Source organism: Mchenga conophoros, linkage group LG14 (genome assembly GCF_057382185.1).
Source record: "Mchenga conophoros isolate Kocher_MC1m ecotype Shallow Benthic linkage group LG14, M_conophoros_male_GT1.1, whole genome shotgun sequence".
Lineage (NCBI taxonomy): Eukaryota > Metazoa > Chordata > Actinopteri > Cichliformes > Cichlidae > Mchenga > Mchenga conophoros.
This window is the reverse complement of record NC_140539.1, coordinates 22,175,005-23,297,294: the sequence shown is the minus strand read 5'-3', so window position 1 is coordinate 23,297,294 and position 1,122,290 is coordinate 22,175,005. Positions and strand designations below refer to the sequence as shown.

General features: G+C 40.1%; 38 protein-coding genes, 6 long non-coding RNA genes and 1 pseudogene across 73 annotated transcripts; 21 read left to right on the top strand and 24 right to left on the bottom strand.

Annotated features, from left to right (window-relative positions):
• The first annotated feature begins 27,777 nt into the window (after positions 1-27,777).
• On the top strand, positions 27,778-34,259 carry slc1a5 (solute carrier family 1 member 5). Its single transcript, XM_085243464.1, has 8 exons — positions 27,778-28,454; positions 31,911-31,953; positions 32,102-32,170; positions 32,301-32,467; positions 32,929-33,162; positions 33,283-33,477; positions 33,661-33,795; positions 33,921-34,259. Exons 1-8 carry the CDS (start codon positions 27,919-27,921, stop codon positions 34,123-34,125), a joined length of 1,584 nt encoding a protein of 527 aa, XP_085099590.1. The 5' UTR covers positions 27,778-27,918; the 3' UTR covers positions 34,126-34,259.
• A 2,083-nt stretch (positions 34,260-36,342) lies between these two features.
• fkrp (fukutin related protein) lies at positions 36,343-40,133 on the bottom strand. Its single transcript, XM_085243463.1, has 2 exons — positions 39,670-40,133; positions 36,343-39,432 (listed from the first exon to the last, which is right to left on the bottom strand). Exon 2 carries the CDS (start codon positions 39,317-39,319, stop codon positions 37,730-37,732), a length of 1,590 nt encoding a protein of 529 aa, XP_085099589.1. The 5' UTR covers positions 39,320-39,432; positions 39,670-40,133; the 3' UTR covers positions 36,343-37,729.
• Positions 40,134-40,866: 733 nt separating this feature from the next.
• Positions 40,867-57,279, top strand: strn4 (striatin, calmodulin binding protein 4). Its single transcript, XM_085243462.1, has 18 exons — positions 40,867-41,389; positions 47,753-47,856; positions 48,030-48,106; positions 48,286-48,364; positions 48,504-48,689; positions 50,125-50,302; positions 50,394-50,550; positions 51,074-51,169; positions 51,504-51,622; positions 51,729-51,904; positions 52,006-52,053; positions 52,247-52,368; positions 52,454-52,621; positions 52,760-52,900; positions 53,033-53,131; positions 53,208-53,294; positions 53,712-53,900; positions 54,167-57,279. The coding sequence occupies exons 1-17, from the start codon at positions 41,075-41,077 to the stop codon at positions 53,879-53,881; spliced, it is 2,322 nt and encodes a 773-aa protein (XP_085099588.1). The 5' UTR covers positions 40,867-41,074; the 3' UTR covers positions 53,882-53,900; positions 54,167-57,279.
• A 2,754-nt stretch (positions 57,280-60,033) lies between these two features.
• On the top strand, positions 60,034-91,467 carry prkd2 (protein kinase D2). Of its 2 annotated transcripts, XM_085243459.1 has the most exons (19): positions 60,035-61,051; positions 80,385-80,523; positions 80,883-81,014; positions 81,144-81,343; positions 82,718-82,901; positions 83,007-83,078; positions 83,265-83,282; positions 83,429-83,588; positions 83,693-83,804; positions 84,484-84,561; positions 84,652-84,970; positions 85,099-85,151; positions 85,242-85,314; positions 85,987-86,093; positions 87,577-87,738; positions 87,983-88,081; positions 88,479-88,746; positions 89,162-89,247; positions 89,888-91,467. In XM_085243459.1, exons 1-19 carry the CDS (start codon positions 60,701-60,703, stop codon positions 90,110-90,112), a joined length of 2,838 nt encoding a protein of 945 aa, XP_085099585.1. In that variant the 5' UTR covers positions 60,035-60,700; the 3' UTR covers positions 90,113-91,467. The 2 variants fall into 2 exon arrangements, with proteins under 2 accessions (XP_085099586.1, XP_085099585.1); XM_085243460.1 differs by lacking the exon at positions 83,265-83,282 and having other exon boundaries at positions 60,034-61,051.
• Positions 91,468-96,555: 5,088 nt separating this feature from the next.
• gpr184 (G protein-coupled receptor 184) lies at positions 96,556-106,689 on the top strand. Its single transcript, XM_085243461.1, has 2 exons — positions 96,556-96,874; positions 105,080-106,689. Exon 2 carries the CDS (start codon positions 105,123-105,125, stop codon positions 106,167-106,169), a length of 1,047 nt encoding a protein of 348 aa, XP_085099587.1. The 5' UTR covers positions 96,556-96,874; positions 105,080-105,122; the 3' UTR covers positions 106,170-106,689.
• A 2,030-nt stretch (positions 106,690-108,719) lies between these two features.
• LOC146559734 (uncharacterized) lies at positions 108,720-159,875 on the top strand. Its single transcript, XR_014888174.1, has 4 exons — positions 108,720-110,738; positions 155,616-156,149; positions 156,244-156,405; positions 158,153-159,875. It is a non-coding gene; the product is annotated as an uncharacterized LOC146559734 (long non-coding RNA).
• On the bottom strand, positions 121,955-131,124 carry LOC146559736 (uncharacterized). 4 transcript variants are annotated; one of them, XM_085243452.1, is made up of 4 exons: positions 124,343-131,124; positions 122,681-122,795; positions 122,461-122,564; positions 121,955-122,356 (listed from the first exon to the last, which is right to left on the bottom strand). In XM_085243452.1, exons 1-2 carry the CDS (start codon positions 130,865-130,867, stop codon positions 122,751-122,753), a joined length of 6,570 nt encoding a protein of 2,189 aa, XP_085099578.1. In that variant the 5' UTR covers positions 130,868-131,124; the 3' UTR covers positions 121,955-122,356; positions 122,461-122,564; positions 122,681-122,750. The 4 variants fall into 4 exon arrangements, with proteins under 4 accessions (XP_085099578.1, XP_085099580.1, XP_085099577.1 ...); XM_085243454.1 differs by having other exon boundaries at positions 122,461-122,797; positions 124,343-131,123; XM_085243451.1 differs by lacking the exons at positions 121,955-122,356; positions 122,461-122,564; positions 122,681-122,795 and adding an exon at positions 123,752-124,150.
• Positions 131,439-133,600, bottom strand: LOC146559735 (uncharacterized). Its single transcript, XR_014888173.1, has 3 exons — positions 133,525-133,600; positions 132,602-132,630; positions 131,439-132,171 (listed from the first exon to the last, which is right to left on the bottom strand). It is a non-coding gene; the product is annotated as an uncharacterized LOC146559735 (long non-coding RNA).
• On the bottom strand, positions 149,461-171,839 carry LOC146559733 (prolactin-releasing peptide receptor). Of its 3 annotated transcripts, none has more exons than XM_085243458.1 (4): positions 171,757-171,839; positions 153,302-153,780; positions 152,625-153,022; positions 149,461-151,804 (listed from the first exon to the last, which is right to left on the bottom strand). In XM_085243458.1, exons 2-4 carry the CDS (start codon positions 153,762-153,764, stop codon positions 151,586-151,588), a joined length of 1,080 nt encoding a protein of 359 aa, XP_085099584.1. In that variant the 5' UTR covers positions 153,765-153,780; positions 171,757-171,839; the 3' UTR covers positions 149,461-151,585. The 3 variants fall into 3 exon arrangements, with proteins under 3 accessions (XP_085099584.1, XP_085099582.1, XP_085099581.1); XM_085243456.1 differs by lacking the exon at positions 171,757-171,839 and adding an exon at positions 164,323-164,730; XM_085243455.1 differs by lacking the exon at positions 171,757-171,839 and adding an exon at positions 162,337-162,569.
• An 8,156-nt stretch (positions 171,840-179,995) lies between these two features.
• On the bottom strand, positions 179,996-189,680 carry gvin1l2 (GTPase, very large interferon inducible 1-like 2). Of its 2 annotated transcripts, XM_085243449.1 has the most exons (4): positions 189,458-189,680; positions 188,289-188,425; positions 181,170-186,072; positions 179,996-181,081 (listed from the first exon to the last, which is right to left on the bottom strand). In XM_085243449.1, exons 2-4 carry the CDS (start codon positions 188,329-188,331, stop codon positions 180,937-180,939), a joined length of 5,091 nt encoding a protein of 1,696 aa, XP_085099575.1. In that variant the 5' UTR covers positions 188,332-188,425; positions 189,458-189,680; the 3' UTR covers positions 179,996-180,936. The 2 variants fall into 2 exon arrangements, with proteins under 2 accessions (XP_085099575.1, XP_085099576.1); XM_085243450.1 differs by lacking the exon at positions 189,458-189,680 and having other exon boundaries at positions 188,289-188,463.
• Positions 189,681-190,835: 1,155 nt separating this feature from the next.
• LOC146559731 (uncharacterized) lies at positions 190,836-193,773 on the top strand. Of its 2 annotated transcripts, none has more exons than XM_085243446.1 (4): positions 190,836-191,060; positions 191,457-191,570; positions 192,752-192,794; positions 192,973-193,773. In XM_085243446.1, the coding sequence occupies exons 1-4, from the start codon at positions 191,007-191,009 to the stop codon at positions 193,170-193,172; spliced, it is 411 nt and encodes a 136-aa protein (XP_085099572.1). In that variant the 5' UTR covers positions 190,836-191,006; the 3' UTR covers positions 193,173-193,773. The 2 variants fall into 2 exon arrangements, with proteins under 2 accessions (XP_085099572.1, XP_085099573.1); XM_085243447.1 differs by having other exon boundaries at positions 190,845-191,060; positions 193,036-193,773.
• A 1,796-nt stretch (positions 193,774-195,569) lies between these two features.
• Positions 195,570-294,434, bottom strand: dscaml1 (Down syndrome cell adhesion molecule like 1). Its single transcript, XM_085243445.1, has 35 exons — positions 293,826-294,434; positions 283,199-283,519; positions 275,094-275,240; positions 234,112-234,258; positions 233,723-234,001; positions 232,425-232,700; positions 230,103-230,402; positions 227,606-227,748; positions 226,845-226,974; positions 224,684-224,962; positions 223,829-223,957; positions 223,480-223,659; positions 221,887-222,092; positions 220,634-220,730; positions 220,335-220,463; positions 219,942-220,109; positions 219,592-219,662; positions 219,169-219,409; positions 215,229-215,375; positions 214,976-215,131; positions 212,699-212,838; positions 208,986-209,139; positions 207,070-207,187; positions 206,228-206,391; positions 205,983-206,081; positions 204,200-204,388; positions 203,268-203,396; positions 202,959-203,117; positions 202,677-202,832; positions 202,505-202,535; positions 202,244-202,362; positions 201,950-202,102; positions 201,515-201,709; positions 201,063-201,371; positions 195,570-200,784 (listed from the first exon to the last, which is right to left on the bottom strand). Exons 1-35 carry the CDS (start codon positions 293,866-293,868, stop codon positions 200,195-200,197), a joined length of 6,294 nt encoding a protein of 2,097 aa, XP_085099571.1. The 5' UTR covers positions 293,869-294,434; the 3' UTR covers positions 195,570-200,194.
• Positions 294,435-308,938: 14,504 nt separating this feature from the next.
• On the bottom strand, positions 308,939-321,272 carry fxyd6 (FXYD domain containing ion transport regulator 6). Of its 2 annotated transcripts, none has more exons than XM_085243444.1 (8): positions 321,038-321,272; positions 313,572-313,625; positions 313,210-313,236; positions 312,131-312,163; positions 311,887-311,961; positions 311,627-311,663; positions 311,459-311,508; positions 308,939-310,226 (listed from the first exon to the last, which is right to left on the bottom strand). In XM_085243444.1, exons 2-8 carry the CDS (start codon positions 313,618-313,620, stop codon positions 310,189-310,191), a joined length of 309 nt encoding a protein of 102 aa, XP_085099570.1. In that variant the 5' UTR covers positions 313,621-313,625; positions 321,038-321,272; the 3' UTR covers positions 308,939-310,188. The 2 variants fall into 2 exon arrangements, with proteins under 2 accessions (XP_085099570.1, XP_085099569.1); XM_085243443.1 differs by having other exon boundaries at positions 313,572-313,628; positions 321,038-321,270.
• Positions 321,273-321,352: 80 nt separating this feature from the next.
• tmprss13a (transmembrane serine protease 13a) lies at positions 321,353-333,966 on the bottom strand. The gene is made up of 13 exons (XM_085243436.1): positions 333,825-333,966; positions 328,970-329,144; positions 328,717-328,824; positions 328,002-328,172; positions 327,531-327,657; positions 326,842-326,937; positions 326,709-326,752; positions 324,945-325,107; positions 324,508-324,683; positions 323,744-323,842; positions 322,349-322,491; positions 322,079-322,231; positions 321,353-321,996 (listed from the first exon to the last, which is right to left on the bottom strand). Exons 1-13 carry the CDS (start codon positions 333,840-333,842, stop codon positions 321,982-321,984), a joined length of 1,488 nt encoding a protein of 495 aa, XP_085099562.1. The 5' UTR covers positions 333,843-333,966; the 3' UTR covers positions 321,353-321,981.
• Positions 333,967-335,001: 1,035 nt separating this feature from the next.
• LOC146559727 (uncharacterized) lies at positions 335,002-335,318 on the top strand. Its single transcript, XR_014888344.1, has 2 exons — positions 335,002-335,063; positions 335,150-335,318. It is a non-coding gene; the product is annotated as an uncharacterized LOC146559727 (long non-coding RNA).
• A 7,132-nt stretch (positions 335,319-342,450) lies between these two features.
• Positions 342,451-348,452, top strand: il10ra (interleukin 10 receptor, alpha). The gene is made up of 7 exons (XM_085243432.1): positions 342,451-342,769; positions 343,275-343,398; positions 343,633-343,802; positions 343,900-344,045; positions 344,201-344,366; positions 344,668-344,786; positions 344,942-348,452. The coding sequence occupies exons 1-7, from the start codon at positions 342,682-342,684 to the stop codon at positions 345,848-345,850; spliced, it is 1,722 nt and encodes a 573-aa protein (XP_085099558.1). The 5' UTR covers positions 342,451-342,681; the 3' UTR covers positions 345,851-348,452.
• A 46-nt stretch (positions 348,453-348,498) lies between these two features.
• Positions 348,499-351,609, bottom strand: LOC146559725 (uncharacterized). Its single transcript, XR_014888172.1, has 4 exons — positions 351,232-351,609; positions 350,397-350,531; positions 349,508-349,535; positions 348,499-349,390 (listed from the first exon to the last, which is right to left on the bottom strand). It is a non-coding gene; the product is annotated as an uncharacterized LOC146559725 (long non-coding RNA).
• Positions 351,610-356,362: 4,753 nt separating this feature from the next.
• Positions 356,363-374,034, top strand: tmprss4a (transmembrane serine protease 4a). 6 transcript variants are annotated; one of them, XM_085243441.1, is made up of 13 exons: positions 356,363-356,478; positions 369,150-369,204; positions 369,500-369,640; positions 369,749-369,901; positions 369,985-370,111; positions 370,219-370,338; positions 370,908-370,951; positions 371,221-371,383; positions 371,521-371,687; positions 371,907-372,002; positions 372,115-372,257; positions 372,367-372,519; positions 372,662-374,034. In XM_085243441.1, the coding sequence occupies exons 3-13, from the start codon at positions 369,529-369,531 to the stop codon at positions 372,671-372,673; spliced, it is 1,290 nt and encodes a 429-aa protein (XP_085099567.1). In that variant the 5' UTR covers positions 356,363-356,478; positions 369,150-369,204; positions 369,500-369,528; the 3' UTR covers positions 372,674-374,034. The 6 variants fall into 6 exon arrangements, with proteins under 6 accessions (XP_085099567.1, XP_085099565.1, XP_085099568.1 ...); XM_085243439.1 differs by lacking the exon at positions 356,363-356,478 and adding an exon at positions 358,787-359,168; XM_085243442.1 differs by lacking the exon at positions 356,363-356,478 and adding an exon at positions 368,482-368,673.
• Positions 373,184-383,691, bottom strand: mre11a (MRE11 homolog A, double strand break repair nuclease). Of its 2 annotated transcripts, none has more exons than XM_085243433.1 (19): positions 383,557-383,691; positions 383,035-383,098; positions 382,811-382,943; positions 382,555-382,715; positions 381,345-381,432; positions 380,746-380,887; positions 380,513-380,627; positions 379,157-379,342; positions 378,813-379,065; positions 378,609-378,735; positions 378,384-378,484; positions 378,123-378,293; positions 377,986-378,045; positions 377,745-377,916; positions 376,481-376,567; positions 376,284-376,345; positions 376,119-376,180; positions 375,927-376,023; positions 373,184-375,724 (listed from the first exon to the last, which is right to left on the bottom strand). In XM_085243433.1, the coding sequence occupies exons 2-19, from the start codon at positions 383,052-383,054 to the stop codon at positions 375,692-375,694; spliced, it is 2,070 nt and encodes a 689-aa protein (XP_085099559.1). In that variant the 5' UTR covers positions 383,055-383,098; positions 383,557-383,691; the 3' UTR covers positions 373,184-375,691. The 2 variants fall into 2 exon arrangements, with proteins under 2 accessions (XP_085099559.1, XP_085099560.1); XM_085243434.1 differs by lacking the exon at positions 383,557-383,691 and adding an exon at positions 383,453-383,472.
• A 130-nt stretch (positions 383,692-383,821) lies between these two features.
• On the top strand, positions 383,822-390,251 carry cep57 (centrosomal protein 57). Its single transcript, XM_085243435.1, has 11 exons — positions 383,822-384,085; positions 384,442-384,631; positions 384,910-385,110; positions 385,255-385,376; positions 387,023-387,151; positions 387,937-388,014; positions 388,095-388,190; positions 388,397-388,474; positions 388,574-388,803; positions 388,909-389,053; positions 389,164-390,251. Exons 1-11 carry the CDS (start codon positions 384,038-384,040, stop codon positions 389,347-389,349), a joined length of 1,503 nt encoding a protein of 500 aa, XP_085099561.1. The 5' UTR covers positions 383,822-384,037; the 3' UTR covers positions 389,350-390,251.
• Positions 389,446-394,947, top strand: LOC146559721 (guanylate cyclase soluble subunit beta-2-like). Its single transcript, XM_085244344.1, has 15 exons — positions 389,446-389,496; positions 390,850-390,923; positions 391,083-391,177; positions 391,270-391,430; positions 391,514-391,613; positions 391,718-391,917; positions 391,996-392,083; positions 392,202-392,305; positions 392,441-392,657; positions 392,728-393,048; positions 393,147-393,295; positions 393,455-393,601; positions 393,833-393,987; positions 394,115-394,296; positions 394,592-394,947. Exons 1-15 carry the CDS (start codon positions 389,446-389,448, stop codon positions 394,945-394,947), a joined length of 2,400 nt encoding a protein of 799 aa, XP_085100470.1.
• Positions 394,948-395,438: 491 nt separating this feature from the next.
• LOC146559720 (coiled-coil domain-containing protein 195-like) lies at positions 395,439-397,664 on the bottom strand. Its single transcript, XM_085244802.1, has 3 exons — positions 396,875-397,664; positions 396,253-396,475; positions 395,439-396,046 (listed from the first exon to the last, which is right to left on the bottom strand). Exons 1-3 carry the CDS (start codon positions 397,203-397,205, stop codon positions 395,917-395,919), a joined length of 684 nt encoding a protein of 227 aa, XP_085100928.1. The 5' UTR covers positions 397,206-397,664; the 3' UTR covers positions 395,439-395,916.
• A 3,616-nt stretch (positions 397,665-401,280) lies between these two features.
• On the bottom strand, positions 401,281-468,395 carry dock10 (dedicator of cytokinesis 10). 6 transcript variants are annotated; one of them, XM_085243426.1, is made up of 56 exons: positions 446,192-446,631; positions 434,469-434,588; positions 430,957-431,046; positions 430,123-430,205; positions 428,579-428,651; positions 428,135-428,278; positions 427,738-427,872; positions 425,683-425,869; positions 424,822-424,907; positions 424,224-424,307; positions 423,944-424,102; positions 423,494-423,742; positions 423,233-423,355; positions 422,603-422,685; positions 422,390-422,512; positions 422,221-422,300; positions 421,946-422,133; positions 421,743-421,808; positions 421,560-421,652; positions 421,294-421,417; positions 421,079-421,200; positions 420,810-420,893; positions 419,862-419,954; positions 419,519-419,637; positions 419,159-419,228; positions 417,405-417,518; positions 417,248-417,319; positions 416,967-417,113; positions 416,548-416,631; positions 416,333-416,429; positions 416,140-416,172; positions 415,733-415,911; positions 414,671-414,787; positions 414,429-414,537; positions 414,211-414,332; positions 413,768-413,882; positions 413,365-413,431; positions 412,931-412,978; positions 410,544-410,654; positions 409,876-409,985; positions 409,687-409,799; positions 408,582-408,719; positions 408,308-408,490; positions 408,102-408,212; positions 407,792-408,007; positions 407,630-407,687; positions 406,892-406,993; positions 406,184-406,290; positions 405,940-406,062; positions 405,725-405,838; positions 404,247-404,393; positions 403,936-404,146; positions 403,620-403,810; positions 403,438-403,538; positions 403,143-403,281; positions 401,281-402,702 (listed from the first exon to the last, which is right to left on the bottom strand). In XM_085243426.1, the coding sequence occupies exons 1-56, from the start codon at positions 446,348-446,350 to the stop codon at positions 402,655-402,657; spliced, it is 6,564 nt and encodes a 2,187-aa protein (XP_085099552.1). In that variant the 5' UTR covers positions 446,351-446,631; the 3' UTR covers positions 401,281-402,654. The 6 variants fall into 6 exon arrangements, with proteins under 6 accessions (XP_085099552.1, XP_085099556.1, XP_085099557.1 ...); XM_085243428.1 differs by lacking the exon at positions 446,192-446,631 and adding an exon at positions 468,069-468,395 and having other exon boundaries at positions 401,282-402,702; XM_085243429.1 differs by lacking the exon at positions 446,192-446,631 and adding an exon at positions 439,571-439,762 and having other exon boundaries at positions 401,282-402,702.
• An 8,238-nt stretch (positions 468,396-476,633) lies between these two features.
• On the bottom strand, positions 476,634-564,859 carry LOC146559718 (protein FAM98A-like). Its single transcript, XM_085244343.1, has 8 exons — positions 564,821-564,859; positions 482,099-482,198; positions 481,338-481,463; positions 480,991-481,247; positions 480,822-480,893; positions 480,619-480,735; positions 477,460-477,606; positions 476,634-477,351 (listed from the first exon to the last, which is right to left on the bottom strand). The coding sequence occupies exons 1-8, from the start codon at positions 564,857-564,859 to the stop codon at positions 477,196-477,198; spliced, it is 1,014 nt and encodes a 337-aa protein (XP_085100469.1). The 3' UTR covers positions 476,634-477,195.
• A 5,321-nt stretch (positions 564,860-570,180) lies between these two features.
• On the bottom strand, positions 570,181-578,259 carry shox2 (shox homeobox 2). Of its 2 annotated transcripts, none has more exons than XM_085243420.1 (5): positions 577,715-578,259; positions 575,840-576,048; positions 573,238-573,295; positions 572,815-572,903; positions 570,181-571,971 (listed from the first exon to the last, which is right to left on the bottom strand). In XM_085243420.1, exons 1-5 carry the CDS (start codon positions 577,968-577,970, stop codon positions 571,678-571,680), a joined length of 906 nt encoding a protein of 301 aa, XP_085099546.1. In that variant the 5' UTR covers positions 577,971-578,259; the 3' UTR covers positions 570,181-571,677. The 2 variants fall into 2 exon arrangements, with proteins under 2 accessions (XP_085099546.1, XP_085099547.1); XM_085243421.1 differs by having other exon boundaries at positions 570,181-571,935.
• Positions 578,260-580,376: 2,117 nt separating this feature from the next.
• On the top strand, positions 580,377-701,574 carry rsrc1 (arginine/serine-rich coiled-coil 1). Of its 2 annotated transcripts, none has more exons than XM_085243418.1 (10): positions 580,377-580,466; positions 580,924-581,118; positions 584,756-584,878; positions 601,340-601,549; positions 622,611-622,647; positions 636,925-636,976; positions 675,753-675,824; positions 695,925-696,031; positions 698,078-698,185; positions 701,257-701,574. In XM_085243418.1, exons 2-10 carry the CDS (start codon positions 580,940-580,942, stop codon positions 701,347-701,349), a joined length of 981 nt encoding a protein of 326 aa, XP_085099544.1. In that variant the 5' UTR covers positions 580,377-580,466; positions 580,924-580,939; the 3' UTR covers positions 701,350-701,574. The 2 variants fall into 2 exon arrangements, with proteins under 2 accessions (XP_085099544.1, XP_085099545.1); XM_085243419.1 differs by lacking the exon at positions 580,377-580,466 and adding an exon at positions 580,584-580,830.
• Positions 701,575-703,059: 1,485 nt separating this feature from the next.
• Positions 703,060-712,637, top strand: mlf1 (myeloid leukemia factor 1). 2 transcript variants are annotated; one of them, XM_085243425.1, is made up of 8 exons: positions 703,060-703,293; positions 704,020-704,230; positions 708,141-708,185; positions 709,353-709,436; positions 709,694-709,816; positions 710,032-710,191; positions 712,277-712,415; positions 712,541-712,637. In XM_085243425.1, exons 2-8 carry the CDS (start codon positions 704,096-704,098, stop codon positions 712,581-712,583), a joined length of 729 nt encoding a protein of 242 aa, XP_085099551.1. In that variant the 5' UTR covers positions 703,060-703,293; positions 704,020-704,095; the 3' UTR covers positions 712,584-712,637. The 2 variants fall into 2 exon arrangements, with proteins under 2 accessions (XP_085099551.1, XP_085099548.1); XM_085243422.1 differs by having other exon boundaries at positions 703,062-703,293; positions 704,068-704,230.
• A 1,730-nt stretch (positions 712,638-714,367) lies between these two features.
• med29 (mediator complex subunit 29) lies at positions 714,368-716,508 on the bottom strand. The gene is made up of 4 exons (XM_085243417.1): positions 716,259-716,508; positions 715,482-715,540; positions 715,292-715,382; positions 714,368-714,890 (listed from the first exon to the last, which is right to left on the bottom strand). The coding sequence occupies exons 1-4, from the start codon at positions 716,481-716,483 to the stop codon at positions 714,663-714,665; spliced, it is 603 nt and encodes a 200-aa protein (XP_085099543.1). The 5' UTR covers positions 716,484-716,508; the 3' UTR covers positions 714,368-714,662.
• An 866-nt stretch (positions 716,509-717,374) lies between these two features.
• ppp2r1bb (protein phosphatase 2, regulatory subunit A, beta b) lies at positions 717,375-731,604 on the top strand. The gene is made up of 15 exons (XM_085243416.1): positions 717,375-717,531; positions 718,136-718,226; positions 718,345-718,445; positions 719,202-719,434; positions 719,576-719,723; positions 719,842-719,997; positions 721,305-721,419; positions 721,519-721,589; positions 723,115-723,249; positions 724,547-724,720; positions 724,895-724,955; positions 728,798-728,952; positions 729,544-729,686; positions 729,814-729,905; positions 730,013-731,604. The coding sequence occupies exons 1-15, from the start codon at positions 717,454-717,456 to the stop codon at positions 730,027-730,029; spliced, it is 1,770 nt and encodes a 589-aa protein (XP_085099542.1). The 5' UTR covers positions 717,375-717,453; the 3' UTR covers positions 730,030-731,604.
• Positions 731,605-738,258: 6,654 nt separating this feature from the next.
• sik2b (salt-inducible kinase 2b) lies at positions 738,259-790,890 on the bottom strand. Of its 2 annotated transcripts, none has more exons than XM_085243415.1 (15): positions 790,259-790,890; positions 786,615-786,731; positions 780,777-780,840; positions 764,070-764,231; positions 758,160-758,284; positions 757,557-757,680; positions 754,812-755,038; positions 752,742-752,894; positions 752,128-752,286; positions 749,788-750,019; positions 749,399-749,692; positions 746,740-746,897; positions 745,704-745,820; positions 745,436-745,524; positions 738,259-743,722 (listed from the first exon to the last, which is right to left on the bottom strand). In XM_085243415.1, exons 1-15 carry the CDS (start codon positions 790,394-790,396, stop codon positions 743,077-743,079), a joined length of 2,805 nt encoding a protein of 934 aa, XP_085099541.1. In that variant the 5' UTR covers positions 790,397-790,890; the 3' UTR covers positions 738,259-743,076. The 2 variants fall into 2 exon arrangements, with proteins under 2 accessions (XP_085099541.1, XP_085099540.1); XM_085243414.1 differs by having other exon boundaries at positions 745,436-745,527; positions 790,259-790,889.
• Positions 790,891-793,179: 2,289 nt separating this feature from the next.
• laynb (layilin b) lies at positions 793,180-799,124 on the bottom strand. Its single transcript, XM_085243413.1, has 7 exons — positions 798,745-799,124; positions 796,170-796,476; positions 795,473-795,624; positions 795,081-795,125; positions 794,066-794,143; positions 793,852-793,969; positions 793,180-793,758 (listed from the first exon to the last, which is right to left on the bottom strand). Exons 1-7 carry the CDS (start codon positions 798,815-798,817, stop codon positions 793,431-793,433), a joined length of 1,101 nt encoding a protein of 366 aa, XP_085099539.1. The 5' UTR covers positions 798,818-799,124; the 3' UTR covers positions 793,180-793,430.
• Positions 799,125-803,042: 3,918 nt separating this feature from the next.
• Positions 803,043-810,282, top strand: LOC146559710 (zona pellucida-like domain-containing protein 1). The gene is made up of 11 exons (XM_085243410.1): positions 803,043-803,159; positions 807,520-807,624; positions 807,878-808,104; positions 808,255-808,445; positions 808,566-808,638; positions 808,725-808,822; positions 808,903-808,986; positions 809,072-809,240; positions 809,524-809,623; positions 809,719-809,739; positions 809,833-810,282. Exons 2-11 carry the CDS (start codon positions 807,531-807,533, stop codon positions 809,925-809,927), a joined length of 1,152 nt encoding a protein of 383 aa, XP_085099536.1. The 5' UTR covers positions 803,043-803,159; positions 807,520-807,530; the 3' UTR covers positions 809,928-810,282.
• Positions 809,645-811,919, bottom strand: LOC146559709 (uncharacterized). Its single transcript, XM_085243412.1, has 3 exons — positions 811,734-811,919; positions 811,549-811,642; positions 809,645-811,410 (listed from the first exon to the last, which is right to left on the bottom strand). The coding sequence occupies exons 1-3, from the start codon at positions 811,786-811,788 to the stop codon at positions 810,564-810,566; spliced, it is 996 nt and encodes a 331-aa protein (XP_085099538.1). The 5' UTR covers positions 811,789-811,919; the 3' UTR covers positions 809,645-810,563.
• A 4,284-nt stretch (positions 811,920-816,203) lies between these two features.
• LOC146559708 (uncharacterized) lies at positions 816,204-848,208 on the top strand. 2 transcript variants are annotated; one of them, XM_085243409.1, is made up of 32 exons: positions 816,204-816,660; positions 817,098-817,277; positions 817,496-817,616; positions 817,745-817,837; positions 817,950-818,139; positions 818,230-818,392; positions 819,670-819,858; positions 819,930-820,104; positions 820,907-821,046; positions 821,781-821,957; positions 822,150-822,280; positions 823,049-823,206; positions 823,625-823,852; positions 824,370-824,708; positions 824,788-824,936; positions 825,102-825,360; positions 832,280-832,450; positions 832,716-832,873; positions 832,959-833,099; positions 833,752-833,893; positions 834,101-834,252; positions 834,466-834,591; positions 834,989-835,178; positions 836,545-836,619; positions 837,683-837,811; positions 837,951-838,010; positions 838,097-838,213; positions 846,234-846,385; positions 847,028-847,114; positions 847,273-847,419; positions 847,629-847,826; positions 847,980-848,208. In XM_085243409.1, exons 1-32 carry the CDS (start codon positions 816,610-816,612, stop codon positions 848,094-848,096), a joined length of 4,905 nt encoding a protein of 1,634 aa, XP_085099535.1. In that variant the 5' UTR covers positions 816,204-816,609; the 3' UTR covers positions 848,097-848,208. The 2 variants fall into 2 exon arrangements, with proteins under 2 accessions (XP_085099535.1, XP_085099534.1); XM_085243408.1 differs by lacking the exons at positions 816,204-816,660; positions 847,028-847,114; positions 847,273-847,419.
• LOC146559707 (uncharacterized) lies at positions 848,004-849,469 on the bottom strand. The gene is made up of 2 exons (XR_014888171.1): positions 849,164-849,469; positions 848,004-848,820 (listed from the first exon to the last, which is right to left on the bottom strand). It is a non-coding gene; the product is annotated as an uncharacterized LOC146559707 (long non-coding RNA).
• Positions 849,470-856,449: 6,980 nt separating this feature from the next.
• LOC146559706 (amyloid protein-binding protein 2-like) lies at positions 856,450-865,054 on the top strand. The gene is made up of 10 exons (XM_085243407.1): positions 856,450-856,793; positions 858,075-858,243; positions 858,333-858,422; positions 858,527-858,594; positions 858,674-858,779; positions 858,865-858,989; positions 859,379-859,464; positions 859,842-860,032; positions 860,797-860,962; positions 861,272-865,054. Exons 1-10 carry the CDS (start codon positions 856,645-856,647, stop codon positions 861,532-861,534), a joined length of 1,413 nt encoding a protein of 470 aa, XP_085099533.1. The 5' UTR covers positions 856,450-856,644; the 3' UTR covers positions 861,535-865,054.
• A 4,108-nt stretch (positions 865,055-869,162) lies between these two features.
• LOC146559705 (uncharacterized) lies at positions 869,163-872,691 on the bottom strand. Of its 2 annotated transcripts, none has more exons than XM_085243405.1 (3): positions 872,618-872,691; positions 870,537-870,692; positions 869,163-870,120 (listed from the first exon to the last, which is right to left on the bottom strand). In XM_085243405.1, the coding sequence occupies exons 2-3, from the start codon at positions 870,660-870,662 to the stop codon at positions 869,887-869,889; spliced, it is 360 nt and encodes a 119-aa protein (XP_085099531.1). In that variant the 5' UTR covers positions 870,663-870,692; positions 872,618-872,691; the 3' UTR covers positions 869,163-869,886. The 2 variants fall into 2 exon arrangements, with proteins under 2 accessions (XP_085099531.1, XP_085099532.1); XM_085243406.1 differs by lacking the exon at positions 872,618-872,691 and adding an exon at positions 871,732-871,798.
• A 6,084-nt stretch (positions 872,692-878,775) lies between these two features.
• On the bottom strand, positions 878,776-882,637 carry LOC146559704 (uncharacterized; annotated as a pseudogene).
• A 29,684-nt stretch (positions 882,638-912,321) lies between these two features.
• Positions 912,322-932,183, top strand: ttc12 (tetratricopeptide repeat domain 12). The gene is made up of 21 exons (XM_085243404.1): positions 912,322-912,481; positions 912,766-912,923; positions 913,176-913,197; positions 914,115-914,192; positions 914,446-914,567; positions 914,802-914,861; positions 915,199-915,270; positions 915,615-915,675; positions 917,188-917,376; positions 920,220-920,289; positions 921,127-921,215; positions 921,586-921,754; positions 922,257-922,352; positions 923,654-923,717; positions 923,802-923,936; positions 924,108-924,200; positions 924,441-924,509; positions 926,108-926,209; positions 926,593-926,692; positions 928,521-928,749; positions 930,811-932,183. The coding sequence occupies exons 1-21, from the start codon at positions 912,430-912,432 to the stop codon at positions 930,878-930,880; spliced, it is 2,100 nt and encodes a 699-aa protein (XP_085099530.1). The 5' UTR covers positions 912,322-912,429; the 3' UTR covers positions 930,881-932,183.
• A 2,563-nt stretch (positions 932,184-934,746) lies between these two features.
• Positions 934,747-943,249, top strand: LOC146559702 (uncharacterized). The gene is made up of 5 exons (XM_085244799.1): positions 934,747-938,932; positions 939,491-939,724; positions 940,826-940,982; positions 942,052-942,181; positions 942,381-943,249. The coding sequence occupies exons 1-5, from the start codon at positions 934,881-934,883 to the stop codon at positions 942,566-942,568; spliced, it is 4,761 nt and encodes a 1,586-aa protein (XP_085100925.1). The 5' UTR covers positions 934,747-934,880; the 3' UTR covers positions 942,569-943,249.
• Positions 943,250-949,321: 6,072 nt separating this feature from the next.
• On the top strand, positions 949,322-959,122 carry ankk1 (ankyrin repeat and kinase domain containing 1). Its single transcript, XM_085244797.1, has 9 exons — positions 949,322-949,506; positions 950,174-950,456; positions 950,612-950,763; positions 951,101-951,150; positions 951,937-952,092; positions 952,755-952,879; positions 953,809-953,842; positions 955,408-955,648; positions 956,394-959,122. Exons 1-9 carry the CDS (start codon positions 949,322-949,324, stop codon positions 957,433-957,435), a joined length of 2,268 nt encoding a protein of 755 aa, XP_085100923.1. The 3' UTR covers positions 957,436-959,122.
• A 10,073-nt stretch (positions 959,123-969,195) lies between these two features.
• LOC146559700 (uncharacterized) lies at positions 969,196-969,782 on the top strand. Its single transcript, XR_014888291.1, has 2 exons — positions 969,196-969,557; positions 969,644-969,782. It is a non-coding gene; the product is annotated as an uncharacterized LOC146559700 (long non-coding RNA).
• Positions 969,783-989,472: 19,690 nt separating this feature from the next.
• On the bottom strand, positions 989,473-1,051,196 carry drd2a (dopamine receptor D2a). Its single transcript, XM_085243402.1, has 8 exons — positions 1,050,721-1,051,196; positions 1,022,189-1,022,499; positions 1,003,962-1,004,071; positions 997,866-998,002; positions 994,685-994,893; positions 993,638-993,724; positions 993,025-993,412; positions 989,473-992,557 (listed from the first exon to the last, which is right to left on the bottom strand). Exons 2-8 carry the CDS (start codon positions 1,022,465-1,022,467, stop codon positions 992,361-992,363), a joined length of 1,407 nt encoding a protein of 468 aa, XP_085099528.1. The 5' UTR covers positions 1,022,468-1,022,499; positions 1,050,721-1,051,196; the 3' UTR covers positions 989,473-992,360.
• A 32,629-nt stretch (positions 1,051,197-1,083,825) lies between these two features.
• On the bottom strand, positions 1,083,826-1,095,370 carry scn3b (sodium channel, voltage-gated, type III, beta). Of its 4 annotated transcripts, XM_085243399.1 has the most exons (7): positions 1,095,177-1,095,369; positions 1,094,591-1,094,819; positions 1,092,386-1,092,561; positions 1,092,055-1,092,283; positions 1,089,390-1,089,528; positions 1,086,694-1,086,777; positions 1,083,826-1,084,848 (listed from the first exon to the last, which is right to left on the bottom strand). In XM_085243399.1, exons 2-6 carry the CDS (start codon positions 1,094,643-1,094,645, stop codon positions 1,086,714-1,086,716), a joined length of 663 nt encoding a protein of 220 aa, XP_085099525.1. In that variant the 5' UTR covers positions 1,094,646-1,094,819; positions 1,095,177-1,095,369; the 3' UTR covers positions 1,083,826-1,084,848; positions 1,086,694-1,086,713. The 4 variants fall into 4 exon arrangements, with proteins under 4 accessions (XP_085099525.1, XP_085099526.1, XP_085099524.1 ...); XM_085243400.1 differs by lacking the exon at positions 1,094,591-1,094,819 and having other exon boundaries at positions 1,095,177-1,095,370; XM_085243398.1 differs by having other exon boundaries at positions 1,094,591-1,095,369.
• A 4,524-nt stretch (positions 1,095,371-1,099,894) lies between these two features.
• Positions 1,099,895-1,111,385, bottom strand: LOC146559697 (uncharacterized). The gene is made up of 18 exons (XM_085243390.1): positions 1,108,887-1,111,385; positions 1,108,596-1,108,727; positions 1,108,365-1,108,491; positions 1,108,055-1,108,266; positions 1,107,803-1,107,965; positions 1,107,613-1,107,701; positions 1,106,687-1,106,847; positions 1,104,824-1,104,938; positions 1,104,263-1,104,459; positions 1,104,135-1,104,183; positions 1,103,148-1,103,294; positions 1,102,710-1,103,045; positions 1,102,437-1,102,534; positions 1,102,245-1,102,351; positions 1,102,061-1,102,140; positions 1,101,249-1,101,277; positions 1,101,050-1,101,181; positions 1,099,895-1,100,630 (listed from the first exon to the last, which is right to left on the bottom strand). Exons 1-18 carry the CDS (start codon positions 1,109,065-1,109,067, stop codon positions 1,100,148-1,100,150), a joined length of 2,838 nt encoding a protein of 945 aa, XP_085099516.1. The 5' UTR covers positions 1,109,068-1,111,385; the 3' UTR covers positions 1,099,895-1,100,147.
• Positions 1,111,386-1,122,290: the final 10,905 nt, after the last annotated feature.

Below are 1,122,290 nucleotides of genomic sequence, written 5' to 3'. Positions count from 1 at the left end.
AATGTTCATAGGCAAGTTGTTAAGGGTACGCCTGATCCAACAAGCGTCTCTAATTAAAGTTTATTATAAAGCGTCTTTTACAAAGTGCCTGACACCAAAAGAACCTTAAATAGAAGAAAAACGGCTAAACGGATGCTTAAATGGTACAAGGCCAGAGATATGATTACCCAAAGTGTCTTTAGCTAGAGTTTTTTTTGTTTGTTTGTTTTTAAAACCTTCTGAAGCAAAATTAGGGGAACAATTAGTGAAAAGGTTTGGGAGCCTCCACCCCAAAACCCCAACCTCCATGTGTTTTAAGTGACTATATGGGACCAGCAGTAGCAAACAAAGGCCTAAGGGACCAGTTGGAAGAGTGGGTCGATAAAAGCTGTGCGATGTACTGGGGTGTGTTACAATTCAAAGCTTTAATAGTTAATATGAAACTGACAGGAAGCCAGTGAATAGATTTTAGAATTTGGGAGATATGAGGCCTTCCCCTTGAATCAGTTAAAAGATGTGCAGCTGCATTTTGGGCAGTTGGCAGTATAAAGATGATTTGTTGAGACGGTTAAATTGAGAGTTTAAATAATTTGAGTAAGAAAAGATAAAAGCATGAACAATTTGATCCAACTCTGCCTTGGAAATAACACACATTAACTTATCAGGGTTCCTTGGATGAAAAAGTGACAGATGAATTATCTTCCTGGCATAACAGTTTGAAGACAGGGAATTGTCCAAGACAACCCCAAAGTTACGTGCAGCACTGTGCGCTCACTTGTTACCTTATTTATAGTTTGGACTTGAGCAATACAGCTCTCCAGTATTTCTGAGGATCTTTCAGGTTTTTTTTCTTCAAACCTAAGGACATGTTTTTCTAAAAGTCTGTCACAAAACATATTTGTTCCCAATTCCTCAGTTGAATCTAATGATAAAACAGTTTAAGTTAACAGAAAAGGAGTAATTCCTTGTGTAATTCCAAACAACTTTTAGCCAAAACCTAGAGATATCTCGGTATGGTGTGCAGTATCTGACACAGGACATAGAGATGCATCTGGCACATCAGGTAATCCTTGTACTGCTCATTGAGGGAATCAGAATAAAAGACCTAAGATCTGCCAAATTACACAGAAAATCAGTGGCAACAGGTCTAATGGAGAGATGAATCCAAATTTGGATTCTGGTTCAAATCCTTGTCAATATATGTATATATATGGAGGAGGTCAGTAGAAAACATGGTGCATTTTTAGCCCATGGTGTTAGGGATCTTATCACAACTGATGACATTGATTGGCATTTTAATGCCAAATACTGTACTGCCAATATAGTGTAAAAACGTACCATGATAGAAAAACACTATCAGCCATGGACTGACCTCCTCAGAGCCTGATCTCATCTTTACTTTTTTTTCAAATCCTTGAAATTTGAGAACAAAGAAGTGTCTCTATGATGTAGTGGCTAAGACATTCACCCCAGTTTAAGGCTGGGAGGAAACAAATTTAACCTCAGGGGGTCACAAGCTAAGGTACTCCTATTTCCAGTCCAAGCCTGGATAAATGGAAGGGTTGGATGAGGAACTGTGCTGTATGAAATGTGTGGATCCATTTGCTGCGGTGAACCCTTTGGGAAATAAGGGAGCAGCGATGAAGTTGGTATCACAATGTTGTTATAAATTAGAACTTTCATGTGCCATAATATGTTCAGACCAGATATCTACCCCACATGGGGATATGACCCATGAAAACTTACCCCATCCACTTTTTAAAGTTTCTCAGAAAACAGATGTAAGAAAATCCAAGCCTCCAGTGCTTGTTTTTGTTACTCGGGATTCAAAGCCGTTAAATTTCTGCGTCGTTTCTAATGAAACTATTGATATTGATGCTCAAAGTTGATTACAGGGGGAAAAAACAATGATACAGCTTTAAATGTTCTTGAGCTATTGTGCATAATAATCTTTACATCTTATACCGACTATCTCTACATTCACACTAGTGAAATTGTGCATTCAGGGTCACAGTCATTTATACATTACGAGATAAATAAGTGGTTTTTTTTACAAGGATTAAGTAAATTTTTGTAAAAGCTTACGTGTAAAAACCAAAGAAGTGACATTTCCTTAAATATTTTGTTAAAAATACTCATATAAACGTTCAAGCTCATCTTGAATCCAATCTGTTTTTTAAATCAGACAGAACCTTTGTCAGCCTGTACTTTCAAGTACAGTGATGACTGATAACTACCTTAACCTTTTTTATTTTCTCATTGTCATGAGATTCATTATCATTGTTCAGTGCAATAGCTTCTGTTAACATCCCGAGTACCCTTCACAGAGCTGGAACACACTGTTGCCGGAACATTAGGGGATGCTAATCCCTTTAGATTTTGATATCCTTTGATGTTTTAGTGAGTTTTCATGTAAAAAGCCCAAACATGTGAGAATATCATTTTGAATTTAATACCCTTAGAATCTAAGCTGTGTCAAACAGACCAAACGACAGCAAGTTGTCAGATTCTGTTGCACGTATTGTGGTGTATGATTAAAAGAGTTGGATTTTATTTGATGACATTTCAGCTCCATTAGCTCATCATAGTCACGTGTAAAACACATGACAGATTTTAGGGCTTCACTATTGACATGATACCTGATAGGATCACGGATAACTCAATTTGTAGAAACACAATGAAGGCAAGGAAACAATAGCAACATTTTACACAGGTCATCTTGATCGTTTCGGTTATCGCCCTCACGACAGTGTAACCACGTGATCTGAATAGACTGCCGGCATAACTACCTCCTGCTGTTGGCAGAGAAACCATCCACGGTGCTTATCAATGTTTTTACATAAAAATATTTTATGAATGTAGTACAATCTCACAATCTCTGCTATTATGATCCTAGTTTCTTCCAAATTATCTTGAACAAATGTCAAAAATGAATAGTAAAATGTAACCAAACACTTGCTCAGACAATGCACTTTTATGGCTCTTGTTTCTGTTTGGAAGCACTGTTACAGTTTCCTCTTTCCTCCTACACAGTCCTGGAGGCTCACCTAAACTATGATTTGTACTTTTGTTGTTTGAAATTTTTAAATTCACTGTTGTACAGTGTCCCTTCTGAATGTGTGTGATACTGGATAAGGAAAGATTTAAACCCTACCCCTAATTTTCTGATTAATTGCAACAAAATGTGCTTTATACTATATAACCACATGTCCGCACTGTCCTTGCCAGCACCTTATTGTTGGATGTAGATGATTGGTTGTTTTTAATATTCTTACTCATTGCGCATATAGAGAGAATATAGGTTTCAGAGAGAGAGAGAGCCATTATGGAGAGCAAGTAATGTAAAGATTTATTGCAGTCCTGAGTCAAAACCTTTCTTGTCGTGTCTAGAATCTCAGGTTACAAAGCATACCGTTGGAAAAATTTCTGAAGTGACTTTGGGAAAACTCTGTTAAAATCTTGCAGCGTATCAAGTCCTGAAGCCAGATAAGCACCTCCTCATGCAGTGATTGAGCTTAGATATCTATGTCATCTATATGCACCCAATTACTTCTGGGAGGGAAGAAAGCAACACCTATGAACTAAGATCTATGAACTAATTGAACTATTTTGCTTGTTCACAGAGTTTTGTATTTTCTGTTGTTTATTTGCTAAATCTTCAAATTAGCACAGATAGCTTTCCTTGCAGCACTGCCACAGTATTTGTATCTGCTGGTGGGGTTGCTCATGGGTTAAAACAAAACCAAAATAAACCAGAGTAACTTTTTAAGCGTATATTTTACAATGTGACAGCATGTGTTTCAACAGCTTTGTGGCAAACACGTTTATTGCTGTCACATTGTGCCACCTTGTGGTTTATTTCCCTTCACAGACGAACCGTCTACTTGGTTGTAATGTAATGTGTAACCACTAGGTGTCAGCACTTACTATTCAAAGTTTTCATGATGCCAACCTCTCCCTGTAAATGGCGCAATGTGGAGTTTGGCCTGATGTAATCTTCTCTCACAATTTCGCCTTTCCTCTGCCACCTTTGTTTGGTGGAGTGTATTGGCTGTGATCAAACACACCCAGATATATGTAGTACTGATTAAAACAAACTTTGGCCTTTGTGATGACACTGTAAAAGTGTGTAAAAGTGGATTTATAGTAACGATCTGTGCCATGGGTGAGGGATAATTCATAGTAGTACCTTGTAACTGATCACTTTATAGTAAAAACATTGCACATGTGCTACATTATTTGACAGTTTTGACAAATTTAAGCGTTTTCTGTCGGGTTTACCAACACTTCACATGTTCAGTCTAGTAACAGATGTACAATCTGCCAGAGGTGGGACCAAGTCATTGTTTTGCAAGTCTCAAGTAAGTCTCAAGTCTTTATCCTCAAGTCTCAAGTCAAGTCTCAAGTAATGTCAGGCAAGTCAGAGTCGAGTCTCAAGTCACTGGTGTAAAAGTCCGAGTCAAGTCACAAGTCTGAAACTTTGAATTTCAAGTCCTTTCGAGTCTTTAAAAAAAAAAAACGAAAAAATAATGTTGCAGTTATGCTAAATGTAAATATTAGACCATGTAATTTTAAAATCTGTGTTTTTCTCAACACATGACAAAATAGTGAACTTAGAAAATATACACAAATTGTGAAATTGCACCTCTTTAAAATGCAGCTCAATTAAACCTAGCTCCAAGAATAATTTTCACCGACAGTTCTGAGATAAGCTGCATGTTATTCTTGGATGCGGTTGTAGGACCGGCTTTAAAATCGCATGACAAAAATATCATACATATTAAAAAAAACTGCATCACCAACGTAGCCTGGAAAACATTTGCTAGTTAGATGAAGTCAGCTATCTCATCTTAGCATATTTATATGCATATTTATAATCATACGGTTCTTGGAGTGAGTGCACACACTCATGAAGTTTAGTAACTTCCGGTCACTGCAACAAGCCCAGGTACAGTTTACCGACGGATGGGTGCAGGACCTTGAAATGCACCGTGTAGAAAGTAAAGACCATCGTACGTATCATAAGTTTACCAGTCTCACAAATCGTCGTCATAAATACACATTCGTTAACCGTTTATTAATAGGACCTTTGAGCTCAACGGTAATTAATTAGTAGTGGAAATAATTTCTGGTAGCATCACAGAAATGTAGCAGTGACAATAATATTGTATGCTGTAATCGTACTGGACAATTAGTGATACAAAAAACTGTTTTATCCTGTGAATAAAAGTATATGTTTTTGTCAATGTACCATAATAACAGAAGCGAAACACAATATTGTGTCAGGACAATTCACTATTTATGCACAATAAATAAAGGAGCATAGCGCGACCATTTCTGTTCAGCGCCAGACTTGCTTGTAACCTATATCACCAATTATGTTATGAAAATGACGTATTAAGTACTAAAAGACACTGACCTTCGTGTAAATGCTTGGAGCAGACTAACCTGTGAGCTGGAGTGTTCTGGGACGTTATATTTGATCTTTGAATGGCTGCAATCCAGACCATCCGTCGCGTCTTTGTTACTTCGGAAACATGGCTCGAACAATTTCTCTTCAACGACGTAATCCGATAACAACCGATCTCTTTACTCGTCGGCTTCCCGTGGCTGTCATGCGACCGGCTATTGCAGTTAATAATACAACAGCTTCTTGACATTTTTGTGTTTCTTTTTATCGCTGTATAACTGATTTCAATTGAAAGCCTGCGTGCGCTAGTACCGCTTGCCACGAGTTCCCAGAATCCTTTGCGGTTCTACCCGTGAATGACGTCACATTTTCAATCTCTATATAATATGCATGTTAAATTTTATATTTGGGGTAAAATATCAAGTCTTTTCAAGTAAACCGGTTCAAGTCCAATTCAAGTCCCAAGTCATTGGTGTAAAAGTCCAAGTCAAGTCACAAGTCTTACAACATTTTTTCAAGTCAAGTCTAAAGTCATAAAATTAATGACTCGAGTCTGACTCGAGTCCAAGTCATGTGACTCGAGTCCACACCTCTGCAATCTGCACAGGCAGGGCAGCATATGGTATTAAATATGCACATTTTTTGGGTTCTTGTACTTTATTTTTGTGCTTTGGTTGATGACGTGATTCTCCCAAGCTATTCGTCCTCAACTTTTTGAAAGTTACTGCTGACTCAAAGTGGTCCCTCTCACTGCTTTTATCAGCTGGGATCTCCAGTGCAGGTTTAAGGTAATGACAGCAGTGTTTTGCACTTTGACCCTTTCAAAAGCACGTGTTTTTCTTTCACTTTTGCAAGCTTCAAAATCACTTCATTTGACCCATTACTGTTGTTGTTGTAATGTGATGTTCCACTACTCTGAGAAACTACTTTCCCTTTAATTGTTTTTCTTTACTTTTGCTGGGTTTCACGGTGTCACATTGCACGTCCATGCAAATGTTTTGTTAGTGTCCAGCTGTGTCTTAGCAACCGTATCCCCATATCTCACAAAAATGACTCTTACTTTGAAGTGAATACAGTTCCTGTCAGATATCGTGTATTTTGTTCTTTATCCTTTGAAATACTATAAGTATCAAGAAAACATGGCACATGATTAGAGATCAGACTTCTTATAGTGAGTACACAGTTAACATTTCTGTAGTCTTATGTTCAGTAAAAGCACATGGCTGTGACAAAGCTGTTGGTGGTATCATAAACAGGAAGGTGGCAATTTCCACACCATGTAAACTGTTCAAATCGTGCTATTTTAAGTGCATGGTGTATTGCCTGCTTTATCTTAATGCTAAGATGTTCCTTTGTCCCTCAGTTTCAAATTAATATATTATAAATATTCCAATCTGATATTTAAAAAGGGGAATTTGCAAGACACAGCAAGAGGGAAATAGGGCGCGACGAAAGCTGGCACTTCACTTGATAAGAAGGACGAGTACCATTTATGGTGATGATTTACAGTGAATCATTTTTTGTGAGAAAGAGAAAGAAGGAAGTTCAATTCTGGAACAGTTTGTGAGCCGGCATGCCAAACATAAAAATACTTTGCTCTAAATAGCTTTTCTCCTGACGTGCTTCTTCTTCTTCTTCTTCTTCTTCTTCTTCTTCTTCTTCTTCTTCTTCTTCTTCTTCTATGTATTTGTGTCTGTGTATGTGTTTGATTTTAAGTGATCGTTGAACACTATTGTCTTTATTGAGGAAGTCAGGACCATGCTGTTATCAAGTATATAACAACATGCTTCCCCCCCCTGCAGTCTCTTTCCCGCCTCTCATTTGACCTTTGAATGTAGGTGCAGGTGGAAAATAATAAATGGAAAATTTTATGGGATATTGCAGAGCGTCCAGTAGATCGAGCCAAGATGGCCTTTCTGTGATAAACAAACAAACAGCAAAGTTTTATCCCATAAGTTGTGTTAAAGAATGAGAAAAGTTGGTAGCCTGATTTTTTTAAAATAACAAATATCAATTCATTAAAATAGAATATAGTTAGTAAAGAGAAGCAAGCTGGTCATGGTGGTCCACTTATGCCTCTTAACTTAATATAGGAGTCCACTGAGATAGTTTTCACTATTAAGACTTGGATCTGACTTTTAAACTTTAGCCTGATTTTTGATTTGTAATGTCACCCAGTGAAACTTTCTTGTACAGTGATTAAAGCTACTTGCAAAATTGCAAACGTGATGAAATTACGTGATTACGCACCAAAAAAAGAAAGCAAAGCTCAGTGGAGATTAAATGTTGGATTATTGCTGGCACATCGGTGTGGCTCAGGGATGGGGAGCACGAGGCCATACTGACAGATAAAATGAGTAAAGAACTGTACTTTGAGCACTAATTTATGATGCACTAGCATTAATTATTCTAAACCACACACAGTTTAGTAATAACGTGTAAGGACAGGGTCAGGTTCTTGTTTCAAAAACTAAGAACTTTATTTGTTACGCTTTTTTTTTTATTATGAATGCAGAAGATGACTGTAAAATCTTTCAAAGTGGATACAAAGTATCAAAATTCATGTGTTTGTCCCTGTGGAGCCTTTGATTTCAACAATCCCATTATAATAATAATAATAATGGATTGGATTTATATAGCGCTTTTCTAGGCACCCAAAGCGCTTTACAATACCACTATTCATTCGCTCTCACATTCATACACTGGTGGAGGCAAGCTACAGTTGTAGCCACAGCTGCCCTGGGGCAGACTGACAGAAGCGAGGCTGCCATATCGCGCCATCGGCCCCTCTGGCCAACACCAGTAGGCAAGTAGGGTAAAGTGTCTTGCCCAAGGACACAACGACCAGGACAGAGAGCCCAGGGATCGAACCGGCAACCTTCCGGTTACAGATGCGATTCCCAACCCCCTGAGCCACGGTAGCCACTTTCCTTTTTAAATTGGTCACCAATTTGACCATTTTGACCAATTCCAGCCACAGGATTGATTTTAGACTTTTTACTCTTGATTTATATTTTTTGAAAATGGGGAAACCAAATTGAAATCTTAAAATTGTTACAATTTGAAACACATAAAAATGTAATTAGAAGAAAACTTTTTTTTACGACAATCTAGGAATACGTATCAAACTTTAAAACTGTTTCCATATTTTATAAATACACAGTTGATAAAAATGTGGTTTATCATGTCATCCTTAGACTATGATGACCTGGATGACTGAGAACCTTCACAGACACATGCTTTATCTGTATTCATTTTGCCATATGCAAAAACAGCACCGGAAACTTGCAATCTGTCAAATTCAGTGAATCATATGTGACTCATATTACAATTATGAGAGAGCAATGAATCAGCATTTCTTAAGGTCTCTTCAACTGAAGTGTGAATTTTTGGTATGATGTTCCCCTTTCACATTTTCCTCTGTTCGAACATCCCCACCCAGTCTTGCAGCTGAACGCATCAACAGTTCATGGCGGTCACAGCATTGAAAAACACTTTCTGAGGAATAATATGTGTTCAGCAAAGCTTCTGTTTCAACATCATTGAAAGTAAATGTTAGTCTGGGCAGCACACAAGTCAACATCAACCAATTTACTGTTAACCATTATCTAGCGGAACATTAGCCATCTGTCATCATTTACGTTAATGTGGGAGATAGGAAGAAAATGTTATCAGTCCTGCCCGTCTCTAACGTTCATAGATGGTGTAAATTTAAAAGGATAAAAAATTTATTTGGTCTAAAAAGTGTTACATTCTTCTGAAAGTCCCAAATTAAAGCTGAGAAAGTGCCAGGAACTACACAGAAACAGTGGCAGCATACCTTATCAACTCAATATGATAGAGGTTGCTACAGTGGATCATATCTCTAGGATCCTTTTCTGACCCACCAATCCTCTGCATGTGCTTCTTCATTTCATCCATGAACCTCCTCTCAGATCTGCCTCCTTTCTCCTGTCTCAAAACACCATCTTTAACATCCTTTGTCCAATATTCACTATCCCTCCTCTGCACATGTCCAAACCATCTCCGTCTTGCCTGCCTAATTTTTTCTCCAAACCATTCAGCCTGAGTTGTCCCTTTGGTGTGCTCATGTCTAATCCAGGCCATCCTGATCTTAACATCATCAACTTTTCACACTGGCTTGTGTTCCCCTGAACCCATAAGAAGAACACAAGTCAGTGTAACGTTGTGCTGGGCAAATAGGAAGGGTTTAATCAGGAAGTGCATCTGGTGTAAAATCTTGGCCAAATCAAACATGAGGATCATAATAATCGAGACCTGTATTGTACTCTTGCCCTAGTTTGTCCCAGGTGTGGCCACTGCTGTGGACAAGCAGCTTTAAAAGCCATAGGCAAGAGTTTATTAAGAATTGGAAACTAGAGCCAGACGTCCCTGCAGTCATTGTGGCTGAAACACAAGCAGCACTGAAATTTCAAATGGCTAATGGGCTTTATCGAAATGATTAGCTGTAAATTAGATTTTACTCCATATTGACAATGACAACATCACACAGATTTGTTGACTGCACAGTGGTAATGCAAATCTTCCATTCTACCACATCCCAAAGTTTCTATTTCAGTAATATCTGTGGACTGTGGAGGCCGTTTTAGTACTGTGAACTCATTTTAATGTTAAGAAACATGTTTGAGCACTAATGACGCATGTCTGCATTTCAATGACAGCAGATGTGAACTACAAGAGGGACCTGTTTGTATCACGATGGAAGAAATGGATGGACTATATTAAAAAACGCAGGCCAGTTTTTGATTTGACGATGTTAACTACTAGAAGACTAGAGGAAATATTACTTATATTAATGGAAACAAAAACACACTCCCTACATGCCTTTTGTATTTTTTTTCTGCTTTGCTTCTTTTTCTATTTTCTTTCTTTCTTTCTTTCTTTCTTTCTTTCTTTCTTTCTTTCTTTCTTTCTTTCTTTCTTTCTTTCTTTCTTTCTTTCTTTCTTTCTTTATTTTCTTTCTTTCTTTTCTTTTCTTGTCTTCTTTCATTCCTTTTGTATGGATATTTTAGTTGTTTAAATACAGAAAAAAGAAAAATACATGTAGTGGCAAATTGTTGGAGTTGATGGTATTGTACAGTGATTCCTAAATGCCAATTAAAAAACAAAAACAAAACAAGTTTAAGGCCCCAAAACGGTGCAACTACTAGCGACTCCACACCTCCTTACCTCAACATGAATCAGGGAAAATAGTTGTTGACAGCTCGTTAAACCCTGAAACACAAGAGTGTTTGGAATGCATTATCTTATTTTAGTCTTATGGCTCTTGGTCAAACCCTAGACACTTTGTGTTATACTGAGTGATGAAGGATGCACACAAACAGACACGCACACATGAAAGCAAGTCCTTGCTCAGGAAATTTGATGTCTGGCTCCTATTTTACTTTGATAATCTTGGTGTATGAGTGCGTGCCATTGCTGAGATCCCCACTCCGTCTGTATCTGTCCGGCCTCACTCACCTCGTCACCATTCTGCTTTGTTTCTTTCAGTCATTTCCTCTTTACCTTTATCATTGTCTGAAGGTTGCACGTTAAGATTTATTAAGTGAGTTTTCACTTATATATTTAATAATTGAAATACATTTTATTTAAAGTAAAAATGGCAAGATAATTTAAGAAAATGAGATTGATTAAATAACCATGAAAAACCACTGCAAGTGTTAAACACTGTCCTCTCTTCTGTATTATAAGATGAATATTATCAAATATTGTAAGGTAAAAATATTGTATGATAAAGACCCTACAATAACACGGGAATGCATTTTCCACACTCACTGAAATGGGTGCTCAGGATACTTTATGGCCTTTTCTGCCTTTATAACTTTTGATTAATCCTTGTTTTTCTTTGCTGAGACTTGGTGAACAAGCCAAAAAGAAACCTCTCCTTTTAACAAAACCTGCTCCTTAAGCTGACTTTTTTCTGATTCACTGCCCCTCATATACATGGCTTTAAACAACCGGTGAGTGGGGCTTCTGTGTTTGTGTAGACTCAAGTTTTAACTCACAGGAATTACTTGCCACTGACCACATAATGTGAATATTTGGTTATGTTTAGTATGAGCAACCACCACTCTTAACAGTGTGTACATACTATCAGATCCTCCCCAACACTGGATACTTTTAAAAGTCGTCTAAAGACCCATTTTTATTCTCTGGCTTTTGATTCATCATGAGTTTGTTACTATAATTCTTTTTAATGATTTTATTCTCTTTTTAATGATTTTATTCCCTTTTTAATGATTTTATTTCCTTTTTTATTTTTTTATTCTCTTCTAAAACACTATTGTGTTTTTTTATGTTTATTTCCTTGTCCATTTTATTGTACAGTACTTTGGTCAACACCTGTTGTTTTAAAAGTGCCATATAAATAAATTTGAACTTGAACTACATACACCAGAAAATGAGGAAAAGCATAGGCTGACTTTAAAATTATGGATTCATTTACTTGTACTTGCAAAGCAAAGACTCCTTCTTAAAATACAAGATATACATCTGTCACAATGTTTCAGTTTCAGTGCGAGGAGCTGCAGGATGTAATGTGGCATGTAAGATAGAGACTCACCATTTTAGTGCACAATTTAAGCATTCAAATCATGCATAGACCATTAATTCCAAGAGTCTTGCAGGGTTAGAGCAGGTGGCATAATGAGCTGCTATTGATGTGACTTTCTTATGTTCGGTTACCTTCTTTCGTAACAATGGCACAAGAATTCCCACAGTTACCAAAGTATTTTTACATAACTGACTGAGTATGTGTTCTCTACTCTGTCTAAAAACAACTTTCTTCCACTCATGGAGGTCATGTTTAATGTAAATTAAATATAAACTATACCATATTAACATATTATAAAGCATACTCTGACCAGTATGGCCAATATAACTCAATTTTGAATCATTAATAAATCATTGATAATTAAGCAAGCAGAACATCTGTCCTGGTCTGTAATTCATTGGTGCACCATTGTTTTGAACCTAGTTCCAAGTTAAACTGCCATTAATCTGATCGGTCTTTGCCTTGTGCCTTGCCTTTATTTTTTTTTCAATGCCACTTTTAGACTGGTTACCCAAGTATTTAGTATTTCCACTCTTCTTCTGTGAAATGTATTGAGTAGTTAGGTTTCATACTGACACACTGTTGACAGTAAATGTGAAGCAGTCGAGGTTCCTTCCTTATATTTGCATGTGACCTAACAGCCTGTCACTTTGTTCTTTAGGAAACAAAAAAGGTAAAGGATCGTTCAAGGTACTTCTTACCAAAAACAATTTGTTTCTAAGGCAGGAACACAGTCACATCTTCTGGTGAAGGACTGTATTAGAATTGGTAGATTAATATAATCCAGCACTAGCATAGTACTGGATTATTATAGCACAGAGTACTATGCATTTCTTTATATCTTGCTTCCAATGAACTAGAAATTTCCTTTTTCATTTTTTATGTGCGCGTGCGTGTGTGCATTTTATCAAAACACTGCACACCTTGGCAAGGTGTAGAGTGTTGCGCAGTGTGGTTTTATTGTTGTTCTTCTTTTTTTAAAAGAGGAAATTGGACAAATGTGAAGTGCAAAAGAAGAAGTGATCATAAAGCAGATGAACAGCATGTGAAATTCATGTCCTTAAGAAATAGTAAGAAATCCAGCAAAGACCTGACACAGGTGCTGAGAGCTGCATTTAGGCTTTTAGTTTACTGAAACCTCATCAGAAATGGTCTCGGTGTAAGGGTGATTGTGCAATAGATACAACAGTGAATGCCTCTGGAGAATGGCTCTCAAGTAGTTTGGGTAAAGACTTCAGACAGTGGTTTTGAGGATCTCATGAAAACTGATGGAACTATAAATACAGAAGCGTATCGTTAAATTTTAATCCATTATCCAATACCATCTGAGTTACCATAGAGAGATATTCACTCTCTATGGCCAATTTTGACTCACTAGTTAACATTGGAGGGAGCAGGCTGGAGTGCCTTGACAGAATCCACAGAGAGAACAGGGGAGAGACTCCGCACAGAAAGGTCCCGGCCAACTTGCACATACCAACCCAGGACCCTGTTTCTGTGAGGCAACAGAGCTAGACAGTGACAGGCAAACAAAACAATGATAAAATGCAATTATTCAGGTCAGTCTGTATGCTGATTTTCTTCTTATTTACTATAACCAACTATTTTCAGCTCTCTATTATGTGCACATTAGAACTTTAATAATAATGTAAGGTCAGAGTAAGTTTCACGATGCTGTGTTGTAAAGAGATCCAGCCCAAACCTTCCTAAGAAAGGAAATAGATGATATCTGTTAGTGGTGTAAACTCAGTGTTTCTAGGTGCAACTGAAGCAAATTCTTTCAAATCATTCCTGCATCAAAGAAATATCTTGTTGGGATCACAATATTTATCACAAAGGAAAACTACAACTACAATCAGCATTCTCTCTTCACTTTCCAAAAATAATGTTGGGTTTTTGTTTTGTTTTTTTGCATTTTGGCTTCATTCTGAGACGTGACAGGTTATTGACAGAAGCTTGTTTTTTTTGTCTTTTGGACTTTTATGCCAAGGGAACACGGTGTCCCTCTGTTCACAGAGCAATAACATATCATTATGGCTTGGAGGAAAACCCATTACTGTGATCTACTGGGACACACAACCAGAGCTGACAAACAATGAAGGTTCAAAAGAAAAGAAAATATCCAGTGCGTGGCAGCAGTTTGCCCATAGAACGAGATAAAAGAAAGGGCCAAAACAGTCAAATAACCTCTTGTTAAAAGTTGATGTTAAAGCTTGAAGCAGATGGGTTACAGCAGTAGAAGAACACCATGACCACAGTGTACCCATGTTCTGATGGCTGCTTCCAGAACGATAACAACAAGCTGAAATCATCTTAAACCAGTTTCTTGGACATTACAATGAGTTCATTGTACTTAAATGGCCTCCACAGAAATGCGATTTTCATTTAATAGAGCACCTTTGGGATGTAGTGAAGCAGGAGATTCACATCGATGTACAACGACTGTGTGGTGTAATCATTTCAACTGGAGCAAAATCTCTGAGGATTCCACATCTTGTTGAATCAACATAAAGATGAAACAAAGAATAACGGCTGTTCTGAAAGCAAAATCAGAACGGTCTGTAGTGTGGCTGTAGCTCAGAAGATATGAAGTGTGTGAATGTCAGATAGAAAGCAGTTACATAGAAAGTAGTTGCCTAAATGGGTGTGAATGAGGCAATTGTATAAAGCCCTTTTTGTGATCAGGTAAACTAGAAAAGCGCTATATAAGAACCAGTCCAATGTGGGATGAAACCCTAGAGTACTAGAAGGGTATCCCTAATAAAGTTCCAGTAGCGATAGATATTACCATCCAAATAAAAATGAATAAGGGATTTCTTGTGGTTGTTAGAATCATTTTCAGGCTGTGTACCAAAAACGTCTTTAAGTTTGAAGGACTTATAATTTTTTTTCTATTTCTTTTCAAAAACTGTTGTTGGTATTAAAGTAAGTTTATAAAACAAAAAGACTGATTGTTCATTGGGCGCAACATTTTCTAATTATGTTTGCACAGCCAAAAACTGCTGTGTTGTTAGATTTGGCTAATTGAGTAACAGTGCATCAGCCATCTTGGTTGTGCCTGTTTTTATCTGACATTTGTCAGCATAATCATGTTCTTTGGAAGAAAGGCTAATCCATACAGGAAATCGACAAAGAAACGCTAAAGATTTCATGCAGTTTGCAACAGTACAAACTGATCTAACATGAATGGAAACACAAGTGGGAGGATTGGTGGACAATTGAGCAAGAGGACAGATGTATCAGAATGTGATTTTAGATGCCTGACAGTTTCCTCATCTCTCAGCTTCAGTATCTGGGATACACAGAAACAACTCTGAACAAGAGTGAAGAGTCAAGTTGTGAATAATGATCCAGTCCAATCCAATTTTATTTATAAAGCACTTTAAAATACCCAGCACAGGAACAAAGTGCTGTACAGAAAGTTAAAACAATAGAATAACAGAAAACAGCAAAAATAAATAAATAAAACACATAATACATAAAATTAAAACAGCCCTATATTAAAACAAAAACAAGATAAAACAGCATCGAATCACCTAAAAACAACTGAAATAAAAACAAAAACCAACATCTCACGTGGTGTCAAAGGCCAGGATAAAGAGGTGGGTTTTCAAGAGTGACTTAAAAACAGATAACGAACTGGCCTGTCTAATCTCTAAAGGAAGCTCGTGCCACAGTTTTGGAGCTGCTACAGCAAAAGCACGATCTCCTCTAAGTTTACGCCCAGTCCTGGGTACATTCAGGAGCAGCTGATCAGCTGACCCCATATGGAAAAGATATATATAAATCTTATAAAGTTTTTATCTGTCTTGTATGAAATTTGTATGAAGAGTGAAAACACATATAAGATCCCTTGAAAAAGTATATAATGAAACTTGTGTGTTTTGTATACTTACTAAAAAAATATATGAAAGTAATGAGAAAGTGGCCACTTTCATGAGTAAATCATATATGTTTTTACTATTTCTTTTCCATATGGGACCTGAGAGAGCGGGTGGGTGTGTCAGGCTGTAGCAGCTCAGAGAGATAAGATGGGGCTAGGCCATGGAGAGCTTTAAAAGCATTTTAAGAAGAAAGAATTTTAAAATGAATCCTAAAAGAAATGGGCAGCCAGTGAAGTGAAGCTAAAACAAGGGAAATGTGCTCAAACTTTCGAGTGCCAGTTAAAAGATGAGCTGCGGCATTTTGCAACCTCTGTAGATGACTAATATATGATGTGCTTACCCCAATTTAGAGTGCATTACAGTAATCCAGCTGAGTGCTAACAAAGGCGTGAATCACAGTCTCAAAGTGCCGTGAAAGAATTGGCTTTATTTTTGCCAGCTGCCTGAGGTGAAAGAAGCTAGATTTTACCACTGCTTGATTATTAAACTTCAGATCACAGTCCACTTTGACCCCCAGATTTGTGACAGTTGGCTTAACATACTGGGCCAGGGAATCTACATACACATTGGGGGTCTCAGTGGGGCTACCAAAAACCATCACTTCTGTCTTTTTATCATTGAATTTTAAAAAGTTAACAGACATCTAAGCCTTAATGTCATCGAGACCCTGAAGTAATGGCTGTGTAAGGTATCTGCCTTTTTTCTTTAGAGGGACATAGATCTGACAGTCATCAGCATAAAAGTGGAAAGCAATGCTGTGCTTTCTCAGTACAGAACCAAGAGGAAGCAGATATAAAGAGAAGAGGAGGGGGGCTAGAACTGAGCCCTGTGGGACACCACACAAAAGGGGAGCGGAGGACGACGCATAGTCACCGAGACTGACACAAAAAGTTCGCCCCGCCAAGTAGGACCTGAACCACTCCAGTGCTGTTCCCCTAATGCCCACCCAGTCCTCCAAACGAGAGAATAAAATGGCACAATCCACAGTATCAAGCACAAGAACAACACAGTCCCCAACATCAGTCGCTAAAAATATGTCATTAAAAACTTTTAAAAGGGCTGATTCAGTGCTATGAAATGGTTTAAAACCAGAATGGAAAACCTCTAACACATTTGTGTTAGATGATCTTCTAACCAGATGAAAGAAAAAGTAAATTAGTCAATGAAACACATGGTTTCTAAGACTTCTCTTTATTCTTGGATCTGTATGATGTCAGAGGGCAGATATCCTTAATTTGGTCATGTTACCTTCTATTCAAACCTACTATTTCTAAAGTGCAGCCAGTCAAAAGAAAGCCAGCTTAAAGGGAAAAATGGATTATGAGGGAGAGAAGCTGAAACAGTGTTTCAGACAGCTTGATAAACTGAGGGGGCTGCACCAAAGCCCAGTATAAGATTAAAAAAAGGGGGGAACAGTGTGTGCATACAAAAATGTATGTCTATAGAACGACAGATATAGTTAAGAATGGTTGGCTGACCAAGGCAATATACTCTGATGTGTTTGCATGTCCCAAGGGATCCATGCCGTGTGATTGTTCACACGGGATGGGGTGTGCCCAAGCACCTATCTCAGGAACATCTCCAACACTGAGGGAGATTTAGCCTGTCTGACCCCTCTGTCTGACCTCTGAATGGTCTTCCACCGGGCCCCACAAACCTCCTGTCTGCTGGCGTCTGGATATAAGCCCCTGAGCAAGATTCTTTCAGGTCTGGTTTATAAAAAAGCCGTGGGAGATAGTTATGTCACATGTACACAAACCTCTGTAAGATTGCAATATTAGCCAAACAATACAGTAAAGCTATCCGAATAGTCCAAGCTAAATCCAAATGGGTGTAGTCTAAGACAGATGTAAAACACGGCTCCGCACGTCATGACCTGTAAGCTCACAATAACTCTGGGCGTGCCACATAACTGATGTTCTACCTATGAAACAAAAAGACAAAATAAACATGGTAAACATGTCCAGCTTAGCATCTGCATGTTAGCACTGTCTACAAGCTAACATTAGCATGTAGCTCAAAGCTTGGTGGTGGATTACTAAAGTCTTGCTATCATGCCTTAGACCTTTTCTTTTTTTTGGACTGCACCCTACTCATTTACCAAATTTTCTTTTTTTTCTCAGGGGGGGCAGCTTTTCAAATCAAGCAAAAATACATTTTGTGAGGCAAGACAAGGAAATCATGTTAGTGGTAGCAGGAGCAGTTTTATTAACCCTCATGGCAGTGATTTTCATCCAGTCTACTACTGCAGCTAATAGCTCAGGCCAAGAGGCATTATCGGCTACAGTAAGGGGATTAGGCCGCCATGTTGGTTCACACACACTGAGGGGGGAGAAGGGGTAAGGAAAAGCACGAAGGGGTGGGTGAATTGCTGGTGGATCTGGAGATTGGGATTGTAGAGATTAAGAGATTTTCTTTTTCATTCATGTTTTTACATTTTACGTGCTCACACCACACAGTGAACTGCCAGCAAAAACAAGCATGGAGTGACCTCCAGCTGTGTTTTAATTTAGAGCACAATCTTTTTAATAGTGCTGACTACTGAATTTATATTAAACTGACTCTACATTTGCCATCACGAATTTACAGCCCCCCCTTTTCAATTTTGTAGGATTAAGATAGCGTTGCTCTTTATGAGAAATGTATCTCTGTGGATATACTGAAGGGTTATGAAAGAAGCAGTCAAGGATACAAAAATATTCAATTTATTAGCGTTCAGGAGGAGAGGAGCTGACGAGCCTCTACCATACCTTACCCATAGACTGTGCATTAAAGACGGCGCTAGCTTCTGGGTCTAAAAAATTATGCCAGTGTTGAAGCCCCTTGAAACTTGGTTTCAAAAAGAGGTCAATTTGTATAGACGTTTTATTAGAACGTTAACATCTTGACCTGTAACCTTAGCCCTTCCCCGATGAAATTATGCCTTAATCATCAGTTTCAGTTGTCAGTGATTAGAACATGATGCTTATTTTGTATATAATGGCCCCCATTAGCGTCAGAAAGAGTAATAAGGCAGGCCCATCCCACAGATAATGACTTGGGATGGGCCTACTTTGTGACTCACCTAATGTGTTAGTCTCAATCCGATTAACCTCTCACTGGTCACATTAGGTTTCAGAACACGAGTTACAATGAGACTTCACTAATCAGTGAGAGATGTCACCATGGCTATGTCCATCTTTTATTGCCTATGTGTTTACCAGATGCAATCCAGTCAAAGAGAACAAAACAGATTTCCAGGCTAATGTAATCAACACACCTAGCAGCCTTAGTCTTTCTGACTGTATTGAACATCTTCCTTGCCACTAGCATTTTCCCATGAGTAGATGGCATCATTATCACTGTGGAAGCACTGCTACTATTGCCCTGGGGTTAGGCAGGTCTCCAAGCAAAGGTCTTCTTTTTACTTTGTTCGTGCATTGCTAATTACATTGATTAAATCTACTGGGCTTGCACTGTCGTCAGTGTTTTTGTCTGCGAAGTATTTGAACAGTCTGTTTTTCAAGGCCGTGTGAAGGACACATACCTAGCCAAACAAGGCAGCAATCCACCCCTTGAGAAGGGAACAATAAACAAGGTGGTCACACCTCCAACTTCCTTTCATATCTAGTGTAAACTTACTTACAGGTCTGAGTGACCTCTGCTCTGGTGCAGAGCAGTTAGAGCCAGCATGTAAACAGGACTATTAATATACACATCTTGCTTACATAATGCACTTATATATAGATAGAGAGCTTTCATACAGCACACATACATACATGTATGTCCAACAGCTGTACATTTTGCATTGTGTTGTCTAGTTTTATGTTCCCATGTTTTCTGAGTAAACTATGTGGCAACAACCTCGACAAAACTGTGATTAGATAATCACTTACTATAATATTGTGCAGAACTATTTTCCTCTGACGCAGTTAACCCTGATCTTCAGATTGATATGTGTGTGTGTGTGTGTGTGTGTGTGTGTGTGTGTGTGTGTGTGTGTGTGTGTGTGTGTGTGTGTGTGTGTATAAGAACTGAATAGCTGAATCCTTTGATTTTGGGACAAGGTTAACAAGTTTTTTAGGCCTGTGTGAGATTTAGTGCCTTTCTATATGCAGTCTATATGCAGACATTTAAAATTAAAGTTCACCAATGATGCTAAATAACAACCCAAATAAATGTGTAGTGGTGAGATTTTCTTCTAGAAGTACAATGCATTTGCCATTCTTTATTCTTATGTGAGATTATAAACATATTTTTACCATTACACTAATATAAAAACACTCCACTTAAAATACTCCACATGGTCAGTGGAGGCGGTCTTGGGTTTCCAGAGTGTATGCTGCACATAGCGAGTGCAGAGAGCAGATATATGTGTAATAATGAAAAGAAGATGGAGAAAGCGGGATTAGAAAACAGATCAGTCACACAGCTGTTTATTCTTTAGGCCCATGTCATTATCTACACAAAAGAGCTAGTGAACAAGCATGGAGTAGGAGGTAGAAAACGAGACACGGAGAGAGGGTGGGCTGGTGAAAGAGAAAATTCTGAACGCTGTGCCATACAGTATCATATGACTTCTAAAGCAAGACTGCGCAAAGGAGCTGGGAAAGGGAGGCGTTACAAGAAGGGAGTGTTGATCTCAGCAAATCAGACCTCTCACTTGTTCAGTCTGGTTTGTACTGCCCAGACCTGGATGTTCCCTGCAACTGTCCTGTGGGAAGATTGGATTCTGCCTATGTTTTTAGTCTACAGGTTGGCTGCCCTTCTAGGACCTCGTATCTCATCCAGCTCTCTAACTTGAACCCCACTGTGACATTCTGACCAATGGTTAGAGAGACTCTGTCCCCTAAATGGAATGCTGCAGAGGAAAATAATCTATTTATACTTGTTCTTTTTAAAAATATAAGACACAACAGACCTATTAAAGCCCTGATTTTTTTAAAATGTACATAAGAAAGAAATTTGCTTATAATGGTTACATTTTAATAAGCTGTACAAGGTCAGAAATATTCTATGACATCAACCTCCAGTCAGGACATTCTAACTGGCTGATCTAAATGACTTTGTATAACCTTATGTGTCTCTAAATGAATTAACTTGACTTATTCATTTACAGACTTAGCCTTGTTTATGTATAAGAAGAATGTTCCCTCAGAGCTTTCCAGCTCATGATGTCCGGCACAGGAAAAATGATACGGGAGCTCGACTTGATCTGCTGTTTTCTGTGCCTTATTCTGATATGTGTGAGGTCTGATCCCTGGGGTTGACCTTCAGTGCTGCCATCTGTAAGGGTAAGCATTGTGTAAATAGTCTTAATGTGTCTTCATTTCTCTTTTTTCCTGTTTGAAAACATCAGAATTGTCTCTAATGAGTTCTCAGAATGATTAAAGAGTGAAAAGACTACAAGCTGTCTTTGTTGCAGTAGAGAGTGGTTCTCAAACTTTTCACAGTGAGTACCACCTCATAAAATATATGGCTCATGAAGTACCACCCTTATGTGGTATAGTAGTATTTCTTATTTGAATGTTATTTATTTTAACTGTCATAAACAGGATGTAACGAGTGATAATAATAACAACTGTACTGGCATCCAGGCGACAGTTCCCGACTCACCGACGGCATCTCCCACACCTCCACCGATTCTCCCGGGGGCCTTCGACTCATCGATGGTGGCTGGGATCAGGGCACGGCAGCACCACGGAAAAGGGCTGTGTTTTTACCATCAGTGTGACAGTGCCGTGCCACCTTTGCAGTTTTAAGGCCCAGGGAAATGAGCCCGCCAGTGCTCTGTAGCGGCGATAAGGAAAGGCTGCTCTTCATAGAGGACTCACGCTCAGGGAGCCGTTTTCTGGTTGACTCCGGTTCCCAGAAGAGCCTCGGGAACTCTCGTGTCATCTTTGCATGCTTCCATGATAGTATATAGTATAGTAGTATATTATTTAATCTTAAAAAAAATTGGAGATTTCCTGCGTACCACCAGAGAGAGCCCAAGTACTACTAGTGGTACGCGTACCACAGTTTGAGAACCACTGCAGTAGAGGAGCACTGCTGCAGTGGCAAAAACAGCTGAACTGTTCTCTGTGCGATATTGATTGATCTCAGCTCAATGTGGGTCATTTATTTAAATACTCATGGTGAAACAAACTTAAATGGGCACATTTAAGTTTGTTTTGTCAGGTGAATAAGGTGTCTTATTCACCTGACAAAAAATTTGTCAGGTGAATACTATGTACGCACATGACCTATGTAGTATAATTTGTTCTTGAACATTGGCTAAAAGGAATGTTTGTGACTGTGGGTGTGAACAAACAGCTGTGACCTTCCTCAGGTAACTCAGTGCACCTAAAGCCAACTGACAGACGCAGGGAGAGAGACAGGGCATGCAGATAGATTAGATTACCAATCTGTGAAGAGAGACAGTGCCAGAAAGCGTGCTACTGTATTCTTATCAGACGATAAAAAAGCACGCAAGTTTGAAGAAGCACAGGTTGTCCAAAGGTATTTATGTAAGCAATGGTTAACAAGAACTTGCACTAGCACAGTGTTGAAATCTCCTTGTTGGCTGCCACAATCTACAGTTTTAAAAATACATCATCAATTAACTCAGCAAAACCTGTCAGACTCAGCTAAAATACCTCACTTGCTAACAGCAATTCAAAGTCTGCTTATTCTTCAAAACAAGTCTTAGTTTATCCTGAGACTAAGGCAGGCAAAAGGGGAAAAGAGCCCAGGGAAGAGGAGTATGTGGTTAAACACTTAAAGCTAAAACACATGGAGTAAGACAACAGCTTTCCAACACATGGTGCATTTAAGTACAGCCCATGTGTGGATGCACACACTGTGTGGGTAATTAACTCAGAATGTAGCTTTATCTTATATAGAGGAACAACAAAATACAAGCACGGCTATGTAATGAAATGCAGATGTGATGAAAGAGCACCTTGGCCATTCAGCTTTGTAAAAAAAGGAAAGGTTAAAGCGAAAATCTGGTGCAGCGTATTTATTTTACAGGTGACAGAAAGTCAGACATAGTTTACTCGCTGAGGACAAACTTGATCTCTGAAACTACTAATGTTAAAAGAAAGTGATTGGACTTCTACTGTTAGAAATATTTGTTGTCCCTTTAACATCAAAGATAAGCAACTTTTCATCAATGCATCTGTGAGGACCAAAGAACTTTTAAATCATAAAAATTCCTCAGAAATTCTCGTTGGTCTGTTCTCACATTCATTTTGCAGCAGCGACAACAAATGTCTGCAGTGACCAGCTGTCCACAGAACCCCGATCACGGTGAAAGTAGAAAAGCAGCAGATTTTAATCAAACACCTTTAAATCAAAAATTCTTTATTGACAAACCAGTTAATGTTAAAATGTTAAATTATTTAACAGCACAATATTTCCAAAATTACATCAAGATAATATTTTTATGAAAGATTATTTTTGTCCCTCAGGAAATGTCATAGACTAACTGTCGGTCTAGAGCGTGACACCACAAAAGGCTAAAAAAGGAAAAAGACGAGTTCTTTATTTGATGTCAAAGAGCTGATGAGCTCTTTGAGTTCTCTTTTCATTCGTAATGACTAATTGGGTCCCTTTGTCTATGTATTGTCCTGCTACCTTTTCTTTTCTTTTTCCTTTCCCCTCACCCCCCTACTGTTCACAGCAGATGGCTGCCCCCCTTGAGCCTGGTTCTGCCGTAGGCTTCTTCCTGTAAAAGCAAGCACTTTCCCACTGTTGCGAAGTGCTTGCTCACAGGGGTCGCTTGATTGCTGAGGTTTTCTCCAAAATATAATATGGTCTTTACCTACAGTATAAAGTCGAGGCACTTTAATGACTGTCATTGTGATTTGGCAATATCGAAATAAATCCTCTCTTATGCTGAATCCATTCAACCATTCATTCATTTTCTTCAACTTATCCAACCATCCAAAGCCGAGAGGTAGGATACACCCTGAACCGTTCACCGATCTACCGCAAGGCTTTTGTCCCGAATGCTTTTCAAGTATATCATTTAGGATTAAATGTTAAGCAGTACACTCTTGTTGAATAATTGAAAGTATTTCACATTCAAATGGAAGTTCATTTGTCATACATGGAGGATGGCTCTAGGCACGGCATGTGAGTCTGACTGCGCAGCGCAAATCTGTAAATAAGTTCGGGAGGCCCCTTCTGATCACAGAAGGCTTTAAGAGATCAGATAGGCTTTAGGGGGCCCTCTCATCACTTGTGGGCTGCAGGGACAGTAGTGACAGCGAATCTACACATGGCACATGCATAAGGAGCTTTTTTGTAATGAAGTTTGCTTTGCAGTACTGTGAGGCTGGGCTTTGTGAAAGCAGTGCTTTGAGCCAAAATCTAATGTAGAACATGCACGCTGTTGAAAGTGTACAATCCTGAGAGTGACGGTCGAGATAATGTTTCACTAAAAACCACAACTTCAGTTTACTTTGACATTTGTGTATAAAATGCACACTTCACTTTTTTTTCTCACATAATACTAAATGTAGAACTGTTCAGGAGTCAGGATCAAAGTGCCATTTCAAGAGTGTTTTGTATCGCTGAGCACACACAGTGTATGATTGAACAGCACACCTCACTTATCACAAAGCAAGAAGCGTAAATGTTTGCTTCATAAACATTATGTTCTAGCAAACAGAGTTCGAGCATAATGGCCTAATGGCATGGCTTCCCCCATCTCACTCTCTTCTTGGTTCCTTTTTTCAAGTTTACCATAGTTTGCATGAGTATTATTCCTCAGCCTCTTTGAATATTCAGTCATGAAATTTCCCCTCAAGGGGTCTTAGTGGGGAAAAAAAGATATTATTTCCAGACTTTTCCTCTGTCCAACATTCCTTCCAGATAAACATCCTGGAATATATTTTCATCATGACTCTGCACCTTATCATAACTCAGTACCGCAGTACAGCACCATGAGTCAGCACTTTGTCGATTATTTAGTTTGTGGACGACTACTCTTAATTTTGTATTTTTTTATTTATCTTGTTTGAAAAACAGCGTGGAATAAGTGGAAGTGTTTTCATACTTCACCCTGATCCTGCGCGATGACCGCAGCAGACCAGGATAAAAGATAGGGCATTGCTGCACTGGCACATTCAGGTGGAGGGGTATCAAGTTTCCTTTCAGCCTTTCTCATTTCTTTTCTCCCAGTCTCTCACTTGCTCTTCTCACGATACTTGAGACAGCAACGTTTTGTTGTTCACGTCCCCATTTCATAGGTCACATGAATTGCCCCTGTTTGTGCGCCGTGTCCTTATTCATGCTTGATTATCAAGCATCAAACTGTAGAAAAAGAGGGAACTAAACCTCCGGCCAGATGCCACGTGATGATAAATGCTAATGTTTACAGCTGAGGTGGTGCTGAATTTGCCATGTTCTCTGCCTTGGTTTAATGTGTCAGTGTTAAAGACATTTAGATTCAGCTGAGGTTTTCTGGACATATCATAACATATTTCTTCCAATTTCTTTTAAAAAATGAATAAAACCTCATCTCCAAATTAAGTCAGTTACAACTACAAAAACATAAGGGCAAAGTAAACACTCTTGGGCTCAGTGAATATAAAAAAAAACCCACTTAGTGCAATTTTAAAATGCCAAAGGAAGCCTTATCCTTATCACAAGGCTGACCGAGATCCATATAAAAACCCTCTCCAACAAATATTTACTAACTTAAGTGCTGCCTAATAAAAGTCTTATATAAGACTTATAACAACAAGCCAAGGACACCGGTGTTATTGAACCTGTTCGAAGAACAGTACAACTTTACTGACACACAGATGTACGACAAAATGCTACATCCACCCACCAAATTTCGGTCTTCTTTGAAGACTTTCTCTACTTTCTTTATGCGGTCAGAGCGTAGTGAGTCAGTTAAAAACTCCAACCTTCACATTTAACTAAAGTTGAACTAATAACTCTCACCCATACATGTGTTATCATAGCATTGCTGTTGTTTTTGCTCTGAAATATGTGCATTTAGAAGTCAGACACTTCAGTTTTAATATATTAAATAACAGCAGAAACTCATCTTCACAGCGTGTGCATTGTGTGTTATTATAGATGGGGCCTTCTCAGCTCTTGTGCGCTAGCTGGCTTAGCCATTGAAGTTGTCCTTTCTCACAGGGTAATGCACTTTTCACAGAATCACGGTGATTCCTTCAATCATTCACACAGTCAGGGCGAACAGGGCCTAAGCTTTAGATAACAAACTTGGCTTGTAGAGCACAGCTTCCTGCCAGTCTGAGATCTGGTCCTGTGGGCATTATTTGGTGTTAAAGGTGTTTTTCCCACAAATTTCAGCCAGTGGGAGTCTTTAAAAAAAAGCACCTGAATTGTAGTTTGACTGTAAGCTATCCTCAGTATGTCCTGAACACTTACACATAAATTATAAACAATCGGACTGTAGGCCTCTGTGGCCCAGACAATGAGTCTGTCTCTTATTACATCTTTGTGCACACCTAGCCAATGATTGGAAGTCAGGATACTAACATTTCATGGATGTTTTAAGCCTTTATTTTCATCTGAAAGTTGCTTTCTTACTCAACGCTGTATTACTCACTTTCATTCTTAACTGCTGTCAACACAAGAAAAACACACGGCCCGTTGCTTCACAGTCATTCACTCATCACTACAACTGGGTGAGAAACAGTTAGCAAAGAACATACTGCTCCTCAGTGGCCATTCTTTGCCATCCAGACACGCCAGATGTCAGATTAATGTTATTACTGCACTTGTCGTTCCACGTGCGTTACCCTTTCATGATCTAAGAGGTTTCTTCTTCGTTGATTTGTGACTTGGGGAGAAAGCAAATAAAGCCGCAGAGGAGGGAGGGCACATCAAAGCCCCAGTGGCTTCCTCCACAGCTGTAGAGACGAACCCTGTACCTCTCCTCCGCTAATGTGCCCTAGTTCAACTGCTGTTCAAATGAAAAGAGGTAATCTGGGAAGGGATTAAAGCTGACAGATATTCCAGTGGATCTGCATCATTTTTAAATGTGCCACACCCTTATTTAAGAGCCCCAATACAAAGTAAATGTAAATAGTTGTATTCACTGAAAGTTGGAGACTTAAAACTGTATCATCACATGTGGTTGCCAATTTCAGCCCTCAATGGAAGTGTTGTGATGTCACTGCATGATGCAATATATGTTGCTTGTTTCAATCTAGTGAACACCACACATCATAAAAGCATCTCATTATATAATATGAAAGTACTGTTAATATCTACAGACTTTCTCTGTGCTGTAACTGATGTTAAATTAACCAACTTTCCCTTTTTTAAAAGGTAAAAGGTCTAAAACGTCTCCTTACAGAAACACTTGTTTTTTTCCCAATCATCCAGCCAGAGGCTCATTCATAAGGCCCTTACCATATTCTTTCTTTCTTTTATTAATGTCATGGAACATGTCCCTGTTAAAACATGCCAAAATCTACGTCAATATAAAAAAGCAAGAACATTTTCTTTGTTGATGTGTGACTTGATGAATGCAGTAGCAGGCTCCACACCCTGTACCTCTCGTCAACTCATGTGATCTAGTTGTTTAACTGATGAAAGGTAGTAATCTAGGAAGAGATTAGAGCTGGCAAATATTCCTGTAGCACTGCATCATTTTGAGTGTACCACACCTTTAATTAAGAAACCCATTATAAAGTTAATTTCGACCTTTTTTTATTTATTTGATAAAAGTTGGACACTTTTCAAAGACTTTTCAACGTCTTTTGCACGTGGTTGTAACTTTCAGTTCAGGTGGTTAGGGGAAATTTTTATGCTGTCTTGCTTTTAACAATGCGTGACGCAACGACATTTTTTTTAATACGTTTCCGTCCAAAAACGCTGTTTTTTTTATAATGAATGTTGCAGCCTTGGTTAGACACGCCCAGATTACTAAGAGGTGGGCGTGGAATGCTTCCCGGTAGATAAGAACCCACGCGGTCCTCAAGCGACATTCACTAATCGCAGGAGGAAATTTGTATGCAGTTGCCTTAATTTTAGAAAGGTCTCCTGCCACGTTGCTGCTAGTTTTCAGACACGTTTTCCTTCGTTAAGTTTTAGGGGAAGTTTAAACGCGCGTCATGGCCTCGACGGTAGACATGATAGAGAGCAGCAAGGAATCCAACGGTGAGGCTCACCTCGACGAGCCCATGCCCAACGGGCTGGACAGCCCCAAGAAGAGCACCCCGGAGACGTTGTCTCAGCGCGTGCTGAGGATCGTCAAGGCCAACCTGCTGGTGATTCTCACCGTGGCCGGGGTTATCGTTGGTGTTTTTATTGGACTTGGTGTGCGTAACGTAACACTAACGAGAACCCAGGTGATTTACATCGGCTTCCCAGGTGAGATTCTCATCCGGTTGCTGAAGATGATCATCATTCCTCTGGTGGTCTGCAGCCTGGTGTCCGGAGCGGCCAGCATCGACCCCAAAGCCCTGGGCAAACTCGGCGGCTTGGCTATGCTCTTTTTCCTGATCACCACCTTGATTGCGTCCTCGATTGGGGTCGTGATGGCTTTCATCATATCGCCGGGGTCTGTGTCCGTCAGCAAGCCGGCCTACTTGGAAGAAGACGTGCCTGCGCATAAAGAAATTATAGACTCCTTCTTAGATTTGATAAGGTAAGCGAAACCTTAACTCTTGCTCACACACAGTCGGTCTACATACTCTCAAAAAAGTCGTTAAACCTTCACATGTAATTAGGCCTGTATGTAATGACGCGTGTAGGACGCTCCAAAGATCTAATAATAGTAGCCAAGTTACACAGAGTAACCTGTTGTACGTGTAGCAGTACTTGTAAGAACCAGATCGGGCACATGTCTTCTTAGTTGTCCACTACAGCCGGACAATGCAGTGCTGTAATGCCAACAAACGGTTGCATCAGCTGTGTCCTCGCTGAGGGTTAACTCCCCGGCACAGTCCTGTTGTCCCTTCTCGGGCGCTTTATAAAAAAATGAAAAGATTTTATTTTGTGTTAGTGTTTTGTTTTTTTCCAGGACCACTAAACCCATACACTGACTTATTTGGTAATATTCCACGTCTTGTCCAGTGTGACGTTTACACGTGGAATCAGAAGACGTGCGTGAAACTTGTCCCTAATCGCAACTGTGGTTCAGACACTTTTCTGTTCGCAACTTTTGTCAAAGTTTACTTTGAAACACATAACACGGAACATGGCGCAATGCCGTTTAAACTTGTTGAACTTGTTAAGTAAAAATGACTTCCGTCTGTAGGTGCCCATGCGCCCCCACCCGCCCGATATTTTTATTTTTTAAATCAATGCGTCATGTTCACAGGGCATTCATGAAGCATGTGTCACCTCTATGGTGTGGGAGAGGGGACACCCGGAAGCATCTATGACCATTGTACACAAACAACTGCGTCAGAAGGAAATGTTCCACGTCATCTAAATAACTATTACATGTTCCTATTGATGTTGGTCCACTGTGCACGCTTCCCCTGTACCTGCTGTGTTTTGGTCTAACACTAATTGGGGGGTGAGGGCTTTTCTTACATGTCAACAGCAATTCAGTGAAGCTTAGTTTTTCTATTTTTTGGAATGGTTTTTTTTTTATTCTAAAGACATAACTACACAGCATGATGCAACAGCATAGTCTGAAATAAAGTACAGTGTCAGTGTTTCCCACCACAGAGGTTAAAAACATGTTTAGAGTGTAAACAAGGTTTACTGTTTGGATCTGTAATCTGAACCACGAATCACGTTAAGCTTATTTGGTTTGCCTCAAGTAGACGAGATGGAACACAGACAGTCTTAAAACACCTGTAAGAGTCTGTTTACATCCAGTCTTAATAATGCTTGCAACTATTGCATCATTATTCCTGGTTAGTTTGACTGGTCTGTTCATGGTTTGCTCAGTCTGGCGCTCGGTGAATCACGGACTTGTGCGCTATGAAAAGCAGAATATTCCACTCGCCACCCACCCCTTGCATCGTGACTTACCCTTGGCAACACATCCATAAAACAGTCCTTGTGCCCTGATGGAGATTAACATTTTTACCTGACGTTAATTGGCACGTTACATAACGTGGGGTGGGAGGCAAAGACAAGAGATGATAAATATGAAACAAGGGTAATGTTTGTCTTGTATTGGACACATGCCACCGTTCCACATGCACGCACATTATCCCAATAGAAGACCCGTGCCTCTCATTAGCGTGAGCCTGGTCAGCCGGTGTCCTGGTTACCTTTGACAACAAAGGCAGCGTGGAACTTACTGGGTGGAACTGACTGAAGAGCTGTTCATTAAAGTGCAATAATGGCCTGGTCATTGTTTGCAGACGCACACTCATACGAAACAGAGCAGGGGAAAAAAAGACAACACACCACCCACACACCACTCCTACACATCCTTGTTGACATATCTTATCAGTTGCATTTTTTTTTTTTTCCCCCTTTTGACCTACAAAACCTGTGGGTGATTCTGCGAAGCTAGAACATGTTTTTGTTTTTTCTTAGTAAACTTAGTTATATGAAGATCTTCTATCTTTGTCATCCTGTCCTTAGCTGTCAGGAGCTCAACAGGCCTTTGAGATGCTGGGATTCATTCCCATTCTTTAGAACCATAATCTATTTTTCAGCTTAAGTGTTTCATCCGTTTGTCCACCTTATTAAGTGCCCGAAGTTTCTGTTGTTGGGTTTGATACTAAACGTGTACCATTTTCCCAAAGCAGCTGAGGGATGGTGTAACAGGATGGTGTCAAGACGTCAGAAGATCTGAGCACAAACAATTGTCCGTTTGACATAGGAGACCCACCCGCCTAATAGGCATGTGATGGCCCATTGTTTTCATACCAACATTCCAGTTAAACAATAAAATCAAGTTTATTTACATTCAAGTCGCAAGTTCACCTCAGAGTGAACAGTTTCGAAGGAGCATGGCATCCACATGTAGACTTGAGTAGGATAAGGCTGAAAAAACGAAACATTGTGTTCTTTTTGTTTTAAATTTAATTAGCGCTGCGGTTTGTACCTGTGCCAAGAATAAGTAACCACAGCGGAGAACAAGGAAGTGGAAGTGTACGAGTGAGCCACGCTTGTACTCGGGATTGCCATCTCTGTGCAAATGTAGTGTACGTGTACCTATAGTCAGGAGTCCTGCCTCCCATTAATACTATACAAGGATGTGATGGCATGTGAATTCTAACAATGCTTGAAGTCTGGATTCTCTTTAGATTCTACACACAGATTATTATGCTGATCACTTTTGTGCTGATGAAACATTAAATACTTAAGCCTCTTTCCTCTCGTCATCTTACTACACTCAGACTATGCCAATCCATTTGAATATCCAAATGGTGTGAAAGCTTAGCAGTCGTTTAGTCCCCTTTCACGGCTGTTTGTGACGCAGCCGGTTTTCTAGTTCTGCCACGTCATGCAGTCACATGATCCTTAAGCTTGAAGCACTGCAGCGCCAATGGAAGGGACTGAATGACCGGAAAGCGGTTGAGGAGTTAATGCCTTATTACTCTAGATCTGTTGCAGACAGCTGAGCACAGGGGTAACGGGTGCACTTTGGGTTTTTCGTGTGTTCTTGGGAAATTTAATACACAGCTGTACCTACTCTGTGGAAGCCAGTGTGTATGCATGCACTCGTTAGCAGGTGACGGATAAGGTCACAGCAACACGGGGGGGAAAAAACCGAGATTAACAGTTAAATTCTCTGAGGTGTTTTTTTACATGGCGAGCCTTGGACTCCTCTCTGTTTGAGCTGTCACTGATCATTTGAAGAGATAGCATTTGTGCTTTCTATGTCACAGGATCAGTAGCAGTATTGCTCTATAGTTAGCTGAAACTCAGTAATGAGTCAAAGCAGGTCAGCCTGTAGTTTTTAAATTAAATTTCCAAGCAGCACATGTGACATTACTCAGTGTTACTATTCTGTGCTTTTTTTTAAAAAAATAAGTAAAATGTATTTTGAGAACAAACCCAAACAACCAAACCTGTTTTCTGCACTTTAGTTCCCAAACCTGTCATTTCTCTGCTCTCTATCACAGCTAGTAATCCACTTCACACTGAGTACAAGGATTTGAATGTGTTGTATTTTTTTTATCCACAGAAACATCTTTCCCTCCAACCTTGTGTCTGCTGCTTTTCAGTCTGTAAGTATTGGATTTGAATTTTTTGGGTTGTTGTGGGTTTTTCTTTTTAACATAGTCATTCCACTGAATTGTGTAACAGAGCTATGACGATAAGCTGATTATGTGCTAATTAGTCTACTAAACTAGCAATTTCTTGCCTCCTGTACAGTATACGACCTCCTATAAGCTGATGAAAAAGAATGGCACAAACGGAATCGCCAATATCACGGTGGAGAATGTGAGCAGAGTGACTGGCTGGAAAATGAACTATAAATACACTCAAACTACCTGACTGTATTCTTAAACTGAGGGCTGAATAAATGTGTTTTCTTACTCAGTGTTTTGTTTTTAACATGTGTGCTTTTCAGGTGCCTTTTGGAACAGACCAGGATGGCATGAATATTCTTGGTCTCGTAGTGTTTGCCATCGTGTTTGGGGTGGCTTTGCGGAAGCTGGGAGAGGAAGGAGAGATCTTGATCAAGTTCTTTAACGCCTTCAACGAGGCCACCATGGTGCTGGTGTCCTGGATCATGTGGTAAGGACACCTGGATGCTTTTTGGGTTGGGGAAGGAATAAAAGAACAGAAAATGTTCACGTGTGAAGAGCAAAATATTCAATTACAGCAAAGTGTTTTTTAAAGAGGACCACGCTGCTGTTTTAAACCTGCTATTTGAATGAATAGAAGCGTCTGCATCCTGCAACTACTGTGCATGTGCAGTTGCATAACATTATGGCTTTATTAAAGGCTTGATTCGCAGTGTCGACAAGATCCCCGTCTCTCCTAACATTAGAGCACTCAACAATATCTTTGCTAGTTATTTTTATGGATGCAGTACACCAAGACAAACTATTTAAAAAGTTTTGCTACATTTCTGGCTGGAGTTGTGTATTTAATGGACAGATACGCGAGGAATATTGTTGTTGTTTTTTTTATCTTTAAGTGTGCTCTGTATCAGAAACTTAAACTACATCACTGTCTCGTCTCTTCCCTTGCAGGTATGCCCCAATCGGTATCATGTTCCTTGTAGCTGGGAAGATTGTGGAAATGGAAGATGTTGCAAGCCTGTTTGCCAGTTTGGGAAAATATATAGCCTGCTGCCTCATTGGACATGCTATCCATGGAGCACTTGTGTTGCCAGGCATCTACTTCATCATTACAAGGAAGAACCCTTACACCTTCCTCTGGGGGATATTCACGGCTCTAGCCACAGCCTTTGGAACAAGCTCCAGGTAATAAACGTGACTCTCAGGTTGTTAAATACTGAATGACTTAGATTTCTGTCTTCTAAAGCAACAGTGTATCTCTACATCCTTTCTGCACGCTCACGGCCATCGTTTCTTGCTTCTTAGCTCTGCCACGCTACCTCTCATGATGAAGTGCGTGGAGGAAAAGAACGGCGTATCCAAGCACATCAGCCGCTTCATCCTGCCCATTGGAGCGACGGTCAACATGGACGGTGCGGCTCTCTTTCAGTGCGTGGCCGCAGTTTTCATTGCACAGCTGAACCACGTTTCCCTTAACTTCATCCAAGTCATTACCATCCTGTAAGTCCCCAAAGCCACCAAAACACACCTTTAGTTAGACAGTGACATGTAATACTAAATCAATTGTACCACTGGCTTACTTATCAAACAGTTGCCTAATAATAGAGGTGATTTCAGTGGCTTTTATAATCATGACAATAGATTTGTGTCTAACTGCTACTGTCCATGCTTTTTGTACTTTAGTGTTACAGCTACAGCATCCAGCGTTGGAGCAGCGGGAATTCCTGCAGGCGGTGTTCTGACTTTAGCTATTATCCTGGAGGCAATAGGACTCCCCACCAGCGACATCTCTCTTATCCTGGCTGTTGACTGGCTTGTGTGAGTATACAAACTTTGGACGATGTTGACCGTGATGCCCTAGATTTACAATAATGTAGGGCACACAGCTGGCTGTAAATACCCTGACATTAAAATGGCGTGCCATCTGTTTTGTCTTCCTTCAGCGATCGTACCTGCACGGTGCTCAATGTGGAGGGTGACGCTTTCGGCGCGGGGATCTTGCAGTTCTTTGTGGACAGAGATGCCAAACGAAACAGAGCAGAGCTGAGCGAGGTCCGGCTGGAGGCCGCCCCCGAGAGCTCGCCGCTCATTAGTAAACGAAGCGATGCTCAGAAATCAGGGTCTGGTGAAAAAGAGTCAAGTATGTAATGTGACTGATGACATTTTCAAGGACTCCTGGCTCAGTTCTGATACTTGTTTGATATTGTGGGGGGAGAAAAAGAAAACTGAGCATCAAGCCCCTCATTTCCGTTGTCTGCTCTGAAGAAAAGAGTATAGAGAGAGACTAGACAATGTCTCTGACTTCAACACTTTTCTGGAGGGGTAGCTGAAAACACACATGGGGCGCATTTAGCGACCTTTTCAAGATTTTTTTTTTTTTAATTTTTCATTGTGGGTGAGATTGTATTGTACACTAGACTGGCTGCTTTAACTCCAGTCTGATGTTGCACTCGATTGGTCCTGTGTGTGTGTGTGTGTGTGTGTGTGTGTGTGTGTTACTAGAGAGTAAAAAATCTGATTGGTGAGTAAGTTTGTCATGTGACCAGTGCATCCACCCACAAAAGCTGGACCAATGAACTTCAACACGTAATAGGCGGAGCTTAAGTTACATGAATGCACTGGTCTGTCACTAACGTTTTGCCCCATTTCATTTGTATTATTGAACCTGCGTCTTAGTAAATTACCGGCAAACACTCCACGGGACAACGGAGAAAGCCTCTGACTTTATAAGTAGAGGACCTCCATACTGTTCACTGCACCCGTGTAATTATTGGAAGTTGTCAACTTTAAACATGTTTTGGCTACTTTCATGCAGAATTCATCCAGTGATGTTTTAAACTGCAAGTACTTCGTATTTGAGTTTAAGTGCATTCTTTATACTCTGCATGGAAGTAGCAGGGTTTTTGTTTTTGGTGGAAGCATCTGTTAGTCTTTTAGTGTGTTTACGGTTATTATGTGAAATGACCTTCTCACAGTGAGGGGATGAAAAGGCAATAAATCTGTCCTAGAGCCTCAGTTCGTCTTCTGAAACACACCAAATGAAAACACGTCCTCAGTAATCACCCAAAGTTGAATGAAGGCCTCTTTGCTCATGGACCTGCAATATGTAATAAAATGGGCGCATGTGGAGAAAAATGCTGCGATCACCAACACATCCTCAGGTTTTGACTTTGGCTACAAGACTTTCCTCTGCGTGCGCCTTAAAATACTCCAGGACCAAAAGTTAAATAGACTCTGCAACAGAATTCTAGTCACACTCTTTGGTCTGCTTTGCTCTTGTGCAGGTACAAGTGGTTTAACACACACTATGCAACAGTGACTGTTTGATGTTATATGTCATATATGAGCAACTAACTTCCTTACACTACAAGGATGTCTCTATTTTATGAGAATGAGAGGTGTACACACCTAAATAACTTTGGTAAAGGGAGAATCTCATAATCTGTCTTGGCTATCATGGGTGTAAATGTGGAGTAATAGCCGGGTGGCCTCCACCCAACCAAGAATTTCTGGTAGGCATTTGTAAATTTATTTCTTTAAGCTCCAAAGACATTTGTAGTATTTAATTTTGTAAATGCTAGTAATTCCAAACTTTATTTTTCCAGATTCAACTTTTGGCAAGTTGTTGGATTTGGATATTTTTATTTATCAGTCTCTTCTATTTGGTGTGAGCTACAGTTTTAAATCTATTTTATGAGATGCTTCTTTAAAAAAAAAGTTTATATCAGTGGGGTAGACTTTAAGGCTCTGGAGAGAAGTTGTTAGATCATCGATACTAAAGAGATACTGTCTGGGGTTGGGGTATGGTGATGTATCCAAGAGAGCAATGCAAGTCCGGCTGGCCGGGAACTGAACCTCTTCCCTAATAAACGCTTGGCTATTGAAGTACCCAGACACTTTTTAAATGGATGAAAGTAATATAGCACAATAGTATATCTTTTGCATCCATATCAATTGTTAATTAACATCTTATATAGACATGAGTTGGGCAAATACTGTTAAATCCAAAACCAGATATTTTTTAAGCCTGCTTTCTTAGCCTTCTCATTACATTAGCTTTACAGAATTTCACATGACAATCATTTAACTGCAACCTTGAGGTCTTAGCATTTCTTATGTCATAAGAAAATTCTTTATTTTTTTTTTCTGTTCCTTTTGTGGTGCAAGATTACTTCCTGAACTCTTCCATTATGTGGCTTGATCATGGTTTTGTTTGTTTAAAGTGGACTATGGTTGTAAAATAACTTATTGTCTGAATGTACTGTCAGCAACCTTTCAGCAATAAATGGTTTTTTTTATACATATAAATAAGAGGATGTGGCTTTTTGTGGACAAACCCTGTTTTTAACTCTTACTGCAGAGACTAATCAGAAGCACACAGTAATACAAATCAGAAAAGACACAAAATACTTTGTCTTTATGTTTAGAGACTGTAAAGCAATGCAGCCTCCCACTGATACATAAGCCTGGGCACATTAACCAGGCCATATATGAATACTAGAAGCAAAAAAACAATATAAACACACCTCTAGGGACACAATATGTAGAGCAACAACATGGGAGAGGCTTGATTGTAATGCTAGTTTGCATGACACGTTGGGTTTGTGATGAACACGTGAGCCGTGTTCCTGTAGAGTTGTATTCCTGCCTACACTCCACCCCTTTGGTCGTCACAACAACAGCACTTGGCGTTAATTAGTTGTGTTGCGCCATCTAGTGGTAACAGCTATTTACAAAATACATGAAACTTCTTTTATTGTAGAAGTACATGAAATCATTTGACACCCTAGTACATTAGATACAGGAAAAACTACAGGAATCATGTGGCAACCAGGGGAACTGAGTAGAATACTGAATTTCCTTTTCATAATATTTATAAATATGTAATTATTTACTTGAATTCTAAGGCATGGTAGAGCAATCGTCCATAACAGCATGAATAACACAGGTGTGCTTCTCATTTCATTAGATGGAAGTCTGCTCAGCTGCAGTTACCAGCTGGCTCTACCACAAACTAACATTCACTCATAAACTGAGACGTGCAAAACAAGGCAACAGAGTTCAAAAATCATAAAATACCTGTTAGGCTAAAGCCACTTATTTAACACACATACGTCTGTATAATACCTTAAATCCTGCTTAAGATAAAATACATTTTAGTTTTTAAAAAATCTTTTTTTTTCAATTATCTACCTTTTTTTTTAATTTTTTTTTATTACAGCAGTAGTAGTTCAATGTTTCTGTACAACACATACACACCACAGCCTTATGTCAGTACACTAGTGTATGGATTTAAACTTTTCAAGTGTGCCTTTCAAACAAAACGCTACCGCTCAGGCAAATAAATAACGTGTGTTCAACATTAGACTTTACATCCGAACCACAGGAAGAACAATCTAAGCATGCAATACACAGTCTTCTGATACACATGTGGTGAAGGTAACAGTAAATGCAGTCGTTTTGGCACCATATTAAATCTTTTTTTCACACATGACCTCCAGAAAATGTTGAGATGATTAGATGTGGATGTCACACAGACAAGAGGTACTCGACCATTTACGGTCAGATAAGAATGTCGGACATTTGTGCTCTCACGTGAATCTCAGTTTGGTAATGTCTCAAAGCATTCAGGGCTGCAGTGCACGTGTGTAAAAGGCTTTACTTTCCATTATCTTTCACAGACAATTATTTGAGGCAAGATTTTCTTTGTATGTATGTAAACCTAAATGGGTCTGTAGCCCTCCGGTATGACTCATAATTTGCTTCTGTCCAGTCTCTTTTTTGCAGGGTTGGGATACTGGGGGTTCTCAATCGCCCCCTCTCCAAATTTAAGTTCCAAAAAGGCTCTGTGGTTGTTAGGGCCATAGGCAGTGATGCCAGCAAAAGGCATGGGTACCAGTGGCTGCAGGAAGTGTTCTGGGAACTCGACATCTTGTTTATGTTCAGTCCACGTATCTTTGGTCATGACGCCATTACGTGGATAGAACGGCCACAGGTCAACGTGCAGGTGGTTAGCCTCACTGTACTGGACCCTGTAAAAGTCTCCTTCCACCGCACGCTCCCACACATAGCCATTAGCATCCACCAGAGAGCCCGAGTCCAGGTTCTTTAAATGATCGCAGTTGGGTACATCCTCCAGATAGATACCAAGGTCTACATCATAGTCCCATGGGATGATATCTTGATGGCGTACGGCGCCCAACAGAGTACCTCCCTCTAGCCAGTAGCGCACACCTGAGCGCTCCAAGATATTGACGACATACTTGGTGGTTTCCCTGAGTGCTCGCAGACAGCAGGGAGGTGTCCAGCGGTCCAGATAAAGATAGTCTGGAGTGTCATCCTGCACAGTGCCAAAGCAGCGTGGTGTCTCTTTGCTGCAGCCGTACCACTGTTCCCTCCCATCAGGCAGCAGAAGACGCTTCAGACCGAAGCTCCTCATTAGCTTCCCCGTGGCCTCCTTTAGTCGAGTGTCAGCCTTCCACTGGTTGTGAGCAGAGCTGAAGAGAGGCCGATGGTTTGCAGAGAAACAGGGGCCTTCCAGGAGTTTGACCTTCCAGCCTCTCAAAGAAGTCTGGATGAAGAGTGAAGAGAAGAGAGGCCGTCCAAGAGGGACAGAGAGGTTAAAAAGATCCTCAGTCCGAATGAGTACGACTGCATCTCCCTGTAAAGCTGTACATACACTCCCACTGCTCCCTGATGCAGCTGTTGAATAGATAGCTGTCCACTCTCTGAGGTTCACCCGCAAGTGGAGACACTGCACAGCAGATCGAGCCAATACGGGTGCAGCTACTAACCTCACAGGCCCTCCACCCTCTCCTTCCAACTCTCTAATTAACCTCTCAATAGCCCTTGGTTGCTCCAGCTCCACTCCATCAGGCACTAGCAGCACAAACTCTGTTTGCACATGAAACTCAGGCCTGTGAGCTTGTGGTGGTTGGTCTGGGCTGGGGGAGAGGATAAGAAGCCGAGCACCCTCCGGAAGCACCAGTGGAGGGTACGGTGATGTGTCAGCTACAGCCAGGAATGGAAGCTCTGGCCTCTGGTGAAGGAAGGAATTAGCCACATCCCCAACATAGTTTTCAAAATGTTCAAATTCCCGAAGTAGAACAGTTACACGTGGGCCTCGACTGTGTCCCTCCACTCCAACCACTCCAGGCTCACCTCCAGCTCCTGCAAGTAACCCTCCGAGACCAGAGGCTGGTAGGGCAGCCCTTCTTGTGCCCCTGCCAAGTTCTTTCCTCTTCTCCATCATTTGCTGCTGGGCTCGGGACACATAATAGAGAATGAGGAGGTTGAGGATGATGGCAATAGTTAACAAGCCCTGACAGAAACTGATCCGCATGGCAACTAATATTTCCTTTGCAGTTTATTTCAGGAGAATAACTTAAGTTTGAATCAAGAAATCCAGTGGCTGGTCTCGGACCCCCATCAGTGTAACAGAGAGTCGCATACAACCTGTAAATGACAGAAAAATGTTGTGCTTTGGTTCCAATACCACAGGCTTACGTATAAGTATAATGTATTGATCTGCATATGAACATCACAATTTGCACACAGGATATTTAATTTAAACAAAGTAGTCAGTGAATGACCCAAGCCATAATCACATTCTTGTGGAACTAGGACATGATTGTTCCATGACAGGTTCTAGTTGCATTAGAAATTAATGAAAATAGGATAGTAGCAACTCACCTTCATCTGAATGTATCGGTTTTATTTCATATAAGACAATCGTTTGTAGGGCCATAATATCATTCAGAAGTTAAAAGAGGCTTTACCAACGTTAAGCCAATTATGCCCGTTATGCTCGCTATATGTGGATTTCATGATGATCTTTTTGAGCTGGTAGCGTAGTAGCTACCGAGGTTGAATCGGCAGCAGCAAACACAGATAATAACTTGAGTTTAGCTCATATTTGTACGGCTGTGGAAGAAATAGTCTCCAATATTTTTTGGAAGAAACTCACACCTAATGATCAAAAGAATATATCAAAAGCGCAAGGCTTAACACAATCCCAAACAAGAAACCCAGCTGCACGACTTTAGCATTAAGCTATCACATTGTTGCCCGCAGCAACAGGACAACTTCCGGTTGAAATCCTTCAGAATAAAGCTATTGTAGGGGGTGTCCAAATCTGGACCAATCTATGAATCTATTTAATGAAAGGCACATATTTTACGCAATAACCGCTTCAGAGTTATCCCAGTTACCTGGCGTCTATACCTAATCTCTTACGTTTTAAAAGAATAGAAAAGCATATTGCTATAATATAAAATATGAGATATAACTGCAAATGTTATTGCAGAGGTTATAAGGATATAAGCAATACAAAAAAATATAAATATAAATATAAAGATGATATGGGGAAAAACTATAATTCACGTTAACATGTTATATATTACAAATGTGTCCCAAAGGCTTTTGTATTGCTGTTCTTGGCTATGGCTGTCTTCGTTTCACAATTTATTTTCCAAAAATCAAAAATCAAAATCAAAGATAAAATCTCGACCGGAAATAGCATTGTTGATCACTGCAGCTAACTTTTTCGTTCCCGAAACCATTCCTGCTCACAAAATGGCAGGAAATTCATTCCCCTAGCGACATGTTTATTGTCTATTATAGAAAACATGGCCCTTTATTTGTCACCCGCACTGGGCATTTCACGAGGAGGAAACTGATCTGGGATCCGGGATATACAAAATAAGAGCAGCAAAAAAAAAAAAAAAAGGTTAACGTTTATTTTCAGGTGCATTACATTTAATAAACGCTGCCTGGTGTTACTTTATTTTGATGTTAGTTTTAAGACTGCACGTAAGCCGTTTTGTGAAAAGGGATTTGTTACGAAATCAATGGGGCCACGATGTTACACTGCGGTTAGATTGTGTTTTGCGCTGAAGGCTTGGAAGCGGAAGTGTATTATTTTACCAACAGAATAGTAATTTTTCTCTGTGCGTGTGAGAAAGGAAGAAAGGAGGGTAGCTTATAGTGAAGTGGAGCTGGGTTTGGAAAAGGGCACGGGGTACTTTTTTTTATATTTATATTCGTCCATTCTGCCCGTTCCCATCTCATTATCCTGGCGAAAGGTTGAACAGTTAAAATGGAGGCGGACAGAACCGGCGGAGGATCTAACCCGAACTCCGGAGGCGGCGACGGCAGCAGTGGAACGGGGCGCAACCCAAACGGGCCTAAAGCAGGACCGGGCCAGGCGACATCAGCTGGTGGGACCGGGGCAATGGCAGCGGCCGCAGCAGCAGCCGCCGGGGCCGTCCCCGGACCGTTGCAGCAGTCACGGGAGCCGCAGGACGGGGAGTCGGGGATGACGCTTCCTGGGATCCTGCACTTCATCCAGTACGAGTGGGGACGCTTCCAGGCCGAGAAATACCGCTGGGAGGCTGAGAGAGACGAACTCAGGGTAAACGTATTCATCACTAACCCCGCGTTTGTGTAGCTGTAACGCCAAGGAAAGGCCTGGAAGGATGTCACCGGAGCTCCTCCGGTGTTGCTTCGCGGATGTACACATGCCCTGCTATCGGTCAGTTAGAGGATGACAAAATGCTAATAGGGCTAGCATTACAGTTGACCAGGATGCGTTATTACTATACAGTAGATGACAATGTGGGAGCTGTTTGACCTCCAGTTGGAAGAAGAAACAGCCACCAGCACTCTTTTAAACATAAAATATTTTTTGTGTCAATAATAATAATAATAATAATAACAATAAAAAAAAAAAAAAAAAAAATATATATATATATATATATATATATATATATATATATATATATATATATGCCTTAGAAGCCTTCTGGGCTTCTAAGTCGATACAGTCAATACAGATACACACCACAAGATTAGATAATAGACTTTTATGTCTGCCCGGAATAGCAAGCAGGCTGTGGTGCAAATAAAGAGGTAGGCAAACAGTTTAGGTGTGGCTACCTTGTCTTTCCATATTATTTCGTGCAGGTACACATGGAACTCACGCTTGGGTCACACGTTATTTTAAGATTTCTGGCATTTTACTAGGATGTGCAAATACACGTTAGTTTGTAAGGAGACACTTATCTGATTCTTTTGTACCCCACACAGACAACTCAAGTGATCTGTGAGTCTGTTGTTGTGGTTAAAAAATGATAACAGTGTTAACCAGCTTTGATTTCCCTTAGCAGTTGCTGCATTCAAAATAATAAATGTGTAAGCATTCCTAAACTGCCCTTACTTAAGACAAGTCTCCCTAAAAACAGTAATTTGATGGCTGTGATATGTATTTATAAAATAATTTGCACAATTGATCAGTTTGACCTTTGAACTTAGGCGCACAACACAGAGATGAAGTTCATGAAGGGATAATGCTTTGTGATCTGTAGTACCAATGCCTCCATACCCATGGCACACACACAAATCAGCATTTTGAGCTAGGACCAGTTACACACACACACACACACACACACAGTCAGTCAGTCAGTTGTGTGGTGTATCTGTGTCTATGTATGGACTAAAGTTGTATTTTCATTAGCAATGATTAATACATGAGTATTGATGAATAACAAGTGTTAGGATGAAAATTTGTAGTAGTCTATCTGCAGCCAAACTTGTGCTTGTACTTGTGTTTGTATATATTATCTTTACTATGAATAGTGTGTGATTAGTGTAGATTGACCTTAAAAACAATGCATCTGCCTATAGGCTAGAGAAGTTGACTTTCATTCTTAAAGGTAAATGGTTTAAAGCTGTAAAATACCCGCCCTCCAAGAAAACGAATGTGAGCTTGTGACTCGGTGCCATAGGAAACCCCATGAGCAATACCTGTCACAGTTATTCAGATGCCAACAGCAAAAGACAGACGTTGTACTATTCACCTCAGCTGTATGCATAAAATTAAAAGGCAGAGAGCATTACTGGACAGATTTTTCCAGGATTAAGAAAGGTTAGGAAAACATACAAACATATTTTACCTCTGCATTTGGACAGTTCATCTTTTGTGGTTATCCCTCAAGTAACTACAGTTCTTTTTTGTAATAAGAATGAACTCTGGAGTTCATGAGTTCGACAGAACCACAGAACCCCCCCCCCCAAAAAAAAAAAACAAACATATCATTTCCCACTCCTCTGTCACTGTGCTTCTCACATTGCCCCTAACTCAAACATACATAGTTATAAATAGTGGCTTGATAAAATATGAATGAACAATAACAAATGGGCAGTGCTTGCTGCTTTTATAAAAACGAGGGAAGAGCAGGGAATAGAAAGCAGAAACAGCCAATTGCTGTGTCCGACATGCCATTAAGTGCTTGTTATGGAACTTTGTATGTGCACATTGGCTGCACATGGTCTGGCTTCACGGGTACAATTAGCACCACGCTTGTGCTGAGAGAAAGAGAAGATAACTGGAGTGCCACGCTGAAAAACTGACCTAGCTTACAGTTTAACACCCACGGGCCAAAGGCCTCTGGCTTTTGTTGCCAACATGCTCTCCTCTCACTGAGCCAGTTAGTGTGCCCCCTGGTCATAACCTGCACAGTTAACATGCTGTAAATGTTTCCATAGTGTAGTTTGCTCACATGTTGTCTGCACATGGTATTTTCCACACTTTAATTTCAAAGGCTTTACTGAGTCACATGCAAAATTAACTCACAATCATTTGAGATCTGTGTGACTTTGTGTGCAACAGAGGAGATCGCTTCATGTGTGTCTTAGCATGTCTCTGCAAGATCACGACACGTGCGCCGCTAATGTGTTGGTGTGTAAAGCCACCTGTGGCGCTGTGTCTTCACTGACAGGTGGCTGTGGCTTTTGCCTGTCTATAATTCAATTACTTAAGAATCTGCTCTGTGAAAACACACACAGTAGCAGTCTTGTTTCTAACTAGGCATTGTTTTTGCATGAGAAGAATCCTAATTAAATCTACAGGGTATTCCTCAGATAGTCATTTATTCTACAGAGAAAAGGGATGACCTCAACCTGTTCCTCTTTAAAGTGTTCTCATTTTCAGCCATTTCATTTTATTAAGGATGTTAGTAGACATGTAGAATAGATTACTGGTGACCCAAATTACATCACGTCCTGTTTGGTGTGAGTCTTGCAGTCCCTGGGTACGTATCTCTAATTAATAGCTCTGTGTACTCAGCCGTGACACACATATGATGTCCATGTGTATTGTGTTGTTTCACAGCACTGCTCTTGCATTTGCAGTCTTCAACATGCAGCGTTCATCCTTTATTTTCCTTATTTAAAAATTTCCATTCCCTTTCTCTTAAAAAAAACAAATTATATACTGTTTGTCAGTCAAGCATGTTGTAACCTTAGTCATAAAATCCCACTAATTGGGATGTCATTATCTATCTATCTAGCTACCACTCTTGGACTGCACACACAGTGTCACTAGCACACTCCAAGCACACTGTCCCAGAAAAGTTTTTTTGCCCTACTTGTTTGCTCATGGATTCTCTCACGGGGTGCGAAGGGATAAAAAGATGGAGAATAGCCAGTGGAGGAGGAAAGCTGCCCTTGACCCTATTCTGCAGCTAGTAGAGAAGGACTGACAGAATAGGCTAAATGTGGATGCGCTCCATGCAACAGCAAACTGTGGAAAGGTCAGCGGCAGCGGGCCTCATGAAGGAAAACCCACCCACAGGAAGGCTAGATCAGATGGCGCGACAGGTTTGCTTGCCCCGTAGGCCGTTTGTACTTTAGCCTTTGTTAGTTTACCAACATATTATGAAGAAAGTAACCACAGTGTCATTGTTAGCTGGGCTATGATAAATGACACCCTAGTGGTTTTATTACTCTTTGACCTGTTTATCAGATGGAAGCAGATAGTTCTTTTGCTTTTGATATTAAAAGCAGTGATAGGTTTCTATCTGCTGCTCCACATCTGTTGTGATTGTCTCAACAGCTTCTGTTCTGACGTTAAGTGACAGTCTTGCAATAAGAGCACCTTGACTAGTGGATGAATGGACGGCCTTGTCTTAAAGCTCCTGGCCTGGATCCCTCACATGAGTGAAAACAAGAATTTGAAGCAGGCAAAGGGCAGAATGACAGAGACAAATGAAAGTGAAAAACAGTGCGGTTATTACATCCCCTTGTGTAATTACACAGTCTGCTGTAGCAGTCCCATGGTACAGCTTTTTTTTTCTTGTTCGTGTAGAAATTTTTAGTTTTAGGACCCTATTTTACTCACAAAGTCAGACATAGAAAGCAGCATTTGTTCTATTTTTAAAGTGAAACCGTAGAAAGGAAGAGCTGTTGGTAAGTCCTGCATAAACACTTCCATATAACAATAAACCCTTTGAACCTGTGTTTTGGTTACCTTTATGTATCAGAGAAAGGTTGCTCTTGCATTGTACTTGGGGTGTGTGTGCACAAATGCAGCCTTGTCTCCAACTTCGCCAACAAGACAGTGTCAAGGCTTTGAGGCATGAACCTGTCCTTCTAGGAGCACAGGGCGAGACTGGTACACAGGGGTGTGATGGTTATCCGTGTCCAAAGGCAAGCTGTAGCTTGTCTGTGTGTGAGTAAGAGTAGAAACGTGTGTCTTTGCCCCACGAGGGTGAAGTAAACACATTGATTTAATGCCTTATTCTTTTACACAACTGATCAAATTTACGCCATTAAAAGAGTTAAGTCATTATTCAAGAAGAGATTTACTGTTACTGTGTCTGTCTACAGGAGGCTGCTGCTGATTTAAGCACTTTTGTTCACTGAAGTACAAGTCTGGCTTATAATTAAGTTCACAAAAAGCACCTTTCTGCATCTGGTGTTATCTACATAACTTTTAGTCACAGTCTTTTAGTAAGCTTTTAAGCAGGACTTGTGTCAAGGCTGTCAGTACACTAAAAAATCTGTCTGAACAACTTGTTTACACACACAAAACCTCCCTGAAAATTCCTCAAATACTGACCTCTACTTAAATCATAGTACACAGAACTGCTGATGTAAAACAATTATAGCATTTAGATTTGAAGTAGGTTTTTTTCCAAGCTCGGACTGCATTCCATCTGTGCTCAGCCATTTATAGTACACAGTATACAGTGTACATGCTGTGCCCACACCATGACATCGCCCAGCTTTGCCTATGTGGTAGTTTAGTAAGTTTATGCACATTCACATCTGATTATGTCGCTCTAAAACAAGTGTTTTTGCTTGCATGTAATGTGCAAAATACATCTTCTGCATCGTCTATTACAGAACCCAACTGCACAATTACTGCATGCATGTGTGGGAATGCAAGCCACAGAAATAGAGCAAATGAGTGAGACTGTGTCTTATGGATGGCTAAGCTAAACTGGTTTTCATTTCATCTCAGTTAATGGCTTAGATGTTATTTCAGTTAATTCATTAGTTATTCTACTTGTGAAAAGACTTTAGATAATGTACATGTACTGACCTGCTCCTCTTAGTTTAGGCCAAGAATAACCCCACAAAATCTCTGTTTTTCATGCCCCTATTAGCCCATGTCTACAGTGTTAATGTACTAGCTTTGAGAGTTCTCTCCAAAACTCTCAGATAAGCATATAAATTCACGTTGCATTAATCAGGATTACTCAGCAGCAGTAGCAGCAGTAGGAAGGTTTGCTTGGCAGATTATCCTGTGTTCCACTAGCCCTCCTAGCTGGTTACATGACTGTGTGTGTATGTGTGTCTGTGTGTGTGTGTGTGTGTGTGTCTGGGTATATATGTGCGCTTTTTCTCAGAGATTGACTACCCTTCCGAGCAGACCAAGTGTCTGCCCCGTGAGACGGCGTTTTTAGATTGTTCTAGTTTTATAGAATTGCGTATGTGTGTGGGAGCAGACTCGTGGACACAGACAGGGGCATGCAGAGGAGAAATGGGCTGTAAAACAAGCTGTATTAATGCTTCAGCACCACTTGGCACAGAGAGAGAAAATGCCTGTTGTGCTTGCAGTCACCATCCTGGGAGTAGAGACAGGGTTAGGGCTTTTTAACCTACTTCTGACAGGGATCACTGTTTAGTTAGTTAGTTTGTTAGTTGTTTGTTTGTATTGTTTCTCCTCACTTGGGCATTTTTTTTCTCCTTCTAAAAGCAGGCAGGATATTTGTTGCCTGATGTTAAATGGGTTTTGCACAAAAGTTGCATACTGTGAGCAGGCACAGCCGGGTTGAAACCTGCATTAGCAATCTTTGTCATTAAGTCTGGCAAATATTTCACATTTTTGTCAATTCTTGCATTATGATGGCTTACTCAAGGGAAACCCTGTCTCGGTGTAGTGCTTGGAAGCCGTGTCATCACTCTGTAGTCTCTTATTACCTTTCTATCTCTCAGAACTCACTGGGGAAAAGTCAGAACAGGCAGAACATTTCTTTCCTCAAGGTAAGAATTTTATCAGCAGTGAGGAAGGAAATGGACAGGAAATGAGAGAGGAAACACAGCAAAGGATGGGTCTTGAAAGAGGGTGTTTGAATTTGGCTGCTCCATGTCTTGTTTTTCCTCCTTTGCAGATGCGCAGTGAGGCCTCGGTTAGGAAAGTTAAAATAAGAGCCCTATTCCACAACCCTCTACTTATTGCTCTTGGCTTTCAGAAGTCTTTTTTTCTTTTCTTTTTTTTGCACAGCTAGTCACATCAAACCTTTTTGTTCAGTCTCTCATTGCGATGTTTTGTTGATGTTGAATGATTTACTTTTCACCCCAAACCGAGACGGTGCATGCATTTTGTAACTAATTCTTTTCCAGGTCCCAATTTATCTTACTTTTGTTTATGCTTATATGGACAGATGTGGTGTGCGCGTTCCTCACCATGCTGTGTATATGTGTGTTTCAGGCTCAGGTTGCGTTTCTTCAGGGTGAGAGGAAAGGGCAGGAGAATATGAAACAGGACCTGGTGAGGCGAATCAAAATGCTGGAGTACGCCCTCAAACAAGAGAGGTAAAACGAATGCCTGGAAAGCCCCCCCTTTCTGTCCTAGTCTCCTTATGTCTGTTACTCTTTCAGTCTGTCCTGGGAGTTTGCATGCTCCAGGCATAATGATTCTTCTAGTGAAAGATGTATTTGTGGAAGCTCAAAACGTTGCCCTCAAGTGTTCCTTTGTTGCATTACAGGGCTAAGCACCAAAAGCTGAAGACAGGAAATGACCAGAGTCCTGGGGACAAGAAACCAGAGACAGAGGCAGATCAACGTATGTTTGACCAAGTCCTTATGTGCTCTGTAACTTGGACCCATTATGTTGTCTGCTTCTGTTACATTTAGATTCCTGTTTAGCGTTGAGCGCAGTTCGAAGTTTCTGCTTCTCTCTTTTTCTTCTTTTCTTCTCATGCCCTGCTGTTGCATCACTATTGAACAATCTATTTTCTGTAGTTCCCAATGGGCCGGCTGAGTCAGATTCAGAGCCAGCCAATCAGATGTCCTGGAAGGAGGGACGTCAGCTACTACGCAAGTAAGGCTTCATCATCATCCGTTCCTTTTTATCTCAGTGCCATATTAATGTGTTCCATCACAACTTCATCGTAGACATTACAATTCTGATCTAGGCTTAAATGATTCATTTATATGACCATGTGTGTATGTGGATGTAGATATCTCGAGGAAGTGGGTTATTCAGACACCATTCTGGACATGCGTTCTAAGCGCGTGCGCTCCCTTCTTGGGCGGAGCAGCCCTGAAGCTAACGGGCCCCCACCCAGTGAAAGCTGTCCTGAGCCTGAGCCACGAGCAGGTGGAGAGTCCTTGTTGGTCAGACAAATAGAGGAACAGATAAAAAGGTGAGACAGTGGAAACACACGCCCCTCTTTGATCTTACACCACAGAAGAGCTCCAATGTGAACATTGATGACAGAGTAAACATTTGTTTTTTGCAGCACAAAAGCCTTTTTCTTTTCTTCTTCTTCTTCTTCTTCTCCTTTTTTTAAATAGATGTACTTGATGTAAAGCTACTCCTTAAAAACTGAACTTTTCACTGCTGCTTGTGAAAGGCTGCAACTTGTAAAAATTTGTCTTTCACAGAAAGCATTTACTTGCAGTCTCGTGCCAAACTTTACAGACAAGTGCGATTTTTACATCACTTCATAATCAAACTAGTTCACTAACATGGCAGACTTGCATATGAAGCCATCCCTTAACCTTCCGACAAACACTTCTTACATTAAGTGTATCTGCATTTGACCTCATATATCAGGATTTGACCTGTCTGACTATTTTCCAGTATGGTAGTAGTTCATGGTATCCTTTTATAAACAGTGGACAATATCCAAATTATAAATCCATTTGTGTCTTAAAAATTAATTAAGCGATGGGTTGTTGTATGAGATAACTGTCACTGTATCATGAGACTGCTTAGTGAACAAGATTCGTGTGGAATCTTTCTGCACAAGCAGAAATGTGAAGACGGTGAAACAAAAGCACAGTTTAAACTCCGAAACTGGCAAAATAACACATGACAGAAGAGGTCTAAAAGTGAGGGGATTCCTCATCATGCAAGTCAGGATTTTTAATGAGCACTGGAGGTAAAATTAAGATAGATGTCACTGAAGTGTGCAGAGAGGCTCAGAAGTAAATTTTATAGCTAAATGTGGCATGTTTCATTTTTAATTCATGATAAATAGGGAGTTAAAAGGTCTGGGGTTGATTCTAAGTATTAAATTTGCATTTGATAGCTATTCATGGGACTCTCAACCTTCACTTTGAGTTAAGGAGGCCACCATTCAGCTGAAAATAAACCATACCAAATAGCAGAGATTTTAGCACTAACCAAATTAACAAACTGGTACATTCTTAAGAAAGAATGCAGCATAAAATAGCCCACTGAAAACAACTAAAGTGGGTGATTGCAGAAATATTTCCAGCCAAGTCTGTGGAGAAGGTAGTTTTCAAATCTAGAAACACCACAAAAGGGTTTACCACAAGATGCAAAGCAGTGGGAACACACAAGCACAAAAGAGCAGGCTTTGAACAGAGAAAACCAACAGAAGGAAACAACAGATCAAACGGTCTTCCGTTGAAATACTCTGATGGTGTTGTCCAGAGGCTACTGTGCTACCCATAATTCACAGGTAGCTCACAGCTGTTACAACTATGGGTTTTGAAATAATTTAAAAACAGTAAAACAATGTAAACAATAAATATATAAATAAGCAGTCCTTCTGTTGATCTTTGAGTGAAACATGCAGTCAAGATACTCAGCTGTGCATCTCTTTGTAGGAATGCGGGCAAAGAAAGCTCTAAGGAACGTGTGGGGGGTTCAGTGCTGGATAAGATCCCCTTCCTTCATGGCTGTGAGGACGATGACGAAGACGACAGTGACGAGGAAGATGAATTCCAAGGCATGGCCACCGATTGCATCGATGGCCCGCGCAAGAACAAAAAGTCTCGCGTGAAGGTACGGCAGGCTAAATAAAGAATGACCAAGAAATGTTTTCACAAAAAAATGAATAAATAAACAACAACCTTGCTTTCTGCTGTGTTCTCAGATGGGTTCGGAACCTATGACCACAGATATGGACCCTGAAGACGAAGAGGACGAGGATGACTCGGAAGACGCCCTCAATGAGTTTGACTTCCTGGGCTCAGGGGAGGATGGGGAGGGGGCGGGAGAGGCCCGGATCTCAGGGGATGGACGGGAGTTAGGTACGCTGTTGCCTTAGCAACATCATGAGCACAAGCACTGCCAGGATCACTGCCATAAATGTATCTGTCTTTATTGCCCCTATCCTTGCTCACCTTTTTTTTCCTTTACTTCTCATTGTGTCTTGACATCTCTTCTTGTCAATAAAACCAACCTCTTTTCCCAACCACCTGTCTCTCTGTCCTGTTTCACAAGCTGTCGGTCTGTGACTCCTCAGAGCTGTGTAGCTGTCATCTTTGTCTCTAGATGTACTTTCTGTGGTCCAGGGCCATTTCAGAGGTTACCACGCATGCTGCCTTTTTTTTTATGTGTTCACATTTCATATTTAGAATCATATTTGCACTGTAGATGTGCTTTTGTAAATAAAATTGTACAAGTTTATGTTGTCATTACACGTAAAGAATGAAGTTTGCCTTTTAGCTTCTTTCTGCCTTTGTCTCTTATCTGTCCAACTGCTGACCTCCCCGGCCTTCCTCGACCTCTCCGCATGACGGTATTGTGTCTCTCTCCTCTTGCTGGGTTCAGAAAACCGCAGGAACAAGTTACAAGGAATGATGTCAGATTTCCCCCCTAAACCTACCCCGCCCCCTTCTGTATCCGGACAGGCTCGCTCCGGGGAAGGTAAGACTTCCCTACAAAATATGCCAATAAAAACATCAATTATTCTCTGCCGAGCATTGCGTTTTTAGTCTTCCCCCGTGCAGTTGTAGCTTAGTTGCTGAATCTCAAATTTAGATGTTTGCGTAGGGGTATGCTTGCAAGGTTTCTCCTGCAACTATAAATATTTCCTGTGGTACACAGTGTGGGAGTAGGGAAGTGGAATAAATGACACTGTTCTACAACTATCTAGGACTTATCACGATATTTCAAAGTGATCTCACCATCCTTTTCTAGATCCCTGACATTTGTCAAGATGAAATCATATCTCTTGTGCTTTTCCATTTACAACCTCCAGGTGGTGCCCTGGGTTTCTCCTCTGATGTCTTCATCATGGATGCTGTTGGCGGAGGTGACATGAACCTGGGAGAGCTGGCTGATCTCACTGTTGCCAATGACAATGATCTTTCCATGGATGTAATTGCATATTTTGTTCTGATCAATACAAACTATGCAATACAAGCTACATACGTACAATGAAAACATTTGAATGTTCCCTCTTTTCAAACATGTGTCCCGTCAGTTGCAGGATAACAGAGAAGAGTTTAAAAAGACATGGAACCCCCGATTCACACTACGCAGCCACTTTGACGCCATCCGCGCTTTGACCTTTCACCCGAGCCAAGCAGTGCTGCTCACAGCCTCTGAGGATGGCACACTAAAACTCTGGAACCTCAACAAGGCAATGCACTCTAAAAAGTAAGAACCCTACTGGTGACGATGTTTTTAAATGAAGACGTGTTATTCTCTGCCACACAAATATAAACTCCAGATCTCATTTTAACGGTGTCTCTCCACAGGAATGCGGCTTTGGACGTTGAACCCATCTATACATTTAGAGCACACAGGTGAGTTCAGCCTGAGAACAATAAAAATGCTGCAATTTTTTTTCTAAAAATGAATGATTAATGCAATCATTTTCAAATTAAATGCTGTGAATACAAAAAAAAAAAGGGATGAACACGAGGTTTTTGTTTTTTGTTTTCTTGGGGGGAAAGGGTGATGTCATTTATACCTGCTTCTCTTTTGGTCTTGCTCTAGTGGAGCTGTTCTTTCACTGACGATGGGTGAAGATGGAGAGTCCTGCTACAGTGGAGGTCTAGATGGATCCATCAGGTGTTGGAAGATGCCGGACCTGAATGTAGATCCCTATGATAACTATGGTGAGTCATTCTTAACTGCTAATTATATAGCAGAATCACAAAGTTTAGTTTTTCTTTTTTTTAAATTATGTGATTCTTTATCCAGATCCTGGTATTGAAAGCAGTGTACTAGCAGGCCACGAGGACAGCGTGTGGGGTCTGACTTACTCTGCAGTTCACCATCGTCTTGCCTCATGTTCAGCAGATGGCACCATTCGTATCTGGGATCCTCAGAACTCATCCCCCTGCATGTCTGTCTTCAATAAGGAGAGAGGTAGACATTTGTCTTGACTTTGTGGGTTTGCTTTGGCGCTTTTTCTATTCAGATCCCACATCCTCATCACGTTCCATTGTTTGTTTGGTTTTTTGTGTGTGTGTGTATTTCATTTATTTATTTATTTATTTTTCCTAGAGCACGGAACACCCACCTCAGTGGCGTTTGTAGCCACTGATCCCAACCAGGTGGTGGTGTCATTTGATGGCGGTGAGACCCTCCTGTATGACCTCAACACAGAGCAGAGTGTCACTATGCTAGATACACAGACCAAAGATGGTATGTTCTGGACACAGTCTCCAACATAATGTGCAACACTTTTTTTTTTTTTTTGTTGTTGCCACAAATAATAATTTGGTGAAAAATCATTAAATTCTTCTATTAGACTGAATGTGATGTCTTCCTTTGCAGGCAGGGAACTGATCAACCGTGTCGTCAGTCACCCTTCTGAGCCCATCTCCATCACTGCACACGAGAACCGCACCATCCGCTTCCTAGACAACAAGACAGGTATGTGCAGGAGGTGTACTGATGATTACTGAAATGTGTTTTCTCACATGCATCTGAATAAAAAATTTTTGTGCAGGTAAAGTTGTCCACTCGATGGTTGCGCACTTGGATGCGGTCACCTGTCTTACTACAGACCCTAAAGGCACTTACCTCATCTCTGGCAGTGAGTACTCGGCTTTACTGTGTGCTTACTTAGCTAAGTATCCTAGGCTTAATTTTTAAAATGCTCCTCTGTACACCGAGAAACATCTGTTTAATATCACCTGCAATCTGTATACAAGTAGCTTTTTAAATCACAAATTAATTGATAGTAATAGCAAATTTTAAACAGGGAAATTAAATGAGTTTTTTGTTTAGTTCTTTTGAAGAAATAGGAGATTATTTATGGCTTATGAGCAAAAAGTACCTTAAGAAATCCTGTAAAATCTGTAGTAACCGCAAAATATAACATATCACACTGTAGAAGAGGCGTGTGTTAAATCTAGGTTGTAAAAGGATTCCTTTACATTGTTCTCCGCAGTCATCCCTGCCCCTCGTAACACTGCTGTCTTTGCTTCCCCCCACTCCTCACCTCTTACAGGCCACGACTGCTCGGTGCGCTTATGGATGCTGGACAACAGGACGTGCGTGCAGGAGATCACTGCCCACAGGAAGAAGCATGATGAGGCCATTCATGACGTGGCCTTCCACTCTTCCCAGCCCTTCATTGCCAGTGCCGGCGCAGATGCACTTGCCAAAATCTTTGTCTGACATCACTGTCGTCGTTCTGGTGAGATGGAGGGTGCCAGGAAAGAAGCAGTATGGGGCGAACAGGGAGCGGGTTTTTTAGGAGTTTTTTTGTGAGGAGCCATAAATAGTGAAAAACAGATGGCAATGTCCTCTTGTTATTTACTAACAAGAAAACATCCCTTTATATATTGTTGGATTTTTAAAATCCCTTTAAATACCAAATTGTGCTTCTGTTGTCCCCTTTTTTTATTGGTGTTTCGAGTAGTTCTGAAAAGCTGCTTTCTTTCCCTCCCTTTCTACTTTTAGAGTCCTACATCAATAACTGGGCCAAAAAAGACTGAAGACTACAGTGGATACATTTCACCTGCTCATACATACACACACACAATTAGTCCTGCACCCCACTGGCTGGGTCATCGCCACAGGACGTCAACCATCAACTTCCTCCCCCTCCGCTCCGAAAACTCCTCACAGTTCTCTAATGCCTCAGTGACTTCTTGTAATACTAATCACATCTTGTAATGCTTTTTTATAACTTTCAAACTCTGGCTGCTCTGTTTTCAAGTAATCATATTTGGAGTAACACTTTTCTACACTACAATATTCTGTTCTTTTTTTCCTTTCCTTTTCACAAAGTACTATGTGTGTACGCTTGTGCGCTTCAAGTGCTTGCACAATGCTTGCATTTCACTGAGAGCCGAGGGGGAAACACTTGATTTTAAATTGTTTTTTTTTTTTTTTAACAGTTGAAACATTGCTTGTGGCTAACACACATACGTAGGCTTGACTTAAAGGAATAACAGTTCTCGGCATTGACGGAAAACACCTGACCTAACCTCTGCATTGGGAATCAATGTGTTGCATTCCAAAGACTCGGTGAGGAGGATGTGTGTGTGGTGTTGGAGGATGTTTGAGTTAGTCGTGTGTGCTGTGAGGAGGCACTAGAAAGCTGAATAGTGTTGATTGAACAACCTAGTTTCATTGTATGTCTGATTGCTATAGCGTCCCCATGATTCTGCCTCTACGTATGTGTGTGTGTGTGTGTGTGCGTGAGATTAGATGTCACTTAGATAACTCTCACAAACTTATTTCTACAGATGTACAGTGCGTATAGAGTCTCTCACACCGCATGAACCAGCTTAGGATGGATATGACTGAGCATAGTTAAAGTCTGTAGACTAGAGAGGTGCGAGGCTGGTCTGGTGCTTTTTACTGTACAGAGGAGTGTATGTGAGTGTGTGTGTATGTTTGTATATGCACTAGTTCAACCACGGTGCTATGAAAGACTTCATCAGTCTTGAGTCAGAATCAGGGACATGTTTTGTGAGTGTTTCTCTCTCACTGGTCCACACGTGTACGTTCAGTAAAATCATCATTCGTGTGACATTTCGCTGTTGGATCATTTCATTAATTGTGGTCAAATTTCAGAATTGGCAGTCCATCCTAGTTATGTTTTTCATTAGAGGGATGTGCATATGGTCGGCTTTGAGTGTCTCCGGCTCGAGCAGTGCATCGAGCTGGTAATTATTTTACAGTGGAGGAGCTCGGATGAAAGATTGTCTCTTTGAAGTCGGTGCCAGTTTTTTTTTGCAGGCTGCTCGCGTCTCGTGATTGTTTTTATTTATTCGGGCTTTCACAAAAGGCTGACATCACCTTTACTCGAGTGATGAGGTGAGGATTTCTTCTTCTTGAATGATGAACACAGGGAGCACATTAGCCGCAGAACTAATCTAGTGAAGCGTGTGTCCTCTTCCTGAAGAGGGATGCTGGACGGGTTTAAAAAAATAAACAAATACTCCATTTTAAATTCAGCCATACAAAAAAAGTGTTGATTTAAGACGTCTGACTCAGTTTAGGAGGTAAACTGTCAACTTTTGGCTCAGCTGGAAGCATCATTATTTTGAGACCCATGTTTGTTGATGTCCTGCATTTGTGCTGTTGACTACAGGACAGTTTGTTTGCTTTAAGTTGCCTCTTCACAGCTGACCTCGTCCCAGATTATTTTTTCATTACCTTTAGAAAACCTCTAAAATCTGCACTCGGTTAGGCGTCAGCTCTTCAAGATTACACACTGTGTGTCACACTGGTGGTCAGATGACAGCTTAACTCTTTACCCCTTGAAAGCCTACTAGAGGTAACCCTTGAAGCGCTTTCCTGACTGAGCGGCCTGCTTATAGAACAAAATGACTGAGTTTGCATCAGAAGTTTATGAGGGTGGTCTCTGCCTATTCAGCTACCCTTGGAAAAACCCAGAACTATTCTAAAGGTCATCAAACCACACCTGCATCCATATGTACTGAGGCGGCAAAGCTTCTTATTAAGAATACAGGGGAGGTCATCAGATGTTGTCTTTATGGGGGAAAGAGTTAAAGTTGGCTGGAGCTAAACACTTTTAATCACTGGTGACACTAGCATTCATAGTTCATTTATATATATATATGTAGTGAGAGATTTTTTTTTCTCTCCAAACAGAGTGGAAGACTGTTGTGTGAAATTAGACAAGATGTCACACTGCTGTTCCTTTGACACAAGTCTGTCAAAGACAACAACACGGGGCAACTACATTATTATACTGCTGCTGGGCATGACGTCCTATTATCACGTATTAACTATTTGACCCCTTGTTGCACTATATCTAAAAGTGAATGCTTTACATTACAAGAGGATAGACAGGGTGCAGAAACGATGTATTCGATCTGAAGCGAATACTACAAACATGGAACTGTTGCCGTTCACGGTTATATGACAGCGGGCGTTACTGACACTTTCTTCTCGCTCTGAGCTACTATGTCCCTTGTCTGAGAATGACGACAAATCAGTGTGACTCATCAATAAGAGGAAAACAAGAGGAACTCGAAGCAGAGGTTGTAAATGATGGTTAGAGTTGCCATTATGTGCTGTAAATGTCCATCATTTCTTTGTTTTCTTTCATTTTTTTCTCTCTCCTTTGGTTATGAATATGATTATTAAGATGTAAGAATACTGTAGTATCATAAGTGAATCATTCTTCCTTGCTAGGCATAGAACTTGCTTGTGATTGATAATGGCAATGTAAAACTTGTAAAAAAGCAAAACGATTAAAAAACACGAAAAACAGACGAAAAGAAGATTAAAAAAAAAACAAAATCTGTTACCAGTCGGAGGCCAAGGTAAAGAACTCTCATTTCTTTGTGTTTTTTATTTTTTTATTAGCAATTTATCACTGTGTGATATTTTGTACATCATATTAAGCTGTATTCAAACAATTTCCTCCAACTACAAGGGATAAGAGACCTGCTTTTTATTAATTTTGTTTTATTATCTATTTTTGAACTGCATTTTAGCTTGTATCAAATGACTTTTCTCTTTTTGTTTACGGGTCCCCTGTTGTATGTCATTAAGGAAGAAAAGACAAAAAAATGAAAATTTTGTACAGTGAATTGAGAGTTGAGTTTTTTCTTGTCTGTCTGTCTTTCTTTCTACTAAAGGATGCCGTACTTGGAAATACATGAAGATACATGAAGGTGTGATCACTTACACTGTAATCCTTACTTATGATGATCCGGTATAGAAGTAGGGTGATGAATTACTAGGAATTTATTTTCCAGCTTTCACACAGTAAAGTTAAAGATTGGTCTGAAGATTTACATCAGAGACTTTCCTGACTTTCAGGCCTTATGTATACAAACTCCACATGTCCTATAACATGGCTTGATGTCGTCTGTCATGGACTCTCTGTGTCTGGTAAATTTCATGACAGTCTTTTGATGTCAAACTCTGCATACATTGTTCATACAGTGTAACCTCATAATGACTTAACTATTCTTGAAACTAGTGTATAAAAGAAGTTAGGTTTTAGTCGTCAAATCTTGCAGTTACAAATGCACTAATTTTCACTGAGTGAGTGTGTTCATTATTACATGTTCAACTGCATAGTAACACAAATAGCTAAGCAGCCAATCACGTGGCAGCAATTTACAGCATTTAGGTATACAAACATGGTGAAGATGGCCTCGTGTCAGCAGAAGGGGGGAATAAAAGGGCTTTAAGTGACTTTGAACATTAAGTATTTCACAGATCACTGATCTGCTGGGACTTTCCAACATAACCACACAACAGGATATACACACTCACCACTTCATTAGATGCACCTCGCTAGCGCTGGGTTGGACCCCAGAACGACCTTAATTCATCATGACACAGATTCAACAAGGTGCTGGAAGTATTCCTCAGATATTTTGGTTCATATTGACATGATAGCAAAACACAGTTGCTGCACATCCATGATGTGGCTAGCAACAATACTCAGCTAGACTGTGGTGTTTAAAAGAATAATCATTTGATACTAAGGGGCCCAAGGTGTGCCAAGAAAATGTCCTCCACACAAGGCAGGATGGACCCAAGCTTTCATATTGTTCTCACTAAATCCTGACCCTACTATTTGAATGTTCTTTTGTCCAGTTTTAGTGAACCCCTGCACGTTGTAGGCTCAGTTGTCAGCTGACAGCAGCGATACCCAGTGTGCTGCTCTGCTGCTGTAGCCCATCTTCTTCAAGTTATGATCGCGTTTAGCATTCAGAGATGCTCTTCTGGTTGTTACAAGTGATTATTTGTGTCACTGCCTTCCTATCAGCTTGAAGCAGCCTGGCCATTGTCCTTTGACCTCTGGCAAAAGCTTTTTAACATAGGGAACTGCCACTCTCTGGATATTTTCTCTTTTTCTCTTTGGACCATTATCTGTAAACCATAGAGATGGTTGTGTGGAAAAATCCCAGCAATGATGCCACTTCAAAGTCACTTAAATCGCTTTTCTTCCCCAATCCGATGCTTAGATTGAACTTGTCTTGATGTTAACCATAACCCTAAGTGTACTGAGTTGTTGTCTTGTGATTTTGCTGGTTATTTGCTTAAAAGTATTTGAGCAGGTGTGTATGTATGTAATGAAGTGGATGGTGTGTATAAAATAAATAGTAAGTCTTTATTGTTTGGCTAACATGCAAACATGCAAACATGCACATATGTATTTAACGCATACTCATTGTGGGCTATAGCATGTTCTGGTACATGGTGGTTTAGTTTCATGCCTTCATTCAGTGGTTCTAAAACTTCTTCTCGCAGTTCACACTTCCTGTCCCATATGTTTAAAATAATCCTTTTAGAAAGTGAAAAAAAAGAGGATTTAAACAACATCACAGTTCCCCCTCATCAGAGAGGAGGTGGCAATTCACTGGGGAGCAATTGCCTTTTAAGGAACATCCTTTAACATCATCAAACACCTGATTATCAATTTCCCCCCATGTCCCCATGTCATTTATAACCTAAGATGTAACCTGCAGCTTAACTAATGCTTGGGAATCAAACATTTTATATCCAAATCACACAGGGTCTGTAAGATCCGATTTTATCCAACACTGCCCCCTTGTGGTGGCAAATCGAATCAATTCAAGCGTTTTGTTTTCTGTCTTGTTTCATTCAAGTCTAACTCGCCTTATTTAATTTGTATGAAATGAACATCGGGAGATGCCTTCACAGATATAAGCGCGACAGTGGCACTGAGATAAACTGCACACACTGTTTTTTTGCTTAACCAATCAGAGCGGTTTATTAGAACTTCAACTAGGAAACCACAAATTTCACAAGCATTCTTACTGTGTTAAATGATTAGATTACCAGTGAGGAGTCACAGTCACGCTGATGACTTCATTAACCAAACGTTTTTTTTCCTTTTAATCTGCTGCATACAGTGTCATTGTCCAAACCCACCCAAGTCACCACTCTCAGTCCATGAAACTTCTCAATTTTCATGAAACCTGGAGCATGGAAAGAACCTTCCATAGGTGCGGTCCTTTTTCTGCAGTTTATGAGAGGCGTGTCTCCCCCCCAAAAACAAAATACAGAGGAAAAATAAGGCAATTTTAGGAAAGACAGAAGGTGGCTTGTGAACTTAAAGGAAGGACGAGGAAGCGGTGGGAGGGGTTTTATGCGTGAAGCAGCGCCCTGGGCCATGTATCTATGCTGTCTCCGGCTACAGGAGGGACCAAACAAGACAAATGTCCCTAAACTAAGGAAGGGAGCCAGAAGAGGAAAGGGAGGAGGGGGAGGTTTGGGAGTCAGGACTTTCTGAATGCCTATTGGCTTCAAGATGTGTCCGTCATTTCACTTCCTCCTTGTTTAGCGTAAGATGCGAAGGCAGGAGGGAGGGTAGAGGGAGGTACCCTCAGACAGCGCTTTTCGCTCTCTTCTTTTTCACAAAAAAGACCGAACAGGGGTTGAAACTGAAACAGGGCAAGGTCTCGTAAAAAGGAGTGCGGTCTCTAGCTCCCCTTCATTCTCACTGTTTCCTGTTTAAAGGAGGCCATTTTGTAAGTGAGCCTGGAGAAGAGCACAACAAAGTTTGGGCATTGTTGTTGTTTTCTTTCTCTCTCTCTCTGCCCGCGGCGGAGAGTTTCACAACCAAGTTTGGACTTTCTCCTCTGCAGAGCAGCGCCTTTTGGATGCGAGAAGTGAAGGAGGGGTGGAGGAGAGAAGGCTGGAGGTGTCGTGTTCTCAGACTCTTTACTTTGTGAGTGTTTCTCTCTCTCACACACACACAGGCACACACCGCTCACGCCTGCCATGCCTGAACAATAAGCGAAGCCTGGAGAAAAGAAGTGCTCCTTCCTGGATAAAGATTTTCTTCCTTGAGCTGCTGGAAGGAAGCGGGTTTGACGCGGGACTCGGAGGAAAGCGGAGCCGTCCACTCAGCGTGCGTGCGTGTGTGTATCCATGTTTCAGCGTGTGTAGCCCTCCGCTTGAATGAGTGTTGCTTTTCCGAAAACTTCAGACTGCACCTGCGTGTTTGTGAGAGCCAGCGGACTCTGAATGGCTAATGCTAGCCCTTGTATGCCCTCGGGGGCGGCGATGGCTCAGGTCTTCTTCCCCCCAGGTGGCACCTTACCATCAAGCTCAGCTTTGATCCAGCAGGGGACCCCCATCGCCATACACTCTTTGCCCACACCGGGTGGCTTTCCTGTGATGGAGCTGACTCCAGGGCATGGTGGTGGTGCTGGGGCTGTGATGCCCGTGATCCCCGTAATGCCCACGATGCCCCAAACTCCAGCAGGGGTGTCCTTCATCATCCAGATTGGTCTGACCAGAGAATCTGTCCTCATGCCCCAGGCTGCTGACCTGGCCTATGTGAAACAAATGGCCTGCTCCATTGTTGACACCAAGGTAAGAAGCGGGTGGGTGTTTGTGTTTTCTCCAGATGGAAACCGTTTTAGGTGCAAGCCCTTCGTGGCATGTGTAGTTTTCATACCTGTCAGGTGAACAGTTTTTGTTACACCTTTCACTTTCAGCCTGTGTGTGTGCTGATCTTGCAACAAACTCTTTGCGCGCACTCCATTGTTATCAAATTGTAATGAAAGTGGCAGAAGTTTCTAGAATAAACAGGTCCGAGGACAGCGATTAGCATTTTTCCCTGTTTCCCTTTCCCTGTTTTCCCTGTTTAGTCTTCCCTTATTCAGCGTGTATGCGAATACAAAGAGGTTGATATTTGTCACTTTTATCAATTAGTTTCTTTCCCATTGCGTAAAAAGGCTGATTTAGTGCAGGTTAGTGGCATCTACATTTATACATATATAATTAGACGAGCTTCGCCCATTTACTGTGACCTAGGGTTGTAATGGTCAACGTTGCTTTCACTTCTCCATGGCGCAGCATCGGAAGTTTTGCATGTCATGGCATACGAACACATTTGGCCAATTTTAGTTCTGTGCCGTACGCTTCAGTGATCTTTTTTATCTTCTGCTGTCAGTGATCATCAACACTTGTTTTTGTCTTACTTTGCACGCACTGTTTTCACCTTAATGACCTTAATGTGTGTTTTTTTTAAAGCACATCTTTTAAAGGACTTGTAGCCTTCTCAGGTTTTACATGTTCAGTAGGAAAATTGTAGATTTCTTGCACAAAACCCCCAAAACACCCTTTTAACTGAAAGAGAAAACCTCAAAAAACACACGTGCAGAGAAATGACTTTTTTTGGGGGGGGGAGGGCAGTGACATCCTCTTTATAACAGGAAGCAACAAGTGTTATGGGAGATATTACATCTTTTTTTAAAAATTGAGAACTGTGCTGAATTGTGCTGATTTATTCAACCGTATAGTGTAGTTCCAGAGAACGGTTTTCATTTTAGTGTGTATCCACACGCATACAGGAAATAACATTATCCATTCACTTAAGGTGGCAATTTGAGCAGTTTATGTGTTTTTTATTTGCCAGCTAGGCTGTTGGGTGATTAGCAGATTTCCACAGCCTGCTCAGAGCCGTTCTGTAAAACTCTCCATTACTGAAAATGTTCCAGGAAGCAGTGGTAACTCTCTCCAGCCAGTTTACCCTCTTTGCTAATCTGTTCCTGTGCACAACAGTCTTTGTTCTCCTTGGTCATATGAGTGGCTCACCGCCATGCTCTTGGTATAATTCGAAGACACAGATAATTCAGCAGTGCATCTGCATCTGATGCTTTATTTGTATCAGACACAGTGTTAGTCCAACTAAAGAGCCATTTGATGGCAAAAGATGTGTTGAGTAATGTAAAGAGAGGCTGTTTCCTTTACTCTGCTATTTGCTGTTTTCACACTCAGTGTAGCCCTCAGGTATTTCTTCTTCTTTGTCCTGCTTTTTCCAATTTCCAAACTGTTTCCAGGTTCCTAATTTTAAAAAACCCCTGCAGCTGTTTCACGGTACATCTTTCCTTGGAGTCATTAACAGTTTTCTGTTGTTAAAACTGTTTAGTTGCTCCTCTAGCTAATTAGTCAGTTGCACAGATTATCTTGGTGTAGGACAGTTAAAATGAGTTCAGAACAGAATGCCAGTAAAAGAACGTACTGCAAGCAAACGATTATTTTGATAGTCGACTAGTCACCGATTATTTTTGCGATTAGTCGACTAATCAGATCATCATCCATTGGACGTACAGCGTACAGCTTATTGCACCAGCAGCATCTGGTCTTATATAACTATCATTAGCTTACAGCTTGAAGTGTTTGTGCTAACTAAAAATAAAGACAAGATGGTAGTTTATTAATTTTTAATGAAATTTGCAGATTGTTTCGGTGAAGTTTAATAAACTCCTTGCTTTCTAAAATATAACAGGACACCGGAGTATATTCTCCAGCGTCTCACACTTCTGATAATCAGCTGTCTGCTTGACAGTTTTAGCTGTGCAAAAACTATAACTTTAATCTCAGCCAAACCGATTTACTCAGGAACAAATAAAATACTAAAGAAAGCCAAACAATAAAATTTTTAAGTTATCTAAGTGACTTATATATATGTTTAACCTGACTAGCGAAAGACGGCGGTGGGTTTGAAAACGATTTGCCGGGAGTCCGGTGTTCTCACGGCTCTAGTTAGCCTTGCCCCCGCCTAGCTAACGAGCTAGTGGGTAACAGACGTCTCCGAAAACGTCGGAGCGCTTTTGAAAATATGTGGTGTCTTGATAAACTGAGCAGATATTTGAGGTTTACACAGCTACATTCTCGCCTGAAAATATGTTAAACGTTTATTTTGTGACCCAGAAAGAATAATAAGAGTAACATTAAAACTAACTAGCTGCCGCCATTGTTGACAGCTGCGCTATGAATTCTGGGACACAGCTACTTCTTCTTCTTCGGGGTTTAACGGCAGCTGGCATCCTTGTACATGCAGTGCTGCCATCTTCTGTTTCAGTCCGTTATTACACTCTTAAATCCTACTAATTCCTGCGTCCTTTGTGATCTTACAAAGCTTCAAACGATGCGTCGACTATTAAATTAGTCGTCGACGATTTTAATAGTCGACATAATCGTGACTAGTCGACTAATCGTGGCAGCCCTACTGCAAGCTGAGAGTTTGTCATTTCAAGCGTGCTTGTAGCAAGGCTGAAACATCATTTATTTTTCTGTGTGAACTAGGTGGCACCTGTGTCCATTTCTATGGGATTCTTCATGCGTGTTTCCCCTTGCATGTACTTTTTCTCTAACTCCACAATGACAAGCTGGGGAAGCAGCCAGATGTGAGACAGGAAGTAGTGAGGTGGGAGTCACGAGCATAATTTGCTTATATGGTATATTTGGTTGATTAAGTTAATTGCCCTTAACTGAGCCTGGTTCTGCTGGAGGTTTCTTCCTGTTAAAAGGGAGCTTTTTCCATCCCACTGTCACCCAGTCCTCGTTCCAAGGGGGTTTGATTGTTGGGCTTTTCTCCGTATTATTGTAGGGCCTTGACCTTACAATATAAAGCGCTTTGAGGTGACTGCTGTTGTGATTTGGTGCTACATAAATAAAATTGAATTACTGAAGAGGCTAGCAAGGCAGAGGAGCTGCAAATGAGGTGTTCTGCAGGGCCTGTGTGAAATAAATAAATTATGAAAATAATTTATCAGAGCTACATTTCCAGAGAGCTTTTCTAATATGGCGACTGGCAACAAGGAATCGTGTCTGCTTTTTCTGACAGAGAGAGGAATGTTGTTTCCACAGTAGAATGATAAATACACATTTTGGGTACCACTTTGTGGTTCTTGCGCCACAGCATAAACTTTAGAAAAAAAAAAAGAAACAGCTTGGCTTTATTTTTTGCTTTGCTTCAGTCTTGTTGTTTTCAACATCTTTGGTCAGGCTGTCTTGGCTGAAAGATGCCAAATGTTGGGAAGATGCATAAGCTTCCAAGCATCCTCCAAATGATTTGGTAAAAAGGTGCAGCCCTAGAAGGTGTTATACTTTAAATATTTTCCCTGCTGTAAATGGGACATATAATTCTTTCAGCAGGGCATTGGTTGATTTCGAGCTTATTACCCAAGCTTGATAAGCATGGTTTGCTTTATTTACATATGGTAGTGATGTGTCATGTCAATTGTAATATAACTGCACCTCTGCTTAGTTTGTCCTGCGTGGGGCTTTCCTGCGTTTCGGCTGGATTGTCCATTTCTTCCTCAGTTTACTCCTTAAAAGATAAAAGGTAATGCATGAGGATGTTCCCGCCTTTCTTTTTGACCAAGGCTCCAACCTCAGCAAGCTGCTCCTTTCTTGTAAAAGTTGTAAAGATGTAGTAGTCGTGAAAGAAACTCTGCTGTTCAAATGTCAGCGTAAGGGACAGCGTGTTGTACAGTAACTGCTGGTGTTTCAGCCTCAAGTTTATATGAAAATCAACACAAATCTCTGATCGAGGGGGATTAGATGGTGTGTGCATTGTAATGTGTTATTTCTCGTCTGTGCGTGATGTTTACTGTTTATTTTTATATAAAAGAGAGGGAAAAATGTGCAAATGTAACCGAAACAAAAGGGTCATGTAGCCTTGTCAGACCTTATTAGTTGAGTCTTTCTCTCTCTTACATGCACACGCACACGCACGCGCATGCGCACACGATTAGAAATCCCTGAAATCCCCTAAGCAAAAAAATTCCTGTCCCGTTTGGAGCTGCAGCTTTAGGTGGGAAAGTTGGACAATGGGTGGTTTGTCTTGGCTTGGCCAACACCACCAGTGCAAGACATGAGGTGGACTGCATGAATGCCTACAGTGGTGTGATTTGGGAGGTAGTGAAGGTAGTTTGGTATCCACACCGCCACCCCCACCTACGGTCATCTCTCCCATCCCAGAAAGGGTGAGTCATAGACTCTGTTTATTCACAGGATCCCTCCTTGTGTTCCATTGACACATTTTTCCATTCACTTCTGACTGGAGAAGCATGCTGCGCTTCCAACACAACACCCCATCTTAATTACAATTCTGTTGCTTTTTCGAGTCTCCAGATCGGAGCATTAACCTCAGCCAGCAACACAATGCTGCCTTTAGTCACAAGCACTATGTTGTTTCTAAACTTTTCCAAACAGTGCTATGAATCTAAGATCCTATGTAGTGCAACCCCTCTACTCCTGATGGAGGACGACCTGATAATGTGGCCTGGAAATCAGAAGTCTGTCTTCATTCAGCCATATGCTGTGGCGGCACTCATGCATTTGGTCTTGTTGGACAGGCCTCAACCACTTTCCTTTCTGATCTTTCATGATTTACTTTCCCTTTTCCGTGCAGGTTTCTGCCATCTTTTTAAAATTATAGACAGAACTCCTTTCCTTTTGTAACAACAGCTGTTTCTGCTAACTGTCTTCAGGGTACCAACCTCCTGGACTTCTTCCCTCTTTGCCTTTTGATCTTGTATTTCCTCTCTTATCCACTCATCTTCACTCCCTGCCTTATCTTCAGCCTCCTCCTTCCCACTGCATCCCATCCACCATTCATTCACTGTAATCTCTTTGGTTCTACCTTCTGCCACTACCTCTACCTGCAGGCTGATCTTTGTATCAGGGTTTTTGTTTTGTCATGTTTTTTTGTTTTGTTTTTATTTGTTTTCTCTGTTGCAGACGAAACATTCTGCTTTGTCTGCAATAAGAGAATAGTGGTTTGAACATTAATACTTTCTAGGAAATAAGTCAAATGTCCTTGTTACCCCCCCCCCATGGCGGCCTCATTCAGCTAGTTTGACAAAAGGCGTGCCGCAGTAGTTAAACGTGTCTTTTCTTCCAACGAAGACAATTTGTTGAATTTCGTCATTAAGTAGATGCAGTACAATCTGGCTTGACGTCACTGGGTGTGTAACAGTGTGTGAGAGTCAGCATGCGAACACAAGCGAGAACCTGTCGAGCCCCGTCAGCGTCAACTGTGTCACATTACCGGATTGTTAAACACGTCTGTGATCTAATCCGCGGTGACACACTTAACACGCACTGAACAATGTGGGATCCAGCAGTGTTTGCAAGGAGTCGCGCTGCTGTGAAATCTTTTAGATTTGTTGGAATTACTGTTAAAGTGCTATATATAAAAGCAGTGCATGAATGTGTTTGAGATTGGTTGAACAAACCTTGTAGTAGAAATGGCTTTGAGTGCTTAAACTGAGTAGAAAACTGCCATTGAAGTACCAGTCCATTCCTTAAAAACAGAAGTATATGGAGCCACACACATGCACGCTTTGTGTGTCACACACAAAAAAATATACACGCATACAGCTGCGACTGAGAGCCCCAGCCCTGGCCATTGTTTCCATCTCCGTTTTGGAAGGGGCTGCTGCTTTATCTCCCTCCCTGGAGAAGAAGTTTGGCCCTGGGAATGGGATCGTACACACCACCTCCTGTTTACCTCACTTACTTATACAAGTATAACACACAGAGACGCACACACCAGTGTAAAGTAACTCAACAGCTGGCCCTGATTTTCCAGATAAAGGCCCAGTGTGACAAACAAGGCCATAATACTCATATGAAATGGCACAGTTCCTTGTTGAGCGTTGTTGAAGGTGAAAGCAGTGGCCACCCTACAGTTACACTTTCATTCACTGTAGTGATCTAATGTTGTGTGGGTTTTAGCTTGCTGCTTAGATTATTAAAAAGCCTCCCGTATGTGTCTGAGCTCCTGGGCAAATACACTCTGCTTATCAGAACAAACCTTTGTTGGTCTGTGAATAAATGCCTGTCAATTAGCAAGACACTGGCAGGTGGACGTGCAGGTGAAAGAACAAACCCTGCCTTACGACATTTAATGATTGAGTGAAAATAATGCAGCAGCTCACCAGTTTAAGCAGCCTTAGCCAAATGCTCTGATCTCACTGTGACCAACGTCAGCTAAACCTTTATTACTATAAAGGAGCTAGTGTTTTCAAAGGGGTTTACCTGCACATACACATGTGTATGTGTGTGTATATGTGTATGTATGTGTATATATATTCACCTTACCTAAACCCATCGCTCTCACCCCCCTTGATTTGCGTAATAGCGGAACAGCTTTGCATGACTGACTGTGCCTGGTGTCTCCTAGCTGTTGCTGGTGTAGGGGAAGCTTAGCCTGCACAGGAGCATTTGATTATTCAAAGCACACGCTTCTGCCTGCAGTGCAGTGAGGAGGATAGTTATCAGAGAGAGAAGATGAGAGGTGGGATGAAAGAAGGAGATTTTTTTTTTTTCTCTTTCGTGTGTTTGAAACCTGATTTGCTGTTGAGATTGTTCACATGAAAGAATAGATAATGGCCAAATCAAATCCCTTGAATCTCTTGGACGGGGGGGAGGGGAAACTATTTCAGATGTGTTGGTGTGATTGTGAGTGCAAATGGTTTTCTGTCTCTCTGTTGTTAGCCCTCGGTCAGATTAGGGACCTGTCCAGGGTGATGGACACCAGCACCCCTACAACCCTCTTAAGAATAAGGGAAACAATTTTCTGATTATTAGGAATATAGTTTCTTTTTGTTCTCAGTAATGAGCCCTGTCTCTAAAAGTAAATAAAATGCATTTGTATAAAAATCACAAAGTGCTTCACAATAAAACATAAGACGATATATAAAAGGTTAACATATCATGTCATTGTAAAGCAATAAAACACAACAAAGTTCTACTGCCAGTGCTGTTTCAAAAGAGAACTTCCTGTCTACTGGAACATGAATTTGTGAAGTTTCACAAACACATGTTCTTCCTTTTCTGTTGTAATTCAATTTCAGGTAATAAATCATATATTAAATGGCCTTCTGGTAACCCTGAAAATGAAAGAGAAGCCTTTAACATGGTTTACTTTATGGAAGAGTCTAATTTAACCCAACCATGATGTTTGGGTTAAGTCCTGCCTCAGTAGGTAAACACATGACATCAGTACTGACGGGAATTTGGGGTTAGTGTCAGTGTAAGAAGCACACAGCTCTCAACATGAGATATATAGAGAATATATACACCAAATGCTTTATCTGTGCCTTGTATAATGATCACACCTCAATCATTAAATGGATATTTTACCGATCGTAGCAAACATTAACGATCAGTTACAGGCCTTTGTCCTTTTCATGCACACACGAGTACTATAGTGGTATAAGAACTGTTTGAAATAATAATAATCAGGATAATCATAGATTTATGAATTTGTGTATCATAGATGTCATTGCAGTCGTGTAGGATGCAGAATAGCTCACTGACCCATTGCACGTGTCATGTGACAAGAGTGTGCATACAGGCATGTGGGCAGAGCAAATAAGGTTTACGGTAGTATGTTTAAGCGGATTCTTGATTTGTTTTATTCATTTTCTATGAAAAACAGGCTTTGTAAGAGCAGAAGCAACACCAACTCATTTCTATAAATGTGTGGCCACACTTTTATCATATGACTGGAGTTCAGTGTTTAGCCTCTGGCTTTTTCTTTCTTCTGCTCTTTCACTTCAGTGCTAAAGCCAGGCAACACATGGGGAGAGGAAAATGGGGAAAAGAAGAGAGGAGAGGGGACAGACAAAAAAAGAGGAGGGGGATGACTCAGAGCGCAGTAATGTGGCCCATTGTGGCCCTCAGCATGCAGCTTTGTGTGTTTGTGTCCCCATGGCACTCTTGGCACATGGGGAATGTACAAACAGTCCTCACACGGGCCATTGCATGTGTGCTTTTTCTCTGGAGAACTTCTTATGGTGTATTCAGAGCAAGTTGAGTAATGATGATTAGGGAAACTGATTGTAAAGAGGAAAGAAAAGGAGAATAGAGAATCGCTGGTGTATCAAGGACAGGCACAAGGTGGTGTTCTGCATCAGTTCTGTGGGTCTCATTCCCGACATAGGGATGGTTGTAAAGGACCCCTAGCATATAGGGTTAGTGATGCAAAGGGGCTGGTTAAACCCAAACCACAATCTTTTTCTTAACCTAACCAAGTAGTTTTTGGTGCTTAAACCTAACGAGAAATGAAAGTAAAAAGGGTGACAGAAAAAAAAAACAAGTCGGTGAGTGTAAAATAAATTAAACACAGGTCCAAGCATTGGTTATGAAACTTATGACTTATTATACCGCTACGGCTCTAATCTCCAAATGCGGACTTTGACCCACATTAAATATGAACTGTTACGTCTCGCTGTCCAGCGCTGCTACAGCCATTGTGACAAAGCAAAAAGCAAAAGAAACCCAACCCACCTTGTGCGTGTCTCAGTGACGGTTCTGTTTGACACACTGGAGGGAGAATGCATCATTTCTGTCAATTATGAGTCGCACGTTTGCTGTTGGTGTCATGTTAGAGTTGGATTTAAAGGAGTTATCTTTTCCAGAACTTTGGGGGATTGTAGCACGCAGCGAGATCCTGGAACGTCACACTGTAATTCAGAAGCAGTCATGCAGAGAAATTCCCAGCTTTCCTCCTATTCCGACATGATCATCACTGTGAATGAGTCATTTCTGTCAGTTATGTGGAGACAATATGTTACTTAAGGTTTATACAAGAGCTAGCTAAGCTAGTTTTTCATGATGCAATCAGAAAGGAATCTTCAGCTCCGTCTACTTTCAGTCCAGTGATCTTCATCAGCATGTAGTTAAAATACAAACAAACATTTGTTTGTATTTTCATTTTTATTTATTTATCTATTTTGAAACATATTTTTTGGGGCTCTTCCTTAATGAGTTACAATTGGCTATTTGAGTCAGATGAAGCCCTGTTCCCCCCCCCCCCGCCGGCTTCTTGTCATGAATCAGTAAGTTGCACGCAGAGTGGATTGGGTCCGGTGTTTCAGTCGGCTTACCTTCCCAGACCTGTGCCAAGGAAAGGGAGAGGAGGAGGAGAAGGGTGGTGGTTGATGCAGACAGGAGCTGCTACCAACAAAAGACTGGTTCAGAAAGAGTAGTGTGCGCCTCCTTTATCCCCAGACCCCTCTCTCATGCCTGGTTACGGCTCTCAAATTACCTCTCCATCCTCCGTGATGCTTGGAACAGAATGAGATGCTTTGTCCCTGCGCTCCTGTACACACACACAGACACACACATTACACATAACCTTTTACCATTTTCGTTTATTTTAGCTTGATCTATGTGCTGCATGCACTTTTAATATCATGCACAAGAGTGCCTAACAACAGTTTTTGTGCGTCATTAGCTTAATGATTTTTTTTTGTGATGATCTTTATGATTAAGTGTTTTCCAACTTTATTGCGTGTATGTTATAATCTATGTGCTTGATGTGTGAATGTGATGATTCGCACTCCCTCCCCTTCCAGTTTCTCTGGTTTACACAGAAATCTGTGGTATTTAGAAACCAGCACGCCGGGAATGTAAACTTGATGGCTTTGCTTTCCAGGACTACATGGGTACACAAGAACACTTTACCAGAAAAGCATGAGTCAGGCAGTACCACCGAAGCTGTACTAATTCAGAGGCTTACATTAAGTTTTTGTTCAAAATCCATGCTGGGAATCAGCATCTAACCAATCACCAGTAATTTTACAATTAATCAGCAGTAAGTCATAGCTGACCAAAAAGACTGCGTGAAGACTACTACTGACTACTGTAGAAATCTCACAGATGACTTAGTTTTCTTAGTTTTTAAAAGTTAATCCAGTAAAAGTAAGAAAAGTATATGGGCATCTGTGCAGAGCATGTTACTTGGAAGAGATTTCCTCAATCATTTGTTTGGCAAATCTCGCCCTACTTGTTTAAGCAGCCACTCAGACTGGCACAGATTCACTGCATTTTGCTTGTCTTCAATGTTCAGGCTCATGCAATAAATAAAGCAACCTTTGTTTGCCAGTAGATGTTTATTCATATTAGGTTACTTGATGCTCAAAATGCTTTCCTAGTATCACGTTTCAAACAGGAAGCTCATCAAATCCAGGAAGAAAGAAGCTTTTGCATCTGACCTTCAGTGTGCCTTTTGCAGAGATCATGATAGTAAAACGATTTTCATTATTTCCACTGATAATCTTGATGCAAAATCTCTTGACTTGCTTTGAATCTTTTACGACATGTGTGTATGCAGTCACATTCACACTTTAACAGTTAAACAGATGAGACTTTCTAGAAGAAGCCGGAAATTTCAGACAATTCCCCACTGTTCACAAGTGATTTACTTGGACGTAATTCTAGTGACAGCATGAGGGCATAGTTTACTTTACTGCGTTATTTACATTTCATTTGTGCTTCTTTTACTCATCCTTGTTTTGCTTTCTTTCTTTATGTCTGCCAAGCCCAGCGGTTAGCTGACGTCATGGGTTTTGCTTAATTCCTTGTAGTCCTGGCACAGAGCTGTCAGTCACTCCTGCAATTTATTATGTGACATTTGTGTTTCAGAGACCACAGCTTTCTTTTCTTTAAATCCAGCATGGTGCACTGTAAAGAGCAGGGATGATTATCATATTTATTTATTTTTTTTGTGGACTCCATCTTTTCACCAGCATGTGACCTCACTGGGGTTAAAAATAGAACCAGCACAGTAACGCGTTTGTTCCATCACGAACGCTGTCAGCACAAAAGGAAAAATTCCTGCGCTACACCAACTTGTTGTTAGGATCTAATGAGGGCAGAAACGTTGACGTCTTTACGTGCCCGTTGCCATGGCAGCCCCTCATTAAACACCTCATCATTTTCAAAAAGATGGGGTCCTTACAGAGTCCCGTGCCTGACATGTTAACAAGGATGGTGGGATTTATGGTGCAGCCTCAGGGGTGTGTCTGACTGAGATAAAAAAGCAGAAAGTGAAGTACAGGTGTACCTCCACCCATTATCACCCTCATTCTCAAGAGTGTGGCGTCCGTGCACACGTGCACTTTTTGGGGGGAGGGTTACACAGCAAGATGTGGATGCTCAAACAATGTGTGTTGTTTGAAGGGATACAACATGTTTCCTGTCTGCTATAAAACGCCTGGATCGGGTTCCTGTTGTGATAGCCAGCTTCTGCTGCAGAAACACATCACTGTGGAGGACCATGTAAGGCTATGGAGGTCACACTGTTTACAGAGCATGCGGTGTACACAGCGACGCTGACGTCCAAGTTCTTGTCACTGGAGATTGGCCCAGCTGATTCTGAAGAGCTGCGGTGTTTTGGGTTTTTTTATGTTTGTGTGTTGCTCTTAATGCTGTTTTGAAAATTATTCAGCCGTGTTGCCAAAAGGTCACAACTGGTGTTCTTTGCATACGCAGCTAGGGAAATTCAGTGGCTTTTGTGAACTGGATGTCTAAACTACATGGTTAGTTTTTTAAATAAAATTGGAAACTTTTTTTTGTCTTTGACTTAACACTAGAGCTGGGCGAAATGAGATTTTTTCATATCACGATATGTTTTTTTCATTTCAGGCGATAACGATATCTATCACGATATAAGCCAAATAACTATATTTGTAAGATTTAAATGTGCCGTTGCTCACAAGTAAAATGTGAAATAATCAGCAGCTTGTTTTTATTTAAATATTTATTTCCCATAATAAGTTCAACAGGGTAGATGTACTTAAGGAACATGAGACTTTTTCAGATAAATAAAGGCAAATATTGCAAACTACACAAAAGGCAGCCGCTAAAGCGTTTAAGTTTCAAAATAGAACAAACGAAACAGACTAAATTGTCAGTTCCACTTAGAAACAAAATATTAATTCTAAAAATAAATCTTAGTTTGTTTTACAGAAGAACAGACAAAACTGACTAACTTGTCAATATCAAATAAACTGAGAACTAAAAGGAAATTCTCAATCTCTCCTTGTTGTATAGCTGAGCTTTTCAAACAGTTTTAACAGTTACTTTAGTCTGACAAAAGCCGAATGACGAATTAGCGCTTCCAGTCAGAGACTGAGGCTACGTCCACACGTACACGGGTATTTTTGAAAACTGAGATTTTCCATTTTCGTTTTAAAAAATAATCCCGTCCACACATAAAGGCAGAAATGAAGGAAAACGCTGCTATGAACATGCCAAAGCAGCAGGTGGCGCTAGATTCCTAACCGTGCCTAAATGTTGGCCAATCAGAAGTCTAGAAGCCTCGGTGGGAAAAAGTAAACAAAGCTGGGGCATAGAAGCAGAACCGAGTCGTAAGTGTGGAGGGACAGTAACTGTGTGTATATGTAAGCATTTAAACACTGCAGAGAGTAGAATTAACAGTAACAGTATTGTAGAAATTCATTTCACCGAAACAATAACGTGGCGCACAGTGTGACGCATGCACCAGTTTATTGTATTTCCAGACTTGCTTTCGGCACAATTTACAGTGCACGCTACTCTATTTTTGTCAGACTTGAAATAGCCGAAATACCTTCACACTACGGAACTTCTATGGCTCTTCCGTTTGACAATCTCTCCGGCATTGGAACCATCATCTGTTTTCTCTTCGGTCACGCTCGGTTGATTTTTCTAGTCGGCACACTCATTTCCTCCATTACCCGCTGGCTGCTTCCCAAACAAACACACGTGCGGCTTGGCACTTGTGCTGTACGTAACAAGTCACGCGACGTGACGCTGCGGCTGTGATTGGTTCGGCTCTGCGCTACTTAATTTGGATTGGCTGACCTTTTTTTTTTTTTTTTTTTCCGAGGACAAGAGCGGCGAGGTCTATCGCGATAGCTTAATTTCTCTATCGAGTAAAAGTTATATCGCGATACATATCGTTAGCGTTCTATCGCCCAGCTCTACTTAACACTTTCATTTGTGTGTGTGTGCATGTGTCTGTGCTTGTGTATTCAGTGACAATTCTAAGTGCCTTATTTGAACATGTCTTACTCTCCTTCCTCAGGCCCATATTTTATGTTTATACATCCTTTACACCTTCAAAAAGCTATAAACCATATGCTCATGCCAAGTTTGCAATTTCCTGTTGTGGCGATAACAACAAATTGAAATAAAAGGATAATATTTCTCTTATTAGTCCTAAAACATGGCCGCCTCTAATTCATTTAATCCACCAAGTTAAGTTGAGTTAATAAAAATCTACAATAGTAATGTAAAATGATTGATGCAGAGCTTCCTGCCGTAAGGTAGTCAGAATAGTTTTTTTTTCTTTGTTTGTTTGTCTGAGGTTTTGCAGTTTCCCTGTATTGTCTGAAACAAAATTAACAATCATCATTTCTCGCTAAGCAGCTGACAGAGTACAAGTTACATCCGAAGCATCATGCACATTCAGTGAATTCACAACATCTAAGCTTTGTCAAATGCAGTAAAAGTGAGGAGGATAAAGATCGAAATTTGCTGTTTGTAAGCTGCATAGCTATGGCTAGCTGGCACCGAAGAAGCGGCTGCATTCATTGTGCATACCCGAGCATACATTCTTGTGTGGCTTGGTGGTCGATGATGGCTGGTGCAGAGCTTCAGGAGGGGAAGTGATGGGGAAGATGAAAAGCAGAAGCAACTAGCGAACTCAGCAGGACATAAAAGTCTCTGTTCTTCACACATGCAGTGCCTTTTATATAAAGAGGGTCTATATTTAGAAGCACTGTTCTGTAGCTGTTTGACATAACCTCAACTTTGAAATGGCGCTGACTGAACTGGACATCAGTGGTAATGCTTTACACGTATGCAGTAATGCTTTGGTTAGATTGTAATGACCTGTAGCCGATGTGCTTACTCAAATAAAACATGAAATAAAATCTACGTGCTGCTGCTCCTGCTGCTGTTTTAGTAGAATAAATTTTGGCTCGTCTTTCATTCATTCCTCAGAACAACTCATCATTAGAGGAGGCGAAAGTAGCCGATGTGTACAAGGGGTATTAAGTTAAGCAAAATAAAGTTTTTCGTCCCTTCTAGAGTTTGAAAAACTTGTAGAATATTTGGAAAAAATGATCTAAACTGCCTGCACTTGTTTGATGTCAGATAAAAATCGCTCTCTTTACCACTGTGCATGTGACCTGCTTTATATGACCCAAACCTGAGGTGATTGACAAGGAAATAAAGTAAGAGAGGAAATGGCAAGCATTGATGTGACCTCAAGTGTGCATGTGTCTGGGTTTTGTTTTTGTTTGTTTCTTTTTTTTCTCTCCAAGCTAAAATTTCCCAAAAGCCAATACTTTGATGGTATCTGTGTGAGGGCACAAACTGAGATGCTTTGTGTATAAAGAGCACATCACTTATTATGTTTGAATCATTTTGTGTGTGAGTCTGTGTTCCTGTGTAATGTGGTTTAAAAATAAATTATATATATATATATATATATATATATATATATATATATATATATATATATATATATATATATATATATATATATATATATATATATATATATATATATATATAATAAAAAAATCATCTCTTGCTCTCATTAAAGTTGAAAGTTGCAACAGCACACAAAGGCCCACATCAACAAAAAAGTTGCTGTGGCATTGTTTAGGGTGACAATGGTCACCTTTGCTTGGGTTATGAATTTAGATACATGGCTGTTCACGATTGCCTTCTGAAACTACTTGAACAGCTTCCTGTCAACCACATCTGTTCATGTAATGCCACCGCTTACATGAGAGCAGCAATTGATCCGTGTGAGGCTGCTTGCTGTGAGTTAGTCTTTGATTGAAAAAATTAAAACAGTTTGTTTCTTAAGACACTATTTGTTATTACAGGTTGTTATAGCAATCTACAGATGTGTATCAGTAGCATGTTTTAGATGTTTTCAGTCAGTGACAGTGTTGGACTGCAAGGCAGCTTAGCACCAGACTTACCACGAAGCCATGTGTTTTTTTTTGTTTTTTTTTTTCCCAAACATGCAGAATATGATTTGGCATTGTCTTGCAGAAAGAAACCGCTGTCGTGACACCGTTTAGTACTCAATAGTCCTTGTTGCTCATTATTAATGGTGCCTCCATAGGGTTGAGATATGATCTAATATGTGATTTTATTAAATTTTTTTGTTGTTTATTTCAGGTTGTTTTTACTAACTTTTAAGACCTGTTAAGGTCCAGATTATTTTTTATTGTGTCCATAAAATCTTAGTATCGAAAATTTATTTATTTTTTTACCGTAACTGTGTGCTATCATATAGCCTGTTATTTAATAATGTCCCGATTAGATCACGAATCAAACCTTCTGAACAAAGTGTGTTAGTCAAGTCAGTGATGAAGTGAGAGATCTATCTTCCAACTTTACCGTGACATCACCTTGAGTGAGAGGGTGTGAACCACACTAAAGAAAATGTCGGCCTTTATTAGTTTACTTTATAAGGCAGTTGCTGTCCTGTTTCTCATCAGTGTGTAGACAGAAAAAAAGGAGGAAGGAAGACTAATCAATAAAAGAGGCCATTAAAGGACAGTTAGTATTGAAGAGGAAATTAAAGGTGACGGGAAAACAAAGGCAGGGGACATAAAGAAATCCTAGTTCATAATTCATTTCACTCATAATGGCTTCATTGACCTGAATAGTAGAGGGAACACTAGGCAACCTGATCCCTGGTACCTCAGAGAAAGCAGCTACAGATCCACTCCTTCTGCAGCCAAACCTCATCACACTATACTACATCTAACTATATACTACAATACCATCAGGTGTTTGTGCACACAAGGTACACAAACAGATATATTCAGACTCCACATCTTGTAAGAATATAGCTTTTAACCTCACAGCAAAATATACAGTGTATGATTGTAAGGCAAATGTTTAAATTTCTCAGCATGCTGACATAGATGAAAATTATTTGTGGTACTTTATTCTTATTCCACCATTACAAAAAAAAGAAAATGAGTTTTTTTTTTCTTTTGAGGTAGCAGTGGTTTTACGGAGCTTGGATTTTGTGCTTTTCAGCCTATCTGTAAAGGCTTGTGGTGTGCAGAGACGTGGCAGCTGCAGTTATGATTATTGCATTGTGTATGTTTTGGACGGTACAATGTGCAGAATAATATGACTAGCTGCCTTGATTTGCCTGCTAAGAGGCGAGCTGTGACATCAACAGCGTGAGGTTAATCGCAGAGAGGCTGGCATCAAATAGCGTCACGGGGCTCATAGAAGACGGCTGTCTGTGGATTTGGAAAGAGCTTGGAGTCTCCTCTGATCTGGGCTCTGTGGGTGTTTTGTAATTACTAATGGCTGCAGTTGGTCTTAGTTGTGGCAATCCCTGGTACCGATGCATGTAGCTATTACATGATTCACTCCCATCAGACATCAATCTGTGTGTGATTGCGGGTTTTTAAGTCTGTACTTAGGGAAAGGTTGGAGCCTCTGCTCATTTGTATCTGCAACGTCGGCTTGACTCAAAGCCAAAAACTGCTGTGCCAGAGTGTTGGGAATAAAGGGTCATTTAAGTCAAATTAGAAAACTGAACAAACAAAAACCGAACCATAAAAACATTAAGAACATTAAGATGGTTTCAATTACAACAATTGCAATTGAATTGCAATTGTTGTAATTGAAACCGTCAAATTGCAACATTTCGTTTGTAATCTGCACGATTAGTAGAAGTGTTTTCACAGCAACTAATATTCAAGACTGCGTCTCCACTGTTTTTCTTTCTCATAGTAACTAAACAGACATGAGATGTAGTAGTGATAATGAGAATGCTATGCCTCACTCTTTTTACTGAACCTCACATAAAGCTATGCAGAAAGCTTCCTGCTTTCACCACTATTGTTGTTCAAATAGGGTCCCACCCTCACGCCAGCATCCACTTGGTTAGTTGACTAAAAAGAAGGACCTTTAATACGGTCCCTGGTAAAGCTACATTTGTGAGTGACGAAGCCGCTTCACTGCCTGTGAAACCCGTCTCCTGGGGTGGACATCTCTCAAAATTCTGGTGTAGGTATTTTTTTATTTTTTTTAATCCACCGTTTCAGTGTATACATCAACACTGAAACTTTAGAAAAGGATGCCCCATAAAAACCAAAACGACAGCCATGTGAATTTTTTATTTTATTTTTCTGCATCCACTCCATTGTTTCAAGCTTTATAATACTTTGGTATCAGAGAAGTTCACGGTCTGCAAGCTGTCCAGATCCTTTGGCTGCAAAACAAGCCAAAATCATCACTCTCCCACCTCCGTGCTCAACAGTTGTTTGTGCGGATATGCCGTGTTTGGTGGCACACGTGCATCACGGCAACACAGCTCCACTTTGGTCTCATCTATCCAGGGGACATTGCTCTGGAAGGTTCAGATGCACCTTTGCAAAGCTAAGCTGTGCTGCCTTGTTCTTAATAGAGAGAAGATGTTTTCTGATTGGTAACCCTTCAAAAAAAGCCATACTTGTTCAGTCTTGTTCTAACTGTACTATCTTGAACTTTATTCTGTATTTAAGGCTTGTGGCTTTTTTGTTTTAGTTCACTCTCACCACTCTTATCACAAACAAAATCTTAAAAGCTCCTTGCCCAACATAAAAAGCCAGACAGAATTACCAACTATGGTTTTTTTTGTTTTTAAATCAAGGGTGTGTGTTCATGTCTAATGTTCAAGCCCTTATACCTGTGACTTTTCTGGTTGCAGTGGATGCTGGAGACCTTTAAGTAAATGCCACTATATGTGCTTTTTGTGACTTTTTGTTGACTGTGTGGTCAGTAGCAGCAGGCCAATGTCGGGGCGTGGTGAACTCACTGTGTAGCTTGGCAGCAGTACAGGCCAGGCCTGGATTTCAGATGTGGTGATGTGGAGTGGCTGTTGGGGAAACAGAGGCAGACTGTCTATGTGCAGAGGAGGGGAAAAAAAGGGAAATGAGGGGGGAGAAGAGAGGGTGTGTCTGGTGGTGGTTGTGTGTGTGTGTCATTGTGTTGTTTCAAGTTGGAGACCTGGGTTCCCTTTTCTGTAAGCGATTAGAACTTAGCCAGAAGCGGCAAAGAGTGTGTCTGTGTGTTTATTTTTTATATATTTGTTTCTCTTCATCTTTCTGGTTTCATTTATGCTTACTTAAAAAAACAAATTATTATAAAAGCACACAAAGGTCCTGCTCCCTCTCTTTCTTTGGTGTCCTGTGTGGCGTGGCCACTGAAGTGAGCCAGACTGCATTAACTATTCAAGAGAGCAGGGTTTCCCTATGACAGTCTCTCTCGCTCTGCTGACTTCTGATTGACACGCTCATCCCTCATATCTCTGAAAGAACTTCATGGAAACACCTATGCGCGCTTGTGTGTGCCATTGTGTGACTGACAGGAAAAGGGGATAAAGTTTCTCCTTTGTCTTGCCTTCCATGTCGACCGACTTGCTTGATTTGTGGAAATCAGCTTGTGTTTCTTGTTTAACAGCAATAGCATCAGCATGTGTTTGCGTGTTGGCAGTTATATATCCCTGCAGCGTTACATAGCAGAGCATGCTAGAATTAGTTGGAGACATACAGTAGAAGTTATGCTTGAGAACATGCATAGACATGTTCACACTTTATAATAGCGGGAGAATCTTATAACAGATCTTGTTACTGTTAATGGCAAATGGAATGAGGTGACTTAAGTTGTAGCTTTAAGTGCATAATGGACTAAATTTGCATTGCTAGCAGAAACTCTAACAGCCAACCCTTAGATACTTTATTTAGTAGCATTAAAAATAGGCTGGTGTGTTGAGTGGTCTGTGTTGGCAACAATGAGGCCTTGCTTGAAATTCAGTCGTCTGTCTTTAAAGGGGATCAAAGTGGACACAATGTTCAAGATTTGTTTTCCTTGAAGGGTCATAAAAATGCTATCCTTGTATATTATATTTAAAATTAAAAAAACAGAATGACTAAATAAAGTTTGTCTTGTCCTACAGCAAATGTCCATTCACCATCTTTCTAGTTTCAGGAGCTGAGTCATTTATTTGTCATTCATTATTTTGAATGAAATATGACTTAATCAGGGTTCTGCCTTGGCTGCAGTTGATTCTCCTAACCTCTGTTTTTGTATTTTCTAGTTCCCAGAGTGCGGCTTTTATGGCATTTATGACAAGATATTGCTGTTCAAGCATGACACATCTACCAACAACATACTACAACTAGTTAAAGCTGCCAGCGAAATCCAGGAGGGAGATCTGGTGGAGGTAGTGCTCTCTGGTAAGCTCTTCTCTTCTCTTCTCTTCTCTTCTCTTCTCTTCTCTTCTCTTCTCTTCTCCTCTCCTCATTCCATAAGATAACCATATCAAAAACAAAATCATCTTTCCATTTGTCTTATCTATCTTTAATTACTTCATTGTTTTCATCCTTATCTGCTTATTTTACTACAGGTCCTACTTTACACTACCCTAATCTGTTCTTTCATTGTTTCAAGCTGTAATTTCCCTCGTGTCCACAGTCAGAAACTTGATCTATTTTTCCATCCCGCTTGTATCTCATTCATCTAATCGTTTTCCATTTTGCTCCCTTACAATACCGTGATTGTATCTTGTCCTAATGTGACGTGTTATCTATTTTAGCGGCAGCTACGTTTGAAGATTTCCAGATTCGGCCCCACGCGCTCAATGTGCACTCGTACCGGGCCCCGGCTTTCTGTGATCACTGTGGAGAAATGCTGTTTGGGCTGGTTAGACAAGGACTGAAATGTGATGGTGAGGGAAATAATGAGAAGAAGTGTGAATAGCACTAGACGCTCATATGGTGAAACAAATTTGAACACTCAGTAAATATGGTCCATCTCTTTGCTCCCCCCGTTCTTGGATGCATGCTGCCCCCTGCAGGTTGCGGGCTAAACTACCACAAACGCTGTGCATTCAGCATCCCGAACAACTGTAGTGGGGCTCGCAAACGGCGTCTGTCCACCACGTCGCTGAGCAGCAGCCAGTCCCTGCGCCTTTCGACCACTGAGTCGGTGTACAGCGTTGGGACAGCCTCCACCTGCGCAGAAGAAGCGAGTCTTATTCGCTCACACACTCAAATGGTACTGCCTCATTTATCCACATAATGCTGAAGTCACTTTTAGAATTCTTTCAAGTGCCACATTTTCTGAAACACTGAGTAGATTCCTCAGACATTCCTAATTCCCAAACACTTTTCATTAAACTTCATTAAGCAATATTTTTTTCCTTCTCTGTGTACGCTTTTGAGATATTCATCTGAAACTCTTCCTGTCTGACTGCATTCCGCTAAAGGGGCATTGCACTGCAATATCAGTGAACTTTAAGTAAATAGATTAGGTCCGTTGAGGCTATAATACTTACTGCTGCTGATTTCCTCTGTTCAGCAACTCTATTTGCAAAGAAGATGTAGAAAAACATTTAATTAGATGGGCAGTAACACTTATTACTGACTGATTTCCCCTGGTTATTGGCTCCCAATTTAAAAAGAAGTAGGAAAGGCGTCTAATTGGAGAGACCACACACGCACATGCTGGCACGGACACGCATATATATGATGTACCAGATAAAATCATAAACGTATGACGAGTTAATTATCACCCAAAACTGCAGCCTCCTGTGTTTTTTAAGCCATTTTCAGCTGGAAATTTAGTTACAATAGGAAGATGTTTTCAGAGAAGGAACTGAAGACAGTGTAAACACTCCGTCCAACAACAAAGAACAGACAGATACACAGCGACTCGACGGTGAACAAAGTTTCGCATTCAACAGCTAAGGAGTCACATATTTCCCTTGGGTGTTGTTTGAAAACAAAAACAGAGCAAAAAGAAACTCATTATAAGGGACTTTTGTGAATAGGGAGATCTCAAAAAACATAACAGTGTGGCTCTGTAATTTCTAGATGTGAGTAGCTGGGTCATTCCATATACACCTGCAGCATCTGCTGATTTATTTTCTTTTTGGGGTTGTTTTTTTTTCTTTTTCATTAAATTAGTGATTACAGGTCCTCAAAGTAATTAGTGGTGGCCTGACATTTGGCACTTGTTAAGTTGCCTCCCCCCCCCCCCCCCCCCCCCCCCCAGCTATCTATATGAAATGACTGAAAGCTCATTGAGGACAAATCCGTTTTACAGCACAGCTTCAAGTGTCCAAATCTAGTAACCCTAACACACATTTTACTTCATGGCCACTTTAATACTGCTTCTACTGTTTACATAAATAATGAGGGCTGTAGGAGGGTAGATGGGAAGCACTTGCTGATGTTCCATAGAGTCACTCAGCTGTTTGCTGACAAATTCACTGATCAAATCAACAGTTATTAAGGTTCGGAGGCTATAAGCAAAAGTGAAGTAATTAATTACTTTGGCTACAGGCTGAATAGCTTCCAAAGGTTTTGATTTAAGCACCTCAACAATTGTGACTGTCGCTAAAAATTTGTTTCCTATTTATTCTGCCAGCCACGGACAGCTAGCGACGCCCGGCGTTTTTACACGGGGCGACCAGTTCATCTCGACAAGATGCTGATGAGCAAGGTAAAGGTGCCCCACACGTTCGCTGTTCACTCATACACTCGACCGACGGTGTGCCAGTACTGCAAGAGGCTTCTTAGAGGACTTTTCCGACAAGGGCTACAGTGCAAAGGTGAGCGCAGCTGAACAGAGTGTCTTCTTTGTATGACCTTCAGTGGGATGCAGAATGCTCACTGGTCTTTCTGGTTTACCTAAACTGTTTCTGCAATCTTCTCAGATTGTAAGTTCAACTGCCACAAACGATGTGCATACAAAGTTCCTAATGACTGCCTTGGCGAGACCATTGGAGGTGAGTAAAGATGAATGTATTAGCTTTTGTGGTGTGTGTGTGTGTGTGTGTGTGTGTGTATTACTCTGTTAACCCTGCATGGATTTGATAGCATGTGTTTCCATTGTCAGAATTAGATTACTTGAGAGTATAACACTTTATCTAACAGCTCTGAAACTCACTATACTAATCTTTTTATCTTCTCAGAAAACAGAAGTAACTCTGGTAAGTATTCTTGGTGTTGGTTTGCAACAAAGTGAACTAGCTTCTGTAGCATTTTAGAATTAGACGAATGGTAATAGCATTTGTTTCATAGTATATTTAAGGCTAAGCTGCACTTAAACCCTTCTCTTGTTTGTTTTTTGGCTCAGACATGTTGAGTCCCACTGCGGACCCCGAGGTTCCAATGGACTTTAGCAGCGAGTATGACGGCTCTGACAAGTCTTCAATAGATGACTCGGACGAGGCCTGCAGCATCCCTGGTTCCTTTTCACCTGACAACAATCAGGACGGAACTAATGGAGATCAAAGGTGTGAGATGTTTTGGATAAGAATATTATAGACAGACTGATAGAAATGTAATTAAACTCATATTTTACCTGCTGACTACCTTAATGCTGTCCTTTTCCTTCTAGTGTTTACATCCCTTTAATGAGGGTGGTACAGTCTGTGAGACAAACAACCCGTCGATCCAGCACAGCTATAAAGGAAGGGTGGATGGTTCACTACAGCAATAAAGACACACTGGTAAAAACACTACCCATGATTCCTGTACTGCCTTCTTTCTAAAAACTATACATGAACCACTCTGAAATTCTGCTAGTAGTGGAACACTTGGAGACTTAAATTAATTTATTGTAGATGCATGAACTCACTTTCTTCACTTTCTCTTCTATGATTTATGGCAGTAAATTCCTTCTAGACATCTATTTTTTCTGTCTACCAGCTTGTTGTGCAGCCATTTCCACCTTGATGAGGTGCCCGCTTTCATGCACTTTATTGCTTTCTTTTCTGTAATATTTCTGTGTATGAGGCTGAAGCACTCAGCAGATATAATAATTTCAACCTAAAATCCATTTCCTGCCTTCTTTCTCTTAAGATCTAAAATCTATATTTGACTTTCTAGGGCAATTTATTTACCTTTTCATTACTTGTTTTTTTTTGTTTTTTCCTTGTTTTTTTTCCCCCTCACTGGCTGAACTAACACTCTTCGTTCACTTTTTCTTTCTCTCGATTCCCACCTGTTCATCTGGTAGCTTAAATTCCTTTTCATCCTTCTTCTCCTTTGGCATTTGGTGACATCCCCTTTCATTCCTGAAATTTACCCCCCCGCTCCATGCCCCATCCTTTATACTCTGTCCTCGCCACACCACGCTCATTTTTGTTGTCCCATCCCAACATCTCACCCTACTCCAACCCCCAACAGAGAAAGAGGCACTACTGGCGTCTGGACTGTAAGTGCATCATCCTTTTCCAGAATAACACCTCCAACAAATACTACAAGGTAACGACAGCTTTTGTCTTAACAAGCTAAGATTCATTTAAAGTCTGCAGCCCTTTTCTTTTGCTAACCCGTTCATTCATCCACCTGCAGGAGATCCCTCTTTCTGAGATCCTGGAGTTGCGTCCTGCTTCTAACTTCAGTCTCGTCTCCCAAGGCACCAATCCCCACTGCTTTGAGCTTATCACAGCCACTATGTGCTACTTTGTAGGGGAGGATCCCAACACCCTCCCCTCTGTGACCCAAAGCCACCCCCAGACTGTCCCACAGACACCTCCCTCCCCAAGCCAGGTGGCGCCCAACAGTGGCATTGGACGTGAGGTGGCAAAAGCATGGGAGAGCGCCATTCGACAGGCCCTTATGCCAGTCATCTTTCAGGACGCACCGCCAGCTGCGGGGAACATGCCTCACAGTAAGTTGAGAAACAGGTTGATGAAATTGTTTTGTGGAAGATTGTATTGCCAAGATGAAAAGACATAATTTAGAACTATTACACTGCATAACCTATGCTTTGTTCCTATCACTGTTTTTCTTTTCCAGGACAAGCTTCTGTCAGCATATCTGTGTCCAACAGTCAAATCCAAGAGAATGTGGTATGACTTGTGGTCTAATTAAGTAACTTCTGTCAATATTGACATCAATTATACATTAAGCATTATGCATGAAATATTGCATCCCTACAGGATATTGGCACAGTGTACCAGATTTTTGCTGATGAAGTGCTTGGATCTGGGCAATTTGGAGTAGTGTATGGAGGTATGGAGACCTACATCCGACAATGGAATTGATCAGTCCATTGATTTGATGGTTAAAGTGCTTTGCTGAAAGCAGTGGTGTCTAAAGTTTGAAGCTAACAAGAAGCAAGATTGTATTTCACAACCTCTGTGTATCATGCACTGTGCTAAAATGTGTTTTTAGAGTTGACCTGATTTGACACATAATAGGCTGTTTACAGGTTTTAAGGAGTGTTTTAGTCAGTTTTCACAAGTGATGTTTCTCATGCCAGCATTAGTCCAGAGTAAGTGTTAGAAAATGGAATAAAAATCTGGGTGTGTAGAGATAGATGTATATGTATCACAAGTTAGCATTTTAATTGTTAAAGTTCATGTCAATATAGTTAGAAAAGACTGAACAAGTATGATGTGCTAGGAAGGGATGCCAGGGTAAAACTGTATAAAAAAAGAACAAAGCACCGCCGCTTAGGTTTGCAAAGTTGCATCTAAGCAAACCACAAGAAATCTGGAACAATGTCCATTAGACGGACAAAGCCAAAGAGAAGATGTTTGGCCATAATACTCAGCACCATGTTTGGCGATAACCAAACACGGCAACAAATTGCCACAATGATGTGCATGGAGTATATATGTATGTATATTCAGTTTACTGTCACAATGTAAACAATCTGTTACTTGCACAAACTCCCTTCAGGAAAGCACAGGAAGACGGGGAGAGACGTGGCCGTCAAAGTCATCGACAAGCTTCGTTTTCCAACCAAGCAAGAGAGCCAACTGAGGAATGAGGTGGCCATCCTGCAGGTAAACGCACGCATTTCACTGGACTTTCTCTCAGAAGAAATTATGTTAATGATTACGTCTAAAAGTGTCTGTGCAGGTTCTTAATCGTTCAGATCATGGTCGTCTAAGAAGCTTGAAAAGAAAGCGACTGCACTTCTCATCCAAGAAGCATTTTGTGCTAAAACCATTATTAATCATGTGAGTCATTAAATGAGCCAAGGTGTGGAAAAAAAGGCAGAGGTCATTGCTAGCAGAGGTTTCGGGTAAACCCACTGTGAGACCTTGCCAAGAGGTCATATGTCCTATTGAGGTCACAGTCAGCCACCTAAAATACAGTCTTGACATTCTTTCCCAAGCACCTCAGCCCGCACTCACAACCTGCGTTAGGTGATCTCAACAGGTCACGTGATACTGTGGTTTTACCTGAAACATCTGGTGGAAATGACCCATGCCTTTTTTACTTTATCTTTTTTTACACCTTGGCTAATGTGATGACTCACACGATTAAAAGTGGGTCAAAGACTCTTAAGAGACGACCCCCACTAGGGTTTAAATACCTGGGACTCTCCACCGTTTGGTTTTAGAACTAAAGAAGCATTTTGGATGAAATGTGACAAGTCTCCACAAAACTTAATCCAAATGCTTTCTTTCCAAGCTCATTATGCCTGAAAGAAAGTAAAAAACCATTTGTAATATTAAAAACTACCATTAAACACAGTGAGACAGTAATAATGTAATAGTAATCTGTGCTTTGTAGTATCACAATAACCAGATTTTAATCTACACTATTAAAAAAGCTCAGTTTTGCTTATTTAAATGATTAATTTCTAATTATTTTACCTCGCAGTCATTGACAGTATTTAAATAAGTAGTACTGTTTCTCCTTTCCTTATGTGATTGCAACTTCTGAAACGAGCAAAAAGGAAAGTTTGCATATAGAATTCAACTAAATGACACGACTGTATAAAACCATTTAACATTTTCATTCATGCCAAATATGTGACAGGGAAAGACTTCACATTAACAACGTCTGTTTAAAATATATATTTTTGAAAAATAACAACGTATGTTTGATTTCACCTTCTTGGGCGGCAGACTTTTTTCCCCAGCAGATGGAGGTAGTGGTGCACTAGTCAGTCTGAACTTCCCCCTGCAGCTCGGCATTTTACACAAATGCAGTTATGCAGTCATTATTATTTATGGAACATATGTCATATGTGTGACTTCTGCGGAATACTTATATTGTTTGCCAAAACAGAGTTTATAAATTTTCTGTTCTCTGCTTCCTTCTCCTGTGGTTTACTGTCTGGTTGTCACGGTCTGGTCCTTTCTGTTTATCCCCTCCTGTGATGTTCTTCCTGTATTGCCCAATTTATATTTGCTTCTTAGATTCACACTCTATCACAGTTTATTTCTGGTATTTCATCTTTTTACACACAACATATTTTTTCTTATCGTCCGCCTTCTCCCCACACTCCCCTCACCCTTCTGTTGTTTCTCTCAGAGTTTACGTCATCTGGGCATTGTAAACCTGGAGTGTATGTTTGAAACCCCAGAGAAAGTGTTTGTGGTCATGGAGAAACTACACGGTGACATGCTGGAGATGATTCTCTCCAGCGAAAAAGGCAGATTGCCTGAGAGGCTCACAAAGTTCCTCATCACGCAGGTGTGTATGCATTTTCAAATAAGTCCCATAGCGGTAGAGAGTGGGTAGTAGAGACCCACAAGACTAAAATGGCATTCTGATGCTGCAGTGTTTCGCTGCATGCTTCCTCTGCTGACATGATGAACATTTACTGAACCTTACATTTCTGCATATTCTAAAACGAAGCTTTGCTGTGTTTGATTTTGTTTCGGATCATCTTGCTCCCGTGGTTTTGGGTATGCACATGACGTCGGTGTGCATGCAGATTCTTGCAGCTCTGAGGCACCTGCACTTTAAGAACATTGTTCACTGTGACCTAAAACCTGAAAATGTGCTACTTGCCTCTGCCGATCCCTCCCCACAGGTAAAAACACACACACACACACACACACACACACACACACACACACACACACACACACACACACACACACACAGATGGATTTCCCAAATCTGAGCTGAGGAAAGTAACAGACGCTTGCTAATGGCGTTTTGGTTACATGAGTCCTGTTTCTGTTTCTTTCTCTTAACATTCTTTCTCATAACCGTTCAGCTATCTTAGTGAGGACCTTCATTGACATAATGGTTTCCCTAGCACAAAGATAGCTAGACAGGAACACGCACACACGCACTTGCCCAACCAGCTCGTTTGCAACACATGTGGTTTCTGCATTTGCTCATATACATTTCCTGCCATTTTGTTATTTTACCAGATGCCTCGCAGTCATGTGTCTCTGTTCTTGACTGTTTTCTTCTCTCAGGTGAAGTTGTGTGATTTTGGCTTTGCCCGTATCATTGGAGAGAAGTCATTCCGCCGTTCAGTGGTTGGCACACCTGCCTATCTGGCTCCAGAAGTTCTGTTAAACCAGGGCTATAACCGCTCACTAGACATGTGGTCAGTCGGCGTCATTATGTACGTCAGCCTCAGCGGGACATTCCCATTCAATGAAGATGAAGATATCAATGACCAGATCCACAACGCAGCCTTTATGTATCCTCCTAATCCCTGGAAGCAGATCTCCAGTGATGGTAATCTCAGAGAGGGAATCAGCTAGAGGAGATTTCTCCTGTTAAACACAACCGTGAGATGGACGTTGATGTACACTTACAATACCTGCAAAAGCTATTGGATTGGTTTTTGTAATCAATATATAAAATTGTTATTTAACATCACCTTTGCCTAGTAGTGGAGAAAAAAAGAAAACGTATGAGTGCATATGAGAAAGGGCAGCAAAGAGTGACTAGTACTGAATGTTGTTTTCAGAATGCAACCAATCTGATCTGTGATAAGTTGTACTTCAGTTTTACCACAAAGTCGGGTTTAGTGTCTAGACAAATAAGGTATGATAAAGAGATGACAACTCTGATGGTTTCTGTGTGCTTGCGTGTGTGTGAGTGAGAGGTGGTTTGATTTTTATTGAAAAACATGTGTTTGTGTTTCCAGCTATTGACCTGATCAACAACCTGCTGCAAGTTAAGATGAGGAAACGCTACAGTGTAGATAAAAGTCTCAGCCACGCATACTTACAGGTACTATATTAATGAACTGCTCACAGGCACACATTAGAATGAATGTTCCACTCTATCGTTCCTACAATTTTTTTTTATCCGTTATTATTTGCTATTAAACATACAAGAAAAAGCCCCCTTTTCTGTGGTAAATGCTAGTAACTGTAGTTTCTGAGCAGCAATTTAAGTCCTTAAAATTGCTTCAATAAAATTTGTTGCTTTTAAAGAAAATTGCAACAATAAAGCCGAGGTCTATGCACACAAATCCGAGCGTTGAAATGTCAGCTCAAGGCCGGAGGTTTTTAACTTTATTGAAAACATAACAGAAAGGGGATTAGTTAAAGAAATTGTGTTTTCTTTGACTGCACAGCTCTTAAATGCCTGCTTCAAAACAAAATGTTTAGCGGTGGAAAAGCAGGCTGCTATTGCTGTTGTTTTTTTTGTTGCCAGAATGTCACCGGATTAATTAATATTCATTGTCACGGTAGCCACGAGTGGGTTGAAGCATAATTGATCATTTCAGTGTCATTCTAGTTCTTATGTACACACATGCACATGTGCCCCCGCAAACAAATGCATTGGCACATGTATCGATCAAATCTTTGCGATTCCCGACACTCAGATTTCATCACAGTGTTTATTCCTGTTTGTCATTTCCCAGGACTATCAGACGTGGCTCGACCTGCGGGAACTGGAGACTAAGCTTGGGGAACGTTACATTACCCACGAGAGCGATGACAGCCGCTGGCAAATGTATGCCCGTGAACACACTCTGCCATACCCTGCTCACTTTGTGCCGCCTCCTCTGGCGCAGGCTTCCGATGACGAGGACGGCGGGGAGGATGCAGATATGCAAGGTCTCACAGAGAGGGTCAGCATACTCTGACCACAGAGAGGTGGAGGACTCACGCTCATTTAGGAAGGATGAAAGAAGCGGGGAGAAGGAGAAGGGGATGGTGGCCTTGTACTCTAAAAAGACACACTTGCAAAGAATCATGTGGTTTTTATAAAATAAAGTGTCTGACTGATTAGAGCTGCGTGAGAGCACTCGGTTTTACAGCTATAAATCCAATTTCTCTCCTCCAGCCCGAAGAAAACCTTTAAAGCATTTACTCTGCTCGTCTTGGTCCTCTTTCATCTTTTGAATTGTTGAATTTCTTTTATGATAAAGACTGCTCAACTCTATTTCACATTCCCTGTTCATCTGTTCAGGGTGCCTTTACAGATAAAAGGTGCGGAGTGAACTGTAAATCCGAATTTGTCAGAGGAATGAAAAACAGCATGTTCTTTCCCCCTGTCAGTGTAGTGTGCATCAGAGCAAACAAGGAAATGGCATTTTACCACAGGTGCAGATAAGAATCAAAGAATCAAACATTTTGCTATACAAACAGTAGTAAAACCCAGCCGAAACGTTACGAAATTAAAAGCAACGCGATGCTTCTTTTTTTTCTTTAATATATTATTTTAATGGGACTGACTGGAATTACAGAAAATTCAGTTCAATCTCTTTTCAGTGATGGAGCTCTTTACAGCAACAAAAGACTTCCTCTGTGCTGGTAATTACTGAAGTGAGTCCACTGAGAGAAGCCATCTATATTCACAAATGCATTCCCATAAATTCGTGTTCTATAGTGAAAACCAAAGGTATCGATCTGGCGACAGCAAATCCTCCAGTAATTACTGCAGGTTTGTGGCCACAATGGCCTTGTAGAAAATTATATGTAATTAAAGATGCCATTATGAGTTTAAATGAACTAGCGTGCGGGCAGTGTAATACTTCCACTCACAGGACAATTTTCAGTCGTGAGATTTCGTATATCGGTGACAGCTCTCTGTAGCTGCTGCTGAAAATTGCTTTTTATTGTGTTATCATTCGTTGTGAGCCATCTGAGGTCAAGCAGGTCACTGAAATGATTTGTACCGTTAATAATGAGCAGATAAATGAACGCATCTTTCAGCAAAAGCAGACATTCCCCTGTGATGTAAGTGTATGGGTGGACAGTGTGGGTCACTAAACTAGTTTGGACAACTTATCTTGTACAAGTATTGACTACCTTTCATGTCGATGTGTTACATGTTTCTGTGAAGTAGCATTATCTAGATTCATCATTGAACATACTGTAGTTACTGTTTTATGAATGTATAACCTGAAGCTTATATAGCTGTCAAATATGTGTAGACTGTGTATAACTTGTTTGAAGGATGATCCTGGCTTTTAGATAATACAAACCTCCTACAGCATTGTATTTGTCTTGGAAGTTTTATTTAACGTGACGTCCGTGCATGCTTAACTGGAACCTGCTCATTTTCACCTGCTTCCTGAGAAATTTCACACAGGCCTGAGCAGATACGGATTTAGTCCTAAAATATTTGTCAGCCATATACAGATTATTTGCTTTTTCCCTATAAATATATTTATAAAACAAGGGCCATTACTGTGCCTTAGATTGTCTATGGAAAAAGACGTGTTTCATTTAAAGCATAACAAAAGAATAAGGACGACTTGTTCTGCACCACTAGTTTTCTACTCACAGGCTGACAGGCTGTTATTTCTTTTACTCTCAAAAGAAGAGGAGATTTTTTCCCCTCCAAATATGCTGCTGGGTACTTTGGTACAGACGTAGGCAACATGGACTAAAGAATTATGATGGAATTGGAACCAGAGACACACAAAAAAGTACTCCCAGCTCTCAAAGCACAGACAGTGGGGTTTTTTTTTTGGGGTTTTTTAACACCCCACAGTCTGAGTGGCACTCAAGAGGACCCTGTGGCCATGGAGGCAAAGACGCTGAATTTTTTCCCATTGTGAAATGAGTACTCTTCACTCAGTTATACTGGTAGAAGTGCACCCTTGTTGCTCCTACCCTACACCCGTCGTCATTCTCAAACAATGCCAGATGATAGACTCTTCCTTTTTCCTCCCCTCCTTTTATTTCTTTCAAGTGTCAGTAACTTTCGTTCTATCTCATCAGCTTCAATCTTCCAGCCCATTGTTTTTGCACTGTCATGTAGAGCCCTCCACTTAGTAAGCAAAAGAGACAGGCCCAAACCTCCAGAGAGACGTACCTGGCACCAGAAATTACATTTCTATTGAGTTTTATCTGCGACAAGCAATATCAGTCTAGTTTGTTAGAGTAGGTGGAAGACAGCTTAAAAATATTTCTGTTTTCACTCAACGTTTCCACTGAAAGCAAAAAAGCAGTCGGGCATCCAGATTAATGACCTTGTGCTTCTTAAATGAAAGTGTTCTTTTCACCTGCAAGCACTAGGTTTAGCAGTCTACACACACACACACACACACACACACACACACACACACACACACACACACACACACAGAGGAATAATTGATTGGCTTATTATTTAACAGAGTTAATAATCAGATGGCAGCAATCCAGTGCATTTTGGCCCATAGGACAACCTGTCAAAAGGAACATAAAAATGGGAAAGAATGTGACATAGTTGCTGGTCTGAAAGCGAGAACATATTCAGTGAGTGTCAGTTCTCTGCGTGAAAATAGCTTGTTGACGTCACAGGAGCATTGTCAATACAGTAACTCATATGACTGCTCGTTGTAGAAAAGGTATGCCGAACAGAATCTGACATGCACCTTAAATGCACCTTATGAAACTTAAAACTTAAAACTTAAACAGAAGACCACACAGAGTACCACTCCTATTAGCTAAGAACAGTAAACTGATGCTACAATTCACACTTCTTACCAAAACTGAATAATATAAGATTGGAAAATGTGCCTGCTTATGAGACTTTCTGCAGCAACATTCAAATGGTAGGGTCAGAATTGGGTATAAATGGCATGAAAGCATGGATCCAGCCCTCCTTTTATAAATTGGTCAGATTGCTGGTGGTGGTGAGGATATTTTCTTTGCTCACTTTAGGTCCCTCAGTACCAAATTCACATTTTTTTTAAACTACCTGAGTGCTATTGTCCACCATGCTTATTCATATATGACCACAGTGTATCATTTAGGAATGTATATTTCCCACCAACTGATGGCTGCCTCCAGCAGGATAACATACTGTCATAAAACTCAAATAATCTCAAACTGGGTTCTCATGATGGGTTCTCTGTACTCAAATGGCCTCTACAATCACCAGATTTGCATCCAGCAGAGCATCTTTGGAATGTGGTGGAACAGGAGATTCACATCATTGTTTGATGCTATCATGTCTGTATGGCTCGGAATTTCGGAGGAAAAATTCTAGCACCGTGTTAAATCTTTTATGGGGGCTTTGAAGGCAAAAGGGAGGCCAGTGCAGTGCTAGAAAATGTACCTAATAAGCTCAATGAGGGTATGTGACTGTTGTAAACAGTACATTCAGGGTTTTTTTTTTCTGCTGTAGATTAATATAACACAAAATTGTCTGTCCATGTTTTGGTTGTGAATTAACGTGTAATCTTATTCTCATTAGTGTGCTCTTTTGTCTTTACCACAGACAGTTTTCTTGAGAATTAGTTTGTGGTGCGATAGAGACGCGGAGGGTCCAGAGAGTGGCATAATAAAGAAGCCATTTTAAATACACACTCATCACACCACAACTCTTCTCTACCCCTGCTTCCCCGTGTTTTTAAACACGGTGGGCGTGATTGCGGATGCCGTGCCGGTGCTTCCGCCTGGCACCGCCGACCACGCCTCACCACATAGTTCTTTTTGATTTTGTTTTTTTTAAACTAAGAAATATATTAACAATAATCGCAACTTGATACTTTATTAACGTACTCAGAAGTGTAATGTGATCTTTGAACTTGTATTATATTAGTGTCGCTTCCATACGGAAAGAGCTACTGATTACTTATTTCCATAGCACGTTTTGTCATCTAAACCTCTGAGACCTCCCAGTGCTCATTTCTTGTCAGCTTTAGTGGAGTCTGTTTTGTTCTGCAGCTCTGCTTGGGGTGTATGCACATGCATGCCAATTGATTTTAGCCAGTGGGTGCAATTCCATTTTCTCTCAGGCTTGTTCAGAAGTTATCTGTATTAATGAAGTCTGTGGGAGAAAGTGCTGTTTTTCCACAAGAGGCAATTGGCTGTGTGCTCAAAAGGTTACCAGGAGTGTTCATAACTCAGAGAGTGTCATCTTATTTGAACTGCAACTACTCCTAGAACAATTGCAATTTGCACTCTCAGTTTATAGCTGCACCTCATCTGGAAAACACATCAGCTTTTCATTAAATACAAAAGAAAGTAGTGCACGCATGCGGAATTTTGAGATAATGCTACCCAATCAAAATAAGAACTGAACTCCAGAGTTTTCAGTCATTTCCACTTTCTTGTTATTTCATGCTTCTCGAGATAACGATCTGTGTAAACACTGAACACAAAGCCCACAAACCATCATTAGCTCTGGAAATGTTTTGTTTGTGATTGTGTAACATGATCACAAATTCTGATTGCACTTTCCTCCACTTGGTATGACTGCACAACCGATGACCTCCAGCTTGGCCATCAAGTACATTAAACGGCTATACCAGCTGCTGAGTTTGCCCCTGCACTTAGGCGTAATGCATTTTGAAAGGCAATAGATCAACTGTGTAGAGCAATTTGCAAAATTACAGAAAATTGCAGCGCATTTCCGGTTGTCATGTAGATGCATGACCAAAAAGGTACTAAATCTCTTTCTATATCACACCACTGTGTGATGCAACAAAAGCTAAACCCTAAGCTTAAAAACCACTGGGAGGTGTGAAATACTTGCAATCCTACCATTATCATAAAATGTCAATATCTGTATTTATATTACATACAAGACTGTTTTTCTAAAATGACATTTCCATAAATAATCTTTTAAATAGTTTTTATGGAAAATTTATGATGGCAAAATTCACTGTATGCCTACTGCTCTGTCTCATTAGTGCCCTCTGACTCTGCTTCATGTGACCGCAAGTTGGATGCTTGTTACCAAAAAACAGGCAGGTAAACCAACAAAATGATTTATTTTAAGGTGATAGAGGTGAAGCACACTATCATGTGAGGAAACAGTTACAAGAAACTGAAATGCACCAAACATATGCCCACTGCCTTGTCTTGTTCTCTTTTGCCAAAATAGCAAAGAATTTTCCATATATCAGTGTCATACTAAGGAATGAAAAAGGGAAGTTGACAAATTTAATATCCACATGCACAACTTTTAAAAAATATTCTCAGCACTTAAACTTTTTGGCATCACATTATTGGCACCTTGAGGTAGTCGTTAAAAAAGTGTAAAAGCCACAGCAGAAGTGACAGATAAACTTGTTCTGTATTTGAGTTTAAGAAAAAATAGGTTAGTAGCATAGGTAGGTAAAATAATACATCACCAACATGGCCTTAAATAGTATTTAGACACAATTAATGTGGTTGCTAAGTGATGTAAGCTCTGTAAGACTACATTACAGACAAAAAGCTGGATCTGTTAGAAATGACAGACAATAAAAGCCTGAATTCAACAGGAAAATGTACACATTCATGTAATGTTATTTAATCATTTGTTTATTAGAGAAGAAAAAAATTAAAAGAAAGAATACCAATAAAAAGAAAATTACTCATTCTTACTCATATTCTGCTGAAATGCAGTGACAAAAAGCTGAACTTATTGAACATGTGTGTGACATCAAAGCATTACAAAGGAAAGAAGAAACAATGCTTCAGGTGGTGGAAAATCAGAGTATCTGGAAATTCCCCTTTTGAGTATTTTATTTCCATACATTTATCGTTTCCGTTTCAATAATCGTCTACTTTCCTTTCCTTTTTCTTAACGTCATGTAAGGAATGTGTTCTTGCCGTCAACATTCACATCTGTACACTGATGGTCACTCAACGCATAACCAGAGCAACCTCAAGGTTTCGTCACAGACTCCATTTATAAACATGTGAATACCCAGTGTTCACATCATCTGAAACAGAGCAACGTTCTTTATCTTCTTCGTGTTTTACAGTGACGTGATTGACACATTTTGGTTTTCTCGTACTGAACCAGACTGAAAGTGATCAGCCAAACTGAAAAAGACATTTAGACCAAAAAAAGGAGTGAATGACCCACTCATTAAGAACTACAACTACAATGATGCTATTTAAACACTCACTGTGATGTAAAAGGGGAAGACAGGAGCTATGCAGCTCCCGACCCATAAGTTACAAATTTCCCTTAAATCGGAGAGGAGGAGGAGGGGACTTTTTTCTGGTCTCATAAGAGCATTAACGCATGATTCATATCTTTTCTATAACCGTTTAATTTTTGCCCAGCCCTGAACACTTCCTGCACGCACGTGTGCAGAAGCAAACCTCCCTCCTCCTACGTGTGTCTTCCCCTTTCTGTACTTCGCCCTTCCACACTTCTTACTGACATTTCAGCTGTGGCTGTCAACGGGAACTAGCAACGAGAGCAAACTACACAGTACAGAGAAAAACAACCTCTTGCATCTGTAGCTATTGAACTGGCTGTTAATGATCTGGTTCATTTGAGATTATGAGGAACTGCAGTGGCTTGGCTGCATGTCAGCAGCTCTGAAAAGTCTCTTCTGAAGCTTTTTTTCTGATCTTCCTGGACTGAACTCTGCTGAACCTGAAGCAGGTCTGGAATGCGTCTAACACTCTTCACCCACTGGACAGCTTTCTACAAGATACAACTTTCTATCAACAAACAACAGGTGAGGTCATTCATTACTGACTGGAGTTCTGGAAACCAGATGAGGGAATTTATGTAAAACTTTTTATAAACTGCCCTAGAAAAGGACAAGTTCAAAGGTAACTTTTATTATGTTTGCCAAGTTCTTAAATGTAGTAATTTATTTTGAAACCGCACTTCATATGCTGGGCTTCTTTTTGTACCCAGTGGACTGTTGTCAAGGGAAAGATGGAATGCTTGAGGTGATGTGAGTAACCACTGCAAAAATAATTAGGTTTGAAATGTTGATTCTCTGGAGGGTTGAATGTTTTCTGTGATTCTCCCAGCGGTGGTCACCACAGCACGCTGGAGAGGGCAACAGAAAACTGCTCTGGAAGAAGAAACTGTGGACTGCTTTACCTTTGAAACACCACTTTGGTATGAGGGAGGCAAGTTAAAACGCATATTTCTTCTTTTTGTTTTAAAAGGAGGGCATCTGGCAATCACCACATCCCCCCTCTTTAGAGATAAGGCTAAAATGCTGCTCTCTTAACAATTCATAATGACAACCAGATTTACTTCAGCACATAATGCTAACAAACACATAGTTGGCTCAGATGGAAAAAACGAGTGAATCAAGCCCTGGCCAGCTGTGCAAAGTAGTCGTTTGTTTGGATTTGAAATGTACTGATAGAGACAGCAAAAGAACAAAAAAGATGTATGCAAGAGGAAAAAAGAAAAAAAATATTGTTTTTAAGAAGGACCTGAACAGGACAAATGAACCATTACAGGCATTAGAGGTAAACTCTATCTTTGTAATAGGGGAATACCTGTTTGTCATTAGTCATAGTATCCTAAGTGGTGACTAACAACTGAAATATTTTAGAAAAGTTTTGATTTATGAGGAAAACTTTCCTATAATGCAGTCATGATAAGTCTCCCATTTTTTTTTTTTTTTAAATTTTATGAATAATCCATTAAATCAAACCCATTTCAAACACACCTGCACACAGGCACGTGCAGACACACATTATCGTTCTCTGAAGACGATCTGTCTCCAAATGGCTTCTCTATTATTGAGTTTTCTGGACGTTAATAGCATTAGATGCTTCCTGAGCCTATAAACACACCAGGGTCAAGCCTGGAAGAGAGAGAGGGAACAAAACAAAGAGAGGAAACAAATATCAGCAAAAGCCACAGAAATAACGAGCAAAGTTTGATCTCCTAATGCTTAAATTTTATACAGCAAATGGAAAGAATAAAATATCTGTACAAAAATATTTTAGTCTTGTGGTCTACATTAAGAAGAGTGTGTTAACCATTGGTTCCCATTACCTGGTAAAATAATTAATGTGGATTTTTTTTCCAGTGGAACACAAACTAAACATTAACCCCTTAATCGTCACAATGAATGGGTGTATAAGATTGTACTGATGGTGTAAATATGAATAAATACTTCGGTTATTAACTGAAACCAGAGGACATTTTCAAAAAATTCTGTTGTGATAAACTAAAATTTTAAAAAATGTTCAAGGCTGATGACACAGTTTCACAGACCAATAGAAAGCCTATAAACAGTCTGAAAGGAAAACCATAACACAACCAGTTGAACTTTGTAACAGTTCCTCTGAAACAACATTCCTAATTATGTAGTATTCATGTGTGAGTTCTTTTGTACAATCAGGTTCTGGCCTTAGTTAGCCTGTCATAGTTTCGTTGAATTATTTTTGAACCAAGCTGAACTCATGCTCGGTCTGCCCAGAAATATCCTTCTCAGTCAGCATCTTAACATGTCTGTTTAACCGCACTGTTAGCATCTGTAGTCAAAACATGGCCATGCTGTAGGAAATCCAAATTTACCCCGAATAAACCACTAAACTGTTTTAACTGTGCAGCATCTTTTGTATTTTTAATGCATTAGTCGTCAATTATGACTATATATTCCAAACCATTTTTAGGTTTCATATTATTTATGAATGTGTCAGAATTTAAAACATTAACAAGAACGCGCGAATAGCCTCCTTCTGTAACAGTTAAGCATGTCACTCTTTAACTTTTACATTAAACAGAGTAGATTAAAACAGGGGGACAAAAAGCCTAAAGCTGTGCATTACTAGAAAACAATTAGGTCTGTTATGTTAAGAGATGGTCATGTCCCATATGAAATGTGTAGGATTTCATTGAAAACAACTGGACTTTAAAAAGTGAAAGTTTAGTGAACTCTATTTATTTGTACTTTGATGAGATGTATAATTGAGTAAAACATATAAAAATATTTATCATTTATACACATTAATGTGTTGCAAGCCCTATGATGTAAGTCATTTTCTGTTAAGCCTGCAACGTGCTGCACAAAATTCATGCGACACGCCTGTAATGTAACTGATCGTTATGCCTGCACGATAATATGTATGGGATATATAAACGTCATAAAGAATTAACTTTATTAAATGTTAATAATAATGTTTTGCTAAGTTATGCACTTTTATGGACACTACCTAATTTTTCAAACAAAGTTGACAACTTCATACATCACATATTGACATGAAGAAAGACAATTAGTGTCATGTGATCATCTACATGTGTGCTCCAAATAAATTTTTTTTTTTTAAATCTAGAAAATCTGTATTTCAAAAAAGTCCTCCTGCCGTTCAAAAGGCATTGTTTGCACCCCTTACTTGTCTTAGTCTGCAAAATAGGTATATTTTGTTATCTTTTCTGGACATAAAAAACTGAAAGAGCAGGAAATGCAAATGTGATCCATCATCATTTCAATTATATTTTCAGTCATAGAGCCTTTTATTTTTTTCCCCCAGGAGGTAGCTTACATGGCCTTCAGTAAGAACTGGAATCTGTTCATGGCCTTTGCATTGAATTATACTTCTTCTCTACCAAGCTAGTTAGTGAGCCAGCATTACCATTATAATAACAACAACAACAACAACAACAACAATACATTTTATTTAGGAAAGTGCCTTTCAAAACACTCAAGGACACTGTACACAGCAGAATAGAGACAAGCAATAACAACAACAAACATAACAACTTACAAATTTATAAGGATAAAACATAAAGCAAATAAATAAAAGAGATTATGTGATAATGCATATTATGGGAAATAAAATGCAGCTCACATGTTCAGAATCAGAATCAGAATCAGAATACTTTATTGATCCCTGGGGGAAATTATTTTTTGTTACAGTGCTCCATTTTAAACCAACATTAAGACAAGACAGACAATACGCTAACTAAGAATAGTACAATATATACATATATATACATACATACATAAGTCACTTATAAATAAATATTTGGAAAAGAAACATGTGTAGTTGTAGCAGCAAACAGTGTGTTAAGTGGATGCGTTGTACAGGGAGATGGCCACAGGCAGGAATGATTTCCTGTGTCGTTCAGTGGTGCTTTTCGGTAATCTCAGTCTCTCACTGAACGAGCTCCTGTGACTGACCAACATGTCATGGAGTGGGTGGGAGGTGTTATCCAACATTGTCTTTATCTTGGACAGCATCCGCCTCTCCGACACCACCTTGAGGGAGTCCAGCTCCATCCCCACAACATTGCTGGCCTTACGGATCAGTTTATTAAGTCTGTTGGCATCTGCGACCCTCAGCCTGCTCCCCCAGCATGCAACAGCATAGAGGATCGCACTGGCCACCACAGACTCATAGAAAATCCTCAGCATTTTCTGGCAGATGTTGAAGGACCTCAGTCGCCTCAAAAAATAGAGACGACTCTGGCCCTTCCTGTAAAGTGCTGTGGTGTTTTTAGCCCAGTCCAGTTTATTGTCAATGTGTACTCCAAGGTATTTATAGTCCTCCACAATGTCAACACTGACCCCCTGGATTGAAACAGGGGTCAAGTGTTTCCTGGTCTTCCTGAAGTCCACGATCAGTTCCTTGGTCTTTGCCACGTTGAGCTGCAGATGATTCTGCTCACACCACGTGACAAAGGAGTCGACCACAGCCCGGTACTCTGTCTCATCATCCCTGCTGATGCATCCAACCACCGCAGAGTCATCAGAAAACTTCTGAAGATGGCAGGTCTCTGTGCAGTGGCTGAAGTCTGTGGTGTAGAGGGTGAAGAGGAAGGGGGAGAGGACAGTCCCCTGTGGTGCCCCTGTGTTGCTAATCACCTTGTCAGACACACACTGTGGGAGACGTACATATTGTGGTCTTCCTGTCAGGTAATCAACAATCCAGGACACCAGAGAAGCATCCACCTGCATCGCTGCTAACTTATCACCCAGGAGGGTCGGCCTGATGGTGTTGAAAGCACTGGAAAAGTCAAAAAACATGACCCTCACAGTGCTCGCCGGCTGGTCCAGATGGGTGTAGACACGATTGAGCAGGTAGATGATGGCGTCCTCTGTTCCGAGACGAGGCTGATAAGCGAACTGAAGGGGATCCAGATGTGGTCTTACTATGGGTCGCAGCTGGTCCAGGATGAGCCTTTCCAGGGTCTTCATGATGTGGGAGGTCAGTGCCACGGGCCTGTAATCCTGGGGGCCACTGGGACGAGGCGTCTTTGGTACAGGGACGAGGCATGATGTCTTCCACATCACCGGGACCCTCTGCAGACTCAGACTCAGCATAAACAGTTTATGAAAGACTCCACACAGCTGGGGGGCACAGGCCTTGAGGACAAGGGGACTCACTCCGTCTGGTCCAGCAGACTTGCCTGAGTGAAGTCTCCTCATTTGCATCTCAACCTGGTATTGAGTGAAGGTGATGGATGGGGGAGGGGTGTCAGGACTCTCACAGGAGGCAACATGTGAAGAGAGAGGCTGGCACAGTGGTGTGGTTCTGGATTCCAGGCTGACTGCAGGTGAGGTTGTGGGGGTGGGAGCAGACACTGTGGTGTCGAATCTATTGAAAAACAGATTCAACTCGTCGGCTCTATTCTCACCTCCCTCAGCTCCCCTGCTGTTGGTTGGCCTGAATCCAGTGATGGTCTTCATGCCCCTCCACACCTCTCTCATGCTGTTCTGCTGGAGTTTCCACTCCAGCTTCCTCCTGTAATTGTCCTTAGCCTCTCTGATCTTGTCCTTTAGTAACACCTGGACCTTCCTCACCTCCTCTTTGTTGCCCCCTCTGAAAGCCCTCTTCTTGTTGTTGAGGAGGGCTTTGATGTCCTTAGTCACCCACGGCTTGTTATTTGGGTAACAATGAACAGTCTGAGCTGGAACAATGGAGTCGGTGCAGAAAGTTATGTAGTCTGTGATACACTCAGTAAGCCCATTGATGTCCTCGGCGTGAGGCTCACAGAGTGTTTCCCAGTCGGTCACCTCGAAACAGCCCTGTAGTTCCGCTATTGCCTCCTCTGACCACCTCCTAACAGTCCTGGTGGTCACAGGTTCCCTCCTCACAATTGGCACATAGCGGGGGGTGAGGTGAATCAGGTTATGATCTGACCTACCAAGTGGGGGGAGGGAGGAGGAGCTGTATGCATCCTTGACGTTAGCATACAGTAAGTCTAAAGTTTTCTCTCCCCTGGTGGGACAGTCCACATATTGTTTGAATGTTGGTAGTGTATTGTCCAGTGATACATGGTTGAAGTCACCCGAGATCACAATAAAGGCACTCGGGTGCTGAGTCTGTAGCCGAGCTATGGCAGAGTGGATAGTGTCACATGCAGCTGTGGGGTTAGCAGAGGGGGGAACATAAACAGCCACCAAGATGACGTGAGAGAATTCCCTGGGTAAATAATACGGCCTGAGTCCAACAGCACACAGTTCAGTGTCCGGGCAACAAATCCTTTCTTTGATTGTTATGTTGGCAGGGTTACACCACCGGTTGTTAACTAAAACAGCAAGCCCACCTCCTTTACGCTTACCACTAGCGATGCTGTCCCTGTCCGCCCGAACAGTGTGGAAGCCTTCCACGGAAGCATTCTCATCGGGAATGACCTGGTGCAGCCATGATTCGGTGAAACACATCAGGCTACACTCTCGGTATTCCCTCTGACTCCGTACCAGTGCTGAGAGCTCGTCGATTTTACTTGCCAACGATCGCACATTTCCCATCACGATAGACGGCAGACACGGTTTAAACCTCCTCCTCGCTTCGAGCCTCCGCTGTCTCACCGTCACCTTTTTTCTTCTCTTCTGTCCTTGACCTCTGCATCCCCGATGTGTTTTCCTCCAAATTTCAGCTGGTACTTCTGCGGGCACTTCTGCGGGCCTGGCCAGCGAGCCGGCCGGCATCAGGGCGATCAGCTGATCTCTGGAGTAAACAGTCCGTGCGTGTAGGAGATGTGCCGCGGTCCCGTTCCATGATAAAAGTAACAGTTCCACGGCCACCAGAAGAACAAAAACTCTCTCAATCCACATGATTGAGTAAGAGATAGAAAACGGAGGAAAATACAAGTCAGAACAAAAAAAGAATACGTAAGAAAAAAGAGCTAAACTAAGAGAAAAGCAGGAGCGACTGTAACAGGCTGCACGCTGGTTGGCGCATGCGCACTATGTTACAAGTCACAGTAAGCTACAACAGATTGTTTGCAGTTATGCTAGCTTGGCCAAAAAACCTCACTCATCAGTGTATTACAAAGAATACCCAACAAAGAGCGCAGAGGTTCTCTCAGATGCCTTGCCCACTGACCTTGTCGTTATACCACAAATCTCTCACCTTTTAACCCTTGTGTGGTGTTCGTATTTTTGTTACTCAGCCAGTGTTCATGGGTCTGGTGGACCCGCTAGAGTTTTGGCTTTCCAAATTAACACTATCAAACAATTTTATGTTAAATTACTCAACAGATGTTTACTTCATCCCAATTACAAGACATATGAACAGCAAACATGGTTAATTTTTTCCCTTTACCTTTGTTAGATCACATTTATGAATTAATGTGCTTCTCGTTTTTCTTTTATATAAAATGTTATAAATAAATCAGTTATAATCAAGTGGAGTGAGTGGAAAGACACAACACATTTACACGTGAAAAAATAATTAATTGTTTAATTTTTCTTTTGAAAAAAACTGAACACGGGTCTCACAGACCCGAACACCATACAAGGGTTAAATGTCCAAGTTCAGTCGAATAGTTTCGTATCCTCTCTGAAACTGCACTGCTAGCTTTACTCTCATGGAAAAGAAGACTTCTTCAAAGAGGAAAAGTTCATGTCAAAATAACAAAATCAGTCTCACAGCAGATTATTTGACCTGCTCTTTGTCTTTTATCTTTTTGAAACAGAAAGTATTACTGGATTATTATTAAATTCATTTTGAAATTCTTGTCTCTGCTGGGTTACGCTAATCTTTAAGATGTATCTGGTGTGAATTACACTCAGAGCTCTGTGATGGACCAGGTGTGATGGTTCAAATCAGGGAGAGAATTAATTGATTCATTTATAGAGTGCATGAGTTTCACATTACTCATTCTTGAAGCTGCAGTAAACAACTACCTTCGTCACATCTGCATCTGTTTGTAACGTCACATTTTCCACGTGTGGGACTAATAAAGGTTATCTTATCTTATCTTTAAATTGGAAATAACTGGTCCAACTCACTATATGACTGCCAACTTTTTTGTCCCCCAGAATGCAATTCTGTGGGAGCCTGCAAGGCTCTTATTGTGCTGAGAAACAAAAAGTAACCTGTAATCTGTGATTACTGTAAAATGCAAATAATCAGTTTGCCTGTACATTCTGTGCGATCCTCGCCTGCAACTTAGACCATGCAGGAGAATAAATGCAGCAATTTATAGATAATTTAATAAAAAGTAGCATTAACAACAAGTAATGTTGATCGAGTGCTCAGGTGATCGAGTGCAGAAGGTTCTACATCAAGTTAATCTAAAAGGTATCAGGTCCTTAATGCTGTCTGTTTCCACAACAACGACAGCTTACCTTATGACATGTGTTCTCCATACAGTGCAGCTGAGGCAGGGACTTTTGGCAATTTCACTTTCTATTAAAACCGTGGGTGCAAACTGTTTTCATCAAGCAGCATGACTAAACCCATACTAGGAAGCGGAGGACTCCCATCGACACTATGCCTGAACACCATATAGTGTGCAGAATCAAACTATCTCACATTGAGAAACATCAGGACAACCAAATTATTTTTTTTATCTCTTGAGCTCAGTCAACCATGAAATAGAATAGGGGATACAAAATATCTAAGCTATATTATATGTTTTTAAAGTATTACGGTGAAGTCGTGTTACCATACAAATTGTTACTGTATTTATTTTAATTTCATGGATTTAATGATGTATTTTTGTCTTGCAGGTGATTTTTTTAACCAGGGGAGTTACAGCTAACTAAAGGAACCATGAACTCCACTTTTAAACCAGAAACAGGCAACAACTCAACATGCGTTAACATTGGAGAGAGTGTTGTCAGTGACTTGCTGATGTCTGTTTACATACTGGCCTTTGTTTTTGGTTTGATCTTCAATGTACTGACCCTGGGCCCCATCATTCAACAAGTGAGGCAAAAAAATGTCCTGGGAATCTTCCTGCTCAACCTGTCTATCTCTGACTTCCTTTTCATCATCACTATGCCCCTTTGGATAAATTATTACCGGTTTAACCACCGCTGGATGCTAGGTTCTGGGTCCTGCAGTGTAGCTGGCTTTGTCTACTACTCTAATATGTATATCAGCATCTACCTGCTTTGCTGTATCTCTGTAGACCGCTGTCTGGTGGTCAGCTACCCACTCCGCTTCAAGACACACCGAACTTCTTGCTACGCCTGGATGCAGTGTATCGTAGTTTATGTGGTAGTGGTGGTGATACACATCATAATGCTGGTCTATGATAATCTCACAGACGCCCATGATGAGAACAACAATAATGACCGTTGTTATGAGACCTACCCCATGGAGAAGCCTATTGCTCTATTCAACTTGCTCAGAGTAGGCTTGGGCTTCCTGCTACCCCTGCTAGTGCTGGCAGTGAGCTACTGGAGGGTGTTAGCCACTGTGGGCCGAAGTCCCGGCCTGAGCGCCCAGGTTAAGAGGAAGGTCCGTCTTCTCTCCTTTGGAGTCATTGGGATCTTCTCAGTTTGCTTTGCTCCATATCATATTCTTTTGCTCATACGCTCACTAGTATTTTATAATAACAATTTTGATAAGAGTCACAATGGGAGTTACTGCAAGTTTGAAGAACAAATGCACTTCTTCTTCTCCTGTACGCTTGCACTGTCCAGTTTGAATGCTGTGGTGGACCCAGTGCTGTATGTGTTGGTGAGTAATGGAGTCTGGGAGCAGATGAAACTAACCTGGAGATGCCGCAGACGGACTGAACAAGAAGACTGTGCACTAACTGCTTACAAAGGAGGAAAAGCTGCCACTACTGCCACTACTAATTTAATATGAATAATAAGCTATATGTGATAGACATGTGTACAATTGTATGTGTGTGAGTGTGTATTGAGATATTATAGGATTTTGCATGGCAGCTTTTTCAAGTAAAGTCTTCCTCTCATGAGTTAAGTAACGGGATTATTTCCATCCCACTTGTGTATGTTATTTTGTGTATGTATAAAAGGCAATCTTTGTTGTTACATTTGTATGTTATATCGAGCACAGTGTAAGGAGGAAGCTGAATAATGTATGCATCTGAGTCCTGGTTAATGTGATATTAGTCTCGGGTTCTGCTCTCCCACGAGTTCTTCAGTGTAAGCCACTTCTGGTTTTGTTGTTAGACACTGTTGCCGCAACTGAAGAGCCATTGTATTTTTTTTTGTCCAATCTATGCAATCATAGCGTGACTGAGCAACCCTGATATATTTAAATATGCATTACCTCCAATGCATGCCATACAAAGCCTTTGTTAGCATAACTTTGTGTGCCCAGTGTCTGACATATTTAACAAGAAATAAATCAGTATTATGTCCAGGTGCTCAGAGTTTTTTTTCACGCAGACAGTATGCAACAATTAACCCATACACCCAGTCTCTTAGTCTTCGCCATTAAACATATAGATAATTATAAATGCAACATAGCTGTGTGCTTCACAAGTGTCAAGTTGAAAAGGAAGGCAATAATGATGGATGTATATAAGTGTGTGTCAGGGGTGTGAGACAGAAATGGAGAAAAAGAATAATAAAGTGAAAGAAAGACAGCAAAAAGACTGAAAGAGGAAGCGTTTGAATCAACATTATGTCTGTTACTTGGTTCATAATTTATACAGCAGCTTCCTCATGCGTCAGCAGAGCTTTTTTTAGTAAACATCATTACAATCTAAGATGAACATTGACTGCATAGTATAAACCCTGAATAAAACCAGTTTTGTTTAATTAAAAGTCTATACTGCTGATTTCCTGAATTGTACAATCATGTATATCCTTCCATAAGAAGCAGTTTTGGAGGTTTGCTACTCTGGAGAATTCTGGTATCTGTTCATATGATGCCATGATCTTCCCATCAAATTCACCCTACCATGGAGCTATGCTCATAGAAACTACAAAAACCCCAAGAGCAACATTTCAGACAGGTCTCAGTTAACCTATGACAAATTGGCCAAAAAGGGGAAGGACACAAGTGTTACAATAGCCCAATGTCCAGACCTCAAGTCAACTGAAATGCTGCGACAGGAACACAAATAGCTGTGCATAAAAGAATGGCCGCAAACCTCAATCAACTTAGTCAATTTTATAGAGAAGAGTTCACCAAAATTATTCCACAATAATGTCAGAGAATAATAAATGAATACAGAATGACTCCTTTAGATATCGCTGCTTTGGGTCTAGCAAAGTGTTTTGTTTTTTTAAAATAAAAGGATAAAGATAAAGCCAGGCTTTTTTCCTCTGAAGTACAGAAATGTTCTGGTTTCTAAACCTTACTTTATTTTTAAACCCTCAGATACATCATGTTTAGATGCTTGAAAAGCTCTGTTGGCAAAAAAAGAAAGCATGTATCTATTTTTGAATGGAAGTCACAACTGGTGATGCTGAAGCTGCCCCATTAACTTCTTTTCAGATGGAAAAGAAAGAAAAACCCATGTTATTTTCACCACAATTTTAAAGCTTGCAGCATTTTGAAGAAGCGTTAGTAAACGAATCAGGTTTAAAGAAATTAATGTTGCAGTCAATCATCTTGTGGCATTAGCTCCAACATCTTAAAGATCCATTTTCTCCAGACTCAGCTTTTAATGAGCTAACTCAGGTTGTAGCCAGACTCATAGGAAAATCAATGCGACTCCATTGATTAGCTGTTATGACTCATAGCATTGTAATGCAGGCTTGGTCTTAATGGACTATACCAACAAGCTATACTTAGATCTTATTTTAAGCATTTGGAGTCTTTGGACATATATAACGGAGCACTCAATAGAATGAAGTTTTTAATTTCCTTTTACCCTAATGAGCTGATTAATAATTAATATTTCTACTGAAACGCAGCAGACGTTCTGCTAATTATGTTTTGTATTTCATAAGAAAGAAGCTCTCATAATGAAACTCTTTTTTTTTTTTTTACAGTGTACTGTCTTTGTGTTTTTGTTTTATTTTTTAAAAACTATTTCTGCTTATTAAAGAGTGGACCTTAAAGAAAAAAGATAATTGAAATATTTTAGAAAAGGAAGACAGCAAAGTTATTAATTGTACAATAAAGAGTTTGCGATTTACTTGTGCTGCATCACATCCACTGAAGCATATTAAATTGAATGACACTTAGGAAGGTTTGTCTCATCAGAGACTTGTTCATGTATATTTGTGTGAAGCCATTGTCCATATCTTAACTGTAACAACAAGGGTACGAAAAATTGAAGCACAGCCAGAGATCATACAGGAAATCAGATAAAAGCCAAGCATCCAAACTTTTACATGCAAGCAAAAACATCTTACATGAGTATTAGTCAGAGGAGCAATTTACACAAGAGAAGAGGCAAAAATGCCCACAAAGGCTAGTTATACACTAGAAAAAATTGCATTTCCTGCGAAAATGCTGTGTGGATGCCTTACGCTGAAGATTTCTGCTGAAAAAAGCAGAAAAAGTTGAAAAAACAAAAAACATTGCCCTGAGCGAGATTCGAACCTGGCCTTTCTGATCTATAGGCGGCGTCTCACCTTACTGGACCAAACTGATTCTTACAAAGAAGAGGTGGAGAGACTGACAATTCTGGTGAAATTAGCAGAAGCTGCTTAGTATTGTGCTAATAAGAGGTGAAAAGGCTAAACATTTAGCAGAAAAGAGGTGAATCAGAAGAAGTTCTGCTGAAAAGAGGTAAAGAAGCAAAAAGATGAGTTGAAAAGAGGTGTAGAAGTGCTTGCTGAAGATGGCTGTATGTGTAATGACACACTGGAGAGTGTCAAGAAAGCAGAGCGCATGCAAGCAGGGAACATGTGTAGCAACTGTCACAGGTAGGATTCGAAACTCTGCCCCCGGGTCTCACGGCAGCTGCCCTACCCTCTGAGCCAAATGAGTTCTGGTCTCAAGCAAATATATGATGAGAGAGAAAATGTGCACTGTGGAGCAGAAGCTCAAATTAGCAGAAAAGAGGTGAAGAGGAAGAACTTTGTTGTGAAATGAGGTAAAGAAACTGAAATTTGTGCTTAAAACAAGTGAAAAAGCTGAACTCTGAAATCCTGCTAAAACAGTAGTAGAGGCTGATATTTTTCAGCTACTCACTGAGCCAAACTGGTTCTCACGTAACTGAAAAAAGGTGGAAAAGCTTAAAATTCTAATGAAAACAGCAGAAGAGGCTAAGTGCACTGTGGAGCAGGAGCTCTAATTAGCAGAAAAGAGGTGAAGAGGAATAATTTCTGCTGAAAAGAGGTAAAGAAGCAAAAAGCCGAGTTGAAAAGAAGTGTAGAAGCAGAAGTGCTTGCTGAAGATGGCTGTATGTGTAATGACACACTGGAGAGTGTCAAGAAAGCAGAGCGCATGCAAGCAGTGAACATGTGTAGCAGCTGTCACAGGTAGGATTCGAACCTCTGCCACCGGGTCTCACGACAGATGCCCTACCCTCTGAGCCAAATGAGTTCTGGTCACAAGCAAAGATATGATGAGAGGGAAAATGTGCACTGTGGAGCAGCAGCTCAAATTAGCAGAAAAGAGGTGAAGAGGAAGAACTTTGTTGTGAAATGAGGTAAAGAAACTGAAATTTGTGCTTAAAACAAGTGAAAAAGCTGAACTCTGAAATCCTGCTAAAACAGCAGAAGAGGCTGATATTTTTCAGCTACTCATTGAGCCAAACTGGTTCTCACGTAACTGAAAAAAGGTGGAAAAGCTTAAAATTCTAATGAAAACAGCAGAAGAGGCTGAGTGCACTGTGGAACAGAAGCTCAAATTAGCAGAAAAGAGGTGAAAACAGCAGAAGAGGGTGAGATTTGTGCTGATAAGAGGTGAAACTGCGGAACCAATCAGAGGTACTGCTTCTGTCTGCTTCATCAGGCTGTGTACTTGTATGTATTTCTGCCATAGACTGTTAACCAGAATCTGAGGTCCATATTAGAAAAGCTGCTAAAATCATTAAACTTTGCAGAATTGTAATAAATTATCAATATGAATTACCGGTCTGTGATAGTGTATAAATTTGTAGTTAAAAAAAAAACATGTGGGCCAAGGTGGAATCGAACCCACGACCTCTGGTCTGAAGAGCGGTGTCATTACCAATCGCGCCACCTCTAAGGGGGCGGGCGCTTTGAAAAAAAGGGTGATGAGGAGTCAGAATTAGATCGCGGTGAGACGCGAAAAACGCCGTTTTTTGGAGTTACAAAACGTCGTGTAACTCAAAAACTAGGTGGGATAGAAGCATAATTCTTGCACTGGGTGAATCAGCGGACTTTGGTGTACTTTGACTGCGATTTACATAGCTCTTTGTATCTCCGTCGCGGAGATATGACGAGAGAAGAAACGGCTTCATTTTCGGAATTTGAAAAATGAGAGGAGGACAGATTTCCACCCCTCAAACAAGTCTAACTCATCTCAGAACGGTAATAGGTGAGAAAATAATTCTTGAATTGTGAGTGTCAGGAGTGTCTGAAGATATACAGGGACAAGCCTCATGTCTTAACTTTGCTTCGTTAAGGAGATATGACGATTTGAAAATGCCTTCAGTTTCAGTATTTCAGCTCTGAGTTTCACAACCTCCCCATAGACTTTGAATAGGGAGTTTTTAGACCATGTGTCACTTCGAGGCAAATTGTGAAAAAAACGTAACTCTCACAATAATTATAGTGACACTGTCTTAAAGCCAGCAAAAATACCTACGTTTTGATGTATAATTTGTGGAAGTTGAGTGGAAATTGAGCGAGTAGCAAGGAGTTGTTCAGACATGAAGAGAAAATTCAGAACGGACGAGTGTGCAGTGGGAGTTAATTGCATAGCAACCATAGCAACACATGTATTTTCTGAAAAATCACAAAGTTGTAACTGAAAACTTAAAGAGTCATTACATGAAAACGGTAACAGATATGAAAAAGCTGAATCACACAGGAATAGCCCAATCATCTGAGAACGTTTTAAAGTTTGAATGGAGTTTCTAGGTGAAAGTATGAGGAAGTAGTTAAGTTTCAAAGACAAGCAAGTTTTAGCAGAATTGTAGAAGTTTCCCATTCATTTCAATGGGACAAATTAAAGGAAAAAAGTGTAATATTTTAAAAAGTATAATAGTAATAAGTACCAAAAGATATAGCAGTCGAAAGCAGAAATAGCAGAACAGTTTAGAGTTTGAATGGTAAAAATCGGCTGAAAACTGAGGGAGTAGTTAAGCGGCAAAGAAACGGAGCAACTAGAATAACTAGAAAGTGCATTTTCTGAAGAAACTGCAGTGTGAATGCTTGAATCTGAATGTATGCACTGAAATGAATTAATTGCTGAATTTTGAGTTAAAAATATTGAATGAGATTAAAAAAAAACAAAAAACCCCCGAATTTAACCTGAAAACAAAGGTGCTGAACTGCTAAAAGCTGAAGGTTACACAGAAGAAGGAGTTGGAAAAAAACTGAAAATGTTTTAAATGTAAATTAGAAAACCCTAAGAAATGAGAAAAGAACATTTAGAGTCAGAAAACATCTGAATGAATATCAAAAGGTCATATTCTTTGAATCACTGAATGACTAAAATGTGATCCCTCCACTTGGACCCACACAGTTTAAAAAGTTTACATCTCTGAGCTTTGAAAGACAAGATGTTGGAAAAAGAACAACGATGGCGACGTTTTGAGGTTAAAATGATGGCTTTAACACTGTGGACACAGCAGCAGTTGAAAGAGAAGTGTTTAAGATGAATCTTGGTACAGTGGCAGGCAGAGCTCGTTAAGCAGGCAGGTGTGAGCCTGGTTGCTATAGTGACTGCACCCAATGGCTCCATACACACGCACACAGACATGCACCTCACTTTTGCTGCTTAAAATGAACAGAAAATTCAGGCCGAAACAAATCGTTCCCAAATGAAAAGTAAAAGTCATATTGACAAAATTCTTTCACTGTGAGCGACAGCAATGTCTAGTCTACCAAATTCTCAGTTTTCATGTCTGTGGAGTTTATTATATGGACGTGGTGACAGTGGAAAGACACCATGCTCTTCTGATTTTCAAACGAACCTTCTGAGCCATTTTAACATTAGAGTCTATGGAAGAGTTGGAGGGAGGAGGCTGTGCATTGGTGACATTTACGAAAGAACCATAACACCTAGGACAATAGTAAACACATTGGATGAAAGAGGACAGCGATGGCTACGTTTTGAGGGTAAAATCATACCTGTAGAGCAAACGCTACGGACACAGCAGCAGTTTTAAAAAAGATTTTAAGATTAATTTTTTTGCTCCTCTCACTCTAGCAGTTGAGCTGTCTCACTCTAGCCCCAACATTCCGTCCCATACACACCCATTATAAACTTTGAAACGGGTGAAAAAACATCATGAAACTTAAACTGGAACTGAAGAAAAAGTATAATAGATATTGAAAAGATAAATACAAGTTGAATAGTTGAATGTCTTGTCTTCGTTTTAAAGTTTGAATGGTGGCTCTATGTCAATGTATGTGGAAGTAGATACAGTTTAAAGAGGAGGAAGTTAAATGAGAATTTGAAGGGTCTCCCCATTGAAATACATTATAAATTTTTGTTGAAAAAAGTTGAATAAAATTAAAAATATAAATGTTAAAAATGAGAAAAATAGAAGCAATGTTGTCCAAAAGAATAGGAATCTAACGGTGTTTGAATGGTTTTTCTAAGTTGAACGGTTTTGAAGGAGTAGGCTTTCAAAAAACGTACGGAAAAATAAAATATAATAATAACTAGAAAGTGCATTTTCTGAAGAAACTGCAGTGTGAATGCTTGAATCTGAATGTATGCACTGAAATGAATTAATTGCTGAATTTTGAGTTAAAAATATTAAATGAAATTTTAAAAAAACAAACAAAAAACCCCCGAATTTAACCTGAAAACAAAGGTGCTGAACTGCTAAAAGCTGAAGGTTACACAGAAGAAGGAGTTGGAAAAAAACTGAAAATGTTTTAAATGTAAATTAGAAAACCCTAAGAAATGAGAAAAGAACATTTAGAGTCAGAAAACATCTGAATGAATATCAAAAGGTCATATTCTTTGAATCACTGAATGACTCAAATGTGATCCCTCCACTTTGATCCACACAGTTTAAAAAGTTTAAATGCCTGAGCTTTGAAAGATACGGTGTTGGAAAGAGAACAATAATGGCGACAATTTGAGGGTAAAATGATGGCTGTAACACTGTGGACACAGCAGCAGTTGAAAGAGAAGTGCTTAAGATGAATCTTGGCACAGTGGCAGGCAGAGCTCGTTAAGCAGGCAGGTGTGAGCCTGGTTGCTATAGTGACCGCACCCAATGGCTCCATACACACGTACACAGACATGCGCCTCACTTTTGCTGCTTAAAATGAACAGAAAAGTCAGGCCCAAACAAATTCTTCCCAAATGAAAAGTACATGTCGTATTGACAAAATTCTTTCACCGTGAGCGACAGCCATGTCTAGTCTACCTAATTCTCAGTTTTCATGCCTGTGGAGTTTATTATATGGACGTGGTGACAGTGTAAAGACACCATGCTCTTCTGATTTTCAAACGAACCTTCTGAGCCATTTTAACATTAGAGTCTATGGAAGAGTTGGAGGGAGGAGGCTGTGCATTGGTGACATTTATGAAAGAACCATAACACCTAGGACAATAGTAAACACATTGGATGAAAGAGGACAGCGATGGCTACGTTTTGAGGGTAAAATCATACCTGTAGAGCAAACGCTGCAGACACAGCAGCAGTTTTAAAAAAGGTTTTAAGATTAATTTTTTTGCTCCTCTCACTCTAGCAGTTGAGCTGCCTCACTCTAGCCCCAACATTCCGTCCCATACACACCCATTATAAACTCTGAAACGGGTGAAAAAACATCATGAAACTTAAACTGGAACTGAAGAAAAAGTATAATAGATATTGAAAAGATAAATACAAGTTGAATAGTTGAATGTCTTGTCTTCGTTTTAAAGTTTGAATGGTGGCTCTATGTCAATGTATGTGGAAGTAGATACAGTTTAAAGAGGAGGAAGTTGAATGAGAATTTGAAGGGTCTCCCCATTGAAATACATTATAAATTTTTGTTGAAAAAAGTTGAATAAAATTAAAAATATAAATGTTAAAAATGAGAAAAATAGAAGCAATGTTGTCCAAAAGAATAGGAATCTAACGGTGTTTGAATGGTTTTTCTAAGTTGAACGGTTTTGAAGGAGTTGGCTTTCAAAAAACGTACGGAATAGATAATAATAATAAAATATAATAATAAAGATTAGAAGAACAATACTGTGAATGCTTTTCAAGCATTCACACTAACTAGAAAGTGCATTTTCTGAAGAAACTGCAGTGTGAATGCTTGAATCTGAATGTATGGACTGAAATGAATTAATTGCTGAATTTTGAGTTAAAAATTTTGAATGAGAAAAAAAAAAAAAAACAACCTGAATTTAACCTGAAAACAAAGGTGCTGAACTGCTAAAAGCTGAAGGTTACACAGAAGAAGGAGTTGGAAAAAAACTGAAAATGTTTTAAATGTAAATTAGAAAACCCTAAGAAATGAGAAAAGAACATTTAGAGTCAGAAAACATCTGAATGAATATTAAAAGGTCATATTCTTTGAATCACTGAATGACTCAAATGTGATCCCTCCACTTTGATCCACACAGTTTAAAAAGTTTAAATGCCTGAGCTTTGAAAGATACGGTGTTGGAAAGAGAACAATAATGGCGACAATTTGAGGGTAAAATGATGGCTGTAACACTGTGGACACAGCAGCAGTTGAAAGAGAAGTGCTTAAGATGAATCTTGGTACAGTGGCAGGCAGAGCTCGTTAAGCAGGCAGGTGTGAGCCTGGTTGCTATAGTGACCGCACCCAATGGCTCCATACACACGTACACAGACATGCGCCTCACTTTTGCTGCTTAAAATGAACAGAAAAGTCAGGCCGAAACAAATCGTTCCCAAATGAAAAGTAAAAGTCGTATTGACAAAATTCTTTCACCGTGAGTGACAGCAATGTCTAGTCTACTGAATTCTCAGTTTTCATGCCTGTGGAGTTTATTATATGGACGTGGTGACAGTGTAAAGACACCATGCTCTTCTGATTTTCAAACGAACCTTCTGAGCCATTTTAACATTAGAGTCTATGGAAGAGTTGGAGGGAGGAGGCTGTGCATTGGTGACATTTACGAAAGAACCATAACACCTAGGACAATAGTAAACACATTGGATGAAAGAGGACAGCGATGGCTACGTTTTGAGGGTAAAATCATACCTGTAGAGCAAACGCTGCGGACACAGCAGCAGTTTTAAAAAAGATTTTAAGATTAATTTTTTTGCTCCTCTCACTCTAGCAGTTGAGCTGTCTCACTCTAGCCCCAACATTCCGTCCCATACACACCCATTATAAACTTTGAAACGGGTGAAAAAACATCATGAAACTTAAACTGGAACTGAAGAAAAAGTATAATAGATATTGAAAAGATAAATACAAGTTGAATAGTTGAATGTCTTGTCTTCGTTTTAAAGTTTGAATGGTGGCTCTATGTCAATGTATGTGGAAGTAGATACAGTTTAAAGAGGAGGAAGTTGAATGAGAATTTGAAGGGTCTCCCCATTGAAATACATTATAAATTTTTGTTGAAAAAAGTTGAATAAAATTAAAAATATAAATGTTAAAAATGAGAAAAATAGAAGCAATGTTGTCCAAAAGAATAGGAATCTAACGGTGTTTGAATGGTTTTTCTAAGTTGAACGGTTTTGAAGGAGATAGATTACAAAAAACGTACGGAATACAGAATAATAATAAAATAGAATAAAGACTAGAAAGTGCATTTTCTGAAGAAACTGCAGTGTGAATGCTTGAATCTGAATGTATGCACTGAAATGAATTAATTGCTGAATTTAAGTTAAAAATCTTGAATGAGATAAAAAAAACAAAAAAAACAACCTGAATTTAACCTGAAAACAACAGTGCTGAACTGCTAAAAGCTGAAGGTTACACAGAAGAAAAAGTTGGAAAAAAGCTGAAAATGTTTTAATTGTAAATTAGAAAAACCTAAGAAATGAGAAAAGAACATTTAGAGTCAGAAAACATCTGAAAGAATATTAAAAGGTCATATTCTTTGAATCACTGAATGACTAAAATGTGATCCCTCCACTTGGACCCACACAGTTTAAAAAGTTTACATCTCTGAGCTTTGAAAGACAAGATGTTGGAAAAAGAACAACGATGGCGACGTTTTGAGGGTAAAATGATGGCTTTAACACTGTGGACACAGCAGCAGTTGAAAGAGAAGTGTTTAAGATGAATCTTGGCAGAGTGAGAGAGAGAGCTCGTTAAGCAGGCAGGTGTGAGCCTGGTTGCTATAGTGACTGCACCCAAGGGCTCCATACACACGTACACAGACATGCACCTCACTTTTGCTGCTTAAAATGAACAGAAAAGTCAGGCCGAAACAAATCGTTCCCAAATGAAAAGTAAAAGTCGTATTGACGAAATTCTTTCACCGTGAGCGACAGCAATGTCTAGTCTACCAAATTCTCAGTTTTCATGTCTGTGGAGTTTATTATATGGACGTGGTGACAGTGGAAAGACACCATGCTCTTCTGATTTTCAAACGAACCTTCTGAGCCATTTTAACATTAGAGTCTATGGAAGAGTTGGAAGGAGGAGGCTGTGCATTGGTGACATTTATGAGAGAACCGTAACACCTAGGACAATAGTAAACACATTGGATGAAAGAGGACAGCCATGGCTACGTTTTGAGGGTAAAATCATACCTGTAGAGCAAACGCTGCGGACACAGCAGCAGTTTTAAAAAAGATTTTAAGATTATTTTTTTTGCTCCTCTCACTCTAGCAGTTGAGCTGCCTCACTCTAGCCCCAACATTCCGTCCCATACACACCCATTATAAATTTTGAAACGGGTGAAAAAACATCATGAAACTTAAACTGGAACTGAAGAAAAAGTATAATAGATATTGAAAAGATAAATACAAGTTGAATAGTTGAATGTCTTGTCTTCGTTTTAAAGTTTGAATGGTGGCTCTATGTCAATGTATGTGGAAGTAGTAAGAGTTTAAAAATGAGTAAATTGAATGAGAATTTGAAGGGTCTCCCCATTGAAATACATGGGAAATTTTTGTTGAATAAAGTTGAATAAAATTAAAAATATAAATGTTAAAAATGAGAAAAATAGAAGCAGTCATGTCCAAAAGAATAGGAATCTAATGGTGTTTGAATGGTTTTTCTAAGTTGAACGGTTTTGAAGGAGTAGGAGTACAAAAAACGTACGGAATAGATAAAATAGAATAATAAAGATTAGAAGAACAATACTGTGAATGCTTTTCAAGCATTCACACTAATTAGAAGAACAATACTGTGAATGCTTTTCAAGCATTCACACTAATAAAGATTAGAATAACAATACTGTGAATGCTTTTCAAGCATTCACACTAACTAGAAAGTGCATTTTCTGAAGAAACTGCAGTGTGAATGCTTGAATCTGAATGTATGCACTGAAATGAATTAATTGCTGAATTTTGAGTTAAAAATATTGAATGAGATAAAAAAACAAAACAAAAAAAAAAACGAATTTAACCTGAAAACAAAGGTGCTGAACTGCTAAAAGCTGAAGGTTACACAGAAGAAGGAGTTGGAAAAAAACTGAAAATGTTTTAAATGTAAATTAGAAAACCCTAAGAAATGAGAAAAGAACATTTAGAGTCAGAAAACATCTGAATGAATATTAAAAGGTCATATTCTTTGAATCACTGAATGACTCAAATGTGATCCCTCCACTTGGACCCACACAGTTTAAAAAGTTTAAATGCCTGAGCTTTGAAAGATACGGTGTTGGAAAGAGAACAATAATGGCGACAATTTGAGGGTAAAATGATGGCTGTAACACTGTGGACACAGCAGCAGTTGAAAGAGAAGTGCTTAAGATGAATCTTGGCACAGTGGCAGGCAGAGCTCGTTAAGCAGGCAGGTGTGAGCCTGGTTGCTATAGTGACCGCACCCAATGGCTCCATACACACGTACACAGACATGCGCCTCACTTTTGCTGCTTAAAATGAACAGAAAAGTCAGGCCGAAACAAATCGTTCCCAAATGAAAAGTAAATGTCGTATTGACAAAATTCTTTCACCGTGAGCGACAGCAATGTCTAGTCTACCTAATTCTCAGTTTTCATGCCTGTGGAGCTTATTATATGGACGTGGTGACAGTGGAAAGACACCATGCTCTTCTGATTTTCAAACGAACCTTCTGAGCCATTTTAACATTAGAGTCTATGGAAGAGTTGGAGGGAGGAGGCTGTGCATTGGTGACATTTATGAAAGAACCATAACACCTAGTACAATAGTAAACACATTGGATGAAAGAGGACAGCCATGGCTACGTTTTGAGGGTAAAATCATACCTGTAGAGCAAACGCTGCGGACACAGCAGCAGTTTTAAAAAAGATTTTAAGATTAATTTTTTTGCTCCTCTCACTCTAGCAGTTGAGCTGCCTCACTCTAGCCCCAACATTCCGTCCCATACACACCCATTATAAACTCTGAAACGGGTGAAAAAACATCATGAAACTTAAACTGGAACTGAAGAAAAAGTATAATAGATATTGAAAAGATAAATACAAGTTGAATAATTGAATGTCTTGTCTTCGTTTTAAAGTTTGAATGGTGGCTCTATGTCAATGTATGTGGAAGTAGTAAGAGTTTAAAAATGAGTAAGTTGAATGAGAATTTGAAGGGTCTCCCCATTGAAATACATTATAAATTTTTGTTGAATAAAGTTGAATAAAATTAAAAATATAAATGTTAAAAATGAGAAAAATAGAAGCAGTCATGTCCAAAAGAATAGGAATCTAACGGTGTTTGAATGGTTTTTCTAAGTTGAACGGTTTTGAAGGAGTTAGATGCCAAAAAACGTACGGAATATATAATAATAACTAGAAAGTGCATTTTCTGAAGAAACTGCAGTGTGAATGCTTGAATCTGAATGTATGCACTGAAATGAATTAATTGCTGAATTTTGAGTTAAAAAATTTGAATGAGATAAAAAAAAAAAAAAAACAACCTGAATTTAACCTGAAAACAAAAGTGCTGAACTGCTAAAAGCTGAAGGTTACACAGAAGAAGAAGTTGGAAAAAAGCTGAAAATGTTTTAATTGTAAATTAGAAAAACCTAAGAAATGAGAAAAGAACATTTAGAGTCAGAAAACATGTGAAAGAATATTAAAAGGTCATATTCTTTGAATCACTGAATGACTAAAATGTGATCCCTCCACTTGGACCCACACAGTTTAAAAAGTTTAAATGTCTGAGCTTTGAAAGACAAGATGTTGGAAAGAGAACAACGATGGCGACATTTTGAGGGTAAAATGATGGCTTTAACACTGTGGACACAGCAGCAGTTGAAAGAGAAGTGTTTAAGATGAATCTTGGCAGAGTGGCAGAGAGAGCTCGTTAAGCAGGCAGGTGTGAGCCTGGTTGCTATAGTGACCGCACCCAATGGCTCCATACACACGCACACAGACATGCACCTCACTTTTGCTGCTTAAAATGAACAGAAAAGTCAGGCCGAAACAAATCGTTCCCAAATGAAAAGTACATGTCGTACTGACAAAATTCTTTCACCGTGAGCGACAGCCATGTCTAGTCTACCTAATTCTCAGTTTTCATGCCTGTGGAGCTTATTATATGGACATGGTGACAGTGTAAAGACACCATGCTCTTCTGATTTTCAAACGAACCTTCTGAGCCATTTTAACATTAGAGTCTATGGAAGAGTTGGAGGGAGGAGGCTGTGCATTGGTGACATTTATGAAAGAACCATAACACCTAGGACAATAGTAAACACATTGGATGAAAGAGGACAGCCATGGTTACGTTTTGAGGGTAAAATCATACCTGTAGAGCAAACGCTGCGGACACAGCAGCAGTTTTAAAAAAGATTTTAAGATTAATTTTTTTGCTCCTCTCACTCTAGCAGTTGAGCTGCCTCACTCTAGCCCCAACATTCCGTCCCATACACACCCATTATAAACTCTGAAACGGGTGAAAAAACATCATGAAACTTAAACTGGAACTGAAGAAAAAGTATAATAGATATTGAAAAGATAAATACAAGTTGAATAGTTGAATGTCTTGTTTTCGTTTTAAAGTTTGAATGGTGGCTCTATGTCAACGTATGTGGAAGTAGTAAGAGTTTAAAAATGAGTAAGTTGAATGAGAATTTGAAGGGTCTCCCCATTGAAATACATGGGAAATTTTTGTTGAATAAAGTTGAATAAAATTAAAAATATAAATGTTAAAAATGAGAAAAATAGAAGCAATGTTGTCCAAAATAATAGGAATCTAACGATGTTTGAATGGTTTTTCTAAGTTGAACGGTTTTGAAGGAGTAGGCTTTCAAAAAACGTACGGAATACAGAATAAAATATAACTAGAAAGTGCATTTTCTGAAGAAACTGCAGTGTGAATGCTTGAATCTGAATGTATGCACTGAAATGAATTAATTGCTGAATGTTAAGTTAAAAATCTGAATGAGCTGGAAAATACAGAATTTTTAACCTGAAAATAAAAGTGCAGAACTTTTGAAAGCTGATGTTCACACAGAAGAAGTTGGAAAAAGCTAAGCATGTTTAAAATGTAAATAATAAAAAGATGAGTAATGACAAAAGAAAATTTAGAGTCAGAAAACCTCTGAATGAATATTAAAAGTTCATATTCTTCTAATTGAAATGAACTTAAAAGATGAACAAACATTCTGCAGAAAATACAAACTTTAATATACAGCATGATGTTTTTCAGACATATACACATGTGTATATCATGTTTAATAGTATTACATACATCAATTTGTTTTGTATGTCATAGAAAATAACATAAAAATCTTAAGTCATATACAGCTTCTTTCTGAAAAGGACTGGTAGAATAAAGAAAAATAACTAAATTAAATAACTAAATAAAAAATAATGAGCAACATATGAAATACATGAAAATTCAACTTTTAAAACCACAATCCTGAACCTTTAAATTGTGTTGGTTTCTTAGAACATGGCTGAACAGCTGTTTCTATCGGTCTACTTAATCTTCTGATCTGTCTACACATCTTTTTATTACTCATTCTTTTTTATGTTTTAATGTAAACAGAGTCCACACAGTGGTAAAAGAGAACTGTATAGAGATTTGTGAGTAAACTCAAATGAAAGCCTAAGGTGGTGACACAGTTTAACACATGCAAATAATCAAATAAACACATTAGTCCTTTTTGTGAACATGGATAAATAAGTATCAATACAGCATTGTTCAGCCATGCCACTAAATGCTTTTTTACACATTGTTTTAACCTGGGCTCAGACACAAAGTCCCAAATTTAGTTAGTCCCTGACTTTGAGTTGTGGTTATGACTAATTATTATACACAAGGCTTTATCTATCTAAACTCTAAGGACACAAATATGAAAAAACCTATACTTACCAGCTGATACCCCACACTACACACTAGGTGTGCCATGTGACCTGAAACTTTGGTACAAAATCATCATAATCATTCTGTTAACACTGTTTTTTAACACTGTTTGTGTTGCTGTTCAGCAGTTTAAAATGTTTTAGATTGGATTACATGGAATGAATTTGAATTTTCTTGGGGGTTTTTGTATGTTTCGTTCTCAGCAGATTTTTTCTTCCATACTGTTGAATTCCAGTTACCACATTTCTGGTCATATGACATCCCAAGTGCCCACTTAAAAAAATCCCCACAGTTAATTCAACATTAAAACAAAATAAAAAAAATGTTAAATAAATAAAGGTTTGCTCTGTGATGAAATATTAAATAAGCATACATTGTACAGAGCACTAACAATGAAAACAATCCTTTAGCCTGTTGATCAGAGAGAGGCCGTCATTGTATCCATTTAAAACCTGTAATCACAGAGCACAATGTTTCTGTGAAACTATGAAGTCCCATATGATCCTCATCACGTCCAGTGACTTCAGAGTGGATCCTCCCTGTCATCCGGCCAGTGTTTGATGTGTGGCAAGCAGCACAGAAGCAGGATAGCTGAGGACTTTAAAAGAAGAGCAGAAAACGGGAACATATGTAGTTGTAAATGTAAATATCAGTGATACTTGTCTTGTCAAAGGGAATAAAATAATGAAAATGTTAACTTACACACTCATTTAGAGAGGATCTTGACACTGCACAGAGGAGGCACAGTCAGTCTGACAATGATGGTGATCTCCAGGGATGTTTTCCTGCAGCAACATTCCTGCCAACTGGCCATATGATCCAGAGTAGTTGGTTTGTAATGAACAGAAAGGTGTATATGTTAGGTAGTGTGCACTCAGAGCTGGTCCTAAGAAACAAACACATCCTGTAATAAACTGAATACCTGTAGTAGTGCTGCTGCAAATATGAAGCCCTTCTATCATGAGTGGTTTCAAAGAAGGTGTTTTGGAGGCTCAGTCACAGAAACTGTGCAGTCTGTTCAGTCCTGAGTGTCTCAGCTCTGATGGGGATGGATCACAGAGGGAAACACCTGAGTACAGACATTACAATACACTCTAACACTCCTAAGGTCAAGTGAAAACACAATTTAAACACTTTACAAAGAATGAATACATGTTTTCATGGAAATTATGTCATTAACCCTTTTTGTTGTGAGTAAATCTCACCGACTGCTTGTGGGACAAGCTAGAAGGAGGACTTATCACAGAATGTCTCCTGTGCTCCAGATGTGAAGTCTCACGCTCTGATCGTACGGCGATGAAGATGGTGATGATGAAGCCTCTCTGATCTGTGGCATTACAGTTTCTAGCTGCTATGTGCTTCACACTGTTGGATCTTACATGTGAAGCTTGGAGAAGACACAGGAGGACTGTGTCTCTCTTAAAAAAGAAAAAGAAAAAAGGAAACCTAACACCCCCCCCCCTCAGCTCCCACCGTAAACCCCCCCCCCCCCCCCACTCAACTCCCCAACCTCACACCATCCAATGTCTATACAAATGTAGGGTATCAGCTGGTAACAGAAAGCAAGTGTTACATATGTACTACTTATGTAACACTGCTGAAACATTTCTGGCCAGAAATGTGCAGTTATCAACCCAGACCCACCCTGATGATTGCACTGGCCGAAACATGATAAAAGCTCATAAAAATGTATGTTTCATCGAAAGATTTGTCCAAAAATATAATCGTATACTTTTGAAAAAGTTTAAAGTTTATAACAAACCAAAATAATAACATTTTTGTAAATAGTATTTCAAAATAGAGGCACACATAAAGTGGCTTAACTGTCATTATTGCTGTAATTAGGTTTGTTTGTTTGTTTGTTTGTTTGTTTGTTTGTTTAAAAAGCAACCTTTAGTCATTATTGTTCTCTCAGAAACAATGAAGAAGCTGTTGAACATTTATGTGTTGTGTAGGCAATCCTCTGGTCCACCCTCCCTCCCTCCCAGCCACAGTGAGACTGGGGCAGCCTGGCAGGATGTTGAAGCCTGGCTGCAGAGAGGATATGCCTACACTATTCATTTTAAACTGCTATATTTGATTTTTCTGACATTTATAGGTTACTGTTAGTGAACTTTAGATTTTCTGTGATAAATAAAATTGTCATCTTTTACTGATATCATTACTTAATTCATGTAATTGTATTTTATGTAAACAATTCAACCATTATACTGCAATGCAGAGCGTCAACTTTTAAATATCGCTCTACTTTCTTAAGTCATTCAAAAATATAGATATTACTTACTGTATTCAAAGATCTAGATCATGAATCATCACAGGACAATACACAGTATACTGGGTCATGGTAACTATGGTAGGTCTTCATGACTCCAGAATGGAGACATCGATCTGACTGAGAAATGAAAATTAGGTCAAGCAGTGTGTTCTTCTCTGTGGTAGGGGCAGTGATGACCTGTGCGTATCCCCTAGACTCAAACAGCTCCAGGATTGGTTTGTTTGCACTGGATAAAACATTCTCATTAAAATCACCACAAACTATGATGGGATGACAGTCCATGATCTCCAATGAGTCTAATAGGCTTACCAGGTTTTTCAGGAATGGCCTCAGAGTGTAGTCTGGAGGTCTGTATACAACTGCAATCAGAGCACTGACTGGTGCTTCAACCTTTAAAGCCAGAAATTCAAGGTCAGTTACATTATGAATGTACTGTTTTTCATGCACTTGAATGTCACTTTTCACATAAACAGCAACTCCACCACCACTTCTGTTTGCCATCTGGGGAAAGTTTGTGTAGGACAGGTGTCTGTTGCGTTTGAACAAATTGTAATTTTCCAAGTGGAGACTCTCTGCGACAAAAGAGCCCCGCAGGTGTGTTTCTGTTAGGCACAAAACATCTGCTAGACACAATTCATGGTGACTTTTGATGTCATTAATGTGAGCTGGCAGTCCCTCTGTATTATGATGAACAATGGTGAAAACCTCTGACCTGCTCAGTGTTTGCCTCACGTGTAGAAGAGGCATCATGTCATCAAGGTTGGCTTGTCTCATGTTCTCAAGCGCTGCAGTGATTTCTGGGTTGGTGAATATTTTTTTCTCCTCCATATCAAGAAGATACAGTCCACTGAGAGACGTCACTCTACTGACAGCTACGTAGGCCATGCCGGGCTCAAAAATGCTCTTAAGAGAGACAACAGCTGATGTAGTTGTCATACCCTGTACCTTATGTATTGTACATGCAAAGGCCAGCTTCACTGGGAACTGTCTTCGTACCACTCCTTTCTGCTTCAGATTCTCCTCTGCTCTCTCAATGTACACCATGTCGTCTGCTGGTGTGCGGTTATTCTTTCCAGATGTCTCATTATCCATTTTAAGTCCAAGCTTGATTATGTGTTGGTCGTTTTCAGAGTGAACTACTCTAAGTAGTATTCCAAAAGCTCCATTAACCAAACCATTTTGTATGTCAATGTTTCTGGTGAGCATGACACGAGCTCCTTCTGCAACTTTCAGTGTGTCTGGTAACTCGTTTTTACCTCCTTTCAATGGTCTGTCTTGAAGTGCCATTCTGCCAGTTCTAGGATCTTTTCTATAATCATCTGCATGGATGTCAATGATATGAGTGTGGAGCAGAGCCAGTGTTGCAGAGTTGTGTGCATCCACTTCTTTATTAGTTGCAAAAATGTGCAACGCATCAGTTGGACAAAGGGCTGGTTCAGTTATGGCCTGTGACAACAAATTTCTATCTGCTTCGCAAAGCTCATCCAACTTTCCTTTCACACGAATTCTGTTCAGCATCTCTGCAAAGACAACATCATCTTTCTGACGCATAATCTCAGTCAGAGTGATCATCTGAAAATGCTCCCGCCACAGGTCGATCTCAGACGGGTCGTGCACACAGAGAGGTTTAGACTGTCGCACTGGGGGTAGCTGATAGAAGTCTCCGACAGCAATGACTGACATGCCTCCAAAGGGTCTCCGAGTCCCTTTGATCTGTTTGAGTCTTGCATCTACATATGCAAACAGATGTCTTGACACCATAGACACTTCGTCAATGACGATTATTTCAGCATTCAAAAGTTCTGATCTGACTTCATCCAGCTGATTGCCAAGTCCCTGAATGGGAGGTTTTAAGCTTCTAGGCAGCTTGAGAAGAGAATGCAGTGTTGTTCCAGAAATGTTAAAAGCTGCAGTCCCAGTGAAAGCAGTTAACAGGACAGTGGGTTTTGATATGTCAACGTCGTCTGCATATCTGGGCACTTTGCTCAGTATCTTAGATGCTTCTGAGTAGATGCATTTGATAAGATGTGATTTTCCTGTTCCAGCACCACCATTAATATAAAAGAAAAACTGCTCTGGATTTAGAGCACAGACTCTTTTAATGCACCAGTCTCTAACTGCATAAAATATGCAGGCTTGCTTCTTGTTCAGATTCTGAAACATCTGACGTAACAATGTGGGATCAATAGCAGGGGGTTCCCTGATGGCTCTGACTTCTGTTGAAGCATCAGCCTGACGGCTGTAGTCGGGCACATCTTCCTGTTCATTTTCATTGTCTCGCTCTCTTTCTTGTTCGACAAGTGGCAACCTTACGAGATCTGATTCAGGTGCCAGATTACACCATTCGTCAGTCACACCTCTGTTCTGCTCATATTCCTCAACAGCGCTCTCGATCTCCTCACTGTTTTTCTCATATTTTTCTCTGTTTCTTTTGACAATGTGTTGCACGTACTCAAGATGGTCAGTACCTGGTAGCTGTACACAGCCAGCACCATAGAAAGCCTGATAGGTTGGCAACGATGGTGTTTTCAGTTCGTGGTCTGAACGATGAGGAAGGTACAGTTTAAGCAGTCTTCCGTAATATTGCTCTGGATGTTTTTCTTGTGAGCAGCGGTGAAATCTGATGATAGCAGGCTTATTGTTTTTGCGCCTTTGCACAAACCCCATCTCATTGAGAAGGGGCAAAACATCTTTACCTTTTTTCTGTTGGCCATAGACAATCCTGCAAGTAGCAGCAAAGTCTGCCATGCACATCTCCTCATACTCTGGTGTTTCAGGTCTGGCTTTGTATTTGTCATTCAAAGATGTCATCCAAACATTGGAAGACTCAGGTGTTGTGTTGTCCAGAACTGACAGGGGACGACTCATTTTCACAGGATTATCATCAGTTGGAATGAATATTACAGCACGTGAGCATTGCTTCATGTGAAGACCACATGCACGAGCAACACACTCCTGTGCACTGATCTCTCGCTTCTTTGAATATGCCTGCATGACGGCTCTCATTTCATCGCACTCATTTACACTGTCCTTATGGGAGTTCTCAATGACAGTTTTCAGGTACTCAGATAGCCCGCCCTCTTTTTTTGATATATATTTCATTAAATAATTTGCAGCACCAAAAGCATCTAAAACAAAGCTTATGTCGATATTACTGTTCCAGGCTTCAAGCAGATGTGGATTATAGCCATTTATCCAAGAGTCTTTTGGATCACGCTTTAGTATGATCGTACTCCTCATGTTCATTTTATTCAGGTATCTCTCATATTCTGCATGTGTCAACTTGCATCTTTCCAAGAGCTGCTCTAAACTCATGGAAGCAGTTTCAGGTTCATTCAGCAGCTGGTTCAGTGGTCTGAGCTTGTTCTTTGCCGTTTCTACTTCCAGTGCATCATCCTCACTGGGTCTTGTGATCATTGTCTCATTGCAGGGTGGTTTGGGAAAACCAAAACGGCACCCGGAGCTTAAACTCCTAAAGCACGTCTTTGTGTGGTTCTTACTGTGTTTTTGCACTTCTGTTACTTTTTTGTACAGTTCAGGTTGTTTATGTGGATCAGGCAGCTGAGCTGTGATGTATTTGTTTATAAAATCAACAACAGTTTGCTCATCATCCTCCTCAAACACAGGAGCACCTTCTACCCACAGGAGGCAGTGTATGTGTGGGCTTCCTCTGTGCTGAAACTCAACTCTGTAAAAGTAGTCAATGACTTTGCCAAGTGGCTCTGCGGGAGATAAGAGTAAATCTCTGAATAATGCTTCAACTCTCTTGTCAAACATGCGCATTGTTGTGACAGGATTGCTTCTCAGGATGTCACACTTTGCTGACCAGTCGAGTCCTTCAAAATTCACTTGTTCACCTTGCTGCCTTGTTATTGCCTCGATCACTTCAGGCCAGCGCATTTCAGCAGCTGAAAATGTGCAAAAGAACGTGGGAGTTCCCAACTGTCTGATCATGGCAAAAAGATCTCTTGTTGTTTTCTCCCAATAGGCTGGGGTTCCTCTCAGAGGCTGCATGAATCTCACTGCATCTTTATTTCGCACCAGTTTCTCCACCTCATGTTTATCTTGTAACATGCCTGAGGTTATTTTTCTACCATCTCTGGTCAGAGGCTTTGCCTTCCTTAACTGTACTGTCATGCTGGATGTAGCCAAGTGTATTTCAGTCACAAACTGTGCAAAGAACAAATAGTTTGTGTCTTTGGCAAAACGATCATCAATGCAGAAAAGTCTTGATTTGAAATACCCACTGGGGGATACTTTGATCAGCCTTCTTTCATCAAGTGTGTTTTGGCCTGTAGGAAACTGCACAGGGAAGGCCATGGCCTCCAGTTTAGGTGTTTTGAAAAAACTTATTGGATTGTTTCTCTCTGCAGGAGCAACAGAGTAGATTCCTTCACTGAAACATAATATCTCCTCAGCCACATCAGGGGGCTGCAAACAGGACTCGAGTGCAAAACCACCATTAGTCAGTCCATCTGCTTGCTCTGAATCATCTCTCATCTGTTCATGCGATTGTTCACCATCACAGGGTAACATGTCAATGTCCTGTTCATTTATATTTTGTGCTTCACTCAGTGCATTTTTCTCACAGCTGTCAATTTCCATTAAATCAGCCTCATCATAATCGTCCTCATTCATGTTTTCATCATCATCATCCTCATCATCTTCATCAGGAAGAGTTGGATCACACAGCTCAGCATCATCTCTGATGCTCACATCCTTATACTGTGGATGAATCTGCTTGAGTTTATGCAGTGCTTGCACAAGTTTAGACCAGCTTACAGTCTGAAACAGCTGATGACCTTTGTAAGACAAGCGTCTCTTCAATTTTACTCTCATGACCTGAGAATTAATTCTCAATCGAGGTAGTGTTTCAACAGTTTCCTGTACCTCTGATGGGACACAGACCACATTTCCTCTAATTGCTCTTTGTCTGCCTTTGGGAAGAGGAATGATCTTGGCAAATGGTATGCACTTGGCTATGAGATGTCTCTCCAGTATGTTGAGATCAGACAGTTCAGGTGGAGTATCAGCAAGATCCAGTTTATTGGCAACAGCAAGCGCTGGCATGGATCCATTTTTAAGATGATTGTGGCAGGTGTGACAAATCCACTCTCTCTTTCTCTCATCGGGAACATTGCACTGCTCATTTCTGCAGTTTTCATCACAAACATGAACAAATCTTCCAGTCAAACATGTTGCAGCCACATGTGGGTTTTTGACATAATTTGACCTTGTGCAGGGTCGTACTTGGTTTGGAAATGAAGCCTTCAAACAGACAGTACATGGGTATGATGGTCCAGCTTTGATTTGTGATTTGAACACAGATATGGCCTCGTTGATCACACTGTTGTCACTCTCTTGGGTTTGTCTGTTCACCCATCTGTATTTCCTTTTTATTTTCATTGCACATCTCATGTTGTGCATAATCCTGAATGCAAGATTACTTTGATACCTGTCTCGCATTAGTTGTTTCATTAGTTGTCTGTGTCTTACTCTGAATGCATTGTCACGTGCATAACGCTGAGTCACTCGAGATCTCTGTCTCTCTCTGAATTCTGGGTTTTCTTGATACCTTTTAGTTATATAGTTTTTTTGTTTTTGTCTAAATTCAGCATTGTCACAGTAGCGTCTTTTAATATATTGTTGTTGTTTCTTTCTAACTGTAGCATTCTCAGAAAAACGTTTTTTAACATATTGTTTTTGTTTCTTTCTGAATTCATCATTTTCACAGTAACGTCTTTTCATATATTTCTGTCTGACTTCAGGATTGTTTTTATATGCCTCGCTTGTGCAAGACCTTTTCTTTTCTTTGTACTCTTTGTTTGAAGCATACTTTTGTCGTTCTTTCCTTTTTTGGTTTTCTTTTCTCTGATTTCTGGGTTTCTCTGATGCCATTAATCTTCTTCTCACTTTTTGCCTTTGTTGTTTATTAACTTTTTTCACTTTTTGTAAAACTATATCAGAAAGGTCACAGGCAGCAACATTTGTTATGGCAGCATTTGATTGACATGAAAAAGCATCACTTGATGGAAGGAAACTTAATTCACTGCATAGTTCTTCAGTTGGTATATTAGGAGGTTCATTCTGATCTTCATATGATGTGAACTGAGTCACGTGGACTTCTTTTTGTTTCACCGGTGGCGTACAAATGGACATTTGACAAAAGATGTTCTCAGTCAGATCAGTCGTTGTGTTTCTCCTTGGAGTAGAGGAGTTTGCTTCATCAACAGTTGTATCAGAGTGAGTAGATGCCACAGCAGTGGCAGCTGTTGGTCTGCAGACTGTGTCTGTGATAGTATCACTCAGGTTGACTGTGCTCATACTGTAGAACTGCACAGGCTTCAGTTCATAGTTACAAGAGGGTGATATCTCCATCATTTCATAAGAATCTTGGATCCTCTTAATCATGTCACTGAGGAGTGTGAATTTCAGCATCACTGCTGTACCACGATTACGTGACTGTAGTAGTAGAGGAAGACCACTGGGTGTTCTGGAGTGTGGATCAAAGAAACCATATTTGCCTGATGTGGATCTGAACACTGCGATACACAATCCACTCATAATCAATAAGGCATACTGCACATCTGACAACAGGCAGCTCAGTCCTGCTTCTAAGCTGAGAAAGGTATCTACTGCTTCCTCTGGAGGTTCTTCAAATGTCCCATACCGGGAAGGCTGTGTCATGTCGACATCATACATAGACCAGCGAGCATCAACTTTGTCTGGCAGCTCATCGGTTGCCAAATGAATATTTTTAGGAAATCTTTTCTTGGCCTCTTTGTACATCACATCACCTTTATCCAAGACCAGATTAAGGTCAGCTGTAGTCATGTTATCATTCTCATGAAGGAAAGCAAGAAATGTGAGTGAGTTACATGTGCACTGCTTGTTTCTGGAGTCTCCATATTTGGGATGAGCCTGGCTGTGAGATGCACAGATATGTGTAACAGAGGGCTGGTTTTCAAAGTTCACTCTTTCTGCATGAGATGGTCCTGCCACATCACTGTGACGGCCTCTTTTTACAATATCAGCATAACCCACCTGTGGGGCACTTGACACCTCAGGTTGGTCTCTATGGTTTACCTGATGATCATTAAATTCATGCTGTAATCCAATCTTTACAGCATCTGCATAGGATACCTGTTGTACATGTGCAGGAACATGTTGACCTGCCTGTTTGACACCATCAGCATTGGTCTTTGCAGACACAAAGTCTTCTGCAGAGCTCTGAGGAAAATCACACTCAGCTTGTTCACATGTTGGTACTTCATGAAACTCATGGAACTTCTTCCAGCGTTGTTTTGCAGCTTGTGACTTTTTCTGCTTCCTTGGCATTTTTACACAAGTGTTTCTCTTAGTCTTTAGAAAATATGTTTATAAAATAAGAGTGGCACAGAGCAGATGTTTTCTTTGTCTTTATATTTCAGTTTTTATTTCTCAGAAACAGATGTCTTTGTTTGTTTGACAGTTTGTCAGTCGAGAGAATAATATGCACTCTCTTTATTGGCTTGGCACAACTTAGCAGCAAGCGCAAAGTGAAAAACAGCTAGAGAGAAAATTTAGAAGAGAGAACAGACAGAGCAGGAGAAACACGGCTGGGAAATCACAATCAAACCGTGAATTAGAGTTTTCTTTATTTGTTCAGTTTGTTCTCAGGTAGAGGCAATATGCACTCTTTATTGCTTTAATGGCTTGGCATTTTTCAGCAGCAAGCCAAGAGTGAAAAACAGGTAGAGAGAAAATTTAGCAGAGAGAACAGACAGAGCAGGAGAGACACGGCTTTAAATCAAACCGCAGAGTTTTCTTTGTTTGTTCAGTTTGTTCTCAGGTTGAGGCAAAATATGCACTCTTTATTGTTTTATTGGCTTGTGCATTTTTCAGCAGCAAGCCAAAGAGTGAAAAACAGGTAGAGAGAAAATTTAGCAGAGAGAACAGACAGAGCAGGAGAGACACGGCTTTAAATCAAACCGCAATAAGATTCTTGGTTTGGCAAAATTTCTCACAAACCACAGGGTGAAATACAGATGGAAAGAAGGCAGAGACAACAGGTGGAGTAGGACAGAAGATAGAGGGGTTGGGGGGTTGGGATGTGAGATAGAAGACTGGAGATCTGGTCCTTGTTCTTCTTCTGCACACTGTGAACAAAAAACAAGAAAAAAAAAATAATTTTAATAAAATTATATCACATGGTAATTGTATGAACTAATTGTGACTACTGAAAAAGGACAAAACAAATATTCAAGCTAAACTGTTGTCGGCTGCCATGTGCAAAAAGTTGCACAATTTGGCACTTTTTAAAAGAATAAATATTTAATTAAATTCAGCAATAATATTTTTAAATACAAATATGATTGAGTGAATTGTTAACTAATCACATGTAATGTGCAAAAATGTACGAAAAAAATATTTTAGCCCAATTGTTAAGCTGAACTTATGTGTATTTATTATAAAAATGTGTTTAAAAGGTCTAGCACAAAGTTTGAACCCATCACTTTAAAGCTTATATTAGTCAGACTCTTTTTTTAAAAATTTGGTGTACTTCTCTAACAGTATGTGCACACCTACCAGGCAAAGCACAGATGTGAGTCAAGTTCCTGAAAGTGTAAGACAAGAAATAACATGTTAGTTGTCTGTACAGTGTTATCAGACTAACAAAAAAACAAAGCCCACACGACATGATACACTGAACTTATAGTCAGCAGGGTAATTATAGAGTAATATAGCACACCAGCTGATACAGCAGCCATTTTATAATTCAAACTAATTAACTGAAGTATTTATTTAAGTACTTATATAAGGCTACTGTTAGACTGTTACTAGCCTTAGCATCGCTGCTAACGCTAGCATTCCTGCTAGCGTTAGCACTTCAGTTAGTGTTAGCACTGCTGGTAGAACTAGCACTCTTACTGTTAAAACTGAGGCACAATGGCAATAATAAAGCTCATTTGTTACTTTTGTCTCACTGACCGCCAATAAATATCACAGGAATATCACAGGAATATTCTTTTTGTCAGTTAAAAACTGCTAAGGCTAGTGTTGGCACTATAGCTAGCGTTAGCATTGATGCTAGCATTAGCATCGAAGCTAGCATTAGCACTGCTACTAACAGCAAAAGTCATAAAGTACTCTTACTGTTAAAACTGAGGCACAATGGCAATAATAAATCTCATTTGTTACTTTTGTCTCACTGACCGCCAATAAATATCACAGGAATATCACAAGAATATTCTTTTTGTCAGTTAACAACTGCTAAGGCTAGTGTTAGCACTATAGCTAGCATTAGCATTGAAGCTAGCGTTAGCACTGCTGCTAACAGCAAAAGTCATAAACCTATATAAATGGTAGCAAAGGTTATTCTTTTTTTGCTTTCTTTATTCTTTGAACTCTGTTGAACTTTAAAAAGACTTGATATGTGAGTTTAAATGTCAAACATGTATTTTTACCATCATAAAATTAAAACCGTGCTGTACTGAGTGTATTGTACTTACCACAGCAGAGAGCAAAGCGGAATGACGGCAGTTGGTGCAGTGATTAGTTAAAGACTGATGAGGCGTTCAGGTGGTGCTTGGAAATTTGAGCATCAGTTTAACATCAATAATGAGCATATATATTTCTCTGTCATAGAGAGACAGAGAAAAAAATACACAAGACTCACCAGCATACAAATTGGTACTTTTTCTCTTTATGTCACTCATTCGCTTATACTCAGGAAAGAGGGCAACTGGCATTAAATTAGCAAATAAAAAGTATGTCATCTTGAACTGTTTTATGGATTTTATTTTAAGACTACTTTGAGCGTATTCGTGGGGAGATAAACTATACAGACTAAAAACAGAGACATTAAATGAGATTCGATTATTTAAAATGTGGGAAAATACACTACAGACAGGTAGATGCTGTGAGCTTTAATTATCCAGTCAGAAAAGATTATTTTAAAGTCATCAACTGACTAAAACTGCCGAGGTATGAAAAACCTGTGTGGAGAAGACAAGTCCACCAATACACAATCAACTTGAATTTAACAGGGCAATAATTCAGGGCTCTATTCAGTTAGCCTATATTAACTACTGACATACTGTTAATCTGTGGCAAAAGCCTGTCAAACCTGTCTTATTGTACCTATTGAAAAAGTTAATCTTACTACAACTGCTTAGATGTAACACACATTTTTGATTTAATCTTGGCAGAGTGAGAGACAGAGCTCGTTAAGCAGGCAGGTGTGAGCCTGGTTGCTATAGTGACTGCACCCAAGGGCTCCATACACACGGACACAGACATGTGGACTGAAATGAATTAATTGCTGAATTTTGAGTTAAAAATTTTGAATGAGATAATAAAACAAAAAAAACAACCTGAATTTAACCTGAAAACAAAGGTGCTGAACTGCTAAAAGCTGAAGGTTACACAGAAGAAGAAGTTGGAAAAAAGCTGAAAATGTTTTAATTGTAAATTAGAAAAACCTAAGAAATGAGAAAAGAACATTTAGAGTCAGAAAACATCTGAAAGAATATTAAAAGGTCATATTCTTTGAATCACTGAATGACTCAAATGTGATCCCTCCACTTGGATCCACACAGTTTAAAAAGTTGACATCTCTGAGCTTTGAAAGACAAGATGTTGGAAAGAGAACAACGATGGCGACGTTTTGAGGGTAAAATGATGGCTTTAACACTGTGGACACAGCAGCAGTTGAAAGAGAAGTGCTTAAGATGAATTTTGGCAGAGTGGCAGAGAGAGCTCGTTAAGCAGGCAGGTGTGAGCCTGGTTGCTATAGTGACTGCACCCAATGGCTCCATACACACGACACAGACATGCACCTCACTTTTGCTGCTTAAAATGAACAGAAAAGTCAGGCCGAAACAAATCGTTCCCAAATGAAAAGTACATGTCGTACTGACAAAATTCTTTCACCGTGAGCGACAGCCATGTCTAGTCTACCAAATTCTCAGTTTTCATGCCTGTGGAGTTTATTATATGGACGTGGTGACAGTGTAAAGACACCATGCTCTTCTGATTTTCAAACGAACCTTCTGAGCCATTTTAACATTAGAGTCTATGGAAGAGTTGGAGGGAGGAGGCTGTGCATTGGTGACATTTATGAAAGAACCATAACACCTAGGACAATAGTAAACACATTGGATGAAAGAGGACAGCCATGGCTACGTTTTGAGGGTAAAATCATACCTGTAGAGCAAACGCTGCGGACACAGCAGCAGTTTTAAAAAAGATTTTAAGATAAATTTTTTTGCTCCTCTCACTCTAGCAGTTGAGCTGTCTCACTCTAGCCCCAACATTCCGTCCCATACACACCCATTATAAATTTTGAAACGGGTGAAAAAACATCATGAAACTTAAACTGGAACTGAAGAAAAAGTATAATAGATATTGAAAAGATAAATACAAGTTGAATAGTTGAATGTCTTGTCTTCGTTTTAAAGTTTGAATGGTGGCTCTATGTGAACGTATGTTGAAGTAGTAAGAGTTTAAAAATGAGTAAGTTGAATGAGAATTTGAAGGGTCTCCCCATTGAAATACATGGGAAATTTTTGTTGAATAAAGTTGAATAAAATTAAAAATATAAATGTTAAAAATGAGAAAAATACAAGCAATGTTGTCCAAAATAATAGGAATCTAACGATGTTTGAATGGTTTTTCTAAGTTGAACGGTTTTGAAGGAGTAGGCTTTCAAAAAACGTACGGAAAAATAAAATATAATAATAAAGATTAGAAGAACAATACTGTGAATGCTTTTCAAGCATTCACACTAACTAGAAAGTGCATTTTCTGAAGAAACTGCAGTGTGAATGCTTGAATCTGAATGTATGCACTGAAATGAATTAGTTACTGAATTTAAGTTAAAAATCTTGAATGAGATAAAAAAAAAAACCCGAATTTAACCTAAAAACAAAAGTGCTGAACTGCTAAAAGCTGAAGGTTACACAGAAGAAGAAGTTGGAAAAAAGCTGAAAATGTTTTAATTGTAAATTAGAAAAACCTAAGAAATGAGAAAAGAACATTTAGAGTCAGAAAACATCTGAAAGAATATTAAAAGGTCATATTCTTTGAATCACTGAATGACTAAAATGTGATCCCTCCACTTGGACCCACACAGTTTAAAAAGTTTACATCTCTGAGCTTTGAAAGACAAGATGTTGGAAAAAGAACAACGATGGCGACAATTTGAGGGTAAAATGATGGCTTTAACACTGTGGACACAGCAGCAGTTGAAAGAGAAGTGCTAAAGATGAATCTTGGTACAGTGGCAGGCAGAGCTCGTTAAGCAGGCAGGTGTGAGCCTGGTTGCTATAGTGACTGCACCCAATGGCTCCATACACACGTACACAGACATGCGCCTCACTTTTGCTGCTTAAAATGAACAGAAAAGTCAGGCCGAAACAAATCGTTCCCAAATGAAAAGTATAGGTCGTATTGACAAAATTCTTTCACCGTGAGTGACAGCAATGTCTAGTCTACTGAATTCTCAGTTTTCATGCCTGTGGAGTTTATTATATGGACGTGGTGACAGTGGAAAGACACCATGCTCTTCTGATTTTCAAACCAACCTTCTGAGCCATTTTAACATTAGAGTCTATGGAAGAGTTGGAGGGAGGAGGCTGTGCATTGGTGACATTTATGAAAGAACCATAACACCTAGGACAATAGTAAACACATTGGATGAAAGAGGACAGCGATGGCTACGTTTTGAGGGTAAAATCATACCTGTAGAGCAAACGCTGCGGACACAGCAGCAGTTTTAAAAAAGATTTTAAGATTAATTTTTTTGCTCCTCTCACTCTAGCAGTTGAGCTCTCTCACTCTAGCCCCAACATTCCGTCCCATACACACCCATTATAAACTCTGAAACGGGTGAAAAAACATCATGAAACTTAAACTGGAACTGAAGAAAAAGTATAATAGATATTGAAAAGATAAATACAAGTTGAATAGTTGAATGTCTTGTCTTCGTTTTAAAGTTTGAATGGTGGCTCTATGTCAATGTATGTGGAAGTAGTAAGAGTTTAAAAATGAGTAAGTTGAATGAGAATTTGAAGGGTCTCCCCATTGAAATACATGGGAAATTTTTGTTGAATAAAGTTGAATAAAATTAAAAATATAAATGTTAAAAATGAGAAAAGTAGAAGCAGTCATGTCCAAAAGAATAGGAATCTAATGGTGTTTGAATGGTTTTTCTAAGTTGAACGGTTTTGAAGGAGTAGGAGTACAAAAAACGTACGGAATAGATAAAATATAATAATAATAATAAAGATTCGAATAACAATACTGTGAATGCTTTTCAAGCATTCACACTAACTAGAAAGTGCATTTTCTGAAGAAACTGCAGTGTGAATGCTTGAATCTGAATGTATGCACTGAAATGAATTAATTACTGAATTTAAGTTAAAAATCTTGAATGAGATAAAAAAAAAAACCCGAATTTAACCTGAAAACAAAAGTGCTGAACTGCTAAAAGCTGAAGGTTACACAGAAGAAGAAGTTGGAAAAAAGCTGAAAATGTTTTAATTGTAAATTAGAAAAACCTAAGAAATGAGAAAAGAACTTTTAGAGTCAGAAAACATATGAAAGACTATTAAAAGGTCATATTCTTTGAATCACTGAATGACTAAAATGTGATCCCTCCACTTGGACCCACACAGTTTAAAAAGTTTACATCTCTGAGCTTTGAAAGACAAGATGTTGGAAAAAGAACAACGATGGCGACGTTTTGAGGGTAAAATGATGGCTTTAACACTGTGGACACAGCAGCAGTTGAAAGAGAAGCGTTTAAGATGAATCTTGGCACAGTGGCAGGCAGAGCTCGTTAAGCAGGCAGGTGTGAGCCTGGTTGCTATAGTGACCGCACCCAATGGCTCCATACACACGTACACAGACATGCGCCTCACTTTTGCTGCTTAAAATGAACAGAAAAGTCAGGCTGAAACAAATCGTTCCCAAATGAAAAGTAAAAGTCGTATTGACAAAATTCTTTCACCGTGAGCGACAGCAGCTTCTAGTCTACCTAATTCTCAGTTTTCATGTCTGTGGAGTTTATTATATGGACGTGGTGACAGTGTAAAAACACCATGCTCTTCGGATTTTCAAACCAACCTTCTGAGCCGTTTTAACATTAGAGTCTATGGAAGAGTTGGAGGGAGGAGGCTGTGCATTGGTGACATTTACGAAAGAACCATAACACCTAGGACAATAGTAAACACATTGGATGAAAGAGGACAGCGATGGCTACGTTTTGAGGGTAAAATCATACCTGTAGAGCAAACGCTGCGGACACAGCAGCAGTTTTAAAAAAGATTTTAAGATTAATTTTTTTGCTCCTCTCACTCTAGCAGTTGAGCTGCCTCACTCTAGCCCCAACATTCCGTCCCATACACACCCATTATAAACTCTGAAACGGGTGAAAAAACATCATGAAACTTAAACTGGAACTGAAGAAAAAGTATAATAGATATTGAAAAGATAAATACAAGTTGAATAGTTGAATGTCTTGTCTTCGTTTTAAAGTTTGAATGGTGGCTCTATGTCAATGTATGTGGAAGTAGTAAGAGTTTAAAAATGAGTAAGTTGAATGAGGATTTGAAGGGTCTCCCCATTGAAATACATTATAAATTTTTGTTGAATAAAGTTGAATAAAATTAAAAATATAAATGTTAAAAATATGAAAAATAGAAGCAGTGTTGTCCAAAAGAATAGGAATCTAACGGTGTTTGAATGGTTTTTCTAAGTTGAACGGTTTTGAAGGAGTAGGATTACAAAAAACGTACGGAATAGATAAAATATAATAACTAGAAAGTGCATTTTCTGAAGAAACTGCAGTGTGAATGCTTGAATCTGAATGTATGCACTGAAATGAATTAATTGCTGAATTTTGAGTTAAAAATATTGAATGAGATTAAAAACAAAACAAAAAAAACCCGAATTTAACCTGAAAACAAAGGTGCTGAACTGCTAAAAGCTGAAGGTTACACAGAAGAAGGAGTTGGAAAAAAACTGAAAATGTTTTAAATGTAAATTAGAAAACCCTAAGAAATGAGAAAAGAACATTTAGAGTCAGAAAACATCTGAATGAATATTAAAAGGTCATATTCTTTGAATCACTGAATGACTCAAATGTGATCCCTCCACTTTGATCCACACAGTTTAAAAAGTTTAAATGCCTGAGCTTTGAAAGATACGGTGTTGGAAAGAGAACAATAATGGCGACAATTTGAGGGTAAAATGATGGCTGTAACACTGTGGACACAGCAGCAGTTGAAAGAGAAGTGCTTAAGATGAATCTTGGTACAGTGGCAGGCAGAGCTCGTTAAGCAGGCAGGTGTGAGCCTGGTTGCTATAGTGACCGCACCCAATGGCTCCATACACACGTACACAGACATGCGCCTCACTTTTGCTGCTTAAAATGAACAGAAAAGTCAGGCCGAAACAAATCGTTCCCAAATGAAAAGTAAAAGTCGTATTGACAAAATTCTTTCACCGTGAGTGACAGCAATGTCTAGTCTACCTAATTCTCAGTTTTCATGCCTGTGGAGCTTATTATATGGACGTGGTGACAGTGGAAAGACACCATGCTCTTCTGATTTTCAAACGAACCTTCTGAGCCATTTTAACATTAGAGTCTATGGAAGAGTTGGAGGGAGGAGGCTGTGCATTGGTGACATTTATGAAAGAACCATAACACCTAGGATAATAGTAAACACATTGGATGAAAGAGGACAGCGATGGCTACGTTTTGAGGGTAAAATCATACCTGTAGAGCAAACGCTGCGGACACAGCAGCAGTTTTAAAAAAGATTTTAAGATTAATTTTTTCGCTCCTCTCACTCTAGCAGTTGAGCTGTCTCACTCTAGCCCCAACATTCCGTCCCATACACACCCATTATAAACTCTGAAACGGCTGAAAAAACATCATGAAACTTAAACTGGAACTGAAGAAAAAGTATAATAGATATTGAAAAGATAAATACAAGTTGAATAGTTGAATGTCTTGTCTTCGTTTTAAAGTTTGAATGGTGGCTCTATGTCAATGTATGTGGAAGTAGTAAGAGTTTAAAAATGAGTAAGTTGAATGAGAATTTGAAGGGTCTCCCCATTGAAATACATGGGAAATTTTTGTTGAATAAAGTTGAATAAAATTAAAAATATAAATGTTAAAAATGAGAAAAGTAGAAGCAGTCATGTCCAAAAGAAGAGGAATCTAATGGTGTTTGAATGGTTTTTCTAAGTTGAACGGTTTTGAAGGAGTAGGAGTACAAAAAACGTACGGAATAGATAAAATAGAATAATAAAGATTAGAAGAACAATACTGTGAATGCTTTTCAAGCATTCACACTAATAACTAGAAAGTGCATTTTCTGAAGAAACTGCAGTGTGAATGCTTGAATCTGAATGTATGCACTGAAATGAATCAATTACTGAATTTAAGTTAAAAATCTTGAATAAGATAAAAAAAAACCCCGAATTTAACCTGAAAACAAAGGTGCTGAACTGCTAAAAGCTGAAGGTTACACAGAAGAAGGAGTTGGAAAAAAACTGAAAATGTTTTAAATGTAAATTAGAAAACCCTAAGAAATGAGAAAAGAACATTTAGAGTCAGAAAACATCTGAAAGAATATTAAAAGGTCATATTCTTTGAATCACTGAATGACTCAAATGTGATCCCTCCACTTTGATCCACACAGTTTAAAAAGTTTAAATGCCTGAGCTTTGAAAGATACGGTGTTGGAAAGAGAACAATAATGGCGACAATTTGAGGGTAAAATGATGGCTGTAACACTGTGGACACAGCAGCAGTTGAAAGAGAAGTGCTTAAGATGAATCTTGGTACAGTGGCAGGCAGAGCTCGTTAAGCAGGCAGGTGTGAGCCTGGTTGCTATAGTGACCGCACCCAATGGCTCCATACACACGTACACAGACATGCGCCTCACTTTTGCTGCTTAAAATGAACAGAAAAGTCAGGCCGAAACAAATCGTTCCCAAATGAAAAGTAAAAGTCGTATTGACGAAATTCTTTCACCGTGAGCGACAGCAATGTCTAGTCTACCTAATTCTCAGTTTTCATGCCTGTGGAGCTTATTATATGGACGTGGTGACAGTGTAAAGACACCATGCTCTTCTGATTTTCAAACGAACCTTCTGAGCAAGTTTAACATTAGAGTCTATGGAAGAGTTGGAGGGAGGAGGCTGTGCATTGGTGACATTTATGAAAGAACCATAACACCTAGGACAATAGTAAACACATTGGATGAAAGAGGACAGCCATGGCTACATTTTGAGGGTAAAATCATACCTGTAGAGCAAACGCTGCGGACACAGCAGCAGTTTTAAAAAAGATTTTAAGATAAATTTTTTTGCTCCTCTCACTCTAGCAGTTGAGCTGTCTCACTCTAGCCCCAACATTCCGTCCCATACACACCCATTATAAACTCTGAAACGGGTGAAAAAACATCATGAAACTTAAACTGGAACTGAAGAAAAAGTATAATAGATATTGAAAAGATAAATACAAGTTGAATAGTTGAATGTCTTGTCTTCGTTTTAAAGTTTGAATGGAGGCTCTATGTGAACGTATGTGGAAGTAGTAAGAGTTTAAAGAGGAGGAAGTTGAATGGGAATTTGAAGGGTCTCTCCATTGAAATACATTATAAATTTTTGTTAAATAAAGTTGAATAAAATTAAAAATATAAATGTTAAAAATGAGAAAAGTAGAAGCATTCATGTCCAAAAGAATAGGAATCTAACGGTGTTTGAATGGTTTTTCTAAGTTGAGCGGTTTTGAAGGAGTGAGATGCCAAAAAACGTACGGAATATATAATAATAATAATAATAATAACTAGAAAGTGCATTTTCTGAAGAAACTGCAGTGTGAATGCTTGAATCTGAATGTATGCACTGAAATGAATTAATTGCTGAATTTTGAGTTAAAAATATTGAATGAGATTAAAAAAAAAAAAAAAAAAAAAAGGAATTTAACCTGAAAACAAAGGTGCTGAACTGCTAAAAGCTGAACGTTACACAGAAGAAGAAGTTGGAAAAAAACTGAAAATGTTTTAAATGTAAATTAGAAAACCCTAAGAAATGAGAAAAGAACATTTAGAGTCAGAAAACATCTGAATGAATATTAAAAGGTCATATTCTTTGAATCACTGAATGACTAAAATCTGATCCCTCTGCTTGGATCCACACAGTTTAAAAAATGTAAAAGTCTGAGCTTTGAAAAACAGTGTTGGAAAGAGAACAACGATGGCTACGTTTTGAGGGTAAAATGATGGCTTTAACACTGTGGACACAGCAGCAGTTGAAAGAGAAGTGTTTAAGATAAATCTTGGCAGAGTGGCAGGCAGAGCTCGTTAAGCAGGCAGGTGTGAGCCTGGTTGCTATAGTGACTGCACCCAATGGCTCCATACACACGTACACAGACATGCGCCTCACTTTTGCTGCTTAAAATGAACAGAAAAGTCAGGCCGAAACAAATCGCTCCCAAATGAAAAGTATAGGTCGTATTGACAAAATTCTTTCACCGTGAGCGACAGCAATGTCTAGTCTACCTAATTCTCAGTTTTCATGCCTGTGGAGTTTAATATATGGACGTGGTGACAGTGTAAAAACACCATGCTCTTCTGATTTTCAAACCAACCTTCTGAGCCATTTTAACATTAGAGTCTATGGAAGAGTTGGAGGGAGGAGGCTGTGCATTGGTGACATTTACGAAAGAACCATAACACCTAGGACAATAGTAAACACATTGGATGAAAGAGGACAGCGATGGCTACGTTTTGAGGGTAAAATCATACCTGTAGAGCAAACGCTGCGGACACAGCAGCAGTTTTAAAAAAGATTTTAAGATTAATTTTTTTGCTCCTCTCACTCTAGCAGTTGAGCTGCCTCACTCTAGCCCCAACATTCCGTCCCATACACACCCATTATAAACTCTGAAACGGGTGAAAAAACATCATGAAACTTAAACTGGAACTGAAGAAAAAGTATAATAGATATTGAAAAGATAAATACAAGTTGAATAGTTGAATGTCTTGTCTTCGTTTTAAAGTTTGAATGGTGGCTCTATGTCAATGTATGTGGAAGTAGTAAGAGTTTAAAAATGAGTAAGTTGAATGAGGATTTGAAGGGTCTCCCCATTGAAATACATTATAAATTTTTGTTGAATAAAGTTGAATAAAATTAAAAATATAAATGTTAAAAATATGAAAAATAGAAGCAGTGTTGTCCAAAAGAATAGGAATCTAACGGTGTTTGAATGGTTTTTCTAAGTTGAACGGTTTTGAAGGAGTAGGCTTTCAAAAAACGTACGGAAAAATAATAAAATATAATAATAATAAAGATTAGAAGAACAATACTGTGAATGCTTTTCAAGCATTCACACTAACTAGAAAGTGCATTTTCTGAAGAAACTGCAGTGTGAATGCTTGAATCTGAATGTATGCACTGAAATGAATTAATTGCTGAATTTTGAGTTAAAAATATTGAATGAGATTAAAAAAAAACAAAAAAAAAAAACGAATTTAACCTGAAAACAAAGGTGCTGAACTGCTAAAAGCTGAACGTTACACAGAAGAAGAAGTTGGAAAAAAACTGAAAATGTTTTAAATGTAAATTAGAAAACCCTAAGAAATGAGAAAAGAACATTTAGAGTCAGAAAACATCTGAATGAATATTAAAAGGTCATATTCTTTGAATCACTGAATGACTAAAATCTGATCCCTCTGCTTGGATCCACACAGTTTAAAAAATGTAAAAGTCTGAGCTTTGAAAAACAGTGTTTGAAAGAGAACAACGATGGCGACGTTTTGAGGGTAAAATGATGGCTTTAACACTGTGGACACAGCAGCAGTTGAAAGAGAAGTGTTTAAGATGAATCTTGGCACAGTGGCAGGCAGAGCTCGTTAAGCAGGCAGGTGTGAGCCTGGTTGCTATAGTGACTGCACCCAATGGCTCCATACACACGTACACAGACATGCGCCTCACTTTTGCTGCTTAAAATGAACAGAAAAGTCAGGCCCAAACAAATCGTTCCCAAGTGAAAAGTATAGGTCGTATTGACGAAATTCTTTCACCGTGAGCGGCAGCAATGTCCAGTCTACTGAATTCTCAGTTTTCATGCCTGTGGAGTTTATTATATGGACGTGGTGACAGTGGAAAGACACCATGCTCTTCTGATTTTCAAACGAACCTTCTGAGCCATTTTAACATTAGAGTCTATGGAAGAGTTGGAGGGAGGAGGCTGTGCATTGGTGACATTTACGAAAGAACCATAACACCTAGGACAATAGTAAACACATTGGATGAAAGAGGACAGCGATGGCTACGTTTTGAGGGTAAAATCATACCTGTAGAGCAAACGCTGCGGACACAGCAGCAGTTTTAAAAAAGATTTTAAGATTAATTTTTTTGCTCCTCTCACTCTAGCAGTTGAGCTGCCTCACTCTAGCCCCAACATTCCGTCCCATACACACCCATTATAAACTCTGAAACGGGTGAAAAAACATCATGAAACTTAAACTGGAACTGAAGAAAAAGTATAATAGATATTGAAAAGATAAATACAAGTTGAATAGTTGAATGTCTTGTCTTCGTTTTAAAGTTTGAATGGTGGCTCTATGTGAACGTATGTTGAAGTAGTAAGAGTTTAAAAATGAGTAAGTTGAATGAGAATTTGAAGGGTCTCCCCATTGAAATACATGGGAAATTTTTGTTGAATAAAGTTGAATAAAATTAAAAATATAAATGTTAAAAATGAGAAAAATACAAGCAATGTTGTCCAAAATAATAGGAATCTAACGATGTTTGAATGGTTTTTCTAAGTTGAACGGTTTTGAAGGAGTAGGCTTTCAAAAAACGTACGGAAAAATAAAATATAATAATAAAGATTAGAAGAACAATACTGTGAATGCTTTTCAAGCATTCACACTAATAAAGATTCGAATAACAATACTGTGAATGCTTTTCAAGCATTCACACTAATAAAGATTCGAATAACAATACTGTGAATGCTTTTCAAGCATTCACACTAATAATAATAATAAAGATTAGAATAACAATACTGTGAATGCTTTTCAAGCATTCACACTAATAATAATAAAGATTAGAATAACAATACTGTGAATGCTTTTCAAGCATTCACACTAATAAAGGATAAAGAATAAAGAGAAACAGGATCTCAATAGTGTGGATGCCTACGGCATCCACCCAATAACAGTGTACAACACCGGCATCATTTTATACACAAGGAACAAGGAAAAGTTTGGAAGTTGAGTGGAAGAATCTGAAAACACAGCCCTGCCAGAAGCTGTCTGGGCATACCACTGAAGATGATCTTTAAGGGCTCATTCGAAGAACTTTTTGGTCACACATTGTATACACAGCAGACTGACACTGGTTAATAAGACACAATTAACAGAACAAAAGCAGTTAAAAGATCCTACATACATATGTTCCCAGTCACACAGGCCTAGAAACGGTGTGTTACCACAGTTGCAATGGAAAAATGTGAATTTCCTGACCTGTTGGCAAATGGTTGCTAATGGTTGTCACTAGATAAAATTAATCGCAAAGAGGTACAGGATACTGCAACAAAAAAGTCCTTGAAATTGTTTGGTTTCTAGTGGGTTGCCATAAAATCCCTGTAATTGCATGGAAGATACGTCAACTTCTCACTGAGCAGTAGTGAAACAATAGCATTTTTCTTTTTTTAAATGTTGAGGCGAGCAACCTCGTTTTACAGTTTAAACCACACGTTTCAGTTTCACTAATGTTCAGAGAGAAGCTGGCAAGAGCTTGCAGATAAGTTGGCCTCTTCCATGCAAACTATGTGCTGCTAACAACAAAAGCAATCACAAGAAGGATTTACTGCACTTCCTTCTTGGCAACCAGTTTAACAAGGTGACCAGCTGGTTGGGGACTACACAGTTAGAATCAGAATTACCCTACAACTTCTCTTTACCCTGTGTGACTGCGGCCTACGGTAAATGATTTACAAAAACAAAACATAACAGATGACTACATAGATGAGGAAGATGAAAGTCGTGCTGCGAAAAGTGAGAGGTGGAAAGAATTCTTCTTTGACACCAGGAGGCAGTTGTAGGGTTAGTCACATGTGAGTGTGCACAAGAGAGTTTCTCTGGCTTAATACAGTCACATAAATAATGTCCACTTGGCTGCCTGGGAGCTGGGTCTCTTGACACAGTAGATATATTCCAGACTCCTCAGACCAAAAAAGGTTGCCTTGCACCCTCCAGTGCTTTCAATCTTCCAAAGCCAGCACGATAGCTAACAGCTTCCATTTCCTAAAGTCACAGTTACTCTCTGTGGGTGCCAGTTTTCTGCAAATAAAGGCTAACAGATTAATCTTGTTGTCAGCATTAAAACACTGGGGTAGCACTACCCCAACCCACACATTCAAGCATCGACCATGTTGCGTAATTGCTTAGGAAGATTTGAGGATGACAGAAGGGCAAAATCCATGTTTAATAATCTTAAACACATGCTCTGTGGCTTTTGTCCAGTCTAAACAGTACAGCAGAGCAACGCAACAGAGCAGCGGTGATGTATAAGTTAACTGTAGCTGTATACTTTAGCAAAGCCCAGTAACGGTTTTTAGTGCACTAACACTATGTGCACTATGTTGTAGCCAATTAGGATGTGCATTGAGCTTAGAATTACCTATGCCTCATGAAACAGAAAGACCGAAAAGAGGAACTGTGAATTATTTAACTACAATTTATCTGTTTGTCTAATCTACTGATTAACTAATGTGACACAGATGTTACGAGACAGTGATGAGAAAAATAGCCCAAATCAGCAAGTCAACAACTGTGGATACATGGCGTAAGAGATGTATAAGTAAAACAGGAAACAACAGCAAAGTCTAAGTGGCAGTGCGGTAATGGAGAAACATTAGAACTCAGTGAAAGTCTCAAATGTCCAATTGTCATTCTGAAGGAAAAGGGACTTTCTCTAAATCACATCATGGCTAGACTGAAAGTTTCCCAAGTGTCACTACACGGCATGCTAAAATGTTTTGCAGAAACTGGATTAATTATGTCCAACCACAGTGACGCACAACAAAAATGACCATACCAACCGAAGATCAATACACAAAGCTTTGTTCACTGAGACACAGAAAAACAACTTGGTCACATACAGAGAACTTACGAAAGAAAACAATACGTGATGTCAATTAGCAAAAGTATTCACAAAAGAACACTCTATTAGCAGTGTCAGTGGATGAAAAGACAAAAAGTAGAAATTTGTGTAAAGGTAGAGTACATGGCAGAGGTCTAGGACTGGTGCCCATGAGCTTGTTGTATGTGTACCTAAGAAAACATCAAGCGTGTACGATCATGTGAAAAAGGGACAGGAAAAAGCACATGCAAATTTAAGAAATTTATTAAACTTCACTTCAAGTTGCTGCAAATGAGGTTCTGCAAGATATTGAATCATGGGATATACTTAGTTTTTCACAGGAGTCTTTTGCAGTAAGTATAAAAATAGTCATACAAAAAATGCAAATTTTTTAATGACTAACTATACTTACTAAAAAATACACACTTTTACCATATTTTCCGCACTGTAAGGCGCTCTTAAAATCCTTTAATTTTCTCAAAAATTTATACTGTGTCTTATAAACTGGAACACCTTATGTATGAATTCTGGTTGTGCTTATTGACCTCGAACCAATTTTATGTGGTACACGGGCTCAAAAATCTGTCAAAAAATGTTTTAGTACAACTTTGGTAAGCTATGAAGCCGCACCGCTTAATGGATTCTTGGAGCATTACAGCTGCAGTAGTCAGGAGCCTCGCGGAGTAATCTGGGTCCAAAACTCCGTCCTTTTCAGGTCCCAAAGTCAAACGAACAGTGCGGCATCACTGAGAGTTACAAACTGTCTAAATTCTTTCATCTTTAATAAAATGATTAGTGTAGCTGCTTTACCAGGTGTAACAATTACGTTTAACATCCAGGCCTTCATGAAAACAGATTTTTTAAAATTTAACGGAGTTAGAAGTTAGCAGGAAGTTAGCTCGCTAGTTTCCACCTAAACATGATATGCCTTGTTCTGACTGAGAGATTTATGAAAAAATTAAAACGTACAGCTCTACTATCACTTCCAACATAAATGAATACAGAAAACTAAACAGCAGTGACTTTTTTAGGGTTACTGAAGTTGGGTTAACTGGTACATAATGATGTGCTACGTGATCAATAGCGACACAGCTATGTTAGCATAACATAAACAGTGAAACTGGAAGATGAACGCTAACTTTTTTCCACTCGATAAAAGTTAACGTGAGGGTTCCCGATGGTTATGGAAAAATGCAATCTCATGGGAGGATGCTGTAATCGGACCAAATTTCAGTCAGGAGAACAACTGAGATAATCCATCCACAATACGAGGTTAGTCATTAATATACTGCAACAACATAGGAATAGAGCAGCTGCGAGAGAATTCAACATTAATGAATTAATGGTACGGAAGTGGAGGAAACAAGAATAAGTTGAGTAAAGTTTGACTTATCTGACTGTTTTGTTTCGCTTAATGCGGCTTATAACTCGGTGCGCCTTAGGGTCTGAAAACTATGGTCAAATGTGTGTGTGTGTGTGTGTGTGTGTGTGTCTTCTTAAACACAAATTAATATTACTGTCAGTTCTAATGTATTGATTCTATGAACAAACAAACATCATCCAATGAGTCTTACCATAGTTCACTTCACCGCATTTCAGGCTGTTATTTTATAATGTACAACATGTTGAAGTACATAGTTGTGAGAAATGGCACAGAAATTGTCATTTTTTAAAAATTCAACAATAGCAAAACACAACAACCAAAACATGGAATTTTTGAAATTGGCTTAAATACATAAGACCTGGTTTTCCACCCATTACTCTGCTTGCACATGCATGGTTGTTCAGTAAATGAAATGAACATATAAAGCCACAGTTCAGTGTCTTTTTTTCTTCATTGACTTAGTCACAGATTAATAAAGTGGAAATGTTAGCAGCTTTTGCACACTCATAGCTTACCAGCATAATTTACAGTTTACAAGAGAATACTTGAAATGACTCATACTATTCACACTTTCACACTGGTACGTCATGAAGGTATCTTTATGGTTGGCAAGGGTATATTTTTTAATATTCTTTTGTTGTGGAACACTCATTAAAATAATAGATTTTTAGTGGGGAAACCCATGTCCACATCTGATGAAGTACTGTCTTATCATCTATATAACCAAAGTTTACATTGACAATGTGAAGGATATAAAAAAAACAACAACAGCAATAGAATAATATTAAACACAAAGTGAACCCGTCTTCCTTCATTAAATAGGTTCTTTTAGATGTTAAGGAGGAATTGACTTAACCAGGCTGGCGGAGAATGAAGACAACCGGACACCTGCTGCAGATGGGGAATCAGTGAACTTTTATTGAGACAGAGACAACCTCTCAACACAGCTCACATCAGGAGATTCCTAATATTTGCTGTGAGGATGGGTATATATTCTCTAAAACTTACAGGAGGGGGTTGTGAGGAAAGTGCTGCATTAGCAGAAAAACAACTCCATAAAAGGAAAGCGGCCTTGGGTGTTCTAGTCTCTTCGCTTGCAGATATCTTTCGCCTGCAGGATGAGGCGATCGCTTCTTATCGCTCTCAAGGCCAAAGTCGTGAGCACATTTTTATTACACAGTTGCACAGTAACTTTAAAGCTGAACAATATTTAAAGCTGAATAATGTTTGATCAGATTATATTTTCTTCAAATGACATAAATACATTCAGGTAAGGAACATTGCTGCCATCAACACACAGAGTTGGGGTGGGATCTGCAAGTGTCTATTATGTGTAGCAATAGGGCATTTGGCGGAAAGAGATGAAATTCAGTTAAAAAAATACAAACAAGCAAACAAACAAACAAAATCACTTTTAACAACAATAACTATTTTAAACCCTTTCAGAAAAAAGCATCAGGACAAAAATCCAATTGAGTAGGGGTGAATGCAGTCTCAAGGTTTACTTAGAGAGAAAAGCCAACCAAGCTGCCAAGCAACAGACAGCAAAGTAATTTGATTGTTAAAAGGTGACAGTTGGCATCAGCGAGCATTAGCTGGGGAGCGGTGGCTCATTAGTTTGCACTAAAGGTTCACTGGATATGTTTGAGCAAATGGTGTTTGCTATTTTTGAATGGGCTGATTAGATTTGTTGATGGACATTTTACCCTGCATTATTGCATTTGATGCACTCTATCTATCTATCTATCTATCTATCTATCTATCTATCTATCTATCTATCTATCTATCTATCTATCTATCTATCTATCTATCTATCTATTCATTTATCTGTCCAAATAGAGAGCTCTAGACAGATCTACATAGACAGAAATTAGCATCAATGAAAATTTTAGCTTTCTAATTAACCGAATGAAAAAAATTAATTCTGCTTGCTTGCAATTTAGAGCACATTAGCATGTCCTCTGGTGAGTCTTCATACCCAGCCTATGAAAGCATTAATCATACTTGATGGCAAGTCAATGAGAACGGCATCAGCAGAGTAATGCTTTACAGTTATTGTTTTTGTCTGTGCTTTAATTATCTAATAATTAATTATTGTGCCAGTCTCTTTTGTCAAGTAGAGCCAGAGCACTTAACATTTAACTATGAGCTCTCACTCAAGTAAATCCTTTATTAATTTGGTATTGATAAGATGTAATTGAAGACGATTTCCAATACTGCTGCAAGGTGTCATATACAGTAAGATGCATTTTTATCATTATTGCATATACTGTGGTTTTGACCTGCAGAAAATGAAGAGACTGCATACAGCATGTATGCAAAAACACAAATATATATTTATTTACACATACAACACACTTAGACTGTACCACCTAATTACGTTTAATAAACCTAAAAATAGCCAGCAATTTGTTATCCAATAATATATGTAAATAATTGAATGACATTCAGTTCTGTGGACAACATAAAACCATCATTAGTATTTTCCTGATCCACGTCTGGTTTGAGGAGTTCACTGTACGGTCAGCTCCCTGAAGTCAAGTGTTTAATGTTTAAGCAAACCGGTCCATGTAACCAGAGTTAACACCCATGATCTCAAGCTCAAGCATAAGTCTGCTACAGCTGAATACTGTTTATACCCCCGCTGGCCTTTTCAAAGCTGCAGCGTCTGCGTAGCCTCTGCAGCACTGCCATCTAAGCACAACACAGGGATCCCAGTGGACTCTTCACTGGTCTTCTTTTTCTTTACCATCATTGGATTTCTTTGTAAGCAGTGTTTTTTTTAGTTGTTTTTTTTTTAGCTACTACCTTTGGAGATGCTACAAGAAAGGACTAAATGCCATGACGTCACAACATGCTGGTAAAGCATGAAGAAAATGGTTTAAATAAATTTTGAACAGCCTCATTGTATTCTCCTGGATGTCTCAGACATTAACGCTCATGCTGGGGTGCAGGTGCTAGCTTGCGGATAAGAATGGGCTCTGCATATCAAGAGCTGCTACAGTCGCATTGTGGGTTCAACTGGATCTCTCCACCATCCTTCTCTGGTGGTTATGGCAAGGACAGAGATAACCTTTGAGGTGCATTCGCACCTTGCTGTGCAGTGAGGCATAAATGAAAGGGTTGTAACATGCAGAACTCATAGCCACTAAGTGGCAACATACTTGTAAGACATTTATGTAGCGCTTGCCCATAATATGGAAGTCCGGGTCCAAGTCCAGCAACAGGTTCAGCACCTACAAAACACAATGGAAAAAGTTGTTATTGCATCGAATCAGCACTGACTTCTTAAACTATTAGGAACATTTTTGAAAAAGTCTGACCAAGCTGCTCCTCTCTTTCTGCCTAGAAAATCACAAATTAGAAGGCAGCTTGAACTGTGGTAATGGATTTCAGAAATGTGAAATTTGCCAGCATAATTAGATTTGGTTGAACGCTAATACTAAATCATTCCACGTCACAAGTTAAGTTTCGGTGTTTAGCAGCAGGATTTGCAACATGCCAACTGCAATTTATAAAACCAGATCATTTCACTTTTGACTCATTTGGACACGTTTCACTAGCCATGACAAATACCCTTCTCCTAAGTCATGAAGGAGCCTTGCAGAAGCCACGAATTTATCAATTTGCATGCAACATTGACTTTAGAAATGCGACTCTACCAACACTTACGATCTGCATTTAAGCAGTGCACGCAAAGTGCTTTTAGTGAAACAAGGCTCTGAGTGTTTGCAGCCATATTGCAGTGTCAACTTTTCCTTCCAGTTCAATAATGTGACAATGAAATCCTAATCTGTTAGCCTTTTACATGGCTCATTGTGGACATAATATTGGCTTTGTGGACACAAATATCTGATGTTGGGTTTCCATAGTTAATGATGCATAAAATTGAATCATCCTAATAGTAGTTAAACCTGCAGTTTTGCATCATTTTGCTGCTATTGAGGTTATGAGTTTCGAACAGATACATATAGAAAAATGTTACTTTCTTTGTCTAATGCCTATAGATAAGGATTAATGGAGTAATGGTTAGAATTCATCAATGTCTTGAATCACCTGGAGAGGCAGCCAACACAGGGCAAAGGCCAGCACTGAGGCCACCAGCAGAGAGAACGTCTTCTTCCTCCTTTGGCTCCAGCGCTGCTGACTGTTTGATGGCTCCCCAGGCACTGAATAGCGCTTCAAACTGATAGTAATGGCACAGTAGGATACGCTAACTGACAGCAGTGGGATCATATACGAGGTTATTAAAATGAAGCAAGAGTAGAGAAGCCGCAGATTGCCACTATTTGGCCAGAATTCTTCACACACTACCAGGTCAATGCCCGTGGGCCGCAGGTCCAGGTAGTCTGTGTAGTACGATGGAGGTGCGGCCAGGGCCAAAGATAAAAGCCAGACACCCAAAGTCACTGCACCGCAACCCCACACAGAAATCCTCCTCCGTACTGGATGAGCTGAGACAAGGAAAAAATACAGATATAGTATATATTAGGTAAAAACAATAAGGATGTTATTTCATACCGAAATTAAAGTGGCCATGTATAGAAGTGTGTAAAAATTAGAGAAGTCTCTAATTATTTTAGCTTGGTCATCTCAGTATCAGGAGACTAAATCTGTGTGTGGTCAATTTGCATTTCGCATTACAGAAAACACATTTTGGAATATAGTAAGGTTAACTTTTGAACGTACAGTAAATTACTGCTAATCAGTAATGGTAATGTCAAGTCCCTTACCTACAACAATATAGCGGTCCACAGCAATAGCAGTAAGTGAAAGCACTGATGCAAAGACTGTGGCACACTGCAGCAAGGGAACCAAATGGCAGAAAGGTCTTCCAAAAGCCCAGCCATGGCTGTCGAAGGCGTAAGACACTGTCAGCGGAACACAAGTCAAACACATCAACAGGTCACCTGCTGCTAAGTTACCGATGAAAAAGTTGGTGGCATTGTGGAGTTTCTTGTCAGCCAGGATGCAAGCCAAAAGGAAGGAGTTTCCAACAACAGCTACTACCACTACAAGGCAGTACAGAGGCAGGAAGAGAGGCTTGTATCGCTGAAGGAGCTCTATGCCTATGAACATGTCCAAGGGGTCGCTGTGGTTGAGTCCTTGGTCTTTGTTTCCTTCTATTCTTGCTCGTGATGTTTCATGACTTGTGTTGCCAGTCATACTGAAATCCTTGTCCATGAAGACATCCATGTCTCTGCACGCCAGCCTTAAAAAAGACACCATCAACAGTTATCCAATAAATACTGCATGGAAAATCAGCCATTGATTTTTGTAGTCTTCAGGGATCCAGTAGACTGACAACATAATAACGCTGAAGTGACAGAATTCAATTATAGTGGGTAAAAATTCATTAACCTAAATAACTTTATGTTTGCAGCAAATTTATAGGAACAATTTCTCCAGTGGTGAAGTATGTGTAATATAAATAGTGTTCATAGAGAGTTTTTTCAATGCAGGTTTTCAAGGTTGCTAGCTGCATATGTAAAATGCAACTTCCCATTCTGATAATGGCACATTAACTCAATTATGTTTGGAAAGTTGACTAAAACCATAACAAACGTTGGTTCCTTTATAACTTTACAGTACAACCACAGCTCTGTTGTATCACTCTCTTCCTTGAAAGTATATTGAGGCTGAAAAAAGGCACCAGGACTCCTTTACATTTGTGAAGATGTTTCACTTCTCATCCAAGAGGTTTGTTCAGTTCTAAAAACAAATCGTGGAGAATCCCACGTAACCCTGAACACAGAATGTAGATATCTGTACTCTGCATGTTAGTAAGCTAGATGACCTTGTTGCATACTGAGTCTTTAATGTGAATGAGCTATGTCTTGTGGCTTTTCAGCTTTCAGTTTCTTTTTGTTCCTTTGATTTTATAAATAAAAACACAGTTTGACATGTGTAAAAGAATATTATTGCACAAACAAGGAGACTGCCAAAGAGCAAATGAACAGTAAATTAAATTTATTTCATGAAGAAACTGGAAAAATCCATCAAAGAATCTAACACAGGACTTGAGACATGCATCTAGCCTTTTAATTGAGCCATCTACTGTTCACCAAAGCCTCATCAGAAATGGTCTCAGAGCACCTGTGGCTTTTAAGAAGCCATTCTTGAAGAAGGGAAACAGGGAGAAAAGGCTGAAGTATACGAAATTTAAAAAGAATTAGAGTGAAAGTCAGTGGTAACAGGTCTTATAGGTTGAATACAAATTTAAAATTATTGGTTCAGATTAATTTCCTCAGTGGCAGAGTGAACTGTCGTGTCTGGACAGGCTTGTATTACAGCATGTCTTATCAGTTACATTACTTTTTCTCTAAAAGACTATCAGGCTACACTGAATGAGACTCAACACTTCCTCCAGAACTTTAACTTTTCACATTTAACTGTCTTGTTTTTGCCATTGGAGTAAGAAGTCAAGTACTGATTTAAATTGATCTGAAAAAACAAAAACAAAACTTTAGGACAGAGACAAAGATGAGTATAGCATGTTTTGTCCTGATTAAACTGGAGCTGTGGAAACCAACATCATATCTAATGTGCTATTTGAATTGGCATTTTCAGTCAGCATCTATAAAGGCTTTGTGTTGGCTGCGTCCTTGGCTATCATGGAAATGTATCCATGCGTTACATATGAGAATTTACAATATAACGCTGACATTTGACTTTAAAGATATTTTCTTGAACTAATCGGTGTTTAAAAATACAAATTATACTTAATCATCAAAGGGATATCAATCAGTCCAGTTAGGAATCTGTATTCATTTCACTTGCTGTGATGAATTAAATGTGAGAATTGGTGCACAGGAGGGTAAGAACAAGAAAATGCCCCAAAGCATACAGATTTTAGCAGGTGGTGGCCACAGATCATTGCTCTCTCTTTATCCATCTCTGGGTCTGTTTTTTTTCTTGTTCGTATGCATTGCAGTAAAGGTAGCATAAGATGGTACTGCAGCCCATTCTGATTGCACATTTTGCCCAGTTGCCCAAGAACGGCACATCCATACATGCTGTAACACAAACATTTTCTTTGTCACCCAGGTCACTCTCAAGCCTGGCAGGAAAAAACTACGAGACAAGGCTTTGCACAAGAAGAGCTGGAAGAGATTGTACATGGGGACTGAGTCAGCAGTGGAATAATAGCTCATCTACATCTAAACCTGGATGCAGGTTGCAGTGTGACCACAGTGCTCTTACAGGTGTCACAGGGGAAGAGGACCTGTGTGACTATGATACCCGATCAGAGGCCTCCTCCTTTATAATAATAGCTCTTTCTTTGTACAGCGAGGAAGAGAGCAAATATTGCCAGAGACCTACAAAATGACCTCCAGTAGGCTGCTCTTGTGGATGCTTCTTACCAAAATTAGACTCCGTTAGGGTGGCATGAAGGCCCATCATCCTTTAGTGTGATAGTCCAGCACCATACAGTCTGAATGGCAGAGCCATTTGCCAGAGAACACCAGAACTGGCACCTCTGATGCCCCACAGATGGGAGCAGGTCCACACTGAACACAGCTATAAAAGAATCTGGAGACACCGTGGTAAACCTTACACCACATGTGTGGCAACTGTAAAGTGTGTTTTCTTTTACGCCCAAATATCTGCCAATGTACTTTTTCGTATAAAGCTTTATTTGTTTATTTATTATTCTGTTTACACATTATTTTAGTTGCCGTGAGGGGCCAAAATAAGCTGTCAACGACACATTACTGCCAATTCTGCAGAAGAAGCGAGTGAAGTAGACAGAGCAAGGTGTGGGAGTTAAAGAGAGTCTGTGCAGCTTTACCGACAGCGCAGATGGCAACAACTGACTAATGTGTGCATGGACCAAGTAAGTAGTGTAACGACTTAGTTCAAAGCCAGGACCTCCACTCCATCACGGCAAGCTTGTCAAATGATGATGTCAGGGCTGAGATGAGGGTGGAGCTGCAGAATGAGAGCAGTAGTGCTGGATTACTGTTGCTTTGTACAATGAAAGTGAGAGGGCTCTAAAGATTAAAGCCACATACAAAGAACTACGTACAGAGCAAGTTTGAAAATATGGCACAGAGTAAAAAGAAAATAATTTTCTAATGAAACCTGTTTAGATAACTAACTAAATAAAACTGGGTATTTACAAAAAAGAGGAAGGTAATATTGCAGTCAGGGAGTTTACAGATCACTGTTGCAAATATCCAGTGTGAGAGAAAATCCAAAGAAAACTAAGGTGCCTTTAAGGAGGTCTGTCAGCAGGAACAAATTGATCATATTTGGTGGTGATGTACACTAGGTAAAAAGGTGCAGAGAAGGATACAGAACCTGCCGGGTAGCTGAAAGACTTTATGAATAAGGGACATGTCATGACCTCAAAAAAAAAAGCAAAAAAGTTCCAAAATGACCCAAAACCAAAGCTTAGCTCCCCCAGCACTCATGTAAGTCCCCACAAAGTGAGAGAAGGAGTATTAAAAAATCCCCAGTCACAAAACAAAGGGAACGACTGTCTAAATCATACAAGCCTTACACGAAACACAAATGGTAGAGCTGAAAATGCCTTGTTTGTAAAGAAGAGTTGCTGGATATGAAAGCTGCCAGTGGGTGAGAAATCCCCTTATCAGTGTGTATCAAGACTAACCTTAAACTTTATGATCCAAAGGCTAAAATAATAGGGCTGATGAGATTCCAGTTCCAGTAATAGTGAGTATGTACATAGTACAAAGACCACTATTAGTGTCTATGAGGAGATATTGAATGAAACAGAAAAATGACTCGTGATTTTGAAGGCTTAGCCAAAGAACTAGTGGACAATGCTACGGCTAATTCTCCCATTTGTAACATTGAATGACCAAAATTTACAAAATCAATTATATTTTTATTCAGTGTGAAAAGAAAAACAGACTAAGACTATGAATTTGGCGGCAGCGCAATTACAGAGGTCAAGAAAGGAGGCTATTTTCCCTTGAACTTGTATAGGACCAGCAGCCTTTTTTCCATTACAGCTATTGCCATCTGGTATTTCTAGCACTCACATGGGCCGTTACAGACAGTTTAGAGGCAGTGATAATAACTCTGTCGCTTATGTGTTGAGCACAGCTAAACTGAAGTCACAGGGCATCACTGGTTGACCGAGCTGTGTGATTTTAACAGAACTCTGACATTCTGTACAGATGCAGACTTCCTGTCCTGTAAATCTGTGAGTATGGGCTGTCCATGTAAAGAACAGTGCTCCCCTGAAGTATTAGGTTCCATACTTAGTGCAGTTTAGACTCAAAAGCACTTGGACTTGATCTCAGCTATTACAGCTATTAGCCTACACATTCAAGAGATAACTGCACAAAGCGAGCCAGATATAAAAATAACACAGACTGAGTTCTTGCAAGTGCAGTTTCAGGACCCTGCCATATCCCATGTCCCCCACCTGAAGATGTCTGGGTGGAAACCATACAAGGATTTATAATTGATATGTTCTCCCTTTTTTCTTTATCCTTTGGCTTTCCTGCTAAAAAAAAGACTAGATGGTGAAGAATTTGAGAACCAGCTATTCGGGCAGGTGCAGAAAGATTAAAGCATTGCAAATTAACAAACAACTTCTTTTCACTCAGAGTGGAACGCAACAGAAAGATTTAATTGGATCTTGCTATCAATGCCCTGGACGAAGGAGATTGTTGTGGACTTCAGGAGAATGCACACCCAACATGCTCCTCTGACCATTGACGGAGCGTCTGTGGAGAGAGTGAGCAGCACCAAGTTCTTGGGTGTGCACATCACAGAGGATCTCTCCTGGACGTACAACACCACAGCACTGGCCAAGAAATCACAGCAGCGTCTCTTCTTTCTCCGCAAACTAAGAAGAGCAGGAGCTCCAGCCCCCATCATGTACACTTTCTACAGAGGCACCATCGAGAGCATCCTGTCGAGCTGCATCACTGTGTGGTTTGGAGCCTGCAATGCGTCCTGCCATAGAACCCTCCAACGCATAGTGAGAGCTGCAGAGAGGATCATTGGTGTCTCTCTCCCCTCCCTCCAGGACATTTACAGCACCCGTCTCACTAAAAAAGCCCTTTGCATAGCGGCTGATCCCACGCACCCAATGCAAAGCTTCTTCAAGCTGCTGCCGTCAGGGAGGAGACTGCGGAGTCTCCAGGCCAGGACCAGCAGACTGAAGGACAGCTTCATCCATCAGGCTGTCAGGAAGCTAAACTCCCTCCCGATTCTGCCCCCCTCTCCCCTCTTCTCCACCACGGTCTCACTGAACTCTGTCACACACACACACACACACTCACTCTCTGACGCACTCACTGGCCTGCTCCAGTCACTTTGTGGAGCATTGGACTGCTTAAGCATTGGACCTCATAAGACTTTGTTGTTACACTATCTCTTACCGTACACTACTAAATCTCCATTTGCACTATTTGCCTATTTTGCACCACTATGCCTTCTTACTTGAATATTGTATATTGTATATTGCATAGCTTTTTTTTTTTGTTATACGTAAAATTGTATTGTATTTATTTAAATTTTTACTTTTTAATTATTTTATTTGCATTTTTCTAATCACTAGGGTTTGAGAGTAACGCAATTTCTATTCTGTGTATGTCCTGCACATGTGGCAGAATTGACAAATAAAGTTGACTTGACTTGACTTGACTTGACTTTATAAGGAAAAAAGGGAAATTGCAGTGGCTATGTAAACAAAGTCGTACACACCCATAACTGCACAACCAGTGAAGCGCCTGAGTACTCTCCCTTTTATTTGCTTTATGATACAAATCACCATCTGCCAGTTGATCTTATTTTTTGCGATTAATGATGCGGAAGAGTGTAACTCTCAACTGCAATATCCTCTAAAGTGGCAACAACAAATGAAAGCAGATTATGACATTGCATCCAAAAATATCCAAAGGTCTACAGCAAGAGTAAAACTTACATACTGTGATCAAAGGAGCTAGAGTACAGTTCTTTCACCTTTTGACATAGTCCTCATGTCAGAGCATTGTGGGTTTGGCAAAAGGCACTTGTACTGGGGAGATCTAATGCATATTGTGATCTTGCGAATGGGAGAAAATGTGCAGTAAAGGCTTAACATAGCAGAGAGAGAATCTGAGGCCTCCATTGCAACATGAGCTTTTGAGGAACAATTACAGAGTACTATGTACTATGTTGATCAAAAGAAAGCACATTATGCCAAATTAAATTAAATACCAGAGGACCCAGCGAGCTCAGATGAAACGAAACATTACTAAGCAGAGGATCAGAGGTTTGGTGTTAGCTTTTTTGGGCTGATTTTGAATCTTGCTCTCAAAAGGTTGATGATTTTGTATTTCCAGTGACATCTTATTGCTCTCAATAAATTACATTGTCTTTTATCAGTAAAGATTTTCAACTTGACTATTTCTTTCTTTAAAATGTGACATATGAGTCAATTGTTCCCTTAAGTTTTTTTTTAAGCAGATCATGACTTGTAATAGACTGGTCTTCATCTACTAACAAAAACAACATGCCCAGTTCCAACTTAATTGTTTGCTGTGGATACTGAGTGCAAAGTGTTCCAGGAGACAATGCACACCAGTCAGGACAGAGCTTTCACAGAGGAACAAAAACAAAGCATCAGCCTCCTTCTGTGTACAGGGAAACACATTACCATTCAGAACACTAACCCAAATATTTATGTGTCATACATTTTATTTGTTTTCCAGGAAGGTGCCTGGATAAACTTAAGGTTTTCCCTGAACAAGACGGAAGTTTAAACATCTGGTAGCTGAATTCTACTCAGTAATCTATGAATAATGCATTTTTCAGTTTTTTATTCTTACTGTAGTCTGCAGCAACTGCATTTAAACAGTATATATGGGGGTAAAACATTTAGCATTTAGCATACTTTTATCTATTGCTCCTTTCCTAACTCTGTGTTCACACATAACGTAATGCAAATTTGTGAGGCATGTTATGGACTTGCACTTAAAGAACACTTAAGACTTGCTGACCACTCACAGCGAGATGAGTGAGTGAGAAAGTGAATGGAGCAATGCAATCAGGAGCAACTTAAAAATAGAATTCACTTCATCCACTGAAAGACATTCATCTCAAGTTCAGTGGCAGCCCATCCAATAGTTTTGGAGAGACTTCCTAAACATGATGGTGACACAAAAGGAAAATTTAAAATTGGAGTACAAAATTCATGGCAATCCAGACTAGTAGCACTGACATCCCCAGAAGCAAACATATCAAATGCTAGTTTTTGCAGTGCAGTTTTTGCAGCTGAATGGGTTGATGCTTTCCAGTCAGTAGGTGTCAGACCAATTCAATATGAGCAGAAGATTATAGGCTGACATGTGTGACCTTTCCAGAGCATGTATTACTTGTACCAGCTTTAAAAAATTTTGCAAAAATTCTTATTTCTGCAGTGCACACACATCAATAAGTAAAAGATTCACCATCACAGCCAAAAGAAATCACAATTTATGAGTCACTTTTTGCCACTGATATTAAATCCTGTCTGACAATTTTTCAAAGGGTCATGATCCCAGTCAGGCTGAAATTAAGCCCATGGCGAAGCTGCTGTAGAATGCTAAGATCCTCAAGATGGAATCTGCCTCTCAGGCTTTTGTATAAAGAATAAAGAACACAATAAAATATCAGTATTTTAATTAAGGCCGAGCTCTGAAAGGTGGGAGCACATCTGAGCTATCTGTCCCTTCGCACAGAGAACAAATGTTTCAGACTGTTGATACAATCGTTAGTAGAAAGATCCACTCTAGTGAATCAGTCAGCTCACTCAGCATGTTTGACAATTTTCCATGTTAAATTCAGAACCTGTTAGTACCATCACTTGCTTAGCAGCATTCGCCACTTTGGAGCTTGCTAGACTCGCTGGCAGACCGCTCTGTGTTACATTTACAAATTTGTTCTGCACGTGCCAATAATCAAGAGCAGGAATATGTTTTCTCATCCCATCTGGCCTCACTCTATCTACCTTATCTGACAGCTTGAAAGAAATCTACCCTTGCCTAGTAACACTGTTGCCATGGCCTTTGTGGAAGCCATCCAGACCCTGCAGCTAATTTGTGAAGCGTGATGGGAATTGAGAACCCTCAAAATGCAAAACAGGAAGAGCAACTCCTTTAGACTCTCTCGCACCCCAATTTGTCTGCTGTCTTGTCCTTATTTTTCTTTACGTTGACCTTTTTGTGGCCTCTCTGACTCTACTGACATTTCCTAACCCAAAACTGATAAAACTCTTGTATTTCTGTCATTCTGAGGCTGCTGAGGCATCCTGAGGGAAAAAGAGGCAGAGGTTGGACAAATATGAGACACAAATGAGGTCAAGGTTCAGTCTATGAAATTCTGATGAGGTAGCTTAATGGTGTCCCTCATTATTTGAATTAAGAATGTAGGCTTGCTCCTGGACGACATTATTGCCTGTTGATGATTCCAGTGCAGACCCCTCAGCGACTGCTGGCCTAACAACTTTGGATGGCATATTTTTGTCTCTACACACAAGACGCTCTGTGTGAACTGGTGCTGTTGCGAAAGTCTAAGCTAGATCCTATCTTAAAACATCCTCAAGACAGTAACAGTGGAATTATAAACAGCAGCATTACTGTCTTTCTTAGTCTGCAGGGCTAATGATTGACTCCTAAATGTTTATGACCTTCTGACCCTTTAATTAAGAGAGGTCAGAGCCTGCCTAATAGTATTGGCTCTGTCTAGGAACAACTTAAGACTTGTCCAGACACACACATATAAACATTCAGTGATTGCAAGGGGCAGAAAAATTTACACTTACCTATGGGTATGATGAATTAAAACTAAAAGACGTAACCATTTCTTTCCAGTTAAGAAGATCTTTTTAGAAGAAAGCATTTAGAGCATGTTATAGCCAACAAAACAGATTCTCCCTATCTGGCTATTCTATTGCCACATCCATGCAAGGACTTTCAGCAGTTTAATTTCCCAATTTTGTGGTCTTGTTTGCGATCACGTAGTAGTGTTCAACTCAGCATTTTTTATTTTTCCAAAATCCACACATTGTGAAATTCTTTATCCAGGCTCATATTGGCTGTTTCCACATTCACGCAAGAAGAATTTTAGTTCCTGATTTTGTGGTCTTGTTTGCGATCGTGTGTGTGCGCACATGCGTGTGTTTTAACCTAAAAATCTAATACTGTTCAGTATTTGGCTAGGTAATTGTGGCAGTGTGCACCAACCACTCTGCATCTCTATTCAATTAGACATGCACAGAGATGCAAAGTGCTGCAGATGCCATGGAGTACCAGATTTTTTTCCCCACAGATTGTGAATTTATGTGCCTACGCTCATGTTTAGAGAACGCCAGTGCTGATGATGGTTTTTTTTTCATCTAATTTTTTATTATTTCATTCGTTTTTTTGTTGCAAAAAATTAATTCCTCTGTTTTGCTCTGGATACATACGAGCATTATGCAAACTTGAATGAATACAAATTCAGTAGTGTGAGCTGGATTCCCAAAACAAGCAACACAAAAATGAAGTCACATCACTGAAAAATTCAGTACAGTACATTTTTTACCTCTTCACCCACGACGATGACACTTGCTGCACAGCAATCAGCATGTATTGGAAGATGTCGATGTTTGGTAAGTGGGTGCATCTCTAATTTAATACCTTCAGTTTTTTACTTTGATTGACCATAAATGACATATCTTGTATTCTATTGTTAAAGATATACACATACCTATTTTTTGTGTGTTTTATCCAGAAAGTTTGTAATTGTATTTCTGCAAGTTATCATCATCGTAAATTTGTCATGCCCAAGAGAAATGAGTTTGATTCCGTAGCAGTTTAAAATTATAGTTGGCTCTAAATCTTTATTGGTGTTTTGCACGAGTACATTCAATATGAGACCCTGGACTGTGTGTTTTTGTGTTATGTGGATAATTTCTATCTTTGTTTTGTAAAAATCCCTTGATGTAAAATCAATAAGTAATAATAACGTCATAAGTAAATTCATAGAAATGTCATCAAAACTCCTGTATTTTATAAAATGGAAACATTTCTAGTTTGCACCTGAACACCCTTAAATGATTACTAAATAGAGCACAGACACGTTGTTCTAACATGTGTATGCAGTCAGAAGTATGAAATACACCAAGTACCCCACAGCCTGCAGAAATAGTGCGCGTGATGAAAAATATACCAGATTATACAATAATGATTCAGATTTGATGGCTGGCTTTCAGGACTAATAAGCACTGATGCGCCTTGTCACAGATGCCTTCCCTCTATGCTTTTTAATTTGCCTCATTCTCCCCTATAAACACTGTTTGCCAGACTTCGTTCAAACCTGACCAATGGTCTTAATTGCCGATCATCCTAAAGGAACCCACTTTAATGACAGCGTTATTAAGTGACTACGTTAGTACAGCATTTGAGCCCCTTTTCACAGAGAGTTCCTATGACTTTGTCCAGTATGTTCCCTCTGTGATGACTGCTTCATGAAGATATTTATAAAATATATATGCTAATAAAATCTAAAAAAAAATTAAATGACAGCAAACAACTATTAGAATTAGAAGTTCTGATTTTTAGCAAATAAGACTAAGACACATTATATTTATACGCACTCCTTAATTAAAAACAATCAAAAATAAATATAATAAAAAATAAACATTTCTATAAACATTAGTAAAAAAAAAAACACTATATGTTTTTGTCCGTTTCTTTACTTGTGTGAATCTGTATTTGTAAATGTCAGTGCATGCAACAAGAGAGAGGATAGAGATAAAACATCTTACCTGTGCAAATTGGAGGCACTTAGAAAATCCCTGTGTGGTATCTCTTCACTTGAGCAAATTAGGTTATTTTCTAGCTATCACCGTTACCCTTTTCCCCCCCCTGCTTCACGCCTTTTCTTTCTTGCCACAGCTCTTAAATCTCTAGTAACAAATGTCGTATTGCAACCTACACAGAAGCCCACAATGGTATGAAGAGTCAGGCAGAGAGATGGTGTTTCTCACTCAGTCTGAGTGAGAGTGACAGAAAGAGGGAGAGAGTAAAAGGGACCTACATAACCTATCTCCCTCAAATCCTTAGAAAAAGAAGTGCCCCCTCCCATGTATTTTCCTTTATTGTGTCTGGCTCCACACTCACTTCGCATGTGCACACTTTGCACGCACAAATGTATCCCTTGCAACATGCTGTGAAGACGTGTGTAGCAAGTTTTTATTTAGCCTCAGGGGTGAGGACAGCCTATTCTTTCTGCTTTATGTGCTCTATAAAAGCCTTGATTGCTGACAGAAACTCCGACACCTAAAAGGGAACAAGAAAGAAAATTAGCACCAGTGGGGGCGCGATATTTACTGTTTGGTCTTCAGGGAAATGAAGAAGACTCGGTGTCCAGCTGCAATTCTATATATTCAGTATAACCAGATAAGCAACTGAGTTTGATGTAAGCTCACATATACTTGCTGCTTCTGCACAGTTTGCCAAACAATCATAAATTCATCCGTCTATTGTTTTTTATGCCAAATTGACCCTAAACAAAATTAAAAGATTAAAAGTATTAATACTTCTAAAGTCATGTGCTGTCACTCAATTACCAATTCATCTTGCTTTTGCTTTTTGTGATGCAATGTCACCTCAGAGAACTACCTGCTGACACATCAACATAAAAAACATCAAGTAATCATTTGCTGCCTTTTCTCTTCCTTCATTTCCTGCTCTCTCTCACTCTTAAACACGCTCACTCTATATTTCTCTTTTAAAAGCAGCTCTTTATCGCTATTGTTGGGTGTGTGATGAGTATCTAACACTTGAGTACTGACCATTTCTCACTACATCAATTGAGGGCATCAATTCAATACCAGATGGGGCACTCAGTAGAACAAACTATTCTGACAAACCTATTGAGAGGTCTCACTATAAAAGATAAAAAAAAAATAGCAGAGTAAAAGGAGACATATAAGGGAAAGCCGTAGATATGGATTGCTATATTTCAGAGGGACTTTATGCAACAGGTCTTTTTGAAGGTGTTGGTAAGAAACAATCCCTGCTTGTTTGGTCTGAGCCACAGCTCTGAAAGCTTGCAAAGAAACAGAAAGGGGAAAAATAAACATAGAGCATCACAAAAAGATAAATGCAAGTTTGGCTGATAAAATGCCAAACATTTAGTTCTTAAAAAGTTTGACAGTTTTGGTTTGCCAGCTCCTAAACGTAACATCTTTCATATGTGGTCATGCATGGCTTTATAATATACTGCTCTGGTTCCTTAGACTAAGTAATTATAGATGCTTCTGTTCTCCACTGATATATGAATAAGCTTTCAGCATTCAGGCTCTGAGGACATAAGCACACATTTATTTAACCTTGTTATCGGTGTGTCCCAGCCGTCTGTGTAATTGAAAGATTGCCTGTGTGTGAAATGACTTTGTTGTAGAGCCATATTGATGTGTCAAGGATTGTATACACATGTAAAATTCATTGTGTGTATACAGTAAACTTTGCTAGCCTATATAACAAGTTTAGCTTTAGGACATGTGGATTTGTCTAATTATAATAATGTTTTCTGCTTCTCAGCTCTGTGAAAAAAGATAGACAATGTTGTTAATTTTAAATGTTGTTAATTGATTTGTTCAAAGTAATTCAGTCACTTTGCCGTAAATGAAGTAGATGGAGATGGTTGAGCACGTGATCCATTGATGACCTGCCTATGGTGTAACCTGCCTATAGTGCAATGTCAGGTGGCTTATGTGCCAGTCTAGTCCAACCTTGTATTGGCTGAGAGGTTAAGAAAATGAATAGATGAATAATATTAATACAACAATTCACGCATCGGTAAAATAAGTGTCATGTATTTGCTCAAGTATGTCCACTGTCTTTATTCCTTTAGCAGAGATTTATTCATTTATTCATCGAGGTTTATTCTCGATGAAGTTGTCCTTGCACTTCCCTACAAAAAGGTCAAGTATGTGACATTGGCGGGCTGATGAATGCATTGACTCAGCATGCTTGCGCAGTGGTCAGGAAGAAAGAAAATGGGAGTGCAATTACAGTAGGAAAGCAATAATCATTATTTTTCTTTTATGGCTCAAAATGGTTTTATTTTGGAAGTTAACTACACAGAAATGGCAAAAGAAAATACTTAAATCACTATCCCAATATGAATGTAGTTGAAGTATCAGTATACTGAACACCAGTTAAGATATTGCTGAATCAATCATATATTAACAAGATTTAACCTTGCAATAGTAAGTAGGGGAAAGTACTCAGATTGCACTGTATAGCCTAGAAAAGTGTAAGTGAGAAAATGTACATCTAAACTTTCTTAAATACAAGCTGTAATATAATCCCAGGATTTGCAATTTGTATAAAATTGAAATGTAGTTATTGCCCTGAACAGTATACTCTTAATATGAATGCATCTGTTAATGTTACATCTGTAGTGACACTGGAACAGATTTGAACTTCTCAAAGTAAAGTCTTCTTTTCAGTAGGAACTGTGGAGGAACTCTGACATTATTTAGGAGAAAGAAAGCACAGAAAACACGACAACAAAACAAAATAGCATTACTTCAGGTAACCTAATGGATAAAAAAAAATACAAAAGTGAAAGCACAACAAGGGCGAAGGGAAAAAAAGACTTAAATGCACTCAAATATAAAACTGAACATTTTTCCTAACATGACGCTGCGCTTTGCAGAAATAAAGAGGACATATTCCTGTGATTGGACGGGCTGATGTCACTTCCCGTTGTTTTCATTTGTGTATCATATAAGCTAATTATGAGAGGATGAAAGAAAAGAATGTGCTAACCATTCTGCCCTATTTTCAACGTAAGACACTAAAAAACTTTCCTTTAGTTTAAGAGGAAGTCAGCCGAGTACTGTGCATATGCGACTGTGGGATTGTGTCATGAGACAGGAAGTGGTCGTTCACCACTGAGAACTTTCCAAAAGTTGTTTTTTTTTGTTGTTATGTTTTGTGTTCTTGTGGTATAACAATTTTTTTTTTTTTTTTGGGGGGGGGGGGGGTATGTTTCTTTGAATTGCTGCTGTGTTTTGTTAAGTACTGTGGTGGTTTTCTTGTAGTTGTTTTGTCTGATGGGTTTATGTTTAGCACTTTGTACTCCCTGTACTTTACTCATGACAAAGTGTGCTACAGGGAGACACTAAATTGACACCAAATTGTCCCCACCAGGAAGTGTGTGTGCCTCGCATGACAACTTGGTTGATAATGGTGTCTGTGTGAAATGTGTGTGTGCTGAAAGAGAAAGACATTGTGAAGCTCTTTGTGGAAGTTTAAAAAGTGCTGTTGAACTGCAGTGTGTTAGATTGGGCTTCACGCAATTATTTAAATAAAGCCACTTGGGAAGATTGATGGTGAAATCACTTTTCAATTAAACTTCCTTCTCAAACATTTGAAATGTGACAGTGGTCCCCGAGTATAAAAGCTGACCATGGTTGAGAATCTCTTTTAATGTGTTGTTTTACATAATTTGTAGGTGTATTTTTAAACTAAATATTAGAGATGGCACGATACCACTTTTTTATGTCCGATACCGATACCGATATCATAAATTTGGATATCTGCCGATACCGATATGAATCCGATATAGTGTTTTTTAATCAACAAAACTGTTTTTTAAATATCTTGCTGCATTTTGTATAAGTTCATACTCAAGTTTAAAACAACAACTACACTAAAGCTATTCTGTTATACCTGTATGCAAAAAAAAAAAAAAATTTCATAGTTCAGCAATACTGATCAATCTAATAAACTTAAACCTACACCATCCTCCCTATTCTGGTATTTTAAAGAGTACTTAGCGTAAATATTAAGCAACCTAACTAATAGGGTTCCAACTCCCAGCAACAACAAAAATAAATAAATAAAAAATAGGGAACCACCCCTCACGCTCCACCTCATGATGCTTAATCGACGTAATCAACCTTAATTTGATGCAGTGTGAAAAAAAATGCACAGAAATCAATTATTTTTCAAGAAATATTAAATAGATTCAACATCTTTCTTCAACAAAATTGCAGACTGCACAGATGGTACCTTCCCAAAGGAAAAAGTACTATAGCTTACTAGGGTATATATATTAGACTTAATAGTCACTATATACAGTAATTGACTTCTATTCATTTTACATCAAATTAAAACTTTGGGTGTCAGATAATTATTTATTAAAAGCTCGACATTTTAAATGAGAATAAGAAAGAAAAGTATGTCTTTGTGCCCCCTTTTCCCAGTTAATGCCCTATCGGCCCCCCTGGCTAAACTTTGCTAGATCCGCCCCTGCACAGTTACCAGCCGTCAGCTACGTAGAAAAAGATCCTGGTGTAGAAAGTAATATTAAATACATTCTAACAACAGCTGATCAAGCTTAAACGTGCTGCTGTTGTTCAGCCGCTGGTTTCCTCTTTCTGGTGCAAAGTGGGCCAAAAGCAAACAAGAGAGACGGACTCGCGACAGAAAAGCCGATCAGCTGATCGTTAAGCAGTTTCATGATTGAAGTAGCAGCCAGAAGAGGCAGTCGCTCCATATATCGTTTGGTAAGCTTAACGCAGGAATGCTTTACAAACATTCAGAGATGGACTTACACACTTGCTTTACTTCTCTCGGGATAACTTTGTCGGAGATGAAATGCCGGGTTGCTAGCGAAGCTCCAAATGCTATCCAGACCACCGACAGGTCCCGCATGCCACAGCCGCTCTATCACGTGATGCATACTGCTCCGACTGCTAACGTTCTGAGGTGAGTTACGGCGTGTTGCAAGTTTTGTGAGGTGCTTTCGTGATATTTAATGGATCGGATTACATTTTTTATTTTTCTCCGATATCCGATCCAGTAATTTAGGTCAGTATCGGACCGATACCGATACGTAATATCGGATCGGTCCATCTCTACTAAATATCATGATTTTGGAAAATTTGTTGAAACGTGGGAAACACATAGGTAAAGCAGCATTTCATAGAAAAATGAGATCCCTGCTCAAGAGATAAATGCTGATTTTCACATTTACAGCTACCTTGCCGCTGAAGTACGATGTTTCGAGGGTGTAGCAGTGAAGCATGTCTGCCTTGCTAAATGTCACGGACAGTCTAATTTCGATTCAGTTCCCCTTGAGGACACGTTTTGTAACAAACAGTCATGGCAGATAAAATTGTCTTTCATGACCTGTCTCGGTTCTGAACTCTGTATGTCTGTATTCACACTCCACTGAAGAAGCACTACAGATATGCATCAGGGAAAGAGATTTTAACACATAACTCTTGTGGTTTGTTAGACTGCACCAAATAGGACTGTTTGCCCATCATTATTATTACTGATAGCCCACTGCCTATAAATTAATGTTGCCTCCTGCTGATTTTGTCTTAAAACAAGTCAATGCTGGAGGCTTGGGGACAGAATGAGCAGTGACCTGCAAGGACAAATGAGAATATCATAGTTGGATTGTGTTTGAGAACTGTTGCTTTTGTTAGCTCAGGCACTATTTGCTGCTGTTTACTCTTATCTGGGATGGCAGTAGCTGGATGGGAGCTCTCATTTACAAGGACACAAAGCTAATGCCTTATCACACTGGCCATTTTTGACTGACGCTGGAACTGCCTTGTAGTGCCTTATTGTTTTGTAAGTGCAACAAGCTGGCCATCATTATTGCATTTAAAATAATGTGAGACTGCAGATATTTTAATTGTGCTTTGACCTTCGTTTGACCTTTAGAACATGCACAAATTTTGGATGCTTCGGAGTATTCAGAGTGTTTGTGTTTTGCTGTCATTTTATATTATTATGGTTTATGTTTTAGTTTCATTAGCAGTCTTTAGGTTAGTCTGTCTTGAGTTTCTCTGTGTGTTCTTGTGTCTTGTTTCCCTTTTCTGTTCCCATGTTCCCTTCCTTGTACCATGTTTATCCATGTTTCCCCAGCCCATCATGTCTGTCATGTGCTCCCTCTCTTGTCTGCCTTTCTTCCACTCCTGTGTCAAGTGCATGTATCAGCTTTGTGTTCCATATTTTTCCTGTTTTATTGTGAAAGTCTTATGTTCCATGTTCAGTGTGTTTAGTTCTACTTCCCCTGTCAAGTCTGTCTAATTTGTCTCAGCTGTGTTGCCTGTGTACTTCCTGTTCCCTCATCATTCCTTGGCTGTATCCCAATTCAGGGTCTGCAGCCTTAAAGTACGCAGCCTCAACGGTCCTCAAGGGCCGCATACTCAAAGACCGCTAAGGCCGGAAGTGTGAGGCTTGTGAAATGGGACGGTCTAGCCTCCGTTGCACTGCCCAGGTTGCCTAGCAACCATGATAGCTGGAAACGTGTGGTTGACAGAAATGAAGGAGAACATGTTTTGTTCATTTGTTTGTTTGTTTCTACACGAGCTTTGTGTGATTTAATAAGTATCTGAGGCTGTGACCACAGGACTGTAAAACATGATTGTTGGGCTTCATATCTGTACTGAACAGTCATTTAAGATTAGCTAGTAAAAAACAAATAGTTAATGTTGTTCATGAGACTAAAGTCAGTGTAAATATGAGATGGCCAATATTATAGTTATTATATTAATCATTATTAGTTATTACCAGAGATGGGCAGTAACGCGTTACTTGTAACGTTCATACTTTTATTCCACAATCAGAGAGAAAGAAACAGAGAGAGAGTGCAGGACAGACAGACAGACAGGTGACAGTCTCAGGTGTATACACTGCTACAAAACAGGAGGATTTAGTGTTTGTGTTATTACGAGTGCTAAACAAGAAGAGTTCCCAGATGGTGCAGTGGACACATGCGTGACTCCTGCGATTAAAGCATCTTTCTTTCAGCTTAACGAGTGAACCATCAGCTCGTTCAAATGCACGTTAAAGTCCGTTTGGCTCGACACCACCGGACAGAGGCAGCAATATAACATAGCTAACATTAACAGTGCAGTGAATCCTGCTTGTGCCGTGATATTCAGGACTACAAACCGAGCAGCATCACTGACTTTCAGCTTGTTGTGTTTGTGGATATATGACTGACTTTAATTATCCACAAAATCATCACATTCGCTGTAAGATTAAGGTCGACTATTGTATTATTATATTTTAAAGGCTTTGAAAGCAAGTAAAAGCTGAACGTACAAACATCGCTAATAGCAAATAAGTTTGCCGACATGTGGCCAACAGTAATGTTTTAATGTTCCTCATTATTAAACATTTGCACATAAATAAGTGACATAATATTTAGTACTTACTTTTCACAGTTTACTCTTCGGCCGCTCCGCTTCTGCCGTCTGCGGCAAAATTATCCACACCGACTGCCGCGCTATGAATTGTGGGATATGTTGGGCCACGAAGTCTACACTGCCACAGCCTTAAAATTCAGGGAAATGAAGGACGCATTTGAGGGCCACATTTCGAGCAGCCTTTGAATTGGGACAGCCTTCGGCGTGCCACTGGGACGTAATCGGCCTTAAAATGCGGCCTTTAAGGCTGTAGACCCTGAATTGGGATACAGCCCTTGTGTATTCAAGGCCTCTGTTTCCCTTTGTCCAGTGTTGTGATCTCCCTCATGGCTGTGTGTTTAGTTTCCTGTAAGTTCCAGTTTAGCTTGTAATTTCTCTGTTCCATCACTAAGGCTGAGTTTGAATTTATTTTTACCAGTGAAACCCTGTTTAGGTCCTATCCTGCTTGCTTTACATGGCTATCCATGACAGAAATACACAGATTCGGCATACTGCTACAATGCTTTGTGTAATGGCGGTGACAATTTTTCAGGCCACATTTGTTTTCATTTATTTTCAGTTTAGTGTAAAAAATCAGCTGGCTGCTACTTTTGTCATTGCTATTCTCAGGTTGGTAGACACTGTTCTGTCATCAGTTAGTCTGTTCACTGTTGACTAAAAAGGTTAAAACCTGTGTGTCACAGGCAGTTTGCAGTCACAGTTGTCAGACAGCTATTTGCAACAAAGTCAAGGGTGAAAATCTGTCAGCCCCATCAACACCATGAGAGGCCTCATATCGATGTCACTTCTTAACCTATTTGAGGTGTCAGTGTGGCAATTGAGATAACTCTAAGTTCCACATCAAAGCTTTTGCAAGTGTTAACAAGAACAACAGTATTGTTAATAAGCCCTAGATTATGCACCTTGCTACTAGCCATTATACTTTAAAAGCATATAACACAAATGACTTAACAGGTAGTTTGTAAGAATTAAGTGAAACAGCATTACACAACCTTATTCCTTTAACACAAATAAATTGCAGATTGGAAAATAAGATGGGTTGCTTTGTAGTCCTTAGTGTATGCTCAGTTTTCACTCCATCATCTCTGGATGTTTGTGTGTACCTCCCTTTTCCTGTTTATGTGTGTATGTGCAAACAGGGATTTAAAATGGCTAAAGCAAGCTTCCACTAAGAATTTTCAGCACTGTTTGGATGATGTAAGATATAAATCTGTAAGCCACAGTGAGGTCTGCTTTCTCTCTCTCTCTTCAAACTCGCCCTCGCTGCAGATCTGTATTGCTGAAATATATATGGAGAAAAAAAAGCTTCACACACAACTCCACCCCCCCCCCCACCAAATTATTTGCAATTCCCTCGGGCTTGTTACCATTTACTATATGTGCCTAATTATTTATGTGTCTGATTTGGATTCTCCTTTATTACCTTTTCTATTATCTCAGCCTCCTCAGATGTTGTCCCTTTATCCATTTGGATCATGCTAGATAAGGCACATCTAGGGGAAATTTTAAATCCTGGTTTTGTTTAGTTCCTTCTGGGTTTGACAAGACACTAAACAGAAGGCTTAATCGATCTGGCAGGTAGAACAGAAAAAAAAAAGTTCTCCTGCTGGTCTACAAATGTGCTGCGTTTGGCATGCAGCTGAGTGTAAAGCTTTGTTTTCTCCATCTGGCTGCAAGGCAGATCAGACCATACTGTGATTATTCATCAAACAGGCACAGCTGGAGGAGGTCATTCACTGGCAAAAATAAACCATGATGGCAGTTGGATGTTTATATGTCTGCTGTAAATAATTTGCATGAAAAGAGAGTTTAGATTATGGTCCCTTGCTAGGTATCTGTGTGTATTATAAATCCACACAGAGTTGGCTTTTTATGAAAATCCATTAATTGATGCCATAACTGAGAATATTGTTCATGCTGTTGCATGTGGGTGTTTGTCATGGTCCTGCGACCATGACTCAGTGACTTTATGTTTATGTACTTATTGTTATTACTTTCATTATTATTCATGGCTGTTTTGGGATGGTTTGTGTTTGGGATTTTAGACACTGGGTTCTGGGTTTGTGCTCCCTCTGTTGGTCCCTGGTGTTAGTGTTCCCCTGTCTCGTCAGGTTAATCAGGTCCAGCTGTTTCCCCCATCTGTGTGTGATTTCCCAGTGTCTCTTTGTGTATTTATAGCGTGTGATTTCCTCTGCTCCTCGTCGCGTCGTCTGTGTTCCTACCTGTGTTCATCCTCTGTGTTACCCTGCGTACTCTGCGTACTCTGCATCTACCCTGTGAAATCCTCTGCGTGCTCTCCCTGCTGTTCTCCCTTCGTGTTCAGGTTTGCCACTCCTTTGTGTAGTTTCACCCAGTTTAGTTCATCCGTAGTTCTGTTTTGCCATCTCCTCTTTATGTTTGTTATTATCAATAAATCACCCTCGCACCTGAATGAGTGCTGCGCTTTGAGTCCTCCTTCCACTCTCCACACGGCCGCTGCCCCGGACCGTGACAGTACGACGCGACCACAACATGGACCCAGCAGCGCTTAATCCATCCAGGGAACTACGGGAAAATCTCATCGATGCCACACAGGAGCTGATCGACCTGTGGCTGGAAAGCCCGGGTGGCACGTCCCAGCGCGCTGTAGAGAGGCGGCTACAGCGTCTGGTGACCGGTCTCCCATGGCTTCTGGGCTCGCTTTGTTCGTGGGAGCGGGAGTTCCTCCTTCTGGACCTCGGTCTTCACCCCCCGTCTGCTTTTACTTCCGAGCAGTCCGAGGCGGTGAGCGAGCGACATGTTCTGGCTTCCCCAGATTCCGAGACTCTGTTTTCTGGGGCTATCCAGAGCGGGATGGGAGACTGTTCGGATCGCTTACCCACCTTCGTGGTAACGGACCCTTCGCAAGTGGGCGTGTACAGACCCTCTGTGAAACCGAGAGACTGTTTCTCTGCCGCTCCTTCTGAGCCAGGACTCTATCACCATTCTCCGGCTCAGTTCTGTGTCCAGCCTCCCTTAAGCCACAATTTTCACACTGTTTTTCCACCGCCGTTTCTGAGCAGGGAGACAAACTGTTACATTACGGACCTGTTCCTCAACAGCTGGCAACATTAGTGACTGTTACTCACTCCGGGGCTTCCCCAGAGGCGGGGTTGCTGCCCTCAGCTTACTCTGGACCCCTGGTGGCCAAGATGCCAGCTGTGAACTGCACCGGGCTGTCACTGCCTGAGCAGGGTCAGTGCTCTGCGCAGCTGCAGCCCTCCGTATGTGTGCCAGAGGCCCACGTGCCTACTGGTTTTGTTTCACATGTGCCAGAGGCCCACGTGCCTACTGGTTTTGTTTCACATGTGCCAGAGGCCCACGTGCCTGCTGGTTTTGTTTCATGTGTGCCAGAGGCCCACGTGCCTGCTGGTTTTGTTTCATGTGTGCCAGAGGCCCACGTGCCTGCTGGTTTTGTTTCATGTGTGCCAGAGGCCCACGTGCCTACTGGCTTTGTTTCATGTGTGCCGGGGGCCCCGGTGCCCACTGGTTCTGTGGCTGTTTTCGCTGGGGGGCCCGAGGAGCCCATCCAGTCTCCCGCTTCGCCTGCTGGGGGGCCCGAGGAGCCCGTCCAGCCTCCCGTTTTGCCTGCTGGGGGGCCCGAGGAGCCCGTCCAGCCTCCTGTTTTGCCTGCTGGGGGGCCCGAGGAGCCCGTCCAGCCTCCTGCTTCGCCTGCTGGGGGGCCCGAGGATCCCGTCCAGCCACCTGTGGCTGCTTCTCCACCTGTGGCTGCTTCTCCACCTGTGGCTGCAGCGCCGCCTCCTGCAGTATCATCACCTGCAGCGCTACCACCTGCTACTGCCACACCTCAGCCTGAAGCTTCAGCCTCGCCTGGTTCTGGTCCAGCTTCATCCTCACCTGGCCCAGCTTCAGCTTCAGCGTCTGCTTCGCCTAGCCCAGCTTCAGCTACAGCTTCATCCACGCCTGGCCCGGTTTCATCTTCGCCTGGCCCGGTTTCATCTTCGCCTGGCCCGGTTTCATCTTCATCTTCGTCTGGTCCGGCTTCATCTTCTTCATCGCCTGGCCCGGTTTCATCTTCGCCTGGCCCGGCTTCATCTTCGCCTGGCCCGGCTTCATCTTCGCCTGGCCCGGCTTCATCTTCGTCTGGCCCGGCTTCATCTTCATCTTCGTCTGGTCCGACTTCATCTTCGTCTGGTCCAGCTTCAGCATCATCAGCATCGTCTGGTCCATCATCAGCATCATCAGCATCGTCTGGTCCAGCCTCCGTGTCTGCACCCTCGCCTGGTCCAGCCTCCGTGTCTGCACCCTCGCCTGGTCCAGCCTTTGTGTCTGCATCATCATCTCCGCCTGCTGCGGTCCCGGCTTCCGTGCCCTCAGCCTCGCCTGGCCCAGCCTCATTTGGGTCTGGAGCTAAACGGCCGTTTTCTGGACCGCTGGCTAGGCTACTGGCCGAGTGCCGTCGCCTGACTGGCCGCCGCTGCCTTCCGCACGGCCGGCCCCCGGACCGCCATCGCCTGTGTGGCCGCCGCTGCCTTCCGCACGGCCGGCCTCCTGAACTCTTTACGCCCCGCCGCTGCCTTCCGCACGGCCGGCCTCCTGAACTCTTTACGCGCCGCCGTTGCCTTCCGCACGGCCGGCCTCCTGAACTCTTTACGCGCCGCCGCTGCCTTCTTCGTGGACGGCCTCCTGAACTGTGCTTTGGACTCTGCTCCCCTGTGGGTTTTGTGTTCATCTTTGTTTTGGGACTCTGGGGCCTCCGTCCGTGGTCGTGGTCCGGTCCCTCCGTCCTGGGCCCCCTGCCGCCCGCCCGGATCTGGTGGTGTGTTTCTGTGGCTGTCGGGGGCCAGCCCTTGAGGGGGGGGTACTGTCATGGTCCTGCGACCATGACTCAGTGACTTTATGTTTATGTACTTATTGTTATTACTTTCATTATTATTCATGGCTGTTTTGGGATGGTTTGTGTTTGGGATTTTAGACACTGGGTTCTGGGTTTGTGCTCCCTCTGTTGGTCCCTGGTGTTAGTGTTCCCCTGTCTCGTCAGGTTAATCAGGTCCAGCTGTTTCCCCCATCTGTGTGTGATTTCCCAGTGTCTCTTTGTGTATTTATAGCGTGTGATTTCCTCTGCTCCTCGTCGCGTCGTCTGTGTTCCTACCTGTGTTCATCCTCTGTGTTACCCTGCGTACTCTGCATCTACCCTGTGAAATCCTCTGCGTGCTCTCCCTGCTGTTCTCCCTTCGTGTTCAGGTTTGCCACTCCTTTGTGTAGTTTCACCCAGTTTAGTTCATCCGTAGTTCTGTTTTGCCATCTCCTCTTTATGTTTGTTATTATCAATAAATCACCCTCGCACCTGAATGAGTGCTGCGCTTTGAGTCCTCCTTCCACTCTCCACACGGCCGCTGCCCCGGACCGTGACAGTGTTATGATATTTGTATATGCTAAGTGTGAGTGAAAAAAATCAGCTGTGTTTTTATTCAAGGATGAAACAATTTTGACATTTAAAGAAGTTGGGGAATAATTAGTGAAATGTGAAAATTACTTCATCTGTGCTACACCTAAATGTATACAGATGTACAGCATATGAAAAAGAAACCTTTCCCTGTATCAGCTAATCTGTTTCTAACAGGGTTCTGATGCGCCCGTCTTTACAGTGTCGTTTCAGAGGTTTGCAGGCAGCACATCACAGGGTTGTGGTCTGCTCTTTGAATGGACCATTGCAACCATTTAATCAACATTATTGTCCCGTGGCTAGACAATGATTGTTGATTAATTTTAACCAAGGTTTAGCTCTCAGACAGATGAGACCATCTGACATCTGCCTAACTCGAGAACACTTTGGTATCTGCAAGGTGTCCTTGAGTCCTGCGGCATTAAAATGGGCCCAAATAATCATCCCTCCACCAACGTGCTTGACAGTTTGGACAGTTTGTGGTTGTGCTGTTATTCTGTGTTTGGTTTTGTCAAACCTGTTTGTTAGAGCCAGACATCTCCACTTTGGTCTCATCTGTCCAAAGGTTCAAGGTTCTTTATTTGTCACATGCAAAGGAGGTCCATTAGATGTTGGATGGCTGGAAACTTTCTTCAACTAAATGAGGAGAAGACTGAAGTTCTTGTTTGTGCTCCTAAAACTTTTGTACCTAGTGTTATGGAAAACTTGGGTCCACTTGCTACATTTGCAAAACCGTCTATCAGGAGCCTTGGTGTTAGTATTGACTCAGCTCTGACTTCGGATGCCCAAGTAAAATCTTTGGTTCGCTCCTGTTTTTATCATTTGAGAAACATTGCTAAGCTGAGTCCCATTGTATCGCGCTCCGAATTAGAAATTGTCATTCATGCATTTGTTTCATCTCGTCTGGGCTACTGTAATTCTTTGTTTACTTGTTTATGTAAAGCCTCTTTGGATCGTCTGCAAGTTGTTCAGAATGCTGCTGCAAAGCTTCTGACCAAGTCCTCCAAGTTTTCCCATGTCACACCCCTGCTGATTCAGCTGCACTGGCTCCCCGTTAAATTCAGGATCCAGTTTAAGGTTTTGACCTTGACTTTCAGGGCCCTGCATGGACAAGCACCAACATATATAAGTGAACTTTTGCATCCATACATTCCCAGCAGGTCCCTGAGGTCATGTGACCAGGGCTTGCTTGCTGTCCAGCACACGAGGCTGAAAACAAAAGGCGACAAAGCTTTTGGAACTGTGGCCCCCAGATTGTGGAACTCTCTCCCTTTGAGCCTGAGATCTGTGGACTCAGTGGTCGCTTTTAAAAAACAGCTAAAAACCCATCTTTTTAAACTTGCTTTTAGTTGATTTTTATTTTTAGGTTTTAGCTTCTGTGAAGCACTTTGTGATTTTTATCTTGAAAGGTGCTATATAAATAATATTTTTACTTGTTCAAGAAATCTTGTGGTTTGTTTAGGTGCAACTTTGCAAACTTAATGAACTTTACATTACAGCCCTCAGTTAGCATGTTTAGAGTCTGAGATGTTGCACTTGGGTGTTTTGCAATTTCTCTGAGCATTGTGTGGTCTCATCTTGGGCTGAATTTGCTGGAATGTTCATTCCTGTGAAGACTGTAGCATTGTGTTAACACACAACTGATTATGCAAACTGCCAAAACCTCTGCTTCTATGGAGGCGGTCCTACTTGATGATCAGCTGATTTGATTAAAGGCACCCGACTGCTACCCAATTAATACCTATGGAAGTAGCAAAGGTGTACTTAGCTTTTTTTTTTCTTTTTCATATGGCTATAGGCACAGTTTAAAGTGGGTGCCAGGTGGGGGAACCCCAAAATCAGGTGAAAAGAATCACTTATAAATAAGTCACACAATAATTTATTTTGTGAGGCTATGATTAGCTAACATGTGCTGCTACTCTGTTATTCACTGGTATTTGTGGGATCAGCCAGAATTCAGCAAGATATAAGCAGATGTTTCATGGGCTGTATAGCTGATTTACAACCCTTAGACACTATGGCGTTAGTATAAAAGCTGTAGGTCCATGAAACTCATCAGCATCATCACCTTAAATATAAATTGGTGTCTGCTACCCTTGATGTAACCTAACACTGACCATAAACATGTCTGCTATGGAGTCCAGTATATAGTGAATCACTGGGAACTTGACTGCAACATTGCAAACTAGCCAGTTAAATTGCACTTTACTGTCCCAAACTGCTTACTATGCCCACAGTACTTTCCTCCTGTTTGATTAACAGAAAAATTGTGTGAAATGATTTAGGACACAATTCCTAAATTTCTAGTTTAGCAAATGTCACTTGCTGAGCAGTCAGTGTTATTAAAAATAATCTCTAATCTCCCGCTACTATCCCAATCTTACACCTTTCTCCATCTCTCAGAGTCCATCTCACTCTCCCTGAGAAATACGGTGCATTTAGCTAACTAGCAGACACTTTTTGTGACAAACTGTGCAGAAAGAATTGTCTGTTTGGTGATATTTGTTGAGCTGCTTGAAAAAAATGAAATTACCTCCCACTCAAAAAAAAAAAGGTGCCCTGTTTATGCTTGCTCATCTTCTGCAGGGCTAGTTACTTGCATTATGTCTGCGCCTTGAATGCATCGCAGGAACGAGGAGAAAAAAAAACATGGCTTGAGGGTGTATATACATTAACAATATCATGCATTAACCTTTCTATCTGATTTAGCTGAAGGTGCAGGAAAGCTGTTACAGACAGCCCACTTCAAATCCCAGACTGTAGTGGTCATCACCACACATTCTTTACAATGTATTGAGGAGAATATGCAGCAGGTATGTAAAATTAAGAATGAAATATGTTGTTGGATTCCCAGGTTTTAAAGTTTGAACCAAAACATTGTGAAAATTGTTTAAATCTCAGATTGGATTCCTCCATCCTATATTGCCCTCTTGTGGATCTCACCATTTCACTTATCTCTCCATACAATTTTCCCCTTGTGATTCATGTTACTGATAAACAGTAGGGTGTGTACTACACGTTTTTTCTTGAATAGCCAAGAAGGAAGTTGCAAACATTAGTGTCATTAGAGCTTCTCCATGTGCTTCCAGACAAAGAGATAGTGTATGCAGCCTTTGAGATATAGTGCTTGTAAACTTTCACCTGCTAACACTTTACCAGGTGACAAAATATTTTAAAATTCAGATGGAGGAATCTACTTATGGGATGCACATGACTAAATTGAGCAAATATCAGCAGGTGCTACCAAAGAGACATTAATTGTTTTTAATTTTTAGTTTAATTTTACATGTCATTTCACAAGTTAGACTTTTGTCAGTTACGCTTCACTGTGGTGTGACATCATAATTGACATATCTGCATATTATTTTTATACTTCAAAATATAGGATAAAAAAAGTAATAATGGAAAATATATTTGATTTATGTTGATGATTTTATATGTTATAAAAGTACATTAATAATGTGCTTCCTTTTCAAAATAATGAAAAAAAAAAATTAAAAAGTGTTTTCCTGTTGTTATAATGTTTATACAGAAATGCTATTTACAATATTATATATATATTTCAAAGTGTATTTTTTTTAAAGTAATATTGAGTTGAACCTGTTAAAAACAATAAATAACATTCAGCACAGAGCAGTCCTTCTTCTGCATCTATTTCAAATCAGGTGGGAAACCTTAAAACCCAGGATCTAAATTCCATGGTTGAATTATGGTTTTTCACATATGAACAAATGTTCTTTCTTAGCTGAACTGAATGCAGTATTTTAAACACTCGTTCTGGTGAGGAACACCTCCTTCAGACTGTTTAAGGCCTGTTCCTGAGTGATTTTCCTCCATTCCTCAGGAATCTTTGTCGGCTCTCGTTTAAACTCCTGTGCAAACCTCTCATTGAACTTCACCAGCACATACCTGTAACAAAGAATTTGTTCATTTAATAAATTAAATTTAATCTAATACTGTCATTTCTACAATAAAGAGTGTTTAAGTCACACAGTACCTCCAGTAATCACTGGCCTTTGAGCTGTTTGTGTTGTCAGGAGAGAAGCTCCAGTCTGGGTAAAGTGAATGGAGAACACTGCTTGTTGTGGATGTATCATGTGTGTCCTTGTCCTCGCTCATGCTTTCAGGGCAACTGATGCAGGATACAGAACTAGAGGCATAAGGCTGCATGCCTTTAGGTCGATGGAGCAAGGCATTGTGACCCTCATGCCCCATATCCTCCTCCTCACACGGGGCTCTGCAGAGAGGACATTGCTTGTCACAGCCTTTCACTTTTTTGAAGAGGTAGTCTTGGGGCTGAACTGGAAGACAGTTAAGAAATTGGGTGGTATCCACATTTTTGGAGAACTCTTGATCAAGGTCCATCTGCATTGCAGCCACTGACTCCAGTAAACATTTAGCAAAACGGTTCCATTCTACAGTGATGCTAAACAGGGGTCCAGTCAGACAGGTCCTGATCACATTAACATCCCCTTTCTCTAAAGTGAGACACACTCTCTCCAGCAGTGGCTTTGTATCATTCAGGACTCCACTGATACCTTCTGTGGATTCGTTCACTGCTTCTTCAATTTTTCCTACAATCTCACAGAGTCTCTGATGCCTCCATTGTCCCAGGTTGGTTGATTCAGTGAGGTGAGCTGTCACTGTTTCCTGGATCTTCCTGAGTCTGAAGTTGTCATAGAAGAGCAGATATTCCAGGAAGACTTCAAATTGATCTTCTTTAATCATCTCTTCCAGCAAGCTTTGGTGGAAGGCCTGTGAGGAGTGATACTGCTGAGCTTTCCTTTGGATCTCCTCTGCAATAGATATCCCCAGGGGTCTGTTGATGTAATCCAAGACTGTGGGCTTGATGACCATGGAGATGAATGCTTGGGCCATCCTTTGACACTGGTCTCTTTTCCTGAAGTCATAGATAAACTCGGCCAAGTCCATACTTTTTCTTTTAGTGATACATGTCAAAAGTTCTGCGTCTTTGGCATAGCGGTTATGCAGGTTTTGAAAGTCTTGGCAAGAAGCATTACAGAGATATACTTTTAGATCCACTTCAAAAGCTGATCTAGTTTCCACAGATTTTTCATTTAAAGATTTTTCAACATTTTGTAACAGCTCTGTAATGTAACCGTCAGAGAAATCTGCTGGTTTGTTACACTTATCTGCTATATACTGTTTGCATTCCTCTATGATATTGTTTGCTACCTGCTGAGCTTCTACCTTGTGTTGTTTGTTGTTGTCTTCAAACATTTGCTTTAATCTGCTGCGGTATCCAAAATGCTCATCGCAAACTTGGAAGTCAGAGTTCTGGTTCTGGCCAATCATTTCAAGCTTTTTCATGTGTTTCTGGAGGCCACGGCTGATTAGATTCTGTCTCAGAATATCTTCTACTCTTGGAGTTATATCTTCTGTTTCTGAAGGCCTGAATTCAAAGTTGGACAATATCTTATCCCACACAGCCTCAAATTCATCCTCTATCTCTGCATCTTGCAGAAGAATTTTTGTTGTCTTGCTTTTTTCTACTAGTGCATCTACCTTGGATTCTTGCTCTTCTCCCAGTAATGCTTTAAATTTTTTAAGCTGTGTGGAAGAGTAATGGCTCTCATAGACTGCCTCCAACCTTTCTGTTATCTCTTCAGTTACTCTGTCCTGTAGGTTGTCAATATTGCTCATTAGGATTGGCATGAATTTGTCAGATCTCATTTTGAGAGTTTCCTCTTTCATCACATATGTCTCTGCTATTGACCTGAGTTTGTTCACCTCTGCTTTGACTTCCTCACTGGCTTCCTTCTTTAACTCACTGAGAAGGTCATTTTGAATAGATGCATCCAAAGCTTCTCCCTTTGTGGTAAAGTTTTTTTTTGTTGCACCCGTTAGCCAACTTTTCATGTTATCCAGTAAATTGTTTTCCCAGTAGAAAAATTCTGTGCACAACAAAGAAAATGCCAAAGCTATATCAGTGTTTTGGAGACCAATGGAGAATGATTCCTCTTTGATCGCATCCCAAACAGAACACAAACGCCTCATATATTCAGGCAAAACTGGGGCTTCTGCCTTAGCGGCACTCCTCTTCAATGCTTCAAAAAGGATTTCTTTAAACTTTAAAACATCCCCACTATAATCTGTATCAACTGGTTCAGAGAGGGACATTTTGTTCCATGGTCCTTTGACAGAGACTGTGCAGCTTGTGGTCTTTCCATCTTTATCAATATTGCTAGTTTGCAAAAGCACCTGAGAAACATACCTTAATTGTGACGCTTGTAATTTGCTATTTACGTTTTCGTTCTGGACAAAGAATTGGCAAAATGGCATGGAGCCATATTCTTTGATTCGCAGGAGAGCATTGACTCTGACACTGAGGTTTGTTTCAAAATCAGAACCAGGGTGTGAAGACATGCTGTGCATTAAAAAGTCACTCAGTCCTGTTGCAAAGGTAGCCATTTCATTGTCATTGCCCAGTATATTTCTTTTGCTGTCCAGTGAGACTGAGCAGAGACCTCTGACCTCAATTAGCAACAAAACATCACACTTCATGTCCTTTCTGAGGTTTTCAGGAAGACACAGGGCAGCCATGTACACCCCTCTTGAAGTTTGTTTCTTCCATTCAGGGAATTTCACTCCAAATAATGCAGAAAGAATCTCTGCATTCCTTGCATTATAGTCGCCAAGATTTGTCAGCACTCTTGTCCTACACTGTTCTTGTGGTAGGCGACGTTTGAGCTCTCCAAAGACACAGCCCAGCCACTGGATGGGAATATTTGAGGCATCTCCATCCATTAGTTCAAGTGGAATCCCATAAAGAAGAAGATCTGTAGCTAAGCTAGGGAGACGTAACACATTTTGGCTTCCGCTGCTGGGGCTGATGTATGCTAGCTCAAAGATTAGCCCTATCTCACGCAGAAAGTGCTCAGGACCTAATGCGCATGTATCAGGTTCATAAGAGGGATCAGCACAATCATCAAGGCTCATTTGTTGCGTGCCAGAAGTTGAATTGTCCGTAGTGAGTGTTAGCTCTGATTCATTTGGTTTTTTCTCTTTGAAGCGCAACGTGCTATTTTCTCCTGACTCTAAAAGACAGCTTTGGTCTTCAGAGGCCGAATTTAATTCATTTTCTTTTTCATTTAAAGTGATGGATATCTCCTGCGCCATGTTTGCGTCATGTTGATGGTCTGTCTGTTGTGACAGTGGTTCTGTGGTCTTTTCTTTGGATTCTGAGACCTTCAGTTGATGGCTTCCTTCAGACTGTTGCTCAGAAAGTTGCAAATTTAGACCTGCAGATTGTATTTCTGTTCCCTCTTGAAATATTGAACCAGTGTCTCCAGGGGTGTCTTTGACTCTTTGTTCAAGCTTATCCAAATCTACCAGCATGCTTTCTTTCTTTACTGTCTGTAGATTTGTGAGCAGATCTTTCGTCTTGTTTTGTTTTGTAGTTTTCTTAAGTCTTAGAGTGAGCCAGCTAAGAAAGTAAGCTCTCTTCACTTTATCTTTGGTAAAGAGAGCATCTGTAAAGATCTTCATAGCTGGGGTCATTTTGTAGCTCCTCAACTCAGCCATAATGTCATTCTTTTCTTTTTGTAGCTGGGGGTCAATTTCTGTTCTTTCTTTTCTCTGCTTACTCTCTGCTTTTTCTAGCTCTGCTAATTTGCTCCACAAAGGCCCCTGCAGAGGAAGCTGTTTACGCCTATATTCATCAGACCCCTCATCTAAACCCTTCAACACTTCCTCCACTGAGGCCATGGCTTTTTGACAAATGGGTCCTTCGTCCACATTTAGGCCTATATCCGCCGCAAATTGTGCTGCTTCCTCAAGCGTAATAAGTTTCAGTCTGTCTGGTAGCAGATGTTTTAGAGTATCACATAGCTTACTAGCCAGTGCATCCTCACTCAGACCTCTGCCCTGAATCACAGATTCTTCGGGAAGCCCCATGTACTTTTCAAGGTTCTCATCAACAAAACCAACAACTCTGCTCCCATTTCTCTCAGTGTCTAAAAGGTCAATGAGTATTAGTTTGCTGTTGGTATCCTTACAGGAAGCAAGAAGTAGTTTTTCCTTCTCCTTAAGATTTCCACAGAAAACAACTATAGCTGAAGATGCCTTGCATAAAAAGGTAAGGCATTTCTCATGCGCACTGGCATCACCCCGCAGGTTGGAGAAGACCAAAGGGACTGGGAAGACATCTTTGGTGCTATCTCCAGTGGGTAGATGCCATCCAATTTCTACCAGGCCACCCGAAAGCCTTTTGGGCAGCTGCCCTCCTTCCATCCCCCTGTGGAGAAATGTCTGACAGGAAGATGTGACTCCACGTAACATATGGTTTAGCACCTGTGACTTGGACACACTGCAACAACCAAGCCTGACAAATGAAACTAATGGCATGCATGTGGTTGCCAAATCCCCCTCTTGGATTCGCCTGTATTTATTTAGGGGGTGAGATCTCCACTGGCCCACAATCCCTCTTAAAGGCCAAAGAAGGAAGCAACTAGGCTCTTCCGGATCTTTGTTTGGAAGGACCAGTGGTATAGAAAATTGGCACTGCATCATCCGTTTGGAGATCTCTTGCTGAAGGAAAGTACTAGCAGACATATAGACAGCTGTGATTAGATCAAGCGGGTTGATGGCACCCTGGCTATCTCCTTTAAAACTACTGAGCACCTTCCCGGTAGAATTGTTGTCATCGTTTGTAACAAGATTATGAAGAGACTCACACCAAGGAGTCCGGGCATCTTTCCTGAGCAGCCAAAGGGACTGGAGGAAAGCTTTTGGTAGATCAGAGGGTTCTAGAGGAGATTGGTTCCCCAGAGTCCAAGTAATAATGTCTAGCATTGATGAGACATCCAGTGGTATAGCCTGGTAGGCCTCCAAGCCGAGCTCATGCAGAACCTCTGCCTGGAGATTATCCTTTGGAGATTCTAGTTTAAAAAAAACAACCCAAAAACACAGCTTTATCCATTTAAGTGTGACACAGACTTTGATAAATAAGTAAGACAGAAAATAGCTACAAAAAACTAGTCCAATTACACAAAAATTTCAAGTACTGTGCAAATGCTCTTCTTTTTTGCTTTTATTTCTATTTAATTTTAAGTTCTTTACATTTATTTTTATTGTTTTCTTTTCTTTTAACAGGAAAAGAACATTATCCTTCAATCTCACTTTTCATTTCATTTGAGCTTGAAAACAGAAAAACAGTGTTATCCGTAAACTTGGCATCCCTTGGTGCAATTAACATCAGAATTTACACTTGCAAACAAAAAGCCAATTATCATTATTAACTAAACATATTGGAAAAAAAAATGCTGTGCTTTTTATAATAGCACATTAACTCCTACCCAGTAAATTTTAGCTCATATTGTTTGCAAAGTCTGAACAATAGGAGCCTTCCTGCAACAGTCAGAACTCACGTTAATGTAAGACAGCTTTTAATCATACCTCTGAAGATAAAACTTGACAGATTCTTTTTCAAATTATTATGTTTGTTATGAGCACCATTTAACTTTGGCAACTGAGAAAAAATGAGGGTTCAATAACAGTTTTTTATTATTATTATTATTATTATTATTATTTTTCGCATTTATATAGCGCTTTTCGAGACCCTCAAAGCGCTTTACAATTCCACTATTCATTCACTCTCACATTCACACACTGGTGGAGGCAGCTACAGTTGTAGCCACAGCTGCCCTGGGGCAGACTGACAGAAGCGAGGCTGCCATATCGCGCCATCGGCCCCTCTGGCCAACACCAGTAGGCGGTAGGTGAAGTGTCTTGCCCAAGGACACAACGACCGAAACTGTCCAAGCTAGGGCTCGAACCAGCAACCTTCCGATTACAGGACGAACTGCCAACTCTTGAGCCATGAGTTTTTTGCAACAGTATCTCCAAAATCATTGTAGCCCCATACTATTTTAGGTCACCAAATGTGGTTACCAAAGGTTATCAGACTGTACTAATACTTTTATGTCTGTTTGTGGGACTCATAATAATTGTAATAAGAGGTATGCATTCTTATTAATTTAAATTTAACTCAAGAGGGCTCTGGTTATTTACATCAAAACACAAGATTATGCACAGTATTGGGCAAAAGTCTTGTGTCATCCTTCGTTTCTTTACATTTTCTTCCAAGAAACCACACTTAAATTTTTTAAGCTGTCTTGAGCAATACTTGTCCAGGCTTTCTGAAGGTACTTCAAGGGTTTTCTTTGGACATTGACTGCTTTTCCACTTATTTTCAGTCCTGTCCTTGTCCTTTACCATTTTCAAAGGAATGATTTGTTTGTGTGTTAGCCACTTAACAATGACCTATGAATCATTCAAGCATAAAAGAGCAACTAATTCAAGTGCTGTTTTATACATAACAGACAACTTAGCAAAGATTCAATTTCATGATATCTTTAGACATTTTGTTACTAGGAGAATGTTTACAAAATGATAATCATCTGTTCCAATATTTTACCTGAAACTAAAATATTGGCAGGCATAAATGTTATTTTTGTACCAACAAGATAATTCCCAACATGCTATAATAACTCAACACTTGTCATATCTCAGCATGATGTACATAAAAGAAAACTGAAGAAACTGGAGGGCAGGAATCCTGGAGATCTATTCCTGATGACTTCTTCCAAAAATTACAAAAACACTTGCCTAAGAGAGTTCAAGCTGTTTTTGAACACTAAAGGCAGTCATTCTGAACATTGACTTTCAAACTAATCAGAAGTGTACAAAGTCTATTTTTACCTTATATGCTGCTTTTCCATGTAAGTGTGCATATTTTTTAATAAATCATTGCACCCGTTTGCCATTTTCCAATCAAAATACAAAGAAACTAGTCCTTTGTTTAACCAGGTAAAAATCTCAATGAGATTTAAATCTAATTTTCAAGGGGGACCTGACATCATGTCAGCGAATGACACGTGACTGAGTTCAGTAGTGTAGTTACAAAAAAAAGTCTTTGTAGAACATAGGCATTTCTTTGGCGATTGTGCTCACTCACTGACTTTCAATATAGCTACACAATACCCACAGCATGTTCAAGTATTGTAAGTATGAAAAACAATGTTCAGAATGAAACGCATGATAATGATGCACAAACCCCAGACAAACAAAACAGAAGAACAAAAAGGAAACATACTTTTCTTCTTGCTGCTCAGTCTTTTATGACGCTTGAGCGACATGATTGAAACTGATGAGGCTGCTCTCTGCTCTCTTTTAAATGAGTTTTTCTTCAATGGTTCACCACATCACCACGTATTGGTATTGGCTGGAACCCTGTGAGCAAAACAAGCAACAAACAATAACAGCAAAAATCATTACTGGTATGTAACCTGCAATGCAACATCTATATGGTCTAATACCGCAAATACCACACGAATAGGCATTGTAAAAAGCTTTGTTGTCCTAGCAACAATACGAGGGAAAATCTCAAAAGATGGATCATTTTGATCAGAATGAATGTGGTTTGTCATGATTTCTATCTCCCTGAAATGCTTCACTGAAGCAAGACTCTCTTCCCTGTTTCATTTTTTCATTTTACTATGATAAAATCTGATCCTTGCCAAATGTGATAAACTGATATAATGGCTTCGCCTCAGACAAATCTGTACAGTGTCAGGAAGATAAAGCATACTGCTCATAGCTCTTCACTGCGAGATTATTGTAAAAAGCTTACAGCATTAAGCTCATAACTCTTTAGATTTCGATCAGTTTAAGTTTGAGCTACCTTGCACATCTGAGAGCTTGAATGGCAGCAGAATAATGGTGATATAAGATTAATAACAAACTAAGGTAATATAGTATAGCCTGCTACATAACATATACCAAGTGACTGCTAAGACTAATAATCGATTACCAAGAACAATTAATAATGAATTATTATATAAGCATGTAATCATCTGTTACTAAGTTTGTGATTTACATATGAGATATATATGTCAGTTACACATGGGTAAGTAAATACAGATTTTTAAAGAGTTGTCACTCGACAGAGCATTTAGCAATATGTTAACTCATCACTGATTTACACATTCATTCTGATTCTTTGAATGCTGAATCAGCTGTAAGCTCTCATCAGAGAAAAAAGTAAGAGAAGAGGAAGATATGAAATACATTTTGGATGTAGTTGCTGCTCTTCAGCTGCACTCTTGCTATTTTCAACAGCCTAGATCCAGTTTTGTAATGCTGCTCTTCTTCCTTTATTGCTCTTCGTGCAGTAAGTATTCTTTTTTAAAATGTAATCCCTCTTAAAGCAGGAAATATAAAGAAGTCTTTTGTTAAAGTTGCGAGAAATCCTAATTTTCTTACCAATTTCTCTTCACACGACTGCCTCTGTCCTGTAGATGTGATGTGTAACCAGTTTGTCAGTGTCAGGAGCGCTCTTATGCCCGTCTGTTCAGTGATAATACACAGTGATAACACATTCCTGCACCTTTATGTAATTCCACTACTACAAAAACTGAATATTCGTTTTCATTCAGGCTCATGCGACACGTCGCCAAGTGTAAACAAAGGGCAGATAGTGATTAGTGATATAAAAATTCTTTACACGACAAGGTTGACACTTGATCTTGATAACAGCAGTGTCCTTCACAGTGCAGGGCCAGGTGAAATGTATTCACAGACACATGCCTAAAGGATTATCACTGGCCTTCAGGGGTTAGAGGCGACACTCCAGACAGTGACGCACACAGACCTTAGTCATGTGTGATCTCACAGATAGGTCTATCTCTTTAAGATAACCGCATAACTGGCATACTGATGCATCCGTTTATTCGTAGAAAACCACAGTTTCTGAATTTTAGTGTCGACGTCCTATCAGAAATCTCTGCCTGATGTACAAACAGTGTAACAATCAGTAGAGGATGGAGGCGATCAGCATTTTGAGTTTAATATTTTTTTTCCCATTTTTAAAAGATTGTTTAGGTTTGTTGTTTTTACAATAAAAGCACAACTGATCAACTTGATCTTGATAGCAAGTAAGTAAAACCAGGCATTTCATATATTTACCGAACTTGTTAGTAACACTGTGCAGGATTCTGGATTAAAGTTGCAGCTGAATGAATGACTTGCAAGTCAATAAAGTAAATCTGCTTGGCATCTTTCTTGGCCTTCAGACAACAATTCTGATGGCTAAAGATCCAAATGGGACAGGCAACAAAAAACAACAACCCAAAAAACAACAATAATAATAATAATAGGTTTTGATTACCAATCTAACTGATTGATTGCTTAATTTTATTATTGCTCTTCGTTCTACAATGTATTAAGCATTCATTAAAAGATTACCTACATAAGAACATTATAATCATGTAAATAGGACAAATACCAGGAAGGGGATTCATCCCAAGAAGGTCAGATATGATCTTTTTATTTTTTTTGTTTAACACAATTTCATAACATTTATTAAAGCAATTTGCTATAAAGTATAAACCTTTCTTTAAAAAATACCTCATTAGGAGGTAACTCTAGTATGTCTCAGTATTAAGTTGTTGTTGTTCGGCTTATTAATAAGATTGCTACACACTTAACTAGAGGCTAAATTAAATTGTATGCATCCTAAATTATCAATAGCCTTTTTCTTTATTGATAAATAAATGCATGTCTGCTACTGGAAAGGTGCAATGCACACCTGAGGGATAAGTGTTGTGCATAGGAAAAGATTACTGCTTCTCTATTTCTGTCCTGCAAAGCTCTTTAGCAGTCTTACCCTTATGTGTCAGAGACTGAGACAGTGAATTGAGTGCGTTTCTTCCTGATTGCTCAGACCTGTGCCTGTGTGGATTTTTATTTTTGTTCAACAGAACTGAAGACAGCAACTGTAAACGAAGAAGGTCCTAAAGGAATAGCGATCAAGATGTTGATAACCATGCTAACAGCTATGTATATGGTGGTCAAAGTGGTAGAAACGGTAAGGTGATTATAATGGTAGCACTCTACTGTACAGATCAGAACAACAAGAATGATGACGTTGATTATTAGCACAAAGTAAGATGCCTTTTTTTTCATTTATGGAGGATATCAGCTATAGTATAGTAAGTGTTTGTAGGTAAATGGCATTGACAATAGCTTTATAAAATAAGAATGTACATGTGGATCGTGCTGCAACAGCTGGTTAGTGTAAACCACATTTATATTTACAGCTTCCAGATGTATTCAGGCAAGTTATGTTAGAGCCAACTGGTAAATGCTGCCCTGTCATTGTTCTCTGTTTTCTCGTTATTCAGTGTTCACATTTAGAGCCGAGCCAGTTGTTGACCTTTGACCCATATTCATATGTCTAAGCAAAACGTCTTTTTATTTACAGATAGGGGCGCGATTTACGCGGGAACAGGATCCTTTGCCTTATGTGGTGTCTCAGCCTTTGCCTTGGCAGGTTCACTCAGTGTCTCTCAGCCGGAGGAGCAGCAAAGCAGATGAGGTTAGTTATAGCAAGATCGATACTGCAGATCATAATTTACATTAAAAACCACATCAGTTCTGTTCATATAGCTTCATTCTCTGTATGAGAAAACTGTTGGGTAAAACTACATCCTCTATTCTTAGTATTTCTAGCCTGTATAAATATCGTCATACGATTATTATGATCTCATGTACATTAATAGTAGTAGTATTTTTTTAATCATCAATACTCATAAATGATCTTTTCTTATTCTTTGGTAATTAGTAGAAAGAAAGTCCAGAAGCACAGGACATAGAAGCAGAGGAATGTGTCTTAAAAAGGCAGAGATGGTTTGCCTCTATACTCAGAAAGTAGCAGCAAAATAATATATTTTTAAAAATAAAGTTGCCTCTACATCTTCACAGTTCACATCTGATGTCTCCTGAAGGTTTCAATATGTATCCCCGAATAAAGGAGCATATTTCAGCCCAAGTTGAAAGTGCGCACATCTTTCGGTAAAAGTGAAATTTTGGTTGACAGGCTTGTATTTTTCTTGTACCTTTTCTAAGGTTACTTCTGTCTAAAACCTCTATACAACTGAAACTTACAAATGTATCGAGGATAAATAGCTGGAGTGCTTAATGTGAGCACAAGTACTTAAATGAAAAGGTGCAACAGTCATACTCAACAAGCAGCTCTATACCCTTATGTGCTTAGACTGGCTACAGTTTAAATTTACCTTAGCTTGTCTGGTGAAAGGAGGGAGCAGACCTCATAGACAGGGTTATAAAGCCAACACATGAGACTGAACATAGGCATGAAACACACAGTCAAATTGGCAGGTAGGCATGATAAGCTGGTCCTCAGACTCTGGATTCCCTGCCGCTGCTCTGTTTGAGCTATAATCCCAATCAAGGGGATTTGTGTTTGAGGTCATTACTGTGACTGTATATAGAAAGAAAGCACAGTCATAGACACACATGTACTTTGGCCATTAGTTCCTTAAGTGTGGAACATACATTGCAGTTTAGTATTTTAGTAGTTTTGCATATGTTTAACTCTGAATGTCAGCCAGAGAAGATGGCACTACTGATTATTCTTACACATAATCTGTATGTGTTACATCTTGTGCACTAAACCAATACTTACTCTCCTTCCTGTGTGTGCCTGCACATCTATTAAGAGTTTTATAACACAAGGCTGTTCTGTTTCATTTACAGTATGATGGCCTCAGGAGAAACAGCATAGGCGTGTATAGAAAGAGTAAGTAACATTTGTAGGTAAATATTTTAAATGCAGGCTATTATTCTGATGAGTGGCCCTGGAAAAGTTGTTCTGAATAACTATGAAATCCAATTTTAAAAGATTTTTTTTCAGAAAAATAGCCTGCTTCAATAAAGGCTAATATATAAAATGTGCTTGAACTCAATCATTGCTACAGAGTTTCTCTACATGGCTATTTCCTCTACTTTCCTGGCTATTCCCTGTGTCCTGTCGTGTTCAGACTCCAATGCCAGTAACGGGACATGCACAGCGCCTGCTGTTCCTCCGCTCAGCCCTGTTGAAGTTGAGAAGGCCGCCTCTACCATCCAGAACCATTTCAGGAAATTCCAGCAGAAGAAACACAAGAACGGCAAGTAGATGGACCAGGAGAGTCTTACTACTCCAGCAAGTCTGAGAGACAATAGCAAGCAAGCTGTGATTTCATGTGATTTCATCAAAGGCTAGATGAATGCTGTGATGTCATGATTAAATTTATATGAACACTTATATTCAAATATACATACATTTAAACTTAGTAGAGGTCCCAAGATTAGTAATCCAGATTAACATACAGCAGCCTACATCTCACACAATGCTTATAAAACCATATTTTAATTTCTATGTGAACAATAAATGTGAATATTCTGTAATTCTGAATGAACAGATTTGCTGTGCTGTGATGATTGATGTGATTTTAAGAGTGCGTGAGTGAGTGTGATTCTCTAATTTATATATGACTGTTGTTTCCTGTATATAAATGTGTGGAAAAACACTGATGTCTCTTAAGAAAAAAAAAAACCCCCAGTCCATTTCAATAAACTCATCATCAGATTATGTTGTTTCACTGCCCTCTAGTGTTTAGAGGAATTTTTGCCTCACAAGTTGTATGAATTTTAAGGTGCTTATTTAATTTGATGTTTTTAAAGGTTTTAAAATATTGTAAAAGTTTGCAAAACACAATTAAAGTTATCAACAGTTATTATATGTAGTAATGTGAAAATGTTTAAATTCATCAAACTGAATGTTCACTTCAGGTCAAAGTGATCTTCAGGCCAGCGATGCTGCCAGTTGGCCAGTCCACTTCTGATTGTGTTGAAGATGTATGATCTGACACAACAATAGAGCCGGAACGTATGTTAATGCAACCAATTTATATCAAAAGATGGTGTGAAGAGTCGATGTGCAGTCAAACCTGAGTCCCACATTAGAAGAAGAGGAAATCCTGATAGAGAAGCAGAGGAATCGCCAATTCTTCTGTGGAAAGACAGGTAGGTTATTCTGGTATTCATCGGTATTGGATAATGGCTAAAGCACCTGGAAACCAAATCCTGTCAACACCACTAACAACTCTCAAAAACAACATAAAACATGTTCACTTTCAATGAGAAACAGGAGCAAAACAGGAGCTTTCTTTTGGTGTAAATAGCACTTGTAGAAAAATGTGCCACAGGCTGTTGCATCCAGCAAAAGGCTAAGTTGTTGTCAAAGAGCTAGTTTAAGTCAATGAAAGCAGACACTAATGTGATGAGCTTCTGTCAGCATGGCTGCCCTGAGGTGAACTTAACCTTAGTGTGATTGCTTTTCTGCTCATGAGATGTGATTGTACGCGGTTTCTGTGTGTCTCCACGAGAAATTTTGGCTTTAAGGCGGAAGTGCATTGCACTGCCCATCTACCCGCAGAGAGAGTCTGTTGTGAGATTGGGGCAATGTCAAAAATATGTGGTTTAGCTCGTCTTTCGACTCTTGCTTGTGCTCTTGTCGGTCCATCAGCAAGCTGCGGAGAGGAGCTGTAAGTTATAACATGCAAAAAGCTGAAGTGAAACCAAGTGTTAAAAACAATGAAAAGTATCTACGGTCTGTGCTTTTCATACTGTATTGTTTATCTTTGTGTTTTTTTTGTTTTGTTTTGTCAATCCCTTCTCTGCTCTGGCCAATCAGCATTCGACCAACATACAGCATCATCGACATTGAGAAATCAAATATCTCCACAAATGTGGAAGTGCAATAACATAAATAAAACATGAAGGAATCAGTGACAATGCTGAATATTAGGCTGGTCAGTTTCCCAGGTATGAAACCTATAGGTCAGTTTTCTACCAGAGAGACAACTCTGAATAAATCCTTCTGGTTGGATGGTGCTTACATTTCTTATTAACATGAAAACACTAAAATGTTTCAAATCTGTCAAAAACTTGTTGAAAAACTTATATAAAAAAATGATATTGTTATTTATTAGGCAAACAAACAGAATTTATGTTTTTATATCCAAATTTGAGCCTGCTCACTTTAGGAGTCAGAAATTAAGCATCTTAATAAAAAAATAATAATGTAATTGACTATATTTTTAATCATATTTTTATTTAAGATTAAATATGACAATTCATAGATAAGAACAAAAATTATATTTCAGTATCAAAAATATCATTTTGATTAAAGAGCATGAGCATACTGGAGGATTAATGATTACATAATTTAAAAGAAAATAATTTTTAATGATCAGATTTTAATTGTGTGGCATAAATCTTACATTGGGTAAGGTATAAGGTATACCTTGTAAATTTTTTAAGCACTACACAAAGTGCAGTACTAGCTGTAAAAGCTAACATGCATGACTCCATATAGTTTAAAGTGGCTGTATGGAGATGCTGACGAAAATAAGCATTTAAGTACACTTAGATATCATGAAAGTAATTACTGGGGAAGTGCAAAATATTCCAAATATTAATAATTACTTGTTCAGAGCAACATAAAAGCCAATCATAGTACCTTGCTGTGTTTATTTTTTTTTTAAATAAAGTTAGCTGAAAAAAGTGAAGCAAGATGATTAAACAATTTGGGCAGTCTTAAAAAAATGTCAAGTTTTATAGGCTATATTTTGTCTATAATAAAAAAAATTTTACTTTTCACCTCATTTTAAACTCCTTGGTTCTCTGGAGAGTTAAAGACAGTTTACAATTTACAGTAAAGTTTCTACTACTAGTTTGAGATGAGGCAAAAGAGCACAGATTTCTCCAGGCTTGGTTCCCATTTGACCTTTTTCACACGTCTTGGGGCTTTGCAAAGGTTAAATTTGGCTTTTAACCTCCTCTATCCACAACACATGTCCCCATGGCTGAAAAATTCACACTTCTTATGATTTTTCATTAAACAGAAGAAAAAGTTAAGATTCAACATTCAACAGCAAGTCGCCAATAAACAATATCATCACAGTTTATAAAAAGATAGCTTTATTGCACAAGGTGTTGAGTACTCTTTTTTTCCCATTTTTGTTTTGTTTTCATAGAAAAGAAAATGTAGAGTTAAACGCAAGCAATTGCAAATTGAAGCAATGTTTCCCCATAAAAGTTTAAGGAACAACCTCTAAATTTTGAAAATGGTTTCAGTAATCCCCTTTTAAATTGGTCAATTCACCATTTTCCTTTTTCTTTTATAACCAGCAAAATTTTCAGTACATGCAATGCTGCTCCCCTCCCCACAAATGTGGATTAATAATTTATTAATGATTTTTAAAAAAGCAAACTCTAAATTTTGTGACAAAGTAAAAACAAACTAAATTACAATAATATTAAAAAATCAACAAAAAAAAAAAAAAAAAAGGAGACAACTCAACCAAATGCCCTGTAAAAGAAGAAAACAATATATTTTTTTAATTATGCATGGTCCACTCTGACACGTTTTAACTGGTCCATAAATCAAGATAAAGCGGTGTCTGTATAATTTTATAGTCTTGCCGTTAAGTCCTCTTCTGTTTCATTACAATAGCTTCAGTTCAAAGTTTACATTGTGCCCTGGTTTCTAGTGAAGATGTCGAAAATAGTACTCATTTATACAAAACACTTTCCTATGTACACAAGTCTTCTATTATGGAGTAAAACATAAGCTGTATAAGTGGACAACGGGGAACGGTGGGGGTGGAGACGGGGTTCTGATTGATTGGCAGATGGGGAAAACGTTGGGGAAGTGGAACGTGTGAAGTTGGCCTTACAAACACAGGCAAAGTCAGTTTGAAAGTATGTTGTTGTATTTTAAGGAAAAATCCACCCCAGATGTTTCGTAAGCTGAAAAGCTGTCCAAATATAATAAGAGAAATAAGAATAAAATATGAGGACCACTTTATCCAGTGGATTGTTTTTTTCCCTTAATAAATGTTAGTGATTTTATCTTTTCTATACTCGCTATTTGGTACATAAACTTCTAAAACTGATGTATTATCATTAATATTAAAATGGAAATTTGAGTATGATTAACATTTTCCTTACTATGTGAGTATGCTTTGTAAAATGCATTGAAAGCAATTCAGTGTTCATATGTTTGGGTGGACAAAAAAATTAAAAAAACCATCTGCTATAAAGTATCAAAATAAGCTAAATGTTAAAACGCATATTATATGTAATGGCAAAATGTTACATGGACATTTATGGCCAACTAGAATTCTGGAAATGTTTGGAGGGTGGAATTTTCTTTAAAGACAGACATTACATTTACTTTAAGCAAACTGACAGAGGATCGGTGTTATACGGTAGAAGCAACTTCACTGAAGAACTGGGGAAAGCAGGTTGGACAGAACTTTATTTCATCATTCCAACCAATATCCATACAACTGGAGTAAGGAAGCCCCTGGTTGTGAAAGCAGGCCTGCCCCATTCCCAAACTCTTGTTTTTCTGAAGACAAGTATTTGCATAACTTGAAATGTAAAAGCTAAAAGAAAAGGCATCGTAACCATTAGCAACAAAAAGCAAAAATACATATCTCTCCCGGCTAGTTTTCAAACGAAAGGGAGCATGGATACATTTAGAAGCAGTTTTTAAACACCACTGTGTGGTATGCTCATTGGACTGCACTCCTGGAGTTTGGGAATGACTTGCTGTGACACAGATAGGAAACAGAAATACTTGTTGGTTGTTTGTTGTCATTAATTATAATTATAGGTAATGGCATTGAGTTTGTGAACACACCTTCAGAAGGTACAATACAACATAATACAAGATTCTCACTGTATAGACTGTCCTCGTTATACTGTTTTCTTTTTCAACACCACACTTTCTGCACTGAGCCATAAACCACAGTTAACCAGCGACACAATCTCACACTATAATTTGACTTTACTGTGCTTGTCCTTTCAGCTGCTACCTGCTGCACAGGCGGTACAGCTTTGAACATTTACAAAATCACAAGGGGTTCAAACCTTAGTTTCACCACTTAATTTTCTTTCACACAACTTCCTTTCGCTCTAAGATCTTCTGCCCATGGTTGTGCTACCCGTTTAAACTTCCCTCTTCTTTTTCCTTCTTCTCTTCTGGCAATTTTTTTCACTCTGAGCGATTGTCTTGTGATCTTTTATATATATTTTCAATTAGAACGGCTTTTATATTTCTCTGCATTTTTTTCAATATTCATATATTTGCTATATATTTGAATAGAAATATATATGTACATACTTTTGAAAACAAACATATATCTTTTTCTTTTTTCTATTGCGAGAGCCCTGATGTTATGTTCGACCACTGAAAAACATGTGGAGCAACTCTTCTTTTTTTTTTGGAACGATCTTTGTTATGGGATTAAGCTTTGGGAGAAGAACTAATAGTAATAATAAAAAAAAGATACAGTACCATGCATAAAGCTAAAAATAATTTCAGCAAGGTGGAGGGACTTGAAAATACTCCTTTTAGTTTCAAAGACCACTTATTTTTGAAGAAAAATCTCTCTGCTACTTCACATTATATTGACGCTCGATCCCTCTGATTATACTCTTAAACATTACTGTCTGTTTATAAATTCAAGATTATGCAAATATGATTTTTCTTCATAAATCTCCATAAATCTGCTGCGACTTGCTTCTCATTCAAGCTGACACTACACATCAAATAGCATTTCTGCCCGTCTGTGCATATTAGACCTCTTCTCTCAGTCAGTCTGTCTCTTTGACCTGCCAGTAAGCTAGCAGTAGATCACAGTGACACTGTATGGATATGATGATGGACCGGGTGGGTAAAGGTGAAAGTGGGAAAGGACAGAAAGGGAGGAAAAGGGCACAGGTAAAATGGCTTAAAACAAAACACATAATGGATATTGTGGCGCCATGATGAATCATATAATGGTCGCTTCCTTCTTGAGGAAGTTTAAGAGAAAAAGAGGGACCTAGTTCTTATAATCTGTAATAGCTCTCTTCTGAACCCACTTCTTTTCCTGTGTTTTTCATTTCCTAAGCCATGTCGTCAATCCAAAACAAAGTTCAAAATGCTGGACCAAATTAGGGTCGTTGCGTTACATCATCAGCATCGACCCATTATCCCCTTTCACAGGTACAAAATGAACATTTGTCAGTTTTGACACAGATGTCTGCCCAAGAGGTCAGCATACAGACTGATTTTAAAAAGGTCCATCGTTGGTGTGCCTGCCACATGCATACATTTATATACACACATATACACCCGCGCAAACACGCTTGCACGCGCGCACACACACACACACACACGCACGCACGCAGGCTGTTGAAGGTTTCTGTTACTTGGATCCATTCTAATTTTCTCTTAGTGCACATGAGATTATATTTCCATCATCTGAAAATAAACAGAAAACTGATTTAAAAGAAAAAGGTTGGATTCATCTTGCACTTTATGATGCTTGAATTTTTTTCCCATCTTCTCTGCTTTGAGTCTGTTTAGAAAAGCATCAATTAAGACCACTATGCTGTATCATCCATTGCATGTATATGAAAATCCCTTTGTCTCAAATCTGATATTGAGACGACGGTCCATCCATTGCCTCTAATGTACGAATCCACGATGGAGTAATCTTTCAGAGCCAGTGTAACACCAAGGTTGGTGGTTAATGCATACAATAAAGCATCCTGCCATGGCACAATGCTGTGATATGAGCTCCTTTCCATCAGAGGCCAAAAAAGCAACATTTTTAAAAACCTAAAAATCTTAATACACATCTCTCTGAAACTCAAGCAACCTGGTTCATTCTACAGCTGTCTTGATCCAGAAAACAAGACAGTGCACGTGGAAAGCATTTTGTGCATAAGTACTGTGTCTTTGCCAGAAAATCAAAATATAGAGTTAACAAATGTGAATAAATCATCTATGTTTTGGCAAAGGTGTTTCCCAGGGTGATGAAGTAAGAGATAAAAATGACACAATAATAACAGAAAGCAATCAGGCAGAAAGAAAGGCAAACCCCTGTGCTGTGGAGACCCAACTCTGACCCCATCATATAATATTGTCAGTGGGAACCCAACCAGCCCCCTGCAGCCTGGCACAGCACAGGCACTGACAGGTAAGCTGTGCATCTGTATGTTTCTCACCCCAATTTTTCATAGAGGCTCTAGGCAAGCGATGGCTTGACCAGCATTCAATGAAGAGTTACAGTGACAGGCCGCAGTGATGACAGGCTACACCAGTGTGTAGGACTTGGAGTAGGCCCCCGCCCCTCCATCCCTTTGCTTCTGTAGTCTGCCTAAGCCCGAGGAGCTGCTCTCCAGGAGAGAGTCTCTGGATCCTCCCATCTTGGAGGAAGATGAAGATGCACCTCCAGGGGTCCCTCCTGTGGCCCCTACTGCCCCACCTCCACCGGAGGATGATGATGCCCCAGAAGCCGCAGCAGAAGCAGCAGCTGCCGCTGCACTCTGGGCTCCTGCAGCAGAGGAGCCAGGCATTGTGAGAGTTCTCTGGGGAAGTGTGGAGCTGCTAGAGCTAGCAGATGCCCCTCCACTCCCACTGCCACAACCACCGCCTCCTGTTGCCCCTCCCGAGGAAGCCCCAGAGGATGTGAGATTGGACAGACCAGAGTGGCCCATGGTTAGGGCCTGCTGTTTTGCAGAGTCCATAGTCACATGACGGCCCTGGGTGTGGTATGCACGTTGGGCCAGGCCACGAATAGAGGCTTCACGTGGTGGGACCACTGGACACGGGTCATGACGCTCTGCCTGCTTTCGAAAAAAGGGGTCTGACTTCATGTAGAGGGGTAGGTTGCAGTAGTCACCTGGAAGGGAAAAGTAAAATTTATCATCACTGCACAAGCTTATAGGATATAATGGATAGTATACTGTGCACCACAATAATTGCTATAAACTCATCTAATAATCAGAATACATGCATACTATCTACAGTTTGTTTGAGTTATTTACAGAAAACATTTACTTACATGAAGTCTGATTTTCACAATACAATTTTAAGCCTTTGGCCATACTTTTTAAATTTGTTTTCATATTAAAAATCCTAACAGACAAAAAAGAATCATGCTTAGAGGTGACAACTCACTCTTGGCGCGATGCGGAATGGGAACAGCTACATTCTTGCCACGGTCATAGTCTTGGGGTTTAGGTGGCGAGGCAGTAAAACGGCAGATGCCGGGCTCTGACGGTGTGCTCATGGACGTCATGCTGTCTGCATTGTCGTTGGTACCTGTAGTCATCTGATCAGATGAGCTGTCAGAAATAAAGCACTCTGTAATCTCAAATTTAGCATGTTGCAGGTGTTCCTCCAGCTTGGCATGCTCATATGCTCTTGCCAGCTCCTCGTAGGTGGAGGAGGCACTCTCTGTTGACACCATGCTGTTGCGCCCTTTATCTGTTCAAAAAAATAAGGAAAGGAAATGAAGGCAAGCCCCTTTCATAGCCTACTGCAAAATCACATTTGCTTCCTGCAGATAAATAGCCTTAATTGTATGTACATGCTAATGGCTGTAAGTGTCATTTCACCCATGTACTTACCTGTGTCCTGCGAGAGGCTGGCACTGTAGCTGTCACTCTCTGTGACAGTGATGCCATGCTGGGAGCCAACTGTGCGCCAGTCTGAGGTGAGAGTACGGGCTGGCGTAGAGGCCTGGCACTTGGTCAGAGTCCACTGACTAGAGTAGCGGTTCCTGATGCTGTGGGCTGACTTAACACTCTTCCTTGACACTGGATCTGATGGTAAATGGATGAAGAAATAAGAAGGGTTGGATGTTCACAGCCGGAATAAATCAACAAGAATTTAAAAATAAGAAAGATTGGTCTTCATATTTTGGTCCAGAGAACATTTGAATCATTCATGAAAAAATAATACTAATAACTCAATTGAACTGAGCAGAAATGTTGCATTTAATGAACATATTCAAGGTTAAACATTTAATGATATAATGGAGAGTGAGGAGTAAAAGCACATACTGGTTCCTGGCCGGATGTCAGACATGTCAATCAAAGGGCCAGTGTTCTGGATGAGGGCAGGATGATGGACTGACACACCAGTGCAAAAGCTCTGAGGGTTCCCAGTTTGGTTAAACTCTGTGTCTGTCACAGGGATAGTGGCCTTGTCCTCACCTATGACAGGCAGAAATATTGTGTGTCAACAAAATAACAATTAGCCTAACACCGCATTTCATGTAACGGTCATCGATTCGGTCCTCGGCATAGTTGTGTGAACATATGCGACAAGTCTCTCTTTCTCTCTCTTCCTCTCACCGATTTGCTTGATGCCTTCTTTGTCCTCAATTAGCAGCTGCACTCTGGGGATGTCGATGTGCAGCCGTGGGCCCTGAGGAGGCCCTTTAACCGGGGTGTCGAAACTGCGGTTGTTTTTACTAATTCATAGATACAAGATGAGCACACACAAACATGCATAGTTTGAAGAAAATGGGAAAGAAAGTTGATTTTTGAGTGGATTTTAGGTTACGCTTAATAATATTTCAAGCTTAATTTGCTGAGAATACATTCCAGTCTTACCTGATCAGCATCTCTGCTAAGCTTTTGGCATCTAACGAGAACAGAGGATATAATTAATTTTTCATTTTTTTTTGACAAACAAGTATTCTTAGAATAAATGCTCTGCAGGCTGAATGTAATATTCTCTCTCATTTTCACCACTTATCTCCTCTCTTCTTATTTCTTCTCTCACCTCTCAGTCTCTTTAGTCTCTTTTCTTTGCGTTTCTTGCGAATGATGAAGAGCAACGCAACACCAAGTGTGACCAAGATCACAGGACAGCCAATAGAAAACAGCTTCTTGACATCGTCGTTCTTCTCCAGAGGGGATTTAATTGGCGGTATTGTGCCTGTAGAGATCAGTTTAATGTGCTTTCATAAGACAATATCATAAGGTACCCATTTTAATGGATTTCTCATTAAAACAATGCCATTTATCCAAAGTAAATGGCAAATGAAGATCATCTTGTACTCACTGCCATCATAGTCTAGAGTGGCAAACTGGGAGCTCTGGTTACCACAGCCAGCACTGTTACAAGCTTTCATCTTTAACTCATACCAGGTGGCCTCACGCAGCTCTGCCAGGAACACATCTGTGGTGGCGTTGGTGCGCACGTTCTGCCATGTCCAAGTGCCTGCACGAGTGCACACGACTCTTAATTACGATCACGTTTTTTCAAGAAAAAATAATATATGTGTCTAAGTTTGGTCACTTTTCCATTGAATTTATATAAGGACATCTCCAATATTACCAAAAACTGAAAAATGAAAAAGGAACCACTCACCTTTCGGTCTAAATTCTAGCGTGACAGCTGTGATCGGACACCCTCCACTGGCCCAGCCTTGCAAGTTGAGGCGAGCATGGCTGGAGTTAATGTGGGTGAAGACAGGCTGGTCTTTGTTGAACTGGGGTTCTGTAAAGGCAGCAACGGTTTGATGCAGAATATGCTCAGAATATTAAAACAATATTTGGAATGGCATTTCACAGGTAATATGGTTAACACAGGTCATCAGCAGCAGACCTGCACACAACATTCAGTTAAATAAACTAAATAATATATTGATGCAGTTACAGCAAAAACTGAAGCAGCAAAGTTTAGTATTGTATGTAATATGTTTGCATAATCTCTGAGAGGTTAAATATGCATTTTGTAATGACTACCAAATTTGAAACTGGACTGCACTATAAGAAGTTTAATGACAGCATAAACATCCCGCTGGTCAGTCATATCACTGTCCATAAAACAAACCTTTCCCACTGCATTTTGAGAGCAGTGTACATTAATTTAAAGCCTTACTAATGACACGTAACCTTGCTTTGGAGCCATTTGTAAATGAAAAAGCATTAAATGTATCAAATGTTTTAATTCTGATATTTAATATTGAAACTAATTTGATATCATTTGAATAGACTGAAGCATAGATGAAAGAAAATAACCCTCCTGTAATAAAACACATGATCTATTCGTATATCATCTATTCATTCACATTTTTCAAAAGTCAATTCAAATTTTGAGATTGCGGAAAAGATACATTTAAAGGTGCATTAAACACTTTCAGTTGACGTTTTTTGTTGACCTCCTCACATGTGACCTGCTGTATTTTCTGAGTGTTATCTAGAACCCCTTTTCAAAAATAATTCCATTGTGTAAAAATATTTTTTTTTTACTTGTCTGCTGTATATATTGTTTAAAGTCCTTTTCTGTCAGCTTCTCACCTCGCCCGTGAGTCTTTGCCTCAATGATCTCACTGATACGTCCAGCACCAACGCTGTTCTTGGCAGCCAGCTTGACTTTGTACCAGGTCCCACAGCGCAGGTTGTCCAATTTGAAAGAGCGCTCGCTAGAACTGATGAAAACATCTTTCCATTCCTCTGTGTTGTCTACAGAGTACTGCAGAACAAAACCTGCATAAGAAATGAGACATGCACAAAATAGTTTTTTCTCAGTTTGATGCAAATCCCTCACTAATATAAAGTCTACTGAACTTTCAGACATTGGTACCACTCCTGGCCACTAGATGGCAATGTATGATTGCACTTCCCTTGTCCAGTTAAGCCTCAATTGGAGGATGGTGTAGCTGCTCTCTGTCTATGCCGCCATTAGTTACCTACAAACCCCAAGACTGGGATGGCGCTGACTGAGCATCTATGCAAATGAGGGCATGCAATATGGTGACTGTTTTTATAATCAGCTGCCTTGAAGAGCCAACTCCCTCCCACTCTGAGACACCTTCCATCTAATCCTCTGTCTTTCCTTCTGCCTGTATATGATTACGCATATATGACTGTCTCACTCTGAGTGTTTCCTTGTACTCTTTGTACCATCTTCATTTCCTTACTCTCTCTCTTTTTCTAACAGATGGTGCGATGGAGTCCAAAACGTTAAAAAGGGTTAACATGCAGATCGAGCAGTGTCTGTAAGTTTTATAGTCACCCTCGGTCTGTCACAGAACAGAAGAGGACACAGCAGAACATAACAGAAGATAGCACAGTGAACAGTACAGAACAGCACAACAACAGGCTGGAAGAACACTATGACTGACTGCTGTTGTACATAATATAAGATTCTCAGTGTATGGGACCAGTCTGCAACATTTGGCGATTTGTCTATTTAGAAATTATTTTATTTTTACACAAACTGGAAAAAAGTCCTCATTACCAGCTGAAAATGGCTTTATTAGTGCACACTAGCATGTTTTTTCTGAAAGGGAATCATATACAGACATCAGGGCAGTGATACTGCAAAACAGGTGCGTGACAAGGAACTATTGCTGACAATGAGCCGGTGGATTTAGCGACGGGACTTCAGGCTATCACACAAGTTCTACAGAAAAGATTTATGGACACATAAGACTAGATGCTGTATGCAAATACTGGCACATCCCTATTTGAATACTAAGCTGCACATCCAGTAGAGGCTGTTTAAGTTTATGCATTATATCCTGTTTCAGTTTTGCATAATGCATGCACGCAAGTCTTTCTTGGGTCATCCTGGCAGCACGGTTTCCAAAAGGAGTATATTCTATTCAGTTTTGGAGGCCTTCATGTGCTGATTGCAAGAAGCTATTACTAAATGTCATCTACTGAAATTTCTCTGGTTTTATTTGTTTGTTTTCATTGTCATTTATTCTGTAATCACATAAGGTAGAATAGCGGCTTTACCAAAACCATATATGGTGCTTGAGTGTGTCATATAGAGCAGTAATAAGTTAAACTGCCACAGCCTGACCAAAGGGAGAGACCCAGTCACGCACACTGTGGCCATCTTCACATACAGCTCATCAATAATCAGCTAATCAAACAGACACACAATTAACAGGGAAACATAAAACCAAGACACCATTCAATAAACTAATAGGTCAATAGAGACACTACCAATAATGCCAGGCAGGAGACAAGCTGAGGCACGACAAACATGTCAGCTATAGACAAGAGGAAAGTAATGTGAGTACACAAGAGGAGAGACAGATATACGGCTTTCCTCCGAAAAATTACGCACCTCTTATAGAGCTGCCGCCATTGTCTCCTGGTATCCAAGCCAGAGTGATGGAGGAGGTGGAGGTGGTAGAGACGGTTAGACGTGGCTGGTCTGGAGGTACTGAGGACGAGGCACAGAATCTTATAATACCATGACTTATATTATCAAAGACATACTTTTGATGAGTTATGTATTCATTTTGGCAAATCTTAATGTTTATTACGTAAAAAAAGTTTGCTAGTGTGTCATTATAGCCATTCGCTTACCTTGCACCAAAAGGTTGACTATAATAGTGTCAAAGCCAAGTGTGTTTGTGGCTGTGCAGGTGTAGTAACCAGAATCCTCAGCTTTGACAGAGCGCAGCACCAGAGTCCCATTAGCCAAAATGAGACGCTGCCCATCTAGAGAAACTGGTATGGCTGTGTCCTCACTATTGAAGAGAAAGAGACACTGATAAGAGGACCTTCAGTCTATTATTAGGGTTAATTAAGTATCAGCAGCCACTTTGAAACACCTATGGTCATAAAAATTATTTAATATAATAAAAGATTAATAAAATTGAATTAATTCTAATCTATTTCTCTGATTAACAATGTTAATGATTTATTAATTTTTGCTATATCGTTATATGTTCTTTTGTCTTAGTTTTACTCATGAGGATGGACTCCAAGGGGATACAAGAGAAACTGGGACTTTTGTAGAAAGCTGCAGCAATAAGACAAACTTAGTTCTGTTCAATATTAACTTTATCTCATTATAACCATACTGGTGGGCCCTCCACAACAGTCCCAGCTTCTCTCGTGGCCCCTGGAGAAAATTAATTGCCCACTCCTGGTTAAGGTGGATCACTTGTGTTAAGATGTAAGTTAGGATCTGACTTGGTGTTTTGCATAGTTTCTAGTCTGAAGGTTTTCATAATAATTTTTAATGGCTCATCCAACCAGGACTGCAATGAAGCTGGAGGCTATCCCAAATGAAATTGGCAAGAAGTGAGGTACACTGTCTGCACATTACCTTAGCATGTGCACTTAATTGTCTGTAATCAATTCTCAGAGGAATTACAGCAGCAAGAACACTCTGCTTCAGTATTTCTAGTGTGGATTCTCACCTGTCTTTGGTCCATTTTATGGTAGGTGTAGGTTCTCCTACTGAGCTACAGGGCAGTCGCACCTCTTTCATCCAGGGAGTGGTCACGGTACCGCCAAATGAGAGGATTTTAGCTGGGGCTGGTGCAGGAGAGGAAAAAAGTGAAAGGTGTATAGAGGCAGAGAAATTTAATAAAAAGACCTTTAGAGCTAATTGCATTAACACTCAAGCAGCCCATAAGACCAGCTGAGCAATAGACTAATTAATATGCACCAATCGGATGATTTGCTGTTGTCAAATAATTTTCAAATCCAATTAACAATCACTTGGTTTTGAACCAATAAATCCCAGTGTTAATGCATGTGCATACATTGATTTATCTTCTTGCTAGAATTCTTTTAATAAGCACAATTAACTGAGAGGAAATGTGTACTCCCTATAATTCACATTAGAATTTGTTACACTGGCTGGAAAAAAATAGAACATTTATATATATATATATATATATATATATATATATATAAAGAATACAAAGAATGAGAAGAGGGGATATGAAAAAAAAAGTCTTTCCATTCAGGCACATAACCCTCTTATTCTCTGTCACTCCCCTACCCTCTCTGTCTCGCTTTCTTTCCCAAGCTTGGCGTCTTAATGCTAGTGCTCTGGTGCACTTATGTTAAGGTTGAATGAAGTATTGAGTGAGCAAGCCTGGAGGACGCTGTCTATTACAGCTGCCGATCAGCAGCACACTCCAATATGAGCACACATTAACAAACCTTTGCATCCAAGTCAAAGGAATGAACAGATAAAGAAAAGGCACTCTATTCATTCTTACGCCTTTATTCAACCTGGCCTTTAATCCAAAGCCTATTGATTTAACTGCCATTTTCATTTTCTTAAACACTTTGCCTCTCTATTGTCTTCTATATTAGTTAGCTCAGCTCTTTTTTCCTCCACCTGCTGCCCACCTCTGTTGCTCCCCTCTTATCATTTCCCTGGATGAGAGCAGTTTATCTGGTGCCCTCTGAACTCTAAAATTAATCGTGCACCTCTGTAACGTCAAAGCGAGCAGTAACACAGAAATAAAGAACGAAAGTAGGGGCTGTGGAGTAGAAAATATAATATTGGGAATAATTACATCACATCTACTATCAAATAAAAACACATGACATGTGCAGCAAGATTACAGTCCTTTATGGCGTAGTGTGTTACCAATGGTATTCTTGGTGACTGCAGTCCCAAAATGCCTTTAGATCACTAACAAGCTTCTGCTGTGTAGTTTTCTCATGATTATTCTCACCCCATGAGGCAAGATCGGGCTCACACAGATTGGCTTGCCAGTCTGTGTGGCTGGGTCTGGGATCAATTACTTATTTATATATATACAAATTTATAGACAAATCAGTGTATAACTTTCATGTAATGTGCATTTGTCCTGGATTTTTTTGTCTCTCTTCATTAAAACAAAACTTGCATAAAAATTAGAGACTGTTCATTTCTTTGTAAGTGAGCAAACTTATAAATTCAGCAGGGGAGCAAATAATTATTTCCTCCATTGTATAGCAAACGTAATGCAGTAAGAAGATGATGGGGCATGTAAAGCAAAACATCCTTTAAAAATGCTTATTTTTAGTTCATGAGTGGTGCAGTGGGGTGAAGAATAGTCGGAGAGAAAACGAGTGGTTTGTAGAGCAGCACCACTCTAACAGCGGATGTATCCTAATAGTTCCTGAGAGAGAGGACAGAAGCAGGGGAAAATAAACAGGAAAAAGAGGGCACTGTTTGTTTCTTCCACCAAACAAAAGTCGGTCAAAAGATTACTTCACAAATTTAGCATTGAACCTCGATAAAATTATCAAACTTAAATTTTGAGGGTCTTTTATCAACAGTGGGCACTTCCACTAATCATGGGTCTCCCTTTCATATCGAGGGACTCACCTTTGGCAGCTGGCTCCACAGTGACCTTTTCGCTGAAGTTACCTCGGCCTGCAGTGGTGACGGCTGCAGCCCAGATCAGGTACTGCTGGCGGTGGTTGAGGTGTGTGATTCGATAAAACAGCAGCTCTGGATTAGCTTCATACTCACTTGGGAGCTAGAGAAAAATGAAATGAGAAGAGACATTGTTGATTTGGAAGAACAAACTTGATAATGTCCGAAAAATCATTTCACTTGATTAAAACTGTTCGACTACCTCTTACTGCAATTATCTAATCAGCCAATGGCACAACTTAATGCATTTAGATATGTAGACATGGTCAAGAAGACCTCCTGAAATTCAAAAGTGAGCATCAGAATGGGGACTCTGAAAGTTATATGGTTGTTGGTGCCAGACAAGCTGGTCTGATGATTTCAGAAACTGCTGATCTACTGGAAAGGCGATGGTGTAATGGTGCGGGCTATTTTCTTTGCACACTTTTTATCCTTTTGTACCAACTGAGTACCGTTTAACAACACAGTCTAGCTGAGTGTTGTGGTTGACCGTGTCCATCCCTTTATGACCATCGTGTACCCATCATCTGATGGCTGCTTCCAGCAGGATAGAGTGCCATGTCACAAAGCTCAGATAATCTCAAACTGGTTTCACTGTACTCGACTGGCCTCCACAGTCACCAGATCTCAATCCAATAGAGCACTTATGGGAAGCGATAGAACAGGAGATTCACATCATAGATGTGCAGCTGACAAATCTGCAGCAACTGTGTGATTATGTCAATACGCACCAAAATCTCTGAGGAATGTTTCCAGCACCTTTTTGACTCTATGAAGAATTAAAGTCGTTTGAAGTCCAAAAAAGTGCACAATGAGACAAAATGGGCAATTACAATAAAAAGAGTCTGGATTGGTTTGGAAACATGTAGCACTTTAACGGTACCTTTTCAAAATTAAAAAGAAAATGTTTTATAGCATTTCTCCGAAAATTTTAAGTATATTCAAGGTAGCATAAGATAAAATTTTGGGGATTCCAAATACAAGATTGTTTGGAGAGGCTGGAGTGATGTGATGAACTGAGTGAACATCATTTTAACGTGAACCAATTATTTTCTTCCTCATTTTGTATCAGTAAAACAGAGACTAAGATGGGCTAAAAGTTAGAGAGGTTCTGAGGCTTATCATAATGTGGTAAGGCAAAACGGTATGAAAGGATGACGCTGGAGGGAGGGAGGGAAGGAAGGCAAGCGATGCTTGAGGAGAGAGAGGCGAGAGGGTTGGATTGGGGGAGTGAATCCCACTCCCTCGCCTTCTCCGTTCTCCTCGGGGAGGGCAAACAGAGATATGAGAGAGGAAGACAATAGGGGACAGACAAATGAGTCAGTCAGAGATATCATGAACAGTCATACACTAATGAGGCCTATCTACTGCAGGCATCAGCAGTGATGGAGAGGAGAGGAGAGGAGAGGAAAGTAACACAAACAGACAGAGGAAGAGGAATGGTTACCCACAAGCAGTATGAATACACACCAATACATATGCATGAATGTACTGAAACACAGGCACACACACACACACACACACATAGAGCCGCATACATGACCTGGAGGTGGATGTGTAATTGCAGTGTGTTTAACCCAGCCATGTGTCTCCTGTCTAGACATATACGCATCACTGTCCCCTTAACACACACACACACACACACACACACACACACACACACACACACACACACACACACACACACACACACACACAGAATCTTTCATTTTCATTCGCTATTCACCTACCCACCAATTATACCTGTATTTCCTCAACTCCTACTCTTCACCTACTCCTCAGGTATCCCAGCAGTCAGCTATATATACACACACCTGCAACTCTGGCTGTTGCTGTGCTGCTGGCCTCAAGTAATAAATAGTATGGAAAAAAAAAAGAAAGAAAGAAACAATCAAAAATCAAAAATTCAACACACACACATACACTGCACTGTAAGGCAGCACCTAACATTCACTCGGCACCCTCTAAATCATATTTTACTACACCCAGGCTTGATACCGTCTTACATTTGTGACTGACAGGCACACATACACGGATGAAATGAAGACTGCGATACAAGTGTCAGATAGCATGAACAGTCAGCGAATGTGCCAGACCAGTAAAACCTGCGAAGACACTGCAGCGTTACTGAGCTCTGTCCTAGCCTGCTGGGTTGTTGTCTGCAGAACGGTTTATTCTGTGCAAACAGATTCCAGTATTCATGTTGTTTTTCACATTTATGAGCAGGTTGCCATGAAGGAATCCACTGAGCTTTTTATTACTTCACTATGTTCCCTGTTCATCATCCATTCCTCTTGCCTGTGACGCTCTCTCTATTTTTCTCTCCGACTATTCTTCACCCCACTGCACCATCCTTCTGTGCACCCCCGATGCCATCACTGTTCTTCATTTCTTTATCTTTACATTTGTCTGTCATCTGTGGGCCCACTCCTTGCTTTTTCCTGCATCTATCCACCAATATACCCCCCCCCCCTCCCTTCTATTTTACATTGTTTTAGCCCCCCGCCCTACTCTCACATACGCATCAATATCTTCTTCTGCACATTTGTCTCTATACTCTCCACTGCAAGCTGAAGCATGGATGGAGAGATGGATAGATAGAGGGTGGGATGGATGTATGGGTGGGTGGGTAGATGCTAGGAGGAAGGGAGGGAGGGAAGAGTGACAGAGTGTGTGTTGCTGTAACGGATATTAAAATATTCCTCCGGCATGGAAATAGCGGTGATCCGGGGAACGATAGAGCGAGATAATGAAAAGAGGAACAAAAGTACTCCCCGCGCGGTGTGTCTGACCCCCCCATCCCTCCTTCCTTCTCTCCAGTCGCACTCATTTACATAGTAATCATGCCGAACTCTGCATGGGGGCTTCAGAAAGAGATAGATAGATAGATAGATAGATAGATAGATAGATAGATAGATAGATAGATAGATAGATAGATAGATAGATAGATAGATAGATAGATAGATAGAGATAACGTGTGAGTGATTTATGAATGAAGGACATTAAGGAAAAGATGTAAATTTCTCAAAGGGAACATTTATATAGTACATGTGTATGCATGCGTGTGTGTGTTCAAGATTGCAAGCAGGTTATATTTCTTGCTTTAAATTCACACTGTTATAGAAACATGAGTTGCATATATGTATGTACCTCTATATCGCTCATGTAATACATTTATGAGTGCGTTTCTGTGTGCGTATGTGTGTGTGTGTGTGTGTGTGTGTGCGTCTAAGCTAGAGTGTGTATTTGCTCTTGGCTTGTTTTCTGCCCTCGTTGATGAACAGATGAGGTTGTCCTGGCAACGTGATGAGACGCAGATATGTAAATGAGGCTGGAGGGTGAGTTTGCACGCACACACACTGCAGAATGAGGAGAGCTCATTTCACACACGTATCTCGCTGAGACTGCAGCACTAGACCACACACAAAAACACACCCCAACACACACACCTACACACACACACACACACACACACACACACACACACACACACACACACACGCAAATGCTGTAATTAAGTCAAATGAGTTTTATCTCAGCAACATATAAAATGTTTAACAGAAGCTATTTTCTGCATAGAAAATAGGGTCTTGTCCCCTTCACTTTTCCACTTTAATTCATTTGTTTATCGTGAAACTCTCTGCGCCCCTCTTGTAACTTACCGGTTGGCCTGACCCGGGGCTGGAGCAGTAAATGGTGTACTTGCGGATGATTCCATTTGGCTTGTGAGGGGGCAACCACGACACTACGACACTGCTGGCAGAGGAGGGCACAGCTTTGATGCCAGCTGGGGGTCCAGGGTCTAAAAAGAAAGAAATGGAGGGCTGAGTAAAATGTGAACCACTTATATTTCAATGTGGTTACAGTAAACGGGAAGTAGTTTTCCCTTTCATCTTTATTATTTGCAGTAAATTGAACATCTTTGGGTTTTAGACTATTAGTTTGACAAAACAAGCAGTCAGAAATTCAATTCAACTTTCTTTTACACATCATAATAACAGCTAACTCGAAGCGCTTGTTAATATTATTAGGTAAAACCCTACAATATTAGAGAGAGAACTCCAGTGATCAATAGCCTGGCTTATGGGAAAATACAAAAGGAATATTTCAGTATTTTCTGCCATTTAATAGAGCACAGATAATGATGTTAAGAACATGACTAGCGGTATACCAGCTGCTCTATATGCATACTGGCCTGCATATAGTAGTGTATTATTATACATTCTAAAAATCTATTGGTTCTTTATTATCATTTATAAAGCCCTAAAAAAGGCCTTATGCTGCATGACTGTAGTCCTCAACCTCTTCCCAAATAAAGATTTCTCCTCATCAGCCCCACTAAGTATGAAACTACTGGTGAATTAATTAATTTAAGACCTCACTTCATTATAAACAACATCTTATGAGAAAGTCTTCATTTGGACACTAGTGACACCTGTAGCTTTACATACATTTAGAACAGACAATATGCCTTAAGTTCCATAAAGAGAAAATGATTATTCTCTCTTTACTATCACCATTTAAGGCTCATACTGAGCAAAAAATTTAAAAATGCATGATCTATAACAACAATGTATGATATGACCAACAACTCCCTTACTCAGTGATGTCCAGAAATTAGGCTGTTTTTGATGGAAATTTGTATTTGGCCGAGCACCAGCAGAATATGACATTAGGATTTATTAATATGAGAGGTATTTGTGCAATACTTAAATATTATTAAGAGATATGAGTTCATTTAGAGTCAAAGGTCAGAAAATCCTGAGAGAACTTGACAACATTGGAATTTATACCAAAATAGTATTTTTAACATAAAACCCACAAATGAAGACATGTAACCACACATTCAAAGAGCCAAATACTGTGGTCCCCTAGATATAAGGCTGAAAAATTAATCCCGGTCTTCAATATTCTTATGCTTGCTGTCTTCTATGTTTATTCATATAAGAGACAGAGGCAGAGAACGACAGACTGAGAACTGGCTGTTTGCACAATTGCACAGCAAACACTTTTCCATGTGCTGCGGCCAGAACCGAGGGCAAAGGGAAAATACAGAAAACGCTGAGCGTTTGTGAAGAGGTTGCCCCTGGACACAGTGTCAACCCGCATCAGGGAAAAAAGACACACTCAGTTTGCCCCAGATAAACACGCACACTCTCACACACGCACACACAAAGACTAACACAATAGACATATTTGAATAGCAATTGCAGTGGGGCCAGCTCATAAAATGGAGATATGGTGGTGAAAAGAGAATAAAGGCCTTTTCTGAAACGACACATCTTAGAATCATTGCTCCCCTCTCTTTCCTGCACTCCCTCTCTCCCTCATTTTCTTCATCTCCAGACGCCTGCCTTCTCCTCTGCCTGGCCCCAGGGAGGTGGAGGAGAGGCGGATACGGATGTAATCCACAGCACCGCCAGTGTAAGCACAAAATTAATTCTCTCTAAGCCACAAAGAATTAATCCCTCTCCTTGTGCTGGGTGCCAGGGTAGACTTGCACACAAACAATAGCGCATGTACACACACATGCACTCGTGCATGCACGCCAACACAAAGCCATATACACCTGCAAACAGACAGACTTAACCCCCAACCCATCTCCACACACACACACCTCCAGATACCCGCATGCACAGACTGACACCCTTAGGGTCCTTAACCACACACACACTTTTTGGCTTCTTAATTCTCATTAGCACTGGTAATGGCACATCAGAGCACAAAGAGGTTTTAATCAGCAACCTCAGCCTTACAAAGACCCCCTCTACCCCCGCTGGCTCTCTGCCTCCCACATTGCTGCCTAAACCAAGAAAAAGAAACAAAAAACCTTAAACCTGCCCCAAAGATGTGAGGAAAGTAAATGACTCCTCCTGACTGGAGGTCAGTTCTTCACTTAGTTTATCTGTTTGGTCAGAGCTAGTAAAATACAGACTCACAGTCCTCACGGGTTTGGATATAAAGGACGTTGCTCCGGACGCCATCCCCAGCCTGGGTGTAGGCCAGCACTTGGATGCTGTAGTTAGTAAACTTTTCAAGGCCTCTCAGCTCCACTTGCTCTTTGGTGGTTGTGATGTTCTGCATTTCACCCCACTCTGTTAGACAATAGGACAGAGAGAAGATTAGAATGCAAACCTGAGACATTTAGTGATCGCAATTTAACCTGGATATAACAAGACAAACTCAACACACCTCCGTCTGGGAAAACAGCCCAAAAAACAACACGATATCCCTTCAATACACCGTGAAGTGTCAGTCTTGGAGGCTCAGCCCATGTGATAACTGCTTCGTCAGATGTTACAGAAATGGCTCGCACATTCTGAGGAGGCTGACTGGGTACTAAAGACAAAGACAGAGGACAAAAGGTCAGATGAGTTATCCAAGCTGTGAATCGTCAGGTATTTAAATATGTAGTGCACCTTTTCAGTAATGAAGGTCTGATCATTGAATGTTGGAAAAACAACTAATTTGATTGATTGCACTACAAAGATAAAATGCGGAAAATCCAGGAATTATTTACTCTTAAATATGTGGTTTATCATTAGAAGATAGATTTCTTTCCATGCTGTGGAACTGGATTACATTAGGGGAGCGGTTCTAAAACTTTTGTTGTCATGTCCCAGTTCAGAAACTGAAAAATAATTCATGTCCTTCACAACACAAATTTCACATTTTATTTTATGGAGTAACCATAAACCAAGTTGAGTTTGACTTAAATAAAGGCCACTGTAACAGCATGAATAAACACTTTTTTCCCTGAAAAAATCATATTGCTTAACTTATTTTCATTCCATGCTTTCTGTCCAAATGCCACAGTGCTCAATGAACTTAAGAAAGCTAATGGAGATGTAGATTTTTGAACTTGTGTGTATATATATATATATATATATATATATACATACATACATACATACATACATACATACATATATATGTTTCATAACAGCAGGGTGCAAGATGCTAGCAGGCAGGGCATACATGGAGCGCCATAACCAAGTGGCCGGCATAGTGTACAGGAACATCTGTGCCAAGTATAACCTGGAAGTCCCGAGGTCAAAATGGGAGATGCCCCCAAGGGTGGTGGAGAATGACCGAGCTAAGATCCTGTGGGACTTCCAGATACAGACGGACAAAATGGTGGTGGCTAACCAACCGGACATAGTGTTGGTAGAGAAACAGAAGAAGACGGCCATAGTAATTGATGTAGCGGTCAAGAATGACAGAAACATCAGAAAGAAGGAACACAAGAAGCTCAAGAAATATCAAGGGCTCAGAGAAGAGCTCGAGAAGTTGTGGAGGCTGAAGGTAACAGTGGTCCCAGTGGTAATCGGAGCACTAGGTGCGGTGACTCCCAAGCTAGGCGAGTGGCTCCAGCAGATCCCAGGAACAACATCGGAGATCTCTGTCCAGAAGAGTGCAGTCCTAGGAACAGCTAAGATACTGCACAGGACCCTCAAGCTCCCAGGCCTCTGGTAGAGGACCCAAGATGAAGGATTGACTGCCCGCAGGGGCGAGCGGGGAATTTTTTTTTATGTTTTGAAAAATATATTTCATATATTTTTCAGTTCAACTATTTTGAAAAACCAGTGTCGCCATTAGATTTCTAAAGTTCATTGAGGTTATATGGATATTGAGTTTTCAGGGGTATCTGCAGCCTGAAGTTAAACATTGTGCAGATTATTTTTAAATAAAGATATGACTTTGGTAGTTAGTTTATTAATAAATCTATTAACAGACCTTCCTGAAACTCTAAAATACATTTCCATATCAAACTTAAAGTGAGTAAACAGGTGATAGATGAAAGGCCATGCCATGTGTCAAGCCTGATGTATAGGACCATTTCTCTTTCTCTGTACAAGCCTCCCTCTGTCTCTGCCAGTCCAGGTGTCCTTTCTATTGGCTACCACTGACCACGAGTCATTCAGGCTTTGAATAAAGACCACTGTTGAAGATGAACAGAAGTCAACTTGTGAGAGAAGGAAGCGCAGGAAGAGAGGAAGAGTGCTGACTGAAAGACAGTGTAATGAAAGAGAAGGATTGGGCCAAGTCCACCAGGGAATTTCTCTGCAGCTGGTGAAGAGAAAGGAGGAGGGAGGAGGATGGAGGACTGGAGGGAAAGGAGAAAGGAGGATCAGAAAACTAAAACATGGTTTTGCATGAATAAAAACTTTAGCTTCCATATCCAAATAATGAGAATGCAACCAAACACAACCCCATTCCCACCTTTACCAGAAGCAAAATAAGACTAAAAATGTGATCAAGAAGGTTAGTGGGTTCAAATGGGTGTCTCTAATAGGGCTTGCTTATACAGATATTTTAAAATGAAAAAAACAAAACAAATGAACAAAATAAACCTTACATAAATGACTGCATTAATTTGGGGAAAATAACAATGATGAACTCGGGCTATAGGGAGGAGGACACGCGGGTGATGGGCAGAGGAAGAAGGGAGGAAGAGAGTTAAAAGCAAGGGGAGCAAGGGAAGGGCAGAAAAAGATGAAAAGAGGGATCAGGGAGACAATGCGCTCAGCTGTGGATAATTACAGCAGGAAGCTAGCACAGGGAAAGAGAGAGAGACAAACAGAGAGACAAGCTAATTATAATTATTTTTAGTATGCTTGTTGTTATCACTATTATCATAATGGCCATCAATATCACTGTCGCCACGGTGACAGCCACAGGAAAGAACTGGAGGGCTCTGTCTCTTCTAGACCAATGAGGCTAAGCCAACTGTTCACTGGAAGGACGAATGTGTATGTGATTGGTGTATGTGTGTTTGTTTGTACGTGGTACAAACATGCAAATGTAGATAAACGGAGATTGAGAGAGATAGTATGTAACAAAGATGGCTGTCTGCATTTAGCATGAAGATGAACTGCCCAATGCTAAAGAAACAAAGAGTGAGAAAAGACAAATGAGAACACAAGAAGTGCGACAGATGCAGCCGCCTAGTCCAAAAACTGGAGGCAATGCATCAACCTTAATTCTTTCGAATGGATAAAAGCGAAAAGAAGTCCGTATAGATGTCTATAAGAAAATTATAATACTTCACCTTGTATGTTGTCAGTAAACACTTTGATCTTAATTGCATATCTTAATTTAATTTGATGTGGTGTTTAACTTTTTTTAATTATGGTCAAAAAGATGATATAGCAGGATATGATTTGCCTACCTAAATAGTGACTGCCATAATGCTAATTATGAGTATAACAACTGTCAACTTGTCGTGACTTTCATTTGTTTTATCAGCAGCCAAAAGTCAATACAGTCGGCATAGAAACCAATGCTTAATATAAAAAAAAAAATTCATAAATAAATGATAAAAGAATTTTTTTAAGAAGGTGTCTGCCCTTGCAATATAAAGTTTAGCCCTTGAATGTCAGGTTGAAAAGCTAAATGGATCAAATTCAATCACAGGACAATAAACAAGGACAAGGATTCATTGCTCTATTGTGATTGCGCCATCAGTTTACTACACCAGCCTCTTCCATCTTTCCCAAACTGCTTTTAAGCTCGTGTTGCACATTTTTGTCTTTTTGTTGGTCAATTTTTGTCATCAGTTGTTTCCCCCCCAAAAGTATCAACAAATCTCTAATGTGTTTGTTTGGTAAACTATGAATCTTGTGCAACACTTTCCAGCCTAAGAAGAGGGTTTTGCTCTCTAAGTGCTTATTGTGTTTTAGTCATTCATCCATTCAGCATTAACTCTTCTACCCAATAATGATCGGGACATATTGCAGTATATACACTCTGTCTACACTCACTTTACATGAATCACAGAGGTTATCTGTGTAGATGGTATTTATAAGGGATTGGAATTTCAACAGCCAATATTCATTCTTGCTGAGGCAACAGAGCGAATGTAGTAATTTGAGGTTATACAGCATGGCATGATTTGAAAGAGACCAGACTGCAAAAGCAAAAAGTACAATGGCATGAGAAATAGTGCAGAGGCTGATATTTCATATGACTGACTTTGTCCTTTTCCACTGCACATTTGCACTTATTTGTTTTATTTGTTCCAATATTGCTACAGGTCATAAAGGTAGCCAACATTTACCTTATTATACAGTCCTACAGACTGTCCTACAATCCCTTTACACGTATGTTGACACAGTTGTGTATTGCTCACCGTCTTCTAGTGTTGTAGCATTGATCTCTGAGCTGGAAGGTCCTGTGCCTGCTCTGTTGAAAGCTTGGACAACCACCCCATACTGGGCAAACTTCTTCAGGTTGTCCAGTGTGTAGACCTCACTGTCTCCAGTGGCCTTCATCTCCACGATGCTGTACTGCCCATTACTACCTGGGCCATTTTCTCTGTAACCGATTTGGTAACCGCGGATGACACCGTTCTGCAGCTCCTTCCTTGGAGCCTAAAGGTTTCCATTTGAAAAAATGTTCTCACATTAGAATCAATATTCATATTGCTAGATTGTGTAATGACATTGACACCTCCACACATACATTAAGATGAAAAATAAGTTAATCTGAAGAAATAATGATAAAATAATATAAGGCAAAGCTGGTCAGGAGACAGATCCTTGAAATGCATTACCTTCCATGTGACCCTGATACTCTGAGATGTCACAGGCTGCAGGATGACATCCATTGGAGGACCATCAGGCTCTATAACAAGAGAGACAATGGGACTGAGTGGAGGCATTGCACTAATGTCAGAAAAACATTATGCAACATTAACATTTCCACGTTTCGTACTTTTTCTTGAATATTTAGATCAAAAGAGGTTTCTTTCAGTTTTATTGAGACTAGCATTCAAAATGATTAGTCAAGGACAGATGTCAGAGTCATAACAGATTCAAACGCTAATTGCTCATACAACAAGCAAAAAATAAAATATTTGCCTACATTCACGCGAGTAGAAAGCAGTGCTGTCAAAAGACTTACGTGCTTCCTCTGTGCTGATAGTGAGTTCCTTACTAGCCTCGCTTTTGCCTATAGCATTGTAGGAGTACATGCGGATACTGTAGACAGATGCAGGATGAAGATCCACTATGTTGGCCTGGTTGTTGGTTGGAGAGATATTTCGGGTGGCATGCTTTAGTTCCCAGGAATCTGACAAAACAGGAGAAAATAACACATTTTACTACTTCAACACTTTGGATGGACATGGGAAGTTGGGAATGCTATTGGCATTCAGTTTAAAATAGCTTCAAATAAAGAGGCTCAAATAAAACAAGCACAAACAACCTAGCAATTTTCAGTGTAGAATATACTGCTACTTTTAGGGTCTTTTGCAATACTTTAATAAAATAAATCACCGACTTGACTTTTACTCACCTGTTTTGTTCTTGTATTCGATATCGTATGATGTAATTACGCTGTTCCCATCAAATCTCTGTGTCCACCTGAGATTCATGCTACGATCTTTCACTTCTCGCACCTCTAGCTCTGGAGGGTCTGGAGGCTCTGAGGTTTAAAATTAGACAAAGTGAACAAAAGGAGGCAAGAAAAAGGAGGGAAAAAAGGACCACATGAAAGACAAGTTCAAAGGTGAAGAAAGAAGAGCGTAGTTTTGTAGCTTTTATGGTATTAAAGTGAGGATGGTACAGTACATGCTTTTGCACATGGACGCTTACCTTGCACAGTGAGCTGGATAAGGCCTCGTCCCTCTCCGTAAGAGTTGATGGCATGACAAGAGAAGAAGACTGAATCCTCACGCTCTGCTGGCTTGAGCTCAAGTGAGAAAGGCACAAAGAAAAAAATGTCAACGAGAGAAACAACTCTATGTCTGCATAGACAAATTGTGCAAAGCTTTGTGATGAAGAAGCGCCTCGGTGAAAGTTTTTGCTTGACCATGTTTTGTTTGGTATTTAGGCGACTCTGTTCACCTCACTGAAAGGTGTAACAGACACCTGTACACTCGGCACCCACTGCAGTTTGAGTGCCAAGAATTAGTTTTTGCCTAAAAAACATTTGGTTGGTGTGTGAGGTACACATACACCGACAAAACATACAAAACACTTGATCATCGCTGAGGTTGTGACACTCTCTGAATTCAGTGAACACAAAGTTGCTCCTCATTTATGCGTCTCCCTCCATTACCTTTTGTTAATATCTGAAAAACATGGCATCAGCAGGCTAAAGAAGCTCCGTGCTTTCATTTGAGCCTGGCCAGTGCAGAATTTCCGTTTTAAATGAATTAGGAGACAACCCGTGGCTGCTATGACTGCCACGGTATGTTAGAGGAAAATTAAGACATAGAGATATTGAGAATTAGAATTTCTGTTTTGAATCTGGGATAATAAAGTATATCTAATCTTGTATTCTGATGAATTAATTTAATAATAAATTAATCTCTCTAACTGTTTGCTAAATTTGTGGCCAGCACAATTTGAATTTCTAACAACCCCAAACACACAAACTGGTTTTGCTATCTTCTTTCTAATCTTAACGCTATGAAGCACAGACAAGGAAGGTACAAAAGTTGACACTGTACCAAATAGTTTGCTTTGCGTGGTGAAAGTTACAGCTGTTTTCACACGTGAACTCTGGAATCTCTGGAAAATCACCGTGTGATTTTCTGTTTTGGACTGTGTCTGAAGTTGCACCTTCTGATCGGTTAACTGCTAATTTTATGGCAGGGAGCTAGGAGGACAAAGACCGTTTAATGTCTAAATGAAGTCTGTCATTAGTGTTCACACGTACAATGCTGTCGGGTAATATGTTGAAAAATTCAGGGTAGTAGTCTGGGTGTGAAAAAGTAAATCAAAAGAAAAGATTTAAAGCTCATGCATCTGTCAACTGAATAAGAGTCGGTGAGACATTAATGTCTCATTTCATCAGAAATGATCTAGATCTTCTACTATATATAAGTCTTTTTTTTTTTTACCTTGAGTGTTGACAGCACCTCATCAGTCTTTTCATTGGGACTGGTGGTAATGGAGTATCGGGGGTTGCGATCGGGGTCGATGACGGTGTCACCCCTTTCCCAGCGGATGATGATGGGCCATTCTCCCCTGGCTGTGCAGTTCAACTCCTTCAAGTGACCCTTCTTAGCCATGGTGGTGTTGGGGTGACTGGTGATCATTGCTGGGACTGGAAGGAGACGGGAAATGGAGTGTGAGATGAAAAGAAGGCAAGAATAAATGGGGTGAAGCAGGCAGAAATGGTAACAGTAAACAGATTGATGAGAGGGATGTCAGATGACAGAAGCAGATAAAAGAGGGGAGAGGGAGGAAGGAAAAGAAAGAGTAAGTGGATAATAAGCAGGGTTTAAGTGGAAAAGCAGAAAGAAGGGAAATAGCAGAGAGGAGAAAGGTGGGATAACTGGCAGTTGAAAAAGGTGGAGTTCAGAGTAGCCAAGTTCCATTGCAGTAAAGTAATGAAGAGCTGTGGTCAATGAGGTAAAGTCAATAAACCTCCTTCCTCATTCCCCAATAGTTAACACTGGGGTCTAGGTGAATGAAGAGGCAAAAACGATACACTCTACCTTTCGTGTACACTCTATACACAAAATCCCTTTACACACTCAATCTTCTCTCCCCAACAGACACACAGGCACACGCACTCATTTACACACACAAAATATCGATCTGAGGAGGCTTCTGCTGTTTTGTTTTCATCACTTATTCATCTCACCCTCCCTCTTTTCCTCTTTTCCTCCCTCTCCGCTGAGTGAAACAGACAGAATTGAGGGAGGCAGAGGAGAGGAACGGTTCAATCAATAACACTAACACCAGAAGGGGAGAGAGAAAGTGAAAGGGAGAGAGAGGGAGAGGGGCAACCCTGTGATAGAAAAACATGATGAAACTAGTAGATAGATTTATGTGCAGCTTGTTATATGTGTCTGCGTGTACAAGTGTCAAAGGGTGCCAGAATATTAAGCCTTGACATCTCTGTCGTGATTACAGATTTTTGGTCAAGGTCAGTGTACTGCATAGTAAAAAATATATTGGCATCATATAACGCTCTACTAGATACTGACAGTCAATGTGTCTGTGTGTGTTTGCATACACATTCTCCATGTGGAGTTTCACATTGCATTACATAGGGTGTTACTGACGTCGAGGGCAGGTTGAAGAGATTGATTGCAGATAATGGTTAAGCTCAAAGTCATTTTGATCGTCTGTAGACAGATCCCGAGAGTCAAAAGATCAATCGCTGAGTTGCTTGCTTTGTCAATGTCTACCGCAGATACACACACACACTTTTTTTTCATTCTATACCTCATGTTTTTTCACTTATGTCCACAGTCACCTTTGCTCTTCGAGTCTACGATGGTGCATGTATGTGCGCGTACGGTTGAGCCCAAAGAGAGAGTGTTGCGAGCTGGCTCATTGGTTTGACACGGTTAGTGAGTGCATGTGGATGAGGACCGATAAAGAGGGAGTGCTGGAGCATCCCAGATGGCCTCACTGCAGTCGTCTGCGTAGCGAAGAAGTCATACCCTGCTACATTAACCAGTGCAAGTTTGTATACTCACTCTTAACTGTGAGGACCATGCTTTTGCTGATGTCTGAGCCCACGCCGTTGGAGGCCTGACAGAGGTAGAAGCCCCGATCCTCTTCCAGGACATGTCTGATAAGTAAAGAGCCATTATTCATGATCTGAATACGGCCCGTCAGAGGCACAGGGTGGTACTGCTGTGGGTTCCCAATACCCGCTGGACAGAGAGAGAGTGAGCAAAGGAACATGAGATTATGATATAGTTAACTGCCGGCATATGCATTTTACTTTGCACAGAATAGATATGACAATGTGCAGAGAACAGCTGACGGAGGCACATCACAGTACATAAATAAAGAATTTAGGATCGTATAAAACTCATGTACCTAATGCACCTTTGGCATGCTTCCACATGACCTTAGGAGGAGGGTATCCATCAACAGAACAGTTCAGGATAGCTGACTTCCCATAGATCCCATCCTGGTTATTGGGCTGCACCACAAACCGAGGAGGCACTGGAGAATATTAAACACGAGATTCATATTTCTGTTATTATTTCAATAACCTCTAATGTTTAGTGAGGAAATGGAGATGAGTATGAATAAAAAAAAACAACATATACTAAGAGTTATCCTCAGTTGAAATTTTGATAGTTGATGATGATGGAGAGCACTGTTTAACAAGTTAATCAACTGAAATGAGACTGCAAAGGCCATGGAATGTAATTCATATACATTTTAAACTCATCAAACTATTCAGTCACCGTTTAAAAGTATCCCTGCATCCTCTCATCGTGCAGGTTACACTTTTTACCTTAATATTTCAAGTTGTTCAAAAAAAGGCTTTGTCTGAGGTGACATAGACTTCGCAAAAAATAACCCTTTCTTCGAGTGTTAATGTGCTGATAATTAAAGAGAGAAAAATCAAATGTTATTTGAGGGATGTGGAGATGTCCTGTAATACTTTAAAAATCTTATCTTTTTTGTGTTGTGTTGTGTTTTGAAAAATTTGGCATTAAACCAAAAAGGTATTGGAATATCAAAATTAGAAGTTAAGGATCCAGTGCAAAATCACTTCTGCTGTTTGATTTTTGACCATTTTTATTTCTATCATCCAGGTCCTCCATCTTTATTCAAGTGGAATACCAAATCTCCAAAGTGCTCCTTTTTCCTCCATTTGTCCTTCATCCCTTTCTAAATATCTCTTTCATATTCTCTCTTTTGTGCTCTTTCTTTTCTTACCTGTAACCGTGAGCTGCCTCTCTGTGCTGACAGTGGCAGCATCATTGCTGGCAATGCAGGTGTAGTTGCCATTGTGCTTGAGCGACACCTTCGATATCTGGAGGGAGCTCATGAACTCCTTCGTGTCAATAGTAATGCCCGAAGAGGGCACGATCTCCTGGCCGTCCTTGCGCCATGTGATGCGTATGGGCATGTCCCCAGACGACACCACGCAGGCAATGTACATCAATTTACCGATGGAAGTCGGAGGAAAGTCAAATGGCTGGATCAGTGGAGGAACTGAGACAGGTAGAAAAGACAGAGAAATTGGATGAAAGAGTCCAAAAAATAACCAAAACCAATAAGAGAAATACAAGGTCCAAGGAATAGTGGGAGGGTGAATAGATATGCAGAGACAAATGGGAGAAATTGTGAAATGAAATAAAAGAAGATAAGTAAAAGAGATAGAACGATTGGATGAAAGAGAGTGGAAAATGGAAAAGGCAAGGGTACATAAAAAGGCAAGGACAGGCAGCGGGGTGAAATAAAGGGTATATAGAGAGAAGTCAGTCTAAGGCAAAGAGAGAATGGAAATAAAGAAAAAAATGAATGAAAACAGTTAGAGGGCTGTTTAAATGAGCAGGGTGAGTAAAAGGTGAAAACAGATTTTAGGCAGATATGAATAAATGAAGTATAGAGAAGAGAGACCGAGTCAGATGTGAAGGCATAGAGAGGATATGGGCAGACAGACAGTTTTGAAGATTCAGGGGCATCTCGAGGACATGGAGTGGGAGAGTGAGTGGTGCAAAGGGAGAAGAGGTGAAATGAGAAAAACAGTGAAGAGATAAAAAAGACTGTGTTAGACTGGGCATGGTTCAGAATCTATCATTTTCAGCTGACAGTCTGATTGGTAAACTAGTGGTCCAACTGACTGTGAGACTGTTGGATCAAAAACATGATTTCTTGAGTCTTTCATCTAAGCCTTCACTCCCAAAAGCTTCTGCAGCCCGGCTTACTAGCCCACTACCCACTCTGCAGCCGCCTGTGCCCCCTACCAACCCCTCCACTCCACCCTACCCTGCCCTGCTAAAACCAGCCCATAATAGCTGCTCTAATTAGAGCCCCATCCACAGGGGGAAGAAGAGTGTTACCATGGATACCGGCAGAGGTGATGGTGGTGGTTTGGAGTGGGGGATGAAGTAGAGGTTGTTGTTGGTGGAGGTGGGGGGGACTACAGCTGAGACATCTGGGGGATTTAATCTGGGCCTCGTTAAAATTCATCTAATTAAATCAAAGACATGACAAGCACACATTCATACAAGCACATACCTAAACCCGGCAAACGTATGCATGCACGCAAATGTGCCTGTATACTCACATGTGCAAGTATGCACAGACCACTGAGCCACACAAATTTCACACATCATGCCAATGTCAAACAGACACACACACACACACACACACACACACACACACACACACACACACACACACACACACACACACACACACACACTGCACGCTTATACTCGACAACATCCTAAAACAAACACATTGTTCTGTTGCAGCTGAGAGCAGAGACAAACATACAGGGTGACATGCAGAATACACACTCATAGTCATCTCTCTCACACACACACAGACACACACACACATATATATATATATATATATATATATATATATATATATATATATATATATATATATATATATATACATGCATGAGTATGATATGCACACACACAAATCGTATATAATAGCTCTCCTGCTCTATGTAATTGCTGAGTGGTTGAGAGCTCACACTAGGCCACTCCGCCCCTTAATCAGGGGTTATTAGAGGCAATGCATACAGCATTGTTCTGTCTTCTCCCTCTGCTTCACTCACACCATCTTGCTCTTAACCAGTTTTGCTCCCCAACATGTCTCTTACAATCACTCTCATTAGCATTCATAATTTCTTTTTTTTTTGACACAGTAAAACAAAGTCAGATTACTATAAATTCTGGTTCTATATAATCTTGCTTGTAGCATATTCATCTCTTTTCCCTTTACAGAATTTACATCACTGAGAGAAGATTATGTGCATTCTCATGTCATAATGCCTCTACTGTATGCAGCTACCCAAAAACAGATACCGACCAGCAGCTACTGTTTCAAAGCTGTGACCTCTGTGACTTACCTTTGACAGTAACATAAACAGTCTGTGTGATAAAGAGCTGCGGTTGGATGAGCACGCTACAGACATAGGCCCCCTCGTCCATCCCTTTCTGAACATCGCTGAGCTTTAGAGTCCCGTTCTCATACACCACCTGGACAGACATCAGCAGTATTGAAGTTAAATAAGAGGATGCTCATACATATGAGACATACTTGCTTTGCAAATTAATTTATTTCCAATTTTTAAGGATTTTCAAGATTCCATACAGGTTTTTTTTTCTGTACACTACTAAATCAAATAGGACCAAAACAGTGTAATGTAACAGGCCTGTATCATACAATAAAAAGTAACAGCGATGCCACTGATCATTAAGTCAGTGTTTCAGACAGCAAAATCCCTTTTTATGGTTAAACACTTGCTTAAGCTTTCATTATAAAATGGATGTATGAAGATCACCTGCTCTATGCAGAGCCACACTGTCTAAAAATAAATTAACAATTTTAATATATATACATATACATTTTTGTAATTTTGTCCAGCTATGTTATTCTAAGTTATGAGATTCATTATGTTTTTTTTTTACAGTAAATATACAATATTTCTAAATAACAGCTGTTAAACGACAAGAACACAAGCCTCTTATGGATAATCTATACACACAGTGAGAAATATGTGTATAGATTAAATGCTTTATAGTGCTGTATGAAAAACCAATACCAAGATATATTTTTATTCATGTTATTCATTTATTTTGGAGCAGAAATGGAGAGCACTAACTCTACCTGGCGATGGTTGTCAGGCAGTAGAAGTCCCTCCTTGTACCAGTTTATTGAGTAATAAGGGTACCCAATCACACGGCAGTTTATGAAAGTGTTTCTTCCTGCTACGGCGGTGATATTCTTCATTGGCCGAATCCTTGGAGGACCTGATGGAGAGAGCAAGCAAATGGGGAGAGAAATGGAAAAACAGAAAGAGAGATGGGTTGATCAAAAAGAAGAGAGGAGGAAAAAAGAAGTGTATTAATTGACGGTGTCAGAAGCAGGTCACGGGAATTTTAGGAATAACGGGGAGGGTGGTAGGGGAAGGCTAGTGGACAGAAGAGGAGAGAAGCTTGCAGAGGAGAGGGAGAAAGAGAGGTTAAAATGGCCTGCCTTAGTGTTAAGTTTCTTTTCTGGTGGAAACAGTTTCTCACCCACCCTCAGATGTTTTCTCTGGAAAATATATTAACCTCATTTCTCACCGATGTGGGATCTTAAGGAATTTTTTTAGGTTTATGGAGATTACATATACTAAGACGTTTACTAAAATAACCTTATAAACATGAACTACATTTTTTTTTCAGGTTTAGGCGGGGCATAAATTGGATAAAAGTGGCTCATGTCTTTCTACTTTTGATAATTTGCACTGTTTCTTTTAGGAGCAAACGGAAACTAGAAGAAGAAAACACCAACGTTCATGTTGTTGTTTACAGGTCAGACTGGGCTAGAGATGATAATTTTATTTAATGCTACTGACATTTAAACACACCGGGATTTAATATAATTGACTGCATGACATCTCTAAAAAGAGAGCGTGAAATACAGAGAAAGGGAAAGTGAGTGGGTGAAACCAATGGAAAAAAACCCCCTGCTAAAATGACACTTGACTTTATTCTGTACTTCATTTTGTGAGAAGATAGCACTTTTACATGCCCAGTAATAACAGAGTTTTCATTCATGCTGACCAACCAATTCTGACGGTTTCAAAGCAAATCTTTGGGTGTAAAAACCCTCCCTTGTTTGTGTCAGTGTCTGAAATGCGCTTTATCTTTTCCACAGTTCTAAATTTTGACAAACTTGTTATTAAAATGTTGTGGTCCAATAGTGACCACAACAAGCAACTAGTAAAAAGCTCAACTACCTCAGTATAAAGTCTTGCCAAGAGGCAGAGAAAGGCTGAGGACAGGTAGACAGGCAGTCAGGCCGACACAAAATGTGTTTCTGTTTAGCATCATTGGAAGACACTGTGAGCTATCACTCAATCATCTGTCACTTCTTTGTTGACCTCCTCGCCACTGTTCGTCTTGTATCTTTGTTTTTGTCTCTCCTTCCCGTCCCCCTACCTCTCACTTCCCTCTGTCTCTCTCCCCTCCCTTTCGCAGTATGTGCCAACCTTTGAAGTCGCAGCTCTGACGAGTCAAAGATGTATTATTCAGCAACACCATCACACACAAACACAGATACCGTGTTTGTGTGACACGCGTGTGCTCAACTATGTCTGTGTGGCTCAGAATGCTTGCTGTGGGTCCCTCGCTGAATGAGATAAGTTGGGCGTATCACATTTGAGTGAGTGGATAAGCATAGCGCTGTGCTGCTGTTTCATTTCTGAATGTCTGTGTCCATGTACGCGTCGTGGCTGTATTTGTGTCAGTTTGTGTTGCATGTGGGCTTGAAACTCTCTGGCAGCGGGGCTCATTCTCACTCCAATGATCGTTCTGGCATGTCTGCTTCGGGCAGACTCACATGTCACAACTACACATCTCACCAATGGACAATGAAAGCAGAGAGAGTGTGTGTGTGTGAGAGAGAGGGAGATGGAGACAGTGATACAGCCCTGTTCAGTGGTGTCACTCCTCATTCTTGTTATCTCAGACGACAGTGACATCACCTGTCCTGTCACCAGAGTTTACCATCACTCCCTCAACATACATTGCCACTCCCCTTCTCTTATTCTTCTCCCATTTCAAGTACTCTGCCTCACCTACATCTCTGTCTTTCTGTGCCTTCTTAGGTTTCTTCGTTCAAGTCTCAGATTACCTTAATGTCACGTCCTCTCCATTAACAACTCACAGTATAAAGCTGGAAAGTTTCCATTTGAATATTCTATCTCCCTGCAAGCATGCATATGTGTGTACATATTGATGTGAATATAATTAGATAAACTTGATGGATGACTTGGTGTATTTGTCTTATCTATGCATGAGTTTACACCAGCACATATGCAGCTGGAGGACCCAAACTGCACAGCAAAGAAGACAGAACGAGACAGAGTATAAGGGCTAGTGAAGAAAAAATACACTCCCTTGTAAGATTAATGTGTAGATAGAAAGATGGACAAACAACCAAAAATAAATAAATTTAAAAAAGGAAAAAAGGAAATTTTGAAAATATACATATATACGAGGAAGCAAAACACATACAGAGAAAGAGGGAGAGATATAGAAGGGTACAGGAGAGGGTGGGGTAGGGGTCAGGCTATGAGAAGCCTCCGTATGACTGATATTGAAAAGTAGACAGGCACCTCTTACGTTTATGCGCGCTTGGTACTCAGCACTACCGGCTGAGTTTCGTGCGGCGCACCGATACACTCCACCATCACGAATCTGTGGGTTGCTGACGTTCACGTGGCTCACGGTGCTGCCGTCAGACAGGGTGTACTGACTGGCTCTGACACGCGACAGATCTCTGGCCACAGGCTCGTCATCCAAGGTCCAAGTGATGGTGGGTGGAGGCGCTCCTTTGGCAGCACACATCAGGGAAAACGGTTCACCCGGGACAACCACCCTCTCACTGAAGGAGGCAACAATACGGGGTGTGCCATCTGGAAACAATCACAAGAGATGTGAAGTGTGAATTTGGAGGAAAAATGTTACTTTTGCTCCTCTCTAAGCTAATTTCCCGAGTTCAATCTTTAAGCCCACTCTCTTCTGATTTGCCCCTAGCAAAGAGAATTTGAACAGCAGGTAGGCGGGGCTTCTGTGTTTGTAGCCAGAGGTGTGTCCCTGAGATGACCCTATTAACAAGTTCCTCTTTCGCTGACAGAGCAACAAAGTCTTTAGAGCAGAATGAAGCCTGTGCTGTTGGCTCACATATACTACTTGTAAAAATATTGTGCCATTATATTTTGCTAGGAAAACGGGAAAGGGGTGGGGGGCAGTGGAAACACAGTGTATACAAGAACAACAGAGTCAACATCTGATATGACCACCTTTACTCCTCAACACAGCATGAACTCTCTTAGGCAAGCCCATTCTGTCACCCATTCTCTGGGTCAGTAATGTTGAGGTCTGAGCTCTGGGGAGGCCAATCCACGACTGAAAGTGTTCCACTCTGTGTTTTTCTATTCAGACATTTTATTGCATTAGCAGCTTGTTTGGGATCAGTGCAGAAAAATCAAGACACCTTCCAGATGATATTGCATGGCGGATCAAATTCTGATGGCACTTTTCTGCATTCATAATTTCATCAATTTGACAAGATGCCCAACACCACTGGCTGAAAATGCAACTCCACACCATAAATCCTCCACCGTGTTTCACAAATGGCTGGTACCTGGTACCTCTTTTCTGATTTCATCAAATAAATTTGGAAAATAACTTTAACAGAAATGTCAAACTTGGATTAATCCCTCCATAAGACCTGTTGCCACTGCTTTTTAGTCCAGTTCTTGTGGAATACCTCAGCCTTTTCTCCCTGTCTCCCTCCCTTAAGAACAGCTTCTTGACAGCCACCTTTCCACTGAGACCATTTCTGATGAGGCTTTGGCAAAAAGTATATGGATCAACTAAAGGGCCAGATGCATCTCTCAGGTCCTATGTCATGTCTTTGCTGGATTTTTTTTTCTTATTTCATAAGAACATGGTTTTCAAGTCTTGTTCATCTGCTGTAAACAGTTTTCCGAGCCTGCCACTTCTTCTTTTATAACCCACTTTCAGTCCAGTTTCACATTGCACACCATACAAAAATATGACACTTTTTCTATGCTGTTATTTTTGAGCCTCTATTCTGAGCGCACATAAAAATTTTTTGCAAGTGCAAATGTTGCATTTTGAGGATACAATTATTTTGAGCAAAGAAACGCTTAATTTGAGCCAACAAAATTCATTGCTTGGGCAAGAAATGTATTTCAGTGTTTGCTATTATCCATATACACACAATAACAGTCCTCTCACTCAGTTGTTGGCGTTGCTCTTGCTCAGATCTCTGCTCTGTGTGCTGACGGACATCTGCAGACCTGCTCAGCGGAAAATGGCTTAACCCAAACATACAAAACACATTCTTCTGAAAATGGCCAGGTACAAGAACTGGTCTGAATATGGATGAAAACGCAGCAAACAAATCTTGAACAACTGTTGCTCAAGACCACTTACAAAAAAATAAAAATTTCAAGTCGGGCTCCTTGTAAGGAAAATATAGGGAAATAAGGAGTAGCTCAGGACTTTGTGCAGTACTCTACGTTGAGATGATTAGCTGGTTACTCCAACATTTATGGAGGAAGGCAAAGTAGACTTGTTTGGGAAAAATATGGATATGTCTTCATGCTTAAGTTGGAATGATTACTTTCTTTGACTTTCTGTAAGAGAGCGATTTGATAAAAACTAAAATGATATATTCCGATTTCCTAGGATTAAGTATGGTTGTGGTTGGGCTGGGATGGTCAACAATGACTGCTTAGACTTCAGAGGGTTAATATGAGTATAGACCACTGTAACAGTATATGCATAATAGTAATCAACAAAAAGCTGTTTGTTGTTTATTATTTTTTCCTTTTCTATATGTGAACAGTTTTGAGTAATAGACATAGACAATTTCTTACAAATATTAGAAGCATAATTTTCCATACCTTCTAGGAGAATGATGGAGAAGTCCTGGGCAGTCTGGCCTTTGCGTGTGGCAAAGCACTGGTAAGCACCCGAGTGTCTTTTTTGTGCAGCAGAAATGAACAGCGTCTCATTGTGAGCACCCTGGATGGAAAAGTGCTGATCAGGCAAAACAGGTTCTGTGTTGCGGTACCAGGACACCATATAGTGAGGAGAACCTTGAACAGCACAGGAGAGGATGACTGTACTGCTGATCCCTGTCTTCAGATTTTTGGGAGACAAGGTAACCCGCAGTGGCTCTAAAGGTGGTAGAAGGAACAGGCAAGACAAAGTAAATTAAAAAATAAAAAGGGATGAAGCGGTAAGCAGCAAGCAAGCACAGAAGCCAGTTGCTACCCAAATATTGAAGGTACAAAAACTGGTGCGTGTCCCTCGGGCACTAAAAAGTGTATTATTTGCATTGTTGCGCAAGAGCAATTTTTATTGAGCTATTCTGTGCTGTTCAACACAAATAACATGTTGGTATAATAAGTCTGTGCTTTCTGTATGTATATCATTTTTTCTGACTTTTTGTGTTTGTGTGTGCGCGCACGCTCTAAGCAGCGAGGAAAACCGAGACAGAAAGACGAAAAGGGGAGAAAATGTCAGTGAGCAATAAAGCAGCTGGTGTTAGGTGCTGGAGGCTGCTGAATGTGTGTGAACATGTGTGTCTCTGTGACAATGAATGTGTAAGACTTTCTTCATGGGCACTGAGTGTATATACTGTATGCTTGTCCAAATTTGTGTGTGTGTGTCCCACCTTGCATGCCCTGTCACTTGAGGTTTGTAGGCTGTGCAATGATGTGCCCTGTGGCCAGTGTACTCAGCGTCCACTAACTCGTCTCAAGCCACCCTCAAATTTCATCTCTTATCTTTACCAACTCCATAACCTCCTCTAAGTGTTCTGTGTCTTCTATGTGTGTCACCTTTTAACATCTCTTATATTAACATTAATGTTATTGTATATATTCCATAACCTTCTCCTCTCTCTCACACACCCATCGGAAAATGGAGCGACAGGCCTGCATGACCACTGTTCTCTGTCACTGTGGAGACGCTTCACTGCGGTTTGAGAACACAGTGGGGGAGCAAGCCATCCTTAAATATCAAGCTCATGCTCGACCTAGACGAGGGTGGCCACGGCAGAACCGACAGAGCTTAAAAAATGTCTCTATTGCGGTTTGTGTCCTGATGTCACATTTACTACTTCTGCCTATTGCACTCAGTTGCTATTTGAGGGGAACACTGGAGGACAGGAGAGGCAAATTAAAAATTTACCCACCTATCACGTTGAGGTGACCCGTCACCTCTTTGGAGCCAAAGCTGTTGGTGACCTCACAGATGTAGTTGCCGCTATCCTCGAGTCTCAAGTCTGAAATGGTGAGACCAGTGATGCGCCGTGTCCAGCGCGAGTCTGCTGGTAATGGTCGACCATCCTTTAGCCAACGGATGGTCGGGTTTGGATATCCAGAGGCGATGCAGGGCAGCTCCACATTATGCCCCACCTGCACCTCACTGGACTGGAAACTGTCCAGCACTGACGGGGTGGACTCCGTAGGGTCTGTAGGTTATAAAGGTCACAAAAAGGTTTTATTGATTTCAAACACCAAAAATCTCAAAAACTAAAACTTAAACACAAGTCTCTTTTTCATAGAGTAAATTGTTGCTTACCCAAAACAGAGAGCCTGGCTCCGTTGCTCTGACGAGTCTCTCCACTGTACTTGTGCTTTGTGATGCAGCGGTAGGTGGAAAGGGCATCTTCCTTCTGCACTTCTGAGATGTACAGCGCGCCAAATGAGGTCAGGAAGAATCGATTGCCTGTAGAGGAGAGCAGAACAGGAGCGGGTCAAAAAAACATACATGCTGTTTATGTATGTCCTGTTTTATCTTTCGTAGGGCTAAATAATAACAGCATGTTTTCCATTTGATCATTTAATTACACATGTATAAGTTCTCAAGATTCACAAAGGTAACCCTATAAGCACTATATGGACAAGTATCGGATCCCAACTCTTAGTCTTTGAAGTCGATGTTTTCAGTCCCATTGCCACTGCACAGCAGTCTATCTTTAAAAACGTTTTTGTGAAGGAACGGGTTGTTCCAAAGAGCTCACTGAATTTGAGTGTGGCACTGTAATAGGATGCCACAGTCCAAACAAGTCGGTTTTCCACCCTAGATTTTCCATGATCAACTGTGAGTGGTATTATTGTAAAGTGGAAGTGTTTAGGAAGCACTTCAAAGTGTCAGGCTGCATTCAATTACAGTGTAGACAAAGTATTTAAAAGTCACCAAATCAATAACTGCAGAGATCCAAACCTGCTCTGGCATTAACATCAGCATTAAAAACTTTGCACTAGCAGCTTCATGCCAAGGGTTTTAATGGCTGAGCAGCTCCTGTAGGTGTTAAGGGTAGGTGGCCCAGAGCTTTTGTTCATATAGCATATGTGCGCTGCTGAAGAGTTGGGGCTACTAGCTTCACCAACACTGAGCATATTTGTAAGGAAAAAAATCACAGTTTTTGGAAGATAAAAAGCACTTCTATAATATACATGTCATCAAAAGACCCGAACACTTGTGAGATGTACACAACGGGAAAAAGACATTTGAGAGGAACAAGAAAGAGAAAAGAGAGTGGGGAGTTATTGTAAGCGTTAATAATTGATGTGTCGGTGCGTGTTATGGTAACAGCAGATTAGCGTCATTTTCATGTCACATCAGTGACTGCTTGGACTGGCTGTGATTTATCTGCATGTCAATAGACAGAGTATCTGCACATGTGTGTATGTGAGAGAGAAGAAAAAGAGAAGGAAGGAAAGGAGATGAGGAGAGTGTATTTCAGTGTTTCATTCTTTCCGCTTCTCTGAGTCTTTTTGTATTCTGTTCCCCCCAAAGGGTTATTTTAGACAGTGTGCACTTCAGAGTTTGTAGTAGATTGCAGATTGTTTGGTTATGTGAATGCTATTACAGTGTGTGTGCGTGCGTTTGTGCAAGTGTCTGTGTGTGTGAGAGTGTATGTGAGTGTAAGAACATGGTGACTGTTGTTTGCCGTACACGATGTTTCAATATCTCTTTGCAGTGTTGACAAGAGAGAGCTTTAGTAAAATGCAGGTGCATTGAATAGTTGAATACTAGAAATATGTGCCAAGCACAAAAAACACTCTTACTCACTCACACACACACACATGCTCCAAGCAATAGGTCAGCGCCTAGTCGTAGCACAGCATTATTATTGTTTTTTAGGGGTTTTTTTTAGAAACTTTTAGGGTGCAAGCAAATCAGTTGGTTTATGGAAAACAGCTAATGTAGTGTTAAAACTTTATTGCTACTGTTTGTTTTTTAAACACTTAAATTGTAAAGTTTTAATCAGGAACATAGCTAATAATCATTTTATTGACAAGATGATTTAAATGATTATTTGTTTACATTTTTATTCCTTTATTGTGGCTGGCAAATGGTGAAAAACTGTGTATAATACGTATATGCATATGTTTACTGTGTATTAAGTATCAATAACCAGCTTTGTATCTGTCTATGTGTGTGTGAGTGTGTGTGTCTCCTACCACAATGTGTGCAACAAAATCAATGCATTTTATGGCTGCACAAGTCCATCCAAAGGAGATTTATAAAACAGAGAAGACTGACCTGGCTTTCTGCCACACACACACTAACAAGACTGAGATATGGCGGAGAGTCGCGGCTGTACTTCTTCACCACAGTCACACCTTGGCATTAATCTTTGGTAATAAATACAGTCCATGGGGCCTGTTTGCAATTGTCCATCAATTCTTTTTTGTTATCTTGATTGTTAACACAGTTTAAAAACATAAGTTAAACACGGCTCACAGACTTGTCAACAAACATTTTGTTAGAGTTGTTGAAGTCTACAAGAAGACTCAGATGACGTTTTAACTTGTTTGGTGTATTTATTCATTATTTGATGAGCTATATTCACCTGGATGAAATCTGATCACAGTACCTTCCATTACAACTCAGAGCACTTTGTGTTTTTTACATAGAACAAATTCCTTTTACAAAGACTTTTTCTTCTTTAGGCCTCAGTCTCACATATCTAGAGACGTGTCAGTGACCCTCTCCAACCTCTGGTCAGTAGGTAAGGTGTATTCCCTGATGCTTACTAGCATATCACTATGGCCGCCCTTAGTTTTCATGCAAGATGCTCCCTTGCCCAAAAACACTCGATCAAAGCAATCTGCTACAATAAAGACTGCTGCAAATGCAAGTAGGTGCACAGCAGCAGTCTTTGCAAACAATTTCACCTAGCAACTGACAGCAACTTCCAGGACTACTTGCCTGTGTGTCTGGGGCCTTATACACTGTCATCCAATTACAGATTGTTTGTCAATACCAGGCATAAATTGAGTGATTTATTTAAGGCAGTTAATTCTAAAACAGGATTTAATGCATTTGAACTAATCGTGAAAGAGGCATTACAAAATCTTTGTGTGTCTGTGACTAAGCTGTCAGAGTTCTGAATATGCATACACACGGCAGTGTCATCTTGTGCATCTGCATGGATATATGAAGTTCACACACGCGTGTTTTCATGTGAGTCAGACTGTTGTGCTGAGTGCTAAGCGACGTAAGCTATAATTTCCAAGCCTGCCCTTTTGTTCCAACCTAGGTATTAAGCCTTACAGGATAATATGCACTTGGTGAGTAGAACCCTGTATAACACACTGCTACACCCTGTCACAACATGCCTGGAGAGAGGAAGACAGACCAGAGGGGGGTGACGGGAGGGAAGAGTGGTGGGTAGAGTAAGAAATGGCTAAGAATGGAGGAAAGGAAAGTGATGCAGGGGACCTTAATGAAAAGGAGCTTGTCACTGCTGACTGTGAAGGAAACTTATGCCAGCCTTCTCACTATTTTTCTATACTCTGTTCTTATCTTGTGTTTTTTTCTCTCTTGTTCAAACTGCATAAGGATCCAAGGAAAAGAATTCATCCTGCGTCATTTTTTTTCTGTGTAACCGATTAATTTATTCTGTAAATTAATAAATATCATTAAATGTTACATTAAAGCTGTGGCTACAACTGTAGCTTGCCTCCACCAGTGTGTGAATGTGAGAGTGAATGAATAGTGGAATTGTAAAGTGCTTTGAGGGTCTCGAAAAGCGCTATATAAATGCAATCCATTATTATTATTATTATTATTATTATTATTATTATTATTATTATTATTATTATTATTATTATTAAACATCAAATTTCACCAAACCAAAATAATAATTAGAAATTAACATAGAAAAAAATCATAAAGTCAGTAAAATGCATATTTTACACTAACTATAGATTGTTTTAGCAGTAATGATGAACAGTATTTTCTATTCTTATTAATATGCAGACATTTTCTATGTTTTAAAAACTATTTAGAAAAACAAAAAAACCTTCAAAACCTGAAGTGACTTTAAACAGAAAAAACCTCAAGGACATATACAGGATGCTAACAGATGGCTTTTTTGAGAAGCCTAATTTACCTTTTAATCCCCTTAGATGTCCAGCTGTAGCATCTTCCATAAGTAGGGCTGCAGTGGTATACCAGATTAAAAGCGGACATGGTATAAAAACTGAAAGTTATCATTCACTATGCATCTTATTATTAATATGCTTTTTCAAGCCAACCTGCATGCACATATCTTCTTTCCTTTTCAACTGCCTTCCAGTCATGGTCATTGTAGCTGGTAGCATTAAAAAAGATTTTTTTTATATACATGGTGATCATGGCTGACATTTGGTCCTTCAATGCTGTGATTTAAATGCGTATCCAGTGTGTAAAATTAAGATAAAAACAGAAAATGTAAAAAAAAACATGCCCTATTTTCCCCTTGACTGCACTGACCAAAGCTTTCTACCACTCTTCCTCTTCTTTCACTACTGATATTTAATTTCTAGCCACTCTCTGCTTCCCTGCTGTCTTTGGAGATGTGACACACCTAAAACAGGCAGCGACGGCGAGAGGCAGTGTAGTAGCGGAAGGGTCTGGACCTACAGGGAGGAAGACGGCAGATGGAGATTGATGGAGGGAGAGATAGGGAGATAAAGAGAAACATGCCGCTGGGAGTGACACAGGAGGGAGTGAGAGTGAGAAGGATGAGGGGCCTACAGGCCTGAGAGCCATACATGGGTAAAAACAATTCTTCTACATCTTTCTCCATCTCCCGTTCTCTCTCTCCCTCCTTGCAAGCCTCTCCTTGTGGGAGAGGAGATCAATTCTCGTCTAGTCTGCCTACGCCTCCAGGAGTTTGTTGATGTTGTTTTTGAGTGTGTGTTTGTATGTGCTTCTGTGTCTGTATTTTATTTATTTATTTTACTGTAGGAAGCTGGATGAGAATTTTGAGGTCTATCCTACACCCAAGGGAGGTGCAAAATCCTCTCACTTCCTCCTTGTTTTCCAACCTTTTCTTCCCTTTTTTTGCTCTTTTTTCCCTTTTTCTGCCTTCTGCATGGCATCTATTCTCCATCCCCAGTCTCTCTTCCACTCATTTCCCCTCTGCCCTCCACCTCTTTCTGTCTCTGCCTTTTTCCCTCTTAGTCTGTGCTCCTCTCTTTCAGGGGGGTCTGTAAGTAATGGAATCAGTTCAGCTGATCAGCCTGAGGCATCAAGTCAAGCCAAGTGCAGAAGCTGCTGCTAGATCTCTGTGTGAGCGTATGCGCACGTATGCCAAAAATTCCACAGGCAGACACATACATGCAAATAACGAGATGCTGAGACAGGGGGGGCAATGAAAAAAGGATTAAGGAGCCCTGGAGCATCACTTGTCTTCCCCAAAGTTCCCCTAGAGAGAGGACACTCCTCTTTTTTTTAAGATATAGTGAAAAGGGGAGAGGAGTTGGAGGCAGAAGATGAAGGGATGTAGGAAAGGTGATGCTAAATATATTCCAGTAGTATATGGCTGCCATTTTCAACAAATTATTGTCAAATAGAGGAGGAAGGAACGGTAGCATAAGAGCTCATAAAAAAGGAAAGCAGTGAAGAAAAAAATGATAATGTTAATGTAGTGATGTTGTAGCCACAGGGGAGGCTCGGAGAAGGAGACGAACAGATCAGATATGAAAAAAAAGATTAAAAAGTACCTAAGAAAAGATATACATATTTTGAGATGTTGACTAGACCAAGGAGATGAGGAAAAGATAGAAACAGATAAAATGGTTCAGGAAAAAGAAAAAAAAAGTGACTCGGAGAGATACAGAGCGAGAGAGGAAATGGCGTAAGTAAAGGGGTTTGTTCTTGGTGCTGCCATGCAAATGAAAGCGGCGCTGCAGCAATGCTAACTAACAGCAATTCACACTGTTGGACTCATCACTTATTAATGCTCCACAGCTCCCCCCTCCCTCTCATCTCTTTCTCTCTCCCTCTCTTTACCCATTCCCCTGTCCCCTGCTCTCGCCAGGATCTCTCTTTTTTGTTCACTCTCTCGCTCGCTGTTGCTAGGGCCCGTGCACTCACGTGATAACAGCTGGGTAGGGGGCGCTGCGGTAGCACACAGCGACGTGCAAGTGTGCGTTTCATGTGAGTTTTGTGTGCACGTGTGTCTATGTGTGTGTCTTTGTGTGTGTGTGTGCGTGCACGGTACCCTTCATTAGAGGTAAAAACGAAATCAGCCATTTAAATGATGGCAAACGAGATCAGAGGAGAGGAAAGGAACTGCTGAATGGATCTGTAATTGATTCACAAGTCTAGGCTATAGGCCACAGAGGAGTTCACCACATTTCTCTGTGCATCCTGTCACTTTATTTTTTAGGCTGCACTAGTTAACAAAAACACTCATAACATCGAGGTTTGCCTTTCAGATTTTGGGCTAAATGGATTGCAGATTTGGTACAATGCAGGCCAGTAGTTGCGCAAATGGACTTCTCACAAATGCATGTGCTCACAGACACACACTAACACACACACACACACAGTGAGAGACACTCACAATCTGTCTAACGAGCTACACTATTCTTACTCCCACTGTCTTACAATCCACATTTGCAAAGTGCACTCAACAAACTGTGAGTGTGTGTTTGTGGTGAGTATCCTCACTACAGCGTGTTGCAGCAATGAACAGACAGTGGAGTACACCTACACATTCCTTATTTATTCACCTCCTCCTGATTTACCTTCTCGTTTCTATCTTCCTTTTCTTTTCCACTCCCTCCATTCAATTCGTCTCCATCTACCCTCCATCATTACAATGCTACTTTTAATGGTCAATCTCTCTTTCAGACACACATAAGCTGTCACATATGCTACAGTGACAATGAAAGATGTCTACTTTGTGTGTATGTGTTGTCACAGCCAGGGATTTAGGCGTGTGCTTTAAAAAATATATTTTTATACAGTCCTCCATTTTCAGAGGCTACAAATTAACTGGACAAACTAGCATAATTTTAAATATAAAGATTGCTTTTAACACTTGCATGAAAATCTTTTGCACTCAATGAACCCATGAGCATCACAAAATTCTGTGTTTCCTCACTTGTGATGCTCTGCTAGGCCTTTGAAGCGACTGCCTCCATTTGCTTTTGAGTCTTTTTCCAGTTTTTTCTATTTAATAACTGAAAAGCATCATCTGTTGGGCTGAGATCAGCTGTCTGACTTGTCCATAGAGGAATATCCTATTTTTTTTACCATGACAAATTCTTTGATTGCTTTTGTCTTATGGTTAGGATGATTATCCATTTTGCGCTGTTGAATCAGTTTTGTAGCATTTGGCTGAATCTGAGCAGAGTATACTGCCTTGTACACTTTAAAAGTCATTCTGCTGCTTCTATCAGCAATCACATGATCAATAAACACTGGTGACCTGGTTCCACAGGCTGCCATAAACGCCATAACATTGCCTCCTCTATATCTGACAGATGATGTGTTGTGGTCGCACAACTTGTACAAGTTAATCTTGTCTTCTTTTCTTTTTTTCAAAACTGTAGAGAGTCCTTTAGATGTTTTCTGGTAAAGTCTAATCACGCCTTCCTGTTGCTGAGTGTAACCAGCGGTTTACACCTTCTTGTAAGTCCTCTGTGTTTGCATTCATAAATGCAGTCGACTTTGACAGTGATATGCCTGCTTCCTTGAGCATGTTCTTGACTTGGTGAGATGATGTGAAGGAGTTTTTCTTGAAATGGAGATAATTCTGCGATCATCCACTTGTTGTTTCTGTGGTTTTCCAGTCTTATTGGTGTTCCAGAGTTGATTAGTGCTAAAATGAATGTATACTGGTTTATTTTGCTTTTGCAGCCTGATGATGGCATCATTCACTTGAACATGATTGGCATATAACTGGCCTACTTTGGGGCCTGGAAATGGGGGACTATAGATAAAAATGGCTCTAGGGTTAATTCAATATGAAGTGTAAAACTCTGCACACAATCATATATTGATTTAAATAATCTTTTTTGAATGCAAACCCCCTATTAGTGTACAGACACAAAAATATATAACCATATTTTAGTCAAAAAAAACTTATGGAGCTATCCAGGTTTGCAGACACATTATTACTGGAGTGAAAAAATTCTTATGTTCCAAAATGTAGATATTACTAAGCCAGTGCAGTGTTGTTACCGTGAATCCATTACCACTATTAAGAGACAGTGTGTTATTTAATTTGGTTTGATGCCCTTTAGTCCCAACTGCTTCACTTGGAGAAGATGTTCTTTATTCATCTAAACAAGCAGAAGTGTAGAAGTAAATATTCTCGAGTATAGTAAAACAGGAGTGCAAAAGCATGCAAAGGCTAAAACTGCACCTGTGTGAAAGGCCTCCTCGGCTTCCCATTAAGCCCATGATTTTATGAGCGCATGTATCTGTTTCTTGCAAACTATGAACTATATATTTGTGTTACGATGGAGTAAAGCCAAAGCACGTCTGTCTAAAATATGTTTAAATGGGTTATGATTAAGGCTAACATAGGGTTTTCTCACATTGTGCACCCTTCAGTGTGTAGAGACTTTTTAACAAGCTAGAAAGCCAATTTATTTATACACAAGTCAGTGCAAATGGTATCTTCAAGAAGAAATATCGAGTCACTATATCAGATCAGAACAATGCATACTTACATTTTGCAATGCTCTCAAATAGTAGCTGAAGTAGCACCATGGACAGCTCTGTTGCTAGAGCCCAAAATTGTCACAATCAAACAGTGTGCTTTCCTTTGATAATCCTACCTATAGTGAATACTGTCTCTGAGCAATAAAATAATAGTGTACAACACTGTCCATTGATATTGCCCAGTTCATCTCCAAACACTCATCTCATGACCACATGATTCTTTAACCACCCATCCACATTAGAAGTACCATTTAAGAATCAACACTTCATCCCTACACATGCGTATTTATTTAAATATTACAAGTTCTAATAGGTTTGTTGAAATGTCAGGTATTTTTAACTCCTAAATAATATGGGTTTGGGGAGAAAAAGGCTGAAAATCAATGGTTTCTTTAACCTGTTATCCTACTGGAGGCGTGCTAATCCTTAATTTATCAATCCATCTCAGCTGATGAACACTATAATAAAGAAAGAAAACATGCCCTAAACTACAATAAAAACCAACGTGTATTTGCATAACAAAAGTATTAAATTACACCAAGATGCCTGTCTGACAAAATTATATAAATTTAGGTAAAGCGTTTTAACAGGCAAAGACAGCTATGAGAATGAAAAAGAATGAAAGGAGTCAGCCCTGATCCCTCCCTCTTCCTCCCCCTTCTCCTCCTGCTCTCCCACTCTTTCCCCTGGCTAATTTATTTGATAATTACCAAGGGCCCATTATGGTTGATTTCAAGGAGGCACTGGGAAGGTCTACTAAAAGCTATTTCATTTGAGCTGCTCATACTGTATCTAAGCTTCTTCCTTGTACACACGTACACACACACACACACACACACACACACACACACACACACACGCAAGCACACATACGCACACACACAGAACCCTTATTGACATGACATATTTTTCCTAGCCCCTTACGCCTAACAATAACCATAACTTAACCCAACCCAATTGAAATTTATACTCTAAAACCAAGAACCCTCAGCCAGCTCTTAGAAGCTGGGTTAGAAAGTAAATCAATCCATTTTCCTCCAGTTATCCAATTCAAAGTCACAGGGGGCCGGAGTCTGTCCTAGCTGTCACAGGGCAAGAGGCGGAGTACATCCTGGACAGGCTGCCAGTCGATCACAGGACAAACACAGAGAGACAGACAAGCACTCAGAATAGGAAACCAGAATACCCAGACAGAACCCATGCAAGCACAGAGATAGCATGCTGAACTCCATACAGAAAAGCTCCAGCTAGCCAGTGGATTTAAACTGTTCCACCGTGCTGCCTGGGTGAAAGTAAAGGCCGCTAAAATTGTCCATATTTTCTACTAATGTCCTCACTCCTGCTACCTAAATCTCAAGTAGAGCTAGACATACAAGAAAGCACAACCATGAACACAAAATAAAGCATTATTTTATCCATTCAGACCCAACATGTAACTACCACCCTGACCCCACTTTCACTCACATTTAAAAGCATTATGTGTCGGCTCCAACAGCCATCCTTCAGTATCAGTATCTTTTTAGATTAGTTAGTTATCTCTCACACAAACATATTTACATAATAACACATAATGGCACATAGTCTTGTTTTAATATTACCTTCATTTAAGAAATTTATGACCGTTGTTTTCCAATATTAGGGCACACATGTAATAAACAGCTCTGGCTTATGTTTTGTGCTAAAAATACTTACTTCTTGTTTTTACACTGAGCTGAGGGCTTTTATACAAGGCAAACATGTTCCCTTTTGTGTCTTGTAGGGAAGTATTTGGGAAGTATTAAAATGTTACTTTTTTCACCCTGACATGTTTGTAGATGCATGTGGTATGTGCACATGTGCATGTATGCAGGATGGTTTTCTGGTGAGCAGAGGGGAAGGATAAAAAAGACTGAATTCTAATAAAATGCTTGCATCCTCCTAAATCCCCTCCTGCCCTCTTCCCCTACCTGCCATATTAACACACCCATTACAAGGGCAGATAAATGAAAATGAACAGCGCTGTGGTGTGATTCCCTTAGTGTCAAATCAATACTGCTCCCCTCCCCTCTGTTCTACTCCCGCCTTCCAACCCGCCCTTTTTCCTTTCATCTTTTTTCTCTGCTGCTATCATTCTCCTATTCTCCTCTCTTCTGTTGGGGCTTAAGAATTGGCATGTGTTTGACAAAGGGAAATCTACACGCACCAACAATAGGCTCTCTCCCTATCTGAGCCCCCCCACCCCTTTCTCCCTTTTGCTCTCTCTAGTATGAAATGAATGATGGTTGCTCCTATTTCCTTTCTATTCACATTCAAAGCAGTCTGTAATAGTTAAGTGCTATGAGAACAAGCCAGACATAGAAAGACCTACAAGGACGACATATTACTGCCACTTTTTTTTTGAGTCAATCATTGACAAAAACTGAAAAAAAAGACTGGGGAGAGGTTGTGTCAAAATAGCAGAAGAAGGTTATTAAAGAAGAATTGTGTGAATTTTTATAGAGTTTGCCTCTTTGACTCTGCATGAGTGTAGGACACACACAGTTACTAGAAGCAGAATAATTGAAGAGGAAGCACAGATACACATTTACTCTATTCTTATCTCTCTACAAGTGTTCTGGTTTTTCAGCCCCAAGCCTTGACCTTCGCATCCTCCTCTCTTCCTTTGTTCAGTCTGTTTTCCAGGTTCAATGTGATGCAGTGATCTGAGGATAGGTATTCAGAGGACTAATGCACTCATTAAAAAAGCATGCTTCACCGTCAAATGCCAGCTGCTGCCCTCCCCAACACCACCACCAAGTCTCCTGTTTTCTTTGTCTTTCCCTCTCACAGTATCTGTTTCCTTGGTTTCTCCATACTTCTCTCTTCCTGCTGCTGTCTCTCTGTTTCACTCTCTTTCTATATTTGTTGTTAGAAGGTGACACCCCATACGCCCACACACCCCTCACCCTCTCTGAACAACTCATGCTTGGGACTAAAGAAATAGAAAAAGAGAAAGGAAGATGGAAAAACAAATAAAGGAAATGAAAATATGCATTCATCCAAACCGAAAGAAACAGAGAAGGAGAATCTGTTTTATCATCAGCCCACCCCCACATCTTTATCTCAGACTACCCTCTGCAATGGTTAAAGGCCTCTAACACAGTTAAGAAACCTTAATTGGAATGGCCATAAATATTCAAGCAGCAAGATGGGAGTAGTTACGTATGTCTGGATGAAGAGAAACAATAAAGGAATGCAATGCAAAAGTCAGACTAAGACAAAACCATCGTCATATTCTCAGATTGTCTTTTCCTCTTAAAATGATGGTTCTGCATGTCAGAGCACACATGCAAACACAGCACACACAACCACAAAAAAGACTTCATCTGCATTTATCTTAGATTAAATTCGGTCACTGACACTCATGCAAACACATACGCTAGACTTGTCAACATGTGGTGCTTTGTGTTGCTTTTGTCTTTAATTATTTAGTCTCATAGATAATAGATTGAGACAAGCTCACCAGTCATGAGAATGATAACAGGGCATATCTAATGCATTATAAACACACATACAGCAGCGCAAAGTAAACTCTACTACAGCGTGACCTTATTTCTGCCGTGGAAAACACAAAAACGACAGTGCATGAAGGGTCTAATTTCACACGCCGGTCGCTTTTGTTTGATTGTCATACATTATGAAAGGGAAGACAAGGCAAACAGGGAAAAGACTGATCATGGATCCTCTGAAAGCACCACTTGGACTTTCTGTTTAGATATTGAACTTGATTCCATTGTGTGCTTGTGTAAATTCAACAACAATGTACTGTATATTCATATGTGTATCCGGACACATACGGTACTGCCTGCAGTGTTCCCTCTGTATACATGAGAAGTGGAGAACAGCGAGTGTGCTGACACACATGTGATAAACTCTCTCACACAAATCAATAAAGCCTTGCCCTTTGTAAAGCCATGTTGTCCTCAGTGGGAGTACTACAGTGCCACAGCGTGTAAGCAAGCGCGCAGTGACACATACTGAATCTCAGGGAGCAGGGGGGTCACCGGGGAGCAAGGCCTGTGTGCGGATGAGTGCACCTTGCATGAGGAACGGGGGAGGGAGGGGAAGGAGGGAAGGAGGCAGGGAGAGAGATGGCCTGCCCTTCTCCTAGGCATGCCTTTCCATGGCCTCCAACCCCCATCGTTTGCCCGTACCACCGTGATGATGCTCCCTCACCACTGTTGCTGGGCATCTTGGTGACAGAGACCCAAAAGAGGATGTGGAGGAGGAGCCAGAGCAGGAGAATGACATAAAGGATGATAGGAGGCAAAAGAGCTGCAGAGACAGATGTTGCAGATTGGAGTGGAGTAGTGGTGACATGCTAAAAGCGGGTCCCCCAGATGTCGCGAGGAGGCCTGAGGGTCCAGGAGTGCCCGAGGTACGTTCTCGGAGGAAGCGGCACTAGGGGAAGGTGTGGGGTGAGGGCACAGCCACAGCAGAGCAGGAGCGGTTCTTCCTGCCTCCCTCCCTTCATGACTGTCTCTCTGTCTCTTCTGCCTCAATGCCCCCCTACACTCTGTCCCACTTAAGCCCAGTGTCACTGTCTCAGCAAGGGGGAGGGGACATGAAGAGAGAGAGAGAAAGAAACAAACAAAAAAGTAAAGACAAACTGGGGAAAAGAGAAGAGAAATAGATGAAAGAAAGATCACATTAAGGATGAAGATGAGGAGGATGCTCAAAGGGAGTATTGAGAGTCCAGTTAAGATTCCATCACTTGCCGCTTTCATGTATGAAGATGTTCTCTTTCCTTCTCTCCCTCCATCTCTTCCTTGGGAATGCTTTTGTCTCTTTGCCACACAAACATTCCTCACTCAGTATATGTAGAGCTACACACGCAAGCAAGTAAAAACATGTATGTGCAGACACACATCTGCACACAGCCTGCACGCACACTGAAGTCAGCTAGCCAGCTGATCCAGCATTTCCTGGTATGATTTTTAGATATGAGCATACTTAATAGGAAAACAGTCCAAAGTCGCTGTGAGAAGATGGTTTCTCTGAGGCTTTGCTATGGTTAAATCACATCTGCAAGTACAGAAAGTGGCAAACAGCTATAGAACGGTCTTTACAGAACAACACAGAGGTAAAATAAAGACAATTAAGGTGTAGGATGGGGAACAAATATGGATCTTATTAAAAGAGGACACCCCAAAAATTATGCTTACACTCCTATAACAGAGTCATGATGATCTATATAAAAAAGCTCCAAATCCAGGTGCCTGTGCAATTTAAGCAGTAGCAGCTTAATTATAGATTCAGTTCAATTCATTTCAATTGATAATATGAAAAAACAATAACAACAGTTATCTTTGGCCACTACAAGATCCAAAATTTATAATTGTATAGACAAAAGCAACTATTTTCCCTCTGTGCACCAGCCGTTTAGAGTGGGAAGGAAATATTTCCTTTGAACAGGAAGAAACCTCTAATCAGAGTTAGGGTTGAGTGTTTTCCTAAGGGATAAACAGAAACCATTTCAGAAACTAGCAATAAATTTAAGGTCTACTTGGTTCACACCCCCAAATTTTCCATATTCAAATTTGTACCCTTCAACACCAACTGACACTGACTCATATGACAGCTCCCTTTAGAGGTACAAGTCTTTGCAAAACACATTTTGATAAATGCAGAAGCTTTCACAAATATCTGTAAACTGACTTTAATGTGCAAAACAAGGGATTAATGTAACAGGTTTCACAGTGGTGCAGTGGTGAGCAGTATTACTGTTCGTCTAACTGATTATTCTAAATTAGCCGTAGCTGTGGATGTGAGCGTGAATGGATTCTGTGTTCCCCCACTAATCAGGGCTCGACAAGCAAATGTGGCCTTTCTAAATCTAAAGCAGGAGAAAGATTAGACAGATAGAGCATATTCGGTCACTCTGAATATGCTCTATTAAGACTCAGAAATCAAATCCACCCTGGAGGCCTCTGCAGTCTCAAACAGAACCTAGAAGTGCTAAGGACTTCGAGTTTGGGGATTATTGAATGTAACAGATTTGGCACAATCAATGTGCTGCTGCTCTCATGTCTACACAAGACCAAGAATGTATCTGCTAACCTTGCCATTTACAAACATTTTCCTTAGCTTCTGATTTGCTCAAATGTCAGGGGGATCAATAGGCTTTCTTTACACTGTGAGGTGTAAACTGGGGTAGTCTATTATAGCACTTTACCCTTAAATTCTATCTTAAAAGAATAAAAAGAATAAAAAGAATGAACAACTCTAAGAACATATTATTGGTCTTGAGCAGCATGTTTATGAAGCCTGATTAGTACTGGATGTTATTCTGAAAAACAAACAGATACTTTAGTTTCAAAGAAAAATCAGGGAAAGGGCAACATTTATCCTGACTCAAATAATGAGATTATGACGAGCTGAAATTACGTGATACTGGAAGATAACTGACTGCTGATTGTTTTAATTGGGAATTTAACTTATTGTTCTTCATGGCAATTAGGTGTTTGCTCCATATTTGGTAAAAAAGAGAAGCACAAGGGACAAAGACCCATCAAACGAATTCTGATTAATTTTTGTATATATGCACAGAATTAAGGAACATGTTTAAATTTGGCATAAACTTCACTGTTCACAAGGCCTGGTTACATTTGATTCTATTATCAAACTGAAAGGTACAGCTTGAGGTGGAGTTTGTATTGCATGACTGAATACTTCAACACAGTGTAGTCACGCAAAAGTCCACATGGCTAAAAGAGGCCGTGATCACGTTTGAACATTTTCAACCAAAGACAAGTTCACACACTGAACACCAAACATTTTAAATATGAATTTAAAAAAATGAAACAACTGTAAACCTGTAACCTGCTACAGTAAAAATCTATTTCTATTTTTATAATTTATTCCTCCATGTTTTAACTTCATATGTTTCTCCACTCTGTCCATTATCTTTCCATCCTCTGTGTCTCAGTCTGGCTGATATAGCCTGTCTTGCAACTCAAACAAATACTGTTAAATCCCATCATCTCTGAAACCAGACCCTCTAATCTCACTTGAGACCAATTTAACAGGTGCTATCACATCATGACATTGTTTTTTTTCCCTCAGTCCAGCTCAGGATACAACAACGCAAACACACTCAAAATATTATGCTGACATGGGTTTAGATTACAGCTGCTTGTGTTTGAAATGGTTGCAGTAATGGTTGGGAAATTCTCCTGTAAATGACGGGCCAAGCACATCAGCAGATGAACTTTGATTAAAAGTACATATTGACCCAGTCTTACAGAGCAGAGCAAGATTGTGAGAAACACCCCAGAAATCTCCAGATCCCTGTCCGTACACCAACATGTGTGTTTTACAACAGAACCCCTCTCTTCCCCTTAGTCCAGCATCCAATCCCCGCGCAGCCATGTAGCACTCCCCCTAAAGAGTGGGAGGCCTCATGAAGGGCTGGCACTGAGATATGGCAGTTTGGCAAGAGGTGGCATTTGCCAAGGTCATTCAGCATGTGTGTGTGTACCACCATCTCTGCTGCACGACCATATTTAAACATATTATACTGGAGTATGAGAACAGCACAGATGGGCAATTTTTGTAGTCGAGCTTATAATGCAGTATGCAGAGCAGAGGCCATCTTATGAGGCTGAGTGCAATATAAGGAAAGGCAAGGCTTGCTGCTGTTGTTTGTTTTTTAATGGGCCAGCAACTGAAGCTGAACCTCAAATCATCATAATGAGAGAGAATGAGGTCCACATATGCAAGGGGGAGGAAAGGAAGGTAGTTAAGGAAATCAAGTCAAAAGAGAGAGAGAGAGAAAGAAGGGAGACCAGAAGAAACACGGAGGGTGGAGAGGAAAGGAGAAATAAGGGGAGAGGAAAGAGGGTGAGAAATGAGAGCGAGAGAGAGATTCCTCTGCATCTCTGATTTGCTTGGGTGATATTCATCAGAGCGACAGAGCATAGGGAGGAATAGATGGGGTGAGGCAGCAACAAGGGTGAAGGGAAAAGAGAGAAAGAACACAGAAGTATTTTTTGTCTCTATAAGCCATTTGTTTTTATTAAGCCTGTCCTTGTAGCTGTTTCATGCACTCTTCACTGGTTTGTATTTGTTTATGTTCAGTTACAGGAGCATGAATATAGTGGTATTACAAGCTTAAGGTAAAGTGTTGCAGTCAAAACGTCTAGATTTTTGTATTTGCTGTGCAAAGTAAAGAAAAGGGAGAGGACAGGATGCTAAAAGAGACCGCAATTGGAATTTAGCCTGCCTAAATACTATTACTTTTAAGATGGATTTTATTGCTCATGGAGGAAGTCACATATTTCTCCACAAAAATGACACATTTCAGTAACGAGGCCTAAAATCTACAGCACATGCCTCCTTGGGCCACTCAGTCACCAAGTATTAAGACATATGATCACATTTTTTTTTCTGCTGGCATTTAGAAAAAGGATAATGCCACAATGTTTAACGTAAAATGTGACTTTTGTTGTTTTAAACAGAACCCTCTCACTGCCGTCGAAACAGACTGGTCATTTGGAATAACAAGAGCTTCTGAGTAATATGCAAGATGAATGCGATCATAATAAATGTTGCCCAAAAAGCTTCACGCTGTGAGAAAAAGCAAGACTGAAGAATATTAAGAGCCTGGGCGCAGCACAGTGAAGAGAGGAGAAGAAGCTGGGAGAGAATGAGAGGGATGCGGGGAGGGAAGGAGGGGGGATGGAGGCAGAAGAGAGGGAATGTGACAGAGTGGTGACAGAGAGAGAGAGTGGAGCGCTGTGTGTGTCAGGACTGTGTGTGTCTCTGTGCTTGTGTCCCTAGGCGCAGGCAAACATTAGCTGCATTAAGTGAGCTGACAGGTCCCTCCCCATTACCACTACTGGTGGCCGAGCGAAGGAGAGAGAGATAGAGCAAGAGAGAGAGAGAGAGAGAAGTGTGTGTGTGTGTGTGTGAGTGTGTGTGGTTGTGTGTGTGGGTGGGTGGGTTGGCTGTGGTTTTTACCAAATGTCTGTACAATTCAAAACACATGATGTGCTTCTCCTTTCTGTGCACATGGACGATATTATCATGACACATCTGCATATAAACGGTGCCTGTACACAACAACTTTCATACGTTTTTGAAAGCACACCACAATTACACAAAAACTACACCCTGACACTCTGATGTGGAAAAAAATCACTTGCAAAATAAACACATTTTACACAAAGTCTTGACCTCTTGGATGTACACCACACACACACACACACATATGTATTCCCTCGCTACATGCAGAAAAGCAAACTCTATATATCATGCACAGTGACATCCATGCCCTGTCTCTCATAAGAAAGTGTCACTGAGTTTACATATAGTGCACGCGGGCCTCTGTGTGTGCATGTGTACAATGCATCGTTTCTTTTCTGCTTAAATATTGATTGTTGTCTTGTCTAGGGTTCAGGGTTAAAGACCATCTGCTGCCTCCACCCTTCAATTATTCAGTCACAGCACCACCAGCCCCCTACTCCAACACGTACACATACACAGACACAAATTAGTCCCTGGGGGCATATTTTCTGTTTCTGTGTGTCATGATAGCCTAATACTGTGTGCTTCTGTGCCCTGAAAAATGGCTGAGTTACCGGTTACTGATATTCGCATTCATTCAGTCTCCTTCATCACATGGCACAACTAGAATAGAACTCACAAAAGCACAAACAAACAGTTAACCCCAGGAAGTCAGCCCCTGCACTTTAAGAAAGCAGTCGTCTGTGGGGGGCTCGGAGTTAACATTACACTGTGGTAAGGCCAATTCCTCTGCCTGAAGAAGAGCACTGAAGACAAATTATAAGATGAAGTAGAAGATTGACTGCAGGATGTACAGAGAACAATGCAAGGATAGTGTGTAAAAGAACAGACGGGAACGATAGAAAAAGTTGTGCAAAGGAGTTAAATAGTCGTAAAGACCAACTGTGAGGGAGAGAAGCAGTGAAAGACAGAGAAGGCAAGAGAGGTTGTTGACCTCTGGCTATGAAGCTTGTCACTATAGTGCAGGCGGGGTGGGTGTGAGAGGTAGAGGGGTGGGGGCTGTTTGTTAGCAAAGATGTTTTTCCTCAAATACAATGTCTCCACGCTGTGGTCTGTGAACATGCACGTAGGTATGCCTGCGTCTGTGTGTAATCTCCCTGGGCAAATCCCTCTTTAGCCAAAGCAGGGAAGAATAGAGAAGAAAAGGAAAAGCCATCTTTATCCAAATCCAATTGCAGCTGGAAGGAGATAGTAGAGTGAGCGAGGTGGAGGAGGAGAAAGGAAGAGGAGGAGAAGACGCTGTAATTTGTCTGAGGGATTACAAGAAGTGCTGGCAGAACATGACTGCTGACTGTGTGTGTGTGTGTGTGTGTGTGTGTGTGTGTGTGTGTGTGTGTGTGTGTGTGTGTGTGTGTGTGTGCTGTGACCTAACCCTATGAATTCAGAGTACAGCCCCATCAGAGACAGTATTTTGTAACAAAAACACATTTTTTTTGTAAGACAAAAACCATGTTCTGCTAACTCAGGTAAGCATCAAACCCTTTGTTGACTTAGAGGGTGACGACTGGCCCTCTGTTAGTTCAAAGTCATTATCATCTATTTTTGCTTCTATAAGAGATCGGGGTTTCCTTGACTTGACCTCTTTCACATACTAGTAAAAAATTAATTAAAAAATTTAAAGTACATAAAAAGCATGTAGTTAAACATGTCCAATATGTGGCTCTGCTCCATTGTGCAATCTATATTGCCAGTTTATATATATTTTATTTTATATTGTTTTTGTTTTTTCATGTGCAGGAGTAAAATTATTTTTGACTAAACAGTCCAATGAGTGCTGGATTCAATACTGAAATCAGATAAGACCAACCACGCCTTAAACCCACCAGGTGACTCATGTCAAAACAAATCAATATAAAATGACCATAAAGCTTTTAAATGTAAGTATTTAGTAAGGTATTTTGATGAAACAGGGATAGGAGAGAAGAAAAAAATGAGGGCAAATATGGTGGGAGAGCCAAAAAATGTTGTGGAGCAGAGGAATGGGCTGTAGGCCAGTGTTTGGGTGCCAAGGTTTGATGTGATATGACTGTACGACACACAAGAACGCAGATATCTGCCTGGAGCAGGGTAAGAGTTAAGGACAGTGGAGTCAAATAAGTGTCAGTGCGAACCAACATCAGTGTCTTTCTCTGTCTCTGTGAGTGACAGCGATACGAGGCAGTCTGCCCCCACACACACACACATGCACACACACAGGTGCCCAACGGCTCTGTGCAAGAACAGCTGTTTTGCTGTGACACACAGCATACACTGCACATCACATCTGATACACAGCAGCTCCTTACCCAGAAACTCATAGGCTACAATGACACACACACACACACACTGCTGCTTGTTTCACCAAATACTGACACACTTTTTTAGGCGTTTTTTTACTGTCAGGTTACATTTACAGGCTACGTCTATGTACAGTATTATCCTGCAGTTTAGATGAAGTAAAATGTATGTATGTATAGTACATATCCAAAGGCATAGTTACAGCAGCTATGGCTGTTGCTAATAAGGCAATGAGTGCCTTGTGCCATGTTATTGTTACGCCCCCCTTAACACTCCCAACGCTCTGAGTGACTTTATGGTGATGAGACATGGGCTTCATTGTCTTAATTGTCTTAAGCAATGAAAGCCTGTTGTAGACACCACTCTCCTGGGGTTTCCTTGCCTTTAAAGCCCATTTTTTGCTTAGGGATATCCTATGGTTTGATTTTTGAAACAACACCCAATAGCAAATGGTCAGTAACTATCAATTTAAGATCAACAAATCTCAATAATTTTATCTCCTTCAGTTTTTTCAACCCTAATCTTATGGAGGTGTTGGTGTTTTAATTGGTTTACTATAACTGGCATAAATTGGGCTCAGTGTAGTAACCTGATACTTACATATCAATAGCAGCTCACTGTACAACCTGATATATATCATGACAAAGCGTGTAACAGACACGCCGATCCACGGTGTCCATTTCACGCTTTGCCTCTCCAAAATGTGAAATGTGCACGCATGCAGAAGTTGCAGTAATCTGCAGTAACAGCAGAGGGAGATTTGTTTTTCAAGACAACATGAAAATATAATCACGATAAAGTGTTTAAACAGAAATTATTAACACATTTACATGTATATCCATATCAGTCCCCTAGCTTAATCGATTCATTTTGGGGAGACAAAGCGTAAAATGCCTACGGTGGATCAGCGTGTCTATTACACGTTTTGCAATGATACCTGGTTGCACTGTAGTTAGTCACCATGACATCTCGATACTCTCCATGCACTAGGAGTATAAGACTTGAAAGCAGCCTAGATTGCAGTGAGCAGTCATAGTCATAGTTGAAATAAGGGAGATTATGCCCTCCCATAAACCAAAAGGTTCTCTATTATTTAATCATATATGGGCTTATGTTTGCACATGGATATAAAGTACACACGTGCATGCAAGTCATATCACGCAGATGTGTCTTTGCAGTGTCAAAGCACTATCTGGTTTTTTAATCAGGTGATGAATTTATGCTGCGAAATCCTTCACTCCTTTCTTTCCTTTTGATTACCTGCCTTCACTCCTATGGACTAATTCTCTTCTTGTATTGGAACTTAATTAAGTGTAGTCTCTCTTTAGACGTGTGCTCTTACACAGCTTAAAACGAGTACAACAATTAGCACAAGCTGCAGTACTGGTTTCAGTATGATAAGAAACAGCTACAAATATCTTCCAATAAAGAAATTCCCTGGAAATATTCGGTCAAATGAAGAGATAAGAAGTTTAATAATAGGATAAATGACAAGGTAACGTGAGGTAGGTCATCAAAAAGGACATCGTTAACATATGATGAGAAGTTGAAGACAGTCGTAGACAGTGTTACTTCAGGCAGGCTGTGAAATCAGCTCGGCCTGGTCCTTGCATAAAGTATAACATTTCTTGTGTCATGAGTCTAGAAAGTACTCTATAATCTATTGCCAGATCTACATGACAGTTAGAGCTGCATCTTTTGAAGATAAGATTTAAAAAAAATCTTATGCCACAGATGATTGTGTTGCTGCTTGAGCCCAGTACATAACACACACACACACACACACACACACACACACACACACACACACACACACACACACACACACACATTACAGAAACCATCTAGCTTAAGCAAAACTCAACCTAAAGAGTTGAGTGTGTTTCTGCAGGACAGCAGATCACTAAATCAGGAGCCCAATAATGTAACTTTTTGGCTTGTAACTTAGGAATATGTTATATCTGTAAAAATCATGTTTTTCTCTGCACACTTCAAAAAAAAGCCTTATATTTTTTGTGTTTGAGTAGAGCTGCTGAGCTGATTCTTTTAGTCAAAACACAGCAGGTTTGAATGAATATTTGCCTTTTCTCCCACTTTTCAATCAATAATAATAATTTTTCATAAATCAAAATCTGTTTTAATCTCCTTTTTTGTGGTTCTCTCCTGTTGCTTTAGTAAACCCATGCTTTTCACTCACAAAGCCACAGGTAGTCCTTGAAAGACCGGAGGAGGTTCTGAGTGCTTTTCGAAGTTTTCCCTCTCTGCCTCTTGTCTTCTATCGGATGGAAGAATGGAGGTGAGGAAAGAAGTGAGGGAGAGGGTAGAACAGAGGAAAAAGACGGAGAATATAAGCCCCCAAAGCAGCACTTAAAGTAAGTCTGCATTATTGATGTGGAGACAAAGCGAAACATTTATTTATCATCAAGGATGTGCAGAAGCTAAGCCGATCCCCGCAGAGCTGGAACAGAGAGAGAAAGAGAGAGTAAGTGAGGGTCAAAAGACAGAAAGAGGCCATGCTGAAAGAAAGATGTCTAAGGAGGCTTCAGTGTGTCTGTGTGAGGATACAGTAGAAGGTCAAGTCTAAGATGTGTCCTGCGCATTTTATCTAGTCTGCTGTGGGATTTCCTCTGGGCTGAAGGATCAAGACCAGGCCAGAGAATTATTTATGAGTCCTAAACATGCTTCCATATCACACTGTTTAACTGCTGCTGTTACCCCCCCCACACACACACACACACACAAAACTTGATGTTGTCGCAAGCCCATTATTTTAACATCTTTGTTATTTTAAGACTACAGCTGTGTATAAGTGTCTTATTTGGGATTTAATTGACTACTTTTTCAATTATTGATTCCTCTATTGTAAAGGATTCGAAGAGAAGTGCCCATAAAATGTGCATTACATGCCCCCATGTTACCAGCACAAGTGCACACATACAGTATTAGAGATGTTGACTTTCTCCAAAAGCAGAAGGGATTGCAGATTTCCTGCACAGTAGGTAAATGAGAAGCAGATGATGAATGAACAAAGCTTGCGTTGTGTGCAGTAGTTAAGACAACTCAAGCATTAACACTAGTTACCATAGTGATTAAGCTTTGTATTAGCAACTCAAATTGTCACCTGTCGCAACAACGGGGAACCCTTCACTGCATGTCAGATTAGCCATAATGTTTGGCTTAAATAATGCACATTGTTCGGCTGTGACTGATGGATTTGCAGGGAACCGACGTGTGAAAGTGGCTGAGCACTGCATGAATAGTGCGATTTCATCGGCATGGCTGTACATTGTGTGCATTTGTGTACGTGTGTTTGCGTGTAGGGGAGGCCGTTAGGGGATAAGCACTCAATAACAGCTGACACTGAGCTGCCCTCTGCTCTCGCTCACACAAAGGACTATGATTATATTACTGTTTGACTGCCTATCCCTCTCTCCCTCCACCCCCCCCCCACCCCCCCATTCAGACCCTATACTGCCAAGCTCTCTGTGCACTCAACGGCTAGGATAATTACCACTATTGTGTCTCTCGCTCTCTCTCTCACACACACACACACACACACTCCCATGCAAAGTGTGCCACGTGCTTGCCAGCTACCCCATCTGTCCTCTACTCTCTCCCCCTTTTTTTCTTTCTGCTCCCTCCCTCACTTTTTATCTGTTTATGTTTCTGCACCCTGAGACATTTGTCGTTCGGCAGAAAAGGGGAAATCCATTATTGGAAAGGAGGGGTTGGAATAAAGACACGTAATTTTTACTACTTACATTTCTCTCAGAACTATACAGTGGACAGCAGGTTCTTTTCGAGTGGCTAAACACCGATTCAGTTGTGTAAAATGTGGAATAAAATAATGCATCATAGCGGGACAGACTTATTACTGAATATCAATATTCTTCCCAATACCTGATCGTCTCCTCTCTTTATCCCTTTCGAATTCTTCAGCCTTCTGATTTAGCAAAGAAAAAGAAAAGTGAACCGCAGAGAGTGAGAGGGTAGCGAGGGAAGAATAGCGTGTGTGACAATACTGTCCCCTTTATTCCTTTCCTTCCTCCTTATTTCCACAACGAGTTAAACTTTAATGTGTTTTCCCGCTTAGGTACTCAGGGAAACTCCTCAGAAATGGCTTTAGTTGCAGAAACACCAGAGTGGTTGTAGTGTGGCTTCTGTGTGTGTGTGGTGGTATTGTGAGAGAAGTAGATTTAAGTGGTAAGTGGCTGTGTATGTATGTGTGTGGCGGTAGATGAGTGGGGTGAGGTCACAATATGATGCTGGAGTCGTGTTTACACGAGCAAGCGAAGCTGCAGACAAATGTAGCCATTAATACCAAAATCATTTTCCACCATTTCTCCATCTGCCTTTTCTTCATCCCTCCATCCAGTCTCCTCTGCCTGCAGGAACAAATGCATACCTAGAAAAATACTTTCTCACCCTCTCTCTCTCTTTGTGTTAAAGGTTGAGGTGACCACCTTGAGAGTGTATAATTGCTTAATAGCCTGAAAGCTCCCATGTCTACTCCAGAGGCCTTTGCTCAGTGAAGATCGATCAAATACTCTGGCTGCCAGTGACAACTTCGAAGATACATGCACACACACACACACACACACACACATGAAGCATAGGGGCTAACAATGAGTGCGGCTCAAGAAATGGACAGAGACAGTTAAAGGAAAAGAGAAACAGAGAGTGAGAGGAAAGAGGAGTACCTCCCTTAGTGGCTGCCATGTGGCTTTAGCCATCTGTTGGCAGAGTCTAAATTAATTAGCTCCACTCATTACTAGTTTGCAAGAGGCCTGCAGTCTAAACCAGACACCAGCTCTCCAACTTCCCTTTTTTCACAGTATCTTCTTCTTCACCCTCTCTTGTGACTAAAAAGCTTCCTAGCATACATTAGACCTTGTGCTGAAATGTTTAACATTATAATGCACATATTAAATTGAACTTGTCATCAACAGACTCACTGTCACTGTTTTATTTTTACCTTAATCACAGGGATTGGCCAGGCTTGTCTATCTTAAAGTGAAATCAGAAAGAAAAACATTCTAGGTTAATGCTGCTGATGGAAGAAACTCTTCATCTCATGAGTTTCACTTTCTGGTTAAATAACGGCAAAACGTTCAAATGTGAGAAACAGTGATATGATATACAAAGTCAAAGGAAAACATTTAGGTGGGTGGGAATTTGATCATATTTCACGGTGAGGCATTATGAGTCTTTTTCACAAATGTGCAGATCAGACGAAATGAAGGTGGAGGATATCAGAGAAGAACTGTAGTTCCTGGTGAGCTGTGAGATCAGTCACAGGCTAAACCAAACACAAAAACACAGCCACAGTTGCACATTCATTGTTGTTGGATTACAGGTAACGTCTGTACAGTTGGAATTCTTCCTATTTGGGTAAATGAACAAAAATCACTGACATACACACTAATATAAATACTATTTTACCCCTAAATTTCATCTCTATTCACTGAAAAATTAACAACTCTTGCCCATCATGTTCCTTGTACCTCCTACACTTCTCTGCATGTTTAGGAGACTCAAAAATGAGAGCTCAACACATTGAAGTTCTCTCTTGAGAGAGAACTGTCTTTGCAAAATATGAACTTTTCTTTAAGCATCAGATTTTTTTGGTCAGGTTTCCTGTAAGTTTTACCTATGAAAAAATCAACTATCCCACTATAACTGCAATAATTATTCTCAAATAAAAGACTGGGTATTCCCCAAATTGGGTAAGTTAAAGAAACAACTGTGTGCTGCATGTGAAAATGAATCCAAAACCCTCAGAAATCTCTTGGACCTGGAATCCAGGTCTGTAGTTGGAGACCATTAAAGCCCACAGTGTAGTGATCAGCTGTGATACTAAATTCAAATGTGTAAAACAAATCTTCTATTCATACTGAAACAAAACCACAACCACAAAATCTCAGCGATGCTCCATCTAGACACACCATCTCTCACCCTTCGCCCTCCCCTCCCTCCTTTTCTCGCCCTGCCCTCTTATCCCACTTTTCCCTCTCATCCTTGGGGAGTGCTCTGTGCCACCGCAGAGACGACAGATGGGGCTCAACATCATCCAGAGAGTGAGAGAGATGGAGGGACAGAACAGGGGAAGGTTGCATTCATTATTTACATCACTTGGTATTGGAATATTAATGCTAAAAGCAATCGGGTAACCCTTCATTAAATTAACTGAAGATGTAGGGAAAGAGAGGAGAGGGTGAGATGGAAGGATGGGGCGTGAGCGAGGCAGAGGCAGTGGGAGAGTAGAAAGAAGCACACTCTGTTAAATGGGCCTTAAAATTAGTGAAGCAAAAACACCTCCATTAAGAAAGCCTGCATCTCTCTTTCCCCTCTCTTCTTCCACTCTAACTCTCCCCTTTTCTGCTCACTCCCTTATTTTAAACACCTCTTTGTCTTTCATAAAAATCACTGCTTTACCCACAAGCGCCTGCTCCGAACCTCTTTGAGAAATATGCATTTCTGTGCTGTCCCTCTTAAGTGCCTGTTCAAAATTTAAACATGCTTATGGTGGCAGAAAGTGTCTTTGGTCCCCATGTGCAGCATATCTCTGGAGAGTACTCCTCTGCCTTTTATTCTCTCTATCAATCTCTCCTTGGCAACTTCTTTTTTTCCCTTTATCCTGCATCTTTCTTTCATCACTTATTCTTAGCTCTCTTCTTCCTATCTCTCAATTTCTCCTTGAGTCTGTATCTCTATTTCATCTTCTTTCTCTCCCCAAAGTCCAAAATTATTGTCCCACATACACTTTGAGTGTGCACACACGGAAGAAAAAGCAGACGAAAGCGTAAGTACACAGATGCACAACCATGCATATTCATACTTAAATGTACAAATTCAAGCCCACAGATAGGACACACACAGCACACAGACACACACACACTCTAAGCGTGGCAGAATGCTTCTGTCCTGCACAGCAACACATTGCGTATATGCAGAGCCACTCTCCCTATTAGTGGAATACTGCTACATGCTGTCGACTTCTGGAGAGGAAAACATACAGTCATATTCAGAGGTTATCAACTGATGTTACAATTACCCACCCACCTCCTACACTGAGCATGTGCAACATGCACGTAATAGGTAGATGGCTTCCATACAGTAGGTCAAACTAAAATAATGGCTAACACTGAAAAATTGGGTCATTTTCTGTTGATGGACAAAGAAATTTTAGATTTTTTTAGATGCAAATGATGCCCAGTTGACATCCAATTTTTTTAATATAAATTAATAATATAACTTTTTTAATTAGTTATAACTACACTAATCTAGCTAATCTAACTATTTTCAGCAGCACAACTGACTATTTCTATTCATCCATATCTTGATCCATTTAAGCATCAATACCCTCTTAATTATGGTTTACATGAAGATGTACTATAAAGTATTTCATTTATTTATGTCCTAAGAAAACAGCAGCAACAGCGGTAATGGGGCAAGGCACTTATTGACTGCAGGACTCAATTAACAACCTTATGTTTAGCAACCTTTTTATCTGGCTTAGGAAAACACAATAAAGATTTTATTTTGCAGATAGGGTGTTATCTCCAACGACACTTCGATAGGAGTCACTTAACCTGATACAAATGCGTATTTTTAACCAACTTTTACATTTTAATTTTATTCATTTGAGAGAAAATGTTTAAACTGTTACTGAAGATTTAATTTTCTTCATTGGTCACTTGAAAAGAAACAGAAGAAAACGCGATGCAGCAATGTACTTCTCTGTATGAAGCAGAATTCTTTCAAATCTTTTGTGGTGGGTAAAATATGCTTGTTCTGGTTCAGTCTGAATTACAGAAAAATTGGGGCTCTGACATTGGTTTTGAACCACTATTAATTAGTTATGTCAGTGTGTCCAGGCTACTCTTCCACAATGCTCTTTCACAGTTTATGCATTGATGTTATTGTGAATTAAATATTATTATAAATAGAGAACTGCTTAATAATATTCCGATATTGTGAACTAAAGATAGGCTTAATTAAATGCCTTTAGATAGCTACAGCTTGAGGTTACATGAAAGTTTATGCCATTTCCATAGCAACAGAAACTAACCTGAATCCAGGATGCCAGGCATCAGAGCAGCAGTTACTTGGCTAATCTACACCTAACTACTTGTGCAAACACACTGTGTATGCACATGGTGGTTTTAAAAATGTGTGTTTTAAAAATAACAGCAATCACATTTTTGCATGTTATACATTATCCTGCACTTAAAAAACTGAACAGAATTTATTGCATGCCCAGTAAAGTGATGTCAAGTTCCACTTATACCCACACCCTCTAGGGTGATACCAAATGAATTGGGGGATCAGTTTATCAGGTCAGTGTATCAGGCGGATAGAACTGAATATACTGTTTTCAACATACATTCCATAGTGCCACATGACTACAGTCTATATAAGCTGCCACAGCATGAAGATACGTTAATGTTAATAACTGTGTAATAAACATGAAACTCTTTTTTTTTTTTTGTTTTCTCATCTGTCCTATAGCTGATTACTCTATCATTCCCACCTATGTTAGTCTAAAATTGCAAAAAAAAAAAAAAAAGATGGGTAATGAGAAAGAATTGTAGGTATAAGGGACCAATAGACATCTTTTTTCCAGTCAACAGAAATAAACAAGGCATTTACTTGTCAGCCTGCAGGAAAAGGGAACACTGTTTATGCAGAGGAAAAGAGACATGCTTACACAGATGCACACACACAAAGCAAATCGGGGGATGCTGGAGATGGATGCCATTGGCGAGTGAGAGTGCTTAAGTCAAAATCTCTCTCTACAGTGTTGACATTGCAAGAACCGCCTGATATGTAGCCTTGGCAGGTTTAAGTCACAACAGTGTCATTAACTTCCTGGTTTTCCAAAATTGCACATATACTCTTAAAAGGCCAAAAAGTTAAGACCACTGCCCAGAAAGACTAAAAAAATCAAACTTCTAAAGTTTTTCACTTGGACACCAAACACAGTTTTAAAGCAGCTGTGTTTTTCTTAGGATACATGTTTTGGAGGAATGTAAACGCAAAAACAAGTTTGTCGCCCACAGGTTGTTTTCCTTCCTTTCTTTCTTTTTACCAGCTTTTACAGTTTTTTACAGCCGCTAGGACACATTTCCCAATACTTAGGTCACTTTTGCAAAACACTTCACACAATCCTCCTAACTGACCGTCAGCTTGGCAAAGCAGTTCATTTCACATTCAAAATGCACTACAACTACCAAAACACTTTATTCAGGTCTCAAATAAACTCATTCTTCCAGAACACTAGCAAAGGTTGACAGCCGACAAACACACTTTGTCACCCACAAAACAACGACCTAAAAAACACTAACAACATGTAGCATTACACAGTGTTTTCTTGTGTAAAACAAGGACACATCTCTGTTTATAATTTCAATATATGTTACTGGAATGAATCGGACATCATGCAGAATTCGTTAATATTTGTTTATGTATTTTTATTTTTTTGCACTAAGTAATCCCAAAATACAAGAATTTGTATACACACCATCCACTGATACACATACAATAGTAATGCTAATCTACTTGGTCTTCTCCATTTGGCCACAGGTTCTCATCCACATCACATCTCATGTCATCTAGGGCAATACACCTAGGAAATAATCTTCTGGCTGCCAGAATTGAAGGAGTTGAAAAATTGAAGGAGTAACACCTGTGTAGATGTTCATCTACAATGAGAATAAGCTGTGGCTGGTTAAACTGCATTTTTAGATTTAAAATATGTTTCACTAAAATATTGCTGTTGCATTTTGCTGTCTTTTTAAGTTTTGCATTGTGTTATTGTTTTGGCCATAAGTTTAACAGTTTTGAAAACAGTATGTAAGCACATGCAAAATGTCCTGTACGTACAAAGATTTTTGGCAGTTGTTGTGTCTAAGTGAGAAAATAATTCATGAAATTTGAGAGATGTAGTCATTGAATGCATTTTGTGCCAAAACAATGATAACTGATCCTCAGTTTAGCCCACATAGACTTCTGTTGTGCTCACTGTGTGAGGAGTTTTGCAAAAGTGACCTAAGTATTGAGAAATGTGTCCTAGCGTCTGTAAAAAACTGTAATGTTGTATTTGTACGCAAGCAATTGTAGCTACAATAGAAAACAATATGTTTTATTTTGTAGAGAGGCTGCATCTGACACATCATTCATTTTCAACTTGGCTGCAGAGATGTAGTCAACAAGGATGAATGAGCTGTAGTGTGAGCACTCAACTGTCAATCTGTGCTCATACACAAGAGCTTTGTCCACAAGTGTGGGTGGGGGAGTGTGTGTGTGTGTGTGTGTGTGTGTGTGTGTGTGTGTGTGTGTGTGTGTGTGTGTGTGTGTGTGTGTGTGTGTGTAAAACTGACTCCAGAGAGAATGTACCAAGGCTAAAATGACTTTCAACTGAAATGTATATGAGATTCAAATTACATTCTCTTTTTCCACTATACTCTCGCTTCCCGCACTCCTCTCACCCTTTCTTTGTCTTCTGGGAGCCTTAGTCAGCTAAGCTTAGATGTAAAAAGATTGCCTTCTTTCTCTTGCTCTCTCACACACCAAAACACACATTCTTTGTCAGAGGGCAGCTGGATATAGGAATAGTATTGAAAGACAAAATATAGTCAGGTTATAAGAAAGCTTCCTTTAAAAAATGGCCTTCACTATGGCAGCGTGTTTCTCCGTGCTGCATTCAGTGACAACTGACAACAATGCTCTTTCTAAGTCCTGATGTTATTCCACATAATGGAATCTTGGACAATAAAAATAAAGTAGAGCTTCTCTACGTATGAGTTCGGCTGAATGATAATTAATTTAGTCCTTTAGCTCACTTGAAACTGTGGCTGTATTGTCATAATTGATGCAAGCTCTCACTACTAGCTTAACATTGTTAACTTTACTTCATGCGCAACAAAGCAAACCTGGAGGCGGCAAGGTTTTTCTTCTGGCTTTGTGCATTGAACACCTGGAGGTTGAAAAGGACACAATTTTGAGTTGTGATTTCCCACCTACAAAATGTGTCACTGCATTGAAAAACAGATGAGAACGTTCTTTTGACTTGGCATAAAGTCTAAGCCAAGTCAAAAGCTGTTTCAGTGACTGCTCAGACAGTCGTTGTCCAAGAGAAAAACATTGCTCACAAAACACCACAAAATTGCAAAATTTGCCAAAAAATAAAACATGAGAAGAGGCTACATTCATTTTGGCACCACAATTGTTGGCTAGATGAAGCATGAAACATGAAATATGATAGTGTCCACAACTTCAGCATAGCGTAGGCTGAAATACAAGGGCATGGTGTCGGCCGTGAGCTGCTAATACACCTGGGCTGCTACTATAGATGGTGCTGCGAATGCAAGTTTGTAAACCAAAGCACTAAAACAGAAACTTAAGGCTTAGCCTAAACTTTGTCTCTGTTCTGTCACTTTAACACAATAAAACTCAGGAGTTTTGTTTGAAAAATCAGATACACCCATTACAGTAAAGACAAATTAAGCAGAATGACTTCTAAGAAACGCATAAACATTTCCAAATATCTGCACAACACTGCAATCGTGTATTCCCATTAACTGGGGGTGAATTCTGGGGAGGACTGGGTTCTGTTTTGGGGACTTAGTAGAAGTTTTAATGACTTTATGTTATGGATAAATCATTATATTTGAATAAGGTGCATTTTTAACTTTTTTAAAAGTGGATTTTTAAAACAAAATGTTTAATTTTGTTTGTTGACCACACCAAAAATTGGATTATTAATAGCAGTATCCTTTATTTAGTTTGGGTGCTTATAAATGAAAAAGCAAAAAGTTGGAGGATTCCTCCAAAGACATTTGAAACTCACATTTCTGTTTTCAAACAATGTCCCCAGTGAGTGAGAGGAACAAAAACCCAGATTGCCCTGGGCATCGTAAAACAATGGCTATGCACATGAACAAAACAGACAAAAAACAAAATGGAAAGAAGAAAAAAAAACAGGCTGCACTTTCAAAATACCAACAGCTAAGGTACAGAAAGTGAGCGCAGAGAAAATAGGTAGGTGAGGGAAGAATAGGAAGAGGGCAGACACACTGAAAACAGCAGAATGTGAAGAAAAATAATGATGCAAAACAAGAGGCGATCAAGTGGGCCTGATAAGCGCTTGAGAGGAATAAATGTCAAGTCAAGCAGTAAGAGAACCCTAGGAGGCAGAGGTAAAACAGAAAGTGAGAAAGAAAGAGTGCATTTATGACACAAACAAACCAGATATGGAAACATGAAGGGCAGATGTGAATCGGTCTATAATGGATCTGAGCTGCTTGCACCACTTTGTTGCTGCAGCTAAATTAAAATACGAACCGAAAACTTGAAAAAAAAAAAGGTATTGACAAAAAAACAACAACAACACCAACTCTAAATGTGTTATACTCCACCGACTTCTATGAGCTATTGATGTGTGTGCGCTGATACGGAGGCATATGTCTTATGGGAGTCCTCAGGCCATCTCATAGATCCCAGAGAGCTCATTGATTAGCTATTAATAAAACACAGAGATGGCACTGCTGACAAGGGAGATCAGTGGGCTCACACACATGCGCTCATGTACTTACACACACACAGGCAGATGCACATCTGAATTTAACAGATATGACAGAGGTTATGTGAGGTTAGAGGGAAAGAGTGGGAAGGGCGGGAAAGTCCAGAAATCCAATAAAAATGGCAAGTGTCAGAAAGGGTAAAATAAAAATTGAGAAGGACTAAAAAAAAAGGAAGTGCAGGTCAAATGTGCAAACCTGTTTCACCTGTCTTCTTATTCTACGGCTATCTCGCTGTCCTTTTACTTTGAAGCACTCTGTCTCTCCCTTACTGCCTCTGCTTGTGTCCACTGTGGGCTGCGTGTCATGGGTCTGTCGGCTGTCGCCATCCTGACTTTGATTAACTGTGATCTTTCAGCCCAAAGAAAAGAAGTGGATCCAGAAAAGTGAGAAGAGTGCCAGAGGCAGACAAAGAGAGGTAAGAGGAGGAGCTCCTCAAGCAGATGGACACGACGCTGGTCAAACCAAGACGTGTTCCAGAGAGAGAAAGAGACTGGAAGGACAAAGAAATAGAGAGCAATGCATCAAGCAGAACACATTTTCATCTCTTTTCTGCTTTATTTGCTTCAATTTTCATCCATTTTGTTCCCGGTCCAACACCCCTCTGCTTTCCTCCTCCTCCTCTTCCTCTTCAGCTACCCTGCCTCCTTGCACCCTCCCTCTCTCTTCTCCTAGCATGTACATCTTCAGGTCATGGGTCATTAAGTCAGCTCCAGCGGGGATGTGTTGGAACAGGATATCTCTCATATTGCCCTGCCCCCAGCGCACTACTAAAAACACAAATACACAGAAACACATGCATGTCTACAACTACAGATGCACATAGGAATGCTCTGTTTTCTTTCTTTTCCTTTGCTTATGTAGCCTTTTCTTTAACACAAATGTAACAACTAGACACATTTTTCGACCTGCCGACACTCAACTTCAGCATTATCTGCTGCGATTACAGTCGTCAAAGTCATCATATTCTTGACTCCGAATGAAACATTTTCAGTGTTTAATGGCAACACTGCACTCTGTACACAGCAGGGCTGAACTGAAAATGATCAATAATGATAAAGCCTCACATTTTATCATTAACCAATTTGTCCACAAATGGCAGAAAATTGTCACAACATCACAACTTCTAAAAGTCGACAATGATGCAAAGAAGAAGCAAATCGTCTTCTATAAAACCTGTTAGGAATTTGTGGTATTTTCATTTTTTCTCAAGAATGACTTAAACCATTAATCAATTAATTCCAAATCTTTTTTTTTCCTTTAGTTTAATCAGCTGGTGGTGTTTATGGAAGCTTATTTCGGCCATTAAAAAAGAAAAACCTGAATTTTCAATTATTATCTCCAAATTTTGACTTACTTGAAATTTCAAGTTATTTTAGTTAGTTGAAATTTTAAGATAATAGCTTGAAATGTTTACTTAAAACATGCTTCTGTATGGTTTCACCAATCATACACTATTTGATTTTTTGAAGAAAACAATAAATATTGGCCCACAGCACAGTTTTTTTTCCTAACTTTAAACAGTTCCAGCTCATGTTTTCTCACCTACTTAAGAGTGCAGTTCAACCATTTGAAGCCAATACATGATGCAGTTCTCTTTTTTCAAATAAAGGTGAAATAAGTAACTCGTGTCAAACACAAACTATGGTGTTTGCCTACTTAAAATGAGCAGCAGACCAACTTAAGCAAAGGTCACACAAAGTGAATTCACCCTACAGCTTAAGCACATGTGACAAACACTGTCACTGCAAATTCCTGGTTGCAGATTCCAACGCACGCACTTACACACACACACACACACACACACCCAGCACACACACACATACACACACAAATGTGCATACAAGTGCAGCTCTTCACCATGGTTTTTGTGCACTGTCAAACAACATTAGATCGCAAGGTGTCAGTGGGATAATTAGAATAACACATCCACTGCATTCTTCATTATGTGTGTCATCTTCACTTACTGGCTCTGCTTCCTCATTGACACCACCCATACTCCCACCCCTGACAAACACACACAATCCTAACCAATCTTACAAGTGACATGCTTTTTTAGGCAAGTTATGCTCCCCATTAGTGATGATCTGAGGTAAAAATCTAATTGTCTGAACCTCTATCATGTATTTTTTCCCCTAATTAGCTTCTTGGGATGGAAGAGGAGGAGAAAGGCAGCAGCGATATAAAATTTAAAGCTCCGGCGTCACTACTTGAGGAAGAAGTTGTTGGCGAGATCACGGTGGGTGATGAGTAATGCTCTGACGTTGGCTCTGCAATTGGCACAATATCTGACAGCAATTCTGTCTGCTGGCATGTACCTAGTCAGTATTGTAAGGATATACGTGGAAAGATCCAGGGCACGTATCCAGTCAGTCATAAATATGCAAACCTCATGGGAGGTAGATCTGCAACAAAGCCTATATAACAAGAAACATACAGTGTAACATGAAAGGCACACCGGTCAACAGGTCACAAAAACACACACACACACACACACACGGATGCATGAGAAATTCGCGTGAATGTGCTTCTGAACACCTTGTGCTTAATGAATAACTAACTAGCTGAGAGAAAAAGGGAGCCATCTTCTCTGAGTAACGCCAAATGAATTCGCCGAAGCGCTATGCAAATGTTCCCTGGGCTAACGAGACTGCCTGCATGATTGGAGTGCCATTGAAATTCTCCTCGTGCACAACCCTCTCTCACTTCCTACCTCCCTCTCTCCCTCCTTCAACCTCCCTCCATCTCTCCCGCCATTTCAATCTCTATGCAGAACATCCATGTTCCTGAGCATGTACTTTCTATCTATCTATCTATCTATCTATCTATCTATCTATCTATCTATCTATCTATCTATCTATCTATCTATCTATCTATCTATCTATCTATCTATCTATCTATCTATCTATCTATCTGAAATCTACAAAATAGAATTTCTTTTCAATATTCAAATCATGTTATCCACAAAGACAAACACAGCGGCCCTATCAGTGCCTGGACAGCAGTGAATGCCCCTGTGTCTGACTCTCTTTCTGTCTGTCTCACTGACACAGCTAGCACACACACGCACGCACACACACATGCGCACACAAAGTCCGCTCAAACAGAGCAAGCTCAGAGTCACTCTGCACCTGTTCTCTCTGTAAAACATCCAAACACGAGTGCTGAATAAATAACCCAACCTAACATGCATCACTGCCAGAATCGGACACACACACACACACACACACACACACACACACACACACACACACACACACACACACACACAGCCCATAAATACACATCAATAAGTAAACAGCACCCATTTCCCCTCCACAGTTACCCCCCTGCCTGCCCTCTTCCCCCACCTTTACCCTAGGTATGAATGGTAACCATTCTAAAGACAAACACACATAGATGTGCACCATGTGTGTAATGGTTAATGGTTAGATACTAACAGGAACAAGTAAAGAAAGTCTAAAGAAAAATGAGAAATGGAGGGGAGAGGGGAGGTAGGGGAGCATTAAGTACTTGTCAGATGCATCTTTAATGGTAGGCCCCACTGGCTTTAAAGCCTCTGGCCTTCTCTCCCTCCCTGGGGTGCTGGGGACAGCAGGAAATCTCAGCGCACACACCTCTTTCTTTGTCCATCTGTCCAACCCCTTATATGTCCTCATACACCTACCCACCTCATTCCATCATCCCTGCATCCTATGCCCACTTTCCCATCTGCATAATTTAACATGTCATGCTTTTGTGCCACTTTGTCTCTCTCTTTTTCTGCCTATTCTGCCATTTTTCAGCCTATCTGTTGTTCACTTTCAGGCCTGATGGAGTGGAAGAAAAAAAGACGATGCTTTGTCACTTCACTATTTCCTAATAAGTGCCTCTAGAAAAGAAGGGCGGGAGAGGGATAAAGTTAAAAGTGGAAAGACAGAGGGGTGGGAAGAGTACAGGTCCTCTGCGGAGTGGCTACAAAATGGAGACTGGGACAGAAGCTACTGCAGCTGTGGTGACGCTACACTTCACAGAGAGAGAGGCAGTGTGTGTGAAAGAGAAGGGGGATTAAACAGCCTCAATCAATGCAAAAAAAACACAGACGTCACACTTTTCCACACCCTCTTCACCCTCGATGTTTACGCTTTCTGTTGTTATCTCCCGCGATATCAACTAATCAATCACTTAGTATTGTTCTGTGACTCTATTTGCTTGTTCAATCTATTACAATTTTCAAAAATATTGTAACATTGCAAGTGTCTTCTTTCTCATACGAATAAAGATTGTTCTTTAAGAAGCCATACATTGTTTAAGATAAACGAAAACAACTTAATTGTGTGTGTTAATCTCTTTATCCCTTACCCTGGTTTAATGCTGTAATATGACTCACAATGTTCTCATTAACATTTAATGAAGCATGCTACTCAGATGCCACCTGAATAGTTCATTCAACCACAGTATGTAAATGTGTAATTCAAATAAGCTGTAGTTTCTTTGGCTCTAATGAAGCAAGCACATTATATCTAAGTGTGTACAGTTTGCAGAACTGACTCAGCTGCCTCACAAAAGAAAGGAACATTAAAAAGACTACACTGACTTCATGTGTAGCTATTACATAAAATAAAGACCATTCCTGTAAATGTCTTTTGGCAAACTTTGATATTTCTATTTTAACTTTTAGTAAAGGAAGAGGGCAGACACACTGAAAACAGCAGAATGTGAAGAAAAATAATGATGCAAAACAAGAGGCGATCAAGTGGGCCTGATAAGCACTTGAGAGGAATAAATGTCAAGTCAAGCAGTAAGAGAACCCTAGGAGGCAGAGGTAAAACAGAAAGTGAGAAAGAGAAAAAGCAGGTCTATAAGAAACATAAAATCCTGAAGTTTGGGGTTATGTCTACATCATGGTCCAATCACAGATGCTGATGATATTGTTGAATGTGTTGCTTACTTTTGGACATTTCCTTTCCCACAAATACAATTAAACCCATGGCAATCATTTATTAAAATTAAGATTAAAATTAACATCCAAGTCTGCACATTGCATTTTTGTTTCCTTGGCCCTTTCGAGTGCTGCAACAAGTGTTATGCCCCTGACACAAGCCTGATGTAGAAATCAGGGACACATTCTGGGATTATAGGAAAACATGCACAAGTGAGAAAATACATATAGTTACAGGATGGCAGGAGAAAAACTGATCATCTTTCAAAGGAAAAGTATGATCACACCATATAAAACCCAAGCTTTTACAGTGCAAACGTGTAAAACTTTGGCATGCATTTCCAAAATACTTAAAGTAAACTGACATATGCTTGACAATTCTGCTGTACGGTTTTAGGTCAGTTATTAGCTATTCTCGATAACAATACATGCATAATATGTATCCAAGGTGTGTTTGCAACTGAACCTCTAACGACCAATCATCTTTAAGCGGGGTTTGATTGCATGCAGGTAGAGAGCAAAATTTACACAGCTTTGTTAATGTACCTGCATTCATAAACTCTGCTGGACGGATTAGGAAGTGTTGGCTCAAATATCTGCCTTCTACACTGGAAGCTCCTAGATATTGGCTGTTGTCCCTGTTAACAGAGTGGCCAACAGGTTTATTATAATAATATATATATCACACAGGCACATAGTGTCACCGACAAGTCACACACAGTGCTTCATCATCCTAATCCAGACCATGGATGATGGACTATACAGTTTGCAATGCAGGAAATAAAGAGAGAAAGATGCTACATATGCTGATATGTCCTCTGTATGTGTGTGCGTGCGTGCACATGTGTGAGTATGGTGGAGATGAACCGTGGTGATGCACTTATAAAAATCAGGCAGCGATGCATCCTCACACCTTCCTCATTCCGCCCGCCGGATCGCACCCGTTACCATGGCGACCAGATAAAACTCACAATGTTTTAAGCTCCAACTGGAGGAGGAGAGCGATACTAACAAAGTGACACGCAAACACTCACACATACACACGGATGAAGTTCCTTCGTACACATCGCTGTCAGAGCATACTCTTTCAGTTCCCTAACTGACAAGCAAACAAATGTTAATTTTCTAACCGACAGCAACACCAGCAAACCATCAATTAAAGGGAGAGGCATGGCTAGATAGAGAAGTAGCACGAGAAGGGGAGGAATATGACAAGGGAGTAAAATCCACGATAGCCAGTCAACACGCAAAGCTTCGCACTGTTTGACTGTCTGCCTGTCTATCTATCTGTCTACTCCCCCACAAATCGCTCCACGAACAGGCCTCAACGCAAACAGATTTGGCTGTCAAATAGTGACATGACACCCAGGCAGGGTCGTCTCACAGTGAGGCCAGCTGTCAGCAAACACCCTCCTGCCTCTTCATCAAAGCCCATTCAAACTTAGCTTTATTGACCAACACAGCCGTCTGTTTGACATGTATCATCCTGTCAAGCCAATACCTTGGCATACAGTGTCCCTAATAAATGGCAAACCACTAGAGCATCTCGAGCGCTATCGAAAGACTGAAAGCTGTACATGCTACCAGGAGCTGATAGATGAAGTGGATGGATAGATGGATGAGGTGTATGGTGGAGTGCAAGTGGGGTAGGTGGGGCCCGCACATGGATCCTCTGTGTCTCTGTTTGTGTGTGTGTGTGTGTGTGTGTGTGTGTGTGTGTGTGTGTGTGTGGTTATGATGCTGACACGGGCCACCAGTCTGTACCAGGGTTGAGGAGGGGGCATCAAGCCAAAGATGGACAGAAAGAAGAAGAGATGCACTGTGTCACCAATAAAACGTATTCATCAGGACTGAGAGGAGAAGAAGTAGAGAAGAGAAGGAAGCGAAGGAAAAAGGGAAAACAAATACTCTCAAGTATTTTGAAATGCCAGCTCAGATATTTCGGGATTATATTACTTAGTAAACAATTGGAAAATCAATTAACCATTTTGTTTAAAGATGCCTTATTAGACATCTTCATATGTGCGGAAATGTAAAAGTGACCATTTATAATCATCTAAAAGAATAAGAACAAGAAAAATCCAAGAAGAACAAATATGTGATTGAAAGTTATGATGGTGATCATTGAAATAGTGACAACTGATAACCTGACTGATCATTTCACCTTAAAAATTGTGTTTCAGTTATTGAAAATGAAACAGATTATTGTAGTTCGTGCAGTGATAATTCATTCAAATGGAATCAATGGAATGTATAGTTTGTTTCTTAAAGATTATGGATAACATGAACTGGTCACAGCTGAAAGCTCAAAGAGCTGCTCATTCAAATGTGTGTGTGTGTGTGTGTGTGTGTGTGTGTGTGTGTGTGTGTGTGTGTGTGTGTGTGTGTGTGTGTGTGTGTGCATACTTTTGCTTGTCTATATGTGCATGCTTTACCAAAGGCGTCCATCACGCGATCAATAACATACTCCCACTGAGCTCTTGCACACAGCCATGATACAGTGGCTTTAGCAAATACACATACACACACACACACGCACACAAACACACCCACAGAGCTATGAGTCAAACAGACTGGCCCGGTCTCACCACTCTCACACTGAGGGATCCGTGACAAGAGAGAGGGGAATCCACCAGCAAGCTTTATCGATCCAGACTGGAAACCCCCCTCAGGCCACACACACACACACTTACTATAGTTGTGCTGGATCAATGAGTGCTCCTGTGTGAAGGACAGAGCAATATAGAGAGGCACACAAATACACAGACACCTTTATAGACACACTCACACACAGTGTTGAGAGATGAAACAGGCAGTCTGTATCAGAGAGCAAGATAAGGGGCAGAGAACAATGCGTATCATCTGACCTAAACAGTCTCATCTGACACCCTGCAATTTGCCATTGCTCCATGGAGCAAATGTTAACACTGCAACACAAGCCTGAACACATACTGTAGATACACACGAGTGCCAATGCACAAGCGTAGCAGCACGCAGGAGGCCCATACTGATATTTTCACTCTTCAGTTAGACAGTGAATGATTTGTTTAGAGGATCAGATGAAACAGAGTGAACAACACCAGACATAAGAGAGCCCTAGAGGTGTTGCTGCTCTCTTTTAGGTGACTGTGATAACATCAAATTAGACACACACACACACCCCAGTCCACACACACCCCTCGGTCCTCCTCTTTCTCTCTCTCTCTCTCTCTCTTGCTTTCTCACTTTCTCTCTCTCACACAAACACAAATAGCACATGTCTGCTAATGTCTGATTTATCCACAGAACACAGCTCTGAACCACAGCAGTGACAGTGACTGAGCAGCCAGGAATGTGTCAGGCAAAGGCCATTTCATCAGCCTTATTTTTGAATGAATGAGGCATTCTGTCATCTTCTCTCACTGGGACCAGTACCAGCAACACAAATAAACACAAATAGATTGATTATTATTGATAAAGAGAAATCAACAATCACAAGAAAGTCCATTACGTTCTGAAAGCAAACCACATTTAAAAAAACAAACAAACAAACAAACAAAAAAACATCCCTGGATTTAAAGCTTGGACTTCATTTGCAATAACAAAGAAAATTCTTATTTCTCCACCTGCAAATATTCCATTTATGTAGTGGAATGAGATTAGATCATTTGCTTTCCATTATTAACCACAGACACAAACAGAGTGAGCATGAACTTGGAAAATGAACCTGAAGCTTTTGTCTGCAGTCTTAGTTTGGGCTTTTTGATGAATCATTGATTATGAGTGGCTGAATCTCCTACCAGGGACAATGGCGACGGTGTCTTTCTCCCAGGAAACAACGCTGACATACTCCTGGACAGCTGAGGGGATGAGGCACTTGAACACGGCAACATTACCCCGCATGGAGCGCTGGTCGGCCACACGGACTGTGTAGGGCTCCCTGAACACTGGTATGTGAAGAAAAGAGTTGATATTAGTCACTAGATGTACACTGGGTGAGAGTGACAGTGGACACTTCAGTTTAATAAACCTCAATCTGATATTAATACTGATATTTAAAAATGACAGATGAATGCTGATATCATAAATTGGGAGTCTGCACAAACTGTGATATGAGAGGTATAGTTTACTTTTATGCTTTAATTTAATCAAATCTACATCTCTCAAATAGCTTTTTATATACAATTTAGTCCACAAAGGCTGTCAACAGCCCACAAAAGTCTTTATAATGTTTAGTCAAGCAAAGTACCACAGGAGGGCTACCATACAGCCAAATCATAAAAAGATTGGGATACTCTATAATAGAGTTCAGACACGTAAAGGCAATATGTAATTACAATGTAAGAACACAAGGTAAAGATAATCTGATAATAATCTGTTACATTTTCATTGAAAACATTTATTCTTCCTTTTAAATTAAGGAACTAAATTCATAAAATTAAATCTATTTGTAATATCATTTGTTGTGTTTCTCTTTACTGTCTACCGTACATACTGGTATTTAGTGTAACATGTTACACAGTAACGTGCTACTGTAATCACATTACACTTTTCAATAACATGTTACTGTATTGCATTAAATTCAGTAATTACATTACATTTGCAATTATGTTGTTATAAAGGTTCTTTCAGTTCTCTACAGGATGCATCAACAGAAACAATAAAAACACCAAACAGGACTTTTTCTTCCTGCACTTGTACTGAAATCCAGAGTAACCATAGTTGTTGTTTTTTTAATTTCCTAATTAGTTTTTTATTTTTATTTTCATTTTTATTTTCATTTTTAATTCCATTTAATTTCATTCAAAGTAATTTTTTAAAATATGTTTAGCCCTATGACAGCTGGGATAGGCTCCGGCAGCCCCCGCGACCCTGAAAAGGATAAGTGGAAGCAAATGGATGGATGGATGTTTAGTTTAATTTAGTTTAGTCTCTTTAATTATTATCTTATAAAGGGCTTATGTCAGAGGTAAGATTTAGGAAAATAAGTATCAATATTAAAATAAAAACACTTAAGTTTTTGAAAGCATTACCTCGTAATCTTGTAAACATCCAGAGTTTCAATAAACACATCCATCAATGTCTCATTGGGAATGTTGTAATAATATTTTTTTTAGCAGACTAACAGATACTAAAACTCACTTCTATTTTGGTTTTCCAAATTCACAATATCATTTCAGTTCATTTGCATTTGTCTTCAAAAGTCTAGTTTTTACTTTTATTTTAGTTAACTGCAATGTTTCTCACATCTAATTGGAGTATCGGAATTTCAGGAGTGGGACCTCTAAACACGCTCCTTCCGGTTGTCATCTAGGTTCCCCCAGTTCTACAAGCTGTTTATTCTCGTTTACGTGCCCCACCCTCCCTCTTTGTTTTCAATTCTTTAACTTCTTCACTTCTATTTAGTGCACGGGGATCTGCCAGGCCCGGGAGCCATCGCCAGTCAAGGCCTTCCCCAAACCGCAGCTCAATTCATGTCCAAGCATTCACCTTTACCTACTAAAACGCTGTCAAACCTAAAATGAGGACGTTGGCCCAGCTGGTGAATTTTAGTTTTTAGGAAAAGGGTGGCAAAGTCTACATCTTTAGAAGTAGAGATTCAGGCATTGCGTTGGTTTTTATTGCCCAAAAAATAAGAATGTAGTAGTAAAAGTACAAACTACATCCAGGAGTCTGTATTTTTACCTGTTCATGTTCCTGCAGGAGAATTGCTGTGATGAACATGGGGACGTCGCTTTCAGATGGTTTTCAACTTTGAATGTAAACACTAAAAGTAAGATTGTATGATTGTCCTTACTAGGATATTGTTTTGCCTCAGTTTATAGAACTGTAGGTAATTATGCGCGACAAATAATATAACAAATTACTTATTTTGGAGATTAATTAAGGTAATGAATACATTTTAAGAAAAGTAACAAGGAATGTGGAACACTGAGCTAACAATGCTGGTGGTGAATACTTTTAGGTATTGGAAATTACAACCTAAAATATATCTTAAATGTGTGGAAATTCTTTATTATAATATTCTTTATTCTCTATTATTCTTTATAGTTGCTCTCTATAGAATCAGAATTCATTAACTGAACTTAAAGGATCATTTTTTTAGTCATTATTATCAAGAATTGGCATTCGGATATAGTGATAGTCCTGATTTTAAGCAGTGGTATAAAAAATAGTAATACATCTAAAACAAACAACAACGAAAAAACACAAATATTTTTTTCAAATACTTTTTTCACATGTTGACAATTCACAGCTGACATCTGTCCTGTTCGACAAATACTTAAAGCAGGGTGAGTAAATAACCTTGTCTGGTGCTCTGTTCAGCCACATTAAGCATGTTTTTCACTGTTCAGCCACAGCTTTAAAAATCACGGGGCAATTGTAAGGAGGACCGACTCGGAGCTGTGTTGAAGGGGATACGTAGCGAGTTGCTGCTGGCCTTTTAAAGAACAACGCCACAGATGCTATGAGACGGCAAAGAGTGGAGGGTTGCACAGAGCCGATGGAACTGTCACATGCAGGCGCCAGGGCATCAAAAACACACCCTCTGCACATGGCATGCAGAGCACTAAACTGTGAATCTGTGCCAGTGTACAGAAAGGATGGTGGCGATTAAGACAGGCTTAATGATGAAAACACTAGCCTGTAGCAATAGCCTGATTGGTGAAAAATGTGAAATGCTGAATCAGAGCATAAATTTTCATTAAATAAATTAAGTGAAATTAAATTAATGGATTATTCTGGTAAGAAGGACAGACAGGTAGTTCAAGGACATGCTAGCTCGAGCGAATAAACAGAGCTGTTTTATAAACTGAACTGTGTGGCCTTGGCTGCTATCTTCATCTCATTTGTTTAAAGGTATGTTGCCAGATTTTTCAACACAGACAATTCACATTGGACACAATTTGACTTGAATAAGACGAACAGAAAAACAAAGTTACAGAAGTCAGAAAGGGTCTCAGAAAGGCTGATATTAGGGAGTGTTTCCAGCAATCTATCAATGCGGGCTCTCTTTAGAAATGAGGGCAGTAATGACTTAACAATGTAAAACACACATACACACAACAGAGGGAGTGGCCCTGCACTCCTATGTGTTCGCTCTCCCCCAGCTCTCCAGTGATATAATTAACGCCTAGCCTGAAGGCCAGTTTCCTTGGTCATTAATAATGCTTTATGCCAGCCGCCACTGTCACTGGAACCCATTGGAACCAAAGCCAGTGTCCTTGTCCAAACGGTGGGGAGTCTTTCACCTTAAAGTTCGATGTTTAATTTCCTGATTCTTTGTCTCACCATGTCTATTTCTTTCACACTAGCCTACTTTATCCATGTTCATCTAATCCTTGGGCCTTGTTAAGGAGTTAAGACTGGGGCAGACTGTGTCAACACCATGGAAATGTCACTTTTTGACATATATATGTCCTGCCAAAAACAGATGATGCATATTGGCTATTGAGCCTTGACACTGACAATTATGGCACTACCATGCCACTTTGGACCTTAATTATGCCTGGTTATTGTTTCTCACTTGGTCACCTAACTCACGGGCGGCTAATGTGAATTGAAGCTTAATTTGTAAATAAATCAAAACTAAAACACAATTAATTCCAATCAGGTCCTAATCTCAGTTTTTCATTTAAACAGCCCTTGCTTTTCACTGAAGCCATCTACCTCAGATCGATACCCTGGATCGACAGAGTGGCCTCGGCTGTTGTGGCCGAGCCAATTCTTTCAATCATTTATTTACTCTCTGACTGACCCTGCTGCCTCTCGTCAATAGCAAGTAAAATCCCCAATGCCCACTGAGCCTCTCATAGAGTGTTTAAAATCGGCTTGGCAGATTGTAAATGTTTGGCGTGATGATGACAGTGGTCACATTTTAATACAGCAGAGGTGCTAAACCAGTCAAGGTCACCTCGGGTTTGTACTTCCTGTCAGTGATCCCACCTTGCCCTACACTTGATTCCTTTTAAGAAAGTGTTGTTTAACCACTCGTTACCCCATTAAAATCTGTCAATCAAGCCATGTATGGCGACATGCCCTTGGACCCATCTATGTAACCGACCCCACTAAGAGGCAGCTGTTGTGATAGCATTGTCATTTATCACACGTTTCTCTTAGAAAATATGAAAGACAGAGAGGAAAAAAACCATTACATATTCATCCTCTTAAGCCTTGTGACATGATGCAAATGGTACCCCAACTGATTTGTGTGTAAATTGCACTCCCCCTCATCGCATGCGCAGCAGAATCATTAGGATGTTACTGATGCCTGACTATATGCAGCCTGGTTGCCTAGATACAAGTTAAAACATGGGTCTGGGCGACTGGGCGCACTGGGAGGCAAGTCCTGTATCACTGTCGCTTCAATAATTAACGACGGAGAAACCAAATACTGCATTTACTTATTCATAAAGCGAGCATTAAAAACACAGCAAAGGGAAAGGATAGAAACGGGGAAGTATAATGAAATACAAGAGAAATGAATGGATGTGGGTTGCATTATTGAATTGAAAAGGATGAAAAAAAGCAGTCTATCAGGTTCAGGTTCAGACAGATATGAGGAGGGCAGATAGAAGAAATAGATCTAAACACCTGCTGCCTTGGCCCTGTCCTACGTAGGTTTGTGTGTTTTAGGTGGAACAAAGGGGAGATAGGGTGGGGCTCACCGAACAGGTCTACCCAAATCATTATACCAAGTTTTTGTAAAGATGTGTTATGTGAGCAAAAAACAAAACTCTCAGATGTTTTTTTGCAATTTTGTTTTAAATTTCTATCCTTCAAATGTCCTTTGGGTCTTTTGTTTATTAACAGAGAGAGAAAAATGCTAAATTTGCTTTATGAGAAAGTCCCTTGATATTTTTAAGTTTTGAACTGAAGCTAAGGTAATGCTAGGCGGATAGACAGATAGATATACAGTACAGTCATGAAAAAAGGTTTTCTTTTTTGGTCAGAGTTGAATTCAACAAATTATACCATTTATAATATAATATTGAAATTTTTGTTTAGTTAACTGGTGATTCTAAATTGGTTGTCGGTGTGGATGTGCATCTCTCTGTCTTGGGTAGGGTGTACCCTGCATCTCCCCCTACGACCGCTGGGTTAAGCGCCTAACCCTCCAGTAAGTACAGATCAAACTGAAGATGAAACTCAAGTTGCCATGCACACTCCAGTTTAAACATACGTATATCAATAGCCTTTCAGTTGCCTCTGGATATGAGAATGTATCAAACTGTTTTACCAAAAATAGTTGCGTGCAATAGACTGGCGTTACACTCGAGATAAAAATGCACAGAGAAAACTAGATTTTTCAAAATGAGATACCCAAACAAAAACATATACAGGAAAACAAGCAGCCCACATACTGATTTTCATAAATGTAGAGCTATCCAGACAGGTGCTTGAGCTATTATTGGACCACAATCAGCATGCAAAGAAAAGGGTGAGAAAGAGGGGGAGGGATAAAGAGAGAAAGGGAGATGTGAAGATGTGAAGCGAGAGAGAGAGGGGGAGAATGACGCAGGGGGAAGTGGGAGAGAATTTTTTTAGGGGGGGGGGGGTGTCACACTGTGAGCTGTCAGCTGTCATCATTCTCCTGCACCACCTGAGACAGGGCATGCCACACCCTAGCGCTCACGCCTCTGTCGCCCATGGCAACTACAGGATTTTGTGTGAGTGTAACCAAGCCTGTGTGTTGTGTACAACTCTAGGGGTAATGAGGCACACACATGCATGTGAGCTCTGGTTATGGAGCTGTGGAGTTGTGGTTGCCTCAGCATTTAATTGATTAATTGTTGTAATTATTTGGGAGGGAAGGTCATCCCAGCACAGAGACTGGCTGTAAGGTCACTCTCACGCTGAAGGGACTGTCATCCTCTGGGGACCACATATGAGAGTGTTTGTGTTAGTGGTCGCGAGGAAGATGATCCAGCAGCATTTTGGAGAATGATTTTGTTGGTATACGTGTGTGCTAAGGAACTGCTGACTCTCTCTTCAGGTAGAATTGATAAACACAGTCAAAATGCCTCACTGGCTATTAGCATGACCTAAAAATCTACTTTTTTTTCAGGATTTCTTTTCACATCTTTTCATGTGTCTAGCTCACTCCAAAATCTTTCCTGCCAAACACCCTTACAAAGAGCTGGCGACTAAACACCATGAGCCAGCTTGAGGAAAATGGCTGAGCCTGTGTTTCAGTGTGTGTGTGTGTGTGTGTGTCTGTGTTAGCCTGTGTGTGTGTGTAGTTAGGGGACTTTCCAGTTCATGGACAGATGGAGAGACTGGGAGACAGGAGGCTTGCTGGCACGAGCTATTCGCAGGCTGGTGTGCATGTTGGTATGTGTTTGTTTGTGTGTGCGCGTGCATGTGTGGGTCCGTGTTTGTGTACATGCGCATTAACATGCAAACGTGCATATCTATTGTATAAAGTGTGTATCACATGAGGTCATGTGCATGTGTTTTTTACTTTTTGTGGTGTGTGTGTGTGTGTGTGTGTGTGTGTGTGTGTGTGTGTGTGTGTGTGTGTGTGTGTGTGTGTGTGTGTGTGTGTGTCACCGTGCAAGTGTTAAAAGATCAGTAACACCTTTCCTCGGTGTGTTCAGCACCTCTCTCCAGCTTTGACCTTGGCAGGGAGTGTGGACAGGTCACCAAACCAACTGTCTCTGTGCCTGCATGTGTGTCAGGGCACTCGGAGCTACTTAAGCCCCACCGAGAAAAGTTTTTGGTTTAAAATGACAATATGACTGTGGGCTGTTTGTGTGACCATATTTTCAGATGCTGGCTGTGGCTATGTTGCTTTTGTGATCACTTCAATGTGTGCCAAAAAAAACTGCCTCCAGCTTGGCACTTGGACATTTTTTGGTGAGTATTTAGTGAAGTGAAAATTTTCAGAATGTCCACATAATATTATTTTATTGATAACCTTAGTGGTCTCCAATGGGCCCTCAACAAATTTAAAACATGAAGATCAGTTTTCTTGTCATATTCCAACGCACTGCACTCGACCAGTTTGGTGGCACAAGAATTTGTTTTTCAAAACTTGAAGTACCTCTCCTGAAAAAGTTTTGCTACCTCTCTTTTTTTTTGTTACAGAAAATGTATCCAATCACTGAAAGAGTCCAGTAGTGGCTTTCTATAGTAAAGCTAAAAAAAAAAAGTCAGTCTAGAAATGAACGAAAAAGTCTTTTTGTTATGATGGTCATAACATGGTCATAACAGTGGACACAAAATACTTCTATCTCCATGTTAGTTTTAATAACGGCAACAACTACCGGGCCAGAAAAGCATGAAAAGGTAAGGTTAGTTAGTTCACCTGCCCTGAACATACATGATATGACAAAAGTTGCACCTCTTAATCTTTGAATAGGAGCTCACTGAATTGAAATGTGGTACTATAATAACATGTCACCATTACAACAAGTCAGTTTGTGAAATTTCTTCCCTCCTAGATATCGCATGATTCTACAAAGTGATATTTTCACAAAGTGGAAGCATTTAGAAACAGCTGCCACTTGGCCATGAGGTCGAAGGTCATGTAAAGTTACAGATCAGGTTTGCCAAGTGTTGAGGTTCCATAGTGTGTAAAAGCTGCTACCACTCCACTGACTCAGTAACTGCAGAGCTCCAAACCTTCTTTGGCATTAACATCAGTACAAAAACTGCACACTGGGAGCTTCGTAGCATGACTTTCCATGAGCAGCTGCTGTATGTGTAACATGTAGGTGGACCAGTACTTTTAATGTACATTTAAAACTGACCTTAAATACAATAACACTGACATCAATAATATATTCTAAATACATATAAAGAAGAAAAAAGGTAATAGTCTGCTGGTTTGGTAAGTAAGAAACATAGTAACATTCCTGAATTAAAGTGTCCTTCTGGCCATTCAGTTTTAAGCCCTCACCTGCTTTGATGTGGATGCTGGGGCTTCGAATCTTGCCCGCTTGGTTCTCAGCAGTGCAGAAGTATTCGTTGTCATGGATAATGCTGTTATAGGCGGAGGGGGAGAAAGGGTAGAGCTGGAGGGTGCCGTTGGCATGCACGTGGCGGATATGGGGCACGTCGTAAATGTCGTCTCCGGCAGCCAGGTACCAGCGCAGGACGGCATGGGGGGCGCCACCCGCGGGGCAGGGCAGGGACACCCCCACCGAGCTGGAGAAGGTCACCCGCTGCAGGGAGGCGTTCACAAAGTACAGCCGCGTAGAGACAACATCCTCACTGTTGACTGTTAGGATGAGAGAAGGGGAGACAGAGTTAAATAGCTGATATGTGTCAGATATAGAGACAACATTCACGCCCAATATAGAATGTGCACAATCAAGGACCAAGGAGACTGAATAAAGTTGCATAGCATGATAAACTGCAACAGACAGCCAGTGCATTAATAATGAAATATATAGTATATTAATTGTACTTGTTCACTTTGCAACTTAAACTTTGACTTTAAAAAATTATAATTACAATTATTATGAAAAACTAAGCAGATAGATAGATAGATAGATAGATAGATAGATAGATAGATAGATAGATAGATAGATAGATAGATAGATAGATAGATAGATAGATAGATAGATAGATAGATAGATAGATAGATAGATAGATAGATAGATAGATAGATAGATAGATAGATAGATAGAGGTGCATCGTGAACATCCATGTTACTCTTTCAGGCCTAATGCATTCTAGAGATGTATTTACAATATTTTACAGGTCTGTTAACTAAATCAGTGTGATACAGTCAAACATTAAACATAAACCTACATGCATTTGCATTCAACCTATAAGAAAGCATCTACAGGCTCCTAGGTCACCTTAACTCAAAAAACTTCCTCACTGTCTGCCAAAAGGCAGACATAAATCTCATCCAATACGAAATCCTCTGAGATCTATAATTGAATATGTGTAAACAGGTAGTCCTTTAGAAACATGCCTCTCAACAGGAAAAAAAATGGGTTACATAAGATGACCCCGCCACCACTGTTATCTTTTCTGGAGGGAAAAATGTATAAACATTTGTGGTGTGAAAGCTAAGTGCTGCATATGTGTATGTGTGTGCATTTATGCTGGGTAGCATAGTAATTTGCTGTATATCAATACTTTTGTGGCACAGATGAAGAGTTAAGTTTTCCTAAGGGGAAGCAGACCACCAAATATCCTCTTTCGCACAACGCCCTCGTCAGCTATAAAGCAATGAGGCATCCTTTAAGATCTCTGTTTCTCTGTGTGTTTGTTGGAACTGGGAAGAGGGGTGTAGAGGAGTGTATAGAAGTGCTGAGCTCGGCTTGGCTGGAGGCCAGGGGAAGACGCTATGCCCCAAGCCAGAGTATTTTCTTCTCAGACAATGATACTTAATTAATCCCTTTTCCTGGATTTTGTCAACAATGCCTGGATTAGCCCTGTCTCTTTAATTCTCTGTATGCTGGGAGAAAATAGGGTGTTAGCTATCAATGGAGATATAAAGACACTATCCAATGTCATTTAGGCTCTAATTTTTACAGATCCTCTATATCAATGGATATCATTAGCAGCCAGCTATAAAATGAAACACATAGGCTGACTAGCTGCTTTTTTAACATCTGAATGCATGGTAAGAAAAAAAAAGGAAGGGATGTTATAAAGGCTATTTTTGTATCTTTTCTGTCTAGTATAAATAGTAACATGTAATGACATTAATAACATGACATAAATAGGATGGGTCACATGAGAAAAGGCTCAAAAGTAAAATGCAGGGATTAGCCTGAACTGACGTAAGGTGATTTTCACTCTCAATTGTCTGCTGCCTGCCACCTAATGCATCTACCTGCCTTCCTTTCTCTTATCTAAGCGATAACTCCTCCTTTTCTTTCTGTTTCCCATCATTCCTTTTCCCTCTCCAGATACCCCTCAAAAGACATAAACCTTGTCTTTTCCTGCCACATTAAAGAAAGGCGATGTTACGTGATTGAAATCTGTATGCCAGACACAGAGAGTTAAACCCACATAATCTCCTTTCACATTTAACACATACATAGTCTATCCACTCTGTAATCGCACTGCTGTGGGAGGCTGATGTCCGACTTCCCTCTTTTCCATGCGTGTGTGGGTGTGAAGCGGAAGGGAGCCAGGCAGGAGCGCAATATTGTAGACAGGATATGGGTGGCTGGTTGGGGGAAAGGTTCTCAGGTGCAAAGGTGTTCGGATGCAACTGAGTGACCGAGCGTGCATCTCAGTGTGTGGTAAGGTGAAAGGGATAGAGAAAGGTTAATGTTAAATGACTGCCTCCGCTCTTGATGCCAAATTCAACCAACAACAGAAATCTACGATCACTTGTGCATGTGCAGAGCGTGTGACTGTAAATGTATGTGTGTACAAGCACGGCAGAGAGGAGATAGTCATTGTTGGAGCAGATCCTCTCTTCAAAAATCTGAATTTAGGTCAAGTTCAATCCATGCTACCGTTTGAATCCATGTCAATCACTTTCACAGGCTGCTAGGCTTACTGATCTGCACTTTCAGCACCACGGAGAGCACCACTATGTATTTCTGGGGATAAACACAGAAGTGCTGCCATACTTGGAAAATAAGGAGAAAACTATTAGCAGGTGACACAATTTGGAAGTAAAATATTTTCATGATAAAGTACTAAGTATTGGTTAAAAAGTATTCATAATTACGCAATTGTTCACTATTGCCATCATAAGATTAATGTTGTCCTTCAGCTCACCTTAAGTTTACCATAGCCTGCTTTGCGTGTCAGTGCTTTTCTACTTACACGCCTCGCACTTCACAATTGTAGCATAGTTGTCTTTAATCTTAAAGTCTTACCAAATGAACTCAAACAGCATTTGAGTTCATAGCTGCAGGGATGAAGTGATTTTAGTGGAAATGTTTGACAGTATGTGTTGCATATGGACACTATGTGGACAAAAGTACTGAGGAACCTTTACATTATCTGTACAGGAGCTACTCAGCCATGGAAACCCATGCTATAAAGTTCCTCCCCACAGAGCACCACTTTTCAACAACAGGTGCTTACTAAGCAGGACAATCTACTATCCATGAAAAACTCACAACAAAGGTTTGATCTGTCTCCCAAACTCCTGATAACAAGCCAGTTTCAGTGCACATGAAATGTTTACAAAATATTTATATTCTCATTTAAAAGGCAGTGTCCTTAGGAATGTCACTGCTGTTTAAATATTTAATACAAAAATCCCTAAAATGCAAAGACTGTTGGGCTAATTTATATCACCTAAAAAATAGCTTTCTTCTTAAACTTATCAGAATATATCTGTTTGAACACATGAAGGCTATTCCATGCAGGAAATTGCAAGAAAACTGAATATTTTATACAACAGTGTGTATTTCTACTTTCACAGAAAAGAAAAAACTGGCTCTAACCAAAGCCAAGAAAAAAAAGTGTGAGGCTCTGATGCACAGCAAAGCAAGAGAGCAAGTACAACTTGTTCTGAGAATCAAGAAACTCACACATCCTCAAATGTGAGATTCATTGTATAGTACCTGCAAAAAAAAAAAAAAAAAAAAAAAAATCAACAGTGAAAGATAACTCTAGGTTTGTGGCCTTGTAGACAGAGGCCATATGAGGCTGGCCACTAAATGGAAAAGATTAGGATGAGTGAATGAATTTGGATCTAAAAATGAGGTGTAGAACAAATAAAAGATGCTGGAACATTGACTGCCATGTAAAACAGTTTTTGTAAAGGCTAAAATAGATCTAAATGACTAGAAGACTATTCCTCCATTTTGAAATGCCACGCCTAACCTTGTCAACACTGTTTGTATAAAGTCTCTAAACTCCTATGACTCCTGTAGTAGAGCTGTTTCACTGAGCTTCACCTCTACACCAACAAATTACAGCTTGGTGGCAGTCAGGAAAAACTCTAGTATTCAAGTTGCTTTAAATATAATAATTCTAAGTGTCATTTGGCATTGCAATAACTTGGTATTGGCAGCAGTGGGCACCAAGAGAGAACAGTCCTGACTGAAAGAAAGCAACAATGCCAGATAAGAGCAGTGGCACTGGTGCGTATCACAAAAAATCAAAGGAGACAAACAGTTTGTGTCCTGCTTCATTTCATTTCATTTTTTTCTTGCTCTTTAGTTTTGTTGTTGTTGTTTTTATTAATATTATTGCCATTTACTTTTGCTTTCAAATATTGGTTATTTTATTTTAAGCACCAAAACTTTGCTGGACTTTCACAAAGATGGTGATATAGAATACAATATGAGTTGGAATCTATAACCTTTCCTTCTGTTCAGTATATTAATTTTACTTATTAATTACTTAATTAATCTGGGGAAGCTAAAGATAGATAGATAGATAGATAGATAGATAGATAGATAGATAGATAGATAGATAGATAGATAGATAGATAGATAGATAGATAGATAGATAGATAGATAGATAGATAGATAGATAGATAGATAGATAGATAGATAGATAGATAGATAGATAGATAGATAGATAGATAGATACCCAAACTGCCAACAGGTATACTCTCATATAGTGGTGGTTTTCTTTGATTGCTGTATTTGAATCATTTCTAAAGGGTCAAAGAGGTAAATATTTCCAAAAAAGGTGCTGCATGAATAAATGAACACATGAAATGAAGCCCTTTAGAGGCATTTATTCCTTTTCAAGACATTTATTAACTTCCCAACTTCTGAGATTTGGTATATGAACACTTATGAGCTTCCTGAACCCTAGGCAGTGAAGCTTTGATACAAGATATCCTGTTCAAGTATAAACCAACCTTAAAAAATCAAAATCATGATGAATCAACAAAGGTGGCTTAATTTTTTTTAAAAAACTCACTTAAATTTAGAGGGAAACCTCTTAAAATTAGTAGCATGGGATGAACGGGCTAATTGTTTTATTCTATGGTATAAATCCAGGTCACTGAGTTCACACACATTCATGCGCACGTGCAAAAACACATGAAAGCAAGCCCAGGCCTTCACTGCAAAAATGACAGCCTCCAGCAGAAAAGACCATCAAGATGATAGTGGCAACCAAGGGTCTTATGGCAGTAATGGTTTAAAGCTTAGTACAGAACAGTAAAAACATACACATAATAGCTGCCAAAATGAAGCGTCTGCTTTAAACTTATCAAAAGTAACTCTGTACTGGTCATGGGTATCACACAGATACATTAGACATATGGCGAAGAGCTCTTGTTTGCTGTTGGGCAATAGTAAAGTCTTCCCTGGAGACTTGACCTCTTTAGGATATCTGACAGGTGAGATGTTCAAATTGGACAGGAATTACAGGAATTAATGTGATCTAAACAAATAGCAGTTAGCTGCATTATACTGCACGATCCATGACATACTATATACTAACTTCCAATTCAAAGCTTCAATGAAATGTCAATGAAATGCAGACAACTACTGGAAAACTAAAGAAGAATATCTTTCTATCAAATATTATAACAAACTGTTAATAATTTGTGTAAAGTGACATATAAAAACATGGGGTGCAACAATCTTGCTTTTCCTCTTTATTTGAGTAACATCTAACCTCAGATGTTATCTGAGTCCTTTCACTGCCCCAGGCTCTCTTTTTCTTTTTCCCAAGCAGAGGAATAAGGAGCCAGGAAGCAGCACTCATTCATTCATGAACAGTATTTTGATTTTCTTCTTCAAGCCTCGATGCACTGATTACAATGAAGAAGGTCAAAGTGATTTTGGGTGAAAAATCTTTCCTGCTGGATGAACCCTTCAATATTTTCCTCATTTGTTCTCTCCTTTTGCCCCCTTTTTAAATTCTTACTTTTCTTTTTGTCCATGTATCCCTTTTGATGGTTCTTTTTTACTCCAGTCCATCTCAGCAATAGACTTAAATACATTTTGCACATTCCTTCCATGCTTTTGCAGTTGATATAAAACTGGTGTATGAATATGTATGCTGGAGAAGCCAGAATATTGCCTATGGTGAACCGCTATGCATAATGCAGCCTTTTCTGTCTCGTCTACATTTATTCAGACACACACATTCATACCATCACGTGCACAGAGAAACAGGGCTATAAATTCCTCCTTCTCCCTCCCTCTTTAACTCTTTCTCCCCATAAAACAGACACACGCAGAGTCACATAAATACATTCTTAATTGCAAGTAGATTTTCAATATTGCGATCCATGCAGCACTACAGATAACGGCCCACAAAACCCATTCAGGTCAAATAATAGCCAAAGCAAGTCTTTGCAGTGATAATGCATGCAAAAAGCAAAACATAAAAGACACGATCGTGTTTGATGGAGAGGAGGGTCTCGTTTAGATTAAGATATCCATTATTGCTGCATGGCAATGTGTCAGTATAGTTTTGTGTGCAGTCAGAAAATTAACAGTGTCTCATATAGTTTCATTAAACATTGCAGTTAATAAAAGAAAGAAAAATTCTGGATTGAATATAGGTGGTGTGTGTGTGTGTGTGTGTGTGTGTGCGCGCGCGCGCGCGCTGAGGTGCAGGGTGGGGGTGGGGGGTTAAAGGCCCTGCATACAACTTATGCAGTGTCAGTGAAATATTAGGCAGCCATTTCGGTGTTTGAAAATTCACATCTCACACTTCAAAAAGATGATTTCCGCTGTTGAAGCGAGTGTCAGAGTTGTGGTGATGTGTTTTTTTCTCCTCTCCCTCAGACACAGGACCATAAGTTGTCAGTAAGCAGAACACAAGAGAGAGGCGGAGTGAAAGAGAGTTGATTGTTACTATGGACTGTGGTAGTTTCACTGCTATTTTGGGGTTGGGGCTTACTTATGTCCTAAGACATGAGACATGGCTTTCTGTGGGAGAAACGGGCTACCGGACACGACTTTGAGCAACCGGTGTAAGCCGTCAAAGTCGATCTCTGTGTGACTTGTTTACTTAAAAAATACCCTCATCATCCTTAACAGAAAGCAAAGATCACCGAAATCATTTGGATTGGAGTCCAGACCCCAGGTAATGCTGAAACTATGACCTCGCACCAACTTGTCGACGAGGTTCATGTGTTTCAAAGTACACAAAATGGCACAATGTTCAGACTGAATATGAGGCCGAATGGCTCGTTCGGATGGACGTGAGCAGAGCGACATTTGACAGTGAACCAGCCAAATATGACACGCAGTCCTACAGCTTTAAACTGTTGAGCCGTGTGTCTCCGACAACACTTTAAAGTTGTGTAGGCAGAGCCGGGAAAATTAGACGCGGAGCTCTCAAGTGTGACTTGGAAGAATTTAAGTGATATTTGACATGTGCGTCGCAGATAGACTGGAAAGTGAATTCCAGCCATATAATTAAATCCAGTCGGGCCGGACTGCAATAACCTCTGATGTTGTGTTTAGAGGGGTTTAAAAAAACAGAAGGGGTGCCAAAGGAGAAGGTCACCTTTGAATGTCCTTCATTACCACGATTCTGGAGTAATATATATATATGTGTGTGTGTGTGTGTGTGTGTGTGTGTGTGTGTGTGTGTGTGTGTGTGTGTGTGTGTGTGTGAAGAAATCAATCGATAAATTAAAACAGAATAAACAACTCCAGAGATGGCGTCTTACTTCTATCAGCCGCTAAGTTTTCCAGTCCAGAAACAATACATCCGAGTCCATCGTGCGGGTGTAGCCGAGAAGCCACCAGAGTCTGACTCATACCGCAATTACAGGGCTCCCCCTCCAAGCACTTCTCCAGTAGTCGGTGACTGTTTTGTTTCCAAATTTACACACAGCCCCGCGGTGTGCGCACATCAGCGGGTCAGGCCGCTCTCAAGAATATGAAGGTGTCCCAAAGGAAGGCGAGAACACTGACAGGTGATCCTCTAGCAGATACCCAGAGGAGATACCCAAACTACTCTCCATACTTAACTTGTGTCGAAACACTCTTTATATGTCGTACACCAAGTCAGAATGTAAAGACAGTAAAAGTGTGGCATCATTTAATATCACCGCGCTCAGACACAAAGCAGATAGGGACACACTGCATTCGAGTCTCAAGGTTAAGAAAGAGAAACACACACGTTTAAATAAAGTTCTGAAATAATATATAAGTCAACGTGTTTTGTAGCTATGTGGGAGGAACAGCATAATGCAGACGGTTAATTTTACGTGTGTGTTGCAGGAGGCCTGTCGACCAAAACTGGATAAAACCGGAAAGATGTTAATTGATGAAATAATAGCAAGAGCTTAGTCCGCGTCCATGTCGATCACTACATGGCGTTTTCCTTGAAAATTGTATAAATACTGATCGAAATTCCTCGAATTCCACTCTGTACCGTGTGCCCCATTTCTAACAGTTCTTTTTAAATGTATTAATTGCAATATGGCTTCCCTTTTCCAGTTTCCCGGGCCCTATTATGGCCTGTCAGGCCTGACAGAAGATTCCCCCACAGCCCTCAGCTGTGTTTGTCTCAATCTTATTTCCATAAAATGACAAGCAGCCTCCCAAATCATGACAAAGAAGAATGGCTGTACTCCCCCTCCCTCTTCTGCCTCTGTCCCCCCATCCATCCATCCATCTATCTATCTGTCTATCCCTGTTCTCTCCCCCTGCTCTCCGCACTCATGGGTGCAGGTGTGCTGGGGGGGGGGGACGCCAAACCAACAGCCAAGAGTGACTGAATGAATGTTTAATTAATGAAAGAAAGAAACGATAAAGTTAAACATCTCGCAAAATATCATAACACATAGCGAATCCTCATAATCATGTTTATAAAAAATAAAAAAGACAAATTGTGTGTCATTCTAGGAGGCGCGGCCGAACCAGCAAAATACGCAGTACTAATGCATATGCATGTATGATAATAGACCTACCCTTTCCCTTATTTTATAAAAATCAAACATATATAAAACACTCAGCGACCCCATAAAACAACAAATCACTGTTGGATCGTGCAAAACGATGGGAACATGGCGTAGGAAAAACAACGGAAAAATTGAAGTTTGTTTTCCACCGCGTTATCTACATCTCTCCCATCTCAAGCACTCTTTCCGCTCCAGTGGCTGTTTGCAGCCCCCAACCCTTCCTCCCCTCCCCTCCACCATACACACAGGCACACACTCACATCTCGTTCAGTCACGGGACAGGGCGATGTACAGTCTGTATAATCGAAATAGACCCTGTAATCCAATTACATATAACAAAAACAGCACAGAAGCCCTCGCCGCAGCTGCAGCCTGAAAGAGGGCACTGCCAAGGCCAATCATGGCGACTGGCATGAGCATGAAACAGGCGCACTGCCCACAGTTATAAAGACATTTTTGCAACTTCTCTCTAATTTGTGAGATTAAAATGGTTTAGAATCACGTGTATTCGGTTACAGACCTGTGCGTAAAGGAACGAAAGAACATTTACTATAAACACTAAACACATTATTTCATTGTGTGGCTTTCATGAAGTGTTTGGAAATTAGTAGACAAACAACAGAAGATTTTTTTTTAAATTTAAAGGGAAAAATGAATCATTACTTCGTATCTGCAGTATTTAGAGCGAAGCCAATCAGTGAAATCTGGTGCCACAGAAAATGGTGGATGAATAATTAGACCAGGGGTGATAACAACCGAGCCTGCACACGCTGACACTCCTATATTTTGCCAAAGAAAATAAACGGTAAGATATGGCATCGTATTTTAATTATCCAACTGGGGCAAATTATCTGCAAATTAAAGGCCAGTGGTCAATACCCAGTTCACACGTCTATCATAAAACGTATTGACCCTTGTTGCCTCGCACCCGCATCCAATCAGCACACAACGATGTTTATGCAATAGTTCAGTGTTCATTCAAAAAGAAAAACTGAGAAAAAAGATTCTTTAACCTCTAGGGACCCGCTTCTTCCCCGCTCCCATGTCACCTAAGCTCCTTGTGTGCGCATTCTCGCGCACACAAACTCACACCCTATCATCTTATTTGTGCTTCGACGGGACAGCAAAAAAAAAGTCAGTAAATATATTAAACTCCTCTGCCTCCTTGGACTTTTGCGAGTAAACAGTCTACAACTGTGTCCAGCAGCAGCGCTCGAGGTCGCCCCTTTATCCGTGCGCGCGCCTGCAGATCCTTATCAGCCTCTCCTCCTATTCAACAGCCTCCATATTCACGACACCTCCACATATTCATCATGCAAAATGCAAATGCCGTTATCTTTCTCATCTCAACGAAAGGCAGTGTTCACTTCAGAGATCTTTGTGCTTTTTCTTTACTGTCATCCGACGGCAGGGCATGTTGATTTTATTCTCCGATTGAACCAAATTTTTTTTTATCATTTTAATAATATCATCAGATAATCACAGTGAGGACGTGCGATGAATCAGCCATCATGTTCTCTTCCAAAAATCATGGCTGCTCAGGAAAGCATCTTCGCCAAACATAAAAAAAAAGTTACAATTCTTCCTCTAACGGCAATTTTGGAGTTTGAGTCATTCGTTTTAGACGTTAATTCGTTTAGTCCAGCACAATTCATCACCCGGACAACGTAACAAACATGCACAGACAACTTCAGCATTGCACTGGTAAGGGGGCAACATGCAGATGAGCAACACTTGAAGAGACACAATTCAAGCCTACCTTCTTGCAAAGAATACAGCAGAAGTAAAGTTACAAGCCACATGCCATTAAAAGCAGTTATATTTCACAGGAATTTTGTGCAGTCCCCAAGAAGAGTGCACGGCGCAGCGGTCGGCCAGGCGAGGCTCCGTGCTGGACTGGTTCTGCTGATGCTCCCCGGCGGTCTCTCCAGCCCTGGTCCCACACTCTCCAGCGCCGAGAAAGAGGCAGCGGAGAAAGTACCGCCTCTGTTCCCTGTATTCTCCTCCCCTCACCGGGACAGGCTGCCGTTGCCCCACCCCCGGTATCCTAATGATGCGCCGTGGTGGAGAGGTGAGCCATAAGTACTAAATGGGGACCAAACGAAAACCACTGGCACCGCTGTATTACGCGCACTGAATAGATTCTTTAATCCGGTGATGGGATGGAGCTCCAAGTGCAAATTTCAAAATTCAAAGTCATTCAAATTTGGTTTTCAGGCAAGGGACTTCAAATCGAAATGAAAATGCTCGTGATTTCCCATGCAAATCAGCCTAAGAATTTCCATGAATCGCTTTTTTTGTCGTTACACTGGTGCACTTAGAAAGTAAAAGTAAATTCTCCACAGGATCAGTTGTGGCATTGGGGAAACAGAAAACTCCATTGGCAAGCGCAAATTCCACACCCGGAGGAGGAAAAAGAGAACAGAGAAGCTGCAGCCTCCATATCCTACTAGAGGAAAGTGGGAATGATGTGCGCTGCGCACCTGCATGTAGCTACCAACAGTGGTGGCGCTGAAGTCACATTTGATACTGAACAGCAGACTGATATTATTCTACACCACACCTCACCACAGCGTTGATGGATATCTCATTAAAAAACAAATCTGTGTACATGCGCCTTTCTCTCACTGTAACACTCAGACACACTGAGGAGCTGCACTTGAAGTTGGTGTTACTGGTTTATGACAACAGGTGTTTCTGAAAGAGGGGTCCAATACTTTCATCTTAACTACAGCTATTAAGCTGGTGTATTTACCAAGTCATTTAAATGGCATGGTAGCAAAAAAAAGTTGTGAAAAAAGTTGTGACCGGGGAATGTTTACCACTGTGTTGCATCACCTCTTCTTTCAACAACAATCTCTAACTGAGGAGACCATCTGACGCAGTTATGAAAGTGAAATGTTTTCACATTCTTGCTTGATGTAGGGCTTCGGTTGCTCAACAGTTTGGGGCCTCTGTGGTATTTTCTTTTCATATTTTTAGCAGTTTTCAGCTGAACAGCTACAGTCAGAGCGGTTCAGCTGTCTGATTCTTTTATTAAGAAGCCAATTTGTTTAGCATTGTCTTAACCTGGATGGATGAATAGCATTTATATAACACTCTACATTCATGGCACCTTTACACATGAGATTATTATCTATACCATGTGTGTGTGTGTGTGTGTGTGTGTGTGTGTGTGTGTGTGTGTGTGTGTGTGTGTGTGTGTGTGTGTGTGTGTGTGTGATTTATTGTTACTTTTTCCCTGTAACACTGTAACAATAAAATAGCAGTTTAAAGATACACATGTATTTAAACTGTGGTATTCCAGAGGACCCAGAGAAAATCAACCAGCCACATGGAATCACAGAGGTGATGGTTTATATGTGTATTAAATACTGTTTGTTTAACTGAAGTAAAGTGAAATCTTTAACTCTGAGATCTTATCTCATTTCCGTTTGTATTTGACCAAACATAGACACTATAAAGACACCAACTTTTTGGCCATCAAAAAACTGCACAAAAGTAACTTTAAGTTATTGCAGTAATTAGTCTTAAGGTACAGATTATAACTGTAGAAATACAAAACTGTTTCACTGTCTCTATGTCTCTGACAGGCCTAAAATTCTTGTCCATTTAGTACTGGTTTTTGGCCTTGCTGCTTGCATTCAGTGACTTCTCTGGATTATCTGAATATTTTTATGATAAGTAATGGAAATGATGAAGTGCCAGCATTCATTCCCATTTTATATTAACATGTGTTGTTCTTAAATTGTTCAACTATTTACCCAGGCAGTGATTCACAGAGCATTGTGCCCCTCACCATCTGTATTTGTGAAAGACTCTGGATTTAACCTCACTATTCATGAGACATCGATACCTTCAAATTCAAAAACTGTTTTTTAGAAAAAGGAAAGTTCTTAGTTTCAACATTTGATGTCACCTCTTTCCAATTTTCAGTTGAACACGGGGTTTAAATGATTTGTAAATGATTAACTTCTACTTTTAATTAACATTTTAGCTACACTTTTTGTAAAACAGGGTTGTATTCTGTCATATTAAAATCACAAGTAAAACAGAATTGTTATACATATGCCATAACCAAGTTGAGCAACTGTGTCTCAGGAGGTTGCACTGGTCGTGGGAAGGTGGCTGGTTCAATCCATGGCTCCTCCACACTGCGTGTTAAAGTACGTGTCATTGGGAAAGACACTGAACACAACCACTGCCCCTCAATCTTTTGCTCCAAAGAAAGCTAAAAAATGTTATATAAATGCAGCCCATTTCAAAAATACGATTACCATTGTTCAGCACACTATGACTTCACACTACTTTCACCAGCAGATATGAAAAAGGATAAAGCAGTGTAAGACATTTTGCAGTTACAAAATCATGTTTTGCATAAATTTACACTGAAGCTCAGCACAACCTAAACATACAGCGTCAGAAATTTGGTTGTCCAACTAAATGGATCCTCTGCTGATGTAGTGTCACATGCACTGACTGATTTACTGATAAGTGTTATTCATGTTTTGAACCACATTCTTTAGTTGATATTCTTAAAAAAATGTTCGAAATAATTTTAGGCCATTATGTATTTAATACTTAAAAAATTCTACCAATATGCATTCTCATACAAGATTTACTTCATCACCTGACTAGTCAGCACAAGCTTGGCTTACTGTTGTTTACCCATTTCAGACCAACCACAGAGGCCCCACTTGAGTCCACTCAGTTGTCCTACTCATCTAACATCAATCACCTTCTACTTGACGTGAAGAACTCCCTTCTAACCTCTGCCATCACTCTTTCTGTGTCTCTCGGTGGTGCAATGTGATGTTCTGAGTGTCTTAACCAAAAGCAGTGCTACTTGTGGAAGCTGAGGAAAGCTGTGGCCTCTCTCCCTCCCACTGAAGAGCCGCTGTAGTGTGGCAGGCAAGGAAGCACACTGTGCCTCCACTCTCTGTTATGTAACAGGTGGAAACACACACCCACGCAACCTGTCTCTCTCTCACACACAGACCCACAAATATGAACACACAAACACCACACAACAAGAAGGAATTTTTGTTGAGAGTGCACAGTGGCACTTTTATTTCATATTCCGTGTATCCCGATATGTCCTTATGTGAGTACATTTTCAGCTTTATGCATTTCGCTAGTTGAACATTTACAGCCTAGAGTGCACTGTGAGTGAGATGGGCTCGCTTGTTGAGAAATCCGACAGCCCTCAGAAAACATGATCTGCCTCTGGATCATGTATTCTGAGCCTCAATACTCCTGCTGTCCTAAACCAGCACCTAACACATTAACACTTCAACTAAGCTTTTTGCACACACGTCTCACCCATCTGCCCTATCCTAACATTTCAAGTCTCCGCCAGGACTTCAAAAGGCAGTGTGGCAAGCTAGTTAAGGGGCTGATGTGAGCTGGCCTGACAACACCAAGCAGGTTATACTGTATGTCAGCCAGTGATCATCATGGAGACTGACAGGCTGAGGCGGGCCAGCCAGGCCAGAGAAAAAGCAAGCAGCTCCCTGACAGCTCTAGTGGCTGTCACTGTGGACAGGATCCAGGACAGGCTGCCACCACACCGCTAAAAACCACAGCAGAATGTGACTCATCTCCATCACTCCTCCATCGCTGCCCGGAGATAGGGAAGAAAATGGGAAGCAAGTGTATTAAGAGAAAGAGAAGAAGAGAGTTTGGGCGAGGAGGGTGGAAGAGAAACAGAGAAGGCTGAGGGAGGGGCAAGGTGCAGACAGAGAGTGAGGCAGATGAGTTAATGTCGATGTTAATGTTAATGTTCAGACAATCACAGCTCCCCTCAGGCCCTGACTACATGCTAGGATCATATTAGCGTTAATGTATCCAGTATTAATGCACAGCCCCTCAGCCCAATGAAACCTTAGAAAGGCTAGAATTAAGAAGGGAAAGGGGTACATGGTATTGCTGCTTAAGCCTGATGCAAGGTCACAGGGATCAAAATGAGCAGAACTGCAGGAAAACAAATGATGGGGTTAAATTATGTTTTGAGGATCAGGGAAAAGCTGCATTTGGTCATTTGTTGATGGGTCAGTTGAAGGAGTTATCCTTTAGAAGAGTGAAAATAGAATCTAAAAATACCAAAACTACAGTTTACATTAAGAGGCAGTTCAGAATATGGTCAAAGTTAACGGGCGTGCTAAAGCAGGATAACTGGATCTGCATGCATTTTTTGTGTGAACAAGCCTCTGCATTAGGCTAATATGAATCACACACCACCATGCTGCAGTACATTAATAGGAAGCTGCCAACCAATGGAGTGTATTTGCCTTAAACCGAGCATGCGTGATTGTTGTAGCAGATGCGTTAAAGTGTATCAGCACATCAGAGGATGTGTGCGTACGTGACCATGTGTCTGCATGACGGGAAAGCACAGGACATAGAATTCTGGCTGCCATCCTACCGTACCGCGCTTGCATTGCTAAGTGTTTGCATGAGTGTGAATGTGCGTGCACGTGTGTGTGTTTTTGCATGCGAGCACATGCGCATGCACAAAATACACCAAGGGGTGCTAATTTATTCAAATGAGCTGGGGAGGATAACGAGACGATAGGGTGCAGGGCGGAGGACGTGTATGTGCTATAAGGGGGGACAACTTCTTTGGCTGGTAGTTCATCTCTTCAGCCCCCACCCCTCATCCACACACTTGTTTTTTTAGGTTTGCAAATGAGACTATTTGCACGGCTGAGACAGGGGAAGGCAAGAAAGATGGTGGGGAAAAAAGGGAGAGACAAATATCGGAGACGTGGAACGTTGCGATTCTGAAGCAGACGGAACGCCTTCAGACAGAAACATACTGTGCCAGGGCGATACCACCACTTTCAAGATGGCTGCCGCTGGAGCTGTCCTCTGTGGGAGCAACCCAGAGACCGACTACTCTTGCTCCATAGCGAGTGACATACAAACACATTTACTAGCTTTGCGTTCCGGAAGCTTAAAAAGAAGGAAATTTGCATAGCTCGGTAAAGGATTAACATCATCATTTGAAAGTGAATACATTAAAGACTTCAGAAAGTCAGCTTTAACAGAGATATTGATCAGAGATATCTAGTGACACCCAGTGGTCACAATTAAAGGTGTTATCATTAGAAGATCATATACTGCTCTATTTCCTGTATAGGCTGCTACCAGCAAACAGTATAGGACCAAACTAGTAAGTGACTCAACCTCAAAATGTTGGTCCACAGATCAATAACATGTGGCTCAGTGATCCATGCTTTTGTTTATGCTTACTGTACAAAAATGTAGTTATTCAAACAGTTTAAAAAGTAGTTACTCTAATTTAAATTGGCAAACTTTAAAGTAGCAAAATTTTAATTATGGCAAACATTAAAGACACTAGTATTCACATACTGCTTTTATAGTTTTACTGACAATTTAAAGCTTGTAAACTACAAGCCACATTTCTCCATTCGCATACATATTCATATGGTAGTTTAATAATTTCAGATACTTTATTTTTCCAAACCACTCAATGTTGAATGCAGCATATTTCCCAAGGACACTTCCGACATGCAGACCAGAGGAACTGGAAATCGAACTACTGACTGATTAGTGGATGACATGCTCTATCTCCTACCCAAAATGTTAAAGTCAAAAATCATATGTTCTAAATTTTCTTCAAAGTGGTCATGCGGTGGATGTTTTTAAATTGACTATTAAATTGCAACAAAGTCACAAACAGAAAACCTTGAAATAGATGGTACAAGTCCATGACTGGTATATAATGATGATTTTGCTTGGCTAATGAAAACCTTGAGGTTGTAGAGTAAATACATAATACATAGAGTGCAGCTGTTAGGCTATCAGGAAACTGGTGAAACTGGTTAACCTAAAAAAAAATAAAAAAAACAACCCAACATACTCTAAAACTGTAAATATGAATTTTCACTTAAACATTTGCTGTTTTGGTTTGTTACTTCAGATCATGTCAGCAATAAACTGATGCATAGCACAGAGAGAAAATGAGTGGCAGAGAGACAGCGAAAGAAGACAGAGACAGAAAAATAGATATGGCAAGTGTGCATGTGAGAGCGGGTGTTGGTAAATGTAATGAAGTTTACCTAATACAACATTTACCTGTAAGAAACATATTTGTTGGTATGGTGACTATGTGAGCTTAAGACATGTGCTCACTGCGGCCAACTGGGAAAGAACCATTGAGAGTACTGAGAATATTCTGATAATATTCTGCTTCACTTATTTTCATTCAGATATCAGTGGCAGAACACAGTACTATTTCAAACAGGCTGTTGGGAGACCTGAAAACAGCTGGAAGTGTTGAAGTCTTTAAATGTCAACATACGCGTTGGTCTAGCTTTTGCATCCTAACTCCAAAAAACTTGAGACACTGTAAAATATAAATAAAAACATAAGATTTGCAAATCTCGTAAACCTGCATTTTATCGACAACAGAACATTGAAAACATACCAACCGAGACAATATGCAATATTGTGAATTAAACGGGAGTTATCCTGTTGGGACACTATCTCATTTTAGATAGAGTCCCAACTGTTTTGGAGCTGGGGTTGTACTTTTTCTTTACTTTTTCTGTTGCGTTTGTTTTTTTTCCTGTCTTCAGCATGTCACTCATGATTTAAGCTGTTTAATTTTGAGTAGATACTTCCTGCAAATTAAGTACCTTGCTCGTGCCAGCTTGAGTCTGCTTTTGCTTTCGGAACTACCTTAATTCTGCATGGTATAAATTCAACAAGGTGCTGGAAATGTTCGACAGAGATGATCACACAGTTGCTTCAGATTTGTTGGCTACACTTCCATGATGTGAATCTCTTGATTCACTGTATCCCAAAGGTGCTCACTTGGACTGAGATCAGATAGCTGTGGAGGCCATTTGAATACAGCAAAGTCATTGTCATGTCTATATAGAGGCCTGGGAGCTTGAGGGTCCTGCACAGTATCTTAGCTGTTCCTAGGACTGCGCTCTTCTGGACAGAGATCAATGTTGTTCCTGGGATCTGCTGGAGCCACTCGCCTAGCTTGGGAGTCACTGCACTGAGTGCTCCAATTACCACTGGGACCACTGTTACCTTCACCCTCCACATCTTCTTGAGCTCTTCTCTGAGCCCTTGGTACTGTGCTTATACTAATACGAACTTATACGAGCTGTGGGTAGTGACCAAAAGAACGAGATCGGGGATACAAGCAGTGGAAATTCGCTTCCTCCGTAGGTTGGCTGGCCTCTCCCTTAGAGATAGGGTGAGAAGTTCAGCCATCCAGGAGGGGCTCAGAGTAGAGCCGCTGCTCCTCCACGTCGAAAGGAGCCAGCTGAGGTGGTTTGGGCATCTGACAAGGATGCCTCCTGGGCGCCTCCTGGGTGAGGTGTTCTGGGCATGTCCCACTGGAAGGAGGCCCCGGGGCAGAACCAGGACATGCTGGAGAGATTATATCTCTCAGCTGGCCTGGGAACGCCTTGGTGTTCCCCCGGATAAGCTAGAGGAGGTGGCTGGGGAGAGGGAGGTCTGGGCTTCTCTGCTTAGGCTGCTGCCCCCGCGACCCGGCCCCGAATAAAGTGGAAGAAGACGGATAGATAGATAGATAGATAGATAGATAGATAGATAGATAGATAGATAGATAGATAGATAGATAGATAGATAGATAGGTGTGTGTGTGTGTGTGTGTGTGTGTGTGTGTGTGTGTGTGTGTGTGTGTGTGTGTGTGTGTGTGTATACATATATAAGACAAGACATAGAAGCAAACAACAATTAAAAGCTGGGGAGCAAAATGGGCCTTCAGATGGGTTTTAATAATGTTGGGTGTTGGAGAGATCCTAATTTGACCTCACAGGAAAACTGTTCCAAGGTTTCGGCGCAGCAACTGCAAAGGCCCAGTCTCCTAGTCTGCTTCTAGGAACAATTAGAAGCAACTGATCAGCTGACCCCCGATTTTGTTTGGAGTATGTTTAGTTAAAAGTTCGGAGAGGCAAAATCTTAAAACCAATTCTATAATGTACTGGCAGTTTAAACGAGCCAAAACTGATGAAATATAGTCACGTTTACGTGTACCTGTCAAGATTTGGGCTGCCGCAATTTGAACAAGTTGGAGACAAGAGAGCAGAGCCTGGCTGATACCAAAATAATGGGCCTTCAGCTGGAAGAATGTGGCTTTAAAATGAGAATTTATTTGTTTCTCAAATGTAAAACTGCCAACAAAGATCATCCCCAAACTTTTCGCAAAGAGAGTTGTGGAGTTTTCCAAAGGGCTAAGGTAACCCTTAAGACAAGAACGAGGGTCAGGAGGTCCAAATAGTACAACCTCTGTTTTTTGATCATTCGCATTTAAAAAAAATTAATGCCAGCCATGATTTTATGTCAGCAAAGCAGTCCAGCAAAACTATTTAAGAGGCTGTAGAATACTTTTTAAGAGGAAAGTAAATTTGTCAATCAGCATAACAGTGAAATGAGATTCCATATTTCATGTTCAACAAACCAATTTAAGTTGGTTTCACCTTTATGACATAGGTGTGTTATTTTGCTGACAGTAGTCATCAGAAGACTGGTGCACTGTAATCATGAAGGGAGGCGCATGATCAGCAAAAGCACTCAGCTAGGCTGTGGCGTTTAATTCATGCTCAACGGTACTAAGGTGCTCAAAGTGTGGCAAGAGAGAAAGAGTGAAAATATCCTTTACACCAGAGATCTCAACCTCCTGGCCCACGCACTTACTTTGTTCAATTAAGTAAGTGCAGTTTTTGATGCGATCGGGGCAGATAACGTGAAGCAGGACAAGAAGAAGAAAAGGTAGTACTAGCAGAACTAAAAGAAGCAGAAGTGGATGAAGGACACGGACAATTTCAAGAAAGATGCATAGTGCAGTATTTTTTGTTGAATTTTATGGAAATGTGATCTGCCTTATATGCAAGCAGAAAATTGCTGTGTTGAAGGAATATAATCTCAAGTGTCATTACGCAACTAAACGCAAAGAGCGTAATGAGAATAACAAGGGAGAAGACAGAAAACAATAGCAGCTACAAAGACGACTGCTATCCCTGCAAGAACTTTTCCACAATTCAGTAAGGACGTTATGCGGTTAATCGCCAAAGCAGGAAAGTGATTCACCAAAGGGCAGTTTCTGAAGGCCTGCATGTCACAAGCTGCTGATATTACATGTCCTGAAAAGAACAGCTTGTTCAACAACATCGCTCAGTTGGCAAATACTGTGGCAACGTGAATGCATTATCAAGTAACATATCAAGTAACAGTGGAGTTACTGTCAGTCAGCTCAAAGCATTCCTGCCCATTCTCCTGAGAAAATCTGAGTAGATCAGCAGTTTCTAAAATACTCAGAAACCAACAAGGATCAACAATCACTTTTTATTTCCTTCTGATGCTCAGATTGGACTTTATTAGATTCAAGATTCTTTATTTACCTATTCTTTATTAGGTCTTCTTAATCATGTCTACATGGCTAAATGCACTGAGTTACTGCCATGTGATCGACTGATTTGCTATTTGGGCTAATGAGCAGTTGAACAGGTGTACCTAATGAAGTGGATAGAAGAGAGTAGGAACACTGCACCAACTAGAAGAAAAGAAGTTGCAGCTTTAGTTGAAAACAGCCAGTCTATGTGAGATCATAGGGTAGCTTGGTGCTAGGCGTTTATCGAGAATAGTTCAGGTTACTTTGTCAACACTTTCCCTTAAACTGTTTTGTCAAACTGTTCCACCCTGTCTCAGCAGTCACCCCGGAGTGCTGTCTCAGCAGTTACCAGCAGTTACTCTAAACGCTTATGTGAACAGTATCTGATCAGCGTCAAACACCTGTCCGGCATAATATGCATCTGTATGTGTGTTGTTCTCCAAACCTCTTCTTGGTGCAGCGATGTTATCAGTTCTAGTGAAGTGTGAGATAAATGGCTGCTCATGCTTACCTCAACCGAAGCCCTTATGGAGAGCAGCTGAACCAAGGCCCGGGGGATCCAACTGTTAAAACTGCCTTCCTCACCGCTTAGCAGTAAGGGCGGTAATTTTTACAGCTCGGTATTTTTCAGCAATTTCTGGGGCCTGAATGGGAAAAGAAAGGGAAAAGGGAAAGAGAGAGAGAGAAAAAAGAGCGCAGGGGGTCCTTGAGACTCAGCTGGTTGACAGCTCCTGTCTCTCTCTGTAACGACTTATTTATTCAGGGATAATTAATCAGGCGCAGTTTTATGGCGGTATGATTAATGCGCTTTGTCATTTGTGCTGCAGCGATGAAAATACAGTACCTATGATGCCGCTGCTCGAGTCTAACTGGCTCAGATGAAACGGCAAACAGGGGAAGTCCTGTTTGCCTCCCAGCAAGGAGCCGTGAAAGCAGGCCTAACTTTTGATGTGTGCATTCTCTTTCTGTAACAAAACAAAAAAGGAAAAACAACCACGTCAGGGAAATTTTTTTATATACTGCACTATTTAAATGCAACCTCGGGGCCTCTATTTATGCTTTGACGTTGACGCTGATGTAATCTGCAGAATTAACGTTCCTCGAAATTTACAGTTCGCGGTGTTGTGTTTCAGTGTAGTGCATTTTTCCCACACTTTGAATTGCTTCTCTTTAGTCAGCAGCTCCCTCCTCACGGCCCCGTCGTGCGACTCCTTAATCGCCATGCTGATCCGAGGGCGCCACCTTGTGGTTGTTTTTGTTACAAGAAGTACATGTGAAGTTCACATGAATTACAAGTGGAAACCTGAACTATTGACCTCTGTCGAAAGAGGGATTTTAGCGGCTCTCTTACGGGACTTTTTGATTGCTCAGTTTTTGGATGCCGCCCACTTAAAAGGAAGAGTAACTGCAAATCAACACAAATTAGTTTCAAGTGAGAGATTTCCCGTAAACCTATGAATCACAAGCAATTACTAAAACAAAAGACATTTCGAATGACGCTCTTCTATCTCTCCACCTGAGGTCCTTGTGGAAGGGTCAGAGCTGTTTTTTCGCTGTTTATTTGTGTATGTTTCATCAACTGTCAGGAGGTTTATGCAAAAAAAGAAAAAAAAAACTTGTGAAACTTGTTGGGCGAGTGCCTCATAGGCAAAGGGAGGATTTATTACAGGTTGGTGTGAGTCTAGATCATTTCCTGTGGACTCTTTAAGGCTAGAAAGGTGCCGTACAAACACTGTCCACTTACCATTACCATGTATCAAAGTGTAAACTTCATACAATTCTGCATACAGCCTTTTATATTATGATGGGGAGCTTGTAATGCAAACCACTTCCAGGTAGGCTACTGAAAAGACGCTGTGCCTGGGTTGGGCGTTTCCTTTCCGAGCAGACTTGTTTTTGTTCTTCAAGGTGTCAAATGTCAGGTGATTCTTTTAACTGGAAGGCTATCATCCTCTGGATACAATTTACTTGTTTTTATTCAGTAACTGCCTTTGTTGTTCACTTTAATATGAACACTTTAATACTGTCAGATTATACATTTTGCTGTTATGTTATTTTTTTAATTGTATAATTAGTTACTTTTATATCTTCTTCTTCTTATATCAAGCACAAACAAAGCGTGGTGGAATACACTTTATTTTTACAAAAGCCTTACATTTTTACACACATAACAGCTCACGGCAATGCCATGTATCGCAGGACATTGCCACAATGGTTCTTCTCGGATTAGTAATCTTCCTCATCACCACGTCTTGGCTGTTGACAAGAAAACAAATGAGGTCATTTTTCATGTAGGGGTTGCATCCATTAATGCCTTTTTCATATCATGTTAACATTAGCTTTATGAAGATTTGCACTATGCAGAAGTTAAAACAGAGTACTGTTTCATCATATAACGAGTTATTGTTTCATAATGACCAGCAGATGTCACTATAAACCCATCCAGCAATATCTTACCTTGGATTTGCCACAGTTTCTGATCTTGTTTCCTTGAGAAAAAAGCAAAACCAAGTGATAGTTAGCTCCTATCAAAATGTATGGATAGTTAAACTACTCCATTATTATTAGGATGTCCTAAAAACTCCAAAATCCAAAATACTTCAGTGAGAGTACTGACAGGGACTAGAAAAAGAGAGCATATTTCTCTGTATCTTCATTGGCTGTTCACACTCAGCCAGCCTTTCCAGCCATGTCCTCGGCAATCCTCACCTTAGGTGTTCCATTTGTTAGGGCCTTTGTTTCTATTTTCCTTTCTTTTCCATTGAAACACATATGAAATCTTATACAAACACAAAACACAGCACATATAGGATGGGAATGCTGTCTTACCTGCCAACAGAATGATGGAAAGGAACACAATGACCCCGGCAAAGATCAGACCTCCAATACGCAGCTTCTCATAATCTGCAAATTCACAAAGCGCTCTGTCACTACACCATTACTTTCCACCCCCTCACCCCCCAGACCCCTAATCCTAACGACAGAAACTGACTGTATCTTGCTTTCTACACACTATGATGAGATACACTTTTTTAAGACGTAGTTGCTTACCATATACAAAGTCTGCATCAAGGTCAACATCTGCACCTATTGAAGGACAGCGAGTGGAAAGAGATACAGAGCCAGTAAAAACTGTTTTCTACAGACACATAACTGCAAGCTGCATCAAGCTCAAATATTGAAGCTATTTTTCACTGTGTTGTGATTTGGACACATTCAAGGCTCAATTCATTGTTTTATTTTGTGCACGTTGTGAAAACAGGGTGACAGTCTAAATTGGTCCATTGTCTGAAGTTGTGCACAGACAACAAGCTCTTCTGGCAGATCGTAAGTGACTTTAAAAGTCCAAATGTTTCTTTAAATAATGATTCTGTATTCCATTATCAGCCCCTAAATTTGTTCTCATTTTACTGCCTCCACAAATGCACTGTCATATAATTTATTATATCACCTTATTACCAAAAAGCCAGAGGCATAACTAGTAATGCAGAAATTCTAAGTAAGCATGATTGACTGTGAAACAATGCTTAAATGCTAGAAGGTCATATTTTCCATGACCAGTGTTAACCTTTGTATAACAATAAAAAAGGGAACTTTACACTCCCCTGATATATGACTAACATGCTCACTTGTGGTTCTGACTCAGAATCACAACAGTAAGTTTAGCTATGACCTTGCGAATGTTATGTCACTCGAATGCGTCTGTTTCCTTGCCCTGGCGTTTGTTCATAATGAGCAGTTCAGCTGCTGTGTAACTCACCTTTAGGAGAAGACATGTTGTCTTGTCTTGTTTGTGTGTTCAGCTGGTCAAACTGCAAAAAGATAATACAAATAGGTTTTTTTTTATTTAAAGTGTGCGTGTGTGGGGCGATGGGGGGTTGCATCTACCAACCGGTGATCCACCAAGGTCCACTGTTTTAAATTATTAAACACAAACCTTTGTATTAATAGCATTCCCACCATTGGGTCTGGTATGTGAAAGCGTGTGTGGGTTAAAAAGTTTGTGGGCATTTTGTTTCTACAGCCCCTCTCTTGTAATAAAGTTTGACTGTTCTAGTAGCTAATTTAACTGGGCTTATTCACTTTAGATGAGAGGCAGTTGAAAGGCTTGGAAACTTTATATGTCCTGAACAAATTGCCCTGTGGGTTGCCTACTGCAGTCTTAATGGCAAAGCGATTGCCTTGATCTTCACTGAGAGGTTAATGGCAGTATTGATTCTTCTTCCGCACCCATTCTGCCAACATCTTTCACCACCCCTCCCCACCACCAAAACCACACGCATTCCCACAAACAAGCGTTTCTTGTTTGATCTCCAAGTCTTTAATTGTTAACTTAAACAGATTAAAGAACTGAGACTTTCCCTGGCTCTCTCCACTTACTTCAAGCATGCCATTGTGTGCATTGTGAACTTCAGTTCTTTAATCCTTTATGTGCCTGGGCCTTTTCAATGCACCACTGAGCATAAGGGCATACCAGGCAGTTACTCATTAATATATTACAGCTCCAATATTCATTAACCTTGAACCTTGCACAGTCTGATAGAGGTTATAGATAGAACATGGAAAAGAAGCTGCTGTGACGACTGCCTAATTGATATATAGTGATTTTGGCAAATAAAGACAGCACCCCTAAAGTCAAGCACTACATCACTGCTATGAGATTTCTTTAAAAGTGGGCATCTAGCAGGATATTTAGTAAACAAACTACTGTCCTCTAAACCCAGCTTTACAACACATATTAACTGAGCCATGAGAACATGTTTTGGACTATTTGGACAGCCTGCATTCAAAGGTTAAACTTTTCATTGCAGGAATGCCGGTAATTCACATTTAATACAGAAATAAACACAGAGATTAACTTAAACCTATTAAAACATGTATCTTCCATACATGATCCAGCTCTAACATTTATTTAAATAATTTTAAGGTAACAGATTATTGTGCCACATTTATTTTAATATTTATTTTAAGAGAGCAGTCACTCACCTGAGCTGCAGAAGGCTCTGTATCACCACTGTCCAGGTGTGTCTGCGGGTGGCCCTGTCTGCATTTCCAGACCAGACTCCCACATTAGAAATCCCCACCCACTAAACCACCCCTCCACGCTCAGGCATATTTTAGTTCAGCCGCTCAGTTACATATTTATAGTCTCATAAAATTTGCAAGCTGGTGCCAATAAACAAAAGCTGCTTCAACCTTTGGAATCGTAACAGAAAATGCGGCATGTTATAGAGTCTTCAGGTGGAGAAATCTTTCCCTGACACATGGTTTCATAGCCCCAAGTGACAGTATTATAACCTTGACTGACATTGATTGGAAAACAGCAGAGTGATTTCAAATGCTGTTTGACGTTTGCATGTAAATGAATGTTTATAGAAAGTTCCCTGAAGAAAACAATAAGAATCCAAATTCTACAACAAAATCAGGTTTTCAGCAAGATAAAAACAAAAAAGAAATAAACAAAAAAATACACGTTTTGTGTTCCGCCACTTTTATTTATGCCAAAGCACAACAGGTTGCCACACAACAAGGCTCTTGTGTGAAGAATGAACATATTTACTTGTTTAGCTGTCATGTTTAATTTCAGACTTAATACTGGTTAAAACCCGACCTGGCAGCAGGGTGACAACAAGGACTAGTCATCTATACTCTCTCTATAATTTGGCTTACATTAGGCTACTATTAATGTAGTCTGGCAAACAAATAATATCAATATCACGACTCTCAAACTCCACAGACAAACTTAATCTCTCTTCCGGCAGTGTAATGCATGTCTAGTTATTTAAAACATCATGAGACTGACTAAACAAATAACAAAGAGAAAAGAACGATACCCTGGCTCGACAGATTTGTGGCACCAGTGAGTGTGTATGGGAAAACTAATTATAGCCTGCTGGAGACTAGCTAATCCTGACGGAGCCAGTGACAGAGCAGTGGAGTGGATATGTGGAGAAGGTGGCAGTGAGATAGCTGATGCAGAAGCTTCCTCCACTATGAACTGTTAAACACTGCGGTGGAGGGGCCCATGCAGGCACCTGCACACTACTGTGCTCCCTCAAGAGAGCTGTGGCAGTTGAGATTGTCTTATATAAGGCTCATCACACTTGCATGTAGAGATGCACATGCACTTGTGATGTACACACAATCATACACATACAGGATATGCATGCACACATAACTACACTCATGTGGCCACACAAACACACCCAGCCATTCACACTTAAACGTAAATGAAGATATTCATATTTCTGTGAACTGTCAGTACTACTTATACACATATCGTATTGATACATATATATACTGTATATATATATATATATATATATATGTATGTGTTATATTCTAACTGTGGCAAAATATGACGCTGGACAATTAACAAAACAATTAGGAACAGCAGGTCACACAAGATTTGAAAGTCTTCTTTTCTTTTAAAGACAATCTTGCATTAAAGGTGCTACTGGCTACGACAATGAAGTGGAGACACGGTCACAGAAAGGCACAGGAATGGACAAGAGCACAGGCAGCGAGGGAGGGACTGGCATGATCACAACGAAGAACAGCAGGCACAAGAATTATGTACATATCAGCATTACTCCTCTAAACATATACCTCCCCTCTTACCCTATCGCATGACCGGTTATAATAATCACCCACACCTTCACTATTATTGTAGACAAGTATCAAATAAAATCTTCATTTCAGAAGGTAGTTCTTTAGAGTTGCCTCAGTTCTCTGGTGGAGTCTCCTTGGCAGCTGCTGCAGCTGAAAAAGGTCAATGATGAGTGAGTTAGCTGAAGCGAACATGCAAAACATTAAACTTGCCTAGAGTTATTTCTTGTTAAATATTCCTCTCCTGTGCCAAAACATTCACTCACTTGCAATCACTTGAAGGTGAAGGACAATGCTCAGGGCTCTGCTGCTAATTGAGGGCCATTAAGTATGCAAGGAGTACCTGGATTTTGTACTTGTGACCTTATAACAAAGAGCACTACTGTAGAGTATATGTATTCACTCACTTAATGTACAAGGTATGCACATTTTAGAGTGGAAGATACTCTTATAACTCACACAAGTTAACTCATGCAATTCAGTAAAAATGCTATAAATATCATATCAAAATATTCAATTAAAACACATAGTCCATATGCTTTCTTGAAAAGGTGTACTTGAATTCAAACCTTGATTGTTCCCCAAACCTAAAGTAGTTTTGTTGCATAAGTTTAACCAATTTTCACTTTAAAACTAAAAATAATATCTTAAAGAAAAACTTTCTGGTCTAAAGCCTAAAGACAAACTTTCTCCCTGCTACCTTGTGAATCACTGAGCTCTTCTTGAAGACGGCATGAAAAGAAGCTAAGATTCACTAAGATTTAAAGCAACAGGTGCTGAAACATCTCTTTAAAACATGGGTTATATACAGTGGACTAAATCCACTTTAAAATGAAAAGTCTAAGCAATATTTCTAAGCTAAAACTTGAAAACCACATAATGGGGAAATACACGGTATACACCAACTTTTTGTGGGGTGTAAGAATATATGTCCTCTTCAAGATGTTATTTAAAAATATTTTGAAATATATCAAGCACTGTTATGTAATAATGACAGTAATAACACTGTTTATATTTGCACTTTTTCTTTTATAGCATATCGTAAAGTATATTTTTTGCTGTGATTTTTACTGGTTTTATGTGACCAAAGGATCACAATGCATCTTCCATCAGTAGCTTTAGACAAATGGATAACATGAGAGAAGAAACACTGCAAAAAATGATCCCACATTTGACTGATTGTTTAAAAGCCTTTTAACTGTAAAAAAAAAAAAAAAAAAAAAAAAGCAGATATTGCAGATATTCTGAAATGTAGCCAAAAGGAGCAGATTTCCCAGTTCCTGTGTTCTATGGGCTCTCTCAGAAGGAAACTTAATTATGGATGTATGTCAGAGGGTGAGCTTGAGGTGAGGAGGAAATGACAAGAGTTAAAATGTGCATCTTACCCTTGGAGACAATCAGATTCTCCTCCTGTGCCTCTTCATCTCCGGGGGCCCTGAAGAGAGGATCCACAGGTTGTCATGGTAACTAAATCAAATAGTATGACCCAAAAAAGCTCTTCATGCAGCAAAAAAAAAATCATTTCTGTACATCAGAGAGGGACACTGACATACCTGGGCTTCTGTTTAATACCACAGCGGCATCGCCGACCTGGAAACACATTAAACTGTCATCTGTATTGTTCTGTTGTGAACGAAACATCTGTGTCATCACTATTAAAGTGTTATGTGAAACAGCGCGTAAGAAAGGTCATGGAGTAGAATGATGTGAAAATTCTATGAAAATGCAGTTTTTTATAATTAAATTGTAACATTTGGTTATAGTGGAGAGCGCGTGTAGACATGATGAAACGACACACACAAGGTTAACTTACTGAGGATTAGAAGAATGCCAAGTGTAAACAGCACCACTGCAAATGCCAATCCCCCAATCCTCAAGGTCTCATAGTCTGCAGAAGAAAGAAAGCAACAGCAGGGGTGTAATTTAATCATTGTTTATCGCAAATAATGCTTTATAAAAATTTTAATTTATTTATTTTTAGGGATTTACAATGAGTCTATGTCTATGTAATTACTTTCAATGTGCTAGTTATTTCAGAAGGTTTTGCTTTAACTTACCATAAATAAATGGGTTTTCAGATGTATTGGTTGCTGCAAACAGGGAAACAAACACATTTATAAAACCACAATGAGAAATCAAAACACATTGTCTCAGTTGCAAGCCTGTATCACTATTATCAATACACTTTTCTGAGTGTTTTGTGACAAAATCCATGTCTTTCTTCTTTTGTAATCTATATAATTATTTTTATGACTCATCTTGAAAATTAGTCAACTAAAATCAGCTTTCCTAAGGGTATTGGTAGTCATTCAGGAAATTATTGCTCTGTTAATGAAAATGAAATGGATATAGAAGACCACTAACTCAGTGATCTGTCTCTCTCCTCAGCTAATACAGACTGGAAGAGCATGTGTTTAAAAAGATAAATACTCTTTGTTTGATTTTTCAGAAACAAAATGTTATTGTGAACAGGATGTTTATCTCAATAACAGTATCTCAGGATATCTCAGTATTTTTGTTTGTGCTAAAATGACTATACTAAGCCTAAGTCAGTGTGTTTCTAGTTTCAGTCTGGAGTGGCACTGTAAGCTGAAACTCTAATGTAATAACGAATTGTAACTTCACACATTATCATATCCAGCTTACATAAATATATACACAATATAAAACACATGGTACTTATTTAATAGATTCTTGTTATTTATGTACAAATATTTATAGCTTTATATGTCAATAGGAGATAAGCTGGGGAAAGCTGGCATGAAACAATATTGCATATAATAATATCACATATTAAATAGATTTCATATAAAATGTCATTTACTTCAAGCAGTGATTTTTCAGTAATAGCATTATGATGGTTTGACTTTGAAACAGTGCTCTTTAGATGCAACACTTTAGATTTCATAGATTTTGAAATCCTATATATTTATCCTACTTTATCAACTCTATTTCTTGCCAAATTACTGCTCATATGTCTTCAAAACTAGAATCTGTTTGGGTTAATAACTTGGTCTGGTAATTTTAAGGCTCTATCAGTACATCCGAAGAGTCTGATCTAAACATGAATAGATCATCAGTAAAGCACTTAAGATCAATGTTTGACCCCATTAGAGACCACAGGAAGAGTACTCACCCCCCTCTGTATCAGTGTTTGTTGCAGCTGCGAGGCAGAGTGTTAAGTGGTTAAAGTGAAAAGGTGGAAAGAAAACAGAAAGGGGAAAAACACAGGAAATTAGAGGGCCATAAGTGAAAGATGAAAAACATATCTTTGCAAATTCAGTCCCACACAATAAGAGACCAGGCATGCAATCAGTAAAATCCACACTTAAACTGATGTTTTTCTATGGATTTGACTTGTCCACCCCCAGTCCTTTTCCATGAAATGTCACCGCTTGCACCAACACTGCCTCCCTATGGACAATCGGCGAGTGTGCATGCATGTGTGTTTGTATGCATGGATGCACGTGTGTGTTGCATGAGCAGGGTTGTACTTACCAGTCATATATACAAGGAGTGAAGAGACGATGAGCAAAATAGTTTCCATGGCAACTGCTGACACAGAGTAATGAAAAAGAAAGGGGGGGGGGTGAGAGAGAATTGAAGAAAGACAAAATAGACAGTCAGGGGGATTTTTGTTGTTTGTTTGTTTGATTGTTTGTTTTCCCCACTCCACTCCAGCACATTCATGTCTGCAGTCTGGTACAAAAACAGCAACAATGAACATGCATTCAAGGTATACTGTGCAAGATGATGACCACACAATTACGCACCTATTGAGTGAGAGGAAAGAGGACTCACATCACGCACAACACTTGCTCTGTCCAGCCTTTTGGAGTATAGCAGATGTCAAATGCTTGTGGATACAGCTTTTATCTTGCACAATGATCTGTGTTCAGAGCCATACATGTTCTCTTTTTCTGGCAGAGACTGCTTCTTCGTCTCTGTGGGCATCACACAACCTTGACCTATTTTTATGTAGGCTATTCAGTGCGCACCCACGTGCAGACACACACCATGTCTGCTACAGAGATATCTCTTATGTTCAGGCAACTATAATGTTGTTATGTCCAGGCAAACTATAATGAGCTAAAATATTTTATGTATTTATTAATATTCAGTTTATTTAATTAATCATTTTTTAGACATCCAAGGTATATGGCTCCACAACTCGCTATGTTGGAGTGTCAATCAGCCGGTGGGTTCCCCACTTTGACCCAGATTAAAATATCTAGAGCGTTATTACGTGGGTTGTCATGACATTCTGCACAGGGAAGGGACGTTTGTTTTTCACAATATCATTAACACAATTCACGGTAACATAGAAATGAAAGGTATTACACATATGGATGGATGGATGGATGGATGGATGGATGGATGGATGGATGGATGGGAAGTTTTAGCAGTTTCTAGACATTAAATGCTGCCTCATGTTGCTTGGTTTAAATCCACTGAGAAAAACTTGTGTGAATAATGTTGGGTGTCCCGAAACTTCTCAGTGTTAAAGTAAGATTTTAGAAAAGTTGTGAGATTGTAAAATCTGTCCTTGAACACAGTGCAGTAATCCAAGGACTACAGAATTGGGCTCAACTTTCAAGTGCTGAAAAAATATGCATCAAGTTGTTCTATACCCTCAATTAACAATTTTTTTTTTTTTACAACAAGTCAATTTATGAAATTTCTTCCCTCCTAGTTATTCTGTGATCAGTTGTAAAGGGAATTATAGTAAAATTGAAACTCAGTTAATCAGTTTGCATTCTGACATCATCCAGACCATCTGGTGATAAAAATTCAGGTGTGTGAGAATGTGTAAAATGAACAGATTTGGTCTTTTTTGGCTGTGTTTTAGCATAATGAATGAGTCTCACCTTTGGCCTCTAGTGTTTGAATCTCTGAGACCAACTTAGACCACTTTCTTGATTTTATTTTGTAGCATGTAAACAAACAAAACATATGGCAGGTTCAGTTAATCTGTTTATGTTTTTTGTCACTCTAATATCATGATACCACTGTACATGGCTGTTGAATGCAAATACGTGTCATGGATCAGTGTTTAGTGAGCAGTCCAAAGCCCTATCAAATTAGCTTGTGCAAATAAAGTGTCTGATAGATTGTTATACATCAGCTGACAGTGACTATTGACTATAATCCTTCACTCTAAATGAATATAGATGGGAAACACAGCATGACAGCAATGGATTTGATGGAGCAGAACAATGCTCTGTGTGAACTAATAAAACAAAACAAGTCTGCAGTTCAACATGCATGATCTATAAACAAACCATGGGATGTCTGCACTGCACCTTCCAGAGGTTTTATAACCCATACTTTAGTACTGTTAACGGAGAGTATCGACTACTAATTCTAAGAGAACTGAACTGGTCCTCTGATTGACTGGGTCTATTTATGTCCATCTAGCCATCTGTCTATTTGCCTGTGTTCAGCTGCATCACTTGTATAGGACATAATGCATTTAAGCAAACAAATTATCCCATTATGGTCATTAGTTGTAGTATGAACAACAGCATTCCTGCGCACTTGCAATTTGTATGTTGTGCTCCGCTTATTTGATTTGTGAGCTATAAACAGATCTAAACAGCACAATAGTAACTGGGACATTTCTAAAATGATGTGACATAAGATGACGATGGAGGAACAGATGAAGCTGTCCCATCCAATAGAATGATACATCTGAAACAAAAATCCTTGCATGTGACCTTGAACAGAAGAAATATTTTTTGTTAAATGCCTGTTTCACACACAAGTACATTTCTATAGATTCCACCTTGTGATTCTCAAATCATAAGGTGGAATCATCAGTTAAAGATATTATCAGTTAAAGGTAGTGACATTTGGAATAATATTCCAGCTGTAATAGGAGAATGTACTACCTTCAAATCATTTAAAACTCATCTCAAATAATGGCTAAAGGGGAATCAGATTTGTGATCATGAATTTGATATTAATATATGTTATTTTTAATGTATTTTAAAAATTACAACATTTGTTGTTCTGCATTTTCTTACAGTCCTATGAAATTTTATGTTTTAAATTTGATGTGTATGGACTAGATTGGTGTACATTGTTTGATGGTGTGTTGAATTTCTTATTTATCCTTTTATTCCGACCTGCCAGGGACAACAGATGAAAAGTAGCCTTTTGGCTAACTCTGTTTATTTACATTGATATATTCAACAATATGCACTGTCCCTTTTAAATAAATAATATCAATGTATTCATTTATATGTTGCATTATTAAGACCTTTAAAGTTCTATGTAACATCCCAGTGATAGAAAAGAAAATAGCTTCCTTTAGCGCAGGACTTTTTTTCCCCACACCTGTTACTAAGCAGACAAGACAGAAAGCTCTGTCCTCTTTTTTCAAGGTGTGCATTTGAGAAGATTAACATGCAGTTCAACTTTATTAATAAACACTGCATCTGCTCACGTGCAGCATGCAACAGGCATAAAAAAAATAGGTCATTCATTAGCTAAGCAAGTCATCTATGTTTATTTTGTCAAACACTCCTTGTTTCATGGACAATTGTTTAGTTTCTTTTTTTAATCTTTAATGCTTCATCTTTCATGCTAGTTTTACTGTGGCTAAAATCACAATAATCAAAGAGCTGACAGCCGTGATGATGGTTACAATAAAGGAAGGTATTTGACCGTGAGCCACCTGCAACTCCCTTTTCAATGGTCTTTCACTTTCATCTTTCACTCTTCACATGCTGTTAAACTGCTGTTGGAAAAACACTATCAAGGATGATATGAGATAAATAAATAAAAAGGCAGATAGCAAGAAGCAACTGTGCTCTAAAAGATGTTGGCTGCTTGATGAGCCTTTATCAGAAATAATCAATAGTCAGTGAAAGTTTTTTTATCCTCCTGGGCCCACCCACAGATCAGATTTCCACTAAGCCTTTAATTGGTGATGACATCACAAAAATTACATTTATGAACATGATAGAGGGAGAGTGACCTGAATGCTTTTTAAAAGGCTTTTTAATTATAAAAGGAGAAAATGGGTTTTTTCAATGATTTGTTTTTTTGTTTTTGTTTTTTGCAATACCTCAAGTGGCTATTAGTAAATATTAGCACTTACAAGGTGGCATCATTCCTCCCTGAATATGTTACATTTGTTGATGCATTACCACCGGCTGTGCATCAGTAAACATTATGAGGAAAATGTATCATGTCACCTGTGTGTGTGTGCATACACAAGATTGCTTTTATATCAAATAGCATAATCTGAGGTCATACTGACATGGGGAATTGTTCACTTATTCATGTGAATAATGTCTTGGCATAATATGTCTCAACATAATACAGCAAGAGCAATATGGCGTAATGTGTGTCAGCCAGCTGCTCTCTTGCACTGGTAATCTAAAGCTCGATCTGTCACTTTGGTGCTAATGGAAGGAGAGAATTTTGAAAAAGTAGACAGAACCATACCAAGGCTGATGGAGAGAAGTTTGATGCTCTTTTGTGTCCTTCTTACTCAGGCACTTGCTAATGGCATAGATATGACAGTAAGTGCCCAGGGTTAAGTGGCCAGCCGGACAACCTCAGCTGATTTCAGAGTAGCCAAAGATAGTCTGAGGTTAAAGGGCACGCAATCAGCGTCACACAAAATATAGCAAGTTTATTCAGACCGCAACACTCATCCCTCTTTGTAAGGACATAGAGAGCTGTCCCTTGAGCAGTAAAAAAAAAATCATCTTGGAAAAAGTTCTGCAACGGTTTCAGCAATTGAGGCATTGATTTTAGATTGATTCTAGATTGATTTTAGATTGCCTGCAAAAAGTCTTGATTTTTAATGGCTGAAAAGCAGAAGAATATTTATTTAGAGTGCTAGACATAAAGATGAGATGTGTAGAAAAATAGTTGATGCCTGTTATTTTACACTACCTTTTTACGATATTGTGTTTGAAGGAATGAAATTCCTTAGATTTGAGTGTTTTATATATAACACTATATATAATCTAGTCAGTAGTGGAGTTTTTATACTTTGCTGCTTACTGTTTCTTTTCGGTTTCAGTCACTGTTCAGTTTAACAGTTTACTCACTGTTAGGTAAGGTTTAGGCACTAAATCCCATATGGAAAAGAAATAGTAAAAACTTATATGATTTACTCATGAAAGTGGCCACTTTCTCATTACTTTCATATATTGTTTTAGTAAGTATCCAAAACATACAAGTTTCATTATATAATTTTTCAAGGGATCTTATATGTGTTTTCACTCTTGTATGTTTTTCATACAAGTTTCACACAAGACAGATACAAACTTTATAAGATTTATATATATCTTTTCCATATGGGATAACTTGGTTATATTTAAGAAAATATCATAATTTGGTTTACAATGTACTTGTATATGACATAAACCAGTAATCTACCAAGTCCTATCAAATATCCCACAAAAGGATGAAGACAAAACATTTATACACCAGTACTAAAATATCAGCTTCATAGGTTTAGCTTAAAATTACTTACTTCTCTGGCCAATATCCATGACCATCAGATGAGTACAAAAATTACAATGACTTTTGTTTGAGTTCAATTTGGCTTCCTTCTGAAGTGTAGAACTTTTGACCTTGGGTGGGTCAGTGTCATATTTTTCCTGTGAGAACGAGTTAGACATTTGGCACAATTGTACTTCCCCATATAATGTATCGTTTGATTGTTTCTGCCAGCCTTTTTCTCCCTGTGTGTGAACATGACACCTGAGCAGTTGCCTTTCCATCTTTCCTCTGTCTAATCTGCACCATTGTTTGGTAATATCAAGTTCCTCAGCCAGGCTTTCTATTTTCTGAGAGTACAGAACTAGAAAAGGGCAGACGTGGTGATGATATCTGTTTGGAAAAGGCAACAACATTGAATGGAGGCTGTTTCCTGTAATGTTGGGACGAGGAAAGGGCAAGCTGAAAGCCAGTGAGACTGGGAGACAGGCTGACAGGGTTAGACATTGTCTGGTAGTACAGGTGAAGGGCATGCAGAGGAGACACTGTCTGAGGGGAGAGGACTGTGGTAGGGCAGCCTGTTGTACTGTAGTGACATTTACAGTATAACATGCAAAGAGCTTTAAAAACAAAGGCCAAGGAGGGACAAAGCAATAACAGCAGTGAGATAGTGAAGTACACAAGGGCAGCAGAGTGCTCCAGAATCACAGAGACATGAAAAAAAATAATGGTTTAACCTTTGACATTATACTGCTTGGCAAATGTGTAACTCTCATGCAGGAGTTGTGGGGGGAAAAACAACAAGGTCATGAAGGAAAATCCATCCTAAAATGACAGTGTGTGTTTTTACAGATGACCACACCCCACTAACACCAACACTCAGTCAATTCAATTCAATTTAATTCATATTAGTGCCAAATCACAATAGCAGTTGCCTCAATGCGCTTTATATTGCAAGATAGAGACCCTATACTGTAATAATAGTATAGTAGTTCTATCAATAGCCTATCATGTACCAAATGAAACAGAGGTTAGGTGATATTTGAAATTATCACATGACAGATGTTTTTGTTCTTGTTGTTGTTGTTTTCCCCCACTGGCATTTCCTGTGTGCTTCAAAGTCAGGGAAGTGCAAATTCGTGTAGTTTTCATTTGCACCTCAATTTGCACTTCCCTGACTGATACCACACTATTTGCTTTGTAGATCTATTGGTTAGCTATCAGGCGTACCTTTTAACACAGTTTTAAAATATTGTCTGGGATAACTGGGCCATATCTTCCTGTTTCACTTTACACTTTGGAGTAGTGCGGGTGTCTGAAGGAAATTAGTTTGGGTGACTAATAACCCTGAGGCATTATCTAAACCCAATAAATCCAACTAAATATGAAAAGAGCCCTATATATTAACATCAATACAATGTGGGGCAGCTGTACAATGCATGAATCCAAAAAACAAAACAAAACAAAACAAAAAACAGCCTTGACCTCTATATCTACCATTATAATGATGTTACACCACTATGACAGCCATCGTAATTTAGTGTCCAGTTATCGCCATGGTAACTGTCTCCAACTGACAATTGTGGCGCCGAAAGAGAAATGGGTTAAAGCAGAGACAACACTGACTCCACTTAAACAGGAATAAGGGGTGTGGCGTGCATCTTTAAGGTCGAAATCTCTGGCCTACATTGAGACGATTTCTAAGATAACTGATTTATAAATAAATAAGTAAATAAATAAATAATGAGCGTGACCGTACATTCAGCGGTTGTTTCCAGATAAAGTCGCCTGTCGGGGACAAAGGGAGACCTCAATCACACACACTGATAACCTCTCTATTACTCGTGACGATCCATCAAGGCTCTGAGCTAAGTTACGTGTTGTTTGGTTTGACTGACATAAAACAACAACAAAAAACACCTTGCACAATATGCCTCAATATCCGATGCGTGACGTCTTCGCATTGATCCACTTTTGCGTCTCTCAACCTGTGGATTATCTGATGATTGAGAAAACCCGAGCCATCATCCGCCTGGTGATTTTCCTTTTCACGGAAACAGCTAAACAGCAGTGTCATAACGAACGAGTTCATTTTACTTGAAAATGACAAGTGGATTAATAATGGTTTTTATCCCGTTTTTGCAATATCCGCGTAGCCAGCGATTAGTGCCAACAGACACACCCTCGTGGTACATGTTCGCGTGGTAAATAACAAGCAGCCTTGAAAATGCCAGCTCGATTAGTTATTGTGACCATGTACACCAGACAGGTGGTTATTATTGAAAACAATAATAATAATAATAAATGACACCGCACGTTTGCCTAAAATAATTCCACAAAGAAGTTTGCACGAAAGACACAATTTATGCACACTGGAGAGGCGTTATGAATAAAATTGCCTTGCCTTACAGTCCTATTGCACTCATATTCTTTTTAGACCACTGGATCCCTTTTTGTCTTTATATGAATAACACAATCAAATATGTCGCTTATTAACTTACCTTTTGTTTCTCCAGCGGACCGTTGGTTAACAAACTGATATCCACCTGCAAAAATCAATCAGTTTGTCTCACAAGGACTCTGCTTCAAGTATTCTCATCTGTCAATATGTGCAACCTGCTCATATGTACTTCCCCTGGAAAAATAGATGTGATGACGACAACAGTGTGACTCCTGGAGTGACTGCTTATTTAGTGCGTGGAATCGTCCCTGCCGCTCCCTTTCTGCATCTCTCCCTCTCTCACACACCAGGCACGCTCACCACAGACCCTCCTGCTCACAAAATCATTAAACACCACAACAAAGGGGAGTGGATGGTTCCTTCTTTATCTGATATATGTTGTGTTTGTTATTCGCGCAATCCTTCACAAACTTATGACATGAACATAACAAAGAATACGGAAAAATGGCATACAATCAAGAACAATTTCAAGAAAAATCCCAACATGAGTAGTGGCTTAAGTGCACTGCTTAGTGACTCAAGTGCAAGGTAATGCACAAAATGTTTTGATTTTAATATGGTACACAACAGTTAAAATTGTGTTCCTGGGAGAAAAAAACACCTTCATAATAATTAATCATACACAATCATACATTAATCAACCACAAACTGATTAAGGAAATCTCAGTAGAACCTCAGTAAAGCCTTTCATTGAATTACAATAAGATACAATTGAAAAAAAAATCTGCTTTTAAAGCTCACTTAAATTAAAAATAAGCTTTAGTACACACAAAAGAATAAAATCAAAATTGAAAGACTGAAGTCAGTGCACTGATTAGCTTGTATACATGTGGGTAGTGTAAAATATATTAAATCCATGTGACCTGGGATGAGTATAGATGATGAGCACAACATTAATGAATGTATGTGGGCATTTCTGTCATGCTGCTACTCCCTCAAGACAACTTCATTGGGAGGAAAACACCAGCAGGAGGCAAAGTGATGTCACACCATAGCTCTCTGCAAGAGGCAAAGGAGGAGTTAACATAGAGAAAGCCTTCCCCTTCTAGTTCTTATTTATTCTTTTTGCTTTCACTCTTACATGCATGCTTGTGTAGATCCAGGGCAGAACACTACTGACTCTGGTGTAAACCCCGGGTTTGTTTTTTTCACCACAGCCAGCTCCCCAGCTGGTAATCCCCACCAGGTAAAAGCGACTCTCTCCCTGGCATACCAGAGGTCCACCACTGTCACCCTGGAAAAATATATTATACTTGATTAACAGAAATGTTACTCCAAAGTTTGCTAGATGGTCAAATCCATGCATACTTATATGATTTCTGTTAGCTGTTCCTTAATACTGACTGCTCACCTGACAGGAGTCTTTGCCTCCTTCGAGTTTCCCAGCACAAAGCATATTATTGGTCACCAGACCTCCATAAGCATCACGACTGTTACACACCCGTGTATCAATGATGTCCACACTCACTTCCATCAGATCCTTCGAGACAACACCTTTAAAAAAAAAAGAAAAAACAAAAAAACGTCATTGTTTCCTTTCCATGGCAATATAATACCCCACAATAGTAGCTTGATGTAAATATTATACATTATTGTGAGTTGCACCGTCTAAGCAACAGAAATTGTGCATTGTTTGTTTTCTTCATTTTTCTTCAGTTTTTATGATTAATAATTTTGCAGTCTTTTGTTTATTGATTGAGAGTTGTCACCCACCCATCAGTCGTTAACATTATTTTTTCAAGCATATTTTTCATCAGATGATTATATAGACAACAGATACTGGTTACTTTCTCATCATTCCCTGATGTTGCTTTCTTGTAATCCTTCCCCAGTCTTTCTCAGCTTGCAGATTTTTTGTTGTTTTTTTATTGCATCAGCAATGTTTAATAGTTTGCCTTTCACTGAGGAGTGGCTTCCGTCTGGTCATTCTGCCTTACAGGCCTGACTGGTGTAGTGCTGTAGAAATGGTTGTTCTTCTAAAAGGTTCTCCTATCTCCACAGAGCAAAGATGGAGCTCTGTCAGAGTGATCATTGGGTTCTTGGTCTCCTCCCTAACTAAGGCCTTTCTTTCCCAGTACCTCAGACTGGCCAGACAGAGCCCTGATGGTTTCAGACTTCTTCCATTTATGGATGATGGAGGCCATTATGCTCACTGGAACCTTTAATGCTGCAGAAGTTTTTCTTTTTCTTTTTTTTCTGCACCTTTCCCCAGATCTATACCTCCATACAATTCTTTCTCAACAATTCATTAGCACCATCAACTATGGGACCTTATATAGACGATGTGTGCTTTTCAAAATAATGTCCAATCTACTGAATTTACCACAGATGGACTTCAGTCATGTTGTAGAAACATCTGACATATTTTGAGTGCCATAGCAAAGGCTGCGAATATTTATGCTCATGTTTTTTTTTTTTTTGTTGTTCTATCAATGCTTTGGGTGGGTGCTAACTTCCTACAATTTAAGGCTTTAGTTTCAGTGAGTAAAATGGCTAAACGTCACTCATAGACCAAACCTAAACTTTTAAAGCCTTATCTACAGTAAAACAATCAAACACTACTGGAAACAACAGCACTTAAACATGTAATGCAGACGCAAGGCAGACTGTATTGCCCAACACATTAGTATGGAAATCATGGGAATTCAGTAAAATAAATTACATTCATGAATAACTAAAACTTGGTCATTTGCTAGATTTCTAGTCTAGATTTCTAGATACTTAACATTTCTGAATTTCTGCTTACCTGAACCGGCCTGTGTGGTGCCAAAACCCGAGGTCCAGCACTGAGTTCCTTGGACAAAGTTCTGGTTATATGCTGGCAGACAAGCAGGCTGAACTTTATCTGGTTAACACAAAAATATGTATTTAAATTTTGCCAACACATCAGCCGCCTTGTGTGCTCAAAAGGATAGTATTGTAGATAGATCTGTACATATACGGTAAAACAACTTCACTATGTAAAGCAGATTAACAGTTTGACTGTGAACTCACAGGCTTTCAAAGCTCAGACTGAGCAGCAAAGGAAATATTTTCATTGCTATTACTATCCTGCACATTGTTTTAGTGTCCTGTTTTTGTTAATAATCTACACAATCTACTGTAGACTATATACAGCAGAGAGTAAGAGAAATACTTATTTGATCCCCTGCTGAATTTGGAAAAACTTTATGTAATGTGTATGGTTGCTTAAAATAAAGCTACCATAAAAATTAAAGACTGTTCCTTTCTTTGAGCAAATTCAGCATGGGATCAAATAATTATTTCCCCCACTATACTATGCAGAATATATATGCATAACACTCTCCATAGTGCTATTAAACACAGGTTTCATCATCGAAGGATTTCTGTGCTGGATATTTCCATGGAGGAAGCAATTAAATCCTTCACACACTCTGCTTTCCAACATGATGCCCACACACATGCTTATGTGATTATTAAAATCTGAACACAGCTATAGAGGTTGGATGACTACACACATTTGTTAAAGAATGTAAAGATGCAACTAACCATTGAAAGTGACTGGGGATGTAAGTTTGAGAAGAACAACATCTTGGTCATTTGTTTTAGTGTTATAGTTCTCATTGACTATGATCTTCTCAACAAAGTACGGAACAGGCAGGTTGTTCAGCGACACCGTTCCACCATATACTCTCCAGTTCTGAGGGGATAGAGCCAAGTTGTCTCTGAAACCCCGAAAAACACTCTTCAATGGACAGCAACAGATTAATGTAGATTTCAGCACAGAATAATTGGCATTATGGTTTTTAAAATGTATGAATTTTGAATTGTTAACTGCAGCTGGACCTTAAAATATCTACAATTACAATGTACAGACTCTAGGAATCAGAGAGTTTATTAAGGTAGACTATGGTCAATTTAAGAGAGTGTGATAAAACATTTACAAAGGTATGTTTGTTTTATTTTCTTTTTTTTTTTTTTGTCACCTTGGGAAACAGTGGGCAGCAGAAAGCACAAAATCAGGGGAGATCAGGACTCCTCCGCAGACATGGGATCCTCTGAACTGTAGTGACAACTGCCAAGGCCAATGACCTATTTTAGCTATGGTGCCACCAATGATCCGGGACGTGGCCTGCTGCTTACCACAATCTGGACAACAATGCAAGGTACCATGCAAAAGAAAGAAAGGGAAACAAAACTATTGTCAGCATACAGTTTTATCCTTGATGAATGCAGAAAAAAATACATTGTATGTGCCAGCGTTGCTGCTGCAGTGCTGTTAGATCTTCATAGGAGTCACAATGTTTTATGTTATCAAGGTCACCTAACAAAACACCTTGTGGCCATAACTTAAGAACTCTTTGAGTAATTTTTACACAACTTTAAACAAGTCTTAAGATTTTATGAGGCCAAATTTTAGCCAGTTAAGTAGCAGAGGGGTTTTCTTAACTGCTTTGATGAGGTCCTAACATCCACTATTGGCCCTGTGCTCACTACCAGAAATTGCAGACCCACCACTGGCACCCTGTGCTTTTCGCAGGTAAGAGCAGGTTCACACTTACCATATCTGAGAGACCTGAAAGGGTCTAGAGAAACCTGTATGTTATGGTGATATGATGGTTTGGAGAACCATATCAATGAGAGGATGAACAGACTTCTGCAGGCTAGACTATGGCCCCCTGACTGCCATTAGGTATTGGGATTAAATCATTGGATCCACTGTTGCACCCTACACTGGTGCAGTGGGTCCTGGGTTTATAGTTCATCATGATCTATAGAAATCTATAGAAATCTGGAATCGAAGGTATGGCAATCTGGAGATGTTATTGAAGCTCAAGTTACTTTGCTTTGGCCTTCAGGTCATCTGTATTTTGGGGGTTTTCTTCCTCTTAAATGTCTAATAGATTCTCTTTGGGATTCAGATCAGACCGGTTGGCCAAATGCAGTAATGATTATCAGCATTCTGATCACGATTGGTAAACCATTTAGCAGTAGTTATGGCATTGTGGATAGGTTTTTATTCCGTTAGGAAAAGGAATCGCCAACTAGAAATCAAGTCCTCATGAAGTTCTCTCTCCTGGTATATAGCTGCATTAACTTTTGATATGATAAAATATCACTGACATGATTTGGTGCCCCAAATCATCATAGACAGCAAAAGCACACAGGACTTCAAACACTTTGGATTCTGTCTCTGTCCTCTCTTTCCTCCAGACTTCAGGACCTTGATTTACAAATGAAATGCGAAATGCAATTTGATCTTTTAAAAGGACGTTGGACATAAAGTCCAGGTAAGACATTTTTGATATTGTTTCTCACATTCCTAATATCAAGATGTATTTGGTGGCTCTTAATGCTAAAATAGCAGCCTCTTTCCCAAATTCAAAGCTCTGCCAAGTTCTTTGACAATCCTTTCAAAGCTTCATCTTGCCTGTTAAAGTTAGCCTTTTCAGCAGTGACCTTCTGTGGCTCACCCTCCTGGAGGTTGTCAGTTATCATCATCTGAATAACCGTACAGCCAGCAATCATCCCCATGATTGCGACCGTGTGTACTGACCAAAGCTATCAAAAATTCTAACAGAAAAATGCTTGAACCTTGAAATTTTCAGAAAATTATTCAGATACTTTTGTTAGTATTGCACTGGCTAATAACTGCATTTCAGTCATAGGTACTGGGTGTAAGGCAGACATAGAAAAAGAAATAAAAAGTGTGTGACATATGACTGTAGGAACAGATGGAGGCTCCTTACCCACACACTGCAGGGAGACAGTCTGCTTGTTCGGACAGGGAGAACTGCATGTTGCCACAATAAGGGAAACATGTTAAAATGGGTACATGCAGTCAACCAATGCTAATGTTGTTAACCAACAAATCATATGTACCTGACATTTACCCGAGCCTGGATTGGAGCAGATCTTGTACTGTTGTTCAGTGTTAAACCTGTGGAATCTGATTGAATTGTAGCTGTCATATAGACGCTGGAGACAGAGAGAAAAATGATTAGATAAACGTGCACATATAGAGACCATTTTCTGCAGTCAATATCTGAGTGAATCTGTAAACTAATTGCGCTTCTATCATACTGAGATGCCCCACTGGTAGTCATTCCTGTGGAGAATCAATTCAACCCTAAACACAGCAGCAGATCAGGTGATGTTTCATGAACCTCTGTGGGTAATTACAGGTTGTGGTTTGAAGCCCACGTGTTTAAGGGCTGTTGTTGAAATCGACCCTTCCAAATGACAAGCTAAATCACTCATTCATGAAGCCCGTGCTAGGTCTAAATGATGATAGATAATGGTAAGATATATTATGAAGATTACCTTTGATCCAAATTTTTTCTCAGCTGCCTTTAAACTTTTTAGCCTTTATTTATATAGGGCACTAGAGAGAAGACAGCTAGTAAAGGGCCTCAGGGTGTATGCAAACCCAGGCCTCTGCAATGGTCTGGGTTGCCTGTTCTACTGAACTATACCAGCACCCAGCTATCTTTAAACTTTTTTATACATGATGTTCAATACATTTTAGGTGAGCTATGACAATAATAGGCAGGGTAAAGTGATGATCATACTTTCTGAATCCTTGCCGCTTGCAGATCTGCTTGGCTTCATTGTCATCCCACCCTTGGTTACACACTGGTAGGAAGCGGCCATCTGTGGCTGTTCTGACCTGCAGACTGTTTCCCTCACCAAACCTCACTGGAGAAGTAATAACAAGAAGGGATAACAAAAAGAATACACCTTAAATCTCCTAAGTCCATTATGTGCACATGTGACTATTAGGCAATTTTAGCTTTCATTTTGCAGAAAATGTTTAATTTGCCAAGACCTTTCTTGTGCATTCTTCTAATATATTTACCTTGTTGTTAGGCATTACATAGAGTGTATAATATGAATAAAGCCAATACAATTATACATGATTCAGATTTAAGTTGGATCCCCTAAGAATTCTTACATATATTGATACATATTCCTTCCATAGATTATTATTGTTATTTTCCAATCCTACTTCATCTTCTTTCTTTATGAGTGTGCTGATTTACCACAGTATGCTTCGTCAGTGCCATGTTGGCAGTCCTCTTTTCCATCACAAATTACAGTATTGTTTGGGCAGTTGTCCTTTGGCAAAACTGCACTTTGGGTTTTCTCATCATTGCTCCCATCATGCTCATCGTAGTGGATCGCTGATGTTGCTCTCCTGGTGCCGTACACAACTGTGGTTGGAGAGTATGTAGTAATGATTTTAAAGTAAGTAGAGGTAGAGTGTGCCATTATTGTTATCCTTCACACAAACAAAATAATGAAATAAAATAAGAACAGTAATATGCATCTTAAAATTGACTTTCCATCTCACTTAATAAATATCAGCAACTATTTATACGTACTCCAGTTAACATAAATGATTTTCAAAGTGAGCACCGCATGCAACGGACCACACAGAGAAAACATTTTGTCAGTGCCAACAAATCTCTGTGGAAGTAAAAAAATTCATATAATTCCATTCCATTTTTATTTATAGTTGCAAAATAATGTGTTATATACTGGTAATGACATTTAATAACTGAGTTTATGCTTCATACTGTTTTTAAATACCAACATACACAAAAATGAGCAAATGAAAATAGATAAATTCTTACACTCTTAGGACCACAAGGGCACAAAAATACTGTAAGTAACTGAGATTCACATGCAGATACAACAGGTTCAAATAACTTAGTTCACAAGTTTTGATGACACTGTTCAGTGATCAAAGTATACCTCCAAGCCAAATGGCCACCCCCAGCAGAGCAAGCAACAGTAGGACTGACACCGACACACCAATGCACCTTTTCTTGCTCTCACAGCATCCCTTTTTCTTCTTTGGAACTAAACACAGTCAGAACAAAAGCATATAGTGACACACATATTAATGATCGTTGGAGCGACTCTGACTCAGCATTTATTTTGTTTGTACATTTGCAATACGTGGATTTTATTCCTAGAAAATATGGGAGGAGTGGGTATAACTCACTTGTGATGGGCTGTGAGACTTGGGGAACAGCCACAGATGATGGATACCGAGGGATGTAACGTGGCTGGGTTGGGGGCATCATCCCTGGACCGAAGCCATACACCACCTCTTCATAAGACCTGAGGGGTGGCTGTGTGTGGACAGCAACAGAGTAGTAGGGAGGAGGGGGGGTGCCCTAAGAGAAAAAGACAAAAACAATGAGGGCAAAACAAATACTCTGCAAGATTTCAAAGATAAAATCTCTAACTGGAATAACAAACAATGTCATGTGAAGTCTATGTCCAATATTATGTAATCACTCCTTGGGCACAAGATGCTGTTTGTTTGCTTTCTATGTTTGCTCATCTTGAGAGTAGTTTTATTTTAATGGGGAGAACCTGAACGTTCTGAATTTCAACCAAATTAAATCAAAGTTATTAATTGTTTTGCATGTCAATGAGGGAAATTAGTATTTGGTCCTCTACAGCCTAGCTAGAAACCTGACTCTGACCACCACCATGTGCAAGACCATGGTCAAGGTCATGCAGGGGCATAGCCAGAACTCACTCATATAGAAAATCTGTGGAGAGAGCTGAAGTTTCAAATTGCCAAGCAGCAGCCAAGAAAACTAAAGGATTTGATTCTGTAAAGAGAAGTGGGCCAAAGTGGGCCTTCCTGAGATAAGTAAAAACCTGGTGACCCCTGTGCTTGCCAACAAGGATTTTTCCAGTACTAAGTCATGTTCTAAGGCATATATATTAGGTATAATATATACAATTAGACATACATGAGCTAAAATGGTAAATCATCCATATGTGTTTCTTGTTGTTAAGACTCTGCACATTTGTGGTTGTCAAGAGTCTGCATGTAACCTATTGTCCTCCATGATATCCAAACACTGTTATCAAGTCTACACCAGCTCAACAACCTTATAGGCACAAAGAAAGAAGTGATGTATCCTGGCAACAGTGTCTAACAGATCAGATTTAGGAGTATGTTCCTCATTTCTCAGTGATATCGTCTCTGCTAGTAGCCATATCAAGAATTTCAAACAAAGGTCTTAATCCATATTTGGAGACTTGCATGGGACAAGTTGGTGCAAAATGATAGTGGGAAAAATGCACCTAAGAACAAGTTTGTTCGCTGGGTTTTTCTTAGAGGAATAAGTGGCTCAAATACTTTAATCCACATGGGTTAAAGGTCTACCATGTGTTCATTGGGAGTGACTCATGGCACAGACTACTGACTAGTTAGATAGCCACCTTAGTAAAAGAATGGTGTCTAAGCAGCTGTCAGCCGTAGTGCGTTTCCCTACTGTATCTACCAAATAACTGGTTTTGGTATCACTTCGTTGTTAGCAAGTGTTACTTTAATAAGTTCTCCCAAAAGTGTTGGAGGTTAATCTGGGCAAAACAAGGATGTTGCAACACTTTCTAATGCATTTTTTCTTTTTGTTTGTTTTAAGAGGGTGTGGTATTGTTTTTGGTCAACAAAAAAGTTCCAGTAAGCATTTGTCAACCTTAGGGTGTCATTGACTGGAATCACTGCATATAACAATATCTCTCTGATTGCCTTTCTACTACGGAACAATCCAGCAATCCAGCACCCTAACACTGACCCGGTGTCTCGTTTTCTTTTTTCCTAAGATGATAAAGTTAGTCTGTGGGCCATACCTCCCCATTTTTATCAATTATTAACAATGATCACCCCTGGCCCCCATCCCACACTTTGAGAATCACTGCACCAACACATGCTGTGTTTATTCTGAAAGGAATTTGGCCTGTGCTGCTAGTGTTTCAGTGTCACATGCACCATTTCCTTGAAATAGTGTGCAATGGCATTTTAGGTATGTTTTCTCTTACTGGCTAGGTGATTCAGGTGATTCTGCTACCCAGTCAGGAGCAGTAAAAAACCCTGTGAGTGTGCACAATGGACTATAATTGCCATAGGTGTAGCACTTGTGTAACATAGCATGGTGTTCATTGCCCATTGTTTCGCTTTAAAAGATGTTTGTCTATTTTTTGTCAGGGATAAATCTGAATCTGTTGGTTAAAGAAAACCCTTTTTTCTTTGTTATTTAAAATATTATTTTTTTCAATTGAATTCGGTCATAAATAATGTTGAATCTTAATTAAGCTTTAAAATTAAGATACATTTATTTATTAGAAGACTGCACTGGTTATAGACTGCAATTTTGTTTTAGAGCAAACAAGTTAAAAAAGATTCATCCTCATGTGTTCACACCAGGTATGCAGATAGAGTCAATCTTTACCTAGTTATATGGTTACAAAGTACTTAAAGTCTTATAAATTATGTCCACTGTGCTAAATCAAATTTGGGCAGAAAAATGTGAATTTGATTTGTTATTTTCTTCATCAATAACAGCATGATCTTTGGTTTTAAACCAAGTTTTCTGCTGATTTCTTCAATATTCATGTTTTCTTGTTTTAATGACAAATGGTCTGATTAATTTATTAGATTAATTTCACCGGAAATTAATCTAATAAGAATAACAACACTGGTCAACAAGCATTTTCCTTCTGAGACTCTTTCACCTGTATTTTAGCAGATTTTACTGGCTGACACCAAACTGGAAAATTATGTTCCAAGTACTCGCCAACTTCGATGATGTTTCAGCATTTAAGAAATAAGTTTGGTCTCAAGAAAAGTAAAACCAAAGTTAAGGAAAGCATTTTTGCTGGTCCTGAAATCTGCGAACGGATGTTTGATGATTGGTTCCGAATGAAACTGAACCCAGCTCAACTAGGTTGTGCAGAATTTTCTTAGCAGTCACAGAGGAAAAAGTTTTGCTGAGCTTGTGGATAACACACTGAAAGTGTGTGAACTACTAAGATTTTCCCATGCTCATTGCTGGAGCATGGCTCATGGATTTCATCAAAATAAAAAGCCAATATCAACTCTTGGTCCCTAAAAAGACAAACAGATATGCTGTACAAGTGAAAAACCAAGAGCTAAATTAACAGAGATTTGCTTTAACATATCTCTAGGAAACAAATTAAAACAGTCTTGGCAGAAAATAGCTACAATTCCAAACATTGTGTTGATATATTGATGTTCAGCAGTATCAAAACATGAGTGATGTGTATGTCACAAACCTGACACGCAAGCTTTAATTTGATTACATATCTGAAATCACTGTAAAACAATGGATAAAGACCTGGAATTTCCTACTAGCAAATAAAAATATATTTTGTAGATCAGTCTAATGAGGCAAACCTTCTACTGGTGCCTGGTTGTGTCTAAAGGTAACAAAATCTACCAACCAACATGTCACTAACTTACATGTGAAACTATTTTCAGCTAAACTAAGCAAAAGTATTTTTGTACAGCAATTAAAACGTGTGCTAATTTTAGTACTGTGCTCTTTATGCGACATGTGGGAACGCAGCTGGTGATATCAACGTTTGCAAATGCTAAATGCTCTGTGGCTGTACCTGTTTGAACACAGCATGCCTTAATCACCTGTTTCCATTATCAACTAAGCCTCTGTAGAAAGTCATACAATGTGAAAAAACAAGTTTCTGATGAGTCATTTGACCTCCTGACATTCTTATAGCATGAAAGAGAAACATTTGTTTGTTTTCACATACATACATACATTATTTAAACAGTTTTTGTCACGTTGTAAGTGATTTCAATCCTGAAACTGCTGCTATGAGCAGTTTGCAGTTTGTGTATGAACCGCACCAAGAAATTGAGAAAAAATAAGATGTGCTATTAGGGTAGGGTCACTGGTAAATAACCCTTAAAGAAATACTTTCCTTTATGCAGTCTAAATTTTGGGCTTGACCATTGCCTTTCCTCAGCTGTTGAGACCTTTTTCTAATATCAATGTGATCACACTTCCATAAACTGGGGAGACGAGCATATAGTTCTCAAAATTTAGATTTGCTATTAAACCTGTTTCAAGTTAAGTTCAGTAAAAGTGTGAAACTGTGAAGGCAAGCATTACTCACCAACAAAGATGTATAGTTTTTTTTTTTTTAAAGACCTATAGGCAGCATAAACCTTACTTTATTGTAATCAAATGCCTTAGCAGAATTAGGTGGAGGTATAGTCATATTTCTCAGCATAGTGCACACGGTCATATTTCACAGTTTGCTCTCAAGCTATTATTATAAATAAAAGGTGGAAAAATTAGAGGATCTATGCAACACAAAGGACAGCATCACTCACACAAACCATGTCATCTAAAATTACAAAATCCATCCATCCATTTTCTTCTGTTAGCACAGTTGAGGGTAAGCTACAACATAATCTGATATAAAATGGTAAACTAAAACTGTCCCCCTTTTTTAATCTGCCAGCCTTGTATGGGCAAAATTAATAATTCTAGATTCAAACACAATATCCAGAACATACAATGAAATGCAGAAAGGTGCAATTACAGGTATCTCTCTCTTTATTTTATCTAAAAAGACAAGAGTTAGTACAATGAAAATGTGAAGTTTAATAACATTATTTCCTCCATCATCACATCAGGAATATACACAATTTCACAGACACAGGGATTTGTTTATGTGTTCGTGCATCTATACCATATCTCTATATTACACAGTCTAAAATTGAATAAAGAATACAAATAATTGCCCATATAGACTATATAAGCCAAGACAGAAAGCCTCTATAACACCTGAAGGAAAGTGAAGTCAAATCTTTCGCTCTGTAATCTCTTTACTGAACAACATTCTTCAGCCTTCTGAAGAATGCAACATATACTCACAAGCAACACAGTTCTCTAAATTCAAAACAATGCAAACTGAAGCAGAAAACACAGCCATCATTCAGGTGAACAGTAATTAAGTGGGAAGTTTGACTATTGAGTGAATACACGCCAGCAAGAATCAGAACCTACCGGGTCATGTTTATCCATTGGACTCAGGAAAGCAAAGTGTGTAGAGTGGAGGTGAGAGCAGGTGGGTGGAGCTTTTTCAGTGCAGGTTTACACAGTCTGGAGCATGGTGGTGAAACATTAAGCACGTTTGTTCTCCTTCCTTTCGTCTCCTCTGCTTTTTACTCAACTGTGTTTCCCACTCAACTTAAACCAAGCAATAGGTAGGTAGGCCTATCTTCCCCCTCCCATCGTAATACCTCCCATGTAAATCCTTCCTTCTTTGCTTCACAGAGACGGGCGTGTCCAGTGCACCAATATCCTACCTGTCAGACCAGTTTTGTAGCAGCAGCATACTGAGATTGATTCACAGTATGAAGCTCAAATAACCTAAGCTGAGCTGTCAGGGCCCTGGACTCAACTGGCCTCTTCTTCCAAGAGTATGACATGATTTCTTTTTCAATCTGGAATTCATGGATGTAGAATTCACCACAGTGTATTCAAACCCTGGAGACAAGCAGACTGCCCGGCCCCACAACAACAGAGCAGCCCATCAGCCTGGACCCCGAACAGACGACCAGCTCCTCCTGGCTATCTGGTCGTCTGGTCCATGACTTCTCTTGGAAGACAGCATCTCGTTCTTGGCTGGGGAAGAGAAACTCTGGGCCTTCTTTCTGACTGTAGCGTCGAAGCACCAGTCAGTGTATTCCTTCAGAGCATCCAAATTCTCCTTGTTGTCCTCCAGGGTGTTGGACATTATTATGCAGATATGTGTTGTTGTCTGTCAATTTTCTGGTGTGTTTTAAGCTTCAAAAAGTGTCTGTTTAATCTTTATTCCCCCAAGTCTCCAGCGTCTGACCTCACCTAGCATTTCCGTTCCACCTAGCATCTACCCAGGAAGACTTCTACATTATTAGTGCGATTTCTCCCTCTGAAAAATATAGGGGGGTGGATCGATACAAATATTGATAGTTTATTTGTCAGGATCTGACGGCGCCCTGACCGGTCGACCTGCCAGTGTGTGTATATCTGTGTGCGTGTGTATGTGTCTCTCCTATCGCCCTGTCTTCCCCTCCGGCTCCGCTGAGATGTGTTAGGAGGTAACCTAGCAACAGGCTACCTCCGACCCGGAAGTGCTGTCGCCCGGAGCTGCCACACCTGCAGTCAATCCACCAGCTGCTGCCAATCAACTACTATCTTCAGCAGGGCTACTTAATGGTGTGGCTGAGCGACAGACAGCGCTGGAGTATTGCACTAAGCCTGGTAGTGTTTTCGAGTCGCTAACGTTATTGAAGTGCTGTCTGATCTTCGTACTCATTCTGCTGTCGTGTGTGTGTGTGTGCACCCAGGGATTGACGGAGGATTTACGGACACTAAGGAAGCACTTGGAGGAGAGACGGGCACTCACTACCACGCACGGGCTTACACGGAAGGAGGGACGCACTATCACCATTGTTGCACATTTGAACTGTTGTCACCTTGCTGCACTGTAAATAAATGCACTGTCATTATTTCTGAGCTCCGCGCCTGAGTCCACTCTTTAACAACCGTGACAGAATACTCCAGCCAGCCATGGACTCAGCGGACTCAAACCCAGTTCAACGAGAGCTCTCCGTTCAGGGCGAAGTTTTGGACCGCCATGAGAGCATGATGAAACACATCATGACGGAACAAACAGCGATGCGACAGGTGCTTGCAAACATTCAAGGTATGTTACTCACCGCGCCCGGCACCTCAGCTAAAAATCCACAACCCACTCCATCAGTAAGTGTGGCTGCAGCTTGCCCACTACCCCCTTCGCCTCCACCACCTCCACCTAGGCGAGAACATACATTACCGGTTCCGGAGAAGTTTGATGGAGATATAACAAAGAGTCGAGGCTTTCTGATGCAGTGTTCATTGATTTTCAGACAACAGACACAGGCTTACGGCTCAGATTGTGCGAAGATCACGCTTATGGTGGAACTGATGACTGGCCGGGCGCTGCAATGGGCACAAGCCGTTTTAAATGTTCAACCGAATATCTCCTACCAGGATTTTCTGACCAAGTTCCTCTGTGTGTTTGATAAAGGAACGGATGCAGATGGCGCTGCTAATCGTTTGTTTACCCTAAAGCAGGGACATAAGAGTGTCGCGGATTTCTCCATTGACTTTTGGATCCTGGCCGAGGAGACGGGCTGGGCAGAAAACGCACTCCGGGGAGCCTTCCTGAACTGCCTAAACGAAGAACTCAAACATGAGTTAGCTACGAAAGAGCTACCTAAACCCCTTAGCACTTTGATTAATATGTGCATTCAACTGGATAATCATATGAGAGAGTTTGGGAGACGGGCAGATGAAGAACGACGGCTGGCAGGAGGCGCCGATGCGCCTACCGGGTTGCTTCCTTCTCACTGGCGAGAGGAAGAAGAAGACCCAGCGGAGGATGAGGAACAGCCGATGCAGCTGGGCCGGGCTTGGTTCGGTGCTTCCCATCGGAGGAGAAGACAGCGCACGGGTGAGTGCTTCGTGTGTGGGAAAAGGGGACACTGGGCTGATACCTGTCCGAAGCGAGTAAAAGACTCCGCCCGCCAGTAGCTGTGGGGATACTGGCGGGTGCTACGGCTAACTCTGTTCCCCATCTCAGTTGTCCGGCCAAGCTGATTTTTCATTCCCTTACTCACCCGTGTAGCGCGCTGATTGACTCTGGAGCTGAGCAGAGTTTTTTGGATGAATCACTAGCTCATAAATTAGCCGTACCCATTGTTCCTCTCCCTGAACCTCTCCAGGTTTCGGCTCTTGACGGCAGCCCTCTGACTACGGTCACTCACCGCACTCGTACCATCACACTCACCCTCTCTGGCAATCACTCGGAGCAGCTCAGTTTGTTTCTTTTTAAATCTCCTGATGCTCCCCTTGTGTTGGGCTATCACTGGCTGCGACAACATAATCCGCAGATCGAAAGGGCCACGGGCCGTATTTCGGGGTGGAGCAGTCAGTGTCACGCTTTGTGCTTGCGCTCCGCGACTTTTGGTGCGACGGTCGCTGGCTCCGCGGAGCCTGTTGCGCCTCCTGATTTGTCTGGTGTTCCGCCTGAGTATCATGACCTGGCCCAGGTTTTTAGCAAAGACAAAGCCTCCTCACTTTCTGCCCCATCGCCCGTACGACTGTGGCATTGATTTGATTCCCCGCACTCCCTTGCCCACCAGTCGACTTTATAACATCTCCAAGCCCGAGCGGGAGTCGATGGAACGGTACATTAATGACTCCTTGGCGGCCAGCATCATTCGACCCTCCACTTCCCCTTTGGGCATGGGATTTTTCTTTGTGGCGAAGAAGGACAGGTCGCTCCGGCCGTGTATCGATTTCCGGGGTTTGAATAAGATCACGATCAAGAACAAGTACCCCTTGCCCTTGCTGGCGTCCGCCTTTGAGCTCCTCCAGGGCGCCACGGTTTTTTCCAAATTGGACCTCCGCAATGCTTACCACCTGATGCGGATTCGTGAAGGGGATGAATGGAAAACAGCATTCAACACTCACCTTGGACATTTCGAGTACCTGGTGATGCCTTTTGGGCTCACCAATGCCCCTGCTGTTTTCCAGGCTATGATTAATGATGATCTCATTAACCACTGTGTTTTTGTCTACCTAGACGACATCCTTGTGTTTTCCCGGAGCCCAGCAGAACATGTGGAGCATGTGAGGCTCGTACTGCAGCGCTTATTGGAGAATCGCCTGTTTGTGAAGGCTGAGAAATGTGAGTTCCATGTTCCAACTGTGTCTTTCCTGGGCTTTGTGGTGGAACAGGGGCGGCTGCGTGCGGACCCAGGTAAGGTCAAGGCGGTGGTTGAGTGGCCAGTGCCCAAGAATCGCAGGGAGTTGCAAAAATTGCGATTGTTTTGGTGGCCCACTCTGTTGCAGGATGCTGGGGAGTACGTGGCGGCTTGTCCTGAGTGTGCTAAGAACAAGATGCCGACCTCGGCGCCTGCTGACCTCCTACGCCCTTTGCCTGTTCCCATGCGTCCCTGGTCGCATGTTGCTCTGGACTTTGTTACGGGACTGCCTCCGTCCTCAGGTAATACTGCTGTACTCACTATTGTTGACCGGTTTTCCAAGGCTGCCCACTTTATAGCCCTGCCACAGCTTCCTTCTGCTCTGGAGACGGCTCGCCTTCTCACCCAGCATGTTTTTCGGCTCCATGGCATTCCTCGGGACATCGTGTCTGATCGTGGTCCCCAGTTCACGTCCCGGGTGTGGAGGGAGTTCTGTGCGGAACTAGGGGATCAGGTCAGCCTGTCCTCGGGTTTCCATCCCCAGACCAACGGCCAGACGGAACGGGCTAATGAGGTGCTGGAGGCTATGCTGCGCTGTGTAATCTCCTCCAACCAATCGACGTGGAGCGAGCAGCTCGCATGGGTGGAATATGCGTACAACTCCAGTACGTCGGCGGCCACCGGTGTGTCCCCGTTTGAGGCGTCCTTGGGCTATCAACCCCCGCTTCTTTCCATCTCTGAGGGAGAATTGGCCGTTCCATCTGTCCAGCTCCACATGTGGCGCTGTTGGAGAGCGTAGCGCGCCGCCAGGGCGGCCCTCTTGAGAACGGCGGCCCAGAACAAGAGACTGGCCGATCGCTGCCGCGTCCCGGCACTGGACTACCAGGTGGGCCAGCGGGTGTGGCTCTCGACCAAGCATGTTTCTCTCAGAACTGAATCTAAGAAGCTTGCTCCTCAGTTCATTGGCCTATTTCCTGTCCAAACTGTGTTGAATCCAGTGACGGTTCGGTTGAGCCTGCCTCGTAACATGCGAACTCACAATGTTTTTCATGTCTCTGTATTTATAAATGTCATAATAAGGAGGGGTAATGCTATACAAAATTATGAATTAAGTACATGTTAATGATTTACTAATATCTTAACAGTAGTTAATACTTTGACATTATTATAAAGTGCTACCAATTTGAATTTTATGGTAATTATTTCATTGTTTGGGCTTTAAAACATTAAGAAAAATGAAATACTGGTGGCAAAATCACAAGGAACCAAATCGTGGTAATACAAGTAATTTTGGATGTGCGAGAAAGCATTTTTCTCACGAAATTGGTGCCTTTCTGCACAGATGTGGCTCCTGGGTATTTTTGATTTGCACCTGCCAGATTCACTTTATATATGATCTCTACTTCCTCTTGCAGCCACACATTTCTTCACTTGTTCTTTTTTACCCCTTTCAAATTGAAACTAAAACATAATTTTCATCGCTGTTTTCACTTTGACCGTGCAAAATGTATAACTGACAAGTCAAGTCAGGTCGGAATTTATTTCTATAGCAGATTTTAAACAACCTCAATTGTTCTACAGGTTATAAGAGATATACGCTACGCATAAAAATCACTAAATCAAAAATAAATATACACTAAAATCATGAAATGAAAAATACACATAAGTCTGTGTTTGCATAATAAAAACTAGTGAACTCTGCTCAACTAGAACTAATAGCAAGCAAGAATAAGTAGGTTTTAAGCAGTGTTTTGAAACGACTAAGAGAGTGGGTGGCTTTTATGTGAAATGATCGGTTGTTCCTTCAATTAGGAGCCACAAATGAAAAGGCTCTATCACCTCTGCTTTTAAGGTTTGACCTAGGAATATTGAGGAGCAGCTGGAAATGCAGCGACGCAAAAGTCAGTTGAATAAGGTGGTGCCAAACCATTGAGACTCTTGAAAATCTGAAAGTCCCACCAGGCTGATCATCCTCAGTATTTCCCACTTGGTTGGGAAATACTGGTAGGTTGGTGAAAATTAAAGAAAAAACTCAAATCTTCCCTACAGTGATGGAATCCAGCAAATGTTTTGCTTTGGGTGGCATTTTGCTGGAGTGTCTTTTGAACTTTTACACTCTTCATTACCCTCCCGATGGAATATCTTTTAAGCAAAAAAAACTGCTTCTTTTCACCTGTAGAGTTCCAGAGGCTTATAGCATCAATACAACACACAGTGAAGTTGTTATGGCAGCACATACTGGTCTAACACAATGTTAATACCAACTTTGTCTTAGTTGTGGCTTTAATTTTCTCACTCATCTGTAGTTTAGTGTAGTGGATACTATTTCTGCAAACTCTTTGCATCTCTGTTGCTCATCTTTGCTGAACCGTTGTTGAGCATGTTGCATAATATGTATCTTACAAACTGTAAACATGAATGTCTTCACGTATCCTCAGTCATCCAGGCAAGGGAATCACAGGAAGCTGATTCTGTTCATCTGGACGTTGAATTTCCTTCGGGATTAATAAAGTATTCTGATTATGATTATGATTATGAATTTACAGTTTCAGAAATGTTTCATGACTCATCCAGGTGACTTCTTCGGGCTCTGAATGCAAAATCCAGATGAACAGAATCAACTTTTTGGAAAACATGAATGTGAGACATTCGCAAACTGTAAACACAGTTTTAGATCTGAATCTAGATGATTTGTTATACGTCATCTGCCTGTTATCTTCCCCCAAGTTTCCTTTGTTGTGACTCTGCATGACTGTAAAACTGATGCATAAAAGATAATGACCTTAAAGGAAATGTGCTTAAGTGTAATCCAGGTGTTGTAATGTAGATCTATATTATGAGACCTGATGTTCAGCATTTTAATTTGTCTGCTCATTAGTGGTTTATTCATGGCTGATATTAATGAGATACTTAATGATGCACTGAGTTTGTGATACACACTAGAGAGTATATTCACTGTTATGATGCACCTTTTCACACCACTAGAGGGTGATCTTATTGTGCATGAAGCCAAAGGGCACTTATAACTTAAAAAGTGACTTGCAAGAAAGTCCCTGTTCTGAACAACAGCAGTTGATCTTGTGACCTTTTAAAAAAGACTCCCTCCCCCAAAGCTCACATTTAGTCAGCGGCTCTCTGTCCACCTGACATTATCAAATAGAGATGTGGTGTGCTTTGCAGAGACCCTGTTTGCATTTACTGGGAAGTAAAACTAAAACGAAATCACATGAGAGGAGGAGGTGAGAGAACATGGGGGTATATATGGCTAACTTTAAGAGAAAGCTACTTCTCAGAAATGGAAGGCACTCTTTACTAAAGTACATCTAGATAAAAGCTCCTTGAATAAATCAACATCCCAATGTATTTCTCTTTGGTATAATTTAGATATTGAGGTTTGTGCTAGATCCAACCAATCCTCTTTCTCATACAGTTTCAGTGGACTAAGCATAAGTCACATGCAATCACAATAAAAGAAAGAGTGTGGTACTCCCATGGGCACCAGACTCGTTCTCTTGTTGGAAAAACTGGGTAAAGCCTGAAACAGTTTAAAAAGATGAGGAAGGCTAGATGACATTGCAGGTTCAGCAGTCTATGTCCTATTTGTTTTAGGGAACTTATGTTAAGCAGTAAATCAATACCCTTTACACATTTACAGTAACGAATGAGCAGAATCCAGCAGACAGAGGAAGAAAAGTAATTTGTATGTGACGCTTTTAAACCTTGATATGCAGCAGAGACAATGATGGACACAGTGAAAAATCTGAGAATTATGCAGGAATAAGTGATTGTTAACGGTTTAACAAGGGGTATTTTTATGAGTCATTTCTTAACCAGAAATCGATATATATCTACCCATAACACACATTACGCCGTCAGCTTTCTTTGTTAATCTGCAAAACAGGAGTAATGAACTGAACTACTGAAATTTTGTGTAGGATGCGGTGTAGAGATAAGGCCTGATAGTCACTGTGGTTTCTTGCGCACATAGATAAAAGTATATACTTTATTCATGTGATATTTAAAGATATAGCTTGCCTTGCATCCCTCATGTTAGATAATGTAAGTTTCTAAAGAACATGGAAAAATATTGCTGCCTAATCACACATAATAACTCGCATGCCGGCGACATATTAATATGGCTTAATGTATGATGAAGCTATATGCCTGTTATCCACATAAGCTAATGATTTATTCTTATCATCAAGTGAAGTCTGACTTTCAAGACCTTTATTTTTGATTTATTTAAGTGTTAGTACAGAAAAGTAAGCACATTCACCCAAACTGGGGCTATAATCAACATAGATCTTTAGTTGTCTCTGTTCTTCTATCTTCAGCCATGGTTAAGTGCAAAAGAAAAAAAAAAGAAACAACATATGCAATGCATCAAACCACAAAGGAGGTCGTGCTGAACAAAGTGTCACAGGAAAAGGTAGACAAAGCCTAAAAGAGGAAACCAGTGATAAGACGAGTTTCCTGAGTTTAAATTTTATATTTGTCAGTGAAAAAACAGAAATTACATAAACAAAAGAGTATACAAAGTGAACTGATAAACACCAGAATGAGTCTTTGATAGTAAATACTGCCTACATTTTAGGGGGGGAGGAAAGTGAAAGGGGAATTCCTGAAAGCTTCCTCTTCTCATATCTGGTGTAGACACACTCCAACTGTGTTTTTTTCTGATAGTGCTCAACACTAATTACATTATGAGCCCGGTGAGAGCATGGAAAGGGGAAAAGAAAAAACAAAAGAGGAAGAAAAAGGCTCTCTTGTTGAGAAAGGCAAGAGCAAGCGAGAGATGAAACTAGCAGCAACGTCACGGATATAGTCACAACAGGAAACTCATCATCTGAGAGGGAGGGGAGTTAGGTGAGCGACAAAGGTACTTGGTGAGAACTATGTAAATAAAGTCATTTTCGAAAAACAAGGGGCCTCTTCTTCTTCGTACCGCAGATGTGTGGGCAGCACAGTATCAGCAGAAAACAGCTGCTTCCTCCTTGTTAATATTAATCAACAGTTTAGTTTAGCTCTTCTGTACAGTTACACAGAGCCACTGTGGAGGCTGGATGTTTCTGTCGGTGATGATTGGAATAAGGGACTCTGTTGGCGACTACTAACCGGATTCTAACTAAATGGTGTATTTCCAGATACTTGAAATGGATATCAAAGCCAAATTGCTGGGTTTTGTCTTCTTAATGATCTACATGAGCCTTGTGTCAGGTAATTAAAAGCTTTTCTTACGCTCTATTTGTAATCTTACTTAGTATATCCAGTTACGGAAAAAAGTCACAGTTGATCATTTACTTAAATAACAATTTAAAAAGTATTTAGAAGATACTATATTTTTCCTTCATGATCATTTATAATATTTGTATTATTTCTATGATCAGATGAAGCCAGTAAATGAGCTGAACGGCAAGAGTGGAAATTCTGTTCCCTTTCCAAAAAACCCAGAGTCACTTAGTTGGAGATCCCATAAATCAAAGCTTGTCAGCATCTTTTTCTTCTTTTCTTGACCACAAGTTTCACACAAAAACGTCTGGCAGTAACACTTTCGGAATATGTTCAGAGGGTTTTACATTACCATTGACTTTATAGCTCATTCCCTATATACAGGAATTCGTGTTTGAAAAAGATATGTGTGTATATATATATATATATTTTTTTTAAACTTCCATTATTGTAACAGTTAATGTACGTCTTAACCTCTTTTTTTCTATATCAGGAGCCGAGGGCATTCCTGGTCCTGCCAAAGTGATGGTGAATATTTTGGATGGCGATGTAACACTACATTGGGACACACCTGAAGATGCACCTTCAAACTATTACTACAATGTGGAAATGGCAAAGTAAGTTTAACTTACATATCAGTAAGAATCCTATTACAGACTTACAATATGCCAATCTCTGAACTTCCTTATCCTTATTTCTTTTTAATTACATTTTTATTCTCTGTGACTTCATTTTGATTTTGTCTTCAGTTCGTTTTTCAAGCATTTGATGTTAATTGTTTTTCAACTAAGAGTTACTAAACCTTTTTTTAAGTTCATATTTTTATTTTGGTGACTGTTTTCTGTCCTTAGGTACCAAGATGACTGGGCCATGTTGGCAAGTTGCACACAGATTAATGATACCTACTGCAGCCTTAACAGTTTTATAACTGATTTTGAATCTGGCTACAAGGTCAGAGTTCAGCTGGTAGCAGGGGGCGATGAGTCTATTTGGGTTCGTAAGAAATTTCTCCTGAATGAAAGTAAGCACAATTTGTTGTGTTATTTTTAGATTAAAATGCTCTAATTAATAATTCAGACACATAATAAGATTATTTCCTTTCCCTTCTCTGATCATAGGCAAACTGCAACCTCCCTCCTTCACATTGTGGGCTACATTCAGCACTATAACCGTCTCTGTTCACCCAAACCCCATTTTGAAGAAGATTTTTCCTTTTGGTTTAAAGTACACCATCTACCTAGAGGAGAAAGGACAAGATAATAAGGTAGGTTAGGATTAGGTTAAAGCAATAAGGTTTTTACACCTTTTCCAACAACTTCACAATTTAAGACTGGAAAATATAATGATGAATTGCCCTTACTTTTATTATTTAAAGCTTATTTAAAGAAAAAAACAGCTGACTATGTTCTTGCCCTACAGAATACCACGGCATACTTGAAGGATGACATGGAAGAGGATCAGAAGACTACTTTCACTTCTCTCCATTGGGGTAAAGAGTACTGTGTCAGCGTCAAGTTAGAGGGCAGTGGAAATCTCCCCACCAGCAGTGTTTCCAAAAAACAGTGTCTGCTGTTGCCAGAGCAAGGTAAAGAAAAAATGGTAGATTATTTAAGAAGATTATTAAATATGTCACCTATAAATCACATTTACACAGGGCCTGAAAACAGGGATGGCAGCTAAATGCCAAACATTTGAAAATTTTTCAGCATTAAAACAAATCTTAATAAAGCATCTATCGTCCACTGCGTGTGGTAGATTTGATTAGATTTAGATTACACCTTTATGAAGTATCATTGTTAGTATGATAAAAGCTCAGCTATAGCCTTGCTTTTTTTCAGCAAGACACTCACATTTGGTAAATTCTTTGGTGCTTTTGCTCTTTTCAGAGTATTACATTATTGCCGTATCATCCCTATCATTTGTGGGTGGGCTGGCATTAATTGCAGTCATCGCAGTCTTCCTGCTGTGTTACCTGAAACGTCCAGAGAAAACACCTGCTGCACTGGTAAGTACAGTAAACTATAGACAACTGTGCACACTTGTAGTGTCAACTATTTGGAAAACAGAAAAACAGTATTTTGAAAAGAGATCTTACAATGTGCACTAATCCAATGTTTCATAAATCAAATCTAATTTTCTTTTTTCTTTGACTCACCTTAGAAATCCCCTGCTAGTGGCTGGCTTCCACTCTATGTTGAAGATGGGACTGTGGAGGTGGTTACAGACAAAGGATGGTTTCTGTCACCATACAGAAAAGACATGAAAGATGGTGTGAAAGACCCAATCAGTCATCTTACAGTAACAGAGGACAATGAAGAAGAGGAGAGGAGGACCAGCATGGATAGTGGGCTCAGTATGGAGTCTAACTCAAACATTGAAGAGAATCCACCAATGAGACAAGATGACAGTGGCTGTGGAAGCATGGGAGGACCTGAAAGCACAACTAGCAGCCAAACAGATTACCCACTTGAGAATGAGCGGGCTGATTCCATTCGGAAAAGAGAGGACAGTGGGGTGGGTCTGGGCTGCCAGATGATTTCTTGCATTAACCTGGATGGGCAGGACAGTGGGCCTCTAAAAGAGTCTGCTGCTGGAGGCAACTATCACAGCCAGAGTCCTTCAGATGTGCAGATGCAAGCTTCTGATGATGAGGAAACATTTAAACAGATGCTTCCCAACTTGGTTTTGGCCGAGGTGGTCACGGGCTACAGAGCTGGGCCTCAGTCGTGTATCTGTTCAGGAGCTGGTCAGTGCATTTGGTGTCATCAGCAAGGCCACGATGAAACCAAAGTCATCAAACAATATAGAAAAGTGTCTATTGAAAATGAACTACTTGTAAGCCAATCTGATTTAATAGACTCTTACAAAGGAGATGTTACACATCCAGGTTACTCTAGAGAGAAACAAACTGACACACACATGATGGATGACTTAGAATCAATCTTTCCACTGAGGGATTTTCCTCTGCTGACCTCTCTGTCCCCGCTGCCGTTAATGAAGTGTGGGCAGGACTTCAATATGAACAATGTGTCCCTTTCTCTCTGCGATGTACAGCTGAAAATTGACTGATAAACTGTGAGATGTGACAAAACACTTTATTTAAAAAGAAAAAAAAATCCTGCCACCGCATGTTACAGTGCAATACTGGAGCAATAAACTCACATTTTCTACTTAATGAAACAGAAGCACTAGAGTGAGGTAAAATGTTCCAGTGCCAGAAACTGAAAAAACATGCGGAAATCTTGGGGATAAAACTGAGTGGTTAACAGGCAGTTACTGAACATACTGTAGGAAGGAAACAGAGGTTAGATTACAGAGCTACTGACTGGTAACTGTTGGAAGGAGTCTTGGGAGATTATGAAGACTGAGAAGATTCTAAGAAACGCCCTTTTTAACCCTGTTTCACTGAGTCTATTTACAACTGACTAATGTGTTGTCTGCCGGAAGTGAAACTGTGTGGGGAGCACTGAAGAGAAACGGCTTGATAGTTATGTGCACTTGGACATTTTGTGATTTCATCGCCGCCAACAATGAACTTTATTGCAGTTGCCCACATGAGAATGTTCTTATTTCTCAGCAGTGTGTTTAATTCACACAGTTTCGTAATACTTAATCAATCCACAAACTTTTTACAATAACAAGTGGTTTCACCTTACTTAACAAGCAAACTTTGATATAAAGAGCATTTTGTGTCTGATTCTCTTTCATGTTTTCTTACATGGCAAAATATTTTCATGTTTGTGCTTATAAGACCAGCTACTTCTTTGTTCAATCTATTTATTAGTCTATTTATTTAATGCCTTTGTTGATACATGTGCTACTCATGATTAAAACTTGGACTAGTCTGTAAAATTCATATGTTGCCAAGATTCCTAAAAACAATGCCTAAACCTAGCTAAACAGTGAGTGAAAAGTGGAAAAAGTGAAAGTGGAACATGAAAATATTTTTTGAAAAGAATTATTAAATTAAGTTAAAAAGTCAAACTCTTTTCATTTGAATTTAAGTCTTATCCAGTCACCTGCAACTTTATGTAGCATTGCAAAGTATTTTGTTGAAAGCAAACGTTTTATCCAATTTAGATTTAAGCGAAGATTATTTTTAGACATTCACAAGTCAGTGAAACCAGCTGACAGACGACATGCTGTTTTCAGAAACTATGACTAAAGAAAACCCAAGGAAAACCCTGAGACAACAAAATGATACCTTCTTTAAAAAACCATTACACAAGACAATCTGTAGGCTACTAGGGATCTCCATATGCAAATTATGTACAGGAACCAGGTCAGTGGTTTTGAAGCTTCTAAACTGAGAAACAAACACTTCCTCTGTCAGGCCTTACCCCATTTCTAAAAAGTCCCGAGAAGAGAATGAATATTGTCAATATGGGTTGATTTCCATACACCAAACACAGCATTAGGGAAATCCTGTGACAAGTATTCTATGTATAAACTGCATACAGGGAAGTAAGACAGTTTCATGCAACTTATCATAATATTTTTACATATACACTGATGATTATTGTAGAACGATGTTGGGAATTCCTGTGGTAAAACTTTCTTTTTGCGCTCCTACTGTTCCCCTACTTTTTTGAATGTCTGTGCATTCTCCAGGTTGGTAATTGAACTTGAGGGGAACTCCCAATTCAATTACCAAAACTGGAAAAATATTTGGCTAATTTTAAGACAATTAAAATGCAACACAAAACTTCCAAAACTGGGTTTTGTCCTCTGTATGATTTCAAAATATGCCTACACCCACATTAGTTAACAAGGAGAAACATGTCACTTTGTTTCTCCCATTATTGCTAGATTAAATCCTTCTCTGTTGAGAAGTTACTGTACTTACAGTACTAGAGCAAATGCAGGGTTATGGCAGGTATCACAAGAACTATAGTGCAGCTTATGCTTTATCTTATGTTGCCAGCAAAGACTAACATCACAGAAATAAAACACGTTAAAAGAAGAGTCTCTGTTTTCATCTTTTCATCAAAAAACTGAAAAGCCTTCCTCACATGATCGCCAGCTTAATTCCCAATGAAATAACGAAAATATGGAACTGTTCTCCATTTAATAATAAAACACTGTCACTTGAATCACTGAGTCAATAAACTACTATCCTACTATAGAAAATCCTTAACAATACAACTGTTCAGTGCTGAGAATCTAATATTCCTGCAATAAAACAACAGCAAATCTAAATCTGAACCCAAGTAAAAAAAAAGAACAACTTTTATTTACCTAGTTTTGGTGGTGTTTACCAATAAAAACAATAAATATTAAATGTTAAATGTTAACCAGAGTATTGGAACTGTTTCAGAATTACTATTAGAAAAGACAGTTTTGCATGTAATCTTATATTTACTCTTTGCTGACTCATTTTTTGAGACTTGTTAAACTACGTGAAACATCTTTATCTTAAAAAAAAATATCTGAGTGATGTTGTGAAGATATAAGACCTCAATGTCTAAAACCAGAAGGTTTATGCATTGCCCTGGGGTTTCATAGCTGATTTTTGTCAGTTCAGTAATCCATGCATATCCAATGATCAGTGACTGCAAATATCTTCACATGCAAATTTATGTGCAGTCAGTGAAATATTTTGGGCACTGAAAAGTTAATACATTATATTTTCTATTTTAGAGCTTTAGTAGAGAATGTAAGTGTATTGTTGTACAGATATGAAGGTTTGTTTTTACAGTTTGAGTTAAAAACCATCTAAAACTATTTCAGTTGTGAAAAACCTTTGTCTTTTGTGAGATATGACTCATTTTCACTGAATTCAAAAGATGACATTTAATCACCCCCACCTCAGAGAGGTCATTGTTTTTTCAATACATGAGTTAGACAAGGTTCAGTTTCATTATGGGAAATAAAATAATGAGACTATAAGGACTCTACCAACTATCACAAGTATCAGAAAGGAACCATTATGTGCATGTGCATTAGGAGGGAAGTCACCTGCAGCTTACCAGAAAACTGCCGTGTTGCTGTGGTTGAGTTGTTGATATTCTGCCTTCAATGCAAAAAAAAAAAAAAAAAAATCTCCTCTGCAATACAAGTGTATATATGCTTCCTCCCATTGGTGTGTGTGCATATGTGTGTGCATACTCAAATCTGTATCACGGGACACCGCAACATCTTGTCAGTTTCTCATGACACATAACAAAACTGCCAGTGCGAAATTGGACGCAAATATTTATTTCCATGTATAATTTTATATTCTTAAAATCACATGATATTAACATAGTTCTGCATATACAGAAAAAAATGCAACACCTCTCCTTGTTTTAAGAAAAAGTTCGCATTTTCATAAACATAACTATAGAATAAAGTTGTTGCATGATACAAATATAATCAAAAGGAATCAAAAAGTAACATGGTAAACAAACTCCTCAGTCTGGGTTTTCCTCAGGCTTTTACACCAACATAAAGCAGCAAATAACAAGCAGGAACAGAGCCATACATGTTGAAAAAAGGTAGGTGGTGTGTAGGAAAGTGACAAACGACTGAATGCCTTCCATCAAGGTGATGATCGAAACACAGACAAGATGTTATTTCATGCTTTTGCTAATGGAGAAGGGAGGGGGAGCCTTCTTCAGGCCGACTTTGCTGTGAAGCATAAAATCAAAAGCACCCATGTGATCATGAAGCAAAGGAGGAAATAAAACTTTTAAAATGATGTGAAAGGTCTACACTCAAAGGTCATTGTGGAAAAAATCTACTTACGTGAGCACTTTGTCTTTCACCGACGGAGCTACAGAATAAAAGGAGACATAATAAGTAAGGTTTCTAAAGCACAATAGTGTGGTGGCTTTATCATGCTGTAGCATTACTGCTGGGCAGTGATGCAGTCAAGCATTTAACCACACATATGACAGTTTCAGAAGGATATTTAGAGAGTTGTTTCAGTCAAATTATTACACCATGTGGATAGTTTCTTTTATTTTCCTTTTTTGTGCATGTTGAAAACGATGTTTCTGAAAAATAAGCGGGTTCATTCCACTTCTGTGGAACTGACTCTCTCTTGCCAATCCAGCAAACAATCCTTTGCTGGATTGTTTCCTCTTTCTTAAGAACGTGACTTTCAGATTCTAAATTTATGCTATGTCTCCATACAACACTGGCTCATCCCTTGAGTTAGTTGCTTTTTTTATGCTTGAATTACTCAGTGTAATTTACTTCAGTTTGAAGTGGCTTAGCAAACAAAACGAGCAAACAAAAAAATCTGAAAATGGGAAGGCACAAGGACTGGAGCTAAAGAGCGGATATTGTCCAAAGAAAAACTTTGAAATTTTTTCAGAAAGCCTGGGGAACTATCCCCGAAGGCAACTTTAAAACATTACAAGAAATTCTGGCTCTTTGGAAGCAAACTATAAAGAAATGAGAATTTCACAATTTGTGATGCAAATTTGTGACGCAAAAAAAGTTGATTTGTGTTATGAATTTAATACCCTTGTTACTCACAGTCAGCGGTTAGTATAATGACTTATAATGACTGTTAGACTTGACTAAGTGTATGTTTTTTAATTGGGGAAGCAGCAGAGATGCTGTAGACACAAGCTATATTCTTTGTGACCAAAAGGAAACAAGAAGAAGTATGCTTTTGTTATCTCACCTTTTTTCTTGCAGCAATTTTTACACTCTTTACATTTGTACTTGCAGCAGAATTGTACAATCCCTATGGTTAATAGAATGAACAGGATTCCAAAGCCAACAAGAATCCCAACGGCCGTTGAGTTTACTCTGCTTTCTGCAAATAGAAAATTAGTTAATTAGATCAATACTACAGACTAATACATTTTCCAATAGCCTTACAGGCATGTAAATAATAATAAACAAGGTTTTAAATGACACGGAAATTGAATTTCATGGGGTATTTCTAACAAAAATTAATTACCAAACAGCCTGTCTGGTTTCTTGGGCCTAATTAGATCAATATATATATGTGTGTGTGTTTGTTTTGAATGAATATTGTCCCTGATTCTAATTGGAAAATCAATCTGTAGCAAAAAATAAAACTGGCCATTGCCATTGTGGTTCTCTTTGATGCAAAACTGAGAGACCAAGCGTACAGACAGTTAAGAGTATTGCTTTCAATAAAAACAAGTATCACACCTTAAACTTTTTATAAACTTCCAGAACCGTTAACAGCTTTCAAGAAAGATCTCTGTAAGTTAAAAGTTGACAGCTTGTAATACATAATGCATGTAAAACGCTTAGTCACTGTATGAAACAGAAAAGCAAAACCAGCAACACATTTAAAGGCAGTGTATCTATAGAAAAAACAAGAAAGAAAAGAAGTTTGAAGAAAACTTTCTGCGAAAGTCCAGTACGTGACAAGAAAGATAAATCTGACTCATTACACAGAACAGTTTTTGATACTTTCTCGCGTGTGTCACATTTACTGTAAACAAAACTAAAAAAAGGTATCTCAGCTTAAAGAGTCTTACCACCATTCCCCATAGTTGATTTCTCAGGATGACTGTTGTTATCACTTTTCTTTCTTTGAGTCGCCCCTGTCTGTTTGGAGTTGAGCTGTGTCACTCACTTTCTCGACTTTACATCAGCCTTTTTTAAGTTATTTGCCTCAACTGTGAACTAGACCAAAGGTTCTCTGTCGTCTGCTCTCTTCGCCTGCGTCTGCTTTTCCATGTCCCCATACCAGTCATGCTTTAAAACCAGTTCATCTTCTTTCTATATTCTCCACCTCTTCAACCCTACCTTCATTAACATTTGCTAGAACAATAGAAGTGGTTCTACTGGCCTGTCATTCCTTTTGCATTGTCACTCTGCGAGCAGGGGAAAACCTTTTAACAAATCAGTCACCAGTTTGATGATTAAATAACCGGACACGCAAACTCAAAAATAGAAAGTTAAGCTTTAAGAATACTATGTTGAACATAGAGCCTTACATTTGTGATGAGACTATTTTGTGACTTTAAATCAGGACATAGAGCAATCTACTAACTGTAAGATTGGTAGTTAAATCTCTGGCTCTCTTTGCCATTAAGATAAAGACTGCAGTCCCTGTATTTGCCCCTGTATCAGTATCTTAGGCATGAGACTGAACCCCAGGATGCTCCTGATATAAAGTACTTAAATGTAGGAAAAAGTGATTGTATGAATGGGTGAATGAGGCATGTTATACAAACTGCTTTAAGTTCTCAAGCTGAGTAGAAAAGTCTTCTACATAAAATCCTGTTCATTTACTATCCATCTATTTGACACCTGAATTAGGTGATGCATTGGGACTCCTGCTGGATGGCTGAGTTATCACACATCTTTGTGACAGCAAACAGTAAGTGAAACCAAATTTTACCTGGGTGAAACAGCAAATGAATGGATCTGAGTCAAAAGGCAGTATTGGTATTGAGTCACAAGTTGCATACAAAGAAGTCTGAAAATACAACATGCTGCAAAGGTTTTGTATAAGTGTAAAAAGTCACAAGTTTAAAATAAAAGTTTCCAGCCAGAAGAGAATTTTTTTTTATTGGCTAGTTGTTTTTTTTATTTTCAGTTTTTTCTCTGTGAAAGTGTCACATAATAGGTGGGCTTCTGTAGAATATACAAGGAGAATCCAGTGCAGTGACCCACCAGCTCCATGACCTTAAAGTGAACCTTTTGGGATTCATTTTTATATTTTTTGTCCTTCACAAGTTTTCTTGATACTGAGCCTAATATGTATATTGTATGTTGTTGTATTATATTGTGCATATTTTGTCTGTGTGTTGTTGTATATGAGAATAAAAAACGGTTGCTATAAACTCACCACAATTTAACAAGTACTGTGCAAAACAAGTCTAAAAGACATGCTGACACTTATGCACAAGCCATTACCAGTGGTTAAATGTTTCCTGTTATTAAAACTGTCTGAGTGAATCATATTCTGACATCACGAGCCTAATCACAAAATGCAAACCACAACGCTGCACAGCAAGTTAAATGCCTTCCCTAACTGCATATCTTAAACTGATAAATGTGACACATTCTCTTGCTGCTGACAAATCCAGATCAAAATGTCTTTAACACCTCCACATTTATCTGGAATTTGAGCTAAATGTGTTACCTCAGTAACACATTTAGTCCTTTTATTTTTCTTTCCGTTATTCAACTTTTCTACCCTTAATGCTGTTTCATCTCCAGGTATTTATGACGTGGAATCGTAGCATTTACTTGTGGGAAAATTCCTGCTAATTGAAAGGAACCAAAAGAGAGCAAAGAAATTGGTGTTGCAGTTGTGCTCCACTTTTGAATTATTAGTTTGCATATTATTTATCTCGCTTAGCCAGTCTAGTTTGACTCAACCAGCCACATTAACAGTATTTGTCCTCAGTTCTGTCTCCTGGGGGTTTTTGTAGTTCACTGACTTTACTTGCGCAGCATCATAAGGTCACAATTTTAAATCATCCAAAATTTTAACCATAATGACATTTACTTCCTGTTGTTCTTAAAATAAGATAATCATCACAGTAAGCATTAGCTTTTAACAGTTAAATAAGTATTGAAACTATAAGACATTCACCCGCACTTCTTACCATCATTGATCTGCTGTGGAGGGGTGACAAAATATCTTGCTCTACTGGCTTGTTGCTTATATTTTTTTTGCACAAATGTATTTTTGGCACTTTGCATGTGAACAGTAAACAAGAAAGTTCACATGTATCGAGACTAACAGTGTAACCTGTAGTCCCAAACCATCTGTATGTGCACAGTGATACTGACTGCAGTTTTATCTGTTTTTGACCTCTGGCAACGTATTTTCCAGTCACTGCATTCCTGTGGCTGCACGTTGCTGATGTGCTGCTGCTTGCTTATTAGAAGCTTGGCTCACAGAGCAACGCTGCCGGGTGCAGTACCTACACCCAAAGCCAGATGTCTGACTGAAATATGCAGGCAAAACTAAACCTGATATTTGAGCACTTAACTTTGCAATTTCTATCAAACAGAAAATGTTAGTTTGATGTTTATTGTTATTTGTAGTAACATGATTTACAGTATTTTTTATTTTGAGCCTTATTTTTTTATCTTTCTTTTTTTTTCTTTTTTTTTTCTTTCAGTAATCTTTTTGCAAAACTGTAGTGCATATATTGGTTTTCCTAACAACAATATGGTGACTGTTGAGGCCTTTCTTAAGTTTTGCATCTACAGGGTGGGCCATTTATATGGATACACCGTAATAAAATGGGAATGGTTGGTGATATTAAAGTCCTGTTTGTGGCACATTAGTATATGTGAGGGGGCAAACTCCTCAAGATGGGTGGTGACCATGGTGGCCATTTAGAAGTCGGCCATCTTGGATACAACTTTTGTTTTTTCAATAGGAAGAGGGCCATGTGACACATCAAACTTATTGGTGATGTCACAAGAAAAACAATGGTGTGCTTGGTTTCAAGGTAACTTTATTCTTTCATGAGTTATTTACAAGTTTCTGACCACTTATAAAATGTGTTCAATGTGCTGTCCATTGTGTTGGATTGTCAATGCAACCCTCTTCTCCCACTGTTCACACACTGATAGCAACACTGCAGGAGAAATGCCAGCACAGGCATCCAGTATCCGTAGTTTCAGGTGCTGCACATCTCGTATCTTCACACCATAGACAATTGCCTTCAGATGACCTCAAAGATAAAAGTCTAAGGGGGTCAGATCGGGAGACCTTGGGGACCATTCAACTGGCCCACGACGACCAATCCACTTTCCAGGAAACTGTTCATCTAGGAATGCTCAGACCTGGCACCCATAACGTGGTGGTGCACCATCTTACTGGAAAAACTCAGGGAACGTGCCAGCTTCAGTGCGTAAAGAGGGAAACACATCTTGAGGAGTTTGCCCCCTCACATATACTAATGTGCCACAAACAGGACTTAAATATCACCGACCATTCCCATTTTATTACGGTGTATCCATATAAATGCCCCACCCTGTATTTTAATATCTATATATATAAACATGATGTTGACAAATGATACAATGGCCATCAGTAAGTTTCAGAAGTTACAGAGACTGTGGAGGCCATTTGAGTACAGTGAACCCATTATCAAGTTCAAGAAACAAGTTTGATACACCCATCAGAAAATGGGTACACTGTAGTCATAAAGGGAAGGGTATGATCAGCAGTAATGATCACATAGGCTGTGGCATTTAAATAACACTCAGTTGATGCTAAGGTGCCCAAAATATACCAAGAAAATATCCTTCATAGTATTATACTACCACGATCGTGGCTCAAGAGTTGTAATCGGAAGGTTGCCGGTTCGAGCCCCGGCTCCAACAGTCTAGATCATTGTGTCCTTGGGCAAGACACTTCACCCATTGCCTACTGGTGGTGGTCAGAGGGCCCGGTGGCGCCAGTGTTCGGCAGCCTCGCCTCTGTCAGTGTGCCCCAGGGCAGCTGTGGCTACAATGTAGCTTGCCATCACCAGTGTGTGAATGTGTCGATGACTGAATGTAATGTAAAGTGCTTTGGGGTTCATAGGGACCAAGTAAAACTCTACACAAATACAGGCCATTTACCAGTCCGATTCATGAGTTCATGTTGTTTATTCTTAATTCTGACATCTGAATGCTGCAGCAGAATTGACGGTCATCAGACCAGGGAATACTTTTTCATAAATTTCAGAAAAATTCCACAGGCATCAGCAATCCAAATCTTCAAATGTAACCCTTGTTTCTGTACTGCAGGAAATAGTTGATAGAGTGGGAATCCATTCGTTTCTTGAAAAGAATCTTTTAAAAAAAAATTATTGGAAATAAGTTAGCAAATTTACAGTAAACTATTTTCCTTTACTATTACATCACACTGAGAAGTGTCACTGATCCTCTGCAATGACAGTAATCATAGGAAACCAGGCTGCGCCGCCCTGCGTCTATAAAGATATAGTCTTTCACAATCAAGACTACCTGCTTGCGGCACACATAAGTACCGTAAAAGAGTACACTTCTCGGCATAAGGCAGTAGTCCTTATACTGCGGGTGGGTGGCAGGTGACACAATAACACAATTGAATGTGTTCCCGGTAGAAATAGATACCAGAGTTATGATCATAGTTTCTGGAAAATCTCCACAATAAACCACACAGCATATTTTACTTTCCACGGCTCACATATTTAGAGTTTTGTTGAGATAGACATTCATATTCCAATAAGAAAATGATTTGTCTATTTGCTTAATCCAGTCCACTCATGTTCCAAAATAGCACTATTTATCTTAAAATATAATAAATATCTAAACTGATTTATCTGTTTGTGTCTTTTCAGTAAATTTTCTCTTGAGCTAAAACAAATTTCAGTTTTATTTAATGATCCTATTTTTACAAAAGGATTGATTTGAGATGAAAGTGGAGAGACCCGGGAACTTGAAATGTGAGATTGTTAATCATTAACGGTTTATTTTTTTGAGTCTCGCAGGTTTCTTGAGGCCGTATCAAGTTTCACAAAATACACACCTGTGTGGACAAAGGAGGGCTTGCGCTAACTGGTGGGGAGGTAGTAGTGAAATAGCTTTGATGGTACATTGACCAGGCATGTGAGGGCGAGAGAGAGTGAGAGACGGAGAGAGAGAGGGAACATTCAAGTAAGCGGTCTACAGAGTGGAAGTTTGCATACCAGGTGTCACTTCCAACCAGGCTGCTCCCTGTTCTATAGATGCTTTACTGAGAACTTCACTGAGAAAGACTGACAGCAACAACCATTTCTCAAGTAAGGAAAAGCAATATATGTTTATCTGTGTTAATGTAATAAATTCTCTCTTTTTTTCTTTTTTTTTACAACTTTGCAATCGTGATGGCATCTAGGTCATGTCTACGTCATTATACGTGTTTTATTGTATTCATCCAGAAAAGGGAGAACTGAGGAAAGAACAGCATCCTGTATGAGTTACCGATATGGGGAACTTCACCAGCTCAGAGAAAACTTTCATAATTCTGTTTCCAAGTTTCGGCTTTACTAAACTCTGATAAGAGCATGCCTGATAAAGATGTCTTAGCTTTAAAGGGGATTCCCAGATTTTAAATTTCTGTAGTCCCACACATTTTAAAGTTCTTCATATGAACATTCTTTCACTGAAATTTCATGGAATGATAAGATCAATCTCTGACGTCATTGAAAAGAAACGGAAATCTGTGCGGAATTAACGTGTATGCGTTGCGTCCATTCGTGATGGGCTAAAGTTGGACATAGTCAAATACAACATTATCAGCTGTTTTAACAGGAGATTTTTGGAGTTGTTTCTGCAAGCATATTTTTATTTTAATTTGTGCAAATTTGGCATTGTAATACTCGACACCATTAATATGTTTTTAAACGACCTAATATGTGAAACAAAATCACTCTGCTTAAATTCTTCTGAGGTTTGCACAGAATTCAAATGTGCTGCTAAAATAATTGTTGCTCAACAATGCTTTCGTAGAATAAGCGATACAAACGCTCGAAAATAGGAAGTTCTCTTATTTGGTTCATGTTCATCATCATTACGTTTGAGTCTCAGCAGAAACACACATGTATTTAAGTTAATATGTAACTTATTACCAAGATGTTCATGCCGTCCTTGAGCTTTGCACACAACTAGATTTAAAAGAAAACAGAAGATACAAACAACAGGTGGCTTCCACAAAGAAGTTAATTAATTTTATCTGCATTAGACTGGATGTCACGTCACAGAACTGATAGGATCATCAAAAAAAAAAAAAAAAAAAGAAGCAGTCTTTTAATGGAATCAAACAAGGGCGTACAACAGCTTTATTAGATCACTGGCTTTCTCTCATCTTCTCTTTTATTGTGTGTGCAAACATTTTGTCAGCTGTTGTTTAATCATGTCAGACTGTTGGAGAGGGTAAATACTGTGACTGCAGCATTCACGCAACTTACATTGTTTGCCTGTGAGAAATGTAATATAGCAAAGGGGATATAAATGATGCCTGATTTTCTTTGGTAAAAAAAAATGTGGTAAAAAAAAGTGGCAGTGTGTAATGCTGCTTGATGACAATTTTCCACAGGCTTCAATGGGTAAACTCACAAAAAGACTTCATGCATGTAATTCAGGGTGGAGGCTCTAAATGTCTTATTAATTCTACCCCAGCCTGAATTCCAACAAAGTAACAGCAGTTATTGGCTGAAAGAGACCTAAGCAAAAATGATTAGCTTCAAACTGATTCACTCCGGCAAGTCTACCTGTATACTGTAGCAGCACACCTGAAGTACTATCAGTCCCTCCATTTTCTTATATAGTGTATGCTGTGAGACAACTGATGATACCATATGAGAGTCCAAGTGATGAAGGGTTATTTCTTTTAGTAGACCTGGTCAAACAGCACAGTCAGCTCCTGTTTATTTACAATGGTTCTTTCTCTTCAGATGACCTTATCAGTCTTCTCTCTCGCACACTCCCAATGAAGCTTTTTTTCTTGCTCTGCCGTCTATGCTCAGTGTCCCATTCACAGTGGCTTCATTTTTAGAAACTCTGACTTAGTGACCAGGTCGGTCACTGAATGCACCTTTAAAAGATAATTTAGCTCTTCAGAATATTAAGAAGAGATATTCTGCGGCATGGCTGAAACAGACGGGGATGTTGGACCTTTAGTCACAATCTCAACAGTCACTACAGTTGTCACTACAACTGTGGTGTGCTTGTACATATAGTATTACAGTAATCTAAGTAATCAAAGTAATCATTAAACTGTCAAAAAAAAACAGATTGGAGACACACCTAAACCTCCGAGCGTACGCCGTGCCACTGGAAAATTCAAGTTTTACTGGTTTGTGTGTTACGTTTGTGTTTTTGCATCCATTTGTATACATGGAGATGGTTTGGCACATGAATGTGTGTTTGCGTAAAATTTGAAAGCCAAAGAATGACTGAAAGGGGGGTAAAGAACATGACAGGAGAAAAATACAAAGAGAGCATGCTTTGTGTCGCAGAGGCTAAAGAAGTTTAGATATGGAGGACGGTGTGAGAGGAGGGACAGAAATGAGAAAAGCGCACAGGTAGAGAGAGAGCCAGAAAGCAAGGGAAAGAGGAGGGTTAAAGTGTCAGGTTACCTGGACTTTAGTTTTGTTTTGTCAGTGGGAATCGATCGTTTAAAAGAAGCTCTCTGTGTTGATTTGAAAGGCTACGTATTATCAAGCTTCATTGCGCCCTTGGGGTTTTGAAGAGGGGCATCTGATTAAGTTACTGTAATACAGAAAGAAAACAGGAAGGAAGAAGGAAGACAGTGGGAGACTCAACTGAGCCAGGTTTTGTAGCATGACGGTAAGAGGAAGGGGACAAAGATAGCCAAGGGACAGCAAAATTTCTGAGGAATCCCACCTCCTGAAAGGGAGGGCAGTGTTTACTCTGTACTCTGTGACAAGCTACATCAAGCCTTACCAAAAGAGACACCTTCACCATGTGGGTAAGTGCAACTGGAAGTACAATCAACATTATTTACATCGTGTAGGTATACAGTCAATGGCTTGCCTTTAAGAAGTGATTTGAATAATGACCTCTGGATATTACGTGGTAATAAACTTGATATTTAACGTAATATAAAGACACTGGATAGACCTGTTGCATTGATATTATTTACAACAGCAGCTATGTTGAAAGGATAGCTCATACAAAACCAGAACAGATGTTGTGTAGTGACATATTTTGAGGACCTTATCAACGGTCTGTGACAAGTAGCAGTAACACGCAGGAACATTTCACATTCATAATTTTGCCAATAGAATTTTTGATATTTGAATGTAGAGCACGGCCGTATGAAGAATACAATACTTTTCATAATAACACAGCACGGAAAAGACAGCCACTAATGTTGGACCCACAAAACTGAGTAACACTTAACGCAAACATGGGTATACAAGAAGTGTGTACGTTTACTCATTTCAGGGTTCATAAAGAATAATTCCAGTCAAGTCTTTTTTTATAGAGAGAGAGAGATCTAGGTATTTGTTATATTAAAATTAGTAGCTTCACACTCATCCCAAGCAACAAGCGATGCTCCACAATGGCTCTACAGGAAAGATCAACATGCACTGGCTATTGCATAGAAAACTACATATTATATCAGCCTTATTAACATCAATAAACAATTAATGGTCTTATGTTAAAAAGGAAAAATGACAAAGTATCACACACGTTCCCAGAGGATGACTCTTGTGTGTGTGTGTGTGTGTGTGTGTGTGTGTGTGTGTGCGTGCGCGCGCGCGTGTGTGTGTGTGTGTGTGTGTGTGTGTGTGTGTGTGTGTGTGTGTGTGTGTGTGTTACTACAACAAGGCAGTAAAGGAAACATACTTGAGCTTACCGTACCAACGGCTTTTTTCTGTTAAACTTGACCCAATTATACTTTTTCCCTTCAAGGCTTTTTGGCAGCAGTCCACTGTATGAATCAGCTAGGCTTATTAAAACTGGAAGCTTACTGTAGGTGGCAATACAGAAGGAATCTCACCTTATTGCGATCGCAAGTTATACCCTTAGAAGGAGTATCCTTAACTCCAAACACAAAGCTGTTGGTTTTTGTTCTGGGTTTTTTTGTTTGTTTGTTTTAAATTCATGTATAAAGGACATTTATATTTACATACAGTATTTTGGTTAACAGCCAAATAAAACCAAGGACTTCTGTTCATATCAAGTCATTGTTATCAATGACTTGATATAGGCTGTCATTGATAGAGCCTTGGTTTTATAGGCTGTCATTTTTTTTCCCACTTGTACTTCACCACTGGCCTTTTGACGAGCAAACATTACTAACAGTGTTTTTGATCCAGTGCAGCACTTCCAGTGTTTTTCATAAACAGGTTAGTTGTTGCTCTGAATAACACATGACTAACTAGTACTACCAGGCTGTTTTGAAATACTGCCCTGACTCATAAAATCGTTTATATTTGTCTTGGTACCAATGACAACATCTAAGTTTCCAAGTACACTGTCGTCATATCTCATGGCATGACAATGCATTTTTACAGGAAGGTCCACTCAAGACAAATTTCTTTAGCCGGCTTCTTGGTTTCCCATGTTGTATGGCCTGCCCACTGTTTTGTTTATCCTGCTTTTATTACTTCCCGAAATAACTGTAATTTATACCACAAGCCGATAACCTACTTTCTCCTACTGTTTACTTCCCCCCATAAACGTTACTTCCAGTTGGTTTCAGGGATGGGTGTGTCTGGTTCTTTTGTGACTATGTATTGACTAACAGTGGTTAAAAATAAAATAGTTAATTAAAATGGTGAATGTTTTATTTTAAATGAATAAGCCAGCCAGATGAAACATGGTGAAACACAGTGTTTAAATCTCAGAATCACCTTATATTGCTTTTTTTGCTTCTTTATTTTTTAAGTATATGGATGTAGACTAACTACAGCTTAACAGCATATTTACTGTAGGAGTGTAAAATTCTCATGTTATTTGCAAAGTGCCACTGGATACTGGATTTCTATGTAAAGTGAAATCTGAGAATTCTGAAATGTCAGTAAATGAAACAAAGAGGAAGGTGTCACATTCTTTTATACACTGTATTCAACTCTTGTACTTTAAGATGAAAGCTGAATGCTGAACATGAGCACATGAGCAAAACCAGCACAGAGCTACTGAGCTACTGTTCAGAAAAAAAAAGAAAGAAAGAAAAACCTGCCCAACAGCATTCTTCGCCCCTCTCTCTCCGCAACTTGTATATTTCCACTGACAGACAGTGGCAGTTATGGGATCTGTTTTCAAAATTTGCCTTCATACTTCTCTGTAGCTCTACCAAATTAAGTGATACTAGTGACACATAAATGTGCAAATAGAAGGGTGGATTACCTGATATTTCTGCATCAAAAATAAGCAGTAGTGAAAATGAAAGAAAATAACTCTTCCCATTTTTAATCTTTGTCTTTTGTTTTTTGTTTTGGTTCTGGAAAGTCCTCACTGGTTAGTGACCTGCATGTTATGTTTTTGTACCAGCCGATCTGAAGCATACGTGCTACGCTAAATGTATTTGTAATCTAGCGGTTGAAGAGCTTTGAGGACAAGACAAAGGTAGAACAGCAGGCTGATGAAAAGTGTTCTTCGAGCTACCCCTCTGTAACAAAATATACCGTATACTAAAATCTTCTAATAGGCCAGTCAGCAGCCACATTGATGTGACACTTGATCTACAGTATAATGCTACAGGTGAAACCACATGACTAGCATAATGTGTGCCAAATGTTGGAAATGCAGTGAGACTAACAGTCATAATTGAGCATAGCACAACACAGATAACCTTTGTTTGTGAAAGGCATAAAAGTGGTTGAGATTCAAAATGTTGACATATGTTGTTGAGATGCTGGGGATAAGCAAGTAAAGGTTTGCATTTTTCGAGGGGGGACAACATTACAGTAGCATTTTAGGAAGTTTAAGAGGGAAGTTGAAAATGTAGTTATTATTTCACACAGCACAGTACAGAAAGAGATTTCACCAGTTTTGTTCAGTAAAATGTTTATTTAATTCCCATTAAAGACTATAGAGTTTTACATTCATATTAAGAACACAACTTGCAATTTTAATTGCAAAGGTGACTGGACTTGAGGAACAGTAATGGCAGTCAAGCATGACAATCACTCTAACAGATACTCCGAGCCGAAGCCATGGGAATTTTTCTGTGTTGTACACTTTCACCACGGTATTTTGCTCGCTGCTGTGTGAAATTCATGAACGCTCTACATGCTTGACTGAGCAGTTTACACCAGTATGACAGAAACACCATACTTTTTAAATAGATTTTTTCCCAGTCCCTTTATTGCACAAGAAATAAAGAAGCGAACAAGTTTATCAAGTGTTTTTTGAACCTAAACAAAGCTAAGATATTTTACCAGTATACACAGTGGTGTGAAAAAGTGTTTGCCCCCTTCTAGGTTAAATTTTGTTTTTTGCTCTTTTTTTTTTTTTTTTTTGCATATTTGTCGCATTTATATGTTTCATATCATCAAACAACTTTAAAGATTAGACAAAGGAAACCTGACTAAATACAAAATTTATGTTTTAAATGATGATGTCTTTGATTAAGGGAGAAATTTGGGTTAAATCTACAGATGCAGATGTTGTTATAATTTCTGAAACTTGGTTAACTAAATCTATTACTAATGAAGACATTAACATATATGGGTACAATGTATATCGCACTGATAGGCCAAAAAAAGGAGGCGGTGTAGCTATTTATGTCAAATCAAGATTTAATGCTTTGATTGTTCTGTCCCAATCGATATGCAAACAAATGGAGTTTTTGGCCTTGAATGTAGATATTGCTAATACTTTTTCGATAACCATTGCTGGGTGTTACAGGCCCCCATCTGCTTCAAAAGAGGCATTATCTTCATTAAAGCACCTTTTGGCTAAACTAAATTATACCGAACTACTAATGGCTGGAGACTTGAACTGGGACTGGCTAAATGCAACTTCTGGTGAATTTAAAGAATTCTGCGATTCAATTAATCTTACCCAGCTAGTCTATCTTCCTACCAGGCCAAATCTTAAATGCCCTGAAAAGTCTACATTAATTGATTTGGTTTTAACAAATGTACCTCATAAATTCTCTTCACTTGGTGTTTTCTGTAATGACCTAAGTGATCACTGTGTTGTTGCTGTTTGCAGAAATGCTAAAATTCCAAAATGTAAGCCACGCATAGTGTGCAAAAGGAATCTTAAACAATTTAATGAACAGGTTTTTCATCATGATTTGTCATTAGTTAATTGGGAAAAAATCGGACTATTACCAGATGTAGAGCTAGCTTGGACATATTTTAAGGAAAGTTTTATGGGAATTGTTAATAAACATGCCCCCTTACGGAAAGTTAGAATTAAAGGTCGAGAAAATCCTTGGTTTTCGCAGACACTCGCAGATAGCATACACAAGCGTAATAGAGCATGGGACAAGGCGAGACAAACAGATACTTCCACTGATTGGTCTGTTTTCAAACAGCTTAGAAATAAATGTACTTCTCTTATTAAAAAGGCCAAATCTGAATACTTTTTGTCTGTCACCACTGAGAACCTCAATGATCCACAGAAATTTTGGAAAGTAATCAAGTCTTTTTCCGCCAATAAAATGACTCAAACCTTTCCTAAATCTGTTGTAAAAGATTCAGTCTCAATTAATGATAAAACTGAAATTTTGAATTGTTTTAATGAACACTTTCTATCAGTGGGTTCCTTGTTTGCTTCTGCAGAAACTTTTTTTTAACAAATACTTGCCCAGAACTCTCTATGTTTTCTGGAGACCGTTTTAACTTTGTACCTTTTAGTGTTTATGAAGTGCATAAAGCTTTAAAGGCTTTGGATCACAGAAAACCTCCTGGTCCAGACTTGATGGAACCTTATTTTTTGAAGTTGGCAGCTGATTTTAATGCAGAACCACTCTCAATTCTATTTAATTTTTCAATTAAAACCAAAGAAATTCCAGCAGTTTGGAAATCAGCTTTCGTTTTGCCTTTATTGAAAGGAGGTGATCCATCGGTGTTGACTAATTATAGGCCAATATCAAATTTGTGTGTTTTATCCAAAATCCTGGAATCTCTAGTTTGTGACCAGTTGAAAGAGTTTTTGTACTCTAATGATATTGTCTCCAAATTTCAGTCAGGCTTCAGGAAAAAACACAGTACTAACACTGCCACTATGAAAGTGATAAATGATATTATTGTGGCACTTGATAAGAAATTGTACTGTGCGTCACTCTTTATTGACCTCTCAAAAGCTTTTGACACTGTTGATCATGCAGTCCTAAAAAACAGACTGCTCAGCCTTGGATTGTCAGAACATGCATTAGCGTGGTTCTCAAATTATCTGAAAAATAGAACCCAGTGCATTAAACTTGAAGGTCTTTGTTCTAAATTTGTTGCTGTCCACAAGGGGGTGCCACAGGGCTCAGTTTTGGGTCCCCTTCTGTTCCTTTTATATATCAATGACTTGGGTCAAAATGTCTCAGACACAAATTTGCATTTTTATGCTGACGACACAGTTATTTACTGTTATGGATCATCTCTTGCTCAGGCCATTGAAACTTTACAGAAAGCCTTTGTTGCTTTCCAGCATTCACTTATTCAGCTAAAATTAGTTCTCAATGCTGACAAGACTAAGCTAATGTTGTTTTCCAAGTCAAAGAAGGTCCCGGAGCCTATTCCAGTGGTGTCCACCCTTGAAGGAAATGTCATAGAGATAGTTCATGAATATAAATACCTTGGTGTCTGGATTGATGACTCCTTCACCTTTAAACCACATATAGAGAGACTAGTAAAGAAACTGAGACTTAAACTTCGTTTTTTCTTCCGTAATAAACAGTGCTTTTCTTTTGCAGTAAAAAAACGTCTTGTCACTGCAACCTTTTTATCTGTGTTAGATTATGGTGACATTCTGTATATGAACGCTTCTTCTTCATGTCTTCTAATGTTGGACACGATGTATCATGCTTCCTTGAGGTTTATTACCAATTGTAAATACCTGACCCATCACTGTGATTTGTACTTAAGAGTAAAATGGCCTTCTTTGGCCATTAGAAGACAGGGGCATTGGTACACTTTTATTTACAAAGCTATGCTTGGATTGCTGCCTCCTTATATTTGTACTTTGGTCACAAGGACAAATAGTGGTTCTTACTCCTTGCGCTCAAATGATCAGCTGCTGTTGTCTGTTCCCCTTGTCCGCACAGAGCTGGGTAAGAAAGCCTTTGTCCACTCTGCGCCTTTTTCATGGAACATGTTACAGAAAGACTGGAAACTAACTGAATTGTTGTCTTTAAATGTTTTTAAAACTAAACTCAAAGGCCTACAGGCTGCCTCAATAATGTGTAATTGTTTTGTGTAATTTTAACTTTGTTTGTTCGTATGTATTTGTCTTGAAATGTGCTGCCTCTTGGCCAGGACTCCCTTGAAAAAGAGGTCTTTGATCTCAACGGGACATTCCTGGTTAAATAAAGGTTAAATTAAAAAAAAAAAAATGTTATCAAAACCTACCTGGTCCTAATTTTCTCTCTTCTTAAATGATGAATTAACTACATTTCATGGAAATCTGAGTTCAGTTCCAATAAGCACACCCAAGCCTGATTACTGGCAGACCTGTTGAATCAAGAACTTCTGGTTTCTGGTCTATCAAGACATGGAGGAGAATGTGCAGCCATTTGTTTATGTTGAACCCAAGTGTGCTCTGCAGCAGGACAATGATCCAAAACACACCAGCAAGTACACCTCTGAATGGTTTAATAAAAACAACATGAAGACTTTGGAGTAGCCTAGTCCCGCTGTGGTATGACCTTAAGAAGGTGGTTCATGCTCAAAAACTCTCCAATGTGGCTGAATTATAACAATTCTGCAAAGATGAGAGGGCCCAAATTCCTACACATCTCTGTAAAACACTCATTGCCTGCTATCATAAATGCTTGATTGCAGTTTTTTTCTGCTAAGGGTGGCCCGACCAGTTCTGAGGTTTAAGTCCAGTCATCTTTTTACACAGGACCATGAAGGTAATTTTTTTCCCCTAAGTAATAAACACTTTCATTTAGAAACTGCATTTTGCGTTTACTTGTGTTATTTTTGCCTAATATTTAAATTTGTTTGATGATCTGAAACATTTAAGTTTCAAAAACAGGAACTCAGGAAAAGACAAACACTCCTGTTACTCTCAGATTATGAACTATAGCCCTGATAAAACCCGTAAATGCCAAACAACATATCACAGTTCTCCTCTTTTTCTTCTTTTTTGACTGTTCATATACCTCCATGTCATCCTGATGCAATCCTCTTCCTCTGCAATGTTGGCAAATCATTCTTCACTACTTTATTCCACTGTGATATTCATTTTCCTCTTGTTGATTTAATAGTTAGTAAATTATTACTTGAATCTGAAATCTGTAGGTCCTGATTCTTCAGATAATTTGTTACCTGAGTTTCTTCACAGATTAGTTGTTCTTGTTGTTGTCTAAAAGTAGCATGTCTTGTCAACAACAGCTAATGAGGGCCAGTGAGGCAGGAAAGGGACTGGTTAGATGTAATGAATATGCACATAATAGCTTAATGGTATGAATGTGAGAGACACCTCAGAGCTGAAGAAATGACTGAGTGAATGAGAGAATAAAATAAGCTACTCTGACTTATAATTGAACAAGAGACACGTATCTTGGTAGTGACTGACTTTCCTGTGTAGTACAGGCAACGAATGAGTGAAAGAAGAAAAATGTGTATATTAACTCGCCTGCAAGTTGAGTAATAGCTTTGGAGCATCTATTTTTAACCACAAAGCTCTGTAAAACTCTTCAAGCTCAGCACCAAATACCTTTTTAATGTCTTTGTAATGTGAATGTAACCATTCGCTGGCTAAACCCCAAATCTCTCCCATGACACATTTGATAATTAGCACATGTAGCACTCACTCTACCTTTTGGAGGTACACTGATTGTCAGTGTTGCCTGATTGTTTGCTGTTTGTATGATGTAAAATCAGAGGCCAACTTCTAACTACCCCATAGAGCTCATTTGGAACCAGCCTCATTAGTTATCATTACTGACCATCAGAATCAGCTTGATATAGCAAATATGTGTACATATACAAGAAATTGATCTCTGGTTATTTCTTTGCTCTCCATGTACACAACAGACAATACTGACAACATGGCATCAACATGACATAGACAACACATAACAACATGTCGCATATTTATGGTGCAATGGTGCAGAGTGGATAAGGAATGGATAACCGGTTACTATATATACAGTAACTATGCCAATAATATTACCAAAAGTCATCTTTGAACAACTGTTATGTATGAGCTAAAGTAACATCTTGCTATGCCGCGGCTAATGTAAGCTAGCCAGCCACTTTGTGTGTTGTTAAGCAAAAAGGTAAGCAGGAAAAAAGGATTATTCAAACAACTTATGTCAGAGTCAAAGACCATCTGCTCCTATTACCCCTTTGGTGTTACCGATCTCCACTAAAGAGACCAAAGTAAAATGAGCTTACTGAAAAAATATTCATGTTTCTAACTGCAGTCTGTGTAAGGTAAACATTTTTAAAAAGACACTGCAGGGCTTTTTTCAAGCACAATTCAACCTTATGAAAAATCACAAAATCAAGGTGTCATCAGTCATCAGTAAGTGTACTGATTTGAAATCATGGATCTGCTGCTGTCTTAAGTCTTCTGTAGTTAGGTCATTTAGACACATTTCCTAATCTGAAAGCCAAAGTATGAAAATGAAACATAGGCATTACTCGTGACTGAAATTTCGTGACTGAAATGGACTGCATGCACTTACACAAGCTGTTTGACTTGCATAATATGGGCCTTAAACCTGATTCATTTTATGTGAAGGACACTCACCCTGATCTATCAGTTTATACTGTTTCCACAGTATCAGCTTCAGTTAAACAAAAATTTCACTGGGCCCAAGTACAGCCTGTCACAATACTCCTCAGTACACAGGACACTTTGTACTGTTGGTGTATTTTGTGCTTGGGCAATTATTCCAAAAAGACACATTAAAATGTGAACATCACATTCTCTGCCATGTTTCCATAACTTGTCTTTTTCTGTGATCCTCCACTAGACAGATTGTATTTTATGCACTGATCTACAAATGCAGACCCATAAAAGACAGATCCACCGGTTTACTGTTAATACTTAGAGAACTGAAGAAATGGTAAAACCATGAGTATGCAGGGAGGAGATGTTGGTTACTGGCAGAAGGGCTAAGCGAGCTGAAATGGCAGCACTTGAAAAAGCTGTGAAAACAGGTGGGGCAGGCCTACTGTGGTTGGCTGAGTGAGGGCTGAAAGAGGAAATGGGTTAGGGGTTGATTGGCTTTAGCACTGTTGATTAATTGAAACATACTGACAACATGGCAGATCGTGCTGAATTACAGGAATGATGTTAATCAAAAAAAAAAAAAACAACCCTAGCTAAAGCAACAAAAGGTAATCAAAGCTAATTAGTCCGGTGGCCTAACGACCACTGATACCATCATGTTAGTAGACTGAACAATGTAACAGAGAGGAGATGAAGGCCCACCTTTTATTCACAGCTGTCTAGATGTGCAGATGAAGGGCAGGTGTGATCAGTCACAAGTAGACTAGGAAATTGGGTCTAGTGTTTCACACACAAACATCCCAACTCAGACGAAGACAAGACACAATGGAGAAGAGCAAGGCACTGTAGGAAACTTAAGTTTAAGAGAGCTATTTTTTACACATATTTAAACACTTATCTGGAACTAAACACAAAAGCTCTGCTGAAAGAGTTTGTGCAAGCTCAGCTACTTACACTGACATTTGCATGGCAAATAAAGCATGTCCATGCTCAGGGAGTTGAAGGAGGTATAACCTAGAGACACAGGCACCTGATGTGATTACACCCCAGTTTTCACCTTTGCTTTTGTCTCTTCTGTCCTCAGACAGCTGCTCAGCTCCCTGAGGAAACCTCAAGGCCATTAAATCCTACAAACCCAGGTAAGCTATAAGTTTGTGTTGGTTTGGGATCAATATATGTATTTTTGCTGCACTGTAATAATGTTTGCATAGTATGATAAATACTTGGAAACAGCCAGGCCAGGCAGTAATTAGAATTTGCATGTGCACACTTCTTTTTTTTTTTTTTTTTTTTTTTCCATCTTGACAAATTTTCTACCCTTTTTGGTCTCTGTTCTGCGGTTTCTATTCTGCTATCGCAGTTTCCTGTTTATTGCGTCCTTACGTTTCTTTTTACATTCTGTTATCTCACTTCTAATTATTCTTCTTTCTGCAGTTCCTCGGCCAGGACGCCACAGAAGGCCCATGACGGCTCCAAACACCCCGAAAGAGAAGAGAGCGAAGATCAAGAAAGTGTTGATCACTACACTGACAGTTATGTTGATACTGGGCATACTGGCCATTGCAGCATACTTCAGTGAGTTACAATTCCTAAAAAATGTACTTCCTCAAAACACACTTTACACACTGCAATATGTAAAACTGGCCACACCCTTGTGATCCTGTCCTTCTCTTTTCTTTTCAGTTAAAAACTTGATTGAAAGCAAATACTTTTTTTGCACACGGTCTGTGAAATTCATCCCGTTAGACAAAACCTGCGATGGGCACATTGACTGTGCAGGAGCAGAAGATGAAATTACCTGCATGACGACCTTTAAAGTAAACACTACATTTCCAGGTAGAGTGCACTCCCCACTCTTTCTTTGTCATCATAAATAAACGAAAAACTGAAAAATGCCTCCCCCTCATTCCTCTCTCCAGTGCGACTCCAGTCGAATGATCAGGTCTTGCAAGTTTACGGTCCAGACTCAGGTTGGCGGACTGTTTGTTCTGACGACTGGACCCAAGCGCACACACAGACGGCATGTACACAACTGGGATACACAATGTGAGTTTACAATGACAAGGTGTTGAAATTTGAGGAATACCTTGCAAATTTAACATCCCTGTTATGTGATCTGAAATCAAGCATAAAATCCCCCCCTGCTTCCACAGGAAGCCTACTAGCAAAAACATCTTAGTAAGCTCCTTAACGTCACCGATGAAAACTGGACCATTTACAGCTGTCAGGCCAGGGACCTCAAACACACCTATACAACAAGCCACTGCTGACCGGTAAGGAAGATGTCATCATATGGAAGCCAAATCATGACTTCATGTTTTGCCATTGCAACATAAACTACACGAAATAGAAATGCTAATAAGGGAACTTTCAGTGTGTCTCTTTCTGCTAAATGTATTCTTACAAAGAAGCACCGGCTCCTTGCGAGTTGCTTCTGCATTTAGCTAAAAACAGGATGTCAATATATACTTTCCATGCTTGGTATCCCTGTTTGTTAGGAAAATCTTCACTTTTTCTCTCCTTTTCTTTTTTAGATTTCACTCCCCCCCCCCCCCCCTTTTCATATGCAACCCCTTCAAATGAGTCTTTAGTTTCTATTCCTGAAAGACAAAAAGTCCCACAGTTTTTGTTCCTTCTATCTTATCCTTTACGAAAGTGAACAAAACAAAGATTTTACTTTGTATAAAACCCCAGCAGAAATGCAAACGAAATTCTGCACGAGGGTGAAGACAAGTTAGCAATTGGATGTGTGTTTTCTATATTTGACTAATTGTGAGGCTGTTTTGTGATCATATGAATAATGTCTGACATCTGACCAACTCCTCTTGCATCTCTTCAACAGTAGTGTATGCCAGTCTGGATCTGTGGTATCTTTATCCTGTTCAGGTGAGTTTTATTTTTACAAAGGCAGCACCTGTCACTAATATTGTTTACAACACCTAACAAGGCAGAGTGAAGTTCTTGGCTTTGTAAGTGGAAGACTACTTGTTGTGTGGAGAGTTTCACACTAACAGGCCCATACATGTCTCCAGGAAACAGCAGAACTATTTCCTAGCGACATATAACAAAGTAGCAAATAAACAGACATAATATAAAATGCAGTTTGAAATGAACCACGGGTCCTTGCAAATAACAATATTATAATATCTTATCAGACTGTGGAAATGTGGGCGCTGATGATCGCATCGTTGGGGGCACTGATACATCCATTGACCACTGGCCATGGCAGGTCAGCCTGCAGCGGTCTGGCCAACATACATGTGGAGGCTCACTGGTGTCACCGCGCTGGGTAGTCACTGCTGCCCACTGCTTCACTGGGTCAGTATAGTTACCATACTATATCATTTCCACTAAATTTGCTTTGTCTTATTCTTTAGCCTCATGATCCCGCTTCCTTCTTGCTCTCTCTCTCTTTCTTTTTTTTCTTTTTCTTTTTATTTATTTATTTTTTGCAGAAGTAATAAGGAGTTGAGGCAATGGGCAGTGGTGTCAGGCCAGACGAGCATAATCACACTGGGAGGCTCCTCTGTGGACAGAGTTATAGTGAATGCAGACTACAATGCAGAAACAAATGACTATGACATAGCACTGATGAGACTCACTAGGCCAATCACAGTGTCAGGTTAGTTTAAATTGTATTCGGTATGTTTGTATTCAGTAGGCTCAACCACCTCTCTGTTGCCCTCTAGTGGCTATGCGTCAAATATCAAGCTTCTCACTACGTAGTAACTTATATTCATTATATTGTGTGATTAGCTTATATCTTTATATGTATTTTCAAACTCTCAAAGTTACATAAAACAAATAAAAATTTCCACTTTATTAAATGTTTTTCTTCTAGATGTCAGAAGACCAGTTTGTCTGCCTCCTAAAGACTATAGCATTACAGCTGAAACCTACATGACAGTGACAGGGTGGGGATACCGACGGGAAAATGGTGAGAAATCCTACATGTAACCTATTCTTTATCACCTAATAATGCAAATAGAAAAAATACTTTTGCCTGTCTATGAGGTTGCAAACATTGTGTGCTTGTGTTCTGCCTTCAGGTGCAGTTGCTGACATACTGCAGGAGGCCAAAATCCCTCTGATAGCTCAGTCAGTATGTTCCAGCCCCACAGTCTATGGTAGTATCATAACAAATAGGATGCTCTGTGCAGGCTTCCCAGAAGGGAAGGTTGATGCCTGCCAGGTAACAGGCCTCCAATTTATTTTCTAATTTACATTAGATTTTGTATTCTGGGTATTATAGTTATTTTTGGTGAACAAACTTCATTTTTAAAATGTATTTTAAATGTCAGGGGGACAGTGGAGGCCCTTTGGTGCATATCAGTGACTCCAGTTGGAATCTGGTAGGCGTAGTGAGCTGGGGTGTTGGCTGTGCCCGGAAGGGAAAGCCAGGTGTTTACACCAACGTGGAAGTGATGCTCAACTGGATCCAAACAGTCATTGAGGTACTGCATATGTTGAAACAAAGTCACATCACAACATGTTTGTCACTTCACTGGCTAAGAATTTGCCTCAAAAATATTAAAAACATAATATTGTAATTTAATATATACAATCCTCAAGATGATTTCTATTTCATCTCTACAGAAAAACCCATGATGTCATCCACTGTGATAAACAACCACCATGAGAATCCAGTGCGGTCTACCTCTGATAGACTGTGAAACTGTCAAACCTGGTTTTGTTTTGGTTTTTTGAGGGGTTTTTTCCATTTTGGTTGCCAAAAGGTGAGAGAAGGTTGCAGAGAGAGGGGAAGTTGAAGATCTCAACAGCAAAATGGAAACAGAAACACAGCCATATGCATAAACAAAGTGTGCGCGCGTGCACACGCACACACTTCATCAAACACACACGTCAGGTGCTGCTTGTGCCATTTCATATTCGTTATCTCAGGGGACAATTGTATTTATGCCTGTAGCTGTGTGAACTAGTATGTTTGGGATCTTTATAGCAGAGTGTCATACATGTTTTTTTGTTTTTAAAGCATTTTTGTGTTCGTATGTGTCTTTGTCACACCCAAGTAATTGACTTGTGTTGTTGTTTTGTTTTCCTTAGAGAAGAACCATCAAAGTTTATTTTATTTATATTGACACTAATTGCTGCAAACGCTTTTTTTTTTTTTTTTTTTAGTGTCTTTTATTTTTGGAGTTTGTCCTGCAAGCCTCAGATATAATGTACTTGATTACTGTGTGCCTTGACTTTTGGTTATGAATGTGTGGTTAGGGTTAATATGTCCAACTGCTACAGAGAAAGGTAACATACCTTATTATCAGGTATCGGTAATATTTTAAAAGGGACAAAAGGTCTGAGTTTAATGCATTTATTGTGCTATTTTAGATTATCACTCTATTAAACGGCAAAGGCACTTTCTTTTTCTTTTCTTTTTTTTTTTTCTTTCTCTTTTTTTTTTTTTTGCAGGACTGCAGGTGTGATACTTCTGACCTCAACATGATTTAGCACTTTAAGTGGAAAGTGAGAATTAAAGGACCTCACTTTATGCGCAGAGGATTTAGGTCACGAGTCTACACATAGATTTAATACAAATATTCATAGATCACACTCCATGTTGGCTCCATCATGAGTAAGCAATTCACTCTCACTATAACCAGAATATTTCAACTAGTGTTCACCAAGTTATTTCCTTCACTGCAAGGGAATTTCTCCCAAAAATACTGCAGAATTTGTTTTTGTCAAATTTATTGCAGTTGGTTAATTTTTGCACTCAACCAAAACTCATTCAAACAGGAAATCAACCTGAATTTGTTATAAAACTGTTTCTTTACTAAAAAAAAAAAGTACTTTATTATATCATATATTAAATAGAGTTGGACATGAGTATGAGTGCCATGAGGACTAATATTTGTGAATATTTTCCATTTTGTTGTTCTTGTTGTTGATGTTGTTGTTGTTTAATCTATGAGACGTTTGCAAAGACAATAAAAACAATGTTAACTTGGTAACTGGGACAATTGTTCTATTCTTAATTGTGTGTCGTTAAATGTTTGTGTCATCCCAGCCTCAAAGAAACACCCACAGACCTTAAATTAAAGTGATGAAGAAATATTTTTTTATCATTATTTACATTATGAACAAAAGATGAAATATTAGATCAAACTTTTAATTCAAACTTTTTGCACAATCAGATGATAGCCCACCTTGCTTGGAGAAACAATCATTTGTTCAGCATGATTGAAGATTAAAGAAATACTGCCCCCTTATGGTCAACAAAGTACAGGGACTTTACTCCATTAACCCTTTAAACCCTAACCCATCTTTAAAGCAGGGGTGCGCAACTCCAGGCCTCAAGGGCCGGTGTCCTGCAGGTTTTAGATGTCAAACACCTGAATCAAGTGATTAGCTCATTACCAGGCCTCTGGAGAACTTCAAAACATGTTGAGGAGGTAATTTAGCCATTTAAATCAGCTGTGATGGCTCAAGGACACATCTAAAACATGCAGGGACACCGGCCCTTGTGGACTGCGATTGGGGACCCCTGGTTTAAAGGGTTAATACCTGACTGCCGTGCTGCGCCGTCTTTTTCGCTGACATTTGTGTTTGCGCGTGCGCAGTGTGACAAACTGCGGTGACACCCTCACGACCAAGCGATTGATGATCGGGAGCTGGTCGTGAGGTGTTAATCGCGTCTCGTTACCCCACGTATACTACACGATGCACGACGCACGATCAAGGCTAAAATCGGGCCGATCGCCAAAACGGTCGCACGACTCAAAAATCGGCTCAAAATGGGCCAAAAATCGCACAGTGTAAGCCCAGCATAAGGAGGCCCAATGTCTCCTGCAGAATTTAGATGGTTGGGTCAGCCTTCCTGCCTTGTAGCAATGGTTCGAGCCGTTGCTGCTGGTGTAAAGGTGTCGAAAATGGTTTCTTGTTATACTTAATGATTACAGTACACCCATCTTCTGGTGGCTGTTTCCAACAAGGTAACACTCCATGCACCAAAGCTCAAACTGTTTCTTAAACATGAAAATGTGTTCATTGTACTCAAACGCCCTCCACAGTGACCAGATCTCAATACAATAGAACAACTCTGGGTTGGAATGGAATTAAGAGACTCGTCATGGATATCTAGCTGATAAATCTGCAGCAACTGTCTGATGCTATCATGTCCAAAGTCTCTGAGAAATGTTTCCAGTATCCTTTTTGAATCTATGTCACGAAGGAGTAAGGCAAAAGTGATTATCGACCTTGTACTAGTTAGGACCTAATAAAGGGTCCACTAAGTGTATGTGTGACTTTGAGTTATATTGCAAAAATAAAACACTTGATTACATATCAAAAGCAACATTTATTTTTCAAGAACTACAAAAGTACTACAAAAGCCAGAGATAAACCCCATTAGTGGTTACTGTTGATGTACAGATGCAGTCCACCACCAACTGACAGGCACAGTCTTACTGTGCAAACCCAGGACAAAACCTCCACCTTGCCCATATGTACCCTTCAATCTAACCTTTCACCAGAAAACAGACTGATATGAAAATCTTAACATTAAGAATGAGTGATGAGGAAATTGAATGTGTATGGACCTTGAAATCATTCAGAATAATACCGGAGCAGCTAACTTGCAACTTTGGAAAAATTAAGATGGACTTATGGTTATCTTCTGGTCGGGGCTTTGAATGGATCATCCTGTATCAAAAAAAAAGAGAGATGAAGAAAAAAGGATTAAGGCACGAGTCAGAGAAAACTAAAAGATGTAACAATGTTGGATAAATATATGTGTGATGTCATGAATTCAGATGCATTTTTATTGCACCTAAAATTATATGATTTAATGTTAATCCCACTTTACACGACACATCCTATACATGAATTTGCCTTCTTGTTTTACCTCATCATCATCGCTGTCCTCAAATGCAATTCCTCTTGACTGGCTCTGGCTCTGAGAGCCGTATTTAGAGAAGGACGATGATGATGAGGACGACGGTCTGGTGTAGAAAAGAACAAAGATTTTAAGAAAAGCCATTGCTCTAAAATACAACACTATATAACACTTCTACAGTCTAGGTTTAAACAAACATACTTTGGAGGCGGCCGGGCAGCTTTTGTTACAGGTATATCTTCATCTGAGTCATCAATGATCACCTAAAGATGGATAAATATGAGATTAAATGTTAGTGGATGGTATGCTTCACTTAAAAATGGAGATGTGTGAGTTTATGAGTGTTACCGTTTATCATTAACTCACTTCATCTGTGTAAGATTTGGTGGCTCTAGTCCGAGAAGGCTTTTGAGAGGATGCCTGAAATGCTGAAGAGCGAGGGAGGAAACATACAGTGGACGTGGGACAGATTTCTGTGAATTTTCTGTGGCTCTTTTTGTGGATAGACAAGTGCAACATGTGTTTACAGACAGTCACACTAACAGAAGTTTACATTCCCCTACCCTGAAAAATGCTCCTGCTTTGGGATGTTGTTGAGGACTTCTGGGACCGACCCCGACCAGCTGGCTTTGGTTCAGAGGCAGTCGCACCTGAACAGCCCGAAAAATAATGGAACAAGTCATTGAAATCATGGATTGATATTATATACGTTGCTTTTTCTGTACTATCACATTAGCCTATAATGTCTATAATATTTATGCGAAATGTCATCCCATCATGACATCATGTTATCATCAATGTTCATTTCAGAATTATACAAAAAGCTCCTTTTTCATGCAACACAAAATGGGTTAACAATTTAAAGTTGTTCTGCAGCAATGGAAGTCAAAAGCTGGTGCTACAATTCCTACAGGTGTTTCAGATTTTCTAGATTACTTACAACCTCCTTTGTCTGTATAAAGCAGTGTTGGAACACACTGTGAGCATCAGTTGAACAGTACTGTATTGCAGAAACTAGTGTGTTGCTACACAAATGGTGAGAAAAAAGCAATTAACAATGGAAGAGAGACAGAGCATCATAACACTTAAAAATGTAGGTCCTTCCTACAAAGAAATTGGAAAGAAAGTCAAGGAGTCGTTATAGTTTCTTTCACCATCAAAAGCTACTCAGAAATTGGGGCAAACTCTGACAGGAAGAGCTCTGGCAGACCCAAAGCCACAACTGAATCAGAGGGCAAATTTCTGAGAGTTAACAGCTTGCGTGATAGGCGGCTCACAGGACAAAAGCTTCAAACACAGCTTAATAGTGGTTGTAGTAAACAAGTCTCAGAAGAGAAGACTTTGAGCTGCAGGTTTGACAGGACGAGTTGCAGCAAGAAAGCCACTGCTAAGATGTCAGAATAAGACAAAGAGGCTTGCCTGGGCTATGAAACACTGTCATTGGACTACTGAGGACTGGAAGAAGGTATTATGGACTAATGAATCAAAATGTGAAATCTTCGGTTCATCGTGCAGGGTTTTTGAATGCCGTCAGTAGGTGAAAGGATGATTCCACAGTGTGTGGCATCAACATCAAAACATAAGTCCAAGCTATGCCAGAACTCCTCACGAAAAATGAACAAGATGGTAAGCTTGAAAACATGGAGTGGCCAGCACAGTCTCCAGACTTAAACCCCATCGAGCTGGTTTGGGATGAACTGGACATAAGAGTGAAAGCAAGTCAACCTACAAGTGCCACACATTTATGGGAACTTGTACGTAGTCACTGCACTGTTGCATATCAAGATTTTTAAATACACCTTTACTGCTTCTCTTTATCGCCCTCACCTCTGCCCCTCCCTCGGCCACCACGGCCTCTGCTTCCTCGCCCTCTGCCTCGTGTAGGTGCAGCAACTGGAACCGAGCCTTCGTCAGAGTCCATATTAACATCTGAAACATCCTGATCTGCGAAGTCACCATCACCACGCTCCAACCGGTGAGCCTTAGCTCTGTTCATAGCCTGAGAAAGAAAGAGACAATTAACCAAACACAGAAATGAATTTCAGGCTTCAGTGAAGTCATTACTTACTTCTTGGATGTCTTTCTCCTCCTCAGCTGTGTTCTTTTTGGAATCTCTGAATAGCCGAACCTGAAAATATAAAAACATGAAAAATATATAATATGACAATAATTACTCCACTTCCACTACATGCTACGTTCTTTTACCTCTGCATCTATATCCTGTTCTGTGGTTACTCCTCTAGACTGAAGATGGAGCTGTGTCTTCTGCAACTGGTAAGTGATAAGCTCCTCGATGGCTTCCTTCTCATCTTTGTCAACAAACTCCTGAATGGCCTTACCCATGCCTTGTTCAGTCAGCAGGGACAGCTGTACCTTCTAGACATACAGAAAGAATACAAAGATCAAATGCCAGATGAAAACAAGAGATTCCATACACTAAACATGCCGGTTTTAAGATGAGCACACCTGCTCTGCTGCCTCAAAGTACTGCTTGACAAGGTCCTCCACTCTCAACCCTTCGACAGCAGTAGGTTTGAACAGCTTCCCATAGTCAATACTGCTCTCATCTAAAAAGCAAAATGAATTAAATCAGAGGGCTGAATGGTCAGTTTACTCTCTGAAGCAGAGCTACATTATGGGATTTATCCAGTGCTGAGTTAATGGTGTAGAGATTCACAGCAGCAGCCAAACCTTTGATTTCCTTCTGCTCACGGCGTCTGATAAAGTGAATTATGTCTTTCGGGTTGGCCACACGATCCACAAACTTCTGGCTGAACCGTGAGGTATTGAATGCCTCAAAACCGCCACTGTAGTCCACCTGCAAAGAGAATTTCATATTTAGATTTCAATTAAGCAGCAACATTAGGATGTATGCACACAGTGTATCCATCTTACTCTCAGGCGAATAAGAGGTTTCTCAGGTGTAAGCCGACATCCAAGTCTTTCCCTTTCTGCTTCGTCCAGCATCTCTGTGACCTTTGCAAAACAATAGTCCTCCACCTTCTTTGTTACATGAGGTGTATCTGGTGTAAAACAGTCCTGATGATCAGCCAGCACCACATCCTCAATGAAGAACTGACGCACAGTCTTCAGGGGGATCTCTTGCAATTTCATTTTACGACCTTTCACCCTCAACAGACCAATTTTCCTAGATATGAATAAACAGACAAACAGTGTTTTGAGAACTGACATTAAAATACATTCAGAATGTGATTCATTTAATGTGTGTGCATTCATACTTCTTGGTGGCTTCTCCAGGAGAAAGGGATGTAGCTACAGAGCTTCCAGGCTGTGACACATAGAAGAGCTGCTGTTCATTTAGGGTGGGTTTAATCAAACACTCATGTTCATGACCCCACACCACCAGGTCAAGGAAATCATCCAGGAACTGCTCAGGAATGTAGTTTGTAGGACCATGTTTACTCCTTGACAAAATACAAACACAGAAAAAGTTGTTGGTATTTTTACATAATTAGGTGATCAAATAAAAAGAAATTTATGAACAAGTTATACTAATACAAGATTTTTTTTCATGTCACAACTTCCCTCTCATATACACTGTTAGGTTTAATGTATGTGTTGTAAGTTGCCATTTAAAAAGCTAGAATGCTTCTATTTGCTCTCTATGTAACCCGCGCATATGAGTACGTGCACGACCTCGATAAGGGGAACAAGCAGCCTTGAGAAGAACAGATTCTATTCAATGAAGGAAGCCACCTGGCTGGGATGAGATGCCGACATCTGTGTGTAACCAATAAAAACAACCTGCAGGAGGAAAGCAAGTTGAAGTGGGTTGGAGACAACTGCTTCCCTCTTGCAAGTGAAAACTTGAGCTCTGTGTGACCTCGTTCCTGAGTGAGTTTCTGTTTATCCAGCAGTATCAGAGGTAAGACTCTGACATACAGAACACCCTGTATGTTTACTGAGGAACACTTGGAGACAGACTTGTTTAGTAAATGAAATAAAAGAATGCACCATTGTGTGTTTATTTAATTATTGAATTAATTAATTATAGCACATATTAATAATTCATGATAAGACATCATTATTTAACTGTATGACTAGTTAACTAAGATAGGAAATAAATTCAACAAATTAATAAATAAATTCAAAAGAAAATAATTACTTAAATGTGTCATTAATTAGTTAAAAACATGTTTTACTATTTCACTATTTATTTATTTTTATTTCATGGTTCCTGGATCATGAAGTCATTTAAACTATCACAACAACTCGTCAACAGACCCACACATCTGCTTGGTTACCCTGCACAGCAAATCAAGATGGCCCAATCCCAGATTATGGATTATGGATTGATGCAGTGTCAATGTCAATAGGTGGTTATATGGATTTGGAGTATCCAGGTATCCCAGAATACATTTCAAATTAAATCGCCAGTAGCATTGTTTACTTAATTATGTACTTTGTAAATTATTTATTATGTATTTCAAAATGTAATTATTATATTAATGACCCGTTTAACTGATTACATGATGAAGTATTTATTTATGTATTTATTTAATACTGTTTGACCCTTTCAGCACTCCATAGTTTGACACAGCTGCATCTCAAATGCTTTTAAATGATGTAGTTACCTGTTCTGATGGATGGTGAAGAGGTTAAACCAGCCATCTTGGTCTTCTTTCGGGCGAAGCATGGATACCTGTTTGTTGACAAACATCCTGTACAGGCGCTCATCTGGGATAGAACCTTGAGACATATTAATACAAAATTAAAATCAATCGTTGATTGATTGACAAATCTTAGTGAAACAACAAGATTATTTTAGGAATGGACACTACTGATCCATCTGGAAACATGAACCTACCAAGACCATATAAGGCAAGCTTGGTGATGCCTTTCTGTATTAAAATGGGACTGATTTCTATCTTCTCCACAGAGTGGGAGTGGCCAAAATGATTGACAAGTCCGGAAGCACTCAGCAGATCCAATGCACACAAGCCTTCAGCCTTGGAGAAAACATACAGAAATCCACATACTTGAATATTAGTGCATGAATGGAAAGAGAGGACCCGACTGCAGGACTCACAGATTTATTACACAAACAGGATGAACTGAACATGAAAGGTTGACCTTAACTACTGAACTAGACTGTAAACACACACGATGAGTTGACGACAACAAGACAAAGAACTGAGGGAAACTGAGGGCTTAAATACACTGGATAACGATGATGAGTGGAAACAGGTGAGAACACAGCTGAACTAAATCTGATTAATGACAAAGAGGAAGTAGAACTTAACAGAATGCACACAGACAGAAGACTAACACAATAAAACAGGAAACACACACGTGAAAACAAACAATGACAAAAGGTCCAGAACTGAAAACACTGGGTCAAAGGAACCCTGACAATGGGTGTTGTATCTGAATTCATAACTTCCTTTGTCACTAAAAGCAACTCACTCCAGTTGGGTCATCATGGTTCCCATGAATGCTGAACACAGGAATAGAGATGTTCAGGTTTTCATCCTGATAATTAACCCAGGGGAACCTACAAGATATCAACACACACATAACATTTATACATAACAAATAAAACAGTGTGTTATAGAAGTTTAGCACATGTTGTGATTAAATAATTTGAAGTGCCTCAATAATGCTATGCTTTTTTATTAATAAGGGTTATAAAGTTATATAGTATAGTATTAAGTGGACACGGCCCTGAAAATAAAGGCATTACACTACGTGTCTTTGGGGGGTTGAATGCTGCAGACTCACGCTTGCCTGGGAAAAGGTAGATAACAGGGGACCATCTTCTAGTGGAAAGTTACTGAGACACTGTTTTTTAGACTAGAATGAGAGAGCTTCTATAATAAAACTATTGGGGGCACCACCATTTTGAGATCCGCGGCAACGTGTCATGCAGGACGCATCACCCTTCTAGAAGTCACTGTGTAAGTGTGAAATGGTCTACTAAGCAGTGTTTTGTCTTCCATCGGATGCCTATGAGGAATCAAAAGAACTCGGTGAAGTGTTGATATTTAACACAGACACGTGACCGTTTACCATGTGACACTAACTTGTTTTTTGGGCTTGTAATCCTGAAATACAGTTACAAACCTACTAAACATTCCTTAGATGAGTAAAAGAGTAAAGAAACCAGTATATATACTCTCTCAGAGAAAGTAACACACTTTCATAACAAGCTTCTTGCTGTGTAACCCTTGCCTTCCCCCTGACTGCACACCACATGATTTAGATCATTATGTTATTTAAAAACGAATTATATTGGACAAGATATGAAGGTGTATAAAAGTTTAAATAATTATCAGTATTATGTGTCAAGATGGGTAACAAACCCCAGTTACTGGCCTGGAATTGTAATCACTGGATCAAGTGGACCACAGTTATTGCTCAGGTATTTACCTGATTTTTATTGTATTTATATTATAATGATACTGACACATCTCTGTACATTATCTCTTACATCGTCAATGAGTCAGCATAGCTCATTTCTCATTAATATCAGTGATAATTTGTATGTTAAGTGTATATGAGTGATTGGATGTGATCGCCACCATTTATCAGATCCAATATGGCGAACAGTTCTTAAGCGACCTGCACATGACATTACGTGCAAAACCTCTATAGGATGACACCAAGTGAAACTGACTGTGTTGTGTTGAAGTTGACTTTCTGGTCACTGAGGATTTCGAAGCGTACAGGCGAGTCTCCCATGCAGTATTTTCGCAGCATAGTGAGGCACTTGTGAAGGCACTGGCGTGAAGGTTTGTTGTCATGGAATAAATCGCCACCAAGGAGGATGAAATCTACCTGTTAGCAAAGAAACAAGCAAAAAGAAAAGAAATGGATACTTGAGACATGCGGAGGTAATGGTCCATTCAGGTCCACTTACAACAAGCACGCACCTCATTTTGCTTGGCACATTGCAGGATTTCATCTAGTGTGGTGTATGTGTCATTTCCACGAATGGCATCCTTCTCAAGGTAACCAAGGTGAATATCTGTAGCAATCAGGATCTTGAAAGTATCCTCATCATCTCTAGAAAATGGAAACATATGTGTACATATTACATGGATATAAACATTACATTCAAGAACACGTTCAAGAGGAAAGACTTAAAAGACCATACGAGGTATTCTCTGAAGACATGATGATGTGTTTACAGCTGGCAGGGGCTCAGCAATAAGGCTTTTCTGCAAAAAATACAAACAATATAAACAATTCATATTTATTTTAAAAAATATCTTAAGGAAACTTACGATATTAAGAAACTTAAGAAAATGAATCACAAACAATAACAATAAAAATAAGTGGATATTTGTAAAAAGTTCAGAATCAAAAATAGCACTTTTTTTAAGAGTCCCTATGTCCCAAAAACATGCTAACGACACACTATGCATGATGAACCGCCGACCTAACTTATTATTATGTTAGTAAGACCGTAGCTACAGCTAAGAGTAACACGTTATCGGAAAGACAGCAGGTTAGCTTTTGCCTGTGTTGGAAAGCGGTGGGTGAAATGTATTAATAGCATGACTACAACAAACCTATCATGTGTTCGTAAATTTGTTGAATGTAGCCTACAGTTAAGATGCCCATACGGCCTAGGTAACGACCCAGATTGGAAAAATAACACGACCATCCCACTTACCTTCTCTAAAGTCTCTAAACTACCCAAGTTGCCATAAAATTCCCGGCAACTCTTGCAAACCCTTGCTCCACCCCTCAAGGGTGTCTGAGAGTTATTGTAGTTTCATTCCTAAACATCTCGATTCTTCAAAGCGGAATCTCCGCTGAGGAGAAACTACATTTCCGGTAAGCCCACCGTGTGCGCTTGTTTTATGGATATTGGCACTCCGGTCCGCGTCTTTTATATGTCCTTAGTGTCTAACGAGTCATAATGTGATTTAAACCATTCGTACCCTTCAGAAACCATGGACTGTGTCGCTTGTCAAAGTGGTGTTTTCTTTTGCACAGCCCATATTAGCACAAACGGCTGTACAAACTGTGCTTAGCTAGTAATCTGTCAGTCGTAATTAAAAAGCGATGTGCTGTAGTTCTACTCTCAGCTAGCATTGCGTCATTTGCATTTCTTTAACACATGCGAGACAGGCTGGAATGGTTGCATTTCGATGGAGACGCTGCCAAAAACACTCGCAGCTGATGCTACGCGGGAAACGGTAGTATTACCAGATTTGGGTGAATTTCAATTGAAAGAAAAATTAAAAGCAGGTTGCCACCGTTTATCTTGAGTTAGCTAGACTGCACAGGAAGCTGCCTAGCAGCAGTTGCTACAACTCAAACTAAACGATGTTGCAAACCTAATAGTGGGCTGAAGTTATTCTGTGTTTGACGTGAACTGGACGGAATGAATATAGTTTTTTTTCTCACGGTCATTTCACTTTCTGTACTCCATTTGTTGTTTTTGGCCCTGTTCTATTTGCTCACTGTAAAAAATGTAGATGCCAGCAGTTATCTAAAGTCTAATATGGAAAATGCAGATAACTAAATAACATTTAGTCCTGTTTCCCTGCAGGAATCTTATCCACCACCACCACCAACCTGTGGACCGGTGCCTGACAGTCTGTCTCTGCCATCCTACAAAGACTACCCAGCTCACCGACCTTTTATCAACACACTTGTGCATCACAGACCTCAAACACACACTCATCAATCATATGTTCCATCATCACCCATCAAAGCCTTCCCTGAGACCAACAGTACTGGTACAATTAACTTGTGCATCTCTTCTGTTGCCTGTGTAGAGTTTCCATTCAGGCATTGTAGTGTTTCAGAGCTCCATGGTTACACATGCAACATGATGCTGCACTACTTGAATGTCTCAGCTTCACCAACATCTATTCATTCGTCCAATCATCCTTTCTTAGCTCCTGTCATGTTATCTTCTCTTTCCTTTTAGACCCCAAAAATATCTTGTTACACCAGATATGTCACGATATGCAGACCCTTCCTGTAGCTAACTTATATTTTTATGTCTGTGAAGTGATCTTATCTGCCTTGAGGAACCTACAAGAAAAGATCAGGAGGTTGGAGATGGAAAAAGGACATGCAGAGCGGAGTCTGCATGCACTGGGAAAAGATGCTTCACAAACACTTCTACAGAATGAAGATATTACACCGAGACTCTTAAATGATCAAAAAGACCCAGAAAGACAAAGAAGTGCCCATTCCAACTGCAACCAAGGTGAGTATAGATAGATAGATAGATATATGGTGATAATAATTTAATTACCTTTTCATATACTTTTATTACTGTCTTGTTTCAAGCTATAGTCTTTTTTTTTTTTGTTACCTACATGTCTTCTGCGTATCTTCTCTCTATTTCTAGTGCTGATCAACCACCTTGCTGCCGCAGAGTCTCGCTGTTTGAAGCTGGAGCGACAGCTGGATCACATGAGGAGGATGCTGCGCAATGCCAGAACAGAGAGGACCAACCTGCTTAAACAGCAGGTTAAATGTCATAGCCTGTAGCTTTTCATTTAAAATATACAGTGGTCCCTTGTCTATCGCGGTAGTTACGTTTTAAAAATATCAGGGGAAATCCACGAAGTAGTCAACGTTATTTTTTACAATTATTATAGATGTTTTAAGGCTGTAAAACCCCTCACTCCACACTTTATACACTTCTCTCAGACAGGCATGAACATTTTCACACTTTTCTCTCTTGTTTAAACTCTCTCAAAGTTCAAACCTTCATAGCAAAATAAGTCCAGTATTATAGAATGAAACCAAAGTCACCCGCGGTTGCCTTTGACGGTGCAAAATGTTTCGTCGAAATTGTTGTGTTTGTTGGGGAGAAAACTTAAAAACATACAGTACAGCACCTCAGAGTCACACTGCTAGCGATAGAAAATTGATGTAAATTTGACAAGCTGAACGCATTCTGTACTGTACAGGAGACACAGTACAAGATTGATTGACAGTGGTCTACAGCCAATCAGGACGCAGAACACAGTGCACTGTAAAAAAAAAAAAAAAAAAGCATGCAAAATTGTACAAAAAAAATCGAAACAGTGAGGCCGCGAAAGATGAAAGATGAACCGCGTTATAGCGGGGGACCACTGTATTCATTTAAAAACTTGAAATCAGTAGTCCGTAGATCCATATTCTTGACGGAGGCGCTCGCACTTTCTCCTTCTCCCTTATCTTTCCTGCTTGGCTTCTCATGTCTTTTGTATAGTCTCGCTTAATCTCTAACCCTAAGTGAGTCTCCCAAACTTGTTCTCTAAAACCTAAAGAAGAATTATGGATTTGATCAACTGGTCCCTTAACGAAACTGACAACTCTGGGCTTGGGAGAGCCTGATTGTCCTGCGGAGACATTTGCTGCTGGATACTCGATGGTCGGCTGTGTCGTGTGTCTAGCGACACTCGATGGAGGACATTGAACGACATCTACCAATTCGGAACCATGATAACAGAGTTCTGGCTGATTGGAGCTGGCTCGGACCTGGCTTATCGAAGAACAAGAAGCGGCTACAGCTGTTCAAAATTCCACAAGGCTGGCTGACATGATAGAGGATGGGCAGGGCTGTGAGTACTCATACTGCTTTTGAACACAATATGGATAAGATCTTGGAGAAGCTCATGGCTCTGCTATATGGATAACATCTTGAAGAAGAACAAATGGAATTGAGAGACCTGTTGATCAGTGACGGACATTAGACCAACTGTAAAATTGGATGGAGTTTGTTCGCACTAACCAAACTAACTACCCTCTTCAACTCATGCGGCCCCCTGGCGGCAGCTGGATGCTCAAGGCAAAAGCTGACAGGAATAACAATCCTCCTTTAGATAATAAGACTGTGTTGTGACTTTCTCCCTCCTCATTCAAGGCCACCCACGTCGACCGAAGATTGTTGATCTCCCTGTTGGAGCTCAGTCTGGGGGGAGTTATTTTTTCTCCTCGTCTTTCCTCATGTTGTGCATTTTCCATTGTTATACCTCTCTGACCTGTCTTCCCCATGTGATGTTGTAATGTATGTATGGTTGGAAGGGTAAGATGGCACTGGCGAAGGTCGGTAGCCTTAACCCAACAAATTTCCCACATGTGGGACTAATAAAGGTTATCTTATCTTATTGTTATCTTCCTTTCAGGACATCCTGCAGAAAGCCAAATCAGCTGAGTGGCAGTCTGACACAGCATCACAGTATGCTCAGTTTGACAAGCTGGAGAGACTTGAGCGGGAGTATCTCAGACTGACACGTACACAGAACATTTCCGAGGTAAATATACAGACTTGTTGACGTAGTGTCAGGTACACTGAAATTATCTACTGAACAACCCATGCTCTTCTGTCATAAGGAAGAGAATATTGCCATTAAACATCATAAAATCCATGGCAGTGGCATCAGGCTTCCCCAGATTACCCACAGCTTGTTTTTGTTCAAGCATGGTTTGATCAATCAAAAGTATGAGTATCAAACTGCTGTCCTGGGGGCTCTAAATGTCCCACCAAAGGGTCTGATTTTGGCCCACAGTTAGCTTTGCAAATTGGGGAAATTGCAGTGAAGCAGTGCATAATTTGTTGGCTATTTCACTGTACTACTTACTTAAATATAGATGAAGCAAGTGGTTCACAAAACATTTAATCACTAAAATAGGTTGTTTTTTCATGCCAGAAATAGGACTTTAAAGCATCTCAAGCTATTCATCACCTGGTGGTGTCTTTTCTAAGATTACTGAACAACAGTTTTAGTGTAATTTTCAGTTGAATTTCCCACAGCTCATATTAAAGAAAACAGATAAATGTTCACAAGAGTTTACAAGAAGTCTTTAAACAGACCAGAACAAGACAAAAAGAATACTGGTTCTTAAGGGGAGCTCAGAATTTAAAATTCTGTATGCTGTCATGGACCTGGATTAATCTGCACATTAAGAAGCTAAGAATTATTTTCAGGTTTGTTCTTTATTTGTCAGTATTTTCTATTTTTACTGGACTTAAAAGTGGTAACAAGTAAAAGTTAGTATTTTGATATATTCATCGTATGATGGGTTTGTTTGTCTTCAGATGAAGATCCTTGAGTTGGAGATGAAACTACAGGAAGAGGAGTACCAAAGAAAGCTCATCCAAGACAAGGCCAACCAAGTAATGAGACATGAATTATAATTTTCATCTTTGCTCTCTCTGTTACTCACTTTACATACTTTCTTCTTTCCAATGCTCAGCTACAGACGGGGTTGGACGCCAGTAGGATCCTGCTGCAGTCTGTGTCACCGTGCCGATCCGCCAAGAAGCCCAAAGAGAAGAAGTCCAATACAAAGGTTAAGACCTTCACATGCTCAGCTCATGGTTTTACTTCTGTTTGAGACTGCTAAGGTTCCTTCTTTATAAGTAGATGGTAGAAGAGACAGTTTTGCTCACAAGTGTAGATTTTATTAAAAAGGTTAAACATGTTCATCAGGGAAACCAGATAAAAACATCAATCCAAATTCCATCTTCCCTAGTTTTATTTCCATTTCCTTTCCAGAAATCATCGCAGCAATATTCCCACACAGAGCCACATTATAGACTGAGCCTGAGAGATGTACCCTTTGTTGCTGGAACGGTATAAAAAGACATGCCCGTGTGATGGAATACAATGGTCTACCATATTTAACATGCACTTCCCTTATGCTGACTCGCTCTCTTTCTCTCTGACGTTTAGTCAGTAGGCTGCAGCCACTCGGTCAGAGCCAACGTCCAGTCAGTTTTGTCTCTCCTGAAGCGACACCAGCCCCACCTCTGCAACAGCCGCGTCCTCTCACGCAACACGAACGGCTCCGGCACAGACGGCCACCGGCATTCAGACAGTTCCTCTTCTTCCTCTTCGGCTAGCGGGGAGGAATTATCGGAGCTGCTGCAAGCCCTGCAGGAGGAGCTGCGACTCATGAGCTTGTGAGCAGTATTTCATTTGATCTCGACACAAGGCAAGTCACAGACGACGATTATCAAAAGTACTTTGGGGGGTTTTTTCAGTGTGTTTCTGCGTGTGTGTTGCAGGGAGCATGATGAGTTAATGAGGCAGGTGGAGGATTGTGTGTTTGAACAGGAAAGAAAGGAACTTCGGAGGGTGCAGGAGAGGCTGTTGTTGAAAATGGAGAGGAAAGGAGAGCAGATCAGTAAGCTGTACAAGCACAAGTCGCAGGTGTGTTTTCACATATGCAGTCACTAGTTTTCTTTCTTGTTATTTATTTTTTATTATTATTATAATTTGTTAAAACTTGTGTCTCTTATCTTTTCCTGTCTCTCTGCCAGATAAAAAAGTTAAGAAAAGAAGCCAATTGCAGGCAGAGCAATGGGAACGAGCTGAGGGTGTCTACCACAGTGTCCACCAGAGGTCACTCTGCAGCAGCAGTCAAGGCTAGACCAGGAGACAGAAGCAAAATGAATCTGAGGCTCCTGAGGGACATGAAGGCTCTGCAGACCTCATTACGGACCTGACACTTGCCCACACTTTAGGTCACTCTTGTTGGTGCTATTTACCTCCCCTCAGCAATTACTTCAACTTCAAAACAGACACTGGCTGAAAAACACTAGATGAACACGAAGAACCAGCCTGTGTTTACCAAGCGTCTGTTTGATGAGCAGGTTCAAGAGCATATGACCTGAAATTCTTTAATATGTTTTTACTAGAATATTTGAAAAGACTGGTATGAGTCAGATTTTAGATGTCACTGATGATCAACACTAACTGACTTGTTTAAAAGCTTTGTTGTTTTTTCTTAATAATTTCTCATATTACTGTCTGACAATATGTTGAGAATATTTTAAAGAAAACTGGGCTTTAAATGGTACTTGATTTATTATTTACAAGTACTATTAAAGAGACAGTGTCTTGGTTCACGGAGCATTTTACCCCCAACATTTTCCTCTTATCTGTTTTTATGCAAGTAGAGACCATTGAAGTCTCTCTACATCTGTTTTAAATCCTGCAATTTGTGTATGTAAAAGTTACACTTTTATATTTTCTATGCAGTTGTAAAGTCCATGATCATTTCTAGAAATGGCCCAAATGTGAGGGGATTTCTTTTTACAATCAGGAGTAAACTGGATCTTAGTGAAGACACGTTTATGTTTTTATGTTTGTGCAGTATTGGTCCAGTACATGGTTTTGGTTGTTGAGATTTTTTTGTGGGGGTGGGGCCTGGATACTGAAAGTTTCCTCAAACCCTCATGTGCTTGAGGTGCTCCTCTTCCAAAGACTTGTCCTTCCTGCGTTTGATGCTGGTGTCCGACTTCAGTGAAATCACAACATCCATCAAATAAATTCTCCATTCCTGATTACTTTTTCCCATAATTGTGTGAATCATTATACCATTGCATTAAAGGACCATTTAAATATCTGTTTCTGTTTCCCTTTTTTCAATCCAAATTAAATTCTGTTATGATTTCCTTCATTATCAGCAATGTAAATAACAGTACCCTCTAGCTGTTATTGATTAAGGTGGTCCAAATACAAAGAATTGTTTATCTGCACACATATACAAATATATGAATCAAAATTACTTAGATGTGACAATAAGAATACATGTTTTAACCCTCCTAAAATGGGTAAAAAAGAGAAATTTGGCTGCTACAATTGTAACTCATTCTCAGTTATGAGTTACAGTGATTTTCGAGTCCCTGTTATCAAAGTGTTATTTATAAGAGGCTGTATGTCACCCAGACCCCAGGGGGGGTTGTTAGCACCAGGCTGGACTGGACAACTCCTTTGTGGAGATGAGACTGGGAAGTCTCTTAAACAGGCTGGATTTTCTTGTTGGTTATTTTATGAGAGAAGAGACTGGGTGTGGTGAGAGAGCGGTGTGACGATAATCGTGAAGGGGAAAGCTGCTGGTGGACAAACTGCACAGAGACATGGTATGCTGCTTTTCATGGTATGCTATCTTTTATTATCTTAGTTTCTCAGCTGGCCTGATTTGTTTGTTGTATTCCTGACAGTATGGATTTATTAATGCCTGTTTGAAATCGCTGGTAGTGGAAAAGTTTGGCGAGGAGGCGTGGGTCAAGCTCAGGTAAAAGAAAAATTTCTCTTTGAGAGAGTTGAATTTTTCAAAATCTGTTTTCTTTATTAATGAATTTTTACAGCAGAAACACATTTCTGTTACATTCTTAAAACATATCAGGAAATAAACATATTGTCTTCCCAAAATCATCATCATCATCATACACAGGGATGAAGCTGGAGTCCAGGACACCTTCCTGACACATGAAGTCTACGAAGATGAAATCACTTTGCACTTAGTGGCAGAGGCCTGCAAGCTTTTAGGTGTCTTTCCATTCACGAGTTGTTTCAATATATGAAATTGAAAATTCCAGTCATACATGTTTTTATTTATTGATTTATTGATTTACTTTCAGGAGTAAAACCAGAGGTAGTCTTGAGGCAGTTCGGAGAGTATTTCTTTGAGTTTTGCAAACGCTCCGGCTACCATCACATGCTGCGGACTTTAGGAGGAAATCTGTCTGAATTCACGGAGAATTTGGATGCACTTCACAGCTACCTGTCGCTCTCCTATAAGGTACTTGCTTTCACATCTGTCTCCCCCCCCCCCCTCTTTTTTATTGGAGATATATTTTATTTTTCCATGCTTGATTCTTGCAGGAGATGAATGCACCTTCTTTTCGAGTGGAAAGGAACCCTGATGGAACCATGCTTCTCCATTATTATTCTGACCGCAGAGGACTTTGTCACATTGTTCCTGGTTTATTTGAAACATTTCCTTTAGAAATAACAATTTTGAGCTACATTACTCTCATTCTTAATATGGAGTATTTGGATCTAAATACCAAGTGTTCTCTTTTGTAGGTATTATTGGTGCTGTTGCTAAGGATTTTTTCAACAGTGAGATAACAATGGAGATTGTTAACCAGCTAGAAGAACTGGAGAGAACTGGAAAGAAGGAGCACGTGGTTTTCCTAGTTAGCAGTAAAACTGATGCTTCCTCAAAGGCCCAGATCCTTCATTCTTTGACTGATGAACCTAATACCACCGTCGGGATCAAAAAGGTTAGATTTTAGAAGTGGTAAATTAAATAACAATTTTATTTTACTGGAATTCTAACTCTTTTCTGTTTATTCAAACAGTCTGATCATGAAAAGAAAACAAAGATCAGTTTCACCATGCCCAGGAGTCACTGGCAGACAACAAAGGAGTTGGTTCACATCGGAAAAGGTACAGTTAACATAAAGCCTTGGCGCAATGGGCTGTGCCCAACGACTCCTATAAGACATTTGCATTTTTACATTTGCATGTATAAATAAATATTTACAACATTTATTTTGCTATACAGGCAAATCATTGAAGAATTTTGAACCTGTGTATCCCATGAAGCTCAAAATTGACCTGCAGACTTTCTGCCATGCTTTCCCTTTTCATGTAGTCTTTGATGAGCAGGTAGAATTTACAGAAATATATACATGGTTTAGATTAGCGATGAACAGTCTCTGCATAAACCAACTCAAGAGTCATAAATAATTAAGTCATATAATATTAACGGTGAAAACCTAATGGTGGTGGTGTGTGGTACAGCTGGTGGTGCATCAGGCTGGAGTGAATCTCCAAAGGACTGTCCCTGGGCTGCAGATTGTGAATATCCATTTAGATGAGTACTTCAGCATTGTGCATCCTGAGGTGACTTTCACAATCTCCAGCATCCGGAAGTTCATCAACAGCCACTTTGTCATGCAGACTCGCAGGGAAATGATGCCTGAGACATGGAAAGGCCGGCCTATGCTTCAGCTCAGAGGTAAAAAGAAAGAAACATTTTCTTTTTCTTATGTGTGTATTTTTTTCCATCTTCTGTTATTTGTCTTCAGGTCAGATGATCTGGATGCCTTCTCTGCGCTGCATGTTATATCAAGCCTCTCCTTTGCTGAGAAGCCTTCAGGAGCTGGAGGAAATGCACATGCACATTTCTGACATTGCACCCCATGATGTCACCCGAGACCTTATCCTACTCAATCACCAGCGACTGGCTGAAATGGAGCTATCCAGTCAGCTGGAAAGGAAGAAGGAAGAGCTCCGCATCCTGTCCCAGCACCTTGAGGAAGAGAAGAGAAAGACAGAGAACTTGCTGTATGCCATGCTGCCTAAGCATGTAGCCAACCAGCTGAAAGAGGGCAAAAAAGTAGATGCAGGTTAATAGATAGTTAAAAGATATAAATACTGGATAATTTGTTTGGGCCTATCTGATGTGGCTGTTTTGCATCTTAATTTGTGTGTATGTGTCCTACAGGAGAATTCAAGGAATGCACCATATTGTTCAGTGATGTAGTGACGTTTACCAATATCTGTGCCATGTGTGAACCCATTCAAATCGTTCATATGCTTAACTCCATGTACCTGCAATTTGACCGACTCACCACTGTGCACAATGTCTACAAGGTAAATATGAATGGTGTAACCTGGTTTTTTCCATGTACATTTCACTGGAAAAGAAAAGAACCATTCATGCATTTCCATAAAGCTTTTGGTTACGGGTTGTTTTTTTTCCCATCATGTCATCTGTTTGAACCTGACAGAGTATTTTTCTGTTTTTACCAGGTTGAAACCATAGGGGATGCCTATATGGTGGTAGGTGGGGTTCCTATACCTGTCTCCAGCCATGCTGAGAGGGTGGCCAACTTTGCTCTGGGCATGATTATAGCTGCCAAGGAGGTTATTAACCCCATAACTGGAGGACCCATTCAGGTGCAAGGAAGTTTATAGAGCACTTCTTAAGTAAATGGTTGTGAAATGGGGGGAATTTTACTCAATTATTGTGCTACACCATTACGGTAGTTCTGCTGTAAGCAGCAGAGACAAAAACACACTTTTGAGTGGAAGGAGTCTTCTTTCACTCCCCCAAATGCACCTGTGCCAGAGTTTGAATCCAAATATACATATGTAATTCCATCTGTGTGACGTTTTGTATTTCTATAGATCCGTGTGGGTCTCCACAGTGGTCCTGTATTGGCAGGTGTAGTTGGGGAAAAGATGCCACGCTACTGTCTTTTCGGAGACACTGTCAACACTGCATCTCGTATGGAGAGTCACGGCCTCCCCAACAAGATCCATTTGAGCCCAACTGTATACCAGTGAGGAGACACATAATATTGCACAAGAAAACCTGCATCCATACACACTTTCATGTGCTATGAAACCTGTGTTATCATCAGAATGATTACTGCCTTTATTTCTAAGTCTTGCCTTCATATATTTCAGGGCTTTAAAGAACAAATGCTTTGTCATCCAGAAACGAGGAGAGATAGAGGTGAAGGGAAAGGGGAGTATGACCACTTACTTTCTTGAAAGAAACACCGGAGTGAGCGAGCAGCAGATTATGGGTCTCTGTGACCTGGAGGCCACAGACGGAGAGGACAGCAGCCAGGGAAGCTACCAGCCAGGTCTGTATAGACCAAATGTAGTGATTTGTTGTGTGTCTTTGAAATTATAACTGATGGTTGTTTGACATTTCTGTCTGTACAATTCCTCCATCTAAAGCACAAGTGCACACTGCAATAGATGCACAGCCTTAGTATCACATCCTCTACAGAGAAAATAACAAAATCAATATGATAAGAGGGGCACCTCAATTTCAACTGTATATAGAAACAGTCTTGGAGCAAATGTGACCACATAAATTCCTCTAGATTGAATAAAGTATTCTGATTCTGACTGTGTTTTTGTCCTCTTTTACAGGTTTTGAAACAAAGCATAAAGATGAGCCTTTCTTGATCCCAATGAATTACAAAGACAGTCCAAGTGAATCTCTGCCATCATCAAATATGTCTGAGATTCAAATCTGCCCAATTCTCAAGCCCACCGACTCAGAAAGCTATGGAAGCCTCGACACTGAAAACCAATCAGAGGATGGAGCTCCTGACCAGTTACAAGCTACTGCTAAATTTGGCCAAACAGAATACACAGAGAAAAACGTAGAGGAATTAGACAGTGATAGCCACGTGGACATGCAGGAGCAAAACTTGATGAGTGATTCTTTGGAAACTAATATTGAAAGAAAACATAGCCAAACCCAGTTCTGTGTAGTTCTCTGAGCTGCTAATACTAATGCATAATAGTTTACAGGCTGTAAATGGTTTATCAGCAAGAGTGGATGTAATGATGAGCATGAACCCTTGCAGCTGACACCAACTACTGACAAAACAACTTTGCTGCAGAGATTATGTTCTGTACTTCATCAGTTAGAGTGATTCGCTGCACTGTACAAGGTTTTCTGTTAATGTGTCATTTATTGGATGTTGCAGATCAAATGTTGAAGTTGCAGGTGAAGTTCAAGTAATGATTATATGCTTTGGTTGTAGCTCATGCGTCTTATATTAGAAGTTTTAATTGTGTCTGCCCTGCACAGTGACAGCGGCACAGTAAGCAAAATGTTTTCATGTTATTGAGAAATGATTATCTATCTATGGAATAATAAAACAGTCTCCTTTAAACATGACTTTCATACCATTTATATTTAATATAAATAATCCAAACACTGGATTCTTTTAAGAAGACTTTTATACATGAAAGCAAAGATTGTGATTTGGTTTTGAGAAAACAAAATACATGCTCAGGAACAGCAGGTCATCTTCAGGAGGTCCATTGACCATCTTCTTCAGTTTACATTGTGAAAAGAAACCAAGATGAATAAATAATGAATAAAACATCGCTCATGAGGTCTGAGTCAGCGACCACAGCTGTCCGTAAAAGGGTTGTCACCTGCAGGTGTGTGTGTCACTCTCAAGCAACACCCGGGGTCAGGTGAAGAGACCAGATATCTGATCCTCGCTCCGGAGGGCTCTGTGCTTCATCACTGTTGACCATGGTCACATGAAAACAACACCTGTAACCAGAGTCTTCTGTTTGTGTGGTCAGGTGTGATAAAAATCGGTCTGCTGGCTCACTCACTAAGAGCCCAGTCTACATTGGCCTAGATGAAGAGGCCAACCTGTCACCTGTCGCAGGCCACAGAGGCTCAGTTCATGTCTGAATTTTGCCTCGTTTAAAGTCTGGTTGTTTTCTCAAGAATCCGTCTCAGTTATGGAATCCAGGTCAGACAGTCTAGGATCCCCCTGGTGTTTGGTCAGAGCTGGTCGACTGGTGTAAATGTCATCCACAGGTAGAAGGAAGGTGACAGTTTTCACCTTGGACCTTAAGGTGCAAAGAAAACACAAGAATAATTTTGCTGCAGTTTCAGAGATTCTGTATAAAGACTAGCCTTTTGAGGCAAAGCAATGAACAAAGTACTTTGAAATTAGCCATTAATGGAAACAGTAGTTAAAGCCTCTGTGAGGTCAAGTTTAAGATGAATATTTGTTTAAAGCTACAGTTGGGGCATTTATAGTATTTATCTCTACCTGTTTTTATGAACATATTCCTGCAGGGAGTGCCGGTTGGTAATTTTTCCCACATCTTCCTTTGTTGAGTTACCGAAGACACCTTTCCCATGTTGGATTTCTTCTTGCAGTCTTTCCCAACCAGAGTTGCTTGGCCGGACCCTGTTAATCCTTCCATCCCGTACAGTCACACCAGACAGGTTGGAACTTGTAGAGTACCTCCGAACAGTCATCACAGTGTTTTCTGTGAAACAGCACAAACATGATGGATTGAAAGATTTTTATTTATTTATTTATTTTACAGGGCAGGGATGCCTATAGACAGGAAACAGTAATGTCATGTTCTCAGGTGTCTCTAAATATTACGTTTTAAAGTTTATATAAAATTTACGAATATTATAAAAGGCTATAATTAACATATTTTGATTTTTCCTTAGATACGTTGTTGGCATTTATTGTGAATAAGGAATCTCCTCAAATCTCCTTAAAAAAGGATGACCATTGAATCAGAACGAGCCTATAATGAGCCCTATTTCTAGTTTTAAAGTAAATTTTAATATAATAAAGAACCCTAAGAGATAGCCTATCATACTATTTCATTAGTTTAAACTCAGTCTGATGCCCCACTCGACTTCCCTCTTACCCTTGTATTGTCCCTCCAGGACTGGCGCAGACGCATTTCGCCTCAGGTTCACATAAGGGTTATCATCCTTGTCAGCCTGCTTCTTAACTGCTGATGACACGAGACTAGCTTCTCCTGGCATGGCTGCAAGTGAACGCTGACCAAAGTCTCCCCGCAGCTCCCGGTTCTCCGCTTCCAGCTTCTTGATTTCGTCCCGCATCTCCATGATCACCCGCGCCAGGCTGCGGGTGCTCTCCATGGTGCTGTTGCTGCGTTGCCAGTACCACGGCTTCCCAAACACCGGCAGGGAGTCGCGCAGTAGAAGCTCACTGTGCTCCTGCGGCTTTATCATTGCAGTCCCCAAAGCTTTTGTGGTCCTCCTGCTTAGAGGCTTTCCAGGTTCTCTGCGTCTGTCAATCTCGGTCCAGATCTTGTTATGGGGAAGATTACATCGCCTTTCACCACTTGTACACCTGAAAGCGCTCCGGTGATCATCCAGCAGCACACAAAGAATGTTTTATTCATCACACCCGGCGTCCGGTTTCAGGAAAACTAAGCAGGGGTCGGAAATGAATTGTGCACTGCACAAAAGCTAGAGCGGCACTTAAAAGGAGTTTTTGACATCGTTTTTGTGCCTATAATATTTGTAGCAACTATATGTTTAAGGTGTACGAATGATTTTGGCATCCCAGCTTTACTGTGTGGGGGTCATTTCTCTGTTGGGATTACAATGTCCTCCCCCTGAAATATTAATTAAATCTGTCAGCCAAGACAAATCTTGGAGTGAGACTGAATAGGGGCCTGTTCTGTTTCTTTGGTGTGTGCGTGTGTGTGCCCTGATTTTGATGCATAAGATCATTTAGAGCAGAGCATTTAAAAAAAACAAGTGTAATTGATTATTTGCACAATGACAGTGTGAGTGTTTTTTCAATATGAGCAAATTCACTCAGAAGACAGATATTAATTAAAGTCTATTTAATAGGCTATATGATCCTCTGTCTCATGAATATGCATGTTTGATGAAAGGGAGGAAGGCGGTTAAACCAGAAATTGCAGGCAGTTTTGAAGAAAAAGACAGTAGAAAAAAAGCAGGTGTTTGATGATAATAATAAGAGAAGCAACAAACATGAAATGCAACAGGATGCACTCCAAAGAAAATTTCAGCAAATTACACTCAGTGGGACTTCCATAGTCAGGATGAATGGTCCGGTGTGCCAGTAGAGCTCATGTGGCAACAGGTTGTGATCCCTTATAAATAGACCAGAAAGTCTGTGAGTGCACGTGTACCCTAGCTGGCCCGACTCAAACAAAAACCGAGGTTACCCACATAATTTAAAATGGCATAATCCATAATATACAAGTGGTGTAAGGAAGGGTGTTTAGCTAATTAACAAATTAAAATAGAGCCCCAGTTGGTTTTCTCATGTGTGACTTGGACTGAATGGTGGTGGCTCAGGGCAACCCGAGCCTCCCAGAGTCTAGGCCACTGGGACGGAGACAGGCACACATAAACTAGTCTGTGGAGGAGAGAAACCCAATAAGCTCCCCTTTCTGGTTCACAAAATAGGCTACAGAGAAGGCGGGAGGTGAGAGAGATGAGACTGAGGATGGGAGTACTGCCGATTGGCTGGCAGAAAAACAGTTTGTGTAGAGGACTTATTGTAGAGGGTCAGTGCAACTCAATCTGCTGCACCTCAGGTGTGGAACAGAGGGAGTGTGAAGAGACAGACATAAATGTGTCAGCTGTCTTGTCAGACTGCGATAACAACAACAGACAAGTGTGAGAAAGAGATGGAGAGTGAGTGAGTGAGTGAGTGAGAGAGAAATAAAGGCAATATTTTGTCTTTTACCACCAACTGCATTTTCAGAGCCACTTAACCTCTTTTTATGTGCCGTGTACAAACCCCAGGCTTAGCATCAATTAGTAAAGAACCACTCTGCTGCTTTATCTCTGCATGGTCAGTAATTATACCCAGTGTGGAAAAAAACTGACATCAGATCCGTTGGAAAACTGGTCACTGTGGGAGCACACTAAATTTTAATGCCATGTCACTTTCAATGAAACCTCAACCACAATTTTATACCCTAAACTGTGCTAAAATCAGTGCAACACACTCTACTGACAGATGCATTTGTGAGAGTATGTGTCTATGTTACTTAATTTCAACTGCCTATGTGGGTATAGCTTTTGAGTGTCCTTATGAATTAAATCAAGGAATTCTACCTGATGACCAGAGATGGGCAGTAACGCGTTAGTTGTAACGCGTTACTGTAATCTGATTACTTTTTTCGAGTAACGAGTAAAGTAAGGGATTACTATTGCAAAAACGGTAATTAGATTACCGTTACTTTCCCGTAGGAACGCTGCGTTACTGCGTTACTAAAACCGTGATTTTTTTGTGAGAATGTCTCATGACAGTGACGTAAGCAAGTGCGACGTTTGTGACAACAGCTGTGTGCAGATCAACAATGGATCACATATCGATTGTGGGAGAGAGTATGAGCGTGCAGCGTTTAAAGCGTGGAAGTACTGACCTTACTTTGAGTTTGATTCCATAAAAAGTGACAAAAACATTAGAGTCCATCGTGCGTGGGAAGAAAACTTCTTTTTACAGCGAAAAAACCCCTAAACTTCCAAGCAAGCACCGAGTGCGCAACGATGTAATGGGAAACTCACAGAGAAACTCGCGGATTCTTCAACTGACCGCGGCACACCTGCACCAGGGTAAACCTCCGCCTACCCCAGTCCTGCTTTACAGGTGAAAATAGAGCAACAGGACCGCTGAGTCTTTGACTTTATTTATTTTCTGCTGTGTTTTACTTGCATCTATTTGAAAGAGTGAGTGTAAACGCAAAAAAAAAATAATTTTATTTTATGTGCTGGAATGTGTAGAAAATAGGTTTAAATGTTAAACTAATTTATTCAAGTCAGAGAATGTTGCATATAATTACATTTTTGCTTGATGCATAAAGTTAAAAGATTAAAACTGATAAAACAAGTAAAAAAAAAGTGACTTTTCCATTTGATTACATTTTGTATGATGGATTATGTAGAAAAAGTAGAATTGGGCTGAAAGATCTATCGCTTTATCACCTCTTCAGGTTGTAAATCGTGTTTTTAAAAAGTAACTAAGTAATTAATTACTTTTGAAAATAAGTAATCAGTAAAGTAACGGGATTATTTTTTTGGGGAAGTAATCAGTAATTAGTTACTGATTACTTTTTTCATGTAACTTGACTAACACTGCTGATGACAGTTGTCTGATATCAGGCTGTGTTGAAGTATTATATACTGAATAATAGTTTTTAAAAAGGTCTGCAAAACCATCTCTAGGGTTTATAGAGAATTATTCAAAAAGACAAAACATCCTATGAGTGGCAGCTCTCTGTAATGAAAATGCTTTGTTGATGGCCAGACTGCTTTGAGCTGATAAAAAGGCAACAGTAACTCAAATAACCACTTGTTAGAACCAAGGTATGCAAAAGAGCATCTCTAAACATGGCAAGGTCAAGCCTTGAAGGAGATGAGCTACAACAGCAGAAACTGGGTGCCGCTCCTGTCAGCTAAGAAAAGGAAACTGAAGCTACAATTCACTCACCAAAATTGGACAACAGAAGGTTGCTGCTGATGGTATAATGATGTGGGGATATTTTGTTTGCACACTTTGGGCCCTTTCAGTTCAATTTTATTTAGATAGTGTCAAATCACAAAAAACAGTTGCCTCAAGGTGCTTTATATTGTAAGGTAAAGGCCCTAAAATAATACAAAGAAAACAGAGAAAACCCCAACAATCATATGAGCCCCTATGAGCAAGTGCTTTGGCAACAGTTGGAAGTAAAAACTCCCTTTTAATAGGAAGAAACACTCAGCAGAGGGAAGGCCATCTGTCGTGACCGGTTAGAGTTAGGGGAGGAAAATAGGACAAAGACACACTGTGGAAGAGAGACAGAGATTAATAAGAGCCAATTACTAATACTCTAAACCTTTTGTACCAAAGAGTATTATTTATAGACCACAGTCTACCTACCTAAGAAGTATTGTGGTGTACCATGTCCATGCCTTTATGATCACAATGTAGCCATCAGTGTTAGGGTACTTGGGTCGTTGACCCAGTGTTTTGTGTCTTTTGATTCATTATGTTCTCGGTGTATTTTATATTTCCTGGTTTTGTTTACTTATTCTATTGAGTTTACTCAATATTTCTAGTTTTGGTGATCTTAGTTAGTATTTGGTCCTGTTCATGTTTTGGTCTTAGCCCTGTGTTTCTTCCCCAGTCATGTCTCTGTGTGCATCTGCGTCTCATTGTGTGTTCCCTGTATTTCCTGTTTTACTTTGGTAGTCTTCTGTCGCTGTACTCATGTTGTTTTGCTTCTCCAATGTCTTGTCTGTTTGATTAGTGCCAGCTGTGTTTCCCAGGTTAGTAAAACTAGTAAAATGCTCTGATTTAGGGGAAAGAAATATTTGGATTTGGAAAAGATGTGGTTATAGTGAAATATATGAAGTCAACATTGAAGATGTAGGGAAACACACACAAAAAATATAATAGTCACACATAAGTGATAAAGAGAGCCATTGTTTATAACACCAGGGAGCAAAGTTAAAAAAAAATTTTCTTCTTCTTTGTCTTTGCCTGAGTTTGCTAATTTAAAATGTCTAATTAATGAATTAGCCGGTCTCAGGCCAATGCAAGACAGAATATGAGTGGCTGCTGTGCAGATTTACAGCCAAGACACAGACTGGATGAGTAAACTTACAGATACAACATAGCAGAGGACCTGTAACCATAATGTAAGGTGCAATTATAAAAAACAACAAAAGACTCACAACAACAAATTAAGCTACTTAAACATAGTCATGATCTTTGGACATTAACAAAATTTTATTTAAATGTTATACATAAAACTTTAGTTTTGTTTGTTTGTTTTTATTCAGCTAAACAAATTTATATATTGTATATTTTATAAAAAGCAACATTTCAAACATTTTTAAATATTAATATTTCTTATTTACAATTTAAAACAGTACAGGAAATAATAACAGTAACAATGAATTTTCAATTATAAAAATGTTACAAAACATATTTTTTTTGTCTGTTTCCATTTGAAAATTGGCAAGCTGATATTTCCAGATCGTTAGCTAGGATACAAAGTAGCAATGTGGAGCTGCTCTACATTCAAACAAGAACTGGAGGTGCGTTCAACTCCTCACATTCTTGGCTAATTAAAACCTGTAATCTAATCATTTGCCATTTTCACATTAGTTGTCTTGCGAGACTTCTTTTAATAGTTTGAAATTCAGTAATATTCCACAGAAAAATGTAAAAATAACTGTAATCAAAATGCACCAGAGAGCTTTATATTTCATACAGCTGAACGCACCTCGAGCTCAGTAAGGTCACTGTTCTCTAAAGGGTCAGGGTTGTGGAGAGAAGGCGCATGTTGTGTGTTTGTGTGCATTTGAATTTGTTTGCAGGTTTGTCTGCCAATGTGTAAGCAAATGTAATCACTTGAGGGGGCAGGGAAATCTATACGACACACGAACCGAGTCTTTTAAATCAAAACGTACAGCAGCTAACAGTCCAGCAGTCTGCTCTCTACTGTAGACAAAGTTCAACAACAGGACTACAGACTACCACAACCACAGTCTACACATTTCTTCCCTTAATGTCCTCTACACTCTTCATCAGTCACAGTTCCACTAGCCAACTGCTTCAGGGGGAAAAAAAAGGTCGGAAACAATCAAATGAGTCACTCTGAGGCTCAAACTGGGACAAAATGTTTATGGCGAGTCTACTGGCCGTTCAGTAGGTGCTGTGCCTTTCTGTTCCTGGTTGTCTTGTGTGAGGAATCTGCACAAGAATAAGAATAAAAAGCTGCAATTGGAATAGGAAAAATGCAAACGCGAGCAAATATCAAGTCTGGCACTTTGGTTCCTGAGTTGGGAGCTGGGATTTCAGGTAACAATAAAGTGAGTTAAGCAAGTATAAAGGCGAAAAAGATGTCTTTCTGTAAAGAAATCTGATGACATGACAGCAGTTTTACAGAGAGTGGACAGGGAGTGGTTAGGCAGAGAAGATGAATGGAAGGCAAGGATGCTTTTAAAAGCAGCAGTGTGAGAAAAGGTTGCAACAGAAGATGATGTCCACGAAAATAATAACTGCCTCCAAAAATAATGCATGAAGAAAAAAAGAGGGTGCTCAGTATGCCATGCAACTGAACTGCCAACAAATAAATTAAAGAATGTATGGCAGTATAGTCTGGACACTCATTAGTCTTTGCATTGTGAGACCTGTTCATTCATGATCCCAGAAAGCTCAGTCAGCATGTCCCGGTAGTGAGCTCTCATCTCCTCCTGGTACTCCAGCTGGTCCTCCTTGATCAGTCGCTCATTTACATCCAAAGCCTGACCGCAGGCTTCTGCAAACCGCCTGCAGGGGGCGGATTAAGTTTGACTTATGTTAATGTGCTGATCATTGATATGTGTTTAACTTTTTTTTTTTTGTGAAACTTAAATAGTATTACATTGTACGGTTCCTGACAGTGGACTAAATCATTGTTAGCTAGCTCAACACTTTAAATCATACCTGAAAATCTCCTTCAGAAGTTTGACCTGGTTGTCTGGATACTTCTTAGCATTCTTCTCCTCCAAAAATGCCCTGGCATAAGCCATGGGCCCTGCGTTCACCTGGATGGAGATGATCAAGTGAGACAACACCAGAGTAACCTATGTAAAATGTGTGTATCTATAGTTTGGGAGAATCCCCACCTTGACGCTGACACTGCCTTGCAGTTTTAGCTGCAGCCGGATCATGTCCACCTCCTCCATGTTGCAGAGCTGGTTGAGCTCAGAGACTTTACGTGACATCTCGTCAATGGCAACTTCAATTGGATTCATTTCTGTGCTTTGCTGCTCCACCACCTGGATGCGCTTTTTAAGGTAAGGGAAGCTGGAACTTGCTAAAGAACAGAAAAACACACACACAGTCTGTCAGATACAGTAATAGAAAGAGGACAAATGTATGTTCTGGTGACTCAAAAAAATATGTATCTATCAGAGATATAAACAAAGAAGAGATACTCACTAGTCAGTATGGTGCGCCGTTTGCACTGCTCCTCCACATCCCCATGTTTCTTTCCTGACAGCGTAAACGGTGTCTCAAATACAAACCGGTTGATGTTGTGATGCCTCTCGAAGTCGGTCCTTTTGTCACATTGTTCTTTTTCGTCAAAGTAGGGCACTACATATGTGACCTGAATGTAAGCAAACTTGGGGTCCAGGTCTTTAGGATTTACCTGTTAGCAAAGAATTTTACAATATTATCACATAAGCAACACACCGCAGCGCCAACAGATGTTAATTCATTCATTTTAATGGCCAAATTCTGTAAGATACCTTATTAGAGTCCTGGATCATCTTGACATTTTCAGCTCCAAACTTGTCTGAGTAGAGTTTGAGTAATCTCTGGGAGATTTCCGACAGCCCTGTCAGCTTTGGCTCTTTGTAGATGAACTCTTTGCTCTCTTCCTCTTCAAAGAAACCCTACCAGAACACAAACACACACATATGCACACACTAATCAGCGAAGCTTGTTACATGTTGGTTGGCTTGGTGTGTATGTAGTCTTTTATTTTTGATTCATAGGATGTGTTGCTTTTGCTTTCACAGCACATTAGATGTTGCTCTCTTGGGGTTTCTTGAGTCACTTGTGCTTTCAGATACAAAAACTTTGTCACTTTGTTAGAACTTCTCAACACTAACAGGGTACCAGTGTTAAGTTCTGGATGAGGGAGTGCGGAGGCGGCACTGGAGTCAAATGCCAAGGGTGAATGAGATTCAGTAAATCCTATCTTCTGGTTCACTGTTGCTCTGTGATATCAGCTCGTCTTAATGTTTAAGAAGGAAACAGTTTCATTGTTGGGCTTAATGGGAAGTGAAATGGGCCACAGCAAGCCTTAGACAAACCCTTCAAAGGGTAAGAGCAGCAGATGTTAATAGTGGTAAAAGGAGAAGAAAGGTAAAAGTGGTTAGCACTGAGGAAAATGGAAAATCAAGGACATACAAAACTTACCATATTCTTGATACAGAATACAACAAAACAGAAGAAAAAAAAGCAGATAGAGAAATTAAAGACACTGATTCAGTCAAAACAAATCTAGTGTCCTGTTTCCATTTCCATGCCTCACTGACCAGGTACTGCATTCTTCTTTATCTGAAAGTCTCACTATTTTACACCTATCCTGTGTAAAGCAGCCAGGTTTGTAAAAACCGAGCCCAAACCACACAATGCACCTTTGGAGATAAAGCCAGTGCTTCAAAGATGAACCCAGGGCCAAGTAGAATTCAATATTAAGCTTTCTACAAGGTTTAGTTATCCAAATTACAAAAAAGACTAGCTATCCTGACAGTTTCACTTTTATTTACCAAACCTTTGAGATTTCTGGCACTGACACGTGGTGGTATGCGAACAAAGAAAGAAATGATCACAAGCTTACTGATGGGAAGAAGCTTTGCAATTAAACAGCAATTTATCATTAGAATAATTGTAAATTAAAGTATTAACTAAATAACTTCCATTTCAATAGTCAACAAGACATAAAAGCTGCATATAGATAGCTGGATATATATGCTTCTACCTCTGTCTTTGCAGTTGCAGAATTTTTTTTCCATAGATTTCAGTTAAGGAAATCTATATCTCTATTATAACATGTGTGTAGAACTGATCAAGTTCTACACACGTAGTTAAGTTTATGTGCAAAAACACACCACCTAGTGGTGTTTCCGATGTATTTGTTAAACGTGTAGTTACAGTGACTGTTCGTTGTCCTTTGTATCTTAAAAGTCTGTGAAGGTAAGCTCAAGCAAACACTCACCTGTCCGTAGAAAGCTACACGGTAGTAGCGCCCAAAGAGACGCTTTTCTGAGTTCACCACCTCCGTCACCTTCAGGTAGGAGCGATGGATGTCATAGTACAGCTCTGATAGCCTCTGTAGGCACAAGCAAACAAACAAACACACAAATAATTTCATACGCAGCTCACACTGCACATTTTTTCACACGCTTACACAGAAAGGGTAAAAGCCGTTACCTTGAAATCTCTTCTTTTTTCAAAGACAGCAATTACAGGTTTGTTGATGTCAGCAATGAGCTCGTATCGCTCCGATTTCCACAAATAGTCCACACACAGCTCCAGCTGCTCCACCAGGGTGTCCTACACAGTGCAACGAGAGCACGAAGAACATAAGAGAAAAGTCTGACCGGCAACAGTAATTCTGATGATTAAATCCAACAGAGTTAATGGTTTTGTTCAGGACAAAAAGGCTAACACGGACCTCAATATATGGCGTGTCTTGTGTACCAGTGTCTTCCTTCATGGCTCCCTCCTCTTTAACATTAGGGCTGATGCACATAAATGCTGCCCAGCCCATGGAGAAGGATGCTGGTGTGTCAAACAAGTGAAAGTGATATCAGGGCACGATTACTAAAAAGACACACACTTGCATACTTCCTACAGACATCACACGTTATCGTTGGTGCTATGTTTGGCATGTAAACGCACGTATAGATGCTTAAAATACATCTGCTATCACAGTCTTGCAAGAAAATACGAGACTTACAGTCAAGCATTCAGTTTTTGCAAAAACAGCAAATGTGAGTGTGCTTCACATCAAACCCCTGTGACACTGAGCATCATATCCTGTGAGACTTGTGTGAACAGACACAGTGATAGTAAAACGTAACCTGGCACAAGATCATGCCATCAAGGCAAGAACAGTGGTCCTCAGAACAATTTACTGCAAAATGCAATACACCGTGTAGAAAAGTGATTCAAATTTAAACCACCACCGGACAACCTGATGTCCCTTTGATCCAAATCATGTCCGCCACTCAATATCCAGAGCTTGCAAAAAAATTCAAAAGGTACAAACAAATATAAGTGCACACTCACTACCAACCACATTCAGGTCTTTCTGTTTCTACATTCATGTTTTTACCCAACCCCAACACCACCCAGCGGACCCCCAGGCGCACACACTCACTGTCTGGATCTCGGGAGGTAGTTAGTAAGGAGCTACATTTATAGACAGGGCTTTCTTCAGGGGACACACTGGACATCCTGGCCTTGTCAGCGCTCCAGTAGCCTGTTTGGTAGGAGGGGAGGAGGAGCAGGTTTACAAAGTTTATGTCCACTTGCTTTTGCCACTTTATGCTCACGGACAAGGCTCACAAAGCAGCTGAACTGCTGGCACTCTATGCTAGGAACTAGCCCACAGGCTCAGTGAGTAAAGCCATGCGCAAAAGACGTCAGAAACACTGAGTGGCAGATACAAGCTGTTTACACGAGGAAGCATGCACACACAGAAAAACGTGAAGCACAGGAAAATGTGTGGACATCAATCTAAGAGGAGGATGGAATTTAAATATAAAAGAAAGGTCTATACTACTACAGGACAGGAACAGGAATCAAACATCATTTCCCATGAGTTCTCAGTCAGTCACACTCAGATGAAAACTGTCCTCACTTTCAGGCATACACATCAAGAACAGTGAATGTATGAAGGACTGATGCCTCAAAGGTTTGATGACTATGATAGCAAAGAGAAAAAAGTATTCCATTGTGAGAAGCTGCTGTATGTGATTGGATGAACTCAAGTTAGCATGTCTGCAGAGATGCACAAATATACAAAAATCTCACTGCACTGCAAACAGATATTTGCACACAAACTATGCTGCAAAAAGCTCACAAGGGCAAAAGTGGCAGCAAAGTGTGGACTAACCTCTCCTCTTCAACGATTCAGCAATCAGGGCTGAGATGTGGATGTAGCACATAGCAGCCTGAGGGAAAGACAGAAGTTAGATGTTTTTTAAACTGATACTTTCATGTGACATTATCGATGTTTCTGAAGCCCAAGAACCTGACAAAATGCAACATTTCGAACCTCTGAGAGATCCCCGTTGCGGACGTGAATCTTGGCCATGCTCTCGAGCCAAGTGCGTCGAAGCTCAGGGGTGCTCGCGTAGGAATTGGCCAGACTGTACTGCAGATCCACCAGCATTTCAGGATCCTTCTCATGCTCCTTCATTTGTGCTGTAGCCATCAGAACTGTCCTGATCCGTTTGGTCAGGTCCTTCACCTCAGCAGGGAACGGTGTGTTCTGTAGAAAATGAAAGTAAAATTAAATATAAAGTACACGATTGATGATAATTATTGATAGAAAAGGTGTTTTAAAAGCTTAAGGAATTCTGTACTTTCAGTGGTGCATCTCCATTAGCAAAGTTGTTTATGATGGCCAGAGACTGTTGAAACCTCGAGCCTCCGATTCCAGCATCTGCTATCAGCTGGCTCACTGCCTTGATAACCTGTAGCAGAGACAGGCCAGTATAGCCATGAAACGGTGATACGCAAAGTACATAAAACTCAAATGAAGTCATTTTACTTCTTTATATTAACTGACCTGCAGATGTGAGCGAACGATCGACTTTCCCTTGGTAAACTCAAAGTTTTTTCTCATGAAAAAATACAGCAGGGCAGCTGCCTCCGTCTGGGTGGAGCTGGATCGATGGTTACAGCACTTGAGGATCTCGTAGCAAAGACAGCCACACAGGTCTGCCTTACCCTGGAAAAATGCACTGGGAAACTACAGAAAAAAGAGAAAGACGAAACTAACCATAAGATAATGACTCGAGTCTTCAATGATATGTTGAACGATTAAAGAAAGGTTTACGGACCTTTTGTACAAAAAGCCTGAGTGCAGCAAAGACATGCCGTAGAGTAGCAGTTGATTGGTTGATCTGAAAGAAGAGCAAGTAGGTGTCCAGCACCTTCTTCATCAATGTGTTCTGTCCATCGTCCTGCAACAGCTGCTTCTGGATGAATGTGAGAAAACGAAAGCAAAACATGTTTCACCAGACTTAACTTCAATGCAGTCTTTAAAAAAACACTAGGTGGCAGTATGTATGAAATGAATGTGTATGAAATGTGTTAAGACTTGAGCCACCTCACATTTATTTATATTTTGCTGGGAAAGTGGGAAATGGGTGTAACAGTTTACTGTAACATCTGCAGACATGTGTAAGTACAGTAAAAAAGGCAACAATGGAATTTATACAAATTCTGCTTGAAAGTCAATATTTGGTATGCCCACTTTTATTGAGTGAAACATTAATGATGGAAGCAGACAAATCCCCATCAGGTTTGCATCAAGAAGGACTTCTATTGTAAAAACAAAAAACAAAAAAAAAACTGCCAAATTAAATATACAGAGCTAAAGGGAGCAGCCAAAAGTAGTTTCACTGTCTAGCCTATCGTTAAATTTTTTATAAAAGTAGTAATAGTAATAGTCCTTCAGGTGTCTACAAAGCTTTTCTTTGGATGTTGACTGTCTTTTGTTCCATTTCTGTTAAAACGATCCCACAATGCTTCAGTAATATTGAGGTCCAGGTTGTGGTGAGGCCAATCCAAACTTAATCTAACTGAAATGCAGTTCTAATCCACAACAGAGCCTCAACATTGTTTATTTTTATTTTTTACACGTGGCTGTAGACACTCACTGTTCCTCTTTACCATGCCTCCTGACTACCTCTGTACATATCAGTGAAGATGAACCAAACATTTCACTCAATAAGACCTGTTGCCACTGGTTTTCAGGACGGTTTTTGTGCAATTTGGTATACCTCAGTTATTTTCCCCATTTCCTTCCTTTAGAGTGTCTTCTTGACAGCCACATTTCCACATAAGTGGCTTAAAAAAATAAATTTCTCTAAAGAAGTACAATGTAATACTTTGTGGTATTAACTTTACTTTTGGGTTGTATAATATGAAATGGTCACAGACCTTCTGATGCTGAACAAACAGCTCTAGTACATCCAGCACAGTGAGGGCGACCTCTGTGGACATGTTCGCCTCAATATCTGTAGGACTCAACGTGTCCCCATCCTGAATGCCGTCTAGAAATAGAAGCACGTATGAATAACAAATACATCAAAGTAACCTCACTGTGACCTCAGTCAGAGTATTTGTTACCTGGCTCCATCAGCTGCAGCAGCTTGGGGTTGGTGAGGGCATTCTTGCCCCTGATGATGGGCATGGTTTGGGAGCGAGCATGCCGGTGGCCATCACCCCCAGATGCCATCCTGGAGGGTCAACAGCATGAATCAGAAGCTCATATAAATCACAGCGTGTGCGTGTTTTACTCATGACTTCTTTAAATTGCCCTTCAGTAAATGTGGTACTAAACCTTTGGATAAATGCAAAGGTACACTATCGCTAAAGATTCTGCACACTTAAGTAGGCGGGTAGATATAAATGACATCCATGTCTCAAGGACTTGCTGCTATCGGGAAGCTATCAACACATGAGTGTACAGACACAAAGACTGGCAAATCACACAGAACACTGCAGGTATGGGAAGAGGCATGCTGAGAACACAAGTTACAGTCTGTAATGTGGAAACACAGTGGTCACATAAATGGTGAAATTACACACGACACAAATGCATTATCCTTTTTTTTCAAGTATTCACATTGCTCTTGCATGTTTAACGTGTATTAAAGAGTCTGGAGTTTTATGACATCATAAAGCACTTTTGGGCCACCAGACATCATTAGCATTCAGAACACTTTCAGTAAACAAAGACTTTGTTTGTCATCATGGCTGAGGTGTTGTCTGTTTTCCTTGTGGAGGGTGATTACCATTGTGGGAAGATGCTTGAGGGTTGAGAGGACTGGGAGGGGTTGTTAGAGCCCTTCAGGGTGCCATTGGCGTGGGTTGACTGAGCCAGCTTTACTGCCGCTGCTAGCTTCCTGTTCACAAGCCAACCACATCAAAGCTAACATTAGTTAGTTTAATTAAGACCATCATTTTTAAAATTGTTATTAGTTAGATATCCTAACTGTGGGTGGCATGCTAATAGCTGTTAGAGCATGTCTGTAATCAATAAAAAAACTGACCTTACTGTCTAAATGTGAAGCAGCTTGCAAAGCGCTACAATTTTTGCACCTTTGTGACCTTGTTACATATTTATAGAAGCCGGGTCACATTTGATTTTAGTAAGGCTAAATGAAATGCAAAAAGCACACAAGATCTCCGATTTGACCTTGGTGTGATGAAAGCGGCTGGAGCCAAAAACAAGGATCAAACAGCTCGAGAGGAAGGTCAGCCAGATGGAAAGGTTAGAGTCAGTAGAGCTGATGCTTTTAGTTTTCCACTAGTATAGTAATGTGAAAATGTTGCATTAACTCTTGGTAGAGTGTGAGTGGAAGCTGGGGCTTCGGGGTGATAGTAACATACAACTATGGACAGCTTAGGGACAAGATATTGGTGTGATGAAGCTGAATGTCAGTTATGCTGCGGCACAAATGAGCTCCGTAACAGTATCTCAAGAAAAACAGATGTTCAATTTATCAAATTATTGTGATCCTTAAAGCTTGATCAGAAACTGCTGCCAATCTGAGTAAAGCAAATGCTTCCTGTGCCAGATAAAAGAAAGCGCGTAACCAATCAACACAAAAGCATCAGAGCCTATTAAAAACACTGAAGCCAAGCAGATGGTGGAGCTGAGCCAGTGCTGAGACTGAAGGCATGGAGGCAGAGGGTTACAAGGTTAACGTGCAACATCTGAGTCGTAAAATGTGGAAAAGATGTAAAAAGCAAACGAAACCAGCACACGGAACATTACATAAAATGGATCTGTGTCAACAAAGAAAGTGTTACTTGATGTGACAGGACATCGATAAATGTGCGGTCACAAGGACAAACCATTATCAGAGGCACCATGCACAGAGCGGGGGGGTGAATGCATGCACTGTCATGGAAACTACAACAGCAAGGTCGAACATGGAGAAAACGTAACAGGCAAATGTTACTTAGTTGTGTTATGTTGGTCGTGTGCATTGAGAACATAGAACATTAAGGAAGTAAGGGATAAGCTAGAATAATGTCTGGGACTAAACTACAACATTGCTGGATAAATGAAACAATTTCCTCAATCAGCTTCTAACTATGACCAGTGGCCCTAAAACATGTCTTGGAAATCTTTGGTTGAATTTATATAGGAGATTTCTCTGTTTTTTGCTTTTAACTGTTAACTTCTCATTGATCTAAAGTGGGTGGGGCTCAGCTAGTAAACGTCAATGCCATGATATGACAGCTTATGTTGTCAGACTACTGTCAATAACACAGGATTAAACCACAGTCACACACTCCTGATGAAGCAGATTAGTAGTTTTTGACAGTTACACTTGTTATTCAAGCATTTCCTGATGGTTTAATCACAAATATTCAAGATTAAATCTTTAAGACCTAATGTAATGTATTTCATCACTCCTGAACTTCAGTGGGGTGCCCAAACTGACTCAAAAGAGCCAACAGAGAAAGATGCCGAGACAGACACACTCTGAATCCCCCGTGGCCTGGTATTATGGATGAATGTTAAGTAGCTAGCAGCCCCAGACAGGCTCAACTACGTCTGAGAGCCCTAGCTAGGCTTCCAGCTATCTTCATTCAGTTAATGCCTCCACACACAGTAAAGCAGTGTGTTCTCCCAGCCTTTTGTTGGCTTACATCTCAGCATCCTATTGCTGAAAGGAAAAAAAGAGGGCTAATTTAATTAGCTGGGAGGATCCAGAAGATGGAAGAGGCTCGCAGTGCCAATGGCTCAGCTCCAGTAAGAGCACGCACACACGATAACAACCCCCATCCTGTGTTTGCCAACCACTACACTACAATATCCAGCAGTGATTCTTTTCGAACAGTGAGATCCAGGAGTTTCACCTCCCCCCTTCTTCCTTTTCTTCCCTCCTTCACCTCCTCCCCTCTTGAAGCTGATCCCTGAGTGTGTGCACGCATACTGAACACATTTTAGTATTTCTGCCTGACTTAGTCTGATTTCACGTGCGTGCGTGTGCGAATGTGTCTGTGGGGCTGCATTTATGATTGTGTGAATGATTACATGAATTATGTATCATTGTGTGGTGGCAACATGTACACTGAGTTAATAAGCAGTTTCCATATGTGTAGCGTTACAATAAATGCATTTGAATGGCACCTGCTCCATCTCTTTGCTGGAGAAAGCACTCACCTGGCTATGTGGCGTTTTCCAAGGAATCTAAAATGCTGAAGACAGAGCCTAAGGAAACACAATTCAAAAGTTTTCTCAGATAAGAAGACAGATAAGATGGAGTGCATGTGATCACACTGAGGTGAACCAGAACAGTCTAGATGCTGAGACAAACAGGAAACACGGAAAGTTAATTTACTGCACTCGTTGGTGGACAGGAGCTCTCACTGGAATTATAGTCTGTTTTTCTTCTCTCTACCTCTCTCTTATAGTGTCAGTATTTTCATACTGGCCACGTTCCCTTTTCTACTCTTCTTGTTCACTTGCCCTCAACCCCGTCTGTCTCTCTACAGTTTTTTTTTCTCTCTCTCTCTCTCTCTCTCTGAGAACAGTGAGTATCTCTAATCAGTGTAGCAATGCCTGCAGTCTTCAGCAAAAACAAGAAGAGCTCTTACTCCAGAATGTTGAAGAAGTCCGAGATCTCCTGGTGAATGGCGCGGTGCCAGTAGGACACCAGCACATCTGGAAATAGACAATGAAAGACATAATATAAAAAATCTTTTCACAGACTGAAAAAAGTATGGCTATCTGAAGCTCACAGTATTAAAATCCCTCAGCAACAGAACAAAAAGCAACTTTTGTGTCAATTTTTGTATACATTCACTGCTAAGTATAGCAGTAAATGTAATAAATTTCCTGTGGACTGCATGAATTCTTTAAGTGATTTTTATTAATCCTTTATTTATCCAGGTAAAAATCTCATTGAGATTAAAAATCTCATTTCCAAGAGAGACCTGGCATCATGGCAACAAAAGTCACATACCACATAGGTATATAACATTTAGCGATAGATCTTACCTTCAGATATGGTTTTCATGATCTGCAAAAAGCACATGAGGAGGCTGCGGGTCTCTGCCTGGTCCAGCTTGTCACATCGAGAACCGTAGCCTATCAGGGACTGGGGCCGGGCAAACTAAGGACCAACATCAGACAGAAATGCAGTCAGTGATAAACTGTTGCTAACAGGAGTTAAAAGTTGGATATAATGGGCGTGTTATTAGCTGGTCCAGTATTTTTAAATAAAATTTTACTACTTTTAAAAATGCAGAAACAAGATATTATATGGGTGATTTTGGGTTGCTGGAGGTGCTGATTGCTGAAATATATTTTACGCATTATTTACAAAGTATAATGCTGCGGTCTTACAATGTACATATGAAGACTACCAATGAAACTTATAATAAATAAATGACTACATTTTCTATACAGATGTTTGCTCTTTTTCATGTGAACTGTCTCACCTTCTCACATCCATCCATTTTCTCGCTGTTCCTGTCACTGTTGCTCGGGTTGGAGTCCACGCTGATCAGAGAGCCTCGAGAGTCAGCCTGGTTAGCCGTAGCAACTGCCAAGGAGGAGAAGGCTGGCGCAGGAAGAACAAGTGTAGGCATCAATGTCCTGACTTACTTTATATTAGATAGATTCACTGGAAATAGACACACACATATAACAGTGCTACCTGTAATGGAATTGAGTACTTCTTTGGAAAATGAGGCATCTACAGAGTTGGCATGGCGAGTAACCCCTCCAGCTGCCACTGCTCCCACACTGAGGTCATCTCGAGAGCCCTGTTGCAGGTGCAAAAAAGACAGCACAAAGAGAAAATAGATTTACCTTAAAATATAATACATGATTCTGAACATTTAGGAGCCAATCAGTACAGTGTTTTTTAATAATTTCATCATTTGTCTTGACTCTTACTTGGTCACTAGCAGTAAAGTAGATGGGGAAAAGGTCCCTGAGGAAGAATCTTGGCATGTTGTCCAGGATGAGGCCATAAAGCGGCAGGTAGAGAGATGCAATTCTTGCCTGCTTTTCCTGGAAAAGAAAGTATCAGTCAGAATTGGTCTAATTAAATCAGTACTTTTTTTTATATAAATCATCTCATTATTTGACTCAGAAACCTTTTTTTAAGCTTTTTTAGGCCAAATACATGCAATTCAAACTTAAGGTTATGTGTTTAACCCCGGCTCTGAGTAGGATGAGTGAGTGAAAAATAAAAGGTGAAAAATTTCATAACAAATTACATGACTGAGTAGCTCTTTTTTTATACCCGATAATCAGTATAAAAAGAAGCATCCAGAAAGGCAGAGTCTTTTTTAGATGTGAGGATTATAAAGTGTTGTTAAATTAAGAAAGATGTAACACAGTGATGACTTTTTTGAAACGTGTTGCTGACATCAGATTAATTACAGTTAATTGCAATTTTAAACTTTAAAAATTACAGATGAAATTATTTCCTAATCATTATATTCATTTTATTTACACTTTGCTTTATTTCGACATTGTTTTTCTTAAATGTAATGTACTTCCTAATCCCTGTATAAAAGCACTGCAGACTGCACTCATGAATTAGAATAAAGCAGCCATGGAAATTCACTGACCTCAGCAAAATGTTAAATAAAATTTCACCTGCATTGTGTTGCATGAGTGGTTTTTATTAATGTAGCCATTTTATTTCTTGATTGCACACATTTGGTTTTCATTCAGGCTTCGGCCTGACTACAGCCCACTGCTCTTGTGTTGTGGTTGGCAGTATTTGGCAACGTTTAACTGAGGGCAGATTGCTAACTTTGATCTGATCTAGACCCTTCCCAGCATCCATTAAGACATCTTCATGGCTGCTTGCAGCTGCTTTGAAGAATCACATGTCAGTGTGTATGTGTTTGCATGAGTCACTGTGGAAGAATTTCTACTGTTTGCTCATGACTCATTTTTCATGGCTTCGGTTTCTTTTCCCATGTTAACATCTGTTCTGTCTACCTTGGTGGCATAGCGTGCATCCAGAGAGTGTTTGGCCATTAGGGTTTTCAGGGTGGCCAAGGCTAGGTGTCTCAGGTCTTGCTCGTCCTGGAGAGCCAGCCCCAGTTCTCTCAGCAACAAGCCAGTCAGGAAGTGTTTCCTGCAGAACTCTCCAGTCAGGTTGTACTCAGGCACTGATGCTGAGGAGAGACGCCACAAAGAGAGCCACATTTTAAATGGAAATTAACTGAACTGCACAGGATTCAAACAAAGCTTACACACATATTTGCTGTAGTTCACTGATCAGCAAATATTGCGACATGCTGAATGTTTTTATGGATTTCATCATCATCATGATATTCATCCCACTTCAGGATACACAGTGTAGCACATACAATGTAACAAAAGGAATGAGTGAACATATTTACCATGAGTACTTTGTGTTTCTGGGAATGCATGGTCTGACATGGACACATAAAGTGAGAAAAAAAAATGACAGAAAGAGAAAGCGAGAAAGACTGAGTGTTAATAAACAAATGAGAGCTACTCGATGCGTGATCGTTACCACATTGAAAAGACACTCAGTGCCCTACAAGCGTATAACCTGGGGTGCGACCTTACCTGTGATGCGAGCGGAAGGTAAGGGCAGGCTGAGAGGAATGTAGTGTTCATGGTTACACACTTCTCTCAGGAATTCAAATTTGAGTTCACACAAGACCTGTAAAACACACAAAAACAACATTAACATATTGTGTAGCTACACATAAAAGAAGGAACGTCTGTATGATTCATTTCTACTTTCCTGGTATCAGTTTCATTGAGATTTTTTTTGTTACCTTGCTGTCGGCAGCAGTGATCATGTTAATGTAGTTGCTGATTAGTTTGAATGTAAAGCCTCTGTCCATCAGGGTAAAGCAGCGCTGCAAAGACACAAAGACTGGAGTCAAACTGGCGATCAGACTAAGCATCACTTAATAAAACAGAAAGAGACACATCATTTAGCATAGATGGAGGAATCAATGGATAACAAATTGTATCTGCAGACTGTTTACACAGTTTGTATTGATCCCACTAAGAGCAAAATGCTGTAAGCCTAATAGCGCAGTGATACAGTATATGTTTTCTTCACATGGGCTCAAACTTGAAGGAGTCCAAAGCACCAACAACCTGTTTGTTATTTTGGGGTTTTTTTGACAAGGTTTCCCTTTAAGATTATACTTTGAATTAACAAGATAACTTCTAAAAATTCTCTCACCTTCACAAAAGCTGCCACGGCTAAGTTAGCACTGCGTGTTTCTTCTGGCATCTCTTTGTTCTTCCAGAAAATGTGTTCAGACACTGTCTCCACCAGGTTCTCCACACGGCTCTGGTAAGATGAGGGGAATCGCTGGGGCCTGGGAAGCTTTAGGAACAAAGATTAAGCAAGACATGGTCATGCAGCATGTACTGGGAAGATGGGAAGTGCAAAGAAAACTTGCAGGTGTGGTCAGTAATTGACGAGATTAGAAGAAGTAGAAGTGGATTTTAATACTTTACCTTTAACTTGTCATAGTCAACCAAATGTTGGGCCATGGACTTGACGATAAGTTCAAAGAAGAACCAGGAGAACTGCAACCAGAAGAGGCTAAAGTAGGTCAATCCTGTTCATGTATTTAGTGAGTAATTAAGAGTGAGTAGGAGGATGGAAGCAAACCTTCAGCACATTCTTGACAGCTGCTTGCTCATTGCTCTTCAGGTCAAAAGTCATTCCCTTAGCCAGCTCTTCATGAACTGTCCTAAACCCATGGTCCTCTGACTTGAACACATACTACAGAGAGAGAAAGAGAGACGGAGAGTAGGAAAAAAACGAGTCATACGTGCACATGTAGCAATTTATTTGTTTTAAATGATTTGAGGGTATTTTTTGATACCAACTGGGAAGTGAAAGTATTCAGTGAGTTGAGAAGTAGATACAACAGTTTCAACAATTATAACTTTATTTTAATTATTGTTTAATTGGAGATGATGTATCTGAATTTCAGGAGCGGGACCACGCCTCCAAACACGCTCCTTCCAGTTATCATCTATATAGATTCCCCCAGTTCTGCAAGCTGCTCATTCTCGTTCACGTGCCCCACCCTCCCTCCTTGTTCTCAGTTCTATAACTTCTTCACTCCTATTTAGTACACGGGGATCTGCCAGGCCCGGGAGCCGCCGCCAGTCCTCTTCGAGTCCTTCCCCAAACCACAGCTCAATTCATGTCCAAGCATTCACCTTTACCTACTAAAATGCTGTCAAACCGAAAATGAGGACGTGGGTCCAGCTAGTGAATTATGAACTCTTTTTTTTTTTCAGAATAAATACAATACAGTACAGCAAACCAAATAATTTCTTATTTTGAACAGTCTGGTGAACACAACGACATTTAATGGCATGCTGTAGATAACTATGCTGCAGCTCTTTCTCTGTGTTTTGTTGTTTTGGATATAAAAAAGTTTTGATTAACTAAGATCATTTTCAGCTATTCAGTTATTAGTAACATGTGTTTGGGGGTTTTTTTCAATGAAAAAAAATATACGACTAATTAAAAAAAAAACACTGAAAGATTCCCTATGCAATTTCCTAAAGTCAGCAAAAAAACAAAGAAATTATTCTCATAATTTTCTGTTTTCCGATTTTTATGGACTAATCAATTAAGTGTTACTAATATGCACAGTTCTATAGAAGCATTTGTAAAAAATATGCTTTCATACAATAATATATGAAATTATAGCAAATAAAATATTTCAATCCCGTATATTTAAAAAAAAAAACTACAACATAATTTGCATTTGTTCAAATGACACTACTGAATCTCAATGCAATTCACACTTAGTAGTTAAAGAATGAATACAAGCTAACACTCAGCACTTTAAATTGGGCACCAGTACTGCCGGACATCGTGCCAATCTGTTACTATAACAACCCTGTTGCCACTGACTCTGCTTGTCCTCTCTCTTTGCCTCCCTTCATTTCTCACTGCCACTTCACGCTCTGCAGTCTTCCTTCACTGTAGCCAACATGAAACAGGTCTTGTGCTTTCTCCTGCTCTCTTCTCTAATCCTCTCACTGATTTTCCCCCCTAAACAAACATGCCTTGTGTTTTTGATTGAGCAGGCTGAATGTCCTAGTTTGCCTCCTGCTCAATCCCTCTCTCTTCTTCTCCTTTCCCTTTTTTCTGTGTTGATGTTTGCACAGCGTTCTGGGCGTGTGGCCCTAGCCACACTGTTGCTGGCCCAAATGCACCCAAACACACACACACACACACAGCTCCCTTTTCTGTTTTGTTTTTCTTCACAAATTAAATAGCCAGAGCAGGGTTTCCATTCCTTTGTGGAAAATATCAGACTTCTAAATTATTATATGATATTTCTGAGCATGTGCATGCAAACACACTGTATTCACCACACACACCAGCTTCTTTTATACCTTGATGTAGGAGTGCAGGCTAGAATCCAGGTTTTCTTCATGGCACTTTGCAACAATGTGGACCAGTACTCTGTAGACACAGACCAACAACAATGATTTTATTCAATTGCTTTCATTGTTAAATAATATCAAGAATTGCTGTATTTCTCTCTTTGTTTCACTGGATGAACTTATTGTGTGAGTCTGGATTAATTATAGAACAAAGTAGCAATTCAATGACATCAACAATAAAAGGGAAGATAGTGACTCAAACAGAAATATAAATCACTACACTCTTTTTCTCACTCTGCTTTCATCACCTGGATAAACCCAGGACTCTATTATCAATGCATTAAGGACCTCTGTAGTACCACTGCCTACCTGGTGGTGGCAGTAGTGACCTCATCATTGTCATTCTGAGTCAGAACCTTGAACAGCTGGTTGAAGAGGACTGGCAGAAATCGGACTATCACTGGGATTCTCTCCATGCTGAGGAGACCCTGGAGAAGGATGGGAAAGAAGCGAGCGAGGAGGAGTGGGTGGACAAGATTGAAGCGTGAAAAGGGGGTAAAGAAGAAACCGTGAAGGGGCTGGTAAAAGTCTGACGTGCTGACACAGTGTTGAACTCATTAGGATGTGTAGCAGTGTTTGGTAGTTAAGGCTCTGGCTTTTGTCTCATTCGCAAGTACTGAGATTTGAGGAGATACAGCGGCTTTACTCTGACCTTCAGGCAGTTGAGGAAGTTGGAGGTAGGAGGTATAGAGAGGTCCAGCTCTCTCTTCTGGCACTGCTGGAAGAATCGGTTCAGGTGGGGGTCCTGACACAGAGAGAGGAATTCTTGAAAAAATGAGCAGCTAACATCTGCGGTATTACTTAGTGGACTCTTTCCTTTTTAAACGACAGTTAATGCTGAAATATGAACTTCAGCCCCTCACAACTATGTTGTTGAGTGATTCAGCCCTGGTTTTATTTTAGACACCTGAAATGGATTTTACAACGTTAAAGCGTAAAAGATAAAAGGTTTTGGGCTGTAATTGTTCTTTTTTTAGACATATTTTTACATATATGACTGTATATTTACCCTGTCTTATAAGGGACTTTAAAGCCAGTTTATTGTAGTGTAAGAAAAAAGTCAGGCATAGATGAGATTTAGTCAATTAAGAAGCTGCTGTGCAGGGTTTCAAACATCCCATGATAGCAAACTGCACAGAAACTGTTCATTTCCTTTTTTTATGTGCCACGCTACATTACCACATTACCCTTTGATGCTGATTGTGCATTTGGGGCTCGTGTTTGCAGAAGTTTGGAAGGTGCATTTGTTTTAGGGATATTTAATTGCTATTTTCATGTTCATTGCCATTTAAAGGAGATAACTCAGAGAGGACGCTTGACTTTGACAAGTCACTTTAGCATTTTCAATCATTTCACAATAGCACTGTGGTTGGAACAACAGAAAGAAATCCTTCCAACCATCTATTTTGTTTTTGTTTTGTTTTTTATTTCAATCACAATACACACTGAATACATGTACATTCAGTGTTATGTGGGACTATAACCCACCCCAAAACATGCCGATCAAAGAGTGGGCATACAGAAGTTCTCACCAGGTCGTCGCAGTTTCAAAGCCAGAAAAAAGGAGGGAAAACCACAGAATCCCAAATGATGGTCGTACCTGAGTGTATACTGTGGAGATAACGTTGGTGGATACTTTAAAAATAGGCTTTCCTCCATCAACCCATTTCATATCTGCTCCATTCTGTCAAAAGGGAAGAGAAGAGTTTGTGTGTGAGGACTAAAAATATCACACTAATCTATCACACGGTGTAATGTTTAATACGCTTCCCTTTAAAAATTAATGCTACTATTAATCAGCAAGGTTTGCAATATTTACACACTCCTTTCGCCTGTCTCTTACCCTCCTATTTTTGCCCTCAGTCTCACCTTGGTGTTGCTGGCTTCCTTGATGGCCAGATATCCAGGAGGCAGGTTGCAGGAGATGGGGATGTTGAACTCCTGAGATGACACGCGGCCTTCTTTGAGCAGAGGCAGCCAAGAATATCCCACTAAACAAACCAAATAAACAAAAGAAATACTGAATAAAAGGCAAAAAATAACAACTACAACTACTACAGGCTGGAAAACTACCAATATCTCACCTGGGGTCTCCAGAGTCTCTTTCCTCTTTGAATTTGTCTTAGCATTAATGTCACATGTGACATGGTAAAAGGAGAAGAGAAGATGGTGCTTTTCATGGAGGTGAGTAGGAAGCTCAATCTTCACCTGAAGACAGAACAGCATTTAATGATTTATGTGCTTTAGAAAGACCTTTAAACGCGTTCTTTCTAAAGGTTGATAAAGCTGATCCACTTCTAGATTCTAATTATCTTTATGTGATGAATGGAGAAACAAATATGGTCTTCACCTCATCATAGAAGTCGGGGCTCTGAGAGTGATGTAGGACGGTGGAGCAGGCTGTTGTGGTAAAGACTGGTCCTCCTGGTTTGCCATAGATGCACTGTAAAAACAGCAGTTTTCCATGATTAAAAGGACTTGAATGGAGAAAGGACGAGTCGTGTAAAGTATGCCAGAAGGCGTAGCTTTCTACCTTTAAGGGTTTTTCAACCTCTTCATCTGAGCTGCGGAACTCCACGTAGACTGAAAGGTTACGAGCCTTGAACAAGAGGACCATTGTGATGTTAATGACTAAATACGTTCAAAAGGATTGCACCGTAGCAAAACACGAAGCATATAAAAACAAAACGAAAAACTTTATTTCAGTGTCGTGGTAAATGATACTAAGGGGCATACCTTAGCAAAGCTCTTCTGACTGTCATACTTGAGATGCTTAGGGTAGACGTAGATGTGGTTTTTGTAGACGCGATGTGGCTGAATGAACTTGGTGGTGTCCTGTGCAAACTCCTCCACCTCCACTGTGGGTTGGTGTTTAGTCAGGTCTTCAAAGGGCTTCACTGGTATATAGGAGGATGTCACACAGTCTGATGGAAAAAGATGTATGTCAAACGTAGAAATGAGAAAGGGATGAGGAAAAGAAAGCAGAATGGGAACATGAACAGCAGACGTACTAGGATGCTCCATTGGAACATAGTCTAACGCGATATCCAGCGTCCCAGGAATAGTCTGTAGTTTGCTTGTCTTCTCAGCCCTGTAAAGATAAAACTTTGTGTAAAATGTGGATCCAATCTTGGAAAACTATTTGCAGACTACTTTGCTAAAGCCTGCAGGCTATCTTACCTCTTGTACTCAGACACCAGCTTTATCAGGTCATCTGTGGAAATCTTGTTGCTCTCCTGTTTGAAAAGAGGTGAGAAACGAGACTCTCGGTCCAATGCTCCATGGTTGTCCTTAAACACTGACCTTTAACGGGAAGAAAGAGATGTAAATTACCAATGGATGAGGAAAAGATTTTAGGGGAAGTTCAAAAATATTATGAATACCGGCACTAACCTGACAGACCAGGCAAATGGCATTCTGTACTTTCCCAGTTTACTACAAAACTGTTTGTTGGACTTCAAAATCTTCTGAACAGTCTGTTCAAGACACAAAAGCAGAACCATGTAGAGAGGGAAATGTTAACAAGGTCCTGCTGACATTCCTGAACACTATACCTAAATTCTAGCTGACCCTGACAGAGTGACAGACTAAATCAGAGGTTATTTAATACAGTAACTCTGGCAGCTGCTTGGATGTCTGCTGATTCACTTAGCCACTTAAACAAGGATCGCATGGACCCCTGGCCTTGGGGAAAGCCAGGAAATGTCTAGGATTAATGATGGAAAAACATCATTCCTGAACTATCTAGCTTGACTGGCATTCAGTGATGAAGATAACTCGTCTTACAGAAAAAAAACAATTTTGCAAATGTCAATCTAAACTCTTTTACTAGATTAAGGCATTTTCCTTACAATAACAGCATGTCTCATGGCCCATTTTCCCAGTCTGCATTTAGATATAAGACACTATAAAAGCTTTAGCTCTCTGTTATTGATCAGAGGTTGATATAAATGCGGTATGAAGTCATATAAATACTGATTCAAACAGTTAGAATGAACAGAAAGGCAAAAGTTTGTTTCTGACCTTGCTGGAGTCTGTATTCTTTGTATAAGCTTCAGTTCCACAAGCAATATTTCCCATGAGCACTTTCTCCACTCTTGCGACCATCACTATGTCTGTGTGGGGGTTGGTCACTGAGAAAATGGCCTGCAGGGACACCAATGAAGAAGCATATTACAGCCTATGTACATATTAAATACAGAATAAGTAATGGAGAAAAAAAGCGTTATTTTCCCCTTTTCGTGTTATATCTATAAAACCTAACTTGGAGTAATGTCCTCGTACCTGTTTGGGAAAGCAAAGCCAGTGCTCCAGGTCCAGGCTGAGGTAACAGTCACCAGGCTTCCTCTCAGCAGGAGAACACAAGCCATTTTCCTGACCTCCAACCTCCGTACCCGGAGCCCCCGTCCCGTTACTTAGGCCTCCGAGCATCTGACGCACTGCCTCGTGGTTGAGGTCTACGTGGAAGTCTGCAGATACCTTCCTCCCTTCTCGTATATCCAGTAGAGCCAGCGAAACGAAGAAGGGTTCAATCTAGTGGTGCAGATTCAGCACAGTTATTGCCTGCACATTTATTCAAAAAGCAAATTTGACAAAGCTTCACTCAGCATAATATGTCTTTTAAATGCCTTTGGAAAAAAACACTAACGTATGTCGATATGTTTTATCCTGTTTAAAAGAAAACTGCTTATTAAACAGTAACACAATAAAGCAAAATGAGTGTCTTATGCTCACATTAGTGACCGGTCCCGTTTCACTCTCGTTGACGCAGCCTTGTAGCATGAGGTTGAAAGATCGGCAAGTTGCCATAAATCTCCTGCCAAGCTTCTCCTCAAAAGGACGCACTGGTGTGCTTTCAGTGGATGAATGTTCACTTCGTGGGCTTCTCAGAGCCTGTGGTTAGTGAAACACAATTTACTCGGAGGCCAGCTTCATTTTATTCAACTACAAAGTGCAGCAATGCATAAAGTAAAAAGTAGTCTACAGTGGTTATAATGTACTCATTTGTACTTACAGGAGTGTCTGGATCGAGCGAGAAAAGATTCAACCTCTCTTCTCTTCTGGCGGAACGAATTCCTTCATCTGTCTCCGAGATATACTGCGACAGGAAAGATGGCAGGAAGTCAGAAAGAGGCAGTCAGAGAGCAGTTCATTGCAAATAATAGCTACACTAATGTAATTTATGATATCTGTAAATAGAGTGCTTTTTTCCACTTTTGCTTTGATTTGAGTGTTTCTAGCATATTCTGGTCGCCTGAATTTATAGACTGCAGTTTTCTTGAAAACAGATACAATTACATTGTTTCTTTTCAGCCTGATAAAAATCACAACAAATTTTCTTCCTCATAAAACCAGCATGCTTGCACTGACAAGTTTGTTTTCTGCTCTTCTCCTAAAGTCTCAGTATGTTTTTCAGTGTATTATAATCACCAGGTGATGATCCATGCACATAGAATATGGAGCTGTTCATGAAAACACGCCACCACCGGTACTGAGACACTTGGATGTATACTGTGCACGCATGTACTGTTAAATATGATAATACTATGTGTTGGTAGTCGTAGCTGAGTTATAACACTGACTAAAACATGTGAGCCTTTGGTGTAGCTAACCTTTGCTAGCTCTGGATTGATGCCGTTCTCTGTGGTTTCTTCATTTTCCTGCAAACAGGAGTCACTTAACGACAGGTCAAACACATCTGCAGAGAAAACAAACACAATCAGGACACCTGAGAGCGACTTTTATTCATGACTGATGGCTGACATCATTTAGTGGTTAGGAAAGTTTATCTAAGCAGGGAATTTTATGTTACAGATCATATAACATTTTCTTAAATAGCAACTCACTGGTCTAAATACACACCAACCAGAGTCAGCAGGCATATACATCTCAGAATAAAATATGACTCAATTTGTGGTATTCATGGATAATAAGGCAGGCAGGCTTCTAGAGAAATATACCCTTCAAACTGCCTGAAGCAATTTCTCCTAAAAGCCAGGCTGAACAAAAGGGCTCATTAATGTTAGGTTAACACACACCCACAGCCTGATTTAGAGGCAGGCTAACAGACCACAGAGCCATGACGGCTCTGGGCATTACATCATACCTTCACTTTTCACTGGACCAATTTTTAATACCCTATCAGTGTTTTGTGTTACGTTACAGGCTGTGGATCCATGCTCTGCCTCTCACACAACTGGCACAGAAGGATTGTTAATCACCACATCTGATGCACTGAACCAAGGTGGAGTCACTTTTGGGTATCAGATTAATTTCCTGAAAGTGATGCACTCAGTAGAAATTCCCCATTAAGGTCATGGCAAGATGACGGACATTATTTAGTCAGACAGAGAGAAAAAGGTTACATTTTCTGCTGACATCGACTATAAAATTGTGCCCATAATTTATCCAGATGCTGGAATTATGCAAAAAAAAAAAAAAAGCTTAATTCTTTTACATGAACTCTTTCTCACCCTGCCGGTGTTCGTTGAGTTCCAAGCTCTTGCGGTCTTGAGCTGGTGCTTCAGGAGGACTGATCTGTAGGATACGGGTCAACGTGCTAATCCACTCCTCCATGTCCTGCTCGCTCTCTGCGGCCAGCACAAAGTACGTAACCTCGTTCATCTTCAGCTCAAAGGCATGTTTCCTTAGGCGGTTATTCTTTAGGGAAAGAATGAAAGGCAAGGAAAATCTGGTCAGGTTTAGTTCTCGGAAAATGCTATACGTTTTTGCATCTACACATGTAGTTTTTGAATGTAGGCCATTTTACTGTGTGTGACCATTCCTAGAGGCACATTTTTCAGTAGTGAGCAGAGGGTAATGTCAGTAGGGCTTTTCATTCTGCTTTATCCTAATAGGTTTTTTTTTTATTAATAGGTGTTCGAGCACAGGGCTTTTTAAATTAAAGCTTAGATCACACAACTATAATATAAGCAGTAACCTGCAGACTGAAAATTGATGGTCAAATGTAGAAGCCCTAAAACTCCATTTCTTGGACTAACTTGATGCTGGTTCCAAAAGCAAGTCAGTCCACAGAGAGATTAGTTAAAAATGTTAAAATACCCGGTTTTACAGCAGCTATAAACATGTTTACAGGCTATAAAAACTGTATTGTTTTTAATTCACCTTTTTCGATTGTTTTGAGGCCTGAAGCTGTGAAAGCTAAGGGCGTGATTGCTTAGGGCCCGCCATCATTTCATGTCATTTTTTAAACTTGGATTGCTTTGGCAACTGCACTAACAGCCACTGGATACATACATGAAAATATGAAATCGTTTGTAATCATAAACTGAGTTGAACCCACAATACAAGCGTTGCAGGTCCTGTCTGTAGATCATCTTTGGACTGCAGCATGCGTTTTGTTATTGCATGTCTGCACAGGTAACCTTGCTCTGGTGCTCGCAATTTATATACAACAAAGTTTGAAATATATAATTAATTATATATTAAAATAATTATTTCATCATTATGAAATGCACAAGTTCTTAAAAAATGTAGTAGCATTATTTGCTAGCATGTCCACATTATGACTTTTAAGTCTAAAAACATATTCATAGTTTTCATAACAGAAATCATTAAAATAGATTATTTAGGTGTTTCATCCCTTAGAATTAACACCTCCTGAAGTGTGAGGAAGTCTGGCTCTAAGCTTCTGTCCTCGATGGAGGAGATCAAGTATCTCGGGATCTCGTTGAACGAGCAGTGATGAGAGAGAGGAGCAGACTGACAGACCGATTAGTGTACCATCTGTAGTAATGTGGATGTTGTACAGGTCTGTCATGGTGAAGAGGGAGCTGAGCGAAAACTGACGCCATCGATTTATCAATCCATATATTTTCCTACCCTCAAGTATATCCAGAAGCTTCAAGTAGTGACAAAAAACTGAGACTGTGGAGGCAAGCAACAGGAATAAGCTTTCTTCGAAGGCTGGCTGGGCTCAGCATTAGGAGCATGCTCATTCGGGAGGAGCTCAAAGTGAAACTGTTACTTTTCCTCCCACCAAGTGGAAGGAGGCGGCTTGAGAATATGGCCAGAGTGCCTCCTGGGTGTTTCCTACATGAGGTGTTTCAGGCATGTCTAAATGGGAGGAGACCCTGGAGCAGACCTAAGAAACGCTGGATAGATTAGATCTCTCAGCTGGCAGGAACATCTCTGATTGCCACCAGAAAAGCTCAGTAGAAAGAGGTGTGGGCTCAGACTGCTGCCCCTTTGATCCAGACCACAGCAGGTACACAGTAGAAAATAGATCAATAGATCAATAAATATTTTAATACAGTTTCTCTACATTTATACCTTCACCCATATTTGTTTCTGTTATTTTTACTGTTGTAGCAAAGGCAGTAATAGTGAGCAACCTGTGATCATGGCAGGTTGTGCCATGGTGCAGCTTTATGTCTGGAAATACCCCTAAATCAGTCTATAATCTAATAGAGAACATTTTAGAGTGCAGATGCTTTTTATCTATGTTCTTGCTGCTTTTTTTCTTTTGTGGTAAAGTGCATGTACATGTAGAATGCACTAAAGCCTACCTGTACCACACCCGTGCATGAGTCGAGGAAGATGCACCCTTTTGGTTCCTTTGAGATCTTTTCATCTTTGTAGAAATTCATGATGTAGGAGTTATCTGTTAACTGGGTGAGCTGGAAATACCTCCTCTTGAATGACTGTCAAGACAGAAATATGATTAAAATTCATTTCCTTAGCTGAAGTAAATGAATAAGAACTTTAACAATGGGATAATGTGGATATTTTCTCATCGTGTTGAAAAGTATGTCACCAATTAAAGTCCCAGTTTAATTTCTAACAGACTGTAACAGTTCAGAAAATAAAGTAAAACCATTTTGGGTGGGAAAAAAAGTGAAAAAAGACAGACAGAAATAAAATGCACGTGGGCATGAAAATAGATAACATCCGACACTTCCTCACCCGAACAGTGATGCTATTGTTGACTGTGCTGTTAAAGTTCCCTTTATACAGCCAGCCCGAACGAAACACACCAATCCCTCCGCCTCCCCCACCACCACCTCCACCGCCCCCTCCTCCTTTGGATGACGACAAAGAGGTGGTATCCTGCAAAAACACAACAATGACTGTGATCAGTCAAAGATGCATTAACTGTCCATTCGTTCCTCTGATAGAATGGAGCAGATGATTGATACAGGAAAGGAGAATTTCTAGACTCCTTGAATCCATCCAGTTATGCTCATAACAGCTTCCCACTGACCTGTAAATATAACTAATCTTGCAAAGTCCATTTTAACGGCTTTTAGGCTGCAATAAACTAATTTAAACATGAGCCTTGGGATGTAACCAGTATGTAATGGATTCACTCTCAAAAGCATTTCAGAGAAGAAGATCATCATTGCTGACCTCATCCTTGTCCACATCTTCATAGTCAATCTCAAAAGAGTGGGATGGCAGCTTCTCTGCTTTGTACAGTTTCCTAAAAGGAAACAGGGAAAGGTCAGGAAGATGGACAAAAAATATGGCTCTCTGGCAATGAAATATACCAACGAAAAGGGGAAATGACTTCTGGAATTAATTTAATGCGCTGCACTTGAGTTGTGCAAATGACTATGGGTGGCTGACTCAGTTCCATCGTTTTCTGTCAGGAGGTAACAATGGGCCGTCCCCTTACTCAGTCCCGCTCCACTGATTTTAAAGGATGGCCCATCTTTGTGTGCGAGCCACAGGGCGAAATGCCTTTGTGCGTGCGCCGTGAGCTGCAGACAGCGAGGCTGCAATCCGTGCTCTTGGAACCGCCCTCTACTAAAAGTCACAGAGTCGTAAAAGCTGTCCGACAATTTCTCGTGATGGACTATGTTTAGAAAAATGCTGGTAATTGTGGGCTGCCCACCGGAACAGGAATGCTAATACTGGCCAGCACAAATGAAGATCGGTCCAGCGGTGACAACCGCACACATACAGTAGCTGTATAACTGTACTCTGGCTCTCAGCCTGTAGTTCACTTCAACTTCAATCTGTGTGTGTACCGTTAATGTTTGGTTAAGTTGTTCGCTCAGTAAACAAACAACATAATAGTTATGTTTGCCACTTGTAAAATGACAGGACAAATGAACTTTGTGGAATGTTCTTTTTGCAACACTGTACTTGTGTTTAAGACACGTCTTGTTTGGCAGCTCATCCTGGATGTCAGTTCAGAGGTCATGTGAACTGAGTGAAAGAATATACAGTGGCAACCCATGGGATAGCATAGGGACATTCCTGTGGCTGAGAGCAGTAACAGCAGGGCCGCTCTGGGTAAGTCTCACTGGAACTGACAAAACTCAGTTTGACAGACTGACAGCCTGATTTAAATAAATTACTAACTGCTTGAATGGATGTGGCCGGATGATTGACGTTCAAAATAGCGACAAAGGGAAGTCTGAAAGTTTGTATTTCTTAAAGCTGAACGCCCTCACTCTTCAACACGAACTTTCACTTCACTTAACACTGGCCACCTTCTTGTGCTTCCTAATGACCTAATGGCCAACTACGGGTAATAAATTGTGGTTATCGCCAGTGTTAGCAGCTACTTATGGGTCTGCGTGTTCATGAGGAAAAAACTCAGCACATCATTAGTCAAGTCAAGCAAACCTGAAGACACATTTCTACTTGATATTATTGTAAAGCAATGCACAGAAAAATCTAACTGTTCAAAAGTAAAATTTTGCTGTATGGAGATTTAATAAGAGAATTTTAACAACAAAGTAGAAGACGTACATCCATCAAAGACATTTAGCACTTTTTTATGCTACTAGTATGGCAATGTGATGCCTTCACACTTCAATAGTTTTACAATAACATCCATTTAATATAACAAAATGTTCCGTTTTCAAATGTTAAACATTTTCTGAACAGAGCTAAAACATGAGAATAAAACGCACAAACACTGTTTGTCCACAGTGTTTTACCTTGGCAGCAGCCGGTAGTCTCCGGCGTAGTCGTCATACTTGAAATGGACCACATTTAGATCAGAGTTGTAATACTTGCAGGCCTAGAGGAAAGGATGAAGATTAGGTTTAAATATTACATTTCCTAAATGATGGCCTTTCAGGGAAACACAGACCTGGAGCAGCTGAAATATTTACAGACAATGAAGAAAGCCGTACAGCGCTACATGTCATTAGATTTAAATAATAAATGGAACTAAATCAAGACTCTTTCCCCGGGGATCTTGAATATAAAGATATCTTTACATGTCTAGTTCAATCAGTTTGGCTGAACTGGTACTCTCCCAGGGAGTGTACGGTGCAGTGAAAGTCACAGACAGAGCCTGAGGTACTTTCACATCCTGCCTGCAAGTCGAACACCGTGTAACTTTTCTCCTTACTCCCCTTTTTAAAAAAGACCTTGAACATGTCACAAATTAACAAATTATAAATATAACAGACAACTTAAGCGATACAATTTTTAGCTGTATACACGCACACACACACAAAGAGTCAATTGCACATGCTAGTCTTCAGTGAGGTGTAAGTGTACTGTCTGGGGAGTTTCCGTCTTCAGAGACACTACTTCTCTACTGAGCGCTTGAGATCATGGCTAGAGGATCTGAAACAAGCACTGATATCTACACACACATCTGCTTTATTTTAAAGTCGTGGTGAAACCGCTCTGCTGATATCAGGATGGCCTACTTTAAGGTCAGTCTGAAATGAAAGACCTAACCACCATGAACCTGAAAGACATCACTTAAAACCACAGGGTCTATAACTGCGTCTGGTACACTTAGACGTACAACTTACCTGTCTGACCAGCAGACATTCAGCGTGGAGTTCTGCCCCCTCGGGAACAGTTGATTTGACAGTGCGTCGCTCCTGAGGCACTGTGGATACCTGAAAGAATAAAGGGTAGATAATGACAGGTGGTGGATGGGATACCTTACTTCAAAATGTATTTAAAATTACTGCATGATTTTAAACTATTCTATACAGTAAATCCCTCATGTAGAGAACATGACTAAGAAAAGCAGTCAGCTTCTATAGAAATGTGTAAGCAATGGGACGGCTTACTGATCACTGCTGCTGAACCTAACTTCCATGGGTAAACAGAGGTTACTGATATTAGAAAATTATTCATTCATCTTTCCACTGATTATTCAATTATGCTGTTCAGGTTGTGTGTGATTAAAAAAATCACTTAAATTTAATTTTATTGATATAGCGCCAAATCAGGACAACAGTAATCTCAAGGCGCTTTATATTGTAAGTTAAAGACCCTACAATAATACAGTGAAAGGCCCCAATGAGCAAGCACTTAGTGAGAGAAGGAAGGAAAAACTCTTTTTTAACAGGAAGAAACTTCTGGCAGAACTGGACTCGGAGTAGAGCAGCCAAATGCCGCAACCGGCTCAGGGTGAGGGAAGAGAGGCAAGACAAAAGAGGAATGCTGCTAAAATGAATCGGACTTATGTTGAATTCAATTGAATTCAAATCAAGCCAATTTCATTTTTATAGTGCCACCTTAAGGTGACTCCTGTTGTGACCTGTTGTGACCTTAAAGTGACTCCTGTTGTAAGGTAAACACAGTTTAATAAAACAGCAACGAGGGTTTAAAGTACTGTTGTCTCATCTCAGGCAGAGCAAAAAGAAGAACCATCCATCTCATATGATTCTCAGATTTAACACTTTTCAGATTTGCTCTGCCATGTTAGAAAGCACTCTATCACAAGTACTTGTATGGTGTGAATGGTGTGTATTCCTGTAGTGGGTAAACACTAATGCTGGTTCAATAGCGTCACAATACACTTACTCTTTTTGCCTCCAACATGCTGCCATTCAGCATATACGATGCTGTAGGTAAACACAACACAAGCATTTCCCACTATGAGCACATCAGCCTGCTGATGCTACCATTTAGCTTGAAGCACCACTGTGGAGCACAAGTATAGCCCCATGGTGGCAGACTCTCAGACCTATCAGGACTCCTTATAGCAATTTATAGCTTAGATAAGACTAAGCAAAAAGCTGGTCTGTTAATGTAGTAATGAAATTGTTTCTGGTCAGCTTTATTGCCATGAATATGAATAATTCAAGTCAAATCATCTAATATGCATTCCCTTTATCAGCCCTGCTTGGGCTTACAATTAATAATCTCACATGAGAATCAAACAGCTTCATTAATAAAAATGTACATTTTATGATCCATGAAAAACGTCAGCATTGAATGTTTTTGCATGAAAGGAGACGCACTTTGCCTTTGTCCAATCATCTAGCCATATGCTGAGTGGACTGCCTTTCTTTCGACACTGACAAATACTCACTGTCCACCCAGCCAGTTTCCCTCACAAGTACCGAAATGTACTATCGGCTGTATAGATAAAGAAAATCGAAGAAGACTCCTTTTTTCTTTAAGCCACAAAGATTTTAGAAGCACCAGAGTCATGCATTAAGAACTACAACTCTAGCGTCCACAAGGAAATGAATCCCTTTACCACAAGCGGCTAATTAGAGCATTTTAATGTGCAGTGGCTCTATCTGAAGCAACACATTAGCACATAAATGAAGGTACTAATGAACAAACAGCTAAAGGAAGCCAGAGAGAATAAATAACTTTTTATAATGAAAAGACAGCTACATGCCCTAATAGTGAGAGTAAATGTGTTGTGCTGAGATGGAAAGTGGAACATATTGCATTTTAAACATCAGTAAATTGTTATCAAATTAAAAGCTTTGACACTTTAGTATCGTTACTGTGCACAAATATAAAATGGTGCAAATGCCTGCTAGCTTCTGGGGTTGGTAATTGTATATATACACATATATATGAATATATATATATGTATATGTAAAATGAAAAGTGGTTTTCTAAGGTGCTGTAGATAAATGTATAGATAGATAGTAGGGGTGCAACGATACCCGTTCGATACAGTGCTTTCGGTTCGGTATGCATATGTATTGAACAATACAAAATTTTTCATTTATTTTATCAACTTTCCTTCTGACGATGCTGTCTGTGTTGAGAGCTCAGTGGATCTGCGTTCCACTACTCCACCTAGGCTGCACTGTCGAGCGCAGATCCACTGAGCGCAGCGCAAGCTAGCGAGACAGAAGTTAAGCTCGTTGCAACTGCCTCAATGCTACCCGAAATTGAACCTCCCCCACCCTCATTCAGATCTGGCGTTTGGAACTATTTTGGTTTTCATGTGAAGCATGACCCTGATGGTAAGCACGTCATGGACAAAAGTAAAACAGTATGTCGGATGTGCCACGCAATGCTCAATTACATTGGTGGGAACTAGTGCCTTAACGTGTTGACACCATTCAGTCCCACGCACGGGGCGATCAGCGGTAACAGAGATTAACGGAGATTGGCCACGTTATAGCGTTAATGTCATTTTAACGAGGTTAACGCTGACAGCACTAGTGGGAACACAACGAATATGACTGCATTTTTACACCGACATCATCCTAGTGCAAAGACAAGTGGAAGTAGACAAAAACAACAAGCACGCATGCTACAAACTTTACCCGAGTCATTTAAACAGCCGTTAGCACATGATTCTCCTTATGGGGACCTGATATGTTTAATATGCTGCTTAGAATATAGCCCAGAAGAAGCGTATAGTATAGCTTTTATTTTGGAAAGAGACATTTCTCTGTAATAAACTCTCTTTTCCAAAGATGAGTGATTTCTCCATCAGATAGATTAATTTTTTTATTACTTTGTTTCAGCAATATTAAATTTAAAAACTGTACTTTTGAGTTAAAATATATATTTATAATTTTAATAAATGACAAATTAAAAAGGCATGAACAGTTTTTGGTATCAAAAAAATATCGAACCGTGACACCAAAGTATCGAACCGAACCGTGAATTTTGTGTATTGTTGCACCATAGATAGATAGATAGATAGATAGATAGATAGATAGATAGATAGATAGATAGATAGATAGATAGATAGATAGATAGATAGATAGATAGATAGATAGATAGATAGATCGATCTAAACCACTTCATCATTTTTATTTTATCACAATAACAGCTCACTGAAGTCCACAAAACTTCAGTTATGCATGACATATTATGATGCAATCAGGCTGCATGGAAACTACATAGAAAGGAGGTAACATTGTCATTTTTTTCTCCCTTTTTTGGACATACCAGTAACTCAGTATTGATAACCTTGAATTATTATTATTTACTTAGTTATTTAGTAGAAATGCCTCTTGGCCTCAAAAACACGACACTAGACAGAGAAAACCATGGTTCATGGACATGTCTGCTTCAATCACATTTAACGGTGAATCATACTTACTGTGAAATCATTGTCAGGAAATAGGAGCAGGTCTCTGAGAGGGTCTTCTTTACACTCATCCCCCAGTTCAGAGATGACGGTCTCGTAGTCAAGAGGATCGATTACTTTAGGCTTCTCCTGCTGCAAATGGAAAAAGAGAAATGAGTAATATTTCCTTGTAGTTAAATGTCAGATATCAGTTAGATAAAATACCACAAAGCACACCAAGGTGGCTATGAGGGTGTTATTGTGTTATTGTAGCATTTGTGTGTATCTTATTTCACACGTACGTATTTCAGTGTGTGTGCAGTGCATATTGAAATCCATGTATACGTGTTCAGATATGTGTGTATGTCTTCTGATCTGTGAGTGTGTACTGAGATCTGTGTGTGCATATTCAGGTGTGTGTGTGTAATCAGATTTGTGAAAGTATAAATAAATGTGTAAACGTGCATTGATATTAATGGCTGAAAAGTCTTAAGGTTTTGCTGGATGCACTGAAAATATAGACAAGTCACGAGCTTTTCGACAATCATTTTTGTATAACTGGAAAGAGCTATGAGCTCAGCTTATGGTAGAAAACTCTGACATCTATTGGCAGAAAGGAGCTCACTTAAAGAGCGAGCTTAAAAGACTCAGTGTGCAGGCATCACAACATTCACTATATTATAATATTATTAATATATGATATTTGCAACCTACTTGGAGCAACAACAAGAAATTAGCTTACAGTAATTCCCTCTAACTACAGTTACCAGACTTTTATACATATTCAGAGTCCAGAGACAGGCTGGGAAAAGTTTAGATGTACTTGATATAAGAATGGCCAAACTACATGTTTTGTTTGAACGTGAAATGCAGAATTACTGTGTAAATGCCAAAAGTAAACCGAAGTAGATAAGGAGGGGAGCCTATCTCAAACAGTCTTTTACCTCTGTCAGCAGTGACAGATGAATTAAGTCAAATTAATAGCAAACCAAGATAAAACTCCATTACAAGTAAGAAAGTGGCATTCAAAACCCTACTGAAGTATAACTATAAATACATTATCAGCAAAGGTTCAAAGTAAACTGTATCAGTACTTTAACTCAGAAGTACTACAGCAACCTGGTAGAGTTTTGACAAGTAGTAGAACTGAATATGAAGTAAAAATATAACCATGGTTATTATATATTGGCTTCATCTTTAATATTATGTTCCAAATCTCTTCTCTTTGGGGAAAAAGATGGCTGTCAGGAGGGCATTCCAGCTGCATCTGTCATAATTAACAGTAACTTCATCAGTCAGTACCATCAAGTCAAAGATTCAGATGGAAATAATATTTCACAGTACATTCGAAGCCTTGTACTGCTTGGTGTCACCTTAATATTTATACAGGAGCTTCACATACTAGATATTCATCCCTGGGATCAAAATTTGTCCTCCTCTTGTTGGGAGTAACTACAGCAGGTTGTCCACATGCTCTTCAGAGTCCACTAAAAATGCAATGCAAACCTGTGAGACCTGTCATATGTACTCAGGCATCACACTTAGTTCAACATTTAAAGGTGTTAGTCACACCAAACACAAAGAATGAGAAAGCGAGAAAAAGAAGACAGGAAGGATTCAAAGAAGGTAGTTAGAACGCAAGAAAGGGCCTGAGCCCGTGAACCTGAGCTCAGAGTTAATGAACTCTTGACTTACAGACAATAGGAATAGAAGGTCTGTCTCTTTTCAAAGATTAGGCTCTTTTGGTTAAAAAGATTAAAATAGGTTTCATGGCCAGGACATTTTGAATTTTTCATCCTCCACAATCATAACTGGTAAATGGACTGGTTCTTACATAGCACTTTTCTACTCTACCCGAGCACTCAAAGCACTTTCGACAACATGCCTCATTCAACCATTCACATCTATTCATGCAAGCGCTTTTTTTCCTATTAAAGCTTTATACACATTCACATTCTGATGAATGCATCGGAGAGCAACTTTGGGTTAGTATCTTGCCCAAGGATATTTGGCATGCAGACTGTGTATACTATTCTTTTGCTATTTAAGATTATTGTCACTCTGACGAACAAAGGTGTTACCAATCAGATGCTTTCTAGATGGTATTGCATGGTTGCTCAATAGCTGATGGTGCTTTTTTGCCTGCATAATCCCAAACCACGACCGACAAAACACTCACTGTTGTACCTCTCATCTCCTCTCTGACCTCCTCCTTACAAACTGCCGACAAGTTGAACCAAAAAATTCAATGGTGGATTCATCACTCAATCTGACCTTTTACCACTGATTTTGAGCCCAGTTCTTGTATAATTCGGCATACCTCCGCCCTTTTCTCCATGTTTCCCTTCCTTAACTATAGCTTCTTGAAAGCCACCCTTCCACTAAGACCATTTCTGATGAGGCTTGGTGACAGTAAATAGATCAACTGAAGGCTCAGTTACATCTCTCAAGTCCATTGTCACGTCTTTTCTGGATTTTTTTTTCCTCTATCTAAACAGAGGTGTTGAACTCCAGGCCTCGAGGGTCGGTGTCCTGCAGGTTTTAGATAACACCCTAGGTCAACACACCTGAATCAAATGATTAGTTCATTACCAGGCCTCTGGAGAACTTCAAGACATGTTGAGGAGGTCATTTAGCCATTTAAATCAGCTGTGGTGGATCAAGGACATATTTAAAACCTGCAGGACACCGGCCCTCAAGGCCTGTAGTTCGACACCTGTGATCTAAAGGATGTGACTTTCAGATACTGTTCATCTAGTGCAAATAGTTTTTTAGGCCTGCACTTCTTTTGTTTTCCACTTGTCCAATTTCCCCTAATTTTTTTAAGGACACACTGCACAACATGACGAGATATGTAAGGGCTTCGGCTTATAATTTTGGGAATCACCTTGTTGATGCAAAAATACTATTTTATACCTGTCAACATCTGTCATTTGTGGCATTTTTAAGAGATTCAACTAAAGAAAACAAATTAGGTGTTTTCGTGACAGGCTGCTAGTCATAAAGTGCCTAAAGACTATTTAAAATTTGCTAAGTTGTCTGTTATGTGTAGGTGCAACACTGGTTTTGCTCAAGACCACCTTAAAAAGTACAAGAAAGTCTGACTATTTGGAATCAAAATAAGAAATAAGGGCTCAAGACTTCTGCATTGCACTGTATATTTTTTCTGAACCAAAGAATCAACGTAAATTAAAGATAGTTTTAATGTTCTACTTCATACTTTAGCTGATGGGGTCACAAGAGGCAAAATTGAAGCAAGGTTGTGTCATTCATGAGCTACATGTTACACGGTATAAACTTTACTATCGCCAGAGTCAACAACAGAGACATAGAAACCTACAAAATACAGAACATACAGACGCAAACAGTCAGAGTGAAATCGTTATAACAAACACACACTTCGAGCAGCCTACAAAGAGAAAAATAGCTATGTACATGACATTTCCTGTGTTGTGCCATGACATCATTAGGATCTAAAAGCATTTTAGAGGAAGTAGTGTGTTGGTGAAGTGAGACGTTGACACACCCCACAGAACAATTCATAATAAATGTGAAGGCTAATTTTCAAGTACACTTGGATAAAAAAAAAGAGCAAAACCAACCACAACAACAAAAAAACCCCAGACTATTCAGAGAGATAAACTACGCCAGCAAATAAACGGCTGGAATTTTTTTTTATAAACGAGAACTTAACAGATTATCACAGCGCCCCATACGAGACCATCTGCCCAACAGTCGACCACTGTCTAACTTTCTCTTTCTTTAAAGATATTTAGAACTATGTTGAAGCATGATGTAACTGCTCACTGAGTCACATTAATAACATTTACACATGTTTTATGATGGAGTAAATCGCTTCTGTCATTTAGAGAATAGTAACGGTGCAGCAACAGCAGCAAAGTGAGAGCAGGAGAGGCTGTGGTCAGAAAGTCAGAGGAAGTAATGATCTCTGGTTTGATTCACATGCATAATGCAGACTGAGGCTTTCAACCAGCACAGTTACAGCGCCTTCACAGCTAGAACAGGCTTCTTGGCAGACTATCAACATGAAGCACATGTAGAAGGCAAAAGTGTAACTCTACAAAAGGTGATCCCTTGACTTGTGACATTCATTTGTCTTGTTACTCCTTTAACTACACCACAGTTTATAGTTTTAATATTCATTCTTGCAGAGTAGTAAAGATCACGCTGCTTTGTATCCTTCCTGAACTAATGTTCTTTTGATTATCTAGATTTTCAGTTTCAGTTTCTTCTTGTTTCTCTATAGTCAAAGAACATTCTTAATAATAATTATAATGCAAAAATGCAAAGGTACAGCTGTTAGCTTCTCAAACATGAAAATTTCCTTTTCTTCCCTGCTCTTGGTAAGCCACAAACGGAATATGTTTGCCACTGAAAGTGTTAGTTGAAGAAGAATTTTGAGCCATTTGGGTCATTGAATTAAAAAATTCATTGGAAACAACTCAAAGTTTTGTAACATTTATGGGTGAACAAATTCAAAAAACATAAAACGGACAAACTAAAAATAGGAAAAAATAACCAGCTTAAGTTCTAATACCTGAAAACAACTCAGTAAACTGACCTTAATAACTGTTTTTAAAGAAAAATCCCTCAACAGCAGTTAATCAAAATGCAATTCAAGTAAATAAATGAAAAAGAAACACAACAGGTAGGCGGTAGATTAAGCTTGACATTTTCATATCTATTACTCCATTTTGACGCATGTGACATCAGAGCTAATGTTTCAGGGAAAAGACTCCCCCTCCCCCCCACCCCCTTCCCCCAATAACCGATCACATCTATCAGATACTGTAATGTACAGTTAGTTCATCGAATTCACGCGTCTTTAAATTCGACATGTTCTCTTCTCACTGCCTTTTCCTGTCAGAGCCTGGCTCAAGCAAACAAATGATCAAAAACACCATAAATATTGCAGAATTACAGGCACCTAATAAGAAAACACACAGGACAGTGATCTATAATCAACATTAAAATATTTAAATACTGCACTTAAGACCACAACTGATGCTACTGTAAGTTACTGAACAGAAATTATTGACATTTTGTAAGAGTCCTTATAAACAATGTGAGGCACTAAGGCAAGAACACAGAGACAGAGCGAAACAAATACATACAATGCTCAGCCGGTTGAAATCCGATCGCACTCTTTTACTCTTTATTTTCTTCCTGAAGGTGATTTTGCTCCTGAAGCTCATTGCCAGCAGAATTACGTCCAAAGTTTACGCTACCGAACAAAAAAACCCAAAAAACTAGACTAAATGTGAACTGTACAAACACACATTGCGGGCATGTGCTCTGTTAGAAGTGGAAGTATCACCCAGTAGGTTTATGAGTTTGTGTCAGCACACGTGGATGTAGAGGAAGTAGATGTTTGATGTCCGACACACACACACAACCACATGCACGCACATGCACAGAGTCAGAAAATCCCCAGCAACTAAGATATCCATCAGCCGGGCTGAGCTGTTTTTAAACGTCACAATGAAACTTTCGATATTGTCGAAGACACCTCAGCAAAGATAAAGTAAAGGAATAGCTCAATGAAAACCACTGGGTTAACCTCCACGCTGGTAACTGTACAAACAGACGCAACTGGGGAACTTCTTTCTGTTTTTTGTAACAATTAAACAATATAATGCACTCACATATAATCAAAGTCAAACTCTCGCCATCTTATCTACTTCTGTCCGGTTTTATCAGTTATACAACAGCTGCTCACACAAAAACTTGCAGATAGGAAAAAAGCATGCAAGCCATTAACTTCCTGTTCTAAAGCTTGTCTGGATCCGTACATGAGACTGTCTGCAAACCAATACACACATACATATGTAAGGATATAGAAACATACTTAGGCAATCATTAAAAAAAAATCACACTGAAATGCATGACAGTTAATACATGAATGCACAGAAGCAATTCGTCTCTGTCTGCTCGTACACAGGCTAACGTCCACACCCACGCACACTGACTTCCCCAGTTCAAACCTCATAGCAGAACAGAGATCTTTAAAGAGGAAACAAATTTGATGATATACATAAACATATGTATCTGCTTAGGTGTTACACGGGATCTCACCGTTATGGTTTTGCAGGATTTTAACTGGATGCATGAAGGTGATTTGGGAAGTCCTCGAAGAGCAGACGACCATGAATAAAATAGATGTAGTGTTTATATTCACCACTGTTACAAATTCTGCATGTTTTAATATAGTAAATTAAAATTGGACGTGCTATTAGCGTTGCAAATTAAACACTATTGTGCGACAGTCTTGAGCCAACTCTCATTTCTTTGTTTTGTCTTGTCATTTTTAAAGTGGTCTTGAGCAAAGACTCTCCAGGCTTTCTGAAGGTTTTCACATTTTCACATTTTTTTCTTTGGACATTGTCTGCTTTTTTCATTCATTTTCAGTGAGTCACATTGAATCCAAATGTATTTATTTTTTGTTCAACTCATCATCAGTATAGCACAGTGAGTGCCTGCAGCCATCTGTACAACTCAGCTGAGTCTATGTCATAGTTTGGGGCAGCATTTTAGACAGTGCTGTTGGGGATCTTGTTAAAATGTTTAAATATGAAGGCAGAAAAGCAACATCAGATTTTGATCCACAATGCATTACTATCTGGAAAGCGTCTGGCAACACCTTAACTTTTCAGCATGACAATGATTCCAAACAAAAAAGCCAATGCAATAAAATCCCTGGAAGGAAAACCACATGGTGGAAAACGATAAGTCATGGACTGGCCTCCCTAAAGCCCTCAAGCAGTGTGAATCAGTGTAGGATCAGCCAACATCCAAAGAAAAACTTTTGAGAAAGCTGAAGAAATATTCCTGAAGACTATTTTAATAAACTACACAAAAGCTTGCCTAGGAGAGTTTAGGCTGTGTTGTCTTATATGCTGCATTCCAGGTATGTTTGCACCTGCCTCCTGTCTTCCTAGCAGAATGTAATTGAATGAGGGCTTAAGACTTTTGCACATAACTGTCCTTTCTCAGGGATATCTCTGAAAACTTGGGCACAAGTTGTATTTCCCTGAAAGCTTTCATTTCACTTATAAAATGCAATTTCTCTTGCACAGTATGCATTATTAATTATCTAATTCAATTCCATTTTATTGATATAGCTCTAAATCACAACAACAGTTGCTCAAAGCAATTTATATTGTGAGGTAAAGACCCTGAAATAATAGAGAGAAACCCTAACAATCAAATGACCTCATTTAAGCAACTACCTGGCAACAGTGACAAGGCAAAACTTCCTTTTAACAGGAAGAAACCCCTGTCAGAATCGCTCTCAGGGAGGGGCAGCCATCTGCCGTGACCAGTTGGGATTGGGAGGTAGCCAATTAGATATCTGGGTGTTGCCAATTGGTGAACTGTCTACACTATGGTGGCTTCAGGATCACATCTTGTTTGATGTGCTTTTTCTGACCTCATCAGGCAGTGACCTCCAGTTTGCAGCAGGGTGGTATGCAACTGAGTTTGCAGTAGCTGAGATGAGAGTCAGCGCCTCCATGTCTGAGACCATGGTCCTCAGCTGGAAGAGGGTGGAATGCTCACCCCATCTCATGGATGAGTTGTTGCCTCAAGTGGAAGAGTTTAAGTATCTTGGGCCGCTGTTCATGAGTGAGGGGAAATCAGAGCAGAGATTGTCATGGCATCTGCAGTGATGTGGACACTGCACCGGTCTGTTGTAGTAAGGAGAGAGCTAAGCATAAAATCTACCTTCATACCCTTACCTATGGCCACAAGATCTAGATAGTGACTAGGTGTGGGTAGCTGATTTTGCTTGATTAGCACGTATTAAGGTGAAGTGTAAAGACAGTTTCCCACATAATCAAGCTGGATGCCAGTCAGGTCACATACAAAAGTATGAAATGCAAAGGTCTCAAATGCAATGACTTCTATTTTACTTTGAGCAAGTAATTTATTTTGCAGTCTTCAATGCAATTTATAAGATATCTTTAAAAAATTATCCAGTTGCATGTTTAATTTCATGGCTTTGATGTTTTGTATTCGAAACACAGATTACACTCTTAGTGCTGCACTCCTTCCAGTCGGCAATGCCGACACAACTAAAAAGCAGCAGTTTCATCCTCCCCTTCTTTCACTCTTTTCCTCTCCCTTGTTCTACCCCAGCTCCCTTCCTTCCTCTATAGCTTCCGCAGCTCATCAAATAGCAGAAAATGACTTTATTTTACACTCTGTTTCTCCCCAGCTTGCTTCTTTCTTCGTTCTCAACCTATTCAACATAGATTTTAACAACTTTCCGTAAGTCCCACACTCCCTCTGTTTCTTCTTTTCCTCTTGGCAGGAGTGAGGAAGAGTGGGTGCTGATGTTGGTAAACTACAGCTGTATGGAGGATGCAAATAGATCACTAGACTTGATTGCTTTCATCAAGCATATCCATGAACATAGACGTCTAATTTAGTTAAAAGAGAAAAGAAGAAAATAAATATAAGATGACATATTATTAAGCCAGATAGCTAAATAAAAAAAAGAAAAATAAAAAAAAGGAAGATGAATTAGGTTTCCCCACTTTGCACACCATGTACACAAGCTGGTCTGTGTCATTTGTAGATTGCTAGACAGATTCAAGAGGATGTTATCTTGTAAAGGGAGAGATGTGAGAAAGTGTGACAAAAACAGAGAGGGAGAGGGAGTTTAGAAGAAGATAAATAGTGTGAGAGACTGATAGGGATTAAGAGAAAGAGGGGGACAGAGACAGCTGCTGAGACAGCACAGAGGAACAGAACCCAGACATAAGCCATCTGCTTTACATCATTATAGCAATACATGGTCTGGTAAGAGACACGATGGAACTGATGGGGACACTTCTAAGAGAAGACATTCATTTCACGAAAAACAACATTTCTACTTCTTTTGGGGCAAGTTGGCGTGTGGAGTTAGTGGTTCAATGAGCATCTTTCACACCTCCTGCAAAATGCAAATCAAATGTTTTAAAATCCTCTTTTTTTAAGCTTCTCCATTCAGCTGTGTGAGGACCATTTTGAAAACCACAAACAGCTCTTGTTTCACAGCAAATGGACACATATTTTCCAATTTGTTTTGTTAATCCCTGACACATTATCGAAAGTCACTCAAAGAAACTAGAGACTTCAGTATGAAGAGGACTGACAGTGGCTATGGGGAAACTGCAGAATTTGCAGCCCGGTCTGACCACCACTTGTGTGGCAGCGGAGACAACGTGTCATACTTTGATGGTGAGGTGGAGGGATGGAGGTTGTTCTAGATATTTATGACATATTTATAACAAATTTATGACATCGGTTTCATGGTCACAAAGGAGTTTTTCCAAAAATGTTGAGAAATGGCTTAAGAGCCAGTCAAAAACTGAAAACAGCATTAAAAAATGGCAAACTTTTCATAACCCTTAGAGTCAGTTTTACATTGGTCCAGATCACATTTTCTACAATAAGTGAATGTGAATACTGATTGTGCAATGTAATCGCTTCAGAATAATGGCCCTACCACAGTGTACACCGGTGGCCTATAAACCTCAGTTTCACATTTGTCACAACCAAAACAGAATGAAGACTGAAGCAATTTGTTTGTTTTTATTTTTTATTGTTTTTAGGTGCATTGATGGATGCTTAAACAAGTAGATTTGTAAAATTATATGAAGTAATAAAGCTAACTGGCAGAAACCTGAAGCAGAACAAACATTTTCAAACATTGGCCATTTTCCAGAGACCTCAGTGACCCGGAAAGGGCTCAAAAGTGACAGTCGGTTGACTTATTTCTTTTTGATAAGTATGGGTGTCTATTGCCAATTGCTTTACACCCCCACACAACATTTAAAAACAAAATGTAAATGTAAAATGTAAATCAAAACAGAATGCATGATTTGTAAATCTCAGAAACCAATATTTTATTCACAGCAACTCGGTCTGAATTTGATGGAAGCAACAAATCTCAGTGGCAACTAAATGCTGGAAAAGTAAGTGGTACTAATAGGAGGGGACATTTTGAAACTTATCAAAATGATAAATGATAAGTATCTTATCATCTGCAGCACATAGTATCATCAACAGATTCAGAGAATCTGGAGAAATCTCTGTGCGCAAGGGACAAGAATGAAAATCAGTATTTGAGCCCCGTGATCTTCAGTGCATTAAAAACAGTGCCACCTGTAAAGAAAATCTCTGCATGGCCTCAGCAACACCTCCAGAAATCACTATCTGTACACACGGTTCACCATGCCACCCACAAATGTATTTTAAAGGAGCCATATATAGACATGATGCAGAAAAGCATCACGTCAACTGTAAGAAAGGCAAGGTTTTTTAATAGAAGAGTCCCGATTCTGCCTGCAGTACAAACCTTTCACTGATTAAAAACATTTGCACATTATTAAGGACTAGTGAGCAGCCAAACCAGACGAGAGAAGGAAGATATTCCTCTCCCAGATGTCCGGCAGCAGGTTTACAGACTGTTGTTAAAAGAAGAGGGGCCCTGTCCCAGCTTTTTGGAGATGTGTTGTGTTGAGATGTGAGATATGTTGCTGCCATCAAATTTTCTTAGATTAAATATTTGATATGATTTATATGTTCTATTGTGAATACAATATGGGTGTATGAGATTTGCAGACCACTGCAATCTGTTTTTATTTACATTTAGCACAGCATCCCAGCTTTTTTGGAAGTGGCATTGTATTTTTATTTAGGCTTCCAGCTGCACATTTTACAGCAAGATTTTGGCAAAGCTGCTGGCAATGATGAATGTCTCACTGTGACCTGGAAACACAACATGCTGGTGAAAAAGACTAGTTAATGCAGAGCGAGTGCACTAGTTTCAAGCACAACCTGGCCTGAATAGATCAGCTGATGCTCACAGGGATCTGCTGACTAAGATGATTTTGCAAAATAAACTATTGTGACTCTCGTTTACTACAGAGCCCAGAAAACAGGCACCAAAAGAGACGGGGTTTATGGAGTGGAGTGAAACGGGGGAAACGAAGAAACAGAAAGGGGGACTGTAAAGATCCCATTTCTGCCAAATGTCTAACATTTTTTCCACTGGGCTTACAGAAACTGGGATCACAATGGGAATAAAAAAAAATCTGGCCAAGACAAGCTGGTGCCGAGACCAAACAGATGGCTGACACGTAATGAAAACAGTCAGAAAGGAGAAACAAGTTATTTTTTTATTTCATTCATTCGGCAGTTCTCTTATCCAGTCATGGATTCTTTCATGCAGTCATTGATTCACTCAGTCAAACATCTCCCACCCAACATCTCAGTAATAGTTTTGTTTAAATAGCTATTTTTATCATCTCCTCTGTACACCATACGCAGAGAAAGCAGATTTTTTCCCACAGAAACTAGATTCCTTATGTCTGACCTTACCAACCCCCTCTCTAGTCTCCTCTTTCCATTTCCGTCCTTTAGGCTCTCAGCTGTGAGGGGAAACAGCCAGGCCCCAGTCATTGATCATATATCAAAAGCAGCAAGAGAGACAAAGGGTGTAAAAAACCAAGGCAATTAAAAAGAGGGAAAGTTTGGCAGGAGAAGTCCAAAAGTATGCAGAAGGTAATATTACAAAACAGAGAAACTTAAACAGGAATTTTACCTTAAGGTATTCATTAAATATGAAAATGTGTAAAAAAGATTTACTGTAATGAAGCACACAATTACACAACAGGAACATGCTGAAGTTCCCACAAACTGCCCACACGTGCATGCATGGAAACTTGAGGTGCACTTGTGCTGGTTACCATTACAACGATGGTCAGAGATGGGGTGGTAGTGGTATAACCTTCTAAGGTGGGCGTGGCAGCATCCAGTGACAGCTGGTCCTGTCGTGAACACATGTGACCGCAGTCGGCCCCGCCCACTGATCGCAGGAGCAGTACCACACTGGCCGAGCAACCCATAATCCAAAGCTGGAGACTCCAAGTCCAGCCTGTCCTGATTCCGTCTGGCAGTGTGAGCGTCACCTGAACTGAGGCACAGCAGTTTGCCCTGAACAGCTCAGTTCAGCCCCTGGTCCAGCCAGTGCTGCTGCACTCGGTTCAAGCCCAATGCAGTAAGTAAAGCTCCATCCTAAACTCCCTGTGCCCGTCCCAGCTTTCCTCTCCAATTTCACTTCTCCCAGTCCTGCTTTGCCAGTTTTGTTTTCGCTGAACTGCTCTGCTCCGGTGTCCTGCTCCTAATGCTGCTGAGCTAACACACTGGCAGCTTTACATGTCCCTCCCTCTCTCTTTCCCTCTTCTAATAGACACACACACACCGACTGCAGCTGTGCATGGTTCAGCCCAGCCGAGCTCATTGAACAAATCAGAGTCAGCAATAGGAGTCAGCTGACCAGAACCAGCTGCAATACACACAGACTCCTGCACACACAAACCTACATCTTTTTTTCCTGATTTTCATTCTGCTGCTATGTCCTTCCCCATTTGTCTCCCAATTACACCAGTCCTTTTCAAGTCAGAGCTCTACTGGCTCAGTTTGTGTTATTGCGGTTTATGAGCTAAGCCACAGATATGCTATCCTACATTCTGGTTGATTAGGTAAAATAAACTGTTGCTTTTTTTAAAGAAAGAGCATAGTGATTGTGATGTGTAAGCATTTGTTTTCTACAGTACATCCTGCATAATGCTCCAAATTGGAGGCTGGCAGAGAGTGAGGCTCAGTGGAGAGAGTTGTGGAGTTGTGAGAGAGGCTATTGAATGAAAAGTGGATGGAAAGTGGGAAGTGGGTGGCTTTACGGGCAAAGTCTGCAGAGGGCTGCAGAGAACAGATGAGAACTTCCATTAACTTTAGCACATAGGTAGGTATTGGGACACCAAGCGAAGTATTCCACATAAAAAAATCTATTAAATTACTTTTAGCTGTCTCTGAGTGCCAGTGACGATCACTTTTGCCATTTTTTTTCATGTCGCCAAAACATCTGGTCTTGCTTTATTGTTCATGTTCCACTTTCACAGTGTTTGGCTTAACTGAAAGAAACAAAAAATGTGTATTCACAGAACAAAATGGTTTTCATATGTTTTACAGCAATTTGAAATTCTTCTTATTATAAAATCTTCTTTGTTTTTCTTGCCAGTTGAACTTGCTGAACCAGAAGCAGACCAAAATATAGATTTTAGGAAACTATGCCTGTAACTATTGTCAGGCAAAGGTTGTTGAAGAGGAGTTTTGCAGCTTTTGTGTTTGGTTTACTGTCAGTTATTATCACTATAAAAGTTACATACATATTTTACTAAGGAAAAATGGAGCTGAGCTGGGTCAAAGTACTACTAGCTGAGAGGCTGAGATAGACAAGAATCAATCAAACAAAAACAAAAAAAATAAGGAACAGCACTGTTTTAGCAGATGAGAAACATATCTACTGTGATATCGCCCAATCGTTTGCAAAATCTTATCTTTATGATCGTCGCCCTATTTAGTTTTAGAAGAACGACATCATGAGACTCGCTGGATCTTTCTGAGACACTGAGAAAACCGCATGCTCATAAGAAAGTGATATGTCAATCACCAAAAATACAACCTAAAGCATGACCTCCATCACTGTCTAGTTTATGGCGACTGGGACTACAAGTTACACAATTAATATTCATGCGTGAAATTAATTGTCATGCATAAAGTCTCCAGGATGTCACCTTCCGCCCACAGAAATTGGTAAGTGGCTGAGAAAATGGATGGATTGACAATTAACCATCCATTTTCTCTTAGACCCTGAACTAATGTTTGAGACCATTATCTCATTAGGAATGTGTTTACAGGGGTCAGTAAGCAAATGAACAGCAGGGTCGTTTTCTCATAGATTTCTATAAAACCAGACTTGTTTTTATAGACAGAAGAGTTGCCCTTGAATACACCTACAGTATTCACTTTTTAGACTATACAGTCAGCCTAAAGCACCTTCTATTCACTTCTAAATACAAAGCACTAAATAAATCATAATAGCAAATAGTTAGTGCTCATTAGAAGAGAAGGCAGATTTGAAAAAGTAATTTTCCATGATGGGCGGCACAGTGGATTAGTGGTTAGCAAAGTCTCCATGTTACACAGCTATCTTGCCTCAATGCAAGAAAGTTGCCGAGTTTGAATCCACGGTCTGCTGAGGCCCTTGCATGTTCTCCATCTTTCTGCGTGGGTTTTCTCTCTGTGCTTTGGCTTCCTCCCACAGTCCAAAAACAGGTATGGGGTTGCGTACATTAATTAGGCATTGTAATTCGATTTCCTGTCTTTCTTTATTAGCCCTGCAACAGAGTGGAGACCAGAGTATACTCTCTGAACAGGTTCTAGCCCTCCCTATGACCCTGAATTGGACAAATGGATGGATGGCTAGAATATTCCACTACAATATAACTAATCAGCTCAAAATGTTGCATATTTCAAGCACTGCAATAGGAAGAATAGCAACATAGGACATTATTTTACACATTCTATCTTTACTATATAATAATTGGGTGTGTGTATGTATAAGCCCATCAGGAGAATTATAACCAGGAGACACATAATCTACAGGTTCAGGCGTTTGCACACTCCTAGTTCCCTGCAGAGTGTAGGCGGTAACCATGGTGATGTTGTTAAGTCATGATTAAGGTCATTAATGACCGTGTCAGAGTGGCAGAAAAATCACACCCCCCCACCCACATAAATGCTAATTATTATAATGCTTTACATAGCTAAATATAACACACAACGGACACCACAAAACACAAATTATTGCACGTATGCAATTGCAATTCCTCTCCCACACTGTGTACAAATATTAACATGCCCCACTCAGTAAGAGATGACAGTGCATATGACCAGTACAATGTACTATGTGGAGAGAAACATTAACCGCACCCACCACCGCCGCCTCTCTGCTTCCAAGTCCCCTGCCTCTCACTGAAGGATATTCAGAGGAACATGCCTTATAGCAGCGCAGCTATTACACACAGAACCACAGAGATGGGCTTTGTTTGTATGCCAAGCCTCCACAATGGTCCTGTCATGAAAATATGCCCACACAGCCATGCCCTCTAGTTGACAGAAAAGTCTCCGTGTTACACAGCTATCTTGATCTTGTACTCTCATTTACTCCTTCCACACACTTTCAAACTGTTTCCAAATATTACACTTCTGTAAGTACAGTTCTACTAAAAGGAGCAATTGCATGCCTACATTAACAAGTACTTCAGAACTATCCTCTAAAGAGTCTAGGTAGATGTTTTTGATATTTTTAAATAATGACATGTTATATTTAGTGAAATTTCTTTGGATAACAAGGTGATTAAAAATATCAAAATGTTTAAAAACATTTTTGTAATATTTATTTCCCACGATTTGACAAAACCTATGCTTTAAGAAGCATGTAACACTAGGAGAAATGAAGCGTGTTGGTTTGAGACTATGATGTCTTTTATTATTTAATCTTGCACATCTGAACAGAGTCATGCTTTATCGGTGTTTCACTTCACTTTCTGTCTTAAAGGAGAAGGAGAGATGATTTAACTTGGAAATTAAATGCTATTTTAGACGGCAGCTTTAGGAGAAATAACAGAAGTTATACAGACACTATTTGGAGCACACATAAGCTAATCAGTAGCCAGTAATTTTTGGGGATTTCCAAGTAAAAACTTTTAACCTTTTAAAACAATTGTTATTGGAATATTCTGGCTTACTAACCTGCTCAATCAGAAATGGTGCCCGTCCATTTTTATCTTTGCGATATGTCTTTAAGTATGTCTGACTGTATGTGTGCTTACATATGCTTTTGTAGGCTTATATGTGACTGGGGTTATGTTTTGTGCAAGTTTGAACTTTTATAATAGATGACATCACTGGGGTGTGCAGGGCAGTGTGCTGCCATTTTTCTGTGGAGTTAATGTTTTCCAGCTGTAGAGCCTCAGTCTCTATAACCCCACTGCAGATTTGTTACTCTGCTAAACAACACTAGAAGTGACAAAGCAACAGTTTTGCAGGAGGTTTAATGACAGTGTGCATGCTGCAAACACACAGAGGTAAACTATTTTAGCAAAAGACAAACATAAGCCATTTTACAGACTTCAAATACCTCAGCCAACTAGGCCAAGTAGGAAACCACAGTCCATTAAAACTCCTGCACACTGCCTTGTAAGCAGTTAGCTCTGCTATAGTTAGGTTCCCTGTAGAGCTGGAGGCTGACTCATAGCAGCCGTGTTTGATGTGGTGCAGAACTCTAAAGAGTTTAGTTGGGAAAACACTAACCTGTTCCCATGGATACCACAACAGGAAGAATGCTGTCAATCAAAGGCACTTGGCTCTCAACAGACTATGCACTCATAGTGCAACTACAGCAACACAGGGTCAACCTCATTGTTGCTTAAACTACCCTCGTCGTCTCACACAGCAAGCACATGTGCAGGGTTTCACTTGTGACATTCAAAGACGTGAGTAGCTGAAGTAGGATAGAGTCAGGAGAGGAATTCTTAAGGCTCCAAGCCCCCAGATAAATACGATGGGATCACTTTCTTAGGAGTTTGTTAGGGGGATAATTTAAGGAGCCTTTTTTTCTGCACACATATGTTTCTGCAACATTTGTTCAGGTGACTTGTGGTAGTTCGTGAAAAGGAGCTTGCAGCAGAGAGGTGCTAAGGGGAGATAAAGCAAAGAAAATGTTTGCAGTTTCAGGTGTCGCTGTGTAGTACTTTTACTAACGCTAATCACATGATATCACTTGTGATAGTGCTTTTCATCCTGATGTTCTGTTCTCAGTAAAACCTCAGAGCTCGAGTGTGTCACCGCAGCACACCATCACAACACAAACAGGAAGACACACGAGATCTAAAGTGAGAAATTTTTTTTCAACTTTTTTCAACAGTGTTTTAGGCGCCTGCAGAAATGTACAGTTTATCCCCAGTTTGCAGCAGCTGTGGCCAAACAATACCTGAAAAGAATGCATTCTTAACAAAGCTGTAAGACCATCTCAATGATGTCGATTTCCTTTCCGCCACCTCGCCCTGTGCAATCTACAGGGTAAAGCGATTCATGTGATGAACATAGTGCCCTACTGCAAAACTGCAAAACTGCATCACAGCTCTCATTTGTGAATGTGCCTGTGCAGAATTATTGATCAAAGAGGAAGATACTGCGGACTCTTTCACAGATTCTGTCTGCCTCTGCACTGAGCTGGGTGAGGTTACAGGAAGCACTGACTTCAGAGCTACAACACACTGCCAATGCCATCTAGTGCTGATGACTCAATACAGCAGCCTGTGTGGCTGACGAGGAAATGCCTGTCCCCACACCCCCGTGCTGCTGTTGGTTGCCCTAGTCTATAAGAAATGACCTCCAGGAGGCGCTCTGTGCCAGAGCAACTATCTGGTCCTCTGGCAGCTGGTTTGTTTAGAAAAGGAAGCTATTAAAATGTCTTAAACTGAGAACTAAACTCCTGAGGCAGGAGGGATGTTTGGGGGAGGGGACAAAAGAGCAGATGAGATGGAGAATATGAAAGAGAGACGGCCAGTGAGGAGCAGCTGCCAGAAAATGAGCTGCATTGTTAAAAATGACAACTATTTTCTTAGTAGCCAATTATCTTACCCTGGGAAGAACGCTTCAACCCTTTGCATAGTATACATGTAGACATCTGCATATATAGGTGCGGCATTTGAACAGACCATCACCTTTACAACAGTGAATAATAAAAGAAACAGAACCTGACAGTGTGAAATTAGAGATAAGAACTCATCAGGGGTGTAATTATGTATAACATTATTAAGTGAAAGGGAAAGCTTAAAGCTGCCTGCAAAGATTGAACTTTTAAAATATACTTTCTGTTTATTGCATTGTTTATAGAGTTATATGAAATATAACAAGATGTCACTCACAAAAAAAAAACTACCATCAAGTTATTAAACCACCAGATGCTGATATTCCTCTTCTTGTATTTAGTTCTTCATGTTAGTATCGACACTTGTGTTAGCTGTGCGAAATAAGTCTCCCTTAAAGCTTCACTTGCAATACTTTTAGCATCTTATTGTCTCCTTATCTACTCTGTAAATCTGTTTGTTTTAGCTGGCACTTATTGGAGCTAATGGTAATAAAACTAGAAGGTCAAACCAGCATACACCTGTCCTCCACCCTGCTTCATGCTCACATGCATGCACTCATTCCCACATTTGGAAACATGCATCATAAGACGAATAAGAGACATATAATTAGGAAGTCATGCAGGCGGAGCGGCAGTCAGACACACAGCTATACTGTCACACAGCTTGTGTCTCATTAATTCAATCTCCCACGTGGCATCTCTCTCCACGTCTCCCCGCTGTTCTCTCCTTCCCCCCTTCCCTGTCTTGTCTGGCCACAGCAGTCAAGCGTGAACAGCTGAGGTCACCAGCTTCCTATGCGCTCAGCAATAAATATTTGTGATAATGCACGTTGATCTGGATGAAGCAGGAAGGCTTTTTATACTTTGTTCTGCGCCCCAGATAGCAGAAGCTCACACAGCAAGCGAGGCTTAAGGTAATGTGACTTAGAAAAAATAGACCAGCCCCTTTAAATTGTGCCTCTCCATCCAACAGAGAGAACATTAATCATGAACAGAGACGAGCCTTCGCTGCTGAGAGGGGAGGGTTTGCCAATATTAATCTGTTCATCAAAACTTGATATTACTGGAGAGAGTGCTACAGCAACATAATGAAGTCCACTCTGCCACAGTAGTTCAATTCAATTCAATTCAATTTTATTTATATAGCGCCAAATCACAACAAAAGTCGCCTCAAGGCGCTTCATAGATACAGAGAAAAACCCAACAATCATATGACCCCCTATGAGCAAGCACTTTGGCGACAGTGGGAAGGAAAAACTCCCTTTTAACAGGAAGAAACCTCCGGCAGAACCAGGCTCAGGGAGGGGCGGCCATCTGCTGCGACCGGTTGGGGTGAGAGAAGGAAGACAGGATAAAGACATGCTGTGGAAGAGAGACAGAGGTTAATAACAGATATGATTCAATGCAGAGAGGTCTATTAATACATAGTGAGTGAGAAAGGTGACTGGAAAGGAAAAACTCAATGCATCATGGGAATCCCCCGGCAGCCTACATCTATTGCAGCATAACAAAGGGAGGATTCAGGGTCACCTGGTCCAGCCCTAACTATATGCTTTAGAAAAAAGGAAAGTTTTAAGCCTAATCTTAAAAGTAGAGATAGTGTCTGTCTCCCGAATCCAAACTGGAAGCTGGTTCCACAGAAGAGGGGCCTGAAAACTGAAGGCTCTCCCTCCCATTCTACTTTTAAATACTCTAGGAACAACAAGTAGGCCTGCAGAGCGAGAGCGGAGCGCTCTAATAGGGTGATATGGTACTACAAGGTCATTAAGATAAGATGGGGCCTGATTATTTAAGACCTTGTATGTGAGGAGCAGGATTTTGAATTCAATTCTGGATTTAACAGGAAGCCAATGAAGGGAAGCCAAAACAGGAGAAATATGCTCTCTCTTTCTAGTCCCTGTCAGGACTCTTGCTGCAGCATTTTGGATTAGCTGAAGGCTTTTCAGTGAGTTTTTTGGACATCCTGATAATAATGAATTACAGTAGTCCAGCCTGGAAGTAATAAATGCATGAACTAGTTTTTCAGCGTCACTCTGAGACAGGATATTTCTAATTTTAGAGATGTTGCGCAAATGGAAGAAAGCAGTCTTACATATTTGTTTAATATGTGCGTTGAAGGACATGTCCTGGTCAAAAATGACTCCAAGGTTCCTCACAGCGTTACTGGAGGCCAAGGTAATGCCATCCAGAGTAAGAATCTGATTAGATACCATATTTCTAAGATTTTCAGGGCCGAGTACAATAACCTCAGTTTTATCTGAATTAAGAAGCAGAAAGTTAGCGGCCATCCAGGTCTTTATGTCTTTAAGACATTCCTGCAGTTTAACTAATTGGTGTGTGTTATCTGGCTTCATGGACAGATAGAGCTGGGTGTCATCTGCATAGCAGTGAAAATGTATGCTATGTCTTCTAATGATGCTGCCTAAGGGAAGCATGTATAATGTAAACAGAATTGGTCCTAGCACTGAACCCTGTGGAACTCCATAATTAACCTCAGTGTGTGAAGAGGACTCTCCATTTACATGCACGAATTGGAGTCTATTAGATAGATATGATACAAACCACTGCAGTGCAGTACCTGTAATACCTACAGCATGTTCTAATCGCTCTAATAGGATATTATGATCAACAGTATCGAACGCTGCACTGAGGTCTAGCAGGACAAGCACAGAGATGAGTCCACTGTCAGAGGCCATAAGAAGATCATTTGTAACCTTCACTAAAGCTGTTTCTGTGCTGTGCTGAGCTCTGAAACCTGACTGAAACTCTTCAAATAAACCATTCCTCTGCAGATGATCTGTTAGCTGTTTGACAACTACTCTTTCAAGGATTTTTGATATGAAAGGAAGGTTGGAGATTGGCCTATAATTAGCTAAGACTGCTGGGTCTAGAGATGGCTTTTTGAGTAAAGGTTTAACTACAGCCAGCTTGAAGGCCTGTGGTACATAGCCGATTATTAGAGATAGGTTGATCATATTTAAGATCGAAGAATTAATTAATGGCAGGACTTCTTTGAGCAGTTTTGTAGGAATGGGGTCTAAAAGACACGTTGATGGTTTGGAGGAAGTAATTATTGAAGTTAACTCAGAAAGATCAATTGGAGAAAAAGAGTCTAACTTAATATCAATGGTACTAAGAGTAGCTGTAGATAATATTACATCTGTGGGATGATTATTGGTAATTTTTTCTCTAATGATAAAGTAGTCATAGTTGTTCCTCTGTGATCCTATCTGGACCATTTACACAGCTGTTTGGCCTCTCCTATTTCCTGTCCAGGTGAGGGAATCTCCAACCAACGAGACACTTTAATGATTTCTTGAGGCTAGCCAAATCAAACCCTGAAGTACCCCCAAATCCGAACTCTACTCCCATTGCAGCCTGGCCCACTGACACTAGGAAACCGTAACTATTCTTTGAGCAATTATCCCTAATGATTTCTGTTTCCTGTAACTCTGGTAGCTTGAAAAATGTGTCCTTACTCTGAACTTGCCATATTCATCCTAAATCGGGCCCAAGCTAATATTTACTTTTACGCAGCCATGCCAGAGACACATACCAGCACAATGGATAGTGTGATAATAAGCTACTGGGGACATAGACAGAAAAATAATATCAGCTTCATTCTAGGCTAATCAGTGAAAAATCATCATAACACCTCATATCAACCCCCAGTCTAAATCTTCACTGTTCTAGAAAAGCCCATGTGATTGCCTGAATTGCAATGAATCATTCAGTAAGAACGCCTGCGTATGACACCTACACAAAGCTTACATGTAACCTCTGTATAACCTCTAAACCAGCGCTAACAGTCTACCAGATGCCCACTCAGCTCTGCTCCCTTTCCCCGAGGTCCCAGTTTAGAATAAGGACGCAGCTGTTCTTAAGACTTTTCCTCATGCGTTTTTTTATATGTGCTATCCTCCCTTACCTTTTCCTCTTTCCCTCTTCTCCCACCTCCTAAAAACTCAAAATACCTCTTCTGTCTCTCCCTCTGCCCCAAGCTTTTCTTTTCCTATTTCTTTTGCAGATTCCCTCTTTGGCTCTTTGGCTGACATTTAAGCCAAATAAAATTGATGTGTCTTGTATGTACAGAGAAAGATGCAGAGTTAAGGCACAAACTATTAGGGAGTGCAAATGCACAGTAAGCCAGTAAATCCAAAACAGAAAATGAAAAGCTAATATCAGCAATTACCAAAAACCAAAAAAAACCCAAAAACAAAAGACTGACTACTGAGATTTTGCAGACACGTTCCCTCTAACCACGTGACATTAACTTTTTGGTTATTTTGGACATATGAAAATCATGGTAATAATGAAGCATCAAGTGAATAAGGGTCTCCAGCAGTTGTCTGATAGCCACCAGTCCCTGAGTGGTTGCAAGTGGCTGCTGCAGGTTGATGGCAGTTGCTGGGAAAATGACTGCTGAAGTCCAAAACATCAGACCTAGGAGTCCAGATTCTACAACCCTGGGAGGTTTTTGGTGCATCTGATTTCACTCAGCAAGAGTCAGCAACTTCCAGGAACCGCTGCCAACCAGTCAGGTTTTCCCCTAGCAACCAGTGGCTGTGTCATGATGGAACACTCTTGAACAATGTGACGTCATCTGACAAACCACGCTATACCATAACAAGCTATTTATTATTTTTCTTTCACTTCGATTACGGTACGGCCAGCTCACAAATATAGTTCAGTTTAAGAAGCAGAAATACCGACATGACGTAATGTAACCTTAACAAGGTTCATTTTTGAAACAAAAAATCTAGTGACAAAGATAACAATGGTAACGAGACAGTAAACCTTTTCAACCTTTTTAAAAACTCCCAACAAAAAATCCCAACAATTAAAAAAAAAAAAATCCAACCCAGGAGATGAATATCTCAATAGTGTATTCTGTAAACTCTAATCAGCTGTGGAAACTACAAGCCACCCTGTTTACAGTCTCTGTGGTAATTTAACTGGTTCATGGGAGTGAAAAATTCCTGCTACTTTCCAAAGTGAGAAGCAATTTATTTTAAAGATAAAACTTTGTTGGACTTTTTTTAAATGATTGTCCGTTTATTCACCAAAAAAAAAGTAGCTTTATAACAGATTCCTAATTTGATTAAATGCAGCTTAATGCTGCTTACAATCCATTATAAACTGGCATTAAAAACTCCATTTAAGTCAGTTTGTGTGTGAATTTATGTTGGTATCTATTTTGCTGTCAAATGGTGTAAACAGTAAGGCGGGATTATTGCTGGGCACAACCAGAGTAAATAGGAAGAAAAAACACCTGAAAGATTCAAACATCTTGCAAAAATATGTTTGTTTGTTAGTTTACAGATTTTAAGGATGTCCTCTCCAGCTGGTGGCAGCTAAAATAGTATTCCATCCTGCCAATTTGTTGCTTAATTAGATCACTCCTGGGGTTTCTCCATCTTACCCCCTCCAATCGTTGAAAAGAGTTAACGAGGAAAAGTCCTGATCATATATCAGTGCCTCAGAGTGCAAGTAAGTATGCAGATACAAGAGGGCGAAGGCAGCAGAACATGGGAGTCGAAGGGTAGCAGACGTTGCATATTCAGGCCTCCTACTCTGGAATGCAACATGAAGGAGAGAGACAACACTGCAATTCACTCACAGAGAGTTACTGAACTATTCTTAGAGCAGTATGTGAAGTGGACCCCTAACACCATCACCACCACACGACCCCCACCGTGAGGACTGTGACCAGACACTGGACAGACGGGAGCTGAGTGTCTTACTGAGGTGCGGGGCAGGATGGTGAGACTAAACCAAGAGCTTTAGAAAAAGAGAGGATAAAAGTCGAGCTCCGTGAGGCAAAGCCTGGTCGGCTAAGTCTAAATAGAGCAGTTCACTGGCTGTGAAGCCTTTCCAAAGAGCCTATTGTAAACGCACACTGGCACAATGCACGGAGCCCCGGGGACCTCTCTCGCTCTCTGTCACTCCTCCTCTCATGTGACCTCTCGCAAACACTGACATACAGGCAGGCACATACTTTCTCTCTGCCCACTTTTCCTACCTAGACTAAACAGACGTTTTTTTCTTCCAATACAATTCAAGAACTGACAGTCTGAAACTACAAGGCTACGTGTATGACATAAAAAAAGAAAAAGAATTTCCTGTGCTCACAGCCAGCAAACACTCACACTACTGACATCAATGTGCAGCGCATCATGCAGTTCAAACAGTGGGTGAATTCAGTAGAAGTCAGTGTCAGCAGTGACAGGCTCAGATATTTTCTCTTTGCTTTCATTCCTCTGTCCTTGCTGAATGAGTCATTGAGAATATCAGAGCTGACACACACCATGGCCTGGCAGTGCACGTTCCTACTGTCATTTGCCAAACGAGACTGAGTCGTCTCCAGCCATAGCCATCTCTCAGTCATAACAAATGTCAAAGAGCTATTCATCCCCTCTAATCCCTTATACATACAACATATACACTACTGTTCAAAAGTTTATAGTCAACTTCCCAGGTTGTTGAAAGAAAAGTACATTTGTAATCATTAATTTGAATTTTTTTATCATCCAGTGGTGCAGTACTTTAGCTAATGCAAGTTAATCACATTTCCTGTTACGATTTTGCTGATTAAAAAAGCTAAACAAATCAGCTAAGTATGTGTAGCATCGGCCTTTATAGCGTCAAAGTGGGTAAAAAAAAGGGGGTGACTTGTCTGTGGACAACTGAAGCTTCCACAGGGTAAGGCAAAGCCATACCCTGTGGAAGCTGTTGAAACCACTTTCCTCGTAAAGCAGGACAACGACCCAAATCACAGCTCCAAAACTGAGCTTCTGATTATTTGGTATCTGGGAAGTGCCCATCAAACTAATCAGAAAAAAGCTGTGGGAGGTGCTTCAAGAAGTCAAGAATACCACAAAAGTCACAGTCAGTCTTTAAGACAGTGATTGCTGCAAATTTACAAAGTTTGAGGGGAAAAATTATTTTTCAAATATCATTGTTTGTAAACATGAAAATATTTACTCATTACGTCCTGACATCTTTGAGAACTAGAGGGACACCCAACTATTCACTTTGAGCAAGCATTTAGTGACAAGTGACAAAACGTTATCTTAAACAGAAAGGCATGTCGGCAAGGAGGCTCAAAAAGGGCAACAATCTGCATTTACCTCTGACTCAACATAACAATTTTCAACCAAAGGGCAAAGTAATCCACAGAGACTTGGGGAAAGGAGTGAGGGCGTCAGGAATTTTAGACAATTAGGGAATTTAAGTGTATAAGAAAAGCCAGAGCAAAAGAAAAGCTAGATGGAGAGGATAGAGTTACAAATAAATGAGCTAAGTAGTAAAGGAGAAAGGGATGCTACACAGGTTGAAAAGAACAAATAGTTGGGAGTTCGCCTTGTAATCGGAAGGTTGCCGGTTCGAGCCCCGGCTTGGACAGTCTCGGTCGTTGTGTCCTTGGGCAAGACACTTCACCCGTTGCCTACTGGTGGTGGTCAGAGGGCCCGGTGGCGCCAGTGTCCGGCAGCCTCGCCTCTGTCAGTGCGCCCCAGGGTGGCTGTGGCTACAATGTAGCTGCCATCACCAGTGTGTGAATGTGTGTGTGAATGGGTGGATGACTGGATATGTAAAGCGCTTTGGGGTCCTTAGGGACTAGTAAAGCTCTATATAAATACAGGCCATTTACCATTTACCATTCAAATATATGTAAAAACTGTAAAATAATATAAACCTATGTGGACACTCAGGTATAGATTTCTTAGCACGAGCTGTAAATAACTGAGAAATGCTACAGAATGAAGTGTGCAGAGGCACAAAACGCAGAGTGTCAGTGAAACGAGCATGCGGAACATCCTGTTTCACATTACCAGACACTCTGACACTTTCAAAACCTCTGACACTTGCTATGCTATGCATGCAAACTGAGACTGAGATCAGCATTGTTGATGTACTAAAACATGGTCTAACCTTGCAAAAGAAAACAAGTGCGCACGCACAATAAATTTTCTGTTACCACCAAGCCTATGCTGTTGAGTCAGAATCATTCAAAGTTAATAGACATGTGCTTAATATCTGCAGTCTGACACACCTCCATTTCTCTCATGGAGACAAGTTTACAAAACACAGGAAAGTTGCACATAGAGTTGCCAAAAACCAGGAAACCATATGACTGAAGCAACTGAAACACGGTGTCCACAATGGAATCCAGAAAGGGCACATCCTTCCAAAGTATTCCCTTTAAAGTGATTATAATTTTAAAAAATTAAAGACAAAACAGTGAAGGTTGAGGTTACAACTGCCAAGGTGGTGAATGTTGCATCCTACGAGACTCAGACTGGTTCAAGTAAAATAAAATAAAAGTATTAGCATTGAAGTGTCTTGATGCATGCTCAATCATCCAGGTAAGTAGATCCCAAATTCTGTTTATCTGGACGTAGCGTTTTCAGTGGGAGAAACGTTTCGTCACTCATCCAAGTGACTTCTTCACCCTGGGTGAAATTGAGTGCAAAGAAGGTGCTGCAACAGAAACCTCCTAGTAATTGCTTTGGTTGCTAGCAGATTAGTTGCCTCTAATTATTCATATTAATCTGCAAACACTTGCTAACTACTAGGCAAGCCTGTGTGGCTGGGAGTTTTTTCACTTGACCCTACATTATTACAGGGTTGTCACAATTATACAACAAGTTAACATCACATAGCTAGCAGGCACATATCTGCAAAACCTCAACAGTATCTTAAACAACCCTCAGGCTTTGCCTCTGTAAAAACTTTGCTGATGAGTTTATGGGCAAATTTTAGACATTGTGGGAAATCCAGAAATCAAGATTATTTGTACTATGTTCATTGGCTAATGGCTCTTCAGATCCTGTTTCTTCACATCCTCTTTCAAACACCATGCTGACAACGGGGATAACACAATTAGGATTTCAAAACAGTTCAGAAATGACTGGATGACATCACGGAAGTGACGCCCATCTTTCATACCATCCGTTGCCACGATCACTACAGAGTACGAAATGTCTTTATGTTCTGTCATGTGCCTCTACAGTTAATATTTTCAAACTAAAAAATGATAGTAATTGCAGACAGTTTTATTTCATGTCACATGAAAATATTCAAAGCAGCATATGTTTTAACTTGTACAGAGTGCCCTTTTAAAATGACTGAATAAATAAAAAGTCTTAATACGCTCCACTCCAGCAGCACGGTTATTACTTCAGATTTATTTCCATGGTGTGTGTCTCCTAAGCATGATTAATGTTATACACTGCCATCTATTAATGTTAATTTTGTTGTAATTGGGGTTTGCCTTAGGAGATCATTTTGCAAACATGGTCATTCACCCAGATGTATCTTGTTTTCCTAACAGTTTCCAGGTAACGGCCTTGTGCTTATTAAAAATGTGGCATTTGCTTCGTGAAATTTCATCACTGATTTCACTGACCCGCTTCTCTGCTTTTTTTGACCATGTTTAATATTCTAATTCATAAAGGCTGTTGGGCCGACCTCAACCATAAATCCAGATAATCATTATGTAAAGTCTTGCTTTAATGGTTCCATTACAAAGTCGAGAACCAAAAGCTCCCCTCTTGATTGTTCTTGTTGGAGGAGTATCTTTTCTCATGCTGCCTTTTACACACACACACACATATATATATATATATATATATATATATATATATATATATATATATATATATATATATATATATATATATATATATATATATATATATCCATCCATCCATTCACTTCCGCTTATCCTTTTCAGGGTCGCGGGGGGCGCTGGAGCCTATCCCAGCTGTCATAGGGCGAGAGGCGGGGTACACCCTGGACAGGTCGCCAGTCTGTCGCAAGGCTAACACACAAGGACAAACAACCATTCGCACTCACATTCATTTGCACATTCACACCTAGTGACAATTTGGGTTATCCAATTAACCTATCCCCACAAGCTGCATGTCTTTGGACGGTGGGAGGAAGCCGGAGTACCCGGAGGGAACCCACGCAGACACGGGGAGAACATGCAAACTCCACACAGAAAGACCCCGGCCTGATGTTGGAATTCCAAAAACCCAACTTATGTAAGAGAATAACTATTGGCAGGCAAGGAAATGTTATCTGCTGATTTGTAAAGCAGCTTTATGTCAGAGTCAGTGGGAATAAAGGCAGCAGCGCAGCACTTCTACCTTCTGCTGTGAAGTGTGTAGACCTTTCCTCACAAACTCTAACAGTTGCACAACAATGTCCAATGGGGTGTGGGTGGGTGAGGGAGTGCTATACTTCTGCATTCAAACAACTCAAAGAGCCTAATACAACTCAAAGAATACTAAATATGCCAATACTAAGACACAATAAAATGAGAAAACACTGCAACTTAAAAGTACTAAACGTAATATTAAACACATATACATGCAAACTCATGGATGGAGTGTTTATGAGACAGTAGAGTCTAGAGTCTGAGTGCCAACTCTTTTGGGAGTGATGGGAGAGATCCTGTTCTCTTCCTACCCATCCTCCCTCATTTTCTGTTCTCGTCACGGTCTGGCTCTCTAAAATGACTGATGATTTCTTAGCCAATTATGGGCTTAATTCCACCCGTGTTCTTGTAATACCTTTCCCTGTCCAGCTGTAATAAGAGACGTGATAGATCTCCTTCACATTATACATGTAGTGCATCTTCAAACTTTTCCAAAATAAGAAAAAAAAAAGGTAATAAAAAAACAAAGTGGGTGCTCAGAGGAGGCAGTTATAGAAACAATTAAAAGAATTGGTCCTGAATGTAGCGAGCAGCAACATAAATTAATAAATGTGGCAGCTTGTAGATGTAGACGAGAGGGCGTGGGAAGAAAAGCGTGATAGATGAGATGAAGTAAGATATGCTAGAAAGAAGAAAAAAATTGAGCTGTGCGAGTGATAAGGAGCACTTCCTGTTAGAATTCCTTGCTAATTGACTTTTCTCTGTAACAAAAAGTATAGAGATGGGAGGGTAATTACTGGTTTTGTAGCCAGTTCCTTTCCTCTGCAACATTTGACTTTGACGTGAGACATGAGTCAAATTTATAAGCTGCCAGAAATTATTAAGTGCAACACGGGCAACAAGCAGCGTACCATACTGTGGTCAAGATTAAAAACCATGCCCGCATCAGATATAAAGCAGTTAAACACCTTTACTATATATATATATATATATATATATATATATATGCACAACTTTTATTCAGCCTAAATGGCAGCCTGGTTGCTCAGAACACCCACAAGTACCACACTGATAGCTGCAACACATGTATGCTAATAAACAGGCAGGTCGCGACTCACACACAATGCACTGCAGGCGGTTGGCATGATGTGTCATGAAGAAAAAAATGGAGGCAAACTGACAGCATGTCCCCCCCAACCACGATATACGCTTGCAACATGTTATTGGGAAACATCTTCTCAGAATTCTGCCTCACAAACAAATGAGCATGCCACGCTGTCTGACACGTTTTAGCCCGAGATAAAACATGAACACGCATGCAGAACATGAGCCTAGCACAGAAGGTAGATAAAAAAGGATAATGTCTATAGAGATTATTACAAAAACTAATTTACAGTAAGAGGAGTTTGATAACTGAAGAAAGAGGGAATGAAGAAAGAAAAAAAAGACTTGAATGGGAGGTCGAAGAAATATGGACAATGTTCCTAACATTTCAAAATAATTAAAAATTCAGGGTCACAAAACTATAGGAAGAAAAAGCATGGGAATTTTACCCAAGGCCTGAGACTATGTCGCGAGTCTGACGAGGAATTTGTTTCGGGCATTTAATAGAAGCAGTAAAAAAAGCAGTTTAAATGCCTAAAAAAATATTTGGATCTCATTTGAATGACTTTTGTTTTTCAGATCTTTAGGTGACTCCAAGACAGTCCAGAGTGCCTGTATAGTGGTGACAATACAACCAATGTAATTATCTACTTCTATGAAATTAACAATAACCCATCCATCCATCGATTCCTTTTTTTTGTCAAAAGTAGCAACAGATTGTTTTGACTTGGCTTTTGTTTTGTTATGAATTATATTCAAAATCCTTGTAAATCCTAGTAATTTAAATTTTTTGTGTTTTGGACCATTAAGCCATTTCAAACAAGCCAAGTCCTATTAAGATGTGATCTCGAGCTTGAACAATTCTGTTATTGAAAAATTTACCGCATGAAAAACAAAGAGATGATTAATTAATAATAAAACTGATTAGCGGTTGCCAGCCATGTCCAATCAGATTAGAAATGATTTTATCAGAGTGACGGCTCAGGCCGAGAGGCTTGGAGAGAGTGTTAGAGAGATGCAAAGCTGAGATGGTTTGGACATGTGCAGAGGAGGGATAGTGGATATATTGGGCAAAGGGTATAGAACATGGAGCTGGATGGCGTAAGGGTATGATGGAGGCAGATGATCCAGTGGTGCAACACCCTAAAGAAGTGGCCAAAAGAAGAAGAAGAAGACAAACCCAATCAAATAGAACAAACGGTCAGTCTTTAAGAGATTGCTTGAAATAGTCAATAGAAGGGAAATGGTGGTCTACTTTATTCATAAAATAACATGTAGCATGCAGCAATGCAAGGTTATACAGTCTTCTGCATTTAAAAAGCTTCAGTACATCTGGAAACCTTGTAATGATCGTACACATTCGGTAGCTTATGATATTCTTTGACTATGACTGCACAAACAGATGCTGGTTAGTAATAACGTTGAAAATTCTCAGGAGCTGCCCAGAGATTCAAACTGAGCACCAAAAATAGCCAATATGTGACCATGCCTGAAGCTAGTGGTACCATAAGGCCATCAAGAGTGCCAAGAGCAGGCAAGGACAGGAACCTGGTGATATTACACCAAATACCGGATACCATTAATCTTGTGAGCATACGTATGTCCGAAAAAGTAAAGGTGACTGAGGATAAGGAACCTTTTCCTACTGAGCAAACACTGTAGCTGCAGTGAGATGCCAGGGTGGGCATGTTGGCACCGATCTCTGGCTGTGTGGTTAGTGTAGCTGGCATCCTGGAGGCATGGTATGACATGTGGTTCATCCCAGCAAGCAGCCAGAGTCACAACAAGAATGACACTTGTGTCTACACTACCATGCTGCTCACTTTTTACTTAGAGCCATCATAAACACTCTCACTTAGCTACCAAAAATCAGCAGCTGTAGATTTTTATGTATATTTTGTTAAAAGGTTTTCAGGACAAATTAGCTTCATTATCTTATATATTAAACATATGTTGGCTATACTATTTTTTCTTTATGTTTTATTTGGTGTACAGCAGTTCACTGGCAGACAGAGCCCAGGAAATATGTAACCGAAGATCCCATGGTTTCTGGGGTTGTTGTTTTTTTAACAAATTGTAACCACTATTACATTCTTCCTTCTTGTATCTATCAACCTTTCCATTTTCCCTGCATGTACAAATGGGTGGGCAAACCACTCTGAGAAACACTGAAGTAATCATAGAGTAGTGATTGCTTTCACAGAGCAGTTCTTCAGAACAAAATGCAGCGTTCACCAAGGGGATTTACCAGTAACCGTGTACGCGACACACCTAAAAATGCACGCACACAGACTTCAAAAACTGATCTAGAGCAGTAGGTCAATCAGAAACAAACAGGAAAACAGCCCTGGAAGCAAGTCAAATATGGAAGAAACAGTGAAGGGGGTGATGTGAGGTCAGGTTAGGCAGGGAGGGTGACACTAGCTGAACGAGAAAAGAAAAGCGAGACCGGGTCAGCAAGAGCAGCGAGGAAGAGGTTTACGCTTCATTAAATGTTATGCCGGAGGGTCTGATTCTGCTGACCTGGTTTCTTTCACCATCGAGGGACGTGCATTAAAAAAACCCACATAACGCCCATGAATATTTACACGCCAACTAAAGATTTGTATCTAAAACATCTGTATTACGCACATTCATGCTCTTCTTCTTCTTTTCTTCATATTTCTGAACCCCGTTTCTATACACAGATAGAAGTTATTGAAGTTATTTTACATGTTTTTGGTCATCATGAACATTTATTTTTCATAACGCAGGAAAGAATTGTGATAAATCAGTCAGTTGCACAAGAAGGTGACAAAGTAAAAAAAAAAAAAGAGCTGTAATTTTTTTCCCACTTGCTCATGATCACAATATTACTCACAGTTTCCATTTCGCTTCTCACTTCAGGTAAATAACAACTCACACAATTTTTTGTGAACACTGTAGTTGGGTGTTCTGGTAAACTTCTCATATGTGAGAACAGCAGCGGCTTACACCATTTACAGGTGATATCCACATTAATATGTCTAGATGTATTAGTGAGTGGTGTTGCAGGAATATAACTTTAAGATCAAAATGTTGCACTACTGCAATCTAATTACTTAGGTTTTTTAGAAAGATATATACTACATTAACACAAGTCAAAGTAACCATTAGAAGGCACATTTTATTCATATTGTCTTCCCAATCCAGCATGTCTTGAATCTACTAAAACCCATAAAGCATTCGTGCTGTACAACTCGAATCTGCAGCCAAAGCATTTGCATACATAAAAACAGTCAATTAAATTTAAAATAGTCTTTGTTTAACATGGTGTCAGTAGGTTTTGCTTTAATGCATACACAAATTAACCTGAACATCAACATGCTCCATGTCTTAACCTTTTCACTAGACATTTTTCCTGTGACATTCCCTATGACATTTTCACATGACATAGCAAGCAAAACAGAGGTAATCTTAATAACATTAACGTTTTGTTCAAGAGTCTCAACAAGACAAAATGTGAGAAAGGCCTACAGAGGCTGTGTGCACTCTGTAACCACTGGATCTTTAAAAAGCTGCTATATTCTTCTAGATCTGTGAGTAGAAAAATGCTGAGTCTAACTGATTTTTGTCTTTAATAATATATATGAGGGTGATAGTGGGGAGATAGCAGACACCAAGCAGGTCTCTTTGCTGAAAAACAACATCACAGAGAAGCAAATGTATTTTTCAGTAAAAAAGAAAAGAAAGAAAGAAAAGGTTTCATTCATGGTGAGTCTGCCACATCATTTTAATCCTGTCATGGGCCGTGAAATATTACATTTTCCCTCTTTATTCCAATCAATTTTCACCCTGCTATGCTGTGCTCTGCCAGTGTCCCACTGACACACTAACACCAGACTGAAGAGGATGTGGAGTAGCTGCAAAAAGACTCGAGTGGAGTGACCTTTCTTTATGCTAATCCCCACAGAACGGGCACGCATTTACGCGCGTACCGAAGGTAGAGGATTTGTCCAAATTGATCAAAGGGACATTTGCAAACACACAAACCCATTTCTGCTGTTTTGCCTGTGCGCACCCCACCACCACCACCACCCTGGATTACCCCTCCTCCCGCTGTTATCTGTCAATCGCAGCCTTTCATTATTATGGCGTGACACACCCACTGGATCATCTTTTCAATTTTACGATGTTAAAAAGGAAAAACTGATAGTATAAATTAGACGTAAATCAAACCAACAGTCAGTTTAGTCTTCTTATCCCCCACCATCCCTCTTTTTTCTGCTCCTCCATCTTCCTCTGTGTCTATGCACCGCTGGGCAGATGTAAAACGCTGCCTGTGCCATGCCACTATGCGACCACCAAGGATCTATTTCTTGCATTTCATTCACCTACCCAGCCTCACTGGAAATAAACTCCAACACCCCCCAGGGGAGCACTACAGACTCTGCGACTTTATAGCCAGATTATCACCCAATGAGCCCTGGAGATAAATTGCGGCAAATCCCTCACCTATCCGAGATGTAACCGTTTAAACGCATTGAATTGTCCCCACTGCAGGATCGATAGACAGAAGCTGAACGGCACTGCTCTGAGCTGCATGTGCTCACCCACTGCAAAGAAAGATGCAACATGAATGTCAATGCCAGGTCTGCTACAGCTGCGGTGTAGTGGTGCGGCGTGTCTGACCGAGGCTGCCGGGCTACAGATGAGACCGCATCGCGTCCAGGTTCCGATGTAAGGGTTTGGGGGTGTCGTCACGGAGAGGTAAAGGCCGACAGGTGGTTTTATACACATATATAATTTTTCTTCTTACAATCCACAAGGGTGTACTCACCGTCACTGCGCAGTGTCTGACTGCGTTGCACGCCGTCTGCCGTATCTCCGCCGCGCTCCCCGGTTTCAGCAGGTTCTTGGTGAATCTCCGGGTCGATTCGGCTGCCATCTCCTCATCTGAGCGGTCACCGAGCGCAATTTCAGCCTGGAAGTCTCTGCTGCAGTCAGCTCCCAGCCCTCACTACATGAGCCTACAGAGATGTGTTTACACACACACTCTCTCTCACACACACACGCAGACACGCGCGCGCACTTCACACACGGTCGGTTCACACACGTAAAAGCGTGAAGTGCACGGAACCTTCTCACTAGAGTGACGCCACGGTAGTCGGAATCTGATACGCCACTTCTGGCTGTGACGTCCAAATTAAAACACCGCTTACACAGCAGAGTAAAATGGCTCATTGAATCAGAGGAATGCTTTTATTTTGAAGGCCCAACACAAATTTCTCTGTATTTTTTTATTGCGCAATTTTTCAACTTGATGACGGTGCCACAATTTGATTTCACTCTCTTAAACGTTTAGTCTAGGACCCATCTTTTAAAAATTTCAAAAGATATTAAAAGTGAAATGATGTATGAGCAGCTTCAGAGCAACCGCTGCTAAATCAAATTTGTTTCCAGGCTACTATACGATGTAGCCTACATCATGTATCTCACGAGGAGCTCTGAAATGTCAGCTACTCATCGGCAGTCTAGTCACGACCAAGGAAGAATGGACCAGCGTTTACAGTAGAATTTACTATATGTGGGAACGCATAGTCCACCACCGACACCTGGCGTTAAAGTGTAGATATTACACAACAGGGCCGATATTTTTAATGATTAAAGTTAGCAAGACTGAAAAAAATATAATAAAAAAAATTTAAACTGTTTTTTTCAGAGACCACGGTACGGTGCAAGTTGCAAAAACCTATCTAACACAACATGTTGACAACCAGTAACTCTGTTCTCACCGACAGCACCAAAAGGACTGATACAACTAGTTAAATTCGTTGTTTGTTTGTTTTTCCCGTGAAGCCTCCGATGACGAAGTACGGAGCTCAGGTTAACCGCTCCAATAATGTTGCTCTGCCTCCCCCTTGTGTTCAAAAGGAGCACTGCACCAACGAACTTACGTTCCTACATGGGACTACTTTATGTTTGGGAACATGTGGCTGCGGGCGTTATTCGTTGCGTATTGATATGCGTATGCGTTTCTCGTGTTGACGTTAACTCAGCAAAGTACAGAGCAGCTTTTTCGTTTTCCCCAACGTTTATATTTGCATTCATGAAACAACAAATTCATTCATTCATTAAACTGTGTGATTTTCATCGAGTATATGTTTTTTTTCTGAATTCACAATGATGCAGTAAGAACTTTCGAAGCTCCTCGGACACTGAATGCTCCAGGGTCATTCTTACTATTCGGTGCCATTTGAGTCCTAATGACATAATATGGTATATTTAGTGTAAAACTTGTCTAATGCTTATTTCTAAACCATTTTCTTGTATGTTTAACCCCCCTCTACCATAGAACACATTGATATATACACAGGATAAATACATTAAAAGTAAATTACTTTTATTTTAGCACAAGTCACTAAAGTACTATGTCCCCAGTCATGCTTGCTCGACTTCAGTTACAAATATTAACTTAAAAATAAAAATAAAAATCTAGATTTTTCATCATTTCTGGATTGGCTTATTTCTAATGTTCCTCATCAAATGTTCTTTTTTATTATTAATGCATGTTTAATACTTAAAATCTTTAAAAAATGTTGTGTCCCTGAATCAACTGTCACCCCTGTTACTCTGATAAGAATTCCATAGAACACATCACCTGATTATTCTTTTAGTCACATGACACTCCCGGATGTAACATATTTTGGAGGGAAAACTTTCAAGAAGAAGACGAGTAAGTACCACTCTTTAATCAACCCTTTTTTCAATGTTTTAGCAAGATTTTGTAATGTGGCAAAGCATAACACGTCCAACCTGTTACGCTTATTAATAGTGGAAACAATTTTTTTTTTGTAATTTTTATAATATGGCTAATAAACATGTTAAAAATGGTTCTTAGTGGTCACCATGTACTAGCTTGTTGTTCATCATACTAGTAGTAATGGCTAAGTTTAGCATAAAATCTCCCCCCTGTTACCGTCACCCCTGTTATTGCTATGCACTGTAACATGAAATTTCCTTGCAGATTTTAAAAAGGGACATTGTAGCTTTTAGAAAATGTAAATATTACTATAACTGTGTATTCAAAACAGTTATTAATAGAAAATTGAATGTCCTGTAACAGGGTGGACATTTGGCACGTCATGGGTAAAGACTTTGATTTTAAAAAATATTATAATATAATATCCTTAGCTGGACCAATACATTTTTCTTATAGGTTGAAAATCCCTCTTTTAGATGAAATGTTAAAATAATTCAAAATTTTGTATTTTTTGATGAAGAGTGATCACACTGAAATGGCACCGAATAGTAGGAATGACTCTCCAACAAACTGAAGAAAATTCAAACACGAGTAAACTGAATGAAATAACCGGGAAAGTTATCTAAATCAGCTTGTCATGAGCTGCTGGCAACAGACCAACAAAATGACCGACACAGACACAGGGGCAGCTGGATACCAATAAATAAAACAAGGTGAGTCGGAAACTCCCGCCGTTTAAAAAGGTCCTTTTCAACATTTTCATTTTATACATGTTTCCCTGAAGCAGTATTGTTTGGAAACACTAGAGATTTTGTTCCAGTCCATTGCTATTGCTATATATATTTTATCTATGACGCTAGATCAAACGAATCAATTAGCTAAACTAAAGTCATAATGCCATGGTGATCTGTAATATTCGGCTTCAAAATTCAAACATAACACAATTACCAAAGGCCTTCAAAACATGGTGTCTAACCTGATACTTGCTGAGAACAACATTGCCTTGACCCTGGTGTGGGTCAGTAGATGTTTTAAATTGCAGTCCCAGATAAATGAGAATTTGGCTCCCTGGCACTTTCATCTCGCATGATGGCATTTGGCTGATAGTTCTTAAACCGTGATGGTGTTGACTTCATCAATTCAGGAGTCAGACAAAACAAGTTCCATAACACAAGCATCTTGTCTGGCTTCAGAAACAGATTGTGGCGATCGTGGCCCAAGTTCGCCTTGTAATCGGAAGGTTGCCGGTTCGAGCCCCGGCTTGGACAGCCTCAGTCGTTGTGTCCTTGGGCAAGACACTTGACCTGTTGCCTACTGGTGGTGGTCAGAGGGCCCAGTGGCGCCAGTGTCCGGCAGCCTCGCCTCTGTCAGTGCGCCCCAGGGCAGCTGTGGCTACAGTGTAGCTTGCCATCACCAGTGTGTGGATGACTGGATGTGTAAAGCGCTTTGGGGTCCTCAGGGACTAGTAAAGTGCTATATAAATAAAGGCCATTTACCATTTTACTGGCTAGTCCTGAGAACACTGGCTGATACCTGTAACCTTCCTTGCCCTGGGGTCCGTTCTTCGTACCTCGCATACTACATCCAAGATCAAATCATCGCGCCAACTTTGAGCTCGCTATTCCAGTTCTCCGAACACACCTGTTGTTGACGATTAGTACAGCTGGATGAAGTAATGTGAGATCACTGGGTGGCTTAAAAGGGGCTACGCATCGATAGTAGAAACATTGATCGGCAACCCTTTGATTGGTCGGCGAAAATGTCGAAGGAGCGCGCTCGGTATTTTTCGGCAGCAGAGCAAGAACTCTTGATTTCAGGAGTTTCAGAGTTTAATTAAAACGCAAGGGAACGCTGCAAAGGCTGCAAAAGCAAGGAGAGAGGGCTGGCAGAAAGTTGCTGACAAATTAAACTTGTAAGTAATTTATTATATTATATTATATTATATCATATTATATTATATTACATTATATCCTCCTTCGCATTAGAGCCACAACAGGACCCACTAGAACATGGGAACAAGTAAAAGTGCAATATAAGAATATTCTACAGAATGGTAATATTTATCACTTATATTGCTTTTAGTCTCTTGAAAAGAGACCCTGAAATAATCTGTTTGTTTGTTTATAACAGCAACCAAGAAAAGGGCAGAGCAAAAAAAGACAGGTGGTGGTCCTGCACCCCCTCGTCACACCCCGGCAGAGGAGCTGGCCCTAGGGTTGAATGCCACCAGACCCATTGTTGAGGGCATCCCTGGGGGAAACTCTTCCTTAGACCAGCACCCAGGGTGCAGTAGCAGCAGCACCTTCATAACTGGTAAATGAGCTCATAATTCTATTTGTACAATGTAAAATATTTGGTTGTTGCCTTAGTTAAAATGCTTTTTGTACTTTGACATTTATTGACATTGTGGGTTTTTTTGTGTGTAGTTTTACATAACACTCCATCACTTTTACCTGTTCCCATGCAAGAGGTGACTGAAGCATGCACAGTAAGTTGGGAGATTATATATATATATATATATACATATATATATATACACCGTATTTTCACGACCATAAGACGCACTGTACTAAAAGGCGCAGTCTCAGTTATGTGTGCCATTACTGTATTTAACACACACATAAGGCGCACTGGATCATAGGGCGCATACAAGTACCGTATGTGTATTTAAAAATAAAGCGGGAGCAAACCTGAGTTCGGTACTCACATTTTTATTATCAGTAATCGTCATCATCAACAACACACAAGCATACAAGTGTGCGTATTTAAAAATAAGCAGGAGCAAAACAAAGTTTGGTACTCACATTTTTATCATCAATCAAACCCATCGAAGTCCTCATCCTCTGTGTCTGAATTGAACAGCTGCGCTAAATCTCCATCAAACATGCCAAGTTCACTTTCTTCACTGTCAGAGTCACTTTCCGTGCCGTGCGGCTCCTCGGAAATGATGCCGGCTTTTGCGAAAGCTCGAACAACAGTGCCAGCAGACATGTTAGCCCAAGCATCTACAATCCATTCGCAAATTGTGGCGTAACTCGCCCGGCGCTGCCTTCCACTCTTTGTGCCAAGCACAACAGTAAAAGAAGACTTTTCATACCCCGTTGTGCGTATCGCTACCGTGCTGGTCCCCTTCTCCACAGTGTGACTCACTGGGATGTCAAAAGTGAGCGGGACCTCGTCCATGTTAGTGATGTGGCTGGGCTGGATGTGTTTGCTGCAGTAGGAGCGGAAGATGGCCAGCTTTTCCTTATAATCCGCTGGTAGTTGCTGCGCTACCGTAGTCCTGGTCCGGATGGAAAAATGGCACCGTTTCATAAAAAGTGAAACTGCTTTTAGCCGAATGGTGACCGTCGAAACGCTTCTCCCGCTCGTTCTTTGCTCGATGATCCACCGCTCGAGTCTTTCCTCCAACTCGGCCACACTTCACCCTTTAGCGTTCTCATGGTGTTCTCTACTACGTCCTCATTACAACACACAGGGCGCACTGTGCTATAGGGCGCGCCGTACTTTTTGAAGAAAATCTAAGACTTTTAAGTGCGCCTTATGGTCGTGAAAATACGGTATATATATATATATATTAGGGGTGCAACGATATTCGTATCGATATTGAACCGTTCGATACAGTGCTTTCAGTTCGGTACGCATATGTATCGAACAATACAACATTTGTAATTTATTTTATCAACTTTCCTTCTGACGATGCTTTCTGTGTCGAGCGCTCAGTGAATCTGCGTTCGACTACTCCGCCTAGGCTCGACAGTGCAGCCTAGGCGGAGTAGTCGAATGCAGATTCACTGAGCGCTCAACACAGACAGCATCGTCAGAAGGAGCAGGGAAAGCTAGCGAGACAGAAGTTAAGCTCTCCTTGCAACATGGACCTCCCCCACCCTCATTCAGATCTGGCGTTTGGAATTATTTTGGTTTTCATGTGACGTATGACCCTGAAGGTAAGCGAGTCATGGACTAAAGTAAAACAGTATGTTGGATGTGCCACGCAATGCTCAATTACATGGGTGGGAACTAGTGTGTTAGCGCAGTTAGCTCGTTAACGTGTTGGCCGTCTAGCCCCATGCACGGGGCGATCGGCGGTAGCTCGTTAACGGAGATTTGCCGTGTTGTGGCTTTAAGGTCATTTCAACGAGATTAACCTGAAAGCACTAGTGGGAACACAACGAATATGACTGCACATTTACGCCGACATCATCCTAGTGCAAAGACAAGTGGAAGCAGAAAAAAAACAAGCAAGCATGCTACTAACTTTAGCCGAGTCATTTAGACAGCTGTTAGCACATGATTCTCCTTATGCTGCTGAGAATATAGCCCAGAAGAAGCGGATAGTATAGCTTTTATTTTGGAAAGAGACATTTCTCTGTAATAAACTCTCTTTTCCAAAGATGAGTGATTCCTCAATCAGATACAAGGCTCGCAATATTGCTAGCCCGACATCCGGGAGCTAGCGATTTTTTCAGTCGGGCTACCAAAATCTATCTCTTCCCTGCCCGTCGGGCTATTGTAGGAAAAATATATGTCAATGCTTTTGCATTCTTTTGGAAATGTAGCTGGGTAATTATGTCATTGGCATCGGTGAGCCACTGTCAATATGTGACATATTGAAATCGCGTTTGAATTTGCGCTTGTTTGCTTTCACTTTGCAATCGCGCGAACTGTGTATAGAGAGCGACAGCACTGATCTGTGAGTGATGATAATTTGTGCACCAATTCCTCTGACATTGTCTTATTAATTGTTAGCTTACTATGCAAACATGACAAGTGAAATCTCCCGCAGCTTAAACATGTGAGAGGTTGATCGCGCAGAGAATCGCTGAGCTTATGTGAGTGCGTGTGTAAAAGCAGCAGGATATATATTTGACTACGATGACCTGGATGACTGAGAACCTTCACAGACAGATATATATTTTAGTTCTGCTGAGCCAAATAAGACAGGTCAGGGTGAAGAAGTGACAGCCAAAGAAAAGCTTACCACAAAACGGAGAAGTTATGACAAATCAGACTATAAGGCAAATAGAAAGTGCAGCTTTATGGTTTCAAAATAATTTCTGTGGCTGCAATATGACGAGCTAAATAACCAGGGCTGCACATAAGTGGTCCACAGGTGCGCATTCGCTGTCAAAATAAAAAACACGCACAAGGGTTAGGGTTAAATTTAAAAACTGTACTTTTGAGTTAAAATATATATTTATAATTTTAATAAATGACAAATTAAAAAGGCATGAACATTTTTTTGTATCGAAAAAATATCGAACCGTGACACCAAAGTATCGAACCGAACCCAACCGTGAATTTTGTGTATCGTTGCACCCCTAATATATATATATATAATTATATCTATATATATATATATATATATATATATATATATATATATATATATATACATACTGCATAAGGTTTAAATAAGAAGAAAATAAGTGTTATTTAAATAAGTGTGTTATTTAAATAAGAAGAAAATAACACATTTAAACGCATGTGTGTCATAAAATAAGTTAATTATTGTTTGCATGTGATTTAGTTTCTCTAAATTAGATATCATCCATGAATCTTCATGTCTCCTCCTGCCTGGCAACTCTATCTTCAGCATACACTAGCCCTCCTCTTCACATGTCCAAACCTTTTCAGCCTTGCCTCTCTAACTTTGTCTCCAGCTGCTGAACACAAGCTGTCCCTCTGAAACAATCACGTCTAATCTTGTCAATTTTGGTTACTCCCAATTAAAATCGGAAGTTCAACTCTGCCCCACATGTTGTGTCCATCACTGCAGAACAGTGGAAAGAAATCAGAAGCTCTTTAGCAAAGTATATATTTGCATCTTTCACCCCTATTCTCAAAACTTGTATGGTGTCCAATAACTGGAGATAATTGATCTGAATTTCAGGTGCAGGACCACACCTCATGCACTGGTATATGCCTCCAGCGCCACAAGCTGTTCTTCTCTCCTTTTTTCCCAATTCAGTCACTTCTCATTAGATCTGCCTGGGATCCGCTGCCAGTCCCCTCTGAGGCCGTTCCCAAACCACAGCTTCAATTTGTGCTTTCTCAATCTGCTGTTATCAAACTGAAATAAGGATGTGGTCCCAGTTTGTTAAAAGCAATTCATAATCTTAAATTGATCAAGATGTTCTTTGCATCAGCCGTTACTTCAGTATTCCTAGAAGTCCTTTCTCATCCAATTTCAGACTTTAACCACTTTCTCATGGTTGTTTTTTTTTTTTTTTGAAAATTCAAGAGGCCTTTTTGTCCAGGCTCTGAATCAACAGAGAAGATGTTAAAATAACATTTCCTAAAGTTCACAGGTACATAATCTAATCCATAACTATCTGCAGATTTCAGATGGTTGAGGGTGGAGTTTCAGATAATAAAACAATTGAAACTGTTGTTTATTAAACTGGTGTACAAGATTTTGAAATTATTTCAATACATCACTGTGGACTACTAGAACTTCTGGTCAAAATGAGCTTTACCTTAGCACAACTTTGGGTTTGGCAAGATCCAAATTAAACATTGAAACCAGTTTATTCCAAATATATTTAAGATAATTAATATTTGGATGATCTTTTCCTTCTTTGGGCAATTTAGACTTTGAAGTGGAAACACTGGCACTAGAGAGATGACTCAATGCTGTAACAAGGAGCTCTCTCAGGGGGAAGTGAGTCTTGGTTAATGTGTAACAATAAAACAACATTCTTAGATATTCAAAGTCACCCTTCAGTTTTTTAAGATGTAAGTGAGGCTTTTTCATTCCACATAAACATGTTTGCTATCTTGTGAAATCACCTAAAAAAGGCAAGGGGAACTCTTGTCTCCAAAATGTGAAGTGAGCATAAAATATTCATGCAATAATCCTTAAAAGATGCTTTATGTAAATTGCACAAAATACCAACAGATGTGTGTTTCAGAGGTTTATTCTTAAACAAACTTACTGATAAATGTGGAAAGCCAACATTTTTTCCATTTTCTGCTCTTTTACCAAAATATCTGGTCATGTACCAGTACTTCATTGCTTTTATAGAAATGTACACAATCTGGTATGTGCATGACTTATAACTATAAATTATACACAGATTTATAACTACAAAATTATATATAGCACTTCCCAATCGTAGTTTACCTCGCAACAAGGATTTCAATAAAGCAAAATGATCGCTTATTTCTTAAATTGATAAGTAAGGCCAAAAAGACGGACAAGTTAATCTTTTTTCCCTTTCTTCTTCTTATGCTTATGAGATTGTCCGCCTCCTCGTCCCCCTCGGTTGCCTTTCGAGCTTCTCCCTGTCCATGCTGGCATAGGAGGCTCAATTTCCCCAGGTCGTCCTCCTCTGTCTGGTACACTGCCCATCAACGTCTAGTGACACCAGAAAAAAAACAACAACAAAAAGAAAAAAGAAAATGCTTGCTTAGCTGGAGTCAGAGGCATCTTCATTAAGGATCACAGACACGTTCATGATTGTACCTTGTAAACAGAGGTGCTTGTTCCAGCTTTGACCGGGTCAATGAAGGACTGATCCTCTCTGGCAGCGAGCAGCAGAGATGGAGACACTTGGGAAGAGCCGATGAGGGACGCAAGATTAGGCGCCGAAGCCAGCGCAGCACTGCGCTCCTGTAAATAAAGGATGGACTGAATGGAGATGTCTGACATTCATCTTCTGCGTCACCAGCACATGCTCTGACGATGGCCTAAAGCCGACTGACATAAAAGTAGTGTGTTGCAGTTCAGTCAGACCACACGATGTCAGTGTTGTCCTAATAACACCGTGATCTTGCAGACAGTAACAGACATATACTGTATATAAAGATTCAACATAGCTAGAGCTGGGCGATAGAACGATAACGATATGTATTGCGAAATAACTTTTTCTCGATAGAAAAATTAAACTATTGCGATAGGCCTCATCTCTCTTGTCCTCTTAAAAAAAAAAAAGAAGAACAGCCAATCAAAATTAAGTAGCGCAGAGCCGAACCAATCACAGCCGCAGCGTCACGTCACGTGACATGTTACGTACAGCACAAGTGCCAAGCCGCACATGTGTATTTGTTTGGGAAGCAGCCAGCCGCCGTGCCGCCCGGGTAATGGAGGAAATGAGTGTGCTGACTAGAGAAAAATCAACCGAGAGCGTGACCGAAGGTTACCGAAGAGAAAACAGATGATGGTTCCAATGCCGGAGAGATTGTCGAACGGAAGAGCCACAGAAGTTCCGTAGTGTGAAGGTATTTCTGCCATTTCAAGTCTGACAAAAAACAGAGTAGTAAATTGTGCCGAAAACAGAGTAGTAAATTGTGCCGAAAGCAAGTCTGGAAATACAATAAGCCGGTGCATGCTCAATCTCTGACTGAAAGCGCTAATTTGTCATTCGGCTTTCGTCCGACTAAAGTAACTGTTAAAACTGTTTGAAAAGCTCAGCTATACAACAAGGAGAGAGTGAGAATTTCCTTTTAGTTCTCAGTTTATTTGATATTGACAAAAGTTACTAAATTTTGTCTGTTCTTCTGTAAAACAAACTAAGATTTATTTTTAGAATTAATATTTTGTTTCTAAGTGGAATTGACAATTTAGTAGTCTGTTTCGTTTGTTCTATTTTGAAACTTAAACGCTTTAGCAACTGCCTTTTGTGTACTTTGCAATATTTGCCTTTATTTATCTGAAAAAGTCTCATGTTCCTTAAGTACATCTACCCTGTTGAACTTATTATGGGAAATAAATATTTAAATCAAAACAAGCTGCTGATTATTTCACATTTTACTTGTGAGCAATGGCACATTTAAATCTTACAAATATAGTTATTTGGCTTATATCGTGATAGATATCGTTATCGACTGAAATGAAAAAAACATATCGTGATATGAAAAAATCCTATATCGCCCAGCTCTAAACATAGCCTATAGGTCTAAAGAGTGAAGTAAAACTACATTTTTTTTCTCCTAATGGGAAATCCTCTGTTTGCAAGACGACATTAGACAAATGGGTTCTCACTAAATTTATGAGCCTTCCTAATGAATTTATCATCTCAGTCAGCAGTTTTAAGTCCTATTTACTGCAGCATGGCATTGATTTTATCAATTACGGCACCAAGTAGGATTTAAAAAAAGAGAAAGATGATGAATCAGGGAATGCCTAACTTGCAATCACTCCTGCATGAACACACATCCACCCTCCTTCAGTTTGAAGATGAAAATGATGACAGTCAAAATCTCAGATTGAGGCTTCAGATGTGCTGCTCATCTTCTTTATTACATACACTCTACTTGTTACAGGTGTTAGAGAAGGCAGGGTTCTCATGCATTTTGGAGATATTTGATGCAGATGCAAATGAAGAACCGCAACTCATTTTGTGCATTAAATAAACTTCAGAGTGCTGCTTAGTGTCTTCACAAATGTTACTCTAACCTGGGTTTCTTCATTCTCAGTCACATTAAAGTGGACCTATTCCGTGCCATATTTTCTGTTGTATTAATTCTCATATTTAAACAGTCAAAGTTTCAAATGAGGTAAGCATATGAACAAGTAATCCCTGCAAACTAAACATTTAGGCTTCAGACTACACTAAACGCTCAGTTTCAAACACTTCTTTACTACTCTTGCATTCAACTGATATCAGACGGTAAAGACACCCTTAAAATGGTCATCTCGTGGATACGTGCTGTATTCCATTTTCAGTGAGAAGTTGGAAATTTCAAGTTTGCAGCTGGAATTTTCAGCTAAAACCCTGAATCAAGTTGGACTTCCCACGTAAAAAGTCAGAGACATCACACCAACCCTACCTTTGTAATCCGAGGTGGCAGCGGTGAGAACTTGTAATCTTTACAACCAGTGTTCTGTATTTGTGACTGCTAAATAAACCATACACGTGGTACTGACCAGGCTCTCTGTGCTGAGGTGCCATTTTCAAGCACAGTAAATAAATGAATAATCATTATGTTATACTCCACACACTGCCTGGAAGCCTGCCATGGGGTTTACTTGGTACGAAATCACTCGCAGCTCCAAAATCTGACTTCCGATGTAAAAACTCCACCTGCTGTTCAAAGCTTCTGTTTGCGAGGGGCACCCAAGTAGAAGAAATCTGCCTTATGCTTAATTTATGCTACCAAGGTTGTGTCAGTATTTGCCTCTGGAGACGGGTTTTTAAACCACCATTGCAATCGAACAAAATCTCAACTGTGCAGTGCCCCATGTGGAAGACACTGTGCATCAGTTAAATGCTGATTGGTTGAAAAGTGGGCCGGAATAAGGAACAGCAGAGTTCACCAGAAGTGGAAAAAATACATTATGAAAAGCTGAGGAAGGGGCTACAGTGCACACTTTTCATTGTTTTTAACATTCTGTTTCACTTCAGCTCTTTGCATGTTAGAACTTCGCTCTTGTCTGCAGCTGGCTGACAGACTGGCAATAGCACAGGCAAGAGCCACAAGAGCACAATTTTTATAGGGCCCACATCTGACAGGAGACGCCCTCTGCAGGTAGATGGGCAGTCCAAAGCTTCCTCATGCACTACCACTGCTGAACTAAGATTTTCTTATTAAAAGGGAATAGACTGAAGAGATGAACCAAGGCTCAGAGTAAAATAACTCAGCTAACAGGCAAATGATGAACAGAGTTATTTAACATTCCTACCTTTCGTTTTTCTCCCCATGCAAATGATTCAAGCGTAACCTGAAAGCGCGTGACCATCATTTGTCGCCGACGCCGATAGTCCTCGGACAGAATTTCATTCATTTTTTTCACTTGAAGCTGAGAAACAGGCAAAGATGTAAATGCCACATTAGAGTCACGGCTAAAGTCTTGAGAGCTGAAAACAGGCCTGGCAGCTTACCCACTGCTTTGAGGCTGGTGCTGAGAAGAGGTTTGGTCATGTCTCCACTTGGTAGGCGAGAAAGCCTCTCATTCACCTGCATTAAAGCAAATGTTTGTAAACTCCTCTTTCAGTGCTTCTCAGTCTGTATTCGCAATTTATTCATGGCTCAATCTCTGTTATTTCAAGCTTACCTCGTTCAAAACGTCCTCAAACCGAGAGGAGGCGTCCACGTTGAGAGCACGCAGAAGTAAAATCCATTCTGCTTGCATCTCTGCTTTCCTCCTGTTTTCACCCAAACCGTCATCGCCTTCGTTTTCCTCACAAAAGTCACGGCTCAGATCTTCAACTCGCTGCTCTTTTTCAGAGTCCGCTTCTGTCGCCCGCTCGTCAGGATGTGACTCTTTGTACTTGATAATGTGAGCTGCTTGCAATTCTGATACAAGGAACTCTGCAAGATGTGCAAAAGATCACTAAATCCACGAGCACTGCAATCATCTGTTCTTACTACAACAGTATCCACCACAGTCCGGTTTCTCACCAGCGACTTTGTTGAGAGTGGACGGGTCCAACACCTCGGAGGTCAGCACAGCGAGGGGAGAGGATATGTTTGATAGTACATTTTTCAGCTCTCCCGCCAGCAGCACATCACCTGACCCTCCTGAGTCTAAAAAAGGACAATTAAGCCAGTTTATTTAACACATTTCACTGCAAGTTGAGTCAGAAAGATCTGATTTTTTTCATGGCTTATATTTGTAACATAGTAACCATCAGTTTGTTTACCAAAGCATGTTTTGGTTGTAGTTATATAATGCACATAAATTACAGCTAATGTGAGGTGCATCTCAGTAGCTTCATATTAAATTAACTGCGGGTAAAATTATGAAAATGGTGTCACTATCCAAATGTTTCCAAATCCAATTCTACTCAACATGCGAAGATGTTTTACTTTAGTAGAGCATCTGTCAACGTGTAAAAAATATCCTGTTATTTTTATTTATTTAAGGCATCTAAATTGGCTGTTCTGTAACTGGTTTGGTGAATTAATGTGGATGTTTTCAGAAAGGACTTGCATTTTGTTTTACATTACATAAAAAGTAAGGTCGATTCTTAAGCAGTTGCTTTGCTGAGTCGGCCCACTTGAGACCACAGTGACCCCTCTGCGTGAGACAGTAAAAAATCCACAATCCTGAGATGGTTTCCTCCTTCCTTGGGAGAATGCGCTGTATTAAAGGCAATGGTTAAACATGAAAAAGCCTCTCTCAAAGATTTATGAATGAAAATCTCAGGCCTGAGCCTCACCTTGTAGCTCCGGGCAGAGAGTCCTGAGCTCTGCGCACAGCCAGCTGAGCAGCGGACAGGGAAGCTCGTCACATCTGCACCGGGAGACGAGACCGGGTACCTGACCAGGAAGTAAGTGGAGGCGACAAATGAGATTACCTATTCACCTGTCAGGCGTATCGGCAAGTGTCATTATACGTCAAAAGCCCAGAAAGCAGGCAGAGAATAAGGTTTCTCTTCTCAAATTAAAGTTTCGTAACGACGAAAATCAAACATGTTAATCACCCCAGAGCTTTGATGGCTGAAACTGTCCCCGCGCTCCTCTCCACGAAGAAAAGATAAACATAAAAGTTATGGTAGTATTTACCATATTTTGGCACTGAACTGGGCTAGACTGCGAATAATTAGATACATTTTATTTTTATTATATTATTTACATATTTGGCTTTAATTTGTCTGTGTAGCCTTATAAACACTGCGATGTCCAATTCATGACTTCTTGTTGTGAGATCCTTAAAGTACATTTTGAGTGAATGGTTTGTTTGGCAGTAGTAATGACTGAAAGTCCCCTAACACAGATCCTTTTGGTCAGATATTTAACTTTACTTTTTGTTGTTGTGGTGATGATAATCATATGTTTGATAGCTTGACTCAAAGTACAGCGAGTCAAAATACGCTCACTTCCACTTCATTGCTTACACTTGTTCAGCTTCTTGTTATCAAAAATATCTAATCACCCAGTCACATGGCAGCAACTCAGTGCATTTAGGCATGTAGACATGGTCAAGACAGCCTGCTGAAGTTCAAGCTGAATTTCAGAATGGGGAAACGGGTGATTTTATATGACTTTAAACGTGGCGTGGTTGTTGGTGTCAGATGGGATGGTCTTGAGTTTTTTCAAAAACTGCTTGATGTCAGAGGCCAGAGCAGAATGAACCGAAGCTGCATTAAAGCTAAAAGGAAAAGTAACTCCAGTTACCACTCGTCACAAGCAAGGTATGCAGAAGAGCATACCAGATACCATACATCAAACCTTGAAGCAGATATGCTACAGCAACAGAAGACGGGTAGTTTCAGCATTCGGCATAAACTCCATGTATCCATCCTGACTGTTGTATCATTGGTTCAGTCTGCTGGTTGTGCAGTGATGTGGGACATAATTTCTTGGCACATTTTGGGCCAGCTGAGTGTTTTTTGCTTTCAACAGGACAACCTGTTGAATCTATGCCACAAAAATGAAGGCAATTGTGAAAGCAAAGGGGCTCATATCCTATGCTAGCAAGGTACATCTAATAAAGTGGCAGGTGTGTGTAAATGTGTTATATAAAATTCAATCTCTGTTTTGGCAGTGCAGTTTTGCATTTATTATATTACAACACATCAGCGGTGGGAAATTTTAAGATGTCAGCCCAACCCGAGCCCTAACCCCAACCTGTCATCTCCACTGTGTATGATCAGATCATAACCTAACCTAGCATGGCTAACTTTAAGGCTGAACAGACGCTGACACTCTTGTGACGACTAAAATTCTCCCTCAGCATCCGATGGGTGCAGTGAACAAAAGCCAGAACAAAAGTTATAATTTCATGTTCTGAAAGCGAGTTCAAAGACATGAACATAAATTGGGTGTCCCAAATTCGATCTCTGGGTGGCAGTGTTGCATCATGATTTGCTCAAGTTAAGGTTGTTCACCTGTGCAGAGGAAACCTGCAAAATGTTAAAATAGTCGATTTTTAATATTTGATGTATCAAATTTTAAGTATAACCATTTAGTCTTTTAGTCAGTTCACAATGGGCTTCGGTAATGCACTGGTCTGCCTTATCATGGTTATAACCTGAAATAAATTATACATCAATTAGAGCGACGTGTCCTCACACCTGGTAACATTAAACACGCTGCCTGCTTCTGTTTACTGAGGGTAATTTAACTGTTTAAATAAAAAAAATATTATTCAAGTAACGTTTAACGTACTTTTAACACTACTGTAATACATTATTGTCAACATGCTGTTGAGTAAATCTTGTAATATCTTGATCTGTCCATTAAATTATCACTGTCTTATCTTAAGCAGGACTCTTTAGAAAATATGGTATAATATTAATGCTAAAAAAAAAAGGTTTATTTTTAAAGAGAAAACTTAACACAAAATAATTTCCATGGACATCTTTCTTTTCAAAAGAATTTCATTTGAATTAGTCTTCACTATCACAGGGGTTCTGTAAGCACAATACGAGCTCCATTCTTAACAAAAAGCTTTATTTTTGAGGGTAAATACTCAGATCGTTCTGCAGATTTAATGAATGCAACCTTGTAATGGATGCTAGTTGTGTAATGGTATACCACCCTATCCACGTTCTGCATCAGCCTTTTTGATGCAAAGGTGAGCTGTTTGTGAATAACAAACTTAAGGCCCTTAAGGGTTGGAGTGCATATAAGAAAGAAAGCTCCAGTCACATAATGAGTATGGCTTAATTGTCGGTCCTCACGGTCAGAGTTGTGATCTCATAGGTGGACAACAAAAACTCCAGCACTGAAACCACACCTCAAAGAATACCCCTAGGAGATAATGATGCTTTTTTTCAGAAATATACAGGATTTAAATGTGTAAGGAATGTAATGTGAAATTCATTGCATGGTATGAAATGCACGGAACCCCAGCCTGTCTTGTCTGCAACACCTTCATCCAAAAAAGGTGAAACTGACTTTGGCATATGGTTTCTTAAAGAAATGACAGAAACAGATTATATTCATTTCATCTTTGTGAACTGACAAAATGTGTTGCCCCGTGATAGCTGGGTGCAGCTCAAACGGATGGCTGGACGGCTGACTTTTTGGTAACTTGGTAAGCTGGCTACATGAGTTTGTACATCCAGGATTTACACTGATTTTCTTTGAAGTTGTGAGGTGGGACTCCCCTGGCTTGCTTTACTTTTGATACAACCACTAAAAAACAGAAAATGCAGTCTGTAGCTTTGATGAGTTTATATTTATCGGAAGGTGTATTTACTTGTGCGAGGACGAATTTATATATTCATGTAAAAGAATAAAATTCAAATGTTGTTGATTGCCTGGCTGACACTGTACTTTTAAGCTGATACATCCTCTTTACTACTAGTATTTCCAGCTGATACAGTTGCAGCATAATTTTAAATGCTATTTGGACACATGACAAAATCTTGAGCGGGCTGACAGCCATCCAGTTTCACCTCAGACAGAGGCAGCCAGATGGGGAGGGGGAAACAGGGGAAGGGGGGTAGTGGTAGTGTTGTATTAAGTATCTGAAATGAAGAAGACAAGTCAAGTAGTCACGAAATAACTGCTGGTGTGCTCATAAATGATAAATTAATCGCATAATGCATTAGCCAGACAGTCATAAATGCACTGTGAGTTCTAGCCTAATCCCAGTCCTATATGGCTGACAGTAAAGGTTAACTGGGAGGTGAAAGAGAAATGCAGGATATGGAAAAGAGGAAAATACAGCAGCCAAGACAGGAAAAAAAGGAGTGAAGTGAATTGGTAAAACGCTGGATTTCTTCAGGCAGAGGTTGGACATAGTGCAGCTTTAGGCAGTCTATAATTCTTGTCAAGTTCCCAGATTCAATAACAAGATAGCACTCTCTGGCATCCACAGGTTCCTCTATTCAAAACTATCTTGAGGACAGGAGAGAAAGAGACCATTTAAAGCCTTCAGGGACACCAGTGAGATCCCATTTCTGCAGGCCAGGCTTTGCCCAAGTGTCTAATTCTAATTTCCTCTTTCACAGACTAAAGGAGTGTACGTCTATCTGCAGTTGCATAGCCCTATGGGAGAGATAGAGAAGAATAGTGAGTCTCGGAGTCTGGATCTGATGCTTGCATGTGTGTGAGAGGTGCTTTAAAAGCTGTGGATGTACGACGTGCAAGGGAGTGAGTGACTGGACTTTTGTAAGATTGAGAGAGTACGGGAAATGAGAGCTTTTGCCAGGAGAGGACAAGCTGATGGGGGATATACAACCGCTGAGAGAGGGAGAATTGTGGGGATATTAAGAAGTAGGTGGAAAGGCAAAAAATGGATGGAGATCAGAAACATTAAACATAAGGAGAGTTGACTGTTTTGGACATATTGTTGTCCAACTGGGGATAAGAAGTTAATATCAAGGGGAAATTCCACTGTATAACAAAAGTTAGACTTTTCTTTTTTTTATTCTAAGCATATCACACCACTTAAAAAGATGTGAACCCAACAACACCATTTCCAAATGAAAAAACAGAGGACAGTGTCCTCTGTGTAATGCCTCAAAGAGATAACACTTGGAGTTGCTTCAACAGTAAACTTTTTTGCACATGTACTGTTGCATATTTACGACTGCTCTGCTTGGTTCAGAGCAGGGTTGATGCCCAGGTAGACAATGACACGCGACGTTCTTTTAAGGCACTGTGAATTCGCCAGACAGTCTTTTACTCTGTACTGACATGAGTTCAATTAGATGCCACACAGTATTTGATCTACATATGCTCGCGGTTTAATACGGAGTGCATCTGGATTTCAGAGATGTGGAAAAAGTGATGTGGTCACAAGAGTTATCCTTCACCCCTGAACAAGTAGCATACATGTGTGGAACAATGAAAGTCTGAATGCTTAGTCCAGCGAACATGCAAGTTATTCTGAGCGATCGCGTTCATCAGCATCAATATGCGACTATATCCGATACACATATTTAAAGTTCCGCTTTCTGTCATTTTATTCTAATTAACTATCCATATGTCTTATTCTGTAACTTTTAGGTTTTTACCCTAAAAACACAAGATTGTTTGAGTAACAGTATAAAGAATATAGGGCAGATTAGTATCATTTTCTGGTGTTGTGACAGCACTTATCGGCATCAGCCCCAAAAATCCAGAATCCATATATATTTATAGGCCAGCAGCAGCAATCTGCACATTTACTCAGTATACTGACACAGCTGTGAGAAGATATATGGCATAAACATATAGCCCATTAAGAGTTTTATATGTTTCAAGACAGCAAGCACAAACGAGATTAATTTTTCAGTTTTCCTCTTAACACTAGGCAAGGCAAGGCAAGTTTATTTGTATAGCACAATTCAACAACAAGGTGATTCAAAGTGCTTTACAGAGACATTAGAAACAAGAACAAATAAAAAGCATGATTTAAAATTGATTAAAACAAGCAAATAAACTAACTAACTAATTAACAAACAAACAAACAAACAACAGTATATAAAATCAAAACAGATAAAATCAGAACAGTAGATAAAATCAGTAGTTAAATGTAAGTTTTGAAATTTAAGCTTAAAGTGTGGATTTGGTGCTTTATTCAAATGCAGCTGAGAACAGGTGAGTCTTCAACCTGGATTTAAATAAACTGAGTGTTTCAGCTGATCTGAGGCTTTCTGGGAGTTTGTTCCAGATATAAGGAGCATAAAAGCTGAATGCAGCTTCTCCGTGTCTGGTTCTGACTCTGGGAACTGATAAAAAAAACGGATCCAGATGACCTGAGGGATCTGGATGGTTCATACTGGGTCAGGAGGTCATTGATGTATTTTGGTCCTAAACCATTCAGAGCTTTATAGGCCAGCATCAGAACTTTAAAGTCTATCCTCTGACGGACAGGCAGCCAGTGTAAGGACCTCAGAGCTGGACTGATGTGGTCCACTTTTTTGGTCTTAGTGAGGACTCGAGCAGCAGAGTTCTGAATGAGCTGTAGTTGTCTGACTGATTTTTTAGGTAGACCTGTAAAGATGCTGTTACAGTAATCAAGCCTACTAAAGATGAATGCATGGACTAGTTTTTCCAGGTCCTGTTGAGACATCAGATCTTTTATCCTTGATATATTCTTGAGGTGATAGTAAGCTGACTTTGTTATTGTCTTAATGTGTTTTTCTAAGTTTAGGTCTGCATCCATCACTACACCCAAATTTCTCGCCTGGTTTGTGGTTTTTAGATGTATAGATTGAAGTTCTCTGGTGACCTGTAATCGTTTTTCTTTGGCGCCAAAGACTATTACCTCAGTTTTGTTTTTGTTTAGCTGGAGAAAATTGTGGCACAACCAGTCATTGATTTCCTCAATGCATTTACCAAGAGCCTGTACAGGGCCTCGGTCTCCTGGTGACATTGTGATATATATTTGTGTGTCATCTGCATAGCTGTGATAGTTTATTTTGTTGTTGTTTATAATCTGTGCCAGTGGGAGCATGTAGATGTTAAACAGAAGGGGTCCCAAGATGGAACCTTGGGGAACTCCACATGTGATACTTGTCTGCTCAGATGTGAAGTTACCTATTGATACAAAGTATTTCCTGTTTTCTACGTATGTTTTGAACCAGTTTAGTACAGTTCCTGAAAGACCTGTCCAGTTCTCCAGTCGTTTGAGTAATATGTTGTGGTCAACTGTATCAAATGCTGCACTGAGATCCAGTAAAACTAGGACTGACATTTTTCCACTGTCTGTATTCAGACATATGTCATTAAACACTTTGGTCAGAGCGGTTTCAGTGCTGTGGTTCTGTCTAAAACCTGACTGGAAGGCATCGTAGCAATTATTCTGTTTTAAGAAGTAACTGAGCTGTTGAGAAACTGCTTTTTCAATGATCTTACTTAAAAACGGGAGATTTGAGATCGGCCTGTAGTTGTTCATTTGTGTCTTGTCAAGATTGTCCTTTTTCAGTATAGGTTTGATTACAGCAGTTTTTAGTGATTCTGGAAACACACCTGATAATAAAGAAAAGTTGACGATCTGTAACAGGTCTGACTCTAAAGTCTTTGAGACCTTTTTGAAAAAACTTGTTGGCAGGACATCTAAACAGCAGGAGGAGGAGTTCAGTTGACCTAAGATGTCCTCCAGGTCTTTGCTGTTAATAGGTTGAAACTGTTTCATGGTGTTTAAACAGTTTTTTGGTGGACACAGTACATATCCTGGATCTGCTGTTGATGTACCAATTGCTTGTCAAATTTTTTGGATTTTTTCAGTGAAGAATTTGGCAAAGTCATTGCAGGCCATGGTCGAATGAAGTTCAGCTGCCACTGACACAGGGGGGTTTGTTAGCCTGTCAACTGTAGAAAATAAGACCCGAGCATTATGGCTGTTTTTAGTGATGATGTCAGAGAAGTAGGACCTCCTTGCATTCCTCAGTTGTAAATTATAATTGTGAAGTTTCTCTTTATAAATGTCATAATGAACCTGGAGGTTTGTTTTTCTCCATCTGCACTCAGCTTTCCTACACTCTCTTTTTTCATTTTTCACCAGTGTGGAGTTTCTCCATGGAGACTTTTTCCTTCCAGAGATAACCTTCACCTTAATGGGAGCAATAGTGTCCATTACATTTAACATGTTAGCATTGAAGCTATTGACGAGCTCATTGACTGACCCTCTGGACAGGTCAGGTGTTAATGGGAAGACCTGGTTAAAAATTGCACTACTGTGTTCAGTTATACACCGTTTTGTGATCACTGTTGTTGATATATTTGTGTGGGCTGAGATTTTACTTTCAAAGAAAACACAGTAATGATCAGACAGGCCCACATCAGACACAGTAACCTTTGAAATGCTCAGGCCTTTGGATATAAAGATATAAAAAGATGCACTTGTTGCTTTTCCACACTCTTGGCAATATTTGAATGTATCCTTAGCAATGAATTTGTAGGTACCACCCTCATGCCACTGCTTTTAGAAAACACGTAATGTCCTAAAATACCAACGTGACCGGCTAGTTTGTTAATACAGTTCAAGACAAGGACATCTGAAGAGCTGCAGCTTGATATTGTTTGCTGTTTGTTATTTGTTAATTATTTAATTGATATAATTACTAAGGTAACTAATAATTGTTTCACCTCTACTGCAGATCAGACAGAGATGAGTCCTGACAGCTGGCACATGGAAGCCATGAGTTTTACCGTGCACGTGGATTTTATAGTGTTCCCTTACTGTACATGCTTTGGTAATAATTTACATCTCGCCATGTCTATCTTAACATCTGCCACCTGACTTTAGTGTGCTTTCATCTTTGTTCGTGCGCTGCGTGTTCATACACCGGCGATTTTACAAAGTCAGTCGCACACGTGAAACATCAGATTAAACATAGACTCCTAGATATTAGCTGACACTCCCTTTTTTTTCATATGTTTTGTGCGCTTACTTTCTAGCTTTTCTTTGTGTTCTTTAAAAAATGAATAGTATTTATCCTGTCTTCTCCTTCTTTTATTCAGTGTGTGTGTGTGTGTGTGTGTCTGTTAGAGAAGAGTGTATGGTGCCTGGGGTGAAATCAGGCAGATAAAAGGCAGTGATGAGGTCTGGATCCTCAGCATCCTGACAGCTGTAGATTAAATTAAAGAACTTCTGACAAATCAAACAGATTCTCTCTCTATCTCTCCCTCTCTTTCTCTCCATCCCTCTTTTTCTCTCTCTTCACCCCTAGAGCCCTCATCAGGCAAGCTGGGTGCGGAACTTGAAACAAAATGGATTTCATCTTTAAGGGCTCGGGCAGGCTTTGAAACCGCACCAACTGCCGCCCCTACTTGTCCGTCTTTCTTTCTCTTTTGGATTTGTTGGCTTGCCTTTTTTTTTCCTGATACTTCAACAAACTTGAGCCATATTGTGACAGATAAAAGTAGAACATCAGTACTTCAAACCATGACAGTAATTGAGAGATGAAACGGGCACATTTTCCAGGTTCTGAGAGGCCCACTCCGATCCTCACATCAATCGCTCCTGCACGGGATTCCAGGGAATGGTAGAGAGCAACGCTTGGCTCCCAGTGGATCTAAATGCTGCTGTAATAAGGTATTAACACTTTCTAATGTGGTCTATTGGCAGTTAGACCTGCTCTGATATAAAAAAAAATACATGTCAAATAGGCTTACTGCTGATCCTGGTAAAGCAAATATACACACATTCATACGTAACTAAAAATGGCTACTGCCAATCATTGTCTCATAGTATGTGGCCCGACAGAGCCCTTCCCAATTCCCTATGCAGGCTAGCATTCACACCATATTTACACTTTGTAGGTACACCTTGCTATTACGGTGCTGGACTCCCTTTTGCCTGTAGAACTACTTTAATTCTTCAGTTTCAACAATGTGCTGGAAACATTCCTCACAACTCCTCAATGTTCATTTTCTTCCCGCTGGAAGCAAAAGATGGGTAAACCAAGGCTGTAAAGTGATGGACATGGTCCTCAACAATGCAGGTATTGGTGCCTAAAATATGCCAAGAAAATGTCCCTACACCGTTAAACTACAATTAACAGCATAAAGTATTAAAACAAGGCAGGATGGATCCATGCTTTCATGTTTTTGTGCCAAATTCTGACCTTTCCCAGCAGAAATCAAGACTCATCAGACAAACATCGTTTTTGTCTTTTATTAACGAGCAGCTGAACAGGTATATGCTTTCATTGCTTAAAAGTGCACCATATCAGATTGATAAACTTCTTAAAGTTAAAACTGAGTATTACGTCACGTTATTTGGATTCTCACACATTTATACTGTTAAGCATCAGTGTAATTTGTAATTTTATTATTATCATCATTATTATTATTATTTTTATTCTTTCTGAAGAGACTATTGGTCCAGGAAATGGCTTTTTCATGTAGGGGGATGTTGATTTTATACCCATGTCAGTAGTAAACTAAAGTGTAACTTACGATGCCAGACAGTGACTAATAAGTGTGAAAGGCTTTTAACCTTATGCAGATTTATAACTATCAAAGGCGTTATCTTTGGTAAAGTATTTTAACTGTAACAGTGTTCGTCAAACAGTTATTACACTTCACATGTTAGCAGAAATGGAGAAAATCTGTAGTTAATGTTAACTTTACACAGCATTATGGAAGACAGAATGAATTTAAAAGTATTTTTCTTTTATAGTTTTTTTTGGTAATGAGCAGAGATAAAAGGCCTAATACAGTCACAATCAGCTTCTGATTGCTTTCTCGACTATTTTGCTTAATGAAATAAAAGATTATTCAAATTCCTACAGTTATGTTCTGTACAGTTCCAGTTTCATCTCATCACCAATATAAAAACAGAAGAGATTACCAGCAGTATGTCGGTGCTATAATATTAGCCGCTAAGTTGCTGATCTAAACTTTTTTCATATTTGCACTCTAACCAAGTAAAGGATAAAGAAGTTCCTGGAAATCCTAACTTGAAAGAGTAAATATATCTCGCTGTATTGTTTAATCTGTTTATTAGAAATTATAAAACAACTTTGAAATTCATTGCTTTCACTCACAAAAAGTGCTATTAGATAAATTGTAGCTCAAACAAAAATCAGACACCCTAATATTTGAGAAATTGTCCGGTCACTAGAGAGCAGTATTGGATATGAATGAAAGGGACGATGTGTGTGTGTGGTAGAAACAGAGCATGCAAAAGAGTGCCTTGGACTTAAAAAGCCCAAGCTTAAGCAGCTGGCCAAACAGACTGAGCAGGGGATCAGGCAGGAGCAGTGTGTGTGTGTGTGTGTGTGTGTGTGTGTGTGTGTGTGTGTGTGTGTGTGTGTGTGTGTGTGTGTGTGTGTGTGTGTGTGTGTGCGGGAGAGTGGGGAGTGGTGCAGACTGCTAAAGAGAGGCCTTCTTCTCACCCGACTCCTCAGCCCTGCTGCTCAAACCAACAGAATTAATAGGCTCATTTGCCAAGAAAAACACTCTAATCAGTGGGTTTCCTCTCATTAAAAGTTAATTAGTTTGACACGAGTTTCCTGCAGAAGAAAGTATTGGCCACTTACAACTCATTAGAGCCAAAGCAAAACATCACAGTGAGGAAAGCTGGAGGAGAGGGGAGAAAGGAGGAATGGGACACACGCACTCATGTTCATACACTCTAACATGCAGTGCACTCTGTGAGACTCACGCTAGCTGGCACATCTACAGACATGTGCATTACTTTGTTATTGCAAAATGTTAGTGACATGTGTAAACATGCATGCCAGCACAGTTATACATGAACACACACATACGGTAAGTGCTTACATACACATGTGGACACAGACACACGGTACTGTAAACTCATTTCTGTTATGGCATCAGTAACAGCAAGAAACACATACAGACATAATTCAACATGCACGTGATGTAAGTATTCTGTATATAAAACATACAGAATATATGAACTTTTTTTTTATACATATGTATATATATTATGTTGAAAATGTTTGAGTTATATAGCTTATATAACACCTCAGGTGCTAAATGTGTTCCATCTGATCATTTCATTTGCTTTGCGTGCATGTGCGTGCACGCTTGCAAGTGTGCGTGTCTGTTCTTTTGTAAAGACAGAATCTAATTCTGACTAAATATTAAAGTTTCTGACCAATTAATAAAATATTTGTCACTTTAAAACTGACATAAATACATATGAGTGAATATGTATCAATTGAAATGTCTTGAAATTGAATGTATATTTTACACATTTACATTAAACTTCATTTAAAAAAAAACTTTATAAAACTTTTCCATAAAAATGTTTCATCACTAGTCATGCTAATGCTCAGCTGAAAACTTTGATGGATGCTTTTGAACCCCTAAAGCGCCACCACAGATGTGTTTGCTGACAGCAATGAAAGCATTTAAACTGGTACAATGGAAATCATTTATGTATGCCCAAAGGGTTAAACACTTAAATCTAATGAATAGTTTCATTTTCAGTGTGATATTTTGGAAACTTTTTGGGAAAGAAAAAAAAAAAGCTTGTTGAAATTTTGCTATTCCACAGTAATTGTGTGGTGCTGCTACTTTGCGGCACTTTAACTGTTCTGTTCTGTAAAACCAAATCAGGTGTGGTTAGCTTCTCAGCACTCACTTCAATATGTCAGTCAGCACATTTACTAAATGAAATTACAAGACTCACACTGGAGACAGAGAGGCCAGAAGTCATAAAGAACAAAAACACAAAAGTATCTGCTCTGAGAGAGTCAGAGATCACTGTGGCTCTGTTATACCAAAACAGTATCTTCCACTTTAGTGTTATGTATTAATGAAATTACATGTGGTGATTTGTAGCCTCCTTGATTGATTATTGGGCTGTGACATCCCACACTGTTAAATAAAGTTAGACACACACATATGCTCCCACACCCTCCCCCTGTTTCCTCTTTCGCTCCATCTTTCCACTGCTCTCCAGTCTCACTGATCTGTCCAGTCTGCTCAGACTTCCTCTTGTTAATGAATCATGAAGTTTGACTTTTACTCCTTAATAAGCGGTGCTTTGCAGAGAGCGAAGGGAAAGCGCAGAGTTTGTTTTCGTTTAATTAGTCAGGCAGGTTCCCTGGGCATGGCGCTCAGTGAGTGAGAAGGCCAGGGCCCGTGGAGCAGCATCAGACGAGGAAGTGCTGAGAGGCAGTCCGTGCTGCCAGGTGGCCATAAGACGAATGTGTGCAGGCAAGGACTAAGACGGGGCAGGAAACATAGAGGCACAGTGCTGCAAACTGAAGAACAATGATAGGAAATGTCCTGGAGAAAACACACCAGCCCATGGTGAAAGAGGGCTGGAAAGAAGGAGGGAAAGAAAGACGAGGGGTAACAAGAGGAGGGAAATGTCCGACAGAGATTAAAGAAAGGAAATCAAAAAGAAAGAATTTGGAAATAATAATGAGAAAGGTATGAGTACGAGTGGAGGATACATGTGTTAAATATACAGTGACTGTAGTATCCTGACGTAATTTTACTTGTTTACTTGAGTTACGTGTAATTTCCTTAGATTTCATGGGTTCTTCTGACAGCTATAGCAACAAGTTCCTTTTCTGATTTAAAAAAAATGCCTGTAATATATTCTTTTTTTGTGAGTTTAACTTTGAAGAACACAAAGTCACAGAGTCTCAGAATGGAGGAATTGCATTTTACATTCCCTCTCTAAGTATAAACTGCTACACAAAAGAGCAATGAGCTGCAGACAGAAAGCCGTGGTACAAATACATATTTTTGACAAAAGAGCAATGGGCTGCAGAAAGAAATCTATGGTGTAAATACATCTTTTTTATTGCCCCATTTCCAACCAAGCTAAGAAGTTAGTTATCAAACACAGCTGTAGAGCTTTTTCTCTCTTAAAGAAGTTTTTATTCAATACAATCCACCCCTCACAACTCATCAGGAAACTGACAGACCTGGGCATCAGTTCCCTCATCTGCAAATGGTTACTGGACTTCCTGACCAACCGCCCCCAACATGTCCGGCTGGATAACCGCTGCTCATCTACCATCACAATGAACACCGGTGTACCACAAGGCTGTGTGATGAGCCCTTTCCTCTACTCCCTCTTCACCCACGACTGCAGACCTGCTGATGGTTCCAACACCATCATTAAGTTTGCAGATGACACCACGGTGATTGGCCTCATCAGTGACAACGATGAGGCCGCCTACAGGGAGGAGGTGGATCGTCTGGCTGAGTGGTGCGACACAAACAACCTGCTGCTTAACACCGAGAAGACCAAGGAGCTCATCGTGGACTACAGGAGGAATGCTGACCCACATCCACCCATCCACATTAAGGGGACGGCTGTGGAGCGTGTGAGCAGCTTCAAGTTCCTGGGAGTCCACATCTCCGAGGATCTCACCTGGACGACCAACTGCTCCAAGCTGGTCAAGAAGGCTCACCAGCGCCTCTTCTTCTTGAGGACTCTGAGGAAGAACCACCTGTCCTCAGACATCCTGGTGAACTTCTATCGTTGCACCATCGAGAGCATCCTGACCAACTGTATAACAGTCTGGTACGGGAACTGCTCTGCCTCGGACCGGAAGGCGTTGCAGAGGGTCGTGAAAACTGCCCAGCGCATCGCCGGAGCACCACTTCCTGCCATAAAAGACATCTACAGGAAGCGGTGTCTGAAAAGGGCTGGGAAAATCATCAGAGACCCCAGTCACCCATCACATGGACTCTTCACCCTCCTGCCCTCTGGGAGGCGCTACAGGAGCCTCCGGACTAAGACCACCAGGTACCGGAACAGCTTCTTCCCCACAGCTGTCAGACTCCTGAACTCTGCCTCCTGACATCTGACCCACGTTAACTCATGGACTGAACATACACACACACACACAATGGACAACTGTACCCTCAAACACACAATAATAACATGGAGTGAACCACCACTCACAACCACTAGCACTTTATATAGCCTCTGTAGAAATTATCCACACCCTCACTTATCTTAACTGCACTACTGTATAGCCCTGTGTAAACAATCATTCTGTACATACGATAATTTTTAACCCTACAACTGTTTACAACTTGCATAGTTCCCATTTCTGTATAGCTGTATATCCCAGATTCCTGTAAAGTTATTTATTTCATATTCTGTATAGTTTTTCATATTTATATCCTGTTCATATCCTGTACATAGCTTGTACTCACTACAGCCTGTACATACTTATAGTTATAGAATATTCACAACATACTTCATACCGTGTACATTATAACATAATAGACCCATTTCTGTAATATACTTACATATCTATATTATTGCTAATATATATTGTAATATATCTATATCACTAAGCACTTCTGGATGGATGCAAACTGCATTTCGTTGCCCTGTACCTGTGCATGTGCAATGACAATAAAGTTGAATTCTATTCTATTCTATTCTATTTATTGAAAACATTTTACACACTGCAAATGTTTTAAACCACCGCTGACGTTAAAAGAAGTGCATTTGTTCTTTAAGCTATCAGACTATTTTTATATATGTTTCTATTCTCATTTAGTTAATCTTAGTGCTACTTCCACTATTTTGTCTTTGAAGAGCAGCAGAACGTCTGACAATAATGTTATTCGCTCATGCTGCATCTGTGTGTAAATATCAAAAACCAAAGTAAGATAATAGTGTCATCTCGCGCATCGCCATGTGACAAATAGCAGTGCGGTATCAGAAAGGGTCAACAGTTTGCGGTGGCAAATTACAGCGTGACAGATCTTGAGCACTTTGACTTGTTGAAATCCGATACACATCAGAGGACAATAATGGGTTGTTTATGCCAGGCCCTGAGGCAATTTGTTGCACTCCAATATCGCTATAATCAATTCAAAGTAATCCTCAGACCAGCGTTATGATTTTTATTTGGTAAGTCTCATTGCCACTGTGTGTACGTGTCCCTGTTTTACGTCTGTCTTTGTGTGTCGACTAAGGACAATTTGGCCAGTCCTCACTTTTGGACAGACCCACAAAAGGCAGTTTTGGTTCAGCTTAGTTCAGTTTTATTTACATAATGTCGATTCAACAGCTGCCTTTATATTGCAAGGTAAACGCCTGACGGTATTAAAAGAAAAACACTAAAAAGGCTTCGTTTTAAGCTTAGAATTAGCTTTAGAGGCTAGCAGTAGGTATTTAGTTGTGATGGGTCACCTTTGGTAAAGGGGCTTGGGAACGGTTGTGTCTGTGAGTGTCCTCACAAACATAGAATTAAAAATATGTTTGTGTTCACGCCATAGACCTGTGGGCTCAGAGGTATTAGACACTCATCAGAGTGAACCTTTGTAGAGTCAATATTAGAGGCTTCACCTCAGAGCCTGACCTTTACAGCCTGTTTCCCTCTCTGCAACACACCTCGATACTTCCTACACACTCTCACACAAACAAACACACACAAAAACCATACACCCCCATGATCAATCTTCCCCGGCCTCTGCGACAGGAAAGCACAAAGCCAATCACATCAACACGGTCGGGATGCCTCGCTCACCCTCTGACGAAATGTCACTGGAGAGGCTGTGTCAGGAGACCGTGGGCCTGTTGAATGTGTGTGAGACAGCAGAAAATCCTGAGGACTCTGGTTGCTGGTGAATAGAAGTGTTCATATGGCTCGTGTATTGTATCTTGTAGCAAGAAAGTTAAGTTCTGTGACTGACTTGTGCTCTGACCCTTTAATTTAGAAACAGATGATGGACTAACCTTATTACCAGCTGGTATTTCAGCAACTTTTGTATAATGGAGCAAATGACTTGAGCTTTGTGTATTGAGATCACCTGATGGGCCAGGAAGATAATGCCATTATGCCATTCTTCAGTAAAAGGGCACCAGCTGATAGGCTGTTTTGGAGGGACTCAACTAACACAACACAATAAAGCTATATTATACTTTCATTAATTCATCAGAAAATCAATTTGCATTCTGCACACTTGGGTCTTACCCTGAATGATTATGCTTCACATGCACTAATTAAACAATGAGTAATCATCCCTTTTCACTGTATATTACAAAAAAAAGGACTGCAGCCAATAAAATACACCATGGAGCCCAGCCAATGCTGGGTAGAGTGTATATTATTGCCTTACCTGATTACATTGTGTTTTCGTGTGAAGTGGGATGCCAAGATGAGGCTTCAGAGCACATCTGAGTCTCACGTCCTAAAGACAGCCTTCTGCTTTCCCTTGCCAAGCTCACCTGGACTGCTTCACCTGTACTCGTGACCCAGTGGTGCGGTGCAGCTCTGTATGTGTAGAGCTGTTGGCTGAATCAAAGAAAAGTGGTGTGCAACACTGCAAGTGAGGAGAAGGTTAGGAAGGTACAGGATATACTCTCACAGTGTGAGAGAAACACAGCTGTGCCAAATATTGGTTCTGTGGTGAGCTTCAGGTCCAATGCCGAACCTGCGCAGTGAAGACATACAGAACAGATGTCACAGATCAGGAAGAAACAAGTATTATATGTCAGTGCTTTATATGTGATCATTGTGATGTGATTCGTTTTACCCTTTAGGAACGTAACGTAATTTTGATGTAATGTGTTGTTTCATCTGTTAAAATTAATGCTAATTCAACAAAATCCTGACAAAATAAATCTTTAATCACTTTTAATCAGAAAAAGATCTCTATGGGAAAGACATGCAATTTTCATTATTTTAGCATTGCTAGGTAACATTTTATTGTTAAGAGACAAAAGTGGAAGTTGTACAAATATGGATCAGAGCAGACATCAGGTGATTTCCAGGATGCCATTAAAGACTGCAGGAAAGCTTAATCTGTACTACAAACGTGTCATATTTAAAGCTTATTTTTTAAGACTGACCAAAACGCTTTAAGCTGCACTCATACAGCATGTTATTCTGCACACTCGAGCAATGTATCTACGTCACATCTGTGTCTTTTGCATGTTCTCCCTGTGCCTGTACCGGCTTCCTACCACAGTACAAACTCCACACAGTGTGGTTCGAACAAAGAGCCTGCCTGCTGTGCGGTGATAGTGTTAACCACAGTACCACCCTGTCACCCATACATACCAACTATAAATTTATACTGTAATTCTATTGTAAATTCAGATTAGCATAAAGTTTCCTTTTGTGCCTGTTTTTAGTTTTTAGTATTATCTTTGAATAACAAAGACTAAAGCCTGTTTAGTATATTTATAGATGACAGCAATCCTTTTTGACAGCAAGCATGACTTGTCATAGCAGGAAAAGCAGTGTTGCTAACAACATCAGAAATAGTCATAGTTCCCAGTAAGTCATATCAGTGTGACAGTGAGCAATCACACACAGTACCAGGACCATAAAACTGAAGCAGTTTATAGGAATTCCGATGTTATTAATATTGCCGTTACACCTACGCTTTGCTTTTCTTAGAGATTTATTTTTTTTAATGTTTACAGCACTGATGATAGTTTTAAAGGTCTGTGCTATCATAGTGAAATTTAGCAGCATCATTTAGTATTAACAGCTATTAAAAAGTATAGCCTATTAAATCCTTTCGCGCGAGTCTTGCCAAAGGCTTCTTTTGCCATTCAGAAGTCATTATAGACGTCATTGTGTTTATTCTTATCACTGTGTGTTTTAGTTTATTTTTTATTCTTCTTGTTACAGGAGCCATCGTCCAGAATTTCTGTCTGTTAAGAGACTGACCTACAGAAATATTGAAAAACTACTGGGGAATTAATCTAATTATGAATTCAAAGTGAATTATCAATGTAAATAACTGATAAAGAATAAAGTTCTTACTTTGAATACTACGGCATTTTCTTTCCCAGATGTAATCGCAAATGAAGAAAGTGCAATATGTGTAGTGAGGGAAATATTGTTAAACTAATCTGTGTATCGAGAACTGCACCCACAATTGGTTTGGCTGAGAATAGCTCTGAGGGCTGTGGATCAATGCTGGCTGGAAGCACCTACATTTCAGACATCAGAAACATTTGCATTGTTTGATTGTGGATAAACCAAGTTTAGACATAAGAGTATTAGCCCAAAGGTTCGCTCTGTGCTTTGTGTTTTTTAAATATATATATATATATATATTTGTTTTTCTTCAGTTGTTGGTTAGGGCAAAGTGGGGTTATATTTGGATAGACTGATATCCTCTATTTACAGAATGAATTATATTAACCAAACAAGAGGTCACTGGCTGTGGCTAGCATGTTGGGGCTAAGGGAGTGTCTGGAGTTGAACAACATCAGCGTAACCTCTGCTTTAACCCCACATATGAGCACTATTGATTCATTCACTTTGAAGAGGTCCTTGAAATTGTTTCGATGAGGAACTGTTGTGGCAGTCTTTTGGGGCGTCTAAGGCACCGGTCCAAATGAGAATGTCTCCAAGCTGGAGACAGACAGACAAAATCACAAAGGCCGCGAAGACAGACAGACGCACATAGGCGAAAAAAATGAAAAAAGGGAGAAAAAGAGTAAAAGAGCTATAAAAAAAAAGAGGAGAACTCCTTGTTTCAGAAACAATGACTTTCCTGCCGATAGAAAGTGATGGCTGAGCTGTTGCAATATCCATGTCTCTGACAGAACTCAGAGCGTATCAGGCTTATTGCATTACCTGAAAAAAGGGAAAGGGTAGAAATAATCAAAAATGCATCAGAAATAATGCACTTTTCAGACTCTATCCATCATTGTTTCGGCACCCTCGATCCTTTACGAGAAGTGAGTGAGCGGAGGGAGGGGGCGAGGCGCTTGCTCTCGCTCCCACAGCCAAGGAGGAGGATGGGTAATTAAATTGTGTGTCGCTCTCTAAGAACTAAAATGAATGAAATAGATGAATGCTATTGCATTATGCCACAATCGTGACCTGCAGAAAACTAATGGCAGAATAATAGTTTTAGGTCCTGGCGCTGTTTCTCTGATGCAGACAGCCACTTGAGTGAATATGCAACCGTACTTGCAGGCAAAATAGTTTGTCCTACACCTTCACTCTGTAATAGTCCGCCTGTCTTTCTGTCTGTAGCGTGTGTCATCTCGAAGTCTGTTAGGCTGTTTGTCGGTATGGATTTACAGTATTGGTTCATAGCTGTCTCTTCATCCATCCATCCGCTCACCTTTCTCTCCTAAGCTGTCACGCTCACCTCAACCTATTCACCAGACCAACAAGGAGTCCAAAGCGGTTAAACCGATGCAGCTTTTCTCTCTTTTATTTTTTCTTTTTTTTTTGCTTTGTTTTTGAAGCGAGCAGCCAAACCAGTGGTCTTTTTCTTTGTTCAACATGCCTGCCATAGACGGGGGTCTTGCTTTGTAGTTTGACTGTAAAGAGCTGGGAAAACTGTTCTGAAATCCTGAGCAAAAAGGAGTGTAAATAAAAGATCAAACCAGGCCTCTGAGCAGAACCAGCGGCCTGGTACTCAGCGCAATAACTCACCAAGCGTCGCCACGCATTAACTTGACGCGCTCAACCGAAGTGGGGAGAGGTAGCCAGGAGCTTTTTCCCAGCTGCTCTCTATACTGTACAAACACCTGAGGACATACAGCATTTTTTGCTGTAAAGAAATACAGTTTATTGATGCTTTGAAGTCTTATATGTTGCTTGTTGTGGCTTGGGCCTTTTTTCTGTCTTTGTTACACAAACAGAAAGAAACTGCATAGTCTGCACACTCATCAAAACTGTTTTATGTTTGAAGCAGGATTTAAATTATTCTCCAAAACCTTTGATAACATTTGATGAGTGATTGCAGAAAATTCTGCACTAATCTATGAAGCTCTAATAGCCAAACTAGGATGGAGTTTTATTTAAAAATGCACACGATACTCTCTCCAAGATGCATTTGCTCGCCTCGGATGGCGCCCGGCCAGAAGATGGCAGCACCCAGCTACACTTTGGCCTCCTCTGATCTCAGCGTTGTGTCAGTTGGTCTGCACATGGATACGTTACGTCCAATGATGGATAAAGATGTTTCGTGGCTGCTGCTCTCGCTACACAGCGTAGGTCACTGGGCCTGATTCAGGTCCTGGTCCTCCTCGCTGTTCCCCGCATTCGAAACATGCTGAACCAGTTAACCGCAGCATTCCTGGAACGGCTCACAAATCAACAGCTGATCAACAGAATCACTCATGACACATCCTGGCAGTGAATACTAAACATAACTTAACAAATAGCTGTCTGGGGAAATGAATGAGAAGATGCCAGCCATCTCGGAATACACAAGTAGACAAATATACACAAACCTCTTAAATGACTGCTCAAACTTCGCAATAGCCTTGAAGTAAAAGTTGTTGTCCTATTGTTAGATATAGACAGCCTAGGTTTATTTCTGTTTGTATATGCTGGAGGGGATTGTAGCTCTGCTCCTGTTGGCCCTGTTATTTGATTTCCTCTTTGACAAAGGCCACAGTCAGAGCTCATGTCAAAAGAATGCATGCAATAACAAAACAAGCTTGACTGATAAATACCCGCTTTTCACAGCATGTGTGTGTTTAAATGTGTTTGTGTGCGTCTTCGGGGCTGTGCTGGTAGTGATCTTCCTAGAGTGCGTCTGACAGAAACAGTCTTACACACAAAACCAAAGCAGCCCGAGACTCTTCCAACCCTCTAATGATGTTTAATGATACTTATCAGTGATGGAACACACACACGCACACACACACCCTTCAAACCCCTCCAGGAGCAGCAGCACCTTGCCGACTGTGGAATTACAGGCAGGCGATAATCAGGTCAGCCCGTAGGTCCTCGGGGACTGAGGTGTTCATAAACATTCCTGCTGCTCTTTTGTGTTACTTCCTGCGGTAAAACAGCGAGGCGCTCCAGTCGAGCCGACGCAGGCTAGCTAGCGCGTCGGTTCGCCCCTGGGTGCACCATCCCTGTCTCTATGTGCAGGGAGCCACACACACACACACCTTCTCTGGGATATTAAAACACACTCAGGCTTCATGTAGACATATCATCAGAATATTAACTACCTTATTAGCATAAAAAACCCTCCCAGTCATCTACATCTGATTTGACATTTGGCATTGAAATCAGTACCTCGACTTAAAATAATATCTAACAGCATTATACATTTCTTTTAAAGACCGAACAAATGTGTGTGTGTGCGTGCGTGTGTGCATGTGTGTGATATTACTTGAGGTTGATACTCGGAGCCAACTACCTCCTCCTCCACGTACAAACCTTCTACAAACAAAGACTAAAGAACACAAAGGCGTGGGTTCAGTGCATGCCTCTGCTTTTCAAAGATTTGACTCTTGCTCTGCAGTCAAATAAAAACCTTTTGGTAAATTGATTAGCCTCTCCAAAACTTTTCAGGTTTTTGATGCAACTCAATGTGAAATGTTCAATATTCCACTCGCTCACAGTGGAAAGTTCACAAACATGTCTTTTTGTCTCTCTCTTTCCCTCTTTTCTTTTCCAGTCAGTGACCTGGGGCCTTTTGCTAAAGCAGGTGCAGAGGGGGCTGCTGACTTTTCCTGCTGGGGTCTTTTACTATTGAGGAAAAAAATGCCTGTGTGACAGCTCCAACTATGTGTTCTGTCTTGGGAATTTAACTTTTTGGAACTTGTTACAGTTGTGCATTTAGCATCAAATCGTTTTCTAGAAGGTGGGGACACTGCCAAAAAAAAAAAAGAGAGAGGAAAAAATCCTACGAGTAAAATTAGGGAGAGTGAAACATTTATTTCTGCTTAGTTTTATAGTTTTCTCCAGTCCCATGCAGCCAGTGGGAGTTCAGATCTTCTCGCTACTTATTTTACTTTGGCGTTGACATTCAGCTCGCTTGAGATCCTGCTGCAGTCAGTGGCTTGATAACTACTTATGGGACGATATGAAAAGGGAGACCCTAAAGTAAGGCTAATGTAAATCTTGACAAGTGAGCGATTTTTGCTTTAAGAAGATTTGAAAGTAGGAAAAGGCCATCAGTCTGAATTTTTGGGGCCATTAACAGTGAAAAACTGACTGCTGTTAACATCACATTCAGGTTTGGAGTGTTGAACTTTGAATATTAATTAAACTAGTTTCTTTAATCAGACTCTACTAACCGACTCTAATCAGGTATTGAGTTATAATCTAAGCTTTGTGAACAGCATGCACTTTGTAAAGGACAGAGACAGACTTCACTGCTTATTAGGTGGACCAGCAGCTTCATGCACGCTTGTAGCCCATTTTTTGTCATTCACCATATAAGACACTTATAGTGACCATTACACGTAGGCCAGTCTTGGACAATGAGGTTTTAGTTTGGTTTATTTGTTGTTGTATTTAGTGGTGTGTTACGAAACAAGTCATTCAAAGTGAATGTTCGGGAGACTTACACAACAGTGAGGATGAAGGTTTTCATGCCCCTCCAAATTAAAAGCCAGCCAACAGTCAAAAGAGAAATTGTGCGGTGACAGCCATCTACTTGTTAGCGCAGGAAATATGCATTTAAGTGCATTTACAGTCTCTCTTTGCTTACTGTGTTCATGAAGTTATTCAGCATAGTATTTTTTCAGTTGTTAATGAAGCCATAATGTTGTTTAACTTTGCGCAACTTGCAGTGCAGAAAAGCTTTTTCAAGAAAAATTCTGGGCATAAACATTAGACCTTTATTTATTTATTTATTTTGGCTGATAATTGCAGACATGCAGCTGTTACAGTGGGGCAAAAAAGTATTTAGTCAGCCACCGATTGTGCAAGTTCCCCCACTTAAAATGATGACAGAGGTCAGTAATTTGCACCAGAGGTACACTTCAACGGTGAGAGACAGAATGTGAAAAAAACAATCCATGAATTCACATGGTAGGATTTGTAAAGAATTTATTTGTAAATCAGGGTGGAAAATAAGTATTTGGTCACCTAAAACAAGGAAAATCTCTGGCTCTCACAGACCTGTAACGTCTTCTGTAAGAAGCTTTTCTGTCCCCCACTCGTTACCTGTATGAATGGCACCTGTTTGAACTCATCATCTGTATAAAAGACACCTGTCCACAGCCTCAAACAGTCAGACTCCAAACTCCGCCATGGCCAAGACCAAAGAGCTTTCGAAGGACACCAGGAAAAGTATTGTAGACCTGCACTAGACTGGGAAGAGTGAATCTACAATAGGCAAGCAGCTTGGTGTGAAAAAATCAACTGTGGGAGCAATCATCAGAAAATGGAAGACATACAAGACCACTGATAATCTCCCTCGATCTGGGGCTCCACGCAAGATCTCATCCCGTGGGGTCAAAATGATCATGAGAACGGTGAGCAAAGATCCCAGAACCACACGGGGGGACCTGGTGAATGACCTGCAGAGAGCTGGGACCAAAGTAACAAAGGTCACCATCAGTAACACACTACAACGGCAGGGAATCAAATCCCGCAGTGCCAGACGTGTTCCGCTGCTGAAGCCAGTGCATGTCCAGGCCCGTCTGAAGTTTGCCAGAGAGCACATGGATGATACAGCAGAGGATTGGGAGAATGTCATGTGGTCAGATGAAACCAAAGTAGAACTTTGTGGTATAAACTCAACTCGTCGTGTTTGGAGGAAGAAGAATACTGAGTTGCATCCCAAGAACACCATACCTACTGTGAAGCATGGGGGTGGAAACATCATGCTATGGGGCTGTTTTTCTGCCAAGGGGACAGGACGACTGATCCGTGTTAAGGACAGAATGAATGGGGCCATGTATCGTGAGATTTTGAGCCAAAACCTCCTTCCATCAGTGAGAACTTTGAAGATGAAACGAGGCTGGGTCTTCCAACATGACAATGATCCAAAACACACCGCCCGGGCAACAAAGGAGTGGCTCCGTAAGAAGCATTTGAAAGTCCTGGAGTGGCCTAGCCAGTCTCCAGACCTCAACCCCATAGAAAATCTGTGGCGGGAGTTGAAAGTCCGTGTTGCTCGGCGACAGCCCCAAAACATCACTGCTCTCGAGAAGATCTGCATGGAGGAATGGGCCAAAATACCAGCTACTGTGTGTGCAAACCTGGTGAAGACCTATAGTAAATATTTGACCTCTGTTATTGCCAACAAAGGTTATGTTACAAAGTATTGAGTTGTATTTTTGTTATTGACCAAATACTTATTTTCCACCCTGATTTACGAATAAATTCTTTACAAATCCTACCATGTGGATTCATGGATTTTTTTTTTCACATTCTGTCTCTCACAGTTGAAGTGTACCTCTGGTGCAAATTACTGACCTCTGTCATCATTTTAGGTGGGGGAACTTGCACAATCGGTGGCTGACTAAATACTTTTTTGCCCCACTGTATATCCCAGTAACTTAACAAATTACAGTTTTAGCTCTCTCCCTAATCATTTAAGCAGACCTTTCAAAAGTAACTGCCCAAATAAATGTCCAGAGGCATTGCTAAGATGGCTGCAGAGTGGCAAGAATAGAAGGGTTCGGCGAAAACTGACCCCCACAGATGTATGATTTTCTTGTTGTAAGGGAAGCTTAGATTTATCTGTAGGCCCACTAGCATCCACATAACTTGAACAATATCCTTAACAATGGGGAGACTAACAGGGTACCACCAAACCAGAAACTGGGAAAAGAAACAAAGCACTCTCTACAGCTGTTTTAAACCATGCCAAAGTTATTCTGTGGATTTTTACTTTAGAAAATATTCCACTTCACTCTGGTTTCCTCATTTTCCTGTCCTTTGTCCTGCATGTTTTGACCCTGATTCTTTGCCCTCATTGACCTGTCCTTCCCCTTAGCGAACCAGCTCATATCCAGATACTGTCCAGACCTTGAAAGCAGCTCGGCTCATCGTCTCACCCCTCCTCACTGTCAACAAGTCTCCAGCAAAGCTATGTAAACAGCTCAGCCACAGCACAGGGCCCAATGTCAGAGTCTGATTACCCCAAAACAGCCCCAAATCAAATGGAAGTATGAAATAAATCACAAGTGATTAGCTCTGCTTCAAGGGTAGGCATTTGGCCATTGTGGCCAATTCTGTGGGTCAGGTTTAATGCATCAAAATAAACAAGTCAGACCAGCTTTGTTTGTTGTGTGTGCCAGACTACACAAGCTATTTTTTCTTTCTTTCTTTCTTTGTATTTTGCTATTTTGATGATGAATCAAAAAGGCGGGATAAGCCAAGTTTGACGAAGAGGCAGTGGTGAAAGATCTATTCAGTTACTTATTCAGTTACTTATATAAAAGTAACAATAGCACAAGGTACAAATGCTGCAATACAAATAAATACGCTGCATTAACACGGTTATCACCTAAATGTATTTCACATTCTGTTTTGATGCTGTAGCATTAACGGTGCATAATTCTCCATGGAGTTATTATGCAGTAGTTTAGAATATAAAGACACCTAACAGGGCATTCTTGGGTACATTATTAGTTGACAAACCAATAATCAGAAAAAATGAAAGACAATGAAAAAAGGAAATGGGGGTTGGAAAAAGAAGCCAGGGCTATAGAAAGTACCAAACAATGGGCCAAACGAGTAAGATTGGGGTCTAAATCTGATTTAACCTACTGTCTGTGTGGGACCGAGGCAGTGGTTAGGGTGTTAACATGATGCCGTAAGTGTGATAGCCATGTAATAGCATGTCATTAAACTGTTATGGTTACACAGCTCAGTGGAACAGAACAGTGGGTGTAAAACCTTGAACAAGGCAAGGCTCTTCAAGCTTCAGCCAAAGCAGCGATCTATAGGGCAGAGGGGAATGTGCAAGTGTGTGTGCGTGTGTGTGTGCGCGCGCCTCATCTCATCACAGCACACAGTCTGATTTGTGTATTCAACCTTACAGTTTAAATAAGCACAGAGTACGTATGCCACCTTTCAAGTATTTGATCAAATTCCAATATATCTAAGTTGAGCAGAGTTATGGCCCGCTACCCAAAGAAAATACACTGATAAACTGCGTTTCAGCTTGAAGCATTAACACGAAAGTTAAACCAGGAGAGAAAGGGAAGGAGAGAGAGAGGCATGGCAGCTGTAATGAGGGGAATTACTGATTGGCCTCTGCTTATTTGTTTTTGTGGGTTATTTTCTTGCTGTAGCTGAATGTTTACTGCCATGACTCAAGCTGCTTTTATTGTTTTACCTCAAATGACCACCGAAAACACGAAGACATGCACAAATTGTTGACTGAACCTAGTATGTATAACAAAAGTCTAGCATCCTGATTTGAAGAGTGTTTATAGAGCGTGACCTTGCAGGCCTCGTTCTCATCTCTATCCAAATGCGGTTACACCTCTCTCCCTGCTGCCAGAATCTGTCTCCTTCTGTCTACTTCGCTCCTTGCCACAGCTGGCGTACAAACTCTTAAAAAAAACCCATCTAAATTAAAAATCTCTGCCCTGACCAATGTTATTACAATCTTTAACATGCCAGTAAACATTGATGAAGGAGAGCAGTAATGTGACCTGCATGTGGATTTATACAGCCCTGTGAAGGCTGGCTGGCTGCTGGGTGGGTGGGTTGTTGGTGCAAAGAAACTAGTCTGTTGTCAGCCTCAACACAGGCCCTCTGATCTCTCTCTCTCTCTCTCTCTCTCTCTCTCTCTCTCTCTCTCTTTCTAACAAACCCTTTCATTTCCTTTCGGGAAAATCTGTTCTTCATAATATCACACACACAGACCTGGAGTGGGAAAGTGGGAAGACGCCAAGGAGAAGCAAAGGGAGTCAAATTTAGGAAAATGTCCAGACAAAAAAAGACTTGATTCCTACCATATTTCCAGTCCATGTGGACATGGCTGACTTCCAGTGAGGGGGACTGACTGTGTGTGTTGGTCAAAGATATAATTGAAAGTTCGCTCTGACTGTTGACGGAGCAATGCCAAACAGTCCAGGCAAAGATGGGATTATGCATACAGAAGCTGCAGGGTATGGATGAGCTCTGTCCTGCACCGCCACAACCACAAGACGTGCAGTGAAAAAATGCTGAATATTTGACATAAAATGGACTTATGACTTATTGTCATTTCGCCATGGTACTGTGGTATTTTTAAATTATGAGAAATTATCCAATATGTGCCTAAAAAGTTAGACACGTGTATTTTCCCATTATATCATTATTACAGAATTAGGGATACATGTTGCTGTGGATCAGCTGATCAGGATCAGTGGAAAGTACTGCTGGCTTGTTGCTTGCCTTTTCCTATCTGCAAAAAACATTGTCTATTTTTTCAGTTGTGTGAAGAAGAACTAAAAGAATTTATTTTTTTTACATTAAAGTTTTTTTTATTTATTTTCCTGCTCAAAAAGGGAGACTAAATAAAAAATGATTAGTACCTGGTTTTGAACAGATGTCCACGCAACATCTTCTCCGTGTACGCAGACTAGTATTACCAGAGCCTGTTTTTATTTAAATAAAAAAACAAAAAACAAAACAAGGAGCACTTTTAACCTGCGTACAGTTTTGTACATCTAAATTTCATTTTGTCTGCGCCTAGTGAATTTAGCATATTGGGCTCTTAGAATTGTCGCCTGTCTGTCTGCGATGTCAGCATCATAACTCAGGAATGCTGTTGTTTGTATTAGAATTCAACTAGTTCAGTAGGATTAAGGGTGCACTCAAATGCATGAGGTTGCAACTTTGCAATGTCACTGAGGTGAAGTTTTTTTTCTTCTTGTTTTTTTTTATCCAGAAACTTTTTTGTAAGCAATTCTTAAACACAAATTTTCTCTTGCTAGAAACTCTTAATGAGGACATCCAAGTGTCACGGTAATGTCTGTGATGTTGGTTCAGCCTTCATTTTCCACCATCCAATCCACCCAATAAACATAGGTCCAGTATTCCTTTCCCCTATAGCTCTGGGGTTTTTAGTAACTCATTTTTTGTATCTACAGTTTGGTACAGAGCTGGTTGCGTACCGGAGGTTTATTCAATGTATAACGACAAACTGTGACACTGAAGAACAACAACATCTGTGAGGTCAAACCAAATCAGTAAACATCAAAAGAGTTGCGGAGACTTGAGTCTTATGATAGCATTTTGGGGGGTCTAGCCACCACAAACAGCTCCTTTGACATGACACTTTGGTCCTTTGGTTCATTAGTTATTTGAAAATATCTTTAAACAAATATGAAGTGCTGTAGGGGGAAAGACTCATGAGCAGAATGTATCCGCTGAAAGAAGGAGGCAGGATTAATGATAAAATGAATGACAAGTCTTGTAATGGCGGGAGGCAGTAGAAATTCAGTATAGAGACCAACATTCAGCTTGACCCTCACTGATCTCTGCTGTCTATAGCACTCAGAGCTGAAGAAAGCTGATTCACTTTCAAAAAACACATCACTTGTCAAAAGCAGCCGTCAGACACTAAGGCAGGAAGGCACTTCAATTAGAAGATACAAAAGTAAGCCCCCTATCCTGGATGTGACGTTTCTGTTGATCTGGCATTTTTCCCCAAAAAGAGCACAGAGACAAAAGAGGCTAAAAGAAACAACATAAGAGGAGGAAAGGGAGACATGGGGATAAAAGAACATGCTAGGAAGGGTTTTCTTCATTTTTTTTAACCCATTACTTACAGCATTCATACACTGCAACACACAAAACAAGATATTCTCGCACACTCTCCCAACTCTTGACATTCTGACACATGGTCAGCATTTTATGTATTTTAACACATGGGGTTTTACACAATTTAGTGTTGCTAGAGCTTATTCTGCAAGGTGAAACCGGCCACAAAAAGTATATGGTCCTACACCAGTTGCTGCTGCTGCCTCTAGTTTGTATGGAAGGCTCCAACTTATCTGCAAAAACTTGCCAACTACGTGAAAACGTGAAGTCATGAAAGTGCGACACAAACCTAAAACTTAGACCAATTACCCTCAATGTAAATATGGCATTTATTTTGAAAAATATTGTGTACAACTTTTATTTTGAAGAAAAATCTTCTCCATTTCCAGTTTGTGTCACAATTTTTCAAGTTTCACTACCGCTCAGTCAGTAGTTAGAAAGTGTTTGCAGATAAGTCTCCATCTTACATACAAACTACAGGCTACTTTAGCATTCTGCTAGACACCAAAGGAATCACAAGATAGCACTACCCTCTTTCACCTAGTGACAGCCAGCACTTCCTGAAAACACCAACCAGGGAATACACATTTTTCCCTTGTCCTGGTGGTTGGCAGGTGGTTGCCAACTAGTCTCTAGGCCAGTGTAACTGGGGCATGATTTCATGGTTTATTGTACACTCTTTTCACAAGGCTAACCACCGCTCCATTCGCAGCACTTGTCTCGGTTTCCTGCCACTCTGTTGCACCCTGCGACAGAGACTACACCACGAGAGCACATTTGGCTACAATACCTTGGCATCTATCTACTATGAAGAACCTTTTGAAGTCTGTCACATAGCACATTAAAATATGACACTGTATACGAGTTTAGTGTGTTAAAATGTGAGACTAATGAGTCCTAACCAAGCGTAACCATATGAGAGGCTGGAAGTGAGAATGGATTACTGCAGCACTTAGCACACTCTTCCATTTTCATGCTAGTTCATGCTGGGTGAATATAAACATCAACTTTCAAGAGCTTAAAGTCTACCTAAAGTGGGTAATCCATCAGAGTGAATTTATTTTACACTTTCATCTGTTAGAGTTTTATCTTGATCACAGATTTTCGAATAGATGAGAGGTCTTTTGAAGGGTCAGTCAAATCTGAAAAACAGCAGTTAAACACTGAATAATGTGAATATGCGTAGATCTCAAAGGCCAAAATACTAAAAGCTAATGTCAATTTTTAAAGTGTAGAGTATGCAAACTCATTTTCATACTATAGTGAATTTCAATGGTATGTTTTTCAAAAACGGTCATTACTTAAGGCATTAGACTTGATTTTATCGTTGCTGAGTTAGTACATGAAAATGTAATGGTATGGTCTTTTTAAGCAGTGGAACCATTTAAAGTTCAAGACAAAAAGCAAAACAATCCATTCAGAGAGAATAATCTAATTTGGTTTCATTGTTCAATCCCATTTCCTTTTTTCTTCCATATATCTTCCCCTGCATCCCTTATGTCCTTTCTCCAAACCTAATCTCTCCTCCTCCTTTCTTACTCTTCCCATTCCTTTAGTTTATGTAATTTTCACTGCCTCCCATTTTTAGCTCTTCTCCTTCCTTTGTCTTCTTCACCTGTTTCTTTCTTCCCATGTGTGTCTCCTCTACACCCCCCCCCCCCCACACACACACACACACACACTCCTTTGCCTTGATTTTTCCTCTGCCCCACTCCTCCTTGAGATCTGTGTTGAGAGCACAACAGTAGAATTTGTTTTGCTACCTCTCATCAGATTAGTGTTGATTTTTCTGCCACCAAGCCGCAGTTCAGCAGAGTGGATGAACTTCTGTAACTGTTTATCAGAGGCACATTTACACTGCACCGCTCAGCGGCCCCACGGTTTGTTACCTGCCATTTACTATGAAATAAAAATCAATGGATGCTGAAATGTGATTTTATGGTCCGTTGTTACTGAGACCAATGATGATTTCCTGTTTAACAGGCTGTGGAATGTCAGTCCCACTGGTGTGCTGTTTTAATGGAAACCGGCCTTATAAACTGCTGCTGTGCTAGCACTGCTTTGCAGTTTTGATGGGATAACCGCACGTGACGTTTGAATCTAAAAAAATCTTTCATTATTGCAAACTTTTTTCTTTTTCGTTTTGTCTCATGGTAGTTGTCTGGATCGATAGGCAGCAATTCAAAGTTCAATATAAGATCATAAAATCTGTTGCCGTTTGAATCAAACATCTAGTACCGACTGTGCTTCGCTCATAATTCCCTTCGCCCTCTGCCATTTGCCACACTACAAGCGAGCTGGGGCTACTCGAAATGAAAACAGTCGCGAACTTGAACCCTCTCTACTCGAGTGGAGTTGCGAGCCAGACAATGATGACACAGTGTCCTGTCAGAGAAGTAATGACTGAGATTTACACTCTATTATTAGAGCTGGGCCCCTATGAGCTGCCACAGGAGACCCCTTCCTCTCTCATCCAGATCCAGAAAGAGAGAGGACAGAGACAGAGCACAGATCACAGCTAATGCACTGAATCGCCAAGCACAGGATAACATGCTGATAAGAAGTATAATTGTAGTATTGTCTCTACCATGTGTCTTCATCTCTACTTTTTTTGCAAAGTACAAGCCAGATCACAGGATAAAATTCTAAACGTGTCTGTGTTACTGCTTAACATAGGAAACGGGTGAGTGTGCGGAAATGGCAAAACACATTAACTCAGTCTGTTAACCCAATAAACCGAACTGCTCGTAATAACACTCCTAGGAGCTCAGTTACCGGACTAGAGGAAGACAGTAAGGAGACAGTAATTAGTTAGGACAAAATATGTTCCAGTCATTTCTGGTACCACTTTTGATTAGTTGTTTGTTTCTGTGCTCAACAGGAAAATACTCGCTAGGTTAGCATCTAATTAGCATTGTTTCTGTCTTTGGTATTTTTTTTTAAACAGAAATCTATTTTCCTTTTTTCCCCTTTTCCCCCTCCTGCTAACTTTGACTCTGCATGTCTTCAGTTCAGACAAACATGGTTGTTATGAGTTGAACTTGTGTTTCTTATTAAGTACACAAGAACACATTATGCCACAGAGATGATAAGCATCATGAATAGCACGCACTGCGGGACACGGTCGTGCAGTTGTAAGGCCATTTTGCTCGTCAAAACTGGAAGCATGGTCACTGCGTGCCTGCAAACTTAGACCTCTCTTTGCTTTTAACATCATTGTGAGTGCCGAATGTTCTTTATGGTTAAAAGTTGTGTGAATTCTGGCCGATGTCTCAAAGTCTCTCAGCCCAGAACAATCCACTGGATGGCTTTAGAACAAGAGAAAACTGTAGACGAGGCAGACATAATTTTGGGACTTTTTACAGTATTTTGCACAAGGAAGCATTGTTCATTACAACAATCGACAAGAATCATTACAACAGATCAGGTCATGAGAATGGTTGAACTGTTAATTTAATCTAAATCATTAGAAGGTCTTAATTAGAAGTAGTTTTGCAGCTTTCTTACTGACAAAAACACCCCCAAGGCTTATCATACAAAACTGGAGAAAGGGTGTTAAACACTGCTCCTTTTATTTATGAAAATAAACCTGAGAAATATTGCTGAAATTGTCTATTTATCATTTTTCATTAAAAGATTAACATTTTTGTACTTGTTCACACTAAAGTAAAAGGAAGATTTTGGTTACTGTTTTATCTGTTATTATTATTATGTTGAGGTTTTAGCCCACTTTCATGCTGCTGAATTCCCCATCTGTTGTCCATGCACATGCATGTTTTCACACGCACATGCATCCGTGCACACAGACTCAAAGAGTTGGAAGCCCAAGGGACCAGGTTGGGGGGGCTGCTGCCAAAGGAGGAGCAGGGGAGGAGAAAAAAAGGAGGCAAAAGGATGGGCAAAGAGGAAGACAGAGGGTGAGAGGAGAAGAGGAAAATGGTCCACTGTCTCAGCAGGCGGTGCAGAGCTGCCAGGCAATGTCACCATGTCATCGCCATGGGAACACAGAGCCCGCAGACTCTTTTGGACTAATAGGCAGTTGTCAAGGCAATGATAAGATAAATGCTGTGTTTGATGGAAACATAGAGCGATGGGCCTGATAGGCACCAAGAAGCACCCAAACAATCAGCAGAGAGCAGCCAAGAGGGGGCTGGGGTGGGTGGGGGTACAGGGCAGTGGGTATGAGGGAGCGAGAGGAGGGAAGAGAGAAAGCGTGAGAGGGGAAACAGAGGATGGACTCCCACCGGAAAGGCAACGTCAAGCCTCTCTCTCTCTCTCCCCCTCTGTCTCTGCCAGGGTCTCTTTTTGTCTTCTGGGCCTGTTGGCATTTTTCTCTTGATTTCTGCCTCATTCCCCCTCTCGCTATGTGACCTGCACACTAACACTCCACTGTAGAAACAATCTAGGCCTGCTGCTATGCGTGTGATATGTTCAGACACACACATGCACGCACACACTTACACGCATGTGTAGAGGGGAGGGGGTATGTGCTTATCTAATGTTGAGGATTGAATTCAGTTAGCCCCAGTGGGATTGGGTTAGGAGATGTCAGAAAGATAGATGGGCATCATGGTACGACACCCCAGCCCCTCCTACACCCCTCAAATTGTTTTGCATGTGTGTGCTTATCATACATATCACATTCACCTATGTGTGAATCCAAAATGTTCTATAGGTAATATTTACTTTAAATTGCATACCCAAAACTTGGGTGAAATACCATCGTCTTGTTGTCTTGCACTTTATTTCACACTGCAGTTAGTATCTGAAGGCTGTACCGTGCTCTGTATAATGCAGCATTAGTATTTAAGCCACTAGGAATAGTTAGTTTTTTCTCCCAGGCCAGTCTAGATGATTGATGCAAGACCTGATCTAAGGCCTCTAGTGGCTGGGACACCTGTCTCAGAGTCTGTCTGTTTAACCAAGAATTTCCTCTTCCAATGCAAGAATGAAAAAAGCTGAGAAGTAAAACAATAAGCAGAAGTTTATTGTTTTGCATCAGTGTAAACTTCTGTATACAGCTCCATGTTAAAGTCATACCCTCAGCCTTTTGCCTGTGATCAGGATCTCCTGGCAGGGTTTTCATTATGTATTGATTTGTACACAGATGTACAGTTTGATTCCTTTTCTCACTATTGAAGTCCTACACACACACGTATATATTCACATATGGTTTGCCTAATCCAAATCAAACAGCTAATTTCAATTAGATCACAATCAAGGCTGATGTGATACAGATACTGTATAAGTTTTATGATTTCAGTGATTTTTTTTTTACCTGTCTTTGTCGCACAAAAGCATCCACACACCCAGATAGACACACACTATCTATATGGATGTGTATGGTCTGTATGATCTTTTCTCCAGAGAGTCTCACAGACTCTGATGCCCTGCAGTAATGGCTAGCCATACCTGGTCGTAGCTGCCTTCTCATGGCCTCGGGCAACTGCTTAGCAATTCCACTCTGAATACAATGGGCTGCAGGTTTGCGCTCACTCACACGTATATATACACACGCACGCACACACATACGCACAAATACACAGCAAGCCATACACATCCAACAGACCTCTTTCAAAGCTCCTGTCCAGTAATGAATTTCCAGACCTTGAAAAGCTCCTTCTGATATACTTCAAACAGGTACTAACAAAAAAAGATAGACTGTTCCTTCGTCTTGCCCTACCTCCACTGTCTGCTGCCTCCTGAAACCTAGACAAGTACATTTATGGATCAAGACCACCAAAAAAAAAGCCAATGTTGACTTAAATACATATTTAATATCACTTTAAGAACATGAAAAACCAATTTATTTCTTTGCAGGACTGTGTCAGCCTCTATGACCAAGCATCTGCATATTCTTCCCCTTTGCTGTGGTTCCCTCTCTCCTCGTCTTCCACATTGGGATTGGGATGGATTTGTTGTTTGACATTGGCTAGTTGTACAAAGGAGCAAGTCACAGGAAGAACAGGATCCACATATGAGGATATGCCAATCACAGGCTTAGGAGAAGGCAGTGAAGAGGGAGAATAAGAGAGGTGCTCTGCAGCCTCTCCAACCAGCTTTTGAAAAGAAAATACATTTCTGTCACACTCACTTCCCATCTGCTCTATCTGCCTGTCTGAGCCGGGAATAGGAGACACTCAACCGTAAACACTGAGGTACACACATGAAGGTGGTAGGCTAACAGTTAACAGATACTCTCAAATGAGCCTAAATTTGCACTCTCCTTCTATGTTCATACTGGGGGACTGAATGGATTGGATGCAGCTCAAGTCAGATTTTCTCACAGACAGCTGGACTTTAGCAGACAATCTGAACCCTGGTAGGATTGCTATTAACCCACTCTTTACCTCACTTTAAATGAATAGTTAAGGCATTTGGAAAGTTTTTACACTCTTTTGTAAAGAATTGTTAATAAAAGTGTATCTGTGGGGTATTTATTTAAGTCTCCCTATAGTAGCAACTAAAAAAAACCCATTAAATCACTTTTAATTCAGTCCAAGCAACAATTTTTCAGTAATGTATATTTTAGTTTTCAGGCTCTGGTGATTTTAGGGTTATGTCATTATGAAAATGCAGTATTTGTGTGTGTGATATTGGTGACAGTTTTTGTTGTAGCTTATAATGTGTAAAATTATTATATGGATTAATCTCATGTTAGGAAATGTTGAATATGTTCGTCATGTTATTAGGGCTGAACGATTATGGAAAATAATCTAATTGCGATTTTTTGCCCCAATATTGCGATTGCGATGCGATATGCGATTATTTTTTAAGGTCTTTGTCTTCTGTATTATTAAACAAAGACAAGCAACACATCATATAGTATGGCCAATACTATATTACATTAATTTTAAACTGTTCTTTCCTGGAAGACAGACCTCTGTTATGATGACATGAGGTGATGCATGAATTGATGACTGACATTTTTATTTAACTTCTTCAATCACAACAGTATATTTGAACATACACAATAGTTTATTTTTAGCTTACAAACATCTGAGCATAAAGTGCTGACAAGGAACCCTGGTGTAAACATTAAAATGAAAGTCAGTACAATGTGCAGATTGCAGAAATATACATAAAAAAAATCAGTGGCTTTACCACACTCAGTTTTTCGACATCTGTGAACTACTAGACAGTCATTCAATTAAAAAATAATATTAAATAAATAAAACTAATAAATAAAAAATACACACATCTTACTGATCTCTGCAGTCAGTAACATTACACATAAAGTGCAAACATAATAGCAATTGTATAAACACACACACAAACACGCCTTTAAAATTTAAAGGCGTGAAATTGGACGGTTCTGATTAGCGTCACCGCTGTCTCGGTGGAGTTTATTAAACTCGGCCGTCTGCTTCTTGCTATCTAAAATATAACCAGACACTGGCGTAAATTCTCGACTGTCTCATACTTCTGTTTAATAAGTTTTCTGTTTGACGTTTAGTCAGCTGTGTGAAAACCAAGGAGGAACCCACCCGGGGGATTAATAAAGTTTTATTTTATCTAATCTAATAACTTTAATCTCAGCCAAACCGATTTACTCACGAACAAACAAAACACTGAAAAGAGCCCAACAATAACATTTTTAGGTTGTCTAAGTGACTTATATATTACGTTTAACCCGAGCAGCGAAACTCCGCGGTGATCTGAAAATGATGTGCCGGGAGTTGTGCCGTTCTCGGCCGCATCAGTAACCCTCGAGCTCCCGGCTAGCTGTCGAGCTGGTGGGTAGCAGACGCCTCTGAAAACGTCGAAGCACTTTTGCAAATATGGGATATCTTGATAAACCGAGCAGATATTTGATGTTTACACAACTACTTTCTCGCCTGAAAATATGTTAAAAGTTTATTTTGTGACCCAGAAAGATTAGTATGAGTAATTTTAAAACTTAGTAGCGGCCGCCATTGCTGGAAACTGGAGTTTGGCTGGGCCGCGCTATGAATTCTGGGATATGGTAGTAATTTGGACAGCCTTCGGCGCGTCGCTGTGACGTAATCGGTCTACAAATGCGGCCTCAGGAGGATGCAGCCCATGAATTTGGACATGTCCAGAGTATAATCGCAGCCTTTGCGGTTAGAAAATTGCACTTGATCATGTCGCGATATTATCGCAAATGCAATATATCGTTCAGCCCTACATGTTATGCGCTAGGAGTGGCTCATCAGCAGCAGGGTATAAACGACCGTCTTAGTTGGTGGTTGCTCCTGATTGAGGTCCCTAGTGCTGCATAGCCCTGACATGTTGGGCTCTGAAGATCAAGTGTGTGAAAAAAATTAGGAAAAGTTGGCCTGCACCAAATCCTGCTTCTACCTGCCACGATTGCATCCTAGCCAGACGTTGGTCATTGGTCACGGTGCTCAAGAGGTTGAGTTCAGTTACTTGAATTAGTGCTACACCCCTAATAGTGCCTAACTTTAAGCTTTATTTCATTGGGTTCATTTCTACAATAACTCCCCCCAGAACAGCTGTCAATTAGCTATAGAGACCAAAACAGTTCTGGGACCAGAGTACATGCTTAGTTTTGTTTTGAAGTCAGGCATTTTAACATCTGGGATCTATGGGATTTGACAACAAAACATGTCACTTGGCTGATATATGGATATTGCTGTGACTGGCTGTTTCTTGTTTTCCTCCAACCAAAGGAGACTAGCTGCTTCCAGTCCCTTTCTTTAGATGTAAAAACAAACATTAAATCCGGTTTGGGATTTTGCATCATTGTTGATGTTCTTGTTTGGTGACAGGATTGGAATTTACCAGTGGATTTCATGTGTATTAGGTGATTTCTGACCCTGTGCTCTGACACTGTTCCACAGAGTGGAATATTAGTAACATGGGTGTGTGTGCCAGTTTCTGTGTATTTGAGGGCAGGGTGATGTAGTAGGGTAGTGTAAATATAAAACCATGACTTCCTGCTGTCTCCTCCATTATGGTAGCCACAGAAACATAATCCGCCTGAGCGCTACAGCTGCCTGCCAGCTTGCCTGACTCCTCTGCTCCCTGACTTTTCATTCCCACCATCATCCACCTGGCTTCTCTCTCTTACACAGCATGTTGCTTCACTATTGCTTCCTCAATACTCGCCACTTTTTTCTGTCATATAAAAGTTTATCTTCCTTCTGTACAATGTACACCAAACCTGCTCGGGTTTCTTAAATTCCCAGTTGGGATAAAATGATTGGATTGCAGGAAACTGTGAGACAGATTTGAGGGGTAGAGGAGGAGACAGGTGGAAGGAGAAACTGAGGCGATCGTGGCTCAAAGAGTTGGCAGTTCGTCTTGTAACCGGAAGGTTGCTGGTTCAAGCCCTGGCTCGGACAGTCTCGGTCGTTTTGTCCTTGAGCAAGACACTTTGCCTACTGGTGATGGCCAGAGGGGCCGATGGCGCGATAGGGAAGCTGTGACTACAACTGTAGCTTGCCTCCACCAGTGTGTGAATGTGAGCGTGAATGAATTGTAAAGCGCTTTGAGGGCCCCGAAAAGCGCTATATAAATGCAATCCATTATTATTATTAAACGGACAGGGGGAAGACGGCAGGACATGTGCAATGGGCACCAACCATATTTATTTTTTACTGTCTATTGGAAAATGGTAGGTGTTGTTGTCTCATTGCCATTACCTAAGTTCCTCTTTTTTTGTCTGTGTGTACTTTGACCTTGCACATGCAGGGTATTTTCCAGTCAGCAGAATGCTTTATCTCCGAGAGCAACAATCAATAAGGATAATTAATGATGCCCGCTGCAATGATAGCCTCAGCAGTCATTACCAGGCATTAATCCATGCAGTCAGAGGAGGGTCAAGGCCGGCTGCATCGCTCACCTAGAGGCGTGGCACAAATTAAAATAATCTACACACCGGCCGCTCTGTCAGGCCTTTTCTAATGCATTCACCTCCGTTGGACCATAATTAAAGATGGCCCATTGCTAGGTGGTGGGGCGCCAGGGTGACAATCCACTGCGTTGTCTCTTTAATATACAACACTTAGCCCGGAGGATGACACTAAAAGCAATCTGTAGGAACTCATCTCACCTGCGAGCGTGGGAGGGTGGATGTGTGTGTGTTTTTTTTTTCCTCTTCTAGATATGCTGGGACATAAATCAAACGCACAACATGCAATTTTCTAATAACGCGGCGCCATCAGAAATGTGATTTAGCAGTAAATATAATTTGGTCTTGGTGTGAGACATTTCAAGTGAATGTATTATCTTTGCCGTAATGTTGTGCTCAGAGAATGAAATCTAGCAAAGACATGTTTTAACAGGTGATTTTAGGATAACTATGAACCACTGCTATAAGGTCTTAATATAAAATATAATATTAGATGCTGTCATAAATTGGGCTGAGCAGATGATGTCTTCGTGAGCGATTCAACAGTTTGCCATGAAAATATATGTTAAGCTATACGTCACCGTGCAGCATTCTCCCCACTGCGAGAGAAGTACAAATCAGATTAAAAAATGTAGCCGATAGTGATCACTCTCATCTGATATTCTTTCATATTTCAAGTAGAGAAACGCAGCCAAGCAAAATGGTATTATTCTCCGCGCTCTTCCTGCTCCTGATTGGCTGTAGCATCACATCAGAGGATGGGAACGGCAAAGCCTCCGAGTGCCCACCTTGTTGTCAAGGGCACTTAGATTTGCCGTTTAGAGTTTAGAGGAGAAATTCAGCTTGATTCCATAATTCATGGGTGGCATTTTCATTGTACTTAAACTTTAGGGTAAAAATTGGAAATGTGAGATTTAATTTCCTGTAATGTTTAAATTACTTTTTCTCTTTCTTTTTTTTTTTGCTTGGCCGGCATCCAAACGTGGGGAAGCGCCGAGGGGCAGAGAAGAGATGTTTAAGCAGAGGTTGCTCTCACTGCCAGCGGAGAAGTGGAGAGAATCTATAATAATGAAAAATGCATTTATCTTCAGCTGCCAGTCCTCCTTTTCTCCTCTCTGAAAAACATTGCAGGGAAAATGCAAGTGTGTTTGTGACTCAAAATAAGGTGCGTGTCACATTCAACATGCACAAGTAAAGTGAAAAATAACTTCATCGAAATCAAGAAAGAAAAGAAAAGAAACCTCGACTGTGTCGAGCTGGAAGTTATCCTGAATGATGAGGAAAGTCAAACCGCGAGCATCTAGAAGGGTGCTTGATGATGATTGACAAGTGTTGGTTGTATCTCACTCCCACGCATGATTACGCCGTCTTCATCTATCCTCCAGTAGCTCTCTCACCTTCAGCTCTGTTTGGTTAAAATGAAGAGGCGTGTAGGCGCAGCGCTAGACGCTCATGTGATTTCTATCAAGTCATTCTCACCAAGTTAACTTCTCATTTTCCCTGCTTTAAATTTTCATCTTATTGAACCTATTACCGGCCAGGAAACAAAAGGGCCTGCAGGGTAAGGTGTGAACTCCCATAGCGGCGAGTCAGAGATGCTCACACACGCAGGCTTTAATAGGAGAATGTCAAACACAAAATCAGGAAATATTCTCTCTCAGTAAATATTAATTTCAGTGAAACTGGGAGTGGAGATGAATGCTTTTTTGTTTTGTTTTTTAAGCCAATCTGGAGCAAACACTGCCAGGAAACTTCAGGAATACGGAAGTCATGTTAAACATTTCCCCAGCGGACACTCTTGACATTTATTTTTTAATTTACTTTCCCATCACGGGGTGATTTAGACCAGCAAATGAAACATGTGAAGAGACATAAATCTCCCGCCTTCTCCAATTTTTTACTGTCCCATTTTGGCCCCTATTGTGAGTTCATACACCGCAGTCACAAAAGAATTAAGGCTTGACAATGCAGCATGTTCCTAAAACGCTCTTCAGTTTTTATTTGCGAAACGATCAGTGAATTTCACTGATTTTTCTTTTTCTTTTTTTCTTCTGAATTAATTGTCCCACTAACAAAGTTTAGCCATTTTCTTTCCCTATTTCTGTCCAATAAGGTAACGGAAAGCAACAGAGATTAGTGATATGCATATAAAAGACTGTCAATCATTTAAAATTAATTCTGTAAAGCGTCATGCGGTGTGATTGTTAGATTGCTGATTTGCAGACACGAGCCATCATTAGGCAGCAGACGACACCGCTGATGGTAAAATTGCCTCCTCTGCTGCCTCCATTTCAGCTAAATTTATATTTTACGCTCATTCCTCATTCTTTGTGATCTCTTTAAAAAAATAATAATACTAATACAATATTGTTAATTCACCAAAAAGGCATCTTACTTTGAGAAAGCGCTTGTGTACACATCTGTGAATATGTGTGTTTATGATTGTGTGTGTATGTATGTGTGCGTTATCCTGGATATTTCCGGACGTGTGCCTGTTTGTACCCCTGTGCGCACCCTGCTCTTGTCATCAGGTTGGCCAGTAGGATTCCTGATATCGCTGCCAGCCGGTTAATTAGAGCAGGCATCCAGCCGCCCTGGCTTCATTTGACTATCAGCCACCGAGCCACTTACTCCATAATTTCCTGCCTGAATTGGAGGGCTTTACTATCACTCACCCAGGCAGATCGGAAGTTTCCCTTTATCTCCTGCAAAAAAAAGAAAAAAAGAAAAACAGCACCCAGACTAAGCAGGCCTCACACCAGAATTCAGAGACGTTATGATTACAAGCTGAAGGTGTGAAGCTGAGACACAGGAGAGCTTCAAACCTGCAGCAAACAAAAGATATGATTGTTTTTCTTTGAGTGTGTCAAGGTAAAAAAACAAAAACCTGTGAGAGCTTGTTTTTGCCAGGCCCAAAGCCTGTGTTTCCCTCCTGCATGTGTGTATATTTCATACCGGTGATTACAAATTTTGAGTGTGTGCGTGCACCCTTGTCTGAGTGTGTGTACTTGCTGTCGTCCACTTTGTCACACTGGCTTTTAACTTTTTATGGTTTTCTCTTCATTAATTGAAAACATGACGGGGTGCTCTCGGGGCCTGATGGATGGAGCAGGAGAATTGAGAAAGCCATTAGCTTTACTGGAATCACAGCCTGTCAAGCAGTCAATACACACTGCTTTATGTGTCTGCAAGCAAAGATGGAACAATTATCCCTTTTATTAGGCAGCCGCATCACACGCAGACACACACGCACGTGCGCACGTACACACCCGGCGCATCGCAGGCAAGAGGAGGGCAGCAATAACGATCAGCTAAAATCAGTCATTCATTACTGTCAAGTACACCTGACTCTCAGCTTATTAAAAACAGGCTTAATAGGTGGAAGGAGATCGAAAAACTTAATTAGTAAACAATTGTGATTAGTAACCTTTGGAATAAATAGACATTTTCCGAGCAGTGTTATCACATCGTATTTAGAATTAAACTACAAGTGAGTAACGCACACAGGTTGCATTTAATTTTCACACGTTCCTGGTTCTACATGGAGAAACTGTTCAGAAGTCTCTATCTATACAAACCGCTACACATCTGTTTCTCATTTTCGTGTCAATCACATGAATCTGTCTGGATATGTAACGCAAAGCTGTTCTCAGTTGTTGTTGTTGTTAGGCTTTTAATCGGGCGCTAATGCATGGTAAACACATGACGATCAGGGCCATATGAATAACAGGAATAGCTTTTCAGAGTGTCCCTGGCCTCCCAGCCCCCTGTGGGGATCATGCCCCCTCACTGAGTGGTGCTGAGCAGCAGGAGGTCACAAGTTCACAACCCCGGGGCTGGTTTAGTAATAGCAGGACACTGCAGGCTGCCTTTGAGGGGATTGCTGGGGCTGCGATCAATACTACAGGTAAAGGAGCAGCAGAAAAGGAGCAGAGAGAGGACCTCACTGGGGAGGTGAACATTATCAGAATCTATACAGTGTGAAAAAATAAAAACATCTATTGTATACAAAGAGACACAGCACAGCATTAAGTGAGATTTCACATACATATACACTGGGAATACAGGGTAACCCTTATGCACACAGCAGAGATACAAGGCTGGCTGGAAAAGGCCTCATGTTTTCATCCATGTGGGGATGAAAAAAAGCATGAAAGTAAAAACCAAGACAGAGTTTTAAAAAAAAAGGAGTGTTTGTTTTTCTACCACCTCGCTGCCTTTTCTATATAAGCAGTGGAACACTTTACATAAGATTTATTACATCCAAGCAGAAATATTATCTTCTGCGGATGCCATTCATCACCCGAGCCATGAGACGCTGTGAATGATACCACCAAATTATGTAGATCAGCCATGTCTGAGGGGGGCGATTCAATTTGGTAACCTTGGTAACCCCAGGTACTGTGAACAACCACACTCCCCATCACATCCCCATTTTTGGCACATCACTTAGCAAGTGCGGTAAGAAAACGTGCACGTTTACAAACAAAAACCCAGTTCACATGCATATTCGCTGTTTTTGGGAATGCCCTTGTATTTCCAAGTGTGGAAATATGTAGCTAAAGAGAGAAGTGCAATTGTAAAAAGTTTGTAAAGATCCTGGACAATTTCTTCTGCCCCTCAGATAAAAGAATGAAAGGTAAAAAACTTGAGTTTATTAACAAACTACTCTTCTTAAGTAGGAAATCTATACATTGTAACTGAATTTGTGATAAACCTCCCACGATAACTCAATGGTACAAAGAAATCTTTGGAGTTACTCCACTGGAGATACTAAGTACAAAATTAAGATGCAACACCAAAAGTTTTAAGGACCCATGGCAACCCTTGATAGACTATCTGCCCAGTGATCTACATACTGACATCCTTAAAGATGAGCTTGCATTCAACTGGAAATAATAATATGTCATAACCACCTTTTTTTTACCATATTGTTATTGTTCTTTTTGTGACCACCAATTACGTTGACACTATTTCCTCTAAATATACTTTGAGTTACACTAATCTAACAAATTTGGTAATGTAAAAACGTGCCTGTGCTGGTCAGACTTTGGGAAGTACCTATAGAGGTCGCTCATCAGCTTGTGCAGCGAGTTTAAGAGTATGACCCTACTCAAAAATTACACTGAGGATATTGTATGCTTGCAGTCAACTGTGCTAGTGCTTGGTGAGTTCATTGATCCTCTTCTGCACCTGTAGAAAATGTCTCTGGTGTTTGTCTCCTGCTTTGCTTCTGCAATCTTTAACTATGGCCACATTTCTCTATGAGGGGGCTATGGGTGAAGTTGTAATCTTGCATGGTGCATATGTGTGCAAGCGTTTTTTGTTTTTTGTTCTTTACTAATGGAATAACAAGATAACTTGCTGAATTCCATCCTTTCAAAGCTGGCCTGTCCAAAAAGTTGCCCATCCAGTTCATACGGTCTCCCTGTGCTAGTCAATATTAGCCAACAAGGCTAACAAGGCTCACCACATGTTAGCTCAGTTTGCACAAGCACAATCTGATACTGACACACTATCAAATGTCTTTTTGGGAAACTGGAAATTATCATGTATTTTGAGTGCTGAAATGTCCATGTTTTGCAATGAGTTAATCAGCCTGAAAAACATCAAAAGGAGTGTGCAAAAGATTTTGCATTATAGATCTGTATTTTTTCCCTACATTTGCTGAATCTTTCCCTGACCCTAAAACACAGCCTATTAGGAGCAACCTTTTATTGAAATGTTGCAGTTTCTGTCATGTTTCAGGCGTGCTTATAGAACAAAATGATTACGTTTTCACACTGCTCACACAGGTACCATTAGAAAAACCAGAAAACTCATGGTTGTCAAACCACGTTTTTATTGATACACACTGAAGTGCCAAAACCCGTCATTAAGGGTACAGGGAGGTCCTCAAATGTCATCTTTATGGGAGAAAGAGTTATTAAATCCATAAGAGGACCTTTTTTTTTTTACACTCTCTGATGGAAGAAAAGGCCAAAAATCTCTACTTTATTGACCATGGACAGGTTTCTAGTTGCAAGAGAGGCATGCAATGATCCATTCATGCTTGTGACCACATCTATACCCAATCTAAAATAACTAATTAATCTGCATGTCTTTGGACCGTGGGAGAAAACAAGAGCACCAGGAGAAAACCCACGCAGTCTCTGGAAGAACTAAATTTTCAGAAATCTGATTATGTATTTGTTTGCACTGATTGTTAAACCTTTAACTTTCCACTTCCTTGTGGGGCCTCCTATTGAAAGCAGTTGTCATGCATGAGTAAAGTCTTGAGAACAACTGTGTCTGATCCCACATATCTAAACAAAAGCAACCATAAACTTGCAACCTTCCGGATTCAGACCATTCACAGTGTTTATCATATATTTAATTGTTTTGACCCAGATATTATAGAGCAGTTTCTTCTGCTGGTGTTCAAAAAAGTCTTTTGTTTTTGCTTTTTTTTTTTTATTTTTATAAGAATAATACACCGTGCGCTGAGCCCAAGTAGGTGTATCATAATTACCAGTCATCTCAGAGCGCATTCAGAAACAGGCATCCTTTCCCCCACTCACTGCCGTTTATCCAGCACTGAGCTGACTCAATTATGATGCAAAAGGGTGTTTTTGAAAAGCCTGGCTCATTTCTAATTAAGCCACACACTCATACCTATTTGTAGCTCATGTCCTGACATAATGCAAATGCTATGTAAATTAACTGCACTGATCTCCCTCTAGCTCCGCACTCAGAGCTCCTCGGAGACTAGCAGGGCATTTAGTCATACTTTATACTAGTTTAGTTTCTCATTGGCTTTAACACAGGCAGAGACGGATACACTCACGGTTCAGCTAGGAAACAGACAGCACAGTAGCCTGAAAATAATTTGTATAATTGTTTTCCATCTCATGCTCCCTCCTCCCCCTTCAGTCTGCTTGTCAACATATTGATCAGTAATGATAGAGCAGCTTGAGTCATATCCCTTCTGTTCCTTCATTCAGCGGTCTTTAGATGCCTCCACAGGCTGCAGCCTGCCACACCTCCAGCCTGCAGCGCAACCAGAGGGTTGCTACACTCCCCTCTCTTTACTGCCAGCCCCCAGCTGAGACTGTTTAGACAGACCATTAACACGCTCACTCTGCCGTCACTAAACAACGGGACAATGGCTGGTTAGGGAGCTGGCTGACCGTATCTGAGAGGTTATGGCCTTAACTGTGGCTCTATTATTGGCAGTGACACTGGGCTCTGTCACTTGATAACCACTCAGAAGGATTACAAACTAATTTATCAGTCTACCAAAACACAGCCTGCAAGATTAGACGCCCTGCAATCTTTTTTTTATGTATTACTTACAGAGTTCCTCATGCTTGGCCTTTATTTTATGCTGTATAAACTGTAAATTCCTCCCCAAAGACATATACTGTAAAGTATATGAAGCAACATATAAAATCAAATTGACTTTAAGGTCATTCTACTGCTATTGCTTTCCAACTAATGTTTGAGTTGGGGGGGAAAGAGTGGAAACTATGTTGATATTGTGGGTGTTGTGTTGCCTTTAGTGATCTAATCAAACTCTATCATTTATAGGGAATTAACCATTAACTGACATGATGAATTCTTAAATGAATTAAGCATGTTTAGGTTAGAAAGAAAATGCCAGCATACATTTAATAATTCCCTGGCAGCTGCTCCACTCTACTGATGATGATCATATATGTTATGATCAAAAGCAACTTAAAAGCCTCTAAACAGACCACCACCACCACCACACCTCCTTTCAACTAAAAAGATTCCTGTTTCACATAATAATGATGATGGATATTTTTTTCTATTAAAAATATCAATACTAAGATAAACTGTAATTTCTTAATGCACTTTCTCTGTGCTAGACTTTACAGTATTTGAGAGTGTTTTAAATATTTGGATTGCCAGTTCCAACATTCCCAATTTAAACTTAGCAAAGTAGAAAAAAAAGAGAGAGAAATAGAATAATAGGAATCATTACAGCTAATCTGTCCAGGTCTAGACTTTGCTCTCTCTTGACTCATCTGTGCCACCAGTCATTGCTTTGTATCTTTGTCTCTCTCTCTCTCTCTTTTTTTTGTTCTCTCTCTCCATATCCGTGTCTATGTTCAGCCCATTAATTGTGCCCGAACAGTGCCACATGCCTCAATGAAAATAAATTGCTTTTAATTTAGGCTTTCCTTTTTGCCACGGCCGGCATCACTTAATTTCATTAGCTCTGAACCTGTAGAGCGCTTTTTCAAAAGCATCATCTCATGGACGCACTTGAAAATGAAAAGAAACCCTCGCTTTTTTTTTTCTTCCCCTCTCTCAATCTCTCTCTCTCTCTTCCTCTCCCCCTCCTCGCTCGCTCTCTCCTCTCTCTGCGCTCCTCAATTAACAGAATCGTTTCCTTTCAACTAAAATGAATGTTATTGAAACCAATTAGCATGGACTGGAAAATCTCTCGTTAATGAGGGGAGTGTGGGTGAGTAAACAGGAATGAAAAGATGAAATTAGAGAAGAGGCTCTTCTTGTTGGCCTGGAATAATGACATGCTTAGTCGCCTAATTGTCTGGTGAAAAGCACCGCTGCGATAGTAACAGATTGCGGTGTTCATTAGGCAGCAATGGGCCACCTGCTGCTGGGGCGGCGAGCCCGCAGTCCCCGTACACGTGTTTATCCCAGGGGGCACTTTTTTTGGCCACGACGCTCACTATGAAAAGCAAATGAGCTTGCCAATATGCTGCAATGTTGTGTCCTTATTGCCAAGGCACAGAAGCATGATATGTCAAATCAAATGAAATGAATGAAACCCAATAGTGTGAAGCTGGAGGGTTTCCTTTCTCTCGCTCTCCCACTCTTTTTTAAAAAAAATTTTGATGATGTTTGGTGGGAAATGACCTATAAAATCACACGGGTTAGCAAAACTATGTAATTTCATTATAAAAACCTAAAGATAACTACTCATCGTTTCTGTTGTCATATCTCATCACAGGGCTTTTTATTGCCGCTTTTGAGGCGCAGTTTGTAAAGAGTGTGAGGGTTGAGAAAGGGATAATGGGCCTCTAATTGCAGTGTGGATCAGGTTGGTAGGAGTGGGGGTGGGGGTGTTCTAGCAACATTTATCCCCCTCCATGAAATATTTAATGGCTCGCCGGGAGAAACAAACTCTATACACATTCTCTAATTCATATCCTGGAGATAGTCTTAGACATAAGAACACAATGCATCTATATCTCGATCCTTTCTCTTTGTTTCTCCTCGGCTTTCTCACTAATGCTATTCCTGACTGCAGAGAGAGAGAGAAAAAATAAAATGCGGCGATTTAAAAGTAGCCACTCCTAAGTGTACTGTTAATTAATTCATAATTAATTCCTGCATTAGGACTAAAATGGAGAGCACATATTCTTAAGCTCGGTGGGTTCCTCTGTTGCTTTGAGGCAAAGTGGAGAGTGTGGAGAGAGCTTTGACCCTTTGACATGAACCAAAAAAATAACAATAGTCATCGGTTGCAGTGTCTTTTCAACTATTTTCCCATCCCTTTCAAAGCAGCACGAAGCTGTTATGTGTCAATACAATTAATGCCCGTGCACATCTTTTGTGCATGAATATTTCCACTGTGTATAAATACTTTCTTGAGCGCGCAGATACTTCATGTAAACAGTGTCATTCATGTGGTCTGGCACTCCCTGACAGGCTTCCACCAGAATGTTAATAAGTCTTATTGTTGCATGTTGCACCGTCTACAGCTGTTGGCTATAATTATATTGCAGATAACTTAAAGGGTGTCAATTAAAACGCTGCTCTTTTTGGCTGTTTTCATCTAGCCTGTGCATCCCACTCCCTGGGCTCCCCCTGTGCCTCTCGGGGGGTGGGATGGTTAAGGTGAAAGTTCAGGGTGGGATCGGGCAGGCAGGGGTGTGGGCGGTAAACGTTGGGCTGCTCTGTTTTAGCCCAGCTGATTTATTGTAAGTAATTAGTGTTAGATATAAACATCTAATCAGCATCACTTTTGCTATAAAAATGCACACTGAGTTATTTTATGTGTTTAATCTCATGGCAAATAGATATAAAATAACAGTCATTCATGAATTGCTAATGCTTTTTTAAAAAAAGGAAGAAGTAGATACATTGACACAGTCTCCCTGTGGACCTCCCCCTTTGGGGCAGGGTTCTGGTCTTCCTTTTGAAGAAGCACATCCTAGATGGTTACCCAACCCCATTCGCACCACCTCAACCCCTTAACTGCTCCCCACTCCCCTCAGGGATAGTTCAACCTTTAAGCTCTAGAGTTTAGCTTTGTGACCCTTGTACAACACCACAGTGGCGCACATTATCACGGAAATATTTGTCTTTGTTTACAGTTGTTTACAGTAATTGCCAATGTACATAAATAACCCAGGAGACAGCAGAAGTGGTGGTTTTTGTGCCCCAGATATTCAACATCAGACAAATACGCAACAAATGTAGATGCTTTCCATCCCTGAGGTACCATGAGACTGGATTATACTTTATGCTTCATCATAACCTAATTTGATTGCAGATGGAGCTGATTAAGCATCATTAATTTGTTGCTCAAGTAGAAGATGCAGCGATACAAATCAAGGCTGATTTCTTTTTGCGGGTTTGGCAGCTGCGACCGTGAAGCCAAGACACGTGACTACAGTATGGTTGTGGACTTTGTAATGGAAACACAGATTGCTTTTTAAATTATATGTGTATTTTAAAGGCCTTAGGGGAATTGGAGACAGGAAAGAGCACCTCTAGTTACTCCCTTGAGATCCCCGCCACCTAATTGATTTACGCTGTGCACAGAGACACGCCCATTCACACGTCCATCAGGACATGCTAGGGTCCCTGTGCCCCCTATTGTAGTTCATCCTGATGGGGGACACAACTTTCTGAACCAAATTCAACAGCAGTGCATCGAATACTTCTGCCATCAAAGCCTTTGGATATATATGTTTGTCCCACTAAAAATCTTGACCTATAAATGGAAAGAGATTTTTTTTTTCTTTTCAGTGGTGGAAACAAGCTTCCATACAACTGAATGACTGAAGCTGATTGGAGCCGCTCTTTCAGCGTGGATTTAAAACCAAAAGGAAGCACAGGCAAGTGCAATGGCGATCAGGAGTGGCCAATGCACTCATCAATAATTATCGATGAATGAATGAATAAGAGGTTATTGAAGAGCCCATTGATTGTAAGCCAATTCCGAATTAATAGATGCCAATAGGTTGTCTTGATTCTTCAATGGTGGATTAGGGTCAGAGGAGATTGTTTCTCTGAAGCAGTCCTCTGCTTCTTTCAACACATTCTTCTCATTTGCCTCCTGCTCCTCCTATCGATAGTTCATGTCTATTTAAAGGTGCGGCCTGGATGAAAGCAGGCACAATGCTGACAGCCTCAGTCGTACATTGCCACTGAATCAGTCCCTTTTTTGTATCCATCATTTGTTTTGGCAAGTGCGTGCATGTTTGTTGGTTTGTTCTTCCTGCCGAGTATTAAGTGTACAATCAGACCGACAGGAGCTTTTTTAATTGTAGGAAGAAAGGGTGCCAAGAGAGGAGTTTGTCTCAGTGGATTTAACAGTCGATGAACGTGCAGGAGGTTTGGAAGGGCGTTATTGTTTTTTAGAAAACCTAAAACCTCAGCCAGTGCCGTTGCATGCGCAGGACAAAAGTTTCAGAATATCTCATAGTTTTTAAACTTTCACTTCCTCTTTGATTTGATAATCTAACTCTTGCTCAGTGGTTTTATAATCTGACATTTCCTGTTAGCTCAGTATTTCCTCCTGCTGGAGTACACACAGTGAACAGGAGGAAACTGGAGACGGTTGTACTGAGCTTGATTAGAAGGAACTGTGTCTCTCTGTCACTCTCTCTTTGACCTCAGGAAAACAATTATTGGCTCCTTACAGCCTGCGGTGCCGGTCACTTTCCTCTGCATGGTCCAAGCAGTTATTACTGTGACAGAGTTATCATTTCTTCATCACTTTAGCAAAAAGCAGCACATTAATAATGCCACGGTAGCTGAAAGTCATGTTGCAGTTGAGTACAGCAGAAACAGCTACAGTGATTAATCAGTTAGGCAACATATGAACACTATTTTTGGTAATCAGCAAATAATTCAAATGATTTTTCATGTAGAAATAGAGGGGTAAATATGCCAAATGTTCTCTGGCTCCAGATTTGGACATTTAAAAGATTTGCTGTTTTTTGTCTCACTTATGTCACTGTTAACTGATTATTTTAACAGGGACTTAATAGCTTTATCGTGGGAATAATTGCTACTTATAGCCCTAATGCCGATATTAGCATTACCTCTAAATACTCTTAGCCTGTATTTTACATTTGCATACTCAAAACAATTCTGTGACTTTAGCCAAAGTGGTTTAGATATTACATTACTTTATTTGTCTTGTCTGGTCTTTGCTTTTATAATTCCATATTAAAGTCGCAATATGCATCTGAATACATATTATTGAATTAGTTCCCTCCACAAATTTGTTTTTTATTTCCATCTGATAATATGCAGCCTTGATGTATCAAGATCCATTTCTGTTTATTTGGGATCTTTTGCATCCCGTAGCTGAGCCCTAATCCACTCCAAATAAACTTTGACTCTGCTTTAACCACAAATAGGATTTGGAAAAATAACATTGTGATTAATGCATGCTAACTACATAATAGAACTTAGAAATGTAATTAACAGTAACTTCCTGCACCTAATTGGTATAGCTCTGTTATTCATTAGATTCCTCTGAGGACAAAATATGGGTTATTAGATGCATATTAGAGGCATTACTTTTTGATGTTAGGAACACAGCTTAAAGAGAACCATTTATTATTTATTGTCTCTTTTGTTTTTACTCAGGATCACAGCAGGGAATACGCCGGTTCTATCGTGAGCATCAGAAACTGTAATTCTTTAAAAACAGAGTTGAAAAAACAGACATTTTTTCTTTTCACCTGCTTCTTTAGCTGCCGTTTTGTGCATACACAACACATATTGAAGGAAACAGTTTTTTGTGGTCGATTACAGCTTGTTTTACATTTGTGTTCGGTGTGAAAGCTCTCTGAAAGCTGCTCAAATTTTCTCCTAGCACAAAAGTTGGAAGTCCCAGTCATGGTAAGTTGAAATCCTTTTTGAGCAAGTCTTTCCAAGAAACCAAACTCAGTACCTCCAGTAAGCTCAAAATGTCTTTTAATGCACACTCATAAACTTTCACCACATCAGAAGAACTGTTGATGATTGGCAGCAACACAAACTGTATCAGGTTGCAATGATTGAATAACGATATATCCAGTTGTAAAAAAGAAAGAAAACAAAAAAAACCCCTTAATTTCTGATTTCTGCAATATGCCAATTAAACTGTTAACAAATAACAATTAAATTGGGTCTCTTTCTCATTATTTTGCTTCCTCTTATCAAACAAGTCATGATAACATTAGGACATTTCCTTGTTTTATGAATGAATCTGTTTTCAAGTCATCTTTTACTCTTAGCCGCTGCCAAGCACATTAACAGCAAATAACCTGAGCTCATACTCTCTGAAATATTAATAGTTTTCTAACTCATATAGTTTGATATTGTGTATTTAATTTTTTTCATTTTTAATAAATTCACTATAAGCAGAAAAACCATGAATTTGATTTCCTTTCAGATGTTCTCATTTGAGGTCCATCAGTTTGGGGTCCACAGCTCTTTCTTTGTAAACTATCTGCCACATGGGTGTCTCAGTTACCACGGAGGAGGTGGTAGGACTTCCATTATTGTAAAGAAAAGCATGTACATGTGTGCGTGTTTGTATGTGTGTTTGGGCCATGAAGACAGATTGACCATACACTCAGGGAAGAAACAAGAAAAACAACAAGAACAACCCAAACACGCAGCAGGTGACAGAAGGACTCCAGCTTTAGGGTCACTGTGGTCGGCACAAAACTCTGCTCACCGCGCCTTTCCTCTGCTGCTTAATTCAGTTGCCACCTACTAATATCACAATAGGAATTCTCTATCAGGTCGCCCCTATACTGTGAGGAAGATATCTGACCACCTGTTCTCGAGATTGTCTGAATTCAAAAGGTTAGCTGGATGCTATGTAATAAACTGGAATGGAATGTGCAAACTTTTCTTGTGAGGGCAGTTTCTTCTTGGGAGACATGAAGTGAATTAGAAAGTTAAACAAGTTGAGTTTAAAAAAATCTGCCCTGAATTGTTTGTTTTCTGATTTTACCCTTTGACAAAATTCCAAATTTTAAAACTAACAAATGAAGAAAAAAAGAGAAGCTCCTCCTTCAGGCTCCTCCATCAGCCTTCTCTGTGGCGCAGGGTCATAGCACACATGGCAAACACATGCTGCTGACTTCCTTCGATCTTTTGTCACCTGCTCCAGCAAATGCCCACTGCGGGGCGAGGGCAGGACAGTAGCCTGATGGGAAAATGGGAAATGGGCTGTTATCAGGCTAACAGGGTACCGCAGTCCACTAATCAGATCAGGAAGCTGGGTGTGTGTGTCTTAGCGAGAGAAAGCATGTCTGCGTGTGTTTCTGTATGTGTGTGAGCCACGGCATGTAAACATGGCGCTAATGGCAGTTGTGTTTGAGGAGGCAGTGGACTTGAAGAGTTTAAGGCATCACTTTAAAACGGCAAGGAGCCTTCGTCTGAGTGCGAATCAGCTGGCCATAGAGGAGGGTAAATATTTAGGCCCAGGAGAGGAAACATGTATTTCCCCTCCCTAGCTGTAGAACAATAATTCCCTCCTTCTCCTGTTCTCTGTCTGCTTCTCAGAATAGCAGTAATTATCACACTTCCCTGCATTCATTTGAGACCTTCATTGTCCCGGACGGAAACTGGCAGACCCACCACAGAAATATTTGGGGATGTATACTCTTGTCAGTTTAGTCATTTACTGTGTATTCATTGCTTTTTCATGATTTATTGTTAATATGGAAAAACATACATTTTACAGTTACCGCTGTCCAGCTTTAAAAATAAAAGGGGACTGTGTTTTCATTGCTTTAGACCCAGCACTGTAGAACAAAGTTTGTAAGAGGACATTTTTTAAAAGCCCACTCATATAGATTGGCGTTTGTTTGATGTTTTACAATTAATCATTTGTTACTTTGGTCTTCTTTACCTTTTGTTAGTGACTGTATTTTTTTTTTCACTCATTCTCCATATTTTTCAGTGTTTTAATGCTACTATTTTTTATAAATTCCCTGAAGCACCTTGTAACTTTGGTGTAGCAAAGATTAAGTTTATTATTCATACCTGTAAAATGAGAATTTGCATCTCATGGGGGTTTATTCAGATAGAATACGTGACACATCTGAAGGTCTTTCGGAAGTGAATAATACTTTATATTAATTGTTAACACATTTATAGTCCAGCCAAAATTGATTAATGCATTTCTATGGAGTTCATGTTGTTTTGAGTAGATTCCAATATCCAAAGTTAAAAAGTACTGTCGACTGCTCCCTTGTTACCCGAGCAGTTGCCAAAGCCCTCCCCTTCATCCACACTTATGATCCCTTTCAGCTGATTTGTGTCTCCTCCCGGTCTTGAACAAGATTTATAGCATGCAGTAATCACTACACAACAGATCCCCTTAAGATGTAAAATGTTAACATTTGTCAAATTTGTTCCTTACAGAGCAGCGAAACTGACTACCAGTTTGGGTTTAACAAAAGTGGTTATAATACAACTTATAGAAGAGATATCAAATATAATGACCAAAAAGGAATACACTGTGGGGGCGTTGATTAATGTTAAAAATATTGTAGACTCTACATCAAGGGTGGATCACAGCGTGTGTGAAAAGAGGTATGATATTAAAGAGAGAGCACATGCTTAAATAGTTATGTTGACAATAGGTATCAGTATGTGCAAAAAATAGTGTCTGATTTACTGAATGTTACTGATGGTTCAAATTGAAATTATAGACAATAGATACTGCATTGGTTCGGTGCATTTTTAAGAAGTATTTATACAGTAAAAACTAAATCTGTAAAAATACAGTACTGTTTCAAAATAAAGAAATTGTTAAATGTTCAGTTTTTACGGATGTTTTTCCATTTTTGGTTTTGGTTTGGTTTGGGTGGGAGGAGTCAACCTTTCTAATGACCAACATGCAGCAACTCCTGTGGTTGTTTTATGACCTCAGTAATCTTGTTCCTGGTCAGTTTATGTTATAGATCACTAGTTTTATGTCCTGTTTATTTCACAAGCTTTATTATGTAAATTGTGGTAGAAAACCGATGCTTTAGCAGAATAAGGTTTTCATGTCAGGTTTCCAAACACCAACATTGGCATTGATCATAACACTCAGTCTAAGCTTTAAAAGTTGAACTAATCGTGGTAGCTACATCCATCTTTAAAACCACACTGTAAGGCAGTGCACAATAACACACGTATCAAACATGTAGTTGATTTTACCATCTTCTATTCACCTAATTGTTAAAGAATTGTACCTCTGGAAAAGTACACAGTGGCACACCACAGGAGATAATACCGTCAGGGAATTGAGCTCTCACTCCAGCTGATATTATCATTTTACTTAAACTGCTGATTGTTTGTGAAGGAGGGAACTTAATAGCTGCATGCGAGACATACAAAATCAATATCATGTGCTATCAGAGGAAGTTTTAAAGACAGAATGAGCATTCAGTTTTGAATAATCATCCTCACGACCCCACCCCCACAACAATCAAAGCATTGATTGGAAAGCCAATACCACCCCGCTGGCAGACAAACCAGAGAGCCGAGAGTGGCCAATAGATGAACAGAAATATTGCTGGTTTGATGTGACTGAACCAATCAACACACACTGATAGGAAGCCAGGACAGACTGGGCGACTGTCACTGAATCAAAGCAAGTGCACAAGGGCTGTGTATGAGGTGCTGTCACTCAAATACACACACTCGCGCACGCACACACACACAAATGTGCACATACGCATTAGTGTCTAAAGCATACTTGATTCTGACAAACTGATAAATCAACATTATAAAGCTTTACTGTCTCCTTGTGCAAACACACACACACACACACTATCTCTCTCTCTATCTGGGAAAATATCATCTTATTTACAATACAATCCACTGTGGTGGAAATAGTATTAGATTGTGGATGACAAATAAAGAAAGTGAGGAAGAGAGGTGGAGAATGACAGGAATGTTGGGATGGGGGTTTTCTTTGGAAGCTGCATTTTTTAGTATGCATGTTGATCCTGTTAGGCTGAAATGCAATAACAGATACGTAGGTCCGCTCCACAGGAGGAAAGACCCTTGCAACTCTCTCTGACTACCTTCTATTTATCATCCGTGCATAGACTGTCGGTGGAAAGAATATATTGCTTTAAAAAGTCGCTGCCGTAATAGCGCTGATCTAATTTCCATAAATTTTCATCTGGAATTTGATATTTTCTTCATCAGTGAACAACATAAACTATTTAAAAAGGATGCTGGTGTGGCAAACTTTTCCACCCATCCTTAAATCTGCTTTTGGATATTCCCCTGTGATGGATACCACAGGAGTCAGCCTAGAAGGGATACAAATATTGGGCAGCTAGAGTATCACAGGCTGGGGCACACACACACACACACACACACACACACACACACTCACACACACACACACATCACATCACTCAGGTTTATCATAACATCCATGACCCTGGGTGCTCTATTCATGAATCATTTAAGTTCACTGTCAGGTCCAGCTCTTGTCAGAGACTAATCTGTTTATTAATTAAATGGAACTGATAAATCCCAAGTGCTGAAGTCGTCTGTTTGATCTACTTAACCTGATGTTTTGTCAAAATTTTATGATTTGTAACATGACACAATGCATGGCTGTTGGACTATAATCCAACTTACTTGATCTAATATGTATATCAAGTAAGTTCAGTGAGTGACCAAACTTGTGATCTTTAAATTCTTTTAATACATTCATATAAAAAAATAGGTGAAAAACAATTTCTACTAGCTAATTAAAATTCAACCGGAGATGCTTCTTAGTGTCTTTCAGCTCATTGTTTTGTTATTATTAGATCTACCTCTGCCTCACCTCTTGCTTTGATGAAGGTATATACAGTAGTGTAGTAAGAGCTTCTTCAATATACTTAAGTAAAACAAATACATTCATGTTTTTCTCACAGTAGAAGAAAAGCTGTGGCATGCTTCCAGACAGGAGCTTTTGCATTTGACATTTTAAGCCCTTATGAGCAACAGTTCAGCTATACATCCTCAGGCAGGGCTCTCTTGGCTGCTCTCAATTGTAGGCTAAGGACAAAAGGTGAGAGGGCTTTCGGCGTCAGACCTTCCTCATTCTAAAATGCATACAAAATGTAGTCTTGTCATATCAGTGTTAGGCTTTGTATTACTTATAAAAGCTGATTTTTGTGATGTTGAAGATGTTCTCTTTTTTTCTTTTTGATAATTGACCTTCTGTAATTTGCATGTATGAACTCTTATGGGGGGAAACGTAGCAGGTGTGTGTGTGTGTGGGGGGGGGGGGGGTGTAAGCACAGGTGCTCCTTTGATTTTAATTTAAAAAACTTTGTAAACATCGGTAGAGGAGGAAAAAGTTGCCTTATTTAGTGATGCAGGTCAATATGTATTATACAAGTAGGAACAGGAGTGAGCACTATATAGGCAAAAGCATTGTGCCCCTATACAACTATAGTAGCTGATCAGCCATGGAAAGCCATGCCATGAAGCTCCCACTGCACAGATTTTTTGTTGATGTTAATGCCGGGGGAGGTTTAGAGTTCTGCGGTTATGGAGTAACAGTGTAACATTTATGCACTATGCACCTTGCTTGAAGTAGCCACTTTGTAGCTGAATTGCTGTTATTTCCTAAACACTTTCACTTTGCAATAATACCACATAGAGTTGATTGTGGAATATCTAAAGGGGAAATTTATTTTTTATTACCTTTATTCAATAGGAAAAGACAGAAAAGTTAGGAGATAGACACAGAGCAAATGACCTTAGAGCATATTCAAACCCAGGCCTCTGCGGTAGCCTTATGACATATGGGGTCATCTGCTCAGCCCAGTGAGCTAAACCAGCACCACCTAGGAAATTTCACAAACTGACTTTTTGCACTGGTGGAATCCTTTCACAGTATCATGCTTAAATTCAGTGAGCTTATTAGAACGACCCATTCTTTTGCAAATTTTTGTAAAGGCAGACTGCATGGTTAGATGCTTGATTTCCTACACATGCAGCAATGGAATTGGAAATACCTGAGTTCAGGCATTAAAGGTGCGGTCCAGTATTTTGGCCTTGTGGGCGAAAAGATGGAAAATATGATGCAGGGCATTTAACATAAACTTGTGTCACTACGACTTAAGTCACAAAATGATGACTTAATACTTGATTTGGCCCTGACTGACTGGGACTTGATTTTGTTATCCTCCACTTGTCTAGATGAAAGAAAAAGAAAAAAACTAGTGCCAACCTGATCAAATCCCGTCTCTATTAAAAACAAAACAGACATCGGAAGCTTATTTTGTTTAGATGGCACGTCCTTTATGGTCACCACTTGGAGATTTTGATGATATGCAACTGACTAGTAAGCCTTGAGAAATGTTTATTTTTTTCCTTCTCTCTGAACTTGAGACTCATCATGGACAGCAAATATTTACAGACAGCTCTGGTAAAATGATCGTTGGTTAAAATGAAGACCAGTACACAGTTTAGAGAAACAGATGAGACACAACATGTGAGCAACTTAGGTGAATTTATGAGGTTGAGGTGAAGGTGAGGCACTGGAAGTAAAGGTGAGGAAGCGGGCACGCGGAGGCACGGAGGGGTCTGACAGAGGGAGGGTGGTGGTGGTGTTGGGGGGATTCAGGCAGCAGGTGAGCATGTGCCACCAGGGGGATTCATCTGTCCTGGGTTCAGACAGGGCCTCATTAGTGAGCAGTGAATTACACTCCAGACACGTCTTTATGTAGACTAATCATATTACAGCTACCGCGCTCAGCTTCACCCCGGGGGAGGCAGTCGGAGGAGGAAGGGGGGGAGAGGTTGGCGAACTTTACAATCTGATTTGTCCGGGAGAACTCAATGTAATCTAGCACCTCTAACTGACACCGTTTTATCTATCTGTCCATCTATCTGGCTGCGTGTGTCACATGACTCCTCCCCTGCTCGCCGGCTCGCTCTGTCTCCCTCTCCACCCCTCCAGCGCACATCCACGCTGCAAACTCTTTTTCATCCCTCTTGCTTGTTTTCTCTGCCCCCCTCCTCCTTCCCCTCACCTATATCTTTCTCCCACCTCTCTCACCCAGCCACACTCTCCCTCCGAGCCAGCGCATCCCTGCCCCCACGTTGTCAGTTCTGACAAGCTGCTTTAATGGGCGATGTGGCGCGTGCCTCTGACCACTGAGCACAGTCATTAACCTTCACTGGCATAATTGAATTCAAGGTTGATTGCTCGTGACCCTCCCCCCTGCCGAGGTCCCTCTCAATGTACATATTCATTACAGGGCCCCGGCTCTAAATGGATTGCACAGGGAAAGCTGTAGCAATCATCCGGGCCGCTCAGAGGGGGCAGCGGCACGCCGCTCGGGGGGGGCAGCGAGGAGACCGAGGACGGAGCAATGGGAGGAGGGAAAAAAGGGGAGGGGCACTAATTGCATGCTAGAGGAAGAGGATCAGATTATGAAAAGAGTAAGAGAATGAAGATGGATCCCTGTGACACTGTCAAATTAAGGGCAAGCCTTGTAACATGGTGAGACACTGAAATGTACAGTGGCACCCACATCACCGGAGAAAGAGGGGAGATTGGGGGAGGTGACAGAGGGGAGGAAGGAGAGAGAGCGAGAAATGGAGGGAGGGAAGAGACGAGAGAGAGGCCATTGAGGGTAAGAGAGAATTGAATGTAGAAGAATGAAGTAATATAGGCACACACACACATACACACACAGACTCAGGCTGGTGTCAGTGTGAAAGAGAGCATATATCACATCATCCCAACGCCACCAATATACCACCCCCAAACTCCACCACTACCACCCACCACCCCAAGCCAGCAGGTCTCTGACTCTCCCCTCTCTAATAGCTGTCAGATTACTATCAGCCAAACAAGACATCCAGCCTCATGTCCTTCCCCCTCCTCCCCTTTTCTCCCACATACTCCACTGCTATCTTCCACGTTGTTGTCTGGTCCTCCTCTTTGTCCACCTGTGCCTCTCTTTCCAACTTAATCTTGTTTTCATCCACCACCCATCACCTTCTCCTGCTGTGCAACCCAACCTCCACTCAGTTTCCCTAAATGAGATCCACCTCAACAAGATTTAAAGAGCTAAAACCACAATAGAGCATTAAAGAGGAAGGTTAATCCACAAATCAATGAGTAGGACTAAGGAAAAATCAGAAGTCCTCCTAAGCTGCTCAAACACGTGTTTTGTTTTGGGGTTTTTTACATGTAATCCGATGTTCTTGAATTGATTCTTTTCAAACTCTGCTCGATGCATCTCCAGTATTTTCTCTTATGTTGTTTGATATTATTTTATGTTATTCTGGTACCAAATCTTCATATTACAGTTTTTTCTGAATGCTTACAGTTTTTTCTGATTGCGTAAGCACATTTTTTGTAACTATTGGCTAATTTTGCAAAACTCTTCACACAAATAAGAAAACCTGTCACCCAATCATCAAAACATTGTAGTTCTCTTGCAAAAGCAAACACAGCTAGATTAACCCTTCACACCTTCGTAAAAATGGTGTTTCCGTATCAAACAGTACACACAACCCATCATCTACTAAGCACACAATGCGCCAACTGCACACTGATGGTATGAATACAAAACACATCTGGCTTTTGCTTTCTCTGTGCACAAGGTAGGCTATGTCAGTTTGAGCTCATACTTCTGTCATAGATCCATAAGCATAGAGGGATCCAAACTTCAAGTACTGGTGTACTTGAAACACATCAAAACAAACACAAGTGTTTATTTCCAAGTATAGGATTATTTGCAATTGCCATAATGACTATATGGGTTACTTGGTCTGCAGTGAACATGCTTCCTCTGCCCCCAGCATCTGGTCATCTAGCAATTCTGTAAAGTAACAATTTCAGTATTTTTACATCAATGGTATTGGTGTGTTTCTCATTGGCATATGGCAGTGCTACAAATCTTTGTGCGAAGTGACTGTACTAACCGATTCTCATTTCAAGATGTCCTTATGGTACTTGCTACAGTGTAGCGGCTCGAGTTAGGCTGGACCCGTTGGCCAGCTACCCTCAGGGTCATTCCACGGTTGATGACATGGTCCACTATTGTAGCTCTGATGTCATCAGCAATTCTATTTCTTACTCTTCCTACCCTTCCTCTCCCCCCTCCTCATCTTCCTCTCCCCCCTCCTCGTCTTCCTCTTGCTCCTCCTTGTCCTTGTCGTCCTCTTCATCCTACTTCTTCACCTCCACGTCCTCTTCCTCGGCCTCCTCTACTTCTCACTCTTTCTGCTCCCTCCATTGTACTCCGCACACACAGCTTACCTGTATTATAGTGCTTAGGCTGATTGCAAAGTGAACGAATTATCTAAAAAAGTTTTCACATGTGAAAGTGTGCCAGACAGTTGGCAAATTAGTGTTAATGATAGCCATACATGTGTATACTTTTGCTAGGAGTGTGTTGGAAATTTGGTAATTGAGTGTTGTGCAGTGAATTGTGCCTACCGTTTTGCAAAGTGTGTGTTACAAAATTGCAAACTAAGTGCAAAGCAGTTTATGTGCTTTTAGTTTTGCAAACTCAGTGAGTGGTTTTGCTATAAGTCTGAATAGTTTTAGAGATTGTGCTACAGGAATCACAGTTAGGGTTTAAGCATTCAGAAAAAACTGTAATACCAGGTAATGTTAGCAATCAAACTGAACTAAAATGGACATTATACCTGGTAAATATTTGCACATTAGTACCGTCACTACATTGGTGGCTCCATACTGTAGTGGTCACTGGTTTGATCCCAGAAATATAATGGCGTCAGGGAGGGCATCCATAAAAATCTGCTAAATCAAATATGCAGAGCTACCCTCTGTCCCGACCTCTTGTGACTAAGGGAGCCGCTGATAGTAGCTTAGCGCTGTCACTACATGCGCATTAACATGCTAATGTTAGAATTTATCTCAAAGTGTCTGAGTACAGCCTCTCAGAGACGCTATTGTGGCTCTTATGTTTCATCCATCAGTATTTTTCATGTGGTTACTGATCAAATGGTGTGTTGGAGGGCTTTTCACAATAAAATAAAGAGCTCAAAAGACCAAGGAGGAAAATAAACACTGATCAAAGGGATTTTCTACAACTTGGTAACTAGACAATAATGAGTCAGACTTGACAGCATTAATTAAAAAAATAATTCTGCATTAATAAATTTTCATAAATCCCACTCAAGGATCTTATTAGAAAAGCGTTAATTTTCAGTAAGTTCTGGATTTGCCCTTTTGTTGGCCTTGTGCACTGCTACTGTCGTCTGGCCGGAAAACCTTGCTGCCCTTACAGACAGCCAGCGGGTCCGCAGAGAGTCATCTAACTGTCAGTGCTCTGTACTGTTCCAGCCTCGCGTCAACTCTCAGTGTGAGCTGTGTACGAGTGTGTGTGTGTGTATGTGTACACTCATGCACGTGTGGCCATCTTTTATCCCCCCTCATCATCACTAACAGGGTTTCCCATGCTCTGGCCAGGGGAGTGTGGGTCACAGGGCAGGAATCAAACAGCAGAACAATGGAGAGCTTCCTCCACTTAACCTCCTAATGGGCTCTCAATGGCTCCCCTGGCTCCCTCAAAACTATCAGCCACTGGATTCACTTACCTCACTACACCAACTAAGGGTGAGTGTGGGGGGTCTGAGTGGTGTGGACGTGAAATAAGGCAAAGAAAGTGTGCTCGTGTGTGCGTGTGTGTGTGAATGATTGAGTGTAGGTGTGAGACAGAAAGCCAGACCACGGACAGACAGAAACACTGAGGAGGTCCAACTGTTTCTGATGAGCTATGTGTTTTCTGTGTAATGGAACGCAGGTGGTGGATGGGAGAGCTGGAAATCTCACGTTCTCACAAACACCTACTCATTGGGCCCACATAAAGAGGGAGACCTGTGTTAGCCAGCAAAACAAGTGCTTTCAGGTCTGTGATTGTACAGACATGTCACTCTGCTGCTGACCAATATAGATGTCAGCATATGCGAGCGCATAAGAGTTTGGGTCGAGGCGCAGGCAGGGATCTGCTAGTTACACTTCAATAATTACTTTCAGCGTGCGCTGCTTCCCTGAGCACCTCGCAGCCCCCAAATCTGCAAAGACAAGTGGCCTCATTTATTTCCATGGAGGAAAATAATTTAGCAGTGTCGGGCGCTAACGAGCTAGAGCGGAGGGATTCCTAATTAGATTCACTTTGTTTGTGTCATTTTAATTACGGTGCGGTCCCCAGCAGTGAAGCCACCAGTGAACCTTCAGTCTCTTAGCTCTGCTGCCATGTGTGCCACTGCACCAGGTCCCAGCAGAGCTTTACAAAAAAAACAAAAAGAAAAACAACAAACTTAACTCTCCTTCCTGTCAACCAAAGCTATGACAGGCTGGTTTTTATGTTAATTTGTTGATTCTGAACATGTTTGTCTGCTGTGTCACTTTAATCTCCAAACAACGCCACAAAGGTCACCGTCTTCTGATGCAAACAAATACACCCTCTCTAAACTTTTTTGGTGATGAATCATTATTTATTGCTGTAAATGAAAGGCATGGGGGACAGCTTTTCCTGCCTGTGTAGTCTTAAGCGGTATGTTTATGTTCTGCTTTTGAAGGGAAAGCTTCACTAAACATAACCACTTTGAGGTTTCTTTTGAAGTTTTCCCCTAAGACACAGTTGCTAATTATTCGGTGTTTCATGATGAATTCAGCTCAGTTCATTAGACTGTTTTAACTGATGTTGAAGTCTTAGATCCTGTCTGCCTTAACGCACACACTTAACCATTTAGATAATTGAGTGATTAATTGATACCTAATGATCAGCGCAGACCTTATGTTCTACTTTCATTTCAAACTTGACTGTTTATTATCAAGTTATTACCTTGCAACTTGCCTGTGTTTGCAGCAGTTTTTAAGTGAATTTTCAGAAGCCACTTGATGTGTGATGTGAAGGTTTTTTGCCATTTATCAGCATTTAGAGGCTTAAGATGTATCATGTTAAGTGGTGTGATAGAAAACAAATTGAAAAAGGAATGAAGAAATCAAAAAAGTGTGAGTTATTGAGGAAGGTAGAGAATCAAAGAAAGCCATAGAAAAAGGAAACTGCTAAAAAAAAAAAAAAAGTAAATGAGAGGATGAGGAAGCCCTGAGGTGTTGTGGCGTCCCTCCAGTGATGTTGCTGGTGATGGCTTCATCCCATCTGTCCCATGTTGTGTGATAGTGATCAGTCTTCAGGGACCCACCACCACAGATGAGGTCAACCTTACCTGTCAATCACGTTCCTTCGGGCCAAGGCCTGGTCCGCCGAGGTCACCTCAAGCAGGAAATCCCATATCCGCAGAGCTCCAAATTGCAAGGATTTTCAGAAGAAGACGACCCTTAATGGGAAATTGACTCAGCAGTGTATCGTGTTAACAAACAAAGTTGCAAATGAAACTGTTAATTTGTCTCGATTCAAATGTATTCCCCAAAGCCCCAAAACAGGAAGATATGCCCGTTTGTTTGTCGTTAGCCAATATCTGAAATCCAGTATTCACTTTGCATCTTTAAAAAAGATGAGGTTGCCATTTCAAGACACTAAAATATTTTTGTTTTTAAGTTTTCTGTATATGTGTGTGTGTTTTTTAATTGTAACTTACTCATTCTGGAATCAACTTAATGCTAAGTTCAAAAGTGGTATAAACAGTACGCTGCTTAACAAACTTTCATAGTTCTATATTTAGAGAAACACATTCATTTTTTTTGGCAAAGTTCAAGGAAACTGCTGCCTAGGGTCTCTTATGTAACCTCAAAATGATATCAAGATATTTCAAGGAAATTTGCCATAATGTTATTTATGATGATGTGGTCGATAAAAACACACACAGAGCAACATTTTATCGACTATTATAACTTCCAGGCAGCAATTACCCCAATTAAAGTGAATGGCATTTAATATCTTCTTATTTTCCAATGAGCTACTGTCAATGATGACAGATGGCTTCATTTAAAGTGTGAATCTATTGTAGTGATACAGCATTACTGTGGCCCAGTCCAGTGGTGCGATGGATAATACATCTGACTACAGATCAGAGGATTCTAGGTTCAACACTTTAACTTTTGACCTCATCTGGGGTTGTGTAACTCCAACCATGTGGAGTTAGCTCCATGTGACAAAACTATCTTTAATAGAGACAGAGTCAAATGTAAGTACAAAAGTTGTGCCCAGATTGGAAACCGTAAGTAAAAATATATATGTTCTTTTTGTGTGCCTCCATATACTTGGTTGTACTTGGTTGTGTGGTTTTGCCTTAGTTGATAGAAATGTTTTTTTGTATTTTATCAGTAACAGTTTTCTTGTATATTTTTCAGAGCATTGTGCTTTGAAAAATAGGTTGTTAAAGTAGCTGCCTTTTTACTAAATCATCATCTGAGGCTCTCACTTTCAGACATGCCTGAGCTTGTGTCGTTGTTGTAATAGACACCACCGTATCACTGCCATAGATGTCCATTAAAATTAAGCTAAAACTAAAATGCATACAGTTTTCTACTGTCAGCGTATACTGTTTAAACTCAGTATTAATGTATCATATCTCATTTTGTTTACTCTGTACAAAAACCAGCGTAACAACAGCATTTTACACTTTTTTCTGGGATCACTAATTTAATGGTATGGCTCAGAATCTGTGTGTGTGTGTGTGTGTGTGTGTGTGTGTGTACGTGCGTGTGTGTGTGTGTGTGTGTGTGTGTGTGTGTGTGTGTGTGTGTGTGTGTGTGTGTGCTAAAACTAACACAGCTGATGAGCTGTATAAACATCTGAGTTAATCTCATGTATCTTCTTTGTCCAGGAACAAGATCTGAGTCTGTAGGACAATGCCTGCACAGAGGCTACACAGCTGTGTGGACACGCACAACGAGGTCCACTGATGCAGGGTCACCATACTCCAAACACAGCTTCCACTGTGGCCAGGAAAGCATTACAACAGGAACACAGTAGCTCCACACCAGGGAAATGTTAACGCACCTACTGTTTTTGAATTGTCTTCTTTTCTCATCTCGTCAGCTTTCTGCAGGAAAAGTCACACTCAGAACACTCAGTGAATGAGTGCAGTTGTCTTGTTCATCTCTCAGTGAGACATACAAGCAGTTTGTTGTAATGTATTTAAGGCAGCACTGATTGCCATGCTGCATAATGCAAAAAATGTAAAGCAGCAGACTGCGAGTTCTGACTCAAGAATAAAGATGCAAACTGTGAGTTAGATGTACAAAGCTGGGTGTTTACACTCATCCACATACTGCTGTGATGGGTTGGCTGTTTTACAATGTGGGCCATTTGGATCTACCAGGGGGAATCGTCTTTTCACTCACTGAAGCTCGTGCTCTTCCCTCTCTTTCTGTTTGTTATGAACATCATCATCTCCTGGAGCTAAATGAGCAGCAATACCTACCACTGTCGCTGTAAAGTGAAGAGCCTCTTTTTGCAGAATATGTCTCTCTTTAGCTTGATGCTTTTTTTTCTGAGCTAGCCAAATTTTCTTCACAAGTTCTGACAAATTGCATAACCCCCTCCTGGGACAACGCAGCACCTCGGGTCTACAATTTTATAACCTGATTTTGTAAAACCTACGAGCATATCAAACTTTCTTTTTGGTGCATCTTAGCTCTATTACCAATTTAATATCAGCAGGAGAAGGTGTATATCTCTGTTTAGCTTACCAAAAGTAGCAAGATTTTTATTTTCATTTAGGGAAAGAAGTTACATTAAGAGCTTATTACACTTGATTCTCCCAAAAAGAAGTTTAAACGATGACTATGATGCTTTGTGATCCAATCTCGAATGTGTGGGCACATCTTTGACCCACCTATCTTTTGTCAAGTAAATGTGTAAATTTTAATGTGTCCCTAATAATCTTTTTTGGAGCTGTAAGTCACAATGGATAGTTAGAGAGAAGCCAGTCAATAAGGAGTGCTGTTACCATTGTTAGCCTCTATAAAGTCCAGTATCTTTCCTCCCTCAGATGTTAAGATTTGTACAAGCCGGACCTACAGAGAGCTCTTATGTCTTACATTTGCAAACATGTTTGTTTTTATTTAATGGGTATGTTCATTTTAACCTTTTAAGACGACTTACTCAGAATCATTAACAGGACACAGTGAATAATGAAAACACGAAAACTTACACTAGGCCCATGTTTAAGTAAATTATTGATTATCTTTAAGAGCTGTTGTAAGTGAGGGATGGCTGAAGGCTAAATGTTTCTTCTGAATAAATTAGCCTGAAAAAAAAGGAAGCTGGATAAGATCTGATTCAGGGCAGTTTTCTCTGTAAATAACTGTTGGATTATCATGAATAAAATGCCCTCAGCTCTTCAGTGCAACTGTGAGAGCAGTGTTGCTCTTTTAATCAAAGCATCCCAGGGAAGAAGCAGCAATGAAGGATCTAAATGTCTAAAAATCCGTCATTCTGACGACTGTGATATTTGTATAATTAAAACGGAGAGGGTATCGTCTACCCCATATATGATGTGACTCCAGCATTGATGAAATTATCTATCTTGAAATAAATTAATATGTTTATCAGGTACAGAGGACATTTTAATAACTCACCTGTCAAAAGTACCCGATTATGTCTGGGAAACTGGCAGCTGATAATTACCCACAATTCCTGCCAGAGGTTTGAATCTTTGCAAAAGAAAATTGATGAAACACAATCTAAATTAGGTACAGTAATCCATTCCAAGTTGTGATGGGAAAAGGCCTACGTAAGGTGGATAAATATAAAAAGATTCTTGGGCTAGATTTACATAACCATAGGAGCTTTTACAAGCTCAGTTTCGTTCATTTCGCCGTCACTCTTAAGTTACACAGTTACTCTCTTTATTTGATACATTAGAAACAGGTTTGTCCTCCCACAGAGTGGCCTCAAACACACACATCCTCCACTAGGACTGATGGGACTCCATCTAACGTTCAAATCACCTGCATGTGGTTCGCCGCTGTTCTCTCAGCCTTAGGTCTGTATTTCTTACTGTCGTCTCACTATCAAGTTCACGCAGCCTCGTTCTAATAGATGTCACTTAATGTATGCCGTGGTCATTTCTGGGGAAATAGATAGCTGCCCTAACCCACTGATTCTGTCTCATATTTTCAAGCATGACCATGCATCAAGCTGCATCAAGTCTTCCTGTAAATCACAGACATCTCACAAAATAATAATCAGCTCTAAATTACGTTTCTGTTTTAGCTCTCCAGTCCTGCTCATCTTTCTTTCTAAACCAAATTTGCGTACTTTTTCCCTCTTTCCTGTTTCTCATCATTTAAAGGTCAAGCAAAAACCCAACCTGCGGGCGATTTTGCCAGGCCTGCAGTACTTGTTCATTTCACTCATGCTTAGACATTCTTTGAGCTATTGTATATAGTCAGACAACAAAAATGTTTCTAAAAGATTAAAAATATTGAATAATAAATGTATACGTTTATTTAGTCTTCTTTTTACAGGCTGTATGGATGGGTGTTGCATGACATGCAAATAAGAAAAACTCTGAGGAACGTGCAACGTGACCTTGTGTGCACTTGCAATTTACTTTTACTTAAATATATTAAATATATATGTATTTCCTGATCTGTGTGATTTGCATTGTACAGACCTACATAAGCTACCATCATTATAATATGACGATGATGATGATGTTTAAAATTCACTACATTTGGAGTACTTTCTGATACACATTTATAGACATAGACATTAAAGTAGATTGCTGATTGAGAACTACTGTAGTTGTCACTGCCTTTATAACTGTAGTTAATAGTGCTGTAATCTATGGAAAACAGCAGTTGGAGACGGCAGCGGGATCGAAATTTTTGCGGCCATGCTTCAAAGCATGTTGCCTTTGAAATAGTTGCTTCAAAATTGGGAACCAGATCTGCGACCACTCGCAGTCTGTTGCCGGTTTCGAAGCAACTTTGGTGAGCCAAGATGGCGATAAAGTTGTGCTAAGACAGAATCAGTTTACTATCAGTTTGCAGTTGAATGGGGCCGAGTTGGCAGTTACATGCGATTTGCTTGTTATAATCTAATCTGGCAAATTCTGGCTTTCCATACACTGACTGTATGCATTCGCAGTCATTCAAGATTTCAAACAGAAATGTATAAATTCATACACAAACAGTAACATAGTTGCTACAGGACTGCAATTTAACTGTAAAATCAGGTGATGCTAAAATGACAGGAAATGCTTTTATATAGAAATGTATAACCAGAATACAGCCAGTTGGCAACCAGTTGAGTCGAATCTCCCACTGCAAATAGACCACAGACCAAAAGTAACAACTTCCTGTAAACCAGTTCCGTACCAAGTTCCTGTTAAGTTGCATCTTTCAAGTAATCTGAAAAGATGGTCACCGTCACATCATAAAGCAGCCACTTTGCATTGAAGGCTTCAAATGAGTGCTGGGATAGATATGTTCAGAGCTCTGCATATGGTGGACATCTGGACCTTTGGCTAGAGACAAGCCGGCAGAGGAGAGGCATGGCAGGCAGCAGAGTTTTTAATCTGTCTGTCTGTGTCTCCACTCTGTCATTAACCTCGTGCCCTGACAGCCTGCTCCCTGTGACACTGACCTGCTTCACCTAATGAGCTACCAATTACTACAAATTAGGCGAGAGAGAGGCCACTGCTATCATCCACTCCACACACTCTTCTCAACACTTCCACGGGATTCGGATGTAGTGGGATGCTCAGGTGGAATAAGTAATGAGGCGGGAAAATAATCATGACAGGGACGTGCGTTTTGGATTCCTGGAGGTGTGATGTTCAGAGAGGATGCTGTTAACATTGTGTATGCGTTGCTCCGCAGCGCACTTAGCTCTGCGCCTTTGTGCTTTAGCCTAGCACTTCTAGTGAGTTTCAAAGATCATTTGTATTTGCACCTGCTCCTGCCGTGCTTCGTGCATGTGTTTGTGAGTGTGTACGCCCACATAGTTGGTCTTTAACCTTGCACACCTGGATACTCTGCGAGACCAGCTTCTCTCTGGCCCATCTTGATGTTTATTCATTTATTTATGGGAAGCCTGGAAATCATGGCCCTTGTCTTGGTCTCCTGTGGCAGCGAGGGAAGGCAGCCCAAATTTATGCATGGCAGCAGAAATTAATTAGGCATCAATTAACTCATGCTAATGCGTATGCATTGAGTTTTTTTTTTTTAAGAGCCCGGCTGTTAACTAATTTGTAAAAACTGTTCCGCAGAAACGTCAACAGTCAGGAACAGACAGTGTCTTGTAGGCTATTTTCTCACACACAGAGAAAAAAAAAATGAAATCAGAGTGGAATAGAGAAAAGCCTTGAGATGTTAATAAACAAAGCTGGAGGAGGAGGAGAATGTGGCCTGCAGAGGTCACGGCGCCAAAGCCTGCTTCTCCTCTTCATTTAACTGTGTCCCTGGCCTAGAATGGCCTGCAAGCTAACACACACACACACACACAGATTCATAGAAAGATGTAGAGAGTGGGAAAGTGAGATGGAGGGAGAGGAAAGGGAAGTGAGGCGTTTATTTGTTGTTTCACTCTTAACGGGCTGCTGGTTTGGCAGGGAAACCCCAAAGGTAGAGTTCAGAGAGTGTGTGTGTGTGTGTGTGTGTGTGTGTGTGTGTGTGTGTGTGTGTGTGTGTGTGTGTGTGTGTTTGTTGAGTCCACTGTGTTGTTGCTTTCTTTTGCCAGGAGGTTTCCAGCAGCTCTTGTGTTAATACAGTAGTAGGCTAGCCACTCCAACAGCACTGTTGTCTGGTTTATAGAGAAAGCTCACGGGGTCATGTAGCATATGCAGAGTGGAACATATTATATATTAAAACACTGATTTTTTTTAATGCAGACTCAATATAAACAATATAGAAACTTATATCTGAGATAATGTCATAATGTTTTCTCTACTGCATAGCCACCCACAGTCACCGGATAGTGTCACCTGTCTAATATTAAATACACTACTGACTCTCTTTATGACTCATTTGTTTGTAAAACAGACTAAAATGGAACGCGCAGCTCAGGCCAGAGTAAAATGTTCCCTGAAATAAAACCCAACATGCAGCATCGAATAACATGCCCCGTGTCATCTGACTGCTGATTTATATGATGGTTATCTAGCTTTCTTGCTGTGCTCTGTTAACCTTAGCCTGCTCGCGTTGAGGACCCTTAGCAGCGTACAGACAGCTTGATCAATAGGTCAGTGTTCTGACAGCAGTCCTCGGGGTCTTGGTAGATGGAGAGACTGGGTGGGTTGAGGAAGGGGGTAGTTAAGGGTGATCATGTATCCCGCAGACAATAGAAGCAACTAAGCAGGTGGAACAAAACCCACAAAACACTCACTTAACGGATGACCCTTATCCCAGCCACTGACTCTGAACTCAAAATCGTTGCTCTCATACCTTGATTCCAAAACCTAAATCAATACTTCCAGAAGTCCAGAATTTGCCATTTCTTGCCTTCTTCTTGTCTTCATGATATGCACCGCACTGTAAGTTTAATCCCGGGCCTTGATGAGTTTGCACGTCGTCTACTTCCCAGTTACATTACAAAGAAAGTCTACCTTAAGTCAATCCCACTTGTCTGTTATTACACGGGCTGAGCATTCACCCTGTCCTCACGGCCATCTCCATGACAGACAAATAAAGCATGTGTTAGGCACGTGGGAGATGCAGGGGAGAGATAACCCTGCATTTACATTCAAACTGAGCTTTTGACAAAGCCTTAGCAACAGGCTCCTTAATCAGCGGTCTGGCTGCGGAGCCCCGGCCTGCTTTCACCTCGCCACTCTTTACAGCCATGATCTTGAGAAAGAGCTTTAAATTGGAAATTATTACACATTAAACCCTCTGCGCGCTGGCCAGGATCGAAATGGATCAATATCTTGCCCGCCACAATAAATCAGATTCTTTCTCTCTCCCCTTCTCTCTTTCCCCTTTGCTTTTTCGAGTGGCTATAGGCCACTGCTCAACTGGAACATATTTAGATTTTCTTGTAACAAATTAATTCCAACATTTTCTCTTGATTGAATTAGGGCAAGTGCTGATGCTGTCACAAGTGTTTGGGCTGCTCCTGGGGAGAGACAAATTGCCAGGCCTGGACACGGGTAACAAGCAATGGTGTTGAGTCGCTGATAATCTCCCCACTAATTCTCCATTACAGCAAAATGAGGCCATAAATCTTCCTGACAGCTGATCGATGTAAACATTGTTTCCCCCATGATTGCCAGCTCTCCCAGCGGAGCTACTGTCCGCTCACAATCCGCTGAAATTACTCCCGCACCAGCTCTCCCTCCCTTCTTCTCCTCCCTGGAACTGGTGTGTGTGCGCGTCGGACTGGCCTGGCGGGGAAACCAAAGTCACCGCTGTCCTGTCGAGGGAAAAGGTGGCCATCTAATTTTAGCTCAAAGCTCGCTATACAAATGGGAAATATTAATCAAACTGTCTCCTGTTCAACCACTGGCACAAGCTGCTTTTTTTATAGAAGGATGACTCCTCTGCTGCGACGGCATTAGACAAAGTAAACGGCAGTGAAAGATTGAGTTGTCAAATAGTCAAAGCACAAGGCTCGTTATTAGCGTGTTCTCTGTTTGATAATATTCTACACTATTATTAAAATACAATATGCGTGCAATTACAGAGACGGGGATGCTGTTAAAACAGGATGTGTGGCTGTAATCACAGACAGAAAAGACCATTTTAAGACCTGCCACTTTAAGAGATCTGTTCAAATGGCATATTTGAACAGATCTCTTGGATACTTTATAACTTTATTCACATATAGCAATAAACAGTTTAAGACAATAAAAACTCAAATTGGTTTGAAGTAAAAACCAGAGGGCATACTGTTGTGGGCAGATTCTGACTGCTTCATTTTTTTTCTTTTTTCTTTATCTCATTATCTTCTTGATCTTTGTCATTTCTCAAAGTTATTCCTGTGCGTCAGAATCTGTGCCGCTCTCTGAAATCTTGCCTCTGGCACGATTCTCTGTCTGTTTGTCTGCTCCTAATTGGCTGGTTATTTACCACAAGTACTGATCAGGAGTTACTGTTCTCTTTCAAGAGAGAGCTGGTCAAGACAGCTTTCAAAAGTTTGATATGCAGAGACTGATGCGTCTCCTGTTCTTTTATCTCCTTATTTTCAGCTTCCCAGTCTTATTTGTCTCATATGTGTGTTGTGGACCAGTTGGTCAATAGGCTTACTTGGGTTACTTCTAGCTTATTCTTGATCACTAGATTAACCCCGGTTTCCACAAAAGCTGAGATGCTGTTTGAAATTTAAATCAAAAGAGGGTCCGATATTTGCGACTCATTTAAACCTAATATTTGTTGGAAATAGTACAAAGACAAGATATTAAATTTTGAAACAGAGAAATATGATTGTTTTTGAAAAATATATGGCCCATTCTGAAATTGATGCCTGCAACACATGTTAAAAAAATGTAACAGGGGTGTGCTTACTACAGTGTTGCATCACGTCTTCTTCAAAAAACACTCTGTGATTTAAAAGAGAAATGTTTCCATTCTTGCTTGATGTAGGATTCTTTATCATATTTCTTGTTTCATAATTTGCCAAATCTTTTCAGTGAGGGTGACAAGTATGGAATGCAGACAGGACAGTATAACATGCGGGTTCTTAATATGGGACCACACTGTTATTTAGAATATGCACAGAATGTGGCGTAGCACTCTCTTCTGAAATAATCAAGCCTCAAATAAAAATGTGATGTCTGGATGATGCCATATGTTTCTACAAAGAATCTAACATTAATGGTGCCTTCACAGATGAGCATGATACTGATGCTATGTGCACTATTGCACCTTCACATTTTCAATTGTGCATTGTGATATTAAGCTTTTTCCCACTTAACCTCTAGGAATTCATGACCTCCAAAAGAATTTTGAACTGAGGTGGGTCATCTGCAGAACAATTTTCCATTAAACTTCAGTCAATCCTAAATGAGAGCTAGAAAACAAACTTTCTGAATATTTTTTTCACTTGTTATGTGCATATATTAGGAGTCACACATTTGGGCACCTGCTGAAGTCCATTTGCTACCCTCTTCAACTCTGTTTTAAATCACAACAAACTCCTGAGAAAAATATCTGGTCCATAGTCTATTAAATTATCTGCTATCTTCACCAGCTTGTTACTGGTGTGAGTGTGTGTAAGTAGTAGAATGTTTTGGGCTTTTTTGTTTGATCGGTTGTTTTGTTGTTGTTGTTACTGCAGTCAGTACTGAGGCCTCAGTCACACAGGCCTAGAGATAGCAGTCGGCAACCCCCATCAACCTCCAGGTTTAAGGAGAAAATGTGTATCACCGGCTGTTTGCAAGTTGCAAGTTGTGATACTGGCCAAAAAAGAGGGTGCTATATTAAAGTCTTCATTGTGATTGCTTTTGTTTGTAAAAGACTTCCACAGTCTTTTACAGTTCCGCAGTTGTTTGCATGGCAGAAGCTGACTTGTCTGCAAACCCTCACTAACTACTCACTGAGCAAAAGTGAAATGAAAGGCAAACCACAAACTGAGAAAATTCGCTTTCAAAGTAAAAGTGTCATGTAACGGTGTGTGGCAGGCAGGAAAATAGGACCCAAACGCGGGAAAACAGGACTGAACTCAAAATGCAGCTTTATTGCTGACAGGTGACAAACGATAACAGTGATACAAAAGCAATACAAAACTAAACTTGGAGAAGCTAATTGTAACACATACCAGAAGACACGGGGAGAATCACACACAGCATGAGGGACAACACAACACTGACTCAGAGAAACACAGGGCTTAAATACACAGAGGGATAACGAGGGAATGAGACACAGAAGGAGATCACAGCTGGGAGTAATCAGGCTGGACGAGACAAGCAAAGCAGGACACATTCACATAAGACATGGACCATCAAAGTAAAACAGGAAGTATCATACAGAGACGCAAACTTGACACAGTGGAGAAAGCAACTAAGAAACACAGAGACATAAACCATAAGGCAGAGGACTCGATGAACCAAAATACGTGGAGGGAAATACTCAGCTTGGAACACAAGAAACTAGACTAGAGGGAGTAACAAAAGACCAACCATGAGAACATAATGCACAATGCAGAGGGACAGAAACAAACTCAAACATGCAAAGACACACAATTACACAGAACAGAGGGGACACAGAGAGACATGAAGGGCAAGGGATCAAAACTAGAAGCCCTAGGATAAATCACACAAGTACCATATTACAAACATCACAAGGAACTAGAAACGCTGGGTCAGGGGAAACATGGAATAAACACAAAGAGAGACGAGGGCTCAAAAATACACAGAGGGGCACACAGGGGGTAAGAGTCACGAAGGGAAAACACTTCGGGAACAACACAACAGAACAACTCAGGAAACATGGCCTAAATAAGGAACGAAATACAAAAATACAAGAAACTAAGAATACTGGGCCCACATGGCCCAGGACCATGACAAAAAGTTGTGCCTTGCCGCGAAAACGACACATTTTACAAGGTACAACCATTACTGTGAAGTTGAACTGTCTCTGTTTTGTGTTTGTGTCGTAATCTTCATGCCACTGAGTAGCATTTGCAAACAAGTCGACGTCTTCCATGCAAACTCAAGGCAGACCACAAAGAGTTTTTTGGACATTTATAGCTAATTTCACCCAGCAACTGCCAGCGGCCTCCTACAACCACTTACCAACCAGTTGGGGAACATATATTTCTTCCCCTTGGCTATCAGACAGTTACTGACAAGCCTCTAGCCCTGCGTCACTGGAGCTTTAGCAATCATTTTCACAGCAACCATTTGCAACTGATCAGAAAGCACTCGTTTTTCTATAGCAACTTGTGGTTGCCATGGGGTCTCCAACCAGTATCTAAGTCTATATGACCAGGACCTAATGAAATCATTAATGTTGGGCTCCAGACAGTTGAAAATTCCCTCTTTAACTCTAAAGCAAGCCCTGCTTTGAGTAAAAATCATTTGTAGGTTTATGATGACAAGTTAACGTCATCATAAACTTGTCATAATGTGACATCTTTTCAGTCACATTATGACATTGCTTTTAAAGTAGCTACTGTGTAACTGACAATCACATAGTAGCTACTTTACAAAATTGAAAATGTTGACAGTACTAACCACCTTTACACGATTATCTGCATTCATTTCTAGCAACAAGTTACCTAGAAATGAATAAGATAATCTGTTTGGCACTTTACAAAGGGATATTTATCCTGTTTCACAGGGAAAAAAAGGTAGCACTTCAGAAATCCACTACAGAGAAGCCAATTTCCAGGCTCTCTGTTGAACTCTCTGTCCATTCAAAAAGCTCTGACTGCCTGTATGGGAGGATTTATGAGTGCTGTGACCATCCTGTACCCAGGGGGCATGTGTGACAAACCGGGCGACATCCTGCCTTGGTTCTAAAGGTTACTCAGGCCACTACTCCATTGCAATTGGTCCCTGTCTGGATTTGTCACTAGCATTATGACTTCATCACCCCGGAGAGAGGAAAAAAGAGAGAAAAAGAAAAACAGTTTGCACTCATCCGTCAATGTCCATCTCAAATTACAGCTCAACCAATCACTGGTGAGGATCAATAGGGAGCGGCTGGGCAGGGTTGTGGTGGAGAGAGGGGCTGGACAGAGGGATGAAGAGAAGAAGGGAGTGTCCAAAGATGCCTGGTGAAAGACAGAGGAATAACTGTTCAATACAGGAGGATGGATTTTGTCATTTTGAAGAGGGCTGTCAGAGGGTAGTTCACTCCCACCTGCTTGGAGCCATATCCTCCAACTCAGGTTGCGGATGACACATCAGTCCATCACGTTGTTCTGGCCCGATCCCCCCTCGCCTCTCCCTCGTTCCCTCTCACACTGTTAGCATTAATCATAGCTTTAGAGATAATGACACTCGCAATGAGCACTTATTATTTTCATTGGCTATCAATTTGCATAGATCAATGGTACACCTTCAAAGGGCAATCTCGAACAATGATCTGTCTCCACACAGTTGTAATTGCAAAGCATCGCTTATAATATTGTTTCATCCTACGCCTCCTCCACATTCCAAGTCACACTGTGTGTTAAGCCTGACCCCTGCACTCCTCCACACATGAGGAGAGGCGTATACACTGCCAGTGCCAGTCTTACGAGAGCAGTGTGTGCATGCTGAGTGATTAACTCAATAAGAAACAAAGATCTCCTTTATTGGGATGCTCACTGCTGTAATGGTTGTTTGATTGGAAGCCAGTGGCTGTATTGACAGGTGAAGTGGACTGATTAATGGTAGCTTAAGCCAGTAAGGATAACAGTCCTTCTCATGGCTTATTTAACTCTAAAAGAGTGACTGATGGTCCACTGCAGGGGTGTCGTCTAAATCATTCCCCGCTGAAGCCTCTAAGAACAGTAATGGGGCCATTTATGCACAGCCCTTCAGGAAACATTGATTTGGGGGATTTTAATATAACCCACTGCTTACTTTTGTTCTTAACATGTGAATGGATATAGCTAATAGTTGAAGCTGTAATGACAATGAGACCCATGAACAATTTTTAATCCTAATAGCTTTTATTATAAGGAATATATTTTCCCCAAAGAGTCAAAAAAACCTAAAAATGCAACGAGAAATATGCTTTCAAGAAGAGATAATTACTTTCTGGGCGGTAATTAAAAACCTTTACAATAACCCTGGGTCAACAATGCACTGGTACATTTAATTTATTCGTTAAAAGTTATTTAAAGTGTTACAAAGTAGTACAAAGCAGCTGTATCTTATAGGCAGCAGTAGTCAAGCTGTCTATTACAGTCTGCTGTATATTGCCCTATGCTAATCAGCTGACCTAAGGTGCAGAGTTTTAAAGTAAGGCCAGAGCAGTAAAGGGAGAAGCAGATTTACTTAAAACAAAGCATGCAGAGGAACTGAATGAATATAGAGTATCAGTATTGTGTCTGTCATGGGGGTCAAAGGTGGCTTGTTTGGGGCTTGGTTGAAGCTCTAGTTTCAATTCAGTGGATCAGAATAGCTCAAATTGACACCAAGACCCATCTGCCCACTGAATTAATCCTCCACTCTCTTCCATTTGGCCGTTTTTTTGTTTTCTTTATCAGCTCCATCCATTTCTTTATTCATTCAGTTGACTTTTGAAAGGGGAGAGGTGACATGTCCCGGGGCATGTATGTGGTATTTTTTTTATTATTATTTTTTTAAATCCAGCGATTTCAAGTGTAACATTTGCAGACTGCAGGGTCACTGGCAGTTATATTTTCCCTCTCCCTCCTCTCTCTCTCTCCCTGTGAAATCGATCGTTTGTTTGTGAGCAGCTCAAACAGAACGGGAGAAGGATTCATAGCTCTGCTGGCAACGCAAGCAGAGCTGAATTGCTGCTGGGGAAAGAGACAGGCAAAAGGCAGAAAACCTCCCCACTCACAGCATCAGTGCACATGACCTTGGGGCCAGAGTGAGCTAGAAAGGAGGCGGGTGGAGGAACCGCCCAACAAGCGTTGGTGCACACACAGAGGAATTAGGAAGGCAGAGAGAAGTGCAGGTCTGTGAGCCCTAGCCCTCTGCTTAAGTGAGTGCAAATTAACTGAAATAAAACTTTTAAAGGTCAATAGAAATTTGATTTGTTGTCTGCACACTAAACCTTAATCACATTAGAACAAAGTTCCCTTGCTCTTTGAAAAAGGCTCCTCCGCCATGTTAACCTGTTTGGCTGTTAAACATGAAGGGCAAGCAACAGGTGAGGAGCCTTTATGTGTGTCTGTGGCCCGAGTAATAGAGAGCGACTGCAGCGAAACGCAGACAATAGTCGACAGTAGCTGACACTGGCTATCAAACAAACAGTGCGGTGAAGATGTCTGCCAAAGAAACAGCCTCTGGTGAGAAACACAGAATGAAGGAAGAGGGGGAGAATAGAGCGATAGCAAGAGAAGATGACAGAATGACACACAGGGGACAGAAATGTTTGTTTTCGTGTGAGCCTGCCTCTCTGTGCCGAGTGCACTGCTTGCCTTGCCTCTTCCTCTTGCTCTGTCATAGCCGTCTCAGTGGCGACTGAGGCAATGGAGCCCCACGGGGGTCAGCCATGTAAGGAACATAAAAGGCCAATTTAATTTAGCACGTCCGCGGCTACAAAGTATTTTAATTCCGACAGCTGTGACTGAGGAGTTAATATTTGACTTGTCAGAAGTGGGGCCGGGGCCAGTGAATCATTGTAATTCTCATTAAGAGGCTCTCCCCCAGCAGCACCCTAATGCAGAATAATGAAAGTCAAGACGGAGTGAGCTTCTAATGCCAGTTGAGGCCTATCTTTTAATATTCCCCTCTTGATGGATTAGGGAAGCGGGAAATTCATCTTGGATCATAGGGCCTAATTTAATAAGGGATCATTCCAGGAGTATTGCATTTTATAATAATGTCATTTAAAGTGTCGTCTTCCATTTTTACTGTCCCATATGTATGCTTATATAATGGTGCCGGAGGGATGTGTTTTTACAGTGCTCAGATCTCTTCTGTGTCCACGCACGCCCTCCAGACCACACTACACCATCTCTCTGTGGTCTGCAGGCTCTCAACTCAGGTTTTCATTTCATATTTTGGTCATGAAGCCAATTGAGTGAGCACTTATGAGAAGTTCAGTTACTCCAGCATGTTGCTGCTTCCCCAAATTATTTCTAATAGTATTTAAGGGAAATCACTGTGATATGAGTGTTGGGATTGTAAATATCACCCAAAGGAAATATGATAAAGATACATTGTATTTGCTTCATCAGGAGCAGCTGAAACCTCTCTCAGAGAAGCAGTGCTATATTTATCCAACCCACTCATGAAATGAGAATGGCTTTTAGGGAATAAAGTAAGCAAATGTGACTAATATGGAAAAAATTGTTGACGTTGGCGGCAGTAGAGAGCTCAAAATTATAATTATGAGTCAAAAAATGCTGAATGTTACTATTTAAAAAAAGTTTGTGAATGCATTCATGTCTTTCAACAAAAAATAATTACACTGTAATGCCGTGTCATTTTAATTTTCTAAATTTGCAAGACGCTAGAAAAAATATAATATTGCTTTTATCGTCAGTGGTGCAATTCTATATGTGCCATGCTCGCCAAGCCCAGAAAATTATATTGTTTGCGTTTTCTACCTCATATAGCCCAATAACATGTTATATTGTTTACCAGTACTGCATTTAAATACTCAGACAGCTGTATATGCATATAAAAACAGGGTACCAGTAGCGATAAACAAGTCGTAAAGCAGAGTTTTGTTCCCATTAAAAACAAAAAACGAGAAAATATAAGGTGTGGTTACATAAATATGCTGATTCTATATCACAGAAACAATAGTAAGACAAAACAATACATTCACTGTTTACCTGTAAAATTATTTATGCTTAAAAACATGTATTGATATATTGGCTAATGCCAACTGTGTTATTTGCCATTCCTTATTATATAAACCTTAGAGTTTAACACTCTAAATAAATGTATTAATAAGTTATGTTAACTGTATTATACAATATCAATTATAAGCATTACAGATGGAAGCAAGAACATAAGCATTAAAAGTAACATTTTCAAGTGTTGTTCTGTAATCCAGTGAAACTGTTTAAATATTTGTGTCATTTGTTTCATTTTTAAAGCATTTTCTCGTGGCAGTAATAGCAGTATTATTCACTTTCTGATAGAGACTCTTATAATTGATTTTGTCTTTGAAACATACATACATAATTTTAATTTAACAATATAGACCTAATATAGTCCCACATAATGTCACACAAATTGCTGTCATAATGGTGACACACACACAAATGTTCTTTTAATGTTTAAATTTAAACACAAAGCTCCATCAGTAACTCCTAGGCTGGAAACCACCTCACACACTGTTTCACAGTGATTACTACTGCAGAGTCAGGTATGCAGAGAAAAGAAGGCTACAACATTGCAAGTCTGTTTATCTCTGCTTGTGTTTCCTGCTCTGGCTCTTTGGTTTGGGTTAGCCAAACAAACTAGCTTTGTGTTAGCATGCTGTCTGTGAGGATGCGTTTGCATTAGCAGCAATTGTTTCAAACATGTGCACAGTTTGCATTTTACTAACATGCTCTTGTTCTTTTGTTCAGTAGAAATGAAAATAGTGTAATTGTATTGATTTTTGGTTTGTGGTCTTCTCATCATGCAGAAAACTGAAGAACTGTTAGAATGCAATTCACAACGTAATTGTAACTGTAATGTGATTACTAAATTTAGTACGGTAAATCATTACATTGCTGTGTTATTGAAAAATGTAATATGATGACAGTAGCACGTGGCTTTGTTCCTTTGCTGGTTGACCAAGTTATACTGTGCAAACTGATCAATTTTAAAAAACACTGTATAATTATTAGCTATGAGACAAAGCAATCCTAACTTCTAAAACTTATATTTCTAGATAACTAAATGGTTTTGAATTAAAATTAATTATTTTAATAAAGAAGTATTTGTATAAAGAACTACTTTATAAACTGTACCAGCCATAACAAATCTTATACTTGCCAGATATTTTGGCGGGAAAAACACAATTTATGAGCATTTTGTGTATTTTATGAATTGACAAGGACATAAATATCCATGAGCTTACATAATCATACATATATCTTTGCTGATAGAAATATATAATAGCTGGTCAAGTCCATACTTGTTAGCAAACAGGGTTAGACAGATCTAAGCCAATTGTTTTCTTGTTTCTGGTCCTTAAGCTAAGCTAAGCTAAGCTAATCAGCTAAAAAACAAACAAGCAATGTTCTGGCTGATCAACAGTTTAACATTAAAAACGTTCAAATATATATCTATATAGTGCTATTAGTTTAAAAAACGGTATTTAGAAAAATATCCTGCTTGATTTTATCATATGTGAATTTCAGAAAAATTCTATATTTCATGTGATTTTCTAGCATAGATTCAAACCACTCCTTTAGCTTCTCTTCGGTGGTCCTACAAGTGTACTTCCAGCAGACAGTGTGTCACATGTGACCCTTTAAAAGGGTCCCTGTCATCATTAAGATAAGAGGCAGTCTTTCAAGCATGCTTTAGCTCAACAAAGTGCTTCCTCTTTGGCACACTCATGTCTTTGGCACTTCTGCCTATCCTCTCCAAGATATTCTACTCATATCGCTGCTTTTGTCCTTATAACTCTGCCTTCTCATTCTTTCGGAGTCTTTTCTGTTTTCCCTCCTTTCACATTCCACTATGTTTAGTCCATAGATGTCCAAATTCGCTGTCAATCAGTTGGCTCAGAAACTGAGTTTTTCAAAAAGGATTCACATCGTGCTGTTAAATCTCGTATAAGAATATCAGCGCCGGTTGAGAGATACAGTTGTTTTCAGTCAGCTCGCTTCCTTCCTTTCTATAACACAACCAGTTATCTCCAGCTGTAAGTGTCAGCTATTTTAGGATGCATGCTGTATTCATTCTCAATTCATGTGTCACTTCCTCGAATTTTTTTTTTCCCCACTTCAAAACAAAAAGGAGAGGGAAAGTTTTGCTCACTGCACGGACTGGCATCCAGTGTCGTTAAACTTTTAAAGATTTCTTCTTGTTGAAGCGAAGCGATTGCCCATTTTTTCCATTGTCTGCTTTGAAAGTCATCACCGAATCCACTGAATAAACACAATCCTGCATTAAATTGGGTGTAACGTAACAGCTACACCAACAAATTTTAGCAGTCATTTTCTTTGTTTAGTTTATAACATGAATAATGATATAAAACGTTTGAAAGCAAAGACTGTGAGAAAAGTCAGAGAGCAAGTCAAAGAGACAAAGAGAGGCTGACACACACACACTGTGGCAATATCACAGGAGGGAGGGTGTGTGAGGGCTAACTTTTAAGGTCTATTTTTACTTTCCATTTCAGAATGAGATACAAGTGTACTTCTCACACACCCCACTGTGGAGGAAAGTAATGCAGGCCTACTTAATTAGACGTCGGCAGATTGTTGAGCCAACTCTGTAATCCAATAGAACATCGCACCACTATGGGGTCCTGCCGCCTCTGATGCCTCCTTGGCCCTATAATGCAGCACCGTCAGCTCTTCGCATTTTGTCTGCCCTTCTCTCAGCTTGCAACATCAATTTATATTAGCCTGCGCAGGAACAAGACACGTTGTTCCGACCTGCTGCGCCCAGTTGAACTTGACATGCTCCCCCACCATTATACATTACTTTTCACGCTCATCTTATTAGCCCATAATATGGCATGTGTGCATGTGTGCGTTATGTGTTTGTGTGTGGTATGTGTTTATCTTCCAGCCCATGCACAGAAACTCATCAAAAGAGTAAATTACCATAGCAATAAAGCTGTCAATACTGCTGTATCAGTGAGGGGACACAAGTGGCAGGATCAATGAAAACATCTGAATAAGATGCCCTGGAAGTAGTACCCTGCTTTAAAATTCTATTACTTCTAAAGCACTTGACCTCCTGCTCCTATATTCCACTGCCCCAAAGACTTATTAATATACAGCAGAGCACTTGGACAGGTAAACTTTAATTTTCTGGGGTAATGCTTAAACAATGAATTCAAGTTAACATACTGTAGGCGGATGCATAATCTTGAATCCTGTGTAATAGCTTTCGCTACATTCTCATGCAGCAGTGTGGAAAAAAAATTAGGAATAGCTTATTTGGAGATGTGAATTTGCCCCAAAGTGCTGCATTTTTAGACATTTTGGAGGCATTTATTTGCATTTAACTAGGCAGGCAGGAAATGTGAAGAGATAATAAAGCTGAACTCATGATAACCTGCTGCTAGTTTTTATTTTATTTTGAACATTCAAAGTTCCTAACTAAAATCATTGGCTGACTGTAAGTACAGTTAGTCAAGTAAGATTTATATATTTTTGTTTTAGGCTTACGTATTTTATTATGTCTGCATTACTTCTCAAGTCACAGAGACATAATAATATGAAAATATACCTCTACTACAGTAATCTGGCAGCTTAGTACTTTAACTTTAACCTCCATGTTCACCGCAGTGGGTGGGGGTGGGCATTTACTTGACAGCCGGGTAGCTGACAAGAGAAAAGTTGAAGTACATGAGGGATGACATGCAAAACGTTTTGACTGCACGATTGTGACGGGCACATTTTTTAATTACACAGGTTTTGCATGATAAGCTATGTTTGTGATTATTTACTTATTTTTGTGTTTGTCTATTTTTATTTTTTTTTAAAAACTGTGCCTGTAGATTTTATATTAGCTAAGCCACATGTAGCTACATTGTTACATAACACATGTGTCCAAACTGTCAAAAAGTTCAAGTTCTTTAGATGTTACCAGTTGACACATGAATTCAGAATCAATTTTAGAGAGCAGACTAATGTTACGATTACAGTTCATGGGTCAGATTCTCATAAAAGATTAACAGTGCACTTCTCGTCCAGTTATGATGCGTTTGCATGCAACTGTAGCAAAAAGGATGGAAAACTTTAAGTAGAATGCAACCAGTGTATCCATCACGGGGTTGTATGTTTTCGAACATCAGCAAGACGTATCGATTTTTGTCCTACACAGATTTATGGCCGTGCGAAAACAGCTAACAGCTTTATGAGTATAACATTTACAGTACACAGGTGATTGATGCTTATACTGAAAGCCAGGCACCATTTTCCATCACATCTAAACTTTGCCTTGACCACACATGTCTGTCACCAGTTCAGAGAGCATTTGAATGCAGCTGAAAGATATATAAATGGTCATAAATGGTTCCCTGGACAGAATGTTGAAAAAGCATTTAACCCCAGAATGAATGATCGTGGACCTCCCTGGATTTGCCCACATTAAAAAGACACTTGAGCATCCTGATACAAATATTGGGTGATTTGTCGGCTTTTTTGTCATTTCATGACATTTTAAAATGACATTTTGTAAACTTCAGACAGCGTGAATACAATCAATATGAGATGAGTTAGGCCTGTGTTTCCAAAAGGCTTTTTGTAATTTAAGAGTCTGTGTACAAACATCTGATGATTGAAAAGCAAGTACTCGATTATACTCACACACAGATGATTGGATCTTACCAGCTTGTAAATACAGAACGGCATGGGCCAAATGTTTAACATTTACTGTGTGCCCCTCATTACTCTCCCTCTCTCCCTCTCTCCCTCTGCCTTAGTGTTTCATTTTGTTCTCACACTCTTTCTCTGTTGGGCCACAATGCACGCATACACCTATATACACAAAAATGCCTATTGCATCCACGCTGCACCAAATGTCACTTTCTTTTTCTTTTCTTTTTTTCAGTGAAAACAATAAAATCCCCTCAGGGTTACTAATGCCCACAGGTCTCAACACATACACCCTTGTTATGTCTTCTTCCCAGGGCAGGGAGTTATACATTATGTTATCTCTCTAATCTGCAAACCAGCTGCAACTGGAAATGAATTAATAACAAATAAAATGCGCCCAGTACATAAAAATGTGTAGATTGCCCTGGGGCACCTAAACAGGAAACAGTGAAACAATTAGACTTCTTGTTTTGTTCTGACCTCTGTTTTGTTTTGTTCTACTTCACTGCTGAATAGAAGGAGGCTGGAGATAGAGGCTGTTGTTTTTCTGTGTCTGTAATCACCATGGTTAAGCCTCCCTGGTCATAGCAGGGGTCAAATCTGTGTGAACACCCACTTTTCATCCTACAGTGAAATTAAATACAGTGTTACAGTCGAGCTCTATAAATGCAGTAATTCTCCGCTGACTGCAGCCCACACCAAGTGCTGCGGTTAGCCACCCAGGCCTGTACAGCGCATGCATGTGATAACAGGCAGCGATACGGCGTCCTAATTGCTGGCCTGAGTGCTATTGGAGGGAGTTTTCAGCAGGTTTCTTTTTCACTTTCGCTCCATTTGATGTCTTTGAAGTTGGTCTTTTATCTGCCTTTGCTCCTGATGGCTGTTGTCTTTGGTGCAGTGCTGTGTGTGCCCTGCTCTTTGAGCACTCCTAACATGTAACAAAGGCAAGCCCTTAGAGAGAAAAGAAGAGAAAGGGAGTTCTCTCTCATACTTTCTCACATAAATTCACTCACACACAAGCATGGTTACCAACTGTATACACAAAACATTTAGCTGTAGCCATTCACATGGAAGAAGAAAACAGCGGAAAAAAAGAAAAATGCTTTTGCTGTCAGTAAAGGAAAAAAAAAACCTGCTCTATGTGGTTGTTTAACGTGCCCTAATTTGATAAAGGGCCAAGTGTGGGAAATGAGAGAGTAGTGTATTTGTCTCAGGGGTTGTAGTGGGGTAAATATAGCAGCAAGACAGCACCAGTTGATATGAAGGATCCCATGGTGTCGAGTGCTGTTGTGACTCACCAGACTATGATGATCTGTATGTGCGCGTCGCTGTGTGTGTGTGTGTGTAGGTTCCCGATATATGTTATGCATTTGAACATGCGTGCGCCTTTCATTCATTTGATGAACGTTAATATTACCTACCACCTCTTGACTCATCCAGCTTGGTGTAAAATAATCCATTGCAACAGACAGAGAGTAAGAGCTGAGGAGAGTGAAGCAGGTTGAAGCAAGCAAGAGGGAAAGACAGTGAGAAAAAGCCTGCACGGCTGGCTCCCGGCTGGCTGTGTGGGAGTGTGTGTCTTAAGAGTGTGTTGAGAGGAGAGTGCGAGCACTGCTAGTCTCCATGTCTAATCAGAACACTTGTGTGTCCCAGTCTCTTTGTCTCCTGGGCCCCTCTGAGCAGAGGCCCTCCACTCCAGGCACTACACCTCCAGGACATCCTGATAGCTGCTCGACCACTCCACAACGGGACACGCACGGCTCACGCTGGAAATCAAGACTTTGGGTTGATGTCACAAAGAAGTGGAGAGTGCAACAACCGACACGTGGTTGAAGCACAGACACCATTCGGGTAATTACTTTACAAGTAATTAACCCTTTGCAAAAATCGTACTTGTAGTTTTCATTAAGTTGTACAGGAATGTGCTTGTGGTGTACTCAGTAATGAAGGTTATGCTATTTAAATATCATTTGTAGAAGGTCTTCCTTAAATGTCTTTTTAAACTAAATTCATTATCTGTGCCCAACTTCTTTTTTTTTATGTTATAAAATATCTCGATATGTAGCAGACAATGTGATGGATTTGAGCTTACTCTGTGGTCACCGCAGCTAAACCGATCACACTAACGCCACAGTTCCCAAGCGGGACAGTGGCAGGTCAGGCGCGCTCCCGCATCCCGGTATCTGTTCCCTCGCAGGACAGCATGCATGCGCGCTCTCGATTCAGCAGTTTCCCAGTTCCGTCTCCTCCATTACTGGCGAGGTTCAGAATCAATAAGTCAATAGTTTTGGCGTCTAAATCCTGCCCTGAACGCAGAGCTGGGCTATACAAACAGTCCAGACTGTAGTGCAGACTCTGTGAGATCAGTATTAATTAATAGCTAAAGACATTGTGTTTTGTGTGGAAATATCGGAAGGGTAATGCGATCTGGATTCCTATAATTATAGGCTCCCGTGTCAGGTGTTTATTAAATGTTCAATAAGAGGCGGTTAAGATGTCAGGAAATGAATCAGGCGAATTTGTAAGTCAAGTGAGGCAGGCGTTAATAAATCTCTCCCCATTTTTTCCAAACACTTTGGCTTTGGTTAGCCTGTGAGCCGCCTGCATGTTTTCATACATGATGTCCAACTTTGGCCAATGATATAAAGAAGAAGAATGGGGGGAAAGCAGCATTTAGTGGAGAGCAAGCTATTCAGAAATGGTGTTACACTGTGTCATTAACCTATGTTACATTTTTTTTTCTATTACAATTATTTCCCATCGCAGTTACTTACAGCAACCTTTAAGTTGCGCATGTAACAAAGTGCGACACCTGCTATTTGTTTAAGGCATCAGGACTGAGACTAAGTAGCCTAATATTTATCATCTGGAGCATTAAGGCTGTTGCTAGCTGCACGCACAAACAAACCGCGCGAGTATAATTACATTAAAAATCCATCTTTGTTTTATGTAATCATCAGGCCATTTGGGGTTGGCTCATGGGTCCGGGGGGACTTAATTTCCTGCAAGAATAACAGAGTCGTTTCAAATCTAAATGAGTAGCCTAAAAAAGGAATATAACAGTGTCCATTTGAAGTGCCTAAATGCGGCAAAACTCGAGTCACTGAGTCGTCTTCTTCTTTTCTTTAAATCTTTATCTGCCCGTTTTAGCTTGTACTGGAAATTACCAGTCCTTTTCCACAAACCCTCCATAACCAAACTATGAATAATGCATCGGATTGGCATGCACGCAGCAGCAGACACCGATGTTCCAGCTAAACGGGCCTGTCACAACCGTGACGTATCAAAAGACCACAGCCACAGGAATGAATTAATAAAGAGCTGTTGTTTTTCATGTTTTACTGGTAATAATAATAATAATAATAATAATAATAATAATAATAATAATAATAATAATAATAATAATAATAATAATAATAATAATAATAGCCAATTGTTTTGTAAAAAAAATTGTCGACTCGTTTAAGAAACGTTTGTTAATTTATTATATGACCGAAAAACACTTTTGTTTAGGTGGATCCAAGTTTCACATGTGATGGGGGGAAAAAAGTTAAACAATCTCGTGATTTTTTTAAACTTTTTTTTTTGGTTTGCTTGTTTTTACTTTTGTAGAAACCCGTGCCTCAGGTGAGTTCACTTTCACTGTTTATAAAAACATCAAAATTACATACAGAAAGCACATGATTTTTTTAATACACGGAAATAAAGTAAAATACAAAATGAACAAACCCCACCCCGTCCCACACACAAGGCATTCATGAAGCCACTAAATAATAAAATAATGCATGTGTCTGGTTTATAAACATATTTTACACGTGCCCGTACCGGTTTGAATACAGTCTTCGTGTTGCTGTAATTTCTCTGTTTGTTCACTGCCAAAAAGATGGCATTCATGGCAATACGCCCTCCTTTAAAGCGCTGGAGGAGGGGGGCTGGGAGGGAGGCACAGATCGCCTTGTGAATATGGGCAGCAGATCGGGTTATCCTAACAGAAAGTTCAGCATAGCCTACACATGTTTTACAATCTCACATTTCTGGTGTGTCGCCCGTTTCACCTTTACCAGAGGAGGTCCAAACAAGGTCAGATGGGCCAGACATTCAAGTGAGAGTTGCCCTTTGTCGAGGAGGTGGGGGGTAGAGAAAGGGAGGGGAGGGAGATGGGGCTCACGTCACGTCATCCTTGAAGACATACTCATGCACAACACTGCCGAGGCATTTCCAAATTGGACAGGAAACAGAGGAGGGAAAAACACTTCGATTATTGTCTCTCTCTTTTTTGTTTGTTTGTTGTTTGTCAAAGAATTCCCGCTCTGTCCTTACACAGAGAAATTGGTTTGGAAATATAACGAGGCCAGCCTCTATATAGGTTCAAACTGAAATAATAATAATAACATAACAATAATAAAACAGATCAAAACAACTGCAGAATGGTTCGCCTTGTTTGACAAAGTATTAACCGACCCAGCTGCATCCTCCTCCTCCTGCTCCTCGAGGTGTCCCGCCGGCCTCCTCAGCCGTGTGGCTGCTGAGAGAAGGCGGTGGGTATAGCCTTGCTATCCACCCCATCCGCCATTTTTTTATTTTTATTTTTTGTATTTTTAAAATCTTTTTCTATTTGTTTGTTTGTCTGTTTGTTTTGTTTTTGTTTTTTGGCGTCAAAAACCACGTCTGGGTAGGCTATAACGTCACAGTCCCCTTTTATTTTTCTCATAAATAGCCTATATTTAATAGTCATGTTCGTTGTCCTTCGTTTTAAAAACATAAATAACGTCCACGGATAATTTTTTTCTCTCACTTTGTCCTTGGATTATTTTTTCCCCGCACACTTTATAAGCGTTAAAGTTCAGTGTCTCTCAGTCGCAAGTTCCGTAGTGCGTCCGCGCCTCGTGTCCTGTAACGTCTCTCTGGGGGAAGGGGAGGTGAGGGAAGTGGAGTAGAGTGGAAGGGGGGAGAGGGAGGAGGGGTCACAGTCCCAACGCGGCCGTGTGCTTTTTGGCCTTCAGTCTTAGGTCGGCGATGCTTGAGTTTTTGCTGGTGTTCTTGGCGGCGGCGGCGGCGGCCACGACGGAGGCGGCGGAGGCTGACTCTGCCGCGAGCGTCGCCAGGGGGAGGCCGAACGGCGGCGCGGGGAACATCATGTAGGGCGCGTGCGCCGCCAGGTGAGAGTGCAGGTGGTGTTGCGCGTGCGCCACGGCGCTGTCCAGCTGTAGCTGCGCCTGCACCTGAAAGGAGAAGGGCGGCACGTTGCAATGACTATCCTACAGGACGGGACGCACGGATGGGGAGAGAAGGGGGAGAACATGCGTTAACTTTGTCTGTAGGCTCATTTTCACTGGTGTGACTGCAGATTTAGTTTCGATTAGGCTGCTTTAAAAAAAAAAAGAAGAAGAAGAAAGAAAGAAAATGTATGGCTGCTCAGTGAAACAGTGAGCAATAATCACTGGCCGTGTCGTTTAGCTCCTGGGGTTTTAGTGGCTACACTGCAACTCTTGTGAGTCAGAGATCAAATTTGTGTTTTTATTTTGCTGGACATCGACTGCATGAAATGCAATCTAAAGCCAAACTTATGTGGCCTTTGGGAAATAAAGTTAACCAGCGGTGCTCAAACTAAAAACTAGACTTCACTGACATGACAGAAGATATAAACTCAATAACTTAACGGCTTTATCCAGATTCTCTGTATCGTGCTATTAGCTACCATATATACAGGTGTTCAAATTAGTAGTCTAAATCAAATATCAGGGATTTCCCTTCACTTATTTAAATGTTAAAATGTTTTAGTACTACTAGTAGTAGTTTTGGCCTGCTGGGCCGTTAATATGTTTGTGTGCTGTGGTTTAATGGTTAAGAAGAAGAAAAAAGACAAATAGCTGGTTTTAAAAAAAATAAAATAAATTTGTAAAAAATAAAAGGAATTTTCCAATTAGGCTGTACAGACTCCTCTGTGTTGGCACAGTGTTTTTGTCAGTGTGGTAATAAGAGTTTAGTTACCCCCTACATTGGATCTGGAGTCTCTGCATAGCACTTGGGCAGAGGCTGTGCCAAGAGAGCAGTCGGGGGATTGGTCTGGTTTTAAGACTAGACGCTTCAAAGTAACTTGCCTGTTGGAATGGCATCCGTAAAGCCCCCACGTTGACATATGGCGCTACACGACAGGCTTCAAACTGATTCGCTGCTCCAATCAGGACTCCTGCGAAAACACAGATGATAGCCTAATCATGTGAGAAGAATATTCAACGACACAAAGAGTAAAACCGCAGGGCTGAATAACGAGCAGTAAAAGCTGATTGTCTGGAGTAAACTTGCAATAACGTCCAAGATAGACACTCACTTAAAAAATATATAAACAAAAAGAAAACGCCATGATTCTGATGGCGTAATTAACTGGAAATTAAGCCACTAACTAAATAGTAACATAAAGGCTGGCTCGCGTTCGAGTGTGCAGTTGCTTTGCAGTTGAATAAAAGTAAAGTGGAATAGACATAAACATATAGTCGTTTGTGTTGTGTGGGATAAAAGTGTACCTTTATGTAATTGGTTTTCCTGCTTTCTGCATTTGGCTCTTCTGTTCTGGAACCAAACCTGTGGGGACAGAAATTAATTAGAGACCCACTGATTGGCAGCTGCTTGCGAGGCCATGTGTAATTCCTCTCAAAGTGACAACAACCGAAGAAAAACAATATCCCCGAGGAGCAGTGAAATATTAATGGCACTGCTTAACCCCAGATTTTAATTATTACGTTTAGTCTACAACAAGAGAGAGACAGTTTGAGCGGAAGCAGAGAGAAGGGAAACAGTGGAGTCAAAAAAAAAAAGGAAAGTGTAAATCTACTAAAGGGAGATTTAAAATCATATCAGAAATGAAACGCTCTTGTTGGAAATATGCAGGACTATTGGACTATAATAAATAACCTTGTCAGCGCTGGTTTCATCTTTCTATAGATTAGTGTCCCTGAAGAGTTGAATGGTCTCTCGGATATCGAATAGCAGCAATGCTATTATGGTTTTGGACATCAGAGCAAAGCGATCCGAGAGCATCTCCCTCTTTCTCTTTCCGCCTCCCTCTCATTAAATGACCACTGAAATTAATTACCCTTATCTGCAGAAAAATCCATGTCAGAGAATCGCTTAAATGCCTCGCAGTTTTGTCTAATCACCGCCATAACACGCACTCACACACAGACACACACAAAAAAACTCGCTTCAAAGACAGCTCACTTCTCTTTTTCCTCCTGTTGAAATCGACAAGCGTCAATTTCAGAGAAACGCCTTGGAACACAGATTAAACGATTTATTACTATGATAATCTGCTTTGAATCTCTCAGACAAAGCACCGGCTGAATTAGCCCACGATGCAACGCGTCGGCGTGCAGTCCCCCTTTCACGTCAGCAGGCCTATATACACTCACGGCGAAAGCTTGATTGAAATATCATATTGATTTGGCTGTCAGCTGGCTTCATTTATTGATCACAGTTAGATGTCAATCGGAAGTTCTTTTGTGCACGCTTCAGGTATAATTTATTAGCACGATAAAAGCAGGAAAATGCACTGCAGAATATTGATTGAGGCGCAATTTAAAAAATAAAAAAACACATCAAAATAAATGTGTGGTCTGTGCATGCAACTGGTAAAAATGTATAATGCCCCAGCAGAGATAAAAGAGAGAGAGAACGAGACAGATAGAGAGTGAGGGTGAGCTGTTCTTGATTTGGGTAGAAAATAATACATAATTTATGCAAATCCCCCGAGCTGTGCCCCTTGTTCGGGACACAATACGCCTTATTGGTGAGATTCCAGTTGAGACCGGTATAGAGCCCTGCAAAAAGCTGGCTTTAACTTTTTTTTCGGGGGGTGTGGTGGGTTGAGTTTGAGATGGGGGATTTTTTTTTTTTTTTTTTTTTTTTTTTTTTTAATGGAGGTACCCGTTTTGTTATGGCCCCCACCCCAATCCAGAAGACCGCCATGTTCGTTGTGGAGACAAATACTGTGTCCTCCACGAAATCGGGCCATACGAGTGTGAAATAAGATGCTGTAAGGTTTTTGAGAAAAACAGATGACAACAAAAAAATAACAAACAAAAACAACAACTGTGTTCAATAAAGTACACCTTCTTCTTCTTCTATATGCCCCCCGCCCCTCCCGCGGATTGCACAAGACCTGTCTGAGCCCCCACCAATCACCCACCGACCCCACAGACTCGGCGAAGCCCTTACTGGGTTTCTGCGCAGATGGCCTGTCCCCGTGAAAAACTACAGCAGCGCTGACAAACAGGGCCATGGTAACATATACACCCAGAAACCGAAGACAAATATTTAGAGGCTTTATTTGTTTCCGCCCGTTTGGACAATAAAGATTCAAAACGTGGTCTCGTGACACGAGCAGCGCCTAATTGAGATAATGAACACGGTAAATAATCCAAACGTGTTGAGGGGGGGAAAAAACCCTAATCACAGAGAATAATTGGGAGAGGAAGTTGCATGCTGCTGGTGAACTCTGCCTTCCTTTCTTAAGATCTTAAGATCTCATTTAACTTATTACAACTTCCATAACACTTCTGGGGATCCACTCAACCGTCTCACAAACACAGCATTACATCAATAAATGCAGCATTAATACAAGTCAGTCGAGCCACACTTATCGTATTGCATTAAAAGAAAACAACAACCCTCAATCAAACAAAATATTATCACCCTCACACCGTTTACATGCGGGATATCAAGCAAAACAAAAATCAGGGAAGAGTGTAAAATCCTTCCTGTAAAAGGAAAGACCCGTGGAAGTTTTTCCCCCGTTTATTATTATTATTATTATTATTATTATTATTATTATTATTATTATTATTATTATTATTATTATTATTATTATTATTATTATTACTACAGCAAACATCATCTTACACTTCCATAATGCCGATAGTGGTAATTATAATTGTCATTATAATGAATTTTTAATTATGATTTAGATCTCAATTTCATGCTTAGACTCAAAATATGGTCACTTTTTCTATCACAGATGTTATCTTATTTTTTCCTCTATTATTATTATTATTATTATTATTATTATTATTATTATTATTATTATTATTATTATTATTATTATAGTCTCGTTTAACTGACTGTCCCTACCTGTACTCGGGCCTCCGACAGTCCCAGTCGCTGGCTAAGCTCCTCCCGCATGAAGGCGTCCGGGTAGTGGGTTTCGTCGAAGAGCCGCTCCAGCTCATTGAGCTGCTCTAATGTGAAGTTAGTCCGACTTCTCCTCTGTTTGATTTTAGTTTGTGTCTCGTCTTCAATGGGCTTCGAGTCCTCTTTTCTCTCTTTTACATCCGTGGTGCCTGTTGTGCGGACGAGAAAGGAGGGAGACGTCAACATCATGTGGCTGTACTGTGACCTCCAGCCTGCTTATTACTGGACTGCATATTTCTAAGGTGCTTAAAAGTGTTATTTTTTTCTTTTTTTTCTTTTTTTTTAATGTGCAAAAATGCTTCACTGTCATGTTTAGGCTAACGCATAATTCAGATTATAAACAGGTAAAAACACAAGCCACCCACCTGGGTATGCAAGCGGAGATTAAAGGGCACCTAACACACACAAAAATCAGCTAGGAATTTAAATAAAGCAATTAAATAAAAGCTTACAACCGCCAAAGAAAGAGAGAAAGAAAGACGTGCCCTCAAATATCACAGAGCTATCAGACCTCGGATGTTTTGTAGAGCTACATAAAGCTCTTTAATTATTAACTGCTTATAAATATGCAACGCTGTGCCCACTGTTGGATGTCTGATACACGCTTGTCGCAGTTCCGCTTTTAACCACGCTGCCCATGACGAACAGATGTCTTTTTTTCGCAAGCACCCAGCTCTAAGATATCTTGTCCAGTATGTTGTCACATTTTGTCCAGGTTTCAGAAAACACTGTGGGGAAGGCTTGCACGGGACACACGAGCATCTGCTCCACTTTCATTAAAACGTCAAGCAAAATTTTCTCTGAAAATCGTAATCAAATGTAAATATTTCTATTTGGTTCAGCCTTTAGTGTTGGAAGTACGATTTTTTACATCACCGGTTTGTTTACCTGCTAATGTTTTGGTTATGCAATCATAAATATATACATAAAAACGCTAAATTATTGAGGATAGCGGTGATAAATAATTATCCCTTCTGGTGTAAGCCTGTGTTATATTGGTGTGCGGGATCACACGTTAGTGACAGCAGAAATGACAGGACTTGTACTGAATCGCTCGAGTCCACCGATTTGAACGCCAGGTGTGTTTTTACGCCTTCTTTGAGTTCAAACGTTCCCATAGGCCTCACAATATAGCAAGTACAGATGCCCGAGGTCATTGACAATCAATGCTTCTTAAATAAATCTGATCACTCTCAAGGAGGTTAACCTGCAGCGTTACTGAAGACAATCCACATAATTATTTGTATGATCTGTATATACATATACATATACATATATACATAAAAAGCACGATATCGCAAGTGCACTAATATTATAGAAATATGGGTAGTTTTCCACATGCGGGCCTTACTGTTTGTCACACGTGGGCCTTTTCCTGGTGTTCTGTATTTTTTAAATTGAAACTTTTTAAATGCATTATAAAGAGATAATAAGCTATATTTTAATTAGCATTACAGTCTCAGGAGTAGCTATTTTCTTTCTTTCTTTTTTAAATAAGGCAAACAGCTACAGTTACCAAAACCAATCGATAGCCTGCACTTCCAGAAAGCATCAGTTAATAATTTCTCTTCTTACCTCGCTAACTGACTGTCACTAAATCGAGAATCGCTCCACCGGGCTGCTAAAAATCTGCAATATATCCGTGTGGATGACAGTCATGAGCTCAACTCTTTTTCGCAAATAAACATGTGGCTGCACGCTCGCTTGTCTTCTCAGGGCTCGATCACTCCCTCTCTCTCTCTGTCTTTCTCTCCTCTAAGTCCTCTACACATTCCTGCTCGTAAAGACTGTGTATAGAACACCGTGAAGTCCTACCGTCAATGAGTTTGGGGCTCCCGGCGTCCCTGATTCTTTCCGGGCCGAGCATGTCAGTTTCCCTGCCCGGCGAGAGCGCAACGTTCCGGTTAACGGCGGCCGGCTCCTCTCGGCTCCCCGGCTCCGCAGATAAAGACTCCCTGCTCCCTGCTCGCGTCGACCCGGTCTCCAACACCTCCCTGTAGGTTATCACTTCCTTCTTCTCCTTCACTTTCTGATCGAAAGACTTAGACACGAAAGCGGTGAGCTCTTCCATCACTCCTTCCTCTCCTCTTTAAAAAAATCACACACACCACACTCACTCACTCACTCACACACTCTCCCTTTGCTCCACGACAGCTTAAGACATCAGTGGTGCGGCTCTTTTTAAAGTCGACCCCTTGAAAATGATACAAGGTGATGCAGCCAAACTCTGGACAAAAGGTAAAAAATATATGAAGATATATCTTCTCAGCCAATTCCTCCTCCTTTGGTAGCGGAGTTGGGAACCTGCTGGTGATCCTCTATTGAAGTCACAGTATTTATACTTTGCGGCGCCTTGCCCCCTTGATCCGTGCAAATTACCTCCCCTCAGGATGCCGGGATGAGCCCCCCCCCCCCCCCCCCCCCCCCACGCCCCCCACCTCCTACCCCTTCACTGATACTGGAGCGAGAGAGCGAGAGAGAGAGAGAGAGAGAGAGAGAGAGAGAGAGAGAAGCCGAGTAAAAACATTAAACAGCACCACCGCTATTGGCCATTAATCCGAGATTGACAAGAAGGACTAATTAATTTAATTAAGCGCTCATTCGCTGCTATTGTCCTGAGTTAGTTTTTTAAACACCCGGGAGATGGTCACGGATCTCTCTCTCTCGCTCTCTCTCCCGTCTCTCTCGCTCTCTCTCTCTTTCTGCAGGGGTGTGGCTTAAAAAAATCAGAAAATGACAAGAGAGAGGGAAGCACATGGATGAGGAGCCCTTCCTCGCTATATCTCTGTGATCTGCGGAGGGGAAAAAATAATAACAAAAAAGACGCAACGCTGACACGGAGAGAGAAAGCGGTGAAAGCTGGGACCAGCTGGGATGCCGAGAGGTGCAGCACCAACTTATACACGGAGCTTCAAATCAAGTTCAAGTGAACACATTTGGCTTTAACCCACAGTTGTACATAGTTCGCTTCAGGCCTGCTCTATTTATTTATTTTATTGCGCTTTTAATTTGAAAGTGGATTTTCACGGTTTAAAAAAAATAATAAAATTGGATAAAAATATTGTATGGTAAAGTATTATTATTATTAGTATTATTATCGGATGTTTTTTTTGGACAACTTAATCAATATTTTTTTAGACCACCCCGTTTGTGTCTCTGATCACTAATTGTTGTGTTTTGCAACGTCATCATTAGATACGCCACATCGCTTCATATTAATCCTCAGTGGGGTTTTTAAGTCATTAGGATGTTTAAGCAGCTAAACGTTTAATTATAGTGCCTCTTGCGATGCGTTGCCATTGGGCTCACTAATTAACGCTTTCAACTCGTTTTTTCTCCCCCTCCAGCTGAAACGATTATTTGCAAAAAATAAAAAAATAAACAATGGTTCACTTGCGTGTTCAGGTAGGTATATAGCGAGTGCAGCGAAGAGATGGCAATTAAGCCAGAAGAGGAGGGGACGTGTAGCCAGAGAAGAAACTGGATATAGCGGGATTTAAAAAAAAAAAAAAGTCGAAATGAATTTGATGTAAAATTAAGCACGTTTATTGATAATCTATAAAAAGCCTCATTTCCACACAAGTCCTCTTTACAGTTCTCCTCATTAAATATTAATGAAGTTTCTGCTTAAACCTTAGGCATTAATTACTATTATTTCTACTGCATCGGAAAGCGGGAGGATTCCTCCTGTAGCGTTGAGTTGCCTCCTGTGTCTATTTGCACTGAAACTGCCCCATTTAATGCTCTCTTATCTGTCATTCCTGTGCACATTAGCAATGTATCAGTCGATATAATGTTGTCCTTTCTTCTGTTTTTAAATGTCAGGAAGCAGTTATTCACTTAATGTTGTTTGGATCCTCTGCCTGGCCTTGTTTGTGAAAAAGATTAATATCTGAGAAGATGATCTCATGCAAATAATCACTGACACACATCCACTCGTTTATTTGGGCGCATTGTGAGTGAGTATTTTGTCCGATTAAAACGAAATATAAGTAGCTCGTGCTGTTGGCAGACATACACTTGCAATACATTTGTAGTCATAATTTTTCATCGACTGGATGCTATTTTAAAAACTGCACAGAAAATACACCATCAAGAGAAAAAAAATACAAATGAAGCTTAGTCCCTCATTAAAATACTACATTAAATAATCTCCATTTAGAAATGCTCTTTTTTAAAGAGCTTTTACCATCCCCCAAATCGTCATAATAGTCATGCTATTATGGAAATGTAATTGTCTAACTTTATCTCGTTTAATTAAGGCGATTCAAGCGACTTTGTTTATGTAGTAGTGTTATACAAAAATACTTTAAAACTGTTTAACACAATATCTAACGTTGCAGCAACAACAACAACGACAAACTATGTATGCCGAATTATTAAATAAGTGTTGTTTAGTTAATGAAACATAATAGAGGCAAAATCCGTAAAGCTATGGTAAAAAAGGGGGTCCTTCGATCGATTGCTCTGTGTTTGATTCTAATTCCTTGATCGATGCTTTCCGGTTTGACAAGCAGAGTCTCCCAAACAGTGCATGGCTGTTGTTGAGAGGCAGTGCCATTTAAAGGTGAGAAGCGGGACTCTCCTTTTAATTTTTATAGGGATACACTTATTTTTAATATAAGACATGTTAGTAGATGTGATACGTTTACTATTGCACATCCGGGACCTTTATTTAGAACAAGAACCGCGGTCCCAAGCTGGTTAAGTTAGCACCGTTAGCTTAGTAGCTAGCCTCTGCACAAAAACAAACATTTATTAGCTGCTTGCGGCAACGGTACTTTACCTTTTAGCAGTCGGTGGTGATTTAATAAGTTAAATACTACTGTATGTAGGTGGCTGTGCTTTAATAGTCGTTAAATGAGCTTATGGTACAGTGGTCAGAGTAGTAAAAACGTTGTGTTTTATACACGTGAGGAGTAAATAAATAGGTCGGTTCCCACTGATATTCCAGCAAACTGTCTCGAAGGGTTGTTTGAGAGATGTCAAAAGGAGCAACCCCACTCTTGTGTATGTTTTGCCAGCTGACTGACCGCCAGCATGGGTAGGCGCTCGTCCGACAGTGATGATGACAGCCGAAGCAAGAGAAAGAAGAAACAGCGTCGCCGCTCTTCTTCCTCTTCTTCTTCTTCGTCCTCTTCCTCTGGCAGCAGAGTGAGAAGTAGCCGCAGTCGGAGGTCCAGTCGCCGCCGGAGCCGCTCTCGCTCCAGAGACAGGAGGTTAGGCTTCATCGTGAAATTTTCCTTCTTACATGCGTGCAGAGTGCGGCTCTCTGTTCGGCTGGAGTGTGTTTAACCAACGACTGTTTTGCATTTAAAGCTTCTGAAAGGTTAAAAGCCAGATGCATTCAGAAATTGAGCATTTCATTGGAGGGGCTGAACCTAATTAAAATGTGACACATTTTAAACACAAATATTTTGGTTTTTACAAAATATATTTATTGCATAACTAAAATCCAGGAGGTCATTCAGGATTCTCAGTTTAGAAGATTTCATCATGTACATTAAAATACACAGCATTTCAAATGCACACAAATGACCATGCGCTTGTAAACTAGTAATAAAACGTGTGCAATCACGCCCTGTATTTTGGCCAATATATTTGAATATAAGGTATAAACCTATACTGTTTTAGAGTTATTGAAAAGGGGAATGTATTCGACAGACTTCACATGAAGGAGCTGCTGGTTGCTTCGTTATGACTAACTCTGCAATTGCTGCATTCAACCCTAGTATATCTTTTACCTGGATTAAAGTTGTATGTATTGTCTATGGGACAACAATTGCACTGATGCTGACGTGTCTCTGAGGGATCACTTTTGGCCACTATCACCAGTTGATATGCTGCTTGGGTTCCACTTGGATTTTAGTGGTATTATGCTTCCCAGCAGTCAGTCTTTTCTTGAAAAACTCGATAAAGCAGAGGCTGAAAACACTGATGTATACTTCTTGTATATTTCTTGTGCTCTGTAGTTAAGTTACAACATTCTTCTGTATACATATATTATCTGTATAGCTTGAATAGCTTAAAAAAACAAAACACAAACATTGTATGCAGATTTTTTTTTCCACTCACACATTTTGACTTATTGTAGTTGGAAAAGAGCAGGTTTTCATAACTGTGACTCTTTTGTATTCAAGCATTTCAGTAAAACATGAAAGTATGACAGCCACTGGACATACATGGTACCGGCACCCTGAAACAGGAGCAGCTAAACTAATTATATATATTTTCTCGAATTTGATCGTTTATATCTTTGGTTGTCATCCCATCAAAATGTGTCTGTAATCATGAGAATTTCAGGAATTTGCATTTCAGACAGCCAAGTAGAGGATTGTATTTGCATATCAGCTGATACATGAAAAAAATGGTGGACATTATTTTGTTTTGACTTCAAAATGTTCTCTAGTTTTTGTTTTAAAATGGAGAACGTCATGATATCGGATTATATCATATTCAGACTTTTTCCTCAACAGACAAAAGCTTAGGTAATGAAGCTAGATAGAACAACAGATTAAGAGATGTTTGTCTGGCCAGCATGCTAGCTTTCTAAACGTTTCACATTAAATGTTCTGATTTTAAAAGTACAGATGTTTAGCATAGGCTTTTTACAACATAGCTCATTTAAGAGTAAACCTATTTTCTAGTAAATGAGTTATGAAGTTCCTAGATTGGAAAATTATGTCTTCGGTAATGATTCCGTGTGGACAGCGAAGGGCCGTCATACTTTTCCCAGTAAATGCCAGAATTAAGACACTTTAAAAGGACCAAGAAATAAAATCTAACAAGAAAATTTTGAATCATTGTGCAGTGGTAATAATTTGTCCAGGAAAGGATGTCAGTAAGAATTTAAACAAGCACTTTTGCGTCTGTAAAAATAGGTTTGGAAGGCAAACAGCTTTGCAGAGAGGTTAGTTTCTTATTCTTCAATAGAAATCTAGGATAGATTTTTGTTTGGGCTTATTTCATATCAACCCTCCTCTTGATAATGTGAAGGCTTAAATATAAAAGGTTATGACATAACATCAGTTTTATCATTTTATTCTGATCTTCGTAAAGTAAAACACTTCAGTGTTTAGCTGTTGCTGAGGAATGAGGAGGTTCAGTAATAATCAACCTTCTTTGCAAGTAGCTACTGACTGGACCTGACCTCCATCCATCCAACCGTCTATCCACAGCTGCCACTGGGTGTATGTGGCTGTTCAGACAAGGCCAGTTGATGGTAATTATTTATGAGGCTTGGTCAAGGTCCATTACTGCTGATGGGAAGTCATTGGCTGCCTGCACAGGGTGGGGTAGGGTGGGCAGTGTAAACCCTGGGACCACAGTCCTTCATCTATTAACTGCTTGTGTGTTTTGAACAATTGACTAAGACCTTCTGTATTTCTGTCTCTGTGTGTGTGTTGGATCTACTTGCTTTAAATAGGTTCATAAAAGCGACCACACGTTTTGTAGCACTGTCAACCTGAGTAATGTAAAGTGACCTTACATGAGGTAAAACAGAAGAGGGCTTATGTTCTGGCTGGGTGACATCATAACCACATAATTAACATGTATATGTAAGGAAAGTAATTGTATCCCTGGCCGTGGTTAAGTTACAATACGGGAGTGAGATGGAAAAGTGTGTGTGAATAAACGCAAAATGAAGTCCAAGTTGTGAGGTGTTATTTGCGTTCACGTTAAAGACTTCTGTGTTGGCCATTGCTTCCCTCTTGCATGTGTTCTACCCATTATGTTTTATTACGTGCACACAGGCTTTTGTGAAAATGTGTGAGCTTTCCCCTCCTTCCAAATAATCCCATCTCACTACTGTGTGCTTCTTCTGTGCAGTGTGTGAAGTGGTTGTGCAGGGCTGTGGAAGTTATTTCATAAGGCCCCGCTCTTGGGATCCAGCCTTTAGAATACTAATAGATCTTTGCTGGGTTTCTCTAAGTGGTACAAATCTGGTTTGATAGTTCAGCCTCTGTGTTATTTGTATTGCTTGCCTTTTTCTTCTCTCCTTCTCTATCTAGCAGAGCTCCCACAGGACTGAGAGAGGGATTTTTTGTGGGGGGGGGGCATGTGTATTAAAGATTTGGTTATTTTTGGTTCTGGTGAAACAAAAGAAGATGTTTTAAATAATGAATATTGCACAAAGTGTTTGCAGTATCGGGCGTGGGGCTGTTTCAGCATTTACATTCACTCCCATAAATGACTCCTGCTACATGATATCAATAGGAACTCAGTGTGAGCGGTGTTTGGAAAATAGACGCTGCACACGCTGCTGTAGCCACATTAAAGAGCAGCAGAGAACTAAAGGGCCCCTGTGGAGTAACTGTAAGGCATCCTGCATGGCTCTGCAGCTCTGGGCCTTGGACCAGAGCATTCACTAATGCACACTAGCTGCTTGTGATTCTGATAACAAGCTACGTTTTCTGGATCGTGTGGGTATGTTTTCTCTTAAACATAACAGCAAAATAAAGTAGTGACACGATATCCACTTTTTTAGAAGAGGGAAGAATTTTAGATGGTGCTTTCTGAGTTTTTGTCCACTGGGAAAATGAACACAGAAAAATGTGCTTGACGTAGTGGAGCATTAGGGTGAAGTGAGGAGAGACTTTTTACGGGAATGGTAAGACTTTGATTTTTGTGGAAAGTAAACTGTGAGAAACTAAACAATACAGCTGAATGACCCCCCCCCCCCCTCCCTCTATTAACCACCCTAAGCATTCAGGACAAATTTGTGCAGTTTTTTTTTTTTTTGAACTCCAGAACAATGATTAGTTGTATAATCATACTCCTGTATGATTGATCTGCTTTTAAAGATTCTATAATAAGATTAAATGTATGTGTGTATTTTTTTTTTTCCTGTCCCAGGAGGAGAAGACGTTCCAGCAGCAGTTCGTCTCACAGTTCATCTCGCAGGAGGAGGAGTCGAAGCGCAGAGAGAGACAAAGGGAGGAGCCACCGTTCACACAGGTCACGCAGCCGGGACAGGAGGTAGCACCATCGTGGACATTATTCATTCTGCTCATTCTGCTTAATCCCTCAAACTGCTGTATTATTTCCAGTCACTTGAAGTTTCCTAACAGGATTTTAAAGTCAGATTGTCTAAGTTTTAGTCACGCTTGGAGAAAAGGAGTGAGAGAGACGGTACCCACATCATTTTAAAAGTTGGTTTGGGGGTGGGGGGGGAAGCTTGGAAAGGTTAAGGGTGTTTGTATTACAAATCAGTGCAAGGAATGCCATTGCAGATTTTTCTTATTACAGAAAAATACATTTTTTTGAAAGTTTATTGTAGTCTAAACAACACATCATTTCATATTTATGTCTTATGTCATCAGATGGAAGCACATGGAAACTTATGTTTTAGGTCTGAATTACTGTATTGCGTGTGCATCTAGTTGTGTCTCCGTTTGCTCCGACTATCCGTCTTACTGCATGAGTATTAATGAGACTGTGACACGCAGAGACAGCAGGTCACATGCAGCACCACTCCAGTCTGCCTGCCAAACCCTTTTCTGGAAGCACCTCTCCTTTCACTCATTAGCACCATTAAACCGTCATTAGTGGTACATACTTTGTTGAATTATGATTATTAATGTTGTTGCTCCTTTAAAAAAAAAAAGTTATTCACGTGACAAATGTGTACACGGCTGCACCACACTATGCACACACTCACAGTCCCGTGTCCCTTTCAGAAACATAAAGAGAAAGTCTCTGTGTGGTGGTCCATGTCATTAGCATAGCTAATCTGGTGCTAATGAACCAGTAAACTGTGCTGTTTTTAAATCCCTTCCTCACACTCACACACACACACACACACACAAACAAATGCATAAATACATGCACAGACGCACATTTGAAGAAAAGGTTGTCATAATATATGCGCAAGCAAGGCCCTTTGTTTACTTGTGTATGGCTGCGGGGGAGAGCATAGATCATTTTAATCACAAAGGAAAAAGTGTTTTAATATCTTGATTACAGAGGTGTCAGGATGAAGGGATGATGCAACAGGGATGTTCTGACACGTGTGGTTGATTGCGCCATGAAAAGGCACCACACTTCAACTCTCCGATGTAATGCTCACAGGCTTTTGGAATAAGCGAATTTCGGTGTTTGACTGCACGCTGAGGCCATTTATTGGGAGAATTCAGCCAAACATTTTTCACACATTCTCTCGCTGCTCTCTGCGGTACAGTGGCAGTCACTCACAGCACCACTGGTGATTAAAACATCAGTTGAAAATGGTGTGGTGTGAGATGAAAGGTGGAAGGGATTTGGGAGATTTAGAACTACAGTCGATGACATCGGTGTTTACAAACGCTGCAGTGTGATTAGGAGGGTTGCGTTGTGTAATCGGCTTAGCGGTAAGCGAGGAGCAGGTGGGCTGGGCCGGGCTGGTGTTGGTGGGAGTGCGTGGTGGGGCGTTATGAGGTTGAGGCAGTGTTAGAGGTGGAGATGTGCAAAATGATGGCAATGATGATTAAATTTATGCAGTTAAGTGATGGCAGCTACAATTTGTGTCTGCAGAAGTTGACACGGGCACATGTGCTCCTGTGTTAGCGTTCGAAGAATCCAGTGGCAGTTTTCTTGTGTAATAAATGGGAAAAGAGCAGAAGTGATGAAATGATTGATTGGCAAACAATAGTAATTTGATTTTTTTGTTTTAAATCTTTTATCAACCACACAATTTAAGAATGAATCTAGAGCATAATATTTAATTTAATTGACAGCGAAGCTAAATGATATTTGAGCAGTTGTGGAGAAATTATGTGACTATTCTTCCGTCTGTATTTATCAGAAGTGCTGCATCTGCGCTGTGCATGACTTTGGTGGGACACTGCATATTTTACAGCAGCTGGGGGTTGTGAAATGAAAGCAGGTTGATGTGTGCACAGGTGCCCTGACTGCTATTAGTCAGTGCTGTGTGTGTGTGTGTGTGTGTGTGTGTGTGTGTGTGTGTGTGTGTGTGTGTGTGTGTGTGTGTGTGTGTGTGTGTGTGTGTGTGTGTGTGCGCGCGCGCGCGCGCGTCGGGATGAGGCTGCCTGAGCTCCCTGAGAGGCTGGCTGATGGATCAGAGGAGGATTGCATGGACAGCAGCTCATGATTGATACGCAGATAGGATATGAGGTGCTGCCTGCCAACCCCCCCACCCCCCACCCTGGCCACACCAACCTGGCACCTCCTTCAGCATGTGAAGCAGAAGAGTAAGAAGATACAGAGAGCACTGACTGGAGGAGAAGATGGAGAGAGGGGTTCAGAAGTTAGAAGGGAATGAAAAAGTGTGGAGAGAATAGGCTGAGTTTCTCCAGGCGAGGGATAGAGCAGAGAAGATCCTAAAACAGGGGGAGGAATAAAGTGGAAAGACAAAAGTGAGCCCCAGTGTAGAGAAGAGAGGGATATTATTCAGAAGAAATAAGAATAATAATGTCTGCATTGGAATATTGCTGGGGAGAAGATTAGGACCATAGTGGGCCATCGTGGGTTGAAGTGAATGAATTTTATTACCTCCTTTTCAATCCCCTTTGTATAAATAAAAAATAAAGAGATACATGAAATAAGAATAACGCTCTATCATGTGTTTACATCTATCGTTGCTTCCTTCTCCTCTCCTCTCTTTTACACTCTTTTTTTTTTCTTCTTTTTTTTCCTGCCCTCAATCAGAGAAGGGCCAGGTCCCCCAGAGGCAGTCAATCTAGCCCTGAAATGTAAAACAGACAAGAGGAGCAGATTACCTATTTGCCATTAATGTTTATTCTCTTTGATGTGAGCAGGCATATCAGGCTCTGTGGGTGTGTGTCGTGCCTTCCTGTGAGCACGCTGTCAAGTGAACATGTGTGAGGCTGATTGAGAGAATGCATGTATGTGCAGATTTGCGTGAATATGAGGGGGAGTGTCATGGCCTAGTCCACTGGGGGAGAGCAGAGTGGAGCATGGCAGCAGCAGAGTAGAGTGATCTGATGCATACCCAGTCCAACAAAGGCGACACGGCCTATCATCACAGTCGGATCACAGGAACGTCTTTAGGTGAGCTCAACGGAGCATCGGTGTGGTCCGCTTTCATGGGCGGCCACAGCAGGGGTTAAATGTGTGTGGCGCAGTCAGTCATTCTGTCAGCCTTTCATTGACAACAGTTAGCTTTAGAGGGCCGTTGGAAGATGAGGAGGAATGTCTCATGCGTCAAATCCACCACTTGACCCATCAAAAGGAAGCTGAGCATTTCGGGTAATGTTAGCTATTCACACGTAGGTGAGCATATACTGGAGGGCACATGGTAATGCTTACATTTTCCCCATTAATATTTCAGGGTGTGTTGAGCTAGCAACGCAGAGTGCTAGCGTCAGGGTTTAGCCCTGCTAGCACAGAGTGACTTCATCACTGCTGTCATAATTATATGGTGAGTGAGACCTCTAATTAGCAGTCATTTTCCTAGTAGTAGCGAGATATAAACACACCATCTAAAGTGCTATGCTACGCTGACCAGAGTTAGGATTGTCTCAGACTCTCACACATGTCAAGATGAGTTCCAAACCGATGCTTGCTTAAAGCAGGAAAATGACTCCAAATCTAAAGTCTATCCATTTTTTTCAGCTTATTCAGTTCAGGGCAGTCATGAGGGGTGGAGCTTAACCTAGCTCTTATATGGCACAGTTTGCCAGTCTGTTGAAATCATTCATACTCACTTTCACACCTGTGGCCAGTTTGGAATGACTAATAAACTGAACATGCATATCTTTGGCAGCACAGGGGTGCAATGGTTACAACGGTCACTTCACAGCAAGAAGGTTCCTGCTTTGAACCCCATCTAGATCCTTTCATGTGAGAGGTGCATGTTCTCCTGTGCCTACGTGGTTTCTTGGCTGGTACTCCAGCTTCCTTTCACACTCTAAAGACCTGCACGTTAAATTGGTCATGCTTGTGAAATAATAAAAGAACTGAAAGTTTATAGAATAACTGAATGCATTGTTAAATGCACCTTGTAGTATAAAGTGCTTCGATTGGTCAGTAAAACTAGATTGGAGCACCTTAGAGGTGTAGGTGGATTTTAATCTCCACCACCTTTGGATAGTATTTCAGCTATTAGTAAATGAATAAGTGCATTTTAAACTTGCCGAAGATGGAAATAATAATCAGTAATTGTACAGAGTTTGTTTTCATATCTTTGGGTTGTATTGATTTTTTTTAAAGTAAGCCTCGAGTGTTCCTGTTAAAAGGAGTACTCAGAAAGAAACTGAACTACTTTTGCATGTCCAGGCTCGGTTGCAACAGCAAAAGCTTTTCATTTTGGAGGAATAACAATGTGGATCGATAATGAAACGGGTTAAAATATCAAAACGCTGACCTATTCAGGTCTGTAGTAGACGAGATTCAGAAGTCAAATCGATGGCTACACTCAGATTAATTTAAGATTGTGGGAGTATTAGATTGATGATTTCCAAATGGCTTTCTTTGTGTTTGTAAATATCACAGACAGCGGTACGATTGGAACCTCATTGTGGAACTTCTCCAGCAAGACTGGAAGAACTAGGTTATTTGGATGTTACAGACCATAACATGAGCTCTGTTTTCTGCACAGGAGATCACAGAAGCACTCCAGGCGTGTGCACGTGTACGTGCAAAGGTTGAGCGATGGCCTGGTATTTATTTCACTCAGCAATTTTCTCCCGTATAAGATGAGGTGTCGTACATCTGCTAGATAGCTTTTTCTGCCTTGCACTGACACGGAGTGTGTACAAGGTCATCCAGGCAGCTTGGAACAGGGAGTGCCGAGGTGAGGAGCAGAAGGGAGGAGTGGATGGTGGGGCAGCTGAGTGCAAGTAGACAGAAGAGGGAGGAGGAAAATCAGCAACTTTATTGTGGGGAAGCTGAAGTGAAGCCTCCCAGCTTTCATTGCACCTGGATCAGCAATTCCCCTGTCAGGTGGCGGGGTGGGAATTTTTCTCTGCGTTTTTCTCCGACATATATTTTTATTTGCACAGTTTAGAGTGTGTCTGTGAGCGAGAAGTAGCAGGTGGTTTTGGGTGTCGCTAGCTTCATGAGGGAAACGAGCCCGAGTGTGTTTCGAGGAAATGACATGTGAAATCCGATTTCCTCAAAAACACACTGACATTTTGCTTTTATAAGTTGGCCATAAGGGGTAAATTGTGTGGCTGATGGATACAAAATAAAATGAGGAAGACTGCTAACAATCCTTACATCCTTTTTCTTCTTCAAGGTACAGAATCTCACTTGTGTTCTCCCAATGTTGTAGTGGGTCTTATACTGGAATTTAAGAGCAGGCTTCTGGCTGTTTTTTCCATCCGTCTGTCTGTTATCCCATAGACTCTCAACAGCTTTTCTTCTCCCCTTTCCTCAGGATGACATTTAGCCCTTTTTTCCTTCTTCCCCTATTACCGGACTTGCAAAGTGTTGATTTAAACTGAAAGATGACCTGGTTTAGTTCAGCTACGTCTTCTCTACTCCATAAAAATCAACATGCGTCATGAGATCTGAACGCGTTTGTTGTTGTGTTTCTCTCTTTTCCCCCCTCTCTCTGTCTTACTCTCTTTCTGTGTTGTCTTTTTTATTTATCTGCTGTAAAGGCCAGTCAAGCGCTGCTCGGCTTTGTTGTCAGAAACCTTTATTTACCAAAGGGAGGAATAAGTGACTGACACAGACAGCCTCTTTCATCCCCGCTTCGCCGCAAGCAGTGTTCCCCTCTACTGCCAGAGGAAACCCCCCTCCTACTCACCCTCTTCTTCACTTCTGCCAAGCCACCCCCCTCTCCATCGCACCCCTCCATCCTGCAGGCTCACAACACACTAGCCCACTCCCCTGGGTAGAAACCTAGCTGTAGTCTGCACTCGCGCACACGCACAAAAATTCGATGGTCCTAAACAAAGACGAGTTTAACATCACAGACGGCACAGACTGGTCCCTTTACTCATATTATCCGTCTGCTAAACAAATGGGTAGTAATGACACATAAAGCTTGTTACGTTGTAGCGGCGGTTGGAAAATGTAGTTTAAACATTTTTTAACATTTTTTTCATGTCAGTTCATAGAGGGCAAAGAGGAATATCTTGGTCGCCTAATCATTATGTCAGAAATCATTTGAGCACATTGATCTGGGTTCAAAGCAGAAAGTTACTTCAAAATTAGAAAAGAACATTCATACTCATTCTCATTAGTATGGTTGTAAAATGAGGAAATTCTGTATTTCCCTAAAACTCCAATCATCACATAGGAAGGCACTATTAGTACAATTGGACTAACTGCCTGTTTAACCACTAGTACCTATCGAGATTTTCAATATAAAACACACCAACTGTTGTCCCTAATCACTACGAACATGCAAAATTTGAATGGTTTATTTGGGAAAATAAAATATCTTTTTATCTTAGCTGTGATGTTATTAGCTTTTAGTATGTTTTTTTTTTGTTTTGTTGTTTTTTTTTTTAAATTGACAGCATTTATGTCCTAATAATCGGTTTTCTCTGAAGGTCACTCAACACGTTTGTTTTGAAGCAGCTAAAACTGAGTAAAAGTCCATCCATTAATTTTGTTCAGCTTATCCAATTTGGTTTCAGGGTGTGGGTGGGCTGGACACCCTATCACCCTATCCCAGCTGTCATAGGGTGAAGGCTGGGTACACGTGAACAGGTCGCCTGTTTATTGCAGTCAAACCTTTCACCATTCCAGCCATTTGCGTTCACACCTACAGCCCAGTTAGCATTGCCAATTAACCTAGCCCCATGCATGTCTTTGGACTGTTGGAGGAAGCCAGAATACCTGGAGAGAACACACACACAAGCACAACATGCAGATTCCACACAGAGGCATGAGCCGGCCAGTGGATTTGAACCAAGGACCTTCTTGCTGGGAAGCAGCGGTGATGCCCAGGAGCAGAAGTTATAAACACAAATTAACATTTTATGTTAATATATATATACTGGAGACATAAAACATACAGTAAATCAATATAATTTGTGCCGAGCAACATCATATTTGAGGATGAGTGATACAAGTACCCAAAATAACTGTATTAATAGCATTACAGTTTAAAATCTTCAAGTTTATAGTCTTGTCTTAAAAAAGTAAATGCAAAATGATAAAATGAGGATACAGTTTCAAGATCATACCTGTGATAATTGAGAAGGTTTTGTATTGTTTTGCACCTCTGCCAGTGAAAGTCTTCAGGGTTAATTAGGTATCATAGACACCAGCCTAAAGTTAATTTCTGTTTGTATACCAAAGACACGATTTAGTTCTTTGATGACTGAAACTCAGTAGAAGTATGTCATTTCCAGTGTTATTTTTTTGGGTAGAGAAACAGATTTGCTGTTTTGAAAATAAAACCACTGAAATGCCAAACACTAATAACATGCAATCAGCCCTCATTGTGTTCACTTTATGACAGTGAAAAGCCTCATCCGTCTGGCCAGACCGAGAGAAAGACGGAGACAGAAACGCTTTTAGCTCTGGCATAGGAAAATGAACACCAAATGTATCTCTCTCACTCTCCTTCCTGCTTTTTCTCTGTCTCTCTCTCCTATTTAAGCTTCTTGAAGTTCTTCCAAATTGGGTTTTAAATGCCAATTAGGAGGTTGAATGTAGTAAAATAAAAGCAAATGCAGGCAGGATGGCCTCACCTTCTGGCTGGTTAGGCTTCAGAGAGAGCTGAGCCGGACCTTTGGCTCCCAGCGAGGCTTTGAGAGAAATATCCTGCCTAATGAACACATTAATTAGAACCATAACTATTTATAAGATGATAATTAGAAACGAAGGGAGGTAAACTGGGCTTTTCCTGCAATTAATGGAGGATTAATTACGGGAGCTAATGAAGTGGATTTTTGAAACGCGTGGAGGTGAAGTACAGAGATGTGCAGCTCGCTTTGTGATCACTGGCATAATTATTTTCTCCAGCACCAAAGCGTTTGAGGCCCTGGTCCTCGCCGGCTCAGGCCGGCTAATAAGCATCATTGCATCGTTATATATGCACTTAAAAAGACTTGCCACTGAAATGACTGTCTAATTATTTCTAATTGGCAGGCCCTGTGTGTTGTCATTGAGCTGTTTGGAGCCGCAGCAGAGCTCTGGGTCTAATAACGCTCTGGGCGGAGAAGGAGGGTAGAGCGAGCTAGAGATGCATTGCTAGAGAGCGAGAGAGCAAAGAGAAGAGGGGCGCTCTACCCGATTGTCTTCTTTTCATAGTCAGACCTGCACATTGCCCTCCTGTGCCCCTCGCCCAGCAGGACAGCAGGTCCTAGAACGATGGCCGACGCACTCGGAGGTCACCTTGCCAAGCAGTCGATTAGCAAAGTTTTATTTCATCCCTGCGTATTTCCCCCCCCCTTTTAATTAACAGCTTCTGCTCTTAATTTATGCACACATAAACGCCACCGTCTGTCCACAGTTCTTCTTTTCACGCTTAAACATACTACACACACAGGGAGGGAGGGTGGACGGGAGGTATGTTTATGTGCTCTGTGTGTGTGTGAGATTCACTGGCCAGGTTTTGAGCCAGTCCATGGAGACCTGAGCTCAGAGAGCATGCATGGACAAACCTCAGTCAGCCGTGTTTACCTTGTACTCTCGTTGTGTGCCTACTCCGGCCATATGGACACTTGAACTTGGAGGATGCATATGTAAACACATATAGTTTCAAGTTTGCTGGCATGGCCCTGTTTATACTATAATGATTTTTTAACATTATTAGATGCATCCAAATTTTTTACAACAGGCTTTTGTTTTCGTTATTGGGCCACTGATTTCCATTTAGGCTGTGCGTAAGAGTGCATGTCTTAAAGGGGTGTTTGAGTGATGGCCTAGGATTATGTGTGTGAGCACCTCACTTAACTTGTCCTCAGCAGAGTCATGTGCATTGTCTTGCCAAAAAACCCTTCTTCCCCCACCGCCCTCGCCCCCGTCCCCAACCCGGACAACTTAAGAGCAAATTGCCAGCTAATGGATCGACTGCCTGCACTTGTCAGTTCTCTTTGGACAAGCAAAGCAACCGCACACACACGCACGTGGTTTCACTCACACATTTGGTAATTTATTTGTGGAAAAAGAGAAGAAAAATGAGAGAGAATGGCAGAGAAATGAAACGAGGATCATGTGCGCCTTGACTGAAACCTTGACAATCTTTTTAAAAGTAATGAAACACTTTCTCAGCATGCGCATGAGGTTTTCTATTTGAAATTTGTCTTCCTTTTTTTTTTTTTTTTTTTGCTCTATGTATCCATTTGGGTTTTGGCACAGTCGAGGACATGAGGAGGAAGTGGAGATAGATGGATCAGCCAAAGGATACGTGGCCAACTGTCGTGTGATTGGTTGAACAAAGGAGCAGAGCATTTCTGTGACTGGTTGAACAGAGAACTTGACGTTGGGATTTTGGCATTAAATAAAAGCTGGGAAATGTAATTATTCTAAATGCAGTCAACGGTTTTGTTGGAGTGGAAGTTGGGCAGATTTCTCTATAAACTTGGTGGGATATTGACACAAAGCGTGGCACTGCAGATGTGTAAAGAATGACATTCATGCCATCACAGTAACTTGCAAACTTTTTTTTTTTAAAAACGTGAATTCTAATATCTTTATCTTTAGATTTAAATAACATAAAATGTAAAGATATGAAATGTCCTCAAACAGTGAAATTCCCTTAGATATAAAAGCCATATACTTAGCATGCCGCATGTATAAAAAATTGACTTATGATATACACTAAACTAAATTTTCACCAGAGCTGGTCTATATGTTTGTATATTTTTCTGCTCAATGTTTACGAAACTGGAGCGTCTCGAGTTCTCGAGTCATAAAGTTCTGTGTTTGTCTGTGAGCAGTAAAGGGGGGAAAATCATACTTCTCCTACTTCTAGTTCAATGCACAGGACATGTAGATTATGTGAAGTGACAGAATTGGGGGGGGGGGGTTTCCTCGAAGGGTACGAGTGTTTTCTCTTTCTATTCATTTCTTGATCTCTCTTCCAGTGTTTCTCTCCTCTCCTTGTTCAATCTCGACAGCGGTTTATAAAAAAAAGATTTTTAGAAACTTCTTTATGAGACAAGTCTCTGTTCTGTTAGAAGACAACTTTATGTTATTCCACCGAAGAGGCGAAACTAATAGTTCCATGTTTTTTACAGGGCACTGTTCCAGTTGTGTCTTGGGTGTTTAATTAAGTGTAGTTTCCCTTTAGTAGTGGAATGTGTGTCTGCTTTTTGTCGGCCCGTTCCTCTGTGCCTTTTACAGTCCACCCACATGGTTTGTCTCAGCGTTTATGATTTTTCTTATACCGGAGTTGTGAGGTTCCTAAATCACTTAAGCACACGGGGCCGAGCAGTCCACATTTAAACAATAAAAGGCTGTTATGCTAAGGGCCCTCAGATCTCCTACCACTTCATAAATACATGCGTATAAAAGGCAGAAAAATACATCTTCCCTGACCAGAGAGAGAGAGAGGGAGAGTGAGCGTCTGAGAGCACACCTGCTAATTGGAGCCAGCTTGATGTGAAGTACGGCTGTCTGCTCCGTCTTCTCCCAATTTCTTTTTCATTCTTCCTCGGGTTTTTTTTTTTTTTTAAACTCTGATTGTTCTTGACTTTCCAACTTTTTAAAAAATCGTTTCCCCTCTTTTCCCTCCTTAACCTCCTGCTGTCCTTCACCTTTTGCTCCATGTCCTTTCTCCTCTTCCTTGTTTGTCCTTCTACTTTTCTCTCCCTCCTTACCGATGGGGACGGCGACATCCAAAACAACTCTGATTCAGCGTAGCTAATTGTTCCGAGCCGTGATGGATTTGGAAAGAGGGGGAGAAAAAAGTGGGTTTCAATTGCGTGAGTGGCTGTGAGCGAGTTGGCGAGTTAGCACCTAGTCTGAGCGTGACCTCTACTTGACCTTGTGTCAAAGCGAGTGGCTGGGCCAGCCCCAGCTCCAGCTGCTAATGGGTGTCATGTCAAGCTGCGGCTGCAAGGAGGTCAAAGGTTGCGAGTGCACACCAGACGGCCAAGTTTAGGATTGCGACGTAGAGGCTGAGTGACACTGCGCATATGTGACAGTGAAGACTGTGGGTAATCAACACACAAGCACCCAGCAGCACATGCACATACATGGGCATAGAAGCATGCGTGCACACACATGGAAACTGTATCTTGCTGCAGAAAGTCATCTTTTCTCTCATCGTTGGCTGGCCGTTTAGGTTCATATAGATCTGAGGGATCTTTGAAGGCCTTTGAACTCTGCTAAATGACTTGACCTTGTGGCTTGTGGCTGTAGCCGTGTGTGTGTGTTTGGGTGTGTATGGGAGATAGTGAGTGGGTGGCCTGCATGGGGTCTCATTTCTGTTTCACAGCGTAGCAGGGCATTGCAGACGTTTGTGTTGACGACTGCCAAATTAAAAGCAAACTGAAGATTATGACAAATCTAAACTTTGCTTTTATGAAGCAGAGCGGAATGAAGAAAAAACATTTCTGTGAATCTTTCATGCTCCGTCTTTGCTGTGTTAATTGTGCTCACAATCAGCTACTTTGCAGCGATTCCTTGTGTGCTAGTGTGTGTGTATGTATATTTATGTTTCTGTGTGGGTGTGCACAGTGGTTGACTGAATCCGTCTGAGTGTGTGCGTCTGTGCGTGTACTGTGAACCGAGGGAACAGATATTGTGGCTGCTTGGAAGGAGGAAGCAGCTTGGGAAATGATTTCAACAGCTCTCATAATTAGAGGAATATCATAAATTAAACTTGTGTCTGCCGTTGCGTTTGAAGAGCACTCAAAAGTAATAAATTCTGGATGGTTAACATATTTGCATTCCATTCAGCAGGCAGCGTCGGGCAGGAACAGCTGTTTTCCACGTCTTTTGGCAGCAGGAAATGCACATTGCTCACTCAAGGTGCTTTTAGACACATTGAAATTGTATAAAAAAAAAAAAGAAAAGTGACTTTTAACTTGAACATGAAGCTGCTGCTGTGTGCTCTGTCACTGGAAATAACTCGGCGGGGAACAGTGCATTAATGAAGTTCTTCAAATATGGATCGTCTCGCTTTCAATAGGCCTGTTTCTTTTTCAATCTGTCTATTGCTCGGAAAAGTCGACTAGCGAGCTTTTTTTCTTCTGTGTGTGTGTGTGGCTGTAGAGTACTTAAATCCAGTGCTTTACCGTTAACTTAATAGGTTAAATTTTTCCCATTTTCTAGTCAAATACATTTCCCAGGCAATGCAATAATATTCTGTTTTTATTGTAATAGTTGAGGTTTTCAAAAATCGGTCTTTCTGTGGTGTTTAAAAATGACTTACAAGTTATTACAATAAGTTTTATCTTTTTTATTTATGCTGTTTTTATGTCAGTTTAGGTCAGACATAGTTTGGATATTGGTGTCAGGTCCTGCTTTTTTATTGTTTCTGGATCATGCTGTCTGAATAAATAAGGATTTTTAAGTTTATGTGCCCCCCTCCTCCTTCAAGCAGGTCCCAGTTAATAATGAATAGCCTATCGTTTCTGTTTCATCTGATATGCCACAAATCATTTTTAAAGTCATATCATAAATATCATCATTAACATCTGCTCAGCTGCCCCTTCGGAGTGCATTGTTGATGTTTAAATTTCTGCGTAAAACAAGACAAACTCATTTTAATGATGATATAAAAAGCTAATAAAAGCTAATCATTTTGTTGCATCTTTAGGAAGATGACAAAGTGTTCAAATGTCACTTATTTTTAGCTTAAAATAGAAGATGCTTTATTACACAAAGTTCCAGAAAAACCACTAATCTTTAAATAAGGCTGGCCTGGATGCTAGTTTAGAAGTGTGGCAGGATTTCATTCCCCTGACACATTTCTAGCAAGCCTTCGGTGATGGGAATAAGCAAATTAAAAGTTACAATGATCAATCATTTTCCCTCGTGCCCTCTTAAATACAGTATCTTGCAAGAAAACGGAGATGGTCATTTTTATACTGCATGTCTATCTCTTAATGCATCGCTGGTCAAACAGGGGAAACAGTGTCTTCTGAAATGTGATATAGTTAAAGTTATACTGCCATTAATCACTGCTTTGCTGCACTGGGGTAATGGACAGGTGCGACACTCGTGGTGTTACCGAGGAGACGAGATGTTGTGTTGGTGTTTTCTTCTACAGGGGGGGAAAAAAAACAAAACAAAACACCACGGACGCAAACTTTTTGTATTCCCAGCAGAGGATGGAGGTTGGGAAGAAAGGAGAGGAAACTGTGTGAATGTCCATCGCGTCTGCTCAAACAGGTGCCAGATAAGGTTAAACGAACAGTGCGGATGATTGGTCTTTTTCTGTGTTTGTGTGGGGGGTTCATGTGCTGCTCGTCCGTACACTGCGAACCGTGAATAATGATTCGACTCGGGTCAGATTCCATTGGAGGCGTTCACCTGTATCTGACACTAGTGGTATCGCGTAGCTGCCATTAATGTCCAATTTTCAGTGAAAACAGAAATAGAATACAGATAAAGGTAAAACACCATCCAGCTTCACACCCGACCACATAATTACCCCAATGGGCTGTGGTGAGGGATCATATCCTGGCGCGCGCTGGGGGGTCAGCGGCGATAAGCTTCAGCCCAGCTCCCAACATGGAGCATAATTACTCTATTGATAATTCACCAGGAAAATGGTCCCAGCCAATTGCAGAGCTTCGATTTAATGGATTGGACGATGAAACGAGGAAGGAATGGAGGAAAGGAGGCTGCAAGGGGGGAGTGTGTGTGCGCGTGTGTGTGTGTGTGCGTGCGTGCGTGCGTGCGCGTGTGTGGAGGGAGGAGGTCTGCACATGGGGGCAACCAGCAAGGGCCTTTTATTAGAAATGAAAATATGTTTAGGTCATAGGGGGACCCATTTTCCCTGGAGATAATAAGGCCAATAAAATGTAAAGCAGGGGAAGGGCTTGGAATGGGGTCCAACTGTGGCTGTTTATCTGTGTGTGTCCTGCATTAGCCCATTTATCCCCAGCCTTAAATTAGCTAATCATTCTCCAAGGGGAAGGACTTGGTCAGGAAATTGACATTTAGCAGCATAGGCTCACTCTATTAACTACAGTAAATTTAATTTGCTGCACACCCCAGAAGTGGGCTGTTTTCTTTGCCATCAGAGGGAGGAAGGGAATGGGCGACAGAGACAGAGAAATAGAGGGAGAGGGAAAGAGGGAAGTTCTGTTTATTGCATCTACTGCTTCTGACCACAATTTGCTTGGCTGTAAATATAGGACTTGGACTTGGAACACTGCGGCTCTGTTGTATTTCCCCTCATGTACTGCTGATTAAAAACATACGCATGCATTGTCAACACATATATTCACTCATTCCAAGGTCAGTCAGGGCCATGATGGATTATCTCTCTTGGAGACTCCATACCCCCCAAAAAGTGCAAGATTTTTCTTTTTTCTTTACAAGTGATTCCCTGACTGGCTGAATCATAGTTCCAGTAAAGGCTATATTTAACAAGCCAATCACCATGCCTGGAACTGAAGACTGCTCTCACCTTTACCTATGAATAGGATGTATCATAACAATTATTTTTGATAATCACCCCAGGTTACTGCTTTAGTTTCTGATCTGCAGATGCGATGAGAATGGCTTGGCAGGAAAATTATACCACACAGGGGCTGTTGTAGCTGACTGCAGTGCATGAGTTACATGTTATGTAGTTATGCAGCTGACTCTGAGATTAAAGGTGTCACCTTGGGGATTTTTTCACCATTCTCTACATTTTTTTATCTAAAAAAACAAATACAAGCAGAATAATCAATATGTTAATAGTTTTTCCAACAGGAGTGTTTGGTTGGACTTTTGAGGGATGTGGAATTTATTTCTAACATTTAGGATTTCAGTGTCAGTTTAAAAAGAGAGAGAGAGAGAGAGAAAGTGTAGACATAGAGCACAGAAACAGAGCAGGGATTCTCCGGTGATCAGGATCGCCCCGGCCTAATTGATTGCAACAGTTGTCAGAGTGTTGTCTGTTAGGATGGTGACAGGTGTCTGAAGAAAATGATTAGTTTTCTGTCGGGAGAGAGACAGCTCTGGATGTCCCAAACTGCAAACTAATAAAGGGGGGAAAGCAATAAAGCTCATGGACAGCAGGTTTGACTGTTTTTATAGACAAATCAATAAAATGATAGATGATGGAAAATAACGGCATCTCAGCTGCCGATTTCTACTGGGGTTTCAAATCATGTTCTTTCCCCTCTGCACACACACACAAACGCACACAGTTGTAACACATTTCTGTTTTGATAGGAACATGCAGCGACACATCAATAAGTTTATATTTCAGTATTACTTGTCTTTATGCATCGAAGTCTTTGGGATATAAATTACACTTTGAATTTTCCCTTTCCTGTATGTTCAAAGTAAGTGTGTTTATGTTCGTGTGTCATGGCTAACAAAGTAAATCTCCCACTGCAAATCTTTTTGAGACCAGAGGGCCAGTGTCAGGATCAATACCAATGATAGGTCTTCCTCTGAGCCAGCCTCTAATTGGCTCAATTTCTAAAATGTCAGTGTGGTTTTTCTGTGAGCGTGTGTGTGTGTGTGTGTGTTTATAGTGTGTGGGCTTGTATATAACTAATATTACTGTGGACCAGTGAACGATGAATCTATCAGCTCCTGTGAAATTTGATCTCAGAGTTTCATTTTGTGTTTTAGCAGATGCAAGCCTCAAAGTGTTGCTATGCAGGAATTTCACCAGTGTTTCAAAGCCTGGTAGCTCGGATGGAACTAAATCGATCCTCTACCGAACGTACCGATAAGCAACGGAGTTTTGTTTTATATATGTAGAAAAGTACAACTATTAATTTAGCTAATATAGTTTGGCTTTGTTACACGTATAAAAACAGCTGAAATATATTAAAGCTGTAAAGAAGTTTTATAATAAATTGCCAAACAAATGTAATGACTTAAAACTGTTTTAATTGTGAACCCTGTATCCACTTGTGTCCACTGCTGTATGTGAATGACGTTAACTGGGAATCGGCGCTCTGTCGCTTATATAGCCTAGAAGTATTGACATGGATGCTTCAGCATTATATTGCAACATAAAGTCGCAATTTGCTAAAACTTGAACTGTGTTGGGTGTCATTTCCCATAGTTGTTTTCAGTTTGCTTTGAATTTCAGTTCTGAAAACTGCATATTCTCTCTCACATTGTCAGGTCTTTATCTTGCAGTATAAACAGCCTTGAGGGGATTGTTGTTGTGATTTGGCGCTATAAAAGTAAAACTGAATCTACTATTGTACCTATTTCTATTTCATATTCCTCTTGCCACATTTTTCTGGTGTGAAACAGTTTCAGCCACATTTGATTAGGCATTTAGTGATTAAAAGGCATTCTGGGAAATATAGACACTTACAAGGCAGAACGCGAGTAGCTAAAACAATAAAGGTGCTTTCCCTTTCGTATTACTGTGCCAGAAATGAAAAGAAATGTCAGAGGTTTATTTGCTTTAACTTTTCCTTATCTCTGCTTTAGGTCTCATTCTCGCCACCGGCGGTCTCGAAGTAGGAGCGGCAGTCGCAGCCGGCGAGGTACCCACAGCCGCAAAAGGAGCCGTAGCCACAGCAGGGACCGGAGCCGGCGCAAGGGCCGTGACCGGGAGAGGGAAAAAGACAAGGAGAGAGGACGGGACCGAGACAAGGACAAAGAGAAGGACAAGAGTAAAGATAAGGCAGAGAAAAAGGGGTAAGTAGGATATTATCCCTTATATGTGAGGTGACAGCACAGGTAGACACAAAGATACCTTAATAAGTCTTAGGTACTGTCGACTCTACTGGACCACAGGAGAGCAGAAAATGCTGATTGGTGTAATACGGACATAAATGCGGAGCTCGGTCTCAGCTCCTCCATCCGTCCATCCATCACTCGATCCTTCCATCCATCAATCCATCATTCCCTTTCTTTCTCCATTTCTCCTTCTCATCAAGCACAAGGCAGCACGGGCTATGTAATGCGATATAGTTCCCTCTTGTAAGAGGAAAATCTCACAGTGATATAAAAATAGATGGTAGTTAGGAGTGTTGCACAGGTTCGGTTTTTACTGAATGCGTTGGTCACCAGATGATTTCTGATGTCTTTAACTGCACTTTTCACCCTCTGGACCCGGCAGCAATAAGTCTAGAAACATAACAGGATTATATGCACCTCCAAATGTCTTTGTTGTCTCTGCCAGGAAAAAAAAAACAATAAAAAAGAGTGTCTTATTATTAAAGTTAGGAAAGTTAGCAAAGGACATCTACACTTGCAAGTTTATGTCTACTAAAGACTCTAATACAGACGAGGAACAGGTTCAGAGTGTTAGCAGTTGTACACTCCACTACAGGTATAACTACCTTAGAGGCTTCTCTTTGCGTCTGCCGATATATCCCTCCCCCATCGCGTCATTCTCTAATGTGATTGGGGGCCACTGTAATACAACTGGTACTCTGTTGTTGCTTGTCACATTGAATGGCACAGATGTGTGTATTAAACTGCGGATCCCAAGAGTGATACAGAGCAGCTGTTGTGCTACACATCAGCTTACCAGACTTTAGAAACTCAGGGACAGGCTGAATTTACTTCACAGTCGACAAAACCTTAAGCCGATTAATTGATTAATTCATCGACTGAAAATTTCATGGCAAATGTAGCCTTAATGCTGATAATAAACAAGTATATTCAGCTTAAGAAAACAATCATGGGCACTTTTCAATTTCGGATAAATGATTAGTTGAGGATCTCATTGGCAGATTAGCAGATGCATTTGTCAGTTACTTTCAAAACTCTTGTTTTAAGGATTGCTTATATTATGCTTAAACTTAACACATAAAGTTTTCTGGGAGGAAACACTTTGAGGGAGTATTTTCTAGGCTTTTCATTGGTTTTTCCTTACAGAAACATGCAGTAATAGCCGTACGACAGTTTCTGATTTTATGACTGTTTGATCTGACTAAAATCTCCATTCCTCAGATGTGTTCTTGATGCAACTGTGCACTCAGATGAGGAAACTTATCACTGTAGCAGTGGCTGTGAGAGACCAGAAATGCTGTATGGTATATCTAAGAACTTTTCTATCTTTTTTTTGTTAAGTAACGCACTTGAACAACTGTGGCTGGAAATCACGTGTACTGAATCTCATTAACTGAGTTAAATGCCAAGAAAAGGAGGAAATGTATATCTTTGCTAGCACAACAGATTTTATGTATTTAGGAAGTATTATATATTGACATCATTGAGGAAAACACAAGCACGATCACTAATATTGTTAAACACTTATGTGTTATTCAAGATGTTTATTTAGAATTAAAGATCATAGGGTCGTATTTGTTGATAATAACAATTTTTGAAGGATTTCTATGTATTCAGCACTTGTTTTTTCATCACTTTTGTTGGTCGTCAGTGAAAAGCTTGGGTGTTAAGACTTCTCTGTATGGCCAGAGACTGGATATTTGCTTTTAAAGGAAAAGTGCTCCCATTTATTTGCCGCCATTACATATTGCCTTTCTTAGATCAGTATCAGGAAAACAAATAAAGCTAACAGTGAAATGTAAGGCCAGTAGACTCTATCCATTTTCTTATTAAGGCTTCAATATCCTTTAGCATCGATAGGAATCTCTTCTTTTATCTCTGACCCTGCTTTAGCTTGTCTGTGTGCATATTTGTGTTAAGTCTGTGCGTGTGCGTGTGTGTGCGCATTTCCACCTGTGGCAGTGTTGATTTATTTCAAAACTGCCTAAGCCTGTGGAGGTTTAAAGATTGAATAATTTCGACATATGGCGCTGACCCACTAACTGACGTGACATATCGAATCAGCACCCACTTCAGTAGGTGCAACTGTGAAATCTGTTGCAATGCACCGCTGTGCTAAATCCTACCTTTACAAAGCTTCTACATTTTACATGTATATGGTTTTTAAAGATGTTTTTTTAACGATATCAGGGTGTTGATAGAGTTTTTTGCCCTTTTACAAATAAAATATAAACATCTTTTCTTTCCAAGTTGTTAATTCTTTTGTTTTTTTTGTGGGGGTGGGGAGTTTTAACTTCAGATTTAACACTAAAGACATTATTCTCCAAGACATGTGATATTACTTTACAATAGACTATTGCAATTGTTAATTTTTTTTTTAAAAATTAGATATAAAAGCATCAAGACAGAACAAGGATGTTCAAAGACACTGACGTAGAGTGAGGTATACAAAATACTTTGTACAATAAGTTACTTGGTAATATTCATTCGCCAAGTGTCCAGTACACACTGGACAGTTCATATCAAGTTACGTTTTAATTCTGGATATAAACTCTCAGTAACTGTCCCATTGCTCCTTGACCACATCGTTTTTACAATTAAGCCTCCCTAAAATCTTCTCACAGACACCAACGCCTGAGAATTAGTCTGGCACAAGTTACTAAACCAACTATAAATACTCCCATTACATACTTATTCAGCTGTTGTAAGGCATCTCTGTCTCCTAGGAGACATGATCTTGGTGACTTGGGCAAATTACACTTCAATTATTGGCCTATATAATCCAAAACATCTCTCCAAAAAGGAAAAACACTGGAACATTTCCATAATCCAAGCACATTAGTGCCTCTTTCAGTCTTGCATTTCCAGCATAAAGAGTTGGCATTTCATTTTAAAATTGATAAATAGTGTTTGAGATGATTTTAGGAAGATATGTTTTCAGCTTAATTTTGACTTTTGATAGTACAACATCACAGGTTGGATAGCTGTCAGTATGGCTGCCATTTATGCCTGCAGATGCTGATATGATCTTATAACTGTCCAAAATCTGCTTGATGCTCACAGGAGTTTAGCTGCCTAGCATGTCCTCTTTCAGCAGAAGTAAGGCAGAAGCAACAAGATGCTTCAGGAATATGTAAAACATTTTTTTCCCTTTTTACTGTATCTAATTTGAGAAGCTACTTCCTCTTCCTTTTCCATTTCCATTCTTCTTCTTTTTTTAATGGCAATGGGGGTAGGGTCTATGCAAGCCCCTGATCCTCACCACTTGAACACAAACACCTGCGCACTCCCACATACTATTACACTCCAGCCTCATTTACATCCAGGTTTTCTTGCTGGGTGATAGGAGAGGAGTGCGGCGGTGGTATGCTGATGGCGGGGCGGGGTGGAGAAGCGGCTCAGGAGCTTTATAGTGTCTGTCAGGATGAAAGAGGGGCCCCTCAGTGCGGCACCCTGACACCGACTCTGTGTGTGCGCACATGTGTTTGGTGTTGTTGTCATTAAACATTTAAGACTCCTCTAGTATGACAGCAGGCAACTTGGTGCTCCAGTGGCATGTTTTCATGCAAAATTTATTGAAAAAGACGAGCTGTTGTTAAGAGATCTTGTTGCTTTTCACCAGTGGCAAAGGGTAAGTGGGTGATTGTAGGGTTGTGTGTGTACTTGTGTACTTCTATGCAAGTGTGTGTGTGTGCGTGTGTGTGTTTACACAGGATTATGTACAAGGTTAGTAGGTCAACTTTGCTCTGGATAAGCATCTGGGTTAGTACTTGCAGAGAGGGTGTTAGTTTCCTTTAATTTAACCACCACTTACATTGTTTACCTTTTCTTTTCATTGACACTTTTCTCAATAAGATTGCATGCTTGTGTCCTGCATGCTGTTTTTATTCAGCATTAAGCTGAATGCAGTGGTGATTTTTAACATGTGCCCAGTGCCCTTTGATGAGCACTTCTCTTTCATGATTTATGATGACAATAATTGAGAAACTATCCTTTTCATGGATGAGAAAGAAAAAAAAAACCTCAAACGGTTTAACACAGTTTCATAAAGACATCATGACCTGTTTATTCTCTAGATTAAATTTCAGCAAGCTGTGAGGTTTTTTTTTCCTTTTTAAAATTACCTGAATTACTTCATAAATTTTCCACGAGTAATGAAATATGCCAGGGGCAAAGTTCAAGAAGATCAGATTACATCTAGAGTGTATTTGCTGTCCTCAAAACAATTGTTAGAGTGCATCACCTAAATGAATACACATGCTAAACCTTCAAACCCCTGCACAGCTCTACGGTTACTGTGCAAAAGTCTTGAGTCACCCCACATTTCTTTATATGTCGCTAGGAAATAGATGCAGTGACTCATTGAAATGTGTGCTACCTTGCATGAAAATACAGCATAGAGGCAAAAACTGCTAAATTGTGCCAAATGTTTTGGCAATAGCTCTTTGGGAATCAGATTGCTGGTGCAAAAATAACAAAACATTTGTCAAACTGTCGTATCTCTTACTGTTTTTGTAGATTCTACTATAGAGATGAGAAGAAAGGCTTTTTCTGACAGGCTATTTTTTTCTATTATTTTTTCCTATTTTCTTTTCGTTATGTGTAGACCCAACACTGGTTCATCTCGTGAGTTAGGTACCTTTTTTATTTTTGAATGAGTCATAGATCGGCGTTAAGTATCTTAACAGACAAACAATAAAAAAAAGGACTGGACTGAAAATGAGTGAAAAACTAAAAGACTTTCAGAAAATCTATTGCCCAACAAGAGAGTCTGGCTCCATGGAAACAAAATATAAAGAAACAAACGGTGGCTCAAGACTTTTGCACGGTACTGTAATTCATCAACTACAATGCTGATCTGGAGCAGGATTTATTTTTAGGTGAATCTAAACTCATGCAAGTCTTTCTTTGAAAAAATACCACTAAATTAAGGCCGTCTGAACACCCCTGGCAGGCGATAGAATTACTGCCGAATGACAATTTTCTGAATATATATAAATTAGCTTTGCAGCGCACCAGATACTTTCTCATAATACCTTGTGCACAGGTCAAGATTAATTTTATTTGTCAGAGTTTTATCGTATTCCCTGAAACAAAGTACAAGAGGTAAACAGTGTCTCATGTTAACAAGTGCACATCTGCCCCCAGGCTGGTACTTGACAGAAGTAAGAGCGTATTTCACCTGATGTTCCGACCCAATTCACACCCCTGATTAATGAGCAGACACTGAGAATTTACGCTAACAGATGGCTGTTTCTTCACAGAAAGTGACAGGTTTTAAGCATTTTACATTTTTATTTATTTATTTATTTTTAATCTACAACTAAATTTTATAGTAAGAAGTAAGTGTTTGTTAGTAAGTACGGGTTTGGCATCATTAAACGCTGTAGTGGTTCAGGCTTTGATCAGGCTTGAAGGGATTTTGTTAGGTCGTGGATGGAGAACAGTCTCCAGTTTTTCTGCATTTCATTATATTGTTAATGCATGCATACGCCATACACACAGGTGTGCACACTCTCACTTTTCCCCCTTTTTCTCTTCATCTCAAGCAACCTTCTAGGAATTCAATGCCTTCAACAATTTTTTTTTTACTTCTTTAGGAGAAGCTTTTGCTTTGGGTGGTGCTGACCTCTTTTCTCTGTAACAGATCATAGAGGTACTGCAAGCTTCACATGCTTCACATGCTCATTCTGAGAGGTCTGTCCAATTAGGCTGAACTCCTTGCCTATGCCGGGTCACGGGAACACATTGGTTCATCGTACTCAATTTAATGTAATTTGAGTAAGAAATGGGCACAGGCTGGGCAACCGAGGCACAGAGAGCAGCGTGGAGACCTCATGGCAGCAGAGAGCCATCTTTTCCCTGTGCATGTAAAAGGAGTTTGTCTAATGAGCTTAGGGTTAAAGAAATGAAAAGACATCCTACCTTTCATTAAAGCCTTTTTTTGAAGTCCTTTTCTATGAAAGAATCATTTAGAGGTTTTTGTCTGCTAGAGAGGAACAGCAGTTCAACAGAATAGGACAGCGTAGTTCACATTGGTAGAGTTTCTTTTTAAAAAAAATAAACCATTAATATAAAACATATTTTCTTGACATTTTTATACAACAAGCCGTCCTCACCAACCCACCCATTGCTGTTTTCTTTCTGTGAATGTGATTGTTTAGTAATTCCTCTCATTAGTCTGTTTTCCCTGCTGACAAACTAAACAGAACCCAACCTCACCACAGGGGTCCCAGCAGGACCTGCAGGCCTGAGTTTGGCTAGCTTTGCTCCATTGCTCAGCCTTAACCTCTGGAAGCCAGGATGCTGTGAGGCAGAGAGAGAAAATAAAACAAGACCCTAGACACCGGCACACACACATTTTCACTTACTACTGTTGATTTTCTCTCCCCTCTTGTCTTACTCTGAGGAAATGATTGTCTGCTTCTTTGCTTCTGTTGAACATCTATCAGCTCATTAGTGTTGGTAATACACAGAGAAAGTAAGTGTGTTTGTGTGTGTGTTTGTGGGTGTGTAGCCCCTGCCTGCGGCATCCTCTCAGCCTGGTGGGAATGTGTGTATGGGTGGTGTGGATGGGACCACTAGCTGCTGCTTCTGTGTGTGTGTGTGTGTGTGTGTGTGTGTGTGTGTGTGTGTGTGTGTGTGTTTGTTGTATTTGCATTTCACTGCACTCTTGCAGGACTCTAGGCTGTGTCTGGCTCTGGGAGCGGGTCCGGGGAGGTAAGAGAGACTTCAAACACCGTCCTCGGAAGGTTAGGATACACTCACATTGACTTAAATCAATGAACTGTAAGTGTGTGTTTTATTTGTGTGTGCGTCAAGGGGGGTAGCCTAGTGGCCAGGAGCAAGATGAGACGTGGGTGAAGCTGAAGAGGAGTAGGTGTGCGTGTGTGTAGTCTGGTTGGGGGCTGGGTGGCTGAAATAGGAGTGATGCCTACATGCAAAGGGTGGACAGCGAGCATGTGCACACAGACACACACTCAGGTCCCAGTAGATAAATGCACACACAGTTTGGTTCAGCTGTAGCATTTCTTGGCCTATGGCTGCATGTAGTCGTTATTTCTTTTTTTAATACAAATAATGAGCAGATTAGATTAAAAAACAAACAAATAAAACAAAGTAGTAGTCTTTAATAATAGACTTACTTTACATCTAGATAACCCTTTTAGATACAAAAGCAGGTCATCTAACTAGACTCCACACCCCTTCTCCAAAACCCGGTTTAAGGCCAAAAGAAGTGAACAGTATAACGACTTATAAATAGCTTTGTCAAAAGGGTATTATCATAGGAATCCTCCACAGGGATCTATGCAACTTGTAGCTCCAGAAAATGTATTTGGTCTTTGCCCGTCTGGGGCGATTAATGGTTTGTAAGTGCCACGTATGATGCAGACAGGAGACACAGACAGTGCATTCATTCTGTGGGCGTGACCCATTTCTGAAATTTATGTCACTTGGACTGGTTATGCAAATGTGAAACACATAATTAGTGCTTTTTGGGGATGGTTGGATGGTCTGGGAAGATTTCTTTGGTTCCCGTTGTCTCTGGAAATATTTTTCTGCTTAAAAAAAATCATAGAAAAAGGTCAACTTTCACTCCTTCACATTTCTTTGCCTATGTCAGTATTTTACTGAAATAGTGGATGGGTATGGGTACAGTCAGATTGATATTTCCTCCTGAAATTTGAGGTTTTTACAGCTTTGGGATGTTAAACAGCAGTCCCAGGCTATGAGAGATTAGCCTGATTTCAGGGTACCGCCCTGAAACTGAACTGAAAACAAAACTAAAAGTCAATAATGGTGATAATTCTTACTATTATAGTGTTTAATATATGATATGATGTATTGTTAGTTATTAACGTTATTATAAATAAGTAATCAGAATCTCTTAAGACTGAAATGAATAAGAGGGCTTTCTTGCTGTGTTTGGCTGAGAATGACCTCCCTGTTTCCTGTGTAAACTGGTGTGTGGGTGTGCATGTGTGTTTGCATAGACAGAGAGGGCGAGAGAGAAAAATCTGGCCACTTTTAATCACAGGAGAAGACACCCTGAGTGAGCGATAGAGAGCTGTGACAATCCACTTACTGCGCTCTGTAATCTGTTTAACCATTTAGTGAGTTGTTAAGGGAGTATGCAAACACTCACATTGGGGGGAAAAAGAAAAAAAAGCACACTAAACACCCTGCAGGCTGTAGCGGCGCACAGGACAACTTGGTAGCAATTCAGTGCCGTTACACATCTAGGGAAGAGTGTGTGTGTTCATTTGTTTGTGAGTGTGTTGATGTCTTTGAGACCTACTGTAGGCACTGAGAGAAGCCAGGCCTGGAGCGTGATGACAGAGACCAGACCTGGCCAAATAGAAGATCCCCCAATCCAATTACCCTGTTCCTCTCTTTTATTTTCTCCTCTTCTCTCCTTGCCTCTCCTCTCCTCATTTTATGGCCTTTTTCTTAGCAGGAGCTAGTGATGGCAGTCCTGGCTGCTGTTTAAGTGGCTGGCTGCTCTGCTTTATGGATCAGGAGAGGATGCGGGCAGGATTATAAGCAGCAGGTTATGAGCAGCAAACACGACGGGCCAGCTCCGATTTTAGGAGGGTTTATGTTGCGCTTGTCGACGAAATACGTTTTTCTGCACTCTCTCTCCCTTTCTGGAAAAGCTGGGTTAGTTTGGTTTGGAGAAATGCAGAGTGGTGTTGAAGGCAAGGAGGGGAGCTAAACGAGAAGGCGGTTATGCAGAATGATGTGTAAAAGAGACGCACTGTTAATGTTTAATTTTCTCCAGGCTCCGGTGCTTATTCATCTGCACCAGGGGCAAGGAAAGGTGTTGACTGAAGTCTTTATGAGGAAGGCTGAGAGTGAGAAAACGTTATAGAAAGTGATGTTCCTTTTAGTTGAATTGGCAAAGTAACATGAAGAAGAACAGCAGACGATGGTTTTCAGTTAGCTGAGGAGTACCTCTCACCGTGCATTTGACCTCTGCTGACCTGAGACAAAAATACTGCTCTGCAGGTCTTCCCTGGTGGCATTGATCATTGCAAGAATACCTCCTTCAGACTGAGTAAACAGCTTTCCAGGCATTGAGTTTAAGTACCATGACTCAGTTGTAGAAGTAAGGAAGTAAATCTTGCCTGAGAGGGGTGTATAACAATCATCCTCAGCGGAGGTTTGAAATCGACAGCCATGCTCAGAGTGTTTTTTTTCTTTTGCGCAGAAACGAGCTGAAACAAAAGAGTTGTGATCGTAGTCGCCGATCACGCAAGTGGGTGTGTGCTTATTTGTGTCGCTGATGGAGTTGGCGGCCCCGCACGGCTTATGCTGAACATTTAGTAGCCGCAGGAAACTTACGAAGCCTCCCTCCTCTTCTTCCTCCTTCCCTCCTACCCATTTAGTCTGCCTCTTTTTCAACAGAAGTTTAGATCTCTGGGCCGATGTTTAATTCATTTGTACTAATGTCTTGCTCACTCCGGCTCTCCTTCATCCTCGTGTGCTCTGTCTTACTCTCTCGCCAGCGTAGTCCCTGTGGTTCTCTAATAGAGTTATTCCACCTTGCATCTCACTCATTCTCCCTAACACACACACATCGCTCACTCTACTTCTGTCCACTTTTTGCCAGTAGCATACATGCATTCTTCATTTTTGTATGATATATCGGCTCTTCTTGCAGTTTAGATGCGTGAGTAATACTGTGGAATTAATGGCAGGCTGTTATATGAGTTACTAGTCTTTTCTCAGATCCGATGCTGTATGTTTCTCATTGCTTACTGCCTTACTGTAACTGCCTCTTCTCTTCTTTTTCGCTCTCTCTTCTCTTTTTTTGTGCGCCTCTAATTCTCTGTTTCTGCCTCTTTCTATGCCCAGTTCTGACGACACGGAAAGTATGTACAGTGTGTATAAATATCGTGGGCACTGCTGTCTAATCAACAGAGTGAAATAATTCACTTCTTTTCTTCCACGTACACACTCACTGATGGAGGCCAACTGAAATCTGTCAGTGCCGAGCTGTATGTGGAAAATGTTTTTAGGGGAAAATGGTGGAGTATTTCACAAAAATGAAACAGAGTAGCAAATCATCTCGTTAAATTTTCAAACACATATTAATCAGAATGAAAAATGCCACTGGAGCTAATGTTATGGCACGCACATTTTGGCAGGTATACATATGCCATAATTGCTGTATGTTGAGTGTGCATTAGAGAGGAGAAGTTTATTTGTGGTCATACTGTATGTTGAAATCTCTCATGTATAGAAAGCATGTTACCGCACACTGAGCAAGATTCTGAGATTCTTGCGGTGGCTTCGCTTTTAGAAACATGAAGATGTTTTTCTACAAAACTGTTTGTGTTTTGCTAAAGACTTTGACAAAAATGATACCCAAAGTGAAAATCCCAAAAAGTGATCACAAACGTGTAACATTAGATTTTAATCTGGACTTTTTAAGACCTAAACAAAATATGCCAACACACACACATACGACACAGTTTGGTCTCTACCAATAAAGCGTTTAGAGTAGAATGGAGTAGATTCAGGTCTTCAGAGTAAGGTTAAACACTTTCTTTGCAATCTTTGTGTGCACGTTAGCCTTTGCTGTGTTCGTTTGTCTTCTTGCATTACTCGAAGACTTGGGTTAACTTTTCTTTCTTTATTTCTTTCTTTCTTTTTTTTTCTTTTTACCACTTTTCCTTGAAGTCTGCAGAAAAACAGACACACACATGCATGCACGTACACACGAGCGCTCCTGACATTTCTCCCTGTAGGCTAAACTGCAGAGTGCTTGGGGCCATGTTGTTTTGTCTTCTGACAGACAGAACGAGAGAGAGAAAAAAAAGACAGTTACCCTGGCCGGTGCTTACGCCAGTTTGACACCACAGACACTGAAGGGGGGGGGGGGGGGGGGGTTGAACGAAGAGAAGTGAAAAAGGCACAGTAGAAAACGGTGTGTAGATGATATGAATAACAATGTACGCGGTGTGTCTCCCTGGACCCTGATAACCTGCAGACCAGAGCCCGGTGCCTGTGACAGGCTGGCCTTTGTGGCCACTTTATCCCGCCTGTACACTTGTAAGGTAGAGCCGGGATAATCACACCTAATCTAATTAGGCTAAAGAGGGCCATGACTGAGGCTGGCTACGAGCAGACTGGGCACTCTTTCTCTCTCACACACACACTCACACACTCCCTCACTCACAGATACACACACACATCAACAAACACAGCTCAGCAGTGAAATCCTGTTTGCATCAGAAAAATAAGGTTGTCATATTGATTATGTAGATGAGGGACTAACGGGGGCTAACTGCCTCTCGGCCAGCCGGTTACAGCTGACAAAGGCTAAAGGGAGGGATGCAGAGAGAGGAAAGAAAAGATTAGAACAGGTTTAGCTCTGTTTTCCCTCTGCCACTTTACATGTACCACTGTTTGGTTCAGTGCAACCTACTGCTCCTGCTGCCACTAAACTTGAGACTGAAAGTAGGTATAAAATAGGGAGACTCTTTAAATGCACGCACCCTAAAATTCATGCAGATTTTTTTATTTGACTTGCAATAACTCAAAATACAGGTAAGAGTATACATAGACAGATTCAAACATGCAGTAAAAATAAGATGGGGAAAAAGTGTAGCACTACTAAAGCAATATTTTACAGTGCTTTAGTTGTGCTGAATGAATATTTTTAATGCCTACCAATCTAATGTTTATATTCTTGCTGAATTAGTGTAAAAGAAATGCATTTATCGTGGGCTTTGTGGATGTTTTTTTCCCCAGAACTTGAGCAGAGATTTCTTTAGTTTTATCCCTAATATTTTGCCCTAATTAAGTATTTGAAAATAGTAAGTCATTGACTCTTAAGTGGAAATCATAAAATCAGGAGATATCAGTTTGGTTTTCTTCTATAGATTCCTTAGCTGCTTGTGTCAGCTCTAGTTGTCTCTGTACAGTTGCTTGTAAGGACATGTAGTGGATACATGGCTATTAATAACTTGTCTTCAGGTGTGTGTGCGTGCATGTCTGTGTGTGTGTGGGTTTTATGTGCGGCAAGCCAGCAGCCAGATTGCTATTTCCCCCTCTACCCCGTATAGAAAGGCCTGGGTATTCTCTGGATGAGGGTGTGATGTACAATTGAAGGGCAGGATTGAAACTGATTACCTTGTTAACTCCTGGCACCCACTGGCAGCTTGAAATAGACCTGAGCACCAGGGCCTGATTTGCAAATGAATTACCTCTCGCCTGGCCCTCCCCTTCCCCTCCTCTTCATTCCCCCGTCTTCCTCCCTCTCTTTCGTTCTTTTTTTTTCTTTTTTCTTTTTTTTTGTCCATTCGGTGCCAAGATCATCTTTTTATATTGTGCCATGACAGATGCTGTGCCGGGCTGCCATTGTTCCCCATCAGTTTTCTGGGGCCGAGAGGAGAGCCAAAAGATTTCCACATGTGATTTTAACACAGCCACCACCCCCCCCAGTCCTTGCCGTATAGCCCAGTGTAGTCTTTGTGTACCAGTACGGCAATCTACATAGTTTTGGAACAGGCAGTAATGTTGGGGAGCGTCATTGTCTCAGCCTCAATAATAGAGAGGCATTTCTCTGATTAGGAAAGGTTATAATTGGGAAGTATGAAAAGGACGACTGGCTATTGAAGAAAACCATGGGGAAATTGATTGCTCTCCATGTCTCCCTTTTGCTTTTCTCTCTATGTCTTTGTCCTGATCTCCCTCTATGTAACACGATAAAAAGAAGTCAATTTTCTTTAAAACTTGGCCCCAGCCCTCAGATCCCTCCAGAGCTGGTGTGTATAGGCTAAGAAGGGGGAGATATAGTTTTTTAAATAGGGAGACTTGTTCTGTGTGTAATATTTTATCCGCGATATGACGTCTTCAGCAGTTTAGCATTTCTTAGCTCACAGGGAGCTGAAGGTGGTCCTTTAACTATGGCCTGCTGATGTTTGATTATGAGAACGGTTGTCTGAGCTGTTATCAGAGTGACAGATCAGAGTCATTGCCCTGTACCCAGGACGCTTAAGCCAAAGGAGGGCGATGTGTTTCTCAACCACAGCAATAATTAAAAAAAAAAACAACAACTATATATTAAATACGAGAGATGCCCGGTAGCAAATTTCTTCGGTTGTTATAATTTTTTTCCTTTGTGTGACCTGCTGATACCAACTTTTTTTGCTTCTGTTACTTTCTTTCTGAGAACTGTATAAACTAAAATGGAACTTTTCCACAATGTGAAATATTTTTGTCATAAAAAAACAATAAATCTCCCCAAACTACAGGTTCTTCTCCCACTGAAAACAATTGAGAATAAGGTGCTGTGGTACAGGAAATTAGTACAAGTAATTAACTGAAAATGAGTTGCTGTACACCCACCTTTACTTGACATATTTTGTGTTGCAAAACAAAAGCAGGTGGAACAGATTTATATAACAAAACAAGTGTCAGGTACTTTAATTATTTTCCTGTAGGTTTATAACTTCACCAGATAACAGAATCTGAACCCTTTTGTGTTTTTCGTTGGTCTCCATAAATGTCCTCAGGATGACTTTGATCCTTTGCTCATACCGAGGCTTCTGGCTGGCTCTGAACCCAGACAAATTTAGCATTAGCCACTTTGCTTTTATTAGATTCTTTGAAATATCCATATTGATCTAGGTGAAGGTGATTTGAGTGTGTGATTATATTTGTTGGGATGATGTTTTTATTTTAATGGGTTATTATTCAATGTTTTTACTGCCTCGGCCCAGTTGAGTTCAAACAGGGCTGTATGTGTCCCTGGACTGAAGTGAGTCCTGTTTATAATTTTAGACCCTTCCATATTTTGTTTTGCTTTTACATATGATGTAAATGAATCAATATATTGATGTTAATCTCCAAGTTTGTTTATTTAAACCCAATGTACTTTTTATCTGTCTTGTGATTTTAAGTGATTTTCACAGTTGTAGACACACCTGTGGAGTTTGTCTTCTTGTGTAGTGGATTGCTTAGAGCTTAGGTGTAACTTATAATCACATTCTGTAAAAGGTAAAATCAACATAAATTTGATTATGCATTGGTGACACTTTTTAAAAAAATTAGTTTAAACCTAGTTTGGCATTTATACTCTCCAGTTTAATCATTTGCTAATATAACTAATCTATCTTTAGAAAGAAAATTATTTTCAGTCTCCACTACAAGGTTCACCAACACCAGTCTCTCCATAATTTGTCCCTTTCTTTGTTTTCTTCTCAGTGCTATTTATATTCATAATGCCCACCATGTTGAAAAAAAAATGATGACTTTGTTGCATTTTTGTGTTGACTGTACAAAATTAGGTCCTGTCAGTTAATTAGTGTGGGCTAAATAAATGTTTTTTTAGTTTGGAGACACTGATAAGATAGTAGTCATGATGCTGCTTCTTGAAAGGTTTTCCCAGTTTCACATTTTGACGATATTGCTGTTTCTTATTATAAATGAAGATGATGTTAATCCTGGAAGACTTTAAAGAGATTTATTCTTCATTTTCTCGCTCCACAAGTGTTGCTGTCGCTCTTTTATTTGGGCGTTGGTCCCGTGTTTGGCAGACACGGGTAACACGAACAGGTGTCTGCTTGCGTTTTTATCTCATACAACAGAAAGAGCCTCCTTAAATCAACTTCTTCTTTTCATATTCATACTTCTTTGACTTTTTTATTGACTGCACTTAAACCTCCTTGAGAGAAACATAAAGTGCTGAATTTTTTACCCCCATTTTAATGGGCTGCTTTTCTCTACCATTTTGGGATTATGCTAAAGTAAAGCCCCTTCCACTGGGAGGGAGGTCAGCTTGTGTACCCGCAAATGTATGTGTGTGTGTGTGTGTGTGTGCGCGCCTGTATGCATGCTGAATTACATAAAAGCATAGAACGATAAGTCTGCGTTTTGTTCCCTCTCTGTGTTCTGCATGGAAGAGTGACAGCCCCCGACTTGCCCCTGTATTATCCCTTTCTGTGTATATGTGTGTGTGAGTCTGAGAGTGTGTGTCCCACCAGCCCTCCTCTTAGCTGTATAAAACCCTGAGAGGTAGTTCTGATAGCACACACAAGAATACAATTTCAATTTCAATTGGCAGCCCTGTTAAAAAAGAGCTATGGAGATGGCAATCAGGCCTGAGGGGAAGCTGCACTCCCTGTACTATTGTGCTTGTGCGTGCGTCTCTATACCCAATCCTCTACAGTTCAATATCAAGCTTTATCCCTATATTAGTTAAACAGGCAGATCCCACTGATGTGGACTCTGTATTAGTGTGCTTTATGTGAGTGTGTATGTGTGAGTGAATATGCTTGCTCCAGTGTCCCCATCACATTGACTTTTTAATAAATATGCCTGCCATTCTGTCAGCAGTCAAACAACATATGAATGCTCAATGACACACTTGACAAGGCATGCAACTGTAGCAAATGAGTCACAAATTCACACACTCTCTCTCACACACACATATACACTCGCACACTCTCTCTTATGATGTCTTCTTTATAGTAATACGGTGTCTTGCCTTCTTTTGCTCCTGCTCTGCTCCTCTTCTCACGATCAGTGACTGATGATAAGTTGAGGGTGAAGAGGCTGCTGAGGGCCAGGTTTTTTATTTTATTTTACTTTTTAATTGTATGAGAAAATACAAAAATGCACTGTTGCTAATCAAAAGGTTAAAGACTTCTGTTGGTTATACAGTCGCAAGATATCGTTTGTGAACCCTTTGTTTGGAATACCAAGAAGTCTTCAACTCACAGTTATAAATACAATATGACAAAACTAATAACATGCAAACGGTTTTACATTAAGTGTTTTCTTTATGGATCACACTTTTTTGGTTAGTTTTTCGTTTTGTTTTGTTTCTTGCTAAATGTTATGTTTTAAGTTTTTCTATAAACCACCACATTTCTGGGATTTTCTGAATGAAAGAGACAAAAGTTAATCACCCCAAATGTAAAGCATTATTTGGCTGTTTGGCTTCCTCAGGTTTTGCAAATCGGCAGCAAAAGAAAGTCATGTTTTGTCATGGCAAAGTGAGAAATATCTAGTTGAAGTTGCTGCTACTGCTTGTCACCTTTCCATCGATTGCAGAGCGATTAATGAATCTTACTGTAATTTCACTGATTTACCCATGCGGGGTAAATCAGTGAAATAGGGTAATGTGTAATACAATACATTACAACACAAGTAATAACATGGTATGTTCTTATTATAAGTCATTTTTATTTAATAGGAAGCCTCTTATGGTTCCTGAACTGAAACTGTGAGTAAAGGGCAGTGAAATCATTACAGTCAGATAAAGGGGAAAGTTAAAGGTGTGTAACACGGCCTGTGGAAGCAAACCCATTGATGTATGAAAGTCTGATATTACATGGTAAACCTGGCTAGTAGTGGAGAGTGAAAGGGTTAAATCGTCCGCACACCGGATTGTGGGTCTGAGAGGTAATGCATGGCTGATGAGTGCTGGGCTAATGGGCAGCTCTGTAAGCTGGAAATCAAATGACTGCCTCTGCATTTTAAGTCCCTCTGTCACCTCCATTGACTGACTAAAGATATTCAGATCAGCTATGTCAAAGGGGGGGTGGGGGGGAATCTAGCAAAGATGGAAAGAGAAAGAAAGGGAAAGAGAGTGAAGGAAAGAAGGGGAGGAGATCTTAGCAAAACCTGAAGACCTAATGCAATTATTAGAAACGTGAACCCCAAATGACAACTCATCTCGCGCTAGCTGTGTAATTAATTGTCTACTAGCAGAATTGCGGGGGCTTTGGAGGGTCAGGTAAAGAGAGAAAAGAGAAAGAAAGCCATCCGGGGGGGGGTTGGAAGAAGGCAACATGACAGGTAAGGAGAGACATAAGGAAAACGATGAGGTAAGATGAGGCAACAGCTTAAAATCATTGGTCGAATACAAGAGACAAAAGGGCTTTGGACACATTGTAACAGAACATCTACTGTGAGTGATAGAGGAAGAAAGCATGCTGCGAGGGCACGATGAGAAGAAAAGCGACTGAGTGGAAGGAGAGGGGGAAAAGAGAAAAGGAGCAGGAATGAGAAAGCATGAGTGCAGACAGTGTGATGGATCCAGCAACCATGTTGAATTGGTCAGTATTGACCTTGCCAGAGCTTAACACTCTCCCTTGTTTGTCCAGTTTTACTTAATTGACCGCAGATAACTAATTAAATTTCCTGGAACAACAGGGCATTACTCTCCCTGTGTCTTTCCCCTTCTTGCCCACTTGCCATTCTCTGCTAGGCCTCTCAGTCATCCTGGCGTGTAACTATTCCGAAGAGAAAAGAGAGGTAATGCGAACAAGTAATGACATAAATTTCCTTCTTTTTTTTGTTGTGTGAAAAACTGAACACAATGACAAATCGCTGTGTATGACTAGGATGGGTGAAGGTCAGAGATTTTCATGTTTTAGTCTGCTCAATAGTCCAACCTGTCTGCTTCTGCACTGCAGTGTCTCCTCTGTCAGATTCTGGCATTATATCCTTAAATAGTTGCTGGTTAACTCCCAGTGATTCTGTAAAGACACTCACTTGCCATGGCAAGCCATAGCTTTAGTGGGCACAAGTGACCATTCAATGGCTGCTGCAATTTCAATTTTAAAGGAAAAGCTTTCCACTTACAGGTGTGTGTCCAGACTGTGTGCTTTTAGCAGTTTTATAACCTTTTTGCAAGCCGCGGTGTGCACATTGAATTTAATAAACTCGGGTATGACATTAGTGTTACCCCATGGCTGTTAGCTTCCCTCTGTTAGCTTCCCTGCAACTTTAAGTGGTCATATTTTATGTATGTAGACTGCATGATGGCAAAACTTACTAATGGCTGCAAACAAATCTGCTGCCACAACTCAACAAGAATTTTCTTAGGGTTTTTTTTATGGTATGGCATTAGTGTTATTTTAACTTAAAATGGTGCCATAATAAGCACATTCATGGGATATTTGTATCAGCTGATCAATAAATGTAGGTTGTTGCTGCCCTCATATCATGGGCCATTTGACCCAAGCTGTTGCAAGATCATTACAATAGCCAAGCTGTAACCTCGCTCATTGTGTGAAACAGGACTATGTCCTGAAGGCAAGACCAGAGAAAATACCGTAGTTCTTTCATGTTGTTTATCTCCCAACTCCCAAAGTTGTGCAAGTTTTGTACTCTTAAATAGACGTCGTCTTAGAGGTCACAGTTGGCCAGTGTTTGTCAGAGCTAATTTGCAACAGTGTGAGAATGTTTAAAACACTCACCTGCCAACCAATCCAATTTTTTGGAAGATATTTTGATATGTCACGATGACAAAGGTACAGACATAGCCATTAAGATAAACGATTTCTTAATTCTATATGTTATATATTGTCGAGCTGTCTCGGTTTACTGCAGCCGTACATTACCACAGTAAACAGCGGTAGTGTGTGCTTATCTTGCTTTAATTAGTCCATTTCTAATGTGAAAATACTTTTTTAACTGAAGTCAGTATATGATTTGGAGTTTGGAAGTCTAATATCTAAAGCAATTTTTAGGGCCCAATTTGAACCACAGTTTTTTTTTCAGCCAAACTTTGCTGCCTTTAATAGACCTTAACGATCATAAAATGACTACCACTGAAAAACTAATAGCACTTATGAGTAAACTGCTCACTTAAAAATAAATTAATCAGTATGAAAAGTATGATTTTAATGCGCCATGAATTCATTTTCTTCATAGAGGGCTACTAAATATGTCACACGATTAGTGTGCCTTCTCACCGTGCCAAGTCCGTCACATCCCATCACATCACAAATCACCGTCTGTCTGCTTCATTCTCGTCTTCCCATGTCTGCACTTCATCTCTCTTGCCATTGCCGCCCTCCCTCTCTCATGTTGTGTGCCGGGGCTGTAATGTGCTCCTGTGGTTGTAGTAAGCAGGCCATAGTGTCTCTGAGGCCTTGTGCTACACCACCATTACTATCTGGCCTGCCTCCACTACAAATTGGATGAACAGGCACTGACACATTTTCAATATTATTACATTAAACCAAGTGGATTTTGATTGATAACCTAATATTGGCCTAATGCAAAACATCAATCACGGCAAGTATATTAATTATTTAATATTGTGGCGTAATTCAGAAATCGATGCTGCCTCTGCGCTGAATGCACAGAGTACAGAAGGAGGGAGGGAGAGACAGATAAGGAGAAAAGGAAAGCTCGGTCCCCGAAGACCTCCGCAGATTATATGATGTTTTGAAAAGAGAGATGAGGATGTAAAAGTGTGCGTGCGTGTGTGTGTGTGTGTGTGTCAGCTGTGGTTGTCTAATGGATAGAGCGATCCCTTCGGCACTGGTGCGGACCATGCTGGACAGCTTGTCCTTGATGAAGTCAGGACAACAGATGAAAGAGTGGGAGATTAAATGCATGTTAAGAGCTTAATAAAGGTTGAATCAAAAAAAAAGGAAAAAAAAAAAAAGGAAAACTGTAGCTATAAAAAGGAAGAGGGGAGACGGGGGGAGAAAAAAAGCAAAGGGAAATGAGTGGAGGAGGAGGGATCGAGCGCTGCGTCTCCCCTGTGTTAGATTGTTTCTCACTAATTGCGCTTCATTAGTGGATTACACACACTGTCACCACGGTAACAAATGTCTTGCTGTCTAGTAGCCGGGCGCCCGTCATGTATAATGAATGTGGCGGGGTGTTTGTCAGAATGTAATGTAATTACAGCTAGATGAAGTTTGCCTTAAGTGGTTGACTTGTCTGCCTGTGGCTCAGTGACAGAGCTCAGAATAAACAAGCAAACATCTTTTCTTCATGACTTTATTTTTTTGTTCTTCTTTAGTTCTTGTAGTGGTTTTTTGTTTGTTTGTTTGTTTCTTTTAAGTTTTCTAGGGTGTGTAGCTTTTTCTTCATTCCTTGATGCTTTTCGGAAAGGTTGATGGTGTTGAGACATGGATGGATGGGTGAATGGAGGTAGAGGGGGCTGGAGGGGTGGGATGGATTAGACAGTATGTAATTTTAGAGATGGTGTAGATTTACACTGTGATGCTGCTGGCTGCATTAGCAACTGAAGCCTGTCGATAAGCCTTTCTCCCTTTCAGCACACACACAGACACACACGAACGCCGTAAAACGCCACAGCCTGGGTGGAGTTGTCAGTAATGGAGGCCAGAGTTGGACGAGGGGTGCTGAGATCGGGGGGACGGGGGCTGTTTGTGTTCTCTTGATCTTTTGATTTCCACTGCTGCAAATTTGAAATGTGCCAAAATTGCATCTATTATTTACTGCCAATTTGCTCTTTTTAAAAACAGACTGCTCCCCACTCCTCCGCTTCCTCGGCTCGCCGTTCTGCTGTTGCTACCCTGATAATCATACACACATTTTTTATTAATTCACAGATAATAAGCTCCCAGTTCTTTCTTTGTAGTTGGAAATTATTATTATGAATGCCAGCAGTGTGGCAACAATATTAGTTAACCTCTGTGTGGTGCAGATGCAAACACATGAAAATGCACACAGCATTTCAGTCTGAAAGGTTAACAATTAGTATAATTCCTCATTATGTGCTTTTTTTGGTTACCTCTTTTGATTAACCAAATGCCTTTTGATATCATCAGGATTTTTTTCCCCTCTTACAGCTATTCTCATCCCGCGTACGTTGCAGCTGAAACAGAAAGAGGCTTTAGTGGTTATGACAGTTGCCGACTGTGAAATGATTAGTTGAAAATAATTCGGCTTAACTACCACCACAGTGAGACATTTTAAGGTATCATCACAACCTCAGAAAACCACTGATGGCTTGCCTCCCCATTCATCGAGGAATCAAGAAAATAGATTGTTTATTAATAACAATGATTCGTAGCTGGAGTCTAATTCTGGTTACTTAGGATTGGCCACAGGTAGTGTTTCAGTGCAATGACTCAAACTGTGAAATTAAATCAGAAAATCGCACTTGACAGAGTTTGTTGTGTGTGTTAGTTGATGTTTGTGTGTGTGTGTCTGCAAATCTGCTTTTATTAAATGACTTTTTGTGCCGGCACTTTATTTACAGTGGGGGAAATGTGTTGTTGTGTTGCAGGGACGCTGGGAACATCAAAGGCAGATTAGAACATCTGGTAAGTTCTATTCAAAACACACTCACACACACTTGCACACTTTGATATCTGCATTCCTAATGAAACCTCTGCAATTGGAGCTGAATACCTGCAGTTAACAAGCAGGGAGAGAGGGAGAGTGGCAGAGAAAACGGGGATAGAGGGAGGATGGAGCCTCCCCGAGGGTCTGGTCCCGCTTTTATATTAGCATTTAATTCATCCCAAATTGTGCCCAAACACACACACAGGTAATCCACTGTGTCCTCTCTCATATTAGCTGCTACTTTTGTGTGTGCGGTTGTGTGTGTACCTGTTCATAAACGCTAAAAATGAAAGCAAAAGTTTTTCTCCCCTTGTCCCTCTTGGTCCTTTTGTCAGCATGGGGCCTTTCCTCAGTCCTCTCCCAGCTATGAATCAGAGAGCTGCTGGAAACGCTCTCCTGGGACAGCCCTGAAAATTTAATAACCGACATTTTCAGGGTTTCTCTTGCTACTCGCTTTAATACGGGGTCAGAGTGCCGTGCAACAAAGTGAAAAGGTTTTCTCTCCTCTTTTTGGGTGGGAAGAAACGAAGGTTTGATGTGCCCCATATTCCCGGGGATGAATTATAGAGAGGGGTCAGTGAGGGTCCTGGCTCTCTGTGGATGTCACATGCCCTCCCTCCCCTGCCTCCCTGCATACTAAACTGCAGCTCCCAGCACCCTTACGCAAATGACCCTCGCCCCACCACACGCTACGCAAATGACCCTGAATATGCCACACAAATGAGTGACCCCGAAATTCAAACACTTCTCAGTAACTCTCCACTTCTGCAAACGTCTGAGCTCATGAAGTTGAAATCATCTTTCAGCACTGTCAAGCACAGCTCCAGTTGCCACTTAACTCTGTTGTTAAGGATATTCATAACTTTGATTTGAGTGACATTGGATTTAAAGTGGCGCGATTGCTCACCAGCCACTTTATTAGGTACACCTGTTCAACTGCTTGATAGCGCAAATAGCTAATGAACCGTTCACATGGGAGGGACTCAGCGCATTTAGAGATGGTCAAGAGGACCTGCTGAAGTTCAGGCTATCAGAATAGGGGAAAAGGGAGATTAAAGCGACTTTGAACATGGCATGGTTGTTGGTATGAGTATTTCAGTAACTGCTGATCTGCTGGGGTTGTCTCACTCTGGGGTTTACAGAGAATGGTCTCAAAAAGGTAAAATATCCAGTGAGCAGCAGTTCTGAGTGAAAACGACTTGTTAATGCCAAAGGTCAAAGGAAAATGGCCAGACTGTTGGCAATTAAGGCATGCAGAAGAGCATCTCTGAATGCACATGTTTAACCTTGAAGCAGAAGAAGATAGCAGCAGAAGACCACACCAGGTGAAACACCTGTCAGCTAAGAACAGGAAACTGAGGTCACAACGGGCGATTGAAGATTGACGTTTGAAAAGCATTCCTGGCCTGATGAGTCTCGATTTCAGCTGCAACATTTCCATGGTGCAGTCAAAAGTCACCATAAACAACATGAAGCATAGATAAATTGTGCTGTCTATCACTGGTTAAGACTGGCAAATGTTGATATTGCAGATATTTTTTGCCATACTTTGGGCCCTTAAACACCAGCTCAGCATTGTTTAAATGCCCCAGCCTACCTAAGTATTATTTCTGACCATTTCCATCCTGTCATAACCACAGTGGTCATTCAATGTACTTCTCAAACTGCATTAACCCTTTAAGACCTACCATAGAACCAAGTCCGCCAGAGCTTATATTATATTTTTACATGCTGTGGAGCCATTTTTGGGAGCATTTCAAGTTGCTATACATCAATACAACCATTATAGCCCAGATTTTAATAATATGTATTCATTAAGTGCATAGTAATTACATAAATTGCAAAAAAGTGCAATAAACTACAAAAAAATTGAAAATCGTTTTTGATTTTTTAACATATATTTGTAGTTAGAGAAATTTAAGAGGCTTATCCCTCAAAACTGTAAATACAAAAAAGTTGCACAAAATAGTTTCCCACCACAGGAAATTTATTTTGAGTGTCTTCATAGTTTTATTTTTGAAATACACCAATTTTTATACACTGCAGGAAAAACGAAAATAAATATTATACTGCAAATTTGCAAAAAAGCAGCATATGCATCAAAATAAACTATTTCCAGCAGTGCAATATGAGTCCTAAGCATCCCAGAAACGACACAGAAAGTCATAAAGTCAAAGATAACTTTTAAAAAGAGCAGTATAAGCCCTGAGGCCCTGATCGCAAAAAAGACATTTCCGCGAAAATGACGTCACTTCCGGTTTCGGCCAGGTAATGGCGGAAATGCAAAAGTTCGCGCTGACGTCTATTCCAACGTAGGAAGTGTTTTGAACAGCTGATCGGACCAGCAAAGCGTGTTTCTGGAATATTATGTTTTTGTACCTGCAAGCGCTTTTTATGCAGTTTTTGCAAAGCTTTATGTGGAAGGAAACCGTGACCTAGGACAAGCTGATGGCACAATATGTAAGTACAACTCCTCCGGTTTCATATGCAAAAAAAAATTTTGCGCTAGCTTACGTGGTTGCAGTGCTACCGGGATTTAAAAATAGTTACGCATAACAGAGCGTTCCCGCTCCGATCGGCTCTAAAGGGTTAATATGACAGTGTGTTTGCTGTACTCAAATGAGCTCCACACAGATCTCATTCCAGTAGAGCACCTTATGGGTATGGTGGAACGGCAGATTGGCATCATGGATGTGCAACAACTGTGTGACACTATCATATCAATATGGAGCAAAGTCTCTGAAGAGTGTTTTCAGCACACTATCCATGCCGTATAGAGGTGCTGGTTGGCTATTGTGATCTTTTCAGTTCTCAACAAAACTCCATTGTTCATTATTACCAAATAACAAACAGGCCATATTTGCCATAAGAGGTAAATACAATCTTGGATTCTCTTCTTTTCTCTGCATCATCACTAAATGTTGTTAAGCTGATTGTAAATTTGTCATTCAAATCTTTTCAATGTTGGTATTTTTTAAGAGCACTGTTGTTTCCCCTCAAAGTGCTTCAAGAGTAGACATTCAAATGAAGTGATGGTTAAATATAGCATGTTGTATGGTAATGGTCTAGCTTGAGTTTGGAGATGTCTGTCGCTTGGTCTATAGGTGTGATTGATGTAGTACTCCATAAAAGGTGCTTTGAATTATTCAAGAGAAGATTAGATGCATAAACAGCATTAATCAATATGCTTATATGCGTTATCTTGGCAAATATGAAAGCTAGTGGTTTTAAGTTTCTCTAAATGACATGTGTATGACTGTGAACTCATTTGCAAAGTCACAAATGAGTGCACTAAGTTTTCAAACTTATTAACAAATTTAAGGCAAGATGGGTTATATTGAGCTATAGGTTTCTATTACGGCACAATTTTGTATTGTGATTGTAACATTTTGTACAGAAAAGCTGGAGATATACACATAGACCAAGTTATTGACACGATCATGTACTCACAGAGATTAGTAGACTTATATTTTAGCCACTGTGCATCTGCAGATGTTTCCCTATACCTTTTTCCCCCGAGTATACCAACAGGGACTGATTATACCATATTTGCATTTGATTCTTGGTTTTTGCTTTGTTTTTATACTCATCAGGATAGCTGAGTTAAACATTACAAACTTACGAAGACTCACACGCAAACACATTTGTATGTTTACCAGTTTATGGTTTTTTGTGTATATATATATATATGTCTCAGGGAATTTGAATAGTTGAATACTGAGTGTTTGAATTTATGGGCATTTTAATGCTTACGGAGAGATTGCACCCCAGTAGTCAGCTGCCTGGGGAGTGCAAGACTCTGATTACGATTCGGGACAGAGAACTGTAAATAACAGAGCTCATCTCTCTCAGAGGTAGAGTTCCAGGGCTGTTGCAAATGTTTTTCTCAATTCCTCACACACCTATTCGTGTAGATTTCCAAACAGGCATTTATGACTTTCTGCTGATCTATTGCTTTCAAGATTGGTGCATCAGCCACATTGACACTTACCATGGTGTTTCAACCAGCGATCCTGACTCTCAGTCAAGTATACACTTTTTATTTTTTTACAGTAATTATTTGCTTGCATTACTGTAAATCATTTTTATATGGGAGTCAGTAACTGTTTTGCTGTTTATTCATGACTAAAACCGGATCAGATTTCACACTGATGTGACGGTCAGGCTTCCCTTTACATTCCGGAGCTTGATTTTTCATGATGAATACTAATGTTACCTTTTCCTGTTGTAACCTCATGAGTGGTGAAGTAATTAGGTGGGCATTTAAGGCTTGTGTGGTCTAAGGTTTGTTTCATTGTTCACGTTTGGCTTGTGTTGTTTTTGCATCTCAGCAGATTGACTGAACGCGATCAGTAGCGATGCAGAAACAAAGTCTGAAGCTAATTGCTCCCAGGGCTCTGCGTTAGTTTCTGTTTTTGTTCGCATTCACGTACATGTCCAGGCACATATACACACAGACACACATACAAACAGATACACAAACAAAGATCACCCAAGTCTGAGTTGGATTTATTTTTTCTTTTTCTTTTTTTTGCTTTGGGAGATTTGGAGCGATAGCAAAAGAGGTGGCCTACAGCAGATAATCAGTCCAGATGCACAGCTTTTTTAGAGTGAAGTAGAAGAAAGCCAGCAGCTCAATCAATACACGAGGAATCAGCCTCATCAGGATTACTGGCTCAATCAGCAGCTGTACCCATCGTTCTACCGCACACACTGCCCAAGGAAGGATACAAGACAAGAGGGGGGAGTAGAAGAACGAGGGGGGAGGAGGGTACGCCATCGGTTCTGTGGAAAGAGTCTGAAGAAACCCTAATGATGGAGGGTGACTTGCAGGTCAGTCCAGGGTTGCAGGTTGAGTTAAGGTCACGATTCATAGAAAACTGTAACTATGGAATTTACCTTATGTCATGATATGACATTGTAGACCTTTGCTAAAAGTAAATTGAGGGACTTTTTGTCTTGATAGCAAAGCCACATTTTTTTGTAGCGTGGGTTGCTCTGCATTACATTATCGGTGTTTAACAGTATTTTAATTTGGAAGTATTAGTGAATAAGCGAATAACAACTCCTCCTCTCATTTAACACATGGTAGCCATTATCCTTTAAAAACATGCCTCCCTTTGTTGAAGTGCAAGTATTGAAAACAGCTAAATTCACATAGAATGTGACTCTAATATTTTCAATATTTCCGTTTCCAAATCTTTGCTGTATGGGTTTTGGGTTTAAGGTTGGCTCTCTGATTAACAAAGTGCAAATAGATTAGAAAATTGTTACTTAATGCCCTTTCTTAAATAGCCCTTTATTCTCATTTTAACAAGTGTTTGTTGGGGTCTGTGAGGTAAAATGTGTTGCTTCACTCGGGGGGTCCTACTTAGAATAAATTTATACCTCAACTCTTTAAAGGACCTTTAAAAGTCTGGCGTTTAAATGTAGCATCTGCTTTTCACAGGGTGAGAAGCTGTGTTGTCACAAAGTTTGAGTTTGTTTCTGTTTCTGTTCTATTTTTTTTTAATCATACCAATTTTTAATCATATGCTTGACAGTTGGATTACCATATTACACGTGGCTAATGAGGAGTAACTCCTCTTAAAGATCAAAGCAAAATACACCTCAAATAAGATGGATTTTATGTGTTATAGGTAAAAACATCTACCAACACCTGCGGTATGGTGTAAACGCCATACATGTGTTTTAAAAACGAGTCATGAAGATGTTAAACAATACTCTGGGAAGTTACCATAGTAAATCAAGTCACATGACAGGATTTACTATGGTAACATACACGTCTTGACTCTTTGCTGTGCTGTCACAGATTTAAAAAAAAAAGATTGCTCATCGAGTTTTTCTGTTGGCCAGTTTTGGCTCTACTAATGCTATAAACATAAGCATATCTACCTATTGACTATCAATATTTCTTGAACAGTCCTGCAATTTATATGTTAATGTCATTTTCATCAGGGAAGTAAAAAGTAATCCAGGGATTATCCTACAGCTTCACCTTTAATACATAGTATTAGAAATACAGATAGTACATTTCCCATAATGCTGTCAAACCCTCATCATATTTTAAATGCGACTTATATGCAGTTTTGACAAACTAGTTTGCTGATAAACCTTAACATGATCTGGTGTTTGGGGACATTGGGTGTTATCTCTGTGGGAGCTACCGTTCCCTTTTTTTCTGTAAAGCTGTGGTTTAGTTTCAGATGTTTTTTTCTTTGTGAAAACGAAGTGGGTTTGTTTTATTGGAATGGGCAGCCTGGAAACAAGCCTCTTTATTTTTGCGATGCATCACAGGTTGTTGTCCACATGGTTCTCTTCGGGGATAGCTGATGTCTGAGTGTCCCTTGGTGAGTTGAAGAGTTTACTGAGGCAAATTGCCTGGTTGGGCTAATGACAGATATGGACCAACAGCTGTAGCCAGGACACTCGCACACCGAAACTGTGACATTGCCTCATATGGCAGGGTTTTGTCCTAGAGAAGTCTTAGTATGAAATACAAAGAGTTAGGTCAATATAGCTGTTTTTTCTCTCTCAGTTCTGTCTTTGTGTATGTCACAGACTTTCTTTTAATTAATCTATGTATTCCTTTCTCTATTTCTTCTGTCTTTCTTGCACTAATTGTATAGGATAAAGAGGTGAAAAGAGCTTAGATGAAGAGATTGTGGACAGATAAAGGAGGGGGAGAGGGGGCGTTGATAATCTGCAAACAGATTTCCATGCTTATTACACTAATGATTTCATGATATTTGATGTTGTGGCTGGGATTGGGAGGATTTGCGAGGGAGGGCTGGTTGTCTCGCTCTTTCTCTTCCCCCCCCCTCTCTCTCTCTGTGTCTCTCTCATCTCAACGGCACGGCTAAATGATGGAGTAATTTGAGTGACCTCTGACTTGGGGCAGGCCCAGACATAATTGCATGTCATTCTCGCACGGAATGAGGAAGGGGTGGGTGGGTGTGCGCGGCTCCTCGAAATACAAAATATCCCCCCCCCCCCCCCGTCTGTCCGGTCTTTCTCACATATCTCTGGTTGTTTCTGCGTCTCCTTTTCATGTGAACCCAGTCCCCGTCTTGTTGCTCGTCTCACTGTGGTTCGCTCCTTGAGTGTTTCCCAAAAAAAATGTTAAAAAGAGATCCCAAACAAAAGAAAGATTGCATTAATTTTCAAATGATGATATTACATTAAGCACGGAGCTCTCATATATCAAAACGTGAGAACTACTCCCTTACTGTATGTGCTTCATCTTAATGGTATCGCTGGATGTCAAGGGCATGGAGGAAATTAAATCGGAAAGTGCAGATAGACCAAAGAAGATATTATCTCTGGATGATTGCAGTTTTGATAGGTATTCCAGTGAATTTCATTTTCTCCGGATGGGAAGAAGATGAGTTAGCCTGCACATTTGCTCATTTTTCTTCTACATGATTTATGTGAGTTGAGTATAAAACTCTCTCCTTCTTCTCCCCCCCCCCCCCCCCCCCCCCTCTTTACCCCCCACCACATCCCCCTTTATCAGGAACACATACATGCATGTACACACACACACAGACACACAGACACACGGGGTAGTAAATTACTGCCTTTGAGTTGTATCTTGTCTGGGGCAGTTTATGCAAGTGTATGCATCATTTCTGTATGGATGTTTGTGGCAGTGCATGGAGTTTTGTGTATTTGTATGCACGTGCATGTTTTTCTGTTTGTGTGTGTGTGTTTGTACTAGTGTGTCTTTATGAATACACACGCCTGAGATAGCAGCAGAGCCATCAATGGGAATGATTCCAGGGAGACGGGGGAGTGTCATTACTCAGACTTGTTTACATTCTAAATACGTAATGAAATCTTGTTGGTAATAATGACGGGAATAAAAGTTTAGGAAATTGTAAAAGTGGTGAAGTTTGAGAAATGAGCCCCGGCCTGTGAAATAGCATTTGGGGGCAGGAAACGACATTATTATGCAGTGCTCCTGCCTGCCTGAGACATGAAGATGAACTGCTGGCGGGTCATAAAATGCTGTTAGGCCTAGCCTGAAGTATGGCGCATTGTAAAAGAGCCCTGATCCCATATTGCCATTATATATAAAAGTATAGCCATACACAACATTATTTTTCATATAAGATGAGCTAAGATACTGTGGCTCAGGCACCCCGAATACATACAGATAGGCAGATTTTTTTCCGTCTTATAAAATATATAAATAAACATATTGCCATGGAACCCATCTTTGCCCTGATCTTATAGACCTCGATATTAAAAACAGAAATATTGCATTTTCTAGGGGCTCTGTTTTCCCCTGTCCTCTTTTGGGTATGGGATATATCTGTGTGTTTGTTTATGGGGGGTATGAGAGAGAGGGAGAGGAAGAAGAGGAGGCGATGCAGGGGAAGCCCGAGAGGAATTCAACAAATGAAAGAAAATGGAAACAGATGAAGACTTTAAAAATATAATGAGATGAATATTGAGCATATCAACTCCAGCATAAAGAGTTTGTTGAGGTAGGCACTGTGTATATTGAAGCCGTTTATTGACAGAAAATAATGGTTACAGTGGCGCAATTAGGATTAATGTTACAGTAGATGGACTGATGATGTCATTGATGTCCCGTTTCCTCCCACCCCCCCATAGAGGGTTTCTTTAAAGACATTTGAAGAGAAAGGTGACTTTAGCCAAACCCACATTTCACTAATGTGTTCTTTGAGAAGCAGGAAAGAGGTGGCACACTGTAGGCTGAGTTAAATCATACCTGCCCTTAAACCAATCAATTGCTTGTGCACTATCTCTATATTTACTTAAATGGCCACAGTGCATTAAGTGCACTCTTCCAACCCTATTGCCTAAATTATTCATAAATATCTAGCCTTTGCAGCATATTAACTAATTTTAACTTCATTTTTTCATAATGAAATCAATAAACTCAGAGCCAACTAGTGTGCATCCGCCTGTATATGATTTTTCTTTTGTTTGTTTTTTTTAATATTATGAGCACAACAACTGTTGAAGATTAACAGGCCTCAGATTTAAGCAATAGAATAATTTTAACATTTTATTTTGGCCTCACCTCAAGCTTAGTCTGTTGTTTATAAAAATTATTATTTGGTCAGATATAATGAAATGTGCCAGTACTGATCACTCAGAGCCTTGAGCGTTAAAATAAAAGTAGAATACCCACAGATCAGTTAACCCGTTGTTTTCAAGATGCCGATTATTTGATTGTAACACGCAAACTGCATTAAACAAGATAGACCTGGAGCGCTTTGTAAGGTATGACCAGCCCAGTGTTCTTTATTTATTTACTGCAGCTCACGTTGGTAATTTTCCTTCATGTGCTGATGCTCTGCTTTGCTCATCCACTTCAAGTCTTTCTAATATCGTTAAGTTTAGTTACCGCTGCTGGTTATGTGTTTCGTTTTGTTTATGTTTTTTGTAGCGTGTGCATGTGTGTCAGCATTTTCTCTGTAAACACAATGCTTCAAAAGTTTGCGAGTGAATTCTGATAAAAAATTTTAAGGGTTTGGATTGAGGTCGTTTTAACAAGCCGTTAAAATTTAGATTCCACCAAAGTCTTTTAAATTATTTATTGGTCGAGTATTGACCAACGTAGAAACTATGATTATGAAACTATGAGCATATAGAGAGTACCGTGTAAAGATTTAAAAAATCATGTCCCGTATGACCCCTGACCTCTCCTTCAAGGTCAATGGACTGATCGGAAGGTCAAAGTGATAATGATTATATATAGATCTATTAGATGTACAGGGAATGATATATGGGGAGTCTAAATATCACTTTATTTTATTATGACTTTGTTACATTCATGACAGTAACAGATTATAACCATTTAAATACATAACAATTTAAATACATGCACCATTTACCTGAAGATGTATAGCTTTTGGGGAAATAAAAAAATAACGTGATAATTAAACAATTCTTTCTAAACAATGATGTGAATGCACTATATCCACGTAAATTAAAAAAATATACTGAAAATTATGTAAAGTATATTAAAATGGGACAAGTAACAAAAGCCTGTTCTTTGCACGTCTTTTTACTGCACTACAAACTTCTTAAAGTATGTTTAAAAAGAAAAAAAAGGGGCCAAAAATGAATATATAGAAAATACAAGACTGTTCCCTTCAAAGTAAATACTGCTGAGAATTTAAGCTGTGCCTTGGTTGGAGTTTTGCATTCTCTGTGTGCTTTTTCTTCTTTACTTATGTCCTCCACCTCTTTTTGCGTAATCATAAATGAACTCTTCCTGTTGTGTGGTTAGATGGAGCTGATACATCACGCTGGTTAGAGATGGCCTTTCTGACCTTTGTTTGGCTTCACTCTTCCTGCTTTAACAATCATCACCTGACCCACCACACTTTGCTTTGTCTGCGTCTCGAACTAGTGAATTACCGCAAAGAGATGAAATTTCCTGCGTGCGGACCTCATTATACACAGGCTAGCATTGTTTTTAGCAAGCAGTGTGAGGGTAATTTATTTTTCTAATGGGACGTGTTTATTTTTGACTAATGGCACTTAGCTGAGCTAAGCGTGTCTCAGTGTGTCTGTCGTCGGCGTGGTGAGGTAAGCGTGCAAGCTGCTTTGAGCACACTGGACTTCCTGTTACATTTGGAACAAGAATTTTCTAGAGGGTGTGGGTGCCACAGTGTTGTCAAACCAATAAGAGCAGATTCTTTTATGATAGACGAATGTGTGTGTGTGTGTTTTTTAAGTTGTTTCTTTACAGCTTGATAGCGAAAAAGAGGAAAAATGTGATATCTATGATGTTAATAATATTACCTACTCCATACGTGCATAACTGGATTTTTCATTGTCATACATACAACACTTAGAGGGATCCATAGCAGGACACACATTTAATATTTAACTGATAACTAACTGAAATACTGCAGATTTTGACAAACAGGGCTTGCACATAAGCACTGTTTACATGCTCAAGCAATTCGCCAGATGTGTGGAAAGAAGAAAAAATAGGCAGAATTTAAAAATAAATAATCGAAAAACTGAATGGTACTAGATCTGTCAGTTTTTATTTTATAATGAAGTACAAGCCAAAAAAATTCCTTTGAAATTAATGTCAAAAGTACATACTAGTACGTCTGTATGCCCCTCTTTGACAGTTAGCTCTTCACCTTGTCTGCCGATGGTCCGTATTTGGAACACCAGAAAACTTTTCAGGATGCAATATGATTCAATGAAAATCATATGAAAAAGTTCTATTGGAATATAATTGTGGTTTTAAGGTGCCTGGAGGTTTATTGGTAAAGGTGCTGGTCAGTTAATTGGAGGGTTTCTTTCAGCTTTTCTTGTCCACAGTGTGCTTCAGAAAGACACTTCTTTGATGGCTCTGAATGAGCAGATCTGCATTCTTCTCAAGCTGTTAGTGGTATGGCGTGTAAGTGCTTGCTAATATAACATCATTAAAAGTATTTATATTTTTTCTAATTTGTCTTTGGCCTCCTATATGTCTATATTCTTCCTCTTTTAAGTTTTTTCCCCTCTTCTTAACACTCCCCTTCATTTGATCTTCTATATTTCCAGAACCATAAAGAAAGCACAACTTCTTGTTCCCTGTCTCATTTTTTTTCCTGTGCCATTCTCCCTTTTTCTCACAGTGTGATAATCTAAAACCTCTACAAGGAAAGCACTGCTCATTTCCAAGTCACATTACTTCCCTACACACACACAGTCCTCCTCCCGGTGTCTCGTGTTTGTTTGTGCACGTGGGGAAAGGCGCAGTTCTAATTGAGGGGCAAAGCCACTTCAGATGCAGCGGGTGCCTCTCTCCCAGTGGGGGGAGCTCAGATCTGCCTCTGGGGAACACAATTAACGCCTTTTTATTGTTTACTAATGAATTACACACAGAGGGAGCAGGCGTGCGCGTGTGAATTAGAGTGAAAAATAAAGAGTTAGTTGTGAAGCAAAAAACATGCAATTTTGGGCATGTGTGTATGTTTGTTAGCTGACTTCTGAGTACCTTTTACATTACTTGTGATGATAACTTGATATTAATTAGAGTATTACTCTGTCACGCTTCATTTAGTACTTCGGGGAGCGCAGCTTTTTTAAAGATGCTTTCCCCCCCTCCCTTGTTGTTCTGCATTTATTTAAAGCGAAACTCAAACCATGCGTGACTCTGAGGAGAAAACTGCTTTCATTCTCTCTGCTAAAACTTGGAAACACGCTTCACCCCTCTGGCCTCAATCCAATCATTGTTGTTGTTATTAGGAAATAGTTGTTTTCACTTTACTGGTTAATGTTGTAAGAATTGCTTGGGAGTTTCAGCCCTTACAGAGAACGCGTACAGTAGCAGCAGTAGTGTGATTCAGTGTTTCATTACCCCTTGAGGAACTGTTGGAAGTGTGTGTGTGTTTGTGTGTGCGTGTGTGCGCATTTAGGATGCATGGACTTGCACATGCCTTACGGCCAATGTAAACAAAGGCTAATGTAATTACGGAGTGGGCGTTGTAATAAACTGTAACTAAGATGATTGCGTAGCACACAATGATCAGGATAGTTAAGCAGTGATGTGTTATTGCGTTATGTGGCTGGTTGTAGCAGGACTGATTACTTTGTCATAATTGTGCCTTTAAACTGGGTTCAAAACCTGAATGTGAAGCTGCTGAAAAAGGACGAGAAATTAGACAAATTATGGTATAATCCCTTTTTTGTGAAGGTAGGTAGAGTGTTTGTCTGTGTGTGTGTGTGTATACATACATTTTTGTGTGAATGAAGGCCTCAAGTGTTTTTCCTCTTCTTATAATAGCGCTTCATAATTTTGACTGTCAAGCAGTGCCAGTCAGTACGTGTGATCCGCCATGTCAGCACACATCCATGTTGCATTACGTATGTCTCAGTGTCAGTCATGCCTTGATGTGTGTACCATCTAGGATACAGCACCCTGACATCACTACATTAAAGGGGGTCATTATATTTCCCCGACTGCCACCGAAAAGTGACGTTTTTACAAAGTGACAAGTTTACAGTTTGATAAATCAGATTTTTTGTGTTGTGCGTGGGGAGTCATGAGATGGAAGGATGGGAGGAAGAGCTGGGTTGTCTGTTGGAGGAGGAGGTGGAGGGAGGAAGCGCTGCCTGTCAGCGACGCCCTGGCCCTGTCGTCTAAATGATGCTCCCAGGCAGCGGATTCAGATCCCATCCCCATTAGCATTTAATTTCTCTCTAATCCTACACACAGTCTCTGCCGCTGCATGGTAACAAGGGCCGCTTTGCCACGGCAGCGCCAAAACACCTCTGAGAGCAATCTGCATCGCGCTTCGCCTTTTATAGCTCGTGCCCTGTCGTAGCCATCATTCTTGCTTGACAATTAAGACCCTCAAATCTAATAGCAGTGATATTGGAATTGCAGCAAGACCCTTTTGAGGCCATGTCATGGGGAAAAAAAAAAGAAAAGGGATGTGCTTCCCAATACAGCTGTCAAAGCACAAGGCCCTCGCCCGTTCATGCCCGCTAAATGTTTCTGATGCACACACACACACACGCACACGCACACACACACAATAGGAAGGGGGAATATGTTGAGTCTTTGGCAGTGATCTTTGTAAAATGTGCTCTCCGTGCCCTCTTATCCAACTCTCCAAAGACTTGTTACAGCAGCTTTTGTTTTCTCTCCTACCCTCTCTCTCTTTCTTTGTCTCTAAATTTCTCTTCATCTTTTACTCATTGATTCTCCCTGGTGTGTCAGAGATGCTGCTTTCTGTTTTATTTCATTTCATTCTTTTTTATTTTTTTTCTCCACTAGCAGCATTTTTATAGATGACGAGGCCTAGTAGCTTGGTGAAGTTGTCCCTTGGTGCTCTATGAGGACAGTTTACGGGAACATTCACTCTAATGGTTGCAGTTAAAGATTATCGTGGGTAAAATATTTTGTTGGCCTAAGGGACACAGCAGTTTTCGAGCTAAATTACATAGATGACATTTTGTAAGTGTGGCTGCCGTTGGTCCTGTCGCAAACTGTGCTTTGTCATGTGTCAGGCAGCAGGGTGCCAAAGTGAAAGGTGGATCATCTTTTTTTCTTTTTTCTTCTTTATAAAAAAAATTACATTTGGAAGCTTTTGTGTCAACAAGTGCTAAAAATGCCCTCAAGCACACTCAGTCTACCAGCTAATCTGTAGCTGGCCTTTACCAATAAACCATTTAAAATAACAAAATCCAACAATTAAAATATCATGTTGCTGTCTGATTTTTTTCATTTCAATATCTCTTTGTCTGTCACTCTTCTGCAGACTCCAGCAGAGCAGGCTAAGGTTCGAATGCATTTGGTCCTGCAGGCTGCGGGTAAGTGGATAATATTAATGTGGCTCAGAAATGTTGCGCCCTCATGTCGGGAATCTGTGGAAGTATGTAAAAATACTTTGCAGTGCTGCACATCTGTAGTCTGACAGTACAGTACAGTAATTTCTATGCAGAAGTGGGTATTTTCTGTCACTGTAACTCATCAGTCTAGGGATGTCAGTATAGGTCGGTCGGTCCACTGTCAGTCTCCCTTTTATTAATTGAAAGACAAATAACCCTTTGATAGTACTTAAGGTTAAACACTAAAGCAGTGGATTTACAAATTATTTACAGTAATGTGTTCAGAAAAACAACGCAACATTCTTTTTTGTTGCTGTTGTTATTTTTATTTTAAAGTGATTATTGATCATTTCTTGAGATTACCACTGACTCTTCCCTGTAGGAGTCCTAGAGACCAGTTAGCAACCATCTGGTAACCATCCGTCACCCAGTGAGAAAAAAAATGTGTGTTCCCCAACTTGGTTGCTGGCAGTTGCTAGTTGAAAATGATTGTGAAGAGGTATATGTTCTTGAAAGCTAGATTGCACTGGTTGCAGATTGTCACATTCGACCATAGATTGCATGGAAGATGCAGACTTGTCTGCAAAGACTCGAAGTCAAGCATTTGCCTTCAAAATAAAAGTTTAACATGTCTTGACCGGAGCAGTGTGGCACAGTTGTAAGGCGAGTGTTCTCTGTTTCTGGTTTGTGTCACAGTTTTTGTAGTTTTTCAACTGCTCCACAAGTAGTTGGCAACAGTTTGCAGACAAGTTGTTGTCTTCCATGCAAACACTGGCACTTGTGGCAATCTGCTAGCGACAAAAACAATCACAAGAATGATTTGGGTGAAATAAAAACTTTTCATCTCATTTCACTCAGCAATAGGCAGCAGTAGCAGAATCCACCAACCACTACACAGTTTTCCCTCACAACTGGTGGTTGCTCAGTGATTGCTCGGTGGTTGCCAACTTGTCTCTCGGTTTGCGTGAGTGGGACCTGATGAAACCTGTGCACTGTAAAATTATTATTTGTGCCAATTCATTTAAATGAAATAGTGTGGCACCCTTTTTGATGTAGCTACATATTAAAGTCACAGCTGAGTGTTTTGATTGGTTAAATGTGCTACTTTCCCATGTTGGCCAAGTCGATTGCAGTGCCTTCAGTGGGTGAAATTCTAGTTACTGTAATAGTTGTGCTAGTACTTATAGGTAGCCACTGGGCGGCTTCACCAATGTTTAGCATTCTCAAAAATTGGAATTGGTCAAGAAAGTAGCTAACTATGTCTTTGCAATGCACTCATACGGTCTGTCCACCTTACTAACCCAGCAAATTAGCACTAGGTGATAGCGTCGGAGCCACCCTCACTTCCAAATTTGGCCATTTGCAGCTCCCAAAGAAAACTATAATTGACTAAAATGCCAAACTCAAGGCTTCGAGACAGTAGTCAAGAAACCAACAGGTGACCACTTTTACATGCAGTGATAAATATGTTAAATTAAAAAAATAAAAAGATTTTAAACACGTTTTCCAGCTGGACTGCTAAACCTTTTGGGATTAAGCCACAGTCTCTTGTCTCTCTCCACTGTGAACCTGAATGGGTTTCATGGTTGTTTTCCTCTGCACAGAGTCAAAGCAACCCTCCCCACATACATTACAACTACCTCTCACACACACAGACAAATACACACACACACACACACACACTCTCCACTTTGAGTGCTTCTGGGCCCATATTCACTGCAGCTTAATTTCAAACACTCCTCCCAGTACATAAGTCATAGATGTCACCATGTACACGGTGTATATATTCCAGTGTGTATTCGAGGGGTAGAGTTGCGAGCCAGATGTGACAGGCAGAGATTGACTGTGGAGAAAGATGTCTTCATGTTTACAGTCATACACACACACACACACACACACACACCACACACACACACACACACACACACACACACTCACACTCACACTCACACAGCACTTCAGAACAGGGCTCTAATTTCACCACAGGAAATATATGAAAGAACGAAGCATCTATACATCATCTATAAAGCACCCGCCAGCCACATACTTAGCTCACTTAAGACTTGTTCACCCTCGCCGTAGGCCACAGAACAACACTGCCATCCCTTGATGTGATTTCACTCAGTTGAACTTTAACTTTCGGAGCCATATCTTACATACTCCATCATATGTTAAATTGGCATAGTTTACATGTGAGGATTGGTGATTTTTAACATTTATTTTGTTAAAGAATGGGAACTAGTTTAGAAATATTTGAGTTCTCTCTTTTTCTTATGCGTATTCTTGTATAGGCCCAGCTCGTTGCACTGCCACCTCAAGGCTAATGTTGTACTAATGGCGGTGAAGCATCATAAAATTGAGCATGTGGCTTTGAGTGCATTGGGTCACACTGGTGCAGACACAGGCTCAGGGCCAGACGCAGGACTAAAGGAGAGGGTTTAATGCGCTGGACATGTCTCTGCTTTTCCTCTCTTTCCTGGAGGCTTCCAGAAGAACAGTTTTATGGCTCAGTCAGAAACTGTCTCCACCATAGAGCCGAGCCTGGCCTGTATCAGGTCTTCGGGTGATCATGTCACTCATAAAGACCCATAATAAAATACAAATAGGCAAACGGTTTTAAATTGATGAAATGCTTTATATTTAATACTTTTATAATTGTTTTTATTTCAGATTTATTTTCAGCTTTTTGCCCTCAGTTTTAGTCATGTGCCCTTGGTAATTTCATCACATTTGTATAATTACAATTATTAGGGATGTCTTTTTTTTTTTTTTTTTAGTTTTACTTCTAAAATCCTCTGAACTTGCAGCTGCTAAGTCTCTTGCTGCCAAATCTTCTTAATTCATCTGGCTCATATCTCTCCTTGCTCTCCCCATTTTTGCTTCTCTTCTCTCCGTCTATCTGTCCGCTCATTCTGCCTCACCGTCTTTGTTCCAGCGTTGTTAGCGGGTAGAGGGAGATAGGGATGGAAGGCGAGAAGGAAGCAGCAGATGTTGGGAGGTTGTGTGAATGTTAATGTCCTGACGTAGCCGTGGAGCTTAAGCTTCCTCCTCCTCCTTCTCTCCGTTCCTCTCTGAGCGCCCGCCAGGCTTTCTCTCTCGGGGTCTCCTGACATCCTTAAAGCCCGCGGCTCTCCTCTCCTCTCCTCATCTCTGCTCTCCTTCACCTCTTTTTCTCCATCCCCTCCCTCCCCTCCCTCCTTTTGTCCGTCTATGGACTCTCTCTAGTCAGTAGAGAGCAGATCATCCCATGGCTAAAGCGGCTCAGGCCTTTGTGTTGGGGGGCTCTGTGGACCTGTAATGAGCCCCCTCGGCTGGCCCGCTGGCCTGCTTAGCGCTCACTAGGGGCTTTGAGAGTGTGTGTGTGTGTGTGTGTGTGTGTGTGTGTGTGGAGCGGGATGAGGAGGGCAACACTGGCCCCCAATGAAAGAGCTGGATGGATATGTTTATGGGTCACTTCCTGCTTGGCCTACATATCAGACACGCACACACCTACACACACACTCACAGAGTACACCCCGTATTTCCATACCAAACTTGCTTATCATAATTTAATCAATAATAAGGTACTGATCAAAATTTCAATATTTATATATGTAATAATTCTTATGCACATAGAATTTATACAACAACAACAACAATCTTTATTTATAGAGCACATTTAAAAGCCTTGGGCATACCAAAGTGCTTTACATAAAACAATAAAAGGTTCTATAGTAAATGTTGCATCATAGCAGGATGCAGACATTTTATTTATTACATTCTGAATGTGATTCATCGTTCCAAAATATATAAAGAGAAACCTTTTCTGTATCTTGTTTATGATATACGCCATTTAAAGCATTTTTTTTTTTCATTATTATTGTTATTATATATTATTATATAGTGCTTGCTTTTCCCTAGTGTGGATTATCAAAAAATGTATGAGACAGAAAACGGAAAAACTTTTTGGAAGGCTGTCATTTCTGGAAGTTCATCTGGATTTATTTGGGCAGTGTACAATTTACATAGAGGCCAAAGTAACACTGTGTGACACCCTCCATATGTTTGATTCATTTGGATTTCAGCACAACTTATTTCTCTCCCCTGATTCATAAGTACGTCTCTTGAGCGACATACTGAGTCGTCATAAATCACACATAAATAAGAAGTATAGGAGCCTTGTTGTTTTCAAAGCTGACAAACACAAAAGAAACCACTTTATTCGATCCATACATACCTCCATTCAGACACACAGCAACCATGACACCCTTACTATATCTAATACTCTTGTTCCTTTCAGCCACTTGCTTGGTTCTTGGCTCTTTTCATAGCAGTGTCCATTTCCACTCAAATGAACATAAGTACTGTGCTCAGCAGCGGGCCTCTCCTTATCCACATGTCAATAGGGAGTGTTTGCAGAACACCCACTTAGGACCTGAGGGCCAAGGGTCATCAAAACCTCCTTCTTCCCTCCATTTGAACCTTTGACAGCAGCAAAACAAACAATCCTTAAGATCTCATCAGAGGCTTGAACTTGGAAGGGCTTCACTGGTCTGAATTAACTTCTTCTGTCAGTTTAACACCTAGCTGAAAAACCGAGCATTGTTTCAGTTTTCATCTTAAGCTATGGAGTTATAATGAAAATATATAACTCCATAGCTTAAGTTATAATGAAAACACCTAACACTTAACATTAATAATGAATAATAAGACATATGTATTTGAATGTCTGGCCAATGTACTTTTTGATTGTAAGCAGTGTTCGTGCACATGTGTCATATTGAAATACAAAAGGCTCAAATTTGCAGCTGTTTTGTATCGATGCCTCTTTTTTAAAAAATACAGCTTTGATTAGGAAAAAAAAGCTCCAACTTTCATCAGTAATAGTGCGTCAAGTAAACTTGACTGGACTGTTCATCACCAGTCGGGTCAAGTTTAAATGTAGTCCAGATTCTTCATACTAATTATTCTGAAACTTATTGCCTTTTTATGAAATTATGTTACATTCCAAGTCAAGTAGCATTATTTTTAACAAGGACAAATCTTGATTTATTGAGTCAGTAAGAGTAACTGATAAATTCACTGTTGATATCTGTTCATGTCAGTTGAAATCCCGTGTTTACGTTTGCTTTTAATGGCGTTCTGTAAAAACTAAAATGAAATTAAGAGGCGAGACGGAGAACAAGTCCTGTTGAAGTCTCAGAGACCAGTCGTTCAGCGTTACATGTTTAATTCAGTTTTAATAAATATCACTACCGCTGCTACCAGGGTACGAAGGTGCACATTTATTTATTTTTATCAGCTTGTCTGTTGAAGTGTCTCAGTCTCTTCTGTTTGGGTTTGCGTGTCTTTTACTGAAGACGCAAAGCGTTGCGTGATCAGCGAAGCTTAGCAGCATCATACGATAGGACTAATTCATCCAGAGTAAATACAGGGTATTAGGCTTCTTGGTCACAGCAGGGTTCCCAAAAACACACACACCCTTTTTCTTGAGCTTTCTCCTTCTTTCCTCCGTCTTCCTTGTGCGTCTAGGTCCTGCTGTCCCTCCCACCCCCTCCTGCCCACCCCCTTAGGCCCTGACAGATGTGTGCTGAACAGACCACATACATGGAGGGTGTCACCTTACCCCCTCTGGAACTAAAGGGCTAATGCGCCACATTTAGGAGGCTGCCGCCCTTTGTTCTGATAGAATAAGAGGTGACGGGGACTGGGCGATGGAGGCGAGACCCAGTCCTTTTTTTTTGTTTTTTTTGTTTTGTTTTTTGTTGCCTCACTCAAATACATACCTTTTCTTTATAAACTTGGTCTTTCTTCGTTTTTTATTATCTCTACTGTTATTGCCATCTACTTAGATTGAGCAATCTGCACGCGATTGCAGCACAGGATTTGTTAGGCGGCGAATTGTAGTTATCGCATTATCCATCTTCATCACCTTGCTGTCACTCCAGTTGTGGCAACACTCTTTGTATGACATGACTGAAATGATTGTCACAAACACAAGTGATGACCTTCATTTCAAAGGGGATTTTCTCTGTAAAAACACAAGGGAATTACCCTGTAATAACTCCTAACTACACGTTCCCCTTCGCTCGCATTCAGTCTAAATGTATGCCCGTTTACTATTACTAGGGTGCTCTGCAATCAGAATCAGGGAATCTCTTGGTTTAAAACATTATAAGCAATTATACATAATGGTTTGATTTAAAGACAACACTCTATGCTTTTTGTAATTTACTCTCTTGTTATAACAGTCATGTTTTGCTTTCCTAATTTAACAATAAAAGTTTGGTCAAAGAATAGCTTCTTAAGTGATATTTGCTCATGTTTTAAAAGCCTTACTATAACATTGTATTCGTTTAGTGGAATTACAGAGAGTGTAGTTTGATATACAGTTTGGTTTCCTGTTAGTGTGATCATAAAGCTAGAAAGGTAACAACATTGCTTCCAGCGTATTCAAATAAAGGAAACAATTACACAACTGCAGCAGAAATCTCCTTTGCATCTCTGCAGGAATGCATCTCCTGTTGTCCTCTGAGAGGATAATGGGACAAGAGTGTCCTGTAATTTAGTCTCCGTAACCATTGATCAGCTGGATTTATGTGCCATTACCTCACTGTTCCAGTCAACACTCGTAATTATGTCTCTGAGGCAGAGGGAGCGAGAGAGAGAGTGAGTATGGGGCCTGCACTTATACAAGACCCCGATACCTGAATAAGATTTTTAACAAACAGCCCCTAACACACACTGATAACCATGTGATCGGTGGAAGGGTTTGTCAAGCTCACTTTAAAAACTATACCATATAGTGAGCATCCACAAAACCCCCTCGAAAGAAGTACACATTTTAAGGGTGTGTGTGAATTTTAAAAAGAACTGGATGTGCGTTCATCTATACTTACGAGTAATCTCTATTTTCAATAGGAAGTCTTTCAGGTCAGGCATCTGTCAGTCGTGGGGAGGGGGTATGATTGAGCAAATGACTGCACGGATACGAGGTTTATGTGCCAATTGATTTTTGGTTTGTTTTATGGGTATAATAAACGCAGGTCCAACTGCATCCTACGCTTTTTCATGTCCTGCTTTCTTGCTTTTCCTGCATTGCCATGGTACGGGAACAGTTTATCTGATTTAACATTAAAGCTACGGCAAAAATTCAACAGCAACACTGCAAAACGCGAATGCAGTCTTAACTTTGGCTAAATGATGAGTTCTCTCCACCTTTAAAGAATAAGCATTTAAGGATTTTGAGAAGAATTTGGTCCTCGTGACTGCTCCTCTACAATAAGTTTATCAACTTCTATCAACCTCACTTATTTTAACAGGAAGCTCTTCATCAATCGGTCCAGAGCTTTGTGTAACGTTTTCATCTTATTCATTGTTTTTATTGCGCTTTAATTATTATATTTTTTTAAATTAAAAGGTATACATACACTGTATTAATTGTTTATTTAAGTAAAATGTATCTGGAGCTTTTTTGATTATCGGTGCAGTCTTTAAACAGGAATCTACGCTGGTTTTTTGAGTCATTTCTTTGTCAGTTTGCACCCCTTGCTAACTGTGGACATTTTTCACAAGTTGTCAATATTTTGTTGTCAAACATTTAATCAAACAATATTTTCAACAAACCCGTCATGCAAATAACTGGTAGGTGCAGCGGTAACTAAAAATAATTGGCTACAGAGGAGATTAACTGACGAATGGATCAGCAGATAGTCACTTGTCAATTATTTTGATAACTCTGTTTATTGACGTGAAACACATGCTGGTTAAAGCTTTCAAAACATGGAGATTTGCTGCGTTTTTCTATCTTAACATCATTATATATTCAATATTTTTCGGTTTGAGGAGGGTGTGGGTTGGACAAAACATTTGAGGTTTTCTTCTTTTACTTTCTGGAATTGTACTGACTAAATAATTACTTCATTAGTTGAGAAAATATTAGGTTATTTGGATGCTGGGGTCCACAATCGCCTTTATTTATTGTCACTTATTTTAGCCTTACTTATCCTTCTCTGTGATACTGAGGGTTCAGGTTGTCGATACTACTTGTCAAATTAATGTACAGCTTTCCTTGCCCTGCCTTAGGGAGTAGTATATACTGTACCAGACAGAGCCACTTAGAGGAAGTTCTCTGATTCTTTGTGTGTGTGTGTGTGTGTGTGAGAGAGAGAAAGAGAGTAAGAGATTGAGGAAAGCTTTGTTTTTCTTCTGTGGGCAGATTTCAAACAGCATCTGGTGAGCTCTTGAAAAAGATCGTTATGAGTGTGTTCAAATCCAAACTGAATCATTATTGCACCCTCCTTCCTCCTCCTTTACTTTTTCTCCCCTCCTTGTTGTTGGTGTTTGGAGACACATGGTGATATCTTTCCCTCCTCCCTCCCGCTCTAACTCTCTCTTTCTCTCCTCTCAACATGTAGGCATTTCCATAACAGAAAAGGAATATTTTTAATTTGCTGTTTTCCATAATTTTGCAACATATGGTTTAAACGATTTTGATGCAAATGTATGTGCTAATTATTTGCAGACGAGCCTTAAACAGGCCAGCCATTGAAGTGAAATGAAAGCAAATTTGCAATCACCTTAAATTTTGCTAACCATTTACTGTTAAGTAAACTTTGCTAAGTAATTTAATTACCTTGGACCACTGGCAGGCATTCAGGGCTTTTTTTGGAAGATGGTGGAGAAGGGAGGCTGAATGCAAAGAATGCAGAGCGTGAGAGAAAGATTAGAAGGAAAGAGTAAAGACCGTGTGTAGCAGCAGTACTGCAATTCTCACCATGTGAAAGGTATTGCTGCAAAAGATTTTGTGTCTAGGGCATTTTTTTTTCTTCTTGCAAGGGAAGACGGTGGAGAGGTGAATCTTTTAGCAGGTCGTACTGTGATATCATTTGGTTTTTAGGATCACCCCATCTCCTCACTTTGTGTTTGTAAATATTTCTGCAGGCGTTTAATAGATGTAGCTGTCCAATTGGCCCTGGATTAGACATAAATAGATTGCAGCAAAGTGTTGACCTGTGCATTCCTGCTTTCGTGATTTGGAATAATTTCCACCCTGTGACACACTAGTCTTCATGTTAAGGCCGGGGCCATACAATTATGCCAGAAATGCAATCGTGTTTTGGCTGTTCCAGTAGCCGTGGTTGTTAATCATGATTGTTGGTCTCAGTGAATTTATGCAGAGTGGGATAGTGCTACTTCGGCAACGTGGCTCTACATGCGTGCTGGGTTTTTGAAAAGTACTTTACCTGCAAACCCCCTCCCCCTCTGCTATGAACTGAAGAGAAACAAACTCTGTGATGTCATTAATAACATCACCATGTTACTAAGCATTTGCCATTTGATGAATCATATATATATATATATATATATATATATATATATATATATATATATATATATATATATATATATATATATATATATATATATATAGTCAGATTTTAACACTCTCCAATTTTCACATGGAAATATTCAACCGCTTTTTTTTCTAGTCGTCATTCCAACTTTGGAATGAGCGTAATTGTTTAAATGAAGATCGGCTGTGTTGAAATTTCATGCAGGTTATTTGTGTGATCTGAATCGGCAACAAAACTGTCCAGTTGGACCGACGTGTAGCCTGTCTGTAGCCTCGGCCGGTCTCGTATCACAGGCCAGAAAAGGTTCATAGGTGAGGTGTGTTTGAAATTAAAAAACGCTCATAGGCCCGAATGTGTGTTTGTGATGTTTCGCTGCCTTCTGCCCAGTGCAAGCCGCAGCCCAACTGTGACCGTGAATACAAATAAGCAGATACAGAAAATGGCTGAATGAATGTTCGGATGGGAGGCTGAAACAACCTTGGATTCTGCACACATCCAGCTGCATTCTTTTGATAGCCGTTTTGGTAATTGAATAGATAAGGTGTATTATTTTTCCTCTGGCCTGTAATGGTATTTATCCATGTAGATTGTTTTGGTTAAATGTCCCGTTTTGGAGATACTTTAATGTTTGTATCGTCATCAAAAGTAGATTCGAAACCAGGCTGATATGATTTGTCAGTGAAAAGAAAATGGCTGAAACAGCTTACAGCATGGTTTTATGTTTAACAGTGTCATGATTAGTGGAAGGAAATATTGCTGAATTAGATTAAGAGAAGGCAGACATGTCTACAGTGGCTGTTTCCAAGACTGGGTAACAGTGCATTCGATAACTAGCACAGGTCAAAGGAACAAGCGTCAAGGGTTGTTTGATGTCACTTAAATCTAATCTAAACTGTAAGTTGGGCTCCAGTCACACATTGCTAGAGACTTGTTAGTTGTTGGCAAGTGCAGACAACTCTGTCTCCCATGATGGAAGCAAGTTTTTATTGCAACAACCTCAAGCAGACGCTCAAGGACTGGTTTAGAAATGCATATTTTCCCACAGCAACTGGCGGTTGCCAGGAGTTTGCCGACTGGTCTCTAGACATTTGTGACTGAGATCTTAGGAGAAGAAAGACATTTATTCAGGAGCTGTCTCAATATGGATGAATACATATACAGGCTAGAGGAACTAAGGTGGCTCAAGAGTTGGGTGTTCGCCTTGTAATCGGAAGGTTGCCGGTTCAAGCCCCGGCTCGGACAGTCTCGGTAGTTGTGTCCTTGGGCAAGACACTTCACCTACCGCCTACTGGTGATGTCAGTCTGCCCCAGGGCAGCTGTGGCTACAACTGTAGCTTGTCTTCACCAGTGTATGAATGTGAGAGTGAATGAATAGTGGTATTGTAAAGCGCTTTGAGGGGTCCCGAAAAGGGCTATATAAATGCAATCCATTATTATTTATCAGTGGCAAAAACTCCAGAGCTTGTTAAGCTCAAATTTAGCATCTCTTCATGCCAGCATGTAGAGCCTCAGCTGTTGTGCTACAGTCCTGCATGACTGAGTCACAGGAAATGACAAATGTAAATCCAAGCAAATGCTAGTCAAGCTTTGTGTAAATGTAACCGAATCTGCCTACCAGCGCCTCCAAAGCTCACAAACAAACAAATTATATCTCATTTAATATGTAAAAGTGTAAAAACAAGTTGTGTTTTCATGGCTGCAGGCAAGAAACTGAGTATCTACTGTACTCCCCAGAATGTGCCTCTGCTCTGTGAGAGGTTTACAAATCACGCAAGTGCATAATTATGATATTGTTGAAACGAGTGCAGCATTATACAATTACACATGGCTAATTTTACAGCTATATTTAAAGGAGGTGTCGGGTGTTGTTATGGCTAACAGTGAGTGGTTTGGAGAAAAACACCGCGTGCGGTTCTGTAGCTTTTCGCAAGCCGGCATCAACAAGCCGCAGACGTGCTGGTTGAGCTTCTTGAAGCTTTACATGATCAAGAAAAATATTGAACTTTGCTGTTAGTTTTTTCATCTTTATCAGCTTGTGTAGGGGGGTTGTTTGGGGGTACGTGTACACTCGAGTTTATGCTAAACTAGTGTTTGTGTGTGTATCGATAAATGCATGTGTCTGTGTGTCACTTTCTGGGGTTGAGCTGCTTCTGTAACAAGCTCACCCACCGATTTCAATTAGAAGCAGTAACAGAGGATTTGCTGTATATAACGCTGTCCTTTGTTATCATATGCAACCAACAGCCAAAGTTTTTTTTATTTTTCCCTTTTCTTTTTCTCTCATCAATATGTCCTCCTCTGGTAATAAATTTGAAACAGCTTCTCTCCTTTCACACCGGCGAAGCTTCACAGACACACACACACAGGAAGGCGAGGCTGGGATGGAATTGAAGTAATAAAAACCCCTTTGTTTTAGTTTGTATTGGACCATTCATCATCACTTTATTTAATACGAGGCTGTAATTGTGCCATCCCCAACCATCACTAATGGCTGTGTTCGTCTGTGTTTGCTTTGTTGATGGAAATGAATGAAATTAGGATAAACAACCGCAGAGTCGCGTGTAATCAAGCCCTGATTAATGTACCAGCGTTTCAGCGCTGTTTCTCATTCCACAACACCTGATATCTTTCCCATAAACAAATTGTGTTTGTCTAAATGAAGAAATTAAATGACGCATTTGATGAGTTTATGATTGACCCGGTCCGGCTCGTGGCTCATTACTCTCTGTCTTTGAGGCCAAGAGGTATGTAACTAATGCTCTGTCACTTCCCACACAAGGATTTATCACCATTACTGATTAATGGCAGCCAAACAGCATTTTAATAATTTTATGATTGTAGTTTCTGGCAGTCGCAGAGAAAGATCTCGAGAGAGAGGGGGGGGATAGAAAGGAAGATAGAGGGATTTGGGAGGGAGGAAAATAAGGAGTGGGGATGGAGTGTTTAGAGGAAGAGGGTCCAAAGCAGCAGAACGTGTTCATCCCCAGATTCAATGTTTTATGCAGTCGCGGGCCAAGCAGACAGAGGCATGATTATGCGCCGCACGAACATCCCCGTGAATCTTTTTCTTGTTCTTGAAAAGTATTTTCTGCATGTTTAATGAATTTCTCCCCCCTCATTATTACATTTACTTTTTTCCTCTGGAAAGCAACAAATTGGCAACAAATCGGTGTAAAACTCCTCAACAGTGAGCAACGGCTTCCCCCAGGGGACCAAAATGTGGAGGTGTATCAAGGAAAGGGGCTGATTTTACAGATCAGGAAAAGGTAGGGGGTTTAATGGCCGGCAGAGGGAGATTATGATGTAGCTCGTGGATTAATGGCCGAGGTCCTGCGGGACACACCGATAAAAAAAAAAACTTTATATAATCGACTTTGAAGATTGTCATTGGTATTTATGTTTACATCCCGGCTCAGGACCAATTAAATTATGTCAAGCTTAATGCCTACAGTTAGCTGCTGTCTGTTATTCACTTTCATTTGCTGCTCCTGTTAAATGACCCAGCTTCAGATTTTATTCTATAAAACACAAAATCTAGCTAAATCTGTTAAAATGTTGTTTACTGCATGAAAATAACTGAACATTATTTTTGTCTGTTTATCTTTTTTCTTGTAGTTTCTTCTTTCATTTTTTCTAAACTTAAAATAATTTCAAATAAATTGCAATTTTTTTTGCATTGCTTTTAATTTAGGAGGAAAACATCATTACAGGCAGTGGTGAATGTTTACTGTAAGAGCGGTTATGTTTGTGTATTTTATTTGTTTAATTTTAGATACATTTTATATTAAATCATTCTAAAAGCAAATTGTTAACGCCTGAGCACTCTTGCCATACTGCAACAACTACTGTGATGATGTACTGGACATACATATGACTAAGAAAACGAATACATGCAGATTAAAGTATTCTTGGTTTCTTTTGATTTTGCAAAACTTTAATACCTGTGAGATTTTTATTTTTTTTTGCATCATCTCCTTTTCGTGTGCATTCATCTCATATATACTCATGCAAATTGAATATCAATGTGAATTAGTAGAAAATAATGATGCAAGAAGAATCTGCTTCAGAAACATTGAATAGCCACGTTTCCGAATACTTTTATACTTTTGTATTTGGGTATTGCGTTTGAAAGTCTGTTACTTTTTCTTAGGATTGGCTTTGCTGCTCTCAAATGACCACGTATTGGCTGTGGCAGACTTGCAGCATGCTAGCTTTACCTGGCACTGTTTGTGCTGGAGCTCGCCTGTGTTTAGTCCTCCACCCAGATCTTTTTAACAGCTGTCGTTGGCTGGCTTTGCATGTTTTTCCTGATTTTACTTGCACACTTTGTCAGTTTGAGGCCTGATCTTTATTAGCATGTCGTTCTTCTCTTCTTGTTGTTTCATGGTGTTGTAGGTGCTTTACTGCCCCCTTCTTTCAACAGTAGCACTGCAGCAAGGGAAACTATTTTATAAATAACTTAATGATGTAAAATGGGAAATTCAAGACGATCACTGTTTCTCATACAATTCTTCTACTACTGACATAAAACCATCTCAAATCAAAGGTCAGCCTTGGTACTTTTTTCAGATTGTGTGTTCAAATCTAACCACAGGAGCTGAAGGGCAAATAAAGTGTGTAACCTTTGTATGTGTTGCCTGAACTTGAAAAAGATCTGATTAGCAGGAATCTAGTCACATGCTTGAAATGTGACTTTACTGTGTAAAGTATAGTGGTGCAGTCATAAGTTGGGAATCTTACATTGTGTAGCTTACTGTACTTTTCCATGGAGTTTCCACCAACAGAGATTTTCAAATTGCTCAGATGCTTAAGTGTACACTTAACCGTTTTCTCCCTGCCATTCAGCTGAATGTTATTAGCCAAAGGTCGCTGCATGTACTACCTGCTTATTTCTTCTGCTGATTTCAGATTTGTAGCTAAATGGGCAGCAACATCTTTTTAACACCCTGACTTTCTAAGTGTTAGCTACGTATTTTGACTTCATTTTGTAAGATTGATGCATCAGCATGTGCGCATGTGTTTATTCTCACGAGGCTGAGGAGTTAAATAGCACATGCCAATGTTCATACTGTACCGACTGGAGTGGTTTTGAACATCATGTGTTTTATTCCTGCCACACCAGCAACCTTCCAAAGTGAATGTTAGTTTGAATTAGATTAGTGTGGGTCATTTTTCCTCCTAACTCAGAGACACAGGAATAAATGCAGCATGGCTGATAAACATTTAGACACCTGTCGTCTCCAATCTCACGTTCCAGGCCTCAGGAACAGATGGAAGTCATGAGTTGTTTTAAACTTCTAATGGAGACCTAATTGTGTACAGATTGTGCTGCTACAACAATCCCAACTGACACACACACACTCACCTTATTAGTTCTCTCTCCTGTATCCTTTTACATGCTTCTGTCTCGCTCCTCTGTTGTCGTGTCACCCACATCTATATATAGAGGGGGTTTTTTTTGTTTTTCCTGTCTTTCTTCCTCTGACGCTCTTTTTTTAGCTACTCATCATATTTCAGCTACAGCTGCTCCTCAGGTTTTCCCTTACTGTCCCCTCATGCCACCGCCTTGTAGTCATTTGCAATCCACACGCAGACATAACAACTTGAACAGCTCTCCACTGTGTGGCCGATGACAGAGACATCCACCCACACTCGTTCAAAAAGGCATTACCGCCACACTATTTACAGTGGGCCTCGCACACCCATACACGCACTCATCTAAACTGCTCACTTGTCCAAGCAGCCACACCCAGCGCTCCTTCTTATGCTCATCCTACCCAAGTCTAGTGGGTCCAGTAGAAGGAGTGAAGAGAAATAAACAGTTAATTAATCCTCAATTGGCTCAATCTTGCATATTTAAGTCTAATTAGTAAACCAGGCACTAAGGGGCCCCTGGGTGCCCCTATCCTCTCAAGCAAGGCCCAGTGTACCAGAACAGAACTCCAGCCTTGTGTTTAAGGAGAAATAAATATCAGAAAGTGCATTACTGCTCTTTCATCTCCTCGTGCTCAGAAGAGGGAATTGCTGTGGGAGAATTAATGTTCATTTAATTTCCCTTCTTTCTTCCCCTCATATATTTGCATTCTTCAGGTATTTCTTGTCTCTCTCTCTGTTTCTCTTGCTCTCTTTCCCCCTCGCACTTTCATATACACACAGAGAACAGGGCCTTGTTTCATAGCTACTACATCTGCAGGACACATGTTGAGTGTATGAATATTTGTGTGAGTGTCAGCGTGCCATGAATTAGAGTGTGTTAGCTTAAAAGAAAGATGTCTGGGCCTGTATCTGCTGATGGTGAAAGTATGTCTTTCTGATGTGCTGAACATTATCCCTTGTTACCAAAGGCTAATCTGTCTCCCTCAGTTTGATTCATGTCCTTTTAGAGCCAGTGGACAAAAGCCGAAGCCAATCCGAGCCGCAGAGCTCCAGAGCAGAGATTGATGCGATCAGCTCTGTTCATACTCAAAGGAAAGCAATCTTGAGCTGCAGCTTTATGGACATGTTTTAGCTATCTAGACGCCACATTCAAAATCCCCAAATGGCCCAGGGGTTTAAGCGACAGTCGCATAGCTGAGAGGTCACGACGGCCAAGGATGCTTTGGTCTCAGCACCTACACCGCTAATGTTTCTAAATCGACAAACGACTCAACAGGTTAAAGTTTAGGACTTAGTTTGTTCCACTGAGTTATTTGTTTAATGCAGCATTTTGTATTCCTTGTACCATTATTCGGCATTTGTCATCATATACAGTTCAGTAACACTCAGGACATTTAGATGGTTACATTTCATAGTTAAACTTGAGTCCTCAATTTGAAGGAGTAAATGGGCAAAAACAGCCCGTGAATTTTAAAGGATGCAACATGGTTCAGTGTGACATATAAAGGGTTACTTAGAGTCCAAATCTCTGCTCTGGTTGTTGTGTCTAATGGGGGGTTATAGTGATGTCTTCGCTACTTTGTAGTCCAGTAACCGATTGCTGCAGTAATGCATAAATTTCACATCAAAGTGCTGATGTACAGTTTTCATTTGGAAAGGATTTGATTCAGGGAGGTAAAATTTTTTGCTTCAGTAAGAAATCCTTGTTCTGCTAATGCAGATTTCTTTATCTGTTTTTATGTTTTTTCTCACTGTTGAACTAAGCGAGGTTCAACTAAAGAACAGAAATACTTCTCACTCCCTGAATCAACATTTAATCACCAGTTTCAACCAAAACTGGAGACTGCACACTTCATGAAGGCATGATTTACTGTTTGATAGTGTTTTGTGTGCGGCAGTGCTAGTTTTGGCTGGCTTTGACCAGTGAACCGGCGACTGGCTACTGTATAATACAAATTATCTGCCAAATACTTAAACATAGAGGCATGAATGATCACTCTTTTGATCAACAAGTAAGGCTTTTCCACTAACTACTCAAAATATTCAACCACAGGTGGTCAGATACTCATACTTATTATGTTGATTCATTCTTACTTCAAGCTATTTACTAAAAAGTGCAATCCTCAAATAGTGCTCATAGGTGTGATTACTTTCACGGGTTTACAAATTTTGTGCTGTTTTTAAATGTGCATTCAGTTCATTTTAATATTAAGTACAAAAAAATAAAACATGCCTATTTTAGGCATAAAATATTGGCGTAATTAGCAGTAAATTGTGAATTGCAAAATGTAGCAAATTAGGTTTCCTCTCCTTGTATTTTAACCGTAATACATATGTAACAGGGTCAGTTGTCAGAGTTCCCACCTTGTACACGCAATCTTGTCATTGCACGCTCTTTGTTAATACAGACAGTATATTTTTTTTAATGCTTTAAAGCCCAGTTTGCGCTGGTGCAACTCCTTAGTAAATCTGTCTCTAAAGCTTGATATAGACTTCTGCTGGAAATCTACATCCTAACTTAAAACGGAGCCAGAAACCCCTCTTAACTTTACAGCGCAACTTTCCACACCATTCCATCATTGTGGGCGGAGTTAACCTAACGTGTAATTACGTTTCTTGGGAGGTGCAGGTCAGGTTATGGCGTAGGGTGAAAAGGAGGTTCTCCTCGAATCACAAATTATGAAGTAGATTCCCTACAAAAGCATAAATCGAGTACAAGTGTTTTGGGGTGTTTCGCACTAGTTGAATATGCAGTTTTTTCCCTGGATAGAAAGATTTTTGGTGCCCCTTTCAAAAAGCTTTCATCCACCCTCATAACCTCCCTCCTTGAATGTTGTTATGAAAATAATTTGGCTTTTTATTCAAGGAAACATTCTACACATTATTGTTTATCAAGTAGCCTGATGTCTAATAAGGGGATAGTCTTATTTGCATTTACTGTACATACCAATCATACTCGGTGCTTTGTATAGTTCCCCTCCAAATGTCGATTCTGAGCCAAGCAAAGCCTCTGTTTGGCTTGAAAGTCCTGCAGATGTGGGTTAACCTCACTAGCGTCACCTATTTTTGTAATCTGCTTTGCTAATACTGTAAACCTCTGATTTCCTGTGTCTCTAAAGGAGACCTAAACACACACCTAATCCGTGTGTAAGAAAGAGAGAGAGAGGTTTGTATACAATCTTTATATCTGAGATCGTTTGTGCTGCATTGGTGAATTAAATGTGTAATCTTGTTTCTAACAGCAGCAAACCTTTAAGTCGCCTTTCTGCGTTAAAAAACCTGCCAGGGTTTTACACACCCAGGTGTAACCTTTGACCTTGAGTTGATGGAGGTTATGGACTTCAACAAGCTTATGGGAGTCTTGATTACTCCTTCTGGAACCAGTTTACTAATAGTGAGAAACAGATGAGTTGTGAAAGACTGATGGACACACAGTAGCAAGAGGGAGGGATCCTCACTTTTGACAAAATGTGCAGTATGTTTGACTTGTGGTAGAGATGCGGAGGAAAGTGTGTGTGTGTGTGTGTGTGTGTGTGTGTGTGTGTGTGTGTGTGTGTGTTTTGGGGGTTGTCTCCATCTCAGGGCTAATCGGTGGGATCAGCCACCTTGAATGGGGTAGTTGTTATTCTGAATTGGCCAAGATATGTGGTTATATGATAGAGCGTGAGGGATTAAATCCCTCTACTGGCATTGTTGGGCCTTCTATACAAGTTGGCTTTTCTCCTGTCATACACACCAACACACACACACACAACGGTATGAGAGTAGGGATGAGCACTGATGATAAATGTATAATCCCCGCACACACACACACATACGCCATTAAACCCAGTGGATTACAGTTTGGGGAATTACAGTAGGGATTTCTGTTGTTTCTCTTTCTGTCTTGCTCTTTCCTCTCCTCCTCTGCTTTCACTGCCCTCGCTTGTCAACAGCCCCACTTGGCCCAGACTGCCAATCCAAAGCTTTGATGAGCCAGTGTCAGCTATTTGTTTGGCCAAGCACAAATGAATCTCTGAATAGCAAGAGTGTGAGAGAGAAAGCTGAAGTAGAGGGAGAATGGCCATCCTGGCGTGTGATAATATTGAGAAATAATCTGCCACCTTCTTACTCCTCTTTCTTTCCGTTGTGTATCTCATAGGTCTCTCATTTTCTGGCTCTCTCTTCATTCTTAACTCTCTCTGCCTTTATCTCTTAAACACAGACTGTGCCAGTGTGGGCTTGCAGCTGATTACCGGTGTAATCACTTACATTTTAGATGATCTGATAGGAGAAAAGGCCTCCAAATCATCTTAACACCCTCTGAATCCCCTGAACTCCATCTCCTGAAGACGGTGGCCAACGACTACTTTATTTTTGTCCTCAATATTTTCTTTTTTAAACAGTAGGCCTGAAAATTCTCTCAGAAAAGCCCAGTTAAAACAATGACTGGATAAGCCCATTCTGCCAATATCCAGTGCTTATTTCTGCGTAATGTAAGCCCTGGATTTGCCAGTGTAAGTAGATTGGGGCACAATGTAAGTACAAGTGGAGTTGATGTAGCTAACTTTGTACTAAGTGGCTGCTTGCTGTGTTTCCGTGTGAGCTCCTCTGTGTCATTATTGAGTTTTCAGAGATTTTTGCTGTAACTTCCTGCAGCTGCTGGAACCACTGAGGTGGTTTTGGGGTTACCTTTGGAGAGGTAGTACTGACTGAGCCAAATGTTCTTATCAGTGGATGTTTATGCACATGATTTTGAATCTGAACAAGGTTTAAGGGGTATAATGTTTTAACTGCTGACCATGAAAACACCACTCATAAATCGCATTGTCATAGTAAATACAGTATTAGAACAAGTGCAAAGTTTCCCACGTGAAATCTAATTATAAAAGCATTATTTGTCGCACACTAATTGCTATAAACAGATATCCAAAACGTAAGTATTAAGAACAATTTCAAGGTTTTCTAGTCTCCACATTGATTTCAAGTTCTACTGATCAGTCAAGTCTGAGCTGGCTTTCCTCTCTTGGCACCCTAGCATAAGCTTTCTCTAAATCCATAATGATACAGTGCCAATACCATCCCAATACTTTTTCATCAATACTCTTAAAACAAACATCACATCTGTAGTGCTCTTTCTTAGCATGAAGCCCTATTGCTGCTCGCTGATCATCACCTCTCTTCCTAGCGTAGCTTCAACAATTCATTTTCCGTATTTTCATGGTATGGTTCATCTTCTCAACACACTATCTTCACTTGTTAATACATTTCCATCTCTATCCTTTATTTAAACTAACCTGCTGCACATCCTTTCCAGCTTTCCAGCTCTCTGCCTGTCTGTCTTTTTTTCTCACACAGTAACTCACTGAGCCTTTTCCATCTCTCTCTTTGCTATATGTCGCACCTCCTGTCTACTTCTTCATCTCCCTAACTATCCCACTTTTTCTTTGCTAACCTCTTCCTTGGAATACTTTCCTGTACTCCCTCATTCCACCACCTTGCCTCCTCATCGTCTTTCCTGTGTCCTCCCAGTCCCAATCCCAGATAAATGAGAGGATTGTATCAGGAAGGGTATCTGGCTTAAAATCTATGCCGAATCAAACATGCAGATCCATCTACTGTGGCGAACCCCTTGGGCAGTAAGGGACAAGCCTTAGGTAACATATAATCCCACAGGTGAGTCACAGATTTTTTTATTGACACATCATTTTAGGTGCAGAAATTGTATTCAGGGGCTCTGTTTTCATGTCTTACATATTTGGAAGTGTACATGTTGGTTAAATATTTTTCAGGGTGTTTATTTCAAAATTGGTCCGACTGATTTCAGAACTAATCAGATCAATATTTATCCATTTATGTTGGTTCTTTGACAATAGAGCTCCTACCATTGTCGTCATCATGTCCACACAGTTTGCTATTAGACAAGTGTTTAAAAGTGATGGAGTAAATAACCGACAGCAAATACATACAACAAAATATGAAATATTATTTTTATTAAAAAAAAACAAACAAACAACTATTTTAGAGGAACTGTAAAATTTTCTAAAACTGCACTAAGTATGTTAAAAAAAGAAAAGAAAAGAAAATGCTCTGCTACTGGAAATAGCTACAAATAATCAACTGAAAATGAGCAGCTGTACACGCACCTTTACCTGACACATTTGAACTTACCGAACAAAAGCAGGTGCAACTGATTTATGTAACGCAAAAAATGTCAGTTACTTGCATGTTTTTGCAGTGTTACTTTTATCTTTTTCACTCGTCTACATGATTGTCCTTGTAGCTGCTTTAATCCTTTGCTTATACCGAGGCTGCTGGATAGCATTAACTTTAGCCACTTTGCCTTTGTTAGCTTCTTTAAAATGTCATTGTTCTCCTGGGTGAAGGTGAATTAAATGCCTGATTAAGTTTGTTGTCACAAATATTATGTCTTAGCTTCCATGCTAAACACACTTTAGCATGAAACTGTGAGTGTGTGTGCTGCAGTGCCCGTGTTGCTCATGCATAAAACGGACTGGCTCATAATTGAACAGAAATCAATCTAGGCCAGAAATCAGCTAGATGGTAGAAAATGGTTCCAGTCCCTGGCTGGTCAATCAGTGTGTCTCTAACTTTCTGACCATAAGCCAATGGAAAGTGTGAGCCCTTACCTCCATTTAAACAGTTGGCCTCCCTTAAGTACTAGTTTGCTTCAAGCGAAGGCCAGCTCTAATACCTTCATCTTATTAACCCTTGACTTCTCCTGTTGTTAAGGGACCAAGTGTCCAACTGTTGTTGTACTGTATTACTCACACATGTTGGTGTGCACTTTCTATACAAAAGTCAAAATAGGGAAGACGCAAAAGTTAAAGATTCCCAGTCATACCCCTCTTTCTGTAAAGTATTTAAGCTTAAACGTAGATTCTTTTTTAGCTCCTCTAGGTGCTACATGTACATGAATCACACATATTGTCACAATGTATCTATTATTAGAGTGGTAGGCAAAATCAGGAAATCTTTTCTTAATCAAGTAAATATCTGAAAAACTGCAGGCCACGTAAATCTAATCATTGGTCTGAAAAGTACCAGAATTATTTCTTTGTATGTGTGTTGCAGCTTTGGGAGCCACTAATTACACTTAGAGAGGTCTCTTAGCAGCAGGCCAGGCGCCCTTAAGGGACCAGTGGTGAAGCTGTTGGGACGGGAGAAACAGATTACTTTGGTCTAGGGGCACTAATAAATGGATAGATGAACCAGCAGGGGCCCCTTTCTTTTATTCATTCTCCCAGTGGACGACCCCACAGAAGGCCTGTGCACACCAGCCCAGGCCTGCATTTTAAAACAGTTATTTTTCTTTGCATCATTGTGTTGAAGTAACTGTGTTGACAGAGCATGTAAAGTTTGAGGTTTTGCAGAGTTTGGATGATTTAGCGTGGACTGATTGAAGGCGCATGTTGATAAAAGCAAGCAAAATTTGGTTTGCATGCAAGTGTGAACGGCTACAGCATTGGAAAACATGTGTCCATCATTTGAGCCTGTAACATACTACAGCATCACTATCATGATGTGTGTTTTGGTGTGAGTGTGTGTGTCTGGGGGTGATAATCCTGGTTCCCATCTGTAGAGCCCAAGTGAAACCCCACTAAGCCACTTCATTCACTTTGATCCAGTTTTGGGGAGCAGTTTAATTTCCCATAATACCGTTGATCAATGATTTCCTTTCAGCATTGATGTAATTAGTGGTTCTAAGCCAGTTTTATTCTTCTATCTGTGTTTTACCCCCTTTTTTGAGGGCGGGGGGGGGGGATTATATTTGAAGGAACATCAATATCAACTCACACAAAGGGTTACATCAACAGAAACAGGGAAACGTTCGTACTAGCAGTAGTAGTTACATGGAGTGGAAAACAAATCATACCCTTTTTGGCTTACACTGCCTTCTCTCCAAACTTGCAACAGTTGCTGCTGTTTGGATAACTATGAATATTAAGTCAAAGCAATTGAAGTCTTCCCCAAACAATTCAATTTCTTACACACAATCCATCACATTAATATATGTAAGTTTGGTGTTATCTTATTAGGAAAGGGTTGTTTTATTAATTAACATGATTAAGTGGTTTAAGCTTAAACAGGATTGCCCGAATGCAATGGTCAAATGATTAATACAAACTATCTTTGGTGTTGTTACCGATTTTCAACGACAAAATGAGTTAAACCTAATTTTCTAACCACAACAAAGAGCCCTCATCCAGTGAGCACAAATGCAGCCAAGCTGTGTTGTGTGAAGCAGAACTATTTGGGATTTTGGTTCATTAAATGCACACTAGTGATACTGATATGTGTCGCTGTCAGATTGAGGTGATTAACTTGGTTCTTGCACTGTGATGCAACAGGAGGAAAACATGGCTCAGATGTCTGATTATGAATGCTAATGGAACGTCTAAATTTTGCTGATTCTTCTCAGCATTTTGCACATGTTTAGCATTCTTAGATGATTGTATTTCCTCTGTGTTGCTGTTTGGGGGGGAAAAAAAGAAACAAGGTGGATATTTGCTGTGCTCGCTGTCAGGAGCCAGCACGCACACATTAACAGTTTCCTGGTTTCTACTTTAAAGCTATTATTCGTGTTTGTTCTTAAAAGCCTTGTCAGGAGTAAATTATAGGGCCTTCTCCAACTTGAGACAACACGCCCATAGCATCACACCTGTCATTTGGTGGGCAGTGCCAGTCTTCTTCTGTAACAAAGGCTAAATGCAGGCCTCTGTATCTACTGTATTTAGACACATGGACGTTCAGGTGATCATGTAATTCAGTTTGAGGCCTTCACCTTGACAAATAACAGCGTAACATTGAGCTGATGTTTCTCTGTGTTTGTGGTGAATAAATCTTTTTTGAAATTGTTAAACTTATCCTGTCATTATTGTCAGTTTACAGAGTGTAATCATCTTCAGCTTCTTGGAAAAAGATAAATGTATTGTTCTGAAATTTTAATTAGTGTGTCCTGGAAAGACCATTTATATTTTTACATTCAACACAAGAAAATGCCAAACTTAACTAAACCAAAAATGTTCATTACCAAAAAAAAAATGTCTGAGGCTTCAGTAAGCAGTACAATCTTGATTTTCTAAAAGCCTATTGTGACATTTTGTACAAACAGTAAATTTAGTATCACAATAGAAGAATTGCTGGCAGATGTTCCACCAGATGTTTTTAGAATCTGATGACCTTTGTCACAGAGTTCTTGAAAGATGTTAATATCATCAAATAATAAACAAAACATCACTGTTTTAAGATTTTTAAGGGTTTGAATGGTTTACAAATGATTGCATTCTGTTTTTATTTGCAGAGTCCCAGTGTTTTTGGAAGCGTAGTTGTACTTCATACTTTCTATGGATGCCTCTTTAAATCACACTGTGGATCAGATTGGACCTTCTGGCTACAACTAACCCATAGACTTATCTTTGAGTTAAACCTGTCTTGTAAGGCTAACACACTTGTGTAGATGCCAGCAGCCTACAATTACTCACAAACCCTCTGCCAAACTCTGGCCAGGTTGTCATTACTTAGTTTGCCACCCTTTTGAAGTGTGTCAGTGCTTAGATGCTGGTCCCCTTTGACCTTGTAAGGGCTCGTCAGCTGTGTGTCTGTGTGCAGACTTCCCTGTTTCCATTCTGCTGGCTGATCTTTAAAGTTGCTCACTGGTCTGGTTACAGCCAGGGGGTGAGGCATGGCATTGAGTAGTTTCAAATGGAACCAAACTAAGCCTATATGCAAACAAAACCCAGGGAATTAGGGGAACTAAGCTGGCCTGTTCACAGTAACTCCTCGGCCAACGCTGAACCACAGAAGAGAGGAGAGGGAAGACAGGGGCAGAGCGCGGCTCGCTAAGTTCTCATGAATGGTCTGTTCTTTTAATTGTGTTGAACAAAACAAGAGGGGCTAAGTAATGGGGTTTTAAAGCGAAGCACATTTGGATAGATTGTGTAACGCCCTGTGTGGGTGTGAGGCAGGGAGAGGAGAGAGGGAGAGAGACACCGAGGGCGAGTGGGCGGTATTGTGTGGCAAGAACAAAAGGCAGAAGTTGGCAAACGGAGGCACCCATCGAAAAGCCTGGAACCAAACTGGCCAGCTAATTACTGACATGCATTGTTGACGAGGAGGAAACACAACAAAACGGGGATAAAGATTAATTTTGTACCTCATCCTTCTCACTGTCAGACACACAGAGACAAATCCTGTAAATTGAAAAAGAAAAAAAAAACCCGAGGCAGGCAGATAGAGGCAGGAGGGATCAGAGGGATAAAGATATGGGAGCGTAACAGTACAAAGCAGTACGAGTAAGACTTCCTTTATTCTCCTCTCAAGCACAAGCTATAGGCTTGTCTTTACATTTCTCAGCTGTTTCTCCTCAGACTCTCCCGAAGAAAAGTAAAGAATTTGGAGAACGAACTGTTCGTGAAACTCAAAGACAGAATAAACAGGCCATGAGAGCGTTTAAAGTTCCTGACAGTAGTAATATTTTTAGATCTGTTAAAAAAGAAATAAGAGACTGAAAGGTTGCAAAGGTGGTCAGATTGTATAGAGGCCAGGGTGATGGTACACAGAGGGTTTTAATGCAGCAGTATCTTGAGGAGCAAAAGGAAAAGAAAGGGGAAGAGAAAGAAAAAGATAGGAATGGCTGTTCGGATTATTAATATTGGTGTTTTTTTGAGGTGAGTGCTAACATTTCCTGACATGTTTGTTCTGGGTCTGGCTCATTCAGACTTTGGTCTGCCATTTCTCCCGTTCTTTGCTCCCTTTTCTTTTTTTTGCTTTATTTCTGTGTTCCATTTTGACAAGTGTTTCAAAAAAATCGCTTGTCATCCCCGACGCTATGCCAGGCTGGTTTTCTTTTTCCCCCTCTCTCTCTTTTTTTTTTATTACCGTGGAGGTTTCACGAACGTACGCCGGCGATTTGGAGATGAAAGGGATGGAATCATCCCGATTCCTGCCCTGCCACTGAGCTGCTCAAACTCCCTGACAAAGCTGTCAGACTCCATTTTGGATCCAACTGCCAGAGTAAACTTGCTCTGCCATTCACAATCAACAAGAGGCAGTGCAAAGTCTCGCTCCAGCCCGTGTCAGAACCCTCCAACTGCTCCCCTTTTCAGATGTGTTAAAGTGCATTTTCTCTCTTTACATTATGTTTCGCTGCTTATATTCTTGATCTTTTCTTCTGTTTTCTGCCTTTGTGGTCCAGTTTGTACATTTACTTTGGTGATAAGACTGCCTGGTGTATTTAGAGATGTTTATAGGCAACGCATATTCTTATGGTTAAAAAAATTCAGGTAGTTAGTCTGATTTTATTGCATTTTCCTGGTTTGCACATTGCGTGTTTATAACATTTGTGGTAATAGTGAAGATTGTTCTGATAGGCTGCTGCCGTACGGGAAGATGATTAAGTTATGGCAAGGTAATTCCACTCAACAGGGAATTCCTTAGTCTCCTAGTTTTTTGGCATCATATCAAGGAATCATGTACAAATTGCGTAGTTATGAGGTAGTGTAGAGGTTTACCTTAGAGCACCCGTGTTTGGATCCAACTTCTTAACCAAAAAGTGATTGAAATGGGTCTTTTTAACACATTGTGGTATGTCACATAGAGAGGGCAAGGGACGGCACACATGAACATAAGAGAGACAGAAAGAGGGAGGATGCTTGGCTTCTTTCCAGCAGTGGTGCTCCTGGTGTGAGTGAGGAAGGGTCTCCGTGCTCTGGCTGAGCTTTCATGTAGAGATGCCTATGAGAGAATGAAAGCAAGAGATGCGCAGAGGTGAGAGTGTGCAACGAGGTGTTTACGAGGGAACGTTTTAGCTTTGACCCAGCTTTATCGCCGGTCTTTGAAATGGAGCTGCAGCTGTTATTATTCGATTAATCAATTAGTTGAACACAAATTGCCAAATCTTTTGATATTTGTTGTTTTTGATCAAACCTATTCAGGTCAGTGTCTCTGGGTTAGTACATTCTATTTTATCCTGCATATTACATAGACAAAATGAAAATATTTGATAAATAACTGGCTAATAGCTTATATAAAGTCTTATTGTGTTTCTCATAGAACTGCAGTTAGATCTATTAAATTGTACCTGAGATAATGAAGGCTCTAGTCTACAAAGTTGAGGGCTTCTCTCCTAGGAGCGTCAGGTTTGAGTGTGTTTTCATGACAGTTCATGTTTGTGCACCAAGACCACGGTCGCTCTCATCCCTTTGAAATAAAATAATAATTTTAATAACTTGATTGTTTCCTCTGTTAACCACTGAAACTGACAGCACACCGTTACAAAGAGCAAATTCTTCCACCTGCGTCGTTTATTCTGCTCTGCTCAGCCCAGCCTGAACCGTCAGCTTGGCCGGTCGCAGCGTGGCCCAGCTCGGCTTGGAATGAAGCGGCACGTCCATAATCTCTGTGCCGGCATGTTAATTTTCGAGTCAAAGGGGCAGCTCCCTTTTCATCACGGCAGAAGCTGTGGAATATTCAGTGCGCTGCAGATGTTCATGAATAATGTCTGTGGCCAAACCTCTGGCTGAGGCTGGGGGAGGAGGGATAGTGGGATGAGGGAGAGGGGAAGGGAAGGGGGTAAGTCGGGGGTTGGAGGAAGGGAGGGAGGCCAGATGAATTACACGTAGGGGGGATCTGACAGGCGGCGTGAAGCTTTGTGATCATTCCAAAGTTCTAATAATCTCTCTCACCTTCTCCATCTCCCCAGTAATGAAAGAGAATAGGTGATTGCACCCCGGGCTATGTTCCCCGCGTAATGACTCCTCCAAAGGCACAGAGCCGCCAAGGAAAAATGAACTTTGAATGAGTGGCGAATTGGCTCTGACAGAGTGATAGACCGTGACACAGATTCTGTAGCAAAACAGACGTAGTGCTAATTGATTATCAATATTTTAAGCAAAGTGATGAAAATAAGCATTAAGAGATGAGAAAGAGGAAAGAGAGTGCAGAACAGTGCCTTAAAAGGGGGGGGGGGGGGCTGTCATTTGTCCAGTCTACCTCCTTCTTTCTCTCCCTCTCTCTTGCGTCTGCTGCTCCCGCGGCCAGGCTGTCTCCCTCATTACCCCACTCTACTTTTTTTAAAAATGCATTCCTCCTTTTGGTTTTCCTTAATCATGACTTATGAGCTGATATTTCAGTGTTAATTGTCAAATATGTTCCTGGACTCAGTGCAATGCTGCACTTTATTTCTTCGCTCTCACCTTCAGTTTTGTCTCTGATGATTTGCTGCTATCAGTCATCTTGTGTCTCAAAGTGCATAATTTAGGATTGTAATCACTTATTAATTTTTTTTTCCTGTAAGAAAGAAAAGAAATCGCTGTAGCCAGCTACACTGAGGGCACTGTCTGTCAGACTGTGGCTCGACAGAATTTGTGACATGAAATTAAATAATCTTTCTGAGGAGAACCACGTGCACACGAACACACACACACTCGTCATTCATGAAGTCCAGACCAAAGAGTGGACTGGGAGTACCCGAGACCACCAAGTTTGTATGTCTTTTCTGTAGTGTGTGTTTGTTCCTGTAATGTGGTCAGTTGTGCTGGGTCCTATTGATGCTGGCAGGGTCCCGCCTCTCCTGCCTTTTTTCTAAGTGGCCGCCCTTTTGAACCTCCTTGTGTCAGCGCTGCGATTAGCGGCTTGAGTTTACCTTTCATGTGCGGGGGTCCTCATAGATTTAGTCCCATCTACCCCCTTTGTAACCGCCTGCACACACATGAGACACACACTCAGTGGTGTGCCATTACAATGGCATCCAACAGGCTTTCAGCATGGGAACCAGAGCCTATTCTCCGCCATTCAACAGCATGCTGAAGTGCATTCACACAGGAATAAATGGGCAGATATAAACACACAGACACACACATACACACACTAGGCAAGAATATTTTGGCCCTGACATTGTAGAGCACACAAATTCATAATCACACTCAATGCTTTTGCAAATGAATTGTTTCTGTTCTGGACTTACGGCATCCTTGTTTAATTTGGGAAAAATGAAATTTTGCAATCAACAGACTCAACAATAATTGCACTACTGTTGTAATAATTTCTATTCTGGTCTTTAGAGGCAAACTACAAGACAGGATTAAATGTGTATAATTTACATGCATTCTTGCTGACAAGGGCTCCAAATTTATTTGTAGAGACAGACACTTACTCAGATTTGAACACATGCATTTGAATTGTGCTTATATATATTTTTGGATTAAGCGGGCTCTGAGATCATTAGTTTATGTAGTGACTTCCCATCTGTAGAGTCTGTTATGAAGCGTCCGGAGATACTGCCGCTACTGGCATACAGCAACTCAAGAAAACCACATGTCAGAGGGACGGTTGCCAATTGGGCACAAGAAAAAGTGTGACTGTGAGCCGCTCGTATGTGCAAAAAGGTAAAGCATAAACCTGTGCAGACACACATGGTGGGACTGCTGGACCACCTCAGTGGAGAGATAAAAATCATTAGCTGTGCTCCTTTAATTTTTGAATGTGCGTTCTAAGACCGGGATCACCTGAGTGTGAAGCAACAGAGTGGAGTAACAGCTGGCAGAGGGATCCACATTTGGTTGTAGTGTTTATTGTAACAAAGAGCATATGAAACATGCATAAATGACATTAGGTTCTATTTTTCTACTTTTTTATAACTTTTAGGTTAGGTCTTGGGTCTTTTAGGTTTCCTTTTTGATCAAAAATGTAAAAATACTAATTATTTCCTGCTTTTTCTTCACAAAATAACTGAACTTTTTTTAAATTGAGAACATGAGAAATAATCAATGACATCCAGGATCATCGGTTTATTGCAAACTTAGCAGCAACCGGCTCTGCTTTGTGCGTTTTCCCCTAAAAATTGGTCGTTTCCAACAAATGAGAAAAACAAGTGAAAGGTACTTGCTGACACAACTAAGTTGCTGCCAGTGTGAGCTCAGGGGTGCACAGTATTTAGTGATGGAAACTTATGTCACTACCTTTCCATTTCCTAAAAAGGCATTACTATGGCCAGTTTTAAAAAAAATTAAATTGTGATGTTGATATAACATCTCAAGATGATATGAATCAAGTGCACAAATACATTGAAAGGTTAAAAAATAGAAAAGGGGCAGGAGAGTAGAAAAGGTTAGGGAGAGATCGCAGAGGAGAAGAAAGCACATGAAGAAGAAGAAGAAAGGAAAAACTAGATATCTGTAAAGGGGGGACGATGGCATTTGTAGAAGTGGCAGGGTTGAAGTTGAGGGTGAGATGTCATTCAGAGGCCCCGGGATGCTTAATATTTCACCGTGTGATCCCTGCATTATGGATTGGTCTGATTGCCCTCTCAAGACCTCTGTTATGCACTTACCCACATGCACTTAGTGCGAAGTTCTTAATTACAAAACTTTTGTATTTGTCTCAAAGACATTCCCGCCCTCTTATGAAACCACAAAATCTGTCATTTTAAATATTAGAGGCACACATATAAATGGGATATTTTAGTATGCACTGGAAGCACTTAAAGTATTTGCAATGTATATATGAGATTTCCATACCGAGGTTTCAAGGTTGAACTTTGTTTGACCTTGTAACTATCATATAGAGGCTTTGTTGTTAGCCCCCCCCCCCCCCAAGGCCTGTATGTGTATATGAGTATATGAGGCACTTCTGTGTGTGTCTCATGTCTAGCCGTGTGTTTTCCTTAAGGTGTGTTTATGTGTGCATGTGTGTGAACAGCCTGTGGCAGTGTATGGTCCTTAGAGTAACGTCACTCTCTGATCTCTCTGACCGCTGCAGGCCTCTGTTCATCCCAAGGTTTTCCGCAATTCTCCTTTCTGGTCCAGGGTCCAGGGCCTGTTATCCCGCGAATCCTGATATACATTTTCACCCTTGAGTCTAAAGGGCAAGGTGGGGTGACTGGTCCAAGCCACCCACATGCATCAGGAAGACCCCACTGCTTACCTTGTTATTTCCTCGCCTGGCCTTAATGAAGCCGGTGCTCATCGGCAGACCTCCTGTGAAAGATTTTGCCCAAAGGAAATAAGACCTGGACCCCAATAGGGCAAACATGGTGTTTGTATTGATCAACCTTATTATTAAGCCTCACTTATAAATTATTTTAAATGTGCAATTAATTTGGTAAATCTACTAGTTCTTATATAGTGCTTTCCCTTTCTGCTTGAGCACTCAAAGGACTTAAACAACACATTTCATTCACCTGTTCTCACACATTCATTCAAGTCCTTTTTCATGAATGCAGTGACACTGTCATTTAAAACTGTTATTTAATTAAAAAGGCAACATATGAGATGTTGAAACTTAGTTTTTTTTTCAATACCTCTCAAAAAAGTTTGGCCTCATGAGGCAAAAGACCAGTTTTGCTCCAGTAAAATATTGACCACAGGTAAGTGACATAACTGGGTATAAAACGGCCATCAGCGAAGTAAAATTGGAGAGGGATTCAATATTCTGTGAAAGACCGTGTCGGCGAACAGTTGAACTATTTAAGAATAAAGTTTCTTAACTCATTCACTGCCAGCCATTGGCAGTGAATGAGTTAAACCCATTGACTCATGCACTGCAATTGACGGCTATAGACGTCAATGGCAGTGAATGAGTTAATATAAAAATTTTAAGAATTTGAAGGTTGCATCATCTATACTACATAATATCAAAGAACCTTTCAGAGAATCTGGAGATACTGTTGTGTGTTAGGCTAACGGTTGTGATCTTCAGGCTGTCAGGCAGCACTGCATTAAAAACAGACAGGATTCTGTAGTGGAAATTACTGCACGTACTCAGAAAAACTTCTGAAAAACACCATAATTCAACACAGCTTCCCACTGCATTCTCAAATGCAAATTAAACTCTATTATGCACAGAAACAAATAGCTGGATGCACATTGCATCTTGGAGGCTAAAGCAGAAAGCAAATATCCCACAGTTAAAACCAACACATCAGTGATAATAAGGGGGTGCAGTAGTCCACACTTTGTGTAGCTTGCACATTTGTGAAGGCATCATTAATGCTAAACAATATATTCAAGATCTGAAGCTACACATGGCTCCATAACAGCAACTGTCATCTGTTATTTGCTGCTCAGGAAGACGATGCTCTGACACTGAGCTGTGATAAAGTCCACATAACATAGATAAATAGCAGTGTTATTACATTTATTTTAATCCTGTGGTTTCTGGATCTGTTGGAGTTAAAGCCCCACTGATGTATACTGATCTGTCAGCATAGGCAAATTTTAATTTATTAGTCAATAAATGAAAAATTCAACCACATTATGAGTGTTGACATTGCAGAACTTTTGGGGTGACTTGAGGTTAGGGCTGGGCCATATCATACCGTTCACGGTAATACCGGTATAATGTTGGGCAATGATAAGAAAATGAAATATCGCGCTAGAATATGGGTAAAACACGCATGCGCAGTGCCTTTGTTTTCATATGCACATGGAGGAAAAGGCGTGCTGGCGACGGAGAATGAGAAGAGTGAAAGCGGATCACTGAATGAAACGGATGAACCAGAACTGGTTTGTAAAAATGCTGCAACTTTAGTGGTGTGGAACTGGTTTAGCTTTCGTCCATCAGATACACAACAAAGCATTATTTTTGGTAGAGCATGCTAGCAGGCCGTCGTTATTACCGTGTTTTTTGGAAAATACGACGCATTTAAAATCAATCCTTTGATTTTTCTTAAAATCGACAGTGCCCCTTATAATCCCGTGTGCCTTATGTATGAATTCTGGTTGTGTTTACTGACCTCGAAACGATTTTATGTCGTACGCAGCGCTCGAAAATCTGTCAGACGTTTTAGTACGACTTTGCTAAGCTACGAAGCCGCACCGCTTGATGGATTGTCGGAGCATTACGGCTATCGTAGGCAGGAGCCTCGCGGAGTGATACGTACTGTGCTTCAACATAATATTACCATATTGTGTGTGTGTATAACCTTTTTCTAAGTTTTGTGGATATTATACAGGGTTATGCTGAGGATATGTCGGCCAATTTCCACTGGAAATGCATTTTGGTTTAACTGACAACAAGGAATTTGCATTTGTACTGTTAAATTTTTATATAACTTTAATGCACATAAAAACAGCTGCTTGTTTAAGTGAAAATACATTGATGGTTTTTTTTCCACTAATAAAGTTGTGGAGTTGTAAAGCATTTTGTCTAGTGTCAATTATATCGTCAGTTATATCGTTATCGCAAATTTTCAAATGTATATCGTGATAAATATTTTTGGTCATATCGCCCTGCTCTACTTGAGGTATTGTTTTTAACACACATACACGTACTCTCATCTTGTTTTGACTAGAAAATGGTTCAAAACCAGTAAGTACCAACATCATTATGTCATTTCTGGCATTTTTACATTAGAAATTACTCCATGTAATTCATTTGTGATGAAAATCGTTGTTTTTAATCATTTCAGCTTTGAAATAAATCGTTCCTATGTGATGTGGACAAAGGGTTGCAGTGTGAAAGATCAAAGTTTTGGCCTGGGTACGCTCTATCTTGGGAAATAGGCTGTGAAAAGGAAGATGTTGGACTTTTTGTTTTGAGATTTACTGCATATATCAGTTCCCTCGAGCTTTTGTTCTCAGTATGCAAAGATATAAATTCGATCCAGAGTTTTTCCTTTAGCTAAAACTCCTCTTAATTCCTTTCCTCTGAGTTTGACAGATGCAATCTCAGCGTGATCACTGAAATGAAAATACAAACATGGAGCCCAGGTGTCTGGAGTTAAGAGGCTGTTTTTAAAAAATGAAAGAACAAATGTTGAGAAGAGGAGGAGGAGGAGAGTTTTGGGTGTTGAGTCTGACACTGAAAAGTAGGGAAAGTCAAAATTCTTCACATACTGAGATGAAGGATCCAAATAGTCCTTATGACTTCATAGTGTAGAGATCAGCATGTCAATCTGTCACAACAACATGGCAGCATTACAGAACCGGCATCTTACATCTGGCTCTGTCATTTAGACAATAACTCTTCACTGAAGCATCCATTACACCACAGGAACAGAAGACCTAATTGATGCATCCCCCCCAGCATCACGATATAGCAGCAAAATAAAAAAAAGCTTTTCAGACGACTGCAGATGAATAATTCATTGATTTTTTTGTAAGATATCGTTGTCTAATTGTTTAGTTTGTAAATATTTCATGTGCGTCATTAATTCAGATTGACGAGAGAAGCTAAGAGAAGCTTGTGATAAGGATCATCGAAGTTCAGTGCCTACAAGATTTGTTCTCGAATGGCTTTTAGAGACATCTGATTGAGTCGCACTCATTCATAAACAGGAATTTTGTGAATTGATTACGATTTTGTTCACGTTATTGTGACCTGAAGGCCTTTTTCAAGGCCCAAATACCAAAAATTATCTGTTGCCATAATAAAGCCTCCCCCTTGTATAATTTCACGCGTTCTGGTGTTACATATTTAAATGACTTTATGTAGTATCGTTTCATCTCATGTAGTATCAAATTACAGTTTACAGCTATGAGGTCTAAGTGAGCTGGTTTTGATAGACCCACAGGCACCTGCAGACATGCACATAAAATCCAGGCCTGGATAAAGCATTCTGCCTGTGTTGACTGCGGACTGTGCCACCTAGTGGTCGCTCGGGATATTGCGTCTTCCCATGATCACTCTCACCTCCAAACCTGCAGTGCATAATCACATTACTCCCTCAGATAGATGTCTCGTAGATAGCCAAAGTCTGTTTTTTTCCTTCGTCCTCATGTGTCACGTGTTACCGGCTTTTTCTTAGTATTTCCTGAATTCATATTTTTTTAACAGTTAGAGAAAAGTTCCAAAGTTCTCTCTCTTGCATTTTGTGAAATGTCAGCCCAGTGAGGCTTTGGTATTAAACTGAAATATTGTCTCTTTTTTGTGGTGTTTGAATTACTCCTCCAAAGCCTCCAGAATATTTCTTCATCATCAAATGGTGATCTGACTTTGTAACAAGCTACATTAACTACACAGCTATTTGGGTTTTCCAAGCTGTTACAGATTTAATGATAAAATGGTCCTAATGCTTTTTATTTTTAAATGTGACAGTATAATGTTCTCCACTGATTAGCATGTCGGTCTGTCCGTCTGTCTTGTCTTTGTGCCTGCCCGGCCTGTTATGCATCTGCCGGTATGCCACATGTCTGTTTGCCATCCCCATTGTTTTCTTAAGTTTCTTATTCTCGCCTTTCTGCCTGTCAGTGCAGTTATCCGTCAGTGTGTCAACGTGTCTGTCTGCCTGTCCTCCAGCCTGTCTGTGTATTATTTATTTATTTATTGTCTTAGCTGTCTCTTCGGTGTGCTGTGTTGGTTGGAGGCCCAGCTGCCGAGCTTCACTGTAAAGTGCTGGGCTGATTGGAAGGGACGTTTTTCCAATGGCGCCGCGCTGCCTCTAATATTCTGTTTGTCGTTGGGTGTGAGGCTGATTTATCACGCCCCCTCTCCTGCTGACATTCAGATTCACTTTGATTGGCGGCTGGACAGAATGACACCCACCACTTCCAACACTGAAACACCACTACAGCGTTTGCACACACATTCTCTCTCTCACACACACAAACACAGACAGTCAAATGTGATGCTCTGCATACTCGCAGCCAGGTACACAGTGGATATGAATATGCCTATTCCACCAACACATTTCCACTTACACTTGAAGACATGCACTTGCATACATAAACTCACTCATAAACTTGCACAAATACCCAGTCTGAGCAGAGTTATGAACTCTGTCTTCTGCACGCTAGTTTGTAAGTGTTGTATTGAGTTTATCGAACAATGTGGGCAGACTGCTGCTCTTTTGTTGTTCCTTCACCCCACGAACTCTATAATATGCTAGCCTTTCTCACTTTTAATGCTCACTTACTGCATGCGGCCTAAGGCCCAAGCTAGCATACTCTTGCGTTGAATAACCACCACCTCCACCCTCTCCACTCCACATCCCTCCTTAATAACTCTATAACTCACCTCAGCCTTAGATTTAATTGCTTATCTGTGTGTAAACGTATTAACCCTCTGCTGTATCTGTTTTGCTGCCGTCCCGGGGGCCCGACAAGCCTCTCTGACTGCCGTGCCTTACATCCAATGAATAGTCCTTCTCTGAGCGGTAATAGGGAATCAGCATCGTAGCAGCAAGCATTGGCGGCGTGTAAGAGATAAATCAGATTGGGGGTCTTGCTTTGCCAGTTTATTGAATCTAAATTGCGTGCGCGCTTGGCCCCCGCCGGCCCTACACGGCCCATCCATCTCCCGGCTGATAATGGAGCAGGCCCGATTCCACCTGGTGGGAGCATTATTACATTTCCCCTCTAACGAGACCCAGCTAATCCTGCCAAGGGAGGAGAACAGAAGAGGGGAGAAAAGAAGAGAATAGTAAAGAGAGGAGTGAAGGAAAATGTTGGGGGAGGAAGAGAAGAAAGAGAAAAAGTAGGGAGGAGGAAAGAGATAGAAGAGGGTTTAAAAAAGAAAAAGAAAAAAAAGATCCATCCTGGCATCCTCCATCTACCTCCCACTCTCCTGCCTTCTCTCTTTCACACTTTCTTCCTTTCTGTTGCCGCGCATAAAACATCTTCCAGCGCCATCACAGCTACATAGCCCCTGGGCCCCTGAGCTGCAATTACACTCATAATCACAATGCGATTTCACTGACACTCTCCGCCCCTTCCCGCTGCCTTCCCTCCTCTTTCCCTCCACCCCTGCAGCCAAGACTGAACGAAGTCTAAATGAAGTGAAAGGCCTCTCCTTTCCCAACAGCCGGCCGTTTATTACCTGCTTTAATAAAAGTCCATCACAGAATTATCCGACAATGAACTGGAGCCGCTAAGTTGCCGAGAAAGATACTTCCAATAAGCAACGTCTACGCGCAGATGCGCCTATGTGCGTTGTTGCTGTTAATTCATTTTACATGCATTTTGCACCTGTAATGTTAACAGGCTTTTCATGCTAGTGCAGCAAAGTATGTTGCTTTAATGTATTTTTCTGTAGTTAATCTTTTTTTTTTAAAGCAGAGCTACTTATTGATGTAATTAAATCATATCCCTGGCTCAGCGCTCAGGCCTACTTTCATTGTTTTGAGGGGGCAGGAGCCCCGTGAGGCAGTGCACTGATGAGAGATGGATAAACAGTTTGATTTTCTGCTATCGCCCCCAGGCGCAGTGTACTGGAGAGATGAGCAAGAGAAGGAAGAGAAAGCATTAAAAACGAGGAGGGGTGGGATAGGGCAAAACAGAAGGAGAGAAGCGAGCAAGAGGATAAGAGAACCTGTTGGGGGAGGGATGAAGGGATAGAGGTGGAGGATAAACATGCAAAGAAAAAGAGGCGACAAATCACTCCTGTTGTTTTGTGTACACGTTTGTGTGCACAGAGGCGAAGCTTTGCCTCTTATTTTTGCTTGTTTGTCTGTTTCCCGTGCTGTTTTAGTTCCTCCTTTATCGCACATGGCCCCCGTATATCTGCCGATCTCCCTCTCCCTTTTTTCCCTCCTCTTTCTCCCCGTCTCCCTTCCACTCCATCACACCACCAATACCGCTCTGTCTCCTACCTGCCTCTCGGTAGCCCCGAGCAAAGAGTGAACTGAAGAACACAGAGGAGTTCACACACACATACAAAAACACACACACACAGGCAAGAAAACTTGTGAAGGATGGTGCAGATCGTCTTTTTTCCCCTCTCTGCTTTTTTCATTTGGCACATTCACACAGACACAAACTTACTAAATTATGACTGTGTTTGCTAAGAGAAATAGATTGGCTGCTGTTGATTTGGTTAGGCTTGCTCCCATGCGCATACACATACATGCACCCACCATAGCTGAGGGAGGTAGTGGAGGGTTCAGTCATCCATGTAGAGTCATTGTTAGTAAAGATGCGGAACCTCCAGACTTAACCAGCCGTAACAGCAGTGTGACGGGTTCTTTGTCTACGCCAATTACTGAACAAAAACAGCAGCGCAGTCACAGAGAGACTGGCACAACCCATGGCCTCCTGCATCCAAACACACACAGACACGGGCCTATGTATTGTATTTTTATGTAACATATTTACTTGCAGTCTAACTAATACACAAAGTCAGGCACAAAATGAGAAGCGTGCGCTGAGCACACATGCATATGCAGACACCTCGAGCGGTACAATAAACCACATTTGGACACCCACAGCTGTGCCCTGACACAAACATGCTGTAAGCGCTCACAAACACTTACACCCACTCTTATATTGTATTAACTTCCCCAAAAACAGTGCAGCGCTCTCATTCTCTTCCTCCCCCTTCAGTTCTCGTCGGCTCACTCTCTTCTTCTGTTTCTCTGCCTCTTTTTTTCCCTTTTTTTTCTCAAAGTTTAAACTCATTAAGTGTAATGATATTGGAGACTCAATTTTACATAGCTCACTCATCAACCAAGTGAGATAGCAATAAAGGCGAATGGCTCCGCTGAGGCCCTAACGCTGCAAAATAAATGATGCGCCGCAACGGAAATGTAATTAATTTAGAGGCAGTATTGATAGTCCTGCCATACACGGCATTATATTCTTTAATGTGGCTTAACATCTTGATTATTCAGGGGGAAAAGGTGGCGGAAAAGGGAGTGGAGACAACACGATTCATGATGAGACATGCGTAAAATGCCCTGACGAGTGTTTACTCCCGCTGCCTCACTTTCTCTTAAGCTTTTCATTATGCCAAGACGATAAACACCTCTCAGGAAGAAATGCTGACTTTTACAGCAGCATAAAGGGAAAGCAGTGAAGGGGTGCTGCCTGATATGGAGAGGAGGATAAGGCATCATTCATATTTTGTGTATTTCCAGGCATACTGTTTATTCAGTGACGAATTCTGTGAAAATTGCCTGCATTTCCTCTCCGATGAGCACGTTTGTTTCAAAATACAGAAAAAGGGCCACAAAGAGATGTATTTATTTTAGAGGGGCTCAGATTTATTTGAAAGAATGGGTTTGGACTGAATTTATTTCTATTTTTTTACAGGACACAAAATGATCATATACCTTTAATATTATTATTAATTGTTTAATTGATTATTAAAATGATATACTTCTTTCCTTTCAGCTAAGACTGATGAAGTGCTGAAGGCCAAAGTTGCCAAAAGAGAGGAGGAGGCCCGGAAAAAGCTAGAAGAAGGTGAGTGAAAAGAGTTTGTTGTGCTTTTGTGTTCACGTTAATGTCGGCACCAATACCAAAGCAGTTTTAATTTGGCAAGGCAAAGAAAAATAGAAAAAAAATCAAAGCCTGAACCATTAACTATAGCAAAACTGCAAAATTAGAGACGTCGGCAAGATTGAGCAGCGGAAATAATAAAATAGTTCATTCTAATTATATTACTAGTAATCTTTGTTCATATTTTGTTCTCTATTAAGAGCCATCAATATTAATTTTGAGGAGTGGTAAACATGAAACGAAAAACAGACAAAATTGTGGGCAGTAAGACATCTGTTGCTCAACTTCAGTTTCTACACGTTTGTCTAAAATCAGCAGGATCAGGTGTAACTGGTAAACAACAAAAAGGCAAAATTGTTGCATGTGTGTTCAGACATATTTTGTAAAGCTTAGTGGCACGTAAAAAAAGCAAACACTTGAAATGCTATGAAGTGAAAGAGCAGGAAATATAGTGCTCATTCTTATAGCAAGAAATCCCTCCGCGCTTGGCAGCATTGGGGATTTTACAGTGTTACTCATCTAATGTGTTTACATTAACAGATCAGCAACCCGTCTTATGCTTTCACACGCCATCTATACTTTGCAAAACATGGATTCTGAGATGCTGATTAGTTTTTATTAGGACAGCTGTAATTTACATGAAAACGCTGGTAGAAAAGTAGAAATACACACAGCATTGCAGGCAATAAATCTATCCCGAATCCCCCACTACCACCAGCAAAGGACAAGCAGACACACACACATTCGCAGACCCACACATTATCTCAATACACATTCAAATTAAGTCAAGAGTAATTTGCAGTGGATGTGCTAACACTAATAAAGTCCTTTCTGACCAGCACGATATAAATGAGAATATCAAATGTTATCAACAAACTGTGTTTGTTTTTATGTGTACATGCACACACAGACTTGTGTAGTCGTGTCATTTCTTTTTTCTGATGTTTTATATTTCTGGACTCTCCCACTTTTCTTCTGGTATAATTTTTTTTGTTTACGTCAAGGATGCATGGCAGTGTGACCTTTAAAGTTAGCTGACCTTTTAGCCAAATGAAAGTCCAGCCATCAGAAACTAATTAGCCCTGCACTCTTACTTTAGTCGCCCAGTAGTGGGAGGAATTGATTCCTTCCTCCTCTGTATTGCACAATGTTTTTGTCCTTTTTTTGTTTTTGTTTGTTTGTTTGTTTTATTCAGCGTCTCTTTTTTCATGTTCATATTACTCTTTTTTTTTCTGGTCTAGTGCACTGTCTCTACCTTTCCTTTCCTTTCCTTCCCTTTCCTTGCATCACCTGCACCTCCAGCTCTCTTTCTGTGTCTTTCTTTCTCTGTTTTTTCACATCTCTGTGTGGATGCATTGCCAAAGTGGTGACTAAGTGTCTTGCTTGGGGCAACAGATCAAGGCTCCCAGTCAAATAGCTTTCTTAAGCAAAGTTCACACTGCACCGTTGCCTCTTTTTAGAATCAGTTGACTCGTTCTCCCCTTTGCTCAAAGCTCCCTCTACCTTCACTCCAACTCCAAAAAAAAGGTGTTGTGCTCGACTGTAGTGGAGCGGTGCAGTACAGCATACTGAACAGGCACTGCCTTGGAGGATGCTCATTTTATTCGTTTCCCCCTGCACAGGGACACAAGAAGTGAGATCAGAGTCACGACAAAGTGGCCCTGACGACTCGCTCTTGTCTCTGCACCAATAGGAGCCGCCGTCACAAATACACACAAGCACGTATGCACAAGCGGCGTCGGCTAGCTCCATCCTTTTCTGCCTTTCCTTCCAGCACATTGAAAAATGGAGGTGGGCAACTGATGCTGCTAAACAGCAGATCACCAAAGTTCTCCTGATTCCCTGCAGGGGCTCTCAGAGGTCAACACAACTAGAAAGTTTACACTTGAACCGCTAAGTCAACTGAAATGAGAAAACCGTTTAAACAGAATGGAGGGGAGAAGTGAAGAACACTACCACCTACACTCCTCGTTCATAAATAGATTCACCTCCTAGACTGGCAATGTGTTTGAGTTAGTTTAGCCCTAATCGAAACCATCGAGATCTGATTCATGTGGATGCTATGATATGCAAGCTATTATTGTAGCGAATTGTGGCTGCATACTGCGGAGCCCTGAGAGAAGAGAGGGGTTTTTATCAGCAGGGTTTACTGACAGAGAGGAAGGAGAGGATCAATAACTGGCCCTGTGGTCATCAGTTAACAAAGTAGTTTCCACTTAAAAGGAGTGTTTGGCTCTCTGGTTAAGGGCAGCCAGATGATGCTAGCGGTTGAAAAAGGAAACATATGATATGAAAGGGTGTGAGAATGAGAGGGGTGGATGATTCCTTTGTTAGTTGCATGCCTTGTTTAGGCTATTAAAGCTGAGAGATGCTGTTTGTTTGCCCAGGGGGCTTTTAGCTAACGTGGTGAGTCCAGCTATAATAAGATGGACTGACTGTTCGGTGTGTTTGTGTGTACATATGCGTGTGTGTGTGGACTGTACTATCAGCTGGCACTTCTATAACCAGAGTCAGCGTGTGTAGTAGAACTATATGTCCGGCTGGACAGTATGTTAAATTACAGCCATTATGAATCTTTTCCAAACTTGTCCGTCTTCCCGTGAGGTCTTTACACCTGCTGTACCTGATACACTGCTGTGTGCCTGTTGTAATTTACTGGAAATGTCTTTCACTACAAACAACACTGACAAAACTGTATCTAGTAATTCATTCATACCAATGTTCACGGGTAGATCAAATGAGATAAAATCAAATGTGCAGAAGTGTAAAATATAGTTATTATGATTTCCATATTTAAATTATTTTTTGAATATGTCAATTTTAAATCATATTCCCATTAATAATAATAATAATAATAATAATAATAATAATAAAAATAATAATACTCTAAAACCCAAGTATAGTTTATTTTATGTGCCACAGAAAACTATGAGAATTTCGCTGGTACCCATGAAGACAATATAATAAATTATTACCAAAATAGAGAGAGATGGATTTTCAGCCAGTCAGTCTATTTATTTACAGCACTCTGCAAGCGTCTTGTGCCACCCCTCATTTCTTTATAGTTTTTTTCGAAGGAGCCAGACTTTCCTGTAATTTTTTAAAAATGGTCTTGAGCAGCAGTTCTCCAGGCTTTCTAGAGGCCTTTCAAAGTTTGTCTTTGTACATTTGTTGCTTTTTTATTCATTTTCAGTTTGGTCCTTATACCTGGCCTTTTTCAGAAGAAGATTTTTTCTGTGTTTTTTTTTTTTTTTTTGTTGTTGTTGTGATGGCACTTAAGATTCAACTAGCAATCATTCATACATAAAACAACGCCTAACTCAAGGGATGAACAACATAACAGAATCGAACTTTATTAATCCCAGAGGAAATGATGTAGTCACAGTTGCTCCAAGACAGTAAGGCAAACAAGCTAAAGTAGAAATATTAAATAAAATGGTATATTATATAATACCTCTGTATATAAATAGCTCTAATATATAAATATCCCTGATTTATTATTAAAAGAAATATAAAATATAAAGTTGATTTTGAGGTGTCCCTGTTATCATACTGAATTATTTTCTAAGGGATCTGCAGATATTAAGGGCTAACAACCAGTTTTTAAATGGTTTAGGGATTTTGTTACTAGTAGAAGGGTTGCTGACAGGTAGGTAAGCTTAAGGAAAGGAAAGAGGAAGAGATGTTTGAGGTATGACAAGTTGAAAGTCAGTGGCAACAGGTCTTGTGGTGAAATGAATCCGAATTAGAAATTTTTGGTTCAAATTGTAGTCGGGAGTAAAACATGGTGAAGGCTGATGGTTTGGGGCGTCATTTTAGCCAGTGCTATTGGGGAGCTAGTCAGTATTGATGGAAGTACCATCAGGTTTTGAACCACCATGCAGTACTATCTGCAGTAAAAGCATGCCTGGATAGAAACACACAACACAACTCTATCAGACATGGATTGGTCTCCTCAGTGCCCAGACCTCAGCGTTACTGAAGCAGTGTGAGATCGTGCTGACAGAGAACCACAGCCAAAGAAGAGGTTTGAATGACCTTCCAAAAATTGCAAAAAAGCTTACGTAAGAGAGTTCAGGCTATGTTGAAGAATAAAGGTGGTCTTACCAAATAATGTACAAGCTCTGTTTATGCATTACATGCATTTCCATGTATGTTTTCATGTTTCAGTTCGTTTTCTGCCCGGATTTTTCATTTTCCTGGCAAAATATAAAGAAATGAGGGATCGCTAAAGACCTTTGCGCAGTACTGTATTTATAGTTTATTTCAAATACATATCTCTGTTTAAATCTGCGTAGTTTCTGCTAAACAGCATAAACTGTTCAGTTTCAGGCATGGTCTCTGCAGGTGAATGCTGAACTTTGATGGTGTGCTTAAAACATAATGAGAAAGCCTCCATTGCAGTAATGTTTTTCATTATACCAAGCCTCATTAGGTTTAATTAAGATGTTATGTCAGCTCTTGCTTTTGTGTAACCAAAAAAAAGAGGTAACACATTGACTAGCTGACATTAAAATTTGTGTCAAATTCTCAGTGACCCCGATTAATTCATTCAGACTGACATGCTGTTTGAAAAGCCTCCAAAAACAGCGCACTTTCAACACTATTGTCTCGTGAAATCTGGGTCGTGCGTGTCTTTTATCAAGCTCTGATAGAAACATTTTTTCATTCGTGCAGCCATTCTTCAACATTTATGTAATTGTGGATTGGACACTAGCCTATAGCCTGCAGATGGTATTTTAGCCCCGAACCTGCACTTTCCCCATTACCTCAATCCACCACCAGATTGGGAGATCATATATTTTAATGAGACGTATAATAGCTCTTTAACCCATATCATTAGGGGAATATATACCTACCGTTTGCTCTTTTGGCAGTTAAACGAAAGGACTGTTTCCCTAATTACGCTGTGTGTAGGACAGGTCACAAGTTGGGTGTGTACCTGTCTGTGAGTGTGTCTGCGTTCAGGAATTATATGACCATTAAATATTCAACCACGGCCCCCCCGCTCCAGCCCCAACCCTCCCTCGACCCAGCATCCATTAACGCCTCATCACCATTTAACTAGCTCTGTTGTCAATCACCACAGGGCCTCGGTTGAAACAGAAAATGTCTGGATTTGGTTTCCTGTCTTACTTGTTCTACATATAGAAAAAAAGAGTGAATGAGAATAAACAGCCTTTCTAACTGAAGGATACCTCAGTCAAGGACAATCAATATAACCGAATCATTAAGGGTGAATATAATTTGTCTGTAATTTGTCTGATATAATATCTCTCTTTTTAGGTATGATTACATACCGTACTAAACAATTTGGCAGTCAGCTAAAATTTCAACTCTGCATGCAAACCTCTTCATGCAGCACTGGTGTGGGTGTCCATAATAAATGATGTGATCCCTTTTTCTAATTGAAAATAATAACTAATCCATGGATAACAAGCTCTTGTATAATCCAAAGCCATATCCCTTCAGTTCTGGCCTATCTCGGCTGTAATAAAAGACAGGAAATGAGAGGCAAGTGAGAGTGGTGGCTTGGACATTGACGCTTAATGTAATCTGCCTTGAAATCAAATTATTTGACCTGGAAAGCCTAACAATACAAAACTCCTGCCAGGCTGCTGTTAAATATTTAGCACGTGCCTGTCATGAATACAAATGGCGCGCAAATTAGAATCTACAGGCGCGTGACCCCCATATCACACCCTCGGTGCATGGGGGGCTGCCTCTGCTTTAAATGTTTTAATTACCGGTGCCGCGGTGTGGTGTGGCGTGCCACGCTACCTCGCCGAGCAGCGTCACTTGAAGGACAAGCGGTGAAATTCAACTGCTGGTAAACACGAGTGATCTGGTGTCCGTGATCTTATCGTATTAACTAAAACATAAGGATCCGATAGGAGGAATTTTGCCAGGCTATAATTATAGTTCCTAGCATTCTCCCTCAGAGTAGACATCATACTTTATTTGTAATTTTTTTTTAACCTGTGTTCTTTCCACCGGCTATATGATCTACCCGAGGACTCGAGGGAGGCGCTGTATTGCTCTTGTGCACTTTGCACTGAAGGAAGATCCATCTCAGTGATTTTGATGTAAGAAAATCTGGTTTGTATCGATTTGGTATTGATCAGCGGAGTTAGCCTCATCTCCTGTCGTTACTTCAGATAAATGGCCTTATTTGTTGTGTTATTATGTTCAACACAATCATGCCAGGAACAGTCAGAGGAATATTGAACCGACACTTCATTGGCTTCATGGGCTCCATTTGTTCCAGGAATTAAAGGATGTTTTCTGCCAGTATAGCGCCAAATTGAAAGTGGAAAAAGAGAGCATATTGACAATCAATTACACCTTCACTTTAAAGGTCTTTTTCAAACACTGTCCTACAGAAGAATGTTCCACTTTTAATTTTTTTTTTTATCCTGCCTAAATAATGATTGATTTGGAGATGAATAGTGCTACAGTGCCTCACTCCAGCCATCTCTCTTTTATTTGCTCCTCTCTCCTCCCTATTCATTCAGGTTTGTGGTTCCCCCCACATTGAAATGATTAGTTATGCAAGGCTTGTAAGCACTGAATCAGAGTTATGGTCCCCGGGGAAATAAATTTGGCAGAAAATCAGTGTGAGAAGATTTAATTATCACGAAGAGACCTTTTTTCCTTGCCTTGGCCCACTGAAGCCCAAACCCGTCCCCTCTTTCTCTCTTTCTTTCTCTCGTTCTACTCTGAGCTCCACACTCTGCAGCCAAAAAAGCCCTGGCGTGCAGCAAGCAAGCCAGCCCTCTCCTTGCCTTCCTTCTCCTCCCAATTTGTTTCATTACATGGTGATAAGCCAAGCAATTACTGCTTTATTGATTTTTCATCACTGCAAATTTAAAGTTTTTTTTTTTTTTCCCCCTCCCCCCCCTTCCACCTCCATCTACCTCTGGCTCCCCCATTTTTCGCTGAGCAGTGGCTCAGGAAGGTGATTAGGTGACCCACCTGTCCTAAGCGCTGCTGGTCGCCGCAGAGGTGTGGAGGTGAATACCGAATTCTGCTAACCCCATTTGACCCCTTGTTGTCCCAGGGTAATCGGATGCTGGTGTCGCCCAGTGTGGCTGTTAAATCGCAGCTATGGAGCCTACAACCTAATCATTTCTATAAGGATATCTGTGGAATGACATGTTTGACTCGATAGCGGCCGGGCTGTCTCTGCCGTAGGCTAGATTACGACAGAAATTGACCATGCAGGCTTCCATCCTCTGTTCATTCAGGTCAGGCAGACAGATGATTGACAGCACCCTGCTGCCCTCCGTGATTGGTAATCGTTTCTCAGGTCACCCTTATCAATTAACCCGCTGCCAGTAAACCAATGTACGTTCAGCAACTTTGCATTGAGTCCCAGGCTTGATATTTATTCCAGATTTCCTCTCCTTTCCATTTAGATTAATGACAGCTTTGAGAAAATTTGTTGAGAATTAAGACACTTAATGTGGACTTCTTTCTTGATTAAATTAAAATTAAAAACTGGCGTAACACTCACATATTTAATCAGGATCCTGCAAATGATTTTGGTGATTAAAAGTAATTTTACACAGGTTGATTAAAAAATGAGGAGTGATATGAACATTTTGGCCCAGGTATAAGAACACTGGGTTAGCATTACACCAGCAGTTTGACCCCATAACTAATAACATTCCTAGTATGTGAAAACGACTTCTCAGCACACACACATACACACACGCACACACACGTACAAGTGTATGTCTGGACATGATCACACACAGTCTAACAGGGTGGTAAGGGTGCTGTGATTAGACACACCCTGCAGGTCAAAATGCTGGCATCCTGGGTGGCTGTGGACATTTGGTGGCTCCTGCAAGGTTTGTCATTGACATCAGAGGTCACTTAAGTGTGCGTGTTTGTTCTGTTTAGGGAAGCTGTAATATGTGGCTGTGGTTGTCTCGTTTTATAAATGTAGTGTGAGCAATTGTGCTTTTGAAATACCTGGAATGAAGTCGTGGCAGTCCGGTGGGTGTGAGTGATGGGTGTTTTTAGGGCGAGCATATATTTGTCTGCAAAGAAAGCAACATAGTCAGAAAAATAGTGATGTAATAATTAGAGATGGCACGATACCACTTTTTTATGTCCGATACCGATACCGATATCATAAATTTGGATATCTGCCGATACTGATATGAATCCGATATAGTGTTTTTTTAATCAACAAAACTGTTTTTTAAAATATCTTGCGGCATTTTGTATAAGTTCATACTCAAGTTTAAAACAACAACTACACTAAAGCTATTCTGTTATACCTGTATGCAAAAAAAAATATTTCATAGTTCAGCAATACTGATCAATCTAATAAACTTAGACCTACACCATCCTCCCTATTCTGGTATTTTAAAGAGTACTTAGCATAAATATTAAGCAACCTAACTAATAGGGTTCCAACTCCCAGCAACAACAAAAATAAATAAATAAAAAATAGGGAACCACCCCTCACGCTCCACCTCATGATGCTTAATCGACGTAATCAACCTTAATTTGATGCAGTGTGAAAAAAAAATGCACAGAAATCAATTATTTTTCAAGAAATATTAAATAGATTCAACAACTTTCTTCAACAAAATTGCAGACTGCACAGATGGTACCTTCCCAAAGGAAAAAGTACTATAGCTTACTAGAGTATATTAGACTTAATAGTTACTATATACAGTAATTGACTTCTATTCATTTTACATCAAATTAAAACTTTGGGTGTCAGATAATTATTTATTAAAAGCTAGACATTTTAAATGAGAATAAGAAAGAAAAGTATGTCTTTGTGCCCCCTTTTCCCTGTTAATGCCCTGTCGGCCCCCCTGGCTAAACTTTGCTAGATCCGCCCCTGCTCAGTTACAGCCGTCAGCTACGTAGAAAAAGATCCTGGTGTAGAAAGAAATATTAAATACATTCTAACAACAGCTTATCAAGCTTAAACGTGCTGCTGTTGTTCAGCCGCTGGTTTCCTCTTTCTGGTACAAAGTGGACCAAAAACAAACAAGAGAGACGGACTCGCAACAGAAAAGCCGATCAACTGATCATTAAGCAGTTTCATGATTGAAGTAGCAGCAAGAAGAGGCAGTCGCTTGTTAAGCTTAACGCAGGAATGCTTTACAAACATTCAGAGATGGACTTACACACTTGCTTTACTTCTCTCGGGGATAACTTTGTCGGAGATGAAATGCCGGGTTGCTAGCGAAGCTCCAAATGCTATCCAGACCACCGACAGGTCCCGCATGCCACAGCCGCTCTATCACGTGATGCATACTGCTCCGACCGGCTAACGTTCTGAGGCGAGTTACGGCGTGTTGCAAGTTTTGTGAGGTGCTTTCGTGATATTTAATGGATCGGATTACATTTTTTATTTTTCTCCGATATCCGATCCAGTAATTTAGGTCTGTATCGGACCGATACCGATACGTAATATCGGATCGGTCCATCTCTAGTAATAATACACTGATGAATAAACTTGATAAAACTTTCAATACTACAGTCGCCATCTTGGTTTAAAACAATAAAAAAGAACAGTTGTGATGAGGAGAGACGGGTCTTACTATGAAAATTGTTTGCTTATTGGCTAGGAGCTTGTCAGTTATAAGTCGTTAATTAATGAGCATACCACAAGTAATTCTCCATTTTGAAACATAGTTTCAATTTTTTTAATTAAAACAGTATCGACCCACAAACTCATGAGCAGTGAAAGCCTGGATGTGATGAGGAGGGGCAGGTCTGACTGTCAAACTGAATGACTGTCAAGCAACTTGTGATTGACAAGTCATTAGTCAATGACACTTGTGTGGTTTCATGCACTGATAATCTACCAGTTTGAAACATAGTATGTCCAAGATTTTCAAAATAGACTTTCAAAAATTTTATATTCAGCGTAACCTACAATAATGTTCAGATGCCTCTGAACTCTGAGGTTGGAAGTAAGGAGTGATGCCATTCCCGAAAAAGAAAAAAAGAGGGAAAACGGGATTTATTTTGGTGATTAAGCAGCCATTCAGGTATCACAGGAAATACAGCATAATACTTGTTTTGGTGTGCATGCAAACACATTCACTGATAGAGATTGATCAGTGCTTAATTTGTGAGTTACAAATACACAACAGTGGCAGGAAGCATAAGTTTTACAGTTTTACTGCTGTTTACGAACACTGTCGCCATATTGGACTGTTAACTCAGCGGTTGCTGGGGAGGTTGCAGCTGCTAGTGAGGGGAGAGGCTCTGTTTGTAATTCAGGAGTCATTTTTAATATTGATCAGTTTCTGTCTTTCTTTTATTTATTTCCGAGTTGAGGGGGCTTTCCAGATTCAAATTCCGTGTGTTAACTTGGAAATTCCCACTTATTCAGGAACACACCATCAATGACTGAGATCATAAACTCAGCTGGAGAGTGTTTATAGAGGTCAAGGCTGAAAGGTTTTTGTCCCCCCCCCCACACACACACACACATACAGAGATTTCTCTATGATAGCAAATCTTTTTGTAACCACAGCTATCGCCATCTGGTGTTCTTCAGATAGAATGCAGGGTTAAGGCGCTTTGCATCGATCTGCATCCATGTTCGTACTGTCTGTAGCTGCTGGGAGACTTTTCTCAGCTTCAGTCTGGGACTTGAAGAGACACACAAATAGTTTAGGCCCAGGTAATTGTGTTCTCCTTTTAAATTAACATTACATACATAAGCTTTGCTACCTAGCTCCTACATTATTTGTTGTCATTGTATTATTAGCCATAGCTGCTACCTTAACTGAGCAGAAAGCTAATGTGGCTATCAGGCAGTCGCCGGCCAGGTCAACATTTATGTTTAATACTTTAATGAAACAGTTGAAACAGGAGCTTTACTGACCTCTTGAAATTCCAATTTTTAACAGTTTTTTTCATAATTTTTGACAAGCCCTTTAGTTGCCATTGGCTATAATCAATCATGCACCAGGACGGTTTTTGGAACATATTATTATTATCATTATTATTATTATTATTATTATTATTGGTCTTTAAGACTATGAGAAAAACACGGTGGCGTGGTTTCGTGATAGTCTTGCTCCTGTAGCTTATTTAGCGACATTTTTCCCCATTAGCATCAGGACAGCTTTAGACTGGTGAGACATGGGAATTGTCTCTCTAACCCCTTACTCACACTATATAGCTGACAGGAATTAAACATTTTAGGATTGACTTAATCAGGACAACAGACCGCTTTTGTGTCTGTCTATTGCCAGTTTCGTGGGGTTTACAGTGTATCCAGCGGATATCTACACAACAGATAACTGCTGTCTGTGCCAAGACTTGTTGCACAGTGTGTGTCTAAATGTCTGAATATAAATGTAGATAAATTTAAAAAGCTAAGAGACCATTTGCTTGCATGTTCCTAAATCCCACTGAGACACGAATTGGTAAATACTACTCGGACTACAAAGAGAAATGAGAAAGCTTTCAGTCAAATTAAAATTGGTCATATGCAGGTATCTGTTTATAGAAATCTCGAATTGACTAGACACTAGAGTCAGAAATCTATTCATGCATTTCCTTCCTTTAATTTAGATAATTAGAGTCATATACAGCGAGGGGTTTGGGATGTACTTCGAAATGAAAATGTCACTTTTGTTTAGTTATTTTGCATGATTCCCTCCAATAATCTGGAATAAAGGAGAGTAATGTTCTTCACAGTGCCAAGGTTATTAGTCTACAACTGAGGTCAAGAGAGGAGGAGGTAGGAGGACATTTGCCTAATTAATTGCTACTCAGACACACTCACACACATACACACACTGCCATGACCTTTACTAATATAGTTTGTAGCAGACCACACAAACAGGACCCTGACACACACACACACACACACACACACACACACACACACACACACACACACACACACACACACACACACACACAGAGCTATAGCCAGCAGACTCAAAGGGAGACTCCATTACAACTCAACTAAGGGAAAAGAGCTGCTTGCTTGATGGCTACATGTCAAGAACACTGTAGGTCACGTGTGTGTGTGTGTGTGTGTGTGGGTGGGTGGGCATGTGGTCATGTACCAGTGTTTGAGTCTGTTTCCAGGATTCTGATTACATCACTTTCATTTTAAAGACCTTGCTCCAATTAAGTAATTAGTTGCTTGGTGTTTCTGTAATTATAGAGTTGTTCATAAAAGAGCTGCTGACCAGCCTGGGATTGAAAAATGGAGAGCGCTGCACTTTTTTTCGACACACACACACATGCACACACACATTCTAGTTTAAAATCAAGTTAATGCAGTCAAATCCTTGTTATTTCTGGTAAAGGGCAGGGCTGGACTCTGTATTTCTAATCACACTAAAACAGCACTGTGCTTAATAAAGCGCTTGAGACTCACAGATGGATTGGCAATTATTCTACTCCCGGTTACTGAAAAGTACGAAATGAAAAACATTTGAAATATATTTAAAGTATACAGGCCTTCATCTCTCTCTCTAAATATATATATATTTGTAATTATATTTACATGTCTATCTCCTGTTCTGTATTCAGTGGAGATACAGTATTTGTTGAATGCATTTTCATCCGAGTATGGTCTTAAATTCATTTTTCCTCACTAACTACATCGCCAAGTTTCTTGGGAAATCCTTTTGTACACTATACTGACAATATCCCTAAAATAGCAAAGTCCATACAAGCAGCACAGCCCTGTTCTATGCTAAACTATGCTCTATGCTCCAGTCCTGTGATAAACTGGAATGCCACCAATCCCCCCCCCATATGGGACTGACAGCAGAGAAAGTGGCAGTGATCTTGAAGATTTCACCAGTCAGCCTGTGAAAGCTTCACTATTTAATGAGATTCTGTGATGCTGCCCAGACTCAGAACATCGACTAACACTCACACTATTTTTTTTCCCCCTCACTAACACGCACACTCACAACAAGAGAAAAGCACTCACCTGGTTTTAGTTATTGCACTTTGTTTGTACCAGCATTGCATAGTCAAGTCAGCAGGAACCTGCAGGACTTGATTAGGTATTTCAGATAAATAGCTAACATATTAGCACACTTTTTAAAAATCTGTCTTACAAAATAAAAGTTACAACCCTGAGAGGGAAAGGTGTAATGTCAACAAAAAAAAAACATTCTCCTCTAGTTTTCTGATTAAAGTTTAATTGCCAGATTAAATTTAAGTATTTTATGATTGAGATGTTAGATGTTTTTCATTAATATTATAATTCTCAGAAAAATTGTTAATGGGTGGGCATTAATTTAACACCTTTCTACTTTTCTCAAAGCGTTTTTTTTTTTTTTTTAGTTATGATAGTGTTTTGAATGATACTGGGATTGCATGACATACATGTACAAACACTGAATAACCAGTTTGATATTAGCACAAATATATAATCAGCCAATCACATGGCAGGAACTTGATGCATATAGGCATGTAGACATGGCCAAGATTACCTGCTGAAGTTCAAACGAGCATCAGAGTGAGGAAGAGAGGTGATTTAAGTGACTGTGAATGTGGCATGGTTGTTGGCATCAAAGCTGGTCTGAGTATTTCAGAAACCTCCAATCTTCTGGGACTTTTTATGTACAACCATCTCTAAGGTTTACACAGGGCGGTCTGTAAAAGACAAAATATCTAGTCAGCAGCAGTTCTCTGTGAGAAAATGCACCAATAACTCATATCGTTACAAGCGAGGTCTGTAAGAGAGCATCTCTGAATGCACAACGTATTGAACCTGGACGCAGATGCGCTACAGCAGCAGAGGACTATGCTGGGTGCTGCTCCTGTCAGAGAAGATCAAACTAAAGCTCCAGTTGTTTGTTGTTTGGCAAAAAGGATAATTGTTGCCTGATCTGATGAGTTTGTTGGATGGTAGGGTCAGAATTTGGTGTAAACAACAGAAGCGTCGTGGAGCCATCCTACCTTGTATCCACAATGGTGGTGTAGTGGTGTGGAGGCAGCTCTGAAGGCAAAATCACATACACACATAAAAACAAACATTGTGTAGGTTTTTATGAGCGTTCACTTAATTCTAGAATCAAACAGGTAGATGCAGCATCATTCCTTATAATTAAAGTCAATGCGCATCGCAGCATGATTGATGCATGGACAGAAACATAGACTGTAATCTGTCTGTTTCGTTATAGGCAGAGGCCACCAAAAGAGGCTAAGCACATAAAATTAATCGTAGCAGCAGGATTATACAGTACATTATATAGACAGCCGGGTCAGTTGAGGAAAGGAAGTTAAAAGGATAGATGAGCAGAATGGGGGTTGAATGGCAGAGGAGAGATGGGTGAGTATAGAGGGAGGAATGGAGATGTGGAAGGAGATAGCCAAGCGTGGCGCGTGGCTGCCATGTCATCCTGTCATTAGCAGGTTGTTTGGGTCTTTAATTCATCATTCAGACCTTTATTGACTGGAGAGTGGGAGATCACTATCAGCAGGAGACGCTACAAAGTGTGTGTGTGTGTGTGAGAAAGAGAGACACTCAGTCACCAGCTGCTCTTCATTTCCTCGTGCCAAATAGATATCACATAAGATCATATAAACATATCACATGTAATGCCAAGGTCAAATTTTATTCGATGCTGTTTGATCCAAAGAAAACAATCATATATGGTTTGCTAAGTTTCACCTTAGTGTTTCTATCAGGGTGGTTTTAGTCAGACAGCTGAGTATTAGTGATGTGTGACAGGCTCTTGATGACTGTGACAGGAGCTGACAGGACAGAAAACTCCAGAGACCGGTCAACACTGATAACAAGTTGAGCACCGCAGGGGATCACTTGTGTTTGTACTGTGGTGGATGGCGCATTGTTGGAGGACATGGGTTTATAAAGACGTGGCTTTTTTTGAAAGGGGGTGGTGGGGGGTAACATATGAGTGACTGCATTTTGTGTGTGTGGTCTCATGGGAAACCACATTAGACTAGCTTAGCCACCTGCTCTGTCAGTGGACATCTCCCTGCTCACTTACAAACTCATATATACATATACGCACACACCCCCAGGGACAGACTCGGGACATCTGGCTCAGAGTGTCACAATTTTCCTTTTTTTTTTTTTTTTTAACCTGTTGACCCCAGGCCGCCACAGGCATCAGACAGGCATCAGCATCACATTTTGTCATTGTTGTAACGCCACATTTGGTGGTCTGCTGCCTTATAATCAACAAATTCACACAAAGGATGTTGCTGATCTATTTTTGTCATTTCTCATAATCCTCATTTCCACGCTTTCTCGCTTTCAGTATGTCTCTTCATTTCTCTTATTCTGTCTTTCTTTTCTGTCCTCCTCACTCATAGAGTTCTCTCTTTTTTTTTTTTTGGTGCCTTAAGCTGCAGGGTATTAGTTATGCAAATATTGACGTGCAGCTTTGGCCTGCTAGCTATCAATTGAAATCAGCAAATCGATGGGTCTAATAGCTGCTCATTAGCCACTTGATACATTTCCAGGGCTAACATAAGAACCTGTCAGTGTTCTGTAATCGATACAGTCTAAAAGTATTACCCAACCAAGGCCCACACAGGACACCTTTTTTTAATAACCTAAGCTGCTTGTTTTGCTTTCAATCCGTAAGTAAAACAATAGGTCTGAGTCTGTGCTTCTGGTCCCGAGCAGGACAGGACAAAATATCTCATTAGCAGCAACACCAATATCCACATCCGCAAAGCAAAACGTCTTCCAGACAGTCAATTTGTGCCGACAATTTTAATAAGTAACCTTTTGGTTATTTATTTTTTTTCCTGTTGTTGTTATTTAGTCCAATTCCCAGTTATGCATCGGAGCAGCCTGTTGTTTGGGCCCGGAGAATCATACAGTAAAGACTTTGATGCAGCCAGGATGCTGCTGCTGAGAACAGGGCCAGACCGGAGCCCCTCTATCGCCCCCAGCACACAGCCCTGCTAAGCTTAACTCAGCTGTTTGATGCCAAGCTCGGCGAGTGTGTGCCTGTGTGCGTGCATGCGATCATGTGTGAGTTTGCTCAGCTCAGGGGTTACATAAACAAGAGCAGTTAGCCTACAGGTAAGACCCACAGGAGACCAGCCGAGAGAGAGAGAGATGCAGCGGCAGTCTCTTACCTTGGCATTCCCTGGGTGTTGTCGCCATTGCTGGAGCTGGATATTTACTAATGATGGGTGAGATGGAAAATTACTTTAAGGAGATAGTAAACAAAGTTGCTGTGTACACACACACACACACACACACACTGTCTGGATGTCCTCATACACGTGTGAGTGTGGTGCGTTAATACAGTTAAGCTGGCGGAGGCAAGCATCCGTGCATGCGTTTTTGTGCATCCCCAAATGTATCTGGGGCTGCTGAAAAGAGATGGGGAGAATGTGGGCGGATGGGGGATTGGAGGCGGAGGCTGGCAGCTGGGCATTTGGCCGCTGGTGCAGAGCTAGAGAAAGAGCGAGGAAGGGGATGATGGTGGGGGAGGGAGGGGGGGTGCAGCGGAGATAAATCATTAGAGAGCAGGTTATTGGAAATGCAGGGAGATAAAAGAGTGAAGAAGCCAGTAATTGCCTTAAAGATCAGACTACAAAGCATTACTTTGGATTTTACAAGGCCAGCCAGCAACAAAAGAGCAGTAATTTATGAGCTCAGTGTAAAAGAATAGCATAATTACATTAAAAATTAATGCTAATGAGGGCTAAAATGGGGAAGGTGGTTATTATGAAAGTTTGTATTCATCTTCCCTGGGTTGAATGATGGCTAGTGGCTTGATTAATGGCTTAATTTCTATCAATTAGCAGGCAAAAAAATCTCCACCGAGACAGGCCTAAATTGAGCATTGAATTACACATCTTTAGTGCGGTGCAGGGGGGCAGAGGAGAGAGAGGCGCATTATTGAAACCTGGGACACTGAGAGATGCTGTGATGTGCAAGCACGTTTACGTGCACATCTGAAAGTCGGGCATGGGATGCAAAAGTTGGATAAATGTTCATTCAGACGTCTTGTAGGGATTTGAGAAATAACTGTTGTGTCAAAAAATAAACCGGGATAAAATTTACTTTGTGTCAATTTGAATCTTTTTTTTTTTTTGAAATGCTTTATTTTTTGATTAAATATTAAAAATTATAATCGACTTTTTTTTTTCTGGCAGATCACAAATACATGTATTGCTCGTCTCACATTATACTACCCATCATAAACACAGGAGCTCGGTTGGCCTATTGATTTTAATAAAATCATTAACCGCCTTTAATTTCCCTGCCTTATTATTCCAAAGATTTGCCGCACTTTACAACAATGCAATTAAACAAGCATTTTGTTTTCCTTTTTATTTATTTATTTACAAAACAAGTGCTATGGTGCTTTGGCAGACACGCTAGGTCAGTCAGTTACTGGAATTAATCAGCAGCAGTAATATATTCAGCTCCACTGTTCCTGATTGACAAACAGCAGACCGAAGTCAAGTATACAAAGACAATGCTGCCATAGCCCAGGGCTTCGACTCTCATGTGGGCATGTGTTGTTGAAGAGTCCCCTCTTCTGGCAGTGAGGCGCAACTGCTGCTTAGCGCTCTTGTCTTCAAGGCTGAAGGAGATGAGCGGAAATCTGTTTCCATTTGCTGGTTTGATTTTCTCTCCCCGTCTTTGGGTCTTAATCAATGAAGTGGACAAACAGCTATTTAGAGCGAACAATAGCCTATTGATTCTGAGCCACTCATCAGCACTGCTGTCTATCTAACTAATTTCAGTAATGAGACGGTAAGTTAGTTTTCTGACTCCTAAGAGCGCCCACACACACACACACACACACTCGTGTGGATGTAATCATGCAAGGACACAAACGCATGCTGACATACATTGGTTTGTCACTATCCATTATTCAAATCTGCAGATGCATAAGAAAAGTTTATTGACTGATTTTTATTTCATTTCCTCGGTCAAAGTAATGGTTGGAGTGCATTTGAGAATCCAGACAGATGCCACAGAGAGATAAAGAAATAACTTAATTTAAAGCAGTGCATACTGCGCATTTAATTGTGTCTACTTTTGTTCCTTCTCCTTCCCGTCTCATTTTCTGCATCTGCTTTCTCTCTATCTGCTTTCACTTCATCCTCCTCTCATCGCTGACAGAGACGCGTTCCTAATGCGGTGACAATCGAGTCGACCTGTTAAATTAATTTGCCAGATAATGTGTCAATATTAAATATCAACTTTGACCTCTCCGAGCTGCAGAGTGCGCTCACCCAGCTAGAGTATTGATTTTTGTCTGCCTCTGAGCTTGCTAGGCCCGCACTCAAAGTCCATTATTTTGGATTTTCTCATGAAATACATATCTTTTCCCGCTGACATCTGACAAACAGCATATGGAAGTCATTTTATCTACCAATAATGTGTTTGTCAAAAAGTCTGAGCTCTTAATGGATTCCTGCAGCGCGCACGGACAGCCCAGCAACAGACGGGCCTGACAAGGAGATGCTAGCAGATATGGAGTGTGTGTATGTGTGCGGATACATGTCAGTGTAGCTGTTTGTGTGGTGATTGTTTATATAGGGCATTCATGCTCAAAGGACAATAGAGATGGGGTAATTAAAAAAAAAAAGCGAATTAATGTGCTGAATTAATTGTCGGCCAGTCACAGGCATTAGTTTTCATGCGAGCGCGCGGATGCTCGTGCAGCGAGCTGTGGTGTGATAGTGGTGTGAAGGACAGGCCACAGTCTTGAAGAGGATATTGGGCCAGTGTTCAGACTTCATCTAGCAGCCCAGTCAAGGTAATGACTATTTTTGGAGCTGCTGTGCAGTGCGTCTACGCTCGCATCTTCCCGCACAGGATGACAAGCTGATAGTCTGTCATATAGGAAGGCTTAATTCCACTTGTCACTCACTTGTCCAATTCTGGACTGCATTAAAATCAAAACCGAGTTTGTTTGAGTGCTATTATGAACTTTAATAGGGTGTGTGTGTGTGCGCACGTGTATGCGCCTGTGTATGTATGTGTATGTGTTTGATAGCGTGTGATGCTTTGCTGTGAAAGCTGGAACAAATATTCATTTATTCATTAAACACCAGGGCCATGAATATCTGTTGTGACACCCTTTCTGTAGCTGCTAATGGATTGAATTAATTCCCGCTATTAGCTCCAAATGCACAAAGTGAGAGTGTGTGTGAGCGAGTGTGTAGTATGGACAGATTTATGCAAGCCACAAGTGTAAGTATGTAAGTTTGCGAACACCTATGCATGCCGAAGCACTTGTATCCCGTTCTGTGTGTGTGTGTGTTCACATTTGTGTACTTCTTTTCACGACACAGCCTACATCAGTGCTGCAGAGAAACATGGATGTCTGCTGGATTGACAGATAGAGAGATGGGAGAGTGCAGGAGAGGACGGATGGATGGGGGAGAGAGGGATGAATATTGACTGATCAGTAGAAAGATTGACAGGCAGAGAATAATAGCGGCATTCAGACTTTCTCTTTTTTTTTTCTTCTTCTTCTTTTTTTTCCCGTCGCTAACTTTCCCGGCACACCTATTTTTGCCCTCCTACGCTACAAAGACTGCTCTCGAATTCTTGAAATGATTTTATTATCTGATATGCAGAATCCTGGTGTGTTTATATCCAAGAGTAATTTATTGAAACCCTTTGTGTCTCTTTGTTTGATTGGACAAGCCCGAGCAAAATACTTTCTGATGCATGAAAACTGTATGAAACCTAATCACATTTAGTCTCCATAATGAAATTCCATTGCAATGAGTTTGTGTTCATATTTTTGATTATTTTAGAATGCATTATCTGAGTGTAATTCACTGTCTGGCTATTATCCTGTTAGTATTTTTTTTTCCCCTGCTGGCTTTTGTAGGAACTCTTTGCCCTTGGCTAAGCCAAGGCTCCTTTTTTCATGGAGGCCAAGATTAAAATAGGGGAATATCAGATATTTGATATTGTATGTGTCAAAGGGCATTATAAAGAGCCATAGCCCAATCCACATGAAATCTGGTGCCTTTCAGAACATGACAAGGATTGGCTGACACACACGTGTGTGTCTGTGTACATGTGTGTGCGTGCTTTTGTTCATATCTTCTGTGTTACATGTGTTTCAGAGGGAACTTCTCTGGAGGAGCAAGTGCGAAGGATAAAGGACATTGAGGCCATCGAGAGTGATTCTTTTGTTCCTCAGGCTTTCAAATCATCCAGGGATGAAATAAAGGTGCGTTCTGTCTGTCTTTCTCTCCCTGCCCCTCACTGTCTCTAGCTTTTCACTCCATCTCTTATTGAATTTCCCTCTCTGCAATGCTGTGCCGTCTGTCCAGAGACAGCCCAGACCAAATCAAACATTCCCATTCAGCGCTGTTTGTTCCGACCTGAGACGGTTTCATCAGACGCTCCACTGTTCCGCCGCCTCCAAAGCGGCAGCACCCACACAAAAGCCACAGCAGGCAACAGCCATCCTCTGTCTCCCTCTCTGTTTCTTTCTCCCCCCTCTGGTTGTGCAGATGCAGACAAAACACAGAAGTCATTATTGAAATGTTCGTGTCTCCAAAGGAGCAGGAATTCGATTTGTTGGGGCTCATGGCTCTTTTGAAAAGATAGGCGACAACATGTGACAGCAAGCCTGCACAGACTTTTGTGACATAGCTTGGTGAGTCTGACAAAGGTCAAGACCCGTGTGGTTGCAATTTGAAATGGACTGAGCCAGCGTGCTCTGGCACCAGCAGGCTGCACAGGTTGCACATGCAAAGTATGCTTTCTGTTTAGAACGCCTTTCACATAAATTTACCAGGATCAATTTTAAAAGATGAACTACAATATTTTATTTTATTTAAATTGATAAAGAAAATGTTTCTTTAATGAGTTGCGTTTTTAAGAACACTCAGGTTTTAGTTGTATTTTAGTTCAAGTTTAAACCAGCTCTTCTTTTGGGGCAATTTTGAGTCAAGTATTACTGATAGATCTTAATAATTCATATTATTTATGTGTATTTTGGCTATATATATATACTGTTCTTTTAAATACACAGATAATTGACCCATTTAAACTATGTTGTCCCAAAATCTCCAAATATGTTTGCCCATAATTGAAATGTATTTCGGCATATCTTCGCTCCCTCTTGTGAAGTGGATTTGGTATTTATAGTAGTGTATCTGTGAGTGGAGTTTATTAATGGTATATAATTAACTGTTAATAAGGAGAACCCAGTGAAACCTTAAACATCTGGTCCCGTAGCTCATAAGAAATATTTCTCCCCTTTTAAGCAAGTTTCATTGAGTAAAAAATGTGAATTCAGCATATTGTTCCCGGGAAAATATAATGACTGCTTTTACTATCAGATATTTGGCACAGCATGGTGCTTATTAATCGGCATGTTTTAGATCTCGCTTGGATTTGTTTATCCTGCCAAATTATTGTGAAATGGATCTTTCCAGCTGAGTAATCCTTTGCTCTGAGACTGGTATTAGAAGTGTTTGAAACATGAATGGACTTTGCAACGCAAACATTTTGACATGTCATCTTAACAACAAGGACAATAGCTTTAAGTAAATGGATAGTCACATTTCCTTCTATCAGCTTTGACTGTACAGATGAAAATCTAGTAGAGAGCCTTCGTCCTAATACGTGTACGTTACGTGTCTGTAACTGCAACAACATTAACAACATGCGTGTGTTGTTGCTGTTTGACCGGCCAGGCTCACCTGTCACAAAGCTGTGTTTTAATATTTTTATATTTCCAGATTTTAAACTTCAGTAATCACCAGCGCAAAAAGAGCTTAATAGACCTATGTGGACTTGTCTTTCTGCTTATTTGATGCCTCACACAAGACACAAGCTGGCTGACATCCTCGGATGAATATATAAGATATCACACTGCCTTATTACATGCACAGATAAATGTATTGCATTCAGGATACAAGCTGATGCTTATCAGTACTCTGCTTTCCTCAGATATACTGCATTAGGCCAGGGTTTCACTGCCATCTGCTGGAGAAGTGACATATTGCATTTAATGATTGTTTTCTATCACACAATTGTGCATATATAGTCTGTACATGTTCTGTATATTCAAATCTATATAGTGTTTTTTTTTACATTGTTTGTAGGAATCCTGAAACTGCAGTTGTGAAAGTTTTTGTTTTAGTCCTCTGGACCTTTCTGGAACTTTTGTAATTCATTGAACTTTTTTTTTGTACACTCAGGCAAGTCTCTGTGCTCATTTTAAATTTTGTATGTGCGCTTTTGTGTATTCCTGTGAGTACAGACTGAGCTGCCTGAGGTGAAGCAGGAGCCAGAGAGGGCATATTCGCAGGACGTCACACTTCCCACATCAATAGTATACAGCGACACTGACACGCTTGCTCATCCAAGTGTAAGTTCTCACCAGGCAAACCCTTCTGCTGTTTTCCTCTGCTACAGTATGACCCACAAGCTGTCGTTCTTCTCCATAAAAGCCAACTTTTTAACAGCCTCCGAGCCAGTGAGGAGTTTCTAATCCTGAGGCATCGCTGAAGTTGATCTTGTCATTTGTGTCGCTTGAATTTATCGATTTGTGGACAAACTTTGTAAAGTTTTTATGTTAAAAATGCTGCTGCTGTCATCACCACTAGATACACCACTCCTGCATATAGCAAGCAGGACACTGTGCTACAGCAGTTTAGTGCCGCCTTACATCACCACCTCCTCCTCTTCTGCCGACCAACGATGAAAAACGAGAAGGAAAACTTTAAACTCCAATAACGCTCCCTGGGGCTTCCCAGTCATCTATCTCCACTGGGGAAACTAAGTTATGTTCTGATGTATGCAGATAACCCCCGTCACACACACACACACCATCTTACATACACACACAGTGCCCCCCAGCCAAATCCGCACACATACACACCCTTAGACAGGCTGATGTATGGTAGCAATATGCCCCAGGCGGGCCCCAGCCCCTGCTCCAGCTCCAGCTCTACTTCCAATTAGAACAGATGAGTCCCATTAGCCCAGCTCAGATACTGTCATCCCACACACACAGCCTCATTAGCACCGTGACACCAGCGCAGGGCCGACAGACAAGAACTCACTGGTGCTGAATCTAACACGGAGCCAACATGCAGTGCAGCTGTAAGCAGCGTAGGTTAGGAATGAAGGATTGGCATGCCCGGGGTTTGCGCTGCAATCTGCATAATAATGGACACATCACCACATAGATGTACAGTATGTACACATAGTCAGCATGTCAACATTATCTCTCACCCTCACACAAACACATGCAGTGAATATAGAAATGATCTTCCAATTTTCCCCCTGTGTCTCAGCGCCTTGCTTCACAGCCTCGCAGTCATTATGTTACTTTGTAATAAACAGATGCCTTCATTCATCAGGCACTTGCAGCAGCAGTTTTTATACCCCACTTGCAATCAATATCATTACTGCTGGTGAAGCACTGAGGTGAATGCAAGTCGCATGCGTTGGTCTTTTCTATAACCAGGCTTTTACATCCACCTAGGCCTATGGGACAAGAAGAGAGTTACATGTTTTTTTTTGAAGGTTTTCCTTATGTGCATTTAGGGCTGAGTAGATAGAAAAGGACTGATAAGATGTGTAAGGTGCCCAAGACTTCACTTGTATTTCAGCATCATTAATCTGTCCTCATGGGTCTCAGCGAGCAGCACAGACTACTCCATGTCGTGCTCTCTTACTTACAGGGAAACTTAACTGATTTACTTCTGATTTATTTTCATTCAGGATGTAGAGTCACCTGGAGCTGGTGACTATGTTATGATTGATCAATGGATTCTGGATTCTGTGGTGGCCAATCCATGTGTGAAAATTATTTCATGCATGACTTCACTAAATTCAGGTTTTCAGCTGATCTCGTTTTATTTGGATGCGCGATGCTGCTCTATCCAGATCTAACCAACTGGAACAACCCCCGATCATAACACTGCCCCCTACAGGCATGTACAGTAGCCATGAGGCATGCTATTTCTCTCCTTACCCCATGCACCCACCAATCTGGAAGCAGGAACATCTGGACTCATCCAACCATGTGACCTTTTTCTTTGCTGCAGAATCCAATCTTTATGCTTCATACCAAATCAAAGTCTTAGCCTCACTGATAAGCGTGGGTTTTTTTTAATACCACACAGCTGTTTAGTGAGTTTTCTTCACATGGCGTCTGTGGAAAAGTACTTACCTTCACCATTAAACATAGCTTTCTCAGATCATTCGATTTTTTTAATGACTACATTTATTCTTTGAACAAGATAGTGAACAAGGTCATAACACAATTTTAGTAGTTTGGCATGTATCATGAGATTTTTCAGTGTATGCTAGTGTCTTCCAACATGGTTGTTTAAGAGTGTTTAAAGTTCCTTCCTGCTTTCTTAGCTAAATCCAGGTGGAAGCTTTTTTGGCTAGATGTTGCATGTTGCAGTAGCCATAAAATATAACTTTTTTTTTTTTAAATTAAGCATATTTAGCTACATGGCAATGTGTTTCTTTTTTGTAGGGCTCTACATATTAGATATTAAATATTAGATTAGATACATAGACATATTTTGTGCCAGAAAAAAGCCGAATCAGGCCCAATCTCTTCTGTGCTTTAATCTGGATCTCAGCACAGCTGGGAGCATTTGCTCCGCAGACATCAGTGATCTTTAAGGAATGAGGCAACTTAAAAGATCGGAGATGTACTAGGACGCTAATCCATGTAGTGGCTTAAAAACAACTAATGAAAACTTCAAATTGATTTGAAAACTGACTGGCAGTCAGTGTAGGGATGCTAGTATAGGAGATAGTCAGTTAATTACCGCGCTGCAGTGTTTTGGACCAGCTGTACTTGGCTAACCAACAGCAAACTGACACCTGAATAAAGAAGAGTACAATAATCGAGTCGAGACAAAATAAAGGCATGGGTAGTTCTCTCAAACAGAGGAATGGCTTCACTTTTGCAATGTAGTCTTAGATAAAACAAGCTATCTTTAATAACAGCATGTCAGGGTCAGTTCAAATAAATCCACTGCCACATATTTCGTACACTGGATTATGTGATCATTGAGAGGGATTGCTTCCATATCACTTTTCTTTTTTTAAAGATGCTGCTTTAATATAGGTTTAACTCTTAAATATCTGTGTATTTGATGGATTGTTCAAATCAAAATTTTAAAGAAAAGATTGTGTGGTTTTTATTTCTCAGGTGTGAGAATTTTCATTACAGAAATCAAAATCAAACTGTTTTGTGCTGTTTCCGTTTGGTCATAGTTATTGAGGATTTCAATTTCTTATTATCAGATAAAAAAAAAAAAATTCTACTGTGATTTCTTCTCAATCATAGTGACTTGGTACACTAACAAAATCAAAGAAAATGATTGTATGGTTTCATAGCAGTCCATAGTACAGATGTGCCTTTTGTCTTTGTGTTTACTAACATATCCTCTCGTTGTTGGTCTGCAGTTGTTTTTGGACAAGGAGAAGGCTGAGGAGCTGTGGCTGCTAAGGCTGATCTCGCTGCGACAGGAGAGGCTGATGGGAAGCCCTGTGCCCTGAGCAGCATCGGTGACCCGAGAAGTCTTTCCTGTTCCCAGGACAGTTTCAGTCTGCGTTTGAACCTCATTCATGTAGTCATGTTTGGTGTTATTTTCTTTTAGCACCTGTCATATTTTCTCATGTTTCAGGACATCACAATATGTTTTTATCCCCCTTCCTCTAATTTCTCTTAGTAATTATACAGACTAGTGAAACTTTGTACAAATAAACATTTTTTGGTTTCAATGTGTGCTGTTTGTGTGTGTTTTTGTTAAGATCGGCATTTTTCTTTTGTTTTTACACATTTCATATTTAATGAAGGGAAATCTTACTGTCAGTTAAGGTCCAAGCTTTAACTACCTTAACTGAGGTCCAGGCTCTGGAGAGGCCAAACTATGGCTGTTTGTGTTTGTGTGTCTGGTTTGGGGTTTTTTTTGTTTGTTTTTTCCCTATCCAGATATGCTTTTACTGCACTGGTATTGTGTTTTGGATCATTGTTATTCTGAAAAATCACACTGTTGCCAGTCAGGTGCTTTCCACATGTTATTTCAGCATCAATCAAAAATTTTCCATCAACTTTTTGCAATATCTCCAACACCACCGGCTGAAATGCAGCACCACACAATGACAGCACCACACAATGACAGCACCACCATGTTTTGCAGATGGCTGTAGATACTTACTGTCTTTGCTGAGTCATTTATGTGTACCACTGGACCCAACTGGTTCATCCCTTGAGTTAGGTACCTGACTGAAAGTAAGTGGGAAAAGCAGCTAACACCCAAAGGAAAACTTTGAGAGAGCATCTGAAAGCACGAAGAACTACTGATCAAGACCACTTAAAAAAAATCCAAGGAAGCCTGGAGCCTTGGAAGTAAAATAAAAAGAAGTGACAGGTGAGCTACACAGTGCTCTGTGTGTTTGTGCAAATGAAAGCTGTCTTGTGCTTTTGTGTGAATGAAGTAGAATTGGACGTGACATGAAAGAAACAACACAAACTTTGACATTTTGCATTTTATTTGTAAGGCTCCAAATTACACCATGGAGCGTTGCATAAGAATGAAACGGATGACTTCTCATCTGCCTAGGGCCTAAATATATATATAGATAACACACACATATATATATCAGATGTGTGCTTCTTAGTTATTTATGTTTGTGTTTGTTTTTAGTGCTGTATCCATGTTTCAGCAAGATTGGATCCAAGTCAGAGCTGAGTCTACACTCAGGTCTATTTGTGGAACTGCCAGATGGTTATCTATATTGCTTCTAGGATGCACTGTGTCACTCAAGTACTCTCGAAATAGTGAGTGTTGCGATGAAATAATAAATAAGAATGTGTGATTAACTAAGCGACAAAATTAAGCTTGCCTGTGTGGGCGCTTGCATGGGGTTAAGTGCAACTTTTACTTGTGTGCATGGCCTCCTGGCATGTTCTGGGATAGGGTTACTGTTTAAACAGAGCCACTCTTACAAATGTCTTCCAAGAATCACTCCAGCAAATGCTCCAGAGAGTTCCCTCATGTCACCGATATGTCTACTTTTTTTTGTTATTTAGTGGCATAGCTTACTGTATGAATGTAACAGCTCCTTGTCTGAATAAGTCTGATAAACACACTTCAACTTTTTGCAGCAACGTACATGAACAGGACAAGAAACTTCAGTTTTCCAAGAAATTTCGAGAGTTGCGTTGCCATAGCAGCCAGCCACAACAGACAGCGCGCGGACCCCATGATGAACCCGCCAATTCGAGGGACGGATTCGTACCACGTGGTCTGCCGTCAGCGCGACTTTGTTTTTAACATCAGGTTGCCTGTCATCGCCTCTATAGTAACGATACCGAGGCTGAGCGGCGAGCTCCGGACACCTGTGGCGGATTTTTTCTAGAAGAACTTTACCGCTTCGAAAACACCTGAAAATGTTCAACAGCAGTCTCAGGGAGTTTGATGAAGATCCGTTCGCCTCGTGAGTAACTGAACCAGTGTGTTAAATTTTTCTTAAGAGCTGTCACTGTTCAAATCTGTTGGGTTTTCAGTTTGGAAGTCTTGCTAAATCTTCATTCGTGTATGTATTTGTCAATTTATCACGCGGATGAACAGCAGTGGGAATATTGTTTTTATTAAAATCTGTCATTGGCACATTAGACCTAACTAAATTGACTGTGTTCTCTGTTGTTCGGTTAATTAGATGTGCAATATACAAGACAATAACAGCCTGATAGTTTTCCTTGACTTAGTCGTGTTACTGCAATTTTGCACCGAGCACAGTAACTGTGATATGATACAGTTTTTAATAAGTTTAAGTTGTTATAGTTGGTTTTAATGTGAACCCCTTTACTTGTTAAAAATAAATACAAGGGCGTTACTTTGTGTCCATATTTGTTTTTGATGCAGCTTTCTATCATTACAAGGACGAGCCAGTGCAGTTTGCAGAAAGTGTAGTATAGTGTCTACACTGGCACTGTGCTATCACTTAGTTAGGGCAGCCACACTTGACCCGACTTCTAAGGCAAGTGTTAAAGGTGGCTAAAATTATATTAGGAGTCCTTCATATTTCAGTGTGTTGACTTCAGTAAAGACTTTGTCTATAATGTGTTTCAAGCTCATGTAACTAAAAGATGTAAGTCATTCTGACATGTAAACATAAATCTTTTTTTATTTCTGTTTTTTCTTTTCCTTTTCTTTTCCTTAGCGAATATTGAGACACACTTTGTCTTTACTACTTCTTCCTTTCCCACAGGGATCCTTTCCGTGCACATAGGGAGCATATGCGACAGATGATGCGTAGCTTCTCCGAGCCTTTCGGTGGGGCCCTTATGCCAAGTCTAATGGATGGGAGAAACCGTGGCCACGAGATGGTAGAACATCCCAGTTCATCCCATCCACTGAGAAACGAACACAGGGTGAGAACGTGTTTCGTCAACTTGTAAACTCAGCTAACATGTAATAGACACCACCAGTTTAGCTCTACAAGGGAAATGAATGAAGCCTCTGCTTAAGTGTAACACTTATGATCTGTGAGTTTATAACCACAGATGGTTGGTATTTTGAGTTTACTAAGGCTATACTGGAAGCCTGCCACTGGCACCTCTCACTGGGTGAGAGTCCATGTGAGTCTTTGGTTTTGGGAAAGGGCAACCCCCTTGGCCTCTCAGGACAGTTATATCTAGCCCTGAAGAGCCCTATTTATAGTGCATTGTTCCACTGACACACTGCTTTCTTGCAAAAACATGCACAGTCTTAAAGCTTGAAAACTCCAAGGCATATGACCCCAAAGAACTCTGCTTTTCTCTGCTGAAGATAAGTGTTTATTTAGATATTACTTTAGCTGGTCTGTCATCATTAAATGCAATGCTATCCCAATAATAGCATTGCATTTAATTAGCAATTGCATGCAATAATCTTTTGTTGCATGCAATTTGTCTTATACCCTGAGCTTAAGGCCATGGCTTTGCAACATATTTCCTCAAGATATGATGGTTAGACAGTATTCATTGACCAGATGACCGGAACTTTTTGATGTTAACTGTCCTCGATGTAATGAAATAACGAGTAGATAGGCCAAGGGTTAGTTTAGACCTGCTACTGCACCCGTTAACCTTTTCCAAATCGCCCCTCCACTGCCTGCTTTTAGTCAAACTTAGTTCCCGTCACCTGCTTTGATCCCACTACCTCATGAGAGCCTGTATTTATATCTTTGATAATGACTTACATCAGAAGCCTGCCCTGAATCGCCAGCTGTCTGCTTTCTCTTTATTAGCACCATACCTTTAACTAGCTAATGCCAGCTGAGAGGGAAGCTCTTACTACTTGTCTAATGAGAGTGGGAGAGGAAGTCTGCCACAACTATCTGCACGCACAGCCTATAGACCACCTTGAGCTTAAAACACTGAAAAGACAGAACCACCAGGTGATCTAGGTTTCCTTCAAGCAGTGGAGGCACTGCAGGGGGTCATGGATACAAGGCAAATCCTAGAAAGTGGGACTGACGGATTGCTCTGAACTGCTTCACCCTCTTGTTTAAAGCATCAGCCTGCAGAATAAATAGGAGAGAGGTAAGGTGAGCGGAGGTGTGGTTCTCTACAGAGTGGCTGCTTCACCAGATCTGAGTCAATCTTAGTTAGGTTGGTCAGGGGCCTTGTTAGAGCTGTGCAGTTCAGGGAAAAAACACCCACTCATAACTTACAAATCCCAGGAATTTAGGTCTTTTAAAAACCTTTCTTTTCTTTTTTTCTTTTTTTTTAATCAGACTTTTTTTTTTAAATGTCCCAGTGACTACTGGAGTTAACTTTAACTTTGGATAATGCTTCCCATCATGCACCATGTCATGTTTCTCCCAGCATTTGCTTGGAATCCTACCATCATCCAGATATGTGCAGTGTATGCTGCATGTGGATACAACACATCATGGAGACCCAGAAAATTTAGAAGGGAGTACCACAAAATGACAGACTAAAGAAGCGGCTTTCAGCTTGTACTCTGCTGAGATGTCAAATCTGACAGTGTTCCAAACACAGGGTTTTGAAAACCCTAACTGGTCCAGGAGCTCATCAGCCTGGGGCACTGAATAAACATCGAACGGTGGATCTTCATTCACCCTGTTATAGTCTACACATAACAGAACAGACACTTCCTCCTTCAAGTCAAGGACAAGAAAGGGGCTACACTGAAAGCTGTTGTGCTGCTCTGTTGTTTCCTCTAACAGCAAATCTGGTTTACAGAAACCTGTTGTGTTAGCGTTCTCTTACACTGTTTTGTTAAAACAACAATCAGAAGACCTACTATGTGGTAAGACATATGAAATTAAGTCTCTGCTTTGCCTCATTTATCTGAAGATAAGGAGAAATGCCGCCCAAGAGTGGTCTGAAGCTGTGCAGCTGTGTTATTGTCTTTGCAGTGGCTTGTATGTACAGATGTCACGGACACTCGGCTTATTCATTGTTGCTCTTTTCATCCATCTGTTTGGCAGAATGTGCCTTGGCAATGGTGCTGCAATTAGCGGCTGCACGACAGACAGCTCACTCGCTCCCTCTAACTGTTCTCCAATGTCACAGGCACAAATGTGCACGCAAAAATACATCAATAAAACATCTTCACAAGCATAATTACGCACAGTCGCAGCTTACAGAGTAACATGGATGCAATGGCACACACACACTGACAACATAAATGCTGGAAGGCTTGTACTTCTTGTATTCGCTTACCAAGCATTAGATTCTCAGCAGGACAGTAAGTCCTGCCTTACCTTCCATGGCTGCTTTGAGTATTCACATTTCTCTGTCGCTTGCCAATATCAACCACCGGGTTTATATTACATTTCAAAACATGTCTTCATAAAGGCATTTGTTTACAAAAGTATCACTGACAATCAAGCCTCACTGTAATTCTACAGTTGGTTCTGTTTAGTTAGGGTTACAAAGGTGTGAGCTCTTTTTTTTGTTGCTGATTAATATTCTGTTTACACTGAATAAAAAAATCTATAAAAATGTAGAAAGTTGGCTTTATTCGCCTATTAATGTTAGTCACCTGACTCAGTGCCTCTTTACCTTCTCTGTAGTCGTTTAGCTCTGAGAGAACAAATTTAACAAAAAACTTTCTGGTGATTTATCACTTCTTTGGTTCCTGCAGCCTGCCTCGGGATGCAAAGTTGTAGGTTTAATATCAAACTGACAGACAGAAAAGATCAATTTTCAGCTATCCACCAGCCAAAAATAATGTGTAACATGTAGACCACATTATTTTTCACCCTCAGTCTCTCCTCTGCTCAACCCTGGTCTAAATATAATGCTGGCAGATATGTAACTGGCATTTATTAGTTCACAGATGCCACTGTGGGATAAAAATGGCTGTGAGGGCCTCATAGATACGGGTCAGGAGCATTTTACATCAGCTTGACCTTTGAAAAGAGCTGAGAGAGCAGCCTTGGACTCTGGGACCGCTGTGAGATTCCTGTCCTCAGTGGTCCACCCTGCCCACTGAAGCCTTCCTAGAATGAATGAAGCTCAGTTTCAGTGTTCAAGCCACACTAATCTCTGGCAATGCGACCCAATTACACTTGGAACACAAGTCACTCAACACCCCACTGATCACGCACAATACCACTGTGCATCACACTCACTGAAAATCCATTGGCACACATCATGATGGCAGTTGAGATGTTTATCCAGGGTCAAAGGGTCACAAACACCTGTGATTTTGGCCGAGGGAACACAGACTCTGAATGAAGCCTGCAGGCCGGCCCCTCCTGGTTTCTCACTCCTTTCACTTCCAGAAGATTCAAGGCCTTGAACGCCTGTGCTTTGAGCTATGTGGGGAGTTGTGTGTGACTGTGTCAAGGGCTTACATACTGATGTATGAAAATCTAACAGCTACTGGCAATAACCACAGCAAACACAGAAAGTCTACAGTTTTTGTATGTAGCAACATATCACTGAGCTAGAACATGTATGTACAGTTGTTGTCCAAAGTTTACACACACTCATCATGGGCATCAATGTCATGCTAATTTGAGGCTTTTAATGATTTGTTTGAACTGGGTTTTTTTTCCAGGGTAAAATGATTGCACAGCATACAGATTTTCTCTAACCCACAATGAGTCAAAAGGAAGCATATAGGCTCAAATAAATACATACACCAATCATTTAATGAGTAGTGCTAAAGGTTCTACAATGTCATTCAACGTGATGAGGGCAAGTACATGTGAACTTATGATCACAAGTGTATAATGCAGACATTTTTACTATTACTGTTCCAAATTATTCAAATATTGTGTGTGAAGTTGTGTTGCTAAACTGGTGTTGTTTGACTCCCCAGGATATGAGCCGGTCGTTGTTGCCATTTGGTGGGATTGACAATACGGTCAGTAGAGTTCTCTTTTGTTCATTAAAACTCATGTGACTTTCTCATATATAGGCTATGTGTGTGCTCCTAAGTCTGTAACTAGTTCTGTCCACTACTGTTTGTCCAGGAACCAGCACTCATCGACCATTTCTTCTGATCCATTTATATGCCACTACTCCATGCTATAAACTTCTGCCAACTCTCTGCAAAAATGTCTTGTCCATGTCTCTCTATGCTCTCCTTTTTTCTCTTCTGTTTCCCCTTACCCTGTAACCAGTTGTAATGGATGGTTCCTCACAGTCCCATAAACCCTGAGTATTTCCTCATAACATATTGTTTGGGGTTTTTCCCTAATGTTGTAAAACTGAATTGAACTCCAAATTTAAACTATCAAATTACTCTTTCAAGGCTTTAACACTTTAAAGTCAAAGTTAATCATGAAATGGTGTTTGGGAGATGATTAATAACATAAATATTTTTGTGGTGCTAGATTACACCCAAACACATACATTACTTGTAACAATACTCAGAATACATGAAGACAGAGTCTATTTTAAACTTCTGAAAAAAATACAATGAATAATTCCTATGAAAACTCTGTGACCAGTATGTGGAATGACTGGCGGGTTGCTTTAGTAGTTTTACATAATCTAGTTTATAATGGTCTCAACTATGGCATCATCATCGCTGTTTGGCACAATTAAGATTATGTCTAGCTAATAGTAGTTTAAAAAATGTGATTGGTCTTTGTCTTACTCTGAGAAGTTATGAGGATGTAACCATAGTGGTTTGCAGTTTCTGAAGTATAAGGCTGATGATGCATCTGTTTCTGTAAGATCTGGGTCCATTTAATTAGGGGAAAACCCAGCTTGACAAAAGCAGCACAGAAACATTTGAAGTTATCCATTTTTAATATCTCTATGCAAGGAAAATCCAGATCAAGGAATCCTCTGCTGTACTTGCTTAAACTTTAGTCACGAATGCCAGGAGGTAACGTGATACAGTATTGTGAAGTGATAAAATGTGTCCCGGGCAGCAACTGTGTAAGATACATGTACGGACTTCACTGTGCTAAATGTATGTTTGTACGCATGCTGCGGCTGTTTATGAGCTGAAAATGTTTTGTGACCCATGTGAGGCCAGCCGTCAAATGACTGTTATTATTTTCCCATTGTGTCTGTGCAGGACTTGATGAGAAACCCTTTCGGTGTGTTTGACAACATGATGGCCAGCATGAGAAGTAGGATGGAGGGAATGCACAGAAACCTTGTGAGTTTACGTTCAGCCTGTTTCTCTTGGCAGTTTCTTCTTGTTAAAAGGAGTTTTTCCTTCCCACTGTTGCCAAGTGGTTGCTAATAGTGGGTTGTCCGATTGTTGGTGTTTTCTCTCTATTAACTTACAATATAAAGTGCCTTAAAGCAAATATTGTTGTGATTTGGAACGATTTAACTAAAACTGAATTGATATTGAAAATTATGTTATACAAAAGGCGATTGCCTGACAGTATTTGTTTCTGTGTGTTTCAGGAGTCCGCAGATTCAAACACCCACTCATTTCGCTCCTCATCAGTAATGACATATTCAAAGGTTGGAAATGAGCCTCCCAAGGTCTACCAAGCAACCTCGTCAACACGCTGTGCCCCAGGAGGGGTAAGTAACCCTGTGGATGTATTACTGTACTATATTATATCAAAACTAAATGCATGTTAGTGCTGTAAGTTTCCACTTCAACATGAGAAACGTCTACACTTTGACTATCATATACTCTCAATATGAGCTTGTTTTATTGGTATTATTACAGCTTTCCTTGTAACTCCTATGTCACATGACTTTAATGATATGTGCTTATTTTTAACACGCCCCAGATCAAGGAGACCCGGCAAGCAATCAGAGACTCTGAGAGTGGTCTCGAGAAGATGAAAATCGGACACCACATCCAGGACAGGGGGCATGTTGTTGAGAAGAAATACAACAAGAAAACAGGAGAGAAGGAGTTCAACCAGGACTTTCAAAATATGGATGAATGTATGTTATAACTTTACTATTTCTGTATGTAAAGGCTGCAAAAATGTATTCTCCCTCAATTTTTTAAGCGTACCACCATAGTTTTATGGTGTGTTTGGATAAGTTGGTAACACTTTATAATACGACCCTAGACTAAGGGCGTAATTCCCCTGTAATTTAATGGAATTTCCGTGTATTTTATTTGAAATTACAATGTCATTTTACTTATACAAAAAGTTAAAAGTAGGTACACTACAGTAAGGCGGCAACAAGTCAGATTTTTACAAGAAACAAAGAAAAAACTATACACTAAGTAAATGTAAGTAATTTTGCTTAATGCATAAGTATTTTTAAGTGTTATGTAACGTCAGTTATTTTACAGGAAATGAGACATAAAATATACTTAAAGTAATTTTAGTACAGTGTAAGCAATTTTGTGTGTAATTTTATCATAATCTTTTGGAACAACAAACAACGTTACAAATTTGTAATGGAGTGGATTCATCTTGGCCCCTTACATCTTTTATGACATTACTTATACATTACTTAAAATTACTTACAATGTAATTATTTCTTTGTTTTCTTTAAAAAAAAATCTGACTTATTGTTATTCGTGGCTCAAGAGTTGGGAGTCGCCTTGGGCGACTGTGGCTCAGGGGGTTGGGAATCGCATCTGTAACCGGAAGGTCGCCGGTTCGATCCCTGGGCTCTCTGTCCTGGTCGTTGTGTCCTTGGGCAAGACACTTTACCCTACTTGCCTACTGGTGTTGGCCAGAGGGGCCGATGGCGCGATATGGCAGCCTCGCTTCTGTCAGTCTGCCCCAGGTCAGCTGTGGCTACAACAGTAGCTGCCTCCACCAGTGTGTGAATGTGAGAGTGAATGAATAGTGGTATTGTAAAGCGCTTTGGGTGCCTTGAAAAGCGCTATATCAATCCAATCCATTATTATTATTATTGTAATCAGAAGGTTGCCGGTTCGAGCCCCGGCTCCGTCAGTCTCGGTCGTTGTGTCCTTGGGCAAGACACTTCACCCGTTGCCTACTGGTGGTGGTCAGAGGGCCCGGTGGCGCCAGTGTCCGGCAGCCTCGCCTCTGTCAGTGCGCCCCAGGGTGGCTGTGGCTACAATGTAGCTTGCCATCACCAGTGTGTGAATGTGTGTGTGAATGGGTGGGTGACTGGATGTGTAAAGCGCTTTGGGGTCCTTGGGGACTAGTAAAGCTCTATATAAATACAGGCCATTTACCATTTATTGTGCATCTACCTTGAAGTATCTGTAGGTAAATAAAATACATTGTAATACCATATAACATACACTGAAATTCCATTTAATTACAGGGTAATTATGTCCTTAGTTTTAGTTTTTTTCTCATTTTTAAATATTTTTATTTTAATAAATAACATGCCAACTGAGTCGTGTAAAGTCTTAAAGGGCAGGTGTGTAGGAATGGATATGTATCAGCTAAACTGGAATGCAGTGTTCATAATACTACGTAATAACAGGATTGCTTAATAAGAGCTCTTTGTGTTTACTTGGTAGATGTACAGATAAATCAAACACTTTCTGTAGGGACTTTTACATTTTAATGTTGACACAAAATCTGACCTATACCATAGACCCATCCTTCAGTCCATCCATCAATTTTCTTCTGGTATTCCAGTTCAAGGTCAGAGTTTTTCCCGAGCTGTCATAGGGTGAGAGGCAGCGTATATCCTGTGCACATCGCCCTATAGTCTCATCTAAATGATTAAAAACAGCGAAGGAGGTACACTTGATTGGTCTCAGCCTGTAACTTTACTAGATGTCATTGAATTCTACACAGCAGTTGTTTAAAGTGATCAGAACATTTCGGGTGAAGAAATGTAAACGGCTTTTACAACGCCAAATTTGAGGGCACAGAAGTCCAGGAGATGACCAGCTTGTCTTTACATTTTTAATTCAATCTGTCCTTAGTAGCGGGCGGTATTATAAAGCGTTACCAACAAGTTCCATGAAAACTTTGTTTAAAAAAAATTCAGATAAAAATGTTATACTACTATGAAATGCCATTGTTTAGGTCTTTCTAGGCCCTGAGTCTGCCTAACACGATAATAATTCCTCACCCTCAGCTGAAGCACAGTCTTTTGATGATGAGTGGCAGCAGGAAGTGTCCAAGTTTCAGCAAACCGGGCCCATGTCTCGCTTGAACGAACCACAACCCCGTGTTGTTCACCAGGCAGCCCTCACTGGTCCTGAGCAGGACCACAGGTTGGATTATTATTGGATTATTATGTAGTGCTGCAGACAGTTGAGAAACTCCAGATCAGCATCAAATGACAAACATATGGAAGATACGTATTTAATTTTTGTCTTTGTTTTGGTGTTTCCTGCAGAGACCAACCAGGGAGCAAGGCTAAAGGAAAACAGAAAAAGTGAGAGCTCAGGGACGACGAAGCAGTGTGCAATAAAGTTGTTTGTTTTTAAACAGCATACAGTACAAACTGGTGCCCTTCTTACCCATAAACACAGTCAGACCACTGACCTGGATTTTAAAAGGTCAAGCTGTGTCTGGTTTTTCAATATTTTGGCTCAGTTACTTACGTTTCACACTACTGCTGCACATTTTCTGAAACATGCTGCACAACTATGAGAATGCTAAACATTTTTCAGCACTTAGTTTGAATCGGTGCACTATTTGCTACACATAAATGGTAAGGCGTTTGGCACTACACGAGACAAAAGAATTATTAAAAACTAGAAAATGTTTATATCTCTGGGGCATTAACGATATAGAAATGTAATGCATTGAAGTTGCAAAAGCAGTTATAGTGCACTTTGAATATGCTTGGTTTCATTATATTTTTTTTCCTTGAGGATGTAGTGATGTCATCATATTGGGGTAACACATTCAAAACGCAGTTGATTTCACCAGTTTCTCGTATTGTCTTTTTTAATATTGTCATGCAGCCAGACCGGAGAGAACATAGTGAATTACTGAGCTGTGTGGAATGCGCTAATGCACTTAGATCATACCTGTTTTGTCTGAGATTATGTTGTCTTGTACCTGATGCGACAGATATGTACTTTATCTGCTGTAATCTTATGTAAAAAGAACTATTACCCTTCTCTTTTTATATTGTTAATTTGGTGTTGTCTCGCTTTTCATCTGATGAACTCCGTTCACAAACTGTCGACGTGTGAATTTTTCTCAGTGATTTGTGTATTTTTACGAGCTTTAACAGTGAAGAAAATGTATCAACTGAAAATAAAAGTGATAAGACTAATCTGTTGGGGTTTTTTTTTTTTTTAAGTATATACAAAGGTTATCCTCAATATTTGGAAGTCAGTCTGAATACTGAATAACATAGCATAGCCGGTGTCGAAATGAAGCCCTTGTCTCTAAGAGTGACCGGGGGTGGTATTTTTGGATCTAAGCACTTGTCAGTAGCTCAGATTGGTCTGAGATGTTACACAGCTGCAAGCGTGCCTCTCACATGTTTCTATATCAGACTGCATACATCCCAGAGCTTCAGATACAATTGGAAGAAGCTGCAGAAACCTGACATGTTAACAAAGTCCTCATTCACCCTCTGAATACACAGCACAAGGGCCAAAAGAGCATGATGGTATGTAAATATAGAGTGCTGTGCAAAAGTCTTGAAACACCTTTCATTTCATTATATTTTGCTTCTAATGGCTCAGACCTTTACTCTGTAGCTCTGTACATTGGCTGCTTTTTCAGTCATTTTCAGTCCAGTCCTTATGCCTGAACCATTGTTTTAGAAGTGCTTTTTTGTTAAGCCACTTAATACTGACTTATTCAAGCATAAAGGCACCATATTCAAGGGATGAACCATGTTTGAGCCTTCACAGACAAATGAGCAAAACAATTTTAAATATTATTTTTAGACACTCATTTGCAGCCTGTCATAAAAACACAATTTATTCACATTTCTTTAGCTGAATTTATGAAAAATCCCAACAATAACATATGTTGACATTAAATACTATTTTTTTCACCAACAAGGTGATTCCCAAAGATATATTAGCAGAAAACTTGCATATTTCTACATTGGGTCCAGCTTGTCCTTCAAAACATTAGGAAACTGGATAAGTGAGAGACAAAAGAAGAAGTGACAAGCTTAAAAAAAGCTAATTGCAGCAGAGGAACGGTATCTGAAAGTCACATCCTTAAGAAACATGAAAAATTTCAGCAAACATACCGGTAAGTAGAAAGATTTTATTAGCGAATACAAACGTGTTATAAAAGACTTCACCTGCGCTTCTGCCGCCACCTGCTGGTCATCTTCCAACATAACGTCTGTCAGAATTATTTACAAAGTGGTGGCAAAAACACAACTTCACGCTCCACCAAATATACATGACCTTTTGACCTGCTGACATAAATCATCATCATGGCCAATGTAGCATGAAAGTGAGAAGTAAATATTTTACAATTCTGTCACCTTTTACAAAACACCTGGTGCATAAAGAGCTGTAACCATCAGTCCAAATCTATATGATTCCTTGAGGCTGTCCCTTTCCTGCAATCTTCTTAGAACACTCCAGCAAAGCGTTGTGGATATCTTTGGCACAGGAGATCTGAGATTTGATCATGCCAAGGTACTGGGCATATGACATGGACTCTGTCTGGACGGTGTCTGGCTTGGTGGCTGTTGGGACCAGGTTGGGTGAGTGTTTGGCACTGTCGATGCTCTGTGAGAGGCACTCATATGCTAGTCGCTGCACAGAGAAGAAGAAAAAATTCAGTTTGTGGAGGAAATCTTAAGTGTAGATACAGTGCAGTGGTCCCTCGTTTATCGCGGGAGTTACATTCTAAAAGGTCTTTTAGATTTGACTGATAACTTCTTTAATTTTAATGCTTTTTTTAATAGTCAGTCTTGAGTTAAGTTCTTTTTCATCTGTTTAAGTCATTAAAACATATCACAATGAGATTGGTTTACACCCAATTTAAATATTTGTAATGTTTTGTAAGAAAAAAGGTTTACAGTCATATTTCGTTTTTAGGGGTACAGTTATGATCTCTTACAGAAATGACAAAACACTCACAAAAATCAACACATAAATGTGTCTGGATGTCTGTTTTTACTCCATGATGGATTATTTGTTTGTTTGAATCTTACCAAACATAGCTCAAGTTGATCGCAAAGGGCATAAAACTCCTCCAGGCTTTTGTCAAAGCGCTGAAGTGTCACTGAAGTGTCACTGGTTTTTCTAAAACAAAAGGAAAAAAAAGACAGACATAGAAATAAATCAGAAGGCTGCTTGACAGAGACATACAGATCAGAGGTTGCCACAAACGACGCTACTTACATGCCGTTGTCAATTGTCGTGTTATATGCCAAATTCAGGGAGGCGATTCTCATTACATTCTGCATTGGAAAGAAGTAAAGTAAATTTTATTCACACTCTACACCTTCACAGTATGTTTCAGATCAATATTGAGCCAGGCGAAGAATTCCTTCCTAAGTGTCTACAACAGATTTTGGATAATAGTGAATTAGTGACTAATGATCCATATTAATGTTTCAAAGAACAGGAAGATAGTATATTTTTAGGTTTTACATGACTGTCAAAACGATTTAAATATATTTTATTCAAAGGAAAATGTCAAGATAATTCCAGAACTGATTGGCTGTTTAACTACACATTTACACAGGACTTTACAGGACCCGGCCAAATATGTTGGGAGGCAGGCAGTTCCCATGGTAATGTGAAAGTCCCCTTTGACCTCCGTCATAAGAGTCCAATAAAAATAATAAAAATACACATCAAGAGGGGTGGGATGTACAGTTTCACGGTTTCCATATTCACTAAAATCACAGTTTAATTGAAGTAGAACCACATTGGTGGATCTAAAATCCACCTCAATAGATCGGGATTAACGTCATTGTACAAAAATTTGAAGCACCTGTGCAACAGTATCGAATTATAAAATATATTTTTATGTATACTGGGAAACTTTCGGGAAAGGTATCAAATTTCAGGCTAAAATAATTAAATTTGTTTTGTTTTTTACTGCTGTTAAATGTCAAAACGAACAGTATGTGAGGGTTAGCATCTTCAGCCAGCTACATGCGCAGCACTTACCTGTAAGCTCTCCTTTAGCTGCGGTATAAGCATCTTAAATCTCTGAACTGGGTCAAAGTCTTGCTGTTGACTCAGTTGCTGTTGTTGTTGCTGCTGTTGTTGTTGTTGCTGCTGCTGTTGTTGTTGTTGCTGCTGCTGTTGTTGTTGTTGCTGCATTGAAGCAGACTGTTGTTGTAATCCGGCCTGAGACATCGACCCTCCTGGTTGCGGCTGCTGAGACGCCATCTTGTTCTGCTGTGACTAGAATATCCGGGAAAATATCCGGTTCTATAATTTTCAAAATAAAAGTAATTCTTAAGAGGGTCACTGAAGGAAGAGGGAAGGGACGGGTATAAAATAAATTTAAAAAACAACAAAACACTCCTCAAAATCTTCTATGTTAAACCTTATATTATACATTTTAATTGGATTAAGCAACAAACAAATGCTGATTTTAGCACAGAGTCACCACATTATAAACTTCCAGACTTTGAAGAGACCTTGTAATGAAATGGGTCCATTCAGAAGAAAATAACAGACTCGTTTAGGTTAGGTGATAGCTTTTGTGTGTCAATTTGCCACTTTAATGTAAAAAATTTGTTGTCCCTTAGTTTTTTTCTACCTTCTGTGGCCCTAATACTCTTTTGTACAGTCTTGATTATTTTGAACTACATGTACAACCTTATTCATTCCCAGAGATACTGTTTTTATTAATTGTAATAATACTTTAGTTTGTTTTCCGTGGTTCTTTTTCATTTACATAAAAATAAAATTTTTATTTTGCGATATTTAATGTATTTTCTGTACCAGTGATTGTATGAATGACTTTAAAAAAAATTACAGGCTTTGCAAAGCAGGAACAGATAAGGAATTCCTCAGAGATTCATGGATGTAATGATGAGAGATGCTGAGGATAGGGTGATATGGAGGCAGGTGATCCGCCTCCTAAATAAGCAGTTTAAAGAAGAAGAAAGAGGTCTTTAAGGGGAAGAAAGAGAGACTGATTGAGCTAAAAAATAAACAAAACCCTAGTTTATTGTAATATTCTCCAGTCCAGTAGGTGGCAATAAAACACATCTAGGCTGGTTTGAAAGTCGCCAAAGGTAGAAGAAGAAGCAAGCTCCGAGAAGGGGAGGGCCCTGCAGCTGCTGCTTTCTGGCAGAAACCCCGTAGTGTAGTACCGCAGCGCCATTCGGTAACTGCAACAGTATCCAAAATGGCAGGAGCTGATGGAGACGATTCTCTTTATCCTATCGCCGTTCTCATTGATGAACTGCGAAATGAGGACGTTCAGGTAGGAACCCTGATTTTAATATTATTGTTTTTTTATATTAAAGATCAAAGCGTTTGGCATAATTTCTTAGTCGTCAGATTGTTAGCTAGCTATCTAGCAAATATGCTAAGTAACGTTCTCGGTCTGGGCCTATCAGGAATTTTCTGCCGGGCCCACCCTACCCGGCTAGTCTAGTTTGTTGTCGACAGTAATATACCGCTCTTTGAGTTGGTTTTTACGCAGATGTACATTTTAATATATTATCACGAAGATTGACAAACTAGGTCATTCATTTAGCTGCTAGCTAATGTCTAGCCAAGCTAGCCGAATGAGCGTTCAACTAAGGAATCACAACAGCGGGGCGTTTGAGGCCGCAGTGGGTATAGATCACGGCTGATCACGCAATTTATTCCTATCAGTCAGTGGAAAGCTTTGCCTTCTAGCAAGCAATTTGAAACGCTGGGTCGCTTTAGTTAGCAACTTGTGACGCAATTTTAAACCAGATGATAACACTAATACGCGTTCTTGGGTTAACAGTATGAATTATAGGGTTGTATTTATTTATTTATTTTGTTATTGGCTCAGGGTTTCTGAATCCATCACTAATTTTCCATTTTTCTTCCAGTTGCGTCTGAACAGCATCAAGAAGCTGTCCACTATTGCGCTGGCCCTGGGTGTAGAGAGGACCCGAACTGAACTCCTCCCTTTCCTCACAGGTAATAAAAGCAGTTTTATATTAAAGCGCTGAATGTGTTGCACTTAAAACTGGGCCTTGTAGTTGCTGAGGCTGCCAGTAATCCACATGTAGATTTACAGTCCTTCTCTCACCCTCAGACACCATCTATGATGAAGATGAGGTGCTTTTGGCATTGGCTGAACAGCTTGGCAATTTCACTATGCTGGTGGGAGGTCCAGAGTATGTCCACTGTCTTCTGGTAAGTCTACAAGCTTCAGATTTTTTTTTGTAAACACATGCTTGCAAGGAGATGCATTCCCCATTATATTAAATCTGTATTGACATTTCCTTAGAATTAGCTAGTTTATGTAAAAGTCAATTTACTACACATGAACTTTGCATCAATGTATTTTTCAAGAGTGGGCCAAATGCTAATGTTAAAGTCAGGTTATATTAGGTTGCACTAAGACACAAAGGGTAGTATCTAAACACATCTTAACCCACACATAGTTCATTTACTGGATTTAGACTAGTAATAACAAACTGTTGACACAATTACATCAGTCCCTCAGCTCAACAGTTTCACCATAGGACTGACCTGTGGACTTAGGATCAAAGATGATCATGTTTGTGACGACAAAAATAAAAGTAATCGACTGACATTTCAGCTCTTAAGATTTGATGATTTTCCTAACTTTTCTTTGTTTGTTGTAAAGAGATTTTTAAATTTGGAATTAGCAGTACATCATATTCTATACAATTGTTTTATCACAACCATGTATAAATTTTCAGTTTGTTGAAAGGTACATTTTCTAAATTCAGACTGTAAGCAATCCTATGCAGCCAGTCATTTGTTAGTATTTATGTAGCATCTAGAGATTCATTGTGAGTAACCCCTTAATGCCTATTGTATCATATTTGCTATATAGAGTTTTTGTGAGATGTTTATTTGTGATGCTTTTCCATCATCAGTGTGGATTAAGTTGATCTCCACTTATTTCTTCTTGATGTTTAGCCTCCTCTGGAGAGCCTAGCTACAGTGGAAGAGACAGTAGTCAGAGACAAAGCTGTGGAGTCCCTGCGAAAGATCTCTCAGGAGCACTCTCCAGTTGACCTGGAGGTCCACTTTGAGCCTTTGGTGAAGCGGTTGGCCAGTGGTGACTGGTTCACTTCTCGCACATCTGCCTGTGGCCTTTTTAGCGTCTGTTATCCTCGTGTTTCCAGCACCGTCAAGGCTGAGATTCGCCAGTAAGTGGCTTCTTGAAAAGTGGAGAGATTTTTAAATTCCTCCAAATCCTTTTTTCTTAACTTATTTGCTTGTAATGAGTCACTTGGTGGTTGTTTTAGTCTTCTAACAAGGTTTCATTTGATGTTTGTTGTTATTTCTAGGCATTTTCGCACCTTGTGCTCAGATGACACTCCTATGGTGCGTCGTGCTGCAGCATCCAAACTGGGGGAATTTGCCAAAGTCTTGGAGCTGGAGTATGTAAAAAGTGACATAATTTCCCTTTTCACTGCCCTGGCCTCTGATGAGCAGGTATGAACATCCATCCAAAAAAAAAATCCATTGAACTGCAGTGTTCTTATTTTGGGTAGTCAATTCTTGGTGTCGTTGCCTGTTGGGAGGCCAAACTGATCCCATCTTTCTTCATCAGGACTCAGTGCGGCTGCTTGCAGTGGAGGCTTGTGTCAGTATTGCCACTCTGCTGCCTCAGGAGGATCTGGAGACCCTGGTGATGCCAACCCTACGTCAGGCTGCAGAAGATAAGTCCTGGAGGGTCCGTTACATGGTTGCTGACAAGTTCTCTGAGGTAAACTGAAAAACAACTTCTTTGATTTAAATGTAGAATTAACATTTTGGAAATTCTGTTTAAAACCAACTTTAAATAGGGCACTTTTTTGATATAGAGTAATTCTGAAGCGGAGTTGACTGTTTTTCTTTTACTGGATATAAAACCAACAACAGTAAAAGGTTCATACATTTCAATGTTAATCTGCTGTATTTCTTTGATACTTGTTAGTAATCTTAGTTTAGACACATGTAGTGCTTTCAAAGAAGTGTTTGACATCACATCATTAAATAAACCACCCCTGTCCAAACATTTGTGCTGCATATTTACTGAGCAAAGGTGTCATTGGAATAATAATGATTAACAAACCCAACATCCTCAAACAAGTAGCTGAGATTAAATCTTAACTTCCTGTTAAAACTTTCAGAAAAAATACTAAGAGCAAAAACAGAATGGAGAGATTTAAAGGTGGCTCTCTTAGACTTGAGCTGAATTAAAGTTCTTTGTTGCCATGCTGCCGTGGGCACAACTAATCACATGCATTCAGCTAGGTCATTGAGCCATTTTTGATCAAAAGAATCTATGCAGCTGCAAAACTCGATTGAGCTTTATTATGAAGGTGACACAAGTTTAAATAAGCCCACAAACATTACTAGTAGGTAATTAAAATCTTTTACCAGTGGGCTTTAATTAAGATTTGTAATATTTGGAGCTTTATCTTTGCATTTTCATTACAATAACACCATGTTTTTGATGTGTTTAGTAAGTTCTAGAGCAAATAAAAAACATGTGTTTTTATTGGCAATAAAACAGTTGTGATATAAGGAAAAATGCATAGTAAATATTTATTAGCTTGAACAGCCCTATTTCAGAGGCTATTTTGAGTTTTACCTGTCAGATTATAAGTAGCAGCAGAAAAGATTTAAGTATTGTACATTTTAAAAAGTCAGTTTCCAGTTAAGCCGAAGATTTAGCAAGACTGCAGCTTTGACATGCATCCATGCAATACACGGCTATACAGGGTCAGCAAAATTAAGAGGATAAGGTGCCAGGTGATAGACCCAGGCCATGGCACGTACATTAAAAAAATCTGTTTTATACATAGAAATCGTAAAGTTTATTTCCATCTTAATATTCATTGAAACCTCTTAACTATCAGTGTTGAGAATTTTGAGTCAGGTTGTTTGCTCATAATATCACAATGTGAACTTTTAGCCACATTAAAACCTCCCAGTATCTTCCAGTGACCTTTTTACTGGAAGACACTGGGAATTGTGTCACATGCTTACTTAGTAAATGGAGATTAATTGATTTCTGTCTGAATGTAGCTCCAGAAAGCAGTGGGCCCAGAGATCACAAAGAACGACCTGGTCCCAGCTTTCCAGAATCTTCTGAAGGACTGTGAAGCTGAGGTCCGTGCGGCTGCAGCCAACAAAGTCAAAGGTAGGAGATTTTCTTGAAATGAATCGCACTGGCCGAACTTGATTCAGCCTCTTGACCACTGCTTTCTATATTTTGATGATGTATTTTTCCCTTTGTCAGAATTCTGCGAGAACCTTCCAGAGGACAATCGTGAGCAGATCATCATGACTCACATCTTGCCTTGCGTCAAGGTAAAAATAAATAAACTTTTCTGTCAGCTGCAGTGTGATATTTCTTGTCAGTAAGACAAAAGTTTTGTGTTCACTGGTATAGCAAGAAAAACAAATAAAAGCTTATATTTTTATTGTTCCTTTAAAGCACTTTTGAATGCATATGTGTTTATTTATTTTGGTGGTGGTGGTGGTGGTGGTGGGGGGGGGGGGGTTGACCAATGCCATTGCTGACAGATTTTAAAGTGTGGATAATCCTTGAATCTTAGTTGTCTCCTGTGGAGGGAGGGGAAAAGGAGACTATTTTGTATAAAGTGTTCACTGAGCAGACATATTTGGTTGGTGACCCTTAGTCTGCCATCACCTTCACAAAAAGTAAAATGTTTGTTTGTGTAAACCTAAGAATTTTGAATAAGAGCACCGGGCTGTTTTTGCAGGGAAGATCCATTTCTCAGACAAAGACATAGTTAACAGTTAATCCGTAGCCTGTAAGAATAGCAGGAGAATCTAATTATGAGCTCTGCATCTTATAATGTAGTGTTTGGGGCAGATAATGGTTACACTGTCATGAAGTCATGATGTTGAAAAGGTGGCATCCATATCTCTTATATTCTAGAGAATATAAGAGATTGAGAAAAATTAATCTAGTAATAAATAATTCAGGTTTTTCTCATTTATCGCACTTTTTTAAAACCATGTTATCATTTATTTATTTAGTCTGTTTGGAAGCAAATCTCTGAATTCCTTTAAATTGATGTCAAGGCCTGTTTTGTGGTTATGTTTTATAGACTATACATGCCAGTGTTGTTCAAGTTTTAAGCAGCAGGTGGCACTATTGTGTTGTAACGAACTATTGTGTCAGTAAGGGTAGTGGAAATACAGGTAGCCTCACAGTGGAATTCCTGGAACTGTACTTTTTTTTTTTTTTTTTTTTTTTTTGGTGTGTGTTTGAAAGAGAGCAAGCTGCATGACTGTCATAAGAAGTCTGTGTTTGTCCTGTAAACATACATACAGCAGTGGGAAAAGCCATCCAGGTAGCAACAAACACACTTCCCTGGAAAAATGTAATAAACGTCATAGCACGGGCACTTGGCACACACATACCATCACTCCCACTGCAGAGTTGATTTTATTGGTAGATTGAAATGCCTGGTGTGCTGATATATGTTCTGGGAAGGGAAAATAATTTTTCAAAGGTTTTATAGTTCATTAGAGGCTTCCATGTAATACTGGTTTGAAAACACAAGTAAACATGAGCATTTAGATAACAAGCGATTTCTTTGCTTGTTTATGTACACCCATTTCTGTTTCTGTCTACATCACATTTTAAGTTTCCACGCACAGTTGTTAGATGCAATGACTGTAATTCTCACTAGTATTAAGTTCACTTTACCATGTATTTACACACAGGTCGATTATAGGCTCCTTGTGTGCTGCGTTGCAAATATGAGCCATTGCAGTGGTCTTGATGTTTATTTACATACTTTGTGTTAACTATTTGTTTGGGCTGATCTCTCTGTCTCCTGTGTTTCCCGTCCTCCATTAGGAACTTGTTTCAGACACCAACCAGCATGTGAAATCGGCTCTGGCCTCAGTCATTATGGGACTTTCAACCATCCTGGGCAAGGACAACACAATAGAGCACTTACTGCCTCTATTTCTGGCTCAGCTCAAGGACGAGGTAAAGGAAATGCAGATTTTTAATTGTGGTTTCTTTATATTAGACAGCTGGCTTTGGAAATCCACAAGGCACAGTTGTAGTTTGGTACCACTGTAAACAAAAGCTGCTTACAAGGCAGCCCAATTTGACCAAGTTCTTTGGCCTTCTTTGATCAGCATGTCTTAGACAGCAAAGCCACTTAGCTGCAGCCACCAGATGTACCTGGCTGCCACCTGGCTGGGTAGGAGGATGATTCATGCAGTTGGCAGCCTAACTGAGACCTTACAATTGGAAGACTGATTGGCTGCTGTCTTGAGGAAAGCATAATTAAGTCAGACACAGCTTAGCCAAATGGGTTACTGCTTGATGCATTCTGATTGTATTTTCAGTAATAAGGAATAATTGTGGATATTTGCTGATTAAATTGCAACTGTCAGTATTACTTTTGTAATCATTTTTCAAAGAAGCTGCTGCAAGAATCAAATTGTAGAGCAGTCCTGATTCTGTGTTAGGTTAATGTGTTTTAGCTCCTGAATATTGATTTACATTGTTCCTCTAAGTGTGTTAGGTTCATGTTGAAGAATAGCTCACTCACATCTTCCCACATTAATACATAGTCCCATTACATTAGTGAATATTGATATCAGACACAAGTTTGGCAGGTCGGAGACAAACGTGTATCAGTGTTTTGGACGGCTTATGCTTTAAGTTCCTCAACTCTCTTCCTCTAGTCCTATTTAAAGACGGCCCATTTTCCTCACGGCACAAACACAAGACTAAGTGACTAATTAGATTAATGTCTAAACTGACAGCTTTGACTTGCAAATTTCAAATCAAAGTACATTTATCTGAGGAAAGGGAGACACTGTACAGATTTCAGATAGTTTCTGTGACTTGTTCAGCTACTGCTCTGTCTCAGCTTAAGTTAGTGTGACTGAATGTGTCAAATCATTCTTCAATTTGTGGTTTCTGGAGTTTAAAGTATGTTGATTTAAAAAGTTTAGCTGTGTACTTTTGCTGTTCCAGTTAATATCCTGTTCAAAGCTGAAAAAACGCAAGCCCTAATTTCAGGCTCTTTATAATAAACATTGGTTCCGATTTGTAAGACATAACCTCTTGGCAGTCTGGTCTTTTTTGATGGGGTTAGCATAGTTGGATACATAATATGTGATTGGTCTTTTTTTCTTCTTCTTAAGTGTAAAATATGTAGGTTAAGAAGTTTTACATTTTCGATTATATCGGGTTTGAAATGAATCAGAATTTGATGACAGTAGGCTGGCATGACCTTAACCTATCTCTCGTAATTCGTCTGTTTTAGTGCCCTGAGGTGCGTCTGAACATCATCTCCAACCTTGACTGTGTGAACGAGGTGATTGGCATACGACAGCTCTCTCAGTCACTGCTGCCGGCCATTGTGGAGTTGGCAGAAGATGCAAAGTGGAGGGTTCGCCTTGCCATCATAGAGTACATGCCCTTGCTGGCAGGACAGCTGGTGAGTCGTGGAGTCTAGGAAAGACGGCTGCAAGCCATATAACATGTTTTAAATGTCATCCTTAATTAACACCATGTGTAAAAACACCAACATTAGCTAAAATGCTATCAGGCCCGATTTGACTGTAGATAACCAGGAAATTGTTGTGATTATATTTTATCCTTTTTCCTGCAGGGAGTCGAGTTCTTTGATGAGAAGCTCAATACCCTTTGTATGGCCTGGCTTATTGACCATGGTAAGGTGCTGTTATGGGTTTCAAAGTTTGTCAATTTGATGTACTATCATCGTCATAGGACGATACTTTATCTGTTTGGTCTTAAGGTGGAGCTGAGTATTTGACTGTTTGCATATTTGTTTGTTGGGGAGGTATTTGGTTTTCAATTTTGGGATTTGGATATTTGTTCATATTATTTACATGTAAATGCATACAGTCAGCTTTGGTGCCTGACACCCTTCTCACTCACAGCAGTGATCTTCACACTTCAGTTCACCTCATTGTTGCCAACTTGGCGAACTTATGAGACGCTGCTTAAACAGATGCTTAAATGGGCAGCTTTCTTTGCAACACCCCCTTTAGCCTATGAATACAAATCTTAGCCTGAAAATTGTCCTCGTTTTCTAGTTTTCGCTGCAGGAGGGTTGCACTTACTGTGGCAATGCCCCTAATTCTCTCGCCTCTTCCCAATGGCATTTTATTTACTTTGGCTGTCAGTGCTCGGTAGCACTCTGATACCTTCATCATACACTAGCTTTTTTTGTTTCGTTTTTTTAAACATAAGTAGGAACTGCTTATTCCTTTATGAATTTTCACCATTACATATCCACACAGTTGTATTTTGATTCTCTCTTTAATTTCTCTGACTGAACTTTGCACGCAGTTTAGAGAGGTCCTCTTACCAGTCTGATACTATTTTATGACCAGGTCAGAGAGACTGTTGGAGAGAAGAGACTAATAAGCTTAGAGGGTGGAAGTGAAGAAGTTTCAGGGTAAAGAAGGGGTGAGATGGAGGTGTTTTGTTTTATACATACCATTGGAGACTCTTCATCTGTAGCGTAGTACAGCTGTAATGAGCAAAGAACTAAATCATCTAGTACAATGGTGTTTGAGAAGTTGTCAGATCTTGTGTCACAATAGAACTGTATATGGACCCTCTCATTTCCATTTTGACACATGAAGGAGTCATCTACATTTGTGCAGATCTTGGGTGATCTCGAGTTGCTACGTTGTGTTAATCACAGCAGTTCTTCTATTGGTTTTTCTGCACAGTTAAGGGGCTCGTCTTTCATTGCATTCAGTCACGTAGCAAGTTTCAGTCAATTTAAGAAACGTTATCTTAACCCATCTTCTCCATTCACTCTGCTTTGAGGGAGTAGCTGCACACATTTTCAGTGAAACAGAAAACAAAGAAAAAGAGAATCTAGAACCTTGAGTGAAAACAGTTGTCGGCACAAAGACTTGCACTGACTGGAAATTGAAGCAAATACACATAAATGAGGTAAACGGGGTCCTGTTGGAAACTTCTAATAATTTTATCCTGATGGATAATTGTATACCGTTATTTCCAGTATATATTTTTTTAAACATGTCTTGTTGATGTATTTATCTCTCACTGTTATTGATTCACATTGTGTTTTATGTAACACACAGAAAGCCTGTAAAGAGAATTTCTCTGAAAATTTGCTCTCAGGAGAGCCTGCCCTCAGACCCTCCTAGCTGTAGCAGCATTTTACTCTGTCCACGCGATGCTGTCACCCTTCGCTGTTTGCATCCCCATAGAACAGTTCAGCCACTCTTTCATACTTTGTTACGTCAGTTAACCTTGTTTTTCTATACAACAGCCTGCAGTTCTAGCTTTGGATTTATACTGTTGTTAATGGACTTTAAAATCCCTGTTGGGTCACTGAGCGAGTCTGTGTGTGTTTATCTGTGCATGTTTGCCCTGGGGTCTTTCTCTTCCCGGTAGTTTTAAACGGTTCTGCGAAACAATCATCCTTATTCAAACGCTGAAAGAGCTGTTTATCCTTAGAACTTCACAACACACCCAACTGTATTTATAACCTAGAATATTTGTGGTATGCATTAAGTTTTACCTGTGTATGTAGTGTTCTTTTGACATTGAGTTTTCCAATTAGAGAGAGACACGCTCTCTGTTGAGGACAAAGGGCCAGCTGGGTTACATCATTGGAATGCTGCTGGTGTGAGTTTCTCTATGTGTGTGTGTGTGTGTGTGTGTGTGTGTGTGTGTGTGTGTGTGGGGCTAGGGTTAGGGCTGTGCCACACTTACGTAAGCCCTTCAGAGAAAGACGGGAGCACAGGAATCAGCCCAGAATCTTTCCCTCACTGGCTTAATTACAGAGAAAATTATTTGTGTATTTTCCTCTTCTTTTTTTGTCACACAGCATACAAATACCATTAGTCTAATTTCTAACAGTGAGTTCTTCTATTTGTCGCTTTATTGCTCTAAATTCTATTTGAGGTGAAAGCTGTAGCGTCATAATTGCTACAGCAAATAATGCTGATAAATAAAATCTGTAATTTTTGTTGAATGGATGTAGATACTGCATATATCCTAACAATGGGGTAAAATCAGGGGTAAAACAATAGATGGGACATTTTGTACTTTCATTACAGTAACTTTAAAACCTATGTCAGACTTCACTGATGGACACGCATGTAAACAAATCTTCATGGATATTGTGAGACATGAAGATTCTCTTCACAACCAGTGTAGGATAACCGTTGCCCAACAATGCAACTGCAGAAATGCTCTTGGGTGTATTTATAACAAGATTGGCAGCTGTATTTACATTTCCTGGCTACACACTTAAAATATGTAATGAGATGGATAAATCAAAAGAAGGCTCCTTCAGTAACAAAGATCTAAGTTGTCACAAAGAAGACAATGATCTGTATGTGTTGGCTGAGTAACCCTCTGGCCTTAAAAAGGATGACTGTCCAGATGAGATATAACCAAAAGAGAATTGATACAATTATAGTAAGTTAGTCATCACATAATAATGTGTTTTGAGGGCGTGTTTTTCTGGCTTGTGTGTGCGTGCAATTATCGCCCTGATTTTTATTGTCCAGCTCGAAGATGTTCGCAAGCAAACTGCTCTTGCTGTTCCCTTGACCAAATTGGTTCAGTATGATGAGTCTTGTTTGCCTCGGGGCTCTGCAGTTTATACCAGTGCCCAGAGAGAATTTCAGTCACCTTTTTAAGTCGGCCATCTCACACACCAATAGACGCACTCACTCCCACTGAAATCGGTACAACTGTGTGTATGGCATATTTTGTCACACTACATGGATGTTTATATATATAACCTGAAGCGTGTGTTGACCCACACTCATTGTTGAACCTGAATGTGTCCTGTGTAAGCACAGGGCCACACTGTGATCCCAGCACAGCCGCTCTGTCTGTTAAAGAGGTGTAAAACAAGCAGTATGTTAGCAAAGTGTTGAGGCCATTACACACCTCACATGTGTGTTTTTGCAGAAAACTTGTCCTCCAGAAATGCGCTGTGGACAAAAATTAAGTTGACATCAAGAAGTGATGAGCTGGTCCTGATGTTTCTAAACAGGAAATGGAAGAAACTGAGATTCTGGGTTCATCCAGTTGTCACAAGAAAGAGGCAGCAGACAGAATGTCATGCTTTGCTCCAAGAGTTTTTTCGAGCTTCATTTGAAAATATTAATGCTGCAAACTATAAACTGCTGCATTAAGAATAGATGACTCAGAAAAGTGTTTTTTGAAGCATGGGTTTTATATATCTGCTGTGTAAAGGCCTTTAGACACTTGTTTGTAATAAAAAAATAAAAAAATAAAAAATAAGAGTGTCTTATTTCAGGACACGCAAACGAAATAGATATGAGGAGCAAAATTACTATAATGACAAGCAAGATTTTAAAATTGTGGATTGCAAACAGCAAGCAAAATGAAGAGTGTAATCTTGGAGGATTTTAGCAAGCAAAGCAGATTTGGAAAGAGCCCATCAAGCTCATTCACAGAGACCTGGAAAGGGAGACATGGCACACGCAGACCTTTCACACAGAATGCTGTTGTGTGTTTTTTCTAGTGTATGCCATCCGTGAGGCAGCGACCTGTAACCTAATGAAGCTCGTGGAGAAGTTTGGAGCAGAGTGGGCCCAGAACACCATCGTGCCCAAAGTGCTGGGTATGGCCAACGATCCCAATTACCTCCACAGGATGACCACTCTGTTCTGCATCAATGTGAGTCGACAGATCTTTATTCTATATGCACATGATGGCCTTTGGAGTTTGTTTGAGGGGCTTATTTTCTGTACTGATCCATCTAAAATGACTCTAGTCTCTCTAATAAAAAGCAGAGATTAGTTGTTTTTCTTATACTACCAGCTGTCGCCAAGTGCTTTCTCGAAGTGGATCGTTAGACCGTGAGGTGTCTGTTTTGTTGTGGCAGCTTTGCCTTCTGTTACAAAGCGCCTCAACATAACTTTTCTTTGGCACTCTTTTAATACCTGTTATGCCTTAAAGGTTTCAGACTCACAGTATTGAAGCTAGATTCAATAATGCAGATCCACTTTATTGCACTGCACATGGGAAAAGCCTAGTTTAGGAATTAAGGGTTTGTTTTATTAATATAAATGCAGTAACTTTAACAGAGCAAGCTAAGCTCTGGACTAAAATATGACCCAAGTATACTTATCTGGATCACCTACCTTCTTCACTTGAGGTAAACGAAGGCAGCAGTCACTATTAGGAAAGAAGTGTATGAGCTTCTTAAAAAATAAATCACTTACATGTAGATTTTGTCATCTTGGTAACTCCTGCATTCTGTCTCAGGCTTTGTCAAAGGCATGTGGCCAGGAGATCACCACTAAGCAGATGCTGCCTGTGGTCCTCAAGATGTCCAATGACCAAGTGGCCAACGTCCGCTTCAATGTGGCGAAATCCCTTCAGAAGATTGGCCCTATCCTCGACAGCAAGTATGTTGTCTGGAATTTGAGCACTCTGTGCTTTCTCTGCACAGTGGAGGGGGAAAACTGACTAAAGTCTGAAATCCAGAACGAGCTTTGAGTCTAATAAATGTCGTCCTCACTTTGTCCCTTGCAGTGCCCTTCAAACAGAAGTGAAGCCAGTGCTGGAGAAGCTGGCTTCAGACACAGACATGGATGTTAAATACTTTGCCCAGGAGGCCATTAGTGGTAAGCTTTCCTATCACTGGGTATTAAAACCATTTAACAGATTGAGTTATATTTGAAATATATTTAAAAATGACTAAAATTGCAATTATCTTCTCTTTCGTACACAGTTCTGGCGCTAGCATAACCGGCCAGCCCGACATGGGTTAACCAGATACCCACCTGAGTCAAGGCAACACTTTTACAAGATATTTATTGATGTTCAGGATCAACTGGTTAATGTATAGAGAAAGCTGTCAACAGTTTTATTTTTTGTTTCTTTTTCCCTATGTTTATTCCTTTTTTTTCTTTCTTTTTTTTACTGTCCAATGGGTGTCCATGTCCAGGTATAGCACATAGGCTTATTTGTTAACCTTTCGCTTTGCTGTAAATGGGTGCTTCTACAAAGGCAAAGTGTTGATGAAACTGAAATAAGTGGTGCATGCATGTGCTACTGTACTCGCTAGTCATTGCTAACCAGTACCCCCCTCACATTCCTCCCTTTTTACGCCCTTGGCCGCTGTTGTACTTGAGCTGCAGTCGTCACACCGTACCACGTCTCTGTTAGCTACCTAGGACTGTGCTAACTCTTTGTGCTGCAGCACTTTTTCTCCCAGTGTTAGATGAAAACTTTTAGCAGCAGATGGTGCAACAAGCTGTTAATTTTTTTTTCCCTGAGCTTCATCTTGAAACAGCCCCCTTTTCCCAGAGATGCAGCTCTACAGAGAAGTAGAAATTGAAAGGTCTTTCAAGGTGTTATGAAATATGTTTTTTGTTTTTGTCACCAAATCAAACCCCTCGCCTCTGAAATCCTTCACAGAATTAGAATCTACAAGGTTTTAAAGAAATGATGTCCTGTGTAATTCCTCATCCACCAGACTGCTGTGCTCTGAGTTGGTCAGTAATGGAGAGGGGCCAGATCAGTTGTAAATTGTTGCTCATAACTGTCCCACATCCAGATTAGTAATTTTTGGTACGTGTGGAAAGATGGGACATAATGTTCTGTAGTATATTGTCGGCATTACTCTTAATCTTTGTGCCAATGACTTTAGAAAGCAGCTGTGTTTTCTTTTAATATGCCGGTAAACCGGTTTCGTCTGCCATGTTGTGTAAAAAGACAGCATTGTTTTCTGGAAGCGACACTATTAGTCTTGACGGTAATGGGATCGTACAACTTAATTGACTACAGCTATGGGGGCTAGTGCACAACCACAGCAGTCCATGCGCTCTAGAGCCGATCAATTTTTTCCTTAAATCCATGCTTGGGTGCCCCCTCCCCCCTCCCCTCCCCTCCCCACTGAACAGGAGGTTTAAAAGCCTTTCAATAAACGTTAAGGGCCATCACTTTTAATCGTTGCTTAAAAACCTCTACACAATGGAGAACAAGTGCATGCTTTGAAAGAAAGTGGGAAGGGGAGCAGGGAGCATGTGTACGTAAGGCTGCATAATGTTTTATTACGGGGTGGGAGCTGGGGTGGTTATGGGCGGATTGAATAAATGTATCGTCTGTGCTGATAAAAGGAACTTTTGTCTTTCCCTGAACTCCTTATGCCATTCCCTTCTCTCTTCTCCCCTCCCGCCTTCCTCATTTTGTTGTTGAATAAACCTTGATTGTTGATTGTCCTGTATCACGAAGACTGCGCTTTTATTTTTGTTTTGAATTCTCTTCTAAATTGGGATGCTGTACTACTGTATCTTGATCTGAATAAAGTAACACAGAGGAGCCAGTGTACCCTTCTTTTGTAACTTCGCAGTTAGGACATCAAGTCCTTTTTATCAGTATAATTGGCCGCTTCAGGGTGAAGACAGGAATCATCCAATTAAAACAATTTGGAGAATAACAGACGAACCACTTTAAAATATTCTTGAAATATAAATTGTATTGACAACAAATCACAGGCCTGCTGTGGATGTTTAGCTTCTGGAAAAACCAGTAAAAGCTGTCTTTTGGGGGGTCTCTTTGTATTTACAAACCCCTGCTGGATGGATGGAACCATTCTTCCTAGAGATAGTCCTCATCTGGTGTTTTGATGATGGGAAAGAAGAGAGATGTCTACCACTTTGTTCTACAGTGTACTCCACTGGATGGAGGACCTGTGACTGAAGTCATAGCCATTGATCCCTTGTGCCATGTGCATAGGGGGCTGTGGAAAACTTCCACAACACTGGTTTCTCCCAAGAGGCAGTTTCCATCTGGATAGAAAGTATGGGGTGGGTAATGCAATATTATCCCATTACAGGGACACCAAACATGAATATTAAATAAATTAAGATAAGACATATGTTGTGCCACATATCTGTCTTATAAGACAGATGTTTGATTTTTGATGATTTGTAGTGGTTAATTGCTGTATTATCAGAAACAGATTGTAAGTTGCCAACATGACCCTATTCTCTTCAGACTAATTGACTGTTATGGCAGCTTTTAGGGTTTCTCTGCTTGAGAATCTGATTTTGCAGCAAACTGAAGATAAGTAACTTACTAGATAGAGCTGATATTAAGTTTAACTTTTGAGAGCATAATATACATATATGTGTGTATATACACACACATATGTGTGTATATATATATATGTATAGTCAAAGTAGACTTTGGTACTTCAGCATTGGTTTATAGGCTATGACTATGGAAAGATTTCATAGAAAACAGCTGTTCCACCCCCTTAAAAAAACAAAAGGCAACATAATGGTGGCCTGCTTTGACAATTGGCGGGTCACTCATGATTTTGGCCGTATGAGAAGGGCATCAAAGTGCTACCATAATAATCAAGAATGACTTTCAGCTTTTCTGCTTGAAATTTCCCAATATAGTACTTGAAATGATTTCACCACTGAAAGAAGTCAGTGAGTCAGAATGCAATCAGTGAGAGAAAACAGCTGAAGTTTCTGGCGATGTGCACTGGATGAATTTGGAGGGTTTCTGGTCTTAAGTTCTGAGTCGAGTTGACGTATCGGTTAAATGTGCCTGAAGGAGTTGAAGTAATTGAAAGCAAGTGACGCATCAAAGGAAAAGAAAGAAAAAGCAGTGGCTCAAGGCTGGGACTTGCCCATTCTGATTTAACATGGCGTTAAAATCACTTGTGTCACTTTGGCTTAATGATTGAACCTGTTTTCTTGCAGTGAAGTTGAGTCTGATCACAGTTCTGTCCCCAAAGCGGGGTTCATGATCACATATTTCTGGTTAAAGGACAACGTCTAATTCCCCCCCCTCCAGCATTTATGACGAACACAGGCATTCTAACACACGGTCTCTTTGTCACTACAAGAAGATTGTGGATTTATGTATCTGTATATTTAAGTCTAATCAACAACTTGGAAAGTTTGTCACAAGCAGAAAGATCCAATTTTGTCCTTGTGATTTAAATGCTCTTTGTTCGATTTGGAAGGAGTGCTTCTCAGCCTGTCGACGTCTGCAGGAAAATGTGGCATTAATTTCACTAGCTCCTGGTCTCATATTTGCTCAGTTCTGACCTGGTAGGCAGCTGTTCAGAGATGAAAGCGATGGTCCTGCGGGCTGTTTTGGCCACGGGGAACCACGCAGAGCAGGGGCAGGGTCTGCAGCTGACACCTGCCCTCATCTCGACTACTGTGGAGAGGGAGACTGCAAAATAAGGGCTCGGTTTGGAAGTGGACATGCGCTGTAAGCAAGCGTATGAATAACATGCCACTTACTTGTTATGCATATGCTATGTGCAGCACATCCGAGATGCCCCAACGTTTCTGTTCATTCCAAATGAGGAGTCAGCAGAGAGCTTTGAGGCAATGAATCACATGGCAGGGATCTTTATGAGAATCCCAACCTTACTTTTTTTTTTTTTAATCGCCTCAAATCTTCCATCAGCCCTCCTTGGAGCTGTGTGCTCTCCCTATCCTCCACCCAGCCCTAATTTCCGGAGCACATTATGCACACATACTGTAATGCACAGCCTGGTGTGGCTGCTGAGTGTCAGCACATTCTGCTACAGCAGGACCCACTCGAGAGCCATTGAGAATATAGCAGCTTAAAGGCAGGATGTGCTTTTCAAGAAATGGTGTGAAGTAGTAGGAGGAGAAGGAGGAGGCTTGATGGTAGATGGAACCTGTGAGACTGATAACAAGAGCCAAACCATACCTCAGACATGGCTTGACACATATGAAATAATGAAGGGTTGTTTTCTTTCTTTCTAAAATATCTGGTGATCTAGAAGCTTTGAAGCACATTTTTTTCCCCATTACAGCCAAAAATCTTCATTAAAAGACGATTACTTGAGGACAAGGGCTAATCCGCCCTCTAAATCCACTTGAGTTCATGAGGCAGTAATGAAACAGCAGCAACCTATTCCTATCTATTTAGATCCTGTTATTCGGGGGGATTTTCAGCAGCTAGAACCCCTGACAGAGCTGAGAGCCCTGACGTCAATGCAGCTGCCTCCCAGGACCATGTCATTTATAATGAAAGGAGTCAAGCAAAGCCCCCACACAGCACGGCTCACTCACACACACACACACACACACACGAGTGAGGTCAGACGCTCTCAGGGTGACAAATGACAAATATCAGTTGGGAGAAGAGGAACGTTGGCCCACTCATTTTTCTTTTTTTTCTTCCCTCCTCAAGTCACCTTGTCATCTCAGCGCTCCCTCCTCCTCCTCTTCTATTCTGTTGTCTTTTATCATGGGGTTTATAAGCTGTACAAACTTTTTTTTTCTCCCCCCCACACCCCGCCCTTAAATAATATCCAAGCACACACGAAGAACGCTCAAGCAAGTGTGTGGTTCACACTTGGCTCGGCTGTAACATCCAGCTCAGAGCCCCTGCAGGACCTGATTTTTCCAGGCACTACTGGGTCATGTGTGCTGGGATTTTCTGACTCTGTCCATCTGCTGGCTAGCATGTGATCAGTGTGCATTCAGTGGAGGAGGAAATGGGAGCGCTGCGTGACCTTCCTTCGAACAGGAGATCATTTTAGAGAAGAAAATCTTCGGCGGATGCCCTGCAGAGCTATAGCATTTACCTCAAACTCACTTACTGCAAAGCCTGCAGTGGGCTTTTAGAGGTTTTTATTAATACATTTATTTATTTTTTAGATGAATTACATTATGAAGAAAAGAAAATGCATCGCTTGTTACAGAAGTTTAGTTTCTCCTCTGCATTTGAGAGAGTATTTGTCTCTCTCTCTCTTTTTTGGTGCATCTCTAATCCTGAACAGTGCTGTGATCTCCTGCTCTAAAAGACGCAGTAGGATGTTGTCATCCACCCTCCTCCCGTTGTCATGACAACCATTGATGTCATTACAGTATACTTTGGCCTGATGAGTGAACAGGCTTCTGATATTGTAATATTTTACCGAGGGGAGGAAAAAAAAAAGATTACACTGTCTGTTATTGTATCAGCCTTCTTTTCTCTGTCTGTCACAGGCAGCCTGCTGGAGGTCTCAGCAGCATTCCACTGTGCTGGTGAATACGTTCTATAAATACCCACGTTTGACTGGAAAATGGTGCCGTCTTTTAGGGAAATTTGCCGGCGAGGTTGCACCTTTCAAAGGCGAAATTAAAAGTGCATCAAAATAGCCCGGTGTTGTCATCTCCTGTAATGCAGAGCTCACAGACTAAACATGAGTTTGACTCAGCAGTACCAGCAGCATGTTGTGCACATGGTCTGATCCCAGGAAAAGAAGTGAGACCCTGGTTTCCATGAACAGATTGACCCCTGCCTTCCCCTCCCCCCTGCTGCCCTCCACCCACATCACCTACCTCTGGTGGTGTATTAGTGGGATTAGCTGTTCTCTGTCTGAGTGGGCTGATTGGATTGACGTGGTCTCTCTACATGATCCCTTTCCACTCAAGAGGGAGCGAGCCTCTGCACTGAAACAGCTTTGAGAACTTCTTCTGCTTTCTCGAAGCACATTTTGCTCCAAATGTGTTTACAGGCTGGAGATCTGCAGCTGAGGTCAACCAATCGGAGCTCTGCTCGGGACAGCCCCCTCCCCTTCCTCAGGTGCACTTTACTATCAGAACAAAAAAGGTGTTTGAGTTTCATGCAGTTTGCTAAATATTGACAGATGATTGCCATGGAGATGGACTAAACGTGATATGAGAGCAGTGATCTCTCTGACTGGTCGGGCCTTTGGGTCGCATCAGTGGTGATGAATTATTCAGCCTCTCCTGCTCCGTTAACGCCGAGTGTAAAAGAGACGTGCAAAATCGCTGCAGTTGCTCACAGCTGGTTGTACAACAGAGAGGCAGAGTGTGAGTTTGTTGTCTAATTGATATGTGGTTGTGGTGTTTTAATCAGATAAATGTGCATTCAGTATTTATGGTTAACGACTCCCAAGGAACACAAAAAAGTATTTAGGGAAGCAGATATTTTTGCTCCATGATGTCACCTGTTTGTCTGCCTTGTTACAGCTCTTTGAAATAAGAAGTTCTGCCATTTATTTTGGGGTAATGGGCCTTTTAAAGCTGTTGTTGTCAGTGTTAAGTTGATTATCTTTAGCATTATGTCTCTTTAAAGGCAGATGAGAATGAAAAAGCGTGTTTGTTGCTTCAAAGAACTGAACAGTTTAACTCCAGGCCTGCTCTCGTTAGAGACCACTCAGTATATTAGATTTTAAACACTTCTGTTGTTGGGAATGGAGGAATACACATTTCCTTTAAAGCGTTTGACTTTGAGGAAATGAGTTAGGGATAAAGGTGTCACATCAGAATAAAACAAAAGTACTCTATGGTGAAACTAGACCCCTGTATCTTCTTGGGGCTTTGTTTACAGGCTTTGGAAAACCTAGCCCGTGAGAAAAGATTTTGACCAATTGTAGGTCTTTTCAGACCTGATTACATGACTTGTATAAAAAGCAAAAAAGCAAAAACAAAAAAAATCCAAAACAAAAAAAACACTCTTAAGATGGAGGATGTGGTGGCACACTTCAATTCGCTTTTCAATTCAAGAGTTGCCCCAAGGCACTTTTATATTGAAAAGTAAAGACTCTACAATATTAGAAAGAAATTGGTTTAGTAGTGGGCTTGCAGGACTGGAATCCTGTGTTATTTTTAACCTGCACGTGAATGTGACTGTCTGGGGGGAGGGGCTTAGAGAGAGGAGCAGGAGGGCGTCTTATATTTTCAGTTTCTGGCAATTTCTTCCTTACTATATTTCTTCCCCCCTTAGCCTTAAAAATGTCCTTTTTGATAAAGCATATAGTTCCTAGTCGAGATAGTTCCTAGGCAATAGGCCTAGGCTGCTGGTGTCCTCCCACAATGCACTGTTTCTTCTTCGATCAACTTTTCCACTCAATGTCTTTGTAGAGCACTCTGGTTTTAATCATTAGTTATTATTAAACTGTGGCTCTCTTCCAGTTTCTGTCCCATCGTCTTCCCCTCAACCGGTATCAGCAGGTTTCCCCTCCGTGTCCTGTTCTGCTGGAGTTTCCTTCCTGTTAAAAAGACGTTTTTCCTTCCCACTGTTGCCACAGTGTTTGCTCATTTTTCAAATAAAGACTATTCTCTGTAAACCCTAGAGATGGTCATGTGGGAAAATCCCAGTGGATCAGCAGTTTCTGAAATACTTGGACTCACTTGGCCGTGTTTTAAAGTCAAGCCAAACAGGTGTACCTAATAAAGTGGCCAGTGGGTTATATTACCTTTAATTTCAATCATCACTAGCACATAAATCCTTCACATATATAATCAATTGTCAACTTTGATTAATTCAGTTAAAATGACTATGTTACAGTCCCTGATAATGCATCGCTTTAGATGGAGAGACTCTTGGGGGATGGCTGTTACGAGGGAAGGCAGCCCAGAAACTTTGCCAGCAGCACACATCGTTGTGTGCCTCAACTTTCGGTCTTTTACCCAGGCGAATCTGCCATTTTCCTTCCTTGGTTAAGTTTAGGGATTAGAGATCGATCTAGATTATCATTTTAAGTTTGGGACACATCATCACAAAAATACAAAAAATGCCTGCAAGTATTTCAAAAGCGTGTTACACATTTCTCCTATTAATATCAGTTCAGGATTCTTTGAGTGTTTCTTTTACAACGTTCCTGCCAACAATGAAAGTGTTCACTGGTATCAAGAAAGTTTTACTTGGCAAGTCTCAAACTGGAGAATATAAACTTTAATGCTGCACCTGAACCGGTTTTGTGGCTTCTGCTAAATTGTCCACATTGAGAAGATTAGCTCTGGTTGAAGCGGTTTCAGGTTCAGGTATGACTCAACTGCTTATACAGAGCGCTGAGCGTGATTCATTAACCCACGCCTCCGCCGCGCCACTGTGGGGCACTATCAGTCGGCTGCAGTGTGAAGTTATAGGACAACTGGACTAAGTGGAGAAAACTCGCCAACTACCAGGATGAACGGCGTTGTTGCAAAGAGACACTCACACACAAACACAAGACTCTTCTGTTCAATAAACCTTTTTAATCTCAACAGCAAGTTAGCTTATGTGTGGTCAACATCAATGAAGGTAAATATAAAACTGGATTTCTATTGATAGATTTTTTGTTGTCAGCAGGAGGTGAAATTATACTTGGAAACACATCAACTAGAATCTTCATGACTGTAGTCTTCCACTAGAGAAATATTGCTATAATACTTTTAAATGGCATACACTGATTGACCAATAAGAAAAAAAAAAGCAAGGTAGAGAAGCTGACAAAGAAGCTCCAAAACTCCACACGGTGGGTCGTACAGGGAAACTTCTGAGCGACTTTGGTTTTGTACCTTTGTAAAACCTGGCTCTACTTACTTTCAGAAAAAAGAAGAAGAAAATAATACAGAAGAGGAAGAAATAATCATCGTAAAACAAACAACAAAAAAAGGGTCCGACAGGAAGTATTGGTGCCATTTCAAAATCAATTTAGACTGAAAATACGAAAAAGTAAAAGGCACACTGAACACTATTCACGTTTAACACAAAATCCGGTGCAAACCGAGCGCGCGCCGACGATTCATTACACCCCTAATCTGTACACAGAACACGTCATAATAAACTCAAACGTGTTGCTTTTTCTTGAATTAAAAACAACATTTGAAGAAAGTGTTACTACATCAGGTCTTTTTTTGAAAGCCTTTTTTTTCTCCGTTGTCATTTTGTTTCCATTATTGTTGGGGAAGAGAGCGGAGAAAAAGGTGTCTCCTTACAGATCTGCGGTTCGTTTTTAATCTGCAGGGGAAAAAACAAGCAGAGCAAAAACGAACCCTTCCCACCTTCTCCTCTCTCGCTACATCTCTTCTTCCCCTTTGCTGTCAAAGTGCTCCAGTATTTCAAACTTCCACAGATCATCCTGTAGCCGTTGACAAAATGAAAAACAATTATCGCAATATTCACTTCAAGGAGAAATCCACCCTTTAATGCTCTTGCACCACCATTATTAACAATCTAATGCTCTTCAAACCTCAGAGTAATTATTTCATTGTAAACAAAGCTCACACACTTCAGCGGACTTCATTCTTTCTAAAGGACAATTTCAGCATGACCCACAAACTGGGTGTGAGCTTATTTGCGTCAATAAAATGTGGGCAGATAACACCATAAACACATCCAGCTCACGGACTAGTTTTATAAAGTCAAGGGTGGGACTGTTAATGCAACCACAAGACTTGTTTTACAACAGGTCTTCTAGCTTCAGTGCACTCTGGTCTATTGAGGCCATTGTTTCTGAAGGTGATATCTTTGCTCATTTGACTGTTAAATGTGGAAAATGGTGACTTACTAAGCTCTCTCTTAAATCCTGAGGGACTGACGTCAGAACTCTACTACAGTGTTTGCTATAGAGGTGGCATTATTCAAGTAAAGGGTTCTCAAAATTTTGTGGCCAAGGACGCCAACACCATTTTAATCCAGTCTGATCTTGGGTTCGCTGGATGATGTTGGGTGACTCATTTCTCCTCACAGGCTAATAAGCCAAGCTACCTAGCAGCAAGAACAGGTCGTTGCAACCTGAGAGAGGTGACTTCATGACAGATGTGTTGTGTCAGAGTCTTTCGGAGCTTCTACTGGCTAAAACAAAATGTGGGAGGGAATGAGGTTTGTCCACATCAGTGGTGCTCTCTTGTTTTTAACGATACACCACAATTCTACTGCGAGAACCAGAGAGTGAGTTAAAGAAATGAGGTTTGTCACTCTCATTACTTGAACGCTGCCTGTCATGTTAAATGTTCTATGACCACAGGTTGCGTGGGGGGCGTGAGTGTATTCCCTGCATTAGATCAATCAAGTCAACTGCATTAAAAACGTGGTTGGTTTTGTTGCTAGCAGACTGCAGCGGTCTCTGATGCCGACATGTCTGCAAATACCCACTACCAGCTGAGGCCTACTTAAGCGGGAAGATGTAAGATGCAAAGAAGAAATGGGGAATATTTTGCCTTCAAAGTGAAAGCCATCGTGTTTCAACTGTCTCCTTTTCTGGTCTGCATCGCACCTGCAGCTGGCGAGCATCTGTGGACAATTTGCCGTGTACCATGCAAACTACAGGCGACCGTGGTAACCTGCTAGCAGCCAAAGCAATCGCAAAGCTTTGGGCAGGGCATGCGCATTTTTCCTTAGTAACGCTCACTGACTAACTGAAACGTCTTGAAACCTGAGTGAATGACGGCCTAGTCACTGGACCATGATTGCCACAGTGACAGGTTAATGTCAGTATCTGGTAAAACCTCAATAATATTTGAGTTTTGGACAGTTGATGAGAAATATCAATGAGCTGGGTCGTGATACTTAAAGCAAGATGAGCATTTTTCCACTGCCACTCAAAAAACCAAACAACTAGATGGCCAATGAAATAATCAGCAGATTGTTTAATTGGTTAATTAATTACAGACGATCTGCTGTGGAACAGTGTTAAAGCATTTTAGGATGGATTTTCCTTTCAGTCTTAACCAACACTGCAGCCCCAGTTGGTCCACATTATTTTCCCTTCACTGAAAACTGTTAACTGTAAAATCACCTTCTTCACTCCGGGTCAATGCCGTCCACAACGCGAGGGGGACTGCCTCGTCTACAAACACTTCTAAAGGCTAACTCATATGACCACTGAAGGTGACAGTGTAGCAGATGGTCACAGTCCTATTCTCTATTATTGTGATCATTTTTCAAAAAAAATCATCATAATCATCTGTCAGAGAAGATGCGTCTGTGTTTTTCAAGTAGATTGAACACAGTCCGAGTGCTGTGAAGAAATTAAAAACAAAACAAAACAAATATATAATCTCTCATTCTTGTTGCTGGCTTGCTGTCAGTCAGAGTGGTGGTGAGCCAACAGTCAAGATCCAGTGTGTGCTGACTGATGTTCTGCTAACAGAAGCCTTAGCGTAGGAGAGAACACATTCTTTAATAAAATCTAATGCAGGGGGCTCTTTCAGGGGTCGTTTCATTGTTATAAACATCATCCATGATTAAAAACAACACAGTGGCATGACTGGAGCATTGAGGATGTAAACCAGAATTAATCTAAAAGCTACTACTGCACTGTGTTATTCTGAATAAAGCTGTCAATACAGTGTTTGTCTAGTTCAGCAATGATAACAAATGCTGTGAAAATTATGAATTCTGGATTGTGCAAACACACCGACGCACGCGCACGCACACATTTACACCGAGTACTGTGCAAAAGGTTTCAGGAACTTTCAATTCAATTGTTTCGTTTCTTTGCCAGCAGGGCGGCCCTGATCTCCATCGCTGAATCAGTATGACGTAAAAAGTCATCGCGTTCTCCAAGATGCTCGCAACAACCTACCTGCCAAGTACCTGGGAAGGTTGCGTGCGAGTGTACCAAAGAGAATCAGTTCTGTTTTAAAGGTCGAGGGCGCTCAAACCCGATATAAAGCCTAAAACTTTTGCACAGTACCATCCAAACAGCTGTTTCCGAGTTCGTCCCTGCACTTCTGTGGAAAGTAAGCGAGAGATTATCTCCTGGTTACATCATCGGCTCAAGTGATGTCACTTCTGACGACACGGAGGGCCCCGGGAACCAATCAGAGCTGGCTGTACTGGTGAGGCTATTTTCATTCACAAATCCCCCTCCATATTAAGGATTAATATTGCTTCAGTATTGCCACAAAAACAAAAAACAAGACAGAGTAATATCGACTGTTTCACATCGCAGCTTCCTGATCCTAACGTTTTAATTACGTCAGCCCTCATTTATCAGGCACACGCATGACCCACAATTCAACTGCTAAACAAAGGTGTAGCCATTTCGTCGCAAAAACTGATGGTCATCTCCGCCAGTACAATAACAGCTGGAGCTGGCAGCTGTGTGCAGCTGGATTGAATGATAAAAAAAGCAGTTCAGTAGTGTAAGAAAATCAGGATCAGTAGTTACAATGAGCTAAAAAAAAATGCATATCACACATAGCTTACATTAATATTCTCATTAGTCAACCCACGTAATAGCTTGGAGACATGGTTAAAAGCAAAAATGTAGCAGGTTTAGGGTACGGTTTAGGTACTGAGAGGTTTAATGTATAATGATAGTGTTGGAGCCTATGCATGAGAGCCATGTTGGGCTTTGTACATTAGTGTTTAAATAACTTCTATAACTGCAAAAAAGCCAAAAACACTGTGGGCATCTTCATGGTACCGTGATAAATGAGGGCCAATTTCTATTTTCTTTTTTTTTTTTTTACAATATTTTTTTTCTAAAACTACCAGTTTCTTAGAAGGAGAAAAAAAAGTCAAAGTGTTTTGAGAACCAGTCTATTGTTGTTGATGGTGTCCTGTTTTAAATACAAAAAGCACTGCCAGCCATTGTGCTTTTGGTTGCCACACAGTCGGGTCTTAAATGAGTTTGCTTCCAAACCATAGTTGACTCGCTGCGCTCCATCGGCCTCCGGGATGTGCGGCATCCCAACCCCCCCCATTGGGCTGCACGGCGCAGTACTCACACAACGTACGTGACAACAGCAACCTCGCCGAGTCAGTACAGTGAAACTCCCGCTGTGCCACATACCGGGCCTCTTCCTGCCTCACAGGGCTGATGAGAACGAGAACAGAGGAGACGAGGGAGAAAGGGAGGTAGGTTAAGGGAGGATTCTGGTAGAAAGGTCGAGGTTCGTCACAACTAAGAAATGAAGTTTGTATTAGTTGCACAAAAATTAACACTTCCTTCCCTTGTTGCTACGCTTATGGCCTCCACTTACATCTCCATTCTCTCTGCTCTCAATGCTGTGTGGATTCTCATTTCTTAATACTGCATTCTATAAAGCCCCTCAGCTGGCTTTAGTTGACCAGTACGAAGCCATGCTGCGAGTCCACAGTCTCCATCATCTCACTGTCCAAGAGGGAGCCCTGCAGCTCAGGTAAGCCCAAGCCGTCAGACTGCCCAGAAGCAGCCAAAACTCCACCCATAACTCCGGTATTAACCTCTCCTCCAGCAGGTGGGGGCAGGCAGGCGGGATCCAGTGAGAACTCGTACTGCTCTGGCAGAAGAGCCTCAGTGGAGGGCCCCAGGACCTGCTGCTCGCAGCTTCCAGGGTAGCTGAAGCCCAGGCTGCTGGCAGCAGCTTCATGAGGCTGAGGGTGGTGGAACTGGTGGTGGAGGTGAGATCCTGGAGGCAGATGTTGGGTGTAGTGGTGATGGGTCATGTAGGCATCATAACCCAGGGCCTCGCCTGGTTCCATCACAGGGCTCAGGTTATGAGCGTGGCTGAATGGAGGTGAGGCCTGAGGGCTGCCCTGCTGCTGGGCCTGAGGCTGGTGGGTGGCTGACATGGGGGAGCCCTGAGGGGAACTTTGGGATGCCGCTGGGTCCAGCGGAGTGCTGCCTGTTGGGTAGGATCCTTCATCAATCTGCATCTGGTTGAAGTAGGTCTGCAGCCCCATGCCTTGTGATTGCTGCTGCAGGTACATCCTCTTCTGATGCAGTCTGCCGGGAGAACAGGTGTAACTCAATTCAAGCAAGATAACACTTTGAATCAAGACAAGTTGAAACAAAAATTTTTCAGAGCACAAAATATAAAACCCCAATTCCCCCAAAAATGATGGCGCATCGGATAGAATCTAAAAAACAGAATGCAATGATTTCCAGATCTCATAAACCCATATTTCATTCACAGCAGATCATAGAAAACATATCAAATGTACCACTTTAAGAGAAAAATATTAGTTCATTTTGAATTTGATGGCAGAAACATGTCTCAAAGCTGGGACAGGGCCATGTTTACCACTGTGTAGCATCTACTCTTCTTTCAGCAACAGTCAGCAAACATCTGGGAACTGAGGAACACAGCTGCTGGACGTTTGGGGCAGGAATGTTGTCCTGTTCTTGATTGACACAGGATTTTAGATGCTCAACAGTCCTTGGTCTACTTTGCTGTATTTATTGTTTCCTGATGTGTCAAAGGTTTTTAACCAATGAAAGGTCTTGACTGCAGGCAGCACCCAGACAATCTGCTATGAAGTGACGCTGTTGTAATAGATGCAGAATGTAGTTTAGCATCATCTGGCTGAACTACCGAAGCCACATGTTACCTGTATATACCTTCAGCACTGACGATGTGCAAGCTGATCATTCCAGAGGAACTGATGCATACTATCAGAGATGCAACGCTAATAAAACTCACGTATTGCTTCGTCTTTGTATGATGCATTTGTTTGCATGGTGAACTGTGTTCATGGACAATGGTTTCTGGAAATCATTCTGAGCCTATGCAGTGATTTTCATGACAGAATCAGGCCTGTTTTTAATGCAGTGCCATCATCTGGGGCCCAAACCTCATCTCTTGCGCACAGAGATTTTTCCAGATCTCTGTGCGTCTTTTGAAGACAATATGTACTCTATGATGATATATGAAGTTTCCAAATTTCTACACCGAGAAACATTATTCTGAAATTGTTCCACAATTTTTAGATGCTGTTTTAGATGCTGATCTTTACTCAACCTATCTAAAATGTTCTTTTTATGCCCAATCATGTGACTGACCTGCTTACATTTAGCTGAAATTGTTGCAAAATGCTCCTCAAGCTGTTTTTTAAAGCACTACTATACTTTTCCAGCCTTTTGTTTCCTCATATCACCAATGTTGCAACCATCAAATTAAGAATGAGCCAATATGTTGTTATGAAATGATAAAACATCTCAAGTTAAACATCTAATCATTATTGCTCATGCGTCACGATTTGTTAATCAAATCAAAATGATCGGCTGTATTTGGTGACAGTTGAATAACCAATCAAGCAATCTGAGTTTAGTAGATGTCGCACAGAAGACACCGTGTCTCTAAGCCGGATACATGAAAAATAGCAAAAGAAAAATGGTTGGAAGCATGGATGAGATCAGTGTGGCAGTAGAAATTGTCTACTTAAAGGTATGACAAGTCCTACTTTTCTTACTAACAGTGCAACCCGCCTTATCCAACTACAGAAAAAGTCCAGGAAAACAAACAAACCAAAAAAAAAAAGCTATATTCTTGGATTCCTTGTTTTTAAAACAAAAGAAGTTTAAAAATTTAGATTGAAAATTATTTTTGCTTCAAATCTCAACAGGGAAAGACCACCACAGCTACGCTAACACAACAGCAATAAAGAAAATCCCTGATAATATTTCATACAGTGAAAAACATTTTCCAGTGCCATTTACCTGTGTTCCTGCAGCTGTTGCTCTAAACTTCGAGGAGTCTCCTTACAGAAAACCTGGCAGCTAGCAGGACTGTTGGCCAAGACGTTGGCCTTCTGGGTACAAGAGAGATTTGGACTGATGATTGGGTTTGAGATAAATACCTTGGTAACGATCTTAACTTTACAAATTATATCACTGAACGTTACGCAAAACAGTCATTTGGCTCAATAAGAAATGTCTATCAGGTATAAATACAGGCATAATGAGAGTAGGTTGTAGGAGACTGTACCTGTAGTCTGTGTGTGAGGTAATGTGTCTCCAAACTCTGTCTGCGGGACAGCAGAGGCGGCTGCGGCCCACCTTGGTATAACGCTAGGCCTTCCTGCTGCTGCTTGCATGCTTCACCCTTCAATCAAAAATATGAAGCATTAGGACAAGGGTCGAGATCCCCTCTGCTGCCGGTTAATAAAGCTTTAAGTGAATTATCTTTGCTGTCTCCTGCCCAAATGCCTGTGTGGTGACTGATCAGCCAGATGCCTTGCTCTAAATGGCATGCACCATTGGGATTACACATTAGGTAAATGAAATGAAAGCAAATTAAAAGGATGATGGGGCCTGAGCATCATAACCAACAAAGAGCTGCTTCATTGCATTATGAGAGGTGGACAAAAGGAAAACTACTAGGATCAATAATATTGAATGGGTTGCATTGTTGTATTTTGTCATGTTTCTCAGGTCTTTGTCTGAATTTCTACGAACATTATTGCTAAGGATTGTCTTATTGCATTGGAGTCACACTGGGTTAAATATGTACACTTGGGTTTTAAGGGGTATTTATTATTTTCTTCTTTTTTTTGGGTTGTATGGAAGCCCCAAACGCAATTTCATTGTTCTTGACAATGACAATAAATAAATAAATACTAAATACTAAATCTTGTTGGCCAGTACGACTAATTTTGCTTGCTTTTTCTCCCCTTGCATTATTACACTGTGCTTGTATCATTTAGTATCAATGTGTGCCTGTCTTTTTGTGTCAATGCAGTTCCAGCCACTACTATGGGTATGTCTGGCCGACTGCAACAATGGCTGTATTCTTTTTAGCCAAGGCTCCAGGCTCCAGGCCCCAGGGGGACAGGAGACAGTAAACAAGCCACAGTTGGCTGCCTCTCCTGGGGTTACACAACAGCCTGGGTGCGTTTTTTTTTTTTTTTTTTTTTGGTGACACGGGGTCAGGACAGTAGATGAGGCTGAATGTGACAACAGGTTTTGAAAGAGAAGGAACTGTGTGTGTGTGTGTTTGTGCGTGATTATGCAGCAGGACTGACCTCGAGGAGGTTGTGCAAGTGGTGCTGTGGTCCCAAGGGGTCCATGGTGACCCCATCCCCAGAGCCCATCTGCTCCACCAGCAGCTGGACTTTGTTCAGCTCCAGGATGCCTTTGGTCCTCGCCAAGTTCTGAAGGTGCTGCCGAAATGCGACTAGACCTGAGAGCACAGACGAATCCCCACAAAACAGAGTCAGCATTGATTTGTGCACTTGATCAATAGAATCACTCTTTTTTTTATTTTATTTCCACAACAGGAAGTCAAAGTTTCGAGCCTTTCTCAGAGCCAGGCTTAGCAGTCACTGACGCAAGCAAGCTGGTTGACTGGTTAGTGCTTTTCATAGCCCTTACGAACATTGTGCTTGCATGCACGTCACAAGCTGCGGCTCCTGTGCGTTTGTGTATGCACATATATGACAGCATCTCCGTGTGAGCGCTTGTGTGTGCGCAACGGCAAGTAGCTGAGATAAGACCCATCCAGTGGTGACGAGCTGTGGCTGCGAACGATAGGACCTGACTCACTGTGATGGTGGGAGTTATTTAAAACCAGAGTCAGCAGTCTGACGCAAAAGAATCCACCACATCAACACTCTCCAAAGAGGATTACGAAAAATAAATAAATAACTGACACAACCAAGTGGGAGCGCGCGGTACAGACTGTCACCGTGGAGCCAGGGAAGAAACACACATTTCTGAAATGTAATTTTAGATTCTACTGGGCTAAAGTGCAGGTGATTTATAACCAGCAGGCACAGAATAAAGTAGCAGCGAAGGGTGGAGGAGGAGGGGCGAGAAACTGAGAGGTAGATAGTTGTTTAACATTCTCTTATATTTTGGCTTCTCTTTGATGTGAAGGGGAAACAAATCCTGCCTGCCGCAGACTGAAACTTTGAATAGAGAAAGAAAAGCAAGCCAGGGAACGAGTATGTGAAGAGGGAGAAAGAGAGAGAAAATGACTGAGGATGGGAGGGGAGGGAGGGAGGGAGGGAGGAGGGGGGATATGTGGGCTGAAACCTTCAAATATCTGTCTCTGATTCATAAGGTGAATCATCACCATTGTAGTCATCAGAGAGACTGGGGGGAGGGGAGGGGGGAGTGTGTGTGAAGGGGGGTGGGGAGACAGTGAAGCACTTTTATCTTAAAGCAGTATATACCAATCAGATACGACAGAGAATCTCATGACTGTGGCACCTGTCGAAGAGCAGGCTAGATGAGAGTTATGTAAAGTGAAAGTAAAACCTTCAGAGGTCTTATGAAGTCAAACAGGTCAGAGCTGCTGAATATTAGGCAAGCGCTTTTAATGTTGTATTCCCAATGGATTCCAAAGTAAAGGAGGTTGTCATCACTGGGCTTTGTAAAATCAAACAGGCCTCTGAGAGAAATGGCAGATGCTTAAGGAGTGGCCAAACAAACAATTTGGCACATTCTTTTAGGGAAGTCTACAGTCAAGAAGTAAATAGAGGGTTTACCTCAACATGGAAACAACTGGCGGCGCTAAAAAGAAAGACTAGATCAGATTTTCTTGAAAACCATTAAACAAGCCTGCCCAGTCCTGCAATCAGTCAATCAATAAAATCTACAATGCGTACAACAGCTTCCGTAAAACATGGTGGAGGCTGTGTTTGCAACATGGGAATGCAAGAGTACCAGTTTAACCCTTAATTGACCATGGGCCCACCGGCGGGCCCATTTTACAGGTAAATTTGAAGGGCCGGTCAATAAAGGGTTAACAGGAGCTATATTGTCTGCTTTGTTTCAGTCAAACGCCGCAGGGGTTTCATCGCACACATGAAAAACTGTCCAAAAGAATACTGCAAAAGCAATCGGAGAGCGCTGCAAAACTAAAATAAATAAATAAAAGGGATGTTGTTAAATGTCTGAGTCAGTCACCTGACCTTAACCCAGCCGAGCTGCTTCAATTACCGAGGACGAAAGTGAGGGAAAAAAAGCAACAAAAAAAAACAACAAGCAGCTATTGAAGGAAACTGCAATAAAGACCTGGCAAAGCTTCACATGGAGGAAACTCAGCTGGTAATGTTCCAGACCTAATATTTGAGTCCAAGTAGGAAAAAATAACCCTTATATTTATAATTGTCTTAGTTTGCACAGCTTCTACAGAGCCTGTGAAAATGGAATGACGTTGTAAAAAATGGCTTTGACTCCTTAAAAGGTTAGCAGAAGACTTTTGATAAAACCTTTGGATTAAAACTCACAGTCTCCGTTTATATCAGATGTTGATTGCTTCATTTTTATTCCATTCTGGTAGTATACCAGGAAAAATCAGGAAACATGGGCCAAACACTTAAACACATACTGGATCTGAATATGCAGAAGGAGTCAAATCCACCTTAAAGGGGCACTGGACTGTTTTTCTGCTGCAAACGAAGCTGCAGTTAAAAGTGCAAAGTGCAGAAAACTAAATAAAATATTAAGGTAGGTTGGCTACATAAATACTCAGGTCACCTGAGTTTGGGTGCATGCATTTAACAAGGAATATACACTGTATTTAATCTTTTATGAAGCAAGTTAAGTCAAAGTTATGGCTGCCTACTTTACCTAACGACTGTTTAAAAGAGAATCTGCTTCTCAAAGGATACAGATCACTAAATAATGGTTTTAAAAAAAAACAAAGAAAAAGAGAGAAATCCAACTGCTTCTGACCTTGGGTAAGGGAGGTGTCGGAGGCACGGCGCCCTTCCCTGAAGCTGATTGGGGAACGGTTGTGGGTCTCCCTATACTGGGAAGTCAGTGCAGCCATAGCTGGGTTGGCAGGCCTGGCACTCAAGAAAGACGTAGGGGTAACACCAGGGGGAGAGCTGTTGGGCGGAACGACTTCACTCAGCGAGGGAGGATCCTCCAGCAGACCGAGATCGCTGTGCATCGAGCCCATGTCGTAGCCAATGTCCGAGTCCACGCTACCCATGGAAGGATTTTGGCCTAAAGTGAATAATTTACCTGAGGGATGAAATATTTTTTCCACATCATTACAGAGATCGTGATAAACTGTTTCATCTGAACACTGTGTGTCTGCTACCAAAGGCCAATCATACCCTGGTTCGAAGGTCCTGGCTGGTTGGTGACCTCAGACAAGGTGTGTCGCCGCTGGCCAAATCGAGCTGTCTGATAGGCCGAGAGCAGGTGAGGCGGATCATCCTCTGTGTCGGGCTCCTCTGTTTCAATGCCCTCATCAATGGATGTCTCCATCATGTTGCTAGGCGATGAGGTGGAGGACTTGCGCAGGACAGTGGGGGGAGGTAGGGGGTCCAGCAGGCAGCCGTTAACCTAGATAGCAAAATAGAAAATTCTGGATTATTGACTTAAAACCACTGAAAAACTGAAGTTATCAGTTAAAATCACGCTTCTTAAATATGCACAAGGTTCACAGACACACACAAACATGACAAAACCTTCAGCTGCAATAAAAACTCGGGTATAAGAAAGCCGATCACTGTGCTGAAAACTGTTTTCCTTCCACTCACAATGATGGGAGTGTGTGTTTGTTGCAGCACACAGGCCTGTATGTGTTGGCCTAGAGGTGGAGGGTAAGGAATGCAGTGCCAGGAAGCAAGCTTTGATTCAGTGAAACTGACACACGCACACATACACAGAGGGATAAAAATCACACTCATAGATCATCTGCATGATTTGCTGCAATAACTGGAATGCGTGGTGTTGGTCTAGTAAGAGCAGCTTTGCCCAGTTCTCCATCTGCTTTCTGTAGTGTGCTGGGATAGGAATGTTATTGCTCAACAGACACACTCACACACAGAGGACAAGAGGGGAAAACTAGACTGAGAAACAGGCAAAAGTGTGTGCGTGTGTGTGGAGGTTACGATGAAGAGGGGAGAGACATGAAGCTAAAAGGAAAAGAAAAGAGTGAACCAGAAACAGAGAAGGATAAAGAAAGACAGAAGCTTAAAAAAAACAGAGATGAGCTGTCTGCGGATGGGTAGGAAGTCTGGGCGGCGAGATCGCTGGAGCAGTGCAGAAGCTTCCTGTCCATGTGTGTTCACTCAGTTCTGCATTAGGTCACATCATCATCACAGGACTGCTTACATAACTGCACTCCATTCACGCAGATAACACGCACTCTGACTCTCTGCCCTGTTCTGTTACCACAGACTGTCTCACACGCACAAATCATTCTTTATTGGAGCCAGGCGTGCAGGTGGGATGGATAAGAAATTTTGACCGATACTGCATGTATCTGTATTTGTTCTTCCTGGATGCCTGTTGTTAGGTGAGGGCTCTGGGTGTTCCTAACAACAGGCATGTAGGAAAGTGCCGTTGGTTAGCTCCGATGAATAAAGAAAGAGGAAGAGCAGTTTGTGTGTGCGTGTGTGTATTTCTGTCAAGGAGCCTTGCAGGACAAGCAGCTGTCCTGTCTGATGTGAGTGCTGGTTGAGTACTTACATAAGAGGATATTGTCAGCTGCACTCTGGCAGCTCGTTAATTGCAAAAATTGGAATCTGTGTTATCCACGGTTAACACTAAAATCACAGCGATTTGACATGATTACTCAAAAATGATGCTGAAAGCTGTACTTTTCATTACATTTAAATTTTATTAAAAATCTAGTAAAAAAAAAAGGTGCAGGTGGTATAGAACTCAGGGTTGATGTGGTGAAGGTAAGGCACAGGCAGGTGGGGATTTCTGACTGCGAATCTCTTCTCACAAGAGTAACAAGAGGCCCGGGGAGAATTGCAGCTCTCGGGAGATCTGCACGAAGTCACCGGAGAGCAACATAGCGTTTCCAAAGGTATGGAAACTTCCTCCAGATAGACCTTTGTTGACCGAAGGCTTTCTTTCCATCATGCTGACTCGAGCTGAACTAAACTGTGAGCAAGTCTGGCCTTTTAGGAAGGGGATCAAAGCACACTGCTTTAAAGAAAAAGGGATGATCTGGATTTATAACATGAGCCAGAAGACTGGGGGGAAAATATACCTGTATGAGTATTGTGCTGCATTTATTTTTTCCCCCAAAGTCATTGGAAGCCAGGATTGTAACTGAAAATAAAATGTCTTTTAATCGCCTAGCCCTAACACTGCCAGGCTGCAGATGCTCAAAACTTCAAAGGAGTCTGGTGTACACACACACACACACACACACACACACACACACACGCACACACGCACACACACTCTGAGGTGTAGAGAGACATTTCTGATTTACAGCGAGCGGGCATGCTCATCAAAGCATGGCAAGCTTATTGGGATGATACTTGCAGCAGCTGATAATGACTGTAATAACTACAAATTCAGCAACTAAGTCGTCTCATGTGAGCGAGCTGTAAAACAAGGACAGTGAACAAACAAGGAGATGCACAACAAAACAAAAATACATCCCTATTTACAAAGACACAACTTGTTTTTACTAGTGTTGAACGTACTTTGGGTGTGTTGACATCCTCCACCATGAAAGTCTGCTCCAGGGGAGATGCAGTCTGGGGAAAGGCGAAAGCATCAGAGGATGCTTGAGGCACAGCAGGAGAACGCAACAAACGACCGCCCTGCTGGAGCAAACCCACCTGGGCGGAAACACTGGTCGACTGTGGAGAGGGAAAAAATAAAGATGAGTCTTAGAAATTACATCAAAACCCCTTAATTTAAGACCAGCTCATAACAATATCCTTCTTAAACATGTAACTGCGACAAAATACGAGGGGCTGTAAATCTTTGCCTTTACAACGCCAACCAGAAAGGAAAGCTAGGTCCTACATGGTGATGGAAATGAGAGAGGAACTGCACAGTGCTGGTAAGAAGAGGCCGTAGGCAGAGAAAAGAAAAACATGAATAATGCAACCAAGGGAAAGGCATTAAGATCAAGGCTGGGTAGAAAAGACTGCAAGAGAGCACACGAAGACACGGACAAATAAATGGATGGGCCATGTCTTTCCGTTTGTTTGTTCCTGGGTGCAGGTGTGAATAACAGAGCTTTGATCCGGGAGGCGCGGAAAATAATCTAAACGCATTATTCAGAAACGCCTCAATGCCCTGAAGTTACCTTGACGACAGTCTGTTCGGCAATGGTGCTGGGTCGTCGCTGGCGGGCGTCGAGCCTCTGTTCGACAGGGAAGCTGCAGCGATGGGCCTTTAGCCGCTCCACCAGCAGGTAATAGATAGCAGCAAAGTGGTTGTAGCTTTTGTTCTGCAGAGACTAGAGGATGACAGACAATATAAATGGTAGTGTCTGTGATGGGAAGTTATGAGGATGACTTGAATGTGACAGCTCTTAAGATATGGTGAGATAATTCTTTAATTATCCCTGTATGAAACTGGGTTATTGCAGCAGCTGAAGAGCGGAGTGTTGATAAAAATACAATGCAGAGAATATGGAAGCTGACAAGGCAGCATACATTATATACAGCAGTTCAGATAACTTTCACTTTAATCACAACTTGATTTAGTAGTTCAAAAAGTGGTCTTGATTCCTCGAGAGTAAAAACAATCTCTTTCAATCAGGGCTGTAAAATATTTACATCGAGTCATGGCCAGAAGTTTACATACACATTTACATGGGCTTTTCAATGATATCTTTAAATTGTTTGTTTTCCAGGATGGAATGATTGTACAGCACACATCTTTAAGGACTTAAATAAATTCAAACCTGTGCACCTAATTCTTGTTTTTTTAAGTGCTTTGAGTTTCTAAAATATCATCACTTTACAAGCTCTATTAACTTCTAGTTAGTGATCATAATCGACTACATCTGGTATTTTCTCTTTGTGATAACATGGATTTATTCGACTCATTGTACTGACCAATACTCTGAGCAATGGGAAAGTCCACAGAACTCAATGATGATCTCAGAAATAAAATTGTATTCTTATTAATAAGTGCCACAAAATTGACATCTTTAACTGAAATTTGCAGCTTTCCCCATGGACAAGCCAAATACCTTCTGGGGAATGTTTTATGGTCAGACGAGACAAAGCTCGAGCTGTCTGGCCAAACCGACAAGAGGTATGTTTTGAGGAGTAAAGGTGAGGCTTTCAAACCTAAGAACACTGCACTAACCGTTAAGCAAGGTGGTGGTAGCATCATGCTCTGGTGCTGTTTTGTAGCCATTGGTACTGATACATTGCACAAAGTAGATGGAATAATGAAGAAGGACTTCCTCCAAATTCTTCAGTACACATTAAAAACTGGTTTTGGAATGGATTAATCATCTGGGATGGAACTTCCCAAAGACACGACCGCAACTCTATTAAAAATTTGCAGACTGTGCTTTAAAGCCAGGTCTGTTCCAGGAAAATAAACAATTAATTGAACCCTACTAATTCTGCCAAGAAGATTTGTCAAATATCCAGCCACAAGCTTGTTGATGGCTACCAAAAACTTCTGGTCCAGTTGCAAGTTGCTAAGGGACATTTAACCACATATTACTAGTGCTGTATTTGTGTATTTGAGTCTAAATATTTTTGACCGTGGGTGGATTAGAGAAAATCAAGAATAAATTCAAACTTGTGCTCCCAATTCTTGTTTTTAAGGTCATTTAAGATGTATGCTGTACAATCATTCCATCAAGGAAAAAAAAGAACAGTTTAAAGAAATGATTAAAAGCACAAAATTAGCATTTGCATTTATGCCCATGTTGAATGTGTGTGAATACCTTAACACAACTGTACTGTGACTGCTGAATAGTGGAAAATTAGTTCAGAAGTGTGCATGTTCTTTACGCCAATGAAGTAATTGATAAATTTAATTTCTTAGCAAGAGAAGGGTTGAAGAGAGGATCGCAATGAAATTATACCATTTAGTCAAGATAGGCAATTACCCAAAATACCCAATTATGGACCCACTATTAAATCTTTCCTTGGATCACAATGAGGAACCCTTTTCCCCCCTACTTTTATCAGTTTAAGTAGTTTACTGCTAAACTCTCAGCTTTATCATGCAGCCCAGTGAAATATATCTGTTACCTGCAAAGTTAGAGTTATGCTTATCTATTGTCCACTATCATTATTATCGCCTCCTCCACAGTCTAAAGACATGACCTTTAAACCTCACACATTTACACTATAATTCAACTTAAAGAAAAAAAACAACAACTTCCTTCTTGTTCTGTTCTTACCTCTATAGTCTTGTGCTGGTCGATACCGAGGCTGTGCATCAACCGAAGGACCTGTTCACTGTATTCTCCTACACCGGCCTCACCCTCAGAGGACAGAGGCTGTTGGTACAGTACTGGCCTCTGTATAGGAACATCCAGAGTCATCCACTTGTGTTCCTTAATCTGGGCCACAGAGAGACGCTTTGACGGGTCCAGGACCAACATTCTGCGGATCAGGTGCTCACAGTCTATGAGGGATGGGAAGAGCAATCAGTCAGGATTTTTTCTTTTATGATCAGAAAATGTTCCTTTATGTTTGGTTAATGCTAAGTACTTCTTGTAAATATAATGCCTCAAAGCCTCATGCCCTTATCAAAGTAGCCCAGATGAAGTGGGGCAGAAATAACACTTTAAGAGCTTAAAATCTGCTAAGTTCTTTTCTTAGGTTCTCCTGCCGTCACATCTGAACAGCGTGACTACACTCCTTTCTACTTTCCTTCCCTCCTAATGAGAGCTCCTCACCTCTAGTTAGAGGCTAGATGAGTTTGACGTCAGACACAGCTGGGTTCTTAACAGGATTACAGCTCCCCTGGCTGTGCTGCTTTGGCCTGACTGCACCCCTACTGCCTGCAGTGCATTCCTGCCTACCAGACAGCAACATTACACATCTACTTGACTGCAGTAATCTTAAAGCAAAACAGGCAAGCTTTCATCAAATAAGCCCTGCAATTGGTCATTATTATTTTTGAAATTAATCACTCCTATTTTGTAGCATTTATATTAAAAAAAAAAAAAAAAAAAAAAAAAATCAAAACATGACGACTGAAGTATTTCACATTCTCAGGAGTAGTTTTCATATTATCTTTTTACTTTAGCAAACAAACATCTCAGATACAAATATGCCAAAATCGAGTTTTCAAACAGAATTTGATTTTCGGAACATTTTCCTCCGTCCATCACCTTCAGCAGATATCCTGTGAAGAGAGACCCTCAGCAGTTCACAAACACAGAGCCCAAGGACCTGTCTGCTAACATTAACTCCCTGCTGCACATTCTTCTCAGTTGCCCTGCTGATCTACTAACATCTGCTTACATCTCACATTTTTTCCCCTTCTACCTCGTGCCTGGTAGTGCAGCCAACTCAATTTTCTCCTCATTATGTGCATAACCAGCACGTCCTTCAATGCATTTCTACTACACGCTGTGGCCACTTAGCAGCTTGTGCAGCTGCTAAGTTACAAAGTTACATTTTGAATAAAACGCGGCACAATGCACTACAATTTGTCTGAGTCTCTGCCTGTTGCTACAGGTGAGCTTCTGCTAACCACCAGGAAAGGTCAGACTACATGTAAAGGGGGTGAGAACGCATGCCCGTGTAGCTGACTGCCTGATCGACAGTCTGTTCTTATCCAGTGCCTTACACCACCATGACTTAACCGCAGAACAATCCCAGTTTTAACACTTGCAGTGCTGGAGTCGTGTAGAGTTTCCAATAAAGAAGAACTGCAATGGATTTAAGAGCAAGTAATCGTTTTAGATATCATTGATTTTTATCTCACAGGTAATATCCCAATATTTTAACCACCATCAAACATGACTGAACATACAGAACGATTACAAGCTGCTATGCTACCTCAGCATACACACATTCCTCTGCTCAATGGTGTTCTGCCCTAAAGAAAGGGAAGCAGCTACACATGGGTAGCTATTACATGTAAATATGACAGCCCTCTAAACCTAGCATTTAAAAGATGACCTTAGTTTTTGCTGACCAAAGAATACTCAAACAGGCCAACAAGCCTTAAAAAATGACATCTTTTACAGATATTAAGTCACTAAGTAAGTCGCTGGCTATGAGGTTAACCACAACATGTACAGTGTGTGGTCCAAACCTGTGTTGTGCACTATAGTGTCGGCCAGTGCGAGCAACTGGAGGAAATAAGACGGACCGTTTCTGGATAAAGAAATCAGCACACTATGTTCTCCTTGTTCGCAGAACAGGGGCTGAACTGGGGGTGGGTAGGCGGGTTCGAGTGTCAGTCTGGTCAGGGAGCTGACATTACACTCCTACATTCCCCGTATGTCTTAATTGTTTCAAGGTCCCGAACAGCAAGGAGGAGGAGGAGGGGAAAAAAAAAAAAAAAGTCTGGTCGACTCTCTAACCACACACCCCTGCGGAGAAGTTGCTTCAGACGTGCAGATGGGACACAGAGAAACAAGACAGAAGAAACAGACAAGGCTACAGACGGACAGGAAGCTGTCTCACAGAGGGTATGAGTCAGGCAGACATACTAACAGACAGAGGGACAGACAGGCAAGCTGCTGGAGGGCTTCACTGGCTCTTCCCCAGGTTACATAAACAGCTCCAGCTCTGGACTCAATCTACAGCCAGCCAGCACAGCCGCTAACAGCAGGGCTGCTTGAGACCGTTAGCCGAACTGACTCACTCAGCCTGAATGCTCACATAAATGCTCACATAAACACACACACACACACACACACACACACACACACACACACTTCATATTGTATCCCCTTCAAATCGATGGAATGCTGACTGACCTCTTGACTGGTTATAGCTGCAGGAGTGACTCAAACAGGAAAGCGTGATCTATTCGTCTGTGCGTCAGTGTTCCTACCAAGAACTTTAATGACTTTTTTTCCTCAATTTGACTACATGCTGTTGTATAGAAGACCCGAAAGTCTTTCACCATTACACCAAATGCATCTGTGCTTGCAGGAAAAAGCGAGGCCGTCTCGTCTTACCTTCAGTCATGAAGTAGGGGATGCGAAACCTTCCTTCTAGTACTCTCTGCCGGAGGTCAGGCAGAGTGGGCCCATCAAATGGCAATGCACCACACACCAGCACGTAAAGCACCACCCCCATACTCTGGAGACATGAAAAAATGGACACACAAGAAAACAAGGTGAGGATAGGAGTAAAGAACAACCAGTAGATTAATCAATCTTAGGTATGTAAATGTAAACAACTCAGACACACGTGTCCCACTAAAGCACGAGTCCACACACACGACCTTACGGTAAATGATTGCAATATAGAGGAGGCTACAAACTGTGGTTGGGAAATCACATTCCACGTAACCGCAGAACGACATGACAGGAACCAAACCTGCTGACTGTAAGAAATCAAAACTTTGTGTCCACTAATATATGAATAAATAACGTTTTCAGAAATGAGTTGCATCCGATGACTTCACGTGGCTTACTAAAGCAAACGGTGCTTAAAATCTCAGCAACAGAGCTGAGAAGATATTACAGGGAAATTCAATCCACGGGTATGCAGTTACAAGGAATTATTAAAAACAAAGTGTTAAAGAGATGTCCGATTTATGCAATCAGCCATTTTACCCAAATATCCAGCTGTGGGCCTTCATACTGTTGTCCCTCAAAGACCTCTGGAGCAGCATAGGGCGGGCTGCCACACCATGTGGCCAGAGGCTTCCCGGGCTGGAAAAAGTTGCCAAATCCAAAATCTGCAGAAGGCGAAACATCAGGGCGGTAAGTAGATTAAAGATAGTTTCAGACATTTAGGCTTGTAGAGTTGGTAATGGCACACAGAAATCCTGCTGTTGTCCAGCAGTTTCTGCCCTGTGACCGTAAAAGTTAAAAAAAAAAAAAAAAATGTTTTAAAAAGAGTTCAGGCACTTAGAGACCATAAACAGTGTGGATGTGATATGTTGAAATGAGAAAACTATAAATGATCAAATTCAGCATGAAGGCACAAAACTCAGAGTAGCAGTTCATAGTTTTGTGTCTTCATGCAAGTTCTGTATAACGCAATGTTTAATCCACATATTTGTACATTTACGAAATGGACCTTTGTATGAGGTAACCTCCCCTGGAGGCTGACATGAGGTAATTGGTGCTGTTCTCTGATTGGTTCCCTCTAGAATGGCTAAAAGTCAGATTTTAATCATCAGAAGAAAAGAAAAAGGGGAACAAATGGACACAAAATAAATTTGAAGTTCATGTCTGCCTTTCATTAGCATCCAACTAAATGCTGCAGCATAATCGGACAAATTGCACTGAGCCAACATGTGTGCCTGCAATCACTCAGCTAACCTATTTTCTTACGAGTCAATATGACTTTCACCTATGTTCTCTTCTTCTCATCCCTCAGGTCCTCTCAACTAACAGATTCAGATCTAATTCAGTTTATACAAATAAAAAAAAAATAGCTTCTTAGTTTTGAGAATTTGATTTTTATTTATCAACTTGGAGACTGGATTGACTTTTTAATACTCTTTGCTCTATCAAAAAAAAAAAAAAAAAAAAAAGTAACGGAAAAATAACAATGGATAAATACTTTCATGCTTAGTTGGTTCATTATCAATGGGAAGGCGTCACGGAGCCTGACAGCCACAGGAGCAGACAATCACGCTCACTTAGCCCTCCACCCCCACCGTTTTTCCATAATTCGAAACAGTTACATAAACACCAAAAATGTATTGCAAAACAAATAAATAAGAGATTAAAAATAAAAAAATAAAAATCTGGCTTACATAATGGGGCTGGAGGTGATGTGGGTTCACACACACATGCAAAGACACAAACAACACAATGAGCAGTGTGCGACCCAAACCCCCTATTCCTCAACACGATCCTTTGCAGTCCATGTAAAAGAAACTATCGACCAATTTAAGCCAAATTCAAACTGATGAGACAATCAGAACGGATCATGTGACTTTTAATTACCAACAAATTTGTATTTTTTGCTGTGTCAGCTCCATGTCTTCAGAGAATTGTGCTAACACAATTTTCTCTAAAGTTCAGTTTTTTTTTAACTTTGTTGTTTTCTTCACAAAAATCAAAACCAGACCAAACCAAGTATCCATTTCTAACTTTAATAGGTGAGAGGTATTTTCGGCTGCTCCCTTATTTCCCGAAGGGTCGACACAGCGGATGGATCCGCATATTTGATTTGGCATAGATTTTATACCCTTCCAGAAACCCCTCCCGGGCTTGGCACCAGCACTTTGGAGTGCACTAACTTATGACCTCCGGAGGCTGGGTCTGTCTCTCCTCCTGATCTCACGCTGGGGATTTTTGTGCAAACTCTCACAAATAAACTGGACAGACCTAGTTTTTAGAATCTTTATGACTCAGTCAGATTTAGAACGCTAGAAACACAATGGTAAGTAAATTATTAGGGGTTTCGCTTTTTTCTGTGTAGTGACAAATTGTTTTAGTGTTAAAAACTGAGGCTGTGTGGGTGTACAGAGGTCTGATAGTCAAGAGTTACATCATAAAATGTGATCAGACTGGCCATTTCTACAGCAAACATTGCTGCATGGTGCCTCTAAAAGGCAAAATGCTTAAAAATAAAGAAGACGATGAAGAATCCAGGCTGTCAAATGTTTTTTTGTTTTTTGCACACACAAGGAAAGCTGCAGTAGATTATAGCTTAAATACCTGTAGGAATCAAGTTTAAGTAATTAGCAAAGGGTAAACTCGTGAACAGAGCTGAGCGGCTCTTTGAGTGTGTACGTGAGTGTGTGTAGTCGAACCGTTTAATTACTGCAATGCAGGTAGCAGCAGGTGCGGCTGGAATAAAATGAGAGCTAAAGCAGCGTGACACTGTGGGTTTATTACAAGTATGTTTGCTGTCTGACGCTGCTGCGAAGGTGAGATGCGAGATGTGAGATGCAGGCAGAGCTGAGCGGAGCAGTGCAGCTGGTTTATCGTCAGAAGCTGTGACCCATTTCATGGAGCTGAATACTGAACAGACTGGTTGACGTCAAACACTCCAGCATGCTGCAGGCTACAAACAGCAGTCCCAGCTCTACAGAAAGGGCGGGGCACGAGCGGGCGTGTGTCGCGCACGGCAACATTAACATAATATTAGCTAAAAGATTACAGGCAAGAACCTATGAAGGTTTATAAGACTGCACGTGTAAAACAAAATAAGAGTATGATGATGCAGTTAGGTACTTAAGCAGTATGGAGAATCAGTAAACTTGTAGCTGCAGCTGCTTTTCTTTATCCTCCTTTTTCTTCTAGATCAGGTTTTCCAAAACACTGAACTGGATTCTTGAACCTACTTATTGCTTCCTTCCCCTGCAACATTTTTCACCCTTTAACTTTCCTCCCATGATTAAACTTGATGAATTGAAATGAAGCATGTTGTAAGTTTCTATGTAGCAAGTAAAGAAAATAAAATTTCTTCCTTCAACTTACTTCAAAGTTGAAATTTTGAGAATTTGACATACACTGTAAAATTTGGTGTGCTCTCCTCGGCTCAGCTGGGAGAACAATCTTATGCAGCTATTAGACTTTTCATATTTTTTTTACATTGTTATTAATTTAATGTTTAATATTAATTAAACAGATTCTTGTCAAAAAGCATTTAGAGTGGTGATTCTGATCTGGAGGTAGACATGAAACACCTTTAGGGTGTGGTGCACTTTTAGCAATGTCATTGTGGATACTTCAAATAATGAAGCTGCAAATAGCTGCTGAAAGCCTTTTAGTGATATGACAACATGTATTGGATAATGTGATCAAAACACGTGAAGTGAATAAAGCTCAAAAACAGGAAATGTATACACTGCATTGTACACGTGCATTTCCCCGCTTAACCACAATGGCGGCGTTCTCGCCTACTCTGAACCAGCAGCCTATGCCTGCTTTTGTTTTTGTTATTCCTCCTCCTCTCTTTCCATTGCTTTCAATCTGTCAACTCGAATGTAAAGGGGCTGTTTGAAGTGAAAACATTAAGGGCACTCCCCGCTGCTCCTGTTCCTCTTTCCTCTGCAGCCACCAGGAGAATGACCTTTCTTTGACTGATCACCTGTTAAGGTACATACAGACTGACCAGAGGTGGCCTTTAGAAGCCACCACTGGACTGAAGAGAAAAACCCAGAAGCATTGGCACTTTGTCTGGATGTACACATTCAGAGTAGTGCCAAAACGGATAGCCGACAAATAGAAAAAGAGTTGATTATGTTAAGATTTAATTAGCCGTTTATTTTAACAAACAAAAATACCAAACACTTGCTCAACTGCTCATTAATGCAAATATGTAATCAGCCAACCGCGTGGCAGCACCTCGGTGCCTTTAGACACGTAGATGTGGTTGTGGCTCCTTCCTGCCTTTTATAAACAGTTCACGCTGATGGTAGCGGTGTAACGTGTACTCCGAAAGGCTTCATAATCACCAGATCTCAATAGAGCACCTTTGTGATGTAGTGGAACAGGTGATTCACATCATAGATGCAGCTGGAAAAATCTGCAGTAGCTGCGTGTCAATATGGACCAAGACCCACGAGGACCGTTTCCAGCACCTTCTTAAATCTATGCCACGAAGAAATAAAGCAGCTCTGAAAGCAAGAGTGCAACCTGGTACTAGCAAGGTATACCTAATGAAATGTCTGACGAATGCATGTCAGGATTCAGAAAGGCTAAATGGGCTTCTGATTGACAGTGAGTGTGTGGTCAGTTAAAAATACCTTTCAACCTCTATTTTAAACCTATACAACCACTGCATTACAATTAATGTTTATTAATATAAATATTAATTTAATTTTAATCTTTTTTGTTAATCTTGGAGACCCATTTACAAAATAACATTTAATAACACAATAACTAAGATTTTAAATAAAAAGAAATAACAGAAACACAATTAAAAGCAAGATAAAGTGTAATTTTCCCAAACTACTTAAGCAACGTTTTCTTTAGAAATCAGTCTCACGACCTTCATTGTTTCGATTCATATTGTGACTACAGACTGTATTTCACCAATATAACTTGTCCTTGTACGGAAGTTTACACAAGATGCACAACCCTGCTTAAGGCTGTGAAGAAGGCTCGTCTGGTTGTTACTAAACTAAGGACATTTTATGAACAAACTAATGGGTCAATCAATAGCACCCTGATAGCAGAAGGCCAAGCACATTTTCCCTTAAGATCTGAAAATAATCTGATTACTTAACAACAAAACATAACCATTACCTTTCAGCACGAGTATAAAAAACAGTACATCTATAACTCTCTCGACACGAGTCGATCCCATGTACAGTGCAAATCTGACACCTGTACTCATCCAAACTTCATGTGCCATTTACCAAACTTGTCCGAGCATGTTGTAGTCAAGAGGAGCACGGCGTGTACCTTGGAGATGATGTCCTCCCCAGAGAAATTTTCACTAATCACAAGCCAGGTAATGTTCTGTTCATTGTTTTCCTGCTTCAAATCTAATCTGCTGTGCGGACAATCAGCTGTGAGTCAGACATGTTTGTGAAAATTACTGCTCGGGTAATAACATCTCCAGGTTATCATCTTGGACCCTTCTGAGAAACCGTGGACAGGATGATGCGAGTAATGATGCGAGTAATGATGCAACGAAAACAGTTATTCTGTAGTTCTGTCCGCTTTGCCCTTTTCTGGTATCAGAAGAAAGAAAATGGTGCATTTATCACACCCATAAACAAGGATTTGATTCAACTACCTGAAGCTGATGATATGAAGTCCTTTGAGGACAGGAAGCCATTTCCTTCTCTACCACATATTCAGGGTCTGGTATCCTTTCACACTCGTATTTTTAGCTGCTCTCATGTGATCAGCTCACCTTAGATGGATTTCAGTATCAGCTCTGAATTAAGCCTCAGATAAACCTCAGACTCGCTCATAGCATGGTACTAACTGAAGGCCTGCCACCCTGCTATGCACGCTCCTTATCATTCTTCCTTCATCCCCTTATCCGATACTCTGTCTCCAAAGCAGCTAGTCAATCCCATCACCCTAGCTCCTCTTCTATTAAACCTAAGAACGTCCCTGCGACTACCCCAGCCTTCCCCTTCTCCGCTCTGGGACAAGGCAGCGGGGTGACATTCCCACAAGCTAGCTCTAAACACCAGCTGCTTAATAATTACACTTTGATGCCTGTACTACAGACTTACAGCTTAGCCTCAAATATCTGCCTCTGGGTCTGTTCTTCACTTTGTCCTCCATTTTTCATGTTTTTACACTCAAGAGTCACCAGGGAAGCATTTTTAAGTTCCTCTGATTATCTGTTTTGAAAAAGTAACACAGGCCTTTAAGCTTTTAAGATGTCTGTCATGGGATCTGTCGGCAAACAGCTATCTTGCAAGCAACCTCTGACCAATTCTCAACACTGCAAAAAATGACCTAAGCAGGCAGTGAAGACATTTCTGAACTCCACGAGCGCTGAGATCATGACAGGCAATACATCAAAAACTCATGCGAAGATCCTGGATTTTTCATCTACTGAGTTTATGGGTCCCCTGTGCAATGTGTTACCTGCAATCTTGATGTTCATATGGCCATCCAGCAGCAGATTCTCAGCCTTCAGGTCTCTGTGAACGATGTTCCGGTTGTGGCAGTACTCAACCGCTGACAGGATCTGCCAGAACTTCCTCCTGGCCTCTAGCTCACTGAGACGGCCATGCTTTGCCAGATAGTCTGCAGACATTGGAAAGAGGTGACGTGTCATGTTAGTCTATATCATTTTTTAAATTGATTACATAACCTGGCTCTACAGGCCTTCCGAACACGTATTAAGGTATCACTATACAGTTGAAAAGAATGCAATAAAAGTAGAATTTCTTCATTCAACCGAGTGGTTGTGCTGAAAGTATAATAGGTTTTGATGAGGTGCGGGCTTGGTGCCAGTGGTAGCTTACAGCTGCTCTACATTACAGCATGTTTTGTGAGCTCATTGAGAGCAAGATGCAAAATGTATTTTTTTCTTTGGAGACCCCTGCTCTAGCCCCGCGTGTGCATGCGTGAGTAGGCATTGGCTGACAGCGAAGAATGCACTGTGTTGTCATAGTGGAACGAGGAAAGCGGAGACAGAAGTTTCCGAGAACAGGTCTTCTGCTATATAATGCCTAGATTAGCGCACACTGCTCAGCTTGTAAGTTAGGGGTCGGTTTAATAGGATACTGAAATAAATACAAACTGAGCTCTTTTTCCAATGAGAAGCAAAAACACTGGATTTAGCAGTTTATCTGCTTAGCACACACTCTGCACACAGCAGGACCAAAGAGTGAGTTTGTGGTTGTTTAGAAAGACACAAGAAACCACAGTCGATTCTCTCTCTGGAGAGCCACAGTCATAAATTTTGCCGTCGTCTTTTTCCAAGCGCTCAGATCGCTGACCTTTCTCTCATGGTGTGCTCTCCCTCTGCCCTTACCGTTGTGTGAAGTTTGTCTCGACAGACTATTTTACAAGATGTATGATGTTTTTTTCTTTTTTACAGCCCTGTGAACTTTGAAAAGTGTGGCGTTTGTTGCTGTCGGCAGGGCTCCTCTTCACACCTCTCTGTCCAGATAGCTTGCTAACTCTTCAATTCACACTCAGTGGCAAACAAGATAGGACACTCTGCTGCCTGTCCTTCCAGCTGGCATGGTTACAGACCAGCAACTAAACCTGACAACAATGCACAACAACCACAACAAACCCCACCAACACAAAATCATGAGGAATGTAATTATGGGAAGACCCACTAGGTCAGTTTCATAAGAGAGCATTTTTGTAATCAGGAAGCAGATGAAGACTGGCAGCTTGATTTGATTGAGACAATAAAAACAATGTTTTGCTTTTGTCTTTTAACTCGTTAGACATACCTGATATGATTTCCTTTTCATGTCGCTGTCATTTCAGTGGTGTGCACATAAACTACAGGGTGGGCCATTTATATGGATACACTGTAATAAAATGGGAATGGTTGGTGATATCAAAGTCCTGTTTGTGGTACATTAGTATATGTGAGGGGACAAACTCCTCAAGATGGGTGGTGACCATGGTGGCCATTTAGAAGTCGGCCATCTTGGATACAACTTTTGTTTTTTTCCATAGGAAGAGGGCCATGTGACACATTAAAATTATTGGTAATGTCACAAGAAAAACAATGGTGTGCTTGGTTTCAATGTAACTTTATTCTTTCATGAGTTATTTACAGGTTTCTCTTTGTTCACAGCCATTGACATGTTGAAGAGGTTAACACGTGAGGAGCGGATCGAAATTGTGTTGATATCCGGTGAACGTAGTAATCGGGTCATTAGTGACAGAAAACTGTCACTAATGAAGAAACATCAGTGGCAGAATGGGCAAAACAAAAATAGGAACTGGACCCTCAGTTCACGCAGAAGATTTTGTTCAGTGATGAGGTAAAATTTTGTGAATGGTGAAATTAACAAACAAAACCACCGCTATTGGTCTGACACTAACCCACATTGGATGGATCCCTCCAAGACTGTTGGAACAACAAAAGTGATGGTTTGGTGTGGTATATGGGGTACAACGATAGTGGGTCCATTCTTCATCAATGGAAACCTCAAGGCCACTGGATATTTGAAATTGCTACATGATGATGTGTTTCCCTCTTTACGCACTGAAGCTGGCACGTTCCCTGAGTTTTTCCAGCAACATGGTGCACCACCACATTATGGGTGCCAGGTCCGAGCATTCCTAGATGAACAGTTTCCTGGAAAGTGGATTGGTCGTCGTGGGCCAGTTGAATGGCCCCCAAGGTCTCCCGATCCGACCCTCTTAGACTTTTATCTTTGGGGTCATCTGAAGGCAATTGTCTATGGTGCGAAGAGGCGAGACGTGCACCACCTGAAACTACGGATACTGGATGCCTGTGCTGGCATTTCTCCTGCGGTGTTGCTATCAGTGTGTGAAGAGTGGGAGAAGACTGTTGCATTGACAATCCAACACAATGGGCAGCACATTGAACACATTTTATAAGTGGTCAAAAACTTGTAAATAAATCGTGAAAGAATAAAGTTACCTTGAAACCAAGCACACCATTGTTTTTCTTGTGACATTACCAATAAGTTTGATGTGTCACATGCCCCTCTTCCTATTGAAAAAACAAAAGTTGTATCCAAGATGGCCGACTTCTAAATGGCCACCATGGTCACCACCCATCTTGAGGCCCTCTCACATATACTAATGTGCCACAAACAGGACTTTAATATCACCAACCATTCCCATTTTATTACGGTGTATCCATATAAATGGCCCACCCTGTACTTACAGGCACAGCAAAGTCATACTAAGCCTCTTTAAAAGTCAATTTAGTTGACTTTTTTCAGATGTGTGCAGTCAATAAACATAAAATATTCAAAGCATACGTGTTGAGGCCACCATCGTGCATCACACTACACCTCATCTACACAGCCCTGCATCTCAAAGCCCCGATATTAAAATTGTGTGTGATAGATAGCAACAGAATGAGAAAACCTTATTAGCGAGTGGCTGACAAATTCCATAAGAGTAGGTCTCTTTAATGAATGGGGGAATTTTCAAGCAATGGTGCTAATCAAAAAACACACTGGGGAGGGGAATGTGTTGGGCAGGTCCAAGGTTTCACCTGTGGAAAACAGCAATCTAAAATAAAAACCATTTCAGGACATAACCTCTCCTTTTCTTGGTCTTTAAAGCCTTCTTTATGGGTCAACATAAATACTCGCCATACTGTTACAGAGCCTAAAATTGTACAAAGTGGTTGGTTTAACTCTTTACCCCTTGAAAACCAACTAGGGATACACTGAAGGTCTTTCTCTCACATTTCAGGCCTGCTTATAAGACAAAAATGATGAGGTTTGCATCAGAAATAAGTGAGGGTTGTCTGTGCCTGTGTAGCTACCCTTGGAAAAGCACAGAAACTATTCTAATGGTCACCCAAACCACATCTTTATTGATATATATATATATGTACTTAGGTGTCAAAACCCGCCATTAAGGGAAGGGAAGGGAAGGTCATCTTTATGGGGTAAAGAGTCAAAGCAGGGTTCCTTGCAGCCATTACAGAGACAGGTAAGACTTCTATTTTTCCTGTGGTGTTGCACACTCTTCTTCATGCAAAACCTAGTGTAAAAGTAATTTTGTTAAAGAAAAAACAAGAGAAAGAAATCAATTTAAAGCCTAAAACAGCTGCAGATTAATTTCTCTCAATGACTGCTTGATCAACTGACTATTGTTTGCAGCTCTGGAAAGAACACCGCCTGACTGCTTTTACACTGAAATGCTCAACAAACCAAACGCTGAACACTAAAGCGTATCTTAGCTCTGTATGAACAGCAGCACGGTGTTGCTACTGCTTGTTCTGCAGTCACACTGGAAAAACAAGCCATTACTGTTTAAGCAAACAACACTGTACAACACACACACACACACACACAGTATGCAGCATGTTGCCCCAGTGGAAGGATGAGTAATCCACTGATACAATGTTGGTGAGGGTAAGGACCTCAGCACAGTGAGGCATGCAGAGTGGCATTCTGGGAAAGCGAACAGAACAAGTATGAATCATAGGGGTATTAGGGAACAGCTCAAAAGCCACTGTGTTCCACTTCTGCTGAGAGCTGCGTGAGGAGCTAAATCTCTCAACAGCTGCTCAGGTTTGAAGGGGACCAACATCATGGGTACAGACCGGCTTGCTGGACAGACTTCAGATAACACCGTGGGCCAGGCGCTGGGAGCGTGTATACATGCGAGTGTGTGTGAGCGCAGAGGACATGGGGCACACGGTCGCACACTCCGTTTCCACATCAGTAACTGATACCCTAACCACTTAAATACGACGGCCTCATTAAAGTCACATCTATATGCACGGTGATGGATGCTTGTGTTGATTTAATACTGGCACACCAAAGGGGTTAAAGGGGAACAGAGCCAAGCCATGTCATCCAAGTACCAATCAGCCAAACATCAGCTGCAGTTTCTGGTGGTTATAGTTGACCTCACTTGTCCTTCTTTGGATACTTATAAATACACACATAAAAATAACACCTCTGTTTTATCTGGAGAAACAAAGCCCACATCTTAAACCTACATACTCCACCTATTTACTGTAAGCCCCTCCCATTGAAACTTACTGGTTATTTAACTAGGGCATGTGTTTTTAAAAACACATTCAGGGTTGGATTAGGTGATCAAGTAATACCAATGTCTTGGCAATCCTTTATTCCAATACTTATTTTTAAAAGGAAGAAACAAACTTTTGTACCTACATTTGTTGGAATTACCTTAAAAAAAAAACAAAAATCAAAAATGTAGGTATGTGTATTTTGAAGTACCCTTTGAATGGCTCCATAGTGCTGTGCAGGGGTGTCAAACAAAAGGCCTGGGGCCAGAATCGGTTGTCAAAGACTCCAATCTAACCCGTTTGGCGGCTTTCGAAAATGTGAAGAAGGGCATACATTTGGACTTTTAAATGTATTTTCACGGGTTTTGCAGCTTCTCTGACTGATAAAGCGCTCCCCCATGGCCATTCATACTACAGAGTGGTAAATAAGTAACAAATAAACAATAAAATAAAAGAAGGTTTCTTGGTTTTCACCATATTACCATACACACTATACAAATTTATGCCTTTTACAGTAAAAATTGCTGGTGATTGCCAATGTGAATCTCCTAGTAGACACACAATTTGAAAATCCTACATCGCTGCATTCGAGTTATCCTATTCACAAGATTTTCAGCAAACTAGACCTCTGACCTTGACCTCAAGGTCAAGGGTCAACGAGATTCAAGCTTTTCTGAGATTTTCAGTAGCTGCACATATAGTATCATTTCAAAATCCTACATCACCTTGTTCTCAAACTTAGGTGTCCACGCCGTCTGCCTAGCAGGGTGACGACAATTTACCAATGAGGGGTAAAAAGGACATTTCTTTCTCAGACTCATGTTGACAGACTTTATTTACTATGGCAGCATTTTATCAAGTAGAAAAACAGATGTACTGTGAAACTGCACTTCTTTTTTCTTATATTAAAACATCTCAGGGATTAAATATGTAATTAGACTTCTTTACACGGGGAAAAAAAAAAAAGGCAGGTTTCACTGGTCTAGCCCACTTAAGTTCAAAGTGGACTGTCTATGGCCCAGGATGTAAAATGAGTAAGACATCCCTGGTATAGTGATTTACACATTGTCTAAAACGGAAAGTCTCCCGGTTTGATCCCGGGAGTAGATATAAATCCCCCAGGAAGGGCAGCTGGTGAAAAAACACCCCAAAACATATGAAGTTACCCACTCTGGCAACCCCTTGTGAATGAGGCAGAACCCAGAAGTAGTTTCTTCTATACTGTAGTGGGTTCGGTGATCAGATACAGTGGGGCAAAAAAGTATTTAGTCAGCCACCGATTGTGCAAGTTCCCCCACTTAAAATGATGACAGAGGTCAGTAATTTGCACCAGAGGTACACTTCAACTGTGAGAGACAGAATGTGAAAAAAACAATCCATGAATTCACATGGTAGGATTTGTAAAGAATTTATTCGTAAATCAGGGTGGAAAAAAAGTATTTGGTCAATAACAAAAATACAACTCAATACTTTGTAACATAACCTTTGTTGGCAATAACAGAGGTCAAACGTTTACTATAGGTTTTTACCAGGTTTGCACACACAGTAGCTGGTATTTTGGCCCATTCCTCCATGCAGATCTTCTCGAGAGCAGTGATGTTTTGGGGCTGTCGCCGAGCAACACGGACTTTCAACTCCCGCCACAGATTTTCTATGGGGTTGAGGTCTGGAGACTGGCTAGGCCACTCCAGGACTTTCAAATGCTTCTTACGGAGCCACTCCTTTGTTGCCCGGGCGGTGTGTTTTGGATCATTGTCATGTTGGAAGACCCAGCCTCGTTTCATCTTCAAGGTTCTCACTGATGGAAGGAGGTTTTGGCTCAAAATCTCACGATACATGGCCCCATTCATTCTGTCCTTAACACGGATCAGTCGTCCTGTCCCCTTGGCAGAAAAACAGCCCCATAGCATGATGTTTCCACCCCCATGCTTCACAGTAGGTATGGTGTTCTTGGGATGCAACTCAGTATTCTTCTTCCTCCAAACACGACGATTTGAGTTTATACCAAAAAGTTCTACTTTGGGTTCATCTGACCACATGACATTCTCCCAATCCTCTGCTGTATCATCCATGTGCTCTCTGGGAAACTTCAGACGGGCCTGGACATGCACTGGCTTCAGCAGCGGAACACGTCTGGCACTGCGGGATTTGATTCCCTGCCGTTGTAGTGTGTTACTGATGGTGACCTTTGTTACTTTGGTCCCAGCTCTCTGCAGGTCATTCACCAGGTCCCCCCGTGTGGTTCTGGGATCTTTGCTCACCGTTCTCATGATCATTTTGACCCCACGGGATGAGATCTTGCGTGGAGCCCCAGATCGAGGGAGATTATCAGTGGTCTTGTATGTCTTCCATTTTCTGATGATTGCTCCCACAGTTGATTTTTTCACACCAAGCTGCTTGCCTATTGTAGATTCACTCTTCCCAGTCTGGTGCAGGTCTACAATACTTTTCCTGGTGTCCTTCGAAAGCTCTTTGGTCTTGGCCATGGCGGAGTTTGGAGTCTGACTGTTTGAGGCTGTGGACAGGTGTCTTTTATACAGATGATGAGTTCAAACAGGTGCCATTCATACAGGTAACGAGTGGGGGACAGAAAAGCTTCTTACAGAAGACGTTACAGGTCTGTGAGAGCCAGAGATTTTCCTTGTTTGAGGTGACCAAATACTTATTTTCCACCCTAATTTACGAATAAATTCTTTACAAATCCTACCATGTGAATTCATGGATTTTTTTTCACATTCTGCCTCTCACAGTTGAAGTGTACCTCTGGTGCAAATTACTGACCTCTGTCATCATTTTAAGTGGGGGAACTTGCACAATCGGTGGCTGACTAAATACTTTTTTGCCCCACTGTAACACTAACATTTCAACACGTCAGACTACATTCTGACAATTATAACAAATCCAAAAAGCAACGGCAGACCAATCCACAAGAAAAACGGCAATTAGTTGCAGCCACATGGGAGGCATTTAGAAGTCAAGGACACTGAATCACACTTAAATAAATCCATCTTGACATACTATAACATTCAGATACAAATGTATAGCATGCAATATCTACGTTACTTTATATCTGGAGCTGGGATTTTACTTACAGATGTCTTCATGTGACCCGAAAGTGAGATGAGCTAGAATATGTTGTTTTGAAAGCCTCGACATATAAATGACCCATAAAAATAACATTCTGCCATATCGTTGTATGCTGATATTTCATGACGAGGGCAAAGTCTGTAGAAAGAGCTTAATCAAAAGGGATTTTATAGCGCTAACACCTGACTCTACATAGGCCTGTGAGCATATTTACTTGATGAAAAATAAAGCTGTATTCAGGTATGCTGTAGTCTGTCAATCATGCGTATTTTGAGTGTGGGTTCCAAGACCCTAAAAAGAAAAAAATGAAACGCATTAAAAGTTCTGACACTGATGTTTGACATGCAAGATCATGTAGCTCACATTAGCCTTGCTAGCGTGTTACCTAGATGATTAATAGCAGTGCCACTAAAAATGATAAACTACTGTTGAGATAAATATAAAATATGAAGGTGAGCTTGTAAAGTGTTAAAGCTGTGATGACAACACCTGTACTTGGTGTGAAAATGCACACATCTAATAGATTATCTTTTTTATTTATTTATTTATATATTTATTTATATATATATATATATATATATATATATATATATATATATATATATATATATATATATATATATATATATATATATATATATATATACACATATATACACACACACACACACACACACATATATACATACACACACTGTTTTATCAATCATTAAAACTTACATTGCTTCCGAATGTCTGAACTCACACTGAAGACAGGAGCAAATTAGCTGAGCTCAAATGCAGACAAACATATCAGGTTAAGTCTGGCACATTTTTTTTTCTAACATTTTTTTTTAAACTATTATTATTATTAATTTCTTTCTTTTTTGGCTCCTTGAAAACTTCTGTGGAAAAATCTGCCTGTCGCTCAACTAAAAATACTTTGGATTACTTCTTTCAAAACACAGGAAGTCAGCAAGCTCATGCTTAACCCCTATCCCTGTTCAAAAAGCCATATATATTACCTTATCTACTGGAATTTAGATAGCAATGATTACATTCACACACACAAGTAGAATGCGCTTCTTTGATTTTCCATATATTATCATCTGCACAATGCAGAGGTTGGTTTAACTAGTCTACATGAACAGTACTTGAAATCGTCACACAAAGTTCCAGGGTTTCTCCAAAATACCCTCCTTGACCTCAATGGAAAGTCTTACGGAGGTCAAGCAAAGACGTGGAGGAATTCATGAGGACATAAGAAAGGAGAAACACAGTGATAAAAGAATCTGAATGCACTTTCACAAAGTTCTGAAAGTGTACCTCCATGGGATGGGGGGTACACTATTCAAACACAACCTTTAAGTCAAGTAAGAACACCAAATATAAGTCCCATTCCCATTTATAAAGTATATATACACAAGACATCTCTTTATCTATTTAGTGCTTTCTGCATAATAGAAAGCACTGGTACTGACTGCATTAATTGCGTAGCTTCAGTTTGGTTAGCTGCAGTGTTGGGGATAACAAATTACTGTGGTCAGATTTAATTGAAATGCAGTGCATTGCCATTATGGGCAGAGTATATTAAGGCATATATGCATATTTTCATATGTTCTCAAGTAACAATCACCTGACCACTGACAGTGGATTTGAAAAAAAAAAATGCAGAAAGGTACAGAGACATTTGTTTGGCAAGAATCACCTTTAATATGAATTTGTGTTGACATGTGGGCATAATTATGCTGTACTGTTAACCAGCAATTACATAGCAATGCATCTCAAGTGATGTTGTGGAGTAATGTCACAAGTACAGTAACAAGTTAGTTGTGCTCTTTATGGAAAGTATGCTTTTTGGAGCGTACAAATAAGTAATGCATACTTAAAACTTTTGAGAAGCCACCCCGACACTAATTAGTTGATCGAAGAGCAGTTGGTGAGATGACCTTGAAAAGTCTTTGTAGAACGGTAGAATTAAATGTCCCTGCATTTCTTCTTTTTCTTCTTTCTTTATTATTTCTAATTTTATTGAGGAAATATCTATAGTTCAGGCTTAGTACCACATGTATCTGAAAGATCTATATACAGACTTATATAAGGTATATTTTTGCCTTCAAAGCTTGCAAGTACTTCTAGTTTTTTTTTTAAGTCATCCGTTTGTCTTTTGATGTCACTGAAGTCCAAGCTTCTGATGGCTGACAGATCTGCTGAAAAGTGACCAAGCAATATGAAGGATGGCTCACGGGAAAATTGAAATTGACAGTCTAAGTAACTGTTTTTCAAAAATAGCTTGAGTACTCTTTGAAGTCAACACACTCTGTATCTCATTCCCTTCCCAACACCCAGACAGAGATCTGCATGAGTGATTTTACTCACTGCCAGCTATTATACTCCCCTCTCTCCAGCAGTGCTTTCTTAAATATGCATGCCCTACATTTCCTCACCACCTTCCAAATTCAAATGGATGTCCCCTGCTCTCGCCTCCATTCTCTTCTGCCTCCTCTCCCTTACTGCTTCTGCTCTCTGCAACTCTGCTTTATTTGTGGTTGACCCAATTTCCAGGTTTGATCCATCCTGTGGTGTCGAGGCAGACTGTGGAGCAGCAGACTGACTGACTGACAGACAGACACAAAGCACATCAGCGAGCTGGCATCGATGCCTATGCTGTGCCCACCCACCCTTTTGCAAGAATGAACCCATCACTCTCCGCCTCTTGGTGCCAAACCCAGATCTGCTTCTTTGTCTTTGCGGCTCCAGACACAAACATGCTACCCCCTCCTGCTCTGCCACAGCACCATTTACTATTTGGTCTGAAGACAGAACTGCAGGCTCATCCTTCGTTTCACTGACTGGCTGTAACGGCATGCACTACACTACAACTTCACAAATTCCGCTCTTTATAACCTATGGCCAGGAACAGACCTGAGATACTCATCATGTCAGCAAAGCGGAGGCAACTCTCTGGAGGGCGATTGTGGAGGAAGAGACTGGAGATCTGGCTTGGCAGCTTATCCATTTGTCTGAGTGCATCATGACTTGATCCACCTCCACAAAGTGTATTTGGAAATCTGAAATGATTGTTCAATTTCACGAGATTGAATACTGTAATACTAGTCTAGTGCTGCAGATACCAGTTGTTGTCTGCCTGGCTGAGTCAAAGCTGCTATTGCTGCGGCTGATGATGACATATAAATGTCTTACATAACTACATTACATTGTGCAATCAGGGCAGAGGGGTCTGAGGAATCAGGACACAATGGTTTTATAATACCCAGAGATGATCCATGAGAACATCTATGGATTACAGAAAATAAGGCTGACCCATCATCATGATCGGTTATTTAAAGGGATAGGTTGACATTTTGGGAATTGCGCAAACTCTTGCTCATAGCTGGATGATTAAGCTGACACCACTCTCTACAGCCAGGACACAATTAGACGATAAAAATAATAATACTAATAGAAGGAAACTAGAGAAAACCGGCTAGGTCGACTGTGTCCAAAAGCACCCACCCATACCAACGCTTTTAAAACAATTTATTTATAACCGCAAGATTTTATACCACATTAGTCATTTCTTAGTCTTTCTGCTAAGCAAGCCCAACAGTTTCCTGGCTCCTGATTCATATTTAAAAGAAACTAAATTATTGAAATGCAAGCAATTATTATTTGTACTGCTATTATTTTGAGTAGCTGCACACAGAAGGGTGCTTAAAACAGGGGTGGGCAATTAGGCCACATTATAGACCTAATTGTAACATGTACTCCTACCAGCAGCAGTTTATAAACTGATAAAATTAATATTGAAATAAACTGAGTTCAGTTTATCGGTCAAAGCTTTTGGCTCAAATGAGTTGTACATAAGATTAAGTTCTTATTTGAAACAACAGCAGTCGCTCCAGTATGGGACGAGTTAGACTACCGTATGGAAAATTCTATGTGTCTAGAGGGGAACACATAGCATATGTCCATATGAGCATTGTATGATTTTATGTAAAATTTTTATATTTAGCCATGTAATTTAAATTTGCTGCAAGCTTCTATGCCCATTACTTAAAAGAAAAAAAATAAAGTCTTTTGGCTTAAAAAGCCTTTTGAAATCGGATAATTCCTGTTGCTACGCCCTTTAACTCTCTTAGCAGAAACTGCCGTTTGCTCAAAATACAAGTTTTAGTTGCAACACCATGTGAGCCTCTCCATCCTTATTGCTGTACATTTCTGTACTTCCTTCTTGTTTTTAAACCACACTCGTTTCATTCATGTTTTTCTGGGTCTGCTTCCCCGCTCTCTAGGTCACAGAGGCAGTAGTTGTTGCTGCTGAGTCAACATCACAAGTGGAACACTGGTCTGCTCTTTGAATTACAAAGACACTAAAACAATAAATAAAACAACAACATACACTCACACATAAGACATGACTATTAAGCTTATCATAGGCTACTGACTGCTACTTGACTAATCCTATCAATTCCCGTATCTGGAAGCAGGCTAAGTGCAACCATTCTCAGACTGTCTAACAGGTGAGGCCATTAATCTATCTGGATCATGAGCCACTTACAGGTTGTCCACATTAGACAGGCCTACACTTGTGTTCATAATTCTACTTCTTCATAATTACTTGTATTACATTATTTTTTCTGAATTAGAATTTTTCCAGAATCCTTTAAAAAGACTATTTTCGTTATATTTACCTAAATATTAAAAATCCATAAATTAATGCAACAAACTGAAATGCCTATGGGCTTGTGTCCAGCAACCTGGATTGAAGATTGTAGTCTGTACAAAGTGTACAAACTGAGTGTGTGTGTTGTGCAGCGATATAGCGCGTGTGGTGCTATGGCCGACTGAGATAACTTCTTATCTTCCTGTACTATTTTCGATATGTTCTGACTTGTCTGTCCTTTCCAGCACCAGTGTATTTTGTTTGTGATTCTGACAAAAACAGAATAATTTAATAAACTCACGTTAAAAAAAATTTTTTTGTATCTTCTAGATTCAGACATTAAATGCCAAATATAAACCTACATACTAGTTGGTCTCTGTAGTTGTTTGTTTTCAGTGCGCCGCATATAAGCAGCAGTGCACTGGTTGCTGGTTGGAGAGCTAAGACAGCATGAAGGAAGCTAACAGCAAAACATTTAGCTTTCTTTATTTGCAAAATACATTTCCTTATATTTTGCATATTTAGGCACAGCCTGTTGCAAAAAAAAACTAAAAACTGGATTTATTCCAATTTCATTAGTTAAATGTATGAAAAATGTCAACGATAACATATTTTGTCAGACATAATATAGTAATTTTGTACCAACAAGATGATTTCCAAAGAGCTGTTAGCTGAACACTTAGTAGGGCTGAACGATTATGGAAAATAATCTAATTGCGATTTTTTGCCCCAATATTGCGATTGCGATGCGATATGCGATTATTTTTTAAGGTCTTTGTCTTCTGTATTATTAAACAAAGACAAGCAATACATCATATAGTATGGCCAATACTATATTACATTAATTTTAAACTGTTCTTTCCTGGAAGACAGACCTCTGTTATGATGACATGAGGTGATGCATGAATTGATGACTGACATTTTTATTTAACTTCTTCAATCACAACAGTATATTTGAACATACACAATAGTTTATTTTTAGCTTACAAACATCTGAGCATAAAGTGCTGACAAGGAACCCTGGTGTAAACATTAAAATGAAAGTCAGTACAATGTGCAGATTGCAGAAATATACATAAACAAAATCAGTGGCTTTACCACACTCAGTTTTTCGACATCTGTGAACTACTAGACAGTCATTCAATTAAAAAATAATATTAAATAAATAAAACTAATAAATAAAAAATACACACATCTTACTGATCTCTGCAGTCAGTAACATTACACATAAAGTGCAAACATAATAGCAATTGTATAAACACACACACAAACACGCCTTTAAAATTTAAAGGCGTGAAATTGGACGGTCTAGCCAGAAGGCTAGTTCTGATTAGCGTCACCGCTGTCTCGGTGGAGTTTATTAAACTCGGCCGTCTGCTTCTTGCTATCTAAAATATAACCAGACACTGGTGTAAATTCTCGACTGTCTCATACTTCTGTTTAATAAGTTTTCTGTTTGACGTTTAGTCAGCTGTGTGAAAACCAAGGAGGAACCCACCCGGGGGATTAATAAAGTTTTATTTTATCTAATCTAATAACTTTAATCTCAGCCAAACCGATTTACTCACGAACAAACAAAACACTGAAAAAAGCCCAACAATAACATTTTTAGGTTGTCTAAGTGACTTATATATTACGTTTAACCCGAGCAGCGAAACTCCGCGGTGATCTGAAAATGATGTGCCGGGAGTTGTGCCGTTCTCGGCCGCATCAGTAACCCTCGAGCTCCCGGCTAGCTGTCGAGCTGGTGGGTAGCAGACGCCTCTGAAAACGTCGAAGCACTTTTGCAAATATGGGATATCTTGATAAACCGAGCAGATATTTGATGTTTACACAACTACTTTCTCGCCTGAAAATATGTTAAAAGTTTATTTTGTGACCCAGAAAGATTAGTATGAGTAATTTTAAAACTTAGTAGCGGCCGCCATTGTTGGAAACTGGAGTTTGGCTGGGCCGCGCTATGAATTCTGGGATATGGTAGTAATTTGGACAGCCTTCGGCGCGTCGCTGTGACGTAATCGGTCTACAAATGCGGCCCCAGGAGGATGCAGCCCATGAATTTGGACATGTCCAGAGTATAATCGCAGCCTTTGCGGTTAGAAAATTGCACTTGATCATGTCGTGATATTATCGCAAATGCGATATATCTCAGCATGGTGTGCAGTGTGACCTTAAAAACATTTGTGGAAACTGGACAAGTAGAGGACTAAAGAAGTGGCAAACCTAAAATAAACTGATAACTTAATGAACCATCTATAGCAGATGACCGGCATTTGCCATGTCATGTCCTTGAGAAAAAAAACATATCCAACAAAGACCTGACACAGGACAAGAGAGCTGTAGATGGATCAAGTGCCAGATCCATCTACTGTTTACAAAAATCTCATGAGAAGTGGTTTCACTGGAAGAGTGTCAAATTACTCCAGAATAGGACTGATCTTTTTTTTTCTTTTTTTTTCTTTTTTTTTTTTTAAAATAGTGGCAACAGGTGTTATTGAGTGATGAATCCAAATGTGAAAACTTTGGTTAAAACTGACACAGGAGGTGATGAGACAGGTACAACAGTGTCTACAGCAATCTGTAAAACAAGGTGGAGGCTCTGTCATGGTTTAGGGCTCCATTTCAGCCAGTCAAATCTTGTTAAAACAGATTGACTTATGAATGGAGAAAGGTACCAATAGGTTTTGATCCACCATGCAATCCCATGTGGAAAGTGGGCAACAGCTTCATTTTTCAACATGAAAATGATCCCCAACCCAGCGTCAATGCAGTAAAAGCATACCTGGACAGAAAAACACATAATGGAACACCAACAGTCATGGATTGGCCTCCCCAGAGCCCAGACCTCAACATTATTGGAGCAGTGGGGGATCATCTTGACAGACAATGGAACAAAAGGCAGCCAACATCGAAGAAGAGCTTTGAATATCTTTCAAGAAGCCTGGAAAACTATTTATGAAGACTACTTGAAGAAATGACAAAACAGCTTGTCATGAAAGAAAGATTCTTCCTCAGCCTATTAATATAAGACCACGATCAGGTCAGTGTGGGCAGATATCAGAGACCATGACAGCAGGAAACAAACTTTTTGATTGGCACATTCCTAATCTATCTAGCCTTCACATTTGAGCCTTCTGGTTTTCTTTCAGACTTAGAAATCCGAATTGTTCACCATTCATCTGACGAGTAAATGAAGAAATCTCTGTACGTTTGGTTTTTGGTCTTTTGGCCAACAGCTATTTCAGGATTAGCAATTCCAAAGAATTTCAAGCTAGGTGGAAGAAGCACAATGATGAGTCATTCTGAAATAACTTTGATGAGTTCTTCTGTTATTTGGTCTAAAATTAACTTTATTTTACTCACTATGCAGTTTTAAACAAAGCTGCAAACCACAATCATCCAGTCAGGCACAGCCACATTTTAAGTGAAAGCTAAATTTATGACTGTTGCTCGTCTGAAAGATCAAGAACAGCGTATTAAGTCTGGTTACAGCTTTAGCTTCCAAAATTGTGCACCGATCTGTTTTGTAAGAGGAAACTTTAACGCAGTTGCAGCAGTTAGGCAAATAAATCTGCTGATCAACAGAAAACAAAAAGGATTTCAATGTGAACCGTTGCAACTTTTTTTTTTCTCTCAGTGATAGTAAAATAATTCTCTTTGGATTTTGGAAACTTGGTTGCACAAAACTAGCTGCAAGGACTCACTCTGATTTACAGATTCTGAAAGGAAGATTCGCCTATAAAACCTCCTTGGTTTCTGGTATATTAATATTTGTATGGTGCAAAAAAACAAAATAAAGGAAAAAAGAAAATAAATTGAAACCATTCTTGTACCTGTACAAGTATATGACAAATGCTCTTAAACATCCCACGGGAGTTGAACAAAGGGAGCATTGAAAATTAATCTAAGTACCATCTTAATGAAAGAGGAGGAATGACATGTTGCTTGCCAGGACAAAGAAAGGAATCTTATCTCCTTGACATGCATTATCTCAACATTTGTGCAGTAAACCAGTCCAGTGTGGGCGATTCTGCAGTACAGATAGTAATAAATCGAACTTATTCCCCTTTGAGGCTGCCCTCTGGCAGCTTTTACAGGCCTGGGGTGACGTCATTTTATACAGCAGGAAAGAAATGTCAGCACATTTACTGCAACAATTACCAGCAGCACATGACAAGGGTCACAGGATACTCGTGTCAGATTTGCATCAATCATATGACCTTTGAGATTGAGGCTGGGATAACCGTAATAGCAACTCAAGCTCAACAAGACTTTGATACTTCCTTGTTTGTCAAAAACCTTACTGACGCAATAGAGTACATTTTTTTTCAGTTGATATGGGAAGAACGCAAATAGCAATGGGCAGACTGATCGTATACTTGAAAAGATCACTCACCAAAGATCTCCCCACTCTTGGCATACTCCGTGACTAAATAAAGCATGTTCTTCGTCTCCATCACCTGAGAGAGGGAGAGGATGAAGGAACAGGGCCGAGGGGGTGGGGGAAAAGAGACACACAAAAAGAATTAGATTAAGTAAAAATAAATTAAAAAAAAAAATAAAAAGAAAGAAGAAGAAAAAGTAGTAGTAGTTAAAAAAAAAAAAAAAAAACCCCAAAAGATAAAAATAGCCAAAATATCACACAATTGACTACAGGGCTCAATGTGTGTTTAAACTGCAGTGTCTGGCGTTCGTAAAATCGTGAGAAAAACTAAATGCATGAATGGCACGGGTCTAAATATGGCAACCATGTAAAAGAATGGAGGTGGACGGTTGGTGTTGTTGAGTATATCTGAATGGTACTTAAAGCCTTTCCATCCTCACCCGGTGCTGTGTTGTGTAGGAGGAGGAGAACCGATTTAGAAGCAGAAACACTCAGGAGATGAATAGAATGAAATGCGGAGGGGAGAGTCAGATGCAGAGAAGAGGATGAATCAGACACAGCGAGCCAGACATTCACACTAGAAATCCCACGCTCATTGTTTATGATCAATTTTCCATCTGTTACACTGACCGATTCATGGATTTAGGAAATTAAAGCCTTTTTCTTCCTCTTTTTTTGGTTGGTCTTCGTTTTGTAACAAACACATTCTCTGTCCTCTGTTTACAACCGATTGATGAATTAAATCTGGGTATTGGTACTCTGTTGAGAGCCAATACAGCATCTAATGGAAAATAAACCTTTTCACAACAGACATTTTGACCTGGCGCAGCAGGAAAAGCACAGGTGTAACTAATAGTATTAACGATGGCTCTGTTTCATGTCGGCGTGCCAGTAAACCAGCATGGAGAGTAGTGGGGCCCTGGCACTGGCCCCACCTGAGTAGATGTAGTCATTATTAATGATATTAAATCACCCGTGTTTGACAAGATAAAATGCCCACTGTGGGAGAGAGCAGTTTTTATTCCGTGGCTGATCTCACAGCTTCTCCTGTGCATGAATAACACAAACATGGGATTGCTACCTTCCTATATTGTTGGTCATTTTCTAAAGTTCATACATCCGGGAAGGCAGCAGAGCTATGGGCAGACAGATGCAGCAGATGTTTTGGGCAACATCTGCAAGAAGTGCCAACATTGCCATGTGATAAAAATCTACAGTTTATTCTTCTACTTTAATTTTAGAGGTAATGCACATTAGTGAACAAGAGTGATGCTCTTGTGCAACTGCAGGGAATGATTTTTGACACCTGTGACAAAAACAAACAAACAAACAAACAAAACTATCACAAGCACAACAATCACAGTCTAAGTGGTGGAAATAATAAAAAGCAAGGCAATTTTCATCATCAGGACTTTCTGATCAAAGTAAGTAAACAAGACAATGAATAATTCACGACAAACAAAATTACAGGGGTTTGATATAGCCAGTCCTGCTTGAAAAGTTTGATGACATGCAGTAAATTCTGAAAAATGTCATAGTTTGAATTTTAAAAACCAATAAATGGAAATGCACTGTGTGTTAGTGCTTGTGGGCTGCTTTGGCTGTCCTTTGAGATAACTTCACGCTTGAAGATCTATTAAACATTATTTTAGATACCGTCTACTTTAAGTATCAGACTGTGATAAAGAGCACCTCTAATTTCCTCTGTTAACTAAGGGACTTATTGACCTGACAATGACATGAATCTGCTGATTTTCAACATCCTAGACTCGGGACTCTGTGATCGGCTGGTCAGCTTCACTTATGCTTGATGATGAGCTGGACCTTTTCATGCGTGCTTGTGAAGACAAGTTCACCAACATGTGGAAAACCTAACAATCAATCTAATTAGACACTTCAGTCACCTTCAGAAGATTGCTAGCTTAAAGAAGCTAACAAAGCCAGTAAGTAGCTAAACCTCTGTGACAAGACAGGAGGCTTGTTATAAGCAAAGGAATAAAGCAGTTATTAGGAAAATAATAGCACTGAGTGAAAAAAAGTCTGATATCCTGTTATCTGGTGAAGTAATCAACACACTGGAAAATTAAGTTTTTTTGGTCATATAACTGTGTTGCACATGCTTTTGTTTGGTAAGGTAAAATGTGTCAGGTAAAGGTGGGTGTGCAGAAAGTCATTTTAAACTAATCATCTGTACATCCTTCCAGTGGAAGAGCACTTTATTTCTAGCAGTTTCAGTAAAAACTTATTGTAGTTTTGGGGGAAACTGAAGTTTAAAAAATTATTTTAGTATGAAAATAAAAAGTTTAGTTGACAAAACCAAAAAACTAAATATGTTTGGCTTGCATAAGCTGTCAGTTATAGTTACCTCTAACTGCAGTTAGATAGGAACCCTCCCCAATAAATAAATAACATAATAATTGCAGCTGCTACCACTCTAGTATTAATCACATTACAGTATATTGTTTTAATAAAAGCACTGTGAAATAGTGATTTATAGCTTTAAATGTAATGAACTGAATGGGTTTTCACACCAACCATTGATTGCAGTGTTCGGTGTACTGACATGGGGTCAGGGTCAATCCAATACTATCCTTAATGGATTCAAGCATTTTTCTTTAGTATGACTCATATTCAAATGAAGCACTCACATTGTACTGGCATTACTCTCAATAACAAAACCTCTTTCAATAAATAACATCGACTGGAATAAGAGCGAAAGCAGAGAGCTGAAGCCCTAAAAACAGCCAGAGGATTAAAAGATGGACAAAAAAAGTTTGGAAGTCAGATCAGGGGCCAATACAAGAAAAGGCTACACGACACATGAAAAACAAGAGTCCGGATCCGCTGTCCTGTATCTTTGTGCGCCTTCATTGGCAGCAGCTTTCCTCTGGGCCACAGAGCCAATCCTAGTTTATGAGATTGGAAAGGAAATCACTAATTGACCGGCGCTGATTGGATGGTTAGGCTGCTGGAAATAATGATACGCACCAAAATAACTCAACAGAAAGCTGGAACAGTGCCAGATGGTTGTGTAATGATAATGAACGCTCATTTACTTTTCCTACACAGTAAATGTAACAGGACCCAAAGGCTTATGTAATACAACTGAATCACCAAAACTGTTGAGTTATCAGTGGTTAGGGTTATTTTGTGAAAAGCAGCGGCCATCATCATCATCATCATCATCATCATCAACTTTATTTATAAAGCACTTTAAAACAACCACAGCTGACACAAAGTGCTGTACATTGGAACTGTAAAATAAAATTACATGAGATATAAATAAAAAACAAATAAAAGAAGAGTGAAATCATTAATTAAATAACTACTGCATTAAAAAAAGAAACTAAGTCTCACTGAGGTTAAAAGCCAAGGAATAAAAGTGGGTTTTAAGACGTGATTTAAAAGTGGACAGTGAAGGGGCCTCTCTAACATGCATGGGCAAATTATTCCATAATTTTGGAGCCACAATAGAGAAGGCCCTGTCCCCTCTAAACTTGGTAACTATGTGAAATGAGTTTACCTTCGGCTGTCTAAAACGCCAAGAGAGTCCAACAATCACGGTCGTTTACTTTAGAAAACACTATTTTGTGAGTTGACTGAATTTATCTGAATGCTGTAAAAGTGCCCAGGTGGCACATGGGAAATTATTTAGATGCAGGATTTATTTCCCTGAAATATTTTCAGTATATGCTCATACTGCTAATAATGTGCTCTGGTTTAATAGTACTAATGAATTAAAAACATTAATATTACCACATTTAAAATAAAATCAAATCACATTCACCCCAATTAGCAGCATGTAATCAAAAAGAAGGAAAAAAAAAAGTGTGTACAAAGTGAAATACACTTGTTCAACAACATACTTTTTGACCTTCCATAGGAGAAATGAGAAATAAAGCTCTTAAATGTCCAATTATCAAACTCTGGATTGTGTCTCGTGCATTCAGATGTAAACCAGTATAACACTGAAGTATAACATACTGGCTCCTCTGTCTGCAGAAGGGGAAGAAAAAAGTTCATGTTCTTCAGCATTCTTGTCTATTTAATGGTTTGTGCTCATGATATCATCCAAAAATAAACTTGGTGAAGAAACCACTGAAACGTACTTCATCTGAAAACAATCTCAGCTCAAGGCAAAGAGACATTTTACTGCAAATTAAAAAACAAAAGAAAACACCAAACTGGCATTGTTTGCTGATGGTGCCCACAAAATTTAAGAATATGTGCAAACGTAAATAAAAACAGTACACAAGGCAAGCTTGAAGCTGGAAGTAAAATCCTTTTTATTCTTCAACACAGCCTGAACTCTTAGGCAAACCTTCTTGTAATTTCTTTAAGTAGTCTTTGGGAATAGTTCTCCAGGCTTCTTGAAGGACATTCATGTGCCGCACAATTCTATGGGGAGGTCAATCTATGAATGATAGCGCTACAAAGTGTGTGTGTGTTTTGTGTTTTTTAAATCCAGGTATGCTTTTACTGCACTGACAGTGCATGCTGAAAAATAAAGTTGTTGCCAGATGGTGAATTAAGGTCTGACGGAACATTTGTGGTTTCAGTTTGTTTTAGCAAATACAAACTGACGCGGTGACTCGTGCTGGAGTCGAGCAGTCAGTTACAACTCATTTTAAAACACACGTCACATATGATGAATCCAAAAATAATTTGTTAAATTTCTGCCGCTGGTATCGTCATACAGTGTGCAACACATACAGAGATGAAATAAGTGCAGAGAGCCAGTCAGTCATTAACTATGCACTCATATCTTTAACTGCAATGGCAGGTTCTGCTAGGCCACAGTTGTGTGCTTATGCATTAGAATATGACCTGGACTGCTCCTGCGTTTTCACACTACTATTACTACTGCTACTACTACTACTACTACTACAACAGCAAGTTCTCCTCCACATAAATGTCTCCTTGCAAATTCTTGGGCCCTTCAACAGCTGTTACTTTGGGTCCACACAGTCACTGCATATTACACATTACAATCTCGCCGCTGCCTTCACAAAGATAAACTTTGACTGGAGACGTGGAAAAGTGCACGTATTCATTCAAAAGACGAAAGTAATATCAACAGGCTCCGGAAAACTTTTCTGGGTGAAAGAAAAATGACTCATAATTTCCTCATCAATGTACATTTTCAACAAATTACTCCACACTCTGAAGCATGTTATCCTTACTCACCCGAAAACATTGTTTCCCCAACCACAAATATTGACCCATGATGTTCTTTTTCTGTCTTTTTTGTGAGACTGTTTGCACAGTTAGGGCTGATTGATGATAAAGACTAAGCCAGAGCACCCATTACAGAAGTTTACATTAGAAAACACTCTAGCAGCGCGTGTTAATTTGGGCCTGTGTGATGACGCTTTTAATAAGTTCCGACAAACTTTTTCGTAAATTGTTAAATTCCTGTTTAAATATATGCAGTACTCTGGGCATTCTTCCAACATCACCTCTACAGTGTCTGTGACAAATCGCAAGAGATTGGGATTGGATGGGTTAAAGAAAAAGTCAGATCTAAGCACTCAAGACAGAAATAAATCTCTGGAAAAACTCTTGATCAAGGCTTGTCAAGTGGGAGACAAACGCTAAGTTTAAAAAAAAAAATGACACTAGACTACTTATCTTCACAGCATTGCAACACAGGGGAATAACAATTAACAAATATTTCCTTTTGGGAGAGACATAAAATGCACCAGAGACTAGAAAAAAAAAAATCATGCCATGCTGTAGTCCAAATCAAAGTAGAAAGATGAAATCAGCACATCGAAAAAGATTAATCGTTTAGTCCCCATCTGGCACTCAAAAGATGCTGCGCTACACACAATGAAGCCAAAGACTCACCTGGTAGAGCTTAATAATGTGGGGGTGGTCCAGCATTTTCATGATCTGAACTTCTCTGTAGATCTTCTCCAGGTTGACGGCATCCAGCTGGGTCTTGTCGATGATCTTAATGGCCACCTGCAGAATCAAGCATCAACAACACAACTGTAAACAATCAGTTTCTTAATAACACACAACGGAGTCATTGTTAAAGCTCATCAGAGTTTGATGGACAATGACAAGGAGCTCCCCAGATTTACGCAAACACTAGTGCAGACAGGAATTTAATGTTCTCCAAGCAACAAAGGCGGACAGTCTGCTCCTCTTCGGGGTTTCTTTGTGCCTTTTTTTTGTGGAAATAAGAAAACTGTTCGTGAGATAAATACAGCTTGTACCGAAACCTCCGTAAACAGCCTTCAAATAATGAAATATTACATCGGAGATCCCACTGATGCAACCATCTGCTTTACTGGATATACACACGGCCACAATGACACGAACAAGTGTAAATCACACACGCAAAACTTCCAACACGCTTGGCTTTGATTAACATTGGCCGGGAAGTAGCAGAGCAACATTAACATCTCATCTTTAGATTGTCTCATAAACAGCATTTCATCAGAAGTGCTCCAAGCATCTGTGAGCGAAGCTGAACGAGTAAACAAAAGGGGACCCCGGCAATCACACCACCGTTAGACTGAGCTAGAAAACTCACCTGAGGGCAGGATTTTAAAGCACTGAGCTGAAACAACAAGTTTTTAGATTTAAATGTTTTATTCAGAATTCTGAGTCAGAATTTATATTTTCAAAGAATTTATTAGACTTTGATTTATTTTATTTTTTTTAATTTACCCACCCACACACAGAATTATGAGGGCAAAAAAGAAATTCTTAATTCTGAGTGGGGGAAAAAGTCTGAATTTTGACTTTCTGGGAAATTCAAATAAAAATCAAAACAAGAAATACAGGAATATAACTTTTGCTTTTGAATTTATTTATTTATTTATTTTTTTAAAGATTTTTAGTAGCCCTAATCAGCTACCAAAATAGTGGCTATTTATTCAAGTTCCTTTTAAGCAATTATCTCTAAAAAGCATCTAGTTACTGCTTCAGAAACGTGAATATTTAACATTTTTCCAATTCTTCCATGATATAAAACTGAATAAATTTGACTTCTGGAGCTGCTTAGACAAAACAAGAATGTGGCAGCACAGACTATAGGGTACTATCTTAGAAAAGCAAGTCGGGTTACAGAGCCATGTGGTTTGAGGATTTATCTGATTCCAAAATAATACTGTCTGACACTGGATTTTCATCCGGGCACTTATCACAGGCATTTTGTCTGCAGCGTGACGATCACATAAACAGCAGATTCTTTTCACATTACTAAATTTTTCATCAGGAAAGTTGCAGTGATCGACTATCACGGCGCACTGCATATTTTGTTTTTGGGTTCAAGCCCACTGTGTCAGTGAAGTGGTATTATTCAAGTAAGTCAAGGAAATGTAATGCATTCTTGCTTTTAATTTTAACGACAGATCTATAACTTACTGACCTGCCTTTAACATATTAACAGTTTGGACTTACAGATGAGCAGCAATGGGTATTTTGATAGGTTTAACACTTTCCATTATCATCTCCCTAGCTACGTACAGGCAGGCGTTCAATTCAGGATTAAATCTAAATCTTTTAATGGCACTCCAGCTACCTGTGCAGACCCTTCGGGCATGAAATTCAAAATCTTTGGTCTGCTACAGAGGGACAACAGAGCACCTAACATGAAAAGATCTGTGCTACCTGATTACATTGTCAACAAAACTAAACCCACACACAGCACACAAGACTTCTCGTGAACTGTGCTGGCACAAGGTCACTGGAGGACAATGAGTTAGAGGTGAATTTAGCTCATACAATGAAAGCAGAAAGACATGATGACGCTATAATCAGATATGGATAGATGTACAACTTGACACACAAGACCAGAAGGGAATGGCTCAACAGTATGTAAAGCCACAAGCTGCAATATGTACTTACTGGGATGAATGGGTCAGTATCACATGCAGGGGCCACGCACAGAAAGAGTATGTTATTTACACAGAGATAAACCTGTCCGGGAATATGCCCACACATTCACATCGTAACACAACATCTGCCGTTTCATGTGTCAGTACACTGGTTTTCTTTACACTATGCTAATATCGCTTGTGCCCAGGCAAATTCTCAAGGCAGATGGCATCACATAAGTTAATAGCCTGCCACTCGGGCCGACCTTGGCTGCTGTAAAATAAAAATAATTTTTTTTAAAACCAACAGTGCCAGGCCCACTGCCAGAGCTAGGCAGCTGCATTTGTCCTTCATACTGACCATCACTGAGTGACCTCTACCAAACCCGGCCTAAAAAACAACCCATGTTTTCATTCATCTTTAATACCACTCCAGCTGAGGGAGAGGTGTAGTCGCTTACTGAAATCACCTGGTGTAACGTTTGCCTGAACTTAAAACCTGCATTCACAGAGCTGTTAATGTTACACGGTGCAGATTACCTGGCTAGACTAATGCTGTGCCACTTTGCGTGCTTTAATAACCAGAGTAACAAGATAAGAGTCTACAGAGCCATTTTGTTGCCTTGTTATTCATTAAACCTACCAAGGGTCTCGCCTGGATGATGTAAATCTGTTTTTTTTTTTTTCTGTATGGTGTAATCAGTTGGAGGCTCCAGAGATCAAAGTGTGCAGCAACTCTCCAGTCTTATCACTGTCTCACACAATACAGCTTTTTTTTTTTTTTCTTTGCCCCTTATCTTTTTCTCACTGAACACTCTTTACAGCAAATTCCTTGTGTCTCTGTCATTACAGCAGAAAGTCGTGGCACTCCGTGGTACTGGTTGAGAAAGGGCCCTTCTGACAAAGCTGACATAAAACCAGAAGTACACTCACACAAACCCCGAGCCCTGTTCCCTCTGCTCTCATTCTGCATTACCTAAGAGTGTGCAATGTTTGTAATATCACTCCAAGCTTAGTTAAGACCCTCGACCCCCCCACCCCCCTAAAAAGCAGTGTCTGCATGCAAAATACTTTGCTTTCCAATTACAGCATATTTGGCATGACATACCCTGCTCATCACAAAGCTCTGAGCAGTGCTGGGATAAGAAACAACTAAAAAAAAAATCACATCATTACTTGAATTACATAAGGGGACCACCGACCCATGCTGCATGCCCCAGATACGGCACCAACCACTCTTGAGTAGGTACTGTGGCTACCGTCTGGGTCATTAACCCAACGGATACATGTGCAGAAAATCAAATAAATAAGAATAATAATCAAACGTGCATGTTTGCAGTTTGTGTTTCCCAGCAGCGCTAGTGGTCAGACCTTTTTTTTTAATTTATTTATTTTTACTGGCAGTGATGTCAGCTGAGAGGGGTGAACGTGCAGTCATTCACTGCTCATGTACCTGCAAGCTTTCAGGCACACCAGCTGTTGCTCGAACCGGAGCAGTCCAAGTGGCCGGTAGTTATGTGATCCAAAGATGCTATTTAGTGCACGGTGCTGGAGAGCATTTCGCTATCTAGGGGTGTCAACTTGTGCATAAAAGTTATATAACTCCGCTAAAACAGTAGCACAAGTTAGCTTTCGGGCTAACTAGTTTGCTCACACACTCACCTCCGTCTTGGTTATGCGGTGTCGGGCCAACTTCACCACAGCGAAATTGCCCTTTCCTAAAGTGCGCTCGATGTCGTAGAAGCCCACTCGGACCGGACCCCGGATCAGCGGTTTTTGGACACTGTCAGCCATGACCATGCTGTTCTAAAACGGGACTGTTGAGTGGAAGAGTAGTAGGCAGCCAGACGTGCAGGGACACACGAGGGGCAGACTGGGGCTTACTTGAGCAGCTCGAGATAAAGACGAAAGGAAAACAAACCGCCCGCCACCGCCGCTGCTGCCGCCGCCGCCGCTCGAAGCGTGTCCATTAAAATACACAAAGTTGATTTCTGTGTCGCCCTCGGCCGCCTGAACGCCACTGTGGCGACCCTGTCCGCTAGTGTGGCGATACGAAGCTGGCCATTTGCTGAGCCTGCGGGCTGTCACACCACGTTCGTCAGTACAATAGAGCTATAATATTTCAGCTTGAGGCGCCTCTATCAGCGACAGAGCACACGAGTTGACTTGCAAAGAGGCATCATGTTCTCCGGTTGACGTGTATTGACGTCAAAGCCATAGGGGTATTTGTACAGGGGGCGGGGCCACCGAGCCGCTCCACACTTCAGTGCCAATTGGTTGCCAGGACAACCAGACCCACCTCTTACGTCAACCGGTAAAATTGCTATTCTGAAATCTGTTTGCTCGCCTGCCCTTCTTGATTGCACGCATAGGTAACTTTGAAGTTTTTGCCCTGCAGGTGTTTAATAAGCTTTTGTCAGCTGCGAGTGAAAAATGCAGGGGGAGACAGGGGCTAAAAGCGGTCTGAACCGGCCTGAAAGCCTCCAGAGTAAAAAAAGTGAAAAAAAATAAAAAATTTAAGAAGCAATAAAACCATCTATCTATCTATCTATCTATCTATCTATCTATCTATCTATCTATCTATCTATATATAGATAGCTGATTAATCCAGCTATGCAACGTGCATTATTTCTAATCTATAACATTACATAATGGAATATGCAGAGCTCCATATAAAATCAGACATTTTATCAGCCACAAAGAAACTTTTGTCAGCTACATGACAGCACCATCTGTTGGCAAAAGTAGAAAACTGAAGCGAGGCTCCATATTTTCCTTTTCCTCAGTGCTTGACTGATTACGCTCCATGCTTTCAATCAGCTTTAAAGCAGATCCCACCAGTATATCTATATTATTATTAAACAAAGAATGCAGCCAAAATATCTTAACTACACATCAGAAAAAGAAGCAATCTTCATGTCGGAATTACAGCACAGCTCTGCAACTGGCACTGCTTTTCTTCATGTTGTGTAGTGACAGTCAAACGGAGAACAGTGGATTGCTAAGCAGGCAGGCAGAGCAGCGCTCCGAAGGCCTCCGCTGTCAAGCATTGACTTCCTGAATGTAAGAGTTCCAGATGTGCTTTTGGCATTTCCTGTCTAACATTCTCCAAGAACACACTCAGCCTCTCCTTACTGGGCTTGCTACATCTTTCCAAGACACCGATCCAACACCCACTCAGTGCACATTTAGAAAAAAACACAGACATTTGTATATGTAACGTAAAGAGTGATCTTTAAAAATGAACATGGAAATGCACATGCACTGATTAACGTGTGATATATTTTAAACTGGCCTCAAGTTTCTGTCAGATCAGTGGGAAAGTTGAACCTCGTGCACAATCAGGTGGAGTCAGGAAACCGCACAACTTTGAGGTTTATTTTGGCCACAGCAGTTCAGCCATCGGTGTTTCCTCATGTTCTCTGCTGGGCTCTGACATCAGAGACCAAACAGGAAGCCTTACACAGGGATGACACCAAAGTTCAAGTTTAGAGAAAAGGTCAAAAAAGTCCCTGGGTTGGAGTCTCCATCACAGCAGCAAGCCAACAAGCAAACCGTCTCTGTCTTCTGACTCATCATATCCTTTGACATTATTGTAAAAAGAGAAGCTGAGTAGTTTAATGTGCGATTGTTTACAAAATGAGTAACTCTGTGGGTGTGCAATATTGCAGGATTAGGCTAATTGCATAATCTGTTATGTCAGATTCAGCAGTGCTGCTGCACCACCAAGATGACCTGAACTATTAATGCTTCTTTGGTTTCATTAATGCCTCCTAAAACTTCTAAAAACTTTAGTGCTGCTGTAATGTTGCATAATTTATTAGAGCCGAAGGTTTAAACTGAACAAAGGAAATAAGTGGGCACAAATATGTGTTTTTCTTTGAGTTGAAAAAAAAAAACCCCTCAAAGCCCATTCTGTTAGCTTAGTTTAGAGACCTGTGCACACATGACCTGCATCTTTAGCTGCTTGATGAATTGGTCTTACCATTTATTCAGTTAACTTAAAATATAACACAATTTTTAAGGACAGCATTATCAGCAGTCTATCAGATGGCCTGCCCCTTTAGCCTAAATTACTTTAATACAGGATCAAAATTTGCCTTGGAAATTTGTGCATTCTCCCCAGGCGATAAATAGACTAATGCTTTTGATATTCCACTTTAACTTTTCTGTAATATCTTCACCCACTTTTCATTAACCTTATGAAATATTAGAACCTTTATGGCATGATTTGGTTTTATATTTTTGCAGTTTCCAGCCTTTGCATTTCAGTGCATAGCCTGTCATGTAGTAAGTGCCACTATAAGATTAGTGGATTACAGTAAGGGTCTCAACAGCTGTTGGATGGATTATTATGAAATTGTATACACACATTTGTGCCCTCATCAGAATCACTTTGGCAATCCTTCAACTTCTCATCCTTTTCTTTTTCAATCAGATTTGATCGGCTTCAGCTTTATATAGTGTGTGGAACTAGTCTGCAATTTTGGGCATCCATACTACGATGGTGAATATGGAAAACAATGTGTCTACATCTATCAGCATGCTATCACAGTGATTCACGGAGTTAACAGTGCCATTGGTCTGACTGTAACACATTTTTATTAAAACATCAGAAATATAAAGTCATGTGTACGTGAATACCAAGTCATGGACAAAACATTAAGAACCCCTGTTTTATGGAATACACTGATTTGCAGACAGTACATTCTACATGCAGGACTAGAAAATTGAGTGAAACCTGTACAGATATGGCCAAGCTGTTTAGAAATCCTGCACCGCACAGTGTAACTGTAGTCTGTCTGTGGTTGACGGACATTTGCAGACACCGGTGTTATCCATAGATCTCATTTTCCACCCATCCAGTCTGACTGCGGCAGCGCCGGCTTTGAGCTCTGCAGGGCTCGTAAATGTCATTGGTGACAAAGCCGCTCTCATTGTCCACACACGACACATTCTCATAATCGTTGCACAGGGAGTCATGGGACGGAGAACCGGAGTACTTTGTCATGATTTCTGCTGCTATCCTGCTGTCCAGAGCAGTGTGAGGCAGTTTGGTAATGTCACTGTAGGCATAAGGTCCTTGCACAGGGCAAGATGAAGCTGTTGCCAGCACCCACTGTTTTGATCTGCTGGGATAGCTTTCTGTTTCTGTCTTCCTCCTAAATATGAAAGAGGGCCAAAGTTAAAATCAACAGGACATACTCATATAATCAAATGCATTAAAAAAAAATTGTTATAGCTGTCTGTTTTACCTCTTAGCATGCTGTTTGTAGCAAAAGAAACCAACAGCTGCAAACAACAGCAACAGTAGCGCAGGGATAGTCGCATAAAGGATGTAGGAAATGTCGAGGGTGTTGCCAGAGAAAGATACTGTGAACAAAAGAACTTTGCTTGTGACACAGTGGTTTTTCATAGCTTCCCAAAACATACCTCAGAGTATCAAGAATATTTTCTTTCCTTTCTTACCAGAGGATTCAGGTAGTGCTATTTTTATCCTTTCATTACTTTCTGTGGTTGACAGTATGCTTGGAATCAAAGATGGAACTAGAGAAACCAGAAAACAAAATCAACAGGTGCGTGTGAAAGATATTTTAAATGATTCGATTACTCCATGAGATAGAGATATATATATATATATATATATATATATATATATATATATATATCACATAATGTATGATTTCACTAAACTCACCCATAGATAGACTATTACAGCTGACGCATATGATGCATAAGTTCTACTGCAGAGGACAGTTGCATTTTAATTTCTAGAAAATTTAGCAGTTAAAAAAATAGAGTTCTCCAAAGAATCTTCGTGTTTTATCTTTATATGGTTGGTGGCTGGATCCTTGGCTGCTCCAGTCTGCATACCAAATATGCTTAGACAAGATGCTGAACCTCAGGTTGCTCTCCAATGCATTTATCGGAGTAATGTGTGTGAAATTTAGCTAGAAAGGATTTATGAGTAGAAAAAAAGTGCTTTTATGAATATGTTTGCATGGGTGAATGACGCATGTAGTATGTAGCCCATTTACCATGTTTCTCGCAGAAAAGGTGTTTAAAAGAGGTCACAAGCATGTATAAATTTTCTTTAGCCTTTTATGTGTTTATGAAGACTGTAGTAATACCCAAAAGAATGAGGCTGCAGATATAAGCAATGAGAAGGGTGGCTGAGCTCTCCCTTAAAGTAATGGTGAAGAGCTTGGTTATTCAAAATGGATTTGGAGTAGAGCTGCTGCTCCTCCACATTGAAAGGAGCCAGTCGAAGTGGTTCAGGCATCTGATTAGGATGCTTCCTGCAGGTGTTGGGTGTCTCAAAGGACAATAAACAAAATGTAATCGAACATACAGAATATTATGTATAATATAAAAATTTTCATGCGATCACATTACATGGAATACATGGTTGTTTTCAGAATGCACAGTACACAGCAGACGTTGTATCACGTTCTAATATTAGCATTTCTAAGCTGACAAGTACCTGCATGTGCTGTGTTTCTGTCCTCAGTAAATACTGGTACTTTTTCTGCAGAACAGGGAAATAAATTAGTGTTATTCAGAGGAAGAAAGCAATACATGGGTGAGACTACTAAAGGCTGCTTTATGGAAAGAAATGAGTCATTTTTTCCCCTCTTTTCATGTAATCAGCTATATTTTAATGTCGGTTGTAAGAAAACATACCATTAAAACTCTTTCTGTTTAGTTTTAGCTGCTGGCAGCAGTGGATACATTGTAGCAGCGATCCCTAGACAATAAAATTCTAGTTTTGTAGATTTAGGAACTAAAAAAACAACCAAGAGTACCAAATTTTAACATTTTCCAGCACTCTTAAGCCAGCTAGATCACTGGTATGTGTGAGGCATACCAGCTCACCTTCTGCGTATTTGCAGACAAAGTTGTTCTTGGAGCTGCAGTTTTCATCATTCCACTGGAACAGGAAACGACCCTCAGGTGTTTCAGAGGGCTGGTGATACAAAACTACGCACATTTCCTTACCGCACGATGGCTCGTCCCAGTGCCAGTTCCTGCAACAAATAAGATTCACAAGTTTAGACTATATATTAATTTTCTTTCATTCTTTTGCTTGACTGCTGACAGAGACAGATGACTATTCTTACTCACCCCTATGGGCAATTTACAATCACCAATTACAAACCTCATTAAACTGCACGTGTTTGGTCTGCGAGAGAAACCTATGGTACCTCAAGAGAATGGACTCAGATATAACGAGAGCGTGCAAGCTTCACTGGTGGATGCTGGATTCAAACACAGGACCCACTTACTGTGTGGCAGCAATGCTAACCACCACACCACCGTGCTGTCCTGAGCTCAAACAGTGTGTCATTTATTTCTATCTTAATCCCAAATTCTTGCAAAGGACATTAGACATTCCTTCACTCCCACACAAACATCACCTAATCCAATATTTTTTCTGAGTCATCATTGAATACAGCCTTTTTCCACTTCCATCTGCAGCACACTGTCTCGGGGGCCACTCTTACTGTTTTCACAGATGCAGCTTAAACATTTACACAGATGAAAAATATATTTTAAAACAAAGAGGAAAAACCTGAACTTAGCCTTGCTTCCATCCAGCCAGTAATACTGCGAGGGGCAACCTGGGCTTGACGTCCCGACGCTGTAACGTTGCGGGTTGCGACGGAGCCCGATCCAGAAGTCGCCATCTCTATTGGTCAGCTTTTGTATGTACCTCTCTATCAGTTGCTGCTCACTTTCCGTCTCGATGCTTAGCAGCTCGCCTCCGTCCAACCTGCAGGCCTGTCTGGCATCCTCAAAGGTCAGCCTTCGCCTGCTGTCGTGGATGTAGGACGCCTTGTAACACGGACGCTGTGTCCCGCTCCGGCATATTCTTTGCCCTGGACGCCAACCGGGAGCATTGAGGATAAAACAAGATGATAAATGCAGGGTTTTTGTTTTCTGAACCCTTCCTGTGGTATCTGTGTGGCAGGAAGATTTTAAGCTGCTTACAGTGTCACAGACAAAAAATAGGAACCAGAATGTTTGGGTTGCATTGCCAAATTCTTTCCACTGCAATGGTACAGATGGTACTGATATTTATACCTTTACTTTCAAGGGCTTAAAAAAGGGGTTTTTTTCTACATCAGTCTCACTCCAGTAAAAATAATTTTACTCTCATTTTTTCACATTTCAAAATTTGCTGTCTCAACCCTCTGTATGTCCAGACTCAGTTTTAATCACTGTTTTTCTGACTTCCACATCCATCAAACTAAGTGTGTCAGGCTGGTACAGGATATTTTGTCATGGGAGAGAGCAGGGCAACCATATCAAAGCAGTCATCAGAATAATGTTTTTCTAGGTTTTCTAGATTTTTAATTAGTTTATGCGCACTTTATCCTATTGCATCTGATGAAAAGAATGAAGAAATATGAGACCATGACAGGCTAAAAAACCTCCCTTGTTTCCATTTTCTTATACTAAAATGCACAATTGAATTTGTTGTGTTCTGATTGCCTATACATTCCCAAGAACAATCGAAAACACGTGGCTGTGTTTCGCTGCAGTGCGAGGTTGTTGAAGTTTGCTAAAATTAAACTAATGAATAAACAATTTTAGTAAAACTGAAGTAAAACTAAGAACCAAACTTTAAAAAAGGGTAAAATCTGAATTAAATGACATTGTGTGCTGATAAAATTGCCACTAGGTGTGAATGGTTGTCTGTCCCTGTGTGTTGGCCCTGCGACAGACTGGCGACCTGTCCAGGGTGTACCCGCCTTTCGCCCTATGACAGCTGGGATAGGCTCCAGCGCCCCCCGCGACCCTGAAAAGGATAAGCGGAAGCGAATGGATGGATGGATGGACATCATATGCACTAATCAGAACCTTCATTAGGCACTACAGTCATTAAAGGATGGACATGGTCACCAACAGTTAGGTAGACTGTGGCATTTAAACAACACTGAGTTGGTACAAAGGGACCCAGAGTGAGTCAAGAAAATGTCCCCCACACCTTTACACCAGCACCACAAGCCTGACCCACTGATACAAGGCAGAATGGATCCTTTCCTGCTGTTTACACCAAATCCTGACCCTGCAAACCAAATGTCACAGCACAAATCAAGACTCATCAGACCAGGCGATGTTTTTATAATCTTGCAAACCCCATGCAAACTTCAGCTTCCATTGCTTTTCTTAGGCAGCAGTGGCACCTGGTGTGGTCTTTTGCTGCTGCCCATCATCTTCAAGGCTTTGATATACTGTGTGTTCAGCTATGCTCTTCTGCATATCTTGCTTGTAAGGAGTTGGTATTTGAGTTACTGTTGTTTTCCTATCAAATCAAAGCAGTCTGGCTAGTCTCCTTTGATCACTGGCATTATTTAACCAGGAAATCCCTTGAGATTAATATCTCTTTCAAGGGAAACATGACCAAGATCTCAACGTCTGCCCAGACGAGAAGTAAGCCAAACAACGCCAGAGTGACTGAGAGAAGTGCAAAAAGTGTTGCAACTGTCCCAGTCTCTTCAGCTTTTCACAATCAATTGATCCTAGTTAGCTACTTGCTGCACGTCGCTTACGCTAGCCTGTGAGAGACAAGGGATCAAACCATGGGCTAGAAATACCTTCAGACTGGCTCGCAGCGGAGACTGTGAGGGGAAAAACTACAATACTGCATACGGATTTACATTATGTTGGCGTAGTTATGGCTATTGTTGTGATTAGGCCTATAGTTAGCAGCATTATTGTATCCTTTTAGTCCTACTGATGCGCTATAGTACAGTTAAAGGTGTTAAATTATAATTCTTCCTCATATTAAATGAGTTCGCCCACCTAATCGCATGCTGCTGTGCTGTGAGTTTGACTGCTGTCTGTTTATGATTATAGCACACACACACACACACACACACACACACACACACACACACACACACACACACACACACACACCGAGGACAAGTTTTCCAGCGGTTCTGGTTTAAGCCCGTTAACTTAAACATTAACAACAACAACAACAACACAAATACAACTCATGGTCTTGTCATTCAGATATTATCGAAGCTTTCTCAGCGAAAAACAAAACAAAAACAACAAAACTCGTACAACTCGGAAATAAAACTACTATACGTTTTTTTTAAGGGAGTTTTCCCCACTTCGAAGGAAATTCTTACCATTAAGTTTAGAAGTGGAGCCAGGCTGGAACAAAACGGCGATAACAGTGCCAAACAGCTTCATAAAATCCATCTCTACATGTTCACCTAGTGTGCTGGAATCGTAAATAAGGTGTAAACTAGGGAGTTGGGATATGAGCTTGAGCTTCAGACCTCCGTGGTAAACACAGTGATGACACAGAGGGAGCAGCAGAATAGTCTATTCAGCCTAAAAGTGGGTCGTCTTGCTGAAGGCGTGCATATGCCGTCTGCTGAGGCGGAAAAAAGAAAAAAAAAAAACCAGGAGGGAGAGACAGAGGCCGATTTTTGAAAAAAAAAAGAAAAGAAAAAGAAAAAAGTACATATGTCGCAAGAAAAAATAGAGTTTGTGTTCTTTTTAGCTGTAATCACTGAGGTATAAGTCCGCGCAGTTCTTAATCAACAATGCAGAGTCCCATTTCATATATACTGATGCCATGATAGGATGAATAGAGTTCTTTGTGCATATCATGCGCGTTGTATTAAAACTGTTAATGAGCATCTTTCATTCTTTCTGGCTGAGTGCCATGTCCAGGGAAAAACAGCTCAGAGGAGGAAAAAACAGGTTTACTTCAAAATGTTGTGTTGCTCGTTAAAAGTAGAATTCAATTTTTCATTGTGTCTTTCTGATAAACAAGTTGATCTGATATTATGCTGCTTTTTGTATTTTATTTATTTAAAAACATACTGATCACAACTAAAAGAAATGCGTCAGTAAGTAATACGTTTAGAGGAAAATGATTTAGACCACACTGTGAAAACAACATTTAAAGAGAGATAAACAGTAAGGACACGAAGTAAGATTATTACAGAGTAAAAGATAAAGTGGAATTGGGTGGAAGAGAGCGAGGGATTGCCCATAAAACAGGAAAACAGGCAGTGGAGGAAGAGGAAAGTATTTTTTTTTTAGACCCGCACTTCCTGTTCATTGCTTTGGTCTGGTTTCCTTAATTTTCAGAGTAGAAATGACTGAGGTTAGACTGTCTGGATCAGTCATGAGTTATAAAATGGAAATAAATCAAATTTCAACGTCAGCTCCACCAGATATTTTTCTTTCTGGCCAAATTATTTCATCACTATTCTAAATGAATGTGAAGTCAGTAGTCATTTCCAGGGTGGGGGTCTTTCTCTGATCAAGAGGAACTGAGTGGACTGAATTATATGCACTGGCCTTTGCAGCCATAAAACCAACTGAAGACTGCATACATAGTCACCCATCTGTTTGCTATCTTCACTTGTCAGTGTGCAATCAGATCACAAGACAAGTGCCCAATCTGCACCTGCATCAGGTGAGTCCTTGCATCAAGAAGCATATCTGGACATGCTTTTTGATGTTTTCTTAAGAATATTTTGATAATGCCCCCCATTTTGTCTTATTTTAATTTCACAAGTATTTGTTAACGTTAACATATGACGCACAATGTACCTGCTTCCCAACACAAAATCCTCTAAATTGCACCTCTAAAGTCCCACGTTTGGTAAATATTTCAGGTAAATCCCATCATAACTTTTTAGATAATTGTACATAAAAAAACTGCACATTTCAACCTAAGTCGTAGTAACATAATGGCATATTTCCACTACAGTTCTCTTATTGGAAACATATACAAACACACATAAAGAAAACAGTTTATCTGTATGGATGGATGGATAGGAAAAATATAGGAAAAATAGAAAGCCCCTCTTCTTAGGACTTCCAGACTAATTTCCAGAGTGTATCCATCAAAGGCTTGTACTTGCTTGCACTGTAATGCTGATGAGTTAAGATTATTTTGGTGGAGATATACAGAAAGAATCAAACACATTTTTAAGACATAAAGACACTCACATAGACTCACAACACAGATGTTGGCTTCAGCCTGTGGTCTTGCATGTCCTCTAATAACAGCTATCAACACATGACCTTGGAAGTGGAGTAAAAATACCATTCTGTGGAGAGCTGAGAGAGGACAGATAATCATAGGTTAGTAAGGCATGTGGTCTGCTACCTGGGATCAAGCAGTCTCACTGGCTGTCTCTTTGTTGGTGACACAGCTGTGTCGGTCATGTGGGTATCTCTAGAGAGACTGAGCCTCTGGACTGATTTCCTCTCCTTCATTTTGGTCTTTTGCTGCCTGTGCAGTAAATTTGATTATTGGCTGGTGAAGGCAAACGTTTGTCATGTGATGAAGAGCTGTGACTGTGTGTTATAAACCCTGCCACTGTTGAGCCTCTCCTCACATCATCATTGAGTTTATTATCGGGCAACAGGCTCAAATCTTATTTGCTCAGCACAGGAATGCAACGTGGATAACTTCATGTGAGGACTCAAATGCTAGACTGTAAACCAGAATTGTTATTTTGCAAGCAACCCCTTCAGGATTATTGCAGAGACACTGGCAGATTCATCTTTTAAGTTTGGAAACGTGAAAATAATATAGGAGGGACTATTTTAGTAGCAAAGCTGCATAAAATACAACTTACAACTACAACACCTCGAGCTCAGGATCCACCTTAAATCCATCATCATGTTAGGCGATACTAAGCCTATTTCAAAGTGCCAATTATATCCATACAATACAATAAATAGACCTATGGATTTCACTGCTTTGCACAGCTCGTAATAAGCAAGACAAACATAATGAATCCACTAATGTAAACTTCATTAAAAAAAATTGTACCTGAATTTTTCATGTATCGCTTTATTGGATATTTATTCGAACTTTCTGAGTGACTCTGCTGGAGTGGAAGTTGTGTCACTTGGTTTGAACTCTTCAGCTCTGGCAAATCACGAGTTGTAACCCAGACCCAACAACAACAAAGCATTTGAACTCTGTCTAATTTTGCCCAGCAGATGACACCAAACCACACAGAAGTAAGGTTAAGCAGCCACTCCCATTCATGGTTTAAACTGTTTAAGTGTCCAGAAAGTAATGACTCACATCAACTCAGGTATTCAGCTTTTTTTCTTTACTTTGGATACCAAACTTAAAATAGAAAATATTATCCTTACTTACCAACTACACTCATTTTTTTTCTTCCAACTATTTACTTTTAAGCCTGTAAACTAACACAGTCATGTTTTAATCTTTACTTATGGAAATATTTCAAAAGTAAGACCCATTTTAATATTTAACCTCCTAAGACCCAAACTCTTTCATGGCATGCATTTTTAATTTCTCTTTGATATTTGGGATGATTGGAACCTGATGAAGGTAAAAACAAAGAATTGCCAGATTTTTTTTTTTTTACCTGATTTTTGTTTGTAAGAAAAATGAGAGCCACATATGAGGATTCATTTAAAATTTCGATAGAACAGTGGCAGTATAATGTCCTTGTAAGGGGATATCAGGCCCTTGTAGAGCAAGATTTAGTATTTTGGTCTAAATAACCCCAAATGTGATGTCCACATATGTGGACGCAGGGTCCTAGAAGGTTAAAGACACAGACTATTTTACATGCTTTTGTCTCTTAACATCTAGATTACTACAATGACTGTTTTACTTCCTAACCTACTGAATGACTGCAGACTATACAGAACTCAGGTGCCATGATTTGAACTTGAGCAAAGTGATGGGATCACATCAGTATGCATTGGAATCGATTTTAAGATTGTACTGATTATTTTTGCAGCACCACTTCCTACCTTGACTGAAAACTAAGTCTTTAATTTGAATGGTCTTTTTTATCGCATACATTTCTTACTTGCGTTTCATTTACCTGATCTCGTAGAGCAGTTTGTGATCTGAAAAAGGTCCATATTTATTATTATTTATGAAAAAAGATTTATTTATGTAAATAATTATATTTTCTTGTACGTTACAAAAAAGTAACACATTACAGAAAAGTTAAAGAAAACTTTTACATTTATTTGGTAGAACTGGATTTAATGCGGCATTAACATGTGGTTAAACTTGAGAGTTGTGGGTTTCTAGTAACAAACCATCAGCCATTCCTGAAATCACTTATTTGTTGCAGAGGATTTTTTTTTATGTAGAACAAATGCTTTTACTTTTGTTTACTTTAAGTACAGTTCAGCAATAATATTAATTATATATATATATATTAGGGGTGCAACGATATTCGTATCGATATTGAACCATTCGATACAGTGCTTTCGGTTCGGTACGCATATGTATCGAACAATACAACATTTGTAATTTATTTTATCAATTTTCCTTCTGACGATGCTGTCTGTGTGGAGCGCTCAGTGAATCTGTGTTCGACTACTCCGCCTAGGCTGCACTGTCGAGCGCAGATCCACTGAGCGCTCCACACAGACAGCATCGTCAGAAGGAAGAGCACAGGGCAAGCTAGCGAGACAGAAGTTAAGCTCTCCTTGCAACAGGCAAATTGACCCTCATTCAGATCTGGCGTTTGGAATTATTTTGGTTTTCATGTGACATATGACCCTGAAGGTAAGCGAGTCATGGACTAAAGTAAAACAGTATGTTGGATGTGCCACGCAATGCTCAATTACATTGGTGTGAACTAGTGTGTTAGCGCAGTTAGCTCGTTAACGTGTTGGCCGTCTAGCCCCATGCACGGAGTGATCGGCGGTAGCTCGTTAACGGAGATTTGCCGTGTTGTGGCGTTAAGGTCATTTCAACGAGATTAACCTGAAAGCACTAGTGGGAACACAACGAATATGACTGCACATTTACACCGACATCATCCTAGTGCAAAGACCAAAACAACAAGCATGCTACTAACTTTAGCCGAGTCATTTAGACAGCTGTTAGCACATGATTCTCCTTATGCTGCTGAGAATATAGCCCAGAAGAAGCGGATAGTATAGCTTTTATTTTGGAAAGAGACATTTCTCTGTAATAAACTCTCTTTTCCAAAGATGAGTGATTCCTCAATCAGATACAAGGCTCGCAATATCGCTAGCCCGACGTCCCGGAGCTAGCGATTTTTTCAGTCGGGCTACCAAAATCTATCTCTTCCCTGCCCGTCGGGCTATTGTAGGAAAAATATATGTCAATGCTTTTGCATTCTTTCAGAAATGTAGCTGGGTAATTATGTCATTGGCATCGGTGAGCCACTGTCAATATGTGACATATTGAAGTCGCGTTTGAATTTGCGCTTGTTTTTTTGCTTTCACTTTGCAATCGTGCGAACTGTGTATAGAGAGCGACAGCACTGATCTGTGAGTGATGATAATTTGTGCACCAATTCCTCTGACATCGTCTTATTAATCGTTAGCTTACTATGCAAACATGACAAGTGAAATCTCCCGCAGCTTAAACATGTGAGAGGTTAGCTTATGTGAGTGCGTGTGTAAAAGCAGCAGGATATATATTTCAGTTCTGCTGAGCCAAATAAGACAGGTCAGGGTGAAGAAGTGACAGCCAAAGAAAAGCTTACCACAAAACGGAGAAGTTATGACAAATCAGACTATAAGGCAAATAGAAAGTGCAGCTTTATGGTTTCATGGACAAAAGAATTTCTGTGGCTGCAATATGACGAGCTATATAACCAGGGCTGCACATAAGTGGTCCGCAGGTGCGCATTCGCTGTCAAAATAAAAAACGCGCACAAGGGTTAGGGTTAAATTTAAAAACTGTACTTTTGAGTTAAAATATATATTTATAATTTTAATAAATGACAAATTAAAAATGCATGAACATTTTTTTTGTATCGAAAAAATATCGAACCGTGACACCAAAGTATCGAACCGAACCGTGAATTTTGTGTATCGTTGCACCCCTAATATATATATATATATAATTATATATATATATATATATATATATATATATAATTTTTTTTTTTTTTTTTTTTTTTTTTTTTTTTTTCTAGTGGGATCACTGCTTTGGTAGTTTTACTCATCCTTCTTCTTCTGCCACTTGATGTGAGTAACCAACACAATATCTGTTACCATCAAAAGCAACTGAAACCCATTCAGGATTTGTTTTACAGTGTAAGATGATTACAGCATTATGTCATAGGAGCAATTATCTGTGTATTTATTACAAGTTGTCAAAATAAATAAAAAATGAACCCTCTCCAACAACGAAGCATTACAAATGTTATTAAACATACAAGTTTCTCAGTTTCTTGTCCAAGTGATATTCTATATTCCCACCCAGAGGGGTTATCTGTAACAGTGGGGATTTTCTCTGCAGTACATGTCTGCAGAGTACAGTACCAATTTCTCACAAGCTTCCCAGCGTATCTTCTTTCCTCCAAATCTAAATCCTTGCCTTCTCTTGTGCCCTGGTTTTATACTTTTCTAGTGTGATTATATGTCAGTAACCATTATAGTTCTTGTTGAAAGGAGCCAGTAAAGCTGCACACAAATCCTTGTTGGAGCTCACTGTCATGATAATCCTGTGTGGTCTGTGAAACATACCCTGCTAAAGATGGTGACACTACAGTTGATTTCAGCCCCTGTTCTGGGAGCAATGTATTGATGCATCAGGCAAGTTAATTTCACAGTAAAATTCACATATTTTTACAGTAGTAGTGCTTCTGTTAAGCTTATTAAATGAAATAGGTTTGATACCTAATCTTAGTCTTTATAAAGATAAACATTAAGTATTAAGATAAACTATTAAATATTAAGATTAAGCCACACATGTCCAGTGTTTGAGACATTGGTGGCTAAAGCTGACCCATTAACCTCTGGACATGTGACCATCATGTTCTCTGTTTTCTGTATATTATTATAGGGGCTTTACCTTGCAATATAAAATGTGCTGAGGCAACTGTTGTTGTAATTTGGTGCTATATAAATAAAACGGATTTGAACTGAATCATTCTACTTGCATAATTCACTGATTTCATTTATTTATTTATTTATTTCACACTTGGTACAACAATTCAAACAAACCAACCACACTTTCTATCAAAAAGTACTACAACCATGTGTGCAGTCAAGGTCATTGCAGGAAAAAAATATAACAATACAAGGACTAAGGAGTGGAAGAATGGCCTGTGAATTTTTTCTAAACAAGTTTCCTCTGAGGTAAAAATCAGGACAGAGTGACACTGGATAGAGTGACAAATGTTTTCTTTCACCTTGGGCTCTTTAGCAGAACACTAAGCTAATTTTCTTCTATATTACTAGTGAACAATGGGTGTTCTCAGTAGAGTTGTAACAGTTATGGCCTATAGGTATCTAGTCTATAGGCAATGCAGTTCTATCAAGATTGAAATAAGTCTGACATGCAAGGGGAACTAACAGCAAGTTTTTAATAGGCTGTTGTGGCAAGATCACCTCTCAAGCATTCATTGTGCATAATTCTCAAGAGATAAAGCCACTCTTGAAGCATGTATGTTTAGTCTTTTTGTTTTTTTGCTTTTGCTTTTGAAATCTGATTCTTGAATTATTTGCAAGTCGATGGAGGATCTCAGTTATTAAATTTATGCATTGGCCTGGGTTCTGCTTTGTAAAATGCATTTGCTCTGCATGTGTTTCAGGCATTTTTTTATTAGAAACATTAGCTGCAATATGATAATGAAAAACCTGCAGGTCTTCAGTAATGTTGCCTGATTTTTGTAAGAAGTTATAGTGAAAAATTAAGTAAGGGAGAAAAGTGTCCGTGGCTCACTTTGTCTGAAGTCAGTTGAAAAGTTCAACAACCAAATATGCACACTGCATCAAGGTTTAAACCTCACTTGCCTCATTGCAGGAAGGTGCGACAGCCGACAGCTATATTTAACTTCTGTTCTTTGATAATGATTTCTGATGGAAGAAACCCGAAACAACAGTTGCAGCTAACCTGCGGGAGCTGTGTCACACAAGTCCCAGTACACAAAGATAGGGGAAAGTGTGTGTGTGTGTGTGTGTGTGTGTGTAGGGGTCTAAAATTAGACAAAGGGAGGGCTACTGAGTCACGCAACTGTGGTATGTATCCTGAATACTATATAAGCCATATATCTCAAATACTGTGACAAGCACCTGCTCAGGTATCACCAAGGTAAGACCCTCTTCTGGTTGTTGCATAGGTCTCTTCCTAAAATAAAGAATTATATGCAGTACTGTGAAAAAGGATTCAGTCAATTGTCATTTTTTTAAAATACAGTAATGTGGAAATGGGAAATTGGTGCAATGATACATCTATTGTTAAGTAGTCTTAAAGAATAGTTCTTCAGGCTTCTTGAAGCTCAAAGCTTTTCTTTGGATGGTGGTTGCCTTTTGGTCAGCTCCATGTCAAGATGCCACTGATTTTCAGTCCAGTTCTTGTGTAAATTGGCAAACATCCTTTTCGCCCCATTTCCTTCCTTGAGAATGGTTTCTTGACAGCCAGAATTCGACTGAGACCATTTCTGACGAGGCTTCAGTGAACAGTAGATGAATTCGCTAAAGGGCCAGATGCATCTCTCAGGTCCCATGTCAGGTCATTGCTGTATTTATCTAATTTCTTAAGGACATTATTTTCAGATTTTGTTCATGTGCTGTAGATAGTTTTTTAGGCCTACCACTTCTTCTTTTGTCCTCCTCTGTTTTTTTAAGGACTGCATACTGTGATATACCAGGCATGATACAATTTAAAATTGGCTCTCTGATAGGTTATCTACTATTATCATAGGTCAGTGAAATTAAAAGAAAACCCCCCCAGAAAACTGTTCAAGACCACTTAAAAAGAAATTACAAAAGCGTCTGGCTTCTCTAAAGAAATGAAGTGTGGCTCCGGACCTTTCCACATGATTGTAGACCTTATTATAAACATTGGAATCATCTAGTAGAAAAACAGCAACTTATTTACACATTTTTCACATAAAATAATAAAAATAACTGTTGCTACTGTTGTTTTACTCCTTTTACAGGAACTGCCATTATGGCTCTTTACCGTTGTCTCCCCCTGCTGGTGATGCTTTTGCAGCCTGTTCGGTGCCTCTATAACTGCTCCTCTGAATATCAAAGGACCCCAGGTACTTTTTGTGTGACTTTCAACAAATAAAATATCAGTGCTATTAAGAAAACAAAAATAATGCTCTTTTTAAAACTTTTTGACCAAATTTGGTAGATATTTATTTAGCTGTACAAGATTTAGGCTTTAAACATGGCAGCCACTAAATCATAATCATTTAACCTTTTAATTAAAAAAAAAAAATCACATTATTAATATATAAAATTAAACAACTATTTAACTCCCAGGGTTTTTAAAATTTCTTTCTTTCGCAGAAAACTCAGACCTAATGGTTCAATGTGGCACCAGCAAGATTACCCTGGACATCAACCTATGCACAGTTCAGTGGGCTGGCTTCAATGCCACAGAGCTAGCACTGAATGGGCAGTACAGTAATACAGCGTGCCAGGGCTCTGTGGACACCAGTGTGAACCCTCCGGTCGTCCATTTCCAGCTTCCTGTCAACCAGAGTCAGGATAACTCCTGTCGCCAGTCTCTGCAGGTTATTGGATATTGGAGAATGGAGAGATTGGCAAAAAATGACACATATCTGGAAAATGGAGCTGCCAGATGTTAGATATCTGGCTGCTTTTTGGGAAACTGTTTAGCAGCATATATGAACCACAATCGTATCTCTTTCTATCTTTCTTAGGTTGTAGATGAAAATCCAGACCCTTCAGGTCCCTTCAGCAGCTTCTCGAGTATCCAGGCAGTTATTGTTACAGGATACATTAACACACCTAGATCTGACCAGGGGCTGATCAGCTACTCCACAGATCTCTATTACCACTTCTCCTGCCGATATCCACTGCAATACCTTTTGAACAATACACAGATTACAGCGTGAGGAACCAGATATACTTACTCCAGAGATGTGTTTCTTATTGCGCATTTATACAGCAAATCTAAAAGTTACCATATGTTTCTCTGTCTTTTTTTGCATGTTTTCAATTATTTTTCTAGCTCCTCAGTCTCTGTGGCAACCAGCAACAATAATGGGACCTTCATCGATTCACTCAAAATGAGTGTTTTTAACGTAGGTATAAATTATCAGTCAGCTCATGAGGACACAAATCAGATGTGTTTCTAATGACTTGGTTTACTCTGACACTCTTTTTCTAGGACTCTAACTATAACTATCCGTTAGTGGTGCCTCCACCAGGACTTGAGCTGCGAACCAAGTTATATGTGGAGGTCAAGGCTGATAATCTGACACAAAAGTAAGTAAATGCCTTTCGGATGCTCATAACGAACTCATCAGACTTCATTCCTGTTGATTCAGTATTGTCTTTTTTTTTAGTTTCAATTTACTCTTGGATCGTTGTTTTGCTACTCCAACTCCTTACAATATGCCACAGAGCGTGCAGTATGACTTCTTCACTGGGTAAGAAAGCGCACACTAGCACAGTGTAACTGTACATTAAGATATTTTCATGTCTCTAATAAAAAAAAAAACCACTTTCCACCAGCTGCAATATAGCTAACAGGACGACTGTGACGAGCAATGGCGTCTCCACGGTTGCCCGGTTTAACTTTGAGGCCTTCCGCTTTGTTCAGCACCATGACCAGGCAAAGTCCAGCATCTATGTGCACTGCATGCTGAGACTCTGTGAGCCTAGCAAATGTCAACAAATTCAGGTAATTTCAAGTAAGTTGAAAAGTCAAGAATGAGCGCATTCTTTGAAACAGCAGATAAAGTCATGGTAGAGAAAAGATACCACAGACAATATTTAATAATATATAATATATATTACTTAATGGTTTTATAGAACTTGGCAGGAAAGAGATTGTTATTTCCACCAGCAACACTTTGTGGTTCACAGTTGGGCCACTAAATCCCTGGGGCTGTAGGCTCATCCCTATCTTAACATGTATATTATAAATCCATAGTTTCCACATGTTTTGTGTTAAACATTTTCAGAATTGTGCTAATAACAGAAGAAAAAGGTCTTTGGTTCCTTTTGGTAAAGAAAGCAGCGAATCAACTACCATTTCAGTCGGACCTCTTTACATGGCTAAAGGTTTGAAACATATTTTTATTCTTTTCTTGCGATTTTCCAAGAATACTTAAGTTACAAAGTTTCTCACTTTCCGTTTTTCTTTTACTTTATTAAAGACTCTCCCAATGCAGAAGACAGTGAGTATACTTTAGTTAGACTCATAAATACATCTTAATATTGTTTCATAATTCAAAAAGCAAACTTAATTCATCTCTTCTTGTGTGCATCAGGTAATACCGTGACTTCAGGCAGCGATGGCCATAACATGACAGGCCTGACTATGCGCCTGCTGTCCTGCTGGGTCTTGGTGGCTGGTTTGTTCTGAAGCTGTTTAATTGCACTGGACTGACAGATCAACCAGCCAATTCTCTTTGCATTGTCACCTTGTACAATGCTGAAGCTGCATAGTGCTGTAGATTGTGAGGTAAAATCTGATAATGTTGTAGTTTTCATCCTATTAAATATAATTTTGTATCCATACTTAGTTGTCAGTTGTGAAGGGAAAGTCAAACTTGAACTGTAAAGCAATTAAAAAACAAGTAATTCTGATATTTTATGGCAATAGAAATAAATTTTGATTATACTTGTCTACAAGATGTTTTTTCTGTAAGATGTCTTCTATAGAATCTCAACTGCTTATAAGCAAATAAAGTATATGCTTTAAATAAACACAAACAAACAAAGAAACTCAGAGACTCTGTGACTGACATGCAATAATTAATTGACAGAAAGAAAGGGTCATTTGTACAGTGTCATGAATACCTTTACTCTCAAAAGACAGCGATATATATATACATATATATACATATATATACATATTGACAATTCCTCACCGGGTCACATACAGAATGAGACAAATGCATCAAATTCACACTTTCAGACATATTTACAACATACTCACTGAGCTGCTACAATGGCAACAAACAAACAAATAAATGAAAAGGAATACAGATTTCTGTAGTCACTGCATTGACTGCATAATGTCCTGAATCAGAGCTGAGAGCTTAACTGAGAAGTCCTCCCGCAAAGAGCCACTTTGGAGTGTAAATGAAGAAGAAGTCGCGCTAGAGGCTCTTGGGACCCCAAGCTCCTTTTCCAGCCCTGTGAACAGCCTTTCCATTCGAGCTTGAAGCACTTGGACCTCCACGGATGCATTTTGGCAGAACTGCTCTATGCTACCTCTCACTTCTGCTGTATGAGGTTGTGCAGATTGTAGCACTGCAGAAAGCTGTACTTTCAGGGCCTCCACTCTGTTCTGTGCCTCCTCTTTAAGTGAACTCACTTCCTGTCCCAACTTGGAGCTCATTTCCAGCCATACATTTGATGTGCTTGGCTCTTCTTCACGATCACTAGTCTGTTTCAGATGTTCAATCACTCCACTTGCTTTGGTATAAAAGTCACTGATGGTGTTAGCAAACTTAAAACTGCTGTGCTCCAGGGATTGGCTGATTAACTCGAAGGCTTCCTGATACAGAGACGGACTGGCCTCCTCCTGAGCCTCAGCTGTTTCTAAAGCCTGTAGATAGAGACCCAGCTGGCTGCACAGATCTTGGCTGTTGCTACTAAGAGAGCCTTGGAGCTGCTGAGTCAGGGGAGTTAAGCGTTCTCTCATGCTGGCCAGGCGGGAACTGAGATGCGCCGAAGATGGGGACAGCCTCTCTCGCAGCTCCACCAGCTCTTGACGCAGACGGATGCGCAGGCGCTCCGACTCCATGGCGAGCTTGCGCTGCATTTCCTCTGCCACAGGGTTGTCATCATGTTCTTGGTTGTAAAGTGCACTGCTGTCTATGCTGCTCTTGTAAACCTTTCTGCAGAAATCAAGAAAGAAGAACTGAATTATAACGTGTGAAGACAGGTTATATGCTACAAAATAGTAATAAGCAAGTATTTATATTTGCATATGTCTTTAGACACTGAAGATATGGTCGTTCATGAAGACAACTTACTGCAAATCTTTTGTGAGGTCTGCCTTGCCATGAGCTTGGTTGGTCTTTCCATCAGACCACGTTGGCTCTCTGCTGTCACTGTGTAGTGGGTATCCTATAGTTTTAAAAAAAAAGCATAAATCTACATAAATAAAGAATCACATGGCAAAATGAAGAAAAAGGAGGAAAGGAGGAGATAAACATACCTGAAGTTGTCAGGAAGGACACAGCAAAGATTACAACTTTTAAATGCATGTTCATCTTTCTGTAGAAGGACAGATGATAGAAAAATATTAGAATTTTACCCTCAAAACATATAACTATAAGAACGTTTCAATATATTCTTCTCCCAGTACAAAAATAAGCACATTATGCATGTAAGTATGTCTTTACCTGAGTATCAGGGGTGTGTGGACTGACTGCTCATCTCATCTGACTTATAAAGTCCTTGTTATCAGAGCAGCTGCCCCAACTCTGCTTATGTCAACAGTCAACACGTGGAGGGTCACACTGATGATAGAATTTTACTACCTTTGGAATTTTGAGTGAAAAAAAGCCTAAAGTAAGTTAGAAACACACCTTGCACGGAAGAAATGGCCTTCACGTCTGCAAATGCTTGAAAGTGTATTACACTTGTAACCCTAATATCCAGCAAAGCCTAACTCCACTAGTGAAAAGAAAAAATAAAGAGTCTGACTGTACTGAACTCATTCTCGTTCTCATTTGATTTGATACCACAATAGCTTCTGGTCTCAGACACTCATTTCAATACAGTGTGGGATGCAATTTGCATACTATAGTTGGATTTATAGCAGAAAAATGTAAGTAAGATGTGTATGCTATAGGTTGTGGCTACCTTGTGATTGAGAAGCCATTATTTCAAGTAACAAAGGTGTAGCCTGGCCTATTTATGGCAGCGTTTTGTACCTTTGCCCCTTCTACACTGTCACGGGAGATGACTGATAACATTTGGAGCACCTAAAAGCAGCTTTCAAGATTATACTTAAAGAAGTCTGATGTTCATTTTATGAATTACATGAAAACCTTTTCACCCAAGCTAGCTAGTGCTAGTTTCCAGCTGTACCTTAGCGTTTGCATGCAAAGTTTAGACAGGATCTCTTGTTTCAGTCCATCTACCCCCTTTTGTAAAAACATTTTCACTCCTGGCTACAACCCCCAGCAAGAAAAGGGTAATTATCAAAATGCAAAAACAAAGCCTACAAACCCAGTGGGTAAGTTTACACTGCACAAGAGGCAGCTAGCTCAAAGTTCACATTATAATGAACTAGTTCAGATTGCATGACTACATGTTGTTTAATGAAAGGAGAGCACAGGGGTGTGCTGGAGTTTGAGTCTGAGAAGCCACCGACCGCCTAGCACTATTTGGCACATTCTCCCTGTGCTAGCATGGGTTCTTCCAGGTACTCAGGCTTCCTCCCAGAATTCAAATACATGCATGTGATAAACAACCTCTTTTTGTGACACTTTTTTTTAGATTCACTTCACAGGAGGCTGAGCTGCAGATGCCAAAAATGAGGACATGACCAGGATGAGTCTATCACAGACTGACAGACAAAGTTAGAGAGGCAAGGTTGAGATGGTTGGCACAGATGATGTGCAAATGAAGAATAGTGGATATTTTAGATGAAGAATTTGCTCTTTGCTTAGTACCTCTTTCATTCTTTTGTTCTAAAAGGCCTTAAAATGTCTTTGTCCTTACCTCCATGCTAAAAAGCAAAAAAAAGAAGAAATCTGTGCAAGAGGTAAATGTCAGTCTATAGTTCATGGAAAGGTCTCATTCCTCCCAAGTGTGGACATTTTACCTTGAATTCTTGCAGGGGTTTGGATTTATTAGGGTGACCCAAACAAGTTTAACAATGTTATTTGCAGACACATGTGAACTTTGGCCTGATTTCTGTCTTTTTACGTCAAAAGCTCATTTTACAAGAACCCAGACTACGTGAATATTTGCACTGAGTAGCTTGTTTGACTTGCAGTCAAGGTTATGGCTTTTTATGCATCATTCCCGACGAAAAGTTGTTTGTTGTGTGTTTTGTAGTCTTTAAATTGTGTAACAGTTCAACGAAATGCGTTTTGGACCAGCTCACCAAGCTTTAGTTTATCATGGATTGCTTTGGATGCTTGACAGAGAAGAGTTTACTCATCAGTGTTTGTGCTGCTTGTAAGAACAGAAAAAAACAACTCATGTAAACAGCGCGGAGGTCCTTTTAAACTTTTGAGTTGCTTTTGCTTTTTATATTTTTATGCTGCTGGTAATAAAATCTGTGATATTATTTAGCAGTTCTTTGTTGGCTATGTTTACTGTTTTTTGGTAAGTGAAATGTGCAGGCTTTTCCCACCAGTGACACGCGTATGTGGGTGAAAGTTGAACGCTGCTCGGTTAGATAAATTGCGAGTAGTCATCAGAAGATCATAGTTCATGGCTACCCTAGTGGAATATCTAGGTTATTCGTATGATCTAAAGTCCAGTATCTATTTCACTACAAAAACAGCACAGAGTGAGAAAGACTTTGGTTACTGTACACAACAATGGACCTGTTGGCTCCTCTTTGCACTGAAGAGTTTGAGCATATGTGACTCTTGTCACACGTATATGGTGAGCTGAGGGCACATGGATGTATAACCACGAGTTTATATTTCTAGAAAATGATGATATTGTTTAACATTACATAAAATTGCATGGAAATAACTCGTCAGATCATTACACTTTATATAACAACAACCTGGATTACTGATGATCAATGGGCAGTTTAATCAGTTCACAGATAAAAGTGGCATTTGTTGATGCAAATGATCTGTCGCTTTTGAGCCACACAGACCTTGACCTTAGTTTCATTCCACTTTCAGCTAATTTGCAGCAGCTATCAGAAAGTAAACACACACGGACAACGCAGCATTTGACAGGTTTGTGAGACTGGTTCATCGGCAGGTGAAGCTAAAGCTTGCACAATGACAGACTCTTGATCTGATCAGTTATCCATACCATACTTGTCATACTATGTGAATTTAAAAGTTGCCTCTGTGAATGGGAATGGTATTTGAGAACTGGTTGCAAGCTAAAAAGATTCTGGAAATAACAGGATTCTGGATTCTCTGTTCCTTTTATCAGTGCTGGTGTGTTTTTCTGACAGTCTCACGTCACAAAACAATGACGTGAAACTCCGAGCAGTGGAGCTTTTGTACAACCCAGTTTCTGGGAAGCCTTTATTCTTCTGTGTTTCCATGCTGTTTTTAACTCAGAGATAATGAAGCTGCATTGACCCTGAAAACCCATGTAGACTTACATTTTTTCAGGAATCAATAAGGAAATCAATAAAGAATTTGACCTGTAAGCAGAATCTGCAGTGGCATTTCTATACAAAAATCTTATTGATATCCTCTCTTAGATGAGACGCACCTCATTCTCAGTAGACTCCTCTAAAGCAAAGCTGCGTTGTTGTACCTCAGGAGCCAAATCATTAATCAGTATCATGGTAGCATTGAGAAGAACAAAAGCAGTAATGTGATCAGGCAGCATCAGTCTGTTTTTCTTTGCTGCTTTCCACCAGTGACCAGTCACTCCACTCTTACTGTCACCTTACCTTACTGGCCTTATAAATTTTTCAGCAAGTCATTGAAAGTTATGCAGATTAACTAGCACACTACTTACCTTGCATCTCTGTGGGTTTGCAGCATCTCTAGAAGTACTTTCCAGTCTATGATGAAAACAAGGATCATGGATTAAATTATTCATTTTTTCCTTCCACAGTCTGGAATAGAGTTGGGATTAATGTTCATCTGGTTTTTACTTCAATGGTGGACATATTAACAATGCAGCAAACTTGCAAATGCTTGGGGTTAGCTTCTCTGCGGTGGCTGTTTGCTTCTGTGCTGCTAACTGTGACTCGTGGAAACAACTTCAGTGGACATAACCAGGAGAGACCACGCTGTCAGCCAGGTAGGCTGTTTTGAGTGCATAATAAAGTGGCATTATTCTGGAAAACATTGCAACAACGCAAAAATAAAGAGAATAAAGAAAAATGGATGGCAAAAGATTTGTTTTATAGTGTGTGTGTGTGTGTGTGTGACACGATGTTATTGTTTCTATTAGGTTTCTACTGCCCACTGGGGAGCCCTACTCCAGTCCCCTGTCCTAAAGGAACATATGGTCCACATGCTGGCGCTGTGTCCATGGACAGCTGCTTGAAGTGTCCTGCCCATCACTACTGCCCTAGACCCGGCTTGTATTCCCCACTTTCCTGTGGTCCAGTGGCTCAGCAGCCTGTGCCTGGCCAGGACACTTGCATCTGTCCAGAAGAAGGACAGAGTTTTCAGGTGTTGTTCACTGGCTTGTTTTGTTGAAGTGTTTTTCACATGATTGAAGGATCCACCTGGATATTTGTGTAGATTGTGGGTTAAGTGTATCTATGTGTTCTCCCCATTGTTTTCATTTGACTTCATCTGACACATCACAGCTTTCGACAGCGCTTGTCACACACTTCCTTTATTGTCTTTTGAGTTCATCCATTATAAATGAAACCCAAGGAAGAGCTCAAATTTCTCAAGCCTGTATTTTTTTGTGTTAGGAAAGCCGTGTTCCAGTGTGAACACTTTTATAGTCGGCAGAGTATCTTCCTCACTTTCCCTCTGAAGCATTCGACAGAACAATCTGTAGCTTCAAGCTCAATAGCTTCTGATCAAGTTTCCTCACTTCAGGGTCAAATTTCCTAGCCTACTGCAGTGCGCGCAGGTGTTGAGATATTCTTTCATCAGCTCAGACTAACAGAAATGAGATTTGTCTCGCTGTCATATCGGTGTTTGTGTATACAGTTGTATAAAAAAGGAAGGACAGGAAAATCAATGTTCAGACTGAGCAATAATAATACTCTGATATGTAGTAAGGTTCAAAGTGCAGTGTGTCTGTGTGTGTCAATGAATGAAGGAATGAATGAATGAGCACTTTGGAATATTAGGTAACAAACTGACCACAGCATGAACTGCTATCCCCCTGAGTTTTCCACAGGCCAGTGATGGACGTTGCCACTGCACCATCGGCTATCAAACCACCGGAAATGGAGACAAATGTGTACAACAACAGTACGATGTCTGCAGAGACGGAAAAACTCGCACACAGTATGGAGACTGCTGGGACAGACACCAGTGGTCATTTCACTGTAGTCAGCAGGTTATGCATTGTGCAATCATGTCATAATCAGATGTATACAGTCAAAGTAGGGCAAAGGTTCCGCCACAAAATGACATTAGACAGGAAACTCGTGCTCAAGATATGTGACACAAGTTCAGTTTTAAACTGCAGCCTGTTTACAGAACACACTGACTAAACATATTAAGCAAGGCTAATGAGTACAAACCAGATGTCTTTGCCCTCTCTTACATGAACCTGACAATAGTTTACCTAGCACAGACTCATATTAAGTCCACTTAGCATTTAACCATTAATTACTGCATGAAACTCTAACTTCATTAGCAATGCTTTCACTGTTCTTTCTGTTTAGAAAGGAGACCACTAAAAACTGTGAGCTGATTCTTGCTCTGCCTTTTTCCTGAAGGTGTGCCATACTGCAGAGGACTACCGGGGTTTTGATGGGGAGCTGGGCCTGTGTATTTGTAGAGAGCCTCCTGGAAGAGCTGCATGTGGAGGCCTTTGCAGGAGCAGGGCAGCTGCTGAACTGAAGCTCCAGTGCGAGACCAATGGGGAAATGGGACTGGTGTGGAGCTATGACAATCAGGTGAAGAAAGGAAATTGCAGGTTCATGCACTGAAGCACAAAAACTGTGCGATAACTATATAATGTAACATTTGCACTGAAACTATCATATGATGGACAGTTTTTAGGTATAATATGCACGCATCTATGCGAAAACCTCTTTATTTCTCCAAAAGAGAAAGCTGCAGACAGTGCTGCAGTGACCTATTAATGGCAAACACACTTATTGTGTGTGTTCAGGTGTCGAGCGTCTCTGGCAGTGTGCTAGAGACAATTTTTAAACAGTGGGACTCCCAAGGGAACCTGCAGTGCAGCAGCCAGATCCAGTCATCACGTCCTGTCTACATTGTTCAAACAACAGGTGGAGACGCAGCCGCACACAATGCCTTTTATGTCCTGCACTTTATCGCTTTGCAGCTCTCCCTCTCTTTCTCTCTCTTTTTGAGAACCCTCCCCCTATCTATCTGTCTTCTTCCTGTCTGATTGCAGATGCAGGCTTCCTTGGCCGCCTCAGCGGCCTCCCAAAGGAACTTGAGCGACTGTTTCCTGACACCGCTCAACAGGATTCTCAGAGCTCAGCTGGTGTGCCATAATAAAACAATCTTTTCACATCATGAATACACAAATGAATGCATGAGCAATTTTACCCAAGTAATTGCTGCAATAATGAGGGCACTGCATTGTGGATTTTCAGGGAAACATTATGTCAGTATTAGAAACATCAGTCATGGAGACACAGAAATGGAGAGAGGAGATAAGGCTGATATTAATGGAAAAGGAAGAAGGCCAAGCATAAGTGGCGTTTTGAACCCGACAGCATGTCTCCATTTGGGTGATGTAATACTCTTCACTGTCAGCCCACGTCACTATCCCCAGTATGACATGTAAGCCGGATACTTGTTTTCATGCCCATTTTCTCCTGCCATTTCTCTGTTTGTACATTTTCTCCCAACTCGCTTATTTATGTCTTTCAGTGACAACTTGTACAACACAAACACTGACTTTGACTGGGGCGCATTCAGACAGTTAAAAGAAGAGCTGACATTGTCATGGACTCCTCCTAGCTGCTTTGCTGTGGTCTTTAGCCAGCCGGGAGTATATGTCTTTACACCGAGCAGCCATCAGCACAAACATTTGGTAACAAACTTTACAGAAATACACAGTTAAGCTCAGATGTTTAAGGACTCATCATAGTCATGGTTATTTTGGGGATTTTTAATGATTTCTTTGAACTGATTGTGAAGAGTGGGACTACCTCCAAGGTCTTCAACCTCAGATCAGCAACTAGATGGTTGAAACTTGGACAGAGTCGAGTGCTCCACTGATGACCCCAAACACACATCAGAACTGGGTTTGATATGGATAAGGCAAGCTAACATTAAGCTTCTGCAATGACCTTCCCAAAGCCCCAACCTCCACTCTATTGAACATTTGTAGAATATATTAAAAGCTTGTTCCTGACAGGAAACCAACCAGTCTAAATTAACTATTCTGCCAAGAAGAGAGGTCAAATATCCAGAGGGAAAAATGCCATATGATTGCTGTTGGCTACCAAAAGCTTCAGGTGCAATGAACCAAATAGTAGTGTGGGTATATGTACATATTTGAAGTCTTATGTTGCTTTTGACGCTGTGTGGATTAGAGATAATCCAAAAGAAATTCAAGCTTGTGCACTAGATTCTTTGTTTTTAAAGTCATTAAACATGTATGCTGTACAGTCATTTCACCCTGGAAAGGAACAGTTCAAAGAAATCATTAAAAGCCCAAATTGCCACGACATTTATGCACATGATGAGTGGATGTTAGCTTCTGACCGCAGCTGTATTCTTTAAGCATACCCCATGAAGCTAGTGTTATAAGCAGCTACACCTTGTTAGTAAATAGCTATTAGGTAATCCACGTTTGTTCCATCAAACAAGGAAATTTAAGTCTTCTTCTTCTTTTGGCTGCTCCACTTTCTCTATCCCTTACATCCTCTTCCGTCACATCAACCCTCTGCATGCCCATGTCCATCTCCATCTTGTCTCTAAGATGCTGAACTTAAGCTTTCTCTGTGATGTACTCATTTACAATCCTGTCCCTTCTAGTCACTCCCAACAAAAATCTGAGCAGCTTCACCACCTCCAGCTTGGCCTCCTGCTTCTTTGCCAGTGCCGCTGTCTCCAAAATGTGCATCATAGCAGCTCTCACTACTATCTTGTAAACTCTCTGCTGTCCTTCTGTCATAAATCCACCCTACTTGCACTCTCGTCTTTACCTCTCTTATACAATGTAATGTAGGTAGTTTAAAAACAAATCCCAATCAGTGAAGCCAAACACGATAACTTCCTTGATGTAGCAACAAGTAAATAGTAAGTTCTCTCTCTCTTTCTGCTATGCCACGATACTCTAACTACTTATTTCTCATTATTCAGTATGTACGAGTGATGCCTGCGGGTGGCCAGTGCTATGAGCCTGGCTTTTTCTTCCCTACCATCCCACGTCACGTGACCAGGTTGGGAATCAGTAGGAGACGCAACCTGTTACTCCGGCCAGACTGGCTGGTGACCGTAGGAATAATGTTTGGAGCTGTGGTCATCCTCTGTTTATGTGTGACAATGCTGGTTAGTCTACATACACAAGTATATGTGAAATATAAAAGTATCACTCTAATTGATGAGTCTGTACTATGTAGATCCTGTTTCGTGAATATGGATGGCCAGAGAAGGAGCCAATCAAAGCACGGTACCGCTCGCTGCAGCTGGCCTACCAAATGGATGACTACTCGTCAAAAGGTTCAAGGGTGATCTCACAGAGAAAGACTCATCGAAACCAACAATCGAGAACAACTCAAGGCTCCATTCAGCCAGGTGGAACATTGTAGACGTAAACACTTTGACACTTTACTCATTCGTCGAAACCCTAAAGCCCAATACATTACATAAATAACATGGTTTTCTCCACTTCAACTAATGCACCTGCAGAGTGTACACATATGGCACTTGAATGAACATGAAACGACACACTGACACATTGAGAACCCTTGTAACATCTCATGTAGCACCGGCAATGACCCTAAGGTGAAATTTCCAACCAAACACTGCTGGAAAAACCCCTCTTTACATGCCTGATTTCTCTTTGATAGTAAAATCAAAACAGCCCACATCCAATCCAATCTATTTATAGAGCCCTTATAAAAAACACAGTTTTGACAAAGTGCTTTAAAAAGCACCAAAATACCCCCCAAATCAAGGGGTAGCAACGTAACATGGGCAGACAGATCATTCCACAATAACTGAAAAAGCTTTAGGAACTGCCAGGAACAGCTTGTCCATGGACATCAGTGATCTTTAGGGAACTTATGGAGTTCCCTCAAGACCTTATTACTTCATTTAAAATGAATTCTTATGCCACAAAATGTTACATTTTCATATTAAAATACCTGTTAAAAGGGAGAAATAAGTACCTGCTACATGCTTGTAAAATGTGAAATGTTTAGCAAGGCTTCTGTGTGTCTGTAAATGAACAGTAGAGAGGATGTTGCAAAACATGCTTACGTGTTTCAAAAGATCATATAATGCTATAACCTATCAAAGTTCACCTTGAAATAAGTTGGATGAGTTTTTTATATTGTTGTAATCCTTTTCTTTGTGACGGTGTTTTTTTTTACAGCCTCCACAGACGCCTCGGAGGAGTTCTGGGATTATGAACACCAGGTGGATCTGGAGGCATTCAACAGCAACACCTTTTACAGCCTCCTGCTCAAGCAGAGCCTGTCTGTCACTACACGACTGGGACAGCTCACCACTGAGGTCTGCTGCTGTTAGTTTAAATGCCAATCAATCACAAAGCATGTCAAATGATAAACGCTTACTCTCTTGTCTCACTCACACACTCATGCTTATTCTCTCAAGAAACACACCAGACAAAAGAGTATTCTCTTTTGCACTCTTAAAATAAAAGCTGCATATTGAATATGCCTATATTATTGGTTTATGAATAGGCAATAAATAATTTAGCCCTCAGGTGTCTTTTTTTTTCTTTTTTAAAATGAAGCTTCTTTGCAGGGAAGAATACAAATGTCTGATTCAGTCTGATTGGAAAACCTAACAGCTCCCGAGTACAAACTTTCAGTAATGTCCCATTGAACAGGACATTTTGTGGAGAATTCACAGCATACATGTGCCATTCTACATCCAGCACGCTTTGGGAACCATCTCTTGCCAAAACAGAATATTTGCTGTAGTGAACATTTGGAAGAGAGAATCTTATTTTTGTGTAATTTGAGAAAGAGCAATTTGGGAATGTTTGGAAAAGTTAAGTTATTAAAAAAGCAAACAGATTTTGGTTACAGCCCTCAGGACAGCTCAGGTGTTAAAGATGTAAGTGGAGATGGAACATTTTGCACTGATGCACTTCTTGCAGCTTGCATTTCTCACTAGTGCTATTTAAATGTGTGGTTGTTGCTTTGGGCTGTCAATAGATTATCTGCTTATGACAAACACTTAATGTTTTCTTTTTGTCTCCAAAATATGTGTTCATCTAGGTAAAAGAGCTATACCAAGGAGTGCTTGGGAAACTGCAAATACTCCATCCGCATATGATCGCTGAGGAAAAGCCGGGGGAAGGTTATGCGATGTTCAGGAGGGAGATTGAACGAGAGGTGGTGCGACGAAAATCTTTGGCCTCACAGCTGAGGACACTACTTGACAGTCAGCTGAAGGTTTACATTTTATTAAGCTGCATATACATGTCAAATTATATTCAAATTTTTAACAAAAGTTTTAATAGCAAGTGTAGCATCAGTTTGAGTAAAGTATATTTAGATAGCATCGCTCAACAAGTATATACTTTCAGATGTAAAATTATTGCATTAGCAAGGTATACATGATCAAGTATGACTGGTTTTCTTCAGGTTCTGAGGCGAGAGCAGCAGGCCCAGTGGAGGATCCACAGTGTGTTCACATCTCGGCTCAGAGAGTGCACCAGACTACTGTCTAAGCTTTATAGTAACAACCAGACTTCCACTGAACTGTTCCAACAAATGTAAAGCTTTCATTTGTTCAGTTATTCAAGTACAGCCATGTGAAAAAGAAAGAGCCAGGTGTGTGTTTACTCAGTACCCCAACAGTGGAGGTCCCAACAAATTCACCCCAGGGTCTGACCAAAAAACCCAGGAGCCACATATCAGACGCTACAGACCTCAAAGTTTATGACAGCACAATTAAAATTTATAGAACTGACTGACTGTCCTTTGGACTGATGAGTCCAAAGTAGTGATGTTTGGACATAATGCTCATCACCATGTTTGGTGGAAACCAAACACAGCATATCAGCACAATCATCTGATACTAACTGTCAAGGACATGGGTGGAGGGGTGATAATTGGGCTTGTTTTGCACCAACAGGATCTAGGCAACTTGCAGTCTTTGAGTAGACTCTAGATGGTAACATAGATGGCTGAAATTGGGTAACATAACAGGACAATGATTTTCAGTGCAGCAGCAAAGGTACAAGAAATTGGATGAAAAAGAAAAGAAGGCGGTGCAGTTAGCAAATCAAAGTCCTTAGTGAAATACAAGGGTGGGACCTTAAAAGAGCTGTCCATCAATGAATACTCAATTATTAATAATCAATTTATTCAGGTTAAAAAGTGATTCTACAAACTTTTGAATTGTGGGATGTATGTCGTTTTCCACATGCATAGAGTCCTGTGAAAACGTTCTTTTTCCACATGACTGTAGTAATGGGGAACCTTAGAGTTTAAGGGTTTAAATTCCCTTGAATATTCATTTTGCTGTCTCCCATCTTCAGTTTGATCCAGAGGTTAACATCACTGGTCGATGAGATGGGAGATCTACTGTCGGCAGAGTGCCACCGTCAGGGGTCTTGGGGCTTGTTGGGCGAAGGTATAGGAGCCAAACTGTTGTGCCCTGATACTGGAACTGTCCTTACCAAAGATGACATCTTTGGTGAGTCAAAACTCTTTCATTTGTTTATCTGCGCCTATGTTTCTTAAAGAAACTACACCATCTGCTGCTTATTAGGTGAACTGCAACATGCAGACAGACTATGGCTGAGAAAAGCTGGGTTAGAATACATTATTGTGTGAATGTGTGTGTGAATGGGTGGATGACTGAATGTAGTGTAAAGTGCTTTGGGGTCCTTAGGGATTAAGTAACGCGCTATGCAAATACAGGCCATTATTAATTTGCTAAATGTTAGATGATGTATCCAATAAATACACTGTATGTTTTTGTTGTAAATCAAACATAACTGTGTAGCCACATAAGGCTGTGGATTTAAATTTACAAACAGTGTGAATGGGTTTAAATGAAAATTTTATTTAGATGATTGATCACAATAATCTCCTCTTCTGCTTAACTCCAGATCCTGATGGGTCCGTCCGTGTCTCTGGGACTGTTTATTGTGATTCAGTCACAGGCCTCATAAGGCCAAATGCTCACAGCCATGTGCTGCTGAGCAGCGGCCACACGATGGCAGTGCCGCCTAATTTCTTTGTTCATCCACACACCGGTAGAGTTCTGCCCATTGCTGGAAACGTGGCCTATGATCCTGCCAGCTCTACATTAGTTTGCACAGCTGACCATTGTACAGGTATGAATTGGCTGTGGGTTACTGAGGAGGGCAATGCTAAATAAAACAGTCAAAGAAAAAAGATTTCATGTGAACTTAGTTCAGACTTTTTTTTAAAAAAAATAAAGAGCCCAATCAATCAATCTTGTGTTTATGCTCAGAAAACACAAAACACCAATGGCAATCTTTTGTATTTTAGAGATGAATAAATCTAAACTCACCAAGAGTCATTTTTAAAACCGTGCTATTAGAATACAATTACTAAAGAAGAACAGATCATTTGTGTTAAACATGTTACAACCTGACCAAAACATGCTGTTTCTACAAATAGAAAGCCTAATACACTGGGATCCTGGTCATTTCAAGCAGCAATGAACTGAATCAAAATGAATATAACCATTTTATGCTAAAATAGCTCATGGAAAATAACTTATGACACGCATTAAAGATTTCTGAAGAAGGGCTCATATGGTTCATGAAACATGTCTGAGACCTCTGCATTAAAAAGCAATTATGTGCTGTTTTTAAATGATTCCAGATGATAACAGGAAGTGGGATAGTCCTCTCCTTCCTTTCATTCCTTACCCGACCTCCTGCCACTCAGACCAGCCTCTCCCCAGCACTCACCTCAGAGGCCTCCGACCAGGCCAGAGACTGCAGCTGGGGATTCCCATGGCAGACCCTGACAAAGGGGTCCCAGTACCTATTCTGGCAGTAACCATTCACCCCCAAACTGGGTTAGTCTACACTCTGGGAAGAATCCATGTCTGCCCTCTCACCCGCTTACCACAGCCTATACAGATTGGTTATCCTATGCTGGACTCCAGGACAGGGAACATTGTGCTCACCGTCGGGGTGAACTTGGATCCAATCACAGGTTAGAGCTGCTGGAGTTCCCGTTACACTCTAGAGTACATAATTTCAGTCAGACAAACTTGTTCTGTGTGCCTCTGTAGGAGATGTGCTGCCAGTAGGTGGAGTCCTGCTGGGTGAGCCCTTTGTTGAACCACTGAGTGGGCAGATGGTGAGAGTTGGAGGGGCAACCATACGGGCTGGACAACTAGTGCCCCATGCAGGAGGATATCAAACTTTATTAGAAAGCAAGGTGCTTAATTAGACTGATTGCTTTTGGTTGCATTCACATAATAAGTATCGATATGATAAAAAGTAACTGTTTCTATGTAACAAAACAAATGAAACAGATAATAGCAGATGTTTGATTCAAAAATAAAAACATTTTTGGAGTCAGAGTAAGATTTGTGTCTCACAGGTTCTGGCAGCATTGTTCAAAGTACTGAATGTGCTGAAGCCACTAACTGAAGAGTGGGGTTCAGATCAAAGTTTGCAACATGTGCAGTCCCAACCTGGCAGTGACAGAGGGAGTAGTCAACAAGATCATCTTCTCACTGCAGCCAAAGAGCTCCAGCAGGCCTGGGGGAGGAGTTTGCACTGTCAACTACAGCTGCAGACCAGGTTGGAGATCCTGCAGGAGTGGTCCATGGGTCTGCAGCAGGATGGAGGGACTCTGGGTGAGGAAATACTTGAATAGTTTGTTTTGGGCAGTACAAAACAGTTTTAAAAAAAAAAAATTTTTTCTTCTCTCCTTTTTTTTGTTGTTGCTTCTTTCTCTCTTGAGAAGCTCTTATCTTTCACCTTTAGGTGCTCTCTAAACTTTTAGCTTCTCTAAGTTTACTAAAAATACATTTCTCCACATGGAAAAAAAAGTTAGCATTTCAATCTCCTAATAGCTTTTCATCTTAATCTTTGCTCACCATCTTCCACAAACAGTCTGGTTGCTGAAAGGAAAAATTACGAGGTGTTGGTCTCTTACTCAGCATATTGAAATGCACTTATTACTAACTTCAGAAAATTTAATGAAGTCATTTCTCAGAGAAGAGAGATTCAGACTTGATATTGGAGCAAATATAAATGGTAAGAACGCTGAAATACACAGTTCTGTGCAGAGGCCAAGAACAACCGAAGGTTGCATAAGCATACAGTTTTACTTTTATTTCTACAACCTACACAAGAATGCAAGAACTAATAGTTACTAATTACTGATTACTTCTCCAAGAAAGTAATCCTGTTACTTTACTGATTACTTATTTCCAAAAGTAATTAATTACTTATTACTTAGTTACTTAGATTACTTAGTTTTAATTTTTAACTTTATGCACAATGCATCAAGCAAAAATTTAATTATACGCAACAGTTTTTCACCTGAAGAAATTTGTTTAACATTTAAACCTATTTTCTGCATATTCGAGCATATAAATAATGTTTTGTGTTTATACTCACTCTTTCAAATAGATGCAAGTAAAAGACAGCAAAAAATAAATAAAACCAAAGATTCCACAGCACAAAATCCTGTCACTCTTACATCTAGTTTCACCTGTTTAGCAGGAGTGTGGTGTGGTGCTGCAGCGGTCATGTCAGTGGGGGGATCTGGGGGTTTCTCTGTGAATTTCACATTCCTGTTACAGCGTGCTCGGTGCTTGCTCAGATTTGAAGTTTCCATTTTTTTCTGTAGAAAAAAGTTTTATTCCCACACAGAGTGTACATCAGACACTAATGTTTGTGTCACTTTTTACGGAGTCAAACTCAAAGTAATGTCAGTACTTCCAAGCTTTAAGCGCTGCACGGTCGTACTCTCTACCGTGCTCCATATTATCCATTGGTGATCTACACACGTTTGTTGTTGCCATGGACGTTGCACGCTTGTACGTCATTGTCATGAGACACTCTCACAAACAATCATGGTTTAGTAACGCAGTTACGCAGCCTGTTTATGAGAAAGTAACAGTAATCTAATTACTCGTTACTTGAAAAAGTAATCGGATTACAGAAACACGTTATTGTCCATTAATGATCACAAGATACTGAAAACATAAAACAATCAAAATGCTTATAATTGATGAACATGGTTAAAAAAAATCACCCAAAGTGTAAGTACTGATAAAATGTTGTCATTACTTTTGGTTTTTGTTTAGTAGTCATGGCAACCAAGTTCTGTACATTCAGGAGGCAATTAATGAGTTTTTAATTGAGGCAGGGGAAGAGGCTGTTGAAATATTTGTAGGGATGAGGAGACAAAGACATGTGAAAAGGCCTATATCTTTTAAATATAGATTTATTTCTATTTTGTATTTACTTTTGAAAGTTGATGTAAATAGTAGGGGTGAACGATACACAAAATTCACGGTTGGGTTCGGTTCGATACTTTGGTGTCACGGTTCGATATTTTTTCGATACAAAAAAAATGTTCATGCCTTTTTAATTTGTCATTTATTAAAATTATAAATATATATTTTAACTCAAAAGTACAGTTTTTAAATTTAACCCTAACCCTTGTGCGTGTTTTTTATTTTGACAGCGAATGCGCACCTGCGGACCACTTATGTGCAGCCCCGGTTATATAGCTCATCATATCGCAGCCACAGAAATTCTTTTGTCCATGAAACCATAAAGCTGCACTTTCTTTTTGCCTTATAGTCTGATTTGTCATAACTTTTCCGTTTTGTGGTAAGCTTTTCTTTGGCTGTCACTTCTTCACCCTGACCTGTCTTATTTGGCTCAGCAGAACTAATATATATCCTGCTGCTTTTACACACGCACTCACATAAGCTCAGCGATTCTCTGCGCGATCAACCTCTCACATGTTTAAGCTGCGGGAGATTTCACTTGTCATGTTTGCATAGTAAGCTAACGATTGATAAGACGATGTCAGAGGAATTGGTGCACAAATTATTGTCACTCACCAATCAGTAATGTCGCTCTCTATACACAGTTTGCGCGATTGCAAAGTGAAAGCAAAAAACAAGCGCCAATTCAAACGCGATTTCAATATGTCACATATTGACAGTGGCTCACCGATGCCAATGACATAATTACCCAGCTACATTTCCGAAAGAATGCAAAAGCATTGACATATATTTTTCCTTCCTACGATAGCCCGACGGGCAGGGCAGAGATAGATTTTGGTAGCCCGACTGGAAAAATCGCTAGCCCCAGGACGTCGGGCTAGCGATATTGCGAGCCCTGTATCTGATTGAGGAATCACTCATCTTTGGAAAAGAGAGTTTATTACAGAGAAATGGCTCTTTCCAAAATAAAAGCTATACTATACGCTTCTTCTGGGGTATATTCTCAGCAGCATATTAAACATATCAGGTCCCCTTAAGGAGAATCATGTGCTAACGGCTGTCTAAATGACTCGGGTAAAGTTTGTAGCATGCATGCTTGTTGTTTTTGTCTGCTTCCACTTGTCTTTGCACTAGGATGATGTCGGCGTAAATGTGCAGTCATATTCATTTTGTTCCCACTAGTGCTGTCAGCGTAAATCTCGTTGAAATGACCTTAACGCCACAACACGGCAAATCTCCGTTAACGAGCTACCGCGGATCGCCCCGTGCATGGGGCTGGACGGCCAACACGTTAACGAGCTAACTGCGCTAACACACCAGTTCCCACCCATGTAATTGAGCATTGCGTGGCACATCCAACATACTGTTTTACTTTAGTCCATGACGCGCTTACCTTCAGGGTCATACGTCACATGAAAACCAAAATAATTCCAAACGCCAGATCTGAATGAGGGTGGGGGAGGTTCAATTTGCCATGTTGCAAGGAGAGCTTAACTTCTGTCTCGCTAGCTTGCCCTGCGCTCTTCCTTCTGACGATGCTGTCTGTGTTGAGCGCTCAGTGGATCTGCGCTCGACAGTGCAGCCTAGGCGGAGTAGTCGAACGCAGATTCACTGAGCGCTCAACACAGACAGCATTGTCAGAAGGAAAGTTGATAAAATAAATTACAAATTTTGTATTGTTCGATACATATGCGTACCGAACCGAAAGCACTGTATCGAATGGTTCAATATCGATACGAATATCGTTGCACCCCTAGTAAATAACTTAAGTTACAATCAAAGCAATACCTATGTTTGTTTGTAGGGGGCTTAATGTGATCCATCAGGGAGTCAGCAAAACACAGGATTTATTTCCTGATATAATTAAGCTGCAGAAAATTTCTGAGACATTCTGTTTTTGATATAATCTTGTGAGTCATTTAGTGATCTCAGCATGCTAAGGTCACAGGCTTTAACACCCAGCTGCACCAGAGTATCGTTAGCGTAGCAGTGCAGAGAAATACCTCATAATTGCATGTCAGGGGAAAATGAAACTGAGAGATAAAGTGGGAGCAAATACAAAGAAGATTTACATAAACTGTAAATGTGAAAACAAGTCAAAGTATATTTAGGCTCCACAGCTTGGATTTCCCCAAGTGTGCAAAATGAAACTCATGAGCTAACCTACTTTTAAGACTGAGGTCAAAATCACCAAAGCAGAAAAGTGTTGCACATTAGTAGAAGTAGAACACAGAGACATGCAAAGCCTAATGTATTTACTGCAAAAATCAATGGTGTGGATATTAATTGGCACCATTAACAGGGAACTGTTGATTTTAAAGGTATCATCATAATAGTGTATTCATACTTAAAATGCATGAGAGTATAGTTCGGAACTTTGATAATCATAGAAGTAAAAGTGTCCAAAAAAATAATACAAAAAATAACATAGTAGTTTTTTTTTTCAATTTGTTACCAGTAATTTGTAATGGAGTAGAATTGAATCTTGACAAAACAACAGTAAGAAAGAAGGTTTCTTTGATTTATTAATTAGGAAAAACTTGAATTCTGATAACCCTTTGTCCCACCAGGGGTTAATGTCACACAGGCAATACAGTTCACATGGTCACACTTTTTCTTCTGTGACAAATTACTTCATATAACTGTGAACTGTTGTTAGTGGTGTGAATCATCCCTACCATCATGTCACAAATATGAACTAATGGTGGTGGTGTGAATCATAGGTTTGCAAGGTGTGGGGTGCCTGAGTCACACTCAATTCCAAATTATAGATGCATAAAATGAATCTTGTTCAACCCATGTTTATTTTTGCACAGCCCATTGTGATACACACCCCTCAAAGTCCATGCTTTCGAAAACAGGAAGATGTAGCCATTTTATTTATCGTATTGCACATGGGAATATGCACACCATTTGATTTGCTTTTTGGGTGTTTCTATAAAAAGTGAGTAAATATCTACTGCTGCTGAAAACAAAGGAGAAACATTTCATGGGTAATTTGTCTGTCCATGTCTGTTTTCAAAGTTTAAATTAGGCTTTGGAAGTGAAGAAGAGCTCCAGGACAATGACACTTACTAAGTTAAAGTTGTTTTTTTTTTTTTTACACGACCTTTATATATCACAAGGAGCCTGTCTCAAAAAAAAACAAACAAACAAATAAATAAATAGATAAATAAAACAAAGCAGATATTGCACACACACACACACACACACACACACACACACACACACACACACACACACATATATATATATATATATATATATATATATATATAAATAAAACACAAATCATTTGCTAAGGACTGAGTACATCTTTCAGTTATTGGCTCCTCGTTAGTGGAACAACGTTAATGACCCATAAAATTTGAAGCGTAATATGGCTTTTGGAAATGAGTCATCATGCCTCACTTTTTTCATATGACCTTTTTCCGACACCGAAAGCAACCTGAATTAAAAAACCTTGACCTAAAAAAACTTATGAAAAAGTGTTTTGGTGATATCGTTCATGTGATGATTATTAGAGAACGGTTAGAATCAAACATAACAGATTTTTCACAATTTGAGAAATGAAAGTGACTGTTAGTTTAATGGCCAGTGTCTGTTTGTTTTTTTTTTAACTGGAAATTAAGAGACATTTAACTTTTTACAGCAGACAGGCAAACCTCTAGTTAACCTAAGTAATGTTAAACCTCTAAGCTAAATTTGGCTGCTGCGCCGAGAAGTATGCTTGACCTTTTGTTGCCATTGGTTATGTAAAAGAAACATATTACCTTGGCTGCAGATAAAGCATATTTATAATTCAGTATGCACAAGACCCAGAAATAATCCAGTTTTGATTTACATAGTTTGCATTGCAGTCTCCTGCAGGCATGGAAACGTGTTTCTCCAGTAGTACAAAGTAATTAGAAATAGCTGATTGGTAACCAGAGAGAGCGTTAGGCCAAAAACCAAAAGGCAGCCTTTGTGAGGGAGTTAAACAGTTTCCTGCACAATAGGAAACTACACGTATTAAGAAATCCCAGAAAGGCTTTGCATAGAGTTTTGACGTTTACATGTTAATCTTTGAATTCAGATGTTTTTCAGTCCCACACTCACAGCTCCATAAAATGAAGCACCTACAAAAATGCTAATAAAAGAATGGGATTTTATAAAGAGTTCACTGAATTTGAGTAGTTTACATTAACGGGTTGCAACAAGACATTTCTTCCCCCCTAGACATGACAAACTGTAAGTGGCATTAGTGTACCACAACCACAACAACACAGTCATGAAGAGTCAGACCATGTCAACTTACAGAACGAGGTCTTTAAGTGGTGAGCTACTTACTGCTCGCTCAATAACTGCACAGCGCCAAACCTTCTCTGACATTAACATCAGCACAGAAACTGTGCACTGGGAACTTTATGGCATGGATTTCAATATCGATAAATAGTTGTGGTCAGAAGTTTATATAAACTTTCGAATAACATGGTACTTAGGCATTTTTAATTAATTTTTTCAATTTTTCCTTTTCCACAGTGGAACTATTATACAGCATACATTTTTAATAACTTTAAAAACCAAGAATTGGCCTTTGACATCCACACATTGTCAAAAATGTATTCAGGCTCAAATATATACATATTCCCTCGTGTTTCAACCACCTAGCTGTTGATTTAAGGTGAAGTTAAAGAATTTGAAGTAACCATCCTTCAATATTTCATCCACTTTGCGCAATGTACCAGTACCACTGGCAGCAAAACAACCCCACAGCATGATGCTACCACCACTGTGACTGACTGGAAACAGTTATGCTGGTGTCCCAGAAGTTTCCAGTTCATGGCTGAGTTTGGTTGAGCTTTTGTGGTTCCTGAACAAACCAATTTCCTCTGGGTGGAGCTGTTTTATTTCCTCTTATGTACAATTGTTTGTGTCTACAGTTGTTGAAGTCTTGGAATCTACAGCTGCTGTAGATATAAACTGTAGATTTATATACAGTTTTTTTGTAGATCTTCAGTGAGTTACTTTGACTTTCCCATTGTAGTTGCCACAACTGCAGTGTTTGACCTTTTTTCCTTGATAATCATTAAGGTGATTAGGTTCACTTCTCATGATGTTTAACATGTTTTGTAAGATGTTTCGAGAAATCATGATCATGTTTCATTTAAAAAAGGTTTTGTCTGCATTTATGTGTAATGAATGTAAAAATTCATTCTTTTTAACACTGGTTAAAAAGCCTTGATAGAAATATGTTAGTTGACAGAACTTGAATGATTGCATTTGTTTCTTCTTCTATAACACGCTTCTGTTTTGTTCATACCAGGAGAGATGCCTCTGCCAGGTTCAGATATATGTGTACCGGCTTTGCTAGGGGTGGAGTATCCTGATCCTTTAGGATCTGGCCTTAGTGTACCGATCCTGGGATTTCAGATTGACCTTGTTTCTGGGAAAACAATACCACTGGCAGGGACCATGGAGGACCCAAATGGAAAAGGTATTGTGAAAACATGCTTTTGATATATAGTATAAAACCTAATCTTGTCTAATTGGCTTTTCACTAGCTAGGACCGCATCCTAATTTAGATTTGATAGCATGTCTAGGAGATAATGGCAGGTGGCGTGAGTATGAACTGAGGCTGGAGTTTGGGGAAGGCTTCAGAGGAGACTGGCAGCAGCTCCCGGGCCTGGCGGCAATTAAATTCAGTTAAACATTACAGAATTGTGGAAGTTCTGCTTACTGATGCTGTTATACTTCACAGGACTGGTGGCGATCCGTTATGGATCTCAGACTGTTGACCCAGTGACAGGGCTGTTGGCCCCAGTCGTCGGGGCAAGGCTGGATGCATCTAGAAAAAATGTTGTGCCAGTTACATCTTCCTACTGGTTAATGATTAGAGAGCAAACTGACAGTGTGCAGGTAACAGATAGATGTTTTCACAAATGCCCCCCTCTTCTGATGTGATATCTGATATGATATATATATTTTTGTTTCTTCCTGCCAGGTGGAGGCACTTCAAAGAGAGGTGTGTGTGCGAAACGGTTACTGGCAGCAGCAGAGGCAGCGGGAGGAAGATATTCTAACTGATCTGGACTCGACTCTGTCCCAGTGTTTCTTTAGAGTCACAGACGTAAACTCTTATCAGGTCAGCAGGAGCGGTTTCCTTTCTGGTTCTAAATATCTTATAGAGCCTTAACTCGAAGTATAGGGGCGACCGTGGCTCAGGGGGTTGGGAAGCGCATCTGTAACCAGAAGGTCGCCGGTTCGATCCCCGGGCTCTCTGTCCTGGTCGTTGTGTCCTTGGGCAAGACACTTTAGCCTACTGCCTACATGGTGTTGGCCAGAGGGGCTGATGGTGTGAAATGGCAGCCTCGCCTCTGTCAGTCTGCCCCAGGGCAGCTGTGGCTACAACCGTAGCTGCCTCCACCAGTGTGTGAATGTGAGAGTGACTGAATAGTGACATTGTAAAGCGCTTTGGGTGCCTTGAAAAGCGCTATATAAATCCAATCCATTATTATTATAGAGCAAGAAATTCAAAGGGGTTGAGCTGTTTTAACATTTACAAATAATGCAAATGAATCGGGAGCAAACACTGGAAAATAAAGTTTTCAATTTCTTTATTGCACTGCAAGTGAAAATGTTGTTCCTCCTCAATGTTCCTCTACATGAAGATATGAAAGTGTGTGTCTGTTCTCTGCACCTTAGAATGGGGATATGTTCATGCATTTGGCTTTTTAGTGTCATTGTGCAAATATGTGCATCTTTTTCTCATTCACAGTGTCTGTACTCTGTTTCAGGCCCAGTGGTCTGGGAAGCAGCTGAGGGAAGCAGCCATGGAGCTGCAGGATTCAGCACAGACAGAGGCCCAGAGGAGAGCAGCTCAGCACTCCCGCTTGGCTCTGATCCTGCCTCCACTTGTTCTGCACATCCTCACGTTAGGTCAGTTATTTGGCAAGCTGGTAGGAGTGAATGAAAGCACGAAGGAAATTATAGTCATGACCTGCAGTGCACTTATATTCATAGCTTTCCAAAGGAGAGTGGTTTCTTGCCAGTGTCTCACAGCACACTAATTAATTAAAATATTATTTTTCTTTTTATTTGGTTTGGCAGGCATTTAAGCTTATGTTTCTCCATCTGTGGGAACAGGTGACGAGGAGGAATGGGATCAGCAGTGTGTTTGGCATTCAGAGCTCCTCTCTGGCCTTGATAAATTGGACATGTATATGGATCAGCTGCAGGAGGAACAGGAAAAATGGATGGCACAGGCAGGAGATTGGTCAACAAACATTCATGCTACAGTAAGAACAGTTGCTTTATGGTTTATTGCTATCACTTCAGCTGTGTAAATGAGTGACACCGTTAGGCCACTTCCTCTTTTATGCCAGCAGTAAAAAATGTATGGTATAGAGAGGTTTGGAACGTCTTGTAGTTAAACTTTAACGCCAGCTCTTTGCTGTGAAAAGCACTCTCTAACACTGTAAATAACAAGGCTGTCATTATTTTTCCTGCAGGACAGAGAGCTGGGACAGAGAGAGCTGGTGGAGCAGTGTTGTTCCAGACAGACTGAATTGGAGGCCACTCTTAATCCACTTCACTTTGTCAGACACCTTTCGCTGCTCCGTGCAGACACTGCTCAGGTGAATAAAGAACACTGAATATAAATAAACCCCTTAAAAGAAATAAAAATAGCAGAAAACAGAACAGATATTTTTATCTTTTATTTTGCTCTCTGTTTTGTTTGAACCTTTAGTAAACAGCCAAAGTGAGGTGAAAGCAAGCTTAATCTCATCACCATCAAAGTTATGGCTTTGCTGGTAGAGTTTGCAACTCATAAACTTTCAAATCAATTCTGATAAATCTTTGATAAAACTTTGTAGGAGTGTATAGTGGGGTCATTTTAACAATCCTTCTAGGTCTTCAAGGTAAACTAGAAGGTAAAAGTAAGACAGTGAGGTGCCTTGGTTTAAGATTGGACTCTTGTTGTATAAATGCTTGGATTGCGTAACAGTTATCTTTTTCTGCTCGACTGTCTAGGCTGTACTGTGTGGGAAGTTTTGGTTCAAGGAATATGGCCTGGTGCAGTACAGTGGATACCAACCGAATGTGAAGATCATGGGTTTGCTTCAGCAGAAGGCTTTGCCTCTGCTCGAGAGACTGAACCAGCTCCTTGAAGAAAAACAGCCAGCTGGATTCTCCTCCAACACATGCAATCAGCACATCTCTGGTACATAATATATACTACAGATTGCCCTGAAGAAAGCACAGTTTCCAGTTAAATAAAGGCAATTTTTGGCTTTTCTCCATGCCATTGGATGTGCCAGCTTAAGATGTTTGTATATAAAGTCTTTGCATAAAACAGAAAAACCATCCATGCACTCACAAATATATGAGTTAAGTACTGGGCCCCAAAAAAATATAAGGACACAAAAAAGCATACTGCAGAACTCAACTTATCAACTTATTTCCTGTATCTTAGCAGTGCGTGACATTTTGAGCACACCTGCTTTTCATCATCTTAAATCAGGGATCTTAAATCACCTGTGACTGGTCACATGACCACAACCCAAGACAATCAATCATGACAATCTCCAGAGCTCATGTTTATTTTAACTCCCACATTTTAAAAATGTTCTACAAAACAACAGAGGCCTTTGAGACAGCCTTATTTCTCTGTAGTACGTTGAACTTAACAAGCAATGAAATCAACATTTTATGTTAATAACAATAATAACAAATAATATTTCTGCATTTCAAACACTCAAGGACATTTCCAAGACATAAAAATTGACACCTTTAATAATAACACAGCAAAAGTTAAAAATAAAACAATCGTACCGTGGGACTAGACCAAACTAGATGATATAAAGTACAGTTAGGCCGATGGGGTTCTTTTTTCGACAGTGTAATAGTTTTTGTAATTTTGCCTTGCCAATTTTGAATTGAATAATTATTTTATTACTTTATTATTACTTTTGATTGGAAAACTAAATATTAAATATATTTATATAAAAGTTTTAAATATCAGTTTTTAATACTTGAATACTTGATGAAAGTCTTCTGCTCTGTATTTGCATCTCTTAACGGTAGAATTTGATACTGATACATCTACCTCCTGCTACATATCGCTGTTTGACCTGTTTTTTTAATAACCATGGAAATAATTCTCTCATCATTCACTTTAGTTGTCTTTTGTTGGGGTTCTGGCCTTTTGGTGTTGCTGAGCTGACCAGTGTGTTCTTTTTTTCTAAATAATGTACCAGATTATTGATTTGGGCACTCTTAAAGTTTTTACTGCCTCTGTGAGAATTTCTTTTGTTTTTTTTAGTTTCTTCTCTAATGCTGGTCCCCTTGCATCATCTGTTTGGAACCGAGAGTTAGGGAATAGCAGGCCTCACATGACCTGGAGTGGGGTGGGGGCAAGCCATGTACAAAAATTGCTTTAATTCTTAAATAACTAAAACTATACTTTTGTTAATCCTGATCCTTTAGTTTAAAAATCCTCTGTGATGGCGTACAGTGGGAAAATTATGAAAGCTGTGTCATAATTCAAAAATGTACAGACTTCTAAAGTTAGATTTTTAATGTTTTAGGTTTGTCAACAAAGCAGGCATATGGTTTGGAGAGTGCATCTAGAGTCTGGACAGCCTCCGTGCCTGTCGTGAAAGGTATGTGCCATATGAGTGTATATGTAGAAATAATGCATATAAGCATACAAATATGTTCAATATGCCAAAAAGCACATTAAAGCATTTAAAGCAGTGAAACAAATGTACCTGCTGGCTAAGTCTCGGAGTAATCTTTGCCCCAAAACACTAAGATAATAAAATGTGTATTGAGCAAACAACATATTGTGTAGGTCACTTGTCATGGTTTCCCCTTCGATTTTGTATTTATTTTATTTAATTTTTTATTTTAAGCCTATGTATATGGTATGGATGTCATGAGATGCTGTGCAGCAGGTAGGAGTTGGACCAAAACGCAAGACTCGAAACTAAATACATGAAAACAAAACCTAAAACTGGAAACTGAGAACAAGGAACTAGGAACAAAAACAAGAACCAGGACAAGGAGCTAGGGAGAAAGCTTGAAAACACAAGGAACAATGGAGAACACACAGCAATGTGGGAGGGTGTGACAGCAGAGAAAGACAAAAGACTAACCCTAACTGAATACACTGAACAAGGAACTATCAAAACAAAACAGGAAACATGAGACACACACAATAAGACACAGAACAGAACAGAGGGCGCGAGAGACAAACATGGGTCATTCTATTTAAACATATTATGTCCAGGGTTAGGAACGATACACAACCCCCCCGATGCTTTCATAGCAATACCATACAATGCATGAGGAAAAACAACTAATTAAAACCTAAGGAGTTTTAAAGAAGAGAACAAATAGTCTTAATTCCTGTGACTGTATTTGATTGCTGTGTCCAAATATTAACTTGGGGTATTTCTATGAAGCAAGTTTAGTTTACCAGATCCTTATCAGGCGTCCCTTACCCGAACATCAGCAATGTGTTCACACAAAGGTGAAGTCAACTGAGGGTTTATCAGTAATTTTTGTGGCCTTTTCATCTTCGCTAATAATATTCTTGCTTTTTTAGTCAGGATTTCATTTTTGCTTTCTTTCACACCCTGAGATAATGTGCAAGCAACTTGCATATTAAACCTCTGCAGCGTAAATACATGGTTTAACACGTTTCTTTGTGCGTTCTCAAAGGAATCTCAACCCAGTCTTTCAGGGAGACTGGGAACATTGCTCAATCTCAGGACACCGGGCTACAAGCCAGCTCGGCAGTGACACACAACTCGCAGAGACAAACTGGATCTTCTGGCATTCACTCCCAGGGTGAGACAGAGCACACATACTGATCTCATACTACACAGATCAGAGAATGCTAACAACTTCCTTTTAAAATTTTCAGTCAGAAGGTGAATTAAAAATAGTCACAAAATAATAACAATTATGTTTTAATTTACTCATACAGAGAGCCAGCATATGAAAGAATCCACTCAGTCGACACACATCACTGTTCCCAAAGTTCCAGGTATTTATGATATGATGCCATAATAGGACAGTTTAAATGTTCAAGGGATAAGACATACCAACTGTCATCCATTCTTTGTTTCTTAGAGGAGGAGTGGACAAGGCTGCTGGAGCTCTCTCCTCTGTTCCAGCTGTTGAAGGGTGTGGAGCTGCAGCTAAAGGGTTGGGCCTCCAAGGCAGGGCTTCTTGCAGGAGAGCTAGCGAGTAAGTTGGAAAGATTTGAGTTTTTTGTTTCGATTACAGTCACCAACTGTATGCAGCAGCTCACATTAGGACACTTTTAGATAGCATAATCATTAACTGTAATTTATAGACATTCAAGCATTGAAGAGATGAAAGCTAATCTTTAACTGACCTGATTTTAATCAGAAAGGTAAACTCTATAAATGAAGTTTTTATGCATGTGTGCGTGGCTCAGGTGGTAGCTAGATATTTTTAGATGAATCAACCATCATGTTTGAAGAATAAGATGTGCAGATCATTTGGATCATTGCTGTGCATCTAGCTAGTGTGTCACATATTTTATCTAAAATGTTACAGATAATGTGACTCGGGTAGGTTGATATTAAACAGTTGATAGGATTTCATCAATGCCCACATGTGTTTTAGTTGCTGTTTAATGGAGCCCAGGTGGGAGAGATTTTCTCCATATGTTAGTGTGTTTGGCTTCTAGGACAACACCATTTAATTAAGAAACTGCCATCAGACCTCTTTTGCAGAAACATTGTGACATCAAAATTGATATTGTTATAACTATAAAGAAACTCTAAACAATTTTATTATTCTATAACCTTTTATTTAAGATCATAAAACAAAGCTTGTTGTATTTACATCAAGGTTAGCTAGCTGTTAGCTAACAACAGCTGTGTTTCTGTGGAAAAGCTTGGGTTGTTCTATCAAGTTGATAATCACCTTCATGTAACTGACAGATAACAGAAGTATATCATGGATATCAAACTCGGTTCATAGTGCAGCGCCTAGCTGAGCTTCTTTACTATGGTGCCAGTCAACAGATGGCATTGCATGATAACATCCTAAAGAGGATCTGAGACTTAGAACTGCGAAGTACAGGAGTGCATTACAGGAGGACAGGCAAAGACAAAAGAAGATCACAGACTGTAGTACAATAAGTACATTTAGTGAATAATAACATACATTAGGTAAAATGGATCACAGGACTATACTAGAAGAAGGAAGTGTATTTGCTAATACCAGAAGGGACATGCGCATGGCGATGCTTGACACACACATACCTACATAAAGTCAAGTGCAACCCAAAGTAACCATTGAGGTACAAATGGAGGTTACCACATAAGCACAGCTATGTGCGTTAGTACCAGCTTACAATACTTATTTCTGAAAAGGCAGTATCTCTATCCTAACCACTGTGACAAGCTGCTGATGTGTGTGTTATTGGTTAGGAGGAGGGGTGGTCGGTATGCGCATTTGTAAAAGACACTATAGTACTTATTTCTGAAAACAAATGATCATAAATACTACGTCAAGATCTGTTTGTGTATGTGGGCTTGGAAGAAATATAGCGTGAGAAAAGGCAATGGGTGCGAACTCAAAGAGGCAGGTGTGAAAACATCTGCATACAAGAATAGGTAGCTGCAGGCCCCTCTGTACTGACAACAGGAAATGGCACTGCCACCAAGATCAGACAAGTGGATTTTAAAGAAAGGAGGACAGGAAATGCAAAAAGAGAGATGATGACGACATTACATCACCTATCGGGTTCTGTAAGGACAACTATATGTTTCCAGCATTATGTTATAATAAATATGTGTTTAAGTTTCTAAGTTCATTACTTAAACAGTGTTTTGTGATTGATAATATTGTACTTTCTGCTCGCCTACATTTTTAAGTTTTTGTTACTGGCTGTGTTGCAATTTAGATTATTAATTTTGAATATAAATCAGATAATAAGTCTGTTAGAATCCTCTGGATTTAAACATGCATTTGATTATAATATAATATAATATAATATAATATAATATAATATAATATAATATAATATAATATAATATAATATAATATAATATAATTGGAAATAGGTAGTTCTACACAATGATCATTTTTATATTGTTTTGATGTTCGTTGTATATTCAAGGAATAAATAATATTTAAAACAGTAATTAGTTATATCGGTGGACAGTTATATGAAAAAAGTAAAATTCATTCTTACACTCTGTTTTTGCTGTCATGTGTTTAAAAACTAGCTGCCATGGTTTAGGTTTTAAATGTTGTATCTGAAGAAACCACAACGTTTCAGTAGAAATGTTTGGCTATGATGCACAGCACTGTGTTTGATGAAAACCAAACACAGGTGGTGGGAGTATGATTCGTGCTCATATTGTGCTCAGAAGACTTGGGTTTCTTGCAGTCGCTAAGTCGACCATGATCTCTGTATACTGTGTACTGTTGTTTTCGTTACTCATAAAAGATAAAGTATTACACATGAGCATTGCCAGACCCTACAATATGAACTTCTGCAGGCCACGAATGAATTTCTCTGACCAAATGATTAGAAACAGACTTCATGAGGATGCCCTGAGGGTCCTGTTGTCCCAGTGTTCACAGTCCTGCACCGTGGACCTTGACTGGCATTTGCAATACAATAGCTGAATTGGCAGGGCACCAAGAAAGACCCGGAGCATGAAGACAGACATGAGAGGCCGTGGAGAACGTTATGCTGCTTGTACCCCCACTTGCACCCTAGTCTAAATCCAATACAAGACCTCTGGGAGATTATGTTTCAGTTCGTGTGATGCTATCATGTTGCACCTTAGACTGCCCAGAGGCTTTGTAATGCCGTAGGCCAGATCTGGTAGGAAATAACCCAGGACACCTTATAAGGAGCATGCCCTCATGTTGTCAGCCATGCATACAAACACATGGGGGCCATCCAAACTTATGAGTAGCTTCAATGAAATTTCGACAAAATGGACTCACTTACTGCATCATTTTTCACTCTGACTTTTGTTGTATCAGAATCAGAATCTTTAGTGTTGTTACATCAAGAAAACACGGAACCATGAAACTGAGGTGCAATTCTCTCTTTGAGAAAAAAGAATAAAATTATTGACACTTTCGTCTTTCACAAAAACTGATTTATCCATTCTGGAGCAAATTCAAGAGAGAAGGGCTGCAATTCTTATGCTGCATTGAGCTGCTACACTTCCACCCACACAATGGCAGCAGACAGCACATAACCACAGCAAGTGGAAGGGTGTTATAAGGAAGACACAGAGGACTGGAAGAGTGGGCTTTGACTTTAAGGCATAGAAAGTATTTTGAATCCTGATGGCAGCTTGATGGAGACAGCCACATGATGACAGACTCTGTTTCAAAATAACCGATGTAACATTTTTTTGAATTATCCTTCTCCATGACCTCTTGTTTGTGTTTCGAGAGAGTAGCGTGGGGGGCAGAGTAGGCTCCTCATGTAGAGAGAATTACCGGCCTTCCACGTGTGCTTCCCCACTTTAAAGAAAAATGTAAAATCTTTCACAATTCAAACTTTGACTCTGTTCACATCTGTCAGCATCAATCAGGACCAGCAAGCACCATCATGCTCCGAGGAAGGCAATCTCTTACATTAAGGCTGGACAGAAACCCCAGGTGCGCCTACATTTAACAACCAGCCTCCTCAACACCGTCTCTAATTTGCAGCTTCAGGCTGACCTGGGTAAACAGCTGAAGTTCCCACAGCACATTGAAAAAATATCCCTCCGACCAGACATGATCATTATTTCTGAGGCCTCAAAACATCTGATCATGCTGGAACTGGGAAGAGGGGATCGAGGAGGCCAACGAGAGGAAACACGCAAAATACCAGGAACTAGTGTAGGAGTACAGGGGAAGGAGCTGGAAGACTTTCTATGAGCCCATAGAAGTGGGTTGTAGGGGTTTTGCAGGGCGATCACTCTGCAAAGTCCTGTGCTGGCTGGATGTGTCTGGGGCAGCCAAGAAGAGGACCATCCAGGCTGTGAGCAAAGCAGCAGAGAAAGCCACAAGGTGGCTGTGGTTTCAGAGGGCTGATCTGTGGGTTGCTAATGGTGCAAGTCGGGGCCTGATCACCGCCGACCTGGTCGCCTGGGTGAGGGTGTATCAAGTTGCGAGACCCGAAACACCTGATGACCCCAGGATACATGAGTGAAAATGCGTGACAGTGCATCCAGGAGGTGTTTCTTGCATAGTGACTGTGTTGACATCTGTCGACTTTAATTCTCTTGATAAATATAAATAGGTGTCTACTGCTGTGAGCTGGTAAGCTTGTTAGAGTAGCCCAGAAATATGGCCAGTTTAGCAGTTAAACTAACCGAGAGAATAAATTTGGACTGGGTATCATTAGGATGTCACTGGGGAACAGATGGAGTGTTTTGCTCTGCTGGCACAGCTTTTGGCCTCTTCTTCTGGCAGTAATAGTCCAAAGAAGACAGACCCACACCCCCACCCTACCCCACACCCCCCTACTCTTAGATGCAGTTATGTACCTTTATTTGATTGGCAGAAAGTGTAACAACAGAGACAGGTTTAGTCAAGAGCACCTCAGACCATGCGCTCAGCTGTTGCACAATCACAGATTCACAATTAAATCATGCTCCATCACAGATGGAAATTTTTTTATTTAAGTCTTTTAAAACTCTATGCCTTGTTGGATCCCCTTTTGCTTCCATAACTCTTTATGAGATAGATTCAGAAAGATGCTGGAAACATTTCTCAGAGATTTTAGTCCATTCATATTCACATGACAACAGCACATATTTGCTGCAGATGTTTGAGCATATCCTTAATATCCTTGCTGCATATCCTTAATCCAACCCAGTTCCAAAGAATTTGAATCCAAATGCAGATAAAAAAAACAGCCTTAATTGAACTAAAAAACATGCTTTTAATAATATGGTTGTAGAAAAGTCCATAAACAAAAGTGAAAGTAAATTGTAGGCACACGACACAAACGACTATCAACTACTTAAAATAGGAACCAACTAAACAGGAAAACACCTAATACAGAGACTTTACCAGAATATAAAGCGAGGAACAGTAAGAAAGTAATGGAGCTCAGAGAGCAAAAAAATCATCAACCAACAAACAAAACTATTAAACTAGTCCTTTTTTTTTCTTTATTTCTATACTTTTGTTTATTTATATTCTTTTGAAAAGCATCCTTCTTGAAAGGTGCTATACAAATGTAAGTTATTATTCTTATTCTTATTCTTATTATCCATCCATTCATTCTCCTCCACTTATCCCTAATAGTGTGTTTGGAGTGCTGGAGCCTATCCCAACTACCATAGGGTTACAGGCAGGGTATCTGAACAGGTTGCCAGTCAACACAACGACGCAGACAGACATTCACACTCACATTCACGCATATCACAATATCACAATTTAGATCCACCAATACAATCCACCTAACTGGGGTTTAGCTGGAGTTTGCATGTTCTCCCCATTCTCTCTGGGTACTCTGGCTTCCTCCCCAGCCCAAAGACATGCAGTTAGTGGGATTAGATACTATTATTATTATTGTTACAAAACTTAAAAAATAAAAATGACGGACAAACTGAAAACTCTTCATAGTAATCGTGAGAAAACTCGAAATGAGTCCACAAAACCACTGACCATTACACTCTAACCACAATACAGGAAGCTAGTTGAGAGCTCGCTTTTACGGTGGTACATTTTTCTGGCTGATAACTTATTAGAACAAATGCTAGTTATTTTATTTAAAAAAAAAAAATACAAAAGATGGATGTTCTTCCAACTGCCAAGTGTATTTTCATATCCTTCCGCACTCCCTTTTCATTAGCACTGCTACTGACCAACCTAAAGAATTCCCAAGGAAAATGCTTTGGTTAATGATAGCTTCCCTTTAAGTCTTAATAGCTCTTAATTTCTGAGTATACTCAGAAATTAAGAGCTAAATCTATCTTTAAAAGTATAAAAATCTATCTTTAAAAGTATACTTTTAAAGATAGAAGTATACTTTTTCTGCTAAGACAATGTTAATTTTAATAACTGTACACTGAGCAGTAAGAGCGATCATGCATCGGCCTCAACTACACACATGCAAACTGTATTTTGCATTGCTGTTGAGAAAATACTGATACGCTCCACACACCGTTAACTGAATACATCATAGCAATACTATAAGATAAGGAAGCATTTACTGATTTTTCCGTTTAGGAACTTCCCTTCCATCCATTTCCTTTTTTTTTTTGCTTGCTTGGGACTTTCCACAGCATTGTCCCACATTTTCACACTTGTACCAGTAGTTGATAAAGTAATTCTTATGTTATTAGAATAGCAAAATCCATCTGTAAACCAAGCACGAATGTTTATTCATTGAACAAACACTGATGTCATATACATTCTGGTTGATTTTTTTTCCATTGCTGAAACAACACACATTTTCGCACGACACAAAATGATACACGAAACTGCAGATGTGGTTTTTGGGGTTTAGCAGAAGATTCCAATAACTGACAAGTAACACCTATTGATGTCTTGTGCTAAAAATACAGTCTGCAGCACAATGTATGTACAGTGTTGAGCTTGAACCAAACCAAAAAAAAAAGGTATTCTAAATGAGATAAGACAGTTTAAACACATTCAATTATGTTTTAGGCATCAGTTCAGTCCTTGGAAGAAAATGTTTATTTTCTCTCTCAGTCTTCGTGTCTTTTCCCTCCCAGTCTGGTTTCTTGCAGAATGAGTATAGGGAAAGTACCAGCTTGTTCCTTCTTGTCTTCAAACTATAGTTACTAAAATTCTTGTGTTGTATCCAAAGAGAAGGAAAAATTCCTATTGGACCTGTCAGTTCTGACACCCACAGATTTTCAGGACTTCCAACATGGACTTTTACAAACATTACATAGACTAAACCTGGTTGCTGTCAAAGCTTCACTTATTATTTTTATACTACTAACAAAAAGACAAAACCATCACAGTCTACATTAAATTGTGGTGCGCCAAAGCTGTACCATCCATTGTCTGGCAATGGGCTTTTCTTCCCCTCTTTGATTGCCTTGTGAGCATCATACATCTCAGAAGTCTCAACCTTGCTGTTACCTCCTCTTGTCCTGTGTTTCAGCAGAGGAAAAACAAAACAAAACAAACAAACAAAGTAAAAAACCCGGAATTGGGTTCACAAGTCTGAATTCATTTAGGATTTTCTCTAATCAAGAAAGTATGGATCAAGGTTCAAATATATAGATAAACTCACTTAAAACTTTTAATAAGTGATGCTGAAGATTCTACAGTGTGTTTAACTTGACAAGCGTCACATTAGTGATCATGACTGACTTTAACTGTCAGTTATGAACAGTTATGAACAGTATTTAGACAAAAAAAATATAACATGTACAAATATACAGTCTTATATTTTAGGGGTTATAATTTCATCTATTCATTTGAACTTACTTTGAGTTGTTCCTTCATCAAAGATTGACTACAAATGATGTGTTTTAAGCACCATACATATTAAACTCATTTCAAAATTATTCTGTTTTCTATTCAAGTATAATGTGATGACTTCAATAAATAAAAATTTGTTTGAATTAAAGTCTGATTGAAAGATCTCGATGGCTCAAAATTTCATTAGCATGTTTTACTGGCAAGTTGCATAAAATCCATGTACATCAGGCAAGATTATTTTGTTATTTTGACAATGTTCATTCAATGTAAAAAAAAAAATAAATAAATAACAAAAAAAAAAAAAAAAAAAAACCCAGAAGAAAGACCTCCTGAATCAGAGTTACATTTGAACAGTTTGATTAAATTATCTTCATACATAAAAGTATTTGAGATGTGTTCTTTGATGTGCATGCAGTCTGCATTCACAATATGACATATACGGGAAATTTTGAACGTGTGGTTTTGTTGAGGTTAAGCGGAAGATTCCAAGACCTGACAAACAAACAAACGTGCAGATGATCTGCTAACCACTGAATGTGCTTATCGAAATTCACAGATAGAACTAAATTAAACCTAACCAATAAAAAAAAAAAGTTTTCTAATTGACATCAAGAAGTCACACATACAAAACAATATTTTGAGATAGCTTTCAATTTGGGGTTTGGGGTAATGAATTTCTTTTCCTTTCCCTTACCATGTGTCACTTGCAGAATGAATCTGGGGGTAAACACAACCTTGGTTGTTCTTGTTTTCTGACTATATCCACTAAAATGCAATGTACTGTTTTTTGTGTGTTGCCTAGACAGAGGCAAAGGTTTTGTCGATGTCCTCGATGCTCAGTGGCAATGTGAAGGTGAGCTGATTCCTTTGGAGCTGTCAGTCCTGAAGCCCAGAGAGTTTCTTGTCTATCAGCATGGACTGTTCCTGATGCACACTCTGCATAAGCTAAAACTGGTTAGTGTCAAAGCTTCACTCTCACTCTGTTGCGTACTGTGAAACAACTAAAAGCTGTAGTCTTTGGCCCTTTGTTATGTGAAATCATGTCTATACCATTTGATATGTCAGGAAAATCACACCGGGATTTCCTTAAAAATCCCACAAATGTTTTCTTGTGGATGAAAGGATTAAAAAAATATTGGTTTAAGGTCAGGGTCACTGGGACCTTATAAAATGTGTGTTTTTGAATATAACTCAACTCAATTCACCAACTGGGTATTAAAAAGAGCATGGTTTGAAGGTGTGCTGGGAAAATGCACCATCTTATCCTCATAATTTTTATCCTATCTATAATACAGGAGAAAAAGCTCAAGGCAGCAGACAGAAGCTGTATCCTACGTGGGCTAGACATTGTGATTTTCCAAATCAGTGACTGTTGTCCAGAAATCTCAACCTTGCTGTTTTGTTTTTTGTTTTTTTTTCATATCTTTTCCTTTCGCCTAAATATAGCTATTTATCTATTACATGTTCAGTTATTAATTATATACTGGATATATTTGAATCCATGCATACATTTGTCTGAATTTCTTTTTTAATATTAGCATGGCTTGAACTTAAGCTGGAATGTTATAGGAAAATAAAATTGTTCTTTTTTAACAGACTCCAGTCATTTCAATCGAGATAGCATCTAGTCTCCCAAACAACACCTATTTCAACAATGTCTTCAGAAATTCCTTCTTTTATCAGGTAAACTTATAATATATATATATATATATATATGTATATATATATATATGTATATATATATATATATATATATATATATATATATATATATATATATATATATTAAATGTTCCAATTAAATCTAGTTTAGAGTGTAAATCTCTGATGTATGTTGACAGGAAGCCGCAGAAACTCTCTTTGTCCGTCGCCAGAGGTTGCTCTCAGTTGGAGGCTTCTCTCTCCTGCTACTCCATTGTCTGTCCCATATCAAAATTAAAGACATGAGCTCTGACTCCAGTTCTGCCTTCCAGAGACTTTTTTTCAAGGTGCAAACACACTAAGTGTGCATGAATTAAATTATTTTTTTTCTTTTTGATATAAAATAGGCCTTTAATGAGCTTTGATTTTGCTTTAAAGCCAAACTTTACATTTCAGGTTACCTATTGTTTGATTCTAGGTTGGATGACTTTTGCTCTATGGCAGTGTTTGTTGTAATTAATTAAACTAATTTAATTTACTTCATGCCATGTCATAGGTACTCCAGGAATGTCTGGGTGAGCTCTTTCAGGCTAGACTGGGTGCCTCTTCATCTGAACAGGATGCCAGTTTGTGTGTTTGGTATCAGAACCAAGATGCTTCAACAAGGAACATGAATGAGACTTGGTGTGGTTCTCATGCTGCCTCACTGCTTCAGAGACTTCACAAACCAAGCAGAGGATTGCTCTCTGAAGATGTAAGTATCTAATCTATTTGTCTGAGAGAGTGAGTGAATGAGTGAGTGAGTGAGTGAGTGAGTGAGTGAGTGAGTGAGTGAGTGAATGAGTGAGTGAGTGAGTGAGTGACTTTGACAGTTTTTTTTGTGTCTGATTTTGATTTATACAAACAGGAAATTGAGAAACTTCAGAGGAAGCACAGAGAAACATCTTTATTCTCTCATCTTGAAGAACTTCTGAGAGAGAAGAGTTCTGAAGCCACAGAAAAAGCTGAAGACCAGCCTGGTTGAACATAGTGCATGCGTTTCACATTTTCATGATAATGTTAAATATATAGGAAAATCTCAAATCTATTTAAGAAATAAATACAATAAAGGCTAAATTTACTATGTGTCTGACAAACTGTGCATTTATTATAATGCAGTCTGAAGGAGTTGTACAAACAGAAAAACAAATCTCTGAAATAAGATTATAAACGGTAAATGCAATGAGACCAACAATAACAGTATCGACAATAAAACTTTAAAAAGTTCATATTGTGTTTTATTATGCCAAATTTATGGGGGGCTAAATATTTATTTTTTTCCTTCTCAGTTTTCTTTAAGAGATTACTTGAAAAAAAATCTAAGCAAATTAAGCAATAAAAAAAAAAAAATCAAGTTTATGCACATGAAAATCAAAACTTAATTGAGGCTTCTCATTTGACAACAACTTTTGGCTTGCACCATGAAAGCAAAGAATTGTTTTGCTTTTTACTGGTAACGTAAACGCCACACATAAAGACGTCAGTCCATATCTAGTGGTGAACGTTGAAGAGCGAAAGCAGAGGGCATAAAATGGCTGGAATTGCAGTGGGAAATACCACAAGCTTCACTTTTGTTCAGTAAATTTGATGGAGACATAAATGATGATAACAATTATTCCACAGATGAGTCCGGCGATGTTCAGCGTCTTGGCTGTTTTTGATGCATCTTCAGCTCTGTCGATGTCTCCGCGTCCATTTGCCGACTCTACCTTTGAAAGACAGCAATCAAAACGATTCAATTTAATTTCAGTTTTCTAGAAGAGAGTTTACTTGAAGTAAAAAAATTAAAGTAAAATTTCTGCTGCTGAGCAATTCAGTTTTACTTTTGGGACACAACTAAAGTAACAGTTGTTTAATCCCAGCAAACCAGACTTTTCTTTTTTAATCGATGCCCCAGTAATATTATTTTAAAATAAAATGTAAATTATTTTCCCGTCCACTTTCAATATATTTTTATCAGAAAATATATTATGCTGCAGAATACTAAAAATTGGTTTGAATGTGTGCAGGAGTACATATAAAAAAGTTTAGTGTTCAGTATATTTTACCTACCTTGCTAGAATAGATAATAGCTGCAATCCCGAGAGGCAGACAACAGCAAAAAGTATTAAAGATGGACCATCCAAGATAGGATGAAGGAGGAGTTTGGCGTACTTCCATTGTATCCCTCTGTCAACTTCAAGTTGATGAGAACTATGATTCACTGGCAAATGTAAGTGGCGGGGGTTGTGACTCGCATCATTTTATCGGGGAAGGTGCAGGGTGTGGTTTGAGTGAATATTCAGTGTTGACGAATGAACTGTATTATCTTCATCATTGTGATATGAACATATCACAGTGAAGACAGCCCGAAGGATATTTCCCCCCCACATTTAATATGCACACATATGACCCATTACACTGAGCCCTTGATACATCAGATTTATTACAGGGTGTTCCTCAAACCTCGTATAAGCTCTATTTCATAGCACCTGGCTTTGAGTTTACCAAACACGCGTTATGAGTATATTGTTACTTTCTGTCTCTTTCGACTGTTTCTTCATGCGTGTTCTATCGTTATTTAAAGTTTAAAGGCGTGAAATTGGACGGTCTAGTTCTGATTAGCGTCACCGCTGTCTCGGTGGAGTTTAATAAACTCGGCCGTCTGCTTCTTGCTATCTAAAATATAACCAGACACTGGTGTAAATTCTCGACTGTTTCATACTTCTGTTTAATAAGTTTTCTGTTTGACGTTTAGTCAGCTGTGTGAAAACCAAGGAGGAACCCACCCGGGGGATTAATAAAGTTTTATTTTATCTAATCTAATAACTTTAATCTCAGCCAAACCGATTTACTCACGAACAAACAAATCACTGAAAAAAAGCCCAACAATAACATTTTTAGGTTGTCTAAGTGACTTATATATTACGTTTAACCCGAGCAGCGAAACTCCGCGGTGATCTGAAAATGATGTGCCGGGAGTTGTACCGTTCTCGGCCGCATCAGTAACCCTCGAGCTCCCGGCTAGCTGTCGAGCTGGTGGGTAGCAGACGCCTCTGAAAACGTCGAAGCACTTTTGCAAATATGGGATATCTTGATAAACCGAGCAGATATTTGATGTTTACACAACTACTTTCTCGCCTGAAAATATGTTAAAAGTTTATTTTGTGACCCAGAAAGATTAGTATGAGTAATTTTAAAACTTAGTAGCAGCCGCCATTGCTGGAAACTGGAGTTTGGCTGGGCCGCGCTATGAATTCTGGGATATGGTAGTAATTTGGACAGCCGCGCGTCGCTGTGACGTAATCGGTCTACAAATGCGGCCTCAGGAGGATGCAGCCCATGGATGGGGGAGCAGCCAAGATGGCGACCGAGGTAGACGCTCTTCTCCGCGGCTAAGCAGGATTTTGCAGTTTTACTTCCCTTTCAGCCATCGTTTTTTCTCTGAATCTCAAATGAGTTATTCTACCGACTGTTTATTCAGTACACGTATGCGGCATTTCTAAGTAACGGCTTCCTGAACCATACTTCAAAGGACTTTTTCGCGACCCTAGCTTCTTTCCAGAGCGATAGCTCAGCTAACAGCAGGAAAGCTCTGCTACTTCAGAGATGCGTTCAGCAACTCAGGGAAGCAAAAGGAAGGAAAAAGAAACATCCATGAAGTTTAAAAGTTTAACCAAAGGAGCAACCAAGGAAATGGAGAGAAACACAGGTGTTGCTGGCTCAAAAACCAGCCCCAAGAATGCCGTGACTGCCGAACATGACTACAACCGCAGCAAAAGTCCTGAACTGATGCCACTGCCGGATTCGGATCCCGATACTCCAGCCAGACCAGATGGTAAAAAACACAAAGGTGATATAACTCTTGCTGATGTGCAAAATAACATTGCTACTTTAATTAATGAGCGCTCAGATAATCTGGAGGCTATGATCAGCAAGAATACTGTTAACATCGAGGCCATGAAGAAGTCTATTGACTTCATGTTCTTGGAAGTAGAATCTTTGAAGAATGTCACCAAAACCGTTAAAGCTACTTGTGAAAAAAACAGCAGCAGAATGTCTCAAGTAGAACTGAAGGTCAACGAAGTTGAAAGATACCATCGGAGATGGAATCTCAGGCTCTCAGGTGTCCCTGAGCAAAAGCAAGAAGACATCACCAGAAAAGTACTTGACATCTGCTCCACTGTTGCCGGGGAAACAAGTGCAGGATTCAAAAACAGTATTGATGTAGTTCATCGCCTGGGCCGCTACAACGAAACTCAGAAGAAACCAAGGCTGGTTATCATTCGATTTGTGACAAGATCAGCTCGTGACTTGATCTGGAGAAAAGCTAAAAACTGCTCCTTTCTGAAAGAAAACTACATGAGGTTCACTGAAGATCTGTCCTCTGCCGACAGAGCAATTCGAGAGAAGCTTTGGCCTCTTATTGATGCTGCAAGGAAAGAAGGAAAAAGAGCTCACTTTGCTGGGGTCCGTGTGATCATTGAGGGGAAAGAGGTGCACCCAACGCTCACTTCGCCTGAGGATCAAGCTGCCCCCCTTGAGGTATAAAGTTACAGATGTCAAAGGGGTTGTTTACAATTTTGAGGTTCAGGATAAAAGTTAATACCAGTTCCATGTTAACTATGGGAAGTAAACTGTTCATTATTTTGTGCTAAAGCCGCACTGTCTATATCACTTTGTTCTCTCAATGTCAGGGGTTTAAGAGACACTGTTAAGCGAAAAGCTTTGTTTTTGTTTGCAAATCAACAGAATACTGACTTTGTTTTTTTTCAAGAATCACATTCTGTTATTAAGGATACTGCTTTTTGGAAAACTCAGTGGGGCAAGGACCTATGGTTCTCACATGGATCGGAAAGATCGGCAGGAGTTACTACTCTGAAGAACAAATTTAATGGGAACGTTATGCACTCAGAAATGGACTCAGAAGGACACTATGTGTTAATGATTGTCAACATTGATGGTACACTTCTTCTTCTTGCCAACGTGTATGGTTTTAATTCTAAGTCTGATAATGACTTCTTACTGGATGCCCTTGAAACACGCTTTTTGTTCTGGTTATCCAAATACCCGAATCTCCTGTTATTAGTTGGAGGTGATTTTAACATTGCTCCAGATCCTTCACTAGACAGATGGCCACCTAGCTCAAATAACTCTCTGTCCTGTTGTTTAAATGTATTCATGCAAAAGTTTCATTTAATAGACATTTGGAGATTTAAAAACCCTAAAGCCAAACTATTTACATGGAGTAACAAATCCAACTCTTCTAAATCCCGTATTGACTTCTGGTTAATTTCTGATTGCTTAAATAGGGATAATGTTATAGCCAATATAATGCCAACTCCGCTCACGGATCACAAAGCGGTATCACTTCAGGTCCTTTTCAATACTAATGCCGCCCAAACTTGTAGGAGCTGCTACTGGAAACTTAATAACTCCCTTCTAAAACATGAAAAAGTGCTTGATGATATTTTGTCATTAATCAAACGTTTCTGGGATAAAGCCTTAACCAGTCATCTCTACTGTCAAAACTGGGAACTCTTTAAATTTGAAGCCGCTAAATATTTAAGAGAGTATGGCTCATCTGCAGCAAAACAGAGGAAAAATGAAGAAATTAATGTAATTACTAGGATATCTGCTCTCACTCAGATCCCACCAGAGAACCTATCTGAAGAAGACAAAACTGACTTAGCTTTGCAACAGAGTAAGTTAAATGATATCTATAAACTGAAAGCAGAGGGAGCTTTTGTGAGATCAAGGAGGAAATGGTTAGAAGAAGGTGAACAACACTCATCCTATTTTTTTAAATTAGAGAGATCTCGTTCTAAACTTGGTTCTGTTCGGAGACTTAATATTGACGGTATTATAATTGATGATCCCCGAAAAGTCTCCACCTATTGCTCCAATTTTTACAGAAATTTATACAAGTCAGAGTTTGATGAGAGTGCTGCTCTGAACTTTATGGAACAAATCCCTGATGTGCGAACAGTTAAAGAAGATCAGATGAGTTTCTGTGATAGGCCGATATCTATTAGTGAGGTGCTACCTGCTATTCGACGTCTTAAACTTAATAAATCCCCAGGACCCGATGGCTTAACCTCTGAATTTTACATTACTTTTGCAGATCAACTGGCTCCATTTCTTCTTAATGTATACATTGAAAGTCTTACAAATCAGTCTCTTCCCCCCACTTTATCACAAGGTCTCTTAACCCTAATCCCAAAGCCAAAGAAAGATCCCACTTATATTGACAATTGGAGGCCAATTTGCCTCCTTAATAATGATTATAAGATCCTAGCTCAGATCTTTGCCAAAAGACTGAAAGCTGTTTTGAATGATATTATTGATGAAACTCAGTCTGGCTTTATGGTTAACAGACACATATCCAACAACATCAGACTTATTTTTGACCTAATTGATTATGCAGATTTATGTAGGGATGATAGCTTTATCTTATTTGTAGATTTCTGCAAAGCGTTTGACACGATTGAACATGGTTTTATTTTTCAGGCTTTGGACAAATTTGGCTTTGGCTCTTATTTTCAGAATGCAATTAAAACAATGTACAAAAATATGAATTGCTCCATCAAATTAGAAGCAGGTACATCACCTAGGTTTAACTTGAACCGCGGTATCAGGCAAGGCTGCCCCATCTCCCCATATTTATTTCTCATCTGTGCTCAACTCCTCTCTGATTATATTAAACGCAGTCCTCTGAAAGGTATAACAATTGCGGATGAAGAAATATTCATTAGTCAACTTGCTGATGATACCACTCTCTTTTTAAAAAATGCTTCACAGGTGCAGATGGCTATTAACACAATTAATGCCTTTTCTTTAGCTTCAGGACTCCACCTAAACATTGGCAAATGTGAACTGCTTGCCCTTAGAAATTGTACCAGTCTATCTATTGCTGGCATCCCAGTTAAAGAGTCTGTCACTTACCTTGGTATAGTCATTAATAAAGATCAATCCACCAGGTGCTCCCTTAATTTCACTCCAATTTTGGACAAAACACAAAAAAAGCTAAATGCCTGGTTGCAGCGGGATTTATCCATTAAAGGGAGAGTTTTACTCACGAAAGCAGAGGGTTTATCTCGTCTAACTTATGCTGCTTTGTCTCTTGATGTAAATAAAGAAACCCTGGCAAATATTGACAGACATCTTTATAATTTCATATGGAAGAATAGAATTCATTACATTAAAAGATCAGTTTTATCCAACTCATACCAACATGGTGGAGTAAACTTTCTTGACTTCTCCTCATTAAACAATGTGTTTAAAATAAACTGGATTAAACAATTTTTCAGGAACCCAACCTCAATTTGGAACTTTATTCCCAATTATATTTTCTCAAAAATTGATGGTCTTAACTTTCTTTTGCTTTGTAATTACAATATTGATAAAATCCCTTTAAAACTATCCAACTTTCATAAACAAATGCTTCTTTCCTGGTCATTGATTTATAAACACAACTTTTCTCCACATAGATACTATATTTGGAACAATAGAGACATTTTATACAAACATAAATCTGTGTTTTTAAGTAATTGGTTTGATAATGGGATTCATCGTGTTGCACAACTTATAAATCCAGCTGGAGGTTTACTCTCTTACTCAGAATTTCTGAATACATATGGTCTTCCTGTTCCACCAAAGGAATATGCCGTAGTGTTTGATCCTATCCCTGCTGGGGTCTTAATGTTGTTTAGAAATCCTGTTGTTAGTGATTTGACCCCTTTACCACTGGATCCTGCTGCTACTTATGTCGGTCAAGTGTGTTTCCCCTCTGTAAGGAGGAAAAACAACCGTGAAATAAGAACTCTGTTTCAAAAAGACAGAACTTGTGTCCCAACGGCTGTCGCCTATTGGAATAACTTATACCAGGACCTGGAATGGGAGAAGATTTGGACCTTACCGTCGAAATTTCTATTAAATAACAAAGTAAAGGAAATATCTTTTAAAGTTATTCATCGTTTTTACCCAACTAGGTCTTTTCTTGTACGTTATAAAAAGGACATTGATGTTAACTGTACATTTTGTAATTGTGTGAAGGAAGATATTTCTCATTTATTTTGGTCATGCTTATACGCGAGTCTTTTCTGGCAAGAATTTTGTGTTTCTGTTGTTTCCTTTATCTTTTCTGAGTTCTCTCTTTGTTACGAGAATATATTGTTTGGTTTCTTTAAGTACCCTATGCACAGGGCGAACGAATTTTATTTGGTTAACTTATTGATATTATTGGCTAAATTTCATATACATAAATCTAAATTTTCTAACGCAAAACCATCCTTTCGGTGCTTTTTAAATGAAACCAAACAATATGTTAAAACCATACAACATTCTCAAAATCAAAAAGCTGTCAAAACCGTAAACCTATGTTCCCTGTTCAATATTATGTGATTCTATAACAGACTGTGTCTATTTTGCTTTTTTATACGAATCCCCTGACATTGTGTTTCCTATTTTGTATTTGTATTTTGTGCTTTGTCAATAAAAAAAAAAAAAAAAAAAAAAAAAAAAAGAGGATGCAGCCCATGAATTTGGACATGTCCAGAGTATAATCGCAGCCTTTGCGGTTAGAAAATTGCACTTGATCATGTCGCGATATTATCGCAAATGCGATATATCGTTCAGCCCTATTGTCATGTCATTGAGAGAATTTAATATTTGAGCAGAGTTCTAGCTCCCATAGATCTCTGAAACATTAGTCAGTGAATTCCAGATACTCCCCATCTTAACTCATTATGTGTATAAAGCACACCTGTCTGCAGAATCAGTTTCTTTCCAGTTTCTCCACCAAAGAACAAAAGTCTTCCCACATGACATTAACCCAAAACATACCAACAAGGTAACAAAGGAGAGGATAAGAAGAAGCTTGGCATTCCTATATGAAATTTGTGGAGTGAGCCGAAGCCTCAAGTTGCTAAGCAACAGCCAGGTTTTAGAGTTTCTGTAAAGAGCAATGGGCCAAAATCCCTACAAGAAACATCTTACTGCTGTGCTTCCCAACAAGGGTTTCTCCACCAAAATACTAAATATTTATTTCACTTAGAAACTGATTTGCATGTCATTAACTTTTACATAATGTGTGTTTCTGGATTTTGGGTTGATATTCTCTGTGCCTTAAAACTTTAGAGCAGGGGTGTCAAACTCAAATACAGAGTGGGCCAAAATTCAAAATGGAACAAAGTTGCAGGCTAACATTAATATTTATTAAAAAAAAAAATCTTCCTCCAGATGTAAGAATGAATCTTTTCTTATGGACTCAAATAGGTTTTGCTGGAAAACTGAATATGGAACAAGCAAAGTATTAGTATTATACAGCTAATATATATATTAGCTGTATAATACCAGTAGGCCAGCTCTAATAATAATTTGGTATGGCTTCGCAGGCCAAATGTAATTAGGCTGCGGGCCAAATTTGGCCCACGGGCCAGAGTTTGACACCTATGCTCTAGAGATTTCTTTCTAAGTGACCAAACTTCCAGTCAAAGTTTGGTTTTCTTAAGACCCTTGTGCTATGACCAGCAGACACCATAGTTGTTAGGCAGATGACTGTCATGTTTCTGTTTGTAGGTGGCTTCTTGTCTGATGCGGGCTGGTATGGAGATGCAGAGAAAGTGTTTCTGTCGTGCCTGCAGCTGTGCACGCTCCACAGTGAGGTCCTCCACTGCTACCGGGCTGTGGAATGCTGTGTCAGGTCAGTGTCAAAGAGCTGCTTTTATTCACCAGGGAACTCTGTGTCCTATAGTTACAATACCATAATTGTTAGATGTGCCAGATATGATGTTACACAACATGTGTTTTCTCCCAGAACACTTAGGCGTCTGACAGCACAGCTTGAAATGTTAGTTGTGAATAAAAGCCACTGAGTGATTCATATGAAGAGCTGTTAAACAGTCTGTCTTTACATTTTTTTGATTCTTATCAGATGAAAACGGATAAAACACAGAAACTGTATGTCATCACAGACGGTTAAGCTTTCCTTCTGAGTGGAAGTAGCAGCTATCTGTCATGGAGTAACAACACTGTAACTGTTATAAACTAAAACAGCAACATTGTTAGAAGTACCATGGGCCCATATTTAAGGCCTTGTATATAAATGAATCCTAGCAAATGGTATTAATGAATAAACTGAACACTGTAGAGCTAAGAAAAAGCTGCAAAAATGTTTGATCCAGATGTTTCTGTAGCATATTTGGTCCTGACGGGTGTGTTGACCGGGCACAAACATGTAAGCTGTGGTACAGTTTTATATGAGCTCTGCTGTCTCTGTAGTGTGTAACCGAGTGGGTGTGATGGGTTGTCCGTGATGGAGAGCAGTTTGTTCAGTGACTGCCTGTCCCTTGCTGCCCAATGACGATTCCAGATTAGTTTGTTGATCCTGCTACATGTCTACCAGCATCCCGAGAAACTAGAGACTGTTCATCCGCCTGTTGTACACAGCATCACTGTTGGGTTCTCCAGTTTAGTGTCCAGTCATTTAAGTGAACTATGGAAGTCAGCAACCATCTCTTTGTCCTGGGGACGTTCAGGAAGGGGAGATTTTTGTTGGACCATCCCACAAAACGTCTCACCAGTACCTGTACTCTGACTCCTGCCCACCCAACCACTGCAGTGTCGTTAGAGAGCATCTGCATGTGGCTCGATTCCCTGTTACACTGGAAATCTATAGTGTAGAAAATCAACAGGACTGTCCTGTGTGGTGCCCCAGTAGCACTAACACCACATTAAAGATGGGCTTCACCATCCATACAAACTGAGGAATCCAGGAGACGGTAGCAGTGGTGACAGCCAGCCTGAGCTTCTCTCATACATGCACACACACATGTTGCAAATTGCGGAAAACTGAATCCAGTTATTTTCAGGGAAACCAGTGCAGCAGTTTCCTTCCACAGCTTTTGTTGTTTTTAAATTGACAGTTATGCAGTAATACAGCAGATAAGACTGAGACTGAAGCGTCCCTGTCTTCTCTCTTCAGGCTGCTTCATGTCCGTAATGGAAACTGCAAGTACCACCTTGGGGAGGAGACCTTCAAGCTTGCTCAGTCTTACATGGACAAACTAGCCAAACATGGCCACCAGGCCAACAAGGCAGCGCTGTACGGCGAGCTCTGTGCCTTGCTCTTTGCCAAAAGCCACTATGACGAGGTGTGTAGGTTTGACCACTGAGGTGCTTTACAGTTTTGATACTGAGACAACTGAAAGTCCTTTCTGTCTGCAATGACCTTGTCTCTCAGGCGTACAGGTGGTGTATAGAGGCTATGAAGGAAATTACTCCAGGGCTGCCTGTCAAAGTAGTGGTTGATGTCCTTCGCCAGGCCTCCAAGGTAACACTCACACATGTATTTATCGCTCAGATCAGTCTTTGTCTGAATTTTTACACTAGTCTTCCAGACACATGTGTAAACTGTGGATTGTCTCTTCCCTGCAGGCCTGCGTGGTGAAAAGAGAGTTCAGAAAAGCAGAGCAGCTGATCAAACATGCAGTGTTTCTAGCAAGGTAACCCGCTGGGTGTAATGAAGACTCGACAGGGTACTTTCTAACATCGCAGTTTCTGACTGAAAATATTGTCTTACAGAGAACATTTTGGACACAAGCATCCCAAGTACTCCGACACGCTGCTAGATTATGGATTTTACTTATTAAATGTGGACAACATATGCCAATCGGTTGCTATTTACCAGGTACGTAGAGCGATGTGCTACAGGAGTATGCTCTTGTTTTCAGTGATGTTATTTAATTCAATCTTGTCTGATGTACAAATCCCAGACAGCGCTGGATATCCGACAATCGGTCTTTGGGGGGAAGAACATCCATGTTGCCACAGCCCATGAAGACCTAGCCTACTCCTCATATGTGCACCAGTACAGCTCTGGGAAATTTGACAATGCTCTGTGAGTGCATCTTCTAAACTCGGCTAATTACATTCCTCATGAGCTGCCTTGTAAATGTAGTCCAACACCCAAAGTCAGACTCTGGTATTTGGGTAATGTGTATGCAGCTGCACATATCAAATGTTTAACTGTACACACGGGCAGACGTAAAGATGACTGGAGATGCCTGTTGTTTGTGTAATTAATCATGTGATGCTCCTCGTGTATACAAAGGCTGTGATTCAGCATTGCCTAATGGTGAGACCTTTGATCCACTTTTGGACCGTATGAGCTGCAAAACAACTTTGTTCAATGGAAACACTTGATATTCTTGGAAGTGTTTGTCCCCAATATGTAGAGTTTCCAGCCAAGTCTGAGTTACACGACTGAGTGCTGTGTTTGTCCCTCAGATTCCATGCAGAACGTGCCATAGACATCATAACTCACATTCTGCCTGAGGACCATCTTCTGCTGGCCTCCTCTAAGAGAGTCAAAGGTAAGGCAGGCAAAGTGGAGAGTAGTATTATGCTCGTGTGTGTGACTGGCTGCTTGTAATAAAGTACCTTGAAAGAACAATTTAAAACTGGTTCTTTGCTAAGTTGTCTATTCGTAGGTCAAACTTTTGTGGTTTGACAGATTAAAAAAACATTCAGCAAGTGAGTGAAAAAGCAGCCGATGTCCAAACAAACAGTTTGAAAGAGCTTCAGGACGCCTGGAGAATTATTGATTAAGACCAGTTTACATGGAGTCTGAATCCTTTAAAACATAAGAAGTTAGGGATAGCTCAAGACTTTTGCACAGTGCTGTATCTGTTTGAAGCTGTGCATTATGTCTTATAGACTCTATCCGCGTTTGCTTGTTTTTCCCCAACAGCCCTGATTCTGGAAGAAATTGCCATCGACTGTCACAATAAAGAGACAGAAGAGCGCCTCCTGCAGGAGGCTCACGACCTGCACCTCTCCTCGCTGCAGCTGGCCAAGAAGGCTTTCGGAGAGTTCAACGTACAGACAGCCAAACACTATGGCAACCTCGGACGACTCTACCAGTCCATGAGGAAGTTTAAGGTGAGGAGGACATGTGTGGTTTGTAATATTTGACACAATAATTAAAATTAAGGGGCATAAACCATCCCAGCGTGTGCCAGTTGTGCTGCCTTGTGATAAAAATAATCTCAGTGTAAGAAAAGGTCAACGGCAGAGAACAGCTATTCCACATTCACCTCATCTTGATTAAGAGATGAGTGTTTGTGTGAGAGTGAGTCACATTGTGCTTTTACAAGCACAAACCACTGTTTGTGGGAGACTGAATGGTTTTTGCTATTTAAAGCCAGAAATGATGAGATGTGAAATATTGTCATTGCAGTTGGCTGGGATTACACAAATATCAGAGTGGTGCACATTTATAAAGAGTGTGCACCAGTCTTAGATGCTGTCTTTGGCCTATAAAAAGCCAGAGTGGAGGTTAAAAGTAATCCTGCAGAAGTTCTAGTCTGCAGCTGAAATGACTTTGGGCAAGTATCTAATATCCTGCTGTTAATGAGAGACTGACTTGGGACTACACGTTATTCCTTTTAGTCCATTGGAAATGGACTGGAAAACAATTTAAGTGTGAAAGGCCATAACTTGCTTTCAGAGTGTAATGTGACAACTTTACTTTGACCCAGTTACAACACTTACAGGCACTGAACCACTTTTTGTTTTCAGTGGAAACGTAGCTGGATGTTTGATTTATGGGAAAGGCCATGGAAACCAAATAAATATTGCCTTTGAGTTTTGTCTTTGTTTGTGATTCATATCTCTTTGTCTTGCACACGTATTTGTGTAACCAGGAGGCAGAGGAGATGCACATCAAAGCCATCCAGATTAAGGAGCAGCTACTGGGCCACGAAGACTATGAGGTGGCTCTGTCTGTGGGTCACCTGGCCTCCCTCTACAACTATGACATGAACCAGTACGAGGATGCAGAGAGGCTCTATCTGCGCTCCATCGCTATCGGTCAGTAAGAGCAGAACAAGTTCACGTCCATGTTTTTTAGTGTCACAGTAAATGAGGCCCAAGGCCTGGGTCCTGATGTTGCTTCGTCACAGAACATGTTGTACTGAGATGCATCATACTCAACCTACTTCTCAGTTAATTGCCAAGTTTTGCTGTTATTGTTATGTAATCATTTATGTAGAGCTGACATTAATCAGTCCAACACCTGACGTTACTTCGCTACAATGGAAGAGGGTAACATTATCAAAAACGGGGCTCGAGTCAGAGAGACTGAATGAAACATGGTCTGTGATGTTTCTGTCTTCACAGGTAAAAAGCTGTTTGGCGAGGGTTACAGTGGGCTGGAGTACGACTACCGAGGCCTGATCAAACTCTACAACTCAGTGGGAAACTACGAGAAGGTGTTTGAATACCACAACGTACTGTCCAACTGGAACCGGCTGAGGGACCGGCAGTTTGCAGTGGCGGATGCCCTGGAGGACGTCAACACTACACCCCAGCAGACCCAGGAGGTGGTACAAGCTTTCCTATTGGCCCAGAGCCTAGGCCCCACCCGCCCCTGTCTCGGCTGATTGGTTGACCGAATGAGAAGGAGAAGAGAGGAGGGAAAAGAGACAAGTGGGTGGGTTTTAGCCTGGTGTGGACATGATTTGAGCCCAAAATGTGATGCTTCAGTTTCACACGGATTAGTAACACAGCAAATTCAAACATCACTGGCAGCTTGGTTGACTTTGTATGCTGCCAGTACACACACACAGACATACACACGTTTTCATGGAATAAAAAAAATAAATAGAGAAGACACTTATCAAACCTCATCAACACACTCTCACCATCAAGATGCAGTCACTGCGTTTCTCCAACAGAAAGAGGACACATGCCCGAGACTGGGGACTCGAAAAGAAACGTCAGACGTCCTATAAGGATGACGCACGACCTCCTCGCCTCTCATCTCACTCGCCTTTTTCTTCCTGGACAGCAGTTTTGCTTTTGTACCGTACCAGTGTAGCTCAGATCTCCGGGAGCGAACCCGTGTTCTCAAGAGCTGCACGACAGCATCTGTGGAATACCTGCACATCCATCAGCATCACTTGGCAGATCACAGCTGGAAATAGTTGGATATTTTTGACACTTGTACAGTTAAAGAAAATACAGATTGTACTCTTGAGTTTTATTTGAAGGCTTTTTGTTGTTGTTTTTTTCTTTGCAATTAACTGAACGCGAACCCTCAAAGTTGCGTGGAGGAGAATGTGATAACACCAGGTGTGGTTTTTACACACAACAGGTTTTCACAGGTCTTTTTTTCCAGCTTAGTACTGACATAGCATCATTAAAATGCCAATAATTTATATGCAAACATATGTTTATGTAGCCCTTTGTTTAAGTTTTCTTACTGAATGAGAAATGGCTCAACACTATGATAACAAGGGACACGGATGGGAGGGCAAAGAGGAAGCTGCTACATGTGCAAAGGCTCCGCAGCCTCGCTTTGTTCATCTTGAGGCTGTATGTGTGAGTGAGTGAGTGGAACACAACTCTCGGTGCCCAAGTGCTCCACCGATGACTACCAGCCTTACACCAGCTTGCAGTTATCTGTCTGTAGACGGACCCATATTTTGAAGTGCTAAATAAACTATTATATCCTTAACGGCGCTACAGTGGGGACCAATATTGTGTGCTTGTGTGCGTGTTTGCATAGCAGCCTGATTATTGTGCATGTGGCCTCTCTGCTTCACACCCTCCTGTCAGAAAATCCCATTTAAGTTCCTGATATGTTTTTCTGTTACTGGCCCATCGTTCAGAGTCTCGCTGTCCAGAATCTCATCTGTTGCTTTATTTAAAAGCTCAGCTTCGGCTGGTTTTCAGTTTTACTCGACATCTTAGCTCTATAACAGGGGTGGGGGAACTCCAGGCCTCAAGGACTGGCGTCCTGCAGGTTTTACATGTGCTTGATCCAACACAGCTGGTTTAAATGGCTAAATTAAAAAGGTTTCCAGAGGCCTGACAATGAACTAATCATTGGATTCAGGTGTGTTGACCCAGGGTCATATCTAAAGCCTGCAGGACACCAGCTCTACAGCGGCCATGTTGGTATTTTAAAGCTAACTTAGGCTCTCTAGTGGACAAAGTATGCAACGGCCATTACATACTTTGTGCCGAAAGGGCTTTAAAGGAACATGTTCTTATTTTTAGACTGTAATATTGTATCTTTTCATTATTCTCAGTTCTAAATAATCCTTATTGACCTTATCCTGAGCCTTGGGGCAGCCACTCAAGTCAGTGTCTATCTGAAAACAGCTCTTTTAGTGCCTCTGTCTCTCTTAAAGCCAGCTCTCTTCTGCCTGTCACACACAAATAGTTTGAACAGCAGGTGTGTAGCCAGAGCTGTGTGCGTGACTTAACCATGTTAATGGGTTTGGCTCACTGACATGAGAAAACAGAACATTTGAACACCTAGTTGGTCCATTTGAAACCTGTTTGGATTTTGTTCTGTATATTTGGAGTAAGCTACAGTGCTGCGACAAAGTATTTGCCTCCTGATTTCTTCATTTCATGCATGTTTGTCACACTGCAGTGATTAAGATCATCAGACAACATTTAAAATGAGATAACATACGTTTTTAATTGATTTGTGATTTTTGGTGAGGGACAAAAGAACCTACCTGGCCCTGTTTGAAAAAGGAAAAAAACAAAAACAGCTTTTCATAAAAAGAACATCACAGTAAGAGCATGTGGAGGGAGTGGGAGTGGAAGTGGGCTGCTTGGATGATTAAGGATCTGGATGGAAAAAGGAATTCTGCTCTCGACGTACAGCTCGAGCGTGCTCGGGTTACGCAGCAGAACAACACAATCCCAAATATACCAGCAAGTCCATGACCTTAACAGGTTGTTCATGGCCAACACCCCACCAGTGCTCCTCCATACTCGACCAGTTTTTAGACTTTAGGCCAGGTAGGTTTGGATAACTTTTTACCCTTAATCCTAATTTTGAGCTTATTCTGGTTATGTCTGTGTAACATTAACAGTTGTATGATGACCTGAAAGTGAGACAAAAATGCAAAAAACAATGTATATATCAAGAACGGGGCAAGCTCTTGTTCACAGCACTGTTTATGTACCTGTGATCCTGTAAAGCCTTCCACTGCAGATGCTTTCAGTCTAATATTTAGTCCACAGTTTGGGAATCACCAGCTTCTCTGGATGGGATTTTTTCGTTAGTGCAATTCTAACATTACACATGGACCCTTGTTTCACTAAAGCAGTCTGTCAATATAAGAGGTGAAGGAGAAATGAGCGCTTAAAGAGACGCTGCGTAACAGTGGCGTGAAGAAAGGCATGGACGCATGCTGTAGCAGATGAAGGATGAGATTTTGCACAGTCGAGGCTGAACACAGGCTGTGGAGATTCTGTGCAACGTTACTGAGAATGTGATGCCATGGATGAATAGTCCGCTGTTAATTTAGTATTTAGTTTGTTTTGAAAAGAACGAATGAAGAAAACGAGCTTTGCCTTGCTGTTGCTTCAGTGCTGTCAATGTCTCCCTCTGTAACAGTGATGTGAGGGGCTGTAGCTGAGGAGGAGGTCCAGCTCTCAGCTAAACACTCAGTGCTTTGGCTTAAATAGACCCCCCACCCCTCCACCTCTGAGTAGATTTCTTATCTACAGACTTTACTTGTAAACAGGTGCATACAAAGAGAAGGATCATGAATATTTCTTTGTCTTAAAAAGTGAATCATGGAGAAACTTTGCATGATTTGACGTGTGTGCTGTGAGGGCTACGTCTGCATCTTCTCTAGAGGATTACAAAACAGGTCTCGGCAGCAGTTTCTAATCCAGCTTCGGCTGAGGTGCAAGTTCCTTTTTCCTGCTTGGCCAAGATGATCTGCTGATGTCTGAAAGGGAATAGTGTAGTTCAAGTGGTGGTGTCGGGGGTGGGGGGCGCAGGACAAAGTTCAAATTGAAGCTGCGATGTCTCCAACAGCCCGCTTCTCTCTTCAGAGTTCAAAGGAGACGTGTGGGATGTGTTCACTGTTGTCCTGTTACTGCTTCACTGTTAGCTTCAAAAACATTAAAACATCGTTGACCATCACAGTTTCCCTCTTTGCTGTCCGTCAGCTGTACACATCTGGACTTCACCATCCCAGCAAACAACAGGAAACTTTTACACTGATGAGATGAAATATTCAGTTTATTTGATTTCAGTCCTTCAAGTTTTCTTCCTTTAAATCTGGCTTTAAGTATAGGTGAGTTATAGTGCATAATACAGCGAGTGGAAAGGAACTTCAGACTTTACTTGGAAATTGCCATTTTTGGCAATTGCCACTACATTTCACTGTGAAACTTTTACTCCTTTTATAGACTAGCCTTACAGCTTCCATCACTGACATTTTACACACAAGACAGATTTTAAAGGGTTAGGATTGCTGCTATACAAATCATAATCTTTTTTTTTTTACATATATTTGATCGTGCTGGAATTAAAAGTACACCCTGCAGAGCACATAAAAGAGGCAAACGAGGTAAAGTGTGCATAGTAGCAGGCACAGGCGGACGATCTTCCTGCGAGCATGCAGAGGTGGGATGCCCAGGATTTGTAAAGTGTTCACTCTGCAAAGTGCTTCTATTGCCGGGCATAAATGAGGGTCGTTAGATCAGGTAGCGAGGCAGCAGAGAAAGCCACAAGGTGTCTTTGGATCAAGAAGGCAGATCTGTTGACGACTGCGGCTGTGAGTCTGATTAATCCAGGTGAGAGAGGGTGTCTGATGTTGAGAGGTTTAAAACCTGTGATGACCTCATGTTACATCACTGATGATGCATCCCAGCACACTAGTCTGTCATGCAGACCTCAACCAGGCACCGCTCATCACCCGAACACCACCATCACTACAGCGAAGCACGGTGGGGGCAGGATTACACTGTAGGGATGTTCCCTCTAATTTTTCATGTGTCTGAGCGAACACACAAACTCCCTGAGTGGTCTCTTGGACCACTGTGAGCAACAGCAGACGTGTGCACTGTGGTCACGCCAGCATCGAATCCACCCAGGTTACATGGTTTATTAAAATAATCAAATTACAGCATTTATGTTAGACTACTTTTAATTAACTGCTTTAGCCCACTTACAATGAATTTTTTTTTTTTTTAAAGAAATCTTGTTCATGACCTGTGCAGCATGTTAAAACTATTGGAAGTAAAAATAACTTAAACTCCAATTTTGAAAACACAACTTTCTAAAAAAGAAATTTATGAAGCTCTGACTCATATCATGAGTATGAGTCTGTGGTCTGGGAGAGAGTCTGTAACTCTGTCTGCAAAATACAGTAAATAATGACCAATGCTGGGCAGTTAATTATATAGTTACTTCTTCAAAAAGGTAACTGAGTTATGCAAACAACAACATTTTTTGCAGCTGTTTACCTAAAAATGCAGCCAAGGCGTTTTTTTTTAAATAAACATTTCAAGCTATTTACAGAACACAAATTATTTGTGCCGCTCCAAAAAATAATTCCTGTCCACTATGAGATGAAGGAGAACAACAGCCTGATACCTGCAGGCCTGACAGCAGCAGACGTATCACTGCTGTAACACCTGTAACATTCAGCAGTCGCCTCATTGTTCTGACACACAACAAAACTATTGACTACACTACACACTAACTACACACTAACTACACAAGATTTGCGCTAAACGTCGCAAATCTCTCACATCTCAAAAACACGCCGTCACTCCTGTTTTTACCGTTTCTTCCCACAGTAAATATAAACAACGACAGTATTCAGTAAAAAACAAAGAAACATTGCAGATATTTTTATCATAACTCTGGTTTTACGTGGCCGATCAACACAATTTAAAAACTGGTATAAAGTCCACACTTTTCCCTCAGTTGTTCCGTGGATGAGCCGAGGTCTCCCCTCTCGCCGCCGCCTCTGAACACACAAATACAAATTGCATGTGAAGCAGGAGGTGCAGATTTTTTTGCTATTGTTTTCTAAATCCAGGCTTGATCACGTGGAGGTATTTGGAAAACTTTTTTTGGCCAGCGGACGACTGTTGTCTCGCAGAAAGTCAAATCAAATGTATGCAATACACAATCAATTCACAAGAACACATTTAAACAGAAGGTGCCTGATTTCAACTAAACTAAATCATATCGTCACGTTTGGTTTTTTTCTTCTTTCTTGTTTTTTTTTTTTATTTTTAAATTAAGCATCTTCTAATGAGAGTGCAAAAACAGTAAAGAAAGAAAAAAAGAGACCTCTTTCCTCTCGATGGAAAAATGCACCATGTCGACCAATTTTTAAAAAAAAGTCAGCATCTGGGATTTGGTTGTTTAGGAAGAGGGGAAAGCAAGACAGCGAGAGACAGACAGAGATCGATAGCCGGTTTTGAGATGTGGGAGATTTGTGATGTTTAGCGTGGAGTGTATAGTTAGTGTGTTGTGTAGTCATAGTTTTGCTTTGTGTGTCAGTGAGGCCACTAATGACTGTCACAAAGGCACATTGCAATGTAAACACTGTCACCAGGTGAAAACAGGAGCAGTGCTACACCTGTTGTCCTCTTGTGGTGGACATTTTTTTTACTGCCAAAAGTAGTTTGTGGGGCATCTTATTGTGACACCTGATTGTTCTTTCATTTTAGTTATAGTAGTATTTTTAAATGGTTGTACCAAATTTTAAAAATGCCAGATGTATTGGTTGCATTTTCAGATAAATAGTTGTATATGTTTATAAAATGTGTGCACAACTTTTAAAAATGTACAATTTATATTTGCATTTCAAGTTATAAAAATAATTTACTCAACATGTCTGTGGTTTTGACAGTAAAAAAAACCTAACTACTAGGATTTTATGGGGTTTTTTTGTGTGATTTCAGATCAGTTGTGTTAATACAGTAAGTCAGTGAAAAAACCAACTAAATTGAGACACATGAGGTTGAGCTGAAAAGAATGATACCAAACAAGGCAGGAAGAAAATAAAAATGAAACAATCTGAGGGTGAAATACAAATGTAAAATCAACAGGAGTCAAAAATGTCCAGTTATATTTTGGACCTCAGAGGGTCAGCCTAACAAATCATGAAAAGTTAGGTTTGGATTTTTGTTCACGACGGTGCAGATTTCTGACATTTTGTGTAATTTAAGCACGTAACAATTTGTGTGAAACTGAAGTTAGCACTTGGACTTAACGCTACAAGCGCCACTTCAACGACCACATGGGATCTGTACAAGACACAAACTGAAAGCATTGGGGGATATATTACACCACAGGTGCCGTATTTGTGGGGGTAGTTACAGAGGTTGTAATTTTTGCAACGAGACTTTGGCTTTAACCGAAGATGGGGCTCCAAGTTCTGCTTTACTTAACGAAAAGGCGCTCTGTCACCCAAGAAACACGCAGGCGCAGAGAGAGAGAGAGCGCGTCGCCCTGTAACCATGGCAACCGTAACGCTGCCGCCTGGAACAACAGCACGTAGCTGTCAAACAAAACCAAACAGTCCTGACCCGCGACAACATGAAACAGGAAAGTACCGCAGTGTAATCCATTTATTTCAACAAAGTAACTGTATCCTGAATACCACCTTTTTAAACGGTAACTGTAACGGAATACAGTTACTCATATTTTGTATTTTAAATACGTAACGGCGGTACATGTATTCCGTTACTCCCCAACACTGTGTGTGTCCCATATAATACAGTGGTTCTCGAAATGTTTAGGCTTCCTTCACCCCCAGCACATCACATAACCATAGGGCAAGAATCCAAATTGAATATAGCCTGCACTGAAAAAAATAATCAGTGGTATAAACGTAAAAAAATTATTGTAATCGGTTGCACGAAATTAAGTTATGTTTGGTTAACCTTAGTTTTTTATGTTATACCTGCACACATTTTTCTGGTAACACAAACATGACTTTTTTATGTTGTTATGTTTTTCATTCCGGTCAAATATTTATAGAAACCACTTGTTTATCAGACATGAACTTTTTGTGTTAATTGTATTGGACTACTATGTGTTATATTGACAAGATTATTTTATGGTAAGCTTATTTTATTTTATAACAAATTTCTAATATATAATATAATATAGTATATAATTGAGTGTTCAATAAATAAAACTAAATTAAGGCTGATCTTACTGTATGTACTGTACACTTTCTCTTCAATCAAAGAAATAAGCAAAACATTTTTGAACAATGACCTGTATTTTTGAAAATACTACACAGTTGTAACAATGGACTTTCAATTCAGGCTTCCAAAATATACATGAGTCATATTTGTACAATGCATCTCTTGAAAAACATTCCATAACATTCCTCAAAGTTATCTGCTGTAACCTGAATTCAACATTGTGGGGCCTTATGACATCGCGCTTATGTAAAAAATAGTTTTTTAAATGTAAGAGCCATAAGGTAATATGGCAACAGGGGTGTAATTATTAAAATGACACAAAGAAGAGACTTAAAATAACATTATAACCCACAGGCACACAACCAAGAGACCTAAACTGATTAGTATTGGCTTGCTTCTATCACTAAACATCACAATCACTAATACTAGACGATGCAATCTGTTTGTAGTGGTGCACCTTGGGAAAAAAATTGCAAACTGGTGAAATTGGTGCAAGGCACCATTTCCATTGAGAAAAATGGACATTCAAAGTTTGAATTTTTTTTTAAAAGAGTCATGGCTTGAAAAGTGAAAACTGCAGTAATAAAGGCCCCAAGTTGAAAAGTGCCAGAAAAATAAGTTTCACTATGTCCTGCAACTTTACCAGTGCTGGCTTAAAAGAAAGGATGGTACATATTTGAAGAGGTAAACATGTTGTTCCCACATCATAACTGGAAAACTGTTCAATCGTACAGTCTGGTCCTGAAAACCTGGGCCTTCTTTGAAAGGCTGTTCCTTTTGAGCTCCATAACCAGTTTCTATAATACCTCGAAGGTATACTTTTCCAGTGGGTAGGTGAGGTTCAAAGTGTACATTAGTCCAAACAGCATTGCAGCTGCTAGGGTATAGTTATCCAAATCCTGCCAGACTCTCTGGCCTTCAAGGACTATCCCGATGTCCTCAGGGCTGCCATTGGCATCTCTTGACTTTATGATGTAAATTCCCATGGTTGTTTCCTTATTAGATCGTTGGATAATGGCTTCATCTGTGGCCTAGAAAATGCAGAATTCCAAAATTTAATTAAACAGAACACTGGTCAAAGAACATTATACCAAATCTTATTTTAATCTGTGTCACTATTCCAAAAAATGTTAACATTAACACATTAGGTGAACAAAAATGGATTCATTACAGCATGTGATTTGAGTCCTCAGAATGCTTAAAAAGGTAATGAAGTGAAATCTCCATGCAAAGAAGCAGAATACGGTCAGAGCATAGAGAGGTGTTCAACTATCAACTCCACACATAGAAAAATGCAGGTAAAAGAAAAAGAAAAAAAACGCACCCATGGTAAATTGTGAAAATCCCAGGTGATTTTCGACATACTCCTGGCATAGAGTGACAAGCAGCATTTTGTTAAAATTATTATTTTCCCTAAAGTGTATACACAAATTATTTTTTTTCTTACCTGGGCCGTGGGCTCCAGAATGTTCTGAAGTCTTCTTCCTATTTGTCCTCCTCGCCTTTTGAAGACCTTTATTAGTTTGTCAGATAGCACATCTATCTGCGAGAGTAATCTGGACTGCAGTGGCATGGTGGTAATGCGCTTAAACTCTGCATTTATCTAAAAAGAGAAGTTGTCACATAAAAATGCTGTCAAAATCTCAAATCTCACAAGGTTACATCCACACAAAGTTATATTACTATTTATTAGCTATGGGTCCCATGTTGCTGAGCAGTTCCATAGTTGCCCTTACTTCCAAACCACCCAAAGCCTGTTTGCAACCACAGCAGTTGCCTCCTTCTGGCCATTTTGCAGTTCTGCCAAATGACCCAGAAACGACATCTATTATTGTCATATACACATCAAGGTCTTTCATTAATACTTAGTTAAATTAGTTAATTTGACCTTTCCAGAAAATTTACCTTACAGAATGTGAGATAAGATATGCAAATCTTCACTAGTAAATAAAATAATGTTATTAAAACCTTAACAGTAACACCTCTACATAACAGCGCTAGACAATTGTTCTGAAGCAACACCAATCTGCCCTTCAGCAGGGATAAGCACCATATATCGATACAGAAAAAATAAATTTAACATATTTATATTGTCATTATTTTTTATCTCTTTAAGCCCTCCTCTCAGTCTCTCTATAAATCAGTTAAAATAATTTGTTGGGTTTTTGTGTGTCTTTAACATGTTATCAGTAGATTACATTCACTGCCCCAGAACATGAAATAAAGCCCCACGTCATGCACTTCCTCTCCTAATGAGTACTGCATAGGTGTCATGCCCTAAATAAACCGACTTTAGTGAAGACCCCCCCCCCCCCCCAACACACACAGAGCCCACCCCATGGCAAACTAGCTTATTTAACTGTATAACTAAAACATTTTAGGTACAACCAGTTAACTAAATGGACACGAGTTTGTTAGTCTGTATTCACTGAGAAAAAACAAGCGGATGTGACTGGGCACACACTGAAAAAAAGCTAATGCACATAATATTGTCTCGCAGCTTAAGCTAGCATTATCGTTAGTTAACTTAAGGAATGACTTGTTTTTTACATTATGTTGCTCAACAGCAATTCATGAGAAAAACTTCCCCATCTAATGGATGTTCTCTTCGTTTCCTCTCAAACATGTAGTTTTCAGTTTACCTTGACAAAGTAAAGCTCAGCACCAAACGTAAACGAAGCGAAGACAAAAAATGGCGGACCGCCACAGTGAATTTTCCCTCGCAAAACACACCCTGGGGGTGGAGTTTCAACAGAAAACATAACTATTTTCTGTTATTTTGATATGACTGGTTTTAAAAGACTGAACATCCTTCTAAAACAAGTGAAAGGCGTGAGACTTAATTATGTTTAGACCAAAAATATAAATGATTCATGTTGGATATATTTACTGTATTTTTACTAATTTAACAACCTCATCATTGCATTAGTCGCTTTATGCTATAGCATTACGCTTACATTAGCTTGAAGCTCAAGGTCGTCATTTTATTTAATTTCTTTTTCTGGGCTTACAAACAGGACACACAACATTTAGATAACCGTTACACTGAATCTTGGGTCTGTGTTGAGTCTTCCAGCTGCTGACTACAGAAGCTAGATTGACCTTTCAGCATGTTTATAGCGGCTGTGGCTATGTGCTGGTAATGTTACCGTGTGTGAGCAGTCACATTGGCAGCAGACATGTTTCAACAAACTAGTCATATCCCGGCCCTACATTAGCTTGTTTAATGGTTAAGACACTGCAGGTACCACCACTTACTACAGACACCGATGCAAGTTTGTAATAGTCTGTTAATTTAGACTGAAAGAATATAGAAACAATATTAACTCACATTATATATGTTAATTACTAATTTGCTTATCGCATAATTTCGGTTACCATTAGCTAACTGGAGCCTAACATTGGCCTTTCATGGTTTTCGATAAACAGCCCACATACCTGTAAAATAACAACACCCAGTAAAAGTCCACATATATAAAGGGTCTACACTCGTTCTCACTGGTGTGTTAGCTTTAAAATCTTATTTACCTTCAAGTGTAAAACTCCAGATGGTAGTAGATTTTCCAAAGCGAGAGACAAAAATGGCGGACAGCGCAGCCGATTTTTCCTTTCCAGGGGGCGGAGCTTGAGGATAAAACACGACTAACTTGTTTCTTTTCAACATGATTTGTTCTAAAAGAATCAATATTCTTAAAGAATATGTGAAAATTAAAAGACAAAAATATGTTTAGATGTGAAATTTAAATTAGTCATGCTGGATATATGAAGTAATTCTATGCAAATTCAACAACCACCCTATTGCATTTTTTTCAGTGTGAATATAGCGCCACTATATACTTTTTTGCTGCATAAACCATCTTCTTTCAGCTTTGGTAAGGTGCTCACTGATGTCCAACTGAACCCCTCTCCCTCCAACTGGTATAATTTTATATCCATAGCTGATAATTTTTAATTAAAGAATGTATCACACCAGAATTGGACACGAGAAGTGTGGACAATGCTGCCTTGTCTGGCAAGTCTTGATTTCAGCAGGACATTTGAACGGCAGGATCAGAATTTAATGTGAACAACATAAATGCATGGATTAATCCTGCCTGTTGGTAGAGGAAAGTTTGGTGAAGCACGACAGAAGATTTTGTTCCTGATGAAGGAAAACAAGACAAAGAGTGCTGAATTAAAAGAACCGTCTGCCCAGCTTCAACGCGCGAATGCTACTATTAGGGAGATGCAAAGGGATCTCCAAAACATGGAGCAAAAGAATCAGGCTGTCACGGTTGTTAAAGAGTGGACTCAGGCGCGGAGCTCAGAAATAATGACAGTGCATTTATTTACAGTGCAGCAAGGTGACAACAGTTCAAATGTGCAACAATGGTGATAGTGCGTCCCTCCTTCCGTGTAAGCCCGTGCGTGGTAGTGAGTGCCCGTCTCTCCTCCAAGTGCTTCCTTAGTGTCCGTGAATCCTCCGTCAATCCCACCCAGGCTTAGTGCAATACTCCAGCGCTGTCTGTCGCTCAGCCACACCATTAAGTAGCCCTGCTGAAGATGGTAGTTGATTGGCAGCAGCTGGTGGATTGACCGCGGGTGCGGCAGCTCCGGGCGAAAGCACTTCCGGGTCGGTACATTGTAAATAGCTGTACTTTGTGTGAAGTTGTTTTAATAAAACAAAAAAGAATAGTATATTTGTTTGTTTTTCTTTATTATAGATCTATTCACATGTACACAGCAATCACATAAAAATGAAATGCAAACTATTTACATCGCACCACACAGCTGTCATCAATCTTTAACCACAACATGAAACATTACAGGCTATTTAGAGCAGCACGTTGTTTCCAGAAGTATTTCCCAACAAGTTCAGGAAGGCACACTTTACGAAAGAAGTCTTGTGCTTGCTTTAAGCGCGGTTTCCAGAAATCCACAGCAGGGAAGACGCGAGTCACAGCAAGGTCTCTCTGTGTCCACACAACGAGGTCACAGTGGCTGGCGCCCGTAACAAAGACTCAGCGTCTCTGTTGTGTAAACACGCCAGTGATTGGGGTAATGTGGGTGAGTGTGTAGTGTAGTTGGTGTAATAGTTTTCGACTCCACACAGTCACTGCTTTGCTGTGCTTCTGCAGCGTATCCAGTAATGGTGACAAATCCTCCAGCGTTGCAATAGGAAGCTGCTCTTAAGCGCAGAAAGAATTGTTTCCAGGGATTTCTATTTGTATCCAGCTTGGCGTGCAGGATCCTTTGTGTAATCTATGCTTACATATGTATTTTACACACAGACAATGTGAAAAATACAACACATTGCTATGGATTGATGCTGAAAGTGCTAATTGCACTAAAAAATTTAGCTGAAAAAAAAAACACCAACTAAATAGATAAGCATGTCTGTTAACAAAAAAAAACCCAAACGCTTTACCCAACTGGGGTTTTTCAACTACCTCAGGGACAAAGCTTTACCAAAATCTTCCAACTCAGACCCTGTGACAAGGTCTGTGAAAACCACGTTTTTATGCCTGAAATACTACAGTACTACACTCCCACCAGATGAGCTCATGCAGCCTGTCACGAACCGGGACATACAACCATGACAAAACAGGAGATGCACACACAATTTATTGTGTTATTAATTTAGATGAACTGTGCTAATATAGTATACCAAAATGAAAACAATAACTCAAATTTCAGATATTTGAGGTAGTGCTGAAAATAATGGTGCCAAATAAGGCAAGAAAAACATATTTTAAAGGTGAAATATAGAGGTAAAATCAAAAATAGTCAAGAACGGCCAATTATACCCTGGACCACAGAGGGTTAAATTTGAAAACGGTTTAAAAACAAACAAACATCCCCATTCTAAAATGTCATGTGACAATCTGATTCATAAAGAGTGATGATGTCACAAGGACATGTGATGATGTCACAAGGACATGCCTTTGATCCTTTGAAGTTTTTCTATAAATAGGGGTCAGGAGCAGCAAGTTTTAGTCAGTTTGTTCGCAGCCTTCAAACGTTCGACCAGAGATACATTTGAAAGTATTTGTAAACCTCTTCAGAGTCACTGTGCACAGGATTAAAAATGTATCCACGAAAACACCAACAAAGAATAAACAATCTTGCTGCCTCTCCTTCGAGGTCTGGCCGGCCACTCACTGCAAGAGGTAAGCCTGATATGACACGATCCATTGGTGCCTCATCAGTCCAAAGGACATTACAGGAAAACTCCGACCTACATGCAAAAATTAAACAAATTGAAGAAGAGAAGCTTCAACTGGAGGAGAAGTGCAGACAATTGGAAGCACGAAATCAAGAGCTGGAAAAACAACAGCAACGCCAGCCTTACACAAAAATTATTAGTGAGGCCTGGGAAGGAAAGTTTGGTGAAGCACGAGAGAGGATTTTGGTCCTGATGAAGGAAAACAAGACAAAGAGTGCTGAATTAAAAGAAACGTCTGCCCAGCTTCAACGCGCGAATGCTACTATTGGGGAGATGCAAAGGGATCTCCAAAACATGGAGCAAAAGAATCAGGCGCTCCAAGGAACGCTTGATGAAGCTATGGAACAAACTGCACAAATCCTCGGACAGAAAAAGGAAGGGGTCACACAAATGCAGGACCAACTCAAAGGCATAAAGAAAAAATACGAAGTGCTGAAAGTCAGGCTGGATGAAACAGAGTGCAAAAATAAAGAGCTTCTTCAAGAGAAAGAGCAACAGGAAGAAGAAAAAAAACGTATTCTCCAGGACTTGGAGAGAAGAAATGAGCAGTTAGAAAAGATGCACAAGGAAAAACAACAGCAAAATACAGACAACCGCAATCTATTAAAAGAAATGGAGCAAAGATGCCAGAAACTTGAGAAGGAAGTTGAAGAAACAACCGATCAGCTGAGAACCCTCATCCTAGAGAAAAAAGTGGTCGTGGAAAAGCTCATGGAAAAGAAGAAAAAACGTTTCCGCTTCTTCTGGAGGAGGGACACTCCTGCTTTTTCTACTTTTTCTATTTTTTCTACTGCAGATGTCACCTCGTCTCCCTCCACCTCTGTTCCATCTTAATTTTCACCTCTCCTCTCCCCTTCTCTCCTAACACTTCTTCCCTCTCTCCTTCATCTTTTTTCACCCCAACCAGTCCCGGCAGTTGACTGCCCCTCGTGAGCCTGGTTCTGCCGGAAGTTTCTGCCCGTTTAAAGGCAGTTTTTCTTCCCCACTGTCGCCTAGTGCTTGCTCAGAGGGGATTGTTGGGGTTTTCTCTTTTCTTTTTTTTCCCTTCTTATTACCATTTTCCTTTATTTACCGATTTGTTTTGTTTACTTTTTTTTTTACGTTGTTTCTTTATTTACTTGTTTAACTTTTTTTCAACTTATGTAATAAACTAATAAACCAATTGAATTTATCCTCTGCGTATTTTACATCTAATCTTTAAAGAATATTTCCAAAACATTTTCAAACATCACGATCTGTCTTTTGTTTGCTTGTTAAAACCCCGTAAATGGTGAAGTAAAAACCCTGTGATATGGTTTAAAACATCAAAATAGACTAAACAACTAGTCTAAAACTAAGAGACACAGGATAAAGTTGGTGTGAAGGTTTCAGTCTGTGAATGAATCTAAGCACCATCACCTTAACTTTAAATTCATCTCTGTTACCCTCTTTGTGACTGAACTCTGACCGTGAGCACCACAGCCACTGCGCACCAGTCACACGCACTTTAAATCCATCACAGTAAACCAGTTAGTTTACCTCAGTTTGTTTTGCAGCACATTTCACAACATGCAAAAGCATAATGTGCCATGTACAGACTCAAAATCTGATTTAAAAACATGAGGACTGACCTGTAAGCTTTACATTTACAGTTTATCACATACCACTGAGCAGTTCTTACCTGTAATTCTAAGCCCTCTTCTTCCTTTTCTGGTTTAAAACATCAAATTAGACTAAACAACTAGTCTAAAACCAAGAGACACTTAAATATTAAGTTAAACCTCTGGGGTCGCCGGACGCGTCGGCGCGTCAAAATCACATGACCAATTTAAGACGACACAGCTACAAGATGCACCGATTCAGAGGCTGTATCCCAATTCAGGGTCTGCAGCCTTAAAGGCCGCATTTTAAGGCCGATTACGTCACAGCGACGCGACGAAGGCCTAAAAATAAATGTTGGTTTCAGTTCTATGAAGCTTTGAGTATTTTGGATTAGTAGCACTGCTGTGTTTGTTGCATCATATTGCTGTAATTGTTTATATGCTTTATATATTCTGAGGTAAGTTGATCGATAGTGTTACATCATATTCTATAAGGATGTTATGTGTTTGTGTACTTTCTGCCCAGTTTGACCCATTTAGCAGAAGCCAGCTTGGTTCCACTTGCCTCTTACCCGTGATTTCAGTGGAAATTTCAAATTCAGGATCTGACACACACTGTTTCATGTCCTACACAGTTCTTGCAAGTTCATAGAAATTTCTGTTCAATTAGAACCAAATATTTGAGTTGATGGTTGAAATTGTTGTTGTAATTTGTGTTTTAAATGTTTTTAGATTGATGTTTTGTTTCCTTTACAATATTGTAAAGGAAACAAAACATCAATCAAAAAACTGTCCTCTTTTTCTTTTCCTTTTTTTATTTGGGCTACTTAAATTTATTTTGGGCTACCAAAAACTGAAGAGTGCCTGCCCGAAGGGTAAGTTTCATGTTGGACTCATGGTTCTTTGTTAGTCCAGTTTAGGACAATGTCTCTGACGTATGTATCATATCAAATATATGTCATATCAAAACAACCCCACACCTGCAGTTGTTTCAGTTTTTCACAGGTGTTTCCTGTCAGCCGGTCAACCTCACTCAGGTGGACATCCATATCAGCCAACCAAACGACAAGCTCCTCCCTCTGTGCTTCAAATCCCTCCCACTCTGAGACCAGGAGCTGAGAGAGAGAAAACAAGGGTCAATTATAAAGAAGAGCGAAAAGTGAAACCTCCTGAGAAGGTCTGACTCGCATACCTGCAGTCGACCTATGATTGGCGTTCACGTCATCCCAGTGGCGGCCGCACTCCCTCGCCACTGCCAGCAGCCAAGTCTGCAGGGTGCCCTGGAAGAGCAGAGTTAATGTTCGACTCCTCACATCTCCAATGGTTGTACACGTTGTCATTAACGTGGCTTCACTCCACATCAGCCGCTTTGCTAAAACACCGGTGTCAGCACATAAGGACGCTGTCAGCCTGTCAGCTACGTTGATTAGCTGCGTATATACGAATGTGAATCGCATCATTGGCTGGACTATGGAATAAGGTGGCCTCGTTCTGATCCCATACGGGAGCAGCCAGCCACTCACTGACTAACACTGCAAAATAGAATTGTTAAAGTATTAATTTTAATTTCAATTCAGGTCAGAATTTTTTTCCGTGCGCAACGCAAATTTTCTGTGCGCAGAGACCGTGCCAGCAGTGCGCAATTGCGCACGTGTGCAGCTTAGAGGGAACATTGCACTGTAGGGATGTTTTCGGCAGCAGGAACTGGGAAATGACTCAAGGATGAGGGAAAGAGCAATGCAGCACCATACGTAAACATCCTTGATGATAACTTGCTCAAGGGCACTATAACAGGACAGTGATGCTAAGCACACAGTTAAGATAACAAAGGAATAAATGGTATATGCCACATTTCTCTAGAAGGCTCTGCTGTTTTTCCTGCAGCAGCACGCAGCTGTCCGAGCGGACGTTTGAACAGTGGAGAAGTTCCCACGTGAAGAACGACGAACAAAGTGCCAGCCACTGCAGCACCATGCTGCCTTTCCAATACAGTTACATTAGCAGATAATTTCCTTTTCTCGGGATGTAACGGCCACTAAACACTTTGCACACACAACACATTTACAGTAAACACTGCACACATTTGCTTTATTAGATTTTTACAGTAACGTTGCATTTTAAGCCTTTTAAATGGTCAAATAAAGTATATAAATATATTTCAAATGCATTTTATCTAACCATCAAAGTCTTAAGTCTCACAGATTTCCCTTTGGTAAACTGTCTTTCTGGGGGAATAACAGCAATGACAATGCAGGTGTTCAAGTACTGCTGACATTCCAAAGACTTCCTGTCCCCTCTAAATGACAAAAGCATTATTCCACAGTGTCAAGGTAACAGGATGAGCCTCATCTGCCAAATGCAAAATCAAATGTGATTTAAAAAGAGAAATCGAGCTCTTAGTTTCTTCCAGGTGCTCGATGTGTGTCCATATGCACCACACCTGCAGAGAAAACATCTGTGAGAGAGTTCTCCAGTGGACCGTTTGGGTTCATGTTTCAGACACATGAGCGTTTGCCACATAACCTCAGCTGACAGAGCCAGCACTCGGCCTGCAACCAGCAGCAACATCCCCACATGCTGGATCCACAAAGGCAGCTCCAACCAGTGGGACAGCCCTCCCACTGGCATGGATACAGCCACACAGGGAGGCAAGCCGCCCACCACCCAAACTCCCAGAGGTGTCCGAAACCCCGGCAGCAAGACATTTATGTGGAGCTGTGTACCAGCACTAGCTCAAACACGTTGGCAGGAGGATTACCGTTTGCCATGACAGCCTGTACGAGTGGGGGGCTGCTGCCGAAGCTGTTCTTCCACTGCGCCCCCGGGTGTTGTGGTTATCCATGAACACACACCACTCCAGTGCAGACACCATCCAACCCCACAGCAATTCAATGCACCACCGCTGTTAGTGTGGCACAAATGTTAAGGAGGCAAAGAACTGCAGAGTTTTTCTGATTCCTCTCGTGTTTTTGTGATTCATCTGCCCCCCCCCCCCCTCTCATTTCCCCCCATTCATAAGCTCCTCCTCCAAGTACTCCTCCCATCTTCAAAATACTCTCTCCCTCTCTGTCCTTCTGCACGTCCTTTTCAGCTTAATGTCTCTGTTGGTTGTTTTCTCCTTCCTCAGTCTCCACCTTCACAACTCATAATACGCCTTTACTTCACCTCGCTGCTTATCCCACTTTACTTTTGAATACTTCCTCATCCCACCACCAAGCCTCCTTGTTCCATTTCCTCTGTGCAGAGGCTGCCCCGAACACCTCCTCAGCAGGTTGATTACGGCTTTAGTCACCAATACCTCATCTCAAGTCTTTCCTGACTTCTGCACAACATTTTTTGCTGGTATTTAAGTACAGCCTCGTTTTCATCGCCTTGTGCATGTGTGATGATGTGCTTCAAACGTAAGACCTTAAGCAGCAGACTCCACAGCATGCCTCTGCCCAGGTTATCGACAGCTACATCCAGCCATGCTGCAAACCTGGAGGTCAGGCCCAGCCTCCTTGCCAGCCAGCCGTCCACTGCTGCACAGAGAACAGTGGGGCTTAGATGGGATTAAACAGTTCTTATCTGCACTAAGAACAGTGTGAAGCTCATATTCAAGCAGCCCATGCAGACAGTTCTTACTTGTCATATGGAAAACACAAGTGATAAAAACTTCATCAAAGCTTAATGGACTCCGCCATAATATATTATTGCTTATAGATAAAAAGCTGGTGTCAAAACATCATCACCAGGACCCTGAATTCACCCGCAATGTACATCAGGACAAAACATGGACTCACAAAGACCAGCACCTTACTAATACCTTAATAATGCTTAATAGTGCAGCATTGTTATAAAGTGCTACACTTATTTCCTGAACGTTTACATTAGTCACACATCACTGTCAACATTATATTCAAACAGACCATTTATACTATCATATATAACTCACTGTAGCTAATTCATTTCTACGTTACTCCCTTCCTTCTTTGGTTATTTCAGCACTACCTGCACAGTTACGTTGTTACATTATCTGTGCAAAATCGACAAAAATCTGTTTCTTCAGTTATTTATAAAGATCTGTTCAGGGTTTACGGATGGGTGACAAATTAAAGGAAAACTTAGCAAAGTCTCTTAGTACAGTTTTAGGATTAAAATAGGAGCTTCCATGCTCTGTGAGAAAAGAAGGAGGACAAATCAGGCCTGATTGTTTAAGACCTTGTATGTGAGGAGCAGGATTTTGAATTCTGGATTTAACAGGAAGCCAATACAGGAGAAATCTGCTCTCTCTTTCTAGTCCCTGTCAGGACTCTTGCTGCAGCATTTTGGATCAGCTGAAGGCTTTTCAGTGAGTTTTTAGGACATCCTGATAATAATGAATTACAGTCGTCCAGCCTGGAAGTAATAAATGCATGAACTAGTTTTTCAGCGTCACTCTGAGACAGGATATTTCTAACTTTAGAGATGTTGCGCAAATGGAAGAAAGTAGTCTTACATATTTGTTTAATATGTGCATTGAAGGACATGTCCTGGTCAAAAATGACTCCAAGGTTCCTCACAGCGTTACTGGAGGCCAAGGTAATGCCATCCAGAGTAAGAATCTGCTTAGATACCATATTTCTAGGCTTTTCAGGGCCGAGTACAATAACCTCAGTTTGATCTGAATTAAGAAGCAGAAAGTTAGCGGCCATCCAGGTCTTTATGTCTTTAAGACATTCCTGCAGTTTAACTCATTGGTGTGTGTTATCTGGCTTCATGGACAGATAGAGCTGGGTGTCATCTGCATAGCAGTGTAAATGTATGCTATGTCTTCTAATGATGCTGCCTAAGGGAAGCATGTATAATGTAAACAGAATTGGTCCTAGCACTGAACCCTGTGGAACTCCATAATTAACCTCAGTGTGTGAAGAGGACTCTCCATTTACATGCACAAACTGGAGTCTATTAGATAGATATGATACAAACCACTGCAGTGCAGTACCTGTAATACCTACAGCATGTTCTAATCGCTCTAATAGGATATTATGGTCGACAGTATCGAACGCTGCACTAAGGTCTAGCAGGACAAGCACAGACATGAGTCCACTGTCAGAGGCCATAGAAGGATCCTTTTAAATAGTCCAGAGTATGTGAAGCATTGTGGGTTAATTTATTATTAAACTGAGGCAGATAAAGTGCTTGAAGTTTACAGAATAAAGCGCTGTATGGTTAAAGGTAACTTTGAGTCTAAAGTGCCTTATGTGGTCAGTAAGACCTAAAAAAAGTATTTTAAATAGTCTTGAAATGCCCCTCTTCACATATGGTACATGTATGATCAACTGCATATACCTGCTTAGGAGAAATGCAGAAATTATTCAAGTTATTTTCAGCAAAGTCATTCAAAAGTTGTGCTCACAGATCCAGCGAGCTAAGCAGAGGGTGCATTACCATCAAGAGATACACGCAGTGAGTAAAGAGGGAGAAACACTACTGGTAAGCAGCCCATGCAGCAAACACCAGCCAATCTTGATGTATCCTGAAAAACACAGAGACATGACAAACTGAGACTCACACAGTACTTGATACACTTAAGGCCAGCTCACAATTTCTACACATTTTTCAAGTGTGGTCATTCTGCTTCAGCAGCTTCCCAACACACCAAAATGCTCCAGCAGGCAACAAGCTGCTTTATGTTCACAGCACCAGTTAAGTGACTCGTTATACAAACACACAGCAGTGTAACACAACTGAGTGTTTCTCACCAACAATATTCGGCCAGTAAAGCAGAACTTGGAGCCCCATCTTCGGTTAAAGCCAAAGTCTCGTTGCAAAAATTACAACCTCTGTAACTACCCCCACAAATACGGCACCTGTGGTGTAATATATCCCCCAATGCTTTCAGTTTGTGTCTTGTACAGATCCCATGTGGTCGTTGAAGTGGCGCTTGTAGCGTTAAGTCCAAGTGTTTACTGTGATGGATTTAAAGTGCGTGTGACTGGTGCGCAGTGGCTGTGGTGCTCACGGTCAGAGTTCAGTCACAAAGAGGGTAACAGAGATGAATTTAAAGTTAAGGTGATGGTGCTTAGATTCATTCACAGACTGAAACCTTCACACCAACTTTATCCTGTGTCTCTTAGTTTTAGACTAGTTGTTTAGTCTATTTTGATGTTTTAAACCATATCACAGGGTTTTTACTTCACCATTTACGGGGTTTTAACAAGCAAACAAAAGACAGATCGTGATGTTTGAAAATGTTTTGGAAATATTCTTTAAAGATTAGATGTAAAATACGCAGAGGATAAATTCAATTGGTTTATTAGTTTATTACATAAGTTGAAAAAAAGTTAAACAAGTAAATAAAGAAACAACGTAAAAGAAAAGTAAACAAAACAAATCGGTAAATAAAGGAAAATGGTAATAAGAAGGGAAAAAAAAGAAAAGAGAAAACCCCAACAATCCCCTCTGAGCAAGCACTAGGCGACAGTGGGGAAGAAAAACTGCCTTTAAACGGGCAGAAACTTCCGGCAGAACCAGGCTCACGAGGGGCAGTCAACTGCCGGGACTGGTTGGGGTGAAAAAAGATGAAGGAGAGAGGGAAGAAGTGTTAGGAGAGAAGGGGAGAGGAGAGGTGAAAATTAAGATGGAACAGAGGTGGAGGGAGACGAGGTGACATCTGCAGTAGAAAAAATAGAAAAAGTAGAAAAAGCAGGAGTGTCCCTCCTCCAGAAGAAGCGGAAACGTTTTTTCTTCTTTTCCATGAGCTTTTCCACGACCACTTTTTTCTCTAGGATGAGGGTTCTCAGCTGATCGGTTGTTTCTTCAACTTCCTTCTCAAGTTTCTGGCATCTTTGCTCCATTTCTTTTAATAGATTGCGGTTGTCTGTATTTTGCTGTTGTTTTTCCTTGTGCATCTTTTCTAACTGCTCATTTCTTCTCTCCAAGTCTTGGAGAATACGTTTTTTTTCTTCTTCCTGTTGCTCTTTCTCTTGAAGAAGCTCTTTATTTTTGCACTCTGTTTCATCCAGCCTGACTTTCAGCACTTCGTATTTTTTCTTTATGCCTTTGAGTTGGTCCTGCATTTGTGTGACCCCTTCCTTTTTCTGTCCGAGGATTTGTGCAGTTTGTTCCATAGCTTCATCAAGCGTTCCTTGGAGCGCCTGATTCTTTTGCTCCATGTTTTGGAGATCCCTTTGCATCTCCCCAATAGTAGCATTCGCGCGTTGAAGCTGGGCAGACGTTTCTTTTAATTCAGCACTCTTTGTCTTGTTTTCCTTCATCAGGACCAAAATCCTCTCTCGTGCTTCACCAAACTTTCCTTCCCAGGCCTCACTAATAATTTTTGTGTAAGGCTGGCGTTGCTGTTGTTTTTCCAGCTCTTGATTTCGTGCTTCCAATTGTCTGCACTTCTCCTCCAGTTGAAGCTTCTCTTCTTCAATTTGTTTAATTTTTGCATGTAGGTCGGAGTTTTCCTGTAATGTCCTTTGGACTGATGAGGCACCAATGGATCGTGTCATATCAGGCTTACCTCTTGCAGTGAGTGGCCGGCCAGACCTCGAAGGAGAGGCAGCAAGATTGTTTATTCTTTGTTGGTGTTTTCGTGGATACATTTTTAATCCTGTGCACAGTGACTCTGAAGAGGTTTACAAATACTTTCAAATGTATCTCTGGTCGAACGTTTGAAGGCTGCGAACAAACTGACTAAAACTTGCTGCTCCTGACCCCTATTTATAGAAAAACTTCAAAGGATCAAAGGCATGTCCTTGTGACATCATCACATGTCCTTGTGACATCATCACTCTTTATGAATCAGATTGTCACATGACATTTTAGAATGGGGATGTTTGTTTGTTTTTAAACCGTTTTCAAATTTAACCCTCTGTGGTCCAGGGTATAATTGGCCGTTCTTGACTATTTTTGATTTTACCTCTATATTTCACCTTTAAAATATGTTTTTCTTGCCTTATTTGGCACCATTATTTTCAGCACTACCTCAAATATCTGAAATTTGAGTTATTGTTTTCATTTTGGTATACTATATTAGCACAGTTCATCTAAATTAATAACACAATAAATTGTGTGTGCATCTCCTGTTTTGTCATGGTTGTATGTCCCGGTTCGTGACAGGCTGCATGAGCTCATCTGGTGGGAGTGTAGTACTGTAGTATTTCAGGCATGAAAACGTGGTTTTCACAGACCTTGTCACAGGGTCTGAGTTGGAAGATTTTGGTAAAGCTTTGTCCCTGAGGTAGTTGAAAAACCCCAGTTGGGTAAAGCGTTTGGGTTTTTTTGTTAACAGACATGCTTATCTATTTAGTTGGTGGTTTTTTTTCAGCTAAATTTTTTAGTGCAATTAGCACTTTCAGCATCAATCCATAGCAATGTGTTGTATTTTTCACATTGTCTGTGTGTAAAATACATATGTAAGCATAGATTACACAAAGGATCCTGCACGCCAAGCTGGATACAAATAGAAATCCCTGGAAACAATTCTTTCTGCGCTTAAGAGCAGCTTCCTATTGCAACGCTGGAGGATTTGTCACCATTACTGGATACGCTGCAGAAGCACAGCAAAGCAGTGACTGTGTGGAGTCGAAAACTATTACACCAACTACACTACACACTCACCCACATTACCCCAATCACTGGCGTGTTTACACAACAGAGACGCTGAGTCTTTGTTACGGGCGCCAGCCACTGTGACCTCGTTGTGTGGACACAGAGAGACCTTGCTGTGACTCGCGTCTTCCCTGCTGTGGATTTCTGGAAACCGCGCTTAAAGCAAGCACAAGACTTCTTTCGTAAAGTGTGCCTTCCTGAACTTGTTGGGAAATACTTCTGGAAACAACGTGCTGCTCTAAATAGCCTGTAATGTTTCATGTTGTGGTTAAAGATTGATGACAGCTGTGTGGTGCGATGTAAATAGTTTGCATTTCATTTTTATGTGATTGCTGTGTACATGTGAATAGATCTATAATAAAGAAAAACAAACAAATATACTATTCTTTTTTGTTTTATTAAAACAACTTCACACAAAGTACAGCTATTTACAATGTACCGACCCGGAAGTGCTTTCGCCCGGAGCTGCCGCACCCGCGGTCAATCCACCAGCTGCTGCCAATCAACTACCATCTTCAGCAGGGCTACTTAATGGTGTGGCTGAGCGACAGACAGCGCTGGAGTATTGCACTAAGCCTGGGTGGGATTGACGGAGGATTCACGGACACTAAGGAAGCACTTGGAGGAGAGACGGGCACTCACTACCACGCACGGGCTTACACGGAAGGAGGGACGCACTATCACCATTGTTGCACATTTGAACTGTTGTCACCTTGCTGCACTGTAAATAAATGCACTGTCATTATTTCTGAGCTCCGCGCCTGAGTCCACTCTTTAAGTTGATCAAACCACGAATAAAGATAATTCAAACGGTCCTGTCCCACATTCAGTGATTTCAGTTCAGTTCAGTTTTATTTATAAAATTTCAAATCACAACAGCAGTCGCCTCAAAGCGCTTTGTGCTCTAAGGTAACGATCTTACGTCAATAAGATGGCACAGTTGCAACGAAAAACTCCCTTTTAACTGGAAGAAAACTCCCGCAGAACGGGGGTCCTTCATGGGCCTCTGTCCCGCTGTACATCTCTGTCTATCTTGTGTGTGTGTGTGAGATTTGGTTTTCGGTCAGAAGCAGGACTCGGCCTGAGTTTCTTCTTAGATTGTTCAAAGAGCGCTGTCATGACAGAGCTGCCGAGGACCTGGTTGAAGTCACACCCAGATCTGTTTTGAGGAGTTTTAAATAAAATTCGGAAGTGACAGGAGCTCTAAACCTGGCGGTGCAGCTCATAGGCTATTTATTCTCAGGTACGGGAAGCAAAACGTGGCAGATTTTTCTATTAATTGTTTTGATTCTGGGGGGTTAGGGCAGAGGCGGAGCCAGACATTTGAAACACCCGGGGCTTAGCCCAAAAGGGTGGTATGGGGGGGGGGGGGGGGGGGGGGGGTAGAAATGACTGAAAGATTAATAGGCTCTGTTTTGAGTTTTGTTCAAAAAAGAATGACTTCAAATAGGGAAAGATATATATCACATGTGCAGGACACCTTAAACTAGTTTTTTAATTAAGCAGCAAGGCAGAACAAGGTCAGGGCTGTATCAAGACACGAGGACTAAACCCCAATTCAACCAGACCCAGAACTGATCCAGAATTAAAACAGGACTACAACAGTTCAAAATCAGGACTACTTGGGATTTAACCAAGACAGAACCACAATCAGAACTAGATGATAGTAGCACTAAAAATCATCATATACCTGCACTACACTTATTTTTTTAATTCTACCAAAGTACACTATTTAGATTGAGAAAAGTTTATAGAATTATTTAGCCTTGTTGTGCAAACAAGCCTGCACAACTTAATAAATATAGAATTTGAAAAATAACAAACCTAAAAAGAAACACTAGGTACTAGATACATGAGTACCTATGATACGGTGATACTTTTGGTAAACGACCATTTGACTAACATGTTTGTCTCACCTGCTCTTGTTCATCTCTGTTCTGTCCTCATTCTGCATCTCCCTCTCTGTTCCTCTCTCTCCCTCTTTGTGCTGACAACCATCAAATATACAGTTGAAACCAGACATTTATGTACTCTTCAGATCAAAACACTTTTTTAATTGTAACATCAAATCAGACTAAATGTTTATTTTTTTAGATTGATAAATATAAAAAACATATTTGTTAACTTTAAGAGTAAAGAGAGAAACTATCTGTATTTCTTAATTGTAAATGGCACCAAATTGTATTCAAAACTGAGCCACACTTATGGAGCTCCATAGTTCTTTTCCTGGTGTTTTTGTTGACATCTCTTAATTTTCCCATTTCAAAGAAACAGACTCTGTGTTTTGCCTTATATGCATCCACAGCTGTGCCACCACTTTACTCACATGGACTCTACTAACCTATCAGAAGCTTCTTCAGCTCAGAATGGAATCGTCTGCAGTTTTCTTATTAATTAACAATAAACTTAGTGTATATGTACTCCTAAATTGGATGAAAGTGATAAAAATAGACAGCTCTGTCTCTCTTTATTCTGACATTTAACTAATTCAAAAGATATTTCAATATTTATCTAAAACAAAAGTTTACTCTAAATTGATGTTGTACAGTAAAAACGTTTTATGTTTTCTCCCTAAAGTGTATGTAAATATCTGGTTACAAATGTGAATATCCTGCTGTGTACTGAAATCCCTCTTGTTTTGCATAGAAATATACTGAACAACATACAAAGCATAATATATAAAATAACATTTACCTGAGTTTTTTCTTTGAAAGAACCCTCTAATGTCCATTCTTATATTTCAGTACATAACTGAAACCGAATTAGTCGGGGAGGGTAAGAACTGAAAATATGAAATAAACACATGTAAGCTAAGACTCTCTAAAAAAATAGCATTTGTTCGGCTTTTCATTTCGCCATTTGTTGATTCACTTGAAGAGCAAGTAACGTAATATTGGTCAAGTGATCAGTTTGATATCAATCTTTCGTGATACACCGTCATATTTACATTATTTGTACGGTACGAATGATTTGCTTTGGTACCTGGTCAAACTTAAGCTCTCCTTAGTATGGCTAGCTCCCTTTCTCCAACAGCGCACTCACGGGCAGCAGCTGCCCTGCCCTCTCGCTCAGTCGCTTAGTGCCTGAGCTCGGATCATACCAATATCAGGGGGGATTCACGCACAGTCGTAAATTCCCACAGTGTGCACTATGTGCTTCGAATATTATGTGTACTTTTTGTTTTATACAGTTGTCAGCCAGGCATCTAACTATGAAAAAATTACACTCCAAAAGACCCCGGGCTTCTGACAAAACAACCCGGGCTTAAGCCCAGTAAGCCACCCCCACGCTCCGCCCCTGGGTTAGGGTGGGGGTTAGGAATATATATACATACAAATATACAAAAACTGATACAAACACCTGAGGACCCAGCCTTCATGGTCTAAGTGGGCCTCCAAAAGCGAGGTAGGCCGGAAGTGAGTGACCGAGCCCCAGGCCGAGAGGCCTGGGGCTCGGTCACTCAGGCACGGCTGGCTGCCGGCGGAGCTCACGGGCGCGTCACTGCAACTCCCCCTGGCTTCTGCTCCGCGGCTGCTGAGTGAGCCCTCATCTGGGATTAGGGATGGGTATCGAAAACCGGTTCTTGTTGAGAACCGGTTCCCACTGTTTCAATTCCTTGGAATTGTTTGCCATTTTTGCAAACGATTCCCTTATCGATTCCAGTCGCCCCGAATGACATCATCACGTTGCGGAGCGTCATTTACCTTGCAGGAAACACGGCGCGTAAGCGGCTCAAACGCTCAAAAGTTTGGTTATACTTTACGAGAACGGATGACAACAGGGCAACTTGCAATACTTGCAAAGTAGATATTTCATTTAAGGGAGGAAACACTACGAATATGCAAAAGCATTTGCTCACAAAACACGCGATGACCTTAAATGTATGTCGTGTTTTTAATTCCGCTCCGGACTCGTGAATCTCAACCCAGCAGCAGCGGTAACGTTTGCACGTCCTCTCCCGTTAATGCGGCAGGTAAATAATCAACTAACAGTGCATATTATGTTAGCGCGATCTGCCTCATTACAAAACCTGCCATTACTGTGCATTTAGGTGACCATGATGAGAGACAGACAGAGTCTGGCTCAGATGCTGGCAGCTCTCGCTGCAGTCTACCGTTAGCGTCTCCTTTCAGGCCAGGATAGACGAATGTCACCGAGCAGTGACTAAGTTTGTGGTAAAAGCCTTGCACCCATTTGCCACAGCAGATGCCCCCGATTTTCGGTAAGTGAATGTGTTTAATTGTAGGCAGGGACATTACTGGATATTCTTGTGTAATTGCTACAGAATAATTTATGTTATACTTTGTTATTGCTACAGAAGAATATTTATTTTATTATTTTACATTTACAATTTTTTTTCCTGGGGCCCCTTTGACACCCCATTGAAGAGCCGTAGGCTGGATCTCTTAAGATCTCACTGTTGGGCTTGTAAGGCCATGTTACTCCTAAATTTCTATCTTGTTCAAAGAGAAGATATAAAACAAAGTTCTAAGCTAATCGACCTTAGTGTTCTCCTTTTTTAAAGAGAATCGATAAGAGAATCGAATCGTTAAACAGAATCGAAAATGGAATCGGAATCGTGAAAATCTTATCAATACCCATCCCTATCTGGGACTCTCCTCAGCTCTTTCTGGGACAGTGGCGCGGCTGCCCCTCTGTTGGTCTTCCTTGGTCTCTTGTGTTCTGGGGGCCTCTGGATGTCTGGAGTTTTGATCTCCTCCATACCTGCTTCATGCCCTGGAGGACGGGGCTGTGGCCCCCCCACACCCTCTAGCAGATCATTACATGAAGGAACCTTTAAAAAAACAAAACAAGCGCGTCCATGCTCACAGGTGTACACACGGGTGATCACACCCACAAACTACACCCTTTTTGGCTCCTACCTCAAAGCACACTGTGTTCTGTTGATCTTATGTGCTGCACAATAATGTTTAATATTTAGTATTTACTGTCATATTCCCATATATGATTGTGATGTTGTTTATTCTATTACTCTTGTTCTCTTCTGCTTGTTTTCTTTTTTCTTTCTCAGCAGGTGATCCAGGTGATCGATATATGCATTTTTTTTCTTTTTTTGTTTTTTTTCCGCCCGTTTTGTTGGTTTTTGTTTTTTGCCCTTCTCCCCCGTCCCTCTTCTCAGCTGTTTCTCTTTCCCTCTTTCTTTCCCCCAGTCAAGTCTGTCCCGTATTCAGTAAGTGAAAATAAAATAAACAATAAAAGGTGAATCAAATGGACCATTACGGCAAGGCTGGGATGGTCAATTTGGTAAAGTAAATCCGTTGGGCATCTTTCTTTGCCTTTAGACAACAATTCTGATGGCAAAAGAGCCAAACGGGACAGGCCAAAAAAAAAAAAAAAAAAAAATTACGTCACAAGCTCTCTCGGTGGAGTGAAACTCTCCCGTCTGCTCCTTGCTATCTAAATATAACAGGACACTGGCGTAAATTCTCGACCTTCTTCTGTTTAATCGGCTTTCTGTTTGATGTTTATTCAGCTGTGTGAAAACCCCGGAGGAACCCTCCCGAGGGATTAATAAAGTTTTATTTAATCTAATAACTTTAATCTCAGCCAAACCAATTTACTCAGGAACAAATAAAACACTGAAAAAAGTCAAACATTAACAATTTTAGGTTATCTAAGTGACTTATATATCATGTTTAACATGAGGACAAACAGACTGAGGAGATGGACTGGGGGGGCTGGGGAGAACACACATGGATGCACATGACAAACGGGGGGACCTGAAATGAAACACAAGGAGGGGAACATAGGGACTGACAAGGGAGACGAGACATGGGTGGAGATAAAGACATGACTGAAGACACAGACACAGACTCTCATAGGGGTTAAGTGGCAGGAAGGCTGATGGGGTAGCTTATTTGTGTAATCAGGTCTCTCCCGTTTTAGTGACACTGGGAGCTGGTGATGGGACAGGGGAGTCAGCTGGAAAGTTGGACAGAACGTTGGTGCCAAACCGAAAACACTGTACACTGTAAAATCTAATTAGTTCACAGAACTAAAAAAAACTATGCAAACTCATTGCCTCAAAAAATTGAGTAAAGTTTACTTAAGACTAAGTTAGGGCAACTTATTCATTTTCATTTTGAGTACACTGTACAACCTCATTAGTTCCCAGAACTCAAAAAAATCTATGCAAACTCGTTGCCTCAAAAAAACTAAGTAAAGCTTACTTAAGATGATTGTTAGGACAACTTATTCATTGCAAGTCTGCAGTATTAAGAATAACTTGATGTTTCTGACTGTACAATACTAATTGTTTACCCACTGATAAACATTTCAAGTTCAACTAAATTAAAAAGAACAATTGGTGGTAACCTGAATATGAATCATGATTAATAAATAATTAACAACACTTTTTGAAATGATGTTAAAATCAGCACAACTTTTATTTTCAAATGCAAAAAAAGTATAACAGCCAACATACTGGACACTGTTCTGCTGAACAACAAACAATTATACTGCCATCATTGTTATAATCTTACAATGAAACAAAGTCTCAGATTTAATGATTCTGAAACTAATTTTAGGCTTACCACAACTTTTTTTGTACTTACATTACTTATATAATCAAAATAAAATGTATTTATTGTTCAGTCACAACTGCAGTCTCTAGATTAAATAACACATTTGTTTTGCATTCAAATAGGAGCTTGGTATGTTGTAATATTTTAAGGATGGCTTGCTTCCAGTCCTGGTAGTAGTACTGCCTATGACTGTCATGGACTTAGGTGATCCAAATGTAAGTGCAGAAGAAAATCTTTGAACCTGAACCTGCTGGTGACCATCTTCACTGACCACACCATCTGTGACGGAGGACTCATCTCTCCTGGTGTCCTGCAAGCAAACAATCATATTTTTAGAAAACCAACATATTTGCTTTCTTAAAAATTTTTTTTCTGCATTTACTATAGAACAGACCCAAATTTAGACAATCTCAGGCTCCCTCCCTGCTGGAGAGGTGACATTCAATGTCCCACTTGTCAGTCTGGATAGCCCTGACTTCCACCCAACATACAATAATGTCATTAATGCATCATTTTAAAAAGGCCAATAACTTTCATTCTGATGATGCGCAAAATGATTTGGGCACAAAACAAATTTAACTGTTCAAAAACTTGCAGACTTCACTATATACAGTGCAGACAGTGTGGACCCTCTAAACTAAGTTTGTGTCATGATGTGCAGTGTGGCAGGCAGGAATTGGACCCAAAATGCAGGACTCAGAGGAAAAACGTGAACTCAAAAACTCTGCTTTAATGCAGGCTTGGAAGGAATATAAAACAATAAGAAACTACACTGGGAAATCCAAGAATATAACTCACGAGAGAAAACACAGCACGAGAGGGGAACCAACGTTAACGACGCGACAACAAGAACTAACTGACAGGGACTAAAATACACTGGCAGGCACATTAGGAAACGAGGAACAGGTGGGCACACAGTTGGGACTCATGGACATAACGAGACACAGACCTACAAAGTAAAACAGGAAACACAAACTATTTTACAACACAAACGGGGACCCGAACGGAGCACAGAGGGAAGACACAGGTAGGGATAATAAACACGATGACCAAACCCAAAGAACTAATACAAAATCAGAATAAACTAGAAAATGATAATAATAAACTTAAAGCGCTGGATCACTGACCCAGGACCATGACAGTTTGTGGGATATGATGTTTCAAGAAATGCAGACCAAGCTTTCGTTGTTTGTTTACTTATACAGCGTGTCTTGTAGAATTAGTCATATCTCAAGTCTAATAACAGAAGACAGGAAAAGATCAGTAAAGAAACAACTTCCCCAAACCAAAGTACAAATGAAACGATAAGTAAAACAGGTTGATTTAAAGTATGATTAAAGTTCAGCCTGATTAATATAAATGTCACTGACAGTTGCTAATATATTGGAAAACCAAAATCCTTACCACTCACTTGATGTCTTTCTGTCCAACAACTCCTTTTCTAGACTTGTAAGAGTTTGATGTAATGTGTGGAGTGCTGGTCCCGAGCCTCAAAAACACTAAGAAGCAAGCAGAGGGAGAAAAACCATAAAAATATTCAGAAGCTGTATTGGCTGTGCAACCATTATAACCTATGACACAAAAGGTCAATGTACACTTCATACAACCAAATTAGAATAGCACATACAGTATTAAAACACCATCTACTACTGTGTCTGAATATGTGGTACACTGAAAAAAAGGCCATGTTGGATTTACTTAATTCAATAGTGGACATTGTTTGCACAAAACTGTTTTGCTTTGGCAGAAACTTAAACAACTGAGTTAAATCAACACAACTTATTCATATTCAATAAACCTGTGCATTTTGTGTTGATAAAACATGATTGAAACATGTTTAGATGAAGTAAGGGGAGCTCTTGGAATATTTTAATCCTTCGCAATGTTGTCATTTTACTTCAACGCTATTCAATAACGTTTAGTCCAGTACTGCTTGGTCACTTGAATACTACATGTTGTCTTCATATAACATAATGTTCAACAAAGTTTAGAGTCTGGTTACCACAAAAATTGAATGGATCTATTGAACAACTACCATCCTCCTATCTTTATCCGGGTTGCAGGGGGGCTGGGGCATAATCCAGAAATGATGGGGTAAGAGGCAGGGTACACCCCGGACAGCTCACCAGTCTGTCACATAGAGACAAACAAACAAACAACCTCACACTCACAGTGATTTTCTTGCAGTTTGAAATCTCATGCGATCTTGTGAATTTCACGAGTCCACAAACTAACCACTCTTACTAGATTGTATCAGGTCATCTCAACAAGAACAAATTAAGTTGTTGAATTTCATACAGATCCTACATGATTTAATTACGTTCAAGATAGAAACATGACATTTTTGTGTTCAAATTACAAGGTAGACTTTTTTAATGTAACAACCACCCAATTTACTTTGTTCGGTATACTGAAAAAAGTACGGGTGGCTGCTCGACTCGACTGAGATGGATGCCTTCCTCAAACCACGACCCAAAGCGCACAAGACTGAAATACCGTGCGGTGTCGTGAGAGTTAACATTGCTATATTATTGACTTACTTCACTTGAACATGATATGAACAATTTAATCTTCCCGTTCTGCATATCATGTAGTTTCTACACTATATAGTTGCACTCAGTGTTGGTCAAGTTACTTGAAAAAAGTAATCAGTAACTAATTACTGATTACTTCCCCCAAAAAGTAATCCCGTTACTTTACTGATTACTTATTTTCAAAAGTAATTAATTACTTAGTTACTTAGTTACTTTTTAAAAACACGATTTACAACCTGAATAGGTGATAAAGCGATAGATCTTTCAGCCCAATTCTACTTTTTCTACATAATCCATCATACAAAATGTAATCAAATGGAAAAGTCTCTTTTTTTAACTTGTTTTATCAGTTTTAATCTTTTAACTTTATGCATCAAGCAAAAATTTAATTATATGCAACATTCTCTGAGTTGAATAAATTAGTTTAACATTTAAACCTATTTTCTGCACATTCCAGCACATAAAATAAAATATTTTTTGTGTTTACACTCACTCTTTCAAATAGATGCAAGTAAAACACAGCAGAAAATAAATAAAGTCAAAGACTCAGCGGTCCTGTTGCTCTATTTTCACCTGTAAAGCAGGACTAGGGTAGGCGGAGGTTTACCCTGGTGCAGGTGTGCCGCGGTCAGTTGAAGAATCCGCGAGTTTCTCTGTGAGTTTCCCATTACGTCGTTGGGCACTCGGTGCTTGCTTGGAAGTTTAGGGTTTTTTTTCGCTGTAAAAAGAAGTTTTCTTCCCACGCACGATGGACACTAATGGTTTTGTCACTTTTTATGGAATCAAACTCAAAGTAAGGTCAGTACTTCCACGCTTTAAACGCTGCACGCTCATACTCTCTCCCACAATCGATATATGATCCACTGTTGATCTGCACACAGCTGTTGTCACCAATGGCGCACTCGCTTACGTCACTGTCATGAGACATTCTCGCAAAAAAATCACGGTTTTAGTAACGCAGTAACGCAGCGTTCCTACGGGAAAGTAACGGTAATCTAATTACCGTTTTTGCAATAGTAATCCCTTACTTTACTCGTTACTTGAAAAAAGTAATCAGATTACGCGTTACTGCCCATCTCTGGTTGCACTTAACTTTAAAGCATGAGGCAGTTGTGTTAAGCTGGGCACACACTGTGCAATTTTTTTTCTGTTGCGCGATTCAGCTCCTGCTCAAACTGTACGATTGACTCGCAGGGGTTAGAAGTTCGTAGGTCACGATGCAAGGTCTCACACTATACGGCCGATGCTCTGATGCGACCTGAGTGCTCACACTGTGCGTCCATAAAATGAAGGTTATAACAGAAAATCTGTCGCTCTCTCTCTCTCTCTGTCTTTCACTCACACAGACACACCACCACCATCAACTTTGCTAAATTGCTAATGAAAAACATTGATCAAGCAGCTGTGATGAGCAGCAATGTAAATCCAACTATTTTCACGGTTGTTGTGGTCGTGATAATTTTGTGAGGCCACATCGAAAAGGCTCGGATGAGCTTTCCAAAGTTCTACAAGTTGTGCCTCCATCGCTTGTGTCCAGATCACACGCTGCACTGCCGTGCTGCGCCGTCTTTTTCACCGACGTTTATGTGTTTGCGCGTGCGCAGTGTGAGCGGCTGCGGTGACACCCTCACGACGGTCGTGAGGATTTCAAACAGGTTTTAAATCCTCCAGACCAAGCGATTGATGATCGGGAGCTGGTCGTGAGGTGTTAATTGCTTCTCGTTACCCCACGTATACTACACGATGCACGACGCACGATGAACGCCAAATTCGGGCCGATCACCAAAACTGTCGTACGACTCAAAAATCTGCTCAAAATGGGCCAAAATTCGCACAGTGTAAGCCCAGCATTAAATACACGCAAGATGCTTACATAAATCCAAGAGATGGCCAATCCCTTTTTTCCAGTGTATTGACACTGTCAGTTTAGGCCTAAAGCGATATGTGTGTGTGTGTGTGTGTGTGGTTTTTTTACTATACATGTTGCTAGATAGGCTGAGACACTGGGTGGGTGTATCTGGGTCTGCTTTGGATTAGTTCACATCTCTAAATACATAGGTCCTTTTCGACTTCTCTTACCTATGGTAAATGGACTGGTTCTTATGTAGCGCTTTTCTACTCTATGTGAGCACTCAAAGTGCTTTATACAACTAATTCATTCACTCAATCACACAAGCACTCTTTCCTAAGCTGTTTCGGTGCGTTCACACCGAACGCGATAGACACGACCAGAGCGTCAGGTTTACGTGTAAAGTCAATGGAGGAGGGCGATGAAGTGCGTCTTGGGGTCCCACGAAAATTCAGAAGCAGATTTGTGTCGCGAAAATGCGATGGGTTAATTTCTTGCCCAAGGATATTTGGCACGTAGACTAGTGGGAAACCAGGAATCGAACCACCAACCTTCCGATCCATATGACCTGTATGACCTGCTCTACCTGCCTGGGCTACAGCCAGGTGTGCCACAGGGTTCTGTTTGGGATCTTTATTGTTTTTTTTGTAATTACTTCCTCTTCAGCACCTTCTGAGCACTCTTAAGGACATTTCTTATCACTACTATACAGATGATATTCAGATGATATTCAGTTGTATATCTCCTTTAAGCCCCAAGGTGTTTCGAAACTACAGAATTTTGCATAGGCGCATAGACTCCATTAGAGGTTGAATGTTCTTCAACTTAATGAGGAGAAAACCAAAGTAATTTATGTCATAAGAATGAGCAGACTCAAGTGCAGGACTCTGTTGATGTTGATGTTGCAACAATGATAGTTTATTTACACAATCACAAAGTGCGACCGGAAAAGGGGCTTCAGGAAATCCAGAGGGAAAACCACACTCTTCTTCGGTCACACACACCACGCTCCAGTTCGGTCACACACATGACACTGAGCAAAAACACTCATGCTCACAGGTCACTCCAAGGGTGGAAATTGGGACAGGCCAGGATGATCCATGTACATGAAAGCAAAATTAGAAGCCAGGAAAAACGCTAGGAATGAGAATACACAGGAAAGAGCCAAGGCTACGCTGACTGTCGCACAACGATCCAGTGATGAGAAACACTGAGCTGTCGCCTTAAGTAGTAAATGGTGTCAGGACAATGAGCAGCAGGTGCGTGATTGTTTGCAGGTGAGAACCCGCAATGAGTTCCGCACTGGCGAGAGAGAGAGAGAAAGAAAAACAACAACACTGCGATCTTAGATGAGATCACTCGCTGGGGAGACAGGGGGAACCATGACAATTTCCTCTTCAGCTTATAGGTTATTTGCTTTAAGGCATGCATTTGAGAGTTTTACCAGGGAGCCAAGAACTTTTGGTATGAGGCTTGGCTTGAACCACAGCATCCAGGGCAGTGTGCAGTGAAGATGTAACATTGTTAACAAGATAATCAACCTCAATAGAAGTAGATTTGTAGAAATGAGAGCTGTTCCATCCAAACTGAGAAGCCATCACTCCTAACAAGACCAGGTTTTTCCCCAAAAGTTTCCCAATTATCTAAAAACCCCACACTGTTTTAATGGACATCAGCAATTTAAGGAAAACATGCGACTAAACATGCCACTCCCAGCCTGATTTGGGAGGGGACCAGAGTAAAGTACAGAGTCTGACATTGTTGGACAAATTTACCCACCAATATGAATTTCATATTCATCATGGATTGGTGCTGACACAAATGATTATTTTACTAAGTCAACATTATCGTTGGCAAGCATTTTCAGGGTTCATTCAGTGTCCTACCAAGGCCCCTGGACAACAGTCCACATTGGTTTCAGGTGTCTCTAACTCTAACTCTCTAGCTAACTGTGGCTACGCAGCCTTCACACCAACTACAGAGGGCTTGTTTTTCAGAATTTTCAAGGTTGCAGAGCCAGATCTTCAACTGATTGAGTAAAGACTGAGGAGTAGCTAAACATTTGACACACTGAGCAGGAAAGTGTGGGAGGATCAGATGATAAAGTCATGCTGCTCGGCCAAAAAGAGAAAAGGCCTCACACTTTTTCTCTTTTTGTGCTGGTAATTTCTCACTCCTTCCTGTGGTTATAATAACATTGATTACTTTTCTATAAATGAGTCAAAAGCAGTGGTTCTGACAAGTTTGCAGCATTGTGTTTTTAACACTGGCAGGCACAGTAGATTGTCTAACCACGTGCTCACTTAGGTGTTAAAATTACATACAGTCTTTAGAGCCTGCCATCAGCAAACCCACAACACTTTCCAGATAAACACATGCACACAGTCTTTCTCACCGTTGTTGTTTCTTTCTGTGTCTGCCACTTCCCACTATCTTTGTCTCTGTGTAACAAAAACTACTATCACCTTATTGTGTTGTCTACCTTGCACCCTGTTGCTCTCCTCTGAAGGAGAGAGTGGTTTAAATTAAGCAGCGACTTGGTGAGGATTTCTTTGTTTTTACTCTTTCAGTCACTTTTCATACACAAAATAAAAGTTCGGGTGAGCAGGTGAGTTTTGGTAGTTGTGTTTTGCTATGCTGTGTGCACTAGGAAAAACTGGTATTTTAGAGAAAATCTATCTATTGTTATTTTCAAAGATGATTTAAAAGAGGAATTTATTATTAAGATAAAGAAAAATGGTTTCTGCAGCAACATTTGTCGATCGTCTGTGGATTAATCAAATTTTGGTAAATCAATTTTGTTGATTCAGTATCTGCTCTTCCTGCGGGGTGTGGCTATAATCATCTCTTATTTGGTTTAGTAGAGATTAGTGAAGTAAATCATCATGAAGAAAAGTTTCCTCCTTTTCTTGGCAAAGAAAGAAGGTGATAGTGAATTTTTCTCTCTTAAGGTTAGGTTAGTAAATGTCTTCATTAAAGCAATGTAGTGAATTATGAATATAATGTTGTGCAAATGTGAGGTTATCAATCCTTACCCTCATAGGAGACCTTATTTGTGTTGTACAGAACTGTTTTGTTGGTGTGTATATGAAGTTTGTCATGTCAGAATGTTATATTGTATATTAGTCTGTCTTACAATGCATTGTCAAAATGTAAATATGTGCTACCCCAGGAATAGTAGCTGCTGCACTGCTGCAGTCAATAAACTAAACTAAACTAAACTAAACTAAACGAATTAGAGTCTTTATGTCATTTTAATAATGTGAAAGTGAGTCGCTGATCATAAAACATATCATAACTGTCATATTAGGTTCCGATCACTCATTACAAAATAAAACAAAGCAAAAATCATTCAATTAGTTTTATATAACCTACAACACAGAATACATAAATCCAGAGACATATTTCATTTAACAACTCATACATATTTTTGGCATGTACCATGTTGAGGTCAAGGCATTCTTTTGTTATTTGTATTGACAACCAATTAATGCAATACACAGAGGTGAACAAGCATGTAAAGGTATTACTTTGTATTTAGAGATGGATGCTGAAGAGAGAACGCAGACAGTAAAATTGCGGCATGTCTTCTTCCCAAAGCAAGGACCTTCAATGTTGTTTTTTTAATTCCTGAATTTCTTGGACTTTGTAAATAACAAAGATGGTGATGCAAATGCTTCCCAGGATGACTGAAGCGATGTTCAAGGCCATGGCAGTTCGTGATGCATCCTCAGCTAGAGCTATTTCTCCCTGTTCGTTTGCAGCCTTCACCTTTAAAGTTTTTAATAATCAAAGCTCAGTTTCATTTTACATGCAATTAAAGATGTGAGAAGAAGAGTGTATGAAAATCATCAGTGAAATGTTTGCTATAAGCAATTCAAGTTTTTCAATTTCACTTGTAGGACATGATTAAAGTGTAACATACAGTAGACCTGTTTAGAACTTCTTATTATCTACTCAGAAAACATTAATTGAATACTCATGAATCTGACTGGATTTCTTAGAATTTGCTGTATATTTTAATGATTTTACATTGACAGTTTAATCTAAATAAAAATCATCTTTGTAAAACACAAAATGTGTTTTTAAGCTGTGCATCAGAATAAAGAGAATCAATGAGAAAAACAAGTTCAGCAAATGTTACCTTCTTAGAGTAACGAATGGCAAAAGCCCCAAGAGGCAGACAGCAACAAAGAGCACTGAAGTAAGACCATCCAAGATAGGATGGAGGAGGAGCACGAGTTTGGCCAATTTCCATTTGGTCCTCTTTGCCAACTTGTAGTAGATGAGAATTATGAATTATTGGCAAGTGTCTGGATCGAGTGGCTGGTGGGAGTTATGACTCACATCGTTTTATTGTGTCGGGGTGTGGTTTAACTGCTTACATAGAGCTGACCTCTTTGTGATATGAATGTAGGTCAACACATTTTTAAAGAATTTCCAAAAATGAGGTAAATAAGAAGAACAATTGTATTTACAAACAATATGTACACATTTCACCAGATCATCAGACTGAGCCCTGGAACATTGTATGTTATTTTGTTATTTTTTTTTAAAATTTATTTCATTAATTTAAAATGTTTTTTAAAGATATGACAACCTGATCTGAGATATCAAAAACAGGGTTTCAAAGTGTTTTACATCAAAACATGGTGTATAAAAATCTATCATATCCCAAAGAAGCAAGAGAAACTCTAGTGCAGGAATAATTACAGTGGAACCGAGTAGCTGGGAATAAAATAACCTAAAAACCCACAAATAAGTCTTTCAAAATGATATAAAGGGAAAATTTACTAGATTGTGGTTTAACATGCTGCATTCAGAACCATCAGCGTTGGGCTTTTTGAACTCTGAATTCATTTACTAAGGTCCCTTTAATCTATTTATCTTACACTAATTTGTGCTTCTGGAGCTAAAGGAAGATTTTGATCTCTATTTCTCTAATTTTCTTTTTGGGTTTTATCGACTTCAGTTCTTTCAACCTAAATAAAAGTTTTGTTTTTCTAATTTTTGACTGAAAATCCTGCATATAGGTCTTTCTGTCAAAAACATGATTATTTTTTAATTCAGTTCAATTTTGAAAAACTCTCTTTTAAAAGAAAGAAAGAAAGCTCTGGCAGAATGAGGAAAGCCATCTGCCATAACCCGTTGCTCTCACATTGGGAACGTTACTCTCACCACTCTTAAAGCAGTTCTCAAAACAGTTAAGGAATTTGTCACTCAAACAGTTGAACAACAAAACCCTTATCACTTGTCAATACATGCAAAGTCAGTAAATCACTTCAGCTGTGCCCAGTGAATAAAATAATTTCACCAGTGTTTTAAGACTTAGACACTAAAAGATTTGAAACTTTTTTTTACACAACTTCTTAAACTTCACCTTCAATAAACTGGTGGCTCTGACAAGTTTGCATCAGTGTGTTTTCTTTGCAGCCAAGTAGATCGTCTAACCACGAGTTCACTCAAGTGTCACAGTTTTTCTTCATTCCTTTGATGCAGTTCTCACATCAGGAATGCATTTCCCCACCCACACTGCCTTTCTCATTGTGTTTGTACACTTGCTTCACTCCTAACCAGAGCTCTCACTTGTCTCACACTTGTTCATATTGTCCAGCGTTCGATTTATGTTTTCAGATGGAGCAATTCAAACTTTTTTCAGATTAACATAGTTGTGACATCTTTATAATATATACATAATACATAATATATTGTAAATTTTTAATTTGTTGGATTAATAGAGGCTGTCTTATCTCACCTCATGTCATCTCATCTCATCTCGCCCGTTTTCATTTTGTCTCGTCTTATCTTATCTTATCAGCTCCTGCTGGGATGCTGCAGTGTTTTGTTGTGGCTACATTTTCTTTATGGGTTTAGTATGAATCAGTGAAGCTTGTCATGAAATATATTTTTGTCAAATAAAGAAATAAATAAATGATAGTGAGAGGTGAAGTAAATGTTTTCAGTAATTTAATGTGATGTGAGTTGTGATGTATATCTTAAGAGTAGTTTGTCACATCCTTGCAGGAGGCCTCTGCTCCACAGGAGTCTACCCTGCAGGTAGGGGAGGAGAGGAGAGGTGGAGAATGAACTCAACCTGTCTTATGTAGAATGGTGAATGATTGGATGATAGGGTGGGTGTAGTTTCCTCTGCGGTGGGGTTGGGTGGGTCACGCCTGGCTTGGCGGTGCTGCTGCTGTTGGCCCCGGTCTGGATGGGCCTTGGTGGGGGTGCCTATTGGGGTCAGCGGGTGAGTTCCCCCTCTAGGGGCAAGGGTACCAAGACCTGGGGTATAGAGTACGCTTGGGGAGTGTGATTGTGTGTACAGTGTCTATTTATGTCTGTCTCCACGTTGAGTGAGTGCTGAGTATTTGCATATGAGAGCATGAGCGTGGGAATGGATGTTTGTATCTGTGTGTGCCTGTATGTCATGTCTGTGTCTATATGTCAGGTCGGGTATCAGACGCCACCTCTCTAGGGACATATCAGGCCCTCCATGGTATGGAGGCCTATCTCCCCCACCACTCTCCCTGCCAGTGGCAGACGCCCTCAGACATCGGTGCATTGGTGGTTCTTTGTGTCCGGGGGCGTCCAGGTACGCACCGGGTCACTCCTGGTGGCTGCTTGTCGGGGCCTGGAGCCTGGGGCTCGCTCGGGCCCCTTTGGGGGTGGGGTGCCCTCGGCCTGGGGCTCAGTCACTCTGGCACAGCTGGCTGCTGGCGGAGCTCACGGGCACGTCACTGCAACCCCCCCTGGCTTCTGCTCCGCGGCTGCTGAGTGACCTCTCATCTGGGACTCTCCTCAGCTCTTTCCGGGAGAGTGGCGCGGCTGCCCCTCCGTTGGTTCTTCTTGGTCTCTTGTGCTCTGAGGGCCTCTGGATGTCTGGAGCCTGGATCTCCTCCATACCTGCTTCATGCCCTGGAGGATGGGGCTATGGCCCTCTAACAGATCATTACATGAAGGAACCTTTTAAATACAAGTGCGCTCATGCTCACAGGTGTACAAACGGGTGCTCACAGACACAAACTACACCCTTTTTGGCTCCTACCTCAAAGCACACTGTGTGCTGTCGATCTTACGTGCTGCACGATAATATTTAATATTTAGTATTTACTGTTATATTCACATAGATTATTGCCATGATGTTGTTTATTATATTGCTTTTTTTGCTTGTTTTCTCTTTTTTCTTTCTCAACATTTTTTGTGTGTTTGTTTTGTTGGTTTTTGTTTTTTTCCTCTTTATCATCGTTCCTCTTCCCTGCTGTTTCTCTTTCCCTCTTTCTTTCTTCCTTTTCTGGGGGAAATCCAGTCATGTCTGTCCCGTGTGTAGCAAGTGAAAATAAAATAAAATAAACAATAAAAGCAAAGGTGAACTAAATAGACCAATATGGCAAGGTCGGGGTGGTCAATTTGGTAAAGTAAATCCGTTGGGCATCTTTCTTTGCCTTTAGACAATAATTCTGAATGCAAAAGAACCAAACGGGACATGCGGGGAAAAAAAATAAAAATAGAACAGCATGCAGCATCACGACATATGAGCGGGTGGAGTGAGGTATGGGGTCTTCAGGGCAGGGGGGGCTGGGATGAGTTGGCAGTCTGGTTGGGGTCTGTGACGCTGGGCTTCCCTGTGACTGCTGGGCTGGGGGTCGTCTGCTTGCCCCCACCACAGGGAAAAAGGTAACATCTCTCGGGTCTGGGGGTCGATTGCCCCCCTGGGGGTGGTGATACCTGGACTTGGGAGTATAGAGTATGTCTGTGGAGTGTGAATGGGTGTATAGTGTTCATTTCTGTTTGTCTCTTCGTTGGGCAAGTGCTGAGTATTTGTTTTTTTGTGAATGAGGGTGGGAACATATGGTTGTGTCTGTGTGTGCCAGTTTGTCTATGTGTCAGGTCAAGTCCCCACCTCTGCCTCTTTGGGAACATCTTACCTCTCCGGTGGTCCTGCTTGGGTTTTTGGCACTCTGAGGAGCCTATGGAAGTACGGGCTCGGGTCTCCTCTGCCCCTGCTTCATGCTATGGGGGGGAGGGCTATGGCTCACCACACCCTCTAGCAGATCATTACATGGAGAAGCCTTTTGAACTCAAGCGCGCTCATGCACACAGGTGTGCACATGGGTGCTCACATTCACAAAAAAATTGTGTTATGCTGATTTATTTGTAAGCCATCTATGCCTGACCAATATAATATAATATAATACAATATAATATAATATAATATAATATAATATAATATTACAGTCCTGCTCTATTTCACAGCTGGGCTGCTATCCCTGATGTAATCTATGTGCATGCCAGGTCTGCGCTGCTAGTTAAATCAAAAAATGAATACATTTAAAAACCTTGTACTGATAGTGTTTGGAGGCAAATCTTGACATAGGGTTAGAATTGAGGTAGGGGACAGGACCACATGAATGAGCATGTATGCATGGATTCAAAGGTGTGGCTCCTATACTGTAAGCCAATAGAATGAGCAGAATGAGATGTTAAATCCTATACTGCCACATGATGGCAGAAATGGTTACAGAACACAGGTCATATCTAATTTCTACATATTGGTTGTAGCACAGTGCTTATTTCTTAAGGTTTCAGAGGAATAACCAAACAAGTTGGGCTCTGATTTCTTCCCTGATGGAGATTTCTATGAATAATATCTATTTCACACTATAATTACTGCTTAAGTTCTATCTTTTGATTCGGTAGAAGTATTTAGTGTGTTTAATCTCTACAGTTAAGCACTTGTTGCATGGTCCATCCCACTCTTTCTGTCTTAACCTTCAAAGCTCAATGAAATTTCAACATTTAAAATGCTTTCTATAGGCTGTAAATGATTTTATAAGCCTGTTCTTATCTGTTATTATTCTATGTTATAAAGGCTATATATCCTTTAAGTCAGGGATGTGAAATGTACTTTACATCAAGGGCCTCATACAACAAGTGGGTTCACTTTGATTGTAAGTGGTCCTGACTAGTAAAAATAGCTTTTTTGTCAAAGTATAGTTTAACTGCACATTTAATCCTTGAGCTATCTCAATATAAGAACAAGTTGGAGGATTTCAACATAGATGAACATGTTGCAATATACTGCTGCAGATACAGAAAGGAATCTGTCACCTTTAGGCTAAAGTTGCAAGAAATAAATATGTAAAATTACAGCAAAAGTTGTGGAAGCTCATTGCCCAGACTGTCCTCTGGAATATTTAAATTTCTGTATTTTCATTTATAATAATTTACTGCAGGATGGGTCACATGTAAAACATAATTTTAACTTCATTTGATGTTTCAAATTATTGTTCCTATTTTTCCAGAGTATTGTATTTATTTACACCACATAAAAATATAGAATATATTTCAAGTAAGCACCACGACCTTGATTGCTTCTTGAGTCTGTTTATGATCATACAGACAGTAAGTTGAAAAACTTCAGTGGAGCCAGGGAAATGCTTCTGTTTTCTCATCTTGAAGGAATTTTGGGAAAAGAGAATTCTCTGAAGGTGAAGACAAGACTGAATAAACATATGGTACATCTTTTATGCATCTATATTGATGTTTAATATAGATGTTTTATATTTATATTATATTTACAGAAGGTTATAAAATCCAAGTCAGTGAAAGAAACGGAAAAAAAGAAAAACAGAGGCAAAATTTACCACATGGCCACCAGGTGCCAAAGCAAAGGTGTCAAGTATCATAAACCCAATAATACAATATAGCTGATAGATGTTTTACAAACAGAAATGTTTAAAATAAGCCACAGACAATTTTCACTATCAAATTAAAAGAAGTACTTTTATTATAACACACACCCTTTGTTACAATTTTTATATATTTTCTTCTTTCATCACGGCCCATGCCAACATAACTGTAAATAAGACAAATAAAAACAATATTTTTTACAATAATATGCCTTTGTTTTCTTCCTTTTAGTAAATGGCACACTCGTGCAGTACTCTGATGCTGACATGCACTCATTGTTCTTCCTATAATTTTCATATCATATCATTTTGTTTTTGTTTTTTTTTAAATGGAAAAAGCCAATTAAACATAGTGTCACGGTTTGCCGGGGCAAGCCGTGTGAATAATAATGGATCCAACTGCAGGCTGCTGAAGTGGAGGGTGAGTTTATTTGCAACTAAAAGGTACAACAGACAGGGTGGCGAGGAACAAAACGGTGAAAACTCTAAACTGGGAAAACTAAATAAAACACTAACCGGAATACAAACGTGACATGCAGGGAGAATGACCAGAGAATCAACACAGAAGGGTGGAAGGGAAATAACACAGACGAACCAGCAACTACCATGACAGAAGACACAACTTAAATACACCCAGAGAACACAGGGAGATTACACGCAGGTGGGGAACACAGCTGGGAGTGATTATCGTGACGAGACTAGGGAGGCAAACTGAAAACACTCACATAAGACGCAGACCTTCACAATAAAACAGGAAACACATACACGCAATGACATAACACACCAACTAAACACAGACTGGGGGACACAGAACATAGGAACATGAACAGAAGAATACAAACACCCAAGGTAACCAAAACCACAGAATACTAATAGACTAAACATAAACACGGAGTCGCAGACTCCGGACCATGACACATAGTCTGCAAACACATGCGAACAAGGACCTGACATATATTCCTAATTAATGATCCATGTAGAGGAGGTGTAGCACATAATTATAAAAACTTTTTTGATTTTTACTCTTTATTTTCTGGCAAAATTTGGCCTTCTCTATCTTACATAAATGTAGCTGTAATCCAGACGATGATGATGATGATTATTCCAAAGACTGTTCCGAGGATGTTCAGGGTCTTGGCCGTCCTTGATGCTCCCTCAGCAATAGCTGATTCTCCCAGAGTGTTTGCATTTTGTGCCTTTAAGAAAAAAAAATCTTTTTTTTTCTTTTACATTTAACTTGCTTAGAGAAAATATGTGTATATGTGTGATGGAAAAAATGATGCGTCAATGAAATCTGACTGGCTACCTTATAATAAGCACAAATCATTACAAATCAGCCTGGAGAAAACCTAAAAATAAAAATTCAAATATATTACTTTGAATTTTACTTTTAAGTGATTTATCTGGTTATTTAAAAAAAAACAAAAACAGCAATGATGTTCTAAAAAACTGAAAGGCTTTGGATGATTGTTGCTCTGATCTTTCGGTGTGTTTCTGAAAGCAGGTACAGAAGAGCAAAAGTTTGAGCAGGGGAAAAAAAATCTTGATTCTCAGGGAATGTTTCCTACCTTGCAGGAAAAGATAATAGCAGGAATCCCAAGTGGCAGACAGCAGCATAAAGTGTTAAAGATGGACCAACCAAGATAGGATGGAGCAACAGCGTGGGTCGCGCCTTCTTCCATTGTGTCAATCTCTTGTACTTTATGGTTTATTGGTCAGTGTCTGGATCCAGTGGGTGGTGGGTGTTGTGACCCAAAACCTTTTATACTTCAGGGGTGTGGTTTTGGAGTTTAATAGCTAACAGCTGCATGTATGTGTGGAACAGAGAAGGGGAAAACCCCCTCCATGCACTTCTATAGGACTGAAATTCAAGAAAGATTCAAATGAAGCCAAGAAACTTCCCACTGTAAAGAGCCTCCTCCCTGGTTGAGTCTGGAAGCAAAATCTGCTTGTGTAAATGTAATTAATTAATTACAACAGTTTTATTCTGTAGCTCACATTGATTTATGACACCCAACACAATGTGTCATTGGTTAAATTGTTTTACTTTTGGTTTTCTATCTAATCAGAACATTGCAACAGAAATTAATTATTTTTGTTTGTTTTTACTTCTGAGACTTAACTCATTGTATAATTAACAGGATTAAGGAAAAATAAGTTTTGGTAGATAATTAAATCTGCCTCCTTCTTTGAAGTAGCTTTTTTATGAGATGGCACGTTCAAAAGTTAAATTTGTACCAAATCGTTGTAACTGTGCTGAGCATGATTACAAGATGCAATTACTATCACGGTTTGGTGCTGTGGAGGGCAGGATGAGGACCAAAACGCAGGAGTCACGGACACAGAAGGGTGAACTTAGAGAAGCTCTATTGTACTGTGCAGATGTTCAGAAAATAAACTCACGAAAAAATACACTAAACCAGAATGTGAGAGCTGAAACACTGGAAAAAAACACGAACAGTAGGAGGGAACTGGGTGTCACAGGTGGAAACACAGCTGGGACTTATCAGATATAATGAGACAGAGGGAAAGCAAAACTCAAAACACTGAACACATGACACAAGACTATCAAAGTAAAAGAGGAAACACAAGCAACATTGATTTTGGTTAAGAGCACGAGGTTTTGGAGAGTACAGTGGCCAATGGCACACTTTGAATCTGTCAAAGTTTACAAATCTGTGCATACTGATAAAACAAGCATAATTCTGGTCATGCTCACTAGTGGTGGTCATTATCTATCAGACAGGGAAGCCGAGCTTAGGTCACTAGGGGTCCATGATAAAATTTGGGCTCAATAATAACATTTTAGATGGACATGAGCAGATGGTCAAATCAATTTTGTTTTTATTTTCATAGGCATCGTCACAAAACCTTTCCGTCACACCTCATGTCTTCTTCTTCTTTCCGTTGTTCCTTTTAGGGTCAACAAAGTGATTTCAACCTTTTCCTAGTCTCCTCTTCTGTCACACTGACTGTCTAGATATCCCCCTTTATCAGACCCATGACTGTCATATCCACACTCTGGCTTTTTCTTCTCTCCTGCTCCTTTTCAGTGTGCCTTCTTTCTTTCCTCTTTCTTTGTCTTTGGCCAGCAGTAGTTGTAGCCACCGTTTGTTCTGCCCTTAAACAGGGTAAATAGAAGAGATTGACACGCTACTCTCGCCTTTAGCTCACAAAACCAAATCACATTTTCTCTACATAGATAAACTCGGCCTTAGGACACCATTCCCAAACTAAATTATCCTTCTTTTCTTTTCTAACTGAGGAATATATTAACCGTATGAACCATAACATGAAGTAAATGTATTTTATTAACTCATGTAAGACTCAACCAGTGGATCAAAGCACAATGAACCCAGGCAACACCCATTTCTGCTCTTTACATTCTCACTGCATATTCCCTACAGCAACACAGTCAAAAAACAATGAAATTCTGTTATGAAATTCTGTTATGTTATAAGAAACAGAATTAAATACCTCAGTAAGGAATCAGATTTCTTATCCATCACATTTGCACTTTAACTGTTGGCCAACAGCACTAGAAGTGGTTGTTGTTAACCTGAGCCCCCACAAGCCTAGTATGGAAATCTCATTCTTTATGAGTCACACGTTTGATCTGGCCAAGATTTTAAGCTGGATGCCCTTCCTGACCCAATGTTCTCTATTTTTCTTGCACTCAGAGTACACTAGCTTGTGGCCCACCTGTGGTCTGGTTTTAGATCAATCCATGAATGCAATACTGCTATAGCAATCCCTCTTTGGAGTGAAAATGATGATTCAGTGTCTTTCTGTAGTGCAATTGAATTCTTGCCATGCAATTTGCATATTCGCTGTAAGCATTGGTCTAAGTGCTTCAAAAATGTTCCCTAACCTCAGATCAAATTTGGGATACAGGATGGCCTCTGTTATTCTGCATCAATTCAAAACTACAGGATAAGTGGAAGATGTGCCTGAATATTTATAAACAAACAAGATCAAATAGATGGATTAAAGCTTCATTTTGAAGCACTAACAATATATATGCATGTAATAGAAGTAGCAGAAAGCACACAGTGTTCAGTTTTGTGAGAAAAATGGCATGAATTGCAATAAATTTACTGGTGTTAAATGTTTTAAAAAGTAGAAACATTCACACTGATCTTTACAGATCAAGAAGAAGAAGACGTGGAATCTTGTGGGGAGTTAGTGCACAAAGAAAGATAAAGTGGAGCGTATTTAATGAATGACTGCTCTGTGCTGTCAGTATCTGTTGTCCACTGAGGCACGGAACTGCAGGAGCTAGATCCGGCCATACACAAGCCCCTGTCTGTAACTCACACAATATGCATTCTGTCCTGCTCCAGTGCATACACTCTACCATGGAAGTTCACAAACTATAGTAAATATTCTGACACGGAAATTCATAAGCAGTAGCTGGACACCAGATTAGACACGACAACTTTAGTCTGAAAACAACTATAATTTCTTAAAATTGCTTTTGTTTGATCAAATTAATTTTATGTGATTGGTTTCTGTGTCTCGCTGTGCTCTTAACCTTTGAAGCCTCTTTTCTGGAAATATTTTCAGCTTCCTAGTTTAAGACTTGTGTAGGATATTACACAGAACATTATACCAAAAAAATCTAATTCAATTTGAGACCGTAAGTGATATAATTGCAACTCTATCTTCGTTTTCTTTGTGCAGATGTGGACAATGAGCCTCACTGTGTGTGATGATTTGGATCTGTATTAAATGTCAAGCTGTGAACACAGACAGCCTGTGAGGAGGGAGGCAGCGAGCTTTCCTGTAGTACCATACTTCATGTGGAGTCTTCTTGTAATAGACAGTGAGAATTCCTATTTTGCACAAGCAGCTTGGTACAAAGCCCTTCCTGATTTCTTATTGTTTTGCATTTTTGTCTCTCGTGCTTGTTTCAGATCACCAAACAAATGTTAATATTAAACAAAGATAACCCTAGGAAATAAAAAAATGCAGTTTTTTTAAAATGATAATTTCATTTCTTATGGGGGAAAACATGTCCAAACCTCATCAAGATGTTTTTTTGTCAAATGTGAGATGAGCCTTTGACTCTTTCCGGTCAGCAGTGGTTTTCTTATCGGAACTATCCCATACATGCTATTTTATTCAATTTATTTCTTATTATTGAATTTTGAACTCTCAACTCAAGTGAGGAAATTCAGGAATGCAGTTTTAGATGCTGTTCTGCTCTGGCTCTCACTGTGACTTGTTTAAAATCCTCATTTAAAAACTGTTCTTTCGTATTATTTGGGTTAAACTTTGTCTAATATTAAAATGTCTTTGACACATGTAAGTGTGACATATATATGTAAAAAAAATTCAAGAAGGGGGCACTGTTTTTTTTTTTGTTTTTTTTTAAACATTTTGTTATTCCTGACTATTTTCACTGGTTGAAGGATGAAACTTAAGAACGGATTTAGTCTCTTCATTACGACTATTTTGAATATTCTGTAGTTAATTAAAGATGAAAAGAATGCAGTACATACAAAGGAATAATAAAAGACCCACAGCACTATAAATGGACAGCTAGACGGACAACATATTTGGATAGATGTGTTTTCAACCACAAGGAGGCAGTTTAGCTCCACTGTAGAGAAAAATGGACGACGGGGTTTCCTATTGCTATAATATACAAGGTCTCTGCAGAATTCACAGCCCTCTGTCGTTATATGTAATGTATGAGGGGCAATTTACAGCATAATATTTACTCCTTAAAGGAGTAATGGCACGAACTCATCACTAGTAATACTACAACAGCTGCTAGTATAATAAGAATAAATATTTTATTTTTCTTTTCATTGAAATAATAATAATTAATTAATTAAAAAGACTACTAATTTCTATGGTAGTGAGTGCTGCCTTCAGATACTTCCTCTAATCGGCGATTAAAGAAACATAAACATAATTATGTGACACAATGCACTTATTTTAGTGATAAAAAATATGTTAAATACCGCATTCATAACCATGACGGAACTAACTTACATTCACAATGAATCAAACACGTCTCAGTGCTATTTTGATTCAGTTTTGATTTAGTTAAGAATTACCCTTTTTTTTTCTTTAAAATTTGTCCCGCATTTATAACCCAGAGTAGTTAGCTAAAAGTAGTGTAGTTAAAAAGCCCCAGTTATTTACTTTCGCTGTTTGTTCCGGCTTCTTCTTGGCATTCTTATGACATAGCTTACATGTGTAGTTTACGGGCGGGCCTGAAGGCATCACGTTGCTATGGTAACTCAACGCTGAAACCTGAGGGAGAAGTACATTCAGCGTCTTGCTGAGATAAAACGGAGCCACGTGTCTTAGAATCCAGCAAAAGCTGCTTAAAACGGACAAACACGCAATGGAGAAACTTGAAGACATCGAAAGTTTTCTGAAGAATGTTGATGAAATAAGTGAGTAATGGTAGAAGTATAGTTTGCTAACGATATTAGCTAACACAAAGTTATTCTCTTGTACCCATTTTGCTAAGTTAATTAGCTGTAAACGCTAAAAAACTATTGTGTTCAATAAATATTGAGCTCAAAACGCAAATGTAGTGTATACTTCTGTGCTACTGGGAACTTTGTTGGTTTGAAGGTGTAGATTGTTGAGCTATTTCTTTACTTTTAGCCCTATTTCAAATGCCAAAGTAAAGCCTCTTGGAAAAGATCTCTCTATTTCTTTGAATTCTTTTCAGGTCAGCTTGTGGAGGACCTAAGGTCTTCTGATGCTGAAGCCCAACAAAAAGCAATGGAAAAAGCTGATTGCTACATCACTTCCTTGGCAGAGCCCTGCAGAACCAAAATCAACAAGATGACAGTCAACACAAACCCACCGCCACTCCCTCCTTCCATAGTAAAGACATGCATGCAGTCAACAGCATGTGTCTTAGTCTACAACTCCTTGTATCTTTCTCTGTCTCTCATCCACTCTCTGACCCTCAGGCAGGAACACTACAGACACTACAAACAGCTTCTTGTTGTGTTATCCACCTTGTTCTCTCTTGTTCTTTAAGAAAAAGAACATGGTGTACATTAAGCAGTGAGTAGGTTTTGACCTCTTTGCTACTGTTATTGTTTTTTAAATTGTTTTTTTCTTCTTTTACAGACTCCTCAGACTGAAACTCCAGGTGAGCCACAATGAAAATAAATGTCTCTGTGGTTGTCAGTTGCAGTGATTGAAAGCACACTGATACTGTGCCCAATAATGAAATATTTCAACCAAAGAAGCAAAAACTAGTATCCATTTTTCAAAGATAAATTAATAAAGAACATAAATGATTTATTCCTCCCATGAACTACCATGCATTAGAGGATATGAATGACTCGAAATCAGTGATGTTCTTTGAGTTGATTTGTCTAGAGGCCCTTTAGTCAAGGAGCCTTGTTAACTGTTTAACTCACCAAGGACTTGCATTACATCATCAGTTTTACTGCTTAAACATATGCAAATAGGAGTAATCTCTAGGCTAGTGTACAGTATTTTTATATACTGAGAAGCGCTGTGATGACATCCCACTGAACCCAGCACCCTGAATGTGATATTCCATTTAAAACAGCTTTTCAGCCGGCACTTCTTTTCAAGTCGCCCGGGGGTAAAACTCATTAACAGTTAAGCTTCAAATGTGTAAAAAAACTCACACCCCTGTGTGTGAATCTTCTAATATTGAAATTAACACACCATACACTGAATTCATGATGAGTAAGAAAAATTATCTTGTGCTCGGGGCTGAGGAAGCAAAACAGATTTTAAATTTCTCTGGCTCTTATTTATAGAGAATATCTAGCTTTGTGTGAACCCTCTTTGCATTATAAACACACACTCTGCACACTGTCTGGATCTGTGTAGTTACTAATAATGACTTTCTAAAACGACTGCAGTTTAAAAATAACAGAGCTTCTCAGACAGCGTTGGTTTGATTTTGTTTATTTAAATGGTGTGCAAACTCTCTTCATACTGTGCTCATTAAAAATGGCATTTTTTGACTATTTCCTCCTTTGTAGTACTCATGCTTAAGATTATTTTTTTAATTTCTGTTTTGATCAGAGAATTTCATGAAGATTATGGAGATGGATGCAGAAGAAAGGAAAGTTCGGAAAGCTGCAAATGTGAAAAAGGCTATCGGTTTGTGAAACTTAGCTACCAAACCCTCAGAGGTCTAATTCGAACTCCAAGCAATCAAAATATATGTATTTTTATTGTTTGTGTGTCTTTGCAGTTTGCATTTCTCCAAAATACAGGATTAGGGTTATCACCTGTGATGAATCAGACTTCAGAGGGTTCACCTGTTGTAGATGAGCATTTCTCTATAGTCATTGCTCTGCTGAGCTGACAGTGTTTCCTTTTTAAATGTAACTGCTTGTATCCATCCCTGCAGCGTTCAAGGACAAAGGGAATGAAGCTTATGTTCAAGAAGACTATGAAACTGCTGTAAAGTATTACAGCGATGGTTTGGCTGAAATCAAAGATATGCAGCCGCTGTACACAAACAGAGCTCAAGTAAATATCTTCAATCTATGCTTTACAATGAAAACACAGACTTCCCTTTTTTCTCAAGGGGAAACAGAGCAGAGATGCTTTTGTGTGTTTATGTGGACACAGAGTGCATTAGGCATCTGTGAAACAGAACTTTAGAGATTTTAAATTTAGAATCTTTGTTACCATCTGCAGTGAAATTATAAAATCATTATGTTCCCTTTCAAAATGTCCTGTCTAATGTTTACATCTGTGTAGGCCTATATTAAACTGGGAAAGTACAATGAGGCCGTCAGTGACTGTGAATGGGCCCTAAAGGTAAGGTCTGCCGCATGTGTTATACTGAAGTCTAGTGAGCTCACCAGCAGTTTAGAAATATTCTCTAAAGAAACTGGGATGTTTGAAAAACTGGTTTAATTTGGTAATATCCTCAGAATAATGTTTTCTTTATGCTTCCCCAGAATGTCAAAGACACAATTTTTGGGTGGGAGATGTGCTCTGTAAACTGTTCATGTAATTTTCTCCAGTGCAGTGTGTCTGAAAGTCAGGTTGAATATTTATTTCTTACTGTGCAAGTGTGCTGGAGTCATTAAACGACCATTATGTAGATGAAGAGGTTTATTAAGTAATCCCATGATTATTTCATTTCTGCCAGTGTAATGAGAGGTGCATAAAGGCTTATCTACACATGGGTAAAGCATATCTGGGATTGAAGAAATATAACGAGGTGAGTAAGAATACCTCTCATTACAGTTGTACGCCTGAAGTAGAAAGATAATAAGAATTCTCAAGAAATTATAAATATGTTTCTGATTAAGATAATGTGGACTCACAGGAATCATCTGTAAATCTAATTTCAAATTATTTCAATTTATTTATTCCAAAATAGGATTACATCTAACACAGATAACCAGTAAAGCAAGATTTATTGTATGAATCACATTAAAGTGCACTGTAGCTTTTTGCAAACTGTATACCAGCTCTGCTGAGTCTAGAATCTTCTGGAGTCTTTAGTACATGATTGAAACACATTATATAGAAAGTGATGCAGAACATTTTTTCTTTTTTTAGGCAAGAGGCTGTTTTGAAAAGATAGAAGAAATTCAACCTGGGAAGGAAAAAATAGTGAAAGGTAAAGAACTATTTCCCATGGACTACGCTAGGAAAAGGTCCATTAATGAAAATCACCATCTTTGGTCATGTATCATCCAGAACTGTTTTAAGATGGGTACAGCACACATTTACGTTTTTCTTTGAAAAACATCCACAATATTTTGTTTTTTTTTATACTTTGCTTAATTATTCTGTGAAAAGAGTCATATGTTTTCCTAACAATATAAAGCCATCATACTCCTCAAAAACATGACAGTTAGAGGAAGAATGCATCCGTTCATTTTCTTCCACTTGTCAGGGTAGCACCCTGTGGCAGCTGGGAGTCTATCTCGGTCTATCACAGGGCTAACACATAGAGACAGACAACCATTCACACTCACATTCACACCTATGGCCAATTTAGAATCACCAGTTAACCTACTGTAACATGCATGCCTTTGGTCTGTGGGAGGAAGCCAGATTACCTGGAGAGAATTCACACAGAGGGAGAGAACATGCTAACTCTACACAGAAAGGCATCAGCTGGATTGTGGATTTGAATTCAGGACCTTCCTGCTGTGAGGTGACAGTACTTAAAATGGCCCCGCTGTGCCATCCTTGATTAAAAATAAAATAAAAAATACATTTAAGTGATGAAATATCCATCCACATGAAATATTAATCAGGTAATTAAAGGGTTAAGCAGTATTTTTTAGCATACAGGACTCTTTGTTCTCAGTCTGATGGTAAGATGGCAAAATGCTTACCAGGCCAAAAGAGTAGAGTTGTATGTAAAAGAATAGAAAGGGTTTAAAAACTTGTGATTTGAACTGTATGAGTCAGTATGAGTCCTTTCTTGGGGCCCTACTTTTACACACGTTATTGGAAGTCCCTGCCCCTAACGCATATGGTATGTGCACAATGACTGAGGCAGGAAGAGCAGCAGTGAGACATCCTCATGTCTTATCCTGTCAGTGACAAAAGATTAGACACTGGTTAGATCAGAAATAGTTTGAAAAGGAGGAGCTTGAGTGGAGGTGGGTTGCAGTGTGACTTCCTGAGGCAAATTGACTTTAGGCTAACTAAAGCAACTTAAGTAGTGGGACCTGTACCAGATTTGATGATCAGATTCATATAATGATACCAGCTGAGACCTAAGCTGATGTGACCTGGGATTATGTGGCCTGACCTGGTTTATCTGAACTAGCACTGTGCTCTATTTTGTTTTATTCCCAGATAGAACCTAACCTTCCTGCACTTTGTTACTTTAATGCATATGATGCATCAAGTTCAGTGTTTTACACTGATTTTGCTATTTTCTTATTTGGGCTATTAGGTCATATGTGATGTACCAATACATTTCTTATACATTGGCAAGTGACCTCTTTCTATTTGAGTGAATATTAATAGCAGGTGGTGGGTGTGGTAGTCATGCCAGGTTGACAGATGCACCACAGGAGACTCTTCTCAGATAGGGGCAGCTGCACTTACTGCTATGGAATAACTTACTTTCTCTTCTTGCTTCTCCATTCTCTTTTGTTCTCCTTTGCAGAATACCTGACCCAGGTTGATTTGGGAAAGGAGAAAGAGACTCAGGAGATAAAGGCAAGGGAAGAGTTTGACAAGGGGAAGAGGAAGGCCACAACAGTGGTGGAGCTGTTGGAGAAGCTGTCAAAACCCGGTCAGATTGCCCTCTACTACTGCGGAGGATTGGAGATTCTGTCACAAGCACTTACTGACTGTGAGTGTTCAAACAATTGTGTTTCTCCTTTAATCACTGTTTTCAGTTTTTTCTTGGTAGACTGCGTCTCCGGTGCACCTATTTGTTGGTTTTATGACAAACAAACAAACAAACAAACAACAACAAAAAACGGATTTCAGGCTAGATTGGATAAGAAGACTTGAAGCAGAAAAAGAGATTACAATAATATGCTCTAAAAGCTTGTGCTAATTACAAAAATGCTTTTTTAAGTTTTGCAGGATTGCTTCATGGTAGGTTAAATGCTTACCATCCATGAAGTCCTGCACCATTAGTCTTTGGTACCAGTGACAGTGGAGCAAGTGTGTAAATGGTGGCTGATGTCCATTAAGTATCAGCTTCGCAGACGTTAATGTAAAATGAAAGACGTGCCAGACATTGTTCCTTAGTTTATTTAATAATGATCAGTGCATTAATATCAATCCAGATTCCATATTGGCCAAGGGCATGTGTCCAAAGAGCATTTTCACTTTTATTTTAAATCAGATATTTTCTTAAATGATTGAATTTCCAGCTATTTTTTGTGTTTTCTACCAGAGACATGTCTAATCAAGATATTGGTTAATTAAAAAAATAATTCATTAATTTTAAGTACTGTATATTCCTTTTTCATCCTGCTTGTAGAGTGATGCAGTTTTGTTCTTGAATCTATAAATAAACAATGAATTGCTTCATTAAAAACACCGTTACAGTATGTTTAAAACTTAAGTATTTTTTTCGACATGCCTCGTAACGTTCTGTACTTTTAGATGTTGATGGTATAGAGATCAGAGGTTTGCTTTCTTTGAAAAACTACATCTACCTCAGTTGCTGCTGTGTTTGTGTTATTTGTGTTTATTTATTTTGTCAGGATGCTGGCTCAGTTAAAATAGAAGAGAATTAATCATAGCAGTGCTGAAATCCTCTATATATAGTCACGAAAAAGAAAGTTTTCAGGACCTCTGTGCAGTCCTGTAACTTGCAAGAAGCTTGATAGCTACATCCGAGAGCATTACTAGCATGTTAAATGTTAAATTTCATGACAGTAAAATTAGAAAAATTTTACTGTCTGGAAGGGTTACCACGAGAAAACCTCATCTCAATCAACGAAAGCAACATGCAAGCTATTGAATTATTGTTTTTTCACAGGACTGCCCAGTCTGCAGAGTCTTGTGAAAACGTTATTTTTCTTATAACTCTACATATAAAGCAACAGTACTTTTGTTAGAAACTGAAAAATTTTCCTGTTTATTGTCCCTCAACAGTGAAATGATATATCCACCTTTACATGTGAAACTGTTATTCAATAAATAATTTTCAGGCTTTTGTGCAGTGCCACTTCTGTGAAAATCTTTCATTTCTTCTTCACTGGTTCTTTTCAGGATTTCCTTATTTAAAAATCCTGGAATTGCCACTCTGAAACTTTCTTTAGCGTCTAGTACAGACAGAAGTTTTTTTTTTCCTTTTTGTTTTACTGTGCCTGGTGGAGCAGCTTTAGTGCAATATTTAACAAAGCATCCACGATAGAACTTGTCCGTTTACTAAGCTCAGCAGCATTATTTCACTCTGTCCTGTCGGTCACTACTGAATGTTGGAACTTCTCCATTGACACACTAGATTTGTGACAGCCTGGCCCCGGGCACTCTCCATGGACATGGGCCTCAAAATGGCATGTTTATATACATTTCAGTGCAAGAAGTGAGCTGTTGAAAAGAAACATATCTAATTCCTTTTGCTTGGTGGTAGCACAGAGCTTGTTTCTCAAGGTTTTAGATAGGCAGGAACACACTCTTATGGGCCTGATTTCTTCTTGGGTGAAGTAGGGAATTGGGCGGCCAACCACTATTTCACCCCATGTTCCTGTTTGACAATGATACACTCAGGCTGAAAAATAACCGATATGTTTACCAAGTCCTCTGCAGTCTGAAAAGGGGCCACTGTGGACAGGGAGTAATTGAACTTCACTGGGTGATTCACCCTTCCTATTTGAGCTGGTGATATTTTTGTGAATGTTTTTGACCTGCCAAATAACTTTGAAAGTCCATGCTACTAATGTAACTCTTTTTAGTTATTGCCACAAGGCAAAAATGGCAGTTTTTTTTAATTCAATAGCAGCACTGTAACAGTATAACTCGCCAAGGTCAGTGGCTCCATCTGAAGTTTGTTTTTTTGTCTACTTATACTTTAAACATGTGGCAATGACGTGGTAATGAACTGCATCGAGTGTTCTGCTACCTGCATTGTAAATTTTCAGGTATTTTGACTGCAGGGGCAAGGCTGATGAAACTAATAATGTTTAAAGTTCACCACTCAGCAAACCATAAGAAGGTAAAGCACATCAAAATGAAATGGTAACTCTCTCTACTTCTTCTTCTTTCTTTTTTTTGTTAACTTGTATGACTGTTTGTAACATAGGATGTTATGTTGCCCTGGGTATTGTCTGCCAAATGGCAAACATCTCTTATCAAATTTCACTTTTTTCTTCATTAGAAGAATAAAAGTGTCATGTCAAATGATATAATGCCTGTCTTACAGTGCCATTCAACAGAAAAGGGCAAAACTTACATAACTTACGACTGAAAGGATCTCAGCAGGGCTGACATTACAAGCTTTTCCCCCTAAAAGTACTCCTTCACTGCTCTGCTTTACTTCGTCTTCTTTGGTATTAGATAATAAACTGTTTCTTACTTTGCCTTAGTCTCTTAACATGTTTTATGTATTTTTCATTCCTGCCCTTGACTGTAAATCAGCCAGTGAAAAAGGTGCGTCTGCAAAATCTCTAAGCTGCCTGATGATGTTCCACTGCTTTCCGTCTTCTTACACCATATATTGTTCTCTTCAAACAGGTACAGGGCAGACCCTTTTCAGGCTGAACAATGGCTTTAGTATCATCGCCAGCAATGTCACGGTGAGAAGGTAAGGAGACCAGAGGGAGAGGTAGCAGTCAGCCCTCGGTGGAGCTTTGACAGATGGACTTAGAGGCAGGGGCATACAGAGACAATGATGGCATAAACTCGAGAGATCATTCACCGCCCCCTCTCTCTCCTCAGCTGTTTCTATGAAAGCCCAGAGAAGAAAAGATGATCACACTAGAGATTGAGATGAGTGCTGAAATAAGCAATGGCCCCCGTTCTGTCCCAGAAAGAGGTTGTGTTTTTGTACAAGATACAAATTATGACTCCCTCGTTTCAGATCAGTAAGGTTATTATTAACTTGTCACATGCTTTCAATGTAGTCCATTGTTAGCAATATCCTTTTTCAAGCTGGGACACAGTGTCCAGGAAGCAGAGGGTGCAAAGAAACTGCAGTCTGAGCTTGACGGAAATACTCAGTAAGGCTGCTGGTGTGAGCCAGATAAATCACCTAACACCTATGTGAGCCACGAAGCAGGAAAAGCCAGTGCCATTGTGGCCTGTCCTAATCACAAATTGAAGGGGCACTCTGAGTTTGGGTGCTCTTGGTCATTTCTGAGAGTTAAAGATAAGCAGGAAAAAAGGTCTAGAGTTCTTCAAAGTTACATTTTATGCTAAATATAGTATTTTTATTTCAAGGTGTCTTTCAAGCTCTTCACTTTTACATATATAGCTGAATCTAAAAAATGAATGAATATTTTTTTTGTGAGTGCCTTTTTAAAAAAATAAACACTGTTCTGCAGTAGGGTTGTTTCATATAAAATTATCAGCTATGTTGTCTTTGGCAACTGGGTTTTATGTTTACTGACATACTCACATTGCTTGTATAATTTCTCTGCAGTTGCCTGTTGGAGAAAACAAATGATCCAGAGAGTCGTGAGCTGTGTGTGTCTGTTTTTAAAATATGGAGGAGAGTTTGTTGTGGAAATGGTATGTTGACAACTGAGGTACACTTCAGTGTCTGTCCATGTATCATTTTACTGTCACCGATTTAGAAGGAAAATAAGAAAACAATACTGTTGACCTCTAAATTAGTATTGTGGTCTTTATGCACATCTTGTCAGTATTTTGTTGAACATGTTTTTTGTGCTTAATCGCCCAAACTACAGATTGTGCAAGCCTTGATCATTTTTACACACTGTGTATTTGTAATATAAATACCTTCATTATCAACATAGGATTAATAATACAATGCTAAATTCATTAAAACTAGGTTGTTGTTTACTGGGAACTGACAATGGGACCACTGTGTCTAGTGTATCTGTCTCTTTATTCTTCTTTGTTTTTCCACTGCTTTCAGATGAAAACCAGAAGCTGTTGATGACATGTCCGGTCGCCACACAGTCCATTGTTCATTTGGCTTCATCGGAGCATGATGAAGTGGCGAAAGAATGTCTGGCACTGCTGTCGGTGTACTCAGAGATACCACGTGGCAGACATTTGGCCATTGAGAGCCTTGATTTGAACATGTAAGATATTACTTTATGTTGTCGGGAGATTCCACTAGCGATGACTCAGTTGGAGTGAAGATTCAGTTATTGTCCACCATAGTCAATCGCTTTGCAGGGACAGGGAATTATATATTATATAGACAGAAACAGTAATGCTCTTTTACCTCCTCCCTGCAGTGGAGGGACTTTAGTCTAGCCTCGGGTAATATGTTTGTTATTGTCACTCCAGGTGCGACATCATTTTAATGATATTTCAAGAACTTTTGTTCTGTCATTGCTCTGTTAACTCTGAGCAGCCCAAACAATTTGTTTTGCTACCCGTATACCTGCGGCTGAGCAGATTTTCAGAAAATGTAAAAAGAGCGATTTTTATTGTCAAAGTATTTCTGGCATTATTATCCCAGTTGTTGGTCCCAGGCTAAATGCCATCATTATGTGGGAACAAAATATTAATTTCCTTTAGTAATATCTTCTCCCTCTCTCTTTGTTTATCTGCCTTTGCTCTTATCTGAATGTAAAGGTTAGTGAGGAACCTCATGGTGTGCGTCTCAAAGCCAAAGAAGCAGCAGGAGAACACAGCGGTCAACATTCTGCAGAACTTTGCAACAGAAAGCCGGTATGATTCATTACTAACCCAACAAAATACTCAAGTCATGATCACTTCACGCAGTCTTTACAAACTAATAAAACAGAAACAAGGCCTACAGGACACTCCTGTTTGCCTAGCACAGATTTACCTGTATCAGCAGAAGTCTAGAGAGAAATAATAATGTGTTATCCAAGCCTTAATTACTACACTCATTAAAGCCAAGGCTGCTCTGCTTCTGATCGACTTCAACTTAAAGACGCTATTTTAGTGTAGTATACATATAAGCAGTATAGATATCATACAGCATTCTTAACCTTTAGTATTGAATTAAAGGGAAAATGACTGTGCAGTGCAGATACAAAGCTCACAGCAAATCCATCCGACTTTTACTGCCTTTGATGTGGATGAGTGACAGTCTTCAGAGACATGACAGTCAGTGCTGTTTGACCACTAAATTGAATTGTCCTGTATCTCTTGTATGACTTGGACATTTTGTGCATTTGGGGAGTATTTACAATTGGTGAGGCTCTAGGGTTCGAAGATAAGTCACTGGACTCAACTGTTCAGCTTGGAAAGAGGTCCCCTCCTTTGAGGTTATACACAGTTTTCGTTTCTTGAAGTTCTTGATTTGCTTTCTTCTGTCATGCATGGCTGTGTATAACTTAACCTGACATCATTCTCTCACCTTTGACTTTATTCCCATTGTAAAAACAGCACACAGGATATTGTCAATTTGCTACTTCAGTGTGACAGTAGAAGACCTTCTGTCATTTTCCATATTTATACTCAGACAAATCCTGCTTTGCATTTGTAGCAGACATGTTTTTTAATATATATATAAGCTAAGCTAAGATCCTGTGGGACTTCCAGATACAGACGGACAAAATGGTGGTGGCTAACCAACCGGACATAGTGGTGGTAGACAAACAGAAGAAGACGGCCGTAGTGATCGATGTAGCGGTTCCGAATGACAGCAATATCAGGAAGAAGGAACACGAGAAGCTGGAGAAATACCAAGGGCTCAGAGAAGAGCTCGAGAGGATGTGGAGGGTGAAGGTAACGGTGGTCCCCGTGGTAATCGGAGCACTAGGTGCGGTGATTCCCAAGCTAGGCGAGTGGCTCCAGCAGATCCCGGGAATAACATCGGAGATCTCTGTCCAGAAGAGCGCAGTCCTGGGAACAGCTAAGATACTGCGCAGGACCCTCAAGCTCCCAGGCCTCTGGTAGAGGACCCGAGCTTGAAGGATAAACCGCCCGCAGGGGCGTGCTGGGTGTTTATATATATATATATATATATGTGTGTGTGTTATTTTTTTTTTCTCTTGCAGGTTTTGTATTCAGTTGAGAGATGTTTTGACAGACTCAGTCATTCTGCCAGTTACAACAATACTGGTAATATATGCAATTACTGGTTCACTTTATATGCAATTTGTGTGCATGTGGAAAAAGTACTCAAGTGTTTCCTGTATTTTTCAGAAAAATTTCAACACGTCCAATCAACATATACTTCCGTCACTGATATCAGGTCTCGGCTGTCTGGCTAGAGATGACGTCATTCGTCACAAGCTTGCTCATGATCCTGATTGTTGGAAGGCCTTTCTGGTTGCTGTTGTTAGTAATGGTTACACATTTGTCTCTTTCTTTAGAAAAGTGCAAATTGCTATTCATTGTGTTGACGTCATATGCCAAAGAAATTAAATGTCTTCTATAGTGTTGTCACAATGAGACAGAAAAGATGTCTGCTTATTATTTAGTGGAGGGTTTTATTCTCTCTCCACACAGAGGACATGCATTGCATCTGAATACAGAGAGATCCTCTACCCTTTACTTGGCTTGATTATGAACCTTTCAACCGTCACCTCCCCTGTTATCCAGGTAAGTTCTCAGGTTCTCTGACTTTTTTCCTGACAACTTGAGGAACAACATTCTTACTACAAAATTCATTAATAGTAATAAAATAAGATTGATAGATTAGACTATATCAAAAAAAGAGAAAAGAATAAAAGCCAATGGGAAAGGAAGCAGAAAGAGCAATTATTTGTTGTGACACCTATTTAAAGGTGAATTGAATGTGAAAATTGGATTATCCACTTTTCCATCTGTGGCTGTTTGAAGGAGCTTTCTGTTTCACTCTGCGACTCCTGTGTGGATCTCCTGAGGCATAACGACGAGGGAATCATAACTGTGAGTAAAGCTTATGCTCCAGCACTCTGAAGACTTTAACCTTAACAAAGAATATAGATTGATCAGGCATAACATTATGACCATGGACGTGTGAAGTGTACAGCACTCATTATTTCTTCATCATGGCTCCTTTTAGTGAGTGGGATATTGAGTGGGATATATCAGCTATTATTGTCAAGGTTGATGTTTTAGAAGCTGGAAAAATGGGTAAGCGTAAGGATTTGAGTGAGTTTGACAAAAGCCAAGTTGTGGCTTGACGACTGTATCACAGCATCTCTAAAAATATCGATCAAAAGGTCTAACTAAGGATCACTGGTGAACAGGTGACAGAGTCAAGCATGGCTAAGGCTCAATAATGCATGTGGGGCGCAAAGGCTAGCCCATGGGGTTCAGCTCAACAGACAAGCTACTGTTACTGAACAAGTTAATGCTGGTTCTGATAGAAAGGTGTCAGAATACACAGCGCATCACATTTTGTTGCAGCAGACCAGTAAGGGGGCCCATGCTGACTCATGCCCATCGCCAAAGCTCTGACATTGGGCTTGTGAGCATCAGAACGGGACCTCGGAGCAGTGGAAGAAGGTGACCTGGTCTGATGCATCATGTTTTTTCTTTTACATCACGTGGTAGATGGCTGGGTGCACTTACCTTGGGAACACCCAGCACCAGGATGCACTATGGGAAAAAAGCAAGCACTGTGATACTTTGGACAATATTCTGCTGGGAGACCTTGGGTCCAGCCATCCATGCGGGTGTTATGTTGTCATGCACCACCTTTATTATTACTATTATTGTGTTGCTATTTTGTACATTATATATTATATATATTAGCTTTGCTGAGAGGATCTGTAATGAGCATGTATGTTCCAATTATACGTTGGAAACGACAGTTAACATTTGCTTTAAAGCATTAGAAAGTTGTCTTTATGGTAAAATATTAAGTAATAATTTCTTCAAAACACCCTTCAAAGTTTTTAAAGATGCATTATTCACATTATTGCCAGTAGAATAGAATAGAATTAGAATTCAACTTTATCGTCATTGCACATGCACAGGTACAGGGCAACGAAATGCAGTTTGCATCCATCCAGAAGTGCTTTAGTGATATAGATATATTACAACATATATTAGCAATAATATAGATATAGTAGTGGCTTTAGACCAAGCTGACTGCAGCCTGAAACCCAGTCTGGTCCTAATTTGTTGTTAAGAATAACCTTCTTTGTGTCGGCAAACAAAGAGAAAAGAAGGAACAATTTTTTTCATCACTTTTGTTCTATTTTGTCTACTGCACACCCACATATTGTGTAGTTTGTATCTTCAAAATATTAAACTGTGCTTTCAAAATCCTGGATAATACAGTGCAATTTAGACATTTTAACCTGCAATGAGTTTCCAGTTTGTAATAGCCTTATTTTTATTATTTTCTGAAAACACCCTTTTTCTTCAAATGTTTTTTTTCTGCTAGTTTTCCTTGCCCCATAGCAGTTTTTTGATAATCTGCTATCCAAATTCTCTGCTTTGTTTTTCAAGCCTCTACTTTTTTCAGTCTTGTATTATTTCATTTTCTAATGCCAGAATTCTTCATTGTTCTCCAGAGAGCCACAGGTGTGCTAAGCACTGTCCTACCCCAGTCCTCACAAGCCGTTCAGCATGTTATCCAAAGGGAAATGGTCAAAACCATGTGCAGTCTCCTGAAGGTGGTAACTGTGAACACTAATCTACTGCTCAAATGTCACCATAGTTATCTGCTTCTTCTTGTTGAAAGATGTCATTGTATAACACATATTCATTTCATAGTAGCGCATGCAACTACTTGCCCCGAATTCGTTGCTTATTTGTGAGCTTGGTTATTTGTCTTGTGCATTCATGTTTTGTATCATGTATCATCAAAGCAACACAAAATGCAACAAAGCCAGAGACCCAAATTTTCTCTATATATACATATTTTCCGTAATTCCACTAAAAGACAGTTTTTCTTCATATTTCACGTGACCTCTGACTGTCACCATAAATTTAATGTTTATCCACATTCTTTCTGCTGGTTTTAATGTCATTGTTATTTTTGTGCTTGCCTACCCAGGGAGCCGGGCAGACTGCCACTAAGTATGCCATTAAGACTTTGACAGTGTGCACTGCTGCCAGTCACTTGGCACGGGAGAAGCTGGTGAACTCTGATAAAAGTGAGGAATGATTGACGTGTTGGTTTTAACAAGCTCCTTCATTAGTCCATGAATATAATTTGAGTGCTGACCTAATATTCAAATAAAGTGTGTGCATGTGTGTGTTGATTCACATATGAGGACAGTAAATACTACATCCACTGATTTTTAAAAAAATTCTTTAGGTGTATTTAAATATATTTAATATACAGTGGGGCAAAAAAGTATTTAGTCAGCCACCGATTGTGCAAGTTCCCCCACCTAAAATGATGACAGAGGTCAGTAATTTGCACCAGAGGTACACTTCAACTGTGAGAGACAGAATGTGAAAAAAAATCCATGAATCCACATGGTAGGATTTGTAAAGAATTTATTCGTAAATCAGGGTGGAAAATAAGTATTTGGTCAATAACAAAAATACAACTCAATACTTTGTAACATAACCTTTGTTGGCACTAACAGAGGTCAAACGTTTACTATAGGTCTTTACCAGGTTTGCACACACAGTAGCTGGTATTTTGGCCCATTCCTCCATGCAGATCTTCTCGAGAGCAGTGATGTTTTGGGGCTGTCGCCGAGCAACACGGACTTTCAACTCCCGCCACAGATTTTCTATGGGGTTGAGGTCTGGAGACTGGCTAGGCCACTCCAGGACTTTCAAATGCTTCTTACGGAGCCACTCCTTTGTTGGCCGGGCGGTGTGTTTTGGATCATTGTCATGTTGGAAGACCCAGCCTCGTTTCATCTTCAAAGTTCTCACTGATGGAAGGAGGTTTTGGCTCAAAATCTCACGATACATGGCCCCATTCATTCTGTCCTTAACACGGATCAGTCGTCCTGTCCCCTTGGCAGAAAAACAGTCCCATAGCATGATGTTTCCACCCCCATGCTTCACAGTAGGTATGGTGTTCTTGGGATGCAACTCAGTATTCTTCTTCCTCCAAACACGACGAGTTGAGTTTATACCAAAAAGTTCTACTTTGGTTTCATCTGACCACATGACATTCTCCCAATCCTCTGCTGTATCATCCATGTGCTCTCTGGCAAACTTCAGACGGGCCTGGACATGCACTGGCTTCAGCAGCGGAACACGTCTGGCACTGCGGGATTTGATTCCCTGCCGTTGTAGTGTGTTACTGATGGTGACCTTTGTTACTTTGGTCCCAGCTCTCTGCAGGTCATTCACCAGGTCCCCCCGTGTGGTTCTGGGATCTTTGCTCACCGTTCTCATGATCATTTTGACCCCACGGGATGAGATCTTGCGTGGAGCCCCAGATCGAGGGAGATTATCAGTGGTCTTGTATGTCTTCCATTTTCTGATGATTGCTCCCACAGTTGATTTTTTCACACCAAGCTGCTTGCCTATTGTAGATTCACTCTTCCCAGTCTGGTGCAGGTCTACAATACTTTTCCTGGTGTCTTTTGAAAGCTCTTTGGTCTTGGCCATGGCGGAGTTTGGAGTCTGACTGTTTGAGGCTGTGGACAGGTGTCTTTTATACAGATGATGAGTTCAAACAGGTGCCATTCATACAGGTAACGAGTGAGGGACAGAAAAGCTTCTTACAGAAGACGTTACAGGTCTGTGAGAGCCAGAGATTTTCCTTGTTTGAGGTGACCAAATACTTATTTTCCACCCTAATTTACGAATAAATTCTTTACAAATCCTACCATGTGGATTCATGGATTTTTTTTTCACATTCTGTCTCTCACAGTTGAAGTGTACCTCTGGTGCAAATTACTGACCTCTGTCATCATTTTAAGTGGGGGAACTTGCACAATCGGTGGCTGACTAAATACTTTTTTGCCCCACTGTACATCCTAATTGCCTTTCATTTACTATTTCACACAGAATTGTCTATAATACGTCGTTTGCTGAGCTCCAGCTGTGACGAGATGGTCTCAGGAAATGCAGCCCTGTGCTTGGCCCACTGCCTTGATTTGGAGGGAGTTGCCAGTGACCTGCTGGGCACTGATATTGTGCTGTTGCTGCTGCAGCACGCTGCAGGAGATGCTAAGAGGGCAGCTGTGCAGCAAAATGCAGCAATAGCTCTTGGGAAGTTGTGTCGATGTGAACCCAGGTACCCTCTCACCCTAATCGATAAAGCCACGTAAACAATAGAACCAAGTCGCTCACCACGTATTGCTTTGAAGCTGATGCCATGTTGCTCCCGGACATTACACGCTTCCTAGGTGGCATTTTAATATATTTACTAGCAGGTCTTATGTCAACCACCCATATTCACTCTCATTGATAGTCACGTATATCAAAGTTTATTAGTAATAGTTTAGTCAATATAGTTTATAAATGACCTAACTTTTAACCCCGTTAAATTGGTTTTCATGGATGCCTGGATGTTAAACGTAATTGTTACACCTGGTAGAGCAGTAACCCTGATCATTTTATTACAGATGAAAGGATTTAGACAGTTTTTAACTCTCAGTGTTGCCGCACTGATCGTGTGACAGCGGAGTTTGGGCCCAGGCACGGCTAATGACGTCAGATTTAAAGACCGGATTAAGACTCGACTGTACGCTGTGTTCGTGTTTTCCTGCAAAACAATAAGTTCCATTGGAGCAGCCCTTCAACGCCTCTCTCTGTCTCTCGCTAGCAAAGTTGACCCAGACAACAAAGTGAAGCCAGTTTTCGGCTACGAGCCCGACACTGAACCCGATGCATTAGCCAGAGGTCCCTTTACTATGGTTCAGAGCTGCGGACCTGTTTTATATACCCGTGGAATAGTTTTCTATATGAGATCGCTGCAAAAAGTGCAGCCTTACCTAATGTCCACCCTACTGTTACTCATTTATATTAAGATTTAAAAATCTAGTTGGTATTGGTATGGTGAGTAGCCTTCAGTAATAGTAATAAATCACACAGCAATAGTACATTCATGTAGTTGTAAAAAACATGATAATATATTAAGTAATCCAACGTTTTCAGAGTAACATTGAGTAACGTTACAGAATTCGTTACAAAATACATTTTGGGGCATGTATTCTGTAATCTGTAGTGAATATGTTTTAAGGGTAACCTTCCCAACACTGAGCATTGATAGTAGAGGTAAGAGATATAGCCTAAATATTATATCACAATATTTCAAGAAATTCATGAAAAGTATATTTTTGATGATACAGAAAAAAATAATGGCTCCGTTACTGATGCTTGCAGCTTGCAGGCAGTAGCATTTATTTCAGTGTAAGTAAATAAATCCTTCTTTTCCTGCTGTAATGATGAGGCACAGCCTAATTTGAAGTGCAAATCTACTGAAACAAGAACCCAGCAACAGCAACATTATAGTGTAATAGTAGTGTCACAGCATTATATCCAGCGGCACAGCAAAAGTTAAACGTAAGCAAAAAAGTAGCCTACGTAGTGTTTTCACTGAAAATTTCGGTAAAAATATAACATGGCTATTTAACAGTTCAGTTTAAAAATAACTAAAATGACTTAACTTTATAACTTTTTGGAAGCCTGTGATAACACTGAAAAATATTTTCTACTTTGGATTTTTTTTTCATCTTTGAATGACCTTTAAACCAGCAGCTTAAAGCACTACTTTTGCAAAGAAATCATAAAATTTAGCTATCAATTATTTAATGAGTTTAACGAGCTCTTTTTTGGAGTAGCATTATTTGAGGATTTTATAAATATTTGGGAGAAATTAATGTTTTTTTAACAGTCTGTAAAATAAATGAGAAGAAAGCCCTTCTAAGGATCTGGAACATGTTAGGTTAAATATTGTTTCTCTGACTCTCACTGAAGAGTGAAATTTGAGTATGAACATCCATCTACTCATAAATCCACGAGGATATAAATAAAAAGTGATCACGTTCTTAGCTAAGCAGTGATGTGTCGCTGTGGGCCATCATCCACTATAGAACCTCTGCGATTATGCAAGTACAACTGGAATAGTACACTTTATAATAGGAGTCGGCAGCGACAACGTGTCTCTTTATTCCTAGAAAGACTAAAATATTCCTCCAGGCTGAAGCACTTGCGTGTGACTGTGTTGAGGATGTGTTAGTCTTCAGTTCCTGAGCTCACACGAGTGTAGTTATAATTGAATGCCAACCAGCTGAATATATTACTGCTACTTTCTTTTGCAAAAAATCCCCCAAAACTTTTTCTTCTTTTCCAGACACATGAGCAAACTTCGAGAACTACACGGCCTTGAGATTCTGCACTCGTGTGTAAAGCTCATCTCATGAACCCCTGACCACACATTTTATAATATCCTTCCTTGACCCCAGTCTTGTTTTCTCCTGTATTCTGTGTTAGGCGTTGATACTTGCTTACCTTTGGGTAAAAGTGAAAGTAAATGAAAATGAAGACGTGCCAGTCCTGGTTGTTTATTAGTCTTCCTATTTATTAAATTTCATTTAAGATTATATTGATTTGCTATTACAGAAAACCAAGTCTGACTAGAGATTCATTAAATATTTTCTGTATTTCATTTGGATTTGAGTCTCCTCCGTTCTCCTTGTATTTAAACACTGAACAGTGTTTAAATACACTGTTCAGTGTATTAGAACAGTGTATTTAAACACTGAACAGCTACAATATTCTGTGCTTATTTTTCATGGAGGTATTTCATGTATGAATCACCACATAAGTGCACCCAGTTATACCTTGTTTATCTGTAACTTATATGATTTGAATGCCATTGTTTTATAACATCAAATATCTGCTTCTTGTACAGTTGAATAAGCTGTATTGTATTGTTGTATTTTCAAGGACTGATATTGACCAGACAAGGCAACATTAACATGGTGATGGTATTTCTATTGGGAAATTGATTAGAAAAGTGAAATATTAACATGTTTATACTTCTTGAAACCTTTAGATACAGTTTCTGGGTTGTTGTTTTTTTACATTAACATGTAGCATTTTCAGTACAACTAATTGTATTGTTGCCCTATAGTCAGAGTTTCTGATACATATTGTTTAAAATTCCTTATTGAATTCGTTCATCTTCTAACCCATGGCCATGTAGTTGTGACTGTAAAGAGGGAGGATTACTGTGAAATCGAATCCACGTATAAATGAACTTCAGAGGACAAAAGCTCCCTGCATGGGATGGCACCATCTGCTAGTAACTGCAAACAGCTGATACCTTCTGCTCAGGTGGATTAAACAGTAATAAGAGCATTTAATCAGCGGGACTGATAAATCGCAAACAAGACAGAACAGAAATGAAAATGCTTCACTGTTTTATACTAGGACTCTTTCTGCTTCCAGGTATGTACTCACAGTTGTGTTTATTTTCTCAGTAAAGTAACTTAACTTAATGGTGAGCCCTGTATACTGCAGATTAATCAATTAATTGGCCAATTTAATAAATTATTTCTATGTTAGATAGAATATGTTTGTTTTTTGCAGCTTGCAGCTATATATAAACTGCATACAGTACACATATATGAGCTGTAAAGTTGTAATACTTAAAATACAATATACTGCTTAAAATGTAAAAAATATTAAAGCAACATTAAAAAATACAGAAATGATTATTTATTTGTTCATCAGAAGAAAATACCAAAATAAAAACAACAAAGAGTAGTCTGCAGAGTAGAGTAAAGATGCCGAAAATAATAAAATAAAATAGCAGCTCTTTGAATAAATTAAAAGAATTTTCCTCACATATATATTTAATTGTGTGTCATGCCTGGTAGATGGATAGATACATAAATGATATTCTGGCTCTTACATTTTAATTTTAAAGTAATTACCTAAATCAGAGGAATACATTCATAAGTTAAGGCGTATTACATTCATAAGACTACTTTGTTTAGCTTTATGATAATGTTTTAATATAACCAATATTAATTGATTTATCTTTCACATCCATTCTATGTGTGACCTGTATGTGTTACCCTGTATTTAAATATATGATGTTATGGTATAGGTTTTTTTTTTTTTTTGCTGTTTCCTCAGTTTGCCGTAGAGTAATAACTCACAATATTAATGTGCAAAGATTAATTCAGTTTGTAAACTGGCTGATATCAATGCTGCAATTATCAGTGTAAACATCAACCTCAGACATTTTCTATCTTATGCATACATGTACTATAGCAGCAAGGCTCTTTTTCTAACACTATTTTAAACTTCTTAAAATCACCAGCAAGGACAAGTTATATGAGGGCAAGACAACCTCTCCAATAACTAAAACAGTGATGCTGATTTAAAATGTTTTAACCTCACTCAGTCACTCGGTCTTATTTTGAATACCAGGTGTTTGTACTAATGTGATTTTAAGACTTCAATAGTACTAAACAGTAACACATTTATTTTATTTATTTATTCATTTTTGTGCTATTTTTCATGCTAGGTTTAAGAAACAGAGCCTCTAGGGAGGACATTTGAGTGACATGTTTTGCTTTTGTCTTCGTAGTCAGGGCAGAAAAAGAAGATTTCCAAGGTTACTTCACAGAGCAAACAAAAAGCACAACTGTCACAAAAGATCTGCTTCTGAAAAATGAAAACACAACTGGTCATGGCACAGAAGCAATACCTACAGAGAAGACACATCAACATACCGCAATGGCATTGACTGCCAAGTTTCCAGAGGCGGTCTTGCTTGACACCAGACTGACAAAACCTTATAAGAAAAGTCTAATAACAAAGGCGTCAGCTTTAATTTCCCTACCAAGCTCAAAGCATTTTGTCTCCAGAAATGGGAATAGCTCTCTCATATTAAAGAGAGAGCCGTCGGCTATGAGGATTGACACTGAATCAGAAAAACTATTGATCTCTAATTATGAAAAGATCTCATCATCTTCTGCGCAATCTGCAATAGAATTAATGATGAATGACACCTCTGACCCAGAGGGCAATTTGACTGCAGAGGCAGTGAAAGCCCCTCCTTGGTTTCACACTCTTCTTGATTACAGGAATCAAAGAAACACTAACTCTGTTAAGCTCACATCTGCTGATGGATCCCTGAGACCTCCAGCGCTATCTGCATCTCATTCTCGTGTAATTGATAACCTGGATGCAGCACGTAATGACAGCAGTGACAAACAGTCTCAAGGCAAGGAAACCACAAACCCGAGAAGAGACCTGTATGGCTTGGGCACAGTGCAATCCATCTTTCAGAATGCTACAGCAGAAGATTCACCGAGAGGAAGCACAATAACAAACTTGTGTTTGACCTGCCTGAAAGATCAAAGGCCAAGCTCCACCGGGAAAGCTGCACTGTCAACTCATGGCTCCCCTGACAACAGTAAACTTACAGCCTCATTAACCAGTTTATATCAACAGTCAGCTCGAGTGCAAGAAGAAATGTTAAACAGAGACGTCAGTCATGCAAACCTCACCAAGCACTCCAGTTTCAGCGAGGGAGGAAGTTTACCTTACGATCAGACTTTCCTTTCTTCTTCCTTCAGTAACACTCAGAGTCATACTCAAAGCGTTTTGAATGATTCCCCAAACATTTTTTTTTCATCAGCTCCAGAAGCGGTTGCGTTTCACACACGACCTCTTGTTGAGGTGTCGTCAGAAACAAAAGAAGACACCAAGAAGCAATTGAGGCATACCTATCCTAGTGAAGCTTCTGTCAAAGAGAGACCCGTCTCAACATCTACAACATTTTCTCACTCATCAAAATCCTTTTATATTGCAAGGAAACCAGTAGAAAGTGGAGAAAAAGAGCTGTATGAAAAAAAAGTAAGCACTGGGGTCCCGCAGTCAGACCTGATATATTTCAGTAAGAATAACAAAACAGCTTCCCACAGTGTCTCAACAAACTTAAAAAGTTTCATTCAAAGACAGTCTTTGGACATCAGCAGTGGGCCGGTAAGCAATATGCCTGTTATTAGTTCAGCTCCCCACAGCACTCACATAAGTGTTCTTACAGAGGGTAGTGATCACAGCACTGCATCTCATCCAGCAGTAAGAATGAGCTCGATTGAAGCTCACAGTGCAGCAACACCCTTCAGCGGGAGTAGGCCAACCGCTTTGCCAGTCGAAAATCCTGAGTCTCACTTTCAGACAGGAAGAGTGGATTCTTTGATCTCTCTTCTGAGACTCCAAACACCAGCTAAACCAAGCTTTCAGACCAAAGGACCCATACTGACATTATTACCAAAGGATTCTGCCATAAAGCTTGCATCTGCAACCACAAAGACACACTTGACAGATAAACAAGATCCTCTGACATTTAACGCTGTACACAGCATTGTTAAACATTCTTCTGTTGATCCCCCAGGGCCAATGAATAAACCAGTTATAAGAGAACCACAAACTACAACCACCGCAACAACAGAAGTTTTGCCCAGGAAGTTGTTTCTCTCAGAGTTGAGTCAGGACTTTGGTGATGACATGCCCGTGTTGACACTACCAACACTATCAAGCAAATCTCTTTCTGAGAAACTGACAATAAGTAAATTTTCAGGGACTCAGTCTAAACTCATCCAGGTAGGAACTTATGATGTAGCTAGAGGGAAGAATGTAGCATCAACTCGTCAGTCTTATTCAACATATAGTGGGGATTTAATCAGAGAGTCACTAAGAGATAATGATACAAAATCAAGAGATGAAAATGAACAGGTGTTGTATGCAGTTGTAGAAAATGGGAACAAGACAGAAAACGATGAGGAGATGAACGCAATAATAAAGTTGCAGGAAGGAGAGAAAAACAGGAAAGACACAACTTTGAACTATCAAAGAGAAAAATTTAAAGAGAGCAGAGAAGAAGAACAAGAAAAAATAATCAATACCAGAGCTAAGACAAATCAAAATGTAGACAGGGAAGGGGAAGAAATGGCAGCGCAAACCGCCAACATGAGTAGGGAAAAAGGTGAAATGACCAATGGAGAGGAGGGTGTAACCTTGAGACAAAACCTGGATCAAAGCAAAGGGCAAATCAGTGATGAAGAAGGAGCTGAAAGAGACAGTGTGACTAAAATATATGAAGAGAATTTCCTAAAAGTTGCAGCTGAAAAGCAGAGTGAGTCTTTAAAAAGGGAAGAAGCAGAGGATAGAAGTGAGAAAACGCCAGAGGGGAAAGAAGACAATAAATGTGTTGGGGAAACTGGGAAAAGGGACATGACAAATGTTCCCTTTGGACCCCCTACTAATTCGAAAGAATTTAACAGAGATAAAGAACACATTGTTGAGAACCTGTCTCCCTGCCCCAGTTTGATTAAACAGCTGGGAACCACTGAGAACAAGGGCATTCATCTGGGAGAAAATGCTACAGCAATTGTGGAAATCACAAATAAATCATTTACCTATAAAGTGACAAAAAATCACAGAACAACAAGTCAGAGCCCCATCCAATCGAAAACAACATCTCTTCCCAAAGAGCCATACACACAGACTAGATCTCATCTCTCTCCTCCCAAGGACGTTTTTCCAAAACATGAAGTTACGTCATCACTCGCTAAAGAAAGTGCCCGGAACGAAGTTGTTGAAGCTACACTTGGACATCACACTTTAAAGTTTGGGGACGTATTAAAGCCATCGGTTTCCCCAAACAGCAGTGCAGCTAAATTCACTCACCCTTTACTAAAGACTATCAGCAATATGTTGTCACTCACCACCCATCGATTGACAACCGCAGCTGGATTCCCGAGAGCTGAGCCCCACTTTACAGTAAATAGTTCTACTCCCAATATATCAATTATTTACGACATCCCAGATCAGACGCATAAATTTAGTGCTTCAGTTTCAAAGGCCAATTCAATTTTACATACCGCAAATGAGAGCGAGCAAGCAGAATACATTATAGCATCAGTGAATCCCGGTCCACACCAGAAGATGTATAATCACTCATCTACTAGGCCACCCACGGCCACAGCCTTGTCATCCGAGGCCCACATCTCCATAGGCCAGTTGCAGCCTCGCCAAGCGCAGCCTGTCCCTCAGATCAGCGAGTCCTCCTCCTCCCCCTCTTTTGACATGACTTCAGGCCAGCCATGCTCATTTAAACTGTCAGAGCAGACAGCCCATCCAGATGCTCTGCATACCTCTGTTGATGGTAACGAGCAGAGATCTGTGCATACCCTAACGGCATCATCGAGTCCTAAAGCGGAAAACGATCAATTTCCCCATACCAACATGTCACCGCTGCTAAATCTCAGCCTGTTTGGAGGTGACATTTTACCTGGCACCTATAGGCTGACAGGTCTAACCGGATCAGCGGTTAGCCCTGTCTTACTAAACTTACTTAGGGCCAATTCCAACACTCAACATGCGAATGGTGAAAGTGACCGTGTCAAGTCTTTGTTAGGGACTGCTGATGAGACAAATCAAATCAAGGAGAACGATAATGCACGAACAATGGTGACCTTGAAAGTGAAACATTTAGAGCTGGTCACAGAGCAAATATCAGAGATGAGACTTGAAAAGAACAGTTTACCTTTTATTACACCAATGACCGGCAGCAATAAAGATAACATAGATGAACTTAATTCTTTGTCTATAATGCAGGCTGATAAACCAGCAATGAAAATGATTCATGAGAATGACCTGATCAGTGTAAATGGCGAAAATGAAGCAAACAGCACTGTGACAGTTCCCATCAAGTCTGTCATGCTTGCGGTTCATGCTGGGCCCAGGACTGAGCAGGCTATGGACGACAATTTTGTGTATGATTTTGGAACACCTGCCTTTAGCACACATGTGGCACCATCTGGCACCTCTCCAGATGTTGAGTCAGAAGGTTGGCCTGAAATGCCTAAAATCCAGCATGATGATGTGACTAAAATGTCTGTTTCTGATGTGAAGCATCATGCAGAAAAAACACCCGGAAAGCAAAACAATTCAGTGAGCAACAGTGCTCTCCCTGCTGCACATATTACTTTCAGAAATGATATCATTATCCTCAGTAAATCCACACACCAGACTGACGACCAGCTAATTACTTCTTCCTTTCAAATGATAACAGCAGTAACTGATGATTCCGTGTCCCTGGCTCCAACTCCTACCATAGGTGGGGTTACTGTGTCCAAAGAAGATCACGAATCACTGCTGATGGCTAGTGAGAGTGTGCCAGTTGTGGAAAACTCATCTCGCGCTGCTGCTGAGCACATAGAGCACTCGAATCGTCATACTGAGTCTTTGTCATTGATAGGGCGTCCCATAACTCCTACTACTGGCAAACCCAACCCTGCTGTGAAAAGACAACACACAACAGAAACACACAGTGCCGAGCTGCCTGAGGATAAAATTTCTGTACGGACTATTGAACAGAGTCAGCATGCTGCTCCTGCTGTATTTGTAATAACACATAATATTAATGACCCAGAGAAGGACATCCAAAGAGACTTGCTGCAGACATCCCACAGAGCTGAAGGTTTGCATGGTCCAACATCTACCATGCTTAGAAAAATGGAATATTCATTAATTAAAGACATCAAAACAGCTCTGACTACAAAGAGTGCTTTTGAAGCCAAACAATCTCTACTTGAGAAAATTTCTGCAGCATATACGCAGGACAGAACAGAGCAGTCTGACAGGCAGACCTCGCATGAAAAGACTTCAATAAGTCAATTGATATCTGGATTTATGGCAGATTCTGCACCAACTACAAGGATCTCGCCCACAGACATTATTAATAAAAGCAGCTGTAGGACTATCGGCTGTGCTCGGTCAACCAAGACGACTGAAACAACAACTGGACCAGGTGAAATTGATCATAGTCAGAAAATGTATAAAACACAGGGTGCAGTCACAGAAAGAGATCATTTCAGAGACGAGGACACTGCTGGCGCAAAACCAGAAAATGGCAATTGCAGCTCTGACTGTCTTGTAGCTGGAAAGGCTACACCGCAGGCCGCTGACCTTGAATATGCAACGCTTTCAGCATTCATCAGTATCGGTGAATCCGATCACGGCGTTGATGAAACGATGTCAGAAAAGGCCAGGAGTGTGGCAGCTAAAGCTGTTCATTTGGAGAGGCACTGGACACCTGAGAGGCCCCACTTTGTAAGGAAAACAACACAAAGACGCTTTCACAGAGAGACCTCGAAGGCTCAGGAGGTTCCTGCTAAAGAGGTCACTTTATCTGAACCTGAAGCAGCTCTTCTGCAGACCAAAATAAAGGCTACTGAGCTGACGGTGCTCTCTGAAAAAAACACAAAAACACAATTAAACCGAGGAGCAGGCAATGTCGAGGTACTTGAAGCGCAAAATGCCACCAGGTTAGTGAGTGCCGCGGCTAAAGAAGAGTCTGGGCGCAGCCTGTTACTGCCAGAGTCTGAGTCCGAGCTGCCAAAGCTGAAGCGCAGGGGAAGGACCTCATCACATCTGTATCTCTCTGGGTAATGCTACTATTTATAATTAGTTAACACATACTGGAGATTTTGAATGATTAAAATATTGACTAGAAATGATCCCATGACTTTTACGTTTTTTTTCTTCCTAATTTGTGAAAAGAAGTCAGGAACCACAGTTGGCAAACAGACTAGGATGCCATTTTATTTATTTATTTCTGCAGTCAATGAATGTTTATAGCACAATTAGGAATTTTAGCTGAGCAAAATAACTTAGACATAACTACTACTACCCTTCACAACTGTGAAAACTCTGAGGTGGGAAGAGTTTTCAGAGCTGTATTTGTTCAACCTGAGATACTCATGTGACTGCAAGTCCTAAAGCTGATTTCTATACTAAATCAAAATAGATGTAAACGAATGTCTACATTGAGAAATCAATCACAAAATAAGATGTATGTTTATGTGTGTATGTTTAGCAGTAACATAAAGTATGTAATATGCAGTACTTTACACAATAACATTTTTGGTGCCGCCCTTCTTTAAAGATATTTATGATGTAAATATGTTAAGATTCATGTTGCAAATACACCAATTTGTTGGTAGTATAACAGAAGTTTCAGAGGATCTGTGTGGCAGTGGAAACTACACAGCAGAAATGAGTCTTGACCTTGGGAGAGGTGTAGAGCCTGGCGATGCTGTACCTGCCCAGGGGAACCTCAGAGTGGTTATCAACCTAAAGACAAACAACAGTCAGATAAACCTCGGGGTCACCTCCTGTTGCCTGTCTCCAACCATCCAGCCAGACCTTGCAAACTCTACCTGCTGTCTTTTCTCCAGGTAAACAGGAAAGCCGGAAATAAGCGTTTGTGTTCTTTTCCAACTCTTGCGTTCCGGCAATCCCCCACCACAATGAATTGGATAAACTGTCAAGAAAATGGATGGATGGATAGAATTCTGATGTCTTTGATAACATCAGTGTTTGTTGACTTCTTGTAATAAGGTTATTAGGCAGTCTCATTCAAACTTTGGATTAAATATAAGTTTAAATGTTCAATTTTTCCAAATCTCTGACCTGGTGATGGGGGAATAAAATAATTTAAAAAATTCAGGTATCACATTTTTACCAGGTAACACTTATCCACACGGCCCAGGGTTGTTATTATACGTAGGGCTAGACTGTCACTGCTTAAAAGAATGTTTATTTTTATTTATTTATTTATTTTACCAGATAAACAGTTTTACTATAACTTACATCAATCCAGGAAGCTGCAGGTCCATTTCTAAGAGTTAAATATTCTAGATAAAAAGAAGGCTGTTGTAGGTTGATGGTGTTATCTCTCTGAGCCAGGATCAGTCAGATAGATGGAAATTGGGTGCACTCCACACATATGGAGAAGCAGCAATATACTGTAAATAGACAACCTGTAAAATATCAAAGTCTGAGTGACTGTTAAACTTAAAAAAATGTTTACACCAGTGATGTGCAGTTTTTTTTTTCAAATGTATTTCTCCTGAGTGAAATGAAGAAAAAAAAACAGTAAATCATTTTAAATTACCTTGAAATAATAACCTCAATAACTCCTAAAGAGCTGAGGAAATGCTTAAAAAATCAGCACACTGGTGAATATATTCTGGATGCTAAATCAGAATTTATAGCAAAACTTATTAACATTACATACCATAACTACCAATCTTACAACACCCTAAAACAAAAACTGACATTTACCTAATATGATTTATTGTTTTTTTAAGTGTTCAGCTCAGTCCAATCCAAAATATTGACACAAAAAGGGTGCACTGTTTATTGATTACTGCAGCTTCCATGGCATGTGGCAGGATTTTCTCACTTTAACCGCTTTTCCTTAAACATTCCGCTATTTCTTTTAAAGAAAAAAAAATCCACTAAGGTTATACTCTGCATTTGTTTTGGTGCCTCAGGTTAGCAGCAGAACCAGCAGGGATCACACTACTGCCCACTGCCTTGTCAACGAGTGCCAGCTTCACCATCAGTCTCTTCCAAATGATTAATTACTCAGTAGTGTACCTACACTGCGATCTGAGTGTCTGCCTGAGGAACCACTCTGACTGTGAAAGGGTAAGATTGCAGTGGGTGCACAGCGTAATGATGTGAGAGAATGAAAGAGCAAGCGACTGAAGGTAATTTAAATTTTGTGACACGGAAAACATGGAGACAGACTAGAAGTGAGCGGGCTCCTTTAAATTGGTTGGGTACAAGAGGAATCAAACACACAGCCTGGAACCCTGGTCACGTGATTATAGACACACTATAGGTTAGATGAGGTCTTCACAAAGTTAGAGAATAGCACTAGACAAGCAGCTCTAATACCAACCCCTGTATCCTGCTGTTTTGGGAATGAGGGCTCTGATTTAAGGAGAAAAGGGGAATCATCTGACAAGTGCATGTTAGAGGGCGGAGGTGAAAGAGAGGAAAAACTCCAGAGACTCATTTTGATGTCTGGCTTTGAAGAGCACTTCCACAGCTCCCACAGCAGCTGTGATTCTAGTATTGCTAAGTTCTCAGCCATTTTTCTTTTGTTTTTTCCTGTTACAGTGGTCATGTAAAACAGTGGGGATATATGATAGACGATAAAAGCTCCATCTTATAGAGCAGTAAAACACTTTGAGAGTTTGAGCTTTGACACAAATTGTACTGCATTATCTGCAACTTTCTTTGTCCACATCTATTGCTCCTTCCCCCCTCTTGTTGTGACAAATTGTGTTTCTTCTTTGCACTTGATGTGAGACTATGCATTCTGGTGAAGCACATCAGCTACAGAAAAGCTATACATTGCATTGCAAAAACCCAGTTTGAGCTGCTCTAAATCAGAATGGGATGCCTAGATTAAATGAAAGCTGTTCCTTACAAGCTCAAATCCATATTTGCAGCTCTTTATTTGAAATAAATACTTCTGCTCATGCTCTTTTTATTCAACTAAAAAAAAAAACTGGCAGGAAAGAAATCAGGTTTTTCCAAAATATTTATCAGAGGAGTGATTTGTTTGTGTTGGTTTCGTGCACATTTCTTTCTGTTTATCATCACAGACAGAAAGAACAACCATCCATCACCCAAACAGATAATAACCTGTTAGCTATTTCACCAGTTTCCAAACTTAATTGTTTTATATCTCCTCGTCTTTTTGTAGCAGTGCCTTCAGAAGAGGCGTGCACTTCCCTCAGAGGGCTCGCAAACTTTTGCCACCAATCTGAAAAATCGCATATCCTTTGGACCCATGTTGAAACAAGTGAAGAACTCTACCTTTCCAGAGGAGATAGGTAATTATTAGCTGGTCCTTACACAAAAATGATGATCTGAGATAACAGAGCATGCACGGCAGATGATGTGACAGGAAATTAGATATTCTCCTCATGAGTGCGTCATATAAAGCTACACAATGAAAGTAAAAGAGATTAGGGAACACTGCACAAACAAGTCATGGCTGTGACTTTTACGGTCTGTTTGTGTTTTTATCAGAACCATCAGAACTGGACTTGGCTCTGGTCATAGTCAGCCTGGTGGTTGGCTCCTCACTTGTCACAGTGATGCTGCTGCTGGTGTGGCTGGCCTACCGTAAACGGGGTGACTGGCTGCTCCGCTCGGCGGCTCCGCCACGAGCCTGCTGCGGCTGTCTTCACCCAGGAGGTGACTTGATCCTTCCGTGACCAAGGAAGGACCGTCGCCTTTTACACTGATCAAGTCTTTACCAAAATAGCTGCAGACAATTACATTAGTCAACAGACAGTGGAGCAGTCAATCATATTAACCACAGAGCAGAGGCGGCCAGCTGCATCGGCTGGTATAGGCTAGACTACACAATGAGGAGCAATCCAATTCACACCGCCTTTCGCAGGTGACACAGCTGTTGCAGTCTAATTTTGTACTTAACCATGAGCAGTCGATTATCATTCACAAATAAAAAAAAAAACACCTTGAGCCCTTTGTTTTATCCCCAGGGGCAAGAAATCAGCATGCTTTGTTTCCCACTTTGAGAATAATGGCTTGTGAATAACTGTTTCATACACGATAATGTATGCATTTGTGTCGTTACCTATATCGAGTCTTTGTGGTAGAAGCTCATTTATTATTGCAAGAGAACATACAACAGCCCTGAAATGTTGCTTCTGTATCTATACACTGTAATATGATGTGGCTAATAATATGAAATAGTGGGAAAAAAAAATCAGAATATGTATCAGTGCTGATTTACTTTTAATCTGTGTCTAAAGAAGAATTTTTTCCTGATCTCAATCTCTAATCTGAATCCTTAATAAGTACAATGAAGCAAAATACAAATGGGAAAATCCTTTCTAGCAGTATTCCTAACATAATATTCCATGATCCATTTTATGTGCACCAGTAAAGTTTTTTTGGGGAACATTGTTAGCGCTGTTTCTTTCTCTTTCCTCATTTTGAATGTAGGTGCACTGCTGTGCAGGGAGTTCAACACTGACTTCCAATGAAGGATGATGACCTTCAGGGTTTTTAGTGGGAGCAAAAACAGACATGAACTTCAGGGGCAGTATTTGAATGATAAGATTCCATCAGCATAGAGTTCAGCTCAAGGTGTTCAAGACTCCCTCCCTCTGCGCGGACCGGTACCAGTCCGAGGCCCGGGGGTTGGGGACCGCTGGTTTATAGGAGAATCTAAAACTGTGCACTTTTATTTTGTATTTCTATCTATTAACATTCTCAGTGTTGCTGTTAAAAGTATAAACTCAGACTTCATAGTTATAGAAATCTAAAATTTCTCTAACTTGTATTCATAAACATTGCAAGGTGCCCAGAACACAGTGTCTTGAATGACGTTTTATCTGATGTCTGGATTTCCTGGCATTAATGGAAGCCCTCACTGCTGCTAAATATGTCAGTCAGACTTCAGGAAAAATACGATGGTAATCTCCCTGTGACCATGACATGACCTATGTCATGTTGCAACTATGCCACTATTTGTGGACAAAATATAAATTTCCAATTCTAATCTATGAAGATCTGATTTGACGGATTCAGTGTAAAAGTTAATGGGAATATCTGTTTCATGTGTGACGCACATGAAACAGGGGAGGCAGCTAGGTGAGTGTCCGAGAGAGTCAAGGAGTGAGTAGCCAAGATGCACAACATTTTTCCTGTCCGGAGGATTGTTGCAGGCAGGAGAGCAGACAAGTAAGAAACATGAAGACTGAGTTGACCAGCACTGGAAGACATGGTGAGAGACAGGTGAGTATTGAACCTAGAGCGTGGATACTGAAGATGCAGGGAGAAAATCATGTTAAAATAACATGAGGAGGAACATGAACATTAAGCAATATTATATGAGCTGATTTCCCACCGTGAGGTAGCAGACCATCTGGCGAAGAGTGGAGCTGGTCTTCAAATCCTGGCCGGTGATTGATGATGATGATGATCATAATGATAATTATAATAAGTCCCTCCCTGCTACATTTAGTGTTTGTGCTTTTTCCTTCGCAACCCAGTTTTGTCATCTCCTTTCTGGAGCCTGTCCTGTAAATCTGAATCGCAACCTACCTGAAGAATATTTCAAACACCTCCAGCTACTCTCGCCTGCTTCAATCAGTCACTTCCTTTCCTTGGATAGGAATGGATTTACCTGCTTTCCACCTGCCTGAACACCATTCCCTGCACCCCTGGTCTGATTTGGATTTTGGCCTACCAGCCGTGAACATCTCTGGAAACTTTATTCATAAGACCAAAAAGAAGATAGTGGAACTTAATTAAAGAAGTCTGCAATGTCTTGTTCAATTGATCTTGGCTGCTGTTAACACTTTCTCTCTTCTTCTGGCAGGGCTCCTGGTCGCGTCCCTGATAAACCATCCTCCCCAGCCAATTACCAGCTGCCCCTAAATATTAACCAGCTTGCTCCTTGAGTCCATTTTAAGCCAAAATATGACACATTGGCGAAGACAACAACTCCTGTGCTCCCACTTTCATGCACTAGCAGACATGTTTTTTTAACTAATGGTATCAGAATTTACATAATATACCTTTAAATCAAAGTCCAAACAATAAGTAAATTATATGTTACTTTGTGTGTGCCTAGGCCAGTGATTCCCACAGTGTGGGGTGGGCACTGCTGGTGAAGATACTGCAGGTAAGCCACAGTAATTCAGTTTGAAATTACTCACATGTGTAGAGTTAGAGGTGTATAAACATTTATTTATTAATGTAAAAAGTGAATTAAAACTGGTATTAGGAGATGGTCAGTTTGTGATATTAACCTGACCAGAATGTGTTGCTTTTAAATGGATGTTAGGGTCAGGTGGGTCACTTTGAATATGACTGGGTAGCATTACGAAAAACATAGTCAACAGCCTGTGTTATTCATGTTTTTTGAATACAATTTTCCAAAATATACATCACTTTCTTTTTTTAGGTGAGCTCCATGGGATTTTCTCAGGTTTTAAGTAGGCCACAGCACAGTGTGCAGAATGACTCTTGACTTTTGCTGATCTAGGCAAATCGAAACAGACCCTGCTTTATATTATATGGGATTTAAATTTGAAACACTACTAAATTACTGCACCCTCAGATTTTGAACCACTATACAAAGGATAAATAATTATTTCACAGTTTTTCAGTCTGACTCTTTTTTGGTAACCATTATATTATTCCTTTTTTTTTTTTTTTTTAAACATTGTGACAATATTTATTATTCTGTAGAAATAAATAATGAGTAAAAAATGATGCTCTTGAGAGGCCCAGCAATGTTCTAGTCCAGTGGTGGCGTCTGTGTTCACAGAATATTAATAAGAAATGCTGGAGTTAAGCTTGTTAGCCATTAGAGGACGAAAACCCTTTAGCTCTAACCAGTCAGCTTACCGGGTGTGGTGGAGCTTGCTAATGCCATTGGCTGAGCTAAAGATGTGGGTTCCATCAATGAAGACAGACTTCCACCCTCAGGTAGCCTATCTGAAATCTTATCACGGATGCCTGCTTTACACTAGAACATCAATCCATGAGTCTCTCCTAAATAATAGTGCTAGTTAGTGAGGCATGACGCTGTGGCTGTCAGTGAATGTTAAATTCATTTATTATTGCACCCGTCTCTGTAGGATGAATGAAAGTGATTGGGTAGTTAGGACTTGAGTTGAGGGGTTGACACTTTAGCCATCTGCAGAATAAAAAAAATATATCTAAGCAGGGCATATTTTATGCCTGTGATGAAAACAGCCTTTCTGGTCTTTGTGGAAGAAGATATGCTGTCAAAATAAAACAAATGTGACCTTGTATTAAGTGAAGATCTTTCATATCATTAAATTATTAATTCTGCTCATGTCTTCCTATATATGAGTGCAACGGCATTCACAGCTCACCACAATGCCCTTTGATAGTGCTCTGCAGAAATAATGAATCTATAATCTTGTAAAGCCTCACAATAATATAGTTAGAGATTATCCCATTTTGGGCTTTGCAAAATAAACATATAATCAATAGGACATGTCTAAATGAATGTGACCCTGTAGATGTGTTCCACATGCGCTCTGCATCCCTGCAGGGAGAGCTGACAGATTTAAAAGGAGCCGGGAAGGGAAAATCCTTTAGAAGTAGAATTATTAACCAAAAAATTCTAACCTTGTCTCACAAATGAAAGCCTGAACAAAAAGCTAGCTCAGAGGATGAAATGACAGCAGAATGCTGGGCTGTGGTTGGTCTCTCATAAGATGTGCATTATGCATAGAGAACCTGATGAATCACATTTATATGTGTTGTGTAAAAAGTAAGACAAAAACACACACAATAAGAGATAGACTTCACAGAGAGAGTTGCAGACAACTGGGAATTTTTGCTGGACTTTTGCTCTCAAGGGAACCATATTTATTCTAAATTTGCTATATGGGAATCAAGAAACCCAAAGGAGACGGCCCAAATGAGTACCAAAGCTACCAGGGACCCACAGGAATCATTTATATATGTGTGTGTGTGTCTATAAATGTATGTGGGAGTTCATCACTATAGTTAACACCGCAACAAAACCTCATGTCCCAAGATAAATTTAGCTCTAAAGGGGGTTGAATGGTGGTGGAGTATAACTGAATGAGCCTATAAACCAGAACAGCAGGTGGGAATAGAAGAGAAGGTAGAGGACGTCTTTGTTTTCTCATCTTCCTGAATGAGCTTTCTATTACCGTAATCCTTTTGCATAAGCCGGGCAGTTAAATCTTTTCTCTTAAGGAACAGCCCGCTTTAATGATGCAGAAAGATGGAAATACATAATTAGAAAATGTAAGGCTCCCAATCCTTCACGATAAATGTTGTGAAAGATTGGGAGAGGAAATGGGTTCACAGATAATAGTGCCTGTGCACTATTATCACATGCTGCTAAATTTACAATTCATTATTAAGGATTATTGATACATTTGGAATATGCTAAATTAACTCTATGACCAGCTCCATAGAATGAAGCAATGCTGTGCCTCATTCCAGCCTTAACGAAGATAGAGGCACAATGTAATTGAAATGATGTCCTTCTTCTTGTATGCAGAAAACAATAAGACTCTACCAGGTCAAAGTCTTTCTTATTTCATTTTCTCTGCATCTCTGTGTCTTAAACTGTGGCAGGAAAACCAGCTAGGCTGAGGGTAAGGTGTAGGTAAAACGATGATCTTGATTGTTTTGTGGTAGTGGATGCTTACACATAATGAATGCTCAAAGATTTCTAAAGTTATTCAGTCAATTTTCCACACAGTTTCAGGTAATTTTGAACTTTAAATGAGAAACACATCATGTTCTTATGACTATGACTGTTTTCAAACTTTTTATATTATTTCTTATTTTGACAGTCACTTTGTGTCCTCTACTTGAAGTTCATACAAAGACAAGGTGTTTGCTAATGTGTTTGCACACCGTCTTTGATTTCACATCTAATCTCAGAGAAACCAGCTGGCGTGCAGTTCAGTGCCCAACACATTAAAAAACAAATGAATAACTAAAAAATAAGTGCCTGAACAAAGAATAAGCTTTAAAAAAAGAGAGTAGAGCTTTGTGACAAAACGTCGCCTACTAGATGAGTTAGATGAGATTTTCCAGGTGCTGGGCCACCACATGCTGCCGAAACAGCTCCAGGGTCAGTGTGTGTCAAAATGATTGTTCAAATCTTTGGAGCTCTGCAGGAACAATGAATAACATTTTTTGAAAACACATTCCCTCAATTAGTCTTTTTATGGTGGCAGTACAGAGCACTGTCTAGTATGTCTATAACGACAAAATTTTCATAGCTATCACAGCTATTCAATCAATGCCGTACATCATATGGATGGAGGCATCATCAATTTGAAGAGAACACTCCCATCAACCTTGTCTGAGTTGCAGTTGCATTGAGCCTCCCTGCTAAGGGGAAAAATTGAGTCAAACCATTCCCAAGGCAAAGCAGAGCCACCAGATTACATTACTGTAGGGGGTTCTGATGGGTTATTGATCTTAAAAACTGATTGTAGTACTCAGGTGTGGTTTTGGCTCAGATTTTAGGAGGAGAGGTGGAGCGTGAGATTCAGGCTGAGTGGCAGAGCTGTTGAATATCGTCTAATCAGTGTCTCTTATGCAACAGTGGACTGGGACCTGCAGACGCCTTGGAAGCACTGATGTCTGAGCAACCTGACACACAGGCACACAGGCATAAGAACACCAGTGCAGGAGAGTGAACTCTAAATAAAAGCACAAGCAAGCAGAATGTGAAAGCTTTCTGTGTGTGTGTGTGTGTGTGTGTGTGTGTGTGTGTGTGTGTGTGTGTGTGTGTGTGTGTGTGTGTGTGTGTGTGTGTTAATAATGGGCATATCCTTCAACTCAGATTGCAACTGAGCCATTCAACTATATGTGTCAGTGGTGTGCCTTGTTAAAGTGAATGGATCATGAGCCAGTAAGGTTACTGTGATCAGCCATAATAATAAAACCACCTCTTTGACCCGCAGGTCCCCCAGCAGACCACTGCAGTGATGTGTTCAGTCTCATTCACCTTACTTCTGGTGGTTTTAGTGTTTTGACAGACACACTAAACAGAATGGTATAACATGAGTGCACTGGCATGTAAAAATTATCGCAACTTGGCATCAGAGGAGAAAGAAAAAGTTCTTTCACTATTGACCGAAAGCAATGACAGCAGTCTCGGCTGCTAAAAACCAGCTTTGCAGCATTGCAGAGCAAACAAGTTCTACAACTCAGCTCAGCTCCGCCCACAGATCTGGAGTGTAGTTTAGTTTGGATGTCACTCCTCGTAACTTCCACACAGCTAGCTCCACTTATTTTAAAGTGTGTCTGTGTTCTTGGGCTTTTTCTCTCCCTGTGTGAGACACAAGCTCCTGCAGTGCTGCTCATCAGTGTTGATCTGGAAGATAAACCCTGTTGATGTGAAGGATTAGAGACTGAGATTGTTTTGAGGGGTTGTGTGAGAGAGGAGCTTTGCACTCATGGATCGCCTTGACCGAGCTCCTGGGCAGTTCAGGAACTTCCAGAAGGATGATTTTGAGGCTGACTGGATCAAGGTGGCTAAATGCAAATCTGGTGAGGTGTACCAGGTCAAGGTCAAGCTCTGGCGGGAAAACTGTGCGTTGAAAACGTTTGACACAACCTTGTGTGGAAACAACTTTTACAGGTGGGAACTAAGTTATAATTGTTAGAATACTTTGAAGAATATTGGGTCTATAGAAAGGAAAGGCCCACAGCTTATCGTTTAATTAGCATTTGCGATGCCAGGATATCTTATTGTAATATGACAAAGCTTTCAACGAATCCCACCCCACTATATTATAGCACCACGCACTCTCTGAAGGCCTAAATTAACACCATCACAGGCAACAGGGAGCACTTAGACTTGGCAGTAGGAGTGTAACGGCTGTACAGAACAATGCAATGTGAAACACCACGTGGACTTGTTACAACACAGCTATGATTAATCACACACATTTCTGCTCCTCTGAACCAGACATGACAACTGATTGGTGAATATGTATTAGTTAAACATTAACCAACTACAGAATTAACATGGCTTAAGCCAAGAGATTCATCACTACCTATTCTAAAAAAGGTAAACAGTATATTGTCCAAGGCAAATATCAGTGAACTGGAACAAATTCAAGATTAAACTAACATTTGGTAATGCTTATTGGACTCGGACTTCATCTTGAATTGTACAAAAACTATTGGATTCATTGTATCCATCGCTCTCACCACATCTACTTTTGATGTTTTTCACAGAAAACATTTCCAGTGGTCAAAGTTCAAAATTCGAATAAAATCACAGCCTTTTTTTTCTATTCCAGGAAAATAATAGAGGAGGTGTCCAGCATAGCCAAATTGAAATTCAAGTACATAATTCCCATATATGGCATGTGCAGTGAAGTGACTGCACTTGTGATGGAGTACATGAGTAATGGGTCCCTGAACAATCTTCTAGCCAGTCACAGTTTGATGTGGCCGAAGAAGTTTCAGATGATTCATGAGACCTCCTTGGGCATGAATTTCCTTCACAGCATGAAACCTCCACTACTCCATCTTAACCTGAAGACTTCCAATATCCTTGTGGACGATCATCTCCACATCAAGGTCAGTAAACTTCTGGAAACTTAAAATGAACTCCTGGCTTATTCTGAGCTCTGCAGAGCGCTCTATTTTAATTCGATAACATTGTCTTATTCTTGTTTTGTGTGTGTGCGTGTGTGTGTGTGTGTGTGTGTGTATGTGTGGTTTTTTTCACTAAGATTTCAGATTTTGGTTTAATCCACTGGGAGGAGGGCATGAACAAGACCTTGTTCATGGAGTGTCTGGCTGCTAGAGGGAACATAAGTTACATTCCTCCAGAGACCTTCACTCACTCCCCCGATCCTCCAGGAACTACCTTTGATGTTTACAGGTGACTTGCCAAGGGTGTTTTTGAAATTGCACCATCAGAATCACAGCTTTTTTTCTGATTCAGCGCACAGTTCACACTTCACACAGTGTAACCTTGCTGTACAATATATATACTTTAATCTTTCAGAAGTCAGAGGGACATATTAGATGTATATCACTCACTCGTTTTTGCACTTTTATTTATTTATTTTTCATTGCTGAAAAGCTTTTCATTGAACAAAAAAGAGCTTTCAATGCCTTTTATGTGTGAGGAGGACATCCACAAAGTTCAATGAATACACAGTATGCCAAAATGAGAACGCCAGGACTGAAGTGCTTCCTTCTGCTTTGATTTGCAGCTTTGGAATTGTGATGTGGGAAATTCTGACACAACAGAAACCGTATGCAGGTAGGAAATTATTCATTTGAAATGAATCCCATCTTCATTCCATGATTAATAGGCGTTTCTTTAGAAAGGAATTATGTAACACTGCATAAACATGAAGGGATTTCATTTCAGTGTTTTTAGAAATAGTTCTTAAATGATGTGAATAACATTGTGAAACATATGAAACAAAACTCGCAGAAGCTTTAAAACATGTCACCAAAATGAGCTTTGGGGTAAACTGGCTTAATTAGTACTCATGATTCCATTATTAGACATTTCCTTCTGAGAAAACAATTGTCTGTGAAGATTTTGAAGTGGCAAGTCAGACGAGTTAGAAAAGCCAGATGTCTTCCTACAGAATTAGATCAACTTTATACTGCTTTCAAAGTAAAGTCAAAGCCAAGAGGTTGTTATCTTAACTTGGCATATCGACAGTAACTGTCTGTAAGCTTAGTATGGTAATGACGCACAAACCCACAAACATGTTAAAAGCACAATGATTCATTTGGTATGTCTAGACCAATACCACATTGATAATAAGCCACTAAGGATTCATAACCACAATGTTTTAGAGAAAAATAATCGGATTTTGAGGTTAAAAGTGTGGCTATTTTTATGTGAGAACTTAAACATTAGAGGGATAATCAGAGGAATCATTTGTAGAAGAAGAAAATTACACTCTCCCAAATGAATACTTTGGCTCAGTGCCCTACACACACTTTGAAAAAAGCCATCAAACAAGTAGGTTCACTTTGCTCCATTCACTGCTTACTGCATGTGCTCATCTACATCTAAATCTGGATGCAGGTTGCAGTGTGACCACAGTGCTCTTACAGGTGTCGCAGGGGAAGAGGCCCTGTGTGACTATGATACCCGATCAGAGGCCTCCTGAGTGTGAACAGATGATCAGCATCATGAAGCAGTGCTGGGACGATGATCACAGGAAGAGGCCACCGTTTTCAGGTGCGGCAAAAGGATGCTTTTGGGCTTTTTCTTATGAATTTAAATGTTTTAAATGTAAAACTTGTTGGAGAGGGCAGTCCAGGTTACTAGCCAGACGTGGAACAAGATTTAGAGATATCCTGCACTACGTGCAGTTTTGCATTCGAGCATCTAGAGCAGAGCCACAGCAATCGGATTTTAATAAGATTACTAGTGCACATCAGTTTCATCAGACCAGTGTTTGAACTCAGAAAAATAAATGCATAAACAACAAATAGTCAAGTTGTTCCTTTCAGCTTTGCAAGTAATTTTAAAGTCAAAAGTCAATGATGTGCTCCCAGGGAACACATTATAATGCTTCAGTGAAATACATACATTCAAATGAGGTTTTCATCATTTACATAATAAGAAGCAGGGTCACCATTGTTTAAAGAAACACTCATGACTTGAGAAGTCATGCTGATGAATACAAATCACCTCCATGTTTATTCATAAACTGCACCTTGTCCAATTTGTCGTGTTCGCAAATCTCTCCACAATTAGTACCGTATCTATGAAATAATTCTCCTGCGATTCCTGGATGACCATTCATGCTGTAGAGGGGCAGTCCTCACTGGGTTTTGGTGACTACATTAACTTGAACAGGCCAATTCAAAGATTTTCTTTCTGCTGTTTGTGTGCAGACTTTGTGAAGCAAACGGAGGCTTTGAGCGAAGTCTTTAAGGTCCCGGGACCAATTCACAGTGGCAAAAATGGAGATGCGGATCAGAAAGCAAATTATCCCTGGCTGTTCTCATCAGTGAAAAAGGTTTGTTTGACTCCACTCTTTAGACTCCACTCTAGTTGCTCTGTTGTATGCACTGTATCTACTCCAGCTTTGAGGGCAGATTAGTGGTATTATAGTAAGTTTGACTATAATGTTCACTAGCGTTCGCTAATTAGCACAATGTACATCTGGGGCCGATTAAAATGTCAATTGTGTTACACCAAATGAAAAGTCAGGGGAGTCAAGGGAGCCAGTTTTAGTAGGATTTGCCCTCAAAGCCAGTTGCTTTCAAGTGTTTTCTGCCACCCCTGGCTCCTTCAAAAGCAAAAAAACAACAACAACAACAACAACAAAATCGATCATAAGATTAACCAACAGAGTTAGTGGAGAACGCATCCAGCAGCCACCTCAACTGTGGTTAAAAATCCTACAAACTAATTTGGGTCATTAAAAAACAACAACTGCCAAAATGAAAACCACCATTCTCTAAACTGACACGTTACTAACACTTGAAAGGGCTATCTTTGATGACCTCTAACCCACTCACCCACCTGCCCCCATGACCCTAAACTGGATAAGAGGTTAAAATGGCTGGAAAAAATATGGACGCTTCATGGCAGTCAGTCTAGTAACCTACAGATTATTTCAAAAGTATAAAAGTCATGGTAGTACTGAATGGAAATTTAAAACGATTTTTCTAGCTTAGGGTAGGTCTCAGTCCCTTCTTTGAAGTTCTGTACAAATTTTCAAGGCATGAAATAGCGTGCCCCCCCCCCCCACACACACACACACAAACAATTTTTTTTAATATTCTGTGTAAATAAGATTAATAATGTGGTCAGTTTTTATTACTCTGTTTAACTCTGGAGCTCACGCGATAACTAATTATTGTGCTTGTAAGCCACTTGTGATGACTGATATCACAACCATTAACCTTTGTTTTCTTTTCTTTTCTTTTGTTTCCATTTTAGATCACTAATACCGAGATGTCAGTCTCTCCTTCAGGTAAACCAGCTCTCAGAGCATGGTGGAAATGTTCAGTTCAATATAATTTTTGCAGGGCTGACACTTCAAAAGTGATGCTTACAGTGCCGTCACATAAAAAAAAATCCATCACCTTTCACACTGACAAATAGAGTCAATACAATCAATAGAGTGGAGGAGCTGTTGTTCAGGGGAGGAGACAGTAATGCATTGTTGATGCTTTTGACCCAGTGTTGCGAACAACATTAAAATAATAGGTCAGGATGCTTTTCACTTTTACAGTCTGTTATAATTAGATTATCAGACTACGACGACCTGGATGACTGACAACCTACCCAGAAAATACATTACTTCATGCAAAAAGATTGAAGAGTTTCTGCAATTCTAACAAGCGTGAAAATCAACCATCACTATTCTTCAACACAGCCTGAACTCTCATAGACAGCTTTCTTGTAATTTATTTAATAGTTCTTGAGGCTTCCTGTAGGTCATTCAGAGCTCTTCTTTGGATGTTGGCTGCCTTTTCTCTTTTCTCTATCAAAATGATCCCACACTGCTGCAGTAATGTTGAAGTCCGGGCTCTGAGGAGGCCAATCCATCACTGATTGTGTTCCATTGTGTGCTTTTCAGTCCAGGTATTTTTTAAAAAACACACTGGCATTTTTTTTAGCACCATAGTCACGCTCATAAAAGCTGGCAATTAGATTATTTTCAGACTACTTCATGGGGGGTTAAAGTCATGGTGGCTCATGGTGGATCTGATGCTACTTTTCTGCATTCATAATTTAATCAGTTTCAAAAAGGTCCCCAACACCACTTACTGAAATCCAGGCAGAAACCGTGTTTTACACATGGCTGTAGATACTCACTTCCCCACAGTGGATCATTTCATGTCCTTCTTTCATCAGTCTAACCCTTTGCATGTCTGCCTTCACAATACCCATGAATCTTCTCCGTGTTGTGTCTTTTTTTCCTGAGCAGCCACTCCACCTTTAACAGCCTTCCTCCAGAATATCCACTTTATAACTTTTGGGACATTTGCATCTTTGCACATGGCCAAAAAAAGGCTCAACACATGTATTCACACATGTATTCTATCTTGCTTTTACTGACTTTCAAGCTATACTTCCACCTCCCCATGTTCTCTTCCATCTGCTCCTTACACTCAATGCACACTTGCTTCTTGGTAAAAAAATACTATTTAACGCATGTTAAAATGTGTTCTCTTGCTTTTGCGATGACAGGCTTAGAACTTAAAGTGCTTAAAGATACAGTGTAGACACAACACTGGTTCATCCCTTGAGTTAGGTTTCTTTAATATCCTTGAGTGATTCATAGGTCAGTGTTAAAATGGTCAGGTACATGGACTGGACTGAAATTAGGTGAAAAAGCAGCCAATGTCCAAAGAAAAACTATAAAAGACCTTCAGAAAGCCACTTTAAAAAATGACTTTTGCACAGCACTGCATCTTCAACACTAGTACTCAAAAGCTCTACATCCCTTTAAAAGTTGGCTTACAAAAGCTTCAAATAGAGACATTAACATTAGACTAAGCTGTATAATGCAAATTTCTTTTTATTTAACAGATGGCCAGTATGACAAGGAGGCCATTCTCTCTATGCTATCAAAAAAAGACTTTGGCAGTTTCAGGAAGTCTGTGAGAAGGGAACACGTATCCTCACAGTTTTCCGGCAAAAAGACACTCCTTCACTGCACAGTAGCTAGCGGTGATTCAGAGAGTGTCGAGCACATCCTGAATCTGGGTGCCGAAGTCAACTGTACGACTGCCAAAGGTTACACTCCTCTTCTTATTGCTGTTCTGCAGAGGTATGTATAAGCCTATGTATGTTGTCTTAGATCAGTTGCAAGCAACTAAGGGACAATGCTGTGCTAACAACTGCCTATTTTGATCCTTGGTTTACCAGATTTCCTGCTCTTCTCTTCAAAGTTTAAGAGAAGCACTGAAAATGAGGGAAATACAGTTTTTGCTTTCTTACTAAGAACTAAAGGAAAAGATTGATTCAGTATCGCTGTCATTGTCTTTTTATTATACCGTATCTATAAAACTCTTACAAATATTGAGAAATGTTATAATAATCTTGATGTTAAAATTATTTATGGCATCCCATTTGTGCAAAAATATTTATGCATTGATTGGTAGAAAGGCATAAATATCCAGTAAACATGTATTTCCTGAAACTGTATTTATCCACGTATGCAACAAAGTGTTCACACGCACAGAGATCAAAAAATCATCTAAGTGATTAAGTGTGCTTGAACTATTGCCCAAACATCCCTGAAAACTGCAACATTGTCTCTACTCTAGTTGCTTGATTGCAAAACTACATGCACTTCATGATATCTCTGACTCTTGTTCCACATCTGGTAGGCATGGGTCACTGCAAAAGTATAATGTAGTGATTTGTCCACGTTTCCCCACTATTTATGTTTTTTAAGCAAAGTCAAGCTTGTCTTGATCCTGATGAGGTGGCATTATGTAGTTTTCTGAAGTGTAGGACTGTTTTATTTTTAAGTTGTAATGTACTCTATCAATGAAACTTATTTTCAACAGGCTATATGACATCATCTCTTTGTTGCTGGAACATGGCGCAGATGGGAGCCTGGGAGATGAGGATGATTGGACACCACTCCATTTTGCAGCTCAAAATGGCGATGACAGGACTGTTCGACTCCTGCTGGACAAAGGTGCTGTCATCAATGCCCAGGAAAAAACCGGCTGGATGCCCTTCCACCTGGCCTGCCAAAATGGACATGAAACTGTGGTGCGCCTGCTGCTTTTGCGACAATCGCAGGAAGCTGTCGTAGAACAGGAGAAGGCAAACGGGAGGACACCGCTCCACTTGGCCTCCATCTACGGGCATCTCAGTATCGTGAAACTCCTCCTAACTCATGGAGCAGATCCCAATGCGACAGACAAATGTCTGTGCACTGCTCTTCACCTATCAGCCGAGGAAGGCCATAACAGAGTAGTCAGACAGTTGATACAGAGTGGAGCGACTGTTGACATTGCAGACAGCAAAGGGAATACTCCACTTCACCTGGCTGCTCTGAAGGGTCATACAGGCATATGTAGGCAGCTGTTGTCAAACGGAGCCAACCCAGATGCCACTACTATCCAGGGATGGACCCCCATGCACCTGGCTGCCCTAAAGGGACATGAAGCAACACTGGTCCAACTGGAGAGTCAGGGTGGTTGTGTAAATGCAAGAGGTGAGAACGGATGGACTCCACTACACCTGGCCTGTCACCAGAGTAAGCCAGATTTGGTAGCAAAACTCTTGTCAGCCAAGGCCGACCCACATGTCACAGAGGAGAGTAAAGGATGGACACCACTACATGTGGCCTGTAAAAGTGTGAGTTTTCCAAGTGTCCTCCACTTGATATTCCATGGCGCAAATGTCAATGCTTTAAATTATGGAAATGCCACACCTTTACACCTGGCTGCCCAGCACGGCTGTGTACCCATTGTAAAAGCTTTACTGATGAATGGAGCAGACGGGACACTGCTGGATTCTTCTGGATCCACAGCTTTAAATGTAGCTCAGCAGAGTGAAAAGTTGGAAATAGTGGAATTACTAGAAAATGGATGTTAACTATCATGAGGATGACAATATAATGGAGAAGTTGCACTATAGAGGAGGGATTATCAGGCAACTTAAAGCACGATATTGATGATTTTTTCACAGAAAAAAGACCAGTTTTGCAACGCATAAGAAAACCAAATCAATTTCACAAACCCATCTATATTTTGAATGTTGTCAGACCATTGCACAATTGAAAGCAGAAATCCATTGCTGTCCTTGCTTAAAAAAACAGCGTCCGATTTTTACAGTAATTATTTCCCGTAAATTCCACAGACGTGCCACACGATCAGGCATTTGTATTGAAAATAATTACTTTAAACTCTGTGAATGCTTGACAGGGTCATTATTGTGATAAACTGTAGTGAGCCACCCACATGGGGGGCACAATCGGGTGAAGTATACTATTATGACAAAGTATATTGATTCTTCTTATTGAATCCCTGTGCTTGTTTGCTTCTTTATGTGTGCTTTCCTGTCGACTGGAAGATAGAAATGATATAGTAAAAAGTGTTGCTGTTACTAAGGCATTCTTTTGGTTAAACCTGTCAGACTGCAGGTATTATTTGTCCAATCTGGTTAAATGACATATATCAGAATCGACATAGCCATTTTTAACAGCTCCATGTGAGAATTTGTGATTAAAAATCCATGTATGCTTCATGACCAGCCACGATAATTCCTTACAGACTGAAGGAGTCACTTCCCAGCATGTGACACACTCATTTACCACAGTGACACCTTATTAAATTGAAATGAAATGCATGGTTTCGGGAGCTGTATTGACCTACACATTCACAGGGTTTTTCCTGGAACCACAGTGACTGACTTAGATGTAGTGCTAGGAGCTGAGCTGAATCAAATGACTGTAAATGAACAGAGCAGAGGTATATTTAACCTGAGCTTGGATTTTTCTTTAAAACATGTTGCTAAGTGAATGTCTGCTGTAGAGATGGACCGATCCGATATTACGTATCGGTATCGGTCCGATACTGACCTAAATTACTGGATCGGATATCAGAGAAAAATAAAAAATGTAATCCGATCCATTAAATATCACGAAAGCACCTCACAAAACTTGCAACACGCCGTAACTCGCCTCAGAACGTCGGAGCAGTATGCATCACGTGATAGAGCGGCTGTGGCATGCGGGACCTGTGGTCTGGATAGCATTTGGAGCTTCGCTAGCAACCTGGCATTTCATCTCCGACAAAGTTATCCCCGAGAGAAGTAAAGCAAGTGTGTAAGTCCATCTCTGAATGTTTGTAAAGCATTCCTGCGTTAAGCTTAACGAGCGACTGCCTCTCGTTCTCCGGCTGCTACTTCAATCGTGAAACTGCTAATGATCAGCTGATCGGCTTTTCTGTCGTGAGTCTCTCTTGTTTGTTTTTGGTCCACTTTGCGCCAGAAAGAGCAAACCAGCGGCTGAACAACAGCAGCACGTTTAAGCTTGATAAGCTGTTGTTACAATTTATTTAATATTACTTTCTACACCAGGATCTTTTTCTACGTAGCTGACGGCTGGTAACTGTGCAGGGGCGGATCTAGCAAAGTTTAGCCAGGGGGGCCGATAGGGCATTAACTGGGAAAAGGGGGCACAAAGACATACTTTTCTTTCTTATTCTCATTTAAAATGTCTAGCTTTTAATAAATAATTATCTGACACCCAAAGTTTTAATTTGATGTAAAATGAATAGAAGTCAATTACTGTATATAGTGACTATTAAGTCTAATATATATACCCTAGTAAGCTATAGTACTTTTTCCTTTGGGAAGGTACCATCTGTGCAGTCTGCAATTTTGTTGAAGAAAGATGTTGAATCTATTTAATATTTCTTGAAAAATAATTGATTTCTGTGCATTTTTTTTCACACTGCATCAAATTAAGGTTGATTACGTTGATTAAGCATCATGAGGTGGAGCGTGAGGGGTGGTTCCCTATTTTTTATTTATTTATTTTTGTTGTTGCTGGGAGTTGGAACCCTATTAGTTAGGTTGCTTAATATTTACGCTAAGTACTCTTTAAAATACCAGAATAGGGAGGATGGTGTAGGTCTAAGTTTATTAGATTGATCAGTATTGCTGAACTATGAAATATTTTTTTTGCATACAGGTATAACAGAATAGCTTTAGTGTAGTTGTTGTTTTAAACTTGAGTATGAACTTATACAAAATGCCGCAAGATATTTTAAAAAACAGTTTTGTTGATTAAAAAACACTATATCGGATTCATATCGGTATCGGCAGGTATCCAAATTTATGATATCGGTATCGGTATCGGACATAAAAAAGTGGTATCGTGCCATCTCTAGTCTGCTGTATCATTTTTAAATTGCTATTTTATTCTGAGTTTATTTTCCCCCTTCACAGCATCTCTGACCCTGAGCAAATTAAGTGCTGTCTGTTTACTTGTGTGGATTTTCCTTCTGTGTTGATTTTGATTACATCGTGACAGCATGAAACCATCAGTCCTCTTCTCCTGCTCATTAAAAGAACTGGGTAAACCATTTCTTTCTTTGTGTCTTGTCATTTGTCTTTTTACCTGACCAATATACTATTAGAAACAATAGATTATGTAAATGATGGACAAATTTTTCAAGTCTAAAAACCTGGATCCACTGTAGAGGTGCCTCCAGAAGTGCATTCTTTCCATTGGCCAGCAGGGACACGACACTCTTGGTTGTGAAAACAACTCCTCCCCTTGCTCATCATGTTCAAGATGGTAAAGGCGAAGGCAAACAGCTTAGTGTTTCACAACGAGACGTCCTTAACTAATGCGTGACATCATGGTCGCTATATCCATCTTTTAATTACAGTCTGTGCTTTGAACCACTTGACTAAAATACTAGAGTCTCAATACAAACTATAACCTATAGAAAACAGTCAAATCCTTTACTTTAAAAACATAAGATTTTTGTTTAATTTACACCTGCAAACAACTTCTAATGATTTTAACAGATTTTTCCTCCTTCCTATATCCAAATTTATAATGTCATGTAGTTTTATATCAGAAACCCAACAAGGTAAAGTATATTGTTGACCCTATTTTCATTGAACAGAGTTTGAAAAACAGGCATTGTGTTATGGAAAGAATCTCTGTTGCAGAGTTCTGTTTATTTCAGGTCGGGTTGGATGTGAAGCAGATTATAGTTGAAAGTGTCCTTTAACTGCAGCAATTCACATTTGAAATGTATGGAGCCTTTAATGTCTAAAGAATTGAAAGCAAATCACATTTGTGTGGTTGTTATCCACTGTCAACAGTCAGATGACAATTTAACAGATGTGAATGACACTTATCCGTGGAAACCAGAGCTGTGTCATTGTGTAAACTGTCTAACAGCATTTCTGTCCTACTAGTATTCAAATCAAACAATTCATTTAAAAAAACATGAAACAAACTATACAGGTCTTCTGATGCTACTTCCTAAAAACCTCTTGCTTTTCTTTAATCAAGCCCACCTAAATCGATGATTCTGCCTCAACCTTTTTACACGTACAGTGACACTTTGGAAACCTTCTATCTTGGTCACTAATTGGGTTTGAAGGCACCTAAACAAATTTTATTTTCTAATAGGGAGACCAGCAGGAAGAAGATAATGCCGTGTATGTTGCCACTAACGCAGACACCAACAGCATCAGAGAGAAAGAAGAAAATTGCATTGTTGTGGTCTTTAGCTTCACACTGCGGCATGCTATAGTTCATCCACTTTTTTTCTTAGTGAATGTATTCATTTAACATATATTATTCACAGAGAATTGAACAATAGCTTAATTAAACATTCTCTGATGTTCTTCCCCTCTGTGCTCTGATGTCTTGTGTGATGCAGTTATACAACTTTGTGGAGTTTTAATCGAAATTAAACTCAGACTTCACGGCCTAATTGCTTTGAAGTGACGCTAGACAACAGTTCACGGTGATGTATTCACACCAAAACAAAGGCTCTACTGGCTTTGTGTAACTCTTTGCAATATTGCATACTAGTGCTTTCAAAAGCTTATCAAATAGTATCATGTGGATATGAGTCTGCTGATACGTTTTTAAATCTCATTGTCTTATGCTGTCTTAACCCCTCATGCACTGTTCAGAATATTTAGCCAACTTTTAAAGCATAAATGATGCCAAGAAGGACTCTTTGACATTCACAGCTCTTATTTTAATGATAGGAATTAATCTGGCCATTTACTTGGTATATTTAGCTTCTCAGAAGAGAGCCATTATGCTCTCTGCAGAGAACCCTCTTTAGCAGGGTTAAACTCACCTTTGAGCTGAGCCCCGTGGTGTTAAGCAGCTGCAATCATGACTGATGCAGCTGTGTCTTTTGACCCAGGTGTGCAGCCTCAGCAGGGGCAAGCAGGCATCTTTGGTGCTTGCTACAATAATTGAGTGAGTGATCTGTCATGCCTCATGGGAGATGATTTTTTTTTCAGAGTGATGACATAGAAAACATTTTTTTGGCACTGTGATCTCTCTCTGACCTCTCGCTCTGCGAGAAGACCCCACCTCGGCCTGTCTAAATACCGAGCATTAGTGCTTGCTGTTTTTCACTTGAGTGAACCATCCTTCACATTATCAATTGAAGCATTTCAGTCATACCTGTGACTGCATTAAAAGTGACTTTTACATTGAAACACTGAGAAATTAATCAACATGCCCAATTATGATTCCTTGAAGATTTTAAAATGGAAATGTGTATTCATATTTTTTGTAATATAATCCAAAAACTACTGAATTATTACCTCATTGTTCTAGTTTATTCCTATTATGCTTTTATGCTTCATTTCCCTAGTGTTGCGATTTGTTATTAATGAGTTATTAATTAAGCTCACTGCTTTCTAGCAATGAAACTACACTTTCCAACACACACTCATGCTTCATAATTCAGTACATCAAATTTTGGGAAAGTTTCACTCCCTTGAGGCTGTAGCAGCATCTCCCTCAAACGTAAAGTTAATACATCTCTAGTAATAGATTTGACCTGTGTTTCCTATTTTATTCTTCAAACTTATTTGTAGTTCAAAGAGTGTTAAATGATTTCATTATTGAAAGTTTAATATTTTTCGAGACTATATATTGAAAAAAAGAGAACTAACAGTCATAAGGCTGAGCAGTGATTTGAGTGTTTTAGTGCTGCTGAAGAGCATCATTTGCACATTAGTGCAGAGTAATTAGCCATTGTTTGGCTTTCTAATAATGTTTTTTTTCAGCAGGCTATGTAAAATATCTTAATCAATGCTTTTAGCCTAGCATTGCCCCTCTCCAACTTACACAATGCATGTCTTGTTTTTATTCTTTCTTAGAGATTGCTGAATTGGCTTTTAATGGATAGATTAAAAGAAATATAGCATCTAAATATATAGTTTTGTCCTTGGGGGTTTACATTAGGGGTTACAAACAAAGACAATACACTTTGTTTTTCTTGTACATATATTAATATGCTATTCTTTAATTGTTCTTACCCCAGCCTTGTCTAAATTGGCTCAATGAACATTATCTCAATAAAACATTTAAATGTAATTGTCAAAACAGTCTGGGAAACAAAATGGTTTTAACAAGCAGCAAAGAACATTGTGTATCATCAGGATTTCAATATAACCTGAGAGTAATTGGTAGGTTTTTCATTCTCCAGACTTTAATGGAATGATGGGAAGGACAATGAGTTTGATTATATGAGATTCACTTCAAGGGACAACGACAACTAGAGAAAACAAAAGTTCATATTCCTGGGATGTTGGATTTTCTGTCAAAATAAGCAATTTATGGGAAATATAAATGTTTTTTAACAACAACAACAATAATAATGATAAGAATGTATTTACATTAGGTCTACATTAGATCTCTAATTTCTATTGCACATGACCTTTATCAAGTAATTGAAACCAATCAGGAATATACATGTGAAGAAACTCTCCTGCATTCAGATGTCCTAATATAGAGAAGGCAAAGGAACAAAAAATAAATGCTCATTAGAGTTTCCCTGTTGTTTAAGAATAAATTAATGGATATCTTCAGAATAGACATATAAAGTAGAAAATGTCTTAATTTTGAGTGTGTATGTATTGTATTGAAAAGCTGACATATTTTATAGTCCATGATGTAGTTTAGTCTTTTAAGAGCATTTCTAGCATATTTTGTGTAAGAAACTGGGGGATTACATGTGTTAGTATCCATGTGTTGTTTATGACATGAAAAACAACCGTGCTGATTTTGATGTTCTAGATAACAAAGCGCAGTGTGCCAGACATACATAATCAAAGCAACAATGATAGAAGTAATACCTGGCAAGGTCATGGGTTGATAGTCAGGTAAACATTTCAGCTGGGAATGATTTATGTTGGAACATAAGCTGAAGTTAGACTGTTCAGTCATTTTGTTAAAGTCAACACCTGAGTCCAGTGGGCTTGACAGAAAGGTCTTATTGACATTGTGCAAAACATTTTTCTCTTCAAGGCACTGAACGACTTGGGGACAGCAAACACTTACAAGGTATCAAAAAGTATAGCAAATATTGAATTTTTTTGCACTGCAGAATAATAACACAAATACATATTTCCTATGTTAAGCAACCCTCAGAGGTCCTTAGGGACATTTATTGTTTTTTGCATTTTTAATTTTAAACCATTTTCACTGTGTTGAGTGGAATATAGCCAAATTTGTCAAAGAATTTTCTTTTTAATTATATTTTATAATTGTGGTGTAAATTCATTGAATTAGCCTAAAATGGCTAAGCTACAGAAATGCATCCACCTTAGTCCCTTTGGACAAAAATGTCCACATTGAAACCCATTATAAACGCTATTTTTCACGCCAGAAAAATTACGGTCAAAGGGATCGTCAGGTTTCCAGCTTAGGTTTCGTTTTGGACTACAGGCCTTAGAGTTGTAATTTTTTTATTTGTCCACCGGGTGGCGCCCTTGCTTCACATTTGACCTCTGCTGGAAAACAGCGGGCTGCTTGGACAGACCTGCCGGAAATGAAGCCTCATCTCCGGCGTGCAGCAGCGGCTTCGCCCGCTGATCGGGCGGGACCATTTTTTGGTCCCTAGGACCATGAGAGGGTGTATTTTTTTTTTAGTCAACAGGAAATGACGTATTTGTTGTCACGTGGTATCGCACGTGTCTGCTGGAGAAAGGAGTCCCACGCAACATGCCCCGGTTCTTCGTCGCGACTTACCCCGGGAAGAAGCACTATTTTCGGCCTAGAAGAGCAGCATTGACCGCCTGGAGACCGTTTTGGGCTCCGGAAAAAAAAATTAAAAGTAGATCGAAATTAATTTTGGTGCCAATCTTTGGACCATCTAAAGGCCTAATTATAATAACAATCAAATATTACTTCAAATGTTTTTTTTGGAAAATATTTAGTTTTTTTGTTTTTTGGGGCTAAAAAAACAGGGCGCTCATGTAATACAACTGGGATTTAAAGGGTTAAAACAACGAAAATATAATTAAAACTTTATATGAATATTTCAGGGAGAAGTAGTTTTAAAAGACTGACCAATTTAAAGTGGAAAAAAATATTAATACATAATATTTTTATTGCACTTTTTGGGGAATGGACATTTATGTCCATTAGGGACCAAGGTGGATGCATTTTTTTAAGGATCTCCAAGGTTAAGCAAACACACTGGACAATAATAATGTCCAAACATTTCTCTCCTTGGACAAGCTGCCAGTAGCACAAAGCCTACGTTATGTAAAACATCACTCAGATACAGCGTGTTTCTGTTTTATTTCCTCCCACCTTCACCTCTTTACTTCTTGTTTAGATTGTATTCAATCTCTGCAGATGAATAAGATGAATAACAACTGTTCTTATACCGACAGCCAATATTGTGACTGCTCACTTCCTGTCAGTCTCAACAGGCTGTTTGGTAATCTCATGCCTTTTTGAGTACAAGTCATGCATGGCATGCAGGATTGTCAGACATCATGTAAGCACACAAGTATACTGCATTGCACAAGATAGGACATGACATGGCTATATCCCGACACAGCGTGATTCAGCTAAGGTAATATTTTCATTGTAAATTTATCTGAACATGAAGGTGACCTCTAAATATGTGCAGCTAAACAAAATGCTTTGGAAACTGGTAAATAATGTTCAAGGTTTTACCTATTTCCCTATTTTATGCAGTATTATACAGTTTAAACAGTATGTTAACAGAGCATAATAATGCAGTTGCAGCAAACTCTTCAGTATCAAAAAGGGTGTTGCAGGTTCCTTTAAATATGCAGGACTGTCTTCACATTGTAGCCACTGACATAAAGGTGTACAGTGTACGGCATTTTCTCTGTCTCATTGGGGAGTGACAGACTATAAGAGAGCCATTACTGACTCCTATGAGAAGGTAATAAAAGTAAATAGGGAGAACTGCAGCTGATCTAATTCATTTTTACACACAACAACAAAAAGGTTAGATTTGTTGTTTTACTAGAATTGCATTCAAGGTTTATAGAGCATTCTCATCTTTCTCAGTTTTTATTTAGTCATTAGTCATGTGCAGCAGGTCTTTAAGCTAAAATTCACTATGTACACTATAGCTATAGCAAAGAGGTGTTAACAATTACATCGTGGTTACAGTAGATTTCCTGAAGAAGTTTAAATGAAGCATAATTTGCTTCTTTTGGCCACTCCCTTGTCACAAGCGGGTCGCTCCACATGTTTGATTTGGCAGAGATTGCATTCTTGACAAAACCTAAAATGTACTGTATTTCCAGATGGAATCAAACCAGCGACCATTTGATAAACCTTGTAAATCCTCTTCATCATTGATGCCTGGGTGTCTTTATTGCAACACCTGAGACAGTAGCCACGCTGATCATTTTATTGAAGATTAAAGAATTTTGACAGCTTTTAACTCTCAGTGGTGTGCCTGTATTTGTTTGATAAAGGAACCTTTATACCTGGAAATGGCTAATGATGTCAGAAAAAAGTGCATATTAGCTGTGTTGATAATGGCCTGACTTCCTATTTTACATTCCTCTACAATCTCAAAAATCTCTTAAACCATTTCCTTGAAAGTCTCCTTTGAAATCACCACTGTCAAAGAAAATTCAAAGATAGAAAACATGAACTGAAAATATGCTACCCTTGAACACTTCTTCACAGCAGTCTTAATGTCACAATCTTGAGGTAAAGACTGATTCAATACATTCAATACAAGTGTAAATGAAGGTGAGAATTGTGTCTTGGACTATTGGAAAGTGCAGAAAACCTTTAATTAGTCTCTGTCTGTGTAGATATAGTGCACCTTTAATCATTCCTCTTTCCATTTATTTATTTTTTAATATAGGAAAAACGTTGTAAAAGATCGAATAATACAGATAATTGAGGTTTTTAAAAACCTTTAACCTTCTTCTCTTTTGTAGTGGTATGCCACTTAGGTGACAGACGTGTCTCAGTAAATCAGACACAAATAATGATTGTCAGGCTGTATCTGTGATGCCTTAGCTGCAAGGATGTTGATATGGTCTCTTGGGTCGATAGCTGATGACAAAGCAAAGACTGCCATAGTCCAAGGATGGGCAATGTGCCTCAGATGCTGAGAGGAAAAGGAGTCAAGATAAAAAAAAACCCCCAAACTGAACCAAAAAACAATAGGATCAAAGATGGTATTTTCTGCATATTGTAAAAAAAAAAATGTAAGGGGTGTTTTCATTTTTTAGATTTATAATAAGTTATGAGTATAATATAATAGTATAATATTTCAGTAGGTTCTGTCTATCTATCTGTATTTTTTTAAGCTGCATTCTTAATTATCAGTCATTCATATCTGCATATCTGTTGGGTTTCTAGGATATTCTCCAATCAATCACGTTGGGTGAGTGCTGAGTATTTGTATATGGGTGCATGAGGGTGGGAATGCATGTTTGTGTCTGTGTGTGCCTGTTTGTCTGTGTCTATATGTCAGGTCGGGTCTTACACTCCACCTCTCTGGGAACTCCCAGGCCCTCCAAAGGCCTATCTCCCCTCACCACACTCCCTGCCGGTAACTGATGCCCTCAGGCATCAGTGCGTTGGTGGTTCTTGGTGTCCGGGGCTGGGCGCTCAGGTATGTACCAGCTCACTCCCGGTGACTACTTGGCGGGGCCTGGTGCTTGTTGCTCGGTCAGGCCTCTTCCCGGGGAAAAGGGGGCCCTCGGGCCTCCGGGCTTGCAACTCGGTTCCCTCTGGCACAGCTGGCTGCTGGCAGAGCCGGCGGGCACGCCACTACAGCCCCCTCTAGCTTCTGCTCCGTGGCTACTGGGTGACCGTTCATCAGCTCTTCCCAGGAGGGTTGCACGGATGCCCCTCCGGTGGTCCTCCTTGGGCTCTCGCACTCTGGGGCCTCTGGATGTCTGGAGCCTGGATCTCCTCCATGCCTGCTTCATGCCCTGGGGAACGGGGCTATGGCTCTCTACATCCTCTAGCGGACCATTACATGGGGAAACCTTTTGAATACAAGCGCGCTGATCCACACAGGTGTGCACACGGAGTTCACTGTTCATAGACATAAACTACACCTCTATTGGCTGCTATTTCCAAGCATATTATGCGCTGTCAGTCCTGCTTGCTACACAACAACATTCAATATTTAGTATTTACTGCTGTTTACACTTAGCTAGATTAACGTGATGGTGTTGTGTTTAGTATGTTGCTCTGTTTTTTTGGCTTGTTTTCTCTTCTTTTTCTCTCAACAGGTGATCCAGGAGATTTTTTTTCTCTTCTTTCTCTTTTTAAGTGCCCTTTCTCACTGTCCCTCTTCCCTTCTGTTTTTCCTTTTCCTTCATCTTTCTTTCTCCCTTTCCTATCCCTCAGTCATGCCTGTCCCGTCTGTAACAACTGAAAATAAAATAAAATAAATAATAACAACAAAGGTTGATCAAATGGACCAATGGACCTGAATAACGATCAGTAATTCCAGTTGAATCCTAATAGAGTGCTTCATAAGCACAAAAGATCCAGATGGAAGAAGACGTAGAGGAGGTAAAGAGAATGAAAAAGCTCAGTAACTTAACAATTTGCTTTCAACATCATACTTTCTTGCATATCAAACTCCATTGTAGTATTTTTATTTTATCATACAACTTAAGTTGAAACATTATATATATATATATATTGCATTATAGATGTTTACTTTGAACCTCTTCGAAGGTTTTAACCTACTTTTACAAGTTGTTTTTGCAGCTGTTTAATTAGTGCTACTACAAGCTGCTTCCACTCCAGTGGCATCATGCTTAATATTCATAACCTGTTACTAAGATGCAGTAAGAACACAGATTAAAAACATAGATGATTAAAATCTTCATCAACACTTTTTCCAAATCTTGCAGTTGAATTTTATATTAAGGCCTGCTGACAGAACTCTATTAAAAAGTTCTTCAATTTAAGCAGTGAGTTTGACTTCGCAGTATTTAAATTTGCAATTTATGTTTTTTCTTCTTCTTCTTTTATTCCCTCTGATCCATAGAGTGTCATGCATTATGTAGTAGCTTGGTTGTGGCACAGCACGAGTGGGTGTATCTTAAGCGGTGGCTGGCTCAGGCTTGGCTCTCCACCATTGAAGTTAGATTACTAACGCAGATAGTTAACCTAGCTCTCACACACACGCTCTCCCACCGCCTGTTGCCAAGGCTGGCTGATAAAGAAGAAAGCTTTGATTGTAGATTTTTTTGCTTTGGTTGTTATGGCTTTTAAAATCACGTATATTAAAGTGTAAAATTCACGATCCACCCCTCATTTCTTTATATTCTGCTTCCAATGTCATATGCTGTGGGAGTGTCTGGTCGGGCATGGTCCAGGTTCCTGTCATCCGTCCTTTGGGGTGGAGTTGGCCAGCTCATCACCTGTTTTCAATCTCCGGGGCTCCACCTAGAGGGTTTTTAAGCCAGCACTGCCTGCCACTCCTCGCCAGTTCGTCCTGCTACCATCTGTGATTCATCACCCGTCGCACTCACCAGTAGTGCTGGTTCCGTCTCCATCCTGTTTTTCCGTCTGCTCGGAACCCAAGGACCACATACACAACTTCTCCTCAGCCTGCCCTTCAGTCCATACTCTCCACCTCCTTGGAATCTGGACCGGACTGTCCCCACTCTCGATCCTCTCTGGAATGCTCCCATGGCAGCCTTTTCCCCCGCTTAATAACCAGGGTCTCCAAGTAAGCCCAAGACTATCCACTGGCACTCCATACCTCTGTCCCTTACTCGTTTGTCACTCAGTAACACCCTTCTCCTGTGTTTACAGAAAGTTCCCGTTCGAGTTCTCCCTGTGCTCTACGCCTGTTTCCCCGCCCACGGATTTCCCTTAGTTTCTGCGAATGGTTTCTGTTAAACCCAGTTCTGTTCACGTTTTTGTTCCTTCTAATAAATTATACATAGTTCGAGCAATTGAGTCTGCTTTTGAGTCCACCGCATCCTTGTTTGTGACATCCAAGGTGTTAGACTTATGCTCAAGCATAAAACAAGCACATAGAAGCAATATTAAATTGTATCTGTAGGTGTTTTTTCCAAGCAGCCTGCTTTTTCTATTGCTTTTGTTGAACAAAGTATGACAGGCATAAAATTATATTTTTGCACCAACAAGATGATTCCAAAACTTGGCACATCTTCGCATGTCGTCCAGTGCATCCTTCAAACATTTTAGAAAACTGCACAAGTGGAGGGCAAAAGATGTGCCAGGCTTTAGAAATCTATAACAGATGAACAGTATCTGAAAATTATGTCTTTAAGAAATAGGGCCTGACACAGAACCTGAGAGACTCTGTTGCTCCTGTACACTGGAGCCTCATCAGAAATGTTCTCAGAGACAGAATCAAGAAGCCATTTTTAAGAAAGGGAAGCAGGGAGGCAAGGCTGACCTGTTGCAAGCTATACAACTGCACAGTGGGAACTTTGAAAGGCATAAAAACAGTATGCCTTTACATGAACAGGGTGATTCTCAAATAGCTATTAACTGAAAGAGAGAGTTTTAGCACTGAGAGTGTACAGCAATCTGTAAAACATAGTGGCGGTTCTGTTATGGTTTCGGGCTGCATCTCAGCTCAAAGCCAGTGTTGTAGACCTTGCCAAATTCAGAAGAGATTTGATTTTGATCCGCCACACAATACTTTTTGTGTAATGCTTGATTGGCAATGACTTCATTTTTCAGAATGACACTAATCCCAAACACACTCTGTGTGCAGAAGAACCCAGAGTGGAACACTATCAGTCGTAGGCTGACCTCGCCAGAGCCCGGACCTGAACATTATTGAAGCAGTGTGGGATCAACTTGAACAGAACAGAAGGCAGAAATATCCAAAGATGAGCTTTGAATGACCTTCAAGAATTCTGGGGAACTTTTCCAGAAGATTACCTAAAGAAATTATAAGAAAGCTGTGTAAGATAGTTCAGGCTGTGTTGAAGAATGAAGGTGCTTATACCTAATAATGACTTTCAAACTCATTAGAACTGTACAAACTCCATTTTTGCTTCATATACTGTATTTTCACCTATGTTTGCACATTTCAGTATATTGCTGCATCTATTTCACATTTCCTAGCAGAATATAAAGAAAATCTTTGCAAGCACTGTATTGGTATTGGATTTTTTATGGGGACTGGCCTTGCTTGCTGTTGATGTTTGGTATGTACTTGCTCCACACATTATAAAATAATATTACCTTGCAGTCATTTTAATGCCTTCTACACTTTCTTTTTTACATCTCATTCCTGATATGCATGCCGATGTAAAAGCCGTGGCCGCAGTACTCCAGCCTCTGAGCAACTTTATCCCTGAGAGAATAAACGGAGCGGAGTGAGTGTTACTTTCCCTGGTGATTTTCAAACAGCTAAGCAAATATTACCAAACACAAATAGTCTCTCTGTAAGCTAAATATACAGAGGCCACATTATCCAGGAAAAACATTAAGCTGGGATAGGATCCATCCATCCATCCATCCTTCGTGCTATTTAATTTCACTAGCTAAATTCTGGGCAGTATGATTGTCCCAGATCCCAGGTTTAAATCTAGTCTGGGGCATTCTTGCATGACTTTTTAAATTAGTTCAATTAAATTCAATTCAGTTTTATTTATATAGCTCCAAATCACAAGAGCAGCCCCCTCAGGGTGCTTTATATTGTAATGTAAACACCCTGCAATATCAGTTTTTTCTCTCCGTGTCTGCTTTTAGTTTCTCCAGGCTTCAGTTCGTCAGACTTCCCACAGTCCAAAGTTATACATGTTAGGTTTATTGGTGAATCCAAATTGCTCACAGGCTTGAATTTGAGTGTGAATGGTTGCCTGTCTCTTATGTGTCAGCCCTGAAACAGATTAGTGACCTGTTTCTTGCCCTATGACAGCTGGAATATGCTCCAACATTTCTTTTGAATTCCAAGGTTTGGCCCTGTGGGTTTTCTATTTTCCCACTGGTTTTTGCCACTGATTTGGCTTACTGACCAGTTGACACTGTTTGCAGGTTTTCTGCGCTGAGCAGGCTTAGAGCCTGGGGGTATAGACTGAGTACTACAACAGTCTGGTGAAGAATAACAAAAAGAGGTCTAGGTTAAATACTGAAGAAGAGAGTGATGAAAAACAAATGTGGCGACTGAATCCCAAGCGACCTCACCCATTTCCTGAGTGAGGTAAGCAGCAGAGTTATCAGGTGCACACACACCCACTCAAGTAAGGAAGGGAGAGTGACAGTTAGGGTGGAAGAAGAGAGACAACTAGAAGTTAGGACAGATGTGGAGGACTGGTCGCACCACGACAAACACAGGCGCAACTGAGACAGGTAGGGTAGCTGTGCTCAAAACCATGTGGCTGTGTACTGTTGGAGTTTGACCTTTTTCTAAAGTGTCATCTGTCCTTTATCTTTTATTAAATAATTTCCCAAAACACACCGTGTATTATATAATAGGAATGGATCTATATACCAACTATTGATATAGATAAATGGGAATGCAAAAAAAAAAATGCCACAAAGGGGCGCATACTGTAACTAATCTGTGGTAAGGTAATATTACTGAAGAAAAGACTGAGTAACTTTTCTTTGACTGAACAAGTATCTCTCAGCCTCTTGCGCTCTGACAGCAGTTACACATTGCTGACATTTTAAAACATCACTTTAGTGAGCAAAGTGCAAAAAAAAAAGAAAAAGAAAAAAGAAAACAATAAAAATGTGTGGAAATCATGACATTAATGCTATACTAGAGCAAATCCCCCAGTCAAGAGTTTAGACAAGAAGAGCAATATTCATATTTTTAATGGGAATTTAATTGAACCTCAAAATCAATGCAATTATTTAATAACTGTTTATTTCCTTGAGTGGTGATTGAGCTGTTGGACAGCTACCAGTAAAAACACATTTCAAAAAGGTCAGACAGAAACTCTGTTTTTTCTCATTGTAGCACGGGATGATGACACAGACTTCTCTCTGATTCAAATGTTTTTTTTCTCCTCCTAAATAACGCATTATCCGCCTGACAAATTTTGTGAGATGAAGGAATGCATCACTACTAGCAATATGTTAGGGAAACAATTTAAATTGTGTAAGTTACATTAATAACAGATGAATGATTAAATATGGCTAGATACTTGAGCCAATGATAGTCCACACTAATGAATTACTAAAAGAAGTTTAATAACTCGGGAAGTGCAACCCCAATCCTAAAAATATGTAATGCTCTGCAAAATGTAAATTAAAACTGAATGATTTGCAAATCTCTTAAACCCACAGTTCATTGACAATAGAACATAGCAAACAGATCAATTTAAACTGAGAAAATATACCACTTAGTTGCGGCAGTGTTTGTTTGTGTTTACCACTGTCTAAGATCCACTCTTCTTTTAGCAACAATCCAAAAACTGAAGAGACCAGCTGATGGACTTTTAGGAGAGGACTGTTATCCCTCTTTTGGCTGATACAGAATTTTAGCTGCTCAATCATCCTGGATATTGTTTTAGCACTCATCATTAGTGATGTTCGATTCGTGAACGAATCGTTCAATACTCGAGAATCACTTTACTGACTCGTGAATCATGATTCACAAGCCCAACTGACTCACTGACTCATCCCTGTTGCTGTTAGCAAACTAATTCCATTAGTAGAAATATATCTAGCTTATAATTAAAATTGTGGGGGGGAAAACAACAGGCAGTTTCGTAACAAAAGCATTTCTGCTCTGAACTGGAAGAAAAAACCCTGAGTGGAAGCTCACATCAAGAAAATAGCTCCTCGGTTCAGAGTAGCATCGCGCTGCTAACATGCTAACAACACATTTGAGCTACTCACCCCCTCGCTTCCTGTGCTGAATCGTAAGCATAAGCGAATCACTCAGGACTCGCTCACCCCCTCCCTCCTGTGCTGAATCATAGAGCGAACGAATCACTCAGGACTCACTCACCCCCTCCCTCCTGTGCTGAATCAAAGACAGAGTGAACGAATCACTCACTCACTCACCCCCTCCCTCTTGTGCTGAATCATAGAGCGAGCGAACGAATCACTCACTCACTCACTAACCCCCTCCCTCCTGTGCTGAATCAAAGAGCGAACGAATCACTCAGGACTCACTAACCCCCTCCCTCCTGTGCTGAATCAAAGACCGAGCGAACTAATCACTCACTCACTCACTCACCCCCTCCCTCCTGTGCTGAATCAAAGACCGAGCGAACTAATCACTCACTCACTCACTCACTCACTCACCCCCTCCCTCCTGTGCTGAATCAAAGACAGAGCGAACTAATCACTCACTCACTCACTCACTCACCCCCTCCCTCCTGTGCTGAATCATAGAGCGAGCGAACGAATCACTCACTCACCCCCTGCCCCCTAGCTTCTTCTTCTTCTTGGTTGGCAACCAATGTTAAGGCGCATTACCGCCCCCTGGCTCACAGCGCAGTGGACATTTAGATGAGAAAATATATATTAGACACACTTAAGGAAAACACTAATAAAATACAAATAAACAAAATAAATGTTTATTAAGCAATTTTGATAGGAAATTGCTTAATTTTAGAAATGTTTTTACTCTTTTTTCTCTATAAAATAGTTTTTTTTTTTTTTTAAATCTTTCATCTTAGCAGTGGGATTTACATGAAAAGGGAAACAAATTAAGTTTGAGTGAAAATCTAAAAGTTTTGCACTCTCTGGTCAACCGACTCAGTGAATCAAATGACTCAAAACACCCGATTCACTTTGGTGAGTGACTCATTAACACTCGATTCAGTAAAAAGAATCAAATTTACCATCACTACTCATCATACCTCTGAGGTATTTTTACTTCTTTTATTTTCCTGGTAAGCATTTCATTGTGGCATCAACAAGTTTAGGTAAAGCAACATGAATGAGGGATGACCTTCCAGCAGGAAAGGACCAGATATGGGGTAAAAGACAGAGCTGTGGAAACCGTTCTGATGATCCAGAGCAATAACCTAAATAAAGGCTAAGCTAAAGGCTAGCATGTGGGGTGTGTAGTCTTTTATATTGTGTGGAAATGTGTTTGAATGATAACATGTCTTACTGACTTAATTTATGCTACTACGGTTATGTCTGTTTGCAGTGCTATTTGCCTATGAAGAGTGTTTCCAACCCCCCAAACCTCTCCTGTACATAGGGTTGCCAACTCCCTGAAAAATAAATAAGGGACACCTCGTGGCCAGGGCCGGGCGACCCAGTTGTCTTCACCCTTCCCAGTGTGGTGAATTTTCTAGCTCTTTTTTTGTGTGTGAAATTATTTTTTTAACCATTTGACTTGAAGTTGATTTAAGTAGATGCATATTCTATTCTTTGTGATATGAACACATGTGAAACAAATGATCATTTAGCCATTTATTTTTAGCTCAAAATGACAACATTAACACAGTAAAACAGGTCTCCTTCTTAAACAGAAGCCTGTCATGCTTAACTTTTGAGAATATAAGTAAATCTTTCTTTAAAAGAACTCTGTCCTGCTTAACTTAAAATAATAGAAAACAATAGAAAGAAAAATATTCTTGTAACAGTGCACATTTAGTGCATTTAGTACAATTGGCTTCAGTTGAGGTATTATTTCAGCTTTTCTAATGCTAATCAGCTGCTCCTGTTTGTAAACCCGCTTGTTCCCATGATTACGCATCATAACTCATCATCATTATTCATCTATGTATTACTTTTATGTATTAGTCATCAATTTGTTGTAATCATCTATCCTTGCAGTTGTTTATTACACAAAATAAATTATATTATCACACTTCTGGCCACATAGCGCTGATATTCACTGCACATGCCCATATTAACGTTTTCCAGCCAGGTGTTTTCCTTTTCCCATTCTTCCCTTTCTCTGATGGGAACAAACATTGCTGCTCTAATGCTGGGCTTACACTGTGCGATTTTTGGCCCATTTTGAGCCGATTTTTGAGTGATCGGACCGATTTTGGCCTTCATTGTGCGTCGTGTAGTATACGTGGGGTAACGAGAAGTGATTAACACCTCACGACCAGCTCCCGATCATCAATCGCTCGTGAGGGTGTCACCACAGGCGCTCACACTGCTCGCGCGCAAACACGTAAACGTTGGTGAAAAAGACGGCGCAGCACGGCTGTGCAGCGTGTGATCTGGACACAAGCGATGGAGGCACAACTTGTAGAACTTTGGAAAGCTCATCCGAGCCTTTTCGATGTGGCATCACAAAATTATCACGACCACAACAACCGTGAAAATAGTTGGATTTACACTGCTGCTCAATCACAGCTGCCTGATCAATGTTTTTCATTAGCAATTTAGCAAAGTTGATGGTAGTGGTGTGTCTGTGTGAGTGAAAGACAGAGAGAGCGAGCGACAGATTTTCTGTTATAACCTTCATGTTATGGAGGCACAGTGTGAGCACTCAGGTCGCATCAGAGCATCGGGCGGTATAGTGTGAGAGTACATCGTGACATACGAACTTCTAACCCCTGCGAGTCAATCGTGCAGTTTGAGCAGGAGCTGAATAACGTGACTGAAAAAAATCGCACAGTGTCTGCCCAGCTTTAGGTGTACTGTCATCCGAGACTTGCACCGCAGAGTCGGCGTTTGTTCCCCTGTTGGCCATGCTTCTTGTTGTGGTCATCTGTTGTCTTCCGGTATTTTCTCCGCAAGCGACCTTTCCTCGACCAATGAGATGAGCGGTAATCTGAATTGTCATACTCGAATTGTCATAAGTGTGCTGTCAGCTCATTGGTCACAAAGCAGGAGAGGGGCTGGGAATTATGTTTTCAAACAAAGCGTTAATTCCATAAACATTTATAGACTACTTTTGATTCTCACTGTATTACGGGACAAAGTGCGTCCCTTATTAGCTCAATACGGGACGTGTACTTTTGTTTCGAAATACGGGACGATTCCGTATTTTAAGGGACGGTTGGCAACCCTACCTGTACAGTCCTGCAAAATCCCAGCTGCTGCTTGATGTGTATGATGCTGTTGGTTGAATGCTGATTTGTCGACAAGTGAGCCAGAACAGGGAAGGAAGCAAGAGTGGCGTTCACCAGAAATGAGAGAAAAAAACCCATGAAAGACCAAAAACTACAGCATGAGAAGTACAGTGAGTGCATACACAGAATCATGCCTAATTTTAATGCAGTGTTGTCTCCAGTATTGATTTTCAACCTTATCTCTTGCACACAGAAACTTCTCCTGATTTTTATAATCTTTTGATGATTTTGTATACTGTAGGTAATGACATATTCATAAGGCTTCACAGTTTTTACACCTTTTTTTTGCAGATTGGGGAACCTTTGACCATCTTCACCTCTGAGAAACTCTGCCTCTCTAAGAAGATCTCTAATGTTTATACATCTGTTGCCAGTTATTTGTTAATTGGTTACAAAATGTTCCCTAAGCTACTTCCTTTTAGTGTCACTTACTTTTCCAGGCTTTTCTGTCTTTTTTATGATGTGTTGCTGTCATCAAATTTAAACTGAGTTAATATTTTTAACAACCCATTTGCCATTCAAGTCAACCACTCCAAACAATCTCACTCAATTTTTTTGGTACCAAGAAGGCAAACAGTAATAGCTAGCTTCCCAGCACCGGGATGGAAAGGAGGGACAGTCAAGGGGCTAATGCACAGGCCATTCATCCAGGCAGTCAAGGCTTCATCAGCCAGTTCCTCAGCAATCAAGGCACGAGCTAAGGCAGAAGTGGAATGAATCCCTCTGGATTATCACAGCCACAATTTTATTCTCATTTAGACGTGTCATCTGAACCTCAAGGTATATAAGACTTCAAAAAACACCTCATATGGAGTGAATGGTTGAGTGCAGACTGGACAGAAAATTATTAGTCATATGCAAGTAAAGATTGCAGCCTCTCACCTCAAGAAAATGTATTTAATGATGACATGGCCGAATGTAAAGTCTGAACAGCATGCAAGGAGAATTTGTTCTGCATGCTGATGACCACAACGTTAATGCTCATGAGTATCTGTAGGCTGCAGGTTAAGTACAACTTAACCCAAGCTGGCAAAGACTCCAAGAATGTTGTGGGGATATCAAAAGTGGCGTAACATTCACTGCTGAAAAAGTTTGAAAATTTCCCTAAACTCAGCAACAAAGACAACTTGAAGTAAAAGAGTTTTGTGGCATTCTTCTAGAGATAGTCTGCAAAAGCTGGTGACTATCTTCCGGGACTGTTATATTTGGACGCTAGAGGAGTACATCCCCTTATGGAGAAGCTTCCTCGGTTTGCAGGAGAAGTCAGTTTCAGTAAGGTCCAATTGTAAGGAGGAACATCTTTCATCTTTGTAAGAGAGCAAAACTAAGGAACCTAATGAAAACTTATTGAAGCATGCAAATTAGTTTTGTAGCATTTGTTGTGTATTAACATATAATCAAAGACTGCTGACTGGCGATCACATGTATGAACTGTAGAAGTGGAAAAAACCTAACCAAAAATTATAATGTATAAAATCCAGTTTCATGCAAATGCACATAGCTGGTGGTAATGAATAAAGTCTACATTCCAGCTCAAAGGAAACAAAGGCAATAAAGAGAGCAATGAGTCTCTTGAAAATTAGTGTTTTCGACCTTTTCAATACACACTCAAGACCTGCTCTGGGGTAATGAAAATTATGGGAAGAAATCTTGCTAGACAGTCTGTGGATGGTAAAATCAAGCTTCACTTCCAAATTTGATTGAACGTGACGTGATCCCTGACGACAGGAAAGAGAGCCCATCCCTTGTAATGGCACAACATCACCGACACTTACAGCAAGTTGCAGATAAAATTCCCCCTTACAGAGCCAGATGCTCCTTCCTCCTGCTCTTGGGTAGAGATATCCTGTGGGTTGACAAGGTGAGGGAACAAATCAATGGCTCTTGCAGTGCGCCTTCTGCACAATGGCTAGATCTAGGATGGGTCACCATGGGTGACGCCTGCCTGGGGACAGCCCATAAGCTGCCAAATGTCAGTGTTTTGAAAACACGTGCTGCACAGTGGCCATGCATAGTTTTTAATCTGTGTCCCATCAAAATTGTAATTAAGGAGCTCTCAATGACCTTACACTGCCTCTAAACTGCACTCCTGTCTTGCATTGATCTCTCGGGAAAATGTTGGATAAGAACTCTGACACAAAGGGCTCTTCCACTTAAGGGAAATAAGGACCACTGGTATTTTCCATCTTTCTGAGCATAAACCCCCCGTCAGTTAAGAGTGGTATTTGATCAGAGTGCTAGCTATGAAGGTTCGTCCCTGAACAAAGTTCACCTGGGGAATTCCGTCAAAATCAGAGTCAAAGACAGGGATGGGCCACATGCAGCCAACTTTTTTTAACACTCTATTTTTATTGGTAGTTTTGTATTTTTTTTTACAAAACATTCAGACCCTTAACAAGTACAGAGCATCTAGGCTAGCAAAGACGCATATATTTAAAAAAAAGAAAGACATCCATTTATGGTACAATCAAATCAAATAGGTGAATTACAGCAATGACACATGGTACCAGAATTTATAATATTTTTCCATTCAAGTAAAGGTCCCATTTTTTCCAGTACTTCTCAAATTTAACAGCAGGAAGTCTTAGTGAAAAAGTCAGTCTCTCCATTGTGTAAATTTCCTTGATGATGCCTATCCAGTCCAAAAATGACGGTGGATCCACATTTAGCAATTTGCGAGTTATGGCTTTCTTTGAACCAGCCAATAGTATTAATAAAATATATTTGTCCGACTTCCTCAGTCCTTGGGGCAAATCACATAGATAAAACACAGTGAAATCAAGGGCCAAGTTCAAGCCCATCATAGTATTGATTTCTGTAATCACTACTAGCCAGTAGGGGACAATCTTAGCGCATTCCCAAAAAATATGAAAATGTCCTGCAGATATACATCCACAGTTCCTCCAACACTGAGCCTTGTTAGGGTCTTTACTTTGTTTACACTTAGCATTAGGCGTGACAAAAAAAACGCACTGTTTTTCCATGCAAACTCTCTCCATAGACCTGAGCTCGAGGGCATTACCACAGCCTTACATATATTAAACCAGTTGTCGTCATGTATTATTATTTCAACCTCTTTTTCCCGTTGTTAGATTATAATATTATTTTATGCCATGTTATACCCCTAATTAAAGATTGTGAATTATTATGTAGTTTTAGTTTGCATTATTCTCCTGAATTAGAAGAAGCTGATAACTATTGCATTAGTTAAACTGATTTGCATTACATTAAACTGCTGACTTGTTGTGAATGAATGATATTGTTTTATGATGCATTATACTGCTGAGTTATAAGAAATCTAATTTGTCTGAGTAGAAGAGAACAGAGTGTGCTGGAGTTTTCTGCCCCATTTCAGCAGGAGCAGATAAACAGGGAGCCAAGGTCGTAGCTTAGGCGCTGTGTGAGAGAAAGCATGTGAATGTTTAGGCTTTGTATGATAAGGTGGAGGCACCAGAGGCTATAAAAGTTTGAGCAATGCTCCACCATTTTGAGATTTTGAGGCTGTCTGCATCAGTGTCCATCTCCCACGCGTGTGTTCATTAAAATCATCGTTTGACTCAACCCGGCCGGACCAGTGTTGTTATTGTGGTTTTTCTCTTGTCTCCATCCCCAATATTTTGAACCTTAACACCGTCTAGCCTTGATGTACGTTTATTCCTACATGTTTGTAAACATTTGTATAATCTGGATATCTGTTCCTTTGGCGCATTTTCCTTACAAGAGTCAAAGAAGAGTTTAACCAAGCCCGTGTCCTCCTCTTCTAGGAATTTTATGTTTCTGTCGTAATTGGTGTCGGAGAGGGACAGTTCCTTCTTTATAAAATTCTCCATGAATTCGAGCATGTTGTCCCCTTCTTCATCCTCTGGTATCCCGTGAACACGTATGTTATTCCTGCGAGAGCGGGCTTCCAGGTCGGACAGACGTGTCTGGAGAGCCTCTTGTAACTGGAGAGTATGGCCGAGCACGTCTTTAAGGTCGACTGTGACCTCCTCCACCTCGGTTACTCTCTGTTCGACCTCCTCCTATTTGTTACCTCTTTTAAGTCCATGACAATTTCGTCGAGCCGTTGCTCCACTTCTTTCCTAAACTCCGACATTTCTGTTTTCACAAGTCCAGTCTTTTCCGCTATTTCTCTTTTCAAATTATCCTGGACTTTTTTCAACTCAGCGAGAATGTTAGCTTCAAATGCCTCCATCTCCATAGCTCCGTGTAACTTTAGCTTGCTAGCACCGTCAACTTCTTTCGGTGAAAAAGTCCTTCCTCCGCACTTTCTTGCCACTTTGCTCTTTAGTGGGCTGGATGAGTGTTAGTGTAAAGATGTTGCACATTTAATCCCATAGGTATCTTAATATAAAATAAAAAAGTGCAATTTCACCAGTCATCTCATTTTTCTTGCATGATAAATATGTAAAATCTGTTACGCGACTACTTTGGTGGAGCATGAATGGCTGTGAAGAGAACTGTATCAGCAGGAAAAACTTTAAAATTGATCAAAATTACAGTTAGAAGTCTAAAATTTATGTCTTCCATCCAAAGCTGTCTAGCTGGCCAGATTGGAGTCTTTGCCGAGCTGATTATGGCCCCCCGGTCTAATGTTTGACACCCCTGCTCTTGGAGGTAGCACAGGCATGCACTGAGCTTACTATATATAGAATCAATGTCAACATAAACCTTCATCAATACACTAAGATGTTACTCCATTTACTCACCTCCAAAACCTCTGTGGTCTGACAGAGACACAAATTCCTCAAACTTGTAATGAATTGAAAATCGATCACAGTGATGCAACATTAACCAGCTACTTAACGGAAAAAGGCTCCACATGGGCGTTTTATCTATCCCCATTCCTCACACATGAGTGGTTCTTAGGAGATACTTATCAGTATTGCTAAACAGATTCTGGATGTAGTGCTTCTTCAGTTTGCATACACACAACCAACACTCGCTAGTGATGGAATAACGGCGTTACTTTTTCAGTAACGAGTAACCACAATATAATCAGCAAATACGCATTCAAAATATATATTTCAAATCTCAACAACTTCTGCTGTGAATGCTGAGTACATTCAAGGCAGAAGTTATGGCAGTAACTAATGCAAAACCACCTGTGCAGCTGTTCTCACGCCAGCTTTGCTTTTAAATCAGAGGTCAAGCTCTGTAATGGCATCCACTGCCAACTTTGACCCACACTTGTTTCCACACAAAACAGTAGAAACAAGTACAGAGTCTTGAAAATACTCTAGAAACTCTGGAGGAGAAAATGCCTTTTTACTCTCAAGAGCAGTGATGGGAATAATAGCGTTACTTTTTTCAGTAACGAGTAATCTGACTAATTACTATTCCTATCGTTACAACGCCGTTACCATCACTAACAAGAAAATGCGGTGCAGTCACGTTACTATTTTTCAACAAACAGACGGTTGAAGCTGTCTTCAGCTTACCGCACCTTATATCAGTTGCACGGAAGTAGCTGTCTACAGATGAGCTTTAGACAGCTAGATGGCCGCGCTCCCACGGAGGGCAATCACGGTCACTTTTTGGCACAACACCTGGAGCTCAGGGGGGCAAAACAATCACATGAGTGCTGCTGTTTGACTGAGGAAGAATAAAGTAGTCGTAGTAAGCCAATCACACGACCACTTCAAGATGACAAAGCATATATAGCAGTTTTTAAATTATGTTGATAGGCCACGTAAAACCAGAGTCATGATAAACAATATATACGCTGCGCTTTTCCTCAATAGTTTCATCACGTTTGCTGTCTAAGGACAGCGCTAGCAAGCACTCTCTGCTTACAAGCAAAAAATAAAAAAACAAAACAAAAAACAGCCTGTTCGTGTTGGTGGAAAAATGCACCATGTCGACCAATCAAGGTTGTTTAGGGAAGAGGGGGAAGTTTTAGGAGTAACGGCGAGAGAGAGAGGGAGTGAGAGAAAGAAAGACAGCAGAAAAAGAGAGAGAGCGAGTTTTGAGACGTGAGAGATCTGTGACGTTTAGTGTGTTTGGAGTGTGTAGTTAATGTGTTGTCTTGTGTAGTTAGTGTGTAGTGTAGAGGATAGTTTTGTGTTGTGTGTCACAACAATGAGGTGAGTGCTGTCTCCAGGTAGAGAACAGGAGTGATACACCTGCTGCTGTCAGACCTGCAGGTATCAGGCTGTGATGTTCTCCTTTATAGTGGACAGAAATTATTTTTTTGGAGTCGCACAAATAATTTCTGTGGCATCTTATTGAATGCAGAACAGCTGATGGTTATATAAATAGTTTGAAATGGTTATAACAAAGGGTAAAGGGTGAATGGCTGCAAATAACTTTGTTGTTTGCAAAACTTGTGCATAGGATTTTAAAATTGACAATTTATATTTGCATTTAAAGTTATGAAATATGATTCAATAAACATGTTTGTGGTTGTTACAGTAAAAAATATAACTTTCTACTCAGATTTTATGTTTTAATTCCAAACAAGACAAAGTAAATAGTTTTTAAAGGTGAAATGTAGAGGTCAAATCAAAAGTAGTTAAAATGGCCAATTATACCCTGGACCCCAGAGGGTTTAACATTTTCTTAAGTAACATCGTTGTAGAGAGGGACATCCTTCAGAAGATGGATATAAGATTTTCTGACTCTTTGCCTTTCAACAGCAGCAGACTCCTGCTTGATCTCAACTATCAGCACCAAAACAAAAAGGGGCCCAGAGGTGATTCCTGATGTAGTCATACTCCCTCCTTGAACCCATTTGTCACTCCTACTGCCCACCTCACCACTGTGTCACTGTCCTCACACAACTCTTGCACTGCCCTCACAAACTTTTCTTCCACTCCTGACTTGTAGTACCAAAGTTCCACTCTTTGAACCCTATCAAATGTTTTCTGTAGATTCACAAAGACACAATGAAGCTCCTCTGACCTTTTCTATACTTCTCCAAGAACACTATCAAAGCAAATATTGCATCTTTAATGCTCTTTGTCAGCCTGAAGATAAACTAATGCTCAATGATCATCACCTCTTCATGGTATGACTCTTCAGCTTTGTCCCTCTGTAGTTACTACAGCCCTGCTCTTTCCAGGTTTGTGTTAACCTCTTAAGCCCCAAGCCTAACTGATCTGAAAAAGGCCCGTCAGCGTCTCTACCACCTCAGACGCTTGAGAGACTTCCAACTGCCCTCCAAGGTGCTCAGGAACTTTTACTCGTGCACCATAGAGAGCATCCTGGCGGGAAACATCTTAACCTGGTTCGGAAACAGCACCATGCAGGACAAACGAGCTCTACAGAGGGTTGTGCGATCAGCTGAGCGCACCATCCGCTCCGAGCTCCCTGACCTCAAGGCGGTGCTGGACCAAGGCCAGGAAGATCGTGAAGGACCTCAGCCATCCCAACAACGGACTGTTCTCTCTGTTGAGGTCAGGAAAGCGATTCCGCTCCCTGAAGACCAACACAGAGAGACTGAGGAGGAGCTTCTTCCCGCAGGCGATACGGTCTCTCAATCACACCACCACACAGTACTGACCCACACATATGGTTCTTACACACACACTGGACATTCTGGACATTGTTTTCACTTCATCACTTAAATCACTTTAAGCATATTTGCACTGCAGAAGACACAAATGTGGATTGCACAACACTGGACATTATATTCTTCATTTCCAGTTAATACTTGTACAGCTGCTGTTATTGTGTATATATTTATTTATATTTCTTCATACATTCTTATATAGTTCTATATTGTGTATTTTGTTGTACAGTTATTTTATTTTCAACTTTAATTTATATATTTTATCTTATTCTTTCCCAGTTAAATTTACCCTTCATTCTAATTTGTGTTGTACAGTTATTTCCTTTTTAACCTTAATTTATATTTTATTCCTTCCTAGTAAAATTTACCCTTTTTAATTTTTCATATTTATTTCCTATCTTATTTATAGCCTTTTCCTTTTTTGTTTTCTTTAGGTCACGAGCAGTTGTCCAAGCATTTCACTGCATATCGTACTGTGTATGACTGTGTACGTGACAAATAAAATTTGAATTTGAATTTGAATCTCCTGCCTTTTGCCCCCGTATCAGGGGCCGTTGGGGCTTAAGAGGTTAAATAACCTGGTGACAAGTTGCCCTGGCTTCTCTACTAGACATCTTCATACCGCCGCATACCACATTTCTCTCTCATGTATTTCTTCATTTATCAGCTTCTCGAGGTACCCCTTCCGTCTGTATACCTCTAACCTGCTGCACATTCTTTCATGCTTGCTCTCCCGGCCAAATCAACCAGTACTTTTGAGTCCTTTTCTCCTTCCTTGGTGTCCAGCCTCACATACACTCATACACCTAGCCTTTCAGTTCTCCTACTCCTCTCTGTTATTACTATTCCGCTTTAAATTTGCTAGCCCCTTCCTTTAAATACTTTTCTGTACTTCCTCATTCCACCACTGATCATTAAATACATTCTTGGCAGTTTCCCTCCGATCACTGTGCATCCACTATGGTAATGCTTGCTTTAGGATTAGGCTAGAACACAGCCATGCACAAGAAACTATCTCGGTGTGTCATATGAAATTTTACATGTTTACATTTAATCTCTATCAGAAACAGAGCTAGGAAATTAGTCCAGGTATTTGTAAGTATTTAACTTTCTCTGAAAGTATTATCATTTTGCACCACTTGTTCTAAGTAAGCGTATGGCCTTTAGGGCCTTTTGGGGTCTTAGCAGATAATACATTTTTCTAATTGTTAATGGTCCAGCATAGGCACTCGATAGGACTCATTTCATAGGCATGAGAAGATTTCAGCTATATAGGAACGCTATCATTATCCAGTCATTACCTTAGGTTCCTTATTGCCTACACAACAACAGTGCTGTCTGAATCCTACTTCTCCAACCCCTGGGGCTATTTTTGGACACGCCTGTCAATTATTTCTGCAAAGATAGAAACTGTACAGAGGTGATGAGGGAAAACATACACTAGAGATTGAAGAAAGAAGAGGGTGGGGGAACAGACACAACAAAAACTCTCCTCAGAGACTCTATGGTACAGCATTGCATTGCATGAATAGCTGACTGCCAGTGTTATGTAGTTTATTGCTACATAACACTGGCAGCATATATCCAACCACCTTTAGAGCCAAATGTAAATCACTGCTTGGTCACATTACATGTGAAATATAATACAGAGAGGACTGGACAGAACTCGAGAGGCTGTATCGCTTTATCTTTCCTATTGTATATGCCTGTGTTGGGGAACACTGGGTACAATGGTGCTTCAGCATATCAGTAATCCTTGAACTGGAGCCCTAAGGCGGTGCATAAGGAATGACACTGGGGACGGGCTGTCCAGCATTCCAACATTTTCCTCCTGATATAATCAGAAATTTAATCAGAGACATGGCGGTGCCCTGTAGCATCAATAAAAAAGGTGGGATCAAAACCATAGTTTTTCATAAATGACACAAAAAAATGAATGAATACAAAAAGATTGCATTGTGAGGAATTCCCATTTAAGATACCCGTAATTGTTGCTTTTTGGCTTTCTCATAACTGAGTCTGTCACTGTGAATTACGTTATGTTTATCTTGCATTTCTTGCACTCTGACTACATAAATATACACCACAGCTCCAATGTAGACGTTCAAACGGTTTATGGTTAGTCCCATATATGATTAGACAGTGACATTGTTTTTATATTTTAGCTTGCTACCAAAACAGATTACAGTTATTTGATGAATTTAAGGTGACAAGCATTTTTACATGCAGTTCATCTCTATCTGCATCTGAGGTTACCATTTTCAGGGAATTATACAGTATTTGACTTTGGTTTTTATTATTCTAGTGTTTGAAATTTTGGAATTTCATAGAATTTAATGGAATTTTATATAATATACTCTTTTGTAACAGTTGCAAGTTCTTTGTATTTTCATTTGGAGTTTTCCTAATAATTCCTTCCTTTCTCTTATCTCTCTGTGTTCTCCCTCAGAGTGACTTCATTCAGGTGTTTTCCTCTGTTGTAGTTTAGTTCCTCTTTTATCCTGATAGCCAGTTTTCTCGCTTGTCTTTTTTTGCACAGCCTCCCTTTTTCCTTTGTCATGGTACTCTCAGTAGCTTTACAGGTGGCTTTCAAAAGCCACAGGCTAAAACTTGTCAGTTTTTTCTCAATACCATGGCATATTAAATATATTATGTACATATCTGGGATTGCTGAAGTTCTTATTAATAGCTGAGCTATGTTGCTCTTCTTCCTCTGTATCTCCTGGCATGTCCTTGTTCTTTAGATTATGGCTTTGTTTGGATTTTTGTGTTTTGTTTGTAACTTTGATCAGCCACAATAAAACCCTTTCGTGTTGAATTCCGCCTGCAGTGCTCTACATTCGGCTCCTCCACTCCTACACACTGATCATGACACCCCTATTTTTCAGAGGCAATTCCCTAAGAGCTGTTTCATGAAGAGATGTGGGATATTTCTGTTGTATTTCTTCCAAAAGAACTCACAAGGGGGCTTCAAAGTGGCTCTCAGTGTAAGCAAAAGTGACCATCCTTAGTCTCCAAAACAAAATATCACACAAAAGATGTTGATTCTGATATATTTTGAAAAACTAAAAAAACTAAAATAAGTTTTGTGCATTCAGAAACGAGAGGTGGATGGTGATGTTGGAACAAAAAACTATGTGGACTTTATAGATAGCTACGTAACCTTCTGGGCGAAACCTGTACTTGTTAGGAGAGAGATGGCATCCATCCCACTTTGGATGGAGCAGCTCTCACTCTCTGCAGCTTCTCTCCTCCTGTTACCCCCTCAAACCCTTAGAGACTCTGTCTGCTCCCTGACAAAAAACAAACCAAAATCAGCTGAAATAATTTAAACACAAAAAATTCCAAAGAAAGAACAATATTGTATCTACAACAAATAAAACTGTGAAATGTGGATTGTTAAACATTAGGTCTCTCTCCTCTAAGTTCATGTTAGTTAATAAATTAATAATTACAGTAGGATGATTGTGTTAGTTTAAATGACCCCTGAGTTACACTAATTGATGCTTTGCCTTGTCCACCCAGCTGGAAAACTAAAAAAAAAAAAACATTTTTATTTGTTGTTATCTATCGTCCACCTGGGCCTTTTTCTGTCTGAATTCTCAAACGTTTTACCTGATTTAGGGCTCAGCTTAGATAAAATAGTTGTGTGTAATTTTAACATCCATGTAGATATCCTCAACACGGCATTTAATCTATTATTAGACTCAATTGGCTTCTTTAAACATGCAAAAGAACCCACCCAGCACTTTAATCACATTCAAAATCTTGTTTTGACATGTGGCATAGAAACTGAACATTTAAAAGTGCTTCCCTATTTGCTGTGTAATCAGTAATGGATTAATTTGCGGTGGTTAAATCACAATGACTTACAATACCATAATAAATCTCTTCCACAGCATGTCCTGTCTTTTGTCTTGTCTTCATCGCTCACCCACAACCAGTCGCAGCAGATGGCTGCCCCTCCCTGAGCCTGGTTCTGCTGAGGTATCTTCCTGTTAAAAGGGAGTTTTTCCTTTCCACTGTCACCAAAGCACTTGCTTATTGGGGGATATATAGTTTTGTTGGGGTTTTCTCTGTTTTCTTTGTATTATTGTAGGGCATTTACCTTATAATATAAAGTGCCTTCAGGCAACAGTTGCCTCAATGCAGTAAGAAAACAAACATGGCTTAGATCTTGACCTTGAAGACATGTTTGGGAGAAAACCCATTGGGCGATTAGTGTGTGTATGTTTGATCACTGTAGTTTTGTGAATTGTAGATGGATGCCTCAACAGAATCCATGAACTTAATGGTCCTTCGGCTGAATTAGATAAAAGCTAAAGGCAGAAAAATCCATAAACAAATACCAATGGAAGACTTAAAGGAAGAAACCTTTATACACAGTCGACTGGGACTCATGAGCCTTACATAGCTTCTTTGTGAGGATCTCTCACACACATGCACACACAGACAGACAGACACACACACACACAAAAAAAATGAATGCCTAACCCTAACCCTTAACCTAAACCTGACCATAACCTAACTGTAACCCTGACACTAAAACCACATTTTGAGCCTCAAAGATGCCTTTAAATGCCTTCAAATTTGTGAGGACCGTTTGTATGTCCTCACAAGTGACTGTTGGTTCTCACTAGTATAGTTGAATGCAGATTTCGGTCCTCACAAAGATAGCTAGACAGGAACACACACACACACACACACACACACAGCCTATGTCATAAGTCACAGCCCTTCTATAACAGCTTTTCTCAAGGGGCAAGTAAAATTCAAGTCCCTATAGTTAGCACAAGTCCATTAAGTTGTATCACCAACTATTTCACAAGTCAGCTGCTGAATGAAGGTATTCACTGAAACTGACAGCCTCGTTACTGATTCTGCTCTTTTGTAAAAGAAACAAGGAAATGTAACAAACTCTTGAGCAGCAATCACAGTTTTAATTCTGTTGTGACTGTAGGGTTTGATAAACTAATGAATAAAATGTAAGTACTGCTGAGTGAATACTTCAGTTATGAAATATAATAACATTAATTGCATTATCTTTGCAAAAGACAAAATTAATAGAGAGCCAGCTGAGTTCAGTTTGCAGAGAAGCACAGAAGGCAAAAACCAAAGCTGACCACCAGAAGCCCTTTTTTACAGGTTTTAAATTTACATTTATTCAAAAGGTTTTCACAGTTTCTAACCAACTTTTGACAAAACATTTGTCTTACAGCTTTGTTCTGTGGGCATATGATCAATAAAAATGCCAATGATAGCCTCATATACAAATTCACAGCTGGGTGACTTTGGCGTTAAGTTATAGAAACATAAAAAAAATCACACAAAACCATAAATCAACCAATCAAAGCAAGCTAACAAAGCTGCATGTTAAATTAAGTTTTTGTCATTGGAGTGGTGTTTTTAACAGACAGCTTTAGTCACTTAAGAGAAAACACGAACTCTCATGAAGACTCAGTAAAAATTCCTGTTTTCTGTTGCACTCAACAACAGTACATTTTGCCTGCATGCTAGAAAAAGCAGTGTAGCGTTAGCAACATGCCCACCCCATCACTTTCACCTTACCTCAGAAGAGAGGGACGATTGAGGGAAGATGATTATGGTTATGTTTAACTGGGGTTTCATATTTTTACAGTTTTTATATTTTATGATATGGAACCTTTATCATTTTGGGAGTATGCTTATTTGCTCTTAGATCTTAATTATTAAGAAAGAAACAGTCGTCTCAATAATCAAACTCCTATAGAAATACAACTCAGTTTCATAATTTTGTTTTTTGCTGGTGTAATAAATTGCTCTCATCTGTTTCCCTTGATAAGGCTAAGATACACTTCCCTGGCTCTTCTTTAAGATATTGATTTTAGATACTTTAGGGTGTTTGGGTATCATTTTAACTCCCAGTTTATTGATGTAAAGCCAGCACAATCTGCAGTTAAATGTCAACTCCTCAGAATAAAATCAAGCATGAATAATCACCTTTACTAGCGCTGCTTTCCGCACTGTAGCTGCTCAGATATATTTCAAGGAAAGGTTTGGTCTTCTGAGATGACATGACAACAAAAAAAGGTGAAAGCTGCATTTCCAGAGCATTGTGTATTCAGACTGCAAGTGCAGCACTCAACACAAGTGATGAATTACCTTGAACAGCAACTATTTTTCATTCGGTTGCCTTAGTCAGACTTGGGGATTGCTAACAGCGGTAGAAATACTTTAATATGTTGTTTCTGGCTCATCCCTTTGTTGTTCTTTTTTTTTCTGAAATGATGCAATGCTCAAACATCTTTGGCCATCACGAAGACTGATGTTGAGCTTGAACGAAAGTATAAATGATGTCAGCTACTCATGAGAGTAAAGAGTGCATTTCACAGCCACAACAAAGGAATTATGTCATCCCCCTCTTGACCCAGACATGGTGATATGCATCCATTGACACTGTATTCTTACTCTTTTACCCATGCACAACACACAAAACTTTATTTCAAATATTTATTTCCACTTGTCAGTTTGTCACACATAGATACCACGGTTTAGTGGCAAACCATGGCGCCCACAAATATTTAGTTTCCCAATGACTCGTAACACAGCGTGCCCTTTAAAGAAAAAGAAATATTCAAAAATGAGATCTGTAGCAGATGCACAGAGGCATCGAACCATCTCAAAATTGTGTTTTAAATAACTAAACATGAATAACAACAATGAAAAGAATAACACACAGTAATAACAAGTAAATTCAGTCAGTGTTCATTACTAAAGAATAAGCTGGAGTGTTATTTACGCTTCATTTTGATCTCATCTTCAGACATGAACTCCCTTTTCCCACCTGTTCATTAGGACTGAAGCTATTCAAACAGTGGCACATAGCGAGTCAGTCCGGTAGCTCTGTGTGTGCGTATATACTGTAAATATAAAATGAGATCATCACTCCAACTCCAACACTGTAGTTGTAATAGTTGTATACATGTATTGCGGTAGCTATTATTTCAGTTTCATCCCATTCTTGCTCAGCAAAGGCCCCAGGGAGAGGCTTCAGGGGCTGGGTTGCACATATCCACATGATTATACCTGGAAGCTGCAAAGTCCACATACCATTCATTAGTTTTAATGGAACAACGCCTCTGCAGCAGAGCTTGGTGTTGCTTCCAGTAAACAACTCAAACTGCAGATCAGTCCTAGGAATAACAGAGAAGCTTTTGAATAATGACCAGTCAGTTATGAGTGTATTCGTATACACACAGTGAGCGGTGATATTCATGTGGCACTTCACACGGTATCTTAACTTCATTTATTGGAGATCTTTTGCAATTTATTGTTAAACATGCATTTCAAGTAGAGGAGCAGTGTAGCATGCATCACATTTCTATTGCGGTCATATAATCACAATAAATGCATTAAGAAAAACTATGTACAACAAATAATAATAATAATAGCATTAGTAATTATAATAGATATTTATTTATAAAATTGCTAAATTGCAGATATTGGCATGGCTGCATCATACAGCAAGTAAATTATACCGTGTCTTTCAGACAATCAGTGAATCTAATCAGTGAATTGTTTTCAATTTTAACACTGCAATGAACACTGACTCGATATCTTTAAGATTTGCAAAAAACATCTATGATTAAAACATAAAGTACACATACAATAAATAGCAGTTTGCATGTGTGTGGTATACACAGATGGCTCCTTACATGACAAGCACAATGATGTCAGAGAACAATGTCATTTTTTTCTCTCTCCATAAAACAGGTCATCGTTACAGACATTTCTTGTTTTACATTCAGTGATTTGGAGAACGGGACTCCACACGAAATTTAACATATAGATCCAAGATGCCTTTCAAGAAGACAAAGCCAAAGCCAGTTTTTTTTTTTTTTTCAGTCACTTAACTAACTTTAAATGAACAGATCGTAGTTTCCCCACGTGGTGTATTTTCCTTAAGAGGATGAGGTATTTGCCACAGGATATGCTTTCATTCATCACCTCTCCTTTAGTCTGATCAGATAAGTGATGTTGCAGCTCAGCAGTGCAAGATCTTAATGAATGCCTTTCTGAACTCAACATTAAAGGTGGTGTATATGATGGGATTTACAGCACTATTCACATAGCCCAGCCAGGTGAAAGCGTTATACATCTCGGCAGGAACCTTGCATTTGGTGCAGTGGGTGTTCAAGATATGTGTGATGAAAAACGGCAGCCAGCATATAATGAATACACCTGAGGAAAGAAAAAAAAAATTTGGTATTAGAATAAGATACAGAGAATGAGGAAATAAAGCCCAAATATGGGTGGCCCTACTGAGGAGTTGGATTCTAAAGTATCAGTACAATTTCTTTTTGTTGCATCACTGTCTGACTTGTTTTTCAAACTCTTTTTTTAGGTCCTACTGAAAAAATTGATTGAAATGAAAACAAAAACAAACGTAAAGACAGCCAAATACCTATGATAGAGCAGTGGGAAAAAAAAGATATGTACATTGCAAAAAACGCTTTGAACACGCTCCTTTGCATGTTCAAAGATAACATTTGGTTCTAGAAATGCTTAATTTTCTAGTGTCACTTCAACTTTGATGTGCAGAATCACATAAAACGGCTTTTAATTGAGCTTGTATTCACTTTCATGACTTCTTTTAAAATCAAATGAATAATTTAAAAATTACTACTAATAATAAGGGACTAACTTACCGAGGACGATGGCTAACATCTGGGTAGCCTTCTTTTCCTTTTGCTGGGAGATCTTTCTCTTGCTCATGGTTTTCACAGAAGTCTGAGTCTTGCCATTAGGTAAGGCCTGTGTCTGGAAGGCTTTGGCTACGATGGGTGCCGGATCGCCTAAGGTCTCCTTGGCAGGATCGCCGTTCTTTTCTGCTTTCTGGCCCTCCTTGTGGGGTGTGGGGGGTGTTGAGATGGGGCTAGCGCTGGCCTTGTTGGGCATCAATAGCTGATGGCTCGTGGCTGGAGTGTCTCCAAGAGCACCTTGTATCTGCTGCTTCTGCTTCACACTGCTTCCACTGTTATTCAGCTCATCCAGCTCCAGATCTTCTCCCTCATTGACCACATCTTTGATGAATATCTGAATGAAGACAAATTTAGTAAAGGTTCATTCGGATGGGGGTAGCGAGTATAAAACTTTTATTTATTTAACTTTGAATTTTAAAATTACATTTATTCTAGCAGATGGGGAAAACTTCAAGGTGACATCTTTCGAAATCTCTGCAGGCAAAAACTTTTTTTTTTTTCCATCAATTAAACTTTTAGGGGAAAGCATAAAAACAAAAGAACAAAAATGTATACACACCACTTTCTTCTTGTTGACAGGAAAACTCCCATTAGTTTTAACAATCATGGTGCACAGCCTCACATCCTCTGGATGAGTGCACTTATCCTGAAATGAAAACAGCTGTGTCAGGCAAGGAGAGAGTACAATGTCAAAGCAACTGACAAAAGGGCCGTCTAAGCATGGAGGAACAGGTCCCGCTTCCTACACGGTCAAAAGAGGCTACACTGAGCACGGAAAGGCTGTTTAGCAGCACTCTGATCTGCAGCTTCTATACCCGCTGAAAATCCAATCCATCAATGTGACCATGTAATATATTGTTGTGTGAAATAATTTCACCAACCTTAATTTGATAATTAAGATAAGAAGTGAAAAATTATGCTCCGTTACCCCATAAAGATTATAGCTATCTGTCAATATGCTGCCATATATTGACCAAAACCACAGCACGAAGCCATGCATAAACATGAGTAATGTACTGCACTGGATCGAGAGTGTTGCTTACTTTCTGTACAGACATCAATAAGTTATGACAAGAAAATCAATACCCAGAAAAGCAAAAGGTCATTTGAGGGCCGTCACAATTAGTTTTGCATGTCACATTTTCTTTTTAAATGACACATTTTACAGGGAAATGTGTCATTTAAGATTCAAATTTGTGTCCTGGATTAAACCTGATATTAAATATCTTATTTTCATGTAAGGTGTTAAAAACTAAAACAGCTAAAAAGCCTTTTCTAGCAGAGTCTTGCTCAATTCAACCCCTTATCTTAATCCATTGTGTATTCAAAGAAAATCAATCGCAGTCTGTGTTTTTATTTTAATAATGTGTTGCTCTGTAATACAATGTCTGCTTGTAAAACCAACAAGAATAGCTGGACTGAAAAAATGTATTGCAGTTCTCTAAAGAAACAAACAAAATCAAACAGCAAATGATGTCTTTTGTGATGTTTTTTAGTTTAATGTATTACTCTAAAATATTAAGACAGTACAGAGAGATAAAGGAGCTTTGATAAAATAAATGTGTAAATGAAGCCATAAAAACACGAGCCAGCTATAGCAGCTCACCTTTAGTGAGGTGGCCATATCAGGGTCCGCAGCCTGAGAGACAAGCTGCTTTGGTTTTGTGTTGACGCGTTTTCTGCGCTTCCTCAGGACCACATAAATTTGGACATAAACGAGCAGAGTGATGATGAAGGGTACATAAAAGGACACAATGGAAGAGTACACCACAAAGGCTGGATTGGCGATCACACAGAGAGACTCATCACGAGTAGCTGTGGAGATAAGCACAATGTGAATTAAGACTGCGTGTTCTCTTTCTCCCAAGACTTGCTGCTTTTGTGCGTGTGTATGTGTTTAATCTTATTTTACTTCCACTTTTAAAAGTCTGTAAAACCAGAATTTGGAACCTTAGATTTGCTTGAACCAATAATTGCTTTTTGATTGCAAGTAGATCCAAAAATGTCACCACTTCTACATTCTCCTCACTCTGAGGTTATTTACACAGCACTCTTTCTACCTCACCTCCACTCACATTAACCGTACTCCCACTTCTCACAGCCCATGTGGACTGCCTTATAGCTGTGGAGCCAAATGCAGAGATCATCTCACCCCAGTTTTGGACTCTGCAAGGGTTGTTTGTTAAGTTTAGATTTTAATAATTTACTAGATGAATTGCCCTCATTTTTAAAATTCCCTAAAAACTAGTTTAGAAACTGAGGCGATGCTTCTCTGGGCTTGTATTTCTAGCTTTTTGGACAAACCAAAACTAATAATTATAAAGAAAATTGCAGCATTTCAAGTTAAACCTGTCCAACTGTCACGCTGAAGGCTGTGGCTAGAAGGCTAGAGAAAGTAGTCTATTTAGGGGGAACTTCACCAATTTTATACATAGAATTATCTTTCCACTAACAAGGTTCAAGAAAGATGCAGGAAGCCTTCAGTAGTTGCTATCAGAGAAATGTAGGATCCAGTGTTTTTAAAGCTCAGTTCACACTCTGGGCTAGAAGTCTGGCTATTTGATGCTTCACTTTTCTCCATTTTTAAATGTCTTTTGAAATTTGTAATTCCTTCTTTCATGCTTTCTACAAAATATGCCGACTCGATCTACAGTCAGTGTTTATTTCTCAGGGTTTGAGTCTGAGCTGAACCAGCATTAAACAGAGGTGGGACCAAGTCATTGTTTTGCAAGTCTCAAGTAAGTCTCAAGTCTTTATCCTCAAGTCTCAAGTCAAGTCTCAAGTAATGTCAGGCAAGTCAGAGTCGAGTCTCAAGTCACTGGTGTAAAAGTCCGAGTCAAGTCACAAGTCTGAAACTTTGAATTTCAAGTCCTTTCGAGTCTTTAAAAAAAAAAACGAAAAAAATAATGTTGCAGTTATATGCTAAATGTAAATATTAGACCATGTAATTTTAAAATCTGTGTTTTTCTCAACACATGACAAAATAGTGAACTTAGAAAATATACACAAATTGTGAAATTGCACCTCTTTAAAATGCAGCTCAATTAAACCTAGCTCCTAGAATAATTTTCACAGTTCACAGTTCTGAGATAAGCTGCATGTTATTCTTGGATGCGGTTGTAGGACCGGCTTTAAAATCGCATGACAAAAATATCATACACATTAAAAAAAACTGTATCACCAACGTAGCCTGGACAACATTTGCTAGTTAGATGAAGTCAGCTATCTCATCGTAGCATATTTATATGCATATTTATAATCATACGGTTCTTGGAGTGAGTGCACACACTCATGAAGTTTAGTAACTTCAGGTCACTGCAACAAGCCCAGGTACAGTTTACCGACGGATGGGTGCAGGACCTTGAAATGCACCGTGTAGAACGAAAGACCATCGTACGAACAAAGGTAAGTTTACCAGTCTCACAAATCGTCTTCATAAATACACATTCGTTAACCGTTTATTAATAGGACCTTTGAGCTCAACGGTAATTAATTAGCAGTGGAAATAATTTCTGGTAGCATCACAGAAATGTAGCAGTGACAATAATATATGCTGTAATCGTACTGGACAATTAGTGATACAAAAAACCTGTTTTATCCTGTGAATAAAAGTATATGTTTTTGTCAATGTACCATAATAACAGAGGCGAAACGCAATATTGTGTCAGGACAATTTACTATTTATGCACAATAAACAAAGGAGCATAGCGCGACCATTTCTGTTCAGCGCCAGACTTGCTTGTAACCTATATCACTAATTATGTTATGAAAATGACGTATTAACTACTAAAAAACACTGACCTTCGTGTAAATGCTTGGAGCAGACTAACCTGTGAGCTGGAGTGTTCTGGGACGTTATATTTGGTCTTTGAATGGCTGCAATCCAGGCCATCCGTCGCGTCTTTGTTACTTCGGAAACATGGCTCGAACAATTTCTCTTCAACGACGTAATCCGATAACAACCGATCTCTTTACCCGTCGGCTTCCCGTGGCTGTCATGCGACCGGCTATTGCAGTTAATAATACAACAGCTTCTTGACATTTTTGTGTTTCTTTTTATCGCTGTATAACTGATTTTAATTGAAAGCCTGCGTGCGCTAGTACCGCTTGCCACGAGTTCCCAGAATCCTTTGCGGTTCTACCCGTGAATGACGTCACATTTTCAATCTCTATATAATATGCATGTTAAATTTTATATTTGGGGTAAAATATCAAGTCTTTTCAAGTAAACCGGTTCAAGTCCAATTCAAGTCCCAAGTCATTGGTGTAAAAGTCCAAGTCAAGTCACAAGTCTTAGAACATTTTTTCAAGTCAAGTCTAAAGTCATAAAATTAATGACTCGAGTCTGACTCGAGTCCAAGTCATGTGACTCGAGTCCACACCTCTGGCATTAAATGAAGGACTCAAAGGGATGAGCGGAGCTTCAAAGTGACAGGCCACTGGAGTTGGTCAACAACAAGGTGGCGCCTCGCAAAAAGCACTTAATCAAAACTGCTTTACTAGTAATCCTCCTTTAAGCCCCTGTTCCTTGGAATAACCAACCTAAAGGCCAAAGGCTCACTAAAAGTAGATACACACGGGTGTGAAGGAGTTCTTTACCGGCACAAATAGCTCCATAGTGAATTTACAGTGCAGTATTGTAGCTGTAACTGGGTGCTGACATAGATGGTCTGCTTAAGTACAGTGGCAAACGTCTGTTACCTCTGCTATCACTCTGTCTTGCACCATCACAAAAGCATTTCTGATTCACAGACTGAAGATCATGTGTGTATTGTACTCTCTCTTACCTGTGTTATTTAGGCCAAACAACAGGGGACAGGATATGGCGAAAGACAGTACCCAAACCACAGAGATCATCACCGTGACCCGTCTCCTGGAACTGTAGCGGGTATTGTACAGCATTGGCATTGCAACTGCCGTGTAGCTGTAAGGGGTAAAGGAAACATAGTTGTCATAGTTATAATTGGTGAAAAACATGGCACATTTTTATAGTTGTACATAGTGAGTAAAGCAGGTTTGAAATATTTATATACACACACATGCTTTTAATAAAATTTCATTTTATTGTATTTTTTTCATTAAGTGATCACACCACTTCTATTTCCAGTTCTCTTTCTCCATCAGTTGAAATTTTTAGCTCAAAGCACAACAGAAAGCATGGAGCCAGAAAAGGGTGAAACAAGAAATGCTGCCTGTCATTTTTAATCAAATCCTTTTCCGAGATGGACTGGCCTGTGGAAACTGGTGCTGTAAGCTGCAGCTCCAATAAAATGAGATACTAGTAGGAAGGCTGTTTTAACCCCAGTCTCTTGCAGGAAAGGCCTTATCATTTAACCCTGATACATTAGTTAACCTTATTAGTGAGCTTGCAGTAATCACTAGGAAATGCCCAGCTTTCTCATTCATTGATTTTCTTTTTGGTTTTGAAGTGTTTTACTCAGAAAGTCAGCTTGGGAAAACCTTTAAGAGCGCATGACTGAGTGTCTTTGTGACAGAAAATCAGTGGTTACTGACTACCAATCTAATGTTTACGATGATATTGGCAGAGATTTCTTCCAGTAAAAGTTTTTCCTCCTATGAGCAAGAAGCCAACTTCTTGCTCATAGGGGATTTTTGTAACGTTACCTTACAATTTTTTTGGTGGCTGGTGGAAAGCACAGGTTAGGAAGGTGGTTGCAAAGAAGCTGAAGCGTCAGACAGTTCAATAACAGTTGTTAGTATTATTATTTTTGGCATGCATGACATGAATCATTCAAACAATAATAACCATTTTAAGTGTTTTCTCCCCCTATTTTTGAGCTGTTGATGGCGCTCATCAGTGTAGATAGAACATTGAGCACGGCGATATGACTCACTCAGTGAACATGTAATAATCACCACACCCTTGATTAATAGCTCACTTAGTATTAATCAAGCCCTTTGGCTATTTGTGCCAGTGGCAGCCTCGCAGAAACCCACGCAGCCTGCGTACAAAAGACCTGTCATTTCAAGCTTACACACAAAAATAGGACCAGTGTGCATCAGGTCAATAGTCTGAAAACTTGTGAGACACTATCAAGCTCTAGCAAAATATGTAGCCACTAAATAAGCACCTGCGCTAAGGTAAAGCAGCTCAAACACCTGGAGACATGGGATGCATGTTTTCTTCCAACCTTTTTTTTGTCATGTGCTTCATATTACATTAATAAGATTGTTCTGGGAAGCTGTAGTTTTAGGTAATTGTGCAAACCATTTATGTAAACAGACATTAGTTTTTCTCACAGTAATTGAAGCAACGTGCTGTATATAAACACATTCAAATAACGTTAAATTAATTTATTCTATTGCATATTATGACTCACTGAGAGCATTATTACAGAGAAGTGTTTTCAGCCATAAAACCGCCTGCTTTTTGGCGAGCATAATTGGAGATTGGAGTCCACGCGTACATTCGTATTATCTCCTACACATAAGCAGTTTTGTCTTAGTCCCATTAGTCTTCTGCTTCTAAAGAGGAAGTGAGTGGTTAAATTGATTGGCCATTGTTGGAGGGCGCCCCAACTCCAATTGCAATTAATCTAGTCATCCTTCTAAAAAGAGTGAATACTTACATTTGCACACAGAAATAGACCCCATAATTTCATCACACCCCAATTTGCTCCACATTAGAGAATAAGAACAAAGTTAGCACAGCAGGAAGCAATCCTTGGATGTATAAATTACTGTGCTGCCTAGAGCTGGAAACACATTTATCTGTGACTGTTATATGAATCTTTGCAAATAAATCGCCATCATGTGAGTGGATCCTTAACCGTGCCAAAGCCAGGTGAAGTGATTCTTGATTCTGTCACAATGATTCACATATTTGGTATTCACAAATATGCGGCAAACAAGCACAGGCCATATCACTGATATCTAAATGTAAATTCAGGTGAGATTCCTCTCTAGCGTGCTTGAAACATTCATTTACATACAAAAACAACGATATACGATCACATTATTCAGATTAATAAGATTTTCTCCACATACAAGTCATCTGTATTCTAATTCACTCACCTCAGTAAGAGCTGAAAATGTGACCAAGGTGAATATTTATTACTACACTAAAGTGAAAGCCTGTGTGGAGTTATGAGATTATTGTATTTGTTTACTAGTCAGCAAGACTATGCGATATCTACAAAGTGTAATTATAGGACCATAGGTGGAAAGGCACAACACTGGCAAAAGAAGAACCCATTTAATTTTGCTGTGGATGCAGATCACTTCTTTAAAATGGAGAAATAAATCAGTGTCACTGGATATGCTCCTTTAGCGTATCTTTAAATTAATCGTGAAAGAATTAAATTAAATTAAATGAAGATAGAAGAGAATAGATGGATGGAAAATGTGGTAAATATATCCTTGATATTCCCATGAACAGCCTTCAAGTGTAAGTTTCAAAAAATTACATAAAGTTTAATCACAGCACTATCGTTAAACAGTTTTTTTTTAAATCACAGAACAAAATGAGAGAATTTAGTTTTTAAAGAATCCACGTTTATTGACAAGACAAGAAGCAGTGTTCTTGCACTGTTATGTTGAATTAAACAGAGACTATTGATTTTAAGCAGTTCCGATCAATATTTAAACAATGAATCAAACTACTGTGTACGTAATGGGCGTTCTGAAAGACTGTATCTGAGCAGATAGTTAAAAACTGATGCTAGAAAAATATAACACTGAAGTGCTACGTTTAAGCTATTTTGACTTTGTTAAAATAATCTGTATTAATTCTTTATTATAAAAATATTTCATGTTGTTATTAAATAATATTGATGCATATGCTGTTTGTAACACATACTATGTAATATGCAATCATTAATCTGAATTATGAATGCCTCTGGCTCAGTTTAATATTCAAACCTGAGCCTTTTGTTTTATTTAATACTTTCATCTAAATCTTAATTTTACACCCTTTTTGCATGTGAGAGGCTCTTTGGTATTTTGATCATCTTTACATCTTTACAGGAGGACAATTTATGTGAGTAACATAAAAATTCAAACTTTGTTTTACTACTGACACTTAGGATATATGAGTGAATTATGTAAAATGAATGCTTAATAACCTATACTCATTGAAACTTTCTTGCTTATAGTACATCATTTAGCATTCAGATTTACACAATTATATCACATGGCTTTAATACTGATAGTCAAAGCTTTACAGTGTACTTTTAGATGTTTGTAAGCTACTATAATTGAGATACTGTAATTAATCTAAAGTGATATTATTCACTGTTATTTTTAAATTGCACTTTTTATTAATGCATCGAATATCTTTAATAATGGCATTATTAAGCTGCTGTGTAAATGTAGTTGCCACCTCTACTAAAGAAACTTTCAAATATGACTCAGGTCTGTGGAACATTTCAGCATCCCTCAGCTCACTCTTTTAGTTTTCCACTAGTGTTAATATTTTTGATGCATTCCTTGCTCTCTGTGGTCTCAGCTGCAGCAAAAACCTTTTTAAGCAAATATGCTCTATAAACCTGACTGTTTGCTACAAGTTTAGTTCTAAACCACAGTCAAAGTCTTCCGCTCTTAGATTATTTTAAGGATTTTTGCAGCTAATTTGGTTGAAAAGCCAGCAAGCTCTGCAGTCTAAATGACTATGTAGATTGTTTGCTTTGTCTGCACTCTCTCACAGAAAACATGTCGTTTGTGAATTGCATAAAAAACAAATGACTAATGATTCAGGATGACAACTTTAAAGGAAAGACAGAAAACAAATTTGCATTTAATGTATATGTTTTTTTAAATAATAAAATTTACGCAATAAGTATAGTATAGTTTAGCATTGTGTTATGTTATGTTAGCATTTAGAAACTAAGTGGTGCCTTTTTCATACTTGGGATTCCAAGAAACACCCTGTGTTGTGAGGCAGGTCTAGACTACAGGGGGACAATTCACACATTACACTGGCCAGACTGCATGCATGGCATTACTGGAACTTGATCACAGGATTTAATATTCATAACCCCAGCTCCAAAGTGTAAATACAACCTGATAAACCCATATTCCATTCACAACAGATTATAGAAAAAAAATCATGATTTTAAAACAAAAAAAGGTTGATTTTTATTTTATGGCAGAAGCAGTTCTCTAAAAAGTCGTTACAGGGCCATGTTTACCACAATTTAGAGTCCTCTATTCATTTAACAACAGTCTGTAAATATCTGGGAACTGAGGGGGGCTGCTGCTGGACTTCTTTGTCCTATTTTTTCTTTCATGATGTGCCAAATATTTTCAGTTGGTGAAAGATCTGGTCTGCTGACAGGCTGTTTCAGCACTCGGACTCTTACATAACAAAGCCATGCTGTTGTAATATTAGCGGCATGCTTTTTAACACTGTCCTACAAAAATATGAAAGGCCGTCCCTGAAAAAGTGACGTTTGTTTTGCTCTATATGTTGCACTGATGGTGCCTTTCTACACCTGCAATCAGCCATTTCTACATGCACTAATGCACCCCTATACCATCAGCGATGCAGGCTTAACAACAAGGATGGTCTCTCTCCCGCTCCTGTAGTGTGGATGATGTGGCATTCATATTTTCCAAAAAATGTAAGAAATTTCGATTTGTCTGACCACAGAACCGTTTCCCTCTTTGCTTCAGTCCATTTTAAATGAGCTTTGGGTCACAGAAGATGGCAGCATTTATGGATCATGAAACTTATACAACTTATAGACAATATTATCTGGAAGTGTTCCGGAGCCCATGCAGGAATTCTTATGACAGGAGGATTCCTGTTTTATTGCACTGCCATCTGAGGATCTTAAGATCACAGGCATCCAGTGTTGATTCTCGGCCTTGTCCATCGCAACTTTTTTGTAAATGGTGTTTGGGGTTTACTCAGCAGTTAACTAAAAATTAACAACTAACCCAAAACACCATCTGACAAGTCATCACATTGACTTAACCCTTTATAGCATGACCTATGAAATAACTGCCAGGAAATTCAAATTTTCTGAACCATTTATTGAGCTTATTGAACCATCTAACAAATCTGCTTAATAAAATTGATTAAATTACATTTAAATGTCCTTTAATTTGCTACATCTGACATTAAAAAATGCTTAAAAATACATCGTGCAATTTATTTAGGTTTTTCAGGATTTAAAAAATTACACTGATTATGCAGAAATCCCCAAACCACACAAAAAAACTATATGTATTAAACATGACACACTAGGCATTAAGATGTTTATTTCAAACAATATTTATTTGAGAAATTGGGTTCAGCAAATATTTATTTATTTTTTCTTAAAGACTTAATTAATTAAAACTCTTTTTTAAAAATTTGGTGTATATTTATATTACAAAATGTATTTATTTTTACATATTCAATTAAAAATTAATTACTCAAGATGAAATCCTTTTCAGTGATTTGCTAATTTTTGTACCCGGTAGTTAAACCTTTGCTAAAGTTCATCTATTTTTAAAATTTTTAACCCTGGCATATGTCTATGAAAAGGTTGCTGCTGACAGTGTGCAGGCACCCACAAATATGCTATTAGATTTCACTCTCCACAGCACCTGTCTTACAGGTGGTCCTTGGATAATGCACTCATTTTAGTTCCAAAATTGCATCAATATGCCATATTGATGTGCATACATATTTCTGTCCTGAACATCTGGTGGCTGGTAATCAGTATTGCAGATAAACAGAAACTGAATGTGTTGTTATGGTGTATTCCTGGCTTAAAAATCTCATTTTGTTTGTTAATAGCTGTGTGTGCTTTGATGGTCATGCAGTTAAAAGACACCAGTTTTCTGTTTCATATTATTCAGCAGGTAAAGATTTCCATCGGAAATCCATGCTGGAATCATAACAGGCTAAACAATCTGCGAGGTGGCAAACTCACCGATCAATGCTGATGGCACAGAGATTGAGGATGCTGGCTGTACACATCATCACATCCAGAGTGACAAAGATGTCACAGTGGATCTTGCTAAAGCGCCACTCTCCCACCACCTAGGAGAGGAAAACATCCACAAATGACAATTAACTGCCAGAGTCAACAGAAAAAAGTCAATATGCTAGCAATGGAAGCTTCTTGGCAAAAATAATGTGTTTGTGTTCAGCAATAAAAAGCAAACCTGACACTAAAGCCTTCTTGCATAATTTCCCATATCATTTCAAACTTGGCAACACAAAGAGAGAAGCAAAGGAACAAAACTGAGACATAAGAGGAAAGAATGGATGACTGAATTATGAATGAGTAAGTATTAAAAAAGCATCCGTTCTATCACATGAAGAGATTTCTTGCTGTCATAAACATTTTGCAAGAGCTCCAAATCCAAATAATATGTCAGTTTCTTTTTTATGAAGAATTTTACAAGTGACTAGTTGAAATTTGACAGATTATCTTATCTCTCCACTTACAGTGGTAAGAAGTAAAAGCTTCAAAAACATATAGACATCCTCCTTAGACAAGACAAGTATTCTTTACCATGTATCCTACTCTTTAGCTCGAGGAAGCGTTTGATCAAAGACGAGATCGAAACCTGTTTGAATTCATGCCACCGTTGCTCTCAGCTGTATGATCTAAGCTCATGATGAAACCAACATCAGTGATGTTGTGACAGGTCTGAAGCCGCCCAGCTTGTCTGACACTGAAGCCTGCCTGTTTCCTCCCACAGCTCTATCAAGGGTAAGGGAGATGTGTTTGTTCAGGGGCAACTCCTGCCTGGCTGATTAATCTTTGTCTTGTGGATGTGTCTTCATAAAACTAAGCTCCCATCATTAAAGAGCTGTAACTTTTTGCTGGTGTCGTTATAGCCAGTTTTCTGTTGCCCTGAAAACTGATTTCACCTCTCCTCTCTTCTCTTTTCCACAATTTTCCAACCTTTAACTCTTGACGTTTCTCTTCACTGTGGCTAAGCACCACTATGATAGTATGCTTTCATTTTGACTGTTTCTCTCTTTGCTATCATCCTTTTGCTCCTTGCACTTGACTTTTATTTTTCAGTCAAAGCTACTCCAACACACCCGTGCAAGTTCCCGTCCTGCTAGAGCTGCGAACAAATTTTAGTGTTAAAATTTAAAAGGCCTACAAGAGCTGAAAGCCATTTCATGTCCTTGTGGCTGCAACTGAGGTCTGTTCAGTCTATGTAGCGAAACACCTTTTGTGGATATTAAACAGCTTTTTACAAGACAGTCATAATAAATGCATGTGTGCCAAAACTGGCGTGATCCCCTGTCAGGAAACATCGATCTGTCCTTCTCAGTTATCCCACCGTTTGCATTTTTCTGTTAAAGTGAAGATGACTTTAATCTTTTGAAGTTAAATTATGACACATCATCATTTTATGCTGTGAAATATTTATATAGATTTTTGTCATTATAAGTGTATTCAGTTGAAAACGTTGTGTTATGAGGTCTTTACTTTATTCAAATCTGTTCATTTTGAGTCATTTGTGCCAAATTTGAAGATATTACCTCAGCATGTTCAGAAATATTTCATTCATGAGAATGGGAATGGGATGATTAACCCAATGGCATTATGCTTCTGGCAACAAATGAAAAATGTAGGCAATAAAAAGATAGAAATTATGACAAGTTTACTAATGTTGTCCATCAGCAACACACAACAGTGCTATTATATTATTGAATTTTAATGATGGGTTTATTTGTTTCTCCTTAAATCCTGCACTTCACTTCATTATTGAAATTAATTGACTGCATCTTTGTTTGCAAATTAGTAGATTGTTTGAAGAACTTTCCATTCCCATAATGGGTTTTCTTGTAATACTGCAGTGTCATTTTTATTTGCCAAGCTCATTTTTTTGGTGAATTATCATCTATAATTCATATTATGCATACCACTTATGCATATGCATATCACTTAGAGGGTATTGGCATTTGATTTCAATCTACAATGCTGGGAAAAAGTAGAAATAAGGATGTTTTTTTTTTTTCATCATTGTTTTTATTGCAGATTTTCCTTTAACACGACAGTAGACACAGAACAACAAAACAGTACAAACACAAAACGTACACAACAGCTCTTAAATAAGGCATAATACAAGATACAAAATACAAAATATAACATACAAGAGGTGGTGAGTCAGTCTTACAGCGCCCGGGTGGTGATCACGTGTGTAGTAGTCCTTTGAATAAGATAGCGGAAAGGTCCGGTCCAATATAGTCCAAAAAGGGGTGCCACATCCCATAGAACTGACCCACACTGTGGTGTATAACGTGTGTGAGGTATTCCAGAGGAATCAGTTCAAAAACTATTTTGCGCCAGCCACAGACAGTGGGAGTCCTATCGTTGATCCATTGTAAGAGGATATTTTTCCTGGCTGCAAATGTTAGAGTGTTATACAATCTTTTGTTGGAAGACCTAGAATCAGGGACAAAGGGTCCATCTCTATATCAACGTGGAAGATTTTCCCCAGTTCACCTGTAATGTCAGCCCAGTATTCTTGAAGCTTATAACAGGACCAAAAACAGTGAGTTAAAGTCCCTACATCAGTTTTGCACTTAAGACACACAGGGGAAAGAGAGCGGCTGAAGAGGTGCCTGCGGTGAGGGGATACGTGTAATCTGTGTAAAATCTTAAATTGGATTGCTCTTGTCCGAGTACAAATTGAAATCCTTTTTGCGAGAGACCAAACGGTATCCCACTTATCTTCATCTATGGTTACCGACAGTTCCCTCTCCCACACACCTCTAATCCCCTGCGCATCAGTGGTAGTCAAAGCATTAAGCACATGGTAAAATGAACTCAGAGACACCATCAGCTGTTGCCCAAACAAAACCCTCTCAACATCAGATACTTCAGGGTGCTCAGCAAGGGTTGTATTGTGAGTGATATAGTGTCGTATTTGCAAAAAACGAAAGAAATCCTGTCTAGGCAAGCCGTAACTGTTGGTAAGCTGTTCAAACGACATGAGTTCACCACCCGAGAAAAGGTCACCAAGAGACTTAATATTCTTATCAGACCATCGTTGAAAGCCGGGGTCCAAAGAACCCGGAGGGAAAGCAGGGTTATTCATTATAGGGGTAAAGGTTGATGTTATTCTCGATCTTCCCTCAAGACGGCGGACAATTCGCCACGCTTTTAGGGTGTTGATTGTTACAGGATTTGTACAAAGGGCCTTGATTCCGTTAAAATCATTACAAAATAATAGATCGCTCAGTTTGCATTGTGACAGAGCTGTCTCAATATCCGACCAGATTGAGGTTTTACCCCTAACCCAGTCGCTCACAAATCTTAAATGGGCAGAAAGCTGATACAATCTAATATTAGGTAGATCCAAGCCGCCCCTGGAGCTTGGCAGATGCAACACTGCCATCTTGAGTCTGGGTCTGCGCTTGTTCCAGATGAAAGAGGTGAGCCAACCATTTATGTCCTTCAGTACTCTCTTAGAGAACAAGACGGGGATCATTTGGATAGGATACAATAGCCTGGGCAGCACATTCATTTTGATCAGGGCAATGCGTCCTAGCCAGGAGACAGGAAGTGACGCCCACCGCTCTAGGTCCTGTTTGAGTTTGCCAAATAAGGGTGTGAAGTTGGCTTTGTACAATTGGTCGAGAGACGGGGTAATAAAGATCCCCAAATACACAAATCCATTAGGAGACCATTTAAAAGGAAAGGAAGGAACAGTAGCCGGTGAAGGAAACTGTTTCCAGGGCCTACTCCGTGGATCGGCTTCCTCCGAGGCGTGGACGTCTATCAGCAGAGAATGTACCTTCACCTATCAGCAGAGAATGTCCCTTAGTCTGTAACACAGTCAAATATATTCTCAAGTAATATTCAAGCATGCCATTCAGCGTGTTAGTACGAGCAGCTCGGGAGCAGCTTGGGAGAACAAGAAAACAGAGACTGCTTTAGATTGTCTTCCCAAAGTGACTCAACTTTATTCACAAGTACAACAGTTTATATAGAGGGTAAAATTCATGAGACAGCAGATTTATCAGTTTAAACCAGTACAGACCAAGATAAGGCAGCGTCTTCCTGCCCTTGGGTGAAGAAGCATCCTTTGTGTAGTTTATTAGTTCAGCTACAATTGTGATTATCTCAGCGACATATTTTCAAGGCACAAAACGAAGAGTTCTTTCATTAGTGAAATCTGAAACAAACCATTTGGCCTTCAACAGGCGTCTAAAAGATTAAGAAACTAATGTAGCTGAGGGAGTGATCTCTGTGGTATTTCAACCTTGTTGAATGACAGAGTTTTCCTGTATAATGTCACTATAAAACAATATCCAGTAAATGCTCCCATGGTACTAAAATACCTAACAGCCGGCATTGTGAAAAGAGTACCGAGAGGCATGGCCTCTGACTTAGCCAAATTGATTCTATAGCCAGAGAAATGGCTAAACCTGTCAATCACCTCAATGAGACTGGGTACGGATGTTACAGGGTTAGTCAAAAGAATCAAGATGTCGTCCGCGTATAAGGTTATTTTATGACACAGCTGTCCAATCTCTAAACTACGTATTGTGGGCGTCGCCCTTATGGCCTCAGCAAGAGGCTCTATGGCCAGAGCGAATAGAAGGGGCGATAAGGGGCAGCCCTGCATAACTCCCCTATGAGTGTTGAAGTAATCAGACCTAAGTCCATTAGTCAGGACTGCTGCCTGTGGATTATTGTAGATAACTTTGACCCATTTTATAAAATTCTCCCCTAAGCCGAATTTGCCCAGAGTATACAACAAATAAGACCACTCAATTCTGTCAAATGCTTTCTCCGCATCGAGAGAAAGCACCAGGCCGTCAATAGATTTTTGCTTGAAAGCTACAATAGCGTTCAGTAAGCGTCTAACATTGGTGGCTGAGTTTCGACCCTTTATAAAGCCTGTCTGGTCCTCCCTTATCAGCACAGGTAAAAAATTTTCTAAGCGGGTGGCCAGAATTTTAGAAAGCAGTTTCCTATCTACATTCAAGAGGGCTATAGGTCTATAGGATCCGCACAAATCAGGACACTTCCCTATCTTTAGAATTAGGGAAATGTTGGCTTCCTTCAGTGTCTGCGGGAATTCACCCGTAATGAAGGAGTGGTTGAACATATCAAGAAGCGGTTCCACAATAATATCCCGAAACTGTTTATAAAATTCACAACAGAAGCCATCAGGCCCTGGCAACTTTCCACTTCGCAGTGATTTAATAGCCTTAAACACTTCGGTCTTAGTTATAGGGCTGTTAAGGGCAGTCTTCTGTTCCTCTGACAAATTTGGTAAGTCGAATTGGGTGAAGAAATTATGCATCAGCTGCACCCCCTCCGGGACTTGTTGAGAAGAGTACAAGGCTTCGTAGAACTTCTTAACACAGTCATTTATCAGTTTGTTTTCATATATCTTGTGGCCACCTTCATCAGATATCGCTGCAATGGTATTCGATTCTGCGCGCTTCTTAACATAGTACGCCAGACATTTACCGGCCTTATCTCCATGCTCGTAGAACCTCTGTCTGGTGTATTTAAGTTTCTTCTCTGCATCTCTGGTAAGAAGGCAATTCAGCGCTGACCTGAGTGCGGTTATTTCTTGCCATAATGGTGGTGATGGGGAGGCAATATATGTTTTCTCCTTATCCATCAATTCGCTCTCTAAAGATTTTTGTTCCTCCATCCGTTGTCGCTTCTTTGTCGCAGAATACGAAATAATTAGGCCTCTCGCATAAGCTTTGCATGTTTCCCACAAAACAGAGGCAGTAGTAGCTGAGGGGGTGTTGATATCCAAAAACGCTTTAAATTCTGCAGAGAAGTGAGAGGTAAATTCCTCATCCTTAAGAATAATGGTATTAAGCCTCCAGTGGCGGGACCTATGAAGCGCAGCTTTAAGATCGAGATCCATGATTACCCTAGCGTGATCTGAGATGATTATACTTGTTATGTCGCACGATACTACTGAACCTAAGTCAGTTTTCGGGAGAAAAAAGTAATCAATTCTAGTTTGGGACCTATGTGGAGCCGAAAAAAATGTGTATTGCTTATCGGAGGGGTGAGTATATCTCCAAGCATCCACAAGTCCAAACTCGTCGCATAGAGCATGAAGCGCTTTGGCCTGAGGAGAAGGAGTTGCAATGCTGTGTGGAAATCTGTCCATAAGCGGATTTAACATTAAGTTGAAATCACCACCAATAATAACGGTAGAGTTAGGAAGAAATGGGGCTAATTCCAGAAACATTTTGGTAAGAAAGGTAGTTGGGTGGGCAGGTGGAAAATAAACATTCAGTAATAAGATATTTTGGCCTTGCAAAATCCCTTTGACTATCACGTAGCGGCCCTTCAGATCCTTAACGCAATCAGTTACTACAAAAGGTACATTTTTCCTAATCAACACTGCCACTCCTCTACTTCTTGTAGTGAAGGATGAAAAAAACACTTGTCCATATAATCCTTGTTGCAACTTCAAGTGTTCATTATTATCAAGATGTGTCTCTTGTAACATAGCAACATCTACACCGTCCTTTCTTAGACAAGTAAATATCTTCCTCCTCTTAATAGGGCTGTGAACCCCTCGTACATTCCAGGTGCATATTCGCAGCCTACTCATTATTAGACTTATTCATGTATCACACAAAGCATATTGAGCCAAAGGGTTCACCACACCCTGGTTGAAAAAATAAATAAATAAAATAAAAATAAAAAAGGCATGAAAGAGCTGTGTGACGGAACATTCAAAGAACAGTGATTTGGCAACAGCCCTACTAAACATGTAGGGAAAAACCAATCTCCTCCTGCCCGTCGGGAAAGCCGAAGGGCATTGCACGCGCGTAACTCACGCCTACCCATAGACGAAAACACAGTCCGTCCGGTGCCCGATGGGGTGGAAGATTTCACCTGGTCGCTTATAAGCAGCGAGGACGAAAAAAAAAAGAGTCATATACGCCTAGATTCGGCAAGTACTCACACCGGTTAATTAAGGCATAGTGTGAAGAAAAGGAGTACTCCGGTGGTTACGGGGATTCAGGGCAGCGAGTCCGCGTAGGACGCAGCTGCCTCCGGTGTGTTAAATCTCTTCTCCTTGCCGTTGGCAAACAGCCTCAGTGTGGCGGGGTAGAGAAGCGCATAATCCACATTCTTCTTCCTCAGGCAGCTTTTCACCTCGTCGAAAGCCTTGCGTTTCTTGGCTACCGCCGCTGAATAATCATTAAAGAAGGAGACTTTGATCCGACTTGTTGGTTGGTTCGGCTGCGTAGCCAGGCGCCGAGCTGCGGCCATCACACGTTGTTTATCAGCAAAGTTGTGAAGCTTCATAATGATGGGTCTGGCGCGCTGGCTGGGGCCCGGCCTCGGTGCTAGAGAGCGGTGAGCGCGGTCTAGTTTGATCTTCCCATTTTTAGTTGTGAGCTCGAGATAGGAGGGGAGCCATGACTCCATGAAGGCGACAACATCATTTCCCTCCGTGCCCTCGGGAAGCCCGACCAGGCGAAGGTTACATCTGCGGCTGCGGTTCTCTAAATCGTCCATGTGGTCTGCCATGTCAGTTACTTGTTTTTCGAGTCGAGCCACTTTCGCCTGCAATACACCTGCCGTGTCTTCCACGCCTGAAATCCGTATCTCGGCGTCTCCCACCCGTGTCGCCAGAGCCTGGATCCGAGACGTCTGTTCACGGATTGCGGCCAGCACAGTATCAACTTTAACATCCAATAAAGTTGTAATGCTGTCAGTTATCTTACTCAGAGCCGCAAGGATATTCGGGTCGATATCACTCCCAGTTTCCTCAGCGTCAGCGGAGATTTCTGTGTCGCTGGCGTTAGCTTCTTCAGGCTCAGCCGCCATAGGACCCACAATGTCGCTAGCTTGCACAACCGGAGCTGTCTTTTTCTTAGACCTGACGTTAGGCATTTTAGAAAAATAGTCGTCCAGACTCATTATAGAGTTACTCCCACGCACATTTGTAACGTTTCACCAGGTGAACACGTATTTTAGACGGATAATCGGGGGACCTCACCAGAGCACAGCGAGACGGGTGTTCACGCTACGTAGGGTTGCCAACCGTCCCTTAAAAAACGGAATCGTCCCGTATTTAGAAACAAAAGTACACGTCCCGTATTGAGCTAATAAGGGACGCACTTTGTCCCGTAATACAGTGAGAATCAAAAGTAGTCTATAAATGTTAATGGAATTAACGCTTTGTTTGAAAACATAATTCCCAGCCCCTCTCCTGCTTTGTGACCAATGAGCTGACAGCACACTTATGACAATTCGAGTATGACAATTCAGATTATCTCATTGGTCGAGGAAAGGTCGCTTGCGGAGAAAATACCGGAAGACAACAGATGACCACAACAACAAGCATGGCCAACAGGGAAACAAACGCCGACACTGCGGTGCACGTCTCGGATGACAGTACACCTAAAGCTGGGCAGACACTGCGATTTTTTTCAGTCACGTTATTCAGCTCTTGCTCAAACTGCACGATTGACTCGCAGGGATTAGAAGTTTGCAGGTCACGATGCAGGGTCTCACACTATACGGCCCGATGCTCTGATGCGACCTGAGTGCTCACACTGTGCCTCCATAACATGAAGGTTATAACAGAAAATCTGTCGCTCTCTCTGTCTTTCACTCACACAGACACACCACCATCAACTTTGCTAAATTGCTAATGAAAAACATGATCAGGCAGCTGTGATTGAGCAGCAGTGTAAATCCAACTATTTTCACGGTTGTTGTGGTCGTGATAATTTTGTGATGCCACATCGAAAAGGCTCGGATGAGCTTTCCAAAGTTCTACAAGTGCCTCCATCACTTGTGTCCAGATCACACGCTGCACAGCCGTGCTGCGCCGTCTTTTTCACCGATGTTTACGTGTTTGCGCATGAGCAGTGTGAGCGGCTGTGGTGACACCCTCACGAGCGATTGATGATCGGGAGCTGGTCGTGAGGTGTTAATCGCTTCTCGTTACCCCACGTATACTACACGATGCACGATGAAGGCCAAAATCGGGCCGATCACCAAATCGGTCGCACGACTCAAAAATCGGCTCAAAATGGGCCAAAAATCGCACAGTGTAAGCCCAGCGTTAGACCAGCAATGTTTGATCCCCTCAGAGAAAGAAAAAAAGGCTGCAAAAGTACAGGGAGGACTGGGAAAAGGAAAACACCTGGCTGGGAAAGTGCACGATAACACCTATAAAGCGCACTGCACTGTGTGCCGGCGCACTTTTTCCATAGGCATGCTTCTAGTGGTGGGCACAAGAAGAACATGAGGGGCGTGAAAGCTCGGGGAACCCTTAACCAATTTTTTGTCCACCAGGCCACGGCAGAAGCAGATATGGTATGTAAACACTGGTTTGTTGTTTAAACCCTCTGGTTAAGGTTAATATGGGCATGTGCGGTGAATATCAGCGCTATGTGGCCAGAAGTGTGATAATATAATTTATTTTGTGTAATAAACAACTGCAAGGATGGATGATTACAACAAATAGATGAATAATACATAAAAGTAATACATAGATGAATAATGATGATGAGTTAAGGTGCGTAATCATGGGAACAAGCGGGTTTACAAACAGGAGCAGCTGATTAGCATTAGAAAAGCTGAAATAATACCTCAACTGAAGCCAATTGTACTAAATGCACTATATGTGCACTGTTACAAGAATATTTTTCGTTCTATTGCTTTCTATTAATTTATATAATTTTAAGTTAAGCAGGACAGAGTTCTTTTAAAGAAAGATTTACTTATATTCTCAAAAGTTAAGCATGACAGGCTTCTGTTTAAGAAAGAGACCTGTTTTACTGTGTTAATGTTGTCATTTTGAGCTAAAAATAAATGGCTAAATGATCATTTGTTTCCCATATGGTCATATCACAAAGAATATGCATCTGCTTAAATCAAATTCAAGTCAAATGGTTAAAAAATAATTTCACACACACAAAAAAAGAGCTACCACACTGGGAAGGGTGAAGACAACTGGGTTGCCCGGCCCTGGCCACGAGGTGTCCCTTATTTATTTTTCAGGGAGTTGGCAACCCTAGCGCTACGACGCCATCTTGCCAACACGTAACTCGAAATAAGGATGTTATATGAGTTACATCATTTACTAGTCAAATGAATTCTCATTTGTCAACTGGAGAAAGGATTAGCTGATTTGGATTTAAATGAGTCATTCCTTTGACAGTCAAAATAATGTGCTGTTTTATTAATTCTTATCTTTTATTAATGTTTTATAACTAAAAAGAAGGAAAATGTATTATTTTAAAAATGCTATTTTTGCTCAGCAGGGTGGAGCATCAGTATCTGTGTTTTACTGACAGAAGTGCTACATGTCTTTGAACATCAATGTTTTTCTTCCCACCTTTACTACAATTAACAATTTTTGTGCATGTTTTGACTTGTGGTGTCTACCTTGCAAAGCAGCTTGATTCTTATTGTAAGATTCATAAGATCAGATTTTGAGCTACAAGACTTCTGGAATAATGTCCTTTGGGCAGGAAAGAGCAAAGTGGAGATATCTGGCTATAAATCTGGCTTTAATACACACCACCACATTTGGTGTAAACACAGCATAAACACAGCAGCGCAAACACCTCATACCAGGTGTCAAGCACAGTGATGGACGGTGATTTGGGCTTGTTTTGCAGTTACAGGATCCAGGGACTTTGCAGTCATTGAGTTGACTATGAACATCTCTGTATATAAAAGCATTGTAGAGCCAAATCTAAGTCTATCAGTCAGAGAGTTAAAGCTTTGCCAAAATATTGTCATGCAACAGGACAATGATTCCAAGCACAGCGGCAATATTTTTCCAACTTTGATGAATGGTAATAATTTTAGACAAGAGTGGCACCTGGTGTGCTCTTCTGCTTCTGTAGCCCATCTGCTTCAAGGTTCAATGTGTTATGCATTCAGAGATGCTCTTCTGCATACTATGATTGTAATGAGTGTCTATTTGAGACACCATTGCCTTAAACTGGGAGCAGGCTGGCAATTCTCCTCTGACCTCTGGTATTAAGCAGATTTTTAAATATAGAACTGACTTTGTCTTTTAGGATCTTTGCAAATCCTACACATGGTCAAGTGGAAAAATCCCAGTATTTTAAGTTTCTGATATGCTTCGACTTTTAACAACAAACATGCCACATTCAAATCATTTAAATTGCTTTCTTTCCCATTCTGATGCTCAGTTTGACATAAAGCAGGTTGTATTGACCATGTCTACTTCCCTGAATGCATTGAGTTGCTCCCATGTGATGGCTGATTAGATTATTTCCCATTACATTAAAGTAAATCAGAAAATTTCCAAAAAGATTCTCATGCCCATCCAAATAATTGAATTCAGGTGTTTTTTGGATCACTTTAATGATCACTGGTGTATTACATCAAGCACCTAGGCATGCAGACAGCGTCTACAAACATTTTCGAATGAATGTTTCGCCCATAGCAGCTCAGTAAATTCCAACATAGTAATGTGATAGGATGTGCAGCAAGTCCAGTTTAGAAATTTCCTCACAACTAAATATAAGTCAACTCTTATTGGTATTATGACAACAACAACAGCAACTCAGCCAAGCCATGAAGTGGTAGGCCAGCCAAAATCACAGAGCGGGGTCAGTAGATGCTGAGGTGCATAGTGTGCAGAGATCATCAAATTTCTACAGAATCAGTAGCTACAGATCTCCAAATTTTATGTGGCTTTCAGATTACCTCAATTCAATTTATTTATATAGAACTAAATCACAACAACAGTCTCCTCAAGGGGCTCATCAGAACAGCTGTATCCACATTATGAAATGCGATGCAGCGTCTGATGCAGTTGGGTTAAAACTGGACTCTAGAGGAATGGAGACATGTTATCTTGAGCGATGAATCATGCTTCCCCGTCTGGCAATCTGATGGAGGAGTCTGGGTTTGGAAGTTGTCAGGAGAATGGTACCTATCTCACAGCATTGTGCCAAGTAAAAGTTTGTTGGTGTGGTGTGGGGTTGGTTTTCAGGAGTTGTGCTCGGCCCCTTAGTTCTAGTGAAAGGAACACTTTAATCTTCAGCATACCAAGACATTTTGCACATGTTCCTAACTTTGTGGAAACGTTTTGGGGGTGGCCCCTTGATTTTCCAACATGACTGCGCACCAGTGCACAAAGAAAGGACCATAAAGACATGGATGAGCGAGTTTGGTGTGGAAGAACTTGACTGGCCTACACAGTCCTGACCTCAACCTGATATAACACCTTTGGGATAAATTAGAGCAGACACTGTGAGCAAGGCCTTCTCGTCCAACAACAGTCTGACCTCACAAATATGCTTCTAGAAGAATAGTAAAAAAAAATTCCTTGTGGAAAGCCTTCGCAGGAGAGTTGACACTGTTGTCTGCAGAGGATGGGTAGATGTCATTTAAACCATGAAGAATAAGAATAGGATGTTATTCTAGTTCACATGTGAAGTGAAGGCAGGCAAGGGAAAACTTTTGGCAATATAGTGTACGTAAATAGGCAAATAACCAATAAATACATACATGAATAAATAATCATATTGGTAAAAATGGAAATTTGACTCTGTAATGCAGCGGTCCTCAACCCCCGGGCCTCGGACCGGTACCGGTCCGTGAGTCGTTTGGTACCGGGCCGCGAGAGCTAAGGCTCAGGTGTGAAATGTATGGTTTTCAAGGTTTTTATCGGTTTTCAGCGTTATTTTGTTATTGTTTTTATCGTTAACTCGGTTTTCCTGGGTCTTTTCACGTGTGTTATGAATAAATCTTCTTTTTTTTCGGTACCGGTACTAGTTTTATTTTGTTGTATTTATCTGTGACACCTTAAAGGCCGGTCCGTGAAAATATTATCGGGCATAAACCTGTCCGTGGCGCAAAAAAGGTTGGGGACCGCTGCTGTAATGTACACATGTAGAGCTTTACTACAAAAATGGGGTTATGTCACTCATCAGTCAGATGAGATTTTTCCCTGAAAATGTCAAAAGAAGTAAATACAACAGTAGGGCTGGGCGATATGGCCTAAAATTCATATCGCGATATAATTTGAAGCATGTGCGGTAACGATATATATCACGATATATTCTTTTCTTCTGTATAACGTATTTTCCACACTAAAAATCCTTTAATTTTCTCAAAAATTGAGAGTGTTCCTTATGTATGAATTCTGGTTGTGCTTACTGACCTCGAACCGATTTCTGCGTGCAGAAATCTGTTAAAAAATGTTTTAGTACAGATTTGGTAAGCCGCACTGCTTGATGGATTGTCAGAGCATTACGGCTGCCTAGTGAGGAGCTTTGCGGAGTAATATGGGTCCAAAACTCCGTCAACTTCAGGTCCCAAAGTAAAACAAACACTAAGAGTTAAAAACGGTCTAAATTCTTTCATCTTTAATTAAATCATCAGCATTGCTGCTTTATCGGGTGTAACAATTAAGTTTAACATCCATGCGTCCATGAAAACAGAATTTGTTAAATTTAATGGAGTTAGAAGTTAACAGGAAGTTAGCTCGCTAGTTTACACCTAAACATTTCATACCATGTTCTGACTGAGAGATTTTTTAAACTAATTAAAACGTACAGCTCTGCTACCAGTTCCGACATAAATGAAGACAGAAAACTAAACAGCAGTGGCATTTGTAGTAGTATCGTCACTGATTTCTAGAATCGATTCAATTCCGATTCACAAGGTCCCGAATCGATTCGATCCACGATTCGATTTAATTCGATTCGATTCAATTCGATTTGAATCTGGGAAATTTTGACAGTCAGAAATATTATAATTCAGATCAGGACATTTACATATTTTTGTATCTATAAAAAGGAAGCTCACACACGCAAGACTTTATCAAAGGTGTGAGCATCACAGCAGATGCCTTTGTGTCAAAGTAGCTGAGGATAAAACACAGAAAAACATGAAGGTGATTTTCCTGGCCTGGGATTTTATAAAAATATTCTGCAGTACATCAAAAATGAAAGAAAACCATTAATCAACACATGAACATTACCTCTGAAGTTACAGCGGTTTTATTAGAGACACGACTAAACGTTTTGCATTTTGCATAATTTTAGTTTATGTTTGTTCAGTATTGAACGGCAGAAATTAGGTTTTCTTTTTGGAAGTATATAAAACGGGAAAAAAAAAGCGTCGGAAGTATCGAATAATGAAGAAAACAGATTTTTAGACGGGAAACTGTTCTTGAAGTACAGAGAGGGGGGGGGGGGCAGCTGTGCATCGTGGTCGAAGCATAACAGTAAAAGTACACTGAATTCATGACGATGTTTATGTGAAGCATAGTTTGGATCTTCTTTTGCTGCTGGTTCGGTCAATATTGTTTAGAGAGACATCAAACTAACAGCTTTAGAATCAGCACATAAAAGGCCGGAAAAACACAAAGCGCAGACCCGCCGACAGATCAGAATCAGCGAGCTGTCGGCTTTCAGCCCCGACTGTGAGAAAGGCAACATCTAACTGATTCTGATCCGCGGGTTGCGCTGTGTGTTTAAGTCTTTGTGCAGAATCCGTGTTCCTGCTCTCATTTACTGTCTTAGCTGTTTGGTGGCTGTTGAAATTTTGTGAGATTTCACCTGAGATTCTGGCATTTCGGGCAAAATAAATTTATATTAAAAAATCGATTCAGGATTTTAATGAATCGATTTTACATTATCCAAGCCAGAATCGATTTTAATCAATAAATCGATTATAAAAACCCACCCCTAGTTTGTAGGGTTTGTAGTTGGACTACCTGGTATATAATGTTGTGCTACGTGATTGCTAGCGACACAGCTATGTTAGCATAACATTAGCACAGTGAAGCTGGAGGATGGATGCCAACTTTTTTCCACTCGATAAAAGTTAACGTGCAGGATTCTGGTGGTTAGGGACAAATGCAATCGCATAGCAGGATGCTGTACTTCAGTCAGGAGAACAACTGAGATTATTCATCCACAATACGAGGTTAGTTATTAATATACTGCAACAACATGGGAATAGAACAGCTGCGAGAGAATTCAACATTAATGTATCAATGTTACGGAAGTGGAGGAAGCGCAGTTTTTGGCTTTCCCCATATTTCAAAAGTGCTTCATCTCTTTGCTATGACTGTCGCCCGCCATAATTTGCAGATGATAATGGTTTTAGCCGCTGCGATGCTTTTGACCAAAACAGGCGCAGCTTGATGACATCATCAACATGCGCTATCGCGATAGAGCGATATAGTCAAAATCTCTATCGTTGGCCAAATTTATATCGTTTCTATCGCCCACCCCTATACAACAGGAGCCATCACTCTACTCTACAAACTTTCTCTGGTTTCCAAATTGAAATTCTGTACACATATCAGCCACAATGCCTGACAGCATATTCTTTACAAAGCCTTAAACAGGATTTAAACTACAGCATTAGCTGCCTCCGCAGGTAAGGCGGGTGTTTATTCCTGCAGTTTTTGTGCAACACTGTTCATAGCCTTCATTAAATTCATGGCTCTGACCAGGTCACTGTAGCTGATCGCCAATTATGCACTCCAAGGTAATAGACTAACAGGTTTAGTTGTTGGCATGATGAATATTTTCCACTGATTACATTTATGAGCCATTTGGTTTGCAGTAGTTTTCAAACATCTGCCTGCTGTGTGGATGCTATAAAGACATGAGGCAACACCTTGAAAGCAAATATTCTACTATATACACGTTTTATTCACCCTTACTTTAAACTAACTCTCAACTTCTAGTTATGCAAAATGTTCCCTCCGTACGCTTTCTAAATCAGTCACACTAGGCAGAAAGCAAAACCTGCACTAATTAATGCAAATTTAGTATTTAATAATAAAGGGCAAGTTGAATAACCTGCCCACACTCTGTGACTATGTTCCCACTGTAGTTCATGCTGTTACATTCTTAACACGAGTTAATACGCGAGTTACATGATGACCTGAGTCAGTGGCATTCTAAAAAAATTCAGTGCCTACACATGAATACAGAAAAATAGGAACAAAAAGGAAAGATGAGGCTTGAAGAAAGGCCTCTCCGAGTTCAGCAAAAAACAGAATAAAACAAAAACAATATTGTAAGTATTGTCATGAAGTTTGTTTGTTTTAATCATCTGAAACGAAGCCTAATTTCAGATGGTGTCCGTGATGGAAGAAAGATGTTATGAAGAACATGAGTTGAATAATTGACAAATCTCTGCCTAAATTCCTCCGTTGTGAGCTCTGAACATATAAGGCCATCTTCACTCAACACGCTAATCCAGAGATTATGAAACTGTCTGGTGTTTACCTCAAAATGATGTGAACTGTGCAGCAGTTCCAAATAATTTCCTATTTTCAAGGATTTCTAGCGGACCAACTACTAGCGTCTCACTTTATCCCATCTCACATTAGTAGGAGGCCTGACAGCCTTGGAGGGACACACCAGAATCAGATGAGCATCACACTCTAAACACAAGCTGGGAAGTAATCCCTTTTGACTTTGACAAACAGCCAGCACTTGCTTCCCAGCATATTATTCTAAGGAGGACTTCACTCTCCAAATTGCTGTTATTAGCCTGTTTGGATTAAATGGCTATAAAATTGAAGAAATCTGTTTCTTAATGCACCAAACTGCTCATGTGGGTCTCCCCCCCCCCCCCCCCCCCCCCCCCATTTAACTGTAATAGATGTAGATTGAATGGAAAACACAGACGCCAAACATTTAGCTAAGTAAAATAATAATCCTATCGAGCTAGACTTTGATTCCTATAGATTTACATGAATAATTTTGCCAAACTACATTTATGATGTGTAGAGCCAGAACTAAGTGTGGGGCATCAGGAGAAACAAGAGCAGCCAACTACTCGGTGAGTGTTTTGTAATCTGATGTTATGTTTGCACACAACAGATCCTATAAAGGAACAGCAAACAGTCAGATTTTTGTCCAAAAGCATGCTGTGACTTATATTTGATGAAAGATCCGGAGTAGTTTTAGTGTTCGCCGTACTTCAAATGTGTTACACTTAGTAACGCACACTTGTTCAGTTAAATCTCTTTACACCATCAAAGACTTACTTTTCTGATATCAAATGCTATCTTTTATTGATAAAGTTTTATGCTGTAATTTGTGGGCTTTGATACGTTGCTGATTACAATTCATCTCCCACTTATGCGATCCGCTTTGATGTAGGCTCCCTCTGCATGTATCCAGCTGGCCAAATCAACAGAGACAACAAGTAAATAATTTGGATAAAAACAAACAGAATGTGCAGGTTGGATACTTTATGCATGAACGAGCTTGAATCTGATTGTTTTTGGCAATGACCACAAAAATATTCTTTTGTTTATTTGAAAAAATATGCCCAGATCATACGGACAGAGTTGGGCTATGAAATTCTTTAAATGCACTATAATCTGGTTAAAGTGATAATCATCAAGAGTTTCTGAGAAACATGGGGGGATTAAAGTCCCCGCAGTCTTAGATTGCTTTTTTTTCCTACATCAGACAGCGTGACCTGAAGCCTAATGGTCAGAAATAACCGCAGGATGAAGGAGGTAGCTTCCAGAGATGGGCAAAGATTTTTCAAAAAGACCGACCACATCCCACTCACTTGGCAGGATGTGCATGCTATTATGAAACATCGAAGTCTGCCTTCTCTTTAAAAATGTGATTCCGATGTGTCATATTTAAATGATGTACCATAATTCATTTAAAAAACAAATGCAGCAGTTCTCTGAATGAGAAAGGATGTAGCCCAGTATTTGGGTGAATTATAGCCTAACATCCAGCTCTTGTTCAAATAGACTGCTCTGACATTTTGCTGTTGTCACATAGTGGGACTACATTACAGGCCTTTATCCACTGCAGGACTGATGTGAACACATTAGTCTTCACCTTTGTATCACCTTGAGCCTGTGACCTGTAGTTAACTGTGGGTGACTGTTTGGCTCAAATCCTTTTCACCAAGATTATTTTACTGGCATGCAATTTCACTTAAAGTCCTGCCCTTTCCAGTTTTTTAACCCCTTTCTAAAAAGAATGATTTAAAAAGAAAACTAAATACTGCTTTTTAAGATGGCAATTTTCTGCTTTCTGAAAACCCGAGACACAGAGGGGAAAAAAAGGTTTAAGAAAAAGAAATAAAAGAGCATGTCTGCTGCATAGGTCATGTCAGGCTATATGTCTCTTCGAATATGGGCAAAGAGAGTGTGTGTGCGTGAATTTCTACAATCCTACCTCTAAGTAGACAACCCAGGGCATAACAAGTGTGGCCACCAGAAGGTCAGCGACAGCCAGGCTGACGATCAGGTAGTTTGTGGTGGTCTGCAGAGCCTTTTCCCTGGACACAGCCATACACACCAGCACGTTGCCGAAGACGATGACGAAGATGAGCAGAGTAAGCAGCATGGCGTAGTAGTTGTAGGGGTGCTTCTGCTCTTGGTCTGTATCGTTGAAGCTCCATGTTCCATTGTCATAGAAACTGTCATTGTAGGCATACTGGGTAAAGACATCCATTAGCTGTGAGTGACAAAGGCCAAGAATGGGCCCTGCAAAATATGCAAAAGGAAAGAAATACTTTATTAATGTTGTATACATTTAGGGTTTGCCGACTGAGAAATAAAAAGCTACAGGATGACATCTGAGGTTAAGTTTTCAAGATTTTGATACAGGTTTATCTTGTAATGGAAATGTAAAATTAATATCTTTCCTCAGACACTGTACTCCAGTTCAAAGCAAAAACAGACCTTCGAAGTGTTTTGCTAAGTGCATTCCTTAGTAGGTACTTAGCCATCTTTGGCTGCAGTTAGAGCATCAAACTTCGTGTGGATTTATCTAACAAGTCTAACACATCGATTTTCTTGGTAGAATTGAAACCAATTTTTTGGTTTCTTTTGTGTTTTTTAACTATTATATTTATTTACCTTTGTTTTAAAAAAAACCTGACAAGATGTTAAGAACATTTGATGGCAGAAATATCAACAGCTAAAAGGGCACCTGCACAAATTTGAAACCATTTTAACTAACCACTAGTTATGTACCATAAGAACACACATACAAGCATATGGACATTATATAAACATAACACATGTAATTAAGAGGCAACATCATCAAGATAAACAACAGAAAGACATCAGAGAAGCAGATAAATAGGAAAAAAAAAACACACCAAAAGAACAAAATGCAGAAACATTAGCAGAAAAAGTTAGGGGGGTACTGGCAGGTTGGGAAACAGCTGCAAAAGTGGCAATATATGGAGTGATCCCTATTATTTTAGTTGAGGATGACTTTGTTCAGTTAACAGTTTTTTAAAATTTAAAGAGAAAGAAGAGCAGTGATCTCAGTGACACGGTAAAGGTATGAAGAGCACGAACTAATGCATATTACAACAGGTTCATGAGGTTAACCACTTACCAGAGAAATACAGAGTATGAAAAGTAAGAATATCTATCTCCATAGTTCACCGTTGTGTGCTGACCGGCGTTAGTCTAACACAAGAATGGTCTGTTTATCCATCAAAGCTAAGGTGGAGAACAATCTGTTTGGGAATACTACATCATTAGGTTAATCTTTAGATTGTAGCCTGCTGACATGATGTGAGAAGGACATGGTGATCTATGATAAACCCTCAAATGCGACAATCTTTCAGGCTACAAGGGGGACAGAAGCCTTCCTACCAGATCACACAACATCGTCTTGGTAGTGTTTGGAGTAGAGGCCCTGACGGCTGAAGTGGAATAAGTGCTGCATCTGACAAGTGACTAAGGGCATTAAGAACTGTTTATCGGTGTAAAAGTTACCAGGACCATTCACACAGAAGTAAAAGTGGATATAAAAAAATCTGCAAACCTTGTTGTGAGCATGAACTATTATCTATATATTGAACTATATCGATTGACCTCTTCGGTCTGCATCCATCCATTTTCCAGTGACAACAGGCTCATGCTAGCGACAGACATACAGACATACAGCATGTAAACATTACTGCATCCTCTCAGCTGAGCTTTGATGGATACCATTTTGACTGACATATCAGACCAATGTATTCTGCCATGTTTATGGCTGGTACTTCTACACATCCCTATAACACCCAACCTGACCTAAAGAGACCCTAGTGTCTCCCACTAGGGTGGGAATACAAAATTATGTAACACTAAATACAAAATTATGTAACTGTGTTGGATAATGTTAACTTCCACCAAGTTCCTTCCACTGTTCTGAATAAAATATGAGAGGAGCACTTTTTAGCATGATGTTGGTAAGTATGCAACCACCAGCCACAACATCATTTGTTATACACCATGAATGCTAGCCGTGAGGACACTGAAAAGTTATTTTAGGGCATGGTTGCACCATGGAAGGAGACTTCTTCCCTGGTCCACTGTGAGGGAAGACATCATATATGCATTATTAATAAGAGAAACAGATGTCCATCAAAAATATGACAAATTGTGGAATTTTAAGCTATTTGGAGGTGCAATCTGTTGATTTTTGCTGAAGAAGTGCACGTGTTACATATGGATGACTGATTCTGACAACCATGATTTTCACTGTAAATCATGGTTGTCAAAAAAAGAAGCCAACACTCAGATACTAATCAGTGCAAAAATAAATAAATAAGTAAATAAAAAAACTTGGCTTATTTTCTTGGCTTACTTATTTGCAGCAGTAACACACCAACAGTGCCATCTTCACCTCTTCCAGTTGACACAATTTCACACAGCATCTGCGGACAGGACGCACAAAGCCCCTCCCCTCACTAGCAGCTGAAGTAGTCACCATTCACAACACTGAAGGACACTTTGAGGAGGTCAGTGGAGCTCATGTTTCAACAAGATTAAAGTATTAAACAGTTATTAGCCAGACCGGTGCAAATGTTAATGTTAGCTGTTTAACTATTAGCGATTATCCTGCAGCCACATTAGTTGTCATTTATTAATGGGCCAGCCAGTGGCTCATTAATAAGATGATAACATTAATCTTGGAGCTAGGATTCAAATACTATTGTTCATGCCTATCTGTAATTAATATACTGTAGAGCATGGAATTTTCTCATGAATTGTCTCCCAGTTTAAAATGAGAATCTAAAAATACCAGTGTGATACTGAATGTCATTCAGCTGGACAAAACTCACCCGTATACTGTACAATAAGCAATCAGTATCAGCAAGAAGAACAAAGCTTATTTTTGTTAAAGCACTGAAAAACAATTAGAGGCATTTTTCAGTTCGGTGAAACAATAACTAGATCGACTACTGCTTGCAGACACACAATAGACTTGTTTTGTCCCATGATACAGCTCTGACAGTTTCAGAATGAGACAAAGCAATTGTGGGGGGGGGGGGGAATCCTATGAGGTGATTCTTGGTGCCTGATTGTCCTCTACACATGCCCTTGGGAACTGTGACCAAAGGCCACCTTTGTTTCATCAAACCTGCGGCTTTGGCTTTTCATGGTCTGAGAGCTGTTCAGATGTCTTTTAGCTAACTCCCTGGGGGCTGTTATGTGCCTTTTAGTGAAGAATGGGTTTTCTGCCAACTCTAACAAAAAGGCCTGATGGTTGAAGTGATGCACTGAAGGTTGTACTTCTGTAAGGTTCTCCTGTCTCCACAAAGGAGCTCCAAATCTCACTGGATTCATCGGTAGTTCCAAAGTCTAAAATCTGACCTGTACTTTTGGGTGCTTTTAATGCTGCATAAATTTCCATGTGTCCATGTGTAAAGGCACACATATAATGATATGTGTGCCTTTACACAATCCTGTCTGATAGTACAATTCTACTAACCTGTTAATGTTATATATCATGCACCTCAATAAAATAAACAAATAAATAAATAATAAACTAGGAAAACACACAAAAGACTTATTATTACACTATTTTAAAGGTAAGTGAATATTGTATTTGGAGGCAATGAAGTGTCATCAGTACAGGGGTATGGTTCAATTTCCACAAAGCTGTAATATAGACGCAATCACAAACAAGCCACAATTCATTATCATGTGCAAGCAACTTTATATTTCTCTGTCATTCAAGTCCAGTTGTAACACTTGATGTGTTACAGTTTATGAAACAGGGCAGCTGTGGCTACAACTGTAGCTGCCTCCACCAGTGTGTGAATGCGAGAGTGAATGAATAGTGGAATTGTAAAGCGCTTTGGGTGCCTTGAAAAGCGCTATATAAATCCAATCCATTATTATTATTATTATTATCTATTAAACTGATTTAGAGAGTTTGTGCTATAAGCAAAACTGCAGCTTGCCAAAAAATCATGCTGTAGGAAATATGACTGAACCCCAGATGGTTCTGGGATATGAAAGTCTGTTTACTCTGATGTGTGCTTTGCATTCATCTTCGGTTGACTACAATATTGCTAAAATATTATCTTGCCTTCAGATTTGTCATAGTCACAAAATAAACACATCCACTGCAAAGCGCATCCTATTTTACAATACCCTCAGCAGTGTTTTTACTCCCACATACCTGTCTAGATTAATGTTTATGTCATCCTCCACTTTCTAAGCTCCATTTTCACTTCCTCTTTCTTCCTCACTCACACACTAATTGGTTCTACAACCTTTCAAGCTGCCACTTCTGCTGACAGAAATCTACTTCAAATCCCCATTTGGATCTAACTCGCTTTATCTCTTCAGCTAATTTAAAGCCAACAATTATTGTCCTGTCCTTTAATTGTTTTGGTAGGTTGTTTTTGTTTTTTCTTTGTTGCTAGGTTATGACTGTCATCAGTCAGTGTTACCCCCTTGCTTACGGCCAAAGGCAAAGCTGCATATCTGGTTCGGTGTTACTTTCAAATGGAGGTTTTGTGTGAAAACTGCTACTGTTTCTACTGTTGTTTTCTTTTCTGCATGTTTGCTGATTTTATGTAACATTACTTACAGGAAAAATTACTTTTAAATTTAAAATAACTTTAAGTGTGTGATCTATAATTCAATATTTTACTTTAACATTTTTTTGATGAACAGAATATTTAACGGGAATGTGAAAATGTGAATCTATTCTATGTTCAAGTGTTGCTGTGAAGTTGCCTTCCTTAAAATAATACAACATGAAACCAAGTGGCATGCAGTTACTTTTGCAGATAGCCAAGCAGAGACTAACCACCCTCCCATCCACAATCACAAACAAAAACGTTTTTCTCTAATATTTAGCAATTCAAGATAAATTAGATCAGATTAAAACATACTATTTATGCTGACTGTCTACACTGTTCATGGAGGTTTTCACCTTTCTGCAATCTAATCTTACATAAATGTTTTCCTATTATTTCCTATTAGCTGACAATGATAAGCGGTTGATGAATTTTTCAAACTATTTCATTAGGATAAAAGGCAATGAAACACCATGAAAACATTTAGTACATATGTTATTCTGCAGAAAAATGTTCCCCATTATTAATACATATCTTTTGGTTGAATTAATTTTAAATACTTTATATATTTAATATAATATTATAATATCTGTTCAGTGTCCAGTATCATATTCTACAAATCACATATTGTAGTTGCTGTCCATTGAGAACCACATATCTATGAAAAAACAGTTGTGCATGAGTTTAAAAACACAGGCCCACATCCTGATGATATTTCTTTTTAGCATATTAAATATATAAATAATACAAAAAAATCAAAAAACAAAACAGCTGAATTAAAAGCCTTGAGCAGTGGTTGACATGGTGAACCGTCAATATATACAGCAGGAAAAATGAAAATGAAAATATCAATGAAAAAAGAAGGTGGAGTTTTGGCAAGCAGTGCTCGCCTTGCTTGCCCTGACAAAATGGTGAAACATCCATCCAGGTCACCTGTAGCAAACCGGACATGTCAGCCAATGTTTTCTTTTTCAGGCTTGTGTTCTTTTTAGCGTCTTTACTGAATCTAGTTTCTTCATCAGGTTTCTCTACAGACTTTTAACACCTGCTTGCAACAACTGGTGTGTAGAGGACATATCTTTTTGCAGATGCTTTTTGTGCCCTTCAAATAAGTTTCTTATTTTGGCATCCTTGAAAATCTTTAGTGATCAGGACATTGCAAAGGACACACTGTTAGGAATTTTAATAGGGTCTGCTCACTGCAATGATTAGATTATTTATATTTTTGAGAGGTTCACACACTGGTTCTGGCCTCAATTATTATTGACCTTGGAGATGGAAGCATACTATCCCCACATTGTGATCATATTTATGCAACTAAGTACAGTGAAAAACAACACCAAAAACTACGCCTCTTTCTTTGTGTTTTTCTATTTCTTGAGCTCAGAAGTCAGCTGAATTATAAAGAAAAGGTACCAGCAGAGGGCAAAGGAAAACCAAAACCCAGGGAGAGGGTAAAGAAGGATTAAGTGAGAAGCAATGAGAAGTAGAAGGGAGGGAAACATGCTCCCGTTAGGATGTGTAAGCAGTGCTCTAGGGCACCAGTCTGTGTGTACCCTGCAGATGCCCTGTGCTGTCTAATCTTATTTATTTTCCCACTCTACTTACTTAGATACAGTACGTGAGACTGTTCCCACTGCTGGCCTGATAGTTGGTGCTTGCTTATAAACAAAAACATCCACGCTCTCTGTGCTGCCTTAAATAGCTCATATACTTTAAATTCCACCCTCTGTGACCAGTTTGGTTAATAAAATAGAGTATATCTTTCAGACAGGTAAGAGAGTCATTATAAGTGGTCAAAAAACGCGTCAAATTCACTGCACGCAGGACGTAGTTATACAAGTATAACTACATTTCACTGTGTGTTATACTTGTATAACTATGCATGTGACAAATAAAGAACCTTGAACCTTGAACCTTTTCACCAAATAATACCTGCTGAGTGCTTGTATTAAAATATCTAACAGAATATTGAAATACACCTTTGAATGTATTTAGGATATTTTGTGTGTTCTTCTGAACAAACAACACTGTAAAGAGCCTTTCAACTTTGTGAAAGCAGCTGTCGTCTGTAAGATTGCTCTTGCCAATCCCGAGCCAGCTACCTGGCCCCAAACACTGTAGACTGTCGGGTTCCTCTGGTCCTGTGCTGTTTCTGTTTTGAGCAGATTGCATGAGATTTGCTTTCACAACATCTTTTAACATTTAAACTTTTACATGTAAAGCAGGCAAAGTGATATGATACATAATCTCACCAGCAAGTTACTCATTACGAGACTTAAGGGTTCTGCACAGTTCAGTAAAATCTTGGATTGGTAGCAACCAATTAATATTAACAAGCAGTCTCAGTGTAGAATTCAAACACTGCAGCTTTTTATAGTTGCTGTAAAACGACTAAAAAAATTGGTACACCGAAAAAAATTAATGAAAGGTGAGAGCCTAAAGCATTTTTTGAATGTACTTATTCCTTAAAAAAAAGGCATGTGCTTTTATTTTTGTCCATGAAGCTATTGGAAATTTAAAGTTTAACTTACCATATCGCATATGTTAATGCTTTGGATGCTTCTAGGAACTCATTTGCTAGTAATTTAAACAAGAGAAAATAAAATAAACTGGGTGACTAATCCAAAAATTAGAACATACTCTTGAGACTCTTGAATCTTTTCATTTCTTTGTATTTTGTTAGGAAAATGGAAAATAGCAGCAATTTATCAAGACATGCAAATAGAAACTGAAAAACATTATAAAAAGCAAAAACAGTTTATGGGGTTTGTCCACCTTCAACTGAATTCTCTTAGGCAACTACCTTTTCATTTGTTTAAGCGGTCTTCAGCAATAGTCCAGGATTCTTGAAGGACATTCACAGCTCTTCTTTGGATGTTGGCTGCCTTTTGTTCTGTTCTCTGTCAAGATGATCCCACACTGCTTTAGTAATGTTGACGCCTGGACTCTGGGGAGACCAATCCAGGGCTGATAGTGTTCCATTGTGTTTTCCTATCCAGGTGTGCTTTTACTGCATGTGCAGTGTCTTTTGGATCATTGTCATACTGAAAAGAAAAGCTGTTGCCACTGAGATTGTATTGCATGGTGGGTCAAAATCAGTTTTGATAAGGACATCACCCAACCATCTCTCACTGAGTCTAAGGAGCTTGGAAAGAAAAGTGTCTGAACTTCTTTAAGTTGCTTGAAGATGTTTCACCTCTCATCCAAGAAGCTTCTTCAGTCTTATTCACAGAGAGAGTGAAACGGGCAAGTTGCCACTGCCTGTCAGGGCTGCAGTGTTGGGAAGTGGTCGGTGGCATGGTAACATCTTTGAACTGATTACTGTCACTGTACACTAATACGATAATAAACTAAAATAATATATTTAACTGACTAGTATTTCTGGTAATGACAAGCAAGGGCAGGAATTTAGTTTAAATTCCTACAAAATTTAGTTTGGAAGTGCGCCGGATACGCCCAACAGGTTAGAGACCCTGGACCCAGAACTCGCTAGAATTGATATTTCTCATCTGGCCTGGGAATGCAATGAGATTCCCCAGCAAAAGCTTGAAAATGTGGCTGGGGAGGAGGTTGTCTGCAATATCCTCTGCAGTGCAACCTGACATCAGATAAGTGGAAGATAACTGATAGATGGATGGGGGGATATTGTTATCTCTCTCTATTTTCTTTGGTTATTAGTTACAGTTTTCCCCATCACCATGAGCCAAAATCCTCATAATGAGAATGAAATGGATAGAAGTAAGATATTAAATGACATGTAATAGCCATAACCTTCAACCTTTTTAAGCATATCTCATTAGCATTAACTTACTTTATATTATCATTCAAGCTGGATGCTTTCACTTACAGTCTAGTATTATCAGTATTTTTTTTTGTCAAACTTTTTTATGTATTTTACTTGTAGCACAGTGAGCGTCTCAGGGCAAATGATATTCAGCACTATTATTTCAACCTGAGCCTTACCCTTTTTTTGTTTTTTTAAAACTATCATCACTTCTGTAGAAAACACTTTGCAAAGGTGCGCCATTTCTTTCTTTCTCCTCAGACACCACAATTATCTTTTACAACATCCACCCCGCCTTCTTCACTTCACCTTGAAGTGAACTTCTTCCTTACAAAGAGCATGGCAGCATGTAGACCTGAAGCAGATTCTGATTCACTAACATTTGCGCTGTGATAAGAACAAAATTGGCTGGAGGGCAATGTTTTATGAATCTGATGGTAATTTTTGCATGTACTATTATTAATTTTTGTGCAGGGTAAGAACATTTCTGTGCACATATAAGTAAATAGGACCGTGGCACACATGGTAACAGGGAGTAGTTTCACACAAATTACTAAATGAATGTTTCCATCTCAATCGGGTTGAGTTCTACGGGGATGCAAACGCACAAATTACACTCTCAGTGAATTTGCAACATCAATAATTTTTTCTTAAAATAATTGCATATATCATGTTATATATGAACCAGTCTGTGAATCGTATCAGTTATGATCTAGTTTTCAAATATATGGGCTTCAAAAAGAAGATTAGAAATATTGAGAACATACAAATTTAAGTAGCACTATTGTATCGCCTGTAATCCCATACATGCCACATGTTGTTAAGCTGTATAGTGGAAATGCTACTTTCGCTTTGAAGTGTTAAAGAAGTATTAAAATGTAACAAACACGCAACCTTCCTGTTCCCACAGAAATAAAGTTTTGTGTATGTGAATGTTAAGTCTGTTTGCTCTTGATAAAAAAATAAAATAAAATAAAAAAGCAGCTGCAGACATAAAGTCAGCGATAACCACTTTTTGGCAGACGAGGATTGCTTTTAGGTGTCCACATGACTGTGATAAGCAGTTATCGCAGATGCGCCGTAATTTATTTTTGTTCTGGAACTAGGCCTAGTCTCAATATCAGGCTCTTGCCACACTGCATAACTGCATTAATCTCAAGGAAAGAACATGTTACGATCAGGATAAATAAGGACTTTGAATTGATGAAAAGACCGAATTACACAAACAGCACAGAAAGCAAAACTCTTGGACAGGATGGCCAGTGCTATCTGGGGCTGTGTGGACATCTAATACTTTGTGGCAACAGCGGGGGGTGTCTGAGCAATTAGCTTTGCAAATATTTGAAAGGCACTAAGGCAACAATGGAGGTTTTAACAGAAAATTTAAACCATGCAAAGTGCTTTGTAATAATCACAAACTACAGCTTAATGATTATAACTTAGGTCACATCATACAGTATATGAACCTCTGGCTTCTGAAATTACCAGGCAAATCCTGAAAAAAAAATGGCACCTCTATTCTGTGGAGGAAATTCAACTGAAATTGAAGAGGTATCCTTATATGCACTGCTGCACAGTAAGAAGAGCAGCAAGCATACTCCTACGTCACTGAAAATCTAACAGGCCGAGTCTCCATCCTCACTGGTCTAGTCTTAGGTCCAGTGCAGTCCTTGCTGTAATTTGTGGAGTCTGCCAATGGACCTAAGTCCGATATCTTAGTTAACTATCCACTATCCTCTCGCTTGTGGCTCAGCTTTATTCTTCTTCCCCCACTTGACCTCTCCCTCCAAAATAAAAGCACATTAAAAATAAAATGGCGCCCCTAAAAGTCTCTGGGCTACAAAGTGATACATTTGAGTGCACGCTGCATTAAGAAAGTTAGAAGATTTTCATACATAATACAAAAGGTAGGGAAGTGCCACAGACTTAATAGATATCAGATTATTTTTTTTATATGCAGTACACAGTATTCACTGAAATTGTTAATTTATGATCTATATCAATTATTTGTCCTTAATTTTTTAGGAAAAAGTAATTAAAAAATAGATTTTTGTCCATGTTAATTTTTAAATAATACTTGTTGGTGTTAGATGTTTGTCAGATGTTTGCAGCGGTACAAAACTAACTTAAATGATCACTGTGATTGCTACATTATTTTACAATACAAATGACTGTCAGAGTTGCAATAAATGAGCTTTCTCTCTGAGCACAAATTTTCCTTTCAACATCTGCAAAGGTTTTCCTGTGCTGCTGATCAATATCGCTTTTCTTTGCAATTACTTATATAGTCAAACTGTTTCCTGCTTTTAAAAACCCACCATTCAGACCGTGTTTTCTGTTTCCCAACAAAAACATGCACTTTGTGATCCTCTAACAAAAGAAGATGCGGCTAAAAACAAGCTGTTACTATGCGATTTTTTGAGGCCCATTATGGTGTTAATTCCATTGAGGCGCACCACTAATTAGCTGTCCGTTTCATTGCTTTTGTTTTTTGTTTTTTACTCTTAAATTTATGTCTTTTGTTTCAGTCACGTCTGTCTAGGGCCACAGCATGCGACGCCAGACACCTGTCAGTGGTCTTACAATCCTCTGCATTATTATCCTCTCAGCTCAGAAGCTTCTGTGTGTCTGTGGCATGTATATGAAAGCAGCAGTCAGAAAGCTGCTGGTAGGACAGTGCTTGCACACATGCTCAGATACATAAAATGACCACGGTTTGCCTAAGAGCTTTAACTTTAAAGTGTGAGTATACAATCTCAGATAAAAACTGAAGTAACCCCCTGGGTGTTGTGGGTGTCCTATGAAACAAAGCTGACAGCCAGAACAATAAACAGAGAACAGTAAACAAAGCAAGGATAAAAAAGGAATCAAGTGGACCATTACAGATAAAATTATGTGAAAATTGTTGCACCAGTTGCATCAGTTATTATTATAAGATGTGTTATGTGTGGCATAAGTGTGAACTGTGGGCATTGTGCATTGGTCTGTTGGAGATCAGTGCTGCCAGTAAACTGATTAATTGAAAACTCAGACAGGACGTCATAAGATTTTAAAGACAATCTGACACTGAGTGGTAGAGTTCGCCTTTTAGCTCAAGGCAAGCAGTGCTTCCGCAGTGAAATCTAAGGATTATTTGCATGTTCAAACAACAACGTTGCTGCATGAAAGAGCTCACATGTGGCCAAGAGCTGACTGAAAGCTTCTATTTGGATTGACACTATTAAAAAGCAGATTCTTGGAAGGGAGCTACAAGCTAGCAAATTAGTTAGAGAACCAAGAGGTAGTACAAGTACACAAAACAGAATAACTTAATAAATAAAACCCAAGAATGCTCCTTGTGGTGTAGATATATTACTTTGTGTATGATTAAAAGATGTTTGTTCTATTATCTACCTGCCTTTTTAGCCATTTTTAATCTTTGTGTATATGTTTTTTACAAGTAAATAAAAGAAGAAAACCATGAGAGAGACCAGAAGGCAAAAATGGGGCAAACTGCTGCCATTTTTGTGACACAGGTAACAAACAGCAACAGCTTACTAACTGGGAGGGAGAGCTTAATTTCAGACATAAACATGCAGGTCTGTAATGTAGTCCTCCTCTGCTTTTTAATCCCAGTCAATTGCTTATTTACACTCGTAAACATGCTCCATAATTACCAGCTCACACATCTGCTGACTCCCGTACATCTGCATCTGACGTGTATTGGCCTTCATTTGAGAACAGTGAGCGGACTGAACAGGCAGATTGTTAGGCTCCTCCGCGATAAGGGTCATCACCATTGGTTCCCTTTTAGAGGCAGCAGCTGCCATAGAGGATGGCTTACTAGCTTGCAGGAAATGTAATATTTCCCATGTGTCATGTAGTGTTCACTCATGTCCTGGGGGCATTTTCACTGCTTGTGGGAGAAAACTGCAGGCTGACATTATGATGTGGTCATTGCTTATAAGCAGTGGTATTTTTGAGCTCTTTAGCTGACTACATGTATGAAGTGGATTTGTAAATAATACAGCTGCACAGTCTTTCGGAAGATTTCTTTGTCCTCAAACCTTTCCCCACACCTCTCTCTTTTTCCTATTGACAGGAAAGCTGTGAAGACTAATATAATTTCTTTTCTTTTTTTTAAACTCTTGACAGAAAAACAGCCACAATAAACTCTTTTTTTCCTGTTATGTAACTCAGGAAGAATAGAATCAGCTGCTTTGTATCAATAGCTCTGGACTACTACCAATTAACTTAAAAGGCATTCATTGATAAAAAAAAAAATGCATCTTAAATATTTAGGATGAATTTTTTTTAAAGGTTTTTTTACAGTGTGTTTTAGTAGAAGAGGGATTTTGTAGTACATTAAGACTCACAAGTTGAATTAGTAAGAAACATTGTGAAATTGTCAATTAAACTTAACAACAACAAAAACAGACATCTGTTAAAAAAAATTAAGCGAGTGAAAGCGGTGTTTTTAAATGCACTGTGTTTGACAAAATAATGATAACTGAATGTTCCTAAAACGACCGGTGACAATGCATAAATATATTTACAGCACTGATGTGGAGACAGGGAGTGAGTTGAATAGAGTCATGGTCAATAGAAGCACTGTTAGTTTGAAAATTCCTTTTTTTTCTCCCACACACTGTGCAACCACTATCCATAGAGACCAGCTAAGACTGCCAACCTACTGAGAGCTGTTCATGCTATAAAGCGTCTTACACAGTCTTGGGCATATGGCATGTTTGCATTATTGAACAGCTGCACCACAGAACAGCGGATGAAGTGTATCCAGCTCTCTGTGCTAAAATCTAAAGAGGGAAAAAAGGCCAAATTTTGAATTCAACAATTCCCCCAAAACCATTCCTTCTTCTTTTCTATCCAAGTATATTTGAAATAAGTCAGTGCTCAGATTTGGCTTCATCTGTCCCTTTTCACTCACTCCACCACACTTTGCTCTGGATAATGCTTCACATTTCCCACAAGATCTGGCTGTAAAACACTTATAACTTGCCAAAGTCACCCCTTGCTTGTGATCGTCTCTAAAACAAACAAACAAATTTGCTAAAAGGAAATTAAAAATTTATTATTCAGCAATTTTAACAACATGTTGCCTATTTCAACTTTTATGTAGCATTCTATCCAACCAGATGACCTCTGAATTGTGCGCAGTTGACCAGTCCTGAATGAAATCTCTAAATAGCTTGACCTCACTTTATACCCACAATCCCTCAGTTTCACATCTCACTGCATCCTCTTATTCCCAGGTGACCCAGCAGTGATCTATGGGAGCATAAGGCATTATCTAATGTGATATGAATGTGATTTTCATCTGCACGTTGCCAAGCCGACCCTCTAAAAAACAACAGATAGTAACTTCACTTTGGGCTTTTGGACACTTTCTTTAATCATATAAAATAAGGAATTTTTATTCCCCCCCCCCCCCGCCGACAGGTTTTGATTCATGCATTATAAAAGATTGAATAGACTCATAAGCATGAATACTGATATATATTGGTCATTTTTTGTAGTTCTCTAATTTCTGTTATTGGACTAGATTTCAGATAGCAAATTATGTTGTGATACCTTTTACATTTACAAAACACACCCTGTAATTATAAATCTCCCCCATAATCTGAAAATAGTTTAAGTATAATGACTTTATAATCCTCTCATAAATGCACACCTAACCTGCAACTTTAATATAGGAAAAACACACGACTCTGTTGGCATTAAACGACATTAAACAACAACAAATGTTGGCATCAAGTACCAGTTGTGAAAATTCAGTTTAATAAACCATGCAACTACCCTGTTAATCTTACAGTAAGCTCCATTTAATAGCAGCTGTACTAAATTGCTGCTATTTATGAGCCTTTAAACTTGATTATTAATCTCACAGAAGCACTCAAACTTGAACATTTACAGTCGGGAAAAATAATTATTTGATTCCTTGCTGAATTTGTAAGTGTGGTCACTTACACAGAAATGAACAGTCATTAATTTTGATGATATTTTCATTTTAATGGAGAGAGACATCAACCATAATCAACCAAAATTTAGAAAAAACACATTATATAAAAGTTACAAATGGATTTGCATGCCACTGAGTGACGACTATTTGATCCCAAAGCAAAACCGGATTTAGTCATTCAGCACATAGATTACAGTCAATCAATCAATCAATTCCAGATACTCCTGATCTCAACATATTAGATTGATGTATAAAGCACACCTGAGCACAGAATCAATACATTTTTCAATCAGTTTCCTCTATTCCATCCTCTCCATCTCTATGGAGAAAAGTGTAGACCTGTAAAATGCTGGAATGTGCTACAAGAGCATTGGCAAGAAGCTTGGCGATAACATAAAACTGTTGGTGCAATGACTCGGAAATGGAATAAAAAAATGACCATCTGTCACCCTCAGTGGAAGATCTTGCCACAGTCACCAAGATAACCAATAGTAACACACTAAAGCATATGTTGGAGTGTCTAGAAGGTCCCCCTGATCCAGAAGGCACATGTACAGGCCAATCTTAAGTTTACTAGTGAACATCTAAATGATTCAGAGATGGTTTCAGAGGAAGTGCTGCGGTAGATAAAATCAAAATCAAGCTGAGGGGTATCAATTTGTCCTGATGTTTTTGTATAATGGGAAATACTGAGCATGGCCCAAAGAACACCATCCAAACAGTAAAACATGGAGCTGGAAACTTTATGCTTTGGGGCTATTTTTCTGCTGAGGGTAAAGTGTGACTTCACTGCGATGATAAGCCAGTAAACGGAGGCCATGTGGTGGATGGATCTTCCAGTATGACAATGACCCAAAACATGCCACCAAGGGAACAAAAGAGTGGCTAAAAAAGTAACACATTAAGGAAATGGAGTAACTAAGTTGTTCTTCACACCTCATAGAAAATCTGTGGAGGGAGCTGCAGCTTCGAGTTACCAAGCAGCAGCCAAGAAAACAAAAGGATTTATAGAGTGGAACCAAACCTCTCTTAAGATGTGTAAAGGGTTTCTTCATCAAGTACTAAATCATGATTTTCTTAGGGATCAAATGCTGGTCACTCTGGATTTAGGCTTGAAATTTTGTCTCTCTCCATTAAATGAAGCCACCCTAAAAATCAGAGACTTTTAATTTCTTTACAAGTGAGCAAACTTACATATCCCGAATTAGATCAAATAATTGTTTCTCTCTATATAAATAACCTTTGTGAAAATTTATCTAATGCTGCATTCCATCTTTATGCAGATGATACACCTATTATTTATTTCCTTCAGTAGCACAAACCCCTTGATTTTTTACAGTCTGCCTTTGATGTTGCTCAGTAACATTTAACTCAACTTACAACTAACCTGGTGTTAAATGTAGATAAATCTAAGTTCACGTTATTCTCAAATGGCAAAGAGTTGTTATCTGTGTTTCTATCTATTGTAGGTATCATTAGAGATCAAGGTTTGTCATTGAAAACTCACATCGAAAGGCTTGTGTCCAAGTTGAAAGTAAAAGTGAAGTTTTTTGGAAATCATGTTTCTTTATCCAAGTGAGAAAAAACACTTGATTTATGCAACTTTTTTTTTTTTTTAACTGTTATTAGATTTTGGTGATCTGCTTTTTATGAATGCACCTGCCCTGTACATAAAGAGGGTGGATAGTGTCTATCATTGTGCCTTTTTACGTTATTATTGGATGTGGAAATCGGCCATCTGTGTATATAAGCAGACGTTCCCATTGGTTGGTTTTATCTATAACTCTCTCCTCGGGCTAGTTCAGTCTTATCTGTGTATTTATATGTGTAAAAACTACAACCAATATAGCCTTCGCTGTCACAACGCCATGCAAATAAGTTGTCCTGAAAATCAGAAGAGAACTGGGAAAAAGGCATTTAAATAAAAGGCTGTCCCTGTTTCCTGGAATAGTCTACAGGAGGAACTGAAATTGGCAGAGATGGTTACCATGGGGGAGTTTAGGTCCATTTTAAAGGAGTGAGAGAATAACTCTTTTAGTCAGTGTTACTGTTTTTAAATATGGCTCTTAATGTATGTTTGTGTGAAATATTGTATTTGTTTTTTACTTGTTATGTGTTGTATTTGCTGTAACCTTTGCTGCCATGATGGCCAGGTCTCTCCTGGAAATGAGATTTAAATCTCAATGAGACTCTGACTTGAAGAAATGAATGATAATAAATAAATAAATAAATAAATAAATAAATAAATAACTTCCCTCAGACCGGGGTGGTGGTCCCCATCTTCAAGAAGGGGGACCGGAGGGTGTGTTCCAACTACAGGGGGATCACACTCCTCAGCCTCCCCGGGAAAGTCTATGCCAGGGTGCTGGAGAGGAGGGTTCGTCCGCTAGTCGAACCTCGGATACAGGAGGAACAATGCGGTTTTCGTCCTGGTCGCGGAACACTGGACCAGCTCTTTGTCCTCTCGAGGATACTTGAGGGTGCATGGGAGTTTGCCCAACCAGTCTACATGTGTTTTGTGGACCTGGAGAAGGCATTCGACCGTGTCCCTCGGGGCGTCCTGTGGGAGGTGTTGCGCGAGTATGGGGTGTCTGGCCCATTGCTACGGGCCATTCAATCCCTATACAACCGTTGCAAGAGCTTGGTTCGCATTGCCGGCAATAAGTCGGACTCGTTCCCGGTGGGTGATGGGCTCCGCCAAGGCTGCCCTTTGTCTCCGGTTCTGTTCATAATTTTTATGGACAGGATTTCTAGGCGCAGCCAAGTGGCGGAGGGCTTTCGCTTTGGTGGCCTCAGAATCTCATCTCTGATTTTTGCGGATGATGTGGTTCTGTTGGCTTCATCGGGTGAGGGCCTCCAGCTCGCACTGGAGCGGTTCGCAGCCGAGTGTAACGCAGCGGGAATGAGGATCAGCACCTCCAAATCTGAGGCCATGGTTCTCAGCCGGAAAAGGGTGGAGTGCCCACTCCGGGTCGGGGATGAGTTCCTGCCCCAAGTGGAGGAGTTCAAGTATCTCGGGGTCTTGTTCGCGAGTGATGGGAGAAGGGAGCTGGAGATCGACAGACGGATTGGGGCTGCGGCTGCAGTAATGCGGACGCTGCACCGGTCAGTCGTGGTGAAGAGGGAGCTGAGTGTAAAAGCGAAGCTCTCAATCTACCGGTCGATCTACGTCCCTACCCTCACCTATGGCCACGAGCTGTGGGTAGTGACCGAAAGAACGAGATCGCGGATACAAGCGGCGGAAATGAGCTTCCTCCGAAGGGTGGCTGGCCTCTCCCTTAGAGATAGGGTGAGAAGTTCGGCCATCCGGGAGGGGCTTAGAGTAGAGCAGCTGCTGCTCCACATCGAAAGGAGCCAGCTGAGGTGGTTCGGGCATCTGGCAAGGATGCCCCCTGGGCGCCTCCTGGGCGAGGTGTTCCAGGCATGTCCCACCGGGAGGAGGCCCCGGGGCAGACCCAGGACACGCTGGAGAGATTATATCTCTCGGCTGGCCTGGGAACGCCTTGGTATTCCCCCGGACAAGCTGGAGGAGGTGGCTGGGGAGAGGGAGGTCTGGACCTCTTTGCTTAGGCTGCTACCCCCGCGACCCGACCTCGGATAAGCGGATGAAGATGGATGGATGGATGGACTTCCCTCGCTGTACTACAAAACCATCATTATGCTTCTTGAGATACACATTGTCTGATAGTGGCTCTTTTTGCCTTTCCCCATTTTCTCTTCTGTTACATAAATCTAATTTGTGGATGTTGGATCAAGGTAATTGCCTTTTCTAAACTGATTATGCCAAATAGTCACACCTGTTTTCCTTTGTCGTGTATGTTTATGTGCACACAGGGATTTAGTCTTAGTTAACCTTCTTCAGACCCTTCATTGTTAAATCTTTGTCTAGTTTTTAGTAACAGCCTATACAAGCTGAACACAAAAGCTTAAACTGATATCAGTCTGTCAGTACCAACAACATGTTTGATTTAAGCCCGTGATAACCTTCATCCTAATTAGTTTTCTATCTGGCACAGCCCTGTTTGTTGTTGGGTCAGAATGACCGAAGCTGAGGAAGTCAGTGACTATGTTGTAAATTCGCTTTCTCAGAAAATAGCTCCCCTTTGTTGCTGTGTGAGTGAAAATGCAGCTCGTTGCAAATGTGAAGCCACGTTGTACGGACCGGCTGTGTAGGTGGTAGCTGGTATGACTTTTACTGTGCCTAAAATAAACCTGCTCATTCCGGTAGCAATTAGTGTGTCATTATCTTGTCATTGCAATTATGCTGCCTTTCTCTCGGCTCTTGCAATTTAAAAGTTTTTCTCCCAACATCCATATGGGGTGCATTTGCTTTGATCAGGCACACCTCTGACATAAAAGCAATAAACATTTTACATAAAAAAGAAAACGTGGAGCTTATTTACTAAAAATAATTGGTAAGCTGTGTTTTCTGTTCAAATGAAAGTGGACAGAGGTACGCTCTCTCGTTTTAGTGAGACAATCACATTTCATAACGAAGAGACGCTGGAGCAGTTTGAAAGCTGTATTTATATTTATATATGTATCATACTAAATCAAATCCATCCTTCTCACACAGTGTGCACCGGGTTAGCATATCTCTGTTTAAACAGAGTTAAAGAAGAAAGGCCCTCAGCAGTTTGCATTAGGATGCACAAGCGCCAATGTGACTTACATAAGAGGCCACCCAGCCATTTATTTGGTTTAGATATAGTATGCAATAACCCATATCAAGGGAAATCAAAGTACGCGTTTTAACACTGGCAAGGGAGCTTTCACTGTGAAAAGACTGTCTGAAGGAGGTGAAAACAAATGATATATTGGAGATTCAGGAAGCGTCAAGACAGGCACACTGAAACAGAGTGAAAGAGATACATAAAGGGCTGAATAAAAAGCACCGATGAGTCAACCATGAAGGCTTAACCGCAGAGGTTACAAAATTCTACCTATGCTACAACATTGCTTATACAGTGAGACATAAAGGTTACTGTTGTGAAGATTTGAGCTATTCTCTATTCAGATCAAGCCATAAGGGTAAAAATGGAAGGACATCCACCCACTGCCAAAAGAGGAAACGGAGGTTGGTAACAATCCTCCATTGACCTCATTAGGTGATAGGGTAGTTCCAACCTAACAACTGGTGTGGTCCCTTGAGACGTTGCATACACACACACGCACACCGTTTACTACTTTTCCATTGCATCCCATGTAAAACAGAGCCAGAAACAGATGAACAGAAGTGCATGCACCTGTAATGTTGAGTATCTGCCCCTTCTTTTTTGCTCACACACTTTAGGTCTTATTATACGAGAAACTTGAAAAGTCAAACGATTCCCTGGATTTGTCCTGAATTGTTTAATTAAACACATGAAAATATGTCACTTTGTTTCAAGGTGAATTTTTAACTGTGTGTCATTAAATGGAGACTCTGAGCAGCTGCTTCTCACATTTCCACAGTGGGAAATGAGGTGCAACAAGTGTAAGTCTGACAAAGGTCAGGTGACCAGATGGATTGGCTGTAAAAACAGAAACCACAATAGTGTCTTGTGGTGGTTTCACTTTATTTATTTACTCTCAAGCTGTTCTGTGATCACTGAGATGCGAAAGAACGAAAGCCTTATCTGCAGTTTCAAACACAAGAAATATTAAAGTGTTGGTACTTATTTTACAGACATGCAGCTTGTGGGGATAGGTTAATTGGATAATCTAAATTGTCACTAGGTGTGAATGTGCGAATGAAAGTGAGTGCGAATGGTTGTCTGTCCCTGTGTGTTGGCCCTGCGACAGACTGGCGACCTGTCCAGGGTGTACCCTGCCTCTCGCCCTATGACAGCTGGGATAGGCTCCAGCGCCCCCCGCGACCCTGCAAAGGATAAGCGGAAGCGAATGGATGGATGGATGAATGGTACTTATTTTACTGCTTCCTATATGCTACACATATTTATTGCATTCACGAATAAATTAAAAAGATACCCATCCACTGGTTGAACTAACAAACGAGTATCTCGGACTCTTGGAAAGTCTCACTGGCAGAAAGAAGAAAAACAAGTCTGAAAGAAAGCACATTGTATTAGTTTAGAGGAGCTTAAGACCAGGCCCCTAAGTACCAAATCTACATAGGCAGGGTTTCCTTCCATATAAGGCCTAGTGGTACACGGTGTGTAATGATGACACAGAAAAATGCAGAACAAAGCAATCCTACTGAGAAGCACAAACAATTACCCGTGATAGTGTATGGGAATATGTGTCAAACGTTCTCAAGCTCTGAGGGGTTGCACAACAAAATGTTGTTTATCTTGAGGGGTTCAAGTTCCAGTCTTTCCATTTCCAGTCGTTCCATTTCTCCTTCTGTTATGCACATGTAGACAAGTATATTTTCTCATACAGTGAAATGGGGGCTTTCCAGTACAATCTCAGTCACATTTCTTTTAATCTATGGTAGAATAAACCTGATTCATTAAATGAAGTGAGTGCAAACTTATTGTGTACGTAAACTGATAACATTTCTATGAAAATATTACTGAGTGATGCCCAATTTCCCCATATTGTTAAGGAATCAGTTTTCTAAGGCTTAAACAGTACAACAAAAACAAGAGCGGTCCAGTAATCCATTTATTTTTAATCCCTGCCTTGACTTAGATCTTTTTTCTTTTCTTTTTTTTAAAGAAAATCTTAAAATGCTCAGTGTTTGATCACATTTTTACCAGCCACCAGTTATACCTTTGTTTTACTGGGCGCAAAGCTAATCTAAGCTCATCTGTTTTAAATAGCTGCCTATGGTTTTGTGCTCAGAGCTGGCGAAAACTATGGCAAGCAACCAAAAAATCCATACCAGAAAACAAAGACAATGAGTTCAAAGCAACAGCAAGAATAATGAAATCAAAGGGCTGGTTTCAGTGAGATTGTTACTGCAAGCAACCGTTTACATAACCAGGACTGATCAATTAAATTATTATAACCGCAGTAAATCACTTCTTCAGTTTTCTTATACTATGCTCCTGACTGTGGTTGTGAAAACATCTAAAAATGTCACTTTTCTAATGAAATAATATTTGACTGGGCATCAAGTTCACAAAGAGTAAGACTGAAGTTATTCATAATAAACGCTTGTTTTGCTTTCTAAAACAAAAGACTCCTGAGCTGTTGAGGAAAATGTCAAGGGAACTTCCATGAAAGAGTCTTTAACATAACACAAACCCAGCTTTCGTTTGGCATTTGACATCGCTTAAAAAGAAATAGTTCAAAGAGACGAATGAGTCATGTGCTGTATCAAAACGGACACATCGCCCTACTTCATCTCACTTTCACCTTTTAATTTTGGCCCTTGTTAAGGTTCACATTCACAGCCAAGAAGAGTATTTTTTTCTTTCTACACCACCTAGAGGGTCTCTGGGTGTCAAGCACCATCTGCAGAAGTTGGAATGATTTCGAACAAGTGCCGCTAATTTAAAGTCTACAGTGAGAAACCCTTGGGTGAACCACATATTTGTGGTTTTTAAAAGCTTTTCATACCAAACTGTCCACACAACAAGAGAACGGTGAAGTAAGTTCATTTCTCCTGAAAAATTATTTATTTATTTCTATTTTGCTATTAATTCTCAATCCTTGTCTTATAATGCTCATCCTGTCAATATCAACCCAAAGTCTTTCATCTGTCTCATGCAGTTTTTCACTAGAAAAAAATTCTCCTGCATTTTGAGCCAAGGTTTGTAAGCCTCTTATATTTTATGAAGCTCTATATAGGGAGTGCAGAATTATTAGGCAAATGAGTATTTTGTCCACATCATCCTCTTCATGCATGTTGTCTTACTCCAAGCTGTATAGGCTCGAAAGCCTACTACCAATTAAGCATATTAGGTGATGTGCATCTCTGTAATGAGAAGGGGTGTGGTCTAATGACATCAACACCCTATATCAGGTGTGCATAATTATTAGGCAACGTCCTTCCCTTTGGCAAAATGGGTCAAAAGAAGGACTTGACAGGCTCAGAAAAGTCAAAAATAGTGAGATATCTTGCAGAGGGATGCAGCAGTCTCAAAATTGCAAAGCTTCTGAAGCGTGATCATCGAACAATCAAGCGTTTCATTCAAAATAGTCAACAGGGTCGCAAGAAGCGTGTGGAAAAACCAAGGCGCAAAATAACTGCCCATGAACTGAGAAAAGTCAAGCGTGCAGCTGCCAAGATGCCACTTGCCACCAGTTTGGCCATATTTCAGAGCTGCAACATCACTGGAGTGCCCAAAAGCACAAGGTGTGCAATACTCAGAGACATGGCCAAGGTAAGAAAGGCTGAAAGACGACCACCACTGAACAAGACACACAAGCTGAAACGTCAAGACTGGGCCAAGAAATATCTCAAGACTGGTTTTTCTAAGGTTTTATGGACTGATGAAATGAGAGTGAGTCTTGATGGGCCAGATGGATGGGCCCGTGGCTGGATTGGTAAAGGGCAGAGAGCTCCAGTCCGACTCAGACGCCAGCAAGGTGGAGGTGGAGTACTGGTTTGGGCTGGTATCATCAAAGATGAGCTTGTGGGGCCTTTTCGGGTTGAGGATGGAGTCAAGCTCAACTCCCAGTCCTACTGCCAGTTTCTGGAAGACACCTTCTTCAAACAGTGGTACAGGAAGAAGTCTGCATCCTTCAAGAAAAACATGATTTTCATGCAGGACAATGCTCCATCACACACGTCCAAGTACTCCACAGCGTGGCTGGCAAGAAAGGGTATAAAAGAAGAAAAACTAATGACATGGCCTCCTTGTTCACCTGATCTGAACCCCATTGAGAACCTGTGGTCCATCATCAAATGTGAGATTTACAAGGAGGGAAAACAGTACACCTCTCTGAACAGTGTCTGGGAGGCTGTGGTTGCTGCTGCACGCAATGTTGATGGTGAACAGATCAAAACACTGACAGAATCCATGGATGGCAGGCTTTTGAGTGTCCTTGCAAAGAAAGGTGGCTATATTGGTCGCTGATTTGTTTTTGTTTTGTTTTTGAATGTCAGAAATGTATATTTGTGAATGTGGAGATGTTATATTGGTTTCACTGGTAAAAATAAATAATTGAAATGGGTATATATTTGTTTTTTGTTAAGTTGCCTAATAATTATGCACAGTAATAGTCACCTGCACACACAGATATCCCCCTAAAATAGCTAAAACTAAAAACAAACTAAAAACTACTTCCAAAAACATTCAGCGTTTTTTGGGTTCATTGAGAACATGGTTGTTGTTCAATAATAAAATTATTCCTCAAAAATACAACTTGCCTAATAATTCTGCACTCCCTGTAGGAGCTACAGCCAATTAGCCAACGATGTCTACTATCCATGCACATATGTTGTGCGCATATTCCCTGGTCACTTTATTAGGTATATCTGTTCACCTGCTAATTAATGCAAATTTCTACTAAGCTATTTACACGGCTGCATCTCAATGCATTTAACTGTGTAGACATGGTCAAAAGAACCTTCAGAAATTTAAACAGAGGATAATAGGGAAGAAACATGACTTTGAACAAATGGTTATTGATGCCAGACAGGCTGGTTTTGAGTATTTCAGAAAGTGGTGATGTACCGGGTTTTTCCCTCACAACCATCTCTAGAATTTACTTAAAATGGTCAGTGAAAATGCGTTATTGATACCAGGGGTATGAGAACATTGGGTATAGCAGCAGAAGACCACTGGATTGCCACTCCTGCTAGCTAAGAATAGTTTACACAGGATCACCAAAATTGGACAATAGAAGATCATAAAAACATTGCCTTTTCTGATATGTCTTCATTTCTACTGCTACATGCATATTGTTGGGTCAGAACCTATATGCGTTCATGGCATAAATACCATGAACGCGTTGATCCATCGGACCCTTTTCACGCTTCGCCATTCCAAAGCATGAAAACGATGTGCATGCAGAAGTTGCAGTAAATTGCCGCAACAGCAGAGGGAGATATTTTATTTCAAGCCAACATGAAAATAACCAGGAAAGTGCTAGACAGACATTATTCCCCATTTGCATGTATATAGATATTAGCCACCCATCTTATTCATTTCTGATGATTAAGAACCCTGAAATTACTTCTTGTCTTTAATATATTATCTCCCCCTGCTGGTAATGCAACTTCTGCATGTGTGTCCATTTCACATTTTGGAGAGGCAAAGCGTGAAATAGACACAGTGGACCGGCGTGTCTATTACACATTTTGGTGTGATATCAGGTTGCTTTATGACCACCCCATGTCCCAAAGTTCAAATGATTTGGAACTGGTTTCCTCAACATGAAGATTTATGTGGTCTACTTAAACTGCCTCCACAGTAGAGCCCAACTGATATAGGATTTGTAAGACTGACACTGATATTTGGACACTTCACACAAACACACAACACAAGTAGATAGGTTATCATTTATTGACTTATTTTTTTATTTACTTGTTTACACTTTACAAATAAATGTGCTGCCAACAAGGAAAAACTATGCAACATCAACACTCATAACATGATTGAAGAGTCTTTCTCCCATCTCTTCTTTACTTTTACTTTTTCATTCATAATCTGTTATAAAAGCAGATATTAATCGATCAGCAAATAGCTCATATTGGTAGATAAAATCAACTTGCCAATATATTGGTCAGGCTCTCTTCTACAATCTAAAGATTTCAGTCAAGTCGAGCACTTTTGCGATGTGGTCGAATTAAAAAATTAACATCACACAGATGTACACTAACTGTGTGATGATATCATGTCATTATGGACCTAAATCTCTGAGAATTGTTTCCAGCACCTTGTTGAATCTATGCCACAGTTCTGAGTTCCAAAGGTGGGTAGAACCTGGTACTAGCAATGTGTAACTAAGAAAAGGTGTATGGTTTGTACAATCATGCAGAAATGAGGGTGTTGCCTAATTTTCTCTGACACTGTTCTCTAACTGCAGGTAAAGCAGGATCATACCTCTGGAAAAACTTTGCATGTGTGTGTATATCTGTGGATTAGTGAGATAGCGAGATGTTCAAAGGTTCAGTGTGTTTTCCAGGTATACTAAGTTTTGACTGCCTGTTGCTCAAGCTTAAAAACATAAAGACCAACAGGCTCTTTTTTTTTAATTAAAAATGTGCAATGGTGGATTTCTATCCAGCAGAGCAGTAAGTCTGTATAAGTTATTTTTGTCTGTTTCTAAATGCAAGAGAGTACGTTTTGCAGCGTTTTTCTATATGTTTGTGTGTCTCTTCTAAATATAAAATTTAATTTGTGGAGGTGTTAGTGATTTGAAAATGTTATGAACTGCACTATAATTGCCAAAAATATAGTACTGTGTGTGTACCCCTCTCCATGTAACTACATTTAAAAATAAAATATGTGCGATTGCAAAGTGTTAAATGAGTAATAAAAAAATCAATATCCAGTTATTCACAACAAACAAAGCCTAGTGATTGTAAATAGTGTTTAAACTGTTTAGATCAATATGTAATATGGACACACCATTAACGCATATATAGACCAACCAGCTAACCTGACTATCACAGCATATAACAGTAGAACCACGATCATAATAGATCTCCTATTGGGTTTGGACCTAATTGGCTCGTCCATCCTGTCAGTAATTGTGTGCGTCCCTTGAGTGTTGATGTATTTGACATGCTGGGAAAGGGGTTTCGGGAGAGAGAGAGACTGTAAGCGAGTTGGATAAAGTCTCAGAGATCCAATACAATTAAGTGATTTACTTACAGGGATGTTTGTGACCCTGATATAAAATCTGTGAGACGTACAAGAAGAACCCTGTAGCTGAGTTAGAGCTTGTGGATGGGCATCCTTTTGGGATATTAAAGGGAATACACCTCCGCTTTTTCTTGAAGGAGTCCATGTTTACACTATTCGGAGGCCATTTCAGGCATCCAGTTAGTAAGCTCTATGTTCTGCTGAAAATCTAAACTATTTATATTTCGTCTTCGGTTGCTTAGATGTCAGATGGCGCCACACGCAAAGGTCAGATGTGCTGTTTTTTGGGGCCCGACTGAGTATCATCAAGTGCTCCATGACATTCTGGGTCTGAGCTGCGTCTTCTATACACAATGATTAAAAAGTGTTTATAGAGCTTGGAATATATGTGGTTTCATTTCTGCACCTACACATTTATGAAGTTGCACTTTGCAAGATGCATAAAGTCATGTAAGACTTGATTAGTAAAAAAAAAAAAGTCACTTTTTAAAGTGTATTTCTGAAGTGGCAAGCCTCATTCATTCAGCCATATAATGTACAGGTAATACTATACACCATGAAATTAAATGTTCCTCCAGAGCATGACAAGGCTTAAACCATACAAGACTGCAAACAGAATTACAAAAGGTACACAGCATTATAAAAATATAAATATATAAATACAGTATAAATACATACAGACGAAAAAATTACATTAAAATTCCTTACAGTTTCTAAAACAAAACAACTGCACCACGCCAGTCCGACGTAAGATTTCTCCTCTGAATGACTTTCAAATCTGTCTGATTAATAAAAGACTCTGTGGTTTCACAGCAGCAGCTCCCTGCACCCGAACAACTTTTGTTTGGGTTTGTAATTGGATTTAACAAGCACAAGCTGCGACACAGCGTCATTTCTGTTGACTGCATGTCATTTGAGAGCAATGTGTTGAATCTCAACATTTTATTGATCGAACGGCAGCATCGAGTGATTTCCCTTTAGATCTTTATGCGCTTAATCCATTCAAAGTCTGTGCATCACCTCAACGTAAATGTTGCCATGAAATCAAATCTCTCACAATGCATCTTAAGGAATCTTATGGAATCTGAGCCCTTGTTAGTGTTTTTTTCCCCCCGAGTATTAATTCAAATAATCCGTGTGGGGATTAATTTGTGCTTATATTTCTGTATATAGCATCCAGGAGATTGCATTCAGAAAATCTGCTTGTGGCCAAACAGCTAGGCTGGACAAGCCTGCATCAGGCAGCTCTGGTCAGACTGTTTTCCACACAAAAGCATCCAGCAGATCAGACACAGGAATGTATAGAATTCAAAATGTGTCAAGGGAATTCAATAACCAGGCTCAGCCTCTATCCATTTAACCTAAGATGGGTTCACTAAGGATTACTGGTTTGGTTTCTATATTAAAGAAGATTTAAATAGTTAATTCTAGTCAAGTGGAGTTGATATGAGCAATTTGCCTTGACAAATAAAGCCTGACAGCATCCCTTTTGATGAAACCACCAATTTGCCAACCAGGTGTTATAACCACCTGACCTATTCAGATATCCATACCTGCTGGGTACAGAGCAGCTGCTGACCAAATGTCAAAGCAGGTTTTTGTTGTTATGGTGGCTTATTAATATTTTCCAGAAGGCAGTCATACTGTTCTTTCATTTCTTTCTCCCCTTTTAGCACTGACTCAATCAAAAGAGATAAGTCTTAAATCAAAATCACCACAATCATTAGCATTATTCAGTTATTTGTCATGCTGTTTATGTGTTAGTTAGAATATGGCAGTAACTCGGAACATACATATAATATACACATCTTTTTTTTTTTTAAATATTCACATAGATCATAAAAGGGTAACATAAACTCCATCAAAAGCGCTCTCGAGGCACTCAGGCTTATCAAGAGAGGTTTAGATACATTTTCCACTTTATTTATTTCCTGTTGTTGATAACTTGTGAAAGCTGCTTAGCGATGCTGACACAGGACGGAGTGTGCAGCCTGTACAGCAGTCACCTGCGCAGCACGAAGCTTGTGCCGAGAACCCGCTGCCTCTGAAAACCCAGCACTAATTACAAATTGGAAAGCACGAACAGATCTGAAATCAGCGCTTCGCGGGTTGGAAAGGGCACCGTGACACGGACACATCGCCACTCTCAAGTCTGAAACTAGGGTATAACTCACTTATAGCCCCCCAGCCACCAACCCTTTCTTGGGGTGGTTAAAACTGTCTTATATTAACGCCCAGCCAGGATCGATAAGGTAAACAGTAGACCTGTCATACAAATAAAACAGTGCACAGCCGCTTGCGCTACCTGCAGTGTTATTTAATGTATGTATGTATGTATCTTTGAGCGATATGTCATAGATTATAAACTACCCTGGATTATTTTATTTTTTCTCAAGTTTAATACATCACACAGAGAAAACAGAACTGTCTTACCTTCACGCCATAAGTTTCAGAATCTTTGCTTTCACAGGAAGCGGCTGTTAAATCCAAGATCATCCACAGTTAGCTCCCACTGTATCCTTTATTTGCTTTACTCATTGCTTACTCTTTAAAAAAACGAACCGTCTCTTCGCGTCGTCTCTGGTGCGAGGCATTAGTTCAAGCTGGTAGGTTAAAAAAAATAAACTACTGGGAGCCAAAATACATAGCCTAACAGTGAACGAATGAATTAAACAACACCTAAGATCACTTGCTGTTTTCCGGCCGTTTAATTAAACCCTCGAGGTTTATTTTATTTTATTTTTTTTAATTTTTAGATCAGTTCTGATCTTGAGAGAGCGGAGAAGCAGAAGCGGAAACTGTGCGGTGCCCTTCTGGTGTCCAGGAGCTTTACGCGGAGAGCTAAGTTACCTTCTGCACTGACGGAGACGGGAGACGCGGCGGCTGTGAAGAACTGTGGAAAATCAAGGCGGGGTTACATCTGTTTAATTCCTAAGAGGGATGCGTGTTTTGTTTTTTTGGGGGGTTTTTTGTAATGTCACCGGTGTAAGTGAAACCTTATTCCCTTATGTTTGCCTCAGATTTTCCACAGTTCTATCTTCTCTCCGTGACACGGGCTGTGCTTTTTGTGTAATAAGTAAATAATGGAAAATGGCAGTGTGTGATTTAAAAAAAAATTGGACATCTTTTGATCACTAAATAAACAGTTGGTTAATAAGTGGGCACATGCTAGGATGTGAGTTGGTGGATCAGCACAAGCAGTGAAAAATGGTAATGAAAGAAATGAGCGAACACATGGACTTACAAATCCATCCCACGCATTCCTCATTATCATTTTCTTAGATAATGATCTTTATTATTTATATATGTATTTTTTTTTTCATCTATTGCCAAACTTTGTCATTATTGTTAATTGCTGGCATTTCTTAGGAATCTGTTGGCTTTCATCCCAGCAATATTACACAGTGAATGCTACCAAGTAAAAGGACAGGAAGCAAACTGTTTTGTTTGTCCTTGGGACAAGTAATAAGGAAAGAATGTACAATTTCATATTACACCACTGAGATTTATTTGCACCTGCTGGTTCCATTCAGTACAAATGACACAAACCACCTTCCATCAGTGTGTGCATATATAGGGAAGTCCAAACCAGAAATATAAATGTTACATTGTTAAATTCTCCCAATTCTTTTTGATCTTTGGGCTGAAGGAAGGACAATACTCGGTGTATAAATGCTCAATCAACAATCTTTTATTCCATACAATTCAACACTTTATGAGCATAAACCATCCGGAGGGGAGATGAGCGCGGGAGGGTGTCCGCCTGATCTCGAAGTGTCTGAGCATTCCACACATTCTTATAGCTTAAGCTCCCCCTCCACTTAGTCATAAAACCTAAACATCCACATTCTTTCTCTCTCTCAGTGAGCCTAAGTTATGACCTTGGCTTCTGTGCAGTATGTTCTGTTCTTTGCTAATCAGACAAATAAGGCCATGACTCTCTGAAAACAGTATTTCTTATAACTCAGCAGCATAATGCATCATAAAACAATATCATTCATTCACAATGAATCAGCAGTCTAATGTAATAGAAATCAGTTTAACAAATGTAATAGTTATCACCTTCTAATTCAGGAGAATAATCCAAACTAAAACTACATAATAATTTCACAATCTTTAATTAGGGGTCTAACATGACATAAGATAATTAAAATAATCTCACAACATCAGGATCAATTTTTGACTCTTTGTAAGTGGCATTGGACTGTCGCTCTCTTTTAATGACTGCGTGTGTGTGTTAGACAAAACCTCCTAGAAAGAAACATAGTTGTTGATGATCCATTGATGATCCATTTATTCATTATTTTACAACTAGAAATGCAATGTTTTGGCACTTGTTTGAATAGTTATATTAAGTGTAGTCGTGCCCAACTGCAGCACTTAAAATCTAGCTTTTATATCATCTTGCTCTCCTTTACACATGTGACTTAAATAAGAACTTCCATTTAAGCCAGACCTGGACAATATATTCATATCACATTTGACATCGAAATAAAATATTAATTACAGCCGGTAGGCACAGAAATACATTAAAAAAGGAGGAAGTAGAATAAGTCCAACAGTATGTTATACTTGGTGGCAGACGAATCACCTACAGTTTTTAAATATGTTTTTCTAAATGAATTCCTCATTATGCATGCTTTGACTTGGGAATTCTCACGTGCAGTGGACTTCTTCACTATTAACACTGTTTGAATGCACAAATTTTATCTTTAATGAAGCTTGCCTCGTTTTTTCACAGGGTGACATTTCTTTGCATTGATTAGCAAACCTGACATTTTGCAAATATATTTCAAGTGCACCAAGAAGATACATTTAATGTTTAACATCAAGCTTTATGAATGCTTTCACATGGTTCCAAAAGTAATCACTTTGCAAGTGTGTGCATATTTCACACACATTCAAGAGAAAAAGGAAATGGCAAACCACTACCAGATAGATGTTTTCCCTTTACTGCGAATGTAATTAAAATAATGTTTTGGTTGTATTGCTTCTGTGGGCAGTTAAGCTGAGTGAAAAGTTTAGAAACGTCATCTACATACTCAGTTATAAGAAATAAGTAAATGAAGTGTGACTAAAACATGGCAACATGGCTGAAAGAACACAGACAAAGCAACAAAAAAAGCTAGATTACAACACCCCAAATCTTCACAGCGGATGAAATGTCACATATTAGTGACACAACCAGAGCATTAAAATTCTCCTCTGTTGGAGGCAGCTCTCACAAGGAGCAGCTTTTTTTTGCTTTTGCACTCTTGTGGGGACGTCTGTACCGAGGCAGATAGCCATTTTTGGATTTATGTCTGAATCACACATAAACACAGACACAAACAGGCACATAAACTCATACTGTGCACACAAAATATGCACACCCCCCAGGCTATCTGTGGGAGGCGCAAACACATCTAACTGCTAACTGCCATAAGGTAACGCTGGAGCCTGATGGTGCCTGATACGGTCTCTATTAATTTGTGACGATGAGTGGATGTCAGCAGATCGCAAAAATAAATGACAACAACTTTGACGCCCCCCAAATCAGAGTAATTTACAAACCAGTTTCACCCACATGTTACGCTAATGAACATCTCACAACCCACAAAAGGATTTCTTCCAGATAAGAGAACCACAAAGCACAATCTTAATGTCATGGGGCTAAGTTCTCGTCTCCAACTAGCACGCATTTTCAGCCTTGAATGGAGCTTGGAGAAATATTGTACATTCTAGACACATGCACGCCTTTCTAAGCCTGGCCAAGCACAGAGCCACCGCCAGTGAGCAGATGCTGGCTTTAGGTGAGCTGTGGAAAAAAATACATTGACCTGGCATGAAGGAGGGCCCTACTGTGACAGAAAAGACGTTCAGTCCCTATTTAACTCACATGAGCACAAAAAGCATGCACATATTTCCCATTCACTAGTCCTTAAAATGAATCATATTTTACACACCGGCAGTCAATGCTTTAAACTTGAACTCATCCTATAAAGAATTTATATGGTGTGACACTGGTGTGACATTGTGTGCTTGTTTCTGAGCTCTTTCCCTGGTTTAACACTTGCACTATACCCTGTCACACTGTATGCTGAGTGAGACAGAGTGACAAAGAGGGAGACAGTGTTGGCATGACTATCTGTTTGGGAGATAATAGCGACAGCAATTGCTCTGCAGAAAGGACTTAAGGCATGATGAGGAAGCATGAGATTAGAGATATCCAGATATAGGAAATGTGCTCGCAGCAGTAGGGTTGAGGCATGTAAATTACAGAAGTTAATATTCTGTTTTCAACATATCCCACAGTATGACTGAAAGCAATAATACCTTCATGCAATCCACTGCCAGACATAACTGAAAACACAAACTTTGGATTTGCATTGTGTATTTCTTTATGATGATGAAGACCGATAATGCAATTATGTTCATTAACAAGCGCATCAAATATGCATTAACTTGCAGCCGTAATGAATCCAAAACATGGACATTGCCACTTCCGTCTAGGTAACATTTGCTCAGCAGAGTCAAGTTGTTGAAGATTTAATCTTTTTAGTCATGCAAGTAGTCTAACACCAGAAATGAGGATGTTACATGGTGCACATCTTTGCCCCAGACTAAAATGTATAACAACAAGCATCACTTAAAGATGATTTCTTTTGATGATCACTTCATCTTCAGTATTGCAACATGTCAAAATGCAAAATTCATAAGCTCTGATATTTTTGTTTTAGAGCCTAATAGTGTTGTAGAAAAGTCCAGGGCACCCCTCATGTGGAAACATAAATGGAAACACATTTAATTTTAACTAGCTTGAAAGTCAGTGTGATCCCAAACTGCTTCAGTAATGTTGAGGTCCAAGCTCTGGGGAGGCCAATCCATGAGTGATGATGTTCAACTGCGTGTTTTTTTTTCCAGGTATAGTGCATGACTGTCTGTTTGTGGTTATTCTCATGTTGAAAAATGAAGCGGTTGTCAATGTAATGCTTTCCAGATTGTATTGCATGGTGGATCAAAATCTGATAGCACTTTATTTTGCTCATAATTCCATCAGTTTTGACAAAATCCACAGCATCACTGGTGGAAATGCAGCCCCAAACCACGACAACCATGTTTTACAGATGGCTGCAGACACTCGCTGTTGTACCACTCTCCTGACCTCATTCATATCACTCAATAGGACCACTGATTCTCGGTGCAGTTCTTGTTTTATCTGGCATAACTCAACTTCTTTCTCCTGGTTTATTGACAGCAAGCTTTCCAATGAGATCATTTCTGGTGATCTTCAGTGAACAGTAAGATGAATCGACTGAAGGGCCAGATGCAAAGCCAACATTTTGTCTCCTGTTTCTCAAGGGCAAAACTTTCAGATGTTATTCATCTGTTGTAGACATTTTTTTAGGCCCGGATATTCATCTTTTGTCCTCCCACTTGTCCAGTTTCTTTAAAACTCTTAAGTACACTCTTCACAAGAAACTGAGTTATGCAATTTTTTTTTTTTTTTTGGCTAATATCTCTTTGAAAACCACCATGCTGCTGCAGAAAATATTATAATATGCCTGTTACACCATGTTATCTTTGGCATTTTTTATGAATGCAGCTAAAGAATTGTGTGTTTTTGTCACAGGCTGCTGGTAATAAAGTCCCTAATAATACAATGTAAAACGAATACTTTGCTTAATCGCACAAAACCAGTTCATTCCTTGAGTTGGGTGTTTTTTTCATGCTTGAATGATTAATAGGTCAGTGGTGGTTTAATAAAACATTCCTTTGAAAATGGTCAGGTACAAAACTGAAAGGTGGCTCCATAGTGTAGCTTAATGCATTCACCTAACAAATGAAGGGTTGCTGGTTCAACACCAGCTGAAGGCACAAATCCTATTTGGGGTACTTTAGCAAGTACATACATGTGGTGCTACCTGCTGCAGCAACCCCTTGTGACAAGGGAGCAAAGTAGCTTTAAAGGCAGTAGACTGAAAGTGAGTGTGGAAGCAGCCAGTGTGTCAACATGCTAAGTTTGTACGTATACATTTCACTTTCAGAAGCTTCATGGGCAGTACAATCATGCCACCAAATTCATTTTCAAAATCAGCTAAAACAATGTGGGCCTCACAAAGTCAGATTTGCTTGAGTCCTGTTTAAAAAAAAAAAGAATCTGTAAAAAATAAATTAAACGCTTATAGTCTAATTATAAAGGCTCACTCAGGAAGTGAGCAAATAAACTCGGGATCCTGTCTGAAGTTCTTATGTAAAAGGATGTAGTCAGTGTCTGTCGCATTCTCTTCACTAGAAATGCTCAGTTTAGTTTACATGAGGTTGCTGCCTGGGCAGAGAAGGCAGGAGGCAGGACACAACACAACCACTCGCTAACTGTGACTTCTATTTCCTGCACTACTCTTAGATTGACACGCATCAGCAGCAGCAGCAGCAGCAACCGTTTAATGTCTCATCCAACAGCATCAAACACTTGCACTCATCCATGCACTTCCAGTGCTACTAATCAACGCATTGTTGGTTATGGGTTTTTTTAATTCCTTGACAACTATCAAAATATTGATAATAAATCCCTGTAAAAGATAAACTAAGCCAATAGTTAGATGGCTCACTAATTCCTTGTAATACAGTGTTAGAACTGCATAATGTACCACAATCTGGTGGTCGAAAGAAATAAAAACATAAAGGGGTGAAAGAATTTAAAAAGGAGAACAAAATAATAGTGAATGAAATGATGGAATGGTAATAGTCAGTTAAATGCATTAATGAGGAAAGCACTGTTAACTTCTGAAAACTGAATGCAAAGCTGTTTAGCAACATGAAACCCAGAAGTATTCATAAGACACAAAAACAATGTAGAAAAAGGCTTTAAGTGAATTTAAATAAGAAAAAAATTAAATTAATGTGAAGGCAAGCCATAGCTTGCCCTAGAAACGAACTGCAGAGCTGCTTAAGTTTGTCTCCTCCTCACTGATACTGATTCAACTTGTACTCTCAGGCAAAGTAATTATGCATTTTAGAGGACAATATGGGGAAGGATGTAGCCATAAACGAAAACAAGAAGCCACTTTCTGCACGCAGGATTTGTGTTTATTTCACATCCATGTTCAATTGCACCATTTCCTGTGGAATGTGGAATTGAACTTTCCTCGCTACATTGGAATTGCGCTATACAGCAAACACGGCATCATTGTTACATTTTATTGGACGGTACGCTAGAGCGTACAGGAAACTACGGATGAGAGAGGAAGTGATGTGCTGAAGGTAGTGGGAGAAACAGCAATGTTAATGATTATTTCCAGAAATCTAAAAAACATCTAATGAACCATACTTTGCTTTATGATGACTGAGTTATACATGTTTCCCCAAAGTAAACGCAGATTCACACTGTGATTGGTAGAACAGAGAGAGAGACAGGGGCAGGGTGAACAGAAAACAGTCTGGTAATTTAAAGCTCAAGGTCAATAGCCGCTGTAGCTGCCAAGCCAAGCAGCATGTGGACAGTCTGATGGGGCACAGTGGAGTTGCCTCTGCATTCACAAACAAGTTTGTTAGCCTTATGTCCAACTATGAGTAAGTGCAAGGACTTGAGTGTTTGCCTGCAAAGAACTTGATGAGATGCTTTTATTTATCCTGTTCCAGCTGCTGGAACTGATTGCACAGTGATTTCAAATTGAAAGGGCTTTTGCTTCAAAGTAGCTGTTACAGTTTTTCTCAGTCGCTTTGGTGCGTTTCTCAGAACACCATTAACATTTGCACAGCAGTTAGTGCATTTCCCAAAACAATTAGTGCAAACTGCAAAACCTAGTGGATAGCCTGCAAAAGCACGTCACATGCACAGAATTGATTATCCATACCTCAAAAGCAAGTATCCATGTCAATGAAACTGTCAGTGCCATCAAAATGAAAAGTCTTGACACCATCTTTATGAACAAGATAGTCAAATGGCATTGTCATGTTTCCACTATGACAGTTTATAATTTCAGTGTTTCCCATTGCAAAAACAATTGGTGACACCTGAAAATGCTGACGACAGCACTATGGCCTACCTGTACAGCCATCTGAAATCTGCAGTAAAGTCACTGTAGATGTTATGGGAGTCTTGGGAGTAACTGAGACACTGAATACGTATGTTTCACATTTCCATTGTGTAGAAGTGTTTGTAATCCTACAGAATTGTGCAAAAGAAAAATATGCTACAGTCACTTGTGCACTGTAGAATACATGTAAACATAAAATCACCAATTTGGTAGAGCCTCCTCATGAGTGACAGCTGTAATTCACCTGAGATCAATTGTTCAATTTCAGAGACATTTCCAGGAAAAATGATACAGAAAGGTATAGGATTTGCTTGACAGATGGCCAATATTTGGCATGTGATAACTAGTTCAACAATTTTGTGTGTGATGACTTAAGCAATGGATGTATGACTATTAGTTTTATTGGGAATGACTATTCAGCATCCATAGGTATGATTACTTTTGACTGACATGACATAAGCAAATGGAAATGTCAGAAAGCAGCAGGGAAATGTATGGAAGCAACTGATTCATGTCCAAAATCATTTGCAGTTTGTTCAGAGAGAGGAGAAATTGCTACTATGATGTGCACAAATGACTGAGTGTTGTGGAGGTTGAACTAATAGTTATGGGAATTTCAATTCTGATCTGAGAAACGCACCAAAGCGACTGAGAAAAACTGTAACAGTTTGATTCAATCCAAAATCGATTTACATTTTTGTCTTTGTTTTTCACTTTCCTGTAGCTCGTACACATTCAGCATTGCTTATTTTGTTTCTGTACTATTATATATTTCTGTATTTTTGTATAGATTTATTTCACTTCCAGTATAGTTTGGTATTTTTTAAATGATGGGACACAGTAAGAAAGTAAGATAGATAGATAGATAGATAGATAGATAGATAGATAGATAGATAGATAGATAGATAGATAGATAGATAGATAGATAGATAGATAGATAGATAGATAGATAGATAGATAGATAGATAGATAGATAGATAGATAGATGACCAGGAGGTATAATTCAATCTGGATTAAACCTGCAGCAGACAGCTGCTAAATAAACAGCAGATAAAAAGAAAAGCATAAAAAGGCTTTAGAAAATAAACAAGCCAATGCTGCGCACCATATCAGCATTAATGGCAGCTGTGCTGTGGCATGTGACTGCATGTATTGGCTCTTTTGTGTGCCTCAGAGTTGAGCACTGATTCCTCCAGTGGCTTTACTGCTAGTTTAATCAGCTCTATGTGGGCTCAGAGCCACAGAGGGATGCATGTGATGTTTCTTAGCTCTGTCATTAACAGCTTCTTCTACATAACCGGGAGGGAGGATAAGATGAATTACCTGATTAAATGTTGTGAATATTAATTACATTTGTAAGTAAATTATCCCCATTTGGAAATATTCCTGTTGCAAGTATTGAAAAACCTTCCTGCATCAATGGTCAAAGGAGCTTGCAAAGAAAAGCGTCTGGACTTCTTTAAGTTACTTGAAGACGTTTCACCTCTCATCCGAGAAGCTTCTTCAGTTCTAAGGTCAACCTGGATGACTGAGAACCTTCACAGACCTTCCTGCATCAATAAATCTCACTCATGTGTTCCTGATGTTTTCTTCAGCATGGCCTGAGATTAATAACGAATCCAACATTTCAGTTAAATGGTCAAGTTTACTAACTCCTTCACCAGTAAAGCAAAGGACAACTGGCCAGAACCCTGTGTTCACTAAACAGCTTAATCATTCCGAGAAACTCTCTGAACACTACTATAGCTATATTGCATAGTCACATGATTTTTTTCTGTCTATTATTGAGCATTATTTTAACCCTAATGAGTATGTATCTATGTGCAATGAGCCAAAAGTATGGATGCTAACACGATTTCAATAAGGAAAGATTATTTTGATAAATCACGATTTATTGAAATAGAGAAATTATTCAGTGTATTTGGAGATTACCCATCCGATGGCAGATTGAAATCACAGTGGTGATAGGATTTAGGACAGGATCCCCTGGAGTCTGCATGCTGGTGGTGGTGAAGGTGAAGACTGTGGCTTGGATGGAGCTCTGAGTGACTTGGGTGATGTGGAGATGGTTCGGAAGTTGGTTGCAAGAGTGAGCGTCTGAAAGGTTGAGTGACCGAGAGTATAGATTTAAACCATGCACTGATTGGTCACTGATTGGCATTAGTATAGAGATTGACAGCATGGGAAAGTGGTAGTGATGGTAGTGGTAGGGTAATGAATAGAATAGCAGCCTAACACCCATGAAAGCAGGCCAATGAGTGATTACAGATCTTCCTTATTGAACTTCCACATGAGTTTCATTACTTAGCACTCCACACTTTGGTACAAATATGGGCACTACCCACTATGAGTCGGCATCAATTTTAGCCTTGACGCTAAAACCCAGGGAACAACAGAGGATTTCCAATAGCTGCATTAATCTTTCATGCAAAGTCTGAGATTTTAATGTCTTTAAAACTTCACAAAATGAGAAGAAAAAAACAAAACCAATGTCAGTTTACAATATTTAATGGTAAAAAACACACATATAGAATGGATCCCTATATTTCTGTGACTTCTCCTTTTCTATAAGAAGCCTAATCAAGCTAATCTGTTGTTACAAAGAATAAGACTGCACCTGAGAAATAGTTTGATGACGGAGCCACTGCCCAACCCTCTAAAAAAGCACAAGCCAATTCTTTTCACTAAGATTTAAGTGCAGCACATTAAGCAGGCTCAACTCATCGCATCCAAAACATGTTTTTCTACCAAAACATGTTTTGCACCATTCGGTTTTTAAAGGGCGTTCATTGTTGAAAAAAGTTTGAGAAACGCTGCTATAAATTGCCAGTGTGGGCTTGTGTTTGAGCATGTGTTTTACAGCCTGTGTACTACCAGTATAGCTGCTGATGCTTCTGCTATTACCAAGATAAGGCGAATCGCATTCAGTCACCATATGGTCTCACCTTCCCGCTGAGACCAACTGTCATTTGTTAAGATGAGAAAACAACCAGCAGTTTTGTTTTCCCAGAATCCCAGAGATTGGCCTACGGCCTTTATAGACTGCCGCAACTAAAAACCCAGCGTCTGCACGACTGGAGAGGACAGATGAAAGGACGTAAAGCGACACAATGTGAGAGGAAGATTTTTCAAATTCCGTTTTGCCTCTGTTTTTCTTCAACCTTCATTCCACCACTTTTTTTTGTTGCAGAAACACCGCTTCTGCATTCATTTTTCACTAACGTCAAGTCAAATCTTGAACACTTGCACTTTACTTTAAAATCTGAAATGCACCTTGTGCTACTTCTGTAGTCTTTTGGAGCCTAATGGCCAGGGTGAGTTGGAGCAGCATTTGGAATGTAGCTCGCCGTGTGTCTTCGTTTAGTTTGAGAAAACCTTGTCATTTTTTAAAAACAAATAAATAAATAATGTATGCATACATCGTTTCTCCTGAATATTTAATTTGAACATTTTAACCCCAGTAGTGCAAAGCTTGCGACTGCCCTCTATTTCCATGCTAATGCCCAGATTGGCTCATTATATTCAAAGTTTGCCTGAAAGACACTCATTTTCTTTTATAGCTGCAGGGCCTGGCAGGAATATTCCGGAGGCTCTTTCGCACAGTCTACACAATATAATGCAGTTAAATAGATTGTGCCGAAAGAAATTATTAAATTGAAAAGTTTGTCAATTCTTTCTGATTTCCACAGCTCCCAGATGTGAGCCTGCTTATTCCCATTTGCATTCTGTACATCATTTCAAAGGACTGTGTGACGAAATCCTTTTCTATTAGGTGAACTATCAATCTTGCTGGTAAAAATTACAGCTATGTACAAAAGAAGACATTTTTCTTCTGTTCGGAATGAAGCATTATTTCCATTACAGCTGACTACATCGACAAAAGCCGGGCATTTTCTTTGCTCAGCATCGCTCGATGAAAAGGGCAAAGTTTTGAACAAGACTTTTTGAGTTCTTAGGAAAACTTTGGCTCATTATAAGGAAACAGATAAACAAACAGTAGAAGATTGGGAGGGGGGAGAAAAAAATCACAAACAGAAGGGCAGATGGATGAGAGATGGCAGGGCTGCACAGATTGCCGGACAAGTAGAGAAACACAAAGCCTCAGGTAATAAAGGCGTAAAGAGTTCAAATGCCCTCAGTAGCAGGAGGATAAGGATCTTCATTTTAAAGAACCCAACTCTTGACTATAATTGGAAGCTAGTGAGTGCTGAGAAGTGAATCTATGATGTGATCATTAGGCTAAGTGTGGAGGGCTCCTGTGTAGTGAGTGAGGGGAGAGGAAGGACGATGAACAGAGATAGAGAGACTAGTAAAGCCAAAGGGGGGGAAGGTTTCTTTTGGGTTTTTTGTTGTTTTTTAGAACAGAAAACATGCACCAAAGTGCAAAACCACAAGTGTCTTGATGGAGAGATGGAGGAGGAAGGACCTGACAGAGGTTGAAAATACCCAAGAATAATCACACTCATTCAGGACATCCGCTGACACTTCATCCACCAACCTGCGAGGACTGAACACAGAGTAAAACAATACATCTGTGTCAGAAAAAGGCAGCAGGGAGCAGCTTCTTGTGCTTAGACTGTGTGGCAACAAGAAAAATGGGAACTTTGGTGCTCCTTTGTAATACCTGGCATTGGTTTGGTAAAGGTAACGGAGAGCGTGCGGATTAAGGCATTCGCTTTTGCAATGTGACAACACTGGTATTAGCGTTAAGGCCACTACACCAATGATTGTAGTAAATGAGTCATTATCACCTGTTTTAAATGGACATGTAAAACCTTAGGTACTAACCTTGCAGTTATGGGCCTGAGAAAGGATGCTTTAGCTGCTATTATATTTTATGGCATGAAACATCTTGATTTGTTTTGATCTTTGTAATCATTAATATATTGTGCCTAAATACAGCTGACCACAGAATTACTGTATAAGAAATGCCCTTTCTATTTAGCTTGATTCATTGCTATCTGTCACTCACTTAAAGTGCATCTCCCATCCCTTAACGCTGCACCGAGCTATAGATTGTCCTGCTCTTGCCGACTGACTCAAGCTCCCTCCTCTAATTAGCTTCAAGTAGAACCACCGCTCAAGCTAAATATTTTATCTTGCAGTGAAGGTCACGTTGAAGCCCCGTATAGGATGTGATTTAAGAAAACGTCTTAATTTATGCAATTATCAAAGCCAGGCAGCGTGACCAAAACAGGAATCATTTTGCATTACTCTAAGAAAAATAATGAAGAGAATGGTCCAGGAGCACAGACCTCTGTAGATGTGTCAGCAAACAACAAATGCATTAAAGATGGACAAATGAACCATGTCTAAAGGATGGTGCCTTGGAGACGTGGGGTTTGCAAGTGAGGCATGCAGTCTGAGTCAAAGGCCACACATGAATTTTCATGATTTTCATGTAATATCTGCACACACTGGTTTAGCCTCACCTGTTTCCATTGGAGCATTGCTCTTTTCAGACTCTCTCTTTTCATGTCCAGGAAGGGACAGTGTTATTCATCGCCTTACAGCAGCGAAGATGGGGGGGGGGGGGGGATTACAGTGCAAAAACTGTCCTCATCTGCATCTTTACAATTATTCATGAGCCCCAAACACTGAGAAGCTGTGATCTGTATTTACATAAGGAGTCTGGACCAGGCAAGAGGTCTCCTTGCCCTGGGTGTGTTGTGTGCCTGAGTGCCGTCTCCTCTGACTCTAGACATGCATCCTCAGGCAACCTATGTACTTCCTGTGTTGATCCATGGAGTGTGTCAACTTCAAAACTGTCATGCTGTCTCTCTCTTCCTCACTCTTTTGTTTTAATCTCTCTTTCCGTCTTCTCTCACTTCACTGAGTGCACTTTACACTGTCATCGCTGTCATCTCGGAGCTGGAAGTCAATGTTTTGTGGCTGCCTTTTCTGTTCTCTCTCTTCCTCCTGCTTGCATTTTGTGTTGGACTGAATTCACAGCATCTGTTGGGGGAACTTACAGAGGAGCTATTCTGCTCATTGATTGCTTGTCTCAGAAAATTCCTCTTTGCCATAAACCTGTATGCATATGGCAGCAGGTTGTCTATTAATTATCCTTTAGTGTTCTGATTGATTGGGGTACAGAAGCCGTTGCTTTGCTGCTGCTGCCGTGCTGTGAGGCAGGAGAGGATAGGACAAGGATGCAGAAAGAGGATTCAGAGAGATAGGAGGAGAAGCAAAAGAGAAAGATAAGAAGATGGGATGGGCAAGGAACCAATAGAGGCTGGGGGGAGTCCATGAATAATATGAAATGACATCACAAAGGAAAGATCAGAAGTACCCTGCTGTTTCGAAAGCCACGAGGCATGTGGTTTCAAAAATTTCAACATAAACATTTAAACATCATTTTGATTCAGGCATTTATTCAGTTGTATTCAAGTACCACGATAGTCCACAGGTATTTCATCCTGTAAGCATTGCAGCACAAACTCTACTGGTTATGGGCATTAACAAACTTTCTTTTCCTTTTTTTAGCAGCAGGTTTGAATGAATGGCTCTGGGCAACGAGAACCTTTGAAATATTTAGTGATGCAGTCTTAAAAGGGAGACTTACTGTACAGGATACTGCAGCCTCAAAGGTCTACAGGGAACGACATGATTTGGAGCGTTTGTGGCATTGCCTGTTCACGCTGTCCCTCTGTGATAGTGCCACTTGATTGGCATGGGTGCGTGTGAGTGACTGTGTTTGTATATGTTTGTGTGTTTGAGAGTGGCCTTTATCTGGTGGAATGACTGCTGACAGAAGTCCTCGCTACGCAATGTGTTATTGACTGTCACTCACCGGGACCTTCATGACCATCACAATCAATTAACGTCTTATCATATAGCCAAGAAGTGAGTAGAAATGTCTCTATGGTGGGTTGATTTCAAGGGCAACAGATGAGCTGAGTAATCCACTCGCGCGGTTTGTCAAGGAGGCCGGCCAAAGACAGAAAGTCCATTTAAAACAAAATAAGACTTGGAGAAAAACAAGGGAGTAACGGGGATCAATTTCACGTACAGAAGAAAAAGAAGTATTTAACGATATTCAATCTGCTGCTTATGCTGTATGTGTCCACTTTCAGCAGTCAATGCTCATTAGTAATCTGTCTTTCCTTCCTCATCCTTAATCACCAGGTAGTACAAAGAAAAGGCTATATGGCTAAAACAAAAAGAGCAGCTGAGATGTGTAGGTGCATTTTGGAGCGGTAGTTTTCTTTTGAAACCGCTCAGTTAGATAAACTTTGTCAGCCTGTTGTTTTGCTTTTGCTGCTTTGTTAGTAACACCATGCCTATGGACTGTGGGAGGAAGCCTGGATTCAAACTCAGAACCTTCTGGATGTGAGGCAATGATGCTAACTACCACACGCTGGTGTTAGAACCAAGCTCCAGCTCTGTAATGCACAATATTTTTTCAAAACCTATGTATAGTTATTGGTTTTTTTCTTAAAAAGATTAAAACAAACAAAAATGACAAAGGGCCAGTCCAGTATTGTGTGCTATAGTCCTTTTCCACAAGTACCTACTTGGTTTGACTCAACTCACTTTCCATTACAGTTGAGGACTCTCTAAAGTGTGCAGGGCCATTAACGCAATGTGGCTGAAAGTCCTGCGACATCATTTGATTGCGACACAAGCACAACAGTGGAAGAAGTCAAGGGGATGACATACCTGCAGCTCGGTGTGTGGCTTTTGTCAGACTCAGGCACCACAGTGTTGTTTTTAGAGCTGCGGTTTCCAAAGATGCCAGGTTTCAAATATGGCACTTTTGATTTTCGTGAAGGAGTCACTCTCATAACTCTTACATTTTTAGATCGCCTCAGATCACTTGGAATCCCAGCCTGAGCACAAAAAAATTACATGGTACCTAATGGATAACCCTAAAAACTGAAGGAGTCATTTTTTATCATGAGCATATGTAATTGTATTTATTTTAACACCTGCATTAAGTTTAGTTTGCATGGATTTCATTTGGGAAATATTGACACAGAAGGGGAGACAATTTCAAAGACGAACAGATTAAAAGTGCAAGCTAGATTAAAATTGTGGTAAAATGATGGTCTGAGGTCATTAGTTTGCCAGTCATGAGACTACAGTTTGTATCCTGTTTAGGAGTTTTGTCGTTTGTTATTTGTTATGCTTTCATTTCAATCATCCACTTGCTCCTTCATGGTCTCTTTTTTTAAAACTTTCACTCATACATCATTTTTCTTGGTTTCGTGGGAGTATGAAGTATAAAACAGACCCTTTAACAACATGAATCCTGCACTTTGAAAACTGGGCCAATAACAATCACCCACCTGTGACAAGTTGGTGAGAGACTGTTGATAACTTTAGCCAAAGTGAGTCTTAGAACAGATGCCAAAGGCCACCTTGTCTATACTTTTGACATGCCCAGGGAGCACAAATAGAACTGGCTGATCTATCAGGACACATAAAAATGAAGTTCAAAAAACACTGTGGAAGTGACATATACTAAGACATATTGTAAAGTCAGCATTTGATGTTGCCTCTCGGCTGCTTGGTTAACACATAATATGAATAAGTTGACCACATGTTGAGGTTTCTGTTAAATTTCACTCTTTTGTTTTGTTTTCTAGTAGATTTCTCAATTTCAACACACAATTATAATTGTGAGTGTTATTAGTTGTGTGTGTTATTTCCTCTTTTATGGATGTTCGTACAGAGGCTATATTAATATTGGTTTACTGCAACTACTTCAGGTTTACGTCTCACAGCCAGCAGTACAAACATCACCTTCTGAACGAGCTGCTCATGAGTTGCTATGTGTACACAGACAGGCATGTGGCAAGTGGAAATAGATACTGTACAAACACTGTTATGTGTGTGGCACTCGAGCATCGCAGTGCTGTGCAGGTAAGATCTGTCTATAAATCAAAAGAAAGAGACACAGATAGGAAAATAATTGATAGGCATGTTTTTGTTTATGCTCTTTTTAGCACAAATTCAGCATGAGCGGCTCCATTAGTAGCTGGAGATAGATGCTTTGCTCATAGGCACATGGATATTTGTTGCTTGGCGACAGGAGAATGATAAGAATCACCCCTTCACATTAATTTCTCTTGTGCATCAGTGATTTTGAACCCATGCGCAGCTCCCCTGCTGCTCAGTCTTGTTTTCCAGCAATGAAAGCCTCCACCAACCCCCACTGTTGGTTCTGCAGAGCCATTACCAATCAAGTAGATCTATTAGGAGCACGGTCAAAAAGCTTTGCACTTTCTCACCAAGCTTTACCTGCTTTATTTCCAGCAGTTCCTGTTGGAAAACCTGGATACCTCAAGGCTGTAGATTGGAATATTTTGTGCATAAATCTATATATGCACTCTGGCGTTAGTTTATTTCAAGCTACGCAGAATGTCCACGATCATGTATTTGCACAAACTATTAGAAGACAAATAACCATGGACACTGGCTATTTTCTATATTGGAAAACCAAATATTAAAAAAAGTGTTTAAGGAATGTAAAAAGCATGTTTACCTGTGTCATCAATAACACATGTCAGGAGTTATGGCGAGAGCTTTTGTAAGGACGAAAACTTCACAGAGCGCCGATGAACGTTGACATCACTGCATAAATATGAAGAGGAGTAAAAAGCCAAGAGATAAACTTGATGTTTTGTCTAATCCCAAACAGCGAAAAAGTGGCGGCACGTCGTTTTATTGTTGTCCCCCCCCATTCTTTTAAATGTATTCGGTTCAGTGACACATACTGCATCAAAGCCTAGTCATTTTTACTTTGAAATATTTAGTTTATCCTGGCTTTTGCGGTGAACAGGAAAGGTACACAGTATAATTCATTGTGTGACTGTGGAGACTAATATATTCAGTCTAGCTTTTACAACAAGATTGAATACAAGAAAAGCGCTTGCATAACTCATTTTTTCCCCCAGGAAACAAATTTACTGCAGGACAAATATGTGCCGTGAAATGTCTGTTTGTGTGTGTGTGTGTGTGTGTGTGTGTGTGTGTGTGTGTGTGTGTGTGTGTGTGTGTGTGTGTGTGTGTGTGTGTGTGTTTCTGCATGATCCCTGCACACTCAGTTAAGGTGGCTTTTTACAGGGAAGCAGTTCTGCTTCAAGAAAAATGAATAAGACACCAGAAATGCACTTCTAGGAAACTCAATTGTTTTAAGTCCCCTGTTCAGACTGATACACTCTGTGTGGAACCGTCAGTTTTCTGTCCGGATATTGTGACATAAGAGAACTTTTAGGACATGACTTACCATTTTAAAATAAAAGCAAATCTTACACACTCTGTTTCTGTAGTGCTTTTGTACCTAGTCAAGCTCAGGAGGCATTAAACCATTTTACAATTCCACTCATGATTCAAGTTTGAGTTTTTACTTATTTAGCTTACTTGCATACATACATTACATCTGCTGAGTCAGTGTTTTTCCTCCAATTGATTCTAAATTGCTGTTTTTTTTAGCAATAATGAGCAGAACAATGTGAAAAGGCTCTCTTCTAATGGTTTATGGCAGCATAGCTAGCCAGCACTCATGATTATGTGATGTAAATAAAGATTGTTTTCACACTTGGAGATCTAGATGGTGTTCGAATATGTTTAAGCCAAAAGTCCAGCAAATTTGGTAAGTGTGAACACTGCGTACTGCCAGCCAATTGTCAGCGTCTGCTTTTGCTCCAGTGTTCTTCTATCCTTCTCATAAGTGTTCTCGCTGTGCCTGCCATCACCGTCCTCAGCCATGGTTCCAGAAATCTGGGCACTTGTACAACAGAAAGATGAATAATTAAACTATGCTTTGGTGGATGAGGACAATATATTAATGGAGGGCTAATTTATATTTCCTGTAGTAATTGGACTTCTATCTTGCTATAACTACAAAACAATGTTTAAAAGAAAGCCTCAGAGAGTTACTGGGTTTCAAGTCACAACATATTCATACTTTTATGAATATGTTTTATGAATATGTTTACAAGAGCAGATTATAAATTAATGAAAAGTATTGATATTTATATTTATATAAGAATGCATCAATCCATGCATTTTCTCAACTAATTATCCAATTCAGGTCCACAGCAGGGCTGGAGCCAATCATAGCTTACTTTGGGGTAGATGCAAGGTGCACCCCGGTCCAGTTACACGTCTATCACAGGGCCAGTACAATGCAATTATTTATAAAATAATTTTTTGTGCTTTTATTGACATTTCACATGTTTTCGCAGCTTTTTCGGACAAGGTTTGAGTAATCAAATGAAAGTTAATGTTCTTCCACAGGGTAGTTAAAATGAGAAAACTGAGAGGGCCAATTTCCTCGGTAAATACTGTAAAAGATTATCTACTAGGCGCTCTTTAAAACTTCACTGCTTCTGTATTTACTTCACTCTCCCTTTGAAGGGCAGAGCTTCTAAAAAAGATCACTGGGGTCAGATTGGTTACGAGCACACAACAGCAGCACTACAATTTCTTCGTATTATTACTCGGACTACATTATTAAATAGATTCATGGTTCTGTAGGAAATTACAGCCCACAAAAAAAAAGACTGAAGCTGAAAATAAATAAATAAACACACAAAATATAATGTGACTTTTGTAAACAGCTGCCTTCCCTGTATAACACCAAAATACTTTAATCATTCATCCTATTTTATTCGAAGTGGCTTGTTTTGTTTTTGAGGTTTTGCCTACAAAACTGCTTCAGCATCTGCTTTTTTCCTCTCCTTCCTGCATCTCACAATTTTTCCTGATTTCGGGCCTTTGACCTAAGTCGAGGCAGATAACGTCAGCTGTTTTCACTGGCAGTAAACCTCTGCAGGGATTTAAGAGCATGGATACCTCAGTAACCGGCTATGCTATGTGGTTTCCTATTGATCCAAAGCGTTCATTAGTTGCTGTCCCAAAATTATTAGTTGAGTCACAGAGGATGCACACATTCATCTCTGCCAGGGAAGCTTGAAGGCTCAATTAAAGTACAGAGGGCATATTGCAAATTATGTAAAAACAAAAACAACTGAAATATGATTAAAGATGTGGAGGAAATTTCCTGTTTACGTGCACCCTGTGTTAAGTAATCCCAGAGGATGGTCTCCCACATCGCATGAAATAGCAGTAAAAAAAGAGCAACTGTTATTTCTCGCTGCTGTATAACGTTATCCCCACAGATTAAACCTGTACTGGTGAGAAGCAAGCGAGTTTAATTATCTGGATTTTATCTGTGGAATAGTGAGTCAAGTCTTGGGTTGTGAGATGTATATATATATATATATATATATATATATATATATATATATATATAGACTGAGTGTGAGGTTTCTCGCGTGTGTTTGCACTCATAGCCATGGGGCCAAAATACCATTTATCAGACATATTGGGGCTCTCTCTAACTAGTAGTGGTGGGAAGGATATCAGTCAGCTGCTTCTTTGGCTGCACCACATAAGTAGTAAATCAGCGGGTTTGTCAGATGCTCGGTTGTGTTTTAAAACCTTCTTTTTTTCTCTCCCCATATTAACTTTAGTCCTCGTAGCATAATTCCAAATCTTTACAAATCCAGTGGATTAATTACCCTGCCAACTGTGTGTTTATAATCAGGTTTGGTTCAGTGCTTCTTCTCTCGGGAAATAATGTTGCAGTTAGTATATCAATATGTAAAAAAAAAAAAAAAAAAAAGTAAATCTAATTGACAGACCAGCAGATGATTGATTAAATAATAAAATACACTCTGCATCTCGTGCTCATTACCTTTGAATTCAACCATCCTGCAATGTAATGTTCTGCTTTGTGCCCCTCTGTGCAGCAAACCTCAGGTGTGGCTAAACACAGCAGTGATTTAGCACTTCTCTGGCAGCCAGGTGTTCATTTCACTAACAATGGCGCTGCAACGTCATTGTACTATGGGCCAGCTCCATCCTCTCATCACGAATGAAAGAGCAGGGCCCAGTCACTGCCTCGCTTCCCAGTCTGACTTGTAAATGGTCTTTTTATTTAAGGCATCCCCTTTGTTTTGCTAATCAAAGATGCCACTTGTTTAAAAAGCGGGTGAATGAAATGAAGAATGGGATGATGGATAGGAGCGATGGATGGGAGAGAGGAAAGGTTAAGGTACACGGTGAAAGGCCTTCTGTTTAATTCATGGATTCAGGTCTGTTTAGAAGTTTTAAACAGCTGGGGTTTTTGATATGTTTTCTCTTTTTTCCCCCCTACCCAGTATCAGCCCGCTGTGACAATCGTGTAATGACTAACAAAGACAATGGAAAGGCTTGAGCTCAGTGATTTATTTGGGAACATGCACTAAAGATAAAGAAAACAACCAATATCGGCTACTCCATAAGATTAATGCCACTGAGAAAGTAAACACAGCACCTGCTTCCTCTAATACACACAACAGATGAGATGGAGAGGGTGACAATGTGTCTCTCAAGAATAATTTTCCATGTGGTTTATTGCTGATTTTGCATCTGCTTTTTTCCCTGTGTGTTGGATTTAAGGAAACAAATAATCCACAAGCTCTTTGTGGTTATATAATATACTTTATTTATACCAAAGCTGAAAAAGTTCCTTAACTCCTATATTAAAAAAGGCATGCAGGGCTGAGGAATATTGCCATAGAAATATCATGCATCTGTGTGAAATTGCAAGGAGATCAAAGTGATATATGCATGACAGAAATCTGCTACTAAAGCCAGATTTCAGGAAAATAACATACCCAGTGGGGGACTTCTGCTAAAAAGCAGCTTTGATGAATTGCATGACAGTAAATGAATATTCCTGAGAAGACCGGCTGCTCATTGAGTAGTCCAGAGCAGCCTTCTGTTTGTTAAAAACCTCCACCTCCATGCTCCCCTTTATGCCAATGACACCTCAAGGTGATGATAAGAACCCTGTAACTGCAAGAAAGATATAATTATACGGGCACTCAGGTTTCATTCATGGGCACTGTGTACATTGTCCAAAGTTAGATTATGCTAAACTTAAGTGAAAAGATTCTCCAAAGGTGCTTCAAAGTTGTTCAGGTAATATAATTGCTGTCAAAGAGGCGATAAACTGTTGAATGATGTGTTGTGCCAGCAGCTTTCTGTTTCCATAATGGGCATTAACTTTGAAGAATATATGAGTCAGGGGACAAAGTTAAACCTCTAATCACATGTTGACCAAATAATAGTGTGCCTATATAGCCCATTAACACAGCCAGGTAGTGTGACTGATGACAAAGCATCACATTTAGAAGCAAAAATTGAGTTTTGTTTGTTTATTTTTGTAATTATTCCTCTGGCTTACAACAAAATGTGTATCAGCAAAATCAGCGAAAATAACTAAGTGAGCAGCTGTTGAGCTTTTCCTCTCAAGAACAGAAGTCTATAATCAATTACTCTTATAAGAGTAATTGATTTTTTTTTTCATTTTATTTAAATTTTTAATATTTTCAGATTGATTTTTAATTTCAGTCATTAATAATTGGGGATTTGCTAATTTTTATTATTCTGAGCATGGGTTCGATTAGAAGTTTGCAAGCTGAGAGCACTAATCTCTCTCAGGATCACGGAGAGCCATATGTTCCCGTATGTGTCGCTTTGCATTCGTTTTGCTGTAATGCACATTTTGTACACTAGGGTGCAGTCACAGGTAGTGTGAATGTGTGCAAGGGTTAATACATGAGATAAATAATTTTATTGACCAAGATGCGAACAGTTATGATAGCAACAGTGGTTAAGTCTGTGTAATGAATTAATTTATAAGAACCAGCAAAGTGATGTCTATGGTAGGGAAAGGAATGAAAACAGCGACACGCAACAAGGACTAAAGCATTGTGCAGAGTTGCCCATCTGATCACCTTTGAAATGCTCGCTTTGAAGACAGAGACCAGGCCTGCGGCAACTCGCAGTCTGTTGCAATTTTGAAGTGACTTTGGTGCCTCAAGAAGATGGAGTTAGTCCTGCTATCAGTTTGTCACTGAATGGCAATAACGTGCAAGCCATTTGTGAATAACTGTAATAAATCAGTGAACATCGCAAATCTATTTCTGTCTTTTGCAAATCTGTTGTAATCTACATTTGCAGAAATTCCACTTAACAAATTGTGTTCGGAGTCCAGCCAGAACACAGTAAAAAAGAGAAATTCCTCAAAAAATAGTAATTTTTTTGCTGCAGCACAGTAGTTTAAGAAATAGCATGGCACATGGCAGCCTTGCTTTTATATAGGAATGCAACCAGAAATTTGATTCCCCTATTGCAAAGACAGACGTCAAAGACGACTCCCCATTTCCACCTTAGACTCCCCAGCCAGAGCTCTATTCAAGCCTTAGTCTTCATCTTCACCACCACCATCATCATCACCATCTAGACATGTTCAACTCTTAAAAGTGATCTCTCCTTATATAACTACAGTAAGCTATGGTACCAGCAGCTGCCAATATTTTATTTCAAGCCAAGAGGAAAACAAAGGTTTAAATAGATACTACTACATGCAACTTAAGCAAATCAAAGCGTGAGAATCACACAGTGGACCAGTGTGTCTATTGCATGCTTTGCCATGAAACCAGGGTGGACTACAATATGTCTGCAAGTGGCTGCACTCAGTCCAAGCTGGACTGCAATTGTTGGGAGAAGGGTTGCACCCCTGCACCAGGCAATTTGTGCAATTACCTTGTCACTGAAAGTCATCATCCAAAAGTTGAAGGAACACTCAGTTCCAGGCAACAAAAAACTTTAAAACAATCACTGGGTAACCCCTTATTTTCCAAAGTTGCAGAGTAGTTGCCTCCTATTTTCACTCTTGTGACTAAGCCTTACAACATACATCATACGTTAGTCAAAATGACCAAGTGACATACTGGTAAGCCATTACAACCACTAAATCACAAATGAACATGTTAGAGCTTGATTTTTGATTGGTTGGTTGAATATTACTTTTACAAAGAGCTAAGTTTCTTCTTCTTTTTATATTAGGCTCATCAAAATGACTGTGGCCTCTCCATGTTCTCACAATAAATATGGGCATTTTTTGAAAATGTCTGGCTTTTACTCCATATTTGGTTTAAAGCTGTACATTCCAGTTTTTTACTTTATGTCTGCTAAAATAGACCAACAAATTATGTTCTTTGGCTAGAAGTCAATCAAGCTGTACACTCTAGAAATGGCTTAATAACTGTGCACTTTTTATGTGTGGAAAAGTCAACACTAGTGCCTTGTCTGACTATACAGCATGAAATGTGTGAAGATTTAATTATAAGTGGATTGCTGGTGATAATCTTTGGAAAGCTTCTTTGGGAAAAATTCAATTTCTTTCCCTCCATTTGAAATGTTTGCGTTCCTCTTCGACAGCTACAAGAAATCAGTAGGCTGTGGAATTAGTGGTAACACCTTTCTTACTTTAGCCTGTGACACAATGGTTTGAAATCCTTTTAGATGATTCTGCAGTGTGGACTTTTCAGGAGAGGAGGAGAACTTGACCTTTAACTGTTATGGAGCAGCACACATTACCATATAATTCAGAACAATCTCTCTTAGCATTTAAAACTGTGGTCCTTCAACAGACGGGTAGAGAGGTGTGGTCTTGAATGTGTCCAAACCAGTCAGCTCCAGCATAAACAGATGTTTTTCACAGCCTAGATTGTGACTTTATGCATGAACACAGAAGCTGTTTCAGTCTAGATCTGCATTTATTAACAAAACAAATGCTCATCAGAAAATATAGGTTCAGGTGTTTTTGCTCTCCAACTTCAGATGCTGGGCAGGGCAATGAGCCAGCTATTATTCACAAACACCCCCTCCAATAGGAAAAAGGTCCATCTGGCCCAGTGCACCATTTCGAAAGCTCATGGCCAACATGCTGTATTTTCTAATGAATCAAAGACACCATTCCAGTTAAAGTTTGTGCACAAGTGAATTAGCTTGTGTTTTCCTTTTTTTCCTCAACAAAAATCATATTCATTCATTTTAATTTCACTCCATGTTTTCCCTCGGTCATCCACACCTCACTCTCAGCTGATATATGAGCACTGAGTTTACCAACTGTCGCATTCCCAGTTTTTCCCAGTTAATCGTCCCTATAAAAAGATAGTCAATGATAATAAAATGGCTCACAAAATACAACTCCTGTGCATGGCCTGCTTAATTTGTGTGCACATTCTGATTAATTTGTGTCCACGTAATGATTTTTTTCTGGGTATTAGATAAACGTATATACATGGATGCATCATGGGGGACCAGCTGCATCCATGTATTTTGCACCAAATGCCATGGTGCAAAATACCAGTGAAAACCTCACAAATTTATTTAAAACCTGTGACAATATTAATCCAAACACAAACACCATTAATTTATTCATTTATGTATGCTTAATTTAGTAAAGATGTGCTTCAAAATGTTTCTTTTTTATAGTTTTTTTTTTCTTACTGATATCGTTCACTAGAAACACTCATCCCTCTCTGCTCCATTGCAGCACAGCTGGAACTTTTGCCTGCTGTTTTATTTTTACAGCCTACTAACAGTATGTCCTTACACTTTATCCAACACTTGCAGAGGATACATGCTTTCATATTTTTCCATTTATTGCTCGGGTCTGTTAATATCAGTTTTGGCTGGTAACAATCAGAATCAGAATCAGAATGGGGTTTATTGCCAAATGTTGAGCAGGTTTACAACATTAGGAAATTGCTGCGGTGCTTCAGTGCAAACATGGTGTCATAAATAACACTTAAATAGACATGGAAAAAATAAAAGTAGGGATAAGAATTAAAAGTGCTACGTGGAAAGATATGTGCATGAGATATACATGAGATATATACATGAGAGTAAGAATTAAGAGTGCTACGTTGAAAGATATATACATGAGTGCAGGTGGTGATCAGTGCCAAACATAGAATGATGCAGTGAACACAGCGTAGGGTCATGTGTTAGTGGCGGGGACAGTCATATGGTTATTGTTCATGTGTCCAACAGCAGAGGGGAAGAAACTGTTCTTATGGCGAGAGGTTCTGGTGCGAATGGACCGGAGCCTCCTGCCTGAGGGGAGCAGGTCAAACAGACTGTGTCCAGGGTGAGAAGGGTCAGCTGAGATCCGAGCTGCACGCCGCAATGTCCTGGAGGTGTACAGGTCCTGCAAAGATGGGAGTCTGCAGCCAATCACCTTCTCAGCAGAGCGCACAACACGCTGCAGTCTCTGTTTGTCCCTGATAGTGGCTCCAGCGTACCACACGGTGATGGAGGAGGTGAGGATGGACTCGATGATTGCAGTGTAGAACTGCATCATCGTCCGTGTTGGCAGGTTGAATTTCTTCAGCTGCCTCAGGAAGTACATCCTCTGCTGGGCTTTCTTGATGACGGAGGTGATGGTGGGCTCCCACTTCAGGTCCTGGGTGATGGTGGTACCCAGGAAGCGGAATGAGTCCACAGAGGTGATGGGGGTGTCAGTCAGGATGATGGGGTGGAGTGGGGCTGTGTGCTTCCTGAAGTCCACAATAATCTCCACTGTCTTCTGGGCATTCAGCACCAGGTTGTTGTAACATTAGCTGTAACATTAGCAGCATAAGCAGACGAGCTGGTATCTGCTGCAAAGTTCACCTCATGAGATCCTTTCTAGGTATCTTTAGTTTATAATTAGAAGTATCTTTCTCTTATAGCCTGCTGGGTGAAAGCTCGAAAATTGGTGCTCTTGTAGTAGGTGCGTGCTCAGACTTTTGCAGACAGCCTTTCTTGCTCCTCCTGATGAGGACATTTGCGCAACTTAGACTGTCTCCCTCGCTTACTTACAAATGCATAAAGTGGAGTTAACTACACCTTCCTCATGTCGTCAAAGCGATTCCGGTGTTTTTAGCAAAACAAATTAACCCATGAACTGACCTTATTTTACATAGTCAAATGCTTCAAGTCTCCTAAACAAAAACACACGATCAACCCGACTGAAATCTTTCATTTGAGCTACTGACAAGTGTCACATCCAGACAGCTCTTTTGACAAAGCCACTGATGTCACAAAATCACAATATGCAATACATAAGTTTTCCATACTTGTGTGTACAGGAATTCGATGTGAAAATGAGCTGAAATGTACTCAAATTTTAAATAGTTCTTTTCCTTTTTTTCTTTTTTTTTGAAACAGCATGAGAAGAGCAGCTTTCTTTACAGCACAATGTCATCGTCCCAGAGTCTAAAAAGTCTTTGAAAACTCTGTACAGGTTGTCTCCCAGCTCAATCTTCTTTAGAGATCTGCAGGAAGTCCTTAGGTTTTTGAAACACAGTCACAGATGAGCTGCAGAAAGAAGACAGGGGGGCGAGAGAACCCCATAAGAGAGCTGCCACACTCAACTTAGACAGACCCTTCAGTATCGTATCTACTGTATAGTTAGCAGTTTCTTTTAGAACTGCTCAGGCAGCATAATTATTTCCACTACATTAGCTCTTGATGATCCTGTTCTTTAGCAGATAATCTGTCATTTTAGCTCCATAAAACAGTTTCGCTCTGTCGCTGACATTCATTTGTAATGTATTGGAAGCCTCCAAGCAGAGGCCAAGTCACACACGCACACATTCCTCCAGTTAAAAGAGACTGAGTGTGCTACAATCCGGACTTAATCGCCAAGAAAACCAATTTCTGAAACAGGATTGTTTTCAGTGAACTCATTTAGAATAAATGTCAGTGATACAAACACATGGAGGACAAACAGGCCTTATCTTCTCTCACGAAAGCTACTTTGGGCTTGTTTATTCGAGAGCCCCGAGTAATATTTTTACCTTTTCTTTTATCTGTTCCCAAAGTAATATTTTTATCTTTTCTTCGATAGCCAAAATGCATCAAACCATGTCTAAAAGAGAGGGTAACTGAGGACCCAAAAGAAGCTCTATAATGAGTTTATAAACAGCAGTTAAAGGGGGAAAGGTTAAATCTCTCCCAGAAACAAGCAGCATGCTGTTCAGAGAAGAAATGAGAAATTGGGGGGGAATTGTATCCTGTTTAAAAACCAGAATATCAAAGCATAATAATTGCTCACTTTACTCACTCAGCATGTTCCCATCTATCATGACAATGTAATGCTAAAACAGATAGGAGCTCACATCCACCAAAGTGACTATTGATCGGCAATCAATAGGCTTTGTTTCTGGGTGACTGTAATGTCTGGTAGCCTACAGCCTGCTGCTGTATCAATAGAGAGTCCACAGCCAAGCCTTTCTGATCAGCCTTCCAAATTAGAAAGTGTGAATAAATTAATTAAATGTCTGAATTCATTGTGAAATATTACAATATTCTTGAGGTGTCCAACAAATGTTGCTTTAGGTGTTGTAATCTTTCTTGACAGAGGAACAGAAAGCTCTAAATTCATTACGCTGATTTTTTTTACTACATAATATGCTTCACACTAGAGGGAGACAAAGACCCTTCACAAATGACAGGCACTCAGCTACTTGCATGATTAATGATTTATGGTCACATTGTATCATGGTTGTTTAGATGAAAAAAAGTCTTTGAATCCACTGACATCCACTTTATATGTTTAAAATGCCATGTGTTTCATCCGTGGACTTTTAAGTTTCAAGATCCCTCTCCACTATTAGCGATGCTTTATGTGATTTTAAAGGAAATTACCTCCAAATTAAGAGTGTTTGTTGCCACAGCTTGTCCTGCCTTCTTAAACCTATGCAACTTGAAATGCTTACTGGAGCACTGAGGCAGTCGGGGCATGGCAGTTTAATTGAAACATATTTTAGTAGAATGTGGGCCGTATTACTGGGTTGTATCCTCAGGGAGGCACATTGTAACAAAAGAGCAGGCGAAGGTAGAGACACGGTGAGGCGAGGAGAGAGGGAGACAGAGTGAGGAGGGGTGGTGCGAGGAGGAGGCAGAATTGCACGTTCACAATGTATCTCAAATCCATAATGGCACATTGTTACAGAGTTTATGGGATCAATAACCAATTTATGTGAACTTGATGGATGGATAAAGGCCACACTGGTTACGTTACCTGTTTCCCATTCGGACAGTATAGCTGACCTTGGTTTGTGTTCACTTATATTCTGGGATAATCTGCCAAGGCTTTTTACTTCCACCTGGAGCAGATGTTATGTGACCGGTGGCGTCTTTATACTTTGCCTATAACAAGCACTCCAGATTTTCTCTAGTGCAAAACTTAATGTGTCTCAACTATCACTTGGTAATATCTTTTCCAGGCAATCTGCCTTGCTTCAGGCATGCCTGGGTTGCTATAACAACAGCTGCTGCTATATCTGTCACTGCTGTGGGTCACGGCTAGCTAAAAGAGCAACATACATCACATCCCTCTTAAGTGCTGGTTTTCATCTATTTCTCCCTGCCAGTACCTTCGCCTTTTGCTGTCTTTTTGTCTTCATCAGCCCCTCTGACTTTGCATATCTGAAGGAGCTCTCTTCCCACGGAATAAAACCCCTCTGTACGTATGTGTTTAAGCTCTGTGAAGACAGACAATTAAAATACACCGAGTTTACTTAAAGTCGAAACTAATCGAAAGGCGTTTGAGTATCGTATCTAACTATACAGTAGATACGATACTGAAGGGTCTGTCTAAGTTGAGTGTGGCAGCTCTCTTATGGGGTTCTCTCGCCCCCCTGTCTTCTTTCTGCAGCTCATCTGTGACTGTGTTTCAAAAACCTAGCTGCTTTTCTGCTGAGTTAATAAGAGCTGTGAATGCCAGTGGGGCTTATTGTGGTTGATTTAAAGTCAACTTCTTTCTTTTCATCACCATTGCAGTCACAGATAATAAGGAGAACATGAGTTAAGAGTTGCTGAGGGTCAATATTGCATTTTCTTCTCAGTGTCCTGGTAGAGTTAAAGTAACAGAGGACTCATTATACAGTTTGCATGGCACCGAAAGACGGATGTAGCCACATGAACTCCTGCTTTACAGCCTCCTTTTTACATTGCAACCCCAACACTACTTTTATAGGAGTCAGAAGTTAACAAATTTAGGCGAGCAGTGGGAGTGCTACGTTATCAGCTAATACTAGCTAGCTTGGCAAACAGGCCATTCTATATAAAGATACCTGTGAATTAGTGCTGAGTAACATACTTCTTTCAGCTGCTTTCTTTAGAGGTCACCATAGCGGATCATCTTCCCCCAATTTCACTCTATCCCTTCTTCTGTCACACTAACCATGCTCTCTGAGGTTTTCCTCTTTTTCTCCTGCCTGGCAGCTCAATCTTCTATATCCTTTGTCCAATATATCCACTATCCCTCTTCTCAACATGTCCAAACCATTTCAGCCTTGCCTCTATAAGTTTGTCTCCAAACCACTCAACTCGAGCTGTCCCTCCAGTATACGAATTTCTAATCCTGTCCATTCTGGTCACTCCCAGTGAAAATTTTTCACTCTGCCACGTTCAGGTTGACAGGAGGAGGCAGAGGTAGCAGGAATCACTACCATCTTATAAACCTTTCCTTTAACTCTTTTAGATAAGGATGAGAGTCACATTGGTGGTTTAGCTTCTTATTGTTACCTAATGGCAAGGAACCTTGGTGTGATTTTTTTTGACTGTGCTTTAAAATTAGATAAACAGATTAACTCTGTTAAGATGAGTTTTGTTTTTAAACTAAGGCTCCTCAAGTCAAGGCCTGCTTCCTGTAACATAACTTTGAGAGATCAGTTCACTCTTTTATTACCTCTCACTTAGACTGTTGCAGTCATTTCTATTTTGGCTCTGTTAGTCGTTACTTTGTCGCCTGCTTGCTTTTTGGCGAGAAAGAAATGGTGTGATCACAGTACTTTTTTAGGCTCCTTACCCTGGCTTCCAGTGCATTTCTGGATCCAGGTTAAAATTTTATTACTTGGTTTTAAGAGTCTCAGTAGTTTGCTGCCACCATAGTTAACTGAACTTTTGTAACCTTACACTCCTGCCAGAGCACTGGGGTTTAGAACCAAATGAAGCTTATGCACGAGTTCCCTTTCCTTGGGCCAATCAGCTGCCACTTCAGAGCCCCAGCCAAGACTCACTCTTCATCTTCACCACCACCATTGTCTAGGTCAGGGGTCGGCAACCCGCGGCTCCGGAGCCGCATGCGGCTCTTTAGTCTTTATTTTGCGGCTCCGGGTGGTTTGGGAAAATACATTAGAAGTAATTAGCTAAAGTGTATTTTATTTGTGTTTAGTTCTTTTTTTTTTAACATGTAGTTCTAAATTGGAAGATTATTGTGATTTTGAAATATAAAAATAAAATTATATCTTATTATTTTTTCATCGCTCAAAATAAGCGTCACACTCGCGGAAGCCAGTGTACCCGCTGAAACGCTGTGCATTTATCGAGACTTTCGACCCCAGGTAGGCCAATTATGGATCTTCGGATCCACATTATGTCGGCAGCTGTTGTCCACCGTGAACTAAGTTAAAAACAAACACAGCTCACGCCCCACAGATGACAGCTTACAGTCCTGCGTAAAGATGAAAGCCCCGATTTGCAGACGCTGTGCGCAGAGGTTCGGGACCATATTGTAAACATATCACGACAGACCCGACGATGTTTGCATGAACATGCTTTTCAGCATCTCTTTATTGATCGCGTTTCACACACGGTTGCTGTACGCAGCCCGACACATACCAACACAACAGCAGAGAGAGCACAGACTTTAAGGCGGCAAGGCGTGATTGCGGGTGCCGCTCAGGTGCGTCCGACTCCCATACAGCGGCACTGCAGACCACGCCCCGCCACACACATTAACCAGGTAAAATACATATTTAGGCAGAATTTTGCAAATATCTTTTTTTTTTTGTTAGCAGTATAGTGCTTTTTTTCCAATTACTTTTTAGAAGTCAGGTCAAGCGTCCAAAAGCCCAAAGGCGATATAAGGGTGGCGGCTCACAACAATTTTTGTTTGCTACATCATTTTAGTTCAGCTGGGCGTCTTTCCTTTTGTTGTATTTCTTTAAGAGTTCAAAACATAAATAAAATGTAATTTTCTCGGTAGAACTTCATGGATTTCATAAGCAACACACCTTAGTTGCTCTATGGATTCTTTTAAAAAGCAGTTAAAACTTTTCTGTTCAAACAAGCCTTTTGTTGATCTATGTATTTTATATTCTTTACATTATTTACATTTAATCTTTTACATTGTGTATAATGTCTATTGATTGTATTGTTTATTTTAATATTTGTGTACAGCGCTTTGTGACTGCCTGTCTGTGAAAAGCGCTTAATAAATAAACTTTACTTACTTACTTTAGTTGTTCACACAAAGCATAAAGGTAAAAAAAAACAAACACAATATATACAGTGTTATCTTCATTTTAGATTTCAAAAAGTATTTGCGGCTCCCAGTGTTTTCTTTTGCGTGGAAACCGGGTCCAAGTGTGAAAGGTTGCAGACCCCTGGCCTAGACTCTGGGGGTTCCTGTCCTATATCCTATCTCCGTTGGTATTTTGTTCAGCCACAATGGTTCATCGGAGTCTAATCGCCAAATGCATTAATTTCACCATTCCATGCATCATTTTCACTCTCAATCATTTTAAAACAGATTTAAATAATACTTATTCTCAGGTGCTTTCCATTCTAGTTGAACAAACACAGTATTATTTAGGGTTGTTGTTTGTTTAGTGTTTTTGTTTTTTATGTGCTTTAGAAATAAACTTTGACTTATCTCTAGCTGCTATCTTTCTGTCACAAATAACCCCTAACACGTGTCTCCACCCACTCTACCACTCTTCCTTTTTCTTGTGCTCCGTTTGTTCTTTGAATGGTTGACCCCAGGTATTTAAACTCATCTACCCTCACTGCGGCTGCACTACGCACCTTCAGCTTTCCAGCCTTCTCCCTCTCATTTACACACATATATTCTGTCTTGCTTGAACTGGCTATCTTTCCTCTTCTCTCCAGAGCACACCTCCACCTCTATAGGCTCTCTTGCACCTGCACCAGATCAGGTTTGCCAGAGGTGGCCCACACATGGGCCAGTTGCAGACACACTGGTGGTCCTATGCTGGCCCATGTAATAATCAAGCCATGTAAAAACAACATGTGCCGGAACATAATAGTGCAAAAGTAACATGACTGGACTGAGTCTTATAGCACTTCTTTATTCTCTACATTTGCCTAATCACACATTTTCTCTAAACTGAGTGGTTCCTAATTACATTCATAGTCTTGACATGGAAACTGGGGGAGCCAGGGATCGAACCACTAACCTTCCAATCAGTAGGTGATCTGCTCTAATGCCTGAGCTACAGCCACTCAGTGGTAAACATGAGTAAACCCTCACTAGGTTTTGGATAAAGTGGACACTCACAAACCTGTTAATTTGAAACGTTGGCCATAGCAGTATAGTATTGCAACATCGTATTTGGGTCTTCTAACTAAAATAGGAAAATAGGAACATAAATAGTGCCATCATTGCCAGACCTGGCAGTCAGAAGTGTCAGCTTGATGCCGGATCCGGGCCAGACCTGTTTTCTGTACTTACTACAGCCCTGCACATCCCCCTTATTCTGGAAATTGGGTACCAGTCAAAGTAGTCCGGCCCCTGAATATGAATAACTTTAAATGTCACAGTATTAGTAAAGGTTTTCAGTCAGCAACAACAGAAAAGCTTTAACACAGATTGTGGAATCCATTGTATTTGATATTTAAAAGCAGCTCACTGAAACATGGCATATTTTATATGTGTAACAGACAAAACCAACATGGTGGAATGAATCACAAAGTATATAAAGTTCTACAGTGCTGTATTATAGAAAGAGGCACACATTTAGTCTCAATAGCAATGCTACTGTAGAACAGCAACAGTCAAAGCATTGAGTACAAACTTCAGATTAACTGTATGAAGCAAGACTTGACCTATAGAATATACTTCAAGACCAGAGCTCAGTGTGGCTATGAGATTTTTACAGAGGAGAGTATAAGAAATTTATCAGTTCAGACCAGCTAAAAGTGTGTGATTTGAAACAGTATTTTATGCATATTTACACTCCATTTTTGTATTACACTTCATTTTGTTACAGCAAAAAAAAAAAAAAAAAAAAAAAGACAAATGCAGGCCCCATACAATATAAAAGCTGCACATTTTAGTTTCCTTAAAAAGACTTTTGGCCAATACAAATAAAACTGTGACCCAAAAATCTCAGCATGGTATAAAATTGTAAGAAAACTTAAAAAAAAGAACTGAAAAAGTAGTATATATTCAGTATACAAGATGTACATAACAGACTAGGACATTTTCTGGGATCATATCTGTTTATAGGTCATATAAATCACAGACGCACTACTAACTACCAAGAAATTCTTTAGTTAGTCCGCTCACTGCTCTGTCCAAATGAAGAATGGCTTGTAATTCTCTGATAAAAAGTGCAGTACAATGACATTTGTGTTCTTTAACCTGATGTAACTGTGAAAGCACTTGATTTTTAGAGACGCCTTGCACAAAGGTTAAAAAAAAACACTGGAGAGGAAAGGCAGGAGAAAAACTGAGCACTTGGACATTTTTGACTGGCTCCTCACAAGACACAGTCGATACACAGGGGCAGTCAGTTGGCAGGATTCCCATCGCTGCCTGGGAGTAATCATATCTTCGTAGTGACACAGATAGGGTTGATGAAACCGATGTCCCACTGTTATTGGTCAATACCTAAGGAGAACAGAAAACATGCTTATCCTTATCCAGTTTTACAACACCACACATTACTGTGCAAAAGCTTTGAGCTTCCCCTCATTTCTTTATATTTTTTTCCTCCAAGGTGCCAGACTTTCCTTGGTAAAGAAGGCTCGGCAGCGCCTGCACTTTTTCCATGTCCTGAACCAGAAGCTGCTGCTGTCCTTCTACCGCTCCTCAGTGGACAGCGTGCCCTCTTCCTGGTGTTTGGCTGCACAGAGGGTAATTAACACCACTCAAAAATAATTGGCTGCCCTCCGCCACCTCTGGAGGTCAGGTCTTTTGCACTACTTCCAAGCACTTTGTTCTCTTCTATCATTTTGTATATTGTACATTCCTCTTGATTGTATAAATTTCTCCTGTTTGTAATTTATTCCTGCTGTCTTACTTATAATATTATTCCTTCTCAGTTGGCGTGGAGCACCCATAATTTTGTTGTACATGTACAATGACAATAAAGGGGTATTCTATTCTATTCTATTTTTAATTCGGTCCTTGAACATCAACATTTTCAGAGGAATGTTTTCTTAAGCCACTTAACAATGACATTTGAATCATTCATAAAAAAGACCCCTAGTTCAAGGGATGGACCAGTCTGTGTTTTGTCTACATATAACATGACACGAAGAAATCCAGCAAAGACCTGACACAGGAAGTGAGATCAGAATTCAGTTGATCCATCTACTGTTCACTGAAACCTCATCAGAAGAGGTCTCAGTGGAAGGGTTGTTGTCAAGGATGGGGAGAAAAGGCTGAGGTCTGCCAAATTACAAAAGAACTGTACTGAACTGGCAACAAGGCAATGTCAGTAGGCATGGAGGAGGTCAAGAGAAACAATGAGTGATTGCAGCTAAAGCACAGTGGAGGCTCTGTCATTGTTTGGGGAGGCATTTTAGCAAGCGGTATCTTGTCAAACTTGATGGTATTACAAATGCAAAAAAATACCATCAGAGTTTGATCCAACATGCAATACTATCAAGAAATTGTCATGAAAATGATACCAGACATGCTACTAAAAAAAGCATACGTGAATAGGAAAACACACAATGACACACTTTTAGTCATGAATTCGCCTACCCAGAGCCTGGACCTCCAAGTTATTAAAGTGTGTGTGTGTGTGTGTGTGTGTGAGGGGGGGGGGATCATCTTGACAACAAACAGAACAAAAGGCACCCAATGTCCAAAGAACAGCTTTGAAAGTCCTTCAAGAAGCCTGGAGAACTATTCCTAAAGTTGCTTAAATAAATGACAAGAAAGCTTGTTTAAGAGTTCAGGCTGTTAAAGAGTAAAGATCAAGTTGGTCAAGTAAAGGTAAAGTAAATACCTGCATCCATTTTCCAATTTCCTTGCAAAATGCAAATAAATGGTTCAAGACTTTTGCACAGTACTGTGACACCTACATCCTAAACATGCAACTGTGCATAACATTCAATGTGCTAGAAATCAATATATCTAAAATGAACATGCTTACATTCCCCACACTTTCAGATACTTCATTCAACACTGCTTGCATTAATTATGTGCAATCGTTCCTAATGGAAAATCATTGAAAGTGGGACAGATTGGACACTGAATGGTGACTGAATAAAAATGGAGGATTCGTGATTAAGTGAGGCCGTTTTTTTTGTTGTTTTTTTTAAATGTCAGAAATGAAAGCCCCTTTGAAGGGGATGAGAAAGAAGGGCACAAGGGGTGTTGAAGCAGCAGACTCCTCCACAGAGCTGCACAATTATGAGTGATAAAGGTACAAACACATGAATTGAAAGACAAGGGATGATTTCAGTGATTAGAATTGGGATGAGAGAATCACATATAAAATACCGTGTCATTGAAAACCACTGTTATTCTGTAACAGGAGCGGCTGGATTGTCTTTCTGCTCAGAGGGAATGGCTAGGTAGTTTGTCCTGTGGGCAGATTGGCAGAAAAACAGAGGAGTGTCTAAGACCTGGTGCTATGGGCCTCTCTAGCACCACACACCACAGCTACTTAGTGCTCATGACAGTGCAACAATTCTGAATTTCCGTTTTGTTTATTGAAGCGTGAAAATGTGACTCTAATTCACAGAAATTAAGGAATGAGTTTTACCAGATAAAAAATATCTAATCCGAGCAGTGCCCTAGGGACTGCGTGGAAGGCACATCAGCATTTTACAGCCAACCATCAGCATGTTTAAAAAAACAAAACACAGTACTTGCACTGAATATGCTCCCAATTCAAAAGAGCTGCACTGAAAGTGTGTAGATGAAGAACACTTTATACAAGTGAAACGAGTTTTGTGACTGTAAGCACATTTCAGAAATAGCCTAATTTAACTCTTTGACAGATCACATCGTTGCCTCCTATCTTCTCCTTTAGGGACATGACTAATACGTTCTCAACCACTAATGCATCACAAAAGGTAATCTCAAAATGTCCTACTTGTGCTACATATGGCATTCTTTGAGTGGGTAGACCTTCTGTGTTGTCATAAGGGTCACTAATGGCTAATGGCCAAAGCCTATGCAGTCTTTCAGCTACAGGTAGTGACAAGGCTACAGTATTACAGCTGAGAAAACTCAGATCTAATAGTTTTTTGAGATTTCTGAGCTTTTTGACTGTTGCGGTTGACTTTAAATTAAAAAGCTTCTTTCTTTTGCTTTACAACTTTTCGTTTTTGGGGGTGTGGCACTGTTACTTGATAATGAGAAGGTCCTTTCTGTGTCTATGTGTTTCCTCCCACAGTCCAGCGACTTGTAGTTCATGGCATTAGGTTAACTGGTTATTTTAAATTGCCCAGTGTGCGAATGGTTGTATGTCTTTCTTTGGTTCAGCGTGTCCCATTTCCTCTCGCCCTACGACACCTGGGCCGGAAGGAAATGGATAGATGGAACTTTTGGTTTCTCCTATATTTCCGATGGTTCACCAGAATCAGTGGAGCCACTTGTATTTAATTCATGGGGGCAATTCATTTTCCAAACAAAATTAAAAAAGTAAAATTGTTTAAATTGGAAATTAAAAGTGTGATTGAGACACAAAAGGTCCCCAATTCACAACTAGGAGAAAACACAATGCACACCGCAAAAGAAGAAGAAAATTCAAGCTGCTGAGGACATCGAAATGCATAAATCTTAGAATATCAACAGATAAGAAAACTCAGAAAGCCTTTGAATCAGGTTGCCTTGATATTTTGAATTTTTGGAGCATTTTATTTTTTGATAATTGGACTATTAATTTATCTGTCAATTTGTCTACTGTTCATAAAATTGAACCTAAATGCTTCAGGAAAACACAGATTGTAATACCTACTTTGTAAAACTCAGCGACCAAGAAGTGTCAGAGTGATTTACTGCTATTTAAATTAAACCATATTAAAAAACAATACTGATTACAAAATAGCCCCAAAGTCCGTCTATCTGTCTGTGTGTCTGTCTATCTGACAACACTGAAACATTGGCCTCACTGGCCAATAATGCTGTAATTTTTAATTTTGTGCTTGATTACATTTGTCACTACACAAATATGAGATAGTACATGACTGTTTTCTAAAGTTTGAAAACTGTGAGAAAAGTTCTGCATTTTAATTCTGCCACTTCCAATAACTCTTAATTACCTGTTAGTGCTAATAGTAAAATAGAAAGCCAATGAATAACCGAATATTTTTAGAGAAGTTTAGTTTCAAATTTAGTTGAAAATATAGTTCTTTGAAATATATTAGCTCACAGAAACACTTCACTATTTATTATGTTGTAATATGTCTAAACCCTGGATATTGGGTCTTGTGAATATTCAGCAATGTTGTGCATATTGTGCAGTACGTGGACTTAATCTGTCACTGAAGGAAGCAGATATGTAGTGTAGCAGATTCAGTAAGTGTTTGCAAAATAAAAATAACCGGATCAGCACATGCATGATTGCTCTCTTCAGGACATAAGGTCCCTGTACAAAAGTTGTAACTGTGGGTTGTGAAGGTTAGCTGGCACCACTAAAATCCAGTGGGAGCTGACTATAAAGGTGCATTTGGGTCTTTGACATTACTGACAAGGCGATGCAAAATGCCCGTCACTGATGGAGCTGAAAATCCATCACGGATGTTAAAAGGTTGTTTAGAAAAAAAGAGCAGTCAGCAGTTTAGGTAAAAGACAGATTAGTGTTGCAGGAGGGTTACAAACTGATGGACTGAATTACTTCTCTGTCTGTGTGTTTGCCCCCCTGCCTCATTCCTTCACTCTCAGTCCCTTTCTTCCCCGATTGACTCTTAAATCTCATTTCCCTACCCACCATATTTTTTAGATTTTAAATTACAATTATGTAACCAGAAGTCCTAAGCAAATACACACTTACAGCTATTTGTGCACTTCCTTGGTGACTTCAGACTTTCAAATTAATGTAAACCCACTGCTGAGTTTTGACTCATAACGCATAAATATCTGAAAATGTGACGTCATGGTTGTGTTCAGGACACACGCTGTTTAAATTCGCTGTTCAGTCACATCCCTGCTAACATTTATCTGTCTGTGCATCTGTACATGAGACTCACGCTGTGTCCTGGGCCTGCTCATCAGACTTGGAGATCTTCCTGTAGCAGTAGACCATTTCTACCAACAGCCAGAAGGTCAAGAACACCAGCAACACATACATCATGATCTCAGAGTAGATTGCAGTGGTGTCGTCACTGGCTGCAGAGTTAAAACAGTGGCAAAGCACATGTATTATTCATTATGCATGCTTCCTTGGAATACCGCGAGCAGAAAAAAGCAGAAGAGACCTGATCTTGTACAACACTGCTGATCCACAATCATTTGTCATACATAATTTTTTAATGCATTGTCTTATGTCTTTCACTGAAGAACAAATCCAATTAAACAAATAATAAATATGGTTATGCAGCTACAACAATAAAGCAAACAAAGGTGTTTTATTCAGGAGCATCCTGACTGTAGATACTCTTAAAAAGTGATGCAGAAACTACTTCATGTTGCATTCATAATATTATGGCCATACCTGTAATATAATGAAAAAGACCCTACAGAGTTAAAGGTGCCCAGTGGAGATTTTGCAAGGCTGCTTTTATACCAAACATTTCCTAACAGTGTTCACTGTTTTGTTGCAGAGCTTATCTTGTTGTTACATATGTGTATGCAAACATCTCTATCGAACATTCGACCTAAATCTGCATATAAAAACACTAAATCTCCACAGGGTATCTTTAAGTATGAAAATAGGATGAATATGCAATGTCACAGAGGTTCTCAGAGCGTGAAACATACTCTAACTTTAGAATCTGTCATAAAAATAATTGCATGCTGTTTTTGACACCAGAACGGCTTTTGTTCCTTGTAAACAATCCTCTTCTGCTCATTAGCCATTCTGAGATGCTTCTGGAATAAGTAATAGCACATAAATCATCCAGTCCTATTCTAAATATTACATACTTAATATACACTGAGATTAGCTGCAACATTAAAACCATTCACAATGCCTGCTGGGATTAAATTCTGCGAGTCTTGTATACAACTATGACGCTCTTCACCAGCATAGACATTATAGAACATATGGCTACACAATAAAACTAATTAAGAACGAGCCCAAGGCACTGCCTCCAAACTCCCTCCAAATTAACCATGCAGGTGAAGAACGAGAACAAGCCCCACCTATGGAGGCACCATCCTGCAGGTACTAAGGAATCTGCTGCTTATTTATTATCGTGAGACAAAGGCACCCCCAGAGCAGGCATACAAAGTACTCGACAGGTGGTTTTAATGTCACTGCGGTTCAACAGATAGTTTATTTTACTGATAATTCAATATCCAGTCAGTGAAATCAAACAAATATCTTGTTTGATATCTTGTCAACATCCTGTTGAAAATGCTTTCTCATTTATTGCTTTCTGTCCATTGTTTACAATGGAAGACCATTAGAACAGCATCCCATTAACAACCCATTAAGAGCAAGAAGAGGGATTACAAGCAAGCGGAAGCTGTTTCAAAGTGCACATGGGCACCTTCGGCTGTTAAAGAAAGTTTTCCTTTTATTGTCCTTCATTTGTTTTCATAACGAGTGACTGTGAACCACTGTGTCACTTAGTGTATAACAAATTCCAGAAAGCCTGCTGACCAGACAGCTGACAGCTTTTTCTGATTTGATTCAGCAGCCCCAGCAAAAGGAGAATATTAGTGAAATATAATCCCTTTGATGGGAAAGCATGGATATGTCAGCCACGAAGTAATCCATTCTACCACTATGGATGCCATTACTGCAACATTAATGTAACCATGGTCTAGTGTACAGTGCACTAGCTGCAGGCTTTTTGAAATCTGAAACAACTGTTCTGTGAAATATGGAGGACAGGCTGTGAATATAATAAAAACAATCTAACTGTACTCTATTCTTCAGTCTTCTTTTTATGGGTGCAAACTCTTTAAATCAAACTAGCCTATCGCCTGATAGCTCACAATATGTTATGTGCAAGCATATATAGAAAATGTAAGGTTAGAGAAATGGGGAGAGTTGAGTAATTTCAAATATACGTAGGGTATATTCGATTAAGGTGGAACATGACACATTCAGCAAGCCAAGCATTCAGGAAGCAGAATACATTACCCCTTATTATAGATAGCAAAGTAGCTGGTTTGAATTAACACCTTCACTGACAACAGAAGAAAGCTTTGATGGACAATAAAGGCAGACAAAACAACACACAGTTATTCCTTTTAAACCAGTGCAGTCACAAGAAAGGGGGAAAGAAGGAAAGCGGTGCAGTTAGTGGCAGACTGCGTTCACACACACAATATTAGATGTACTATTTTTTTATCTACTGTTGGTGATTTGTGCAACATAAATAAACATAAAACACAGACTAGTCTTTCTCTCATCTCAGTGTTAAATGTGCAGGTCTACAGTGGAATCGTCACTTAAGGTGTACTGCATTTGCAAACTCTTTTCATTAAGTGAGTTTGGAGAATACTCGTTAACAAAAACAAATCTGCCCTGTTAATATTAGAGCATGTGGGGAAAATGGAACATACACAAACTAATGCTGGGAAGATATTTGAGAGAGAGATTTTTCATCATATCAGTCATTACTAGCTTTTTAGTTTCCATTTATATTTGACTTATTTCGTGTTACTGATGTGGAAAAAAGAGCTAAAGTTGAGCACAGGACACAGGTGGATAGCGTGCAAGAATTTTACATTTAGGCATACCTTTCTCCTTCACAGTCAGGTTGATGGTCTTGTTTACTTCGAAGACTGGAGTGTATAGTTCAAAGTCAAACAAACGACGAATTTCACAGGTATACAAACCACTGTCATTATGGGTGACATTACGGATTTCAATGGAGACCTCTTGTAAGTCCTTGCTTCCGTTCCAGTTTAGACGGTCCTTAAATGGATTATCGTCCACATTGGAATTGTTAGTGTTATATTCGTATATCTAGAAGAAAGGAAAAGTGTGCAGGCATTAATTAAATACACATACAGTGTGAGCAAAATCACAATGTGCTAGATCATTTACAATAACGTAGAAACAACTTACAAGATATGAAATATTTTTGCCTTTTGTTGGACTTGGGGTGTAAAGCCATTTTACAAATGTCTTTACGGTGACCTCCTCCCTCTTCAAACAGGAGATGCAGGTCAACTTCATGGCTTTTCCCACAATTGCTTCTGTGTCTGACTGGACATCGACACATACCGGCATGCACAGGTGGACTTGAGAAGCATGGAAAGGTTACATATATTTAGTTTACCGCAATGTAATTGTAAAAAAAAAAAAAAGAGAGAGAAAAAGAGTAGAAAAAAAGAAAGCACACCCTCTTTGGTTTCACACATAAGAATATAATTAAAAATAATCTCATCCTTAGCAGGTCTTTAAATTCAACAAATACAACCAAGATAAACTAGAAAACATGACATCCTACACTGTGTCATTATTTCCTTACAAAAACTAATCCAAAATGCAGAAGCTACGTGTGAAAAACAACATACACTCTTACTGCCTCCATATGAGTTAAAAGGCCAGGTGCTGCAAATCAAACATACTCGATTAATTGATCATCTGGAGCATTCAGGCGTGAGTTAACACAAAGCCAAGGAAGAAAGACATCGGCAATGGAGAAGCAACTGTTACTGTCCATCAATCTGGGCAGGGTTATTAGGTCTTTTCTTAACAGTCTGAAGTCAATCATTAAATGTTAAGATTATTTTAAGACTACAATGGCACAGAGTTTCTTTCCCACTGTCAGGTGCATGCTCAAAGGGGGGTTGTCTGATTGTTGGGGATTTCTCTGTATTATTGTAAGGTCTTTACCTTACAATATAAAGCACCCCGAGGCAGCTGAAGTTATGATTTGCTGCTATATAAATAAAAGTGAACTGAAAGGAAAGTGAATTAATTGGTTCTATAAGCTACCGACTGCTTCTTTTAGCTTAGTTTTTGGCAAATCAATAACAGTCTAACATGTACTGCTGTACATGTTAGGTTCTATTTACCTAATTTTAAGACCTGGTAAAGACTAGATACACTTTTGCTATATTCTGTTATCTAAAACCTTAGAATTGGGTTCATTTTCAGAGGGTTCACCTTCTTTTTACCATGACCATATTTTTTTATACATGAATGATGTGACAAGCTGAACCCACTAAACATTAAGAATGTGCTTTCCAAAGGTTTAAAATAAAACAAATACTTATGTATTCGATTTTGTAAAAATGTACTTTCTTAAAACTGACCAACACAATGGAAAGAGGAAACAAAATATATAGTGTATTTGTTTTTAGGTGTCAAATGTCCCTTTAAAGATGCACTTATTACTGATCAAATTCCAAGCATTCTGTAGAATCTGCCGCGATGCATCATTTTTTAGTTATTCATAAACACATGCTAGAACAGTTTTAATGCTTTGTAATAACTTAATGACCCACTGATGTGTGGTGGTCATCGGGTCTCACACTGAACCCAATGTTGAACCAGATGCAAAGTCAGTGAGCATTAAAAAGATAAACTGGTTTATAAAGCTCTGTGGGCCATTGGAGACACTTAAGTCACAATATTGATAGCAAATTCAAGCCCTAATGATGGCCTCTGCCCATTAGTATTTACTAGCAGTGGGAGGAATAAATGGATAGAGGGAGTGCAGAAACTGTGGGTAGTGTAGGAAGAGGGAAATAATACAAAAGGGAGGAGCTAATTGAAATATAAATGCATTAGTGGTAGAAGAATATTGGGAGAGGCGTAGGAAGTGAGTAAACATATGCAAGAAAAAAAATTCAGTGGATTATAATCACAAAGACACATTACTTGTGTTTATGTGACTGGGCCCAGTGCTCTTATATAACCCAAAGCCCGCTGGGCTGACAGTGACAAACATTGATTCTATCCTCTCTCTCTTTTTTTTTAAGCTGAGGGCTCACACAAACACATGGAAACAGAGCAGAGAAATAGAGAGGAAGGCATGAAGGGGACAGAGGAAATGGGGAAAGTGAAGAAACTTAACCCCAGTGGCCTCTCTTCAATGATTCTATTCATTTCCCTGAAACGCTGACAACATTAAGCAGTGAAGGGCTCTGCAGACCAATGCGACTGCTCTGAAACTGTGTTTTTGAGTTCACAGCTTCCTGTGTGGTTCGCAAGCCACTGCCAAGGCCCCTGATTACTCATTGTTGTATAAAAACGTACGATAGAAAATGATAAGTCCACAGTCAAACAGGATATTTTGACATCTTGCAGAATTATACTTACCAAGATAAATCAAAAGTACCAAAGTTTGCCGATGAAGCTTATATTGCGTTACCATATTCAGCTCTTTGTGGAGCTGCTGGAGGACAGTATCGCTTTAACTTGGTCTTTTTCTCAAGTAGTCTTCACACGAGGTCTGGTGTGAGACAGAGGAGTTGTTGAAAAGACTTCAGGACCACGGACAGCGCCTCTTCTCGGCCGATAAGAGCGCAGGTAACTTTCCTCTTCGTGTCTGAAAATCCACGCCAAGAACTCTTAGAAAAGACGCGTTTCTGATTTACACATTCAAAAAGGGTTCTTCTTGGATTTTAATCGTTATTTTGAGGCGCTCATCTAATAACCGAAGCGTTCATATAGCCCTTAATGCGCAATTCTCATTTACACAGTAAGAACTAAGTTCATTATTTCCTCGACTCGGGGAAATAAACAAGTCCGTGATGTGAGACGACTACATGAGTGATCCCACAGTTTCTTCGCGCATAACTGCTGTCACTGAGTACGGACCCATCCAGAAACACCGCGGAAATCTTTCTAGAAACGGGCGGATAGCATCTGGAACCTGTGGATTCTCAAAAGCCGGCGTACTCACTTATTGTTGCGAGATCTGAAGTCCTGATTACACACATGCAGAAAAAAGCATCGAGGCCAGTTCTCTCATTTCACCCCTCAAAGAATAAGCCTACTGACTGTCAGAAATCTGTTTCCTCCATTAGAGATGACTGATGACATTTCCCAGCCGCGGCTCAATGTCTTTGTTTTTCAGCAGTCACTTAGCGCTGGCAGGGGCAGAGGGTTTGATACGCATGCGTGAGTCACTCCCTCCTACGCTACAGTGTGCAGGACCACATTATTGTCACTTGGGTAGGCCTAACCAACTCAGCCGGTAAGCTTGTTTGCATTTGCTTAAATATTGACTAAACAAAGCTCAGCGTGCAGAAACACCGCGTGCACACGTAGAAACCAAAAAATGCAAATCAGTCCTAAGAATGAACATTATATGAAGGAATAAGATGACACAAGGCTGTCTTTGTCATGTGTTACATGAGCTTGTTTAGAAGCTGGAAGTAGAGTTTCTTCTTAAGACATTTCATTAGTTACACATCAGTACCTGCATTTCCTGCCCCCGCCCAACCAGTGAAGAAGTCTCACAAAGATTTTTATATGTCCTGATACTGTGTCATTGTTTTTTTGTTTTTTGTCTTTTAAAGTGAAAGATCTTGGATCAAAACAATGCTGATTTCTTGGTCAGTGTTCCAGAGTGAAAGATTTTGTTCCAAAGTGTACAGAAGCACCTAACAAACAGCTTAACCAACGTCAAGGTGATAAATGTGTACCTATTATATAAATATAAGTCTATGTAGGTCTGTCACCACATCAAACTTTATTTTCATGGCTTTTTATTCTAAAGAAAATGTAGTGATTTTCAAGACTGACAATGCTAAAAAATGAAGTTTAAAACCGAGTCAGTAGGATGCAGTGATTCACTCGATTCAGGCAGGGAAAAAACAGTCCATCACACCACCTGCACCAGAGAGAGTACGCAAGTACCTGCTTAAAAATTGCACTTTTTTCTATCAATAAAAACCAGCAGGGATTTGACTCAACTGTAAAAACTAAAAGAGGTGACAAGGAGACAAGGATAAATATGTTTTCCCGCTCTGCAGACCTGAATAACATCTAATATTAATACCAACAGACTTGCCTGATGGATGTATAAAGTGCTTTCTGTTGGGCAACCTATTGCAAACTTTAATATACTGCACATGTATTATCTTAAGCATAAAAGTGCCAACAGCTGGTTAATACTTACCAAAAAAACCTCTTACAAATCGCATTACTAATCCAGCCATTGTAATTAGAATTAGAAAAAGATTTATACATCTTGTTTATTCTTTATTTCTTTCAGGGACTATGTAAAAAAATACATTAACATATTTGCATAAAGGGAAAACATTTTTGTACCAGATTTAGATTAGTAGCTAATTTCCATCTGCAGTCCCTGGGCAGTAAAAAAAAAACCTGTAAGATACAATTAAAAATCAATCAGCAAAGATGCACACAAACACACTCAGTTACTCACATATATGGACACACACACACACACACACCATAACAAATGGTAAACAAGTATCAAAATTGGCAGTCACTGAAATCACCAGACATGCTTCCTTTGTGCTTTGGTACACACGAAGGAAACCAAATCCTCTGAAGCACTGACCGAGACAACGGGGTTGCTATGACGTTAAAAGAAAAGCACTGAGATAAATCTATGATACAGCACAGTCTGAAAGAGCCATAATAATCTCACTGTGACATCACAGTATTTAATTTTGCAGCCACTGCATCTGGAACAATAAGAAGATTACCGCCAAAGGAAAATAGAAATCAAGGGCTTGAGAATGTTAACGTCATTATAATGTTGTACTTTATTCTTTTTTAGATTTATGTTAACAGCCACGCTATTAAATAACTACACCTTTAGTCGAACTCTGAAACAGTCAGGGAGTGAATCAGCCGCTGTGGGGCTGTGATTCTCACTGGTAAAGATTTTAATGTAGAAAGCAGAGAGGCAGCTGAGTGTACTCCTGTGTTGCTGTCAGCATTAACAGTAGGCTGGCTCATTGAGGAGCAGACTTAATATGGCAGGCCCGGTTGAACCATATCCTGCAGACAGGGAAACCATAGCAACAGTAATGCACTGCCATGGCGACTACAGGAGGTTCGCTTAGACAGCCTCAGAGTCAGGATGACAATAGAAAGCCTAAAAGGGAACTCTCTTTTATTTAATTATTTTCTTACAAAAAGCATTTGAAAGATGGGGGCAAATAAGGCAAGTGAGTATGTTTAGGCAGGGGCTTGATGTGGAATCAACAAAAAGATTTAAGGAAATTCTCCCACATTGTTCCCTACAATGGCACAGAGTTAGGAGGAAATAATTGCAGCGTTAATAGCCCTAATTGAAACGCCAGGTCTGTAAAAGTCACTTTGTTTCGCTGCTCTGAAAACCTTCTGATAATTTGCCCACGACTTGTTTAACAATTCAAAGCATGCCTGATTGTTTTTTCCTCTTTTTGCTGGGGCCTTCTGAGAGCTTTCATCATTTAAAGGCTGAGCTTCAGGTGTGAGGTGCTAAGCTTATAAGAGTAGTTACAGAATTGAAAAAAGCAGGTGGAGTTGTGCAGAGTGACTAAGTGGTCGGGAGTCAAGTGCGGAGGAGGTCTGTCCAGAGACTGAGCAAAAGCAGAAGAAAAATGTCCAGCAGTAGCCCAGGTAACCGTGTGCAGCCACATGAGGTATGACAGACTGACAGAGGGGAGAAATCTTGATTATAACAATGGATTTTGCAATCAGAAGGGTTTTGCAGAAAAATGTCAGCCATAGAGAGGAAACATGTTTTCATAATGAAAGAATACATAATGAGTCTTTTTTTCTCTATGTTCAGACCAAAGACGAGGCAGTACCAGCTCCAAATCAATAACTCAAAAAGACAGTCATGTACGTGCACTGACATCATTAACCAACAGCCTGCACAAGGGAATGAACGTGCAAATGAGTGGGTTTGAGAGTACATGTGCATGCTCATGTTTGTACGATAATTATGCCTCTTTGTGCATGTGTGTGCGTGCAGGCATCCTCGACGATTCACTGTACAGAGCAGATTTCTAGGGATTTGGAAGGATTTCAAGATTATACCGTGATTACAGCAGACAGCCATGGATCACACATGCCAGAAATTCTGATGTATATCTAATGTGCTCCTTGCTAGAAAAGCCTCTTAATACTGCAGTTTGAAATCACTCATGTGTCATTTCTATTCATTCTCAGTGTGTGACTATATCTGTATATTTCACATGCTATCACTGTGTTGAAAATTACCTTTAGTTTATTCTGACAATTATTCTGGCCAGTGAAACGAAGAAAGATGTAACAATCCTCACAGTACACTCAGTATGAAGTAATCTAAACACTTAGCATTTGGTTTTTAAACAGACATGCAAAGTTATGTACTTCTCTTCATCTACACAATGTATTCCACACATTTACTCCTGACACTGTAAGCCTGTGATATTTTACATCATTCCTCACTGCTGGCTTGCTAAACATTAGGCTTCCTCTCAGGTCATGATGATTTGGTCTTATTTGGAACAAGTTTTGAATGTTGTTTGTTTGCTGCTTTATACATTATTTGTGGACGTTTGAAGTCAACCTATTTCAATTTGAATTTTATGGTTCTTTTGAAGTGGGCGCATGTATGATCCTTGTTGTTCTTTTTTGCAGAATGTATTGGATTTTCTAGAAAAATACAAAACTAAAAGGAAAAAAATCCAAGTTGCATAAATTTGTGTGCATTTTGGTAGTTTTTTACCAAATCGTTGTGGGAAGATGGGATAAAATAACAATTTTGAGATCAGACACATTACTCTATGCATATGGGCACACAGATACTTACACAATCATCACACAAAGCCATTCATCCTAAAAATAACCCATGTTTTCATCTAACCAACTAGAGCAAGCCTAATGTAGTAAATAACCACAAAGATTTACACACTCAGAGCTGCCCAGTAAGTTGTTTTATGTTGCCATGTCCCACTGCGAGGTTCTCTGGACACAAATGCAAAATCAGTGGCACCAGAGCCAATCTAATTGATAAGGCATGAAATGTCATTGAGTCACTGAACTACACCTCACATGTGTACACACACATACACAGAGCCACGGGGCAATGCCAGATTCAACCAGGGGGACTTGGCACAGACCTCTAAGCTAACACTGATAGTAAGTGAAGACTTGTTCCATCTGACCTTCTGATTTGGCTCACAGCCCCCTGTAGGAATACTGACTTTCTATTATAAGACCCAGAACGCTATGCGTCAAATAAATCATTGAACCAGAAGAAGACAGCAGTTGTGCAACATAGACTTCTCTTTTTGGAGCAAAATCAAATCGGTGCCTTTCGAATTGTGCAGCTACGTTTAGTTCCACTCGGTTAATCTGCTGGTTACAGAGAAATCTCACTAGAACGACAGCTCGGGGCATAAAGTTCAGAACCTGTAAGTGTGCAAGAGAGAGAAGAGTTATTGTAGTTTAATATTACATATTCATGAAAAACACGCGGGTTGTCACCTCGACACGGCGGAGAAGCTGCTGTGATCAGGAAGTAGAACAGAAGCACCGGTGTCACCTTGTGTTCAATCAGCTGAGCTTTATTGTCTTAACTAGAATATGATAATGAGCACAATCTGTCTTAGAGACCAGTATTAACTCCTGACTAAGAAATTCTTTGGACAAGCTGACAGACTGTGTCATGCCACTCCTTGCAGCTGCAAATTACTTTTGTCTGGATCCACACATAATTGAAAGGAACTACGATGAATTGTTTTTACGAAGTGCACCAAAATGAAGACAGAGGTCACTTGTATCGTTACTCGAATAAAACAACAATATTGTACAGAAATAGCCACTCGAGGTCTAACATGAAGGAGCACAAAAAAGGAAAAAACCTTGATCATTTGTCCACATTCAGATTGTTGTGCACTCAAATGTCATCAGTATCTGTTTAGCTTGTTGTATTTTCTATTGCAGGCTGCCTTTTTAGCTCTTGCTCTCCTGGAACATTAAGATCTTGAGTGCCTGGCGTCTGGCAGCCCAATAATGTGTCAGCGTTGTTGCTTTGGACAGTGTTACTCTTCTGGTCAGAAATATGACTCTCCAGTTTATAGCTATCAAGACCTCTGCTCTCTTCGGCTTGCTGGCTGTGACTGTGGCTAGCTGAAATACTGTCCCGCCGCTGGCCATCGTTGGGGCTCAAACCATCTGTACTACCATAATTCTCACTTTCTCCCTGCTGTGTAGTGCTGCTGTCTGTTTGTGTGCAGCCTCTTGTCCCATCTTTCGACTTGCTGTCATGCTGCTGGCATCGTGTGATCTGGCCTAATGTGATTTGGAGCTCATTGAGGCGCTGTAATACATAGCGTCTCTTCAGTTCCAGCAGGATTGTTCCATTACGACTCAGGCTTGGCATGTCTGTTGGAGTTGCCCTCTGCAGAAGAATAGATCACAGAGCATGTATTGTAAATGATGTGCCGTAAAGATATGACTGAGTTCGTGCACATAGTCTCGAGCAATAATGCAAATTCAGACACAGATCACGTTCATGCATACTGATTTACGCATTTCTCTTTTAAGTCAAGGCTGAACATCATCATGAATATCGTAGATTAAAACGAGTTATCACCATTCAATCACTGCAATGTGCCATTTATATGTATGAAATGCAGTAATAGCAGATACTGGCAAAATCAAACGAGATCATTTAACAACGCTGAAGTGAAACTTGGATGAAATCAAAACACAAAGACATCATTTAAAAGCCCTTCACAACACAATTAAATTAACACAGAGATTCATGTTTTGGATTATGTAATTATATGTGCAATGTATAATGTTCCAGCTAATTACTGCAGAATGGTTTCCAGCGCTGTTCTCTCTTTCCTTTAGCCATGTGCTCACATCAGCTCTCTTCTGTAGTTGCGTGCTCAGCAGCAAGAACGACTCATTCATGCGATCAATTTCTTCCTCTATACATGACATCTGGAAGAGAAATAATGGTTGACGGTTCACTTAAATTAAAATTCTGTTTCATTTTTCATATTTTTACCTGCACTGGTGTCCCCTTTGGTGGTAAACCTAAAACAAACAAAAAAAAGAATAAAAATGTGTGTCTGGAATCTGTAGAATGGAAAATACAACAAAAAAACACCAAACAATATGTGAATATATGAAGCACAAAAACCACCCAATGCACTTCAGCCCTCAATATCATGGTTTTATGGAAACCTTGAACTCTATGCACCAGGACACTGAAACAAAAGTCTTTTAGGTGCTTAACAGCAAAAACAAAACAGAAAATCTCTCCAAGACTTCATATGATGCTTAATGATGTTTTATGTTTTAAGTGGCAAAAATGAAATGAACAACATCTGCATGAAATCACAGATGGGCTTGTTCATCAACTTTTAGGGCTGGAATATTATTATGGGCATTGTTTCGCAAGACCGCTTGCTGATGTCACTGAGGCTTCATGGTCAAAAGCAGAAGTTTAAATCATCAAATCAGTCCATGCATAAGAAAATAGTACAAGACTGCAACAAATGTCCACAGAATTTCAGCTGATCAACACATGATGATGTTTTGTTCGCAGCTCCTTATACATTTTCCTATACTGACAACAAATGCCACAACTGTAATTTTTTAAATAAATTAATTTTGCAACCTTTAGCATATGAACTATTTTATTTATGAAGCTGGTGAAGGTCTATTTTCCCTTTACTTTTAGATAGTAGCTTTGCAAAGACCCCTTAATGTGATATTTATTGTTTTACAGCAATAAATGCACCGTGAAAATCCTGTGAGTATTTTATGTAATAGTAATTCTTTTTGAATTACTATTACAATCAACAGTTGTCTTACCTTTGTCTGTGGTCTGAGCTGGAGTATGTTTGAGTTCAGAAATGAGCTGCTCCAGCTGGAAATATTTGTATTTCTTGAGTCTGAATTGGCAAAAAGGGAGAAATATTACATATTGTAATATAAATATTTTGCTGAAATGACAAACCTCATTTATTCTGCTGTAATCGTTATCTGTCTCACCAACCTGCTAGCTAATAGGTGCTCAGTGAAGCGGGCTTCAGTGGGAACTCTAATGTTGAGAAATTCCTCAACTAATGTGTTATTCCGCCCCTTCAAAGCATCGAAATTGGACTGTTAAAAGAAGGCATAAAATGTTATCTGCCTCCATTTTTATACTATGAGAATGATGAGTGAGGTTTAAAGAGCACTTACACACCTCTGCTGTGCTCCATTTGAAAGAAACATTGAACAACTGAAGGCTTAGAACTGAAATGGCCTCATGGAGTGCTTGCATAAAGCTCTGGGCTTTGGATCCTGGATTAAAAAATACATATACAAATCTATATATCAGTGTTTTTAAAGAAGATTACATACTTTGTGCTTTCAAAGTTAATTGCCAGGGATATTACTCTGTACTATATGACAGTTGCCAAACGAGGACACGAGACTGTCCTTCAGAACTGTCTTCTATTGGTTTTTCTCTGATTACCAGATGCTATGTGGGCCATTGACTGCAGGATGACAGAGATGAAATGTCCCACGTGCTGAAGCTTTGCCTCTGACAGATACAGGATTTGATTGGTCGCATCAAAATAAAAGTCCCTGGAGCAGTGTGACAGTAGACCCCCATTAGAGGAAGATGGAGCGAATGGAATCGACTTGGCCAGCAGGAGAAGAGCACTGGGGAACATGGGGCAGTTTTCAAGCAATTGCATCACCTGACAACCAAACAAAAAAATGGCAGAGTCCTGTGGGGAGAGGTTGTCCAGTGCAGTCGGGATGAGCTGCCCATCATAATTCCCCTTTGTAGAATTATCTGCAACTCCTAAAAAGGAAAAAAAAAAAGAGATAATTTTAGAACTTGGTATATGTTACATTGATCAAATATTATGTGTGTTTTAGAGATCTCGTTATAATGTTTCTGTACCATTGCTAAAATATTGTTTTGACTCATCCATGGTGAGATTTTGTAAAGATTGTTGGATCTCCTGCAGGGTCTTGAATAGAGGTGATATCATGATAAGCTTGGACAGGTCATGATCACTTAAAGAAGGAGCTGTGCTCTGTATATGGTCTAGGACACAGAGAAATAACATTAGCAGAACACACTATAAACTGACCAGGCATAGGATTATGGACACCTGGTATCTGGATCAGATGTTAGTAACACATCTGTTATGTCCTGTAAGTTGTTTGTCCAACACAACCCAAAGATGCTTGATGCCGCTGTTGACTTGCCTCCCATAGTGCATCCTGCTGCCAGGTGTTCCCCTGGTAAGTGATGCACATATACGCGGCCATCATGTTAAAGAAAATATGATTAATCAGACCAGGCCACCTTCTTCCATTGATCGTGGTCCAGTTCTGATACTCGCGTGCCCATCGTTGGAGCTTTCAGTAGTGACAGAGGCATGGGTACCCTGACTGGTCTGCAACTGTGCAGCCCCACACAAAACAAACTGCGACGCCTGTGTAGTCTGACACCCTTCTGTCAGCATAAACTATCTTGACAATCTGAGCTACAGTAGCTAATCTCTTTTGTGATAACATGGGCCAGCCTTCCCTCCCCTTGTGCATCAGCGAGCCTTGGCTGCCCATGACCTTGTCACTGGTTCACCACAGTTCCTTCCTTCCCCCACAAGATCTGCAGTTTTGGAGATGCTCCAGAGAACGCATTCGTCTAGCCATCACAATCTGACACTTGACAGACTTGCTCAAATCCTTTTGCCTGCCCATTTTCCTGCTTCAAACACATCAACAAAATGTTCATTTGCTCCCATATCCCACCCACTAACAGGTGACATGATAAAGAGAAATAATCGCTTCACCTCTTGGTGTTCATAATATTATGCCTGATCAGTGTAATATTCTGATATTATTGTACATGCATACAAAGTAGTGATTTATTCCTTACCGGGCTCGTGTGGAAGAGCTCCTGCTTTGGTCACATTCACTGAGGAAAACTGTGGATCATTGAGTGAGGAATTTACTCTCTACTTTATAGCATAAATACACAATACAGAGAGAATGCCACTGCAGTACCTGCATCAAACACATGTTAGTGTCATTGGGTTGCATGTATCCAGCTTGCGCCTCACACTCTCTGGTATCGTGATGACCTGTGTGACAGTACAGGGGACCAGACAAATCCTGGTTCTGCCAAGCGTCTCCTGTCAGCCTGCATAAGAGAGTTTCCACTGACCTGACCAGAGCTCCCAGCAATGACATGCAGGCCTCAACTTGAATGATGGAGATGTTCAGTTACATACAAAAAAAAAAAAATTAAATTGTGACATAAATTTCCATTTCTCTTAATGCACAACAAGAAACAGCCAGCATGCTTCTGTGTGATGGTCCACAAAACACAACACAAACCACATATTATCATCTTTACACTTTGGTGTTTTATGCTAAGCTAAAGTAATTGTCTGTAACTTTACAGCTATGATGCGTGCATGTGGTTCTCAACAAGAAATGAAGAATTCACATTTCCCAGACTGACTAAATATCCCTTTAATGATCTATCTTATTATTAGAGACGGTCATTCATCTTCAGTAGAAGACATTACTCTCATCCTCATGATCATCATCATTTATTTTTACCTTGTGTATGTCTCTCCCCCACACTGCTGCCTGATGGTTCATCCTTCATTGTTTTATGAACTAATATCTCTTTAAGGAGGCTCATTTTTTTATGATCCATATTCTCCAAGGCATTCTGAAAGAAGGATAAAGAATTGTTATTCTGTTTCCTTGAGGGGAACAAGATTGCATTATTATGTATGTGTTATGTATGGACAAGCAAGTCCATAAGTTGTTCTTATTAATGGTTCATAACTGACCTATAAAGTGTGGTAAGTGATTTACTCATCATTAATAAACAAAACAAAACAACAACAAAAAACATTAACTGAAACTTTAAATAAATGACTTCAACTGTTTATGAGAAGGAGCACTTCTTGGATTCAAACCGCTTCTCTTTGAGGTGCTGGTTTGATGGTAAACAAATAATAAAAAGTAGTTGGGGTATCAGTGAGAGCAGCAATGCAATGAGGCACCATTAATCAGTGTAAGGGGGTCTCACATGCTAGAGGATAAAATGGGACACAGCCAGACTCCCAGCAAACATGGTTGCCTAGAGCATGGGTATGAAGTGTAAGGGCCAGAATATAAAATTAGTTTGACATTCCAGGTGTAAAGGATCCTATAAGAGTAGTCATTGTAAACATTGCTCAAATGTACTGCAGATGTTAATTTGATTTCACCTCTTAAAAGGAGTTTGCTATTAATCATTTTATTAATAAAAAAAAACGTATTTGCCATCTGCAGGCTGTAGTGTCCCAGCTGCAAAGTTGTTTTTTTTTATTTTATTTTATTAATGGTAGAACGAAAAGACTATTTAACTACTCTCTGAACTGTGTGAGGAGACAACCACACAGATATGGAGAGAACATGGAAAATATGGAAACTCCAGATGTCATGAGTCGCTGTGTGGCAGGCAGGAGTTGGACCCAAAATGCAGGCACTCAGGCATGAGGTTTAAACACAAAAAACTCAGCTTTATTTGCTGGCAGGGGAAAGTCATTAAAAAAGCAAACTAAACTGGAAACTCATAAACAAAACTCACAGTGAGACAAAGGGAGATCCACACAGCATGAGGGACGACACGACAGTGACCAAGAGAAACACAGGGTTTAAATACACTGGGAAGCAACGAGGGGAATGAGACACAGAAGGAGAGCACAGCTGGGAGAAATCAGAACTGACGAGACAAGGAAGCGTAAACTGAACACACTGAGATAAGACAGAGACTTTCAAAGTAAAACAGGAAACACATAACACAGACTGAACAAAAGACACAGACTCACATGCAGGCACTACAACAGAGGGAACAGAGACGTGGGACCAGGGCAGACACAGACGCTGACTGGACACGGGGATATAGCGGACAGGGGAGACAGCAACTAAGGATTACACAGAGTCAAACCATAAGACATAACTCTAACAAAGAAACCAAAGCATAGAAATGATAAATAATATATAAACTCAAAACCCTGGCTCAACGGCCCAGGCATCCTAACACCGGATGGTGGATTTAAACCCAGTACTTTCTCCCTGTGAGCCAACAGTGCTAACCACTACATCGCCCCTTTGTCCTGTTTCTAAGCGCTTCCTATCGAACATTCACTGTTCGATGAATGAATTGGCAATGACTTGGGGTCAGTTATTTGTCCAAGGATGCTTTGGCATGCAGACTGAAGCAACCAGAGACCAATCCACCAGTAAAGCAATACATCAATCAACCGATCAATATATGACCTGCCCTACCCTCAGGGCGACAGGCATCCCCACCTGATGGATGTCTTTTAGGTTTTGTACTAAACATGAACTGTGGTGGCAAGATAATTTATCCAACAGCTTTACTGGATTATTCCATGCATTATTTATTACAATATTAAAACTCACCTTGAATGATTCAGTGTGTTGACAGATGTTTCTATAAAACTCCTGTATGTCTTTGCGGTGCCGGGCCAGCTGTGAGGCTATATGGAGGTTCTGATCCTCCAGCTTGTCGTAAAGAGTCTTCACATTAAACTCCTCCAAATCACAGCACCCTGGCACTCCTCCTAAACAAGGCCAGTAAATGTCAACAATGGGAAAGATTGAAATGGCTTGAAAAAATAACAGAAGGGCCTCATCATGACATCTTTAAGATCTGAGGAGATGATCTTGTGAAGCATGAACGCACATTGAAATTATAAGCTCAGTTTGGCTCCATAGTAATTTAGTGGAGTCGGTCTAGCTTTCTTTAGTGGTAACAGCACAAGCCATTACAGTATGATATAAGCCATTATTTTCTTTATCGTCAATCAGATGTGGAATAGGCTGTTAACTGCTAGCTGGTCATGCGTGATGGTTTCATAATGGCTAGGCCAATTGGCATTTAAACGCCCAATCAAGCTGCATGAATAATGTAATAAGCGTCAACTGAGAAACATTACCGTCACCTCCACTATCAGAGATTAGAAAGAAACAAGACAAATGTAGTGAAAAGTCGACGAAAGGGAGCTGCCAAAGTTTGTTTTAGTGAAAGTTTTCTGGAAAACTTTTAGTCTTTGGTTATTGGCCAAGTCGTCCAAGAGGTACAGAAAATTTCTTTAGTGAATTTGATAAAACATAGTTGCAGTAAGTCATAAAAGTAAACTTTAAATGCATTTCAGACTTAAGTTTCATATACTGTGATACCATATTTAATTGAATACAAATTAGAGCATGTTTAGGCCAAAAAATTACTCTCCATCACAGTTACACATTTATTGCAATTGCTTGAAAACCCATAGATAGATAAAAAAAACAAAAAGCACTGGCACAGTATTAAACAAGGGGCTTACCTCCTTTTGAAATAGCAGGCTCCTCAGCTTCTGCTCCTTCTCCAACACCTCTACTACCAAGGAAATCACCTTGGTTTGGGACCACTAAGCTGAAAAACAAAGACTCGAATTTTGTTTATTTTCACTTGTTTAAAAGTGTTTTATGTATTTTTTAGAACACAACGTCAGCACTGCTGTCACACCAGTATACCTTTCTCTGCTGCATGCACACTCCACCGGACAGAAAGGCTCCCCGAGGCTGCGCCACTTTGGCTTTATCCTCCACTGGGAGACAAGCTTTGCTTTGCTAGGTCGCAAAACTAGTACTGTACTGGTCAGAATTACGACCACAACCAAGAGCAGACTAAGGATCCCTGCACACAGTCAGCATTGTGTCATGGTGAAAGCTAATTCATTACAATAATACCCCTGTAAACAGTTAGTCAGCAATACAAATACCCACCAGCAATCACTCCCCAGTCGGGCAGAAGGTTTAGTTTGTGTTTCTTGACAATCCCATGCTTGACCAATTGTGCTGGGGTCATGGGTTGAAACACAGCAGCCCTGGGGCCACACTCTGTCCCCTCCTCACTGACTACCACTACCAGACTCCACTGTGGGACAACACTGTCAACAAACACGTACTTCCCCGTTTCAGAAAAAACATGGGCAAACCTGGCAATGGAAAGATGACGAAGAGGAATACAAATTAGAACATGAGATGACGATACTGTGTGACCACAGTTATGTGAGGATTGTTACCTATATGTTACCTTGAGGAGTTAAAGTTTGTTTGCTTCATGAGTATCTGTAGATGCCTAAAGGCACCAAAGTCCCAGCTGGGGTTGCTGTTAAACAGGTGGTCTTTTTGATAAACTGGAAAGTGGCTGAGATGGCGGTCTAAGAGAATTCAAAGTTAGAAGTAAGAGGACAGTGGTTTAAAAAAAAAAGAAAAAAAATCACACACTGTGATAAAACCATGGTAAAAGTAAAAACAGCTGTACCTGTGTGGTTGATGGTGAGATGAAAAATGAGCATGTCACCAGAGGAAAGACAGGCAATGGGGTTGGGGATTCGAGGTAAGACAGCCAGATCTGCTGTGTCTCTTCTATTTCTGGGTCTTGTTTTTAGGACTTCTATTGGCTCAGTGAAGAGATAGCATTGTGTCACAGATTGCACAGTTTTGTCAACCAATTAAAGCCAAAATGTTTACAGTTAATTGGTGGTAGATACAGAAAACAAACGGATTGCATGGCAAAAGAAAATATATCAATCAACATGTCAGCTCTAATCACCTGACAGAAACTGATTGATGACATCTTTTTGTGTGGGAATCCAACCAAACACTCCTTCAGAGTCAAACTGGACCAAGTGTGTTTTCCCAATATTCTTTAAATGGATATCTGGTCCTAAAATATTTGTTATTCTCTGAAAATAAAAGGAAATAACACAAACTACAACACTAGAAAAGCGCATGTTATTTTGTATCTATTATGTTGGAGAGAAAACATAATGTAAGGAACAATTGTGCCATACTGTGTTTCTATTTTAACTATAGTTTTTCCAGTTGCTGATATTTGTCAGTTTTTATTTATATGTAGTGTTAAGTATGTGTTCCAATACACATTCACAGTAATGCCATGCTACACCTTGGTCACAATAATAAAAAAAATATCCTTAACTTGAGAAAAAGATATTTTTGTTGTTAGACAAATAACATGCACACTTACAGTACTGTGCAAAAGTCTTGAGACACCTTATTTCTTTATGTTTTATTAGGAAAATAGGTGCAGAGATTCAATTAAATTTTCAATTCAACTCAATTTTATATGCATGGCACCAAATCATAACATCAGTCACCTCAGTGGTAAGAAAGTTAAAGACCCTACAATAACAGTGTGAAAAACCTCAACAATCAAACAACACCCTATGAGCAATCATTCAGGAAGGAAATACTCCCTTTTAACAGGAGGAAACCTCCAGTTCAGGCAGGAGCATCCATCTGCTGCGATTGGTTGGGGGTGAAACATGTACAAACATTAATGGAAATACAGTATAAAGCTGCTTTTGGCTGCACCCTTGTTGCAAGTGGGGTAGCTCTGCAAATTGCTTGATTTGGCACAGTTTTATGCTTTTCCTGACCCAACCACAAAGCCAGCTACCTTTCACTTGCCACTACACTACACTACATTACAGTAGATGGAACTTATATATACATTATTTAAGGCAAAAACGCAGTTTGTAGAATTCTAATGAACTTAAGTTAATGTTTGGCATGGCCACCTTTATTATTTTAGAACCTGAACTCTCTTCGGCAAGATTTCCTCTTATTAAGAGTTGTTCTCCAGGCTTCTTGAAGGACATTCAAAGCGTGTCTTTGAATGTCTTTTGTTCTTTTCTCTGTCAAAATTGTCCCACACTGCCTCAGTAATGTTGAGGTCCAAGCTCTGGGAAGGAACGACACTGTGCCATTGTGTGGTTTTCCATCCGCTTTACCTGTTATGCTTTTACTGCATTGGCAGTGTGTTTGGGATCATTGTCATGCTGAAAAGTGAAGCCGCTGCCAAACACACACTTTCCAGGTGGTACTGCATGGTGGATCAAAATGTGACAGTACTTTTCTGCATGGGTCCATCAATTTTGACAAGATTCCAAGAGCACAGGCTGTAATGCAGTCCCAAACCATGACACAGCCTCCAACATATGGGACCTGCTTTATACAGTTTGACAAATATTTGACGACAGCTCCAGTTCTTGTACAGTTTGGCATGTGCTTTTTCTTGCCGTTCCCTTCTTTGACTATGGTTTCTTGACAGACACCCTTCTGCTGAGACCATGTCTCATGAGACTTCGGTGAACAGCACATGGATCAACTGAAGTGCCACATGCATTTCTCGGGTCCTGTGTCAGAACTTTGTTGGATTTTTTCCTATTTCTAAAGGAAATGACTTGAAGATACTTCATATATGCTACAGAAAGTTGTTAGGCTTAGCCCTTCTTTGTTGGTCATCCACTTGGTTCAGTTTCCTCATTTTTAAGGACACAGTGCATACCCTGCTGTCATATGTCATGTTTTCAGCCAATAACTCCTTGGGAATTGGCATGTGGGTGCAAAAATTACTGTTTTATGCCTGTTAAACTGTTATCGTTGGGATCTTTCATAGTTTCAACCAAAGAAATAGGAAAACAATATATGTGATTTTGTGACAGCCTGCGAATAACAAAGTGCCTAAAGATACAAATAAAAAGGCAATGTTAAAATAAAACCCTGGAAAAACAGAAAACCTGGAGAACTCAAGCCAACTTTTAAAAATCACAAATCTGGCAAAATATAAAGAAACGAGGGGTGGCTCAAGACTTTTGCACAACACTGTATATATGATGAAACTCACAGAAAATGAAAAAACCTCTTGCTGGAATAACTTGGAATAACGAAATACTTTTTCTTTGATGGTGAGCAGACTTCACTATTTATCACTGTCACTTCATCATATGCAATGATATCACAAAATCTGCAGTTGCAACATTTTTTCACATCATGCTGAAACCTTGTCAAATGCTGTGCCAAGCTTTCTGCCTACTAATTGATGTAGCTAAACCCTACAGTGTGAGGAGTCGCTTGGCTGCGTCAGTACAGTTCTAATGTTGTATTTGTACTTGTTTTTCAAGTATCCCTCCTCTAATTCCCGCACACATTTAGAGTAACTGATCACTAATTATAAGAGAAATAATTGAATTGGATAGCTGGATATCCTTGCAAGGTGTAGCTGATCAACAGTTGTCAGTGGCCCATGTTAACCTTCCATCACCTTTGCCCAGACCATGCTATGGCTTTCTTTGATGCTGAGCAGCAGGTGTCCATCTGGTGAAAGCTGAGCAGAGAGCTGAGGCAGTCTGGAAAGGCAGGATGTATTGCAAAGCTCCTCAACAGACACGTATCGCTCACACTGGCAGCTGGGGTGCAGATAAGGCAAGAGACAGAAAGGCAACATATCAGGCTGTATACCAGCTAGAATCCTAATTCACTTCTTTATTAGATGTAGCTTTAGTAGTTTTTACAGAGCAACAGTAAATCGGACTCGGCTTACATGATTTGGTAAAGGAAAAAGGTGATAAGGTGACTCACATGCCCATCTCCGCATCCAGAGTTCCTCCATGTGGTCCACAGGTGATACTGCAGGAGTGGAGGGACGGTGACACACACTCTCTGGATGCTGCCAAGCGCACCTCTCCTGTGGCACATCGTCTGTTCACCTGAAACAAACAAAAACTCAGACTTCCGAAAGGGCACACAAGGTTTTTGCAATATGTTGCATCATGTGTGACTGAACCTTCATTTACACCATAGTATAGTCTTCTATAGTCTTCTAGGCAAAACGTATTGCAAAGGGAGTGAGTCAAACTTCAAATCTTGACTGGATTTTTTTTTTTTTTTTTTGGTTTAAAAAGTGGAAAGCTTTTCATGTGATTCATGGAAAGCTCTTTTTAACGTTAGACACATGAATGGTGTTTTGCAGGTGAGTCTACAGAGTTGCGCAGGAACAAAAAGAAAATTAGAAAATTTCACACTGTCAATATGTCTTTGAAGGTTCTCAGTCATCCAGGTCATCGTAGTCTAAGGAGCTTGGAAAGAAAAGCGTCTGGACTTCTTTGAGTTGCTTGAAGACGTTTCACCTCTCATCTGAGAACATTCAGAACTGAAGAAGAAGCTTCTCGGATGAGAGGTGAAACGTCTTCAAGCAACTCAAAGAAGTCCAGACGCTTTTCTTTCCAAGCTCCTTAGACTTCACACTGTCAAGTTGAAGTGTAAGTTTTTTGAGTCAACAAACGCATTATTGAGGAAAAAAATGCATAGATTAAACCAAATACCTTAATGGTTTTAACTGACCTCAGGCTGACAGTCCAATTCACTATCGGCAGTAGATATTTTAAAATCCAGCTCGTTATAGAAGATAAAGCCAGTTCTGCACAAACATGAACCATCTGAATACTGGAAAGCACGGTTCTTGCCAATGCAGGTACAGGAAAAAGAACCTGAGAAAGCAAGCGACACACGGCATGGCAGTTTGTGGTCCTGATTTCCAACTCCTCGCAACAAAGTTTACTATAAAAACTTTTTAAATCAGTCTGTTATTTACTGCTCTAACCAGCTTGTGAGGTGGAGGAGCTACCACAGGGGAAGCAGGCCTTCTGGGCAGGCAGGTGGTTGAAGGTGTTTTCCAGACACAGGCGACAGTCATCCATTTTCTCAGCACGAGTGAGGTTGCCGAATGAGCCAGGTGGGCAGGATATCGGCTGAGTGGATCCCAAAGGGCAAACATAGCCAAGAGGGCAAGGGTTTTTCTTGTAGTTGTCTGCACCTGTTGCATTAAATGTGTATGAAATGAGAAATACTGTACAATTGAGATCATTTAGGATGATGAAAAATTCCTGCCAAAACGTATATAAAGTACCTGGGGGGCAGAAGTATCCTGGTGGACAAGGAAGGCATTGCAGAATGGAGGCTAGAGATGGACGATAGGTGCCCCCCTCACACACAATACAGCAGCTGTTTTTGGACCCTCTGAGCCCACTAGTGTTGGCAGGCATAGAGCCGCCTTCGCAGGACTTCATGGAAGAGCTGTTGGCTGGGCAATAGTATGGAAATGGACAGCTGTGGAGCATGGTAACAGGGTTATTTATAAAGCTTTAAACCACATGAAGTAGAATCAGTCAAAACCTATCAAGCTTTCATCATTTAAAGCCTCTCATTTTTTATATCACACAGAGTGGACACTTGCCTTTGTGCCAGATTTAGCTTGTTAGAGCTGTCGTGTACTCACAGTTGTTTGGGGCTGTTGTAGGAATGAGATCCTTCAGGGCAAAAATAACCTTCTGGACAGGCTTCAGGCTCAGCAGTTTGGGGTCCACAGTACGATCCAGCTCTGCATGGCCTCTCTGAAACCGCACCTAGATTATGATCAAACACTTGTTACAACACTCACTGCTATGTTTGGAAAGGAAGGAATTTAAAATGGTTCAGACATCGCATCCAGAGGCTAAAATGAGCTTTCACATAAAACTATTCTGAGAAACCCACCAACAGGACACTGATAGGAAGCCCGACAGGGTATCCCTTCAACGTTGGGTTTTCCTGTATCCTGGGGGTGTGGGCAGAAGGTTCCCCCTGCACAGAGTTCACACTGGCTGGGTGCAGCAGCTCCCGGAAGCTGCCTCATGGTGCCTGCGGGGCAGAGGATGGGAGGCCCAGTCCCACTACACCAGAAGCCAGGTGGGCAGGGATGTTTGGAGTAGTCTGTCAGCCCTACAACAACAACCATTTTCTAAAAACAACAAATCACTATATAGTGTGACAGATATATGAACCACAAAGCTTGCTAAAATTATTAAAGTTTTTTTAATAAGCCTTCCCACAAAGGCAGCAAAGGCAGCAAAAGAAAGGACCGTAACAACCTGCTGCACATTATCCACTAGCTAAGGCAACAATATGATTTAGTGTCAACCATAAACTTTTGTGAGAGGACCAGAAACAAGGTTGTTGTTTTTTTATTTGAAAATTCAGTGCACGTGGCCTCATGTGAAGAGTTAAAATTCAATGCCTTCCCTCACATCATATTTCTTTCATTCATAGTTTAGGCACAACTATGATAATGTGCACCATATACTGTATACGGACATTAATGCAGTCTTGAAAGGAGCTGGCTTTGAATTGCCCTTGCAGATGTGCATTAAAACCCAACAGAGAAAAAAAGATTACAGATGTATTTTAAAATGTATTACAGTGCACCATACTGTAGGCACGGGGTATAATCAGAACTGAATAACAGAATGGAATAATGTGTAGCTTTTACAGGGAAGGAAAAGGAATCTGTTACATTTATAGATTAAATTTGAGTTCATCTTTTAAAACATGAGGATATGGCGTATCAGACCTGTGCTGTTACAGTGTGAACCAGGTGGGCATGGCAGGCAGTCACCCTTGCTGTGTGCTCCAGGAGAAGCTCGATAAGTGTAGAGAGGGCATGGCCTGGCACCAGTCCCTCCAACAAAGTCGCCACCAGGCAGACCATCACAGTAATGACCAGCAGGACACAGATGAGCAACTGGGTCTCCTGCAAGCAAACATCACAAAAAGTTGTTTAGGAGGAAAACAGGTTTCTGATACTTGGTATATACACGAACAATTTTTATGCTACAAGAAGAGATCAGCCTCTCCTATTCTCTTTCATCAGATCAGAAAATTTAAGTATCTTGATTAAAATTTTGTATTTTTACCCTTAATACTTGATTAAAATGGCTACAAAACTTCACTCAGTTCATACCAGATTTGCACCAATACTGGGGTGGGCAAGGTAAGCAATCCTGTAGGCTGGCACCTCCTGGGGAGCTTCTGATGGTATTTGCAGGACATAACCGAGCCTGTTTTGTGCCTTCGGGGCAATAGAAACCTAGAATAAAGGAAACATTTGGTATTTAACAATTTATTTAGCTAAACTACAGAGAATAAAAGCATTAACATTGATTTGTTGGTAGTTTCTTCTACATTGTTAGTTTTTAAAATTATATATCTTTCTCTCTATATATGCATATTGCACCTGGTGGACACGGTCCAGCACACTGCACACCCCACTGGCACTGGGTTAAGTTAAACACTGGTCCCTGAGGGGTGAAATCTGTGCTTCCAGAAACGCAGATATACCCTGCAGCACAAACACCTTGGATCTTACCACCCCTAAGGAAACATACAGTTAGTTAGTCAGTACATAAAACCACAAGATTCACTCCATGCAGCCAGAAATATATGCCTATGCACACATAATTAATTTAGAAGAATCTGAAACGTATGCTCCATTTAACAAATACAAAGATAATAACATCATCTCTTCTTGTTTAATGTTTACTCTGAGTTGATTATGATCATGCACATGAAGGCAGTCATTTAGTTTTGGCAGTGAACCGTGGCTACTGATCATGACATACTTGTGCATTCTGATGTGATAACAGTGAGTGTTTGTCTTTGAGCACTGTAACTGATGATTACAGTGTTCAAAGAGTTGATCATGACAGGAAGGGCAGTGGAGATACAATGTATGTTAAATGTTAAACGCATCATCCGCTGTAATTTGTGATGCTTTGCAAAATCTTAATTACTTGGAAGTAATTAAAAATGGCTAAGAGAACAATTTATGAATAATTTATAAGTTATTAAAATTAAATCTGTAAATTTATGTTACTAGGTCTCATTCTTTGAAAATCTTAAGAACCAGCAATTTTATATGAGCTATGCATTGGTCATATAGAGTTAATATAATGCATGATGTTTAGCCTGCATGCCAACATTTTTGACATAATGACAATTAACATAATGGACGCTATTATAAAGCAATATAGGATTTCTAGGAGAGATGATCGATGAACAAGTTTTAAGAAAGAAATGTCCAACTCCGATCTGAAAATCCAAATCACAGCACTACATAAGATCCATTTAAAACCGCAATAACCTTTCTGAATTATTGAAAGAGATAAAGTTGCTGTCGTGCTCCATGTTTTAATAAACTCAGTTAAAATTATCAGTAAAGCTGATATTGCTGGGTATCTTAATGAACATTTTCTATCAGCTAGTTCTGTTTTTAATGAAAATGTGGTCTCAGAGTTCTAATTTGAATCCCATGTCTTTTTCATCTATTACCTCCATATCAAAAGAACCCATTTGTCTTTAGATCAATTTCTTCAAAAGGTTTGAAATCCATTCATCCAAAAAAGTCATCTGGACCTGCCAATCTGATTCCCCGTCATCTAAAGCTAACAGCTGATGCAACTGCTGAGCCTGTTCCTCATATTATTATTTCTCCAGATTTTAGGGTGATTTAGTGTCCAGACTAATATTGCTCTAAAATCTGTAAAGCAGCCTATGTTCTCCCCTTCTAAAAAGTTTCATTTTAAAGAATTATAGCTAAACTTTCCACTCTTGTTAAAACTCTGGTATTTGCAATAAGCTCTTTGATGGCTTTAGATCAGTTCATAGTACCATAATATGTGTGGGTTACAAATTATGTTGTTAATGCATTTTTCTGCCTTGTTTGTTGATCTATCCAAGGCATTATATTCTCTTAGTCAGACTCGGTTCTCTGGGCCAAATCTTATTTAGAAGCTGAACTGGGGCAAAATGGAAAGGTACTGAAGGCATATACAACTTTTAGAGCAACATATGGTACCATCCAGATTTTGCTTTTTGTTTTTGGAACTGGGGTTTAGGGTATCTGGTTCGATAGTGTATGTATGCTGTTATGTTCCTTTATTTATTTATCAATAAATATTTTTAATTTGTAAATTTATAATTTTGTATTGGTGTGTCTTCTTGGCGTGGTCTCCCTTAAAAAGAGATTTTATCCTCAAGGGACTTACTGTTAAATAAAGCATAAATAAATAAAATAAATAAATATGTCTGTATACACAAGGTGTGCATGGGCCTAGCTGTATGTTTATCTAAGTCAGTGCACTGTTTCTGAATATTTGAGGGTGCAAGACGTGCATGGGACTGTGTACCTGCAGAACTTTCCTGGAGGGCAGGGTGAACACTCTCTCTCTTCCTGTAAACCTCCCAGATCTGAAAGGGTGTATGTCCCATTAGGACAGGGCTGAGGTACCATTGTTCCTAGAAGAAAAACAAAAGGTGGGATAAAACAAAAGCCTTTATTGGTCATCTCATCTTGATTTTGAAATAAACCAAGTGGATTAACATTCTTGTCAAAAGAAAGACATGAGACTAATATTGGTCTCATGTCAATGAATATGTCAGTGAGCTATAAATAAAAGTTTAAATCTTTTATTGTCCAGAGCTTCTTTTCAGCATACCTGCAGGGCAGAATGAATGTGGTGGGCAGGGTAGTGGATCTCCCACTATGGCCTCCTCACAGTAGAAACCAGGTCTGCAGGGAATGCAGCTGTCTGATCCCTGGTTAGGCTGGTACTCTCCTGTGGGACAAGGCAAGGCCATGGAAGAACCTTGCAGACAGTGGTGGCCCTTAGTTGGAATGAAAAAGGTGAAGGAACATCAGAGAAGTGGCACCCAATTTAGCAGAAAATTGATATTAAACTACGTGGCACAACCATTTACAGTGGGGCAAAAAAGTATTTAGTCAGCCACCGATTGTGCAAGTTCCCCCACTTAAAATGATGACAGAGGTCAGTAATTTGCACCAGAGGTACACTTCAACTGTGAGAGACAGAATGTGAAAAAAAAATCCATGAATCCACATGGTAGGATTTGTAAAGAATTTATTCGTAAATTAGGGTGGAAAATAAGTATTTGGTCACCTCAAACAAGGAAAATCTCTGGCTCTCACAGACCTGTAACGTCTTCTGTAAGAAGCTTTTCTGTCCCCCACTCGTTACCTGTATGAATGGCACCTGTTTGAACTCATCATCTGTTTAAAAGACACCTGTCCACAGCCTCAAACAGTCAGACTCCAAACTCCGCCATGGCCAAGACCAAAGAGCTTTCGAAGGACACCAGGAAAAGTATTGTAGACCTGCACCAGACTGGGAAGAGTGAATCTACAATAGGCAAGCAGCTTGGTGTGAAAAAATCAACTGTGGGAGCAATCATCAGAAAATGGAAGACATACAAGACCACTGATAATCTCCCTCGATCTGGGGCTCCACGCAAGATCTCATCCCGTGGGGTCAAAATGATCATGAGAACGGTGAGCAAAGATCCCAGAACCACACGGGGGGACCTGGTGAATGACCTGCAGAGAGCTGGGACCAAAGTAACAAAGGTCACCATCAGTAACACACTACAACGGCAGGGAATCAAATCCCGCAGTGCCAGACGTGTTCCGCTGCTGAAGCCAGTGCATGTCCAGGCCCGTCTGAAGTTTGCCAGAGAGCACATGGATGATACAGCAGAGGATTGGGAGAATGTCATGTGGTCAGATGAAACCAAAGTAGAACTTTTTGGTATAAACTCAACTCGTCGTGTTTGGAGGAAGAAGAATACTGAGTTGCATCCCAAGAACACCATACCTACTGTGAAGCATGGGGGTGGAAACATCATGCTACGGGGCTGTTTTTCTGCCAAGGGGACAGGACGACTGATCCGTGTTAAGGACAGAATGAATGGGGCCATGTATCGTGAGATTTTGAGCCAAAACCTCCTTCCATCAGTGAGAACTTTGAAGATGAAACGAGGCTGGGTCTTCCAACATGACAATGATCCAAAACACACCGCCCGGGCAACAAAGGAGTGGCTCCGTAAGAAGCATTTGAAAGTCCTGGAGTGGCCTAGCCAGTCTCCAGACCTCAACCCCATAGAAAATCTGTGGCGGGAGTTGAAAGTCCGTGTTGCTCGGCGACAGCCCCAAAACATCATTGCTCTCGAGAAGATCTGCATGGAGGAATGGGCCAAAATACCAGCTACTGTGTGTGCAAACCTGGTATAGACCTATAGTAAACGTTTGACCTCTGTTATTGCCAACAAAGGTTATGTTACAAAGTATTGAGTTGTATTTTTGTTATTGACCAAATACTTATTTTCCACCCTGATTTACGAATAAATTCTTTACAAATCCTACCATGTGGATTCATGGATTTTTTTTTCACATTCTGTCTCTCACAGTTGAAGTGTACCTCTGGTGCAAATTACTGACCTCTGTCATCATTTTAGGTGGGGGAACTTGCACAATCGGTGGCTGACTAAATACTTTTTTGCCCCACTGTATGTCTGGAAAATAATAGAGAAGACATGGGGAAGTAATTCAGTTGGAGAGAAGTCTATATGTTCAACCTTACCTTGGGACAGAGGAATGCATATGGGGTAGTTGAAGAGAAGTCAAAAGGGCAGTAGAAACCAGCAGCACAAGGACCACTGGGGCTAGCCAGACCGTCTGTAGAGCAGTAGTGGCCAGCAGGACAGGAAGAACAACTCTCCATGGACACACCTCCTATGATGGGTGCACAATAGATAACAGTCAGAGAATATTGTGAAGGAGATAATGGGGAGCAGACAGCATGAGATCAGAAGTGGATCTCTTTTAAATTCAAATCCAGCAGCATGGAAATGCCTTTTCATGACATGTGCAAACATTACTGAAGTACCCGTGGAGTTGCGAATGCTGCCAAGAGGGCATGGAATTGGAGAGAGGCACCCTGCTGGACAGTAGTGGCCCACAGGGCAAGGGCCATTCCTGGGGAAGTTTTCAGAGCTGTGAGGGGCTGGTTCCATAGCTCCACCATGGCAGAAATAACCCTGCAAACATAAACCTGGATGGAAAAAAAGAAAAGAAAAAGGTGACACTACCAGTTTGATGCCATGTGAGGATGCAGATGTGAGTATTTTGCTAAAAAGCCAAAGTTTTGTTAAATCAAAATTTTAATCTCTGTTCACCTTGTGGTATGGAGGCTCCATATGCGGCACAGTACAGTCCAGAGGGGCAGGGTGTGCAGGCAGAGAGTGTGTGGGCACCTGTCTGATTGTTGAAAGTACCTGAAGGGCAGGGCTGAGGCAGGGCTGTCCCAGCAGGACAGAAATGACCTAAAGAGAAAGCAGTTACTTTATGTTACTGCAGAAATACAAATTTGGACAATACTGTTGCTATACCTAAAAGTTTAAAAATATTTAATTTGTGACTGACTTAACGTTTATTTTTACCATCCTCACCAGAGGGGCAGGCGGAGGGCTCTTTAGTGGCTGACGATGGACACGTGGTTCCTTTGGGGCATAATAAGCAATGGGCTGCTCCCGGGGCAGGACTGTAAGTGCCAGGCTCACAGGGATCCTCATGTGCTGAGCCAATAGGACAGCTGTGGCCAGCAGGACAGAGGTAGCCATGGGGACCATTGGATGGAGTGGGACTGGAGCTGCCGCCCAAGCACACATACCTGTAGGCACAAACAGAGGAAAACAAACTGCGTATAGATTTTGGCACAAGCTGCCACTAGCAAAACTGTAAGTGAGGGGAAATCATTCAGCCACAATTTCAAATTATGTTTTGTGTGTGTGTGTTTCTTGTTTTGCAGTACAGCAGAGTGCAGCTCATGGCACAAAGTCTGGCTTTATTAATTCACTCAGGTTAAACTGAATGAAACAACAGAAGCCCTTAATAGCTAGCAGCAGCCAAGAAAAACGTATCTGAATTGTTCTGTGTTTTAATTTTCCTCCACAATATGCCTAAATGTTCCAGTCTTCTTATTTACAGTCTAATACCAGAAGAGAAAGAAACCAAACTATTGGCAGACACTGAAGTGATTGGAAGACATTAAAAGGCCTTTAAAAAAAAAGTCACTATCCACTCTGAGAAAGAGTGGATTTGAAATTGAAAAGTAGAAGAGTAATAGTAGTGTTTACCCAGCCTGACACGGGAGCGCTTGTGAAAGCTCTGCTATTGCAGGACTGTCACAAAACAGTCCAGGGGGGCAGGGTGTGCATTCATCAACTCCCTTTAGTCCTTGAGCGATGGAGAAAGAACCAACAGGGCAGGGGAGTGGATAGCCAGTGCCTGCAGGGCAGTACAGGCCAGGTGGACAAAGATGACTTCCAGACGAATTTCCCTGAAAAAAGTAAGAAAAAGTTTTAATTATCTAAATAAAAGAAATTTTAAAAAAAAAGTGTATCATATGTGATACATGACTTTTTTACACCTGTACATCATCTGTGTGATTTTTGTTTTTCCATACATACAATCAGACACATGCCGTCCTACTGTGAGCAATAAATTGCACATTGTTGCATTATTTAATTTGTCACTAGATTAAAAAACACTTCAGTTTCCAAAAAAAATGAATTTTATGACAATTTATTGTGGTTTAGGCTTTACAGGGTTAGAGTAGAAGAATGTATTTCACTGCAGAAGGTATCCTGGAAATGTGGCTCTTTTTCTTATAGTGTCTATCACACCTGATGGTACCACTGGAAGACCATTTATGACGTGCCAAAAAAGAGTTTTTTCTTCACAAATAAGACTGTAATACTAAGTTAAAGGTTGAAGGTCCCCTAAAATCATTAGGTAAATTTTACTGGCCAGCATCACAGAGGACAAGCATCACCTGATACTCAGTAGAGTTTGGACTGGTTGATCCAGCAGGACAGTAGTATCCTGCTTCACAGAGACCTGTCGGCTGGGATTGCCCAGACTGAGAGCAAAACATTCCTGCAGGCAACATAAATAAAATAAAGTCATCATAACAATAATTAGAAATAAAATAAGCTGTCATACTGGTTATGGTGAAGCAAAATGTTTTTATGTACCAGCAGGGCAGGAGAGACAGGTTTCAGGACTGGACGCTCCGAGGTGGTTCTGCACAGTCCCAGGTGGGCAAGGGAACTCCAGTCCTAGAGTCAGACCTGCAGGGCAGTAGTGACCAATAGGACACAGCACAGGCTGGACAGTAGCTTCACCTGAGCCACATTAAGAAAAAGAATAAGTACACACATTATAGTTTCTTTTTCTTCTTCTTCTTCATTTTGCTGCTAACATATTTCCTCTATTCCTCCTTTGCACAACCCAAACCAACTCTCAGCCTTGCCTCTCTAACCTTGTCTCCAAACTACTGCACCTGAGCTGACTCTCTGATGTACTAATTTCTAATCCTGTCCTCCCTCCCAGTAAAATCTTAGCATCTCTAGCTCTGCCACCTCTGCCTCCTGACTTTTTGTCAGTGCCACCATCTCCACATCATACATCATGGCAGGTTTCACT

Excerpts from the sequence above, each read along its gene's own strand:
- LOC146559718 (XM_085244343.1), bottom strand. The coding sequence starts at position 564,859 with ATGGTGGGGGAGCATGTCAAGTTCAACTGGGCGCAGCAG. Across the intron at positions 482,199-564,820 it reads AGTTCAACTGGGCGCAGCAG|GTACCCGGTCTCGTCTCCCG; the intron begins GTCGGAACAACG and ends CTTCCTGGTCAG. Across the intron at positions 477,607-480,618 it reads CATGGGGAGAAAAACGAAAG|GAGCGCAGTGCTGCGCTGGC; the intron begins GTAGGAATGTTA and ends CTTTATTTACAG.
- LOC146559733 (XM_085243455.1), bottom strand. The coding sequence starts at position 162,413 with ATGCTTTCTTCTAAAAAGATCTTCTTAACTGGAAAGAAATGGTTACGT. Across the intron at positions 153,781-162,336 it reads TTAATTCATCATACCCATAG|GCTGGCGTGCAGAGACATGG; the intron begins GTAAGTGTAAAT and ends GTCTTTTTTAAG. Across the intron at positions 151,805-152,624 it reads TGTGTTGGCTGCCTCTCCAG|GTGCTGAACCTGTTGCTGGA; the intron begins GTGATTCAAGAC and ends TGTGTTTTGTAG.
- LOC146559731 (XM_085243446.1), top strand. The coding sequence starts at position 191,007 with ATGTTGATAACCATGCTAACAGCTATGTATATGGTGGTCAAAGTGGTA. Across the intron at positions 191,061-191,456 it reads TGGTCAAAGTGGTAGAAACG|ATAGGGGCGCGATTTACGCG; the intron begins GTAAGGTGATTA and ends TTTTATTTACAG. Across the intron at positions 191,571-192,751 it reads GGAGCAGCAAAGCAGATGAG|TATGATGGCCTCAGGAGAAA; the intron begins GTTAGTTATAGC and ends TTTCATTTACAG.
- rsrc1 (XM_085243418.1), top strand. The coding sequence starts at position 580,940 with ATGGGTAGGCGCTCGTCCGACAGTGATGATGACAGCCGAAGCAAGAGA. Across the intron at positions 584,879-601,339 it reads TCACGCAGCCGGGACAGGAG|GTCTCATTCTCGCCACCGGC; the intron begins GTAGCACCATCG and ends TCTCTGCTTTAG. Across the intron at positions 622,648-636,924 it reads AAGGCAGATTAGAACATCTG|ACTCCAGCAGAGCAGGCTAA; the intron begins GTAAGTTCTATT and ends ACTCTTCTGCAG.
- gpr184 (XM_085243461.1), top strand. The coding sequence starts at position 105,123 with ATGAACTCCACTTTTAAACCAGAAACAGGCAACAACTCAACATGCGTT.
- LOC146559736 (XM_085243451.1), bottom strand. The coding sequence starts at position 130,867 with ATGACTACAGCTGACCTTAATCTGGTCTTGGATAAAGGTGATGTGATG. Across the intron at positions 124,151-124,342 it reads GGCCATTCCTGAAAAACCTG|TCAGATCGATGTCTCCATTC; the intron begins GTAAGCCTATTA and ends TTCATTTCTCAG.
- shox2 (XM_085243420.1), bottom strand. The coding sequence starts at position 577,970 with ATGGAAGAGCTCACCGCTTTCGTGTCTAAGTCTTTCGATCAGAAAGTG. Across the intron at positions 573,296-575,839 it reads TGTCGGAGGCCCGAGTACAG|GTTTGGTTCCAGAACAGAAG; the intron begins GTAGGGACAGTC and ends CTGTCCCCACAG. Across the intron at positions 572,904-573,237 it reads GGAAAACCAATTACATAAAG|GAGTCCTGATTGGAGCAGCG; the intron begins GTACACTTTTAT and ends GTGTTTTCGCAG.
- LOC146559720 (XM_085244802.1), bottom strand. The coding sequence starts at position 397,205 with ATGATAAAGCCGCAGGAGCACAGTGAGCTTCTACTGCGCGACTCCCTG. Across the intron at positions 396,476-396,874 it reads CCTGGAGGGACAATACAAGG|AAAACACTGTGATGACTGTT; the intron begins GTAAGAGGGAAG and ends GCTGTTTCACAG. Across the intron at positions 396,047-396,252 it reads GAATATGTTCATAAAAACAG|GTCCAAGGTGAAAACTGTCA; the intron begins GTAGAGATAAAT and ends TTGCACCTTAAG.
- tmprss13a (XM_085243436.1), bottom strand. Across the intron at positions 328,173-328,716 it reads GGTGGCCATTTGGCTTGGAG|TTGTGTACGGCACCAGGAGA; the intron begins GTATACTTTGAT and ends CTCCAACCACAG. Across the intron at positions 324,684-324,944 it reads GCTGCCCACTGTTTCCCAAG|AGACAACTTGGCTCTATCCC; the intron begins GTGACAAAAAAA and ends TCGGGGTTTCAG.
- LOC146559697 (XM_085243390.1), bottom strand. The coding sequence starts at position 1,109,067 with ATGCGCTTTTCTAGTGTTGTAGTTTGTGTTATTTCCTTTTATTTTCAG. Across the intron at positions 1,106,848-1,107,612 it reads GCCTGCTATTTCAAAAGGAG|GAGGAGTGCCAGGGTGCTGT; the intron begins GTAAGCCCCTTG and ends GGCCTTGTTTAG. Across the intron at positions 1,101,278-1,102,060 it reads AGCTCAGACCACAGACAAAG|GTTTACCACCAAAGGGGACA; the intron begins GTAAGACAACTG and ends TGTTTGTTTTAG.
- slc1a5 (XM_085243464.1), top strand. The coding sequence starts at position 27,919 with ATGGCCTCGACGGTAGACATGATAGAGAGCAGCAAGGAATCCAACGGT. Across the intron at positions 32,171-32,300 it reads CCAATATCACGGTGGAGAAT|GTGCCTTTTGGAACAGACCA; the intron begins GTGAGCAGAGTG and ends TGTGCTTTTCAG. Across the intron at positions 33,478-33,660 it reads ATCCAAGTCATTACCATCCT|TGTTACAGCTACAGCATCCA; the intron begins GTAAGTCCCCAA and ends TTTGTACTTTAG.
- LOC146559708 (XM_085243409.1), top strand. The coding sequence starts at position 816,610 with ATGTGTACAACAACAGTACGATGTCTGCAGAGACGGAAAAACTCGCAC. Across the intron at positions 833,100-833,751 it reads CAGACGTAAACTCTTATCAG|GCCCAGTGGTCTGGGAAGCA; the intron begins GTCAGCAGGAGC and ends ACTCTGTTTCAG. Across the intron at positions 836,620-837,682 it reads CTCCGTGCCTGTCGTGAAAG|GAATCTCAACCCAGTCTTTC; the intron begins GTATGTGCCATA and ends GCGTTCTCAAAG.
- med29 (XM_085243417.1), bottom strand. The coding sequence starts at position 716,483 with ATGGCGTCTCAGCAGCCGCAACCAGGAGGGTCGATGTCTCAGGCCGGA. Across the intron at positions 715,383-715,481 it reads ACGACAATTGACAACGGCAT|AAAAACCAGTGACACTTCAG; the intron begins GTAAGTAGCGTC and ends CTTTTGTTTTAG. Across the intron at positions 714,891-715,291 it reads ATCAACTTGAGCTATGTTTG|CGACTAGCATATGAGTGCCT; the intron begins GTAAGATTCAAA and ends TTCTCTGTGCAG.
- ppp2r1bb (XM_085243416.1), top strand. The coding sequence starts at position 717,454 with ATGGCAGGAGCTGATGGAGACGATTCTCTTTATCCTATCGCCGTTCTC. Across the intron at positions 728,953-729,543 it reads CCACTCTGTTCTGCATCAAT|GCTTTGTCAAAGGCATGTGG; the intron begins GTGAGTCGACAG and ends ATTCTGTCTCAG. Across the intron at positions 729,687-729,813 it reads GGCCCTATCCTCGACAGCAA|TGCCCTTCAAACAGAAGTGA; the intron begins GTATGTTGTCTG and ends TGTCCCTTGCAG.
- LOC146559710 (XM_085243410.1), top strand. The coding sequence starts at position 807,531 with ATGGCTCTTTACCGTTGTCTCCCCCTGCTGGTGATGCTTTTGCAGCCT. Across the intron at positions 808,446-808,565 it reads AACAATACACAGATTACAGC|CTCCTCAGTCTCTGTGGCAA; the intron begins GTGAGGAACCAG and ends TTATTTTTCTAG. Across the intron at positions 808,823-808,902 it reads GCTGATAATCTGACACAAAA|TTTCAATTTACTCTTGGATC; the intron begins GTAAGTAAATGC and ends CTTTTTTTTTAG.
- dscaml1 (XM_085243445.1), bottom strand. The coding sequence starts at position 293,868 with ATGTGGCTTGTAACTTTACTTCTGCTGTATTCTTTGCAAGAAG. Across the intron at positions 219,663-219,941 it reads TATCAGCACAGAGGAAGCAC|AGCCTGATGGTCCTCCAATG; the intron begins GTAAGTCTTTTG and ends CTCTTGTTATAG. Across the intron at positions 212,839-214,975 it reads TATCCAAACCCGTGAGGACT|ACCCTGGACCCCCAGCTGGC; the intron begins GTGAGTCTGTAT and ends CTTTCTTTTTAG.
- LOC146559706 (XM_085243407.1), top strand. The coding sequence starts at position 856,645 with ATGACTGTCATGTTTCTGTTTGTAGGTGGCTTCTTGTCTGATGCGGGC. Across the intron at positions 858,423-858,526 it reads TCCTTCGCCAGGCCTCCAAG|GCCTGCGTGGTGAAAAGAGA; the intron begins GTAACACTCACA and ends TCTTCCCTGCAG. Across the intron at positions 858,780-858,864 it reads AATCGGTTGCTATTTACCAG|ACAGCGCTGGATATCCGACA; the intron begins GTACGTAGAGCG and ends TACAAATCCCAG.
- drd2a (XM_085243402.1), bottom strand. The coding sequence starts at position 1,022,467 with ATGGATGTCTTTACCCAGTATGCCTACAATGACAGTTTCTATGACAAT. Across the intron at positions 998,003-1,003,961 it reads TGTGCCATCAGCATTGATCG|CTACACGGCAGTTGCAATGC; the intron begins GTGAGTTTGCCA and ends TACCCCTTACAG. Across the intron at positions 993,725-994,684 it reads ATATGGCCACCTCACTAAAG|GATAAGTGCACTCATCCAGA; the intron begins GTGAGCTGCTAT and ends TTTTCATTTCAG.
- fxyd6 (XM_085243444.1), bottom strand. The coding sequence starts at position 313,620 with ATGGAAACTATTTTGCTCATCGTCTCTTCACTCCTTGTATATATGACT. Across the intron at positions 313,237-313,571 it reads ACTCCTTGTATATATGACTG|CTGCAACAAACACTGATACA; the intron begins GTAAGTACAACC and ends TCTGCCTCGCAG. Across the intron at positions 311,509-311,626 it reads GGTATTAAACAGAAGCCCAG|GGCCCCCGGAGATGAAGAGG; the intron begins GTATGTCAGTGT and ends TCCTCTCTTCAG.
- mlf1 (XM_085243422.1), top strand. The coding sequence starts at position 703,247 with ATGTTCAACAGCAGTCTCAGGGAGTTTGATGAAGATCCGTTCGCCTC. Across the intron at positions 710,192-712,276 it reads CTTTCAAAATATGGATGAAT|CTGAAGCACAGTCTTTTGAT; the intron begins GTATGTTATAAC and ends CCTCACCCTCAG. Across the intron at positions 712,416-712,540 it reads GGTCCTGAGCAGGACCACAG|AGACCAACCAGGGAGCAAGG; the intron begins GTTGGATTATTA and ends TGTTTCCTGCAG.
- prkd2 (XM_085243459.1), top strand. The coding sequence starts at position 60,701 with ATGGCTAATGCTAGCCCTTGTATGCCCTCGGGGGCGGCGATGGCTCAG. Across the intron at positions 85,152-85,241 it reads GTCAAATCCAAGAGAATGTG|GATATTGGCACAGTGTACCA; the intron begins GTATGACTTGTG and ends GCATCCCTACAG. Across the intron at positions 89,248-89,887 it reads TCAGCCACGCATACTTACAG|GACTATCAGACGTGGCTCGA; the intron begins GTACTATATTAA and ends GTCATTTCCCAG.
- LOC146559702 (XM_085244799.1), top strand. The coding sequence starts at position 934,881 with ATGAATAAACCAGTTATAAGAGAACCACAAACTACAACCACCGCAACA. Across the intron at positions 938,933-939,490 it reads TCACATCTGTATCTCTCTGG|TATAACAGAAGTTTCAGAGG; the intron begins GTAATGCTACTA and ends ATTTGTTGGTAG. Across the intron at positions 942,182-942,380 it reads TACCTTTCCAGAGGAGATAG|AACCATCAGAACTGGACTTG; the intron begins GTAATTATTAGC and ends TGTTTTTATCAG.
- LOC146559709 (XM_085243412.1), bottom strand. The coding sequence starts at position 811,788 with ATGAACATGCATTTAAAAGTTGTAATCTTTGCTGTGTCCTTCCTGACA. Across the intron at positions 811,643-811,733 it reads GTCCTTCCTGACAACTTCAG|GATACCCACTACACAGTGAC; the intron begins GTATGTTTATCT and ends TTAAAACTATAG. Across the intron at positions 811,411-811,548 it reads GACCTCACAAAAGATTTGCA|AAAGGTTTACAAGAGCAGCA; the intron begins GTAAGTTGTCTT and ends TGATTTCTGCAG.
- strn4 (XM_085243462.1), top strand. The coding sequence starts at position 41,075 with ATGGAGGCGGACAGAACCGGCGGAGGATCTAACCCGAACTCCGGAGGC. Across the intron at positions 48,107-48,285 it reads AGAGACAGAGGCAGATCAAC|TTCCCAATGGGCCGGCTGAG; the intron begins GTATGTTTGACC and ends TATTTTCTGTAG. Across the intron at positions 51,170-51,503 it reads ACAGGCTCGCTCCGGGGAAG|GTGGTGCCCTGGGTTTCTCC; the intron begins GTAAGACTTCCC and ends TACAACCTCCAG.
- LOC146559721 (XM_085244344.1), top strand. The coding sequence starts at position 389,446 with ATGAACACGAAGAACCAGCCTGTGTTTACCAAGCGTCTGTTTGATGAG. Across the intron at positions 392,658-392,727 it reads GCCTATGCTTCAGCTCAGAG|GTCAGATGATCTGGATGCCT; the intron begins GTAAAAAGAAAG and ends ATTTGTCTTCAG. Across the intron at positions 393,049-393,146 it reads GGGCAAAAAAGTAGATGCAG|GAGAATTCAAGGAATGCACC; the intron begins GTTAATAGATAG and ends TGTGTCCTACAG.
- LOC146559705 (XM_085243405.1), bottom strand. The coding sequence starts at position 870,662 with ATGCCACTGCAGTCCAGATTACTCTCGCAGATAGATGTGCTATCTGAC. Across the intron at positions 870,121-870,536 it reads TTCTGGAGCCCACGGCCCAG|GCCACAGATGAAGCCATTAT; the intron begins GTAAGAAAAAAA and ends TGCATTTTCTAG.
- fkrp (XM_085243463.1), bottom strand. The coding sequence starts at position 39,319 with ATGCGGATCAGTTTCTGTCAGGGCTTGTTAACTATTGCCATCATCCTC.
- gvin1l2 (XM_085243449.1), bottom strand. The coding sequence starts at position 188,331 with ATGTCGCTCAAGCGTCATAAAAGACTGAGCAGCAAGAAGAAAA. Across the intron at positions 186,073-188,288 it reads ACTGAGCAGCAAGAAGAAAA|AATCTCCAAAGGATAATCTC; the intron begins GTATGTTTCCTT and ends TTTTTAAACTAG. Across the intron at positions 181,082-181,169 it reads AAGGCCAGTGATTACTGGAG|GTATGTGCTGGTGAAGTTCA; the intron begins GTACTGTGTGAC and ends TCTTTGTTACAG.
- ankk1 (XM_085244797.1), top strand. The coding sequence starts at position 949,322 with ATGGATCGCCTTGACCGAGCTCCTGGGCAGTTCAGGAACTTCCAGAAG. Across the intron at positions 949,507-950,173 it reads TGTGGAAACAACTTTTACAG|GAAAATAATAGAGGAGGTGT; the intron begins GTGGGAACTAAG and ends TTTCTATTCCAG. Across the intron at positions 951,151-951,936 it reads ACAACAGAAACCGTATGCAG|GTTGCAGTGTGACCACAGTG; the intron begins GTAGGAAATTAT and ends ATCTGGATGCAG.
- scn3b (XM_085243398.1), bottom strand. The coding sequence starts at position 1,094,645 with ATGGTAACGCAATATAAGCTTCATCGGCAAACTTTGGTACTTTTGATT. Across the intron at positions 1,092,284-1,092,385 it reads GCAAAAATATTTCATATCTT|ATATACGAATATAACACTAA; the intron begins GTAAGTTGTTTC and ends CCTTTCTTCTAG. Across the intron at positions 1,086,778-1,089,389 it reads GAGCAGGCCCAGGACACAGC|GACAAACTACCTAGCCATTC; the intron begins GTGAGTCTCATG and ends ATCTGCCCACAG.
- mre11a (XM_085243433.1), bottom strand. The coding sequence starts at position 383,054 with ATGTCTTCAGAGAATACCTC. Across the intron at positions 381,433-382,554 it reads GTCAACTTCAACACAACACA|GTTCCCCTGGGTTAATTATC; the intron begins GTCAGTTTCACT and ends GATATCTTGTAG. Across the intron at positions 376,568-377,744 it reads TGGCCGAGGGAGGGGCAGAG|GTGCGACTGCCTCTGAACCA; the intron begins GTGAGGGCGATA and ends CGGGCTGTTCAG.
- cep57 (XM_085243435.1), top strand. The coding sequence starts at position 384,038 with ATGGAGACGCTGCCAAAAACACTCGCAGCTGATGCTACGCGGGAAACG. Across the intron at positions 385,377-387,022 it reads CCAACCTGCTTAAACAGCAG|GACATCCTGCAGAAAGCCAA; the intron begins GTTAAATGTCAT and ends TCTTCCTTTCAG. Across the intron at positions 389,054-389,163 it reads TGTACAAGCACAAGTCGCAG|ATAAAAAAGTTAAGAAAAGA; the intron begins GTGTGTTTTCAC and ends TCTCTCTGCCAG.
- laynb (XM_085243413.1), bottom strand. The coding sequence starts at position 798,817 with ATGGATTTTATGAAGCTGTTTGGCACTGTTATCGCCGTTTTGTTCCAG. Across the intron at positions 795,625-796,169 it reads GGAAGCAAGGCTAAGTTCAG|GAACTGGCACTGGGACGAGC; the intron begins GTTTTTCCTCTT and ends TATTTGTTGCAG. Across the intron at positions 793,759-793,851 it reads TACAAACAGCATGCTAAGAG|GAGGAAGACAGAAACAGAAA; the intron begins GTAAAACAGACA and ends TTTCATATTTAG.
- dock10 (XM_085243426.1), bottom strand. The coding sequence starts at position 446,350 with ATGGGTTGCTCGGCCAGTGTGGTACTGCTCCTGCGATCAGTGGGCGGG. Across the intron at positions 419,229-419,518 it reads GTCACTACTGCCACCACCAG|AGTACTGGTCCACATTGTTG; the intron begins GTAGGCAGTGGT and ends CTGTGTCTACAG. Across the intron at positions 406,063-406,183 it reads AAGACACGCCATATATTGAG|GACACCCTGGTGGAGCAGCT; the intron begins GTCCGTGTTAGC and ends TGCACTGTGTAG.
- tmprss4a (XM_085243437.1), top strand. The coding sequence starts at position 369,046 with ATGTCCATGCTCAGGGAGTTGAAGGAG. Across the intron at positions 369,641-369,748 it reads GGCCATTGCAGCATACTTCA|TTAAAAACTTGATTGAAAGC; the intron begins GTGAGTTACAAT and ends TTTTCTTTTCAG. Across the intron at positions 370,112-370,218 it reads ACACAACTGGGATACACAAT|GAAGCCTACTAGCAAAAACA; the intron begins GTGAGTTTACAA and ends CTGCTTCCACAG.
- sik2b (XM_085243414.1), bottom strand. The coding sequence starts at position 790,396 with ATGGTCATGGCTGACAGTGTCCAAAAACCGCTGATCCGGGGTCCGGTC. Across the intron at positions 758,285-764,069 it reads TATGAACATCAAGATTGCAG|ATTTTGGATTTGGCAACTTT; the intron begins GTAACACATTGC and ends CGCCTTCTGCAG. Across the intron at positions 752,287-752,741 it reads CCGAACAGACTGTCGTCAAG|TCGACCAGTGTTTCCGCCCA; the intron begins GTAACTTCAGGG and ends CCCTCTCCACAG.
- il10ra (XM_085243432.1), top strand. The coding sequence starts at position 342,682 with ATGGTGTATTTCCAGATACTTGAAATGGATATCAAAGCCAAATTGCTG. Across the intron at positions 344,046-344,200 it reads AGAAAGGACAAGATAATAAG|AATACCACGGCATACTTGAA; the intron begins GTAGGTTAGGAT and ends CTTGCCCTACAG. Across the intron at positions 344,787-344,941 it reads AGAAAACACCTGCTGCACTG|AAATCCCCTGCTAGTGGCTG; the intron begins GTAAGTACAGTA and ends GACTCACCTTAG.
- ttc12 (XM_085243404.1), top strand. The coding sequence starts at position 912,430 with ATGGAGAAACTTGAAGACATCGAAAGTTTTCTGAAGAATGTTGATGAA. Across the intron at positions 914,568-914,801 it reads TGTACACAAACAGAGCTCAA|GCCTATATTAAACTGGGAAA; the intron begins GTAAATATCTTC and ends ACATCTGTGTAG. Across the intron at positions 923,718-923,801 it reads TGCCAGTTACAACAATACTG|AAAAATTTCAACACGTCCAA; the intron begins GTAATATATGCA and ends TGTATTTTTCAG.